We start from the raw sequence: 1,153,433 nt of genomic DNA on the forward strand, positions 1-1,153,433 counted from the left end.
GCAGGGAGGGAGAGACAGAGAGAGGGAGACCCAGAGCGACTGGCAGAGAGACGGAAAACGGGAGGCACGCAGGGCAGAGAGGTTGGCATGCGGTCCGAGACAGACACACCGGCACAGACCGTGACACCCGTCAGAGAGAGGCCGTGCCCGGAAGCAGCAGCTTCGCCAAGGGAGGGGGCGTCAGCCCCGGGCCGGGCGGGCCCCGGCTGCACGCAGTGCCCTGGGGCTGGCAGTCACCCGTGGGGAACCCAAGACTTCCTCGCAGCCGAGGTCTCAAGGGTCCCCTTCGGCTTGGCTACCTAAGGCGAGACCCGGACCCGCCCCCAGGCCAGAGGGTGGGTGTGTGAGTGAGTGTGTCGGTGGGCGAGGGTGGGGTCGGGTCGACTGGGGGTCGGGTGGATACCCGGAATGGAAGGCGGGAGGATGTGGAGGCCGGGGGTTGGGAAGCCTGTGTGGTCCTCTTGCTGTCTCTCTCTCCCTCTTTCTTCGTGGGCCTTACCTGTGGGTTTCCGGCTCTTGACCTGTCTCGGCGGCGGGGGTCTGTGTGTGTGTGTGTGTGTGTGTGTGTGTGTGTGCGCGCGTGCGTGCGTGTGTGCGTGTGTGTGTGTGTGTGTGAGCGCCTGCGAGGATGGGGCTGGAGGTGGGGCTGGGGGTGGGGCTGGGGGTGGGGCTGGGGCTGGGCCTCCCTCCCCCCTGCCTGAGGCGTGCCAAGGCCCAGGGAGCCCCAGGCGGAGACCCCCGACCGTCGTGTGGTTTCCTGGAAGCCGAATGCGGAGGGGCTCGCAGGCCGCGCGGAGGCAAGCCAGGTCGGCAGCGGGAGTCGGGGCCCTGACCGTCCAGCCCAGGAGGGGCTGGGGCTGGGGCTGGGGCTGCGGGGGCCCAAGAGTTGGGACGGGGGCGGCGGGGACCCAAGAGTTGGGACGCCGTGGGGGCCGGGGGCTAAAGGAGAGGGGAGGCAAAAAGCCTACAGCACCCGGTATTCCCAGGCGGTCTCCCATCCAAGTACTAACCAGGCCCGACCCTGCTTAGCTTCCGAGATCAGACGAGATCGGGCGCGTTCAGGGTGGTATGGCCGTAGACGGAGGCGGCTGCCGCCAGGCGCCCTAAGAGCCCTGCGCCGCGCCTCCCATTGGCTCTGACCCCCGGGTCAGGCCAGCCGGCCGCGGCTCTCCACGGGAGCGCGCGCTGCACTTGAGCCGCACGCCCCGCGACCGGACTCCGGCCGGCCAGGGCCGGCAGCCCGGCGGCCGGCCGATGCCGCCCCACCCCCGCACACCGCCACCCCTGGCCAGCAACCGCCTGGCCCGGCGCGGGGGCCAAGAGGGCTTCCGGGACCGCGAGCGGCCGGGCGTGCGTGCCGGGGGTGGGGTGGGGTGGGGTCGGGGGGGGGTGGAGGGCGACGGGCGCGGAGGTCTCGGCGCCCTCCCACCCTGGGCCTCTCCAGGCCGGCCCCCTCTCGGCGCCCCACCCCCACCGCCACCCCACCCCCACCCCCACCCCCACCCCCACCCCGCACCCCGCACCCCGCACCCGCCGTCGCGTTCGCTGCTCAGGGCCACGTGGCCCCGGAGGTGTCTGGCTTCGGGGCCCGCCGCTGCCCGCGGCCCGCGGCGCTCTGAGCCTCCTGCGGGCCTCGGCGCGGCCCAGCCGGGGCCCTGAGCGCCCGTCCTGCCGGGCACCTGCCAGGGCGCGGTCGACCGGAGCCCGTCAGCCCCGCCCCTTCGCCCTACCCGAGGCCCCCCCTTGCCCACTCTGTGGGGCTGCCTTTCCTGCCTCCAAGGACGATAGCGTCCCCAGCCGCCTGCGATCTGAGGGTCACCCCCAGCTGGGAAGCGCTGGCTGGGAGGTCACTTGGCAGCGGCAGTGGCCCCCGGGCCCCCGCGCCCAGGGCGGTCTCCCACACTCCCAGGGAACGTCGAGGCACCCTCCACGCGGCCGTTGCGTCACATTTGCTCTGCAGGAAGGAGAGAGCTCCCGAGCCAAGGCCTGTCTGCACCGTGCTCGGCTCCTGCGGGCAGAACACCCTGGGCGCCCACCTGGAGCTCGGGCCCAGGGGCCCACACTGGCGTGTTTCGCCCGGGGAGCCCTAAAGGCGGGGCGGCCCAGCAACTGCTTGCAAAGGCCTCCCGTGGCTGTTTGCTTCCTTCTGCCAGAGCTAGCTCTGCTCCCCGCTGCGGCCTTTGGCACGCCAGGGGCGAGCCCGCCACCCCTCGCCGGGAGCCCGTGGGAGGGGCCAGGTGCCCTCGGCCAGGTGACCCCAGCGTGGCACCCGGCCCCCTCAGACGCACTCCCGCAGCCTCCTTCCCCACGGGCAGGACCGCGCTGACCTAGGAGTGTGTTTGCAAGGCTCCCAGACCGCAGGCGGACACAGGGCCCCGACTCCGGAATTGAGGCCCTGGGAGCAGGCCCGGAGGTCCGGCGTCTGAGGCGCTACACACTGGCTGCGCGCTAGAGGCCTGAAAACCCGCTCTCTGGGGCTGCCTATCCTGCCTCCAAGGACGATAGCGTCCCCAGCCGCCTGCGGCCTGAGGGTCACCCCCAAGCTGGGAAGCGCTGGCTGGGAGGTCACTTGGCAGTGGCAATGGCCCCTGGGGCCCCGCGCCCAGGGCGGGCTCCCACACTCCCAGGGAGCTTCGAGGCCAGCTGTACACGGCTTTTCCCTCACGCTTGCTCTGCAGGAGAGACCTCCCGAGCCTGGGCCTGTCTGCAGCGTGCTGGGCTCCTGCGGGCAAAACACCCTGGGCGCCCACCTGGGGCCCGGGCCTAGGGGCCCACACGGGCGTGTCTCGCCCGGGGAGCCCTAAAGGCGGGGCGGCCCAGCAACTGCTTGCAAAGGCTACCCGTGGCCGTTTGCTTCCTTCTGCCAGAGCTAGCTTGACTCCCGGCTCCAGCGTTGGGCACGGCCAGGGGTGAGGCGTCAGCCCCGCCCCTTCGGCCTACCCAGGCCCCCCCCCTTGCCCCCTTGCCCCCTCGCCCTCCCCCCCCCCACCCCCGCCAAGCACAGGACCTTCCTGAGAGAGCAGACGAGCGACCGGCAGGCACACGGACAGACACACAGACCCTCGCACGCACCCACGCCCAGTGGGTTAGCCGGCCGGCGCAAGCTCCTCAGCCGGAGCCAGAGCCAGAGCACCTGTCAGAGGCCGGGGCCAGAGGAAGGGACGGGAGGCCGGCGGTCAGCAGAGACAGAGACAGAGAGAGAGGGACAGAAAGAGACAGAGACAGAAAGACAGCGAGACGGAGATGCAGACAGACGGCCAGGCGCGCGCGCACACCCAAACACGCACCGGCACACGCAGGGAGGGAGAGACAGAGAGAGGGAGACCCAGAGCGACTGGCAGAGAGACGGAAAACGGGAGGCACGCAGGGCAGAGAGGATGGCATGCGGTCCGAGACAGACACACCGGCACAGACCGTGACACCCGTCAGAGAGAGGCCGTGCCCGGAAGCAGCAGCTTCGCCAAGGGAGGGGGCGTCAGCCCCGGGCCGGGCGGGCCCCGGCTGCACGCAGTGCCCTGGGGCTGGCAGTCACCCGTGGGGAACCCAAGACTTCCTCGCAGCCGAGGTCTCAAGGGTCCCCTTCGGCTTGGCTACCTAAGGCGAGACCCGGACCCGCCCCCAGGCCAGAGGGTGGGTGTGTGAGTGAGTGTGTCGGTGGGCGAGGGTGGGGTCGGGTCGACTGGGGGTCGGGTGGATACCCGGAATGGAAGGCGGGAGGATGTGGAGGCCGGGGGTTGGGAAGCCTGTGTGGTCCTCTTGCTGTCTCTCTCTCCCTCTTTCTTCGTGGGCCTTACCTGTGGGTTTCCGGCTCTTGACCTGTCTCGGCGGCGGGGGTCTGTGTGTGTGTGTGTGTGTGTGTGTGTGTGTGTGCGCGCGTGCGTGCGTGTGTGCGTGTGTGTGTGTGTGTGTGAGCGCCTGCGAGGATGGGGCTGGAGGTGGGGCTGGGGGTGGGGCTGGGGGTGGGGCTGGGGCTGGGCCTCCCTCCCCCCTGCCTGAGGCGTGCCAAGGCCCAGGGAGCCCCAGGCGGAGACCCCCGACCGTCGTGTGGTTTCCTGGAAGCCGAATGCGGAGGGGCTCGCAGGCCGCGCGGAGGCAAGCCAGGTCGGCAGCGGGAGTCGGGGCCCTGACCGTCCAGCCCGGGAGGGGCTGGGGCTGGGGCTGGGGCTGCGGGGGCCCAAGAGTTGGGACGGGGGCGGCGGGGACCCAAGAGTTGGGACGCCGTGGGGGCCGGGGGCTAAAGGAGAGGGGAGGCAAAAAGCCTACAGCACCCGGTATTCCCAGGCGGTCTCCCATCCAAGTACTAACCAGGCCCGACCCTGCTTAGCTTCCGAGATCAGACGAGATCGGGCGCGTTCAGGGTGGTATGGCCGTAGACGGAGGCGGCTGCCGCCAGGCGCCCTAAGAGCCCTGCGCCGCGCCTCCCATTGGCTCTGACCCCCGGGTCAGGCCAGCCGGCCGCGGCTCTCCACGGGAGCGCGCGCTGCACTTGAGCCGCACGCCCCGCGACCGGACTCCGGCCGGCCAGGGCCGGCAGCCCGGCGGCCGGCCGATGCCGCCCCACCCCCGCACACCGCCACCCCTGGCCAGCAACCGCCTGGCCCGGCGCGGGGGCCAAGAGGGCTTCCGGGACCGCGAGCGGCCGGGCGTGCGTGCCGGGGGTGGGGTGGGGTGGGGTCGGGGGGGGGTGGAGGGCGACGGGCGCGGAGGTCTCGGCGCCCTCCCACCCTGGGCCTCTCCAGGCCGGCCCCCTCTCGGCGCCCCACCCCCACCGCCACCCCACCCCCACCCCCACCCCGCACCCCGCACCCCGCACCCGCCGTCGCGTTCGCTGCTCAGGGCCACGTGGCCCCGGAGGTGTCTGGCTTCGGGGCCCGCCGCTGCCCGCGGCCCGCGGCGCTCTGAGCCTCCTGCGGGCCTCGGCGCGGCCCAGCCGGGGCCCTGAGCGCCCGTCCTGCCGGGCACCTGCCAGGGCGCGGTCGACCGGAGCCCGTCAGCCCCGCCCCTTCGCCCTACCCGAGGCCCCCCCTTGCCCACTCTGTGGGGCTGCCTTTCCTGCCTCCAAGGACGATAGCGTCCCCAGCCGCCTGCGATCTGAGGGTCACCCCCAGCTGGGAAGCGCTGGCTGGGAGGTCACTTGGCAGCGGCAGTGGCCCCCGGGCCCCCGCGCCCAGGGCGGTCTCCCACACTCCCAGGGAACGTCGAGGCACCCTCCACGCGGCCGTTGCGTCACATTTGCTCTGCAGGAAGGAGAGAGCTCCCGAGCCAAGGCCTGTCTGCACCGTGCTCGGCTCCTGCGGGCAGAACACCCTGGGCGCCCACCTGGAGCTCGGGCCCAGGGGCCCACACTGGCGTGTTTCGCCCGGGGAGCCCTAAAGGCGGGGCGGCCCAGCAACTGCTTGCAAAGGCCTCCCGTGGCTGTTTGCTTCCTTCTGCCAGAGCTAGCTCTGCTCCCCGCTGCGGCCTTTGGCACGCCAGGGGCGAGCCCGCCACCCCTCGCCGGGAGCCCGTGGGAGGGGCCAGGTGCCCTCGGCCAGGTGACCCCAGCGTGGCACCCGGCCCCCTCAGACGCACTCCCGCAGCCTCCTTCCCCACGGGCAGGACCGCGCTGACCTAGGAGTGTGTTTGCAAGGCTCCCAGACCGCAGGCGGACACAGGGCCCCGACTCCGGAATTGAGGCCCTGGGAGCAGGCCCGGAGGTCCGGCGTCTGAGGCGCTACACACTGGCTGCGCGCTAGAGGCCTGAAAACCCGCTCTCTGGGGCTGCCTATCCTGCCTCCAAGGACGATAGCGTCCCCAGCCGCCTGCGGCCTGAGGGTCACCCCCAAGCTGGGAAGCGCTGGCTGGGAGGTCATTTGGCAGTGGCAATGGCCCCTGGGGCCCCGCGCCCAGGGCGGGCTCCCACACTCCCAGGGAGCTTCGAGGCCAGCTGTACACGGCTTTTCCCTCACGCTTGCTCTGCAGGAGAGACCTCCCGAGCCTGGGCCTGTCTGCAGCGTGCTGGGCTCCTGCGGGCAAAACACCCTGGGCGCCCACCTGGGGCCCGGGCCTAGGGGCCCACACGGGCGTGTCTCGCCCGGGGAGCCCTAAAGGCGGGGCGGCCCAGCAACTGCTTGCAAAGGCTACCCGTGGCCGTTTGCTTCCTTCTGCCAGAGCTAGCTTGACTCCCGGCTCCAGCGTTGGGCACGGCCAGGGGTGAGGCGTCAGCCCCGCCCCTTCGGCCTACCCAGGCCCCCCCCCTTGCCCCCTTGCCCCCTCGCCCTCCCCCCCCACCCCCACCCCCGCCAAGCACAGGACCTTCCTGAGAGAGCAGACGAGCGACCGGCAGGCACACGGACAGACACACAGACCCTCGCACGCACCCACGCCCAGTGGGTTAGCCGGCCGGCGCAAGCTCCTCAGCCGGAGCCAGAGCCAGAGCACCTGTCAGAGGCCGGGGCCAGAGGAAGGGACGGGAGGCCGGCGGTCAGCAGAGACAGAGACAGAGAGAGAGGGACAGAAAGAGACAGAGACAGAAAGACAGCGAGACGGAGATGCAGACAGACGGCCAGGCGCGCGCGCACACCCAAACACGCACCGGCACACGCAGGGAGGGAGAGACAGAGAGAGGGAGACCCAGAGCGACTGGCAGAGAGACGGAAAACGGGAGGCACGCAGGGCAGAGAGGTTGGCATGCGGTCCGAGACAGACACACCGGCACAGACCGTGACACCCGTCAGAGAGAGGCCGTGCCCGGAAGCAGCAGCTTCGCCAAGGGAGGGGGCGTCAGCCCCGGGCCGGGCGGGCCCCGGCTGCACGCAGTGCCCTGGGGCTGGCAGTCACCCGTGGGGAACCCAAGACTTCCTCGCAGCCGAGGTCTCAAGGGTCCCCTTCGGCTTGGCTACCTAAGGCGAGACCCGGACCCGCCCCCAGGCCAGAGGGTGGGTGTGTGAGTGAGTGTGTCGGTGGGCGAGGGTGGGGTCGGGTCGACTGGGGGTCGGGTGGATACCCGGAATGGAAGGCGGGAGGATGTGGAGGCCGGGGGTTGGGAAGCCTGTGTGGTCCTCTTGCTGTCTCTCTCTCCCTCTTTCTTCGTGGGCCTTACCTGTGGGTTTCCGGCTCTTGACCTGTCTCGGCGGCGGGGGTCTGTGTGTGTGTGTGTGTGTGTGTGTGTGTGTGTGTGCGCGCGTGCGTGCGTGTGTGCGTGTGTGTGTGTGTGTGTGAGCGCCTGCGAGGATGGGGCTGGAGGTGGGGCTGGGGGTGGGGCTGGGGGTGGGGCTGGGGCTGGGCCTCCCTCCCCCCTGCCTGAGGCGTGCCAAGGCCCAGGGAGCCCCAGGCGGAGACCCCCGACCGTCGTGTGGTTTCCTGGAAGCCGAATGCGGAGGGGCTCGCAGGCCGCGCGGAGGCAAGCCAGGTCGGCAGCGGGAGTCGGGGCCCTGACCGTCCAGCCCGGGAGGGGCTGGGGCTGGGGCTGGGGCTGCGGGGGCCCAAGAGTTGGGACGGGGGCGGCGGGGACCCAAGAGTTGGGACGCCGTGGGGGCCGGGGGCTAAAGGAGAGGGGAGGCAAAAAGCCTACAGCACCCGGTATTCCCAGGCGGTCTCCCATCCAAGTACTAACCAGGCCCGACCCTGCTTAGCTTCCGAGATCAGACGAGATCGGGCGCGTTCAGGGTGGTATGGCCGTAGACGGAGGCGGCTGCCGCCAGGCGCCCTAAGAGCCCTGCGCCGCGCCTCCCATTGGCTCTGACCCCCGGGTCAGGCCAGCCGGCCGCGGCTCTCCACGGGAGCGCGCGCTGCACTTGAGCCGCACGCCCCGCGACCGGACTCCGGCCGGCCAGGGCCGGCAGCCCGGCGGCCGGCCGATGCCGCCCCACCCCCGCACACCGCCACCCCTGGCCAGCAACCGCCTGGCCCGGCGCGGGGGCCAAGAGGGCTTCCGGGACCGCGAGCGGCCGGGCGTGCGTGCCGGGGGTGGGGTGGGGTGGGGTCGGGGGGGGGTGGAGGGCGACGGGCGCGGAGGTCTCGGCGCCCTCCCACCCTGGGCCTCTCCAGGCCGGCCCCCTCTCGGCGCCCCACCCCCACCGCCACCCCACCCCCACCCCCACCCCGCACCCCGCACCCCGCACCCGCCGTCGCGTTCGCTGCTCAGGGCCACGTGGCCCCGGAGGTGTCTGGCTTCGGGGCCCGCCGCTGCCCGCGGCCCGCGGCGCTCTGAGCCTCCTGCGGGCCTCGGCGCGGCCCAGCCGGGGCCCTGAGCGCCCGTCCTGCCGGGCACCTGCCAGGGCGCGGTCGACCGGAGCCCGTCAGCCCCGCCCCTTCGCCCTACCCGAGGCCCCCCCTTGCCCACTCTGTGGGGCTGCCTTTCCTGCCTCCAAGGACGATAGCGTCCCCAGCCGCCTGCGATCTGAGGGTCACCCCCAGCTGGGAAGCGCTGGCTGGGAGGTCACTTGGCAGCGGCAGTGGCCCCCGGGCCCCCGCGCCCAGGGCGGTCTCCCACACTCCCAGGGAACGTCGAGGCACCCTCCACGCGGCCGTTGCGTCACATTTGCTCTGCAGGAAGGAGAGAGCTCCCGAGCCAAGGCCTGTCTGCACCGTGCTCGGCTCCTGCGGGCAGAACACCCTGGGCGCCCACCTGGAGCTCGGGCCCAGGGGCCCACACTGGCGTGTTTCGCCCGGGGAGCCCTAAAGTCGGGGCGGCCCAGCAACTGCTTGCAAAGGCCTCCCGTGGCTGTTTGCTTCCTTCTGCCAGAGCTAGCTCTGCTCCCCGCTGCGGCCTTTGGCACGCCAGGGGCGAGCCCGCCACCCCTCGCCGGGAGCCCGTGGGAGGGGCCAGGTGCCCTCGGCCAGGTGACCCCAGCGTGGCACCCGGCCCCCTCAGACGCACTCCCGCAGCCTCCTTCCCCACGGGCAGGACCGCGCTGACCTAGGAGTGTGTTTGCAAGGCTCCCAGACCGCAGGCGGACACAGGGCCCCGACTCCGGAATTGAGGCCCTGGGAGCAGGCCCGGAGGTCCGGCGTCTGAGGCGCTACACACTGGCTGCGCGCTAGAGGCCTGAAAACCCGCTCTCTGGGGCTGCCTATCCTGCCTCCAAGGACGATAGCGTCCCCAGCCGCCTGCGGCCTGAGGGTCACCCCCAAGCTGGGAAGCGCTGGCTGGGAGGTCACTTGGCAGTGGCAATGGCCCCTGGGGCCCCGCGCCCAGGGCGGGCTCCCACACTCCCAGGGAGCTTCGAGGCCAGCTGTACACGGCTTTTCCCTCACGCTTGCTCTGCAGGAGAGACCTCCCGAGCCTGGGCCTGTCTGCAGCGTGCTGGGCTCCTGCGGGCAAAACACCCTGGGCGCCCACCTGGGGCCCGGGCCTAGGGGCCCACACGGGCGTGTCTCGCCCGGGGAGCCCTAAAGGCGGGGCGGCCCAGCAACTGCTTGCAAAGGCTACCCGTGGCCGTTTGCTTCCTTCTGCCAGAGCTAGCTTGACTCCCGGCTCCAGCGTTGGGCACGGCCAGGGGTGAGGCGTCAGCCCCGCCCCTTCGGCCTACCCAGGCCCCCCCCCTTGCCCCCTTGCCCCCTCGCCCTCCCCCCCCCCCACCCCCGCCAAGCACAGGACCTTCCTGAGAGAGCAGACGAGCGACCGGCAGGCACACGGACAGACACACAGACCCTCGCACGCACCCACGCCCAGTGGGTTAGCCGGCCGGCGCAAGCTCCTCAGCCGGAGCCAGAGCCAGAGCACCTGTCAGAGGCCGGGGCCAGAGGAAGGGACGGGAGGCCGGCGGTCAGCAGAGACAGAGACAGAGAGAGAGGGACAGAAAGAGACAGAGACAGAAAGACAGCGAGACGGAGATGCAGACAGACGGCCAGGCGCGCGCGCACACCCAAACACGCACCGGCACACGCAGGGAGGGAGAGACAGAGAGAGGGAGACCCAGAGCGACTGGCAGAGAGACGGAAAACGGGAGGCACGCAGGGCAGAGAGGATGGCATGCGGTCCGAGACAGACACACCGGCACAGACCGTGACACCCGTCAGAGAGAGGCCGTGCCCGGAAGCAGCAGCTTCGCCAAGGGAGGGGGCGTCAGCCCCGGGCCGGGCGGGCCCCGGCTGCACGCAGTGCCCTGGGGCTGGCAGTCACCCGTGGGGAACCCAAGACTTCCTCGCAGCCGAGGTCTCAAGGGTCCCCTTCGGCTTGGCTACCTAAGGCGAGACCCGGACCCGCCCCCAGGCCAGAGGGTGGGTGTGTGAGTGAGTGTGTCGGTGGGCGAGGGTGGGGTCGGGTCGACTGGGGGTCGGGTGGATACCCGGAATGGAAGGCGGGAGGATGTGGAGGCCGGGGGTTGGGAAGCCTGTGTGGTCCTCTTGCTGTCTCTCTCTCCCTCTTTCTTCGTGGGCCTTACCTGTGGGTTTCCGGCTCTTGACCTGTCTCGGCGGCGGGGGTCTGTGTGTGTGTGTGTGTGTGTGTGTGTGTGTGTGTGCGCGCGCGTGCGTGCGTGTGTGCGTGTGTGTGTGTGTGTGTGAGCGCCTGCGAGGATGGGGCTGGAGGTGGGGCTGGGGGTGGGGCTGGGGGTGGGGCTGGGGCTGGGCCTCCCTCCCCCCTGCCTGAGGCGTGCCAAGGCCCAGGGAGCCCCAGGCGGAGACCCCCGACCGTCGTGTGGTTTCCTGGAAGCCGAATGCGGAGGGGCTCGCAGGCCGCGCGGAGGCAAGCCAGGTCGGCAGCGGGAGTCGGGGCCCTGACCGTCCAGCCCGGGAGGGGCTGGGGCTGGGGCTGGGGCTGCGGGGGCCCAAGAGTTGGGACGGGGGCGGCGGGGACCCAAGAGTTGGGACGCCGTGGGGGCCGGGGGCTAAAGGAGAGGGGAGGCAAAAAGCCTACAGCACCCGGTATTCCCAGGCGGTCTCCCATCCAAGTACTAACCAGGCCCGACCCTGCTTAGCTTCCGAGATCAGACGAGATCGGGCGCGTTCAGGGTGGTATGGCCGTAGACGGAGGCGGCTGCCGCCAGGCGCCCTAAGAGCCCTGCGCCGCGCCTCCCATTGGCTCTGACCCCCGGGTCAGGCCAGCCGGCCGCGGCTCTCCACGGGAGCGCGCGCTGCACTTGAGCCGCACGCCCCGCGACCGGACTCCGGCCGGCCAGGGCCGGCAGCCCGGCGGCCGGCCGATGCCGCCCCACCCCCGCACACCGCCACCCCTGGCCAGCAACCGCCTGGCCCGGCGCGGGGGCCAAGAGGGCTTCCGGGACCGCGAGCGGCCGGGCGTGCGTGCCGGGGGTGGGGTGGGGTGGGGTCGGGGGGGGGTGGAGGGCGACGGGCGCGGAGGTCTCGGCGCCCTCCCACCCTGGGCCTCTCCAGGCCGGCCCCCTCTCGGCGCCCCACCCCCACCGCCACCCCACCCCCACCCCCACCCCGCACCCCGCACCCCGCACCCGCCGTCGCGTTCGCTGCTCAGGGCCACGTGGCCCCGGAGGTGTCTGGCTTCGGGGCCCGCCGCTGCCCGCGGCCCGCGGCGCTCTGAGCCTCCTGCGGGCCTCGGCGCGGCCCAGCCGGGGCCCTGAGCGCCCGTCCTGCCGGGCACCTGCCAGGGCGCGGTCGACCGGAGCCCGTCAGCCCCGCCCCTTCGCCCTACCCGAGGCCCCCCCTTGCCCACTCTGTGGGGCTGCCTTTCCTGCCTCCAAGGACGATAGCGTCCCCAGCCGCCTGCGATCTGAGGGTCACCCCCAGCTGGGAAGCGCTGGCTGGGAGGTCACTTGGCAGCGGCAGTGGCCCCCGGGCCCCCGCGCCCAGGGCGGTCTCCCACACTCCCAGGGAACGTCGAGGCACCCTCCACGCGGCCGTTGCGTCACATTTGCTCTGCAGGAAGGAGAGAGCTCCCGAGCCAAGGCCTGTCTGCACCGTGCTCGGCTCCTGCGGGCAGAACACCCTGGGCGCCCACCTGGAGCTCGGGCCCAGGGGCCCACACTGGCGTGTTTCGCCCGGGGAGCCCTAAAGGCGGGGCGGCCCAGCAACTGCTTGCAAAGGCCTCCCGTGGCTGTTTGCTTCCTTCTGCCAGAGCTAGCTCTGCTCCCCGCTGCGGCCTTTGGCACGCCAGGGGCGAGCCCGCCACCCCTCGCCGGGAGCCCGTGGGAGGGGCCAGGTGCCCTCGGCCAGGTGACCCCAGCGTGGCACCCGGCCCCCTCAGACGCACTCCCGCAGCCTCCTTCCCCACGGGCAGGACCGCGCTGACCTAGGAGTGTGTTTGCAAGGCTCCCAGACCGCAGGCGGACACAGGGCCCCGACTCCGGAATTGAGGCCCTGGGAGCAGGCCCGGAGGTCCGGCGTCTGAGGCGCTACACACTGGCTGCGCGCTAGAGGCCTGAAAACCCGCTCTCTGGGGCTGCCTATCCTGCCTCCAAGGACGATAGCGTCCCCAGCCGCCTGCGGCCTGAGGGTCACCCCCAAGCTGGGAAGCGCTGGCTGGGAGGTCATTTGGCAGTGGCAATGGCCCCTGGGGCCCCGCGCCCAGGGCGGGCTCCCACACTCCCAGGGAGCTTCGAGGCCAGCTGTACACGGCTTTTCCCTCACGCTTGCTCTGCAGGAGAGACCTCCCGAGCCTGGGCCTGTCTGCAGCGTGCTGGGCTCCTGCGGGCAAAACACCCTGGGCGCCCACCTGGGGCCCGGGCCTAGGGGCCCACACGGGCGTGTCTCGCCCGGGGAGCCCTAAAGGCGGGGCGGCCCAGCAACTGCTTGCAAAGGCTACCCGTGGCCGTTTGCTTCCTTCTGCCAGAGCTAGCTTGACTCCCGGCTCCAGCGTTGGGCACGGCCAGGGGTGAGGCGTCAGCCCCGCCCCTTCGGCCTACCCAGGCCCCCCCCCTTGCCCCCTTGCCCCCTCGCCCTCCCCCCCCACCACCCCCCCCCGCCAAGCACAGGACCTTCCTGAGAGAGCAGACGAGCGACCGGCAGGCACACGGACAGACACACAGACCCTCGCACGCACCCACGCCCAGTGGGTTAGCCGGCCGGCGCAAGCTCCTCAGCCGGAGCCAGAGCCAGAGCACCTGTCAGAGGCCGGGGCCAGAGGAAGGGACGGGAGGCCGGCGGTCAGCAGAGACAGAGACAGAGAGAGAGGGACAGAAAGAGACAGAGACAGAAAGACAGCGAGACGGAGATGCAGACAGACGGCCAGGCGCGCGCGCACACCCAAACACGCACCGGCACACGCAGGGAGGGAGAGACAGAGAGAGGGAGACCCAGAGCGACTGGCAGAGAGACGGAAAACGGGAGGCACGCAGGGCAGAGAGGATGGCATGCGGTCCGAGACAGACACACCGGCACAGACCGTGACACCCGTCAGAGAGAGGCCGTGCCCGGAAGCAGCAGCTTCGCCAAGGGAGGGGGCGTCAGCCCCGGGCCGGGCGGGCCCCGGCTGCACGCAGTGCCCTGGGGCTGGCAGTCACCCGTGGGGAACCCAAGACTTCCTCGCAGCCGAGGTCTCAAGGGTCCCCTTCGGCTTGGCTACCTAAGGCGAGACCCGGACCCGCCCCCAGGCCAGAGGGTGGGTGTGTGAGTGAGTGTGTCGGTGGGCGAGGGTGGGGTCGGGTCGACTGGGGGTCGGGTGGATACCCGGAATGGAAGGCGGGAGGATGTGGAGGCCGGGGGTTGGGAAGCCTGTGTGGTCCTCTTGCTGTCTCTCTCTGCCTCTTTCTTCGTGGGCCTTACCTGTGGGTTTCCGGCTCTTGACCTGTCTCGGCGGCGGGGGTCTGTGTGTGTGTGTGTGTGTGTGTGTGTGTGTGTGCGCGCGTGCGTGCGTGTGTGCGTGTGTGTGAGCGCCTGCGAGGATGGGGCTGGAGGTGGGGCTGGGGGTGGGGCTGGGGGTGGGGCTGGGGCTGGGCCTCCCTCCCCCCTGCCTGAGGCGTGCCAAGGCCCAGGGAGCCCCAGGCGGAGACCCCCGACCGTCGTGTGGTTTCCTGGAAGCCGAATGCGGAGGGGCTCGCAGGCCGCGCGGAGGCAAGCCAGGTCGGCAGCGGGAGTCGGGGCCCTGACCGTCCAGCCCGGGAGGGGCTGGGGCTGGGGCTGGGGCTGCGGGGGCCCAAGAGTTGGGACGGGGGCGGCGGGGACCCAAGAGTTGGGACGCCGTGGGGGCCGGGGGCTAAAGGAGAGGGGAGGCAAAAAGCCTACAGCACCCGGTATTCCCAGGCGGTCTCCCATCCAAGTACTAACCAGGCCCGACCCTGCTTAGCTTCCGAGATCAGACGAGATCGGGCGCGTTCAGGGTGGTATGGCCGTAGACGGAGGCGGCTGCCGCCAGGCGCCCTAAGAGCCCTGCGCCGCGCCTCCCATTGGCTCTGACCCCCGGGTCAGGCCAGCCGGCCGCGGCTCTCCACGGGAGCGCGCGCTGCACTTGAGCCGCACGCCCCGCGACCGGACTCCGGCCGGCCAGGGCCGGCAGCCCGGCGGCCGGCCGATGCCGCCCCACCCCCGCACACCGCCACCCCTGGCCAGCAACCGCCTGGCCCGGCGCGGGGGCCAAGAGGGCTTCCGGGACCGCGAGCGGCCGGGCGTGCGTGCCGGGGGTGGGGTGGGGTGGGGTCGGGGGGGGGTGGAGGGCGACGGGCGCGGAGGTCTCGGCGCCCTCCCACCCTGGGCCTCTCCAGGCCGGCCCCCTCTCGGCGCCCCACCCCCACCGCCACCCCACCCCCACCCCCACCCCGCACCCCGCACCCCGCACCCGCCGTCGCGTTCGCTGCTCAGGGCCACGTGGCCCCGGAGGTGTCTGGCTTCGGGGCCCGCCGCTGCCCGCGGCCCGCGGCGCTCTGAGCCTCCTGCGGGCCTCGGCGCGGCCCAGCCGGGGCCCTGAGCGCCCGTCCTGCCGGGCACCTGCCAGGGCGCGGTCGACCGGAGCCCGTCAGCCCCGCCCCTTCGCCCTACCCGAGGCCCCCCCTTGCCCACTCTGTGGGGCTGCCTTTCCTGCCTCCAAGGACGATAGCGTCCCCAGCCGCCTGCGATCTGAGGGTCACCCCCAGCTGGGAAGCGCTGGCTGGGAGGTCACTTGGCAGCGGCAGTGGCCCCCGGGCCCCCGCGCCCAGGGCGGTCTCCCACACTCCCAGGGAACGTCGAGGCACCCTCCACGCGGCCGTTGCGTCACATTTGCTCTGCAGGAAGGAGAGAGCTCCCGAGCCAAGGCCTGTCTGCACCGTGCTCGGCTCCTGCGGGCAGAACACCCTGGGCGCCCACCTGGAGCTCGGGCCCAGGGGCCCACACTGGCGTGTTTCGCCCGGGGAGCCCTAAAGGCGGGGCGGCCCAGCAACTGCTTGCAAAGGCCTCCCGTGGCTGTTTGCTTCCTTCTGCCAGAGCTAGCTCTGCTCCCCGCTGCGGCCTTTGGCACGCCAGGGGCGAGCCCGCCACCCCTCGCCGGGAGCCCGTGGGAGGGGCCAGGTGCCCTCGGCCAGGTGACCCCAGCGTGGCACCCGGCCCCCTCAGACGCACTCCCGCAGCCTCCTTCCCCACGGGCAGGACCGCGCTGACCTAGGAGTGTGTTTGCAAGGCTCCCAGACCGCAGGCGGACACAGGGCCCCGACTCCGGAATTGAGGCCCTGGGAGCAGGCCCGGAGGTCCGGCGTCTGAGGCGCTACACACTGGCTGCGCGCTAGAGGCCTGAAAACCCGCTCTCTGGGGCTGCCTATCCTGCCTCCAAGGACGATAGCGTCCCCAGCCGCCTGCGGCCTGAGGGTCACCCCCAAGCTGGGAAGCGCTGGCTGGGAGGTCATTTGGCAGTGGCAATGGCCCCTGGGGCCCCGCGCCCAGGGCGGGCTCCCACACTCCCAGGGAGCTTCGAGGCCAGCTGTACACGGCTTTTCCCTCACGCTTGCTCTGCAGGAGAGACCTCCCGAGCCTGGGCCTGTCTGCAGCGTGCTGGGCTCCTGCGGGCAAAACACCCTGGGCGCCCACCTGGGGCCCGGGCCTAGGGGCCCACACGGGCGTGTCTCGCCCGGGGAGCCCTAAAGGCGGGGCGGCCCAGCAACTGCTTGCAAAGGCTACCCGTGGCCGTTTGCTTCCTTCTGCCAGAGCTAGCTTGACTCCCGGCTCCAGCGTTGGGCACGGCCAGGGGTGAGGCGTCAGCCCCGCCCCTTCGGCCTACCCAGGCCCCCCCCCTTGCCCCCTTGCCCCCTCGCCCTCCCCCCCCACCACCCCCCCCCGCCAAGCACAGGACCTTCCTGAGAGAGCAGACGAGCGACCGGCAGGCACACGGACAGACACACAGACCCTCGCACGCACCCACGCCCAGTGGGTTAGCCGGCCGGCGCAAGCTCCTCAGCCGGAGCCAGAGCCAGAGCACCTGTCAGAGGCCGGGGCCAGAGGAAGGGACGGGAGGCCGGCGGTCAGCAGAGACAGAGACAGAGAGAGAGGGACAGAAAGAGACAGAGACAGAAAGACAGCGAGACGGAGATGCAGACAGACGGCCAGGCGCGCGCGCACACCCAAACACGCACCGGCACACGCAGGGAGGGAGAGACAGAGAGAGGGAGACCCAGAGCGACTGGCAGAGAGACGGAAAACGGGAGGCACGCAGGGCAGAGAGGATGGCATGCGGTCCGAGACAGACACACCGGCACAGACCGTGACACCCGTCAGAGAGAGGCCGTGCCCGGAAGCAGCAGCTTCGCCAAGGGAGGGGGCGTCAGCCCCGGGCCGGGCGGGCCCCGGCTGCACGCAGTGCCCTGGGGCTGGCAGTCACCCGTGGGGAACCCAAGACTTCCTCGCAGCCGAGGTCTCAAGGGTCCCCTTCGGCTTGGCTACCTAAGGCGAGACCCGGACCCGCCCCCAGGCCAGAGGGTGGGTGTGTGAGTGAGTGTGTCGGTGGGCGAGGGTGGGGTCGGGTCGACTGGGGGTCGGGTGGATACCCGGAATGGAAGGCGGGAGGATGTGGAGGCCGGGGGTTGGGAAGCCTGTGTGGTCCTCTTGCTGTCTCTCTCTGCCTCTTTCTTCGTGGGCCTTACCTGTGGGTTTCCGGCTCTTGACCTGTCTCGGCGGCGGGGGTCTGTGTGTGTGTGTGTGTGTGTGTGTGTGTGTGTGTGTGCGCGCGTGCGTGCGTGTGTGCGTGTGTGTGAGCGCCTGCGAGGATGGGGCTGGAGGTGGGGCTGGGGGTGGGGCTGGGGGTGGGGCTGGGGCTGGGCCTCCCTCCCCCCTGCCTGAGGCGTGCCAAGGCCCAGGGAGCCCCAGGCGGAGACCCCCGACCGTCGTGTGGTTTCCTGGAAGCCGAATGCGGAGGGGCTCGCAGGCCGCGCGGAGGCAAGCCAGGTCGGCAGCGGGAGTCGGGGCCCTGACCGTCCAGCCCGGGAGGGGCTGGGGCTGGGGCTGGGGCTGCGGGGGCCCAAGAGTTGGGACGGGGGCGGCGGGGACCCAAGAGTTGGGACGCCGTGGGGGCCGGGGGCTAAAGGAGAGGGGAGGCAAAAAGCCTACAGCACCCGGTATTCCCAGGCGGTCTCCCATCCAAGTACTAACCAGGCCCGACCCTGCTTAGCTTCCGAGATCAGACGAGATCGGGCGCGTTCAGGGTGGTATGGCCGTAGACGGAGGCGGCTGCCGCCAGGCGCCCTAAGAGCCCTGCGCCGCGCCTCCCATTGGCTCTGACCCCCGGGTCAGGCCAGCCGGCCGCGGCTCTCCACGGGAGCGCGCGCTGCACTTGAGCCGCACGCCCCGCGACCGGACTCCGGCCGGCCAGGGCCGGCAGCCCGGCGGCCGGCCGATGCCGCCCCACCCCCGCACACCGCCACCCCTGGCCAGCAACCGCCTGGCCCGGCGCGGGGGCCAAGAGGGCTTCCGGGACCGCGAGCGGCCGGGCGTGCGTGCCGGGGGTGGGGTGGGGTGGGGTCGGGGGGGGGTGGAGGGCGACGGGCGCGGAGGTCTCGGCGCCCTCCCACCCTGGGCCTCTCCAGGCCGGCCCCCTCTCGGCGCCCCACCCCCACCGCCACCCCACCCCCACCCCCACCCCCACCCCCACCCCGCACCCCGCACCCCGCACCCGCCGTCGCGTTCGCTGCTCAGGGCCACGTGGCCCCGGAGGTGTCTGGCTTCGGGGCCCGCCGCTGCCCGCGGCCCGCGGCGCTCTGAGCCTCCTGCGGGCCTCGGCGCGGCCCAGCCGGGGCCCTGAGCGCCCGTCCTGCCGGGCACCTGCCAGGGCGCGGTCGACCGGAGCCCGTCAGCCCCGCCCCTTCGCCCTACCCGAGGCCCCCCCTTGCCCACTCTGTGGGGCTGCCTTTCCTGCCTCCAAGGACGATAGCGTCCCCAGCCGCCTGCGATCTGAGGGTCACCCCCAGCTGGGAAGCGCTGGCTGGGAGGTCACTTGGCAGCGGCAGTGGCCCCCGGGCCCCCGCGCCCAGGGCGGTCTCCCACACTCCCAGGGAACGTCGAGGCACCCTCCACGCGGCCGTTGCGTCACATTTGCTCTGCAGGAAGGAGAGAGCTCCCGAGCCAAGGCCTGTCTGCACCGTGCTCGGCTCCTGCGGGCAGAACACCCTGGGCGCCCACCTGGAGCTCGGGCCCAGGGGCCCACACTGGCGTGTTTCGCCCGGGGAGCCCTAAAGGCGGGGCGGCCCAGCAACTGCTTGCAAAGGCCTCCCGTGGCTGTTTGCTTCCTTCTGCCAGAGCTAGCTCTGCTCCCCGCTGCGGCCTTTGGCACGCCAGGGGCGAGCCCGCCACCCCTCGCCGGGAGCCCGTGGGAGGGGCCAGGTGCCCTCGGCCAGGTGACCCCAGCGTGGCACCCGGCCCCCTCAGACGCACTCCCGCAGCCTCCTTCCCCACGGGCAGGACCGCGCTGACCTAGGAGTGTGTTTGCAAGGCTCCCAGACCGCAGGCGGACACAGGGCCCCGACTCCGGAATTGAGGCCCTGGGAGCAGGCCCGGAGGTCCGGCGTCTGAGGCGCTACACACTGGCTGCGCGCTAGAGGCCTGAAAACCCGCTCTCTGGGGCTGCCTATCCTGCCTCCAAGGACGATAGCGTCCCCAGCCGCCTGCGGCCTGAGGGTCACCCCCAAGCTGGGAAGCGCTGGCTGGGAGGTCATTTGGCAGTGGCAATGGCCCCTGGGGCCCCGCGCCCAGGGCGGGCTCCCACACTCCCAGGGAGCTTCGAGGCCAGCTGTACACGGCTTTTCCCTCACGCTTGCTCTGCAGGAGAGACCTCCCGAGCCTGGGCCTGTCTGCAGCGTGCTGGGCTCCTGCGGGCAAAACACCCTGGGCGCCCACCTGGGGCCCGGGCCTAGGGGCCCACACGGGCGTGTCTCGCCCGGGGAGCCCTAAAGGCGGGGCGGCCCAGCAACTGCTTGCAAAGGCTACCCGTGGCCGTTTGCTTCCTTCTGCCAGAGCTAGCTTGACTCCCGGCTCCAGCGTTGGGCACGGCCAGGGGTGAGGCGTCAGCCCCGCCCCTTCGGCCTACCCAGGCCCCCCCCCTTGCCCCCTTGCCCCCTCGCCCTCCCCCCCCACCCCCACCCCCGCCAAGCACAGGACCTTCCTGAGAGAGCAGACGAGCGACCGGCAGGCACACGGACAGACACACAGACCCTCGCACGCACCCACGCCCAGTGGGTTAGCCGGCCGGCGCAAGCTCCTCAGCCGGAGCCAGAGCCAGAGCACCTGTCAGAGGCCGGGGCCAGAGGAAGGGACGGGAGGCCGGCGGTCAGCAGAGACAGAGACAGAGAGAGAGGGACAGAAAGAGACAGAGACAGAAAGACAGCGAGACGGAGATGCAGACAGACGGCCAGGCGCGCGCGCACACCCAAACACGCACCGGCACACGCAGGGAGGGAGAGACAGAGAGAGGGAGACCCAGAGCGACTGGCAGAGAGACGGAAAACGGGAGGCACGCAGGGCAGAGAGGTTGGCATGCGGTCCGAGACAGACACACCGGCACAGACCGTGACACCCGTCAGAGAGAGGCCGTGCCCGGAAGCAGCAGCTTCGCCAAGGGAGGGGGCGTCAGCCCCGGGCCGGGCGGGCCCCGGCTGCACGCAGTGCCCTGGGGCTGGCAGTCACCCGTGGGGAACCCAAGACTTCCTCGCAGCCGAGGTCTCAAGGGTCCCCTTCGGCTTGGCTACCTAAGGCGAGACCCGGACCCGCCCCCAGGCCAGAGGGTGGGTGTGTGAGTGAGTGTGTCGGTGGGCGAGGGTGGGGTCGGGTCGACTGGGGGTCGGGTGGATACCCGGAATGGAAGGCGGGAGGATGTGGAGGCCGGGGGTTGGGAAGCCTGTGTGGTCCTCTTGCTGTCTCTCTCTCCCTCTTTCTTCGTGGGCCTTACCTGTGGGTTTCCGGCTCTTGACCTGTCTCGGCGGCGGGGGTCTGTGTGTGTGTGTGTGTGTGTGTGTGTGTGTGTGCGCGCGTGCGTGCGTGTGTGCGTGTGTGTGTGTGTGTGTGAGCGCCTGCGAGGATGGGGCTGGAGGTGGGGCTGGGGGTGGGGCTGGGGGTGGGGCTGGGGCTGGGCCTCCCTCCCCCCTGCCTGAGGCGTGCCAAGGCCCAGGGAGCCCCAGGCGGAGACCCCCGACCGTCGTGTGGTTTCCTGGAAGCCGAATGCGGAGGGGCTCGCAGGCCGCGCGGAGGCAAGCCAGGTCGGCAGCGGGAGTCGGGGCCCTGACCGTCCAGCCCGGGAGGGGCTGGGGCTGGGGCTGGGGCTGCGGGGGCCCAAGAGTTGGGACGGGGGCGGCGGGGACCCAAGAGTTGGGACGCCGTGGGGGCCGGGGGCTAAAGGAGAGGGGAGGCAAAAAGCCTACAGCACCCGGTATTCCCAGGCGGTCTCCCATCCAAGTACTAACCAGGCCCGACCCTGCTTAGCTTCCGAGATCAGACGAGATCGGGCGCGTTCAGGGTGGTATGGCCGTAGACGGAGGCGGCTGCCGCCAGGCGCCCTAAGAGCCCTGCGCCGCGCCTCCCATTGGCTCTGACCCCCGGGTCAGGCCAGCCGGCCGCGGCTCTCCACGGGAGCGCGCGCTGCACTTGAGCCGCACGCCCCGCGACCGGACTCCGGCCGGCCAGGGCCGGCAGCCCGGCGGCCGGCCGATGCCGCCCCACCCCCGCACACCGCCACCCCTGGCCAGCAACCGCCTGGCCCGGCGCGGGGGCCAAGAGGGCTTCCGGGACCGCGAGCGGCCGGGCGTGCGTGCCGGGGGTGGGGTGGGGTGGGGTCGGGGGGGGGTGGAGGGCGACGGGCGCGGAGGTCTCGGCGCCCTCCCACCCTGGGCCTCTCCAGGCCGGCCCCCTCTCGGCGCCCCACCCCCACCGCCACCCCACCCCCACCCCCACCCCGCACCCCGCACCCCGCACCCGCCGTCGCGTTCGCTGCTCAGGGCCACGTGGCCCCGGAGGTGTCTGGCTTCGGGGCCCGCCGCTGCCCGCGGCCCGCGGCGCTCTGAGCCTCCTGCGGGCCTCGGCGCGGCCCAGCCGGGGCCCTGAGCGCCCGTCCTGCCGGGCACCTGCCAGGGCGCGGTCGACCGGAGCCCGTCAGCCCCGCCCCTTCGCCCTACCCGAGGCCCCCCCTTGCCCACTCTGTGGGGCTGCCTTTCCTGCCTCCAAGGACGATAGCGTCCCCAGCCGCCTGCGATCTGAGGGTCACCCCCAGCTGGGAAGCGCTGGCTGGGAGGTCACTTGGCAGCGGCAGTGGCCCCCGGGCCCCCGCGCCCAGGGCGGTCTCCCACACTCCCAGGGAACGTCGAGGCACCCTCCACGCGGCCGTTGCGTCACATTTGCTCTGCAGGAAGGAGAGAGCTCCCGAGCCAAGGCCTGTCTGCACCGTGCTCGGCTCCTGCGGGCAGAACACCCTGGGCGCCCACCTGGAGCTCGGGCCCAGGGGCCCACACTGGCGTGTTTCGCCCGGGGAGCCCTAAAGTCGGGGCGGCCCAGCAACTGCTTGCAAAGGCCTCCCGTGGCTGTTTGCTTCCTTCTGCCAGAGCTAGCTCTGCTCCCCGCTGCGGCCTTTGGCACGCCAGGGGCGAGCCCGCCACCCCTCGCCGGGAGCCCGTGGGAGGGGCCAGGTGCCCTCGGCCAGGTGACCCCAGCGTGGCACCCGGCCCCCTCAGACGCACTCCCGCAGCCTCCTTCCCCACGGGCAGGACCGCGCTGACCTAGGAGTGTGTTTGCAAGGCTCCCAGACCGCAGGCGGACACAGGGCCCCGACTCCGGAATTGAGGCCCTGGGAGCAGGCCCGGAGGTCCGGCGTCTGAGGCGCTACACACTGGCTGCGCGCTAGAGGCCTGAAAACCCGCTCTCTGGGGCTGCCTATCCTGCCTCCAAGGACGATAGCGTCCCCAGCCGCCTGCGGCCTGAGGGTCACCCCCAAGCTGGGAAGCGCTGGCTGGGAGGTCACTTGGCAGTGGCAATGGCCCCTGGGGCCCCGCGCCCAGGGCGGGCTCCCACACTCCCAGGGAGCTTCGAGGCCAGCTGTACACGGCTTTTCCCTCACGCTTGCTCTGCAGGAGAGACCTCCCGAGCCTGGGCCTGTCTGCAGCGTGCTGGGCTCCTGCGGGCAAAACACCCTGGGCGCCCACCTGGGGCCCGGGCCTAGGGGCCCACACGGGCGTGTCTCGCCCGGGGAGCCCTAAAGGCGGGGCGGCCCAGCAACTGCTTGCAAAGGCTACCCGTGGCCGTTTGCTTCCTTCTGCCAGAGCTAGCTTGACTCCCGGCTCCAGCGTTGGGCACGGCCAGGGGTGAGGCGTCAGCCCCGCCCCTTCGGCCTACCCAGGCCCCCCCCCTTGCCCCCTTGCCCCCTCGCCCTCCCCCCCCCCCACCCCCGCCAAGCACAGGACCTTCCTGAGAGAGCAGACGAGCGACCGGCAGGCACACGGACAGACACACAGACCCTCGCACGCACCCACGCCCAGTGGGTTAGCCGGCCGGCGCAAGCTCCTCAGCCGGAGCCAGAGCCAGAGCACCTGTCAGAGGCCGGGGCCAGAGGAAGGGACGGGAGGCCGGCGGTCAGCAGAGACAGAGACAGAGAGAGAGGGACAGAAAGAGACAGAGACAGAAAGACAGCGAGACGGAGATGCAGACAGACGGCCAGGCGCGCGCGCACACCCAAACACGCACCGGCACACGCAGGGAGGGAGAGACAGAGAGAGGGAGACCCAGAGCGACTGGCAGAGAGACGGAAAACGGGAGGCACGCAGGGCAGAGAGGATGGCATGCGGTCCGAGACAGACACACCGGCACAGACCGTGACACCCGTCAGAGAGAGGCCGTGCCCGGAAGCAGCAGCTTCGCCAAGGGAGGGGGCGTCAGCCCCGGGCCGGGCGGGCCCCGGCTGCACGCAGTGCCCTGGGGCTGGCAGTCACCCGTGGGGAACCCAAGACTTCCTCGCAGCCGAGGTCTCAAGGGTCCCCTTCGGCTTGGCTACCTAAGGCGAGACCCGGACCCGCCCCCAGGCCAGAGGGTGGGTGTGTGAGTGAGTGTGTCGGTGGGCGAGGGTGGGGTCGGGTCGACTGGGGGTCGGGTGGATACCCGGAATGGAAGGCGGGAGGATGTGGAGGCCGGGGGTTGGGAAGCCTGTGTGGTCCTCTTGCTGTCTCTCTCTCCCTCTTTCTTCGTGGGCCTTACCTGTGGGTTTCCGGCTCTTGACCTGTCTCGGCGGCGGGGGTCTGTGTGTGTGTGTGTGTGTGTGTGTGTGTGTGTGTGCGCGCGCGTGCGTGCGTGTGTGCGTGTGTGTGTGTGTGTGTGAGCGCCTGCGAGGATGGGGCTGGAGGTGGGGCTGGGGGTGGGGCTGGGGGTGGGGCTGGGGCTGGGCCTCCCTCCCCCCTGCCTGAGGCGTGCCAAGGCCCAGGGAGCCCCAGGCGGAGACCCCCGACCGTCGTGTGGTTTCCTGGAAGCCGAATGCGGAGGGGCTCGCAGGCCGCGCGGAGGCAAGCCAGGTCGGCAGCGGGAGTCGGGGCCCTGACCGTCCAGCCCGGGAGGGGCTGGGGCTGGGGCTGGGGCTGCGGGGGCCCAAGAGTTGGGACGGGGGCGGCGGGGACCCAAGAGTTGGGACGCCGTGGGGGCCGGGGGCTAAAGGAGAGGGGAGGCAAAAAGCCTACAGCACCCGGTATTCCCAGGCGGTCTCCCATCCAAGTACTAACCAGGCCCGACCCTGCTTAGCTTCCGAGATCAGACGAGATCGGGCGCGTTCAGGGTGGTATGGCCGTAGACGGAGGCGGCTGCCGCCAGGCGCCCTAAGAGCCCTGCGCCGCGCCTCCCATTGGCTCTGACCCCCGGGTCAGGCCAGCCGGCCGCGGCTCTCCACGGGAGCGCGCGCTGCACTTGAGCCGCACGCCCCGCGACCGGACTCCGGCCGGCCAGGGCCGGCAGCCCGGCGGCCGGCCGATGCCGCCCCACCCCCGCACACCGCCACCCCTGGCCAGCAACCGCCTGGCCCGGCGCGGGGGCCAAGAGGGCTTCCGGGACCGCGAGCGGCCGGGCGTGCGTGCCGGGGGTGGGGTGGGGTGGGGTCGGGGGGGGGTGGAGGGCGACGGGCGCGGAGGTCTCGGCGCCCTCCCACCCTGGGCCTCTCCAGGCCGGCCCCCTCTCGGCGCCCCACCCCCACCGCCACCCCACCCCCACCCCCACCCCGCACCCCGCACCCCGCACCCGCCGTCGCGTTCGCTGCTCAGGGCCACGTGGCCCCGGAGGTGTCTGGCTTCGGGGCCCGCCGCTGCCCGCGGCCCGCGGCGCTCTGAGCCTCCTGCGGGCCTCGGCGCGGCCCAGCCGGGGCCCTGAGCGCCCGTCCTGCCGGGCACCTGCCAGGGCGCGGTCGACCGGAGCCCGTCAGCCCCGCCCCTTCGCCCTACCCGAGGCCCCCCCTTGCCCACTCTGTGGGGCTGCCTTTCCTGCCTCCAAGGACGATAGCGTCCCCAGCCGCCTGCGATCTGAGGGTCACCCCCAGCTGGGAAGCGCTGGCTGGGAGGTCACTTGGCAGCGGCAGTGGCCCCCGGGCCCCCGCGCCCAGGGCGGTCTCCCACACTCCCAGGGAACGTCGAGGCACCCTCCACGCGGCCGTTGCGTCACATTTGCTCTGCAGGAAGGAGAGAGCTCCCGAGCCAAGGCCTGTCTGCACCGTGCTCGGCTCCTGCGGGCAGAACACCCTGGGCGCCCACCTGGAGCTCGGGCCCAGGGGCCCACACTGGCGTGTTTCGCCCGGGGAGCCCTAAAGGCGGGGCGGCCCAGCAACTGCTTGCAAAGGCCTCCCGTGGCTGTTTGCTTCCTTCTGCCAGAGCTAGCTCTGCTCCCCGCTGCGGCCTTTGGCACGCCAGGGGCGAGCCCGCCACCCCTCGCCGGGAGCCCGTGGGAGGGGCCAGGTGCCCTCGGCCAGGTGACCCCAGCGTGGCACCCGGCCCCCTCAGACGCACTCCCGCAGCCTCCTTCCCCACGGGCAGGACCGCGCTGACCTAGGAGTGTGTTTGCAAGGCTCCCAGACCGCAGGCGGACACAGGGCCCCGACTCCGGAATTGAGGCCCTGGGAGCAGGCCCGGAGGTCCGGCGTCTGAGGCGCTACACACTGGCTGCGCGCTAGAGGCCTGAAAACCCGCTCTCTGGGGCTGCCTATCCTGCCTCCAAGGACGATAGCGTCCCCAGCCGCCTGCGGCCTGAGGGTCACCCCCAAGCTGGGAAGCGCTGGCTGGGAGGTCATTTGGCAGTGGCAATGGCCCCTGGGGCCCCGCGCCCAGGGCGGGCTCCCACACTCCCAGGGAGCTTCGAGGCCAGCTGTACACGGCTTTTCCCTCACGCTTGCTCTGCAGGAGAGACCTCCCGAGCCTGGGCCTGTCTGCAGCGTGCTGGGCTCCTGCGGGCAAAACACCCTGGGCGCCCACCTGGGGCCCGGGCCTAGGGGCCCACACGGGCGTGTCTCGCCCGGGGAGCCCTAAAGGCGGGGCGGCCCAGCAACTGCTTGCAAAGGCTACCCGTGGCCGTTTGCTTCCTTCTGCCAGAGCTAGCTTGACTCCCGGCTCCAGCGTTGGGCACGGCCAGGGGTGAGGCGTCAGCCCCGCCCCTTCGGCCTACCCAGGCCCCCCCCCTTGCCCCCTTGCCCCCTCGCCCTCCCCCCCCACCACCCCCCCCCGCCAAGCACAGGACCTTCCTGAGAGAGCAGACGAGCGACCGGCAGGCACACGGACAGACACACAGACCCTCGCACGCACCCACGCCCAGTGGGTTAGCCGGCCGGCGCAAGCTCCTCAGCCGGAGCCAGAGCCAGAGCACCTGTCAGAGGCCGGGGCCAGAGGAAGGGACGGGAGGCCGGCGGTCAGCAGAGACAGAGACAGAGAGAGAGGGACAGAAAGAGACAGAGACAGAAAGACAGCGAGACGGAGATGCAGACAGACGGCCAGGCGCGCGCGCACACCCAAACACGCACCGGCACACGCAGGGAGGGAGAGACAGAGAGAGGGAGACCCAGAGCGACTGGCAGAGAGACGGAAAACGGGAGGCACGCAGGGCAGAGAGGATGGCATGCGGTCCGAGACAGACACACCGGCACAGACCGTGACACCCGTCAGAGAGAGGCCGTGCCCGGAAGCAGCAGCTTCGCCAAGGGAGGGGGCGTCAGCCCCGGGCCGGGCGGGCCCCGGCTGCACGCAGTGCCCTGGGGCTGGCAGTCACCCGTGGGGAACCCAAGACTTCCTCGCAGCCGAGGTCTCAAGGGTCCCCTTCGGCTTGGCTACCTAAGGCGAGACCCGGACCCGCCCCCAGGCCAGAGGGTGGGTGTGTGAGTGAGTGTGTCGGTGGGCGAGGGTGGGGTCGGGTCGACTGGGGGTCGGGTGGATACCCGGAATGGAAGGCGGGAGGATGTGGAGGCCGGGGGTTGGGAAGCCTGTGTGGTCCTCTTGCTGTCTCTCTCTGCCTCTTTCTTCGTGGGCCTTACCTGTGGGTTTCCGGCTCTTGACCTGTCTCGGCGGCGGGGGTCTGTGTGTGTGTGTGTGTGTGTGTGTGTGTGTGTGTGTGCGCGCGTGCGTGCGTGTGTGCGTGTGTGTGAGCGCCTGCGAGGATGGGGCTGGAGGTGGGGCTGGGGGTGGGGCTGGGGGTGGGGCTGGGGCTGGGCCTCCCTCCCCCCTGCCTGAGGCGTGCCAAGGCCCAGGGAGCCCCAGGCGGAGACCCCCGACCGTCGTGTGGTTTCCTGGAAGCCGAATGCGGAGGGGCTCGCAGGCCGCGCGGAGGCAAGCCAGGTCGGCAGCGGGAGTCGGGGCCCTGACCGTCCAGCCCGGGAGGGGCTGGGGCTGGGGCTGGGGCTGCGGGGGCCCAAGAGTTGGGACGGGGGCGGCGGGGACCCAAGAGTTGGGACGCCGTGGGGGCCGGGGGCTAAAGGAGAGGGGAGGCAAAAAGCCTACAGCACCCGGTATTCCCAGGCGGTCTCCCATCCAAGTACTAACCAGGCCCGACCCTGCTTAGCTTCCGAGATCAGACGAGATCGGGCGCGTTCAGGGTGGTATGGCCGTAGACGGAGGCGGCTGCCGCCAGGCGCCCTAAGAGCCCTGCGCCGCGCCTCCCATTGGCTCTGACCCCCGGGTCAGGCCAGCCGGCCGCGGCTCTCCACGGGAGCGCGCGCTGCACTTGAGCCGCACGCCCCGCGACCGGACTCCGGCCGGCCAGGGCCGGCAGCCCGGCGGCCGGCCGATGCCGCCCCACCCCCGCACACCGCCACCCCTGGCCAGCAACCGCCTGGCCCGGCGCGGGGGCCAAGAGGGCTTCCGGGACCGCGAGCGGCCGGGCGTGCGTGCCGGGGGTGGGGTGGGGTGGGGTCGGGGGGGGGTGGAGGGCGACGGGCGCGGAGGTCTCGGCGCCCTCCCACCCTGGGCCTCTCCAGGCCGGCCCCCTCTCGGCGCCCCACCCCCACCGCCACCCCACCCCCACCCCCACCCCCACCCCCACCCCGCACCCCGCACCCCGCACCCGCCGTCGCGTTCGCTGCTCAGGGCCACGTGGCCCCGGAGGTGTCTGGCTTCGGGGCCCGCCGCTGCCCGCGGCCCGCGGCGCTCTGAGCCTCCTGCGGGCCTCGGCGCGGCCCAGCCGGGGCCCTGAGCGCCCGTCCTGCCGGGCACCTGCCAGGGCGCGGTCGACCGGAGCCCGTCAGCCCCGCCCCTTCGCCCTACCCGAGGCCCCCCCTTGCCCACTCTGTGGGGCTGCCTTTCCTGCCTCCAAGGACGATAGCGTCCCCAGCCGCCTGCGATCTGAGGGTCACCCCCAGCTGGGAAGCGCTGGCTGGGAGGTCACTTGGCAGCGGCAGTGGCCCCCGGGCCCCCGCGCCCAGGGCGGTCTCCCACACTCCCAGGGAACGTCGAGGCACCCTCCACGCGGCCGTTGCGTCACATTTGCTCTGCAGGAAGGAGAGAGCTCCCGAGCCAAGGCCTGTCTGCACCGTGCTCGGCTCCTGCGGGCAGAACACCCTGGGCGCCCACCTGGAGCTCGGGCCCAGGGGCCCACACTGGCGTGTTTCGCCCGGGGAGCCCTAAAGGCGGGGCGGCCCAGCAACTGCTTGCAAAGGCCTCCCGTGGCTGTTTGCTTCCTTCTGCCAGAGCTAGCTCTGCTCCCCGCTGCGGCCTTTGGCACGCCAGGGGCGAGCCCGCCACCCCTCGCCGGGAGCCCGTGGGAGGGGCCAGGTGCCCTCGGCCAGGTGACCCCAGCGTGGCACCCGGCCCCCTCAGACGCACTCCCGCAGCCTCCTTCCCCACGGGCAGGACCGCGCTGACCTAGGAGTGTGTTTGCAAGGCTCCCAGACCGCAGGCGGACACAGGGCCCCGACTCCGGAATTGAGGCCCTGGGAGCAGGCCCGGAGGTCCGGCGTCTGAGGCGCTACACACTGGCTGCGCGCTAGAGGCCTGAAAACCCGCTCTCTGGGGCTGCCTATCCTGCCTCCAAGGACGATAGCGTCCCCAGCCGCCTGCGGCCTGAGGGTCACCCCCAAGCTGGGAAGCGCTGGCTGGGAGGTCATTTGGCAGTGGCAATGGCCCCTGGGGCCCCGCGCCCAGGGCGGGCTCCCACACTCCCAGGGAGCTTCGAGGCCAGCTGTACACGGCTTTTCCCTCACGCTTGCTCTGCAGGAGAGACCTCCCGAGCCTGGGCCTGTCTGCAGCGTGCTGGGCTCCTGCGGGCAAAACACCCTGGGCGCCCACCTGGGGCCCGGGCCTAGGGGCCCACACGGGCGTGTCTCGCCCGGGGAGCCCTAAAGGCGGGGCGGCCCAGCAACTGCTTGCAAAGGCTACCCGTGGCCGTTTGCTTCCTTCTGCCAGAGCTAGCTTGACTCCCGGCTCCAGCGTTGGGCACGGCCAGGGGTGAGGCGTCAGCCCCGCCCCTTCGGCCTACCCAGGCCCCCCCCCTTGCCCCCTTGCCCCCTCGCCCTCCCCCCCCACCCCCACCCCCGCCAAGCACAGGACCTTCCTGAGAGAGCAGACGAGCGACCGGCAGGCACACGGACAGACACACAGACCCTCGCACGCACCCACGCCCAGTGGGTTAGCCGGCCGGCGCAAGCTCCTCAGCCGGAGCCAGAGCCAGAGCACCTGTCAGAGGCCGGGGCCAGAGGAAGGGACGGGAGGCCGGCGGTCAGCAGAGACAGAGACAGAGAGAGAGGGACAGAAAGAGACAGAGACAGAAAGACAGCGAGACGGAGATGCAGACAGACGGCCAGGCGCGCGCGCACACCCAAACACGCACCGGCACACGCAGGGAGGGAGAGACAGAGAGAGGGAGACCCAGAGCGACTGGCAGAGAGACGGAAAACGGGAGGCACGCAGGGCAGAGAGGTTGGCATGCGGTCCGAGACAGACACACCGGCACAGACCGTGACACCCGTCAGAGAGAGGCCGTGCCCGGAAGCAGCAGCTTCGCCAAGGGAGGGGGCGTCAGCCCCGGGCCGGGCGGGCCCCGGCTGCACGCAGTGCCCTGGGGCTGGCAGTCACCCGTGGGGAACCCAAGACTTCCTCGCAGCCGAGGTCTCAAGGGTCCCCTTCGGCTTGGCTACCTAAGGCGAGACCCGGACCCGCCCCCAGGCCAGAGGGTGGGTGTGTGAGTGAGTGTGTCGGTGGGCGAGGGTGGGGTCGGGTCGACTGGGGGTCGGGTGGATACCCGGAATGGAAGGCGGGAGGATGTGGAGGCCGGGGGTTGGGAAGCCTGTGTGGTCCTCTTGCTGTCTCTCTCTCCCTCTTTCTTCGTGGGCCTTACCTGTGGGTTTCCGGCTCTTGACCTGTCTCGGCGGCGGGGGTCTGTGTGTGTGTGTGTGTGTGTGTGTGTGTGTGTGCGCGCGTGCGTGCGTGTGTGCGTGTGTGTGTGTGTGTGTGAGCGCCTGCGAGGATGGGGCTGGAGGTGGGGCTGGGGGTGGGGCTGGGGGTGGGGCTGGGGCTGGGCCTCCCTCCCCCCTGCCTGAGGCGTGCCAAGGCCCAGGGAGCCCCAGGCGGAGACCCCCGACCGTCGTGTGGTTTCCTGGAAGCCGAATGCGGAGGGGCTCGCAGGCCGCGCGGAGGCAAGCCAGGTCGGCAGCGGGAGTCGGGGCCCTGACCGTCCAGCCCGGGAGGGGCTGGGGCTGGGGCTGGGGCTGCGGGGGCCCAAGAGTTGGGACGGGGGCGGCGGGGACCCAAGAGTTGGGACGCCGTGGGGGCCGGGGGCTAAAGGAGAGGGGAGGCAAAAAGCCTACAGCACCCGGTATTCCCAGGCGGTCTCCCATCCAAGTACTAACCAGGCCCGACCCTGCTTAGCTTCCGAGATCAGACGAGATCGGGCGCGTTCAGGGTGGTATGGCCGTAGACGGAGGCGGCTGCCGCCAGGCGCCCTAAGAGCCCTGCGCCGCGCCTCCCATTGGCTCTGACCCCCGGGTCAGGCCAGCCGGCCGCGGCTCTCCACGGGAGCGCGCGCTGCACTTGAGCCGCACGCCCCGCGACCGGACTCCGGCCGGCCAGGGCCGGCAGCCCGGCGGCCGGCCGATGCCGCCCCACCCCCGCACACCGCCACCCCTGGCCAGCAACCGCCTGGCCCGGCGCGGGGGCCAAGAGGGCTTCCGGGACCGCGAGCGGCCGGGCGTGCGTGCCGGGGGTGGGGTGGGGTGGGGTCGGGGGGGGGTGGAGGGCGACGGGCGCGGAGGTCTCGGCGCCCTCCCACCCTGGGCCTCTCCAGGCCGGCCCCCTCTCGGCGCCCCACCCCCACCGCCACCCCACCCCCACCCCCACCCCCACCCCCACCCCGCACCCCGCACCCCGCACCCGCCGTCGCGTTCGCTGCTCAGGGCCACGTGGCCCCGGAGGTGTCTGGCTTCGGGGCCCGCCGCTGCCCGCGGCCCGCGGCGCTCTGAGCCTCCTGCGGGCCTCGGCGCGGCCCAGCCGGGGCCCTGAGCGCCCGTCCTGCCGGGCACCTGCCAGGGCGCGGTCGACCGGAGCCCGTCAGCCCCGCCCCTTCGCCCTACCCGAGGCCCCCCCTTGCCCACTCTGTGGGGCTGCCTTTCCTGCCTCCAAGGACGATAGCGTCCCCAGCCGCCTGCGATCTGAGGGTCACCCCCAGCTGGGAAGCGCTGGCTGGGAGGTCACTTGGCAGCGGCAGTGGCCCCCGGGCCCCCGCGCCCAGGGCGGTCTCCCACACTCCCAGGGAACGTCGAGGCACCCTCCACGCGGCCGTTGCGTCACATTTGCTCTGCAGGAAGGAGAGAGCTCCCGAGCCAAGGCCTGTCTGCACCGTGCTCGGCTCCTGCGGGCAGAACACCCTGGGCGCCCACCTGGAGCTCGGGCCCAGGGGCCCACACTGGCGTGTTTCGCCCGGGGAGCCCTAAAGGCGGGGCGGCCCAGCAACTGCTTGCAAAGGCCTCCCGTGGCTGTTTGCTTCCTTCTGCCAGAGCTAGCTCTGCTCCCCGCTGCGGCCTTTGGCACGCCAGGGGCGAGCCCGCCACCCCTCGCCGGGAGCCCGTGGGAGGGGCCAGGTGCCCTCGGCCAGGTGACCCCAGCGTGGCACCCGGCCCCCTCAGACGCACTCCCGCAGCCTCCTTCCCCACGGGCAGGACCGCGCTGACCTAGGAGTGTGTTTGCAAGGCTCCCAGACCGCAGGCGGACACAGGGCCCCGACTCCGGAATTGAGGCCCTGGGAGCAGGCCCGGAGGTCCGGCGTCTGAGGCGCTACACACTGGCTGCGCGCTAGAGGCCTGAAAACCCGCTCTCTGGGGCTGCCTATCCTGCCTCCAAGGACGATAGCGTCCCCAGCCGCCTGCGGCCTGAGGGTCACCCCCAAGCTGGGAAGCGCTGGCTGGGAGGTCACTTGGCAGTGGCAATGGCCCCTGGGGCCCCGCGCCCAGGGCGGGCTCCCACACTCCCAGGGAGCTTCGAGGCCAGCTGTACACGGCTTTTCCCTCACGCTTGCTCTGCAGGAGAGACCTCCCGAGCCTGGGCCTGTCTGCAGCGTGCTGGGCTCCTGCGGGCAAAACACCCTGGGCGCCCACCTGGGGCCCGGGCCTAGGGGCCCACACGGGCGTGTCTCGCCCGGGGAGCCCTAAAGGCGGGGCGGCCCAGCAACTGCTTGCAAAGGCTACCCGTGGCCGTTTGCTTCCTTCTGCCAGAGCTAGCTTGACTCCCGGCTCCAGCGTTGGGCACGGCCAGGGGTGAGGCGTCAGCCCCGCCCCTTCGGCCTACCCAGGCCCCCCCCCTTGCCCCCTTGCCCCCTCGCCCTCCCCCCCCCCCACCCCCGCCAAGCACAGGACCTTCCTGAGAGAGCAGACGAGCGACCGGCAGGCACACGGACAGACACACAGACCCTCGCACGCACCCACGCCCAGTGGGTTAGCCGGCCGGCGCAAGCTCCTCAGCCGGAGCCAGAGCCAGAGCACCTGTCAGAGGCCGGGGCCAGAGGAAGGGACGGGAGGCCGGCGGTCAGCAGAGACAGAGACAGAGAGAGAGGGACAGAAAGAGACAGAGACAGAAAGACAGCGAGACGGAGATGCAGACAGACGGCCAGGCGCGCGCGCACACCCAAACACGCACCGGCACACGCAGGGAGGGAGAGACAGAGAGAGGGAGACCCAGAGCGACTGGCAGAGAGACGGAAAACGGGAGGCACGCAGGGCAGAGAGGATGGCATGCGGTCCGAGACAGACACACCGGCACAGACCGTGACACCCGTCAGAGAGAGGCCGTGCCCGGAAGCAGCAGCTTCGCCAAGGGAGGGGGCGTCAGCCCCGGGCCGGGCGGGCCCCGGCTGCACGCAGTGCCCTGGGGCTGGCAGTCACCCGTGGGGAACCCAAGACTTCCTCGCAGCCGAGGTCTCAAGGGTCCCCTTCGGCTTGGCTACCTAAGGCGAGACCCGGACCCGCCCCCAGGCCAGAGGGTGGGTGTGTGAGTGAGTGTGTCGGTGGGCGAGGGTGGGGTCGGGTCGACTGGGGGTCGGGTGGATACCCGGAATGGAAGGCGGGAGGATGTGGAGGCCGGGGGTTGGGAAGCCTGTGTGGTCCTCTTGCTGTCTCTCTCTCCCTCTTTCTTCGTGGGCCTTACCTGTGGGTTTCCGGCTCTTGACCTGTCTCGGCGGCGGGGGTCTGTGTGTGTGTGTGTGTGTGTGTGTGTGTGTGTGTGCGCGCGCGTGCGTGCGTGTGTGCGTGTGTGTGTGTGTGTGTGAGCGCCTGCGAGGATGGGGCTGGAGGTGGGGCTGGGGGTGGGGCTGGGGGTGGGGCTGGGGCTGGGCCTCCCTCCCCCCTGCCTGAGGCGTGCCAAGGCCCAGGGAGCCCCAGGCGGAGACCCCCGACCGTCGTGTGGTTTCCTGGAAGCCGAATGCGGAGGGGCTCGCAGGCCGCGCGGAGGCAAGCCAGGTCGGCAGCGGGAGTCGGGGCCCTGACCGTCCAGCCCGGGAGGGGCTGGGGCTGGGGCTGGGGCTGCGGGGGCCCAAGAGTTGGGACGGGGGCGGCGGGGACCCAAGAGTTGGGACGCCGTGGGGGCCGGGGGCTAAAGGAGAGGGGAGGCAAAAAGCCTACAGCACCCGGTATTCCCAGGCGGTCTCCCATCCAAGTACTAACCAGGCCCGACCCTGCTTAGCTTCCGAGATCAGACGAGATCGGGCGCGTTCAGGGTGGTATGGCCGTAGACGGAGGCGGCTGCCGCCAGGCGCCCTAAGAGCCCTGCGCCGCGCCTCCCATTGGCTCTGACCCCCGGGTCAGGCCAGCCGGCCGCGGCTCTCCACGGGAGCGCGCGCTGCACTTGAGCCGCACGCCCCGCGACCGGACTCCGGCCGGCCAGGGCCGGCAGCCCGGCGGCCGGCCGATGCCGCCCCACCCCCGCACACCGCCACCCCTGGCCAGCAACCGCCTGGCCCGGCGCGGGGGCCAAGAGGGCTTCCGGGACCGCGAGCGGCCGGGCGTGCGTGCCGGGGGTGGGGTGGGGTGGGGTCGGGGGGGGGTGGAGGGCGACGGGCGCGGAGGTCTCGGCGCCCTCCCACCCTGGGCCTCTCCAGGCCGGCCCCCTCTCGGCGCCCCACCCCCACCGCCACCCCACCCCCACCCCCACCCCCACCCCCACCCCGCACCCCGCACCCCGCACCCGCCGTCGCGTTCGCTGCTCAGGGCCACGTGGCCCCGGAGGTGTCTGGCTTCGGGGCCCGCCGCTGCCCGCGGCCCGCGGCGCTCTGAGCCTCCTGCGGGCCTCGGCGCGGCCCAGCCGGGGCCCTGAGCGCCCGTCCTGCCGGGCACCTGCCAGGGCGCGGTCGACCGGAGCCCGTCAGCCCCGCCCCTTCGCCCTACCCGAGGCCCCCCCTTGCCCACTCTGTGGGGCTGCCTTTCCTGCCTCCAAGGACGATAGCGTCCCCAGCCGCCTGCGATCTGAGGGTCACCCCCAGCTGGGAAGCGCTGGCTGGGAGGTCACTTGGCAGCGGCAGTGGCCCCCGGGCCCCCGCGCCCAGGGCGGTCTCCCACACTCCCAGGGAACGTCGAGGCACCCTCCACGCGGCCGTTGCGTCACATTTGCTCTGCAGGAAGGAGAGAGCTCCCGAGCCAAGGCCTGTCTGCACCGTGCTCGGCTCCTGCGGGCAGAACACCCTGGGCGCCCACCTGGAGCTCGGGCCCAGGGGCCCACACTGGCGTGTTTCGCCCGGGGAGCCCTAAAGGCGGGGCGGCCCAGCAACTGCTTGCAAAGGCCTCCCGTGGCTGTTTGCTTCCTTCTGCCAGAGCTAGCTCTGCTCCCCGCTGCGGCCTTTGGCACGCCAGGGGCGAGCCCGCCACCCCTCGCCGGGAGCCCGTGGGAGGGGCCAGGTGCCCTCGGCCAGGTGACCCCAGCGTGGCACCCGGCCCCCTCAGACGCACTCCCGCAGCCTCCTTCCCCACGGGCAGGACCGCGCTGACCTAGGAGTGTGTTTGCAAGGCTCCCAGACCGCAGGCGGACACAGGGCCCCGACTCCGGAATTGAGGCCCTGGGAGCAGGCCCGGAGGTCCGGCGTCTGAGGCGCTACACACTGGCTGCGCGCTAGAGGCCTGAAAACCCGCTCTCTGGGGCTGCCTATCCTGCCTCCAAGGACGATAGCGTCCCCAGCCGCCTGCGGCCTGAGGGTCACCCCCAAGCTGGGAAGCGCTGGCTGGGAGGTCACTTGGCAGTGGCAATGGCCCCTGGGGCCCCGCGCCCAGGGCGGGCTCCCACACTCCCAGGGAGCTTCGAGGCCAGCTGTACACGGCTTTTCCCTCACGCTTGCTCTGCAGGAGAGACCTCCCGAGCCTGGGCCTGTCTGCAGCGTGCTGGGCTCCTGCGGGCAAAACACCCTGGGCGCCCACCTGGGGCCCGGGCCTAGGGGCCCACACGGGCGTGTCTCGCCCGGGGAGCCCTAAAGGCGGGGCGGCCCAGCAACTGCTTGCAAAGGCTACCCGTGGCCGTTTGCTTCCTTCTGCCAGAGCTAGCTTGACTCCCGGCTCCAGCGTTGGGCACGGCCAGGGGTGAGGCGTCAGCCCCGCCCCTTCGGCCTACCCAGGCCCCCCCCCTTGCCCCCTTGCCCCCTCGCCCTCCCCCCCCCCCCCCGCCAAGCACAGGACCTTCCTGAGAGAGCAGACGAGCGACCGGCAGGCACACGGACAGACACACAGACCCTCGCACGCACCCACGCCCAGTGGGTTAGCCGGCCGGCGCAAGCTCCTCAGCCGGAGCCAGAGCCAGAGCACCTGTCAGAGGCCGGGGCCAGAGGAAGGGACGGGAGGCCGGCGGTCAGCAGAGACAGAGACAGAGAGAGAGGGACAGAAAGAGACAGAGACAGAAAGACAGCGAGACGGAGATGCAGACAGACGGCCAGGCGCGCGCGCACACCCAAACACGCACCGGCACACGCAGGGAGGGAGAGACAGAGAGAGGGAGACCCAGAGCGACTGGCAGAGAGACGGAAAACGGGAGGCACGCAGGGCAGAGAGGATGGCATGCGGTCCGAGACAGACACACCGGCACAGACCGTGACACCCGTCAGAGAGAGGCCGTGCCCGGAAGCAGCAGCTTCGCCAAGGGAGGGGGCGTCAGCCCCGGGCCGGGCGGGCCCCGGCTGCACGCAGTGCCCTGGGGCTGGCAGTCACCCGTGGGGAACCCAAGACTTCCTCGCAGCCGAGGTCTCAAGGGTCCCCTTCGGCTTGGCTACCTAAGGCGAGACCCGGACCCGCCCCCAGGCCAGAGGGTGGGTGTGTGAGTGAGTGTGTCGGTGGGCGAGGGTGGGGTCGGGTCGACTGGGGGTCGGGTGGATACCCGGAATGGAAGGCGGGAGGATGTGGAGGCCGGGGGTTGGGAAGCCTGTGTGGTCCTCTTGCTGTCTCTCTCTGCCTCTTTCTTCGTGGGCCTTACCTGTGGGTTTCCGGCTCTTGACCTGTCTCGGCGGCGGGGGTCTGTGTGTGTGTGTGTGTGTGTGTGTGTGTGTGTGTGCGCACGTGCGTGCGTGTGTGCGTGTGTGTGAGCGCCTGCGAGGATGGGGCTGGAGGTGGGGCTGGGGGTGGGGCTGGGGGTGGGGCTGGGGCTGGGCCTCCCTCCCCCCTGCCTGAGGCGTGCCAAGGCCCAGGGAGCCCCAGGCGGAGACCCCCGACCGTCGTGTGGTTTCCTGGAAGCCGAATGCGGAGGGGCTCGCAGGCCGCGCGGAGGCAAGCCAGGTCGGCAGCGGGAGTCGGGGCCCTGACCGTCCAGCCCGGGAGGGGCTGGGGCTGGGGCTGGGGCTGCGGGGGCCCAAGAGTTGGGACGGGGGCGGCGGGGGCCCAAGAGTTGGGACGCCGTGGGGGCCGGGGGCTAAAGGAGAGGGGAGGCAAAAAGCCTACAGCACCCGGTATTCCCAGGCGGTCTCCCATCCAAGTACTAACCAGGCCCGACCCTGCTTAGCTTCCGAGATCAGACGAGATCGGGCGCGTTCAGGGTGGTATGGCCGTAGACGGAGGCGGTTGCCGCCAGGCGCCCTAAGAGCCCTGCGCCGCGCCTCCCATTGGCTCTGACCCCCGGGTCAGGCCAGCCGGCCGCGGCTCTCCACGGGAGCGCGCGCTGCACTTGAGCCGCACGCCCCGCGACCGGACTCCGGCCGGCCAGGGCCGGCAGCCCGGCGGCCGGCCGATGCCGCCCCACCCCCGCACACCTCCACCCCTGGCCAGCAACCGCCTGGCCCGGCGCGGGGGCCCAGAGGGCTTCCGGGACCGCGAGCGGCCGGGCGTGCGTGCCGGGGGTGGGGTGGGGTGGGGTCGGGGGGGGGTGGAGGGCGACGGGCGCGGAGGTCTCGGCGCCCTCCCACCCTGGGCCTCTCCAGGCCGGCCCCCTCTCGGCGCCCCACCCCCACCGCCACCCTACCCCCACCCCCACCCCCACCCCCACCCCGCACCCCGCACCCCGCACCCGCCGTCGCGTTCGCTGCTCAGGGCCACGTGGCCCCGGAGGTGTCTGGCTTCGGGGCCCGCCGCTGCCCGCGGCCCGCGGCGCTCTGAGCCTCCTGCGGGCCTCGGCGCGGCCCAGCCGGGGCCCTGAGCGCCCGTCCTGCCGGGCACCTGCCAGGGCGCGGTCGACCGGAGCCCGTCAGCCCCGCCCCTTCGCCCTACCCGAGGCCCCCCCTTGCCCACTCTGTGGGGCTGCCTTTCCTGCCTCCAAGGACGATAGCGTCCCCAGCCGCCTGCGATCTGAGGGTCACCCCCAGCTGGGAAGCGCTGGCTGGGAGGTCACTTGGCAGCGGCAGTGGCCCCCGGGCCCCCGCGCCCAGGGCGGTCTCCCACACTCCCAGGGAACGTCGAGGCACCCTCCACGCGGCCGTTGCGTCACATTTGCTCTGCAGGAAGGAGAGAGCTCCCGAGCCAAGGCCTGTCTGCACCGTGCTCGGCTCCTGCGGGCAGAACACCCTGGGCGCCCACCTGGAGCTCGGGCCCAGGGGCCCACACTGGCGTGTTTCGCCCGGGGAGCCCTAAAGGCGGGGCGGCCCAGCAACTGCTTGCAAAGGCCTCCCGTGGCTGTTTGCTTCCTTCTGCCAGAGCTAGCTCTGCTCCCCGCTGCGGCCTTTGGCACGCCAGGGGCGAGCCCGCCACCCCTCGCCGGGAGCCCGTGGGAGGGGCCAGGTGCCCTCGGCCAGGTGACCCCAGCGTGGCACCCGGCCCCCTCAGACGCACTCCCGCAGCCTCCTTCCCCACGGGCAGGACCGCGCTGACCTAGGAGTGTGTTTGCAAGGCTCCCAGACCGCAGGCGGACACAGGGCCCCGACTCCGGAATTGAGGCCCTGGGAGCAGGCCCGGAGGTCCGGCGTCTGAGGCGCTACACACTGGCTGCGCGCTAGAGGCCTGAAAACCCGCTCTCTGGGGCTGCCTATCCTGCCTCCAAGGACGATAGCGTCCCCAGCCGCCTGCGGCCTGAGGGTCACCCCCAAGCTGGGAAGCGCTGGCTGGGAGGTCATTTGGCAGTGGCAATGGCCCCTGGGGCCCCGCGCCCAGGGCGGGCTCCCACACTCCCAGGGAGCTTCGAGGCCAGCTGTACACGGCTTTTCCCTCACGCTTGCTCTGCAGGAGAGACCTCCCGAGCCTGGGCCTGTCTGCAGCGTGCTGGGCTCCTGCGGGCAAAACACCCTGGGCGCCCACCTGGGGCCCGGGCCTAGGGGCCCACACGGGCGTGTCTCGCCCGGGGAGCCCTAAAGGCGGGGCGGCCCAGCAACTGCTTGCAAAGGCTACCCGTGGCCGTTTGCTTCCTTCTGCCAGAGCTAGCTTGACTCCCGGCTCCAGCGTTGGGCACGGCCAGGGGTGAGGCGTCAGCCCCGCCCCTTCGGCCTACCCAGGCCCCCCCCCTTGCCCCCTTGCCCCCTCGCCCTCCCCCCCCACCACCCCCCCCCGCCAAGCACAGGACCTTCCTGAGAGAGCAGACGAGCGACCGGCAGGCACACGGACAGACACACAGACCCTCGCACGCACCCACGCCCAGTGGGTTAGCCGGCCGGCGCAAGCTCCTCAGCCGGAGCCAGAGCCAGAGCACCTGTCAGAGGCCGGGGCCAGAGGAAGGGACGGGAGGCCGGCGGTCAGCAGAGACAGAGACAGAGAGAGAGGGACAGAAAGAGACAGAGACAGAAAGACAGCGAGACGGAGATGCAGACAGACGGCCAGGCGCGCGCGCACACCCAAACACGCACCGGCACACGCAGGGAGGGAGAGACAGAGAGAGGGAGACCCAGAGCGACTGGCAGAGAGACGGAAAACGGGAGGCACGCAGGGCAGAGAGGATGGCATGCGGTCCGAGACAGACACACCGGCACAGACCGTGACACCCGTCAGAGAGAGGCCGTGCCCGGAAGCAGCAGCTTCGCCAAGGGAGGGGGCGTCAGCCCCGGGCCGGGCGGGCCCCGGCTGCACGCAGTGCCCTGGGGCTGGCAGTCACCCGTGGGGAACCCAAGACTTCCTCGCAGCCGAGGTCTCAAGGGTCCCCTTCGGCTTGGCTACCTAAGGCGAGACCCGGACCCGCCCCCAGGCCAGAGGGTGGGTGTGTGAGTGAGTGTGTCGGTGGGCGAGGGTGGGGTCGGGTCGACTGGGGGTCGGGTGGATACCCGGAATGGAAGGCGGGAGGATGTGGAGGCCGGGGGTTGGGAAGCCTGTGTGGTCCTCTTGCTGTCTCTCTCTGCCTCTTTCTTCGTGGGCCTTACCTGTGGGTTTCCGGCTCTTGACCTGTCTCGGCGGCGGGGGTCTGTGTGTGTGTGTGTGTGTGTGTGTGTGTGTGTGTGTGCGCGCGTGCGTGCGTGTGTGCGTGTGTGTGAGCGCCTGCGAGGATGGGGCTGGAGGTGGGGCTGGGGGTGGGGCTGGGGGTGGGGCTGGGGCTGGGCCTCCCTCCCCCCTGCCTGAGGCGTGCCAAGGCCCAGGGAGCCCCAGGCGGAGACCCCCGACCGTCGTGTGGTTTCCTGGAAGCCGAATGCGGAGGGGCTCGCAGGCCGCGCGGAGGCAAGCCAGGTCGGCAGCGGGAGTCGGGGCCCTGACCGTCCAGCCCGGGAGGGGCTGGGGCTGGGGCTGGGGCTGCGGGGGCCCAAGAGTTGGGACGGGGGCGGCGGGGACCCAAGAGTTGGGACGCCGTGGGGGCCGGGGGCTAAAGGAGAGGGGAGGCAAAAAGCCTACAGCACCCGGTATTCCCAGGCGGTCTCCCATCCAAGTACTAACCAGGCCCGACCCTGCTTAGCTTCCGAGATCAGACGAGATCGGGCGCGTTCAGGGTGGTATGGCCGTAGACGGAGGCGGCTGCCGCCAGGCGCCCTAAGAGCCCTGCGCCGCGCCTCCCATTGGCTCTGACCCCCGGGTCAGGCCAGCCGGCCGCGGCTCTCCACGGGAGCGCGCGCTGCACTTGAGCCGCACGCCCCGCGACCGGACTCCGGCCGGCCAGGGCCGGCAGCCCGGCGGCCGGCCGATGCCGCCCCACCCCCGCACACCGCCACCCCTGGCCAGCAACCGCCTGGCCCGGCGCGGGGGCCAAGAGGGCTTCCGGGACCGCGAGCGGCCGGGCGTGCGTGCCGGGGGTGGGGTGGGGTGGGGTCGGGGGGGGGTGGAGGGCGACGGGCGCGGAGGTCTCGGCGCCCTCCCACCCTGGGCCTCTCCAGGCCGGCCCCCTCTCGGCGCCCCACCCCCACCGCCACCCCACCCCCACCCCCACCCCCACCCCCACCCCGCACCCCGCACCCCGCACCCGCCGTCGCGTTCGCTGCTCAGGGCCACGTGGCCCCGGAGGTGTCTGGCTTCGGGGCCCGCCGCTGCCCGCGGCCCGCGGCGCTCTGAGCCTCCTGCGGGCCTCGGCGCGGCCCAGCCGGGGCCCTGAGCGCCCGTCCTGCCGGGCACCTGCCAGGGCGCGGTCGACCGGAGCCCGTCAGCCCCGCCCCTTCGCCCTACCCGAGGCCCCCCCTTGCCCACTCTGTGGGGCTGCCTTTCCTGCCTCCAAGGACGATAGCGTCCCCAGCCGCCTGCGATCTGAGGGTCACCCCCAGCTGGGAAGCGCTGGCTGGGAGGTCACTTGGCAGCGGCAGTGGCCCCCGGGCCCCCGCGCCCAGGGCGGTCTCCCACACTCCCAGGGAACGTCGAGGCACCCTCCACGCGGCCGTTGCGTCACATTTGCTCTGCAGGAAGGAGAGAGCTCCCGAGCCAAGGCCTGTCTGCACCGTGCTCGGCTCCTGCGGGCAGAACACCCTGGGCGCCCACCTGGAGCTCGGGCCCAGGGGCCCACACTGGCGTGTTTCGCCCGGGGAGCCCTAAAGGCGGGGCGGCCCAGCAACTGCTTGCAAAGGCCTCCCGTGGCTGTTTGCTTCCTTCTGCCAGAGCTAGCTCTGCTCCCCGCTGCGGCCTTTGGCACGCCAGGGGCGAGCCCGCCACCCCTCGCCGGGAGCCCGTGGGAGGGGCCAGGTGCCCTCGGCCAGGTGACCCCAGCGTGGCACCCGGCCCCCTCAGACGCACTCCCGCAGCCTCCTTCCCCACGGGCAGGACCGCGCTGACCTAGGAGTGTGTTTGCAAGGCTCCCAGACCGCAGGCGGACACAGGGCCCCGACTCCGGAATTGAGGCCCTGGGAGCAGGCCCGGAGGTCCGGCGTCTGAGGCGCTACACACTGGCTGCGCGCTAGAGGCCTGAAAACCCGCTCTCTGGGGCTGCCTATCCTGCCTCCAAGGACGATAGCGTCCCCAGCCGCCTGCGGCCTGAGGGTCACCCCCAAGCTGGGAAGCGCTGGCTGGGAGGTCATTTGGCAGTGGCAATGGCCCCTGGGGCCCCGCGCCCAGGGCGGGCTCCCACACTCCCAGGGAGCTTCGAGGCCAGCTGTACACGGCTTTTCCCTCACGCTTGCTCTGCAGGAGAGACCTCCCGAGCCTGGGCCTGTCTGCAGCGTGCTGGGCTCCTGCGGGCAAAACACCCTGGGCGCCCACCTGGGGCCCGGGCCTAGGGGCCCACACGGGCGTGTCTCGCCCGGGGAGCCCTAAAGGCGGGGCGGCCCAGCAACTGCTTGCAAAGGCTACCCGTGGCCGTTTGCTTCCTTCTGCCAGAGCTAGCTTGACTCCCGGCTCCAGCGTTGGGCACGGCCAGGGGTGAGGCGTCAGCCCCGCCCCTTCGGCCTACCCAGGCCCCCCCCCTTGCCCCCTTGCCCCCTCGCCCTCCCCCCCCACCACCCCCCCCCGCCAAGCACAGGACCTTCCTGAGAGAGCAGACGAGCGACCGGCAGGCACACGGACAGACACACAGACCCTCGCACGCACCCACGCCCAGTGGGTTAGCCGGCCGGCGCAAGCTCCTCAGCCGGAGCCAGAGCCAGAGCACCTGTCAGAGGCCGGGGCCAGAGGAAGGGACGGGAGGCCGGCGGTCAGCAGAGACAGAGACAGAGAGAGAGGGACAGAAAGAGACAGAGACAGAAAGACAGCGAGACGGAGATGCAGACAGACGGCCAGGCGCGCGCGCACACCCAAACACGCACCGGCACACGCAGGGAGGGAGAGACAGAGAGAGGGAGACCCAGAGCGACTGGCAGAGAGACGGAAAACGGGAGGCACGCAGGGCAGAGAGGATGGCATGCGGTCCGAGACAGACACACCGGCACAGACCGTGACACCCGTCAGAGAGAGGCCGTGCCCGGAAGCAGCAGCTTCGCCAAGGGAGGGGGCGTCAGCCCCGGGCCGGGCGGGCCCCGGCTGCACGCAGTGCCCTGGGGCTGGCAGTCACCCGTGGGGAACCCAAGACTTCCTCGCAGCCGAGGTCTCAAGGGTCCCCTTCGGCTTGGCTACCTAAGGCGAGACCCGGACCCGCCCCCAGGCCAGAGGGTGGGTGTGTGAGTGAGTGTGTCGGTGGGCGAGGGTGGGGTCGGGTCGACTGGGGGTCGGGTGGATACCCGGAATGGAAGGCGGGAGGATGTGGAGGCCGGGGGTTGGGAAGCCTGTGTGGTCCTCTTGCTGTCTCTCTCTGCCTCTTTCTTCGTGGGCCTTACCTGTGGGTTTCCGGCTCTTGACCTGTCTCGGCGGCGGGGGTCTGTGTGTGTGTGTGTGTGTGTGTGTGTGTGTGTGTGTGCGCGCGTGCGTGCGTGTGTGCGTGTGTGTGAGCGCCTGCGAGGATGGGGCTGGAGGTGGGGCTGGGGGTGGGGCTGGGGGTGGGGCTGGGGCTGGGCCTCCCTCCCCCCTGCCTGAGGCGTGCCAAGGCCCAGGGAGCCCCAGGCGGAGACCCCCGACCGTCGTGTGGTTTCCTGGAAGCCGAATGCGGAGGGGCTCGCAGGCCGCGCGGAGGCAAGCCAGGTCGGCAGCGGGAGTCGGGGCCCTGACCGTCCAGCCCGGGAGGGGCTGGGGCTGGGGCTGGGGCTGCGGGGGCCCAAGAGTTGGGACGGGGGCGGCGGGGACCCAAGAGTTGGGACGCCGTGGGGGCCGGGGGCTAAAGGAGAGGGGAGGCAAAAAGCCTACAGCACCCGGTATTCCCAGGCGGTCTCCCATCCAAGTACTAACCAGGCCCGACCCTGCTTAGCTTCCGAGATCAGACGAGATCGGGCGCGTTCAGGGTGGTATGGCCGTAGACGGAGGCGGCTGCCGCCAGGCGCCCTAAGAGCCCTGCGCCGCGCCTCCCATTGGCTCTGACCCCCGGGTCAGGCCAGCCGGCCGCGGCTCTCCACGGGAGCGCGCGCTGCACTTGAGCCGCACGCCCCGCGACCGGACTCCGGCCGGCCAGGGCCGGCAGCCCGGCGGCCGGCCGATGCCGCCCCACCCCCGCACACCGCCACCCCTGGCCAGCAACCGCCTGGCCCGGCGCGGGGGCCAAGAGGGCTTCCGGGACCGCGAGCGGCCGGGCGTGCGTGCCGGGGGTGGGGTGGGGTGGGGTCGGGGGGGGGTGGAGGGCGACGGGCGCGGAGGTCTCGGCGCCCTCCCACCCTGGGCCTCTCCAGGCCGGCCCCCTCTCGGCGCCCCACCCCCACCGCCACCCCACCCCCACCCCCACCCCCACCCCCACCCCGCACCCCGCACCCCGCACCCGCCGTCGCGTTCGCTGCTCAGGGCCACGTGGCCCCGGAGGTGTCTGGCTTCGGGGCCCGCCGCTGCCCGCGGCCCGCGGCGCTCTGAGCCTCCTGCGGGCCTCGGCGCGGCCCAGCCGGGGCCCTGAGCGCCCGTCCTGCCGGGCACCTGCCAGGGCGCGGTCGACCGGAGCCCGTCAGCCCCGCCCCTTCGCCCTACCCGAGGCCCCCCCTTGCCCACTCTGTGGGGCTGCCTTTCCTGCCTCCAAGGACGATAGCGTCCCCAGCCGCCTGCGATCTGAGGGTCACCCCCAGCTGGGAAGCGCTGGCTGGGAGGTCACTTGGCAGCGGCAGTGGCCCCCGGGCCCCCGCGCCCAGGGCGGTCTCCCACACTCCCAGGGAACGTCGAGGCACCCTCCACGCGGCCGTTGCGTCACATTTGCTCTGCAGGAAGGAGAGAGCTCCCGAGCCAAGGCCTGTCTGCACCGTGCTCGGCTCCTGCGGGCAGAACACCCTGGGCGCCCACCTGGAGCTCGGGCCCAGGGGCCCACACTGGCGTGTTTCGCCCGGGGAGCCCTAAAGGCGGGGCGGCCCAGCAACTGCTTGCAAAGGCCTCCCGTGGCTGTTTGCTTCCTTCTGCCAGAGCTAGCTCTGCTCCCCGCTGCGGCCTTTGGCACGCCAGGGGCGAGCCCGCCACCCCTCGCCGGGAGCCCGTGGGAGGGGCCAGGTGCCCTCGGCCAGGTGACCCCAGCGTGGCACCCGGCCCCCTCAGACGCACTCCCGCAGCCTCCTTCCCCACGGGCAGGACCGCGCTGACCTAGGAGTGTGTTTGCAAGGCTCCCAGACCGCAGGCGGACACAGGGCCCCGACTCCGGAATTGAGGCCCTGGGAGCAGGCCCGGAGGTCCGGCGTCTGAGGCGCTACACACTGGCTGCGCGCTAGAGGCCTGAAAACCCGCTCTCTGGGGCTGCCTATCCTGCCTCCAAGGACGATAGCGTCCCCAGCCGCCTGCGGCCTGAGGGTCACCCCCAAGCTGGGAAGCGCTGGCTGGGAGGTCATTTGGCAGTGGCAATGGCCCCTGGGGCCCCGCGCCCAGGGCGGGCTCCCACACTCCCAGGGAGCTTCGAGGCCAGCTGTACACGGCTTTTCCCTCACGCTTGCTCTGCAGGAGAGACCTCCCGAGCCTGGGCCTGTCTGCAGCGTGCTGGGCTCCTGCGGGCAAAACACCCTGGGCGCCCACCTGGGGCCCGGGCCTAGGGGCCCACACGGGCGTGTCTCGCCCGGGGAGCCCTAAAGGCGGGGCGGCCCAGCAACTGCTTGCAAAGGCTACCCGTGGCCGTTTGCTTCCTTCTGCCAGAGCTAGCTTGACTCCCGGCTCCAGCGTTGGGCACGGCCAGGGGTGAGGCGTCAGCCCCGCCCCTTCGGCCTACCCAGGCCCCCCCCCTTGCCCCCTTGCCCCCTCGCCCTCCCCCCCCACCCCCACCCCCGCCAAGCACAGGACCTTCCTGAGAGAGCAGACGAGCGACCGGCAGGCACACGGACAGACACACAGACCCTCGCACGCACCCACGCCCAGTGGGTTAGCCGGCCGGCGCAAGCTCCTCAGCCGGAGCCAGAGCCAGAGCACCTGTCAGAGGCCGGGGCCAGAGGAAGGGACGGGAGGCCGGCGGTCAGCAGAGACAGAGACAGAGAGAGAGGGACAGAAAGAGACAGAGACAGAAAGACAGCGAGACGGAGATGCAGACAGACGGCCAGGCGCGCGCGCACACCCAAACACGCACCGGCACACGCAGGGAGGGAGAGACAGAGAGAGGGAGACCCAGAGCGACTGGCAGAGAGACGGAAAACGGGAGGCACGCAGGGCAGAGAGGTTGGCATGCGGTCCGAGACAGACACACCGGCACAGACCGTGACACCCGTCAGAGAGAGGCCGTGCCCGGAAGCAGCAGCTTCGCCAAGGGAGGGGGCGTCAGCCCCGGGCCGGGCGGGCCCCGGCTGCACGCAGTGCCCTGGGGCTGGCAGTCACCCGTGGGGAACCCAAGACTTCCTCGCAGCCGAGGTCTCAAGGGTCCCCTTCGGCTTGGCTACCTAAGGCGAGACCCGGACCCGCCCCCAGGCCAGAGGGTGGGTGTGTGAGTGAGTGTGTCGGTGGGCGAGGGTGGGGTCGGGTCGACTGGGGGTCGGGTGGATACCCGGAATGGAAGGCGGGAGGATGTGGAGGCCGGGGGTTGGGAAGCCTGTGTGGTCCTCTTGCTGTCTCTCTCTCCCTCTTTCTTCGTGGGCCTTACCTGTGGGTTTCCGGCTCTTGACCTGTCTCGGCGGCGGGGGTCTGTGTGTGTGTGTGTGTGTGTGTGTGTGTGTGTGCGCGCGTGCGTGCGTGTGTGCGTGTGTGTGTGTGTGTGTGAGCGCCTGCGAGGATGGGGCTGGAGGTGGGGCTGGGGGTGGGGCTGGGGGTGGGGCTGGGGCTGGGCCTCCCTCCCCCCTGCCTGAGGCGTGCCAAGGCCCAGGGAGCCCCAGGCGGAGACCCCCGACCGTCGTGTGGTTTCCTGGAAGCCGAATGCGGAGGGGCTCGCAGGCCGCGCGGAGGCAAGCCAGGTCGGCAGCGGGAGTCGGGGCCCTGACCGTCCAGCCCGGGAGGGGCTGGGGCTGGGGCTGGGGCTGCGGGGGCCCAAGAGTTGGGACGGGGGCGGCGGGGACCCAAGAGTTGGGACGCCGTGGGGGCCGGGGGCTAAAGGAGAGGGGAGGCAAAAAGCCTACAGCACCCGGTATTCCCAGGCGGTCTCCCATCCAAGTACTAACCAGGCCCGACCCTGCTTAGCTTCCGAGATCAGACGAGATCGGGCGCGTTCAGGGTGGTATGGCCGTAGACGGAGGCGGCTGCCGCCAGGCGCCCTAAGAGCCCTGCGCCGCGCCTCCCATTGGCTCTGACCCCCGGGTCAGGCCAGCCGGCCGCGGCTCTCCACGGGAGCGCGCGCTGCACTTGAGCCGCACGCCCCGCGACCGGACTCCGGCCGGCCAGGGCCGGCAGCCCGGCGGCCGGCCGATGCCGCCCCACCCCCGCACACCGCCACCCCTGGCCAGCAACCGCCTGGCCCGGCGCGGGGGCCAAGAGGGCTTCCGGGACCGCGAGCGGCCGGGCGTGCGTGCCGGGGGTGGGGTGGGGTGGGGTCGGGGGGGGGTGGAGGGCGACGGGCGCGGAGGTCTCGGCGCCCTCCCACCCTGGGCCTCTCCAGGCCGGCCCCCTCTCGGCGCCCCACCCCCACCGCCACCCCACCCCCACCCCCACCCCGCACCCCGCACCCCGCACCCGCCGTCGCGTTCGCTGCTCAGGGCCACGTGGCCCCGGAGGTGTCTGGCTTCGGGGCCCGCCGCTGCCCGCGGCCCGCGGCGCTCTGAGCCTCCTGCGGGCCTCGGCGCGGCCCAGCCGGGGCCCTGAGCGCCCGTCCTGCCGGGCACCTGCCAGGGCGCGGTCGACCGGAGCCCGTCAGCCCCGCCCCTTCGCCCTACCCGAGGCCCCCCCTTGCCCACTCTGTGGGGCTGCCTTTCCTGCCTCCAAGGACGATAGCGTCCCCAGCCGCCTGCGATCTGAGGGTCACCCCCAGCTGGGAAGCGCTGGCTGGGAGGTCACTTGGCAGCGGCAGTGGCCCCCGGGCCCCCGCGCCCAGGGCGGTCTCCCACACTCCCAGGGAACGTCGAGGCACCCTCCACGCGGCCGTTGCGTCACATTTGCTCTGCAGGAAGGAGAGAGCTCCCGAGCCAAGGCCTGTCTGCACCGTGCTCGGCTCCTGCGGGCAGAACACCCTGGGCGCCCACCTGGAGCTCGGGCCCAGGGGCCCACACTGGCGTGTTTCGCCCGGGGAGCCCTAAAGTCGGGGCGGCCCAGCAACTGCTTGCAAAGGCCTCCCGTGGCTGTTTGCTTCCTTCTGCCAGAGCTAGCTCTGCTCCCCGCTGCGGCCTTTGGCACGCCAGGGGCGAGCCCGCCACCCCTCGCCGGGAGCCCGTGGGAGGGGCCAGGTGCCCTCGGCCAGGTGACCCCAGCGTGGCACCCGGCCCCCTCAGACGCACTCCCGCAGCCTCCTTCCCCACGGGCAGGACCGCGCTGACCTAGGAGTGTGTTTGCAAGGCTCCCAGACCGCAGGCGGACACAGGGCCCCGACTCCGGAATTGAGGCCCTGGGAGCAGGCCCGGAGGTCCGGCGTCTGAGGCGCTACACACTGGCTGCGCGCTAGAGGCCTGAAAACCCGCTCTCTGGGGCTGCCTATCCTGCCTCCAAGGACGATAGCGTCCCCAGCCGCCTGCGGCCTGAGGGTCACCCCCAAGCTGGGAAGCGCTGGCTGGGAGGTCACTTGGCAGTGGCAATGGCCCCTGGGGCCCCGCGCCCAGGGCGGGCTCCCACACTCCCAGGGAGCTTCGAGGCCAGCTGTACACGGCTTTTCCCTCACGCTTGCTCTGCAGGAGAGACCTCCCGAGCCTGGGCCTGTCTGCAGCGTGCTGGGCTCCTGCGGGCAAAACACCCTGGGCGCCCACCTGGGGCCCGGGCCTAGGGGCCCACACGGGCGTGTCTCGCCCGGGGAGCCCTAAAGGCGGGGCGGCCCAGCAACTGCTTGCAAAGGCTACCCGTGGCCGTTTGCTTCCTTCTGCCAGAGCTAGCTTGACTCCCGGCTCCAGCGTTGGGCACGGCCAGGGGTGAGGCGTCAGCCCCGCCCCTTCGGCCTACCCAGGCCCCCCCCCTTGCCCCCTTGCCCCCTCGCCCTCCCCCCCCCCCACCCCCGCCAAGCACAGGACCTTCCTGAGAGAGCAGACGAGCGACCGGCAGGCACACGGACAGACACACAGACCCTCGCACGCACCCACGCCCAGTGGGTTAGCCGGCCGGCGCAAGCTCCTCAGCCGGAGCCAGAGCCAGAGCACCTGTCAGAGGCCGGGGCCAGAGGAAGGGACGGGAGGCCGGCGGTCAGCAGAGACAGAGACAGAGAGAGAGGGACAGAAAGAGACAGAGACAGAAAGACAGCGAGACGGAGATGCAGACAGACGGCCAGGCGCGCGCGCACACCCAAACACGCACCGGCACACGCAGGGAGGGAGAGACAGAGAGAGGGAGACCCAGAGCGACTGGCAGAGAGACGGAAAACGGGAGGCACGCAGGGCAGAGAGGATGGCATGCGGTCCGAGACAGACACACCGGCACAGACCGTGACACCCGTCAGAGAGAGGCCGTGCCCGGAAGCAGCAGCTTCGCCAAGGGAGGGGGCGTCAGCCCCGGGCCGGGCGGGCCCCGGCTGCACGCAGTGCCCTGGGGCTGGCAGTCACCCGTGGGGAACCCAAGACTTCCTCGCAGCCGAGGTCTCAAGGGTCCCCTTCGGCTTGGCTACCTAAGGCGAGACCCGGACCCGCCCCCAGGCCAGAGGGTGGGTGTGTGAGTGAGTGTGTCGGTGGGCGAGGGTGGGGTCGGGTCGACTGGGGGTCGGGTGGATACCCGGAATGGAAGGCGGGAGGATGTGGAGGCCGGGGGTTGGGAAGCCTGTGTGGTCCTCTTGCTGTCTCTCTCTCCCTCTTTCTTCGTGGGCCTTACCTGTGGGTTTCCGGCTCTTGACCTGTCTCGGCGGCGGGGGTCTGTGTGTGTGTGTGTGTGTGTGTGTGTGTGTGTGTGCGCGCGCGTGCGTGCGTGTGTGCGTGTGTGTGTGTGTGTGTGAGCGCCTGCGAGGATGGGGCTGGAGGTGGGGCTGGGGGTGGGGCTGGGGGTGGGGCTGGGGCTGGGCCTCCCTCCCCCCTGCCTGAGGCGTGCCAAGGCCCAGGGAGCCCCAGGCGGAGACCCCCGACCGTCGTGTGGTTTCCTGGAAGCCGAATGCGGAGGGGCTCGCAGGCCGCGCGGAGGCAAGCCAGGTCGGCAGCGGGAGTCGGGGCCCTGACCGTCCAGCCCGGGAGGGGCTGGGGCTGGGGCTGGGGCTGCGGGGGCCCAAGAGTTGGGACGGGGGCGGCGGGGACCCAAGAGTTGGGACGCCGTGGGGGCCGGGGGCTAAAGGAGAGGGGAGGCAAAAAGCCTACAGCACCCGGTATTCCCAGGCGGTCTCCCATCCAAGTACTAACCAGGCCCGACCCTGCTTAGCTTCCGAGATCAGACGAGATCGGGCGCGTTCAGGGTGGTATGGCCGTAGACGGAGGCGGCTGCCGCCAGGCGCCCTAAGAGCCCTGCGCCGCGCCTCCCATTGGCTCTGACCCCCGGGTCAGGCCAGCCGGCCGCGGCTCTCCACGGGAGCGCGCGCTGCACTTGAGCCGCACGCCCCGCGACCGGACTCCGGCCGGCCAGGGCCGGCAGCCCGGCGGCCGGCCGATGCCGCCCCACCCCCGCACACCGCCACCCCTGGCCAGCAACCGCCTGGCCCGGCGCGGGGGCCAAGAGGGCTTCCGGGACCGCGAGCGGCCGGGCGTGCGTGCCGGGGGTGGGGTGGGGTGGGGTCGGGGGGGGGTGGAGGGCGACGGGCGCGGAGGTCTCGGCGCCCTCCCACCCTGGGCCTCTCCAGGCCGGCCCCCTCTCGGCGCCCCACCCCCACCGCCACCCCACCCCCACCCCCACCCCGCACCCCGCACCCCGCACCCGCCGTCGCGTTCGCTGCTCAGGGCCACGTGGCCCCGGAGGTGTCTGGCTTCGGGGCCCGCCGCTGCCCGCGGCCCGCGGCGCTCTGAGCCTCCTGCGGGCCTCGGCGCGGCCCAGCCGGGGCCCTGAGCGCCCGTCCTGCCGGGCACCTGCCAGGGCGCGGTCGACCGGAGCCCGTCAGCCCCGCCCCTTCGCCCTACCCGAGGCCCCCCCTTGCCCACTCTGTGGGGCTGCCTTTCCTGCCTCCAAGGACGATAGCGTCCCCAGCCGCCTGCGATCTGAGGGTCACCCCCAGCTGGGAAGCGCTGGCTGGGAGGTCACTTGGCAGCGGCAGTGGCCCCCGGGCCCCCGCGCCCAGGGCGGTCTCCCACACTCCCAGGGAACGTCGAGGCACCCTCCACGCGGCCGTTGCGTCACATTTGCTCTGCAGGAAGGAGAGAGCTCCCGAGCCAAGGCCTGTCTGCACCGTGCTCGGCTCCTGCGGGCAGAACACCCTGGGCGCCCACCTGGAGCTCGGGCCCAGGGGCCCACACTGGCGTGTTTCGCCCGGGGAGCCCTAAAGGCGGGGCGGCCCAGCAACTGCTTGCAAAGGCCTCCCGTGGCTGTTTGCTTCCTTCTGCCAGAGCTAGCTCTGCTCCCCGCTGCGGCCTTTGGCACGCCAGGGGCGAGCCCGCCACCCCTCGCCGGGAGCCCGTGGGAGGGGCCAGGTGCCCTCGGCCAGGTGACCCCAGCGTGGCACCCGGCCCCCTCAGACGCACTCCCGCAGCCTCCTTCCCCACGGGCAGGACCGCGCTGACCTAGGAGTGTGTTTGCAAGGCTCCCAGACCGCAGGCGGACACAGGGCCCCGACTCCGGAATTGAGGCCCTGGGAGCAGGCCCGGAGGTCCGGCGTCTGAGGCGCTACACACTGGCTGCGCGCTAGAGGCCTGAAAACCCGCTCTCTGGGGCTGCCTATCCTGCCTCCAAGGACGATAGCGTCCCCAGCCGCCTGCGGCCTGAGGGTCACCCCCAAGCTGGGAAGCGCTGGCTGGGAGGTCATTTGGCAGTGGCAATGGCCCCTGGGGCCCCGCGCCCAGGGCGGGCTCCCACACTCCCAGGGAGCTTCGAGGCCAGCTGTACACGGCTTTTCCCTCACGCTTGCTCTGCAGGAGAGACCTCCCGAGCCTGGGCCTGTCTGCAGCGTGCTGGGCTCCTGCGGGCAAAACACCCTGGGCGCCCACCTGGGGCCCGGGCCTAGGGGCCCACACGGGCGTGTCTCGCCCGGGGAGCCCTAAAGGCGGGGCGGCCCAGCAACTGCTTGCAAAGGCTACCCGTGGCCGTTTGCTTCCTTCTGCCAGAGCTAGCTTGACTCCCGGCTCCAGCGTTGGGCACGGCCAGGGGTGAGGCGTCAGCCCCGCCCCTTCGGCCTACCCAGGCCCCCCCCCTTGCCCCCTTGCCCCCTCGCCCTCCCCCCCACCACCCCCCCCCGCCAAGCACAGGACCTTCCTGAGAGAGCAGACGAGCGACCGGCAGGCACACGGACAGACACACAGACCCTCGCACGCACCCACGCCCAGTGGGTTAGCCGGCCGGCGCAAGCTCCTCAGCCGGAGCCAGAGCCAGAGCACCTGTCAGAGGCCGGGGCCAGAGGAAGGGACGGGAGGCCGGCGGTCAGCAGAGACAGAGACAGAGAGAGAGGGACAGAAAGAGACAGAGACAGAAAGACAGCGAGACGGAGATGCAGACAGACGGCCAGGCGCGCGCGCACACCCAAACACGCACCGGCACACGCAGGGAGGGAGAGACAGAGAGAGGGAGACCCAGAGCGACTGGCAGAGAGACGGAAAACGGGAGGCACGCAGGGCAGAGAGGATGGCATGCGGTCCGAGACAGACACACCGGCACAGACCGTGACACCCGTCAGAGAGAGGCCGTGCCCGGAAGCAGCAGCTTCGCCAAGGGAGGGGGCGTCAGCCCCGGGCCGGGCGGGCCCCGGCTGCACGCAGTGCCCTGGGGCTGGCAGTCACCCGTGGGGAACCCAAGACTTCCTCGCAGCCGAGGTCTCAAGGGTCCCCTTCGGCTTGGCTACCTAAGGCGAGACCCGGACCCGCCCCCAGGCCAGAGGGTGGGTGTGTGAGTGAGTGTGTCGGTGGGCGAGGGTGGGGTCGGGTCGACTGGGGGTCGGGTGGATACCCGGAATGGAAGGCGGGAGGATGTGGAGGCCGGGGGTTGGGAAGCCTGTGTGGTCCTCTTGCTGTCTCTCTCTGCCTCTTTCTTCGTGGGCCTTACCTGTGGGTTTCCGGCTCTTGACCTGTCTCGGCGGCGGGGGTCTGTGTGTGTGTGTGTGTGTGTGTGTGTGTGTGTGTGTGCGCGCGTGCGTGCGTGTGTGCGTGTGTGTGAGCGCCTGCGAGGATGGGGCTGGAGGTGGGGCTGGGGGTGGGGCTGGGGGTGGGGCTGGGGCTGGGCCTCCCTCCCCCCTGCCTGAGGCGTGCCAAGGCCCAGGGAGCCCCAGGCGGAGACCCCCGACCGTCGTGTGGTTTCCTGGAAGCCGAATGCGGAGGGGCTCGCAGGCCGCGCGGAGGCAAGCCAGGTCGGCAGCGGGAGTCGGGGCCCTGACCGTCCAGCCCGGGAGGGGCTGGGGCTGGGGCTGGGGCTGCGGGGGCCCAAGAGTTGGGACGGGGGCGGCGGGGACCCAAGAGTTGGGACGCCGTGGGGGCCGGGGGCTAAAGGAGAGGGGAGGCAAAAAGCCTACAGCACCCGGTATTCCCAGGCGGTCTCCCATCCAAGTACTAACCAGGCCCGACCCTGCTTAGCTTCCGAGATCAGACGAGATCGGGCGCGTTCAGGGTGGTATGGCCGTAGACGGAGGCGGCTGCCGCCAGGCGCCCTAAGAGCCCTGCGCCGCGCCTCCCATTGGCTCTGACCCCCGGGTCAGGCCAGCCGGCCGCGGCTCTCCACGGGAGCGCGCGCTGCACTTGAGCCGCACGCCCCGCGACCGGACTCCGGCCGGCCAGGGCCGGCAGCCCGGCGGCCGGCCGATGCCGCCCCACCCCCGCACACCGCCACCCCTGGCCAGCAACCGCCTGGCCCGGCGCGGGGGCCAAGAGGGCTTCCGGGACCGCGAGCGGCCGGGCGTGCGTGCCGGGGGTGGGGTGGGGTGGGGTCGGGGGGGGGTGGAGGGCGACGGGCGCGGAGGTCTCGGCGCCCTCCCACCCTGGGCCTCTCCAGGCCGGCCCCCTCTCGGCGCCCCACCCCCACCGCCACCCCACCCCCACCCCCACCCCCACCCCCACCCCGCACCCCGCACCCCGCACCCGCCGTCGCGTTCGCTGCTCAGGGCCACGTGGCCCCGGAGGTGTCTGGCTTCGGGGCCCGCCGCTGCCCGCGGCCCGCGGCGCTCTGAGCCTCCTGCGGGCCTCGGCGCGGCCCAGCCGGGGCCCTGAGCGCCCGTCCTGCCGGGCACCTGCCAGGGCGCGGTCGACCGGAGCCCGTCAGCCCCGCCCCTTCGCCCTACCCGAGGCCCCCCCTTGCCTACTCTGTGGGGCTGCCTTTCCTGCCTCCAAGGACGATAGCGTCCCCAGCCGCCTGCGATCTGAGGGTCACCCCCAGCTGGGAAGCGCTGGCTGGGAGGTCACTTGGCAGCGGCAGTGGCCCCCGGGCCCCCGCGCCCAGGGCGGTCTCCCACACTCCCAGGGAACGTCGAGGCACCCTCCACGCGGCCGTTGCGTCACATTTGCTCTGCAGGAAGGAGAGAGCTCCCGAGCCAAGGCCTGTCTGCACCGTGCTCGGCTCCTGCGGGCAGAACACCCTGGGCGCCCACCTGGAGCTCGGGCCCAGGGGCCCACACTGGCGTGTTTCGCCCGGGGAGCCCTAAAGGCGGGGCGGCCCAGCAACTGCTTGCAAAGGCCTCCCGTGGCTGTTTGCTTCCTTCTGCCAGAGCTAGCTCTGCTCCCCGCTGCGGCCTTTGGCACGCCAGGGGCGAGCCCGCCACCCCTCGCCGGGAGCCCGTGGGAGGGGCCAGGTGCCCTCGGCCAGGTGACCCCAGCGTGGCACCCGGCCCCCTCAGACGCACTCCCGCAGCCTCCTTCCCCACGGGCAGGACCGCGCTGACCTAGGAGTGTGTTTGCAAGGCTCCCAGACCGCAGGCGGACACAGGGCCCCGACTCCGGAATTGAGGCCCTGGGAGCAGGCCCGGAGGTCCGGCGTCTGAGGCGCTACACACTGGCTGCGCGCTAGAGGCCTGAAAACCCGCTCTCTGGGGCTGCCTATCCTGCCTCCAAGGACGATAGCGTCCCCAGCCGCCTGCGGCCTGAGGGTCACCCCCAAGCTGGGAAGCGCTGGCTGGGAGGTCATTTGGCAGTGGCAATGGCCCCTGGGGCCCCGCGCCCAGGGCGGGCTCCCACACTCCCAGGGAGCTTCGAGGCCAGCTGTACACGGCTTTTCCCTCACGCTTGCTCTGCAGGAGAGACCTCCCGAGCCTGGGCCTGTCTGCAGCGTGCTGGGCTCCTGCGGGCAAAACACCCTGGGCGCCCACCTGGGGCCCGGGCCTAGGGGCCCACACGGGCGTGTCTCGCCCGGGGAGCCCTAAAGGCGGGGCGGCCCAGCAACTGCTTGCAAAGGCTACCCGTGGCCGTTTGCTTCCTTCTGCCAGAGCTAGCTTGACTCCCGGCTCCAGCGTTGGGCACGGCCAGGGGTGAGGCGTCAGCCCCGCCCCTTCGGCCTACCCAGGCCCCCCCCCTTGCCCCCTTGCCCCCTCGCCCTCCCCCCCCACCACCCCCCCCCGCCAAGCACAGGACCTTCCTGAGAGAGCAGACGAGCGACCGGCAGGCACACGGACAGACACACAGACCCTCGCACGCACCCACGCCCAGTGGGTTAGCCGGCCGGCGCAAGCTCCTCAGCCGGAGCCAGAGCCAGAGCACCTGTCAGAGGCCGGGGCCAGAGGAAGGGACGGGAGGCCGGCGGTCAGCAGAGACAGAGACAGAGAGAGAGGGACAGAAAGAGACAGAGACAGAAAGACAGCGAGACGGAGATGCAGACAGACGGCCAGGCGCGCGCGCACACCCAAACACGCACCGGCACACGCAGGGAGGGAGAGACAGAGAGAGGGAGACCCAGAGCGACTGGCAGAGAGACGGAAAACGGGAGGCACGCAGGGCAGAGAGGATGGCATGCGGTCCGAGACAGACACACCGGCACAGACCGTGACACCCGTCAGAGAGAGGCCGTGCCCGGAAGCAGCAGCTTCGCCAAGGGAGGGGGCGTCAGCCCCGGGCCGGGCGGGCCCCGGCTGCACGCAGTGCCCTGGGGCTGGCAGTCACCCGTGGGGAACCCAAGACTTCCTCGCAGCCGAGGTCTCAAGGGTCCCCTTCGGCTTGGCTACCTAAGGCGAGACCCGGACCCGCCCCCAGGCCAGAGGGTGGGTGTGTGAGTGAGTGTGTCGGTGGGCGAGGGTGGGGTCGGGTCGACTGGGGGTCGGGTGGATACCCGGAATGGAAGGCGGGAGGATGTGGAGGCCGGGGGTTGGGAAGCCTGTGTGGTCCTCTTGCTGTCTCTCTCTGCCTCTTTCTTCGTGGGCCTTACCTGTGGGTTTCCGGCTCTTGACCTGTCTCGGCGGCGGGGGTCTGTGTGTGTGTGTGTGTGTGTGTGTGTGTGTGTGTGTGCGCGCGTGCGTGCGTGTGTGCGTGTGTGTGAGCGCCTGCGAGGATGGGGCTGGAGGTGGGGCTGGGGGTGGGGCTGGGGGTGGGGCTGGGGCTGGGCCTCCCTCCCCCCTGCCTGAGGCGTGCCAAGGCCCAGGGAGCCCCAGGCGGAGACCCCCGACCGTCGTGTGGTTTCCTGGAAGCCGAATGCGGAGGGGCTCGCAGGCCGCGCGGAGGCAAGCCAGGTCGGCAGCGGGAGTCGGGGCCCTGACCGTCCAGCCCGGGAGGGGCTGGGGCTGGGGCTGGGGCTGCGGGGGCCCAAGAGTTGGGACGGGGGCGGCGGGGACCCAAGAGTTGGGACGCCGTGGGGGCCGGGGGCTAAAGGAGAGGGGAGGCAAAAAGCCTACAGCACCCGGTATTCCCAGGCGGTCTCCCATCCAAGTACTAACCAGGCCCGACCCTGCTTAGCTTCCGAGATCAGACGAGATCGGGCGCGTTCAGGGTGGTATGGCCGTAGACGGAGGCGGCTGCCGCCAGGCGCCCTAAGAGCCCTGCGCCGCGCCTCCCATTGGCTCTGACCCCCGGGTCAGGCCAGCCGGCCGCGGCTCTCCACGGGAGCGCGCGCTGCACTTGAGCCGCACGCCCCGCGACCGGACTCCGGCCGGCCAGGGCCGGCAGCCCGGCGGCCGGCCGATGCCGCCCCACCCCCGCACACCGCCACCCCTGGCCAGCAACCGCCTGGCCCGGCGCGGGGGCCAAGAGGGCTTCCGGGACCGCGAGCGGCCGGGCGTGCGTGCCGGGGGTGGGGTGGGGTGGGGTCGGGGGGGGGTGGAGGGCGACGGGCGCGGAGGTCTCGGCGCCCTCCCACCCTGGGCCTCTCCAGGCCGGCCCCCTCTCGGCGCCCCACCCCCACCGCCACCCCACCCCCACCCCCACCCCCACCCCCACCCCGCACCCCGCACCCCGCACCCGCCGTCGCGTTCGCTGCTCAGGGCCACGTGGCCCCGGAGGTGTCTGGCTTCGGGGCCCGCCGCTGCCCGCGGCCCGCGGCGCTCTGAGCCTCCTGCGGGCCTCGGCGCGGCCCAGCCGGGGCCCTGAGCGCCCGTCCTGCCGGGCACCTGCCAGGGCGCGGTCGACCGGAGCCCGTCAGCCCCGCCCCTTCGCCCTACCCGAGGCCCCCCCTTGCCCACTCTGTGGGGCTGCCTTTCCTGCCTCCAAGGACGATAGCGTCCCCAGCCGCCTGCGATCTGAGGGTCACCCCCAGCTGGGAAGCGCTGGCTGGGAGGTCACTTGGCAGCGGCAGTGGCCCCCGGGCCCCCGCGCCCAGGGCGGTCTCCCACACTCCCAGGGAACGTCGAGGCACCCTCCACGCGGCCGTTGCGTCACATTTGCTCTGCAGGAAGGAGAGAGCTCCCGAGCCAAGGCCTGTCTGCACCGTGCTCGGCTCCTGCGGGCAGAACACCCTGGGCGCCCACCTGGAGCTCGGGCCCAGGGGCCCACACTGGCGTGTTTCGCCCGGGGAGCCCTAAAGGCGGGGCGGCCCAGCAACTGCTTGCAAAGGCCTCCCGTGGCTGTTTGCTTCCTTCTGCCAGAGCTAGCTCTGCTCCCCGCTGCGGCCTTTGGCACGCCAGGGGCGAGCCCGCCACCCCTCGCCGGGAGCCCGTGGGAGGGGCCAGGTGCCCTCGGCCAGGTGACCCCAGCGTGGCACCCGGCCCCCTCAGACGCACTCCCGCAGCCTCCTTCCCCACGGGCAGGACCGCGCTGACCTAGGAGTGTGTTTGCAAGGCTCCCAGACCGCAGGCGGACACAGGGCCCCGACTCCGGAATTGAGGCCCTGGGAGCAGGCCCGGAGGTCCGGCGTCTGAGGCGCTACACACTGGCTGCGCGCTAGAGGCCTGAAAACCCGCTCTCTGGGGCTGCCTATCCTGCCTCCAAGGACGATAGCGTCCCCAGCCGCCTGCGGCCTGAGGGTCACCCCCAAGCTGGGAAGCGCTGGCTGGGAGGTCATTTGGCAGTGGCAATGGCCCCTGGGGCCCCGCGCCCAGGGCGGGCTCCCACACTCCCAGGGAGCTTCGAGGCCAGCTGTACACGGCTTTTCCCTCACGCTTGCTCTGCAGGAGAGACCTCCCGAGCCTGGGCCTGTCTGCAGCGTGCTGGGCTCCTGCGGGCAAAACACCCTGGGCGCCCACCTGGGGCCCGGGCCTAGGGGCCCACACGGGCGTGTCTCGCCCGGGGAGCCCTAAAGGCGGGGCGGCCCAGCAACTGCTTGCAAAGGCTACCCGTGGCCGTTTGCTTCCTTCTGCCAGAGCTAGCTTGACTCCCGGCTCCAGCGTTGGGCACGGCCAGGGGTGAGGCGTCAGCCCCGCCCCTTCGGCCTACCCAGGCCCCCCCCCTTGCCCCCTTGCCCCCTCGCCCTCCCCCCCCACCCCCACCCCCGCCAAGCACAGGACCTTCCTGAGAGAGCAGACGAGCGACCGGCAGGCACACGGACAGACACACAGACCCTCGCACGCACCCACGCCCAGTGGGTTAGCCGGCCGGCGCAAGCTCCTCAGCCGGAGCCAGAGCCAGAGCACCTGTCAGAGGCCGGGGCCAGAGGAAGGGACGGGAGGCCGGCGGTCAGCAGAGACAGAGACAGAGAGAGAGGGACAGAAAGAGACAGAGACAGAAAGACAGCGAGACGGAGATGCAGACAGACGGCCAGGCGCGCGCGCACACCCAAACACGCACCGGCACACGCAGGGAGGGAGAGACAGAGAGAGGGAGACCCAGAGCGACTGGCAGAGAGACGGAAAACGGGAGGCACGCAGGGCAGAGAGGTTGGCATGCGGTCCGAGACAGACACACCGGCACAGACCGTGACACCCGTCAGAGAGAGGCCGTGCCCGGAAGCAGCAGCTTCGCCAAGGGAGGGGGCGTCAGCCCCGGGCCGGGCGGGCCCCGGCTGCACGCAGTGCCCTGGGGCTGGCAGTCACCCGTGGGGAACCCAAGACTTCCTCGCAGCCGAGGTCTCAAGGGTCCCCTTCGGCTTGGCTACCTAAGGCGAGACCCGGACCCGCCCCCAGGCCAGAGGGTGGGTGTGTGAGTGAGTGTGTCGGTGGGCGAGGGTGGGGTCGGGTCGACTGGGGGTCGGGTGGATACCCGGAATGGAAGGCGGGAGGATGTGGAGGCCGGGGGTTGGGAAGCCTGTGTGGTCCTCTTGCTGTCTCTCTCTCCCTCTTTCTTCGTGGGCCTTACCTGTGGGTTTCCGGCTCTTGACCTGTCTCGGCGGCGGGGGTCTGTGTGTGTGTGTGTGTGTGTGTGTGTGTGTGTGCGCGCGTGCGTGCGTGTGTGCGTGTGTGTGTGTGTGTGTGAGCGCCTGCGAGGATGGGGCTGGAGGTGGGGCTGGGGGTGGGGCTGGGGGTGGGGCTGGGGCTGGGCCTCCCTCCCCCCTGCCTGAGGCGTGCCAAGGCCCAGGGAGCCCCAGGCGGAGACCCCCGACCGTCGTGTGGTTTCCTGGAAGCCGAATGCGGAGGGGCTCGCAGGCCGCGCGGAGGCAAGCCAGGTCGGCAGCGGGAGTCGGGGCCCTGACCGTCCAGCCCGGGAGGGGCTGGGGCTGGGGCTGGGGCTGCGGGGGCCCAAGAGTTGGGACGGGGGCGGCGGGGACCCAAGAGTTGGGACGCCGTGGGGGCCGGGGGCTAAAGGAGAGGGGAGGCAAAAAGCCTACAGCACCCGGTATTCCCAGGCGGTCTCCCATCCAAGTACTAACCAGGCCCGACCCTGCTTAGCTTCCGAGATCAGACGAGATCGGGCGCGTTCAGGGTGGTATGGCCGTAGACGGAGGCGGCTGCCGCCAGGCGCCCTAAGAGCCCTGCGCCGCGCCTCCCATTGGCTCTGACCCCCGGGTCAGGCCAGCCGGCCGCGGCTCTCCACGGGAGCGCGCGCTGCACTTGAGCCGCACGCCCCGCGACCGGACTCCGGCCGGCCAGGGCCGGCAGCCCGGCGGCCGGCCGATGCCGCCCCACCCCCGCACACCGCCACCCCTGGCCAGCAACCGCCTGGCCCGGCGCGGGGGCCAAGAGGGCTTCCGGGACCGCGAGCGGCCGGGCGTGCGTGCCGGGGGTGGGGTGGGGTGGGGTCGGGGGGGGGTGGAGGGCGACGGGCGCGGAGGTCTCGGCGCCCTCCCACCCTGGGCCTCTCCAGGCCGGCCCCCTCTCGGCGCCCCACCCCCACCGCCACCCCACCCCCACCCCCACCCCCACCCCCACCCCGCACCCCGCACCCCGCACCCGCCGTCGCGTTCGCTGCTCAGGGCCACGTGGCCCCGGAGGTGTCTGGCTTCGGGGCCCGCCGCTGCCCGCGGCCCGCGGCGCTCTGAGCCTCCTGCGGGCCTCGGCGCGGCCCAGCCGGGGCCCTGAGCGCCCGTCCTGCCGGGCACCTGCCAGGGCGCGGTCGACCGGAGCCCGTCAGCCCCGCCCCTTCGCCCTACCCGAGGCCCCCCCTTGCCCACTCTGTGGGGCTGCCTTTCCTGCCTCCAAGGACGATAGCGTCCCCAGCCGCCTGCGATCTGAGGGTCACCCCCAGCTGGGAAGCGCTGGCTGGGAGGTCACTTGGCAGCGGCAGTGGCCCCCGGGCCCCCGCGCCCAGGGCGGTCTCCCACACTCCCAGGGAACGTCGAGGCACCCTCCACGCGGCCGTTGCGTCACATTTGCTCTGCAGGAAGGAGAGAGCTCCCGAGCCAAGGCCTGTCTGCACCGTGCTCGGCTCCTGCGGGCAGAACACCCTGGGCGCCCACCTGGAGCTCGGGCCCAGGGGCCCACACTGGCGTGTTTCGCCCGGGGAGCCCTAAAGGCGGGGCGGCCCAGCAACTGCTTGCAAAGGCCTCCCGTGGCTGTTTGCTTCCTTCTGCCAGAGCTAGCTCTGCTCCCCGCTGCGGCCTTTGGCACGCCAGGGGCGAGCCCGCCACCCCTCGCCGGGAGCCCGTGGGAGGGGCCAGGTGCCCTCGGCCAGGTGACCCCAGCGTGGCACCCGGCCCCCTCAGACGCACTCCCGCAGCCTCCTTCCCCACGGGCAGGACCGCGCTGACCTAGGAGTGTGTTTGCAAGGCTCCCAGACCGCAGGCGGACACAGGGCCCCGACTCCGGAATTGAGGCCCTGGGAGCAGGCCCGGAGGTCCGGCGTCTGAGGCGCTACACACTGGCTGCGCGCTAGAGGCCTGAAAACCCGCTCTCTGGGGCTGCCTATCCTGCCTCCAAGGACGATAGCGTCCCCAGCCGCCTGCGGCCTGAGGGTCACCCCCAAGCTGGGAAGCGCTGGCTGGGAGGTCACTTGGCAGTGGCAATGGCCCCTGGGGCCCCGCGCCCAGGGCGGGCTCCCACACTCCCAGGGAGCTTCGAGGCCAGCTGTACACGGCTTTTCCCTCACGCTTGCTCTGCAGGAGAGACCTCCCGAGCCTGGGCCTGTCTGCAGCGTGCTGGGCTCCTGCGGGCAAAACACCCTGGGCGCCCACCTGGGGCCCGGGCCTAGGGGCCCACACGGGCGTGTCTCGCCCGGGGAGCCCTAAAGGCGGGGCGGCCCAGCAACTGCTTGCAAAGGCTACCCGTGGCCGTTTGCTTCCTTCTGCCAGAGCTAGCTTGACTCCCGGCTCCAGCGTTGGGCACGGCCAGGGGTGAGGCGTCAGCCCCGCCCCTTCGGCCTACCCAGGCCCCCCCCCTTGCCCCCTTGCCCCCTCGCCCTCCCCCCCCCCCACCCCCGCCAAGCACAGGACCTTCCTGAGAGAGCAGACGAGCGACCGGCAGGCACACGGACAGACACACAGACCCTCGCACGCACCCACGCCCAGTGGGTTAGCCGGCCGGCGCAAGCTCCTCAGCCGGAGCCAGAGCCAGAGCACCTGTCAGAGGCCGGGGCCAGAGGAAGGGACGGGAGGCCGGCGGTCAGCAGAGACAGAGACAGAGAGAGAGGGACAGAAAGAGACAGAGACAGAAAGACAGCGAGACGGAGATGCAGACAGACGGCCAGGCGCGCGCGCACACCCAAACACGCACCGGCACACGCAGGGAGGGAGAGACAGAGAGAGGGAGACCCAGAGCGACTGGCAGAGAGACGGAAAACGGGAGGCACGCAGGGCAGAGAGGATGGCATGCGGTCCGAGACAGACACACCGGCACAGACCGTGACACCCGTCAGAGAGAGGCCGTGCCCGGAAGCAGCAGCTTCGCCAAGGGAGGGGGCGTCAGCCCCGGGCCGGGCGGGCCCCGGCTGCACGCAGTGCCCTGGGGCTGGCAGTCACCCGTGGGGAACCCAAGACTTCCTCGCAGCCGAGGTCTCAAGGGTCCCCTTCGGCTTGGCTACCTAAGGCGAGACCCGGACCCGCCCCCAGGCCAGAGGGTGGGTGTGTGAGTGAGTGTGTCGGTGGGCGAGGGTGGGGTCGGGTCGACTGGGGGTCGGGTGGATACCCGGAATGGAAGGCGGGAGGATGTGGAGGCCGGGGGTTGGGAAGCCTGTGTGGTCCTCTTGCTGTCTCTCTCTCCCTCTTTCTTCGTGGGCCTTACCTGTGGGTTTCCGGCTCTTGACCTGTCTCGGCGGCGGGGGTCTGTGTGTGTGTGTGTGTGTGTGTGTGTGTGTGTGTGCGCGCGCGTGCGTGCGTGTGTGCGTGTGTGTGTGTGTGTGTGAGCGCCTGCGAGGATGGGGCTGGAGGTGGGGCTGGGGGTGGGGCTGGGGGTGGGGCTGGGGCTGGGCCTCCCTCCCCCCTGCCTGAGGCGTGCCAAGGCCCAGGGAGCCCCAGGCGGAGACCCCCGACCGTCGTGTGGTTTCCTGGAAGCCGAATGCGGAGGGGCTCGCAGGCCGCGCGGAGGCAAGCCAGGTCGGCAGCGGGAGTCGGGGCCCTGACCGTCCAGCCCGGGAGGGGCTGGGGCTGGGGCTGGGGCTGCGGGGGCCCAAGAGTTGGGACGGGGGCGGCGGGGACCCAAGAGTTGGGACGCCGTGGGGGCCGGGGGCTAAAGGAGAGGGGAGGCAAAAAGCCTACAGCACCCGGTATTCCCAGGCGGTCTCCCATCCAAGTACTAACCAGGCCCGACCCTGCTTAGCTTCCGAGATCAGACGAGATCGGGCGCGTTCAGGGTGGTATGGCCGTAGACGGAGGCGGCTGCCGCCAGGCGCCCTAAGAGCCCTGCGCCGCGCCTCCCATTGGCTCTGACCCCCGGGTCAGGCCAGCCGGCCGCGGCTCTCCACGGGAGCGCGCGCTGCACTTGAGCCGCACGCCCCGCGACCGGACTCCGGCCGGCCAGGGCCGGCAGCCCGGCGGCCGGCCGATGCCGCCCCACCCCCGCACACCGCCACCCCTGGCCAGCAACCGCCTGGCCCGGCGCGGGGGCCAAGAGGGCTTCCGGGACCGCGAGCGGCCGGGCGTGCGTGCCGGGGGTGGGGTGGGGTGGGGTCGGGGGGGGGTGGAGGGCGACGGGCGCGGAGGTCTCGGCGCCCTCCCACCCTGGGCCTCTCCAGGCCGGCCCCCTCTCGGCGCCCCACCCCCACCGCCACCCCACCCCCACCCCCACCCCGCACCCCGCACCCCGCACCCGCCGTCGCGTTCGCTGCTCAGGGCCACGTGGCCCCGGAGGTGTCTGGCTTCGGGGCCCGCCGCTGCCCGCGGCCCGCGGCGCTCTGAGCCTCCTGCGGGCCTCGGCGCGGCCCAGCCGGGGCCCTGAGCGCCCGTCCTGCCGGGCACCTGCCAGGGCGCGGTCGACCGGAGCCCGTCAGCCCCGCCCCTTCGCCCTACCCGAGGCCCCCCCTTGCCCACTCTGTGGGGCTGCCTTTCCTGCCTCCAAGGACGATAGCGTCCCCAGCCGCCTGCGATCTGAGGGTCACCCCCAGCTGGGAAGCGCTGGCTGGGAGGTCACTTGGCAGCGGCAGTGGCCCCCGGGCCCCCGCGCCCAGGGCGGTCTCCCACACTCCCAGGGAACGTCGAGGCACCCTCCACGCGGCCGTTGCGTCACATTTGCTCTGCAGGAAGGAGAGAGCTCCCGAGCCAAGGCCTGTCTGCACCGTGCTCGGCTCCTGCGGGCAGAACACCCTGGGCGCCCACCTGGAGCTCGGGCCCAGGGGCCCACACTGGCGTGTTTCGCCCGGGGAGCCCTAAAGGCGGGGCGGCCCAGCAACTGCTTGCAAAGGCCTCCCGTGGCTGTTTGCTTCCTTCTGCCAGAGCTAGCTCTGCTCCCCGCTGCGGCCTTTGGCACGCCAGGGGCGAGCCCGCCACCCCTCGCCGGGAGCCCGTGGGAGGGGCCAGGTGCCCTCGGCCAGGTGACCCCAGCGTGGCACCCGGCCCCCTCAGACGCACTCCCGCAGCCTCCTTCCCCACGGGCAGGACCGCGCTGACCTAGGAGTGTGTTTGCAAGGCTCCCAGACCGCAGGCGGACACAGGGCCCCGACTCCGGAATTGAGGCCCTGGGAGCAGGCCCGGAGGTCCGGCGTCTGAGGCGCTACACACTGGCTGCGCGCTAGAGGCCTGAAAACCCGCTCTCTGGGGCTGCCTATCCTGCCTCCAAGGACGATAGCGTCCCCAGCCGCCTGCGGCCTGAGGGTCACCCCCAAGCTGGGAAGCGCTGGCTGGGAGGTCACTTGGCAGTGGCAATGGCCCCTGGGGCCCCGCGCCCAGGGCGGGCTCCCACACTCCCAGGGAGCTTCGAGGCCAGCTGTACACGGCTTTTCCCTCACGCTTGCTCTGCAGGAGAGACCTCCCGAGCCTGGGCCTGTCTGCAGCGTGCTGGGCTCCTGCGGGCAAAACACCCTGGGCGCCCACCTGGGGCCCGGGCCTAGGGGCCCACACGGGCGTGTCTCGCCCGGGGAGCCCTAAAGGCGGGGCGGCCCAGCAACTGCTTGCAAAGGCTACCCGTGGCCGTTTGCTTCCTTCTGCCAGAGCTAGCTTGACTCCCGGCTCCAGCGTTGGGCACGGCCAGGGGTGAGGCGTCAGCCCCGCCCCTTCGGCCTACCCAGGCCCCCCCCCTTGCCCCCTTGCCCCCTCGCCCTCCCCCCCCCCCCCCCGCCAAGCACAGGACCTTCCTGAGAGAGCAGACGAGCGACCGGCAGGCACACGGACAGACACACAGACCCTCGCACGCACCCACGCCCAGTGGGTTAGCCGGCCGGCGCAAGCTCCTCAGCCGGAGCCAGAGCCAGAGCACCTGTCAGAGGCCGGGGCCAGAGGAAGGGACGGGAGGCCGGCGGTCAGCAGAGACAGAGACAGAGAGAGAGGGACAGAAAGAGACAGAGACAGAAAGACAGCGAGACGGAGATGCAGACAGACGGCCAGGCGCGCGCGCACACCCAAACACGCACCGGCACACGCAGGGAGGGAGAGACAGAGAGAGGGAGACCCAGAGCGACTGGCAGAGAGACGGAAAACGGGAGGCACGCAGGGCAGAGAGGATGGCATGCGGTCCGAGACAGACACACCGGCACAGACCGTGACACCCGTCAGAGAGAGGCCGTGCCCGGAAGCAGCAGCTTCGCCAAGGGAGGGGGCGTCAGCCCCGGGCCGGGCGGGCCCCGGCTGCACGCAGTGCCCTGGGGCTGGCAGTCACCCGTGGGGAACCCAAGACTTCCTCGCAGCCGAGGTCTCAAGGGTCCCCTTCGGCTTGGCTACCTAAGGCGAGACCCGGACCCGCCCCCAGGCCAGAGGGTGGGTGTGTGAGTGAGTGTGTCGGTGGGCGAGGGTGGGGTCGGGTCGACTGGGGGTCGGGTGGATACCCGGAATGGAAGGCGGGAGGATGTGGAGGCCGGGGGTTGGGAAGCCTGTGTGGTCCTCTTGCTGTCTCTCTCTGCCTCTTTCTTCGTGGGCCTTACCTGTGGGTTTCCGGCTCTTGACCTGTCTCGGCGGCGGGGGTCTGTGTGTGTGTGTGTGTGTGTGTGTGTGTGTGTGTGCGCACGTGCGTGCGTGTGTGCGTGTGTGTGAGCGCCTGCGAGGATGGGGCTGGAGGTGGGGCTGGGGGTGGGGCTGGGGGTGGGGCTGGGGCTGGGCCTCCCTCCCCCCTGCCTGAGGCGTGCCAAGGCCCAGGGAGCCCCAGGCGGAGACCCCCGACCGTCGTGTGGTTTCCTGGAAGCCGAATGCGGAGGGGCTCGCAGGCCGCGCGGAGGCAAGCCAGGTCGGCAGCGGGAGTCGGGGCCCTGACCGTCCAGCCCGGGAGGGGCTGGGGCTGGGGCTGGGGCTGCGGGGGCCCAAGAGTTGGGACGGGGGCGGCGGGGGCCCAAGAGTTGGGACGCCGTGGGGGCCGGGGGCTAAAGGAGAGGGGAGGCAAAAAGCCTACAGCACCCGGTATTCCCAGGCGGTCTCCCATCCAAGTACTAACCAGGCCCGACCCTGCTTAGCTTCCGAGATCAGACGAGATCGGGCGCGTTCAGGGTGGTATGGCCGTAGACGGAGGCGGTTGCCGCCAGGCGCCCTAAGAGCCCTGCGCCGCGCCTCCCATTGGCTCTGACCCCCGGGTCAGGCCAGCCGGCCGCGGCTCTCCACGGGAGCGCGCGCTGCACTTGAGCCGCACGCCCCGCGACCGGACTCCGGCCGGCCAGGGCCGGCAGCCCGGCGGCCGGCCGATGCCGCCCCACCCCCGCACACCTCCACCCCTGGCCAGCAACCGCCTGGCCCGGCGCGGGGGCCCAGAGGGCTTCCGGGACCGCGAGCGGCCGGGCGTGCGTGCCGGGGGTGGGGTGGGGTGGGGTCGGGGGGGGGTGGAGGGCGACGGGCGCGGAGGTCTCGGCGCCCTCCCACCCTGGGCCTCTCCAGGCCGGCCCCCTCTCGGCGCCCCACCCCCACCGCCACCCTACCCCCACCCCCACCCCCACCCCCACCCCGCACCCCGCACCCCGCACCCGCCGTCGCGTTCGCTGCTCAGGGCCACGTGGCCCCGGAGGTGTCTGGCTTCGGGGCCCGCCGCTGCCCGCGGCCCGCGGCGCTCTGAGCCTCCTGCGGGCCTCGGCGCGGCCCAGCCGGGGCCCTGAGCGCCCGTCCTGCCGGGCACCTGCCAGGGCGCGGTCGACCGGAGCCCGTCAGCCCCGCCCCTTCGCCCTACCCGAGGCCCCCCCTTGCCCACTCTGTGGGGCTGCCTTTCCTGCCTCCAAGGACGATAGCGTCCCCAGCCGCCTGCGATCTGAGGGTCACCCCCAGCTGGGAAGCGCTGGCTGGGAGGTCACTTGGCAGCGGCAGTGGCCCCCGGGCCCCCGCGCCCAGGGCGGTCTCCCACACTCCCAGGGAACGTCGAGGCACCCTCCACGCGGCCGTTGCGTCACATTTGCTCTGCAGGAAGGAGAGAGCTCCCGAGCCAAGGCCTGTCTGCACCGTGCTCGGCTCCTGCGGGCAGAACACCCTGGGCGCCCACCTGGAGCTCGGGCCCAGGGGCCCACACTGGCGTGTTTCGCCCGGGGAGCCCTAAAGGCGGGGCGGCCCAGCAACTGCTTGCAAAGGCCTCCCGTGGCTGTTTGCTTCCTTCTGCCAGAGCTAGCTCTGCTCCCCGCTGCGGCCTTTGGCACGCCAGGGGCGAGCCCGCCACCCCTCGCCGGGAGCCCGTGGGAGGGGCCAGGTGCCCTCGGCCAGGTGACCCCAGCGTGGCACCCGGCCCCCTCAGACGCACTCCCGCAGCCTCCTTCCCCACGGGCAGGACCGCGCTGACCTAGGAGTGTGTTTGCAAGGCTCCCAGACCGCAGGCGGACACAGGGCCCCGACTCCGGAATTGAGGCCCTGGGAGCAGGCCCGGAGGTCCGGCGTCTGAGGCGCTACACACTGGCTGCGCGCTAGAGGCCTGAAAACCCGCTCTCTGGGGCTGCCTATCCTGCCTCCAAGGACGATAGCGTCCCCAGCCGCCTGCGGCCTGAGGGTCACCCCCAAGCTGGGAAGCGCTGGCTGGGAGGTCATTTGGCAGTGGCAATGGCCCCTGGGGCCCCGCGCCCAGGGCGGGCTCCCACACTCCCAGGGAGCTTCGAGGCCAGCTGTACACGGCTTTTCCCTCACGCTTGCTCTGCAGGAGAGACCTCCCGAGCCTGGGCCTGTCTGCAGCGTGCTGGGCTCCTGCGGGCAAAACACCCTGGGCGCCCACCTGGGGCCCGGGCCTAGGGGCCCACACGGGCGTGTCTCGCCCGGGGAGCCCTAAAGGCGGGGCGGCCCAGCAACTGCTTGCAAAGGCTACCCGTGGCCGTTTGCTTCCTTCTGCCAGAGCTAGCTTGACTCCCGGCTCCAGCGTTGGGCACGGCCAGGGGTGAGGCGTCAGCCCCGCCCCTTCGGCCTACCCAGGCCCCCCCCCTTGCCCCCTTGCCCCCTCGCCCTCCCCCCCCACCCCCACCCCCGCCAAGCACAGGACCTTCCTGAGAGAGCAGACGAGCGACCGGCAGGCACACGGACAGACACACAGACCCTCGCACGCACCCACGCCCAGTGGGTTAGCCGGCCGGCGCAAGCTCCTCAGCCGGAGCCAGAGCCAGAGCACCTGTCAGAGGCCGGGGCCAGAGGAAGGGACGGGAGGCCGGCGGTCAGCAGAGACAGAGACAGAGAGAGAGGGACAGAAAGAGACAGAGACAGAAAGACAGCGAGACGGAGATGCAGACAGACGGCCAGGCGCGCGCGCACACCCAAACACGCACCGGCACACGCAGGGAGGGAGAGACAGAGAGAGGGAGACCCAGAGCGACTGGCAGAGAGACGGAAAACGGGAGGCACGCAGGGCAGAGAGGTTGGCATGCGGTCCGAGACAGACACACCGGCACAGACCGTGACACCCGTCAGAGAGAGGCCGTGCCCGGAAGCAGCAGCTTCGCCAAGGGAGGGGGCGTCAGCCCCGGGCCGGGCGGGCCCCGGCTGCACGCAGTGCCCTGGGGCTGGCAGTCACCCGTGGGGAACCCAAGACTTCCTCGCAGCCGAGGTCTCAAGGGTCCCCTTCGGCTTGGCTACCTAAGGCGAGACCCGGACCCGCCCCCAGGCCAGAGGGTGGGTGTGTGAGTGAGTGTGTCGGTGGGCGAGGGTGGGGTCGGGTCGACTGGGGGTCGGGTGGATACCCGGAATGGAAGGCGGGAGGATGTGGAGGCCGGGGGTTGGGAAGCCTGTGTGGTCCTCTTGCTGTCTCTCTCTCCCTCTTTCTTCGTGGGCCTTACCTGTGGGTTTCCGGCTCTTGACCTGTCTCGGCGGCGGGGGTCTGTGTGTGTGTGTGTGTGTGTGTGTGTGTGTGTGCGCGCGTGCGTGCGTGTGTGCGTGTGTGTGTGTGTGTGTGAGCGCCTGCGAGGATGGGGCTGGAGGTGGGGCTGGGGGTGGGGCTGGGGGTGGGGCTGGGGCTGGGCCTCCCTCCCCCCTGCCTGAGGCGTGCCAAGGCCCAGGGAGCCCCAGGCGGAGACCCCCGACCGTCGTGTGGTTTCCTGGAAGCCGAATGCGGAGGGGCTCGCAGGCCGCGCGGAGGCAAGCCAGGTCGGCAGCGGGAGTCGGGGCCCTGACCGTCCAGCCCGGGAGGGGCTGGGGCTGGGGCTGGGGCTGCGGGGGCCCAAGAGTTGGGACGGCGGCGGCGGGGACCCAAGAGTTGGGACGCCGTGGGGGCCGGGGGCTAAAGGAGAGGGGAGGCAAAAAGCCTACAGCACCCGGTATTCCCAGGCGGTCTCCCATCCAAGTACTAACCAGGCCCGACCCTGCTTAGCTTCCGAGATCAGACGAGATCGGGCGCGTTCAGGGTGGTATGGCCGTAGACGGAGGCGGCTGCCGCCAGGCGCCCTAAGAGCCCTGCGCCGCGCCTCCCATTGGCTCTGACCCCCGGGTCAGGCCAGCCGGCCGCGGCTCTCCACGGGAGCGCGCGCTGCACTTGAGCCGCACGCCCCGCGACCGGACTCCGGCCGGCCAGGGCCGGCAGCCCGGCGGCCGGCCGATGCCGCCCCACCCCCGCACACCGCCACCCCTGGCCAGCAACCGCCTGGCCCGGCGCGGGGGCCAAGAGGGCTTCCGGGACCGCGAGCGGCCGGGCGTGCGTGCCGGGGGTGGGGTGGGGTGGGGTCGGGGGGGGGTGGAGGGCGACGGGCGCGGAGGTCTCGGCGCCCTCCCACCCTGGGCCTCTCCAGGCCGGCCCCCTCTCGACGCCCCACCCGCACCGCCACCCCACCCCCACCCCCACCCCCACCCCGCACCCCGCACCCCGCACCCGCCGTCGCGTTCGCTGCTCAGGGCCACGTGGCCCCGGAGGTGTCTGGCTTCGGGGCCCGCCGCTGCCCGCGGCCCGCGGCGCTCTGAGCCTCCTGCGGGCCTCGGCGCGGCCCAGCCGGGGCCCTGAGCGCCCGTCCTGCCGGGCACCTGCCAGGGCGCGGTCGACCGGAGCCCGTCAGCCCCGCCCCTTCGCCCTACCCGAGGCCCCCCCTTGCCCACTCTGTGGGGCTGCCTTTCCTGCCTCCAAGGACGATAGCGTCCCCAGCCGCCTGCGATCTGAGGGTCACCCCCAGCTGGGAAGCGCTGGCTGGGAGGTCACTTGGCAGCGGCAGTGGCCCCCGGGCCCCCGCGCCCAGGGCGGTCTCCCACACTCCCAGGGAACGTCGAGGCACCCTCCACGCGGCCGTTGCGTCACATTTGCTCTGCAGGAAGGAGAGAGCTCCCGAGCCAAGGCCTGTCTGCACCGTGCTCGGCTCCTGCGGGCAGAACACCCTGGGCGCCCACCTGGAGCTCGGGCCCAGGGGCCCACACTGGCGTGTTTCGCCCGGGGAGCCCTAAAGGCGGGGCGGCCCAGCAACTGCTTGCAAAGGCCTCCCGTGGCTGTTTGCTTCCTTCTGCCAGAGCTAGCTCTGCTCCCCGCTGCGGCCTTTGGCACGCCAGGGGCGAGCCCGCCACCCCTCGCCGGGAGCCCGTGGGAGGGGCCAGGTGCCCTCGGCCAGGTGACCCCAGCGTGGCACCCGGCCCCCTCAGACGCACTCCCGCAGCCTCCTTCCCCACGGGCAGGACCGCGCTGACCTAGGAGTGTGTTTGCAAGGCTCCCAGACCGCAGGCGGACACAGGGCCCCGACTCCGGAATTGAGGCCCTGGGAGCAGGCCCGGAGGTCCGGCGTCTGAGGCGCTACACACTGGCTGCGCGCTAGAGGCCTGAAAACCCGCTCTCTGGGGCTGCCTATCCTGCCTCCAAGGACGATAGCGTCCCCAGCCGCCTGCGGCCTGAGGGTCACCCCCAAGCTGGGAAGCGCTGGCTGGGAGGTCATTTGGCAGTGGCAATGGCCCCTGGGGCCCCGCGCCCAGGGCGGGCTCCCACACTCCCAGGGAGCTTCGAGGCCAGCTGTACACGGCTTTTCCCTCACGCTTGCTCTGCAGGAGAGACCTCCCGAGCCTGGGCCTGTCTGCAGCGTGCTGGGCTCCTGCGGGCAAAACACCCTGGGCGCCCACCTGGGGCCCGGGCCTAGGGGCCCACACGGGCGTGTCTCGCCCGGGGAGCCCTAAAGGCGGGGCGGCCCAGCAACTGCTTGCAAAGGCTACCCGTGGCCGTTTGCTTCCTTCTGCCAGAGCTAGCTTGACTCCCGGCTCCAGCGTTGGGCACGGCCAGGGGTGAGGCGTCAGCCCCGCCCCTTCGGCCTACCCAGGCCCCCCCCCTTGCCCCCTTGCCCCCTCGCCCTCCCCCCCCACCCCCACCCCCGCCAAGCACAGGACCTTCCTGAGAGAGCAGACGAGCGACCGGCAGGCACACGGACAGACACACAGACCCTCGCACGCACCCACGCCCAGTGGGTTAGCCGGCCGGCGCAAGCTCCTCAGCCGGAGCCAGAGCCAGAGCACCTGTCAGAGGCCGGGGCCAGAGGAAGGGACGGGAGGCCGGCGGTCAGCAGAGACAGAGACAGAGAGAGAGGGACAGAAAGAGACAGAGACAGAAAGACAGCGAGACGGAGATGCAGACAGACGGCCAGGCGCGCGCGCACACCCAAACACGCACCGGCACACGCAGGGAGGGAGAGACAGAGAGAGGGAGACCCAGAGCGACTGGCAGAGAGACGGAAAACGGGAGGCACGCAGGGCAGAGAGGTTGGCATGCGGTCCGAGACAGACACACCGGCACAGACCGTGACACCCGTCAGAGAGAGGCCGTGCCCGGAAGCAGCAGCTTCGCCAAGGGAGGGGGCGTCAGCCCCGGGCCGGGCGGGCCCCGGCTGCACGCAGTGCCCTGGGGCTGGCAGTCACCCGTGGGGAACCCAAGACTTCCTCGCAGCCGAGGTCTCAAGGGTCCCCTTCGGCTTGGCTACCTAAGGCGAGACCCGGACCCGCCCCCAGGCCAGAGGGTGGGTGTGTGAGTGAGTGTGTCGGTGGGCGAGGGTGGGGTCGGGTCGACTGGGGGTCGGGTGGATACCCGGAATGGAAGGCGGGAGGATGTGGAGGCCGGGGGTTGGGAAGCCTGTGTGGTCCTCTTGCTGTCTCTCTCTCCCTCTTTCTTCGTGGGCCTTACCTGTGGGTTTCCGGCTCTTGACCTGTCTCGGCGGCGGGGGTCTGTGTGTGTGTGTGTGTGTGTGTGTGTGTGTGTGCGCGCGTGCGTGCGTGTGTGCGTGTGTGTGTGTGTGTGTGAGCGCCTGCGAGGATGGGGCTGGAGGTGGGGCTGGGGGTGGGGCTGGGGGTGGGGCTGGGGCTGGGCCTCCCTCCCCCCTGCCTGAGGCGTGCCAAGGCCCAGGGAGCCCCAGGCGGAGACCCCCGACCGTCGTGTGGTTTCCTGGAAGCCGAATGCGGAGGGGCTCGCAGGCCGCGCGGAGGCAAGCCAGGTCGGCAGCGGGAGTCGGGGCCCTGACCGTCCAGCCCGGGAGGGGCTGGGGCTGGGGCTGGGGCTGCGGGGGCCCAAGAGTTGGGACGGCGGCGGCGGGGACCCAAGAGTTGGGACGCCGTGGGGGCCGGGGGCTAAAGGAGAGGGGAGGCAAAAAGCCTACAGCACCCGGTATTCCCAGGCGGTCTCCCATCCAAGTACTAACCAGGCCCGACCCTGCTTAGCTTCCGAGATCAGACGAGATCGGGCGCGTTCAGGGTGGTATGGCCGTAGACGGAGGCGGCTGCCGCCAGGCGCCCTAAGAGCCCTGCGCCGCGCCTCCCATTGGCTCTGACCCCCGGGTCAGGCCAGCCGGCCGCGGCTCTCCACGGGAGCGCGCGCTGCACTTGAGCCGCACGCCCCGCGACCGGACTCCGGCCGGCCAGGGCCGGCAGCCCGGCGGCCGGCCGATGCCGCCCCACCCCCGCACACCGCCACCCCTGGCCAGCAACCGCCTGGCCCGGCGCGGGGGCCAAGAGGGCTTCCGGGACCGCGAGCGGCCGGGCGTGCGTGCCGGGGGTGGGGTGGGGTGGGGTCGGGGGGGGGTGGAGGGCGACGGGCGCGGAGGTCTCGGCGCCCTCCCACCCTGGGCCTCTCCAGGCCGGCCCCCTCTCGACGCCCCACCCGCACCGCCACCCCACCCCCACCCCCACCCCCACCCCGCACCCCGCACCCCGCACCCGCCGTCGCGTTCGCTGCTCAGGGCCACGTGGCCCCGGAGGTGTCTGGCTTCGGGGCCCGCCGCTGCCCGCGGCCCGCGGCGCTCTGAGCCTCCTGCGGGCCTCGGCGCGGCCCAGCCGGGGCCCTGAGCGCCCGTCCTGCCGGGCACCTGCCAGGGCGCGGTCGACCGGAGCCCGTCAGCCCCGCCCCTTCGCCCTACCCGAGGCCCCCCCTTGCCCACTCTGTGGGGCTGCCTTTCCTGCCTCCAAGGACGATAGCGTCCCCAGCCGCCTGCGATCTGAGGGTCACCCCCAGCTGGGAAGCGCTGGCTGGGAGGTCACTTGGCAGCGGCAGTGGCCCCCGGGCCCCCGCGCCCAGGGCGGTCTCCCACACTCCCAGGGAACGTCGAGGCACCCTCCACGCGGCCGTTGCGTCACATTTGCTCTGCAGGAAGGAGAGAGCTCCCGAGCCAAGGCCTGTCTGCACCGTGCTCGGCTCCTGCGGGCAGAACACCCTGGGCGCCCACCTGGAGCTCGGGCCCAGGGGCCCACACTGGCGTGTTTCGCCCGGGGAGCCCTAAAGGCGGGGCGGCCCAGCAACTGCTTGCAAAGGCCTCCCGTGGCTGTTTGCTTCCTTCTGCCAGAGCTAGCTCTGCTCCCCGCTGCGGCCTTTGGCACGCCAGGGGCGAGCCCGCCACCCCTCGCCGGGAGCCCGTGGGAGGGGCCAGGTGCCCTCGGCCAGGTGACCCCAGCGTGGCACCCGGCCCCCTCAGACGCACTCCCGCAGCCTCCTTCCCCACGGGCAGGACCGCGCTGACCTAGGAGTGTGTTTGCAAGGCTCCCAGACCGCAGGCGGACACAGGGCCCCGACTCCGGAATTGAGGCCCTGGGAGCAGGCCCGGAGGTCCGGCGTCTGAGGCGCTACACACTGGCTGCGCGCTAGAGGCCTGAAAACCCGCTCTCTGGGGCTGCCTATCCTGCCTCCAAGGACGATAGCGTCCCCAGCCGCCTGCGGCCTGAGGGTCACCCCCAAGCTGGGAAGCGCTGGCTGGGAGGTCATTTGGCAGTGGCAATGGCCCCTGGGGCCCCGCGCCCAGGGCGGGCTCCCACACTCCCAGGGAGCTTCGAGGCCAGCTGTACACGGCTTTTCCCTCACGCTTGCTCTGCAGGAGAGACCTCCCGAGCCTGGGCCTGTCTGCAGCGTGCTGGGCTCCTGCGGGCAAAACACCCTGGGCGCCCACCTGGGGCCCGGGCCTAGGGGCCCACACGGGCGTGTCTCGCCCGGGGAGCCCTAAAGGCGGGGCGGCCCAGCAACTGCTTGCAAAGGCTACCCGTGGCCGTTTGCTTCCTTCTGCCAGAGCTAGCTTGACTCCCGGCTCCAGCGTTGGGCACGGCCAGGGGTGAGGCGTCAGCCCCGCCCCTTCGGCCTACCCAGGCCCCCCCCCTTGCCCCCTTGCCCCCTCGCCCCCCCCCCCCCCCGCCAAGCACAGGACCTTCCTGAGAGAGCAGACGAGCGACCGGCAGGCACACGGACAGACACACAGACCCTCGCACGCACCCACGCCCAGTGGGTTAGCCGGCCGGCGCAAGCTCCTCAGCCGGAGCCAGAGCCAGAGCACCTGTCAGAGGCCGGGGCCAGAGGAAGGGACGGGAGGCCGGCGGTCAGCAGAGACAGAGACAGAGAGAGAGGGACAGAAAGAGACAGAGACAGAAAGACAGCGAGACGGAGATGCAGACAGACGGCCAGGCGCGCGCGCACACCCAAACACGCACCGGCACACGCAGGGAGGGAGAGACAGAGAGAGGGAGACCCAGAGCGACTGGCAGAGAGACGGAAAACGGGAGGCACGCAGGGCAGAGAGGATGGCATGCGGTCCGAGACAGACACACCGGCACAGACCGTGACACCCGTCAGAGAGAGGCCGTGCCCGGAAGCAGCAGCTTCGCCAAGGGAGGGGGCGTCAGCCCCGGGCCGGGCGGGCCCCGGCTGCACGCAGTGCCCTGGGGCTGGCAGTCACCCGTGGGGAACCCAAGACTTCCTCGCAGCCGAGGTCTCAAGGGTCCCCTTCGGCTTGGCTACCTAAGGCGAGACCCGGACCCGCCCCCAGGCCAGAGGGTGGGTGTGTGAGTGAGTGTGTCGGTGGGCGAGGGTGGGGTCGGGTCGACTGGGGGTCGGGTGGATACCCGGAATGGAAGGCGGGAGGATGTGGAGGCCGGGGGTTGGGAAGCCTGTGTGGTCCTCTTGCTGTCTCTCTCTCCCTCTTTCTTCGTGGGCCTTACCTGTGGGTTTCCGGCTCTTGACCTGTCTCGGCGGCGGGGGTCTGTGTGTGTGTGTGTGTGTGTGTGTGTGTGTGTGTGCGCGCGTGCGTGCGTGTGTGCGTGTGTGTGTGTGTGTGTGAGCGCCTGCGAGGATGGGGCTGGAGGTGGGGCTGGGGGTGGGGCTGGGGGTGGGGCTGGGGCTGGGCCTCCCTCCCCCCTGCCTGAGGCGTGCCAAGGCCCAGGGAGCCCCAGGCGGAGACCCCCGACCGTCGTGTGGTTTCCTGGAAGCCGAATGCGGAGGGGCTCGCAGGCCGCGCGGAGGCAAGCCAGGTCGGCAGCGGGAGTCGGGGCCCTGACCGTCCAGCCCGGGAGGGGCTGGGGCTGGGGCTGGGGCTGCGGGGGCCCAAGAGTTGGGACGGGGGCGGCGGGGACCCAAGAGTTGGGACGCCGTGGGGGCCGGGGGCTAAAGGAGAGGGGAGGCAAAAAGCCTACAGCACCCGGTATTCCCAGGCGGTCTCCCATCCAAGTACTAACCAGGCCCGACCCTGCTTAGCTTCCGAGATCAGACGAGATCGGGCGCGTTCAGGGTGGTATGGCCGTAGACGGAGGCGGCTGCCGCCAGGCGCCCTAAGAGCCCTGCGCCGCGCCTCCCATTGGCTCTGACCCCCGGGTCAGGCCAGCCGGCCGCGGCTCTCCACGGGAGCGCGCGCTGCACTTGAGCCGCACGCCCCGCGACCGGACTCCGGCCGGCCAGGGCCGGCAGCCCGGCGGCCGGCCGATGCCGCCCCACCCCCGCACACCGCCACCCCTGGCCAGCAACCGCCTGGCCCGGCGCGGGGGCCCAGAGGGCTTCCGGGACCGCGAGCGGCCGGGCGTGCGTGCCGGGGGTAGGGTGGGGTGGGGTGGGGTGGGGTGAGGTGGGGTGGGGTCGGAGGGGGGCTGGAGGGCGACGGGCGCGGAGGTCTCGGCGCCCTCCCACCCTGGGCCTCTCCAGGCCGGCCCCCTCTGGGCACCCCCCAACACCCAGTGGCGTCCCCTCCTCCGGGCTACGTGGCCGCGGATGTGTCTGGGTTTGGGGCCCGCCTCTGCCGGCGGCCCGCGGTTCCTCCGAACCTCCTGTGGCTGTAGGCGCAACCCAGTCGTGGCCCTGAGCACCCATGCTGCCTGCCCCCTTCCAGGTATCCAAACCCACTGGTAGCTGCTGCTGGCCCCGTTGACTGGACCCGGTTAGCTCCGCCCGTTTGCCCTGAGTCCACTCTGTGGTCCTTCCTTTCGTTCCTCCTAGGAAAACAGGGTGCCCAGCCGCCTGCCCTCTGATGGTCATCCCCAGCTGTAGAGTGCTGGCTGGTAGGTAATTTTGCAGTTCCTAGAGCCCCTGGGTGCCCGAGCCCAGAGAGGTCCACACTCTCCCAGGGAACGTCGAGGCAACCTCCTCAAGGCTGTTCCGTCATGTTTTCCTGGCAGGAGAGAGCTTCGGAGACTAGGCCTGTCTGAACTGTGCTCGGATCCTGCGGGGAGAACAGTGTAATAATCCTTACGCCAGAGAGTTAAGTTTTCGGTGGCAGAGTGTGGTTGCCTTGACATGGATGTACTCCACTTTGTTTGCATTGTTCTACTGAAGGATATCCCGATTTCTTCAAGTTTTTAGTTATTATGTATAGGGCTGCTGTGCATAATTGCATCCTTGTTTAAATTTGCAGATAGATTTTCAAAGCAGTTGACTAAATCCTGAAACCATAACTGTTGGATATCAAGGTGAAACTTGTTTAGCTTTGTTAAAAACTTCCCAGCTGTCTTACAGAGTGATTATTGTGCATCCCAGCATTGAGGGGCAGTTCTTGTTGTTCCTCACCCTCCAGCAGTGGGTAGTGGCATATGTATGGAGCTTAACAGAGCTCACAGGTGTGGTGTGAATGGTGTGGACCTAACAGAAGTGGAAGATATTAAGAAGAGGTGGCAAAAATCCACAGATGAACTATACAGAAAGTTCTTCAGGACCCAGATAACCATGATGGTGTGATCACTCACCTAGAGCCAGACATCCTACAATGTGGAGTTAAGTGGGCCTTTGGAAGCATCACTATGAACAAAGCTAGTGGAGGTGATGGAATTCCAGCTGAGCTATTTCAAATCCTCAAAGATGATGCTGTGAAAGTGCTGTCTGTACTCAATATACCAGCAAATTTGGAAAACTCAGCAGTGGCTACAGGACTGGAAAAGGTCAGTTTTCATTCCAACCGCAAAGAAAGGCCATGCCAAAGAAGGTTCAAACTACCACACAGTTGTGCTCATCTCACATGCTAGCAAAGTAATGCTCAAAATTCTCCAAGCCAGGCTTCAACAGTATATGAACTGTGAACTTCCAGATGTTCAAGCTGGATTTAGAAAAGGCAGAGGAACCAGAGATCAAATTGTCAACATCTGTTGGATCATGAAAAAAGCAAAAGAGTTCCAGAAAAACATCTAGTTTTGCTTTATTGACTATGCCAAAGCCTTTGAGTATGTGGATCACAACAAAGTGTGGAAAATTCTTAAAGAGATGGGAATACCAGACCACCTGATCTGCCTCCTGAGAAATCTGTATGCAGATCAAGAAGCAACAGTTAGAACTGGACATGGAACAATAGACTGGTTACAAATAGGAAAAGGAGTAAGTCAAGGCTGTATATTGTCATCCTTCTTATTTAATTTATATGCAGAATACATCATGCAAATTGCCAGGCTGGATGAAGTACCAGCTGGAATCAAGATTTCCGGGAGAGATATCATTAACCTCAGATACGCAGATGACACCACCCTTATGGCAGAAAGTGAAGAAGAACTAAAGAGCCTCTTGATGAAAGTGAAAGAGGAGAGTGAAAAAGTTGGCTTAAAACTCAACATTCAGAAAACTAAGATCATGGCATCCAGTCCCATCACTTCGTGGCAAATAGATGAGAAAACAATAGAAACAGTGACAGGCTTTGTTTTTTTGGGCTCCAAAATCACTGCAGATGGTGATTGCAGCCATGAAATTAAAAGACGTTTGTTCCTTGGAAGAAAAGTTATGACCAAACTAGACAGCATATTAAAAAGCAGAGACATTACTTTGCCAACAAAGGTCCGTCCAGTCAAGGCTATGGTTTTTCCAGTAGTCATGTATGGATGTGAGAGTTGGACTATAAAGAAAGCTGAGTGCTGAAGAATTGATGCTTTTGAACTGTGGTGTTGGAGAAGACTCTTTAGAGTCCCTTGGACTGAAAGGAGATCCAGCCAGTCCATCGTAAAGGGAATAAGTCCTGAATATTCATTGGACAGACTGTTGTTGAAGCTGAAACTGCAATAATTTGGCCACCTGATGTGAAGAACTGACTCAGTGGAAAAGGCCTGATGCTGGGAAAGATTAAAGGCAGAAGGAAAAGGGGACGACAGAGGAAGAGATGGTTGGATGGAATCACCAACTCATGCTGGGAAGGATTGGGGGCAGGAGGAGAACGGGATGACAGAGGATGAGATGGTTGGATGGCATCACTGACTCGATGGACATGAGTTTGAATAAACTCCCGGAGTTGGTGATGGACAGGGAGGCCTAGAGTGCTGCAGTCCATGGGGTCGCAAAGAGTCAGACACCACAGCAACTAAACTGAACTGACCTGGGCCAGGAGAAACACCAAACACCCAAAGGTTTGGTGTTCCCCCTTACCCTTGATCCACAGGACATGTCCTTACTCCTCTTCCCTGGGTCGGGAAGTTACCCTGGAGAAGGAAATGGCGACCCACTCCAGTATTCTTGCCTGGAAAACCCCATTGACAGAGTGGCCTGTCAGACTGCAGTCCATGGGGGTCACAGAGCTGACCTCGCTGGAGCACACATGCACTGCGGGAAGCACAGCCTGGCTCGGTGACACGTGTCACTCAGATCATTAAAGGCCCCAATACCTGTGAATTCCTAACACCCAGCCTAGTGTGTGATGAATACAGAAAAAAATGCTCCTATTTCTACTCAACCTGGGGGAGCTCACTGAAAGCTTCTGCTGCCCACACCAAGGGGCAGTTCAGATGCGCACCTTGGTGTATAAATAAATAAAGCTCAGATGAATCCATGTTATATGTTATATTGTAGAGGTATTAACTTTTATTCTTTACTTTGTGGTTCTAGTAACTATTTCCTCTAGGAAAAACATAAACAATTCTGAATAATGAACATTGGGTTTCTGATTAGCTATATCTTCTGAAATTCACAGTTTCTCTGATGGCTCCATGTGGCTTCTGAAGTGAGTAAACTGTGAGCATACAAAGAACAACTTCAACCCACATCCTAGTGAACAGGCAAAGCTGGTGAAAAGTATAAAGAAAAAAAAAAACACATTACAGGTCCTGGAGATTGGCCAGTCCTTCTCCCATCCCCAGTATCATGTTAAAGGGCACAATTCAAGGGTAAGGTTAAGAGTTCCATCTCCTGTCTGTCTCCTTGGAAGCAGGAAATCAGTCTCTCCTGTGAAAGGTACACTGTGAAAGCTGAGGCCTGAGGGTTGAGGGCTGCAGGCCCAAACATCAAAGTGATTGACCAAATTAATGCAATGATTTTCAGCACTTGAGTTGGGTATTTTGAGTACATCATCTATCACCTGCGTGGTATAATGTTGATTGTTCTCCGTTAATGTCTCTATTTGATCACGGTCAACTTCAACAGGTCTACCCGAATGTGGAGCATCGTCCAGCGAGAAATCTCCAGCATAAAACTTCACAAACCACTTTGGACACATTGAAACTGTGTGGGCTCCGGGGACGCCTGGACCCCAAAAAACTGGAAGAGGCCTGGGATGGAGCCTCTGGCAGGAGCGCAGTGCTGGGACACCTGACCTCAGCCATCAGGTCTCCAGGACTGAGAGAGGGCAGGCTTCTGTAGTTCAGAGCCTCCGTGTGAGGTCGTTTGTCACGGCAGCCCCAGGAAGCTCATGTAGGCCCTGCCCTGATCTAAAGCCTCCCTCCCATTAGGGGCAGCCCCCTGCACCTATGCTGTCTGCACCAACCGTGAGGTTCATGGTGAGCCCTGGCTCCCCTTCTCGGCCCTGGCATTTTGGAGGGTGAGGGCAGACACCATCATATGACCAGCCTCCAGCCAGGTGCCAAGTCTCTAGTGAGCTTTTCTGAGGGGTCGGTGTGGGGGTGACTGTCAGGGTTCCACCCTTCCTCACTGGGGGAAGAGACACCCCAGACACCCTCGAGGGAGGAGGTGCAGGGAGGTGGTGAGTGACCGGCTCTGGGCCCCGCCCACCGGGCAGCCACACTGTGCCCTGAGGCGCGTCTCTGCAGGGAGCACCCAGCCTGTGCTGAACCTGGAGCCTCCCAGCAGGTCTGAGGTGAGGCAGCCCTGCACACCCCGCCCCTGCCTCCAGGTCTAGTAGGTGGACACCCCTTCTCCCTGTCACTCCAGCATCCCTGCAGTCCCCGCCCCTCCCTCCAGGTCTAGTAGGTGAGATACCCCTTCTTGTCCCTCCTGGAGCGGTTCTGGAGCCAATCTGTGAGTGGTTCTGGGGTTTGCAGGCAGAGCCCCTGTTGCTGTGCCCCCCTTCCCCACACGAGCATACAGAGCAAGCTGTCTGCCCTTCAGCCTGAATGCACCAACCCCCCACCCCTGGCAGTATTCTCAGGAAAGGATCAGGAGGTACTGTAGCAGCATCTGAAACCTCCTTTAATAGGGGGGTCCTTGTTTTCAACCCTTTAACGTTGTTCACCCCTTTAGCAGGATGTAACAAGTCTTTAAGTAAAGGGTCTAGAGAGAAGAGAGGAAGCTTCAAACAAAACCAGAGGGAACGAGCTGGGACCACAATGGCAACGGATCTGACTCCCAACAGACCCCAAGTCTCACTGTGTGTTGATTTTAGTGTGTTATTGATGTAGGGGATAGATGGGGCCCAGATTAGACCTTTATAATGGCCTCCTGTTTGCATTTCATGGGACATGAAGAAGTGGGCTTCAGGCTGGATACTTACAACTGTTAGCATTTCTCAGAGAAGAGAGAGGTGGGCTCCAGTCAAGGTATTTACAGTCAGCCTCCTCTTTGCCCTCTGAAATGGAAGTCACAACAGAGGGTAAATAACCAGTGTTTGTCTCTTGTAAACACCTTACAGTAATAGTCATGGCAAGGATGAAGAGAGGGCAAAAGCCTGTATGAGGAAAGGATTAAGGGATCTCTGCTCCCAGACTTTTGGGACAAGGGAGACACTACACATGCACAGAAAGGCTTCTTGGGTCAGAACTCAAGAGAGAATGCCAGGCCATAATGAGTTTTGCTCCTCCCAGAAGCCTTCACTTCGAGATCCATCCTGCCTTCAGGGTGAGTGTGCACCCAGGGGAGGGTCCCAGGGTCGGTCAGGTGTGGGAAAAGAAACCAGGTAATCGGCCTGAAGGAAGACAAAGACCCGGAAGAACTGCCCTGTATACACGACGTGACCGCCTCTGCTGCGCTCCCCCTCACTGCGGAGGGACACCACACTCTTTCTCTGCCTTGCTTCTATCTTAACAAACCATTTCTCTGTGCTCTCCCACTTGTTGCTAGGCTATGTCCCTAATAATAAATTTTACATCTGCATTTACAGTTTCTGCCTCCATGGTAAAAACATTTTTCACTGCGGGCAAAGATCTGGGGAAAAACAGCTTCTAGCCTCTAGGCCTTGCTGGTCTGGTGGCTAGGATTCCTGGTTCGCACCCAGGCTTCCCAGGCTCAATTCCCGGGCAGGGAATTAAGATCTCACTTCAGGTCACTGCTTGCTGCTAACTTGATCATTATATTAAGTGATACACCAACTGTTGGCCATGACCGAACATGAAGAACCAAAACAAGGTAAAAAGGAGGTGGCACCCCACTAACTCCGAAAGCCCTGCCCTTCTCCTAAACGGACCTGCCTCCCCAGGATTAGCCTCACTCCTCCTCCCTTTGTCTTTACTTTTAAAATCAAACCACTCTCTCCAGGAGGGCGAGAAGTTGAGCTGTGAGCTCTGTTCCCACCTCTCCATTCTTTGGCCTCTGAACAAAGCCTGTGCTGTGTTGGTCTCAGCTTTGGTTTCATAATCACCTACTTGAACCCGAACGGCTGTTGAGGCAGAGAGCCGCGGCCAGGCCAGGGCCTGAGCAGGGTCCATAGGACTAACCTAGCAACAGTCTGTAAGGGGAGGGTGGTCTCTGCCTGGGGGGCGGGTGGAGGGCGCACCTACAGCCGCAGCACCAGCCATCAACGGTGCGGCCCCCCTGGGCCTGGACTGTGCTCTTGTCCCCCCACCCCGACACCACCTGACGGTCTGACTCCATGACGCGGGCTGCCAGGTGTGCAGTCAGGAGGGGCGCAGAAGCAGCACCTGGAGCCAGATCAGACGTGCCTTTTCACGGGCGGTTGGTGTACTGGGTGTTAGGACTTTGTGTGCAGAAAACAAACTGAGCCACTAGAAGCTCATGTGTGCTGTGGACTTGAAACCCACGTGCAGGGCAAGAGCTCCCACTGGATCCTGGCTCGGAAGCTTCTGCACGGGTGACGGCCACAGTAGTAGCCAAGTCCTCCAGGCCTCCCTGGTGGGCACAGCTGGACCCACACCCCACGGGCTCCCCGACCCAGAGCCTGAAGGGCCAATGCTGGCAGGGCCTGGGGACGGGAGCTGTCACTCCACCAACCACCAAACCGAGTCCGTCCAGGCTCTGCTACAAGTCTGCTCTCTGGGTCCTGCAGACAGACCTGCAGGGGACAGGGGCCATGAGTCCCATTCTGATGGTGTTCTGTGGAGTTTCCACGAGACCCCTCTCTGCCCTCTTCTGAGCAAACGACTGGTCAGTCCATGCTACCATCAGCCCACAAGCAGGCTGAGAGGCTGAGGCTCCGAGCAGCCAAGTGATCCACCTGGAAGAACAGACGTGCAGTCATGGAGCGGGGTGTGTGCCCCCTGCCCAGGGTGATGGCCCACTCACAACAGGTTCACGTCTTCCCCCTTCACCCCCTCCCAGGGTGAGTGCCCACTCACAGCAGGTTCACGCCTGCCCCCTTCAGCCCCTCCCAGGGTGAGTGCCCACTCACAGCAGGTTCACATCTGCCCCCTTCACCCCCTCCCCGGGTGACAGCCCACTCACAGCAGGTTCACACCTGCCCCCTTCATGCCCTCCCAGGGTGACGGCCCACTCACAGCAGGTTCACATCTGCCCTTTCACCCCCTCCCGGGGTAAGAGCCCACTCACAGCAGGGTCACGTCTGTCCCTTCACCCCTTCCAGGGGCAACTCATAGAGCCTCTTCTTAGGGGGACTCACTCACTGTCTATTACCGGGACTCCTGTCACACATCCTGTCTCTGGAATCATCTGGCAGGCTTTTCCCTCTGAGGCAGATTCAGTCTCGCATCTCCAGGGCTGCTTTCCTGGGTCACAGTCACCACCTGTCTGTCCACTCCCAGCTCAGACCACAAAGGCCCCCTCGGGCCCCAAGCCCCTGGCTCTGTCTGGGCGCTCACTCTCCTCCGGCCAGGCCCTTTCCTCTAAAGGCCCCTGCAGGGTCTCCAGGAGCTCCCACCGCCCAGGGAAGTCTGTCTGCTCTGTCCTGGGGAGGCCTCCATGGTGTCAGGTGCAAGAAGCCACAGGTTCCTGTGTGGCCTCCCACACATAGCACAGTGGCCAGCACCCACCTACCTACCTCTTCACTCTGGATGGGCCCAGGGTGGGTTCAGGGGCCCCACTTCGTGTCCGGGTTCTCATCTCATCTCTCTGCTGCCCACGGGGGAGTCGCTAAGCTACTCTGTGCCAGCTGCACAGAGAGGGTGCTCGTTCACGTGCCTCTCCCGGGAGCACAGGGTTCTGGTGGGCAGGCTCCTCCAAGGTTAATGGGCTCACCAGGGCGGGTACTTGCAGAACTCAGGACCCAGGAACCAAGTACAGAGCCCTCATTGCAGACCACCTCCGGTCCATCTGTTGATCAGGTCTGAACCTGAGCTCCTCAGAGCAGGATCTGAACTAACAGCAGCTCCTGGACAGGGCAGTGACCCTGGGCTTTACAATGCAGACTCCCTCCACTGAGTCTCCCAGAGATTTACGCTGAACCCGGACACTGGGCCCTGTCTCCACACCCCACCCCTCCTCTCCCTACACGTGGGTTCCTCTAATTAGGAGAGGAAATTCTTGATACTACCTCCCACTCACGGGCCGGAAAAAATGTTTAGAAAACAAGCCAGAGCTCATCATCATCACCCATCATGCTCCAGCCCATCGCCTCAAACAGACTTACTGCTTGTCCCATTCACACCCTCTGAAGAAGAAGAAGAAGAAGAAAAAGGAGAAGAATGCTGACTGGAGGAGGCAGGGGGAAAGGGAAGGTCGCCTTTTGTTGGGGGAAATCCGTGCAAAAGAGAGAAGAATACTGGCTGATCTCGCTTCTCTGTGCCATGGGAAGGAGGCAAAAGGACAGCAAGACTGTGACCACTTGAATCAAAAAGCACAAAGCAGTAGGGTCCTCGGAAGGGATGGAGGAGAGGGAGGTGGGAGGGATGCAATAGGCTAAGGAAGAAAGCGGGGTCAGGGCTGTTCTTTCCTAGTAAAAATCAACAGAATCAACACTTCAGCTATGGTAAACCCCTGGACTGAGGAACCTCAAGAGTCCTGGAAGGCAAGCATAATGTAAAGGACAGGCGAGCAAACAAACACACATGTTAAGAAGGAAACGAACAGTCGTCCTCATGGAGGACAGAAATTTGTTTTAACATTGAGCTATAGTGCGTTTTGAGTCCCTGAACAGGAAAGACGACTCTGTAAGTCAAATACAGTATTTAAAATATAACAAGAGAATGAAAACAACAAAAAAATAATAAAATGAACACAAACTCCAAACCTCCCCCCGAAAATTAGCGAAAAACCAAAAACAAAAAAAAAAAAAGGAAGAAGGAAAAGATACAAAAAAAAAAAAAAAATAAGGCAACAGAGAGAGAAAGGGAGCTAATGAAATGAATCCAAAGCTGCACCAAGCCTATGCGTTTCTAAATGAGCTCGCTTTGGGCCATGAGCAACGGCCCTGAAGGGAGAAAAGCATATGTGCCCCACTCCCGCCATCTTTTGGTGCTAGGACGCTGAACGCAAAAGAGTGGCTAGTGAAAAACCATAGAAATCGGAGTGAAGCTCACTCGAAAGCAAAGTTGAGGCAAGGGTTTATTGTTGTCCTGGGAGGGGTTGTCCTCAGGCAGGGGTCTGGGGTGGGGAGACTTGTTCAAGTGAGAGGGTAGGTGGGCAGACGTATGTTTCTACAAGTGTGTTAGGATGCGAGTGGTGAGCCCACGGAATTCCTCCCTACCCGCATGTGTGTGCTGAATTTGGAAGCCCTGCAGTGAATCTCTAGTAGGCAAGGCTGTAAGGCCAAATGCCCCCGAATCCTTTGCATCCAGAGCCCTTTGGTCCAGGGCCAGATTGGAAGTGGGTGCGAGACTTCATCAAGGGGAATTCCCGGAGAAAAGTGTCGGTGGTTGGATGTCGGGAGTGGGAGTGAGCCCGCCCTCGGACGCCTCAGCCAATGAGGAGCTTGTACGTCTGGGGGTGGGGCTGTGGGAGGGCCATCAAAGGACCGAGGGGACGGGGCCCAGGCCCTGTTTTGGAGACCCACCGTCCGAGGGAAGGAGGCGTCCTCGTGCAGCTGCAGGTAGGAGATGGAAACCCTCGTGGGCCTTGTTTGCAGAGAGCCGGGGGCTGGTTCTGCGCACGGGGGCGGTGCGAGTCCGTCTCCCTTCCACGTCTTATTGGGAGGGCCAGGTTGTGTCCAGCACCGCTGGTGCGAATGCCCTCCAGGGACCCTCTGTCCCTGAGGGGCTGTCGTCGGCCGTTGGGCGCCCTCAGCGGAGTGACTTGGCTCCTGGCTCAGCAGGGCTGGCGCCCGGACAGAACGTCAGCCTGAGTTGGAGGGCGCCGTGGGGGGTGGGGGCTGGGCTTCAGAATCTGGGGAACACCTGCTATGTGAACGCAGTGCTGCAGTGTCTGAGCCACACGCCGCCCCTGGCCAGCTGGGTTGTGTCCCAGCAGCACGCCACCCTCTGTCCGGCCCGCACCTCCTGCACGCTCTGTGCCATGCGAGCTCACGTGACCCGATCCCTCCTTCACCCGGGAGAGGTGATCCAGCCCCGCAAGGACCTGCTGGCGGCCTTCCACAGACACCAGCAGGAAGATGCCCACGAGTTTCTGATGTTCACTCTGAATGCCATGCAGCAAGGCTGCTTGAGCGCATCCCAGCCGTCGGGCCAGCCCTCCGGGAACACCACCCTCATCCGTCAGATCTTCGGGGGGACTCGGAGGTCTCAGATCCAGTGTCTCCACTGCCTCGGGGTTTCGGACACGTTCGAGCCTTATCTGGACATCGGCCTGGACATCACGGTGGCTCAGAGCGTGGAGCAAGCTCTGAGAGAGCTGGTGAAGCCCGAGAGGCTGGATGCTGACAATGCCTATGACTGTGGCGTCTGTCTCCGGAAGGCGCCTGCCACCAAGAGGTTGACTTTGCACAGCACCCCCCAGGTCCTGGTGCTGGTGCTGAAGCGGTTCACACAGGCGAGCGGGGCCAAAAGGGCTCAGGAAGTGCGCTATCTCCAGTGCCTCGACGTGCAGCCCTACACGTCACAGCGGAAGGCAGGGCCACCGGGCTACATGCTCTATGCCGTGCTGGTGCACTCCGGGTGGAGTGCTGAGCGAGGACACTACTTTTGTTACGTCCGAGCGGGCAACGGCCAGTGGTATAAGATGGACGATGCCAAGGTGAGAGCCTGTGACGAGACTGCTGTCCTGAGCCAGAGGGCCTACGTCCTCTTCTACGCCCGGGAGGGGGCGTTGGGAGGGGGCGCTGGGGGAGGGCCAGCGGCCCCCCTCGGGGCTGACCCCTCAGAGCCCGGGGAGCCTGCAGGAGACGCCAGCGGCAGAGCTCCTGGGTCGGAGGGGTCCCCGGGGGACACAGAGGTCGAAGGAATCAGCTTAGAGCAGTGGAGACGCCTCCAAGAACACAAGCGAGCGAAGCCTGCCTTCGACCTCCGCAAGGTCCAGTCTGCCCTGCCTGCCGGCGCAGTCGTGATTCACCAGTCCACACACGGAGGAGGGAGAAACGGCAAGCTGCCCGCACAGGAGCACGAGCGGCTCGACCGTCCCAGCACGGACACCCCGCCTCCGGGGCCGACGAACGTCGGCAACGGCCCTTGTGCCAGCGGGAGGGCCAGAGCGACCAAGAGGAAGAACAGGAAGGCGCGGCCCTGTCTGGGGCTGTGGCGGTTAGGTCGGCTGTGACGCACATGCGTGCAGACGCCCACGCCCCCTCGCTGCACGCCCTGTGTGACGCACCAAGAGTTCCTTTGGGCGGTGTCCCTGAGGCAGCCTCCTGGAAAAAGTCCGGGCCTGGAGTGGGCCCGGGGCCTCGGGGTTCACTTGGAACGTGTTCGTGCCCGAGCGCCTGAGCTCTGGAGGGCTGGCTCTGCTGGGAAGTTACTGGAGAGGATGGGGTGCGTGACCGGGCCTGAGCACCGCCCGAGGGCCTCCCGCTTCTGCGCGGGTGGGAGAGTCCTCCCTGGATGGGGCGTGTGCGGGTTTGCCTTTCTTCCCCCTTCTCCATTCACGGGCCGCACCACTGGCTTCTGGTGAGGGACGCGGGCAGGAGACGCCTCACGGAAGGCTCACAGCCAGCCGAGCAAGGAGACGAGCTCCTGAGCCCTTCGGGGGGCAGGCAGGAGCGGGTGCAGGACCATGAATCGTCTCCTTCCGGCCTGTCAGACACTCGAAAATGCCCCAAACTTCGAGCAGGGTCTGGGGAGAAGGCGGGCAACCAGGCTTTCTGGGTGGATGTCCTTGGGAGGCCTAGTGCTCCTTGGGAAAGGGTCCGGCAGGAAGGAGGCGGGGATCCGTTCCTCACCTGCAGGACGCTCGTCCGCCAAGATCGCTGGGGCTCCATTTCCAGTGCAAGGAGTATGCTGGAGAACCTCCGAGTGCCGAACAGGAGAAGCGATCCACAATGCCACGAGCACCACCACCAGCACCACCAGCACCACCAGCACCAACACGAAGGCCAAGGGAGAAAGGCAAGCCAACGAGTGTCCCAACGAAACGTCTCCCCCATCATCGCACTGGTTCCTAAGGGGAGAAAGGTCACACAACGTTCATTTCTGAAAGCAAAGGTCCTCCCCGCGCTGAGGAAAGAGCCAAGCCTCCCCTAGATTGTGAGAGCAAGACAACTGGACATCCGACTCTGCCCATCCTCCCTGTCAGTCAGCTGTCTCGTCCAGCTTGGCCCCGGACAAACGCCGCTGGACGCGATGAGATGCGGCCGGCCTCCAAAGTGTCTGGGGCGGCGGGGGAGCTGTCCTCGCCTAGCTGCTTTCTCGACTGCCTCGTGATCCCGCAACCTGGTGGGGGTGGAGGTGCGCCTGAGCACCCCTGTCGATCACCTCTTGCGGTTTCTTTCTTTCTCTTGGTTGTTGGCTTCAAACCCAAAACCCTCCATCAAACGGTGGGCCGGGAAGGTGCGATGTAGCTTCTCAGACCTAGAGGGACAACAGTGGCTCCTGACCCGGCTAGTTGGCTGGGAAAGGAACAGACAACCTTCCGTGGGCTGTTTCCCCCTGCACGGTTACCAACACCGCACCATGCCCTCCACAAGTAGAGAGCAAACCGAAAGATGGGCAGTATCTTCCCCCAAGAACACGAACAAGCATGCCCTGGACGAGGAAGTGGAGCCACGCACAGCCCGACCTCATCATCACCACGCATCTTCCTCCGCCCCATCGCCTAAACGGACTTACTGCTTGCCGCATCCACACCCTCTGAAGAAGAAGAAGGAGAAGGGGAAGAAGAAAAAGAAGATTGGTGATTGGAGCGGCGTGGCCGAGGGAATGGGAAGGTCGCCTCAGGTTGGGGGAAATTCGCGCAAAAGAGAGAAACATACTGGCTGATCTCGCTCCTCTGTGCCATGGGAAGCAGGCAAAAGGACAGCAAGGGTGTGAGCACTTGGATCATAAAGCACAGAGCGGGAGGGTCCTGGGATGGGATGGGGAGCTGGAGGTGGAAGGGGTGCAATAGGCTAAGGAAGAAAGCAGGGTCAGGGCCGGTCTTTCCTGGTAAGGATCAACGGAATCAACACTTCAGCTATGGTAAACCCCTGGACGGTGGAACCCCCATAGTCCTGGAAGGCAAGCATAATATCCAGGATGGGAGAGCAAACAAACACACATGTCACACATCAAGAAGGAAACCAACAGTCGTCCTCGTCCGGGAGTGAAATCTGTTTTTACCTTGAGTTGTAGTGCGTTTTGAGCCCCTGAACTGGAAAGTCGACTCTAGAAGTCAATTAGAGTATTTAAAATAGAAAAAGAGAGTGAAAAGAACCAAAATAATAATAATAATAATAATAAAAATGAACACAATCTCCAAAAAAAGAAAAAGAAAACCAAAAAAAAAAAAAACCAACAGAAGAAAAACGGAAGCAAAAACCCAAAAAAAACAATGGGCAGCGGAGAGAGAATGGGAGCTGATGAAATCAATCCAAAGCTGCAGCAAGCCCATGCCTTTCTAAATGAGCTCGCTTTGGGCCATGACCAATGGCTCTGAAGGGAGAAAAGCATATGTGCCCCAGTCCCGGCCTGTGTTGGTGCTAGGACTCCAAACGCTAGAAGCGTGTCTAGTAAGAAACCATAGACATTGGAGTGAAGCTCAGTCGAGAGCAAAGTTGAGGCCAGGGTTTATTGTTGTCCGGGCAGGGGTTGTCCTCAGGCACACTATGTTTCCACAGTAGTGTGTTAGGATCTGAGTGGTGAGCCCACGGAATTCCTCCCTACCCGCAATTGTGTGCTGAACTTGGAAGCCCGGCAGTGAATCTCTAGCGGGCAAGGCTGGAAGGCCAAATGCCCCCGAATCCTTTGCATCCAGAGCCCTTTGGTCCAGGGCCAGATCGGAAGTGCGTGCAGGGCTTCGTCAAGGGGAATTCCCTGAGAAAAGTGTCCGTGGTTAGATGTTGGGAGTGGGTGTCATCATGCCCTCGAATTCAGGACAGTTCTTTCCTAGTAATGAGTAAGGGAATCAACACCTCAGCTATGGTAAACCCTTGGACTGTGGAACCCCCATAGTCCTGGAAGTGAAGCATAATGTGAAATCAAACAGAAATATCACACACAGGAAGGATACCAATAGTCATCCTCGTCTAGAAGAGAAATCTTCCTTCATTTCAGTTCAGTTCAGTAGCTAACTCATATTCATCTCTTTGAGATCCCATGGACTGCAACTCGGCAGGCTTCCATATCCATCGGCTAGTCCCAGAATTTACCCTTTTTAATATCCATTTTGTTGGTGGCACCATGCAGCCATCTCATCCTGTGTTGTCTCCTTCTCTTCCTGCCTTCAATGTTTCCCAACTTCAGGGTCTTGGCCAATGTGTCAGTTCTTTGCATCAGGTGTCCAAGTTATTGGAGTTTCAGCTTCAGCATCAGTCCTTCCAATGTATATTCAGAACTGATTTCCTTTAAGGTTGACTGGTTAGATCTCTTTGTAGTCCAAGGTACTCTCAAGAGTCTTGTCCAACACCACAGTTCAAAAGCATCCATTCTTCAGTGCTCAGCTTTCTTTATAGTTCATTTCTCTCATTCTTACCTGCCTATTGGGCAAACCATAACCTTATCTAAGCGTACCTTTGTGAGCCAAGCAATGTCTTTGCTTTTTTATATGCTGTCTTGGTTCATCATACCTTTTTTTCCATGGAGCAAGCGTCTTTTAATTTCATGGCTACAGTCACCATTTGCTGTGATTTTGGAGACCCAAAATAATAGAAGCTGAGTTCTCAGCCACAACAGCAAAGAGATTTTGAGACAGAAGCATCCAGATAAGCCATTTTCTGGCCCGGGGACTATGAGGAGTTGAATCGCCAAGGTTTATAAGTGCAGTCTTGGATTAATGCTCTCAGAGAGGAGCAGAAAGCGCAGTCTACCAGGAATCAGGAGCTGACCCCACCACTTACCACCATCTCCTTCCAGCCTCCCTCCAGACACAATGCTCACCTTCCTAGCCTCACCTGGGCAGCTCACTTCTGCCTTCAAGCTTCTGTGTAAGGGCTGCCTTCTCTCAGAAGTGCTTCTCCTAAAACTGTGCAGGCCAGGCTCCTTCCTTTCATCCTGGTCACCGCAGCAAGGCCTCTCAAACCCTCCTGACCAGTGACTCTAAGCCCTCCCTCACAACACCCTGCTTTATTTTCAGTATGGCACTTGTTTTTTGTTTTTTTTTCCTTTCCACGTCTGGCTTTCATATTTTTCTCTTTCCACTCCAGACCGAGAGCTCCTTGGAAGGCAGGGGCGCTGGTCGTTTCCGGTGCTGCTCTCAGGACCACTGAGTCACCTGGCACACAGTGAGTGCTCAAAGCATGGGTGCTGAGTAAATAAACGGGAAGACCCTGGGGCTCCCCTTCCTCTTCTGTCCAGGTCAGTCTGTTGAGCTGATCACTCTTACTAGGAAGCTCATGCTTACTAGGAAGCCCCGTTTCTGAGGTGGGGGCATGGCCAGAATGACCTCAGCCATACTTTCTCTCGCTCCAGTTGCCTCAGTAAAGCTCAGCCCGCAACCCTGACCCAGGACGCCACTGCCTCCTGGCGGCCCGCGCTAGCATTGCAGGACTAGCCCCAATCTTCATTCACGTCTTCAAGGTGGAGGCTCCAGAGTTGCAGAGGTGAAAGTGTACTTCAGGCAGGCTCCCAGGGCTGTGGAAAAGACCCAGGAATCTCCTTCTGACTTTTCATTTCCTCTTCTCTCTTTGGTGTTTAGTTCATTCATGTTGCATCCTCGGCTCAGATAGGGCAATAATTTCCTCCTACTTCCAAATTAGCACCTTTAGAACCCGGTTAAGACTGGTGTTCTTTCTGGAACCCTGACTCTGGGTCCACAACTGTGCCCTCTCCTGCTCACTACAAGCCCTCATTCCTTCAACTCCTCTCTCCTCTGAGGGACCTCTGTGAGTGGAAAGCATTTTTCCAAGCTCTCAGAACACGGTGGTCAATGGTGGAGAACCAAGGTTGACAGACTTCCCAAGCACAATGACTGAACCCTTGGGGAGTCCAATAGCAAGCACACAATGTGTAGGAAAGGAAAGCAAGTCCTCCTCTCCTGTAGCACCGTCTATACTGGGGAATGGAGTGTGTGCTCAGCCTGGTTTTAAAAGTCCAGAAAGGTGGACTGTAGCACTGAGACCATGTTCACTGGAGAACACTATGGAGAGGGGCCACACCCAGGCAGGACTCAGGGAACTTGGAGAATCCCCCTCATGCTTTGGACTTCTGAACACATTGCCCATTGCCGGGAGAGGGCTGTGGATGCCCCTGCCCCATGGCAGAGCTGCCACCAGCCCTACCTGCTCTCCCAGCCTTGACATTGTGTGGTCTCTTCCTTTACCATCTCACATCGCTCCCCTACAAGCTGTTTCTGTGCCTGCTGTGTGAGCATGGAAATGCTCAGAGAATAATGACCCAAATGGGGCCAGGTTGGTAGATTTCACCAGGAACTTAGGGTCTCTCATTTCCAAACCAAGCATGATGGATAGGACTGCAAACTGGCTTAGGGAGCTGGGATCCTCACTTTTCTACTGGCCTCTGCTCACATACTGTGTTCTAGGCAAGTCTACCTCTTTCTGGGCTTTAGTTTTCAAATTATACCAAGAGGGCTTGGATAAAAATCTGCATAAGCGCATGCACAGGCAAACGTGTTCTCTGACTCCAGCAATCATAGATGGGTTGTTGACATGAGTGGACCGAGAAGGCCTGTGTTCCTGACATGAGCAGAGGCAGGTGAGAGTGCAGCAGGAGTGGCCAGGACACCTGTTCTGTCCCAGAACAAGCCAGAGGGCATGCGTGGGCCTGGGGACAGTGAGTGCACCTGTGCCCCGCCTCCCTGCACAGTCAGCGACACTGGACCAAGGGCTCTGCTCAGAAGGTGAGTGCTTTCTGATAGTTCCACCTGCAGCCTCTGAAAGGCTCACATTTTCTGGAGCCCTGAGGACAAAGATAATTCACATGGAAGTGGTTCCCAGCAAGTAAATGGAATGTGGAAGGGATATTTGCCGTGTGTCAGTTCAATTTGGTTCAGTCGCTCAGTCGTGTGTACACTCAGCCTATGAAAACATGCCCCATGAGGTACCATACATTTTCCCTTTACAACTGAGTGAAATAAGCCCAAGGAACATACCTGTATTTGAAAGCATATGTTGGTGATGGAAAACCCACAAATTAAAGGTTTCTGGGTCCTAGAATCTCTGATTGGGGGAAAATCAACACGAAGAATCACTTGATATTTGAAAGCCTTTCAGTTCAGTTCAGTTCAGTCCCTCAGTCATGTCTGACTCTTTGCAACCCCATGGACTGCAGCACGCCAGGCCTCCCTGTCCATTGCCAACTCCTAGAGTTTACTCAAACTCATGTCCATTGAGTCAGTGATGCCATCCAACCATCTCATCCTCTGTCGTCCCCTTCTTCTCCCACCTTCAATCTTTCCCAGCATCAGGGGCTTTTCCAGTGAGTCAGTTCTTCACATCAGGTGGCCAAAGTATTGGAGTTTCGGCTTCACCATCAGTCCTTCCAATGAATATTCAGGACTGATTTCCATTAGGATGGACTGGTTGGATCTCCTTGCAGTCCAAGGGACTCTCAAGAGTCTTCTCCAACACCACAGTTCAAAAGTATCAATTCTTTGGTGCTTAGCCTTCTTTATGGTCCAATTCTCACATCCATACATGATTCCGGGAAGAGACATAGTCTTGACTAGATGGACCTTTGTTGACAAAGTAATGTCTCAGCTTTTTAATATGCAGTCTAGGTTGGTCATAACTTTTCTTCCAAGGAGTAAGAGTCCTTTAATTTCATGGCTGCAATCACCATCTTCAGTGATTTTGGAGCCCCCCGAAAGTAGAGTCTGTCACTGTTTCCACTGTTTCCCCATCTATTTGCCATGAAGTGAGGGGGTCAGATTCCATGATCATAGTTTTCTGAATCTTGAGCTTTAAGGCAACGTTTTCACTCTCCTCTTTCACTTTCATCAGTGGGCTCTTTAGTTCTTCTTCACTTTCTGCCATAAGAGTGGTGTCATCTGCATATCTGAGGTGATTGATATTTTCCCCAGCAATCTTGATTCCAGCTTGTGCTTCATCTAGCCCAACGTTTCTCATGATGTACTCTGCATATAAGTTAATTCAGCAGGATGGCACTATACAGCCTTGACGTACTCCTTTTCCTATTTGGAACCAGTCTGTTGTTCCATGCCTGGTTCTAACTGTTGCTTCTTGACCTGCATACAGGTTTCTCAGGAGGCAGGAAAGGTGATCTGGTATTCCCATCTCTTTCAGAATTTTCCACAGTTTGTTGTGATCCACACAGTCAAAGCCTTTAGCATCGTCAAGGAGGCACAGGTAGATGTCTTTCTGGAGCTCTCTTGCTTTTTCTATGATCCAACGGATGTTGGAAGTTTGATCTCTGGTTTCTCTGCCTTTTCTAAATCCAGCTTGACCATCTGGAAGTTCTCAGTTTACATGCTGTTGAAGCCTAGCTTGGAGCATTACTTTGAGCATTACTTTGCTAGCATGTGAAATAAGTGCCATTGTGCAGTAGTTTGAACATTCTTTGGCATTGCCCTCTTTGGTATTGGAGTGAAAACGGACCTTTTCCAGTCCTGTGGCCACAGCTGAATTTTCCAAATTTGCTGGCATATTGAGTGCAGCACTTTCACAGCATCATCTTTTACAATTTGAAATAGCTCAGCTGGAATTCCATCACCTCCACTAGCTTTGTTTGTAATGACTGGAATGCAAAAGAAGGAAGTCAAGACATACCTGGAGTAACAGGCAGGTTTGGTCTTGGAGTACAAAATGAAGTAGGGCAAAGGCTAACAGAGTTTTGCTAAGAGAATGCACTGGTCATAGCAAACATCCTCTCCCAACAACACAAGAGACAATTCTACACATGGATGTCACCAGATGGTCAATATAAAAATCAGATTGATTCTATTCTTTGCATCCAAAGATGGAGAAGCTCTATACAGTCAGCAAAAACAAGACCAGGAGTTGACTGTGGCTCAGATAATGAGCTCCTTATTGCAAAATTCACACTTAAATTGAAGAAAGTGGGGAAAACCACTAGGCCATTCAGGTATGATGTAATCAAACCCCTTATGGTTATACAGTGGAAGTGACAAATAAATTCAAGGGATTTAGATCTGGTAGAGTGTCTGAAGAACTATGGATGGAAGTTCATAACATTTTACAGGAGGCAGTGACCAAAATCATCCTCAAGAGAAAGAAATGGTTGTCAGATGAGGCCTTACACAGAGCTGAGAAAAGAAGAGAAATGAAAGGCAAAGAAGAAAAGGAAAGATATACTCATCAGAATGCAGAGTTCCAAAGAATAGCAAGGAGAGATAAGAAAATCTTCTTAATTGAACAGTGCAAAGAAATAGAGGAAAACAATAGAATGGGCAAGACTAGAGATCTCTTTGAGAAAATTGGAGATCTGCACAATGTGATAATTGCAGAGTTAAATTTTATTTGGGGCAAAATGAGGACTGCAGGCCAGGAGACAGCACCTCAGATAACTCTGAGAGACTGCTCCAAAGAGGCAGTGGGGGAAGGTCACTATATAAGATTTTGGTGAAGGGGAGTTCACTGCAATCAAGTACTTACTTTACGAAAGGTTTTCTGCTGGTCAGGAGGAGCGGATGTCACCATGATGGGATTTAGTGATTTTCTGGATATGAAGAAGTGTAAGAATTAGGATCAAGATATCAGTTCCTGAAAATATCTGACTATTTAAAAGGCCTGTTCCACCGGTTTCCCTGGAGCACAGAGTACTTCCTTCTCTACCCTGAATTCCTCTGAGACTAAGTCTGCTATTCCTTCCAGAACAAAAACACAGGATCCTGGCCCCAACCAGCTGAGATGCATATCAAAGGAATGATTTCAGTGAGCCCAGACTCTTGCATCTTCCATTACATAGAAAAGTGCTAAATTCATTCACTTGAGATATCTGGTTTTCTTTTAATTAACAATAATCTTTGATGTTCTGACTACTTGCCCTTTGTTGCAAAACTTCTATATAACCTGGCTCCCCCCTCAGCTCAGAGCAGTCCTCTCAGGTTTTCTTGAGATGATGCCTCCCTGTCTTGAAGTCCTAAAAATTCCTGCTAAAGAAAACATAACTCTCAACTTTTAGGTTGTGTGTAATTTTGAAGCCAGCACTTCACCCTCTAAAGGAATAAAATTATTTGTAATGCGTGTAATATATACTTCTTAGGGGCTTCTGCGGTGGCTCGGATGGTAAAACATCCACCTGCAAATGCAAAAGATTCGGGTTTGATGCCGGGGTCAGGAAGATCCCCTGGAGAAGGAAATGGCAACCCACTACAGGATTCTTGCCTGGGAAATCTCATGGACAGGGGAGTCTGGTGGGCTACAGTCCACGGGATTGCAAAGAGTCAGACACAACTGAGTGACATTTCAACATCTGCACCAACAGTGACATCTGCTTAGACTTGCTTATGTCCTACCTATCCCATTATCTATCCATGGAGAATGTTTTGTGTAGACCTGAGAAAATGTGTATTCTGGTTTCATTGGATGAAATGTTCTATATGTGTCTCTTATTTCAATTCGGTCTCAAGTTTGGTTTAATTCCAACATGTCATTCTTGATTTTCTGTTTGGATGACCTATCCATTGTTAAGAGTGAGATGTTAAAACCCTGTACATTTTTCCTAGAGATCTGTTATTATTTGCTTAAAATACTTAGGTGATCCAATGTTGTTTTAGATATTTGCATATGTATATATATGTATGTGTATGTGTGTGTGTGTATGTGTGTGTGTGTGTATACTTTCTGATGTATTAACCCCTTTGTCATACAATGGCCTCCTTTGATGCTTGTTGTTGTTTTTTGCTTAAAGTCTATTTTGTCTGATAGAAGAATTACTATGCCCCCTTTCTTTCTGTTTTTATTCCTGTGAAATACCTTTATCTATCCCCTCACTTTGAGCCTTTGTGTATCCTTAAAGCTGAAGTGAGTTTCTTGTAGACCGTATATAGTTGGGTCCTTTTTTTCTTTAATCATCTGTGTTTTTTTGTTGGTGAACCCAATCTATTTGCATTTAGACTGGGTATTGATATGTAAGAACTGACTCCTGCCATCTGAGTGATTGCTTTCTCGGTGTTTTTGCCTCCATTGATTCCTTTTCCCTTTGTTTCTGCCTACTTTTGTAAACTGGTGGCTTTTCATCGTGGTACTGTTTCCCCTTTCTGTATTTCTTGCATCTACTCTAAATTTTGACTGTGGTTACCATGAAGCTTACATTAAAATTTTATACCTAAAACAGTTTGTCTTGTGCTGATTGCAACCTCTGTTTATTAGCCAGTAAAGTGGCTGCTGCTAAGCTCTTCAGTCGTGTGTGACTCTGCGACCCCATAGACAGTAGCCCACCAGGCTCCACCCTCCTTGGGATTCTCCAAGCAAGAACACTGGAGTGGGTTGCCATTTCCTTCTCCAATGCATGAAAGTGGAAAGTGAAAGGGAGTCGTTCTGATTCTTCACGACCCCATGGACTGAGCCTACCAGCCCCCTCCGTCCATGGGATTTTCCAGGCAAGATACTGGAGTGGGGTGCCATTGCCTTCTCCGAGTAAAGTGGCTCCACCATTTAATTCTTCCTCTGTAATGTTTTGATGTCACAGTTTTCTCTTTTATGCTGTGTGTTTGTAAATAAAGTATATTAGCTGTAGTTACTTTTAATCATCTTTTCCTTGAACCTTTATACTTGAAGTTGTTAATATACCATTCTTCTAAGTAATTGGAATTAACTAAATCTGACGCTATATTTTTTACGTTACCTAGTGTGTTGTATACTTTTGTACGTGTTCATGTGTAACTTTGCATATTTTTTATTCTGTTTGAACTTCTTCAGCATTCTTTGCAAGGCAGGTCTGGTGGTGATGAACTCCCTCAACTTTTCTTTAGGAAAGCCTTCATTTTCCCTTCATATTTGAAGGGTCAGTTTGGTGAATAGAGTTTTCCTGGTTGGCAATTTTTATTGCTCTGCCCGCTGAATATTTCATTTTACCCTCTCCTGGCCTGTAGTTTTCTTCTGAGAAATCCCCTGATAGCCTCGTGGGGTTTCCTGTGTCAGTTACAGTCATCCCTTTAAGTAAACCAGACATTCCTATTTTTAGATAGAAAAATTTAATCAAATTTTGTTACAACAGTAAGGAAAATTGCCGTGGTCTGGGCGCCGATTGGAAAAGAATTTCCCGACCTGAGACAAAATGAGAGGGAAATAAAGTTTATTAGAGTGGGAGACGCTGTTAGAATAGCGGGCCAGCTCAAGAGAGAACCGACGTTGAACAGGGGTCCTTAGTCCACTTTTATACTCAGGGTACAGGGAGTGGGATGGGGGTCTTGCGGGTCATTTGCTGATTGGATGAGGCAGATATTCTGGGAGGCGCAGGATGGAGAGTAAGGCAAATACCTTCTCCTTATGGGGTAGGAGGGGAGACAGGTTACACTGCTCAGGAGGACCTGAAATCCGTTAATAGTTACACCATGGGGGAGGGAAGGACAATAAGGGTCTGGGTTTTCCTTTCCTGCATTCCGAGACCCTCCTTGGTTTTATCTGCTCTTCTGTCCTTGGGTCTCCACATTCCTCCCTCTCTTTATTTTTAGGGCCAATTCTTTGGCCCCTGTTGATACCCTGCTCACGTTTAACTATCTACCTATTTCCCTTCTCAGGCATTTGGGAACCCGGTCTCAGGGCAAAAGGGGCAATGACCATTCTGATTTCTTCAGGCTGTACAGGAGCATCATGGGGCTCTGGGTTCCCTTTGCCTTTTCTCTGCCAGGGTGCACTCACGGAGGGAGACGAGAGGCCATGGAACGATAAGGTGGCTTGTTTCAGCATTGTCTGGGTGTTGGCCAGGGAATATTCTTGTCAAACTATCACTTGGAGATTTGTTGTATTCTAGGATAAACAAACTTAACAAGACATTTAAAGATACATGGCCCAAATGTTAAGAGAAGTAGAAAAGCTCCTGAGGAGCTAGCCAGGAGTACCAGGACTAGACATTGGTTTGTGACATTAGTGTTTCTCTAGGTATGAAAAGATGCAAGAAGTTGGGCTCATAAAAATCTTTACCTGAAAACATCTGACTCTCTGAAGGCCGATTCTTCTGGGTTTTCCCCAGAGCACAGAGTGCCTTGTTTCTGATCTCCACTGTGAACCCCTTCAAAGGGGTGTTGAAGGTCAGCAGCTTGCAGTGGTCATGATGTAATCTTTGTAGAGACAGCTGGCAAGTGCCAACTTCCAGTCAGCAGGGTCCCTTCATAGCCACATATTTGACCATGCTTTGGGGGCATTTTATGGCCCTTGTGTCCTGGGTCTAATGAAGATTCCATTGACAGGCCACTCTGCGCAGTTACTAGACCAGACCTTGCAAGTAGCAAGTCTCTGGACCATGCCTGTCTTACTAGCCTCTTGGTCCAGGAGAATATTCCCTCTTGTTGCTTCTTCCCATATCTAGAGTTACATTATTACAATCATTGATCTCATATGGAACTGCATATCAGCATTTTATCATGTCAGTCACACATTTAGTAACATAAGAAACAATCTTCTGAAACAAGCATCATAGAAAATAATATAGCTAGCATTTATTAGTAAGGTCACAAGCAAGAATTGAAGTCAAGAGCTTTCATTAGGTAGAGCCCAGTATAGCCTGGGTCATCTGACTTAGTTAAATGATTATTGCCAGATGTTAATCTCCTGGTTGTACATCATGAAGCATCTGACCTTCACCCAAAGATTGGTTACTGAGATAAGCTTTAGAAACAAATGTAGAGTGTCCTTTTTAAGAACTTAATTAATTAAACCTTTTAGCAATATAACGTAACAACAAGGAACTATCTCAGAAGTGAGTCATAGTAAACACAGACCTTAACTAACAAAACTAGAACTTAATATTAAGTAAAATATAATTTTTTGTCATTGTGACGGCATTAACCCTGTAGGCAGGGAAGGCTTTAACCCATCAAATAAAAATGAGGTTTGTCAGGGAGCCGGGAAAAGCCAAGCAGCCGTCTTGGATTTGCCATAACCCTGACTCTCTGATTTACAGCTACTGTTCATGCATTTTTAATTCCCCGATTTATGAGTAGACTGTTGCCATGTTTTAAGAACATCCGAATAGCAAAAGTCTAACAGTGAGCAGTTGTTTTTTTGTGGAAGCAGAATGAGCTTTGCATGTACCATAATCTTTAAATAATGCTTACTTTCCCAAACTAACAAAAGATTTTCAAAACAACTTTAAATCACTTAAAGGCAAATAAATTCATAATCTGTTATTGAAAGACTCACTCTAAGAAAACTTTGTTCTCTTAACATAGAGAGTAGACTAAATTCCAGTCTGGTACCAGCTTACCAGATAACAACCAAAATGTGTTTATCGGTTAACCTTAGAAGACTTTTCCATAAATCTTGAAGTAGCAGGATTGTTGCAAAGGCATCAGAGTGAAACCATAGAAGACATGTTTAAAATCTGATTAAATTGCAAGTAACAAAGTAGCCTGGTCATTGCTGTGATACGTAACACTTTAATATGATAACTAGAATTATAACTGACAACATTTTACCAGGACATATCAGATTTTCATGAATTTCACTTAATTTCTAGGATATCTATATTAGTAACATCAACCACACAATATAACCTGAGAAGATTCATCACTCCTCCAACAATACTTCGCATGTAATTTAACATGTCAAATGAACTCAGGTAGTTTAATATCTCTCTTTGGGATGTCTCAGGGACTCTCTGAAGCATCCCAAAGTTAGCTAGAAGTCAAATGATTTAAGAAGTGTTTTCAATAAATGTCAAAAGGGTTTATAACACTCAATCAGTTAGGATCATATAAGTCACTATGAAACAATCGTTACTCACTTAGCCAAAGTTAACAAAAGATTTCAAAGGTAAACACAAAACAGATCACTTCAGAGATGCTGCTAACTCACTTCAGTCGTGTTCGACTCTGTGCGACCCCATAGACGGCAGCTCACCAGGCTCCGCCGTCCCTAGGATTCTCCAGGCAAGAATACTGGAGTGAGTTGCCATTTCCTTCTCCAGTGCATGAAGGGGAAAAGTGAAAGTGAAGTCACTCAGTCATGTCCGACTCTTAGTGACCCCATGGACTGTAGCCTACCAGGCTCCTCCGTCCATGGGATTTTCCAGGCAAGAGTACTGGAACTTAAAATCCATTATCAAAGGCAATTCAACAACTCAGGAAAACTTGTATTTGTGCACAAAACTCTTCCTTTGGGGTCCACTTTCCCTAAAACCTTCTTATCACATTCTGTACCCATTACTTTGCTCTCCCATCCTGAAACAGCCACCGGTAAGTCAGACCTATTTCCTTTTCCCTTCATAAAATGCAGTTTCATTCCTCATACCTTCTTTACTGAAAACACACATCCTACTTTCCTTAAGCAACCAAGAACTGACCTTTATATTAGCATTCTATAGACTGGTGAACATAAATACCAGTGATAATTTCTAAAAAATATTCTAGAGGACATCTCAGAATGGCGTCAAACATTATTCATTAATATCCAAAATCTCTAATTTCTCTGAAAGAGGCAGTTAGTGTTTAGTAATGAATGTTTCAGAATCTTATTTTATTTGGAAAAGACCTAGCTATTCAATAAACTTCTGTCACTTACTTTAGCACACCCCTAGAAAATCAAGTTACCCCAATCTGGAGAGACTATTTTAGACAGACATCCCTAAAGTATAATTATTCTTAATAGTTTATCCAAAAGCTCGTATCTCATTTATATTTTTAGGAGTTTTCTCACCACCCCCCCCACCAGAGGCACTTTCCTTGTTGACAAACTTGTAACAGATATAACAATATAACAATATTTACCTTATAATAAACCTAGGCACGATGAAAATATTATGCTTAATGTTAATGACTCTCAGACATGTCTCTATTAGATTAGCAAAGAAACATTAATACTAGATATTTAATATTGACTATTTTCCAGTTCACTTGAATCTGATATTCATTTAGGTTAATTTCTCTTGTATTTAGAATTGTCTGATTTGTAGGTGCTTACTTTTCTTTAGGCCAATTAAATTAGAACTCATTTGCAACTTCAGCAATATTATTAAACACACACACACACACACACACACACACACACTGAGACATACATAAATCCAGACAGACAGGCAGAGATCTCATAGTTTTACACTTGTTATTTAAAATGTCTCTTTGACACCCCCCTTTTTTTATGAAGTTCTAATTTGCTCCAGGTTGAGGTCTCAGGCAAAGGGGGCTGTGTATTTGAGGGACATGGAAAGGGTTAACTTCAAGATTTCCCCTAGGCCAGCTTTTTAACAAGCTAGTTGTTTTTAATTGCATATGCAAAAAGAACTGGTTTTGCAATTTCCAAGAAAAAAATAATTTCACTTTAACCAGTTTTCTCCAGAGTCTGAAGAATATCATGGCCTTCCTGTGTCAAAAAGTCACCTTTCCTTTCTGTAGTCACAGTTTTATACCTAAATTATAGACCAAATAGTGTTCAAATTGACTCTGATATCAGGGGCAGATCAGCTGATGAAAATCTTGGATTGTCCCTCTGGTGGGAAGGGAAGTCTTTGTCTCATCAGAAGAATCTGAAGGGTTAAGGGAATTTGCAGGAGTCGGGAAGCTTGGTCCTTTCCCTCCCTGAGAAACTGGAGTAGTTAGAAGGGAATTCTTTAGGATGTTCAGGAGTGCGGGGAACTTGGTTCCCTCCCCACCTGAGAGATAAGTGCAGTTAGAAGGGGATCTTTAGAATGTTAGGAGAGTTTTTGATCCTTCAGGCTTTTGCATATAGGAGAAAGACGTGGATGAAAGGGAACCTCAGAATCCTTTCCTAGAGATCCCGTGGGCATGAAAGGTCGAGTAGGGGTTGCCTAGGAAATCTGATGGAGAGAGACAGAGGGGGACAGGAGACAGGGAGGCAACAGGAAGACATGCGGCATGAGCCCCTGAAATCCGGATTCTGACGGAGGGCCATGAAGGACTGAACGTAAGGAAATTCTGAGTCCTTTCCCTGCTTTTGGCAAAAGCTAGTGTGCCATTCAGAGGCCATTTTGTTTGGGTCCCCCACTTTGTATTGGGGCCAGGCCATTTTCAGGGTCAACATTTTCCAGTTTCTGAGAATGTAGCCAAGGGGTGAGTCTGAGAGAGGCTCCCGGAATATACCAGAGCCCACTCTTAGCCTACCTGCCGTAGAAAGGGGATACTGAGAGTCACCGGCTGACAGAAAGGCGTCCCTTTTGTCCCAGTGATCTCTCCTTGCGACTGAAGGCACAAAAATGGCCGACCGTCCCAACAGCTGCGACCGACAGTGAGAAGGGACCCCTGAAAAGCCTGAGGCTAAGGCATCAAGTGACCTGGGCAAAAACAGACAGATTCCATATTTTTCACAAGTGCACGGGGAACATTCTCCAAAATCGGCCACATGTTGGGCCAGAAAATAAGTCTTCTATAAATAGACTCAAACCATACAAAGGAACTTTTTCCTGTCACAATCATGAAACTAAAAATTAGTAGTAGAAGGAAAAGTGGGAAAATCCACAAATATGTGAAGATTAAACACACTCTTAAATAACCAATAGGCTAAGAAATAATAAAAAAGGAACTTAGAAAATACCTGGAGACAAATAAAAATGCAAACAGAACATACCAAAATGTATGGAATTCTGCATAAACATCACCAACAATGAAGTGTATAACTGTTAACTCATACATTGAAAAGGAAGCTCAAATAAGCAACCTATCTTTACACCTAAGGAGAAAAGGGAAATCAAACCAAACCCAAAGCTAGAAGAAGGAATGAAAATAGTAAAGATTAGCTCTCAGATAAATATAGAGAAGAGGAAAACCAAAGAAATCATTTTAAACAAGTTACTTCAAACAGGTTAACAAAAGTGACAAATCTTTATCTATATTGACTAAGAAAAAATACAACTAAAATCAGTAACAAAAGAGGAAATATAACTGCTGATATGACAAAATAAAATAACAAGGGAGTACTCTGAAGAGCTGAATGCTATAAAATTGGATAACCTAGATGAAATTCTGTTATTTAAGCCTCAGTCTGTGGTATTTTATTCTGGCAACCCTAACAAACTAGCATAGCTTTATCCTCTTTCTTGTAAATAAAAGTTATGAAAATAATGCCAAAACGTGTAAAGTATATAAAGTATCTGAAAGGAGGAAAAAAGAAAATGACTCACTACCTAGGGTGTTGAGAAAAATCTCTTCCTTTGTTTCTTACCACAGCTAAAATAAAAAAGGCAAAACTACCAGAAAAGACTTATGGATAGACATTTTAGAGAAGCCAAATAATAGTCGCAGTAAAACAAACCAGAAATTCATTCAGATGGTAAAAACAGTAAAATAGTATAGTAAAATAAAAATAGTAAAATGCATTTATTCTTTGCATGTTTTAAAAAAATCAATTTATTGAAAATTCCAAACAGGTTATAATACAGATACATGATTCAAGATACTGAAAATATGCTTTGAATTAATTTGTGCCTCCTATCAGTTAGTCTGTTTGTCCAGGGGCATCTGCCTTCCACAGGGAGTATTTTGTTTCTTAGGGGTCCTTCTAGAGTGCCTTACAAGCAAATATGAAAATATATTTCTCCTTCATGCCCTAATTAAAAACACAAAGAGTGGTATATTAAGCATGGTGTTTTGTTACATGTTGCTTTTATTTATTTGACAATACCTCGGAAATTGTCCTCTATCAGGACATAATTTCCTGCACAGCAGTACAGTGAATGGATGATGTCCTATTATAATACACTTTGCCCACCCACATTGGGATGAACACTGATATTCAACAATCTATTTATATTACGAACAATGCTGTGATGTATAACTTTGACCTGTGTTATTCTGCTGCTAGCAAATGTGTAGGATATATTGCTAAAGGATTTGTAACCTGCAGTATTTGTAACAGAGAGAGTATTTGATAAGATGTTACCAGTAAGATCCTTCTGAGCCAGCAATGAGCCTTTCTCTTTAAACTGCAACTTCTCTATCACACCACTCCCCCACCTGTGTTTAAAACTGCTTTCCAATGTTTTCTAACCTTCAGAAACCCTCTATAATCTTTCCTTTCATCAGCACTGCCCTTTATTCTCAGTGCAGTTACAACCTCACCTGGTACATCCCTGTTGTCTCCACTTTTCTCTGTGTCCATCACTGCTCAGCTCACTCCATTAGAGCTGGAGCCAACGAGGCCAGATAACTCCTTGAGTGTAGAGAAATGGGTCATGGATGATCTGAACCAGGGAGCCTGGAGCCCAGGAGAGAGGGAGGGTCCCTAAGGGATGTAACTGGGGAAAGGGAAAGGTATAAGGGGTTTGACCCATGGTAGTTATGCAGGTGAAGATTCTACAGAGCCCAGACATGGGAGCAGGAGTCTTGGTTGGAGATACATACTTGGGAATTTGTACCCAAATATCACAGCTGAAACGGAAGGAGGGGACTCCAAAGGGAAGATCGTGTGAGTGAGTCTGCTGTGAACCTGCTGCGAGTGCCAAGGAGAGACACACACGGGGACAGGACGCAGCAGAGAGGCAAGAAGGCAGGAGCAAGCATTCGGAAAGGAAGGAGAGAGCGTCATAGCAACAAGGACGCATCATAGAAGCATGTGCCACTGAGGGTGGAGGCAAATGGAAAAGGGGATTAGAAGTCATTAATAAATCCTGGCAAGTTTTTCCATGAGAGGCTAAGGGCAGAATCAGACCATAGGATGCAATGAAAGACAGATAAAAATCGGTAGGTAAAACCCATTCATGTTCAAATCGAGATTTTGTTAAAATGCTCTTTTAAGAAACATAGAGATACAATCTCAGATGGGAGGACGTTGAAGTTTAGGTGATGGCTGACAGAATGATTCCCTGCCTAAAAAGAAATCCCAACAGCAGCAATTCTGTGCAGAGGCGAGCAGAGAGCCCATGACACTGGTGGACAGATGTGATAGGAGACACGTGGACAGGCTGGTGACTGGAAGTCTTCAGGGAAGGGGGAGGTCTTGCAGACTACACGTGCCAGTGTGCAGATAACATCAAGGGGGAGCTATTTTGCTCTTAGGAATTACTTAACCTGAAAAAAAAATTACTTAAACTGAATTTTAAATTAGCACCATATAAAGTGCAATGGCTCAGGTGGTAAAGAATCTGCCTGCAATGCAGGAGGCACGGGTTTGATCTCTGGATTGGAAAGATCCCCTGGAGAAGGGAATGGCTACCCACTCCAGTATTCTTTCCTGGAGAATCCCATGGACAGAGGAGCCTGGTGGACTACAGTCCATGGGAAAGCATGATAGGGATAATCTCAGCAATGTGGGGAGGTGTGCTGTATGCTGGGTAGCTACCCTTCACCAGGACAAAGCCTGCCGGCTTTGGATCAACCCCTTTTGTCTCTGAACTTTTCTTGCATTTTAGTGTCTTTCTCTTTTATAATTTAAAAGTCACATTCCTTAAACTGTCCAAGCAGTTTTCCTGGTGGCTTTCTCCCATGGAAGTAGGATTTCTAGGCATGGATTCTATGTATCCTTTCTACATAAGCTTCATAAAAAGCTCAACTGTTTTTTTTTTTTTTTTTTTTGAGGCAACAGTTCTGCAAACTATAGGAATAAATTCATTTTGGTTCATACTGGCCAAGACTAGAAAAATTGCTCTTCAGTCTCCTGAGTTTAAAACAGGCTCTCGGGCACCATCAAGGTCCCTTCTGATCTCAGATCCTGTGATCTTGCTGGTGCCTTGACTACTGCATACACTCTGACTGACTGCCAGGGCCCTGTGTCATCCATCTGTGTGGGCACGGGACATCTAATGTGCTGCATTTATGTGAGAAGCATTCGGAGCAGGATCAAATCCTGGGATCACAGACTGCCAGCGCTGAGCTGGGCTCTGACTCCCCCGCCCCACCCTCCTTCCCATCATCATGTGTGCGCTCACTCATGGCAATGGGGCCTCCACGTGTTTTCACCCTCCAAGCTGACCCCCATCTCAGGGCCTTTGTACTTTCTCTTCCCTCTGCATAGAGCTTATAATGGCTGCTATTTTCTGCTCATCTGGATGGCAGCTCAGATATTAACCTTTCAGATGAGCACTCTTGGACCACCCCATCTAATGCTGGTGCTTCCCCATTACCATAAAGAAGCAGGAGTACATCCATCATAAGTCGCCTGGTGGGTATCACAGTCCCACAGGGCCGACATGCTCATCAAATACAGAGGAAGTTTAATTTGGGGTGAAATCTAGTTGACACCTTCAGAGACATTGATGAAATACTACATGGATTTCTGTCCTACTAAATATTATTGGCAGAAACATTCATTTCATAATATTTGTATTGTTGTTGGTCATTTAGTCACTAAGTCATGTCCGGCTCTTGTGAGCCCATGGAGTGTAGCCCGCCAGGCCCTTCTGTCCATGGGATTCTCCAGGCAAGCATACTGGAGTGAGTTGCCATTTCCTGCTCCAGGGGGTCTTCCTCCCCCAGGAATTGAGCCCAGGTCTCCTGCATTACAGTCAGATTCTTTACCAACTGAGCTACAAGGGAAGAACCAAATTTTGTCTAGGAAAGTATTTGTCTTTAAGGAAGAAAAATTGAACTAATTACATTATTGATTGAATAAATTTTTGTGCCCACTCAAAACATATTCTGACATTTAGTCGATGCTCTCCATTTTCTAAAAAGATAAGAGATATAATTTTTTTTTTTTCATTTCACCCACTCATCTCCAGGTTTCCCATTTTCCCAGAAGGCTGTGCTTCCTCTGAGTACAAGTTGCACCTGCTCGCTTGTCTCCGTAAGAGAGCTCAGGCTCTCATCAAAGAAATGAAACATAAACTTGACTACAAACTGATCTTTACGTATTTCACAAAGACCCATGATAACAAACGGGTATCTGGGAAACACTTGTGCAAATTCACGTGTAATAAAAAATTTGAGATCAGCATTACTTAATATAAAAGCAGAGCACTTGGAAATATAGCCATTAAGAGAAAGTAGGTAGGTAAATTCTAGTACAACCAGACAAGAAAATCGGCAATTTGTGTTTTGGTTATTAATGTTTTTTAAATGAGATAAATCTGCAGGTACTTGGAAAGAAGTTGGGGATGAACTATTCAATGAAAATAAGACGTTGTAGAACTCCCAATGGTGTTATTTTTCAAAAAATAGAATGTTCATCACTTAAAGAAATTTGGATGGAAAGGCAAAGGAATTAGAATTTCTCAATCAATTAAAAAAAACAAAAAACAAAAATCAAGTCTTCATTGTAACCTAGTCTCTGGAGTCAGAAAGGTGAACGTCTCTAGAAATAAAGATGGGCCACACCTCCTACTTTTCTGCCTCCTCTGACTACAGCCTCCAGGCTGGCAACTGGCATTCCAGCCCCTAAGTGTCTCTGCTCTACCTGGACCCAGAGCCCAGTGGGGTGGGAGGCAACCTCGACTCTACAGACCTGGGTGCGGGCCCCCTTCCTCATCCTGAGTGTCCCCTCCCCCCGACCCACCATTCACTCAGCTCCCTCATCATCCCCCCAGGGGCTGCAGGCCCCACCCCGAATGGGTGCAGCCTTCTCTCCATGAGCCTTGAGCTGTTTTCCCATGGGAAGGACAATCTTTCCCACAGCAGGGGCCAACCAAGGGGACAACAAAAGTTTGGCTGATGGACACATGGTACCCACTTTCTCCTCACATCTGATGGCGGCACCTGATGAGAGTGGAGATGATACAGGCACGACCTCCTGACCCCAAGTTTAGTATAAAGCTTCAGTCATGCAGAGTTGTGGATATTGCATCAAGACTGACTTTTTAATGAGAATATTCCTGGATAAGTAGTAAATAACTTATAATATGTAGTTTTTATTTGAATTTTGTTCTGTACCAAGCACTTACCTATTAGATCTTTCAATCACTCTACTCTCTCAGGAGGTAATGAACCTTACTCACACATGAAAATTGTGAGGTTCAAAAGGGGGCATAATTTGTCCATCGTCAAAGCTGGTAAAGGGCAGAACATGGCTATGGCTTACCTTGTATTTAGTCTGTAGATTTAATTAAAATTGATGTGGAGCAGAGTATATTTATAAACTCACATGTAAAAACTTTATAATCATCAGTCAGTAAGTAGGAATTTACCATCTGTTGTTGGAGAACGTCCATGTTACTTGACCCCACCTCTCATGTGATGTTCCTTCATTCATGAAAGTCACTGTGTATTCAAAGTGTGTACATCTCTGTGATAAATCTGAAAGGCAAATGCCAAGTTAGCCCAAAGAAATATCAGACTTGAATTCAAACAGGCTTGTGATTTTGATACATACAGCTGCCCTTTTCTAGCACTGTCATCCTAAACCATCAGCTCTGGACATCTGGGGTCATGGAGTGACCTGGACCAAAATGTCCAGCATGCTTTTAGGAATCGGTGACCTTTAAAGTGTGACTGCGAACTTTATCCAAAAAGAATGGCCTTGCCAGGCCCTTCCCAGAGGAAGCTTCACAAGGATGCGATGCTAGAGAACAGCAGCCATCTCTTCATCTGTTCCCTGTGGGTGAGACAGTCAGCATTTATTTACTTACTAGAAAATCACCTAGAAGAGCTTCCCCAGAGCTCACTCCCTTCCTACCCACACACACACACACACTCCTAAGGCACTTACGGCATGGAGGAAGAGATTCTGTTCATTTGGTTATTTCATCTTGAGCATGTCAAGAGATTGCAGGCTTTCTGAAAACAATCGTATGTCTTTCTTACTGTTCCATATAGAACACTCAGAGCAGTGCTGGGCACTCATTTCTTGGGGGCATTAAATGGATAGATAGATGAATTAAGTGTTTTCTAAAAACTATTCTGCTGGAATGTAACCCTACAAAGTTAAGCAGAGCAGACATTATTCCTTTAAACTACAATTCATGGAGTTGGGACTGAGTTATGTTACTGGATATTTTTTGAAAATAAAGTTCATTCCACTATAGAATAGGTGATTCACAGTGGTCAGAGGAAGTGGGGAAAGGGGATTCTGTCACCCTCCTCGGGCCTGGATGTGAGCATCAGTAGACACTTCCTGGACTTGTGAGCCCAGCATCAGTGTCCTCCCTGCTCTGGGGAAGGGCTGGCGGTGCGTCCAGGGCTCAGGACATCTTTTCCTGCGCTGCTCTTTACTGTTCACCTTGCCTCTGCCTCATGATTGGAACTTGAAGACCACACACAGGTCTCAACACAGAACTCCACATCCATGTGCATTTTCCCACAGAGGGTTTTTGACTCTACATAGATTGATTTCCTGGCTGAACCAGGAGAAGGGCTGTGAAGGGCAGAAAGGATTCTCAGAGTCTCAGGTCCAGGTGGGGTCCAGGCTCCTGGGTTCTGTGTGGAGAGGAGACTGCTCAGGGAGAAACAGGTCCAGTCACATCAGCCACAGAATCTCTTCAGGGAAAGGTCTTCTGACATCTTGTCAGGCCAATGCAGAAATTTCCCTCTGATAGTGTCCTAACTCTTTGAACATATTAATTTTGATTCCTCTTTGTGTACATTCCTTGGCTTCAGAGAAAGTTCTTTCTATTATTATTGGAGCTAAACTTTCAAGTAGCCATATTTATTTCAGTCTCTACCCTTTATTGGCTTTCCTTGATGTTAAACCCTCATCTTATTTTTCTTTCATTTTACCCTTAAAAATATTCTACATCATCAATGTTCCATATTGTATATCTAATCACTATTATATTCTCCCATTTCTCTGTGTTAAAAGCTGATACTTAACACATATGTACCTTAGCTTTGCAAACATTTCCAAAATGTTCCTTCCCCTAAGTCACTCTACTTATTTCTTTTCCCTCTTTTTTCAGACATGAACTGTGGACCTAGAAAGCATAGAAGGATACCCACACAGGATACCTTCAGGAAGGGCCCATTTATCTGCAGATCAGTGGTAAGTTTCTTGAGGATGAAATCTGCTCATCACGTTAGAGACCTGGTAATGGGATGAGTTAGGGATTCAGCACAATCTTCTGGAGAAAAATAAGCCTGAGCATAAATGCCATCCCAGTCAAAAGCTTCGAATAGTATAAGTTTTGGAATAATATTGTCTTGAAGCCAAACTGTAACTTCAGCTTTAATGAAAGAGTAATTGCCTCAGTATAGCTTGTATATATAGTGTTTGAAAACTAAAGAAGACTTAAAACTCATTTAGAACGTTATGCAGGTGAGAGACTACAAAAGAGAAAATCCTTATGAATTCAGCAAAGTGATACCACATGAAAATAAGACAAACATGGAGAGTTTCAAAAGGAGACCATCACAGAGAGAGCAGACTGCTGTCAGTATGTAGAGAACTAGTACATGGGTGTGTGTGGGCAGTTTTCCACACCCTCGCCTCTCCTTGCATATTAGCAGAGACTTCATATTGGAAAAGAGGCCATTGAATGGAATGCATATGAGGGAGATTTCACATATAACAACGTCAACTCCACATATATTAACTCATGCAAAGAGAATCCCAATAAATGTTATGAATGTGGGAAAGAGTTCAAGTAGAGCACTTGCCTTTATGTGTCCCAAAAATTCAGACAAGAGAAAAACCCTATGCCTGTTGCCAAGTTGGAAGAGCCTTTGGCCATTCTTTATTCATGTTTTAATTAACAGAAGCTGAATTTAACTACAGAGAGATCATTTAGAAACTATCAGTATGGGAAAGCTTTAGTCAATGCTCTAAACTTAGACAATATGAGAGAACTCACCCTGGAGAGACCCCCATAAATGTTGTGAAGGAGGGAAAGACTATGAAAGAGCTTTGAGTGAATCTTCATTCCTTCAAAGTTATGGACTCATTCATGCTGGAGACAAACCATATGAGTGTCATCTATGTGCAAAAGCATTAGACGAAGACATGACCTTAGTCATCATGTCAAAATTCTGAATGGAGAAGAATCCTTAGATACCCCTCTCACATTTATATGCACAGAGAATGCAGGAAGAGACACCCTATGTCTGCAACCAATGAGGTAGACCCTCCAACCAGAAGTTTTCTTTCTTAAACCACCAGGAAAGTCATGTGAAAATAAACCCTAGCCCTGTCATCATGGTGGAAGAACCTTCCGTGGGAGCTCCAACCTTAGCACACACAGAGAACTCAGAGTGGGCATTAATTCAATTACTTTTGTTACTTAAAAATTTTCATTTATTATCTCCTTCATAAATTTTAAAAAGTATAAATTAATTTCATCTTTAAGCAAGGAGAATTGTGTGTACCCAGACAGGAATATTCCAAGACCTGAGTAAGGCAGTACTTTATCTCGTACATTAGAATTTTGCAGCCAAAGGATTTTTTCCCCAGAGGAACAGAGATATCTTGGAACCTAGAAGGTGGAAGATCATCACAGACATGGAAAGTCCCATTTCTAGAGTCTGTTAGAACAGCAGGGGTAAATGTACTGACTCATGGAAAAGCACTGCCCCTTAGAGATCCATTTGTAAGTCTACCTCCAAAGGTCTACTCTTTACCCTAGATAAAGTGGCCCAGCAGCCACTTCACTCCCACTTCATGTCCTCACATTTCCTTCTCCAACTGTGACTCTTAACTCCCTCTCTCACTTCCAAGGACCCTTGTGACTATATCACACCCACACAGGTAACCCAAGAGGGTCACCCCAGGTCAAGATCTTTAATCGAATCATACCCACACTGGTCCCTTCTGCCGTGTGACTTAACATCTTCATAAGCCTTGGGGATTAGCACTTGGACACCCTTGAGGAGCCATTTTTCTGCTGACCAGATTACCTCTCTGTGCTACTTGAAAGAATATGATTTTACACAATTCAAAGCTTTCTTCACAACAGCACAGAATATAGTCAACTCCTAAAATATGAGCTACAAATAATAAAACAATGGGGGCAATCAGGGTAGATCATGATAGATGGATCTAGAACAATGTTTTGCTAATTTTTCACCAGCAAGAAGCAAGGACAGCCCATTATGTGGATAACACCCTGTCAAGGAAGCTCCTTGGAGGAGAAGGTAGAGGGGGGCAGGTGGGGTCTGCACTGCCAGGGGTGGGTGAGAAGAGGACCCCGGTGAACACAGGCACAGAATCCAGTGAACAGTGAGACCTGCTGCGGGGTTTAGGCAGGAGGAGCCCCAGACGTTATGATGGGAGGGCAGGATATGGCTGTGGGTGTGGATGTCCCTGAGACACCGAGGCTGCTCACTTCAATTATTTGTGCAGGTTCTCCACTCTCTCAAACACTTAGTCTCACCCTGATAGCCTCACTAGAGTCCATTCAACACAAAACACAACGCAGCAGTGAGTTGGGACTACAGAGGAAAATCCTGCTCACCGGGGCAAAGAAGGATATGGAAACAGAGGTGCTGAGGGCGGTAAAGTTGCTCTCATTTCGGGGCCGGGAGAGGGGAGGGGATGGGACAGGGACACAAGCCGGCAGCCTGGGGCCTCCTTTCCTGACGGTGCGCCCCCCACACTCCAACCCACCCTGTCTCTGAAGGCCCCAGGGGCAGTCCCTGGGGTGGCTTCTGGAAGGTCCGAAAGGCTCCCAGCTTGGCGGGTCTGGGTTCCTGAGGTGGGAGCCAGGGCAGCCTGAGGTCAGAGAGGACAGGAGAGAAGGTGGGGGCTCCAAGCTCTGAAGCCTCAGGGTCAGACGGCCGCCAGCCTCCTGGGCGAGGAGCGCTGAGAACACAGGGCGTGGTGGCTTCTTTAATGTAGGGGCTCAGTCTCCCCTGGAGCTGGGGCTATACATCCGGACATGTCTTGGGGTGGAAGGCTTATGGAGACTGGGGCACAGCTGCTGGTTTTGAGGTGTTGGGACCAGGATCTTTACAGCTCCTAATCCCCACTGTCACAGAGGGCCCTGGAGCTGTCACCCTGGGTGACTCACCCTCCCAAGCCAACCCCCTTCCTTCTGTCCCCACAGCCCAGGGCCCCTAGTCAGACTGTGTGTGTGTGTCTGTGTGTGTGTCTGTGTGTGAGCGCTCGTGCGTGAGTGAGCCCATGCGTTCTCCTGCGAGGATGGGGATGGGGCTGGGGCTGGGGCTGGGGCCAGATCTGGGGCTGGGGCCGCGCCGAGGATTGCCTGAGGTGTGCCAAGGGAGCCCCAGACGGAGACCCCCGACAGTCGTCTGGTTTCCTGGAAGCCAAATGCAGAGGGGCTTGCAGGCCGCGCGGAAGCAACCCAGGTCTGCAGCGGGAGTCAGGCCCCTGGCCATCCACCCCAGGAGGGGCTGGGGCTGCGGGGGCTCAAGAGTTGGGACGCCGTGGGGCCCGGGGGCAAAAGGAGAGGGGAGGCAAAAAGCGTATAGCACCCGGTATTTCAGGGCAGTCTCCCATCCAAGTACTAACCAGGCCCGGCCCTGCTTAGCTTCCGAGATCAGAAGAGATCGGGCGCGTTCAGGGTGGTATGGCCGTAGATGGAGGAGGATGCCGCCAGGCGCCCTAAAAGCCCTGTGCTGCGCCTCCCATTGGCTCTGACCTGCGGGTCAGGCCAGCCGGCCGCAGCTCTCCACGGAGCGCGCGCTGCACTTGAGCCGCACGCCCCGCGACCGGACTCTGGCCGGCCGATGCCGCCCCACCCCCGCACACCGCCACCCCTGGCCAGCAGCCGCCTGGCCCGGCGCGGGGGGGCCCAGAGGGCTTCCGGGACCGCGAGCGGCAGGGAGTGCGTGCCGGCGGGGTGGGTGGATGGGGCTAGGGGCGCAGAGGTCTTGGCGCCCCCCCACCCCTCTGTCACATTCGCTGCTCAGGGCCACATGGCCCCGGAGGTGTCTGGCTTCGGCGCCGCCGCTGCCCGTGGCCCACTGTCCTCTGAGCCTCCTGCGGGCCTAAGCACAGCCCAACCAGGGCCCTGAGCGCCCATCCTGCCGGGCATCTGCCAGGGCTCGGTCGACCAGAGCCCGTCAACCCCACCCCTTCGCCCTACCCGAGGCCCCCCTTGCCCGCTCTGTGGGGCTGCCTTTCTTGCCTCCAAGGAAGATAGCGTCCCCAGCCGCCTGCGATCTGAGGGTCACCCCCAGCTGGGAAGCGCTGGCTGGGAGGTCATTTTGCAGTGGCACTGGCCCCTGGGGCCCCGCGCCCAGGGAGGTCTCCCACACTCCCAGGGAACATCCCATTTGCTCTGCAGGAAGGAGAGAGCTCCTGAGCCAAGGCCTGTCTGCACCGTGCTCGGCTCCTGCGTGCAGAACACCCTGGGCGCCCACCTGGAGCCCGGACCTAGGGGCCCAAACTGGCATTTTTCACTCCGGGAGCCCTAAGGCGCGGCGGCCCAGTAACTGCTTGCAAAGGCCTCCCATGGCTGTTTGCTTCCTTCTGCCAGAGCTAATTTTGCTCCCCGCTGCAGCCTTTGGCACGCCAGGGGCGAGCCCGCCACCCCTCCCCGGGAGCCCGTGGGAGGGGCCAGGTGCCCTCCGCCAGGTGACCCCAGCGTGGCACCTGGCCCCCTCAGATGCATTCCCGCAGCCTCCTTCGCCATGGGCAGGACCGCGCTGACCTAGGAATGTGTTTGCAAGGCTCCCAGAGTGCAGGCAGGCAAAGGACCCTGACTCGGGTTTGAGGCCCTGGAAGCAGGCATGGAGGTCTGGTGTCTGAGGAGCCCCACCCGTGCTGTCCGATAGAGTCCTGAAAACTCACTCTTTGGGGCTGCCTTTCCTGCCTCCAAGGAAGATATCGTCCCCAGCTGCCTGCAGGCTGAGAGTCACCCCCGGCTGGGAAGTGCTGGCTGGGAGGTCATTTTTCAGTAGCAATGACCCCTGGGGCCCCTCGACCAAGGAGGGCTCCCAAACTCTCAGAGAATGTAAAGGCAACCTCCACACAGCTGTTTCATCATGTTTGCTCTGCAGGAGAGAGCTTGCAAGACTATGCCTGTCTGCACCTTGCTCGGATCTTGCGGGGAGAACACTGTAATAATCCTTATGCCAGAGAGTCATATTTTGGGGCTGCATATTCTAGTCGCCTTGACATGGATGTACTCCACTTTGCATTCTTCTATTGCAGGATATCCCGATTTCTTCAAGTTTTTAGTTATTATGTATAGGGCTGCTGTGCATAATTGCATCCTTGTTTGAATTTATAGATAGATTTTCAAAGCAGTTGACTAAATACTGAAACCGTGATTGTTGGATACCAAGGTGAAACTTGTTTAGCTTTGGAAAAAATTGCCCAGCTGTCTTACAGAGTGACTATTGTGCATCCCAGGAGTGAGGGGCCGTTCCTGTTGTTCCTTGCCCTCCAGCAGTGGGTAGTGGCATATGTATGGAGCTTAACAGAGTTCACAGGTGTGATGTGAATGGTGTGGGCCTAACAGAAGCCAAAGATGTTAAGAAGAGGTGGCAAAAATACACAGACGAACTATACAGAAAGATCTTCAGGACCCAGATAACCATGATGGTGTGATCACTCACCTAGAGCCAGACATCCTGGAATGTGGAGTTAAGTGGGCCTTCGGAAGCATCACTATGAACAAAGCTAGTGGAGGTGATGGAATTCCAGCTGAGCTATTTCAAATCCTCAAAGATGGTGCTGTAAAAGTGCTGTACTCAATATACCAGCAAATTTGGAAAACTCAGCAGTGGCTACAGGACTGGAAAAGGTCAGTTTTCATTCCAACCGCAAAGAAAGGCCATGCCAAAGAATGTTCAAACTACCACACAGTTGCGCTCATCTCAGATGCTAGCAAAGTAATGCTCAAAATTCTCCAAGCCAGGCTTCAACAGTATGTGAACTGTGAACTTCCAGATGTTCAAGCTGGATTTAGAAAAGGCAGAGGAATCAGAGATCAAATTGCCAACATCTGTTGGATCATGAAAAAACCAAAAGAGTTCCAGAAAAACATCTAGTTTTGCTTTATTGATCTTAGTCATCTGACCAGGCATTGAACTCACATCTTTTGAATTGGAAGGCAGACTCTTAACCACTGGGCCACCAGGGAAGTTCCAAGATTTATTTTTTAAGTATAGAAATCAAAGAACTCTGATGCCAGAGCTATGACTTCATTTTATAGTTTATGCTTTTAATTATGTGGCTAAGATTCAATGAGAATGCTTGTACAGAATCAGCCTCTAGTAATTCAGGCAAGCTTGTTTCATCTTCCATTACTTGCTCATTATGAAAAGACCAAAGTGAAAATATATGGTGAAGTACATTTGATGGAACACTTAATAATCAATTCTCCACAGGAAAAAAAGCTTTAAAGCAGGAAGCACTATTTGCCCAATCAAAAATAGTAAGCAGTTCTAGCCAAGAATGGCTTTGTTTGAGGCTTTCAAGGATTCACCATAAGTGGATGAACTTTTCATTTGGGTCCCATCTGTAATTTCTGTAATTTCCTTCCAAATTTCTGGCTGTTGTGCAAGATGTGGGGTTAACTTACAGCATCTCACTCACTCTTTGAGTTGTGGAGATCACCAGTTTTAGAGTTTATGAATGAAAGCAGGGGCTGCAATCCTGCAATAAGAGTGTGTGTGTGTGTGTGTGTGTTTGTGTGTGTGTATCAATGATGTGACTTACAGATCAATCAAGAGAAGCTTTGAGATCTTTCAGAAGAAAATGATTGGGTAGCAAATGTTGGTTCACTTACTGGCTCTGCCATTGAGTCACCAAGTAAAATGTTTAAGTTCTGAGTGTTAACTTCTTTTGCCTTAAAGATGAATCTCTATTTACTACCTTCTGTAAATAATAGAAAAATTGAACCAATTGGGGTATCTTTTAAGCCCAATGTCATCAAACAGAGACTGAACTGTTGTACTGTTTCAGTTCTCCCAGAAATGGAATCTCAAACCACTCAATCAGGAATCGCCTGATCAGCACTAGTTAAGTCGCCTATCTCAGAGACCCCTCCTCTCCTGTAAAAGAAAGTAATCCTGTAATGATCAACAAGCCTAGTGTAACTTCCCAGCTTCTGCTCCCTTCCACCTATAAATCTGCATTCTTCAGCTCTTGGAGCTCCTTTCTGTCTGCAAGATGGAATGGTGCCAGACCCATGAATCACTGATTGAAGCCAACAAGTTCTTAAAATTTACTAAGTTAAATTTCCTTTGTTAACGCTTTGAAAAAATTCAAATTTGCCAAGGTATACAGCATAAAGTTATGTAAGTACATGTGAGAGAAGATCTGTAAAACAGCTACATGTTAATCGTAAATTATTCAGCTGAAGCACTTTTATGTGAATAAAGGCTCAACACAGGTCCTGTGAAGAAACAGAGTGTAAACTTTGATCTCCTGGAGAATGGTGCCCTGAAAACAGGAAGCAGACAGAAAAGCCACCCTTTGTTACCCATGAATTCCGAGAAAACAGTCCTGTGGTCCTGTTTGAAATAAAAAGGCTTTTGTCTGGAGTTTTTTAAGAATCAGCCTGGGAGACACAGATCCAAGAAGCACATGACTTGTGTTCTGCCAGATTACAAAATGGGAAAGTTTATAAAGACAAAAACCTCCAGGGTTACATAAGTTGTCAAGAAGTTTATCAAGAAGGGACTTGTTAAACAAGGACTGATTTGCGTTTAAAATGAATATACAGGTTTGAAGGTGGGAGACTTTGAAACTACAGGGTTGTAACTGGTGGCTGCTGGGTAGATGCTGTTTGGAGAATGACTATTAACGTCCTTGAGTTTGATGCAGCTTAGGAAACTCAAGTTCTCAGGGATGTGCTTGAAACCTCATTCACAAAGGGCACCCAACTCTATATGGACCCCTGAAGCATGGTTACTCCGTTTTGATTTTTAAATGGATTTGGAACTATCATCAACTGAAAGTGAGCTCTGAAATCTCCTTGTTTACAGGATGGTTGGGCCCCACATGGTTTATTCCTCTTCACGTGTACCCAGTGGTGGATGCCTAACATTTCACACTGGCCACAACTGGAGACAAAACTCAACATTTAAGACACAGTAAAATCTGAAAGGGGAAAGGAAAGAGGAACTAGATGATACCAAGAGTGCAGACCAAGATGGAGAGGACTAAAATGGAATGAGGCTGCTTGATGTGGGGATTCATTCCACGAAGTAAAGAAAACCCATCTATGTACCCAGTTGAGTCACCAGGATGTCTTTAGTAAAGCATCTCTAATTTCACAGTGAAAATATAAAACAAATAATAAGTATGATGAGATGGTTGGATGGCATCACCAACTCAATGGACATGAGTTTGAGCAAACTCCAAGAGATAGTGAAGGACAGGGAAACCTGGCACGCTGCAGTCCACGGGGTTGCAGGGTCAGACACAACTGGGTGACTGTGTGAAACACACACACACACACAAAACCTTTAGAACGATACATAAAAACGCTCTTATGATATCAGGGCAATGAAGAACCTTAAAAGACACACAAAGTGGAAACAATGAAGAAAAGATGGATAAATATAAACATGTTATGATTAAGAATGGCCCATTAAAAGACATCATAAAAAGAATGAAAGAAAAGACATGAAGTAGATGATATGTGCCATTGATATAAAGAACTTTCAAAACTAAATAATGAAAGATGTGAAAAAGACATAAGCAGTTATTTCACAGAAGGTAAAATATGAATATCCAATGAAAAATTTAAAAGAAGGTCAAGCTCATTGGTAATAAATTGAATGCAAATTGGAATCATAGTCAAACACTTTTCCACAAGCCACAGTTGAGTAAACATTTTAAAATGACAGTAAAAATATTGGCTCAGATATAGAATGACATAAACTGTTGTTTTTGTTAATAGGTATGTCAACTGTGTTCATTCCCTAGGCTTTATTAATTCTTACCCAAGCCATAGAGCGGACACATGTGAACTATGTCTACAATAGTAATGGGCACAGGAAACATTACAATATTCATTAATAAAAGGCCATGTCTGGTAGTTCAGTGGTAAAGAATCCACCTCCAATGCAGGAGGCAAAAGTTGGATCCCTGGATCAGAATCATCCCCTGGAGAAGGGAATGGCCACCCACTCCAGTATTCTCGCCTGGGAAATTCCATGGACGGAGGAGCCTAGCAGGTTGCAGCCCATGGAGTTGCAAGAGTCGGATACAACATAGTAACTAAACCACCACCACAGGTATATTTAAAGTATGGACTACTAAATAGTAAAAATAAATCACCTGCATGCAATAACATGGAACAAATCTCAGAAACCAATATTGGAAACAAAATAATAGTCAAACCACAAAAGGGTAATCATTGTGTGATTCTACTTATACAAAGACCAGAAAAAGGAAAATTCAAAGTATTTTTTAGGAATTCATATGCAAGTGGGAATCTCTAATAAAAACAGGGAAATGTCAGGGGGTTGAGATACAGAGGAATTAGAATGTCCTATTTCTGAAGACTGGTGGTGAGAATATGATTTCTTGTTTACTCTTTTATATTTAAATACATTTATATTACCTATGCACTTTCTGTATGTATCCCCCCCAAAAAAAATTAAGTACCACACTACCAAATAAATTCCAAGTGGAATTTAAATAGAAAACATGATGCCATGAACTTCAAAATGAAAATAAAAATATTTCTATGATCACGAGACAAGAAAGATATTTATAAACTCTTATGAACTGAATGGCAGAAGGAAATGGCACCCCCTCCAGGGTTCTTGCCTGGAGAATCCCAGGGATGGAGGAGCCTGGTGGGCTGCCATTTATGGGGTCGCACAGAATCGGATAAAACTGAAGCGACTCAGCAGCAGCAGCAGCATGAACTGAATTTTGTCCCCCAATTTCACATGTTTAAGCCCTAACCCTCAGTATGTCAAAGTGTGACTAAACATATGTCTATGGTCTTTAAAGAGTTAAATAGAGTAAAATGAGGCTGTTAAATTGGGATCCAATCCAATCAGACTATGCGCCTTCCCTATAAAAGAGGAAATTTGGAGCCACAAAGAACACAGGCTGTGTGTACAAGGGCAGATGATGTGAGCACACACTGAGGAGGCTCCCTATTGCCAGGACAGGGAGAGGCCTCAGGAGAAACCACAGCTCATCATGCCTTGACCTTGGGCTTCCAGCCTCCAGAAGTGTGAGGAAATACATTTTTGCTGCTTAAGATTCCTTCCCTGCTCCCTTCCAGCCTCTGGTCATTTATTATGGCAGATACAAGAAAATAATACATATGTATTATCCTAAATGCCAAACTACACAGACAAAATTTAAAGAGTTTTTTTCCCTTTCTTTTTTTTTTTTTTATAATTAAAGAGTTTTACTACACAATATTATTAAACTCTTACTTGTCAAAAAATAAGAGGAGAACTACAAACTCAGAATGTTATTGCTTTTTTTCCCCCCCAGAATGTTATTTCTGACAGTTGATTGATTCGGTTCAGTTCAGTTGCTCAGTCATGTCTGAATCTGCTACCCCATGGACTGCAACATGCCAGGCCTCCCTGTCCATCACCAACTCCCAGAATTTACCCAAACTCATGTCCATTGAGTCGATGATGCCATCCAACCATCTCATCCTCTGTCATCCCCTTCTCCTCCTGCCTTCAATCTTTCCCAACATCAGGGTCATTTCCAATGAGTCAGTTCGTCACATCAGGTGGATGTATTGGAGTTTCAGCTTCAGCATCAGTCCTTCCAATGAACACTCAGGACTGATCTCCTTTAGGATGGACTGGTTGGATCTCCTTGAAGTCCAAGGGACTGCCAAAGCCTTCTCCAACACTACAGTTCAAGAGCATCAATTCTTCGGCTCTCAGCTTTCTTTATAGTCCAACTCTTATATCCATACATGACTACTGGAAAAACCATCGCCTTGACTAGACGGACCTTTATTGGCAAATAATGTCTCTGCTTTTTAATATACTGTCTAGGTTGGTCATAGCTTTTCTTCCAAAGAGTAAGTGTCTTTTAATTTCATGGCTGCAATCACCATCTGCAGTGATTTTGGAGCCCCCCAAAATAAAGTCTGCCACTGTTTCCACTTTTTTCCCATCTATTTGCCATGAAGTGATGGGACTGGATGCCACGATCTTAGTTTTCTGAATGTTGAGCTTTAAGCCAACTTTTTCATTGTCCTCTTTCACTTTCATCAAGAGGTTCTTTAGTTCTTCACTTTCTGCCATAAGGGTGATGTCATCTGCATATCTGAGGTTATTGATATTTCTCCCAGCAATCTTGATTCCAGCTTGTGCTTCATCCAGCCCACATTTCGTATGATGTACTCTGCATATAAGTTAAATAAGCAGGTGACAATATACAGCCTTGACTTACTCCTTTTCCTATTTGGAGCCAGTCTGTTGTTCCATGTCCAGTTCTAACATGTTGCTTCCTGACCTGCATACAGATTTCTCAAGAGGCAGGTCAGGTGGTCTGGTATTCTAATCTCTTTCAGAATTTCCCACAGTTTGTGGTGATCCACATAGTCAAAGGCTTTGGAATAATCAATAAAGCAGACATAGATGTTTTTCTGGAACTCTCTTGCTCTTTTGATGATCCAGCAGATGTTGGCAATTTGATCTCTGGTTCCTCTGCCTTTTCTAAATTCAGCTTGAACATCTGGAAGTTCACGGTTCATGTATTGCTGAAGCCTGCCTTGGAGAATTTTGAGCATTACTTTACTAGCATGTAGGATGAGTGCATTTGTGCAGTAGTTTGAGCATTTTCTGGCATTGCCTTTCTTTGGGATTAGAATTAAAACTGACTCTTTCCAGTCCTGTGGCCACTGCTGAGTTTTCCATATTTGCTGGCATATTGTGCAGCACTTTCACAGCATCATCTTTTAGGATTTGAAATGGCTCAACTGGAATTCCATCACCTCCACTAGCTTTGTTCATAGTGATGCTTCCTAAGGCCCACTTGACTTCACATTCCAGGATGTCTGGCTCTAGGTGAGTGATCACATCATCGTGATCATATGAGTCATGAAGATCTTTTTTGTAGAGCTCTTCTGTGTATTCTTGCCACCTATTCTTAATATCTTCTGCTTCTGTTAGGTCCATACCATTTCTGTCCTTTATTGAGCCCATCTTTGCATGGACTGTTCCTTGGTATCTCTAATTTTCTTGAAGAGATCTCTACTCTTCACCATTCCGTTGTTTTCCTCTCTTTCTTTGCACTGATCATTAAGGAAGCCTTTCTTCTCTCTCCTTCCTATTCTTTGGAACTCTGCATTCAGATGGGTATATCTTTCCTTTTCTCTTTTGTTTTTCGCTTCTCTTCTTCTCACAGCTATTTGTAAGGCCTCCTCAGACAGCCGTTTTGCTTTTATGCATTTCTTTTTCTTGGGGATGGTCTTGATCTCTGTCTCCTGTACAATGTCAGAAATCTTCGTCCATAGTTCATCAGGCACTCTATCAGATCTAGTCCCCTAAATCTATTTCTCACTTCCACTGTACACTCATAAGGGATTTGATTTAGGTCATACCTGAATGGTCTAGTGGTTTTCTCCACTTTCTTCAATTTAAGTCTGAATTTGGCAATAAGGAGTTCATGATCAGAGCCACAGTCAGCTCCTGGTCTTGTTTTTGCTGACTGTATAGAGCTTCTCCATTCTTGGCTGCAAAGACTACAATCAATCTGATTTTGGTGTTGATCATCTGGTGACGCCCATGTGTAGAGTCTTCTCTTGTGTTGTTGGAAGAGGGTGTTTGCTATGACCAGTGCGTTCTCTTGGCAAAACTCTATGAGCTTTTGATCTGCTTCATTTTGTACTCCAAGGTCAAATTTGCCTGTTAATCCAGCTGTTTCTTGACTTCCTACTTTTGCATTCCAGTCCCCTATAATGAAAAAGATATCTTTTGGGGGTATTAGTTCTAAAACGTCTTGTAGGTCTTCATAGAACTGTTAAAATTCAGCTTCTTCAGCATTACTGGTCAGGACACAGACTTGGATAACCGTGCTATTGAATAGTTTGCCTTGGAAACGAATAGAGGTCATTCTGTCGTTTTTGAGATTCCATCCAAGTACTGCATTTTGGACTTTTTGTTGACTATGATGGCTACTCCATTTCTTCTAAGGGATTCTTGCCCACTGCTGCTGCTGCTGCTGCTAAGTCGCTTCAGTCGTGTCCGACTCTGTGCGACCCCATAGACGGCAGCCCACCAGGCTCCACCGTCCCTGGGATTCTCCAGGCAAGAACACTGGAGTGGGTTGCCACTTCCTTTTCCAATGCATGAAAGTGAAAAGTGAAAGTGAAGTCGCTAAGTCGTGTCCGACTCTTCGTGACCCCATGAACTGCAGCCCACCAGGCTCCTCTGTCCATGGGATTTTCCAGGCAAGAGTACTGGAGTGGGGTGTCATTGCCTTCTCCGTTCTTGCCCACAGTAGTAGATATAATGGTCATCTGAGTTAAATTCACCCATTCCAGTCCATTTTATTTCACTGATTCCTAAAATGTCAACGTTCACTCTTGCCATCTCCTGTTTGACCATTTCCAATTTGCCTTGATTCATGGACCTAACATTCCAGGTTCCTATGCAACATTGCTCTTCACATCATCGGGCATTGCTTCCATCACCAGTCTCATCCATAACTGGGTGTTGTTTTTGCTTTGGCTCGTCCCTTCATTCTTTCTGGAGTTATTTCTCCACTGATCTCCAGTAGCATGTTGGGCACCTACCGACCTGGGGAGTTCATCTTTCAGTGTCCTATCTTTTTGCCTTTTCATACTGTTCATGGGGTTCTCAAGGTAAGAATACTGAAGTGGTTTGCCATTCCCCTCTTCAGTGGACCACGTTTTGTCAGAACTCTCCACCATGATCCGTCCATCTTCGGTGGCCCTACATGGCATGGCTCATAGTTTCATTGAGTTAGACAAGGCTGTGGTCCATGTGATTAGATTGGTTAGTTTTCTGTGATTGTGCTTTCTGTCCGTCTGCCCTCTGATGCCCTCTCTCAGCGCCTACCCTCTTACTGGGGTTTCGCTGACCTTGAACTTAGGGTATCTCCTCATGGCCCCTGCTCCTGATCTTGGATGTAGGGTATCTCCTCTCAGCCACTCGCCACTTCAGCACCACTGATATTCCTAATAAATAATTCCTATCAATATCAGTTCAGTTCAGTCGCTCAGTCGTGTCCGACTCTCTGTGACCCCATGAATTGCAGCACGCCAGGCGTCTCTGTCCATCACCAACTCCCGGAGTCTACCCAAACCCATGTTCATCGAGTCGGTGATGCCATCCAACCATCTCATCCTCTGTCGTCCCCTTCTCCTCCCGCCCACAATCCTACCCAGCATTAGGGTCTTTTCCAATGAGTCAACCCTTCGCATGAGGTGGCCAAAGTATTGGAGCTTCAGCTTCAACATCAAACCTTCCAATGAACACCCAGGATTGATCTCTTTTAGGATGGATTGATTGGATCTCCTTGCAGTCCAAGGGACTCTCAAGAGTCTTCTCCAACACCACAGTTCAAAAGCATCAATTCTTCGGCACTCAGCTTTCTTCACCGTCCAACTCTCACATCCATACATGACCACTGGAAAAACCATAGCCTTGACTAGACGGACTTTTGTTGGCAAACCAATTTCCCTGCTTTTAAACATGCTATCCAGGTTGGCCATAACCTTCCTTCCAAGGAGTAAGCGTCTTTTAATTTCATGGCTGCAGTCACCATCAGCAGTGATTCTGGAGCCCAAAAAAGTAAAGTCTGACACTGTTTCCACTGTTTCCCCATCTATTTCCCATGGAGTGATGGGACCAGATGCCATGATCTTAGTTTTCTGAACGTTGAGCTTTAAGCCAACTTTTTCACTCTCCTCCTTCACCTTCATCAAGAGGCTCTTTAGTTCTTCTTCACTTTCTGCCATAAGGGTGGTGTCATCCACATATCTGAGGTTATTGATATTTCTCCTGGCAATCTTGATTCCAGCTTGTGTTTCTTCCAGCCCAGCGTTTCTCATGATGTACTCTGCATATAAGTTAAATAAGCAGGGTGACAATATACAGCCTTCACGTACTCCTTTTCCTATTTGGAACCAGTCTGTTGTTCCATGTCAAGTTCTAACTGTTGCTTCCTGACCTGCATACAGGTTTCTCAAGAGACAGGTCAGATGGTCTGGTATTCCCATCTCTTTCAGAATTTTCCACAGTTTATTGTGATCCACACAGTCAAAGGCTTTGGCATAGTCAATAAAGCAGAAATAGATGTTTTTCTGGAACTCTCTTGCTTTTTCGATGATCCAGCGGATATTGGCAATTTGATCTCTGGTTCCTCTGCCTTTTCTAAAACCAGCTTGAACATCTGGAAGTTCATGGTTCACGTATTGCTGAAGCCTGGCTTGGAGAATTTTGAGCACTACTTTGCTAGCATGTGAGATGAGTGCAATTGTGCGGTAGTTTGAGCATTCTTTGGCATTGCCTTTCTTTGGGATTGGAACGAAAACTGACCTTTTCCAGTCCTGTGGCCACTGCTGAGTTTTCCAAATTTGCTGGCATATCGAGTGCAGCACTTTCACAGCATCACCTTTGAGGATTTGAAATAGCTCAACTGGAATTCCATCACCTCCACTAGCTTTGTTCATAGTGATGCTTTCTAAGGCCCACTTGACTTCACATTCCAGGATATCTGGCTCTAGGTGAGTGATCACACCATCGTGATTATCTGGGTCGTGAAGATCTTTTTTGTACAGTTCTTCTGTGTATTCTTGCCACCTCTTCTTAATATCTTCTGCTTCTGTTAGGTCCATACCATTTCTGTCCTTTATCGAGCCTATCTTTGCATGAAATGTTCTTTTGGTATCTCTAATTTTCTTGAAGAGGTCTCTAGTCTTTCCCAATCTGTTGTTTTCCTCTATTTGTTTGCACTAATCGCTGAGGAACGGCTCGGCGCAGAAGTGAGGCGGCTGCGACGGCTCGGCGCAGAAGCGTGGCCGAGAGGAGCTAGGCCGGGCCGGGGGCCGGGGGCCGGGAGCCGGGGGCAGCAACCGAGAGGGGCTAGGCCGGGCCGGGGGTCGGGGGCCGGGGGCCGGGGGCGGCGGCCGACAGGGCCTAGGCTGGGCCGGGGGCCGGGGGCAGCGGCCGACAGGGCTAGGCCAGGCCAGGGTCCGGGAGCTGGGGGCGGAGGCCGACAGGGGCTAGGCCGGGCTGGGGGCCGGGGGCAGCGGCTGACAGGGCCTAGGCCGGGCCGGGGGCGGGGGGCCGGGGGTGGCAGGCGAGAGGGGCTAGGGCCGGCGGCGGCGGTGGCGGCGGCAAGAGGAATTACCCAAGGCCCAAGGTAAGAGAAACCCAAGTAAGACCGTAAGTGTTGCGAGAGGGCATCAGAGGGCAGGCACACTAAAACTAAAACTACAGAAAACTAGATAATCTGATCACACGGACCACAGCCTTGTCTATCTCAATGAAACTAAGCCATGCCGTTTGGGGCCACCCAAGACGGATGGGTCATGGTGGAGAGGTCTGACAGATTGTGGTCCACTGGAGAAGGGCATGGCAAACCACTTCAGTATTCTTGCCTTGAGGACCCCATGAACAGTATGAAAAGGCAAAAGGATAGGACACTGAAAGATGAACTCCCCAGGTCAGTAGGTGCCCAATATGCTAATGGAGATCAGTGGAGAAATAACTCGAGAAAGAATGATGGGATGGAGCCAAAGCAAAAACGATACCCAACTGTGGATGTGACTGGTGATAGACGCAAAGTCCGATGCTGTAAAGAGCAATATTGCATAGGAACCTGGAATGTTAGGTCCATGAATCAAGGCAAACTGGAAGTGGTCAAACAGGAGATGGCAAGAGTGAACGTTGACATTCTAGGAATCAGCGAACTAAGATGGACTGGAATGGGTGAATTTAACTCAGATGACCATTATATCTACTACTGTGGGCAAGAATCCCTTAGAAGCAATGGAGTAGCCATCATGGTCAACAAAAGAGTCCAAAATGCAGTACTTGGATGCAATCTCAAAAACGACAGAATGATCTCCGTTCGTTTCCAAGGCAAACCATTCAATATCACGGTAATCCAAGTCTATGCCCCGACCAGTAACGCCGAAGAAGCTGAAGTTGAATGGTTCTATGAAGACCTACAAGACCTTCTAGAACTAATACCCAAAAAAGATGTCCTTTTCATTATAGGGGACTGGAATGCAAAAGTAGGAAGTCAAGAAACACCTGGCGTAACAGGCAAGTTTGGCCTTGAAGTACAGAATGAAGCAGGGCAAAGGCTAATAGAATTTTGCCACGAGAACGCACTGGTAATAGCAAACACCCTATTCCAACAACACAAGAGAAGACTCTACACGTGGACATCACCAGATGGTCAACACCAAAATCAGATTGATTATATTCTTTGCAGCCAAAGATGGAGAAGCTCTATACAGTCAGCAAAAACAAGACCAGGAGCAGACTGTGGCTCAGATCATGAACTGCTTATTGCCAAATTCAGACTTAAATTGAAGAAAGTGGAGAAAACCACTAGACCATTCAGGTATGACCTAAATCAAATCCCTTATGAGTATACAGTGGAAGTGACAAATAGATTTAAGGGACTAGACCTGATAGACAGAGTGCCTGATGAACTATGGACAGAGGTTTGTGACATTGTACAGGAGACAGGGATCAAGACAATCCCCATGGAAAAGAAATGCAAAAAAGCAAAATGGCTGTCTGAGGAGGCCTTACAGATAGCTGGGAAGAGAAGAGAAGCAAAAAGCAAAGGAGAAAAGGAAAGATATTCTCATCTGATTGCAGAGTTCCAAAGAATAGCAAGGAGAGATAAGAAAGCCTTCTTCAGCGATCAGTGCAAACAAATAGAGGAAAACAACAGATTGGGAAAGACTAGAGACCTATAAATATATAGCAGTGTAAACATTTTAGCAGAAAAATTGGCAAGATACATAAGTGAAAAAATTGACATGAAGAATATAAATTGTTGCCAGAAAATAGAAAAAGAAGCCAAATTAAGAGTGAAATAATATTCTCTCCCCCACAAAGAGATAACAATCTTTGAATATAGTATCTTACCCATTAACAAAGACTATAGCTTTCATTCATGAAGATCTGTGTACTCTACAATTTGTCTTGTTTGGGTCTTTGGTGGCACATACAAGTAAAAACCCTTTAAGATGTTTCCTATTTGGCCTAGGAATTTCATTTCTCACATCTGGGGATTTATACCAAGTTAAATAATAAAGTACAAAGTTTTACCTGTTAGAATATTTATTCTAAAATGAGAACTAATCTTAAAAGCTCAACAATAACAATTTGGTGAAACAAAGCTAGTACCTTTTAACAGTCTCATGCTCTACCAACTGAGCTAGCTGGGCAATAGTAATTTTTATATCAGGAAATATTTAAAATGGAAAGAAAGTAAGCCAAGAGAGATCATATCTAATAGGTAGATTTGGGGGATTGTGGGTTACGGGTGAATTAAAATTTCTTCTTTCACGATTATAAATATTTTCAAATCTGGCTACAAGAAATAAATAAATAGACAGACAGTATTTTGGCAACAAGAGAAATCTATAGGAGCTACTTAAAAAAGTACAATCACTGAGTTCTGAATAGAACAGAAGGAGAATTTCCTGTGGGTATGAGGGCCCAGGAATCAGACTTGTCTGAGTTTAAGTTTTGGGTTCTCACTCACTAACTCATTCACCCTGTGATTCTGAGGCACCAGAAACATGGGTCCCAAGTTGAGCAGCTGGAGTTTGTCCCCTGTGGACAGACTGCAAGATGATGACAATAACAGGAGAAAGGAGAAGTTGAGCAGTGCCCAGGTAAAGAGACCGTGTATTTCTCATTCTCCAGGTCAAGGACACCTCCCTGAATACACATTCAGAGAAAGGCTCCTTGGAAGTCAAAAGGAGGAGGCACCACCCCATAGTAGGTGATGTCAACCTACCTTAGTCCTCCTCACTAGACCCCATCTTGGCTATGAAATGCGCATGCGCACACAGGGTAGGACCATGAGACACACCCAGCACAGACTCGGAGCTCAGCAAAGCAAGGTGACTGGTCAGAGGTAACCTGGGAGAAATACCCCACGTAAGGGATTCAGACTAAGAGGGTGCAACTCTCTCTCTGAGCCATCCTGTGTTGTGTCCAAGCATACCCTTCTTCCTTCTAATAAACACTTGGCTCGTTTAAATATTTTCCATCTTTTTTGTCAGGTTTCATTTCTACAACGTCGACTGACGAGGACCTTTTCACTGGCCACTGGCTCCCAGTGGTCTAGTGGATAGGATCAGCACTCTCACTGCTGTGGCCTGACTTCAATCTCTGGTTAAGGAACTGAAATCCTGCTTCAAATCGCTGCAGGTAGAGACCATACGAGATCAATCCTGGCCAAGTTCCTAAAAGCACCAAGTCTCAGTTCTGTGTTTTGGAAAATAAGAATAGCTGTGCTATGTCAGAGGCTTATTATAAGGATTAAATAAGATCTTGAATTTAAGGGCTCAGTGGGCACAGAGGAAGGCTATTTCCCACCCACCCCTTCAACCACATACAAGGGAAGGTGGAGTTTCAGTTGGAAGTAATTACATCAGTGTGGATGGCTGCAGATGGAAAAGTAGAAACAGCCCGTGGGAAATGAGAAGGGCCTAATGCTTGACCAAAGTCTGATACTACGAGTGAGCACCCTGGGGACCATGTAGACAAGTAACACATATTATTTCAAATCATTCATTGGGATTATTGGGATTGGTATGTGACCTTGCATGTGAGGGCTCACTCAGTCTCATGTGATTCTTTGCGGCCCTATGGGCTGTAGCCTGCCAGGCTCCTCTGTCTGTGGGGTTTTCCAGGCAAGAATACTGGAATGAGTTGCCATTTCCTCCTCCAGGAGATCTTCTCAACCCAGGGAGTGAAGCCATGTCTCCTGCATATTGACAGGCAGGTTCTTTACCACCAAGCCATTTGAGAAGTGCTTGTGTGACTTCAGTTCAGTTCAGTTGCTCAGTCGTGTTCAACTCTTTGTGACCACATGGACTGCAGCACACCAGGCCTCCCTGTCCATCACCAACTCCCAAAGTTTACTCAAACTCATGTCTATAGTTGGCGATGCCATCCAACCATCTCATCCTCTGTCATCCCCTTCTCCTCCTGCCTTCAATCTTTCCCAGCATCAGGGTCTTTTCTGATGAGTCAGTTCTTCGCCTCGGGTGGCCAAAGTATTGGAGTTTCAGCTTCAACATCAGTCCTTCCCATGAACACCCAGGACTGATCTCCTTTAGGATGGACTGGTTGGATCTCCTTGCAGTCCAAGGGACTCTCAAGAGTCTTCTCCAACACCACAGTTCAAAAGCATCAATTCTTCGGCACTCAGCTTACTTTATAGTGTGACCTCAGATATGAGCTAATACACACGTTATCTCATGCAATTCTCCATACAGCTATATGATATAATAACATTGTTGTCTCTGCTTTAGAAGTAAGGAAAGTGAGGTTAGAGGTGGTTAGTCGGCCTCTCCAGCCTCACAGACAGGGAGTGGGTAGAGCTAGGATGCAAATGTTTGTGTAATTTGGACCAGCTTGTATATGTCCTCTCAGCATTTTCATGTCTAAATGGATGAGCCACATGTAACACAAGCAGTTTTTAATTCACTTTTGGGGAAGGAACTTACTATGCTGAATCTTTTGAAAAGTAAAAAAATAAAAGTTTATTAAAGCAGTAAATAAAATTCTGCTGTCACTTTCTACTAAGTGTAATAAGGAAAAGAGAAACAACTGAAGCATATTTTCATTAATTAATATATTGATTAATTCCCATGGCTCATTTCTTTTCTCCACTTCTCATTTTTGGAAGCTGTGCTCAGCTGCTGGTTAAGGTGCCAAAGCACAGGTCTCAGGGAGGCCTCTGTCTTCCGGCCCAGATGCTCTCAGAGGTTCTAAGCACACGGTCCCTCCCTGCTTGGCTGCCAGAACCGCCCCTTCCCACAGCTCCCATGCCCGCAGGGAGGGGCCTGAGCCTCTGCCCACAGCTCCTCCCGTAGGACAGAGGCCTCTCCATTGATTTCCTGAGCAACATTACCTAACCCTTTCTCATTCTAACTCCCTGATGCAAAATAATTCCACTTACCTGTGTTATACATTTCTTTTGAAAAACAGGTACATTTCTTTGTCTGTATTAGTTCTTGGTTGCTGATGTAACAGATTACCATAAGTTCCTTCTCTTAGAGTTCTGGAGTCAGAAATCCAATGTGGGGCTCACTGGACTAGCTTACAGCGACAGTAGGGCTCTTCTGGAGGAACTGGACAGAGTCTGATGTTTGCCTTCACCAGCTTCCAGAGACCACACGACTTCCTCGCTTCCTGGTCCCATCTGCAGTCACATCACTGTCTCTGCCCAAGTCCTCTCATCTCCTTCTCTGGCTCTGACCCTCTGTCCCTCCTCTTTCTCGTCTAGGATGCTTGGATTTTCTTGCACTCACACAACTACTCCCGAGAGCCTCCCCAAGTCAATATTCTTAATTTAAGCACATCAATACAAGTTCCCTTTGCCATGTAAGGTAATATATTCATATTGTTGGAAATTAGCAGATTTTTGAAGGGTCATTATTCTGCTGACTTCACTACCTTTTCTGCACAAATTGAAATAAAATTATTTTATACAGATAGGAGAAATTTTCACATATTAAGGATGGAGAAGTCATTTTGGCTTTTATATGACTTAACTTGAATTTTGGCTACCCCTAACATCCTGTTTACAGCCTATTAAGCATGCACTATACTTTGGCTTTAACCACTGTTGGGGGGGGGGCAGTGGTGCATTTAAAAATCAAATGGGGCAACTATCGCCCAGCTAGGCATTCAAAATGCAGCCAGGTGGCCACTATGAATGTGGTTTCAGACATATCCTTGGATTACTGAGTGCTTGGATTAACTGACCTGTGTTGTTAGTGAAGTCAAGTTTATGTGTCCAATGCATAGTGAGACCAAGAAAATGGAAACAACTGAGTTTGGAGCAGAGAAAAGTTTGTTGCTGGAGCCATGTAAGAAGAATGGAGGGATCATGCCCCTACAAAACCCCCGAACTCCCCCAAAGCTCTCAGCACAACTTTTCCAAAAACAAGCTGTGAGGTTGGTTGTTGCAAACTTCTTGGTGCAGGAATTCTCTGTCCCTGAAGGTCAGGTCACCATGTTCCTGGAAACGTCCCACAAAGTAAATGTAACTTTCTAGTCTGAAAATTTTGTGTCCATGAATGGAAAAATGTTACACTCTTAAAGATCAGAGCCTTGGGAATGAGCTGTGCTGTATGTTTCAGGCTATAGACAACATTCTTAACTCAAAGTGAAACCATAGAGTATAAAGATTAGAGTAAAAGAAACAGATCTAATAGACAGTCAGATTTGTTCTTCCCTATTACAGCATCAGACACAAGGACACTATCAGTCATTCTCAAAACAGTGTCTACTGCCAGCTGCCACCTGGAACCTTACAGCCTCAAAATCCTCCCTTGTAACCAGGCAACCATTCAAGACTGGGGCCACATTTTTTTTTAAATTTCAACCCAGCTCTACCTTCCCAAGGGGATGAGGGAGTTTAAGTCAGAGCCTCAGTGCCTGATGGGAACTTCTTATCTGCAAAGCTAATTTTATTGTAATGAGTGCATAATGAGCAAAAGTTACAGTGAGACACCAGAGATTTCCACTTTTCCCAGCTTTCTGTTTGCTTCCAAGACATTTATCATCCCAAAATGTGTGGTTTCCTGTCATTCCAGAGGTTTCTGATTTTCTTTGCCCAAAGCCCCCTTGTTTACAGGATGTGTGCTGGCCCGCAGTCTGGCCCTGGCCATCTGTCTCTGCTCACGCCTGCTGTCTGCCTGGGCTCTGGGCCAATCAGGGGGCAGGAGCATTGCACTTCTTGCTTTGCCAGCTTCCAGGCTACAGCCACAGAGTAGGATGAGGGAATGCCCCAGGCCCCTGTTGCTGTCTGTCTTTCTGCACACAAGGCCCATGTGGGGCAACAAGGTGGCAGCCAAATCCACATGCTCAAGCATGCTTCTTTTCTGAGCTTTCATCTCTGGTGTGAAAGAGTCCAGATTTCCCATTCTTGGCAAAAATTATTCTTTACAAATGTTTTGAGAAGGCATTCTGTTCTCTGCCAAAGTAAGGTGTCAAGTGAACTAAAATTGCCAGAGTCATCCATAGGCATTGGCTGTGAGCAGCCAGGGCAAGTCCTAGTCCTGGCTCCTTTTGGGTGCATGGAGCCCAGAATAGCTGCTGGACTCCCCTGGGCCATCACCAGTCAGGGAAGCTGCAGCACAGCCTGAGGATGAAGAGGCAGCTCTCTGCCCCTCCCAAGGTAGGCAGTGGGGACCTGACGGATGATGGACTGGGCCCAGGGAGGAACTGCTGCTCAGAACGAACCGGCACTCTGCATGCCAGAGACAGGACAGCCTTCCTTCACTGCTGGGGCCGGGGATGCCAGCCCGAGGGGGGTGTGTGTGAGCAGGGGGCAGGCATCTTAGGGAAGAACTTGATCCACTCACACCTTGGGCGGAGCTTGGTAACTTGGTTTCTGTTGTGCTTTGTGTTCATATTTTCTGTTGCATCTCAATCTCTCAGTCATGAAGATCCCCTGGAGGAGGGGGCATAGAAATCTACTCCAATATTCTTGCCTGGAGAATCCCATGAACAGAGGAGCCTGGTGGACTACAGTCCACGGGGTCTCAAACAGTCAGACACGACTGAGTAACCAACACTTTCAGTTTCAATCAGTGCAATCAGTTTGTTGTGGAATGCTGGTCTCAAAGAAGACATGCTGGTCTCTCAGTTACGTGGTGGTTCTATAGACCCAGCCATAGCATCCTACAACTCACAGACTAAGTTCTAACCCCATACTGTACTGGTAGGACCTGCAACTTAAGAATAGTTTTTATATTTTTAAGTGTTGAAAAAAAATTAAATACTGTTTAACAACATATGAGAATTGTATGACATTCACAGTTTTGTGTTTATAAATAAAATTTTATTGGGCAACAGCATGGCTCTTCACTAACGTTTTAGCCGAGGCTGCTTTTCTGCTGCAATGGCAGAGTCGATGGATAAGCCAAAGTCACGTGGCAAAGTTTAATAGATTCACTCTCTGGTCTTTTAGAAAAAATTGCCAGCCCCTTCTCAAGAAAAGTAGTATTTTCTTAAAACTATGTGATGAGGATTTTACTTAATAAACAGGTAAACTTTTGGTGAATTTTGCCCCCAATAGATCTCAGAATAAACCCTAGACACCAAATGTGCTATTACTACTGCACTGAGAAGGGAATTCACCTGTTGCCTTCTTTCACCCAAGAATCATCACAAATCAACATAGGTGGACTACAACTCCCATCTGAATTAGCATCAACTACAAAGACTGTCAGTATTTCCATTCTTCAAACTGGGGAAGAGTAAACCATAAATCTACTTTAAACTTTGGTTTAGATACATCTGTTTTGACTATAGCAGTGTTTGCTAAAGTACACTGAACATGTTTTTTTAAAAAAATCATTGATAGAAAACTATCAGAATTTATTAAGTTCTATTTATTATACCTGGAGAAAAGAAAACTGCTAAAATGGTCACACTGATGACATGATTAATACAAAAATTACATACACTTATGAAAACTTTATAAAAGTAATATGAGAATCACATCATTTTCTGTTATGAAATAAAATGCATTTTCATGCAACTTCCAGGTGTACTGTTCCATCTGGTGCTCTGTTTCTGTCTTGAAATGCATTCTTCATAATAAAAACACATAGATAAAGACATTTTGAGTTTTTCTTAACTATTTATAAGTACATTTTTGTTTAAATTTATTGATAGTTTATATAGCAAAAATGTTTTATCCTGTGTTGTTTTGAATTATATACAATTAAATTAGAAGGAAATTAGGACCCCAATACAATAATCAAAATAGATATCCTTTTGTCTCCTAATCTTTAAAATGGAAACTTACTGAATCTCAAGTAAAATAGCTGATATGTGGAATTTTAAGGTGCATGTAGAAAATATTTTCTTTTCTTATAAAAAACATTTTTTTCAAAAACCTAATTTGAATTCAAAGAATTATATTTACGAGTACTTATTTTATAAGTCCTGCATGATATAATATAGGAATTCCCTGTAGCTCAAATGATAAAGAATCTGCCTGTGATGCAGGAGAGGTTCGATCCCTGGGTCAGGAAGATCCTCTGGAGAAGGGAATGGCAATCCACTCCAGTGTTCTTGCCTGGAGAATTCCATGACAAAGAAGCCTGACAGGCTACAGTTTGTGGGGTTGCAAAGAGTTGGACATGACTGAGTGACTAACACATTTTTATAATAGTAAACAGGAAATCTGACTCTTATGAAAGGAAATCTAACTTTCCTCCGCTCACATCTTAAGAATACCTTTCCAAGGTTTCAGAACTTTGTAAAATATTTGTAGTAACCTAATCATTCTAAAAATATATACTCTTTCAAATTCCTACAATTGACAATGTTTTAAACATAATTTTTTTTTATTTTATAAAGTGCCCATATATCCTAGTAGATTAGTTGTAAACAACCTGTAATTAGACAATGATAGACATTTTGTCTTCTTTTAATATCAAGATCTTATTTTCTAGAGTATTTCTATTATCTGCATTTGGTTGCAGATTTCTGTGAAGGGGAGGACACTGTATTATTCACACTTTACTCCTCATAACAAAGTTCTAAAGTATTAAAGTTCTAAAATATTAGAAGTTCTTCATAAATATTTATTAATAATTAAAAATTTGATTAGTGAAAGGATAGTAATCTAGACAATCTTCTCCTACATGACACATTTATCTCATTGATTGTGGACTCACAGTTTCCTTTAAGGATAATAAAGATGATATACTCTCTTCCTTACTTTTCCTTGTTTATGTGTGTGTGAGTGTATGTGCAAGCACGCAGGAATGCAAACACACATGCAAATATACGGGAATGTTGCAGCGAACATTACGTGCTAATTAGCCATCTTGAAAACCATGATTCAAGCCATTGAACATCAAAGACCTCAAGGATCTGATGCCTGTTTGGCCACAAAGAAAAGGCTATTAAACCAAACAGAGACCAGAATGTACGATGCAGCCCCCACCGCTCCCTAACTAGACTTCTTGTAGGTTTAACTTCCAAAGAAGACATGCTCTCAAGGTTGGTTTTTCTCCCAGCACTTTCTCTTTTAGGACCCATCAGCCAGAGCGAAGAGTAAATTCTTGGAGGCAGACACACACATGGGTGGCAGGGGAGGGGACAGGGCCTTGTGTCTGAGTGAAGGGGTGTATGTGCCCCTGGAGTCTGAGCACGTAGTGGAAATGGGACTCTGACCACGTCTACTATCATCTTACACCTCCTCAAACATGAAGATATGGACCTGTTTTATTTGGGGGTTTTCTGGTGGAAAAACAAAACAAACTCTTTACTGTAAAATCTAAGGTAAGGAAAGAAACCATGGCTCTGAATCATTGGAATGTTCCTGTCCAGCAGCAGCTTCCCCAGAGTCCACTCTCATCTCCCAACCTGACTTGGATACACTCATATAACACTTACATCACCCGAAGGAAATACTCTATTACTACACTATATTTTAAATTAGCCGTGAATGAGAAGACACTTTGTAGAAAATTATCTATGATAAAATGAAGGACAAATGAATTATAAAACTTTTTATAACTTTCTCAGTTTAATATTTTATTTATTAGACTTTCTTTCTCCATAACATTGCAGGTTCCATAAGGATGGAGGGCATATAAGAAATTATTATACGGACCAGATCCAACACCTGGGAAGTCCTAAATATGTCTCCTTGAACTGAGAACTCTACCCAAGGTCCACATTCTAGCTTTTTACTGCAAATAGAAAATTCAGATGGTTTTTCAAATTGAGGTTTTCAAATTAAGCTTTTCAATGCATCAGTTTAACAGAGAACCTACCAGATTCAAACTCATCTTTCTTGCAATAATCAAGTTACATCACATTTGAGATGGCTATTCTTTGAGGTGTGCAGTTAGAAATTGTCCATGTAAGCAGGGGAAGAGCACATGTTTCAAAACCAGCTGTGTCTTTAGGAGAGTGGGGGGTGCACAGTGGAGGGGAGAGAGCATGTCCACATCCATGGAAGGGATCAGCTCCTGATTCTTGGAGTTAAGAGCATCCATGTTCACACATTAGATTTTCAGAGAAGTGCTTGGAGAGGAGAGTGGATTGGATCTGAGCTTGGCTGTCACCCTTTGTAAAGGAGAGCTGAAAATGCCAGACAGCTGAGGTTCTCGGAGCAGCCTGGCGAGGGCACTACACAGAGCCTGCTGTGCTGGTTCAGCTTGCCTACAATAAGCAAAGTCCCCACATAGTCACAGCAAAGAGAAGCGTGCCTCTGTCTCCCATCCGGATCTCGAGGCAGATAGCCCAGCACTGCTCTTGCAGGGCTGATCCAGAGAGCTCCTCTGTCACCCAGGGTGGATGAGGGGTAGGACAGAACTACCGTTTCTGGGTTTACATCCCCTGAAGCAAAAGAGGGGAGGAGAAAGAGCCTTCCTCTCCCTCCTAGAAAACATCCTGGAAGTTGCACAGCTTGATTTTCTTCCATCCTGGAGGGAGCTTAGTCTCACAAACAACCTCTTTGTGAAGGAGGCCGGGAACACCTCTAGTCTTAAGCAGTCTCGTGCTCAGTCAAAAACTTAATGTTTAAGGCTCCCTGATGGCTTAGTGGTAAAGAACCTACCTGCAAATGCAGGAGACAGGTTCAGTCCTTGATCTGGGAAGATCCCGCGTGCACTGCAACTAAGCCCATGTGCCACAACAATTGAAGCCTGCGTATCTAAAGCCCGTGCTCCAAAACAAGAGAAGCCACTGAAATGCGAAACCCAGGCACCACAACCTCAGTGAAGCCTCTGCTTGCTGCAACCAGAGAAAAGCCCACACAGCACTAAAGACCCCAGCACAGCCAAAAATACTGCTGCTGCTGCTGCTAAGTTGCTTCAGTCATGTCTGACTCTGTGCGACCCCATAGACTGCAGCCCACCAGGCTCCACCGTCCCTGGGATTCTCCAGGCAAGAATACTGGAGTGGGTTGCAATTTCCTTCTCCAGTGTGTGAAAATGAAAAGTGAAAGTGAAGTCGCTCAGTCGAGTCCGACTCTTAGCGACCCCATGGACTGCAGCCTACCAGGTTCCTCCGTCCATGAGATTCTCCAGGCAAGAGTACTGGAGTGGGGTGCCATATAGATAAGCAACAAGGACCTACTGTATAGCACAAGAGAACTTGTTATCTTGTAATAATCTATAAGGGAAAAGAATCAGAAAAAAAAATATATATATGTATAACCGAATCCAGCTCAAAGGACAGGAGTTTAGAGGCTTCCCTTGTAGCTCAATGGGTAAAGAATCTGCCGGCAATACAAGAGACCCTGGTTTGATTCCTGGGTCAGGAAGATCCCCTGGAGAAGAAAATGGCAACTCACTCCAGTATTCTTGCCTGGAGAATCCCAGGGACAGAGGAGCCTGGTGGGCTATAGTCCACAGGGTCACAAGAGTTGGACATGACTTAGCCTTGACTAGACGGACCTTTCTCAAGGGCTATAGATAATATTCTGAGCCACATCCTGTGAGCTGTCTTATAGATACTAAAACACCAGGTGGGAGAAGTTAGCTACATGGTGACTAGACTGTACCCAAGGCATGAGCTGTCATAATTCCAAGAACTGGCTGCAAAGAAATAGGAATAAATGGACCCCGGAACTGAAGATTAACTGTATGTAAAACAACCAAAATGATGTTGGTCAGACCACTAATGACCAATTTGAAGATGACTGTTAGAGATAACTGTACTGTTTCTACTTGTAGTCCCACCCCATTCTATCTATAAAAGCTCTCACCCCCTGCTTGTTGAGTATGGGGGGAGTTAGTCTTTGGACAGTTGTCTCCACCTTCTCCCCATCCCAGTTGCTAGACCTGAATAGAGAAACTTTCCTTTCCACCAGCCTGGCCTGTTTATTGGCTTTTGAGCAGCGAGCAACCAGACGCCATACTCACTCTTTTGTAACAGATTTTGGCACCCCGGATGGGGCTGGCTGCTGCCGGCTCCTATGCTTTCAGGGCACCTGGCTCTCCTGGGTTTTCCAGGGGAGATCTATGGCCATGATAGTGTATGAGACTGCTGCCTGCGGTTAGCTAGCCCCTAGTAGGGATTTGTGGGATGTTCCTAGCAGCTATCAAAACCATTTGTTTTGAGAATCCTCTCTGTTTCTCCCCTGCTTGGCACTGGCAGCCAATTTATGCTTTTTATTGGCGGAATGGAAACTTGAATTTGGGAGGAGCTGACTAGCCCCAAGAGTGGGTAAGTCCACTGTGCACTGGTGTGAGCACAGGTAACCTTCCCATGTGTGAGTGTTAGTGCTATTTGGGCTTTCTTGCCGGTTGGTCCTGATGTGTATCTGATGTTGAGGATCATTTGTGAGCACTGATTGCTATTTAGGCATTTTTACCAATTGGTTCTGACTCCTGACTAACAGAGCAGGATGAGCGCAGCCCTTATCAGGTTGCCATTGCTATGCCTCATTACTCTGCACCCTGTTACTAGGCAACAGGTCTTGTATAGCCATTGCTCGGCGTTTCAGCGGGCCCCGCCCACAAGCAACCAACTGTCAACGAGTGACCGTTAGTTGTCCTGCTCAGCTATTGGTCAGCACCACAGCGGGCCCTGCCCACTGGTAACTGCCAGTGAGGGACCACTGGGGAAGCGATTCAGTCGAGGGTCAGTGGGGTCCTGGTCACCAAGTGGAGAGTGAGGTAAGAGGCAGACTCAGGCCTTCTCCAGGAGGCCCTCCAGATTCCCCAGCCTTGGGTCCATAGGTGAGCTGGAGGGCCCAGAAACAGAGTAAGGGCTACACCCTGCAGGGCTCCAGAGCCCTCACTAAGGCCTCCACTGGCTTTGGCCCAGCCCTTGAGGCAGCGGTGAACCTCTTTCTCACCCCATCTCTGTGACCTAATAGCAGTGGCCATCAATATGAGTCAGTTTGTGGGACCTGGTGTCCCCATTTGGGCAGCTGAGGAGACTGAGGGCCAGTTGGGTTGGGTGCCTGGCTCCCTCAGGGGTGACAGCTGAGCAGGCTGTGGAAACCTGGCCCTGAAGGAGCTGCCAACTGAGATCTGCTTCCTCTTAACCAGGACTGGGACCTTGGAGGGTGAAAGATGTGCCTTGGGGCCTTGTCCTTTCTTGTCAGGACAGAGAATAACATTCATCTGGTAGAGATTCACAGGAACATCATTACCTGACCATGACCGGACCTCAGAACAAAGGTTCTGACCCCAAGAAGTCTGCAACAACTAACCACACCCATCCCTCACTTTTTGCTTTTAAAGGGGCTTGCTGAAAGGCTTCAGTAACTTTGGGGTTCTTAAGGCATGAGCGACCCATCTCCTTGTATGAATCTGTAATAAACCTTTCTTTGTTCCAAGCTCATTATAATGTTTAGTATTGATGAGCCTCACTGTGCGCTGGGCACATGGGCTTGTGAATTCAGTCACATAGCTACCCATGAGGACTGTTCCTTTGGGACTCTGTACTGGTCTCCCTCAGAGAGGGTTTGTGACTGATCTGTCATTCAGTGTGTGAGACTGTATTTCATTTGCTTGATTGGTATTCTTGGTATTCTTGCCTTATGTAAAATGACAATTCATTAAGGTTCAATGAATTAGGAAAAACTTTAGCTACAGAATTATAACTAAGAAAAAGAAAGACGATTTTTTTGGATGAGATATGGCAATAGGAGAGTGACGGACAGGGACTCCCGGCGTGCTGCAGTCCATGGGGTCAAAAAGAACAGGACACAACTGAGTGGCAGCATTGTTTTTTAAACTTCAGAGAAAAGTGGTTAAGATGAAACTCTTGAAATTCACAAAAACTGGTTCTTTTTTGGTATATGCAGTTAGGGAAAGCTAGCTTGATAAAACAGTTTTCCCAGCTTCTGAGGAAACAAAAATATGCCTAGGAGAAAGCTTGAAGTTAACTCTTGTCGAGTCCTTGAAATACAAACATAGCCCACTTTGCCTGGGACTTTGGCCTTTGGTTAATCGGGTAAAACTTCAAGTTAAAAAAAAGAAAAAGGAAGGAAGCTTTTTAAGAATAAGTATGGGAGGCGGGGCTAAGATGACAGAGGAATAGGATGGGGAGACCACTCTCTCCCCCGCAAATTTATCGAAAGAACATCTCAACGCAGAGTGAACTTCACAAAACAACTTCTGAACGCTGGCAAAGGACATCGGGCATCCAGAAAGACAGCCTATTATCTTCAAAAGGAGGTAGGACAAAATATAAAAGATAATAAGAGAGACAAAAGAGTTAAGGACAGAGACCTGTCCCGGGGAGGGAGTCGTAAAAGAGGAGAAGTTTCCAAACACCAGGAAACCCTCTCACCCGCGGGTTTGGGGGAAGATTTTGAATCTCGAAGAGCAACATAACCGGGAGGAAAAATAAATAAATAAAACCCACAGATTACTTGCCTAAAGGCAACTTCCAACAAAGCATCCCAGACGCTGGCATCCGCTGCCAGCAAGTGGGGGCTGAACGGAGAGGAGCGGGCCTGAATGCCCTGAGGGCAATCTGAGGGAGCTAACGTGAGATAGCAACCTAAACTGTGGGATAGCCAGAGAGAGAGAACTATCCCTTGAAAAGCTCAAATCTAAGACACTGCTGGCCCACTCACAAAACAAAGGACTGAGCAATACCAGAGGAAAGCTAGCCGGCTGCGGACCGCCCCATCCCCCACCGGACGCAGTGGAAAGGCGGGGCCAGCCAGAGCCGGAAAGGGGCAAACTCGGCCCCAGAGAGGGCACCCCCTACCAAACTGCAAACAGGCTTCCAGTTTCTAAGCAAAGACTGCCTGAGATCCCGGAGGGTTGAAATCCGCCGAGAGGGTCGCAGCCAGAGACCAGCTCCCCAGACCTGACAAAAGGTACACTGGAGCCGGGGGCGCCCAGAAACCGAGGCGGGGACCAGGGAGGTGATAAGTCGCACCGCCCCAACAGGGGAGAGTGCTCTCGCCAAATACCTGGCTGCCTGAGCTGCCCTGACCGGGATCGGCACAAACTGCGGGCCCAACCAAGTCTGTGCCTTTGTGGAGTACCCGGGAACCTGAACCTGAGCAGCTTAGACCTGGGAAGTGCACTCATCTCAGGGCCTTCTCCCCGGCAGAGTAACCTGAAGCCTGAGCAGGGTAGATGGGGAAAGCACACACGACACACGCTGTGAGCGGGGGCAAACCCAGTGCGGCCGAGACACTGCAAGCTCTCCACACACACGCCAGTGATATTTGTTTGCAGTGTTCCTCCCTCCCCACAGAACGACTGAACAAGTGAACCTAAAGAGACCCCCTCCACTCCCTTGTGTCAGTGCTGAAATTAGACACTGAAGAGCCCTGCAAACAGAGCCAAATAAACAGAGGAACCACTTTGGAAGTGACAGATCAACAGATTAAAATCCCTGTAGTTAACACCGACTACATTGAAAGGGGCCTATAGATCTTGAAAAGTATAAGCAGGAACAAGCATCTCTCTGAAACTGAACTGACCCCACACTGCTCACAACAGCTCCAGAGAAAGCCCTGGATGTATTTTTACTATTATCATTTTTTTTTAATTAAAAATTTTTTTTCTTTTTTCTTTAAGTCCTCTATTACACCTTTAATTTTCATTTTTATAACCCACTATTACCTTGCAAAAAAAAAAAAGACCCTATTTTTAAAGCAAACTGCATACATATACTTTTTGTGATATTTTTTTAATATGGTTTTGTTTTTAAAGAGTCTAACCTCTACTCTAGATTTTTAATCTTTGTTTTACATATTTGATATCAATTTTGTACATTTAAGAACCCAATCTTTAGTACCCATTTTTACTCAGGAGTGTGATTACTGGCTTGATTACTCTCTCCCCTTACTGACTCTCTTTCTTCTTTCCCAGGGAACATCTATCTCCCCCCTTCCTCCTTCTCTTCTCAACACAATTCTGTGAATCTCTGTGGGTGTTCTGGGCACCAGAGAACACTTTGGGAACAGAATACTGCCCAGATCTCTCTCTCCCCTCTTGATCCCCCCTTCCTACTCATGCTCACCTCTATCTCCTTCGTCCCTCCTCTCTATGTCTCTCCGTGAACCTCTCTGAGGGTTCCAGACTGTGGAGAGCACATAAGGAAGTGCTTCCTGGCTAGACTGCTCACTTCACGTTTGAGTCCCCCTCTTCTCCTCCTGGTCACCTCTATCTCCTTCTTCCCTCTTCACCTCTCCATGTAACTCAGTGAAAATCTCTGGGTATCCCTCACTGTGGAGAATCTCTTCACCATTAACCTAGAAGTTTTATTATCAGTGCTGTATGGATGGAGAAGTCTTGAGGCTACCGCAAGAATAAGACTGAAAACCAGAGGCAGGAGGCTTAAGCACAAAACCTGAGAACACCAGAGAACTCCTGACTCTAGGAAACATTAATTAATAAGAGATCATCCAAAAGCCTCCATACATACACTGAAACCAAGCTCCACCCAAGAGCCAATAAGTTCCAGAGCAAGACATACCACGCAAATTCTCCAGCAATGCAGGAACATAGCCCTGAGCATCAATATACAGGCTGCCCAGAGTCACATCAAACCCATAAACATCTCAAAACTCAATACTCGACACTCCATTGCACTCCAGAGAGAAGAAACCCAGCTCCATCCACCAGAACACCGACACAAGCTTCCCCAACCAAGAAACCGTGACAAGCCACCCGTCCAACCCCACCCACAGTGAGGAACCTCCACAATAAAGAGGAACTTCAAACTACCAGAATACAGAAAGGCCACCCCAAACACAGCAATATAAACAAGATGAAAAGGCAGAGAAATACTCAGCAAGTAAAGGAAAATGAGAAATGCCCACCAAACCAAACAAAAGAGGAGGAGATAGGGAATCTATCTGAAAAAGAATTTAGAATAATAATAATAATAATGATCAAAAATCTTGAAAATAAAATGGAGTTACAGATAAATAGCCTGGAGACAAGGATTGAGAAGATGCAAGTAATGTTTAACAAGGACCTAGAAGAAATAAAAAAGAGTCAATATATAATGAATAATGAAATAAAGGAGATAAAAAACACTCTGGAGGGAACCAACAGTAGAATAACGGAGGCAGAAGATAGGATAAGTGAGGTAGAAGATAGAATGGTGGAAATAAATGAAGCAGAGAGGAAAAAAGAAAAAAGAATCAAAAGAAATGAGGAAAACCTCAGGGACCTCTGGGACAATATGAAACGCCCCAACATTCGAATCATAGGAGTCCCAGAAGAAGAAGATAAAAGGAAAGGCCATGAAAAAATACTCAAGGAGATAATAGTTAAAAATTCCCCTAAAATGGGGAAGGAAATAGTCACAGAAGTCCAAGAAACCCAGAGAGTCCCAAACAGGACAAACCCAAGGCGAAACACCCCAAAACACATATTAATCAAATTAACAAAGATCAAACACAAAGAACAAATATTAAAAGCAGCAAGGGAAAAACAACAAATAACACACACGGGGATCCCCGTAAGGATAACAGCTGATCTTTCAATAGAAACTCTTCAGGCTAGAAGGGAATGGCAGGACATACTTAAAGTAATGAAAGAGAATAATCTACAACCCAGATTACTGTATCCAGCAAGGATCTCATTCAGATATGAAGGAGAATTCAAAAGCTTTACAGACAAGCAAAAGCTGAGAAAATTCAGCAGCACCAAACCAGCTCTCCAACAAATGCTAAAGGATCTTCTCTAGACAGGAAACACAGAAAGGGTGTTTAAACACGAACTCAAAACAACAAAGTAAATGGCAACGGGACCATACTTATCAATAATTACCTTAAATGTAAATGAGTTGAATGCCCCAACCAAAAGACAAAGACGGCTGAATGGATACAAAAACAAGACCTCTATATATGCTGTCTACAAGAGACCCACCTCAAAACAAGGGACACATACAGACTGAAAGTGAAGGGCTGGAAAAAGATATTTCATGCAAACGGAGACCAAAAGAGAGCAGGAGTCGCAATACTCATTTGAGATAAAATAGATTTTAAAGTAAAGGCTGTGAAAAGAGACAAAGAAGGACACTACATAATGATCAAAGGAGTAATCCAAGAAGAAGATATAACAATTACAAATATATATGCACCCAACATAGGAGCACCACAATATGTAAGGCAAATACTAACAAGTATGAAAGGGGAAATTAACAATAACACAATAATAGTGGGAGACTTTAATACCCCACTCACACACATGGATAGATAAACTAAACAGAAAATTAACAAGGAAACACAAACTTTAAATGATACAATAGACAAGTTAGATTTAATTGATATTTACAGGTCATTTCACCCCAAAACAATCAATTTCACCCTTTTCTCAAGTGCACACAGAACCTTCTCCAGGATAGATCACATCCTGGGCCATAAATCTAGCCTTGGTAAATTAAAAAAAAATAGAAATCATCCCAATCATTTTCTCTGACCACAATGCAGTATGATTAGACCTCAATTACAGGAAAAAACTATTAAAAATTCCAACATATGGAGGCTAAACAACACGCTTCTGAATAACCAACAAATCACATAAGAAATCAAAAAAGAAATCAAAATATGCATAGCAATGAATGAAAATGAAAACACAACAACCCAAAACCTATGGGACACTGTAAAAGCAATGCTAAGGGGAAGGTTCATAGCAATACAGGTGTACCTCAAGAAACAAGAAAAAATCAAATAAATAACCTAACTCTACACCTAAAGCAACTAGAGAAGGAAGAAATGAAGAACCCCAGGGTTAGTAGAAGGAAAGAAATCTTAAAAATTAGGGCAGAAATAAATGCAAAAGAAACAAAAGACACCATAGCAAAAATCAACAAAACTAAAAGTTGGTTTTTCAAGAAGATAAACAAAATTGACAAACCATTAGCCAGACTCATCAAGAAACAAAGGGAGAAGAATCAAATCAACAAAATTAGAAATGAAAATGGAGAGATCACAACAGACTACACAGGAATACAAAGGATCATAAGAGACTACTACCAACAACTATATGCCAATAAAATGGACAACTTGGAAGAAATAGACAAATTCTTAGAAAAGTATAACTTTCCAAAACTGAACCAGGAAGAAATAGAAGATCTTAACAGACCCATCACAAGCACGGAAATAGAAACTGTAATCAGAAATCTTCCAGCAAACAAAACCCCAGGACCAGATGGCTTCACAGCTGAATTCTACCAAAAATTCAGAGAAGAGCTAACACCTATCCTACTCAAACTCTTCCAGAAAATTGCAGAAGAAGGTAAACTACCAGACTCATTCTATGAGGCCACCATCACCCTAATTCCAAAACCAGACAAAGATGCCACAAAAAGAGAAAACTACAGGCCAATATCACTGATGATCATAGATGCAAAAATCCTTAATAAAATTCTAGCAAACAGAATCCAATGACATATTAAAAAGATCATACATCATGACCAAGTGGGCTTTATCCCAGGAATGCAAGGTTTCTTTAAGATCCACAAATCAATCAATGTAATACACCACATTAACAAATTGAAAGATAAAAACCATATGATTATCTCAATAGATGCAGAAAAAGCCTTTGACAAAATTCAACATCCATTTATGATAAAAACCCTCCAGAAAGCAGGAATAGAAGGAACATACCGCAACATAATAAAAGCTATATATGACAAACACACAGCAAACATTATCCTCAATGGTGAGAAATTGAAAGCATTTCCCCTAAAGTCAGGAACAAGGCAAGGGTGCCCACTTTCACCACTACTATTCAACATAGTTTTGGAAGTTTTGGCCACAGCAATCAGAGAGGAAAAAGAAATAAAAGGAATCCAGATAGGAAAAGAAGAAGTAAAACTCTCACTGTTTGCAGATGACATGATCCTCTACATAGAAAACCCTGAAGATTCTACCAGAAAATTACTAGAGCTAATCAATGAATATAGTAAAGTTGCAGGATATAAAATTAACACACAGAAATCCCTTGCATTCCTATACTCCAATAATGAGAAAACAGAAAGAGAAATTAAGGAAACAATACCATTCACCATTGCAACAAAAAGAAAAAAATACTTAGGACTATATCTACCTAAAGAAACAAAAGACTTATATATAGAAAAGTATAAAACACTGATGAAAGAAATCAAAGAGGACACAAACAGATGGAGAAATATACTGTGTTCATGGATTGGAAGAATTAATATAGTGAAAATGAATATACTACCCAAAGCAATCTATAGATTCAATGCAATCCCTATCAAGCTACCAATGGTATTTTTCACAGAACTAGAACAAATCATTTCACAATTTGTATGGAAATATAAAAAACCTTGAATAGCCAAAGCAGTCTTGAGAAAGAAGAATGGAACTGGAGGAATCAACCTGCCTGACTTCAGGCTCTACTACAAAGCCACAGTCATCAAGACAGTATGGTACTGGCACAAAGATAGAAAGATAGATCAATGGAACAAAATAGAAAGCCCAGAGATTAATCCACGCACCTATGGACTTATCTTTGACAAAGGAGGAAAGAATATACAATGAAGAAAAGACAATCTCTTTAACAAGTGGTGCTGGGAAAACTGGTCAACCACTTGTAAAACAATGAAACTAGAACACTTTCTAACACCATACACAAAAATAAACTCAAAATGGATTAAAGATCTAACTGTAAGACCTGAAACTATAAAACTCCTAGAGGAAAACATAGGCAAAACACTCTCCGACATAAACCACAGCAGGATCTTCCATGACCCACCTCCCAGAATATTGGAAATAAAAGCAAAAATAAACAAATGGGACCCAATTAAAATTAAAAGCTTTTGCACAACAAAGGAAACTATAAGCAAGGTGAAAAGACAGCCTTCAGAATGGGAGAAAATAATAGCAAACGAAGAACAGGCAAACAATCTCAAAAATATACAAGCAACTCCTGCAGCTGAATTCCAGAAAAATAAACGACCCAATCAAAAAATGGGCCAAAGAACTAAACAGACATTTCTCCAACGAAGACATACAGATGGCTAACAAACACATGAAAAGATGCTCAACATCACTCATTATTAGAGAAATGCAAATCAAAACCACAATGAGGTACCATTTCACGCCCGTCAGAATGGCTGTTATCCAAAAGTCTACAAGTAATAAATGCTGGAGAGGGTGTGGAGAAAAGGGAATCTTCTTACACTGGTGGTGGAATTGCAAACTAGTACAGCCACTATGGAGAACAGTGTGGAGATTCCTTAAAAAACTGGGAAAAGAACTGCCACATGACCCAGCAATCCCACTGCTAGGCATACACACCGAGGAAACCAGAATTGAAAGAGACACGTGTACCCCAATGTTCATCGCAGCACTGTTTATAATAGCCAGGACATGGAAGCAACCTAGATGTCCATCAGCAGACGAATGGATAAGGAAGCTGTGGTACATATACACAATGGAATATTACTCAGCCATTAAAAAGAATACATTTGAATCAGTTCTATTGAGATGGATGAAACTGGAGCCCATTATACAGAGTGAAGTATGCCAGAAAGAAAAACACCAATATAGTATACTAATGCATATATATGGAATTTGAAAGATGGTAACGATAACCCTATATGTAAGACAGAATAAGAGACACAGATGCATAGAACAGTCTTATGGACTCTGAGGGAGAAGGTGAGGGTGGGACTTTCTGTGAGAATAGCATTGAAACATGTATATTATCATATGTGAAACAGAACACCATTCCATGTTCGATGCATGAGACAAATGCTCAGGGCTGGGGCAATGGGATGACCCAGAGGGATGGGATGGGGAGGGAGATGGGATGGGGGTCCAGGAAGGGGAACACATGTAAACCCATGGCTGATTCATGTCAATGTATGGCAAAAACTACTACAATATTGTAAAGTAATTAGCCCCCAACTAAAATAAATGAATTTATTAAAAAAAAAAAAGAATAAGTATGTAAATTTGGTTATTCTATTATCCATAAACTGATAAGTTTAATTGGAATGCCTAATTCATGAAATGTAAAAAAGATGAAACAATGAGATCTCTGTCTGAATGTTTGTGTTTCTCAACATGTATGTTTGTCTTTGTATAATACTGTTGAGGTTAATTTGTAAAGAAGCTCTGTTTAATTGGCCTTAAAAATATGAGCACTTACAAGTCAAAAAATATAAACTTACTTACTTTTGTGTTGTACGACAAGAGGGAAACTAAAGATGTTTTGGTTTATTAAACCTGTATGTTGTATTACTAAGGAAAAATTATGCTATGGAAAACATGTCTGTTTTTAGCAGTTATAGAATATGTTCTTGAGTTTGCCAATAAAAAAATGCTGGAGTAATATTTGAATCACTTGGTTTCATTAAGGCTTCCAGGGGCAAAAGTTGTGATATGTAAAAATGATAAGGGAAACATTTCCAGGTGTAAAACAAGTAAGATATGTGTTGTTGGCAAAGAAAAGATATTTTTATTAAAGAAAAATGATAATTTTTTCCTACAGTTTTTGGTTTCTGGATGAAGAAATACAGGACAAATTTGTTTGGATCTAGAAAATGATAAAAGGCTTGTGAAAAAGAAACTTTGAGAAAAGATTTTTGTATGTTGTCAGGATTAAAATTAGACTGAATTTAATTAGGTATATGAATTTTGTTATTAGCGGTAAACTGATGCAAGACTGAGTTTGTTCTTTTTCTCTGTTAAGAAAGCAGAGTTCTCCTGGAATATTGATCTGATTTTGGTGACAGAGACTTCTAATGGAAAGTAATTGTTTGGTTTCTAGTCATATTTTTGACCTTAATGTTCAGGATGGAAAAATTGTCCAATGAAGTTGTCACCAAGTATAACTACTCCTGATGTGTAGCACTGCTGGCTTTATGTTTACTGCTTAAAGCACATGTATATTGTTTGTATGACAATTGGGTATAGATGATAAAATATATGGCCTATAAAACATTTCCCTATTAACATTCTTCTGAGCCTGTTCATGATATCTGATTAATTTCCTCCCACTGGACAACTAGGCAAATCTATAAATAAAAAAGAGGCCTAGCACCAAGGGACATGGATGGAACCAGAGCAGCCAAAGTGCCACTCTGGCAATGTTGGAAAAATATATTGATTATCAATGCCTCCTATGGAAGGAATTACAACTAAAAGGGGAAAATGATGGAAGAGATTTTCATATATTGAGGTATAGGGAAGTCATTCTGGCTTATACATCATTTAATATGAAATTTAGGTTAACCAAAACAGCCTGTCTGTGTCTTATTAAACATACACTCTACATCTGCTTTATTCTTTAAGACAGAATAATACAAAGAGGCATTTTGATTATTGTCTTCATTGTAATAGGTCTAGTAATCTTCAAATATTTGGATACTATGAAAGTTTATTCCCTTTCTTGCTCTGTACTAGTCCCTCCTCAAGATTGGGGAGTATCAAAGAAAAGGGGGGATTCAAATGGAGCAGGACTCTATGGTCCTTGCCCCCACCCTACCCCGCCCCGGCCACCCACCATGTCCTTTGCCTGCCTTTTGTCTGTGGGAAACTTTAATCAAAGAGTAAGTTTAACCAGAGAAGTGAGAAATGCTGAAACAAAGAACAGTCGGAGACTAAATAGTAACAATGTAGTCATTAAGCATAGTCAAGGATCTTTATTTCTCAAGGGTTATAGATAATATTCTGAGCCAGGTCCTATGAGCTGTCTTACAGAGATTAGTACATCAGGTGGAGAAGTTAACTGCATGATGACCGGACTGTATTCAACATATAAGCTTCCACAGTTTCGAGAACTGGCCGCAAAGAAATAGGAAGAGATGGATCCTGGAACTGAAGATTAACTGTACCTAAAACAACTAAGATGCTGCTTCTCAGACCACTGATGGCCAATTTGAAGATGACTGTCAGAGATGACTGTGCTCTGTCCATAAAGGCTGTCATCCCCTGCTTGCCGGGGGTAGGGGTTGGGGGGTGTGCATGTCAGCCTTTGGAGAAATGTCTGCCACACCCCCCCTCAACTGCCAGATCTGAAATAGAGTAAATTTTCCTTTTCACCAAACTGGCCTGTTTATTGGCTTTTGAGTGATGAGCAGCCGGACCCCACATACTCTTTTGGTAACAATTTTTTTCTTAGATGAAAGAAGGCAACAGGTAGATTCCCTCCCCAGCACAAGAATAATTGCAATTCTGGTGTCTTACCTTCTATTTCAATGAAGATTACTGAGAGTAATGTAACCAGTTTTATATTTACCCAAAAAGGTTTATTTCAAGTGGTAAACTCCACTAAAAAATTAACTGTTTATTTAATAAACCTCTCATCATGTAGTGTTAAGAAAATACTACTAGTTCTTCAGTCAAGGATGGCAAAATTTTCTGAAAGGCAAATAGTAAATATTTAAGATTTTGCCACACGACCTGTGTTGCATATACTTATTTTTGTTATTGTAGCAGAAAAACAGCCACAGATAAAAGATAAATCTAGGAGCATGGCTGTGGGCCAAAAAGATACTTATTTATAGATCTGACTGTCATATAATTCTTATGCCTCATTAAATAATTTTTTTATTTTTATTTTTTTTAATAAATTTATTTATTTTAGTTGGGGGCTAATTACTTTACAATATTGTAATAGTTTTTGCCATACATTGACATGAATCAGCCATGGGTTTACATGTGTTCCCCTTCCTGGACCCCCCACTCACCAAACAATTTTTTTTAAAAATTAAAATTATGAAAACCCTTTCTAGCTTGCAGGCCCTTAGCACAGGCTGTGGTCAGAATTTGACCCTTGGAATGCAGGAAACCATGACATGTTCTAGAGAGCAATAATGGAACTGACCCTTCTTAGAAACCAACATTCAAAAACAAACTGTACTAGACACATGACAGAAGTCTGAAAAGTCAAAACAAAAGCAAAACAGAACACAAACTATGGAATGCTGCCCAAGGTGTGAAGGAATCAGGTCCCGCCCAGGATGCACAGCCTCCATGCATGCACACTGCCTTCATGTTGGTGTCCCCAGCAACCAGCAGTGAATGAGGCTGTTCTATCCATGTGCCCCCTGTCCTGTCACATGCAGGGCACCCATCAGTTGTGAGCAGCATTACTAGTTGGACACAGTTCATCCTCCACCAAGTCACCACTACCTACTGTGTCTCCCGGAGGGAGGGAAGCCACATTTCCATCCTCACCCCTGTGCAGAGTTACTATTCCAGCTCCTCCCCATCACGTGGTAGCTTCTTCAGGGTGCAGAGACCCATCCCAGAGCTAATCAGGAGTTAAGTCCTCAGAGGAATCCACATCATCCTTGCCACCCTCCAGGAAGTGACCCTCCACCCACAGGAAGTGCAACTTCAGATCCTGGGATGTCAGCTGGGTAAGGGGGCGGGGCAAGCATGGAAAAGGCAAAGCGCATAGATCTGCATGGATGAAAACCATAGTCTTTGCTAATTGGTGTGATATTATATTAAAATTTTTTTCTGTCTAAATATGAATAGGAAACTATGTCCCAGTCTTAATTTGTATAGATTTCTTTTTTTATTTTCTATTTACTGTATTTTTTATTTCAACTTTCCAGTTTATCTTGCCAATTTTTCTGCAGGAATGTTCACTCTATTACAGATTTGTAGATGCTATTTATTAGGAATTTCAGATTTCTGCCACATATATTATAAATAGCATTCTGAGTTGACAGTTATCTTTAAAAAAAATAATACCAAATAATATTCAAACTACTGCACAATTGCACTCATCTCACACACTAGCAAAGTAATGCTCGAATTTCTCCAAGCCAAGCTTCAACAGTATGTGAACTGAGAACTACCAGATGTTCAAGCTGGCTTTAGAAAAGGCAGAGGAATCAGAGATCAAATTGCCAACATGTGCTGGATCATCGAAAAAGCAAGAGAGTTCCAGCAAAACATCTTCTGCTGTATTGATTATCCTAAAGCGTTTGACTGTGTGGATCACGACAAACTGTGGAACATTCTTAAAGCAATGGGAATAGCAGACCCCCTGATCTACCTCCTGAGAAATTGTTGCAGCTTGGTGGAGCAGAGACCAGAACCTGCCCCATGACTCAAGGGTGCGCACACTGCGCCCTCGTGACTCTCCTAGTAGGCGTGCAGACAGACGTTCTTGGGGCGGGGTGTGCTCCCTGCTCCGCTTCACTGCCTTCCCCTGCGTCCATCTCCAGGGAAACAAAACAAGAAATTCCTGGCTAACAGCAGAGCCTGCGCTAGTCAAACTCACCAGTATAGCTATTCCCTAATGGTCTCATGCAGAGAAGGCAATGGCACCCCACTCCAGTACTCTTGCCTGGGAAACCCCATGGACGGAGGAGCCTGGTAGGCTGTAGCCCATGGGGTCGCGAAGAGTCGGACACGACTGAGCGACTTCACTTTCACTTTTCACTTTCATGCACTGGAGGAGGAAACGGCAACCCACTCCAGTATTCTTGCCTGGAGAATCTCAGGGACGGTGGAGCCTGGTGGGCTGCCGTCTATGGGGTCGCACAGAGTCGGACACGACTGACGCGACTTAGCAGCAGTAGCAGCAGCAATGGTCTCATGTGATTTCTACCAATAAAAGTGCGGCTCAAAGGAGCCATTTTGTCTTCCTGCCATGGAGAGTAGAAGGGCCCCCTGACTCCCCGCTTGCCAAGTTATATGTGTTTGTCTTTTCATTATGCGCTCCTGCCATTTCAGGTCTTTCTCACCTGCTGTGCTGGACGCGGCAAGAAATCTGAATGAAGCTCAAGAAGCAACAGCTAGAACCAGACATGGAACAACAGACTGGTTCCAAATAGGGAAAGGAGTATGTCAAGGCTGTATATTCTCACCCTACTTATTTAACTTATATGCAGAGTATATCATGAGAAAGGCAGAGCTGAGGAAGCACAGCTGGAATCAAGATTGCCAGGAGAAATATCAGTAACCTCAGATATGCAGATGACACCACCTTTATGGCAGAAAGCAAAGAACTAAAGAGCCTCTTGATGAAAGCGAAAGAGGACAGTGAAAAAGTTGGCTTGAAACTCAGCATTCAAAAAGCTAAGATTATGGCATCTAGTCCCATCACTTCATGACAAATAGATGGGGAAACAATGCAAACAGTGACAGATTCTAGTTTCTTGGGCTCAGAATTCACTGAAGATGGTGACTGTGCAGACATGAAATTAAAAGACACTTGCTCCTTGGAAGAAAAGCTATGACAAAGCTATACAGCATATTAAAAAGCACAGACATCACTTTGACAACAAAGGTCCCTCTAGTCAAAGCTATGGTTTCTTCCAGTAGTCACATATGGATGTGAGAGTTGGACTATAAAGAAGGCTAAGCGCCAAAGAATTGATACTTTTGAACTGTGGAGAAGACTCTTGAGAGTCCCTTGGACAGCAAGGAGATCCAACTAGTCCATCCTAAAGGAAATCAGTCCTGAATATTCATTGGAAGGACTGACGCTGAAGCTGAAGCTCCAATAATTTGGCCAAAGAACTGACTCATTAGAAAAGACCCTGATACTGGGAAAGATTGAAGGCAGAAGGAGAAGGGGATGACAAAGGATGAGATGGTTAGATGGCACCACTGACTCTGTGGATATGAGTTTGAGCAAGCCCCGGGAGTTGGTGTTGGACAGGGAGGCCTGGCGTGCTGCAGTCCATGGCTTGCAAAGAGTCAGAGACGACTGAGGGACTGGACTGAACTGAACTGAACTGATTGCTGATCCTGTTCACAGCGCCAACTGTCTTTCTGTATCACACTCTTTGCACTGTTCGCTGAGCCCATGGTAGACAAGGTGCAAGCTAAGACGCTCTAAGGAAACTCAAGGAGCCTTAGGAAATGCAGACGTGTTTCTTTTCTCCTGGCTGGCGCGGCAGCCACAGCAGCAGACACATTGCATTCTCTCCTCTCGTGGTTGACCCAGTGGATGCAGCTACAACGCAGCAGTAATGCGTCCGCTTTTCAGGTGGAGCACGTGTCTGCACACTGCACAAAGCAGCCCCGTGACGACGTACCTCCTGTTGCACACGCGCAGTGTTGTAAATGATCTCAGCCGTCACAGAGTCATTATTTACAACTGGTGGGTGTGAGAGCCTGACCACGCCGTTTTGGCTGGTTTGCTCTCTCCTCACAACTTTTAAGTGTTTAACTATGCTGTGTGATAAAACCCATTAACCTTTCCTATGGTGTTTGAGATTCCAAGTAATGATAATGTATCATTTCTCGAAGCTGCCATAACAATAGGACAGACTGGGATGGGAGGAAGGAGGGGAGTGAAACAACAGAAATTTATGTCCTCACATCTCTGGGAGCTGGAAGCCCAAGATCCAATGTCTCGTCATGTGGTTCCTTCTGAGGCCTCTCCCCTTGCCCTGCAGACAGCGGCGTCCTCAGTGTGTCTTCCCTCGGGGCACACAGCCCTTGCGCTCCTTGTTGGCCCAAATGTTCTCTTCTCACGGGGACACAGTCCGATTGGATTAGAGGCCACCTTAATAGCTTCATTTTAATTTGTTCCCCCTTTAAAGCCCATCTTCAAGTCCAGTCACATTCTGACAATGGAATTAGGGCTTCAACAGATGAATCTGGGGGACATGATCAGTTCATAACAGTTTTGAAATGTCTTCCCCATCTCAAGATCATATAAAACTTTATATTTTCTTTTTGAAGTTTATGGTATCAAATTTTATAGTTAAACACCACTTGGGATTTATGTTCTATATGGCATGACTTTTATTAAGAGATATATTATACACAGGTACACAGGTAAAATTGTATAGAATAAATATTCTCACTATGCACAATCAGAAATAAAACATTCTACTTCCTCTGTGTATTTCAACTCTCTGACATTTCCTTGCTTTGAGCAGAGATTCCCACATGCATATGCATTCCTAAGCAATATTTGGCTTTTCTTCTTTTTGTACTTTGTATAAGTAGAATCACATAGTGATTATCCTTTTGTCATGTGATTGTCATTTTGTTTCCAATTTTGGTTTCTGCGATTTCTCCATGTTACTTCATGCAGCTTATTTATCTTTACTATGTAACAGTCTGTACTTTAAATATATCAAAATCAATCCAATATATTGTTAATGAATAATTGCATGTTTCTGGCACTTTAACTCACAGAAATGATTCATATGTGCCCCCTCGATGCCTTGAAGAGGATGAATAAATTCTGGGGCTGCCCACACCCAGGTGCACAAGGTAACACCCCCGGCTGATAGCACCATTACCCCGTAGGGATGGGTCCTGCAATTTTTTCATCTCAAGCACCCATTTCTTTGCCTTTCTTAAATATATGCCCAGCTGTGAGGTGCGAAATGGTGTTTCACTGTGACTTTAGTTTGTATGTAAAATGGCTACTAATGAGATCGAACACCTTTTAAAGTCTTCATTGGACGTCCGACTTTCACTCTACATGAAATTCTCGCTTATGTCTTTTTGAATCCTCTTACAATTATCTGGAAAAGTTCTTACTGATGCCACATTTCCCTTCCATATTATCTTATGTAGGCTTCCAAATATATATTTATCTTTAACCTTCAATTGACCTGGAATTGATATTTATACTTTGTTTCTGAAGGGAAGCAGCTTCCATTCTAGCAAAGCCTGTGGAGAGAATTTACCACTCCACTCGCACCCCCCACACACATTCCCCTTCACCCACAGCCCCGTCTTGGCCTTAAAATTCCTCCTCCGGAGACTGACAGAGATTCAAGAAAAGACTGAACAGGACCAGGGGACAGAGAGAGATGGGGCTGAGGCTTTCCATGGTGGTGTGGAAGTTTCCTCTAGGGAGGGGAAACTTTGGCAGATGCCATGAAAACAGGGAATACATGAGCCGTTTATTGCTGGAGGAGAGGCACATTTCAGCAAGACACAGAAAAAAATGGATATGCTCTGGGCAGAAGGGTGCTCAGAGATTTCAAGAACAGGAAAGGGGCTGGTGCGGTCAGAGTGTGTGAGTGGATGAAGAGAAGGGAGCCGGGTCCTGCTTTGTTCTCACAAGCTTCTCCTCTCCAGGTTAGCCCCATCCACAGCCTGATTGAAAACTTCTAACAAAGCAGACAAAGTCTGAGGTCATTATCTGCTGCAGGTTGGAACTCAGGACCCAGGTTGCTTTAGTTTGCTTCAGTCAACAAAAGTGCCAACCTTCCCTGGAAGAGGGGCCAGCCATGGTGCCCTGTCAGCGTCTCCTCAAGGACTGTCTCCTGTCATCTCACCCTGACTCTGCCTGTCCCCTTGCCTCCCTGGGACATCCTACGTGTCAAAGACATGGCAGTTCCTCACCCTAAATCAGTGAGTCCAGTCTGACATTGAGAATACCTGGAGCCATGAGTTCTGTGGCCACTCAGTTATAGAAAAAGTGGTAACACACAACTGGGGTGGATACAAAGCACAGCAGTGTGTGTGCAAGGAGTCACGGAAGAAGAGAGAAGCGGAGAGGACAGGAGAGGGGCGCCCGAAGAGCGCAGGGCAGGCCAGGCCAGGGTCCTGGCGGAGGACACCATGGTCTCAGTCAGTCTGCCTCCTGGGGAATCACGGAGGCTCAGTTAGTTGTATAGTACGGCAGTACGCAGCTTACTGGTATTGACTTCTTAGGGGTTTCCCTTGAGGCTGGGTGCTAAAGAATTTGCCTGCCAATGCAGATGTGTGTTCAATCCCTGGGTCTGGAAGATCCCATGGAGGAAGAAATGGCGACCAGTCCAATATTCTTGCCTGGGAAATCCCATGGGCAGAGGAGCCTGGTGGGCTACAGTCCACAGGGTCACAAAAGAATCAGACATGACTTAGCGACTAAACAACAAGTCCTGGGCTGCAATCCTAACAAGCCTTGAACAAAGGCCTTTTATTTCAACAATGTCTGTGTTCTGGCAATTCATGGTTAATATGGACAGCTTTTCTGTCTGCTTCCTGTGTTCTGGTCATCATTCCCCAGGAGGCCAAGTTCATATCCTGTTTTTTCCCAGTTCTTGTCCTGAGCCTTCATTCATGTAAAAGTGCTGCAGCAGATTAATTACACTTAACTTGTAGTTTTTTACAGATTTCTTTCGCACACATACTTATATAGCAATGCTCTGTACCTTTAAAAATTACTTGAATATTTTCAAGGTGTTAAAAAAGGAAATTCAACTCAACATATTTTAAAGATCTTGTTGACTTTATTCAGTGATTCACGAGTCTGTCACCATCGTGTCTAGCAGACAGAGAGAAGCTCCAAGAACTAAAGAAGGCAAGAGATTTTATAGGCAAAAGGGATTTTATAGGAAGAAGCAAAGAAGCCACACTAGGCAGCAAGCTGGTTAGTAATGCAAGTTTACCTTCCTTCAGGGGAGGGAAGTGGCCTCTCAGATAACCTAACAAGTGCTGATCAAGAGATTGCTGATTGAGTGGTTGAAGATTTCATTTCTGAGAGAACTGAATCTCTAGGTAAATTCAATCTCAGATTGTTGACATGAGGCTTAACATAATCAACCCCATTTGGGGCCCATTTTCTCATTTTAACAGAAGAAAGGTAGCTAAATAGGAGATAGATTTTCAAACTACAGAAATAGCATTCAGAGATGAACCATTTAAACTTGGTGACTCAATGCCAGAACAAATAATTACACCAAATTTTTATAAAGTATTGTAATTTCCTCCCTTCTGGGAGGTTTCAAAGCCGTTTCTATTGATCTTTAAGTTGATCATCAGTGTGTTCTCTGTTTCACTGCATCAAAGGAGCCCCTGCTACCATTCATAACCTCACTGAGATCTGTGATTTCCACCCAATCGACAGAGTCAACACATGCTTAGATTCACCCAGCTCCTCACACAACAGCTAGATGATGGGAAGGATCAATCACATTCTCACAGCTGAGATCAAACGAAAAATGCATCTATTTACTAGTGGTGAATCCCCGAGGGTCTCACACGAAGCCATTCATGGCCATAACTGCTGGCTGGTTTTGATCCTGCACATCATGTCTTGGTGGTTCAAAGCTCTTTTTTCTTGGATGAGTGACCTTTTAAATATTCCATCAAATGTACTTTATAGAGTGTAGGATTTCTGCTTTGACTTTGTCATAATGATCAAGTAATACAATTAAACAAGCCTGCCTGTTCTGGTAAAGATTGTATTAATATAAAGTTTTTCTCATTAAATTTCAACATAACTAAAACAAAAATTATGCTAAGTTAAATCATAGGTCTGGCATCACTGTTCTGTTTATTTCTATACTTTAATTCTTATGACCAGAGCTTCCTTTTCAACACAGGCCACCATTGAAATGTTTGTTACCATGGTGATGATCTGCTATGGCTATTTATACCATAAAGGGCACAGTTGGAAACTGGTGTTTTAGGAAACAGAAAGAAGTCATCAGGCTCTAAAAAAGCCCCTTGTTACCCTTCAAAAATATATCCCATATGTTCTTGGAAACATGTAATTTCCCCTTGTGACTGAATTTATATACCAGTTCTATGGGTTGATGACTGATGTTGAAGCTGACACTCCAATACTTTGGCCACCTCATGCGAAGAGTTGACTCATTGGAAAAGACCCTAATGCTGGGTAGGATTGGAGGCAGGAGGAGAAGGGGATGACAGAGGATGAGATGGTTGGATGGCATCACCGACTCGATGGACATGGGTTTGGGTAGACTCCGGGAGTTGGCAATGGACAGAGAGGCCTGGCGTGCTGCAATTCATGGGGTCGCAAAGAGTCAGACACGACTGAGCGACTGAACTGAACTGAACTAAGGGTTTAGTTTAATGCCAAACTTCTACAAATAAATAAGCAAATTTTTGTGCAATGTCGTTATCTCTTTCTAGGTTGATAGACTGATCAATGCCATGGTTAATTCCCACAGTAAGTGGATGCCACCCTGTAAATCTTCTCGGCTCATTGCCTGCCACACCTGCTCCATTGCTGGTTGGGAGTAATTTTGTAAAACATGAAAGATAACACAAAATGGACTGATGACTCTGAGAAAAGAATTGTAATTGGAGGAAATTTCAGGACTGGCTCTGATATTGCATCCAAGAAAAAGTAAAACTCATACAGAGAGTAGAAAAGTGGTTACTAGGGCTATGGGGAGAGGTTGGTAAAAGGGAACAAATATTCAGCTATAAGATGAATAAAGTCTGAGGATCTAATGTAAAACATGGCAATATTTTTGACATGTTTTGTATAAATGAAATCTTATGAAGATAAAATCTAAATAGGAAAGATGGAAGGAAGAAAAAAAAGAAAGTGAAATATGTGAGGTGATATTAATTAACTGGATGAGGAATCCTTTCACATCGTAAACACATTAAATCACCACAGTTATATTTTAATTTCTTGCAATTTTATATGTCAATTATACCTCAAAAAAGTTGAAATTTTAAAAAGATATTACAAGATCTATGAAAAATTGTGAAGATTGTGTCTGGCTTGATAACATTTAGAACCTAGAACTCAGGCGATCCAAAAAGTCCCCCTGACTAATAGAATGTTTGTTTCATTGATTACTCAATTCTGAATTATCATATGTTCCAGAATTGTTGGTTGGATGCAAGATTTCAAAACAGCCACATACTGGAAAACTTAGTTTTAATGAGTTTAGTTCTATTCTCTCAAAGTAGAGAGCTCTATTTAAAGATGATACTTTATGTGGACTTCCTTGATTTTTCATACGTTGGATTAGAGACTGATGTAGTGAGATATCATGCAGTAATTCCCTGTTTTTCTCTTTATAATTTCTGCAACGTGATCCTTCTAGTTAGTAAGAAACATTTGTGTTGCCTTGAAGAGAATTAGATTATTATCATAATAATGGAAAGGGAAAGTAATAGGTTTATGCTTGGCCCTTTTATATTTAAAATATACATTTTTGGCTACAGTGTGAAGCATACAAGATCTAGATTCTGCAATCGAGGAATGAATCTGTGCCCTTTGCAATGGAAGCAAAGTGTCTTAATCACTGGAACCCTAAGGAAGTTCCTCAAAAGAGACTATCAGAAATGATAGTCTTCAAATGCAATCCCTTTAACTTCAAAGGAACAAAATTTACTGAATGAAGAAAAGCCTCTGGGTAACAAGAATGAGGAGTCTCTGACCTATGAGCAGCACATCAATAACTTGCCGGCAATAGGAGTAAAGAGGACATCCCATGACACAGAATGACCTGTCCCAGGAGAGAAGCCCAGGTTCATTCTGCCTGAGAGGAGAAGGTGGGCTGAGTGATGGTCTGGGAAGGGTTTAGAGACTCAGGGTGAGGGGACATAGCTATGCTTGCTGATGAGGGGTCAGATTCCTGATGAGACGACATAGCTCACCAGCATGGTGGGGGCGTCAAGAACCCCCTCGAATCTTGCAGACCCTCTGCGACCAATGAGAGAGAGCCGGGCACCACTGCTCAGGGGCACAGCTTCTGCTCTGCTCTTGGCAGGTCCCGGTCACCTGCCACCTTCCTGTCTCCAGCAGAGGTAAGGTCCAAATGCTGCCTGAGAATCTTTGAGCTCAGAATGGAAATTCTCCTTTTTCAGTGGCCTGGAGTGTCATAAGCAATCCAAAGGTGTGAGGAATTAAATGCAAGTAGTCAGAATAATGGTGAGAACAAAAGGAAATGGAAAGTCATTGTTAAAAATCTATTTTGGACCTAAAGTTTTGTAAAGAAAGAGACAGAGCCTAGCTTCAGAAGGGAAGGGAAGTCCAGCAAGGTCGAATGAGGCCCACTGGTGGCTGGGGACTCATCTGGAGGAACTTCTCTGAAGAAGGGCCTGGGATCCATCTGAAAGCTGGAGTGAGAACCCAGGCCTGGGAGTGAGTGTCCAGAGCTGGAATGAGAGCTCCTGGGAGACTGACTCGAGCGCGGCTGGTTTCCGGGGCACCCACCTCCCCTTCTCCTCAGCTGATGCCCACAAGCTGGATAACGGCCCTTGAGGGAGAAGCCTTGGCAGAAGGTCTCCCCATGGAGGGAGCCCATAGGTGTCTCAGTCTGTTAGTGGCAGTTGCTCATTTTCTTGGGCTGCCAGCTCATCTGAGCTGTTTCTGTTGGAGGGAAAATCTGCCTGAAGTTATGCTTGAGGCCTGAGCTCTCTTATTATCAAATTAGGCGAATATCTAATATATAATGTGAATACCTGGCATACTGCCATGGAATTTCTAAATATCCGTGTGCTGAAAGCTAACTCCATCCCCACGTGTGCAAGCTAATTCAGGTGAACTTGCTCGTGTCTGACCCGTGTGGTAGTAGTGGTAAGAGCAGGAATGAATCAGGAGCATAAATGACCAGGTGGAATTTCTCGATTCAAATCCATGAATCTCTGAGGACTTTGTGAGCACGTTACACTTTAAGTGTCATTTCTGGCCTGAGAGGTAGCATGAACAGTACTTTTCTGATGGCTTAATGGATATGTGAGACAGAAGTCTAGATCCACAGTATGCAGCAGTATCTTTGGTTATAGGCAGATCCAGAAAAAGCTATCAGCTCATTGTTGGTTCTTTCAAAGCATGTATTAGCTGTGTGGTTGCCTGATATGTGAGTGCTGTCCACCTAGACTTTAAACGCAACTCACGCACCAAGTATCTGTTGGCCTTGTAGATGAGGAGGTGGCTGAGTGGCGTTTGCGCAAGTGACTTGGTTTTAATCTAGACAGCACCCTTTGCTGTGGGCTTGGTGAAGTGCAGGTCCTCAGTACACAGGATTCTCATCCTTCCTGGCCTGTTTCTGGCTCCTCTTTACTATTTGGGTTCCACAAGCCTCATCTTTAGCAGCACCGTGTGCTTTTACCACAAACCTCCGAACAACACTTTCTTTCAAGGTGCCTCCTTGTCCTTCACCACTGGTGCTGGGCTCAGACTGTCCCCTGCCCCACGGCCCTTTCCCAGGCCTTTCCTTTTCACTCTCCTGTGGCTAAAGCTCTGACCCATCCTCCAAGTGTGAGGCCTCTTCTCACTATTTTGCATTCCAGGCAAGCCTACTTATTCTGGGAGTTATTCCTCCTTGATACTTTCTGTCTATAACCATGACCAGGACCAAGCATACAAATCTCTTTCCATGCAACCCCTTCTTGACTCTCAGCTCTGCTGGGAGTGTTGGTGCTGTCTCTCATACGGATGGTGAGTTGACAGGTGACAGGTGAGCTTTTCATGAACCATGTGAAAAGTATGGTTGGCAAGCCTCTGACACAGATTCTCCCATGGGAAATCATTGTCACCTCCTGAGACAGTCCTGGGCAAAGTCAATGAACAGAGGATTCAGTGCTTCCAGACAAATCTAGTGCTTGTTGCAGACACAACCTACCCCAGAGCATCCAAGATCAAGTGTGAGGAAAGGCCTAGGAGTAGCAGGACCAGGGACTGAACAAGTCAGCTCTGCTCCTCTCCTGGCTGCAGTCCAAAGAAACGCCAAATAGAATGCCTCTTTGTTGCAATCAAGTGTCCAATTCTAAAATTTTGTTAACAATGTATATAATAAAGGAGAGGGAAAGCCAGCTTTACTAAAACTTGTGGATAATACAATTCTTATCCATGCTACTGTTTGATACAATTAGAGTTTAAGAGCATCTTATTTTCCAGGAAAGATACTATATAACCAAAAGGTGTAATTTCTAGTGCCACCTTAATTTTCCCAGTCTCTGGGTACAAGAACTGAACCAAATGTTCTCTAGTATATTTTCAGGGACATGACAAGCTATTAAGATCCTTCCTGATAGATGTTCTGAAAAAGAACTATTAGCTGCAAGAACTAAATCTCAATTTCAACTCCGGTAGAGGAGAAGCTGCATTGCTGGCAACAGTTAAAATAAACACTGTATCTTCTCAAGAATAGACTGGGTACCCCCAGCATTTACCTTGAGGCTGCAGCAAGGAAGAATAAGTCTGCCACTGAACTAGGTCTGTTTCTTTTACTTTAACCTTTATACATTATTCCTGATATCTTCAGTTTCTGTATGCTGCCTATAGCCTGAGACATACAGGGCACACCCCTTGTCAAGGCTCAGATTTTAAGAGTCTAATACATTTCCATTCGTATACAGAAAGAAATCTGCAGAATAGAGAATAATATTTATCTTGTTGGAGCGTTACAGGAATATCATGACATGACACATGTGGCCCCGCGCGCCCCCAACCACAAGCCCAGATCTCCCGTCTCCCCTCCGAAACCTCCCCCTCCTCCCCCCATACCCAGCCACCGAGGGGGGTCCGGGGAGGGATGGCGGTATCAGACCCGGTTCTGAGATATCACTTGTGAAACCGCCCTAGCTAGGCCGAGATGCCAGATGTGGCTGCCCTGCTGCTTCATGTCCATCTACGTGAGCCATGCCCAAAAGGCACGTGAAATCATTGAGAGCAAATAGCAACCCCAGAAAATGCAAAATGATCCTCCTGAACACCAAACGGCCATTTTGGTGGATCCACGTTAGAGGTCGTTGGTATCCCCACTTGATGCCTGAATAGTACTCATACGGACTCGATTTCTCTTCGCTTTTCCTGGGTGCCTTATCCAGAGAGATCACGTGGGCCAGAGAGCAAACACAGAACAGAACAAAGCCCCGAACCACAGCCAAGTCGAGGGGGTGCGGAACCGCAGGAACTCACAGATCCTGGGAGGTGACCCAGATGGTGAAGAAGCGTCTGTGCTCACGTATTACTGTGGAGGTTGGAAGGGGCGCTCGCCAGCGCTGCAGATGCCGCGCGAGTGGCCGGAGATGTTTCTCCCTATGGAGATCTATGATCTCTAGGGAAGTTGCAGGGTGCCGGGTGCAGGGGCACCCTGGGAGGCCCGGTCCACCGAAAAGCCCGAAAAGTCTTCATGTGGGGCAGGCACGGAATGGTTTCTTGCAGGGCCGGGTGAGGAGAATTCAGGGGCCCATACCTCCAAGCCCCACACGTCTTGAGAGGGTTCCACGTGGCATTCTGAAAGGCCAGGCGATGGAGGGAAGGGGTTCGTGGCTGCAAACAACGCCTGGCTGGAGGAATTCTTTGTCTTTGGCGACGGTTCACCCCGTAGGTCAGGTCATGAGGTTCCTCGACACCTTCCACGGGGCAGATGTTCACAGGAGGAGTGGGGACAGGAGGGCGGACCCTCCTGTCCCCACTGCTCCCCTCCAGAACTGGAGTTCGAATCTAGATGGGCCTCAGACCGCACACGTCGCTGGGTTTACATCATGCCGGCTTGACCTTTGGTTCTCACAAACTGGCACTCTTGCTGCTTCTAGAAGTGTCCTAGAGAAGAAGACATCGGGTTCCGTACGAGATCAGCTTCTTTGACGTGGCCCTTTGGAGTCCGTGGCTTTGGCTTCAGGGGAAGCACGCTGCCTAGAGTATAGCCTGGCCCGGAAGCTCATCCAAGGATTCCTAAGGAGTTTGCGAGCCTCGAGGATTCTGTTTCCGAAAAGCGTTTTCTGGAACCAGGCGACTTGGGAGAACGTGTCACTGGTCTGGAAAAGGGAGGCCGCTGTCAGAGGGTTCAGTGACCCTTACGCTCCCTCCTTTCACTTGAAAGGTTTCTTCTTTTTTCTCCCCACCCCCCCAACCCCCCGCAACACACACGCACCCGAAAGCTTGCCTGACCGTTGTTGCTGGGGAGATGAAATCCCAGGAGACGGGAGGCAAAGTCTCTTTCACACCCCGGGGAAAACGATAGGAACGGGTCCCCAGCCGTGTAATGTTTCTGTGTCTCAGGATGGCCAATATTCTCCTCCTCTTTTTAGGTGCTCCCGTTTCCTCCATCCCACCCCATCCCAATAGTACAGTTGCTTTTCTAGATGGCCTCTATGTCCTCGAACCCATAGGAAAATACACTTTAGGTTTTGCCACGCCTCCGACCGTTGCTTGGTGTCGTGAGGAGGCCTCGCCCCTCGCCCGCCGCCGAGTCATGTGTCAAGTGGAACCCGGAAGACAGACACGATGCATGCTTCGCTTCACTCCTTGATGGTGAAGCGAACCTATGGACGATCCATCGACACGGTCTTTGGCCTCCACCAGAAAAGAAGCCGTGATAAACACACAAACACGTTCTTGTCTAGTGTTGTTGAACAGGCCGAAAACGATGCATGGCCTCGGATTGGAGAGAAATCTGCTCCTCTCACGCGCCTGAAGGCAGGAAGTTCTCAGCGGGACAGAACCTGCCTTCACGTCTCAGCGGGACCACCGGGGGACGGTGCCCTGGCCCGGCGAGCCCCCAAACCCTAGCCCAGCTCCCCCCGCCCCCTGTCTCCTCTCCCCAACCCCCACCCCCACCCCGCCCCTCCAGCCCCCAGCCACCGAGGGGGAGCCGGGGAGGGATGGCGGTCTCAGCCCCAGTTCTGAGAGGTCACTTGTGAAACCGCCCTAGCTAGGCCGAGATGCCAGGTGTGGCTGCCCTGCTGCTTCATGTCCATCTCAGTGAGCCATGCCCAAAAGGCACGTGAAATCATTGAGAGCAAATAGCGCCCCCAGAAAACGCAAAGTGATCCTCTTGAACACCAAACGGCCATCTTGGTGGATCCACGTTAGAGGTCGTTGGTATCCCCACTTGATGCCTGAATAGTATTCACACGGACTCGATTTCTTTTCGCTTTTCCTGGGTGCCCTAGCCAGAGAGATCACGTGGGCCAGAGAGCAAACACAGAACAGAACAAAGCCCTGAACCACAGCTAAGTCGAGGGCGTGCTGAATCGCAGGAACGCACAGATCCTGTGAAGGGACCCAGATGGGGAAGAAGCGTCTGTGCTCAGGTATTTCTGTTGAGGTTGGAAGGGGTACTCGCCAGCGATGCAGATGCCGCGCGAGTGGCCGGAGATTTTTCTCCATGGGATCTCTTGGGATGTCGCAGGGTGCCGGGTTCAGGGGCACCCTGGGAGGCCCGGTCCACCGAGAAGCCCGAAAAGTCTTCATGTGGGGCAGGCACAGAATGGTTTCTTGCAGGGCCGGACGAGGAGAATTTTAGGTTTTGCCACGTCTCCGACCGTTGCTTGGTGTCGTGAGGCGGGCTCGCCCCTCGCCCGCCGCCGTGTCATATGTCACGTTGGAGCTGGAAAACAGAAACGACGCGTGCTTCGCTTCTCTCCTTGCTGGTGATGCGAACCTATGGACGATCCATCGACACGTCCAAAGGAGAAGAACCGTGGGAGGGAGGGCTGGGTGTAGGAATCCTGGATGCCCATCATCCCACACCTGGCAGAGCCCCATGTATTGCTGTCTCCACGTCTGAAAGGCGCTTCGGTTTGGTTCGTTTCCGTTCCGTTCCGTTCAGTTCAGTTCAGTCGCTCACTCGTGTCCAGCTCTTTACGATTCCGTGGGCTGCAGCACGCCAGGCTTCCCTGTCCGTCCCCGACTCCCAGCGCTCACACCGACTCACATCCCTTGAGTGGATGATGCCATCCAACCATCTCATCCTTTGTCGTCCCCTTCTCCTCCTGCCTTCCATCTTTCCCAGTGTCGGGGTCTTTTCCGATGAGTCAGTTCTTAGCGTCAGGTGGCCAAAGATTGGCGTTTCAGCGTCGGCATCGGTCCTTCCGATGAATATCCAGGACTGGTCGCGTTGATTTAGGATGGACTTGTTGGATCTCCTCGCTGTGCGAGGGACTCTCGAGAGTTTTCTCCAACACCACGATTCAAAAGCATCGTATTCATCGGCGCTGAGCGTTCTTTAGAGTCCAACTCTCACAACCATACGTGACTCCCGGGAAAGCCAAAACTTTGACGCCACGGGCCTCTGTTGGCAAAGTCGCGTCTCTTCTTTGGAAGACGCTGTCTAGGTGAATCGTGACTTTTCTTCCAAGGAGTGGGCGTCTTTTCCTTTCCTGGCCACAGTCACCAGCTGCAGTGATTTTGGAGCTCCGGGAAAAGCAAGTCTGTCACTCTTTCCGTTGTTTTCCCATCTATCTGCCATGAAGGAATGGGACCGGGTGCCGTGACCTTAGTTTTCTGAAGGCTGAGTTTGAAACCAACGGTTTCGCGCTCCTCTTTGACGTTGTCACCCAGAGGCTCGTTCGCTCTTCTTCTGTTTCTGACCGACTCGTGTACAGATTTCTCAGGGTGCAGGTCAGGGGGTCTGGGATTCCCACGTCTTGAAGAACGTTCCATAGTGTGTGGTGATCCACACAGTAGAAGGTTTTGGCATCGTCGATCAAGCCGAACTTGATGTTTTTCCGGACCTGTCTTGCAAGGTCACAGAGCGAGCGTCGGATGTGACTTTGCGACGGCACGACAGCCACAACAAGTGGGATGGACAAACACAAAAGTTGGTTTCTTTTGGACTATGGAGCCCACCTCTGTTTGTGTGTGTGTGTGTGGGGGGGGGCTTTGTGATTCTAAGGCAAGCACTAAGGATTTAAGGACTTTCTTTAACTAACATATTTTCCTTCATTTCAGTCGTGATGGTCAATGATTTGGATGAGGACATTGAATGTTTCAGGGTAGATGATTTTCGAAGGCTGTGGAGGGACTTCCCTGCCTGGTGGTCCAGGGGTGAAGAATCCACCTGCCGAGGAGGCAGGGGACAGGGTGTTTTCTATCAATCCCTCATCCGGGAAGACGCCACTGGGCTCTGTGAAGGTTCGATAAAACCTACAGAACAGACAATGCCGGGCGTGAGGGCAAGGGCAAACGGGGTCGGGGTCGGGGTCGGGGTGGGGGTGAGTGACGACTCAGGACGAGGAGGACTGACACTGACGTCTCGGTGTAGATGGGGTGTGGCCAGCACACTCATCTGGGGCATGATGTTCCTAGGACCGCGGGGGAGCGCGCACGGAAGGAGCAGGGGACCTAAGGGGACTCTCCGTCCTCTCTGCTCCATTTTCCCCCCAGAAGCCTCATCTGCTCCAAGAGAGGATTCATCCTATGGAAAGACAGACCCATACGTGAGTGAACCTCCTTTTGGGTTCACTTGGATTCGGAAAGCGTGACGGCCAGATTCACTCAACTCTCTGGATTTCTGTGCTTCCTGAGATCCCGGCCTACTCACTGGAAGAACACATGGAGCCGGATGAGCTCTCCCTCTGCACGGCGGCTCCAGTGTGCACACATTTCAATGGCTACGGCTTGTGGACATCGCACCGAGAGCCTGACCCCGGTGTTTCAGACGCCTGTTTCCACAGTGGGTGAACAGGTCTAACTGCGGGAAGCCCCAAACCTGCCACTGCCTGTTCGATCTGCAGTGACTCTGTCAAGAAAACACGTGCCCGGTCTCGTGACCGATCCCCTTTTCGGAGCCAGCCTGGTGCGTGATCTGTTTTCCAGGCCACAGGCACGTACTGGCACTGGGGAGTTGTGTTCCTCCTCCTCCTCCTCCACTCTGCCCCCACTCTCCCCCCACCAACATGGACGCTCCCCCACCCCCACCCCGCCTGGCCCCGGCCCGTCCGGGTCTCCCCCACCCGTGGAAAAGACCAGGAAAAAATGGTCCCAGAACAACGCAGCGGAGAAACCGTGGAAGTCCATTTGGATGCGGTTAGGAGACACCTGAGTATACCCTAGGCCAACAGTGCCACCGTGTGGGGTGAGAGGCCAGTGGGAGGAGAGCTCAAGAGTTTGGAGGAGGAGGAGGAGCGGGAGGGAAGGGAGGGATGGGAAGGAAGCGGCGGGGCGGGGGGAGGGACAGGCTGAAGCTGTCTCAGGGCGATGACGTGGGTGAAAACGTTCCCCTTCAGAAGGGCGCTCCGAAGAGAGACCTTGAGAGCACAAAGGGCTTCCTTTTGGAGGCTGATCTTCAAGCTGGGAACGGGGGTGGGGGAGGGAATCATTCAGACATAGGAAAGACAGCAGGCCGAGAAGGCAAGACAGATGCTTTCCGAAAGTGAATCGGATGCTTTTCTGTCAATGTTGTCCATAATCAGACGATCATGGAAATTCACCCATCCGTCCACCCACCCATCCACCCACCCACCCATCCATCCATCCATCCACCATCGTTTCGCTCCTTTTCTGTTCTCTACATTTTTAACGGCGGCGAGTGAGTGAGAGAGTTGTTGGGAGCCGTTCTGGATCTACTGCCGGATGACAAAGTCACGGCACCACTCCAGAAGAAACTGCAAAGCCGTTTCTCTCCAGGATTGGAACCTTCACTCCTTCTTGTTTCTATGCCTTTGTTGTGGCTAGCTGTGTTTCTTTCCTTGTTGGCAGGATTTAAAGGGGCTTCTGTAGTGATTTCACGAGAGTTTAGGGGAAAGAAAAATGATCCTCTGTCCCAAAGAAATATTCCCCAAATGATTAAACCTACAGAGGCCCCTGGCTGACGGGTCCCTAACACTCAGCCAGGGAGTAAGGCCATGTTCATTGAAAGAACAAGCCCTAAGCCTATTGTGATTTGGCCTCATGAGGAGATGATGATTGATGACCGAAAACTTGGATCGTGTCTTAAGAAAAATTACAGAAACTAATCCAATTGCCTTTTCTCGTAAAGATTGGGATGCTAGAGATATTTGTGCTGCGCCTCCCCGCCCCCCCCCGAACCTGAACACAGACGAAAGGAAATATGTGAGTCATATTACAGGTGGTTTCAGGGTAGACTGTAAAAGATTTGTTTTTGCCACAAATAGTCTTGTGATATGTGGGTAGATGGTAAACGGACCCGCACAGACAATGGCTGTACTATGAAAGACTCTTGACCTTAAATCCCGCTATAGTGCTTATTCCCTGAAGCAAGACGCTGTGTTCGCTGAAGGAGAGAGAACGATATGATGTATGACATCATGGATCATGTTTTTAGTCAAATAAGACTAGGTTTCGGGGTAAAAATGTCACCGAAATGTAACAAAAGACCAGAAAAGAACATTTCCGTCTTAGATTCAAGAGATAAATCATCTGAATAGGAAACTATTGCCAAAGAATCCTTACATGAATCCACGCCCATCGCGAGATGAGGCCCTTTTCCCATGCAGGGCGTGGAGAGCAAAGCCCTGGCACCTCTCCCGGCTCGGACCAGGGCTTGACTCATTGCGGGAGACCCCAGGTGTCCCCCGAGATACCCGTGCCAACCTGAGAAGGCCTGGCTTCCTGCCACAACCCGAGAGCGTCCATGGGATCCCCCCCTCCACGCGAGACGGGGCCCTTTGCACCTGCAGTGCCTCGAGAGCCATCCTGAGTTTCCTCTGGCACTGGAAAGGAGGCTGGACTCCCTCTAGGCGCCCCCAGAGGTTCCCTGAGATTCCCGTGTCCCCACAAGAGCAGAACCCGGAGTGTCCAGATGCAGCTCGAGGGGGGCACCCCGTCGCCCTGGCCCCCTCCTCTCGAAAGGGGGGTTGAATCCCCTACCTGAACTCAACCGGAATCCCTACATTCCCTCGCACCTCCAGAGCGGGCCTGTCGCGTCTACTGAGGTTCAAGAAGAGGCCTCATGAGGCCAGTTCCAGCCCCAAGGCGAAAAGTCACCTGGCACCTCCCATGGGCCCCGAACCTAACTCTAACCCTAACAGTAACCTTAAACCTAACGCTAACCCCTAACCCCAACTTTAACCCCAACCCTTAGCCTAACTCTAATGCTACCCTAACGTTAACTCTAACCCTAATCCTAAACCTAACCCTAACACATTCCTAGGTTAACGCAGGCCTGCCCATGGGGAAGGAGGCTGCACATTGCATTTGAGCTGGCCAGGTGACATGATTGCAGTCACCTGGCCGAGGGCACATGGAACCTACCAAGGGCCCCTACACTAAATCTAACCCTATCCCTAACTCTAACCCTAACCCTAACGCTAATCCTACCCTAACCCTAACCCCTAAGCCTAAAATTAACCCTAACTCTAAATACTAAACATAACGCTAACCTGACCCCTAACCCTAACCCTAACATATTTCTAGATTAGCGTGGTCTTGCACATGGGGAAGGAGGATTCAAAGTGCATCTGATGGGACCAGTTGCCATGCCGGGTTCACCTGTCCGAGGGTACCGGGCACTTATCATGGGCCACTGCACTAACCCTAACCCTAACCCTAACTCCTAACCCTAACCTAACCCTAGCCCTATCCGAACCCAAACTCTAACCCTAATCCTAACCCTAACCCTAACACATTTCTAGGTCATCGCAGTCTTGCACATGGGGAAGGAGGCTTCAAAGTGCGTATGAGGGGGCTGAGAGCCATGACGGCGTCACCTTGCTGAGGACATAGGGCACCTCCCATGGGCCACTACCCTCACCCTAAACCTAGCCCAACTCTAACCCTAAGCCTAACCCTAACCCCTACCATAAACCTAACCCTAAGCCAAACCCTAGTCTAATACTAACCCTAACCCAAAGCCTAAACCCTAAAACAAACAGTAACCCTAACCCTAACCATACTCTAACTCTGCCCTAAACCTAACACTGACCCTAACCCTAACCTAACACATTCCTAGGTCAGCGTGGTCCTGCGCATGGAGAAAGAGGCTGTGGAGTGCTTCTGAGGGGGCCGGGTGTCAAGCCAGGGTCACCTGGCCGAGGGCACCTGAAATCTCCCAAGAGGCCCCTACCGTAAAATTAAACCTATCCCTAAGCCTAACCGCTAACCCTAACCCTAACTTTAACGCTAACACTAACACTAACCATAACTCTAACTTCTAACCCTAAAACAAACTGTAAGCCTAATTCTAACTCAAAATCCTAACACTAACCCTGACCATTCAGTTCAGTTCAGTTCAGTCTCTCAGTCGTGTCCTACTCTTTGCAGCCTCATGAACTGCAGCATGCCAGGCCTCTCTGTCCATCACCAACTCCCAGAGTCTACCCAAACCCATGTCCATCGAGTCAGTGATGCCATCCAACCATCTCATCCTCTGTCGTACCCTTCTCCTCCTGCCCACAATCCTACCAAGAATTAAGGTCTTTTCCAATGAGTCAACTCTTCGCATGAGGTGGCCAAAGTATTGGAGTTTCAGCTTCAACATCAGTCCTTCCAATCAACACCCAGGATTGATCTCCTTTAGGATGGATTGATTGGATCTCCTTGCAGTCCAAGGGACTCTCAGGAGTCTTCTACAACACCACAGTTCAAAAGCATCAATTCTGCGGCACTCAGCTTTCTTCACTGTCCAACTCTCACATCCATACATGATCACTGGAAAAACCGTAGCCTTGACTAGGCGGACTTTTGTTGGCAAAGTAATGTCTCTGCTTTTAAATGTGCTATCTAGGTTGGCCATAACCTTCCTTCCAAGGAGTAAGAGTCTTTTAATTTCATAGCTGCAATCACCATCAGCAGTGATTTTGGAGCCCAAAAAAATAAGGTCTGACACTGTTTCCATTGTTTCCCCATCTATTTCCCGTGAAGTGATGGGGCCAGATGCCATGATCTTAGTTTTCTGAACGTTGAGCTTTAAGCCAAATGTTTCACTCTCCTCTTTCACTTTTATCAAGAGGCTCTTCAGTTCTTCTTCACTTTCTGCAATAAGGGTGGTGTGGTGTCATCTGCATATCTGAGGTTATTGATATTTCTCCCGGCATTCTTCATTCCAGCTTGTGTTTCCTCCAGCCCAGCGTTTCTCATGATGTACTCTGCATACAAGTTAAATAAGCAGGGGGACAATATACAGCCTTGACGTACTCCTTTTCCTATTTGGAACCAGTCTGTTGTTCCATGTCCAGTTCTAACTGTTGCTTTCTGACCTGCATACAGGTTTTTCAAGAGACAGGTCAGATGATCTGGTATTCTCATCTCTTTCAGAATTTTCCACAGTTTATTGTGATCCACACAGTCAAAGGCTTTGGCATAGTCAATAAAACAGAAATAGATGTTTTTCTGGAACTCTCTTGCTTTTTCGATGATCCAGCGGATATTGACAATTTGATCTCTGGTTCCTCTGCCTTTTCAAAAACCAGCTTGAACATCTGGAAGTTCACAGTTCACGTATTGTCTGGCTTGGAGAATTTTGAGCATTACTTTACTAACATGTGAGATGAGTGCAATTGTGTGGTAGTTTGAACATTCTTTGGCATTGCCTTTCTTTGGGATTGGAACGAAAACTGACCTTTTCCAGTCCTGTGGCCACTGATGAGTTTTCCAAATTTGCTGGCATATCAAGTGCAGCACTTTCACAGCATCATCTTTCAGGATTTGAAATAGCTCAACTGGAATTCCATCACCTCCCTAGCTTTGTTCGTAGTGATGCTTTCTAACGCCCACTTGACTTCACATTCCAGGATGTCTGGCTCTAGGTGAGTGATCACACCATTGTGATTATCTGGGCCATGAAGATCTTTTTTGTACAGTTCTTCTGTGTATTCTTGCCACCTCTTCTTAATATCTTCTGCTTCTGTTAGGTCCATACCATTTCTGTCCTTTATCGAGCCCATCTTTGCATGAATGTTCCTTTGGTATCTCTAATTTTCTTGAAGAGATCTCTAGTGTTTCCCAATCTGTTGTTTTCCTCTATTTCTTCGCATTGATCGCTGAGGAAGGCTGTCTTATCTCTCCTTGCTATTCTTTGGAACTCTGCACTCAGATGGAGATATCTTTCCTTTTCTCCTTTGCTTTTCACTTCTCTTCTCTTCCCAGCTATCTGTACGGCCTCCTCAGACAGTCATTTTGCTTTATTGCATTTCTTTTCCATGGAGATTGTCTTGATCCCTGTCTCCTGTACAATGTCACGAACCTCTGTCCATAGTTCATCAGGCATTCTGTCTATCAGATCTAGGCCCTTAAATCTATTTGTCACTTCTACTGTATACTCATAAGGGATTTGATCTAGGTCATAACTGAATGGACTAGTGGTTTTCCCTACTTTCTTCAATTTAAGTCTGAATTTTGCATTAAGGAGTTCATGATCTCAGCCACAGTCTGCTCCCGATCTTGTTTTTGCTGACTGTATAGAGCTTCTCCATCTTTGGCTGCAAAGAATATAATCAGTCTGATTTCGGTGTTGACCATCTGGTGATGTCCACATGTAGAGTCTTCTCTTGTGCTGTTGGAAGAGGGTGTTTGCTATGACCAGTGCGTTGTCTTGGCAAAACTCTATTAGCCTTTGCCCTACTTCATTCTGTACTCCAAGGCCAAATTTGCCTGTTACGCCAGGTGTTTCTTGACTTCCTACTTTTGCATTCCAGTCCCATATAATGAAAGTGACATCTTTTTTGCGTGTTAGTTCTAGAAGGTCTTGTAGGTCTTCATAGAACTGTTCAACTTCAGCTTCTTTGGTGTTACTGATCAGGACATAGACTTGGATTACTCTGATATTGAATGGTTTGCCTTGGAAACAGAGATCATTCTATCGTTTTTGAGATTGCATCCAAGTACTGCCTTTCAGACTCTTTTGTTGACCATGATGGCTACTCCATTTCTTCTAAGGGATTCTTGCCCACAGTAGTAGATATAATGGTCATCTGAGTTAAATTCACCCATTCCAGTCCATCTTAGTTCGCTGATTCCTAGAATGTCCACGTTCACTCTTGCCATCTCCTGTTTGGCCACTTCCAGTTTGCCTTGATTCATGGACTTAACATTCCAGGTTCCTATGCAATATTGCTCTTTACAGCATCAGACTGTGCTTCTATCACCAGTCACACCCACAACTCGGTATTGTTTTTGCTTTGGCTCCATCCCTTCATTCTTTCTGGAGTTATTTCTGCACTGCTCTCCAGGAGCATATTGGGCACCTACCGACCTGGGGAGTTCATCTTTCAGTGTCCTATCTTGTTGCCTTTTCAAACTGTTCATAGGGTTCTCAAGGCAAGAATACTAAAGTGGTTTGCCATTCCCTTCTCCAGTGGACCACATTCTGGTTTGTGACATTGTACAGGAGACAGGGATTGAGACCATCCCCAAGAAAAAGAAATGAAAAAAAAGCAAAATGGCTGTCTGAGGAGGCCTTACAAATAGCTGGGAAAAGAAGAGAAGCGAAAAGCAAAGGAGAAAAGGAAAGATAAACCCATTTGAATGCAGAGTTCCAAAGAATAGCAAGGAGAGATAAGGAAGCCTTCCTCAGCAATCAAAAGAAATAGAGGAAAACAGTATAATGGGAAAGATTTGAGATGTCTTCAAGATAATTAGAGATAGAGATACCAAGGGAACATTTCATGCAAAGATGGACTCAATAAAGGACAGAAATGATAAGGACCTAACACAAGCAGAAGATATTAAGAAGAGGTGGCAAGAATACACAGAAGAAATGTACAAAAAAGATCTTCACGACCAAGATAATCACGATGATGTGATCACTCACCTAGAGCCAGACATCCTGGAATGTGAAGTCAAGTGGGGCCTAGGAAGCATCACTACGAACAAAGCTAGTGAAGGTGATGGAATTCCAGTTGAGCTATTTCAAATCCTAAAAGATGATGCTGTGAAAGTGCTGCACTCAATATGCCAGAAATTTGGCAAACTCAGCGGTGGCCACAGGACTGGGAAAGGTCAGTTTTCGTTTCAATCCCAAAGAAAGGCAATGCCAAAGAATGCTCAAACTACTGCACAATTGCACTCATCTCACATGCTAGTAAAGTAATGCTCAAAATTCTCCAAGCCAGGCTTCAGCAATACGTGAACCGTGAACTTCCAGATGTTCAAGCTGGTTTTAGGAAAGGCAGAGGACCCAGACATCAAATTGCCAACATCCGCTGGATCATCGAAAAAGCAAGAGAGTTCCAGAAAAAACATCTATTTCTGATTTATTGACTATGCCAAAGCCTTTGACCACGCGGATTGCAATAAACTGTGGAAAATTCTGAAAGAGATGGGAATCCCAGACCATCTGACCTGCCTCTTGAGAAACCTGTATGGAGGTCAGGAAGCAATTGTTAGAACTGGACATGGAACAACAGACTGATTCCAAATAGCTAAAGGAGTATGTCAAGGCTGTATATTTTCACCCTGCTTATTTAAGCTATATGCAGAGAACATCATGAGGAACGCTGGGCGTTTCTCCAGCACAAGCTGGAATCAAGATTGCCAGGAGAAATATCAATAACCTCAGATATGCGGATGACACCACCCTTATGGCAGAAAGCAAAGAGGAACTAAAGACCCTCTTGATGAAGGTGACAGAGGTGAGTGAGAAAGTTGTCCTACAGAGAAAACTTGATGTAACAGACATTTCACTGTCTGTTTGCTTTTCCCTGTGAGTGTGGGCACCTTCTCTAATGTAACACAGATGAAGGGAAATTTTTACTTAAAAATGACCTCCAAGCACGATTTCCACGTAGTGTGTTACTCTCAGCAAACAGAATGCTGGGAAACCTATTTTCCTTCAATGAATGAAAGGCAAAAAAAGAGTGTTTTTCAGGCATCTGTCAATCAGCAACAGTCTAGATTCTAAGATGTGAGAACTCCAGGTTTTCAGAGGGGCCCTAATTTCCAGAGTCACAGCTAGTATGTTTCCCCACATTTCTGAGCCTTTTGAACACATTCTTAGGTCATATTGGGCCTGCCCATCAGGAAACAGGCTTGGGAAATTGTCTAAGACTGCTGAGTGTCATACTGTTTTTACCTAGATTAGTTGACATTCTAATGGAAATGATCCTGCCTCAAAGAGTTGCAAGCCACCTGCTTGCTTTTTGGGTCAATGGTGAGAAATTGTTAATTTTGCCAACAAGGTCCATTATCCAGGTTCACACTCAGTATGTGTTCCTGTAGTATCCAAGAATTTTCCAGACAGACCTAGGATCACTAGATCCTTCCTACGGAGAAAATTTGATGAAACTTGTGGGGGTTTTTTGGTGTTCATTTTTCCTTGTAATTATCTGATCCTTCCCTTCTGTGAAGGGGAAATTGTTACTTAAAAATGATCTCCAAGCAAAGATCTGCAAATAGTGGGTTACTCTCAGCAAACAGAAGGCTGGGAAATGTACATTCCTTTGATGAATGAAAGGCAAGAAAAGAGAGTGCTTTTCAGGTATTTATCTATCAGCAACTCTCTGTATTCTAAGATGTGAAAACTCCAGGTTAACACTCAGTATTCAGGTTCACACTCAGTGTGTGTCCCTGCAGTATCCAACTTTTCCATATAGAACTAGGATCATTGGATCTCTCCTACATAGAAAACTAGATGCAACAGATGTTTGGATGTTTGTTCGTTTTTCCCTGAGAGTGTGGGGGCCTTCCCTATGGTAACATAGTCAGGGGAAATTGTTACTGAAAAATGACCTCCAAGCAAGCATTTTCAAGCAGTGCATTACTCTGAGGAAACAGAATACTGGGAAAGCTATGTTCCTTCAATGAATGGAAGGCATAAAAAGAGAGCGTTTTTCAGGCATCTACAAGGATTTCAGGCATCTTCAAATCTGCAAGGATTCCAGTTTCATTAGGTGAAAATGCTGCTTTCTCTTCAGGTCCCGAGTTCTGTGTTCAGAAAAAACGTTTCCCCACAGTGTCAGGGTTGTGCCAAGACACTACTAGAACACACTGTGCAATTCTCTTAGAAAAGAGTTTAGGCAAGAGAGTTCCATGAGAGCTTCTGCCATATCAGTTGTTATCCTGAGTGGGTGAAATTACACTGTAAGATGACTTTGTAGCATTAATAAGCAGGCTCTAGTGCTTACAGAAAACACAGATACTTAAGCCAAGTTATGGTCAGAAATAAGAGAAAAATGAGCCTGTGTGCACTTCTTTCAGGCTTATGACTGCAACCACCCTGTAGCCACACAAAAAAATGCTGCTTCTGTCATTAGGCTCCAAATCCCATGTTAGGAAAAAAAAAAAAGTCCCTGTAGTTGGAACACTGTGTAAGGGAGCCTGAGGACAGATTGCACCATTCCAAGAGTAAAGGGTTCAGTGGGGAGTGTTCTGTGAGTACTGACTTCCACAACTGTTCTCAGCCTAATTTGGTGAAACTGGACTGGGTGATGACTTCCCAGTGAGAAATGGCAAGCAGCACTGCAACAATCCAGCTTTCACAGGAATAATACAGTGATTTTGCCTTATTGCCTGGATTTCCGGCTTGAAGATAATACATTTCCCTCCATATTTAGAGCCCTGTAAAGACACTCGTAGCATACAGACAGTGTGCCATTTCTAAACAAAGATATCAATGGAGGGTGTTCCGGGAACTTGGATGGCCAAGCCTGTTTTTACCCTGATTAGGTGAAATGTACTGTCAGATGACTTCCCAGCAAGAAGTGGTAAGCAGCCTGATTCATGAGAAGTGAAGTTACTTTGCCGTGTGTGACTCCTTCAGATCCCATGACTTGTAGTCTACCAGGGGGATCTGTCCATGGAATTTTCCAGGCAAGAGCATTGGAATGGGTTGCCATTTCCTTCTACAGGGGATTTTCCAGACCTGGGGGTGAATCCAGGTCTCCCACATGACAAGCAGATGCTTTACCCTCTGAGACACCAGGGAAGCCCGCTTGATTCACTGAAAATTCAGCTATTTAACCAAGCTGTTCTAGGATTGAAGGACAGAATGGGACTGTGTTTTTCCAGCAGGTGGCATGCTGCAGCTATACAGGTTTCACAATGGAAATGACTGCTTTTTGATGTCATACACCAATTTCAGGTCCCCAAACACACTTCTCCCTCCAATTTCACAGCTGAGGAAGCTCATTCCTGGGACACAATATACTCTCCATATACGTGGACTTCTTTATCTGTTTTACCCTGATCAGCTAAGACTGTACTGACAGAGGACTTCCCTGCAAGAAAAGGCAAGCACCATAATTCTCCCAGAAAACACAAATATTTGATGAAACTTGCTGTCATAAAGAATGGAAAAATGCCCCAGTGTGATGTTTCAACAGGTTTGAGACTGCAGGTATTCAAGTTTTGTTAGGCAAAAGGTTGCTTTCTCTTCAGGCCCTGAGTTCTAGATTCAGGAAAACGTTTGCCCACAGGTTCAGAGCTGAGGAAAGACACTCCTCAAACATACTGTACCATTCCCTTGGAGAAGAGTTCAGGGACGAATCTTCTGTTGGAGCTTCTGCCACACTTCCTGTTACCCTGAGTAGATGAAATGACACTGTCAGATGACTTTGTAGTATGAATAAGCAAGCGTTTGTGCTTTCAGCAAATGCAGATACTTAAGCAGAGCTGTGATCCTAAGGAAGAGAAAAATGAACCCGAATGCGTTTGTTTCAGGCTGAAGGCTACAACCACACTGCAGCCACATGAAGAAATGCTGCTTCTGCCATGAGACTCCAAATCCCATGTTAACAAGAACAAATGTCCCTGTAGTTAGAGAGCTGTGAAAGGAGCCCAAGGACAGATTGCACCATTTCAAGAGTAAAGAGTTCAGTGGGGAGTGTTCTGAGACTTCAGTGGGGAGGATTTTCTGAGTGTTGACTGCTATACCTGTTGTCAGCCTAATTTGGTGAAAGTGGAATGGGAGATGACTTCCCAGTAAGAAGTGGCAAGCAGCATGTTCCTCTCAGCAAACTCAAGTAATTGACCAAAGCTGTTGTCATAACGAACAGAGACATGCCCCCAGTGAGTTTTGAGTTTTCCTGGCTGGTTGGAGGCTGCAACTATCCTGCTTTCACAGGAGAAATATACTGACTTTGCCATATCAGCTGGATTTCCAGATTCAAGATAACACAATTTCCTGCACATTTAGAGCTGTGTAGACACTCCTAGTGTAAAGACACTGTACCATTTTCTGAGCGAAGCTATTGAGCAAAGCTATCACTGAAGAGTGCTCTGTGAACGTGGATGGCCAAGCCTATTTTATTCTGATTAGGTGAAACTGAAATGTACTGTGAGATGACCTCCAGCAACAAGTAGCAAGCAGCCTGATTCATGAGATGTGAAGCTGCCCAGTCATGTGAGACTCTTTGCCATCCCATTGACTATAGCTTGCAGGCAAGAGTACTGGAGTGAGTTGTCATTTCCTTTTTGAGGGGATCTTCCTGACGTAGGGATCTGAACCCTGGTCTCCCACATTGCAGGCGGATGCTTTACCCTCTGAGCCACCAGGGAAGCCAGCCCGATTCACTGAAAATTCAACTACTGAAAATTCATTCTAGGATTGAAAAGTAGAATGAGGCTGTGTGTTTTTCCGGCAGGTTGGGTGCTGCAACTATACAGGTTTCATAGGGGGAAATGACTGCTTTCTAGGAAAGAGTACTGGAGTGGGTTGCCATTTCCTTCTCCAGGAGATCTTCCCAACCCCGGGATTGAGCCCATGTCTCCCGCTCATATTGCAGACAGACGCTTTACCCTCTGAGCTACCAGGGAAGCCCATCTGATTCCTTGATTCCTTGAACCTTCAATTACTTCATCAAAGCTGTTCTAGGGTTGAAGAGTAGAATGTGTCAGTGTGTTTCTCTGGCAGGTCGGATGCTGAAGCTATCCAGGTTACTCAAGACGAATGACTGCTTTTTGACATCATACTCCAATTCCAGGTGCACAAAAATACGTCTCCCTCAGTTTCCAAGTTGAGCAGATTATTCCTAAGACACAATGTACTTATCCATGAATGTTGACTTCTGTATCTGTTTTTACCCTGATGAAGGTAAAACTGTACTGTCAGAGGACCTCCCAGCAAGAAAGAGCAAGCTGCGTGTTTCCCTCAGAATACAGAAATACTTGATGAAACTGGCTGTCATAAAGAAGGGGAAAATGTATCAATGTGTTTTTCCGTCAGGTTGGAGACTGCAAGTATTCCAGATTCGCTTGGTGAAAATGCTGCTTTCTCTTCAGGCACCAAGTTCTAGCTTCAGAAATATGTTTCCCCACAGTTGTGGAAATGTGCAAAGGCACTCCTAGATCACACCAGACCTTTCATTCCCTTAGAAAAGTGTTCAGGGAAAAGTTTTCTGTGAGCGCTTCTGCCCTACCTGTTGTTACCCTGAGTGGGTGAAATTGCACTGTCAGATGACTTTGTAGCATTAATAAGTCAGTGCCTGGGCTTTGAGAAGATGCATATACTTCAGCAATCCTGTGGTCATAAGGAAGAGGAGAATGAACCCATGGGCATTTCTTCAAGGCTTAAGACGTCAACCACCTTGCAGTCAAACAAAGACACGCTGCCTCTGCCATTAGCCTCCATATCCCATGTGAACAAAATCAAATGTCCCTGTAATTAGAAAGCTGTCTAAGAGAGCCCAAGGACAGATGACACCATTCCATGAGTAAAGCATTCAGAGGGGAGTGTTCTGAGAGTCCAGCGGGGAGTGTTCTGTGAGCATTGACTCCCATACCTGTTGTAAACCTAATTCAGTGAAACTGGACTGGGTGATGACTTCCAGTAAGAAGTGGCCAGCAGCATGTTTCTTTCAGAAAATTCAAATAATGGACCAAAGCTGTTGTCATAATGCACAGAAAAATGACCCAGTGTGTTTTCGTGGCTGGTTTGAGGCTGCAAGTATCCTGCTTTCACAGGAGTAATATACTGATTTTGCCTTATTGCCTGGAATTCCAGCTTCAAGGTAATCCATTTCCCTGCACATTTAGAGCTGTGTAAAGACTCTTGTCGGAGAAGGCAATGGCACCCCACTCCAGTCCTCTTGCCTGGAAAATCCCATGGACGGCGGAGCCTGGTAGGCTACAGCCCATGGGGTCTCTAAGAGTCGGACACGACTGAGCGACTTCACTTTCACTTTTCCCTTTCATGCACTGGAGAAGGAAATGGCAACCCACTCCAGTATTCTTGCCTGGAGAATCCCAGGGACGGCGGAGCCTGGTGGGCTGCCGTCTATGGGGTCGCACAGAGTCGGACAGACTGAAGAGACTTAGCAGCAGCAGCAGCAAAGACTCTTGTAGTTTACAGACACTGTACCATTTGAGGAGCAAATATTTCAGTGAAGCTGCTGCTGCTGCTGCTAAGTCGCCTCAGTCGTGCCAGACTCCTCCGTCCATAAAGTTTTGCAGGCAAGAGTACTGAATTAGGTTGCCATTTCCTTCTCCAGAGGATCTTCTCAACCCGAGATCGAATTCAGGTCTCCCGCCCACATTACAGACAGACGTTTTACCCTCTGAGCCACCAGGGAAGCCCGCCTGATTCCTTGAACCCACAACTACTTCACCAAAGCTTTTCTAGGGTTGAAGAGTAGAATGAGCCTGTGTTTTGCTGGCAGATCAGATGGTGCAGCTATCCAAGTTTCACAGGGCAAATGACTGCTTTTTGACGTCTTATTCCAGGTGCACAAAAAAACGTCTCCCTCAGTTTCCAAGCTGTGTAAATTCATTTCTAGGACACAAAGTATTTATCCATGAATGTTGACTCCTGTATTTGTTTTTACCCTGATGAGGGTAAAACTGTATTGTCAGAGGACCTCCCAGCAAGAAAGGGCAAGTTGCATGTTTCTCTCAGAAAAAAGAAATCCACGCACCTATGGACACCTTATCTTTGACAAAGGAGGCAAGAATATACAATGGAGAAAAGACAATCTCTTTAACAAGTGGTGCTGGGAAAACTGGTCAACCATTTGTAAAAGAATGAAACTAGAACACTTTCTAACACCATACACAAAAATAAACTCAAAATGGATTAAAGATCTAAATGTAAGACCAAAAACTATAAAACTCCTATAGGAAAACATAGGCAAAACATTCTCTGGTGTAAATCATAGCAGGATCCTCTATGACCCACCAGCCAGAGTAATGGAAATAAAAGCAAAAATAAACAAATGGGACCTAATTAAACTTAAAAGCTTTTGCACAACAAAGGAAACTATAAGCAAGGTGAAAAGACAGCCTTCAGAATGGGAGAAAATAATAACAAATGAAGCAACTAACAAGGAATCTCAAAAATATGCAAACAACTCCTGCAGCTCAATTCCAGAAAAATGAGTGACCCAATTGAAAAATGGGCCAAAGAACTAAGCAGACATTTCTCCAAAAGAAGACATACAGATGGCTAACAAACACATGAAAAGATGCTCAACATCACCCATTATCAGAGAAATGCAAATCAAAACCACAATGAAGTACCATCTCACACCAGTCAAAATGGCTGCTATCAAAAAGTCTACAAGGAATAAATGCTGGAGAGGGTGTGGAGAAAAAGGAACCCTCTTACATTGTTGGTAGGAATGCAAATCAGTACAGCCACTATGAACAGTGTGGAGATTCCTTAAAAAAAAAACTGGAAATGGAACTGCTTTATGACCCAGTAATCCCACTGCTGGGCATACACACTGAGGAAACCAGAATTGAAAGAGACACGTGTACCCCAGTGTTCATCACAGCACTGTTTACAATAGCCAGGACATGGAAGCAACCTAGATGCCCATTGGCAGATGAATGGATAAGAAAGCTGTGGTACATACACACAATGGAATATTACTCAGCTATTAAAGAGAATGCACTTGAATCAGTTCTAATGAGGTGGATGAAACTGGAGCCTATTATACAGAGTGAAGTAAGCCAGAAAGTAAAACAGTATATTAACACATAAATATGGAATTTAGAAAGCTGGTAACGATGACCCTATATGTGAGACAGCAAAAAAGACACAGATGTAAAGAACAGACTTTTGGACTCCATGGGAGAAGGCAAGGGTGGGATGATTTGAGAGAATAGCATTGAAACATGCACATTATCATATGTGAAATAGATCGCCAGTCCAGGTTTGGTGCATGAGACAGGGTGCTCAGGGCTGGTGCAATGGGATGACCCTGAGGGATGGGATGGGGAGGGAGGGTCAGGATGGGGAACACATGTACACCTATGGCTGATTCATGTGAATGTATGGCAAAAAACATCACAATATTGTAAAGTAATTAACGTCCAATTAAAATAAATTTTTTAAAAAAGGAAAAAAAAAAAAAAGAAAGACATACTTGATGAAACTGGCTGTCATAAAGAAATGAAAAATGCACCAGTGTGTTTTTTCCATCAGGTTGGAGACTGCAAGTATTCCGGATTCGTTTGGTGAAAATGCTGCTTTCTCTTCAGGCACTGAGTTCTAGGTTCAGAAAAATGTTTCCCACAGATGTGGAAATGTGCAAAGACACTCCTAGATTATACTGGACCCATTCATTCCCTGAGAAAGCACTCAGGGAGGAGTGTTCTGTGAGTTCTTCTGCTTTACCTGTTGTTACCCTGTGGGTGAAATTACACTGTCAAGTGACTTTGTAGCATTAATAAGTCAGTGCCTGGGCTTTGAGAAGACACGTATACTTCAACAAAGCTGTGGTCGTAAGGAAGAGAAAAAAATGAACCCGTGTGCATTTCTTTTAGGCTTAAGATGGCAACCACCCTGCAGTCACACAAAGACATGCTGCCTCTGCCATTAGGCTGAAAATCCCATGCAAACAGAAACAAATGTCCCTGTAGTTAGAAAGCTGTCTAAGAGAACCCAAGGACAGATGGCACCATTCCATGAGTAAAGCATTCAGTGGAGAGTGTTCTGAGAGTCCAGCAGGGAGTGTTCTGTGAGTGTGGACTCCCATATCTGTGGCTAGCCTAATTCAGTGAAACTGAACTGGGTGATGACTTCCCAGTAAGAAGTGGCCAGCAATATGTTTATTTCAGAAAACTCAAATAATGGATAAAAACTGTTGTCATAACAAACAGACATATGACCCAGTGTGTTTTTGTGTTTTGAGGCTGCAACTATCCTGCTTTCACAGGAGGAGTATACTGATTTTTCCATAATGCCTTTATTTCCACCCTCAAGATAACATGTTTCCCTGCACATTTAGAGCTGCGTGAAGACACTCCTAGTGTACAACACTGTACTGTTTGCTGAGCAAAGATATCAGTGGAGAGTGCTTTGTGAATGTGGATAACCAAATCTATTTTTAACCCTGATTAGGTCAAGCATACTGTCAGATGACCTGGCAGCAAGAAGTGACAAGCAGCCTGATTCATGAGAAGTGAAGTGCTCAGTTGTGTGCAACTCTTTGGGATCTGATAGACTATAGCCTGCCAGTCCTCCGTCTATGGAATTTTCTAGACAAGAATACTAGAGTGGGTTGCAATCTCCTTCTCCAGGGGATCTTCCTGACCCAGGGATCGAACCCAGGTCTCCCACATTGTAGGCAGACGCTTTACCCTCTGAGCTACCAGGGAAGCCTGCCTGATTGATTGAAAACTCAACTACTTAACCATGACAAATATTTGGGGAAACTATGTAAACAGTGACAGACTTTATTTTCTTGCACGTATCTTACAAATCACTCACGGGTTAGACTAAGGTAGTTGCTGAGTTGAGTAAAGAAAAAGAAAAAGAAACCAAAGTTCTTTCCATCTCACTTGCATTCTATACTCACCTAGATTTCCATGGCAGAATATACAGCTTTAGTGATGTGCTCGGATTCTGAGAATCACACACAGCATATTTCTGAATGTTGTGGAGAGTTGAGCAGGACACACTGGATCCTTCTTTGTGAACACTGGTTTGAGCAGAATTCTGTGACTACTTAGTACTATACCTCTGCTACCCTGGATAGATGGCAATGGAATCTGAGCTGAACTCCTAACAAGGAGTTAAAAGGAGGCTATTTCTTAGAAAAACTCAAGTGTCAGACTAAGGAAACCGTTGAACTGAATAAATCTAAAGAAACCAAAGTGGTTTTTGCCTGTCAGTCTGTAACTAACTAGCTTTCAGAGGTAGAGTGGTACAACTTTAGTGATGAGGCTTGGATTCCAAGATTCACCCAAAGCATGACTCTGATTAGTGCAGAAACTTAAACAGCACATGATAGACCTTTCCTTGGAAACACTGATTTGAGCAGAATTCTGGGACTAGTTCATACTATATCTTTAAGTAATCTGGTTATGTGAAAGTGTACTCTGAGATGTCCTCTTAGCAACGAGTTCCAAGTGGCATGTTTCTTTCAGAAAACTCAAAGATTAGATGAAAGAATTTGTTGAACTGAATACAATAAAAGCAACCAATGAGTTTTATAATATTCAGACACAAAATGTTTCTGATGAATGTAAAGATACAAACAGAACACACCGGTTCCTTCATTGTGAATATAGGTTTAAGCACAAAGTTCTGTGAGTAGCAAGTATTACATATACTAAGAACTAACCTGGTTAGTAGAAATATGCAGTCAGAGATGGCCTCCTCATGATTATTTCCAAGCAGCCCTTTCCTTTCAGAACACTGAAGGCTTAGACTAAGGAAGTTGTGGAACTGAATGAAAGAAAAGCAATCATAGTGATTTTCAACAAACTTTCATTCTATTACTAACAGGCTTTCTGAGACAGAAAATACAGCTTTAGGCAAAGGGGAACATCATTCAAGGCTCACTCCCAGAACGCCCCTGATGAATGAAAGATACAGACAAAGCACACCACTTCCTTCAGGGAGAATACTGGTTTGACCAGAGATTTCTGTGGCTAGTGAGTAACCCAGGTAGGTGAAAGGTCACTTTAAAGTGACCTACTAACAAGGAGTTCCAAGCAGGTTGATTCTGACCTACAACTCAAGTGTTAGACTAAGGAAACTGTTGACCTAATAAAAATAAAGAAACCAAAGTATTCATTGCATGTCAGTCTGCACCTAACTAGCTTTCAGAGGTAGTTGGTACCACTTTTTTGATGAGGCTCTGATTCCAAGATTCACTCTGAACAGCATAGAAACTTAAACAGGACACAATGGATCCTTCCTTGGGAACACTGGTTTGAGCAGAGTTTGGGAGTGGTTCATGCTATAAGTAACCTGTTTAGGTGAAATTGTACTCTGAGATGACCTGACAAAGAGTTCCAAGTGGTGTGTTTCCTACATAAAATTCAAGGATAAGACAAAGGAATTTGTTGAAATGAATACAACGAAAGCAACCAATGAATTTTACAACATTCACACCGAATGTTCCTGATGAATGCAAAGACACAAACACAGCACACCAGTTCCTTCACTGTGAATACAGGTTTGAGCATGTAGTTCTGTGACTAGCTAGTATTATATTCATAACTAACCTGATTGGGGGGAAATGCACTTAGAGAGGACCTCCTAACAAATTATTCGAAGCAACATGTTTCTTTAGGAAAACACAATGGTTGGTCCAAGAAAATTTTTGAACATGATACAACAAAAGCAATCAAAGTGTTTTCCAATTAACTTTCATTCTATGATTATCAAGCTTTCAGAGGCAAAAAAAAAAAAAGCTTTATCCTAGAGCTTCTGATTTCATTGTTTACACACAGAATGTTCCTAATGAATGAATGCAAAGACAGAAATAAGACTTCTGGGGTAGAGGGGCTAAGATGGCGGAGGAATAGGACGGGGAGACCACTCTCTCCTCCACAAATTTATCAAAAGAACATCTGAACGCTGAGCAAACTTCACAAAACTACTTCTGAACGCTAGCAGAGGACGTCAGGCATCCAGAAAGACAGCGCATTATCTTCGAAAGCAGGTAGGAGAAATTATAAAAGATAAAAAGAGAGACTAAAGAGTTAGGGACGGAGACCCTTCCCGGGGAGGGAGTCGTAAAAGAGGAAAACTTTCCAAGCACCAGGAAACCCTCTCACCCGGCGGGTTTGGGGGAAGATTTCGAATCTTGGAAGGCAACATAACTGGGAGAAAAAATAAATAAAACCCACAGATTACATGCCTAAAGGCAACTCCCAGCGAAGAACCCCAGACGCTCACATCCGCCACCAGCAAGTGGGGGCTGAGCGGAGAGGAGCGGGCGGCACTGCCTAGGGTAAGGACCGGGCCCGAATGCCCTGAGGGCAATCTGAGGGAGCTAACGTGAGATAGTAACCTAAACTGTGGGACAGCCAGAGAGAGAGAACTATCCCGTGAAAAGCCCAAATCTAAGGCACTGCCAGGCCGCTCACAGAACAAAGGACTGAGCGATACCAGAGGAGAGCTAGCCGGCTGCGGACCTCCCCATCCCCCGCCTGACACAGCAGGCAGGCGGGGCCAGCCAGAGCCGGAAAGGGGCAAACTCGGCCCCAGAGAGGGCATCCCCTATCAATCTGCAAACAGGCTCCCAGTTTCTAAGCAAAGACTGCCTGAGATCCCGGAGGGTCGACAGCCACAGGGAGGGTCGCAGCCAGAGACCAGCTCCCCAGAACCGACACAAAGCACACCGGAGCCGGGCGCGCCCATAAACAGAAGCGAGGACCAGGGAGGTGATAAGCCACACCGCCCCAACAGGGGAGAGTGCACTCGCCAAACTCCTGGCTGCCTGAGCTGCTCCGACCGGGAACGGCACAAACCGCGGGCGCAACCGAGTCTGCACCTTTGTGGAGTACCCAGGAACCTGAACCTGAATGGCTTAGACCTAGGAAGTGCACACATCTCATGGCCCACTCCCCGGCCGAGTAACCTGAAGCCTGAGCAGGGTAGACAGGGAAAGCACACACGCTGTGAGCGGGGGCGAACCCAGTGCGGCCGAGACACTGCGAGCTCTCCACACACACGCCAGTGATATAGGTTTGCAGTGTTCCTTCCTCCCCACAGCACGACTGAACAAGTGAACCTAAAGAGACCACCTCCGCCCCTTTGTGGCAGGGTGGAAATTAGATACTGAAGAGACCTCCAAACAGAAGCCAAATAAACAGAGGGAAGCGCGTTGGAAGTGACAGGCCAACAGATTAAAATCCTTGTAGTTAACGCCGACTGCATTGAAAGGGGCCTATAGATCTTGAAAAGTATAAGCAGGAACAAGGATCTATCTGAAACTGAACAGACCCCACACTGCTCACAACAGCTCCAGAGAAAGTCCGGGATATATATTTTTACTATTATCATTTTTTTTCAATTAAAAAAAATTTTTTTCTTTCTTTTTTCTTTAAATCCTCTATTACACCTTTAATTTTAATTTTCATAACCCACTATTACCTTGCAAAAAAAACACAAACCCTATTTTTAAAGCAAACTGCATACATATATCTTATACCTTTTGTGTTTTCTTTTTTTTAATGATTTTTTTCCTGTTTTACTTTTTTCCTGTTTTACTGTTTTTTTCTTTTTATACTGTTTTCTTTTTTCTTTTTTTTATATTGTATGTTTTATGAGAGTCTAACCTCTACTCTAGATTTTTAATCTTTGTTTTACATAGTTGATATCAATTTTGTACATTTAAGAACCGAATCTTTAGGACCCATTTTTACTCAGGAGTGTGATCACTGGCCTGATTACTCTCTCCCCCTATTGATGCTCTTTCTTCTCCCCCAGGGAACCTCTATCTCCCACCCTCCTCCTTCTCTTCTCAACCCAATTCTGTGAATTTCTGAGGGTGTTCTGGGTACCGGAGAACACTTCAGGAACAGAATACTGCCCAGATCTCTCTCTCCCCTCTTGATTCCTCCCTTTCTACTCATGCTCACCTCTATTACCTTCCTCCCCCCTCTCTACGTATCTCTGTGAACCGCTCTGAGGGTTCCAGACTGTGGAGAGCACAGAAGGAAGTGCTTACTGGCTAGACTGCTCTCTCCACGTTTGAGTCCCCCTCTTCTCCTCCTGGTCACCTCAACCCCCACCCCCCACTTCACCTCTCCATGTAACTCAGTGAACCTTTCTGGGTATCCCTCACTGTGGAAAATCTTTTCACCATTAACCTAAAAGTTTTATTATTGATGCTGTATGGATGGAGAAGTCTTGAGGCTACTGCAAGAATAAGGCTGAAAGCCAGGGGAAACATTAATTAATAAGAGATCATCCAATAGCCTCCACATATACACTGAAACCAAGCTCCACCCAAGAGCCAATAAGTTCCAGAGCAAGACATATCACGCAAATTCTCCAGCAACGCAGGAACATAGCCCTGAGCATCAATATACAGGCTGCCCAGAGGCACACCAAATCCATAGACATCTCAAAACTCAATACTGGACACTCCATTGCACTCTAGAGAGAAGAAATCCAGCTCCACCCACCAGAACACCGACACAAGCTCCCTCAACCCGGAAACCTTGACAAGCCACCTGTCCAACCCCACCCACAGTGAGGAACCTCCACAATAAAGAGGAACTTCAAACTACCAGAATACAGAAAGGCCACACCTAACACAGCAATCTAAACAAGATGAAAAGGCAGAGAAATACTCAGCAAGTAAAGGAAAATGAGAAATGCCCACCAAACCAAACAAAAGAGGAGGAGATAGGGAATCTATCTGAAAAAGAATTTAGAATAATGATAATAAAAATGATCCAAAATCTTGAAAATAAAATGGAGTTACAGATAAATAGCCTGGAGACAAGGATTGAGAAGATGCAAGAAATGTTTATCAAGGACCTAGAAGAAATAAAAAGGAGTCAATATATAATGAATAATGAAATAAAGAAGATAAAAGACACTCTGGAGGGAACCAACAGTAGAATAACAGAGGCAGAAGATAGGATAAGTGAGGTCGAAGATAGAATGGTGGAAATAAATGAAGCAGAGAGGAAAAAAGAAAAAAGAATCAAAAGAAATGAGGAAAACCTCAGGGACCTCTGGGACAATATGAAACGCCCCAACATTCGAATCATAGGAGTCCCAGAAGAAGAAGATAAAAGGAAAGGCCATGAAAAAATACTCAAGGAGATAATAGTTGAAAATTCCCCTAAAATGGGGAAGGAAATAGTCACAGAAGTCCAAGAAACCCAGAGAGTCCCAAACAGGATAAACCCAAAGCGAAAACACCCCAAGACACATATTAATCAAATTAACAAAGATCAAACACAAAGAACAAATATTAAAAGCAGCAAGAGAAAAACAACAAATAACACACAAGGGGATCCTGGTAAGGATAACAGCTGATCTTTCAATAGAAACTCTTCAGGCTAGAAGGGAATGGCAGGACATAGTTAAAGTAATGAAAGAGAATAATCTACAACCCAGATTACTGTACCCAGCAAGGATCTCATTCAGATATGAAGGAGAATTCAAAAGCTTTACAGACAAGCAAGAGCTGAGGGAATTCAGCACCACCAAACCAGCTCGCCAACAAATGCTAAAGGATCTTCTCTAAACAGGAAACACAGAAAGGGTATTTAAACACAAACTCAAAACAACAAAGTAAATGGCAACGGGATCATACTTATCAATAATTACCTTAAATGTAAAGGGGTTGAATGCCCGAACCAAAAGACAAAGACTGGCTGAATGGATACAAAAACAAGACTTCTATATATGCTGTCTACAAGAGACCTACCTCAAAACTAGGGACACATACAAACTGAAAGTGAAGGGATGGAAAAACATATTTCATGCAAACGGAGACCAAAAGAAAGCAGGAGTCGCAATACTCATTTCAGATAAAATAGACTTTAAAATAAAGGCTGTGAAAAGGGACAAAGAAGGACAAAGGGTCAATCCAAGAAGAAGATGTAACAATTATAAATATATATGCACCCAACATAGGAGCACCACAATATATAAGGCAAATACTAACAAGTATGAAAGGGGAAATTAACAATAACACAATAATAGTGGGAGACTTTAACACTCCACTCACACATATGGATAGATCAACTAAACAGAAAATTAACAAGGAAACACAAACTTTAAATGATACAATAGACAAATTAGATTTAGTTGATATTTACAGGCCTTTCCACCCCAAAATAATCAATTTCACCTTTTTCTCAAGTGCACATGGAACTTTCTCCAGGATAGATCACATCCTGGGCCATAAATCTAGCCTTGGTAAATTCCAAAAAATTGAAATCATCCCAGCCATCTTCTCTGACCACAATGCAGTAAGATTAGACCTCAATTACAGGAAAAAAACTATTAAAAATTCCAACATATGGAGGCTAAACAACACGCTTCTGAATAACCAACAAATCACAGAAGAAATCAAAAAAGAAATCAAATTATGCATAGAAACGAATGAAAATGAAAACACAACAACCCAAAACCTATGGGACACTGTAAAAGCAATGCTAAGGGGAAGGTTCATAGCAATACAGGCGTACCTCAAGAAACAAGAAAAAAATCAAATAAATAAACTAACTCTACACCTAAAGCAACTAGAGAAGGAAGAAATGAAGAACCCCAGGGTCAGTAGAAGGAAAGAAATCTTAAAAATTAGGGCAGAAATAAATGCAAAAGAAACAAAAGAGACCATAGCAAAAATCAACAAAACTAAAAGCTGGTTTTTAGAGAAGATAAACAAAATCGACAAGCCATTAGCTAGACTCATCAAGAAACAAAGGGAGAAGAATCAGATCAACAAAATTAGAAATGAAAATGGAGCGATCACAACAGACTACACAGAAATACAAAGGATCATAAGAGACTACTACCAACAGCTATATGCCAATAAAATGGACAACTTGGAAGAAATGGACAAATTCTTAGAAAAGTATAACTTTCCCAAACTGAACCAGGAAGAAATAGAAGATCTTAACAGACCCATCACAAGCACGGAAATAGAAACTGTAATCAGAAATCTTCCAGCAAACAAAACCCCAGGACCAGACGGCTTCACAGCTGAATTCTACCAAAAATTTAGAGAAGAGCTAACACCTATACTACTCAAACTCTTCCAGAAAATTGCAGAAGATGGTAAGCTTCCAAACTCATTCCATGAGGCCACCATCACCCTAATTCCAAAACCAGACAAAGATGCCACAAAAAAAGAAAACTACAGGCCAATATCACTGATGAACATAGATGCAAAAATCCTTAAAAAAATTCTAGCAAACAGAATCCAATATCATATTAAAAAGATCATACATCATGACCAAGTGGGCTTTATCCCAGGAATGCAAGGTTTCTTTAACATCCGCAAATCAATCAATGTAATACACAACATTAACAAATTGATAGATAAAAACCATATGATTATCTCAATAGATGCAGAAAAAGCCTTTGACAAAATTCAACATCCATTTATGATAAAAACCCTCCAGAAAGCAGGAATAGAAGGAACATACCTCAACATAATAAAAGCTATATATGGCAAACCCACAGCAAACATTATCCTCAATGGTGAAAAATTGAAAGCATTTCCCCTAAAGTCAGGAACAAGGCAAGGGTGCCCACTTTCACCACTACTATTCAACATAGTTTTGGAAGTTTTGGCCACAGCAATCAGAGCGGAAAAAGAAATAAAAGGGATACAGATAGGAAAAGAAGAAGTACAACTCTCACTGTTTGCAGTTGGCATGATCCTTTACATAGAAAACCCTAAAGATTCTACCAGAAAATTACTAGAGCTAATCAATGAATATAGTAAAGTTGCAGAATATAAAATTAACACACAGAAATCCCTTGGATTCCTATACTCCAATAATGAAAAAACAGAAAGAGAAATGAAGGAAACAATACCATTCACCATTGCAACAAAAAGAATAAAATACTTAGGAATATATCTACCTAAAGAAACAAAAGACTTACATATAGAAAAGTATAAAACACTGATGAAAGAAATCAAAGAGGACACAAACAGATGGAGAAATATACTGTGTTCATGGATTGGAAGAATTAATATAGTGAAAATGAGTATACTACCCAAAGCAATTTATAGATTCAATGCAATCCCTATCAAGCTACCAACGGTATTTTTCACAGAACTAGAACAAATCATTTCACAATTTGTATGGAAATATAAGAAACCTCGAATAGCCAAAGCAGTCTTGAGAAAGAAGAATGAAACTGGAGGAATCAAGCTGCCTGACTTCAGGCTCTACTACAAAGCCACAGTCATCAAGGCAGTATGGTACTGGCACAAAGTTAGAAATATAGATCAATGGAACAAAATAGAAAGCCCAGAGATAAATCCACGCACCTATGGACACCTTATCTTCGACAAAGGAGGCAAGAATATACAATGCAGAAAAGACAATCTCTTTAACAAGTGGTGCTGGGAAAACTGGTCAACCACTTGCAAAAGACTGAAACTAGAACACTTCCTAACACCATACACAAAAATAAACTCAAAATGGAATAAAGGTCTAAACATAAGACCAGAAACAATAAAACTCCTAGAGGAAAACAGGCAAAACACTCTTCGACATAAATCACAGCAGGATCCTCCATGACCCACCTCCCAGAATATTGGAAATAAAAGCAAAAATAAACAAATGGGACCCAATTAAAATTAAAAGCTTTTGCACAACAAAGGAAACTATAAGCAAGGTGAAAAGACAGCCTTCAGAATGGGAGAAAATAATAGCAAACGAAGAACAGGCAAACAATCTCAAAAATATACAAGCAACTCCTGCAGCTGAATTCCAGAAAAATAAACGACCCAATCAAAAAATGGGCCAAAGAACTAAACAGACATTTCTCCAACGAAGACATACAGATGGCTAACAAACACATGAAAAGATGCTCAACATCACTCATTATTAGAGAAATGCAAATCAAAACCACAACGAGGTACCATTTCACACCAGTCAGAATGGCTGCTATCCAAAAGTCTACAAGCAATAAATGCTGGAGAGGGTGTGGAGAAAAGGGAACCCTCTTACACTGTTGGTGGTAATGCAAACTGGTACAGTCACTATGGAGAACAGTGTGGAGATTCCTTAAAAAACTGGGAATAGAACTGCCATATGACCCAGCAATCCCACTGCTGGGCATACACACCGAGGAAACCAGAATTGAAAGAGACACGTGTACCCCAATGTTCATCACAGCATTGTTTACAATAGCCAGGACATGGAAGCAACCTAGATGTCCATCAGCAGACGAATGGATAAGGAAGCTGTGGTACATATACACAATGGAATATTACTCAGCCATTAAAAAAATACATTTGAATTGGTTCTATTGAGGTGGATGAAACTGAAGCCCATAATACAGAGTGAGTAAGCCAGAAAGAAAAACACCAATACAGTATACTAATGCATATATAGGGAATTTGAAAGATGGTAACGATAACCCTATATGTAAGACAGAATAAGAGACACAGATGCATAGAACAGTCTTATGGACTCTGAGGGAGGTGAGGGTGGGACGTTCTGGGAGAATAGCATTGAAACATGTATATTATCATATGTGAAACAGAACACCATTCCGTGTTTGATGCATGAGACAAATGCTCAGGGCTGGGGCAATGGGATGACCCAGAGGAATGGGATGAGGAGGGAGGTGGGAGGGGGGTCCAGGAAGGGGAACACATGTAAACCCATGGCTGATTCATGTCAATGTATGGCAAAAACTACTACAATATTGTAAAGTAATTAGCCCCCAACTAAAATAAATAAATTTATTAAAAAAAAAAAAAAAAGACTTCTGGTTCTTTCAGTGAGAGTACTGATTTGACCAGAGTGTTGTGTGGCTAGTTAGTAGTATACTTATAACTAACCTAGCTCAGTGAAAATATACTCTGAGAGAACCTCCTAACAATTATTTCCAAGCCCATTCCTTTCAGAATACTCAAGGGTTAGACTAAGGAAGTGGTTGACCTGAATAAAACAAAAAAAAAACCGGTATTCTTCAACTGACCACTCTACAACTAACTAGCTTTCAGAAGCAGAGAATACAGCTTTAACCAAGAGTTTCCAGTTTCAAGATTCACACACAGAATATTTCTGAACAGTGTAGAGACTTAAACAGGACACACTGGATCCTTCTTTGTCAACACTGTTTTGATCAGAGAGTGTGAATAGTTAGTACTCTAACTAACCTAGTTTGTTGAAAATGTACTTTGAGATGACCACCTAACAAGGTTCCAAGAAAACCGTTTCTTTCAAAAACTCAAGAGTGAGACTAGGGAAGTTGTGGAACTGAATTAAACAGCAACAACAAAAACATTTTTCAAGGAACTTTCAGTCTACAACTAACTAGCTTTCAGAAGCACTAAATACAGCTTTGCCAAGAATCTCAGATTTCAAGATTCTCACGCAGCATGTTTCTGAGCAATGTAGAAACTCAAACAGGACACACTGGGTCCTTCTTTGTGAACAGTGCTCTGAGCAGAGCTTCTGTGACTAGTTAGTACTCTAGCTATAATTAACTTGGTTAGGTAAAGATCTGAGATGATCTCCTAACAAGGAGTTCCAGCAGCCTTTTTCATTCAGAAAAATCACTTGTTAGGTTAAAGAAACTGTTGCACTGAATAGTAGAAAAGCAACCAAAGAGTTTTCAAGTCACTTCTAGTGTGAAACTAACTAGCTTTCAGAGATAGAAAATAGAGCTTTTACCAACAGACTCTGATTTCCAGGTTCACATACAGTTTGAGGAATGTAGAAACACACAGAGATCACACTGAGTAGTGTGAGCTGTGATAGCCATTGAGAACAGAAGCCCTAGCTTGCAACTTGCTCTGACTCTAACCCTTCCATGTCCAACCATGCCTTCCACCAAGGCAGTGAGTGAGTGAGTGAAAGTTGCTCAGTCATGTCTGACTCCTTGCGACCCCATGGACTATACAGTACATGAAATTCTCCAGGCCAGAATACTGGAGTGGGTAGCATTTCCCTTCTCCAGGGAATTGAACCTAGGTCTCCCACATTACAGGCAGATTCTTTACCAGCTGAGCTGCAAGAAAAGCCCCCACCAAGGCAGTGGCTACCAGTATACCTAGGGAAAGATGCACACTGTATACACTTCAGACCCATAACTCAGCAAAGCTACAGAGACATAAAGAGGACACAAGGATGCTCCCACACAAGCACAGGCCTTCATGGCTGAGAGAGGTAATATTTTTACCTAATTTCATAAAGTTAAGTAAAAAGACCGAAGAATTTTCTTCAAACAAAAGAACAAAAAAGAAGAACAATAGCAAACAAAGAAATAAAACCTTGGAAAACCAACAAATGAAACAAAAAGTCCAAAACAGTAATAAGAATGCTAACTGAATTGGGGGAAAGAATATATAAATACAGTAAGATTTTAATAAGAAATCAGAAAACAACAACAAAAAAGAACCAATAACAACCGCAGAATACAGTACCTGAAATTAAAAATACAGTAGACAGGGACTTCCCAGACAGTCCAATATTTAAGACTCTGCCCCTCCACTGCAAGGGGTATGGGTTCAATCTTTGGCCTGGGAACTAAGTTTCTGCATGCTGCACAGTGTGGCCAAGAAAAGAAGAAATGAAGAAAGAAAGAAAATTTTAAAAAAATACTATAAGGAAAGCCAACAAGATGGCAGAGGAGTAGAAGAATGTGGAATACATCTCTCTCTATGGATGCACCAAGAATACATCTTCAGAGGCAGAAGTTGTCACAGAGCACCAGATAAGTACTGGCAAGTCTCCCTGAACACTGAAAAGGAATATATAGATCCATGCACAACTTGATAGGAAGAAGGGAGAAGGAAGAGCAGAGTGAGTGGGATCAGACCTGTACCTGGGTGTGGTGCAGGTACCACCCGGAAGCTGAAACAGAGGAGAGATCCTCACATCTGGACCAACTGGATGGGAGAGAAGGGAAGCATTTGAGGCTGTCAGAGAGTGAGGCAGCTGATCTGTGACAATCTGAATGGTGTGAGGACCACACAGATGAGTCATGCTGTGGCCCTACTTACAACAGACAGGGACAGGAGTCAAGTGGTGGGCATGGTGACTGGGAGCTGGAGCATGTGGATTGGAAAGAAATCTCAGGGTGAGGACTGCTGTTGATGTGGGCAGAGGGCACGAGAGGATGGCAGGGAGGAAATTTGCAGTGGGAAATGCATTTTGAGGAAAGCCATGTGGCCATGGAGGCAGAATGCTACTGCTGAGTCACAATGGGGAATGAAACCACCACGATAGCCTCTCCCTCCCCACATGCCAATTACAGGCAGCTGATCAATGGAGAAAGACCCCAGTGAGGGTGGACATTTTAGTGCCTGATGTGTAAAGCAATAGAGAAAGACCAGCCATGGAGACCCTTGAGTGTCAGCTGCAGAGGCTAGAAAAGACTCCTTATAGAGCCGTATTTCCTGCACCCATGGCCATTGACTTCCCTGTGTACCTGGCACTGCTGAAGTCCCCATGATCCAAACAGCCACACCACTTCCATGAATGGACCTCACTAGGGAAGACTCAACCCTCCAGGGCATCTTTGGGTGCAAATTCCTATAGATGACCCACATGCAGAGGTGGGAATAAAACAATTGAGCTCCAGGGGTGGAACAACTAAGGAAGGGATCCACCAGCTGTACAAGATGCAGATTAAATCCACATGATCAACTATGTAGACTCTGTGTCTATATAAATATATATATATATAATATATAAATATATAAAAGGGATATATAAAAGGACAATGAGTGTTCCCACAAAAGATAACACTATAGCTCTGGCAGCTGTGGACATTGGAAGCAAGTACACACAGAAGTAGGACAAGGGTACAGTCTGAGCTGTCCTCACAGCAGGTTCAGAGACCAGCCCTCCTCAATACCGGAGGGACTCCTAGGGAGGTGGAAGTAGGCTGTGGCTCACAGTGGGAGAAAGGATACTGACAGCTGAGACTTGAGAAAAATATTTATTATTATTTTTTTATGTTTTGATTTGCTTTGCTGTTGGTTCTGTTTGTTTTTTTTTCTGTTCTTTTTTTTTTTGTCATTGTGGTTGCTGTTTACATTATTATTATTACCTCTATTTAGGCTTTTGGAAGTTATTTTTAATCACACATTTTATTTCTTTTATATATTTCTACTTCTAGTTTGGCTTTCTGTGGTTTTATGTTTTCTGTTTTTGCTTTTTGTATTTTTTTTTTAGTTTTTATTTCTTGTCTTATTGCAGTTTTCCCTTTTCTTATGTATAAATATTTTTATTCAAGTCTATTTATCTTTGTTTCTCTATTTTTTTTTCACCATGTTTGTTTCTTTTACCTTCTTTGCTTTATTCCTCAATTGACACTCTAGTCCCTTGTTTTCTGTTTTGTGTTTTACTTAGCTTTGTTTTTAATTGATGAAAGCATTTTTGGTTTCATTTGCTAGTTGGGTCACTCTCTTGTACTTTATTTTCTTTGGATGCTTTTGGTTTCATCTGCGTGTATGTGTGTGTGTGTTCCTTTATTTTTGTTTCTATTTGTCTGATTTTGCTTTTATCATTTGTGGGTTTCATTTTGCTTCTTGCTTTTTCTTGTTTGTTTTAATCCCCTTTATTTCTATAACAAACTGCTTGTGGGACCTTGCTTCCCTGATCTGAAGTTGGGCCTGAGCCTCTAGGGTAGGATTGTTGAATCCAGGACTCTAGACCTTCAGAGAATTCCTGACCCCAGAGAGTAGTAATCATTGAGAACTCCCACAAAGGCCTCCACTCAAATCCAAAATCCAGTACTACTCAAGTGCTTGCAGCAACTAGTGCTGGATGCTTCACCCAAACAATAAACAAGACAGGAATATAAACCAAATTATCACAGAGAGGCTGCCAGACACCCCAAAACACACCACGTCACATGATCTTTCCCATCAGAGGGAAAAAGCTCACCTCCCCCCACCAGAATACGGACACAGGTCCCTTCCAACACAAAGTTGACAGAAGCCACTGGACCAAACTTACCCACTGGGGGCAGAGGCCAAAAGCAAGAAGAACTGTGACCCTACAGCCTGAGGAATGGAGACAACAAACACAGTAAGTTAAACAAAATGAACAGACAGAGAAATATTGTGCAGATGAAGGAACAAGGTAAAAACCCACAAGACCAAATGAACAAAGAAGAAACAGGCAAACTACTCTGAAAAATAATTCAAAGTAATGATAGTAAAGATCATCCAAAATCTCAGAATGGAAAAAATGCAAGAATCATTTAGCACATTTAACAAGGATCTAGAAGAAACAAAGAGCAAGCAATCAATGATAAACAGCAAAATAACTGAAATTAATTTTTTTCTATAAAAGATCAAAAGCAGAATAACTGAGGCAGAAGAATGGATAAGTGTGCTGGAAGACAGAATGGTGGAAATTACTACTGAAGAGCAGAATATAGAATGATGAATGTAAAGAATTAAAGATAGTCTTAGAGAGCACTGGGACAATATTAAACACACCAACATTCGAATTACAGAGGTCGCAGAGAAAGAAAAGAAAGGAAAAAATCTATAAGATTACTCTACTCAGCAAGGACCCCATTCAAAATAAATAGAGAAACAAAAAGCTTTACAGACAAGCAAAAATTAGAATTCAGTACCACCAAACCAGCTTTACAACAAATACTGAATAGACTTCTCTCTGCAGGAAACACAAAGGAAGAAAAAAGACTACAAAAACAAAATAAAGACAATTGAGAAAATGACAATAAGTACACGGGCAATTCTAAAGAATGCTCAAACTACCACACAATTGTACTCATCTCACACGCTAGTAAAGTAATGCTCAAAATTCTCCAAGCCAGGCTTCAACAATACGTGAACCATGAACTTCCAGATGTTCAAGCTGGTTTTAGAAAAGGCAGAGGAACCAGAGATCAAATTGCCAACATTCCCTGGATCATCAAAAAAGCAAGAGAGTTCCATAAAAACATCTACCTCTGCTTTATTGACTATGCCAAAGCTTTGTGTGGATCACAATAAACTGTGGAAAATTCTGAAAGAGATGGGAATACCAGACCATCTGACCTGTCTCTTGAGAAACCTGTATGCAGGTCAGGAAGCAACAGTTAGAACTGGACATGCAACAACACACTGGTTTCAAATAGGAAAAGCAGTATGTCAAGGCTGTATATTGTCACCCTGCTGATTTAACTTATATGTAGAGTACATCATGAGAAATGCTGGACTGGATGAAGGACAAGCTGGAATCAAGATTGCCGGGAGAAATATCAATAACCTCAGATATGCAGATGACACCACCCTTATGGCAGAAAGCAAAGAAGAACTAAAGCACCTCTTGATGAAAGTGAAAGAGGAGAGCGAAAAAGTTGGCTTAAAGCTCAACATTCAGAAAACTAAGATCATGGCATCTGGTCCCATCACTTTATGGCAGATAGATGGGCAGACAGTGGAAACAGTGGCTGACTTTATTTTCGGGGGCTCCAAATTCACTGCAGATGGTGATTGCACCCATGAAATTAAAAGATGCTTACTCCTTGGATGGAAAGTTATGAGCAACCTAGACAGCCTATTAAAAAGCAGAGACATTAATTTGCCAACAAAGTTCCGTCTAGTCAAGGTTATGGTTTTTCCAGTGATCATGTATGGATGTAAGACTTGGACTATAACAAAAGCTGAGCACTGAAGAATTAATGCTTTTGAACTGTGGTGTTGGAGAAGACTCTTGAGAGTCCTTTGGACTGCAAGGAGATCCATCCTAAAGGAGATCAGTCCTGGGTGTTCATTGGAAGGACTGATGTTGAAGCTGAAACTCCAATACTTTGGCCGCCTGATGCAAAGAGCTGACACATTTGAAAAGACTCTGACGCTAGGAAAGATTGAGGGCAGGAGGAGAAGAGGGCAAAGAGGATGAGATGGTTGGATGGTATCATCAACTCGATTTACATGGGTCTGGGTGGATTCCGGGAGTTGGTGATGGACAGAGAGGCCTGGCGTGCTGCAGTTCATGGGGTCGCAAAGAGTCGGACACGACTGAGTGACTGAACTGAACTGAATATGAACTATGTGCTTAGTCCTGTCTGACTCTTTGTGACTCCATGGACTGTAACCCTCCAAATTCATCTATCCACTGCATTTTCCAGGCAAGACTACTGGAATGGGTTTCCATTTCCTTCTTCAGAGGGTCTTCCTGACCCAGGGACTGAACCCATTTCTCTTGCATCTCCTGAATTGGCAGATGAATTCTTTACCACTAGTGCCATCTGGGGAGCCCACTAATAGATGCATATATATCAATAATAGCTTCAAATATAAATGGATTTAAACCACCCCCCCCCCCAAAAAAAAGACACAGACAGACTGAATGGATACAAAAAATAAGGGCAATTGGGTTATGGGGCATTAGATCTACATTTGTTTCAAAGAGGCTTGTATGTTCTGAGACTGAATGGTAAATGACAATGCTGCAATACTTTGTTGTTATAAAGCTGAATTTTAAAGTACAGCACACACAAAAAATCTATTTATAAAGATATGTATGAAAAGCAACATAAAAGGAATAGTAAAAATTAACTTCACTGCAAAGCATTATCTAAGTTATTTATCAAATTACCAAATTTCATATAAAATTCCATACTATTTTTTGCTATTGTTGTTCAGTCACTAAGTCTTGTCTGACTCTGACTCATAGACTGCAGCATACCAGTCTTCCCTGCCCTTCACTGTCTCTCGTAATTTTCTCAAATTCATGTCTATGGAGTTGATGATGCTTTCTAAAAATCTCATCTACTGCCACCCCGTTCTCCTGTTACCTTCAATTTTTCCCAACATCAGAATCTTTTCCAGTGAGTCAACTCTTTGCATCAGGTGGCCAAAGTATTGGAGCTTCAGTTTCAGCATCAGTCCTTATAGTGAATATTCAAGGATGATTTCCTTTAGAATTGACTAGTTTGACCTCCTCACAGTCAAAAGGACTCTCAAGAGTCTTCTCCAGCACTACAACAGAAAAGCATCAATTGTTTGGTGCTCAGCCTTCTTTATAGTCTAACTCTCACATCCATACATGATTACTGGAAAAATCATAGCTTTGACTATATGGATATTTGTCAGGAAGGGGATATCTCTTCTTTTTAACACACTGTCTGGGATTGTCATAGCTTTCCTTCCAAAGAGCAAACATCCTTTAATTTCATAGTTGCAGTCACCATCTGCAGTGATTTTGGAGTCTAACAAAATAATTTGTCACTGCTTCCACTTTTTCCCCATCTATTTGCCATGAAGGGATGTTACTGTTTTCCATGATCTTAGTTTTTTCAATGTTCATTTTTAAGCCAACCTTTTCACTCTTATTTTTCACCCTCATCAAGAATTCCTCTTCACTTTCTGAATTGGAGTGTTATCATCTGCTTATCTGGGTTGTTGATATTTCTCCTGGCAATTTTGATTCCAGCTTGTGATTCATCCAGTCTGGCATTTCACATGAGGTACTTGGCATAGAAATTAAATAAGCATGGTGCCAATATACAGCCTTGTTATACTCCATTCCCAATACTGAACCCAGCTGTTGTTCCATGTTCAGTTCTAACTGTTGCTTCCTGACCTGTATACAGGTTTCTTGGGAGACAGATGAGGTGGTCTGGTTCTCCTATCTCTTCAAGAAATTTCCACAGTATGTTGTGATTGAAACAGTCAAATGTTCTAGCATAGTCAATGAAGTAGAAATAGATGTTTATCTGGAATTCCCTTGCTTTCTCTATGATCCAACAAATGTTGGTAATTTGACCTCTGGTTCCTCTGTCTTTTATAAATTCAGTTCTGTGCATCTGGTAGTTTTTGGTTCATGTACTGCCTAATTTGAAGGATTTTGAGCATTACCTTGCTAACATTGAAATGAGTGCAATTGTACAGTAGTTTGAACATTCTTTGGCATTGCACTTCTCTGGGATTGGAATGAAAACTGATTTTTCCAGTCCTGTGGCCACTGCTGAGTTTTCCAAACTTGCTGACAGTAGTGAGTACAGCACTTTAACAGTAGCATCTTTTAGGATTTGAAATAGCTCAGCTGGAATTCCATCATTTCCACTAGCTTTGCTCACAGTAATTCTTCTTAAGGCCCACATGACTTCACACTTCATGATGTCTGACTCTAGGTGAATGACCACATCATCATGGTTATCCAGGTCATTAAAACTTTTTTGTATAGTTCTTCTGTGTATTCTTACACCTCTATTTAATGCCTTCTGCTTCTGTGAGGACCATACTATTTCTGTCCTCTATTGTGCCCATCTTTGCATTTTATGTTCCCTTGGTATCTCCAATTCCTTGAAGAGATCTCCAGTCTTTCCCATTCTGTGGTTTTCCTCTATTTCTTTGCATTGTTCACTTAAGACTTTCTCATTTCTTTTTGCTATTGTCTGGAATGCCTGTCTTCTTTAATCAGCTATTTGTAAAGCCTCCTTGTGGAAGTGGAAGTCGCTCAGTCGTGTCCGACTCTTTGTGACCCCATGGACTATACAGTCCATGGAATTCTCTAGGCCAGAATACTGGAGTGGGTAGCCTTCCCCTTCTCCAGGGGATCTTCCCAACCCAGGGATCAAACCCAGGTCTCCTGCATTGTGGACAGGTTCTTTACTAACTGAACCACAAGGGAAGCCTCCTTAGACAACACTTTTGCCTTTACAAGAAGCATTTCTTTTTCTTGGGATGGTTTTGGTCACCACTTTCTGTGGCGTTACCAACAATGTTACAACTCTCTGTCCACAGTTCTTAATGCACTCTGTTTGCCAGATCTAATCCCTTGAATCTATTTGTCACCTCCACTGTATAATCCTAAGAGATTTGATTTAGGTCATAACTGAGTTGTCTAGTGGCCTCCCCTACTTTCTTCAATTTAAGCCTGAATTTTGCAGTAAGGAGCTCATGGTCTGAGCCACAGTCAGCTCCAGGTCTTGTTTTTGCTGACTGTTTAGAGTGTCTCCATCTTTGGCTGCGAAGAATACAATCAATCTAACTTTAGTACTGTCCATCTGGTGACGTCCATGTATGGAATTCTCTCTTGTGTTGTTGGAAGAGAGTGTTTGTTATGACAAGCATGTTTCTTGATGAAACTCTGTTATATTTTGTCCTGTTTTATTTTGTACTACAAGGACAAACTTATCTGTTACTCCAGGTATCTCTTGACTTCCTACTTTTACATTCCAATCCCTATGACCTTTTTTTGGTGTTAATTCAAGAAGGTCTTGTAGGTCTTCTTAGAACCATTCAACTTCAACTTCTTCAGCATTGGTGGTTGGGGCATAGACTTACTGGGATGTTGAGTGGCTTATCTTGGATATGAATTGAGATCATTCTGTCATTTTTGAGACCACACACAAATATTGAATTTCAGACTCTTTTGTTGACTATGAGGGCTATTCCACTTCAAAAGGATTCTTGCCCACAGTAGTAGATATAATGATCATCTAAATTAAATTCACCCATTTCCCTCCATTTTAGTTCACTGATTCCTAAGATGTTGATGTTCACTCTTGTCATGTCCAACTTGATCAATATACCTTGATTCATGGACTTAACATTTCAGGTTCCTAGGCAAAGATGTTCTTTATAGCATCAGACTTTCACCACCAGATACATCCACAACAGAGCATTGCTTTCACATTGACCAAGTCTCTTAATTCTTTATGGAGCTATTAGTAATTGCCCTCTGCTCTTCTCCAGTAACATATAGGACTCCTTTTGGCCTGGGGGCTCATCTTCTGGTGTAATATCTTTTTGCCTTTTACACTGTTCATGGGGCTTTGTGGAAAGAATACTGGAGTGGCTTGCCATTCCTTCCTCTAGTGAACTGGGTTTCCTAGGTGGTGGTAAAAATTCGCCTGCCAATGTAGGAAATGTAAGACATGCAAATTTGATTGCTGAGTTGGGAAGGTACCGCTGGAGGAGGGCACAAAAACCCACTTTAGTTATTTCCTGGAGAAACTCTTGGGCAGAGGAGCCTGGTGGACAACAGTCCTTAGGGTCACAAAGAGTCAGACATGACTGAAGCGACTTAGCACAGCATTTCTAGTGGATGATGTTTTGTCAGAACTCTCCAATATGACCCACCAGTCTTGGGTGATTCTGCATTGCATGGCTCATAACTTCATTGAGTTATGCAAATCCATTTGCTTTGACAAGGCTGTGATCCATGAAGGGGATATTTTTAATCATAGTTGATAGAAATATATTTTTACAGATCTTGCTTTTTCAAATACAGTCTTGTAATGGAGAAGGAAATGGCAACCCACTCCAGTACTCTCGCCTGGAAAATCCCATGGATGGAGGAGCCTCGTAGGCTGCAGTCCATGGGGTCGCGAAGAGTCGGACATGACTGAGCGACTTCACTTTCCCTTTCCACTTTCATGCATTGGAGAAGGAAATGGCAACCCACTCCAGTGTTCTTGCCTGGAGAATCCCAGGGATGGGGGAGCCTGGTGGGCTGCTGTCTATGGGGTCGCACAGAGTTGGACACGACTGAAGCGACTTAGCAGCAGCAGCAGCAGCAGCAGCAGTGGTTCCATATCATTAAAGCTTATGATTTTTCTCAAATAGTATTTTCATCTACAGCTATACTCATTTAAAAACACTCAGCAGGATTTTAAAAAAATAACTTACATAAACACAGAGGGATAGCAAAACTTTTTAGTGATATAATGGTCTATAAAATGAGATGGCAACTGAAAAATTCAGCTATTTCTACTTTCTTAATCTTGCATTTTAAATTAGTTGTTAAGCATTCTATTGAGCTGGTAGGAAATCAGATTAGTAGAAAGAAATGTACACATATGCATATTTTAAACACATTTATTTTCAAATTCTACAGTATATACTGTATGGTAAATATAAATCATTCTTGAACCAAAGTTAATTTAAACAGTAAAGTTTAGTTCAGTCACTCAATCATGACTGAGTCTTTGTGACCCCATTGCCTGCAGCATGCCAGGCTTCCCTGTCCATCGCCATCTCCTGGAGCTTACTCAAACTCATGTCTATCGAGTCAGTGATGCTATCCAACCACCTCATCCTCTGTCGTCCCCTTCTCCTCCCACCTTCTATCTTTCCCAGCATCAGGGTCTTTTCCAATGAGTCAGTTCTTTACATCAGGCGGCCAAAGTATTGGAGTTTCAGCATCAGTCCTTCCAATGAATGTTCAGTCAATCCTTTAGGATTGACTGGTTGGATCTCCTTACAGACCAAGAGACTCTCAAGAGTCTTCTCCAACAACACAATTCAAAAGCAGTAAAAGGAAGAGCCAAAACAGAGGTGAATGACTGCTTCCTGGTCAAGGTCCCCAACTCCAACTAATGGAGGGTCCAAACTTTTCCATGGTGAACATGATTGTCTTTTGAGGAAATTACCTGAAACCAAACAAGAAGTATGTGTTTAAGAAAGGCTTTTGAGGAAATTTGCCACAGGAAACAATGTGTTGAATTATGGCAACAGTGCTGCATATGCTTGTGGGTCACAGTAAATTCTAAAATGACACCTAAAATGAGGAAATGTAGAATAGATTCCAATTGAGTATGTTTTCTATCTTAGGGTGTCCTCGGGCATTGGTTTTGAGAGCAAATTGGCCAGGAGACAGTGGTAAGTGTGGGGAGCAGAAAAAGAGATTTCATTATATCACCAAGAGGGAATAGCTAAAGCTCTATACACAGAGAATAAAACTGTCCCAAAGAATGACATCTTGGAGTTCGGTGCATGTTTCTAGGGTTGAACTGAGTGATGAAGTCTTATGTCAGGATTCTGCATATACTGCCTATTTGTCTCGTTTGATTCTTTGGCTTTTGAGACTCTTTAAAGAGAGACAGTATTGTTTTAGAAACAAATTATTTTGATTCATGTTGGGAGCCCCAAGTCATATCTCTTTTTTTTTTTTCTGATGAGCATCTGAAGTTACACTAGAAGTAGAACGAAATATAAAGAGAAGGAGAGAAAGGCAGCATTTTACCTAGAAGTGAGACATCAGTACATTTTTGGCATCAGAAACACAATACCTAATACTCTAAATGTAATTTATTCAACAGTCATTTTTCAACATTTCTGACATAGCAACACTTTAATAGACATTTGAGCTATAAAGACGAACTGGAAGTGTTTCTGCCCAAAAGAGACATATTCTAATGGGGGATATGGACAGATAAGCAAAATGTGACAACAAAGTATCCTTTCTCTGATGAATTTTCTGGAGACATCTGGAAGGGGAGGTGTACCTAACCCACATCAGGGACAAGGGGGAAGGATCAAAAATATTTTTTAAAAGGGAGAGGCTGAGCCAAGTTTAATTATCAGACAAATGTACTTGGAATTTCTTCCACTGAGTTGTAACAAGCAGTTGTATCAATGTTATTTAAAGATGAGTTAGTTTTCTATATATAAGTCTTTTGTTTCTTTAGGTAGATATATTCCTAAGTATTTTGTTCTTTTTGTTGCAATGGTGAGTGGTATTTTTTCCTTAATTTCTCTTTCTGTTTTTTCATTATTGGTGTATAGGAATGCAAGGGATTTCTGTGTGTTAATTTTATATTCTGCAACTTTACTATATTCATTGATTAGCTCTAGTAATTTTCTGGTAGAATCTTTAGGGTTTTCTATGTAGAGGATCATGTCATCTGCAAACAGTGAGAGTTGTACTTCTTCTTTTCCTATCTGTATTCCTTTTATTTCTTTTCGAGCTCTGATTGCTGTGGCCAAAACTTCCAAAACTATGTTGAATAGTAGTAGTGAAAGTGGGCACCCTTGCCTTGTTCCTGACTTTAGGGGAAATGCTTTCAATTTTTCACCATTGAGGATAATGTTTGCTGTGGGCTTGTCATATATAGCTTTTATTATGTTGAGGTATGTTCCTTCTATTCCTGCTTTCTGGAGGGTTTTTTATCATAAATGGATGTTGAATTTTGTCAAAGGCTTTTTCTGCATCTATTGAAATAATCATATGGTTTTTATCTTTCAATTTGTTAATGTTGTGTATTACATTGATTGATTTGCGGATGTTAAAGAAACCTTGCATTCCTGGGATAAAGCCCACTTGGTCATGATGTATGATCTTTTTAATATGATGTTGGATTCTGTTTGCTAGAATTTTTTTAAGGATTTTTGCATCTATGTTCATCAGTGATATTGGCCTGTAGTTTTCTTTTTTTGTGGCATCTTTGTCTGGTTTTGGAATTAGGGTGATGGTGGCCTCATAGAATGAGTTTGGAAGTTTACCATCTTCTGCAATTTTCTGGAAGAGTTTGAGTAGGATAGGTGTTAGCTCTTCCCTAAATTTTTGATAGAATTCAGCTGTGAAGCCGTCTGGTCCTGGGGTTTTGTTTGCTGGAAGATTTCTGATTACAGTTTCTATTTCCGTGCTTGTGATGGATCTGTTAAGATCTTCTATTTCTTCCTGGTTCAGTTTTCAGGGTTGATTTCCTTTAGGATTGACTGGTTTGATCTCCTTGCAGTCCAAGGGACTCTCAAGAGACTTCTCCAACAACACAGTTCAAAGGCATCAATTTTTTGGCACTCACCTTTCTTTATAGTCCAACTCTCACATCCATACATGACTACTGGAAAAACCATAGCTTTGACTAGACAGACCTTTTTCAGCAAAGTAATGTCTCTGCTTTATAATATGCCGTCTAGGTTGGTCATAGATTTCTTCCAAGGAGAAAACTTTTAATTTCATGGCTGCAGCCACCATCTGCAGTGATTTTGGTGTCCCAAAATATAAAGTCTATCACTTTTTCCATTGTTTCCCCATCTATTTGTCATGAAGTGATGGGAACTGATCATGATATTAGTTTCTTGAATGTTGAGTTTTAAGCCAACATTGTCATTTTCCTCTTTCACTTTCATCAAGAGGTCCTTTAGCTTTTCTTTGCTTTCTGCCATAAGGGTAGTGACAACTACGTATCTGAGGTTATTGATATTTATCCCAGTAATCTTGATTACAGCTTGTGCTTCATCCAGCCTGGCATTTCACATGATATATTCTGTATATAACTTAAATAGCAGGGTGACAATATACAACCTTGATGTACTCCTTTCCCAATTTGGAAGCATTCTGTTGTTCCATGTCCAGTTCTGTTTCTTCTTGACCTGCATACAGATTTCTCAGCAGGCAGGTCAGTTGTGATCCATACAGTCAAACGCTTTGGCGTAGTCGATAAAGCAGAAATAGATGTTTTTCTGGAACTCTGTTCATTTTTCCATGATCCAATAGATGCTAGGAATTTGATCTCTGGTTCCTCTGCCTTTTCTAAGTCCAGTTTGAACATCTGGAAGTTCATGATTTATGTACTGATGAATCCTGGATTGGAGAATTTTGAGCATTACTTTAATAGCCTGTGAGATGAGTCCAATTGTGAGTAGTTTGAGCATTCTTTGACATTCTCTTTCTTTCGGCTTGGAATGAAAACTGACCTTTTTCTAGTCCTGTGTCCACTGCTGAGTTTTCCAAATTTGCTGGTATATTGAGTGTAGCACTTTCACAGCATCATCTTTTAGGATTTGAAATAGCTCAGCTGGAATTCCATCACCTCCACTAGCTTTGTTTGTAGCGATGTTTCCTAAGGCCCACTTGACTTCACATTCCAGGATGTCTGGCTGTAGGTGAGTTATCACACCATCGTGATTATCTGGGTCATTAAGACCTTTTTTGTATAGTTCTTCTGTGTATTCTTGCCACCTGTTCCTAATATCTTCTGCTTCTGTTAGGTCCATACCATTTCTGTCTTTTATTGTGCCCATCTTTGCATGAAATGTTCCCTTGGTGTCTCTAATTTTCTTGAAGAGATCTCTAGGCTTTCCTATTCTTTTGTTTCCCTCTATTTCTTTGCATTAATCACTGAGGAAAATATGATAGAAATTATTTTAAGTGTTTCTGACAGTAGGGTAATTAAGCAAAAGGATTGGAAGTAGGTAGGTAAGCTGGTAACTTTTTTGTCAGCAACTTAAGTGTGAGGACATGATCTAAATTTAGGATAGTGGTAATGGTGAGAGCATCCATTGTCAGAATGTAAATATGGATTCTGAAATTGTCTCAAAAGTTTTTTTTTTTTCCCCTCATGAACTGGCATATGATTAAAACTAGAGGAGAGAAGAAAGCTATGAAGCTATCAACGAGAATGGCCAACTGCTAACTGGTGGAAAGTCTATGAAACTCTCTTGAGACGAAAGTACAGAATTTGAAAGAAACATGGAAATAGATGTAAACAGAAGAGAAGACAAAAGATGGTTTCCCAAAGAAGATAACTAGGGTTAACTTACATGTCCATTTATTACTTTAATAGTGCCGTGGCTGTGTTTATTTCTTTGTTTTAGTGCCATGAAAAGATTCCAGAAGAAAATAAGAATGATTATATTTCTTAAAACCTGGCACTGAATAATGTGAATATGGACAATAGAAATTTGTCAGTTAAAATAAATTTTAATATACCTCATAATTTAGAGATTTTAAAAAAATATTTACTTGGCTGCACCAGGTCTTAGCTGTGGCATATGGAATCTTCAGTCTTCACTGTACCATGTAGGATCTTTAGTTGCAGAATGCAAAGTCTTAGTTGTAACAGATGGGATCTAGCTCCTCAACTAGGGATCAGCTTCCTGAATTGGGATTTCAGAATCTTACCCACTGGATCACCGGAAAAGTCCTCAGTTCAGTTCAGTTCAGTTGCTCAGTCATGTCCTACTCTTTGAGACCCTATGGACTGCAGCATGCCAGGCTTCCCTGTCCATCACCAACTCCTGGAGTTTGCTCAAACTTATGTCCATCAAGTCGGTAATGCCATCCAACCATCTCATCTTGAAGAAAATATGATAGAAATTATTTTAAGTGTTTCTGTCAATAGCATAATTAAGCAAAGGGTATTGGAGGTAGGGAGATAAGCTGGTAACTTACACTGTCATCCCCTTCTCCTCCCACCTTCAATATTTCCCAGCATCAGGGTCTTTTTCAGTGAGTCAGTTCTTCCCATCAGGTGAACTAAGTGTTGGAGCTTCAGCATCAGTCCTATAGATGTTATTTTAATACCAAATGATTTTTAGAAGAAAAGTGTATTATGTGGCACTAAGTATAGTCCTACTATGAGAATTAAGCCAACTAAATTTTTTCTGTAATGATTAATATACAGAAACGGAGGAAGAAACTACTTATTGAGTAATTGAGTATTCTGATATTCCAGACTTTGTACTAGGGCTCTACTGCAACAAACTTTTTCTTGAATTAGAGTGTGTATATATCACATTTTATCTTTTTAGTTAGAAAAGTTAATGGAATTATGTTAGTTTATCTTAACAAATAAGACTGCTGCATGAGTAATTTTGAAAATTAGTTTAAGTTGAAAACTTCCCTAAAGTGGGGAAGGAAATAGCCACCCAAGTCCATGAAACCTGGAGAGTCCTAAACAGGATAAACTCAAGGCAGAACACCCAAAGACGCATATTAATCAAATTAACAAAGATCAAACACAAAGAACAAATACTAAAAGCAGCAAGGGAAAAACAATAAATAACACATAAGGGAATCCCCATAAGGATAACAGCTGATCTTTCAATAGAAACTTTTCAAGCCAGAAGGGAATGGCAGGACATACTTAAAGTGATGAAAGAGAAAAACCTACAACCCAGATTACTGTACCCAGAAAGAATCTGATTCAAATATGAACAAGAAATCAAAACCTTTATAGACAAAAACTCAGAGAATTCAGCACCACCAAATCAGCTCTTCAACAAATGCTAAAGGATCTTCTCTAGACAGGAAACACAGAAAAGGTTTACAAACTTGAACCCAAAAAAACAAAGCAAATGGCAACAAGGTCATACTTATCAATAATTACCTTAAATGTAAATGGGTTGAATGCCCCAACCAAAAGACAAAGACTGGCTGAATGGATAAAAAAACAAGACCCCTATATATGCTGTCTACAAGAGACCCACCTCAAACCTAGGGACACATACAGATTGAAAGTGAAGGGCTGGAAAAATATATTTCACTCAAGTGGAAACCAAAAGAAAGCAGGAGTAGCAATACTCATATCAGATAAAATAGACTTTGAAATAAAGGTCATGAAAAGAGACAAAGGACACTACATAATGATCTAAGGATCAATCCAAGAAGAAGATATAACAATTATAAATATATATGCACATAGAAGCACTGCAATATGTAAGTCAAATGCTAACAAATATGAAAGGGGAAATTAACAGTAACACAATAATAGTGGGAGACTTTAGTACCCTACTCACACCTATGGATAGATAAACTAAACAGAAAATTAGCAAGGAAACACAAATTTTAAATGATACAATGGTCCATTTAAACCTAATTGATATCTATAGGACATTTCATCCTAAAACAATGAATTTCACCTTTTTCTCAAGTGCATACGGAACCTTCTCCAGGATAGACCACATCCTGGGACATAAATCTACCCTTGGTAAATTCAAAAAAAATGAAATCATCTCAAGCATCTTTTCTGATCACAATGCAGTAAGATTAGATGTCAACTACAGGGAAAAAAATATTAAACATACAAGGATATGGAGGCTAAACAACACACTTCTGAATAACCAACAAATCACAGAAGAAATAAAAAAAGAAATCAAAATATGCATAGAAACAAATGAAAATGAAAACATAACAACCCAAAACCTATGGGATTCAGTAAAAGCAGTGCTAAGGGGAAGGTTCATAGCAATACAAGCCTACCTCAAGAAACAGGAGAGAAATCAAATAAATAACCTAACTCTACACCTAAAGCAACTAGGAAATGAAGAAATGAAGAACCTCAGGGTTAGTAGAAGGAAATAAATCACAAAAATTAGGGAAGAAACAAATGCAAAAGAAACAAAAGAGACCATAGCAAAAATCAACAAAGCTAAAAGTTGGTTCTTTGAGAAGATAAATAAAATAGACAAACCAATAGCCAGACTCATCAGGAAACAAAGGGAGAAGAATCAAATCAACAAAATTAGAAATGAAAATGGAGAAATCGCAACAGACTACAGAGAAATACAAAGGAACATAAGAGACTACTATCAACAACCATATGCCAATAAAATGGACAACTTGGAAGAAATAGACAAATTCTTAGAAAAGTATAACTTTCCAAAACTGAACCAGGAAGAAATAGAAAATTTTAACAGAACCATCACAATCACAGAAATTGAAACCATAATCAGAAATCTTCCAACAAACAAAAGCCCAGGACCAGAGGGCTTCACAGCTGAATTCTACCAAAAATTTAGAGAAGAGTTAACTCCTATCCTACTCAAAATCTTCCAGAAAATTGCAGAGGAAGGGAAACTTCCAAACTTATTCTATGAGGCCACCATCACCCTAATGCCAAAACCAGGAAAAGGAAAACTACAGGTCAATATCACTGATGAACGTAGATGCAAAAATCCATAACACAATCCTAGCAAACAGAATCCAACAACATATTAAAAAGATCATACATCATGACCAAGAGGGCTTTATCCCAGGGATTCAAGGATTCTTCAGTATTCACACATCAATCAATGTGATACACCACATTACAAATTAAAAGATAAAACCCACATGATTATCTCAATAGATGCAGAGAAAGCCTTTGGCAAAATTCAACATCCATTTTTGATGAAAATGCTCCACAGAGCAGGCATAGAAGGAACATACCTCAACATAATAAAAAACATATATGATAAACCCACAGCAAACATTATCTTCAATGGTGAAAAACTGAAAGCATTTCCCCTAAAGTTGGGCATACACACTGAGGAAACCAGAATTAAAAGAGACATGTGTACTCCAATGTTCATCACAGCACTGTTTATAATAACCAAGACATGGAAGCAGCCTAGATGCCCATCAGCAGACGAATGGATAAGGAAGCTGTGGTACATATACAGAATGGAATATTCAGTTCAGTTCAGTCACTCAGTCGTGTCCGACTCTTTGTGACCCCATGAATCGCAGCATACCAGGTCTCCCTGTCCATCACCAACTCCCGGAGTTTACCCAAACCCATGTCCATCGAGTTGGTGATGCCATCCAACCATCTCATCCTCTGTCGTCCCCTTCTCCTCCTGCCCCCAATTCTTCCCAGCATTAGGATCTTTTCCAATGAGACAACTCTTCCCATGAGGTGGCCAAAGTATTGGATTTTCAGCTTCACCATCAGTCCTTCCAAAGAACACCCAGGACTGATCTCCTTTAGGATGGATTGATTGGATCTCCTTGCAGTCCAAGGGACTCTCTCAAGAGTCTTCTCCAACACCACAGTTCAAAAGCATCAATTCTTCAGCGCTCAGCTTTCCTCACCGTCCAACTCTCACATCCATACATGACCACTGGAAAAACCATAGCCTTGACTAGATGGATCTTTGTTGGCAAAGGAATGTCTCTGCTTTTAAATATGCTATCTAAGTTGGTCATAACCTTCCTTCCAAGGAGTAAGCGTCTTTTAATTTCATGGCTGCAATCACCATCAGCAGTGATTTTGGAGCCCCCAAAAATAAAGTCTGACACTGTTTCCACTGTTTCCCCATCTATTTCTCATGAAGTGATGGGACCAGATGCCATGACCTTAGTTTTCTGAACGTTGAGCTTTAAGCCAACTTTTTCACTCTCCTCTTTCACTTTCATCAAGAGGCTCTTTAGTTCTTCTTCACTTTCTGCCATAAGGGTAGTGTCATCCGTATATCTGAGGTTTTTGATATTTCTCCTGACAATCTTGTTTCCAGCTTGTGTTTCTTCCAGCCCAGCGTTTCTCATGATGTACTCTGCATATAAGTTAAATAAGCAGGGTGACAATATACAGCCTTGACGGACCCCTTTCCCTATTTGGAACCAGTCTGTTGTTGCATGTCCAGTTCTAACTGTTGCTTCCTAACCTGCATACAGGTTTCTCAAGAGACAGGTCAGATGGTCTGGTATTCGCATCTCTTTCAGAATTTTCTACAGTTTATTGTGATCCACACTGTCAAAGGCTTTGGCATAGTCAATAAAGCAGAAACAGATGTTTTTTCTGAAACTCTTTTGCTTTTTTGATGATCCAGTGGATGTTGGCAATTTGATGTCTTGTTCCTCTGCCTTTTCTAAAACCAGCTTGAACATCTGGAAGTTCACGGTTCACGTATTGCTGAAGCCTGGCTTGGAGAATTTTGAGCATTACTTTACTAGCATGTGAGATGAGTGCAATTGTGGGGTAGTTTGAGAATTCTTTGCCATTGCCTTTCTTTGGGATTGGAACGAAGACTGACCTTTTCCAGTCCTGTGGCCACTGCTGAGTTTTCCAAATTTGCTGGCATATCGAGTGCAGCACTTTCACAGCATCATCTTTCAAGATTTGAAATAGCTCAACTGGAATTCCATCACCTCCACTAGCTTTGTTCGTAGCGATGCTTTCTAAGGCCCACTTGACATCACATTCCAGGATGTCTGGCTCTAGGTGAGTGATCACACCATCGTGATTATCTGGTAAAGTTATTAGCCCCCCCCCAAAAAAAATAAACTAAAAAAATAAAAATAAAACGAATAAAACAAACGTTTCATTTCCAGATCCAAATATTTATTTTATGTCCAGCATGAGAAGCCTTGAAACCTATAGGGTGTTTCTCAGGAAGAGTAAAAAAATATTTTTTAAATAAATCCTAAGTACCAAGAACTGACAGACAGAGTGCCTGATGAACTATGGATGGAGGTTCATGACATTGTACAGGAGAAAAGGATCAAGACGATCCCTAAGAAAAAGAAATGCAATAAAGCAAAATGGCTGTCTGAGGGGGTCTTACAGATAGCTGTAAAAAGAAGAGAAGTGAAAAGCAAAGGAGAAAAGGAAAGATATACCCATTTGAATGCATAGTTCCAAAGAATATCAAGGAGAGATAAGAAAGCCTTCCTCAGCAATCATTGCAAAGAAATAGAGGAAAATAATAGAATGGGAGAGACTAGAGATCTATTCAAGAAAATTAAAGATACCAAGGGAACACTTCATTCAAAGATGGGCTCGATAAAGGACAGAAATTGTATAGACCTAACAGACGCAGAAGATATTAAGAAGAGGTGGCAAGAATACACAGAAGAACTGTACAAAAAAGATCTTCACAATCCAGACAATCACGATGATATGATCACTCACCTAGAGCCAGACATCCTGGAATGTGAAGTCAAGTGGGCCTTTGGAAACATCACCATGAACAAAGCTAGTGAAGGTGATGGAATTCCAGTTGAGCTCTTTCATATCCTAAAAGATGGTGCTGTGAAAGTGCTGCCCTCAATATGCCAGTAAATTGGAAAACTCAGCAGTGGCCACAAGACTTGAAAAGGTCAGTTTTCATTCCAATCCCTAAAAAAAGCAATGCCAAAGAATGCTCAAACTACCCCACATTTGCACTCATCTCACACACTAGTAAAGTAATGCTCAAAACTCTCCAAGCCAGGCTTCGACAGTACATGAACCACAAACTTACTGATGTTCAAGCTGGTTTTAGAAGAGGCAGAAGAACCAGAGATCAAATTGCCAACACCTGTGGGATCATCGAAAAAGCAACAGAGTTCCAGAAAAACATCTATTTCTGCTTTATTGAATAAGCTAAAGCCTTTGATTGTGTGGATCATAATAAATTGTGGAAAATTCTGAAAGAGAAGGGAATACCAGACCATCTGACCTTCCTCTTGAGAAATATGCATGCAGGTCAGGAAGCAACAGTTAGAACTGGACATGGAACAGCAGACTGGTTCCTAATCGGAAAAGGAGTACATCAAGGCTGTATATTGTCACCGTGCTTATTTAAATTATATGCAGGGTACATCGTGAAAAATGCTGGGCTGTATGAAGCACAAGCTGGAATCAAGATTGCCAGGAAAAATATCAATAATGTCAGATATGCAGATGACACCACCTTTTTGGCAGAAAGCAAATAAGAATTAAAGAGCCTCTTGATGAAAGTGAAAAGGGAGAGTTAAAAAATTGGCTTAAATCTCAACATTCAGAAAACTAAGATCGTGGCATCCGGTCCCATCACTTCATGGCAAACCGATGGGGAAACAGTGGAAACAGTAACAGACTTTATTCTTTTGGGCTCCAAAATCACTGCAGATGGTGATTGCAGCCATGAAATTAAAGGATGCTTGCTCCTTGGAAAGAAAGTTATGACCAACCTAGACAGCCTATTAAAAAGCAGAGACATTACTTTGCCAACAACGATCCATCTAGTCAAGGCTATGGTTTTTCCAGTAGTCATGTATGGATGTGAGAGTTGGACTATAAAGAAAGGTGAGCACTGAAGAATTGATGCTTTTGAACTGTGGTGTTGGAGAAGACTCTTGAGAGTCCCTTGGACTGCAAGGAGATCCAACCAGTCCATCCTAAAGGAAATCAGTCCTGAGTGTTCACTGGAAGGACTGATGTTGAAGCTGAAACTCCAATACTTTGGCCACCTGATGCGAAGTGGTGACTCATTTGATAAGACTCTGATGCTGGGAAAGATTGAAGGCGGGAGGAGAAGGGGGTGACAGAGGATGAGATGGTTGGATCACATCACTGACTCAATGGAAGAGTTTGGGTAAACTCTGGGAGTTGGTGATGGACAAGGAGGTCTGACGTGCTGCAATCCATTGGGTCTCAAAGAGTCGGACAAGACTGAGTGACTGAACTAAACTGAACTGAAGTACCAAGAAAGTAACAAAGCATCTACAAAGATGAAACATAGTCCTTTCATTAGAGAACTTTGATGTCTAACTTGAGATAGAAACAGGGCTGGAGAAATGGGATGACCCAGAGGGATGGGATGGGGAGGGAGGTGGGAGGGTGGTTCAGGATGGGGAACACATGTAAACCCATGGCTGATTCATGTCAATGTATGGCAAAAACCACTAAAATATTTTAATTAGCCCCAAACTAAAATAAATAAATTTAAAAAAAAGAAACATAAATATATTTCACGGAAATTATTTTGTGGCATGAACAGGGGTCAAGTGTTTAGGAAAATTGAGAGCATACTCCTGGAGAGATGGTTATTTGATTGAGAATTCATAACACAACAGAAGAAAATAGAAGGAAAAAGATCATTTCATTTAGGGGGAACAACACATGCAATGCGTTAGGATGGAGTGTAGGGGGAAATGCAAAAAAAATTTATAAAATGATATTTTTAGAAACTCAGCATTAGTGCATGTTTCAATGTTCAGAGTCCAAAATAAGTTTAATAAATATATGAACATATAACTCTAGCTTGATACTTGTGGAGTAAGAACATAATTACAGAACTAATTTAAACTCCCTAAAATCAATTTAATGTATGGAGTTGTTATGTGGCCCAAACTTACTTTCTTGAAAAGAAAGAAAGGATATAATTTTAGAATGGTAACAGCTCACAGATGTATATTCTAGCCAGATACATGAAAATATTGATTTTCAGATACATGAAAATTATCTGTAGACTCTATCATCCTTTGTGATTCGCTGCTGCTAAGTCGCTTCAGTCGTGTCCGATTCTGTGCGATCCCATAGACAGCAGCCTACCAGGCTCTGCCGTCCCTGGGATTCTCCAGGCAGGAATACTGGAGTGGGTTGCCGTTTCCTTCTCCAGTGCATAAAAGGGAAAAGTGAAAGTGAAGTCGCTCAGTTGTCTGACTCTTAGCGACCCCGTGGACTGTAGCCTATCAGGCTCCTCCGTCCATGGGATTTTCCAGGCAAGAGTACTGGAGTGGGGTGCCATTGCCTTCTCCGTTGTGATTCTCTAGAAAGGGTAATAATATCTGAGAAATCCACTACCTATAAATGAATTTGAAGGATGTGACCTGAAGAAGGAGGCAAGCTGGGCTAACAAGTGTAATGGATGAGGTTCTTGTGACTCTGATATTAGCAGAAATAAAGAAAATTACTTTTTCTCTGACTCCATCTTAGAGACATGATGCAGAGCAGTCCCGAGGTAGAGCTGTCATTTAACTAAAGGAAAAGTGCTGCAAAGGGAAGATTGCAGAAGTTCATGCTACAAAAAGGCCTATGAGACCCTTGTGATGGATACAGAGGAATTGTGCTTTCAACAGTGTCACGTGCCTGAGAATTCAGTTAACTAGCAGGCCTGCGTTAGATCTTGGGCCAATCAGGTTCCAGTCAAGGAAAACTGTATTCACCTGTAATACTTAAATCTTGGCTTCTCACGCAGGGAACTGATTAAAGCATAAAACAGATGATGAAAAAGATAGATGAAGCCAACCAGAAAAAAATGAGGCAACCCACAAATTAGCAACAGGGGCAAGCCATAACCAACCTTGGGCAGGAGGGTCACAAGGATCAGGAGTTGCTGCTATAAGATAGGAGTCTTGGATTACCTGATGAGAGCTGCAATCATGCAGGCAACAGTGGTGGGAAGTGGAGCATGGAAGAGACATAGCTTCTGCCTGAGAAGATGAAGGAGGCAAGCTGACTGTTGGAAGAAACAGCTTGGTTCCACTCTTCCCCCTAACCCCTAGTCTTATACCCCAACCCTCAGCCCGTATCAGCAGAGCCAGGTTTCCAGAACAGGAAGCCTCAGGGGTCAGATCTCGCTCCCCATCACTGAGCCAGTAGATCCAAGCACAAAATCACCTGAGACTCAGTTTAGAGAAATAACAGGACAATGTGGCTGAAAAAAAAAGTAAGCCTGCAAAGACTAGATTCTTAGAAGTTCTGAGTGTAAGAAAATACACTTAAAACACATTCCCTTTCTTATTCAGCAGTGCTTGGCTAGAAGGTCAACATAACATGGGAATATCTGGATGCACATCCCAAAATTTGTTTTAATTTGGCTAGAAATGCTCATCAGAAAAGACAACTGATTTTTTTTCCTGTAAAGAAAATTGCATTTTAATATCCTATTTTGCAAAATAGCCTACGTGTAAGATTTTCTCTTTGTTGTGCTAGTGCATTATACAAATTAGAAGATCCTTGAATTATCAAAGGCTTACTTACCAAATTACGTTTGATTAGAGTCTCTATGCTTTTAGTGAGCTGTAATATTTTGATAAATGCCATTGCCTAAAACTATTCAGTAGAAAGTTTGGGCACCATCTGTGTTTGTTTCTCTAGAAGCAGTAATAGCCCTTAAAGGAAAATCTGATGCTCATTTCAAATATGCAGTATAAATAAAATTCAAGATGATGCCTTTTACATAATTATTCAATCTTTTATTACATAGTGCTTTATGCATTTCAAAGTGAGTTGATGTGTTTTCATTTAACTGATCATCACAAAATTTGTGGAAGTTGGGTAAGGGCTTCTAAAAGATACAAAAGCTCAACAAAGAAAATAACACAGTTGAGGTAGCCTTTTACACCTGGTCTGTAAATAATCATACAGTCTTATTTCTTGTTAATACTAGTAGAAAATACTTACTGAGCACCCTCTCTGTGCCAGGCACTTTTTAAAGAACACCACGTATATTATCTCATTTAGTAATCAGAACAATTCTATGAAGTAGTTATAATGTTCTCATTTTAAGGATAGAAAAACTAAGACAAAAGGAGGTTAAATGATGGCTAATAACAATGTGAGCTTTGGCAGTCTAATAAAATACCTTCTCTTTAAAATAGTGTCTTTAAAAAAACTCAGCAAGCAATATTCTTAATTACAAAACCATACATTTGTATTAGGACTCTTCTTCTAAAATGTGTATGTAATTCAGTGGTGTGCTGTCAAACTATTTCAGTGGCTCTGTGCAAAATAGAAAGTCCTGATTTGTTGAATGCTCAATGGGTAAATAATCTGCTTGCAAGGCAGAAGACGCAGAAGATGCAGGTTTGATCTCTGGGTTGGGAAGGTCCCCTGGAGAAGGAAATGGAAATCCATTCCAGTATTCTTGCCTGGAGGATCCCATGAATAGAGGAGACTGGAGGGTTACAGTCCATAGTGTTGCAAAGAATTGGACATGATTGAAGCGACTCAGCACTCATGCATGATCTGAATGTTTGTGTTTACCGTGCCCCCAAGCTTGTGTATTGGAATTCGAATGCTCAATTTGATTGTGTTAGAAGATGGGGCCTGTGGGAGGTAATTAGATCCTCTTGAATGGGGTTAGAGATCCCACTGAGCTCCTTATCTCCTTCCACCATATGAGGATACGAAGAGAAGTTTGCAATCTGGAAGAAGACTTACACTTGACCACACAGGCACCTGATCTGAGATATCAGCCTCCAGAACTGTGAGAAAAAAAATTTCAGTTTTTGATAAGCCACCTAGTCTGTGCTATTTCGTTGTAACAGCCCAAAGGGATTAAGAATCCTGTTTGCCAATTTCTGTGGTATAAAAGTCCCATCTGGATCTACATAAAGCTACCAAAGTGAGAAGAGAAGCACACATTTGGATGTCATAGACCTGTGGCTCTAGCACACCCTTGTCTGATTGAAATTACTACTGTACCCAAGATGACATGTAAGGCCTTAAATGTGATAAGCCACCCTTGAAAATATTATTAAAACACAAATTCATTTTATTTTCTGCTATTTTGTGCAACCTAATGTGAATTAAACTGTTGAAGATATGTTCATGTTCAGTCACTGCTTATGAAGAATTATGTTTATTTTTGATTTTTTTTTTTTTTTTTTACTGATTACAATCAGGCTTGTCTGGGATGAGGCAATCATGTAGCAGCAGGAAGGGTCAAACACTTGCCACAGTACGATGGTCAGTACATGTACGCCTTGAGTCAGGTGCCAGATACTTTTAAAATCATAGTTTCTGAGATTATTTTGCAGCCAGAACAGTTACCAAGAGTCCAATTAGTAACTTGGAAGTCTTGAGTTTTGGTCTATGAATTACACATGTTTGCCATAGAATGTAGTCACCCTAAGAGTTCCTTCAGTAGCTCTTTAGGGGAAAATGGCCATTTATTTAAGTCCCTATAGCCTAGAGCCATGTCAGCTGAACTATAAGCAGTCAGTGGGACAACTGGATTTCTCCTGAATGGCACCAAGGCTGAATTCACAGGCATCTTGTTCTATGATACACGCTTCTGCCCAAGCTCCCTCTTCTCTAATACCAGTATTGTCTATCCTCATTATTAAAGCTGCTGCACAGTAAAATATTTTATAAATACATGTCTGGAACTAAACAGTGTCTAATACTTTCAATTTTCTCCCTCTGTTCTCCAAAATAAATATGTGAAAAATAAAATCAAAGTCTTCTGTAATCAGCTCACCATACTCTTCCCATCTGTGTTTTGTTTTCTGTTCATTCTTTCCTCTTATTCTGCCCCTGACATGAAACTCTTTCCAGAAGTATTATAAATTCTACTGAGGAAATGTGAATATCTTCTGACATTTTTTCTATAACAACAGTGCTGAAAGGATGTGATACAGCAAGATAAAAGTTCTTAGTGACTTTTTGGCTGTCATGCCTTTACAATTCTATTAGCATTTCAAATCTAAACAATGACAAAATAACCGTATTCTACAAAACCGTATTCCCAAGTTTGAGCAAGCTGGGAGGCCCTGCTCCTTTCTGTTAACAGGTGGGTGACTCTGCTTGCCCCTCCCTCTGGAGAGACTGGTCTGAGGAGGAAGCTTTACCAGCTGGTGTAGGTGTCCACATAGATGGAAAACTCCCCTGGTATTGGCTGCTTGGAACTCTTTTGCCTTTTCCATTGTTCTTAATTCCCTTCAGTCTTTTCATTGGGAAAGAAAAAGCCTGAAAGCTAATGATTGTGAAAAGTCTTTGCCGGGTCATTGGTTCTGGATTAAGAAAGAAACAACAAACCAAAACCATTATAGGCAAAATTCTTGATCTTTCAAATGGAGACTATTGAAATCTGCCCCGCAAACAAGGTGGGATGAATTAACCAAATAAACCCAAATATTTCATTCATTCAACAAATATATGTTATTCTGCTTCCAGATACCAATCCTATATTAAAGATCTAAGAATCCAAATTTGGATAAAACATCAATTGGCAATTTGTAGTACAAAATGCATTTTCTAACTTTGATAAAATTTTCAAATTAATATATTAATGCTAATCTGTAGCAATTAATAAATTTTCAAGCAAGATATTAAATCTGTGTTTCATGTAGCCACATCATGGATATATGAGAAGATAAACATTCCCTGGCATTTATCATTATAAGTTTTATTATCTATTCTAAATCAATCCAATTAGGAATCTGAAACACAGAAAAAAATCCTTAAATGAAAGATTTTATTTTGAGCTAAAAAGTAAGAGAAAAAATTCTGTTTCACCTACCTTCTGTCCATCTCATCTTTCATTCAAATCTCATTTCTTCTATGAAGCCATCTTTTAAAATCTCAGCCCAAATTTACCTCTTCTCTTTTAATCTGTGTATTAATACATTAATGTTAAACCAGTGGTTGTTACTCCTAGTGCACTTTAGAATCACCTGTGGAGTTTAAAATTACACACACATTTCCAAGCTACAACCTTAGAGACTTATTTGGTTAACACATGTATGGTCCTGGCATTTGCATTTTTAAAACATACCACATATAACATATTCTTAGCTAAAAAGCACTGTTCAAGTTACACTCTACAATTTGATACTTTATAATAGTACCTAATCTATATTTGTATTTTTATATCCCAACTGAACTGTGACTATTGTTTGAGTACAAGCACAAACTCATATGTACATTGTTCTTTGCAACACATGAAAACTTACTCTGAACGTGTAAGAATTTTCACACTATTTGTTTGAAAAAGTGGCAAAGAATTTCCTTTCAACACCTCTATATGATACACTTGTTTTTCTATTCATATTATTTATACAGTGGTGGATTATGAGTAAATGTTATTTATTCATTTACATTTAATATTGATTTTCAGAAAGTTTCCTAAATTAGAGAAGATACTAGAGAGTCAGAGAGGGATACTCTCTCTAGTGGAGTTAAACTTATATTGGATCAAATCCAAAATTTGTTCTTTTTTAAAATTTTTATTGAAGGATAATTGCTTTACAGTATTTGCTGTTTTCTGTCAAACCTCAACATGAATCAGCCATAAGTACACATATATCCCCTCCCTTTCGAACCTCCCTCCCATCACCCTTCCCATCCCACCCCTCTAGGTTGATACAGAGCCCCTGTTCGAGTTTCCTCAGACATACAGCAAATTCTCATTGGCTATGTATTTTACATACGGTAATATAAGTTTCCATGTTACTCTTTCCATACATCTCACCCTCTCCTCCTCTCTCCCTATGTACATAAGTCTATTCTCTCTGTCTGTTTCTCCATTTCTGCCTTGTAAATAAATTCTTCAGTACCATTTTTCTAGATTCGGTATATATGTGTTAGAATATGGTATTTATATTTCTCTTTCTGACTCACTTCACTCTGTATAATAGGTTCTAGGTTCATCCACCTCATCAGAACTGACTCAAATGTGTTCCTTTTTATGGCTGAGTAGTATTCTATTGTGTATATGTACCACAACTTCTTTATCCATTCATCTGTCAATGGGCATCTAGGTGGCTTCCATGTTCTAGCTTTGTAAATAGTGCTGCAATGAACAAAGGGATACACGTGTCTTTTTAAAATTTATTTATTTTAATTGGAGGCTTATTAGTTTACAATATTGTGGTGGTTTTTGGCATACATTGACATGAATCATCCATGGGTGTACATGTGTTCCCCATCCTAACCCCCCCCCCCATCTTCCCATCCCATCCTTCAGGGTCATCCCAGTGCACCAGCTTTGATTGCCCTGTTCCATGCATCGAACCTGGACTGGTGATCTATTTCACATAAGGTAATATACATGTTTCAATGTTATTCTGTCAAATCATCCCACCCTCAACTTCTCCCACAGAGTCCAAAAGTCTGTTCTTTATATCTGTGTCTCTTTTGCTGTCTCACATATAGGGTCATCATTACCATCTTTCTAAATTCCATATATATGGGTTAGTATACTCTTGGTGTTTTTCTTTCTGACTTACTTCACTCTGCATAATAGGCTCCAGTATCATCCACCTCCTTAGAAATGATTCAAATGTGTTCTTTTTAATAGCTGAGTAATATTCCATTGTGTATATGTATCATAGCTTTGTTATCCATTCATCTGCTGAAGGATATCTAGGTTGCATCCATGTCCTGGCTATTGTAAACAGTGTTGTGATGAACATTGGGGTGCACGTGTTTCTTTCAATTCTGGTTTCCTCAGTGTATATGCCCAGTAGTGAGATTGCTGGGACATATGGTAGTTCTATATCCAGCTTTTTAAGGAATCTCCACACTGATTTCCATAGTGGCAGTACTAGTTTGCATTCCCACTAACAGTGTAAGAGGGTTCCCTTTTCTTGACAACCTCTCCAACATTTACTGTTTGTAGACTTTTTGATAAAAGCCATTTTGACCGGTTTGAGATGGTTCTTCATTGTGTTTTTGATTTGCATTTCTCTGATAATGAGTGATGTTGAGCATTTTTTCATCTGTTTCTTAGCCATCTGTATGACTTCTTTGGAGAAATATCGGTTTAGTTCTTTGGCCCATTTTTTGATTGGGTCGCTTATTTTTCTGAAATTGAGCTAAAAGAGTTTCTCGTATATTTTTGAGATTAATTCCTTGTCAGTTGCTTCATTTGTTATTATTTTCTCCCATTCTGAAAGCTGTCTTTTCACCTTGCTTATAGCTCTCTTCGTTGTGCAAAAGCTTTTAAGTTTAATTAGGTCCCATTTGGTTATTTTTGCTTTTATTCCCATTGCTCAGGCAAGTTCCACTCTTTTCTCAAGATTGCTTTGGCTATTCGAGGTTTTTTGTATTTCCATACAAATTGTGAAATTATTTTCTCAGTTCTGTGAAAAATACTGTTGGTAGCTTGATAGGGATTGCATTGAATCTATAGATTGCTTTGGGGATTATACTCATTTTCACTATATTGATTCTTCCGATCCATGAACATGGTATATTTCTCCATTCTATTTGTGTCATCTTTGATTTCTTTCATTAGTGTTTTACAATTTTCTATATATAGGTCTTTTGTTTGTTTAGGTAGATTTATTCCTAAGTATTTTATTCTGTCTGTTGCAATGGTGAATGGAATTGTTTCCTTAGTTTCTCTTTTTGTTTTCTCATTGTTAGTGTATAGGAATGCAAGGGATTTCTGTGTATCAATTTTATATCCTACAAGTATACTATATTCATTGATTAGCTCTAGTAATTTTCTGGTGGTGTCTTTAGGGTTTTCTATGTAGAGGATCATGTCATCTGGAAACAGTGAGAGTTTTACTTCTTCTTTCCCAGTCTGGGATACATGTATGTTTTTCAATTTTGGTTTCCTCAAGGTATATGCCTAGGAGTGGGATTGCTGTGTCATATGGTCGTTTGATTCCTAGTTTGTTTTAAGGAATCTCCATACTGACTTCCATAGTGGCTGTATCAATTTACATCCCCACCAATGGTATAAGAGCATTCCCTTTTCTCCACATCCTCTCCAGCATTTATTGTTTGTAGACTTTTTGATGATGGCCATTCTGACCAGTGTGAGGTGATATCTCATTGTGGTTTTGATTTGCATTTCTCTAATAAGGAGCGATATTGACCATCTTTCCATGTGTATCTGTATGTCTTCTTTGGAGAAATAAATGTTTAGGTCTTACCACTTTTTTGATTGTGTTGTTTGCTTTTCTGGTATTGACTTGTATGAGCTGCTTGTATATTTTTGAAATTAATCTTTTGTCAGTTGCTTCATTTGCTATAAATTTCTCCCATTCTGAGGGTTATCTTTTCACTTTGCTTACAGTTTCCTTTCCTTTGCAAAAGCTTTTAAGTTTAATCAAGTCCCATCTGTTTACTTGTGTTTCTATTTTCATTACTCTAGGAGGTGGGCCATAGAGGATCTTGCTTTGATTTATGTCATCAAGTGTTCTTTCTATGTTTTCCTCTAAGAGTTTTATACTTTCTGGTCTTATATTCAGGTTTTTAGTCCATTTTTAGTTTATCTTTTTGTATGGTGTTAAGAAGTGTTCTAACTTCAGTCTTTTACACTTTGCTGTCCAGTTTTCCCAGCACTATTTTTTGAAGAAGTTGTCTTTTCCCCATCGTATATTCTTGCCTCCTTTGTCAAAAATAAGGTACCCATAGTTGCATGGGTTTATTTCTGGGTTTTCTATCTTGTTCCATTGGTCTATATTTCTGTTTTTGTGCCAGTACCACACTGTCTTGATTACTGTAGCTGTGTAGTATAATCTGAAGTCAGGAAAGTTGATTCCTCCAGTCCTATTCTTCTTTTTCAAGGCTGCTTTGGCTGTTCAGGGTCTTTTGTGTTTCCATATGAATTGTGAAATATTTTGTTCTAGTTCTGTGAAAATTGCCATTGGTAATTTGATAAGGATCACATTGAATCTGTAGAGTGCAATTGGTAGTTTAGTTATTTTCACAAAATTGATTCTTACTACCCAGAAACATGGAATATCTCTCCATCTGTTTGTCATCTTTGGTTTCTTTCATCAGTTCAGTTCAGTTACTCAGTCATGTCCGACTCTTTGCAACCCCATGAATCACAGCACGCCAGGCCTCCCTGTCCATCATCAACTCCCAGAGTCCACTCAAACTCACGTCCATTGAGTCGGTGATGCCACCCAACTATCTCATCCTCTGTCATCCCCTTCTCCTCCTGCCCTCAATCTTTCCCAGCATAAGAGTCTTTTCCAATGAGTCAGCTCTTCTCATCAGGTGGCCAAAGTATTGGAGTTTCAGCTTCAACATCAGTCCTTCCAATGAACATCCAGGCCTGATCTCCTTTAGGATGGACTGGTTGGATCTCCTTGCAGTCCAAGGGACTCTCAAGAGTCTTCTCCAACACCGCAGTTCAAAAGCATCAGTTCTTCTGCACTCAGCTTTCTTTATAGTGCAGCTCTCACATACATGCATGACTACTGGAAAAACCATAACCTTAACTAGATGGACCTTTGTTGGCAAAGTAATGTCTCTGCTTGTTAATAAGCTGTCTAGGTTGGTCATAACTTTCCTTCCAAGGAGTAAGCATCTTTTAATTTCATGGCTGCAATCACCATCAGCAGTGATTTTGGAGCCCAAAAAAATAAAGTCCGCCACTGTTTCCACTGTTTCCCTATCTATTTGCCATGACGTGATGGGACCTGATGCCATGATCTTAGTTTTCTGAACGTTGAGCTTTAAGCCAACTTTTTCACTCTCCTCATTCACTTTCATCAAGAGGCTCTTTAGTTCTTCTTCACTTTCTTTCATCAGTTCAGTTCAGTTGCTCAGTCGTGTCTGACTCTTTGCGACCCCATGAATTGCAGCACACCAGGCCTCTCTGTCCATCACCAACTCCCAGAGTCCACCCAAACCCATGTCCATCGAGTCGGTGATGCCATCCAACCATCTCATCCTCTGTCGTCCCCTTCTTCCGCCCCCAATCCTACCCAGCATTAGGGTCTTTTCCAATGAGTCAACCCTTCGCATGAGGTGGCCAAAGTATTGGAGTTTCAGCTTCAACATCAGACCTTCCAATGAACACCCAGGATTGATCTCTTTTAGGATGGATTGATTGGATCTCCTTGCAGTCCAAGGGACTCTCTCAAGAGTCTTCTCCAACACCACAGTTCAAAAGCATCAATTCTTTGGCGCTCAGCTTTCTTCACTGTCCAACTCTCACATCCATACATGACCACTGGAAAAACCATAGCCTTGACTATTGGCAAAGTAATGTCTCTGCTTTCATCAATGTCTTATAATTTTCTGTACAGTTCTTTTCTCTCCTTAGGTAAGCTTCTTCCTAGATATTTAATTATTTTTGTTGCAATGGTGATTGGGGTTCATTCTTTAATTTCTCTTTCTGATTTTTCATTGTTAGTATATAGAAATGCAAGTGATTTATGTGGGTTGTTTTTGTATCTCACAACTTTGCTAAATTCACTGATTAGCTCTAGTAATTTTCTGATACTATCTTTAGGGTTTTCTATGTACAGTATCATGTCATCTGCACACAGTGAGAGCTTTACTTTTTCTTTTCTGATCTGGATTCCTTTTACTTGTTTTTCTTCTCTGATTGCTATAGCTAGGACTTCCAGAACTAAGTTGAATAATAGTGGTTAAATTGGGCACGCTTGTCTTCTTCCTGATCTTAGGGGTAATGCTTTCAATTTTTCACCATTGAGAATAATGTTTACTGTAGGCTTATTATATATGGCCTTTACTATGTTGAGGTAGGTTCCTTCTATGCTGATTTTTTGAAGAGTTTTAATCATAAATGGGTGCTATATTTTGTCAAATTATTTTTCTGCATCTATTGAGATTATCATATGATTTCCACCTTTCAATTTGTTAATATGATGTGTGACATTGATTGATTTGTGTATATTGAAGAATCCTTGCATTCCTGAAATAAACCCAAGTTGATCATGCTGTATGAGCTTTTTGATGTGTTGCTGAATTCTGTTTGCTCAAAGTTTGTTGAGGATATTTATATTTATGCTCATCAGTGATATTGGCCTGTAGCTTTCTTTTTTTGTGTTGTCTTCGTCTGGTTTTGGTATCAGGATGATGGTGGCCTAAAAGAATGAGCTTGGAAGTGTTCCTTCCTCTGCAATTTTTTGAAAGAGTTGTAGAAAGATAGGCATTAGCTCTTCTCTAATGTTTGATTGAATTCTCCTGTGAAGCCCCATCTAGTCCTGGACTTCTGTTTTTTGGGAGATTTTTGATCACATCTTCAATTTCAATGTTTTCAATTGGGTTGTTCATAATTTCTATTTATTCCTACTTCAGTCTTGGAAGATTGAACTTTGCTAAGAATATGCCCATTTTTTCCAGGTTAACCATTTTATTGACATATAGCTTTTCATAGTAGTCTTATAATCCTTTGTGTGTCATTTTCTGTTGTAACCTCTCCTTTCTCATTTCTAATTTTCTTGATTTGATTCTTCTCTTTTTTTTTTTCTCGATGAGTTTGGCTAAAGGCTTGTCAGTTTTGTTTATCTTCTCAAAGAAGCAGCTTTTAGTTTTATTAATCTTTACTATTGCTTCTTTCATTTCTTTTTCATTTATTTCTGCTTGAATCTTTATGATTTTTTTCCTTCTAATAATTTTATTTTATTTTTCTTCTTTTTCCAGTTGTTTTAGGTGTAAAGTTAGGTTGTCTACTCGATGTTTTTCTTGTCTCCTAAGGTAGGATTGTATTGCTATAAACTTCCCTCTTGGAACTGCTTTTGAACACCTGCACCCCATAGGTGTTGAGTTGTCATGTTTTCATTGTTATCTGTTTCTAGAATTTTTTTATTTCCCTTTTTATTTCATCAGTAATCTGTTGGCTTGTTAGAAACATGTTTAATCTCCATGTGTTTGTGTTTCTTACAGTTTTTTTCTTGTAATGGATATATAGTCTCATAGTGTTGTGGCCTGAGAAGATGCTTGATACGGTTTCAATTTTCTTAAATTTACTGAGGTTTGATTTGTGACCCAAGATGTGGTCTATCCTGGAGAATGTTCCACGTGCACTTGAGAAGAAGGTGTATTCTTTTGAATTTGGATGGAATGTCCTGAAGATATCAATGAGATCAATCTCATCTAATGTATCGTTTACACTTGTGTTTCCTTATTAATTTTCTGTTTTGATGATCTGTCCATTGGTGAGAGTGGAGTGTTAAAGTCTCCTACCATTATTGGGTTACTGTCAATTTCTCCTTTTATGTCTGTTAGATTTTCTCTTATATATTGTGATGCTCCTATGATGAGTATGTAGATATTCACAATTGCTATGTCTTCCTCTTGGATTGATCCCTTCATCATTATGTAATGTCCTTCATTATCTCTTGTAATCTTCTTTATTTTAATATCTATTTTCTCTGATATGAGGATTGCTACTCGAGCTTTCTTTTGCTTCCCATTTGCATGAACATATTTTTGCATCCTCTCACTTTTAGTCTATATGTGTCTTTAGGTCTGAAGTAGGTTTCTTGTAGGCAGCATATATATGGGTCTTGTTTTTGTATCCATTCAGCCAGTCTGTATCTTTTGGTTGGAGCATTTAATCCATTTACATTTAAAGTAATTATTGATTCATATGTTCCTATTGCCATTTTCTTAATTGTTTGGGGTTGATTTTATAGATCTTTTTTCTTCTCTGTATTTCTTGACTATATACGTCCCTTTAACATTTGTTGTAAAGCTGGTTTGGTGGTACTGAATTGTCTTAATGTTTGCTTGTCTAAAAGGCTTTTTAGTTCTCTATCAGTTTTGAATGAGATCCTTGCTGGGTACAGTAATCTTGGTTGTAGATTTTTCCCTTTCGGTATTTCAAATATATCCTGGCATTCCCTTCTGACCTGAAGAGTTTCTGCTGAAATATCATCTGTTAAGCATATAGGGTTTCCCTTGTATGTTACTTGTTGTTTCTCCCTTGCTGCTTTTAATTTTCTTTCTTTGTGTTCAGTCTTTGTTAGTTTGATTAGTATGTGGCTTGTCATGCTTCTCCTTGGGTTTATCTTGTATGGGAGTCTTTGAACCTCTTGGACTTGATTACTTGATTGACTATTTCCCTTTCCATGTTGGGGAGATTTTCAACTATAATCTCTTCAAAAATTTTCTCATACCATTTTTTATATTGTCCCAGAGGTCTCTGAGACTATCCTCAGTTCTTTTCATTCTTTTTACTTTATTCTGCTCTTCAGATGTTATTTCCACCATTTTATCTTCCAGCTCACTGATTCGTTCTTCTGCTCCAGATATTTTGCTATTGATTCCTTCTAGAATATTTTTAATTTCAGTCATTGTGTTGTTTGTCTCTGTTTGCTTATTTTTTAATTCTTCTATGTCTTTGTTAATTGATTCTTTCATTTTCTCCATTTTGTTTTCAAGGTTTTTGATGATCTTTACTATCATTATTCTGAATTCTTTTTCAGGTACTATACCTATTTCCTCTTCATTTATTCAGACTTCTGTGTTTCTAGCTTGTCCCTTCACTTGTGTAGTATTTCTTTGCCTTTTATTTATTTATTTATTTTTGTTGTTTTGTGTTTGAGGTCTCATTTTCCCAGGCTTCAGGGTTGAATTCTTTATTCCTTTTAGTTTCTGCCCTCCTAAGGTTGGTCCAGTGATTTGTGCAAGCTTTGTACAGGGTGAGATTTGTACTGAGTTTTTGTTTGTTTGTTTGTTTGTTTTTCCTCTGCTGGGCAAGGCTGAGTGAGGTGGTAATCCTGTCTGCTGATGACTGGGTTTGTTTTTTTTGTTTGTTTTATTTTGTTTGTTGTTTAGATGAAGCATCATGTACAGGGTGCTACTGTTGGTTGGGTGATGCTGGGTCTTTTATTCAGATGGTTTCTTTTGTGTGGGTTCTCACTATTTGATACTTCCTAGGGTTAGTTCTCTGGTAGTCTAGGGTCTTGGAGTCAGTGCTCCCCCTCCAAAGGCTCAGGGCTTGATCTCTGGTCAGGAACAAAGATTTCACAAGTGAAAAGTGAGAAGCCAAAGATGAACCCTAGACAAATGGCAGTTACAAAATCAGGCAAATAATAATAAAATAATGGAATATACATATACACCTCTGAGCAAAGTCAAAACAGTCCAACAAAAATAAAGTACAATTGATTGACCCAGCGAACAAAGGAAATAAAAAATTATATATAATTTACCAGTTAAGAACAAAGCTAACTAAATCACAAAGTGGAAAACAAAACTAAAGCAAAGTGCCAAGTGGGGAATAAATCAATGCAAAGAAAATTAACAAATATGTTGAGAGGAAAGGAAGGAAAGAAAAGAAAGAACGAATAGATATGCAAAGTTAAATAGAAGTAGATGAAGATTTATATACATTAAAGATTAACTGTGAGGGGAAATAACAGTAGGAAAGGCAAACAAAGGAATAAATGTAGGAAAAATATAATACATTTTAAAAAATTGAAAGTTAAAATTATAAATATGAGAAAAGAAAAAAAAGTAAGAAGAAATATACTAGGAAAAAATAGAAAGGAAAACTTCACAGAACTGCAAAGGCCCAATCAATGTAGATGCAGAGGTTTATAACAAAAATAAAAAGTGTGACTGAATATACACATATACATATACAGCCATAAGCAAAATCAAAACAGTCCAACAAAAATTCAATAAATTTTCAATAAATTTATAAAATTTCAATAAATTTCAATAAATTTTAAATAAAATTCAATAAATTGACCCAGTGAACAAAGGAAACCAAAAAGCATGTATACCAGAACAAAACTAACTAAAGCACAAACTGGAAAACAAAACTAAAGCAAGGTGTCAATTGGCAAATAAAGCAATGAAAATAAAACTAACAAATATGTTGAGATGAAAGGAAAGAAAGAATAGATATGCAAAGTTAAACAGAGGTAGATAAAGAATATTTATATACATTAAAGTTTAGCTGCCAGGAGGAAAGAATAGTAGGAAAAGCAAACAAAGGAGTAAATGTAGAAACACAATAATAGGTTTAAAAAATTAAAAATTATGATTAAAAAAAGAAAAAAAGAAGAAAAAAAAAAAAAGAGAAGACTCCCCAGAACTGCAAAAGCCCACTGTAGAGGCAGAGGTTTATAACAACAATAAAAAAATGTGTCTAAAAAAAAACAAAAAGAGAAATTTTTCAAAAGCTTAATTAGATTTCATAGTGCCAATAAAGTCGACAACTACAACAGAGGGGGGAATAGGGAAAAAAAAATAAAAATATCCAAAAGAATCTACAGAAAAAATCAAAACATAATAAATGTTGTTCTTGAGCCAGTGCTGTCAGAGTCTTTTCCTTCGCTGGGAGTCACAGTCCACCTCACCTGCTTAGGATGCTCTCCAACACTGTGCTGATCTCTGGATCTGTTGTGGGGGCAGCTCCGGTCCTACTTCTGTATGTTCTTGCCTTGAATGTCCACAGCGATCAAAACTAGTGCGTTTTCTTTTGTGGGAGCTCTCAATGTCCTTTTATATATTCTGTAGACACAGAGTCTGCCTAATTGATCATGTGGATTTAATCTGCAGCTTGTACAGCTGGTGGGAAACTTTTGGGTCTTCTTCCTTAGTCACACTGCCCCTGGGTTTCAAGTGTGGTTTTATTTGCACTTCTGCATGTGGGTCATCCACTGGGGTTTGCTCCTGAGGCTGCCCTGGAGGACTTGGGTTTGCCCCTGTGAGGGCAGGTGTGGAGGTGGTGCAGCTACTTGGGTAGCAGGGGTTCTGGCAGCACCAGGTACTCAGGGGTGCTGGCGGTGAGGGCAGCAGTATATATAGTGCTCTAGAAGGGTATGGCAACCAGTATTGGCCAATACACTCCAGATTCTTGCCTAAAGAATCCCTTCTCTGACAGAGAAGCCTGGCAGGCCACAGTCCACAGGGTCACAAAGAGTCAGACACTGTTGAAGTGACCCTGCACACCTAGATGCAAGATTTTTTTTTTTTGCCTTTGGCAGCTCTGCCCCAGTGAGGGTTGAGCATGAAGGTGGTGCATCTGCTTGGCCCTGGGACTCTGGCAGCGCCAAGTGTGCAGGGACACAGACTGCCTCCTTGGCAGGAGTTATGGCTCTATCAGAGTCTTTCTTCGAACCTCTTGTAGCTGGCAATCAGAAGGCCTCTTTGGCCAGTCTTTCTCAGGGACTCAGAGGCCCCCCATTGCCTGGGGTCCTTCTCTGTTGTTTGGCTTGTCAGGCACACAGAAGGGCCCCCATGCCTGGGATCCTACTCTGTAAATAGGCGCATCAGTCACTTAAAGCGCCCCCCCCCACCCCGGTGGGGTCCTACTCGGTGCATCAGGTGCTTGATGGGCCAGCCTCTCTCTTGTTCAGCAGTCAAGGCTGACATGTAGGGAGAGAGAGGCTATGGTGATGGCTCCACCCCCTGCGTGTGACTCAGCAGTATCCATGGCTGTCTGGCTTTCCTCCACAGGAAGTTCCCACTACAATCTCCTCCTTCACATCCATCCCCTCTATCCATCTCTCCACAGTCAACAGCAGCCCTCGTCCTGGGATTGTTGCATAATCCCCAAACTCCACCTCCCAGCTGCTGCACCCTGCAGGGGGTCTATGTCTCTGTCCAGGGTATGTCTGGCTCTGGCAAGGACTGTCTGATTCTCATTTCATTTAGGTTGTCACAGATCAGCTGTTTCACTCACAGCCTTAAACGTTTCTCCTCTGATTCAGACAATTGCCTCAATGTGGGGATCAGACCCCTGTTCCAGTTCCCCCACCTACTAGGTGCAGATCCAGCCCTACTAACACTCCTATTTTTCCCCCTAGTTCCTTCGTACTAGCGAGTTTTGCATGGGTCTATACATCTCCTCCGCTGGTCAAATACTCCTGTCTGCTCTCACCTGGTGTTCTGCATGCACTTCTGTATCTGAAGGTGTATTCCTGATGCATCCATGGAGAGAGATGCACTCCACATCCACTTATTCCTCCGCCAACTTGTTTTCCCCCCAATTTTCTTCTTATTTGGCTTATGATGAGGAGAAAAACAAAATATAAAAGTTAGTAAAATTCATACCCATTCTGAGTAAACACTCAATATATGATAGCTAATATAAATATAAGGTATTAGGGAAGCCTCTGCCCCCATGAATTTTCCTCAGCATTTAAATTCTATGGCTTACATACTGATATCAGAGGTTGAAAGGCCTGCTGAAATTGTTTAATCCCCCAATCTTCATTTTATATCTCTGAACCAATTCCAGGCTAAAGCAATTCATACACATTTGTGGGGTGCAAATGTTCTTCTTCACAGATCTGTTATAAGTGTTAGTGAGAAAACACAGGGAAAATCCCATGTACAGTGCCTGGCATAAACTAGTTATTTAGCAAGCTATCATTATGATCACTAAGTTAGTGATAGTAGTATCCTGAACTACAAACCGGCTGACTTTTAGTTCAGTTCAGTACTCTTTTTTCTGCCTCAAAATGAACTATAAAAATATGATTATAACAAGCTAAGAAGTATAACAAATTAGAACTATTGGTAATCTTTGGACTTATTAAGTAAAAGCAAGTTTATTATGTCAATCAGAAAATAGGAAGATAGAATATCACCTTCTGGCATCTATTGTTATAGAACCAGACTTTCATCTGGTTTCAGGTTTGCTGACTTTGAGAAGAAACCTTGCTGTTTAACTCTATCCAGGCTCTATCTCATTGTTTCCTCAATTGTGAAAAACCTTTCTCATTAGGTTATTTAAAAGAATTCATTACACATGAAAGTATTTCAGTGTCTGACACATTGCAAGCTTCCAATAAAGGTTATCTTATTAGCATTTTATTATTATTTATAGATAAGTTAACTGCAATTCATCCTCTATATTAGGACACCTCTGAGAGTGAAAGGTAATGTTCTTAATAATTACACTGGGACAGGATGCATGGTCACCTTATCAACAACATATTTTCTAGCTCAAAACAAATTTATAGAAGAGTGTTATATTATGCAGGAGAATTTACATCTTGTGTAAATTAGAAAGATGTTATGTGTGGGTCAGATTCAAGGTGAGCATGAAATTATGGTGCTGCCTCCTTCCAAACTCCTCTGAGACAACATGGAAGGAGGTGGGCTGTTTCTATAGTGTTTATAACAGTCTTTCCTTTTTATAACTTAATCTCGCCCAAGGCGTTTGTGAAGATCAGGTCCTGGGAGATACAATTTAATTTTTAAGATATTATGTACTTTCAAGTGAAAATCTCTGAGTGGTTTAGTTGCTAAGTTGTATCCAACTCTTGTGACCCCATAAACAGTAGCTCACCAGTCTCTTGTGTCCCTGGGATTTCCCAGGCAAGAATACTGGAGTGGGTTGCCATTTCCTTCTCCAGGGAATCTTTCCTACCCAGTAATTGAACCCAGGTCTCCTACATCGCTAGTAGATTCTTTACCTACTGAGCTACAAGGAAATTCCTGTACTATATATACTAATAGCTGACCTCGTTAGTGAAATATGCAGTCAGAAAGAACAACCTAACAATTATTTCCAAACAGTCTGTTCCTTTCTCCTATAAATTTCCTGTCTCATTAAACAAAGTTACTTTAATTTATACTTTAAGTTCTTTTTTTATAAAAATATGTATAAAGAAGAAAACAGAGCTTCTTTTTTTTTCAATCATCTGTACCACTGACCACTCATCTAGTCATACATTTATTTTTCCTTATTAATTTTTAGAACAAATTAGACATTTAGGAGGGAACAAATAAGCATGGTCCTAATCTATTATGTTCTTTTCCACTTTGATCCATTTCAACAGAATTAATTCTTCAAACATATATTAGAAGCACAGTATGTATTAACCTTCTGTCTAATAAAACTGAACTTTCCCTCTAATACAAAAACAACATATTGGGAAGGATGACTATAATAACTCTTTAGACAAAGGCTCCATGAAAGTCCAACAGGTATGGTGGGTGACATTTCCTCTCTTCAGGAACTTTTTGTCTCCTACCCACTTATTACCAGAAATAGTGTGAATATTCACCACTTTCTCTAAAAAACATGGATATTTCCTTATTAATTGATTTTTTTGGTAAAATACAGAAATTCACAACCTCAAGTTCTGTTGATTAAGACATATGAAAATCATGTGCATAAAAGAATTGACATGTTATGCTATGCTGCTACAATTAAGAATAAAACTAAAAGCTCCATACTTGTTTGACTTTAATTTAATGTCCCATTTAGCTTCTATCATATGCAAAGAGATGTTTCATCCATTTAAGACTTTATTTTTGGGTCCATAATTAAGTGTTCCATACCTGTCTTGTAAGCAGAGTGCATACATGAAATCATAAAGGGATAAGGGGACTCACTTTCATTGCCAAAAACATTGAACCTCCAAACAGTTAGTGTCAGATTTATTCCAGCTTTTGTTTTTCTATCAAACATCTTTACCTATATTCCCAGATGAGCTGAACAACTTTAAACCATTATGCAATCGCACATGCAGGCTCCATAAGGCATTCCCATGTGTGTGTTAGTCACTCCATGTCTGACTCTTTGCGACCCCACAGACTGTGCCCACCAGGCTCCTCTGTCCATGGGATTCTCCAGGTAAGAATACTGAAGTGGGTAGTCATTCCTTTCTCCAGGAAATCTCCCTGACCCAGGGATCTAACCCAGGTTTCCTGGACTACAGGTGGATTCTTTACAATGTGAGCCACCAGGGAAGTCCCATGGCATTCACATATGGAATATCAGTTAGGTTCATGGCAACTTTAACAACAGTATCAGTTGTCAAACATATTCAAAGTAAATTATTCACTCCACCTCTTGTACTGTTTTTAATATTCTATTTTAAAAAAACAGTTTAAGTAGTATTCCAGCTATGATTTGTCTCTCCTGAGGAAGTATTTTATGAGATTTAGTGAGGATAATGATAACCATTAATCACTGACATTAGCATAAGACATTAGACACACTACAGCTAAGCCATGACAGTCAAAATATGACTTCCTATATACCCCAGGCGGAGAAGGCAATGGCATCCCACTCCAGTATTCTTGCCTGGAAAATCCCATGGACGGAGGAGCCTGGTAAGCTGCAGTCCATGGGGTCACTGAGAGTCGGACACGACAGAGCGACTTCACTTTCACGCTTTGGAGAAGGAAATGGCAACCCACTCCAGTGTTCTTGTCTGGAGAATCCCAGGGACGGCGGAGCCTGATGGGCTGCCATCTGTGGGGTCGCACAGAGTTGGACACGACTGAAGCGACTTAGCAGCAGCAGCAGCATATACCCCAGGCAAGCTGTTGAGCACAGCTGATTGCTATTTTATAAAGTGTGCCTCTAGGCTCAGTCTGGTAGCAGCACAGCTGATGGAACCTCAACTATTATAAAAAATTCCAAGATTTCTATAGTAGCTCAAACTGTCAATTAAAGAATACAGAATGTACATTGATATTCAAAAATCTTCTATTCTCCTACAAGAAGGACAGAAAAATCAAATGTCTGGAAGGAAATGATGTGTGTAGCTTGAACCTTGCTGCCTTCAAGCTGAAGATCAAAATAGGGTTAGAATAGAAATGACCCAGTCAAGCCAAGTCAAAAGATGAAAATTTTGTTTGTTAACAAACACTAATACAAACATTTTATAATTTAATTACTTTTTTTAACTTTTAATTTCACACCTATCATATAAGACTTAGCAGAAAGCATTAGTTGATTGACTGAATTAACTAAACACCCTCTTATAGAAGCTTTGTAAAACAACTGAAAACGCATTTCCATTGAAGAATTGTCATTTTTGTTTGTGGAAAAAAATGACTTCTGACTTTTGTAGTTATATGGGTGTAGCAGTACTATATTCCTTCACCACTTTTCATTCTAATATAAGAACCGTAATCTCACCAACACTAGAGCAATTAACTAACATTATCCCTTTTTGTAGGGCCTCCCTGGTGACTCAGTGGTAAAGAATTCGCCTGCAGTACAGGAGACACCAGACACCTTGGTTCAATCCCTGGATCAGGAATATCCTCTGGAGCAGGACATGGCAATTCACTCAGTATTCTTGGCTAGAGAATACCATGGACAGGGGAGCCTGGTGGGCTACAGTCCATGAAGTCACAAAGACATACAGGACAGCAGTGACTGAGCACACATGAACACACACATTCTTTATTGTCCTAAATTAGTTGGGTACTATTATATGCAAGAGAAAGAAAGAAAGGTAAAAAAGAAAAATGAAGAAATGAAAGATATTGCACATTTCCTTGTAAAAATCCAGGGTCCTTTAATACCATGCATAATATTTACAAATGCTGTGGTACACATTTTAATAGGGCTGTGGCTATCCTCTTCTTTCTGTCCTACAGTTTAACATAATATCAACATGAGGCTCACGAACAGGGAAAAATAAGATAGTAAGCTCAAAAAATATCAACTGTTCTTGACAACTTCCCACTAAGAAAAGTGAGACATGACAAACTTGCCACTAGGTTGCTTGAAGTTTAAAGCTCACTGCTTTTGATTGTAAGGTGATAAATCTTTCATTTTTTAGTCTGTGATTCTTAAACATTGTTTCACTGAAATGCATGTAACTGAATTGATTTGAATTTATTATTGGTAATACATAAAATTAGCTCTATGGTTTAAAGCACATTAAGAAACATTTTAGCAGGTTGATTCCTCCAGTTCCATTCTTCTTCACAACATTGTAAAGTTAAAAAATAGAAAATAAACTAATTTAAAAAATAAAATAAATTAGTTTATCTTCTATTTTTTAACTTTACAATATTGTATTTGTTTTGCCATACATTGACATGAATCCACCATGGGTGTACATGTTTTCCCCTTCCAGAACCCCCCTTCCACCTCCCTCCCCATCCCATCCCTCCGGGTCATCCCAGTGCACCAGCCCCGAGCACCCTGTATCATGTATTGAACCTGGACTGGAGATTCGTTTCACATATGATAATTTATATGCTTCCATGCCATTCGCCCATATCATCCCGCCCTCACCCTCTCCCATTAAAAAAAAAAAAAAAAGGAAAGAAAACAAATTTTAAAAAATAAAATAAAAAAAGAAATTAAGCTAAGTAATTAAAAAAAGAAACATTTTAGCAGAAGAATTGATTTGCTTTCATTATCAGTTTAAAATATATAATTACTTGATATTTAAATGTATACATTTAATGTGTAATTTCAGCTCAGTTCAGTTCAGTTGCTCAGTCGTGTCCGACTCTTTGCGACCCCATGAATTGCAGCACACAAGTCCTCTCTGTCCATCACCAACTCCCGGAGTCTACCCAAACCCATGTCCATTGAGTCAGTGATGCCATCCAACAATTGCTAAGTCATGTATGAACTACTGTGACCCCTTGGACTGCAGCACTCCTGTCCTTCACCATCTCCTGGAGATTGCTCAAATTCATGCCAATTGAGTTGGTGATGCCATCCAACCATCTCTTCCTCTATGGTTCCCTTCTCCTCCTGCCTTCAATCTTTCCCAGCATCAGGGTCTTTTCTAATGAGTTGGCTCTTCACATCAGGTGGCCAAAGTACTTCAGCAACAGTACTTCCAATGAATAGTCTGGGTTGATTTCCTTTAGCATTGACTAGTTTGATCTACTTGCTGTCCAAGGAGCTCTCAAGAGTCTTCTTCAGCATCACAGTTTAAAAGCGTCAATTTTTCGGCACTCAGCCTTCTTTATGGTTCAAATCTCACATCCATAATAATTTCCTATTACTTGATAACCAAGTTCATTGCAACTTAACTAGATATGCTTTTCTAATTCTACATATTTTAGATACTAATACTCTAATCCATATCTAGCCTAATTTTGAAGCTACAGATCATGTGGCAGAAGTAACATGTGACAAAAATTTGAATGTGATGGGTGGGCATTAGGAGGATAAACTAATTAAGAATGAAATAAAATATCCTAAATATTATTTGCAATTAAAAGTACGCATATTGTGTTTCCTCAGTTATTTTATATATGATTTTCATATGTCAAAAATTAGAGTAGAGGAAAATAGTTTTGGAAATAGAACAATAGGGATGTCTTGGGCTTTATTATAAGAAATGAAATATGAATTATAAGACATGAATTATAGTGTTAGGTGCAGACAGAACTATTACATGATACTGAAGAGTTTTATGTTATACATATTTTCTATTAAGTTCACTATAAGGGTATATTTTGAAATGTGAAAGCAATTACATCACTTAGAAGTAATGCTTACATTCTCCACAAATGCAAAGTGAAGAAGAAAGTTGGCAACTTGATAGGTTATTTTGCAAGTGTCCTATTTTGAATTGTTTATAGGCTCAACAAATGATACTTATTTCTCAACTTCATTGTTTTAAAGCAGAAAAGAAAATATTATAAACTTTCAGAAATGCTTAATCAATAAATTTGGAGGCAGAGTATGTATACAATGTGGAAAACAGAAGATTTATATAAATCCAATTACAGTCTGAAATAAGATTCTTATCATTTACTCAAGTTCTGGTAAGGTTCTGAATATCTTTTGAAGGAGTAAGTATACCCAGATTTAAAGATATTGTGAAACTGGTATTTTATACAATATAAGCAAGACTTAATTTTGTTATTTTTAAAAACCTTAAAGATGATTCATAGCTTATTTTGTACTCCAGTTATTTGGTTTTGAAATTTCATTTAATCATAATACATAGTTATTGACAAATTAACAAATTGTGCTTGTCCTGAAATTCTGTTCTTAAACTCTACTTTCTTCTCTATTTGTGAAGACAAATTTAGCTTCTGTACTCTGACACCAAACTAAATCTCAGAGATGCAGTTTTGGGTGAAGAAAAGAATAGCTTTAAATCTTTATCAAGCAAAGGGAGCCAATCATGGGTTAACACTCTCAAAACTCTGTGTCCTGAGCCAGGGGGGTTTGTGAGGGGTTTAATGGTTAGGGTCGGGGCTGCTAATAGGGACTGGGGTGCTATGCAGGGTCCACATTCCTTCAAACCATAAATCATCTGGTGTCAGGTAATCATGGGCAAACTGTGACCTCTGGAATGATAAATGCATCATCAAATAGTTAACATCTTCCATTTTGTGGGGATTTCAGTTCTGCAGTAGAGTTTAAAGTTATTGTTATGTGCATCCCTTGAGGCCCCTTCATGTATCATTGTCTTGTTGTTTGAAAGGGGTTGATCAATGAAGTTATGAGTCATGCCATGTAGGGGCATCCAAGATGGACAGGTCATACTGAGAGTTCTGACAAGACAAGATCCACTGAAACAGGGAATGGAAATCAATTCCAGTACACTAGCTGTGAGAACCCCACGAACTATATAAAAAGGCCAAAAAATATGACACTAAAAGATGAGCCCCCTAGGTCAGAAGATATCCAATATTCTACTGGGGAAACGTGGAGGACAACTACTAAGCTCCAGGAAGAATGAAGAGGCTGAGTCAAACTTGAAATGTCACTCAGTTTGGATGTGTCCAGTGATGAAAGTAAAATCCAATGCTGTAAAGAATAGTATTGCATAGGAACCTGGAATGTTAGTTCCATGAATCAAGGTAAATTGAACATGATCAAGCAGGAGATGGCAAGAGTAAACACTGACATCTTAGGAATCAGTGAAATAAAATGGATGGGAATGGGTGAATTTAAGTCCAATGAATATTATACCTACTACTGTTGGCAAGAATCACATAAAAGAAATGGAATGACCATCATAATCAACAAGAAATGTGGTACTTGGTCAGTCAGTTCAGTTGCTCAGTCGTGTCCGACTCTTTGTGACACCATGGACTGCAACACGCTAGGCTTCCCTGTCCATCACCATCTGGAGCTTACTCAAACTCATGTCCATTGATCCAGTAATGCCATCCAACCATCTAATCCTCTGTCATCCCCTTCTCCTCTTGCCTTCAATTTTCCCCAGCATCAGGGTCTTTGCCAATAAGTCAGTTCCTTGCATCAGGTGGTGAAAGTACTGGAGTTTCAGCTTCAGCATCAGTCCTTCCAATGAATATTCAGGAATCACTTCCTTTAGGATGGATTGGTTGGATCACCTTGAAGTCCAGGAACTCTCAAGAGTCTTCTCCAATGCCATAGTTCAAAAGCATCAATTCTTCAGTGCTCAGCTTTCCTTATAGTCCAAGTCTCATATCCATACAAGACTACTGGAAAAACCATAGCTTTGACTAGACAGACCTTTGTCAGCAAAGTAATGTCTCTGCTTTTTAATATGCTGTCTAGGTTGGTCATAAGTTTACTTCCAAGGAGTAGAGTGTTTTGTTTTTTTTTTTTTAATTTCATGGCTGCAGTCACTATCTGCAGTGATTTTGGGGCCCAAGGAAATAAAGTCTATCACTCTTTCCATTGTTTCCCCATCTATTTGCCATGAAATGATGGGACCAGATGCCATGATCTTAGTTTTCTGAATGCTGAGTTTTAAGCCAACTTTTTCACTCTCTCCTTTCACTTTTATCAAGAGGCTCTTTAGTTCTTCGCTTTCTGATATAAGGGTAGTGTCATCGGCATATCTGAAGTTATTGATATTTCTCCTGGCAATCTTGATTTCAGCTTGTGCTTCATCCAGCCTGGCATTTTGCATGATGTACTCTGCATATAAGTTAGACAAGCAGGGTGACAATATGCAGAGTTGACATGCTTCTTTCCTGATTTGGAACCAGGCTGTCGTTCCATGTCCAGTTCTAACTGTTTCTTCTTGACTTGCAAACAGCTTTCTCAGGAGGTAGGTAAGGTGAACTGGCATTCCCAAATCTTTAAGGGTTTTCCACAATTTTTTGTAATCCACATAGTCAAAGGCTTTGGCATATTTCAATAAAGCAGAAGTAGCTGTTTTTCTGGAACTCTCTTGCTCTTTCAGTGATCCAACCGATGTTGACAATTTGATCTCTGGTTCCTCTGCCTTTTCTAAACTCAGGTTGAATATCTGGAAGTTAACAGTTCATGTACTGTTGAAGCCTGGGTTGGTGAATTTGGGACATTATTTTGCTAGCATGTGAGATGATTGCAATTGTGTGGTAGTTTGAAAATTCTTTGTCATTGCCTTTCTTTGGGACTGGAATGAAAACTGACCTTTTCCAGTCTTGTGGCCACTGCTGAGTTTTCAAACTTTGCTGGCATATTGAGTGAAACACTTTCGTGGCATCACCTTTGAGGATTGAAATAGCTCAACTAGAATTTCATCACCTCCACTAGCTTTGTTCATAGTGATGCTTCCTAAGGCTCACTTGACTTTGTATTCCAAGATGTTTGACTCTAGGTGAGTGATCACACCATAGTGATTATCTGGGTCATGAAGATCTTTTTTGTATAGTTATCCTGTGTATTCTTATCACCTCTTCTTAATATCTTCTGCTTCTGTTAGGACAATACCATTTCTGTCCTTTGTGGTAGTACTTGGATGAAACCTCAAAAATGACAAAATGATCTCCATTCATTTACAAGGCAAACCTTTCATCATCACAATAATCCAAGTCTATGCTCCAAAACTGACACCAAAGATGCTGAAGTTAATCAGTTCTATGAAGACCTAGAAGACCTCCTAGGTCTTTTTTTAACCTAACATCAAAAAAAAAAATATGCCCTATTCATCATAAGGGATTGGAATGAAAAGTAGGAAATCCAGAGATACCTGGAGTAACAGACAAGTTAGGGCTTAGAATAAAAAATTAAGCAGGACAAAAGCTAACAGAATTCTGCCAAGAGAATGCACTGGTCATGGCAAACACCCATTTTCAACAATACAAGAGACACCTTTATAGATGAACATCACCAAATGGTCAATATCAAAATCAGATTGACTACATTCTTTGTAGCTGAAGATGGAGAAACTGTATACAGTCAGCAAAGATAAGACCTACAGCTGACTCTGGCTCAGATCAGCAGCTCCTCATAGCAAAATTCAGGGTGAAACTAAAGAAAGTGGGGAAAACCACTAGGTCTGTCAGGTATGATTTAAATAAAATTCCTTATGAAAATACAATGGAGGTGACAAATAGATCCAATAGATTAGATCTAGTAAAAAGTGCCTGAAGAACTATGGACAGAAATTCATAATACTGTACAGGAGGCAGTGAACAAAACTATCTCAAAGGAAAAAAAAATGCAAGAATGCAAAGTGGTTGTCTCAGGTTGCTTTACAAGTAGCTCAGGAAAGAAGAGAAGTGAAAAGCAAGGGAGAAAGAGAATGGTACACCTACCTAAATGCAGAGTTTCAGACAATGGCAAGAAGAGACAAGAAGGCCTTCATCAATGAACAATGCAAAGAAATAGAGGATGACAACAGAAAGGGTAAAGCTAGAGATCTATTCAAGAACATTGGCAATATCAAGGGAACATTTCATCCAAAGATGGGCAGAAATGGTAAAATCTAATAGAAGCAGATGAGATGGAAAGAATAAACAGAAAAACTGTACAAAAAGGATCTTAATGACCCAGATAACCACGATGGTGTAGTCTCTCCAGACATTTTGGAGTGTGAAGTCAAGTGGGCCTTAAGAAGCATTGCTGCCAATAAAGCTAGTGGAGGTGATGGAATTCAAGCAGAGCTGTTTAAAATCCTAAAAGATGATGCTATTAAAGGGCTGCACTGAATATGTCAGCAAATTTGGAAAACCCAGTAGTGGCCACAGAACTGGAAAGGGTCAATACTCATCCCAATTTCCAAGAAGGGCAGTTTTTGACAATTGCAGTGGATAATTGCACTCATCTCCCATGCTAGTAAGAGTATGCTCAAAATCCTCCAAGCTAGGCTCAGCATTACATGAACCGAGAACTTCTAGATGAGCAAGCTGGGTTTAGAAATGGAAGAGGAACCAGAAATCAACTTGCCAACATTCACTGGATCATAGAGAAAGCAAGATAATTACAGGAAACATCTACTTCTGTTTCATTATTTACACTAAAGCCTTTGTGTGGATCATAACAAACTGTGGAAAACTCTTAAAGAGGTGAGAATAACAGACCATCTTACCTGTCTCCTGAGAAACGTGTATGTGGGTCAAGAAGCAAGAATTAGAACGCTGTATGGAAAAACTGATTGGTTCAGGATTGAGAAAGGAGTAGAACAAGGCTGTGTTAATGCCATCCTGTTTATTTAACTTATACACAGAGCACATCAAGAGAAATGCTGGGCTGAATGAGTTACAAGCTGGGATCAAGTTTGCCAGGAGAAATATGACCAACTTCAGATATGCAGATGATACCACTCTAATGGCATAAAGTGAAGAGGAACTAAAGAGACTGTTGGTGAGCGTGAAGGAAGAGAGTGAAAAGGTTGGCTTAAAACTCAATATTAAAAAAAAACAAACAAAAAAAACCTAAGATGATAACATCTGGTCCCATCCCTTCTCAGCAAATAGAAGGGGAAAAAGTGGAATCAGTGACAAATTTCCTCTTCTTGGTCTTTAAAATCACTGTGGATGGTGACTTTAGCCATGGAATTTGAAGACAATTGCTTCTTGGAAGGAAAGCTATGACAAACATAGACATTGTATTAAAAAGCAAAGACATCACTTTGCCAACAAAGGTCCATTTAGTTAAGGTTATGGTCTTTCCAGTAGTCATGCATGGATGTGAGAGCTGGAAAATAAAGAAGGCAGAACACTGAAGACTGATGCTTTCAAACTGTGGTGCTGGAGAAGATTCCTGAGAGTATCCTGGAAAGCAAGATCAAACTAATCAATCCTAAAGGACGTCAACCCTGAATACTCTTTAAGAGGACTGATGCTGAAGCTCCACTACTTTGGCCACCTGATGCAAATAACTGACTCATTGACAAAGACCCTGATGCTGGGAAAGACTGAAGGCAGAAGGAGAAGAGGGCAACAGAAGATGAGATGGTTGGATGACATCACCAATTTAATGGACATGAACTTGGGCAAACTGCAGGAGATGGTGAGGGACAGGGAAGCCTGGCATGCTGCAGTCCATGTGGTCACGAAGAGCTGAACATTACTTGGTGACTGAACAACAGCAATCCCTTGTAGGGGAACTAGGATCTTGCCCCAAGTCTGCACTATTATTTTTCGGCTGCTCCTCCTTTGTCTCTGAATTCTTTCCCTTCCCTGGTTAGCATCTGCCCATTGGAACTCAGTGAAGGTCATGAAGGCTAAATCCTATTTCCTGCAAACAAGAAAATGGGGGGCATATAAAGGCTTTTGTGCCAAGGAGCCCCAGAATGTCCTGTTTGTCTTCAATCCTCACTTTTCTTTGATAACCTTCAATCCTAAAGAGAACAACTACTGCACAAGAAAGGGGATAATTATTTTGGATAGAGACATTAATCATAAACTCAGCAGAGGAACTTGGTTTTCGTAGACTTGGTGTCAATTGCCCCCTTTTAACCTTTTCCAAATCTTTCAGCAAATGGGACAATAATCACTCTGATTATTTCCTGTTGAATTAGGGCATGTGCCATGCTGTACTCAGTTGTGTCCAACTCTTTAAAACCCTATGGACTGCAGCCTGCCAAGCTTCTCTGTCCATGGAATTTTCCATGCAAGAATGCTGGAGGGGTTGCTATTTCCTACTCCAAGGGATCTTCCTGACCCATGGATAGAACCTATATCTCCTGCATCTCCTGCATTTGTAGGTGGATTCTTTATCACTGTGCCATCTGGGGAGCCTGAAATGGGGATTAGTCCTGACTAAAATTGGGGAGCAATGGAATGGATATCAAATTAAGTATATCTAAGTACCAAGTCCTGGATCTGATTATTGAATGATTAATATCTCAATCCCTTTGTCCACCAATTGTGTGCAGCAGATCCAATTAGAAGTTGTTGGAGGAATGACAACTGGGACTTTAATAAGCAAAATAGATTTCACTCTCTTTGGAATCAAGGAGAATCAGCCTGAAACCCAGTTAGGACCTGGCACATCAAGGGAGACTCGTGCCAGTTGTCAAACCATTCCCGAGTAGGTTTTAACTTCTGATATGGTATTAATATATACAGAACAGGAGTTATCAGTCACTACCCATCTCCTTTTTTTGTTAATACCTGATCTAAAGCAATTTTATTATCTAAAAATGTTATAGTTGTTAGGAAACCTTGAAAGAGTAAGGTTACAGCTGCCATCTGTCAGCAGATGCTGCTTTGACAATGTCTGGTGCTGTCTCCTATTGTGACGCAGTTCAGAAAATTAAAGTCCTCAACAATACAAGAATGTGTCTGAAAATTCACAATGGCCACCTAGTTTTACTTTGGCTGTCTGAACCACTATTAACTTCATTTTTGACTTATAATTGCATTTTTCTTCTTAATGGCCAAAGCACATGTCACTGTTAAGGTTTCAGTGCTTTTCTGGGTATGATAAGATATAATAATTGGCCTCATAAAATTTTCTGAAGTTTCTCACCATCTCAAGGCCTGTTCTGCCAGTTATTCCCAGAGTATGAGTGTCTCTTTCTTGACCTCCATCCTGAACTCCTTTCAGGGAGTATTGAAGGTCAGTGGCTTCAGTGGCCATTGACTTAATCCTCGCAGAGGTGGATGGCAAGTGCTAATTTTCAATTGTCAGGGCCTCTTCAGAGTTATAAATCCAACCATGACTTGAGAGGCATAGTATGAAATATACTGTGGTACTAGGAATGCTCACTCCCAGATCTGGCAAAGATTTTGTTGATAGGCCACTCAGTAGCCCATTATTGAACTAAGCCTTATTAAGGTCCAGGTAGCCAAAGGTCTCCAGGTCACCTGTCTTACTAGTCTCTTATGATCTAGGATAATATTCCCTCTTTCTGCTTCTTTCCATATCTAGAGTTACACTATTACAATTATTAATCTCATATGGAACTATACACCCTCATTTTAACAGAGGCTCAGTCACACATTTGGTAACATAAGAGACAACAATTTTGTAAAACAGGCAATATAAAAATAATATAGCTAGCAGTATTAGTAAGGTCATAATTAAGAATTTAAATCAAGAACTTACATTAGATGCAGTCCAGCATATTCCAGGCCATTTGACTTAGTCTGATTTATACCAATCCTTTAAGGTAAATTGTATATTGTCATTGTCCATGAGGCAACCAGCCCAATTTACTAGGCCAATTATCCCCAGTATGGTTTAATTGGCCCCAATATTAGTGAACCCTTAAATTTAAATGACCTACTATTAATCTTCTGGCTACAGATCATGGACCATATGACCTTCATTCACAGATAGATTCCTGAGATAAATTTCAGATACAAATTTAGAGTATCTTTTTAATAACTCAATTAAACTCTTCAAAAATATAGCAACAAGGAACTATCTGGGAAGTAAGTTTTAGTGAATACAGACCTCAATAAAGAGAATTAGAATTTCACACCCACTGAAACATATTGTTCTCTCTGAAATTGCTCTCATTTCAACCAAACACAGCTAATCAAAACTAATCTGCTTGCAAAATAAGTCTGGTCAATTGACCATAAAGTCTCTTCCACACTGGCTGTGGTGGAACTCTAGGAGTCTCAGACTGAATTCCCAATAGGCCTCTCAAAGCCAAGAAAGCCAAGCCAAAAACCTGACATCAGGCTCCACCTCAGTGGAGTTTTCTCTTCCCGAGGTCCCCAAAATATTGAGAATCCTACACATGAACAGGAAACAGTCTTTCCCATTCAGCTGATTAGGCTTCTGAAAACCCAGAAGCCTCCAATTTCTGGAGGGACCAGTTGGAGAAAAAAGAAAAAAACTTCCTTAATTTTACCCACAAATGTAGTTTAAAAAATTGCTATAAATCATAACCAACATGAGGGTAAGGACTTCTCTATATCTAGGAAAAAAAATCAAAACCAGTAACATTTCCTATAAACATTATAACCATATCCACCAATTCACTCAATAACCAATACTCTAGTTAACTTGTAATGAAGCCATCAGATTTTCCCTTAGGAGTCTTTAATTTCTTACCCAGTTCCCCAGTATAATCTGAGATTTATCAGAGTATAACAATAATTGTCTATAAATCACAAAAAGACTTAAAAGGCCATGATTGAACATTGATCTCAATGTAATTGACAAAAGAATCTTAGTAATTGCTGTAATAATTTTTTTAATAACTAGAATTATAATGGATAACATTTAATCAGGACATATTAGACTTATAGGAATTCTACATAATTTAACACAGTAATTAAATAATTTTGTTTGAGGAGACTTGGGGGCCACAAATCTAGCATCTCAAAATTAGCTGGAGGTCAAAAGAACTGTTAGAATACATGAACAGAATTCAAAAGCAAATACAGATTACTTAAAGGCAAAGAAACTTAAAATCTTATCAGAAGTAGTTCAACATTTTAAGAAAACTTTTCTTCTTAACAGATAAAAGCCAAATTCAAGTTTTGCATGAGCTTATTCTTAAAATTTGTTTACTCAATTAAATTTATTCTAAGCTTAGTCATTCTCAACCATACATGAAACTCTTTTCAAGACCCACTTTCCACAAAACCTCTATCACTTTCTGCATCCATACTAGCCTTTCCATTGTTCATCCCAAACCAAACAACTCCAAGACAGACTCACTTTCTTTTATCTAAATGCAATGGAATTTCATTTCTCATACCTTCTTTTACTGAAAAAAAAAAACCACATCCTACTCTACATAAGCGAGCATGAACTGTCTTCTATATCAGCACTCTGTAGACTGAACATAAATATCAATAATTTCTCATAGAGAAATGTTTTCTCATAGAGAACATCTCCGGATGGCACCAAACATATTCATCAATAGTCCTAAATACCTTTAGTTTCTCTGCAAAAGGAAGCCCATATTCAGCAGTTACATGTTTCAGTATCTTATGTTATTTGGAAATGACTTTCTTTTTAAATAAACTTCCATCATTTAACTTAATTTAGCACAACTTTGAATTTTAAACTACCAAATATCTGGGGAGATTATTCTTAAGCAGACATTACTAAAATAGTTATTCCTAAAGAGTTCACCCCGAAGTCCTTATTTCATTTTCATTTAATTTATATCAAACCAACTTATTTCTTTTTTACTGCTGACAAACTCTGCAGCAGAAGTAAGATAAAATTACTGAACTTCAGTAAACCTAGTTATAATATATATTGATAAATTAAACTAACAATCCACATTTAATAGCAGATATGGATTCAATACTGACTATTTCCTACATTATGTGGGCCTGAAACTCATCTTGGCAAGTTTTCTAAATAATTAGACTTAATTTGTAAGCACTTACTTTTAAGTCAATTAAATAGAGCTTATTCACAAATTAACCTCAGCATTATGCAAAGACAAAGACACATGCTAAGACATAGATAAATCTAGACAAATGGAGATCAAATTGTTTCATCTCAATCAATTTTCTCTGGATTCTAAAGAATATTGTTGTCAGATAGTGTTCCATATTTATAGATTCATGGCTATAGGTGGACCGCTCTGTCATAATCTTCCTTAGGGAGCTATCAGATGTAACTGAAGATGTACTTCATGTATCTGATCAAAAATACTCACATGAAAACTGAGAAAAACCAAAACTCTCACCAGCAGACAGAACACTTACACTAGAAAAAGACAGCTCAAAGCTCAGAGTGGCCACTTCCAAATCCAACTAAACCCATGACCTTAGTCCAAGCAGCACCTTGTATGTGTGTGTACTTTGTTGTGTCCTACTCTTTGCAACCCCCTGGCCTATAGCCCACCAGGCTCCTCTGTTAAGAATATTTGAGTGGGTTGGAATTTTCCAGCCAAGAATATTGGAATTGGTTGCTGTTTCCTAGCAGCACCTTACAGATGGGATTTCCAACACAGAAAATCCCCAGATGGGAACTGAATGTTCCCAGGATGGAAACAAAAGTTCCTCAGAGGTACAAGGTCAAAGGGGCATTGGAGTACATACCAGGGTACTTACCCAGGTTCTGGCAGAGGTGTCATGACATTAGACACTATTCTTCCCCTTCCCCAAAATAATTCCTCGAGTAGAAAGTTTAGGCTGAGTAAGGCAGGAGGAAGAGTGAGTGTCCTCAAGGCAAAGGTGGTGATTGGGACTTGGCCTTTACAGGCAAGGTCCCAAGTGATCTAACCTCCAAAGGAATTCTCCTACCCCCGACTCTCTTGAAAGAGGCTGGCATGGAGAAAACCTTTGAGCATTTGATCAAACCAGGAGACCTTTCTTGGGTCATCCCCAAGTCAGCCCCATGTTGGTACCAAAATTTGAAGCTGAAACTGACCTCTGTACCATGACACCAAATTAAAACTCAGAGACAAAATTATGGGTGAAGTAGAAAAGAATAGCTTTATCTCTTTGCCAAGCAAAGGAGGCCACCATGGGCTTAATGCCTTCAAGACTGTGTGTCCGAGCTAGGAGCTTTATAGTCAAGGGGCAAGGTTGATGATAAAGGTCAGGGTGCTGTGCAGGGTCTGCATTCCTTCGGTCTAGTAATCATCTGGTGCCAGGTGATGATGAGGAAACTGTGACCTCTACTATGAAGAATGCTTCATCAAATAGTTAACATCTTTCATTTGGTGAGGGCTTTCATTCTACCAAAGAGCTCAAAGAAATTCTGAAAGAGATGAGAATACCAGACCATCTGACCTGTCTCTTGAGAAACCTGTATGCAGGTCAGGAAGCAACAGTTAGAACTAGACATGGAACAACAGACTGGTTCCAAATAGGAAAAGGAGTACGTCAAGGCTGTATATTGTCACCTTGCTTATTTAACTTATATGCAGAGTACAACATGAGAAACGCTGGGCTGGAAGAAACACAAGTTGGAATCAAGATTGCCAGGAGAAATATCAATAACCTCAGATATGCAGATGACACCACCCTTATGGCAGAAAATGAAGAAGAACTAAAGAGCCTCTTGATGAAAGTGAAAGAGGAGAGTGAAAAAGTTGGCTTAAAGCTCAACGTTCAGAAAACTAAGATCATGGCATCTGGTCCCATCACTTCATGGGAAATAGATGGGGAAAGAGTGTCAGACTTTATTTTTTTGGGCTCCAAAATCACTGCTGATGGTGATTGCAGCCATGAAATTAAAAGACGCTTACTCCTTGGAAGGAAGGTTATGGCCAACCTAGATAGCATATTTAAAAGCAGAGACATTACTTTGCCAACAAAAGTCCGTCTAGTAAGGCTATGGTTTTTCCAGTGGTCATGTATGGATGTGAGAGTTGGACAGTGAAGAAAGCTGAGCACCGAAGAATTGATGCTTTTGAACTGTGGTGTTGGAGAAGACTCTTGAGAGTCCCTTGGACTGCAAGGAGATCCAATCAATCCATCCTAAAGGAGATCAATCCTGGGTGTTCATTGGAAGACTGATGTTGAAGCTGAAACTCCAATACTTTGGCCACCTCATGCGAAGAGTTGCCTCGTTGGAAAAGACCCTAATGCTGGGAAGGACTGCAGGCAGGAGGAGAAGGGGACGACAGAGGATGAGATGGTTGGATGGCGTCACTGACTCGATGTACATGGGTTTGGGTAGACTCCGGGAGTTGGTGATGGACAGAGAGGCCTGGCGTGCTGCAATTCATGGGGTCGCAAAGAGTCGGACATGACTGAGCGACTGAACTGAACTGAACTGAACTCATGTGTATCTCCTGAGGGAGGACCAGGGCCTTGCCCCAAGGGTGCACTATTGTTTTTCAGCTATTCCTCCCTTGTCTCTGCATCCCCTTCCTTCACTTGTTAGCATCTGTTTAAACCAGCTTTTTGAAACTCAGGGAAGGTCATGGAGGCTCAATATAGCCTGTTTCCTATATTCCAGAAAAGAGGACACAGGAAGGTTTTTGTGCCCAGGATTCCCACAGGGTGCTTCTGAGTTTCATTTGTACATTGAAGACAATTAAAAAGAAACAAAACAACTGCTGTATTTGGGAACAGTCTGATAAATTAGTTTTATTTTTGCATTTTCTGTCATCTTATTAACAACATAAATATTAGTTATAAATACAAATCATTTGAGAATTGAGGTAGGTATCATTTCTATAAAATGTCTATAAAATTGACTGAACATGGCAATGTATTAACGTTAAAAATCCTGGTTACTTTGAGAGATAAGGTATATTTCTACTGTAGTAATAATGGAGTTAGAAAACAAATAAAACATTAATATTTTAACTTGCTAAAAGCACGTTTAGCCACAGCAGGGAAGGAAATAATGCCCAATTGATATTTACCAAATATCATTGTCAAATAATCTGTCCTTAAAAATAAATGCATGTTCTAGAAAAGTGGCAGCATATTGAAATTTTACTACTTTTGTGTGAACATCACAGACATAAAGTCATCTCTCATTTATTCTGCATTTCTAGACATTTCTTTCATTTAAATTTGGGGAGGGAGGCAGCAAGGATAGTTTCATCACAACACATGCATTTGTTTCACTATTTACAACTTTTGTGCCATATCTTATTTATATAATAAGCCCTAATATTTTAAGTAGCTATTTGCACTTAATAAAAAGTACATTTCCTTATCTCAATAGTGCATCAGAAATCTACAAGGTTCTGAGCACACCACCACCTGAAGTATATAACAGACACCAGCTATCGACCACAGAAGCTAGAATTCAGGAATTCATATCAAATTCAGAAATGATGTTTGACCTGAAACTGAGTAAACCTAAGACCCTCAGTAATGTTAGTGAGAGGGTAACAGGCAGGAAGGCCAGGAGTCTCCAAATGGAGGAAACAGGCTGCAAGTGTCACACATTTTTTTATCTCTCCCTTAAGTGGCAGAAGGAAATAAACTACAAGTGTCAGGTTTTTTTCTCTTAAAATTCTGTGTTGCCATGATGACACCTGGTTCCACCTGAACTTAACTTTTCGCAAACCTTGAGCTAACTGATGCATTTTTCTTATGGAAATGTTTTTCTTAAGCTGTGTTAATGAAACTATGTATTTGCCTTTCTTCAAAATGGTTCCACCTAGGACTAACTTTTGGCTGATACTAGCTCAACAAATCAGTATTCATATCAATTGTTTTATGGCTGGGGGATGACACACCTCATGCCATCCTATCTCAAAAATGTGTGTTGTGGGAGAGGAGACAGGTGAAACTTTGTCAGCCTTGAGGCGTCTCTCTTATCCAATTAATAGCTTTCTAACAGACATAAAACATCTTGCTAAAACTAGCGAGGGCAGGGGGGGCACTCTCCATTCCTCTTCTGATGTTTATGTCAGAAGCTTTCTCTGTCCCTTTTTCACTTTAATAAAATTCTGTTACACAAAAGCTTTTGAGTGATCAAGCCTGGTCCCTCGTCCCACAGCTAATCTTCTTCAGAGATCACGAATCCAACACTTCACTATAAGCTATCATTAGCATATAGGAAAAGGAGCTAATATATTTCAACAATGGATTTGTGACAAATAGATATTTCTGGATCCTTTCTATACACTTTTATAATAAAGTGGAAGGAGATACATTGGACCAATTAGCAGAATCTTTCCAGATGTCTACACTCTTAGGAAGAAACCCAACTCTTTGCACAGTTAAATGAAATTGCTTAAAATTAAATCAAGATCAATTTAAGTGATCAAATGTTTAATTTAGACTCAAATGTTTTAGACTCTTTTCCTCAAAACAGGTGCTTGGTTTCAAATTAGGAATTTGCTGTGACTTTTTTTGGTCTTTGTAGACCAAGCCAAAATTACATTTTGAAACTCACAGGCATTTAAAAATCCCTATTATACAATACTCATAAATTCCATTAAAAATAAGATAGAATAATGTAAGACAATGATTGCCACAGTTATGCTAATACTTATCTAGTGGTAGAATAATTACACATTTTTTTTTCCTTTTGAAATTCTTGTAATCACAGATGCTAAAGAAATGGAGTCAAAATCTTGATTTATTATAAATAAAAATGAGAAGGTTTACATTGATTTTTCTTAATTTCAATTCCATCTTCTTCCAGTTAAAATCAGAAAAATCATTAGTTAATTTCAATATTACAAATCCACTGTACATCTTCATATTCATTAGGCTCTTAATTTTGAACAATTTCATTGTATCAGAAACCAAAGGCTGTTTTATAAAGTATTCAATACTATGTCCTATTTTAAGGAGAAGTCATATAAATGTTAATTATTAAAATTCCGAGTAAATATTTACATAAATATAAATGTTGTCGTTGTTTAGTCACTAAGTCATGTCCAACTCTCTTGTGACCCCAAGGACTGTAGCCCTCTAGACTCCTCTGTCCATGGGATTTCTCAGGCAAGCATACTGGAGTTGGTTACCATTTCCTTCTCCAGGGAACCTTCCCAGACCGGGGATCAAACTCACATCTCCTGCATTGAAAGGTGGATTGATTACCACTGAGCCACCTAGGAAGCCCAATACTTCTATCTTTAAACATTGGGTTAAATGTGCTTAGTTGCTCAGTCGTGTCCCACTCTTTGTGACCCCATGGACTGCAGCCCTCCAGGCTCCTCTGTCCATGGGGATTCTCCATGCAAGAACACTGAAGTGCGTTGCTATGCCCTCCTCTTTGGATAAGTAGGAATTTATTAAAACATGTTAATAATTACTTCGCATGAGCAGCGTCCTCTCATAAAACTTGATGTCTCCCATCACTGGATACTGCTGTTGCTGCTGCTAAGTCGCTTCGGTCGTGTCCGACTCTGCAACCAGGCTCCCCCGTCCCTGGGATTCTCCAGGCAAGAACACCGGAGTGGGTACTATCACTTACCAAAAAAAAAAAAAAATGGTTAGTTATTTTGGAGAGGTAAATGTTGCAGATCAAGTAATATGGTTTTGCACAAACCTTTTAACCCTTTGAAGTATTATCTCCTCATCTTTAAAATGAAGATAAGAAAATTTGCTGTTTTCATCATAGAGCTGTTGTGATAATTAATATTACCTTAATTTTTTTAAAGTATAACTTCATATAAATAGTTAGATATGTATTTACACATAATGTCATACACAGTATTTATATTTTACAAATAAATCAATTTAATTTCCAAGTATTTGAAATAGTACATAAGAAATATGATTAGAAAAAGATCGAGGCAAACTGATATTTATTCATTTAGTTGTATTTGATAAATGCCTTTCATTAATTGGAATGAATGTAGTAGGTTGAACCAAAGATTAAAATGTTAAGCCTTTTCTTTGGAGGGCTCTGATTTTTGTTGTTGTTGTTATTGTTGTTGTTTTTATTAGAAAGGTAAAGCTTGACTTTTCTTTCCCAAAATATTTCTTGAACATCTTCAAGCCAGGATGCTGCACTTGATGACATTTTTCTTTGCAATGTACTTAGCCCAGTGGACTATTTGGCATTCACTAAATATGTTTCCCGCCACAACCCCCCCCCCCCCATTGGAAGGACTGATGCTGAAGCTCTACAACTTTTGCCATCTGAGGCGAAGAGCCTGATGTTGGAAAAGATTGAAGGCAAAAGGAGAAAAGGGTTGGCGGAGGATGAGATGGTTAGATAGCATTACTGACTGAATTTGACCAAACTCGGGAGACAGTGAAGGACAGATAAGCCTGTTGTGCTGCAGTCCATGGGGTCACAGAGTCAGACGTGCCTTAGTGACTGAAGAAGAACAGCAAAGTGCGTTTTAGTTGTAAACTGTCATAAGGCCACTTTCTTTAGAACCTTCTTAATTTAGTAACAGGCTCTTATTCCTATTCTTATTTTCAGGTAAAAGTGTTTCCTTGAATGACATAATTAACTGGTATATTTAGAGATGGAAAACTATGTGGATTTGGTAAGTCATTTGAGTATTACTAAAAATACAAAAATACCTTGGACTTAAATCCTGAGAGAACTAATTAATGGTCTTCTCTTCTGAACAATCAAACTCATGATCAGGTTTTACTTATTAGTGAATTAACCTTTATGATGCCCTATTTAGATATCCCCAGAATAATCTTACTAGAGGAAACAATTCTTATTGAGAAAATGTATAGTTAACGCTTCCTATAGGGTCTAATATTCTTGTTTACTCATAGTAGCTAGTATACAAAACTATATGTTTCTTAAAATATAGGCTGACGGACAGCAACTCTCAAACCTCAGTGTACTTCTAAAGCAATGTGATAAAATTATTTTGGTGTACACTTGATTTATACATTTAGTACTCCTGATTTTTAAAATACATCTGAACAGTTCTGAAGTTCTATATATCTAGTAGTTTGTAATTTTCTAAAAGTTCAAATTGGTGCAAATTTTTGTTCTTGATAATCAACATTGGACACATAGAAATTTTCTTGAAGTTACTTGAAAAATAAAGCAAAAAACCAACTCTACTGGTGGAAGTGAAGGGAAAATGCAGTGGATCACCAGGATGAGTGTTCTGAGATAGACAACAGACACATGCAACAGTGACATATTCTCTAGAGCAGTATTTTCTCTAGAGGCAAGGCATGTTTTCAACTTCTAAAGTCACTGCTTTTTGTGATAAACTGCCTGATTGTGACTTAACGAGAATTTTCAGATGTTAGGACACTCCCGTCTTTTAAGGTTGTAAGGGGTCAGTTATTTCACATTTTTTGTGTTACTACCTGTTTTAGAATTTCTAATAGGCCTTTCTCAACCTTTCAGCTATGTTACCTTCTACACTGATTTTTTTTTCTTATTCTCATGTTCATTTTGGCATCCTTTCAAATATTATACAGTATAAATACATTATACATTTAAATGGTATATATCATCTATATAGAATAAGAGACAATAAAGGAAAACATTTTTTTTAAATAATCACAGAGATTAAGACAAATCAATAGAGCATGCTGTTACAAGTAAGTGACCATGACTATTTTTCTAGACATATATTTGGCCAGTATATTTTTATTTTTCATTGATGATTTATGTCAAGCTCCATGAAGTCTACACTCTATACTTAGAGATAACTTCCATTTAATCCATGGTAAGATGTGAAAATAAATATAGTCAGGCACAACCTGCATCAAGTTAAGGTTATTATGCAAGACTTACTTTCTAGATAATTCAGGAAAAAGAGATATTCTGAAGATTTTGGCTTATGCAGATAGAGGCATTTAGAAAATTATCATCAGACTTCAAAGTTAGTACTGATCTTGGCACTATTCATAGTAAAAGAATTTATCCTAATTATTTTACTAGCTTGAAGAATGAATTACATATCTGCATTTTGGCTTCCTCTAAAAATTAGTTTACTACAGAATGTGTGATCAAAGTCATAGAGCACAGTAGAGCATACAAACTGAGGATTAAGTCTCTGGGTTTGGAAACCAACCCACTGGCCAGTTATGACCTTGGTCCAATTACTTCTTCTCTCAGGCTCAGTGCCCTCATTTAGAAAATGAGAATGCCCTAGAACTTATATCATGGAGCTGTCGGGAAAATATATAAAATAATTCCTAAATTTTTAGGAATACCATGTTTATGTGTTCATTCCATTATTGTAAATACCTCTTTATTCACATTATCATTACTACTGCTGAAACAGTTATACAAACTTGTTGCTAGTTTTACTTTGTTTTAACCCTATTTCATTGTGAGCAAAATATATGTAACAGTATTATAAGATTCTTCTGTATAAACATATAATATATGTTATATATGTTATGCCCATTATAATATACCCATTATACCCAATATATGCTTCCTCAATTTAATAATGATAATCATTTTTGCAACTGTGTTCTAAAGTTTGCATTACCTGATTTCAGTAAAAAAATATATATATTTTTTAAATGTCTAAGCTATAAATTGATTTGGGTAATAAGAATATTTTTATGGATTAAACTAGCTTCTATTCATGCATTCGATAAAAACCATGAAGATATTTTACAGTTAAAGTCTTTAGTCAAGGAAAAATAACCTGGGAAAGAATAACTAAATTTGCGAGGGGGATACATGTATGATTTTACTTTACATGTGTCACAGTTATATGAGTATATACTATTATTTTTTTACCCAATTTTACCTATAAGAAAACTGAAGCTCAAAAAGTGAAAGCAAGTTTGCTTACACTCTAGAGCATGCACTTTGGATTAAAGTTCATAGTGTCACAATACAACTTAAATCCTCTGCACAAACAATCATTAAGGGAATAGATCACTTTTTCACAAAAGAACAAAATCCATCTCACTTCTGAAAGTTAAAATTGCACTTATGGATAAAGTAGAATTTCGCTGCAAATGAATAAGTAAGTAACAAGCAATTGAGGAATGGAGGAAGGAGGGAAGAGAAACAAGATGAAGAAAATCAGAAGGAATATAAAGCAATCTATTAACAGAGTTGTCTCTGAGGAATAGGATTATAGACTTTTGATTTTTACATTACACAATATAATTTTTAACCCTGACTGTGGATTAATTTGTAATAAAAAATGAGACAGTATTAAAAATGACACCCCCTCCCCCCAAATTACTAATTTACTGACAATTCTGCCATTTTATAAGACAACCATTACTTGTTCCTGAATGATTTACTCACAAGAAATGAAGAAAGGTCTTTAAGAAGTTAAACCAATTTGTACTTTGAGGTTACCAGTAATTAAACAGTTCCGAAGAAATTTATCTGATGGATTACTTATTTTAAAATGTATTGCCTTATAAGAAGGCAGCACATCTAATGTTAGTTCTAGACATTCTTAAGTCTTCAATAAGAAAATTGAAAGAAACAGTTTAAAAATTCAGCATTAATTTTATCATGAGGATTATCTTTATTTAACATTTAAATATAATTCCCTGCTTAAGGACATTTAAAAATGACTCCCTTCCAGTCACCGACACTATGCACTGATCTTAGCGAATTCCATTAGGAGGTTTATTTATTTCTAAGTTTAAGGTTTCTATTTTGAGATTGAGAACTTAGACTAATTGGACACATTTCCTTACCTATTGCATCACCTTCTATATTACAGGTAAGAAACCAAGATTTTGTGACTCCCCTGGTAGCTCAGTTGGTCAAGAATCCACCTGCAATGCAGGAGGCCCCAGTTCAATTCCTGGGTTGGAAAGATCCTCTGGAGAAAGGATACCCACTCCAGTATTTTGGGCTTCTCTGATGGCTCAGCTGGTCCACCTGCAACGTGGGAGATCTAGGTTCAATTCCTGGGTTGGGAAGTTCCCCTGGAGGAGGGAACCGATTCCAGTATTCTGGCCTGGAAAATTCCATGGGTTGTATAGTTCATGGGGTCACAAAGGGTTGGACACTACTGAGCGACTTTCACTTATGACTCCCTAGGTGATGCTAGTGATAAAGACTCCACCTGCCTATGCAAGAGAAACAAAAGAGATAGTTTCCACCTTTGGGCTGGGGAGATCCCTTGGGGTAGGAAATGGCAACCCACTCCAGTATTCTTGCCTGGAAAATTCTGTGGACAGAAGAGCCTGGCTGGCTACAGTACAAGCAGCCACAAAGAGTTGGACATGATGGGGGAACTGAGCACAGACACAGGTTATAAATAAATGTGAACAGTTGTTCTTTTTTCTGTTTTAAGTAAATACTTTTCATACTTTTTAGCTTACAATGGGTATGTATTGGTTTCATAATTAATACAACGAACATTTCTTAATGTGGAGGAAACCCTGTTGTATAGATTGGGCACCACTCCCTTCCCTAGAGATGTCGACTAATTGCCTTTCTCTTTTTCTTCTCACATCCCATGTGCCATTGGGAAAATGACAGCGACCTTTAGAAAGGAGGGGTGAGATGACATCAGAAAGGTTGAAAAATGTCCTGATCTCAAAAAAGGGAGGCTGTGAGGTCAGAATGCAGGAAATGCAGTGCACCTTTGTGAGGGCAGACAGAGACAGACAGGAGGAAGGGGACATTTTCCTGTTGATGGGAATCATCCTGAGAGGCATTAAGGAGACAGGAAACTGTGTCCAGTGGTGACATTTCCTTCTAGTGAGGTTCTAGGAAGAGGCTCCAAGAGTCTCCAAGTTTCTCTTGGAGATAGATCATTCTCTACATCCCATTGTGACCTATAAAACATGATAAAACAGAAGACTGAACAAAATAAGCATTCAGTAGTTTGTTACCAATTTTTAAGATGGCTCGTTCTGTACTTGTTTTTGATAAAGGCCGCATACAGAATATTGAAGGCTGATACCTGCCAATCAATAAGAACAAGTATCTTACTTTTAGCTCAGATATTTTAACAGGAGATTAGAATGTCCAGGCAAATGCTACACATTATATTGGCAACAGAAGATGCTTTGTTTAAAATATTTTAAATTGAGTAATAACTTCACTTTGTTTCTTAACACATGATTGCATGGTTTATACAAAGTATTTCTAATTTGAATGGACTTTCATACTTTAAAACAGAGTTCTGACTTATAGATTGAAGAATAAAAGCCTGAAATTTCTTTCATGCTTATTTATATGAGGTTTTTTGATATTAAAACTGAACTTAAGAGTATAAATGAATCCATTTGTTCTACAAAAAACTGTTATCATTTGCCTCCATTTTCTATGGTGGAACTGTTGACAGAATGACAAAATTGAGGAAAGATCAAAGTAGATTCAAGTCAAGCTAAAATATTTTATCATAGCTTTTCAATAAGCTGCTACAAATGAAAATTATTTTATGGTTATCTGAGATTTTAGATTTACTTTGAATCAAATTTATTAAAAATTGGGACTCAAGACAGCATTTTGGAAAACATATGTGCTATAAAATTTTGTTTCAAATACTGGTTTTCCTATATGTTAGTACTGTGACATTAGCTAAGTCTCTGAACTTCGACTTCCTCTTCTGTAAAATGGGATTACCTGTTCTTCCTTTGCAAGGATTATAGGGGCTCCATGTATGCCCTTATGTGAAAATCCTAGTACCTTGCCTGGCATGTACATTCGGAAAACTGATAGCCTCATTGTTATTATTGCTATTATTCCTTGGCCTCATACAGAACGTAAATAATGTAATCAGTTTTGTTAATTACTGTTTAATTCACTATTTCCAATCATTCACTCCATAATTTTTCTGGAACAAAAATTAAGCTTTTCAATGGAACCTGCAGTTAACAATTTCTTGATACTAAAACTGATACTGGAACACATGTAAACCCATGGCTGATTCATGTCAATGTATGGTAAAAACCACTACAATATTGTAAAGTAATTAGCCCCCAACTAAAATAAATAAATTTATTAATAAATAAACAAATAAATAAAACTGATACTTGATATTCAATCAACTTGGGAGATTACTGATCACTGCTTTCTATTCCCTTTAAAGCCTCCCAAATAAACAAATTTCTATATTATTTTAACCAAGAGACACAGAGACTGAGATAAGAGAGAAAATGCTACATAATTAAAGGGTTACATTTTGAACGGAGATTTATGATTTCAAAATACAAGCCTGTATATTTTTAAGTGGGAAACAAAAGGAGCAAGAGTAATATTTTAATAATATAGTTTGAAAAGCAATTTCCTTTAAAGGAATTCATGAAAATCTTTAGCATGTCATTCTGTGCCAAATGTATTTAAAAACAGTGTTTCAGTTGTTATTAAGTTAAATGGCCTTAGTTCCTTTAATATACTGAAAGTTAAAATTATCTAAATATTACAAATAAGGCCTAAAAGTACTATCTGGTCTTGTAATTGACATAAAAATGATTCTGATTTAATCATACTGAAATGCCCTAAAACTTTTTGTTGGATATACATGAGTAGGTATAAAGATTTTCTTACTTATTAATGTTTAGTGCCCAAATTAGCTACCTTTGGTGCTTTGCTGAGTTCCCTGCTGTCACAGGATCATTAGTGTACCAAGAGCTATAGCATTATCTGAAAGACTGTGTGGAATATACACGTGAATAATGTCAACTGTAATTTAAAAAGCTTGATATGCCATGTAACTTACACAGACAAATGTCAGACATGAGAATACCTATACAGACACTGGCTCTTGAACTGGCATAATTCTTGTTTCTGGCATCTTTGGAAGACAACACTTTGAAATTAGTGAGCAGGGACATGATTTCATGAAGGGATCCAATGGAACCAGTATCACGGACAAGAGAAGAAAGCTCCCTCCAAATGGGCAGATGTCCACTAGTCAGGGCCACAATGAACAGTTTTCATTCTATCGAAAGTTTCTGCTGAGAGACCACTGACATAGGGAAATTCACATTCTCTGTTGCCAGAGAAACCTACTGTGTTCATTTCTGCTTATTTTATGAGCTGGGAAAATTATGTGATAAATGAGTTCAATGAATACATAATTATATTTATATCTCCTGGTCAGTGCTGGTCAAAGCTAATGCTGCGACTTCCTTCCCTGCCTTCCTGCAGAGGTGTCTGTGAGTGGCTCTCTGACACATGTGCTCCATGCCTGCCAGCATGTAGAAACATTCTATACAAACATTTTCCTAGATGGTTACACCTAAAATACACTGAGATGGGGGAATTCAGTGAAGCTGAACTCAGTGAATCCTCTCCAGGCTCCACTTTAGACAAATATTTCCTCTGTGTTCTAACCCTATCTAAGTGTAAGGCTTTTATTGAACAATTGATTTAGTGCACAGATTCAGACTCAAGACCACACTGATGTCTTTATACTAGTATCTTAGATATCGCTATCTCTTGAGCTTTCTTCTCAGTCCAAACAATATTTGTCTTATAGATAAATGGAGGTGGATAGGAATCTTTATTTATTAATTAATTAATTTGGTCTTTATTTTTGGATAGGAGTCTTTAAAATATACTATTTTATGTCTTATTCAGAACCTTCTCAAAACACAGGTTTTTGAAACTCAAAATCTCCTTTCTTACAAATCATTGTGTTTGAACTTTAAAAACTCTTACTTTTAATTTACACAGCCAAGAATATTTTCTCTTGTTCAACACTGGTGTTTCTGCTGTGATAGTCCTGCCCTGAGTTAATGCATTAGAAGATCAAGTCTGAATGGTTAGAGAATCATGGGGTACAAAACGACAATAACAGCAACATAAAATAATTACAATGGAGACAAAAATGTATTATTAATATATCCAGATAGTAACAAATTGCAACTGATTTCTCTATCTGGCTTTACAAAATAAAGCCTACTGTTTAAAAAGGATCAGAGAAGAAGAATATGCAGGATAGCTGAATTAAAGTTTGCTTCTTCCCTTGGTTTATAGAAAGAATAATTGTTTAAAAGTTTTTTTAAGTTAATTTTATTGAAGTATAGCTGCTTTGGGCTTCCCTGGTGGCTCAGATTGTAAAGAACCTGCCTGCAATGTAGGAGATCTGAGTTTGATCCCTGGGTCAGGAAGATCCCCTGGAGAAGGGAATGGCCACCCACACCTGTATTCTTGCCTGGAGAATTCCATGAACAGAGGAGCCTGAAGAGTCAGATATGACTGAGAGATTAACACTTACTATAGTTGCTTTACAATGTTGTGTTAGTTTCTACTGTATAGCAAAATGAATCAGTTATACGTATACATTTATCTTCTCTTTTCTTGGATTTCTTTCCCATTTAGGTCACCAAAGAGTACTGAGTAGGGTTCCCTGAGCTCTACAGGTTCTCATTATTTATTTATCTTACGTGCTTAGTCACTAAGTCATGTCTGACTCTGCGACTCCATGGACTGTAGCCTGCCAGGCTCCTCTGTCCATGGGGATTCTCCAGGAAAGAATACTGGAGTGGGTTGCCATGCTCCTCCTCCAGGGGATCTTCCCAACCCAGGGGTCAAACCCAGGTCTCCCGCATTGCAGGCAGATTCTTTATCAACTGAGCCACCAGAGAAGCCCATGAATACTGGAGTGGGTAGCCTATCCCTTCTCCAGGGAATCTTCCCGACCTAGGAATCGAACTGGGGTCTCCTGCATTGCAGGTGGATTCTTTACTGCTGAGCCACAGGGGAATATAAGGTATTAAACAGTTATTTTAACAGTTTGGATCTTAGAAAAGCTCACTCAGATGTAAAGGCAGTTCTTAACTATAAAACTCAGTGTAAGTTTTGCCTTATTTTCTTGGGAATGTTTCTTCTGATTCAAAGCTACAGTGGCTTCCTTTTATTTTTCCCACAAAATCTAAACAATTTAGTACAGCACTCAGGAACCTCTGTGACTTGACCCAACCCCACCTCTCCAGGCTTTGCTTTTGCTCTGTGCCTTAATGAATTGGACCCTCATGGCCCATTGACCTGCTCCTCTAGGCACTTCCTGAGCTGCTTGGATTCCAAGATCTGCTTCAGCCAGTTCCCTCCCCAGGCAGCCGTCCCTTCCTCCCCCAGTCATGAGGAATCTTCCGGCTCTCTCATCCCTCCCTATGGCATTAGTTTAAGGCTACAATGTATCAGGAGTGTTTGTGATAAGTGATAGTGATAAGAGGACCAGACCCAGCAGGAGAAAACTTGGGTTTTATTCGATTTCAAGCATCCTTGCAAGATCATGTCAATTCTCAGATCTGTCTGTGGATCTCATAACTGCCAGTGCATTGTTTTCAGTCTGAGGTTTATTGACTAAAGATTTCTGCTCTTTGTATATAAAAATCAAGTCTCAGTTCCCAATAGTGCTTTGTACTTAGTAAATATTTGCTGAATCAAATAGAACAACAGATAAGAAACAAGGAGTTTACTGATAAATCTAATGGCATAATGAGGGAAAATGATGGTAAGTTTATTTATTTGACTAAATGTCAATGTTAATAAATATTATCTTATTGACAGAGAGTAGGCAAGGAGTTGGTTATGGGGCTTCCTTTCCCATCCCCTCTATCTCAGTCAACAATTGTGATTTCCTTTTCTTATATCTGCAGAATAAAAATATTTAACACTTTTTCTTTGTACAGTGAAGAAGAGGTAATATATAGAAGTTCATAGCAAAAGGACTGTAGATTAATTACAAATTCATGTTTCATTTGACAAGTTGCTGAATAAGCTCAGAAAACTTTGCCAGGTAAATACCCAAGTTAGATTACTTTATTCAAAGAAGATACAAATATCTCAATTCCTAGACAACAATGTAAACCTTTAGTATTTCAACAAGTGACATTTGGTGTTTTAGCTTGCTACACAGCTTCATGTTGGTGAAGATTATCTATCTTTCTCAGGATAAAAATAAACTTACCTCTATGCTTCTTAGCCCATCACACCTATTATTCAACTATGTGCTCTTTGCTTGTGGTTACCTGAAATAGTGGGAAAAAAAAAATAGAGCACAAATTAAATACAACTCAATAGCATTTTGTGAAAGTTAAATGTTAGACATTTAACTGATGACAGACACACACTTCATAAAACTATCAGCATGCAACTCCAGCTGCAAAAACCAAACAGCAATATGCCTAAGCTGGTTAACAGCAAAAAAGTAAACCAATTACATTGACAAAAGCCACCATAAACAAAAAAAATGTTTTTAAGAGATTAACAGTTTTGGCATTCATCCCTACCATCGAGTCTTTCATTTTCTTTGTTCCATCAAAATTTAGCTCACATTTGATGTTAACAAGAGTTGCATTACTATTATTGTTAATTTTAGTTCTGTTTATTACCTTGAGGGTTTATATTGTAAAATAATTTTGGTGCCTCTAGTTAACGTTAATTAGTTGTTTTAATAACCTATAGACCTATTTGTTATGTTTTTGTAGGTTTACTTTTTTAACTATCAGGAACTTAATAACTGAGAATATTTAACATTACTGTTGCATAGCAAAATTACAGAGTTACTATTAGTGTTACCTGTTTTAACGTTTAGTCATCCTTTGAGTCCTGCGACATATTTCGTTAACAATCATCAGCCATCAAGTCTGATAGTCTCAAAAGAAATATCAGCCCTCTAAACTGCCTTCAAGGGCGGTGATATTTAGCACTGAAAATTACAAATAAAGTTTTTGAGGTTGAATAGCAACAAGTGGCCAGTGACACTGATGATTTGTTTGTCAAAACAAATTGTTGTATACTACGCAAATGAAGTCCACATATTCCTTTGAGTGAAAACAATAAAGTGAATCTACGCAATGCTTACATGTTGGATGGGATATTTAATGTGCGGGAAACTCAAAGGTTGAAGAACTAAGCATTTAGACAGTGGTAAGTGGTAATCTTACCTCTTTATACTCCATTACTCTTTCTCACGAGAGACATGCTAATGCAAACAAGTCAACCAGAATTTGTGTTTAGCAAGATAAAGCTTAGAGGATAGTTTAAAATCCATTTATTATTCTAAATCCATTTTTTTTCCATTAACATGTTATACATTAGTGTCTACTAACCATGATTCATGTAACAGTTTAGTTTGCTAACTTTTAAATTATTTAACAACCATAATTTATTAGTACACTTTTAAAGTATTACACAAATATCTTAAAACAGGCTTGGGTTCATTTTTGTAATTTTTAAATAGAAAACATTTTAGGCATATCTTGAAGAAGAAATATAGCAGGCATTTAAAGCTAGAAAACAAGTAATTCCAAATTTAGTTTTTACAAAAGCTTTCAGCTTTATTGACAAATTATGGCAAACATATTTGACAAATTGTGGTTTCCTATTTAGAGAAGCTTACACATGGAACTTTATGTGTGTGTTTTTTTTCTTTTTTAACAAATACAGGTTAAAACACTAAACAAATTCAGTTAGCTACATACATACAGTAGCTGCTTGTTTTCAACCCCATTAAAACAGCATTTAAAATTAAATTTACAAACTTAATATCAAACAGCTTCATCTAACTAACAGATATTAAAAGACAGGTTAAAACATCTTATCTACAACTTTATTATAGTTAGTTCAAATGTGGTGTTACAGTCTTTTAGTAAACTTAAACAAAGTTTTTCTAATTGATTGAGACTCAAAGTCTGTTAAGAGATTCATGCTCTTTGATTAAAAAAAAAAAAGAGAGAGAGAGAGAGAAAAAGATTACACACAACAATGAAAACAACCAAGAGAGTATCATCCTACTGAATGATGGTTTATAGACGATGCTTGCCAACATCTTTTTTAGTCTGTCTTGTAAAATAATAATAGTGCCATTGTCATGCCAACGGTATAGGGGAAATACAAGAAATATATGGGAGCAATCATGGGCAGTTATCCCTAGAATAGGAACAAAAAAAAGGACTATTACTTGTCATGTTGTTGTTTATGTGGAGACCACAGGCTATGAACTGTCTCTGAGGTGAGGTCACAGGAGAAGAGAACCTCAGTATCTACCATAGGGGTGCTCCCTGTATGCCCCTCGGGCTGACCTTGACGGAGGTGCTTTCAGGCTGGAGTGAGTTGTGGCCCATTCTTCTGGCACTATGAACAAGAGATAAATAGAAACATTCACTTTGCTTCACAGTTATTGAAAGCAGTTACTTATGATGCAATAGTAGAAAAGAGAGTAAAGCATCTTAACACTGAAGGCTCTATCCTTATTACATGTTCCACACGGTGAGATCATCCAAAAAAGTATATATTTTGAAATGCAACCCCTTGGAAATAAGCCAGCATGGCACTTTTCAAAGCACATAAGGTTAAGAACGTTTTAACAGAAAGTCCATATTAAAAAGAAAGAGGAGCATCCAGGTAAACCACCCCTTCCTTATGCTTTACACAGACTCCTAAAAGAAACTGGATAGGGGAAAACAGCAGACTTTAGCCACTGATTAACATAATAATAATATGGGAATCTTGAAACCAAACCAGACCCAAAATGCCTAATGTCTGTTTTCTATCTCCAAAACCAAATGATTAGAAACTCTACAGGTTGAGACCCAGGGTTTGGCATTTTTCACATGGTCATCTAGATTAAGGATCCCCAGCCTCTGGGCCATGGACTGGTACCTCCTGTCAGATCAGCAGTGACATTAAGTTAGAAATAAAGTGCACTTGAATCATCCTCAAACCTCCCCCCACCCCTGGTCTGTGGAAAAATTGTCTTCCGTGAAACCAGTCCCTGATGCCATAAACGTTGTGGCCACTGATCAGAGTCCAAGTTTGAGGTTCATTGTGCTAAACTATCCAAGTTAGTGAGAGTAAGTTTCAGTAGCCAACTCAGTAAAGAAAAATCTTCTATCAGTTTTTCCAATAAACAAGTTGGAAAATAAAGAGGTATTAGTGCACTAGGACAATTCATCATTTATGTTTAATCCGACTTTCAGTAACCTCAACGTTCTGGGACCTGGCAAACAGACAAGAAAAGCAACTAAGCTTTTGGGTATTGTGAAAAATAGTTTCTGTAAAGTCTGTGTACCCAGAAGGGAAATGTAGTGCTTTTTCAAAGGACCAAGGGGTCTATGGTGACTTATATGGTCCCAGAAGCTAGGTTATCTAGGCCTTTCAATCAGAATTCAGTTCTTCATTAGAGAGCAGACTGAACTATGGTGGGAGGAAGTATGGGAATAAGAAGAGGGATTACTAGAAAGACACACTGACATTGATAGCTGATATAAAAGGTGGTGGTAATGGAAATAACTGGAAAATCACTGCAGATTGAGGGCATATACCTCTGAAAAGTTCAAGTGCCTCTAAAAATGTCTTCAGCAAACATAATAAGAAAAAATTTGAATTGTACTTACTATAAGGCAAGGAATAATGACCTACAATACAGAAAAATGAACAAAAGTTGGGTCAATGTAGGGGAAAATAGCATTAAAGGGGTGAACGTTAGGTGTCTAAGGATATCCTTCATCAGAATACCTTCATTACAAATGATATAAGATGATAAATGAAGCATTTCATATCTTTCACTATTTATTCTTTACCATCTGAGACGTGAGGGAAACCCTTTAAGGTACATGCTTATGTTTATTTCAATATATATTGGGACATAAAAATGAGACCCTAAATAAATATGAGAAATGTTACCTTGGGTCAGAATATAGATATACCTCGTTCAGGGGTTGGAAAACTAAGAACTTTGAGCCAAATTTGGCCAGCTGTCTGTTTTAATAAACACAGTTTTACTAGCATACAAGTATGCTTATTTATTAAAACATTGTATATGGTTGCCTTTTCTCTACAAAGGAAGCCTTGTGTGATTGAGACTATACTGGTACAAAACCTAAAGTATTTACTCTCTGGACTTTTACAGGAAAGGCTTACAGGCCACACTCCAGATCATGTTTTCTTTTTTGGTGGGGGGTTGTAGATATTTTTCCTTTTCACAGCATCTATTGAAGACAGGAATTTAAGCCCGAGCTGCCGAACTTTCTCAACACAGACGTTTTGGAGAATAATGTTATCTGTTTACTTGATTGTAATTAAAGAAAAATTTATTTGATGTACTGGAAGGGAAAATAGATCTTGCTTGGAAGATTGAAAGTGCCTTGTCAGCCTCATATAATGTGAATTTTATACTTTGTCTATGAATTATCAAGAATGCTGGAGAGGGTGTGGAGAAAAGGGAACCCTCTTACACTGTTGGTGGGAATGCAAACTAGTACAGCCACTATGGAGAACAGTGTGGAGATTCCTTAAAAAACTGGGAATAGAACTGCCATATGACCCAGCAATCCCACTGCTGGGCATATACACCGAGGAAACCAGAATTGAAAGAGACGCGTGTACCCCAATGTTCATCGCAGCACTGTTTACAATAGCCAGGACATGGAAGCAACCTAGATGTCCATCAGCAGACGAATGGATAAGGAAGCTGTGGTACATATACACAATGGAATATTACTCAGCCATTAAAAAAAATACATTTGAATCGGTTCTACTGAGATGGATGAAACTGGAGCCCATTATGCAGAGTGAAGTAAGCCAGAAAGAAAAACAACAATACAGTATACTAATGCATATATATGGAATTTGAAAGATGGTAACGATAACCCTATATGCGAGACAGAATAAGAGACACAGATGCATGGAGCAATTTTATGGACTCTGAGGGAGAAGGTGGGGGTGGGACGTTCTGGGAGAATAGCATTGAAACATGTATATTATCATATGTGAAACAGAACACCATTCCATGTTCGATGCATGAGACAAGGGCTCAGGGCCGGGGCAATGGGATGACCCAGAGGGATGGGATGGGGAGGGAGGTGGGTGGGGGGTCCAGGAAGGGGAACACATGTAAACCCATGGCTGATTCATGTCAATGTATGGCAAAAACTATTACAATATTGTAAAGTAATTAGCCCCCAACTAAAATAAATAAATTTATAATAAAAAAAAAAAGAATATGTCAATGTCTTCACCCTCTAGTGGTAGAAGATAAAATCTACCCTGTTCTATTACTGTTTTTAACAAAGGGAATGTACCACCTTTTGCTTCATTTGATCTAAAGTGTTGAAGATCCCTGAGTTGCAATTTATGTGTTTTAGGAGCTGCGAATAATATAGGTTTCAAGTTTCCCCGGGGATGGAAGTCCTTTGTTTCTTAGATGCTGAATGTTGCTGCAGAAGAGCGAAGCAACACCGTTGTAACTGCCATTATCTACTCCCAGATTTGTCAGAGCTTTTAAACTGGCATAATCCTGGGGGCTTGCCACAGAGCACATGGCAATGTTTAATAAAAACTCACTGACTTAGTTTTATTTGACTTTATCTAAAGCTCCAGGGGGCTTCCCTGGTGGCTCAGCGACAGTCTGCCTGCCAGTGTAGAATTCACCAATTCAGTCTCTGGGTCAGGAAGGTCTCCTGGAGAAGGAAATGACAACCCACTCCGATATTCTCGCCTGAGAAATTCCATGGATGGAGGAAGCTGGCGAGCTGCATTCCATAGGGTCACAAAAGAGTCAGGTACCACTTAGCAACTAAATAACAACGACTCTCCAGAACAGCAAACTGACGGTGGAGGCGCGGCGGCTGCGCGCCACCACGAGGGGCCCCTGGGCTGTTCAGAATGATCCGGACGCAAGCAGGCCCCCTGGGCCCGCCACGGGGTCTCACCGCCAGAGGCCTCCAGCACAGGGGAGGTCCGGACACCCGCCCTGGGTGGAGGGTGCTCCTCCTGGGGCTCGCGACCACCAGCGCCAGAGCCCGGAGCCGGGAGAACACTCCCGTACTGCTGTCCTACGACCCCCACGCGCAGCCCTACCTGCCCAGCTGCCCCCAGGCCCACGGAGGGGACTCCGCCTGGCGGGCCACCGGCCAAGAGGCAGGGGGACTACATCCCCGCGAGACGAGGCCAGTTCGGCCCCAGACGGGGGACGCGGGCGAGGTTGGCCCCCTGCGGGCCCGGGCAGTGCGGGCCGCGACTGGGGGCGACGCGCCCGCAAGGCGAGGGGCGCGGGCGCTCCGGGGGCCGGGGAGACGGAGATGCGGCGCAGCCGGCAGGAACACAAGCGCCGCAGACACGGGGGCGGCCCTGGGGCGCCGGCAGGCTCAGCCACCCCGGAGCCTCCCGAGTCCCTGGCCCGCGGTCGGAGCCGGCAGGCCGCGGCCTCACCGCTTGCAGCGGAGGCGCCCAGACCGCCCATCTCGCCCGTCCGTCCTCCCCAGAGCCGTCTTCTTCTAGCCTGAGCCCAAGGCTCTCGTCCTGGGGACACGCTTTCGAACGAGGCGACCCAGCCGTGTCCGCACAACGGCTGCGGCTGGAGGCTCCTCAAGGCTGCGGGACTGCGGAGCCCGACCTCGCTTCCCCGCCCTGGGCTCCCCACTGGGCTTACTGGGCACAGGGCAAAGGAGTGGCCCCACTTCCCGGGTGCCTGGGAGGCCCAGCGGGACCCTCCCCGGACTGACGGGGGAGGCGCGGGCCCAAGTCTGTTCTTTTCTGCTTCACCCCAAATTCAGTCTCTGAGATTTAACTTGGTGTCAGGCTACAAAGGCCATATTCCACTTCAATGTTAACAAAAAAGGCAAACTGAAGTCCTCCCCAGGCAAAAGGAGTTTTAGATTTGTCTAAGAGTCCTTACCACTAGCAGAAGAAATCAATTTCACTTAATTCAGATAATAATAAAAGGTCAGGGAAATACTATTTCTATCTGTGCATATTTCCTTGGTCTATGTTTTTCTTACTATCAGAATGGTTACATATAGTCAGTTACGTCTACAGTCACCAAAATATAATACAAGCCAGCTTCTCTCACTCAAGTTTTGGTCTTTGGGTCTGGACTGGAAAGCACTGACTCAATAAACAGTTTCCTTGGTCATGAATCATATAGTGTGTGAATGAGCCTTGTGTTGTCAGCCAATACCCTCACTTCTCACCAGAAGATCTTGAGTTAATTCAGAGATATAAATAATTCTTAGAAATTCAGAGTGATTTCAACTTGAGTCTACCATAGAACCTTGCACATAGAGATAGACATCTTATTATAAAGTGTTAATGATGGGGATTCTCTAAAATATGAACTTACAAAGATCCAGGTGAACTTCGAATTTGTCTGTCTTCTTGGGGTTCTTCTATTTAGCAGATAGAGTGGATTTAAAATATTTTAGGACTCCATACAAATTTCAGAGTCCTGGCCAAATGTTTCAATTCCTACGAAGGATGCTATTAAAAAATTATTGCAGACACTAAAATTTAGAGATCTTTCTTTTTACTTTTGGAAAATGATAGATAAATTCTCTCAATATCAAGATCATTGTTTCCCGAGAAGCACTAGCTACTCTATGCATATGAACAGAGCAAATAAATACATTATTCCTTAGAAAAGGTAACAAACTAACTGCTAAGTTGGAAATTACTGGAATGGTTTACTGAATTGTGGCTCTGGAAAAAGCAAATGAAGATATGAGAAGTAGAGTTCAACTGATTTGATCAAATCACTACCATTTCTGGTTGGATTTCCCAATCCAGATTTTAATGTATGTTACAGTATAAAATGAAAGCTGAGCGCCGAAGGATTGATGCTTTTGAACTGTAGTGTTGGAGGAGACTCTTGAGAGTCCCTTGGCCTGCAAGGAGATCCAATCAGTCCATCCTAAAGGAAATTAGTCCTGAATATTCATTGGAAGGACTTAGGCTAAAGTTGAAACTCCAATACTTTGGCAACCTGATGCGAATAACTGACTCATTTGAAAAGACCATGATGCTGGGAAAGGTTGAAGGCGGGAGGAGAAGGGGATGACAGAGAACGAGATGGTTGGATGGCATCACTGACTCAATGGACATGAGTTTGAGCAAACTTCGGGAGTTGGCGATGGACAGGGAAGCCTGGTGTGCTACACTCCATGGTATCGCAAAGAGTCAGGCAGGACTGAGCGACTGAACTGACTGACAGTATATGATAGGAAGGAAAGTAGGCAGATAAAGCATTCATTAAATAAAATTTTCTTGTTTTTCCTTCAGATCTCCTATGTTCCAGTCCTTATACTAAGCCCTGCATATGAAGATGGTTTAAGGAGCCTTGAGGAGATCACAGGACAGCACTAACATGAGATGTCATAAATTACGACAGTTGTAATAGATATTTGAAGAAAACGCTGAGAAAGGCCTGCAGAAGGGAGTTACTAACTTCCATCATTCAATTGAACTTGGATTGAACTCTAACACTGAATCAAATAGCTTATTTTCTGAGTAAATATATGGCATGACTAAGAATTCAGGCCCTGTTTAACCCAGAGAACTCACATTCTTTAAAATATTTCCTGTATTAATTATTTTGTACCGAAATGGAGCAAGACTCTATGATCCTTGCCCACGCCCCCAGCCCCCACCATGCCTTCTGCCTGCCTTTTGCCTGTGGAAAACCTTAGTCAAAGAATAAAGTTAATCAGAGAAGTGAGAAATGCGGAAGCAAATGAAAACAGTCTAAGGGGACTAAAGAATAATAACGTAGTCATTAAACATAGTCAAGGACCTTTAGTTGTTTCTCAAAAGCTATAGATAATAGTCTGAGCCATATCTTGTGAGCTGTCTTATAGATACCAAAACACCAGGTGGAGAAGTTAACTACATGATGACCAGACTGTACCCAGGACTTGAGCTGCCACAGTTCTGAGAACTGACTGTGATGAAATGGGAATAAGTGCACCCCAGAACTGAAGATTAACTGTACCTAAAACAGCCAAAATGATGCTAGTCAGACCCCTGATGACCAATTTGAAAATGACTGTTAGAGATGACTGTGCTGTTTCTGCATGTAGCACCCCTCCATCTATAAAGGCTCTCACCCACTGCTTGTCAAGGGGGAATCAACGTTTGGACAAATGTCTGCCACCCTCCCGCCAAGTTGCCGGCATCTGAAATAAAGCAAACTTTCCTTTCCACCAACCTGGCCTGTTTACTGGCTTTTGAGCGGCAAGCAGCCAGACCCCCACCCCCACCCCGCAACACACACACCTCCTTTCGGTAACAGTACCACCTGATCTAGTTTGATTCTAAGAGCTACAAGAAGAAAGACTTTTTACAGTGATAGACAAGTAGTAAGGACACCATAAATATTTGTAAGGTAAGTGAATTTAAGAATCAATTATGCAAAATAAGTGAAATAGGACTCATTCAGAAACACATTCTTAGCAATTATGCTGCAGTGTTTTGCAGAATTCATAGCTGTATATCCCTTACATGCTAATAAGCATCATTCCAGAATATTTCACTTTGATAAAGGGATGTAAATTACTCAGTGTATCACTGATGCTGTTCGTGTTGCCAGTTCTCCTGCTGTATCTCACTGTAAGCTGAACCCAGGGTAGGAAAGGCGCAAGCTAAGAGGCTGGAAGAAGACTCAAGGAACCATAGGAATTCAAGACACGTTTATTCTCTCCTGGCTGGCACAGCAGCCATAGCATCAGACATAACATAATGCAACATAACACAACCTCTCTTCTGGCTGACACAGCAGCCATACCGCAATTCCCTCCTCTCGTGGCTGATCCAACAGACACAACTGTGATGCAGTCCTAATGCTGCTGCTTTTTGGGTGGAGCTCACAAATCTCTATAGCACAAAGTAGCTTGTGACCAAGCAAGTACCTCGTGATGTCCATTGTGCAGTACTATAAATGATCTCAATTGTTACATAGTCATTGTTTACAAACCGTGGTGAGGGCCATCTTGGCTAATTTGCTCTCTCCCCACATTCAGGTAACTCTTCTTGCGCATTAAATGTTACTCTAGTGACTTTAAAAGCTTTTGTATCTCAAATGCTCTGCTCTCAGAAAGTCAGGACTACTAAGTGGTATGTATTTCTCAATGCACTTTCATTCCCACCATGGGATTAGGTACTTTGGGGAGCAGAGTGAGAAAGAAAAATCTGGATGATTTTTAAACTTGCAAAATGATGTTCTCTGATTGCTGTAGAGATACTATGAACATTGAGGTTGTTAGGGGGGAAATGAAGCTCAGGAACAAGATGCCAATTAAGGAAAAGTCTGTATTATTTACCTGTAAAGTAAAATTTTAATGTTTATGTTCCCGGAAGTAGGTTTAACATGCCATCTTCAAAGTGAACTGACGTTAGAGAGTAGTTCAGAAAGGACGTAGATCATCATAAAGATTATCTATGGCATAGCTCTTATGCTCACATTTTGCTAGATAACTAGTTACTTATATTTCTGAGATATGAAAAAGAATATCAAAATTTTCTTTAATCACACTGCAACAAAAAAGGACAGCCCTTGTCACTTATTTTTCACGCACTGCAAACCAATTTGCAAAAAGCAGACCTTAATGTGAGAAACCTAAATTGATCTCTATTATTACAAGTCACCAGTTTCTTCGGTTTCCCATCATATAATCATACAAAAGCATTAAAATAGATTGATTAAAGTTCACATTGGCTCTGAGCCACTCAGTTTGTTGGACTCAGATTTCTCATTTCTTAGAGGAATATCATTCTATTTAAAAGCATCTTTCAAATATTTAAGAACATGTTGCTTTATGGATATTTATTCCCAAAGAGAATATGTCAGGTTAGATGCTTTTTAGTGGTTGTAACACTCTATAATAATAATGCAAATTTTCATTATTTAATTGTAAAATACCTTTGCTACTAAAAAACTGAAGATACACCTACTAAGGGTCATGTATAGTGCTGGGCATTTTATGTATTTTTATTAGCAAATACATTTTTTTTTCCTGCAAGATAAGTGCTAGTGTTGTCTTCCTTTAAGATGAGATAGCAATAACTCAGAAAGTTTAGTAGCTTTCCTAACATGTATATGGAATTCCTTGATAAAATTTGGGACTTTGCCTTAAATGTGCTACAAGAGTACAGAACATATATATTTGTAATTGTATCACCATCTTTCCACCTCGTGGGTCAGATGGTAAAGCGTCTACCTGCAATGTGGGAGACCCAGTTTCGATCCCTGGATCGGGAAGATCCCCTGGAGAAAGAAATGGCAACCCATTCCAGTACTCTTGCCTAGAAAATTCCATGGATGGAGGAGCCTGGTGGGCTACAGTCCATGGGGTCACAAAGAGTCGAACATGACTGATAGACTTCACTTTCTTTCACTTTCTTTTTATCTGAAGGAAACCCATGGATTCCATTCTCTTTTCACTTTTCTTTGCTTGGTTAGCAAATAAGACAATTTATTTTACTCCTCTCTGATTGTATAATAATTTGTGAGTCCAACAACAGATCATTGATTAGCTAAATGTGTGAGAATGTAGCTTTAATTTTGTTAACAAAAATTTGGGCTGCTTGAAGTGAATTTGCTGAGGGAAAAATCTAGGTGCATATTTACCCAAAGTGAAAGTTATTTTTAGCTGATCTGCTCTGAACTTTTTATAATATTAATGAAATATTAGAACCTAACGGTTCAACCATTTCATTCACACAGTTTGTATTGTCACTATATGTAATTGCAGAGTTTATTGTTTTAAGACATGGAGGGTAAAATGGAAGAGTAATGAGGGGGAAATATGACTGAACAACATCTCTTCTCAGAGATGAACATAATGAGTTATGTTCTAAGAAGTGTCAACTACAAATTGACACTTGCCATCTACCACTACAAGCATTAAACCATGTACTGCTGCAGCTGCTGATTTTCAACACCCCCTAAAAGAGGTGCACGATGGAGAGCAGAAATGAGGCATGAAGACTCTACACATGGACATCACCAGATGGTCAACACCGAAATCAGATTGATTACATTCTTTGCAGCCAAAGATGGAGAAGCTCTATACAGTCAACAAAAACAAGACCGGGAGCAGACTGTGGCTGAGATCATGAACTCCTTGTTGCCAAATTCAGATTTAAATTGAAGAAAGCAGGGAAAACCACTAGACCATTCAGGTATGACCTAAATCAAATCCCTTATGATTATACAGTGGAAGTGACGAATAGATTTAAGGGACTAGATCTGATAGACAGAGTGCCTGATGAACTATGGACAGAGGTTCATGACACTGTATGGGAGACAGGGATCAAGACCATCACCATGGAAAATAAATGCAAAAAAGCAAAATGCCTGTCTGAGGAGGCCTTACAAATAGCTGGGAAAAGAAGCGAAGTGAAAAGCAAAGGAGAAAAGGAAAGATATAAGCATCTGAATGCAGAGTTCCAAAGAATACCAAGGAGAGATAAAAAGCTTTCCTCAGTGATCAGTGCAAAGAAATAGAGGAAAACAATAGAATGGGAAAGACTAGAGATCTCTTCAAGAAAATTAGGGATACCAAGGGAACATTTCATGCAAAGAGGGGCTTGATAAAGGACAGAAACAGTATGGACCTAACAGAAGCAGAAGATATTAAGAAGGGGTAGCAAGAATACACAGAAGAACTGTACAAAAAAGATCTTCACGACCCAGATAATCACCATGGTGTGATCACTCACCTAGAGCCAGACATCCTGGAATGTGAAGTCAAGTGGGCCTTAGAAAGCATCACTACAAACAAACCTCGTGGAGGTGATGGAATTCCAGTTGTGCTATTTCAAATGCTCAAAGATGATGCTGTGAAAGTGCTACACTCAGTATGCCAGCAAATCTGGAAAACTCAGCAGTGGCCACAGGACAGGAAAAGGTCAGTTTTCATTCCAATTCCGAAGACGGGCAATGCCAAAGAATGCTCAAACTACCGCACAATTGCACTCATCTCACACGCTAGTAAAGTAATGCTCAAAATTCTCCAAGCCAGGCTTCAGCAATATGTGAACCATGAACTTCCAGATGTTCAAGCTGGTTTTAACAAAGGCAGAGGAACCAGAGATCAAATTGCCAACATCTCCTGGATCATCAAAAGAGCAAGAGAATTCCAGAAAAACATCTATTTCTGCTTTATTGACTATGCCAAAGCCTTTGACTGTGTGGATCACAATAAACTGTGGAAAATTCTGAAAGAGATGGGAATACAAGACTATCTGACCTCTCTTGAGAAACCAGTATGCAGGTCAGGAAGCAACAGTTAGAACTGGACATGGAACAACAGACTGGTTCCAAATAGGAAAAGGAGTATGTCAAGGCTGTATATTGTCACCCTGTTTCTTTAACTTATATGCAGAGTACATCATGAGAAACGCTGGGCTGGAAGAAACACAAGCTGGAATCAAGATTGCTGGGAGAAATATCAATAACCTCAGATATGCAGATGACACCACCCTTATGGCAGAAAGCGAAGAAAAACTGAAGAGCCTCTTGATGAAGGTGAAAGAGGAGAGTGAAAAAGTTGGCGTAAAGCTCAACATTCAGAAAACTAAGATCATGGCATCTGGTCCCATCACTTCATGGGAAATAGAAGGGGAAACAGTGGAAACAATGTCAGACTTTATTTTTTTGGGCTCCAAAATCACTGCTGATGGTGACTGCAGCCATGAAATTAAAAGACGCTTACTCCTTGGAAGGAAGGTTATGACCAACCTAGACAGCATATTTAACAGCAGAGACATTACTTTGCCAACAAAGGTCTGTCTGGTCAAGACTATGGTTTTTCCAGTAGTCATGTATGCATGTGAGAGTTGGACTGTGAAGAAAGCTGAGCACGGAAGAATTGATGCTTTTGAACTGTGGTGTTGGATAAGACTCTGGAGAGTCCCTTGGACTGCAAGGAGATCCAACCAGTCCATCCTAATGGAGATCAGTCCTGGGTGTTCATTGGAAGGACTGATGTTGAAGCTGAAACTCCAATACTTTGGCCACCTCATGCGAAGAGTTGTCTCACTGGAAAAGACCCTAATGCTGGGAAGGATTGGGGGCAAGAGGAGAAGGGGACGACAGAGGATGAGATAGTTGGATGGCATCACCGACTATGGACATGGGTTTGGGTAAACTCCGGGAGTTGGTGATGGACAGGGAGGCCTGGCATGCTGTGATTCATGGGGTCGCAAAGAGTTGGACATCACTGAGCATCTGAACTGAACTGAACTGGGGAAAAACTATAAGAACGGGTCTTCAGATATCTAGATATTTTCAGGAACCAATTTTATGAGCCCATTTCTTCTACCTTTTCTTGCCTAGAAAAGCACCAACATTCTTAACAGTGATGACTACTTCTTGTAACTGGCACAAGCCCTCAGCAAAAGATATGTGCTTGATTGCATGTATTCCCATCTTCACCAAAATTACATATATACTGATCTTCCTACCTTACCTCTTTGCAATTAGAAACAAGTAACACTTGGGATAATCCATTTAGAGAATAATGAAGCTATTCCATTCCAAACTCTAGAGTTTTAAGACACATATGATAGGTACTTGTTTATTGAATAAACTATTATATTCAAATATTTTGCATCTTCATTTTGTACCCAAAAAGAAGCCACAGGCCTCTCTCAGATGTGTCCTTCAGCTAAAATGAAAGTCCTATGAGTCCTAACCCATGGACAGAGGAGCCTGGCAGGTTCCTCTGTCCATGAGGTCACAAGAGTTGGATATGACTTAGCAACTAAGCAACAACAACAACAACAACCTGTTAGTCCTATAGCCAGGCCTGTGTTTGGGTTCTAGTTCTGCCTCTTTCTTGTGGAAAGGCATCTTTGATAAGTCAGCAAGTCTTTTCCTCTACATATTGATGGTGCATTTTAATTGTCACAAACCATTGTGATCTTATGACATGCATATCTGAATGCCTGTGGGACATCTCAAGTGTTTCAAAGTCACTTTTTTTAAAAACTAAACTCTTTCTCCATGCTGCTTAATGCTCCAAGTTTCATGTTTCAGTAAATAGCACTATTACCAACAACTTACCTAGTTGCATATCAAAAATCCTCAGCATCCTCTGAAGTTTGCTCAGTAGATCTAAGCAATCATCAGGCTTTGTCTTTTCTCAACCATTTAGCTCATCAGTTTCTTTCTATTCCTACTAATCCTATCCATGCCAAGCCATTATCATCTTTGCCCAGAGTACGTACACAACTACCTTGTTATTGTTTTTCCATTATTTTAAGCATCCATACATGTATATGTAAGTATATATGTATATGCTATAATTATATATGTTTATTATACATACATACACACATTGTACATATACATATATATGTATTATATATATACAGTAGAGTATATATATATATATATTCTCTACTGTTGTGTGTGTGTATACATTATTCTTCTCCATCTTCTTGAGAGAAAAACTTGTCCAAGTACAATTAGTTATGCCTGTTCAGTTGCTCTTGTAGCACACTTAAGATAAAGTCCCAAATTATTAGCAAGGAATTCCATGCAGGGCCAAACATGGTCTGACTCTTGACTCTGTCTTAGAAAATTAGAGTTGTTGACTTTGGTGATCATATAAAGAGTGTAAGTATTCTGTATTGTTTATTGAAAAAAAATTCTACGGTTTCAAAATACAAGTAATGCTATTGATAAAGGTAAGACTTTAAAATCTTTTAAAAATGGAAAGTCATTTTATTATTGCACGGAAATGGACCAATTAGGGAAAAGAATCAGTAGAACAAATTAGTTTAAGATTTCAAGTACAAAAGACCCAAATTTAGATACCTATTAAATATTGGCAAATGAAAGATTTCACTTTGCTTAATATATTGAGAAAAACCTTACATTTTCCCTAACAATGAGTAAATGTTATAGATTGCATTTTTTGATCACTTACTATTTTGGTTCATCTTAAGAATGATGATTGCTGGTAAAGCTTCCACAAGTCGGAGATGGATTAGGTCTTTGGGAATTTTGAAGTGCTTCTCTTGGCTATTAAGGTTGTTGTTATTCAGTCACTAAGTCGTGTCCAACTCTTTGTGACCTCATGAACTGCAGCACAACAGGCTTCTCTGTCCATCACTATTTGCCTGAGTTTGCTCAAACTCATGTCTATTGAGTCAGTAATGACAGGAACTTATCCTGAATACTGATATTTTCCTCAGTGAGACCCATTTAAGCCTTTGAAGAGGTTCTTAGGTGAAGCCCCTAATGGTTAGTATAACATCCCTCTCCTTCGTGGTGGTGCATTTATTTTTATTTTTTTTAATTTATTGATTTAAAAAGATAATTTATATTATAGGTGATTTATGATGTTGTTAGTTTCAGGTGCATACCAAAGTGATTCATGTATCTATTCTTTTCAAATTATTTTACCATTTATATTGTTAAATAATCCTGAGTGGAGTTTCCAATGTTATACAGTAGGTTCTTGCTGGTTATCTATTTTAAACAGAACAGTGTGTACATGTCAACCACAAACTACCTAACTATCCTTGCCCCACCTCCCCATTCCACTTGGTAACCATAAGTTTGTTCTCTAAGTCTATAAGTCTGTTTCTGTTCTGTATCATTTTTTAAAAGATTCTGCTTATAAGTGATATCATACAATATTTTTCTTTCTCTGTCTGACTTATTTCACTCTATGACAAATCTTTAGGTCCATCCATGTTGCTGCAAATGGTATTATTTCATTGTTTTTAATGGCTGAGTAATATTCCATTGTGTATATGTGTGTATATGTATATTCACATCTTTATCCATTTTTGTCGATGGACATTTAAATTGCTTCCATATCTTGACTATTGTAAACAGTGTGCTGTAATAAGCATCGGGGTGTATGTATCCTTTCAGACTATGCTTTTCTCCAGATACATGCCAAGGAATGGATTTGCATGGTCATATGATAGTTCTGGGTCTTGCCTGGTAGCTCAGCTGGTAAAGAATCCACCTGCAATGCAGGAGATCCCAATTTGATTCCTGGGTCAGGAAGATCCCCTGGAGAAGGGTTAGGTTACCCACTCCAGTATTCTTGGGCTTCCCTGGTGGCTCAGATGGTAAAGAATCTGCAAGCAATGTGGGAGACCTGGATTTGATCCCTGGGTTGGGAAGATCCCCTGGAGGAGGGCATGGCAACCCCCTCCAGTATCTTGCCTGGAGAAACCCACGGACAGAAGAGCCTGGAGGGCTACAGTCCATGGGGTCACAAAGAGTTGGACACAACTGAGCGACTAAGCACAGTACAGCATATGGTAGCTCTATTTTTAGTTTCTTAAGGAGCCTCCACACTGTTTTCCATAGTGACCAACCCAATTTATATTCCCATAAGCAGTGTAGGAGGATTTCCTTTTCTCCGCACCTTGTCCAGCATTTATTGTTTGTGGATCTTTTGATGATAGCCATTCTGACAGGTGTGAGGTGATGTCTTTTAGTTTGATTTGCATATCTCTAATAATTAGCAATGTTGAACATCTTTTCATGTGCCTCTTGGCTATCTATATGTCTTCTTTGGAGAAATGTCTATTTAAATCTTCAGCCCATTCTTTGATTAGGTTATTTGTTTTGATGATCCTAAGTCTCATGAGCTGCTTGTGAATGTGAGAAACTAATTCCTTGTTGGTCACAATGTTTGCAAATATTTTCTCCTATTCTGTGGGTTGTCTCTTTGGTTTGTTTAAGGTTTTCTTTGCTGTACTAAAGCTTTTGTGTTTAATTAAGTCCCATTTGTTTTGCTTTTATTTCTATTACTCTGGGAGATGAATCTTTATCTTGATCCTGTGACTCATGTCAGAGACTGTTCTGCCTATATTTTCATCTAAGAGTTTTATTATGTCTGGTTTCATATTAGATCTTTAATCCATTTTGAGTTTATTTTTGTGTATTGTGTTAAAGAATGATATAATTTCAATTTTTTTATGTGTAGTTGTCCAGTTTTCTCAGCACCATTTATTGAAGAGAATGTCCGTTTTCCATTGTATAGTCTTGGCTTGATTATCATAGATTCTTTGACCATAGGTGCATGGGATTATTTCTGAGCTTCTCCTGTTCTATTCATCTATATTTCCTTTTTTTGTGCCAGTACCGTACTGTTTTGATCACTATAGTATTGTAGTATAGTCTGAAGTCAGGGAGTCTGATTCCTCCAGCTCCGTTTTCCTTTCTTAAGATGTCTTTGGGTATTTGGGGTTTCTTATATCTCCATACACATTAAATTTTGTCTCTAGCTCTGGAAAAATGGCATTGGCAATTTGATTGGGATTCCAATGCATCTGTAGATTGCCTTGGGTAGTATAGTCATTTTGACAATACTAATCCTTTCAATCCAAGAACATGGTATATCTTTCCATTTGTTTGTGTAATATTTAATTTCTTTCATCAACATATTATTGTTTCAGAGTACAGGTCTTTTGTCTCTTTAGGCATGCTTATTCCTAAATATGCATTTATTTAGAAATGACAGATTTAAAACAGGCAGAGGAACCAGAGATCAAACTGCCAATATTTGTTGGATCATAGAAAAGCAAGAGAGTCCCAGAAAAACATCTACTTCTGCTTTACTGAGTATGCCAAAGCCTTTAACTGTGTGGACACAACAAACTCTGGAAAATTCTTAAATAAATGGGAATACCAGACCACCTTACCTGCCCCCTAAGAAATCTGTATGCAGGTCAAGAAGCAACAGTTAGAACTGGACATGGAACAACGGGCTGGTTCCAAATTGGGAAAGGAGTACATCAAGTATATCAGTATACTGTCACCCTGCTTATTTAACTTATATGCAGAGCACATCATGTGGAATGCTGGGCTGGATGAAGCACAAGCTGGAATCAAGATTGCTGGGGAAAATATCAATAACCTCAGATATCCAGAAAACACCACCCTTATGGCAGAAAGTGAAGAGGAACTGAAGAGCCTCTTGATGAAAGAGGAAAGTGAAAAAGCTGGCTTAATACTCAACATTCAAAAAACGAAGATCATGGCATCCGGTCCCATAACTTCATGGAAAATAAATGGGGAAACAATAGAAACAGTGACATATTTTATTTTCTTGGGCTCCAATATCACTGCAGATGGTGACTGCAGCTATGAAATTAAAAGATGTTTGTTCCTTGGAAGAAAAGCTATGACCAATATAGCATATCAAAAGCAGAGACATTACTTTGCAAACAGAGGCCTGTCTAGTCAAAGCTATGATTTTCCCAGTAGTCATGTATGGATGTGAGAGTTGGACAGTAAAAGAAGCTGAGTACCAAAGAATTGATGCTTTTGAACTGTGGTGTTGGAGAAGACTCTTGAGAGTCCCTTGGACTGCAAGGACATTAAACCAGTCAATCCTAAAGGAAATGAGTCCTGAATGTTCATTGGAAGGACTGATGCTGAACCTGAAGTTCCAATACTTTGACCACCTGATGTGAAGAACTGACTCATTGGATAAGACCCTGACTCTGGGAAAGATTGAAGGAGGGAGGAAAAGGAATGAGAGCATTGGGTGGCATCACTAACTCAATGGACATGAGTTTGAGCAAGCTTCAGGAGTTAGTGATGGACAGGGAAGCCTGGCGTGCTGCATGCAGTCCATGGGTTTGCAAAGAGCTTTATATGACTGAGTGATTGAATTGAACTAATTCCTAGGTTTTTTGTTTTGTTTTGTTTTGCTTTTTGATGAAAAGGTAAATGTGATTATTTCTTAAATTTCTCTTTCTTATCTTTCATTGTTAGTGTGTTAGAAATGCAATAGTTTTTTTGGTACTAAATTTGTACCCTGTAAAGTTACCAAATACATTGATGAGCTCTAGCAGTTATTGACAGCATCTTTAGGATTTTTTATGTATAGTATCATGTCATCTGCAAACAGTGACATAAAACTTCTTCTTTTCTTATTTGTATTCTTTTTTTTTTTTTTAATTTTTATTCTTTGATTGCCATGGCTAGGGCTTCCAAAACTATGTTGAATGAAAGTGATAAGGGTAAGCATCCTGGGTTTCTTTCTGATCTTAGAGGAAATGCTTTTTGCTTTTCACCATTGAAAGTAATATTTGCTGTAGCTTTGTCTCTATGACCTTTATTATTTTAATGTAGGTTCCTTCTATGCCTACTTTCTGGAGAGTTTTTATCATACATGGGTGTTGAAATTTGTCCAAAGATTTATCTGCATCTCTTGACATAAACATATGATTTTTATTCTTTAAATTGTTGATGTGATGTATCACATGTATTGATTTTTGTGAATATTGAAAAATTCTTCACCCCAGACTTCATCATCGTGTATGATCCTTTTAATATATTGTTGGATTCAGATTGCTAGTATTTTGCTGAGGGTTGTCCTATCTAGTTCATCAGTGATATTAGTTTATAATTTTATTTTTTGTGTACCTTTTTCTGATTTTGGTATCAGGGTAATGGTGGTCTCTTAGAATGAGTTTAAGGGTTTTCCTTTCTCTGAGGTTTTTTTTTTAAATAGTTTCAGAAGGATAAATGTTGGCTCTTCCCAAAATGTTTGATTGAATTTGGCTGTGAAGCCATCTGATTCTGGACTTTTTGTTGCTGAGAATTTTTAAATTAAAATTTCTATTTCAGTGCTTGTGGTTAGTCTTTTTATATTTTCTATTTCTTTCCGTTTCAATCTTGGGTGATTGTACCTTTCTAAGAGTTTGCTCATTTCTCCCAAGTTGTTCCTTTTATTTACATACAGTCACTTGAAGTAGTCTCTTATACTACTCTGTATTTGTGTGGTATCTGTTGTAATTTTTCCTTTCTAATTTTATTGAATTATCTCCCTTTTTTATGAGTCTAGCTAAAAGTTTAATAATATATTTTTTAAATCTTTTCAAAGAACCAGATTTTTGTTTCATTGTTCTTTGCTATTGTTTTCTTCATATTTTTTTCGTTTAATTCTACTTTGCTTTTTATGATTTTTTTTCTTTTACTGGCTTTAGGTTTTGCTGATCTTTCTCAGTTGCTTTAGGTATAAGGTTAGATTTTGTTTGGTTGTTTCCTGAGGTAAAATCGTATTGCTATTATAATAGTTTCCCTCTTAGAACTGCTGACTTTTGCATCCCATAGGTTTTGGATCATTATGTTTTTTGTTTGTTTGTTTGTTTTCATTTGTCTCTAGGTATTTTTTTATTTCCTTTGAATTCTTCAGTGATCCATTAGTAGCATATTATTTAACCTCCACTTTTTTGTGTCTTATGTAGTGGTTTTTTTTTTCCTTTAGTTTATTTGTGGTGGTTGAATTATTGTGGTTGGAAAACCATTGTGGTGTTTGATAGGATTTCAATTTTCTTAAATTTACTGAGGCCCATTTTGTAGCCCAGCATGTGATCACTACTGGAGAATGTTCCATGTGCACAGGAGAAAAATATGTATTCTGCTGCTTTTGAATGGAATGCTATATAAATATCAATTAAGTCCATCTGTTGTAATGTTGTCATTTAAGCCTATGTTTCCTTATTAATTTTCTATCTGGATGTCCTGTACATTGATGTAAGTGGGGTGTCAATATCTCCCATTGGCCAAACTCTGGAAAATAGTGAAGAGTGCTGCAGTCTCTGGGATCACAAAGAGTCGGACATGACTTAGTAACTGGACAACAAATGTATCCCACTATTACTGTGTTACTGTCAATTTCTCCTTATATGGCTTTTAGTGTTTGCCTTATGTATTGAGGTTCTATGTTGGGTGCATATATATTTGCAATTGATATGTCTTCTTTTAGGATCCCTTGATCATTATGTAATGTCCTTCTGTTTATCTTATAGCAGTCTTCATTTTAAAGTCTATTTTATCTATTATGGATATTGCTACTCCAACTTTCTTTAGATTTCTATTTACATGGAATATCTTTTCCCATCCCTTTACTTTCTGTCTGTATGTATCCCTATGTCTGAAGTGCGTCTGGTGTATACAGCATATATACAGGTCTTGTTTTAGTATCCATTCAGCCAGTCTTTGTCTTTTGGTTGGAGAATTTAACCCATTTAATTTTAAAATAATTATCAATATAGATGTCCTATATGCATTTTCTTAATTGTTTTGGGTTTGTTTCTGTAGGTCATTTTTTCTTTTTCTTCTTTCCTTGTTCTCTTCTCTTGTGGTGTGATGACCATCTTTAGTGTTGTGTTTGGGTTGCTTTTTCTTTCTTTTTTCTCTTCTTTTTTTTCTTTGTATCCACTGTAGTTCTGGGGTTTGCTAGTCTCATGAGATTTGATATACAGTCTATATATGTACAAAGTCATTTTAATTTGCTGTCCTCTTTCCTGCCTAGAGAATCTCCTTTAGCATTTATTGCAAAGCTGATCTAGTGGTGCTGAATTCTCTTACCTTATGTTTATCTGTGAAGCTTTTGATCTCTCTGTCAATTCTAAATGAAAGCCTTGCTGGGTAGAATATCCTTGGTTATATGTTTTTCCCTTTATCATATTGACCATATCTGTCACTCCCTTCTGATCTGCAGAATTCCTGCTGTGAAATTAGCTGATAATCTCATGGGAGTTCCTTTGTATATTACTTATTACTTTTACCTTGTTGCTTTTAATACTTTTTATTTGAATTTTATCTTTGTCAATTTGATTACTTTCGTCTTGGCATGTTCCTTCCTGAGTTCATCCTGCCTGGTTTTCTCTATGCTTCCTGGGTGTAGGTGATGGTTTCATTTTCCATGTTAGGGAAGTTGTCAGCAATTATCTCTTCAAATATTTTCTTGGGTCCTTTCTCTCTTCTCCTTCTGGGACCCCTATAATCTGAATGATAGTATGTTTAACGTTGTCCCAGAGGTTTTCTAGACTGTCTTCATTGCTTTTAAATGTTTTTCCTTTATTCTGTTTTGCAGCAGTGATTTCCACCATTCTGTCCTCAAAGTCACTTATCTGCTCTTCTTCCTCTGTTATTCTTCTGTCATTACTTCTATTGTATTTTTTCAATTCAATTATTATATTGTTCATCTCTATTTGCTTTTTAGTTCTTCTGTGTCTTTGTTAAACATTTATTGCATCTTCTCAATGTTTGCCTCCTTTCTTTTTCCAAGATTCTCTATCATCTTCATTATTATTATTATTATACAAATTTTAGACGGTGTTTCTGGGGTTTCATCGTGTTTCACCTTCACCTCTACTATTTCATTTTATGCACTTTCTGTGATTGTGGTATCAATTCTAAAGGCTGAAGGATTGGTGGATGAGGCTATAAAAGAGACTTGTGTAAGTTTCCTGATGGTTGTTGTGGTTCAGTCACTCAGTCATATCCAACTCTTTGTGAACCCATGAACTGCACCATGCCAGGCCTCCTGCCTTCACCATCCCCCAGAGCTTGCTCAAACTCATGTCCATTGAGTCAGTGATGCCATCCAACCATCTCATCCTTGATCGTCCCCTTCTCCTGTCTTCAATCTTTCCCAGCATCAGGGTCTTTTCCAATGAGTCAGTTCTTCGCATCAGGTGGCCAAAGTATTGGAGTTTCAGGATCAGTCCTTCCAGTGAATATTCAGGATTGATTTCCTTTCTGATTGATTGGTTTGATCTTCTTGCAGTCCAAGGGACTCTCAACAGTCTTCTCCAACACCACAGTTCAAAAGCATCAATTCTTCAGTGCTCAGCTTTCTTTATGGTCCAACTCTCACATCCATACATGACTACTGGAAAAACCATAGCCTTGACTGCCTTTTAATATGCTGCCTAGGTTTGTCATAGCTATTCTTCCAAGGACCAAGCACCTTTCAAATTCATGACTGCAGTCACCATCTGCAGTGATTTTGGAGTCCAAGAAAATAAAGTCTGTCACTGTTTCTATTGTTTCCCCATCTATTTGCCATGAAGTGATGAGACAAAATGCCATGATCTTCATGTTATGAATGTTGAGTGTTAAGCCAGATTTTTCACTCTTTCACTTTCATCAACAGGCTCTTCAGTTCCTCTTTGCTTTCTACCATAAGGGTGATGTCATCTGCATATCTGAGGTTATTGATATTTTCCCCAGAAATCTTGATTCCAGTTTGTACTTCATCCATCCTTGCATTTCACATGATGTGCTCTGTGTATAAGTTAAATAAGCAGGGTGACAGTATACAGCTTTGATTTACTCCTTTCCCAATTTGGAACAAGTCTTGTTGTTCTATGTCCGGTTCTAACCGTTGCTTCTTAACCTGCATACAGGTTTCTCAGGAGGCAGGTAAGGCGGTCTGGTATTCCCAGCTGTCTAAGAATTTTCCATAGTTTATTGTGATCTACACAGTCCAAGAAGCTAGCATAGTCAGTAAAGCAGAATTAAATGTTTTTATAGAATTATCTTGCTTTTTTTCTTTGATCCAGTGGATCTTGGGAACTTGATTTCAGTTCCTATGCCTTTTCTAAATCCAGCTTGAACATCTCGTGGTCCTCAGTTAGTGTACTGTTGAAGCGTTGTGTGGAGAATTTTGAGCATTACTTTGCTATAGGTGGACTTTTGACTGAGTGAATTTTAGACAAAATTAATTTTTAATTTAACTGTTTAAATATACTTCTTCAAAAAGGGGATAAATTTGCTCAAAAAGGGACTAAATTTGATTTTTCATTTTTTAAATGAATTTTAAAATGCCTGGTTCCATAACATAATGTTCACTTATAAAATACTCAGTGTTCTAAAAGTAGCCTGTATATAACTTGTATTACCTTCAAGAATGTATATGGCTGGCACAGTTTTGACCTTTTATATTAAGACTGTGGGTCACATCAGAATTCTCCCATAAATCCACCTAAAACTTATTATCAACCTTAACATCCAGGAAGACCACCCAGCAAACTTTCAACCAAGGACCATTTCTCAACTTAAAATATTATGATAGAGCTCTACTGGGATGGTAACTGGACACTGGCATTTTTTTTTTTTTCAAACTTCACCAGCTGATTCTAAAATGTAAAATTAAGGTTAAGAATCTCTGATCTAAAATACTGAAACACATGTTCCAATGTTTCTAAAACAGTTGAATTCAGGAGTTCAGGGTTCAAAACAAAATTGAAACCACTGTAAGCACATCTAACTTAAAATGAGCAATACAAGCAGTGAAGTAGTGATGCCATGCTCATTTTGGTTTTTTCTTCCTAGGCAACATAGCCTGCATTTATTGTTAAGAATAGTTGGATTAGATATTCATTTCATTGCAACCTCTGAAATAGTAAGGGACAGAAAACTAGCTTCTCCTTAAGTTCTCTGGTGGCTCAGATGGTAAAGGATCCACCTATAGAGATCCGGGTTCGATCCCTGGGTTGGGAAGATCCCCTGGAGAAGGGAAGGGCTACTCACCCTGGTATTCTTGCCTAGAGAATTCTGTGGACAGAGGAGCCTCGTGGGCTACAGCCCATGGGGTTGCAAAGGTCAAACACAACTGAGCAATTAATACTTAAGTTAGTTTTACAACTGGATTTTAAAAATACTTTAGAAGCACAATTTCTTTAGTTCTTCTTTAGTTGAAAATAAAGTTTAATAATCTACATTAAAAGTAAAATTGGATAAATCACAGTGACATTTTTCTCAATATTTCTCAATAACAACATCAATATTAATAAATCCTACAATACTTTGTATACATTACTTTTAAAAAATACTGATACATTCTTGCTTATATTAAGAAAACTCATCTTTATTTGTAGAATCAGTTTCCTTGAATTTCTATTTTTATTTATTATTGCAAATGAACAGTGTCTGCTCTTGAATCACATGGCAGTATGTTTGCCAAATAGCTTCATTTTCCTTTGCTGTTTTCACAGATTACTCAAAACCAGGCTTATTTTCACATGGGGATAATAATCATTCAGCTCCTTGACACAAAATGAATGTGTTTGTGTTCTGCAATCAGCTTAAAGTGAGGCACTCAAATGGCCTAGAATAGGGCACAAAAATTTTTGCTTTCATTCATTTCAAGACAGTGTGTTATTATTACCCTCCATGTTTCCACACAGCTGTCATCTAAAATTCCACTATGAAATAGATCCATAATTAACTGTTCAGTTTGCACATTAAATACATTTTAACAAACAGCTCTCTTCTCTGAGAAGAGAATGTTACTGCCATTCTTAGCTAACAATCTCAGTTTGGAGGGTGTTTATTACATAAAGTATTCATAAGACAAGCTGATCCGTGCTATCTATTCAAAATGGACCCTTATTGAATCATGAGCTATTCAGACTTATCCAAAGTAATTATAATGGACTCTAGTAAATTAGGAAATATTTTAAAACTGTAAAAACTCTTTTGTGATTTCTTTAATTTAAATAGTCATGTGCCAAAAGTAAGTTCAAGTTATCATACATTTACCATTTAAATATCAACTTGACAATAAGTTAGCATCAATGAAATGTTTAATAATCATTAATTCACTGATGGTTATTAAGTATAAGTAGATTATTACATATTATATTTTATATATTAAATAGAATTGTATCATATTTTCATATTAATATTTATTCAAAATATTAAATATTTACATCATTGTAAGAAAATAGTTTAATATTCAATATTAAATTGTAGAAAAATATCTTGAATAATTTAATTGCAGTGAAGCCTAAAAGGATACATTATATTCACAGAAGTCAGCATATTTGTCACCTCAACATGAAATATGAGCCCAAAAGAGACAAATACAATTTCAATCTGGTGATATATAAAATATGATATGTAAAGATTCAGAGTGAAGTGTCATCCTCAGTGATTAGATTTTCCACTGGCTTATTTTGAAATTTTTTGGAAGGAATCCTGAATAAGAGATTCCATCCATGAGTCTTTTAATGCAGGATCCAGTCATCCTGGATAGCATTCCCTGTTCCTCTCTTGCAGCTCAATCCTGAGATGAAGAGGAGGGTCTGGGGCAGCTGGTTGTGAGTCTCCTCACACCATTGTTCAAGTCTAGGTGTTGCCAGGAAACTGAGAATTGGAGCTCTTTATTTTATAAAAATACAGATCTGTATCCAAGATACAACTAAAATGTAACAGAGAGGAATTAGTAATTCAAAATATAAGTGAATAAACAGAGATGCAAGATTTACACTTTGAAGTAGATGTTATTAATTTAAAAGACTGAGCACAGTTCATTACACATAAGCTATAAATGGATACTTGTTAACATGTGAGGTATAGAAAATTAATGAAATACATCAATCTATAATTTATGTGAGTGGGTCCTTAAATCACTTGTCCACATGCATATTTAAATGTTATCATCTGTCCATTTGGACATGGCAGGATGAGCAACCTATGGAACAAGAAGCAGAACTTAAAGCTCGCTTTTCATAATCACCTAATACTAAAATCAGTGAGTACAATGCATATTAATTTAATTAGCCTCCAAATTTATGATGCTGAACTCTTACTATTTCTCATCATTTGACTATCGTTTTTCAATTGTCTGTATAGGGTATGGGAACATGAACACTCCCCAAATATAAATCTCGTGACTATATAAATTGACATGCAGTTTCTTTGAAAAGTGTTAATCACTCATGTCTGACTCTTTGTGACCCCATGAACTGTAGCCCGCTGGGCTCCTCTATCCATGGAATTCTCTAGACAAGAATAATGGAGTGGGTTGCCATTTCCTTCTCCAGGGGATTTTCCCCACCCAGGGATCAAACCCTGGTCTCCTGCATTGCAGGCAGATTCTTTACCAACGGAGCCACCTGGAAAGCAGTTTTTTTATTTCCTGGTTATACAAAGGGAGCATCCCTTTTCAAATCTACATGTTCATGGATAATTATAATAGTACATATGAAAATATATTAAATTTTACATTTTGTCAAATACAGAACTAAAAGAAACTTTTATGATGGGAAAATCTTTTATAAAGCAGTCTATATTTTGTTTTCTTTTTAAATAAGATGTGTATCATGATGGATTTAAAAATCAGTGAAACATATAGCAAACAGTAAAGGATAAGTGAATAAATGACTATAGTTTAAATTTCCTTTTTTAACCTAAATTTTCTATAGTGTATACATATTATTTTGAGAGTAAGAAAAATAACTTATTTTTAGGTTAGTCATACCTATGTATCTACTTACTCTTCTTAACATCTGTGGCAAAAAAAAAAAAATTCTAAAAATATGTAATTAATTTCACGTGTGCAATGTGTAAAACACAGACACTTTTGTTCAGAGTTCCAAACTGCATTCTGTGGCCCAGTGCAGCAGAGATGGGTCACAGTGAGCGGATTATGGAATGGTGGAAGGGGCACTGGGCTGCTGGAATCCTGATTTGTGAGCAGCGTCCTTCCTGTACTCCACTGTTTTCTATGAGCTGCACCATGGAAAAGGGTTGCAGTGCATTGGTTACTGTCTCTGGAGTGTTATCTCCTGACTCTAACAAAAGAAACAAATTCTGTCAGAATAATTAACCTTCTGACATGAAAATCAAGAAACACTTCCTAAGTCAGAATGCATAGAGGGTTGATACATCAACGTTTACAAACCGTGAGTCAAATTATCTTGAATGTGAATTGTATTCTTGCACTAACACTTGCTAAACAATGTCAGAAAATGGCAATGGATCTTGGTGGCCAAAGAAAAAGTCAAGATCCTAAACAGAAGTCTACTTTTGGCCATAAATGTGTTTAATCTTTCAACATTAAGAATACAGCCAATTTGGCTGAAATTTTAGGTAATAAAAGTTATTATATAAAAATTCCTGCCTAATATCTTTCTTAATGTGTCCAGATAAGCCAAACTACTTTCTACATTTTCCTCATTACTGTATTAAGAAGTATTTTTTTTTTTATCAGTTGCTTTCTGTATGCAGAGAATTGCTTGTTGGTAAATTCTAATTTATTCAGAATGAAATCTAGTGTTTATGAGCAGGGTGGCTTATAAAGTGATAGAGTCTGTCTCTAGACTTGACTGCAGCAGAAGAGCTAAACAACCATGAAAGAACAGAATAGGTTTCAGAGGTGAGTCCAGCCCTCCTGACCATGGCTCCTGCAACTCCATCAGAAGGTCTGAGAAGTAGTTGTTTATATTCAAACATTTTCCCTATTGCCTTATTTACATGGTATTAACATTTTAAATGTAAATAATTGAGAAATAGATGGCCTGCATGGGAAAAGAATCTTTAGAAAAAAAAGAGTGGATATATGTGTATGTGTAACTGATCCATTTTGCTCTATACCTGAAATTAATACAACATTGTAGATCAACTATACTGCAATAAAAAAATAAAAATGAGAAACAATAAAGAAATATGAGAATAAAATGCAATGTTGACAGAAAGAAAATATTGATAGAAAAAGTGATACAATCTAAATAAATTCCCATCCTGTTACCAAATATGCAGTCACATATCATCAAATTCATCCTTGCCATTTTCTTCAGAGCATATAATTTTGTAAAGTAAATCTCACAGGTGATAATTCTTCCTTAAATTTATGTGCCACATGTGAAAAGCAATGACTGTATTTTACAAATAAAAATTCCATTTGAAAAAGTGATTCATAAATAATAATATATCTTCTAATGAGAATGTAAGCTTTAAGAGATTGTTCACTGAAGTATCTCCAGGATTGAGATCAATGGTTTGCATGTGTTAGCCATTAAATAAGTATTTATTGCATGAGTAATGGTTTCTGGTCTTCTACTTCATCACATGATTTATAGTCTGGCACAATTTTTAAACGTAGGAATACATTTCTCAAAAGTAGATAATAAGAACCAGGGAGGGACATATCCATTGTGTACGCCATCATATTCCTAAAGCCTGACAATACCTTTGTGCTCAAAGGACAAACTCAACTTTTGGATAGCAATCATTATGATGGTGGCTCCTGTTTCTGAATCGGCCTCGTGATAGTCACCAGAGAAGTGAGTTGATTTGATGCCTCTATTCTGAGGAGGGTGCACTTTCTCCCAATGTCTGAACATTTCCTTCCCTGTCCCGATGGAGTACTACACCTTCATTTCATGGAGACCCAAACACAGGCCACCTTCATCATCTCCTTTACTGCTCCTCATAAAGAGGAACAGATTGGCCTTCATATTATTTTAATAAAAATCTAGGACTGGGAACATTTAAATGAATTTTATTTTTCAAGGCAGTCAACTGGTGATACTGCACATATATTTTCAGGAACCAGAAACTATACTTCTAAAGTAATGTACTGTATTGATATATCATAGGCACTTAATAATATTACTGAGTTGAAGTACAATGAATTTTAACTGGGTTTTAAATTAAATTATGTAGTTTTGAAATTAATTTATAGACTGATATGCTTACTGACTATTAATTCTTATGATGGAGAAGGCAATGGCACCCCACTCCAGTACTCTTGCCTGGAAAATCCCATGGATGGAGGAGCCTGGTAGGCTGCAGTCCATGGGGTCGCTGAGAGTCGGGCACGACTGCGCGACTTCACTTTCACTTTTCGCTTTCCTGCATTGGAGAAGGAAATTGCAACCCACTCCAGTGTTCTTGCCTGGAGAATCCCAGGGACTGGGGAGCCTGGTGGGCTGCCGTCTATGGGGTGGCACAGAGTTGGATATGACTGAAGCGACTTAGCAGCAGCAGCAGCAGCAGCAGCAGCAATTCTTATGAATCAATCATTATTTGGCACTTTCAGGAACTACATGCAGTAAAAATGACTTGAAAGTTACAATTTCTGTACTTAAAAGTTTATAAATATTTTAACTGTGTATTATTCTATGATCTTTATGATAACAGAAAGACACAACATTACTGTCATATCAGTGAGTCAGACAATGGAAATAGTGAAACATTTAAGAAAGACACTATCCAGAATGTTCATTGTTGCTGTTGAAAATTATCTATAATTGTGATTAATTGGTTTTGAAATTTTGATTAAAATTAATCTGTTCAATTTTCTGGCTCTCTAGGTAAAATCTCATCCTGTAATTACATAAATCAATGTGATCTAGACTTCTAAAAAAACTGGGGTTAGAAAGATAGAAGTAATTTCTGAGTTGTCAGTGACTAATGAATGTTTTGATTTCAGTTTTAGTAAAGAAAAGGTCTTACCATAGCTGTCATAGGCATCCTCACTTACTCCATGACCATAGTCATAGTATTCGGGAACACTGCAATAGATTTAGACAGTAATCAATGTTACTGTATTTGGGAGGAATCAACCCCAAAACTTACATGGAATTTGAAATCAAAATGTGTGCTAAGGTAATAGTCCAAGAATCTCTAGACATAAAACACTTATTTGAACATAAATAATAATAGAATAATATTCACTGAATAATAGAATTCTAACAAGAATATTCAGTAAGAACGACACAGGTTATTGACAAAGATTGCTACAATTTTCTCATCCCACATTAGTACTTTTTAAAAAATCCCTATCCTCCAATTATATAAATCAAATTTCCTCTAAAACACAAGTATGAGACTTCAAGAGGAGAATTATGAAAGGTCTAGTTCCAAGAAAAAGTGCTACACAAGATGACAATCTGGTCAATTGTGTGTAACCTTTAGCACAATTAGCTTAAGAAATATACATCAATTTCATTTTCACTTTCATACACTGAAATTATACTCCCCTCCAACTTTTTCACAGCATAGGTCCATAGGTTTCTCACATACATAGGTTATTCCCTCTCACTTAATATATTGCTAGATGCTTAGCCTAATGTTACCAAGTTATAATTTTTAAAAATACTATACAAAAAGTGGAAATTATTTAAACTTAGCTTAATATTTGAATAATTAATGTGTATTTTACTTAAGAATCCACAATATTTGTGGTACACTATATTTTTTTCCCTCCAGCTCCTTCATCTAAAGATCTCTGCCTGAAAAAATTTATGCTTATGTACATAAAGTTTATATGTATATTTAAGTTTATATGTATATTCACATATATAATTTTATGTAAAAAATATAAATTATATCACAATTGTGAATTCTTTTCAAGTATATAAAAGTGTGAAAAGAAAACGGCTTAATATCAAATACCAAATTGTATAAGGGTTGAGAGTGTGTGATAAATTGCCAAAAGTTAGGTTGGAAGGAAGACAGGAAGACCTAAAATTAGTTGGTTGTCTTTATCTCTCAAGACAATCCCATAGGCCTCATTTTATAAAATACTTGAGACTTCATTGATAGTAAAGAATGATAATGGAGAAAGAAAAGTCTGTATATTAGAGGTAAAAAGAAAGATAGATGGAAATTCTGCCAATTTTATATTTCTGGGAAGCAATTGATAAGGAATAATTCATTTTAGTGTAATGTAGCTGGAGAAGAAAAAGATAACTTTATCTTCATTGCCAGGATAATTATATACAAACTCTCTAAGGAAAAAAAAAAAAACATACGGTAATAAGTTTTCTCTGCATCCTTCTAAGACTTGAGATTGTAGAAATCTAAGGCTGGTGGCTGGATGTTTATCTTCTTGGAAATGATGCAACCCAATTGAGAACCCACATATATGTGTAGCAAAGTCCTGAGAGTCGTTATATTGATTTCCAGGATTATCAAGAAGTGGCAGTCATGACTATCTAGTGGTGTTATTTTGTTTTTGAATGGATTTCAGTTTAATTTTAATTGACCAAGCTAAGAATGGAAAAGGAACATGAGTAAGAGAGACCATGACAATAAGCCGAGTTATTGTCTAACATAAATGACACATTTACACAAAGAGGGAATTTTAACTTTCAGAATTCAGACCTTTGTCCCATCCCTCTGTCCATGGGATTCTCCTGGCAAGAATAATGGAGAGGGTTACCATGCCCTATTCCAGGGTATCTTCCCAACCCAGGGATCAAACCCATGTCTCTTATGTCTCCTGCATTGTCAGATGGGTCCTTTACCACTAGCACCAGCTGGGAAGTTGAAATAACGGATAATGCAAAATAATGGGAGAATAATAGATAATAATCATAATGGACTCTTACTGAGTTCATGCTTTTGCTTATCCAAATATTACTTCTCATCGCTTTCATAAGAAAATATTTTATTTACATGAACAAATGGCCACACAGTGAATGAAATACACTCCCAACCAACCTAGAAGCAAGATGTGCCCTTGTGACTGTGTCAGGAAACACAGAATATGCGCAGAAGTAAGGGTGTCAACTTTGAGGTCATTTCCAAATGAAGAGCAAGCTCCTCATGTTGGAATTGTGCACAGTCACCTCCTCAGATGGTAGAATGCACTAAAAATTATGATCTGGCATTTACCATGGAAACAAAGTTAATACCTAGGAAGTCTTGGACTGTAGCATACAAGGAACTTGTCTCTAAATGATCACATAGAAACAGACAGCAAGGTGAATTGGCCATACATATACATATGTCCCCTCTCTTTTGGACTTCCTTCCTATTCAGTTCACCGCGGAGCATTGAGTAGGGTTCCCTGTGCTATGCACTATGTTCTCATTGGTTTCTTATTTTGTATGTAGTGTCACAAGTGTGTACGTGTTGATCCCAGTCTCCCAATTCCTCCCACTCCCTCTTTCCACCTTGGTATCCATACATTTGTCCTCCAAATTGTATAAAAATACAAACTTTTAAAAACTTTTAAATTGGAAAACATGTTTATAAAATGTCTTGCACAGTTACCTGGCTTATGTTTAATCAAAAATGTATCATCTGTTTCAAATGAGAATAGTGCTGCTTAAAAATAAAATGAAACAAAACAGAAAAAAAAAAAAAGAAAGAAACAGACTTACTCTAAATCACTGCCTACCTCAGGGATTGTTATGAGGAAAAAAAAAAAAATCTCAAATGTGGACTATTAGTTCACTGGAAGAGCAGAAATTGTAAGAAAAAAAGTACTGTTTGATAGAAAGCCCATGTTACACCATCACCAGTAAAACCTGAATGGCAGGCTATAAACATTTGTATTTCAGCATTATGAGGAAAAACTAGAGAAAGCCCAACTATTGATAATCCTTGCTGCTTTCAAAAAATGTTTAAAGAAGTTTTCAGATCAAATAAGAATGGGCCATTTTTTCCAGAAAAATCAAAAGTGAATAGAGATTTGCTAAGAGAAGTTATCTTTGCCTGTTTCATGTTAGCTCTATTAAAATAATTTAAAAATGAGATAGAGTTCAGAAATTTAGAACTCAACAGGATTGGAGAAGTCATCTGTTTTTGTATTTCAACAGCAAGAGATAATGAGTGTTGTAGCAAGATGCCCTCATATCTTCCCATTAGACTTTGCTATCATATACAATCCCAGGAACAACCCTTGAGTCTCTAAACATACACCGGCAGGAAGCATGTGGCAAACATTGTGAAGCCCAATAATGGAATGCTCTGCTTTTCCATAAGGTAGGACCTTCCAATAAATTGGGTGTAACTTCTAGAAAAGAGAACCAAGGTTGCCAGAGGCACTCACCAAAAAAAAAAAAAAAAAATTATTTCAATGCTGGTGCTCAGATGCCTTTTAATCTGTTTAGGAGGATTTTGTAATGGTTATTGCTTATGAGTATTTTCCAAAGGAACTTTCTACTGTAGTTATTTCATTCCTTTTTATACTACTTTATATTGCATATTTTGTATGGGGAAGAAGGTCAAGAACAAGAAAGATATTTTGTCTATCATTTTATAGGTTTTGAGGCTTCAAAGAACCATATCAGACCTAATCTTCCCAGAGTCTAGATTTTGAGCTGGTTGCAGTAATTGGAATTGAACATGGATTTTCTCCTTTAGGCAGAAGGTAGCCATTCTTATGTTTGTTTTAATGAGAATATGAGTATTCACTTATATTTGGATGATGAGAGGGCTGGACAAAGAAGACTTCAACCTGTTTGAAAATCCATTTGGCTCTTTTTTCAATAAGAAATACTGACAATCTCAAGACTATATTTTCTACTCTTCCTTTCATTTGAGTGTGGCCATGAGTGGAGTTATGTGTACAAATTCTTCATGGTTTTCATAAAATTAAATTTATTGTCCTCTACTTCTTTTCAACCTTCGTGTATCTGGCTGCAAACATCAATTATTTGAGCCACTTTGGAAGACATGTTAACAGTGGTGAATGGAATCTTAGTATTTTCCAAAATTTATTTGTTGAAATCTCAATCCTTATTGTGATGGTATTAGGAGGTGAGACTTTTGGGTATTAAATTAGATTATGAGGGTGGAGCCCTATGAATGGGATTAGTGTCTTTAAAAAGGTGAAATCCCAGAGAGCTCTCTTGCTCTCTTTCCTCCATGTGAAGATACAAGGATACAGCAGTCTGCAACCCAGAAGAAGGCTTCATCAGAACCCAACCATGCTGATATTCTTATCTGGGACTTACTGCCTCCAGAACTGTAAAAAAATAAATTTCTATTGTTTATAAGACCCCTAATATAGGATATCATGTACAGCAGCCTGATCTAAGACAGTGGCGTCCCACTCACCTGGAACCTGGAATGGTGTCATGAAACAAAGCCCACCTACTTGCCGTGCTTTAGTATGTGTGAGGGAGATAAATGTTTCTCTTGTATGGGCAACTGAATTGTGGATCTTCTTATAACAGAAGCTTAGCACATATCCCAAATAGTAGAGTTGGCAATTAAAGAAACTCCTTGAAGATGAACAGGTATTCAGAAAATATTTGTTTAATTAATAAATGACTAAATAAAATAATTCAAAATAATAAAACATTTGGCAAAAATATCTTTAGAAAACTTTGCATATGCTTTAGAAGTGGTGTCTACTTATATCAGCAGCAATGGAAACAGTAAAGAAGAAAAAGAACAAAAGAACCCGTAGTTACAATAGCCAGGACATGGAAGCAAACTAAATGTCCATCAACAGGTGATTGGATAAAAAAGACGTGGTACATATACACAATGAAATAATACTCAGTCACAATAAAGAATAAAATAATGCCATTTGCAGAAACACAGATGCCACTAGAGATTATCATACTAAGTAAGTCAGAAAGAGAAGGACAAATGCTGTATGTTTTCATTTATATGTTGAATCTTAAAAAAAAAAAAAGGCAAACATAACAAAGAAAAGAATGGACCCACAGATACAAAGGGCAAACTAGTGGTTACTAGAAAGCCAAAGAGTAGAGGCTTGTACAAAATCAGTGAAGGGGATTAAGAAGTGCAAACAGGTGTAAAATAAGTATAAAACATGTCAGTTACAGGATGTAGTGTTCAGCACAGGAAATACAGTCAATATTTTATAGCAACTTCAAATGGAGCATAATCTATAAAGATATTGAATGACTATGCTATACATAAACTGAAACTAATATAACATTTAAGACAAATATAATTCAATAATAAAAAGAAAAATAATCATCATTTATTTTCATGAATGAAATTCAGATTAAAAGTTTAAAAATATTGTTACTGATGCATTTGTAATTTTTAGAAAGTTATTTTTCAATCAATTTTAAATACACATGTGATTTGGTTAGAGACAGTAAGCTATTATTGGCTGTATTCCTTCCATTTCATTATTTTGGAAAGTTATATTGCATTATATTTGTTTTAATTTATCATGTTGTTTAAATATGTTACATACAAGTTAAAAGTGGGCAAATGAATTCAAGCACAATATGATTATTTACTTTGAATGGACATTATTATTCCACCTTATATTTTAGAAAATGTAGCAGTCATAGTTTGTAAACACACTGTTAACAACTAGAGAAGTGTTAATTAAAATTAGGATAATTATTGGCGACTTGAAACTTAATTACCCCAGTGGTTAGAGTAGATATAATTTTCCTAGTCTCTGGTATATATGTAAAATCATGATAGAACACATTACCTGCATTAATGCATTAATCCATGTCTAATTATTCATAAAAAGATTCTATACAACATTTTGGCTTTTTGACATCAAGACTTAGACACTAATGCATATTTAGAAAAAGTACATAAAATTTCTGACAGGAAACAAATACCAGATTAGTTAATTAATGATTGATTGTAAAACTTAAAAAATCAGAGATGGAAAATTTCAGTTTTTTTTTTTTTTTTTTGGTGGGTAGAGAAGCATTTTACCTTAATTTAGCAGTTTACTAAGACAACTAATTAAATGGAAATTAACACAATAGAAAAAAATAAGATAAAATTTAGTTTCTAGGAAAAGCTTCACTATAATCAAGCTAATTTTTGAAGTAAGTTCTTAGTGAGCCCACCTGTGCCGTGATGAAACTGCCATTCCAACAGTGTTTCTCATCCAGCACTTGGTGCTCATGTTCCTGTGGCAAGAGCAACTGCACTGATGCTAGGATAAACCCATTCACAAGTCAGTGAGACTAACCGAGCTTATAAACAAGTTTTTAGACATTCAATTATTGTGAATAGAGACATTGGCAGTAACAAAAATGAGATCTCTGTTCTATAGGTTTGTGTTCATATAATCAAACCAATGAGACCTGTAAAGTTAGGAAGAATAGAGGATGCAATTTGTTAAAGAACAACACTTACCTAACTTTTTAAACTATGTACTTTGGTAGGATATTAAAAAATATCAGAGATGATTAAACACTCTACAGATACACCAGAGATTGTTGTGGCCTCATAAGATTAAAGCTTTCACATTCATAGTTTTCAGTTCATTTGGTTTATGACTTGTGTGTATTCCAACGTTTTGCTAATTCTTGACTAAGCTGTAGATTTTTGGGTATAAAAGAAGAAAACATAGATGACTATGTGTTTCAACTAAAGCTTTACTGATTATTTTCTGAATTGAAGATAAGTAAAACTTATAAAATAATATTTCAGATGAAAGAATAAAGGGATTTAATTAATGTATTAATATGAATGAGTCATAACTATCTATTCTTAGTGCTTAAGTGGGTTCTCTTAATATTTGTTTCTCCAGCATTTACCCTGAAACTTTGTTATATTGTACATTTACACTGCATTTCGATAGATAACTGTTAAGTAAATATACATTTTCATCCCAACCCTCACCTTCAAATCGAAAATTGTTAGTTCCTTTATTTTTAATCCATTTACATGATGATCAAGCCCTTCTGTTAAATTCAATAAAGCTTCATACAAGTGCTATTTGCAAAGCTCGTGAATCTAGTGTGTAGATTAATGGATAAAACACACAGGTTTATGGATCAGCTCTTGCCACCAACCACAACTTTTCTCAGTGTCATCCAGAGCATTAACCAAACACTGGTGGGACAGAGACATTAAAGACCCTTCACCAAGTAGCTCAAGACTCCACAGCTTCCTTCAACCTCATGTTACTGATGTTTCCTGATAATGTTACCTGAAAATTCTCATAGCTGTTCCCAGGTCTTCCTTTGGCAGTCACCTCCTATTATTTCCAACACTGAAGGTTAAGACTGCCAATAGAATCAACTTTATGCTTACATTAGAGAATGTGACCTATTTTCAAATAGATTCTTAGAAATAATTTCCATTTTGACATCTTTTCTAAAACAAAATTTACTTTCCCATGGAAATTAGCTGCATTTTTTCCCCTTCCCTCAGTATTCAATATATTCTTTGTTGTTCAATCACCCAGTCATTTCCAACTCTTTGCAATTCCATGCACTACAGCACACCAGGTTTCCCATCTCCTGGAGCTTGCTCAAACTCATGTCCATTGAGTCAGTGATGTCATCCAACCATGTTGTCCTCTGATGTCCCCTTCTCCTCCTGCCTTCAATCTTTCCCAGAGTCAGGGTCTTATCCAATGAATCAGTTCTTCACACCAGGTGGCCAAAGTATTGGAGTTTCCGTTTCAGAATCAGTCCTTCCAATGAATATTCAGGATTGATTTCTTTTAAGATTGATTGGTTTGATCTCCTTTCAATCCAAGGGACTCACAAGAGTCTTCTCCAACACCTCAGCTCAAAAGCATCAGTTCTTTGGTGCTCAGCCTTCTTTATGGTCCAACTCTAACATCCATACATGACTACTGGAAAAAACATAGCTTTGACTATAGGAATCTTTGTCGGCAAAATAATTTTTCTGCTTTTTAAAATGCTGTCTAGGTTGGTCATAGCTTTTCTTCCAAGGAGCAAGCATCTTTTAATTTCATGGATGCAGTCGCCAAGTGCAGTGATTTTGGAGTCCAAGAAAATAAAGTCTGTCACTGCTTCCATTGTTTCCCCATCTATTTGCCGTGAAGTGATGGGATTGGATGCCATGATCTTACTTTCTTGAATGTTGAGTTTTAAGTCAGCCCTTTGACTTTTCTCTTTAACTTTCATCAAGAGGCTATTTAGTTCCTCTCCACCTTCTGCCATAAAGGTGGTGTCATCTGCATATATGAGGTTATTGGTATTTCTCCTGGCAATGTTGATTCCAGCTTGTGCTTCATCCAGCCCAGCATTTCCCATGATGTACTCTGCATATAAGTTAAATAAACATGGTGACAGTATACTGCCTTGATGCATTTCTTTCCCAATTTTGAACCAGCCCATTGTTCCATGTCTGGTCCTAAGTGTTGCTTCTTGACCTACGAACAGGTTTCTCAGGGCACAGGAAAGGTGATCTGGTATTCTTTAATTTTCATTATCTCTGCCTACACATGTAACAGTACAATAACCTTTATAAAACACAGCAGCTCCATGTAGATACATTCAGTCTATTTTGTAAAACATTAAAAATGAAACCAGTGGCACTGGAAAAGCCTTTATGGAAATCACAGTCTCATAGGAAAACCACTAAGCAAATGATAAGGATATTGGATTTTCATGCATCAAATGATGAAACTCTGAAAAGAAGGAGAAATGAAATACTCAAATGAAAATGGAGTGAAGAAGACTTAAGGGCAAGTCACCAGCACCAAGCAAAGTTCAGAGGTGATTAAAAGCATCACCTGGGCAACTACTCCTCCAGAGCATATGCAGGCAGTGTGAGCTAGAGAGGGTGCAAAAGGAGGCAGGGGCCACCTCTTGAAGGACTTTTATTTATCATGGTAAGGAGTTTGGATATTATCTTAGGAAGCATTGAAAACAAGGAATGATTTAAAAAGGGGACACACATAAGCATTTCTTGTCTTAAGCAAATCCCTCTGTTGGTGATGTCTTTCATTCTTGTTGTTGTATCATCATTACCAGCCACAGTATCAATCATATACAGTACGTACTCAAATATTTGTTGGAAAAATGAATACCTGTACAATGAATATTTCTCTTCACAACTGCTTTCTCCCTTGTGTTTTTCCATCTCTATTTTCTTTATATCCATGATTTTTGGCTTTTTTTGTTAAAACGTGAGAAAATTCACATATTAGGATAAATTATTTGAAGATAATTCACAATTATTTCATTTCATTAGATGTCACATTCAGTAACTGCAGTTTGAATTGCTACATATCTAGCTTTTTTCCCCTTACAACTTTACAGATATTAAAAGGCAAGAAAAGAGGTTAATTCCAGGTTAACCTCACTCTGCAGTTTAAAAAAGTATTTTGTAAGATTTGGTGGATCTTGAGAGTGATACATATATTAAGCCAGATGTTTTGTAGGCCCAAACTCAAATGCATGGGTTATAAACTACAACAACTTGTTTAATTCTCTTTTGCTAATATTTTTAATAACATTTGCAGTGAAAGACAGAATCTATATCTATCACATTATTTCCTTATTGATTTAAATCTTCTTTTCTATTTCCTAACCACTTTCACCACCTGATTTTTAGAACTGAGAGATTTAAAATGGAAAGGGGACTTAAAAAATAAATTAGATCATTTGTCTTTTTAAAATTCTTCTCCTACCCTTTCTTCCCAGAAGCCATAATAACTGTTAACAACCATAAAAACATACATTTAATACTTTTGTCACACTTAATACATACCAAACTTTGTTAAGTTAAAATTGTCATATTTAATCATCACAACAATTTTTGAGTTAGTCATATTAAGCAAAATACAGAATAGATAATCTAGGTTTATCTGATTAAGTTACTTGTCCTAAGCTAACCACGTCTTTGATGGTAAAACTGGGATTAAACCTTGATGTACCTGATGACAGAATTCAGTGGACAACCTATACTTCATGTAGTCCATTATATCTATTCAAACAATCAACTTGTCTATATAGTACTAGACAAAAAGATGGGAAATAATTGACCTAATGACATTTTGATCTTAACTGTGATTAGGAAGATCAGATGAGTTGCGAGAATCCCTCTGCATTTACCTGTCCTCCTCTTCAAAAAAAATATCCCAACTATGATCAAGAACAAGGTCCTGACCCAAGCACACAAAATTCTCAAAACCCTCTTAATCTCCTGCTCAACTATTTCCTCCTCTAGGAAACCTTCTCAGATTCCAAATAACCCTATGATGTGTTTCAACAACTCTTTTTATCTCTCACATATATCACTGTCATTTTTGAATTTCACTTTTCTGTGTGCTAGTAATTATTTATCTGTCTTTCCAAATAAAATTTGATTTATAATATTCAGGGCTATTTGGACCATCTTATATTTAGAGGGAGTAAGCTAGTGCCTGACATATAGTAAATGCTGAAGAAATGTTGCCCAACTGAGTAAAATGATGTCTTGGAACTGATGAGTTTTATGTTAATTTCAGTTTAAACAGCTAACTTCTAATGTAGTTATCTCCAACAATCCATTGCATTGGTTACACCCCTCACTGACTGTGTATTCATCCTTTGACTCCCCTTTCTATTTGGAAAATCTAACGCTATCTTATTCCACTGAGTTCTTAGCATTCAGTTCTATTTAGAACAAGGTCTCCATTTTTTTTTTTTAACCAATTTCTTTGATCCTTATTTGACATAACTTCAATTAGATTTATCTATCTATCTTTCTCAGATGGTGTTAGTGGTAAAGAATCTGCCTGCCAATGCAGAAGTTAGAGACTCAGTTTCAATCCCTGGATGAGGAAGATCCCCTGGAAGAGGAAATGGCAACCCACTCCAGTATTCTTGCAGGGAGAATTCAATTAACAGAGGAGCCTGGTGGGCTACAGTGCAAGGGATCGCAGTCAGTCATGACTGAGCATTTGAGCCACATCTATATATCCATCTATTTATCTACCTAAAGGTTTCAAGAGGTTTGTATCAGGAAAAGTAGATTTTGTGCTTATTTAGAAAACTTCTATGTAGCAAAATAAAATATTCTATTCACCTACAAAATAACAGTATACAAGTTAAGGAACTTAAATAAATGCCTTTAAACCATTGCAAGCAGTTTGAACCTGGGGTTTTAAAGTATAGAGATTTTGAGTTTATTATTCTCCTTTTCAATTTCTCATGGGATTGAGGATCAAAACTTTGTTTTCAATGCACTGTAGCCTGCCAGACTCCTCTGCCCATGGGATTTTCCAGGCAAGAATACTGGAGTGGGTTGCCATGCCCTCCTCTAGGGGGATCTTTCTGATCCAGGGATCAAACCCACATCTCCTGCATCTCCTACATTGGCAGGCAGATTCTTTACCAATTATAAGCTACCTAAAAAATTGTGACTACATGAAATCATTCAATAAATATTTACTGAACAACAGTATCATCCTGAGGATGCAAAGAGGAGTTATATTAACATATTACTTAGATATGTTGGAATAATAAATGTAAGTACTACAAAGAAGTATGGGCTTTCCAGATGGCACTCAGTTCAGTTCAGTCACTCAATCGTGTTCGACTCTTTGCAACCCCATGAACTGCAGCACGCCAGGCTTCCCTGCCCATCACCAACTCCCGGAGTCCAGCCAAATCCATGTCCATTGAGTCAGTGATGCCATCCAGCCATCTCATCCTCTGTCGTCTCCTTCTCCTCCTGCCCTCAATCTTTCCCAGTATCAGGGTCTTTTCAAATGAGTCAGCTCTTCACATCAGGTGGCCAAAGTATTGGAGTTTCAGCTTCAACATCGGTCCTTCCAGTGAACACCCAGGACTGATCTCCTTTAGGATGGACTGGTTGGATCTCCAGATGGCACTAACAGTAAAAGAATTCATCTGTGAATGCAGTAGATATAAGCAATGTGGGTTCTGGTCAGGAAGATCCTCTGGAGGAGGAAATGGAAATCCACACCAGTATTCTTGCTTGGAGAATCCCATGGGCAGAGGCCAACTGTCCGTAGAGTTGAAAAGAGTCAGACAGAACTGAAGTGACTTGGCATACGTGTACAAGGAGTATAGCTAGATGAATATTGTGGATATTTCCAACCTACATTCTCTCCATTTATCTGACAAAATTTATCGAGAACCTATCATGTTCCAGGCACCATTCTAAGTGCTAAGGACTACAGCAGTGAACAAAATAGACAAAGATGCCTGCCCTCACAGAGCTGAGAAGTAAAAATGTTTAATAGTCATAAGTGCCAAAGAGAAAAGACTAAAGCTAGAAGAAGGACATCAAGTATTCAACTTGGGGATAAAATCATAGTTAAAGTGGTCAAAGGAGTGGCCAGAGGAGGTTGGCACGCTGCCAATCACTGAGTCAGATGCAACTTAGCATGTGAACAACAACAAAAGTGGTCAAAAAGTGCTTTTCTGATAAATCAATATTGAACTGTTGGCTCTTTACCATCAGCTCAGATGGTAAAGAAGCTGCCTGCAGTGCAGGAAACTCAGGTTCAATTCTTGGGTCAGGAAGATCCCCTGGAGAAGGCAATGACAACCCACTCCAGTATGCTTGCCTCAAAAATTCCATGGACAGAGGAGCCTGGTAGGCTACAGTCCATGGGGTCGCAAAGAGTTGAACATGACTGAGCAACTAGTACAGCAATATTAAACAAACACCTGTAAGATATAAAGGAGCAAGCCTTTGAAATTTAGAGGAAGATATTCCAGACAAAAACTAAAAAGACCATGAAGTATGTATGTGCTTAGGACATTTGAGTAATGGCAAGACAGCTAGTGTGGCAGGGCAGAGGTGAGTTTCAGGAAACGAGGTTGGAAGAATTGTCAAGGTGACAGATGCTTTTCCACACCCACCCATACATGTGGTCCTTCCCAAGGCTGTCTCCTGAGTTCATTTCTTCATCCTCTAATTCTTCACTTTTACTTCAGATTCTTTCCCAAGACTCCACTGATCACAAACTAGGCAATATCTATATAGAAGTTCCTAACATAAAAACAATGCTTGTTAGATTCTCCACAATAACATCAAGTGGTACAACCGGTTCAAAGTATTAGTTATCATATTGTACAGTTAAAATGTACTTTATCATCCAAATATGAAAAGCTAATTATTTAATTTAAATGTAAAGCAACATAGTGATTTATAGAAGGTGTTATTTGAAAGCAACCAAAATGTGCTTGAATTTTGATAACAAACATTACAAATGAGTGGTGGTCTTAAAACTCATTGTCATGATTAATACTAATAGTAAATAGAATAAAGACTCAAAATATTTATTAGGTCACTACCAAATATCTTCAAGAGTTTATAAATGAAATTGTCTTAATTATTAATCTGAAGGCAGAGTTCCAAAGAATAGCAAGAGAAATAAGAAAGCCTTCCTCAGTGATCAATGCAAAGAAATGGAGGAAAACAATAGAACGGGAAAGATTAGAGATCTATCCAAGAAAATTAGAGATGCCAAGGGAATATTTCATGCCTATGTGGGCACAAAAAAGTTCAGAAATGGTATGGAATTAACAGAAGCAGAAGATATTAAGAAGAGGTGGCAAGAATACACAGAAGCATTATACAAAAAGTGTCTTAATGACCTAGATAACCACGATGGTGTGATCACTCATTTAGAGCCAGACATCTTGGAGTGTGAAGTCAAGTGGGCCTTAGGAACCATCACTATGATCAAAGCTAGTGGACGTGATAGAATTTCAGTTGAGCTATTTCAAATCCTAAAAGATGATGCTGTGAAAGTGCTGCACTCAATATGCCAGCAAATTTGTAAAACCCAGCAGTGGCCACAGGACTGGAAAAGGTCAGTTTTCTTTCCAATCCCAAAGAAAGGCAGTGCCAAAAAATGTTCAAACTACCACACAATTATACTCATTTCACATGACAGCATAGCAAAGCAATGCTCAAAATTTTCACATTCTATAAAATACTTAGGAATATATCTACCTAAAGAAACAAAAGACTTATATATAGAAAACTATAAAACACTGATGAAAGAAATCAAAGAGGACACAAACAGATGGAGAAATATACCGTGTTCATGGATTGGAAGAATTAATATAGTGAAAATGAGTATACTACCCAAAGCAATCTATAGATTCAATGCAATCCCTATCAAGCTACCAATGGTATTTTTCACAGAACTAGAACAAATCATCTCACAATTTGTATGGAAATATAAGAAACCTCGAATAGCCAAAGCAATCTTGAGGAAGAAGAATGGAACTGGAGGAATCAACCTGCCTGACTTCAGGCTCTACTACAAAGCCACAGTCATCAAGACAGTATGGTACTGGCACAAAGATAGAAATATAGATCAATGGAACAAAATAGAAAGCCCAGAGATAAACCCACGCACCTATGGACACCTTATCTTCGACAAAGGAGGCAAGAATATTCAATGGAGAAAAGACAATCTTTTTAACAAGTGGTGCTGGGAAAACTGGTCAACCACTTGTAAAAGAATGAAACTAGAACATTTCCTAACACCGTACACAAAAATAAACTCAAAATGGATTAAAGATCTAAATGTAAGACCAGAAACAATAAAACTCCTAGAGGAAAACATAGGCAAAACACTCTCCGACATAAATCACAGCAGGATCCTCCATGACCCACCTCCTAGAATATTGGAAATAAAAGCAAAAATAAACAAATGGGACCTAATTAAAATTAAAAGCTTTTGCACAACAAAGGAAACTATAAACAAGGTGAAAAGACAGCCTTCAGAATGGGAGAAAATAATAGCAAATGAAGCAACAGACAAACAATTAATATCAAAAATATACAAGCAACTTCTGCAGCTGAATTCCCGAAAAATAAACGACCCAATCAAAAAATGGGCCAAAGAACTAAACAGACATTTCTCCAAAGAAGACATACAGATGGCTAACAAACACATGAAAAGATGCTCAACATCACTCATTATTAGAGAAATGCAAATCAAAACCACAATGAGGTATCATTTCACACCGGTCAGAATGGCTGCTATCCAAAAGTCTACAAGCAATAAATGCTGGAGAGGGTGTGGAGAAAAGGGAACCCTCTTACACTGTTGGTGGGAATGCAAACTAGTACAGCCACTATGGAGAACAGTGTGGAGATTCCTTAAAAAACTGGGAATAGAACTGCCATATGACCCAGCAATCCCACTGCTGGGCATAGACACCGAGGAAACCAGAATTGAAAGAGACGCGTGTACCCCAATGTTCATCGCAGCACTGTTTACAATAGCCAGGACATGGAAGCAACCTAGATGTCCATCAGCAGACGAATGGATAAGGAAGCTGTGGTACATATACACAATGGAATATTACTCAGCCATTAAAAAAAATACATTTGAATCGGTTCTACTGAGATGGATGAAACTGGAGCCCATTATACAGAGTGAAGTAAGCCAGAAAGAAAAACAACAATACAGTATACTAATGCATATATATGGAATTTGAAAGATGGTAACGATAACCCTATATGCGAGACAGAATAAGAGACACAGATGCATGGAACAATTTTATGGACTCTGAGGGAGAAGGTGAGGGTGGGACGTTCTGGGAGAATAGCATTGAAACATGTATATTATCATATGTGAAACAGAACACCATTCCATGTTCGATGCATGAGACAAGGGCTCAGGGCCGGGGCAATGGGATGATCCAGAAGGATGGGATGGGGAGGGAGGTGGGTGGGGGGTCCAGGAGGGGGAACACATGTAAACCCATGGCTGATTCATGTCAATGTATGGCAAAAACTATTGCAATGTTGTGAAGTGATTGGCCCCCAACTAAAATAAATAAATTTATAAAAAAAAAAAAAAATTTTCACATTCTAGCATAGAAAAGTATTTCTCAAAATTCTCCAAGCTAGGCTTCAACAGTACATGAACTGAGAACTTTCAGATGCTCAAACTGGATTTAGAAAAGGCAGAGGAACCAGAGATCAAATTGCCAACATCTGTTGGATCACAGAAAAAGCAAGAGAATTCCAGGAAAACATCTGCTTCTGCCTCATAGACTATGCTAAATCTTTTGACTGTGTGGATCATAACGAATTGTGGAAAATTCTTCAAGAGATGCTAATGCCAGACCACCTTATCTTCCTCCTGAAAAATCTGTATGCAGGTCAAGAAGTAGCAGTTAGAACTGGACATGGGACAATGGAACAGTTCCAAATCGGTAAAGGAGTATGTCAAGGCTGTATATTGTCACCCTGCTTATTTAACTTATATGCAGAGGACATCATGTGAAATGCCAGACTGGATGAAACACACACTGGAATCAAGATTGCAGGGGGTAATAACCTCAGATATGCAGATGATTCCACCCTTACGACAGTGAAGAGGAACTGAAGAGCCTCTTGATGAAGGTGAAAGAGGAGAGTAAAAAAGCTGGCTTAAAATTCAACATTCAAAAAACAAAGATCATGGCATTGGGTCTCATCACTTCATGATCAATAGATGGGGAAACAATGGAAACAGTGACAGACTTTATTTTCTTGGGCTCCAAAATCACTGAAGATGGTGACTGCATTCATAAAATTAAAAGATGCTTGCTCCTTGGAAGAAAACCTAAACAGCATATTAAAAAATGGAGACATTATTTGCCCACAAATGTCCATATAGTCAAAGCTATCGTTTTTTTGGTAGTCATGTATGTATGTGAGAGTTGGACCATAAAGGAGGCTGAGCACCAACGAATTGATGCCTTTAGCTGTGAAACTGGAGAACACTCTTGAGAGCCCCTTGGACTGAGAAGAAATTAAACAAGTCCATCCTAAAGGAAATCAATCCTGAATAGTCTTCAGAAGGACTGATGCTGACACTGAAGCTTTGATACTTTGGCCACCTGACGTGAAGAGCTGACTCCTCAGAAAAGACCCTGATGCTGGGAAAGATTGAAGGCAGGAGGAGAAGGGGATGACAGAGGATGACATCACCTATTCAATGGACATAAGTTTGAGCAAACTACTGGAGGTAGTGAAGGATAGGGGAGCCTGGTGTACTGCCGTCCATTGTTGTCACAAAGAGTCAGGCACGACTGAGTGACTGAACAACAAGTATGAAACACTAGTTGATATATCCAGTCATAAAGCAAAAGAGAACATAGGAAAGAAAATATATACTACATGTGATTGCCAATTGTTAGTGAATTCATATATATAATTCAAAGGTCATAATCTCATATTTTTAGAATTAAAATCATAGGGACTAATATCATTGGAATTAATAAGAGATTTAAATATGAAAAATGTATAGCTTAAATTACTTAGCCACAATTGTGTACATATTTTATAATTTCGTTTTCTATTTAAGAATTTCTACACTTAGAAACTTGCCTTTATTCTGAGGACAAAAGGAGGATTAAAATAAACAAATTAACCTTTCCTTCACTAGAAATGAGTGTTTAAGCATAACTGTTTTCTTTGTTGAGAATTCACTATCAAAACTTGGCATTAAATATAAACCATATCAAAACTTTAAACTCTTCTGCATAACTTTTATTTCATACATTTCTAGTGCAAAAATAATTAAAATGGATTTTTAAATGAAACTCAAAAATATTTTTATTCAAAAATTGAAGTATGCTGATAATTTTGTGTATGTGTTAAAAATATTAATTGAAATATGTTCCTTTTTGTGCAGGTGTTAGCTAAAAAGTAAATACCTGTTTCCACACTCTTGTCAGTGATTTTCACAGATTTCTAACATGAGGAAAGAAATGATTTAGATTCTATATTTCTAAAATACTCTTTCAAAATCCATCAAGATTCCATAAATAGTTTCAAAATACCTTTCAAATTTACATTTTATATATTTTTTTAATTCATTGCATTCAATGAATCATATCACAGAGAAAGTACTGTGGTATAGAGCAACCATGTTTGTGGATAAATAGAACATAAATATTGTGTTCTGAAATTAATCAGTAAACTAAATACATTAAACATAGATATACAGATAAATAGATAACACAGCAAAGCTCTGTGGTCATCTTTCTGATCAGTTTGTTTTGAGAAATTCAAAGCTATGAGTATTCCACTCAAAAGTAGTTCATTAAGAGACAGAAAAAGTCCATCATTTCAAGATATCCTTTGTCTGATCCATGCGGAGGAAAAACAGCATGTCTTGTAAAAAATGATACAGAATACAGAAAAAAAAAGGTATTTGAACTGCAATTTGAGAGCTGTTATCTTTCATTTTTATTGAATTGTCATTTGGGCAAATCTCTTTGAACTCATTTTTGTCACCTTTATGGCAATAATTATATTCCTCTCAAGTATTAATAAAAATCTGTGACAGCCCATGATAAGTGCCTAGTATATAGCAGGCACCCAATAAATACTGATCGTGGATAATTGCCCATCATTGAAGCCATAGATATAAAGTTCCTATTTTCTATATTCATAAATGTTGCATTATTGATAGAGAGATTTCCATCTTTTTCCTTGAAATATGCTGAAATGTGAAATAACCACAAATACCCACTTAAGTTTCAACTGATGGTATTTGATATTCAGAGGATGAAATATAGGATGATTATTCATGAGGAAAGTGACATATTTGTTCTTCTCATAGACTAAGGATTAACATAAATGATACATATAAGGCTTGTAATATAGAATTATGATCAGCTTTGCAGTGAATCCCTTTATAGAAAACAGATCTGTTGAGAGTATAGCCTCATGCTCTAAATGAGAGAGAAAAACATTTAGATATAGTTTTGTTTTCATGATTCAGCACTGTGCATAAATTTGTGCAAATGGTCTTTTATAAACACTTTAATCATTTTTTCTAATTCAGCTTATATTTTTTGCTTACTTTGATGCTTTATTACATAAGTGAGGAGTGAGAAATTTTTTAACAATACATTAATCTTCTGTTTCATTGTGTAGAATAATCATTAGCTAGTAGAAATTACTTTCTATAAGACCTTCAACTGACAGATTAATTAGGTTCAGGAATACATAACTAATAAATTCACTGTTGCTTGCTTTTGGTAAATACCTGGGTTCAAAGCTATTGGACCCTAGCTTGAAATGGACATAATTTTGACTGTGTACACACATTTCTTTGGTTGAGTCATAATTAATGAGTATCAATAAGATTTCAGTGGTATAAAAATCAGTATAATTTCTAATTATTTTAATACTTAATCTAGTTGACTTTGAGACTAAATTCATTGGTACAAGCTGCACTATGTCTATTTAATAATGGTGATTTATATTCTTTTCCATTCAAATCTCAAATGAAATCTCACCTGCTTTGTGTAATGTTCCAAAACAACTTGCTACTTATTAAAGAGTTATTTCCATGCTCCCGACTTTGAAATTTTAAATAAGTAAGTTATTTAGTGTGTTAGTCACACAGTTGAGTCTGACTCTTTGAAATCCTATATACTGTAGCCAGCCAGGCTCCTCTGTTCATGGGTTTTCCATGCAAGAATACTGAAGTGGGTTGCCATGACCTTCTCCAAAGGATCTTCCTGACCCAGGGATAGAACCCAGGTCTCCCATGTTGAAGGTAGATTCTTTACTTTCTAAGCCACCAGGGAAGCCCCAAAATTTGATAAGAGGGATTCTACTTTTTTAAGTCTTTTCTTTATGTGAGGAAACAAGGCTACATTTATTCAGACACTCTAAGCATACAATGTGAGTCAGGTGCTGTCTCCATGCACCACCAGAGTAGCATCATGCTTTGAACTGAATTGTAATTATGTATTTTCATGTTTTCCTTTTCTGTAATTCTTAGACTGAGTGGTATTTCCTTAGTACAGCATACTAGTCCCTTTTCTATCTATGTTCTGATTATGCAGCCTCTTCCCTGTTACTCCCTATTAATATACCCTACAACATGAAATGGTGAAATGTGTCCCAAAGTTACAAATCTTTTCACAACTGCATGCCCCTGACCATGGTTATCCTTCTATCTAGATGAAAATTCCTCTACTTCTTCACAGAGGAAGGTGTTCATCCTCTTCCCGAGATCCAACTCCACAGTCAGCATCTTATCCAAGCTTTACTCAGAGACTGGAACCAAGATAGCAGAGGGGAAAGACATGGAGTCCATGTACCCACATGTCTAGGATACTCACCAGACATTGGTGAGGGACCTCGAACAATCAGGCAGGTAGGAAGAAACCCCCAAGCAACCAGGTACCATGTAGAGTGAAGGGGCAAGGAGGAGAGGGGAAGTCAAAGCCAGAGGGGACCAGCGTGGCTGAGGGGTGGGAGCAATTCAGGTATCAGGAGAAGCACACTTGCCTCCAGGAGACTGACACGGAAGGAAGGGAGCCTCAGGGGTTGGAGGATCTATTGCTGGAAGTGCCTGGAGTTCCCCATACACTTAATCCCAAGGAGCCTCCTGAAGCCCTGGCCCTGGTCCTCTGCCCTCCAGGGATCCCTCCATTCTTCAGGGCCCCTCTACCAGGGGTAGGTCCTGCGGGTGTGAGAGGAAGAGGGAAGGAGAAAAAGCCAGGCTGGCTGGGAGAGGCTCCTTTAGGATTTGAGGAGTGGGGATGCACCTGGTGTTCCCCCTCTCACTTGGCCCTGAGGAGCACCCTGAGTCCTCAGGTCAAAGCCCTCTGCCCTCCAGGACACCCTCTGCCTTTCGGGACCCCTCTGCTCTCTGAGCCCCCTTCCTTCCTCTGGGGCCTCCCTCCACCTTCCTGTCGCTCATCCTCCTTCTGCCCTCTATGGACCCCTCTGTCGTCCAGGGTTCCCTCAAAGGGCACCCTCTGCCCATGTATGTCTGGCAGGTGCAAAAGGAAGAGGAGAGGAGAAACAGCCACTTGACCAGGAGAGGGTGCCTACAGGTGTGGAGAAGCAGGATCCCATCAGGGGTCCCCCCACCACTCAGCCTTGGGGTGCCCCCTGGTGTCCTGAGCCTGACACTCTGGAGGACCCCATGGCTGGTTTCAGCCTAGCTCCCACTTCCCCAGGCCCACCTAAGACCTTTTCCTGAGGCGTGGGTCCTGACAGGAGCCCACCCCTGCCTAGACTCTGCCTCCACGTAAACCTGACCACTGCCTGAGCCCTTCCCCATTTAAGCCCCACCGCCGAGAGCCAGAGATTTTCCTGCCTTCTTTTTTTCTCTTTTAACTCTTTGCCAGTGGAGTTCAATTTTACCTTCCAGTAGTTGTTTCACATTTATTATTATTTTTTTCTATTTCTGTTAGTTTTCTAAAGTTATTTTTTATCTTTGTTACTATTCTCCTCCCTCTAGACTTTATCTATTATATATAATATATATATAATATTAATATGATTATAGGATATATATATAATATATATAATAATATATATGTATTTCCCTCTCTTTGCTATTGGAGTCTGGTTTTATCCTCAAGGGATTATTTCATATAGAGTTTTATATTTTCTAATGTATCTGTTAGTTTTCTAAATTCATTTTATTTTTATTCTTTGATATTGTTATGTTCCCCTTTATTTTTTTATTTTTTTCTTTACTATTGGAGCTCAGTTTTACTCGCTAGTGCCTATTTCATATAGGTTCATATTTTCTCAAACATGTCTGTTAAATTCTAAATTTACTATATTTTTATTCTTTTTGTCTGCTTCTGTGTTTCATTTTTCTTTTTTTGCAGTGCCCTGCAGCTTATGGGATCCTGGTTCATGGGCCAGAGACCAGGCCTAATCTTCTGTGGCAGGAGTGCTGAGAGTCTGAACTGCTGGACTAACAGAGAACATCAGGTACCAGGGGACATAAATCAGAGTATGGTATCCCTGAATTCTACATCTCAACACCAAGACCTGACCCTACTCAACAGCCTGCAAGCTCCGCTGCTGGAAACCTTAAGGCAAACAACTAGTAAGATAGAAAAAGTCCCACTCATCAAAAATCAATAAAGAAAATGACAAAAAAAATATATCCTACAGATGAAGGAACAAGGTAAAAACACATGAGACCAAATAAATGAAAAGGAAGTAGGCAACTTAACTGAAAAAATAATTTAGAGTAATGGCAGTAAAGAAGTTCCAAACTTTTGAAAATAGATGGAGAAAATGGAAGAAACATTTAACATATTTAACAGGAATTTAGAAAAAAAGAAAAACAAACAAACAGCAATGAATACACAATTACTGAAACTAAAAATGCTCTAGAAGGAATCAATAGCAAATAACTGAGAAGAGTGGATAACTGGGTTGAAAGGTAGAATGACAGAATAAATGCTGAAGAAAAAAATTAAGAAAAAAGAATGAAAAGAATTGAAGACAGTCTCAGAAATCTCTGGAATAATATTAAACACACAAACACTAGAATTATAGTGGTCCCAGAAGAAGAAGAGAAAGAGTTTGAGAAAATATTTGAAGAGATTATAGTTGAAAACACCCCTATCATGGGAAAGGAAATAACCACCTAAGTACAGGAAGTGCAGAGAGTTCCATACAGGATAAACCCTCAGAGAAACACATCAAAATACATGCGAATCAAACTAACAAAAACTAAATACAAACAAAAAATATTAAAAGTAGCACGAGGAAAGGAAAACAAACAAACAAAAAAGAGCATACAAAGGAATTCACATAAGGCTATCAGCTGATTTTTCAGCAGAAACTCTGCAGGCCAGAAGGGAGTGATAGAATATATTTAAAGTGATGAACGGGGGAGAAACCTACAACCAAGAATACTCTGCCCAGCAAAGAACTCATGTAGATTTAGCAGAAAAATTAAAAGCTTTGCAGACAAGCAAAAGTTAAGAGAATTCAGCACCACCAAACTAGCTGTACGACAAGTGCTAAAAAAGCAATTCTAGGCAGGAAACACAAGGCAAGAAAAAGAACCATGAAAACAAACCCAAAACAATTGAGAAAATAGCAACAGGAACACACATATAAATAATCATCTTAAGGGTAAATGGAAAAAAATGCCCCAACCAAAAGACACAGACTGCTTGAATGAATAGAGAAACAAGATCCATGGATATGTTGTCTACAAGAGACTCACTTCAGACCTAGGGACACATATAGCCTGAAAGGGAGGGAATGTTAAAAGATATTCCATACAAATGGAAATCAAAAGAAAGTTGGAGTAGCAATATTCATATCAGACAAAATAGACTTTAAAAACTGTTACAAGAGATAAAGAAGGACACACAATAATGACCAAGGGATGAATCCAAGAAGAAAAAATAGCAGCTACAAATATTTATGCACCCAACATGGTAACACCTCAATATATAAGACAAATGCTAAAAACCACATCAGATCAGATGGATCTAATCGATATCTACAGGATATTTCATACAAAATAGCAGAATACACTTTTTTTTTTCCCTCAAGTACACATGAAACATTCTGCAGGATAGATCACATATTAGATCACAAACCAAGCCTTGGTAAATTTAAAAAAACTGGAATCATATCAAGCATCTTTTCTGACCACAACATGAATATATTAAATATCAATTACAGGACAAATGCTGTAAAAAAAATATATATATATATGGAAGCTAAAAAACATGATTCTAAATAACCAAGAAGTCAAAGAGGAAATTTAAGAAAAATACCTAGCAATACATAACAGTGAAAACATGATGACCCAAAACCTATGGGATGCAGCAAAATCAGTTCTAAGAGGAAGGTTTAGAGCAATAGAACCTATCTCAAGAAATCAGAAAAATTCAAGTAGACAATCTAACCTTACATCTAAAACAACCAGAGAAAGAAAAAAGAAAGAAAGAAAGAAAAAAAACCAGCTAGTAGAAGAAAAGAAGTCATAAAGATCAGACCAGAAATGAATGAATATATAATGAAGAAAAAAAAGTCAAAGATCAATACAATTGAAAACCATTTATTTGAGAGGATAAGAAAAAAAGAATGGGAGAATACACAAAACAATAAAATTAGAAATGAAAATGAAGAACTTAAAACAGAGAACACAGAAATATAATGGATCAAAAGAGACTACTACAAGCAACTATATGCCAATAAAATGGACAAGTTGTAAAAATGGATGAATTCTCATAAAAGTATAAACTTTCATGTTTGAACCAGGAAGAAACAGAAAATGTGAACAGACCAATCACAAGCATGGAAATTGAAACTGTAATCAAACATCTTTCAACAAACAAAAGCCCAGGACCAGTTGGCTTCACAGGTGAATTCTACCAAAAATTTAGAGAAGACCTAGCACCTATCCTGCTCAAACTCTTCAGAAAATTGCAGAGGAAAGAAAACTCCCAAACTCTGAAGGCCAAAATCACCCTGATACCAAGACAAAACAAAGATATCATTGAAAAAGAAAATTAAAGGCCAATATCACTGATGAACATAGATGCAAAACTCCTCAACAAAATTCTAGCAAACAGAATCCAGCAACATATTGAAAGGATCATACATCATGACCAAGTGGGCTTTATCCCAGGGATGCAAGCATTCTTCAATATTCACAAATCAATCAATGTGATACATCACATTAACAAATTGAAAGATAAAAACCATATGGTTATCTCAATAGATGCAGAGAAAGCCTTTGACAAAATTCAACATCCATTTATGATTAAAAACAAAACAAAACAAACAAACAGAAAGCAGGCATAGAAGGAACATACCTCAACATAATAAAAGCCATATATGATAAACCCACAGCAAATATTATCCTCAATGGTGCAAAATTGAAAGCATTTCCCCTAAAGTCAGGAACAAGACAAGGGTGCCCACTCTCACCACTACTATTCAACATAGTTTTGGAAGTTTTAACCACAGCAATCAGAGAAGAAAAATAGACAAAAGGAATCCAGATTGGAAAAGAAGAAGTAAAACTCTCACTGTTTGCAGATGACATGATCCTCTACATAGAAAACCCCAACGACACCACCAGAAAATTTCTAGAGCTAATCAATGAATAAAGTAAATTTGCAGGATACAAAATTAACACCCAGAAATCCCTTGCATTCTTATACACTAACAATGAGAAAACAGAAATAGAAATTAAGGAAACAATTCCATTCACCATTGCAATGAAAAGAATAAAATACTTAGAAATAAATCTACCTAAACAAAAGACCTATATATAGAAAACTATAAAACACTGATGAAAGAAATTAAAGATGACACAAATAGATGGAGAAATATACTACGTTCATGGATCGAAAGAATGAACATAGTGAAAATGAGTATATTCCCCAAAGCAATCTATAGATTCAATGCAATCCCTATCAAGCTACCAACGACATTTCTCAGAGAGCTAGAACGAATAATTTCTCAATCTGTATGGAAATACAAAAAAACACCCTTGTATATCCAAAGCAATCTTGAGAAAGAAGAATGGAACTGGAGGAATCAACCTGCCTGACTTCAGGCTATACTACAAATCTACAGTCTTTAAGACAGTGTGGTACTGGCACAAAGACAGAAATATAGAACAGTGGAACAAAATAGAAAGCCCAGAGATAAATCCACGCACCTATGGACATCTTATCTTTGACAAAGGAGGCAAGAATATACAATGGAGAAAAGACAAGCTCTTTAACAAGTGGTGCTGGGAAAACTGGTCAATCACTTGTAAAAGAATGAAACTGGAACACTTTCTAAAACCATACACAAAAATAAACTCAAAATGGATTAAAGAGCTAAATGTAAGACCAGAAACTATAAAACTCCTAGAGGAAAACACAGACAAAACACTCTCTGACATAAATCACAACAGGATCCTCTATGACCCACCTCCAAGAGAAATGGAAATAAAAGCAAAAATAAACAAATGAGACCAAATTAGTCTTAAAAGCTTTTGGACAGTAAAGGAAGCTACAAGCAAGGTGAAAAGATAGCCTTCAGAATGGGAGAAAATAATAGCAAATGGAGCAACTGACAAAGAATTAATATCAAAAATATACAAGCAGCTCATGCAGCTCAATTCCAGAAAAATAAGCGACCTGATCAAAAACCGGCCAAAGAACTAAACAGATATTTCTCCAAAGAAGACATGCAGATGGCTAACAAACACATGAAAAGATGTTCAACATCACTCATTATCAGAGAAATGCAAATGAAAACAACAATGAGGTACCATCCCACACCAGTCAGAATGGCTGCAATCAAAAAGTCTATAAACAATAAACGCTGGAGAGGGTGTAGAGAAAAAGGAACCCTCTTACACTGTTGGTGGGAATGCAAACTAGCACAGCCACTATGGAAAACAATGTGGAGATTCCTTAAAAAACTGGAAATAGAACTGCCATCAGTTTAGTTCAGTTCAGTTCAGTCGCTCAGTCGTGTCCAACTCTTTGTGACCCCATGAACCACAGCACGCCAGGCCTCCCTGTCCATCACCAACTCCCAGAGTTTACCCAAACCCATGTCCATTGAGTCGGTGATGCCATCCAACAATCTCATCCTCTGTCGTCCCCTTCTCCTCCTGCCCCCAATCCTTACCAGCATTAGGGTCTTTTCCAATGAATCAACTCTTCGCATGAGGTGGCCAAAGTATTGGAGTTTCAGCTTCAACATCAGTCCTTCCAATGAACACCCAGGACTGATATCCTTTAGGATGGACTGGTTGGATCTCCTTGCAGTCCAAGAGACTCTCAATAGTCTCCCCCAACACCACAGTTCGAAAGCATCAATTCTTCAGCGCTCAGCTTTCTTCACTGTCCAACTCTCAAATCCATACATGACCACTGGAAAAACCATAGCCTTGACTAGATGGACCTTTGTTGGCAAAGTAATATCTCTGCTTTTAAATATGCTATCTAGGTTGGTCATAACCTTCCTTCCAAGGAGTAAGCATCTTTTAATTTCATGGCTGCAATCACCATCAGCAGTGATTTTGGAGCCCCAAAAAATAAAGTCTGACATTGTTTCCACTGTTTCCCCATCAATTTTCCATGAAGTGATGGGACCGGATGCCATGATCTTAGTTTTCTGAACGTTGAGCTTTAAGCCAACTTTTTCACTCTCCTCTTTCACTTTCATCAAGAGGCTCTACAACCCAGCAATCCCACTGCTGGGCATACACACCGAGGAAACCAGAACTGAAAGAGACACATGCACCCCAATGTTCATTACAGCACTGTTTATAATAGCCAGGACATGGAAGCAATCTAGATGTCCATCGGCAGATGAATGGATAAGAAAGCTGTGGCACATATACACAATGGAATATTACTCAGCTATTAAAACTAATGCATTTGAATCAGTTCTAATTAGGTGGATGAAACTGGAGCCTATTGTTCAGAATGAAGTAAGTCAGGAAGGAAAACACTAATGCGGTATATTCACTCATGTATATGGAATTTAGAAAGATGGTAACAATGATCTTATATGCGAGACAGTAAAAGATACACAGATGTAAAGAACAGACTTTTGGACTCTGTGGGAGAAGGTGAGGGTGGGATGATTTGAGAGAATAACATTGAAACATGTATATTACTATATGTAAAACAGATCACCAGTCCAGGTTCGATGCTTGAGACAGGGTGCTCAGGGCTGGTGCACTGGGATGACCCTGAGGGATGGGATGGGGTGGGAGGTGGGAGGGGGGATCAGGATGGGGAACGCATGCACACCCATGGCTGAGTCATGTCAATGTATGGCAAAAACTACTACAATGTTGTAAAGTAATTAACCTCCAATTAAAATAAATTATTTAATTAAAAAAAAAACAAAACAAGAACCTGGAAACAAAGAGCAAGAGTTGGTGACATTCCGCCATTCACATGGTTAAAACCATGAGTAGGATGTCTTTCTACTGTTGCTGAGAGGTCATGTAAACATGATACAGTAGAAATAAACCAGCCTATACCTTTTTATTTGTGAGTGAGTTCTTCTAATGAGACCTGTCAAATGCTTGTTACTACAAAATACTTTAAAAAAAGAAAAAGAAAATCGTATATTAACACATATATTTGGAATCTAGAAAAATGGTATTGATGAACCTATCTGCATGGGAGGTACAGAGACTGGACTTATGGACACAGCAGGGGAGGTAGAAAGTGAGACTAATGGAGTAAGTAACATCAACATATATACACCATCATGTTTAAAATGGATAGCTGGTTAGAGGTTGCTGTATAACACAGGGAGCCCAGTGTCATGCTCTGTGATGAAACATGCTCTGTGATGACAGGGGTGAGATAGAAGAGGTGAGGGAAGCTCAAGAGGGAGGGGGTTTATGTGTAACTATGTCTGATTTGTGTTATACAGCAGAAACTAACACAACATTGTAAAAGTTGAAAAATAAATAAATAAAAAGTATCCTGAAAAAAAGTAATATCCAAAAAGGTAGCTCAAAATCAACCATAGAAGGCTAAAAGCAAGGTGAATCTTCACAGTGATCAATGTACATTTATGTGTTTATTTAAAGAAAACAATTCTAAATGCGCTGGATGGTGTTAGAACTGGTTCAACAGCAGTTCATATAGAAAGAACCAAGATTTTCAGTTGAAAAGAAATTCAATAAAACCCAGTAATGTGACATAGTCGTTAAGGAAAACTGCACGGTCAGATGATGTTGAGGGGCTTTAAGGCAAGAAGCAGAGTATGTAATGTCTTTTCTTTGTACCAGTCAACTCTCATCTAATAAAATGTACCTCAAGATCACTGCTATATTTTAAGATGAACACTTGAACAACAGGAATGCTTTTAGAAGAGAACAACTATGGTATTTGGTGAAATAAGAATCCTAATACACAAAGAACAATTGAGGAAACCATGCTTGTCTGGTGGGCATTCACTCTGGATACTGTTTTGCTACTGGTGCAATAATGTTGCTTAATGAACAATCACAAAATATTAGCTTCACACAAAAATAAACAGTTATTTAGCTCACGTATTTTGGCTTGGCTGGGAGTTTGCTGACAGAGGCTGGGCTTGCTGGGGGCTCTGTCCCAGCCTGTGTGTGGGGCTGTGCTTGGCCTTGCTGAAATTTGGGCTTTGTTCAATCTGTTCACTGTATTCACTCTGGAGCGCTGACTAAGGGCACAACAATTACCTGGGGAAGCTCTTCTATGACAACGACAAAGGAGCAAGTGGGAAACACACAGTCCTCTTAACACAATCTAGGCTTAGAAAAGTCCATTATTCTATTAGTCAAAGCAAGGTACACAACGGTGAAGAATCAATAAAACATACACTTGCAGTCTTGTTTTGAAAAGGCCTGAAAAAAAATCACACAGCAAAGGGTGAGAACACAGAAGGGATGAAGAATGATAGTCAAGAGTGTACTGTATTACACTCTGGATTGGATATCATTAGAGGAAATTATATTCATAAAGAAAGGCTGAAAGGTGGAAGAAGAATTTGTTTTGTGTAGCTTCACAAAGGCAATTAGTGATCAATGTATATAAATAGAAATTATAGAATAGGATATGTTACTTCTGTTTAAGTTTCCTAACAAGCTGAAATTTTTAAAAGCACGGTTAAAGTTAACAGAAAGCACTATGGCAATAGTACAAGAGCCTAATCTTTGAAATTGGATAGGAATTAGTTCAAAGCATTGATATTTTGTCTATTAAGCTATAAAATCCTGGGAAAGGTAACATTCTAGGTCTTAGTTTCTTTATTTATGACATGAAGATAAAACTATCTCCCTCATTCAATAACTACCTAATATAGGTATTTGCACATAGCAACTGCTCTGTATTGTAACCATTATTATTATTATTATTATTATTAGAGTCTAACTGTCTTTAAGAATGGTCGAGTGTTTCTTGACTGTGTATGCTTAGTAGCTCAGTCGTGTCCGACTCTGTGTGACTCTATGGGCTAGAGCTTGCCAGGCTCCTCTGTCCATTGGGATTCTTCAGGCAAGAATACTGGAGTGGGTTGCTATGCCCTTCTCCAGGGGATCTTCCCAACCAAGTGATCAAACCCAGCTCTCCCACAATACGGGTGGATTCTTTATCATCTGAGCCACCAGGGAAGCCTTTGACTTTCTGTTTGAATTACTCTCTTGCCTCTCACCTATAATTCAGAAATGAATGGCTACCCACTCCAGCATTCTTGCCTGGAGACTTCAATCCATGGAGTTGCAAAAAGTTGGACATGACTGAGCAACTAACACACACACGCACACACACACACACACACACAGACATGCTAAATATTATGCAATGTAAGAATACACCTCCAGAATCACACTTGAATTCTAAATCCAAGAACTTGACATCAAAATTTTTTCTTTAATTGGGTGTGTAAAATCATTAGGTAACCTAAATTCTGATCTAAAATAAGAAGCTATTATAGACATTTATAACCTGCTTAATTTAGTTATTCATATTTCAATACAATAGTAGTAATATGTTTTGGCCTAGATGCCATTGGGAGTGATATGCAGTACATGTGTTGTATTGCTGTTCTAAAATACAAACAATTCTGAATATGAAACATCTGGTCCACATTATTGCAACTATAGGATTGTGAACCTGTACTTCAGTGCACCAAATTATTTATTATTCTACTTCCATCACCTAGAAAACAGTGCTCCCTTAATAAACACTAATTTAATGAAACTGTAAAATAAGATATTGCAAATACTATAGTAATCATGGAAAACAAATAACGTCTGTATCTTCTTTTAACTCTATTTCACATGCATCCAAGATAAAATTCTATTTCCTTTTCTGAAGTCATCAAAAGTGTCCTGTTTTCAGTATTCTCACGTTGCAACTTAAAAATCACAGATTACATTTTCCATCTTGACCACAGTATTACAAGAAAAATATTCCCCCTCTTTCATTATTAGTGTACAAGTGCAAAAAAGCAAGACCTGGAGGGCTTTTTTTTTTTTTTTTTTTTAGTGTAAATTGATTAAGAAATGAAAGAAAGGAAAAAAAAAAGTTTTTCAGGAAAGGGCAAAGTAGCAACTAAGAACTTAGTGCAAATGACCAAATCTACCTGATATGGAAAAAGGATAACCATAATTTTTTCCAGTGATGACTAATTTCTGGACTTCAAGACAATCTCAGATTGCATCCAATAGCACTCTTTTCTTACTTATATGTGCTGTATACAAGCTTTCCTGTTTCGTTTCTATAACATCAGCTAAATGCTCTGCCACTGTTATAATCTGATTCACCTGAAGGACATGTGATTCTTTACTAATATATTTTCATTTCTTTCTCTTCACACATGAGGATACCCTTGCTTGGATAAATTTTATTTCCTTGGTTAAATGGTAGCTTGGCATCAGTTCTTCTGAGGAGATTTTTGGTACTTTCTCTTAACCTTACACTTAGATGGCCTCCTATATACCCTCAAACCCTCTGGCACATCCTAGGATAGTACTTATCACATGCTTATGCACTTATTTGCATGTTTGCCTTCCTTAATTGTCTGCAAGTAAACCACCCCTGGATTTCAGAACATTCTTCAATGCCCTCAGAGAGCTGTTCTGAAGGACTCCTTTTTACGATGCCCTTGGAAGCATTTTCTGGATATGACTTCTTCACTATTTTGATTATTTTGTGTAGGGCAGAATTTGGGAAACATGGCCGTGGGCATGGCTACCTAACACTAGTTTCTAAAGTATTTAATTTTAAAAAGTGTTTTCATCATATAAAATTCAGAATATTGCACTGAAAAAGTGATGTGTCAAGTTGTATTTTCCAAAAAGGCTCATGATATAATTTTTCATCCTTGAACCATGCCAGTCCCCACTGTATGGTGATGTCTAATAAACCTTTACTTGAATCTGGCTGGACTTGTGACTTGCTTGTAACTAACAGAATGAGGGTAAGTCACAAAAGATGATATAAATTTTATTTTGTTCCTTGGGGTATTCCTATCTGGTGCTCTGAGCTGCTATGTGATGAGGAAGCCTAAATGACATGGAGAACACTAAACATGAATAGCATCAACTGTTAAAGGAACCTCCAGATGATTCTAGCTCCCAGCCTTACCTTATTAGGCTTTCTAGCTAAGGTCCCAGACACAGGAAAGTAGAAGCAACTAACACCTCCTGTGCCTGGTTAATATCCCTGATGTGAAAATCCTCAAGATAATAAAGATGGTAAGCTTGTACCATTTGGTTTTGAAGAGGTTTGTTATGTAGAAATAGCAACCAGAAAAGCTAGACTTCCAGATTTTCTTTGGAGGAAATAAAGAACACTACCGAATCCTTTACCATACATGGACCACGTGGCCACAATATACTAAAGTTGAACAGGAGATGGTTGCTTTAGACAGAGTACATAGTTTCCAGTTAGCAACAGGCTTATTGTTATACCTTGACAATTACATACATTCATGAACATTCATGACCCCTTAAGTATGTTGAATATATATATATTTTTTCTGTGAAACTAAACTTCTTTATCTACCATGTAAGCCAGAATTTCACCTTAGATTCTTTCACTTGCCTTTTGAAACACATCAGGTCCTTCAAGAGTCTAAGATGATCTCATATTACACATTTCTGAAGCTCTGATTGCACGTGGTTTGCCTAATACATTCCTGATTCATGTTGAGGGGTGTCTATAAATCTAAGTGAATTTGCTGACATGTGCTGACCTCAGCAACTGATTGAGCAGGTTTCAGTTACTAACTGAATGCTTCCTTAAGTTCTCTTGGGAAACTTGTCATTCAAATAACCAGGGAAAATGATTTTTCTAACTCTTCTTATTAGAGTCTTATGAAATGCACCTGAATGTATATTTTATATACAAATTGACTATTTAGACAAATAGTTACAATATCATTAAAATTAAATTAACAAAAATACAATGAATAGATAATAAATAATTTTAATAAACTTATTGCTTCTTTCCTAAAACTAACAGTTATCCTAGATACTTAAAATAAATATGTCAAATGATAATAACAGAAGAGTAGTGTGTATCAAGATCTGGGTTCCCCCTCTGGTGAGCTATTTTCAAACAGCATCAGATCCACTGTCTGTGTAGAGGTCTGTAGATGTGTGAGAAAGCCATGAATGGGGAAATATCTCAAATAAAAAAAAAATCTGTAAGTTCAAACTCATTGGTGACTGTAGTTTAAGACATAAGAGAAATGAATTACAAAATAATAATGAGTCTTTCATTCTCATCAAGAGACTCTTTAGTTCCTCTTCACTTTCTGCTATTAGAGTTGTATCACCTGCAAAACTGAGGTTGTTGATATTTTTCCCAGCAATCTTGATTCCAGCTGGTGATTAACCCAGCCCAGTATTTTACATGATGTACTCTGCAAGTGAGCTAAATAAACACAGTGACAATATACAGCCTTGTCACACTACTTTCCCAGTTTTGAATCAGTCTGTTGTTCCACGTCTGGTTTTGTTGCTTCTTGACCTGAATACCGGTTTCTCAGGAGACAGGTAAGGTGGTCTGGTATTTCCATCTCTTTAAGAATTTTTCCACAGGTTTTTGTGATCCACACAGTCAAAGGCCTTAGAGTAGTCAATGAAGCAGAAGTAGATGTTTTTTCTGGAATTTTCTTGCTTTTTCCATGATCCAGTGAATGTTGGCAATTTGATCTCTGGTTCCTCTGCCTTCTCTAAGCCCAGCTTATGTATCTGGAAGTTCTTAGTTCATGGACTGCTGAAGTCCAGATTGAAGAATTTTGAGTATGACCTTTCTAGCATGTAAAATGAGTGAAATTGTACTGTAGTTTCAACATTCTTTGGCATTACCCTTCTTTGGATTTGGAATAAAAACTGACCTTTTCTAGTCCTGAGTGCAGCACTTTAATAGCATCACTTTAAGGATTTTAAATAGCGCAGTTGGAATTCCATTACCCCCACTAGCTTTGCTTCCAGTAATTCTGCCCAACACTCACTTGACTTCACATTCCTGGCTTCTATGTGGGATAACATACTATCGTGGTTATAGGGGACATTAATACTTTTTTTTTTTTTTTTACATTTCTTCTGTGTATTCTTGTCACCTCTTCTTATGTCTTCTGCTTCTATTAAGTCCTTACCATTTCTGTCCTTTATTGTGCCCATCCTTATATGAAATATTCCCTTGATATCTCCAATTTTCTTGAAATGATCTCGTCTTTCCCATTCTATTATTTTCCTCTATTTTTTACATAATTTACTTAAAAAGGCCTTCTTTTTTCTCCTTGCTATTCTTTGGAACTCTGCATTCAGTTGGTTATACCTTTCCCATTCTCCCTTGCCTTTCACGTTCTACTTTCCTCAGCTATTTGTAAAGCTTCCTCAGACAACTACTTTGCCTTCTTGCATTTCTTTTTCTTTTATGTGGTTTTGGTCACTTCCTTCTGTACAATGTTACTAACTTTCATGCATAGTTCTTCAGGCTCTCTGTCTACCAGTCTAATCTCTTGAATCTCTTCATTACCTCCACTGTGTAATCATAGGAATTTGATTTATGTTATACCTGAATGGTCTAGTGATTTTCCCTACTTTCTTTGATTTATGCCTGAAGTAGCAATAAGGAGCACATGATCTGAGCTAGAGTCAGCTCCAGGTCTTGTTTTTGCTGACTGTATAAAGCATCTCCATCTTCAACTGCAAAAAATATAATCAATTTGATTTCAGTATTGAACATCTGGTGATGTCCACGCATAGAATCATCTTTTGTGTTAATGAAAAAGTGTTTGCTATGACCAGTGTGTTCTCTTGACAAAACTATGTTAGCCTTTGCCCTGCTTTATTTTGTACTCCAAGGCCAAACTTGCCTGTTATTCTGGGCATCTTTTGATTTCCTACTTTTACATTTCAATCCCCTATAATGGAAAGGACTGCATGTGTGTGTGTGTGTGTGTGTGTGTTAATGCTAGAAGATGTCGCAGATCTTCACAGCACTGGTCAACTTCTGCTTCTTCAGCATCAGTGGTTGGGGTGCAGACTTGGATTACTGTGATGCTGAATGGTTTGCCTTGGAAATGAACCAAGGTCATTCTGCTGTTTTTGAGGTTGCACTCAAGTACTGCATTTTGGACTCTTTTGTTGACTATGAGGCTACTCTAAGGGGTAATATTTCTTTTAAGGGATTCTTGCCCACAATATTAAATATAATGTCCATTTGAATTAAATTTGTCTATTACAGTCCGTTTTAGTTCAGTGATTCCTAAGATGTCAATGTTCAATCTTGCCACCTCCTACATGACCACGTCCAATTCATAGACCTAACACTCCAGATTACTGTGAAATATTGTATCAAATACAATGGCTCACATTAAACTTATAGCCTAAAAACAATAGCTAAGCAATTTTATTTTTTCCTGCTTATTAGTATCCTTTGGTCAGAGCCCTTTGAAAAGCATTCAAATAACTCACTATATTCTTATTATATTAAAGCATATCCTCTCTGGATCGTTTGGATATATAACAAGTCTGCTGAATCAACAAATCAATTAAGATTTTTCAGACAGTATTTATTAGTCTTTATGTCTCAAGCATCTGAAGTTAGCAGATATGATTTTGAAGCCAACATTCACTACTTGAATGAACAAGGGGAAGCCATTTAACATTTGTAAGCTTCACTTTTTTCTGCCTCATGGTGTTGCAAGGATTAAATGAGATAAAGATCCTAAACAATTAGCATAGAAGCTAGCACAAAACTAATGCTAGTTACCATGAATAATGAGTTACAAGCAGCCTCTGAACAACAGAACAGTGGGCCCCACCATGGATGCCCTGACCCTCAAGGAGCTAACGTGTGCCAGGGGATCCAAGAAGTTATTAGTTTATGAATGTATATCTATATGCTCATGTATATTGTGACTTTTTTAGCATAAATTCTTTAACATCAATAAAATACAAATTTAAAAGCACTGCTGTTTCCATAGGAAATGCATGTCATTATATCATCAAGCAACTGACACTAATATATACAATGAACTATCATCAAAGTTTAATAATCATTTTGGATGTTGTGTAGGGACGTTTCCATTTGCCTCCCCTTCTTGCACGCTTCCCTCCAGTTCAGTTCAGTTCAGTTCAGTTGCTCAATCGGGTCAAACTCTTTGTAACTCCATGAAATGCAGCACGCCAGGGTTCCCTGTCCATCACCAACTGCCTTCAGTCTTTCGCAGCACCAGGGTCTTTTCAAATGAGTCAGCCGTTCTCATCAAGTGGCCAGAGTTTTGGAGTTTCAGCTTCAACATTAGTCCTTCCAATGAACACCCAGGACTGATCTCCTTTATGATGGACTGGTTGGATTTTCTTGCAGTCCAAGGGACTCTCAAGAGTCTTTTCCAACACCATAGTTCAAAAGCATCAATTCTTCGGGGCTCAGCTGTCTACACCGTCCAACTCTCACATCCATACATGACCACTGGAAAAACCATGGCCTTGACTAGACAGACTTTTGTTGGCAAAGTAATGTCTCAACTTTTAAATATGCTATCTAGGTCAGCCATAACCATCCTTCCAAGGAGTAAGCGTCTTTTAATTTCATGGCTGCAATCACCATCAGCAATGATTTTGGAGCCCTCAAAAATAAAGTCTGACACTGTTTCCACTGTTTCCCCATCTATTTTCCATGAAGTGATGGGACCAGATGCCATGATCTTAGTTTTCTGAACGTTGAGCTTTAAGCAAACTTTTTCACTCTCCTCTTTCACTTTCATCAAGAGGATCTTCAGTTCTTCTTCACTTTCTGCCATAAGGGTGGTGTCATCTGCATATCTGATATTATCAATAGTTCTTCTTTACTTTCTGACATAAGGGTGGTGTCATCCGCATATCTGAGGTTATTGATATTTCTCCCGGCAATCTTGATTCCAGCTTGTGCTTCCACCAGCCCAGCGTTTCTCATGATGTACTCTGTATATAGGTTAAATAAGCAGGGTGACAATATACAGACTTGACATACTCCTTTTCCTATTTGGAACCAGTCTGCTGTTCCATGTCCAGTTCTAACTTGCTTCCTGACCTGCATACAGGTTTCTCAAGAGACACGTCAGATGATCTGGTATTCCCATCACTTTCAGATTTTTCCACAGTTTATTGTGATCCACACAGTCAAAGGCTTTGGCATAGTCAATAAAGCAGAGGTAGATGTTTTTCTGGAACTCTCTTGCTTTTTTGATGATCCAGTGGATGTTGGCAATTTGATCTCTGGTTCCTCTGCCTTTTCTAAACCCAGCTTGAACATCTGGAATTTCACTGTCACGTATTGTTGAAGCGTGGCTTGGAGAATTTTAAGCATTACTTTACTAGCGTGTGAGATGAGTGCAATTGTGCAGTAGTTTGAGCATTCTTTGGTGTTTTCTTGCTTTGAGACTGGAATGAAAGCTGACCTTTTCCAGTCCTGTGGCCACGGGTGAGTTTTCCACATTTGCTGGCATATTGAGTGCTGCATTTTCACAGCATCATGTTTCAGGATTTGAAACAGTTTACCTGGAATTCCATCACCTGCACTAGCTTTGTTCGTAGTGATGCTTGCTAAGGCCCAATTGACTTCACACTCCGGGATGTCTGGCTCTAGGTGAGCGATCATACCATCATGATTATCTGGGTCATGAAGATCTTTTTTGTACAGTTCTTCTGTGTACTCCTGCCACCTCTTCTTAATATCTTCTGCTTCTGTTAGGTCCCTACCATTTCTGTCATTTATTGAGCCCATCTTTGCATGAAATGTTCCCTTGGTATCTCTAATTTTCTGGAAGAGATCTTTAGTCTTTCCCTCTATTTCTTTGCATTGATTGCTGAGGAAGGCTTTCTTATCTCTCCTTGCTATTCTTTGGAACTCTGCATTCAAATGGGTATATCTTTCCTTTTCTCCTTTGCTTTTTGCTTCCCTTCTTCTCACAGCTATTTGTAAGGTCTCCTCAGACAGCCATTTTGCTTTTTTGCATTTCTTTTTCTTGGGGATGGCCTTGATTCCTTTCTCCTGTACAATGTCACCCACCTCCATCCATAGTTCATCATGCACTCTGTCTATCAGATCTAGTCCCTTAAATCTATTTCCACTTCCACTGTATACTCAAAAGGGATTTTATTTAGGTCATACCTGAATGGTCTAGTGGTTTTTTCCACTTTCTTCAATTTAAAATGCTTTAAGAAAGTGAATTACAGGCTCAATGTATGAATTTTAGGACACAAATATTCAGTCGGTACAAATTGTATTTCTTCAAGCCTTTTCCCTCATTTTTGTGTTCAAATAACCTGCAATTCTTACATAGAGACAACATATTTTCATGAAATTTAGTATGAAGAAAATGGAAGGATCATCAAAAATAAAAGTGAATTACAATAAAAAAAAAAAGCGAGCAAAGAAAGAATTCTTTCCTTTCTTAGTGAATATCTTAGAGATTATTGAATAAATCTCTCTCTATAGACTCATAATCTGTGGTAGTTTCTACTTTTTAAAAGCTGGATTTATTGAAGTAATATATTTACATATGGTAAAATTTGCCCAAGGTACAGTTTTTGTATAAGTTTGACCAATGCAATCCATCATTATGCCAGAACTATCACATAGGGCTTTTTAATCAACCCCAAATGTTTCCATACTGGTCTTTAGGGTCAACATTTTCCACACCTGAGGCCCTGGGAACCATGATTCACTTTCTCACTATAGTTTTCTAGAATGTCATATAAGAAGAAGCAATACAAAGTGTAGCATTTTCAATCTGCCTTCTTATTCACTCCATATCAATTCATGTTGTTTTGTGTATTAGGGTTCTTTTCCTTTTTACTATAGTATGGCATTTCACTGTAAGGATGTACCCCAGTGTCTTCATTCACCAGTTGAAGGACATTTGAGTTATTTCTATATTTTGCAATTATGACTACAGTTGATATAAAACAAATACATCTTTAGAAAAGTTAATCATGTATTATTTTTTTCTGAAAATAAATTACAAATTTCATAGGAAAGTAGGAATCCATGTGACTTTAGCTAAATGATCCTCCTCATATGTGATTCACAGAAACATAGTAGGACTACTTGTCACAAAATCATTATAGCATTGACCATTTACTGATCAGCTTATTGGCACCCAAAAAGATTTGAATGCATTAAGTAATATTTGGAGGAGGAAAATGGCAAAGAAAGAAACCACTTTAAGTTTCTTAGGTAGTGGAGGACATCTACATGTTGTATTACATAGTGAATGTTTTATGGCCTGAGAGACAGCATAGTGAAAGGAGTGACAGAGAATTCTATTTAGGGAAACCACTTTAGACAATTAGAAGAAAAAAAAAAACTCATGTGAACAGATACCTGTAAAGCTTGATGTAACTTAAGATATCACTAAGGAAATGACCATTTTCAACTTTGAGTTCTTTAATACTTTGTAGCAGGGTAAATAAAAAAGATATCATGAACCAAGAGCTACTATGGATGGAGGTTGGTGACATTGTACAGGAGAGAGGAACCAAGACCATCCCCAAGAAAAGAAATGCAAAAAAGCAAAATGGCTGTCTGAGGAGACCTTACAAATAGCTGTGAAAAGAAAGGAAGTGAAAAGCAAAGGAGAAAAGGAAAGATATACCCATTTGAATGCAGAGTTCCAAAGAATAGCAAGGAGAGATAAGAAAGCCTTCCTCAGCAATCAATACAAAGAAATAGAGGGAAAGACTAAAGATCTCTTCCAGAAAATTAGAGATACCAAGGGAACATTTCATGCAAAGATGGGCTCAATAAATGACAGAAATGGTAGGGACCTAACAGAAGCAGAAGATATTAAGAAGAGGTGGCAGGAGTACACAGAAGAACTGTACAAAAAAGATCTTCATGACCCAGATAATCATGATGGTATGATCGCTCACCTAGAGCCAGACATCCTGGAGTGTGAAGTCAAGTGGGCCTTAGCAAGCATCACTATGAACAAAGCTAGTGCAGGTGATGGAATTCCAGTTGAACTATTTCAAATCCTCAAAGATGATGCTGTGAAAGTGCAGCATTCAATATGCCAGCAAATGTGGAAAACTCACCCGTGGCCACAGGACTGGAAAAGGTCAGCTTTCATTCCAGTCTCAAAGCAAGAAAACACCAAAGAATGCTCAAACTACTGCACAGTTGCACTCATCTCACACGCTAGTAAAGTAATGCTTAAAATTCTCCAAGCCAGGCTTCAGCAATACGTGAACGGTGAATTTCCAGATGTTCAAGCTGGTTTTAACAAAGGCAGAGGAACCAGATATCAAATTACCAACATCCGCTGGATCATCAAAAAAGCAAGAGACTTCCAGAAAAACATCTACCTCTGCTTTATTGACTATGCCAAAGCCTTTGACTGTGTGGATCACAATAAACTGTGGAAAATTCTGAAAGAGATGGGAATTCCAGACCACCTGACCTGCCTCTTGAGAAACCTGCATGCAGATCAGGAAGCAACAGTTAGAACTGGACATGGAACAGCGGACTCGTTCCAAATAGGAAAAGGCATACGTCAAGGGTGTATATTGTCACCCTGCTTATTTAACCTATATGCAGAGTACATCGTGAGAAATGCTGGGGTGGAGGAAACACAAGCTGGAATCAAGATTGCCGGGAGAAATATCAATAACCTCATATATGCGGATGACACCACCCTTATGTCAGAAAACGAAGAACAAACGAGCCTCTTGATGAAAATGAAAGAGGAGAGTGAAAAAGTTGGCTTAAAGCTCAACATTCAGTAAACTAAGATCATGGCATCTGGTCCCATCATTTCATGGGAAATAGATGGGGAAAGAGTGGAAACAGTGGTCACTTTATTTTTCTGGGCTCCAAAATCACTGCAGACGGTGACTGCAGCCATGAAATTAAAATACACTTACTCCTTGGAAGATATGTTATGACCAACTTAGACAGCATATTAAAAAGCAGAGACATTACTTTGCCAACAAAGGTCCATCTAGTCAAGGCTATGGTTTTTCCAGTGATAATGTATGGATGTGAGAGTTGGACTATAAAGAAGGCTGAGCACCAAAGAATTGATGCTTTTGAACTGTGGTGTTGGAGAACACTCTTGAGAATCCCTTGGACTGCATGCAGATCCAACCAGTCCATCCTAAAGGAGATCAGTCCTGCGTATTCATTGGCAGGACTGACATTGAAACTGAGACTCCAACACTTTGGCCACCTGATGGGAAGAGCTGACTTATTTAAAAAGACTCTGATGCTGGGAAAGATTGAGGGAGGAGGAGAAGGTGACAACAGAGGATGAGATGGTTGAATGGCATCACCCACTCAATGGACATGCGTTTGGGTGGACTCCAGGAGTTGGTGATGGACAGGGAGGCCTGGCGTTCTGCACTTCATAGGGTTGCAAGTAGTCCGAAACGACTGTTCGACTGAATTGAACTGAAAAGAATTTTATATTAAAGAAGAGTTGATTAACAACATTGCATTATTTTCAGGTGTAGAGAAAAGTGATTCAGTTGTACATATGTATACATCTATTCTTTCTCAAATTCTTTTCCCACGTAAGTTATTATATAATATTGAACAGAGTTTCCTGTGCTAGACAGTAGGTTCATGTTCGCTTATTTCAGTTCAGTCACTCCATCATGTCTGACTCTTTGCAATCCTATGGACTGCAGCACTCCAGGCTTCCTTGTCCATCACCAACACCCAGAGTTCGGTCAAACTCATGACCATTGAGTCGGTGATGCCATCCAACCACCTCTTCTTTTTTTTTTTTTTTTATAAATTTATTTATTTTAGTTGGGGGCTAATTACTTTACAATATTGTAATAGTTTTTGCCATACATTGACATGAATCAGCCACGGGTTTACATGTGTTCCCCTTCCTGGACCCCCCACCCACCTCCCTCCCCATCCCATCCCTCTGGGTGTGGTACATATACACAATGGAATATTACTCAGCCATTAAAAAAAATACATTTGAATCGGTTCTACTGAGATGGATGAAACTGGAGCCCATTATACAGAGTGAAGTAAGCCAGAAAGAAAAACAACAATACAGTATACTAATGCATATATATGGAATTTGAAAGATGGTAACGATAACCCTATATGCGAGACAGAATAAGAGACACAGGTGCATAGAACAATTTTATGGACTCTGAGGGAGAAGGTGAGGGTGGGATTTTCTGGGAGGATAGCATTGAAACATGTATATTATCATATGTGAAACAGAACACCATTCCATGTTCGATGCCAACCACCTCTTCTTATGTTGTCCCCTTTTGTTCCTGCTTTCAATATTTCCTAGCATCAGGGTCTTTTCTAATGAGTTGACTCTTAGCATCAGATGGCCAAATTATTGGAACTTCAACTTCAACATCAGTCCTTCCAATGGATATTCAGTGTTTATTTCCTTTAGGATTGACTGGTTTGATCTCCTTGCAATCCAAGGGACTCTCAAGAGTCTTCATGTTGGTTATCCATTTTAACCCAGTTGAGCAAACAGACTCACTAAGGAGTAATGCTTCTACTCTTCTCTCCATTCCTGATCCTAACCCTCAACAAGTGAGGAATAAAAAAACTGAGAAAATATTCACTATCAAACTTGAAACTAACCAAATTAAAACTTTCTGGATAAGCAGGCACAAGATCAAAAATTTTTCCCAAAATCTCCTCTTCATCTTTGACATCATTCTAAGTTTGATTTGTGAATATTCTTTCCACAAACCAATTGAGAGTAGAGTTCTTACATCTTCATAAGAATTCTTCACAATTATGAAACCATGGTTTTTAAAAAGAGTCCAGTATAAAATGACAAAATTCTGTCAAGGTTCTATAAGAATCTCAGAGTCTCTGGGGCATACATTTCTTGGTGGAGTCCTTGGTATTCAGTCTCCTGAAAGCACTTGACTTTTGAGCCCCATTTCCTGCTTCTTAGGGTAATGTCTCATAGGGTTAAGTGCTAAAATTTCCCTAGTCAGTTTTGTTTCTCTGTTACATTTCCACACATACTTAAGAGGTTTCTTATACAACTCCACCATCTCTACTTCATGAGAAAAATTAAGAAAATGAAGAAAAGAGAAACAAGCTATATCAGAGAAAGAAAAAAAATGCTTGAGTGAAATATGTAAGCAGAAAAAAAAATGAGCTTGTGGGAAAAATGAAGGGGTAATTTATCTTCAGAAATGGGGGAACAGGTGACAAACAGTAGAGCTGAGACAGATCCAGAGATAAGGAGGAAAATCAGGGAATCTTGGAAAATAATAACCATTAGGATTCTAAATATAACTTCACTACTCCTTACACAGTGGTCTTCATACTGACTGCATCTTACCATCACCTGGGAGGGGTTAAGAGCACTCTGAGGCCTGAAGCCAAGCCTCCGGAAACTGATTTAGGTTCAAATGATTAAGGATGGACCCTGAAGTTCCCTTTCCCTGAAAGATTCTGGATGTAGAATCTAATCCCATGTAAGCATCTACCATTCTCCTGCATCATCAGGGCATCTGGGCCTGGAGAGGCCGTGAGCTTGCTTTGAAGGACTTACAAGTACCACAGAGGGTTTTAACCTGAGTTCCATGTTACATATTATGCTTCTAAGAAAACTCCTTATGAACCCATACTCTTGAGACTCCAATGGTGAGATTCAGACCTTCCATTTGACACCACAGAAAAAATATAAATGTTTATAAAATATTGTATTTACAAAATAAAAATATGAATCAAATAAATAAATAAATACAGCAGTGTGTACATGTCAATCCCAAATTTCCAGACTCTTTCTCCCTCAACTCTTCACCCCTGGTAACCATAAATTCATTCTCTAAGTCTGTGATTCTGTTTCTGTTTTGTAAATACATTCATTTGTATCATTTATTTTAGATTGTGTGTATAATCAATCTCATATGATGTTTGTTTTTTCTGGCTTACTTCCTTTAGTATGATAATCTCCAAATCTATTCATGTTGATTTAAATGGCATCATTTGATGCTTTTTAAGCTGAGTAATATTCTATTGTATATATGTACCAATTTTTCTTTATCTATTTATCTATTCTTCTGTCAATGGGCATTCATGTCGCTTCCATGTCTTGGCTATTGCAATAAGCATTGGGATGCATGTATCCATTCAAATCATGTTTTTCTCTGGATATAAGCCCAGGAGTGGGATTGCTAGATCATATGGTAGCTCTTTTAGTTTCTTAAAGAACCTTCTTATTATTCTCAATAGTGGTTTCACCAATTTACATTCCCATCAATTGTGTAGGAGGACTCCCTTTTCTCCACACCCCCTCCAGCATTTATTATTGACAGATTTTTTTTGATAATGCCCATTCTGACTGATATGATACATCCTTGTAGCTTTGATTTGCATTTCTCTAATCATTAGAGATGTTGAACAACTTTTCATTCACCTGTATGTCTTCTTCAGAGAAATGGCTGTTTAAGAGGGTCTTATACCCATTTTGGATTGCTGCTTTTATGATATTGAGCTATGTGACCTGTTTGTAAATTTTGGAGATTAATCCCTTGCTGGTCACATAGTCTGCAAATATTTTCACCCATTTTGTGGGTTGTCTTTTCCTTTGCTTAGGTTTCTTTTTCTGTGCAAAAGATTTTGAGTTTGATTAGGTCCCATTTGTTTATTTTCATTTTTATGTCCCTTACTCTAAGAGACCGAGGGCAAAGTACATTGTTATGATTTATGCCAAATAGTATTCTACCTATATTTTCCTCTAATAAGTTTATAATATCAGGTATTACATTTAGATCTTTGATCCATTTTGAGTTTATTTTTGTGTATGGCATTAAAAAATATTCTAATTTTCTTCTTTTGCATGTAGCTGTTCAGTTTTCTCAGCACCACTTATTGAAGAGATTGTCTTTTCTCCACTATATATTCTTGCCTCCTTTATCATAGATTAATTGACCACAGGTGTGTGAGTTTATTTCTGGGCTTTCCATCCTGTTCTATTGATCTTTATTTCTGTTTTTGTGCCAGTATCATACTCTTTTGAGGACTGTAGCTTTGTAATATAGTCTGAAGTCAGCCAGCCTGATTTCTCCAGCTCCATTTTTGTTTGGAGATTTCTTTAACTATTTGAGGTCTTCTGTGTCTCCACAGAAATTTTAAGATTTTAAAAATTCTAGTTCTGTGAAAAATGGAATTGGTAATTTGAGAGCAATTGCATTAAATCTGTACATTCCCATGTGTCATTTTGACAATATTGATTCTTCCATTGCAAGAACGTGGTATATCTTTACTCCATTCATTTGTGTAATCATTTCTTTCTTTCTTCCTTTCATTCTTTCTTTCTTATAGTTTTCTCAAAGTCTCTCGTAGTTTTCAGAGTAAATGTATTTTGCTTCCCAAGATAGGTTTATAACAGGATATTTTATTTGTTTGTTTTTTCCAGCAACTGAATTGTTTCCTTGGTTTCTCTTTCTGATCTTTGTTAGTGTGTAGAAATGCAACAGACTTCTGTGTATTAATTTTGTATCCTGAAACACTGATTAGCCAAATTCATTGATTAGCAGATAACACCATCCTTATGGCAGAAAACAAAGAACTAAAGAACCTCTTGATGAAAGTGGAAGAGAAGAGTGAAAAAGTTGGCTTAAAACTCAACATTCAGAAAACGTAAGATCATAGCATCTGGTCCCATCACTTCATGAAAAATAGATGGGGAAACAATGGAAACAGTGACAGACTTTATTTGGGGGGGGTCTCCAAAATCAATGCAGATGGTAGTTGCAGTCATGAAATTAAAAGACACTTGCTCCTTGGAAGAAAAGCTATGACTAACCCTCACAGTATATTAAAAAGCAGAGACATTACCAACAAAGGTCAGTCTAGTCAAAGCAATGGTTTTTCCAGTAGTCATGTATGGATGTGAGAGTTGGACCATAAAGAAGGCTGAGCACCAAAGAACTGATGCTTTTGAACTGTGGTGTTGGAGAAGACTCTTGCGAGGCCCTTGGATTACAAGGCAATCAAACCAATCAATCTTAAAAGAAACCAATCTTGAATATTCATTAAAAGGATTGATGCTGAAGTGGAAACTCCAATACTTTAGCCACCTGGTGCAAAGAACTGAATCACTTGAAAAGACCCTGAGGCTGGGAAAGATTAAAGGTGGGAAGAGAAGGGGACAGCAGAGGATGAGATGGTTGGATGGCATCACTGACTCAATGGACATGAGTTTGAGTAAGTTCTAGGAGTTGGTTACGGACAGGAAAGTCTGGTGTGCTGAAGTCCGTGGACTTGCAAAACGTCAGACACAACTGAGTGACTGAACTGAACTGAACTGAGCTCTCTGGTGGCATCTTTAGGATTTTCCATGTATAGTATCATGCTGTATACAAACAATGACAGTTTCACTCCCTCCCCCCATTTGTGTTCCCTTTATTTCTTTTCTTTTTCTCTGATTTCTAAATCTAAGACTTCCAAACCTATGTTAAATAAAAGTGCAAGAGTGGAAACCCTTGTCTTGTTACCGATCTTAGAGAAAATGCTTTCAGTTTTTCACCATTGAGTATGATGTTAGCTGTAGATTAGTCATATATGGCCTCTATTATGTTGAGGTATGCTCCTTCTATGCCCACTTTCTGGAGAGTTATTATCATAACTGAGTGTTGAATTTTGTAAAAGGCTTTTTCTGTATCCACTGAAATGATCATATGGTTTATATTCTTCAACTTGTTGATGTGGTGTTTCACACATTGATTGAAAAGTCCTTGCATCCCTGGGATAAATACCACATGTTCATGGTGTATGATGCTTTAATGGAACTTGCTAGTATTTTGTACAGGATTTTTTTCGTCTATTTTCATCAGTGATATTGACCAGTAATTTTCTTTTTTTGTGGTATCTTTGTTTGGTATTGGTGTCAGGGTACTAGTGGCCTCCTAGAATGAGTTTGGGAGTTTTCCTTTCTCTGAGACTTTTGGAATGATTTCAGAAGGACAGGTGTTAGTTCTCTTCTAAATGCTTTTTAGAGTTTGTTTGTGATATTATCTGGTCTTAGACTTTTGTTTGTTGGAAATTTTAAAATCAGTTAAAAGAAATGCATTCTTGATTCCATAAGATGTTTTAAGAATTTTTCTCTTTTCAGAGCACCAATATTTTCCTATCTTTTATCTTAAAATCAAAATTAGATATCTGGCAATATAGCCCCACTGAACAAGAGCTTTGTTTTTATTATTGTTTTAATTATAAATTCACTAAAAACTCTAAAGCTAACAGTATTGTTTAAATACAAACTCACATAATGAGTTGATTAGTTATGATAATCACCTAGTCTTAAAACTGCACACTACTATTTCATTATTACCAATTGCAAGATCATTATCTTTTATTTCTCACAGTCTGGTAAGCAATTTGATAATTCAGAAGGACAATACATTAAATCCACTGCTAGAAACTTTCACAAAATATAACTAATATTCAGATACAAGAAACAAAATAGAAAGATTAGAAATCATCCCAAAAGGATGCTTTAGACAACGTATACCTTACCTTTGTGCTTGGATGGCATAGCTATTGTCATAAGTCTCATAGGTCTCATCATCGTATTCACCCCCATAGCCATCATCATAACCCTGAGGCAAAACAGTAGAAAGATATATTAGCAAAGAGTTTGAGTAACTGATTAATCTGTTTTTCATTAATGAGATCTTATCTTAGTTTTCATGTTTGTTTAGTCACTTTACATCTTATTTTACTAAATAAACAATTTACGTGCAATGTTGAATAATATTTCATGGTCCAAATTTTAATACGTAATAATCAAACTCAGCATATATTGAAGCAGTAATACCTATTCTAGGATTTATTTAGAAGTTTGATAGAGACAAATTTTAAAACAATCATAATATTTTGTTAAATGTTATGAGAGAATATGAATAATTATGATAACTTAATGGTGACAGTAATCTATTTGTTACAATGCTAGTGGAATTTATTTCTTCCCATAATAATAATAATTAGGACTGAATCTGAAATCTGGATTCTTCAACTTTTAGTAAAAAAAAGGTATAATATTTATTGTTTAAAAAAAGAAAAAAAAATGAAAGGAGAAAAGGAAAGAATGTAGAATGTATACAAACTATATACTCCAGTTGTACATTGTTCTTTTAGTGATTTAGTTTTGTTTTCCTTTGTGGCCAATGACTTTATTTAAAACTCTTGCCATCCATCTTGATTACTCTCAACTTCTAAGAAAATCTTTATTTTTTCTGCTCTGGATCTTTGTTGGTACAACACTTTCTTTAGAACTTCCATCAATCCCTACCAATTTTATAACTCCATTTCAGTCTGGAGGATTGTAAATCTCTCCTTATTGTGTTCAGAAATTTAAACCAAAATACGTGCATCTTTCCACATTAATTTCGACTAAGATTTTTGAGTTCATTTAGTATGAAAATCAGTTTAATCAAGACGTAGTTTCCCCTTCAGTCAGTCTATACCAACAAGGACAGGAAAGTCGCTCAGTCATGTCCGACTCTTTGCGACCCCGTGGACTGTAGCCTGCCAGGCTCCTCCGTCCATGGGATTCTCCAGGCAAGAATACTGGAGTGGTTTGCCATTTCCTTCTCCAGGGGATCTTCCCGACCCAGGGATCGAACCCAGGTCTCCCGCATTGGAGGCAGACGCTTTAACCTCTGAGCCATACCAACAAGAACCTTCCATAAACTTCTTATCCTTCTCCATCAGAGGGCAGACAGGCTGAAAACCACAACCACAGAAAACTAACCAATCTGATCACATGGACTACAGCCTTGTCTAACTCAATGGAACTATGAGCTGTGCTGTGTAGGGCCACCCAAGACGGATGGTCATTGTGAAGAGCTCTGACAAAACGTGGTCCACTGAAGAAGGGAATGACAAATTACTTCAGTATTCTTGCCGTGAGAATCCCATGGAAAGGATGAAAAGGCAAAAAAGTAGGACACTGAAAGATGAACTCCCCAGGTCGGTAGGTGCCCAATATGCTACTGGAGATCAGTTGAGACATAGCTCAAGAAAGAATGAAGAGACAGAGCCAAAGCAAAAACACCAAGTTGTGGACATGACTGGTGATGGAAGTAAAGTCCAATGCTGTAAAGAGCAATATTGCATAGGAACCTGAAATGTTAGGTCCATGAATCAAGTCAAACTGGAAGTGGTCAAACAGGAGATGACAAGAGTGGACATCGACATTTTAGGGATCAGTGAACTAAAATTGACTGGAATGAGTGAATTTAACTCAGACAACCATTATATCTACTACTGTGGGCAAGAATTCCTTAGAAGTAAGGAAGTAGCCATCACAGTCAATAAGAGTCCGAAATGCAATACCTGGGTGTAATCTCAAAAATGACAGAATGATCTCTGTTCATTTCCAAGGCAAACCATTCAATATCACGGTAATCCAAGTCTACACCCCAACCAGCAATACTGAAGAAGCTGAAGTTGAACAGTTCTATGAACACCTACAAGATCTTCTAGAACTAACACCAAAAAAAAAAAAAAAAAAGATGTCCTCTACCTGATAGAGGACTGGAACACAAAAGTAGAAAGTCAAGAAATACCTGGGGTAACAGGCAAATTTTGCAATAGAGTACAGAATAAAGCTGGGCAAAGGCTAATAGAGTTTTGCCAAGGGAACACACTGGTCATAGCAAACACCCTCTTCCAAAAACACAAGAGAAGACTCTACACATGGACATCACCAGATGGCCAACACTGAAATAAGATCGATTATATTCTTCGCAGCCAAAGATGGAGAAGCTTTATACAGTCAGCAAAAACAAAACTGGGAGCTAACTGTGGCTCAGGTCATGAACTACTTATTGCCAAATTCAGACTTAAATTGAAGAAAGTAGGGAAAACCACTAGACCATTCAGGTATGACCTAAATCAAATCCCTTATGATTATACAGTGGAAGTGACAAATAGATTCAAGGGATTAGATCTGATAGAGTGCCTGAATAACTATGGATGGAGGTTCATGACATTGTACAGGAGATCATCCCCAAGAAAAAGAAGTACAAAAACGCAAAATGGTTGTCTGAGGAGACCTTAAAAATAGCTATGAAAAGAAGAGAAGCAAACAGCAAAGGAGAAAAAAAAAGATATACCCATTTGAATGCAAAGTTCCAAACAATAGCAAGGAGATATAAGAAAGACTTCCTCAGTGATCAATGCAAAGAAGTAGAGGAAAACAATAGAATGGGAAAGACTAGAGATCTCTTCAAGAAACTTAGAGATACCAAGGGAACATTTCATGAAAAGATGGGCTCATAAAGGACAGAAATGATATGGACCTAACAGAAGCAGAAGATATTAAGAAGAGGTGGCAAGAATACACAGAAAAACTATAAAAAAGTATCTTCAACCCAGATAATCACAATGGTGTGATCACTCACCTAGAGCCAGACATCCTGGAATGTGAAGTCAAGTGGGCCTTAGGAAGCATCACTACGAACAAAGCTAGTGGAAGTGATGGAATTCTAGTTGAGCTATTTCAAATCCTAAATGATGGTGCTGTGAAAGTACTGCACTCAATATTCAAGCAAATTTGGAAAACTCAGCAGTGACCACAGGACTGGAAAAGGTCATTTTCTTTCCAATCCCTAAGAAACACAATGCCAAAGAATGCTCTGACTACCACACAATTGCACTCATGTCACATGCTAGCAAAGTAAGGCTTAAAATTCTCCAAGCCAGGCTTCAACAGTACGTGAATCATGAACTTACAGATGTCCAAGCTGGATTTTAAAAAAGCAGAGGAACCAGATATCAAATTGCCAACATCCGCTGGATCATTGAAAAAGCAAGAGAGTTCCAGAAAAACATCTATTTCTGTTTTATCGACTATGCCAAAACCTTTGACTGTGTGGATCCCAAGAAACTGTGGAAAATTCTTAAAGTTATGGGAATACCAGACCACCTGACCTGTCTCCTGAGAAATCTGTATGCAGGTCAGGAAACAACAGTTAGAACTTGACATGGAACAACAGACTGGTTCCAAATAGGAAAAGCAGTACATAAAGGCTGTATATTGTCACCCTGCTTATTTAACTTATATGCAGAGTACATCATGAAAAACGATGGACTGGATGAAGCACAAGCTGGACTCAAGATTTCACAGAGAAATATCAATAACCTCAGATATGCAGATGACACTACACTTATGACAGACAGTGAAGAAGAACTAAAGAGCCTCTTGATGAAAGTGAAAGAGGAGAGTGAAAAAGTTGGCTTAAAGCTCAACATTCAGAAAACTAAGATCACGGCATCTGGTCCCTTCACTTCATGGTAAAAAGGTGGGGAAACTGGAAACAGTGACAGACTTTATTTTCGGGGGCTCCAAAATCACTGCAGATGGTAACTGCAGCCATTAAATTAAAAGACGCTTGCTTCTTGGAAGAAAAGCTATGACCAACATAGACAGCATATTAAAAGCAGAGGCATTGCTTTGCCAACAAAGGTTCATCTAGTCAAAGCTATAGTTTTTCCAGTAGTCATGTATGGATGTGAGAGTTGGACTGTAAAGAAAGCTGAGCACCAAAGAATTGATGCTTTTGAACTGTGATGTTGGAGAAGACTCTTGAGAGTCCCTTGGACAGCAAGGAGATCCAATCTGTCAAACCTAAAGGGAATCAGTCCTGGGTGTTCACTGGAAGGACTGATGCTAAGCTGAATCTCCAATACTTTGGCTACCTGATGTGAAACTCATTTGAAAACCTTTATGCTGGGAAAGATTGAAGGCGGGAGGAGAAGGGGACACCAGAGGATGGGATGATTGGATGGCAATACAGACTCAATGGACTTGAGTTTTAGTAAACTCCGGGAGTTGGTGATGGACAGGGAAGCCTGGCGTGCTGCAATCCATGAGGTTGCAGAGAGTCGGACACGATTGAGTGACTGAACCGAACTGAATCTGAGAGCTACTATTTTTCATCAACAGAAGAATGTTTTAAAAACACTACTTATTTATTACTCCCCCATCTGATTTACTCACATAAAATGATATTATGGGATTTTTCTGAGTCTGATCTCAATTACTTCTATTTTCTTGTACCTTTCTTGTATTTTCCTGTTAATGATTTTTATTTCATCTTATTTATGCTCTGAAGTATGGACCAGTTCTTCTGTTTGATCTTTGAAGTTTCTAATTGTTTCTATTGAATTTTTTAAAAATAATATTTGTATATAAAATATTGCATAGAAATTGTTTTAAAATAGTACCAAAGCATTTTTTTTCCCAAAAAGCAACAGCTCCTTTCTTATCCTTCTCCAACTTCCAGTTCTCGTTTAACATTTTCATCTATTGTTTTAGTAGTATTTTAGTATTTATTTTTGTGTTAAATAATATGTTTAAGTTTATTAAAATAAATAAATAAATTTATGCTGCTTGATTTATAAATGTTAATCATCTTTCTCTTGCCTGGCCATTCATTCTTTACAATAGTTCTTTAGAACTTTATTATAGACTCCACCAAACATGTCTTCCTAATAAAGTTTCATCAGAGCTTTTCATTAAATTTTCCTTGTTACTGAGTAATAAATAATTATTATTCACAAATGAGACAAATAGTTTAGAATATTTCTATCTTATTTTCATATCTTTTTGTTTCTCCTAAAGTTAATAATTGATCGTTCACTTCATTGTTTTCTTATTTTTCTATATGTTCAGAATTGTTTTACTTCAATTGTTCCAATAGTTACACTTATATAGCAATACTATTTCCACATATTCCCAAGTATCAGATAATCTCTCATATCCTTTTGTGCTCCATGGAGACCACCTCCTTCAGGACCAGATTATTGCACTGGTCTAGACTGTTGAGCTCCTAGGCCTGAAGGCAGAGTACTTTTTCTCAAACCTCCCCTACCCCTACAGTTCATGTGGAGTTCCATTTTACCACATTCCATCTTCTGCTTGTTCTCATTTCTTCCTGAAACATCTCTTTCAATAAACTCTGATAAGCGGTATATGGAAGAGAAATATCTATATTTTCTCTCTCTTTCTCTTCTTTTTAGCTTTACATTCCCTCCATACCTAGCTTTTTTACTTTATTTTTCTTGGGATGAAAATTTTTAATTATACAGAAAAGTTAAATAACAGTACAATGAACTCATCTACTCTTCATCTAGATAGGTCAATTTGGCCCCATCTGTATTATCTCAATATATATGCTAAACCATTCATAAGTCTACTCTAGGAATATGACATGTCATCATTAAATATCTCAGCTTCCAACTCCTGAGTATAAGTATATTACCCTACATAGATACAGTACTATTACTCCCTCAAAATGGCTCACAATAGTTTAATAATACTATTTACTGTGATGTCTGTAGTTAAAATTCTGTTATTATCAAAAACAGGGCTTTCTTTTACAGATTTTATTTTTCCTTTTTAATTAATTTTTGAAGGATAATTGTTTTACATAATTTTGGTGTTTTTGGTCAAACCTTAACATGAATCAGCCATAGATATACATATATCCCCTCCCTTTTGAAGTTTGCTCCCATTTCCTTCCACAATACATGCCTCTAGGTTGATACAGAGTCCCTGTTTGAGTTTCCTGAGCCATACAGCAAATTTTCCTTGGCTATCTATTTTACATATGGTAATGTAAGTTTCCATGTTACCCTTTTCATACATCTCACCCTCTCTTCCCCTCTCCCCATGTCCATAAGTCTATTCTCTATGTCGGTTTCTCCATTGCTGCCCTGTAAATGAATTCTTCAGTACCATTTTTCTAGATTCCATATATGTGCATTAGAATACAATATTTATCTTTCTTTATGACTCACTTCACTCTGTATAATAGGTTCTAGGTTCATCCACCTCATCAGAACTGATTCAAATGTGTTCTTATTTATGGCTGAGTAGTATTCTATTGTGTATATGTACCACAACTTCTTTATCCATTCATCTCTCAATGGACATCTAGGCTGCTTCCATGTTCTAGCTATTGCAAATAGTCCCACCTCTAGGCATATACCCTGAGGAAACCAAAATTGAAAGACATAGGTATCCCATTGCTCATTGCAGCACTATTTACAATAGCTAGAACATGGAAGCAACCTTTTACAGGTATTTTTTAAAGATCAAAATCCAATCAAAATTCATGAATAGTATTTAGTCACTATATCTGTTTAGTTTTTTTGGAACTAGCATAGTCTCTAGCCTGTTATTATTTTCTGTAGCACTAATTTTTGAGTAGTCTGGACAAGTTGTTTTTCAGACTGTCCAACATTCTTAATTTGCCTGATTAGTCTCATAATTATATTCCAACTGGATATTTTTGAAAGAATACTACATATGTGATATTGTGTTGAACATTTACAAAATTTAAAATTCTAGATTTATAGTTGACTAATTGGCTGAGTATTACACTTATACTTGGAGTTTTGGCTGAGAATAAATCTTATACTAGGAACAGGCTGGGACTTCCCTGGAGGTCCAGTGGCTAAGACTTTGTGCTCCTAATGCGTGGAGCATAGGTTCAGTTCCTGGTTGGGGAAGATCCTGCATGACACATTGCATGACAAAAAAAAAAAAATCATTTAAGCTGAAAATCATTTTCAATCAAAATTTCCAGTGCTTTGATTCAATGTATTCTATCATTATATACATGTGATGTTGAGAATTCCTGCTACTTGTGTGTTACCTAGTTTCATTTTGTCTCATTTCATTTTTTCCCCTTTCTAGATGCCATTACAACTTTTCTCTAATGTTCTGAAATTTTCCAATTCTGTGCTCATATGTTCATTTCCTTTCACTCCTTGTGCCAGGTATTTAATAAGCTCTTTCTACCTGGAAGCTTATGCTCTCCAGTTCTGGGAAGTGCTTCATTTTTCTTTTCACTGTCTTGAGCTCCTACTAGTGAAATGTTGGATCTTCTGGATTGGTGTGTTAATTTTACCTTTGTATCCTATGTGAAACCTCTTACTCTTTTTGTTTTGCTAAAGGGAGAATTCTGTAAGATCATCTTCCAAACATTCTATAAAATATCCACATGAATGCTCTAATAACTATTATGGTATGGAGAGATTTCCTTGTGTTAGCATCTTATCCTCATCTCTCCTCTGGTAGATTAAGAGTTAACATCACAGTTAGAATTTCTCAGTGCAGCAATGGGCAGTGCCTGCTCCCAGCTCTTTATCCTGGTATCCACCTGGGTCTGTAACTGGGAGATGAATGATATTTGCCACAGGTGTCTATTTTACAGCACCTGAGCTATTGTTCGTCTGCCAAGCTTGTAAAAATTTAGCTTCAGTCATCTTCATGTCCTACTCACTACTCAAGAGCTCAGGCATCCCACTGGAGGCAAGCAACTTTTGTTTCATCTTGTTCCTTTGTGTGTATGTGTGTGTCCTATAGCAGATGGCTAGAATAGCTATGGAGGGGCAGGTGCATGTCTTTGGGGCCTCCAGTCTCTTGAATTCCCTTCCCTTGTCCTATTTCCATCTATTAAAATGATACTGACTTCAAAAGGCCATTTAAATTACATAATTTCAAGAGATTTTTCCTACTCCTACCAAGCATATGGTAACCCTCTGTGCATGCTAAGTCGCTTCAGTCATGTCAGATTCTTTGTGATGCTATGGACTGTAGCCTGCCAGTCTCCTCTGTCCATGGGATTCTCCAGGCTAGAATATGAGTGGGTTTTTGTGCCCTCCTCCAATGATCTTCCCCACCCAAGGATCAAATCCACATCTCCTATAGCTTCTTCAGTGCAAGCAGATTCCTTACCACTGAGCATAGTAACTCTCTACCCTCTGAATTTTTATAGCCCATTGTTTTCTTCTCACTGCTACCCTGGATATCTAAACATATATCATATTTATTTTTCTATAATTTTCTCTTTTCAGAATTTAAGTTCCTGAAAAGCAAGTTAATCACTTTTTTTTGTTGCCTTGTGGTGCTTATCATAATGTCTTCCACAGAGTATTTGTGGGGAGAGAGCAAATTAGCCAAGACGGTGTGTCCAGGCTCTCTTGTCCCACATTGGTAAATAATGACTATGTAACAGCTGAGATCATTTGTAGCACTGCACATGCACATCAGGAGGTACTCACTTGGTCACGAGCTACTTTGGGCTATAGGGATATATCAGCTCACCTAGAAAGTGGTGGCATTTACTGCTACATCACAGTTGGGTCATCCATGAGAGTAGAGAATATAGTGTGTCTACTGTTATGGCCACTGTGCCAGCCAGGAGAGAATAAATGTGCTTGTAGTTCCTATGGCTTCTCTAGTCTCCTCCCAGCCCCTTAGCCCAAGTCTTGCCTACCCTGGGTTAAACGAACAGTGTGGACACTGTAAAGAGTGAGACAATTGGTGCTGTGAACAGGATCAGCAATACAGCATTTATTCAATAAATATGCATTGAGTTGTTAAATTAACACAAAGAAGACTATTCTCATCCAGTGCAGATATATATTGACTCATATCAATCACTACTAATAGGGAAACATTACAAATGATGAGTAGAAAGTAGTATTATTTCTATTTATGAAGAATAGCTTTACCATTTGACCATTGGGTGACTATTACATTTTTTCCCCTTATTTACATTTGCACTCTTTAAAAGTCTTAACACATAAAATCCACAGAATAGATAGTGATCTTTCCTGGCAACTCACAATTTCTTAAAGCACATAGAGCAGTCATCTATAAACACTTGTATATTTGTACAAAAAAGGTACTTACACTTAATATGTTTTTGTTTTGTAACAACTGATGTAAATATTTCTGTTATTTTCTTAGGACAGGAAAATTATGGATCATGCTGATGATGTTCTAAGATAAATCACTAGTATAGGTATGTTTCCAAAAGGGCCAGTCAGTATCTGCAAGAGATTCAAATTAAATAAAAGCAAGAGAGTTCCAGAAAAACATCTACTTCTTCTTTACTGTCTATGCCATAGTCTTTGACTGTGTTCAGTTCAGTTCAGTCACTCAGTCTTGTCCGACTCTTTGTGACCCCATGGGCTGCAGCATGTCAGGCCTCCCTGTTGATCACGAACTCCCGGAGTTTATGCAAATTCATGTCCATTGAGTCGGTGATGCCATCCAACCATCTCATCCTCTGTCGTCCCCTTCTCCTTCTGCCTTCAATCTTTTCCAGCATCAGGGTCTTTTCAAATGAGTCAGCTCTTCACATCCGGTGGCCAAGGTATTGGAGTTTCACCTTCAACATCAGTCCTTCCAATGAATATTCAGGACTGATTTCCTTTAGGATGGAATGGTTGGATTTCCTTGCAGTAGAAGGGACTCTCAAGAGTCCTTTGACTGTGTGGAGTATGTGGGTCAGAACAAACTGTGGAAAATTCTCAAAGATATAGGAATACCAGACCACTTGACCTGCCTCCTGAGAAATCTGTATGCAGATCAGGAAGCAACAGTTAGAAATGGACATGGGACAACAGAGTGGTTCCAAATCGGGAAAGGAGTAGTCAAGGCTATACATTGTCACCCTGCTTATTTAACTTCTATGCAGAGTACATCATGAGAAACGCTGGACTCGATGGAGCACAAGCTGGAATCCAGATTGTCGGGAGAAATATCAATAACCTCAGAAATGCAGATAACACCACCCTTATGGCAGAAAGTGAAGAAGAACTAAAGAGGCTCTTTGTGAAAGTAAAAGAAGAGAGTGAAAAAGTTGGCTTAAAACTCAACATTCAGAAAACTAAGATCATGAAATCTAGTCCCATCACTTCATGGCAAATAGATGGGGAAACAATGGAAACGGTGACAGACTTTATTTTTTTGGGCTCCAAAATCACTGCAGATGGTGACTGCAGCCATGAAATTATAAGATGCTTGCTCCTTGGAAGAAAAGTTATGACCAAATTAGACAGCATATTAAAAAGCAGAGACATTATTTTGCCAACAAAAATCCATCTAGTCAAGCTATAGTTTTTCCGTTAGTCATGTATGGATGTGAGAGTTGGACTAAAAAGAAATCTGAGCCCAGGAGAACTGATGCTTTTGAACTGTGGTGTTGGAGAAGACTCTTGAGAGTCCCTTGGACTGCAAGGAGATCCAACCAGTCCATCTTAAAGGAAATCAGTCCTGAATATTCATTGGAAGGATTCATACTGAAGCTGAAACCCCAATACTTTGACCACCCAATGTCAACAACTGACTCATTTGAAAAGATGCTGATGCTGGGATAGATTGAAGGCAGGAGGAAAAGGGGATGACAGAGGATGAGATGGTTGGATGGCATCACCGACTCAACGGACATGAATTTGAGTAAGTTCCTGGAGCTGGTGATGGACAGGGAAGCCTGGTGTGCTGCAGTCCATGGGGTCATAAAGATTCTGACATGACTGAGCGACTGAACTGAACTGAATGGGCAGCTGAAGAAATGTATGAGATACAAAATGTTAAATATATTTGTGTAGGATAAAATAGTAATATATATTAATATAATTATAAATCTATTATATCTAAATTATTAATGATATCATTCAAGACGTTCCTATTCTTATTTTTTTGCAATTGATAATATATTCTCAGGAAAATGTTAATGTGTCTCACTGTCATTTTGTATCTTTTTCTTTTCCCTTATATTTCTTCTTATTTTTGCTTTATGTATCTTTGTTTCTTTTTAGGTGTCTAATGGTTTATGATGTCTGTTTTATTTGTTATTGTACCTTTTATCATTAAAAATATTCATCTTCATTTCATTTAAAAAATATGGATGTATAATGCTACTACAGGTGAGTGAAAATTAAGCACATAATTTGAGAGAGAAATGAAATTTCTACAAAAGAAAAATAACTTTCTCGGAGAAAATAAAAATCCTCAACCTTCATCATCATACTATTTGTTTGTAGTCAGCTGTTCCCTATCACTCATTTCCTGTTTATTCCCACACCAGGCTTTTTCTCTTATAGCATTTTGCTCCCTCATCTTTAATCCACTATATTTTTATTCATTTTTAAGCTCAACATATGCATCATCCTTTATTAGAAAGTAAGTTTCTGACCATTCAGGTCATGGTCAAGAACACATGCCTGCTGCACTGTAATGTACATATGCCAAACTCCCAGAAAGCCGAGAATTCCTTTAAATCTTTGGTTTCTAGTATTGCATCTAGGATGTAGCAAGAGCTCATTATGCATTTTGTGAAAGAAGACAAAACATGAAAACAAAAGAAGAAAAGACAACATGACGGTCTCTGCCCTCAAACTTCTGTTTTATGTTCTAAAAATACATACTTTCTCAATAGTCTTATACAAATGAATTTGATGGAAGTCACATAACTATTACTGCTGCTGCTATTCCTGAATATATATACATAAATACTTTTCACATACATCTGTCTTTGCTCTTTGATTTTTTCTTTTCTCTCTTTCTCTTTAACCCTCTTTACACCCCCTTCTTTTCTCTTTTCCCTCCCTGCTCTTTTTTTCCTCTCCCTTTTTTTCTTCACTCTTTGTTTTTTCACCAAGTAAGTTATATTGTTGAGTTCTCTTTGTAATATTCCCCAGTTGGCACTCTGCTCATGTTCAGCTTTTCAGATTGAGTACAGCTAGCTATGCTTTAATTGATTGATATCACCCTTGGTTATCCTTGTTCACCAAGTCATTCTCTTGTACTATTTTCTTTAGAATACTTTGATTATAACTGTATGTGTGAAAGTGTGTGTATACGTTCCATTATTTCTGTAATACCTGCTTGATTTGCTTGATTTTCTCCTATAAGGAAACAGATACAAGTCACCCCTAGCAAGAAATCAACACAAACCACTCAACCAATCTTTCCCTCCAAGGGCAAAAACCAAAATGAAGAAGGAATACAACCCTAAAACCTGGGGAAAGGAGGCCTCAAGTGGAGCAAGTTATAACAACAACAAAAAAATGCTGAAAAGACAGAGAAATACAGCAGAAATGAAAGAACAAGGTAGAAACTTACAAGACCAAATAAACAAAGAGAAAATAAGCTACCTGAAAGAGAATTCAGAATAATGATAGTAAAGATGCTCTGAAGGATTGAAAATAAAATGGAGAAATGGAAGAAACATTTAACACAGTTAATACAATCAACAAGGACATAGAAGAAGTAAAGAGTAAGCAAGCAGATATGAATAACACAATTAATAAAATTAAAAATGCTCTAGAAAGATCCAATAGCAGAATAACTGAGGCAGAGGAACAGGTAAGTGAGCTGAAAGATAGAATGGTAGAAAGAGCTGCTGAGGAGCAGAATAAAGGGAAAAGAAAGAGAAGAATTGAGGATAGTCTCAGAGACCTTTAGGACAATATTAAGCACACCAACATTCGAGTTCTAGGAGTCCCAGAAGAAGAAGAAAAAACAAAAGGCACTGAGAAAAATTTTGAAGAAATTGTATTTGGAAACCATGACCAAGTCTGGTCTATTCCAGTGATGAAGGGTTCTTCAATATATGCAAGTCAATCGATATGATACACCATATTAACAAATTGAAAGATAAAAACCATATGATCATCTCAATAGATGCAGAAAAAGCCTTTGACAAAATTCAGCACCCATCAATGATAAAAATGATTCAAAAATGGGCATAGAAGGAACCTACCTCAATATAGTAAAGGCTATATATGCTAAGCCCACAGCAAATATTATTCTCAATGGTGAAAAAACTAAAAGCATTCCCTCTAAGGCCAGGAACAAGACAAGGGTGTCCACTTTCACCACTATTATTCAATATAGTTTTAGAAGTCCTAGCTACAGCAACTACAGAAGAAAAAGAAATAAAAGGAATCCCGATAGAAAAAGAAGTAAAACTCACTCTGCAGATGACATGATGCTATACATAGAAAACCCAAAGGAAACTATCAGAAAATTGCTAGAGCTAACCAGTGAATTCAGCAAAGTAGCAGGATACAAGGTTAATGCACAGAAATCACCTGGATTTTTATATACTAACAATGAAAAATCAGAAAGAGAAACTATGGAATCAATCCCATTCACCATTGAAACAAAATAAAATAAAATATCTAGGGATAAACCTACCTAAGGAGACAAAAGGCCTGTATACAGAAAATTACAAGACACTGGTGAAAGAAATCAAAGATGACATAGACAAATGGAGAGATATTCCATGCTCCTAGGTAGGAAGAATCATTATTGTGAAAATGACTATACTACCAAATGCAATCTACAGATTCAATGCAATACCTGTCAAAATACCTGTGGCATTTTTGATAGAACGAGAAGAAAAGATTTCACAATTCATATGAAAACAAAAAATACCCAAATACACAAAGTAGTCTTGAGAAAGAAGCATGGAGATGGAGAAATCACCTTCCTGACTTCATACTATACTACAAAGCTACAGTCAACTAGACAGTATGGTATTGGCACTAAAACAGAAATATAGGCCAATGGAACAAGATAGAGAGCCCAGAGATAAACCAATGCACCAATGGGCACTTTACTTTTGACAAAGGAGGCAAGAATATGCAATGCAGCCAAGATAGCCTCTTAAATAAGTTGGGCTGGGAAAACTGGACAGCTACGTGCAAAAGAATGAAATTAGAACACTTCCTAATGCCATACACAAAGATAAACTCAAAATGGATTAAAGACCTAAATGTAACACCATTAACTACAAAACTCTTAGAGGAAAACTTAGGCAGAATACTCTATGACATAAATCAAAGCAAGATCTATGCCCCACCTCCCAGAGTAATAGAAATAAAAACAAAAATAAATAAGTGGGACCTAATTAAACTTAAAATCTTTTGCATAGCAAAGGAAACTACAAACGTGGTGAGAAGACAATCTTCAGAATGGGAGAAAATAATAGCAAATGAAACAACTGACAAAGAATTAATTTCCAAAATATACAAGCAGCTCATACTAGTCAATACCAGAAAAACCAACAACCCAATCAAAAAGTGAGAAGAAAACCTGAACAGATATTTCTCCAAAGAAGACATGCAGTTGTCTAGCAAATACATGAAAAGATGCTCAACATTACTCATTATTAGAGAAATGCAAATCAAAACCACCTCATCCCAGTCAGAATGGTCATCATCAAAAAGTCTACAAAGAATAAATGCTGGAGAGGGTGGGGAGGAAAGGGAAACATCTTGCACTGTTGGTGGGAATGTAAATTGATACAGCCACTATGGATGATGGTACGGAGATTCCTTAAAAAGTTAGGAATAGAACCACCATATTTAGCAACCTAGCTGTCTACTGGTAGACGAATGGGTAAGGAAGTTGTGGTACATATACACAATGGAATATTACTCAGCTATTCAAAAAAAAAAAAAACCACATTTAAGTCAGTTCTAATGAGGTGGATGAAACTGGAGCCTATTATACAGAATGAAATAAGTCAGAAAGAGAAACACCAATACAGTATGTTAACACATATATATGGAATTTAGAAAGATGGTAATGATGATCCTATATGCAAGGCAGCAAAAGAGACACAGATGTAAAGAACAGACTTTTGGACTATGTAGGAGAAGGCAAGGGTGAGATGATTTGAGAGAATAGCATTGAAACATGCATTACCATATGTAAAATAGATGACCAGTGCAAGTTCAATGCATGAAGCAGGGCACTGAAGGCCAGTGCTCTGGGATAACGCAGAGGGATGGAGTGGGGAGGGAAGTGGGAGAGGGGTTCAGGTGGGGAGACACAGGTGCAGCCATGGCTGATTCATGTCGATGTATGGCAAAATCTACCACAATATTGTAAAGTAATTATCCTCCAATTAAAAAAATTAATTAATTAAAAAAAAAAAAACTACCATATGACCCAGCAATCCCACTGCCAGGCACATACCCTGAGGAAACCAGAATTGAAAAAGACACATGTACCCCAAAGTTCATTGTAGCATTGTTTACAACAGCTAGAACATGGAAGCAACCTAGATGTCCACTGACAGATGAATGGATAAAAAAATTTGTGGTACATATATGCAATGGAATACTACTCAGTCATAAAAAGGAACATCTTTGAGTGAGTTCTAATGAGGTGGATGAACCTAGCGCCTATTATACAGAGTGAAGTAAGTAAGAAAGAGAAAGAAAATTATCATATATTGATGCATATATATATTAAATCCAAAAAGATGGTACTGATGAATTTATTTTTAGGACAGCAATGGAGAAACAGACATAGAGAACAGATATATGGACACAGGGGGATGGGGGGAGGGAGAGGGTGAGATGTATTGGGACAGTAACATGGAAATTTACAATAGCATATGTAAAATAGATAGCCAATGGGAATCTGCTGTATGACCCAGGGAACTAAAACAGCAGAGGCTCTGTGACAGTCTAGAAGGGTGGGAAGGAGAAGGAAATGGGAGGCAGGTTTGGGAGGAGGGGACATGAGTGCACCTATTGCTGATTCTTATTGATGTCTGACAGAAAGCACAAATTCTGTAAAGCAATTATCTTTCAGTTAAAAAATAAATTAAAAAAAGTTTTTTTCATGATTAAGGTTATTAAATATAACACATTATTTGCTCAATAAACATTTTTATAACAAAACAACACAAATTTTGTTGGAGGAATATGTAAAATATTTTGAAAATTAAAATAATTCATAATACTAAGACACTGTTAGAAAAAAAGCAAAGATCAAAGATTATGCAAATCAAGTAAAGCTAACTTTATTGGCAGAAAAAAGGAAGGAGTTTATAAAGAAAAAAAAACTACAACATTGCAAAATTTCTTGTGAAAAGATTATGGTTAGTGCTGCAAACTAAAACTGTGCTTATCTGTATATAGTTCGTTGCTAAAAGCTATCACTAGAGGGAGGTAGAAGTCCAGTACTGTGACAAGTTGCAGGTGTTCTTGAGTGTCCTTGGCACTGTTTTCCTTCAGTGTTATTGAGAGGTAATCGACATACAGTTCTGTTTAAAGCGTGCAGCATGATAATTTTACTTATACACATCATTAAATAAAATAAGTCTAGTGATCATCATCAATTATAGATACAAGATTAAATAAATATAAAAAAGTCTTTCCTTGTAATGAGAACTCTTTGTATTTAGTCTCTTAACTCTCATATATAACATATAACAGTGTAAATTATGTGTATTATGTTGTATGTTACATCTTAAGTATTTATCTTATAACTGGAAGCATATACTTTTTGACTACTTTCCTCCAATTTGCCCTCAGCCACCTGTTGCTTCTGGTAGTCACAAATCTGATCACTTCTATGAGTTTGTTTGTTTGTTTTGGAAATATAATTAACCTAGAACACAATGTTACTTCCTGATATGTCACATAGACAATATTTCTCCACATTTCAAAGTGTTCATCACAGTAAGCCAAGTTATGATATGTAACCATACAAAGTTACTACAAAGTTATTAACTCTCTGTATTTCATGCCCTTGAGTCACTTATTTTGCAACTAGAAGTTTGTATCTCCGAAATCTCCCTCACCTATTTTTTTTTCTTTCTCCCATCCCACACCTGTTGCTTCTTTGTGTCTATAACTCTGTTTCACTTATGTTTGTTCATTGTTTTGTTTTTAGATTACACATGTAAGTGAAATCAGGCAGTATTTTTCTTTCTCTATCTGATTAATATCAGTTAGCATAATATCCTCTAGGTCCATCCATGTTTTTGCAAGTGGCAAAACTTCACTCCTTTTTCATGGCTGACTAATATTTCATTATATATCTTTACATGTTCTTTATCTATTTATCTATTGATGGGCACTTAGATGGCTTCCCAGGTGGCATTAGTGGTAAAGAACCTGCCTGCCAATGCAGGGGACATAAGAGACATGGGTTCTATCCCTAGGTTAGAAAGATCCCCTGGAGGAGGACATGACAATCCACTTCAGTATTCTTGCTTGGAGAATCCCATGGATAGAGGAACCTGTTGGGCTACAGTCTATAGAGTTGCCAAAAGTTGAACACAACTGAAGTGACTTAGCATGCATGGCAATTAGATTGCTTCTGTATCTTGATAATTACAAATAATGCTACAATGAACATACAAGTGCATGTTTTGTTTTTTGGGTTTTTTTTTTTTTTGAAAGGTAGTTTTCTTTTCTTTAGATAAACACACAAGAGTGGAATTGTTGGATAAAATGGTAGGTTTAAAAAAAAATATTTCGAGTAATCTTCACACTGTTTTCCATAGTGGCTGCACTGATGTACATTCCCATCAACAGATTATGAGGATTCCATTTTTCTCCACATCTTCACTAACACTTGTAATTTTATATATTTTTGATAATAGCCATTCTGACTGGTGTGAGATATCTCACTTTTCTTTTCATTTGAATTTTCCTGATGATTAAAGATGGCGAGGGTCTTTTCATGTGCCTGTTGGCCATCTGAATATCCTCTTTGAGGAAAAACGTCTATTCAGAACATCTGCCTATATTTTAATCAGGTCATTTATTTTATTTTGTTTAATTTGTACCAGTTCTTTGCATATTTTGAATATTAACCCCTTATCAGATATATCAATTTTAAATATACTCTGCCGTTCAGTAGGTGGCCTTTTCATTTTCCTGAGAGTTTTTTTAATTTTGCAAAAGCTTTTTAGTTTGATGTGGTCGCATTTGTTTACCTTTGCTTTTGTTTCCGTTGCATGAGGATACGCTCATAATAAATACACTAAAACTAAAGAGTTTACTGCTTGTGTTTACTTCTGGAAGTTTTATGGTTTCAAATCTTACTTTTAAGTCTTTAATCCATTTTGAATGTATTTTTGTGAATGGTGTGAGAGATTAGTCTAGTTTCATTCTTTTGTATGTAGCTGTCTAGTTTTCCCAACACCATTTATTGAAGAAGTGCTCTTTTACTGATTGTATATTATTGCCTCCTTTGTTTTAGGTTAATTGCCCAAATAAGTGTGGATACATTACTGGGAGCCCAGTTCTGTTCCATTAATCTATTTGCCTCTTTGTTCCAGTTTCATCCTTTGTGGATTACTTTAGCTTGTAGTATAGACTAAAGTCTAGGAGTGTGGTAAGTCCAGCTTTGTTCTTCTTTCTCAAGATCGCTTTGACTATTCAAAGTCTTTTGTGTGTCTGTACAAATTTTAACATTTTATGTTCTAGATAAACAAAAGATTCCCACTGATGGGAATTGCATTGAATCTACAATTTGCCTTTGGCAGTATGATCATTTTAACAGTATTAATTCTTGCAATCCATGAAAACGGAGTATCTTCCCAACTGTTTGTGTCATGTTGAGTTTCTTTCATCAATGTCTTATTTCTAGGTATCTTCTTCTTTTTGATTTTTGTATTCTACAAGTATACTGAAGTTTTTAATGAGTTTTAAAAGATTTTTGGTGTGCTTTACACACCAAAATCATGCAGTATTTGTCTTGCTCCATCTGATTCATTTCAGTTAGCATAATATCCTCTATGTCCAACCATGCTTTTGCAAATGGCAAATTTTCATTTCTTTTTATGGTTGAGTAATATTTCATTATATAGCTATACATTTTCTTTGTTTATCTACTGATTTTTATGTATATTATCTTATTGACTGCAAAGTGAAAGTTTTAATTCTTCCTATATAATTTAGATACATTTTATTCCCTTTTCTAATTACTGTGGCTAGTACTTCTAATGCTATGTTGAATAAACCTTTGAGAATGGACTTGTCTTGCTCTTAATCTTAGAGGAAATGCTTTTAGTTTTAAATCATTGAGATGATGCTAACTGTGGGTTGTCATATATGGCCTTTATTACATTGAGGTATGTTCCTCTATACCTATTTGTTGAGAGGTTTTATCATAAATAGTTGTTGAAGTTTTTCAAAAAAATTGTGCATCTACTAAGATGATTATATGATTTTAATTTTCAATTTGTTAATGTGATATTACTTTCATTGATTTGCAGATATTGACCCATCATTGCATTTCTGGAATAAATATCATTTGATGATATTGTATGATCCTTTAATGTATTGTTGGAGTATCAGTTTGCTAATATTTTGCTGATGATTACATCCATCTTCATCAGTGATATTGACCTGATATGTAACTTTTTGTGATATCTTTGTCTGGTATTTTGGTATTCATATCAGGTTGATATTTGCCTCATAGAATGAGCTCAGGAGTGTTCTTGCTTGTGAAATTTTTCAGAATATTTGATAAAAATAGATGTTAACTTCACTGTAAATATTTCGTAGAGTTCATCTGTGAAGTCATCTGATTTTGAATTTGTTTCTGTTGAGAGTCTTTTTGTTTGTTTACTTGTTTTTAAATTACCAATTCAATTTCATTACTGGTAATTTGTGTGTTTATATCTTCTACTTCTTCCTTGTTAATCTTGTGAGATTTTACATTTCAAGGAATTTGTCCAGGACTTCTAGATTATCGGTGTATAATTATTTGCATAATATTTTATAATCTTTGTATTTCTGTCCTATTGGTTGTAACTTCTTTTTAATTTCTGATTTATACTTATTTGGGTCCTCTCTATTTTTTTTTTAAGAGTCTGTCTAAAGGTTTATCAATTTTGTTTTTCTTTTTAAAGAACCACTTATCCATTTCATAAATATTTTCTATTCATTTTGCCTTATTTTATTTATTTCTACTCTGATTTATGATTTATTCCTTTCTATATCTTTAAGTTTCCCTGGTGGCTCAGACAGTAAAGCGTCTGCCTACAATGCGGGAGACTTTTGGGCCCTCTCTATTTTTTTCTTGAAGAGTCTGTCTAAAGGTTTATCAATTTTGTTTTTCTTTTCAAAGAATCACTTATTCAATTCATAAATATTTTTTATTCATTTTGTCTTACTTTATTTACTTCTACTCTGATTTATGATTTATTCCCTTCTATATCTTTGACTTTTGTTTTTTCTTCTTTGTCTAGTTCTCTTAGCTATTAGTTCAGGTTTTTTATTTGACATTTTTCTCGTTTCCTGAGGTAGGCTTCTATTGATGTACTCTTCCATCTAAAACTGTTTTGCTGCATGTCATAGAGTTTGGGATCTTTTTCCAGTGGCTCAGCAGGTAAAAAATCCAGAGACACAGGAGATGCAATACAAGAGATATAGGAGATGTGGATTCTCTCCCTGTGTCAGGAAGTTCCCCTGGAGGAGGAAATGGCAACCCATTCTAGTATTCTTGGACTTCCCTGGTGGCTCAGAGGTTAAAGCGTCTGCCTCCAATGCAGGAGACCTGGGTTTGATCCCTGGGTCGGGAAGATCCCCTGGAGAAGGAAATGGCAACCCTCTCCAGTATTCGCCATAGTTTATAGTGAGCTGACCATATGTCCCAGGTTTTCACTGGAAAATCTGGATTAGCACTTAAATGTTAATTTACTCTCTTTTTTTCATTTGTCTGTTTTAATTTGAAATAGTTGTTTCATCTTTTTTGTCTTTCACGATCTTTACATTATGAAGCTTTCAGGCCAGTTAATTCACAGCAGGTTCATTCCTTGAATTGACTTGTCTGAAGAATCCTGAAGAATCCCATGGACGGAGAAGCCTGGTAGGCTACAGTCCATGGGGTCGCAAAGAGTCGGACACGACTGAGCGACTTCACTTTCACTTTTCTAATATTCTTGCCTGAAAAATTTCATGGACAGAGTAGTTTGGTAGACTACAGTACAAAGTGTTGCAAAGAGTCACATACGACTGAGCAACTAAGTATGCATGCATACATTTTGGATCATTGTGTTTTTGTACTCAATTGTCTCCAGATATTTTTAAGTTTCTTCTTAGATTTCTTCAGGATCCATTGGCTGTGTAGTACCATATTGTTTAGTCTCTGTGTTTTGTTGTTGTTGTTGTTGTTGTTTTGTTTTAGTTTTTTGCTTGTTGTTGATATCTAATCTCATAGCGTTGTGGTTGAAAAAGTGTCCGATATGATTTCAGTTTTCTTACATGTACTGAGATTTGGTTTTTTGGTCTATATGTGATCTGTCCTGGAGAATGTTCCATGTGCACTTGAAAAGAATGTGTATTCTGCCGCTTTGGGATGGAATGCTCTCTGTATGTCTATTTAGTGCATGTAACCTAATACGTTGTGTTTAAGGAGTTTTTCCTTATTGATTTCCTGAATGAATGATCCGCCCATTGTTGTATGTGGGGGTGTTAAAACCCCCTACTACCATTGTGCTATAGTTGATTTCTTTAAGTTTATTAATATTTGGTGTGTTACGGGTTCCAATATTGGGTGGATACACATTTGCAGTTGTTATATTTTCTTTGATCGATACCTTTATCATTATGTAGTTTTTCTTTGTTTCTTGTTACAGTCTTTATTTTAAAATCTACTTTGTCTGATTTAAGTACCCCCACCCTTTCTTGTCATTCCCATTTGCATAGAATACTTTTTCCATCCCTTCGTTTTCAGTCTGTGTCTTTAGATTTGAATTTAGTTTCTTAGAGGTAATATATACATGGTTTTGTTATTTTGTCCATTCAGCCACTCTATGTCTTTTGATTAGATAATTTCATCCACTCACATTTAAAGCGATTGTTGATATGTATGTACTTATTGCAACTTTGTTAATGGTTCTGGGATTGTTTCCATAGTTCCTTTTTTGTTTTTTTACTTTTTTTTGCTCTAGTCTCTTGTAATTTAGTGAGTATTTTTAGTGTTATGTTTGGTTTCTATTCTTTTTTGTGTATATATTACAGATTTTTGCTTTGTGGTGACCATGTGGTTCATATATTGCAATTCTCTCTTCTCTACAATATATTTATATCTTAAGTTCAAACTCCTCACTGTGTTATTCTAATCTTCCCTTGAGTTCTTTGAACATATTTATTATTATTGTGAACTCTGTGTTAGGGAGTTTCTTATCTCTGTTTCACTTAGTTCTTCTTCTAGGGTTTTATCTTGTTCTTTTGTTTGGAACATTTTCTTCTGTGGCCTCATTTTGTCCAATCTGATCTTTTTATTTCTATGTGTTTGCAAAGTTGGTTATGTTTTCTGACCTTGGAGAATAGCCTTTTGTGGGAGATACTCTATACACTTCCCAGCAATGCACTCCCCTCTGATCAACCAAGATGTATCCTCTAGAGGTTCCCTGCTGTGAAGGCTGTGTGCATTCTTCTGTTGGGGTAGCCAGACTACTACAGGTGGTCTGCTAGGTGTGGATGGTCTGCAGTCTGGTTGTTTAACAGCTCCTGCCCTGTGTGGAGGTTTCTGGCCACTGGTGGACAGGGCCAGGTCATGAGGAAGCTGGCTATGGGTGTGAGTGTTTAACGCAGCAGGCTTGCTTGTAGGTGGGGTGTCTCTCCACTAGTATCATTCCTTGGCCTGAGACATCCTAGTACTTATTTTGACAGAATGGTAGGAGGGCCTGTGTCCTGTCACTAGTTAGCTAGAGGGAGGATTCCAAAATAGTGCTTTCCAGCACCAGTGTTCTTGTGGTAGAATAAAATATACAAAAGAGCTCCCACTAGTGTTTGTTTCCCCAGGGTGAGCTCCACTGCCTCCTGTTTCTTCAGGAGACTCTCCAAGATCAGCCCATGGATCTGACTCTGGATCTTGGAACATGTATGGGATTTTGTACGTACCCTCTGTGAGCAGACTATTTCCCACAGCCCTTTGGATCGTCAAGAATTTGAATCCCTGGCCTTCGAAGTCTACCATTCCAGGGCCTGTCTTCACTTTACAGGAGCCCTGGGCTGGGGAGCCTAATGTGGGGCCCAGACCTACTCTCCCCCATTTCTTGGGGGAGACCCTGTGCAATTCTAATTATCCTCCAGTTTGTGGGTCTCTCACCTGGGAGTACGGATCTTGACTAGAGTATAGTATAGACCATGATTCTGCCCCTCCTATCCATCTCATTGTGGATTCTTTTTTATATTTTCAGTTGCAGATCTTTTTTTTTTTTCCTGCTAGTCTTCTGATCTGTTTTATCAATAGTTGCTCTGTAAATAGCAGAAATTTTGGTGCGCCCATGAGAAGAAGTGAGTTCAAGATCATACTCTGCCATCTTGGTCATTCCTCCTTATTTTCCTTATTCTTAAATATTCCTTAAAGTATACCATTCCAGTGCTTATAGTTATGGTGCAGTTAGGAATGTAAAATGATTTATTTTAGCAGGACTTTTGTATTAGACATTTAGTTTGTTTTCAAGATTTGGTTACTATATAATTTGGTTACTATATAGTAATGCTATAATGAACATCTGTGAATATAAATCTTTGATCTTAACTTTCATTATTTCCTTAGGATAGATTTCTACAAAAAAATTAATTGCCATGGAGTGTCCACCTGTATTTAGTGCAAAATTATGACTGAAATTGTATATGACTTCATCATGATCACAGCTTCAAATCTCTTGCAATTTTTGAAAATTTTACATGACAGATGCTATTACAAGCAGTTTATAATTTACCTACTTTAGTTATTGTCATTTTTTTTTCATTACAGATGAAAATCTTGGATTTTCCTTAAAAAGTTTTTTTTTTCAATTCAGCTTTTTTATGCTTCTTATTAAAAAAAAAAAGACAAATGTAGTATAATAAACACTGCATCTTACATCTTATTAAGTTTTTTTCTGGTTTCTTTACTTTGTAAATTGGCCTGACCTATTATCAGTCCATAAAGCCCATATTCATCACAAATGTCTAAGTCTTAACCTGTATTCTTGACTAATGTCAGGCTTTCTTTCAATTAGGTTCATTTGGGAAATTTACTCACTTATTCAGAGATGTTCAGTGCAATGCTACTTTTTAATTAGAGTATGAGTTTTTTGTTTTTAAAGCAAGGATTTTAAAGCATTTTATCAGTTTATTTATTAATTTTGATGTGCTGGGTCTTTGTTGCTGTGTGAGTTTTTCTCTAGTTGTGGTGCATGTGTTTCTCATGCAGTGGCTTCTCTTGTTGTGGAACAAAGGCTCTAGGGTGCATGGGCTTCTGTAGTCACACCGCACACAGGCTCAATAGTTGTGGCACATGGACTTAGTTGCTCTGGGACAAGTGGGATCACTCCAGATTGCAGATGAAATCCATGTATCCTGTATAGACAGGCAGACTTTCCACCACTGAGACATCAGGGAAGCCCCAAGTATGAGATTTTTTAAAGCAGACTGGATTTTAAGACGTAAAAGTTTACTGTAATCTGAGTTAAGTTCTGGAATTCAGAAAAGTAAGTTTGTTCCCGAAAACTGCTTACCTCTAAGAAGTTGCTTTTTATGTAGTTCTTAAAAAAAAAAAAATTGGTCTGCACAGTACATCATAGTTTAACATTGTTAGAGACACTCTAATCTTTTATCCAAGTACTGTGTTCTGCTAATATTACATTCATAGGTTTGTTGGATATAGTACTTCTCTAGTTGTATTACAAATGAATGCTGGTCAAAAAATTGTGTAGTTTTGTATTTATCAGTTCAGTTCAGTCGCTCAGTCGTGTCTGACTCTTTGCGACCCCATGAATTGCAGCACGCCAGGCCTCTCTGTCCATCACCAACTCCCGGAGTCTACCCAAACCCATGTCCATCGAGTCGGTGATGCCATACAACCATCTCATCCTCTGTCGTCCCCTTCTCCTCCTGCCCCCAATCCTACCCAGCATTAGGGTCTTTTCCAATGAGTCAACTCTTCGCATGAGGTGGCCAAAGTATTGGAGTTTCAGCTTCAACATCAGACCTTCCAGTGAACACCCAGGATTGATCTCTTTTAGGATAGATTGATTGGATCTCCTTGCAGTCCAAGGGACTCTCAAGAGTCTTCTCCAACACCACAGTTCAAAAGCATCAATTCTTCGGCGCTCAGCTTTCTTCACCGTCCAACTCTAACATCCACACATGACCACTGGAAAAACCATAGCCTTGACTAGGCGGACTTTTGTTGGCAAAGTAATGTCTCCACTTTTAAATATGCTATCTAGGTTGGCCATAACCTTCCTTCCAAGGAGTAATCGTCTTTTTAATTTCATGGCTGCAATCACCATCAGCAGTGATTTTGGAGCCCCCCAAAATAAAGTCTGACACTGTTTCCACTGTTTCCCCATCTATTTCCCATGAAGTGATGGGACCAGATGCCACGATCTTAGTTTTCTGAACGTTGAGCTTTAAGCCAACTTTTTCACTCTTCTCTTTCACCTTCATCAAGAGGCTCTTTAGTTCCTCTTCACTTTCCACCATAAGGGTGGTGTCATCCGCATATCTGAGGTTATTGGTATTTCTCCCGGCAATCTTGATTCCAGCTTGTGTTTCTTCCAGCCCAGCGTTTCTCATGATGTACTCTGCATATAAGTTAAATAAGCAGGGTGACAATATACATCCTTGACGTACTCCTTTTCCTATTTGGAACCAGTCTGTTGTTCCATGTCCAGTTCTAACTCTTGCTTCCTGACCTGCATACAGGTTTCTCAAGAGACAGGTCAGATGGTCTGGTATTCCCATCTCTTTCAGAATTTTCCACAGTTTATTGTGATCCACACAGTCAAAGGCTTTGGCATAATCAATAAAGCAGAAATAGATGTTTTTTTTGGAACTCTCTTGCTTTTTCGATGATCCAGCGGATATTGGCAATTTGATCTCTGGTTCCTCTGCCTTTTCTAAAACCAGCTTTGATCTCTGGTTCCTCTGTCTTTTCTAAAACCAGCTTGAACATCTGGAAGTTCACCGTTCACGTATTGCTGAAGCCTGGCTTGGAGAATTTTGAGCATTACTTTACTAGCATGTGAGATGAGTGCAATTGTGCAGTAGTTTGAGCATTCTTTGGCATTGCCTTTCTTTGGGATTGGAATGAAGACTGACCTCTTCCAGTCTTGTGGCCACTGCTGAGTTTTCCAAATTTGCTGGCATATCGAATGCAGCACTTTCACAGCATCACCTCTGAGGATTTGAAATAGCTCAACTGGAATTCCATCACCTCCCTAGCTTTGTTCGTAGTGATGCTTTCTAAGGCCCACTTGACTTCACATTCCAGGATGTCTGGCTCTAGGTGAGTGATCACACCATCGTGATTATCTGGGTCGTGAAGATCTTTTTTGTACAGTTCTTCTGTGTATTCTTGCCACCTCTTCTTAATATCTTCTGCTTCTGTTAGGTCCATACCATTTCTGTCCTTTATCGAGCCTATCTTTGCATGAAATGTTCCTTTGGTATCTCTAATTTTCTTGAAGAGATCTCTAGTCTTTATAAGCAAATAATGCTCTCATTTGTGCTCAGTTGTGTCTGACTCTGTGATCCCACAAACTGTAGTCCACCAGGCTACTCTGTGAATGGGATTTTCCTAGCAAGAATACTGGAGTCGGTTGCCATCTCCTCCTTCAAGGAATCTTTGTGACCCAGGGATCAAACCCATGTCTTCTGCATTGGCAGGCAGATTCTTTACCGCTGAGCTACCTGGGAATCAGTGATCTCATAATGTAACAAAATCCTCTGGTACATAATGTTGGAAAAGAAAACAATGACTTTCATGATCTGATACATTGATTGTTTTTGTCTCTGGCTTATGTCCTGTATGACTAAAAGAAAACATATCAGGGAACACAAACTTCTGTAAACTTGAGAAGTGGAATCAAAATGGAGTAGGAGGATGTGAGGTTCATGTGCCCCCACAAATATATGAAAGTACATCTAAATGTGGAAAAATTCTGAGGGAAAACTAATTGGAAACTGGCAGAAGATCTATACAATCAAAGCTGCAAGAAAGATTTCCACGTAACTGGGTATAATGGGGGGAAGGCATCGGGTCAGGATCAGCATCCCTGGGAGGGATCCGTAAGGAGAAGGCCCATGTGGGCAGACCTTCATCTGGGGAGCACCCTTCCTTGCTGGGAAGTCTACTAGGATGGACTGAGGGACTGAAGAAGCTTATATTCCACTCTTGAGGAGTGTTTGCATGCCAGCTTGCTATTAGGTCAAGGTGTGAAGAAACCTGTGCTAGTGACTGCCACCTTGTTGAACTCCCCAATCTGAAGGGGTTAGTAGTCAGTCTTGCTCACTCCACACCACAGCTTGGCCCAAGATCAGGGCAGGGATGTGATCTAGCTATGAATACAGACTGAGGCACCATGGGTGTGATCTGGGTGGGACCATGGAAACTATTGTCAGCACATACGATGGGGCAGAGGGCCTGAACCAGTCAGGCTTTGTGAACAAACCGGGTGGCACCGCGAGAGTGTGCCGTGGAAAAGCACTGAATCTCAGACAGAGCCTGGCAGAGCACTTGGTCTAGCTGAGCGGTGACAGCCTGGGGGTATGTAGTCAGGAGTACTTGTGAAGCCCATCATCAGTGTGTACATAACAGTGGCAACTCTAGCCACAGCTCATATTTTAAGCTTGCACATTCCGGGGCTGTTCTCTGTCAGACAGGCCCTGGTCAGGAGTATGGAGTGAATAATTTCCTAGCAGAAGTGCCCCAGATCTATCCACTCCACATCTCAGCTTGGTGTTGAATCTGTGGCATTTAGGTCCTGGGAGAAGTTTGCCACAGAGTCAGTCCAGGTCCCAGGCAGCAGCATGGCCACAGTGATTCCTGCAGCCAGTGTGCCCTAGCCCCTAGTCTGAGCTCACTCCACACCATAGCCTTGCACTAGGTTTGGGATGAACACAAAGGACAATGGGATGCAACCTTGTGCTGTTTCTGGGTGGAACTGCAGATGCCTACATGGATGGTGCACGGTGATAGTTTTCTATGTCTGCATAGGCCTCATTTGTTTCAGCAGTCACCTCCTTAGGAACAGGGCACGCCTTGGCAATGGAGCCTGATGGAACCTGACTCTCAAGACCTCTATTCCAATAACTGGAGAGAAAACGTTAATCCCAACAAGGCAATGACAGCCATAGATCAAAGGGGAAATCCCACCTCATTTCCAGCACAGACTCTGAATACCATAACATTAATCATACTCACTATCAAGGGGATAATGGCCAGCACATTCTGAGGAAATATATGGTTGAGACCCAAAATAAAACCAGCCTTTACACTAAGAATATTGGGTATACAACAGTCTACACAAGGATCCTGCCCCATAAAATCACCGTTTCAATAACTGTTCCTCCTAAATTCATAGACACAGACGAAGTTTAGTAAATTGAAAAAGCAGAGGAACTACTTTCAGTTAAAGAACAAGAAAAATCCCTGGAAGAATGAAAAAAACCTCACCAGTTTACTTGGCAAAAAGCAGAGACATTACCTTGCCAACAAAGATCTGTCCAGTCAAAGCTATGGTTTTTCCAGTATGGAATTTATGGATGTGAGAGTTGGACTATAAAGAAAGCTGAGCACCGAAGAATTGATGCTTTAGAACTGTGGTATTGGAGAAGACTCTTCAAAGACCCTTGGACAACAAGGAGATCCAACCAATCCATACTAAAGGATATCAATACTGAATATTCATCGGAAGGACTGATGCTGAAGCTGAAACTCCAATACTTTGGCCACCTGATGTGAAGAACTGACTCATTGGAAAAGACCCTATTGCTGGGAAAGATTGAAGGCAGGAGGAGAAGGGAACGACAGAGGATAAGATGGGTGGATGGCATCAACCGACTCAATGGACATGAGTTTGAGTAAACTCCAGGAGTTGGTGATGGACAGGGAGGCCTGGCATGCTGCAACCTATGGGGTCACAAAGAGTTGGACATCACTGAGTGAACTGAAGCTCAAAAAGGAGACAATAAAATGTTAAAAGAATTAAGAAAGAAATATCTATAGAAATTCAGATCACTGTCACTAGGAAGTAGAAACTATAAAGATGAATCAAAGTCAGACAATTGCACTGCTGAGATAAAAAACCAATCTAGAAACAATGAATAACAGACTAGATTACACTTAAAAACAATAAAGCCATCTGGAATGTAGAATAAAGGAAATCACCCACACAGGAATGCATGCAAAAATACAAAAACAAACAAACAAACAAAAAACCCACAAGAAAACAACATACAAGATCTACGGAGTATGCCAACCAACACATAACAGAGGTTCAAGAAGAAAAAGGGAGAGAAAAGGAGATTGAAAATATATTTGAAGAAATTATGGCTAAAAATCCCCAAACTTAAATTAGGAAACCCATTGAGGCACAGGAAGTACAAAAGGCCCTCAACAAGATGAACCCCAAAAGAACTTCACCAAGACATATTATAATGAAAATGGCAAAACAAGGGAATTCTCATAAGGCTATCAGCTGATATCTCTGCAGAAATTTTGCTGGCCAGAATGGAGTTACATAGTATATTCAAAGTCCTGAAAAGGAAAAATCTACAACCTAAGATACTCTACTCAGCTAGACTATCATTTAGAATAAGAGACATAAAGAATGTCTCTCTTTATAAATAATTTCTAACATAATTCAGCAAAACTAAACCTAACTTAAAAGAAATCCTGGAGATCCTCTATGAATAGCAAAGAAGCAGGAATTAATGGGAAAGAGAAAATCACAATAGGAAAGGCAAATATATAAAAGGATCGAAGAGCATTTTTAAAAGCCAGTAAACAGATTAAAACACAATAAAAACTGTAAAAGTGATTATTATAAAATTAAGAGCAAAAGGATAAGCATGAGAATGTAAAATAGAACATGAAAATCACAAAACATGGGTGAAGGAATATAAAAATGTAGGTCTCTTAGAATATGTTCAAACTTGTCTGACTCTCAGATTAAAGCAAGTAGATACAGTTATGAGTCAACATACTCAGACTGCACAAGTCAAAAATGACAATAGATTCACTAAAAGAAAGAAAATCATCAGCCTACAAAATAACAGAGGAAATGAATAAAGAAAAACAATAAAACCAACTGGAATATAAGCTTTAAAATGACAATAAATGCATACCCATCAGTAATTACTTTAATCTTAGTGGATTAATGGAATAAATGGAACAAAAGACAGAGAATGGCAGATTTGATTACAAAATAAAAACCAAGAGGTTACAATAATCTGTGTACAAGACACTCATGTCAGGGTAAAAGACATACAGAAATTAAGAGTGGGGATAGAGTTGGTTTTTTTTTTTTTTCTCCAAGCAAATGGAAATAAGAAGAAAGAAGGGATAACAACATAAATAGACTTTTTTCAAAAGGGCTATAAAGAAAAAAAAAAGCAAAAAAAAAAAGGCTATAAGGAAAAGACAAAGAAGGACATTGTATAATGATTAAGGAATCATACAAGAAGAGAATATAACACTTGTTAGCATATATGTGCCCAATATAGGAGACTTGAACATCAAATAAATGCTAGCAGACACAAAGGATACATAGGTAATAATACAAAAATAATAGGAGAAGTTAACATCCTACTAACATCAATGGACAGATCTTCCAGACAGAATATCAATATGTCAACAGAGGTCCTAAATGACACAATAGACCAGTTGGACTTAATTGATAAGCAACCTAATCTACCACCTAAAATAATTAGAAAGAGAAGAAAAAATAAAACCCAAAGTCACCAGAAGGAAGAAAATAATAAAGATCAGTGAGGAAATAAATAAAATAGATTTATTTAATTCAGGAAATAAATAAAATAAAAAATAACAAAATAAATAACCAAGAAATCCAAGAGTTGGATGTTTGTAAAGATTAACTCTGTCCAGGTTTACCAGGAAGAAAAAAGAAAGAACCTAAATAAACAAGACAAGAAATGAAAGAGACAAAATAACAATGAATACTGTAGAATTACAAAAAAAAAAATCATTAGAGAAACAATGAACAGTTATATGCCAAAAAATTGGACAGCCTAGAAGAAATAGAGAAGTTTATAGAAACATACTGCCTGCTACAACTGAGTCAAGGTAAAACAGATAAACTGATCACTAAAAATGAGACTGAATCTGTAGTTTTTAAAAAAGAGAAAGAAAAAAGTTCCCTCCAAGCAAAAGTGCAGGACCAGATGGCTGCAGTGGAAAATTTCACCAAACATATAAAAAAGATTTAACATTGATTCTGCTCAAATTACTCCAAAGAAGCATGGAGGAGAAAACATTCTCAAATTCATTCTATGAAGTCACTATCCAAACAGCCAGGATACCAAAGCCAGGAAAGAAACTACCAAAAAAGAAAATTATACCAATATCATTGATGACTATAGATGTAAAAATGCTCAACAAAATATTAGCAAATGGAATTCAATAATACATAAAAAGAATCATACACTATGATCAAATTGGATTCATCCCAGAGTCAGAAGGATGGCTCAGCATATGCAAATCAACCAAAGAAAGGGAAGACAAAAGCCACATTATCATCTCATTAGATGCAGGAAAAGCATTGGACAAAATACAGCATCTACTAATGAAAAAACTCTCACTAAAGTGACTGTAGAAGGAACAAACCTTAATATAATAAAAACCAATTACAACAAACCTACCATCAACATAATACTCAACAGTGAATAGCTGAAGGTCTTTCTGCTAAATTCAGGAACAAGACAAGGATGCCAACCCTCACTGTGAATGCATGCTAAGTCACTTCAATCGTGTTCAACTCTTTGTGACCCTATGGACTGTAGCCCTCCAGGCACATTTGTTGATGAGATTCTCCTGACAAGAATACTGAAATGGGTTGCTGGGTCCTCCTCCAGGGGATTTTCCAGACCTGTGTCTCCTACACTGGCAGGCATGCTTTTTACAGTAGTACCACCTGGGAAGTGCACCTATTTTCACCATTTCTACTCAAATAGTATGGGAAATCCTAGTCACAACAATCAGAGAAGTACAATAAGTAGAGGTTATCCCAACTGGAGTGGAAGGTGGTAAAACTATCACTGTTTACAAATAACATGATACTCTATAGAGAACTCCAAACTTCCAAATGAAAATTATTAGAACTAATATATTCAGCATGGTAGTAGGATACAAAATTAACATGTTGAAATTTGTTAATTTCTGTAATAATGAAATATCAGAAATATAAAGAAAAAATGCATTTAATGTTACACACACAAATTAAAATACCTAGCATTAGACACAACTAAGTTGAAAGAAGTATACCCTTAAAATTATAAAACACTGATAAAGGAAATTAAACATAATTCAAATAAATTGAAATATGTATCAGTTCAGTTCAGTTCAGTTCAGTTGCTCAGTCGTGTCCGGCGCTTTGCGACCCCATGAATTGCAGCAGGCCAGGCCTCTCTGTCCATCACCAACTCCCGGAGTCTACCCAAACCCATGTCCATCGAGTCGGTGATGCCATCCAACCATCCTATCCTCTGTCGTCCCCTTCTCCTCTTGCCCCCAATCCTACCCAGCATTAGAGTCTTTTCCAATGAGGCAACTCTTCGCATGAGGTGGCCAAAGTATTGGAGTTTCAGCTTCAACATCAGTCCTTCCAATGAATACCCGAGATTGATCTCTTTTAGGATGGATTGATTGGATCTCCTTGCTGTCCAAGGGACTCTCAAGAGTCTTCTCCAACACCACAGTCGAAAACCATCAATTCTGCGGTGCTCATCTTTCTTCACCGTCCAACTCTCACATCCATACATGACCATTGGAAAAACCATAGCCTTAACTAGATGGACTTTTGTTGGCAAAGTAATGTCTCTGCTTTTAAATATGCTATCTAGGTTGGCCATAACCCTCCTTCCAAGGAGCTGGGTTCAGTTCAGTCGCTAAGTCGTGTCCGACTCTTTGAGACCCCATGAATTGCAGCACGCCAGGCCTCTCTGTCCATCACCAACTCCCAGAATCTACCCAAACGCATGTTCATCGAGTCGGTGATGCCATCCAACCATCTCATCCTCTGTCATCCTCTTCTCCTCCCGCCCCCAATCCTACCCAGCATTAGGGTCTTTTCCAATGAGTCAACCCTTCGCATGAGGTGGCCAAAGTATTGGAGTTTCAGCTTCAACATCAGACCTTCCAGTGAACACCCAGGATTGATTTCCTTTAGGATGGATTGATTGGATCTCCTTGCAGTCCAAGGGACTCTCAAGAGTCTTCTCCAACACCACAGGTCAAAAGCATCAATTCTTCGGCGCTCAGCTTTCTTCACCGTCCAACTCTCACATCCATACATGACCACCGGAAAAACCATAGCCTTGACTAGGCGGACTTTTGTTGGCAAAGTAATGTCTCTGCTTTTATTTTATTTTATTTTTTTTATAAATTTATTTATTTTAGTTGGGGGCTAATTACTTTACAATATTGTAATAGTTTTTGCCATACATTGACATGAATCAGCCATGGGTTTACATGTGTTCCCCTTCCTGGACCCCCCACCCACCTCCCTCCCCATCCCATCCTTCTGGATCATCCCATTGCCCCAGCCCTGAGCCCTTGTCACATGCATCGAACATGGAATGGTGTTCTGTTTCACATACGATAATATACATGTTTCAATGCTATTCTCCCAGAACGTCCCACCCTCACCTTCTCCCTCAGAGTCCATAAAATTGTTCCATGCATCTGTGTCTCTTATTCTGTCTCGCATATAGGGTTATCGTTACCATCTTTCAAATTCCATATATATGCATTAGTATACTGTATTGTTGTTTTTCTTTCTGGCTTACTTCACTCTGTATAATGGGCTCCAGTTTCATCCATCTCAGTAGAACCGATTCAAACGTATTTTTTTTTAATGGCTGAGTAATATTCCATTGTGTATATGTACCACAGCTTCCTTATCCATTCGTCTGCTGATGGACATCTAGGTTGCTTCCATGTCCTGGCTATTGTAAACAGTGCTGCGATGAACATTGGGGTACATGCGTCTCTTTCAATTCTGGTTTCCTCGGTGTATATGCCCAGCAGTGGGATTGCTGGGTCATATGGCAGTTCTATTCCCAGTTTTTTAAGGAATCTCCACACTGTTCTCCATAGTGGCTGTACTAGTTTGCATTCCCACCAACAGTGTAAGAGGGTTCCCTTTTCTCTACACCCTCTCCAGCATTTATTGCTTGTAGACTTTTGGATAGCAGCCATTCTGACTGGTGTGAAATGATACCTCATTGTGGTTTTGATTTGCATTTCTCTAATAATGAGTGATGTTGAGCATCTTTTCATGTGTTTGTTAGCCATCTGTATGTCTCTGCTTTTAAACATGATATCTAGGTTGGCCATTACCTTCCTTCCAAGGAGTAAGTGTCTTTTAATTTCATGGCTGCAGTCACCATCAGCAGTGATTCTAGAACCCAAAAAAGTAAAATCTGACACTGTTTCCACTGTTTCCCTGTCTATTTCCCATGGAGTGACGGGACCAGATGCCATGATCTTAGTTTTCTGAACATTGAGCTTTAAGCCAACTTTTTCACTCTCCTTCTTCACCTTCATCAAGAGGCTCTTTAGTTCTTCTTCACTTTCTGCCATAAGAGTGGTGTCATCCGCATATCTGAGGTTATTGATATTTCTCCCGGCAATCTTGATTCCAGCTTGTGTTTCTTCCAGCCCAGCGTTTCTCATGATGTACTCTGCATATAAGTTAAATAAGCAGGGTGACAATATACAGCCTTGACGTACTCCTTTTCCTATTTGGAACCAGTCTGTTGTTCCATGTCCAGTCCTAACTCTTGCTTCCTGACTTGCATACAGGTTTCTCAAGAGACAGGTCAGATGGTCTGGTACTCCCATCTCTTTCAGAATTTTCCACAGTTTATTTTGATCCACACAGTCAAAGGCTTTGGCATAGTCAATAAAGCAGAAATAGATGTTTTTCTGGAACTCTCTTGCTTTTTCGATGATCCAGCGGATATTGGCAATTTGATCTCTGGTTCCTCTGCCTTTTCTAAAACCAGCTTGAACATCTGAAATTTCACGGTTCACGTATTGCTGAAGCCTGGCTTGGAGAATTTTGAGCATTACTTTACTAGCATGTGAGATGAGTGCAATTGTGTGGTAGTTTGAGCATTCTTTGTCATTGCCTTTCTTTGGGATTGGAACGAAAACTGACCTTTTCCAGTCCTGTGGCCACTGCTGAGTTGTCCAAATTTGCTGGCATATTGAGTGCAGCACTTTCACAGCATCACCTTTGAGGATTTGAAATAGCTCAACTGGAATTCCATCACCTCCACTAGCTTTGTTCGTAGTGATGCTTTCTAAGGCCCACTTGACTTCACATTCCAGGTTGTCTGGCTCTAGGTGAGTGATCACACCATCGTGATTATCTGGGTCGTGAAGATCTTTTTTGTACAGTTCTTCTGTGTATTCTTGCCACCTCTTCTTAATATCTTCTGCTTCTGTTAGGTCCATACCATTTCTGTCCTTTATCGAGCCTATCTTTGCATGAAATGTTCCTTTGGTATCTCTAATTTTCTTGAAGAGGTCTCTAGTCTTTCCCAATCTGTTGTTTTCCTCTATTTGTTTGCACTGATTGCTGAGGAAGGCTTTCTTTTTTTTTTTTTTTTTTTAATATTTATTTATTTATTTATTTTTTTATCTCTCCTTGTTATTCTTTGGAACTCTGCATTCAGATGAGAATATCTTTCCTTTTCTCCTTTGCTTTTCGCTTCTCTTCTCTTCCCAGCTATCTGTAAGGTCTCCTCAGACAGCCATTTTGCTTTTTTGCATTTCTTTTCCATGGGGATTTTCTTGATCCCTGTCTCCTGTACAATGTCATGAACCTCTGTCCATAGTTCATCAGGCACTCTGTCTATCAGGTCTAGTCCCTTAAATCTATTTGTCACTTCCACTGTATACTCATAAGGGATCTGATCTAGGTCATACCTGAATGGTCTAGTGGTTTTCCCTACTTTCTTCAATTTAAGACTGAATTTGGCAATAAGCAGTTCATGATCCGAGCCACAGTCTGCTCCCGGTCTTGTTTTTGCTGACTGTATGGAGCTTCTCCATCTTTGGCTGCAAAGAATATAATCAATCTGATTGCGGTGTTGACCATCTGGTGATGTCCACGTGTAGAGTCTTCTCTTGTGTTGCTGGAATAAGGTGTTTGCTATTACCAGTGTGTTCTCATGGCAAAACTCCATTAGCCTTTGCCCTGCTTCATTCTGTACTCCAAGGCCAAACTTGCCTGTTACGCCAGGTGTCTCTTGACTTCCTACTTTTGCATTCCAGTCCCCTATAATGAAAAGGACATCTTTTTTGGGTGTTAGTTCTAGAAGGTCTTGTAGGTCTTCTTAGAACCGTTCAACTTCAGCTTCTTCGGCGTTACTGGTCAGGGCATAGACTTGGATTACCGTGATATTGAATGGTTTGCCTTGGAAACGAACAGAGATCATTCTGTCGTTTTTGAGATTGCATCCAAGTACTGCATTTCGGACTCTTTTGTTGACCATGATGGCTACTCCATTTCTTCTAAGGGATTCTTGCCCACAGTAGTAGATATAATGGTCATCTGAGTTAAATTCACCCATTCCAGTCCATCTTAGTTCGCTGATTCCTAGAATGTCAACGTTCACTCTTGCCATCTCCTGTTTGACCACTTCCAGTTTGCCTTGATTCATGGACCTAACATTCCAGGTTCCTATGCAATATTGCTCTTCACAGCATCGGACTTTGCGTCTATCACCAGTCACATCCACAGTTGGGTATCGTTTTTGCTTTGGCTCCATCCCATCATTCTTTCTGGATTTATTTCTCCACTGATCTCCATTAGCATATTGGGCACCTACTGACCTGGGGAGTTCATCTTTCAGTGTCCTATCCTTTTGCCTTTTCATACTGTTCATGGGGTTCTCAAGGCAAGAAGGACCTCATTAATCTTAAAAGGTTTTGAACCACAGAAAGTTTGGAACCCTCAACAAAAGGCAGATTTTTTATAATCTGAGAGGGTGAGGGTGGGATGGTTTGGGAGAATGAAATTGAAATATTTATATTATCATATGCGAAGCGAATTGCCAGTCCAAGTTCAATGCATGATACAGGATGCTTGGGGCTGGTGCAATGGGATGGTCCGGAAGGATGGGATAGGGAGGGTGGTGGGAGGTGGGTTGAGGATGGGGAACACATGTACACCCGTGGCAGATTCATGTCGCAAAACCAATACAATATGGTAAAGTAAATAGCCTCCAATTAAAATAAATAAATTTATATTAAAAAAATACAAAAAGTCAAAATGTTCATCAGAGGAGGGCTTACATAGCTGTGAAAAGAAGAAAAGTGAAAGGCAAAAGAGAAAAGAAAAGATATACTCATTTGAATGCAGAGTTCCAAAGAATAACAAGAATAGATAAGAAAGCCTTCCTCAGTGATCAGTGGAAAGAAAAGGAAGAAAACAATAGAATGGGAAAGACTAGAGAACTCTTCAAGATAAATAGAGACAACAAGGGAATATTTCATGCAAAGATGAGCACAATAAAGGACAGAAATGGTATGGACCTGAGAGAAGCAGACGATATTAAGAAAAGGTGGCAAGAATACACAAAAGAACTATACAAAGAAGATCTTCATGACCCAGATAATCAAGATGGTGTGATCACTCACCTAGAGCCAGACATCCTGGATTGCGAAGTCAAGTGGGCCTTAGGAAGCATCACTACAAACAAAGCTAGTGGAGGTGATGGAATTCCAGTTGAGCGCTTTCAAATCCTAAAAGATGATACTGTGAAAGTTCTGTACTCAATATGTCAGCAAATTTCGAAAACTCAGCAGTGGCTACGGGACTGGAAAATTTCAGTATTCATTCCAATCCCAAAGAAAGGCAATGCCAAAGAATGCTCAAACTACTGCACAATTGCACTCATCTCACATGCTAGTAAAGTAATGCTCAAAATTCTCCAAGCCAGGCTTCAACAGTATGTGAACGGTGAACTTCGAGATGTTCAAGCTGGATTTTTAAAAGACAGAGGAACCAGAGATCAAATTGTTAACATCTCTTGAATCATCAAAAAACCGAAAGAGTCCCAGAGAAATATCTACTTCTACTTTATTGACTATGCCAATGGCTTTGACTGTGTGGATCACAGCAAACTGTGGGAAATTCTTAAAGAGATGGGAAAACAGACCACCTGACTTGCCTCCTGAGAAATCTGTATGCAAGTAAAGAAGGAACAGTTAGAACTGGACATGAAACAACCGACTGGTTCCAAATCGGGAAAGGGGTACATCAAGGATGTATTTTGTCACCCTGCTTATTTAACTTATATTCAGAGTACATCATGAGAAACACTGGACTAGATGGAGCACAATCTGGAATCAAGATTGCTGGGAGAAACATCAATAACCTCAGATATACAGATGATACCACCCTTATGGCAGAAAGTGAAGAAGAACTAAATAGCCTCATGATGAAAGTGAAAGAGGAGAGTGAAAAAGTTGGCTTAAACCTCAACATTCAGAAAACTAAGATCATGGTATCTGGTCCCATCACTCCATGGCAAATAGATGGGGGAAGCAATGGAAATGATGACAGACTTTATTTTGTGGGGCTCCAAAATCACTGCAGGTGGTGACTGCAGCCATGAAATTAAAGGACTCTTGCTCCCTGGAAGAAAAGCTATGACCAAACTAGAGAGCATATTTAAAAGCAGACATTACTTTGCCAACAAAGCTCCATCTAGTCAAGGCTATGCTTTTTCCAGTAGTCATGCATGAATGTGAGAGTTGGAGTATAAAGAAAGCTGAGCACCAAATTATTGATGCTTTTGAACTGTGATGTTGCAGAAAACTCTTGAGAGTCCTTTGGACTGCAAGGAGATCCAACCATGCCATCCTAAAGGAAATCAGACCTGAATATTCATTGGAAGGAGTGATGCTGAAGCTGAAACTCCAATACTTTGGCCAACTGATGAAAAGAACTGACTCATTTGAAAAGACCCTAATTCTGGGAAAGATTGAAGGCGGGAAGAGAAGGGGACAACAGAGAATGAGATGGTTGGATGTCATCACCGACTCAGTGGACATGAATTTGAGTAAACTCCAGGAGTTGGTGGTGGACAGGGAGGCTTGCTGCAGTCCATGGGGCTGCCAAGTGTCAGACATGACTGAGCGATTGAACTGAACTAAACTGATACGTTGCAACTGAACTCATCATATGCAGCTAACAAGAGATGTCCACTTTTTGAGAAAACTGTCACAGTGATTCAACAGGTGATACTGAATTGATATCTAACAAGACCATACAAAAATTCCCCTCATAATACACATTATTTTCAGGTGCACATGGAGTATTGTTTAGGATAAGATGACCTGAAAAGTCACAAACTAGTATCAACAAATTATGATAGAAATTATTTCAAGCATCTTTTCTGACCACAATGGAATCAAACTATAAATCAACCACAGAAAGAAAAGTGTGATAGTAAAATTATGGGTCTACTTTGAAACCAAAGAAGAAATCAGAAGATACCTCACGACAAATACAAATTAAAATTGTTAGGTAGTTAGAATAGGAAACATGAGTCTAAAATGGTGGTGGCTAAAAGACAAGGAAGGGAAAAGCCTGTGAAAATAGAAAGAAGGAAGGTCAAAGGAAGGTCCGAGGACCAGAGTGAGGACTTCAGGTAGAACAGCACTCCTGGCTAAGCCCAATTTGTATAGAGCAGGCCCAGGGGGAGAAAAAAACATATAGAAAGAGGAGCCAAAGTGTTCTCTCTCTCTCCTGTGCACTGGCACGTTCCTCCACTCTCTTTTCTTCACGTGTTTGGGTCGGCATGCCCTCACGCTTCGAGGATGGATTCTCCTGCTATCATCTAAATAAAAGAGCTGTAACACTGAGCTGTAACACTGATTCATCTAAGAGCTATAACACGGTCTGTCCAAGACCCAAGAGCTATGACCTGCCGAGGGCTCTAATGTCCATCACTCCAAATCTTTGTTGTGATGAGACAGAACCAAGGAGCATACACTCGTCTTACAAAATGAAAATACATTACAGAATGTATGAAATACGGAAAATCAGTTCCAGAAGGAAAGTTTATAGCAATACAAGCTTACCTCAAGAAATAAGATAAATCTCAAAGAAACAATCACATAAAAGAATTTGAAAGAAAAGAACAAACAAAACCCAAAGTCAGAAGAAGGAAATAATAAAGGTAAGAAAGGAGATAAGAGATCAAAAATAATAGAAATGAACAAGAGTTTGTTGTTTTTTAAGATAAACAAATAGCACAATTCTGGATATGATAACTAGAAAGAAAAGAGAGAGGACCCAAATAAACAAGATAAGATGTGAAAAAGGGGAAATAACAAATGATACTGCAGAAATACACCAGGCTTCCCTGGTAGCTCAGACAGTAAAGAATTTGCCTGCAATGTGAGAGACCCTCATTTGGTCCATGGAACAAGACAAGGATGCCCACATTTACCACTTTTATTCAAATAGTATTGGTAACCCTAGTCACAGCAATCAGACAACAGAACGAAATAAAAGTTATGCAAATTAGAAAGAAAGATGTTTAAACTCTCGCTATTTGCAGATAGCATGGTATTCTATGTAGAGAATCATAAAGTATCCACACAAAAACTATTAGGACTAATAAATGAATTCATCAGTGTGGCAAGATGCAAGATTAATACACAAAAATCTGTTGTGTTTCTGTACACTAATAGTGAAAGACAAGAAGGATAAAGAAAAAAATAAATTGCCATATAAAATTGCACAAAAGTAAAATAAAATACCAAGGAATAAATTTTGCCAAGGAGTAGAAAGATCTATATGATGAAAACTAAAAAATATTGATGAAGGAAATTGAAGATAATTCCAGGAAATGGAAAGATATACCATGCTCTTCAGTTCAGTTCAGTTCACTCGCTCAGTCGTGTCCGACTCTTTGCGACCCCATGAATTGCAGCACGCCAGGCCTCTCTGTCCATCACCAACTCCCAGAGTCTACCAAACCCATGTCCATCGAGTCAGTGATGCCATCCAACCATCTCATCCTCTGTCGTCCCCTTCTCCTCCCGCCCCCAATCCTACCCAGCATCAGGGTCTTTTCCAATGAGTCAACTCTTCCCGTGAGGTGGCCAAAGTATTGGAGTTTCAACTTCAACATCAGTCCTTCCAATGAACACCCAGGATTGATCTCCTTTAGGATGGATTGATTGAATTTCCTTGCAGTCCAAGGGACTCTCAAGAGTCTTCTCCAACACCACAGTTCAAAAGCATCAATTCTGTGGTTCTCAGCTTTCTTCACCTTGCAACTCTCATATCCATACATGACTACTGGAAAAACCATAGCCTTGACGAGACGGACTTTTGTTGGCCAAGAAATGTCTCTGCTTTTAAATATGCTATCTAGGTTGGCCATCAACTTCCTTCCAAGAAGTAAGTGTCTTTTAATTTCATGGCTGCAATAACCATCAGCAGTGATTTTGGAGCGCAAAAAAATAAAGTCTGACACTGTTTCCACTGTTTCCCCATCTATTTCCCATGCAGTGACGGGACCAGATGCCATAATCTTAGTTTTCTGAATGCGGAGCTTTAAGCCAACTTTTTCACTCTCCTCTTTCACTTTCATCAAGAGGCTCTTTAGTTCTTCATCACTTTCTGCCGTAAGGGTGGTGTCATCTGCATATCTGAGGTTAATGATATTTCTCCCAGCAATCTTGATTCCAGCTTGTGTTTCTTCCGGCCCAGCATTTCTCATGATGTACTCTGCATATAAGTTAAAGAAACGGGGTGACAATATACAGCCTTGATGTACTCCTTTTCCTATTTGGAACCAGTCTGCTGTTCCATGTCCAGTTTTAACTGTTGCTTCCCGACTTGCATACAGGTCTCTAAAGAGACAGGTCAGATGATCTGGTATTCCCGTCTCTTTCAGATTTTTCCATAGTTTATTGTGATTCACACAGTCAAAGGTTTTGGCATAGTCAATAAAACAGAAATAGATGTTTTTCTGGAACTCTCTTGCTTTTTCAATGATCCAGCGGATATTGGCAATTTGATCTCTGGTTCCTCTGCCTTTTCTAAAACCAGCTTGAACATCTCGAATTTCACGGTTCATGTATTGCTGAAGCCTGGCTTGGAGAATTTTGAGCATTACTTTACTAGCGTGTGAGATGAGTGCAATTGTGTGGTAGTTTGAGCATTCTTTGTCATTGCCTTTCTTTGGGATTGGAACGAAAACTGACCTTTTCCAGTCCTGTGGTCACTGCTGAGTTTTCCAAATTTGCTGGCATATCGAGTGCAGCACTTTCAGGGTTTGAAATAGCTCAACTGGAATTCCATCACCTCCACTAGCTTTGTTCATAGTGATGCTTTCTAAGGCCCACTTGACTTCACATTCCAGGATGTCTGGCTCTAGGTGAGTGATCACACTATCGTGATTACCTAGGTCATGAAGATCTTTTTTGTACAGTTCTTCTGGGTACTCTTGCCACCTCTTCTTAATATCTTCTGCTTCTGTTAGGTCCATATCATTTCTGTCCTTTATCGAGCCTATCTTTGCATGAAATGTTCCTTTGGTATCTCTAATTTTCTTGAAGAGATCTCTAGTCTTTCCCAATCTATTGTTTTCCTCTATTTCTTTGCACTGATCGCTGAGGAAGGCTTTCTTATCTCTCCTTGCTATTCTTTGGAACTCTGCATTCAGATGGGAATATCTTTCCTTTTCTCCTTTGCTTTTTGCTTCTCTTCTCTTCCCAGCTATCTGTAAGGCCTCCTCAGACAGCCATTTTACTTTTTTGCATTTCTTTTCCCTGGGGATGGTCTTGATCCCTGTCTCCTGTCCATAGTTCATCAGGCACTCTGTCTATCAGATCTAGCCCCTTAAATCTATGTCACTTCTACTGTATACTCATAAGGGATTTGATCTAGGTCATACCTGAATGGACTAGTGGTTTTCCCTAGTTTCTTCAATTTAAGTCTGAATTTGGCAATAAGCAGTTCATGATCCGAGCCACAGTCTGCTCCCGGTCTTGTTTTTGCTGACTGTATGGAGCTTCTCCATCTTTGGCTGCAAAGAATATAATCAATCTGATTTAGGGGTTGACCATCTGGTGATGTCCACATGTAGAGTTTTCTCTTGTGCTGTTGGAAGAGGGTGTTTGCTATGACCAGTGCATTCTCTTGGCAAAACTCTATTAGCCTTTGCCCTGCTTCATTCTATACTCCAAGGCCAAATTTGCCTGTTATGCCAGGTGTTTCTTGACTTCCTACTTTTGCATTCCAGTCCCCTATTATGAAAAGGACATCTTTTTTGGGTGTTAGTTCTAGGAGGTCTTGTAGATCTTCATAGAACCTTTCAACTTCAGCTTCTTTGGCGTTGCTGTTCGGGGCATAGACTTGGATTACTGTGATATTAAATGGTTTGCCTTGGAAACGAACAGAGATCATTCTATCGTTTCTGAGATTGCATCCAAGTACTGTCTTTCGGACTCTTTTGTTGACCATGATGGCTACTCCATTTCTTCCAAGGGATTCTTGCCCACAGTAGTAAATATAATGGTCATCTGAGTTAAGTTCTCCCATTCCAGCCCATGCTCTTAGATTGGAATAATTACTATTCCCAAATTACAATATACCTAAATTTAATGCAATTAAAGAGTTAATGATTTAAAGATTACATATTTAACACAATCTCTATCAAAATAGACATGACATTTTTCACAGAACTAGAAAAAAAATCCTAAAATTTATGTGGAATCATAAAAGACCCAGAATCGCCAAAACAATCCTGACGAAAAAGAACAAAGCTAGAGTCATAACCCTCCCAGACTTAAGACTATTGTACAAAGCTATAGTAATCAGAACAACATGAAACTGACACAAAAACAGACATAGAGATAAATGGTATTAAAAAAAGAGACCCAAAATATAGTCATACATATATAGGCAATTGATTTGTAGGATTACAAGTTATGCAATGGAGAAAAGAGAGTTTCTTCAACAAGTGGTGTTGGGAAAGCTATGAGATACACGTAAATCAGTAAAATTGGAACAGCCCCTCACATTACAAAAGTAGACTGAAAATGGTGTAAAAACTTAAATATAGGACATGACACCATAAAAATTCTGGAAGAGAATACAGGAAAAACATTCTCTGACATAAATTGTAGCAGTATTTTCTTAGATTAGTCATCCAAGGCAGAAGAAAGAAAAGAAAAACGAAACAAATGGGACCTAATCAAATGTAAAAGCTTTTGCACAGCAAAGAAAACCATCAACAAAACAAGAAGACAACTTTTGGAGTGGGAGAAAATATTTGCTAATGACGCAGTCAACAAGGGGTTAATATACAGATTATACAAACAGCTCATACAACTCTATCATTTTTTTTTTAATTAATGAATGGGCAGAAGACCTAAATAGATATTTTCCCAAAGGCATACAGATGACTAACAGGCATATGAAAAGACATTTAGTATTGTTATTTATTAGAGAAAGGCAAATCAAAACTACAATGAGGTATCACCTCAAACAGATCAGAACAATCAGTATTAAAATGTCTATAAATAATAAATGCTGCAGAGGGTGTGGAGAAAAGGGAACATTCCTACATTGTTGGAAATAATGCAAATAGTTGCAGTCACTATGGAGAATAGCATAGAGTTTCCTTAAAAATTTAAAAATACACTTATGCTATGATCCAGTAATCTGGAAAAAAGGAAAACTGTAATTTGAAAAGACATATGCACCCTAATATTCATATTATTTACAATTTCCAAGACTTGGAAGCAACACAAATTCCCATCAACAGATGATTAACTTAAGAATAAGTGTTATATATTCACATACACACACACACACACACACACACACACACACACACACACACTATGGAATATTATTCAGCCATATAAAATGACAAAATATTCCCATTTGCAGCAACACTGATATACCTAGAAAATATTATACCTAATGAAGTGAGTCAGACAGATAAATATATCACTTATATGTGGTATCTACAAAATAATACAAATGAATCTATATAGAGAACAGAAATAAACTCAAAGACATAGAAAACAAACTTATGGTACAAAGGGGAGAGGGAAGAGGATATGGACAAATTAGAAGTATGAGTTTAACAGATACAAGCTATTATACATAAAAATAGACAAACAACACTTACAAATATTTTACAATAACCTGAAATGGAAAATAATCTGAAAAAATTACTATATATATATATATATACACACACATGTATCACTTTGCTGTGCACCTTAAACTAACATAGTATTGCAAAACAACTACAACTCAAAAAGAAAAAAAAAAAGCCTATATACTGATATGCCAAATCATTTTAATGAGTCCATAGCAATACATCAGTTTACAACTGGAGTCATACATGATATACTCAATATTTAGTTCTGTAAAAATGGTCAGAGCAAACATTTAACCCATAGCCTGGGACCATAGATTTTAGCCAGAGAGGAAGAACAAAAAAACATTGCTGGGACTGGATTAACCCACTTGGGCAGCAATGTGAAAGTTGGAAGCCAAATGTTAACATCTTTTATTTAATTTTTTATTTCCTCTACTCACTTATAAATTTCAGAGAAATTTCAAGGGAATTTCTTATAATTTTTACTTAATGACTCCTAGTCTGAATCTGTTTTTGGTAAGTGGAAAAAAGACAGGTTTATGCTGCATATAGACAACAGTATCTTGGATCTTCCCAGGTGGCACAAGTGGTAAAACCCACCTGCCAATGCAGGTGACATAAGAGTTGCAGGTTCAATCCCTGGATCAGGAAGATCCCCTAGAGGAAGGCATGGCAGCCCACTCCAGTATTCTTTCCTGGAGTATCTCATGGACAGAGGAGCCTGGGGGGTGGGGGGTGGGGGGTGGGGCTACAGTCCATAGGGTCGCAAAGAGTTGGAAATGCCTAAAGTGACTTAGCATGCACACACATAGACAACATCTTAAGAAGCTTGAAGGATAAAAATTGTTAAATGTATCAACAAGAAATCACACTTGACAAGTCCTCTTTAATTAAATCCTTGAAACATATAATACAAGAAGCTTGAGTGTATAGTTTTGAGGGTGGAGCCAATTCTTATAATAGAGGAATGTGGATCCCACCACAGCCTAGTCAGTTTCTGAGTAGTTTTTGTTTTTTTCTAGCTTAGGGCAAGTCCACATTGAAGTACAAGAATAATATAGTAAGAACGATAATTTCAGGAATTAATAGATATCTGCTCTAATGCCTGTACAAGTCTTCTCCAAATTTGTCCTTATCTAACTCACTTTTTGAAAGGAAATTGGAAGGAATAATTGGTGAACAATAGAGAATTTTAGCAGTCTCACTGCAATTTTCCTCTAAAGAGATGGAGAGAGATATGGATGTTGAAATCCCCATTTATTATTGAATTCTGCATTTCTGTGTCCTGTTCAGAATTTACCTTTGAGCCTTTTAATTCTCTTTGTTCTCTCTTCTCATTGACATAGAAACTGGCACTCCAGTCTTTTCTCATCAATCAGTCTGCTTTAACTAGGCCTTTGTAGTCCTGGTTTCTCATTTGCAGGTCTAATATCATGACTTGGGTCCCCATTAAAGCTTGCTTGTCATGAAATCTCTGAGCCAAAAGTAAGTAGGAGTTGAAACACATGCTTATTAATTGGCAACAATATACTCTAGGGATTTCCCTCGTGGTCCAGTGGCTTCCAAAGCAGGGTGCCCTGGTCAGGGAACTAGATCCCACTAGCCACAAATGAAGATCCCACATGCCACATCTCATATGCCTGATACAGCTAAATAAACAAAAAACTCTTTAATTTGTAACAGTATATTCTAAAGTCTTATTATTAATTGTGATAATAAAATAAAAAATATTACAAATACGGTTAATTTAGACATTTTATGACATTTTATTTCATCAAATCTGAGACAGTTATATGATGGGTCAATTTTTTATACCATTAAGGAAGAAAAAAGTACTCTCAACTCTTGCCTCTAAAATTAACTTCTTCTTCAGAAATGTTAGAACATGAAAAATATGCATCCGAAAATTTGAGAAAAATTATAGTTGGATCAGATACCTTTTTACTCTTAACATACTTAAAACTGCGCTGAACACAATGACAGATCAGAGGTTTAGTGATTTCCCTCTTTGTACATTTGGTAAATCTCTGTTATCAGCCTAAGACTCCTTAAACATTTGTATGACATGTTTAGTAGTTTCTACACCAAATGAATTCTTAACCTTAAAAAAAAACATCTAGCAATATAACTTTGCTGTTTTAACTCTGAAAGATTATCAAATCAAATAATTGTCTTGGCATTAATAGTTTGTTACATTAAAGACTAAAAAAAAAGACAAATAATGAACAAAAGTGACATGTACTTATACTTAATGTGTTGCCAGTGGTGTAATTCCTGAAGGGGAAAAAAAACAAAAAAACAAAAAAATGTGTGTATGCACATTAAGGATTAGAATGAATCTCTAATTTTAATTTATAAATATTACAGGTTTCTATCAGTTTTTATTTATTTTCTGTTTCTTTCATCTGAATTGTGACTTAAGGTACTCTAGAAGGGTATCCTTAGATTCTAGCCAATATTTCTGACAATTTTCAAAGAAAAATTGAATTCCAAGCAACTGATTAATACAAGAAACTTTATAATATAACTCAATTAAAAGTTGGACATTTCTAGTATTTTTTATGAATGGTATTAATAATTCAATGCACATTAAAATATATAACATGATCAATGTGACTTATCTATAATTTCTCAGATATCTTTTTAAATCTTATAGTGATGATATAGTTTAATTAACAAAAAGTTCCTTATTGGCAAACAGAAATGAAATTTTATAGCTATTCAAAATATATCAAAATAAAATAACACATAATAATTTGATTACAATAATTTTCCATACAATTTCCAAGGATAATCTTAACTGTAATAAACTATAAACACACTCTACCTATGATTAAATATAACATTATTGTATGAAGTGAATATATTTGTACACTAATAAAGTAGAAAAATATTAAATGCTTTAAATTATTTCTAAATATTATAGTGAATAGGTAATTCACTCAGGACTGACTTTAGAAATGAGGCCGCTTAAATCATTTAGAGTGTGGCCTGCATACCTTCTTGGTTAAAATCTCCCTTGTCTTCTCTGTGTGTCTCAAATCCTCAAATAGCTTCAAAAGTGTTAATAATTTGACAAAGTAAATAATGGCTAGAAGTTAACATCAGGAAATCTGAATTCAGCTGCCATTTCTGCATTGGAAATGGCCTGGTTTTGTTTTTCTCAAACCAGATGATTAGAAGACTCATGCATCTCAAGGGATTGCTAGGAGGAACAGAGGAAAACATTTACAACAGCCAGTTTTAAACTGCAAAGTGTCACGTTCAGCAACTAGCACTTTGTAAGAGATTGGGGCAGCTGATGATAATGAAGTCTCATCAGATGGTTCCAACTGAGAGGACAGTCATGAGCTTGCTGCTACAGATCCTTGGTATATCTGCAACCTAAAAGACCTGTAGGAAAGAACAGGAGTCCCAAAGTCTTCTCTATCTAAAGGGGTTTGTATGATGGAATCCTAATATTTTTGGATTTAAGTCTATAACAAGGATATAATTCTTAAGTGGTTTTGAAGATCAGATTTAAGTTTCATATTTTGATCTTTAAAATAGCAATTTGAAATTAGTAGCAATTTAAAATTAGTAAATAAGGTGAAATTAAACTTTGTACAAATTGTAATAAATGATAAACATCTAGATCAGCTATATGCAATATGTGCAGATCCTCACTTATATACACTAGTCACAATTTGACAGCTTCTTTTTATTACAACTTTCCTATAAAGCACCATTAAAAAAAATATTTCAATGGACTTACCAGAATAAATGCTTAAAGGACAAATTGGGCAGGCTGTTTGTATTAGATATCTCAGTATACTTATGAAATTACAGTCTGTAAAGCTATCATTGACATTAGTATGAATGATGCCTGTAGCGTAGTCATGGCAATTTGTCACCAAAGCTTCTGGCCTGAGAGACATTTTTTTACATTACCTACATTCTTTGTCTTGGAGCTTTCTCAAATATTTTTCGTTAATTAAATTCTAGGCCAGACAATTGCTAACATCTCCAAAATGTAATATTTTTGAAATAGCTTTGAAAGTGCTATTTCATTCACACTGTCTGGAAGAGTTTCTTTTTCTATGTAATACCATATTTTCAGCTTCTATTATATATTCCTAGTTCAAAAAACCTTCTGCCTTATGATGTGTCACATCAATCAGCAAGGTGTTTATTTGGAAGACATTTTTTCGTGAGCTATAACATTTCTTCCAGATACAAATTAAATGAAACCCAGTATACAAGTTCTCCATCATCTGTCATTGGAGGTGGTTGGACAAGGCAGGCTTTAATAACTTGAAAAGCTCTTTCAAGGGCAAATGCAGCTGTAAACATATTGGTGTGAAAAACACTATGGTTACACTGAACTGGTGCCCAGTTTCTTTCCAGTAAAACATATTTCTGGGGCTTTCTGAGAAAAATCATTGAAAAGATAGAATATCCTCAGCAACTATCAATTTCTTTAAAATTAAAAAGAAAACTCTCCATCTCTCTCTTTCTCCTGACCTCCTCCCTTCTCTTTTTCCTTTCTTGCTCACCTTCCTCTTTTCTTTTACTTTTCATTTGAACTTTTCTCAAATGACTGTTACAAGTGTTTCCATACAACGACAATTGCTCTACTGAAGAGTATACATAGACGTAAAATATAAATGCACAAATATCTGGTAAATACCAATGACTTGATCTATATCTGTTGGTAGATTTTCTAAATGGAAAATCATTTTACTTTTCAGTGCAAACTAGCCTTCACCTATACGTATACTGCCATTAATCTCAGGAGTGTTTCTGTTTTGCTTTTATTTAACCCATCATATTATTTCTGTGGGCCTTCTCAGGTGGCAAGAACCCACCTGCCAATGCAGGAGACATTGGAGACATGGGTTCAGTCCTTGGTCAGGAAGATCCTCTGGAGGAGGAAATGGCAACCCATTCCAGTAGTCTTGCTTGGAAAATACTATGAACAGAGGAGCCTGGTGGGCTACAGTCCATGGGGTTGCAAGAATCAGACATGACTGAGTATGCATGCAAGCATTATTTCTTTAGATATTACAAAATATAATAGCTTTGAAAAAAGAAATGCTCTGTGGTAGAAGTGATCCAGTTGTGTCCAGCTCTTTGCAATCCTATGGAATGTAGACTGCCAGGCTCCTCTGTCCATGGTATTCTCCAGGCAAGAATACTGGAATGAGTCGCCATGCCCTTTGCCAGGGGATCTTCCTGGACCAGGAATTGAACCCATGTCACATGTCTCCTGAGTTGGGAAACATATTCTTTACCACTAGCACCACCTGGGAAGCCCTCAAAAGGGATTATGTGCACCCAAATGTACTTTCTTAGATTTAGGAACCTAAGGTTTGTTCAATGTTTATATTTAAAAACAAAATCATGTGCTTAATCAGCATATGAAATATAAGATACAATGAGACTGCATAATGAAGTGAACATGTAAATGTAGTCACTCAACATAATAAAACTAACAGCAGAGAGGGTGAGTTTTTTCATCATTGGTAATTCTGATTCTGTTTTAATTTTCTTCATTGTAATCATCATAAAAAATTTTCCAAAGCTAATTTCTTTTGGTTTTAGGGCAACTATTGTATTTGCATTCTTTACGTCTCTTACTCTAGATGCAAATACAAAAATGTTCGTGTGTCAGCATCTCAGCAGATGAGAATTATAAGGCACAGACTTGGTTGCCTTCTTGGGGTTGTTAGTAGGGTTTACCACTCAATTCTTTTAGCAGAAAGAGTATACTGAAAACAAGTCTAGTTGATTCAAACTTAGTGCAGAGGTATCTTTTTGTAAAAAAAAACCAAAAAAAAAAAAACCAAAAAAACAAACAGTAAAATTCTATATTTATGTATAGATTTGATTCATGTTTACTTATCACATTTATCATTATCCTTTCCTTTCTCTTTCCTATCATTCATCTCTCCCTCTTTCTCTGTCTTTGTTTCAGTCTTTCTTCCTTTCTTTCAAACATTGAACTCCCACAGTGAGGAAAGCAAAGGGATGCAAAGTGCATTTATTAAGGCCTCTAATTGGAATCCTTTCTGCCAGAATTATACCTTCACTATCACAGATTTTACCCTCATCAGATTTTTAAATTTGCCAGTTGGATTAGAAAATGAGAAAAGCTTGAGGTTCATCATTTGAATATTGGAACTTTTAAGCCTGAAGAGATGCTGCCAAAATCTACTGACATTATGACTAATGCAGATGGAGATAACAACTTCAGACTATACCAGTTGCAGAAGGTTCTTTAAAGACATTCATTGTATGCCTACATAGCAATTCCATATAAATATTCCTTGTTAAAATATTTTAGTTGCAAGAGCAATGAGGTGTAAGAAGCCTCACTGAGTAAATGTCAGAGTCTTTAATCGGTTGTGGTGTCAATTATGGACACAGTTCATTAATCACAAGCTACATTTCTCTCTTCCATCAGTTCAGTTGCTCAGTCGTGTCCGACTCTTTGTGACCCAATGGACTGAAGCACCCCAGGTCTCCCTGTCCATCACCGACTCCCAGAGTTTACGCAAATTCATGTCCATTGAGTCAGTGATGCCATCCAACTATCTCATCCTCTGTCGTCCCCTTCTTCTCCCACCTTTAATCTTTCCCGGCATCAGGGTCTTTTCCAATAAGTCAGTTCTTTGCATCAGGTAGCCAAAGTATCGGAGATTCTGTATACCTATGGCTGATTCATGTTGAGATTTGGCAGAAAGGAGCAAAATTCTGTAAAGCAATTACCCTTCAATAAAAAATAAATTAATTTTTTAAAAAAGGAAAGAGATCCCATGAAAAATAAAATCATTATTGTATTGACATCATCTATAGATTCCAAAAATGTGGATGTAAATTTGCTGTCAGTCACTGCATGTAATATATATAACATTTCTAAGACAAACTCCATTAGGAACAGTTAATGTACTAAGAAAATTAAAAATATACTGTATCCTTATCAATGAATTAGTTTTGCAAGTCCAATGACCAGGTAACTAATAACCAGTGACCTGGGTCAGATGGTGATTGGAGCCATGACATTAAAAGAAGCTTACTCCTTGGAAGAAAAGTTATGACCAACCTAGACAGAACATTAAAAAGCAGAGACATTACTTTGCCAACAAATGTCTGTCTAGTCAAGGCTATGATTTTCCCAGTGATCATGTATGGATGTGAGAGCTGGACTATAAAGAAAACTGAGCGCCGAAGAATTGATGCTTTTGAACTGTGGTGTTGGAGAAGACTCTTGAGAGTCCCTTGGACTGCTGCTGCTGCTGCTGCTGCTAAGTCGCGTCAGTCGTGTCCGACTCTGTGCGACCCCACAGACGGCAGCCCACCAGGCTCCGCCGTCCTTGGGATTCTCCAGGCAAGAATACTGGAGTGGGTTGCCATTTCCTTCTCCAATGTATGAAAGTGAAAAGTGAAAGTTAAGTTGCTCAGTCGTGTCCGACTCCCAGCGACCCCATGGACTGCAGCCTACCAGGCTCCTCCATCCACGGGACCTTCCAGGCAAGAGTACTGGAGCGGGGTGCCATTGCCCTCTCCGTAAGAGCTATGAAGTGAAGTGAAGTGAAGTGAAGTTGCTCAGTCGTGTCCGACTCTTTGCGACCCCATGGACTGTAGCCTACCAGCCTCCTCCATCCATGGGATTTTCCAGGCAAGAGTACTGGAGTGGGTTGGACTGCAGGGAGATCCAACCAGTTCATCCTAAAGGAAGTCAGTCTTGTGTGTTCATTGGAAGAACTGATGTTGAAGCTGAAACTCCAGTAATTTGGCCACCTCATGTGAAGAGCTGGGCAAGATGGAGGACGGGAGAAGGGGACGACAGATTATGAGACTGTTGGATGGCATCACCGACTCACTGGACATGAGTTTGAGTAAACTCCGGGAGTTGGTGATAGAGAGGGAGGCCTGGAGTGTTGTAGTCCAGGAGTCGCAAAGAGTCGGACATGACTGAGCAGACTGAACTGAACTGAACTGAACTGAACTGAATGACCATCATTTATTTCCTCAGCCCTTCATGCACATACTGAAAACTTGTTTATCTCATTATTTTTCCCCCAAGGATGCCAACACTGATTGTGAGCAACCATCTACATGGATCTTTGCCTAGTTCTGAAGTGGTCATCCTGAGGTTCAGGACGAATTAAGTGCTATACGTAAGATCACTTGACTCAGCAAGAGTAAAGCTGGAATGATAATGTCTTCTGATTCTGATTAAGTTGTTTTTTTCCCCCATTTTTCCATATGCAATCAGAACTGTTTAGGGGATTAGGTATCTGGCTAGTAATAGCAACTAGAATCATCTCTTCTCTGCCACCATTTTGCTTGACATGCAGTGACAATTTAAACTATCTCTGGAACCTTCTCCCCTCTAGGTAGCTGTTTAGGTAGCCAATGCAGGAAGCTTAGTTCATGCATTCCAAATATTGTCCTAGATTTCCCTTACACACAAATTCCAAATAAGGCAAGTTTTGTAGTTCTTCCACATGAAAGATAGATGCATCTTGGATGGAAGCTCACACCGCACATGCTTAGGAAGACCAGACAATCTTTTTTTTTTTTTCCACTTTATGAAAATGTTCATGTTTTATTATCTATCTACTCAGATAAAATTAGGTGGGACACATTTTTAATGCTTCCAGTAAATAATAAATATATGCCTGCAGCATGAAAAATCCTGTGATTGCATTATTTGCAACAGATGAATCTGATTTATATTCAGGCATCAGTGCTATAACTACCTAAAGGAATAAAATGAACATCTATGACCTTTCTTCAATTTAGAAAAGATGAAGTGTCAATTGGCTAAAAATAATTATGCTGTGGCTATATTTAGTATTATACTCATTAGGTAAAAATTCAAGATAGAAAATACATATATACACAAATACATAGAATAGATTAATAGCACTAAAGTTAAGGAATCAGCAATCACCATATTACTTTTAGAAAACCAGAGTATTTATATACCAATTAGTTGGTGTTGACAGAGGCTTAAAATTCTTCTATCATGTTATACAGATAGAAATTTACTTTTTTCTTTAGCATTTATATGTTAGAAAATACATTATTGAAGCTTAAGAATTTACCTATTGAGCAGTACTAACAGAAATGCATTTATCTATGACATAGTCTCACTAGACCAGGGATATAAGGGGTCTTGCAAAAATCTTGAAAAGTGGACTCAAACACATAGATGGAGAATACCACTCTGGGTTTACCCTAAATCAAGAACTTTTGTATCCTATGTGCATTTCCAGATTTCACTCATACACAGACTCTATGTAAGGAAAGCATAATATTTTTGAAACTTGCACACATTGTTGGATTGTAACTTTTAAGTTGCAACAAGAAAAATGTAATTCACAAATCAGAACATGCTTTATTCTATCACTGATTGAACACAAATCATTAGTAGATGAGTATCTCATACCATTCAATATGTACAGTATTTTTCCACATTTTGTGAAAGTGAAAGTCACAGTATCCAACTCTTTGCGACCCCATGGACTGTAGCCTGCCAGGCTCTGTCCATGGAATTCTCCAGGCCAGAATTCTGGAGTGTGTAGCTATTCCCTTCTCCAGGGGATCTTTCTATAACTGTGGAATCATAAAATTTCCACATTTTAGCAGCTACTGAAAGAATAGAGAATGAGAGGGATATAGCAAGCACAAGATTCTGCATGCTTTTCTGCATCTGCTGTCACCAAACGCTTTTACTCTGGAGCTCATCTCTTCCATAGATACCAATAGCTTAGACACTAATCGTCTCTTTTGGTGGAGAGATTTCAGTGATGTATAGAAACTTCAGTAATGCATTTTCTAGTATACAAATGCTAAAGAAAAAAAAAATTCTTTTTGGATGAAAACCAGAATCAAAGGCAATGAATCCATGACTCTGGAGTGGAGAAAGTCTTACTGTAAGGTAGAAACAAGAGTGAATATTCCTGCCCTGTTTCCTCTTTCCTTCAATGTTGTGAGTGTATGATGGGTGGGGACGGGTGAGGAGTGACCACCCTGGCAGGGATGGTTCCTAACTCAAGGATTAGAAGGATAAATACCAACTGTCATTTATGTATTTATTTATTTATTTATTTTTTTGCCAGCACTAGAGACCATACGGAAACTACATTAGTGACTAGTTACCACTAGTGTTTTCTTCTGGCTCGGAGAGCCAATTAAGATCTTGCCTGATATATGGAAATGCATTCTGATCAAGTTTGGTGAGGAAACCCTCATTCAACATCTCAGGCAACCTATAGCACCTGCCTACTATCCAAACCACGCATTGAGGTGAAGAACCTGTATTCCTTTAGGAGTAGAGTAATGCAGACACCCCATCAGTTGACCATGGGGAGAGAATTCCCATTAATCCTAGATAATGACAAAAAAGATCTTCTTCTGGTATAAACGTCAGAAAAAAATTAAACACAGCACACTTTTCTTTAGAACTAAGGAAAAGGAAGGAGAATAATTTCCAAAAGGCTCAAAGGAAGGCAGATTAATTTGATCATTCTTTTCCTTCCCATATGTGGGTTTTTCCATAGGAATTATGATAAATGGTCCTGGTTCAGGGTTGGCATGGAATACTGTGGGCTTCACTCATAGCTCAGTTGGTAAAGAACCTGTCTGCAACACAGGAGACTCGGGTTTGATCCCTGGGTCAGGAAGATCCCCTGGAGAAGGAAATGGCAACCCACTCCAGTATTCTTGCTTGGAGAATCCCACAGACAGAGGAGCATGGCTGGCTATTGTCCATGGGGATCTCAAGACTCGGACACGACTTAATGACTAAACAACCACCACTGGTGCTTATTATAGTAAGTTGCACTTATATTTGAGTATTGCCTAAATGAAAGCAATGAAATTAAAAGACGCTTACTCCTTGGAAGAAAAGTTATGACCAACGTAGACAGCATATTAAAAAGCAGAGACATTATTTTGCCAAAAAAGGTCTGTATAATTAAGGCTATGGTTTTTCCAGTGGTGATGTATGGATATGAGAGTTGGACTATAAAGAAAGGTGAGCGCAGAAGAGTTGATGTTTTTGAACTGTGGTGTTGGGAGAAGACTCTTGAGAGTCCCTTGGACTGCAAGGAGATCCAACCAGTCCATCCTAAAGGAGATCAGTCCTGGGTGTTCATTGGAAGGACTGATGTTGAAGCTGAAACTCCAATATTTTGGCCACCTCATGCGAAGAACTGACTCATTGGAAAAGACCCTGATGCTGGAGGAGGAGAAGGGGACGACAGAGGATGAGATGGCTGGATGGCATCACCGACTCGATAGACATGGGTTTGGGTAGACTCCGGGAGTTGGTGATGGACAGGGAGGCTTGACGTGCTGCGATTCATGGGGTCGCAAAGAGTCGGACACGACTGAGCGACTGAACTGAACTGAACTGAACTGATTGCCTAAATCAAAGATATAAAAAAATAGAAGAAAAGGCCATCATATAACTCACTGTCTCATAAACAAAGTACACGTCTTTTTTTTATTGTTAATATTATTTCATATATCTTTGGAATGTTTCTTCTGTATACAGCTTACCTGAAAAATAATCACATACACTATTGTTATAATACAATAATGAAAACACTTCATTATCTCTTTTAAAAAATCAAAGCTGTTTAATTTATATTTCTTTCTTCACCCTGAGAGGGTAACAGGCAGGAAGGCCAGGGGTCTCCAAGTGGAGGAATTAGGCTGCAAGTATCAGACATTTTTTATCTCTCTCCTAAGAGGCAGGAGGAAACAAGTGAGAGTTAGATATTTTCCCTTTCACTGTACAAATTTAAAAAGAGTTTTCTCTTAAAATTCTGTGTTACCACGAGGGCACCTGGTTTCACCTCAAATTAACTTTTTTCAAACCTTGAGCTAACCAATGAGTTTTTCTTATGGAAATGTTTTTCTTAAGTTATGTTAATGAACCATGTATTTGCCCTAAACTCTGTCTTTCAAGTCAGTTCCACACAAGACTCAGAACCTATAAGTGCTCAACAAACCTGTATGTTTTACTCATACATTGTTCTCCTAATCTATGTTAATGAATCTATATATTTACTTGGAAACCTGCCTTTCTTCAAGATTCATCCCAATCATTTTATGGCCAAGGATGACTCACCTGGTGCCAATGTTACCTCAAAATGTATGTTGCGGGTGAGGGGCCTGGTGCCACTCTGAGTTTTGGGGCATCTCCTTTCTCTAATTAACAGCTTGCTGATAGGTATATAACATACTGTTAAAGGATAGCATGGGGGGACACTCTTTCTGCCCCCTTCTGATGTTTATGTCAGAAGCTTTCTCTTTCTCTTTTATACTTTAATAAAACTTTATTACACAAAAACTCTGAGTGATCAAGCCTTGTCGCTGGCCCTGGATTGAATTATTCTCCTTTGGAGGCCAAGAATCCTGGTGTCTTTCAGTCTTAGCAACAGCTTTTCAACCCTGTAGATGGTCAAGAATGCAAGACAGATATAAAGGAGACACTATAACCTAGAATGATTTGTAATTTATTCAGGCTCCTGTGATTGCATTTAAATAGAAATATACCTGAATCCACCCACTTTTCACCATCTCTTTTGTCACCACACAAGCCGAGCTACTAACATCTTTCAACTGGACAATTTTTGTGGCTTCATAACTGGTCCCTCTTTCTTTACTTGCTTCCTCTGATTTATTTTCTATGCTGTAAGTAAGGTGATCTTTAAAACATACAAATGTGTTCATATATTCTCTTAATTCAAAGATTTCTTATTGCATAAGGTGAAAGCAATAGCAACAACAACAAAATCCAGAGTAAAATTTGTTGACAAATCTAGCTCTGCTTATCTCCCAGGGTCATTTCTGACAGTTCTCCTCCAGACTTACAATGTTCTAGCAACTCTAGACTTCTTTAATAGTCCAACACTTTTCAACCTGTGGGATCTTGCAGATAAATCTGAAATGGTATTTTCATAGCTATAAATGGCTAATTTTCACACCCTCCAGATCTCATTTTAAAGCCTATCTCATCTTAAAGCTCAAGAAAAAAAGCCTCACTGAGTTTCCAATAATAATGTCTTATAGCAGTTATCTATTTTTCTTACATAGGAATCAGATTATAATTTATATGTTTATTTCTGTGCTTATCTGTGTGATTTCTCTATACCCTCAGTCTACTTTGTGACTGTTTTCTAGTTGCTTTGCATTGGATAACCTTTGTCTAGCAAGGGATGGCTAGAAGCAAGGGCCTAAATATAACTATTTTTAAGAGAGTGAATGAGTGACTGAAGAGATGGATGAGTAAAAAGACAGAGCCCATGACCAGTTATCCAAGGAGGTGAAAATGTTTGATCATCAAATGTACAGGGCCCATTTTTGTCGAGGTTTAAATCCCAGCTTTGCTATTGTGTGTGTGTGTGTGTGTGTGCGACATTGGTAAGTTAATAAACTTTCTAAGTCTCTCTCTCTCTCTTTTTTTTTTTTTTTTACTGTATGATTTTGGGTTTAGGATGATGTTATTGTTCAGTCATTCAGTTGTGTTTAACTCTTTGCGACCCCATGGGCTGTAGCACTCCAGGCTTCCCTGTCCTTCACTATTTCCTGGAGTTTGCTCAAACTCCATTGAGTCAGTGATGCTATACAGTCATCTCATCCTCCATCGTCCCCTTCTCCTCCTGCCTTCAGTCTTTCCCAGCATTAGGGTCTTTCCTGATGCGTCTCTTTGCATCAGGTGGCCAAAGATTTGGAGCTTCAGCTTCAGCATCAGTCCTTCCAATGAATAGTCAAGGTTAATTTCCTTTAGGATTGACTGGTTTGATCTCCTTGCTGTCCAAGGGACTCTCAGGAGTCTTCTCCAGCACCACAGTTTGAAAGCATCAATTCTTTGGTGCTCAGCCTTCTTTATGGTCTAACTCTCACTTCTGTACATGGGAACTGGAAAAGCTGACTATATGTACTTTTGTTGGCAAAGTGATGTCTCTGCTTTTTTAATATGCTGTCTAGGTTTGTCATAGTTGTTCTTCCAAGGAGCAAGTGTAATTTCATGGCTGTAGTAATTGTCTGCAGTGATTTTAGAGCCCAATAAAATAAAGTATGTCACTGTTTCCATTTTTCCCCCATCTATTTTCCATGAATTGATAGGATCAGATGCCATGATCTTAGTTTTCTGAATGTTGAATTTTAAGCCAGCTTTTTCACTTTCCTCTTTCACTTTCATCAAGAGGCTCTTTAGTTCCTCTTTGCTTTCTGCCATTTGGGTGATGTCATCTGTATATCTGAGGTTACTGATATTTCTCCTGGCAATCTAGAATTCAGCTTGTGCTTCATCCAGCCCAGCGTTTTGCATGATTTAATTTCCTGTAAGTTAAATAACCAGGGTGATAATATACAACCTTGACATATTCCTTTCTCAATCTTGAACACAATTTTCCCAATTTTATCATGATAGTAAAATTTAAATGATGAGTTAAATAAGAAAGTTAGCCAAGAAGTAAAAATTGATGAAGATATAGAGAAAATTGATGTGTTAATGAGCTATTGAAAGTCAGTGCAAGATCAAAAACTCAGGTGTTTGGATAGTCTTAGAGAAGAAAGAAGCAAACATATCACTCAAAAGGAGAATGCAGCATATCATAGGGACATTGAAAGAAGTAGTTCAGTGTGGATGATGAAGAACGTGGAGGAGAAAAGAAGTGTAGAAGTTCATGACTGGCTCTTCTAGTTTTGCCATTCTCCCCTCCCTGGAGAAAATATTTATTTATACTTAAGAATAAAATACGATAAATTGTGCATTGATTTTAATGAAATATTTGTGGTGAAAATATTTATGCAAGTTTTTGTCAGCTTTACATAATACTATTTGTCCTCAATTATTGCTAGAGCAAGAACAGAAAATAGTGCAAGTAGAAAGTGAAAGTGTTAGTTGCTCAGTCGTGTCTGATTTTTTGCGACCCCATGGACTGTATCCCATCAGGTTCCTCTGTCCATGGGATTCTCCAGGAAAGAATACTGGAGGGGATAGCCAGGGGATCTTCTCAACCTTGAGGTTGACCCGGGTCTCCTGCATTGTGGGCAGATTCTTTACTGTCTGAGCCACCAGGGAAGCCCAGCGGGACATTTTCAAGAATTTTCAAGTGAACGCTACAAAACTGTCTTCAAATTGGTAGAGACTTGGACAAAAAAAGAGCTAGATTCATGCTGCAAAAATGACATTAAAATAGCTATATTTAAGTATATAATGTTTGCCTATGTCAAACAAGTAGCAAGGGAAATTTTTTTTTCACACTATTACAAATAATGACTTTTGACATCATAAAAATAGACAACACAAATATGATTTTGTTTGGTTGCTTGCAGTATCACACTTTATATAGTCCAAGGCAACTGTAACACACAGTCTAGTGTGTATTTGCATGCTAAGTCACTTCAGTTGTGTCCAACTGTTTGTGATCCTGAGGAATGTAGACCACCAGGGTCCTCTGTTCATGAAATTCTCCAGGCCAGAATAATTTAGTGGGTTGCCATGCCCTCAGGGGATCTTCCCACCCAGGGATGGAATCTGCATTTCTTGTCTCCTGCATTGGCAGGCAGGTTCTTTACCACTATCGCCATCTGGGAAGCCCACATAGTCTAGTACCTTTAACTAAAAGCAATATTCTGTTAAAACTTGATGCGGCAAACAATGGTGAAAGCTACTATCCGTTCTTTGGACATGTGCTTCCTAATAATGAGCAGACAAAAAAGGAAAGGGGAATAATTTGAAGTTTAAAATCCTCTGCAACAAGAACAAAGATCTAACAGATAAAATTGTATCTAGTAGCTGGGGTTGATGCTTAGCTGGCGCTTCTCACAGAAGTCCTGGGCACCACGAGAGACAAAAACACTGATGGTGCCCATGGCCACGAGGGAGAGGGTCACATTCTCATGCAAGGCTGCATGTATGAATGCACATGGCAGTGATAATCTGATCACACCAGTGACCTTTGCCCTGTCTGATTTTAAAGTGAACCCTCAGTGCTGCTGCTCAAGCTGAGCTCATTAAGCTCAGGGGTTTGATACAGGGAGAAATGAAATTATCATCCTGCTTCTCTATGAAGTAGAAAAACAACTGACTCTGTCTAAGCTCCCATCTTCTATTCCCTGATAATGCATAAAATGATCTTTTTAAAGTGAAGCAGACATGGAATCCTAACAATAGGCCTCAGTGATTCTTGGGGACCATCTGTTCCATATGTGTTTATTATATTCTGGAATTAAATTTGAGAGTTAAAATTTTTATCACAACAAATCTGAATTTGCAACCTTAAAGTAGTCCTTAAAACAACTTAAAGCCCAAAATTTTAGGGCATTTGAGTTCTGGAATTACTAATCACAAGAAATGCTAGTTTCCTTATGTTTAAGGTAAGCCAAGCTTCTAACAAGCTTTAGTTAGAGTCAACCAGTCTCAGTTTAAGCATTTTTTCCAGCTTACTCTACTTTACTGCTATCTAAATACTCTGAAAATAGGTACTAAAATAATTGTGCTAGGCATTGTTTTGCATGGTTTCTAGATCATAAGTCCTCTCAAGGGCAGGATCCATGTCTTTAAATTTATCTCTTTTCTTATAATAGTGCTTTTCATGTGGAAAACTATTCAATAAATATCTCAAATACATTTATAACATAAAATAATTGAACCTTTAAAATTTTCATCAATATGTTTAAAATAAAGCAGAGTAGATATAAATAGTAAACAAGGTCAAGAAGATTCATTTAGTTTACAAGCATTAATGTTGCTCTCCAATTTTGTAAGCAGCCTCGTTAATAAATATTTATTGTGTCCTTACTGATGACAGGCTCAGGTCTTGTTACTATGAATTAAACTCTTGGTATTTCCATGTACTCTGCTGGGACAGGCTTGATTGCACCTTTCCAAATGAGCCCCACACTTGCATCTTCCAGGGAACAGAATGAAACGTTTACAACAGATAGCACTGAAAAGTACCATTGATATGGTAGCATTTATTATAAAACATACTCATTTGAAGCAGTAATTATTTGGCTACCAGGGCACAACCATTTATAACATCCCTTAAACAGTTTTTTTTTTTTTTAATAAAGATGGAACTTTAATTGTTTCAGCAGCTACCAAGTGCAATGCTTGAGTAACTTTCTTCATTGGTTTTTCATCATACATCACTACCCAGAGGCAATAATTAACTAATTTGCTGATTTACGGTTGCAGTTTATGAATTTTAAATAATGCTAAACCACTTCTGTTGTTTTCTTCAGTGCATCAGCAGATGAAGAATATCTGTCTTTTATATCCGTGGCTGTGTAAAGAAAGTTCACCACACCCTATGTGTTCTTGGCTTCCATAACATCTGAAATTGCTGCCATTTTACTTTCCTGATGAATCTTAACCAAAACCATTTTTTACCTAGCTACCAAAGTGAAGCTGCTAAGGTACTTTGTGCTGCCCTGATAACAAAACAAGGTCAGAACACCAAGTTAGCATGGAAATCTAACAGCTATTACTTATGCAGTTTTCCAGTGACATATATATTGAAGAATTGGTTACTGCTTTACAGGCTGACGGAGACTGCATCCTAGCAGTGTGAGTCATGTTTTTATTATTCAGTGAGACACAAACATTTACATTTAATACTTGTTTTGAATAATGACAGTCTATATTACCTTTGCATTGCAATTGAAATTTCACAGTAAAGAAGGGGAAGATTTTGAATGCTTCCTGGTATTGGTGATTGTATCTTAACATGTCTAAAGAACTGGAAAGGCACATGTGAAACAGCATAACCATGCTTCCAAATTTGCTGAAAAAATACACATATTAGCTGGACAATAACAAGTACTGGCAAGGATGCAGAGTAATTGGAACCTTCAGACATTGCTGATAAGAATATAAAATGGTGTAGCTGCTTTAGAAAATAATCTGGCAAATTCTCAAAAGAGTTAAACACAGTTATAATATGACCTAGCATATAACCAGATAACAAAAATTAAATGATCACACAAAAATTTGTACACAGATGTTCATAGCAACTTTATTCATAGTATGTGAAAGGTGGAAACAACCTGAATTTTCATCAGCTGAAGAATGGGTAAATGGTGGAATCAGTACAATGGAATATTGTTCAGCCATAAAAAGGAATAAACTACCAATACACACTACAAGCAGAATGAACATTAAAAACACTCAGGGCTGGGGCAATGGGATGACCCAGAGGGATGGGATGGGGAAGGAAGGTGGGGGGGGGGTCCAGGGAGGGGAACACATGTAAACCCATGGCTGATTCATGTCAATGTATGGCAAAAACTACTACAATATTGTAAAGTAATTAGCCCCCAACTAAAATAAATAAATTTATTTAAAAAAATAAAATAAAATCAAGTTACATCATAAAAAAAAAAAGCAAAAAAAAAAAAGTAGAGGGAAAAAAAACCCAAAAACACTGTACTGTGTGAAAATGCCAGACACAAAAGGCCACTGATTTCATAATTCCACTGTTATGAAATGTTCAGAACAAGTGAATCCATAGAGACAGAAAGTAGATCAGTGTGGGCCAGGGGCTGGGGCAAGAGAAGGTTAGGAATGAGTGGCAGATAACCAGCACAGAGTTATGTTCTGGCATGAGGAAAATGTTCTGGAATGAAGCAGTACGCATTTTGTGAATATACTAATGCCCACTGAATCGTCACCTTGAAAGGATGAAATGTATGGCATTTGAATTATATCTTAAAAAAATTCACTTTTTATTATTGACAGACTTCTTCATATTAGACATCATTAGGTCACTAATTTTCCACATGCACACAGAAAGCATATTTGGAAAGCTTTCTTTTAAGAAGAGTTTCAATTATAACAACCATTATTCAACATTTGTATCAAAAAGCCTGGGATTTGCTTTTTAATATATAATAATTAATGTATCTAATCATCATTTGATCCATCACATTTGATATTTTCGTTACTTTTCACTGAATGAATCCTTAATTCTCTCTTTTTTAAAAATTCCTTTGAAGTATTTAATGTGTCAATCTTTTCTGTTTCAAATGGTGAGATTTAATCCACTGTAAATATCAAACTGATCTAAAATCTGAGTTGCTTTTTTTTTTAATTTCTTATATTGTCTTGGGTAAAAGGATGGATATGTACTTTGCATATAAGTTTTGACAGTGCATATTCACCTGCAGAGTACATTATGAGAAATGCTGGGTTGGAGGAAGCACAAGCTGGAATCGAGATTGCTGGGAGAAATATCAATAACCTAAGATATGCAGATGACACCACACTTACAACAGAAAGTGAAGATCTAAAGGGTTTGTTGATGAAAGTGAAAGAGGAGAGTGAAAAGTTTGGCTTAAAACTCAACATTAAGAAAACTAAGATCATGGCATCCGGTCCCATCACTTCATGGCAAACAGATGGGGAAACAATGGAAACAGTTACAGAATATTTTTGGGGCTCCAAAATCATTGCAGATGGTGACTACAGCCATAAAATTAAAAGACATTTGCTCCTTGGAAGAAAAGTTATGGCCAATCTAGACAGTCTATTAAAAAGCAGAGACATTACTTTGCCAACAAAGGTCCATCTAGTCGAAGCTATGGTTTTTCCAGAAGCCATGTATGGATGTGAGAGCTGGACTATAAAGAAAACTGAGCAGCAAAGATGCTTTTGAACTGTGGTGTTGGAGAAGATTCTTGAGAATCCCTCGGACTGCAAGGAGATCCAACCATTCCATCCTAAAGAAAATCCATCCTGAATATTCATTGGAATGACTGATGTTGAAGCTGAAACTCCAATATTTTGGTCACCTAATGCAAAGAACTGAGTCGTCTGAAAATATGCAGATGCTGGGAAAGATTGAAGGCGGGAGGAGAAGGGTACGACAGAGGATGAGATGGTTGGATGGCACCACCAACTCAGTGGATATGAGTTTGAGTAAACTCCGGGAGTTGGTGATGGACAGGGAGGCCTAGCGTGCTGCCAGGGATCTCAAAGGGTCAGACACAACTGTGGTGAACTGAAAAGGATGAAGGAAGGGCAAGAAGTTGGCCATAATTTGTGATTCTATTTTTAAAGTCTACAGGAAATGGAGTGCTCTCTCTCTCTCTCTCTCAGATAAAAGCAAAGGCTTCAAATCACCATATTTCTCAAAATCTGTTCCATAATTTCTCTACTTTATTACTTTTCACTGGGACCTTAAAAATGATCTCAACTAGCATTAGCAGGTGCTGGCCCTGCCTCTCTCACTTATCGTCACATTAAATCCTCACCAAAGCACCTTGTGTGACAACATTCCTCTCATCCTTCAGTAAATTCCACTGTCCTATTGATTGTATTGGAGTTCCAGCTCTTCTCACCTCATATTCCACTAATTCCTGTATGCACCTTACACTCCAGCCAAATAGCTTCCTTCCTATTTCCCGTTTTCTCACACATTTACCAGGATCCATGGATTTCACACTGTCTGGAATAATTTCACTTCATCTACCCTATTGATACTCCATCCACTTCTTAAGGCTACAATGAATCACATGTAACAGGAGAACATCCTGAAAACAGGAACTTTGCCATGTTTCCTACTTTAACCCTGGTGACTAGAGCATTCCCTGCACAAAGTAGAAATTCCATTAATAAATAAGCAAATTAGTAAAAATAAATTTATGTTTAAATGAAGGAACAAATAGCTTCTATATACCTTCTTGATATCCCAAATCTCTTTTCTTCTGAAATCATATAAAACTATTTTTTCATTGTATATAACATCTTGTTATACATTTATTTGGGCTTCCCAGGTGGCTCAGTGGTAAAGAATCTGCCTATCAATACAGGAGATGCAAGAGACACGAGTTTGATCCCTGAATTGGGAAGATCCCCAGAGTAGGAAATGGTAACCTGCTACAGTATTCTTGCCTGAAGAATCCCATGGACAGAGGAGGCTTGCAGGCTACAGTTGACAGGGTTGCAAAGAGTCAGGCATGACTGAGCAATGGAGCGTGCACACGTGCAAACACACACACACACACACTTTTATTTAAATAATTATGTTCGTATTTCTTGTCTCTTACTCATTTCTACATTTCATTGTACCTCACTTTAAAGGTTAGACACTGTTCAGTCAACAGTATCTGAATTAAGTTGATAAACAGCTCAGTATCCCTACTTGATATTTCTTCCAGCAATCTTGATTCTAGCCTGTGCTTCTTCCAGCCCAGCATTTCTCATGATGTACTCTGAACATGAGTTAAATAAGCAGGGTGACATTATACAGCCTTGACATACTGCTTTTCCTATTTGGAACCAATCTGTTGTTCCATGTCCAGTTCTAACTGTTGCTTTCTGACCTGCATACAGGTTTCTCAAGAGGCAGGTCAGGGGGTCTGGTATTCCCATCTCTTTCAGAATTTTCCACAGTTTATTGTGATCCCACAGTCAAAGGCTTCGGCATAGTCAATAAAGCAGAAATAGGTGTTTTTCCGGAGCTCTCTTGCTTTTTCGATGTTCCAGCGAATGTTGACAACTTAATCTCTGATTCCTCTGCCTTTTCTATGCAGAGTACATCATGAGAAATGCTGGGCTGGGGGAAGCACAAGCTGGAATCCATATTGCCAGGAAAAATAGCAATAACCTCAGATATACAGGTGACACTACTCTTATGGCAGAAAGTGAAGAAGAACTAAAGAGCCTCTTGATGAAAGTGAAAGAAGAGAGTGAAAAAGTTGGCTTAAAGCTCAACATTCAGAAAACTAAGATCATGGCATCCGGTCCCATCACTTCATGGCAAATAGATGGAGAAACGGTGGTGGACTTTATTTTTCTGGGCTCCAAAATCACTGCAGATGGTGATTGCAGCCATGAAATTAAAAGACACCTACTCTTTGGAAGGAAAGTTATGACCAACATAGACAGCATATTAAAAAGTAGAGACATTACTTTGTCAACAAAGGTCCATCTAGTCAAGGCTATGGTTTTTCCATTGGTCATGTATGGATGTGAGAGTTGGATTATAAAGAAAGCTGAGTGCTGAAGAATTAATGCTTCTGAACTGTGGTGTTGGAGAAGACTCTTGAGAGTCCCTTGGACTGCAAGGAGATCTAACCAGTCTATCCTAAAGGTAATCAGTCCTGAATATTCATTGGAAGTACTGATATTGAAGCTGAAACTCCAATACTTTGGCTACCTGATGCGAAGAACCGACTCACTGGAAAAGACCCGGTACTGGGAAAGATTGATTGCAGGAGGAGAAGTGGACGACAGAGGATGAGATATTTGAATGATATCACTGACTCACTGGATATGAGTTCAAGTAAACTCTGCGAGTTGATGATGGACAGAGAGGCCTGGCATGCTGCAGACCATGGGGTCTTAAAGAGTCAGACATGACTGAGCAACTGAACTGAACTGAAGTCATTTCAGAGCAGAGTGCAATCAATTAATTTTATTTTACAGATTAAAATATACTTGACAAATTCTTTAAAAATGATTGTTTCTGCTTTATGTTATATACTGATTTTATTGTTAAATTGATAAATCACTGCCCTTCATCATTAATACTTGTTATATACATTTGCATTCCTCTTCTTCTTGGTTTCCTGGATGGCACACCTTTAATAATCTCTAACCCGTTAGTCAAACATCTGTACTAATTCCTAAAGTTCAGTTTAGAAAGTAATTTCTCACATATGATTATGTGCCAGATTATACACTGGGACCGTGGATATAAGACACAGCAAGATGGTCACAGGGAAATAGGTTTTTGAAACTGTCTCTTTAAACAAGCCCCTGAATTCTGAAGCAGGGCTCTGGAGCCCACATTTTATGGAACACCATTTATGAAACTAATTACCCTCCCTCTATTTCTTTCTACATCCAAACTCCGAAACCTTAACATATCTAGAGAAAATTGCTTAACACATTTGCACTTGAACACTCAGGTTGCAATGTTATATGTGCAACACTGTATAAATCTCCCCGTGTACAATGAAGCTAGAAGGGAATCCATCAAAAATTATATATTGAGAAAGATGGAAGCATATTTTCTTTTCACCAGGTTCCATGAGTCTCATACATCTTATCTGTTCTTCAGTGTCATCTCTTTAATGAATTTACCCAATCACCAAGACCTGCAATCCCTGGGTCTACCATCAGAATCCTACCATCACTCATTCATATTGCTTTTATTGCATTTATTATAACACAATCTATACCTACTTGTTTCCCTTTTATACTATAAATTATTTTCAGTTGGGAAAATTTTCTTATTTATATTTTCAACTATGCTAAGTTGAAAAACAGATACACATATAATTTTGAATGCTTACATAAATGTACCTGCATACAAATTTGAATTTGTTGTCAGAAAAATTATTCAAAACTTAGAAAAAAAAACAACAAAGAAATGGACAGAATCATCTTTAAGTATCACATAGGAGCAACAGCTACCCAAGAATTGTCTCAGGAGGAATTTGGTTCCTCTCACTGTTACTCTTCATTAAAGGTTCAAGACTTCCCTTGCTAACTTGTAGATTTCCTCTGGCAGAGTCATGGATAGTTTCTGTGTGGTGGGACAGATAACCATAATGATTGATGGTCTGTTAGATACTAACCAGTTTGTATCTAACTAAAGAGAGTCTGTATGCTCTCTTAACATTCATTCATTAAATTGACTATAAATACTCTAATTTCTGAAATGCTCCTTAAGCTGATAACAATACCACTACTTCCCTCATTAATCAATGAGTTAAACAGAATCTTTGGCAGAGATTTTTGTAATATTTGCCTGAGAGTAATAATTTCAACTTTTTGAAAATAAAGCTTTAACAGTAGGTTTTTTTTCTGTTAAAATAACTATTCCTCTTTTGTAAAATCACTTAGAAGTTATTTACATGTTAATAAAATCAAGCTATTTTGAAATAATCTCCTTAAAAAAAACTGCAAAGTATACAAACTTAAATTTTATTCAAGCTAAAAAATCTCTTTAATATGCTCTAAAATAGAAAATCTGGCATCCTGTTTAGTTTATTATCAATAATAGACATATTTTAATCATTATCTCGCTAAGTCTATGAAAGTATATCTGTCCTCAGCATTGACTTTGGACATCAATGACATGACAGGTCATGTTCCCCAGGGAAATGAGGTATTTCTAAAACTAAATCTTTCCCAAAGACACAAAAGGAGCCTTTGATGAGACTCATAAAATGCTATTAATTGGCATAACTTTGTAAATCAACTATACTTCAATTAAAAAATTTGAGTTATAGACCATGATTAATCAACTTCCAAATTTTAGACTGGATAGAGATCTCTTAAACGATTACTTGTGCTTAAAGATGTATTAGAACTAATCTTAACCTTATGGTGGAGACAAGGACCAGGTGTTTCAGAGCTTCCACAACTCACTGGCTGGGGTAGCAATGCTGTTACCCATCGGCCATCTTAATGGAAATAAACTTACTAGCATCTCAGTTAACTTAGTATGAACTTTGAAAAACAAAAGAATGTTCAGATATGAATGCTTCCTAAAATCAAAGTTCATTGCAGCAGGATAGGTATTGTCACCCAGAGACTTCGGTAAAATCCAGGCCCTGACACTTAGTAACTCTCCATCTGTGAGTAACCTCAGAGCTTCAATCTCCAAACAGTTAGGATGCAGATATAAACCTGCATTTCAGTTGTCAACTTCCAGGCACAGAGCTTCTGTCAGTTGAATTTAGGCAGCTGCTGAGGGCAAGCTGAGGCAATGCTCCTTAAGAGATAGATGGGGTTTTTATGGGGTGGGGCTGAGAAGATCCAGAACAGCAGGGGTGCTTTAGAACATCGCCCCTCCCCCGCATCACTGTTGTTACAGCCACCATAACCAAAGGTTTTATTGTTTCCTCCAGACTTGTTCTTGTTGGTGAGGTTGTAAATAATTTGTCAAAGAATCTGAAAATGCCACTTGAATGGTCATCTTATGCTGTCGACTGGTTACAACATTGCTAGAACCTCAAGGTTTCTGCCCTAGGCTCTTCTGAGAGTCTTCTGGCTGATCACCCATCTCCATTTTTTCTTTCAACCTTCAACAATGTTGTTAGGATCAACTATCCCACAAACAAATGTTATTTTGACTTCCTTGTCTAAAAACCTCTTCAAAAAAACTGAACAAAAAATATCCTCTACTTGTCTCACAATGTAAATTCTGTCTTTCAGCATTTGGATATTATAAGCTGAACTGTGTCTCTACAAAATCCATGTTGAAGTCCTAACTTGGCCCAACATCTCAGAATGTGATTGGTTTTGAAGAGGGGCCTTTAAAGAGGTAATTACGGTGACAAAAGGCCATTTGTGTGCCCCAATCCCATATTACTGGTGAACTTATTAGAAAAGATTAGGACACAAACAACATACAGACTGAGGGGTAACCTGTGAGGACATGGAGAGGATTTAACCATCTGCAAGCTGACATCTGTTGGATCATAGAAAAAGCAACAGCATTCCAAAAAACATCTACTTCACTAACTACAATAAAGCCATTGTGTGGATCACAAGAAACTGTGGAAAATTCTTAAAGAGATGGGAATACCAGACAACCTTACCTGCCTCCTGAGAAATCTGTACGCAGGAAAAGAAACAGCAGTTAGAACCAGACACTGAAGAACAGACTGGTTTAAAATTGGGAAAGGAGGACATCAAGACTGTATATTGGCCACTGCATATTTAACTTATATGCAGAGTACATCATGTGAAATTCCAGGCTAGATGAAGCAGAAGCTGAAATCAAGATTGCCAGGAGAAATATCAATAACCTCAGATATGCAGGTGACACCACCCTTATGGCAGAAAGCAAAAGGAACTAAAGAGCCTCTTGATGAAGGTGAATGAGGAGAGTGAAAAAGCTGGCTTAAATTTTAACATTCAAAAAACCAACAGCATAGCATCTGGTCCCATTACTTCATGTCAAATAGATGGGGAAACAATGGAAACCGTAACATATTTTATTTTCTTGGGCTCCAAAATCATTAAAGATAGTGACTGCAGCCATGAAATTAAAAGACACTTTCTCCTTGGAAGAAAAGCTATGACAAACCTAGACAGTATATTAAAAAAAGCAGAGACATTACTTTGACAACAAAAGGTCGTATAGTCAAAGCTATGGTTTTTCCAGTAGTCACATATGGTTGTGAGAGTTGGACCATGAAGAAGGCTGAGGGCTGAAAAATTGATGCTTTTGAACTGTGATGTTGGAGAAGAGTCTTGAGAGTCCCTTGGACTGCGATCCAACCAGTCCATCCTAAAGGAGATCAGTCCTGAATATCCATTGGAAGGATTGATGGTTAAGCTGAAACTCCAATATTTTGGCCACTCAATGTGAAGACCTGACTCCTTGGAAAAGATCCTGATGCTGGGAAAAATTGAAGGCAGGAGGAGACGGGGACGGCATGGACGAGATGGTTGGACGGCATCACTGACTCAATGGACGTGAGTTTGAGCAAGCTCTGGGAGATGGTGGAGGACAGGGAAGCCTGGCGTGCTGCAGTCCATGGGGCTGCCAAGAGTCGGGCATGACTGAAGTTACTTAGCAGCAGCAGCAGAAAGGCTAGGAGTAAGCCTCAGAAGAAGTCAAACCTGCTGACACCTCATCCTAGAATCCCAGCCTCCAGATCAGTGAGAAAATAAAATTTAAGCCATCTAACCTGTGATATTTCCTTAGGACAACCCTAAGCAAACTGATAACATACGTCTTAAAGAAACATTCACTAAGTTTTGTCCATTACGTTGTTCAGTCACTAAGTCATGTCGACTCTTTGCAACCCCATGAACTGCAGCACTACTGCACAAATGAACTTGAATGCAGCATACATTTGACAGATAACCCAAGAATATTAATATACAATTTATTAAAAACTAAAATTAGTGTGTAATTGTAAGAGAATATGCACTTTCTGTATTAATCAAACCAATGTAAAGCAGAATAACATTGATTTAGTCACATATCAAAGAATTTTTTCCCTTTAATATTTCTGATAATATCAGTATGATTAAAAAAGATCAAATCTATTCCTGGTAGAAGTCTTATTTGCTAGAAGTTTTACAGAAACCAATTGAGAAAATTTTATGAAGAATTAAAAAAAAAAAACAACACAAAGTGAACTATGGCCTAGCAATTCCATTCCTTCTACATGATTCATGGAAGTAATTTAAAAAATTGAATGTGTGTGTTGGGGGGGGGTTATGTTTTCTTTTCTTTACTGAAATATTTATAAAGAAAAATTAAAAACTGCTTACAAATGTAACTGAGGATCACTTTCATCTTAACTCTGCCTGCCACACCTAACCAGCTAAGCAAAAACCTACTAAATGCCATGACCCTGTTCCCTCCATCCTTGTACCCATACACACAAGCCTCCCCCCACTCCCACATGCATATAAATTTTTAAGGTACTCTTGTGTTTGGATCCTGCCCTTGAGCTGGGAATCTCTCCTTGATCAGTCCAGAGCTGGTCATGTTTGATGGTTTTCATTTCTTTGGCCTCCTTGGGCCTTGCCCTCCTAGTGATCCCCACCCCCTCTACCTTTATGTCCTCTGCTCCTCTGGCTGTATACAGTTCTAGTGCGTTCTCTCTGCAGCCATAAACTGTCTAGAGTTTATCCCCAAACCTAGTCAATGAGTTTGTTGCCTAACTAAGCTATTCTTATACATTCATACTTTATATCCATTACATTTACTTCCAGTCGTTAAGTAAGTAAGGAAGTGTTCATCACTCAGTCATATCAGACTCTTTGTGACCTCATAGACTGTGGCCTGCCAGGCTCCTCTGTCCATGGAACTCTCTAAGCAAGAATAGTGGAGTAGGTAGCCATTCCCTTCTCCAGGGGATCTTCCTGACCCAGGGATGAAACCTGGGTCTCCTACACTGCAGATGGATTCCTTACTGTCTGAGCCACCAGGGAAGCCCTTACTTCCCATATGCTTTAACAACTTATTGCCATTAAAAGTTACGTGTTTGTCTGTTGCTTTATTTGCTTTTATTTTCTCCCATTCTGAAGGCTGTCTTTTCACCTTGCTTATAGTTTCCTTTGTTGTGCAAAAGCTTTTAACTTTAATTAGGCCCCATTTGTTTATTTTTGCTTTTATTTCCAATATTCTGGGAGGTGAGTCATAGAGGATCCTGCTGTGGTTTATGTCGGAGAGTGTTCAGACACTTCTCCAAAGAAGACACACAGATGGTTAACAAACACATGAAAAGATGCTCAACATCACTCATCAGAGAAATGCAAATCAAAACCACAATGAGGTACCATTTCACACCCATCAGAATGGCTGCTATCCAAAAGACTACAAACAATAAATGCTGGAGAGGGTGTGGAGAAAAGGGAACCCTCTCACACTGTTGGTGGGAATGCAAACTAGTACAGCCACTATGGAGAACAGTGTGGAGATTCCTCAAAAAACTGTAAATAGAACTGCCATATGACCCACCAATCCCACTGCTGGGCATACACACTGAGGAAACCAGAATTGAAAGAGACACGTGTACCCCATTGTTCATTGCAGCACTGTTTATAATAGCCAGGACATGGAAGCAGCCTAGATGCCCATCAACAGACGAATGGATAAGGAAGCTGTGGTACATATACACAATGGAATATTACTCAGCCATTAAAAAGAATACTTTTGAATCAGTTCTAATGAGGTGGATGAAACTGGAGCCTATTATACAGAGTGAAGTAAGCCAGAAAGAAAAACACCAATACAGTATACAGTAACACATACATATGGTATTTAGTCAATCGGTAAAGATAACGTTGTATGCAAGACATCAAAAGAGACACAGATAAATAGAACAGTCTTATGGACTCTATGGGAGAGGGCGAGGGTGGGATGATACGGGAGAATGGCATTGAAGCATGTAAATTATCATATGTGAAACAAATCGCCAGTCCAGGTTCAATGCATGATACAGGGCGCTCAGGGCTGGTGCACCGGGATGATCCGTAGGGATGGGATGGGGAGGGAGGTGGGAGGGGGGTTCTGGAAGGGGAAAACATGTACACTTATGGTGGATTCATGTCAATATATGGCAAAACAAATACAATATTGTAAAGTTAAAAAATAGATAAACTAAGTTAAAATTAAAAAAAAAAACTTACATGTTGTTTTCTATGTGCTAAGGGCTACCCTTGTGGCTCAGCTGGTAAAGAATCCACTTGTAATGCGGGAGACCTGGGTTCGATCCCTGGGTTGGGAAGATCCCCTGGAGAAGGGAAAGGTTACCCTCTCCAGTATTCTGGCCTAGAGAATTCCATGGGCTCTACAGTCCATGTGGTCGTGAAAAGTCAGACACAACTGAGTGATTTTCACTTTCACTGGTATGTGCTAAGTTGCTTCAGTCATGTCCAACTCTTTGAGACTCTATGGACTGTAGCTCACCAGGCTCCTCTGCCCATGGATTCTCCAGGCAAGAATACTGGAGAGGGTTGCCATGTCCAACTTGAGGGAATCTTCCTGACACAGGAACCGAACCCATGTTTCTTAAGTCTCACACATTAGTAGGCAGGTTCTTTACCACTAGCGCCACTTGGTATTAAAAGTTATGTCTTAAGCCTATGCAATACCACAGAAAAATAATTTAAAAGCTGCATAAATATAATAACAATTATGTGACCAAGAATCTAGTCATCAGGAAAAAGAAGACTAGCAGGAAATAAACTAAAATATTAACAATGAGTTTTATCTCCTACCTTCTTTCATCTTGCTGACAGTTGAGAATGTAAAAATATCTTGAAAAGCAATGGTTACCCAGGCGATTTCATATACATATGCATACATATATATGTATACATATGCTGCTGCTGCTGCTGCTGCTGCTGCTAAGTCACTTCAGTCATATCCGACTCTTAGCGACCCCATGGACTGCAGCCCACCAGGCTCCTCCATCCATGGGATTTTCCAGGCAAGAGTACTGGAGTGGGGTGCCATTGTCTTCTTCGATGTATACATATATATATACATATAATTATATATCTCAAATGTACATCAATATATACCTGACCAATATATCAACTATACATCCAATATATGTATATATATGCTAATTGATATGAATCTGCAGCAACAGTAGCATTACTCTTATTTGCTGAATTTTGTCTCTGTATCCAATAGGGTTAGGTTCAAGGGCAAGAAACATAAAGCCCCAGAGAGATAATTTAAACATCACCCTTTGCCTAAAAGTCAAGGTGAATGCTTCGGTTTGCTGTGGTTTCCTAAACATCAGGTCCTTCTGTTATTGCTCCCCTGTCCTGAAAGACTTTGACCCCAAGGTCCACTAGGGATGGCATCTGCTTTTCTGAGAGTTGGCTGGATGAAATGGAGAATAAGAGAAAAAAAGATCTCTTACACTATCTTGAAAAAGATTTTTAGAAACTCCCATTAAAATATTCTGTTCTGGCCAGAATCTAGTCACAGGTCTCCCCTACCTGCAAAGATGCCAATATCCCCAGTTATGAAACATAAAGAAGAATTATTGAAAAGAAAACTCACCATTTCTGTCAAAGTCTCAATAATTCTGCAAATTTTGAAAAATAATTGTGAAATTAACGTTGTGGGATTTTATACTTTTTCCATAGCAGTTTTACAATATAATCTTTCTTCTGCCTCTTTATTCTATCAATTTCACCTTTGGCTTATATCATCTCAATTTGAATTTCTTAATTATTTTAGAATTCATTTATTCTTTAATATATGGTTTTTATGACATAAATATTTGCTCAGAACCAGACCTATAAACCTGGGTGTTGGTTGTTGCTATTTTCTCTTGAAGCTTGGTGAAAGCACTCAGTCCACACAGGCACTCAGGACTCCAGGACAGCATATCATACACTGTTCCAATCTCCCTTCCCTTTGGTGTACTTCCTGAGGTGTCTTTCATGTGGCTCTGTAGTGGGCACCAGCGAGAATGAGCCACATCAGTAACCAGTTACACAACACACCTTTTAGGGCTTTGTGTTTCCTTCTCTTTCAGTCAGTTCAGTTGCTCAGTTGTGTCCAACTCTTTGAGATCCCATGAACTGCAGCACCCCAGGCTTCCCTCCTCATCACCAACTCCTGAAGCCTACTCAAACTCATTGTGTCGGTGATGCGATCCAACCATCTCATCCTCTGTCATCCCCTTCTCCTCCCGCCTTCAATCTTTCCCAGCATCAGGGTCTTTTCCAATGAGTCAGTTCTTTGTATCAGGTGCCCAAGTATTGGAGTTTCAGCTTAGCATCAGTCCTTCCAAAGAACATTCAGGACTGATTTCCTTTAGGATGGACTGGTTTCATCTCCTTGCAGTCCAAGGGACTCTCAAGAGTCTTCTCCAACACCACACTTCAAAAGCATCAATTCTTTGGCACTCAGCTTTCTTTATAGTCCAACTCTCACATCAATACATGACTACTGGAAAAACCATAGCTTTGACTAGATCGACCTTTGTTGGTAAAGTAATGTCTCTGCTTTTTAATATGCTGTCTATTATGGTCATAACTTTTCTTCCAAGGAACAAGTGTCTTTTAATTTCATGGCTGCAGTCACCATCTGCAGTGATTTCAATCAGACTACTCCTTAAATTTTGGCTATTGGGTAAGCTACCTCACTTATATCCTCTTAAATAAATCATCTGCACCCAACTCCTTGTTTCCAGTTCTGATTTTTATCAGAACAAAAACTAAAAGCAACATTACCATTCTCATGTTCAGCCTGAGTTAATCCTGAGGTTTCTGTCCACCACCTTCTAATTCCAGTCTCACTTTCTTTTCCCTTTACTTGTGTATGGTGAGGTTTTTTTTTTTTTTTTTATAAATTTATTTATTTTAGTTGGGGGCTAATTATGGTGAGTTTTTAATCCAGTTGATTTTTCCCACCTCTCTCATGTCTGATGTTAAATTTTCACTTTGTACTTTCATTCTCTATTTTATATTTTAATTTCTCTGTGCCTCTCCTTCCCTGCCCCTTTTTTACATTCATGGTCCACACTGGGATCCGTGACATGCATGTTCACGCTTTAATGTCTGATCTTCACCTCTGGTGCAGTTGAGAGCAGATGGGGCCGATTCAGCCCCAACCTGGTGACTAGTCTGTTGCCCTGCTAATAACAGAAACAAAGCCACCTTGATTTTTGCTTCTATATCACATACTTATTTTTACCCAGGACAGATGACTGAGTTTGAAGGAAGTTTCCCAATCTTTATAAATATGCTTTAAGACTCATGGTTTTAATTTATCTGAAAATAGAAGAATATTGTGGGGTATAATGAAAAGCCCACGAAGCCCATGTTACAGTCACTTTATTTTGAAAGATAATTGTGTGCTATTTCCTACTTTAGATGTAAGTTTTATTTTAAAGCTTTCCTTTTGCCTCTTTGATTAGAAGATAGATTTTCAAGATTCTTTCCCAGGTTACTGAGTTATTGTGCTGTTTTGTAAAACCATCGTGTTTTTCCCTTGTGCTTTCCCCTAGGTGTATGGGTGTATTTTCTGCTAAGACTTCAGCAGCAGCACTTTTTAAGGCTTTCAGGTGCTTGAAAAGGTCCAAGCACACTCCTGGAGTTTCTGAGCAAGGCTAGCAGTACAATACAGTGGCTGTTCATCCTGTGTTTTTGCATAGTTTTTCTGTCCAGAATATGAGAACAATCATGAATGGCAAGTCCCCTCAAATATTGTGTTGATGAGCACAGCTCTAAACTTGCTTTGGACACATAGCAATTTCAGGCTTCCCTGGTGGCTCAGACAGTAAAGAACCTACCTGCAATACAGGAGACCTGGGTTTGATCCCTGAGTCAGGAAGATCCCCTGGAGAAGAGAATAGCAAACCACTCTAGTATTCTTGCCTGGATAACTCCATGGACAGAGGAGCCTGGTGGGCTACAATCCATGTTGTCTTAAAGAGCTAGACACAACTAAGCGACTTGCACTCATTCACTCATAGTAATTTCAGTAATGATAATAGTATAAAATAGACTTTAATTAAGTAACAAGCCTTCCTGGATTTGTCTTCCCCACCTTATTTTTAAGGTGGACTTAAAAATGGACTTAATGGACTCCAGTAATATTCTAACTATGTATTTCAGAAATATATGGAAAATATATACCAGACTAGTCTTGGATATAATAGCATATTCATTTCAATTTATGAAGTGAAATTACATAAATTACATAAATTAAGATGAATTTGAAAATATAACTTTCAGTATATAGGTTAAAAGAATGATTAAACTTTTCTCTTAAATTCCCATGACATTTTCATAGTGTTCCTTTTTGTATGTCATCATTTAACTATAATTAAAGCTTTACAATTTTCACAAATGGTCAACTACCATTCACAATAAGCAATAGGTATGCATAGTGAAGAAAGAAAAAAAAAATCAAGGCTGGTGTAAGAGTATGATCTTCTCTGGAGCCTCATAGAATCTATAATCAATCTTTCCATGGATAAAGGAAAATGCAACTGTTTATTACATATTAAAAAAAAAAGACTATTGAAATTGCCACAGCACCTTTAAGAAAAAAACATGTTAGTAACATACTGCAGGTTAGTTTACCCAACCCCAGAGTGAACCCCAGGCAACTTATATACAGGGAGTTTACCTTCATAGCTTTTGGAATTGACTGAACTGTATGATCTCATAAATCTCAAGCAGGGCAACGTTGATGTGATTATAAATCATTTGTAGCGACTCTTGCTCCCTGTAATGCTTTGAAATTCTTGGTATATTGTAAACCCATTTATTAAAAGATAATACAACATGATATGGACTTTTCACTGTCAGATTGTCAAACAACCAGGATTATTTGATTGATTGTTTTTTTTTGTTTGTTTTTTTTAAACCTCTGGAAAAACTGAATGAGCACTTAAGAAGCATTTATTCCTACTTGCTATTCTACATTACATTAACAGCTATTTGTATTTGAGAGACCTAATGTTTCACTTCCAAAAATCTCCCTTTCCATTAAAAAAAAAGCAAAAACTGTGTGTTTTTTATGTGATGGTATATGAAGTTTTTGTTTCTTTATAATCTATAAGGGCTAAATTTACTCATAAGGGAATATGTGAGTTAATATTGAACCTTCTTATTTCATTTTATTTTATAATTTTTTTAAAAAAATTACTAACTTTGTAATATAATATGTAACAGCTAGTTTTTACATAAGAGCTATATGGTCACCAGATTCTCTAAGAACCTATGCAAACGATATAGTATATTTGCTCAGTATTCAATTCATAATATATATTATAATGTATACATTTAAAATTATGTATAGATGTGGATAAAGACTTTAAAAAAGTTTTTAGAAAGCTTTTCTCTTTTGGATCCTGGGTACTATGGATGAGAAATTCAGAAAAGCTTTTTAGACCTAAATATGAGGGACAAAATATATTTTAAAATGTGCATATGTGTGTGTGTTTAGTTGCTAAATAGTGCCCAACTCTTTGTGATTCCATGGACTATAACCTACAAGGTTCCTTTGTCCATGGGATTTTCCAGGCAAGAATACTGGAGTGGGTTGCCATTTCCTTCTGCAGGGAATCTTCCTGATCCAAGGATCACATCTGAGTCTTCTACGCTGCAGGCCATTGCTTTACCACTGAGTCTCCTGGGAAGCTCCTATTTTAAAATCTGTACTTTTAATTTATATAGGTGAACAGATGTAAAAATAAAGGAGCCCCAAATATTTAGAAAATGGGATTTCAGAAAAGTGAGAAAGCTCTGTGGCCACAGGTATGGAAGCAACCTAAGTGCCCATCAACAGATGAATAGATAAAGAAGATGTGGTGCATATATACTATGGAATATTACTCAGTCATAAAAAGTATGAAATAATGTCATTTGCAGCAACATAGATGGACTTGGAGGGCATTATGTTGAGTGAAATAAGTCAGGCAGAGAAAGATAAATAGTGTATGAGGTCACTTATATGTAGAATCTAAACAAATACAACAAACTAGTGAATAAGGAAAACAAAAAGAAGTAGACTCACAAATATAGAGAGCAAACCTAGTAGTTACCATTGGGGAAGGAAAGGGGAGAGGGGTACAGTAGGGATAGGGGGAAGTGGTTTTATTATGCAATTATATGAAATTGTGTGCGTGAAACTTTTGAAAATTTTAAAGCAGTACAGAATTTAAAGAATCTGCCATTCATTTAAAAAAAAAGAAAAAAAAAACACGTGATGGCCAAACTTTTTCCGTGGACTATCTACTTACACATGCTGCCTAATGCTTGATTTTTAATAGTCAGCATACATTCATGGATAGGAAATACAGTAACTTCTAGCACTATAAAGGCCAAAATCAAGTTAAAAAAAAAAAAACTCACAAAATGTTGGAACCCTTTCTAAGATGACACGTTATGGGTAATAAGGGAAAAATCACCTAAAAGAGAAAACCAATGCAAATACCTTCCTGAAAAGATGCTATCTTTGAGTGAAACTGACAAAAAAAAAAAAAAAAAACCAACACCTCCCATTCACATGGGATTTGGGACTATATTCATAATATCAATTGACCCAAAGCCCTTTTAAGTCCCAGATTTGATTAAATGGTTCTGTTTGGCAGTGCTCCCATAAGCCTGGGAAGCACTTCTGGCCTCAGTATACTTTCAACGGTTCTAAGCTTACACTTCATCATGGAATAAGCCATCTCAAGTATGAATCAACACATACATCAAAGCTCAGAATGATATTCAGAAAAACGTCAGGTATCAGAACTGCAGAAAGGATGAAGGTGTGTTCAATACATTTACATAAATAGAAATGGGTAACTGAGAAGAAGTAGGAAGCACTAGAATCTGATTGGATTGAAACACAAAATATAAGTTAAAGATGTAACTATTAAAGTAAATCAAATATCAGATTAAATAAAGTAACATGGAAGAAAGATCTGAGAAATGAGATAAGATCTCATTCATACAAATGAGAGGAATAAGGGAAAAAATGAGAAAATTTTGATATAATCAATGTTTGAAAATGACATAACAAATGGAATGAAAAAGGATAGTTTTGAAATTACAAGAGCTTCCAGAATTGTTGAAAACCCTAGCCCACAAATTTAGTAAGTCTAAACAACCTTAAGTAGAATACATAAAAATAAATCCATACTTAGGTATTTCAGGGTAAAATCAGTAGTACATCAAAGATGAAGAAAAAGTCTTAAAAGAAACCAGAGATAAATGGGTTCTCTATCAGTCAAGGATGATTTCTGAATAATAACCATGAAAGCAGGATGAATATCTTCAACGTAATGAGAGAAAATATTTGGTGACCCAGACTTCTACATCAAGTGAAACTATCTTTTAGTGAACAAGGGTAAAACGAAAACATATTAGACAGATTAAAAACTTAGAGAATTACTATTAAGAACTAACAAAATTAGCTTCTAAGGAATGCATTTTAGACAGAAGGAAATTTGTCTTAAATTTTGAGAGCAATAAAGCATGAAAAATTCAGAAATAAAGTGAGCAATTACTGGAAAGTAGCCTAGGATTTGAGAAGTTCATTGGAATTTGTTAATTCTGTGTTCCTTGTGTTATAAGGGAGCAGTTTTAAAGTATTGATAGACTATATTGTCTTTTTTTTAAGTATAATGCACACAGGTCCAAAATTTTGGGCTCAAAGAATCTTCAGACACATTATTAGAATTAGCAAAAAGTTTTGTAATATTATAGGAGATTATATTCATATACAAGATTTAATTAAATTGCTATATGATAAAAACAAATCTTAGAATAATTTAAGTTTTTAAAATTTACCATGTAATGCTGCTGCTGCTAAGTCGCTTCAGTCGTGTCTGACTCTGTGCGACCCCATAGACGGCAGCCCACCAGGCTCCGCCGTCCCTGGGATTCTCCAGGCAAGAACACTGGAGTGGGTTGCCATTTCCTTCTCCAGTGCATGAAAGGGAAAAGTGAAAGTGAAGTCGCTCAGTCGTGTCCGACTCTGAGCGACCCCATGGACTGCAGCCCACCAGGCTCCTCCATCCATGGGATTTTCCAGGCAAGAGATCAATATGGAAGCCTAAAAGATGTTAAAGACTGCTTACAAAAACATAAAACTTTTTGAATGAAATTGGAAACTCAATCTCATAAAGATATTAATTCCTTCCCAAATAATACATCAATGCTTTTTATATGAAGGAAAACAAGCCCAGAGGAGTGTAGGATGTTCCTGAAGAGAGAACAAGAGGACTTGGGTGACTAGATGCCAGGATTCAATAAAAAAAGTTATGAAAATTTGTCAATGTTGTATAGACTTTCAGAAAGAGAACTAGGAACCAGAGAACTTGGAAGCAGATCTGCGTGTTTGTATACATACATGTGTATATATGAGAACAGACTGCTCAATATATTGCACTGATTTAATTGGTGATCATGGGAGGAAAAAAAAATGAAACGCTGTTCACATACCAAACATAACATCTGTTTCTGGTCATTCAATAGGGAAAGAAAAAAATATCACTTTCAAAAGACTTCTAATGGGAAGATTTTTACTACTTTAAAATAGGAGAGGATTTCTTATATAAGACACAAAAATCACATTTTGTAAAAGAAAAACTAATAAATTCTACCACTTTCAAAGAATAACCTATATTCATCAAACATCATAAAAAAGAATTAGAAGATAAGAAAAAAAAAGAGTTGAAACCACAAACCAGGGGATGATTCAAAGAATAAATATAAATAACAAAAGGTTACTAACATATATATGCATATGTATATATAGAAAGAATTCTTAAAAATAAATGCAAAAGACAATCCAAAAGAGGTAAAAATCATGCAAACACATCCCAAAAGAGAAAATAGCATAAATATATGAAAATATAACAAAACATAAAAATGCAAGATAAAACTACAATAAAAAATTGATTTATTTGACTAATTGGTAAGAATGTGGGGTAATGAGGATTCTAATAATATATTGGGTAACATATCTCAAGAAACTGAACATTCTCTTTCCCTATGGCACAGCCCCAGGAAACAAGCACAAGAATGTTCATAAAAGTAAAAAATGAGAAACTATCCAAATGAATTTTTAAAATTATGGTATATTCCTCAGTGAAAATGAACAAGCTATAGCTACCTGTACCAATATAAATAAACTTTAAAATTAATAACATGCATGCTGCTCCTGCTGCTGCTAAGTCGCTTCAGTCGTGTCCGACTCTGTGCGACCCCATAGGCGGCAGCCCACCAAGCTCCGCCGTCCTTGGGATTCTCCAGGCAAGAACACTGGAGGGGGTTGCCATTTCCTTCTCCAATGCATGAAAGTGAAAAATGAAAGTGAAGTCGCTCAGCCGTGTCCGACTCTTAGCGACCCCATGGACTACAGCCCACCAGGCTCCTCCATCCATGGGATTTTCCAGGCAAGAGTACTGTATATAAAGTTTAAAAAGAAACAGAATGAAACAGCACATTATTTTGATATATAAGTGACAAAGGAGAAGCAAGGTGATGATTACTATTCACTTCAGCCTATTACATGTGAAGGGGCTGTGATTGGATAGGGGCACATGGGGAGCTTCAGACTTGTAATGGTTAATTTTTTGTCTCTGTGTTTTCCATGTATTTATTTTATGAATAATGTTATTCTTTAAACTGTACATTAATGATATATGAAAATCTTCACAGGGGGAAAAAAGAATAATGAAAGCAATTTAGGATAAGGGATAATTGCATTTTTAATTTTTGAAAATTGCCTTGGATTTTATAATGCTGCTTTTATATTAAATACCAGAGGAATTGATTCATCTGTATGCTTTTTCTTTTCAGATAAGAAATAGCAACTAACATTCATTACACATATGCACAAAACATAACTTTAAATGTCCTCAAAAATAAATCCTGATACAAAATTTTCTTTTAAGAAACCTAGTGATTAACAACCATTTCCACAAAGTGCTTCATTTAAAACATTTGTCAGCATCATGTAAGAATTCATATTGTTTAAACAGAATAGCTGGCAAAGTGAAAGTCGGTCAGTCATGTCTGACTCTTTGTGACCCCATGGACTACGTAGTCCATGGAATTCTCCAGGCCAGAATACTGGAGTGGGTAGCCTTTCCCTTCTCCAGGGGATCTTCCCAACCCAGGGATCGAACCCAGGTCTCCTGCATTGCAGGCAGATTCTTTACCAGCTGAGCCACAAGGGAAACCCAACACTGGAGTGGGTAGCCTATCCCTTCTCCAGCGGATCTTCCTGACACAGGAATCAAACCGGGGTCTCCGGCATTGAAGGTGGATTCTTTATCAACTGAGCTACCAGGGAAACCAGAGCTGGCAAAATGAACACAAAAGCAGTCTCTAGTTTACATCAGGAATCACTTGATGTGATTTAGCTCCCTTCTATCTAAATTGTATACTTTTTTTTTTCTCCTTCTTCACCCAAACCATTAATTACTACTAAGAAAATACTTCACCTAATCAGTACTTAATCTAAATATTTGCTTAATTGCCTCTTTATTATTTGTGCCTGTATCACAAGGTTGACACTGGTAAAGAAAGTGATGTCTTACGAGAATACATAGCTCAACCCCAATGGGCACCTCATGTAGATGAGTCAGAAGGTCTGAGGAACGAGTAAAACACCTCTGGATAATGGAGGCAATTTGATGGAAGGTAGCCTAGACACAGATGGCCAGCCTTGTCCACCACACTCATCCCCAGTCAGTCCTGGAGTCTAGTCAGAACTCCTGATGCCACAGTTTAAAAGCCTCTTGGGACTTTCACATCATTCTCTCCCCTCACTGGGTTTCACATCTTTTTTCAACTGACTGACTAGATGGATTATTGTCATTCATTTAATTGATTCTTATTGGCTGCTTATTTGTAAATAACATAGAAAATAAATGAGAATAAGCCATACAGTGTCCTCAGTGGGACTTACAATCTTGCAGAAGAAATAGTCAAGTATGTAATTGATTATATTAAAGGCAGGCCACACCCAGGATCACTTTTTAAGGTGTCAGTTAAATTAATACTTGTGTGAATTCTGAGTTGGGAACCTGAAAGGTTGAGTAGAACTTATGTGTAAATTTTTGTGTGTATATGTTTGAAAGGTAGAAAGAAACAGAACAAATGCAGGAGGTGTGAAAATGCACATAGTGTTGTGGGTGGGTAAATAGAAGCTAGGGTTTATAGAAGCAAGATGCAGGAGGAAATGAAGCAGAATGTCAAGCCAGCATTGAAATACCAGTTCCAGGGTAAACAAAATCACCTCATCATACACCCATGTAACAAGTGCCAATGAGCAAAGTCCTTTCAATCTGTTTTACTCAGATCCCACTCTTGCCTAAAGGTGATGCTCTTCAGAAATTTACAATCTACACTGTCAGGACTGATTCAGGTTACCTCTGAGAAATCTGTTGCAATTATCTTTCTATAACTGCCTGTCCTTCACTGACCACAGGGAGCCATGAACAAGGAAATTTTCACATTTCCGTGGAGTATTATATCTATGCTTCTATTGAATTCTGTCACGATTACAACATGTGCCAATAACATCAAGCTTCTAACAGGTGTCACATACAAATATGACTTTTTCACCCTCTCTTATCAACTTGATAATTATTTTAATCTCATGCCCATAATAGCTGATTCCATATTATTTTATTTCTAAAGTCAAACTAGCCTATCTGGTTATAACTCTCCAAATGTAAACTCAATTATAGTCATCTTATTGTACTTATTAATTAAATTGTTGTATTATTTTTTAAAATCATTTTTTGTTTTTCTGTTGGTCCTCTTTGAAGATGGAATAATCTTAAAATCCTCAGATCTATTCTCCTTAGATTAAAAAAAAATGCCAGAAAGGAAGACATTATTTATTTATTTGTTTGTACATGTGGGGAACCCTAGAGCAGCAGTAGGTGACAAATAAATGGCTGACTTCAAATATTAGATTGGTAACCTGTTCCAATTTCTCAATTTTTGCCTTCAGAACTATTACCTTGAAATTCAGTTGTTGCCTCTCTGCCTTACTGATTGCCAAAGTCCCTAAGTGGCTTTAATGTCAAATCTAAGGTGCTAAATTTTACAGCAAGATCAATTTCCACAACACTTTTACTGCCAGATACATTTTAAAAGGATTGCATTAAATTTGAGTCTGTCTGAGGCATGGTGGTGAATGAGTTCTTTCAGGAGAAAGCAAATAGTGCACTTGTGTGAATATTTATCTGACAGTAGCTTATGATAACCGGATTAATACAAATGGCAGGGCTATAGAACTCCCAGTGAGATGACACAGGAGAATTTATCATCAGAAGTAGGTGGCATTATAGAATATTAGTATTACTGTACCTGCATTCTTCTAAAAACCATGATGATCGAAGTTCACTTATCGTTTAACAAGACACTCATATGCACTATGCCTCCATTCCCCAGCCTTCAGAAACTCTGCTGAAAGTGAAATCTTTTTCTTCAGTGGTATTCAGCTGTTGTGGTGAGGTTTTTGGCAGTGTGCTTCATCACACAAGCATCTTTAAAAGGGCAGGAAGGGCTTGAATGAAATTAATTTTATGCAAACCTCCACCTCTGAGAACTGATGTAGTAAATTTCATATGATTTGTTGTAATATCTTACCCTCCTCTTTGGCAGGCAGCTCCTATGAGATCAGGGCTGCCTCAGGCAATTTACATGAGCTAAAAACTCCAGGGTCTTCTTTTTCTCACCATTGCAGTAATATGTTATTTGTAAATCTGATTCTGATATGTGTTTTGGGATAAATGCAAAATGCAATGGCTGCTATACATTAAGCCAGTGAGCCAAATCAGCCCTGCCACGTATTTTTTTGTTATTTTTTATTGGACACAGAAGTCACTTTCATTCATTTGTGTGCTGTGCATGGCTGCTTTTGTGCTACAAAAGCAAATCTAAGTAGTTCTGACAATTACTGTGTTTCTCAAAAGCCAAAAATGATAACTTTCTGGCCCTTTATAGCCAGAGCTTTCTGACCCGTGTTGGACAAGCTCCATTGTGTACTGTCCAGATGTTCCGGTGGTTCTGGCTGAAGGGCCTGAAGGGACAGAAAGGTAAGAGCCAGAGAAATGCAAATGCTTACAAAACACATTGGGGTAAAAACAATTCCACAATTCCTAAACATTGTAAATGTTTCCCTAAAAGTAGAAAGAAAATGTAATAGGCGATAAGCAAAAGGGAGGTGGTGTATCACTCGTCCCGGCTTCCCTTCCCCAAAGTCCACTCCTCAACCACATCACTCCCCCACTCAGTCTCCGCGTTGCTCCTCCCCTCAGAGGTCACTGCTCCTTGGACCACACCATCCCCCCAGAGGAGCTGCAGAGGCCTTGCAAACAGAGAAATGACCTCTGACGCATAATGAAAATGACATGGATGAACAGAACAAAACAAAAAATTTGTTCCCCACTGTTATGTAACTAGAGCAAGGTCTAAAATTGCCTTTGACAGATGGGTGCCTTTAAAAAAAATAGTGTGAAAACCATGTTGTTATAGTGATGATATATCACTTGAAATATCACTTTAGAAAGTGGTTCAAGCATTTGGCTGAAGTGAAATCAGTAATCTCTATTTTATAATCTCTATTGTAATCTCTACATTATATTATTTTACTTAAAGAAAAAAATGAATACAATTTTTCTTTTCTAAATCTCTTTATAAAAATCTTATTTAAAGTTGTGGTTTTCATAAACAATTGTCTAAAATGTGTCCTAAATTAAGCTTTTATTATGATGTAGATAAATTGGAAAACAAAATTTACAGTAAAAGAGGGTGAAAAAAATAATACTGAGAGTAGAGAAATGGGATGATGTTGGTCAAAGGAAATAAACTCCCACTTAAAAGGTAAATAAGATTTATGGTCACAATAATAATAATGTGTTATATACTTGAAAGTTGTTAAGAAAATATATCTTAAATGTTATCACCACACACAGAGAAATATTGTAATTATGTGAGAGGATGGAAGTGTTTACTAATCTAATTGTGATAATCAATTTGCAATATATAATCTATCTAATTATCACATTATATACGTTATAGTTGCATATGTTTTATGTCAGTAGTATCTCAACAGGGCTGGAAAAGAAACTGATTGCCACATAAATAAATTTTTAAAGGACATTTTCTATGATAAGCTATTTTCTTTTTTTTTTAATAAATTTATTTATTTTAGTTGGGGGCTAATTACTTTACAATATATAAGGCAAATACTAACAAGTATGAAAGGGGAAATTAACAATAACACAATAATAGTGGGAGACTTTAATACTCCACTCACGCATATGGATAGATCAACTAAACAGAAAATTAACAAGGAAACACAAACTTTAAATGATACAATAGACAAATTAGATTTAATTGATATTTACAGGACTTTCCACCCCAAAACAATCAATTTTACCTTTTTCTCAAGTGCACATGGAACTTTCTCCAGAATAGATCACATCCTGGGCCATAAATCTAGCCTTGGTAAATTCAAAAAAATTGAAATCATCCCAGCCATCTTATCTGACCACAATGCAGTAAGATTAGACCTCAATTACAGGAAAAAAACTATTAAAAATTCCAACATATGGAGATATGGAGGCTAAACAACACGCTTCTGAATAACCAACAAATCACAGAAGAAATCAAAAAAGAAATAAAATTATGCATAGAAACGAATGAAAATGAAAACACAACAACCCAAAACCTATGGGACACTGTAAAAGCAATACTAAGGGGAAGGTTCATAGCAATACAGGCGTACCTCAAGAAACAAGAAAAAAATCAAATAAATCAACTAACTCTACACCTAAAGCAACTAGAGAAGGAAGAAATGGATAAGCTATTTTCAACCTGAAAATAGGAAAAGAGAAATAATAATGAATAGCATTTTATTTTTAGATTGCCGGAAGTAGTTTTCCAAACTGAAATTTTGAAATTAGTTCCAGAGTTCATAATTTACCATCACTTTCATTCTCCTCTTGTGTCTATTCCCTCTTGTTGAGATCATGACACAAAGTTTTCCATGATGTTTCCTGCCTCTGGCGTCTGCCTGCCTTGGTCCTTGCCTATGTGCACAGCCACATTAATCCCCGATGTCTTAGAGATGGTTAACCAGTCTCTACTAACGATCAACTTAAATCCTATATTTCCTTCCAGGCATTTTCCCCACGATTCATTTTATTATTTGACTCCAACACATGATTAAGCCTTCCCTCCTCATTCCATCCCTGACAAGTTCTTGATTTTATTTGTTCATTCTAGAACAGGTGGATTTACTAGGTGGTTTTCCGAAGTATTTCACTCATTTCTTTTACATTGGTATCATCTGCAAATAACTTTTCAAATGATTTTTTTTTTTTTTGCTAGTTCCCTAGTTCCCCTAGAGACAGCAGAGCAAGGTGAAATGGATTGGAAACAGAAGGTCTGAAATCCCAGTTCTGCTATTGGTTACCTGGGTGATGTTGGCTGAGCTACTCAGTCTGTCCTATATGTAAGCTTTTGTTTCTAAGAAAGTAATAGTACCTAGTGCATAGAGATGACAAGAGGGTCACTTGAATCTATGCACATAGAGTACTTAGGTAAGCACCTGCTCTGTACTATGGATTATGTTATAGCTTTGAGAGTATGAGAACCATCCTTGGATTCTTATGAACACTTTGCACTGTTGCTTACTGGCCATGTAACTTTGAGTGAACAATTTACCCTCTTTAAATCTCAGTTTCTTCAGCTGTTAAATGGGAATGATGCCAACATAGTAAGACTGTTGTAGAAATTCAGTGCTGAAGCTGAAAAATTGTGTGTAGTGTCTGGCTCGTAATAAGTACTTTTATTATTAATAATTGTTTCTATTATCAGTATCATCATTATTTATTATCATCATTGGTCATTTTGCTACTTTTTAGTTTATACTTCTAGAGAACTTGAGGATGTGCCCTACTGCCCCAGTGTTTTCTATCTTGACTATTATAAAGTTGAAGATTATCAGTTGCTTTCCTTCTAAATTTCTTTACTTGCAAGATATCAAATAGACAGCATTAGAACAAATAAGTTCATCAAACTTTCTGAGTGGAAGAAAAGCAAATTTAAAAAATTACAAATATGTTTAGTTAGTGGGATTTCCAGCAAGTGTCATAACTACTTTACAGCCAGTTTATTAAATAAGTCAGAAAAATAACAGCATATTTCTTACAATGAAGTCTAAAGTCCACTCTCAAAAATTCTACTCTGCCCTGAACCTGTGGAGTTTTGTCCAGGTGTTGAAACTATCATACAATATGGGTTCATTTAAAGGGAAAGTAAGATTTCCTATCTTCACTAATGAAGAGAAATTGCTTTAATTCAAATAATGAGCTTATTAAAAGTTATTGCAAAGAACACATAGTTTCACCAGTAAAAGGCTTTAGTTCATAAAATATCATGAAAAATAATCACAAAAAATTTGTAACTGATGGAAAGAATTAGCAGCCACTATTTTCTACTGAATGAAGACTCCAAAATGGAAGACAGCCAAACTATGGACAAGGACTTAATGCTATGTAACCATTTCAATTTGGAAAAACTATTGATAATCAAACTACCCATGCAAGTTGTATTTAATTAAGCTTTCTTTTACTGAAAATTATAAAAGTGGTGTTGGCAAAACACACAGAATAATGATTTTCAAACAGAAAAACAAACAAAAAAATTAATTTTTGGATTCTTAACGATGCTTAGGTATTTTTCACCTTTTACTGTGTCTTAATTTTTCAGTGGGCATATAATCATCAAAATCATAAACAATTCAGAAAAAGTTATATAAAAACTATTAGTTTGAACCCCAAGAGCCTTTCAAGAACATACCTATAGCAATAAATTATGGCTCAACTCACTTCTATTATTAAAACTTAGGCCATGTTTAAAAACTAAAGATAACTAAAGATAAAAAAACTAACCTAATATATACTAAAAATGGGAAAAAAAAAAAACAAGGGAAAAACAAGAGAATGGTTGACTTTCTTAACGTTGAAGTGGCAGTTTTGCTCTTCTCCCCATATAAGACATTATGAAAAGATCATAGCTGCAGAGTTTAGAAGAAGCTTTAAAATATTATTAATACATAAGATGTATTTTCTATCAGCTAAAATTTATCTTAAAAAGGTACAGAGAGAAAAACCTATTTTCATCCTTGCAAATGTTACAAGATAAATTAGTCATCATGGCAATTGTAAGGTACAAGTTTGGGGGGTGTTCCCAGGATGGTGCAGGAATAGGATAGGGAGACAACTTTCTCCCCTACAAATTCTTCAAAAGATCATTTGAATATGGAACAACTTCCACAAAACCACTGAATGCTGGTGGAAGACTCCAGACACCAAGAAAGGAAGCCCAGTCTCTTTGAAAGTAGGACAAAACATAAAAGATGAAAACAGAGACAAAGTATTTAGGGATGGAGACCAATCCTGGGGAGGGAGTCATGGGTGAGAAGTTTCCACACAATAGGAAACCCTCACAGGTGTGTCAGTGGGGAGTTTTGAAACCTCAGAGGGCAAAATAATTGTGGTAGAAACCCCCACAGATTACGGGCCTAACTGCAATTACCAGTGGAAAAGGGGCTCAGATGCTCATGTCCACCAGCAGTGAGTGGGGGCTGGACAGGGAGGCATAGGTTGCATCATTGGTCCTTAGGCTAAGGGCTGGGCTTAAATGTCCTGAGAACAATCTGAGAGGGCTAATGTGACATAGCAACCCAAACTGTGGGATGGCCAGAGAGACATAAAAAAAAAAAAAATATCCTTTCCCATGAAAGGCTCTAATGCCGCACAGTGACCCCTGGTGTGCTCACAGAACAAAGGATTGTGCCCTAGCAAATACCAAAGGAGAAGAAGCTGTCTGCCATTTAGGGCTCTCCCTCCCTGGAGGCAGAAAGGCAGGTGTGCAACAGCCAGAGCCAGAAGGCTAGGGGCCGTGGCAGTCTTAGTCCCAGAGACCTCATGTTCTACCAAACTGTGAGCAGGCTGCCAGTTGTAAAGCACATCTTCCTGGGATCCTGGATGGTTCACATCCACCAGGAGTGTCACAGCTGGAGATCAGCTCCCCAGAGGAGACATATGGCACACTTGGGACTGTGTTCTCATGGTTCCCCCAGGAAACCAAGCAGCCAGGAACGAGGAGGTGCACAAGATGCATAGCCCACCTAGGACAGTGTGATCACCAAGCACCTGATCACCTGAGAAGCTTGGACCTGGGAAGAGCACAAAATGCACAGCCCATCTGGGTCTGTGCCCTTGCAGAGCAGCTGAGAACCTGAGCACCTTAGACCTGGGAATGCACGAAACACAGGGCCCAGTTGGGACAGTGCCCTCATGGAACACCCTGGAAACCTGAGCATTGTGGACCTGGGAAGTACACGCTGTCTTGGGCTGTGGCTAACCCAGTGTGGTCCATCCACTGCGAACATTCCCCACACATGCCAGCAGTATTTGTTTGCAGTGTCCCTCTCTCTCCACAGCACAACTGAATAAGTAAATTTGAAGAGTGGCCACCTTCACCCCCTCATGTCAGGGCAGAAATTAGATACTGAAGAGGCTTGTTAACAGAAGAAGTCAAAATAAACAAAGAAGAGGGAACCGCTCTGGAAGTGAGAGGTGCAACAGATTAAAACCCTACAGTTAATGCTGAGATTGCATTTGAGTGGCAACTATATACTTTGAGAACAAGTACAAGTCAGAACAAGGGACAATCTTACACTGAACTGACCCCACACTGCCCACAACAGCTCCAGAGAAATTTCTAGATATATTTTTTGCTATTATCACTTTTCATTTTCTTTTAAATTTTAGTTCTTTATTACTCTTTTAACTTTCATTTTTATAGCCTACTAGTCTACTATAATTTTCTTTAAAAAAAAAAACCCTATTTTTAAAACCATATTCCTCATTTTTTTTTTTTAATTTTTGTGGTGGATTTTGTTTTGTACTTTTTTTTTTAATTTTTAAATTTTATTTATTTTTTATTGAAGGATAATTGCTTTACAGAATTTTGCTGTTTTCTGTCAAAACCCAACATGAATCAACATGAATACATATATCCTCTCCCTTTTGAAACTCCCTCCCATCTCCCTCCCCATCCCACCCCTCTAGAGTCTAACCTCTATTCTAGGTTTTTAATCTTTGCTTTTTGATATTTGTTATCAATTTTATACCTTTAAGAATCTAACCTACATTATCCATTTTCACTTATGGATCTGATTACTGGCTTGATACCTCTCTCCCATTTTGACTCTCTCTTATCTCCTCCTGGTCATCTCTAAACTCCCCCTCTGTCCCTCTTCTCTTATTTATATAACTCTGTGAATCTCTTTGGATGTTCTTGGCTGTGGAGAGCACTTAGGAAGTTGATTACTGGCTTGATTGCACTTTCCTCTTTTGACTCTCCCTTTTCTCCTGTCCACCTCTATATCCCTCCTTGCTTTTCTCTTCTCTATATAACTCTGTGAATCCTCTCTGGGTGTTCCTAGCTGTGGAGAGTTGTTTCACAATTAACCTAGGGTTTTATTTTCTGTGCTGTATGGATGGAGAAGTATTGAGTCTACTGTAAGAGGGGGACCAAAACTCAGAGGCAGGAGGCTAAACTACAGAACTTTAGAATATCAGACAATGCCTGACTCCAGGGAACATTAATCGACAAGAGCCCAAACAAAAGTCTCCGTGCCTACACTGAAACCAGGCTCCACCCAAAAGCCAGCAAGTTCCAGTGCAAGACAAACCATGCTAATTGCCAGAAAATAGGAACACAACACTTAACATTAAAAGATGGGCTGCCCAATGCCATACCAAACCCATAGACACTCCAAAACACACTACTGGACATGTCATTACACTTCAGAGAGAGGAGATCCAGCTTCACTCACCATAAGACAGAAAGAAGTTTCCCCAATGAGGAAATATTCACAAACCAGTAGACAAACCCCACCCACATGAAGCAGATTCAACAATTTAAAGGAACCAAGACTGGAAGCAGATAGTGGCTCAGATCATGAATCCCTTCTTGCCAAATTCAGGCATAAATTGAAGAAAGTGGAGAAAACCACTAGATCATTCAGGTATGACCTAAATCAAATCCCTTATGATTATACAGTGGAAGTGAGAAATAGATTTAAGGGACTATATCAGATAGACAGAGTGCCTGATGAACTATGGACAGAGGTTCGTGACATTGTACAGGAGGCAGGAATCAAGACCATCCCTATGGAAAGAAATGCAAAAAAGCAAAACTGCTGCCTGAGGAAGCCTTACAAATAGCTGTGAAAAGAAGAGAAGCAAAAAGCACAGGAGAAAAGGAAAGATATCCCCATTTGAATGCAGAGTTCCAAAGAATAGCAAGGAGAGATAAGAAAGCCTTCCTCAGCGATTGATGTAAAGAAATAGAGGAAAACAGCAGAATGGGAAAGACTAGAGATATCTTCAAGAAAATTAGAGATTACAAGGGAACATTTCATGCAAAGATGGGCTCAATAAAGGACAGAAATGGCGTGGACCTAACAGAAGCAGAAGCTATTAAGAAGAGGTGGCAAGAATACACAGAAGAACTGTACAAAAAAGAACTTCATGACCCAGATAATCACGATGGTGTGATCACTCTCACTCACCTAGAGCCAGACATCCTGGAATATGAAGTCAAGTGGGCCTTAGAAAGCATCACTACGAACAAAGCTAGTAGAGGTGATGGAATTCCAGTTGAGCTATTTCAAGTCCTAAGAGATGATGCAGTGAAAGTACTGGACTCAATGTGTCAGCAAATTTGGAAAACTCAGCAGTGGCCACAGGACTGGAAAAGGTCAGTTTTCATTCCAATCCCAAAGAAAGGTAATGCCAAAAAATGCTAAAACTGCCACACAATTGCTCTCATCTCACACACTGTAAAGTAATGCTCAAAATTCTCCAAGCCAAGCTTCTGCAATACGTGAACTGTGAACTTCCAGATGTCCAAGCTGGTTTTAGAAAAGGCAGAGGAACCAGAGATCAAATTGTCAACATATACTGGATCATCAAAAAAGCAAGACAGTTCCATAAAAATATCTATTTCTGCTTTATTGACTATGCCAAAGTCTTTGACTGTGTGGATCACAATGAACTGTGGAAAATTCTGAAAGAGATGGGAATACCAGACCACCTGACCTGTCTCTTGAGAAACCTGTATGCAGGTCAGGAAGCAAGAGTTAGAACTGGACATGGAACAACAGACTGGTTCCAAATAGGAAAAGGAGTACGTCAAGGCTCTATATTGTCATCCTGCTTATTTGACTTCTATACAGAGTACATCATGAGAAATGCTGGGCTGGAAGAAGCACAAGCTGGAATCAAGATTGCAGGGAGAAATATCTATAATTTCAAATATGCAGATGACACCACCCTTATGGCAGAAAGTGAAGCGTAACTAAAAAGCCTCTTGGTGAAAATGAGAGAGGAGAGTGAAAAAGTTGGCTTAAAGCTCAACATTCAGAAAACTAAGATCATGGCATTCGGTCCCATCAGTTCATGGGAAATAGATGGAGAAACAGTGGAAACAGCCTCAGACTTCATTTTTTGGCCTCCAAAATCACTGCAGATGGTGATTGCAGCCATAAAATTAGAAGATGCTTACTCCTTGGAAGGAAAGCTATGACCAAACTAGATAGCATATTAAAAAGCAAAACATTACTTTGTCAACAAAGGTCTGTCTAGTCAAGGCTATGGTTTTTCCAGTAGTCATGTATGAATGTGAGAGTTGGACTGTGAAGAAAGCTGAGCACCGAAAAATTGATGCTTTTGAACTGTGGTGTTGGAGAAGACTCTTGAGAGTCCCTTGGACTTCAAGGAGATCCAACCAGTCCATCCTAAAGGAGATCAGTCCTGGGTGTTTGGTGGACGGACTGACATTGAAGCTGAAACTCTAATATGTTGGCCACCTCATGCGAAGAGTTGACTCATTGGAAAAGACCCTGATGCTGGGAAGGACTGGGGGCAGGAGAAGGGAACGACAGAGGATGAGATGGCTGGATGGCATCACCGACTCAATGGAGATGAGTTTGGGTAAACTCCAGAAGTTGGTGATGGACAGGGAGGCGTGGTGTGCTATGATTTATGGATCGCAAAGTGTCGGACACGACTGAATGACTGAACTGAACTAAACTGAAAGAAATAAAAGACCTATATAGAGAAACTTATAAAACACTGATGAAAGAACTCAAAGAGGACACAGATAGATGGAGAAATATACCACTTTCATGGATTGGAAGAGTCAATATAGTGAAAATGAGTATATTACCCAATGCAACCTATAGATTCAATGTAATCCTTATCAAGCTACCAATGGTATTTTTCAGAGAACTAGAACAAAGAACTTTACAATTTGTATGGAAATAGAAAAAACCTCAAATACCCAAAGCAATCTTGAGAAAGAAGAATGGAACTGGAGGAATCAACATGTCTGACTTCAGGCTATACTAGAAAGCTACAGTCGTCAAGACAGTATGGTCCTGGCACAAAGACAGACACATGAATCAATGGAACAAAATAGAAAGCTCAGAGATAAATCCACACGCCTATGGAAACCTTATCTTTGACAAAGGAGGCAAGAATATACAATGGAGAAAAGCCAATCTCTTTAACAGGTGGTGTTGGGAAAACTAGTCAACCACATGTAGAAGAATGAAACCAGAATAATTTCTAACACCATACACATCAGATCAGTAGTGTCCAACTCTTTGTGACCCTATGAATCACAGCACGCCAGTCCTCCCTGTCCATCACCAACACGCGGAGTTTACCCAAACTCATCTCCATCGAGTCAGTGATGCCATCCAGCCATCTCAACCTCCATCGTCCCCTTCTCCTCCTGCCTCCAATCTTTCTCAGCATCAGGGTCTCTTCCAGTGAGTCAACTCTTCGCATGAGGTGGCCAAAGTATTGGAGTTCCAGCTTCAACATCAGTGCTTCCACTGAACACCCAGGACTGATCTACTTTAGGATGGACTGGTTGGATCTCCTTGCAGTCCAAGGGACTCTCAAGAGTCTTCTCCAACACCACAGTTCAAAAGCATCAATTCTTCAATGCTCAGCTTTCTTCACAGTCAAAATCTCACATCCATACATGACTACTGGAAAAACCATAGCCTTGACTAGACGGACCTTTGTTGACAAAGTAATGTCTCTGCTTTTTAATATGCTGTCAAGGTTGGTCATAACTTTCCTACTAAGGAGTAAGCATCTTTTAATTCAATGGCTGCAATCACCATCTACAGTGATTTTAGAGGCCCCCCAAAATAAAGTCTGACCCTGTTTGCACTGTTCCCCGTCTATTTCCCATGAAGTGATGATACCAGATGCCATGATCTTAGTTTTCTGAATGTTGAGCTTTAAGCCAACTATTTCTCTCTCCTCTCTCACTTTCATCAAGAGGCTTTTTAGTTCTTCTTCACTTTCTGCCATAAGGGTGGTGTCATCTGCATGTCTGAGGTTATTGATATTTCTCCCGGCAATCTTGATTCCAGCTTGTGTTTCTTCCAGCCCAGCGTTTCTCATGATGTACTCTGCATAGGAGTTAAATAAGCAGGGTGACAATATACAGCCTTGACGGACTCCTTTTCCTATCTGGAACCAGTCTGTTGTTCCATGTCCAGTTCTAACTGTTGCTTCCTGACCTCCGTACAGGTTTCTCAAGGAACAGGTCAGGTGGTCTGGTATTCCCATCTCTTTCAGAATTTTCCACAGTTCATTGTGATCCACACAGTCAAAGACTTTGGCATAGTCAATAAAGCAGAAATAGATGTTTTTCTGAAACTCTCTTGCTTTTTCGATGATCCATTGGATGTTGGCAATTTGATCTCTGGTTCCTCTGCCTTTTCTAAAACCAGCTTGGACATCTGGAAGTTCACAGTTCACGTATTGCTGAAGCCTGGCTTGGAGAATTTTGAGCATTACTTTATAGCGTGTGAGATGAGTGCAACTGTGCGGTAGTTTGAGAATTCTTTGGCATTGCCTTTCTTTGGGATTGGGTTGAAAACTGGCCTTTTCCTTCCTGTGGCCACTGCTGAGTTTTCCAAATTTGCTGGCACATTGAATGGAGCAGTTTCACAGCATCATATTTTTAGTATTTGAAATAGCTCAGCTGCTTTCTAAGGCCCACTTAAGTTCACATTCCAGGATTTCTGGCTGTAAGTGAGTGATCACACCATCATGATTATCTGGGTCATGAAGATCTTTTTGTACAGTTCTTCTGTGTATTCTTGCCACCTATTCTTAATATCTTCTGCTTCTGTTAGGTTCATACAATTTCTGTCCTTTATCGAGCTCATCTTTGCATGAAATGTTCCCTTTATGTTTCTAATTTTCTTGAAGAGGTCTCTTGTCTTTCCCATTATGCTGTTTTCCTCTATTTCTTTGCATCAATTGCTGAGGAAGGCTTTCTTATCTCTCCTTGCTATTCTTTGGAACTCTGCATTCAAATGGGAATATCTTTCCTTTTCTCCTTTGCTTCCCTTCTTATCACTGCTATTTGTAAGGCCTCCTCTGACAGCCATTTTGCTTTTTTGCATGTCTTTTCATGGGGATGGTCTTGATCCCTGTCTCCTGTACAATGTCATGAACTTCCATCCATAGTTCATCAGGCAGTTTGTCTATCAAATCTAGTCCCTTAAATCTATTTCTCACTTCCACTGTGGTGCTCCTCTGCTGTCATAGCCTACCCCACCTCCGAGATTAGGGGCAGTGGCAGAGAGGTGCTACCCCATGTCCGAGTTCAGGGGCGGCGTCCAAGAGGATTTACCCCACCTCTGAGGAGTGGCGCTTGTGCGGGGACAGGAGTGGCCAAGAGGAGCTACTCCACGTTCAATGTCAGGAAGGGTGGCCATGAGGAGATACCCCACGTCCAATGTAAGGAGCCATGGCTGCGCTTTGCTGAAACAGCCGTGAAGAGATATCCCACGTCCAAGGTAAGAGAAAACCAAGTAAGACGGTAGGAGTTGTGAGAGGGCATCAGAGGGCACTGAAACCATAATCACAGAAAACTAGCCAATCTGATCACATGGACCACAGCTTTGTCTAACTCATTGAAACTAAGCCATGCCGTTTGGGGCCAACCAAGAAAGATGGGTCATGGTGGAGAGGTCTGACAGAATGTGGTCCACTAGAGAAAGGAATGGCAAACCACTTCAGTATTCTTGCCTTGAGAATACCATGAACAGTATGAAAAGGCAGAAAGATAGGATATTGAAAGAGGAACTCCGCAAGTCAGTAGGTCCCCGATATGCTACTGGAGATCAGTGGAGAAATAACTCCAGAAAGAATGAAGTGATGGAGCCAAAGCAAAAAAGTACCTAGTTGTGGATGTGACTGGTGATAGAAGCAAGGTCTGCTGCTGTAAAGAGCAATATTGCATAGGAACCTGGAATGTTAGGTCCATGAATCAAGGCAAATTGGAAGTGGTCAAACAGGAGATGGCGAGAGTGAGCATCGACATTCTAGGAATCAGCGAACTAAGATGGACTGGAATGGGTGAATTTAACTCAGATGACCATTATATCTACTACTGTGGGCAGGAATCCCTTAGAAGAAATGGAGTAGCCATCATGGTCAACAAAAGAGTCTGAAATGTAGTGTGACTGAGAGCAGTGATTTTGGAGCCCCCAAAAATAAAATCTGGCACTGTTTCCACTCTTTCACCATCTATTTCCCATGAAGTGGTGGGACCAGATGCCATGATCTTAGTTTTCTGAATGTTGAGCTTTAAGCCAAGTTTTTCTCTCTCCTCTCTCACTTTCATCAAGAGGCTTTTTAGTTTCTCTTCACTTTCTGCCATAAGGGTAGTGTCATCTGCATATCTGACGTTACTGATACTTCTCCCAGCAATCTTGATTCCAGCTTTACTCAGCTATAAAAATAAACACATTTGAGTGAGTTCTAATGAGGCAGATGAAACTGGTGCCTATTATACAGAGTGAAGTAAGTCAGAAAGGGAAACACCAGTACTATATACTGACACATATATATGGAATTTAGAAAGATGGTAATGATGATCCTATATTCAAGGCAGCAAAAGAGACACAGATGTAAAGAACAGACTTTTGCACTCTGTGGGAGAAGGCAAGGGTGGGATGATTTGTGAGAATAGCATTGAAACATGTATATTACCTTATGTATAATAGATGACCAGTGCAAGTTCGATGCATGAATCAGGGTGCTCAAGGCTGGTGCTTTGAGTGAGGGATTCAGGATCAGGGGACACATGTGCATCCATGGCTGATTCATGCCAATGTATGGCAAAAAGCATCACAGTATTTTAAACAGTTGTCCTCCAATTAAAATAAATTAATTAATTAACATTAAGAACACCATCAAAAGACTCCAAATACGCCAACGCTCAAGTAAACAATTTCAAAATTAAATTTTGTTCACTATTTGAGCTCTTATCTTTTCATTTATTGAGGGACTCCCTCATTTCTGGGGAGATACATTTACTGTCTTCCTATTTGCAAGTCTAATTTTGAGTAAATGGAATTTTCTGGGGAAAAAAAAAGGTGCAAGTACAATCTTTAAGTGAGTGGCTAATTGAAGAATCTAAATCTGTTCTTATTGTTATTGTTCAATCTCTAAGTCATGTTCAACTCTTTGTGACCCCATGGACTGTAGCCCTCCAAGCTTCTCTGTCCTCCTCTATCTCCTGGAGTTTGGTCAAGTCCATGTCCGTTGAGCTGGTAATGCTACAAACTCAGTCATACCAACTCATTCTCTGCTGCGCCCTTCTCCTTTTTCCCGCGATCTTTGCCAGAATCAGGGCCTTTTCTAAAGTGGCTTAAAAATCTAAAACATGAGGCTAGAAGAAGGATAGCTTATTCAAGTCGCAACCTTAGAAGAAAAATGCACACAATTTTAAAAGACAGCAGCTTATACTTTTTGGGAATATAATTTAATATTTAATGCTGTTTAAATATCACTCACTTTCTATGAGCATTTGAACCACAGTAGTATTATGCCCATAATATAGTTTCAAAAAATACTTCATTAACCTTACATGTTTTAGTTATTGCAAATATTAATTGTCATTGCTGTTGTTGTTCCGTCAATACATCGTGTTTGATTCTTTGAGACCCCATGGACTGCAGCACACCAAGATTCCCTGTCCTTCATTATCTCCTGGAGTTTGCTCAAACTCATGTCCATTGAGTTGGTGATGACATCCAACCATCTCATCGTCTGTCACTCCCTTCTCTTCCTGCACTTAATCATTCCATTTCACAAAACAAAATTCTACAGTGAATTCTGGTTAATTTGTCTCTACTAAGGAGAGAGCTGAGTATGAAACTTAAACAAGAACATTTAATGGAATACAAATATCCAATCTAGAAACTCTAATAAGAATCTCTCTTCACTGGGTAATGCTCTTAGCAATTACACAGAAAATTATCACACATGGCTCCTCCTAAAATGTGTTATAGATCAGACTCATAATCTTTCCTTCCCCAAAAAATGGCACAAGAATTGATTTCAATTAATATTTAATACTTATTTCCATCCCTTGTCAAAAAAAAATGCTTCATACACATGAAATTTAATGCTGGCGGCCTGAATTCATTCATGGAACTTTTAAGGACTATTCATTTACAGTGAATTTTCTGTTCTATCAATGTTACTGGAAGTCTGAAATAGATGGTAGGATGTGCTGAAGTGCCAATAGGTTTAGGGGAAGAAAAGTTTCTCAATAATTTGCTAAAATGAGTTGTATAAATTAGGTTAACATGACATTATATATATCCAGTACCTCTCGCACAGAACTGAGCTGACATTCCCTCCTTGCTTTGCTTGCTCCCATACACATCCCTGATGTCTGGATATGAACTATTGACAAAAACATCAGGTAAAGTCATTAGCCTCCAATTAAAATAAATAAATTAATTTAAAAAATTAAAAAATAAAATAAAAATAAATTAGGCCTATGTCTTTGAAAACTAGAAAGTATTTTGTGCATTGGAAGTTTTATTTTTTTAATTTCAATTGGAAGCTAATTACTTTAAAATAGTGTGGAGGTTTTTGCATACATCGACATGAATCAGCCATGGGTGTACACGTGTCATCATCCTGAACCTCCTTCCCACCTCCCTCCCTTCCCCCTCCCTCTGGGTTGTCCCAGAGCACCAGCTTTGGGTGCACTGCTTCATGCATCGAATTTCCACTGGTTTGACTTCTTTGCTTGTTTTTTTTTTTCATGCTATATCAACACATAAGGTGCTAGAGAGTATTTATAGTGTTGGTGGTGTGTTTTCACAGAGTGTGAGGTTCCAGTGGACACTTCCACAATTGTGTACCTTTACTTACACACTCAATTCTCCCGCAAAGGTTTTGTTAAAAGGACAGCACCTCCACTGGGAACAGTATACATATCAATAGTAGCAGCATGGTTGTAGCTAAGCACTGCAGAATAGACTTGCAGTACTGGAAACTAACTAAGATTACACAATTTTGTCTTTAAATAAAACCCACTGGACCCCTCCAACCTTATATGTACACTTTCCTATCAATGTTTCCATTGTTTTCCTCTATAGGATCCAGAGTTCATGGATTTGAAGATTATATAATTTTGCATTCTATCTTTAAGAAAAAGTTTGCAAAATTATTAATGGAAGTTAAACACTAGAGTGAACATATATTTTGAGGGAGAAAAGCAATCAATACCAACTGCAAAATTTTAAAACCTGATAATCCCATATATATCATAAAATCCAGAAAATGATACAGCATTTTATTAACTGCCTAATATAGCCCTAAACCTTTCTTTACTTTTTGAAGCATAGTTATTTTTCACCTTTAATATGACATAGTATTTTCTATGGAGAAGTGGAGAAATTCAAAAATTTCCCTTTAGCGTGATTGATAAAAAAACATTTTTAACACTGATATTTTTGAAGCCTTTCTTTCAGTTTCACGTCTCATTAGTGGTTATGGTATAGACTGTTAGAATTGTCAAATTTGGAGAAGCCTCTATCAGATTTCTTTCCCAGCTGAGCTAAATAAGTTTTTGACAGATCATTTCTGGACCCAATCAATTCAGTCTCTGTTACTCAACACTAACCACATATTCCAGCACCAGTGCTGGAGGTCACAAATAAACAGCAGAATCAGACCTCCGTCCATGAAAATAACAGAAGAGATGGGAAGAATATTCCTGGAGTCATTTCTACAAAAGAGTGCTACTGATAACTAAATCACACAAATAAAACTATTCTGATAAATCTAAACTTACAGATCTCCAACACAATGATGCCACTTGGCATGGCATGATCCCACAAGCATCTTTGTTTACTCTAATACAACCCGCCCAAGGGGAAGTGTGACAGATGGGAAAGTGATCACATCTGATAGCAGGTAAAACACCTTACTTTTCCAACAAAGAAATATGACCGTGTAAGCACATTTGGCAAGCTCCTCCCTGAAGCTGGAAGGTCAGTTCTTCGTTGCTCACCCTCTCTAGCATAGCCTTCCTTCCTCCTGTCCCCCATGAACAACCCCCCCAACACAGAGACACACCTCTGCTTGAGCCTAGACCACCTGACCTGACTCCTCCCTCATCCCCTTAATGTCAGACTTTAGTGTTTCCATCTTCAGTATTACCTTTGCCTGATTCTTGCAAGCCCATCCTTGTGCACCTAGCCAAGGCGACATCTCAGTAAATCTCACAATGGTTGAGTTCCTAAATATTTTCCCCTTTCTTCACTCATTCTCCAATCCTCCCTTAACAATTGAGAATTAGAAAATTCTCCTAAACCTTACTTTATCCTCTGATTAAGAACTTTCAGGTGACCCTTAATTACAATCAGTGATGTTATAACCTCAGCCTTTGAGATCATCTTTATCCCTGTATTATTTACCCTGCTATTTTAAATGAATTCTGTTTCCCCTAACTATTTTCCATATATTTTAGGTTTGCTTTAGAAAGTCCCTCTTCTTGTCTTATATTCCACCCCCACTTCACTATTTTTTTTTGCATGGAGCATCCTAGCTCTTCTCTCTCCTCTTCAAATAAATGTCTAAACTAATTGTAATTGAATATTAATGACATTATTGATCCTCAAATTTCTAGAATAAAAGTTTTTCAAAGGAAAAAATAAAAGAACAAATATGATTTAATTTGCACATACTGGTTAAAAAGAAAAAAAAGTAATTCTTAATCACCTTGGTCTGTTGCTGTTTTGCTTACTATCTTTGGGATTTCTCTAAACACCTATAGTCATAAAGATACTTCTCTTTTCTGAGAAGGTACAGTCTCTATTTGACACAACACATACTATGATGTGACAGGAGACAATTAAGGACTGAAATTGGTATGGACCTAACAGAAGCAGAAGATATTAAGAAGAGGTGGCAAGTATACACAGAAGAATTATACAAAAAAAGATCTTCATGATCCAGATAATCACAATGGTGTGATCACTCACCTAGTTCCAGACATCCTGGAATGTGAAGTCAAGTGGGCCTTAGGAAGCATCACTACGAACAAAGCTAGTAGAGGTAATGAAATTCCAGTTGAGCTATTTCAAATCCTAAAAGATAATGTTGTGAAAGTGCTGCACTCAGTATGTCAACAAATTTGGAAAACTCAGCAGTGGCCATAGGACTGGAAGAGATCAGTTTTCATTTCAACCCCAAACAAAGGCAATGCCAAAGAATGCTCAAACTACCACACAATTGCACTCATCTCACTCACTAGTAAAGTAATGCTCAAAATTCTACAAGCCAGGCTTCAACAGTTTGTGAACTGTGAGCTTCCAGATGTTCAAGCTGGTTTTAGAAAAGGCAGAGGAACCAGAGATCAAATTGCCAATATCTGTTAGATCATCATAAAAGCAAGGGAGTTCCAGAAAAAAAAAATATCTAAGAGATGGGAATACCAGACGACCTGACCTGCCTCTTGAGAAATCTGTATAAAGGTCAGGAAGCAACAGTTAGAACTGTACATGGAACATCAGACTGGATCCAAATAGGAAAAGGAGTATGTCAAGGCTGTATATCGTCACCCTGCTTATTTAACTTATATGCAGAATACATCATGAGAAAATTGGGCTGGATGAAGCACAAGCTGGAATCAAGGTTGCCAGGAGAAATATCAATAACCTCAGATATGCAGATGACACTACCCTTATGACAGAAAGTGAAGAAGAACTAAAGAGCCTCTTGATGAACGTGAAAGAGGAGAGTGAAAAAGTTGGCTTAAAATTCAACATTCAGAAAACTAAGATCATGGCATCTGGTCCCATCCCTTCATGGTAAACATATGGGGAAACAGTGAAACAGTGACAGACTTTATTTTTTGGGCTTCAAAACCACTGTAGATGGTGACTGAAGCCATGAAATTAAAAGTTAAAAGATGCTTGTTCCTTGGAAAAAATGTTATGACCAACCTAGGCAGCATATTAAAAAACAGAGACATTACTTTGGCAACAAAGGTCCATTTAGTCAAAGCTATGGTTTTTCCAGTAGTCATATATGGATGTGAGAGTTGGACTATAAAGAAAGCTGAGGGCTGAAGAATTAATGTTTTTCCACTGTGGTGTTGGAGAAGACTCTTGAGAGTCACTTGGACTACAAGGAGATCAAGACAGTTGATCCTAAAGAAAGTCAATCGTGAATATTCATTGGAAGGACTGATGTTGAAGCTGAAGCTCCAATACTTTGGCCACCTGATGCAAAGAACTGACTCATTTGAAAAGACCCTGATGCTGGGAACGATTGAAAGTGGGAGGAGAAGGGGATGACAGAGGATGAGATGGTTGGTTGGCATCACTGAGTCAATGGAAACTAGTTTGAGTAAACTCCAGGAGTTGGTGATGGAGAGGGAGGCCTGGCGTACTACAATCCATGGGGTAGCAAAGAGTTGGACATGACTGAGTGACTGAACTGAACTAAACTCTGCATATGTATAATATCTTTCCAACAATATCACAGGTTTGATTCAATTGCTATTACCAAACACACTGCTTAGTCCTGGAAAGATAAAATAAACATAAGAGAAAGTTTCTGCCTATAGGATGTCTGAATCTTGTAAGTGGGAGAAGATAAGAGTGACTACTAATTATAACAGAGAGTAGAGTATAGCCCTGCACAGCAATTACATATTATGTAGTAATTGTTGGATTCTTCGACCCTCCCACTAGATGATTTGTTTTTGAACATGGAGGCACTGTCTCTTTAATCACAGTTTCTTTTCTATCTGACACTTAGATTCTAGTTGTTTTTCCATGGTTGGAGATGCTCAAGTAGGTGCTGGGAGGTGTCCTAAATGTTGCTGAGGAGACTCAGACACTGACTGATGATGTGGATTCAAGACTCAAAGCACAAATGACGTGTAAACACGTGTTTGCATTCTCTATGTACTATGTGGAATATGAATCTGGGTGCAAGTCTCAATTCCAAGCTTCAGTTTCCTCACCTATGAAAGCAATTTGTCAATAACTGGTTGGGAGTGTTATCATGAGATTAGTGATGGGAACCTATTTGGTACCCAAAGGTTAAGTTTATTTTACATGTTATCCACTGATAAAGCTGGTGAGCTTTATATTTTGTTGTGTTGAAGTTTTTTGAAATCTATTACCCAAATCTACTTTAATCATAAAGATGAATCTGAAAAATGTAGCAGAAAGTTAGTGAAGAGACGCTTTAAAATATTTAAAGTCTGGATTAGGACATGTGACAAACTAAACTTCACATTTTTAAAGTTTCATTAATACTGTTCAGTTCACTTGCTCAGTCGTGTCCAACTCATTTTGACCCCATGGACTACAGCACACCAGACAACCCTGTCCATCACCAACTCCCATAACTTAGTCAAACTCATGTCCATTGAGTCGGTGATGCAATCCAAACATCTCATTCTCTGTCATCCCCTTCTCCTCCCGCCTTCAATCTTTCCCAGCATCAGGGTCTTTTCAAATGAGTCAGTTATTCACATCAGGTGGCCAAAGTATTGGAGCTTCAGCTTCAGCATCAGTTCTTCCAATGAATATTCAGGACTGATTCTCTTTAGGATTGACTGCCTTGATATCCTTGTAGACCATGGGACTCTCAAGAGTCTTCTCCAACACCACAGTTGAAAAGCAGGGCTCAGTGCTTCAGCGTTCAGCTTTCTTTACAGTCCAGCTCTCACATCCATATATGACTATTGGAAAAACCATAGCTTTGAGGTCCTAAAAAAGATACTGATAGGGCCATAACTCCTGCCAAGTAGGCAGTCTGTGTCCCTGCACACTTGGCACCACCAGGGTCCCCGTAAACCAAGCAGCTGCACCACCCTCATGCTCAATTCTCACTGGGCCAGAGCTCCCACAGGCCAAAAAAAAAAAAAATCCCTACAAAAAATGAAGTCGCACACAGGGTCACATCGGTCCTGTTTGATTCTTTGCGACCCTGTACACTGTGGCCTGCCAGGCTTCTCTGTCAGAGAAGGGGTTCTCTAGGCAAGAATACTGGAGCATATTGGCCAATACTGGTTGCCATATGCTTGTAGAGCACTGTATTTCCTACTACCATAGCCGCCAACTCCCCTGAGTACCTGGTGCTGCCAGAACCCCTATAATGCAAGCAGCTGCACCACCTCTACACCTGGCCCTCACAGGGGCAAACCTAAGCCCTCCAGGGTAGCCTCAGGAGCCAAACCCCAGTGGGTGACCCATATCTAGAAGGGGAAATAAAAATCACAATTGAAGCCCAGGGGCAATGTGGCTAAGGAAGAAGACTCAAAACCTTCAGATCATTTGTACAAGCTGCAGATTAAATCCACACAATCAAAAAGGCAGACTCTGTGTCTACGGAATATATAAAAGGATCTTGAGAGTTCCCACAAAAGAAAATGCACTAGCTCTAATAGCTGTGGACATTGGAGGCCAAGAACACAGAGGTATAGGACAAGATTAGAATCTGAGCAGCTTCCACAGCAGGTCCAAAGATCAGCACAGTGTTGGAGGGCATCCTAGGGAAGTAAGCACAGGAAAGGACTCTAAAAACAGTGACTCAAGAAAAATATTTATTCTTATTTTTTGACTTGTTCTGTAGATTCTTTCGGATTTTCTTTTTTTTTTTCTCCAGCCCTCCCCCACCTCCGTTGTAGTTGTTGGTCTTATTGGCACTAAGAAATCCAATAAAGATTTTGAGCTTTTTTTTTGTTTTTCTCAGTCACATTTTTTTATTGTTGTCATAAACCTCTGCCTCTATGTTGGGCTTTTGCAGTTTTGTGGAGTTTTCTTCTTTCTTTTTTCATTTCTCTTTTTCTAATTTTAAATTTTAATTTTTTACACCAATTATTATTTTTTTCTACATGTATTCCCCTGTGTGCCTGTCCTACTGTTCTTTTCCCCTTGCAGTTAATCTTTAACCTATATAAATCTTATTTATCTACCTCTATTTAACTTTGCATATTTATACTTCCTTTCTTTTCTTTCTCTTCTTTCCTCTCAATATATTTGTTAGTTTTATTTTCATTGCTTTATTCCCCACCTGGCACCTTGCTTTAGTTTTCTTTTCCATTTTGTGCTTTAATTAGTTTTGTTATGGTAGATATAATTTTTGGTTGCCTTTGTTCACCGGGTCAATCTATTGTATTTAATTTTTGTTGGACTGTTTTCATTTTGCTTATATATATGTGTATATTCTGTCATACTTTATATTGTTGTTATAAATCTCTGCCTCTATATTGGGCTCTTGCAGTTCTGTGGAGTTTTCCTCTCTCCCTCTTTTTTCTTTCTTCTTCTTCTTTGTTTCTCTTTTCTCTTTTTTATGATTTTAATTTTTAAAGGTATTATTTTTTTCTACATTTATTCTTTCATTTGCCTTTCTTATTGTTCTTTTCTCCTTGTGGTTAATCTTTAATGTATATAAATCTTCCTCATCTACTTCTATTTACCTTTGCATATCTATTCTTTCTTTTCTTTCCTTTCAACATATTTGTTAGTTTTGTTTTCATTGCTTTATTCCCCACTTGGCACCTTGCTTTAGTTTTGTTTTCCAGTTTGTGCTTAAGCTAGTTTTGTTCTTAACTGGTGAATATAATTTTTTATTTCCTTTCTTCGCTGGATCAATCTACTGTACTTTATTTTTGTTGGACTGTTTTCACTTTGCACTTAGGTGTATATGTATATGAGTATATTCCATTATTTTTAATTATTATTTGCCTGATTCTGTAACTGCCATTGGTCTGGGGTTCATCTTTGGTCTCTCGTTTTTGGATAGCTGTTTTACTCTCCCTTAATGCCATAACAAACCACTTGTGGAATATTCATTCCTGATCAGAGATCAAAGCCTGAGCCTTTGCAGTGGGAGCACTGACTTCAAGACCCTAGACTACCAGAGAATTAACCCTAGGGAGTGTCAAATACTGAGAACTCACACAAAAGAAACCACTTGAATACAAGACCAGCATCACTCAACCAACAGTAGCACCCCATGCAGGTCGCCTCATCTAAACAACAAACAAAACAAAAATACAAACCAAATCATCAGCATACAGAAGTACCACCTCACTCAGCCTTGCCCATCAGAGGAAAAACAAATGACAAAAACTCATCACAAATCTCACCCTATACAAAGCTCACACAAACCACTGGACCAACCTTAGGAGGACAGAAACCAAAAGGAAGAAAGAATTCAACCTTATTCAAGGAAAAAATTCAATTTTCCTTGAAGCCTGGGAAAAGGAGACCTCAAATGCAATAACTTAAAAAAAAAAGAAAGAAAGAAAGAAAAGAAAAGGCAGAGAAATACTGCACAAGTGAAGGAACAAATTAGAAACACAGATGTCCAAATAAACACAGAGAAAATAGGAAAATTACCTGAAAAAGAATTCAGAATAATGATTGTAAAGATGATCAAAAATCTTGAGAACAAAATGGAGAAAATGCAAGATCAATTAATAAAGACCTAGAAAAATTAAAGAATAAGCATATAGAGACAAATAACACAATTACTGAAATTAAAAAATACTCGAGAAGGAATCAATAGCAGAATATATGAAGCAGAAGAATGAGTCAGTGAGCTGGAAGATAAAATGGTAGAAATAACTTCTGAAGAGCAGAATAAAGTAAAAAGAATTAAAGAGCTGAGGACAGTCTCAGAGGCCTTTGGGGCCATATCAAAGGCACCAACATTCGAATTAGAAGGGTCCTAGAAGAATAAGAGAGAAAGAAAGGGTACGAGAAAAATTTTTGTAGAGATTATAGTTGAAAATGTCCCCAACATGGAAAAGGAAATAGCCCATTAATTCCAAGAGGTACAAAGAGTCCTATGCAGGATAAATCCAAGGAGAAACATGCCAAGACACATACTAATCAAACTAACAGATACTAAACACAGAGAAAGAATATTAAAAGCAGCAAGGGAAAAGCAACAAGTTACATGCAAGGGAAACCACATACTCGTAACAGTTGATCTTTCAGGAGAAGCTCTGCAGGCCAGCAGGGAATGGCAGGATATATTTAAAGCACTGAAAGGGACAAATCTACAACCAAGATTACTGTACCTAGCAAGGATCTCATTCAAAATTGATGGAGAAGTAAAAAAGCTTTTCAGACAAGCAAAAGTTAAGAGAATTCAGTACCACCAAACCAGCTTTACAACAAATGTTAAATGGACTTCCATAGTCAAGAAATACAACAGAAGAAAAAAAGATCTACAAAATCAACCCCAAATAATTAGAAATTGGCAATAGGAACATATATATCAATAGTTACTTTAAATGTAAATGAATTAAATGCTCCAACCAAAAGACAGACTGGCTGAATGAATACAAAAACAAAACCCACACATATGCTGTCTACAGGGAACCCACTTCAGGCCTCAAGACACATATAGCCTGAAAGTGAGAGAGAGGAAAAAAAATAGTCCACACAAATGGGGACCAAAAGAAAGCTGGAGTAGCAATCCTCATATCAGACAAAATAAACCTTAAAATAAAGAAGATCACAAGAGATAAGGAAGGACACCACATAATGATGAAGGGATCAATCCAAGAGGAAGATATAACAATTGTAAATATCTATGTACCCAACATAGTAGCACCTCAATATATTAATACAAACATTAACAGACATAAAAGGAGAAATTGACAGTAACATAATAATAGTGGGAGGCTTTACCACCCCACTCACACCAAAGGACAGATCATCAAACAGAAATTTAAGAAGGAAACACAAGTCTTAAATGATACATTAGATGAGAGGATCTCATTGATATCTTCAGGACATTCCATCCAAATGCAGAAAAATACACCTTCTTTTCAAGTGCACTTGGAACATTCTCCAGGGTAGACCAAATCTTGGGTCACAAATCAAATCTCAGTAAATTTAAGAAAATTGAAACCATATCAGGCATCTTCTCTGACCACACCCTATGAGGCTAGATATCAATTACAAGGAAAAAAAAAACTGTAAGAAACACAAACACATGGAGATTATACAACACGTCTCTGAACAACCAACAGGTTACTGAAGAAATCAAAATGGAAATCAAAAAAATTCTAGAAACAAATGACGATGAGAACACAACAACTCAACACCTATGGGATGCAGCAAAAGCAGTTCTTAGAGGGAAGTTTATGGCAACACAATCCTACCACAAGAAACAAGAAAAACATTGACTAGACAACCTAACCTTACACCTAAAACAACTGGAAAAAGAAGAACAAAAAACCGAAAATTAATAGAAGGAAAGAAATCATAAAAATCTGAGCAGAAAAAGAAATCTAAGAAACAATAGTAAAGATTAATAAAACTAAAAGTCTGTTCTTTGAGAAGATAAGCAAAATTGACAAACCCTTAAACATACTCATCAAGAAAAAGAGAAGAATCAAATCAAATTGGAAATGAAAACAAAATTAGAAAGGCAAAAGGAGAGGTTACAACAGACTTGCAGAAATACAAGGGATTATAAGAGAATATTGTGAACAAGTATATGGCAATGAACTATATAACCTGGAAGAAATGGACAGTTTCTTAGAAAAGTTCAGTCTTCTAACACTGAACCAGGAAGAAAGAGAAATTATGAACAACCCAATTACAAGCACTGAAATTGAAGCTGTGATAAAAACAAAAAAGAAAATCTCCCCCAAAACAAAAGCCCAGGACCAGATGGCTTCACAGGAGAATTCTATCAAACATTTAGAAAAGAGCTAATGCTTATCCTTCTAAAATCTTTCAAAAAATTGCAGAGGAAGGAACACTTCCCAATTCATTCTTCGAGGCCACCATAACCCTGATATCAAAACCAGACAAAGACAACACAAAAAAAGGAAACTACAGGCCAATATCATTGATAAACATAGATGTGAAAATCCTCAACAAAATTTTAGCAAACAGAATTCATCATCACATCAAAAAGCTCATACACCATGATCAAGTTGGGTTTATTCCAGGGATGCAAGCATTCTTTAATACACGTGAATCAAACAATGTGATACACTATATTAATAAACTGAAAGATAAAAACCATATGATAATCTCTTTAGATGCAGTAAAGCCTTTGACAAAATTCAGCACCTATTTATGATTAAAACTCTTCAAAAAATAGGCATATAAGGAACCTACCTCGACATAGTAAGGCCCTATATGATAAGCCTATAGCAAACCTTATTCTCAATGGTGAAAAATTGAGAGCATTCCCCCTAAGATCAGGATCACGACAAGGCTGTTCACTTTCACCACTATTATTCAACATAGTTCTGGAAGTCCAAGCTACAACAATCAGAGAAGAAAAAGAAATGAAAGGAATCCAGATCAGAAAAGAAGAACTAAAGCTCTCACTGTTTGCAGATGACATGATACTGCACATAGAAAACCCTAAAGATAGCATCAGAAAATTATTAGAGCTAATCAGTGAATTTAGCAAAGTTGCAAGATACAAAATCAATGCAGAGAATTCACTTGCATTTCTATATATTAACAATGAGAATAAGAAAGAGCAATTAAAGAATCAATTCCAGTCACCATTGCAACAAAAAGAATTAAACATCTAGGAATAAACTTACATAAGGAGATGAAAGAACTGCACACAGAAAATTATAAGACACTAATGAGAGAAATCAAAGATGACATAAACAGATGGAGGGATATTCCTTGTTCCTGGGTAGGAAGAATCAATATTTTGAGAATGACTATACTATCAAATGATATCTACCAATTCAATGAGATCTCTTTCAAATTTCCAATGGGATTTTTCACAGAACTAGAACAAAAAATTTCACAATTCATATGGAAACACAAGAGACCCTGTACAGCCAAAGCAGTCTTGGGAAAGAAGAATGGAGCTGGAAGAATCAACCTTCCTGACTTCAGATTATAGTACAAAGCTACAGTCATCAAGACAGTATGATATTGGCACAAAAATAGAATATAGACCAAAGAAACAGAGATAGAAAGCCCATAAATAAACCCATGCACCTATGGGTACTTTATTTTTGACAAAGAAGGCAAGAATATTCAATGGGGCAAAGACAGCCTCTTCAATAAATGGTGTTGGGAAAACTGGACAGCTACATGTAAAAGAATGACGTTAGAACACTTCTTAACTCCATACACAAAGATAAACTCAAAATGGATTAAAGACCTAAATGTAAGACCAGAAAATCGAAAACTCTTAGAGGAAAACATAGGCAGAACACTCAATGACATAAATCAATGCAAGATCCCCTATGACACACCTCCTAGAGTAATGGAAATAACAACAAAAGTAAAGAAGTGGGACCTGATTAAACTTAAAAACTTTTGCACATCAAAGGAAATGCTAAGCAATGTGAAAAGAAAACCCTCAGAATGGAAAAAAAAAATAGCAAATGAAACACGTGACAAAGGATTAATTTCCAAAATACACAAGCAGCTCATGCAACTCAATACCAGAAAAGCAAACAACCCAATCAAAAATTGGGAAAAAGACCTAAACAGACATTTCTCCAAAGAAGACATACAGATGGCTAACAAACACATGAAAAGATGCTCAACATCGCTCATTATTAGAGAAATGCCAATCAAAACTACAATGAGATATCACCTCACACTGGTCAGACTGGCACTCATCAAAAAGTCTGCAAACAATAAATGCTGGAGAGGGTGTGGAGAAAACGGAACACACCTGGACTGTTGCTGGTAATGTAAATTGATACACTCAATGTGAATTGAGCCACTATGGAAGAAGGTGCGGAGATTTCTAATAAAAACTAGGAATAAAACCACCATATGACCCAGCAATTTCACCTCTAGCCGTATACACTGAGGAAACCAAAATTGAAGGAGACATATATATCCCATTGTTCATTGCATCACTATTTACAATAACTAGAACATGGAAGCAACCTAGATGTCCATCATCAGATGAATGGATAAAGAATTTGTGGCATATATGCACAGTGAAATATTACTCAGCCATAAAAAGGAATGCATTTGAGTCAGTTATAATGAGATGGATGAACCTAGAACCTATTATACAGTGTAAAGTGAGTCAGGAAGAGAAAGATAAATACCATATTCTAACACATATATATGGAATCTAGAAAAATGGTACTGAAAAATTTATTTACAGGGCAACAATGGAGAAACAGACATAGAGAATAGACTTATGAAGATGGGGAGAGGATAGAAGAAAATGAGATGTATGGAAAGAGTAACATGGAAACTTACATTACCATATATGAAATAGATATCCAAGGAGAATTTGCTGTACGGCTCAGGAAACTCAAACAGGAGCTCTGTATCACCCTAGAGGGGTAGGATGGGGAGGAAGATGGGAAAGAGTTTCAAAAGGGAGGGGATATATGTATACCTATGGCTGATTCATGTTGAGGTTTGACAGAAAACAGCAAAATTCTGTAAAGCAATTATCCTTCAAAAAAATAAATTAATTTGAAAAAAAAAAAGAAGAAAAGAAAAACCATAGCTTTGACTAGATGGACCTTTATCAGCAAAGTAATGTCTCTACTAATACTAATGATGGTTTTAAACAGCAGTCTCACTGATGGTGAACTGCAAAGAGATGATCTTGCCACCTGTAGACAGTCCATGTGATCAAAGCCTTAGCAGGGAAGGAAGAAAATTCTGAAGAGTGAATTGTTCTGTAGTGTCACTTATAATAAAGGGAAACTTGTCTAAGAAATTTTATCTTAAAGTGAAGAATTCCTTTAATATTTTCACCATCAGCTTAGCATGGTCCTGTTATTTTGCTACTGAGACACTTAAACTTTTGTTTTTCTTACCTCTTACAGAGGAATCAATTGTTTAAAATTAAAGCAGAGAGCAGCAGCCTTTGAATGTTAATCTGGGTTTGGATGGAGATATCAAAGACTGCTGTCAGAGATTATCAGACACGTGTTTAACTTTGTATGTATTCATTGGATTATCTATAGAAAAAACGAAAATATGACAGGTTTTAATAAAATATGAGTTTTTTTTTAAAGATAATATCTCCTTTTACTTATTATCAACAGTATGCTATTAAAGGTATAGTTAGGATATCTGCCAAGTTTATAACAATTTTTCTCCTTCTCTGGAAACTAATGTCTCTCCAAATGACCCTTGGGGCTGAGTCCCCTGGAACCATGCTTGTATTCAGTGAACTTCACACATGAACCACCCATGTCACTGGTGACTGACAAGTATAGATCCCAGATCTGATTTCCCGAAACTCTTGTTCCATAATCATAGACACCTGTCATGCCCAAGTGAATATGATTCTCCTACCCTAGGTATCTGAATTCGATTTGAGAGGCATCCAGCCAGCAAGTATCTGCAGATGAGGACAACTGGACATGTGGACGCAGCAGTCCTAGGGTGGACGTCTTTCACCACAAACTGAGCCAAGTTGATCAGTGAAGCTAAATATCCAGTCTGTACGTTAGCATGGGATGAAAACATATGTGCAAAGAAAATAGAGAGGAAATGTGGGGAGAGACTCTAGTGCCTCAGTCTAGCTGTTTCTTCAGGCCTGATGGCATTCCTATTACTGGACTTCATTACACCTGATAAAAGAAATGTTCACATGCTGAGGTGTGGGGAAGTCATTCTGGCTTATACACGTTAACTTGACTTTTTTGCTAACTAGAACAGTCTGTTTGATAACATACATTGTGTATCTGCTTTAATTATTTAAAAAAAAAAAAAGAGTGCATTGACCAGAAGTAAAAAAAAAAAAAAAATTGTCCAAGTTTAAAATAGGATTAAATGCTTCCCTTCCTTGGACATCAGTGCTAGTCCTGCTGGTTGATAAGACTCCCTTTTCATGTGCCACCGCCATGCTGACTACCTGTGTACGTGTTGACCTGGCTTTTCGGAAAACTTGAAGGAAAGAATCCCTAACTTGTTTGGTGTTCCTTGCTCTGACAAAACATGAAACTATGCTGAAAACCCTGCTTATCCTGAACAGTTTTTGAGAGTAATCATGGAAGCTGCCTTCTGGGTTATTGTCTTCAGTTTGGCTCAAGTAAAACTCTATTTTACTCCCATTATAGATAGTTTGGAGAAGGAAATGACAACCCATTCCAGTATTCTTGCCTGGAGAATCCCAGGGATGGTGGAGCCTGGTGGGCTGCCTTCTATGGGGTTGCACAGAGTCGGACACGACTGAAGCGACTTAGCAGCAGCAGCAGCATCATAGATAGTTTACTGAATGTTTTCATCAACACAGCCCCACCCAGGTTTGTTTGTTCACTTGTTTATTTATCATTAAAAGAAGATGACACAGCTTCTCTATCTGCAAACAACTAATTTGCCCAGTTAATTTACAAAAAGTAACTAAATATCTGTGACTTCAGTTCAGTTCAGTTCAGTTGTTCAGTCGTGTCCAACTCTTTGCGACCCCATGAACGGCAGCACGCCAGGGCTCCCTGTCCATCACGAACTGCCTAAGTCCACCCAAATCCATGTCCATCGAGTCGGTAATGCCATCCAGCCACCTCATCCTCTCTCATCCCCTTCTCCTCCTGCCCTCAATCTTTCCCAGCATCAGGGTCTTTTCCAATGAGTCAGCTCTTCGACTTCAGTGGGTCCATAATTTACCCAGGGAGAAACTGTAGAGTATGATATATGATGAAATTTTTATAATAGTTACTTCTTATTTACTGTCTATAATCTTCTGGATACTTATGAATACTCATGTTTTAAGTGCTTATCGATGTTTATTTCTAATATTTAGTGCAGTCTTGTGAGGCTGAAATGATTATCCCCATTTTATAGAAGAGGAAATCCAGGACCCAGAGTGTTCTAAATTACACAGCTAGTGACACAGTTAGAATTCACACTGTGGGGTGCTGCTTTCTGTTTTGAAAGTCAGATAAGGTCCATCCAGCAAAATGACAGTCTTTCCTGAAAGCCAAACACCTCACTTGATCTCCAACGAGCTTTCCATTTCCTCCAACCCACCACCCTGTACTTGTCAATTCAACAAATGACACCTCAATTTTATCTGGTTGGTCAGCCCAAGGTTCAGTTAAACCTATGTTTCACAAAACTCCACAAAGTTATCTTTTACTCCTTTCTGTTTGCACACATTCTCCCTCTGTCCCATCATCAAATCCTTCTAGATCATCTCCATAGACTCAGAATAGATCTCTTCTCACCACTCTGAGCCTTGTTCTGTCCATGGGGATGTCACCAGTCTCCCTGTTTCTATTCCTGAGCCCATCTCATTGCATATTCTGTCCACTGCAATGTGTACAGAAGAAATCTTTTAAAACATAAATCTGCTCATGTGGATTTTCTGCTCCAAACTCTCCAATAGCAACATGAGTTGGCCTGCCTCGCCCTTGTCCTCCTCTGTCTCCCTCACATACTCTCCAGCTCTGATGTTTTCCTAGCTGATTCCCAAACATTTTGAGCAGGTTCTTCCCAGTGCCTTTCTGCTTGCTGTTTCCTTAACCAGGGATGTGCTTATATGGACGCAGACCCTTAACCTAGACTCAGAGGTTTACTGAAATCTGAATGAATGAAGGAATTGATACTTTTTAAGTTTAAAAAATCAAATTTACAAGGCTTGACATATTTTCTTTACTTATTATAAGAATCATTCTCCTAAAATTTCCAATTCAGAATATAACCTTTTTCAGAATATGCTCATGTTTCCATAAAACCTTTATGCCTTTGCAGCTTACTGTTTTGCCTTGCACTCCTTGATTTATTCACTACAAATTGGAATGAATGTGAAAGGCCACAATGCTTTTGTAGCTACATGAAAGACTACAGTTTTTCCAATTGTGTTCTCTTTTACTGTGCCATATAAGTGATGTAAATTTATTTATTGATAACAGTGTTGACCACTATTTCTCTCTTTCAATTTTTGGGATAAAGATCTGACTGTTAAGCTTTCTGTTTGGAAGACAAAAACATCATAGTGTCAATACACATAAAGATGGTAGACCTGGTTCCTCAGAGATAAGAAAAAGAAAAACAAAAACAATCCCACTGTCCCTGTTGTGGATTATTCATTCATTCGTTCATTTAAAGAGCACTTATTTCTGAAAGAGTACGTTTGTCTACTGAAGAGATGGTAGAACCAGGACCAGGTTCTAAGTTTCTAGATCCGCGGGCTTGTTCAGATGGTAGAATACATTATCTGCTGCAGATTTTTCAATTTTTCAGTCTAAGATTTTAAATATTAATAGCTGATGTTGTACAAAAGATACTTAGACGAACACATTTCAATTTTTCCCATAGAAATGGATCATTAAACTTAATATTTGTCTTCACTCTTAGAGACATTATTCCATGTTTCATATTTAATCAGTAACTTTCCTAAAAACTAACATGCTCTAACCATTATAGTTCTTAGAGATGCCTAGCAAGCATTTTTACTTTATTTTAAGATTAAGTTTTGCTTGGTTATTAACCAGTTCATTAAATATTTATATGCTTTTAAAGAATAGAATGTGATACTAACTCTTCCTGAAGAGTTTATATAAGTAATAATTCACAAAGGACAGTGTATCTATGTTTGAATGAAGCAAACACCTCGGTTAGTGGATGGGCACCTTGGAGAGGTTAAAGGCAAAATGCAACTGTTTCATAGGATGATAATCTGGTTGTATTAATTCAATCAAACTTTTACAGTGGACTTACTATGGTTACAAAAGTGAATAGGAAACTTCCCCTTTTAACAAGTTTCACAATCCAGTAGGAGAAATGGAGACAGAAAAAAGAACATGTGACCAGCAGAAAGCTAACAACTCAGGTGAAAGATTCAAAGGGAGTGTAAAGTAATACAGAGGCCTAGAAGGGGAAGAGGTACTTAGAGACACTGCAATTCATATATTCATTCTGTACTGAGTTCTGAATTCACACCTGCCAATTCGTTATCTTTCATACACTAAGAGAGTAGGATATTTAAATGAAAAACCAACCACATGGTCTTAAATTACTAACAAAGTTTGTAATATAATCACATTATATTTGTCAAATATTTATGAGTTATGTTCATCTTTATCATGTTCCAGGAGAATCTTCTACATACATGACTATTCACATTATGTTCATAATTATTTCTTTTTGAAATGAATCAAATCTCCTAAATATAAGAAAACCTCAAGATAGTTCGTTTCTTAAAATGTAAGCTATTCAACTGGAACTAACAACAGTGATGGAACCTGTACAATGAAAGCTTTTCTCAAAATGGCCCCATTTAAATGCAATACTACAGTCTGTTGCAAATGACACTTGTTTCCTGCAACAAATATCATCTACTATACTGATGGTATATGAATGTCTTTGAAGATTAGCTTGACGCCCAACCAGTTTAACTCCTCCTAACAACTGATTTCTCGAGAGTATCGAGAGTACTTACATACTCTTCATACCCCTTGTGGGCTGGCAGAGGGAGTGCCCTGTATCCTGGCATGGTGGGCGATCCCCGGGCTCGTGGAGTAGGAACGCCTCTTGCTACAGGGGGTGCTGGAAGAGCACCACGGGTCACAGTGGTCCCTCGAGGGGTGAGAATGCCTCGTCCAGGTGGTGGGGGAGGAGGAATGGCTCCCCCACGTCCCCTAGGAGAAACAGGCCATGTACAGATGAGAAACAAGTGATGAGAGAAAGGAATTAAAGCTGGCAAATCTCTCATCCTACAGGCTGTATACAATGGGATGTAAACCACATTTATTTCTGCATGTCTGAGAGTGTGAGTGTGTGTGTTTAATGGAGATCTTTAGGATATAAACTATTTTTATCTCCACAGAATAAGCTTTGTAAATATTGGGTATGACTTAGTTATCATAAAAACCATGTAAAATACTTCGATATTTTTATAACATTAAAAATTTAAAGCAAAACAACCAAACATCAACCCACTCTGATTTCTATTCCAAGTTTACCAAAAAGGCACAAATGTCTAATATATGAGTCACTGGACCATCCAAAGCACCTAATTTTTAATGTCTCATCCATGCTGGAGGTTACTGACAGTGATAGGCAATTTTGTCACTTAAAAAAAAAAATCTGTCTGCACTTTGACAATATTTGGAGCTATCATGGTATCATTCTGCTTATTATAGTAGCTTAGATTTAAAGTCACTTGAATCACAACTCATTGTCACGGATTTATTGTTATGCATGTAACCCTTTGAACTGGCAAAGTCCCTGATATAATTTATTTCCTGTGGTAACTATGGTGCTAGTAAACACATATGGACTCTGCTATAAAAATAATAACTGAGTATCTTGCACTGTAGTGCTGGACACAAAAGTAACTTGTATTAAAAGCATGAGATCAAATGGCTGCAGTTAATTCTTAAGTATTATGAGGCCTTTGGAAAGGTTGAGTGTTTGTCTAAAATCTTTGGGCAAACCATGGTTATTTCAGTTTTTATTTTGTCTGAAATTTTGGCCTCCAGAAAGCACTACTTTCAGCAAGATCACTAAACCTTTTAGGAAAATGATGATCATGGGATGTAGAATGGGAAAAACTAGAGATCTCTTCAAGGAAATTAAAGATACCAAGGGAACTTTTCAGGCAAAAATGGGCACAATAAAGGACAGAAACGGTATGGACCTAATAGAAGCAGAAGATACTAATAAGGGGTGACAAGAAAGCACAGAACTATACAAAAAGATTTTCATGATCCGGATAACCACAATGGTGTGACAACACATCTAGAGCCAGACATCCTGGAATGCAAAGTCAAGTGAGCCTTAGGAAGCACCACTACGAACAAAGCTAGTGAAGGTGATGGAATTCCAGCTGAGCTATTTGAAATCCTAAAAGATGATGCTGTTAAAGTGCTGCACTCAATATGCCAGCAAATTTGGAAAACTCAGCTGTGGACACAGGACTGGAAAAGGTCAGTTTTCATTCCAATCCCAAAGAAGGACAATGCCAAAATATGCTCAAACTACCACACAATTGCACTCATCTCACATGCTAGCAAAGTAATGCTCAAAATTCTACAAGCCAGGCTTCAACAGTACAACAACTTCTAGATGTTCAAACTGGAGTTAGAAAAGATAGAGGAACCAGAGATCACATTGTCAACATCCGCTGGATCATTGAAAAAGCAAGAGAGTTCCAGAAAAACATCTACTTCTGTTTTATTGACTAAGCCAATGCCTTTCACTGTGTGGATCACAACAAACTGTGGAAAATTCGTCAAGAGGTGGGAATACCAGACCAACTGACCTGCCTCCTGAGAAATCTGTATGCAGGTCAGGATGCAGCAGTTAGATCTGGACATGGAACAACTGACTGGTTCCAAAGAGGTAAAGGAATACATCAAGGTTGTATATTGTCACCCTGCTTTTTTAACTTATATGCAGAATACATCATGAGAAATGCTGTGCTGGATGAAGCACAAGCTGGAATCAAGATTACCAGGAAAATATGAATAATCCCAGATATGCAGATGACACCACCCTTATGGCAGAAAGCGAAGAAGAATTTAACAGCCTCTTGATGAATGTGAAACAGGAGAGTGAATATGTTGGCTTAAAATTCAACATTCAGAAAACTAAGATCAAGGCATCTGGTCCCATCACTTCATGGCAAATAGATGGGGAAACAGTGGAAACAGTGACATACCTTATTTTTTTAGGCTCCAAAATCAAAAATTAGGCAAAAATTAGTCTATATTTCCGTAGTGGCTGCAGCCATGAAATTAAAAGACACTTACTCCTTGGAAGGAAAATTATGACAAACCTAGACAGCATATTAAAAAGCAGAGACATTACTTTGCTATCAAAGGTCTGCCTAGTCAAAGCTATAGTTTTTCCAATAGTCATGTATGGTATGAGAGTGCAACTCTAAAGAAAGCTGAGTACTGAAGAATTGATGCTTTTGAACTGTGGTGTTGGAGAAGACACTTGAGAGTCCCTTGGACAGCAACAAAATCCAACCAGTCCATCCTAAAGGAAATCAGTCCTGAATATTCATTGGAAGGACTGATGCTGAAACTCTAATTCTTTGGCCACCTGATTGTAAGAACTGACTCATTTGAAAAGACCCTGATGCTGCAAAGATTGAAGGCGGGAGAAGAAGGGGACGACAGAGGAAGAGATGTTGGATGTCATCACCAACTCAATGCACATGAGTTTGAGTAAACTCTGGGAGTTGGTCATGGACAGGGAGGCCTGACATGCTGCAGTCCATGGTGTCGCAAAGAGTCAGATAGGACTGAGTGACTGAATTGAATTGAACTGAACTGAACAGGTCGGGTTGTAGGTTATGCTTTTTGCTATGTATAGTAGGCAGTTGGCTCTTGTGATAAATGAGCCATTGTGGTAAATGAGCTTTAAGAGTGAACAATAAGAATACTGGTAAAGCCTTTAAACGTTTTCAATAGATTATAGAGCTGATGAATAGAGAAATTATTAGGGAACTTACTGTGAATCTAATGTATAGAAAATGATCTCCTACATTGGGAGACCTTGAAAGGCCCAGTGCCCCCTTCAATCACAATATATCTAAGATCATAATATTCTAAACTACTGTGATAACACAAAAGCCCATCTATAAAATGGAAATATAGACTAATTTTTGCCTTCACTGGGCCTCCTAACACTTCATATGTAAGGTGTGCATATATCCAGGTTTGCCCAGTGTAGTTCAGAATTATAACTGTTGTCCTGGTTTAGCATTTTAATACTTTTAAAAGTGTCCCTGGGTGAGTAGTAAATCGTATCACCATACTTTAAACTATAGCCACAAGTTCTATTTATGCCATTGAATAATCACAGGTAAGTTGTTATAACTCCCTGAGCCTGAGTTTTTATAACTGTTTTCTTAATAAGATTTCTGAATCTATACCAATTCTTCCTGCTCACATCAAATCTAATTTCTCATCCCATTTCTTCATCAACTGTCTCCCAGACAGAGCCCTGCCTGCCTCTTGCACCTGACTCATTATCTCTGATATCGTATGTTCTTATCCTGGAATGTTAACCCTATATCTCTCATCAACTCAGATCTTCAATTCAACTCAAGATTGATATCATCTATTTAAAACGTAGTGTTCCTGGCTGAATCAACACTCTAGTGTTCTTTTCTCTACTTTTCTGACTTCTTGAAAGTTTTCTATCCTTAATTCCACACCTCCTGCTCATTCCTGGATCAAATGAAACCTAGTTATTGTTTTCTCCACTTTGTTGAAAATACTCTTGACTGGTGTTACCAGTATCTTACTAGTTTCCAGATCCACTGGGTTCATTTACTCAGTTCTCATGTCACAGTACCTGCTACATTTATCACTGTGGGTTATGAATGCCTTCTTTGGATATGTATAACTCTGCTTATCTTCCCATTCCTCCTTTTTACTCTTCAGGTTTATTCACTGACATCTGCTCCTAGGCCCTCCTTGGGAGATGATTGTCACCATTTTCTGTGCCTCACAGTGCACTTTGCAATCTCTCTCTCTGATGGCTGTTAGCACTTTCCTCCCTACCATACACCATAACCTGGGCCATGTCTCCTTAGCTGGTCTGCATGTTAGAGTCACCTAAAGATTGCTGAAAATGTCCAGACTCCAGACTGCACTCCATGCTGATTAAATCACAGTCTCCAGCAGCAATGATCTTCAGTGATTCCAATGTACTAACTAGTTTGGCCGTGGGGTCACAAAGAGTCAGACATGACTGAGCAACTGAATTGAACGGAACGAGTTTGGGAACCAGTGCTTTGCATGTGTCATCTAACTTAAAAATCTTGACGAAGTTGTCACATAGCTGTTTCTAAGCTATTATAAAAGGTTGAGAACCAAGTCACAGAAAATACAAGTTATATTCCCAAGGACACACCAGCAATCCATAGACCCAGAATCAATTATAGGAATAATTATAGTCTTCATTAAAATTTGTCTTTTACCTAATTTTAATGGATGTCATTAATCTCTAACCAGGACAGACATCAGAGATTCATCCTGTGTAGGACCATTCTCTGATCTCCAACATCTAATCAGGCACTGAAAGTGAAGTGAAAGTGAAAGTCACTCAGTTGTGTCTGACTCACTGCAACCCCATGGACTATACAGTCCATGGAATTCTCCAGGCCAGAATACTGAAGTGGGTACCTTTCCCTTCTTCAGGGGATCTTCCCAACCCATGGACTGAACCCAGGTATCCGTCATGGCAGGCAAATTCTTTACCAGCTGAGCCAAATGGGAAGCCCAATCAGAAACTAATGCATAAAAATTTTCATCTCTAATCTCATCATTTACCTCTAATATTCTGAGTGGTATTTATTTCTGGGTGGGATAATGGACTTGCCTTTTCGCTGGGTTCTCTGCCATCAGTGTCTGTCTCTCTGTGTGTTTTTCTAATTCTTCTTTGTCATCACAGTGGTGATTGAGTCATCTTTCTTGGAAACAAATGTGATTACTCTTCTCTTCAACAGACTCCACTCGCTCTATCTATGTATTAGTTCTCATTGTAGTAAACAAACAAAACGTCAAAGACTGCTTCAAATGTCTTATTTTTCTATTGTTCATACTCATCCAACATGTTCAGTTCAGTTCAGTTCAGTCGCTCAGTTGAGTCCGACTCTGTGACCCTATGAACCGCAGCACACCAGGCCTCCCTGTCCATCACCAACTCCCAGAGTCCACCCAAACCCATGGTCATCGAGTCGATGATGCCATCCAGCCATCTCATCCTCTGTCGTCCCCTTCTCCTCCCGCCTTCAATCTTCCCCAGCATCAGGGTCTTTTCCAATGAGTCAGCTCTTTGCATCAGGTGGCCAAAGGATTGGAGTTTCAGCTTCAACATCAGTCCTTCCAAAGAACACCCAGGACTGATCTCCTTTAGGATGGACTAGTTGGATCTCCTTGCAGTCCAAGGGACTCTCAAGAGTCTTCTCCAACACCACACTTCAAAAGAATCAATTCTTCGGTGCTCAGCTTTCCTTATACTCCAACTCTCACATCCATACATGACCACTGGAAAAACCATAGCTTTGACTAGATGGACCTTTGCTGGCAAAGTAATGTCTCTACTTTTTAATATGCTGTCTAGGTTGGTCATAACTTTCCTTCTAAGGAGTAAGTGTCTTTTAATTTCATTGCTGCAATCACCATCTGCAGTGATTTTGGATCCCAGAAAAACAAAGTCAGCCACTGTTTCCACTGTTTCCCCATCTATTTGCCATAAAGTGGTGGGACCACAAGCCATGATCTTAGTTTTCTGAATGTTGAGCTTTAAGCCAACTTTTTCACTCTCCTCTTTCACTTTCGTCAAGAGGCTCTTTAGTTTTTCTTCACTTTCTGCCATAAGGATGGTGTCGTCTGCATATCTGACGTTATTGATATTTCCCCCGGAAATCTTGATTCCAGCTTGTGCTTCATCCAGCCCAGCGTTTCTCATGATGCACTCTGCATAGAAGTTAAATAAGCACAATGACAATATACAGTCTTGACGCACTCTTTTTCCTATTTGGAACCAGTCTGTTGTTCCATGTCCAGTTCTAACTCTTGCTCCCTGACCTGCATACAGATTTCTCAAGAGGCAGGTCAGGTGATCTGGTATGCCCATCTCTTTCAGAATCTTCCACAGTTTGTGGTGATCCACAGAGTCAAAGGCTTTGGCATAGTCAATAAAGCAGAAGTAGATGTTTTTTTCTGGAGCTCTCTTACTTTTTTGATGATCCAGCGGATGTTGACAATTTGATCTCTGGTTCCTCTGCCTTTTCTCAAACCAGTTTGAACATCTGGAAGTTCATCGTTCGCGTATTGCTGAAGCCTGGCTTGGAGAATTTTAAGCATTACTTTACTAGCGTGTGAGATGAGTGCAATTGTGCAGTAGTTTGAGAATTCTTTGGCATTACCTTTCTTTGGGATTGGAATAAAAACTGACCTTTTCCAGTCCTGTGGCCACTGTTGAGTTTTCCATATTTGCTGGCATATTGATTGCAGCACTTTCACAGCATCATGTTTCAGGATTTAAAGTAGCTCAACTGGAATTCCATCACCTCCACTAGCTTTGTTCATAGTGATCCTTCCTAAGGCCCACTTGACTTCACATTCCAGGATGTCTGGATCTAGGTGAGGGACCACACCATCGTGATTATCTGGGTCGTGAAGATCTTTTTTGTCCAACATGTAGTGGTGATATATGTGAAGGTCTTAAGTCTTCAGTTATGTAATGTTTTTATTGTTCAGTAGCTAAGTCATGTCCAACTCTTTGTTGGACCCACTTGACTATAGCACATCAGGGTCCTCTGACCTCCACTGTCTCCCAGAGTTTGCTCAAGTTTATGTCCATTGAGTTGGTGATGCTATCTGGCCATCTCATCCTCTGTAGCCACCTTCTCCTTTTGATTCAGTCTTTACCAGTGTCAGGGTCTTTAACAAGAAGCTAATTCTTCACATCAGATTTGTCATAGCTTTCTTTCCAAAAAGCAAGCATCTTTTGATTTCATGGCAGCAGTTACCATTCACAATGATTTTTGAACCCATAAAAATAAAATCTTACACTGCTTCCATGTTTTCCCCATTTGCCATGAAATGATGGGGTTGGATGCCATGATCTTAGTTTTTTTTTTTTTTTTAATTAATATTAAGTTTCAAGCCAGCTTTTTCACTCTCCTCTTTCACCCTCAGCAAGAGGCTATTTAGTTCCTCATCACTGTCTGCCATTAGAGCAATATAATCTGCATATCTGAGGTTGTTGATATTTCTCTGGGCAATACTGATTCCAGATTTTGATTCATCCAGACTGGCATTTTGCACGGTGTAATCTGCATGTAAGTTAAATAAGCAGGGTGACAATATACAGCCTTGACATACTCATTTCCCAATTTTGAACCAGTCAGTTGTTCTATGTTTGATTCTAATTGTTGCCTCTTGACACAAATACAGGTTTCTTAGGAGATATGTAAGGTACTCTGGTACTCCCCTTCTCATTAAGAGTTTTCCAGGTTGTTATGATTCACACAGTCAAAGGCTTTGGCAAAGTCCCTGAAGCAGAAGCAGATTTTTTCTGGAATTCCCTTTCTTTCTGCACGATCCAACAAATGAAGGCAATTTGATCTCTGGTTGTTCTGCCTCTTTAAAACAAAGGTTGTACATCTAGAAGTTCTTGGTTTATGTACTGTTGAAACCTAGCTTGAAGGACTTTGAGTATGAACTTGCTAGTCTGTGAAATTAGCCCAATTGTGAGGTAGTTTGAACATTCTTTGGCATTGCCCTTCTTTGGGATTAGAATGAAAACTAACTTTTTCAGTCCTGTGGTCACTGTTGAATTTTCCAAATTTGCTGACATATTGAGTGCAGTAATTTAATGGCATCATCTTTTAGGAGCTTAAATAGCTCAGCTCGAATTCCATCACCTCCACTAACTTTCATAATAATGCTTCCTAGGGCCACTTTTCTTCACACTCCAGGATGTCTGGCATAGGTGAGTGACCAAACTATCATGGTTATCTGGACACTTAAGACCTTTCTTATATAGTTCTGTGTTTTCTTGCTACCTCTTCTTAATCTTTTCTGCTTCTGTTAGGTCCTTACCATTTCTGTCCTTTATCATGGCCATCCTGACCTGAAATGTTCTCTTGATATTTCCAGTTTTCTTGAAGAGATCTCTAGTCTTTCCCATTCAATTGTTTTCCTCTGTTACTTGGCATTCATTTAAGAAGGCCTTCTTATCTCTCCTTACTATTCTCTAGAACTCTGCATTCAGCCGGTTATATCTTTCCCTTTCTCCCTTGGCTTTTGTTTGTCATCTTTCCTCAGCTATTTGTAAAGCTTCCTCAGACAACCACTTTGCCTTCTTGCATTTCTTTTTCCTACTCCAGTGGACCACATTTTGTCAGAACTCTTCACTCTTACCCATCCTTCTTGGGTGACCCTATAGGGCATGACTTAGAGCTTCATTGCCATAACAAGGATGTGATCCATGAAGGAGAATTATGTAATATATATTATTATAATATATAGATGTAATGCATTGTTTCTAGTATGCATTATTATTAGAAGATTGGATAATTTTCATAGATATGCTTGTTGAAATACAAATTCCTTTAATTAAACACATTTTCAGCAAATTAGTTTTAAAAATACACCAGGTACAAATCTTCATGAATTTAAGTGAAATCAAATAAGTTAAAAAAAAATCAAAACTTCATGAATGTACAAATGAGTGAGCATCCATTAACCCATGTGTTTCAATAACTTCCTGATTAATATGACCTACTTTGTGACACTATTTTCTTATTCTTACAATTGCAGACGCATTTCCTCACGTTGTTTGAAACAGAAGAAAGACATCAGAGTTCTGCTACATTCACTTTTATTAATGTTAATATATTAACGACATTAAGATGGCATTGAAATTTAATTTTCAATATTAATTCTCTTACATATGCAGTATCAGACTGAGCAAAGCTTTCAATCAAATTTTTCCAAGATATTTAAAAATCAAGAATACAACACTGTATCCTTTACTAAACAATTGGAGAAATTAATATTTTAGAGTAAAAATTAACTAAAGTTGAAATTTCATATGGCTTACTCAAATATTACAGCTGTATTATTCCCTTAAGGAACATCAATAACAAAACAAAATCCTTTAATATAATGATTTTACATTCTCAAAAACAGGTTAATGCATTATTTTTTTAAATGGTCCCGATTCCAAGGAATATAGAATGTAAAAAGACTAGTTCCCTGTATACTCATTCAATACATACTTGGTGGTGGTGGTTGAGTTACTAAGTCATGTCCATCTCTTTTGACCCCACGGACTATAGCCCACCAGGCACCTCTGTGCATGAGATATCCCAGGCAAGAATACTGGAGTGGATTGCCATTTCCTTCTCATTTAATACATAATTTACACCATAAAAAACTGCCCAAATTATCACTTTTTAACTACAAAAGTGACAATTTCATTATTTAAACCCTATGATATGATCAATTTAATATCAGTTGCAGTGATATCATCCCCCAACCCATAAAAATGGGGTTAAAATAAGGGTCTTATAAAAGGCTGATTCCATAAAAGGTATATCTATAAAAATAAACTAATGTTTCTGGGTAGCATTAGAAAGCTCAATTATAAAAAAAAATTAAAGAATAAAATGTAAAAATAATCACTAAAACATTTTCAGAAGGTTTTTTGTTAGTCAAAGTAATTGCATAATTGCCAGGTTTTACATTTAGATAGTCAATTATTCTCTTGATACTTTATTTGGGAAATTTGTCATTCTTAACTTTTTTCCTGATAAGTATAAATTTTTTGATGTGTGTGATTAAAGGTTAAAACCAGTGATGGATGGAAGGTGGTTAAAATATTTGGGCCATAATTTAAAAAAAAAAAGGACAACCCAGAGGGATAGGGTGAGGAAGAGGTGGGAAGGATTTCAGGATGGGAGGACACATATATAACTGTGACTGATTCATGTTGAAGTATGGCAGAAACTGTCACAATATTGTTAAGTAATTATCCTCCAATTAAAATAAATAATTTAATTTAAAAAGAAAAATAAATTAATGATTTTGTTAATCAAAGCAAGTAAAAGGCTAATTGAATTAGCAAAGTATCTTGGAATGGTGTATCTTAAGATGGTTTCTAGGCAATATATGAAATACTACTTTAATTCTAAGAGATTTAGAGATTTTTTTTTAATAAATTTATTTATTTTAGTTGGGGGCTAATTACTTTACAATATTGTAGTAGTTTTTGCCATACATTGACATGAATCAGCCATGGGTTTACATGTGTTCCCCTTCCTGGACCCCCCTCCCACCTCCCTCCCCATCCCATCCCTCTGGGTCATCCCATTGCCCCAGCCCTGAGCATTTGTCTCATGCATCGAACATGGAATGGTGTTCTGTTTCACATATGATAATATACGTTTCAATGCTATTCTCCCAGAACGTCCCACCCTCACCTTCTCCCTCAGAGTCCATAAGACTGTTCTATGCATCTGTGTCTCTTATTCTGTCTCGCATATAGGGTTATCATTACCATCTTTCAAATTTCATATATATGCATTAGTATGCTGTATTGGTGTTTTTCTTTCTGGCTTACTTCACTCTGTATAATGGGCTCCAGTTTCATCCACCTCAAGAGAACCGATTCAAATGTATTTTTTTTAATGGCTGAGTAATATTCCACTGTGTATATTTAGAGATTTAGAGATTTGAAAGCCAACTTCAACAGAATAAAGAGAAGGACAGAATTACACAGTCTCTGTATGAAATGTGTGAGCATTTTTCACTTTACCTCTTTACAGAACAATGCTTTCTGTTGAAAGATTGACAAACGCAGAATCCTACAAAACAAATTCTGATACAGAAAGATTCCAGTTTGTTTGCGAAGTGAATAATAGCAAATAAAATCTTCTCTGATGACATTGCAGAACCAAATATAACTAAACTTAAAGTATTCTTACTCTCACCCATATGGGTAATATGCATCTGGCTTTCTGAACTCTTTATTTATTTAAATATCTACTTACTTACCTCCATCCATCATTATCCTCATTTATCTCTATACCTATCTGGCAAGACTGTATCAATTCAAGGGACACTTAAGGCACTGAAAATACTTGAAATTTTCTCTTTATGCAAGGTCATCCTGGTTCAAAGATGTGTATAACTATATCATCTGCTTGCCTTAATCCTGAGGACAAGACCAGAGTAAAAAGTCTCAGGTTTACTCCTCTTTTGTTTTTGGAACAGTTGTTAAGAGCTCAGACTCTGAATTTTGGAGTCAGACTGCCTGTATGTTCTCAGGCATATTGGTTACATCTTTATCAGTTGCTCACCTGTAGATAATGCTTAACTGTACACTGGTGATAATTTATGTAAAGCTCTTATGAGCTATGTAAGCATTTGTTTCATTGCTTTTTTTTTGTCAGTGGTGGTTATTGTTGCTGATGTTGTTTATTCCTAGTGTAATCATGACACAGAACAGCTGGCAAGGGATTGCCATCTTTAGTGACTGTTAATTTATTTAAAGCAAGACGTAATGTACCTTGATGGAGCTGTGGGAGCTATTCTTATCCCTCTGCCTCTAACACCTCTGCCACGACCAGAGTCCTCTGAGCCATTTAAGTAAGATAATTCACGTAGTTGTTCCTGACGAATTTCATCATTATAGTCCTAGAAGAAAAAACATGACCTGTTGAGTTAAAATGGGGCCTGAAGTTCTTAGAACTGAACAAACACAGTAAGAAAAAGTTTTGTTTTGTTTTGTTTTTTTCATTTATTTGCTGGAGACGTATATAAAAATCCAAAATGATGTAAAAGTAAACATACTTTAAGTTCTTAGTTTTATAGAGATAAACTGAAGTTGCTTCTTTTATTAAGGAAGCACACAGCAGGAAATCAAATGAGATTTGCTGGGGTATCACTTTATATGTTAGCCAGAAAAGAAAAGATAACAATACAAAACAAGATCTTAGAAGGTACCACGGTAATGATTGCTTATAAGAGGATTACTGACAAACTTTACTGGAACGAGTATGTGCAGATTGTGGATGACTGCATAAACACTCAAATATACCTGACACATAAACTGAAGAGGGTCAACTCCAAGGATCAAAGTAGACACCGTGCCAAAATAATTTAAAAATTCAAGTGAATGGCCTGTTTCAGACAACTGGGAAGCTGTGCAATTGAACTAAACAACTTGATGAGCAATGTTTAAAAATAAATACTTTCCTATGTGTTCTAGGTATGGGCTGATGAAGAATAATAGCCAGAGCAGAAGGAAAACTTCACAGCAGTCAGAGATTGAGTCAAAGTCAAAGAGACTAGCTTGATTCTGCACCAGTGTGGAAACGTATCTGTCATTTAAATAGGAACAACGAGTGACCTGAGTCACTGAAGATGAATGTTATCTGCAAAAAACTAGTGTCAGTCTTAGGTGTTCCTCTTTTTACTACTACACTTCTGTGAATGTACATGCACACATACACACACACACACTCCTGGTAGAGCAATGTAAAACTGGATAATTGGTATTTTTGTCAAATGGGCAATCCAAGTAAATGCTATTTCATTAAAGATAGGTTTAAGTGAAAGTCATGAGCTATCTAGAAATTGAGATGAGAAATATTTGTAGCAATATTTGGGTTAACATAAATGATGTCTGAGGTCTTGTTGTAGACAGTTGAGTCAGGTTAGCTCTGTGCATGTGAGTTATAGTAACAGCACATGGAAACCATGCACTTACCTGCATAGCCCAGCCTAGAAGATGGGGAGATGCATGCAATCTACAAGCATTTCTAACACAAACTTTACCTCATGCTCCAAAAACTACTTTGTTCACAAGTAAAAGTACTAGTCACTCCAAAGCATTTACTTTTTATTTTTAACATGTTGCTTTCATGTTCACCCTGGTCAGCACCTGACTATAGTGATAATGGACTCAGGAGAGTAGATTGACAGAAGAACTATTGAAACTTAACAAGTCATATATTACTCAATTTATACCTCTTATTTTTCACATTCACACAACAACCAAACTGAAAAATTAACATGCCTAATATTTTATTAGAATTGGGGAATGTGATGAATTTCTACTTCTGATTGAAATGACCAGTTACTATCAAGTGAAAAATTAATTCCATAATATTCCTCTCATGTAATATTCCTAATTTGACAGCAGATCTTTGCAGCTTCTTATCTAACGAAAATCTATGAACCCCAAAAGGTTTTTTTTTTTAATTTTAATTGAAGAACAATTACTTTACAATATTGTGATGATTTTTGCCATACATCAATGTTAATCAGCCATAGGTATACATACATGTGTCTCTTCCATCCTGAACCCCCACTTCCACATCCCTCCCCACCCTATCCCTCCAGGTTGTCATGAATTATGAAAAAGAGATGGATTATAATTCTTGCAACATTGAAGGCTGAGAAAAAATTAACAAATTGCAAATAAATTTACACATGTAATTTTACTTTAGAGCATATCTTAGAATTAGACAATGTACTGTTATGAATATTAATGTCAAAATTTGACACTAAGATTAAGTTAGCTCTTAGTGTAAGCAAAACACTATTGCTAATATGTAATCAAATTTCTTATGAGCTAGTTAGATATAATATATTTTAAAACCTGGATCATCTTCCAGGGTTGTGGTAGCCAACTGAACTCAGAGCTGTAACTGCAGATGTAACTGACAATAGAATTCCTCTTGCTTTGTTCTGAACTCATATTGCTCCCAAGGCCATCTACCCAAGAGCAACTCCCAGTCAATGATCAAATGTGGTTGAGATGCTAAAATAAGTGATACCTGGGAGTCATAGGTCTCCTCTGCCTGTGCCACAAGGATTTCTAGACAGCCAAGCTGAATTTCCCTGTAATGCCATTTTCCTGGGCTGTCTAGAACCTCTCTTTACTTTGGATCAGATACTCTATTGTGAGGGCTCTCCAGGCTTTCTTGGCTCCCTCCTTACTTACTCATTTATGTTTTTAGTCATAAGAATATTTTCCCTAATGAAGTCCTTACATGTTTAATCCAAGTTAATCCTGATTCTGAGAGAACCAGAACTAACATAGAGAATGCTGACAAAATCAAGTTCCTAACATTACAGGCTGAGAGCTTTGGTAAATCCATTGATGTTAACACTGGTGGAGCCTATTCTGTTCAACATACCTTATACTATGATTAATCAGAATATTTGCCACTCTCTTACTTTAAAGTGATTACATACAGATTAAACATGGAATGGATTGCTGATTAGCAAAATGTGTTAGTTGCTCAGTCATATCTGACTCTTTATGATGCCATGGACTATTGTTCACCAGGCCCCTCTCTCTATGAAATTTTCCAGGCAAGAATACTGGAGTGGGTTTCCATTCCCTTCTCCAGGGTATCCTCTCAACCCTGAGATCAAACTTGGGTCTCCTTCATTTCAGGCAGATTCTTTGTCATCTGAGCCATGAGAGAAGCCCCACTGACTAGCGAAAAGGATAGTAATTGATGTTTTAAGAAAATAAATTGAATGTTGTCCAATTTTCTAAATCACTTAATAAAAAAGTATGGGAGAGTCATAGAGTGAGCAAAACAACACATGTTTTAGGCTTTAGCTTAGGTAGATGAATTGTGGAAACAATGAAATTCTACTTAGTATGTACCTGTCTGATGCAGTGAGAGAGTATGGGCAACCACAAGCTGTTCAAGAATGCTTTAGTGGAAAGTGTACAGTATGACTTGGGAAGGTAGGGATAAAAGATATTTTAGTGCAGAAATGGCTAGAAGTATAATGACACCATTAACCAGAGAAAGAAAGGAATGAAAAAAGTTTGAATGTAGAGAATTTATATTTGATCTTGATAACCTTAGTTTAAAATGCTAAGGAAACATTAAGGTTTATCTTAGAAATTCAGAGATGGGTTGGGGAGTAATTTTGAATGTCATTTGCACATATTTGTGATAAATGAAACCGATATTGTAGAAGAGAATTGCAAAGTAACATAGTGACGAACACTTTTTAATCATACTTTAAGTGAAAATTTATATCATTGAAGAAAAATCAGTTGATATGTTAGTTACAGTATTAGGACTATCAAATTACCAGATTTTTAATAAACTCAAGTTTTTCTAGGTATACAATTAAAGTATATATACCACTGTATTTATAATAATAAAGCATCTAGCTCTTTCAAATAAATGAAAAATAATTTTAAATGCCCCAATGTAAAGATGATGATGATGATGATGGACAGGGAGGCCTGGCGTGCTGCAATTCATGGGGTCGCAAAGAGTCGGACACGACTGAGCAACAGAACTGAACTGAAAGATACTGAAATTCTAAGTATTCTCTAGACTAAATATATCTTGTGTATTATTTTCATGACATAAATATAATTTTCTAAACTCTAAAGCTTTTGATTGTGTATTATGTGCTCATATCCAGTTCTTCATTAAGCACAGATCAAACTTTGAATTAATCATCGATTACTAGGTCATGAATCCAGCTAAAACTAGAGTATCCTAGCAAACATTTAATTGAGGCATATGTTACTGATATTTTGTTACCTAGAATCTTAAAAATACTAATAAACAAAATACTCCACGATTGCATTGCAAATGTGATATTATCAAAAATATACTACAACTTGAATTGGAGACAAGATGGTGGAGTAGAAGGACTTGAGCTCACCTCTTCTCAAAAAAAAAAAAAACAAAAAACACCAAAATCACAACTAAATGTTGACCAACCATCAACCAAAGACACAGGAACTAACAAAAAAAATGATATTCTACATCCAAAGACAGAGAAGAAGCCACAATGAGATGGTAGGAGGGATGCATTTGTGATATAATTAAATCCAATATCCACTGGGTAGGTGATCCACAAACTGGACAATAATTATACTGCAGAAGCTCTCCCACAGAAGTGATCATTTTGAGACACACAGCAGGCTCTCAAGCCTGGAGAGTCTGGCATTAGGAGGAAGAGCTTCCAGAGCCTTTGGTTTGGAGGCCAGTGAGGCTTAATCTCAGGAACTCCACAAGATTTTGGGAAATAAATTTTGCTCTTAGAGGCACAGACAAGCTCTTGCACATACTGGGACCCAGGGAAAAAGCAATAACTTCACAGGAACATGGGCCAGATCTCCCCCTGGTTTTGAAGGGTCTCTTGTGGTGGCAGGGGCAGCTGTGGCTCACTGTGGGAATGAGGACATTAATGATACAGGGATCATGGAGTACTAACTGACATGAGACCTCTGGAGGCTACCATTCTGGCAATAAGATCTGGACTCACCCAACAGACTGTAGTCTCCAGTGCAAGGATGCTTCAGGCCAAACAACCAACAGGGCAGAAACCCAGATTCACACATCAGCAGATAGGCTGCCAAAAGTGCTGCGAAACTAACAGCCACCTGTAAACACACCTTTTGGCATGGCCCGGCCCACAAGAGATCCTGCTCACTAGTGGTCAGACACCAGTCCCTCCCACCAGGAAGCCTGCACAAGCTTCTAGTCCAGTCTCACTCACCAAGAGCAGACACTAGAAGCAAATGGAGCTGCAATCCTGCAGCCTGTGGAATGGAGACCATGAATACAGACAAAATGAGATGGCAGAGAAATATGTCCCAGACAAGGGGACGAAATAAAACCCCAGAAGAACAGCTAAGTGAAATGGAGGTAGGAAATCTTCCCCAAAATAAATCAGAGTAATGATGTTAAGATGACGCAAGGTCTTGGAGAAAATGGAGGTACAGACCTAGAAGACACAAGAAATTTTTTTAACAAAGATCTGGAAGATAGAAAGAACAAACAGAGCTGAAGAATAAAATAACTGAAATAGAACATACACTAGAAGGAATCAGAAGCAGAATAAATGAGGCAGAAACACTGATAAGTGATCTGGAAGATAGAATGATGGAAATCATTAAGTGGAATAGAATAAAGCAAAAAGGACTGAAAAGAAATGAGGAAAGTTTAGAGACCTCTGGGACAATATTAAATGCACCAAGATTTGCATTATATAGGTCCCAAAGGAGAAGAGAGAGAAAGAGACTGAGAAAATATTCGAAGAGAAAATAAATGAAAATTTCACTAAAGAGGAAAGAAAACAGTCAAGCAAATTCAGAAAATGCAGAGATTCCCATACAAGAAAAGCCAAGGAAGAACATGCCCAAACACATGTTAATCAAATTGACAAAAATTAAAGACAATACACTAAAAGCAGCAAAGGAAAAGCAATAAATAACAAACAAGGGAATCTCATAAGACTATCATCTGATATTTTTATCAGAAACTTTGCAGACAAGAAGGGATTTGCATGATATATAGAGAGTGATGAAAGGGAAAAACTTTTAACCAAGAATACACGACAGAGCAAGACTCTCATTCAGATTCGAAGGAGAAATCAAATGACCTATAACAAGCAAAAGCTAATAAAATGGTAATAAGAATATTTGTTGTTGTTGTTCAGTTGCTAAGTCATGTCTGACTCTTTGAAACTCCATGGGCTACAGTATGTCAGGTTTCGCTGTCCTCCACTATCTCCTGGAGTTTGCTTAAGTTCATGTCCATTGAGTTGGTGATGATATCTATCTATCTGATAATACATATCAATAATTACTTTAGGCGTAATTGGATTAAATGCCAACCAAAAGACAAACTGGCTGAATGGATACAAAAACAAGACCCATATATATGGTGTCTACAAGAGACCTACTTCAGACATAGGAACACAAGGAACACATACAGACTGAAAGTGAGGAGATGGAAGACATTGCTTCATGCAAATAGAATTCAAAAGAAAGCTGGAGTAGCAATACTAATATCAGACAAAATGAACTTTAAAATACAGACTATTACAGGAGACAAGGAAGAACACTAATAATGATCAAGGAATCAATCTGAGAAGAAGATATAACAAGTGTAAATATACACGCACCAAACACAGGAGCACCTCAATACATAAGGCAACGCTAAGTCATGAAAGTCAAGAAGAAACAGTTAGAACTGGACATGGAACAACTGACTGGTTCCAAATCAGGAAAGGAGAATGTCAGGGCTGTATATTGTCACCCTGCTTATTTAGCTTATATGCAGACTACATCATGGAAAATACTGGACTGGATGAAGCACAAGCTGGAATCAAGATTGCCACGGGAAATATCAGTAACCTCAGATATGAATATGACACCACCCTTATGGCAGAAAGTGAAGAAGGACTAAAGAGACTCCTGATGAAAGTGAAAGAGGAGAGTGAAAAAGTTGGCATAAAACTCAGCATTCAGAAAACTAAGATCATGGCATCTGGTCCCATCACTTCATGGCAAATATAAGGGGAAACAGTGGAAACAGTGACACACTTTATTTTCTGGAGCATCAAAATCACTGCAGATGATGACTGCAGCCATAAAATTAAAAGACTCTTGCTCTTTGGAAGAAAAGCTATGACGAACATAACATATTAAAAAGCAGAGATATTACTTTGTCAAAAAAAGGTGCATCTCATCAAAGTTATGGTTTTTCCAGTAGTCATGTATGGATGTGAGAGTTGGACTACAAAGAAAGCCGAGAGCTGAAGAATTGATGCTTTTGAACTGTGGTGTCGGAGAAGACTCTTCGGAGTCCCTTGGACAACAAGGAGACCCAAACAGTCCATCCTCACAGAAATCAGTCCTGAATATTCATTGGAAGGACTGATGATGAAGCTAAAACTCCAATTCTTTGGCCACCTGATGAGAAGAACTGACTCATGGGAAAAAGTCCTGATGCTGGGAAAGATTGAAGGCAGGAGGAGAAGGGGATGACAGAGGACCAGATGCTTGGATGGCATCACCGACTTGATGGACATGAGTTTGAGCAAGCTCCGGGAGTTGGTGATGGACAGGGAAGCCTGGTGTGCTGCTGTCCCTGGGTTTGCAAAGAGTCGGACATGACTGAATGACTGAACTCAACTGAACAGCCATGAAAGGGGAAATTGACAGTGACTCAATAATGGTGAGGACTTTAATGTTTTACTTACATCAGTGGATAGACCATTCAGAATAATAATAAAAAAAAAAAACTGTTAAGGAAACACAAGTTTTACATGACACATTAGACCAGATAGAATTAATGGGGCATTCCATCCAAAAGCAGCAGAATACACTTTCGTCTCAAATGCATACAGAATATGCTCTAGAATAGATCACATCTTGAATCACAAATCAATCCTTGGTAAATACAAGAAAACTGAAATCATATCAAGAATCTTTTCTGACCACACTATGAGATTAGAAATCAACAAGAAGAAATCAATCAAACTTTAGGAATAAAAATATAGGAAGCAAACACATGGAGGCTAAACAATATGCTACTAAATAACCAATGGATCACCGAAGAAATCAAAGAAAAAATTTAAAAATACATATATAAAAATGATAACAAAAGCAAGGTTATCCAAAACATACAGGATGGAGCAAAGCTGTTATAAAAGGGAAGTTTATAGCAAAACAAGTTTACCTCAGAAAACAAACAAAAAAATCACAAATGATCAACCTAACCTTTGCTTTAAAACAACTAGAGAGCAAAGAAAAAGCAAAACCCAAAGTTAATAGAAGGAAAGGAACCATAAAAATCAAAGCAGAAATAAATGAAATAGTAATGAAGAAAACAATAACGAAGGTTAATGACAGTAAAAGTTGGTTCTTTGGAAAGACAAACAAAATTGACAAACCTTCAGCCAGACTTATCAAGAAACAAAGAAGAGAACTCAAATCAATAAAATTATTAATGAAAAAGGAGAAGTTACTAATGACACTGCAAAAATACAAAGGATCATAAAAGACGACTATACGCAAATATACGCCAATAAAGTGGACAATCTAGAAGAAATGGATACATTCTTTAGAATTCCAAGTTCCAAGACTGGTTCAGTTCAAAAATAGATAATATGAAAAAAATAATCATAAGTGTGATTTAAAAATCTTTCAACAGACAAAAATCCAGGAACATATGGCTTCATAGGTGAATTCTATCAAATATTTAGAAAAGACTTAACACTTATCCTTCTCAAATTCTTCTGAAAGCTTGCAAAGGGATGGACCCTGCCAAGCTCATTCTACAAGGCCACCACTACCCTGATACAAAAATTTGATAAATATATCACACACAAAAAAGAAAATTATAGGCAAATATCATTGATGAACATAGATGCAAAAGTTTTCTTCAAAATATTAGTGAACAAAATCCAACAACACATTAAAAGGGTCAGGTAACATAGTGAAGTGGGATTTATCAAGTGTGCAGATGCAAGGATTCTTCAGTATATGCAAATTAATAAATGTGATTTATAATACTAACAAACTGAAGAATAAAAATCATAGGATCATCTCAATGGATTCAGTAACAGTTTTTGTCAAAATTAAATAAACATTTATGATAAAAAAAAAGCTTCTCAGAAAGTGGGCATAGAGGGAAACAACCTCAACACATTAAAGGCCATATATATACGAAAAACCCACAACAAACATCATTCTCAATGATAAAAATAGAAGCATTTCATCTAAAAGCTGGCACAAGGCAAGAATGTCCTTTATTAATTACTCTAGCCTTCATTAATCAATATAGTTTGGAAATCCTGGCCAAAGCAATCAGACAAGGAAACAGAATAAAAGGAATACAAACTGGAAAAGAATAAAACTGTCACTATCTGCAGATGACATCATATTACATGTAAAACATCCTAAAGATGCCGCCAGACACTACTAGTTATAATCAATGAATTTTGCATAGTTGCAGGATGTGAAATTAATATACAGAAATCTTTTTCATTTCTATACACTAAAGATGAAATATCAGAAAGAGAAATTAAGGAAACAATCCCTCTTACCATTGCTGCCAAAAGTAAAATACTTAAGAACAAATGTATGTAAGAAGGCAAAAGATTTGGGCGTAGAATATATGATAGTGATATTAGAAAGTGAAAATGACATAGGCAGATGCAGAGATAGACCATATTTTTGAATGAGAAGAATTAATATTTTGAAAGTGACTGTACTAGCCAAAGCAATCTACAGATTGAATGCAATCTCTGTCAAATTACCAATGGTATTTATCACAGAATTAGAAAAAACAAACAAACAAACTTTATAATTTGTATGGAACACAAAAGACCTCAAATAGTCAAAACTATCTTTTGAAAGAAAAATGAAGCTGGAAGATTCAGGTTCCTTGAATTCACACTATACCGCAAACCTACAGTAATCAAGATAGTATGGTAAAGGCAGAAAAACAGAAATATAAATATAATTGATTGTATTCTTTGCAGTTGATGATGAAGAGGCTCTACACAGTCAGAAAAAACAAGACTTAAAGCTGACTGTGGCTCTGATCAAGAACACTTTATTGCAAATTTCAGGCTTAAGTTAAGAAAAGTAGGGAAAGCCACTAGGCTATTCAGATGTAGCCTAAATCAAATCTTTTATGAATATAGGCTGGAGATGACAAATAGATTCAAGGGATTAGATCTGGTAGACAGAGTGCTGGAAGAACTATGGACAGAAGTTTATAACACTGTACAGGAGGCAGTGATCAAAACCATCCCAAATAAAAAGAAATTCAAGAAGGCAAAGTGGTTGTCTAAAGAGGTTTTACAAATATATGAGAAAAGAAGAAAAATGAAAGGCAAAGAAGAAAGGGAAATACATACCAAAATGAAGGTAGAGATCCAGAGAATAGAAAGGAGAGATAAGAAAGCCTTCTTAAATGTGCAATGCAAAGAAATAGAGGAAAACAGTAGAATGGGAAAGACTAGACATCTCTTCAAGAAAATTGGAGAGATCAAGGGAACACTTCATGCAAGTATGGGCATGATGAAGGGCAGCAACAGTAAGGACCTAACAGAAGCAGAAAAGAAGAGGTGGCAAGAACTATACAGAACTATATGAAAAACGTCTTAGTGACTCAGATAACTAAGATGGTTGTGGTCATTCACCTAGAGCTAAATATCCTGGAATGTGAAGTCAAGTGGGCCTAAGGAAGAATTACTATGAACAAAGCTAGTGGAGATGATGGAATTCCAAATGAACTATTTAAATTCCTAAAATATGTTGTTGTTAAAGTACTGCACTCAATATGTCAGCAAGTTTGTAAAACTCAGCAGTGGCCACAGGACTGGAAATGGTCAGTTTTCATTCCAGTCCTAAAGAAGGGCAATGCCAAAGAAAGTTCAAACTACCACACAATTGTGCTCATTTCCCATGCTAGCAAGGTTATACTCAAAATCCTTCAATTGAAGAACTTCCAGATGTAAAAGCTGGGTTTAGAAAAGGCAGGGGAAACAGAGATCAAATTGCAAACATTCGTTGGATCATAGAGAAAGCCAGGGAATCCCAGGAAAACATCGGTTTCACTGACTATGCTAGAGCTTTTGACTAGGTGGATCACAAGCTGGAAAATTCTTAAGGAGATGGAAATACCATCTTTACCTGTCACCACTTTACCTGTCTCTTGAGAAAACTGTATGTAGATCAAGAAACAACACTTAGATCCCAACATGCAACAACAGTCTGTTTCAAAATGGGAAAGGAGTTCAACAAGGCTGTATATTGTCACCCAACTTATTTACCTTGCATGTAGAGTATATCATGCAAAATGTCAGGCTGGTGAATCACAAGCTTGAATCAAAATTTCTGGGAGAAATATCAGCACCCTCAGATATGCAGATGATACCACTCTAATGGCATAAAGTGAAGAAGAACTAAAGAACCTCTTGATAAAAGTGAAAGAGGAAAGTGAGAAAGCTGGTTTTAAACTCAACATTCAAAAATATATATATATATGGCATCCAATACCCTTCATGACACATAGAAGGGGAAAAATTGGAAGTGGTAACAGATTTTATTTTCTTGTACCCCAAAATCACTGTGGACAGGGACTGAAGCCATGAAATTAGAAGTTTGCTCCTTGGAAGAAAAGCTATAACAAACCTAGACAGCATATTGAAAAGCAGAGACATCACTTTGCTGACAAAATCTGCACAGTCAAAAAAACTATGGCTTTTCCATTAGCTATGTATGGATGTGAGAATTGGGCCATAAAGAAGGCTGAGCACCAAAGAATTCAGGCTTTTGGGTTGCAGTGCTGAAGAAAATTTTTGAGTGTCCCTTAGACTGAAAGGAAATCAAACCAGTCAATCCTAAAGGAAATCAACCCTGAATATTCATCAGAAGTTCTGATACTGAAGCTGAAGCTCCAACACTTTGGCCACCTGAGAAGAGCTAACTCCCTGGAAGAGACCCTGATGCTGGGAAAGACTGAGGGCATAGGAGAAGGGAGTGGCAGAGTATGAGACAGTTTGATAGCATTATGACTCAATGGACATGAATTTGAGAAAACTCTGGGGGATACTGAAGGACATGGGAGCCTGGCTTGCTGCAGTTTTTGGGGTCACAAAGAGTCAGACACGACTTAGCAACTGAACAACAACAGTATAGAGCAATGGAACAGGATAGAAAGCCTATAAATAAACCTATTCACCTATGGTCACCTAACTGATGACAAATCAGGCAAGAGTATACAATGGGGAACAGCTAATTTATTCAATAATTGTTGCTGAAAAAGTTGGACTGCTACATGCAAATAAAATAAAATAAAATAGAACGCTCCCTAAGATTATACACAAAAATAAATTCAAAATGGATTAAAGACCTAAATGTAAGACCAGAGAGTATAACACACTCTTAGGGGAAAACATAGACAGAACACATTTGGATGTAAATTGCAGCAAAATTTTTTTGCATCATGTCCTAGAGTAATAAAAATAGAAATAAACAAACGGAACTAATTAAACTTAAAAGATTTTGCACAGCAAAGGAAGCCATAAATAAACAAAAACTCAACTCTCAGATTAGGAGAAAATATTTGTGAAGAAGCTACTGACAAAGGATTGATCTCCAAAATATACAAGCAGCTCACGCAGCTCAGTATGAAAAAATGAATAAATAAAAATGGGCAGAACACTTAAATAGGGATTCGTCCAAATATAGCCTTCAGATGGCCAACAAACACATGGAAAGATGCTCAATATCATTAATTATTAAATAAATGGAATCAAAACTAGAAGGAGGTATCACTTCACATTGGTCAGAATGGCCATTATAAAAAAAAAAAAATCTACAGACATTAAATGTGGACAAAAGAGAATAAATGTGGGGAAAAGGGAACCTTCTTTCACTGTTGGTGGGAATGTAAATTGATACAGCCAGTATGGAGAACAGTATGACAATTCCTTAAAACACTAAAAATAGAAATACCAGATGACCAAGCAATCCCACCCCTGTGCATATACCTGAGGAAAACCATAATTCAAAAAGATATACGCACCCCAATGTTCATTGAAGCACTATTTACAATAGCCAGGGCATGGAAGCAATCTAAATGTCCATTGACAGTGAATGAATACATAAGATATGGTCCATATATAATGGAATATTAGTCACAAATATCAGGAACAAAATTGTGCCATTTGCAGATTTATAGATGGACATAGACACTGTCATACAGGGTGAAGTCAGAAAGAGAAAAACATATTGTATATTAATGTATATATGTGGAATCTTGAAAAATGGTATAGATGATCTTATTTGCAAAGTAGAAATAGAGACACAATATAGAGAATAAATGTATGAGTATCAAGGTGGGGGGGTGAGGATGAAATTGGAGATCGGGGTTGATATATATACACTATTGATACTATACATAAAGTAACTAACCAGTGAGAACCTACTGTACAGAACAGGGAATACTTCTCAATGTTCTGTGATGATGTAAATGGGAAGAAAATCTACCAGAGAGGATAAATGCGTACATATAACTGATTTACTTTGTTGTACAGGAGAGATTAATGCAACTTTGCAAAGCCAACTATCCTCCAATAAAAATTAATTAAAAATGTATATCTGCATATATGTATATAACGTACTAGTTGACTTGAGTATTACTGAGTTCCAAGATATTGGAGCCATAAAATAATTTTGGATATGAATTGGTAGTTATAATTTTATGGCCCTTAAAGTTTTATGCTTAAGTTGCTAAAATAGATATTCACTGAGAGGTAAATATTCACTGAAGTATAAGTTCAGTAGTAGTAATAATAAATTTTTATATTATTTTTTTTGTTATTGGGTTGAGTGGAATTTTCTTCAGTTTTTAAGTAAAAATAAAAGACACTTGTTTCATTTTCATCAAGAATTTTATTGAACAAAACATTCACCATTTTGTTGCACTACATTTTGCCATTTTTCAGGGCACTTAATTCTCTATCTTCCCAAAACATTTTCTTTTCGAGCAAAGAACTATTCCAGTTATCTTTTTCAGTTTTCCAAGGATTTTTTTTTTTTTTTTTTACATTAAGAGAACTTTGTAAAGACCAAAAATGGAAATCTGAAGGTCCAATGTCTGGTAAATATGGTGGATGAATCAGAATTTCTCAGCCAAGCTGGAACAGCTTTTGCCTGTTTATCAAAGAAACATGCAGCCTTGCAGTATCTTGATGGACGATAATGTGTCTTCTGTGGATTAATTCTGAATGCTTTCCATCAAGGCGTCTAATTTGGAGCTGTATAGTGCTAAGTCACTTCAGTCATGTCTGACTCTTTGCGACCCTTACAGACTGTAGCCCTCCAGGCTCCCGTGTTCACGGGATTCTCCAGGCAAGAATACTGGAGTGGATTGTCATTTCCTCCTCCAGTGGATCTTCCCAACCCAGGAATCAAACTAACGTCTCTTATGTCTCCTGCATTGGCAAGCGTGTTCTTTACCATTCGGAGAAGGCAGTGGCACCCCACTCCAGTACTCTTGCCTGGAAAATCCCATGGACGGAGGAGCCTGGTAGGCTGCAGTCCATGGGGTTGCTAAGGGTCAGACACGCCTGAGCAACTTCACTTTCACTTTTCCCTTTCATGCACTGGAGAAGGAAACGGCAACCCACTCCAGTGTTCTTGCCTGGAGAATCCCAGGGACAGGGCAGCCTGGTGGGCTGCCATCTATGGGGTCACACAGAGTCGGACACTACTGAAGCCACTTAGCAGCAGCAGCAGGGAAGCCCCATATTGGAAGCAGTACTTTCTGGAATTAATTCTTTGATTTTCTGGAAGCAGCTAATAACAGAGGAATCCCTCCGAACCCCACTTATACACAGCCACACCTTCTTTGATGAAGACCAGTCTTCGGCTTGGTTAGTAATAGGGAAATTAAATGAAAGTAGTCATTTTCAGTTTTCAGAGACAAGAAAGCAGAGCAGGCCTCTGACCTTGTTTCTGACCCACCTGGACACCTCCCTGACTACATACTTGCTCACAAGTACAATAATTGTTACCTGTAAGTCAAGCGGCACTATTTTAAGATCAGGAGTGAGTCTCGGAGTTCTCCTGAGCCCTGTGGATCTGGCCAATTCCCAGGGGTCTGGAAATCTCACAAGATGAAACAAACAGCATTGTAAAAAGATTAACATGAAACCAAAGCTGCATTTTTGCTCACACAGTTTGCAGCCTGGGATTACAAGGAAGAACCCCCAAAACTGCAGTAAAAGTACCCCCAAGGGGAAGATGCACTGCCCAGGACCTTTTCCCAGCTGTGATTCCAGATTGCTGTTAATGGGACTTCCCAGTGCTACTTGGATCTGGCTGTTAGTCAGCCCAATTTGGGGATGTATATGCTGTTACTCTCCTCTACTGCTTTTATCCCTCTTTAATTTTAATGATTGTATATTGAAAGTAAGTTTGAGAGTTCTCTATTAGATACTGACTCTCTTTTCTCAATAAATGTCTTCATATGATCGCTATCATCTTCAACCAGTCTACCTGACTGTGGAGCATCGTCCGACAAGAAATTTCCATGTGAAACTTCACAAAGCAATTTTGACGCATTCAGTCAGTCACAGCACCTTCTCTAGACACTACACATATCTTTTCTTGCAATTAAGTTGCATTTTCACCTTTCTTGAAATAATAAATCATGTAAAAATGTTGCTTTTTTCTTCCGTATTCAGTATTAAAGTGGCTACACAAAAATTCACCAATTTTGATCAGTCTTTTAAAGTGCATGCTGAAATGATAGCTGTCACAATACAATCTAGAAAAATTGTTTTTAATGAAGTTAAAGACAATTAAACACTACTTAATCCAGCTTACAGAAAATCTCAAATGAACTTTTTGCCCAATCCAGTATTTTATTTATTTTAATGCAAATATTACGCAGCCATTACAAAGAATACATTCGAATCAGTTCTAATGAGGTGGATGAAACTGGAGCCTATTATACAGAGTGAAGTAAACCAGAAAGAAAAACACCAATACAGTATACTAATTCATATATATGGTATTTAGTTAATCATAAAGATAATCCTGTATGCGAGACATCAAAAGAGACACAGATAAATAGAACCGTATTATGGACTCTATGGGAAAGGGCGAGGGCGGGATGATATGGGAGAACTGGCATGGAAGCATGTAAATTATCATATGTGAAGCGAATCGCCAGTCCAGGTTCGATGCATGATACAGGGTGTTCGGGGCTGGTGCACTGGGATGACCCGGAGGGATGGGATGGGGAGGGAGGTGGGAGGGGTTTCTGGAAGGGGAACACATGTACACCCATGGTGGATTCATGTCAGTGTACGGCAAAACAAATACAATATTGTAAAGTTAAAAAATAGATAAGTAAATTAATTAAAAAAAAAAAAGACCCTACAGAGATAAAGAAATGCAGATAGAGAAATAATCACATACCCTTTTGAAAACATTCATAAGGGAAAAAGAAAGTCAAAATTATAACAATTAAGGTGAATAAATGTAAAAAGCTAATTCCAGTCATTCAAAGTAAATAAATAATAAAACATAACAATATACATATTTAATTTGTATGCCAACTTGAAATATTATGAAGTTTTTATAATAAGGCCTGTCTATCATATGAAGACAATATTTTTATCTTAAAAATGTTATACTTCTGCATTAATCTTATTTTACTTAGGATTTCAAATTACTGGAATTCTTCACTTCAAATAATAAGGATTGCTTTACTGCTTTGGGTTATACTTGCAGTGAATAAAACATAAACAGACTAATTTACTTCTTATCTTTCAAGCTGAGTTAGAAATTTAGAAGTACTGAGTAGCTTGATCTGCATATTTGACTTCAGATAGTAGGTGTTCAAATAAGTAACAGCGAAACCTGAAAGAAGTTTTTTGTTGTTGTTGTTCAGTCACCCAGTGTTTCTGACCCTTTGTAAGCCCATGGACTGCAGCACCCCAAGCTTCCCTGTTCTTCACCATCTCCCAGTTTCCTCAAACTCAAGGCTTAAATTACACATGGACATTATATAAAGACATTTTAAGAATTACTTCAAATTTTAACTTTAATTTTCCTATAATATTCAAAATTTGTCTTTTTTGCTACCAAAATCAGGTTTCAAAATGTGCTATCTTGAAATAACAACAAAGATATTCACAGCACTGCTCTATATTCCTTCTGATCAGGGTGAGGCAAAGTCTCCTTATGAAAAAATTTCTGTAAAATTCATGAGTGCATCTCCAGTAAGGGCCTCCTACTGTGGTGGCATTTGATGTAAACAGTATACAAAAGCTCAGAGCAGACACGTGTTTGAATGTTCCTAGAAAGGACTCATGCTCATAGTCTGCATATTTAATGTATATTCATAATTGCCCAATTATACATTCTCGTGTCCATCTGTTATGATGGCATTTTTCCCAAATACAAATTAAGAAGATTATTTCACTTGTGTGTGGATTCCAGATAATGACAGGTGTAGATAGGCTACAGAGGGGCACCGAATGGGACGATTTTCTTGTCAAACTTCCTCCTCTAAGGCTCTGATGGGCACTGATCCTGCACATTGAAAACTGATTATAACCACCGATAGCATGTGAACCTGTATTTATCTCTACCAATGCCATGTTGCTGTCAGAAGATATCAGGGAAGAACGGAATTCAGACTGTAACCTATCTAGGCCATGACAAAAAGACCTGGGTGGAACTGTCTCAGCCCCTACAAACAGGTTAGGACACTTGGACCAGAGTAATAAACAGGGAAAGTATGAGAGGTGATGGATCCTATGCCAATATCAAATCTGTAGCCAAGCTGGAAAGGGTAGGAATCTATTTTAGAAAACAAGCTAGTGCTGGGCAAGGCAGACCATTGTTTGGCTGTTAGTTAAAAGATCCTAGCCAACACAAGGTGAACTTTAATCAGCCCAGACTAGGGGCCAGAAAAACTCATTAACAAAATGTAGTCAGGAAAAGTTAATTAATGTTTACTAAAAATCTGCTCAGTGTATGTCTCTGCATAAGATCTGTATAAAGGCTTTATATTTATCAAAGGAAACTGAATATCATAAAGTGAAAATGTGCAGTTTGTATCTTGAACTACTAGAGATGACAATTTGTTACTCAAGATTGTTTTCTGTTTTGTTTTGTTTTTAACCATTACTAATGTTATATTGCACTCTATATAAAAATCGCCAAAGAAAAACATAGGAACTATATAGATTTTATGTTTATATTCTGCAGGATTACTGAAAGAGTTTATATCCTACTTTGTTCTGTTTTAAACATTAGCCACTGATATATGAGGTCTATTAATCAAGACTTTCTAATGAACATGAACGGCTTGGGTGTTTGGTCTTATACTTAGTCACTAAGTCATGTTTGACTCTTTTGTGATCCCATGGAGTGTATCCTCTGTCTATAGGATTTTCCAGTCAAGAACACTGGAGTGGGTTTCCATTTCCTTCTCTGGGATCTTTCCAACCCAGGGATTGAATCTGAGTCTCCTGAACTGGCAGGCAGATTCTTTATAACTGAGCCACCAGGGAAGCCCGTACTTTCACTGATCCTAGCTTATAAAATTAGCCATGACAATAGGTTAGATTGTGTGGTAGATAAGTTTTTAGTTAAAACTAAATGAGAGACATAGCTGTTATTATAAAAATAGCAAGCTCTATTTGTTTAGGTAGAGTCATAATGACTAAGTTTTATTCAGCAAATTTTCTTAGCAACTTATTGTGCATATGATAAAGGAGCAACTTATTGTGCATATGATAAAGGAGCTCTATCTGCATTTTAAGTTGAAACAGGCACTACAGTAAGTCTCCTACACACAAACATTCATGTTTTGAATGTTCAAAGAGGCAAATATGCATTCAAATGTCCAATCATGTAAGTTAGTTCATGTATGCTATCACATGTGTGCATCCTCTACAAGTGGTTGTCCTTTTGTGTACTTTATTGTACAGTACTGTATACAGTACTTTAGTACAGTGTCTTTATTTCAAGCCCAGGATGTCTGGTTGCAAGTGTAAGAGCAGTGGTGACATAGCTGGTACTACTAAGAAGTGCCAAGAGATAAGGATGGAAACGAAAGTGAAAATAATTGAGAGAATGGAGTGAGGCAGAAAGATCGCAGACATTGTTTGTCTTATAACATGAATCATTCAACCATTGCCATGATTCCAAAAGAAAATATCATGAAACATGAATATATATGAATATATATACAGTTTACTGATATGTTTTATCATTCTACTGTTTGTGAAAGCTTAAAAACTGTCTACTCCTTTGTGATTATTATTTTATTGCATTACTTTTATGCTGAAATTAGATTCTCTGAGGAATCTTGAGGAATATTGAGTCAAATGATTTCTTTTTTATTGCCAGACTTTCCAAAATGATTTGCATTAATTCACACTTGTACTAACAACATATTAAAGTGCTCATTCTCCATAACTTTGCAAACAGTAGTAAGTCATCATTTAAAAATAATCATCTATGTGGGTAAAGGATTTTATCTCATGGTGAATATCTTCTTCTGAGTCATTTGGATACCTTCCTAGATACCCTATTCACTTTTCTATTGGGTTATTTGTAAATTTTAAGACTCTCTTTATAAGAATTTTTGTTTCAATTCCTGATGCAGTAATGGGGAGTAAATTTATCCTCCCATCTGACAAAAATAACAAAATGAGAAATAATTTTTAAAAACTCAACAGTTTCAAAATGGTGGAATGAAGGTGATGGTGCATTGTCATCTATGAGTAAAAGGAAATGAATGGGGTAAGCTTTATGATTTATTGCCCTTTGGAATTTTCCAAGCCATGACATAAGAGAAATTGAGGCAGAACCCAGAACACTTCCTGTGTTGTAAAGACATGTCTGAGGTTCCATGGAAACCAAAGTGGTTAGAGTTCCAAGGAAAGAGTAGTGAGGAGCTGCAAAATTAGACAACTCTGAAATATAAAGAGGATGACTTCTGAACATTCAACAGAGTCCATTTCAATGGACTGTTTGAGAAGAAACTACCCAGAGACAAGAAAAGTATCACCAGAAAAGACTAGAAGAAAATGTTGATGTTTCTTAGAGGACCAGGAGTGGAGACTGTCCAACTACACTGAAAGGTTTTAATTAACAGCGATATTGGGGCACGTACTCAGAGAATCTTTCATCAGTTTGGGGAATTACTAACCTAGATTAAACAGTTCTTTGTCCTTGTCTTGACGTACTCCTTTCCCTATTTGGAACCAGTTTGTTGTTCCATGTCTAGTTCTAACTATTGCTTCCTGAACTGCATACAGGTTTCTCAAGAGACAGGTCAGATGATCTGGTATTCCCATCTCTTTCAGAATTTCCCACAGTTTATTGTGATCCACACAGTCAAAGGCTTTGGCATAGCCAATAAAGCAGAAATAGATGTTTTTCTGGAACTCTCTTGCTTTTTCGATGACCCAGCGGATGTTGGCAATTTGATCTCTGGTTCCTCTTGTCGCCGTGATTATTTAATTTATATGCAGAGTACATCATGAGAAACGCTGGGCTGGAAGAAACACAAGCTGGAATCAAGATTGCTGGGAGAAATATCAATAACCTCAGATACGCAGACGGCACCATCTTTATGGCAGAAAGCGAAGAAGAACTAAAGAGCCTCTTGATGAAAGTGAAAGAGGAGAGTGAAAAAGTTGGCTTAAAGCTCAACGTTCAGAAAACTAAGATCATGACATCTGGTCCCATCACTTCATGGGAAATAGATGGGGAAACAGTGGAAACAGTGTTAGACTTTATTTTTTTTGGACTCCAAAATCACTGCTGATGGTGATTGCAGCCATGAAATTAAAAGACGCTCCTTGGAGAAAAGGTTATGACCAACCTAGACAGCATGTTTAAAAGCAGAGACATTACTTTGCCAACAAAGGTCCGTCTAGTCAAGGCTATGGTTTTACCAGTAGTCATATATGGATGTGAGAGTTGGACTGTGAAGAAAGCTGAGCGCCAAAGAATTGATGCTTTTGAACTGTGGTGTTGGAGAAGACTCTTGAGAGTTCCTTGGACTGCAAGGAGATCCAACCAGTCCATCCTAAAGGAGATCAGTCCTGGGTATTCATTGGAAGGACGGATGTTGAAGCTGAAACTCCAATACTTTGGCCACCTCATGAGAAGAGTTGACTCATTGGAAAAGACCTTAATGCTGGGAAGGATTGAGGGCAGGGGGAGAAGGGGACGACAGAGGATGAGATGGTTAGATGGCATCACCGACTCGATGGACTTGGGTTTGGGTAAACTCCGGGAGTTGGTGATGGACAGGGAGGCCTGGCATGCTGCGATTCATGGGGTTGCAAAGAGTCGGACATGACTGAGCGACTGAACTGAACTGAACTGCCCTTGTCTAATAAGCCTTAAAAGTGAGACTAAGAAGAATCAGTCTGTTTACAAGCAACTTAACCACATTCCAGAGTAAAGTTCAATATTTTGCAATAAAAGCATAAAAATTCACTGTGTCTGGCAATAATCTAAAATTATCAGGCAACCAACAAAGTAACAAAATATCAAGAGAAATAAGATAATCAGAGAGAAAAACAATGAATAGAAACTGATCCAGAACAGATACAAGTGTTAGAATTAAATGTAAAAGGTATTAAAAGTGCTATTAAAACTGTATCTCAGGGGCAGAGTCAAGATGACAGAAAAGGAGGGCATGGAGTCCCTTTCTCCTCACAGAGTACATCAAGAATACATTGGAGCAATTCTCACAGACCTATTGAACACTAGTAGAGGACCTTGGACTCCTAAGGGGGTAAGAAAAAAAAAAATCCCTGTGAAACTGGGTAGGATGTAAAAAAGTAGGAAAGGGGAAATAAAAGTGGAAATGGGATAGAATCAACACTCCTGAGAGGAAGCTGAAGATGAGAGGTTCCCACACTCATAAAAGTCCACTCAATGCAAAGGGATCAGCAGGGACAGAGAGGGACCTTTGTGGGATTGGAGGATAAGAGGGGAGCTCAGCAACTGATCTGTGGCAGGCAGGACCAACTAAAATCTTTTTGTATAGTCTGCGCTGCAGCCCTGCGCACCCCAGTCTGAGACGTATGTCTCCTGGTGAGGAGGAGGGCTGGGTGATGGAGAGAGGTTTGGAGAGGGAGCCAGAGAGGGCATGGCTGTGGCAGTGAGGAGGCATTTGGTGCAGCAAGAAGGAAGAGTTCTATAGTCAGAAAGGTTAGCAGAGGAAGCCTGGGGCACTATGGAAGAGAGGTACCATTATTGATAGGAGCACAAATATCAGGGTCACCACTGCAATGCTCTTTCCTATCCTTCAGTCCAGAATTCTTGAGCAATGACAGGGGTTCACGCCTGAGCAGTCTCATCTGCCATTCAAGACATGGTCTCCCCCACCTTCTCAGGCTCCCAGAGCTCCTTTAGGGTCTTTGAAATGGGCCACACACCCAACAAAGCCTCCTCTGACTATGGGGGTCCCAATGAACCTGAGCAGAACCTACCCAAAGCCTCCACAGACTGAACAGGTCCTGGCAGCCCATGTGCTGCCCCTGACAAAGCCTCCTGTGAAACAAAAAGAAAAGAGGATAGTCTCAGAAATATTTGGGAAAACATTAAACACACCAACATTTGCATCATAGGGTCCCAAAAGAAGAGAACGAGAAAGAGCCTGAGAAAATATTTAAAGAGATATTAGTCAAAAGCTTTCCTAACACGGGAAAAGGAAGTAACCAAGTCCAGGAAGTGCAGAAAGTTCCATATAGGATAAACTCAAGGAAAAGCACAGCAAGGCACATAGTAATCAAACTAACAAAAAAAGTTAACTTCAAAGAAGAAATATTAAAAGCAGCAAGGGAAAAGCCACAAATAACATAGAAGGAAATTCCCAGAGATTATCAGCTGATTTTTCAGCAGAAACTCTTCAGGCCGGAAGGGAGGCACACAGGATATATTTTAAATGATGAAAGTTAAGAACCTACAATGAAGATTACCCAGCAAGGATCTCATTCATATTTGACAGATAAATCAAAAGCATCATAGACAAGCAAAATCTAAGAAAATTCAGCACCACCAAATAAGGTTTACAGCAAATGCTAAAGGAATGTCTCTAGGCAGGAGACAGAAGTGAAGAAAAAGAACCCCCCACCAAAAAAAAAAAAAAAATTAAGAAATGGTAATAGGAACATGGATAGCAATAATTACTTTAAATGTAAATGAATTAAATGCTCCAACCAAAAGGCACAGACTAGCTGAATTTGTAACTCCATGGACTGTAGCCTGCCAGGCTTCTCTGTCCATGGAACTTCCCAGACAAGAATACTAGAATGGGTTTCCATTTCCTTCTCCAGGGGATCCTCCTTCCCCGGGGATCAAACATGTGTCCCCCGCATTGCAGGCAGATTCTTTGCTGACTGAGCCACCAGGGAAGTCCTACATATGAATAATTACTTTAAGTGTAAATAGATAGATTAAAACCTCCAATCAAAAGACACAGACTGGCTGAATGAATTAAAAAAAAAAAAAAGAAGATGAAGAAGAAGAAGAAGAAGACCCATATATATGCTGTCTACCAGAGATCCACTTCAGACATATGGATATGTACAGGCTGAAACTGAGAGGATGGAGAAAGATATTACATGCAAACGGAAATAACGAGAAAGTGGGAGTAGCAATATTCATACAAGACAAAATATACTTCACAGTAAACGCTGTTACAAGAAACAAGGATGGACACTACATAATCAACAAGGGATCAATCCCAAAAGTATATACCAATTGTAAATATTTATGCACCTAACATAGGTGTATTCAATACATAAAGCAAATGCTAACAACCATAAAGGGGGAAATTGACAGTAGCACAATAATAGTGGGGAACATTAACACTCCACTTACAACAATGGACAGAACATGCAGAAAGAAAATTAGTAAAAGCATATAAGGCTTAAATGACACATCAGATGAAAAAAGACTTGATTGATATTTACAGGAATTCCATCTGAATGCAGAAGGATATACTCTCTTCACAAATGCATGCAGAACCTTCTCCAGTATATATTATATCTTGGATCACAAATCAAGCCTCAGAAAATCTGAAAAAAATCAAATTGTATCAAACATCTTTTCTGGCCACAAAACTATGAGATTAGAAATCAATTACAGGGGGAAAAAAGGTGAAAAACACAAACACATGGAGGCGAAACAATATGTCACTAAATACATAGAATATCATAGAAGAAATTCTAAAACTACATAGAAACAAATGATAAGGAAAACACAAAAACCCAAACCTATGTGATGCAGCAAAAACAGTTCTAAATAAAAACTACCTCAAAAGAACAAGAAAAATCTCAAATAAATAACTTAACTCTCTCCCCGAAGCAGCTAAATAAATAAGAACAACAAAGCTATAAGTTAGTAAAAGGGAAGTCACAAAAATCAGAGCAGAAATAAATGATATAGAAACAAAGAAAACAATAGCAAGATCAATGAAACTAAAAGCTGATTCTTTGAAAAGATAAACAGTCTTTAGCCAAAAAGGAGAGGACTCAAATCAGTTAAATGTATGGCAAAACAAATACAATATTGTAAAGTTAAAAAATAGAAAATAAACTAATTAAAAAAAAAGAAATTAAAGGAAGAAATTACTCCAGACAGCACAGAAATACAAATATAAGAGAATACTATTAGTGACTAGATGCCAATAAAATGAACAACCTGGAAGTGACTAGATGCCAATAAAATGAACAACCTGGAAGAAATGGACAAATTCTTAGAATGCTACAATCTTCCAGACTAAATCAGGAAGAAATAGAAAATATGACCAGACTAATTACAAGTAATTAAATTGAAACTGTGATTAAAAATCTTCCTACAAAGAAAGTTCAGGATCAGATGACTTTGCAGGTGAATTCTATCAATTTAAAAAAGAGTTAACACCCATTCTTCTCAAACTCTTCCAAAAAATTGCAGGGGAAGAAACACTCCAAAGTTAATTCTATGAGGCCACCATCACCCTGATACAAAAACAAGACAAGTAAGTCACAAAAAAAATAAATAACAGAATACAGACACAAAACTTTTCAACAAATATTAGCAAACAGAATCCAGCAACACATCAAAAAGATCATACACCATGATCAAGTGTCGTTTATCCCTGGGATGCAAGGATTCTTCAATAAATGCCAATCAATCAATGTGATACACCATATTAACAAATTAAAGAATAAAATCCATATGATAATCTCAATGGATGCAGAAAAAGCTTTTGACAAAATTCAACATATCATTTATGATAAAAACTCTCCAGTAAGTGGGCATAGAGGGAACCTACCTCAACATAATAAAGGCTATATATGACAAACTCACAGCAAACATCATTCTCAATTGTAAAAACTGAAAGCACTTACTCAAAGTTCAGGAACAAGACAAGGACGTTCACCCTTGCCACTAGTAAGCAACATAGTTTTGGAAGTATAGCTATGACAATTACAGAAGGAAAAGAAATAAAAATAATCCAAATTGGAAAAAAAGTAAAACTTTCAGTGTTTTGCAGATGACCTAATACTATACATAGAATATCCTAAAGATGACATCAGAAAACTACAGGCACTAATCACAGAATTTAATAAAGTTTCAGGGTATAAAACTAATTCATAGAAATCTCTTGCATTCCTGTACACTAGCAGCAAAAGATCAGCACAAGAAGTTAAGGGGAATATAATCTCATTTACCATAGCAACAAAGAGAGTAAAACACCTAGGAATAAACTTATGTAAGGAGGAAAAAGATCTATACTCAGAAAACTCTAAGATACTGATGAAAACAATCAAAGATGACACAAACAGATGGAGGGATATAGCATATTCTTAGACTGGAAGAATCAATATTGTGAAAATGACTCAACTACCCAAAGCAATCTACAGAGTCATTGCAATCACTGTCAAATTATCAAGGACATTTTTCACAAAATTAGAACAAAAATTTTCACAGTTTTCATGAAAATACAAAAGACCCCAGATAGCCAAAGCGATCTTGAGAAAAAACAAACAAACAAACACAAAGCTGGAGAAATTAGGCCTTTTGACTTAAGGTTAAACTACAAAGCTACAGTAATCAAGACAGTATGGTACTGGCCAAAATGTAGATCAATGAAATAGGATAGAAAGCCCAAAGTCAAATCCATGCACCTACTAATCCATGCATCACTTTACGACAAAGGAGGCAAGAATATACAATGGAGGAAATATAGCCTCTTCAATAAGTGGTGCTGGGAAAACTGGACAGCTACATGTAAAATAATGAAATAAGAACACTTCCTTACAACATATACAAAAATAAACCTAAAATGGATTAATCATCTTCATCTATAGGTAAGGCCAGAAACTATAAAACTCTTAGAGGAAAATATAAGCAAAACAGTCTTTGACATAAGTTACAGCAAGATTTTTTTGATTCACCTCCTAGAGTAATGATAATTTAAATAAATAAATAAACAGATGGAACCTAGTTAAACTTTCACAGCAAAGGAAACCATAAACAATATGAGAAGGTACCTCTCAGAATGGGAGAAAACATTTGCAAGTGAAGCAACTGACAGGAATTAATCTCCAAAGTATAAAATAGCTAATGCAGGTCAATATTATAAAAACAAACAACCCGATCAAAAAATGTGTGGAAGACCTAAATAGACATTTCTCCAAAGAAGACATAGATATGGCCAAGAGGCGCATGAAAATATGCTCATTTATCATTAACATTTAGAAAAATGCAAATGAGGTATCATCTCACACTGATCAGAATGGCCATTATCAAAAATATCTGCAAACAATAAATGCTGGAGAGTGTGTGTAGAAAAGGGAACTCTTTTACACTGTTGATACAGTCACTATGAAAAGTAGTATGGAGATTCCTTAAAAACCAAACACAGAACTACCACATGACCCAGCAATCCCATTTTTGGGCATATGCTCCAGAAAAACCATAATTCTAAAATACACATGCACTTTAATATTCATTGCAGCACTATTTGCACCACCAAAACATGGAACAACCTAAATGCCCATCAACAGCAGAATACATAAAGAAGAGGCAGTTCATACATACAACAGAATATTACTCAGTATAAAAAGGAACAAAAGTAGGACATTTGCAGAGACATCGATGGACCTTTAGACTGTCATACAGAGTGAAGTAAGTCAGAGAGAGAAAAACAAATATATATTAACCCATATATATGGAATCTATAAAAATGGTACAGACAGATCTATTTGCAAAGCAGAAATAGTGATGCAGACATAGAGAACAAATGTATGGACACCAAGGGGGTGAAGGGGGGTAGGATGAATTGGGATATTGGATTTGATATATATATATATATATATATATATATATATATACATATACATATACTGATCATTCTGTACTAATGGTACAGATGTGAGAGTTGGACCGTGAAGAAGGCTGAGAACTGAAGAACTGATGTTTTCAAATTGTGCTGCTGAAGAAGACACTTGAAGAAGTATATATATATACATATACTAATCATTCTGTACTAATGGTACAGATGTGAGAGTTGGACCATGAAGAAGGCTGAGAACTGAAGAACTGATGTTTTCAAATTGTGCTGCTGAAGAAGACACTTGAGAGTCCTGGACAGCAAGGAGATGAATCTTAAAGGAAATCAACCCTGAATATTCATTGGAAGGACTGACGCTGAACCTCCAATAATTTGGCCACCTGATGCAAACACCCAACTCAAAAAAAAAAAGATGAATGGCATTGAAAACACGGCAACAGCAACTGCATAAAATAAACACAAGAAATAAAAAAAAAATAATGAAGAAAAAAGGAACAGAAAAAGAGAAAACATGAATTACTAAGTTCAGAATCAAGAGAGGTGATATCAGTACAGATCTTACAGGCATTAAACCTACTAAGGAAATATTATGACCAACTTTATGGCAATATATATAATGACTTAGATAAAGTGGATAAGTTCATTGAAAGACAAAAGCCACCAAAGTTCACTTGAGATGATATAGATAATACAGATAATAATCTTTCTTTTCACAAAACTTCAATCTCAGATGTCTTCATTGATGAAATTAACCAAGTATTTAAACAAAAAATACTACCAATTCACCATAAACTCTTTCAGAAATTTGAAAAGCATAGGATACTTGTCTGACCAAAAGCAAAGCAAAATAAAAGAAAATAAAACCTTAACAAAATAAGAATAGAAGTAAACTTGCTTAACCTGTTAAAAAAATAGAACTATGAAAAATCTATAACCAATATCATACTAATAATTATGAAAGATTGAACCATTTTGCTTCAAATCAGGGAAAAGGCAAGTCTGCTTGCATCACTTCTACTCAACACAATATTGAGGTTCTGGCTAATGAAACAGGACAGGAAAAAAAGAAGGCATCCAAATTGCAATGTAAGAAGTTAAACTGCCTTTGTCCACAGATGACATATTTATTCATCTATATAAGGAATCTAATGGAATTTACTAAAAAGTTAATAAAACCTTTTAATGAATGAACTCAGGAATCCTGAATATACATAAAATACATATAAACTAAATTATATTTTATGTGCTCAAAATAAATAATTAGAAATTAAAAATACAAAAGCATGTTCTTTGTAATAGCATCAAAAATATGAAACAGAGATACTCTAGTAAAAGATGTAAGAGATCTTTACACTGAAATTTATCAAACTGGCTGGAGAAATTAAGGAAAATCTAGTAAATGGAGAAATAAATCATGTCATGGGTTGGAACATCCAATATTGTTACATGGTCAATTTTTGTCAAGTTGTTTTATTTCTTTAATGCAATCTAATCTGTCGTGTCATCCTGGGGACAGTAAGTGGACCATGTGGATAGCTGGAAGGAAGAGATTTTTTACATAGAGCTGTAAGGAAAATTTGGGGTGATGGAGATACTAATTATTTTGAGTGTTGGGATTGTTTCACAGCTGCATACATATGTCAAAATATAAAATAGTTCACTTTAATTATGTTCAATTTTTAACAATCATAATATATTTGATTAAAAAATTAGATATTCCTTTTGCATTATAAATGTTAGTCCTTAAAGTGTAATAAACATTATAATTTTTGAAGTCTAACAATGGCCTTCAGATTTTATGATATCTTATTATATTGATAAATAGGTCTAGTCAGATAAATATCTAGTCTTTTATTCATAAAATCTAGGATTCTTGGATTGCATTAAATACTGTAAGAAATTAAGTAATACTGTAAGAAACTAAGTAAATATTATCTCATAGTTTACTTAATATCATTTACATTAGATTTTACACAATTTAGAATTATTCATTAATTTATTAATTCTAAGTAAAGATGTGTTAATTTTGCACCACTTATTATAAGCAGTAATTGTACAAAAATAAATGTTAACTTAAAACTTGGATCATAATAGTTAAGCTTAATTATTCTCACATTTTTTATGCTAATCAATTAAATTATTCACTCAGTATTTATTGAAAGGCTATCATGTATCAGTAAAAGAGTTCAGGAGTGAACTAAAGTGACAAAAATCCTTGCCTGAAGTGAGTTAAACTTTTAGTGGTGGGGGGTGATAGGCAAAAAATCTAGAAAGTAAAATAAATAATGTGATGAAGTGATGTATTAAATATTAAATACATGATGATACTGCTACACTAAAAAATGTGATGATATGTGCTATATGAAAAAATATGGTAGGAAAATGGAACCAGAAAATGTTGGAAAAGGTGATAGTAATCTGAATTTTTAAACAAGGTCAGCTCAGGAAAGGCCTTGTGAAAGGTCTTGTGAGCTAAGACTTATTGGGGGTGAATGGAAAGCTCTGAGGAAGAACTTAAAGGAAGTGGAGAGAGGGAAGGCAGGGGGATTTGTGGTTGGAGCATGCCTGTCCTGCTTATGGATATCAGTAAGGCCTGTGTGGCTTGAGCAGCCTTTGGTCCTTAATCTCAGCACACTAGAAGTCATTGAAGATTTTTAAACAGAGAAGTGCCAAGATATGACATATGCTTCAAAGGGATCACTAGATGTGCTGTGCTGAGGCTAGGTGTTGAGCAGGAGGGAGGCTCTGAGTAGGATGGAGATGAATCAGAGCAGTCAGGAGGTCTGTTTACTTTAGCCTAGCAACATGGTGTCCAGACAAATGAGGTACATGGAAATGAAGCCAAATGAGGAGGAACACTTTTTTCCATGTATTCTGTAACACTCAGGGTTGTTCTACATAGTTGCAATTAGCCCACTCTACTGAGCTGGTGGTCCTGAATAGAATGGATTAAATAAACCATGAAAATAACAATGGTTTTGGTTTAAAATTGCTAATACAGCAAAAGAGACACAGAGGTATAGAACAGTATTTTGGACTCTATGGGAGAGGGCAAGGGCGGGATAATATGGGAGAATGGCATCGAAGCATGTAAATTATCATATGTGAAGCGAATCACCAGTCCAGTTTCGATGTATGATACAGGGTGCTCGGGGCTGGTGCACCGGGATGACCCGGAGGGATGGGATGGGGAGGGAGGGGGGAAGGGGGTTCTGGAAGGGGAACACATGTACACCCATGGTGGATTCATGTCAATGTATGGCAAAACCAATACAATATTGTAAAGTAAAAAAAAAAAAAAAGATAAATATTTTTTTAAATAATAAATAAATAAAATTGCTAATACTAATATTAAGCCATTTAATTTCTTCACTTAAATAGACAGATATCTTACAAAGTGGTGCAGGCTTGTGATTGAGTTGGTTGATGTTAGTACTTGCAAAATTAATTTGCTACAAGTGTGATCACTAACATTTCTAACTAAGCAGAGAACAGTCACATTGTACTGCTTCACAGGTATGCGTTGTGTGTGGTCTTTGCAACATGATTTAAATCACTGCTTAACAGTGATTGTCATCCAAAATTTGTAAAATCCACACTTTCTGAAAAGAGAAATGGGATTAAAATTAGTGCCATTGAAGTGTTAAGGAATAATAACATTTGTAAAAATGTATTTATCACATATTATGTGCCAGTAACGAGGAGATTTCTTGCAGTTACAAAGAAGAATATTATCCTTATTAAAGGAATGCATAGTTTTGTGGGGTAAAAAAAGTTCCAATAGAGATAAATACATGAATATTATTCAGAATATTTATTGAGCACTCACTGTGTGCTGGGCATTTTCCTTCAAATGTATTATATCTTCAATTATATATATCTATAAAGTAGGGATCTCTTCAAGAAAATTAGAGATACCAAGGGAATATTTATGCAAAGATGAGCACAATAAAGGACAGAAATGGTATGGACCTAACAGAAGCAGAAGATGTTAAGAAGAGGTGGCAAGCATAAACACAAGAACTATGCAAAAAAGATCTTAATGATCCATATAACCATGATGCTGTGATCACTCAGCTAGAGCCAGATAGCCTGGAATGGAAGTCAAGTGGGCCTTAGGAAGCGTCACTAAAATCAAAGCTAGTGAAGGTGAGAAATTACAGTTGAGTTATTTCAAATCCTAAAAGATGAAGCTGTTAAAGTGCTGCACTCAATATGCCAGCAAATTTGGAAAACTCAGCCGTGGCCACAGGACTGGAAAAGGTCAGTTTTCATTCCATTTTCAAAGGGCAATGCCAAAGAATGTACAAATTACCACACAATTGCACTCATTTCACACACTAGCAAACTAATGCTCAAAATTCTCCAAGCCAGGGTTCAACAGTTCATGAACAATGAAATTCCAGATGTTCAAGATGGATTTAGAAAAGGCAACAGGAACCAGAGATGAAATTTCCAACATTCATTGGATCATACAAAAAGCAAGAGAATTCCAGAAAAACATCTACTTCTGCTTTATTGATCAGGCCAAAGCCTTTGATTGTGTAGATCATAACAAACTGTAGAAAATTCTTCAAGAGATGAGAATAGCAGACCATATTACCTACCATCTGAGAAATCTGTATGCAGGTCAAGAAGCAACAGTTAGAAAAACAGACTGGTTTCAAATTGGGAAGGGAGTACATCAAGGTTGTATATTGTCACCCTGCTTATTTAACTTATATGCAGAGTACATCACGTGGCATGCTGGGCTGGATGAAGCACAAGCAAGAATCAAAATTGCCAGAAGAAATACCAATGACCTCAGATACACATATGACATCACCCTTAAGAAAGTGAAAAAGGAGAGTGAAAAAACTGGCTTAAAAGTCAACATTCAGAAAACTAAGATCATGGCACCTGGTCCCAACACTTCATGGCAAATAGGGAAACAATGAAAACAGTGACAGATTTATTTTCTTGGGCTCCAAAATCATTGCAGATGGTGACTGCAGCCTTGAAATTAAAAGACACTTGCTCCTTGGAAGAAAAGCTATGACCAACCTAGACAGCATATTAAAATCAGAGACACTGCTTTACTGACAAAGGTCCATCTAGTCAAAGCTACGGTTTTTTAAATAATCATGTGTGGATGTCAGAGTTGGACTATAAAGAAAACTGAGCCCTGAAGAAGGAACGTCCCTTGGACTGCAAAGAGATCAAACCAGTCAATCCTAAAGGAAATCAGTCCTTAATATGCATTGGAAGGACTGATGTTGAATCTGAAACTACATTACTTTGGCCACCTTATTGGAAGAACTGACTCACTGAAAAAGACCCTGATGCTGGGAAAGATTGAAGGCAGGAGGAGAAGGGGACTAGAGAAGATGAGATGGTTGGATGGCATTACTGACCCAATGGGCATGAGTTTGAGTAAACTCCGGGAGTTGACGTTGGACAGGGAGGCCTGGTGTGCTGCAGTCCATGGATCGCAAAGAGTCAGACACAACTGAGTGACTGAACTCAACTGATAGTGCAGAAATATCATGACCAGCATATAGTCCTCTGTAAAATCTGTGTCACGTTGTTGTTTTGGTTGTTGTTATTTAGTTGCTCAGTCGTGTCTAACATTTTGTGACCCCACGGACTGCAGCACACCAGGATTCCCTGTCCATCACCAACTCGCGGAGTTTCCTCAAACTCAGGTTCGTTGAGTCGGTGATGCCATCCAACCACCTCAACCTCTGTTGTCCTCTTCTGCTCCTGCCCTCAATCTTTCCCAGCATCAGGGTCTTTTCCAATGAGTAAGCTCTTCACCTCAGGTGGCCAAAATATTGGAGTTTCAGCTTCAACATCAGTCCTTCCAATGAACACCCAGGACAGATCTCCTTTAGGATGGACTGGTTGGATCTCCTTGCAGTCTAAGGGACTCTCAAGAGTCTTCTCCAACACCACACTTCAAAAGAATCAATTCTTCGGTGCTCAGCTTTCTTCACCGTCCAACTCTCACATCCATATGTGACTACTGGAAAAACCATAGCCTTGACTAGACCGACCTTTGTTGACAAAGTAATGTCTCTGCTTTTTAATATGCTGTCAAGTTTGGTCATAACTTCCCTTCCAAGGAGTAAGCGTCTTTTAATTTCATGGCTGCAATCACCATCTGCAGTGATTTTGGAGTCCCCCAAGATAAAGTCAGCCACTATTTCCTCTGTTTCCCCTCAATTTGCCATGAAGTGATGGGACCGGATGCCATGATCTTCGTTTTCTGAATGTTGAGCTTTAAGCCAACTTTTTCACTCTCCTCTTTCACTTTCATCAAGAGGCTCTTCAGTTCATCACTTTCTGACATAAGGGTGGTGTCACCTGCATATCTAAGGTTATTGATATTTCTCCTGGCAATCTTGATTCCAGCTGTGCTTCTTTCAGCCCAGCATTTCTCATGATGTACTCTGCATATAAGTTAAATAAGCACAGTGACAATATACAGCCTTGACGTACTCCCTTCCCAATTTGAAACCAGTCTGTTGTTCCATGTCCAATTCTCACTGTTGCTTCCTGATCTGCATACCAGTTTCTCAAGAGGCAGGTCAGGTGGTCTGGTATTCCCATCTCTTTCAGAATTTTCCAAAATTTATTGTGATCCACAGTCAAAGGCTTTGGCATAGTCAATAAAGCAGAAATAGATGTTTTTCTTGTACTCTCTTGCTTTTTCGATGATCCAACAAATGTTGGCAAATTGATCTCTTGTTTCTCTGCCTTTTCTAAAACCAGCTTGAACATCTGGAAGTTCATAGTTCATGTATTGCTGAAGCCTGGCTTGGAGAATTTTGAGCACTACTTTACTAGCATGTGAGTAAATCTTCACATCAGGTAGCTAAAGTATTGGAGTTTCAGCTTCAGCATCAGTCCTTCCAATGAATATTCAGGACTGATTTCCTTCAGGATGGACTGGTTGCATCTCCTTGCAGTACAAGGGACTCTCAAGAGTCTTGTTCAACACCACAGTTCAAAAGCATCGATTTGCACTACAGGAAGAAGAATTATTCAAATAGGCCAAAGTGTTTTGTTAGGCTCTAGCATACTTGATATTTTTGCCTATATTTTATGCAAAGGTAACTTGTGATCTAAACAATCTTTGTAACTGAAAAACATACTTAATGATGCTTAGAAAGATTATAAAACAGGATTGTTTGTTGGGTCACAAAGTCGATTTTCTGTCGGATTCTCTTTTCTATGTTATCACTGTTTTTAAAGACTACTGGCAACTCTTTGGTAGTAAATGTGAAAATAAATAGGACTACTTATTACAAAATATCATAGTTTAATAATTTCATAAAATAGAAAAGTCTATTGCAAGCAAATTTATTTTCCTTAAAGATGTCTAAAAAAGGATCCAAATAAGGCAATAATCCTTTTTCTATCTATGGGAAGGGTGAATACAGTGTATTTTTGCTCCTCTGCCATTGTCAGCATCACCAGAAAGTAGAGTGAGAAGAAGTGCTAATACAGGGATCTACAAATAAAATAGTCATGAGGGGGTTATAAATTAGAGTTCCGGTGTTTATCATTTTATTAAAACAACATGTGTCAGCTCTGGATTAAATACATAACAACTTTCCCATCTGTCTTTAAATTACACTTTAGTGAATGGTAGTATTTTATTTTATGTAGTTGTAACAGCTAATATACAAATTTAAGCACTGGCCAACATTAATCTTTCTGTCTGTTTTTGTATAGGAGATACTTATTTTTTATTTATTTTTATTTTTATTTTTTTAAAATATTCTAGAATAATAGTATTTTGGCCATCTTCACTAAATCAAAATTTTACAAAGTAATGTAAATTCTAGGTGCCAGTAACATTTAACTTCTTTTGTGATTTGTATACCTTACACATAATTTAGCAATGTACAATTGTATTTATTTTTTAAAGTGTTGACAGTTTTAAAACTAATTGTAAATGTTAAGAAATGTTTCCTGTTGATGTATATATTATCTGACTTGAATGATTGTAATCTTTTTCTTTTAAGTAATTATGAATAAAACAAATTTTAGGAATATTCTAATTTTACTGGTAGTCACCCTTGCAAGGAAATTCTTCAGATTGATTCTTCATAGCTATCTTTAACATGTATGGCTCTAGGCCAATATCGAAAGATAACATCAGGGTTTTTTTACAGGCATGAATTTGGCTTAGGAAATATTTTACATATTTTTGTTGTTGTTGTTATTTAGTAATGTTAATAGCAGTGTAATATGAGTCTAGCCAAAGGGCATTTTCTACCACCTGGATATGAGAGGGTTATTAAAACAACTACAATCATTCACACTCATCTTACTGAAAATGAAGTACTGGGAAGATATTAGAAATTTGAAATGCATCACAAGGAGAGAGAAAATTACTCACACAAAATGGATTAATTTATCAAGACTCCTTGATGTTCTAAGTTCTTAAACATTATCACAAAATAAAACAAAACCGTACACCTTCCCAGGTAGCACAAGTGGTAAAGAATCTGATTCTCAGTGCAGGAGATGCGGATTCAATCATTGGGTCAGGAACTTCCCCTGGAGAAGGAAATGGCAACTCACTCCAGTATTTCTTGCCTAGAAAATTCCATGGACAGAAGAGACTGGGAGGCTATAGTTCATGGTGTTGCAAAGAGTAGAACACAACTGAGCAAACGCATGTACAATATGAATACAAATTTGACAACCATCAGAAACCTAACAATCTAATTGAGATATTGCTGACATTTTAACAAATGTTTAAACAAATTAACCTACATTTACTATAAAGAGATATATCTTCAAAATTGTTGCATGAAGTTGTTAGTTGTGACAACTGTTTGCATGAATTTAAACACCATTTTTTCTGGGGGTTTTGGTCTTCTCATCCATTAAATAAAAATCAGGATTATTTGATATATTTACCCTCTCCTCTCCAAACTTTTTATAAAGGTTGAAAGCTTTACAAAGGCCAAAAGAAAAATACTACCCCAAAAGCAAAACATTTCATGCAAAGATGGGCTCAATAAAGAACAGAAATGGTAGGGACCTAACAGAAGCAGAAGATATTACGAAAAGGTGGAAAGAATACACAGAAGAATTGTACAAAAAAGTTCCTCATGACCCAGACAATCACGATGGTGTGATCACTCACCTAGAGCCAGACATCCTGGAATGTGAAGTCAAGTGGGCCTTAGGAAGCATCACTACGAACAAAGCTAGTGGAGGTGATGGAATTCCAGTTGAGCTATTTCAAATCCTGAAAGATGACACTGTGAAAGTTCTGCACTCAATATGTCAGCAAATATGGAAAACGCAGCAGTGGCCACGGGACTGGAAAAGTTCAGTTTTCATTCCAATCCCAAACAAAAGCAATGCCAAAGGATGCTCAAACTACCACACAATTGCACTCATCTCACACGCTAGTAAAGTATTGCTTAAAATTCTCCAAGTCAGGCTTCAGCAATACGTGAACTATGAATTTCCAGATGTTCAAGCTGGTTTTAGAAAAGGCAGAGGAACCAGAGATTAAATTGCCAACATCTGATGGATCATCAAAAAAGCAAGGGAGTACTAGAAAAACATCTATTTCTGCTTTATTGACTATGCCAAAGCCTTTGACTGTGGATCACAATAAACTTTGGAAAATTCTGAAAGAGATGGGAATACCAGACCATCTGACCTGCCTCTTGAGAAACCTGTATGCAGGTCAGGAAGCAACAGTTAGAACTGGACATGGAACAACAGACTGGTTCCAAATAGGAAAAGGAGTACGTCAAGGCTGTATATTGTCACTGTGCTTATTTAACTTCTATGCAGAGTACATCATGAGAAACGCTGGGCTGGATGAAGCACAAGCTGGAATCAAGACTGCCGGGATAAATATCAATAACTTCAGATATGCACATGAACCACCCTTATGGCAGAAACTGAAGAAGAACTAAAGAGCCTCTTGATGAAAGTGGAGAGTGAAAAAGTTGCCTTAAAGCTCAACATTCAGAAAACTAAGATCATGGCATCCGGTTCCATCACTTCAGGGTAGATAGATGGGGAAACAGTGGAAACAGTGTCAGACTTTATTTTTCTCGGCTCCAAAATCACTGGTGATGGTGATTTCAGCCATGAAATTAAAAGACGCTTACTCCTTGGAAGGAAAGTTATGACCAACCTAGATAGCATATTAAAAAGGAGAGACATTACTTTGCCAACAAAGGTCCGTCTAGTCAAGGCTATGGTTTTTCCAGTATGGATGTGAGATTTGGACGGTGAAAAAAGCTGAGTGCTGAAGAATTGATGCTTTTGAACTGTGGTGTTGGAGAAGACTCTTGAGAGTCCCTTGGACTGCAAGGAGATCCAACCAATCCATCCTAAAGGAGATCTGTCCTGGGTGTTCATTGGAAGGACTGATGTTAAAGCTGAAACTCCAATATTTTGGCCACCTCATACAAAGGGCTTACTCATTGGAAAAGACGCCGATGCTGGGAAAGATTGAGGGCAGGAGAAGAAGGGGACGACAGAGGATGAGATGGCTGGATGGCATCATCGACTCGATGGACATGGGTTTGGGTGGATCAGGGAGTTGGTGATGGACAGGGAGGCCTGCTGTGTTGCAGTTCATGGGGTCACAAAGAGTTGGACACGACTGAGCAACTGAACTGAACTGACTGGAAAAGTAAAAATCCTGAATGCTGATTTAAAAACTTGTATTGGGTCAAGGTATATATATCTATGAGTGTGTGTGTGTGTGTGTGTGTGTGTGTGTGTGTGTGTGTGTGTTGCTGTGTGCTGTCACTTCAGTCCTGCCTGATTCTTTGAAACCCCAAGGACCGTAGCCCACCAGCCTCCTCTGTTGATGGGATATTCCTGGCAAGGATACTGGAGTGGGTTGCCATGCCTTCCTCCAGGGGATCTTCCTGCCCCAGGGATTAAACCTGCATCTCCTGCATTGCTGGCAAAGTCTTTACTGATGAGCCATTGGAGAAGCCTATAGATAGATATGTAGATAGAGAGATACATATATGCATACATAGAATTTATATAAAATTGAAGAAGTTGATTTAAGTATATTTATAAGCTCACCTTTTTAGTAATGAAGAATTTTGTATATTAAAATTTCATTTTCTACATGGAACATATAACAAACTAACCAATTCTTGAATATTACAAAAACATGAGAGGTCTCATTAGTACAAATAATGATAGAATATATACTAGTAACAATCAAATTTAAAAGACATACAGAAAGATACATATCCAAGATGTACCAACAAATTAATAATTTGTACTTATCTCACATGCTAGCAAATTAATGCTTAAAATTCTCCAAGCAAGTCTTCAATAGTACGAGAACTAAGAACTTCCAGACGTCCAAGCTGGATTTAGAAAAGACAGAGGAACCAGAGATCAAATCGACAACATCTGATGGATCATAGAAAAAGCAAGAGAGTTCCAGAGAAGCATCTACATTTGCTTTATTGACTATGCCAAAGCCTTTGATTGTGTGGACCACAACAAACTGTGGAAAATTCTAAAAGAGATGGGAATAACAGACCACCTAACCTGCCTCCTGAGAAATCTGTATGCAGATCAATAAGCAACAGTTTGAACCAGACATGGAACAAAGGACTGGTTCCTAATTGGGAGAGGAGTATGTTAAGGCTGTATATTGTCACCCTGCTTATTTACCTTATATGCAGAAAACATCAGGCAAAATGCTGGGATGGATGAGGCACAAGCTGGAGTCAAGGTATCTGGTAGAAATGTCAATAACCTCAGATAAACAGATGACACCACCCTTATGGTAGAAAGCGAAGAAGAACTAAAGAGCTTCTTGATGAAAGTAAAAGAGGAAAGTGAAAAAGATGGCTTTAAACTCAGCATTCAGAAAACTAAGATCATGGAATCCAGCCCCATCACTTCATGGCAAATGGATGGGGAAACAGTGGAAACAGTGGCTGACTTTATTTTTGGGGTCTCCAAAATCACTGCAGGTGGTGACTGCAGCCATGAAACTAAAAAAACAAACAAACAAAAACAAACAAACAAACAAACCCCACCTGCTCCTTGGAAGAAAAGCTATGGCCAACCTTGACAACATATTAAAAAGCAGAGACATTACTTTGCCAACAAATGTCCATCAAGTCAAAGTTGTGGTTTTTTTCATAGTCAAGTATGTGAGTTCAGTTCAGTTCAGTTGCTCAGTCATGTCCAACTCTTTGCGACTCCATGGACTGCAGCAAGTCCCTGTCCATCACTAACTCCTGGAATTTACTCATATTCATGTCCATTGAGTCAGTGATGCCATCCAACCATCTCATCCTCTGTCGTCCCCTTCTCCTCCTGCCTTCAATGTTTCCCAGCATTAGGGTCTTTTCAAGTAAGTCAGTTCTTCGCAACATGTAGCCAAAGTATCGGAGCTTCAGCTTCAGCATCAGTCCTTCCAATGAATATTCAGGACTGATTTCCGTTAGGATGGACTAGTTGGATATCCTTGCAGTCCAAGGGACTCTCAAGAGTCTTCTCCAACACCACAGCTCAAAAGCATCTATTCTTCAGCACTCAGCTTTCTTTATAGTCCATCTCTCATATCCATACATGACTACTGGAAAAACTTTAGCTTTGACTAGACGGACCTTTGTTGATAAAGCAATGTCTCTGCTTTTTAATATGCTGTCTATTATGGTCATAACTTTTCTTCCAAGGAGCAAGCATCTTTTAATTTCATGACTGCAGTCTCCATCTGCAGTGATTTTGGAGTGAAAAAAAAAAAATTCTGTCACTGTTTCCATTGCTTTCCCATCTATTTTCCATGAAGTGATGGGCCAGATGTCATGATCGTAGTTTTCTGAATGTTGAATTTTAAGCCAACTTTTTCACTCTCTTCTTTCACTTTCATCAAGAGGCTCTTTAGTTCTTCTTCGCTTTCTGCCATAAGAGTGGTGTCTTATGCATATCTGAGGTTACTGATATTTCTCCTAGCCATCTTGAATTCAGCTTATGGTTCATCCAGCCCAGTGTTTCTCATGATGCATTCTGCATATAAGGTAAAAAAGCAGGTTGACAATATACACATTTCATGTACTCCTTTCCCGATTTGGATCCAGTCTGTTGTTCCATGTCCAGTTCTAACAGTTCTTCCTGCATGCAGATTTCCCCGGGGGCAGGTCAGGTGGTCTGTTATTCCCATCTCTTTAAGAATTTTCCACAGTTTGTTGTGATCCACACAGTCAAAGCCTTGCATAGTCAATAAAGCAGTGAGTGAAAAGTGTGAAAATAGCTCAGTCATGTCTGACTCTTTGCAACCCCATGGACTGCAGCCTGCCAGGCTCTACTTTCCATGGAATTCTCCAGGCAAGAATACTGGAGTGGGTTGCCATTTCCTTCTCCCAATAAAGCAGAAGTAGATGTTTTTATGGAATTCCCTTGCTTTTTCTATGATCCAATGAATGTTGGCAATTTGATCTCCAGTTCTACTGCCTTTTCTAAATTCAGCTTGAACATCTGGAATTTCATAGTCCATGTACTGTTGCAGCCTGGCTTGGAGAATTTTGAGCATTTCTTTGCCATAAATGTGAGATGAATGAAATTGTGTGGTAGTTTGAGCATTCTTTGGCATTGCCTTTCTTTGGGATTAAAATGAAAGCTGACCTTTCCCAGTCCTGAGGCCACTGCTGAGTTTTCCAAATTTGCTGGCGTATTGACTGCAACACTTTCACAGCATCACCTTTTAGGATTTGAAATAGCTCAACTGGAATTCCATCACCTCCACTAGATTTGTTTGTAGTGATATTTCCTAAAGCCCACTTGACTTCGCATTCCAGGATATCTGGCTCTAGGTGAGCACACCATCGTGGTTATCTGGGTCGTGAAGATTTTTTTGGACCGTAAAGGAAATTGAGCACTGAAGAATTGATGCTTTTGAATTTGATGTTGAGGAGCCTCTTGAAAGTCCCTTGGACTGCAAAGAGATACAACCAGTCGATCCTAAAGGAAATCAGTCCTGAATATTCATTGGAAGGACTGATGCTGAAGCTGAAACCTCAATATTTTGGCCAGGAGATGCGAGGAACTGACTCATTAGGAAAGACTCTGATGCTGTGCAATATTGAAGGCATGAGAATGGGAAAACAGAGGATGAGATGGTTGGGTGGATTCCTGACTTGATGGATGTGAGTTTGAGCAAGCTTCTGGAGTTGGTGATGGACAGTGAGGCCTGATGTGCTTCAGTCCATGGGCTCACAAGGAGTCGGGCACGATTAAGCAACTGAACTGAACTGAACTCAACCGCCTAATTAAATAGGAAGTTTCTCTTTTTTGTAAATAGTGCAACTCTGCATTGTTGCTGTTCAGTTGCTAGGTCATGTCCAATTCTTTGTGACCCCATGGACTACAGCCTGCTAGGCTCCTCTGTCCATGGGGATTCTCCAGGCAAGAATATTGGAGTGGGTTGCCATGCCCTCCTCCAGGAAATTTTCCCAACCAAGGATTGAACACACTTCACCAGCTTTCCAGGTGGATTCTTTACTGGCTGAACCACCAGGGGATGGATGTATTTATTGAAATTTAGTCTTGAGTTTAAAAATGTCATTTTTCTTGATTAATAGAAAGCTGATGAAGAATTCTAGAACTTTATGTCTTGGGAAAGAAAATCATTTAACTTGAAGTTCCCAAAGTTTTTATCACACACACACACACACACACACACACACACACACACACACACATATGATAATTACCTCAGAATTCCATGTTGGGTGATGAAACTTTGTATTCAGTAATTCTCTCAGCACTACTGGGGCAACGATTCATGAGACTGAGTAAAGCATAGTGGATTGAGTTAATTCTCAACGACATATCTCTTTTTCTTTTATTTCCTAAGGCCAAGGTTTATTTTCTTTAATTTGTTTGTTTGTTTGGTTGTTTGTTTCATTTAAGGAACTTATGTAGACTCTTGAAAACTGAAGCTACCGACTAGCCCTCTAAAGAGAGGAAATGAGAAGAAATTTTGCCTGAGACTCATCATCCCTGGAACTTAGCAAAAGTCAGTGGGTTTTGAATGAGATATTTATAAAGTTTATTTATTCTTTTTCCCATTGTCAGTCTCACCTCTGTCCATTTTGTTTTAAACTAGCCACAGGACAAGATAGTAAGGAGATAATGGCTGAGAAGTATCCAGGTACCAGTGGGGATCAGTAGGGAAAGGGGTGAGAGTAAGTGCAGGGGCAGCTGCAGGAAGGGAGATTACATGTCCAAACAGGATATTCTGCAGAGACTATTCTTGCACGACATATTACATTAGAGACTGTCAGAATAGCCATGCATGATTAATGTTTTATAACCTAAAAATATTCATTCACAGAGTATGACATCTGTGGTTTTATGATATCAATATAGCAATTATGTACATTATTCTGCAAAGTGGAAGCAAATTCTTTGAATAAAATTGTGTTGTTCAATGTTGCTAAATCCTCAATATTATTAATATTCTGAATAGTGCATTAAAATAGAATGATCAGTTCAGTTCAGGTCAGTCGCTCAGTCGTGTCTGACTCTTTGCGACCCCATGAATTGCAGCACGCCAGGCCTCTCTGTCCATCACCAACACCCGGAGTCTACCCAAACCCAAGTCCATCGAGTCGGTGATGCCATCCAACCATCTCATCCTCTGTTGTCCCCTTCGCCTGTCAACCCCAATCCTACCCAGCATTAGGGTCTTTTCCAATGAGTCAACCCTTCGCATGAGGTGGCCAAAGTATTGGAGTTTCAGCTTCAACATCAGACCTTCCAATGAACAGCCAGGATTGATCTCTTTTAGGATGGATTGATTGGATCTCCTTGCAGTCCAAGGGACTCTCAAGAGTCTTCTCCAACACCACAGTTCAAAAGCATCAATTCTTTGGCGCTCAGCTTTCTTCACCGTCCAACTCTCACATCCATACATGACCACTGGAAAAACCATAGCCTTGACTAGATGGACTTTTGTTGGCAAAGTAATGTCTCTGCTTTTAAACATGCTATCTAGGTTGGCCATTACCTTCCTTCCAAGGAGTAATCGTCTTTTAATTTCATGGCTGCAGTCACCATCAGCAGTGATTCTGGAGCACAAACAAATAATATCTGACACTGTTTCCACTGTTTCCCCATCTATTTCCCATGAAGTGATGGGATCAGATGCCATGATCTTAGTTTTTTGAACGTTGAGCTTTAAGCCATCTTTTCACTCTCCTCTTTCACCTTCATCAAGAGGCTCTTTAGTTCTTCTTCACTTTCTGCCATAAGGGTGGTGTCATCTGCATATCTGAGGTTATTGATATTTCTCCCGGCAATCTTGATTCCAGCATGTCTTTCTTCCAGCCCAGCATTTTTCATGATGTACTCAGCATATAAGTTAAATAAGCAGGGTGACAATATACAGCCTTGACGTATTCCTTTTCCTATTTGGAACCAGTCTGTTGTTCCATGTCCAGTTCTAAATGTTGCTTGAGAAGGGCATGACAAACCACTTCAGTATTCTTTCCTTGAGAACCCCATGAACAGTATGAAAAGGCAAAAAGATAGGACACTGAAAGATGAACTCCCCAGGTCAGTAGGTGCCCAATATGCTACTGGAGATCAGTGGAGAAATAACTCCAGAAAGAACGATGGGATGGAGCCAAAGCAAAAACGATATCCAATTGTGGATGTGACTGGTGATAGACACAAAGTCCAATGCTGTAAAGAGCAATATTGCATAGGAACCTGGAATGTTAGGTCCATGAATCAAGGCAAATTGGAAGTGGTCAAACAGGAGATGGCAAGAGTGAACGTCGACATTCTAGAAATCAGCGAACTAAGATGGATTGGAATGGGTGAATTTAACTCAGATGACCATTATATCTACTACTGTGGGCAAGAATCCCTTAGAGGAAATGGAGTAGCCATCATGGTCAACAAGAGAGTCCAAAATGCAGTACTTGGATGCAATCTCAAAAACGATAGAATGATCTCTGTTCGTTTCCAAGGCAAACCATTCAATATCACGGTAATCCAAGTCTATGCCCCCACCAGTAACGTCGAAGAAGCTGAAGTTGAATGGTTCTATGAAGACCTACAAGACCTTCCAGAACTAACACCCAAAAAAGATGTCCTTTTCATTATAGGGGACTGGAATGCAAAAGTAGGAAGTCAAGAAACACCTGGCGCAACAGGCAAATCTGGCCTTGGAGTACAGAATGAAGCAGGGCAAAGGCTAATAGCGTATTGCCACAGGAATGCACTGGTAATAGCAAACACCCATTCCAACAACACAAGAGAAAACTCTACACGTGGACATCACCAGATGGTCAACACCGAAATCAGATTGATTATATTCTTTGCAGCCAAAGATGGAGAAGCTTTGTACAGTCAGCAAAAACAAGACCAGGAGCAGACTGTGGCTCAGATCATGAACTGCTTATTGCCAAATTCAGACTTAAATTGAAGAAACTAGGGAAAACCACTAGTCCATTCAGGTATGACCTAGATCAAATCCCTTATGAGTATACAGTGGAAGTGACAAATAGATTTAAGGGACTAGATCTGATAGACAGAGTGCCTGATGAACTATGGACAGAGGTTCATGACATTGTACAGGAGACAGGGATCAAGAAAATCCCCATGGAAAAGAAATGCAAAAAAGCAAAATGGCTGTCTGAGGAGGCCTTACAGATAGCTGGGAAGAGAAGAGAAGCAAAAAGCAAAGGAGAAAAGGAAAGATATTCCCATCTCAATGCAGAGTTCCAAAGAATAGCAAGGAGAGATAAGAAAGCCTTCCTCAGCGATCAGTGCAAAGAAATAGAGGAAAACAACAGATTGGGAAAGACTAGAGATCTCTTCAAGAAAATTAGAGATACCAAAGGAACATTTCATGCAAAGATAGGCTCGATAAAGGACAGAAATGGTATGGACCTAACAGAAGCAGAAGATATTAAGAAGAGGTGGCAAGAATACACAGAAGAACTGTACAAAAAGGATCTTCACTACCCAGATAATCACGATGGTGTGATCCCTCACCTAGAGCCAGACAACCTGGAATGTGAAGTCAAGTGGGCCTTGGAAAGCATCACTACGAACAAAGCTAGTGGAGGTGACAGAATTCCAGTTGAGTTATTTCAAATCCTCAAAGGTTATGCTGTGAAAGTGCTGCACTCGATATGCCAGCAAATTTGGAAAACTCAGCAGTGGCCACAGGACTGGGAATGGTCAGTTTTCGTTCCAATCCCAAAGAAAGGCAATGCCAAAGAATGCTCAAACTACCACACAACTGCACTCATCTCACATGCTAGTAAAGTAATGCTCAAAATTCTCCAAGCCACGCTTCAGCAATATGTGAACCGTGAACTTCCAGATGTTCAAGCTGGTTTCAGACAAGGCAGAGGAACCAGAGATCAAATTGCCAATATCCTCTGGATCATCAAAAAAGCAAGAGAGTTTCAGAAAAACATCTATTTCTGCTTTATTGACTATGCCAAAGCCTTTGACTGTATGGATCACAATAAACTGTGGAAAATTCTGAAAGAGAATGGAATACCAGACCATCTGACCTGTCTCTTGAGAAACCTGTATGCAGGTCAGGAAGCAACAGTTAGAACTGGACATGGAACAACAGACTGGTTCCAAATAGGAAAAGGAGTACATCAAGGCTGTATATTGTCACCCTGCTTATTTAACTTATATGCTGAGTACATCATGAAAAATGCTGGGCCTGAAGAAACACACGCTGGAATCAAGATTGCCGGGAGAAATATCAATAACCTCAGATATGCAGATGACACCACTCTTATGGCAGAAAGTGCAGAAGAACTAAAGAGCCTCTTGATGAAGGTGAAAGAGGAGAGTGAAAAGATGGCTTAAAGCTCAACGTTCAGAAAACTAAGATCATAGCATCTGGTCTCATCACTTCATGGGAAATGGATGGGGAAACAGTGGAAACAGTGTCAGACTTTATTTTTTTGTGCTCCAGAATCACTGCTGATGGTGACTGCAGCCATGAAATTAAAAGACACTTACTCCTTGGAAGGAAGGTAATGGCCAACCTAGATAGCATGTTTAAAAGAAGAGACATTACTTTGCCAACAAAAGTCCGTCTAGTGAAGGCATGGTTTTTCCAGTGGTCATGTTTGGTTGTGAGAGTTGGACGGTGAAGAAAGCTGAGCGCCAAAGAATTGATGCTTTTGAACTGTGGTGTTGGAGAAGACTCTTGAGAGTCCCTTGGACTGCAAGGAGATCCAATCAATCCATCCTAAAAGAGATCAATCCTGGCTGTTCATTGGAAGGTCTGATGTTGAAGCTGAAACTCCAATACTTTGGCCACCTCATGCGAAGGGTTGACTCATTGGAAGAGACCCTAATGTTGGGTAGGATTGGGGACGGGAGGAGAAGGGAATGACAGAGGATGAGATGGTTGGATGGCATCACCGACTCGATGGACATGGGTTTGGGTAGACTCCGGGTGTTGGTGATGGACAGAGAGGCCTGGCGTGCTGCAATTCATGGGGTCGCAAAGAGTCGGACACGATTGAGCGACTGAACTGAACTGAACTGATATGTGTGTGTGTGTGTTCTTTGCAGAGAAACTACTAGCGACTCTAATTCATGGGAAATGCTTCAGTAATAATAATTCATGATTTATTTGTGATCTCAAGGTGAGCATATCTTATAGACAATCTTCAATGAACATTATATCTGACAATCTTCAGTCTTTGATAGGAGTTGGGCAGGATCTGGCAGAATCTGAAAGGGCATGGCTATTGTGTTGCCAATCAAAGGTATAGCCATATGTTTTGCAAATTTACATTTCAAAAAAGCTGGGTTTTGTACTAACTGTACAGGGTTATTTTGGGTTATTGCTGATTTACAGAATTGATAGGGATACTAAATAGCAATAAAAAGAAATAAGGGGTCTCCGTAGGATGCCTGTCTGGGTAGAAAGAAATGTGTTCTCAAGTCTCAATCAGCTTGTGATGAGGCCGGAACTGTGGGCTTCTCAGGATATTACTGTTATAACACAGATGACATAGCATGTGCACCCCTAGTTCTGGGCTCCATTTCAGTGTTTTGCAGTCCAGGGGCTGCAGATCCTAGAAGGTCAGATTTTTTGTGGGATGTGTCAAGCTTTTACAAAGTTTTCTGCTTACCTACTTTTTCTTGTGAAATTTACTTTTCAATTACTATAAAAGTACAACTTCTACATTGTGGAAGATCTGTTAAATTTCCTAACAATAAACGTGTTTACAATGTTGAGGGCTATTTTTATCATCAGAAAATAATTATTTAGGATACATTTGGAGGGTATATGTCAAACATCATTGATTTTCTTTGTTTTATGACAAAAAGTAATGCCAGTTATTTAGGACAGGTAACTCTTAAATAAAATAATATGACAATATTATATGATATTATGACAATAATATGATAATATGACAATAAAATAATATGCCAATTTTATGAAAAGCACATGTACAACTGATATTCCACCTGCTACCTATTAATAAAATATTGGCTCTAGAAGCCCAGATTTTTAGATTATCAAAAGGAAACTGATTTGTATTTTAAATGTGATGGTAAATGTGTAATTAAGTCTTATTTTGAGGAAATGTAAGACTCAAGAGAAAATATTCTCAATGGCAAACATATTCATTAATTAATCTGTTTTCATTTCTCACAAAAATCGCAGCAGACTTATTAATTATCAAACTCCACTGGAGTTCTTTGCTAGTTAGTAGTGAAATAAAATTTGGCAGTAAACACACTTGAAGAGGACACTGCTGCAGTCACACTCATTCATAAGCAGAGAATGTTCCTTGTCAATCTAGTTTCAAAAGTGAAAGTGAAAGTCGCTCAGTCATGCCCGACTCTTTGCAACCCCATGGTCTATACACTCCATGGCATTCTCCAGGCCAGAATACTGGAGTGGGTAGCCTTTCCCTTCTCCAGGGCATCTTCCCAACCCAAGGATCAAACTCAGGTCTCCCCCACTGCAGGTGGATTCTTTACCAGCTGAGCCACCAGGGAAGCCCAGGTATACTGAAGTGGGTAGCTTATCCCTTCTCCAGCAGATCTGCCTGACCAAGGAATGGAACAGGGGTCTCCTGCATTGAAGGGGGATTCTTTATCAGCTGAGCAATCAGAGAAGTCCTTACCCATGTTGATCTAGTTTACCTAAGTCAATGGTCTGAGCATGAGATTAGATGGTCTAAGGTGGTGATAAATCATGGCACTTAGGTTTACCTAATATGTTATGAATCTAAGAGAACACCTCAGGATACAGAAACCTCAGAGTGAGATAATACTACTGTTTTAAGAACTCACTTTCTATAAGGGAAGATACTGATAAAACACTTTCTAAACTGTGCTGAGAATAAGGGAGATAATTTTCTAAACAAGGGGGAAGGGGAAGGGGAAGTCGCTCAGTCGTGTCCGACTCTTTGCGACCCCGTGGACTGTAGCCCACCAGGCTTCTCCGTCAGTGGGATTCTCTAGGCAAGAATACTGGAGTGGTTTGCCATTTCCTTCTCCAGGGGATCTTCCCTGACCCAGGGATCGAACCCGGGTCTCCCACATTGGAGGCAGACGCTTTAACCTCTGAGCCACCAGGGAAGCACCACAAACAAGGGGATACTTGACCAAATACATTTTGTAAATCCTGGGTTAAAATGTTAGCAATAGCTTCAGGACCTCTTGGAGCCTTTAAAATGGTAAGTTGGCTGTGACTATCTAAGAAAGAAATACCGAAGGCAGAATTTTCTAAACTTAATTGACCAAAGAGCTCTTCTAACTTTTTCCCCATAGACTACTGTGTTGGATGAATGTTTTACAGAATATTTTGCAAAATAGTATTCCAATCTCTTCTAAATGAAGAGTTCCCTGATGCAGTTTGCCTGGTGCACACAGCTTGCAGAATCTTAGAGATCCCCTCTCATCCTCCATATTTTTATGTGAAAGCCTATACAGGAGCCCTGATGAATCCAAGTGAAAGATTTCTTCTCAGTAACCACACGGGTGGAGTGGTTAAAGTCAGGATAATTAAAATCATAATAAATTAGAATGATTTTTTTTCACAATATGTTGAAAAGTAAGCCTGAGAAAATTTTGTTTCCTCCAGATAACTTTTAAGAATCTCATACTGTGCCCTATGGAATGGCCAATTTTAATTGTTTTTTAGTTGACTTTATGAAATGTAATGTTATCGAAGGACACACTATGATCCAGATACAGAAATGTACTCCTTTCCTTCTGAACACACTGAAACACAAAATACCAAACCTTCTTGCACTGCGGTTCATTATCACGTGGATTCATTTATTGAAAAAATCGATAGTGAACCTAAATAATCAATCACTTAGGGTTCACTGTGTCATAATTGGTGTTATAAAGGGATAACCCTGCTCTTTAGAAACCCACACACATCATATATACATACATTGGTGTAGAGAAATTTCTGGCTAACATAAAAACTCAGTAAAACATATTTAACTTTTTCACATTATAATAGGCTACTTCCATCAAACAATATTAATTGAGGCAGACACTGCATGTAGGGGTATCAGGCATCAAAGGACTTGTAAAGTATAATCTAACTCTGCTTTCTGACTTCACGGAGCTGGGTTTCCAGGGAAAGCTGACATATACATGTGCAGATAACACATCCACTGTCAACTCACGCTTCTCTCCAGTATGTTAGATCTGCACTAGCATACTGACTGATAAAATTTTAATTTCTGAAAGTAGACTGACTATTTCTAAGAAATATTTTTTTCCTTCCTTGAAATTGACAATCTAAAACTACTTGTTGTGACTGGATTTTGATTTTTTAAAAAAGTAACTTCTAAGAAAAGTAGCTAATGTGGTTTACTGACATTGAGTGATCTTAAAAAAAAAAAATGAGTAGTCATTGTCCTAACTTTCCTGTGATTCTGACATAGATAACAGACAAATGAGCCACACAGGAGTGTCAGAAAAAGGCTTCAAAAGAAAGCCAGTTGAACAGATTTCTGCATATGTTTAGGCAAAAATATGGACTGTCAACAGGAAAAAAAAAAAACAAAAACTTTTTTTCTTCAATCAAATATGAGTAAACATCTGGATATTTTAATGTTTAACTTTACATTGCATTATATAAATAATTCTATATTGCATTATGTAAATAATTCAAAGAATATATTAATTATAGCACTTAATTAGGCATGCATGAATAGTCTTGCTTCTTGGTAAAGGGGAATTTGCTATTTGGCTCGCTATAGTCCATAGGATTGTAAAGAACTGGACATGACTGAAGCAACATAGCACACACACACCTAGAGTGGAGATGGCAAAACTGTAGGGAAAATGCTGAAATCAAGGGATAGGACCTCAGAGGATTATACTCTACACTTCTGTGACAACATGGGGTTCACCATGGCCCAGCGCCAGGCCAGGAGGAAAACAGGGGGACCTTGGGCATCCTTCATTTCAGTTCAGTCACTCAGTCATGTCTGACCCATTGTGACCTCATGGACTGCAGCACCCATACTTTCCTCTCCATCACCAACTACTAGAGCTTGCTCAAACTCAAGTCCATCAAGTTGGTGATGCCATCAAATCATCTCATCTTCTGTCATTCCCTTTTCCTTCTTCCTTCAATCTTTCCCACTATCAGGGTCTTTCCCAATGAGTCAATTCTCCAATCAGGTGGCCAAAGTATTGGAGTTTCAGCTTCAGCATCAGTCCTTCCAATGAATAATCAGGACTGATTTCCTTTAGGATTGACTGGTTTGATCTCCTTGCAGTCCAAGGGACTCTCAAGAGTCTTCTCCAATACCACAGTTCAAAAACATCAATTCTTCAGCACTTGGCTTTATTTATAGTCCAACTATCACATCCATACATGACTACTGGAAAAACCATAGCTTTGACTAGATGGACCTTTGTCAGCAAAGTAATGTCTCTGCTTTTTTAATATGCTGTCTAGGTTAGTCATAGCTTTCCTTCCAAGGAGCATGCAACTTTTAATTTCATGGCTGCAGTCACCTTCTGCAGTGATTTTGGACCCCCCAAAAATAAAGTCTCACTGTTTCCATTGCTTCCCCATCAATTTGCCAGGAAATGACAGATGCCATGATCTTTATATTTTGAATGTTGAGCTTTAAGCCAACCTTTTCACTCTCCTTTTTCACTTTCATCAAGAGGTTCTTTAGTTCTTCGCTTTCTGCCATAAGAGTGGTGCCATCTGCGTACAAGAGGTTATTGATATTTCTCTCGGAAATCTTAATTCCAACTTGTGGTTCATCCAGCCCGACATTTTGCATGATGTACTTTGCATATAAGTTAAATAAGCAGGGTGACAAGATAAAGCCCTGATGTACTCCTTTCTCAATTTGGAACCGGTCTATTGTTCCATGTCCAGTTCTAACTGTGCTTCTTGACCTGCATACAGATTTCTCAGGAGGCAGGTAAGGTGGTCTGGTATTACCATCTCTTGAAGAATTTTCCACAGTCAAAGTCAATAAAGCATAGGTAGATATTTTTATGGAAATCTCTTGTTTGTTTTTTCTATGATCCAACGGATGTTGGCAATTTGATCTCTAGTTCCTCTGCCTTTTCTAAATCCAGCTTGAACATCTGGATTTCTTTGTTCACATACTGTTGAAGCCTGGCTTGGAGAATTTTGAGCATTTCTTTGCTAGCCTGTGAGATGAGTGCAAGTGTGTGGTAATTTGAACATTCTTTGGCATTCCCTCCTTTAGAACTGGAGTGAAAACTGACCTTTTCCATTCTTGTGGCCACTGATTAGTTTTCCAAATTTGTTGGCATATTGAGTGCATCACTTTCACAGCATCATCTTATAGGATTTGAAATGGCTCACCTGGAATTCCATCATTTCCACTAGCTTTGCTCATAGTGATAACTCCTAAAGCCCACTTGACTTCACATTCCAGGATGTTTGACTCTAGATGAGTGATCACACCATCGTGGTTTTCTGTATCAGGAAGATCTTTTTTGTATATTTCTTCTGTGTATTCTTGCCACCTCTTCTTAATATCTTCTATTTCTGTTAGGTCCATACTGTTTCTGCCCTTTATTGTGTCCATCTTTGCATGAAATGTTCCCTTGGTATCTCTAATTTTCCATAGGTCACAAAGAGTAGAACATGGCTTAGTGACTGGACAACAACAATAGCAGCAATGTGGCAGTGGGTACAGCTGAGGTAAATCAAGTGCATTATACCAAATGTAAAGCTGATACAGGATAGGTGTTTGAGGTGGACTCTACAATGAGAAGGAGGACAATTTATGGAAAGATGGGTTATAGATGCATTTCAAAAGTAAGAGCAAGATGGCAGAGTAGAAGGACGTGCACTCATCTTCTCCTGAGAGAACTCCAAAATTGTAACTCACTGTTGAAGAACTGTCGACAGGAAAATGTTGGATCCCACCAGAAAAGTTACCCCACATCCAAGGGCAAAGGAGAAGCCCCAGAAGATGGTAAGAGAGTTTAAATCATGTTTAGAATCAAACCCCATACCTGCCAGAGATGTTCAGAGCACTCTAATAAAACCTTGTGCACACAAGGACCCAGAGACTCCACAGAAACTGAGCCAGATCTGCCTTTGATTGTCTGAGTGTCTCCTGTAGAGGCATGGGCCAGCAGTGGCCTGCTGCAGGGGCAGGGGCTCTGGGTGCAGCAGACCTGGGTCACAGAGTGTTTGGCATCAGCCCTCTTGGAGGAGGTCACCATTAACCCCACCACAGAGCTTCCGAGCAGATGAACCACAAACTGCACAACAATTATACCAAATAAATTACCACACCGTTAAGAAAGTTCTAGGACCCACAACAGATTTCCCAACCTGGGGTTCTGGCAAAGGGACTGAGCACCCCCAAGGACTTTGAAGGCCAGTGGGATGTGATTACAGAACTTACCCAGGCCTGGGGAAACAGACTCTTGGAGGGTACAAACAAAACTTTGTGAGCATCAGGACCCAGGAGAAAGAAGCAGTGACCTCACAAGGGACTGACCCAGACTTGCCTGTGAGTGTGCAAGAGTCTCCAGCGGAGGCATGTGTCAACAGTGCCCTGCTGCAGGGCCACTGAAAACAACAGTGCATGCACAGGTCCTTTTGAAGGAGGTCACCATTACTTTCATTACCATAGTTTGAAGTGAAAGTGAAAGTTGCTAAGTCGTGTCCGACTCTTTGAGAACCCATGGACTATACAGCCCATGGAATTCTCCAGGCCAGAATACTGGAGTGGGTAGCCTTTTCCTTCTCCAGGGTATCTTCCCAACCCAGGGATCAAACCCAGGTCTCCTACACTGCAAGCAGATTCTTTACCAGCTGAGCCACAAGTGAAGCCCATAGTTTGGTCTCAAGTTAAACAACTGGGAGGGAACACAGCCCCGCCCATCAACAGGAAATTGGATTAAAGATTTGCTGAGGATGGCCCCTCCCATCAGAAAAAGACCCAGTTTTCCCCACAGTCAGTCTCTCCCTTCAGAAAGCTTCCATAAGCCTCTTATCCTTATCCATCAGAGGGCAGACAGAATGAAAATCACAATCACAGAAAATAATCAAACTGAGTTAGCCTTGTCTAACTCAGTGAAACTATGATCCATGCCGTGTACAGCCACCCAAGGCGGACGGGTCATAGTGAAGAGTTCTGACAAAATGTGGTCCACCGGAGAAGGGAATGGCAAACCGCTTCAGTATTCTAGCCTTGAGAACCCCATGAACAGTATGAAAAGGCAAAAAGACGTGACTGTGAAAGATGAACTCCCCAGGTCAGTAGGTGCCCAATATGCTACTGGAAAAGATGGAGAAATAACTTCAGAATGAAGAGATGGAGCTAAAGCAAAACAATGCCAGTTGTGGATGTGACTGGTGATGGAAGTAAAGTCTGATGCTGTAAAGAACAATATTGCATAGGAACCTGGAATGTTAAGTCCATGAATCAGGGTAAATTGGAAGTGGTCAAACAGGAGATGGTAAGAGTGAACATCAACATTTTAGGAATCAGTGAACTAAAATGGACTGGAATGGGTGAATTTAAATCAAGTGACCATTATATCTACTGCTGCGGGCAAGAACCCTTAGAAGAAATGGAGTATCCCTCATAGTCAACAAAAGAGTCCAAACTGCATACTTGAGTGCAATCTTAAAAATTACAGAAAGATCTCTTTTCTTTTCCAAGGCAAACCATTCATTATCACAGTAATCCAAATCTATGCCCCAGCCATTAATGCCAAGGAAGCTAAAGTTGGATGGTTCTATGAAGCCCTACAAGACCTTTTAGAACTAATACCAAAAAAAAAAAAAAATGTTGTTTTCATCACAGGGGACTAGAATGAAAAAGTAGGAAGTCAAGAGATACCTGGAGTAACAGACAAGTTTGGCCTTGGACTACAAAATGAAGCAGGGCAAAGGCTAACAGAGTTTTGCCAAGAGAATGCACTGGTCATAGCGAACACCCTCTTCCAGCAACACAAGAGACGACTCTACCCATGGAGATTACCAGATGGTAAACACCAAAATCATATTGACTATATTCTTTGCAGCTGAAGGTGGAGAAGCTATATGCAGTCATCAAAAACAAGGCCAGGAGCTGACTGTGGCTCAGATTATGAATTCCTTATTGCAAAATTCAGACTTAAATTGAAGAAAGCAGGGAATAGCAATAGGCCATTCAGGTATGACCTAAATCAAATCCCTTATGGTTATACAGTGGAAATGATAAATAGATTCAAGGGATTAGATCTGATAGACAGAGTGCCTGAAGAACTATGGATAGAGGTTCATGATATTGTTCTGGAGGCAGTGACCAAGACCATCCCCAAGAAAGAGAAATGAAAAAAGGCAAAATGATTGTCTGAGAAGGCCTTACACATAGCTGAGGAAAGAAAGGAATAAAAAGGCAAAGGAGAAAAGGAAAGATACAGCCATCTAAATGCAAAGTTCCAAAGAATAGCAAGGAGAGATAAGAAAGCCTTCATCAGAGGTCAATGCAAAGAAATAAAGGAAAACAATGGAATGGGAAATACTAGAGATCGCTTCAAGAAAATTAGGCCTCTTGTTCTTTTCCTATATCTGAGTATTTACACTCAGATAATAAAAGTCATGTAACAGACCCAAGTTCAATCTCTGGGTCAGGACGAACCCCTGCAGGAAGTCATGACACTCCACTCCAGTATTCTTGCCTGGAGAATCCTATGTGCAGAGAAGCCTCATGGGCTCTAGTCCACATGGTCACAGAGAGGTGGATACAACGGAAGCAACTTGGCACATAAGCGCAATGAAAGTCAGTAGGGTTTGGAGAAATACCTAGGATTCAGGTCAGTATTATTTTCTGCGGTCACCTTTGTCCCTGTAACCCTATCCTGGATGCATGTATATGGAGGCCACAATGCAGAGGGGGATGGTTATTTTCCAGATGGGGTGGATGTGAGTTGTGGAAAGTCTAATATCCTAATAACATCTTAAAGTCATTCCAGTCAACAATACCTGGAAACATTTCTTTCACTATAATATTGTACAACTGTTTCTTCCCCCCCCCCCAATAATTCAGAAATACATAATAGGTACGGTTTATATTGTGGATGTTCTGGAAGATTTCCTATTTTAGAGAACGTCAAGGCACTTTCTTATTTAGAGAACATTGAAGCAAAGTAGAGAACAATCAGGCTTCTGATATTTTGAGAGACATTCTCCAATGAAGTGGAGATTTGAGTGACTGCAATAAATTAACCTAAAGTGCAATGGACAACCTACAATTAAGTTTCTTCACTCTTGTGTATATTTTTTATAATGAGCTATACTTCCGTATTTTATTATTTGGATAATAATTTTAGAGTCAGTTGGCAATAGAGTTTAAAATTTCACATTTATGCAGCATATATTGACTGTTACTCCTGCTCAACCAAAGGTTTGCAAGTGATAGTGAGGGGAAATAAATCTCTGTATAAAATACATTCTAAATGCAATAAGTAGATAGAGCATTTGTAACCTGCTTAAAATGGAATTTGGAAGTGAGAATTATGCCAAAAGGTAATGTATTACAGTTTGTTGGTTAAATTACCTCGCTGTAAGATAAAATATATTCATTCACTTAAGACGATATCTGTAAGAAAACCTACTTTTCTATTATAATTATCTCTAGGAAGTTGATGAAAGATGACCCGTGCTTTCGGTATAAATCATTTCATTTTCTATTATAGAACAAATTTAGCATTTTAGTAGGCTTTTAGTCATGCATTTTAATAGTTCCTTCTCCTATACTAAGCATTCAATGCTTCTAGTGTAAAGCCCTTAAACTTGGATCTGTTAGTTAGAATGTTAGGCATAACAGAAAGGAGTGGCCTAACCAAAGAAAGATGTTCATCTCTAATCTCACCGCAGACATGCCCCAGTGTGGCCCAGTAGAGCTTACAAATATGCCAGAAAATAACTGTAGAGACTTTTCCAATTCCAGGCGCATGAGCCTGAGGCACATAATGGATGCAAACTAACCACAGGGACTGAAGAAGGAATTCATAGGGCCTGGACTCCATCTTAGGCCTGTTCATGCTGATTATGTTCTGCCACCTCTCTAATGGACTCTGAACTCTGTGCTTAGTGCCTGTGGAAATGACAATAGAAGGATAAGACCCCCTCCGGACAGGGGAATCTTGAAGATTGTATCCAGGTTACTCATCACCTAAGAGAAAATATACACTGATCCCCCTACCTCCGGACAGGTCATAAATTTTTTTCTGTAACCTCGGGCTTATTGATTATTGACTGTTTGAAATGTAACCTCGGGCTTATTGATTATTGACTGTTTGAACACATAACACATGAATGTTGGGGTTATTGTGATTGTATTTACCTTTCCTTTGTTTATGTAAGTCACAAGGAAATTGGGTGGTGTGTTCAGACACGTACACATGGGGTATAAAAGATTTTCACAAACGCTGGTCGGGGTCCTTGGCTAAGAGAATACTCTGCCTTGGGCCCGCCGGTGTAATAAACTGCACTTCACTATCTGCATCGTCCTTCTGAGTGAGCTTGTTTCCTGGAACGCGTGGCTATAACAGGACTTTGCCAGTTCCGGGGTACATGTACTCTTGAGGCACAGCTGTGTTCTCAAGTGACCTTAGGCGGCCAGGAGCCTACTAAGGGTTTATGAAGATTCTATACATACATACATTCGATTATAACAGACTGAATTATGTGGAAAACATGCACAACAGAGCCTGTTGTTATGTAACTTGCAACTGTCAATGGAAACTGTCAGTCTAAACCTGCCTAAATGAGTATGTAAAAGTCTTGTTTTGAAAAACACTGTATGTTATCATTCCAGCGCCAGAATCTCTCTTGGCTTGGCCCAGCTCTCGCTTGAGGTATTCTTTCTTCAGTAAACTTGTTTTACATTGGTAAGACCTCAGGTTCTTCTTTGTGTCTTTACCAAGAACCAAGGGAGGGTCCTCTTCAACCCTCCCCAAATCCACTAACAGACCCATGATATGGATCCCCTGGACATTTGTGAAAATATTAATGTGCTTATGCCTCTTCCTGGACAGAGTTTCTGGAGGTTTCATCTGATTCTAAAGTGATCTCGAAATGAACAGTGATCTATCTGGCAGAAGAAATAAGAATGACACCTTATCTTAAGGGACCAAAGTGTTTGTTATTTCATAGGATGTGACAGATGACAGACCAATCCTTATTTTTATGTTCTATAAATAACTGAGATTTTCCCCAGCTTTACTGAGGTATATTTGACAAACAAAATTGTATGATATATAAGGTATACAATGTGAGGACTTGATATATATGTACATTGTGAAGGAATTCCCCCACCGAATTAATTAATGTCACATATTTTTCTTTTTTTCCCAAAGTCTTAATATTTTACCTAGCTGCATGAATACCCCATAACCATTTTAACCCTGACTTCATCTTTTTGAAAGGTGGATGGTAAAAGCGTCTGCCTACAATGCGGGAGACCCGGGTTCGATCCCTGGGTCGGGAAGATCCCCTGGAGAAGGAAATAGCAACCCACTCCAACGCTATTGCCTGGAAAATCCCATGGATGAAGGAGCCAAGTAGGCTACATACAGTCCATGGAGTCGCAAAGTGTTGTACAGGACTGAGTGACTTCACTTTCACTTTTCACTTTTCAGAACATATTTGAGTGATTTATCAAATAATTCCTGATACTTATTAAATGGATGGCATAGTGTTATGAACTGAAGTATATGAAAATTATACATTTTCAATTGGAATGCATTTTAAAATACATTAGAATTTGTGCTCTTTTCTTTTAAAATTTAAGAACTATCTTGTTCCGTTAAAGTCATACAAGTATAGCAACACATATGAAGTTATAGTTGCCATATTGTGTTATGTTTGAGTTATTGGAGAATGAAATGGCAACCCACTCAAGTATTCTTGCCTGGGAAATCCCATGGACAGAGAAACCTGGCGGACTACAGTCCAGGGTGTTGCAACAGTTGGACAGGACTGAGCTACTAAACAAAAATGAAAAGGCTTTCTCTCTCTCATGCTTACAAGAAATAAATAAATGCCTCTACTGAAATTTAAGAAAGAAAAGAAGGGGGAAAAAAGGAAGAAAAGTGAAGAAAGAAATATCTTATGGTAACAATATATCAGTGAAATTTGAGGCAGAAAAGAATTAGATTTGAAAGTGCTGTAATATTTAAGTCAATTTTCCAAGCTGTACGCCTTGAATCAGTAATCACAGATACATGCGGATGGAGACCAAGGGCACACAGGAGCCACAATGGAAGGAGACCCAGAGGGCAGAGGGAGAGGAAAATGAAGTTGGAAGAGTCTGGAAGCCTCAAAAGCAGAACGGAGTGGGGGTGGACATGGCTAGTAATGGAGGCCTGGAAGGAAGCTAAGGAGAGACTGGGCACAGAGAAGGGTGGATTGTTTTTGTATTGAAAATGCCCTCAGTGCCTGGGACCCCCAGGATTAGGTTTTCTGTGAGGCCTCATCACTATGTTTCCTGATCTTAGATTGCCTTGAGAATCTGCCTCCAGTCTCTGTCTCTGACAATCTCTCTCTCCCTCTGACCCACATTTGTTAACTTATTGGTAAATGGTTTTATGATCTAACCCAAATGAATCATTTCTCAAGGTGTCTAAATTAAATAGAATAGCCTCTCCATAGTGAACTTTGTTAAATCTATAACTTCGTTGGTCTTCTCAGGTGACACTAGTGATAAAGAACCTTCCTGCCAAAGCATGAGACACAAGAGACATGCGTTCAATCCCAGGTTGGGGAAGATCCCTTGGAAGAGGGCATGGCAACCCACTCCAGTATTCTTGCCTAGAGAATCCTGAAATGTTACAGCCATGAGCTGTGAGCAAATTTGGTATCCTTGGCCTCTGGAGAGGATTTTGATCTGGAGCCAGAGAGGAGGCCGGACCACTCAGAGCTTTTGTGTAGTAGAGTTTTATTAAAGTATAAAAAGTATAGGGAAAGTTTCTGACATCGACATCAGAAGAGGACAGAAAGAGTGCCCCCTTACTAGTTTTTAGCAAAGTGTTACATACTTGTCAGCAAGCTGCTAATCCGGTAAAAGAAATGCCTCAAGACTGAAAGAATTGCACCAGGCTCCTCTCCCACAACATGCGTTTAGAGATAAAATGGCACAAGGGGAGTCATCTCCTGCCATAAAACAGTTGACATGAGTCTTGAAGAAAGGCAGATTTCCAATCAAATACATAGCTTCATTAACATAGCTTAAGAAAAACATTTCTATGAGTGAGACTTACTGGTTCGCTAAGCCATTAACAGCTCAAGGTTTGAGAAAAGTTTGATTTTAGGTGGAACTGATTTGAAGAAAGGCAGATTCCAAAGCAAATACATAGTTTCATTAACATAGCTTAAGAAAAATGAGAAAAACACATTGACTAGCTCAAGGTTTGAGAAAAAGTTAAGTTCAGGCAGAATCAGGTGTGTTGTCATGGCAACACAGGACTACAAAGAACCTCCTTTAATCTTGTGTAAAGAAGGGAAAAACAATAACATCTGCCACTTGCAGTTTATTTCCTCCTGCTGCTTGGGAACCCCTGGCCTTCACCTGGCTTTTAATACTTCCAATCCATTGTACAGAGAAGCCAGGCAGGCCCCAGTCCATAGGGTCGCAAAGAGTTGGCCACAACAGAAACGGCTTAGCACACATACATAACTTCATTACTCATATAAAGGACCTTTCATGAAGCCCCAGAATGGTAATTTCAAACAGCACTTCATTTTTATTCCTGAGAATGTCCAGTGTTATGTATTGATTATTTGGTCAATCTTGTCTTCTGCAGTCCATTTTCTAAACATATTTTAATGTGTTGCATTATTAACCATAACTGCAAGCATGACTCCTCTGCAATATAAGGAGACATCAACTTGCTCTCAGAAATGACAGAACATTCCTTAGAATGCCTGGCAGCCTATAATTCCAACACATGTCATTTAATGGTTCCACTCCTATCATTAAGTTCTGTCACACACCTTGCCAGTGTCCATTCATCAATCCCTTGACAAATCTACCAATCATACCAAGTCAAAAGATGCCTCAAATTTTCATACAGATGAGAGGGGAAAACAGTTCCAACACATATTCCCAGCCTCTGTTTAAAACAAATGTGAACTGCTCTTACTAAGGGTACATTTATGCCATGAGAATAAAGTTAAAGTAAGGTAGAGGCTCCTAAGTGAAATAAACTTAGGAAGTAATTTCTGAATTAATCAACCTCTAAGAATTAGCAGGGAAACTGCACCTGTTTATCACAAAAAAATAATATTGGCAAGTGCTTATTGAGTGATAAGCCCAGAGTTGTCTACATGAAAAGAAACGGGCACCTAGAATGCTCAAAACAGGAGGACCCCAATGCTGATTACACAGTCACTGTCACCAGCAAGTAATAGGTTTAGTCCTTTCCAGCAGGGGGTGAGAGAGCCTATAGCAGCTGGGCCTTCACTATGATGATGTCCCTAGTTAGCTAGCCCCTGACTCAACTCTCTTTTGCTGCCTGACCTTGAGCAGATCAGGTAATAGGCTGGCCTTTAGTATCCTTCATGGCAAAATGAGAGTTGAATTCCACCAGTGGTTTTCAAGCTACTCTTCTTGGGAATCCATGGCTGTGAAAATTATTTAGGAGATTGTAAAATATATGTATATGTATATATATATATATATATATAGTCTCTTTCAAACACATTTTAAACAATCTCATAAGTTTATTCATTCACTTTCATAGGAACCTAAATATACACTATTGTTATCAATGTTAAAAGCAATAACAACAAAAATTCCAGACATCCCTAATTTACCTTAAGCTAATTAAAGTTTTGCATTTTTATACTCTGCATGTCAGGGCATACTCTCAAATACCAGATAATTAAATTAATTAAATTATAATAGCTTTTATCCCTCCTTTCTTGTTTATGACGCTTAATGTGAAAAACTAAGAGAAACTACAAACAAAGTAGGCAAAGAGATCATTATTAAGAGAAATTTCTGCCAAACATCAGAATTAGAAAATGGACTTTAAAAAACTGCCCTGTAATATTAGCATTTTTACAACAGCAAATTATTATCTTCTGACAATTATTCATCATATTCACCTCCAATCATCAGTGGTAAGTAATATATGAAAACATGCAAAGATAATTTTCCTATGTTTTATTAAAATCTAGTTTATGCCACTTTCAATAGATTTGTGATTAAATGGAGATGTCTAACTGGATCAAATCTTAGACAGTTTCTGTTTTTATTATCCACAATGAGAAAGCCCTGGACTGTCACGTCAGATGGGCCATGCTGAGGCCTGTGCTGCTGGTGTAGCTACAGCTGGAACTCAGATTGAGTCTCCTCATCTATGTGATGAGCACTGCACGCCTTTCTCAGACTTGTGAGGGTGAGAAAAGGTAATGCCTATAAGCCACCCACTAGATTACCTCGCAGTTCAGAGATTCTAAACCTTCTGTAACTTCCCTAAAGAAAAACTTACAGGTGGAAGGTATGCAAAGAGAGCAGAAATAAGGTGCTAGCATTCTATTTTTTCCAGTGAAAAATATTTTAAAATGAATTTTACCCTTAGAATTGACTATTAGTGAGAAATAAGAATTACTAATGACAGATTTATCACTTACATGAATACTCTGATTCCCAAATAGGTTATCATAACAATTCTATCATTAGAATGACACCTTCATTAGTATCTGTGTATATAAACTTGGCAGCATCTATGTAAGACATAGGGAAACAACTGTGTGTCTAGTCTTTACAGAGGTAGATGTTCACAGAATGTTATGCTTTTTCTCTGTGAAACTTTTAATTTTAAAGACATAACTTGTCATTTATCACAAAATAAAGTACTTAAGGGAGTTGCATGGTATACAGAGTTCAAATTTAAAAGCTCTGGTGCCTATAAACTTACTTCAGATGCTTTTTCCCATATGCTATATAAAAGTGATCTCATTAAACTAAACTGTGAAAGACTTACTAATTCTGCAAAGATGGTGACCTAAATGCAGGTTTCTTCTCTTTCTTTACCAGTTCTAAAGCAGCGGCATGTTTTGGGGAAAATAGTGGCTAAGATCCTGAGAAGCTCATGTGCATGTCATGCCTTGAGATCTCTGAGAGACTCAGCTGACAGAACTGATTGGACTGGCCATATCACCCATGGGCTGAGTAAGTACATGAAACCTGGTGTTGAAAAATCCAGAATGGTCATAGTGGAGTAGATATTTGGGAAAGAGTTTTGTTTGCACAGATATATACTTCATCCAAATGGAGAGCTGCCACAGACCCACTGGAATCTGCCTATTCAACCTAGTGGGGAGGCCAAGAAGGACCAGAATGGGTGAGGCTTCAAGTCTGTGAAGGTGATGGGAGACAGTAGAAGGAGATTTATTTTATGTTCTTACCATATTTTTTGGTGGCCTTCTTAGTTAGACATTTTTGGTCCATGTTGGGGAGACTATTTCACTTTATAACACTTTGGGGGGACTAATGGTACCTAAAAATACCAACCTACATCAAGATAGAAAGAAAACCTGCCCAGTGAAGTAAAACTGCTGGAGATAATAGAAATAAACAGAGAAACAGAAGAACCACTTAAGGCAATGCAATTATAATAAATATTTTCTGAAGAAATACAACAGCTAAACTCTTCACCTGAATGTGTGGCTTAGAAGACCTTGGAGACCATATCTTTAAAACTCATGACTAAAATGATAAGATAGAAATCATTAGGAAAAGACAATTTGAAAAGAAGAGCCAGGAGACCTGCCAGAAGTAGTAGGAGTAACCAAAGAAGAAAAGAGGAAAATATTTCAGAGAAAATATACAAATAATAGGGAGAGCATTCTCCTGAAAGAAAGACCTAATCCTGCCAATGGGAAAAGCTCAGCAGTGGCTGGTGGATGGATGAGGACAGGACTGGATCTGCTAGATTCTGGTGAATCCTTCAGCTCCAGGTTCACGTATGATAACCTTACAGGTACTCTGAATGGACAAGCTCAGCTGCAGGAGGAAGGAGACCTGTAGCAAGAGGTACTGAGAGAAGGGGAACACTGTGGTTTGAGAAGCTGACTTCCTCCCCCAGTTCACTGGACTGAGAGTAAGATGAATTCTTTGATGACCAGCAACAATTCTGCAGCCAGTATTTGATGATCAGCAACAATTTCACAGCCCATCATACAAATAGTCCATCAGAGGATGGTACGTGAAGGATGACACAAAACAACAAAACTCGTCAGGTTGAGATTTATAGTCCATCTTTCTCCAATTTCCTGATATCTCCTACTCCACCTGCCAATACCATCCACAAAGCTCCAGGAGCACCAAACCCTGCTGGTTGAGATGAGGTAGGAGATAATGGGTCTTTGGGTCAGACACCTGTAGTTTGTTAAGTGGAGTAAAATTCAAGCTTTGTTCTCACCCAGACACTCCAAGGACAAAGCTACTGGCAAAAGGTGAGCTCAGCTAAATCAAGGAGATATGGTGCCCATCCCTGAGGTCAAAGATTTCCCCGTCTGCACGTGCACAGGAAGGTTTCTTAGGGGTCAAAAATGGAAGGGATCCTACTCCATGATAAGTGCAGACAAACACCCATTGCTTCTGCAGTGGGGTCCATCTTAGAAAAACGTTGTACACACATTTTGGCAAGGCCCATGGACCTGTCAGGTGTGAAGAAAGAAACAAGATAATTGGCTAAAGGTAAAGGAAACCCAGAAGGATTGTCCTATGTAAGTGATTTACGTCATGTCTTTACTGTGCTCCTCCTCATTCAGGACGCTGGCACTCCTCTCCGGATGTGTATCTCTGCTTAGCTTCTGGCTTCTGATTTACTGTGCTCTTCTTCATTAGAGAAGACATCCCAACCCTTTATCTCTGAGTGTGTATCTCTGCCTAGTTTTTGACTAATTTTGCTCCTCCCTCGGATGCCCACACTCCTTTCTGGGTGTGTATTTCTGCCTTTCTTCTGTCTTAAATAAACGACCTGTTTCTCTGTGTGCACTCTCATACATTGTGCTGTGTCTCTAATAATAAACTATGTACCTGCTTTTACAGTGTTTGCCCCCTTGAAACATGCTTGCTTTCAAACAGGGGGAAGGGCCAGGGTCACTTTGCTTCTAGCCTCTAGCCCTTGGCAGTCTGGTGGCTAGGATTCCTAGTTTTCATCCAGGCTACCCAAGTTCATTTCCTGGTCATGGAACTAAGATATCTCTTCAGGGCCACTCACTGCTCTTCCTCTGAGATGGAGGCAGTGGTCAGAGCTGAATGAGAAACCCACCTTCCTTCACCACAGCTCTGCCCTGGGACATAGATTTGACAGATTTGGGGACAAGGGGAGCTTTGAATTGGATTTGAAATCATAAATTGGAAGTATATGGACTTAAAACCGACATTGTGTAAATTAAGACTCTTTAGGAATGAGAATGAGAATAAAGCTATATGATTTGTTCAAACTGTTGGTAATGAAAAAGGAAGTAAGACAGTGACTATAGAAAAATAACACCAAGTCCAGTTTGTACTATTCCTGAGTACAATCTAGTAAGATGTTTGTACTTGTATTTGAAATAATTGTATATGCATCCTTACACAAACTACATAGAAAGATAGAATAGAAAAGGCAGAGAAAGGGGCAAAAAGCAAGAAATAGAGATGAGATAAAAGATACATTTCTTGGAGGAATGGGGACTCTTCCGATTTCCCTGGATATCCAGGTTAAATACTGTCTGGAGGCATCAAAACTTTTCCATTGTAGCTTGCTAAAAGAAGCTTCAGAACAGCAAAATGAGATCAGTTCATCAAGGAAGAGCAATTAAAAATAAGCTTACAGGCTTCTGGTTCAAAATGGCAGAGTGGAAGGACATGCACTCATCTCTGCCTGTGAGAGCAATAAAATTACAACTAGCTGTTGAACAATCATTGACAACTATTGGATGCTGGATCCCACAAAAACAAAACAAACAAAAAATACCTCATGTCCAAAGACAGAGAAGAAGCCACAGGGAGACAGTAGAAGGGGCTCAATCACGATAAAATCAAATCCCATACCCATTGGGTGGGTGATCCACAGACTGGAAAACAATAATGTCAAAGAAGTTCTTGCAGTATTGTGAAGGTTCTTAAACCCACGTCAGTCTTCCTAGCCTGGAGATCCAACAAAGGGACTGGGAATCCCCAGGGAATCTGGCCTTGAGGGCCAGTGGGATTTGACTATAGGACTTCCAGAGGACTGGGGGAAACAGAGACTCTAGTCTTGGAGAGCACAAACAAAATTTTGCAGGCATCAAGACCCAGAGAAGAGGATCAGTGACCCCACAGGAGACTGAACCAAAACTACCTGCTGGAAGGCCTCCTGTGGAGATGTGGGTCAGTAGGGGCTCATCACAGGGATGGAGGCTCTGGAAGGTCAGCCTACCATAGAACCTGTAGAATCCAGGGTGGGTCACCTCAGGTAAAACAACTACCAGGGAGGGAGTACAACCGCACTGATCAGCAGATAATTGGATTAAAGCCTTACTGAACAAGGCCCTGCCCACCAGAGCAAGACCCAGTTTTTCTCATTGACAGTCCCTCTCATCAACAAGCTTGCACAAGCTTCTTAGCCTCATTCATTAAAGGACAGACAGAGGAAGCAAGAAGAAGCAGCCTCACAGAGGCTAAAGCAAAAGCAATATTACAGAATCTTAATCATAATGAAAAAGCAGAAAGTTATATCCCAGATGAAGGGACAAAATAAAATCCCAGAAAAACAACTAATGAAGTGGAGATAGGCAACCTTCCAGAAAAATAATTCAGAATAATGATAGTGAAGATGGTACAGAATCTTGGGGAAAGAATGGAGGCAAAGATTGAGAAGAGGTAAGAAATGTTTACCAAAGAACTAGAAGAACTAAAAAACCAAGATGAATGATACACTAGAAGGAATCAATAGACAAATAACTGAGGCAGGAGAATGGATAAATGACCTGAGGACAGAGTGGTGGAAATCACGGCCACAGAACAGAATATAGAAAAAAAGAATGAAAAGAAATGAAGAGAGCCTAAGAGACCATGTGGACAACCTTAAATACACCAGCATTTGCATGATAGGGCTCCTAGAAGGAGAAGAGAGAGAGAAAGGACCTAAGAAAATATTTGAAGAGATAATAGCTGAAAAATTCCTGAACATGGGAAAGGAAATAATCAACCAAGTCCTTCAGGAAGCCCAGAGAGTCCCAGGAAGGAAAAACCCAAGGAGCAGCACTCCGAGACTGCCGAAGGACTCAAACTGACAAGAATTAAAGCCCGAAAAGCATTAAAAACAACAAGGGAATAATGACAAACAACATAGAAGGAACTCCCTTCAGGCTATCAGCTGTCTTCTCAACAGGAAAAAGCCAGAAGAGAATGGTATGATAGATTTAAAGTGATAAAAGAGAAGAAGCTACAACTGAGGATGCCACTCAGCAAGACTCTCCTTCAGATTTAATGGGGGAAATCAAAAGCTTTCCAGACAAGCAAAAGTTAAGAGAATTCTGTACCACCAAACCAGATTTACAACAAATACTAAAGGAATTTCTCTAGGCAGGAAACACAAGAGAAGGAAAAGACCTACAGAAAATAAACCCAAAACAATTAATAAAACAGTAATAGGATCATCGGAGAAGGCAATGGCAACCCACTCCAGTACTCTTGCCTGGAAAATCCCATGGATGAAGGAGCCTGGCAAGCTGCAGTCCGTGGGGTCACTACGAGTCAGACATGACTGAGCGACTTCACTTTCACTTTTCCCTTTCATGCACTGGAGAAGGAAATGGCAGCCCACTCCAGCGTTCTTGCCTGGAGAATCCCAGGGACGGGGGAGTCTGGTGGGCTGCTGTCTATAGGGTCTCACAGAGTTGGACACGACTGCAGCGACTTAGCAGAAGCATCAGCAATAGGATCATATCTGTCAATACTTACCTTAAATGTAAATGGATTAAGTGCACCAACCAAAAGGCATATTCTGGCTTGGTGGATGAAAATACATGCATATATGCACTTTCACTTACCACATCACTCTGCTTGAACCCCCAAATTGTATGTAATTATTTTATATTGTTAAGTTAATCATGTTCTCATCATGGCTTGCAATTGTAATTACCTATTTGTGTGTGTGTGTCTATCTATTGATTGTGAAACCTGATAAACATCTTTTACTATTGTGAGTATGTAATTATTTCTCACTTAGTACCATTGTATCATGATTGGTCAACAGAAAAATAATAGAACTCTGTATCACCAAAACTAGCATCTAATAGGAAAATCTGTAATCACTTTAAAAATTCAAATTCATATCAGAATTATCTTGACAGTTTTTGAAAACTACAAATGTTCAGATATTCCTTTTTTTCTCCAGAGCTCCATATATGTATCTAGTGAGTAGCCATGTTTAAAAACAACTGGACTATATGATGATATTTTATATAGTTTGTGTTACTTTTTCTATTTCATATTTAGTGCTCCCATTTCATTTAGTTTATGTTCTCCAACTTCACTATCCTTTTTTTTTATGTTCTTTCTCAATTTGTTATCAAGTGTAGTAGAAAAGCTTTCATACAAATATATATATAAATATGTACAATATATATGTTTTAGAAAACTTACAGATTTTTGCCACACTAAAAAAATTTATGACACTTTGGTTCCACTTGTTTGATTTAGTATGAAAAGAATGCTAGATTTCTAATTAAAAAATAGATATGCAACAAGCAACAAAGGTTTACTGTGTAGCATAGGGCACTATAGTAAATATCTTATAATAACCTATGGTGGAAAATAATTTCAAAACTATATATGTGCATTTGTATAACTGAATCACTGTACTGTACACCTGAAACATTGTAAGTCAACTATACTTCAATTAAATACATATATTAAAAAAAATAAGCTTACATTGTATCTTGTGGAGCTGCAAAATAAGCTCTGTAAAAAGTAAGAACTAATTGCAAGAACAAAAGTTGAAGATATATTTCAGGAATACATAATTTTGCAAAAATAATTCATTTACAAAATATGATATTCTCTATAAGGTTTTCTTGTTGCATGACAATATATTTTGTCAACATGAAATATATGGGTCATCAACATTCAACAAGCTGATCAAAGCAATTTCTTTGTCCCCCACACCCTTCTCTCTTTTCACTCTCTCTGTCTCAGGGAATAATTTACCATTGTCTGTATAGCAATAATCTTTGTCAATAATCGATTTTCTTGGCTCTAGAAATAATACTTTGTGTTTGATCATTTTGCCTGGTCGATCATCACTATTGGTCATACTGTCTTCATTCTCCAACCTGGCCTCCCATTTCCAATTCTCTCTTAAATATTTCTCCATAATATTCACCTTTTAAGTCTTGAAAACAGTTTTCTGCTTCTTAAATTCTACAAGGGCAGTGTCTAATGTAACACAAATTCCTAGAATCATGCTTGGCATACATTTGATGCTCAGAAATATTTCTGGAATTTAAACAAACTGTCTTGCATTAGACAATATCACTTATGTTACTTAAATTAATGTATCACTTTTCATTAATTAATGTCATTTATTTAAATTATTTAGTTAAAATTTATATATTTTGTTTAACAGCTTCTGATTATTGAGGTACTTTTCAGACTTGTTTCTTTCTTTGGATAAAATTTTTTAATAATCATGAGTCTTTTTTTCCATCTATAACAGTATTTGCATGGATTGTTTTTCGCATGTGTTTATTATGTAGTTAAGCACAAGTACATGATTAGCATTCACTAAAGTTTCAAATAGAATACACAACTTCTATTTGATCCTCTAAGGCTTTCCTTAATACTAAAATCCTGTAAAATTAAGAGGTGATTTTCCCCTTGGAGATCAAACTTACATCCTTAGAAACTGCAGTCTGTAAAAACAGATATAACTCATTAGAAATGCCACTAAGCCTTCATGTTAATGACTAAATATGGAATTGGAAAGGCAATTCTTTTGATTATAATATCACTTAATGCAGGAGAAGTAACTGATCAACATGAAATCAAGGTACTCATAGAAATGGGAGAATCATGCTGAACATCTATAAAGCAATCACTGCTCATGAAAACAGTAGCTTTAGAGAATTCAGAGGCCTGGCATCAAATGAGACTATATACAATTAGTGATAACTTTTTTCTATCCTGATCCTAGATGCATAAAGTAAACATTTGATTATCTGTAATAGGGAAGCCTAAGACAACACTTGTATTAAGGTTGATAGAAAAATCACACTGAAAGAATCTATGGATGATTTCATCTGTTTTTCAGTACAGTTCAGTTCAGTCACTCAGTCGTGGCCAACTCTTTGCGATCCCATGAACTGTGTAGCACGCTAGGCCTCCCTGTCCATCACCAACTACAGGAGTCTACCCAAACTCATGTACATTGAGTCGGTGATGCCATCCAACTATATCATCCTCTTCCAACAACACAAGAGAAGACTCTACACATGGACATCACCAGATGGTCGACATGAAATCAGATTGATTATATTCTTCGCAGCCAAAGATGGAGAAGCTCTATACAGTTAGCAAAAACAAGACGGGGAGCTGACTGTGGCTCAGATCAGGAACTCCTTATTGCCAGATTCAGACTTAATTGAAAAAAGTGGGGTAAACCACTAGACGATTCAAGTATGACCTAAATCAAATCCCTTATGACTATACAGTGGAAGTGAGAAATAGATTTAAGGGACCAGACCTGATAGACAGAGTGACTGATGAACTATGGACAGAGGTTTGTGACACTGTACAGGAGACAGGGATCAAGACCATTCCCATGGAAAAGAAATGCAAAAAAGCAAAATGGCTGTCTGAGGAGGCCTTACAAATAGCTGGGAAAAGAAGAGAATCGAAAAGCAAACAATAGGAACAATATACCCATTTGAATGCAGTGTTTCAAATAATAGCAAGGAGAGATAAGAAAGCCTTCCTCAGCTATCAACCCAAAAAAATAGAGGAAAGCAATAGAATGGGAAAGACTAGAGATCTCTTCAAGAAAATTAAAGATATCAAGGGAACATTTCATACAAAAATGGGGTCGATAAAGGACAGAAATGGTATGGGCCTAGCAGAAGCAGAAGATATTAAGAAGAGTTGGGAAGAATACACAGAAGAACTGTACAAAAAACATCTTCACTACCCAGATATTCACAATGGTGTGATCACTCACCTAGAGAAGTCAAGTGGGCCTTAGGAAACATCACTATGAACAAAGCTAGTGGAGGGGATGGAATTCCAGTTGAGCTATTTCAAATCCTAAAAGATGATGCTGTGAACGTGCTGCACTCAATATGTCAGCAAATTCGGAAAACTCAGCAGTGTCCTTAGGACTGGAAAAGGTCAGTTTCCATTCCAATCCCAAAGAAAGGCAATGCCAAAGAATACTCAAAATACTGCATGATTGCATTCATCTCACATGCTAGTAAAGTAATGCTCAAAATTCTCCAAGCCAGGCTTCAGCAATACGTGAACCGTGAACTTCCAGATATTCAAGCTGGTTTTATAAAAGGCAGAGGGACCAGAGATCAAATTGCCAACATCCGCTGGATCATCGAAAAAGCAAGAGAGTTCCAGAAAAAACATCTATTTCTGCTTTATTGACTATGCCAAAGCCTTTGTGTGGATCACAATAAACTGTGGAAAATTCTGAAAGAGATGGGAATACCAGACCACTTGATCTGCCTCTTGAGAAACCTGTATGCAGGTCAGGAATCAACAGTTAGTACTGGACATGGAGTAACAGACTGGTTCCAAATAGGACAAGGAGTACATCAAAGGTGTATATTGTCACCCTGTTTTTTTTTTTTTTTTAACCTATATGCAGAGTACATCATGAGAAACACTGGGCTGGAGGAAGCACAAGCTGTAATCAAGATTGCCGGGAGAAACAGCAATAACCTCAGATATGCAGATGACACCACCCTTATGGCAGAAAGTGAAGAAGAACTAAAGAGCCTCTTAATGAAAGTGAAAGAGGATAGCGAAAAAATTGCCTTAAAGCTCAACATTCAGAAAAATAAAATCATGGCATCTGGTCCAATCACTTCATCGCAAATAGATGGGGAAACAGTGGAAACAGTGGCTGTCTTTATTTCCTGGGACTCCAAAATCACTGCAGATGGTGATTGCAGCCATGCAATTAAAAGACACTCCTTGGAAGGAAAGTTAAGACCAACCTTGACAGCATATTAAAAAGCAGAGACATTACTTTGCCAACATAGGTCCTTCTAGTCAAGGCTATGGTTTTTCCAGTGGCCATGTATGGATGTGAGAGTTGGACTATAAAGAAAGCTGAGAGCTGAAGAATCGATGCTTTTGAACTGTGGTGTTGGAGAAGACTCTTAAGAGTCCCTTGGACTACAAGGAGATCCAACCAGTCCATTCTAAAGGAGATCAGTCCTGGGTGTTCATTGGAAGGACTGATGTTGAAACTGAAACTCCAATACTTTGGCCACCTGATGCGAAGAGCTGACTCATTTGAAAAGATCCTGATTCTGGGAAAGATTGAGGGCAGGAGGAGAACGGAAATCTGTTTTTCAGATTTTGTCAATCAATAAATACACTAAAGTAGTCTTGGGTGTTAATAGTAATATTAAGAATAATAATGTCAGATTTATTATTAGCAATAAACCATCTTATTATTGATTATAGTGTTGTTATTATTACTTATGTTTTAAGAAAAAGTAATAGTTTGAATTATTTTAAAATCATTGGCCTATATTATCTATTATAACTTTTCAGATAACAAGAAATACTCAGTATTAGATGACTATAATTGTTTCCAAATATAATCAGAATATGATCGTAGTGCTATAGCAACACAGGAAACATTTCTGCTCAAGTAATAACTACACAAATGCATGGCTTTCCATTTAGGCTCTTAGCTTATGGTGGTTGTTGTTCAGTTGCTAAGTGTATCCAAAGCTTGCAACCCCATAGACTACAGTATGCCAGACTCCCTTGTACTTCACTACCTCCAGAGGTTTGCTCAAATTCATGTTCACTGAGTCACTGATGAAATATAACCATCTCATCCTCTGGTGCCCGCTTCTCCTTTTGCCTTCAATCTTTCCCAGCATCAGGGTCTTTCCAATGAATCACTTCTTCCCATTAGGTGGCCAAAGTTTTGGAGCTTCAGCTTCAGCATCAGTCCTTCCAATGAATTTTCAGGACTGATTTTCTTTAGAATTGACTGGTTTGATCTTTTTGCAGACCAAGGGATTCTCAAGAGTCTTCTCCAGCACCACAGTTTGAAAACATCAATTTTTTGGCATGCAGGCTTCTTAATGGCCCAACTTTCAGTCCATATGTGACCACTGAAAAGACGACATTTTGACTGTATGGACCTTGGTGGGCAAAGTGATGTCTATGCTTTTTAATACACTGTCTAGATTTGTCATAGCTTTGCTTCCAAGGAGCAAATGTCTTTTAATTTCATGGCTGCAGTGACCATCCACAGTAATTTTGAAGCCCAAGGAAAGGAAAGCTGTCATTGTTTCCACCTTTTCCCCTACTATTTGCTACGAAGTGATTGGGCTGGGGAGGCTTCTCTCATAGCTCACAATTGTTAAAGAATCCGCCTGCAATGCAGGAGACCCCAGTTTGATTCCTGGGTCAGGAAGATCCACTGACGAAGGGATAGGCTTCCCACTCCAATATTCTTGAGCTTCCCTTGTGGCTCAGCTGGTGATGGGGCTGGAGGTCATGGTCTTAGTTTATTTTAATGTTGAGGTTTAAGTCAGCTTTTTCACTCTCCTCTTTCACCCCCCTCAAGAGGCTGTTTAATTCCTCTTCAATTTTTGCCGTTAAAGTAGTATCATCTGCATATCTGAGGTTGTTGATATTTCTCCTGGCAATATTTATTCCCGATTGTGATTCATCCAGCCTGACATTTCGCATGATGTACTCTGTATATGAATTAAATAAACAGGGTGGCAATATACAGCCTTGTCATGTACCTTCCAAAATTTTGAACCAGTGCATTGTTCCATGTCTGGTTCTAACTGTTGCTTCTTGATGGCATACAGGTTTCTCAGGTAAGATGGTCTAGTATTCTCATTTCTTTAAAAATTTTCCAGTTTGTGGTGGCCCACACAGTCAAAGTCTTTAGTGTAGTCAATGAAGCAGAAGCAGATGCTTTTCCAGATCCCCATGCTATGGTTTTTCCAGTAGTCATGTATGAATGTGAGAGTTGGACTATAAAGAAAGCTGAGCACTGAAGAATTGATGTTTTTGAACTGTGGTGTTGGAGAAGACTCTTGAGAGTCCCTTGGACTTCAAGGAGATCCAACCAGTCCCTCCTAAAGGAAATCAGTCCTGAATATTCATTGGAAGGACTGATGTTGAAGCTGAAATTCTAATACTTTGGCCACCTGATGCGAAGAACTGACTCATTTGAAAAGACCCTGATGCTGGGAAAGATTGAAGGTGGCAGGAGAAGGGGACGACAGAGGATGAGATGGTTGGATGGCATCACCGACTTAATGGATACGAGGTTGGGTAAACTCCAGGAGTTGGTGATGGACAGCGAGGCCTGGTGTGCTGCAGTCCTTGGGGTTGCAAAGAGTCGGACACAACTGAGTGACTGAACTGAACTGACTGATGCTTTCTATATGAACCAATGAATGATGTCAATTTGACCTCTGATTCCTCTGCCTTTTCAAAATCCAGCTTGTACATCTGGAAGTTCTCAGTTCATATACTACTGAAGCCTAGCTTCAAAAATTTTGAGTGTAAACCTACTAGCATGTGAAATGAGTACAATTGCATGGGAGTTTGAACATTCTTGGCATTGCCCTAACTTGGGATTGAAATACAAACTGAGGTTTTCCAGACCTGTGGCCACTGCTGAATTTTTCAAATTTGCTTATATATTGTGTGCAGTACTTTAACAGCATCATCTTTTAGGGTTTTTAATAGTTCAGCTGGAATTCCATCACCTCCACTAGCTCTGCTATTAGTAATATTTTCTAAGGCCTACTTGACTTTGTATTCCAGCATGTCTGGCTCTAGGTGACTGACCACATCATCGGGGTTATCTGGGTCATTAAGAATTTTTTTGAATAGTTCTGCTGTGCATTCTTGCTAGGTCTTCTTAATTTCTTCTGCTTCTGTTAGGTCCATAACACTTTTGTTCTTTATCATGTCCATTTTTGCATGAACTGTTCCCTTGATAGCTCCAATTTCTTGAAGAGATATTTAGTTCTTCCCATTATATTGTTTTCCTCCATTTATATGCATTGTTCAATTAAGAGGGCCTTCTTATCTCTCCTCTGGAACTCTGCATTCACTTGCATATATCTTTCCCTTTCTCCCTTGACTTTCACTTCTCTTATTTTCTCAGCTTTTTGTAAAGCCTGCTGAGACAACTACTTTGCCTTCTTGCATTTCTTTGGGATGGTTTTAGTCCCTGCCTCCTGTACAATGTTTTGAACCTCCATGCATAGTTCTTCAGGCACTCTGTCTACCAGATCTAGTTGAATCTATTTGTCACCTCCACTGTATAATCATAAGGGATTTGATTTAGGTCATACATGAATGCCCTAATGGTTTTCCTTACTTTCTTCAATTTAATCTGAATTTTGCAATGAGGATCTCAAGATCTGAGCCACAGTCAGCTCCATGTCTTGATTTGCTGACTGGAAGGAAATTTCCATCTTTGGCTGCAAATAATATACTAAATCTGCTTTTGTTACTGAACTTTTGGTGATTTCCATGGTACAGTCATCTCTTGTGTTGTTAGAAAAGGTTGTTTGCTATGACCAATGTGTTCTCTTGACAAAACTCAGTTATCTTTGTCCTGCTTCATTTGGTATTTCAAGACCAAACTTGACTGTTAATCCAGGTATCTCTTTCTACTTTTGCATTCTAATTCCCTGTGATTAAAATGACTTTTTTTTTTGTATTAGATTTAGAAGTTCTTGTAAGTCTTCATGGAACCAGTCAACTTCAACTTCTTCAGAAATAGTGGTTGATTCATAGACTTGGGTTACTGTGATGTTGAATGGTTTGCCTTGGAAGTGAACCAAGGGCATCTTGTTGTTTTTGAGACTGCACCAAATACTGTATTTTGGATTCTTTTGTTAACCATGAAGGCAATTTCATTTCTTCTAAGGGATTCTTACACACGATAGTATAATGGTCATCTGAATTAAGTTTGCTCATCCCCATCAATTTTAGTTCACTAATTCCTAAGATGCCATTGTTCACTGTTGTCATTTCCTGCTTAAGTACATCCAACTTGATTTATGGACCTAAATTTCCAGGTTCCTATGCAATATTATTCTTTACAGCATTGTACTTTACTTTCAACACCAGACACATCCACAACTGGAGTGTTGTCCCCTTAAAGCATCACAGCCTTTTTGTAGTGAAGGGACTTGCATAACTCAGTGAAGCTCTGAGCCATGATGTGCAGGATCATCCAGGTCAGACAGGTCATAGAGAAGAGTTCTGACAAACTGTGGTCCACTGGAGGAGGGAATGGCAAATCACTGCATTATTTTTGCAGTGACAGCCCATGAACAGTTGTTGTTGTTCAGCTGCTCAGTCATGTCCAACTCTTTGAGACCCCATGGACTGCAGCATGCCAGTCTTTCCTGTCCTTCACCATCTCCTAGAACTTGTTCAGGCTCATGTCCATTGAGTTGGTGATGCCATCCAAACATCTCATCTTCTGTTGTCTCCTTCTCCTCCTACCTTCAATTTTTCAGCATCAGGGTCTTTTCCAGTGAGTCTGGTCTTTGTTGCATCAGGTAGCCAAAATACTGGAGCTTCAGCTTCAGCATCAGTCTTCCAATGAATATTAAGGAATGATTTCCTTTAGGATTTACTGGTTTAATCTCTTTACACTCCAAGGGACTCTCAAGAGTCTTCTCCAACAACATAATTTGAAAGCATCAATTCTTCAGCCCTCAGCCTTCTTTATGGTCTAACTCCCACATCCATAGGTGACTACTGGAAAAACCATAGCTTTGACTGTATGCGCCCTTGTCAGCAAAGTAATATCTCTGCTTTTTAATATGCTGTCTAGGCTTGTCATAGCTTTTCTTCCAAGAAGCAAGCATCTTTTAATTTCATGTAGGGAAAGGCGAAAAGATATGACACTGGAAGACGAGCCCCACAAGTCAAATTGTGTCCAATATGCTACTGGGGAAGAGTGGAGATCTGTTACTAACAGAGTATGGTTAATAATGGGAAATAAAAGAGAATTCATTGGTTTGGAAGACAGAAATCTGTGGACACTTGACAACATTTTAACAACCACCATAACAATGAAAAATGGCATCTAGGTTGTGAGTTCTCTTTCTCCTCTGCACTGAATGTTATTGTTTTACTCCGTTCCCCATCATTCTCTTGCTTGCAGGATGTTGTTTCCTTGTATTGTGAACCTCTCTGTCAGTCAGATAAAACATAACTGCCATGCCCCAACTGGAGAAGGCAATGGCACCCCACTCCAGTCCTCTTGCCTGGAAAATCCCATGGACGGAGGAGCCTGGTAGGCTGCAGTCCATGGGGTCGCTAAGAGTCGGATACGACTGAGCGACTTCACTTTCAGTTTTCCCTTTCATGCACTGGAGAAGGAAATGGTAACCCACTCCAGTATTCTTGCCTGGAGAATCCCAGGGACGGCGGAGCCTGGTGGGCTGCCGTCTATGGGGTCGCACAGAGTCAGACATGACAGAAGCGACTTAGCAGCAGCAGCAGCCATGCCCCAACTCATGGTCTTGATATATATAAATATTGCTTTTGCTAGCTGGTGGGTTTTTATTTAATGCACTGTTTCCCATATATATTCACTTTGACCAAATTTTTACTTTTTAGTCACACAGTATGAATTTTTATATATTTCTATTATAATACATCTATTTCTAAACATTATAATGTTTATAATCTACCCAAATGCTATAAATCTTTTTCAGTGAATGAAAATATCCCCTTCATGGTTAACAGCCTTGTTGTGGAGAAAGGGCTTGCATAAGTCAATGAAGTTATAAATTATGCCATGCAGGGCCACCCAAGATAGATGGGTCATAGTGAAGATTTCTGACAACACATTGTCAACTGGAGGAAGAAATGGTAAATCACTTCAGTATTCTTGCCTTGAGAACTCAATGAACAGTATGAAAATGAAAAAAAGATATAACACTGGAAGATGACCCTGATCATGTCAGAAAGTGTCCAAAATGCTGCTGGGGAAGAGCAGAAGGCAATTACTAATCACTCGAGAAAGAATGAAGTGCCTGAGCCAAAGGGGAAGTGACCTCAGTTATGGATGTGTCTGGTGGTGAAAATAAAGTCTGATGCTGTAAAGAACAATACTGCAAAGTAACCTGGAATGTTAGGTCCATGAGTCAAGGTAAATAGGACATGGTCAAGCAGGAGATGGAAAGAGTGAACATTGACATCTTAAGAATCAGTGAACTAAAATGGACAGGAATGAGCAAATTTAATTCGGATTATCATTATATTGATGAATATGGGCAAGAATCCCTTAGAAGAAATGGAATTGCCATTATGGTCAATGAAAGAGTCCAAAATGCAGGAGTGGGGTGCAATCTCAAAAATGACAGGATTCCCTTGGTTCATTCCCAAGGCAAACCATTCAACAACACAGTAATCCAAGTCTATGCCCCAATCATTAATGCTGAAGAAGCTGAAGTTGACTGGTTCTATGAAGAATTACAAGACCTAAATGTAATACCATATATATATATATATATATATATATATATACATATTTGGAGATATATATATATATCCTTTTACACACAGGGGATTAGAATGCAAAAGTAGGAAGAGATACCTGGATTAACAGGCAAGTTTGGTCTTGGAGTACCAAATGAAATAGGGTAAAGGTAACTGAGCTTTGTCAAGAGAACACACTGGTCATAGCAAACAATCTTTTCTAACCACAGAAGAGATGACTCTATCCATGGAAATCATCAAAACGTCAATACCAAAAGCAAATTTAGTATATTCTTTGCAGCCAAAGATGGAGAAGCTCTATACACTCAGGAAAAAACAAACAAACAAACAAACCTGGAGCTGACTGTGGCTCAGATCATGAGCTCTTCATTGCAAAAGTGAAAGTGAAGGTTGCTCAATCTTGTCCAACTCTTTGTGAATTCTCCAGGCCAGAATACTAGAGTGGGTAGCCTTTCCCTTTTCCAGGAGATCTCCCCAACCCAGGGACCAAACTCAGGTCTCTCACATTGCAGGCGGATTCTTTACCAGCTGAGTCATAAGGGAAGCCCACTCATTGCAAAACTCAGGCTTAAATTGAAGAAAGTAGGGAACAGCAATAGACCATTCAAGTATGACCTAAATCAAATCTCTTATGATTATATAGTGGAGGTAACAAATAAATTTAAGGGATTATATCTGGTAGACAGAGTGCCTGAAGAACTTTGGACAGAGGTTCATAACATTGTACAGGAGGCAGTAACCAAAACCATCCCAAAGAAAATGAAATGCAAGAAGGCAAAGTGGTTGTCTCAGGCAGCTTTATATTTAACTGAGGAAGAAACAGAAGGGAAAGCTGGGAAAAGTAAAGATATGCTCAAGTGAATGCAGAGTTCCAGAGATTAGCAAGGAAAGATAAGAAGGCCTTCTTAAATAAACAATGCAAATAAATAGGGGGAAACAATAGAGTGGAAAAAACTAATATCTCTTCAAGAAAATTGGAAGTATCAAGGGAACATTTCATGCAAGGATGGGTATGATAAATGTCAGAAACTTGTAAGGACCTAAAAGAAGCAGAAGAGTTTAAATGTTGAAAGAAACCTGAATCACTAAGCGATTCCAGATAAATGAAAAAAACTGGCAGATAATTTGTGTCCCTTGTAGTTCTAGTGATGAGTGAAGCAGACAGCTGCTATCCTCTGCCTGGTGCTGAGACCAGCAAAGCAAAATGGGTAACATTTACCAAGTAGAATTGCTTCATTGATTGTAAAATTTGCTAATTCAACATTGAGGGATATCAGAATATTTGTAAAGCTTATTCATTCATAAAAAAAAAAAAACATTTATTAAGTGCTTCCTTATGTACCTGGCACAAAGTTATGAGGAAAATAGACAAATGAAGAAGGCCAGGGAGTGACAGGACAGTGAACTGCAGAAACTGTTCTTCACCCACCTACAGCAACCATGAACCCCTTATGTGCCTGGCACATAGCTGTGAGGAAAATAGACAAATGAAGAGGGCCAGGGAGTGACAGGACAATAAACTGCAAAAACTGAGTGTCAGACGGTGTTGCAGACACAATATAATAGGGCTGTACAAATACAGGGAGGCTGCTTTAGACTGTATGGTGAGGGAAGAGTTCCTTGCAGTCCTACCCTGTGAGCTGGGACCTGCTGTCAATATTTTGTAGAAGAATCTTCTAAGGCCCTTAGTAAAGAGGAAGCCTGGAATGTTGGATGCACAGTGAGGAACAATTGGATGGACAGATAAAACTGAGAGGAAGCAGGAGCCGAACACACTGACCAAAGGAAGGTTTTCAATCTACATGTAGATCTGTTTACGGAGAGCACCTTGACCGTTCCCCAAATCTCACCCACGTAACTGTTTAACCACCTGCATCATTCCCAATGACTCCCTCTGTCAGACTATCAAACAATTAGTGTGCCAGGTATGATGATTAATGTTGAGAGTATGTTGGCCAGCCCTGCCCTCACAGAGCATAATTCAGTGGAGAAGAAATAATGAAATGATTGTAAGTATCAAGAAGTCCAAGAAGTGAAATGTATCACTGCTATTTATAATAAAATAGGGTTAACCTCGCCTACAGCCTAGGTCTAAAACCTTGTAGTAATGAAATAGTATTTCATCTTACATATTTCATTTCAAAACGTCATTCCAAGATTCTACTAAAATAATAAAATAGATTAAAAATGCCAATTTACTTACATATAATATATAATAAAGCATATATCATCCTTTATAATTTTCTGTGTCCTTTCATATGCATTATCCCATTTTATATTCACAATGCCTGTTATTATTATCCACAATAACAATATCTGCTATTTTTAGTATCCACAATACTTATTATTACTACCTTCTTTTTAAAGATGAATAAGCTAAAGTCCATTCTAAAGGAAACCAGTCCTGAATATTCATTGGAAGGACTGATGCTGAAGCTGAAACTCCAATACTTTGGCCACCTGATGAGAAGAACTGACTCTTTGGAAAAGACCCTGATGCTGGAAAAGATTGACGCCAGGAGGAGAAGGGGATGACAGAGGATGAGATGGTAGGAGGACATCACTGACTCGACGTGATTTTGAGCAAGCTCCAGGAGTTGGTGAAGGACAGGGAAGTCTGAATGCTGTAGTCCATGGGGTCACAAAGAATCGGACACAACTGAGCGACTGAACTGAACGGAAGCTAAAGTTGTGGGAATTTAACTGACTTGTCTGCAGTCACAAAGTGAACTAGTAATGTAGGCAGTTCTAACCTTTTTTGATACCACTTAGATCACCAGAGGTTGGTCTGATCTGAGCTAAATATAGTAAAACTATTTACCCAACAGCACCAGGCATTTTGTTCAAAAACAAAAGGAAGAGAGGACATAGAATCCTCATTCTTAAGAAATATAGGGTCTATTTAGGAAGGTGTTCAGATAAGTGCCAGATAATAAATTGGGCAGAAATTCTGGGTGCATATAAAGTTATGGAATAATCAGAGTGGTATGGGATTATTCTATAACCTCGTCTTGACAGAAATTTTAAAACTGGGCATATAAATAGGTTGTGTGGTTATATTTTGATATTATTCTGTCGTGAAATTCTGTGTTTTTTCCCCCTATTCTCAAAATTACTGCCAATCAATGAATCTTACCCATATTTCCTCTGAGTTTATTACTTAGTTTAGAAATCTGTAGTGTTTCTTCATTGCACAGATTAATCTAAGCTACTCGCTTTCTCTCTCTGCTGAAGACATCTGCCAGGGCAATCCAGAAAACTTTACTCAGAATTCGCTAAGTATTTTATTCCCAAGTCCAAGCCTGATGCCAAGCTTTCTGTTCAAACAACCTCTTCCTGGAATGCTAAATTGTTGACCTTTAGGAAAGCTTCATTCATTTAACCTTCTTCTATTTCTTAGAAAATCAGTAGAGAATTCTATTCAATATGCAACCCTGAATATGCTGGCTTACATTCTCTGAACACTGAACATTCTGTTTCTCTCATACAACGCAATGATTTTATTTTTCTGACTTTTGCATGATGTTAATAAATGTTTAGTTTTATTAATATTGATTATTTTACATTATGTTTTATAATGAGTCAGCACCTGGCATACTATTGCATAAAAGTACACTTGATCATTTCAAATACTATCGTTGTCGTTACACATATTGCATATTGAGTCTCCTTCCCCTTCCACTATACCTGGAAATGTTTTCTCTGTTAACTAAAAAATATGAATAATACATGTCAACTAACAAGTAATTAAGAAGCAAAAGAAAAGTATGCAACTTCAGTTATGTATTTAAGCTTTAGTGTTGTCTTAATTTTCATGGCTGTGAAGGATTGCACAGCATGTAACATGCTGAAGAAAAACTACCGCCGAATCACTATTTGGTAGCAACACGCCACAGCCTGTGCTAAGTGCTTTTTGTATTCTTTTTTATTTTCACCTTCACATTAACTCTACAAATCTGCAATATAAATTTCTTTTCTAGAAAGTCAGTGAAGATCAAAGGCACATTTTTAATAGGAACTGATGAGAAACATCTTTGTAAAAAATGGAAAATACTTACGGGAACCAGAAATTTTTTAATCTCTTCCAATGCATGACTCATACGTGAATAAGCCTCTCCCGGTGGAGCAAACACTTCAATTAATACATGAAGTTCATCATTCAAGTGGGCATACTTGGCTTCCCCACTTTTTCTTAATTCTTCTTCCTGTGAAAAAAGTATTTTTATAAATCCACTCATTTTACATCAATTTAACATTTACTGAGGAGACGACAAAAGGACATAACCTAAGAAAATTTTCCCCAAGTGGAAAGTAAAAATCTGGCATAAGTCACTTAAAGATTTCAAAATAATTTTTAAGAGTTTGAATTTTCTTTTAAATCTGGCATAATAATTAACTGCACATTTTAAGCAGCTAAATGAAAATACTAAATTCTCAAAAAGAAGTGACAGAAATGCCATTAACTCCACTGGAAGAAAAGTATTGCTTTTGTGTCTGATAAGTAATCATTTGCAGGTAATGAACCCATGATGCTACTGTTCTTTAAGAAAACCAGGATTTTATAGATACTTTTTGAGACGTGATGAAAGGTTACTTGTTCTCCGTGAAAGTGAGCAAAACAGAGGCTTCTCTCACAGGCTCATTCCCAAAGGAACAGGTCCTACACATCACTCTGCTATCATTTGCTACCTCATACAGGAGTAAGTTAAAGCAATGGCTGTTAAGCATTATGTTGGCCTTCATTCTGAGTGAGTTGCATACCCTCAGATTTTTGTGAGCACTGCACCTGAATTATTATGGATGCCTGATCAGTTCAGTTCAGATGCTTCTGACTTTACTCACGTGTGCAAAGTTTTTTACTCATGTCGTCTCTATCTTTCAATAACCTTGTATAGCATTCACACAGTTCAAATTAGGATATTGAGTTTAAAAGGCGTAAGTATCCTCAGCAAAGTTGGGATTCAAGTCCAGCTCATTTTGCAAGGATTTCAGGGAAGCAAAATTTAGTGAAAAATTAACACATGCTTGCTCAGTCAGGTCTGACTCTTTGCAACCCTATAGGTTGTATCCCACAAGGCTCCTCTGTCCATGAGACTCTCCAGGAAACAATACTGGAGTGGGTTGCCATACTCCGCTCCAAGGAATCTTCCCGACCCAGGGGTCAAACCTGAGTCTCCTGCATTATAGGTAGATTGTTAATCTGCTGAGCCCCCTGGGAAGCTCAAAAGTTACCATAAATAATATTAATTGTATTTTACTTTTCTTGACTCTCCTCTCCCAAACTAGCAATTGTTTCATTAAATTTCAAAGGATAAAAAAATAGGATTGCTGCTGATTCCTGCCTCTTGGCTGCACATACAATGAGAGCATCACTTCAGGACCTTTTCTGTCCGACAAGATTCCTGAGAAGTCAGAAATAGTTTTCATTTTGAACTTACAAAGAGATCAAGCCCTGAGCCTTTGGAGTGGGAGCACTGACTCCAAGACCCCAGACTACCAGAGAACTAACCCTGCTGCTGCTGCTAAGTCACTTCAGTCATGTCCGACTCTGTGTGACCCCATAGATGGCAGCCCACCAGGCTCCGCCTTTCTCAGGATTCTCCAGGCAAGAACACTGGAATGGGTTGACATTTCCTTCTCCAATGCATGAGAGCGAAAAGTGAAAGTGAAGTTGCTCAGTGGTGTCTGACTCTTCACGACCCCTTGGACTGCAGCCCACCAGGTTCCTCCGTCTATGGGATTTTCCAGACAAGAGTACTGGAGGGGGGTGCCATTGCCTTCTCCAGAGAACTAACCCTAGGGAGTATCAAATAGTGAGAACTCACACAAAGGAAACCACTTGAATACAATACCCGATATCACACAACCACCTGTGCAGGACGCCTCATCTAAACAATAAACAAAACAAAAATACAAACCCAATCATCAGCAGAAAGGATTACCATCTCACTCAGCCTTGCCCATCAGAGGAAACACACACACACACACACACACACACACACTCAGCACGAAGCTCACCCTATACAAATCTTACACAAATAACTGGACCAAACTTAGGAAGTCAGAAACAAAAAGGAAGGAAGAATTCAACCTTGAAGCCTGAGAAAAGGAGAACTCAAACACAATAAGTAAAAAAAAAAAAAAAAAAGATGAAAAGGCAGATAAATACTACACAAATGAAGGAATAAATTAGAAACACAGAAATCCAAATAAATGAAGAGGAAATAGGCAAACTATCTGAAAAAGAATTCAGAATAATGATAGTAAAGATGATCAAAACCTTAAAAACTGAATGGAGAAAATTCAAGAATCAATTAACAAAGACCTAGAATAATTGAAGAATAAACATAAAGAGACAAACAACACAATTACAGAAATTAAAAATACTCTAGAAGGAATCAATAGCAGAATATCTGAAGCAGAAGAACAAATCAGTGAGCTGGAAGATAAAACGGTGGAAATAACTTTTTTTTAAATTAGTTTATTTTCTATTTTTTTAACTTTACACTATTGTATTTGTTTTGCCATACATTGACATGAATCTACCATAGGTGTACATGTTTTCCCCTTCCAGAACCCCCCTTCCACCTCCGTCCCCATCCCATCTCTCTGGGTCATCCCTGTGCACCACCCCCAAGCACCCTGTATCATGCATCAAACCTGGACTGGCGATTCATTTCACATATGATAATTTACATGCTTCAATGCCATTCTCCCATATCATCCTGCCCTCGCCCTCTCCCATAGAGTCCATAATACTGTTCTATTTATCTGTGTCTTTTTTGTTGTCTTGCATACGGGGTTATCTTTACCGATTTACTAAATTCCATATATATGTGTTAGTATACTGTCTTGATGTTTTTATTTTTGGCTTACTTCACTCTGTATAATAGGCTTCAGTTTCATCCACCTCATTAGAACTGATTCGAATGTATTTTTTTTTTTAATGGCTGAGTAATATTCTATTGTGTATATGTACCACAGCTTCCTTATCCATTCGTCTGCTGATGGGCATCTAGGCTGCTTCCATGTCCTGGCTATTATAAACAGTGCTGCGATGAACATTGGGGTACATGTGTCTCTTTCAGTTCTGGTTTCCTCAGTGTGTATGCCCAGTAGTGGGATTGCTGGGTCATATGGCAGTTCTATTTCCAGTTTTTTGAGGAATCTTCCCACTGTTCTCCATAGTGGCTGTCTTCTGAAGAGCAGAATAAAGTAAAAAGAATGAAAAGAACTGAGGATAGTCTCAGAGACCTCTGGAACAAAATCAAACACACCAATACTCAAATTATAGGGGCCCCAGAATCAGAAGAGGAAAAGAAAGGGTATGAGAAAATTTTTGAAGAAATTATAGTTGAAAATTTCCCCAGCATGGACAAAGAAATAGTCAATCAAATTCAAGAGGTGCAAAGAGTCCCATACAGGGTAAACCCAAGGAGGCATATGCCAAGAGCTGTACTAATCAAACTAACAAAGACTAAATACAAAGAAAGAATATTAAAAGCAGCAAGGGAAAAGCAACAAGTAGCATACAAGGGAAATCCCATCTGTTTAACCACTGATTTTTCAGCAGAAACTCTGCAGGCCAGAAGGGAATAGCAGGACATATTTAAAGTACTGAAAGGGAAAAATGTATAACCAAGACTACTGTAACCAGCAAGGACCTCATTCAAAACTGATGGAGAAAAAAAAAGCTTTTCAGACAAGCAAAGTTTAAGAGAATTCAGTACCACCAAACCAGCTTTACAACAAATGTTAAAGGGACTTATATAGTCAAGAAACACAAGAGTAGAAAAAGATCTGCAAAATTAACCCCAAACAATTAAGAAAATGGCAATAGGAAGACATATATCAATAATTACTTTAGATGTAAATGAATTAAATGCTCCAACCAAAAGACACAGACTGGCTGAATGGATACAGCCAGTATCCATACATATGTTGTCTGCAAGAAACCCACTTCAGACCTAAAGACACATATAGACTGAAAGTGAGAGGATAGAAAAATATATACCAGGCAAATGGGAAGCACAAGAAAGCTGGAGTAGCAATCCTCATATCAGACAAAATTGAATATTACAAGACTATTACAAGAGATAAGGAAGGACACCACATAATGATCAAGGGATCAATCCAAGAGGAAGACATAGCAATTATAAATATCTGTGTCCCCAACATAAGAGCACCTCAATACATAAGACATACACTAACAAACATAAAATGAGAAATTAATAGTAATACAATAATAATAGGAGATTTTAAAACCCCACTCACACCAATGGACAAATCATCAAAACAGAAAATTAATTAAGGATACACAAGCCTTAAATGATACACTAAATGAGATAGATCTCACTGATATCTTCACAACATTCCATTCAAATGCAGAAGAATACACCTTCTTCTCAAGTGCACATGGAACATTCTCCAGGATAGATCACATCTAGGGTCACAAATCAAACCTCTGCAAATTTAAGAAAATTTAAATTGTGTCAAACATCTTCCCTGACCACAATGCTATAAAAGTAGACCTCAATTACAAGAGAAAGCCTGTAAAAAACACAAACACATGGAGATTAAACAATACATTTCTAAATAACCAATATGTAACTGAAAAAATCAAAAAGGAAGTAATAAAAAAAAAGAGTCTATAAACAAATGACAAGGAAAAGACAGCAACTCAAAACCTATGGTATGCAGCAAAAGCAGTTCTAAAAGGGAAGTTTATAGCAATACAATTCTACCTCAAGAAACAAGAAAAACATCGAATAGACAACCTACCAATACACTTAAAACAACTGGAGAAAAAGGAACAAGAACCCTCAAAATTACTAGAAGGAAAGAAATCATAAAGAACTCAGCATAAATAAATGAAAATGAAATGAAAGCAACAATAGTAAAGATTAATAAAACTAAAAGCTGGCTCTTTGAGAAGATGAAAAAAAGTGACAAACCTTTACCTGGACTCATCAAGAAAAAAAGAGAGAAGAATCAAGTCAACAAAATCAGAAATGAAAAAGGAGAGGTTACAACAGACAATGCAGAAATACAAAGGATTGCAAAAGACTATTATGAACAACTATATGGCAATAAAATAGATAACCTGGAAGAAATGGACAGATGCTTAGAAAAGTTCAATCTTCCAAGACTGAACCAGGAAGAAATAGAAATTATGAACAACCCAATTACAAGCACTGAAATTGAAACTGTGATTTAAAAAACTCCCAAAAAACAAAAGTCCATGACCAGATGGCTTCACAGAATTCCATCAAGCATTTAGAAAAGAGCTAATGCCTATCCTAAAACTCTTTCAAAAAATTGCAAAGGAAGGAATACTTCCAAACTCATTCTATGAGGCCACCATCACCCTGATACCAAAACCAGACAAAGACAACACACAAAAAGAAAACTACAGGCCAATATCAATGATGAATATAGATGCAAAAATCCTCAACAAAATGTTAGCAAATGAAATTCAGCAAGACATCAAAAAAGCTCATATACCATGATTAGACTGGGTTTATTATAGGGATGCAAGAATTCTTCAGTTCAGTTCAGTTCAGTCGCTCAGTGGTGTTCAATTCTTTGTGACCTCCTGGACTGCAGCACATCAGGCTTTCCTGTCCTTTACCATCTTCCTGAGCTTGTTCAAACTCATGTCCATTGAGTAGGTGATGCCATCCAACCATCTCATCCTCTGTCATTCCATTCTCCTCCTGCCTTCTGTGTTCCCCAGCATCAGGGTCTTTTCCAATGAGTTGCCGCTTCACAGCAGGTGGCCACAGTATTGGAGCTTCAGCTTCAGTATCAGTCTTTCCAATGAATATTCAGGACTGATTTCCTTTAGGATTGACTGGTTGGATCTCCTTGAAGTCCAAGGGACGCTCAAGAGTCTTCTCAAGCATCACAGTTTAAAAGCATCAATTCTTTGGTGTTCAGCCTTCTTTATGGCCCAGCTCTCACATCCATACATTACTATTGGAAAAAGCTACTTATTATTAAGTTAATTTAAATGTACTACTTTACTCCATGAGATCATACATTTGAAAATTACTCTAAGCCAAAGAGCTCATGTGTTTCAGAATAATAAAATAAATTAAAATCACCACGTCTACTTTCTTGAATTTTAACTTTCAAATGAATCATACAGAATGTAAAATGGACTGTATGACTTTGAAAAAACACATGTCATATTAGCTTTAACAGCCCAGATTCTGATCATGAGTACTAGAGCAAAAATCTCAGCTCTTCCCCTCAATAGTTCATAAATTTTGATAAGTGACCTCACTAGTTTGAGCTTCTAATTTTTCAATGGTAAAATGATGATAATAATAACAATAATAACATTAGTCAAATATGACTTGCTAAATATTATTATGCTAAATATCTAAGGTTCAAAACAATATAAAGGCAAATATGAATTATAAAAGGCAATGCATTCAAATATCCTAATTATTCTCCTGAAAACCAGTGCCATGAATAAGCTAAATAATAAAAGATATGTTGAAAACACATACATAATACAGAGTACACACAAGTTTTATATTTTGGTTTTTACTTTAGCAATTTCTCTTGTCATATTTTATCCTCAGAGTTATAACTCACTGTGTGTTTTCTGCATATTTTCTTTTTTTCTTATTAATGCCCAGGGAACTTTCTTTATATATAAATCCTCTTCAGAAATAAGTAATTCTATTATCTGTACAACTTTCTCTATCATGAAATTCAAATAGAAACAAATGAATTATTTATACCTTGGACTGAATGGGATTGTATGAATGACTAATTTAAAAGCATTTGTAACTACACTTATGGAGAAATTCTTTTCTAGTACATTCATTTGTCCAAGTTGCATCCTCACAAAGGGATTTTGTACAAATGTATATATGTGTGTGTACAGATGTATATATATATGTGTACATATATGTCTGTGGTAGAGATGCAATGGCTGACCCTGAAGAGGATCTCAGTTTCCTTTGTCTTTGCCTTGCTCCTCTAGGCTGAATAGGCAAGAACTCTCTTAGATTATTGACTATGCCAAAGCCTTTGACTGTGTGGATCACAATAGACTGTGTAAAATTCTGAAAGAGATGGGAATACCAGACCATCTGACCCATCTCTTGAGAAACTTGTATGCAGGTCAGGAAGCAACAGTTAGAACTGGACATGGAACAACAGACTGGTTCCAAATAGGAAAAGGAGTACACCAAGGCTGTATATTGTCACCCTGCTTATTTAACTTATATGCAGAGTACATCATGAGAAACACTGGGCTGGAAGAAACACAAGCTGGAATCAAGATTGCTGGGAGAAATATCAATAACCTCAGATATGCAGATGACACCATCCTTATGGCAGAAAGTGAAGAAGAACTAAAGAGCCTCTTGGTGAAAGTAAGAGAGGAGAGTGAAAAAGTTGGCTTAAAGCTCAACATTCAGAAAACTAAGATCATGGCATCTGGTCCCATCATTTCATGGGAAATAGATAGGGAAACAGGACTAGACTTTATTTTTTGGGACCCCAAAATCACTGCTTATGGTTATTGCAGCCATGAAATTAAAAGATGCTTACTCCTTGGAAGGAAGGTTATGACCAACCTAGATGGCATATTTAAAAGCAGAGACATTACTTTGCCAACAAAGGTCCATCTAGTCAAGGCTATGGTTTTTCCAGTGGTCATGTATGGATGTGAGAGTTGGATGGTGAAGAAAGCTGAGCGCTGAAGAATTTACGCTTTTGAACTGTGGTGTTGGAGAAGTCACTTGAGAGTCCCTTGGACTGCAAGGAGATCCAACCAGTCCATTCTAAAGGAGATCAGTCCTGGGTGTTCATTGGAAGGACTGATGTTGAAGCTGAAACTCCAATACTTTGGCCACTTCATGTGAAGAGTGGACTCATTGGAAATGACCCTAATGCTGGGAAAGATTGGGGGCAGGAGGAGAAAGGGATGACAGGATGAGATGGTTGAATGGCATCACCGACTCAATGGACATGGGTTTGAGTAAACTCCGGGAGTTGGTGATGGACAGTGAGGCCTGGCGTGCTGCGATTCATGGGATCACAAAGAGTCAGACATGACTCAGCGACTGAACTGAACTCAACTCCTAGATTATAGCATCTGTGGCCCAAAAGGTCAGCTCTGTGAGGGAATCTTGTCAGAGCTGTACACCCAACCTAACACTATCTAAATTCATGAAGAGTGAAGGACCAGACACATCAATGAGACAAAGGGTAGTATTTTTAAAATAGGTCAGTAATTTGAAATCAGAGAGGTAGGAAGGGCCAAACAGAATATTCTTTATGCTTGAGTTTGGAAGTTGAGGGTTTTCTAGAGTGTATGACTCTCAATTCAGAACAATCAAACCATATACTCTAGCGAACATCAAGGATGGTCTGGTTTTCCAAACTCTGAAAAGGTTTTATCCAAAACAATGAAGAGTGTCTCAATACAACACAAGTGTCATTTCATTATTCAAGTGGAAAAAAAGGCCATCAATCATTTTATTATTATGTTTATTGGAGTATAGTTGAAACACAATGTTGTGTTAGTTTCTGTTGTACAGCAAAGTGAATTAGCTATACATATAGACATATTCCCTCTTCTTTGGGTTTCCTTTGCATTTAGGTCATCAATCTTGATGTAATGAAACCTACAGAACGCTTTGGTCAGAGGTCAAACTCTTGGATTTAAAAATGAAAGACATTCAATTTAAAAGTCATTTGCTTATTAAGTAAGATACTCAAAAACATTTATTTTGTGAAAATAGAATGACCTGGGGCCACAATTACAAAAATATAGTTCCCTAGCATCTGCTTTTCCTAATCCACCCAGAGGCTTTGTTTGGGTTAGGTAGAGGGAACTATAATGGGAATGTGAAAGCACTCGTGTTGGAGACCAGTGGTGAGGCAGAGAAAGAGGAGAGTAGATCCCAGAAAGAGCCTGGGGTCAGAGATCTGGACTTTGTGGAGAAAGGGTGTGCTTGCATACTAAGTCACTTCAGTTGTGTCCAACTCTTTGTGACCCTATGGACCATAGCCAACCAGGCTCTTCTGTCCATGGGATTCTCCAGACAAGAAAACTTCAGTGGGTTGCCATGTCCACCTTCAGGGGATCTTCCCAAACAAGGGATCTCCCTGTATTGGTATAATGATTCTCCCTGAACTCAACAGCTGAAAAGTAACCAAGAAGTAGGTTCCACATGCTTTGCTTTGAGGTTGGGAGAAATCTCGGAAAGTCAGGGTTTTTGGAAACCCAGGGATCAGTGGCCCACAGGGACCTCTGCTTTCCATTTATTATTTAAAGGACTTCATCATTATTCAATTTCAATAATCATATCTAAGCTGACAAATAAAACTAACATATAATACTCCTAGCCACAGACAGGAAAGTCAGGCAGAACATCTGAACACAGTGAATACAAGTGAACTGAATTGCAGGAAGAGAAACACTTGAATAAACACATTTCAGTCAGCAGTTGAGATAAAATGCAGGCACAAACATTTCATGGTTTTAAAAAGACTTGATTTCCAATTTAAAAACAATTACAAATAAAAATAAGAGAGTTCTTCCTGTTGAAAATAAGGGAAGAGATCATCCTCACTCCTTTTTCTTGGAGCATTTTCCCCCCCAGAGACTTTAATTTAGAAAACGTCTGATTGTAAGTACTTTCTCCTCTCTTTGAAAAGTACATAAATCCTTTAGAAGATATAAGTTAGGCCTTTTGTCAGCTTCATGACCTAGGAATGTCTTTCTCAAGGATACAGAGGCACCTTTTAAATGCAAGCATCAAGACAAGCATCTATCTCCTAGTTTCTGTGAGGGGATGGTAGAAGCCTAACTTTGGTAGGGGCCTTGCTCCAGGTTGCAAAACTACTTCCTGTCATAAAGATACAAGAATTTTGCTTTTTCCTAGATGAACCCAATTAGCTAACCAATAATCATGCAAAGTTAGGATGCTTTCTGTGTGCTAGCTATCAAGATCTCTTACTTGGGGATTACTTGTTTTTTACATTGAGAACAAGTATGTAATGGTTTGTATCTGCTTGACTATAAAAGGATGAGATCTCTTTCTGTCCTTTCATCTCTTGGTGAATGTCCCATGATGCCCATCACATTCAGATCTAATGCTTAATGATAATAAAAGCATCTTCTTCTCTACAAAGAGTTCTTTTTGTAGACACGATTCTGGGCTGGGAGAAGATTTTTTTATTATATAAATTCCACCAATACTGTTTGTAACAGATGCTGTGCATACTCTGCCCATATCCATTGGCTGCATTGTCTTCATGGAACCAGCATTTATTTATTTTCTTGCCAGAGGCTTGGTCTGGCCTTGAGGGATGGCCCTACTTAAGCACAGAATGGGGAGGACATGCCAGGACACTCAACTCTCTATGGACAAGTTGTCAGCTAGTGATTGGAGAGAGCCAGCTTATAAACACCTCAGCCTGTTCCACCCTTAGATGTGGTGTGAGCCATAGTTGCCCCATAGATTTGGTTGCTTAAGTTCACCTGCTAAGCTTCAGCTGCTTCAAAGAAAGCTTATCAATTGCACAAAGCAACTGCCCTGTGCACAAGCAGAGATATGTCTTTAGCCTGTTTGAGAATACACATTACATGGGTTTCCTTAATTTTCTTATTTCACTTCTTTACTCCTCTACCAAAGTTTCCAGAGATTTCCTTCCAAATAAATTTCACATAAATAAATCTAAAGCAAGACAACAATACAGTAGTTTAAATTAAGGAGAGGATGACTGAAATCAGAAATTTTGTACAGAAAGATTAAATACAAAGAAAAGTACATGAATAGATAAAGATCATGAAGGAAATATCAGAGACATGGAAAATAGATCCAGGAAAGCTGATATGTAAATAGTAAGAATTACACAAGGAGAAAACAAAACATAAAGAAAAATAAATAAATAAGCAAATAATAGAAGAAAACTTTTGCAAGATGCAGAATATAAGTGTTTACCTAATTCTATTCTGAACTTAGGAGGAAAAGAGCCACAGTGAGATGTATTTCAGGAAAATCCCTGAATTTTAAAAAAACAAGAATAAGCTAGCAAACAAATGAACAGCAACAAAAAATTCCTACGTGACTCTAGAGCTGGATCCACAAAGGGAAAATACACAATTGACAATGGACTTCCCATGTACAAAATTTCAGATTTAGAAACAATGATAGTAAGTTTGCCAGTGAGTATGCACCAGGTTCTATGCTGAGGGTTACTTACTGTTTACTGCCCCTGAAACAATCCAGGGCCTGAGAGTCTTCTGGAACACCAAGAACTGTCTGATTTCAGTTTCTGGGGCCATGGATGCTGATGATGTCATAAGATGACAATCCATTTTTTTAACTATTCCACTAAAATTTATGGCATTTCTTATGTTCTTCCAAGAAACACAATGTTCAGACTACCTGGAATTTGTCTGTTGAAAATTTTCACCAGTGAAAAAGACAATGCCTATTCCCAAGAAGGCTCAGTAGTCTAGAATTCATGAGGAATTAAACTGTCTTGAGTGTATGGCGACTAAAGCAAAAAGCAAAACAAAAGATTTAAGACATCGTTAAAGATGGAAGTGTGCTTCCAACTCTTTGAGACCCCATGGCTGCCAGGCTCTTCTGTCCATGGAATTCTTCAGGCAAGAATGCTATAATGGGTAGCCATTCCCTTCTCCAGGGGATCTTCCCGATCCAGGGATTGATCCCAGGTGACCTGTATTGCAGGCAGATTACTTACCATCTGAGACACCAGAGAAGTATATTTTACAAATCACTTAGCATGTTGATTCTTAGGGGAGCTGTATCCTGTTTTCCATTTCAAGAAAAGACATCTTCAAGGATAAAATCTTAAGTAAAACCTAGATAGGAACCTGTTGAATTGGAATAGGTCTGTGGGAGAAAGGTATGCTGAAAAGAAGCCTATGAACAAATTAAGAAGTGAAGACAACTAGTGAGCTGGTGAGAGGATTTCATTCAGTACAGTCACTTTTGACCCAGTAGATATGGTCAGAGTTGCTTCTGAGCCTCATGATGCTGCTAGCCAATGATGGAAAAGCAAGTGCTAGTGAATCCCAGTTGGCAAGGAGCAATGCCGAATGGCTGGTTCTGAGAGAAAATGTGGAGGTGGGATATCAATTTGAGGAAGGTCACCTTGCACAGCCATTCCTGCCTGTAGAGGAGATAGCAACAGGATATCAGACAGCAATGACAAGGGTGCTGAAGCCAGAGTAGATAAAACAAGAACAAAAGAAAGGCCACAAAACCTGCTGAAGACATTCAGAGGACTCTAGAGAGGCTGTCTACTGCCCTTGGAAGGAAGGCAACACACAAGGCAATCTGGCCTTGAAGGTAGGATTTGGAAGGCTTCACTTTAGACAAATGCATTATGCTGTTCATCAAGCAGCCAGGCCGAGAAGCAAACACATTAGTCCTTATAAAGTGGCTAACCACTGACTAGAATACATGTGGCATCAGCACGAAAGGGCATCCAAATTTACAACGTATGGATTCAAAGTTAATAAATGCCAAAGATAGAATATGTATTGTTGCCACTTTTAGCTTTCTGTAAAAATAATTTCCAGATTATACCAGTTCCTGCTGACAAGTCTCTGCTGACATATTATATACCTAAAATTCAATGATTTCCACATGGCATTACAGGGTTTTTTCATATGGTGCTGGCTGAGCTCACCAGCTTCATCTTCTGTGTATCCTCTGTAGATACTCACTAGAAAAACCTTACCTTTCTCTGAAATTATCATCTGCTTTCAACACCCTGTGGACTTTTATTTGGAGCAAACATATTCATCCAACTCCACATAATCAGCAACATAGAAATGATTGCTCAATAGAATCTTAACTGCAACACCTTCTAAATATGATTATATCACAAACACTTGGTATTGTATTACTAATATTAATAGTATCCTTCAACAGAACATTTGGTTCCATGGATCCTTGAACACAAAGTGTTTTTCTGTTGGCGTCATGTATGTGTGGTTGGAGGTGGGGGAGTGGATTATGGCAGAGTATACATAAGTGATGTTTCTTAGATCATATCTAAATGTTAATAGAATGTATAATCTCTATATACTTTTATATTAATTGCTTTATTCAAATAAATGACTAAGTTTTCTGTTACCTGATAATAAATACTTTCCAAAGGAAATGGGGAACATAATAAGAATTTGATCTTATAGATGTTGTCACTTCCCCTTTCTGCCCTTCATATTGTTTTAGCAAAAATATACTTGATAATGTCTAAAAGGAAAATTTATTTTATAGACTAGACAAAAGGATGGGGAGAGTAAAGATATTTCTATTTTCTTCAGATAATTCAATGAAAGACTATATTTGTAGTAAGTGAATGTTAATTTTTTAAACTTTTATTTCTGATGAGTTTATCTCTGCTTCATTTTTATAGACTTATAAAATGTTCTATCAGTGCTGGGAAATAGAAACTGTGCACAGAACCTCTGGAACACATCAGAATCAAAGCAGAGTGGAGGGAGTGTGTACACATACCTCTGGAACCGACTTCCAAGTGCTGCAGTTTACTAGGAATCTGAGCTTGGGTGTTTGGCACTGGAGCAACTGCAAAACTTCTCTTGGATGTGGAAAGCCCTTCTGCATTTTTTTTTCCTTAAACTCTGTGAAATCAGTGTTTTTGGAAAAGCATAAGGAAAAGTAAGGAGCTAAGACTAGACCTGGACTGCTCATGACACTTTACATTGATCAGGATGTGTTCTGCTTCTTAGCATAGAATATGCCTTTTCCAGGAGAGGAGCTATCCCCTCACTAATCCTGACAATTGTTGCTTTCATGGTATTGTCTGAAAATTTTCAACATCACCTACCTACGTTTAGGTGAATTTAGACTCACTCTTTCTTTGCCTTAGGACAACAAACATTTTTGGATGCTGCATAAACACAAAAGTGCAGCCATAATAGTTTGATGTACTAGTGTTTGTCCTATAGCACTGGTACAGGGTGTATATAAAATATGAATAGGATCTATTAATCCAAAGTATTAATCCAACCTCTTAGCACAGTTCACTCTCTGTCCCTGCTGGTCCAAGAGCAAAGATATGGAGTTAGCAAGGATGGAAACATTTGAAGAACACAGGTCAATGCAGGGAGGCTATAATGGCCCTCTAACCTTTCAACACACACACACACACACACACACACACACACAGAGTGTACTGAAGCAAGAGTATATATTCAGCTGTCTTTCCCCAGTGCTAACACTGCTAGGTTCATTGGGGAACAAAACAGAACGTATATTGACCGACCACAAGGTGCTGGGACTATACCAAGGGTTTCCCCATCTGTGGTTTAGTTAAGCTACATCATAGGTTGGGCTTCCCAGGTCGCTCAGTAGGTAAAGAATCTGCCAGCCAATGCAGTAGACACAGGAAATGTGGGTTTGATCCCTAGGTTTGGAAGATTCCCTGGAGGAGGGCATCGCCACCCACTCTAGTATTCTTGCCTGGAAAACCCCATGGATAGAAGAACCTGGCAGGCTATAGTCCACAGGGTTGCAAAGAGTTGGACGTGACTGAAGTGACTTAGCACGCACCTCAATCTCTGATTTAAAATTTAAAAGTCATCAAATACATTCCAAGTTTCAGCAAAGCAGATAGCACACTATTTTCTATGAATGGAGAATCACTAAGGGAATCTATTTAAAGTTGAGGATAAAAAAGTGCTTTTTATTGGTTGGGGCTCCTCTTACTGTAACACTAAGATTACAAATGCTGCATATATTAGAAAAAGTTAAACACATTGCAAAATAGCACATACTTTTGAGAGAGTACTACAAAAAGGCAAACTTGAAATTATCCAGAGTGGAAAACATTTACTGAAAACCAAGATTAACAACAAAACAAAGTAAGCTTTAGTGATATCAGCAATTAAATTTTGGTAAATACATGCACTTCTAAATGTAATGCAAGTCATTCATAGACTCTGTTTACATTACTTTAAATTTGTTAAATACTAGTGGAATAATTTGGCCTTTCCATAAAGCACAGCCATCAGGATCTATGAAAATATTAATAACACATATAAAAGATGAACTGAAGTGATACTGGGGTGAACAGATACCAGAATTGAAAAGTTTTTGGATTGCTGTTTCAATTTTCTTTATGCTTACCACTAATGCATCTATTTCATCCTTAGGTTGAAGACAAATGGATTCTGTGGCACTGCCTTTACTGAAAGAAGTTTATTTGCAACATTACTTGAAAGGAGTAAGGGAATTCGTGAAGCAGAACAAAGAAAAAATTAAATTTTAGCACCTTATGGCACTGTACTAGCTTTAGATGAAGCACAGGAGGTATAATGCTTCTTGACCTCTGTAAGGTGCTTATCCAACAGGTAGAACATTTGTCTTCAGTAGACAGAAGTTGAAGACTATAGAAACCATTCATTTATGCTACTGTTTCCTTTATCAGCATTAAGTTTAGTGACTACAGTGTTTCATTTTTTTTAATTTAATTGAAGGTGTTCAATACTTTGCTTCATGAGTCCCTCAGACTTTTAGTATTGAAAGGTGGACCATGTGTAAAAAGAGATGATTCTCTGGGGTGTGAGTGCTTTTTTCATCCATTGCTATCACAGCAAATAATGAATAAAGTAAGAGCTAAGATATTTAAAAATATCTGTTACTCAATTGGCATTGGAGAATTTTACTGAAAAAAATGCATCTTCAAATCTACTAATTTAATACCATAAATACCTGTCATTTCTACCGTTTCTGTCTATAAAAGTTACTCTGATAATAAGAGTTATAAAATTAGTTTTATCTAATTTCCTCTTTATTTTCATCTATTAAATACTACATCTTTTGTTTTGAAATAAAATATTTATCTCAACATTTAAATTATAGTATATAATTAAATAGTATAAAATGATTACAATTATTTTAAAACCGTATTGATTCAATAAAAATTACAAAGAATTGCTATTATAAAAGTCTCATTTAATTTATGCTTTTTTTTATATGTGATTATACTTTATTGTTGCTGCTGCTTAGTTGCTTCGGTTGTGTCTGACTCTGTGCAACCCTATGGACTGTAGCCTCCCAGGCTCCTCTGTCCATGGAATTCTCTGGGCAAGACTACTGGTGTAGGTTGCCATGCCCTCCTCCAAGGGATCTTCCTGACCCAGGGATCGAACTCCAGTCTCCTGAATTGCAGGCAGATTCTTTAGAGCCACCAGGGAAGCCTGTGATTATATTTCAGTTATAAGTGAAAGTTGCTCAGTTATGTCTGACTCTTTCTGACCCCATGGAATGCTGAAGTGGGTAGCCATTCCCTTCTCCAGGGGATCTTCCCAATCCAGGGATCAAACGCAGGTCTCCCACATTGTAGGCAGATTCTTTACCAGCTGAGCCACCAGGGAAGATCACTTTGGTTAGACACAAAGAAATTGCAGTATAAGTAAAATTTCTTATGATTTAATTTTAGTTATCTATGTCCTATATAGCAATAAATATGAGATTCTATAAAATAATTTAAAGATAATACCTTATGCAAGAGGGAAATCAAGGCAATTAAAATTTTATAACAAAACCATTTTGAGAATTTTGTATACCTGCTACTTCCTAACGCCTACTCACATGTAAAAGTATTCATGGATTAATCTAAGATATATAAAACCTCCCTTTTCTTTTTGGCTAAATTACATTTTTCTCTGATTTTCTAAATTATTTTCCTTTGTATCTAGTCATACTGTAAATTAAGACAAGAGTCCTTGTCTATCTTAATAGCACTGTCTCCAAGTAGTGGTTTCCTCCAAGTATTTGTTAATTAAAAAATTATCAAATGTATCAAAATATAAAGACAATAACAGCAAAGCAAAATCATGTTAAAAAAGAAATTCCTCCAATCCAAAAAGAATAAAAAAAATTAAGAGAATGAATTTAATGGAACACTTGGCTTTCTAGGGCACTAGATCTCTAACCCATCATATTGTCATTTTAAATAGTTTTTGGATATTAGAAATTTGTTTTCTTTGGCAATATGAAGAATAATATACTAACAACATAAAATTTCACTCTGGAGAGAGTAACTTTTCCAGATATTGTCAGGGAATAAAATAATAATAATTCTGGGAGATTCACTGAGCTAATATATATATTTATTAGTACTGATTGTCTATAATACAACATTCATAGCACTAGCCCTATTCCCCTCTGACCTGAACTCTCTATAAAAAAAATGTTAAAATTTTCCATGTAGCTATGGAAATAGAGAGCACAGATTAAAAATTAACAATAAGAAAGCAAAATTTAGTAAATGTTGATGGAATTAATGTTTGTTGATGCTCTTTCCAGTTTACAACAATCTGTCATTTGTTAGGATGTGTTCATGGCAGAATATATCACTGTTCCTACAATACCACCATTTTCTATTTTTTTTCAATTAAAGCAACATTACCAAAGTAGAATTATTATGAATAGTAGAAAAAATAGAGCTGCTTCTAACACAATGAATACACTTTGTGTCCACATAAATGGAGTTTATGTGGTTCAGTTCAGTGGAAAAAAAAGATCACATATCCAATGAAAATATCATTCTTATTAGCTAAACCAAAACTATTTGAGTAGAAAGTCTTTCACATCCATCATTGAGAATTGTATCTGTTTTTATTATTGTTATTATTGAGGCAAAGGCAAAACACTTTCATTTTCAAAATTCACTTAAGAGATTTGATGGTCTGATCACAATTTCTTAACGTTATTGGGAAAGATTGAAAGCAAAAGGAGAAGGGGGTGGCAGAAGATGATTTGGTTAGATATCATCACCAACTCAATAGACATAAATTGAGCAAACTCCAGGAGATAGTGAAGGACAAGGAAGCCTGGCATGCTGCAATCCATGGGGTCTCAAAGAGTCAACACGATTTAGTGACTGAACAAAAACAGCAATGTGAATAATAAACCTGACAGCAAGGTTCTGTCTGCAAATATAATAGATTGTTCAATCCACTCTTCTTCCTAGTCGATAAAAGTAACATTTGTAAAAATGGCTACATCAATGGAAGTTATATATGCAAGTATAACTTCCACTGACTCACACTGTTGTTATTATTAATCTTTTCACTATTTCTACTACTTGCCATCATCATTTTGAAGCCACAACAATACTCTATGCTTTTTATAAAAAAAAAAAAGATTAAAATTCATTTCTACTATGAAAAAATAAAACAGAATCATCCCAATATGCTTTAGCAGTATGAAGGAATAGTTACTTTGAAGAACTGTCTCCCTAAATCATGAGTTGTCTTCATAGAAATAAAAGCAGAAAAATCAGACATAATCAATACATTTATATACTTAGTTGAAAAGAGGAAATTTTAATTACCAAAAATTGAATTCAATTAAATATTGAAAATATACAAAACAAAACAAACTTCCTGAGACCTCAGAGGAGAGGCACTCACTTTTTGCTTTCCCTATCCTACACTCTTATGCCAGAATCTCTCAGAGGACACTCATATACATATCTGGAGCCCTTAGATTTTATGTCTGGTACATGGTCTTTCATAGCTCCTTCCCAGGAAATTCCCCTTGATTGTCTGGCTCTGTTGGCCAGGGGTCCCTGTGATCTTGGATCTCAGAGGACTATAACAATTTGTGAGACAGTTCTTGGCTGCCTGTCACCCCAGGGCACTGAAACATCTCCCAGCCTTTCTGTGAAAGAGAATGACTTACTTGTCCTGTAATTTAGACTTGAAGGGCAGGCTTCAGGGCTAACACACATCTGAAGGCTATGAAGGTGTCCTTCAAGACCACATGTACACCCATGGTGGATTCATGTCTATGTATGGCAAAACCAATACAATATTGTAAAGTTAAAAAATAGATAAACTAATTAAAAAAAAAAACAAAACACAGGCCAGAGAATGCCGTCTTTGTGCTCTCGCTCTGCCTTGCTACAGCTAACTGGTGTCTTGTATAAAGGAAATTCCTCATTTGCCTGTTGCCCCAGTTCCAGTGACTGCCACCCAGGGGGTATTAGATATTTGCATTCTCTAAAAGATGCTGTCTGGAGATCTAGTTTCCAATTAGTCTAAATCTGGTCACTAACTGAGATCCTACCCTTCGGCACACTGACTGTCTTAAGAATACCCTTAACTACTGGGAGTTATTAAAGTAAAATAGGCTGTTTGGACAACCACCTATGTTTGAGAGACAACCAACAACTAGTGCAGGGTTGAATGAAAAGTTTCATCTTTTACATAAGGCAGGCCTACAAGCCTTGTTGTTTCATTTAATGCATAGAAACAAACACAGGGAGTCAAGAAAAATAAAGACAGAGGTGTATGTTCCAAATGAAAGAACAAGATAAAGCCTCAGGTAAAAAAAGCCTTATTGAAATGGAAATAAGTAATTTACTTGATAAAAAGATAACAGTATACTCACAAAGATGTTCAAATATTGGTAGATAAAAACAGTGAAAATTTTAACAAAGAGATTAAAATCAAGAAAATAGCAAACAGAAGCCACAGAGCTAAATAATACAACTAGTGAACTGAAAAATACACTAGAAGGGTCAAAAGCAGACTAGATGAACCAAGAGAAATGATCAGTGAATGAAAAAGCAGGGCAGAAGAACTCACCCAATTACAGCAGCAAAAGAAAAGGAAATGATTTTCTTTTTCAATAAAGGTAACTTAAGAGACTTACAGAACAACAAGTGAACTAACATTTGCATTACAGAAGTCTTAGACTGAAAAGAGAGAGAGAAAGGGGCAGAAAACTTATTCAGAAAAAAAAAAAAATCTGAAAACTTCCCTAAACTGTTGGCAATTTATTCTCTCGTTCCTCTGCCTTTTCTAAAACCAGCTTTAACACCTGGAAGTTCATGGTTCATGTATTGTTGAAGTCTGGCTTGGAGAATCTTGAGCCTTACTTTACTAGCATGTAAGATGAGTACAACTGCAAGGTAATTTGAACATTCTTTGACAGGTTAGAATAGATAAACTTAATTGACATACACAGAATGTTCTATCCAAAAGCAACAGAATATACATTCTTCCAAATGACATGTAAGATTATCCAAGATAGATCATAGTTATGCCAAAAAATGTATTAGCAAATTTAAAAGTTTAAGATCATATTGAGAATCTTTCCTAACAATAGCACTATGAAACTAGAAATCATATACAAGAAGAAACCTGAAATACCAATACGTAAAGATTAAGCACAATGCTACTGCACAGCTCAGTGAACAAATGAAAAGAGAAATTAAAAAGATACTTTGAGACAAATTAAAATGAAAATGCAAAACACCAATTAAGAGGAAACTTCATGCAATAAATATCTACCTCAACAAAGAAGGAAAATCTCAAATAATAAGCCAACTCTATACCTCAAAGAATTAGAAAAAGATTAATAAACAAAGCCCAAAGTCAGTATAAAGAAGGAAATAACTAAAAACAGAGCAAAAATAAAAGAAATACAGTGTAAAAAGATAATAGAAAAGATCAATGGAACTTAGATCTGGTTCCTGAAAATATCAAAATGTCAATAAGCCTTTAATGAGACTCAGAAAAGAGAGAGAACTCAATCAAATAAAATAACTCAGAACTGAAAGAAAAGACATTACAATTGTATCACATAAATACAAAGGACCTAATAGACTATGAAAAATTTTACAACATGTTGGACAAACTGAAATAAATAGATGCAATCCTAGAAACATACAACCATCTAAGTGTGAATCATGAAGAAACAGAAAATCTGAACAGACTGATTAACCATAAGGAGATTAAATCGGTCATCAAAAACCTCTCAACAAATAGAAGTCTGTTACCAGAGATCTTCACTGGAGAATTCGATCAAATGTTTAGAGAATCAATAGCAGTCCTTCTCAAACAGTTTCAAAAGACACAAAGAAAGAAAGCACTTTCAAACTCACTTTAGAAGGCCAGTACTATTCTGATACCAAAATCAGACAAGGGTACCACAAGAAAATAAGCTTATAGGCTAATATTCCTGAGAATATGGATGTAAACATCCTCAACAAAATATTAGCAAATTGAATTCAACAATACATTAAGAGGATTACAAACTATGATCAAGTTTGATTTATTCTAGGGATGTAGGAAATATATCTCAACGTGAAAAAGACCATATACAAGAAACTCACAGATAACATCCTCAATGTGAAAATCTGAAAGCTTTTCCTCTAAGTTCCAGAAAAAGACAAGGATGCCCAATTTTGCCACTTTCAGTTAACATACTATTGAAGTCCTGGTCAGAGATATTAGACAAGCTGCTGCTGCTGTTAAGTCGCTACAGACGTGTCTGACTCTGTGAGACCCCATAGACGGCAGCACACCAGGCCGTCCCTGGGATTGTCCAAGCAAGAATACTGAAGTGGGTTGCCATTTCCTTCTCCAGTGCATGAAAAGGAAAAGTGAAAATGAAGTCGCTCAGTCGTGTCCAGCTCCTAGCGACCCCATGGACTGTAGCCTACCAGGGTCCTCCGTCCATGGGATTTTCCAGGCAAGAGTACTGGAGTGGGGTGCCATTGCCTTCTCCGACATTAGACAAGAAAACATTCAAATTTGAAAGGGATAAAATAAAACTATTATTATTTATAGATGACATATTATATACAGGAAACCATAGACTCCACCAGAAAGCTATTATAATTAATAAATTAATTCAGTCAAGTTGCAGGATACAAATTCAGTTGGTTACAGCCATTGGGAAAATAATATGGAGGTTTCTCAAAAAGAATTAAAATGGAATGATAATATAATTCAGCATTTTCACTGCTGGCTGTTTATCTAGCAAAACTAAAAATACTAGTGTGAAAAGTTGTATGCACCCCATGCCCATTACAGGATTATTTATAATAATCAATATATGGGAGAAAGAAAGAATGAATTTGCTGACTTGCTTAGATTAGAGAGTGGAAATAAGGGATGTGGGTGTCATATCTCAAAAACATCAAGAATATGTCTACAAAAGAAACAGTTCTCAGGGAACACGTGCTGACCATTAACGGACGACTTCAGACATCTAAAAGGACAAGAAAAAAAACCCTCAGAAGCAGGTAGGATGAAAGAAGGGTGGGGTAAAAAAAGAAAAGAGGAATAAACAAAGGCACTAGCAACAGCAGTGGGAAGCTGAAGGTGAGGAGAGACCACTGCACTCAGGAAAACCACCTCATGGTGAGGATATCAGCTGGTAAGAAAGGGACCTGAGGGAATTGAAGGATAATGTACCCAGTGGCCTGTGGAAGGCAGGACAAAGTAAGACCTGTGTAAGTTGCTGCATATTGAGTGTAGTACTTTAATAGCATCAACTTATACGATTTGAAATAGCTCAGTTGGAATTCCATCACCTCCACTAGCTTTGTTTGTAGTGATGCTTCCTAAGGCCCACTTGACTTCACACTCCAGGATGTCTGGCTGTAGGTGAGTGCTCACACCATTGTGGTTATGTGGGTCATTAAGATCTTTTTTAATAGTTCTTCTATATATTCTTGCCACCTCTTCTTAACCTCTTCTGCTTCTGTGAGAGTCATACAATTTCTGTCCTTTATTGTGCCCATCTTTGCATGAAATGTTCCCTTGGTATCTCTAGTTTTCTTGAAGAGATCTCTAGTTTTTCCCATTCTATTGTTTTCCTCTGTTTCTTTGCATTGATTACCTAGGAAAGCTTTCTTATCTCTCCTTGCTATTCTTTGGAACTCTGCATTCAGATGAATATATCTTTCCTTTTCTCCTTTGCCTTTCGCTTCTCTTTTTTTTTCTCAGCTATTTGTACGGCCTCCTCAGACAACCATTTTGCCTATTGCATTTCTTTTTCTTGGGGATGTTTTTTGATCTCTGCCTCCTGTATGATGTTGTGAACCTCTGTCCATAGTTGTTCAGGCACTCTATCTATCAGATCTGATGACTTGAATTGATTTGTCACTTCCATTGTGTAATCATCAAGGATTTGATTTAGGTCATATCTGAGTGGTCTAGCGGTTTTCCCCACTTTCTTCAAGTTAAGTCTGAATTTGGCAATAAGAAGTTCATGTTCTGAGCCACAATCAGCTCCTGGTCTTGTTTTTGCTGACTGTATACAGCTTCTGCACCTTTGGCTGCAAATAATATGATCAATCTGATTTCGGTATTGACCATCTAGTAATGTCCATGTGTAGAGTCGTTTCTTGTGTTGTTGGAATAGGGTGTTTGCCATGACCCACGTGTTTTCTTGGCAAAACTCTGTTAGCCTTTGCCCTTCTGCATTTGTACTCCAAGGCCAAATTTGCATGTTACTCCAGGTATCTCTTGTCTTTCTATTCTTGCATTCCAGTCCCCTATGATGAAAAGGACATCTTTTTTGGTGTTAGTTCTGGAAGGTTTTTGTAGGTCTTCATAGAACCATTTAACTTCAGCTTCTTCAGCATTAGTGGTTGGTGCATAGACTTGGATTACTGTGATATTGAGTGATTTACCTTGGAAACAATCAGAGATCATTCTATCGTTTTTGAGATTGCCCCCAAGTACTGCATTTTGGACACTTTTTTGGACTCTGAGGACTACTTCATTTCTTCTAGGGTATTCTTGCCCATTGAAGTAAATATAATGGTTATCTGAATTAAATTTTCCCATTCTGGTCCATTTTAGTTCACTGATTCCTAAAATGTCATTAATTCAATTGAAAAACAGAATGGAATTCATGGATCAAGAAGACACAAGAAACTTTTAACAAGACCTAGAAGAACTAAAGAACAAGCATACAGAGAGGAACAACACAAAAACTGAAATGAAAAATACACTAGGAAGAATAAATAGCAGAATAACTTAGGCAGAAGAATCAATAAGTGAGCCGTTGAGAAAGTGGCAGAAATAACTGCTGCAGAGTAAACAGAAAAAAAAACCAAACATAGAAAATGGAAAGAATTGACAGCAGTCACAGAGACATCTGGGACATCTCCACCAATAATGTTTCCTAGGAAATTGCTAGAAATATATTTCAAGAATTAGGAAATGATCTTAAACAGTTGTTAAAATCCACCTGCAAATGAAACAAGAATGCATTTCCTGACTACTTGCCCAGTTCCCATCTCTTCTAGAGAGAGATAAGCTTTATCTAAATTATTTTATCTGATTGATGATTGTCATTTATAACTTTATTGCTACTTCTGTCCTGGGTATCCCTTTGGAAATGGTGTATGGATTCATTATATATTCTAACATATTGTCTATAGATTATAAAATAAAGTCAAGCATGTATGTGTTGATACTTTTTAAGTTGACCTGTCTTTATACTTAGAAATGTCTATTAATAATAGGCTTCCATTGTGGCTCAGATGGTAAAGAATCTGCCTGCAATGCAGGAGACCTTTGTTTGATCTCTGGGTTGGGAAGATCCCTTGAAGAAGGAAGTGGCAACCCACTTCAGTATTCTTGCCTGGAGAATTCCATGAACAAAGGAGCCTGGCAAGCTACAGTCCATGGGGGTCTCAAAGAATTAGACATGACTGAGTGACTGTCACTCAGTCACTCTACAAATGCAGGGTACACAGGGGTTTTCCTACTGTTTCAGTGGCAAACAACTCACCTGTCAATGAAGGACATATGGGTTCAGTCCCTGGTCTGAACAGTCCCACATGCTGCAAAGCAAGCAAGTCCATGTGCCACAACTGCTGAGCCTGTGCTCTAGAGCCTGGGACTGCAACTACTGAAGCTTGTGTGCCTAGTGTCCCTGCTTTGCAACAAGAGAAGCCACTACAACGAGAAGCCTGCACAGGGCAGCTAGAGAGCAGCCCCCACTCGCTGCAACTAGATAAAGCCTGCGCAGTGACGAAGACCCAGCACAGCCAAAAATAAATAAACTAAAAAAAAACAAAAACAAAGTGTAGGGTGCACAGGTTTCATGCCTGGTCCTGGAGGAGTCAACATGCCACAGGGCAACTAAGTTCATGCACCATAACTACTGAGCCTGAGCATTCTAGAGCTTGTGCTCAGCAACAAGACAAGTCACTGCATCAAGAAGTCCCTACTAGAGAGTAGCCCCTGTTCTCTGCAACTAGAGAAAGCCAGAGCACAGTAGCAAAGACCCAGCACAGTCATATACAATAAATAAATAATTTAAAAAAACAGACTAGAGATGCAAAGAGGAGTGAGCAATGAAATATGTAAATATGCTGGTGAATCAAATCAAGCATTACAATAAGGACAGCAATAATAGTGCCCACAGTAGGCTTCTTAAACATCAGTCATTGTTGTTAGAAGGACAAGTAACTCAGCTCTCAGCTTTTCAACAGGCATTAATAGAACTCTGGGAAACGACTCCTGACCCAGCTTCTGAGTCAAGCAAGCCTCTATTTGAGCCAGAAACCGAGGTCCTCATAAAAACATTGGGGTCTGGGGGCCAATCTCTTGAGCCCCTCTGGGAAGGCCCTTACCCGGTTATTCTTTCTTCTTCCACAGCTGTCAAAGTGCCAAGAATTGATTCGTGGGTACATCACACTCGAGTTAAGAGGTGGCACCCTGGCCAAAACTAAGTGGCATCATTTTATGTCTTTCCTTTCTATGCTCTGACTTTGTATTTTTCAGATGGGCCTGATAATCTATGTGAGCCTACTTCTGCTGCCCAAGCAGCCTACTTCTGCTGTTTGATCCTCAAGACAATACCTTCTTGTCTTGGGCTCACTCCTACACAACATTTCATAATCAGTCTAACTGCTGGGTCTGCGGAACATTCCCCTCTTCATCAGTGAAAGGCTTCCCATGGTAGACAGCTCCACTTCAAGGAAAAGACTTTCTCCAAGTCTGCAGATACCTTCAACAACAATTGCATGTGATGCCTCTTCTTAAACTGATGACATGTAACAACCTTAAGATAGCCTGATGTAACTATGGACATAACGTGACTTTTCATTTTGATTTTAACTTGGTTAAATGACCATTTTGCCTTAAGTCTGTAACTGTATAATGGGGTTTTCCAACCATCTAAAGCTTTTAAGTTACAAATGGTTGTCCAAGCTCCTACGAGTGCCATAGCCTCCTCCAACTATTACTTGGGGCCCCTGGATCAGAGACCCTCAATATGAGGGTTAGGAGAATATGTTGCCTCAACAATTTAGGGACCATGCCCCTAAACAGCAGGAAGTAGTTATGGAATGAAAACGACGCCCCTTTCCCTTGGCAACATAATTCTCCAAAAAGAAAAGGGGGGAATGAGAGAGTCATTTCCTAGGCAGGTTGATAAGAAGTCTAGGGGTCCCCAAGGAGAGAGGGTTCTGGAATTATGAAGGAGGAAGAAAGGACAAACTTTTTCTTTTCTCTTAGGAGAAAATTCCTTAGGAATTATATAACAATAATGTATCCTACCTGAGGACAGTCTCTGGATTAAACTCTCTGGATTCTAATTCCGTTATCTTAAAATGTAAATTATGGGAGTAGGTCTGTCTTTACAAAGATTATAACAATAATGTATCCTGCCTGAAGGACAGTCTCTGGATTAAACCTTCTGGCTAATCCTGTTATCTTAGAGTATATAACTCCACTGCTAACACTAGCAAGGGGGTACTCTTTCTGCCCCCTTCTGATGCCTATGTCAGAAGCTTTCTCTGTCTCCTTTATACTTTAATAAAACTTGATTACACACAGAGAGAGAATAACACATCAAGCACACATACACACTCACACACAGAACCAAACTATTGGAACTTGTAAAATACAGTTTCAATGGGCAATATTGAAGTGTCATTAATTCCTTCTGTATTTCATGGATGGAGTTAAAATATTGATTTTATCTGTTAATTGGGTATAATAAGCATTTCGAAGGTATCTTATAGAGTTTGATATAGAGTATATCATTTTAAAATACACTTTTGAAAATTGAATAATAAAAATTCAATTGGAAAAGTTGGAATTTAAAAGAAGACAAAAAAGGAAAGTGAAACAAAGCAAATCAAGATAACTAAGGCTAATAACAGAAACGTTTAAATGTACCAATAAGCATAATTATATAAAACCCCAAATTATAAGGCGGGAGTTGTTAGATTGTGTTAAACAAAAAAATCCAGCTTTGTGATATGTACAAGAAACCCAAACAAAATACTACAGTATAATAATATTGAAAGATAAAAGCATGGAAAAGGTTAAGAAAGGCAATATTAATCAAAATAAAACTTGTGTGGATATGTATTATATGGATATAATACAAAATAGGGGTTACTTCTTTGGGAAATAGGCTACTTCTCTGCTGCCATTTTCTCCACTTTAAACATGGGAACTGGAAACTCCCCTTAAGAAGAAAAATGAAAAAGGCATTAAATTTGTACAGTGAGATATTTTGAGAGAGAGAGAGGCCACGTTCACATAACATTTTTTACAATATACTGTCGCAATTGTTCTTTTTTCTAACTTTTTCATTTGTATTGGAGTATAGCTGATTAACAAGGCTTCTCAGGTGGCACTGGCAGTGAAGAACTGGCCTCCCAGTGCAGGAGACATGAGAGATGCAGGTTTGATCTCTGGTCAGGGAGATCCTCTGGAGGAGGACATGACAATCCACTCCAGTAGTCTTGCCTGGATAATCCCATGGACAGAAGAGCCTAGTGGGCTATGGTCCACAGGGTCGCAAAAAGTCAGACATGACTGAGTGACTTAGCATGCACTCATAGCTGATTAACAATGTCGTTATGGTTTCAGGTGAACTGTGAAGGGTCTCAGCCATACATATACACGTATTCATTCTTCCCAAACTCCTCTCCCATCCAGGCTGCCACGTAACATTGAACAGAGTTCCCTGTGCTATACAGTAGGACCTTGTTGGTTATACATTTTAAATATAGCAGTGTGAACATGTACATTCCAGACTCTCGAACTATCCCTTCCCCACCACGAACCAGAAATTCATTCACAAATTCTACAATTGCTTTATTTTCTGATTAGATACATGTTAAAGCTCTTACTGTGCCTGATTTATAAAGTAAACCTTACCACAGGCATGTATATGTAGGATAAAACAGTATTACGGGGTTTGGAACAGTTTCAGTCCTCCATTGGAGGTCTTGGAGTGTGTCCCCTATAGATAGGGGGAACTACTGTAGTTTCACCTTTAGTATTTTGTCCAAATTCTATAATTCTGTCAGTGGGACACATATATTCAAACAGTCAGGGAAAGAGTGTTTTGTTGTTTACAAATCCTAAAAAAAAATTGTCATGTACCTATTTTACATGCTTTTAAAATGTTCATGAATTTACTTCTCTGATTCATCAGATGTATGAAAATTTATGCCATGTACCACATTTTATTTATACTTATATTCTCATGCAATTTTAATTCGTTGGATTATTACCTTTAAAAATAGAAAGTGAAACAGCATGCAATTAACATTCTGTAGAAAACCATTCAAACATACAGATATGTTAATAAGGAACCAACACACATTGCATCTTCTATTCTTAAGGAATATCAAATATACTTCACTGCAGAGAAGTTCAGTGGCTGAAGTGAATGCTCAATCAGTGCCAAAGCTTTTCTTTAATTCAAATCTTTAATATCATACATTAAAAATAAAAACTTTGCCAATGTATGTCTTCATACTTTTGTCATATTCCTAAAGGAATATTTGATGCTGGAGAAACAAAAACTAGAATACACATGTTGTGTTAACTCCACTGTACAATGACAAAGTCCAGCAGAGAATATCTGTAAAAGTAAATACCAGGGAGAAACAAGTTCCTTATTTTCCATATTAACAAATGACAAGGATTGATCATGAATAGACAGGAAAACTTCAAATGAGATAGTTGAAAAAATGACAGATTCTGATTGAAATATCACAGTTTTACTATTTGTTTTATCACAAAATTTCTCATTTAAGACAAAATATTACTTACATTCCAGGTCATCTAAAGCAAGTAAAATATAAATTACTAGCTAGGTATTACCTGCCTTAGAAAGGTATAATGTTGTTGCTGTTTAGGTGCTAAATTGTGTCTGACTTTTGTGACACCATGGACAGCATTTCACTGGGTGGTCTGTCCATGAGATTTCCCAGGCAAGAAAACTGGATTGAGTTGCCATTCCTGATCCAGGAATCAAACCCAGGTCTCCTGTATTGGCAGGAGTTAACTATAATAGTTAACTAGTAGTTAACTATTATGGTTATCCTAATATCTTTATTACAAGTCTATAAATTTGAACTATAATCAATACAGAAAGGAATTGCATTTCTAAGTAGAATATGATGTCTGACTTAGAAATGGAACCATCAAATATTAAGCCCTTAAATTGAAACTAAATTGAAATCCCCCCTCAGATGCAATCAGAGAATGTACATGCCATTCAAAATGTGATACTGAAAACAACATTAATGAGTAATACAAACAAAAACATAAAGTCTCTTAAGGATAATAGTTCATCAGAAATCTTCACTTGAAAATTTAAATTTCCCAGTTTAAAGCAATGAATTGCCATTCTAATTTACCAGACATTTTATATCAGCATAGAGAGCTATGCTGACAGCCTGACAGTGGGTTAAGAATACCATCTCTACAGTTAAACACACTGATTTTAAGTCCTAGACCTGCCACCCAGTGGTTATAACTTGACATATGACAAGTTATTTAATGTTTCAAAATCCTCAAATTCTTTCTCAGTAAAACAGGGTGATGATTCCCACCTCATCACATTCTTGTAAGGTGTAAAGGATATGCCTACACAAATACCTAAGTGCAATCTTAAAGATTAATTGTCATAGTTATTCTCAATCTGAGAAGACAGATCAGGATAGAAGGACTCTGTAATAAAACCAGAGTTAACATTCTCTGACTAGTGGCCACCTACCCCATAAGGTTGAGCCTAAAAAAGAGAATATCTCTCTCTTCTTTCACACATTAAATACAGCTTCTTTCAGTGAGTTGTTGTAGAATACACACATCTGAAATATAACCCATGTCACCTACAAGCTTACAGCTTTACTATACAATTTATGCAAAATAAATGAGTGACAATATAAAATTATAATAAGAAAACTACTATGTGACAGTACATTTAAGTGTACTTACTAGTACACTTAATGTCTAGTACACAGAAATGTCTAGGAGGTAAAAATCAAAATAGGTAGAATGTTATACAAGGCTTAATGGAAACATTATGAGCTGTGATGGTTTGGGAGACCTGTGTGGTGTGTGCAGAGTGGGACAGCACCACCTAAACTATCACCTGCAAAGTTATTATTTTGGAAACTTCTGACTTCAGAAAAAAAATTCTCTAAAACAGTCTAGATCAACTGCAATCACTGTGCATTAAAATAGAATGCATGACCTCATGGAATGAGTAAGTAGTGTTTTAAATTTATGTGAAGTTAGATTTATATTAAATCTCGGTATTCCTAGACCTCTTTTGAAAAGTAGTCAAAGTCCTTCTTGATAATTAAAACATTTCTTCTAATATATTGATGGGTTTCTCAGGTGGTGCTAGTGGTAAAGAACTTGCCCGCCAGCAGGAGACATAAGACATGAGCTTTATCCCTGGGTCACGAAGATCCCTTGGAGTAGGAAATGTCAGCCCACTCCTGTATTCTTGCCTGGAGAATCCCATGGACAGAGGAGCCTGGTGGGCTACATTCCATAGGGTTGCAAAGAGTCAGACACGACTGAAGCAACTTAGCACCCAACATAGGGTGACAGTTGATTCTTATGCATAAAGCTGAAATGTTTCATAAACAAAACAAAACAAAAATTGTATATACATGATTTGATTTATAATTGTAAACCAGCACATGGGAAGATATGACAAATGACAAAGATGATCAAATATTTTTATTAGTGCTACGCAGTTAGAGTAGGAGAAAAGGGTCCAAAACTGTAGGTAGAGGAAGTGGTGGCTGGAAGATCATATATACGAAGGGTGGGAAGAAGAAGGTGAAGAAAAAAAACATTGACCTGAGTGAAGACTTCCTGCAGGAAATGTGCCCAACATGCCACCTTTCTTGATTGGTCTTGGATAAGGAAGACAAATTTGCATAAAACATAACTAGTCAGGCCCCAGGGGCCACTCACGGGAGGAAAGAGAGAAACTAATATGGGACAGGGCTACTCCTGTGAGGGTTGGTCTATTCTCAAATCTTGAGAGTGTATTGCTTACTGATTGCCCAATAAATGTTGCCTGCTTGATTTGTATTAACCTGTCATTTCAATTCTTTGCCAAGACAAGAATCAAGGAAAAAGAACCAACATTACATCTTGGTGCTGTGATGTAAGGTAAGCAAAGGTAAGGGTCCTTACACTTACGGCTGGAAGGGCATTTATCATCAACAAAGGTAAGTGTCCTTACCTTAAACTCCTTTCTTCCTGTTCTTCCACCCCACATCTATGCTACTCTAAGCAATGCAGTGGGAAGGCTGCTGCCTCTAAGATCTCCTCTACCATTTCTCATCTTTTGTCTCCTTTAAGCCTCTTTGAACAGGTGAGTGGCAGTGGAAGCAATTGAGGAACTCTGGCCAACATTACTCCCTGGCATATTCCAAAAGCTCTACTGCCTAGCCTGCCCCAGTAGCTGCTACCCAAGTGGGTGAGGGCTCACCTTTCTTCTTTCTCCTTTAAACTGAGGATTAGGCTGATTAAAATTGTGTGGGCATGAGTTAGGCATTTAAAAGCCATTAGGGCACTTGCCACTTGAAGATGCTCTGTGACAAGGTAAGAGGATCATGGAACAGACCAGATATTTAATGTCTCCCCTCAGCAAGACAGCTTCTGTACAACTCAGGCACATATTGATACAAGCAAAACACTGAAACCACTCCCTCTTGGCTGCTGTCTTCATGGTAGGACTATGAGGTGGAGTCCTCATTTTTCTTTTCCCATCTGGTCTGAATCAATGCTCAACATGTCTCAGCTCCCTGCTCCTCCTTCCTCTATGCTATGTTGCAAATGACTTTGGGGAGGTTGGGCACTACTCTTTTCCTAAAGACTTGTACATTCTGGGAGGTCTGTGGAAATGCATGTTGTGTTCATGATCTCCTTGGAGGTTGGCCAGAGAGGTGGCCCTGGGGAACCCCATTTGAGAAAATTCTCTCAGGCAGCAGGGTCTCTACCATTCCCAATGTGTTTCAAGACCCTCCTCCATCTCCCATGTCTCTTAAGACATCTGAAGGCACAACATACACCACTCTGCAAATCTAAATGGTCCACAGGCACACAAGTCAACCTAGAAATTTATCAACTGACAGCCTCTCTCAAGGGGCAACTCTGCTCAGCCAAGCAGCCCTCACTGCTTTGGGAACTCTGCCTACAAACCACCTAGGTCCAAGTTTTTCAAGCATATCTCTTACACTTGGGGAAATTCCCCCTAAACTGGAATGTCACCCTGCTACTTTGAGTCTCCAGAGCACTCCCCATATTCCTTCTGAGTAAATTTCTTTCCCTTGGTCTCTAAGAGTCTGGGGCCTTGGACATGCACTCTTTGCAGAAGAGGACCCTTTAAGAAACCGAGGGTAGAAGCAACCCTTACTCCTTTAAGCAGATCAACAAATCCACTTTGCTATCACTATTTCTGTGACCAATTAGAATGGACAAAAAATGGGATAATCCCACTATAGGAAATACCTTGTCCTGAGTTTTGAGATTCTCATGATATAGTAAAGAAGGACCCTCCAGGCCTACCTCCCAGTTTACAGATACTGCCTTGGGCGGCTTTACACCATGCCATTTATTCCCACCATGGCTGGACAGCCCCAATTCTTAGCCAACCATGGGCTCATCACTGTCAAAGATCATGAGGATGTTCTGCTCCAGTAAAGGGGGCTTCAAGGAAACTGGGATGCCTTGAAATCCATATTCTGACCAAGGATTCTGTCTCTCAGTCTGCAACCAAAATAGGTACACTCACTGACCTTGGTATGCCCAGCTATCTGTTGGCACACATAGTGGGGAAGGCCTCCCATTCAGACTTACCTGACATCAACCGCACTAGAGATCCCAGGGATGCCAAGCTCTAGTCAAGGATCCCAGGAGTCTCATGGACTGCCTTGGGGTCTGATCCTAGACCTGGGCATGCTCAGCTTTCAGGTTGCAAACCTCAATCTGTGTCAGGGAAGGCTCAACCTGGGATCTATTCCAGGGCTAAGAGAGGTTTACTAGTTTTTTTTTTTTTTCTCTGTTCTGGCTAGTTTTTCCAGATGGGGAACAACCAATCAATTCCTTGACAGGTGTGCTTAAGATGTATCCTTGATAATTGGGAGCTATTTGACCCTCAGACTCTGAGGCAAAGATGCTTAAGATCCTTATGAAACACAGCATGGTCACAATATTCTCTGGGGGATGGAGAATGCTGGCCCCAAAATGGGAACTTTAATTACAGTACCATCCTACAATTAGATCTGTCCTATAATAAACAAGGGAAATGGGCAGAAATCCCCTATGTCCAAATTTTCTTCCAATTAAGACATAAAGGAACTCTGCCTCAAGTGTGAAATTGATGTATGTCTTGAGTGAACCTGCTAGACAAATGGTTTTACATGCAGACAAACAAGAAAAAGAAGTCCCCATGAAGATTCACCTCCCACTGCTCCAAAATTACCTAGTGGTCCCTCCTCAGTATATCCAGAATTACTCTCTCTACCAGCTCAAGTGTGCCCTTTAGTCAAAATTGGAGGGGAATTCAGACTGACCTGGATCCATAAGCTCTCCCTCTCCTAGAGCTAAGGCAAATCAAACAGGATTTGGGAAGCTACATGGATGAACCAAGTATATATATAGAGGCACTTCAACATATCACCTTGGCTTTTCACTGAACATGGAATGATGTCATAGTCATATTTAGTCAAACCTTATCTGAGCCCAAGGATGCTAGGGTCATAAGGGAGGCCCAAAAATATGTTACAGGACTTCACAGGTGCTAGGCTATGCTGTGCTCAGTTGGTTCAGTCATGTCTGACTCTGTGACCCTATGAACTATAGCCTGCCAGCCTCCTCTGTCCAAAGGATTCTCCAGGCAAGAATACTGAAATGGGTTGCCATGCTCTCCTTCAGGGAATCTCCCCAACACAAAGATGTTTAGGTGTGTCTCCTGCATCGCAGGCAGAATCTTTACTGTTGAGCCACTGGGGAATTCCATAGGGGTTCATACGTCAAGCAGTAAATATCCAGTGGGGGAAACAGCAGTTTTCTCTTTGGATCCCAACTGGAATTATAATGACCCTGATCACATTGGGGAAAGAGACCGTTTTCCTATCTATGTAAAGACAGGACTGAAAGCAGCCCAACATAAAATAATCAGCTATGCCTGAGTCTCAGCAGTAACTCAGGAGCCCAATGAAAACCCCATCATCTTTTTGGAAAGACTATAAAAGGCCCTCCAAAGTTCACCAACCTAGACCTAGAGTCCTATGAGAGACAGGTGATATTAAAAAACAAATTACTGCCCCAATGTGCATCAAATATAATAATAAAGTTACAACAACAGGACGCTGTGACTTTGTTGGATGAGATGATCCAGGAAGCCACTAATGCCTTTTACAATCAGGAGCAGGAAAGGGAGTCCAAGGCCCAGGAAAGGGAAAAATGAAGGAGAAAAAGTGTGCTCAGATGCTGCCCACCCTCCAGGGATGCACTATGAAAAACTCAAATTTCATGTCCTTAAAACACAGTTCAGTTTAGTCACTCAGTCGTGTCCAACTCTTTGCAACTCCATGGACTGCAGCACGCCAGGCTTCCCTGTCCATCACGAACTCCTGGAGCATGCTCAAACTCATGTCCATCGTGTCGGTGATGCCATCCTCTGTTGTCCCCTTTTCCTCCTGCCCTCAATCTTTCCCAGCATCAGGGTCTTTCCCAACGAGTTATTTCTTCACATCAGGTGGCCAAATTATTGGAGTTTCAGCTTCAGCATCAGGCCTTCCAGTGAATATTCGGGGCTGATTTCCTTGAGGATTAACTGGGTTGATCTCCGTGCAGTCCAAGGGACTCTCAAGAGTCTTCTTCAACACCACAATTCAAAAGGATCATTCTTTGTTGCTCAGTTTTCTTTATAGTCCAACTCTCACATCCATACATGACTATTGGAAAAACTATAGCTTTGACTACATGGACATTTGTAGGCAAAGTAATGTCTCTGCTTTTTAATATGCTATCTATATTTGTCATAGGTTTTTTTCCAAGAAGCAAGAGTCTTTTAATTTCATGGCTGCAGTTACCATATGCAGAGATTTTGGAGGCCAAGAAGATAAAGTCTCTCACTGTTCACATTGTTTCTCCACCCATTTGTCATGAAGTGATGGGACCAGATGCCATGATCTGAGTTTTTTCAATGTTGAGTTTAAGCCAACTTTTTACTCTCCTCTTTCACTTTAATCAAGAGGTTATTTAATTCTTCTTTGCTCTCTTCCATAAGGGTGGTGTCAGCTGCATATCTGAGGTTATTGATGTTTCTCCTGGCAATCTTGACTCCAGCTTGTGCTTCATCCAGCCCAGTATTTCTCATGATGTACTCTGCATATAAGTTAAATCAGCACGGTGACAATATACAGCCTTGACGTACTCCTTTCCCAATTTGGAACCAGTCTGTTGTCACATGTCCAGTTCTAGCTGTTGCTTCTTGACCTGCATACAGGTTTCTCAAGAGGCCGGTAAGGTGGTCTGATATTCCTATTTCTTGAAGAATTTTCCACAGTTTGTTGTGGTCTACACAATTAAAGGCTTTGACATAGTCAATAAAGCAGAAGTAGATGTTTTTCTGGAACCCTCTTGCTTTTTCTATGATCCATTGAAAACCCCATCACCTTTTTGGAAAGACTAAAAGAGGTCCTTCAAAAGTTCACCAACCTGCACCTAGCGTCCTGTGAGGGACAGGTGATATTAAAGGACAAATTACTGACCCAATGTACATCAGAAATAAGAATAAAGTTACAGAAGTTGCAACAACAGGACCCCGTGACCTCATTGAATGAGATGATCTAGACAGCCACTAATGCCTTTTACAACTGGAAGCAGGAAAGGGAGTCCAAGGCCTTTCCTTAAAAGCAAGTTACAAAAAGAAATCAATAAATGCCTGATCTGTAGATAGGTGAAGCATTGAGCTAAAGAATGTCCAAATTGTGACAAGACTCCTACCATGGCCTGTTTCAAATTCCATCAATCAGGACACTGGGTGACATTTTGCCCTTGGGACCCAAGAACCCCAAAGTCAAGTGCCAAACCCTCCCTTGTGATGGCCCAGTAAGATTGAAGCATCCCACTCCAGCCAGCCCTCCTGTCACAGATAACCTTCACAGAATTGGAACCAAGGGTGCAACTGGATGTGGAAAGTGGGTCTGAGAAGTTTCTGATCAACAGTGAGACTGCCTGCTCTGTCCTGACCTCCTATTCTGGAGGCTTCTTCCCCAAATCCATATGATTTTGATTGTCACAGGAAGAAGAGTTACTAAAAGATCCATCCAGGCTCTTCTCTATTGCTGGGGTGAACAGAAATTCTCTCACCGGTTTCTGGTAGTTACTGAGTGCCCCACCCCATTGTTGGGAAGAGACATACTCTCCAAGCTGGGGAACACTCTTGTCATGGGAGGCATCTCAATCACCAAGGCTTTACAACTTCTGATGGCAGCAGAGGAGACTGTCACTATCCCTCCAACAGGGAAAGCCCAAGAACCCTGGGAAAATGAAATTGACCCCCAAGTTTGGGACCACCGGGTCCCTGGGCAAGAATACCGAGCAAAGCCCATCATTATAACCCTCAGAGACCCCACTCAGTTCCCCAGTTGGGAATGATATCCAATAAAAAGGGAATCCAGGGTGGGACTACAACTCCTGATATATAAGTTCCTTTCCTGCAGACTATTAATTCCCACTAATTAAACACGGGATTCCACAATTTTTCCTGTAAAGAAAAAGGAGGAACATGGAATATGGTCCAGGACCTAAGAGTCATAAATGATGTCGCAGTCTCACTGCACACAATGGTCCTCAATCCATATGTTATCTTCCATATGTTATCTTTGGCAAGATCCCACCTGCTGCAAGGTGGTTTACTGTCCTAGATCTTAAAGATGCATTGTTTTGCATATAACTGGCCAGAGAATCCCAGTTTCTTTTTGCCTTTGAATGGGAGGCCCCAGGAGAAAAAATATCAAGTAACTTGGACGGTATTATCGCAAGTGTTCAGACAGTTCCCACCTGTAGGGTTTCCCTGGTGGCTCAGAGAGTAGAGAATCCGCCTGCAATGCAGAAGACCTGAGTTAAATCCCTGAGTCAGGAAGATCTCCTGGAGAAAGGAACTGTTACCCACTCCAGCATTCTTGCCTGGAGAATTCCATGGACAGAGGAGCCTGGCATACTACAGCCCGTGGAGTTGCAAAAAGTTGGACATGAATGAGCAACTTTCACTTTTAAGCCAAGACCTTCTAGATCTAGAGTTGGACTGGGAAGAAAAATAATACGGTATGTAGATATTTATTATTTTGCTCAGCTGATAAAGAATGGGCCCAATAACACATGGTCCAGCTTCTAAACTTCCTGGCGGAACAAGGAAATAAGGTCTCCTGTGCCAAGGCACATTTAGTCTACCCAGAAGCAGTTTACTTAGGATACAAACTGCCCATGGACAAGAAGTCTTTACTCTGATCAAGCACAGGGAATACTCCAAATACCCAATCCTATTACCCATAAACAAGTATGGACATTTTTAGGTCTGAGTACTGCAGAATTTGGATACCCAGTTATGGTCTTATATCACAGCCCCTCTATGAAACCTAAAGGGAAAAAATGACACTATCCCATTGACATGGGGACCGCCCTAGGAAAAAGCCTTAAAACAGAGATTGATTAGGGCTCCTGCACTGAGACTACCAGACCAAGAAAAGTCATTTCAACTGTATAGTCATGACTGTATAGTCATGAGTTGGGAGCCCTAACTCAGAGGTTGAAGTCCAAACACTAGCCAGTGGGATACTTCGCTAAAAGACTTGACCCAATAGCTTAAGGATGGGCTTCTTGTCTTCAAAATACAGCTGCCATTGCATATTAGAGGGTGTCCTCAAGCTCTCACTGGGGGAAATCTAACCTTATTCACCAATCACTGGGGAAATCAACTCCTCCATGGAAAAGGTCATTTGTGGATGTCAGACTAGAGGATCCTCAGATATCAGGTAATGCTAGTGGAAAACCTGGGATTGACCATAGTCTCCTGCAGGACACTCAATCCCACTACTCTCTTAGCCTTACCAGAAGAGTCTCTCCCTCTTTCACTCTTGCCTAGAGACCATAGACCATTGGACAAAGCCCTAAGAGGGATTATCAGAAGATCTTCTGATTAATCCTGAAGATGTTTGGTACACTGATTGGAGGAACTTTGTCTTAGGTTGAAAAAGGAGAGCAGGATATGCTGTAGTTTCCAATCACAAGACCATAGAGGCTAAATCTTTACTACCAAGGAATTTTAGCCCAATTGGCTGAGCTTATAGCTCTGACCTGAGCATTAGAGCTGGGAAAAGGGAAAACAGTAGCTATTCACACTGACTCCAACTATGGCTGCATGCTGCCATTTGGAAAAAGAGAGGTCACTTGACCACCCAAGGGTCCCCAATCAAGTATGGTGACCAAATCATCAGACTCTTGGGAGCAGTCCATCTGCCCGTCAAGGTTTCAATCTCCCACTGCAGGAGACATCAAAAAGGAAGTACAGAGGAGGCACAAGGGAACCAGGCTGCTGACCAGGCAGCTAAGAGAGCAGCACTACAGAGTAATGACCTAATAGGGGTTACCACCCTAGTTCCACAGTCTACCCTGCCAGAAACTCCTTCATATATCGAAGATGAGACTGTCAAGACTAAAGCGTCAATTTAAAGCTTCCAACAAGATCAAAAGGAGGGACATTTCATTCTGCCCAGCTACCTCCGATGGAAACTGGTTAGATCCCTACAAGCCACCACTCATCTAGGGGATAAAGCTCGCCAAAGATAACTGGAAAGATATATTGGAGGAATGGGCCTCCAAACAACCATAAGGCAAGTGGTCTCCCCATCTCTCACTGCCAACTAAATAACTCCCAATGAGCTTGAAAGCCCAATAGAGCCACTATGTCCAACAGCAAGGAACATACCCAGGGGAAGATTGGCAGATAGACTTTACCCAAATGCAGGCCTCTCAAGGATACAATTATCTACTGGTCATTGCAGATGCTTTCACAAGGTGGACTGAAGGCTTTCTCACTTGGGCTGAAGAAGTGGTAAAAAAAAAAAAAAAAAGCTGCTTCATGAAATTATTCCAAGGTTTGATCTGCCCTGGTGGCTCATATGGTAAGGTATGCCTGCAATGCAGGAGATCTGGCTTAGATCCCTGGGTTGGGAAGATCCCCTGGAGAAGCAAATGGCAACCCACTCCAGTATTCTTGTCTGGGAAATCTCATGGATAGAGGAGACTGATGAGCGACAGTCCATGGGGTTGCGTGACTGAGGGACTAACACTTTCACTTTCACTTGGTCTGTCCAGGTCACTACAAAGCGACAATAGAACCTCATTTACTTCTAAAGCCACCCAAAGGTTTCAAAAGCATTGGGCATTATCTATTACCTCCGCTGTACATGGAGGCCTCAGTCTTCAGGAAAAGTAGAAAGAACCAACAAATTCTTAAGATCAGCAATAAAAAAGATAACCCAGGAGACCTCCTTCAGATTGGAGGAGGCTTTGCCAATAGCCCTTCTTTGCACTCACATGGCTCCTAAAGAACAGGTCAGTTTTAGCCCCTATGAGGTGCTATACAAGAGACCATTTGTTTATGTTAATGACCTCCTTTTAGATCCAGAAACTCAGGTCCTCTGATCTTACACTAAGGCAGTTGGACAATTCCATCAAGAAATGCACTTGTGGGGTGTCAACCAGGACCCAAAAGACTGAGGGACTACCACTATATGCCAAAGGGACCCAATTCCTAATCAAGGTGTAGAAAGATGGGCCCCTGAAGGCTCAACTCCAGCCCACATGAAAGGATCCATGACCTGTAAAACTTTCTACCCCTACAGCAGTTTAAGTACCAGGGCACGACTCCTCTGTACACCACTCTCGAGTCAAGTCATGGAAGGAAAAAGGAGAAGACACCCAGTACACCTGTGAGCTCCTGAGAGAACTTCAATACCTATTTAAAACTATGGATAAATGCCATTCTGATGAACATCCAGGGAATTGAACTTCTCAGAATAAGCCTACTGCTCTGTCTGTATTTCATTACTATCCCTCTCTTGGTGTGCCTATCCCAAGGAAACCTCAACTCCACTATTCCCAAAGAATTGGGCCTCCTGTCTCTAGAGGGGGGAAATGTTAGTCTGTTAGCGTAGGGAGAAAGGGGTCCAAAATGGGCGATTAGAGGAAGTGTCAGTTAGAAGAGCATATACATGAAGGGTGAGAAGAAGGAGAAGAATAAACTGCACACCTGAGTGAAGACTTCCAGCAGGAGAAGGAGCCCAACGCACCCTCTTCTCTGATTGGTCTTGGACATATGCCTTATTTGCATCTCTTTCCCTGATTGGTCTTAGGCATAACACACAGGGTGTTATTTGCGTAGGATGTAGCCAATCAGGCCCCAGGGACCACTCAGGGAAGGGAACAAGGGATATACAAGAGGGAAGTCAAAATGGGACAGGGCCAATCCTTCCAGGGTTGGTCTCCTCTCCTGTCTTGAGAGTGTTTGCCTATTGCTTACTGCTTTCCCAAATAAATCCTGCCTGCTTGAGCTGTGCTGGTCTGTCATTTAAATTCTTTACTATGATGAGACAAGAACCAAGAAAGAACTGACCTGACACTAGTTTTCATTAAGTATTGATATCTGAGTTCTGTTAAACTGTTATACAATGTATGTTGCTGCAACTGTATTTTTAAAATTAATATTTTTTAATATGGAAGTTTTGTGTTTTTATCAAAATAGATTCTTAGTCAGATGAAAAACCAGGTTAATCAAGCTAGAAATCGTTACTCCACTTAGTTGGTTGCTATTACAAAAGTTCACTTCTTATGGTGATTTTTTTTTAATTGGAGGATAATTGCTTTACCATATTGTGCTAGTTTCTGCCATACATCAACATGAATCAACCATAGGTAACATATGGCCCCTCTATCTTGAACCTCCTTCCCACTTTCCACTCCATTCCACTCCTCTCGATTGTTAAAGAACAACGGGTTTGAACTCCCTGCATTATATAGAAAATTCCCACAGGTTACCTGTTTTACATATGGTAATGTATGTCTTTCAATAGGCACCTTATCTTTGACAAAGTAGGCAAGAATATACAGTGGAGAATAGACAGTCTCTTTAATAAGTAGTACTGGGAAAACTGAACAGCTCCATGTAAAAGAATGAAACTAAAACTTCTCCTAACACCACATACAAAAATACATTCAAAATGGATTAAAGACTTAAAAGTAAGGCCAGAAACTAAAAAACTCCTGGGAGAAAGCATAGGCAACACAGTCCCTGATATAAATCATAGCAAGTTTTTCTATGACTCACATCCTCGAATGATGGAAATAAAAACAAAAATAAACAAATGGGACCTAATTAAACTTAAAAGTTTTTTTGCACAACAAGGGAAACTATAAACAAGGTGAAAGGATAACCGTCAGAATGGGAGAAAATAATAGCAAATGAAACAACTGACAAAGGGTTGATCTCCAAAATATACAAACAGCTCATGCAGCTCAAGACCAGAAAAACAAACATTCCAATCAAAAAGTGGGTAGACCACTCAATAGACATTTCTCTAATGTCTTCTTCTAAAGAAGACATACAGACAGCTAATAAACACATGGAAAGATGCTCAGCATTGCTCATTATTCAGTTCAGTTGCTCCGTAGTAGTTGCAGGATACCAGACTTCCTTGTCCGTCACCAACTCCTGGTGCTTGCTCAAACTCACGTCCATAGAGTCGGTGATGTCATCCAACCATCTCATCCTCTGCCGTCCCCTTCTCTTCCTGCCTTCAATCTTTCCCAGCATTAGGGTCTTTTCCAAAGAGTCACTTCTTCGCATCAGGTAGCCAAAATATTGGAGCTTCAGCATCGGTCCTTCCTTTAGGATTGACTGGTTTGATCTCCCTGCAGTCCAAGGGGCTCTCAAGAGTCTTCTCCAACACCCCAGTTCAAAAACATCAATTATTTGGTGCTCAGCTGTCTTTATTTTGCTCATTATTAGAGAAATGCAAATCAAAACTATAATGAGGTATTACTTCACACTTGTCAGAATGACCATCATCAAAAAAATCTACAAACAGCCAATCCTGGAGAAGGTATGGAGAAAAGGGAACCCTCTTGCACTGCTGGTGGGTATGAAATTCACTTTTTAAAAATAATGAAGAGAAACATATAAACAACAACAAAAAAGAATGTTTAACTCCATCTTCAGTGTTCCAAATATAAACACACTTGTCCTTACTACAGATTCTCACTTTAAGGTTCTGAGTTTTTTGTTTACCCATGCAGTTCTTCACTTTGTGGCTTTCAGTCAACAGCTTGTTATTAGATAATAAGCCAACTTAAAAGGAGAGCTATGTGTTGATAACTATAGTTCCCCCTAAAAATGTACAATCAGGCTGTTGTGAAGGATCATTCATAGCAGGATGCTGAACTCAAGGAGCACCTAGAATGCAGAATGAGTCAAAATGAAATGGATTTCTCTTTCTTCAATGCTGACAAAAGCTTGTCATGAAAAATCAAGTGACAGTATGGACCAACATGGATTCTATACTAAGAATCAACATTACAAAACAATGACACAATGCACATAAACAAAACAAAACAAAACACTGAAAGTAAATCTTTATGCAGCTTAGTGACCTTTAACCAGTGATAAACATTTAATGGTATAGTGCATTTTTGATGATTCTTCAGATACCAAGTGAATTTATTTCTAGTCATATTAGAATAAATGTTCAATAAACTATATGTGGACATAATTAAAATTAATGTTTATGTCCACCTCCAAAATCTTCTTACGACCCATATCATCCTACTATTTTGATAAGAAACAAGAGAATTCATATCATCTCATTTAACACTGAAGTCCACTCAATCATGTGAACAGGGACAATGACAGTGAGAAGGGCATGTGAAAAGCAAGATCCTTGCTCTCTATAAACAGATGGATAATATTTACTCACTTAATCGCATGCTAGCCACAAGCAATGTCTGATTAATCCAATGATACATATGAGAAGATGACCCTTGCTTTTCGAGGTAAGAGACATATAAGAATGTGACACAATCACACACGTACATGTGACATAAGGGTACTAGTAACTGTAAGACCCATCCATGTTCAATGTGCCATTAAAAAGAAAAAAAAATGCTTCAATTGGACCTCAAAACATTGCTTTCTTCTTCCTTAGAATTTTTATTTTATATTATTGACAAAACTCTTTTAGATTTATTTAGATAGATCTGTGCAAATGCAAACATTTCAGTATCAACAAAATAAATTGGTTCAAGTATTCCCTCAATTTTTTTCACATTCAGAGATGAATTTTCTGAATAATTTTCAATTCAGAATCATTGGTATCTGTTTCTTCCCCATAAGTATCAGTTAGCTTTTGCTGAATAAAAAACTGCTTAAAACTCAAAGGCATAGAAAAATAAACTTTTGCTGAGTTCAGCAAGTATGAAGCTAGCTGGGTGCTGGCTACATGGTTTGTGTGATTTTAGCTAGATTTACTTAGACATCTGGGGCCAGTTAACTTTGGGCATGTGTGTCATCTTCTCATGTGTCTCATCTTCCAGCAGGCTACTCTCAGGATGTTCTCACATCGATGGCTAATACTCTTTGTTGAGCCTCTGTTTGCATCATGTACATTAACTCTCTACTGGTCAAAATAAGAGCCCAGTGCCTAAATGTGGGTTAGGCCAACACCATCACCATGGAAAGACACTGTAGAGTGATACTGCAGAGGGAGCTCATGTGGAGAAGTTTGAGACCTGGAACCATTCGTGTGTCTGTCCCACCACCTGGGTGTTTTCAGTGCCTCCAGGAATGTTTGATGAGTCACCATTTCGAAAAAACAGCTTTGATATTGTCCCAGGGCTTTCTTCCAAACACACATTCTGTAAGTTTAAAGCCCATGGATAATGACAACTATTTCATGACTGCTGTTTGCATTTTCATGATTGTAATAATCAGCAATTAGAAATGTGGAAGTGTGAATATACATGTTAAAATCAATGAAATATGGTGATATAATATTCCCTAAGTAATATTCCATGTGAGAAAATTCTTTTATTATATAGTCCTCGGAAAATATTGTTTCCCTTGAAGAACTCTTTTCTCCTTTTTGACTATAAGAATTATACCATATATATTACTGGAAACTCGGTTCCATATTTGGTCCAGAGAGAGTAACATCATTAACACTCTTGGCTCTCACACTTGCTCCTTTAGCTTCCTGGTCTTGATTTCTTAATTTTTTTAGAAGTTACATTTTAGGACTGTTGTGATGACTAAGTTTGGTAACAGAGTTCTGAAACACTTGTAGTAATGCCGGACAAATACTAAGTGCTCAGTAAAAGTTATATCTCATTATTACTATTTGTTTTATTTGTATTCCCTTTATAAACTGCCTCAAATATATTATGAGAAAATGAGTTCAACAAATATAAAGTTGTGAGAACTGTTTATAAGAGCAGCATAGATTTTAAAAGATGTATCACAGCTTTAGGACAATATTCACATAAACAAAAAGGAAGAAAGTGGCAGGCGATATTCACAGAAAATAAGCAAACAGAAAATGGCATCTAATAAGTGTTTCTTGACATGAACAAAGAACTCATGTGTCCCCATACTTTTGGGTTCATATTATAATATCTCTATTTCAAACTCTTCTTTCTGGCTGAAACATCCCATTTGATCTCAGTCTTGCTACTGTCCTTACCTCATTTTGCACTTTTCACCCACTACATTCAAGATAAAGTGTGTCAGACACACCAAGCAGGTACTTTACTTTTGGTCTTGACTGTAGCTCTCCCTCTACCTGGAATGCTCTGTTCCTGAACCTCAGGCATTGACTCCTTATTACGAGTCATGCTGTTATCTAAAACTTCAGTTTCAAACCTCAGATAGGTCTTTCCTGAAGACCTCTGCCCTAAATAAAGTATCCCTATCACATGACCTGATTTCCATCACCTATGTAAGCACTTATCACAGCTTGATGTGCTTTCTTTTCCTTTACTTGCTTGTCTCTTATCTTTTGCTTCCACTACACTTGTAAATAGAATTTAAGTTCACTTAAAGCAGGGTCATTGTTTGTCTTATTCTGGTAAGTCTCCAGCATCTACATTCCAGTGTACTAGTGGAACACGTAAATTTTCAATAAGTATCTGCTGAAGAATAAAGTAACATAAAGAAAACTTATAGAAAGAAAACTAACATTATAGAAAACTATAAGACACTAATGAAAGAAATCAAAGATGACACAAACAGATGGAGAGATATACAATGTTCTAGGATTGGAAGTATCAATATTGTGAAAATGACTATACTACTAGAAGCAATCTGTAGATTTAATGCAATCCTTATCAAACTACCAATGGCATTTTTCACAGAATCAGAACAAATAATTTTACAATTTTTTAATGGAAACACAAAACACCCTGAATAGCCAAAGCAATCTTGAGAAAGAAGAATGGAACTGTATGAATTAACCTTCCTGATTTCAGACTATACTAAAAAGCTGCAGTCATCAAGACATTAGGGTACTGGCACAAAAATAGAAATATAGACCAAGGGAACAAGACAGAAACCCAGATATAAATACATGCACCTATGGGCACTTTATCTTTGACAAAGGAGGCAAAAATATGCATTGAAGACAGTCTCTTCCAACAAATGGTGCTGGGAAAACTGGGCAGCAATGTGTAAAAGAGTGAAATTAGAACACTTCCTAAGACCATACACAAAAATAAACTAAAGATGGATTAAAGTCCTAAATGTAAGACCAGAAACTATAAAACTCTTAGAGGAAAACATAGGCAGAACACTCCTGACATAAACTACAGCAAGATTCTCTATGACCCACCTCCTTGAGTAATGGAAATAAAAACAAAACTAAACAAATGGGACCTAATGAAACTTAAAAGGTTTTACACAACGAAGGAAACTGTAACAAGGTGAGAAAAGAAAATCTTCAGAATGGGAGAAAATAGTGAATGAAAGACCTGACAAAGGACTAGTCCCCAAAATATACAAGCAACTCATGAAACTCAAGACCAGAAAAACAAACAACCCAATCAAAAAGCTGTCAAAAGACAGAAATTTCTCCAAAGAAGACATACAGGTGGCTACTAGACATCTGCTAATAGACAGATGGAAAGATGCTCAATATCACCCATTATTAGAGAAATGCAAATCAAAACCACATGAGGTATTATCTCACACTAGTCAGAATGGCCATCATCAAAAAGTCTACAAACAATAAATGCTGGAGAGAGTGTGGAGAAAAGGTAACCATCTTTCACTGTTGGTGTGAATGCAAATTGATACAGCAGCTATTGAGAATAGTATGGAGATTCCTTCAAAAATTAGGAACAAAACTACAATATGCCCTAGCAATCCCACTACTGAGCATATACCCTGAAGAACTCATAATTGAAAAAAACACATGTACCCCAATGGTCATTGCTGCACTACTTACAATAGCTAGGGCATGGAGACAACATAGATGTCCATCAATAGATGAATAGATAAAGAAGTTGTGGTACATACACACAATGGAATATTACTCAGCTATAAAAAGAAATGCATTTGAGTCAGTTTTAATGAGGTAGATGAACGTAGAGCCTATTATACAGAGTAAGGTAAGTCAGAAAGAGAAAGACACATATTGCATATTAACACACACACACACACACACACACACACATATATATATGTATATATATATGGAATCTAGAAAAATGGTACTGATGAAACTCTACATTGCAGCAATGAAGATGCAGACATAGGAGACAGACTTTGGATACAGTGACAGAGGGAGAAGGTGGGATGATTTGAGAAAGTAGTGTTGAAACACATACATTACCATATGTAAAATAGCTAGCCAGTGAGAATTTGTGGTATGACACAGAGAACCCAAATCCTGTGCTCTGTGACAACCTAGACGGGTGGGATGGAGAGGGAGATGCAAGGGAGGTTTTAAGAGGGAGAGGACTTATATACATATACATAAGTTTCTCTGATGAGACTGATTTCATAAGTGTAATCAAGCAAGCTGCTGAAAATAGGCAAATTTTCGGAAAAAAAAAAAAGATTTGTCTGCTAAAAGTGGGACTGAGTAACCTAGGAAATGACTAAGCATTTATCCTTCTTATATGTAAAGATTGCTTTCTTTAGGAGAAAAATGCATGAACATATAAATGTGGGTAAAATTTTTAAAGGGAAAGAGGCAGTTGCAGGGATTTTATATACATATATATGTGTGTGTGTGTTTGTATGTATATATATATATATAGCTGATTCATGTTAATGTATGGCAGAGATCAGCACAATATCGTAAAGTACTTATCTTGTAATTAAAAATAAAACTTAAAAAAGAAATGAATGGATAGTGCTATAGAAGAAGTATCCCAAAACGATGCATTTAGTATAATTTAAAATCAGAGCAAAGCTTATTTATATTATTAATATTTTAATAGTATTACTATAAAAATTTGTATACTCCTACTATTTACTAGTTGGTGACCATGGCTAACTTTCTAAACTTTTCTAAGGCTCAATTTTCACATCATGTAGAATGATAATATTTCACACAGCGTTCTGAGGGCAAAACTGGATCATGCACACGCATAACATAGTCCCTGACACAGAAAAAGGAAATGATAGACATTAGTTACTATTATTATTACCTTATTTAAGGAATAGATTTTTAAGATTAATGTAATAAACTTGTTCTGCAAAAAATAATGTATTTGTATAGTTTAGGAGTTTATTTAAAGATTACAATGAAACATTTGATGAATATTAATGAATTAAAAGAGAAAACAGATCTGTGTAGATACAGAGATAACTGAAGAAGGAAGTTGTGATGATAGGGTATAAGAATGCGGTTTAGAATGGGAAGACAGGTTGACAGCTACCAAAGAAGCAAAGGAGAGAAAAATCGGGGGGCAAAAATTGCTTCTCAAAAATGGATGGTTTTCATTTAAAGATATATTGGTTAGTTTTCAACTCAAAGTTGATACTTAAATAATCTGGATAATTCAGGTTAAAACATGCATTTCATAACAGAGTTATTTTAAAGAGAAGCAAAAATATGATCCAAACATTCAGCAATTGAAAGTATTTTTAACAACATACTAGTTTGTTAGGGAAGAGTTCTAGTTTTGAATTTAATAAAAAAGCTATAGCTACATATAGTGAATGTTAATAGTAGTTTCAATTAAAGCTATAATAGTATCAAGTGCTTATTTTGAGTGAAAATTACTTCTATCACATATGTATCTTAATTTTAAATTATCAGTAGAACTATATATATATATATATATATATATATATATTCACACATAGATGATTGGTAGGTAGGTAGATGGCAAATTTCAGCATCCTCATCATCAGCATTCCAGGTGATTTACTGCAAAGTTGTTCTTAATCAAGTGTTGGTGGTAACATTGGTTCTCTGGAAAGGCCAATGATCCCAATGAGAAGCAAGCGGCCAGGACTAATGCCCACCTCACTGCAGGGCTATACTGCTGACACTGGCACTGTTGTCTACCACCTAGCCCTAGCCATACTCACAAGGGAACGCCAGAGCCCTTCCACAACCAACCCCTCAGCTCAGAGCCCTCACCCCATCTCTGCAGGACATCCAGTCCTGCCCACATCTGCCCCCATGCTGACTTCCAGGTGGATCTGGTTGGAGGAATTGACTCACGGCTCCAAGGGAGTCTGTAAAAGGTAGGTTGGCTTTTTGGCCTTGAGATAGGAGGGATTTGAAAAGGGTATAGAGTGAGTCAACATACTTTCTGTCATATTGTCCCCAACCACATCTTAAAAGAAACCTTAACATTAACAAAAAGACGCCAAACTCCTGTTTGCTTATATTTAACAACCACACAACATCTGAGGCTCCTCTAGTAAAATCTGTATTCCTCTTTCCTCATCAAAATATTTCTGAGAGATTCAAGAGACACGTTATATTTCTAACCAATGTTCAAAATTCAAAGTCACTATCCAAGAAGCTGCCTTGAGTCATGTTTATAACCCATCGCTGATGATGGGGCCACGTGTCCTGCCCTGGCTACTTCCGATTTCCAAACTTCTCAGAATTATAACGATACAATCACAATGTGACTTTTACTATGAACTGACCCTCAGGTAGAAGTTTCACAAATATTATCTTGTCTGTACCCTATAATAACTCAGTCTGGTGGATAGTACCTTCCCACAGCAACACCAACCCCCCATTTACATGAGTAAAAAGTACTAAGATGCCACCAAAGCTCACTGATGTGGAAAGTGGCAGAGCAAAAGTTCAAAATCAGGAGCAGCCTAGGGAAGTGGCAGGCAACCCTCAAGAGAAGGAAGAAAGGACCCCATCGTTGGTCTACTACCCAGATCACAGAGTTGCCACACGGGCCCAGAGCAGCACTATAGACTTTTGATGGAAAGATCTGGTAAAATAAGTGGATTGTTCCAGTGAGATATAAATGATACTGATGATTAAGAAAATACTGTTAAAATGAGATTAAATGCATGGTGTGTGTACTAATTACAAATGTACCATAATAAATAAATATTACTTAGTTCTCCATATAAGTTTTTGGTGATATCTCTATTCTCAATGAATTCACTGTTTCCATTCTTTCCCCATTTATTTCCCATGAAGTGATGGGACCAGATGCCATGATCTTACTTTTCTGAAAGTTGAGTTTTAAGCCAAAGTTTTCACTCTCCTCTTTAACTTTCATCAAGAGGCTTTTTAGTTCTTCTTCATTTTCTGTCATAATAGTGGTGTTATTTGCATATCTGAGGTTATTGATATTTCCCTTGGCAATCTTGATTCCAGCTGTTTCATCCAGCCTGACATTTTGCATGATGTATTCTGCATATAAGTTAAATAAGCAGGGTGACAATATACAATCTTGATATACTCCTTTCCTGATTTAGAACCAGTCTGCTGTTCCATGCCCAGTTCTAACTGTTGCTTCTTGACCTGAATACAGATTTCTCAGGAGGCAGGTAAGGTGGTTTGGTATTCCCATCTCTTTAAGAAATTTTCAGAGTTTGTTGTGATCTACACATTCAAAGGCTTTGGTGTAGTCTATAAAGCATAAGTAGATGTTTTTCTGGAACTCTCTTGCTGTTTGATGATCTAACGAATTTGATCTCGGTTCCTCTGCCTTTTCTAAATCCAGCTTGAACATCTGGAAGTTCACGGTTCATGTACTGTTGAAGCCTGGCTTGCAAAATTTTGAGCTTTACTTTACTAACATGTGAGAAGAGCGTAATTGTTCAGTAGTTTGATCATTTTTTTGACATTGTCTTTCTTTGGGATTGGAATGAAAACTGACCTTTTCTAGGCCTGTAGCCACTGCTGAGTTTTCCAAGTGTGCTGGCATATTGAGTTCGGCATTTTCACAGCATCATCTTTTAGCATTTGAAAAAGCTCAGCTGGAATTCCATCACCTCCACTAGCTTTGTTTATAGTGACGCTTCCTAAGGCCCACTTGACTTTGCTCTCCAGGATGTCTGGCTCTAGGTGAGTGATTGCACCATTGTGGTTATTTGGGTTATGTAGATCTTTTTTGTACAGCTCTTCTGTGTATTCGTGCCACCTCTTCTTAATATGTTCTACTTCTGTTAGGTCCATACCATTTCTGTCCTTTATTGAGCACATCTTTGCACGAAATGTTTCCTTGGTGTCTCAGTTTTCTTGAAGAGATCTCTATTCTTTCCCATTCTATTGTTTACCTCTATTTCTTTGCATTGATCACTGAGAAAGGTTTTCTTATCGCTCCTTGCTATTCTTTGGAACTCTGCATTCAAATGGGTGTATCTTTCCTTTTCTCCTTTATTTTTCACTTCTCTTCTTTCCTCAGCTATTTGTAAGGCCTCCTCAGACAACCATTTTGCCTTTTTGCATTTCTTTTTCTTGGGGATGATCTTGATCCCTGCCTTCTGTACAATGTCACGAAACTCTGTCCATGGTTTTTCAGGCACTCTGTCTATCGTGTCTAATACCTTGAATCTATTTGTCACTTTCACTGTATAATCTTAAGGAATTTGATTTAGGTCATGCCTGAATGGCATATTGGTGTTCTCTACTTTCTTCAATTTATGTCTGAATTTGGCAATAAAGAGTTCATGATCTGAACTCCCTGTCTCGTTTTTGCTGACTATATAGAGCTTCTCCATCTTCGGCTGCAAAGTATATAATCAATCTTACTTTGGTATTGACCACCTGGTGATGTCCATGTGTAGAGTTTTCTCTTGTGTTGTTGGAAGAGAGTGTTTGCTATGACCAGTGCATTCTCTTGGCAAAACTCTGTTAGCCTTTGCCCTGCTTCATTTTGTAATCCAAGGCCAAACTTGCCTGTGATTCCAGGTGTCTCCTGACTTCCCACTTTTGCATTCCAGTCCCCTATAATGAAAAGAACATCTTTTTTGGGTGTTAGTTCTAGAACGTCTTTAGGTCTTCAGAGAACCGTTCAACTTCAGCTTCTTCAGCATTACTGGTCGGGGCATAGACTTGGATTACTGTGATACTGAATGGTTTTTCATGGGAAGGAACAGTGATCATTTTTGAGATTACACCCAACTACTGCATTTTGGACTCTTATTTTGATTATGAGGGCTACTCCATTGCTTCTAAGGGATTCCTGCCCACAGTAGTAGATATAATGGTCATCTGAGTTACATTCACCCATTGCAGTCTATTTTAGTTCACAGATTCCTAAAATGTTGATATTCACTCTTGCCATCTCCTGTTTGACCACTTCCAATTTGCCTTGATTCATGGACCTAACATTCCAGGTTCCTATGCAATATTTTTTCTTTATAGCATTGGATTTTATTTCCCTCACCAGTCACATCCACAACTTGGTGTTGTTTTTGCTTCGGCTCTGTCTCTTAATTCTTTCTGGAGTTATTTCTCCACTGTTCTCCAGTAGCATACTGGGCCCCTACTGACCTGGACAGTTCATCTTCCAGTGTCCTATCTTTTTGCCTTTTCATCCTGTTCATGGCGTTGTCAAGGCAAGAATACTGAATTGGTTTGTCTTTCCTTTCTCTAGTGGACCACGTTTCTTCAGAACTCTCCACCATGACCTGTCCTCCTTGGGTGGCCCTACACAAAATGGCTCATAGTTTCATTGATTTAGACAAATCTGTGGTCCATGTGGTCATTTTGATTAGCTTTCAGTGATTGTGGCTTTCATTCTGTCTGCTGTTAGGGCTTCTCTGATAGCTCAAGGGCTTCCCTGATAGCTCAGTTATTAGAGAATCTGCCTGTGATGCACAAGACCCTGGTAAGATCCCTGTGTGGGGAAGATCTGCTGGAGAAAGATAGGCTACCCAGTCCAGTATTTTTGGGCTTCCATTGTGGCTCAGCTGGTAAAGCATCTGCTTGCAATGTGGGATACTGGGTTTGATCCCTGGGTTGGGATCCCTGATTTCTCTGTCTTTTCTAAATCTAGTTCATACATCTGAAAATTCTTGGTTCACATATTGTTGAAGCCTAGCTTGAAGGATTTTGACCATTTCTCTGCTAGCATGTGAAATGAGTGCAATTCTCTTGTAGTTTTAATGTTCTTTGGCATTGCTTTTCTTTGGAATTGGAATGAAAACTGAACCTTTCTAGTCCTGTGGCCACTGCTGAGTTTTCCAAATTTTCTGGCACTTCGAGTGTAGCACTTTCACAGCATCATCTTTTAGGATTTGAAATAGCTCAGCTGGAATTCCATCACCTGCTCTAGCTTTGTTCATAGCAATGATTCCTAAGGCCCACTTGACTTTACATTCCAAGATGTCTGTCTCTAGGTGAGGGACCACACTAGTGTGGTTTTCCAGGTCATTGAGTCCTTTTTTGTAGTTTTTTTTTCTGTGTATTCTTGCCACCTCTTCTTAATCTCTTCTGCTTCTGTAAGGTCCTTGCTCCTGTCCTTTGTTGTGCCCATCTTTGCAGAAATATTCCATTAGCATCGAATTTTCTTGAAGAGATCTGTAGTCTTACCTATTCTATTGTTGTCCTCTATTTCTTTGCATTGTTCACTTAAGAAAACTGTCTTATTTCTCCCTGCTACTATTTGAAACTGCATTCAGTTGGATATATCCTTCCCTTTCTTCTTTGCCTTTAGTTTCATATATTTTTTCAGGTATTTGTAAGACCCCTTCAAGCAACCACTTTGCCTTCATGCATTTATTTTTGTTAGGGATGGTGTTAGTCACTACCTCATGTAAAGTGGTATTAATCTCCTGTAGTTCTTCAGGCACTCAGTCTACCAGATCTAGTCCCCTGAATCTATTTGTCACCTGCACTGTGTAATCATAAATGATTTGATTTACTGAATGGCCAAGTGGTTTTCTTTACTTTCTTTAATTTAAGCCTGAATTTTGCAATAGGGAGCTGATGATCTGAGTCATAGTCAGGTCCAGGTCTTGCTTTTGCTGACTATGTAGAGCTTATCCATCTCCAGCTGCAAAAAATATAATCAATCTGATTTCGTCGTTGATCATCTGGTGATGTCCATGTGTAGTGTCATCTCTTGTGAGGGTGTTTGCTTGGAATCAGTGTTTGCTATAACTAGTGCATTCTCTTGGAAAAACCTCTGTTAGTCTTTACCCTGCTTCATTTTGTACTCCAAAGCCAAACTTGCCTTTTACTCCAGGTATCTCTTGACTTTGTACTTTTGCATTCCAGTCCTCTATGATGAAAAGGATATTATTTTGTTGTTGTTGTTGTTTAGGAGATCTTGTAGGTCTTCATAGAATCATTCAATCTTAGCTTCTTCAGCGGTAATGGTAGGGGCATAGACTTGGATTACTGTGATGTTGAATGGTTTTCCTTGGAAACAAACGGAGATCATTCTGTCGTTCTTGACACTGCATCCAAACGCTGCATTTCTGACTCTTCTGTTGACTCTGAGGGCTACTCCATTCCTTCTAAAGGATTCTTTCTTTCTTTTCTTTTTTAGTTTATTTATTTTAGTTGGGGGCTAATTACTTTACAATATTGTAGTGGTTTTCGCCATACATTGACATGAATCAACCATGGGTTTACATGTGTTCCCCATCCTGAACCCCTCTCCCACCTCCCTCTCCATCCCATCCCTCTGGGTCATTGCCTCAGCCCTGAGCATTTGTCTCATGCATCGAACCTGGAATGGTGTTCTGTTTCACGTATGATAATATACATGTTTCAATGCTGTTCTCTCAGAACGTCCCACCCTCACCTTCTCCCTGAGAGTCCTTAAGACTGTTCTATGCATCTGTGTCTCTTATTCTGTCTCACATATAGGGTTATCGTTACCATCTTTCAAATTCCATATATATGCATTAGTATACTGTATTGGTGTTTTTCTTTCCGGCTTACTTCACTCTGTATAATAGGCTCCAGTTTCATCCATCTCAATAGAACTGATTCAGATGTATAATTTTTAATGGCTGAGTAATATTCCATTGTGTATATGTACCACAGCTTCCTTATCCATTCGTCTAGGTTGCTTCCATGTCCTGGCTATTATAAACAGTGCTGCGATGAACATTGGGGTACACGTGTCTCTTTCAATTCTGGTTTCCTCAGTGTGTATGCCCAGCAGTGGAATTGCTGGGTCATGTGGCAGTGCTATTCCCAGTTTTTTAAGGAATTTCCACACTGTTCTCCATAGTGGCTGTACTAGTTTGCATTCCCAACAACAGTGTAAGAGGGTTCCCTTTTCTCCACACCCTCTCCAGCATTTATTGCTTGTATTCTTTGGGATAGCAGCGATTCTGACTGGTGTGAAATGGTACTCCATTGTGGTTTTGATTTGCATTTCTCTAATAATGAGTGATGTTGAGCATCTTTTCATGTGTTTGTTAGCCATATGTATGTCTTCTTTGGAGAAATGTCTGTTTAGTTCTTTGGCCCGTTTTTTGATTGGGTCGTTTATTTTGCTGTAATTGAGCTGCAGGTGTTGCTTTTATATTTTTGAGATTAATTGTTTGTCCGTTGCTTCATTTGATATTATTTTCTCCCATTCTGAAGGCTGTCTTTTCACCTTGCTTATAGTTTCCTTTGTTGTGCAAAAGCTTTTAATTTTAATTAGGTCCCATTGTTTATTTTTGCTTTTATTTCCAATATTCTGGGAGGTGGGTCATAGAGGATCCTGCTGTGATTTATGTCGGAGAGTGTTTTGCCTATGTTTTCCTCTAGGAGTTTTATAATTTCTGGTCTTAACATTTAGGTCTTTAATCCATTTTGAGTTTATTTTTGTGTATGATGTTAGAAAGTGTTCTAGTTTCATTCTTTTACAAGTGGTTGACCAGTTTTCCCAGCACCACTTGTTAAAGAGATTGTCTTTTCTCCATTGTATATTCTTGCCTCCTTTGTCGAAGACAAGGTGTCCATAGGTGCATGGATTTATCTCTGGGCTTTCTATTTTGTCCCACTGATCTATATTTCTGTCCTTGTGCCAGTACCATACTGTCTTGATGACTGTGGCTTTGTAGTAGAGCCTGAAGTCAGGCAGCTTGATTCCTCCAGTTCCATTCTTCTTTCTCAAGATTGCTTTGGCTATTCGAGGTTTTTTTTATATTTCCATACAAATTTTGAAATTATTTTTTCTAGTTCTGTGAAAAATACCATTGGTAGCTTGATAGGGATTGCATTGAATCTATAGATTTCTTTGGGTTGTATACTCATTTTCATTATATTAATTCTTCCAATCCATGAACACGGTATATTTCTCCATCTATTTGTGTCCTCTTTGATTTCTTTCATCAGTGTTTTATAGTTTTCTATATATAAGTCTTTTGTTTCTTTAGGTAGATATATTCCTAAGTTTTTTATTCTTTTCGTTGCAATGGTGAATGGTATTGTTTCCTTAATGTCTCTTTCTGTTTTCTCATTGTTAGTGCATAGGTATGCAAGGGATTTCTGTGCGTTAATTTTATATCCTGCAACTTTACTATATTCATTGATTAGCTCTAGTAATTTTCTGGTAGAATCGTTAGGGTTTTCTGTGTAGAGGATCATGTCATCCACAAACAGTGAGAGTTTTACTTCTTCTTTTCTTATCTGGATTCCTTTTATTTCTTTTTCCGCTCTGATTGCTGTGGCCAAAACTTCCAAAACTATGTTGAATAGTAGTGGTGAGAGTGGGCACCCTTGCCTTGTTCCTGACATTAGGGGAGATGCTTTCAGTTTTTCACCATTGAGGATAATGTTTGCTGTGGGTTTGTCATATACAGATTTTATTATGTTGAGGTATGTTCCTTCTATTCCTGCTTTCTGGAGGGTTTTTATCATAAATGGATGTTGAATTTCGTCAAAGGCTTTTTCTGCATCTATTGAGATAATCCTATGTTTTTTATCTTTCAATTTGTTAATGTGATGTATTACATTGATTGATTTGCGTATATTAAAGAAACCTTGCATCCCTGGGATAAAGCCCACTTGGTCATGATGTATGATCTTTTGAATATGTTGTTGGATTCTGTTTGCTAGAATTTTATTAAGGATTTTTGCATCTATGTTCATCAGTGACATTGGCCTGTAGTTTTCTTTTTTTGTGGCATCTTTGTCTGGTTTTGGAATTAGGGTGATGGTGGCCTCATAGAATGAGTCTGGAGGTTTACCTTCTTCTGCAATTTTCTGAAAGAGTTTGAGTAAGATAGGTGTTAGCTCTTCTCTAAATTTTTTGTAGAATTCCACTGTGAAGCCGTCTGGTCCTGGGGTTTTGTTTGCTGGAAGATTTCTGATTACAGTTTCGATTTTCGTGCTTGTGATGTGTCTGTTAAGATATTCTATTTCTTCCGGTTCAGTTTTGGAAAGTTATCCTTTCCTAAGAATTTGTCCATTTCTTCCAAGTTGTCCATTTTATTGGCATATAGCTGTTGGTAGTAGTCTCTTATGATCCTTTGTATTTCTGTGTAGTCTGTTGTGATCTCTCCATTTTCATTTCTAATTTTGTTGATTTGATTCTTCTCCCTTTGTTTCTTGATGAGCCTGGCTAATGGTTTGTCAATTTTGTTTATCTTCTCGAAAAACCAGCTTTTAGTTTTGTTGATTTTTGCTATGGTCTTTTTTGTTTCTTTTGCATTTATTTCTGCCCTAATTTTAAAGATTTCTTTCCTTCTACTAACCCTAGCGTCCTTCATTTCTTCCTTCTCTAGTTGCTTTAGGTGTAGAGTTAGGTTATTCATTTGATTTTTTTTTATTGTTTCTTGAGGTACGCCTGTATTGCTATGAACCTGTATTGCTATGAACGCTTCTAAGGGATTCTTGCCCAGAGTAGTAGATATAATGATCATCTGTATCAAATTCATGCATTCCCGTCCATTTTAGTTCACTGATTCTTAAAATGTTGATGTTCACTCTTGTCATTTCCTGTTTGACAATTTCCAATTTACCTTGATTCATGGACCTAACATTCTAGGTTCCTATGCAATATTGCTCTTTATAGCATCAGGCTTTCACCACCAGACGTATCCACACCTGGGTGTCCTTTTCTCTTTGGTTTAACCTCTTCATTCTTTCTGGAACTCTTTCTCTATTCTTCCCCTGTCAGGGGACGCTTAACTATAAGGAGTCCAATATGTTGCACTTTTCTTCCTTTGTGTGCCATTTCTTAAGGATTCTCTGTTCCTTATCAGTTTCTATTCTGGAACGAGTAGAACGGCATGCAGTTCTCAGGACTGAGATCATGAGAAAGGGTATCTACTTGAATTCCTTTCAGTAACTCCATTCTGTGTTTTCTTTCAGCATCAGCAGCCTTGTATGTATTAGACCATCCATTTTTGTTGCAATTAACAGCACTTCATCCTGTGTAATCATTTCACCAAAGATATATAAGCCTGCATTTCTGCTAATAAAACACCCTTGCTCCACTAGAGACCTGGGTCCCCAGCATCCTTCTTTCTAGCTCTCTTTCTTTGCGTCAACTCTGGTCCACCTGGTCCCGGTCTGGTAAGAAGACCACATTTTCCTGTATCATATTGGACACCAACTGACCAGAGAGGGGGGGAGGTGTTCATATTTCAGTGTCATGTCTTTTTGCCTTTTCATACAGTTCATGCAGTTCTCAAGGCAAGAATATTGAAGTGGTTTGCCACTCCCTTCTCCACTGGAGCACATTTTGTCCTGCCCTGATTAGCAGAGACATGCTCTTCATCCACCTCATGTAGCTGGATGACATGCCTGGCATCCTGGTTATCTCACTGTTGGTCCTCATTAAGTGTATAAACCCTCACTGGCCATTGGCTGTTAGTCAATGTGCTACCCAGGGGCTGAAGCACAGGCTCTACTGGAGTCACCAGGAAGGGGTTCCATGGAAGGAGTGGAGAGCACCCCAGTCTCTCTGCTGCCATTGGCCATGGATATATTAGGGACAGCAATAATGTTTATTTTCCAACATTAATATGATCAACTGGCATATAATACTTGACATTTGAGGAAGAGAGGTTTTTTGATTTTATATTTTAACATGGATGAGGTTAAACAAACCTAAACAAACCTTCAAATAACTTTTAAGATCTGTCCAATTCATCTCACATGCTCCTATGAAACTGTTTCACAAAACATAGCAAACATTTTCTAATCAAATAAATTATCCTGTCACCTACTATAATGTCCTCCAAATGCATGAATAAGTAACATTTATAGGGAAACATAACTAGATTTAGAGATTAGCTTGTAATTCCCATGCAGTATGTCATGGAAGACAAACACTCCCCAAAATAACTATCTAAATATGTCTGTCTTCATCACATAAAAGAGTTGAGTGGTTAATCTATGTCATTAACACAGCACAAGAGAGAAAGAAAATCAAAACTCTATGCAGCAAAAATAAAACAGGAGTATGGCATATTAACAGACTTGTGAATTTTCATAATAAATCAACCTCCAGGATTTTCCCTACTAAAGCAAACATATAAGATGTTAAATTAATAATTATAATGACATAGATAAAATTCTATTAATGTTATACATGGATTTTGCATTTTATTTATTTTAAGTGAAAGTACTTTTAGTAAGAACATTCTCTGAATGAGAGAGAAATACAGACATTATATTCTGAAATAAGTCATCTACTTTCCATTAGAGAAAAGATGCCTTAGAGTTTCAAGGAAAAAAATAAACATAAACATTGGACTTAATGACTATAGTTTAATTTTACAGTGAAGGAGAAAAGAGAATCAGGCTTTTTTTTTTTTGAACAGCCACAAGAGATCCACCACTAACTTGTCAGAGCTAAGAAATGGGAAATCTGCTCCAACAGCAGATGGGCAGAAGGACAGCAACATTTTAGTCTCACCACTCTGCTGCACCAGCAATAAAATAAGGATCTTGCAGCATGTTTTCAAAGCCTGATGTAATTCTTCAGTGAGTATTCCCTTAGATCAATATAATTTTCTAAATTACCAACCCTAGAATGTGCAATTCTTCAGAGAAATTTAAATCTTCTCAGTGATCAAGTTTTGAAAATGCCACTGCTAATTATGTGGAAGTATTATACACGTCATGGATCAGTTTGGTAGAACTATTTAAATTGATGCAGATGGCTGCATTTATCTAACAAATCAGAATCTCCATTTTGCTTCTGAACTTTGGTATCTTAAATGAGGTCATTGATGTAAAAATATTCTCTAAAACCTTAATTTAATTTTATTTTTTTAATTTAATTAATTTATTTACTTTAATTGGAGGCTAATTACCTTACAATATTGTAGTTAAAACCTTAATTTTAAAATGATTATTTCCAGAATAAAAAAATAAATAGCTAATAAAAACTTCTTACATAGAAATAATAGATGTAACTAATGGCAAGTAAACCACACCAAAAAATCAGAGAGTAAATACACAACTGATGTATTAAGAAAACTTCTTTCTAAACTTCTAAAAAAAGGTATAATCCTGTGATAAATATACTACATTAATGGAAAAATTATATGAATGTCTTGTGTTTTAACTTTTGATGAATAGTTTCCAAATCCTCTATTGTGAAATTATGTATTCATAGAAAGATTTACATATGGATCTTCATAACAGCCTTCAAACTATAGCTAATCTAAATTACCATGAAAAAAGAAAGGATAAACAAATTTTGAAATGGCATACCGTGGAACACTCTTCAGTGATAAAAGAACAAACTCTTGATTCAATCAACAACATTAACAGTCCTCAAAAAAAACAAAAACATTATTTTCAGTGAAAGATGCAGGAGCAAGTCTATATACTGTATAAATCAATTCATGAAACTCTAGAAAAAGGTTAGTTGATAGTAACAGAAAGTAGATCAGTGGTTACCAGAGACCAGGGGTACAGTGGAGATGAAAGGAAATTTTTGATGTGACAAAAATAGTTTTTATCTTGACTGTGATAATAGAGCATGACTACATATATGTTCGTGTGCTTTGAGAGGTAAGTTTCCATGTATGTAAGTCATATCCTCATAGAAGTAAGACAAAAATGTGTAATGGCCTAGCTCTTGTGGTTTTAATAAAACCAAAAGTTACAGAAAATGTCTGCACTAAAATGATATTTTTTGGCTTATTATTTTAATGATAATTCACAGCAATGTGAAAGAAATTCTGCATAACGTGTGCAGTTAAATACAGTCTCATTAATTTGCTACCCTATAAAATTCCACAGAAATTAAGAAATGAGAACTTCTTCCTAAAAAGGAAACTCTGGTGGCCAGGTTTGGAATTTCCCAAGGAGCCCAGAAAGCCTCTCATCTCCCCCCTGGGATGGGGTTAGAGTTGCCTAGTGGTGACCTCACTTCTCTGTACCTGTTATTACCAAATGGAACCCGCCAACACTAGCCTGTAAGTGTGTTCTTTCCAGAACCTTTCCACCAGGATGCACAAAATAAGTGATAAAGAGGACAAAGGAGGCATCCTGATATTTTCATAAATAAACTATATTGCAGCTACTTAGTTTTACAGAGGCCAGACTCTGAGAAAGAACCATGGCCAAGTCAATCTTTTATATCCTACAGGAAATTTTATAGTATTTAAAGCAATTTGGATGCATGTTCTATATATTTTGGATATAATCGTTTAAGAAAATGTAATAAAATCTATTTTTCCAATGATATGGTTCCTTGACACTAATATGCTAATTGCAGTAAGCTAAAGTAATGAAATTGGTTTCATGTTTACATTTTCTTTTTTACATGGCACAATTGCATTCATCTCACATGCTAGTAAAGTAATGCTCAAAATTCTCCAAGCCAGGCTTCAGCAATATGTGAATCATGAACTGCCAGGTGTTCAAGCTGGTTTTAGAAAAGGCAGAGGAACCAGAGATCAAATTGCCAACATCTGCTGGATCATCGAAAAAGCAAGAGAATTCCAGAAAAACATCTATTTCTGCTTTATTGACTATGCCAAAGCCTTCGACTGTGTGGATCACAATAAACTGAGGAAAATTCTGAGAGATAGGAATACCAGACCACCTGATCTGCCTCTTGAGAAACCTGTATGCAGGTCAGGAAGCAACAGTTAGAACTGGACATGGAACAACAGACTGGTTCCAAATAGGAAAAGGAGTACATCAAGGCTCTATATTGTCATCCTGCTTATTTAACTTATATGCAGAGTACATCATGAGAAACGTTGTTCTGGAAGAAGCACAAGCTGGAATCAAGATTGCCAGAAGAAATATCAATAGCCTCAGATATGCAGATGACACCACCCTTATGGCAGAAAGTGAAGAGGAACTAAAAAGCCTCTTGATGAAAGTGAAAGAGGAGAGTGAAAAAGTTGGCTTAAAGCTCAACATTAAGAAAACTAAGATCATGGCATCTGGTCCCATCACTTCATGCGGAATAGATGCGGAAACAGTGGAAACAGTGGCTGATTTTATTTTTGTTGGCTCCAAAATCACTGTAGATGGGGATTGCAGCCATGAAATTAAAAGATGCTTACTCATTGGAAGGAAAGTTATGACCCACCTAGATAGCATATTAAAAAGCAGAGACATTACTTTGCCAACAAAGTCCGTCTAGTCAAGGCTATGGTTTTTCCAGTGGTCATATATGGATGTGAGAGTTAGACTGTGAAGAAAGCTGAGTGCCGAAGAATTGATGCTTTTGAACTGTGGTGTTGGAGAAGACTCTTGAGAGTCCCTTGGACTGCAAAGAGATCCAACCTGTCGATCCTAAAGGGAATCAGTCCTGGGTGTTCATTGGAAGGACTGATGTTAAAGCTGAAACTCCAATACTTTGGCCACCTCATGTGAAGAGTTGACTCATTGGAAAATACCCTGATTCTGGGAAGGACTGGGGGCAGGAGGAGAAGGAGACGACAGAGGCTGAGATGGCTGGATGGCATCACCAACTCCATGGACATGAGTTCGGGTGGACTCAGGGAGTTGGTGATGGACAGGGAGGCCTGGCGTGCTGCGATTCATGGGGTCGCAAAAAGTCGGACACAACTGAGCAACTGAACTGAACTGAATTAAATATTTTCTTCTAATTTTGTAGCAATCTCAGGCAAATTATTTTCTCTTAGGTAATGCTATATCTTGGTGATAAAAATGAATGAGTTAAACTAACATCTTTATCTTCAATGCCAACTTGAAGACTGTATGAACTGACTGACCAGTGCATATATACCTATGACACGGAAGTCCCAGTACACTTCTGACCAGCTGGATGGAAATAACATGGCCCCACAGTCATCATCACATTATTAATGGTTGATAAAGTTTAATTATTATTGCACAGATTATTATGTTAAAGCCATAGAGTTAGTTAAAAACAACAACAACAGAGTTTTGCCTTACTCATTTTGTTAATTTCCATTAAGACAATCCTAATAAAAGTTCCCACATACTTTTTTTTGGATGACTATTCCTATTGCCATTATTATTAAATAAACTGTGGATAAAATTTTAATCTCAACATTATAGAATTAGAATCCTGAAATTAGTAACTAAGCACAACATGGGCTACATCTGTTCAGCTGATGGCTATCGTCTGACTTTTTTTTAAATTATTTTTCATTGGGTGAAAATTACTTTACAGCTTGTTTTGCTCATACAGCAAGGCAAATCAGCCATTATTATACATATATCACTTCCCTCTTGAGCATCCTTCCCCACTCCCCATCCCACCCCTCCAGGTCACAGAGCACCAGGCTGGGGTCCCTATGTTATATAGCAACTTCTCAGAAGCTGTCTATTTTACATGTAGCAGTGTATAATGTCAATGCCATTTTCTCCATTTGTCCCATTCTCTCCTTCTTCCACTTTGTTCACAAGTTCATTTTCTATATCTGAGTTTCTACTCCTTCCCTGCAAATAGGTTCACCAATACCATTCTCCTAAATTCCATATATATATATGTATATATATATATATACATATATATATTAATATATTCATTTTTTTCTGTTTCTGATTTGTCTAATATATCACTTAAAGCTTGCACTTCCTTACTAATTTTCTGTCTGGATGATCGGTCCATTAATCAGAGTAGGCTGTTAAAATCTCCCACTATTATTGTGTTATTGTCAATTTCCCCTTTAATAGTTGTTAGCATTTGCCTTATGTATCAAAGTTCTCCTATTTTGGGTGCATAGATATTTATAACTGTTTTATCTCTTTCTTGGATTGATCTCTTGATCATTATGTAATGTCCTTCTTTGTTTCTTGTAGAAGTCTTTATTTTAAAGTCTATTTAATCTGATATGAGTATTACTACTCTTTCTTTGTTTTGATTTCTATTTGCACGTAATAACTTTTTCCAGTCCCTCACTTTCAGTCTGTCTGTGTCCCTAGATCTGAAGAGGGTCTCTTGTAGACTGTGTATTCAGGGTTCTTATTTTTATATCCATTCACCCAATCTGTGTGTCTTTTCATTGGAGCATTTACCCCATTTACATTAAGATAATTAAGGGAGCCTGGTGGGCTGCTGTCTATGTGTCGCACAGAGTAGGACACGACTGAAGCAACTTAGCAGCAGCAGCAGCATGGTCCTATTATCATTTACCTTATTTTGGGAGGTCCGTTTTTGTAGGCCTTTTCTTTCTCTTATGTTTCCTGTCTAGAGAAGATCTTTTAGCATTTATTGTAAAGCGGGTTTGGCGGTGCTGAATTCTTTTAGTTCAGTTCAGTTCAGTTGCTCAGTCCTGTCCGACTCGTTGCGACACCATGAACTGCATCATGCCAGGCCTCCCTGTCCATCACCAACTCCTGGAGTTTACCCAAACTCATGTCCATTGAGCTGGTGATGTCATCTAACCACCTTATCCTCTGTCATCCCCTTCTCCTCCTACCTTCAATATTTCTCAACATCAGGGTCTTTTCAAATGAGTCAGCTCTTTGCATTATGTGGCCAAAATGTTGGAGTTTCAGCTTCAACATCAGTCCTTCCAATGAACACCCAGGACTGATCTCCTTTAGGATGCACTGGTTGGATCTCCTTGCAGTCCAGGGGACTCTCAAGAGTCTTCTCCAACACCACAGTTCAAAAGCATCAATTCTTCTGCGCTCAGATTTCTTTATAGTCCAAATCTCACATCCATACATGACCACTGGAAAAACCATAGCCTTGACTAGACTGACCTTTGTTGACAAAGTAATGTCACTGCTTTTTAATATGCTATCTAGGTTGGTCATAACTTTTCTTCCAAGGAGTAAGCGTCTTTTAATTTCAATGCTGAAATCACAATATGCAGTGATTTTGGAGCCCCCAAAAATAAAGTCAGCCACTATTTCCACTGTTTCCCCATCTATTCCCCATGAAGTGATGGGACTGGATGCCATGATCTTAGTTTTCTGAATGTTGAGCTTTCAGCCAACTTTTTCACTCTCCTCTTTCACTTTCATCAAGAGGCTCTTTAGTTCTTCACTTTCTGCTATAAAGATGGTGTCATCTGCATATCTGAGGTTATTGATATTACTCCCGGCAATCATGATTCCTGCTTGTGCTTCGTCCAGCCCAGCTTTTGATTTACCCTTCAAATCTGATGAGATCCTTGCTGGATAGAGTAACCTTGTTGTTGTTTAGTCACTAAGTCATGTCTGACTTTTTGCAACTCCATGGACTCCTCTGTTCACGAGATTTTCCAGGCAAGAATACTGAAGTGGATTGCTATTTCCTTCTCCAGGTGATCTCCCTGATTTGGGAATTTGAACCCCTAGTTTTTTGCATTGAAACCTGCTCTGTCTTCTGCTTGCAGGCAGATTCTTCACTGCTGAGTTATTGAGGATGTCACTAGAGTATCTTATCCTTTCATCACTTTAAGGATTAATATATCTTGCCACTCCCTTCTGGTTATTTCCACCATTCTATCTTCTAGGTCAGTTATTCATTCTTCTGCCTCAGTTATTATGCTCTTGGTTCCCTCTTGTGTATTTTCAATCTCAGTTATTGTGTTGTTCATTTATTTCTTATAAGTCCTTGTTATATATTTCTTGTATTTTCTTGATCCATGCCTCTATTCTACTTATCTCTGTCTCCATTTTATTTCCAAGATTTTCGATCATCTTTACTATCATTGCTATGAATTCTTTTTCAGGTAGACTTCCTATTTCCTCTTTATTTTTTTGGTCTTGTGGGTTTTTACCATGGTCCTTTATCTGCTGTATGTTTCTCTGTCTTTTCATTTTGTTTAATTTACTGTGTTTAGAAGATCATAGTTCCTCTTATTTGTGGAATCTGCTCCCCCCCCCCACTGAATGGTTTTGTGAAGTTTTCCTGATTGGGGGGACTTGCACCTGTGTTCTGGAGGGTATAGCTGGATCTTATCTCTCTGAAGGGCAGTGCCAAGCCCAGTAGTGTGTTTTGGGGTGTCTATGGGCTTGATATGGCTTCAGGTAGCCTGTCTGCTAATTTTCAGGGTTTCGTTCCTGTAGTGCTGAAGGTTTGGTATAAGACCTGTGGCAGTGGTGCTTGCTCCCCTTTGGGTGGGACCTGGTCTTGATGTTATGATGGAGGCCTTTGGGAAGGCTCTTCCAGATTAATATTCCATGGTGTTGGAAGTTCTATGATGGTCCAAAGTTCTGGACTCATGTCTCTCACCTCTGAGGTTCAGGCCTGACCCCTTACTATAGCACCAAGACTTCATAGGCTATGAAGCACCGAAGAGAAAACCCCTAGAAAGACCAATGGTGAAAGCAACACTCAACAGCCAATTACATTGAAAGAAACTAACATACAAATAGAAGAGAGAAAAAGTAGAAAAAAAAAAAAAAGAACAAGAATAAACACCAGAATCAGAAAAGAAGGGAGCACTCACACTAATAAACAAAACCTAAATTAAAAATGAATACTAAAAACTAGACTAGGAAAAATACAGAACCAAAAACATGGAAAATGCAATATAGTTAATGAGTACTATAAAAAATAGGAAAAAGCAAAATTAATTTATCTAAAGATAAGATTTTTTTAAAGGAAAAGGTAAGTTAAAAAGTATGTAAAAATTAAAAGAATAATAGTAAAAAAGAACAATATTAAAACAATACAAAAACAAGCAAAGAAAGAAAAAAATATATAGGAGAGAATGATAGAAGATTGACATCCTGATTCCTCGGTTGTCCTCTCCACATAGTGATCACCAGTCAATCTGCTTACTCAAGAGGTCCTCTAATATTTCTAGGAAGATCTCTGGGCCTGCTGTCAGTGCTGTAAAGTCTGTTCAGACTCAGATCTGGGCTTACTCCAGCTTGAACTTGCTCCCAAACTCCATAACTGCCCCAAGGTCCACAGTCTCAGGCTACTTGTTGATATTTAATCTGCTGCACCTGTTGCTGCAAAGCGACATTCCTTTCACTTTGCTCACATAGCCCCTGGTGCTCTGCTTTGGTTTTGGCCCCACCTCTGCTTTTGGCTACCCTTGTGTCTATTCCCTGTGCAGAGCAAAGGAGATGAAAGCGGGCTCATTTGCTCAGTCAGGCTGGTGAGAGGGGAAGGTATGGCACTTTCCATCATGGTGTTTGGGGACTACCTATTGTGCCCAAGGCCTGTGCGAAGCCACTGTAGTCTGAGATGGGTAATGCACTCTCCTCTGGGATTGTGACTGTAGCAAATGTGCTTTGTCCCCTGTCTCTAGCACTCACCCTGGCTTTGGCAGTTCCCCAATCTGGGATTGTAAACTGCAGCTGAGTCTTGTTCTGCCTCTGGCACTTGTGCTAGCTTTGACAGTGGCTTTGGCCAGATGTATCTACTTCTGGGGTTGGGCAGTTCAGAGACATTGCTCATCCCACCTATGCCATTCACAAAGGCAAGTTCCTGTGTTCTGTGAATGCAGGGAGTTAGAGGGTCCCAGCAGCAAGATCCCTTGCCTCTCTGGGAGGCCCAGACTTTTCCCTTGACCCCCTCAGTTGTGTCATACTAGCTCCCTCAGAGTCTCTTTCATGGCACACACCCCTGATCTTCTGCCTGGGGCCCAACCCCTCAAGCCTGAGTCTCAGTATCCAGGCCCCACTCACTGCAGTGGTCATGCAAGCCACTTCTCAGCTGGGAAGTGCTGTTTGGCAATGATCTCTGTGGTGAATTAACTCAGTTCTGTCTCCTGAGTACCTCTTGTTGCATTCCCCTCTGAGGTTCCAAAATTCCCCCATCCCCACCCATGAGGATTTTTGAGTGTGTGGAAACTCTTCCTCCTTTAGGACTCCTTCACCAAGGTGCAAGTACCCATCCTGAAATCCTTTGTCTCTTTTTTTTTTTACCTTTATCTGTTGCCCTACCTCATTCTGAAGCTGAAACTCCAATACTTTGGCCACCTGATGCAAAGAGCTGACTCATTTGAAAAGACCCTGATGCTGGGAAAGATTGAAGGCAGGAGGAGAAGGGGACGACAGGGGATGAGATGATTGGTTGGCATCACCGACTCAATGGACATGGGTTTGGGTAAACTCCGGGAGTTGGTGATGGACAGGGAGGCCTGGCGTGCTGCAATTCATGGGGTCACAAAGAGTCAGACACAACTGAGCGACTGAACTGAACTGAACCTCATTTTGAGGACACTGGCTTCTGGGGAAGTCTGTTCTGCCAGCATTCAGAAGGTGTTCTGTAGTTGTTCCACATGCAGATTTATTTTTGATGTATTTGTGGGGAAAAAGATGATCTTCCCATCTTACTCCCCACCATCCTGAAAGTCCAATGGCTACTATCTTATTATTTCTCATTTGTACTCCTAAATTGGAGAGTCAACTGTTGATTTAAGTAGTTTTATTTAAATAAATGTGATAACAGTGGTGGTGCTGAAGAAGGAAACATCTCTCACACATTCTAGTTATATTCAAGAAAATAGAAATGAGAGTCACTCAGGATTCAAACATGGGAGAAATTATTCTGGTTTTAAATTACTTTGGCTTTTTTTAAAGGCAGACAAATGAAAGTGAGAAAATTTTAAAAGACTGGGGAAAACATGAAAATGTGCTAAATGATGGACATAAAATATTTTTCAAAATGCGTAAAACATTAAAAAGGAAGAGAAAAAGCAATACAATGAGCCTACTATTTAGAAAGAGGACACAGCAAAGAGAGGGCATTATAAGCTTAGAAATGTAATCATTAAAGCTTTTTGAGACATTCCAAATTCTCTTAATCAAGGGCCAAGTTTGTTTGCTTTTTTTTTTTTAGCACAATAGCAATGCTAGCATTGTAGATGTTTGCAATTATGTTCTTATAGGTTTGGGATGGTTCCTCTGGTATAAACCAGACAGAAGAACATGGGCATACCAGTTGACAGTCTATCTCAAAACTCTGATCTCAAAAAGAAAAAAAAAATAGTATTTTCAAAGTTAAAACAAATGCTCCATTTGAACAAACTACTTACAAAACAATACATATCTTTGTGGATAACATTTTTAAAAATAAGTACATTTAGAAGGATTCTTGGTTATTTGTCCTGTTTAGATATTAAGAAAAAACTACATGAAAGTGTTTCATTTATTGACATCTACTAAGCTTGCTCCTATAATGAGTTTCAGTTCTGGTGAGAGAATGTCTTGTGAATGTATCCCTGAAACTGTACATACATGGTCTTGGTTGCAAAAAGTAAATGGTTCAATCAAATGTGTTCATAGCAAAATATTGTGAAATAAAATGTATATTCTATGGCAAGATAGAAATTTAAATATAGAAAATACTCTCTGCCCCTTGGTCTCCTCTCTCCTTGCACTCTATCTGCATTAGGCATCAACCAGACCTTCCCCATTGGCAGAAATGCCTGCTTAACCATAAGGAACAACAGTTCCCCAGCACCAATGAGAGATGTGAAAAAGTAAAGTAAAATTTGATATTTAAGATATATTTATATGTGTACGCTCAGTTGCTCAGGCTTCCCCAGTGCTTCATGGGTAAAGAATCCATCTGCAATGCTGGAGTCACAGGAGACTTGGGTTCAATCGCTGGGTCAGGAAGATCCCCTGGAGGAAGGCACAGGCAACCCATTTGAGTATTCTTACCTGGAAAATCCCATGGGCAGAGGAGCCTGGTGGGCTACAGTCAACAGGGTCAAAAAGAGTGACCAAAGTGCCTGAACACGCACACACTGTCCATGGGATTTTCTAGGCAAAAATACTGAAATGGGTTACCATTTCCTCCTCCAAGGGATCTCCTTGACCCAGGGATCAAACCCACATAGCCTGCATCTCCTGCATTGAGAGGCAGATTGTTTACCACTGAGCTACCTCTACCTATGTACCTACCAGAATATATTTATACATATAAACAAACAACCTAGTTTACCCATTTTTCACCATACAGTGAGATAGACTACTAAATATATAATACCTGCTGCTGCTGCTGCTGCTGTAAGTCGCTTCAGTCGTGTCGGAGTCTTAGCGACCCCATGGACGGCAGCCTACCAGGCTCCTCCGTCCATGGGATTTTCCAGGCAAGAGTACTGGAGTGGGGTGTCATTGCCTTCTCCGATATAATACCTATGTAGCACTAAATAACATAAAATATAATACACAAATGCACATCACTACATTAAATGACCCTAGGATTCTGCTTAGAAATTCTTCTCTAATATAGGAAATTGGGGAGGGGGAAGAAATAATATCAATGAGTACAGATATTGTAGATAATCATAATGATGCATCCATATGTATAACTTGCTCCCACATCTAAATTTTACCATGTGTAAGAAACGTAAGAACTGATGAGAAAGCAACAAATTTGGTTTATGTTCTCAGCACAAAAATGCTGATGACCTTTTCTTGTCTAAGACAAATCTTTAACTATTCTACTTGGTCAAACAGAGGGACTAAGGAAGAAAACTGTCTCAGTTTTGGTCTGGAGCAGTATTTTCAGTACAGCGCAATTTACTTCCCATCCAAGAAACCATTTGTTATTGTTGTTCAGTCACACAGTCATGCGAACGCATGGAAAGCAGCTCCCATGGACGTCAGGCTTCCCTGTTCTTCATCATCTCCTGGAGCTTGCTCGAGTTCGTGCTCATTGAGTTGGTGATGCCATCCAACTATCTCAGCCTCTGTCATCCTCTTGTTCTCCTGCCTTCAGTCTTTCCCAGCATCAGGGTCTTTTCTAATGAACTGGCTCTTCACATCAGGTGGCCAAAGTATTGGAGCTTCAACAACTTCAGATTCAGTCCTTCCAATGAATATTCAAGACTGATTTCCTTTAGGATTGACTTATTTGAACTCCTTGCAGTCCAGGGTATTCTCAAGACTCTTCTCCAACACCCGGTTCAAAACCATCAGTTGTTCAGCACTCAGCCTTATTTATGGTCCAACTCTCACATCCATACATGATTAATGGAAAAACCATAGCTTTGACTAGATGGAAATTTGTTAGCAAAGTGATGTCTCTGCTTCTTAATATACTGCCTAGGTTTGCCATAGATTTTCTTCCAAGAAGCAAGTGTCTTTTAATTTCATGGCTGTCATCCCAATCTGCAGTGATATTGGAGGCCAAGAAAATAAATTCTGTCAGTGTTTCCATTGTTTCCCCATTTATTTGCCATGCAGTGATGGGGCCAGATGCAATGAACTTTGTTTTCTGAATGTTGAGTTTTAAGCCAGCCTTTTCACTTTCCTCATTCACTTTTATCAAGAGGCTCTTTAGTTCCTCTTCATGTTCTGCCATAAGGGAGTTGTTATTTGCATATCTGAGGTTATTGCTATTTCTCCCAGCCATCTTGATCTCAGCTTGTGTTTCGTCCAGCCCAGTGTTTCACGTGATATACGCTGCATACAAGGTAAATAAGCAGGGTGACAATAAGCAGCCTTGACGTACTCCTTTCCTGATTTGGTACCAGTCCATTGTTCCATGATGGGTTCTAACTTGCTTCTTGACCTGTATACAGGTTTCTCAGGAGGCAGATAAGGTGGTCTGGTATTCCCATCACTTTAAGACTTTTCCACAGTTTGTTGTGATCCATACAGTCAAAGGCTTTTGTGTAGTCAATGAAGCAGAAGTAGATGTTTTTCTGGAATTCTCTTGCTTTTGGTATAATCCAACAGTTGTTGACAATGTGATCTCTGCTTTCTCTGCCTTTTCTATATCCAGCTTGAATATCTAGAAGTTCTTGGTTCACGTACTGTTGAAATCTCACTTGGAGAATTTTGAGCATTACTTTGCTAGCATGTGAGATGAATGCAATTGTCTGATAGTTTGAACATTCTTTGGCATTGCCTTTCTTTGTGTTTGGAAGGAAAATTGACATTTTTCAGTCCTGTGGCCATGGTGGAACTTTCCAAATTTGCTGGTATAGTAAGTCCAGCACTTTCACAGCTCATCTTTTAGGATTTAAAATAGCTCAGCTGTAATTCCATCACCTCCGCTAGTTTTGTTCATAGTGATGCTTTCTAAGGTCCATTCGACTTCACACTGCATGATTTGGGGCTCTAGGTGAGTGATCACACCATCATGGTTATCTGGATCATTATACCCTTTTTCGTATAGTCCTTCTGTGTATTCTTGCCACCTCTTCTTAATATTGTCTGCTTCTGTTAGATCCATACTGTTTCTGTCCTTTATTGTGCCCATCTTTGCATGAAATGTTCTTTTGGTATCTCTACTTTTCTTGCAGAGATCTCTAGACTTTCCCATTCTATCGTTTTCCTCTATTAATTTGTATTGATCACTGAGGAAGTGATCTCTTGCAATCATCTCTCCTTGCTATTCTTTGGAACTGTCCATTCATATAGGCATATCTTTCCTTTTCTCCATTGCCTTTCACTTCTCTTCTTTTCTCAGTTAGTTGTAAGTCTCCTCAGGCAAACATTTTGCCTTTTTGCATTTCTTTATCTTGGGGATGGTTTTGATCACTGCCTCCTGTACAATGTTGCAAACCTCCATCCATAGTTCTTCAGGCATTCTATCAGATCTAATCCCTTGAATCTGTTTGTTACTTCCACTGTATAATTATCATGGATTTGATTTAGGTCATACCTGAATGGTCTAGTCTTTTCCTAACTTTCTCTAGTTTATGTCTGAATTTGGCAATAAGGAGCTAATTATCTGAGCTACAGTCAGCTCCTGGTCTTGCTTTTGCTGACTGTAGAGAGCTTCTCCATCTTCAGCTGCAAAGAATATAATCATTCTGATTTTGGTATTGACCACCTGGTGATGTCCATGTGTAGAGTCATCTCTTGTGTTGTTGAAAGAGGGTGTTTGCTATGACCAGTGTGTTCTCTTGGTAAAACTCTGTTAGCCTTTGCCCTGCTTCATTTTTTAGTCTAAGGCTTACTTGCCTGTTCCTCCAGGTATCTGTTGACTTCCTACTTTTGCATTCCAGTCTTCTATGATGAAAAGGACATCTAAGGACATTGTTTATAGTCATAGAAGGTCTTGTAGATAGTCATAGAACTTTTCAACTTCATCTTCTCCAGCATTATGGTTGAGGTTGTCAACTAAAAAATATAGTCACAACCTGAAAGTAGAGAGTTATTTTTTTGGTGGGGATGTTTAGGACTCCAAGCCCGGAAGACACCGTCTCAGTAGCTCTGAGAAAACTGTCCCAAGGAGGCAGAAGCGGAAGTCAGGCTATATACAAGTTTGCAACAAAGGGAACAGGGAGTCTGAACATCAAAGATTGATGTCAAGGGAATTTAGCATTCTGTGTTTCTGAAGATGGAAGCCTCTGGTCTCACTGAATTCATTCCTTTCATATGCACCTCAGTTACCTGTGGCCAAATCCAGTTTCTTGGTTCACTTGGCTTCTTGTAGTCTCCCAACTTCTCAGCAATCAACATGGGTGGTGGCAGCATCCACTGGATCACAGTTTGGGGAGACCTCATTCAAATTTGTAGGCCAGAAATCGCTGATCACTGTGGCATTTCTTGTTTATTATGGCAGCAGATATTTTCATTTCATAGGGCGTAGACTTGGATTACTGTGATGTTGAATGGTTTGCATTGGAAAGGAACTGAGATCAATCCCTCATTTTTGAGACTGCTCCCTAGTATTGCATTTCATACTCTTTTGTTGACTATGAGGGCTACTCCATTTCTTCCAAGGGATTTTTGCCCACAGTAGTAGATAAAGTGGTCATCTGAATTAAATTTGCCCATTCTCGTCCTTCTTAGTTCACTGATTCCTAAAATGTCCGTGTTCACTCTTGCCATCTCCTGTTTGATCATTTCTAATTTACCTTGAGTCATGGACCTAACATCTCGGTTCCTATGCAATACTGTCCTTTATGGCATTGTAATTTACTTTCACCACCAGACACATCCACAACTGGGCATTGTTTCTGCTGTGGCCTAGCCTCTTCATTCCTTCTGGAGCTATTTTTCCGCTCTTCTCCATTAATATATTGCACACCTACTGACCTTGATGGGGTTTATCTTTCACACTCATTTCTTTTTCCTTTTCATTACTGGTCATGGAGTTCTCAAGGCAAGAAAGCTGAAATGGTGTTTCATTCCCTTCTCCAGTGGACCACATTTTACCAGAACTCTTCACCACAACCTGTATGTCTTGGATGGCCCTACATGGCTTGTAGTTTCATTGAGTTACAAAGGCTATAATCCATGTGATCATTTTGGTTAGTTTTCTGTGATTGTGGTTTCCATTTGTCCTGTCCTCAGATGGATGATGATAAGAGGCTTGTGCAAAATTCCTCATGGGAGGGATTGGCTGTGGGGAAAACTAGGTCTTACTCTGGTGGGCAGGGCCATGCTCAATAAATCTTTAATCCAATTTTCTGCTGATGGATGCGGCTGTGCTCGCTCCCTGTAATTCAGCCTCAGGTGACCCAGTTCTGGAGTCTTGCAGTCTCTATGCAAGGGCTATAGTCTCTATGTTAGGCCTAATGTTGACTCCCCAACTCAGAGATCCAACCTGCATCTCTTACATCTCCTACACTGACAGGCAAGTTCTTTACCACTAGTGCCACCTGGGAAGGTCCAAATGGGAATAAGTATGGTTATAAACAAAGATAGGGCAATGGCTGCCAGGATAGTTACTGATAAAGACATGAATTCTCCTTCAGAGCCATCACTTGCATTCTCTCTTGTCTGATTTTCCTTGTGTTGGTCCCTTCTCCTTGTCCAGTGTTACACTTGATCATCGTACCAAACTACTACTACCAGCATTAACATATTTTCCCTTCCTCTGTTTTGTTTTAATCCATAACAGTTATCAATGTCTGAAAGTGGAAAATATATATATTCACTTATTTATTGTCAGTCTCTCCCATTGGAATGCAAACTCCAGGGAGATTTTTTTTTCCTTTTCCCCCCTCACATTCATTACTGTGAACTAGAGCTGCAAAATCAGATAAGTTTTAATCATTTGCTAGAAAAATAAAATTACATAAAATATTCCTTTCAGTTCAGGTCATGTGGCAGAGAGGCAAAATTAGCAACATAGCAATAAAAAATTTACCAAACATTTGTTTTTATTTTAATCAAGTGTTCATTAAGGTAAGTTTTTTTTTTTCACATCTATGTCTGTAGTTTTATGTCAGCTGTGTTGTCTTTGGTAGTTAAGGTCTTATCTAGAGTCTAACAAGCATATTTTATACTGCTATATATTATTATTGATGTTGTTGCTACTAAACGTTTTCATTTTCTTTCATTTTTAAAAAGGAACAATGAAAATACTCATGAAAACATGATGGATCATCCAAAATGTAATCAATATAAAAACAGGATTTTAAGTAACAGGTAGTATTGCAGAAGGAAATGGCAACCCACTCCAGTATTCTTGCCTGAAAAATCCCCATGGACAGAGAAGCCTGGTGGGCTACAGACTATGGGGTCTCAAGAGTGAGAAATGACTGAGTGACTAAGCACACAGCACAATATTAGTAAACTAAACCTAACAGAAAATTAATAGAATCAACTTTTTTTCTTGCTAGATTTTTCTATAATTATGTTGGTAGCTAACCATGTTCACAGGAAAAATAGAATCCTATATAAAACTATATGAACAAGAAAGATGTCAAATTTGTGGAAATGAAAAATACACTTATTTGTTTTAAAAAGTATGAAGAGACTACATGGTGACTCTGGATATGCAAAGCTAACTAAGGCATTTCTCTGGCCCATGAAAGTTAACAGTGTAATGAGTGAAACAGAAAATTTCAGTAAAATATGTTTTATGGTTAAGTAAGCCTATCACAGGGGTTAGGAAATCTCTGCCTGATCTAAATCTTAAAGACTACGTGAGAGTATAAAAACATACAAAATGAACTTTCTATTATATGACTTCGAGATATCTGGAAAACATATAACAAATAATTAAAGAATATATGAAAGAACAGATATAGATAATTATGTGTCAATTTATCCTCATATACATAGAAAATCTAAATATGCTTACAGCATAGACAAAAACTATCTCTTAAATATTTTTATTGTTTCTTCTAAATATACTCTGATTAACTAGAAGCAGGACATTTGGTCAAAAAGTCATCCTTATGAAATTATATGCAGTAGAAAGTAACTAAAATTTACTCAAAATCGAATACTAGCAAGTAGCATCCTTTTGCAAATTACAGAACTGATTATTAATTTTTTTTTAAGTACCCATATAACATGTCTTGGTCAAACACCATACACAGCCTTGTTACAATAAAGATCAAACATGCATGATACATTCACAAATTCAGTAACATTTCTCACTATAAATTTCTCCCTTTAATATTTCATACTAATAGTTGAGCAACTCCTAAACTATCTCTAAGCAATTTTTATAGTCAGAATTAAAATGTTTGATTATTTTATTTTCCCTGGTAACATATCAAATAAGAAAAAGTATGGCCAAGTCAAACGATACTACCATAACACAGTCACCCTTTCTCAATTAATTTTAAGAGATACTTTGTGAATAAATCTCTATAAATAGTTATTTCAACAAAACAAAGAATTCAAAACCAGAGGATATTTCCCATTTATAAAATGAGGAAATGATGTAGTTCAAATGCAATGTAAATCATTTCAAGTATCCAAGTTGATACATTTATTAGCTTATTTGTCTTTGAGGATCAGTTGTGTCATTTAATATCACTGACACATTACAAAAAATAAGTGAAACTCTCATGCGTGCATGTGTGTGTGCTAGTAGCTTAGTTGTGTCCAACTCTTTGCAATCCCATGGACAGTAGCCTGCCAGGCTCCTCTATTCATGGGATTCTCCAGGCAAGAACACTGGAGTGGGTTGCCATTTCCTTATCCAAAACTCTCTTAGATTTTCAGGAACGTATTTGAAATTGCTTCAGGTAAGAGGATCAGAGTGAAGTGGAGTGGAAAGGTAAAATGAGGGAATGATAAATGGGATGGGATCAGAAGATGCAACTGAAGAAAGAAAAAGGATCCAGTCAGGAAATTAAAGAAAATGAGTACACACATACAGAAACATCCTACAGAGGACACACACACACACACACAAAATGAACAGATTTGATAGCCACCTACACAAAGGACTAGAAAAAGAATAAAATACAAAATTTTGGGAGAAAAAGACCAGTAGCTTATTTTTATGAAGATAGAGAAGATATCAGAAAGTGCAGAGTAGTCCTAAAAGGGTAAAGAATATGGGAACTGATTGGAGGACAGCTCAGATGTGCTTGTGACTGTGGCCACCCTGTTACAACTGATTCCGTGTGCATCTTTAGTAAAAATTCAAAGTTCATACCTTTGCTTTATCTCTCATTGATCCTTTGCCCAGGATAGACATTTTAGCACCTGTTTCTTCCTGTAGCCTCTTCAAGGAGTTTCCTCTAGGACCGAGCAATTTGCCCACAAAATTGAACTAGGAAACAAAATCATTAGAACATCTACATTAAGTAGAGAAAAGTAATGATTTAAACCAAGCAAAACTGATGGGTTATGGTTTTACAAACTTTACCATGGAGAACAGAGTTATACCTCTCACATACCCAAACACACACACAGACACACACACACGCACAGGAAACCACCCCAGGCCTATAAGCTCAGATATACTTTTAAGAGATGCTTCTTTCTAAAGAAATGCTAAAGTCAGTAATCTTTTGAAAATAGAATTTACTCATATAATCACATAAATTATTTAAAAAAAAATTAGGGGGAAGTACTATGGTTTATAAATTTTCTAAAGGGTTTTTCTCTCCAATCAGATTATTGAAATAAAGAAAAATTTTAACGTGTCTGTGCACATTCAAAATTGCAAAAAAAAAAATTATTTTAAATTAAAATTTAACATTCATGTTTGGCAAGCATTGTCTATGCCTGTAAGAGTCCATTTTAAATTTCATGATTGATAATAAAGAGATTCAACTGTTCTTCAATCTTACCTTCTTTGTGTTAAAGAGTTTTCTAAAGATCAGCAAATAAGAGATGTGAATGCATACAAAAGGGTTTAAAATGCTAGAAAGAGCATATATACAAAACAGTTTGCTTACATGAAAAATTCTAGGGCTAGGGGCATATATAACTGGTTTATTAATTATGAAATCTGGTTACAAACAATTGAAATAAAGGCAATTATCAGCTTTTGTTGCCAGCTACTAAATGAATATCACTACATGAAATGACTGAGGTAATTACTCATTAAGTAAAAAAAAAAAAAGGATTAGAATGCACTAAAGAGTACATTGGGCATGTGAATCAGAAATAAATAAAATTAAGTAACTGTCTTCTATATCAGAGTTATTATATATTTTTAAATACCCAGAGTAAGAAATAAACCACACTTAATGGTGAAAGACTAAATACTTTCCCCATAAATACAGGATAAAGTCAAGATGCCTGTTCTCACCACACCTTTTCAGTGCTACACTGGAGTGTGGATATCTACAGGCATGTAAGATAAATGCAACAGAATAAATTCAAAAAGACCACATTTAGATCAACTGATTCTCAACAAAAGTGCCAGAGCAGTAACATTTGAAAAGTAAAATCGTTTTAACAAATGGTACTGGAACAACTGGATATTCATATGCCAAAAAAAAGCACAAAAAATACTTTTACATTCTAACACACAATAAAGCAAAGTGAAGTTGCTCTGTCGTGCCTGACTCCTTGTGACTCTATGGACTGTAGCCCACAAAGCTCCTGCATCCATGGGATTTTTCCAGGCAAGAATACTGGAGTAGGTTGCCATTTCCTTCTCCAAGGGATCTCCCCAGCTTAGGGATCAAACTGGGTCTCCCACATTGCAGGCAGACTCTTTACTGTCTGAACCATCAAGGAATCCCTGGGCTAGGAAGATCCCCTGGAGGAGCGCATGGCAACCCACTTCAGTATTCCTGCCTGGAAAATCCCCATGGACAGGGAGCCTGGGGGGCTACAGTCTATGGAGTCACAAAGAGTTGGACATGACTGAGCAACTTTCACAACACACATTAAGGCAACTCCTATTTTAAGGTTTACCATAGGCCTAAGCTATGGTTCTAAATCATAAAGACAGAAGTGTGTGTGTGTGTGTGTGTGTGTGTGTGTGTGGTTGCTCAGTCATGTCCGACTCTGCGATCCCATGGACAGTAGCTTGCCGGGCTCCTCTGTCCATGGGAGTCTTCAGGCAAGAATACTGGAGTGGGTTGCCATTTCCTCGTCCAGGGGATCTTCCTGACCCAGGGATCAAACCCCCGACTCCTGCATTGCAGGTGGCTGCTTTACAACTGAGCCACCAGGTAAGCCCGTAAAAGGGTCAGCTAACTCAGATACTCTTGCCTGGAAAACCCCATGGAGGGAGGAGCCGGGTAGGCTGCAGTCCATGGAGTCACTGGGAGTCGGACACGACTCAGCGACTTCCCTTTCACTTTTCACTTTCATATATTGGAGAAGGAAATGGCAACCCACTCCAGTGTTCCTGCCTGGAGAATCCCAGGGACGGGGGAGTCTGGTAGGCTGCCGTCTATGGGGTCGCACAAAGTCGGACATGACTGAAGCGACTTAGCAGCAGCAAGCTAAGAAAGGAAGAGAAGTGAGGGACAAAGGAGAAGAGGAAAAATTTACCCATCTGAATGCAGAGTTCCAAAGAATAGCAAGGAGAGATAGAAAGTCTTCTTAACTGAAAAAAAAAACACAAAGAGAGGAAAATAATAGAATGGGAAAGACTAGAGATCCCTTCAAGAAAATTAGAGATACCAAGGAAATATTTCAGAAATGGTAAGAACCTAACATAAGCAGAAAAGATTAAGAAGTGGTGGGAAGAATACACAAAAGAACTGTACCAAAAAAGTCTTAATGACTCAGACAGCCATGATAGTGTGATCACTCCTCTAGAACAAGACATCCTGGAGTGTGAAGTCAAGCCAACCTTAGGAAGCATTACTATGAACGAAGCTAGTGGAGGTTATAGAATTCCAGCTGAGCTATTTCAAATCCTAAAAGATGATGCTGTTTAAGTATTGCACTCAAGATGCTGGCCAATTTGGAAAACACAGCAGTGGCCACAGGACTGGAAAACATGCTTTCATTCCAATTCCAAAGAAAGTCAATACCAAAGAATGTTCCATCTACTGCAAAATTGTGTTCATTTTACATGCTAACAAGGTAATACTCAAACTGAGTTTCCCTGATAGCTCAGCTGGCAAAGAATCCACTTGCAATGCAGGAGACCCAGTCTGATCCCTGGGTCGGGAAGATCCCCTGGAAAAGGAAATGGTAATCTGCTCCAGTATTCTCACCTGGAAAATCCCATGGGTAGAGGAGCCTGGTAGACTACAATCCTAGAGGTCTCAAAGAGTCAGACACAACTAAGCAACTAACCACGAATAAATGAGGCACCAACTGTAGGTGAATTGAGAACTTCCAGACGTACAAGATGGATTTAGAAAAGGCAGAAGAAGTAGAGATCAAATTGCCAATATCCACTGGATCATAGAAAAAGCAAGGAATTCCAGGAAAAAAAAATCTACCTCTGTTTCATTGACTACTCTAAAGACTTTGACTGTGTGGATCACAACAAACTGTGGAAAATTCTTAAAGAGATGGGAATACCAGATCACCTTGCCTGCCTCCTAAGAAACATGTATGCAGGTAAAGAAGCAATAGTTAGAACTGGACAGGGAACAATGGACTGGTTCCAAATTGGGAAAGGAGTACATCAAGGCTGTACATTGTCACCTTGCTTATTTAACTTCTATGCAGAATATATCATGTGAAATGCCAGGATGGATGAAGCTCAAGCTGGAATCAAGATTGCCAGGAGAAATATCAATAACCTCAGATATGCAGATGACACCACCCTTATGGCAGAAAGTGAAGAGGAATTGAAGAGACTCTGGATGAAAGTGAAAGAGGAGAGTGAAAAATCTGGTTTAAAACACTAAGATCATGGCATCCAGTTCCATCACTTTATGGCAAATAGATGGGGGAACAATGGAAACAGTGGCAGACTTTGTTTTCTTGGACTCCAAATCACTTCAGAGGATGAGTGTAGCCATGAAATTAAAAGATGGTTGTTTCTTGAAAGAAAAACTATGACAAACCTATACAGCATATTTAAAAGCTGAGACATCACTTTACCTAATAAAGTCTATATAATCTAAGCTATAATTTTTCCAGTAGTCATGTATGGATGTGGGAGTTGGAGTATAAAGAAGGCTGAGCACTGAAGAATTGATTTTTTTTCAAATATGGTGCTAGAGAAGACTCTTGAGAGTCCCTTAGACAACAAGGAGGTCAGACCAGTCAATCCTAAAGAAGTCAACCCTGAGTATTAATTGGAAGGACTGATGCTGAAGTTGAAGCTCCAATAATTTGGGCACCTTATGTGAAGAGCTGACTCATTGAAAAAGCCCCTGATTGAGCGCAGGAGGAGGAAGGGGCAACAGATGATAAGATTGTTGGGCGGTATCATCGACTCAATGAATATGAGTTTGAGGAAACTCTGGGAGAAGGTGAAGGACAGGGAAGCCTGGCATGCTGCAGTCCATGGGGTCACAAAGAGTTGGACAAGACTGAGTGACTGAACAACAATAATAGATCTAAACACAAACACAAAAAAATAAATTAGCATACAAGGAGGCCTTTTCCAAATTTAAGCTGGGAAAGTTTACTAGCAAGCAAAGAATCTTCATTGAAATATTCACTGATCCACTAAGAAACCATTAAGAAATTAAATCTGCAAGCCACAGCCTGGGAGAAAATACTCCCCATGAATATATGTGAATAATGACTAGAATCTAGAATCTATTAAAACAAAAGCTCCAAGTCAATATTTAAACACACACACACGTTGCTAAAACTGAAAAAAAAAAAAGCCAAATATTGATGGTGATGTGGAACCACTAGAGCAATTATTATTTCTAATTTAAAATGATAGTTACTTTGTGAAGAAGATTGGCAGTTATTTATGAATTTAAACACAGATCCACTACAGCCCAGTAATTCTATACATAAGTATTTATCTAAGAATAATAAAAGCATGTGCAAGGCAATAAAAGCATTGCCTTGCACAAGTACATTGGGATATTTTATTCATGATCACCATTAAACTGGAAATAAATCACTGCCCATGCAAAGTGAAGAGATCCACAAAAAGAAAGGAACTAGTCACTGATTGACATAGCAGTATGAAATATCTCACAGACATTATATTCAGTGGAAGTAGCCAGATACAAAAGAGTATATCACATTATATTCTTCATTAATAAAAAAATTCTAGAGACACACACAATACAAAACTCATGAGTGGTTGCCTGTTGAGAACATAAGGCTGAGGCTGAACTGTCTAGAAAGTAAGTGCATAAAGAAACATCCAGGGTGATGGCATTATTATTCATTTTGTCAAAAGTATAAGCATATTCCTGTCAAAACTCACCAAGACGCACACTAAGACCTGTGCACTTTAATGTATGTAATGTTAGTTTCTCAGTTGTGTCTGAATCCTTGCGACCCCATGGACTGTAGTCCACCAGACTCCTCTGTCCATGGGAGGCAAGAATACTGGATTGGGTTGCCATACCCTTCCCCAGGGGATCTTGCTGACCTAGGGATCAAACCTGGGTGTCCTGCATTGCAGGAAGATTCTTTACCATCTGAACCACCAGGGAAGCACTTACTGTATGTAAACAGTACTTTAATTAAGAATGAGGGGAAACTAGAAAGCAGAAACTCCATATAAATATTTAAAAAGTAATATCATGATAAAATTCCCACCAAAAATACTAGTCCCAGGCAGTTGTATAAAGGCATCTCAATAGACTCTTAGAAAATAGATCCTTCTAATCTGTGCAGAAAGTGGGAAAATTATTCCAGAGAACATGACTTGTGGTTGACCTATTTACTGGATTGAGGCAATAGGAGAACCTTACCCTTCCTCTGTACTTAGAATGTATGTTCTGCCCACTGTTCACACACATGCAGCCACATACATGCATCTTTGAGAGAGCTCTGCATTGCTGAGACCATCTGGATTGTGTCAGTGACTGAACCCAGTTAAACTCTTAAGATCTTGTTGGGCATCTTTCCACTGACCAAGACAAGCCTCATATGTAACTTGCTTTACACTGGAGAAGGAAATGGCAACCCACTCTAATATTCTTGTCTGGGAAATCACACGGACAGAAGAGCCTGGCAGGCTACACTTTGTGGAGTTGCAAAAGAGTTGGCATGACTTAGTGACTAAACAACAAAAACAAATTGCCTATTAAACCAGCAAACTGTCAGTCTGGTGTGATCTGGTTCTTTCTTCAGACTTACTTTGCCCTTGTTTACAGGGATGAGATTTGAATTTTACCCAGGGAACTCCCCAGATTACAAACCAACAGCAGACTATTTCAGAGAAATAAATGGGAAAATAACCCCCAACACATTTCAGTTCAGTTCAGTTCAGTCACTCAGTCATGTCTGACTTTTTGCGACCCCATGAACCACAGCACACCAGGCCTGCCTGTCTATCACCAACTTCCTGAGTCTACCCAAACCCTTGTCCATCAAGTCAGTGATGTCATCAAGCCATCTCATCCTCTGTTATCCCCTTCTCCTCCTGCCCTCAGTCTTTCCCAGCATCAGGGACTTTTCAAATGAGTCAGCTCTTCGCATCAGTTGGCCAAAGTACTGGAGTTTCAGCTTTAACATCAGTCCTTCCAATGAACACCCAGGATTGATCTCCTTTAGGATGGACTGGTTGGATCTCCTTGCAGTCCAAGGGACTCTCAAGAGTCTTCTCCCACACCACAGTTCAAAAGCATCAATTCTTCAGCACTCAGCTTTCTTTATAGTCCAACTCTCTGGAAAAACCATAGCCTTGACGAGATGGACCTTTGTTGGCAAAGTAATGTCTCTGCTTTTTAACATGCTGTCTAGGTTGGTCATAACTTTCCTTCCAAGGAGTAAGTGTCTTTTAATTTCATGGCTGCAGTCATCATCTGCAGTGATTTTGGAGCCCAGAAAAATAAAGTCAGCCACTGTTTCCACTGTTTTCCCATCTATCTGCCATAAAGTGATGGGACCGGATGCCATGATCTTAGTTTTCTGAATGTTGAGCTTTAAGCCAACTTTTTCACTTTCCAGTTTCATTTTCATCAAGAGGCTCTTTAGTTCCTCTTCACTTTCTGCCATAAGGGTGGTGTCATCTGCATATCTGAGGTTATTGATATTTCTCCCAGCAATCTTGATTCCAGCTTGTGCTTCATCCAGACCAGCGTTTCTCATGATGTACTCTGCATATAAGTTAAATAAGCAGGGTGACAATATACAGCCTTGACGTACTCCTTTTCCTATTTGGAACCCATCTGTTGTTCCATGTCCAGTTCTAACTGTTGCTTCCTGACCTGCATACAGGTTTCTCAAGAGATAGGTCAGGTGGTCTGGTATTCCCATCTCTTTCAGGATTTTCCACAGTTTATTGTGATCCACACAGACAAAGGCTTTGGCATAGTCAATAAACTCACTTAGCAGGCTAATTTAACCTTAGAGGGGGGTTTCCTAGTGGCTCAGATGGTAAAGTATCTGCCTGCAATGCTGGAGACCTGGGTTTGATCCCCTGGGGGAAGGCATGGCCACCCACTCCAGTATTCTTGCCTGGAGAATCCCCTGGTGGGATACAATCCATGGGGTTGCAAAGAGTCGGACACAACTGAGTGAGTAAACAAAGCACATAACCTAATAGCTAGACCAAATCAGAAAAAAAAAATTAGAGTCTAAATCTACTCATGAAACAATCTAGTCCACAAAATAGTAACATAACCAAGGCCTGGAACCTTGGAACCTATTAAAAGTGCATGATGATGAGTTCTGCTTATCACAGATACATAGGTAATTAAAGATTTATAATCTCTATTGTAATTCACCTATTAGCAATGGAGAAAAAAAGATTAACATCTTATTTGAACAAAAAAAATAATTTGATATAATTCAAATTCAATCATTATAAACTCATATCATCTAAAACATGAGAAACTTCCTTAACCAGATAAAATGTTTCTACTCAAAACCAGTAAGAATAGTATAAGTGTTTTAAATGTCAGAAAGCAATAAACAAAAAATCATGTAGTTTATATAATTTTATACATATAACCTTAAAATGATTTCATAAAAATTTATTAGAATTAGTAAAAGAGATTAGCAAGGTGTTTTATAAAAGATCAGTATGAAAATCAATTGCATTTTTTATATCAGCAACATATAACTAGTAAATGTTTTTCTTTAAAAAAAAATAAGTCATTTATAACAGCAGTCAAAAGCATTTTCCTAAGAATAAATTTAATTATGTATGATCAAAACCTTTACAATGAATTTATAAAATACATTAATAAAACCATCAATTGGATATCAATCAATAAGTTGGCTACAGTCCATAGGGTAGCAAACAGTCAGAGGTGACTGAAGTGACTTTACATGCAAACACAAATTGGAAGAAGATCATATTCATGAAGAGGGAGTCTCAATGTTGTAGAGATTTCTAGTATTTTCAATTCTTGTGTAGATCTAACACAATTCCAGTTATAATCACAATTAGCTTTGAATCAATTTACCAACTGGTTCCAAAAATGTATAAAAAGATGAAAGTCTAAGAATAGTCAAAACACTAAAATGCAGAAGAATTAATTGAGGGTTATACCTATCACATATGAAGACACGTTATAAAGCTGTATTAATTATAATAGTGTGATACCTGTAGTCCTGGGGCACAGACAGAGAGCAAAGCAATGGAATCCAGAATCAGATCCTTGCTTACATTTAAATAGTATATGATACAGAGGGCATTACAGATCACTGAGGCAGGGTAATGGCCCCTAAAATTGTCCACATCATTACATATGCTATCCTACAAAAAGAACTTTAATTCCTATAATTAAACTAGGAATTCAGAGATGAAGAGACTGCCCTATGTTATCCAGCTGTGCCAAATATCCTTATAAGTGAAAGAAGGAGTCAGTAGAGTTCAAGTTTGGAGTGATGTAACTTCTGACTTTGAAGATGGAAAGAAGCCATGAGTCAAAGAATAAGGGCCCCATCAAGGAGGTGGAGAAATAAATAGTCTCTCCCCAGATACCCCCAAAAGGATGCAGTCTTAGCAACACCTTAATTTCAGCCCTTAAGAACCATCTCAGACTGACCTCCATAGCTATAAAATAACAAATCTGTTTTTTGTTGTTGTTGTTTTGTTTTTAACTATAGTATAATTGACTTACAATGTTTCAGGTATACAGCAAGTGAATCAGTTATACGTACATATATATATAAATATACATGTATGTATACACATATCAATACATATATATACCATTTGTCAGGTTCTTTTCCATTATAGATTATTGCATGCACGTGTTCTAAGTCACTTCAGTCATTTCCGACTCTTTGTGACTTTATGGACTGTAGCCTTCCATTATAAGATATTGAATATAGTTCTCTGTGCTATAGAGTAGATCCTTATATTTTAACTATTTTATATATAGTAGTATGTAATTTTTGTAATGTGTACATCTTAATCTTAAGCCCCTAATTTATCTCTCCTTACCATCTCTTTTTTATAACCGTAAGTTTATTATGTCTATGAGTCTATTTCTATTTTGTAATCCTTTTTTTTAGATTCCACATGTAAGTGATATATGACATTTATCTTTCTCTGTCTGACTTACTTCACTTAGTGTGATGATCTCAAGGTCCATCCGTGTTGCTGCAAAAGACATTATTTTGCATTTTTATGGCTAAATCATATATATTATATAATATATATTCCTTCATATGGAATGCTGTCATATCTGCACTTAACCCCTGTGACTCTCCCCCATGTACTTTAAATCATCTCTGGATTGACTTACATTGCCTAATACAAGGTAAGTTCTATGTTATAAACTCAAAGTGAATTCTATGTAGAGAGTTCCTGGTGTGCAGCAAATTCAAGCTTGCTTTGGGGGAACTTTTTAAACTCATTTTAATAATATATGTACTATATATATGAAAATTCGTATTAAAAAAGATATATGATAGAGGAATAGATAAAGAAGATGTGGGATCTTCTATCAGTGGACATTTAGGTTTCTTCCATGTCTTAACTATTGTAAATAGTGTTGCTATGAACATTGGGGTGCATGCATCTTTTTAATTTTCATCTTTTCCAGATATGTGCCCAGGAGTGAAATTGCTGGATAATTTGATAACTCTCTTTAGTTTTTTAAGGAATATCCATATTGTTTCCCATAGTAGTTGCACCAATTTACATTCCCATTAAAAATATAGGAGGGTTCTCTTTTCTCCATACCCTCTCCAGCATTTATTATTTGTAGACACTTTGATGGTGGCCATTCTGACTAGTGTAAGGTGATAACTAGTTTTAATTTTGATTTGCTTTTCTCTAATAATTAGCAATGTTGAGTATCACTTCATGTACCTATTGGACATCTGTGTGTCATTTAGAGAAATGTCTGGGGCTTCTGCTGATTCTTCAAATTATTTCAATATATTGATTTCCATAAGCTGTTTTCATATTTTGGAAATAAATACCTTGTTGGTCACATAATTCACAAATGTTTTTTTTTTCCCCATCCCATGGTTTGTCTTTTGATTTTGCTGATGGTTTCCTTCGCTGTGCAAAAACTTTTATCTTTAATTATGTGATAGTTGCTCAGTCATGTTCACCTCTTTGTGACCCACTGGACTGTAGCCCACCAGGCTCCTCTGTCCCTGGAATTCTCCAGGCAAGAATTCTGGAGTGGGCAGCCATTCCTTTTTCCAGGGGATCTTCCTGACCCAGGGATATCCTGCATTGCAGACAAATTCTTTACTCTCTGAGCCACCAGGAAAGCACTATTTGGTCCCATTTACTGGACATGGAACAACAGACTGGTTCCAAATAGGAAAAGGAGTACATCAAGGCTGTATATTGTCACCCTGCTTATTTAACTTATATGCAGAGTACATCATGAGAAACACTGGGCTGGAAGAAATACAAGCTGGAATCAAGATTGCCGGGAGAAATATCAATAACCTCAGATATGCGGATGACATCACCCTTATGGCAGAAAGTGAAGAAGAACTAAAGAGCCTCTTGATGAAGGTGAAAGAGGAGAGTGAAAAAGTTGGCTTAAAGCTCAACGTTCAGAAAACTAAGATCATGGCATCTGGTCCCATCACTTCATGGGAATTAGATGGGCAAACAGTGGAAACAGTGTCAGACTTTATTTTTGGGGGCTCCAGAATCACTGCTGATGGTGACTGCAGCCATGAAATTAAAAGACGCTTACTCCTTGGAAGGAAGGTTATGGCCAACCTAGATAGCATATTTAAAAGCAGGGACATTACTTTGCCGACAAAAGTCCGTCTAGTCAAGGCTATGGTTTTCCCAGTGGTCATGTATGGATGTGAGAGTTGGACGGTGAAGAAAGCTGAGCGCCAAAGAATTGATGCTTTTGAACTGTGGTGTTGGAGAAGACTCTTGAGAGTCCCTTGGACTGCAAGGAGATCCAATCAATCCATCCTAAAAGAGATCAATCCTGGCTGTTCATTGGAAGGTCTGATGTTGAAGCTGAAACTCCAATATTTTGGCCACCTCATGCGAAGGGTTGACTCATTGGAAAAGACCCTAATGCTGGGTAGGGTTGGGGGCGGGAGGAGAAGGGGACGACAGAGGATGAGATGGTTGGATGGCATCACCGACTCGATGGACATGGGTTTGGGTAGACTCCGGGAGTTGGTGATGGACAGAGAGTCCTGGCGTGCTGCAATTCATGGGGTCGCAAAGAGTCGGACACGACTGAGCGACTGAACTTACTATCTAATTTTGATATTAGGGTGATGGAGGCCTCACAGAATGAGATTAGAAGTGTTCCTTTGTCTATTTTTGCAAAATTTTTAGAAGATTATGTGTTAACTCATTTCTAAATGTTTGGTAGAATTCACTGTGAAGGTATATGGTGCTGGAGTTTTTGCTGGGAGTTTTTAAATTATTGATTCAATTTCAGTACTCATGATTGGTCTGTTTTTTTTTTTTTCTTTATTTTCTATTTTTTACTTGGGGGGTTATACATAATTCTATTGTAGTTTAAGCTACTAAGTTTGTGGCAATTATTGCAACAACAATATAAATTAATTTACTAAGGAAAGAAGGAACTGTCTAATGCAGCACATAATGAAATCTCCATTATAAGAAAAGTGAAATTGTTTTATACACCATAGTGAAAAATAAATAAATACAGATGGAATATAGACTTAGGTCTGAAAGACATATCTACAAGTTCTGAAACAAGTCATAAAAATATGCTAACAGTAAAATAAAAGTTTTATTACAATTAGGAATATTTTAATTAAAATATACCACCAAAAAAGCAAAAACTTAAGTCACAAATTTGGAGACTATTTACATTATATGTTAACAATAAATCAATTTACAAACACAAGTATAAAAATGTAAGAAAAAGACAAACAACTGATAGCAAGTATAATCTTGAAGAAGGAAGAGAATGGTCAAAGAAAAGTGTGAATATTCAACCTTATCAAAATTTAAGCAAAAGTCAAATTAGGACCCAGTGAGATACCATTCTACATACTCTATGATGATAAAAATACAGAGTCAGAAACCAAACATTAACCAGACTGTGGATCCACAGAGACTCATATATCCTGCTTGTAGGTCTGTGAGTAGGTACAACCCTGTGGCATCATCCTGTAAATCGGAAAATTCACTTAACCTAAGCCTCAGCATACCCATTCCCAGGTACACTCTCTAGAGAAATATTAGCACGTGTATAAGAATGCTCAAAACCTCAATGCTTGTAAGAACAAAAATAACTGGGAAAAACCATCAGTTCCATAGTGGTGTACTCTCACCTGGACTCCACACCAACACGTGTCTACACCTCAGACACATGCCCAGGTCCCTTCACAATGTGCTTCCTTTCGTCCTGGATTCTGCCAGTGACAGAAAGTTGCATGAGCTTTAGAAGGTGAACATGAACTGCAGTCCATCACTCCTGGCAAGTCAGAGCAGTCAGACATGACTGCTTACTGACCTTCATGTGAACCCCACTCATGGACACAGCTGCCCCACAGAGTGCTTCACCTACCTCAGTCCCAGGTCCTGGCAGGGATGGGATTCAGATCTTCACATCCCTGATGGCAGCCTTCCTAAGGTCCCTTTCCTGTCTTCCAAGAGTCACATCAGTCCTGAATTACACATTACAGCTAATATGTAGAAAGTGGATTCTATTTTCCCATCAGAACTATGACTGATAGAAATGAGTAAATAAATTGTGACACACTCATGATGGAATATTTACAGCAGCAAACATAAATTACACATAACTACATGAAATCTCATTAAAATCCTAGAAATAAAACTTTTAAAAATTCAAGTTGTAGATAGATGACACTGTTTTTATAAAACTCAACAGCAAGGGAAGTTAAACAATAGCTTACTTGTGAATATATCCATGAGGAATACATCTAATTCTTAATAAGCAAGTGTAATAATAAGCACAAAATTCAATATCTTGGTAATATCTGAGAATAATAGATAGAGAGACTGTGATCAAAGGGAAATAATAGGTCATGTCAAAGTCATAGGTAATATTTTAGATTGCAACTTAGAGGTTCATAAGTGTTCATTTTAATTTTTTACACTCTACTTGAAAGTTATATACATGTCAATACTTCGAATGCATTGACTATAGTTTAACTTTAAAAATAAATCAAAAAGAGCAATCCAGTTGAGTAAAATTTGACTGAACTTCTAGCAGTTTGCTATAGATCCTGCTTGTCCCTTTACAGGTATTATTAAAACTTTAAATTCAAAAATAGCAAAGCACTCAAATTGATGTCTCCACTGGGATACCCATGACTCTGAAAGGAAGAGGTGGTATTTCAGGTATTCCAGGCTGAGGACACACAGTTCCTACTCTCAGAATTTTCTGTCCTCCGCCCTGATCATTGTGACACATTTACCAACATTTATATTTCAATACGGTAGCTTTATTTTTAACCAATGACAAACTTGAAATCAAATTGTCCTGAAACTGTAATAGAGATGCCTCCTTAATTTTTTCACAAATTCTACTTTTTGGAATAGAACACAAGAATTGGATAGAATAAAGGCATCATATATAATCAGTAATTTAATTTCACAAGCTAACAGAAAACAGGTTTCATAATTAACATTAATTATGTAACATTTTAAAAGCAACCAGTTCTTCTTTTAATGTGTTTTTAAAACTTATAAATGAACAACCTACCATTGCTTTTGCTAACAAGCATTTATCATACTTGAAGTTTGTTTCTGTAATGGAGTTTTCAGAGTCAGAGGACGTTTTTGAAAATATATAATTATTATTTGGATGAGTAAAATGCCCCAGCATCAGGGAGTATGTACAGCAAAGTGCTTGCACATGTGGTTCTGAAGCCTGATTTCATGGATTTGTAAATTCACTAGCTGTGTAAGTTTGGCTCTATTACTTACATTACCTTAAGATTCATTTTTCTTATCTGTAGATAGAGACAATAAAAATAATGATACATGTACAATAAGAGCTCAACAAATATTGCTGCTGTTCACTCATTCAGTCTTGTCCAACTCTTTGAGACTCCATGCACTGCAACACGCCAGCCTTCCTTGTCCTTCACCATCTCCCAGAGCTTGCTCAAACTCATGTCCATTAAGTCAGTGACGCCATCCAACCATCTTGTCCTCTGTAATCCCCTTCTCCTCCTGACTTCAATCTTTCCCAGCATCAGGATCTTTTCTAATGAGTGGCTCCTCGCATCAGGTGACCACAATATTGGAGTTTCACGTTCAGCATCAGTCCTTACAATGAATATTCAGGATTGATTTCCTTTAGGATTAACTGGATATATATCCTTGCAGTTCAAAAGACTCCCAAGAATCTTCTCTAACACCACAGTTCAAAAGCATCAATTCTTCAGTGCTCAGCATTCTTTACGGTCCAACTCTCACATCCCATACACATGACTACTGGAAAAACCATAACTTTGACTAGACGGATGTTTGTCAGCAAAGTACTGTCAGTGCTTTTTATTATGTTGTCTATTTTTGTCATAGCTTTTCTTCTAAGGAACAAGCGTCTTTTAATTTCATGGTTGCAGTCACCATTTACAGTCATTTGGGAGCCCAAGAAAATAAAGTTTGTCACTGTTTCCATTGTTTCCTCATTTATTTGCCATGAAGTGATAGGACTGGATGACATGATCTTAGTTTTTTTTTTTTTTAATGTTGAGTTTTAAGCCAGCTTTTTTCACTCTCCTCTTTCACCTTCATTAGGAAGCTCTTTAGATCCTCTTCTCTTTCTGCCATAAGGATGGTGTCATCTGCATATCTGAGGTTACTGATATTCCTCCTGGCAATCTTGATTCTATCTTGAGCTTCATCCAGCCTGGTATTTCACACAATATACTCTATATATAAGCTAAGTAAGCAGGGTGACAATATACAGCCTCTGATGTACTTCTTTCCCAATTTTGAACCAGCCCATTGTTCCATGTTCAGTTCTGACTGTTGCTTCTTGACGTGCACGTAGCTTTCTCAGGAGGCAGGTAAGGTGGTCTGGTATTCCTCTCTCTTAAAGAATTATCCACAGTTTGCTGTGATCCACACAGTCAAAGTGTAGTGTAGTCAATGTAAATGTTTCTAACTCTGCTTCATCAGTTGTTATGTCTCCTTTTTCATTTCTTACTTTGTCTGTGTTTCTTTTCTTCTTGGTGAGCCTGGCCAGAGGTTTTCTAATCTTGTCCATTGGACAAAAAATAAAATAAAATAAAATAAAACGTATCTAAATTTGAAGGGAAGAGGTAAAATTTTCATTTTATGAAGATGGTAGGATACTATATAGAGAAAACCCTAAAGACATAAAAACGACTAGAACTGATAAGCAAATTCAGGTAGCAGGATATAAGGTTAACATAGAGAAATCAGTTGCATTTCTTACTACCAACAATGAAATATTAAAAATGGAATAATAAAAAACAATATATTTTAAAATCACAGCTCTAAAAGAAAGTACTTATAAATAAACCTCACCAAGGAGGTGAAAGACTTACATACTGAGAACTGTGAAGCATTAATAAGGGAAGCTGAAGATGATTTAAAGAATGGATAGATACCTAATGCTCTTGAATGGGAAAATTAATATTGTTAAAATGGCCACACTACCCAAAGCAATCTATGAATTTAATGTGATCCCTATCAAATCACCCATGATCTTTTTCACAGAGCTAGAACAAATTGTCCTAAAGTTCATATGGAACCATAAAAGACCCAGCCAAAGCAATTCTAAAGGAAAAAAAAAAAGGCAAAGGGGGAGACATGACCATTCCAGACTTTAGGCAATACTACAAAGCTACAATAATCTAAACAACATGGTATGAGCATAGAAACAGATATATGGATCAATGAAATAGAATATAGAGCCCAGAAGTAAACCTGCACAACTACGGTCAATTATTTTTTGACAAAAGAGGCAAGAATACACAATAGGAAAAATAGGAATACACAATAGGAAAAAGACAGTTTCTTCATCAAGTGGTTCTGGGAAAGTTGGACAGCCACATGTAAATCAATGAAATTAGAATACTCACACTATACAAAAAGTAAACTCAAAATGGCTTAAAGACTTAAACATAAGACATGGAACCTTAAGACTTCTAGGAGATAACATATGCAAAACATTCTCTGACAAAAATTGTACAAATATTGTCTTAGGTCAGTCTCCCAAGGCAATAGGAATAAAAACAAAAATAAACAAATAGAACTATTTAGAGTTACAAACTTCTGCGTGGCAAAAAATAAATAAATAATAATAAAGGAAGTTAAAAAAAAAAAAGCTTACAGAATGCAGGAAAATATTTACAAATCATGCTACCTACAAGGGCTTAATTTCCAAAACATACAAATAGCTCATCAGTTCAGTTCAGTTCAGTCACTCAGTCGTGTCCGACTCTTTGCAACCCCATGAATCTCAGCACACCAGGCCTCCCTGTCCATCACCAACTCCCGGAGTTTACTCAAACTCATGTCCATCGAGTCGGTGATGCCATCCCACCATCTCATCCTCTGTCGTCCCCTTCTCCTCCTGCCCCCAGTCCCTCCCAGGGTCAGGGTCTTTTCCAATAAGTCAACTCTTTGCATGAGGTGGCCAAAGGACTGGAGTTTCAGCTTCAACATCAGTCCTTCCAATGAACACCCAGGACTGATCTCCTTTAGGATGGACTGGTTGGATCTCCTTGCAGTCCAAGGGACTCTCAAGAGTCTTCTCCAACACCACATTTCAAAAGCATCAATTCTTTGGTGCTCAGCTTTCTTCACAGTCCAACTCTCACATCCATACGTGACTACTGGAAAAACCATAGCCTTGACTAAACAGACCTTTGTTGGCAAAATAATGTCTCTGCTTTTTAATATGCTATCTAGGTTGGTCATAACTTTCCTTCCAAGGAGTAAGTGTCTTTTAATTTCATGTCTGCAATCCCCATCTGCAGTGATTTTGGAGCCCAAAAAAAATAAAGTCACTGGTAGAAAATAAAGAAATAAGCAACCCAATTGAAAAATAGGCAGAAGATCAAGAGACATTCCTTCAAAGAAATATAGATGGCCACTAAGCACATGAAAAGATGCTCAGCAATGTTAGTTATTAGAGAAATACAAATTAAAACTGCATAGAGGTACCATCTCACACCAGTTAGAATGAAAGGTAAAGTATTAGTCACTCAGTTGTCTCTGACTCTTCGTGACTCTGTCCCTGGAATTCTCCAGGCAAGAATACTAAGTGGGTAATCTTTCCTTTCTCTAGAGGATCTTCACAACTCAGGGATTGAACCTGGGTCTCCTGCAGTACAGGCAGATTCTTTACTATCTGAGCTACCAGGAGAAGACGGTTAGAATGGCCATCATTAAAAAGTATACAATAACAAATGTTGGAGAGGATGTGGGGAAAAGGGAACCCTCCTATACTGTTCATGCGAATGTAAGTTGGTGCAGCCACTGTGGAAAAAATTAAGGAAATTTCACATCTCAGAAAACTAAAAATAGAATTACCATATAATCCAGCAATCCCACTCCTGAGCATATTCAAACAAAACTATCATTCAAAAAAATATATGCACCCCTATGTTCATAGCAGTACTATTCTCAATGGCCAAGACATGGTAACAATCTAAATGTCCATTGACAGAGGAATAAATAAAGAAGATGTAGTACATATATACAATGGAATACTACTCAGCCATAAAAGAGAATGAAATGATGCCATTTGCAGCAACATAGATGTAATGGAGATTATCATACTAAGTGAAGTAAGTTAGAAAGAGGAAGACAAACGCTATATGATATCATTTTTTTGTGGAATCTAAAATATGACAGAAATGAACCTATCTGTGAAACAGAAAGAAAAGGAGCATAGAGAACAGATCTGTGGTTGCCAAGGGGGAGGTTGTTGAGGGATAGTTTAGGATTAGCAGATGCAACCTAGTATATATAGAATGGATAAATTACAAGGCCCTACTGTATAGCATAGGGAACTATATTCAATATGTTGTGGTAAACCATAATGTAAAACAATATGAAAATTTATATATATATATATAACTGAATCACTTTGCTTTTTAACAATAATTAACACAACATGGTAATTCAACTACAACTGGTAAAATAAATTAAAAAAAAGAATGGCTTCGAATTAGCCACTAAAGATAATATAAATAATTTCCATATAGGAAAGTTAGAAAGTTTGACATTTTGCTGAACCTTGATCACAGAGGTGGAAACTGGGCATGTAAAAAGGCAGGGGCAGAAGAATGAATAAAGAAGATATGACATGTGTGTGTGTATATATATATTATATATATATATATACATCTCACATATGTATGTATGTACATACATACATATACAATGGAGTATTACTCAGACATGAAAATGAAACAATGCCATTTGCAGCAAAGTAGGTGAATCTTGACATTATCATACTAAATGAAGTCAGATAGAGAAAGACAATACCATATGATATCACTTATGAGTGCAATCTAAAACATGACAGAAAAGAACTTATATACAAAATAGAAATAGACTCACAGACATAGAAAAGAAACGTATGGTTACCAAAGTAGTTAATGGGTAGGTGGGGAGATAAATTAGAAGTTTGGGATTAAGATATACACACTTCTAGATAATAACAAGTAAACTATAAGGACCTGCTGTAAAGCATAGGCAACTATATTTAATGTTTTTCAATAACCTATAATGGGAAAAACCCGAAAAAGAGTATATGTGTGTGTATAACTGAATCAGTGTGCTTTACACTTGAAATGAACACAAATTGTAAATTAACTAACTTCAATTTAAAAGTTTTTTACAGCTTCAAAAATGGAGACTGAGAAAGATGCTGTGGAGTGGAGAAAAATGAAAGGTGGGAGAAACCATCAGAAGCTGTTTGGTGTGGTCTTGATACATGATGCTGGGAATAGTGGTCGCAGAAAAACGACGGGGAGACAAGATGAGGGCCCAGGTGGTACCTTCAAGATCTGGCAATTCACTGAGTTAGGAGAATATGCAGAGTGTAGAATGAATTAGTAACCAAAATATACTCTATGCTCAGAGGATTGACACTGTATCACTAATAAAATTATAGAAGACAGGAACAAAAGTTTTAGAAGAAATTTAGTTGCTCTCTACATTGAGAACTCTAGGAACCATGAGTGAACAGACATTAAGAAAGATATTTAACATGAAAATAAAGGTCTACCAATGTTCTACATAGGACCATTATTTACAGGCAAGAAATTGTTAAGGGAGAGGAATAAAAGAGGAAAGCAGGAATACTTATATTCAGAAGAGAAAAATAAGATAGAAGGGCAAAAGACTAGCTTCTGAAGGAACAGGAAAGAATGAGAAACAGAAGAAAGGGAGTTTGTTTGTTTGTTTGTTTTTTAATAAATTACTCAACACACAAATATGTATCAAGTGACAATTATGCTCCAAGCACTGGCCCAGGAGAACTTTAGGGTTACACAGCAAAGTATAAATGAAGTCACTAAAAAACCTTTCCTGAAAAACAGCATTTAACCTGGGATATGAGCTATAGGAAGTTAGAGCAAGTCAGCCAAGGAGAGTTCTACTGGAGACAACCCAGGAAGAAGAAATAATGTGTGAGAAAACCCAAAGCAGGGAAGTTTGATAAACTGAAAGGAATTCACTTTGGAGATTTAAGAAATGGGGCTAGATAGGAAAAGTAGAGAAAATATTCATGTACTTACTGACTGTGTTAAGAATTTTGGTCTTTATCAATTTAGGAATTTTTAGCCTAATTTATTTATGTTATTTATTCCCCTTTTATTAAAATATAATTGATGTAAAATGTTTTATAAGCTACGGGTGTATAATATAGTGATTCATAAATGTTAAAGGTTATGGGGAAGCTCATATTCCATTTATATGTATTGCAAAACATTGACTATATCTCTGTGCTGTATAATATATACTTGTAGTTTATTTTATACATGATCGTTTGTACCATTTAGCCCCTACAGCTATATTGCCCTGCCCTCCATTCCTCTTCCCACTGGCAACCACAAGTTCATTCTCTAAATCTGTGAGTCTGCTTCTTCTTTGTTCTATTTACTAGTTTTGAATTTTTAGATTCCACATATAAGTGATATCATACAGTATTTGTCTTTCTCTGTCTGACTTATTTCACTTGTGTAATACTCTCCATGTCCACCCATGTTGTGGCAAATGGCAAAAATCTCATTCCTTTTTATGGCTAAGTAATATTCCATTGTATGTATATACACCATATCTTCATCCATTCGTCTGTTAATGGGCACTTAGGTTGCTTTCATGTCTTGGCTACTGTAAACAGTGCTGCAATGAATACTGGGGTGCATGTATTCTTTAAAATTAGTGATTTTTTTGGTTTATTTTTACTAAAGAGTGGAATTGCTGAATCATGTGGTGTTTCTATTTTAGATTTTTAAGAAACCTCCATACAGTTTTCCAAAGTTGCTGTACCAAATTTGCATTCCCACCTGCACTGTACAATGGTTCCTTTTCTCTACTTCTTTGCCAACATTTGTTATTTGTGTTCTTTTTGATGATGGTCATTCTGATAGATGTGAAATGATATCTCATTGTGGTTTTGATTTGCATTTCCCTGATGATTAACAATGTTGAACATACTTTCATGTGCCATTTGCATTTCCTTTTTGGAAAAATGTTCCCCTGTACATTTTTAAAGTGAGTTGTTTTTGTTTTTATTGAGTTGAGCTTCCACAGTGGCTCAGCAGGTAAAGAATCTACCTGTAACACAGGAGACACAGGAGACTTGGGTTTGATCCCTGGATCAGAAAGATCCTCTGGAAGAGGAAATGGCAACCCACTCCAATACTCTTGCCTGGAGAATCCCCATGGACAGAAGGGCCTGGTGGGTTTCAGTCCCTGGGTTTGCAAAGAGTCAGACACAACTGAGCAACTAAGCATGCACACACACACATAAATAGAATATAACCTTTAACATTTATGACTCACTATATTGTACACTCATAACTTATAAAACATTGTACATCAATTATATTTCAATAAAATGGGAATAAACAACATAAATAAATTAGGCTAAAAATTCCTAAATTGATAAGACTAAAATGCATATGATTTTACAGTTTTCTTTATTTAATTACTTTGTGTGATTATACCTTCTTATATTGATCTCTTACTAGCTCATAAAGGTTTCCCACTTGAATTGGTTTTGTGACACCATGGACTGTAACCACTGTACATGGAATTCTCCAGACAAGGATACTGGAGTTGGTAGCCATTCCTTTCTCCAGGCCATCTTCCTAACCCAGAGACTGAAGCTGTGTCACCTGCATTGCAGGCAGATTCTTTACTGTCTGAGCCATGATGGAACCCCAACTAACATAAAGGTTTCCCACTTGAATATGGAAATGTTTAAGTGCTCGAGTTGAATGCTGAATAGAGAAAAGGAATACACCATAAAGGATGGCTTTATTTAAATCAGTAATCACCAGAATAAGAGTTAGAAATCCTATAGGCGTGCTAAATGTTTTACATTAATTATCTTATTTAATTCTTAGCCAAACCTCTGAGGAAGTGCTGTTTTGCAGACAGTGCAGGCATGGAATTGTTAAGCAATGAACCCAGGCTCTGGAGGAATAATAGCAAAGGATATTTCAAGGACAGTTACTGTATTGGCACAAAGATTCAAGAAAATAGAGTGTTTGTAATCATGGGCATTAATTTAGAGATAACATATAGATTTTATAGGTGTAAAACTGAGCCAAAATCCCTGTAATGTAGCATCCAGTACACTGTTTTTCTCAACCAAATATGAAATAAAACTTAAGCAGTGACCTGATGTTCATATTTTGTTGCAACAACCTGAACTGAAATCCTGTCCATTAGTCATTGTTCTGGATGTTCTGAATGTTCAGATCCCTTACTCTCCTCTATTCTGTGCTGTCCCTGAGTTTTTCAGAACCAGGTGTCACCAGGCTCCTTGCCTTTTGCAACTGGTTGTGTTTGGTCAATAAGACATGATTCAAATAACTGGAGTGTAGGACAGAGAAGCTGGTGTGTTTATTTTTCTAGCTTCTTCCTTGTTGCCCTGGATTGGCAGTGTCCCTCTTTTATGGACACACCTCCTGTCTGCTGGCTCCTCTGTAGCTGATTGTCTCTTCCCTTAGCCCTTCAGACTTTGGAGGAGCCAAGCTCCTCACTTTAATATGCCTAGATACCTCACTATTCCTTGTTAGCTCCCTTAATGTGGACCATACTTTGTAAACTTTCCTTCAATAATCTCCTGTTGACCACCACCTTTTGAGTGTGCTGTTTCCTTTTGAGAATCTGACCAAAAATAGGGTTAATGTATTTTTCAAACTTACGCCTAAACAAGGCTTTCACTTAAAAAGATGACTATGCCACATTTATTCAGCGATGTGCTAAGGAATGCAATACAATAACTGAAAAAGGAATGTAAAAATATAGTTCCATGGGGCAAGAGAATAGCCTAACTAAGATCATATCTAGTTGGAGAGGTTTGGAAAACATTCTAGAAGAAAGCAAGGCTTCATGCTTGAAGAAGAGAGAGGATTAAGATGCTTTCTAATATTGCACAATGAGCAAAAATAGTTTTCTTGTATATTAAAGTTGTATTAAGCATTAAATTTAAAAATTTTGAGAAAACATACGCTGTCAAAAATAGAAATTCAAGGCAACAAAAATTTACTGAAGCATCTCAAATGAAACTATGTAAAACTAGAACTGAGTAAGAAAGAATAATGAAATTGGAAATGAAATTAGAAATCAAAGAAAGGAATGACTTTCCAAAATCATGTAAATGTATTAAAAGATAAAGTGTTTCAGCAAGTTATTCAAGCTAGAACATATTTTTATATAAAAATTTTCATTACTAATAATGCAAGACCATACAATCAAAGTATTCCTTTTTTTCTTCTAATCTCTTCTCATTAGCTATTATCAGTATGTTTATTGCTAAGATTTTACATATTTTAAAATGCCCATATACTTTTTATTTTTTTATTTATTTATTTTTTAAATGCCCATATACTTTTTAGAAAGGAAGAAAAATAAATTTTATATTATATATTTAAAGTTACTTTTTATTTCTCATTTTTATGTAGAATCAGATATAAGTATCTAGTATAAGCAAAATATCAGGAATAAATAGAAACTGCTATTGCCATTGTTGGAAATAACTCAAGAAACTCTTTGAATTATTTCAGTGGGGACAAGATGGCAAAGGAAAAGGTGGATGTGGAGTGCTTCTTTCTCCACAGATGCATTAGGAATACATGTTCAGATGCAGAAGGTCTCACAGAGCACCAGCTAAGAGCTGGCAGGAGTCCCTGACCACCAGAAAGGAATATACAGATCCACACAAAACTCAGTAGGATGAAGGAAGGAAGGAAAACAGCAGAAGACAGTGAGTGGGACTGGGGGTGGAAGAACTGAAGTAGGGGTGAGATCCTTCCATGGGAGGAATAGTTTGGGATAAAGGAGCAGCATTTGAAGCTATTGGAGAATGAAGCAGTTGATCTGTGACAGCCTGAATGGAGTGAGAAGCACATAGACAATCCATGCCACAGCCCTACGTGCTCTAGACAGGGATGCGAGTTTCTTGGTATGCATTGTGGCTGGTAGCTGGAGCATAGGGATTGAAGAGCAACCCCAGGGTGAGGACTGCTGTTTATTATGGGGAGACAATCTTAGGGGATGTGAGGGAGGTGATCTCAGCAGAGAATGCACTTGAAGGACAGCCAGGTAGCTGTAGAGACAGGGAAACACTGCTGAGTCTCATGCATGGGGTGGAGTCCTCACTGCAGACTCTCTCCCCACATGCTGGCTCTAGCATCTGACCAACGGAGAAAGACCTCAGAGAGGGTGGCCTTTTGAGTGATGCACAGAGGAATATAGAAGGACCGCAGCCATGGGTGTCCTTTGAGCACCTGCAATGCCAAACAACAAAGAAAGGCCAGCTGCCAGAGGCTAGGAAATAACCCTAATAGCACCATAGCCCTTGCGCTCATGGCCAGCGGTGTGCCTGAGCACCTGGTGCTGCCGGAGTGTCCGTGATCCAAACAGCCATGCCACCTGCTGATCAAAACCCATTTTGGTGATGTATCCTCTGCTGTTTCTACTTCTTTTTTCTTTAATTGTTAGTGTAGTGAAAGTAAGCTAGATAATTCTCTAATAAATACTGGTATTATTTATTCATATAGAAAGAGTGGCTTATTTTGTTAACAAATCCTTTGAACCTGAGATAAAAGTGATAGCTTTCAATGAACAATGGGTAACATGGCAATTGAAGATGATAGACATGACACAACCTTCACTGCAACCCAGCTGCTGCACTCCTCATGGGAATGTAGCTGCAGAACCATCTGGGTGCCTCTCTAGGTGGCTGGAGAGCCCAGCGACATCAAGTTTACTATTGGGGTGGGGATGTTATGAATGTGTTTGTAAAACCTCCAAGCTAAAATTGGACTTAGCAGTCACTGAGTTCATATGTGTAGATGCTAATTATCTATAGCATCATAACACTCTACATTTTTAGTTAGGCTGTATAACATACATAAAGAACTATAATTTTCTAATAATTTTAGCATGAAATATCACAATTTAATCACTTGCTGCTGCTCATAAGGGAAATAAAAGTAATAGTAATTTGAAAATACAATTCCCCTGGCATTTAATAGAAAGTTATTAAATTTGTTTACTTAGATAAGTCATTCATTCCATGGTAACAGATGTTTGAAATTATTCATTTTCTTTCTAGTATACAGTGTTTTACTAAAATCATTTGATAGCCCATATGATTATAATTCATGTTTGCAAGTCAACTGTTGAGATTACCAATTAATAATAAATACTAATTTTTCATCAAAAAATGTACCAAGATAATACATCATCTCAGGGCACAGAGGTGAAGATTACAGGTGCTGGAGTCCGATGACGTGCGTCTAATGCTCTCTGCTTTCTGAGTCCTTGAACAAATCACTTATCCCCCACACCACCCCCGACACTGCCTTCTTCACCCAGAGCTCAAGATTGTTAATAGCACTGTGGTTTGTTATGAAGATTAGATGTAAAACATTAAGAACAATGCTTTCCAATGCACACTGCATATTAAGTATTCATTTCAATTATATTTTATATTCTGGATTAGTGAAATCTTAGTAAATCAAGGGGCCTCCAGGTAGGTGCAGGGAGTCGGTTGTGTAGGGAGCCCACTGCAAAGACAGAATGAAATTATGTTCCTGGACTATAAGGCCTGTGGTTACTCTCAGGTCACATCCAATCACACATCCCAAAAGTCCTGCTTCCCGTGTTCTCCAGGGGTTTAGGGGGCCACTCTGTTCCCTACAGTCTTTTACTTCTCCCAGGACCAGAGGCTGCCTGTCTATTCCCCATGGTCAGACACAGTAGATTTGAGGTTTGGCCCCCAACCCGTCACTGCATAACTCACCCAAATGGAATTTACTACACACACTAACCACAAAATACCTATAGAATCGTATTCTTTAGAATGATTTTATGAACACAACCTGGAAATAGATACTAATTTAAAGGAAATTAAACCTACGTTCGTCATCATCACTGCTACTTACTGCCTCACTGTCAGAGATGCTGGGTTGTTTATGGCCACGGGGTTCTTGCTCTAACGCCAATATGCATTGCTCTAGCTTGTCCAAGAATCTCTGCACATAGCACACTGGCATTGCATAATCCAGAGCACTATTGATCCATATTCACCTTCAGGGCAGTCAGAAAAATCCATCGCACAGTGCCAGCAATAGTCCATGACACCTTCTTAGGCAAATGGGAACTCTCCATCTGTAACACCTTTTCAGCATTATCTGGTGAACTGTCCACCACCTCCCAGTCTTCCACTGGAGCCCACACTGAGGGTCGCAGCTACTGGTTTCCTCCATCGAGTGGAGCCTCAGGATCACCTACCTGCTGGGTATCCTGCTGATTTCAATTGTATGGCTTCTCATTCTGCTGACTATGCCAATTGTATTGCTGATTCTCTTCACAGCACCAATTTTCGCACTGTTCACGATGTTCTGTCCGCACTGTTTGCTGAACCCAGGGTAGGCAAGGCATGAGATAGGAGGCTAGAAGTAGATGCAAAGAGCTGTAGGAATTGCAGGCACGTTTATTCTCTCCTGGCTGGCATGGCAGCCATAACACAGCCTCTCTCCTGGCTGACAGAAGAGCCATAGCAACAGACATAACAGAACCATAACATGGCCATAACATAGCCATAACCTAACCTCATATAACATAACCATGATGCCGCTCCAATGTAACCCCAATGTAGCAGCAGCCGGGGCATTCGTGGTGAAGCTCATCAGGTGTACTGCACAAAGGAGCCCACAACCAAATGAGTACCTCGTGATGCACAGTGCTATAAGTGATCTCAGCTGTTACAAAACCATGCAAAGTTATCATTACAGAACACTGTGTGAGAAGGTGTGAGGGCGTGGGGCAAGACAGCCTGACTGGCATCATCATGGCTAATTTGTTCTTTCCCTACAGTTGGTATGGAAAGATCCAATGTATGTTATTTATCTTGTTTCACTTCTGGTCTCTGCCCATGGGAAAAACAGGTATTTCATGCTAATAAAAAATGCCTACCTGACAGGAGAAATAGAAAAATTAAGAAAAATTATCTATACTTTCTAGTCAACTTAGTATGAAACTAAAACTTCTCTAAAACATAAAGTTTATTAATTAAAAAGTTATCTACCTGATTCAAGGGAACATATTTCATTGTAATTCTACCTCTCCTATTACATGTTTTCCTAAAACTTTCTTTTTCTAGAATAGATACAAATTTATAAATGACCTTTATCTTAATAGCCCTCCTCTGATTCTAATTTATAGGCAAAAATGGAAGATGCACTGAATTATGAAAGGGCAAGACAATCATTGATTTCCATCTCAGAAAAAAGATATTGTACTTTTAGGACCAATTAGCAGCTAATTTGTGAGGGATATAAATGCTGGATAAGGATGAAATGAAGAAAATCCATTCTCCTCCCTCTATTTTCATTCAAATGTTAATTTATATAAAATCACCTTGGACCGTCAAGTAGGTTAATTTTTAAAGGCAAGATTTGGAAAATTGGAATTTACATGAATGATAAGCTTCAGGAATTTCTCTATAAATACCACTTCCCAAGCCAAATTCAAACAGTCTATGTTGCTGATTCGGAGAAGGCAATGGCAACCCACTCCAATACTCTTGCCTGGAAAATCCCATGGATGGAGGAGCCTGGTAAGCTGCGGTCCATGGGGTCGCTAAGAGTCAGACCTGAATGAGCAACTTCACTTTCACTTTTCACTTTTATGCATTGGAGAAGGAAATGGCAACCCACTCCAGTGTTCTTTCCTGGAGAATCCCAGGGATGGGGGAGCCAGGTGGGCTGCCGTCTATGGGGTCGCATAGAGTCGGACACGACTGAAGCGACTTAGCAGCAGCAGCACGTTGCTGATTAAAGTCACTCCTGGTGGCCCAGATGATAAAGAATCTGTCTGCAATGCAGGAGGACCAAGTTCAATCCCTGGGTTAGGAAGATCCCATGGAGAAGGGAATGGCAACCCACTCCAGTATTCTTGCCCAGATTTAAACAGCTGACTCGTTGGAAAAGCCCCTGATGCTGGGAAAGACTGAGGGTAGAAGGAGAAGAGGGCATCAGAGGTTGACATAGCTGGAAGGTATCACCAGTGCAAAGGACATGAACTTTTTCAAATTCTGGGAGATGGTGGCAGACAGGGAGGCCTGGTGTGCTGCAGTCTATGGGATCACAAAGGGTCTGACACGACTGGTGACTGAACAGCAAAAGGTTTTTGATTAAGGGCAGATACACATTTGTTAAAGCTAAGAATAAGATTGATATTCTTTTATTTAAAGAAAGAAAAATAACTACCCTTCTTGTTGGTGTTCAGTTGCTAAGTCATGTCTAACTCCTTGCAATGCCACGGACTGCAGCATGCCAGACTTCCCTGTCCTTCACACCTTCACCCTTCACCTTCATCTCCTGGAGCTTGCTCAAATCCATGTCCATTGAGTCAAAAGAAACAAGTGGAACAATTGTATTTATATGCCTATTTCTGCCAGGAGAGAATTAGGCCAATCACCTAATTTTCTATTAAGGCCCCTACTAAATTACTACCAACAAAACAACAAAGATATGATATAAATGGGCTTCCCTGGTAGCTAAGTTGGTAAAGAATCTGCCTGCAATGCAGGAGACTACAGTTCGATTCCTGGGTCAGGAAGATCCCCTGTAGAAGGGATAGACTACCCATTCCAGTATTCTTGGGCTTCCCTTGTGGCTCAGCTGGTAAAGAATCCTCCTGCAATGGGAGAGACCTGGGTTTGATCCCTGGGTTGGGAAGATCCCCTGGACAAGGGAAAGGCTACCCACTCCAGTATTCTGGCCTGGAGAATTCCATGGACTGTATCGTCTACGGGGTCGCAAAGAGTCGGACACAACTGAGCAACTTTCACTTCACTTCACTCCATTCACATAATATGAATATAAGAAAATGTATATGTATCTAATATCCACAGTGTATGTGGTTAGTGAGTGGGGTGGGGTGAGAAACAGTACCTGCTCAGATATCCATCTCCAGCTTTCATTTTCAAATGTCTAAATTAAGCATATCTAAACCAGAACTCATAAGCAACTAAAATGACTCTCTTCCAGTAATCACAATGTAGTAAAAGGCCCTACACTCTACATTCCATGTAGTTGCAAAGGTCCAAACCTACAAATCCTTCCAGAAATATCTATTTGGCAGCAGTACTCAATCCTGCTGATCTTTGTCTCACATACTTGCAACTTCCTTTCACATTTCTCCATCCCCATGGGTTACCACCCTAACCCAGTAACCCCCATCTCCTCCTGGCACGATGGATTGGCCTACAACCCAGTTTTATAACATTCATTCTCTCCCCTTTTAAATCTGTAACACACATGGCTTCAGTGTGACTACACTTTAAAAAATAAAGATCATTCCCAAACTAAAACTATTCAAAAGTGTGATTAGAATGAAGACTTCAATCCTTAAGCCACACTCCAAGGTCTGTGGTCCCCCTCATCTGTCTCTGATCTCTCACCTTTCACTACTCCAGCCACACCAGCCTCTGTCCCTTCTTGTTACAGGACCCTCACTACTATTCTATCTGGCCACATCACCCCTCCTAGACTTTGCAGACTTACATCATCTCACATTTCAGATCTCAGTTCAAATCTCACTTTCCCATAGAAGGTCTATCTGATTATAGATGAGACTAAGTCCTTGTGATAAAATCCACTGAAGCCCCTGTAAGTAAATATTTCTATAACTATTTGACTACTGTCATTATTACCTACAAGAATATAAAATAACTAAAGGTATGATTGTTATTTTGCTCACCCAGCCTCTATCTCTGTTGTGTAACAGGCACAAAATAAATATTTGTTTCTTAAAGAAACAAATAAAGGCTATTGTGTCATAGCTTAAGACTTTTAAAAAAAATGAATAAATCGATGAGGATGGGAATGTACCACTCAGAGTAGTCCTCTAATAGACTTACAGGCAGAAAATCTATCTCCAGTGTCTGAAAGGGTATGATTTTCAAAATTATTTTTACAGCAAGAAGAGAGCTATAGATCATTCATAAAGTGGGCTTGAGCTTGAAAGTTTCAAGTAGTTGATCAGGTAATTAATTGATTTTTATTTATAATGTAGGAAAAATAAAGTGTACAAATTCATACAGTCAAAATCATCAAATTTATAACTAATATAGGCCTGTCCTAAAAGTGTCACTCACACTACCCAGATGCAACCACCAGTTGAGGTAACATTACCCAATGCCAACAAGCACATGTCTGGCAAGGCCACAGACTCAGAGGAAGAGAGTGAGTCTGAAGCAGATTGTGCAGGCTTTCTAGGCAATTGCATGGTCTTTGGTTTTTAAAAAGTGAATTGGGAACTTCTGTAAGTTTTGAGCAGAGGGGAAAAACACTCCATTTTAAAAGATCAGTTTGACTGCTGTGTTGTGAAGAGATGTAGACATACAGGAAAAGAGCAAGGAAATGAATTAGGAGATGGTGCCACAACCATGGGGAGGAGCAGAGAGCTCAGATAAGGCTGCTGGCTGTGGGGAAATGGAGGATCCCCAAAGTGGACTAAAGGTAGAGCCAGGGGATTTCTGGACTGACGAATGTGGGATGTGAGAGAAAGAGTCATTAAGTTGTTTGGTCTGCTGCTGCTGCTGCTAAGTCGCTTCAGTCGTGTCCGACTCTGTGCCACCCCATAGACTGCAGCCCACCAGGCTCCCCCGCCCCTGGGATTCTCCAGGCAAGAACACTGGAGTGGGTTGCCATTTCCTTCTCCAATGCATGAAAGTGAAAAGTGAAAGTGAAGTTGCTCAGTCGTGTCCGACTCTTAGCGACCCCACGGACTGCAGCCTAGCAGGCTCCTCCGTTCATGGGATTTTCCAGGCAAGAGTACTGGAGCTGGTTGCCATTGCCTTCTCCGTGTTTGGTCTGAGCAAGTGCAAAAAAAAAAAAAGTGAAGGAAATTTGGAGCATGAGTAGAATATTATGAATTCATTTTTTCACATATTAAGGGGGTGTTCATTTCATACATAAAAATATATTAAAAACCATACATTCAGGACCTAAAATTCAATGCAAGGGCCATAGGATTTTTCTTTTTTGTTTCTGTATCATTTGTATTCCACACATCTTCAAAAAACCAAAGAATCAATCATATTAATATAACTTGATCTTCTTACGCTCCTAAAATGCACACACAAGCATTATCTGCCATGAGGTTTACTCATATTAATGGAACATTTTTCCTGAGTCCAAAAGTCCTGAAATGTGAGCAAATGCACTAGTGATGTTACTGTCCTAGGTTCTCAGCAAGATTTTCTAATTAGAATAACTAAATCTAATGTTTGCCTACACTTTTTTTCCAATTATGTCTACAAGATAATAGTAGACACTATATTCTAATAGTGTCTACTAATAATTACTGAATAGGTCACAGGTGGTTCAGTGGTAAAGCATCCTCATGCTAATGCAGGAGATGCAGGAGACATGGGTTGGGAAGATCTCCTAGCAGAGGAAATGCCAACCCACTCCACTGTTCTTATCAGGATAATCCCATGGACAGAGGAGTCTGGCAGGCTTCAGTCCATGGGGTCTCAAAGAGTTGGATGCAACTGAGCAACACACAACTAAAAATGTAGGCTCCTTTAACATTATCAATTAATTATTAATTGTTAATTATTAATTAACAAACTTTGAATATAATTAAAAGGATTCTCAAAAACCACCACAACATTTAAATATTTATAATTGAGTAGTTAATATGTTTATATATGTTCCCATTTAATTTTTATTTTTAGAAATTATATCATTAAACAATACATTATTTTAAAATAAGTATATATTGTTTTGATTCAAATGCTTTCAAATAAAGAAAATAACTGTAATAAATAGTAATTTAAAGATATCAGTTAACTGAATAATGACCAAACATATATGCAGAGATAACAAAAGTGCAAAATAATACTTGCTCATTTGGGTCAAATTTATTCAGCCAACAATTTTAACCTTTTTCAGTATAACTTAATGAGGATATACACAGAGATACACTACCAATAATAGTTTCTAGTTTTCTATGAGAAAATAAAAATGAAATAAAACTACTTATTGCCAATGGTTAAAAGAAAGGCAGTTTTGAAATATGCCATGTAAGGTCAACTTAAACCAGTAAAACTGGGCAAGGTTTGAGCTGCTGCATAGTGTAAGATATACCAAAATGAGCTATGCAATGAAAATGCTATACAGTTGGGGCTTCCCAGACGGCTCTTGTAAAGAACCCTCAGGAGGAAATAGCAAATCACGCCAGTATTCTTGCCTGGAAAATTCCATGGACAGAGGAGCCTGGTGGGTTAGTCCATGGAGTCACAAAGAATTAGACACGACTGAGCAACTGAACACACATATGCTTTTGCTGTCTTAAATAGGGGTTTTATTTTATATTGAACAAGATGATTTAGTATGGGAAGGCTCCATGAAAAATTAAGGAAGGCAGTTTTTCAAGTTCCAGGCAAGTTAGAAAAAACAGGATTGGATTTACCCTTCTGAATCTCCCAAAAATAAATTAGAAAAAGAAATAATATGAATGTGGGAAAAAAAAAAAACCACTTCTCAAAATACCACTTATCAGGTAATAAAGGAAAGATTGCTGAGAAATAGGAAATAAATTAAGTAAAGCCCAAGTTTTCCCTAGTTAACTGCTTGTCAGGGTCTTAGGTAATGAGGTAGGAGGGGAATCCAGGCAGAATGGAATGTACTCCCTGAGTGCAGGAGACAAAGTTAGGAGTCCAGGAAGACCAAAGCAGGTAGAATTTCCAGGAGAATCACAAGAGAGCACTGAGGTAGGCAGAGTGTCCCCTCTGATTCAGCTTAATACTGATTCACAAATTAATGCCAAGAAACCACCTTAAGCAAGGGAAACAAACACCTGAACAGATTAAAGGGAACAATGCCCTTTAATGGGGTGGAAACAGTACTTGCTGGCATGAGTCAGCTCAGAAAAACTAAAAATTCACACAGACTGATGTATTACCTGGGAAAATAGTGCCTTAGCACTGCCCTAGATGGAGAACTGCTCCAAGACACACCATTAAAGCAAGATCTAGAAGAATCAAACTGTCTCCAAATAGCTCAGCTGCAACTCAGAAAAAAAAAAAAAGAAAAAATGCCTCCAGGATATTTACTGCAATATATGAATTCCCAAAACCCAACAAAATTAAATTCATAATCTGGCAGTCAATCAAATTACCAAGCATGCAAAGAAACAAGAAAGCATGATGCATTATGAGAATTATCAATCAAATGAAATGAACCCAAAGCTAATATAGATGATAGAATCAATAGACAAGGACATGAAAACAGTTATCCTATATATTCAAAAATTTAGATATAGAAGATTTTTAAAAAATTCAATGAACTTCAAGAGGTGAAAGCTAAAATACCTGGGATGAAAAATACACTGAATGGGATGAGTGACAGATTGAATATCAAAGAGCAAGAAATAAGTGAACTTGAAGACATAGCAATCAAGACTACATTAATCCTCCCTTTTTTCATGGTTTTACTTTCCCCAGTTTCAGTTACCTTCAGTCAACAGCAGTCTGAAAATTAAATGGAAAGTTCCAGAAGTAAACAACTTACAGATATTAAATTCCATGCCATTCTGAGTAATGTAACAAAATCTCGCACCATCCTGCTCCATCCTAGATGTGAATCATTCTTTTGTCCAGCACGTCCAAGCTGTATACACTACCTGCCCATTAATCACTATTAGTAGTCATCTTGGTTTTCAGATTGATTGTCATGACACCACAGTGCTTGTGCTCAAGCAATCTTTGTTTTACTTAACAATGAAATCAAGGCATTAAGAGTAGTGATGCTGGCAATTCAAATATGACAAAGAGAAGCCTTAGGTCAACTTAGTGAGAAAAAAAAAAAAAGCCACGTTCTAAAGTTGCTAAGATCTACAGTAAGAATGAATCCATTAAATTGTGAAGGAAAAATAATTCATGTTATTTTTTCTGTCATACCTCAAACTGCAACTTATGACCTCAGTGCATAAGTGTTCCAGTTAAGATGGAAAAGACATTATATCTGTGCAAAATGATTGTTGAGAGATCACACTCACACAACTTTTATTAAAACATATTTTTGTAATTGTTCTATTTTACCATAGCTTTTGTTGTTAATTTTGTACTGTTTAATTTATATTAAAAAATTGCATCATAGGTAATTATATACAGGAAGAGAATTCCAGAAAAAAAAAAAACCTACTCCTGTTTCATTAACTATGCTAAATCTTTTGCCAGCATGAATCACAACAAACTATGGAAAATTCTTAAGGAGATGAAAATACCAGATCACCTTACTTGCCTCCTGAGAAATCTGTATGCAGGTCAAGAAGCAACAGTTAGAACCAGACACAGAACAACAGACTGGTTCCAAATTGGGAAAGGCATACATCAAGGCTGTTTGTTGTCACCCTGCTTATTTAACTTATATGCAGAAAACATCATGTGAAATGCTGGACTGGATGAAGCACAAACTGGAATCAATAGTAGATGACACCACCCTTATGGCAGGAAGTGAAGAGGAACTAAAGAGCCTCTTGATGAAAGTGAAAGAGGAGAGTGAAAAAGTTGGCTTAGAAATCAATATTCAGAAAATCAAGATAATGGCAATCTGGCTCAATCACTTCATGGCAAATAGATGGGAAAACAGTGACAGACTTTATTTTCTTGGGCTCCAAAATCACTGCAGAGGGTGATGGCAGCCATGAAAATAAAATAGGCTTGCTCACTGGAAGAAAAGGTATGACTAACCTAGACAGCATATTAAAATGCAGAGACATTACTTTGCTATCAAAGGTCTATCTAGTCAAAGCTATGGTTTTTCCAGTAGTCATGTATGGATGTGAGAGTTGGACCATATAGAAAGCTGAGCGCTGAAGAATTGATGCTTTTGAACTGTGTTGTTGTAGAAGACTAGGAGATCAAACCAGTAAATCCTAAAGGAAATCAGTCCTGAACATTCCATTGGAAGGTCTGATGCTGAAGCTCCAATACTTTGGCCACCTGATATGAAGAACTGACTCACTGGAAAAGATGCTGAAGCTGGGAAAGATTGAAGGCAGGAGGAGAAGGGAATGACAGAGGATGAGATAGTTGGATGGCATCACAGAATTGATGGATATGAGTTTGCACAAGCTCCAGCAGTTAGTGATGGATGGACAGGGAAGCCTGGTATGCTGTAGTCCATGGGGTCGCAAAGATTCGGACATGGCTGAGTGACTGAACTGAACCTATTCAGTTTCAGGCATCCACAGGAAATGTTGGCATCTTTCCTGGAAGATAAGGGGGACACGAGGGGGCTACTGTATCTAAAGTGAAGCATAGAAAGAAAAAAAAGTTAAAAATAAATTAAGACTATCAATAACCTATGAGATAATCTCAAGAGTCCAAATATTTATGTAACTGAAGTACCCAAGGTGGAAAAAAAATCTGAAAATAATATTTTTCCAAATAAGTTTGAAGTATAAGCCCAAAAGGCAAGAAGGTCATTGCTCACCAGAAACATGGAAAAAACTACACCAAGTTATAAAAAAATTCAATTGCTCAAACCAGTGATAAAGAGAAAATTTTAAAGCAGTTAGAAAATTAAAAGTTGTTGGAGCAAACAATAAGGGTAATGGCATATTTCCCATCAGAAATACTTCAAGTGAGGAGAAAGTGAAGAAGCATTTTCAAATTAGTGAAGAAAAAAAAAACAAAAACTGCCAACTTAGAATTCTATACAAAGTGAGGTATGTCATAAATATATTGGTGAAATAAAGGTATTTTTGATACACTGAAAATGTTCATCAATAGAGATGTTCACATTACCACAGCTATAAAGGACACCCTCCAGGCAAAAGAAAACGGTTATCATAGGGAAATGTAGGTCTACATAAAGGAATTGAGGAGCATTGGGGATTGCATCCAGATGGGAAAATGTAGATCTTTATTATTGAAATCACTTTGAAGGACAATTAGTTCCTTAAACAAAGCACTAATTGTGCAAAAATCAGTAAGAAATTAGAAGACTTGAACAAAGCTATCAACCACTTCAACCTAAGTGACATCTTTAGAACACTCTAACAAGAGCACATACATATTCTTTCCATGTATATATGGAAAATTTACCAAGATAAACCATGATATGATCATTTATCAAGCCTCATTAAACTTAAAAATGATTCAAATCATTCAAAGTTTGTTATATAATTACAATGGAGTTAAACTGAATATCTGTAACAGAAGGACATTTTGATTATTCCCAACATTTGATTCATTTGAAAAGACCCTGATGCTGGGAAAGATTGAAGGTGGGAGGAGAAGGGGATGACAGAGGATGAGATGGTTGGATGGCATCACTGACTTGATGGACATGAGTTTTCGTAAACTCCAGGCATTGGTGATGGACAGGGAGGCCTGGCGTGCTGCAGCCCATGAGGTCGCAAAGAGTTGGACACGACTGAGCGACTGAACTGAACTGAACTGAAAGTAAAACAGAAGGTCTGAAATCAATGACCTCAGATTCCAACTTAAGAAACTGTAAAAGGAAGAGCAAATTAAATCCAGCAGGAAAAATGTCAGTGGAAATGTTAAAAATGAAAAAAATCATAATAATAGAAAAAAAAACAAAACAATTAAACAAAGACATGCTTCTGTTTGAAGATCAATAAAAGTGATAAAACTGCAGACACACCAGTCAGGGAAAAAAAAAAAGTTACAAACTATAAACTACAAGAAAAAAAAAAGCAACATTATTACAGAACCTAGAGATATTTAAAGGGAAGCAGCAGCAGCAGCAAAGAAATACTATAATACTGTGCCTATAAATTTGACAACACAGAAGATATGAACAAATTCCTTTCAATAATATCATCAAAAAGAATGTGATGATCCATATAGTCCTCAATCAATTGAACAGAAGTATTTTTTAGCTAATTTTTTTTCTCATAAATAAAACTCCAAGTCAAGATGGCTTCAGTGGTGAATTTGCTATACATTTAAGGAGGAAATAATACTGATTATACACAAACTGACTCATTCCATCAGGTCAGAATTACTCTGAGCCCATAAATAGACAACAATATTATACGAAAACTCATATCAATATGTCTCACGAATATAAATCCTAGACTTCCAAACAATATTTTAGTTAATAGAAGCCAAACATATTTTTTAAAATAGCCAAGGGTTTTTACCCTAGAAATGCAAGATTGTTTTAATGTTTGAAAATGAATCAATGTAATTCATCACAATATAATAATAATCTAAAAAAGAGAAACAGTAGAATCATTCCAATCATCGCACCAAGAAAAAAAAAAAAACAGGTTGATGCTCTGTAATGACCTAGAAGAGGGGATGGGGTGGAGGGATGGAGGCTCCTGAGGGAAGGGATATATGTATACATAGAGCTGATTCACTTTGTGGTACAGCAGAAACTAACACAACATTATAAAGCAATTATACTTCAATTTTTTTAAAAAGGTGAAAAAATATTTGAGAAAATCCAACACCCATTCCTGGTAAAATAGTGACCATCAAACTAGGAAGAAGAGGAAAAAACTGAACTGAACTGAACTGATAAAGGGAATATCCCCAAATCCAACAGCTAATATATCATTTAGTGGAGTAAAAGGTAATGTACAGGATGTCTGACTTCACCACTGCTACTCTGTCTTGACCTGGAGGTTCTAGTCAGTGTGTGTGTGGGGGGTGGGGTAGGTGTGTGTGTGTGTGTGTGTGCGCGCGCACGTGCACACACACTCAGTTGCTAAGTCATGTCTGACTCTTATCTTTGTGACCTATGGACTGTAGCCCACCAGGCTCCTCTGCCCATGGAATTTTGCAGGCAAGAACAGTGGGACAGGTTGTCATTTCCTACTCCAGGGGATCTTCCCAACCCAGGGATCAAACCCACATCTGTTGAATTTCCTGCACTGGCAGGGAGATTCTTTACTACCGTGCCACCTGGGAACTCACCTGCCAGTGCTGGAAACATAAGAGACACTGGTTCAATTACTGGGTCAGGAAGATCTCCTGTAGAAGGGCATGGCAACCCACTTCAGTATTCAGGCCTGGAGATACCCACTGACAGAGTAGCCAGTGGACTTATGGTCCATAGGCTTGCAAAGAGTCAGACACGACTGAAGCAGTTTAGCACACACCTGGGAAGCCCTCTAGCTGGTGATATCAGATTAGTAAAAAGAAAGACATTTGCATTTAAAAACATAAGTAAAACATTTTATACACAGGTGATATTACAAATTGTGTAGAAAATCCAAGAGAATCTACAAGCTAGCTACAAATAGGTGAAATTAGCAGGATTATAAGATTTAAGATTAATATACAAAAAAATTTGTATTTGTATGGTGGCAATGAACAACAAAGAATTAAAATTTAAAATGCCATTTAAAATAGCATCCCCAAATAATAAATACTTAGATGTGCATTTGAAAAAAAAATAGGAAACTACAAAATATTGGTTATGAAAAATAAAGAAGTTTTACATAAATGGAAAGATATAGTATGTTCAAAGATCAGAAGACTCCATATTTTCCCAAATATATTTCATCTACATTCATCTACAGATTCAACATAATCCCAATCAAAACCCCAGCAGTCTTTTTTCCTCTGGAAACTCAAAGAAACTAGAATATCAAAAACATCACTGAAAAAACAAAGTCAGAGGGGTATGAGCACTTATTTTGAAGCTTATGATAAAGATGTGAAAATAGACAAATCAGGAGAACAAAATAGAGAGTTTAGGAACAAATCTACACATATATGGAAACTGCTTTTTCAACAAAGTTTTAAGGTTTAGTTTAAAACAACAGGATGCTGTCACTCCCCTGCTTGATGTAACATAAAAAGAAATGTTTTAGGAGTCAGAATTAGATAATACAGTTTTGACTTGGTTACTATGCAGCTTGTGACCTTGAGTAACTCACTAACTTTTGTATCCTGCCTTTATTTGTTGGACTGTGATAGTTTTTTAAGCTCTGAAAATCTGATTTGATTCACAGTAGGTTATTCACAGTCATCATAAATATATGTGAGATTCTTTAACTTTAAAGTAGTAGAAAGGATATTACTGATTGTACTAACAGAACATGACTAAATATGGCATGGTAATTTTTCTGTAATCCTTTTTCAAGTAAAATCTAATTATAATTGTAAAATTTTAAGCCTTTGCTTTTACAGAATAAAATATGTAATACTTTTATCAAAACCTAATTAATTCTTCTTTGGAATAGTTTCCTATGTGTTAGAAGCATTTAAAAAGTACTTTGAAATTTATTTGACATGAGACTTGTTAGTTTTGTTTTTTTTTTAAACTGGTAGATTTTGAAATCACTTTGCAAGTTTTAAACTTTTAGACCAAAGTCAATTTTGTTAGTCATGTATTGGCGTGGTTATCTTGTTATCTCTGGTAGTTATGTAAAATCTTAAATTAGAAAAAAAAATCATATGCAGTGTGTAATTTAAATGCCGCATAGAGTAACTTTGGGGGTTCCCTGGTGGCTCAGACAGTAAAGAGTCTGGTCTGCCTATAATGCAGGAGACCCGGGTTCTATCCCTGTGTCAGGAAGATTCCCCTGGAGAAGGAAATGGCAACCCACTCCAGTATTCTTGCCTGGAAAATTCCATGGATGGAGGAGCCTGGCAGGCTACAGTCCATGGGGTCGCAAAGAGTTGAACATGACTGAGCGACTTCACTTCACTTCATGTCAATTCAGTGAAGCAAGGATAGTTTGCTTTTCAATGAAAGGTGCCAGAAATATTTGGTATCTACTTGCAAAAAAATATGAAGATGGATGCATGTAGGTGTATGACTGAGTCCCTTTGGTATTCACCTGAAACTATCACATTGTTAATCAGCTATATTCCAATATAAATAAAAAGGTTTTTTTTTTTCTTCTTCTTATTTTAATATGGAGAGAAGGAGGAAGGAAGGAAGAAAAGGAAAGAAAATTTCCTAGCTAAACTTTACATCACATGTAGAAATGGACCATATACCTGATGCTAAACCTAAGAATTTAAACTTTTAAGAGAAAACACAATGAAAAAATCTTTGTGATCTTGGGTTAAGAAAATATTTCTTAGGTATAAAAGCAAAACAAAACTTTGATGCATGTACAGAAAGAGATTGGATCAAGATTAAAATTTCTGCTTTCCAGAAGAAACTGTTTGCTATGACCAGTGCATTCTCTTGGCAAAACTCGGTTAGCCTTTTCCCTGGTTCATTTTGTACTCCAAGGCTAAACTTGCCTGTTACCCCAGGTATCTCTTGACTTCCTACTTTTGCATTCCAGTTCCCTATCATGAAAAATACATCTTTTTTTTTTTTGGTGTCAGTTCTAGAAGGTCTTGTAGGTCTTCATAGAACCATTCAACTTCAGCTTCTTCAGCATTAGCAGTTGGTGCATAGACTTGGATTACTGTGATATTGAATGGTTTGCCTTGGAAACTAGGAGAGATTATTCTGTCGTTTTTGAGATGCATCCAAGTACTGCATTTTGGACTCTTTTTTTGACTGTGAGTGCCATTCCATTTCTTCTAAGGGATTCTTGCCCACAGTAGTAGATATAATGGTCATCTGAATTAAATCCTCCCATTCTGTTCCATTTTAGTTCACTGATTCCTAAAATGTCGATGTCCACTCTTGCCATCTCCTGTTTGAAAACTTCCAATTTACCTTGATTCATGGACCTAACATGAAGAGATAAGAGTGACATATTCTTCATTTTGACTTCTATGAAGATGCCAGCTAATAGAGAACATGTAGTAGTGGTTTAGTCGCTAAGTTGTGTCCAACTTTTGCAACTCTTTAACTATAGCCTGTCCGGCTCCTCTGTCCAGGCGATTTCCCAGGCAAGAATACTGGAATAAGTTGTCATTTCTTTCTCCAGGGAGAGAATATAACAAATGCTAATTCGTTGTGGTATTTAGAAATATAATGAGATTATTATTATTATTATTTTTATATACAGAAAAAAAAACTGGGCTTATTTTTAAGTGCAGGTTGCCAATATTTATCCTATATACCAGAATCAGAATTTTTGTTGAGGAAGCTTATTAATCAATATGTTTTACAAATTACCCAAGTAATCCTTCTTTGTACTAACATTTGAGAAACTTTAAGACCAGGAAGTTTTCACACTTAGGAATTAGGACTGAGTTTGAATCTAGACAATGCCATTTCTTGGAGCCTTAGTTTCCTCATCTGTAAATGGTAGGATAATATTTATTTCATAAGATCATCATGAGGGTGCAATTATTACTTAGGATACCAAGAAGATCCACTGAGATTGTTGATAATTGCTTCATCACCCATCATTCATGGGTCATTTTTTCATCACTGAGCAGATATCTTAATACTGTGATTTTTCAAAAGTGGTCCCTGAACTAAGCTGCTGAATCAGCACCACTGGTGAACTTGTTAGAAATGCACACTCCTCCCCAGTCCTACTAAATCAGAAATTCTGTGGCTAGGGCCCAGACATCTGGTTCTTTCCAAGTGCTCCCGGTGGTCCTGATGCAGCTAGTCTGAGAACAACTCTTTCAATGGATTCAGTTCAGTTCAGTTCAGTCGCTCAGTCGTGTCCGACTCTTTGTGACCCCATGAATTGCAGCACGCAAGGCCTCTCTGTCCATCACCAACTCCCGGAGTCTACCCAAACCCATGTCCATCGAGTCGGTGATGCCATCCAACCATCTCATCCTCTGTCGTCCCCTTCTCCTCACGCCCCCAATCCTACCCAGCATTAGGGTCTTTTCCAATGAGTCAACCCTTCGCATGAGGTGGCCAAAGTATTGGAGTTTCAGCTTCAACATCAGACCTTCCAATGAACACCCAGGATTGATCTCTTTTAGGATGGATTGATTGGATCTCCTTGCAGTCCAAGGGACTCTCAAGAGTCTTCTCCAACATCACAGTTCAAAAGCATCAATTCTTCGGCGCTCAGCTTTCTTCACCGTCCAACTCTCACATCCATACATGACCACTGGAAAAACCATAGCCTTGACTAGACGGACTTTTGTTGGCAAATTGATGTCTCTGCTTTTAAATATGCTATCTAGGTTGGCCATAACCTTCCTTCCAAGGAGTAAGTGTCTTTTAATTTCATGGCTGCAATCACCATCAGCAGTGATTTTGGAGTCCAAAAAAATAAAGTCTGACGCTGTTTCCACTGTTTCCCCATCTATTTCCCATGAAGTGATGGGACCAGATGCCATGATCTTAGTTTTCTGAATGTTGAGCTTTACGCCAACTTTTTCACTCTCCTCTTTCACCTTCATCAAGAGGCTGTTTAGTTCTTCACTTTCTGCCATAAGGGTGGTGTCATCCGCATATCTGAGGTTATTGATATTTCTCCCGGCAATCTTGATTCCAGCTTGTGTTTCTTCCAGCCCAGTGTTTCTTATGATGTACTCTGCATATAAGTTAAATAAGCAGGGTGACAATATACAGCCTTGACGTACTCCTTTTCCTATTTGGAACCAGTCTGTTGTTCCATGTCCAGTTCTAACTGTTGCTTCCTGACCTGCATACAGGTTTCTCAAGAGACAGGTCAGATGGTCTGGTATTCCCGTCTCTTTCAGAATTTTCCACAGTTTATTGTGATCCACACAGTCAAAGGCTTTGGCATAGTCAATAAAGCAGAAATAGATGTTTTTCTGGAACTCTCTTGCTTTTTCGATGATCCAGCGGATATTGGCAATTTGATCTCTGGTTCCTCTGCCCTTTCTAAAACCAGCTTGAACATCTGGAAGTTCACAGTTCACATACTGCTGAAGCCTGGCTTGGAGAATTTTGAGCATTATTTGACTAGCATGTGAGATGAGTGCAATTGTGCGGTAGTTTGAGCATTCTTTGGCATTGCCTTTCTTTGGGATTGGAATGAAGACTGACCTCTTCCAGTCCTGTGGCCACTGCTGAGTTTTCCAAATTTGCTGGCATATCGAGTGCAGCACTTTCACAGCATCACCTTTGAGGATTTGAAATAGCACAACTGGAATTTCATCACCTCCACTAGCTTTGTTCGTAGTGATGCTTTCTAAGGCCCACTTGACTTCACATTCCAGGATGTCTGGCTCTAGGTGAGTGATCACACCATCGTGATTATCTGGGTCATGAAGATCTTTTTTGTACAGTTCTTCTGTGTATTCTTGCCACCTCTCCTTAATATCTTCTGCTTCTGTTAGGTCCATACTATTTCTGTCCTTTATCGAGTGTACCTTTGCATGAAATATTCCCTTGGTATCTCTAATTTTCTTGAAGAGATCTCTAGTCTTTCCCAATCTGTTGTTTTCCTCTATTTCTTTGCACTGATCGCTGAGGAAGGCTTTCTTATCTCTCCTTGCTATTCTTTGGAACTCTGCATTCAGATGGGAATATCAATGGATTATTTTTAATCAATTGTTGGCAGCCACCATAGTTGAAAACTAAGTATCCAAAAAAACCCGAAACATAATGATGGGGACTTTTCTATAGTTTTAGTCTGATTTAAAATGATGCACTTGTCACCATGTTAGCTTACTCACCATTATATCTTTTTTTCTCCCAAAACATAAAGCACAGTTATATTATTTTTATTAAGCCATCAATTGCAATGTTCTTAAAATAAATCAGATCTCATTCTCTTCCCTTCTAGTGGATTTTAGAGAATCCACATAAATTCCTGCATCATGACCAGAAATCAAGTATTTTAACATGAGATGCAAGTAGTTTTGAACCAGATTAACATGGCCTGCTTTGGTCTGATTTGCTCAGGAAAATTCATTGAATATCTAAGGCATGGGTCAATATTTTATTTTCTGTAAAGGGTCAGGCAGCAAATATTTGGTGTTTTTCAGATCACATGGCCTCTTGGAATTACTCAACTACTCCTGTAACACAAAATAGCTATAGACAATCTATAAGCAAATGTGTATAATCATGTTCTAATAAAACGGTACTAAAATAGGTCATGAATTTGATCCATGGGTTCATCAATGTTTGCGGACTAAAAAAATTATGACAATATTTTACACATGAAAACGGAACTAAGGCAGCTAAAAGATTTTATTTAAGTCATATAGGTTAATAAGAGGGAGTTTCACTAAATGATTCCCAATCAGGAAATACGATCCTTTAAGTATGAGGAACTCATTATATCTAAAGGTTCAGCGCCACTTCATTACTATATAAATATGTTTTTATCCATTACAGTGTATTCAAGATTATCTTAATTTTAAGCAATAATATTTGCTTTTGTTTAGGTAGTAGATTTGATTTGATGATATTAAGGCTTTGCTTTGATTTTTTTTTTTCCCTTCCCTAGGAAAAAACATTATAAAACCAATTACAATGTAAGGCTGTCATTAATGTCAAGATGTCAGTGAGTGGTTACCAGAGAGAACAACCACAATGATGTGGGAGTTCTGGCTCCTGCCTGAAAATGGTTGTCAGGCACTTAAAGCATAACAATTTAGACACAAAGTATTTTAGTCCATTCCCTGAGGCAAAGCTAGTAGCTCTTTGGCTGCACACTGAAGAACTAACAGAACCATTGAAGTCTGCCTTGCCTCCCTATTTGAAATGCATTTCTCCCCTTCCCCACAGTCTGGCAGAAGCCCCTGGATGCTAAACTTCACCACATAGAGACTTTCAGCTCTTTCTAAAATCAATGTAATACTCAGATTCTGTGACTGATTGTTTCATCTTCTAGATTTCTGGCATCTAAAACACATGATCTTCTGGGGATAACTCATGTTAGGCATGTAAGCCAGGTACAAATCAAAAAGCACTGCAAGATTTACACTAAGTGACAACTGACACTTGACCTCAGTGTCAGTGAACAGCAAGGAGTGATGGAGACTTGGGAAGACCAGAGGGAGTGCAGACCATCTAAGGGAAGAGTCACTATGTCTCACCAACTAATTAGTGACCTCATGCTATAAAAGCCCAGTAACACCCTCTTTTCCAATTTTTCATAAAATAATTTTCTAACAGAACAGATTTTCTAGGTGAAATATGCAAATTGAGATCCTGCCCACTAATCTTATTTCTTAAATACTAAGAGGATTAAACACATACTTCATGAGCTGCCACTTTAGAAACACTGGCCTGTTTCAGTCACTTATTTTAAATGTTTCCATCCATATCCTGATGTTCCAAAGCTAAATGTACAGTTTCCTCAAGGCAGTGTAATTGTGTGTTCAATGGGACTTATTCAGCTGGGACCCTCAAATTACACCAAATATCCACAATGTGTTGCCTGGTCACATTTGCTGTCCTGCCTGTTGGTTTTTCTGTCCTGTTCACCTGCTCATGTCCTGTTCCTTCGCTGACCAGACTTGAAGTTGATTGATGTTAATAACAGATTTATGGGCTGAGTCTTCTATGGCCAGGGAGCACAATCATGATTGATCCCCATGTTCTGAATAGGACTTAGAGCCAAAGCAACAGCATGCAAAGGCTCTCAGCAAACTTCTATCTGCTTGACTCTCAATACTGTATGAATAAATGTTATTGCAGCCTATTCTCCAGCCATCTATGTGCTCTTGGCAAGCTCCAATTATTCTGTAATTGCATCCATTTTTCAACAGCTATGCCCTTGGTATGCATTTGCACTTTTAACTAATCAGATAACTGGAAAATGCAGTGTCACTTCTGCAATAAAACCAGTATTGATAAGAGTCATTTGTTATCTTAAAAAATCCACATTTCAGAAGAAAATTACACTACCAAGTGTAATTTATGTGAAATTCTTGTTATTTGTAAAGCAAGTGAGCCTCTAAATTTCTACTTATGCAAAATTCGACCAAAAAAATGTTATCTCTTACGACTTTGGCCAATTCAAAGGCTAAAAAATAAAAATAAAAATAAAAAAAAAACAAGAAAGTGATTCTAGAGTTAGTTGCTTGTATTGCACTTTCACTCAATCCTAAAATAGCAGTCTGTTTTCAAAAAGAAACAACAGAATAACCAAAGCTTGTCAAGACCATCTATAAGGAGGTTGATTAAACCTAGAAATGGTTCTGTGTGAAATTGACTGTGAACTAGAATTTATGAATCCATTATACTTTTCAGATATGAATGATATATACTACTCCCTCAAGAAAAATTCAAGGAAAATAGAGATATGTCATCAAAAACTATATGTGTTGCCATTACAACAAAGTATAAGGTCAAATATATACCTGAATATTTAATGTTTTATTTAGAAATCTGAAATGTTTTTGCAAGAAGAATGTAAAAGTGGATATTAATTTTTTCCAAGGCAGTGCATAAAATGGCGACTGGCAAGTCATAAGTAATTGTTTGCTATGCACTTTTCCCTCAGCAAATATAATGCTGTGCTTTTAATCCTGAAAAGGACAGAGCTAAAAACGAATTAAATGACTTTTTTTAAAAGATGGAAGACAATTTGAAAAATTAGTATTTTCAAATCTTTAGTTTAAGGTTTTACTAGTTTTCAAAAAGTCCTTGATAAAAGTTTTCAAAAACAATATTTCATTTGATGCCACTAGAAAGGCAATAGAGAGAATATATATTAATTTATAAAAATTACTTTGTTAAAAAAGATAAAAAAATTTACTTTGTTAATTTGAGTTTAAAAGCTTTTTATCATTTATATATATTGAAAAGTACAGAAGAAATACAACTAAATTCTGAGGCTACCATTTATTGCCCCATCTCCTAGAACTGATTTAAACTACATAGTACTCATTATATAGCACAGTGTACACTTAATCACAGTGATTAGAAACTGATGAGAACAGTGACAAAGTCACTGATTTTTATTTACTTATTTTTTATGGAGGTTTGACTGAGTTACAGCACTGTGTTAGTTTCAGATGTACAGCATAGGGATTCAGTATTTTGGCAAACTATATTCCATTATATGTTATTACAAATGAATGACTTTTAAGCGATTAGAGTAACAGGAGGTATGTCACACCTGCATTTTCCTGAGCTCTCCATTACTTCATTGTCTTGCCCTTAAGTAATTACTTCATAGACAGATTTTAAAAGAGAAAATTAAAACGTTTAAAGCTTCTCTTACATGATTTTTAACTTGGAAGTATGGCTTATATATAAGTTTCTACAGATTGGATTCACATTCTTGTAAAACATTTTCTCTGCTGCAATGCTTTCACTTCCTGCTAAGGTCTCTTATTCACAGAGTAATCAACAGTCTTTCTTTCTAAAAAAAAAAAAAAAAAAAGGAGGGGGCTTCTCCGGTTTTCCAGTGGTCCTGAGCTCCTAATGTGGGGGGCACAGGTTTGATCCCTGGTCAGGGAACTAATTGCTGCATTCTGTGCAACATGGCCAAATATATAAATGATCAATCTTAAAAAAAAAAAATAAATAAATAAAAATAAAGGGAGCACATGCACACAAAAACTCCATTTATGTGTTAACATGTAAAGCAACCAAAAGAAGCCATCTCCTAAATCACAATTACATCTTTCATAAGCATTCCCAAACTGACTACTTAAACACAGGACCAAGCACAGCACTGTGCCTTGTGGCAGAAAAGCACAATTTGTCTCCTCTACACGAGCCCCCATTCAAGGTTTTAAGAAAAATGACACCTCTACACATCGATGACAATGCTAACTTTTTTCAAGTATCAGCAAACACATTCACATGCAGATACAAACTTTTCTGTATAACAATATCCTCCATTGGTAAAGGGGCTCTGACCTTTGATAGTGAATTTAGGGGTATCCACGCTGTGAGAGGCTACATTTTTATGCACAAATGCACGCCTTGAGCAGCTATACCTACATTCAGTTATAGAGATCTCTTCCTATTAAAGCTGCTTACAACATAAGATCTACAAAAGGATAGTCACAAGACCGTCTGTGCACTTATTTAGCCTCAGATTCGTTCCTCTTGAGAGGCTGCACTTCAGGCATCTCTCAGTTATTTTTGCTTGCAGAGTGACCTAGTCCCATGAGTTTAGAAGTCTGCACTATGTTACCTCAACTTACTGAGGACAATCAATCCTAGGGATTCAAAGACTTTGAAGATGGCCCAATCTGAAGTAAGAATTTTTTCTACCTTTTCCCATAAATGCTCTACTAAGCAGAAGATCTTCCTTAAATCTGCCAAAGTCAGCAGTATTTAATAGGTTAGTACTTTCTCATTTTATAAATTATATCTTTTAAAAAGAGAGAGAGAAAGAAATTATCCCACTTTGGATAAGTCGCTGGTCATTGGATGCTGCTGAATTTCTCTTTGTTCAGTTCAATCAGAGTTTCTCCTGTTTTCAGTCAGTTTGGCTCTACCTGTGCCTCTTCTCAGATACTATGAAAGAAGTCACTACTCAAAGGTCTTTTACAGTAATATTATATTAAAAGGGGGATGCATAAAAGCAAATAACTCGATTCCTTGTTATTCTTAAACCCTAGGAACTGCTAATACTTCTAAGTGTGACCCAGGATAACATAGAAAGTGCTGGGCTGGAGCAGGTAATGAATGTGATGATGAACCACTTGCAGTGCCCTGTTGAGGAGGGCTGTGTCTGGGTGTGATAATGCTGATAGCATCGCTTTTCTTTACACCAAGGGTTCTTAGCTTTTCCCTATTCCTGGTGGCTGAGGGTCTAAGGAGGTCAGACATCCAGTGATGGAGTAACTCATTTCAACACTGAAAGCCTGCTTGTGAAAGGCTAATACAAAGCCCTTACAAGTGGAAATAGGAGCAAATAAATGACAGCAGTGCTCCACAGTATTTAAATAGAGAAAACATTATGTTCTGAAGAAAGCAAACCGAGGTTGTAAGTACTGTTAATTCATGCAAATGAGTTTAGACACATTTTTTACATTCACATTTACAGAACAGACTGACTTAATGAATTGACTTTGGAAATTAATAAAAAGTTTGTAACTGAATTATCTTGGGGCATATTTTTGATTATTGCCAATATATAAATAAAAGCAATATCCTGGTGTCCTCTTTCTAAATAGCCTATTTATTCTCTGATCCAAGACTAAACCTCTAGTTCTTATTATTTACCAATATAAACAACAAGGTCCATGACATGGACATAAACTAATCCACTGAGGCACTGTTGACTGGCCTTGGAGAATGGACCCTGCTTGGAGCTAAGAGGAAGGAGGTAAAGGCAGTCTTTAGCCTCAGGAACCCCATGAGTCCCAGAAACAAACAGCTGCACGTTAACAGATTCCCAGGGCAACGTGACAAGCATGATGATGTAAGGAAGCACAGGGGCTATTTTAAGAACTAAAAAAGGTAATTCTCTCTTTTGCACACAAAGTTGCTTTAACAACAACAGACAGACGTCGAGTGTTCACTATGACATCCAAAAGACTCTCACCCCTTCATCAATGCCTATCTCTTGTCCCTCCCCCTCCACACATTAATTCATCAATGTCTTAAATTCCTCTCAGACCATCTGAGGAGCTGTTCCTCATGCTGGAGACCTTATTCCAGGAACTTGCCTGTCAACTGCAAATTGACACTTCCCAAAAGTATTTGTCAGTGACTGACTTTCTGCAACTAACACCAAAAAACAGATGTCTTTTTCAACATATGAAACTGGAATGCAATAGTAGGAAGTCAAGAGATACCTGGAGTAACAGGTAAGTTTAGCCTTGGAGTACAAACTGAATCAGGGAAAAGGCTAACAGAGTTTTGCCAAGGGAACACACTGGTCATAGCAAACACCCTCTTCCAACAAGAGACAACCCTACACATGGACATCACCAGATGGTCAAAGCCAAATCAGCTTGATTATATTCTTTCCAGTTGAAAATGGAGAAGCTCTATATAGTCAGCAAAAACAAGACCAGGAGCAAACTGTGGTTCAGATCATGAACTCCTTGTTGCAAAATTCAGACTTAAATTGAAGAAAGTAGGGAGAACCACTAGACCATTCAGGTATGACCTAAATCAAATCCCTTAGTGTTATACAGTGGAAGTGAGAAATAGATTCAAGGGATTAGATATGCTAGATAGAGTTCCTGAAGAACTATGGACGGAAGTTCCTAACATTGTACAGGAGGCAGTGATTAAAACCATCCCCAAGAAAAAGAAAGGTAAAAAGGCAAATTGATTAACTGATGAGGCCTTACAAAAGCTGAGAAAAGAAGAGAACTGAAAAGCAAAGGAGAAAAAGAAAGATATGCTTATCTGAATGCAGAGTTCCAAAGAACAGCAAGGAGAGTTAACAAAGCCTTCATCAGTGATCAAAGCAAAAAAAAAAAAAAAAGGAGGAAAACAATAGCATGAGAAAGACTAGAGATCTCTTCAAGAAAATTAGAGATACAAAGGGAACATTGCAGGCAAAGCTAGGCACAATAAAGGACAGAAATGGTATGGACCTAAAAGCAGCAGACGATATTAAGAAAAGGTAGCAAGAATACACAGAAGAACTATGTGAGAAAGATCTTAATGACCCAGGCAATCACGAAGGTGTGATCACTCACCTAGAGCCAGACATCCTGGAATGTGAAGTTAAGTGGGCCTTAGGAAGCATCACTATGAACAAAGCTAGCGGAGGTGATAGAATTCCAGGTGAGCCATTTCAAAAAGATGTTCCTGTGAAAGTGCTGCACTCAATATGCCAGCAAATTTGGAAAACTCAGCAGTGGACACAGGACTGGAAAAGGTCAGTTTTCATTCCAGTCCCAAAGAAGAGCAATGCCAAAGAGTGTTCAAACTACTGCCCAAATGTACTCATCTCACACGCTACCAAAGTAATGCTCAAAATTCTCCAAGCGAGGCTTCAATAGTATGTGCAGCGAGAACTTTCAGATGTTCAAGCTAGCTTTAGAAAAGGCAGAGGAACCACAGATCAAATTGCCAACATCTGTTGGAGCATAGAAAGAGTAAGACAATTCCAGAAAAACATCTACTTCTGATTCATTGACTACACTAAAGGCTTTGACTGTGTGGATCACAACAAACTGTGGAAAATTCTTCAAGAGATGGGAATACTAGACCTCTTTACCTGCCTCCTGAGAAATCTGTATGCAAGTCAAGAAGCAACAGTTAGAACCAGACATAGAACAATGGAGTGGTTCCAAATTGGGAAAGGAGTACCTCAGGCTGTATATTGTCACCCTGCTTATTTAACTTATATACAGAGTATATCATGTGAAATGCCGCACTGGATGAAACACAACCTGGATTCAAGATTGCCGGGAGAAATATCAATAACCTCAGATGTGCAGATGACACCACCCTTATGGCAGGAAGTGAAGAGGAACTAAAGATCCTCTTGATGAAAGTGAAAGAGGAGAATGAAAAAGCTGGTTTAAAACTCATCATTCAAAAATCTAAGATCATGGCATCTGGTCCCATCAATCCATGGCAAAAAGATGGGGAAAGAATGGAAACAGTGACAGACTTTATTTTCTTGGGTTCCAGAATCACCGCACATGGGACTGCAGCCATGAAAATAAAAGATGCCTGCTCCTTGGAAGAAAAGCTATGACCAATATAAACAGCATATTAAAAAGCAGAGACAGTACTTTACCAACAAAGGCCCATCTAGTCAAAGCTATGGTTTTTCCAGTAGTCATGTATAGATGTGAGAGTTGGACCATATAGAAAGCTGAAAACTGAAGAATTGACGCTTTTGAACTGTGGTGTTGGAGAAGACTCTTGAGAATGCCTTGGACTGCAAGGAGATCCAACCAGTCCATCCTAAAGGAAATCAGTCCCGAATATTCATTGGAAGCTGAAGCTTCAATAATTTGCCCACCTGTTGTGAAGAACTGACTCATTGGAAAAGACCCTGATGCTGGGAAAGATTGAAGGCAGCAGGAGAAGTGGACACCAGAGGATGAGATAGTTGGATGGCATCGACTCGATGGACAGGAGTTTGAGTAAGCTCCGGGAGTTGGTGATGGACAGTGAGGCCTGGCGTGCTGCAGTCCATGGGGTCGCAAAGAGTCAGACATGACTGAATGAATGAACTGAACTGAACTGAATCTACTGATAGACCAAAGCTCCCTTATGTCCAGGATTTTTCTCCTATAATCTACAGCCTGGGGCTGGTCAAACTAATACCCTCACCTCCCAGAGGGACAATACCTGCTGGGACAACATTTAATCAGCCAGTTTTCCTGTTATCATGGACAATTTCAGCAGTACATGGTCTAAATTTTGGCTATGAAGCTATGACCACAGAAAAATAAAGATGATTTTTGACAAGGTCGTCACAGCATTCTTTAGACTCCAGAGAAAGCTTGAAGGAAAAACTTTTTCTCCTTGTAGTCCAAGGGACTCTCAAGAGTCTTCGCCAACCCCACAGTTCAAAGGCATCAATTCTTCAACACTCAGCCTTCTTTATGGTCCAGCTCTCACATCCCTACATGACTACTGGAAAAACCATAGCTTTGACTATATGGACCTTTGTTGGTAAAGTGATGTCTCTTCTTTTTAATATCTCTTTAGAATTTTTGCCCTGAGAGAATAATTTCACTATGCCTTTTTAATTTCTCTTATTATAACTGTTATTTTCAATTAGTGAGTTTTATATTGTGATATCTTATTCATAACTTAGTTTGAAGAACAAAGCTATGAGATCTCTTGTTATGCCAATATAGATATATGTATGTCTCATTATGTGTCTTTGTCTTTGGATGATATTGCTGATTGCTGAGGTTAGTTTATAAATGAGCTCTAATCTAACTGACCTAAGGAAAAGTAAGTGCTTACAAATCAATCAATTCTAAATACAAGAGAAATCAACCTAAATTAATTTCAGGTTTATGTGAATTGGGAAACATTTGGTATTAAATTAAGTATTAATGTTTGCTATTGGTCTAACTAATATAGACTTGTCTAAGAGTCAATAACATTAATATTTTCATTGTGCCTAGGTTTAATATAAGTTAAGTACTGTTATATCTGTTACAGGTTTGTCAGCAAGGAAAGTGATTCCAGTCAAGAAACTTCTACGGAAATAAAAATGTGAGATCAGATCTTTTAGAATAATTATGCTTCAGGAGTGTCTGCTTAAAAGTCTCTCCTCACACACAACAAGTCTCACCAGACTTGGGTAATTTGAATTTCTAGGGTTGTGCTAAACTGAGTGATCAAAGTTTATTGAATAGCTAGGTCATTTTCAAATAAAGCAAGATTCTGAAGCATTGATTACTGAAAACTAACTTCCTCTTACAGAGAAACAAAAGACACTTTAGATTGAGTGTGTGTGTGAAGCAGCTTCAGTCGTGTTTGGCTCTTTGCAAGCCCATGAACTGTAGACGGCCAGGCTCCTCTGTCCATAAGATTCTCTAGGCAAGAATACTGGACTGAGTCGTCATTTCCTATTCCAGGGGATCTTCCCAACCCAGGGATTGAACCCACATCTCATGTCTCCTGCAGGCCGGTTCTTTACTACTAGTCACCTTGGAAGCCTGATTTTAGATTACTAATGAATAATGTTGAGTGCTATACTGAGATGTTCAAAAATTTTTTAAAATTATCACTAGTTAATGTTTATCATTGTTTATGTTCACCAATCTACAGAATGCTAATATAAAGGAAAAATAAATTTAACTAGGTAAATGAATTTGAAATTAGGCTGGTGCAAAACCTGACTCTGGCTTCTCTGTTTAGAGGATAAGCTTTCTTCAGATGTTGAATTGCCTTTGATAATAGAATTAATTTCTTCACCTCTTAGGTGATCTGTTCTGTATTTGCCCTTGAAGTCTTTTATTATTACTCCAGCTAAGTGAATAGCTTTTGTTTCACAATGACTTATGATCTTATCCGACTCAAGTATTCTAAACCCATTTGATCTTTATTGACGAAACTTCCTAAATCAAATGCTAATGAAACACTTTTGACCTCTGGCTAACTGTGATGCTTCAGAAGGCCCCTGAAACACCCAAAGAGATATATTAAACTAATTAGGTTCATTTGGTAGGTTGAATTACATGGCAAGTATTGTCAAGTGAGTAATGAAGCTCAGGTTATACTGTATGGTAAATGTTACTAATAAAGCTATCCTAAAAATTGTATAGAGCTTATAAAATTCTGATATGTCCTGATAAAATGTTATCATCCATAATTCTAGTTACTATCTTAAAGAGTTGTCACAACACTAACTAAGGTTTGCAAAAATGCTTCCTCTTCAAGAAGATTAACAAAAGGACTGAACTAGTGAATATGCTTATAACTTTTATGATTTCTAACTGTAAAAAGAAAAAAAAAATACTGGTTTGAATCTACGTTTTCCAAGTGTAAGGAAAACCTTCACCTAATCATGACTTACAGTAATTTGGTAAAATTATACTTTTGTAAGAAAAACTGAAACATTTATTTTTTTGTCTATCTGGTCCCTCCAGAGATTAGAAACTCTTAGGTTTCCAGTAGTTTATCAGATAAATTAGGAAGGCTATCTCATTTATAGGTACAAAAATCTCAAGGAATTTTGGAGACCTTGAGAAGGGAAGAATTCACCTAGATCTGTTAGGCAAATATCGGTGAGAAGTCTTTGGCATGCCTTCAGCTCCAGATACAGAAGCTCCAATATTTTAGCCACCTGATGAGAAGGACTGACTCATTGGAAACGACCCTGATCCTGGGAAAAAAATGAAGGCAGGAAGAGAAGCGGACAACAGAGGATGAAATGGTTGGCTGGCATCACAGACTTGATGGACATGATTTTGAGCAAGCTATGGGAGCTGGTGATGGACAGGGAAGCCTGGTGTGCTGCAGTCCATGGGGTTGCAGTCGAACACAACTGAGCAACTGAACTGAAATGAACTGAGTCCTGTTCTGGAGAGATGGTTAAGAAACACAAATACAATACTACCACTGTTATCCATTTTCTAACCTAACCACTTTGGGAAAAAGCAGCAGGAAAGAAAAGACAAATCCTTTGGTTTTAACAATGAGGCTTGTTAACAATTAAATCAGGTAAGAAGCAATGGCCCCCAGAGGCCTGTGTCTCTGCATGTGGGAGCTGGGCCAGAGTAGCACCTCCCCAGGTGCCTGGGTTCCCAGCTCAGGGCGCTCATCCACCAGCAGAGCCGAAGCTTCATCTTTGGTTAGTTTCATTGAGTTGCCACCAGTCTTGAAACTGTGCTCTTCTTGGCAAAGTTAGTCACATGGCATGTAACATTTGTTATTTTAAGTTGTTCGAAAAGCAATGCCCATCAAAATATGTGAATGCTGTGCATCATTTTAGCTGACATAACTGATATAATACAAGTAAAGCACTTTACAATAATTCAACATCAGTTCTTGTAAAGCCACAGATACATGGTGCAGCATATAAGTCCTTACTGAATAAGTCATAGCAAAAAAAAAAAAAAGATTAAAAAAACCACCCTAGTTAAAAGAATGCCAGAAACATGGTGATAAAAGCTGACTACTATCTGCATCTTCACCCCACAAGCCTGTCAAGTAATACAATGCTGTGTGCTAAGCACTGGATGCTAAGCAATCTATCTGATTCAACCTAACTCAATTTTTCTGTTTCACAAGTAAAACTAAGCTATTGTGTCTACATCATAAAGTGTTAAAAAAAGACCAAATGAGGTAACAGATGAGAAGCATTTAGCTCTGTGGCTGGCATGCTGTCCATCCTGAATCCACACTAACCTTTTCTCCACTCTACATCCATGGTAACTATAGCTCTGCCTGGGTGGGGGCAAGCATCTTAATCCGTTACCTAGAGAAGGGGAAAACAGTACATTCCATGTAGCTAAGCCGGGCTGCTTCCTTCATTGTCAGATTCCAGGCTCCTGTGTGGGGAGTACAGGTGTCTTGTCAGCAACGGCTCTGGCGATGTGTGTGCTGCCACCATGTGGTTGGTGGCGGTCCATACAGGGATCATGCTTAGAAGTTTAAAAAATCTTCAGAAATTATAGCGCACACCGGGAACTTGCTTACCGTTGTCTAGGTGTGCTAATGTTTGATATGTATTTGTATTTTCTCACTTATCTATTCCCCATCTTAAAGACGGGCAATGGTTATTGCCTTGGGAAGGGCCGCCCGCTGCCTATATCCCTGCTAGAGCCGTATTTGCATTCAGAGCAAACTCCCATTCCAGCATCTAAAGATCAAGCCATAAAGCTGTCCTTTCTAAGTGATTTTCCACTGAAGATTGAAATAAGAATTATTTAGAAAAATATTTGATCCAAATGAACAATTTTCAAAGCACCCCCCCCCCAAAAAAAAAGTTGGTTCCTCTCCTTCACTTACTTGGGTATTTTGTTCTAATGCATAAATTGCTTATCCTACAGGGAGTTTGTTAGTCCTTTAGGATTTTAGCATCTAGGGCTGATCATAGAAGTTTTTCTATTCCCAGAACCCAGTATTTTTTTTAATAAAGGAGACATCAAATTAATGTGCTAATGATTTTAATTTATAGTTCTATAAGCAACTGACAGATCTCTATCTTATTCTTACATCAGATAAAGATAATCCCTCTCTATTATTCAAGCTTGATCTTCATTCGTTCTCAATTTTCCTAAAACAATCTTTCAGATTCACTGGGTCACTTTCATCCTGGCCCTCTCTCTGCCCCCAGGGTGATTCCACCTGAATCTTTTCTAACGAGGTAGCAAGGGAGCAGAGAGCACAGGTGGGCTTTTACTCAGACCCTCACATTCTGACTCAGCTACACAGTAATGATAGGATTCTCAGATGTTTAATTAATTTCCCTTGGCCTTGGTTTCTTCATCTCTAAATTGGGTACAAGAACTTACTATCCTAACACAGCCAAACAACTACACTGCTATTTTAAAAACTCAAATACTAATAGCTCACATTTAAAAAAATAAAATAAAATAAAAATAGCTACTTACTATGTCAGACTTTCCCCTTAATATACAGTCAATAGACACTCTCCCTTTATCTAGCTTCTCTGGTCTGGTGGCTCAGACGGTAAAGCATCTGCCTGCAATGAGGGAGACCCGAGTTCGATCCCTGAGTGGGGAAGATCCTCTGGAGAAGGAAATGGCAACCCACTCCAGTACCCTAGGCTGGAAAATCCCATGGATGGAGAAGCCTGGTATGCTACAGTTCATAGAGTCACAAAGAATCAGACATGACTGAGTGACTTCACTTTCCACTTTCCTTCATCTAGTGCACGCGTGCACACACACACACAACAAATAGAATTCACATACCATCTCATAAAACCCACCTGTTTCTATGTTTCACAATCACCAACCCAGAATTAATATTTTTCTCTTTAGCAATATTCTTGAAATGCTGCTTTTTAAAAACATAAACAATAGGGTTGCTTCTATTAATAGATTTGAGATTCTCCTCTTCAGTGATGAATAGGGCTTCCTTTAAATCTTAAGTAAAAAAGAAAAAGATTTTGAAGTTTGTAGAAAAAAATGCTACTTGGTCTTATCCAGGCCTATATAATCTAAAATGAATGGGGACACTCATCTTGCAGACACAAGTCAGCTAAACAGATACTGAAGGAAATGTCAGCTGGACACTCAAGCCAGTGGTGAGCTGAAGTCCCTGTTAGCACTAGAAGACAGTTTGTGCATGTGCATGCACATATTTAAAATATATAAAATGTATTTTATGCCACAAATATTAATCATATGGGTAAAGATGTAAAGAAGAGATGAAAACTGTGTACAACTATAAGAGCAGCTAATAGAAACATGTGGACTGCAGCCAAGTGCCTGGTTTGAGACCAACATCATATCTTGATGGTTATGTGATTAGGAAACACATTTTCCTTCTTTATGCCATGTATCCTCATCTGTTAATTTGGAATAAGACATCACATAAGGGGTTATGTGAGGCTAGTGCCTGGCCCTCAATAAGAATTCAGTAAGCGTTAGTTTTCATGTGTATTAAGACAAATGGAGTATCTTGCTTTAGAAAAGGTACTATTTTATTTACTTAATAATCCATTGACTCTCAATAGAATATATAATTGACATAAAAACTCTTCTTAGTGTTATATATAACCACTCACTTAATCAAGTTATTTCAAAAGTTGAAGACACAACATTTTTGTGAGACTGTCTAATAGGTTATTAGAAATGATGATGGAAAATCTATAATCAAATCCTGACCTCAGTTCCTCACTGATCCCTCTGCCACTTGCCAGCTGTCACAGAATGGCTGTAGGTGGCACTGAGGCTGTCATCCACACGCATTATGCCTTGGGAATGACTGCACATGGCAAGCACATCAAGGAACATAGCTCAGACTTCAGAAAAAGTAGTATCTTCACCCTGCAACAAGTTTTTTAAATTGCATAGTCAGAGCTCATGAACACAGTAGGGTAAAGTAAAAAGCCCTGGGTCCATCCAACAGCATGGGGCTTGGTCATACCAGTGATTATATATGGGAATGAAGGGTTTGGCAGGCAAACACTGGATTGAGAAATGGGATTTCACAGTTTATGGCTTCCTCAATGGGATAAACCTTAAACTTCATACTTTAAGGTCCTAGCTCAAGGATTAGCTTGACTCTCTTCCAAGTCTTAAATTCTTTACCATAAACTGTAAATGAAATGAACATTAGGGAATAAACCTGTTTAGTGTTTTAACCAGAACACAGTCAAATTTCAAGTCCAAATTTCCGTGTACAGTTTTAATGCTGAGCAAATTGATGTACATCCTTAATGCCTATTCACTGTAAAGAAAATCTGCTTATTAATTTAAAAAAATGAGCATAGAGAGAGTCATATTTTGGAAGTCCCTTCACATTTCATCTCAAATAGCAGAAAAGCACTATCTTTTTGTGTTCTGCTATCCTAGAGTGTGAAGTCAAGTGGGCCTTAGGAAGCATCACTATGAACAAAGCTAGTGGAGGTGATGGAATTCCAGTTTAGCTATTTTCAAATCCTAAATGATGATGCTGTGAAAGTGCTGCACTCAATATGCTAGCAAATTTTGGAAAGCTCAGCAGTGGCCACAGGACTGGAAAAGGTCAGTTTGCATTCCAATCTCAAAGAAAGACAATGCCAAAGAATGCTCAAACTACCGCAAAACTGCACTCATCTCACACACTAGCTCAAAATTCTCCAAGCCAGGCTTCAACAGTATGTGAAGTGAGAACTTTCAGACGTTCAAGCTAGATTCAGAAAATGCAGAGGAACCAGAGATTAAGTTGCCCACATCCTTGGATCATAGAAAAGGCAAGAGAATTCCAGAAAAACATCTTCTGCTTCATTGACTATGCTAAAGCCTTTGACTATGTGGATCAAAACAAACTGTAGAAACTTCTTAAAGAGATGGGAATACCAGACCAACTTACCTGCCTCCTGAGAACTCCATATACAGGTCAAGAAGCAATAGTTGCAACCTGTCATGGAAGAGCAGACTTGCTCCAAATTGGGAAAGTATAACAAGGTTGTATATTGTCACCCTGTTTATTTAACTTATATGCAGAGTACACCATGCAAAATGCTGGGCTGGATGAAGCACAAGCTGGAATCAAGATTGCCAGGAGAAAAATCAATAACTTCAGATATGCAGATGACACCACCCTCATAGCAGAAAGCAAAGAAGAACTAAAGAGCCTCTTGATGAAAGTGAAAGAGGAGAGTGAAAAAGTTGGCTTAAAACTCAACATTCAGAAAACTAAGATCATGGCATCCAGTCCCATCCCTTCATGGCAAATAGATGGGGAAACAAAGCAAATAGTGACAGGCTTTATTTTCTTGGGCTCCAAAATCACTGCAGATGGTGACTGCAGCCAAGAAATTAAAAATGTTTGTTCTTTGGAAGAAAAGCTATGACAAACTTACATAGGATATTAAAAAGCAGAGACATTACTTTGCCGACAAATGTCTGTTTAGTCCAAGCTATGGTTTTTGCAATAGTCATGTGAGAGTTGGACCATAAAGAAAGCTGAGAGCCGAAGAATTGATGCTTTTGAACTGTGATGTTGGAGGAGACTCTCAAGTGTCCCTTGGACTGCAAGGAGATCCAACCAGTCAATCATAAAGGAAATTAGTCCTGAATACTCATTGGAAGGACTGATGCTGAAGCTGAAGCTCCAATACTTTGGCTACCTGATTGCAAAGAGCCAACTGATTGGAAAAGACCCTGATGCTGGGAAAGATTGAAAGCAAGAGGAGAAGGGGATGACAGAGGTTGAGATGGTTGGATGATATCACTGACTCGGTAGACGTGAGTTTGAGCAAGCTGTGGGAGTTGGTGATGGACAGGGAAGCCTGGCATGCTGTAGTCCATGTGGTCGCAAAGAGTCACACATGACTGAGTGACTGAACTGAACTGAAATGATGCTTGGTACTGTGATAAACCATATCCTGAGAGAAGCACAATTCTGTGTTTAACTTATTTAATCCTGTAAATACCCAATGAGATGAATATTCTCCTCCATTTTTTTTAATCAAAGAGTAGTTTACTCACAATTTTATATTACTTTCAGGTATAGGGCATGTAGTCTGTTTCACTGAAACAGAAGCAAAAGCATGAGAGCAGAGTCTAATGAAGAGCTGCTGCTGCTGCTGCTAAGTAACTTCAGTCGTGTCCGACTCTGTGCAACTCCATAGACGGCAGCCCACCAGGCCCCTCCATCCCTGGGATTCTCCAGGCAAGAACACTGGAGTGGGCAGCCATTTCCTTCTCCAATGCATGAAAGTGAAAAGTGAAAGTCAAGTCGCTCAGTCGTGTCCAACTCTTCGCGACCCCATGGACTGCAGCCTACCAGGCTCCTCCATCCATGGGATTTTCCAGGCAAGAGTACTGGAGTGGGTTGCCATTGCCTTTTCCCTAATGAAGAGCACTAGTTTGGTTTTTGTCTTGCTGGGAGTTTGAGTTATCTCCAGAATATTTAGGTGAAGATATCAAATACTGAATCCATAAATCTGGAGATCAAGAAGAGTTATCTACTAAAACTAAGGAGCAGGGTTCATCCATAAAAATGTGGTCCTGAAGATCATGGGGCAGGAAACCGCTGGGGACCAGGAAGAAGCCACACATGGGACCTGGGCAGAGACCACAGTGCCTGAATCTCCTGCCTCGTCTACAGACTTCAAGGTCTGGCTCCGTTCCCTATGCTGCCCAGAGTGGCCAAACGCACATGCATCATTTTACTCAGCTTCATGGCTAAACTATTATATTTCCTTAATGCATGAACATTATTCACATAATCAAAAACAAATTTCCTCCTGCAGTTGTTTTTAGTACAAAAGAAGCTATTCTCAGATCTGTTTTATACAGATTATAGAAAGACAAGAGTCCATGTAAATGATTTGCAAGAACAACAGAAATGGGGAAAATAGTAATATTTTCTGCATAATATTTCCATTTTTGTGAAGATTGGAGCACTTTATCCCACTGGTGTGTTTTGGGGGAAATCTCATCATAATTTCATAGGACATAATTGGCTCATTACAGGCTCATTTTCAAATTGGGAAAGGAGTACGTCAAGGCTGTATATTGTCACCCTGCTTATTTAACTTTTATGCAGAGTATATTATGAGAAATGTCAGGCTGAATGAAGCACAAGCTGGAATCAAGATTGCTGGGAGAAATATCAGTAACCTCAGATATGCAGATGACACCACCCTCATGGCATAAAGAGAAGAGGAACTAAAGAGACTAGATGAAGGTGAAAGAGAAGAGTGAAAAAGCTGGCTTAAAACTCAACATTCAGAAAACAAAGATCATGACATCTGGTTCCATCACTTCAGGGCAAATAGATGGGTAAACAATGGCAACAGTGACAGACTATTTTCTTGGGCTTCAATATCACTGCAGATGGTGACTGCAACCATGAAATTAAAAGACACTTGCTCCTTGGAAGAAAAGCTATGACAAAACTAGACAGCATATTAAAACCAGAGACATTACTCTGCCAAAAATATCCATATACTCAAAGATATGGTTTTCCCAGTAGTCATGTATGGACATGAAAGTTTGACCACAGAGAAGGCTGAGTGCTAAACAATTGATGCTTTAAAAGTGTGGTGTTGGAGAAGACTCTTGAAAATCCCTTGGACTGCAAGGAGATGAAAGCAGTCAATCCTAAAGGAAATAAACCCTGAATATTCTTTAGAAGGACTGATGCTGAAGCTGAATCTCTAATACTTTGGCTACCTAATGTGAAGAGCCAACTCACTGGAAAAAAACCCTGATGCTGGGAAAGGTTGGAGGCAGGAGGAGAAGGGGTTGGCTGAGAATAAGATGTTTGGATGGCATCACCGACTCAATGGGTATGAGTTGAGAAAGTTCTAGGAGTTGGTGATGGACAGGGAAGCCTGGTGTGCTGCAGTCCATGGGGTTGCAAAGAATAGGACATGACTGAACAACCGAACAACAGCAACAATGGGCTCAACCTTCTTTGTATATGTGTGAAATATTGGTTGCAGCAATTTATCTGTCCACTTAGATAACATATTTTTTTGGCAGAAAAATGCTGTGTGTTTCTTTAATGCCTGTCTCCATACATTTCCCAGGATGTAGCCAGAAACAATTCTTTATGTACTGAACAATAAAAGGTTTTTGATGCCATCAATCAAATTACATCTGATAGCTCAGGTACAGAATCACTGTGTGTAAAGAAGATTTTAATATTTTCAAACCATCTGTAACGTGAATATAAAAATGTCAAACATGTGAAAAATGTTTTCTAGGTTTCAATAAACCATTTTGAGTCATATACTATATTTTTTTATCAATCCAAAAGTTACATATTTTAAGTCAATTTCAGAGAGAATTTTTGAAGACTGCATTAAATCTTACACTAAAATATTTAACTAGTTCAGTAGTCTCAGACTGACCTAAAGCAAGATTAAAAAATGGGGTAGATGAACAAATGTTGATAATAAAGTCAACTGCACGATTAATATGAAACTCTGACATCAAAAACTATTTCAAGACCTTGAAATTAGGCCCCAAAAGATAGCCAAAACTTCCAAAAATTTTCATAAATTTGAGAATGTTTTGAACTTGATGAAAATTCAGATGGCAATTGGCCACTTTGTTAATTAAATTTTCCTCATTAAAACTTGATCTTAAAACATAAATCACATTTTGATCTAATGTTAGTATTTTATATGAACAGCAATAAATCAGAGTGTAGAAATGGAAATACTCTTCTAAGCATTTTGCTGGATTCTATTTCTTAAGTCAAAAAGCAAAACAAAAAATATTATCAGTTTTCTTTGGCAGTGAGAGTTACTCTTCCAAATGTTGACCTTTCAGTTTTATATGGCACCATGAAATTAATAATTTTTCCATTCAGTTAAATATAATATCTTACTATAAAAGAAGGTAATACAAATTAGGGAAGCTGAGCCCAACATGGGCTATGATTTCTGATTTCATATTACATAGCCTATCATACCAATGAAGCACAAGTGATAATGAAGAATTCTCTGAGGCCCCAAAACTTGCTGCACAGTCCTGGAACCATGCACAAACATCCAGTTTCACTCTCAGGTATAATAGTTAGATTCAGTATAGGAAAATAAAAGTAGACCAGCAACAGTATTAATTCCTACCTCTCAAGAGATGGATCTTCAGATGGCAACACAAGAAGTAAACAAAATATACTGTCAGGGATGTACTCATATGTCTTAACACAATGCAGTACATAACTATGAGTCAAAAATCTAATATTTAAAATATAATAATAGTATTGTTATTTACACATTCATTTCATAATTTAATATTCCATGCATAATAGTCATTTTTCAATGTATTACATTTCACAAATTTTAATATCAAATTCCAAATACTGAACAGGGAGGAGGGTGTGCATTAAGATGCTTTAGAATCATATTCAAATAAACAAGGATGAAACTTACCTTGTAAATAAACATTGTAGTGAAGATAACTTTCATGACTAAGTTTTCGCCTGTTCTTCATCTTGGATCATTATTAAATGTCTATGCAAATAATTTAATTTTACCTGTGCTGACATTTCCTTCTCAGGAAATGTAGTCCCAATTCCACAGAATATTAAGTGGAATAAATCAAGTAATAATATAAGTCATAGAAAATATCACTTGGTACATAGTAAACAGTCAAAGAAAAATTTTTATTATGGCCAATGTAATTGTAATCAATCCCCTTTTAGTCATTTTATCTCTACTTTTATTAATGTATTAATTGTTCTCTTTCAGAATGAAGCCATAGTATTCTCAGGGAAATAATTCCAATGATCTGTTTTAACACATATACACAGGCAAAGAATAGGTGCTTCTCCATCAAAAAGAGTATTATTAAGTGAATAAAAAGAAAAGAATAAGACAATATTTATTCAGTGGTTATACCTGTACAAACTTTCATGGTATGCGATACTATGCCAAATATGAACACTTATTCTCATATGTTCCTGATGAAACCTCTGAGCACATGATTACATTCAGGTTGCACCTGAAAAACTTGGGTGATGAAAATGTTGATGGAAATTTCTATGGTCATAGTTGGGAAAAAGTAGACCTGTGACTCATACTTAGGTGTCTCTGGGTCAAAATTCTACTATTTTCCCGTTCTATTATACTATCTCTTCACAGTAATCTTTAGCATCTCAAGAAGATCTACATTTTAATATATTCTTATAGATTTATTTTCCAAAAACAGAGAACCTCTACAAAAGAAGCCTGGTCTGAAAATTATCACAATGCAAAAACAACCATATGAATGAAGGTTTCTCTTTTGAGAGGACTTGAGAGTAAGATGATCACCCTGACTCTACGTTCTGCACCTCTCAACCCTACACCCCAAATGATACTCAAGCTCTCTTCTCTTCTCTGCTATGTTTTCCAATGTTAGTTTAGCTTTTCTGTATCCTTGTCTTCTTTTCATGCCTTAGCCTCTAAAATTTAACAAATAAAATGTTAAAGACTATCTAACACAGTCCCAAAGCTTCTGGATTCATCCTAGTATAAAGCCATGTTAGAACATCTGTTTAAATCTACTACAAGACTTCCTAAGACTAGCAAAAGTACCTTTTATAATTTTACACTTATGAGTTGAATACCAAGTGACTACTATATAGATCTAATACATGTATCCTTAGTAACAATGAATAAACTGGAATTAATATTTATAACAATGATGTGGAGGCCTTGTAGGTTCTTTTGTAATAGGTCAAATAATGTTTAACATACTGTACTTACTAACAATGTATAATTAATAAAACATGATATTCAGAGATGACTTGAAAGTAATTTGAGTTAAAATTTTAACTTGATTTTAATTAGAAAATTTGGTAAAGCAAAGTAACTGACTATCTAGGCATCAGAATTGAGTAAAATTTTCACTATGATTTCTTTCTTCTTATATTTTAACTTTCTGCTAAGACTAGCACTGAGGCTGGAATGAGAACAGTGATGCAGGGTCTCTCCCAGAGGATCTGTGATGTCACTGTGATGACTGCAATAGGTGCCCTGTAAATTCTTTAATAAGAGGCAGGTGTTGAGAACATAGAGACTTTTTCTGAATAATTCTACAATAATTGATTTCCTTCAGCAAGAGTGTCTTAGGGAAGAAGCTATGTAATTACTCTACATTGACTCAGCAAATGTTATTAGCCACTTAACTGGGTGCCAGGCATACTTCTAGGTGACTGGGACACATGACTGATTGAGAAAGACAAAAAAACTTGGCATTTTGCAGTTGACATTCTAGTGTGAAGAAACCATAAAAATAACAAATAAAACAATTACAAAATACGCTAGAAGGAGATCCATGCTATGAAAAAGAAAAAAAGAGAGAGAGAGAAGGGTAAAGGGCTATGAGTCCTGAGTGGGGAAGAGAAGAAGCCACATGGAGAAGCACACCAGCTAGGAGGCCGTCACAGAAGTCCAGGCAAGAGGAGACGGGGACCCGCGCCAGAACAATAGTAACAGGAGTGGTTAGAGCTCTTTGACACTTGATGCATAATGAGGATAAAATGACCGGACATTCCTGGTAGGTGGGATGGAGTGTGTGGGAGAGAGAGGTGTCAAGGAGGAGTCCACAGTTCCTGACCTAATGAGGTAAAAGGATAGTACTGCCAACAACTGAGACAGGTAGGTGACAGACAGGCAAAGGACATGTGGGCAGGAAGAACATCAACCGAGCCCGGACTGTCCAGACATCCACGTGCTGGTGACCAGTACGCAGCTCCACATGTAAGCCTTGGAGAGTGGTCTTGGTTGAACCGTCAGCCATATAAAGCTAAACCCAGATAAAAGCATGCCACAAGGGACTGAAGCTGTGTGTGCGTAGACAGGGCAGAGCATTATGGACAGTCCTGGGGACCCAATATTATAAAGCTGTGTAGAAGAGCACAGACCAGCAGAGGAGACTGAGAAATTGAACCTCTATTGTAACAGGAGATAAAAATAAATTGTGTGTCCAAAAACCAAATGAAAACCATGTGTCAATGATAGTTTAGGCAAGACCATGCTTCAAGTGTTTCAAGTGAGTTCTTTAGTGACACAGAAGTCCAATAGTAGCTTTCAGGAATAAAGATCATCTTTAAATGAGAAAAAGAAATTGAATAGCAATGTCTACACATTATCAGTTATAAAAGTTTTATATTTAGTGAACTTTCAATTACTAGAGGTATTATATACATGCTAATCAGTATCACATATATTGTAGAAATGATTTCTAAATTGAGTAGAATATTAGACCATAGCAACTGTGAGATACACTCCAACTAATGAGTCTATCATTTCTGCCTCACTTAACACTAGAGGAGAAAGACATCTGCTTTTCCATCTGTGAAACTTTGCAATCCTAGCTGTGTCCAAAATTATCTCAACGCTTCTTCCAATAAAATCAAATGATACAAAACAATGATTTAATGCAAAGAAGAGAGGGTCTGTAGCCAGTGGACCTGAGCCCCAACTTTAACACTATTATTAACATACTGAGTGGAAAATTAGGAAAATTTTAGGAAAATTCCTTAAATACTTTTAAAGTATAGTCTCTTCAGAACTCAACCAGTATTCTTCAGAGAATAAAATCTTTCATTGTGCTTTGCTGAATGTTTGATACACGATGGTTACTTGCAAAAACTTTAATTCCATAAGTGTGAGGTCCCAGACTGAAGGACTTGTTCATAATGCTTTAGTTGGTCACCTGAACTTCAGTTTTACGCTGTGCAGTTCATTTAAGAACTATTTCTACTCATGAACCAGAAAAAGGAGTGTATGATTTATTTCATGAAATCAGTATTTTCATTTGTTTTTTTAAATTCATACTAGATTTTGATCAGTCATGTTTGGTGTCAAATTTTATAATGGATATTTTAGGATGTCACTTACAGTGTAGGAATAGGAAAACACAATACAAAGAGGTGAAGTCAGTTCTTTGTATCAGGAGGCCAAATAATTGGAGCTTCAGCATCAGTCCTTCCAATAAATATTCAGAACTGATTTCCTTTAGGATTGACTGATTTGATCTCCTTGAAGTCCAAGGGACTCTCAAGAGTTTTCTCCAACACCAAAGTTCAAAAACATCAATTATTTGGTGCTAAAAGCCTCTTGATGAAAGTGAGAGAGGAGAGTGAAAAAGGTGGCTTGAATCTCAACATTCAGAAAACTAAGATAATGGCATCTGGTCCCATCACTTCATGGGAAATGGATGGGGAAACAGTGGCTGACTTAATTTTTTTTTGGACTCCAAAATCACTGCAGATGGTGATTGCAGCCATGAAATTAAAAAACGCTTACTCCTTGGAAGGAAAGCTATGACCAACCTAGACAGCATATTAAAAAGCAGAGACATTACTTTGCCAACAAAAGTCTGTCTAGTCAAGGCTATGGTTTTTCCAGTAGTCATGTATGGATGTGAGAGTTGTACTGTGAAAAAAGCTGAGGGCCGAAGAATTGATGCTTTTGAACTGTGGTGTGGGAGAAGACTCTTGAGAGTCCCTTGGACTGCAAGGAGATCCAACCAGTCCATCCTAAAGGAGATCAGTCCTGGGTGTTCATTGGAAGGACTGATGTTGAAGCTGAAATTCAGCTTTGGCCACCTGATGCAAAGAGTTGACTCATTGGAAAAGACCCTGATGCTGGGAAGGATTAGGGGCAGGAGGAGAAGGGGAAGACAGAGGATGAGATAGCTGAATGACATCACCAACTTGATGGACATGAGTTTGGGTAGACTCCGGGGGTTGGTGATGGACAGGGAGGCCTGGCGTGCTGCAATTCAGGGTGTTGCAAAGAGTCGGACACAACTGAGCAACTGAACTGAACTGAAGCTTTCTTTATGGGCTTCCTTTGTGGCTCAGCTGGTAAAGGATCCACCTGCAATGCAGTTGACCTGGGTTTGAACCCTGGGTTGGGAAGATTCCCTGGGGAAGTAAATGGCTATCCCTTCTAGTATTCTGGCCTCGTGAATACCATGGACTATATAGCCCATGGGGTTGCAAAGAGTTGGACACGACTGAGTGACTTTCACTTTTACTTTCACAGCTTTCTTTATGGTCCAATGCTCACATCCACACTTGACTACTGGGAAAACCATAGCTTTGACTAGATGGAACTTTGTCGACAAAATAATGTCTTTACTTTTCAATATGCTGTCTAGGTTGGTTGTAGCTCTTCTTCCAAGGAGCAAGCATCTCTTAATTTCATGGCTGCAGTCACCATATGCAGTGATTTTGGAACCCAAGAAAATAAAGTCTGTCACTGTTTCCTTAAAACACATATCAATACAAATATATTAATTCTAAAATAAATCACCTGATATTCAACTGACTCCAAAGTCTGTGCCTTTGTGATTTTCATTGATGTTGCAAAAGTTCTCCATAAAATGGTTGCATTTCCACCTGCCTCCTGTGAAATCTGTATGCAGGTAAGGAAGCAACAACTAAAGAGCCCCTTGATGAAAGTGAAAGAGGAGACTGGAAAAGTTGACTTAAAACTCAGTATTCAGAAAACTAAGATCATGGCACCTGGTCCCATCATTTGATGGCAAATAGATGGGGAAACAATGGAAACAGTGAGAGACTTTATTTTGGCGGGGGAGGGGGGGTGCTCCAAAATCACTGCAGATGGTGACTACAGCCATGAAATTAAAAGACGCTTACCTCTTGGAAAAAAAGTTATGACCAACCTAGACAGCATATTAAAAAGCAGAGACATCACTTTGTCAACAAAGGTCCGTCTAGTCAAGGCTATGTTTTTCCAGTGGTCATGTATGGATGTGAGAGTTGGACTATAAAGAAAGCTGAGTGCCAAAGAATTGATGCTTTTGAACTCTGGCGTTGGAGAAGGCTCTTGAGAGTTCCTTGGACTGCAAGGAGATCCAACCAATCCATCCTAAATAAAATCAGTCCTGAATATTCATTGGAAGGACTGATGCTGAAGCTGAAACTTTGGCCATCTGATTCAAAGAACTGACTCATTTGAAAAGACCCTGATGCTGGGAAAGATTGAAGGCGGGAGGAGAAGGGGATGACAGAGCATGAGATGGTTGGATGGCATCACCGACTGAATGGACATGAGTTTGAGTAAACTCCAGGAGTTCATGATGGATAGGAACGCCTGGTGTGCTGCAATCCATGGAGTCACAAAGAGTTAGACATGACTGAGCCACTGAACTGAACTGAACTTCCCTCCCCATATTCTAATACTGTTATAGAAAGGAGTGTGGGGTCAGGCTGCTCGCTGCTCAAAAGCCAATAAAAGGTCAGGTTGTTGGAAAGGAAACTTTGCTTTATTTCAGACACCAGCAACTGTCCCATGGCTGACTCCCCCCATCTCTGACAAGCAGGGGTTGAGAGCTTTTATATACAGGTAAGAGTGGGTCACTACATGCAGAAACAGCACATTCATCTCTAACAGTTATCTTCAAATTGGTCATCAGTGGTCTGACCAGCATCACCTCAGTTATTTTAGGTACAGTTAATCTTCAGTTCCAGGGTCCATTTGCTCCCATTTCTTTGCAATCAAGTCTCAGAATTTGGAAGCTCATGTCCTGGGTACAGTCGGAAGACCACAGTTAGCTTCTTCACCTTGGGGTTTCATTATCTCTAAGACAGCTCACAGGATATGGCTCAGAATATTATTTGTAGTCCTTGAGAAGGAACTAAAGATCCTTGACTATGCTTAATGACAACATTATTATTTGGTCTCCTTTGACTGATTTCCTTTGTTTTCATATGTTGTGATTTCTCTGATTAAACTTATTATTTGACTAAAGTTTTCCACGGACAAAAGACAGGCAGGGATCATATGGGCAGGGCAAGGACCATAGGGTCCTGCTCCATTTCAGTAACACTATTAGTTAGAATTAAACTTTTTTTTTATCAGCCTTCTAGAAAACAGAAGCATTTCAAATTTATCTTAATTTTTCTGATAAGTGAGGTTCAGAGTTTTTTCTATTTGCTTTAAATGGTTGTCACATGTGTGACAACTGTCTGTTGGTATCATTGGCTTCCTGTTGAATTTAGAATAAGTGGGGATGTATCTCCACATATGGCTGAATCACAGTGTTGTCTAGCAGAAACTAACACAACATTGTAAATCAATTATAATTCAAAGTGAGACCACTACATATAAATAAAATGAATGTTCTGCCATATGTTTCAAATTTTTCTCAAATACTGATCCAATTAGGTATTTTAATTGTGACTTTTTATTTTGTGGTAACCATCACCATTATTTTTGCTTATGCAGAAGTTTTAGTTTTCTGGTGTAAAGTATTTTAGTTATTTACTTATGGCTTCATCTATTTTCCATGTATCTTAAAAATGCTTTCCATCAATTCAGTTCAGTTCAGTCGCTCAGTTGTGTCTGACTCTTTGTGACCCCATGAATTGCAGCACGCCAGGCCTCTCTGTCCATCACCAACTCCCGGAGTCTACCCAAACCCATGTCCATCGAGTCGGTGATGCCATCCAACCATCTCATCCTCTGTCGTCCCCTTCTCCTCCTGCCCCCAATCCTACCCAGCATTAAGGTCTTTTCCAATGAGTCAACCCTTCGCATGAGGTGGCCAAAGTATTGGAGTTTCAGCTTCAACATCAGACCTTCCAATGAACACCCAGGATTGATCTCTTTTAGGATGGATTGATTGGATCTCCTTGCAGTCCAAGGGACTCTCAAGAGTCTTCTCCAACACCACAGTTCAAAAGCATCAATTCTTCGGCACTCAGCTTTCTTCACCGTCCAACTCTCACATCCATACATGACCACTGGAAAAACCATAGCCTTGACTAGACGGACTTTTGTTGGCAAAGTAATGTCTCTGCTTTTAAATATGCTATAATATAAAATAAATTTCCCACAAGTTATTCCAATACTTTTTCTTTTGCATTTAATCTTATACTCAGTTGAGATTTATGCTGGTACAAAAGATGGGTTACGGATTTAGTCTTGATTTTCTTTTGCCCATATTCCTCACTAAGGTTCTCTCTAACACTTAATGAATAAATGATTTATTCACACTGATTTCAAATATATACTTATTATATTAGTCTATGTTCATTTCATGAAGAATGGAAAATTGATGTTATCAAATGCTAGATTTGATCCTAAAAGTTAGGGACATTTTCTGTATCTTTTTTAAAAAAATAATTAATTAATTTTAATTGGAGGCTAATTACTTTACAATATTGTGATGATTTTGCCGTACAACGACATGTATCAGCTGTGGGTGAACATGTGTCCCAATATCCTGAACCCCCCTCCCACTGTCCTCCCCACCCCACCCATCTGAGGTGTCCCAGAGCATCAGTTTTTAGTGCCCGTCTTCATGCATCAAACTTACACTGTTCATCTGTTTTACATATGGTAATATACATGTTTCAATGTTATTCTCTCATATCGTCCCAACCTTGCCTTCTCTCAGATAGTCCAAAAGTCTATTCTTTACATTTGTATTTATTTTGCTGTCTTGTGTATAGGGTTGTTATTACCGTCCTTCTAAATTCCATATATATGCGTTAATATACTGTATTGGTGTTTCTCTTTCCACTTACTTCACTCTGTATAATAGGCTCCAGTTTCATCCACCTCATTAGAACTGACTCAAACACTTCTTTTTTTTTTAATAGCTGACTAATATTCTATTGTGTATATGTACCACTGCTTTCTTATCCATTCATCTGCCGATGGACATCTAGGTTGCTCCATGTCCTGGCTATTATAAACAGTGCTGTGATGAACACTGGGGTACACGTGTCTCTTTAAATTCTGGTTTCCTTGGTGTTTATGCCCAACAGTGGGATTGCTGGGTCATATGGCAGTTCAATTTCCAGTTTTTAAAGGAATCCCCACACAGTTCACCATAGTGGTTGTACTAGTTTGCATTCCCACCAACAGTGTAAGAGGGTTCCCTTTTCTCCACAACCTCTACAGCATTTATTGTTTGTAGACTTTTTGATAGCAGTCTTTTTGATCAGCGTGAGATGGTACCTCATTGTTGTTTCAATTTGCATTTCTCTGACAATGAGTGATAGTGAGTATCTTTTCATATGTTTGTTAGCCATCTGTGTGTCTTCCTTGAAGAGATGTCTGTTTAGTTCTTTGGCCCATTTTTGATTGGGTCATTTATTTTTCTGGAATTGAGCTGCATGAGCTATCTGTTTACTTTGGAGATTAATTATTTGTCAATTGTTTCGCTTGCTGTTATTTTTTTCTCATTCTGAAGGCTTCCTTTTCACCTTGCCTATAGTTTCCTTCATTCTGCAAAAACTTTTTAAAGTACTAAACTAATTTTGTATTACTATAATGAAACTACATATGTGTGTAGTTTATTTTGCTTGTAATATGTTGTTGAAACTCATTTGGTAATATCTCTGTAACATTTTCATTGCAATAAAATAAATACAAAATAAAATTTACTATTTTAAAAGTGGAATTTAGTGGCATTAATTACATTCACAAGGTTGTGAAATCACAGCTCATCCATTTCCAGAAGTTTTTCATCTTACCAAAGAGAAACTCTACATACATTAAACACAAATTCTCCAACCATCTCCCTCCACAGCACCTGATGACCTTGCTTCCACTTTCTGTATCTATGAATGTGTCTGTTCTAAATATCTTTAAGTGGAATCATACAATATTTGTCCTTTCGAGGCTGACTTTTTCTCTTATTAATATGTTTTTCAGTCACTCATTCATGTCCAACTCTTTGCAACCCCATGAACTGCAGCCTGCCAGGGTTCCTTGCCCTTCACTATCTCCTAGACTTTGCTAAAACTCATCTACACTGAGTTGGAGATACCATCAAACCATCCCATTCTCTGTCGCCCCCTTCTCCTCCTGCCCTCAATCTTTCCCAGAATCAGGATTTTTTTCCAGTGAGTTGGCTCTTTATATCAGGTGGCAAAAGTATTGGAGCTTCAACTTAAGCATCAGTCCCTCCAATGAATATTCAGTGTTGGTTTTCTCTAGGATTGACTGGTTTGATCTCCTCGCAGTCCAAGGGACTCTCAAGAGTCTTCTCCAACACCACAGTTCAAAAGCATCAATTCTTCGGCCCTCAGCTTTCTTTATGGTCCATACATGACTACTGGAAAAACCATAGCTTTGACTAGACGGACCTTTGTTGGCAAAGTAATGTCTCTGTTTTTTAATATGCTGTCTAGGTTAGTCATAGTTTTTCTTCCAAGGAGCAAGTATCTTTTAATTTTATGGCTGCAATCACCATCCCCAGTGATTTTGGAGCCAAAGAAAATAAAGTCTGTGACTATTTCCATTGTTTCTACATCTATTTGCCAAGAAATTATGGGACCGGTTGCCATGATCTTAGTTTTATCAAGGATGAGTTTTAAGTCAGCTTTTTCACTCTTCTCTTTCACATTCATTAAGAGACCCTTTAGTTTCTCTTCACTTTCTGCCATTAGGATAGTGTCATCTGCATATCTGAGATTATTGATATATCTTCTAGCAATCTTCATTCCAACTTGAGCTTTCTCCAGCCTGGCATTTTGAATAACGTACTCTGCATAGAAGTTAAATAAGCAGGGTGACAATATACAACACTGATGTACTTCTTTCCCAATTTGGAACCAGTCCACTGTTTCATGTCCAGTTCTAAGTATTGCTTCTTGACTTGCATTCAGGTTTCTCAGGAGGTGGTCTGGTAGTCCCATCTCTTTAAGAATTGTTTACAGATTGTTGTGATCCACACAGTCAAAAGCTTAGGATAGTCAATGAAGCAGAAGTAGATGTTTTTCTGGAATTCTCTTGCCTTTTCTATGATCCAAGGAATGTTGGCAATTTGATCTTTGGTTCCTCTGTCTTTTCTAAATTCAGCTTGTACATCTGGAATTTCTTGGTTCATGTACTGTTGAAGCCTAGGTTGAAGGATTTTGAGCATTACCTTGCTAGCATGTGAAATGTGTGCAATTGTGAAGTATTCTGAACATTATTTGGTATTGCCCTTCTTTGGAATTGAAATGAAAATTGACCTTTTCCAGTCCTGTGACCACTGCAGAGTTTTCCGTATTTGCTGGCATATTGACTGCAGCACTTTAACAATATCATCTTTTAGGATTTTAAATAGTTTAGCTGAAATTCCATCACCTGCACTAGCTTTGTTTGCAGTGATGCTTCCTAAGGCCCACTTGACTTTGCATTCCAGGATGGCTGGCTCTAGCTGAGTGATCACATCATCTTGGTCATCCTGGTCATTAAGACTTTTATTTATTTATTTATTTTTACAGTTTTCTGTGTATTTTTGCCACCTCATCTTAAAATCTTCTGCTTCTGTTAGGTCCATACCATTTCTGTCCTTTATTGTGCCTAGTTTTGCATGAAATGTCCCCTTGGTATCTCTGATTTTCTTGAAGAGATCTCTAGTCTTTCCTATTCTTCTGCTTCCTCAATGTCTTTGCATTGTTCACTTAAGAAGGTTTTATCATCTCTCCTTGCTATTCTTTGGAACTCTGAATTAAGATGAGTATATCTTTCCTTTCCTCCTTTGGAGGAATACCTATACCTGAAGGAATAGGTATCTCTTGACCTTAATTTTGTATTCCAGTCCCCTATGATGTAAGGGACATCTTTTTTTGGTGTTAGTTCTAGAAAGTATTTTAGGTCTTCATAGAACTGCTTCAGTTGCAGCTTCTTTGGCATTAGTGGTTAGGGCATAGACTTGGATTACTTAATGTTGAATGGATTGCCTTGGAAACAAACCAAGATTACTCTCTCATTTTTGAGACTGTGCCAACTATTTCATTTTGAACTTTTTTTTTTTTCACTGAGGGCTACTTCATTTCTTTTTAGGGATTCTTGCCCACACTAGTAGATACAATGGTAATTTAAATTAAATTCACCCATTCCTGTCCATTTTACTTCACTGATCGCTAAAGTGTCAAAGTTCACTCTTGCCATCTCCTGTTTGACTACTTCCAACTTACCTTGATTCAATCAATATTTATCCATGTGTTAACACATATCTCAATTTAATCATTCTTTATGGCTGAATAATATTTCACTGTGTATATACCATTTTGTGTAACTGTACATCACCTGAAGATAACTGAGTTGTTTCTGTCTTTTGGCAATTGTGAATAACGGTGCTGTGAATATTGATATACAACATTTGGTAACATTTTTAAAGTTTTTGGATTGATATTCATAATTTGATTATTGATATACTTGTAAAATCCATATATTTAAATAAAATTCCTCATAAAATGGTAGAAATCTAAATATGTTGCACACATTTATTTTGGGTGCTTGTGTGCTAAGTTGCTTCATTCATCCAACTATTTGAGACCCTATGGACTGCAGCCCACCAGGTTCCTCTGCCAAACAAGAATACTAGAATGGGTTGCTGTGCCCTGCTCCATGGGATCTTCCCTGCCCAGGGATTGAACGTACATCTCTTATGTCTCTTGCATTGGCAGGTGGGTTCTTTACCACTAGTGCCATTTGGGAAGTCCAAATTTCTTTTAACAACTACTTAAATTTGAAAAAGTAAATAAAACTCACTCACAACTTTTCTACATGCATCTAAATTTCTTTCAAATATTGGTTGTAGTCAGGTCCTAACTTAGTATTATAAGTAATAATAATCCCTTATCTAAATGTTTCTGGAGGTAAGGAGGAGATGCATTAATGTCTATTTCTTGTACCCTTTCCAGAGAAAGTTTTTCTTCCCATGCCAATCTCAAGGTATTTAATAGTGCTTGAATTTATATTAAATTCACTTATTTCCATATGTCAATATGTCCTTCAAAGTCAATGATATGAGAATTCATTCAATTTATAATGTAATACCTCTTGATTTTACCAATGATCTTTCTCCTCTACCCTCTTGAAAATCTATCTACATAAAAATCCATTTTTACCAAAACAGCAAAACAAATGGCAGATGGCCTATATATGCTCAATTGGGTGTAGAGAAATTTACTGAAAGGTCACTGAATTAAACAAATGAACAAAGAAGTACATGAAGACTGGCAAGATTATAGAAGGGATGTGGGGGTGAAAATCCTTTGGTTCTCAAAGGACCCCTGAGCAAGTATACCTGTTTGGACACATTTCAAAAGTCACTAGATTTTAACTGTTCTTTTAAAATAGTTTCCAGTTTTACAGCTGAGGGTGGAAACTGGAGGAAAAGAAACAGCAGGTTAAAACAGACTGCAGGTGACCTAGGAGTTGTAGACTCAGAAAAGAAGGTGAGGTCATTTTGTGAAGTGTATGCACACATTTCATGAGCATGTACCGAACTCCTAAAAAAGAGGGGAGTGGAAGGCACATTCAACTCAAGATTAAGAACACATGGGTCAAAGAAGACAAAGAGGCTTAAGTGCTGAATGGGAAAAAGGTTTAAATACATGAGATGAGCGTTAATTTAAAAGTCGTTGGAAAAGGTAAACACTAGACAGAATATCTCTGCAAATTTCTAAATTTTGCTGGAAAATAGGGTTATTTCAAGTTCCTCTTTATTGAAAAGAATGCATTGTACAAGCACGTTGGAATTATTTTCTTTCTCTCATTAAAAATGTAACACTTCATCTAGGAGAGTCATTATCTTCTCAATTAAGATTTAAATTCGCAAGAGATCAGGAAACCAATATGAATGAAACTGAAATCACAAAGCCCATCAAATCCTCTTTTCTGTTTCCTTTAGAAAAATAAAAAAGCAAGTAATACTATGCAGCTGTCTCCGAGAAGGATAAAACAAGCTTAAGATGTAAGCTACAGAGTGGCTTTTAAAAAACCACATTGCTTAGAAAAACAGAGTTGTTTCTAAACCGGTAAGTGTGATTCTGACTCTGAAATGTGGTTACAGTTTTCACAGTTAGTAATGTTGGGTTTCTATTAACCATTCTTAAATGTTCTGATAATTACTTACAAAGTTAGAAGAAGAAAAAAAAAAAACACTCATCAAGGCTTTGGATTTCGGTTTTCACCTTTAGAAGTACAAAGAAGGCAACAGGCCTTGTGGAGGACGTACCAAGCTGTGGAGAATGCTTCCCACCAGACACAGAAGGCAGCCCTACTCTCTGGAACCAAGCAGGCGAACACGAAATACAGAGCAAGCATGGTGCTTTTGAACATATTTTGGAGCTTTAATTTTCTGCATCAATTTACATAAGAAATTGATTTCAAAAGCAGCACAGGAGAACATCGCCACTTTGATCTTAAAAGGGGCCGAATTTGGGGGCTGATTTACACTTCTGGTAGTTTATTGCTTTAAAAAGTTGTAAGTAACTGGAGTTGAGAAATAAAAAGTGGGCCTTTGGGCAAATTTAATTGAATAAAATATCTGTTATTTTTCAGAGGATTCTGAAGGCAACGTCAAAAAACGTAATTTTAAAAGACACTTAGCAGCTGAATTGCCCAGGTGGACGAACAGGTACCACAGTAACAAGCAGATCTCCAGCAGGTGGAGCAGCGCCGCCTACTCGCTCACACTCCTCACTGTGACCGTGCACGTGGTACTCACCCTTCTAGCAGAACAAAACAGAGTGCAGCATCTTATATTTTGTGTGTCCTACTTTCCTAGGTACTGTAAGGCACTTGTTTGTTGAGATCCAGAAATTTTGGCCTTCTTTTTTTTTTTCATTCTCTTTTAAAACTTCTATTGGGGTGCAGCTGGTTTACACTGTTGTGATATTTTCTTCTGTACAGCAAAGTGAATCAGTTATGTGTGCTTGCGTATACTCAGTTGCTTAGTCATGTCCAGCTCTTTGAGACCCCATGAACTGCAGCCCACCAAGTCCCCCTGTCCATGAGATTATCCCATGGACAAGAATACTGAAGCGGGTTGCCATTTCCTTCTCCAGGGTATCTTCCTGACTCAGGGTTCAAACCCACATCTCCTGCATCTCCTGCATTGGCAGGTGGATTCTTTACCACTGAGGCATATGGAGATCCTATGAATCATATATCCATATATCCACTCTTCTTTACATTCTTTTCCGATGTAGGACATTACAGAGTATTGAGTAGAGTTCCCTGTACTATACACCAGGTTCTTGTTGATTATCTATTTTATATATAGTCATGTGTATATGTCAGTCCCAACCTTCAAGGATGACTATGTCTTCATTAATACCAAATTTATACCCCAAGGTTCAGTTTTGTTCTTTTTCTGTATATATAATCACTTTGTGTGCCAACACTAAATTATAATGCCATCTTTGAAGACAGTTTCAAACACAACTAAACTCAATGCACATATTTCAAACGCTACAAACAATATAAAAAGGCATGACCAAGTTCAAATGTGCAAAGTTTACAGACAAAAACAGTGAGTTACAACCACCAACAACCTGATAGAGACTGCATACTGATTCTAGATGCGTAAGAGTTGGAAACATCCAGATTTGAAAAAACTGAATGTATACTGGACGATAAAGTACAATGTCTTTGGATTCAGGTAGAAAGGGCTAATGTTAAACATGGTGAATTTTCCACATGAATCTCAGGATCATAGAGTAATATACTGACTGATGTTGCCTTAGAGACATGACTATCAAGAAATAAAAGGCTCTTATTCTAAAAAATTTTCAAATGTAAACAATAGATGTATAAAGTTTATTTATTTACTAACCTTACTACAAATAAAAACAATGAAAACAAACAAGAAAAACAGTCCTTTAAAATAATTTAGTAACATAGCACATTTTCTCCAAGTTAAGTGATTAATCACAAAACATTTGATAAGTCATTCTTACTGTGTTTGTAAAGCATTCTTATGTTTTCTATTATTTAAAATATTAAACTTCTCTCAATTATTTGACTTACTGAATTAAATCAGCAAATTAACTTGAATTAGAGTCTAACTGAAACAAAATCTATCCAAAAAAGGCCGAGTGTAAAATCAGGATAAGGCTATTTCCTCAAGCACTCCCCTAGTTCTGCTTTGCTCTTTGTTTGGGAGGAAGTGTCATTGCCAGATGGACTGTCTGTCTGCACAGCAGGTGTCAAGGGCAGAGACAGCCCTGCAGGAATTTGAGAAGGCAACCCTAGCCCAGAGGAGATACACAGAGTAAATCGTTTTTTTTTAAAAGAGTAAACCTTGAACTCATAAATACTGGTGTGTGCTGCTCAACAGTTCACAGGATCACACCACACGACATGTGCTACAGCTTACAGTGTACAGAAAATACAGCTCAGGCTGAGTGATTATAATCTTACCCCACAACAGAGAATCACCACTTTAGAAATAAAATACCTTTTTCAAAAGATTGATTTTAATTTCATCGTTACAGTATGAAAAGCGAAAACAAATGTAGGTTGACTTGATAGATGATTGCATTTGTCAGTATTCTTTTTTCTGTAAAAGGTTCTAATATATGAAACTCATATCATTCATAAATAATTTAATGTGTTTGGCATTATATTCATAGAAACTGTACATTCTCTAAGGCATACATTGTTATTTGATAATATTCCATAAAACTATTAATCATTAGGAGCTATTATTTTTCATAACCTTCCACATTATACATGAAAAAGTAATGCAAAACGTGAGCACTATTAGTCAAGTTAAAAATGCAAAGACTCACAAAAAATGAAGGATTTAAAATAACAGCAAATTTTCAAAGTATTCCATCACTCACACCATCATTTAGCATTATTTAGGAGCTCAAATGCCAGCACATCTTGGTCAGATATTCAGAGCTGCATTTTACTGAGAAGCAAATACTGAGTCTGTCACAGTCTTTTCCATATCCAAAGAATAGATAAGAATTATCCCAAGAAACAGTATCAAGTAATATATATATTTAAATATATGATTTCAAGACTGAAGCTGTACTCCATCTAGACTTTAACAGTTTTAATTAACCAAGTTCCTTTAAAGAGTTATATTTTTCTTAAGACCCTATAATATTTCTACCTTATTTCATTATTGTGTAAAATTTTTCATGTACATTTCTATGACAGTCCAACGTGATATTCATTAAAACAATTGCAAATTTAATAAAACTTAAATTACAACTGCATATTCATTGTATGTACCTATCTTGCAATAGTTTAAGTCTAGCTCAAAACAAGCACAAAATCCAAAAGCTCATATATCCAAAAACCTCACCTGAAAGTTAAAATAAATGGTTTGATGTGCTGTTAACAGTTTATCCTATTTGAAATAATTATAAACACACCTTCTACTTAATTATATTTACCAAAACTTATCATACTAGAAGCCATTTGGTAAACTATAGCATTTATTTCTGTAATCTTTATTCTTAGGATAATTACATGGTCTTTGCTTCACACTCTTCAGAAAGTTAACAACCAGCTTAAATCTTTGAGTTTCCATTTTTTGGCTTAGGCAACTTACTTAAAAAAAAACAACAAAAAACTGTTTTGAACCATTGGAATTTATGAACATAAATAATGAAAGCAAGCCATTGAACGCTATATTTTATACTCATGATTCTGGTGATAAAAATATCATGTGATGACAAAATATCTAATGAAAAGCTATTTTCAAGAGAATAATATCACAATCATTATATAAATGGATCCTGAATATAGAAGACTAGAGGTTGCAACCCAAGTGTCTAATAAAGATTATATTGCCTTCCTAGATAAAAAGATTCTCATCTATTTGCCTCATGTTGTATATTTTGTAGCAATAATTCTATACTCTTATAATAAACATGGCTCATTTTAACATGAACCAAAACATTATTGATTGAGCATATTTGGACTAATTGCTGAACTATTTACATGTTAAATGATGAAAATGTCTAGTTATGATTCCTATATTCATGGAATAAAATGTTGCAGCCATCAGTAGAAAATTATTGTACTTTCAAAGAGTTTTCCTTCTTCTATGCCAGTATCATCTATTTAAATATACTAATAAAATGAAGATTTGAACATTTATTTCATAAAGGCAATGAATAAAACATTGTCTTATTTTCATCACTTTTAAAAAATTCAATGAGGTTAAAAAGTATATATTGTAGTACCTTTGGATACTGTTTGACAGGAATCAATACCCTTTCTGAGAGCTTTATATTTTTGTTGCTGATGACATCAAGATATTTCTCTTGTTCATCTTCATTTTTTCCATCAGAACCTTGAAATTTTTCAATTTCTGAAAAAAATTCACAAGAAAAACATTAAGTGAAATGTGAAGTCATTATAAACATGCTGGTATTATTACTCTTTTATTAAATAAGATCTTTTAGAATCTTGATAAAGACTGAAAGAGTACCATGTTGAAGCTACATCAATGTCACTATTGTCTGTACAATGACCTCTTGTCAACCAAAACCAAAAAGCAGTGATTGAAGGTATGTCTGTCTAATGTGGAAAAGGGATGCATTTAATTAAAATTTAACATCTTCAAACAAAATTTGAGAAAGAATATACCCTTGAAATATTTAAAAATATTTAAGCAAGCATAAATTTCCCAGGAGGAATGAAGAGAACAAATATATTTTGAGGTTAAATGTTTCATTTTTATTCAATATTGTTCCTAAGAAAACATAATTGACAATAGAAATCATTCATTATCTATAATAGAGTAGTAGAGATGAAGAGAGATAAGTAGCAGAGAAAAGGCAGAGAAAAATGAGATCAAATTCCCAACATCAGTTGGATCATTGAAAAAGTGACAGAGTTCCAGAAAAACATCTACTTCTACTTTATTGACTATGCGAAAGCCTTTGACTGTGTATCACAACAAACTGTGGAAAATTCTTAAAGAGATGGGAATACCAGACCACCTGACCTGTCTCCTGAGAAATCTGTATGCAGGTCAAGAAGCAACAGTTAGAACTGTATATGGAACAACAGACTGGTTCCTAATCGGGAAAGGAGTACGTCAAGGCTGTATATTGTCACTCTGTTTATTTAACTTACATGCAGAGTACACCATGAGAAATGCTGGGTTGGATGAAAAGCTGGAATCAAGATTGCCAGGAGAAATATCAATAACCTCAGATATGCAGATGACACCACCCTTATGGCAGAAAGTGAACTAAAGAGCCTCTTGGTGAAAGTGAAAGAGGAGAGTGAAAAAGTTGGCTTAAAGCTCAACGTTCAGGAAACTAAGATCATGGCATCCGGTCCCATCACTTCCTGGCAAATAGATGCGGAAATAATGTAAAGAGTGAGAGACTATTTTGGGGGGTTCCAAAATCACTGCAGATGGTGACTACAGCCATGAAATTAAAAGATGCTTGCTCCCTGGAAGAAAAGTTATGACCAACCTAGACAAAGACATTATTTTGCCAACAAGGGTCCATTTGTCAAAGCTTTGGTTTTTCCAGTAGTCATATATGGATATGAGAATTGGACTATAAAGAAAGCTGAGTGCCCAGAATTGATGCTTTTGAACTGTGGTATTGGAGGAGACACTTGAGAGTGCCTTGGACTGCAAGAGAGACCCAATCAGTCTATCCAAATGGAAATAAGTCATGAATATTCATTGAAAGGACTGATGCTGAAGCTGAAACTCCAATACTTTGACCACCTGATGTGAAGAGCTGACTCATTTGAAAAAACCCTGATGCTGGGAATGATTGAAGGCGGGAGGAGAAGGGGATGACAGAAGATGAGATAGTTGGATGGCAACACTGACTCAATGGACATGAGTTTGAGTAAACTCCAGGAGTTCATGATGGACAGGGAAGACTGGGGTACTGCAGTCCATGGGGTTGCAATGAGTTGGACACAATGGAGTGACTGAACTGAACTGGGAGATAAATAATATGATACCATATACCCCAAACAAACTTAAATACAATTAAAAAGGGGATGTCATGAAATAGTCCTATAAAGAATTAAATCTGTAATTGCTATCACTCATATTCATCAACATGAAATTACCTACCTAGAGGTTTAAGAAGAACTGCTAATTTCCCCTTATAAGAATGCTCCCAGGAGAAGAAGAGGGCATAGAGTAGGCGGACGTGGAGTGCATCTTTCTCCATGCATACACCTTGAATACAGCTTCAGACACAGAAGTGAATGCAGAACACCAGTTGAGAGCGGGCAGGAGTGCCTGACCAGTGAAAAAGAATATATAGACCCACGCAAAAATTGGTAGGACAAAGGAACTAGGGGAGAAAACAGGAGTGTTTCTAGGACTGGACCTGCCCTTGGCAGGTGGGGAAACTGAAGCAGGGGTCCAATCCCCACAGCGGGGCAATTGTCTGAATAGGAGGAAAAATATTTAGGGCTGAAAGTGAAACAGCTGATCTGTGGCAGCCTAAATAGAATGAGAATCAGACAGTCCTTGTCACAACCATTCATACACAGGGCAGGAACACAGGTCTTCTGGAAGGGGCAGTGGCTGGGAACTGGAGTTTAGGGATTGTGGAGCAATCCCAGGGCGAGGGCTGCTGTTGACTGTGGAGAGATGGATCGAGGGGATGTGAGGGAGGAGATCATGGTTGGAAATGCCTATGGAGGATTGCCAGGCAGCCATGAAAGGCAATACAGCTGAGTCACGCATAGAGGGTGGAGCCATCACCATAGCCTCTCTCCACACAAAATTATCAGCAGCTGAACATTAGAGAGGCTGGCCCATCAAATGCCTGGCACACTGAACTACAGAATAGGACCCCACCCGTGATGCTCCTTTCAGTGACTGATGGGCCAAACTACAGAGCAAGACCCCAGTCGGGGGGCCCCTTTCCGTGACTGACACTCAGAACAACAGAGAAGGACACCAGGCAAGGGATCCCTCTAAGTGTCTGAATCGGCGGAGCTACAGAGAAAGACTGGCTAAAGAGGTCTTCTGATCCCTAGCTACAGGAGGCTCTAAAAAAGACTCTGATAGGGCTATAACTCCTACCACAGGGGCAGTCTGTGACCCTGCACACTTGGCTCTACCACGGTCCCCGCAAGTCAAGCAACGGCACCACCTTCACGCTCAACACTCACTGGGGGAGAGCTGCCACAGGCCAAAAAAAAAATAAGAAGTCTTGTGTTTATGCACGCAGGGTCACTTCAGTCCTGTCTGACTCTTTGTGACCCTGTAGACTGTGGCCTGCCAGGCTTCTCTGTCAGAGAAGGGGTTCTCCAGTCAAGAATACTGGAGCGTATTGGCCAATACTGGTTGCCATACCCTTCTAGAGCACTATATTTCCTGCTACCCTAGCTGCCAATCCCCCTGAGTACTGGTGCTGCCAGAACCCCTGCGGCCCAAGCAGCTGCACCACCTCCACACCTGGCCCTCACAGGGGCAAACCCAAGTTCTCCAGGGCAGCCTCAGGAGCAAATCTCAGTGGACGACCCACATGTGGAAGTGGAAATAAAATCACAATTGAAACCCAGGAGCAGTTTGGCTAAGGAAAAAGATCCAAAACCTTCAGACCATTGTACAAGCTGCAGATTAAATCCAGATGACCAACTAGACAGACTCTGAGTCTATGGAATATATAAGAGGACATTGAGAGTCCCCACAAAAGAAACGCACTAGCTCTGATAGCTGTTGACATTGGAAGCAAGAACACAGAGGAATAGGACCAGATTAGAATCTGAGTAGCCTCCACAGCAGGTCCAGAGATCATCACAGTGTTGGAGAGTATCCTAGGGAGGTGAGGTGGACTGTGACTCCCAGCGCAGGAAAGGAATCTGACAGCAGTGACTCAAGAAAACTATTTACTATTCTTATGTTTTGACTTGTTCTGTAGATTCTTTCAGAATTTTTTTTCCTTCCCCCCTCCCCATTGTAGTTGTTGGTTTTATTGGCACTGATAAATCCAATTAAACTTTTGAGGTTTTTTTCCTCAGTCACATTTTTTTATTGTTGCCATAAACCTCTGCCTCTACGTGGGCTTTTGCAGTTCTGTGTAGTTTTCTGTTTTGTTTTGTTTTTTTCTCTTTTTTTAACTTTTAATTTTTTAAACCTATTAATATTTTTCTACATTTATTCATTTGTTTGCTTTTTCTACTGTTCTTTTCCCCTTGCAGTTAACTTTTAACATATATAAATCTTCTTTATCTACCTCTATTTAACTTTGCATATCTATTCTTTCTTTCTTTTCTTTCTCTCTTTTCCTCTCAACATATTTGTTAGTTTTATTTTCACTGCTTTATTCCCCAATTGGCACCTTGCTTCAGTTTTGTTTTCCAGTTTTTGCTTTAATTAGTTTTGTTGTGGTGGATAAAATTTTTGGTTTCCTTTGTTCACTAGGTCAATCTATTGTACTTAATGTTTGTTGGACTGTTTTGATTTTCTTATGAGTGTATATCTATGTGTCTATATTCAGTCACATGTTCTATTATTGCTATAAATCTCTGCCTCTGCATTGGTCTTTTGTAGTTCTGTGTTTCCCCTTTTTTCTTTCTTTTGTTTTTATTCCTTTCTCTTTCTTATGATTTCAATTTTTAATTTTTTAAACCTGTTACAGTTTTTTTCTACATTTATTTCTTCATTTGCCTTTCCTACTGTTCTTTTCTCCTTGCAATTAATCTTTAATGTATATACATCTTCACCCACCTTTGTTTAACTTTACATATCTATTCTTTCTTTCTTTCCTTTCCTCTCAACATATGTGTTAGTTTTGTTTTCATTGCTTTATTCACGACTTGGCACCTTGCTTTAGTTTTGTTTTCCAGTTTGTGCTTCAGTTAGTTTTGTTTTTAACTGGTAAATATAATTTTTTATTTCCTTGTTTGTCAGATCAATCTACTGTACTTTATTTTTGTTGGATTGTTTTCACTTTGCACATGGGTGTATAAGTATATGTGTATATTCCATTATTTTAATTATTATTTGCCTGATTTTGTAACTGCCATTGGTCTGGGGTTCATTTTTGGTTTCTTGTTTTTGGATATTTGTTTTACTCTCCCTTAATGCCATAACAAACCACTTGTGGAATATCCGTTCCTGACCACAGCTCAAACCCTGAGCCTTTGGAGTGGGAGCACTGACTCCAAGACCTTAGAATACCAGAGAACTAACCCTAAGGAGTATCAAATAGTGAGAACTCACACAAAGGACACTACTTGAATACAAGACCCAGCATCACCCAACCAATAGTAACAGCCTGTGCAGGATGCATCATTTAAACAACAAACAAAACAAATATACAAACCCAATTATATGCAAACAGGAGTACCATCTCATTTAGCCTTGCCCATCAGAGGAAAAACAAACAAACAAAAACTCAGCACAAATCTCACGCTATACGAAGCTCACAAAAACCACTGGAACAACTCTCAGTTCAGTTCAGCCACTCAGTCACGTTTAGCTCTTTGCGACCCCATGGACCACAGCACGTCAGGCCTCCCTGTCCATCACCAACTCCCTGAGTCTACCCAAACCCATGTCCATTGTGTCGGTGATGCCATCCAACCATCTCACCCTCCGATGTCTCCTTCTCCTCCTGCCTTCAATCTTTCCCAGCATCAGGGTATTTTCAAGTGTGTCAACTCTTCGCATCAGATGACCAAAGTATTGGAGTTTCAGCTTCAACATCAATCCTTCCAATGAACACCCAGGACTGATCTCCTTTAGGATGGACTGGTTGGATCTCCTTGCACTCCAAGGGACTCTCAAGAATCTTCTCCAACACTACAGTTCAAAAGCATCAATACTTAGGCGCTCAGCTTTCTTCACAGTCCAACTCTCAGATCAATACATGACCACTGGAAAAACCATAGCGTTGACTAGATGGACCTTTGTTGACAAAGTAATGTCTCTGCTTTTCAATATGCTGTCCATGTTGGTCATAACATTTCTTCCAAGGAGTAAGTGTCTTTTAATTTCATGTCTGCAATCACCATTTACAGTGATTTTGGAGCCCAGAAAAATAAAGTCAGCCACTGTTTCTCTATCTATTTGCCATGAAGTGATGGGACCAGATGCCATGATCTTAGTTTTCTGAATGTTGAACTTTAAGCCAACTTTTTCACTCTCCTCTTTCACTTTCATCAAGAGGCTCTTTAGTTCTTCTTCACTTTCTGCCATAAGGTTGGTGTCATCTTTTATGTATATTGAATAATTATTACCATGAAATCACCTGTAAATAGGTCTTCCCTCTTTGCTCTTGGCCAAGTGTACTATTTCAAAGCACTACCTAAATTAAGACACATATGTTACAGTTTTCCTAGTTCTGTTAGAGATGGAACAAGGACGTTTTGTTTCTGTTATTGTGGAGTAAAAAAAAGGTGATAATAGTTATTATTTTCTCTTTCTCAAAAATTATTTATGTATTTGTAGCTCTTTTTTAAATTTCAGTGTAATTGACTTAAATATTGTATCACTTTTAGGTATACAGCATAGTGTTTTGATGTTTTTATATATTTCAAAACCACCACCACTATGTATGTCCCCATGCAAAAATACTACAGTATCACTGACTAATTCCCTATGCTGCAACATTACATCTCCATGACTTGCTTCATAAGTGGCAGCTTGCACCTCTTGAGCTCCCCTGATGACTCAATTGTAAACAATCCACCTGTAGTGCAGGAGATGGAGACGTGGGTTTGATTTCTCTGGAGGGAAGATTCCGCTGGAAGAAGAAATGGCAACTCACTCCAGTGTTCTAGCTAGGAAAATTCCATCGACAGAGCAGCCTGGCAGGTGAGAGTCCATAGGGTCACAAAAAATCGGACACAACTGAGCTACTGAACGTACACATTGCACCACTTAATTCCTTCTCTGTTTGACCCCTTAAACCATCAACCTTCCCTTGGGTAACCCCAGATGTTTCTCTGTTTCAGGAAGTCTGTTTCTGTCCTGTTATGGTTGTTCATTTGTTTTGCTTTCTAAGTCCAAATATAAGTGAAATCATACAGTACTTGTCTTTGTCTGTCTTATTTCACTTAGCATAATACCCTTTAGGATCATCTATGTTATTAAGTATCAAAATCTTAATTCATATTAATTTATGTTTCATTTTGAAAAAAATATTTTTCAAAGGTCTGACTACTTCTAGAGGTAGAAGGAATACCATATTGCATTTCAGTACAGTTCAGTCACTCAGTCGTGTCCAACTCTTTATGACCCCATGAATTGTAGCACGCCAGGCCTGCCTGTCCATCACCAACTCCCGGAGTTTACCCAAACTCATGTCCACTGAGTCGGTGATGCCATCCAGCCATCTCATCCTCTGTCGTCCCCTTCTATTCCTGCCCCGAATACTTCCCAGCATCATGCTCTTTTCCAATGAGTCAACCCTTTGCATCAGGTGGACAAAGTACTGGAGTTTCAGCTTCAACATCAGTCCTTCCAATGAACAGCCAGGACTGATCTCCTTTAGGATGGACTGGTTAGATCTTGTTGCAGTCCAAGGGACTCATAAGAGTCTTCTCCAACACCACAGTTCAAAAGCATCAATTCTTCGGCGCTCAGCTTTCTTCACAGTCCAACTCTCACATACATACATAACTACTGGAAAAACCATAGCCTTGACTAGACGGACCTTTGTTGACAAGGTAATGTCTCTGCTTTTTAATATGCTGTCTAGGTTTGTCATAACATTCTTTCCAAGGAGTCAGTGTCTTTTAATTTCATGTCTGCAATCACCATTTGGAGTGATTTTGGAGCCCAAAAAATAAGTCAGCCACTGTTACCACTGTTTCCCCATCTATCTGCCATGAAGTGATGGGACCAGATGTCACGATCTTAATTTTCTGAATGTTGAGCTTTAAGTCAACTTTTTCACTCTCCTCTTTCACTTTCATCAAGAGGCTCTTTAGTTCTTCTCCACTTTTTGCCATAAGGGTAGTGTCATCTGCATATCTGAGGTTATTGATATTTCTCCCAGCAATCTTGATTCCAGCTTGTGATTCTTCCAGCCCAGCGTTTCTCATGATGTACTCTGCATATAAGTTAAATAAGCAGGGTGACAATATACAGCCTTGACGTACTCCTTTTCCTATTTGGAACCAGTCTGTTGTTCCATGTCCAGTTCTAACTGTTGCTTCCTGACCTGAATACAGGTTTCTCAAGAGGTAGGTCAGGTGGTCTGGTATTCCCAACTCTTTCAGAATTTTCCACAGTTTATTGTGATCCACACAGTCAAAGGCTTTGGCATAGTCAATAAAGCAGAAATAGATGGGTTTTTTTTTTTCTCTGAAACTCTCTTCCTTTTTCGATGATCCATCAGATGTTGGCAATTTGATCTCTGGTTCCTGTGCCTTTTCTAAAACCAGCTTTAATGTCTGGAAGCTCACGGTTCACATATTGCTGCAGCCTGGCTTAGAGAATTTTGAGCATTACTTTCCTAGTGTGTGAGATGAGTGCGATTGTGTGGTAGTTTGAGCATTCTTTGGCATTGCCTTTCTTTGGGATTGGAATGAAAACTGAACTTTTCCAGTCCTGTGGCCACTGCTGAGTTTTCCAAATTTGCTGGCATATTGGTGACATAGTGCAGCACTTTCACAGCATCATCTTTGAGGATTTGAAATAGCTCAACTGGAATTCCATCACTTCCACTAGCTTTGTTCGCAGTGATGCTTCCTAAGGCCCACTTGACTTCACATCCCAGGATGTCTGGAACTAGGTGAGTGATCACACCATCATGATTATCTGGGTCATGAAGATCTTTTTTTGTACAGCTCTTCTGTGTATTCTGGCCACCTCTTCTTAATAGCTTCTGCTTCTGTTACGTCCACACAATTTCTGTCCTTTATTAAGCCTTAAGTTGAAGAAAGTAGGGAAAACCACTAGACCATTCAGGTATGACCTAGATCAAATCCCTTATGAGTATACAGTGGAAGTGACAAATAGATTTAAGGGACTAGACCTGATAGACAGAGTGCCTGATGAACTATGGACAGAGGTTCGTGACATTGTACAGGAGACAGGGATCAAGAAAATCCCCATGGAAAAGAAATGCAAAAAAGCAAAATGGCTGTCTGAGGCCTCACAAATAGCTGGGAAGAGAAGAGAAGCAAAAAGCAAAGGAGAAAAGAAAAGATATACTCATTTGAATGCAGAGTTCCAAAGAATAGCAAGGAGAGATAAGAAAGCCTTCCTCAGCGATCAGTGCAAACAAATAGAGGAAAACAACAGATTGGAAAAGACAAGAGACCTCTTCAAGAAAATTAGAGATACCAAAGGAACATTTCATGCAAAGATAGGCTTGATAAAGGACAGAAATGGTATGGACCTAACAGAAGCAGAAGATATTAAGAAGAGGTGGCAAGAATACACAGAAGAACTGTACAAAAAAGATCTTCACGACCCAGATAATCACGATGGTGTGATCTCTCACCTAGAGCCAGACATCCTGGAATGTGAAGTCAAGTGGGCCTTAGAAAGCATCACTACAAACAAAGCTAGTGGAAGTGATGGAATTCCAGTTGAGCTATTTCAAATCCTCAAAGGTGATGCTGTGAAAGTGCTGCACTCAATATGCCAGCAAATTTGGAAAACTCAGCAGTGGCCACAGGACTGGAAGAGGTCAATCTTCATTCCAATCCCAAAGAAAGGCAATGCCAAAGAATGCTCAAACTACCACACAATTGCACTCATCTCACATGCTAGTAAAGTAATGCTCAAAATTCTCCAAGCCAGGCTTCAGCAATACGTGAACTGTGAACTTCCAGATGTTCAAGCTGGTTTTAGAAAAGGCAGAGGAACAAGAGACCAAATTGCCAATATCCGCTGGATCATCGAAAAAGCAAGAGAGTTCCAGGAAAACATCTATTTCTGCTTTATTGACTATGCCAAAGCCTTTGACTGTGTGGATCACAATAAACTGTGGAAAATTCTGAAAGAGACGGGAATACCAGACCATCTGACCTGTCTCTTGAGAAACCTGTATGCAGGTCAGGAAGCAACAGTTAGAACTGGACATGGAACAACAGACTGGTTCCAAATAGGAAAAGGAGTACGTCAAGGCTGTATATTGTCACCCTGCTTATTTAACTTATATGCAGAGTACATCATGAGAAATGCTGGGCTGGAAGAAACACAAGCTGGAATCAAGATTGCCGGGAGAAATATCAATAACCTCAGATATGCGGATGACACCACCCTTATGGCAGAAAGTGAAGAAGAGCTAAAGAGCCTCTTGATGAAGGTGAAGGAGGAGAGTGAAAAAGTTGGCTTAAAGCTCAACGTTCAGAAAACTAAGATCATGGCATCTGGTCCCATCACTTCATGGGAAATAGATGGGGAAACAGTGGAAACAGTGTCAGACTTTACTTTTTTGGGCTCCAGAATCACTGCTGATGGTGACTGCAGCCATGAAATTAAAAGACGCTTACTCCTTGGAAGGAAGGTTATGGCCAACCTAGATAGCATGTTTAAAAGCAGAGACATTTCTTTGCCAACAAAAGTCCGTCTAGTCAAGGCTATGGTTTTTCCAGTGGTCATGTATGGATGTGAGAGTTGGACGGTGAAGAAAGCTGAGCACCGCAGAATTGATGCTTTTGAGCTGTGGTGTTGGTGAAGACTCTTGAGAGTCCCTTGGACTGCAAGGAGATCCAATCAATCCATCCTAAAAGAGATCAATCCTGGGTGTTCATTGGAAGGTCTGATGTTGAAGCTGAAGCTCCAATACTTAGGCCACCTCATGCGAAGGGTTGACTCATTGGAAAAGACCCTAATGCTGGGTAGGATTGGGGGAGGGAGGAGAAGGGGACGACAGAGGATGAGATGGTTGGATGGCATCACCGACTCGATGAACATGGGTTTGGGTAGACTCCGGGAGTTGGTGATGGACAGAGAGGCCTGGCGTGCTGCAATTCACGGGGTCGCAGAGAGTCGGACACGACTGAGCGACTGAACTGAACTGAACTGATTGAGCCTATCTTTGCATGAAATGTCCCCTTGGTATCTCTAATTTTCTTGAAGAGATCTCTAGTCTTTCCCATTCTTTTGTTTTCCTCTATTTCTTTGCATTGATTTCAGAGGAAGGCTTTCTTATCTCTCCTTGCTATTCTTTGGAACTCTGTATTTAAATGGGTTTATCTTTCCTTTTCTCTTTTGCTTTTCACTTCTCTTCTTCTCACAGCTATTTGTAAGGCTTCCTCAGACAGCCATTTTGCGTTTTTGCATTTCTTTTTCTTGGGGATAGTCTTGATTTCTGTCTCCTCTACAATGTCACAAACTTCCATCCATAGTTCATCAGGCACTCTGTCTATCAGATCTAGTCCCTTAAATCTATTTCTCACTTCCACTGAATAGTCATAAGGGATCTGACTTAGGTCATTCTTGAATGGTCTAGTGGTTTTCTCCACTTTCTTCAATTTCAGTCTGAATTTGGCAATAAGAGTTCATGATCTGAGCCACAGTCATTATCTCGGTCTTGTTTTTGCTAACTGTATAGAGCTTCTCCATGTTTGGCTGCAAAGAATATAATCAATCTGATTTCAATGTTGACCATCTGGTGATGTCCACGTGTAGAGTCTTCTCTTGTGTTGTTGGAAGAGGGTGTTTGCTATGACTAGTGCATTCTCTTGGAAGAACTCTATTAGCCTCTGCCCTGCTTCATTCTGTACTCCAAGGCCAAATTTGTCTGTTACGCCAGGTGTTTCTTGACTTCCTACTTTTTCATTCCAGTCCCTATAATGAAAAGGACATCTTTTTTGGGTATTAGTTCTAGAAGGTATTGTAGGTCTTCATAGAACCGTTTAAATTCAACTTCTTCAGACTTATTGGTCGGGGCATTAACTTGGAGCAGTGGCTTTATTCTCTCATTAATTCAATAAATACTAATGTATTACACTGTACCTCATATGTAGCAGATTAAATATCGAAAAGAAACAGGAATAGCCAGGAATTAATGAGAAAAATTTAGTTTACATGATGAGGCTAAACAGTTACCAGTAACCAGACTGGGATAAGTCTTAAATGTAAGACACCATGTAATAGGATTTCTAATTGTAGGCAGGAAAGGAAGACAAGGATAAAATAACAGATATAGCCCCCTCGGTAAGTTATTTGTGCATGAATGTTTGTAATACCTTTGTGATCATGTTTTTCCATTTTGCAATTAATTGTTACTTTAATTTATGTTTTAGTCATTTTTAATTAGCCTTTACTCTGATGGCACTATATCACACCTATGTACACTGATTTATTTAACCAAGAAACTATAGAATCAATCTTGTTAGAGCTACACACTAAAGCATACTAAAAAGTGTTCTTAGTCGAGTAAATTACATATGGCTCTTTATGACTAAATTTCTTCATGGAGTGTGAAATACATGGTCTTCCAGATATTATAAGTCTAAAATTCAGAAGACAGGCAAACTTAAAATGTGCACAAACAACTTCTAGAGAAATTTTAAAGTATCAGGAGACATTTATTTACCAATTAGACTTTGAAAATAATTTTCAAAGCAATGTAAGAGAAAAGAGCATTTATGTACAAGATATTAATATAAAATATACTGAAGCAAAGGGCATGGAATTAGTCTCAGAAGAAAATGAGTTACTGTCAATAAAATGTAAATGACTTTTAAATACAATGACAGGGAATGAGCCCAGTATTGAGCTGTTTTGAAGTTTATGCTCATCCAAAACCAAAAATCAATAAAACTTCTAAAAGAAATGCTTTTATGTATGGACATTTTCAAAAGGGACTGTATAACACAAACGGTACTCAACTGCCTGGTGATGAGAACTTCTGATTATAAACGGAGCATGAATAACTTACATTTACATAAGTGAGCAAAGTTATATTACTTGCTCCGCCTTCAAATTAAACTTTTAGTTTCTAAGAAAATATGTTTCCTCCTTTTTGTATTTGAATGCAGAATCAAATCTTTAATGATTAGTGCTAATAAAATGGAGTACAACGTAGTAGAATAATAAACTCTCTCAAATCTATCTCATCAATAACTGATAAATACCACTTTATTTTAGGGCTTCACCAGTGGCTCAGGGGTAAAGATTATGCCAGCAAAGCTGGAGAAGCTGGAGACATGGGTTCAATCACTGAGTCAGAAAGATCCCCTGAAGGCATAAATAGCAACCCACTTACAGTATTCTTGCTGGGAAAATCCCATGGACAGAGAAGACTTATGGGCTACAGTCCATAGAGTCACAAAGAGACAAATAATATTGAGCACTCACTCCCTCACCACTTTATTTTAAAATCATTTAATATTTTGCATTAATAACTATTAAACCAACAATGTCTACTAATGCAAAATTTATTTGAGTTCTGTTTGTGGTTTTTGGAGTCAAATTCGAGTGCTAAAAGTAGCTTTGTCATTTGCTGTGGTGGTTTAGTCACTAAGTCATGTCTGACTCTTACAATCCCATGGACTGCCATGTCTGACAGTCTCCTCTATTCATGGGATTCTCCAGGCAAGAATACTGGAGTGGGTTGCCGTTTCCTTCTCCAGGGGATCTTCCCAACACAGGAATTGAACTCAGGTCTCCTGCGTTGCAGGCAGATTCTTTACCGACTGAGCTATGAGGGAAGTCCCTCTTGCTATTAAGCAAGTTAATTAGCCTCAGTTCCTTTTTTTTTTTTTTTTTTTTTGAGGAAAGTACATCCACCAAGTGATGACATTATGTGAACTAGTTTTTTGTATCTACTTCTCTGGCAATAATTGTCACATTGTCTTGAGGCCATAATGTTTCATATCTGTCTCCTTCTATATTATAAACTGAGCAGAAGGTTTATTTTATTTACTTTCACGGCCCCTGTACTTAGCCCAGTGACAAACAAGATAGAAACTAATCTCTAAGCCCTCTGTTTTTCACCGAAGAAAAACGAAATGGGTCATTTCTTAGAGCTTAAATGATAAAAGGGATGACCTTACATGTGAACAATGATGGCAGCAAAGCAGATGTGAATAATGGATCACTCAGATGCAAGGTCAGCAGGTCGAGTGGATAACTTAAGACATGGGAAGTTGTTCTTAAACATGGAATAATGTGTTCCTTTTCATTGTAGGCAAGAATAACGATTTCAGATACACTGAGGATAAATTACTAGTAAAAATTTGCAAATAATTTAAATCACCTACACAAGTAATTACTTTGGTGAATGAAATAAAAAAATGCTAAAATTGATTATAAAATAATCAAAGTGGTTTTCAACAAGATATATCATAAGACAGTTAGCTATTTTAATTACTACTAATGCATTTTAAGACCCTGAACATACTAAAACTGAAACCATCAGATACCACTCTGCCGTAAGTGTCAGCTCACCAGTCCTCCCCCCACGGAAGGTACAGCATGGCTCCCAGGGAGCTCTGTTCAAGCCCCTACCTATCACTTACTTCTCATGTTATACATTCAGTCAGTACATTTCAGCCCTCGCACCAGGCATGTCCTAACCCTGTGGCTGTGAACAAATCAGTGTTGCACTCTGGGCCTCATCTTTTCCCACTCACAATCCATCCACCAACCCTAAAATGGCATTCAAATTTTATCAAATCTTAGTATATTCTTAAATTCACAGACCTGACACAGTATTGTACCTGTCACCTGTTAGCTGTATAACACTTGGCACCAGGGATGATGATAGCTATTGCTTTCTATAAAGTTTGAATATGCCAAGGAGTAGTCTAATTCTGCCCATTAGCTAGTTCGTTTAATTATTTTACTTAAATTTTCTGTCATGCTGCTCACTTTTAAAAATGGGTTTAAAAATCTCCGTAAAGTTCTTATGAGGCTGAAATGAGTCAAGTCATTTAAATGACTTAGATCATTATGTGTACATAATAAGAGCATGATAAATGTTAGTTATTATCATCCTATTTCCTTGTATTTGGGGCTGGGCACAAGCCTTCATAGAACCCTATCCCATTATTCAAACTGAAGATCATGAAGCCAATGTTTTATTTCACATGATTACACAATGTGTTCAGGGATCCTTAATATGAGGGCACATCCATTAATCATACTTAAAAGTTTGCTGAATTAGACTAATAACATATTATTCTTGTATTGTTGTGTGAAGTAGTGTCTGACTATTTGAGACCCCATGGACTGTAGCATGCCAGGATCCTCTGTCCTCCACTATCTCCTGGAGGTTGTTCAAATTCGTGTCCATTGAGTTGCTGATGTTATCTAACAATCTCATCCTCTGCCATACCCTTCTTTTATCTTCACTATATCCTAGTATCAGGGACTTTTCCAATGAGTTTGCTCTTTGAATGAGGTGGCCAAAATGTTAGAGCTTCAGCAACAGTCCTGCCAATGAATATTCAGGGATGATTTCCTTTTGGATTGGCTGCTTTGATCTCCTTGCAGTCTGAGGGATTGTCAAGAGTCTTCTTCAGCACCACAATTCAAAAGCATCAAATTTTCAGATCTAAGCCTTCTTTTTGGTACAGCTCTCATATATGTACATGACTACTGGAAAAACTATAGCTCTGACCATATGAAATATGTCATCAAAGCAATGACTCTGCTTTTTAATATGCTGTCTAGTTTTGTCATAGCTTTCCTTCCAGGGGCAAGCATCATCTAATTTCATGGCTACAGTGAATGTCCGCAGTGATTTTGGAGGCCAAGGAAATAAAATCTGTCACTGTTTCCACTTTTTCCCTTTCTATTTGCCATGAAGTGATGGGACCAGATGACATGATCTTAGTTTTTTGAATGTTGAGTTTCAAGCCAGCTTTTTCACTGTCCTCTTTCAGGCTCATCAAGAGGCTCTTTGGTTCCTCTTCACTTTTTGCCATTAGAGTGGTATCATCTGCATATCTGAGTTCACTGAGATTTCTCCTGGCAACCTGGATTCCAGCTTATAATTCATCCAGCTCATCTTTACATGTACTAAACATAGAAGTTAAACAAGCAGGAAGATGATATACAGCCTTTACATACTGCTTCCCCTATTTTGAATCAGTCCATTGTTCCATGTCTGGTTATAACTGTTGCTTCTTGTCCTACATACAGGTTCCTCAGGAGACAGGTAAGATGGTCCAGTACACCCATTCCTTTAAGAATTCTCCACAGTTTGTTGTGATCCACACAGTCAAAGGTTTTAGCGTAGTCAAAGAAGCAGAAGTAGATATTTTTTCTTGAATTCCCTTGCTTTCCTCATGATCCGATGCACACTGGAAATTTGATTTCTGTTTCCTCTGCCTCTTTGAAACCTAGCTTGTACAATTGGACTTTTCAGTTCAGGTAACTCTGAAGCCTAGATAGAAGGATCTTAAGCACAACCTTGCTAGCATGTGAAATGAGCACAATTGTACAGTAGTTTGAACATTCGTTGGCTTTAGCTTTCTCTAGATTGGATTGAAAACTTACATTTTCCATCCTGTGGCCACTGTCAGAATATTTCAAATTTGCTGACATATTGAGCACAACATGTTCACAGCATCGTCTTTTAGGATTTTCAATAGCTCAGCTGGAATCCCATCACCTCCACTAGGTTTGTTTGTAGTAATGCTTCCTAAGGCCCAATTGACTTCACACACCAGGATATCTGGCTCTAGGTGACTGAACACACCAGTGGTTACCAAGGGCATTAAGAACTTTCTTGTATAGTTCTTCTATTTATTCTTGTCACTTCCTCTAATCTCTTCTGCTTCTGTTAGGTCCTTACTCTTTCCATACTTTATCATGCCCATCCTTGCATGAAATGTTCCCTTGATATCTCCAATTTTCTTGAAGAGATCTCTAGTCTTTCCCATTCTATAGTTTTCCTCCATTTCTTTACAATGCTCATTTAAGAAGACCTTCTTATCTTCCTTGGGCTTCCCTTGTGGCTCAGTTGGTAAAGAATCCTCCTGCAATTCAGGAGACCTGGGTTCAATCCCTGAGTTGGGAAGATCCCCTGGAGAAGGGAAAGGCTACCCATTCCAGTATTCTAGCCTGGAGAATTCCATGGACAGTATAGTCAATGGGGTCACAAAGAGTTGGACACAACTGAATATAAATGTTGTGCATATCTTATCTTCCCTTGCTATTCTCTGGATCTCTGCTTTCAGCTGGGTATATATTTCCCCCTCTCCATTGCCTTTCACTTCTCTTCTTTCCGCAGCCATGTGCAGCCTCCTCAGACAATCACTTTGCCTTCTTGAACTTCTTTTTCTTGGCATGGTTTTGGTCACTGCCTCCTGTACATACTTCCACCCATAGTTCTTCAGTTACTCTGTCTACCAGATCTAATCCCTTGAATCTGTTCACCACCTCTACTGTATAATCATAAGAGACTTGATTTAGGTCATACCTGAAACGCCTAGTGGTTTTCTCTACTTTGTTCAATTTAAGCCTGAATTTTGCAAAGAGGAGCTCAAGATCTGAGCCACAGTCAGCTCCAGTCAACTCGCTGATGGTATAGAGTTTTTCCATCTTCATCTTAAAAGCACAAAATCAATTTGATTTAAATATTAACCATCTGGTGATGTCCACATGTAGAATCATTTCTTGGGTTGTTGGAAAAGCATGTTTGTAATGACTAATATGTTCTCTTGACAAGTCTGTTAGCCTTTGTCCTTCATTTTGTATTCCAAGGTTCAACTTGCCTTTGACCTTGGACGTCAAGGTATCTCTTGACTTCCTACTTTAACATTCTAATCCCTTATGATGAAAAGAACATCTTTTTTTAATGTTAATTCTAGAATATGTTGTGGGTCTTCATAGAACTGTTCAACTTTAGCTTCTTCAGCATCAGTGGTTGGTGCATAGACTTGGATTACTGTGATGTTGGTTTGTCTTGGAAACAAATTGAGATCATTCTGTTGTTTTTGAGGCTGTACCCAGTTACTGCATTTCAGACTTTTTTGTTGACCATGAGGGTTACTCCATTTCTTTTAAGGGATTCTTACCCACGGTAGTAGGTGATCTGAATTAAATTTGCCCATTCTGTCAATTTTAGTTTACTGATACCTAAGATACTGATGTTCACTCTTGTCATTCCCTGCTTGACCACATCCTATTTACCTTGATTCATGAACATAACATTCCAGGTTCATATGAAATATTATTCTTTACAGCATCAGACTTTACTTTTACCACCAGACACAGCCACAACGGAGCATCTTTTCCACTTTGTTCCAGCTGCTTAATTTTTTTTCTGAAACTATTAGTATTTGCCGTCTACTCTTCCCCAGTAGCATACTGGACAACTTCTGACCTAGGGAGCGCACTTTCTGGTGTATTTTTTTTTTTTTTTTTTTACATTTTCATACTGTCCGTGGGGTTCTCCCTGCAAGAATACTGGAGTCGCTTGCCATTTCCTCCTCCAGAGGTCACATTTTGTCAGAACTCTTCACTATGATCTGTGCATCTTGAATGGTCCTGCTTGTGGCTCATAGCTTCATTGAGTTATGCAAGCCCCTTCACCACAATGCTGTGATCCATAAGAGGGATCACATATCATTTTGCATGTGTTTAAAAGCTCTCACACATATTGATTTAAATGAGAAAGTGGAACAAAATGAAAAAAAAAAGAATGAAGAATATGATGCCAGTAATAACAAGTATAGAATGTGAAATAAATCTGTTGAAACATCATCAAAAACACATTAACTTTACAATTGCACTTCATGAAAAGCAGGAGCGCAAGTTTTCTTCTTTTTTTAACCTTGTCAACTGCCAGACACAAAGTCTTACAACTTAAGGTTAGTGTCTTTTCAAAATAATAAAGTATTTTATTGAAATGTGTTCTGAATATATTCCAGGCACAGTCCTTCTTTGAATGCATGCAAGGTTTGATTTTAGTTCTTAAGTTAAACACACACAGAATTGCACACAACAGAACAGTGCAGGATATATATTTCTGCTTGCTGAGCAACTATAATGTCACCACACAGGAAAGCGAGAAAGAAGTTCACATCCCTAACCTGCTGCTTGGGTGTGGGTCCAGGAAGCATCACTCTGACAAAGGCCATGTGACTTACTGGACAACTTGGACAGTAAGTCGGTTGCTAATCCTATTTCCTCAGCTCTGTACTCAGGACAAGGAATTTTCCAAGTAATTTGTATGTATTGTATCACTCAAACCTCACTTTAACTCAGTATAACAGTCCAAGTTATTACTTTAGTATACAAAAAGGAAACCCCAAGATTAATATCCCCAGTTGCATGGCTAGCAATGTAATGGACAGTGATTTGAATCTCAAAGCTCACATTCTTTACCACAATACCAGTCCCTCGGCCTCTCTCTCACTCAGCCCTTCTGTGTTCCAGGCACCACTCCAGGAACTAGATGCACTCTGATGAAGTAGTCAGAACCCCTTTGCTCTTGAATCCTGTAGACAAATGAAGTAGGGATGAAAGAATAAGTAAATTATTATATAATTGGCATAGGCATAAGTGAGTCAAAGAACAATGCAGGATAACATCAAGAAAGTGGGGGGAATGGTGTGATATTTAGAATGAGTGACTGAGAAAAGCCTCTTTGAGGAAGTAATAGTTGATCAGAGACCTGGATTAAGTACAGGGGTATGCTCACAAATATCTGGCAGCCAAGTTTTACAGGCAGAGGGAAGAGCAAGTGCAAAGCTCCTGAGACTGGAAAGAATATGGAATCATAAGAAGCTGTCAGAGGACAGCGTGGTTAAAGGAGAGGTTATATATGAGAAAACGGTAGATGATGAGGTGGAGGAGGCAGGCAGGGTCACGTCATGAAGCCCTGAGAGGTCACAGAATTTCAGTGAATAGAATACAGCAGAGGCAACGGTGGATGACTTCTGAGACTAAGTCACAGGAGGCTAGGGGTTAGTCTTGACCCTTGCTGTGGGGTTGCAGGTCTGGGGAGAGTCAGCTGCTCTGCCCTGAGTGTGCTCTCCTAACAGCCCTGTCAGGAAGCCACTATGGAGGCAGAAGTTCTGCCTCTAATAAATCCTGGCAATGCTTGCAGCTTCTTCAGAGGCCCTAAAGCAGAACCACCCACCTACGATTCTTCCCAATTCCTCATTTACAAAAAAGGTGAGAAAATGCTATGTTTTGAGGTAATTGGTTAGGTAGCAAAAGAATACATTTTGATACAGAATTTTTATTTCATAAGTGTAATGTAAATATTTTGAAGAGTTTTATCACATTTGTCATCAAGTTTGTGTTTTTCTTAAAGACTTTATTGAGGTATAGTTGATTTACAACTTTGGACTAGTTTCAGGTATAAAGCAAAGCAAATCAGTTATATATATATGTATCCACTCCTTTTTAGATTATTTTCCTATAAAGGTCATCAAACAGTATTGGATAGAGTTCCCTGTGCTATACAGTTGGTCTTTCTTAGTTATTTATTTTATATATACTATTGTGTATATCTGTGGACAAGAATCCCATAGAAGAAATGGAGTAACCTCATAATCAACAAAATAGTCCAAAATGCAGTACTTGGGTACAACCTCAAAAGTGGCAGAAAGATCTTGGTTGGTTTCCAGGGCAAACCTGGAACATCACAGTAATTCAACATCACAGTAATTCAAGTCTATGCCCCAACCACAGATGCCAAAGAAGCTGATGTTAATCAGTTCTATGAATACCTAGAAGACCTCCTAGAACTAACACCAAAAAAAAAAAAGATGTCCTATTCAACATAGTGGACTGGAATGCAAAAGTAGAAACTCAAGAGATACTTGAAGTAACAGGCAAGTTTGGCCTTAGAGTACAAAATGAGTCAGGGCAAAAGCTAACAGAATTGTGGCAAGAGAATGCACTGGTTATAGTGAACACCCTTTTTCAACAACACAAGAGATGACTTCACATGTGGACATCACCAAATGGTCAATACCAAAATCAGATGGGTTACATTCTTTGTAGCTGAAAATGGAGAAGCTGTATATAATCAGCAAAAACAAGATCCAGAGCTGACTGTGGCTCAGATCATCAGTGTTTCATAACAAAATTCAGGTTTAAAGTAAAGAAAGCACGGAAAACCACAAGGCCAGCCAGGTATGATTTAAATCAAATCTCCTATGAATATACAATGGAGGTGATGAGTAGATTCAAGGGATTAGATCTAGTAAACAGAGTGCCCAAAGAACTATGGACAGAGATCTGTGATATTTTATAGGAGGCAGCAAACAAAGCCATACCAAAAAAAGGAAAAGCAAGAAGGCAAAATGGTTGTCTGAGGAAGCTTTACAGATAGTGAATGAAAGAAGAGAAGTGAAAAGAAAGGGATAAAGGGGAAGGTACACCCAACTAAACAGGGAATTCCAGAGACTAGCAGGGAGAGAAGAGAAAGCCTTCTTCAATGAACAATGAAAAGAAATAGAGGAAAACAACAGAAGGGGAAAAACTAGAGATCTCTTTAAGAAAACTAGAAATATCAAAGGCACATTTCATCCAAAGATGGGCATAATGAAGGACAGAAATGGTAAAGACTTAATAGAAGCACAAGAGAGCAAGAAGAGATAGAAAGAAAACACAGAACTGTACAAAAAAGATCTTAATGACTGAGATAGCCATGATGGTGTGGTTACTCACCCAGAGCCAGACGTTCTGGATTGCAAAGTCAAGTGGGCCTTAAAAAGTACCGCTGTTAATAAAGCTAGTGAAAGTGATGGGATTTCAGCAGAGCTATTAAAAATCATAAAAGATAATGCTTATTAAAGTGTTGCACTCAATATGTCAGCAAATTTGGAAAACCCAGCAGTGGCCACAGGACTGGAAAAGATTAATCCTCATCCTAATTTTCAAGAAAGACAGTACTAAACAATACTCAAACTACCAGAAAATTGCACTTATCTCCCATGCTAGTAAGGTTATGTTTAAAATAGTCTATGCTAGACTTCAGCATTGTATGAACTGAGAACTTCCAGATATCCAAGCTGGGTTTTGAAAAGGCAGAGGAACCAGACATCAAATTGCCAACATTCACTGGGTCATAGAGAAAGCAAGGGCATTCCATAAAAACATCTACTTCTGTTTCACTGGCTACGCTAAAGCCTTTTACTGTGTGAATTATAAAAAATCTGTGGAAAGCTCTTAAAGAGATAGGAATAACAGACCAACTTACCTGTCCTGAGAAACCTGTATGCAGGTCAAGAATTAACAGGTAGAACCTTGTATGGGATAAATAATTGGTTCAAGGTTGAAAAAGGAGTACGAAGTATGACAAATCTGTTTATTGTGACCCTGTTTATTTAACTTATATGCAGAGCACATCATGAGAAATGCGAGGCTGGATGAGTTACAAGCTGGAGTCAAGATTGCCTGAAGAAGTATCAACAACCTCAGATATGCAGATGATACCACACTAATGGCAAAACACAAAGAGAAACTAAAGAACCTCTTGATGAGTGTGAAGGGGGAAAGTGAAAAAGCCAGCTTAAAACTAAATATTAAAAAAAAAAAAAAAGACTAAGTTCATGGCATCCGGCCCCATCACGTCATGACAAATAGAAGGGGAAAAGGTGGAAGCAGTGACCAATTTCATCTTCATGGCTCTAAAGTCACTGCAGATGGTGACTGTACCCATGGAATTAGAAGATGGTTGCTTCTTGGCAGGAAAACTATGACAAACAGAGACAGTGTGGTAAAAAGCAAAGACATCACTTTGTTAACAAAGGTCTAGGTGGTCAAGGCTATGATCTTTCCGGTAGTCATGTACGGTTGTGAGAGCTGGACCTTAAAGAAGGCAGAGAGTTGAAGAACTGATGCTTTTGAACTGTGGTGTTGGAGAAGACTCTTGAGAGTCCCTTGGATTGCAAGGAGATCCAACCACTCCATCCTAAATGAAATCAGTCCTGAGTATTCATTGGAAGGACTGATGCTGAAGCTGAAGCCCCAATACTTTGGCCATCTGATGCAAACAGCTGACTCACTGGAAAAGACCCTGATGCTAGGGAAGATTGACAGCAGAAGGATAAGAGGGCGACAGAGGATGAGATGGTTGGATGGCATCACTGATGCAATGGACGTGAACTTGGGCAAACTCCAGGAGATGGTGAGGGACAGGAAGCCTGGCATGCTACAGTCCATGGGGTCGGTAAGAGTTGGACATGACTTGGTGACTGAACAACAGTTGTGTATATGCCAATCCCAATCTCCCAGTTTATCCCTTCCCTCTATCTTCCTTACCCCTGGTAAGCATGACTTTGATTTTTACATTTGTAACTCTACTTATGTTTTGTAAATAAGTTCATTTTTACAATAGTTTTATATTCCACATGCCATTATAAGCAATATCATAAGATATTTGTCTTTCTGTTTGACATTTCAGTCAGTATGCCAATTTCTAGATTGACCTAGGTTGCTACAAATGGCATTACTTTGTTCTTTTTATGGCTGAGTTATATTCTACTGCATATATATACAATATCCTTTTATCCATTCTTCTACTGGACATTTAGGTTGCTTCCAAACTTTGGCTATTATGAATAGTGCTGTTATGAACGTTGGGGTGCATTTATCTTTTGAATTATGGTTTTCATTGGATATATGCCCAGGAGAGGGGTTGCTAATTCTTATGGCAGCTCTAGTTATAGTTTTTAAAGGAACCTCCATAGCGGCTGTGTCAGTCTACATTCCCACCAACAGTGCAGGTGTTGCACCTTTTCTCCGCATCCACTCCAGCCTTTATTTTTTTGCAGATTTTTTTTTTTGTCAACTTGACCTTTATTTTTTTTTTTTTAATGATGGCCATTATAACCAGTGTGAGGTGATATCTAATTGTAGTTTTGATTTGCATTTTTCTAAGTGAGGTTGACCATGTTTTCATGTGCTTTTTGGCTAACTGTATGTCTTCATTGGAGAAATGTCTTATTAGATCTTCTGCACATTTTTTGATTGAGTTGTTTGTTTTTTTCATATTAAGTGTTTGAATTGTACCATAGTGTTTTGATGATTATAGATTTGTTATACAGTCTGAAGTCAGGGACTCTATTTTTTTTTTTTCTTAAGATCACTTTGGCTATTTGGGATCTTCTGTTTTTTCACACAAATTGTAAAAGTTGTTCTAATTCTGTGAAAAATGTCATTAGTAATTCAATAGGGATTGCACTGAATCTGTAGATTGCTTTGAGCAGTATAGTGATTTTAACAATATTGATTCTTCCAATCCAAGAATGTGGTATATCTCTCTGTGTTATATTTTATTTCTTTCACCAGTACCCTAGAGTTTTCAGAATACAGGTCTTTTGCTTCCTTAGGTAAGTTTATTTCTAGTCATTTTATTGTTTAACGCAATGGTAAATGGGATTGTTGCCTTAATTTCTCTTTCTGATCTTTCATTGTTAGTGTGTGTGTGTGTGTGTGTGTGTGTGTGTACACGCAGGCATGCTCAGAGTCGCTCAGTTGTGTCCAATTCTTTGTGACTCCATGGACTGTAGCCCACCAGTCTCCTCTTGTAGGTGGAATTGTTCAGGCAAGAATATTAGATATTTTTAGGGAATATCAGGGACTCTCAAGGAAAATATTAGATTTTCCTCCACTAGGTGATCTTTCCCACCCAGGGATCAAATCCACGTCTCTTGCATCTACAGCATTGGCAGGCAGATTCTTTACCACTAGTGCCAACTGGGAAGCCCCCACTATTACTAGGCAAGATGATTTCTATGTATTAATTTTGCATCTTGCAACTTTACCAAATTCATTGATGAGATCTAGTAGTTTTCTGTTAGCATCTTTAGGATTTTCTATTCTTCAGTTCAAAAGCATCAATTCAACTGCAAACAGTGACAGTTTTACTTCTTCTTTTCCAATTTGTATTCCTTTTGTTTCTTTCTCTTCTCTGATTGGAATGGTGAGGACTTCATAAACTATGTTGAGTAAAAGTGGCAAGAGTGAACATTTTTGTCTTTTTCCTGATCTTAGGGGAAATGTTTTCAGTTATTTTGCCATTGAGAATGATGTTTCTTGTGGGTTTGTTGTATGTGGTCTTTGTTATGTTGAGATAGGTTCCCTATATGCCCACTTACTAGAGAGGTTTTACCATAAATGAATGTTGAATTTTGTCAAAAGTTTTTTCTTCCATCATTTGAGATTATTATATGGTTTTATCCTTTAGTTTGTTGACATGATGTATCACATTGATTGATCTGCATATATTGCAGAATTCTTGCTCCCTTGAGAAAAATTCCACTTGATCATGGTGTATTATTCTTTTAATGTGTTGATGGATTCAGGCTAGTATTTTGTTGATAATTTTTACATTTATGTTCATCAGTGATATTGGTCTGTAATGTTATTTTTGTGTGTGTGATCTCTTTGATTGTGGTATCAGGGTTATGCTGCTTAGAAGAAAAAGCTGGCAATTGTTTCTCTTGCCGCAATTTTTAGAAGAGTTTGAGAAGATGGGTGTTAGCTTGTCTCTAAATGTTTGATAAAATTCACATTTGAAGCCATCTGGTTCTGAAATTTGGTTTGTTGGGAGTTTTTAAATCACAGGTTCAAATTTAGTAGTTGTAATTTCTATGCTCATATAATTTTTTCCTGATTCAGTCTTTGAAGACTATATGTTTCTAAGAATCTGTGTCAGATTTGTTTCCTTAAGAGGTTATTCTGGCAGTCCAATTCAGGAGGGCCAGAGTTGGGGCAAGGAGACAAGGTATATGGCAGTTACATTGGGCCAGGCTGGATATGGTGAAGGCGGAGGTGCTTATTTAACTTATACACAGAGTACATCATGTGAAATGCTGGGCTGGAAGAAGCACAATCAAGATTGCCAGGAGAAATATCAATAACCTCAGATATGCAGATGACACCACCCTTATGGCAGAAAGCAGAAAACTAAATAACCACTTGATGAAAGTGAAAGAGGAAAGTGAAAAAGTTGGCTTAAAACTCAACATTCAGAAAACTAAGATCATGGCATACCATCACTTCATGGCAAATAGATGGGGAAACAATGGAAACAGTGAGAGACTTTATTTTCAGGGGCTCCAAAATCACTGCAGATGGCAATTGCAGTCATGAAATTAAAAGACATTTGCTCCTTGGAAGAAAAGCTATGACCAACCTAGACAACATATTAAAAAGCAGAGACATTACTTGGCCAACAAAGGTCCATCTAGTCAAAGTTATGGTTTTTCCAGTAGTCATGTATGGATACGAGAGTTGGACTCTAAAGAAAGCAGAGCACCAAAGAATTGATGCTTTTGAACTGTGGTGTTGGAGAAGACTCTTGAGAGTGACTTGGACTGCAAGGAGTTCCAACCAGTCAATCCTAAAGGAAATCAGTTCTGAATATTCATTGGAAGGACTGATGCTGAAGCTGAAACTCCAATACTTTGGCCACCTGATGCAAAGAACTGACTCATTTGAAAAGACCCTGATGCCGGGAAAGATTAAAGGCAGGAGGAGAGGGGGATGACAGAGGATGACTTGGTTGGATGGCACTACCGACTGAATGGACAAGAGTTTGAGTAATCTCCAGGAGTTGGTGATGGACAGGGAAGCCTGGTGTGCTGCAGTCCATGGGGTTGCAAAAGGTCAGACACAACTGAGCGACTGAACTGAACTGAACTGAGCTGTTCCAAGTGTGGGTCTAAAATCAGATGGATTATTTTGAAGGTATACATTTGCTATAGATTGTACCATTTATGCTTGGCTTTTACCTTGAGAAAGCAAGTAAAGAAGAGCAGCATCTACTAGCCAGAAACAGAATCATGGACATAGAGAACAGACTGGTGATTGCCAAGAGGGAGTGGATGGAAGAAGGTAGGAGTGAAATGCTGGGATTAGTGAAAGGTATTTTGAAAGTGTTGGTCACTCAGTCCTGTCCAACTCTTTGTGATCCCATGGGCTGTAACCCACCAGGCTGCTCTGTCCATGGAATTCTCCAGGCAAGAATACTGGAGTGGGTAGTCATTCTCTTCTCCAGGGGATCTTCTAGACCCAGGGATCAAGCCTGTTCTGCAGCATTCCAAGCAGATTCTTTACCATCTGAGTGACCAGGGAAGACTCTGGGATTAGTAGATGCAAATTATTATATATAGAATGGATAAACAACAAGGTCCTACCGTATAGCACAGGGAACTATATTCAACATCCAGTGATAAGTCATAATGGAAAAGAATATATTAAAAAAAAATAGTGTATAGATATGTATAACTGAATCACTTTGCTATACAGCAGTAATTAATACAACATTGTAAATCAACTATGCTTCAATTATAAAAAACAGTGTGAAAAAAAAAATCTCCTTGAGACCAATTTGCACTGCAGCTCCTTCAATCTGATAACACTTTCTTCTTTTTTTCTATCTTTGGAAGGAAATCAGTTTCTTAGGAGTGATCTGAGTAAGCACACTTTCAGACCTTTACAGATATTGAGTCCAAAATATCTTCCTGAGTTCTAAAACTTCTGACTTGACATTTTCACCTTAAACTTTTCAAGATGCATGAAACTCGAGGTTAGAAACCAAAAGGAAGAAAGAATTCAACCTTCTTCAAGAAAAGAATGCAACTTCTCTTGAAGGCTGGGAAAAGGAAACTTCAAACACAGTAAGTTAAAAAAAAAAAAAATAATAATAATGAAAAGGCAGAGAAATACCACACAAATAAAGGAACAAACTAGAAACACAGAAATCTAAAAAAAAAAAAAAAAAAAGAAGAAGAGGAAATAGGCAAACTACCTGAAAAAGAATTCAGAATAATGATAGTAAAGATGATCACAAACCTTGAAAACAAAATGGAGAAAATGCAAGAATCAATTAACAAAGACCTAGAAGAAATAAAGAATAAACATACATAGACAAACAACACAATTACTGAAATTAAAAATACTCTAGAAGGAATACATAGCAGAATATCTGAAGAAGAAAAACGTATCAGTGATCTGGAAAATAAAATGGTGGAAATAACTTCTGAAGAGCAGAATAAAGTAAAAAGAGTGAAAAGAACTGAAGATAGGCTCAAAGACAACTGGGACAATATGAAATGCACCAACATTCTCATCATTGGGGTCCCAGAAGAAGAGAAAAAGAAAGGGTATGAGAGAAATTTTGAAGAGATTTATATTTGAAAATTTCTCTAACATAGAAAAGGAAACAGTTAATCAAGTCCAAGAGGCACAAAGAGTCCCGTAAAGATAAACCTAAGGAGAAACATGCCAAGACACATACTAATGAAACTAACAAACACTAAACACAACAAAAGACTATTAAAAGCAGCAAGGGAGAAGCAACAAGTAACATAGAAGGGAAACTCTATACGTTTCTGATATGTCAGCAGAAACTCTGCAGTTCAGAAGGGAATGACAGGACATATTTAAAATACTGAAAGGGCAAAATATGCAACCAAGATTATTGTATCCAGCAAGGATCTCATTCAACATTGATGGAGAATACAAAGCTCTTCAGACAAGCAAAATTTAAGAGAATTCAGTACTACCAAACCAGCTTTACAACAAATGTTAAAGGGACTGATATAGTCAAGAAATACAAGAGAAGAAAAAGGATCTACAAAATCAACCCCAAACAATTAAGCAAATAGCAATAGGAAAATGTATATCAATATTTACTTTAAGTGTGTATGGATTAAATGTTCCAACCAAAAGACAGACGAGCTGAATGGATACAAAAACAAGATCCATATATATGTTGTCTACTAGAAACCCACTTCAGACCTAAAGAAATATAGACTGAAAGTAAGAGGAAGGAAAAATATATTCCATGCAAATGGGAAGCAAAAGAAAGCTGGAGTAGCAATCCTCATATCAGACAAAATAGACCTTAAAATCAAAAAGATTACAAGAGATAAGGAAGGACACTACATAATGATCAAGGGATTAATCCAGGAAGAAGACATAACAATTGTAAATATCTGTTCTCCCAACATTGCAGCACCTCAATACATAAGACAAACACTAACAGACATAAATGGAGAAATTGACAGTCACACAATAATAGTAGGAGACTTTAACATCCCACTTACACCAATGGAAAGATCATCAAAACAGAAAATTAATAAGGAAACACTAGTCTTAAATGATACATCAGATGAGATGAATCTCACTGATATCTTTAGGACATTTCATCCAAATGAAGAAGAATACACCTTCTCAAGTGCACATGGAATATTCTCCAAGATAGACTACATCTTGCATCAGAAATCAAACCTCAGTAAACTTAAGAAAATTAAAATTGTTATCAAGCATCTTATCTGACCACAATGCTATGAGACTAGATATCAATTACAAGAAGAAAAACTGTAAAAAACACAAACACATGGAGATTAAACAACATGTTTCTAAATGACCAACAGGTTACTGAAGAAATCAAAAGGGAAATCAAAAATTTCTAGAAACAAATGACAATGAAAACAAGACAACTCAAAACCAATGGGATGTAGCAAATGCAGTTCTAAGAGGGAAGTTTATAGCAATACAATCTTACCTCAAGAAACAAGAAAAAGATTGAATAGACAACCTAATTTTAAACCTAAAACAACTGGATAAAGAAGAACAATGAAAAAAAAAAATTGTAGAAGGAAAGAAATCATAAAGATTCGAGAAGAAATAAATGAAAAAGAAATGAAAGCAACAATAGTAAAGATTAATAAAACTAAAAGCTGGTTCTTTGAGAAGATAAACAAAATTGGCAAACCTTTAGCCAGATCCATCAACAAAAAAGAGAAGAATCAAATCAAGAAAACTAGAAATGAAAAAAGAGGTTACAACAGACAAGGCGGAAATACAAAGAATTATAAGAGACTATTATGAACAAATATACAGCAATAAAGTAGATAACCTGGAAGAAATGGACAGATTCTTAGAAAAGTTCAATATTCCAAGACTGAACCAAGAAGAAAGAGAAATTATGAACAATCCATTTACAAGCACTGAAACTGAGCTGTGATCAAAAATCTCCCCAAAAATAAGAGCCCAAGACCAGAAGGCTTCATAGAAGAATTCTATCAAATATTTAGAGAAATTCTTTCAAAAAGTTGCAGAGGAAAGAACACTTCCAAACTCATTCTATGAGGTCACCATCACCCTGATACCAAAACCAGACAAAGACAGCACAAAAAGAGAAAACTACAGGCCAATACCACTGATGAATAAAGATGCAATAATCCTCAAAATTTTAGCAAACAGAATTCAGCAACACATCAAAAAGTTCATACATCATCATCAAGTTGGGTTTATTCCAGGAATGCAAGGATTCTTCAATATACAGAGATCAATCAACATGATACACCATATTAACAAATTGAAAGATGAAAATGATATGATAATCTCAACAGATGCAGAAAAAGCCTTTGACAAAATTCAGCACCCATTTATAATTAAAACTCCTCAAAAATGCACATAGAAGGAATCTACCTCAACATAGTAAAGACCATATATGGTAAGCCTACAGCAAACATTATTCTCAAAGGTGAAAGACTGAAAGTATTCTCCCTAAGAATAAGAACAAGACTAGGGTGCCCACTTACCCCACTGTTATTCAACATAGTTATAGAAGTCCTAGATACAACTATCAGAGAAGGAAAAGAAATAAAATGAATCCAGATTGGAAAAGAAGTAAAGCTCTCACTGTTTGCAGATGACATGATACTGTACATAGAAAACCCTAAAGATAGTATCATAAAATCACTAGAGCTAATCAGTGAATTTAGCAAAGTTACAAGATACAAAATCAATACACAGAAATCGCTTGCATTTCAATATACTAAGAGTGAAAAATCATAAAAAGAAATTAAGGAATCAAACCCATTCACAACTGCAACAAAAAGATTAAATATGTAGGACTAAACTTACCTAAGGAGACAAAAGAACTGTACACAGAAAATTATAAGACACTGACGAAAGAAATCAAAGATGACATAAACAGATGGAGAGATAGTCCATGTTCCTGGGTAGGAAGAATCACTATTGTGAAAATGGCCATACTATCAAATGCAATCTACAGATTCAATGTGATCCCTATCAAATTACCAATGGCATTTTCCACAGAACGAGAACAAAAAAATTCCCAATTCATATGGAAACACAAAAGACCCTGAATAGCCAAAGCAGTCTTGAGAAAGAAGAATGGAGCTGGAGGAATCAACCTTCCAGACTTCAGACTACACTACAAAGCTACAGTCATCAAGACAGTATGGCACTGGCACAAATACAGATATATAGACCAATGGAACAAGATAGAAAGCCCAGAAATAAACGCATCTATGGGTAGCTTATTTTATACAAAGGAGGCAACAATATACAATGGGGCAAAGACAGCATCTTCAATAAATGGTCCTGTGAAAACTGGAATTTTGCATGTAAAGGAATGAAATTAGAACACTTTGTAACACCATACACTAAGTATAAACTCAAAATGCATTAAAGACCTAAATGCAAGACCAGAAACTATGTAACTCTAAGAGGAAAACATCGGCAGAACACTTACTGACATAAATCAAAGCAAGATCTTCTATGACCCACCTCCTAGAGAAAAGGAAATAAAAACAAAATAAAAAAGTGGGACCTGATTAAACTTAAAAGCTTTTACACAACAAAGGAAACTATAAGCAAGGTGAAAAGACAACCCTCAGAATGGGAGAAAATAATACCAAGTGAAACAACAAAGGATTAACTTCAAAAATATAGAAGCAGCTCATGCAACTCAATACCAGGAAAAAAAAAAAATCAAAAAGTGGGGAAAAGACCTAAACAGACATTTATCTAAAGAAGACATGTAGATGATTAACAAACACATGAAAACATGCTCAACATTGTTTATTATTCAGCTCCGTGCAGTTCAGTTCAGTTGCTCAGTCGTGACTGACTCTTTGCAACCCCATGGACTGTAGCATGCCAGTCCTCCCTGTCCATCACCAACTCCTGGAGTTCACTCAAACTCATGTCCATTGAGTCGGTGATGTCATCCAACCGCTTCATCTTCTGTTGTCCCCTTCCCCTCCTGCCTTCAATCTTTCCCAGCATCAGGGTCTTTTCCAGTGAGTCAGTTCTTCACATCAGGTGGCCAATATATTGAAGTTTCAGGTTCAGCATCAGTCCTTACAATGAATATTCAGGACCGATTTCCTTTAGGATGGACTGGTTGTATCTTTAGGACGGACATTATTAGAGAAATACAAATCAAATCTATAATGAGATATCACCTCACACCAGTCAAAATGGCCACCATCAAAAAGTCTACCAACAATAAATGCTGGAGAGTGTGTGGAGAAAAGGGAACACTCTTGTTGGTGGCAATGTAAATTGATACAGCCACTCTGGAAGACAGTATGCAGTTCCCTTTAAAAACTAGGAATAATACCACCTTATGACCCAGCAATCTGACTCCTAGGCATATACCCTGAGGAAACCAAAATTGAAAAAGATGCATGTATCCCATTGTTCATTGCAGCACTATTTACAGTAGCTAGAACATGGAAGCAACCTACATATCCATCAACAGATGAACGGATAAAGAAATTGTGGTACATATACACAATGGAATATTACTCAGCCATAAAAAAGAATGTGTTTGAGTCAGTTCTAATGAGGTGGATGAACATAGAGTCTATTATACAGAGTGAAGTAAATCAGAAAGAGAAAGATAAGCATCATATTATAACACATATATACAAAATCTAGAAAAATGTTACTGAAGAATTAATTTATAGGGCAACATGGAGGAAGAGACATAGAGAATAGACTTATGTACTTGGGGAGAGGGGAGGAGAGGGTGAGATGTATGAAAGTTGTAACATGTAAACATATTACCATATGTAAAATAGATGGTCAACGGGAATTTGCTGTATGGCTCAGGAAACTCAAACATTGGCTCTGTATCAACCTAGAGGGGTGGCATGGGGAGGGAGATGGGAGGGAGTTTCAAAAGGGAGGGGATATATGTATACCTATGGCTGATTCATGTTGAGGTTTGACAGAAAACAGCAAAATTCTGTAAAGCAATTATCCTTCAATGAAAAATAAACAAATTTGGAAAGAAAAACAAATTACAAAACAATCTGCTTCTTTGCATGACAGTTTTTTTTTTTCTGAAACAAACAAGTTCTGATTTCAATACTCAAGACAGAAAACAAACAAGTAACTCAATCATTGATACTTTCTACTACAGCACCCCTGAGATTTTAGACTGAGGAACATTTCATGGACAGAGGAGCCTGGAGGGCTACAGTCCATGGGGTTGCAAAGAGTTGGACAGGACTGAGCAACTGATACTATCAGAAAAAACTAAATCACAGCCTAAGCTAATGTAACGAGTTGTCAGAGATGTCAGCAACACTAAGTGTTTTCTTTGTCCTCTTGATATCCAGCTCCATGGCCTTCGACAAGGCATTAAAATACTCTGAACCTCAGTTTCATCATGATTAAAATTTAGGAACATGATTATAGGATGGAATGATCTGGTCAAAACGAGAGCTTTAAAATCATGCATTTCCAATAAAACATCCTTTTTGTAAGAGACTAACACACTTTTTAGATGGAGGAGACACAGAAAAGAGTTACAAATCATGTCAGCAATTCCAACCAAGCTGAATTCAAAAGTATGTATGAAGAAATAAACAGCCAATGGTATTTGATTTTATACTTGTCATAAAGATACTGAAAAGAAAGTCACTTTTTACTATTGACAAATATTTATATAGTTTCAAAATGTGTGGAATTTTTATAAAATTTCTAAATGCCAGCCCTATAAAATTCCCCATGGATATGCATATAAATACATATAAAATCTGTACATGTTAATGCTTACATTTTGAAATAGGATATAATCTGATTTAAGTAGAATATTCTATTACATAAAGGAAAAAACGTTTTCCTTTCATAAAACGAAAATACACTCAAGCTCATGAACTAGACCATAGTCAATCTTTGAATGCATTAAAGAGAATTTACATTACCCTAAAGCACTCATTAGTCTAAAGAATGCATTGTTCCACCATAGTTTCAGGACATTATTTTATCATAAGTTAAATTAAGATTGTTTTCTGATTAAAGTAAAAAAAAAAATCCAAAGCACTTAATTTGCCCTTAAAATCTAGGAAATACTACACATTCATCATAAACTGATTAAAGCACTACTAACGATGCATTTTATACACACTGACCATTAACTGTTAAACCTGAGAAAAAAGCAGACTCAAGATATGGTGGATTAGATTCAGATCAACATAAAAGGTGAAAACATCATAAAATTATTTCTTAATATAAAGTCCACTTGTTACATATTAATTTATATGCCTGGATATTCTTGTTTACATTATTTTGCATACTATTTCAGCAATATCTATGAATGAAAAGTATGCATCTTTATGTACCAGGACTTCATCCAGGATTGCAAGGTACTCATTTTGTATGAGGCCTGAAGTATACAAATGCTGATCTAACTCACACCTCATCTATACAGCTTATTCTGGATCAATGTTTATCCTACTGTTTAAATTTGCATTGGTTTGGCTACTGTTGTCCCTAAGTAAGTAAAGTTGCTCAGTCGTGTCCGACTCTTTGTGACCCCATGGGCTGTAGCCTACCAGGCTCCTCTTTTCATGGGAGTGGGTTGCCATTTCCTTCTCCAGGGGATCTTCCTGATCCAGGGATCAAACCTGGGTCTCCAGCATTGCAGACAGATGCTTTACCGTCTGAGCCACCTCCAAGCCAAATTGGTGAATTTCAATTTTCACTTATGAATGGGCTGTGACTGTACTTTTATGAAATGATACCAAAAGCAAATCTGTCCTTAGACATTAGACAAAAATGAGAAAATAAGGTAAAACTAATTAAAACATTTTTAGGTTGAAACTTTATGAGGCCAAGATAAGGAAGTATTGACAAAAGAAGCACTAATATTTCCCATGAGGGCACATCTAAATCAAAATTGACTCTGCTTCCATGCAGCCCAAATCCTGGTTCTAAATGGCATCTAATGCAACACTTCTGTGTAGAAAAGTTAGATTTTCCTTCTGTTAGCAAAGTTGTCAGTTTTGTCAATGGTTTCCTTTGCTGTGCAGAAGTTTTTAAGTTTATTAGGTCCCATTTGCTTATTTTTGCTTTTATTTCCTTTGCTTTAGGAAACTGATCCAAAAACATTGATATGATTTATGTCAAAGAGAGTTCTGCTTATATATTGCCCTAAGAGTTTTAGGAAAAGGTCAGTTTTCATTCCAATCCCAAAGAAAGTTAATGTGAAAGAATGTTCAAACTACTGCACAATTGCTCAACTCACATGCTAGCAAAGTAGTGCTCAAAATTCTCCAGCTAATCTTCAACAGTTTGTGAACTGAGAACATCCAGATGTTCAAGCTGGATTTAAAAAAGGCAGAGGAACCAGAGATCAAATTGCCAACATCCACTGGATCATAGAAAAAGCAAGAGAATTCCAGTAAAACACTACTTCTGCTTCATTGACTATGCTAAAGCCCTTGACTGTGTGGATCACAACAAACTGTGGGAAATTCTTAAAGAGATGGAAATACGATACCACCTTATCTTCCTCCTGAGAAATCTGTATGCAGGTCAAGAAGCAATATTTAGAACTAGACATGGAACTCTGGACTGATTCCAAATTGGGAAAGGAGTACGTCAAGGCTGTATATTGTCACCCTGTTTATTTAACTTATAAGAAGAGTACATCATGTGAAATGCCGAGATGAATGAAGCACAAGCTGGAATCACGACTGCCAGGAGAAATATCAATAACCTCAGATATGCAGATGACACCACCCTAATGGCAGAAAGCAAAGAGGAACTAAAGAGCACCCTGATGAAAGTGAAAGAAGAGAGTGAAAAAGCTGGCTTAAAACTTAACATTCGAAAATGAAGATCATGGCATCCGGTCCAATCAATTCATGACAAATAGATGGAGAAACAATGAAAAAAGTGACAAACTTTATTTTCTTGGGCTCCAATGTCACTGCAGATAGTGACTGCAACCATGAAATCAAAAGACACTTGCTCCCTGGAAAAAAAGCTATGACCAATCTAGACAGCATATTAAAAAGCAGAGACATTACTTTACTCACAAAGGTCCATCTAGTCAACGCTATGGTTTTTCCAGTAGTCATGTATGGATGTGAGAGCTGGGCCATAAAAAAGTTGAGTGCCAAAGAATTGATGCTTTTGATTTGTGGTGTTGGAGAAGATCCTTGAGAATCTCTTGGACTGCAAGGAGATCAAACGAGTCAATCATAAAGGAAATCAGTCCTGAAATGTTGATTGGAAGGACAGATGCTGGAGCTGAAGCTCCAATAATTTGGCCACCTGATGTGAAGAACTGACTTATTGAAAAAGACCCTAATGCTGGGAAAGACTGAAGGCAAGAGAAGGGGATGACAGAGGATGAGATGGTTGGATGGCATGGACACGAGTGTGTCCATGGACACACTCAATGGACGTGAGTGTGAACAAGCTCTGGGAGTTGGTGATGGACAGGAAAGTGTGGTGTGCTGCAGTGCATGGGGTTGCAAAGAGTTGTGCACAAATGAGTTACTGAACTGAACTGAATTGGAGAGTTTTATAGTATCCAGACTTACATTTAGGTCTATGATGTTTTGAGTTTATTTTTGTGTATAGTGTTAGAGAATGTTCAAGTTTCATTCTTTAACATGTAGCTGTCCAGCACCACTTATCAAAGAGACCATCTTTTCTCCATTGTATATTTTTGCCTCCTTTGTCGTAGATTAATTGTCTATAAGATTTGTGGGCTTTCTACCTTCTTCCATTGATTTATGTGTCTATTTTTTGTGCCAGTATTTTATTGTTTTGATGACTCTAGCTTTGGATTGATAGTAGTCTGAAGACAGACAGCCTGATTCCTCCAGCTGTGTTCTTCTTCCTCAAGATTGTTTTAGCTACTAACGGTCTTTTGTGTTTCCATATAATTTTAAAATTACTTGTTCTAGTTCTATGAAAATGACATTGGAAATTTGACAGAAATTGCATTGAACCTGGAGAAGGAAATGACAATACCACCTAGTATTTTAACCTGGAAAATTCCATGGACAGAGGAACCTGGCAGGGCTATAGTCCATAGGGTCACAGGTAGTCGGACATGACTAAAGCAACTTAGCACACATGCATTGAACCTGTTGATTGCCTCAGGTAGTATAGTCACTTTATCAAAATTGATTATTCCAATCCAAAAACACCATTATTTTCCTGTTTGTGTCCTCTTTAATTTCTTTCATTTTCATCTTTATTACACTTTTCAGAGTACTGGTCTTTTGCCTCCTTCGGTAGATTTATTTATTCCTATGTATGTTATTCTTTTTGGTGTGATGGTAAATGGGATTGCTTCTTTAATTTCTCTCTCTGATATATTATTGTCAGTGTATAGAAATACAACAGATATTTGTATATGAATTCTGTATCCTGTGAATACCAAATTCACTGATGAGGTATAGTAGTTTTCTGGCAGCATCATTAGGATTGTCTATGTATAGTATCTTGTCATCTGCAAACAGTGACAGTTTTACTTTTTCCTTTGCAATTCGGATTTATTTTTCTTCTCTGATTAACATGACCAGGACTTCTAAAACTAGGTTGAATAAGAGTGGTGAGAGTGGGTATCCTTGTCTTATTCTCGATCTTAGAGGAAATGCTATCAGCTTTTCACTGTTGAGTATGATGTTGGCTGTAGGTTTGTCATATATAGCCTTTATTATGTTGAGGTATGTTCCCTCTATGCCTGCTTTCTGGAAAGTTTTTTTTTTTTTTTTTAACATAAATGCAAGTCGTGTTTGTTTTTTTTTTTCTTTTTTGCAAGTCGTGTTTTATTAAAAGACTTTCCAGCATCTACTGTGATGATTTTTTTCATTTATTTTAATTAGAGGATAATTATTTTACAACACTGTGATGGTTTTTGCCATACATCTGTATGAATCAGCCATAGGTATATGTGTCCCCTCCATCCTGAAGCCCCTCCCATCTCCCTCCCCACCCTATATTCTTCAATTTTTAATATGGCGTATCACATGAATTGATTTGTGAACACTAAAAAATCCTTGCATCCCCAGGATAAACCTACTTCATGGGAGAAAATATTCACAAGGTATATGACAAAAAAGGATTAATATCAAACATACATAAATAGCTCCGACAACTTAACATCAAAAAAATTTGTTTTTAATGGGAAGAAGAACTGAAGGTACATTTTTCCAATGAGAAAATGTAGATAGCCAACAGGCACATGAGCAGATGCTCAACATCACTAATCATTAGGGAAATGCAAATCAAAACAATGAGGTATCACTTCAGAAGGGTCAGAATGGCTATCATTAAAAACAACACAAATAGCAAATATCAGTAAGGATATGGAGAAAAAGGAATCTTCATACTCTGTTAGTGGGAATGTAAATTGCTGCAGACGCAGTAGAAAACAGTATGGAGGATTTGAACCACCATATGACCCAGAAATTCTACTCCTGGGTTATATCCAAATAAAACCCCACTAATTCAAAACGATACATGCACTCCAGTGTTCAGAGCAGTCTCATTTACGATTGTAGAGGTACATAAGCAACACAAGTGTACATCAACAGATGAACGGATACACGGTGAATATATACAATGCAATACTACTCAGCTAATATATACAAAAAAAAAAAAAAGGAAATTTTTCCATTTACATCAACATAGAAAAATCTGCAGGGCGTTATGCCAAGTGAAGCAAGTCAGACAGAGAAAGACAAATACTGTATAACGTATACGTGGAATCTAAAAGCTACAACAAGCTAGTGAATATATCAAAAAAGAAGCAGATTCACAGACTGAAAGAACACTAGCGGTTACTAGTGAAGGGTGGAACATACAGGTAGTGGACTGGGAGGTACAAACTGTTTTGTGCAAGAGAGGCTACAAGGAGGTATTTTGCAACATGGGGAATACAGAGAATGTTTTGCAATAACTGTAAATAGAGTATAACCTTTAAAAATTGTATATATTTTTTTAAGTAAGTTAAAAAAAAAGAGAATGGTGTGTCTCTTTATTTTATCTTTCCCCTCATTTCTCTTAGAAAAGTCATAGATTTACTTTTAGAGAAAAAAAAAAGAACAAACCTTTTTTTGGTCATAATCCCAAATGAATATGTCAGTAGAGCTATTTTCAACCTACTACAGAAAATATAATTTATTGTCTTAATTTTAGTATTTTTTATTTTTTTCATTTTTTTAATGTATCAATTTTTAATTCTAAAGTAAAAAATCATTAGTATGTTTATATGCCTACTGTTTTTTTTTTAATTTACTCATTTTAATTGGAGAAAGGCATAGTGTCATTTAAAAAAAGGAAAAGCATTTCATTAGATATAATATTTTGGGATTATCACCTTAAAAAGGAACAAAATGAATAAGGTAATTAATTTTTTTAAAAAATTGAAAAGTTGGTAAGTTTCTTCTAACGTTACAAAAACACTCCATGGTACTTACTCAAGTAAAATGAAAACTATGTTCACACCAATACTTATAAGAAAATATCCACAGTGATTTACTCAGAAAACCAGAGAGAGCATAGGTAAATGAATAAACAAGCTGTGATGCATTCATGCCATGAAACACAACTCAGCAACAGAAAGGAACAAACTCCTAATTCACACAAGACAGAGATGGCAAAACTAGATGTTTTATGTTCAGCTTAGAAAGATATTCTGAATGACACAGAAATAAAGGAATCGGTGTTTCACATAGTTTAAAATTAATGAAAATAAAATCACATATAAGTAAATAAATATGCCTCAAAGAATACCAAATTTAATAACATAAACATAACTACATACAGAAGTAATTCAAGCTACTTTAGATTTAGTGTTTTCATCCTATATCTTTCTTAGATATACAGTAGGAATATAAAGAACTGCCAAGGATTGTCCTAAAATTAGCAACAAAAACCAGAAATGGATCAGAATGATCTTGAAACAAAAAAGTAAAGTCGCTCAGTCGTGTCCGACTCTTTGCGATCCCATAGGACTGTAGCCTACCAGGCTCCTCCATCCATGGGATTTTCCAGGCAAGAGTACTGGAATGGGTTGCCATTTCCTTCTCCAGGGAATCTTCCCGACCCAGGGATTGAACCCATGTGTGTCACATTGTAGGCAGATGCTTTACCATCTGAGCCACAGGGAAGCCAAAGGACTGCTTTATCATTTGCAGGTTTGCAAATCAGGGAAGCACAGCCTAGAGCTATAGAGTGAATACCTCCCTGGAGGTGAAGGGGAGTTAAAGCCTAAACCCCGGAAACCACAACTGGGAGATCCTAAAGGGGTTGAGCGTGACATTTACAGCCTGATCCCATGTCCTCATGAGGGGCTCTTACCCTGCTTTTTGCTGGGGACTTTCCAAGCAGGAACTCTGGAAGAGGCAGGAGTTCTTATGGCTTCTTCAGTGGGGATTTTTGTTTTGTGTTGAGCAATGTAAAAGAATGCTCAAACTACCGCATAATTGCACTCATCTCACATGCTAGTAAAGTAATGCTCAAAATTCTCCAAGCCAGGCTTCAGCAATATGTGAACCGTGAACTTCCAGATGTTCAAGCTGGTTTTAGAAAAGACAGAGAAACAAGAGATCAAATTGTCAACCTTCACTGGATCATCGAAAAAGTAAGAGAGTTCCAGAAAAACATCTATTTCTGCTTTATTGACTATGCCAAAGCCTTTGACTGTGTGGATCACAATAACCTGTGGAAAATTCTGAAACAGATGGGAATACCAGACCATCTGACCTGTCTCTTGAGAAACCTGTATGTAGGTCAGGAAGCAACAGTTAGAACTGGACATGGAACAACAGACTGGTTCCAAATAGGAAAAGGAGTACGTCAAGGCTGTATATTGTCACCCTGCTTATTTAACTTGTATACAGAGTACATCATGAGAAACGCTGGGCTGGAAGAAACACAAGCTGGAATCAAGATTGCCAGGAGAAATACCAATAACCTCAGATATGCAGATGACACCACCCTTATGGCAGAAAGTGAAGAAGAACTAAAGAGCCTCTTGATGAAAGTGAAAGAGAAGAGTGAAAAAGTTGGCTTAAAGCTCAACGTTCAGGAAACTAAGATCATGGCATCTGGTCCCATCACTTCATGGGAAATAGATGGGGAAACAGTGTCTGACTTTATTTTTTTGGGCTCCAAAATCACTGCTGATGGTGATTGCAGCCATGAAATTAAAAGACGCTTACTTATTGGAAGGAAGGTTATGGCCAACCTAGATAGCATGTTTAAAAGCAGAGACATTACTTTGCCAACAACGGTCCATCTAGTCAAGGCTATGGTTTTTCCAGTAGTCATGTATGCATGTGAGAGTTGAATGGTGAAGAAAGCTGAGTGCCGCAGAATTGATGCTTTTGAACTGTGGTGTTGGAGAAGACTTTTGTGAGTCCCTTGGACTGCAAGGAGATCCAATCAATCCATCCTAAAGGAGATCAATCCCGGGTGTTCATTGGAAGGACTGATGTTGAAGCTGAAACTCCAATACTTTGGCCACCTCATGCGAAGAGTTGACTCATTGGAAAAGACCCTAATGCTGGGTAGGATTGGGGGCAGGAGGAGAAGGGGACGACAGAGGATGAGATGGTTGGATGGCATCACTGACTCGATGGACATGGGTTTGGGTAGACTCCTGGAGTTGGTGATGGACAGAAAGGCCTGGCATGCTGCAATTCATGGGGTCGCAAAGAGTCGGACATGACTGAGCGACTGAACTGAACTGAACTGAGGGCATACAGTAGTGATGAAGCTCAGGTCTGCCCTGGCTGCCAGGCTACATCTTTGTCTGGGCCTGGTTTTTCATGTTCTTTCCTCAAGGGCATTTTACATTATTGTAACACAAGCAACCTTAAATTTGATTAGTAGGATTTTTAAAAAGAGTAGTGACATTAGGGTAGACATTCAGCAACTAGTTCAAGTATAGAGCATATGAGTACATATACTGATATCTGCAGAACCAGAACTTTTACCATGGAAGCAGGAGGACACAGATATGTAACGTGGGGTGAACTGTAAATTGCTTTATTTGAATAACAGCAGTGAAAATTATCTTCTGTTATTTAAAAACAGACACACACATATATATTCACATATATGTGTCTGATTCTGGCATGAGTAGGTATACCTGTGTGTATTTCATAGCTATGTATCCTAAAAGTCACCCCAGTAACAAAAACACACCCATCACCCTGAATTTTATTTTAAAAATAAATTAGAAAAAATTGTAATATTTTTAGAGAAATGTTTGATTCCAGGGTGATAGTGTGCCTTCTTGTGCATGTGGCTCCTCCGCCAAACTTGGGACAATGTGAATAGGAAGAGAACAATGGAAGGAACAGAGTGTAAAATAGGAAACAGAAATTATCTATGAAATAACAGCAATATGCAAACATGTATTTAAGAGGGAAGGAAAGACTCATTTAAAGAAGACTGCAAGTTACTAAATGTAGAAGAAAACTGACAGAATTATAAAATAGCCAAAGTAATAAATGACTGAGCAATGATCATCAATAGGTGCTAAGACAATTGAGTAGAAGATCTGTAGGACTAGGATATATATATGCACAGTCCCAAAGTATAATCCAGAGATTGCTTATGAATTACATCTGGAAAATATTATTTTAAATTAATATATCTCAATACTTTACGTGAGCAAACTTAGTAGAAGCAATAATGGGACACATTGAAATCATGTGCCTTCTACTATGATGCCATGGGAATTTTCCCATGTAGCATTTTGCCAAAAAAAAGTTAATATGAATCTAATCATAAGTAAACCATCCAAAGTAAGGATACAATAAAGTAGCTGGAATGAACTGTAAAACAATTCTTTCTACATTATAAAAGACAAGGAATGTAAGAGAACTGAGAATAAAGGGGATTAAAAGGCATTTATACTAAATGAAATGTACTAGCTTCGATTCCATCCTGATTCTTCTTAAATAGATTGTGTCAATGAAATATTATCAATTCAATGTTGAATTCCTCAGTGTTAAGATGGCACTGCTGTGTAGAATGTCTCTGTTCTCAAGAGAACATGCTACAGTGGCAAGGGGAGGGCTAAGGGTTTGGAGGTCAATCACTTACCTTCAAATAGTTCATAGAAACACTTAACCTATATTCACTCTAACACAGAGATTCAGAGCACAAATCCAGATAACAGTCATTCTGTTTTTTAAACTTTTTAAACATATTACTTTAGAATAGATTTAATGTAAAAAAGTTGTGAAGGTGGGATAGGCAGTTTCCACATACCACACACTCAATTTCTCTCATTATTGACAACTTCTGTTATATGATCTGGATAACCATCATGGTATGGTCACTCAGTGAGAGCCAGACATCCTGGAATGTGAAGTCAAGTGGGACTTAGGAAGCATTAGTAGGAACAAAGCTAGTGAAGGTGATAGAAATCCAGCTGAGCTATTGAAAATCCTAAAAGATGATGCTGTCAAAGTGCTGCAATCAATATGCCAGCAAATTTGGAAAACTCAGCAGTGACCACAGGAATGGAAAAGGTCAGTTTTCATTCCAATCCTAAACAGGCAATGTCAAAGAATGTTCAAACTACTGTAAAATCGCACTCATTTCACATGCTAGCAAGGTAATTCTCAAAACCTTCAAGTTGGCGTCAACAGTACATGAGCTGACAACTTCCAGATGTACAAGCTACGTTCAGAAAAGTCAGAGGAACCAGAAATCAAATTCTCAACAACCATTGGATCATAAAAAAGCAGGAGAATTTCAGAAAAAAAAATATTTACTTCTGTTTCACTGACTATGTGAAAGCCTTTGACTGTGTGGATCACAACAAAGTGTGGAAAATTCTTAAAGAGATGGGAATACCAGACCACCTTACCTGCCTCCTGAGAAACCTGTATGCAGGTCAAGAAGTAACAGTTAAAAATGGACATGTAATAATGGACTAGTTCAAAATTAGGAAAGGAGATATGCAGAGTACTTCATGTAAAATGCCAGGCTGGATGAATCACAAGCTGGAATCAAGATTTTCAGGAGAAATATCAACAACCTTAGATATGCAGATGATAACATCTTTATGGCAAAAAGCGAAGAGGAACTAAAGAGCATCTTGATGAAGGTGAAAGAGGAGAGTGAAAAAGCTGGCTTAAAATTCAACATTCAAAAAACGAAGATCATGACATCTGATGTGATTATTCCATGGCAAATAGATGGAAAAACAATGAAAAAAACTGACAAACTTTACTTTCTTGGGCTCCAATACCCCTGTAGATAGTGACTGCAACCATGAAATTAAACGACACTTGCTGCTTGGAAGAAAATCTATGACTAACCTAGACAGCATATTAAAAAGCAGGGACATTACTTTGCTGACAAAGGCTTGTATAGTCAAAGCTATGATTTTTCAAATACTCATGTACAGACGTGAGAATCAGACCATAAAGAAGGCTGAGCACTGAAGAACTGATGCTTTTGAACTGTGGTTCTGGAGACTTGTGAGAGTCCCTTGGACAGCAAGGAGATCAAAACAGTCAATCTAAAGGAAATAAATCCTGACTCTTCATTGGAAGGACTCCTGGAGCTGAAGCTCCAATATTTTGGCCACCTGATGCAAAGAACTGACTCATTGGAAAATATTCTAATACTGGGAAAGCTTGAAGGGAGGAGACAGGGATGACAAAGGATGAGATGGTAGGATGGCATCACCAACTCAATGGACACCCGTTTGAGCAAACTCTGAGAGATTGTAAAGGACAGGGAAGCCTGGTGTGCTACAGTCCATGGGGCCGCAAAGACTTGAACAACAGTTAGCAACTGAAAAACAACAATAAATTACTATAACACATTTATCACCATAAATGCACCAAAACCAATACACTATTATTAACTAAAATCTGTGCTTAATTTTCTTATCTTATGTCTAATGTCCTTTTTCTCTTTCAGTATCCCACTAAAATACATATAGTTGTCCGTCTCCTTAGGCTTCTCTTGGTTGTGATATTGTTATGATTTTTTTTTTTTTTGCTGCCCTTGACATGGGAACATTTTATGCAAAGATGGGCTCGATAAACGACAGAAATGGTAGGGACCTAACAGAAGCAGAAGATATTAAGAAGAGGTGGCAAGAATACACAGAAGAACTGTACAAAAAAGATCTTCATGACCTAGATAATCACAACGGTGTGATCACTCACCTAGAGCCAAACATCCTGGAATGTGAAGCCAAGTGGGCCTTAGGAAGCATCACTACAAACAAAGCTTGTGGAGGTGATGGAATGCTAGTTGAGCTATTTCAAATCCTGAAAGATGATGCTGTGAAAGTGCTGCACTCAATACGCCAGCAAATCTGGAAAACTCAGCAGTGGCCACAGGACTGGAAAAGTCAGTTTTCACTCCAGTCTCAAAGAAAGGCAACGCCAAAGAATGCTCAAACTACAGCATAATTGCACTCATCTCACATGTTAGTAAAGTAATGCTCAAAATTCTCCAAGCCAGGCTTCAGCAATACGTGAACCGTGAACTTCCAGATGTTCAAGCTGGTTTTAGAAAAGGCAGAGGAACAAGAGATCAAATTGCCAACATCCGATGGATCATTGAAAAAGCAAGAGAGTTTCAGAAAAACATCTATTTCTGCTTTATTGACTATGCCAAAGCCTTTGACTGTGTGGATCACAATAAACTGTGGAAAATTCTGAAAGAGGTGGGAATACCAGACCACCCGACCTATCTCTTGAGAAACCTGTATACAGGTCAGGAAGCAACAGTTAGAACTGGACATGGAACAACAGATTGGTTCCAAATAGGAAAAGGAGTACGTCAAGGCTGTATATTGTCACCCTGCTTATTTAACTTATATGCAGAATACATCATGAGAAATGCTGTGCTGGAGGAAGCACAAGCTGGAATCAAGATTGCTGGGAGAAATATCAATAACCTCAGATATGCAGATGACACCACCCTTATGGCAGAAAACGAAGATGAATTAAAGAGCCTATGGATGAAAGTGAAAGAGGAGAGTGAAAAAGTTGGCTTAAAGCTCAACACTCAGAAAACTCAGATCATGGCATCTGGTTCCATCACTTGAAGGCAAATAGATAGGGAAAGAGTGGAAACAGGGTAAGACTTTATTTTGGGGGGCTCCAAAATCACTGTAGATGGTGATTGCAGCCATAAAAAGAAGCTTACTCCTTGGAAGGAAAGCTAGGACCAAACTAGACAGCATATTGAAAATCAGAGACATTACTTTGCCAACAAATGTCCATCTAGTCAAGGCTATGGTTTTTCCAGTGGTCATGTATGGATGTGAGAGTTGGCCTATAAAGAAAGTTGAGCACAGAAGAAGTGATGCTTTTGAACTGTGGTGTTGGAGAAGACTCTTGAGAGTCCCTTGGACTGCAAGTAGATCCAACGAGTCCATTCTAAAGGAGATCAGTCCTGCATGTTCATTGGAAGGACTTATGTCGAAGTTGAAACTCCAATACTTGGGCCACCTGATGCGAAGAACTGACTTATTGGAAAAGACTGTGATGCTGGGAAATATTGAAGGCAAAAGGAGAAGAGGGAGGCAGAGGATGAGATGGCTCAATAGCATTCCTAACTCAATGAACATGAATTTGAACAAACTCCAGGAGATAATGGAGGACAGAGGAGCCTGGCATGCTACAGTCCATGGATCACCGAGCCAGACACCAGTTATTGACTGAAAAATGACAAGAAAATACTATAACAGAATGTAGCATCATATATATTATACCAAACATGAGTCATACTTATTCTTCACCTGAATCTCTTACCGCAGAGATTATCCTGGCCATCTCACTTCTAATGGCTGAAGCCTCTCATCTAACAGCTAACATTGTGGCCCTAACCACCCCCTACACTGACTACACCATCTGATCCCAGCACATAGGTGGTTTCAGAAGTGTTATTCTATCTCCATCATACACCTTCATCAACAGAGCACAAGGTTTCATGTAGTTCCTTCTGCCTTTGAACTTATAGGCTGCACTTATGCCCAAAGTTGCTTAGATCAGCACCTTTCCCCCATATGGATGTTTTTCTTGCTGTGTCTTTCTATATGTAGGTTTGAAATATTAAAAAAAAAAAATGTTGAAACAACAAAGTAAAATTTTATTTCAGAAAGTTTATAAAATCATAAAACCATAGGAGCACATTGCTAGGTGCCCTACCAGAGCCTTGAAAACAACATATAAAAGACCCTGAAGCAAAACTGTTATTAACTTTTTTAGCATTTTCATGGTAACTTTATGAGGCAAAACTAAAATGAAGATGAGACTAGACATCATATATGGATGCAAAAGAAGATATTCATCAAGAATCAATAGAAAACCCCAATAATTATTTTTCCTTCTTTCTTTCTCCTATGACAAAACTGTATAGTCATATATTTGAAATAAGAAGCTCTGGATAAACTTGAGGAAAGTGCTTGAAGGCACTAGTTACTTCATCTGAAAGTAGAAGGAAAAAATAAAACACACTGGTTACTAAGTAAACCTGGTGAGGTTGGAAAATATATTTACTCCTGTAATAGATCACACAGTTCTGTGTGACTTTTTTCCAACAAGTGCTGTTATCCCGAAAAAGAATGTTGAAAGCAGGTGTCTGTAACCAGAGAGGCAGAATACCATCATGGTTAAGAGCACATGTTCTGGAACCAGATGGTTTGAATCTCAGTCCCACCATCACTGTGAGTGCAACTTTAGATAAATTACTAAAGTGCTGCATGTCTAATTTTTATTTGTAAATGGGGATGATGAAACATTTGTTATGGTGCTCAGCACATAGTTATTGCTCAAAAAGTGTTAGCAATCATTATCATGATTATGTAGGATCTCAGATTTGGGAGTCAAGTACAGCAAAAACAAAAATAGCCCTGACTACCAAACCTTTCAGTCAGGTTATTCATTTTTCTTGATGACCTCTTCATCTCTACTTACTAAAATTAAAAATCAGAATACATTTTTGACCAGGGTTTCTTCACTACTGATGTGCTGGGACAGAAGTATTTTGTTGTGGTTGTGGCATACATCGCAGCATTCCGGGCTCTACCTACTGGGTGCCAGTAGTATATCCCCCAAACCCCACGAGGATGAGAAAAATGTCTCTAGACACAGCCAATGGTCCCTGGAGAGAACAGTACCCCAGCTGAGAACCAAACCTCTAGAGGACTGGTAGTTACTGAATTTAAATAGAAGATAACACAGCAAAGAAGAAAAGTCTTTGTTGAAAAGAGCTTTTTTCTAGGAGCAACTTCTATTCCAATAGAGTCAACCTCTGCAGCACCAAATAAAAAAAGAAAACTACATCTCTTTCATAAATCACATCCTCACAAGTAGAGAACTGAACAGTGCACTCTCTCTCAAAACCAGTGTTTTCTTGTTTCTTTAAAGATATCTGCCCTTATGGCATCGACACGATTTAACACCCAGTCCAAAGTCAGCCTGCATGTTTGCTTATAGGACATGGTTCTTTGCTTTTATACATTTTGTTAGATGCCACAACTACAACCCTCACAGATGATGAAAGATGTGAAAGAAGCAGCGTGTGTACTAGATAACTTTCTCAGAAATGCCTTCTTCATTCTGTGAGCTGAGCCTCAGCTCAGTTCCCGGGTCTGAAATTAAAGGGAAGTGACACAGTGGTCCAAATACAGGATGCAGGGCTACCTGTGTGGGCACAGGACAAGTGGCTCCAGGAATACTCATCTACACACAGCTTAAAAGAATATTTTTTTGAGAAAATTTTAGTGATTTTTAAGATAGGAAGCATTCAGTTTCTGTGTGCTTCTACAAAGGTCAAAAAAACCTCTTGGTAAATATTGACATGATGCAGTTATATGTACTTGTGGATCAATTTCACATTTATATGCAAATATTACTCCAGTAGAGTAGAGTGTCTAAGATTCAGTAGCCTCAACATAGAAACCTAACATGAAGACAAATCTGGCTGTGAGTCAGTCTTGTAAACCAACTGCAGACACGCGAGGTGATGATACTGAGGGGTCCACCATCCAGAGTGGTTTTCTTAGATTTCACCTTTACTCTGAAATGTAAGAAAAGCACAATGTTCAGCAGACTTAAAAATAAGACATACTAGCTCCCTGAAAAATACTTTTTAAAAAAGTCATTCTTTTTAAAAATTATTTATTTTAATTGGAGGATAATTACTTTACAATATTGTTATGGTGTGCCATACATCAACATGAATCAGCCACAGGTATACACGTGCCCCCCACATCTTGAAGCCCCCCCACCCTATCCCTCTGGGTGGTCCCAGAGCACTGGCTTTGGGTGCTCTGCTTCAAGCATCGAACTTGCATTGGTTATCTATTTTACATATGGTAAATGTACCTGTTAAACGCTATTGTCTCAAGTCATCCCAACCCTCGCTTTCTCCATTGAATCCAAAAGTCTGTTTTTCATGTCTATGTCTCCTTTTCTGCCCTGCATTCAGTCCAGTTCAGTTCAGTCGCTCAGTTCTGTCCGACTCTTTGCAACTCCATGAACCGAAGCACGCCCTGCTATATATATATACACATATACACATATAATTCTTAACAGAAGTGCCATATTAAGGGACTAAAGAAAAGCATGGACTTCGGGCTCAGACTGTGGGTTCAGACTCCACATATCAATGCATAACCCTTGGGGTCTTTGTGTATAAAATAAAGACACCATCAGTGACCTTAATGAGTGCTGGGGGGATAGAAAGATAGGTCAGGAGGTAATCCATTAGAACTTTCGAAATATCTTTTTTGAGTTTTCAAAAGTATCCCATGTCTTCTTTTCCTCTTTAATCAATTAGTATGATAAATTAAATGAATTGTATTTCTAATTATTGAATCATACTACCATTCCTGGAACAAAACAGAAACAAAATATTCCTTGTTCCTGTCACCTGCTACTTTTAAAAGAGATTTCCATCTAAATTTATACATGAAAGTATCCTTTTGGCTTGCTTTATGTTGGGTTTTGTGCTGGGTTTTCCTAGCTAGCATAAACATAATAAGTTGAAATATTTCCATATTTTCCTATGTTAGGAAAGTATATATATATATACTTTCCTAACATAAGGAGAAACCGTCTTTCAATTTCATGGCTGCAGTCAACATCTGCAGTGATTTTGAAGCCCAAGAAAATAAAATATGTCACTGTTTCCCCATCTATTTGCCGAGAAGTATCAGACCAGATGCCATGATCTTTGTTTTTTGAATGCTGAATTTTAAGCCAGCTTTCTCGCTCTCCTCTTCTATTTTCATCAAGAGGCTCTTTAGTTCCTTTTTGCTTTCTGCCATCAGGGTGGTGTCATCTGCATATCTGAAGGTATTGACATTTCTCCTAGCAAACTTGATTTCAGTTTGTGCTTCATCCAGACCAGCATTTCGCATGATATACTCTGCATATAAGTTAAATAAGCAAGGTGACAACATACAGGTTTGACATACTACTTTCCCAATTTGGAACCAGTCCATTTCTCCATGTCCAGTTCTAACTGTTGCTTCTTGACCTGCATATAGATTTCTCAGGAGGCAGTAAGGCTGTCTGGTATTCCCATTTCTTTAAGAATTTACCACAGTTTGTTGTGATCCACACAATCAAAGGCTTTGGCATAGTCAGTAAAGCTGAAGTAGATGTTTTTCTGAAACTCTATTGGTTTTTCTATGATCCAATGTATATTGGCACTTTGATCTCTGGTTCCTCGGCCTTTTATAATCCAGCTGGAACATTTGGAACTCCTTAATGTAAAATTCAGACTTAAATTGAAAAAAGTAGGGAAAACCACTAGAACATTCAGGTATGAATGACCTAAATCAAATCCCTTAAGATTATACAGTGGAACTGACAATAGGTTCAAGGGATTATATCTGATAGACAGAGTGCCTAAAGAACTATGGACCAAGGTTCGTGACATTGTACAGGAGGCAGTGATCAAGACCATACCCAATAAAAAGAAATGCATAATGGCAAAATGGTTGTCTGAGGAGGTACAAATAGCTTAGAAAAGAAGAGAAGTGAAAAACAAAGGGGAAAAGGAAAGATATACCCATTTGAATGCAGAGTTCCAAAGAATAGCAAGGAGAGATGTTGCTATCTCTCAAGGAGAGATAGGAAAGAGAGATATTTCTTATCTCTCTTAAGAGATAAGAAAGCCTCCCATGATTATACAGTGGAATTGACAATAGGTTCAAGGGATTATATCTGATAGACAGATATCCTTCCTCAATGCAAAGAAATAGAGGAAAACAATAGAATGGAAAATACTAGAGATCTCTTCAAGAAAATTAGAGATAGCAAGGGAACATTTCATGCAAAGATGGGCACAATAAAGGATAGAAATGGTACGGACCTAACAGAAGTAGAAGATATTAAGAAGAGGTGGCTATAGCTATACAAAAAAAAAAAAGATCTTAATGACCCAGATAATCATGATGGTGTGATCAGTCACCTAGAGGCAGACATCCTGGAATATGAAGTCAAGTGGCCTTAGGAAAGTACACTGTGAACAAAGCTAATAGAGGCGATGGAATTCCAGCTAAGCTATTCCAAATCCTAAAAGATGATACTCTTAAAGTGCTACACTTAATATGCCAGCAAATTTGGAAAATTCAGCAGTGGCCACAAGACTGGAAAAATTAACTATACTCCAATTTTTCTTTTTTTAGAAGACTTTTTTTCTGACAGCCAACATCTAAATGGGTAGCTGCATTGAGTCACCATGTTATCAGTCCAGTGTCCACTGTAGATTGATGGGTAGAAATAGAGTAACCAACAGATTTAATCTATTTCCGATGATTTTCATTGCAGATCTCTGAACTGCGCCTACTTGCACACAAACCTCATGTCTCTGAATGTGATCTCTATGTAATGCAGCAGTGGTACCATCCTGCCATGCTTTATCCCTCCCATTTGGTTCATTCTGTCCCTATTTAGTGGACAACAGGCAGATTAGCTGAACTATATCTTCACCTCACAACCTCTGGACTGCTGTCTCCCAGGCCACATAGCCCAGTACAATCCTTGTTCACACCAATGAAATAAAGGTAGCTTCCACTCAGGAAGTGATGGGAATTATGGCACTTAAGAGTTTTAAGCTTTCTTCCCAAGGTCTTCATGTACTACAAAGCTAAGACATAGCCAACATAGTCATGCAGCTGGAAGGGTTTCTGAGGACTGATTACCACAAATCTGAACTCAGGGCAGGAAGGGCAATTCAGAAACGTTTCTCATCCTGTTACTGTTTACAGGAAGGCTGCCTTCTCTTTGTTTCTGCCATTCTCAGCTACTCTTAACCACAGATCTTTTGTTGCTTTTCAAGCATTTTATTCTCATAAATGTCATCTCTGGGGCCCAGATACCTTAAAAAGGAAATTATAATTAAATGTTCTAAATCTATGCAAGTTTCCAAGGAAAATCTTAGCTTCAGTGCTCTAAAAGACACTGTATTGAATATTGTTTTCAATGTAGTTCCTCTCAATTCAAACTTATGGCCAAACTGTAGAAAACTCAACATCAAATAATTACATTTGATTGTTTTAATTAATTAATTTATTTTAATTGGATGCTAATTACTTTCCAATATTGTGGTGGGTTTTGCCATACATCAACATGAATCAGCCATGGGTGTACATGTGTCCCACCATCTTGTTTCTGCTTGAAGCACTTTCAGTTGAAAGCAATGCTGCTGTTGTTTAGTTGCTAAGTCAAATCATGTCTGACCTTTTGCAACCCCATGGACTGTAACCCACTAGGCTCCTCTACCCATGGGATCTTCCAGGAAAGAATACTAGAGTGGGTTGCCATTTCCTTCTGTCCCAAATATATGTGATTATTGAAATAACTGCTGGCAAGAACCAGCTAAATATCTATTTACGTCTTAAAAGAGTCAACCTACATTTTAAATATTAATACAAATAGAAACCATGTGCCAAAATCTATTTGTTGAGAGGAATTTCTACAAATATGACAGTCATAACATTTACAAACACACATACACAGACAGATTCATCACCAAACAATATGCTCTAATTGGAAATTTTAGAAATCTTAATATAATTAATTATTTGATACATAAAAGTAAGTGTTCAAATTGCCCCTATAAGCTATTAACTAACCTGTCTGATCTATGTAAAAGTTTCACCAAATTGGAGGAATGAACATTACAATTAAGGACTCTTGTTATAGTGAACTGTCTGCAAAAGAGGACAAGGGAGTGTGAACCCCAGAGGACGAGGACAAGAGGCTCAAGAGGTCCATGATGTGGACAAGATATTTTTGATAATTCAGCAACTTCCATAAACTAGCTGGAGTTTTGTGATTTTGCACCTTTGAAAACTTATTGTCTCAGCTAAAATAAATTCCAGAAACTTGTACAAGAAAAATCTCCACTCCCCTCTCTTTTGAACCCTAACATTTCATTTTTGAAATGTGGTTTCCCAGATACTCTTATCAGCTGGACTGGGAAGATGTGTAACAGGAATTCTGTTCTTTGCAATCTACAGCATACAACTTTAAATATCCTCTTTTACAAAGTAAGAAACTTAGTACATAGGGCATTTAATCAAAGTCAGCTTTCAGAAGAAAGACATACAGCCATTTTCAAATGCTGACAAAGTAGGACAAAAAAAATGAACCCTCATGTATCTTTAATGAAGCTTTCAGGGGAAATAGATCTATACATATCTTAGTGGCTTCTGATTTTTGAAAAGATTTTTCCTAATTTGGCAAAACAAGATATTATACTGTCATGCTCCCCACCAAATGATTTCAGTTTTAATCAAATATAAGGATTTTTTTCAAGTGTAAGAAACATAATTGATCAGGCAAGTCATAAAAAGAGGCAACACTAAATAATTAACTGATGGTGAATAAAGTTTTTCTGAATAAATATGTAGATCACTGAACCCTAAACCTTGATTTGACTGAGATAACTAAAATCAAAACAAACAAACAAAAAAACAAATCCAACTCTTTTTAAACTTGAAGGCTGTTTGCTCAATTGCCCAACACATTAATACACAGAAATTATCTCCTTGGAGAGAAGAGAGAACGATCTCCTCTAAAAGCTGAGGAAACAGCCACTTGCTCTGCTCTGACCCTCTGGTGAATGGCAGTATTGAGCTGAATGTTTCTGGTACTTTTTTTGTTTGTTTGTTTTCTGGTTTAATTAATTCTTTGAAAGACTTCATTTTTTAGAGCAGCTTTTAGTTAACAGAAGAACTGAATAGATGATACAGAAAGTTCTCATATGATGGGTGGTGGGTTTTGATTTATTTTAATTTATATATATATATATTTTAATTATGAAAGTATGATAACACATTAACAGGAAACTTGGAAAATACAGAAAAGGTTACATAAAGTTCCAGTATATGTTACAGTTAGTTTTTTAAGTAAATAAAGATTTTTAGTTGAAGTTTCAATATCATTGTATCAAAAATTAAAAGAATTAATACACTGAGGAACAAAAGAATATAGTAGCCTTGAAAAGCACTGTGAACCAATTCAACATAATTAAGATTTATACAATTTTCACACAACAGTAGGATACAAATTCTATTCAAGTTCCCATAAACTGTAAATTAGAAGACACTGGAACATATCCAGGGAAACAAATCAAAGTACAAAAATTTCATGGTCTAAAGGTACTGAAATCATACAGAGTCTATTCTCTTATCACTATAGAATTGTGTTAGAAATCAATATCAAAAGATATTTGAAAATAACCCACATATTTTCAAGTGCAAAATGACATTTACCAAGAGAGACTGCGGGAGTTGGTGATGGACAGAGAGGCCTGGCGTGCTGCAATTCATGGGGTCGCAAAGGGTCGGACACGACTAAGCGACTGAACTGAACTGAATTAGTGATACAGAATTCTATATGAGATTTATGTTGAGTTTTTTCTTGTTTGTTTGTTTTCCCTCTGATGGGCAAGGCTGAGTGAGGCTGTAATCCTGCCTGCTGATGATTGAGTTTGTATTTTTGTTTTGCTTGTTGTTTAGATGAGGTGAAGCCTGCACAGGGTGCTACTGGTGTTCGGGTGATGCTGGGTCGTATATTCCACTGGTTTCCTTTGTGTGAGTTCTCACTGTTTAATATCCCCTGAGGTTATTTCTCTGGTTGTCTATGGTCTTACAGTCAGTGCTCCCACTCCAATGGCTCAGGGCTTGATCTTTAGTCTTTGGTCTATGAGGATTCAAGGATCTCCTTGGAGAAATGTGACAAGGTAGGGACCTCCCTTAATGGTTACTATGAGACTCCCAGAGGGAAAGGCCACCATCAGTCCACGGTCCCGGCAGGTTGTAACATCAACAGCAATATATGCCAAATGGGTATAGAAATGCCCAGGGGGCCAGGATTCTCAGTCCTATGATCTACCTTTCGCAGTACAGCTGCCTCCCGGTGAACACCCCACCTTGCGACTGATGGGAGTCTTCTTGGGGGTGAAATTTGAACATTGGCCTGTCCTCACTGGCATGGGTAGTGCTCAATGCTCTGGCCCTGAGGCTCCCAGCAGCTCCTTGTCCTCCAGTGTGTTTTTAGCCTCAGTTATTGCATTGTTCATTATTGATTGACTCTCCTTTATTTCTTCTAGGTCTTGCATCTTGTCAATCCATGTCTCTAGTCTATTTATCTGTAACTCCATTTTGTTTTCAAGATTTTAGGTCATCTTTACTATCATTATTCTGAATTCTTTTTTAGGTAGACTCCCTATCTCTTCTTTTGTTTGGTTTGATGGGTTTTTGTTATGTTCCTTCACCTGCTGCATATTTCTCTGCCTTTTCATTTTGTTTAGATTGCTGTGTTTGGGGTGCCTTTTCTGCAGGCTGGGAGGCCATGGTTCCTCTTAATTATAGAGTCTGCTCCCTGTGGGTAGGGTTGGACCAGCAGTTTGTCAAGGTTTCCTGGTTGAGGGAACTTTTGTCTGTGTTCTGCTGGGTGGAAATGGATCTCTTCTCTCTGGAGTGCAGTGAATTCTCTTGTAGTGAGTTTTGGGGTGTCTATGGGTTTGGTATGGCTTTGGGCAGCCCATCTTTTAATGTTCAGTCTTGCATTCTAGTTTTGCCGAAGAATTACTGTGGTGTCTCTTGCACTGGAACTTGCTGGCTCTTGCATGAATCTTGGTTTCAGTGTAGGTATGGAAACTTTTTAGTTGGCTCTTGTCTATTAATTTTCCCTGGAGTCAGGAGTTCTCTGATGTTCTAAAGTTCTGGAATTGAGCCTCCTGATTCTGGGTTTCTGTCCCCCTTATACAGTAGCCTCAAGACTTCTCCATCCACACAGCGAAGAAAATAAAACCCCTAGGTTTTATAACAACTCCAAGTACTAACACCCTAATCTACATAAATGTTGAACATTTTATATTTGATAAAATCACACATTATGGAAGTTAGCTTCAAAACCAAAATAAAAATAATGTTTCTTGAACCCATGCAAGGTGTTACCTTTTTATTTAAAATTCAATTATTAAGAAAGAAAACAGTAAATGTAGGTTTAAAGGGAAGAGAATAAATATTTTAAGTTGTGAAACTAGTAAGATTTCTATGGAAGGCTAAATGTTCACAGTAATGTAAAATCTGATTCCATTACTATGTGTAATATCTCAAAGTGGGACACTGTGAACATCACCGAATAGTTTACTTGCTACTGAGGAGGAGGACACTCCTGGCTTAGCACCTCACATAACAATATCTGTTCAGTGAATTTATAAGAGGATAGGTATAATAAATGTGTTAGGAAAGTGTTCTTCACCTCAGGTTCTAATATTTCTAATAGGCTCTGATAAACCGTAAAGATAATATTCATTGACACACAGCAATGCAGAGCCAAGATGCCCTCTGGGGGGCATCACAGGACCCAGCCTGCAGCTGCACTTCCTGCTTCCAGGGGTCTCTGCTCCCATTATATCATCTGCCAACCAAAGACATGGCATACCCTCTCTGTTCATCTCTTAAAAGAATCGCTCCCCTTTAAAGAAAACTCTTCTTATTTCAGACTCAAATGCTTTCACTCATTTATTAATACATGCCAAATTCTAGTATGCCTTCTCATTACTGTGAATAGATTATTTAAGCCTTATTTTAGAAACTGGAATTTTTTAACCAGTTTTACATTTCCAACCAAACTGATTATAAACTGCTTGAGATGAAGACATAAGTAAGATGTCTTTATTTTCATCATAATGCCTAATAGCCTCTGGATGAATTAATTAAATGTTTATGTACTGATTTTATTTTTAATTTGCCCCAAAGTTTCATAAAGTTAAAATGACTTTAAACTTTGTTTGACAATACTGCTGATGACTTAAAAGAAAACAAATGGCAAGAATGTTCCTCTTCTAGCCAATTAAAATATTCAATTCCTAAAGAACTCAGTTCAAAGAAAGGCCTTATAAAATGTTTCAGACATAGAGAACACACTTGTGGTTTCCAAGGGAGAGTGATGGATTGGAAATTTGAGATTAGTAGACACAAACTACTACATACAGGATGGATAAACAACAAGGTCCTACTGTATACAGTGCAGCCCAGGGAACTATGTTCAATATCCTGTTAAGAAACCACATGGAAAATAACATGAAAAATCATGTATATACATGTATAACTTAATCACTTTGCTCTTCAGCAAAAATTAACAGAACATTGCAAATCAACTATACTTTAACAAAATTTTAGAAAATAAAAATAAAAAATATTCCAGTTACCCTTTGTCTTCTCCTAGTTGGTATGTTGATAATTTGAATCTGAATATCAGGTCTGTACTTCAGGTGTGAAATAAAAACAAACCAAAAAGTGTATATAAAATACAATCATAACTATAAAAAGGACAGATTATACTATAAAGCTACCAGAATAGCACATATAAACATTTTCAGTACAGGTTCCAAGTAGCAAGACTATCTTCATGTTTTAACTAGAGGAGGGTTTTTGCTTCATGTATGCTTACACAGGAATTATACAACATTTATGCACATTCAGACAAAATAATGGACACCCAAAAAAATGAAATCTTTACTGTTTTTCTCCTCTTTCCCCTCTGCAGGAAAGAGCTTGTTGAGCCCATATGGATTCAGTGTACCCCTCCGAGAAATTTTGGGGGGATCAGAAAAATTATTAAGGTAATATATCTCTCATTATTAACATAATATACCTCTCATTACTCTCATTAAGATAATATATCTCATTATTTTGCCAACAAAGGTCCATCTAGTCAAAGCTATGGTTTTTCCAGTAGTCATGTATGGATGTGAGAGTTGGACTATAAAGAAAGCTGAGCACCGAGGAACTGATGCTTTTGAACTGTGGTGTTGGAGAAGACTCTTGAAAGTCCCTTGAACTGCAAGGAGATCCAACCAGTCATCCTAAAGGAAATCAGTCCTGAATATTCATTGGAACAACTGATGATGAAGTTGAAACTTCAATACTTTGGGCACCTGATGCGAAGAACTGACTCATTTGAAAAGACCCTGATGCTGGGAAAGATTGAAGGTGGGAGGAGAAGGGAATGACAGAGGATGAGATGGTTGGATGGCATCACTGACTGAATGGACATGAGTTTGAGTAAAACTCCGGAAATTGGTGATGGACGGGGAGGCCTGGCATGCTGCAGTCCATGGGGTCGTAAAGAGTCGGACACGACTGAGTGACTGAACTGATCTGAATATATCTCTTTCCATTCTGTCTCTGTCTCTCTCTGTTTTTTTTTCTCCCTCTCAAATAAAGCTGCAGGATGTACAACTTGAAAACTACTTGACACTCAGGTTCCATTTGATTTAAAAAATTACCTATAATGTGGATAAATAAAATTGACCCACCGAAGAAGAAAAAGGAAGAAGAGGAGAAAGAGAAAATCCTATTATCGCCTTAATATATTTGCAATAATTGTTACAAGCTATCTTGTGACAATTTATAATTATTCTACTTTGTGTTCCTAGAGTACATATTTTCATCCCATCTTGATACCCAAATGTCTTTCATCTTTCCTTAAATGATTTTAAATGGCTTTGAATGTTAGACTTTTAAACTACTACAATCAGCAGTATTTTTCTGATCTAGTAAAACTTTGCTCTTTCTGGTATAACTGTGGGCACACACATCACCCAAGGACTCTGTGTGGAACATCCTCCTGCCAGTTAGCAGCCATGCAGAACAGCACAGGTAAGAAACCCCAACCCTCAACACAGGCTGGAAACACTGACCCAGAGCATAACTGTCACAGAAACACATACCTCGGAGGTAAGAGGTGCAAGAGGAACCCAAACATGGTGTTTCTTCCTTGCATAAGGGTGAGAAAATAAAACCAATGTGGCAAATCAATAACATTATAACTTTCACAGTTTTGTTCCAGTAGTCAATCAGGCATTTGATGTTCTACTATTTTGGAGGAGAGTGGGCTTGGACTCAGTGTTGCCTCTTCACCAGCTCCAGGATGATAGATAGACACAGTTTGTAATCTTTCTAAACTGTGTCTAGTCAATCATTCCACAAATATGTGCAGGCTTAGCATATGCCAAGTACTTTTTCAGATACAGTGAACCACAGCAAGAAAGAATTCTACAGTCATGGAACTTACAGTGCATAAAAGGAGACAACAGGGCAGTAAGAATAGACATAAGTTAATGATTTAAGTTTGTGACAAATGTTTTCAATCGAAGAAAAGATGGTAATGGGACAGAGGAGGGTCAGGCAGGAGACTCCCTGATTTAAGCTGGTGTGAACAGTCACTCAGAGCTGAGGCAAGGGTGAGGAAAGGTGGTCAGTCATGCAGAGCTGTAGGGTCATGCTTCCACAGAAAAGTAAATGGTACAAAGCTTCTAAGATAGGAAAGAACCAACAGTTGCACAAGGAAGAGAAAAGAAACAGTGCTACTGGACCCGTGGAATGAACATGGTGTGAAGTCAGATGAGAACGGGACAAGGGCAGAGAAGCCTCGATTTAAATACCGCACTCTTTCCCAGAGCTATGTGCCCCGAGGCCTCTGAAAGTGGCTGGATTCCAGAGGGACCATGAAAGAACAGTAAGGATACCACCATAAAGTTATTGTTAAATTAACAATTTGTCTAGTCAAGTGTTACAAAACACATGGCATATTGTAAGCCCAAAATTAATGTTAGAGACAAAAAGCTATTGTCAGGACTTCACCGCCAGTCCAGTAGTTAGGACTCAGCACTTTCATTGCCCCCTGGGGCTGAAAGTCAATCCTTGGTCATGAAACTAAGATCCTACAAACTGTGTGGCATGTCCAAAAAAAAAAAAAGAAAGTCATTTGTCAATTTCTTCACGAATTCTCAAATCTGCATAGGGAGTCATAACATAATCCTGAGCTTCAAAGTGAAGGTCAACTCAGGTCCATGCAAATGTAATTGCTTCACAGGTGATTTTATAAAATAAGAAAAATAAACAGGCAGTTTCCAAAAGACAAGCAGATCATCTTCAAGTTCTCTCTTACTTCAGTTACTGGAAACTAATGGAGGATGTTCTCATAGAAATGATTAATGCTAACTATTTTCAAGGTAGTTCTGAGAATTCTATTTAATGGAGCACGTGTTAATACTACCAGCCTATAGTTTTGATCTGGGAGTCAGAAGTTCATGTGATATATAAGAGGAAAATACAGCAAAGGCCACCATGTAAGACACTAATAAAGGCTGGTCAATAACTAGACCATTCAGGTAGCCGTTGCAGAATGGGGAGTCAAAATCAGACATTTTAAGCCAAGCTTGTTCTCTTTTAAACCCTAACAGTCATGCAACAGTCTATTCACTCTTATTCTTCATGCTTTAAAAAATATCTTATAGGAACAGTCATTATTTGTCTGTGAATCCTGATATCAGGCTTTTTTGGAAGGGATCCCTATACCCTGGTATACAGGGCATCCTACTACACTATCCCAGGTAAAACCACCCTACAAACTTTTACATGACAAGGTTAAATTAGTAGACTGAATCTTTAATAAAATCCTGTACTGACACAAATTATAAAACAAACTCCAAGCAAAAACTTTCATCTGAGGGCTGAAGAAGAACCTTAAACTTTGAACAGCAGCTCCTGGGGGTCCTTCTGGCTGGGTAACCCAAGGGAACCATCTGTTACTGTTTTTCCCAGTTTCTTACCTGCATCTACATTTGAAGAATTGTATTTTTTCTCCACAACTGTCAGAGGGACAGCAATGCTAACCCAGCAGCAGGGGAAGGGACTGAAGCAGTCATTTTCATGCATTCATGATGCACAAGAGGAGAAAAGATACAGAATGAAAAGATGGAAACACTGGATTCAGATAAACTGAGCAACTGTAGGTTAGTTGTCTATAGTCTTTAATCCTCAGTCCTCCCAAGTAGGGCTAAGACAGTGCTTACCTAATGAGCTGCTGTGTCGATGAGGAAAAACCAGGTCGCAGGGAGGAGGAGCAGCAGCTACTTCACTAAGTGCATCCCGTGTGACATGCACTTTATCAGCGATGTAGATGGCTCTACCTTCAGAACTACAAGTGTTAGGCCAGACATAATCTCCATTTTACAGATGAGAAAACAAGATGTGTAGAATGATACGAAATTTCTCCAAGATTACACAGAGTCTAAGCACCACCACTGGGATCTGAACACCACATCTGAATCTCAGTCTCAACGTTAACCATTAGGTGCACCCTCTCCTCTATGACCACCGCAAAGTGCAGGCTGACAAACTCCCATCATCAGCCTTCTTCTCAGGCTACTGGATAGGTTAAGAACATGTAAAACACTAGACATGGATCTGCACATAACCAATGTTTTATAAGCTGATTGCCTTCTCTGTCCTATAAACACTGTATTATCTGTTTGGATTTATTAAAATCATCAAAAATGAGAATATTTTAAATAAATATGAAAGATTAATTTTACAGAAATGTGAGGCAATTAACCCTTTATAATAGAGATTAGAATCATTTATTACTATTTCTTTTTACTTTAATAAATCATACTTATTTTGAAAACTCACTGTGAATATTAAGTTAGTGCCAGAAAACCATAAGCAGGTCCACCGATTTCTTGGTGACAAGCAGACAAATTCTGCATATTCCCCCTTTTCTCCTGACCCGCTCAAGATTTCAAACTTCTTATGCAACCTGGTCTCTAGCAGACTTTATTTATTTATTTATTTATTTATTTTAACAGTTGAGCCATGGAGCAAAGACCCTGCTTCTTCCCAGAAGCTTAAACTCACATCTATCTCTTGTCTTTACCTGATTACAAGAAATATTTTTGTCCTGTAATTCCTGGAACAGCCTGGCTTGACCTAAAGCCCAGGGAAAGTCTGACAGTTAGCAACTCATCTACACAAGTGGTGCTCCTAGTAGTGGTCCCAGGGAGGCAGCTCAGATCTCCCATGTTCTTTCAGGTTAACCTCTCAGGTAAGGTATCATCCTGGACAGTGCCAGCGTGAGGGGAGAAACAGACCTCAGGTAATCAAGTGCAATGTTTCCTTTCACAGAGACGAAAAGGAGCAAGAAAAGAAAGTGGATCCTTTTTCAAAGTTCCAGGTTTCAAAGCCCAGCCCAGGAGAGAAGCAGTCTCTGCTCCCATAGATGAGGAAGGGGAGCTGGATGTGTCTCAACAGACAGAGAATTATGCCTGCTGAAAGTACCAACTCAAAGCTTGCTAAGAATACTTTCCTGATTAAAAAAAATAATAAAATACAGTCACTAGAAAATTTGGGAATTACTAAAAATAAAATTAAAATAATCATGGATAATTCCAGAATTCTGGTGCACACAGTCCAATATTTATGCCATGGGTACTCTGGCTATGAAGTCTCTTTTCCAAGACAACTCAAAGGGATTGATATCACACAAGAGAGTCTGTTACTTGTTGGTATAGGTGAGTAACTGGGTTGCCCAGCTGCCCACAGGAAGACCCTTCAGTGCTTGGTGGGGAACAGGGGTGCACTCTCCAGTGGGTCTGGGGAACAGGCCAAGTGTGGCCTCTCGGGCCTGGGCGCCAATGTCAGTGAGATGCTATCACTGCTACGCATTTTGCAAAGATCTATTTGAGGCTCAAATGATATATCAGTAATATTAATATGAACATTAATCTTAAAGACTCAGATTTATGTATATTATGCTTAATTATACATAATGTATGTATATTATATATATTTACACATAATGTATATTATTCTTAATTTATGCATAATTTGCTTAATTATACATTAATTAATAACATTAATCTTAAAGACTTGTGCTTAAGTATACATTAATTAATAACATTAATCATAAAGACTCAAAGTTATGTACAACATGCTTCTGGATAAAAGGGAAGAATGACTTTCTCATTAAATACAATTATGGATCCCATACTCCAAATCTGATTGTCAGAGGAGCCTGAGCTAAGCTATGTGTTTAGACTTAATGGGACTCAGTGGCAGCCACCTTCCTACGTCACAACAACCAATCTGTATCTCACCTCCAGTGCTTCAGAGAAAATGAAGATGTCACTACACTCTCAAGCAGTTATCTACCCAGCCCTTAACCTCTGCTTCTCTTCTCCTGAGCAAATGAAAGACATCTGGGCTTTCCATCTGAAATTCCCAGTGATCCCTCCTAAGACTGATAAATTTATCAAACTTGGAAGCTATATTCTGCAGCAAAATCATTTTAAGGACAGTTTCACACTCTCTGTGGCAAAACTAATCACGAGGTCTCCTTAATTTTGAGGTCTTAGCATTTCCATTTCTACTGCTCTATCACCTTTATTTTAATTATAATGAATCAGCATAATACATAATACATTTTTCAGAACGAAAATTAAGAAATGAGGAAAAGCAATTTAGTGACAATTCATAACAGAGCTAGTGTAGTTTTGTTTTCCTGCATCCTGTTTTAAGGACTTTATTTCCTTTTCTTACAGCCAGAGTTCTCTCCTCCTGAAAGCCAGATACTGGCAATACATCTACTTCTAGGTTAGAAAACAAAAACACTTGCTCTTATTAGTCCATATTGCTAGCTTTTCATGAGAAAAACAGAAGAGATCTCAAATCAATGTACTAAAGTTATTTAAGTAGCAGTGTTTAAGTATATTTAAGCAAATTGATAATTTTGCTATTTATTTAAGATCTAAAATTGCTCCTTTACACAAGCTTGAATCAAGATTGTCAGGAGAAATATCAATAACCTCAGATATGCAGATGACACCACCCTTAAGGCAGAAAGCGAAGAACTAAACAGCCTCCTGATGAAAGTGAAGGAGGAGAGTGAAATGTTGGCCTAAAACTCAACATTCAGAAAACTAAGATCATAGCATCTGGTCCCATCACTTCATGGCAAATAGATGGGGAAACAGTGGAAACATTGACAGACTTGATTTTGGGGGCTCCAAAATCACTAATGACTGCATCCATGAAATTAAAAGATGCTTGCTCCTTGGAAGAAAAGCTATGACCAACCTAGACAGCATATTAAAAAGCAGAGATATTACTTTGGCCACAAAGGTCCATCTAGTCAAAGCTATGGTTTTTCCAGTAGTCATGTATGGATGTGAGAGTTGGACTATAAAGAAAGCTGAGCACCGAAGAACTGATGCTTTTCAACTGTGGTGTTGGAGAAGACTCTTGAGAGTCCCTTGGACTGCAAGGAGATCCAACCGGTCCATCCTAAAGGAAATTAGTTCTGAATATTCATTGGAAGGACTGATGCTGAAGCTGAAACTCCAACACTTTGGCCACCTGATGTGAAGAACTGACTCATTTGAAAAATCCCTGATGCTGGGAAAGATTGAAGGCAGGAGAAGGGGATGGCAGAGGATGAGATGGCTGGATGGCATCACTGACTCTATGGACATGAGTTTGAGTAAGCTCCAGGAGTTGGTGATGGACAGGGAAACCTGGTGTGCTGCCATCCATCAGGTTGCAGAGTCAAACACGACTGAGCGACTAAACTGACTGACTAAAAGGATAAATGCTTAACTAATTAGGGCATAAATTTCTTCATGACTTTGTCCCTAACAGCTTCTCTGGTCTCACCTGTTCCATATGTGCCTCTTTGCTCCAGTTGCATGGACCTGCTCTCCAGTTCTGAGTCGGAAGATCAGAATTAGCAGCAGCAGTTGTTTTCCACTTTGATAGAAACACATTTGTCTCAATGAGTCACAACTAGTTAGGCACCTCACTTTACAGTATGAGAAATGTGCTACTAAAATCATAACAGAAGTCACTACACACAGTGACTTACAACTAAGTACATACAGGTATGTCTTACACAATGCTACCAAAGCAGCTAAAAGGAAGAGGACTTGGGAGAAGAAAGATGAGCCACTTTCCATTCACTGCAGAGTTAGACAGCAAGTGTTCTTAAAGCAGAAAGCAAGCAATGTCCTTTGTTATGATTTTAAATAAATCAGATGAGATTGTAAGAAATAACATTTTAAAATCATATATTACCCAATGCACCACAGGCATTTGGTTGATAGCATATGGATTTCTGGATTTAGTATTTTAATCCAATAAATATTAATTATACGTTCTTTGTTCCTACCTTAAACACAGAGTATTAAATAGCTAATAAATTAGGTAACAATTCTGAAAGCTTTATGTAGCAATGAGGTTTTTCTCTACCCCCAAAGAGCCAAAACAATCTTAAGAAAAAGAACAAAGCTGAAGGTACCATACTCTCTGATTTCAAAGTATACTACAAAGCTACAGTAATCAAAAGAGTATAATACTGGCACAGCAAGAGACATAGAACAATGGTACAGAATAGAGAGACCAGAAATGAACACACACTGAAATGGTCACTCAATCTACAACAACGGAGGCAAGAATACATGATGGGTAAAAGGCAGCCTCTTCAACAAATAGTGTTGAAAAAACTGGGCAACTACATGCAAAAGAATCAACCTATTTTTTTTAATTAGTTTATTTTCTATTTTTTTAACTTTACAATATTGTATTTGTTTTGCCATACATTGACATGAATACACCATGGGTGTACATGTTTCCCCACTCCAGAACCCCCCTTCCACCTCCCTCCCCATCCCATCCCTCCGGGTCATACCGGTGCACCAGCCCCAAGCACCCTGTATCATGCATTGAACCTGGACTGGAGATTCGTTTCACATATGATAATTTACATGCTTCCATGCCATTCTCCGATATCATCCCTCCCTCACCCTCTCCCATAGAGTCCATAATACTGTTCTATTTATCTGTGTCTCTTTTGATGTCTCGCATACAGGGTTATCTTAAAAAAAAAGAATCAACCTAGACTACCCTCCCACATCATGCACACAAGTAAACTCAAAATGCATTAAAGACTTAAATGTAAAACCTGAATATTTAGTTAATCGGTAAAGATAACCCCATATGCGAGACATCAAAAGAGACACAGATAAATAGAATAGTATTATGGACTCTATGGGAGAGGGCGAGGGCGGGATGATATCGGAGAATGGCATGGAAGCATGTAAATTATCATATGTGAAACGAATCACCAGTCCAGGTTCAATGCATGATACAGGGTGCTCGGGGCTTGTGCACCGGGATGACCCGGAGGGATGGGATGGGGAGGGAGGTGGGAGGGGGGTTCTGGAAGGGGAACACATGTACACCCATGGTGGATTCATGTCAATGTATGGCAAAACAAATACAATATTGTAAAGTTCAAAAATAGATAAATAAACTAATTTAAAATAAAAAAAAAATTCTAGAAGAACACATAGGCAATACACACTTCACATCAGTCTTAGCAATATTTTTTTGTCTCTGTCTCCTCAGGTAAACTGTGTCCAAATCTTTAAGACTCCATGGACTGTAGCCTATTAGGCTCCTCTGTCTAAGGGATTTCCCAGGCAAGAAAACTAGAGTGGGTTGCCAATTCTTTCTCCAGGGGATCTTGCATACCCAGAGATAGAACCCAGTTCCCTGCAATGGAAGGCAGATTCTTAACCACTGAAACATTAGGCTTCCCCAGTAGCACTAGTTGTAAAGAACCTGCTTTCTAATGCAAGAGTTGTAAGAGACACGAGTCTGATCCCTGGGTCGGGAAGATCCTCTAGAGAAAGGCATGTAAACCCACTCCCATATTCTTGCCTGGAGAATACCCAAGGACACAGGAGCCCGGAGGCTACAGTCCAGAGGGTCGCAGAGTTGGACAGGACTGAAGCAACAGCATGCACGCTCCTCAGGTAAAGGATTTTTGTGAAGAAAATATATACATGGCCAACAGGCACATGAAAAGATGCTCAACATCACTATTCATCAGGTAAATGCAAATCAAAACCACCATGAGATATCACCTAACAACTTTCAGAATGAAAGTGAAAGCCAGTCACCCACCCATGTCCACTCTTTGCAACCCCATGGACTATAGCCTGCCATTTCCTCTGTCCACAGAATTGTCCAAGCAAGAATACTAGAGTGGGTTGCCATTCCCTTTCTAGGGAAAATTCTCAACGCAGGGGCCAAACCCAGGTCTCCTGCATTGCTGGCAGATTCTTTACCATCTGCGCTACCAGGGAAGCCCCCTTTCAGAATGGCCACCATCGAAAAGTCTACAGATAACCAGGTAGCAAATGTTGATGAGGATGCGCTGAAAAGAGAACCCTTGTGCACTACTGGTCGGAATGTAAATAGGTGCAATAACTGTGGAAAACAGTATGGATAGTCTTCAAAAATAACAGCAGAACTACCATATGTTCCAGAAATTCTACTCCTGGTTATATACCTGAAAAAATCAAAAGCACTAATTTGAAAAGATATATGGATCTCTACGTTCATAGTAGCATTATTTACAGTAGCCAAAATGGGGAAACAGCATAAGTTTCCATCAAGAGCTGAATGGATAAAGAAGATGTGACATAAATATGCAATGGAATTCTATTGATTCATAAAAATATGTAATTTTTCCACTTGGGACAACATGGATGGACCTAAAGAATATCATGCTACGAGAAACAAGTTCAGGCAAAGACAATTACTGTATGATTTTACTGATATGTAGAATCTAAAAACAAACAAATGAAAAACCAAACAAATATAACAAAACAGAAACAAGGCATAGACACAGAGAGCAAACAGGCATTTGCCAGTGGGAGGGAAGTGGGGAAAGGAGAGATAGGTAAGGGAGATTAAGAGACACAAACTTAAAGTTACAAAATGAATGAGTTATAGGTATGAAATGTACCGAGTGGGAAATATAGTCAATAATTACTTAACACCTTTGTGTTGGTGACAGATGTTAATTAGACTTACCTTGGTGATCATTTTGAAACTCACAGAAATATCAAATCACTGTGCTGTGTAACAAAAGCTTGCAGGTCAATTATATTTCAAACACAAATAAACAAGATCATAGAAAAAGAGATCAAATTTGTGGTTATCACAAGCATGGGGGAGGAACAGAGGGAACCGGATGAAGGTCGTCAAAGTTATAAAATAAATACTAGAGATATAATGTACAACATGATAAATACAAACAACACAATTGTATGTTAGGTGTGAAAGTTGTTAAAAGTAAATCTGAAGAGCTCTCATAACAATAACAAAATTTTTTATTTAACTTTGTATCATTGTGAGATGGTGAATGTTCACTAAACTTATTGTGATAATCATTTCATGGTATATGTGAGTCAAACCATTATGCTATACATCCTAAACTTACGCAGTGCTGAATGTCAATTATATTACAACAAAACTGGAGGAAAAGAGAGACCAGACTTTGACTATGTGTACAAACATAAAAATCATATGAAAGAAACTTGATATTCATACAGTACCATACACAGTATTTGCCAAGCAAATTCAAAGAAAGGATTCATTAGTAACAAAATTTTATATTTGCATCTTGTGGTAAGTTTGTTTTGTTTAACTTAATTTTTAAAAGCACATTAAGTGATATGAAATTTCCATAGGAAAAAAGCTAATCTACTTTCTTTGGCAATTTTATAACATTTCTTACAAATGTGTAATTCAGCATAAAATGGGGAATGCCCTTTATGCTTAAAAATGCAGAATATATTTTAGTATTTTTAGAGTTTAAAAGGCTGTTGTAATATCAACTTATTTTTTCCATTATACAAATTATCAACTATATTTATTAAAAAATATTTTAAAAATAAGAATTGCTACATCTTGTCTCAACCATACTCATACTTGACTAAAGGTCCATTGCAGTGAAAAGTGAAAGTTGCTCAGTCGTGTCTTACTCTTTGCAACCCCATGGACTATACAGTTCATACAATTCTCCAGGCCAAAATACTGGAGTGGGTAGCCTTTCTCTTCTCCAGAGGATCTTCCCAACCCAGGGATCGAACCCAGGTTTCACGCAGGTGGATTCTTTACCAGCTGAGCCACAAGGGAAGCCCAAGGATAATGGAGTGGGTAGCCTGTCCCTTCTCCAGTGCATCTTCCTGACCCAGGAATCAAACTGGGGTCTCCTGCATTGCAGGCAGATTCTTTACCAACTGAGCTATCAGGGAACAGAAATGCTCACTAATCATTCCCTTCATCAGATTCTCCATGACTCAAAGAAATACATCCAAAACTTTTTTGATTCTAAGCACTCTAATATTGATATTATATTCATTTCAAAATAAAACTTATTTGCTTGCATAGGGAATCTCAATTCAATGTGCTGGCTTTCTGAAGCACACACAGGGCACTCCAGAGGATCATAGGCTGGCTTTTCAACTCCTCTTTACCTCAGCCCTCATTCTCTTATAGTCTTACAGATCTTTCTTTCTGTAAGCACTCAACCAGAACTGTTCACAGTTTCGGGTTACCTTATTCTCCTTGTGAAATGTGACACTGGATTGGATTTGCACTTGTTCAGATAGTGACAGCAGAGTTTTACAGCCTTGTCACTCCAATCTCACTGACTGGTCATTAAGTCTTTCCTTCCCCCTTTTCCCTTCTTTTTGAACCTAACAAATTAAAACTTATTTTCCTTATTATCCAATTTATAGAGACTGTATTTTTTATTATTCCTTACTAGAATCAAAGGCTTCCCAGAGGGTGCTAGTGGTAAAGAATCCTCCTGCCAATGCAGAAGACACAAGAGACACAGGTCCGACCCTTGGCGGGAAGATCCTCTCGAGAAGGAAATGGCAGCCTACTTCAGCATTTGTGCCCAGGAAATTCCATGGACAGAGGAGCCTGGTGGGCTATAGCCCATGGAGTCACAAAGAGTCGGACATGACTGTGCGATTGAGTACTTTATAATAATAAAAAAAAAAGAATCAGTGAGTCTATAGTTGAAAAGGAGCTCAAAGATTAACTGGCATTCAAGATTGAACTGTCTGTCCAGAAAACCCCACTAATGCAATTTTGCATGGCTAACATTGAAAAACAAGTCTCAGGTCCCTATTCCTGTATACTAAAATCCATCAGATCAACAATTCCAAGTATGCAAATTGAAAACAAATTCTAATGCACAATAGATCCAGAAAACGTATATTTTGGTTAATATCAGTAATGCAAAAAATTTCTTTTAATGAGTTGAGGTTCACAAATTTTCATAGAATTAGTAAACTGAAAGTTTCATTAATACTTAAAGCACTGTTGTGGCTTCCCAGGTGATGCTAGTGGTCAAGAACCTGCCTGCCAATGCAGGAGACATAAGAGACGCAAGTTCAATCTCTGGGTTGGGAAGATACCCTGGAGAAGGAAATGGCAATCCACTCCAGTATTCTTGCCTGGAGATCCCCATGGACAGAGGAGCCTGGCAGGCTATAGTCCATAGGGTTGCACAGAGTCAGACACAACTAAGCGACTCAGCACACAAAACATTAACTAAGACACTAGGGATTCCACAAAGCATTTGTGGCGCAACATACACATTATTTAGACAGAAAATGAATGTATTTGTTGATCTGGACACACAGTAGGTCATTAAATAACAGGAAGTTGAAGATAAAACAAAACCCTGAAAAAGATGTCTCCTGCATCACCCTTGCTAAACAAACTGCTATCTCCTCTCAAATATAAACCAATTTTGTTTTGTTATTTAGCTTCTAATGCGATGGGCAGAAATGACAGAATTCCTCTAACAAGCCTGTGTGTGTACCTCCCCTACAAGCCATGCACGTATTTCATATATGTTTGTATGTAGACATTTTTTGTCATGCCATTAGTAATTAAAAGTGCTGTGCTTACTCACTCAGTCATATATGACACTTCCAAATTTACCATGTGAAAGAGATATGGGATTTTTTATTTTATATATATATATGAAAGTTAACTGATGAAGGTTTAAGAAAGTGAATAACAAAAGACCTTGTTTCACAAAATTCTTTTCACATTTTCTTCTTCAATTAGGAACATCTTCTATTTCCCTGCTCACTGTTGGCTTTCTGTTCCCCACAGCAAACAGAAAGGCAGCATGTGGCAACAGGCCTTTTGAAACCAAAAGAAAAGACTGTCACCCCCAAACTATCACCTCTTTCCTTTTTGAATACAAATACTCTTTGAAGTAATTCATGCAGTTTTTACTAAAAGGCACCTTGTATAACCTTGTAAGTGGTGATTTGTCATGTGGCAGGCAGCTACAATATTTTGTCTCAGTTCAAATAAAGACCAGCAATATTCTAAAGTTCATTCACACAGAAACATTTCAGGGGAGGGATTCACCAGACTTAGTTCACTTTTATCCAGTGTTGTAGGTGGGCAGAAAGAAGTTGGATAGACAAACCATCTTCCTCCCTATTTGGCTGACTCTTTTGTGACTCACAGGTGACTCTGGCATGTTCTGTCTGTCCTATACAGACCACACATGGACTAAAATGACCTACATTACAACATGCTATACACTGCATACCTGCCCAGCTTCTAAAGCCAGGACCAATACAGTCCAGTTCAGTTCAATTGTTCAGTTGTGGCCGATTCTTTGCAACCCTGTGGCTTCCCTGTCCATCACCAACGCCTGGAGCTTCCATAGAGTCAGTGATGCCATCCAATCATCTCATCCTCTGTCGACTCCTTCTCCTCCCACCTTCGATCTTTCCCAGCATCAGGGTCTTTTCCAATGAGTCAGTTCTTTACATCAGGTGGCCAAAGTATTGGAGTTTCAGCTTTAGCATCAGTCCTTCCAGTGAATATTCAGGACTGATTTCCTTTAGGATTGACTGGTTGGATCTTCTTGCAGTCCAAGGGACTCTCGAGTCTTCTCCAACACCACAGTTCAAAAGGATCAGTTCTTTGGCGCTCAGGTTTCTTTATAGTCCAAATCTCACATCCATACATGACTACTGGAAAAACCATAGCTTTGACTAGATGGACCTTTGTTGGCAAGGTAATGTCTCTTCTTTTTAATATGCTGTCCAGGTTGGTCATAGCTTTTCTTCCAAGGACCACGTGGCTTTTAATTTCATGGCTGCAGTCACCATCTGCCGTGATTTTGGAGCCCCCAAAAATAAAGTTTCTCACTGTTTCCATTGTTTCCCCATCTATTTGCCATAAAGTGATGGGATTGGATGCTATGATCTTAGCTTTCTGAATGTTGAGTTTTAGGCCACCTTTTTCACTCTCCTCTTTCACTTTCATCAAGAGGCTGTTTAGTTCTTCTTCATCTTCTGCCATGAGGGTGGTGTCATCTGCATATCTCAGGTTATTGATATAATAACCTATACAGTCCTTGCCTAAAGGCTGTCACTGGCAGTTAGGGCCTGCTTTTTGCCCCTAAGTTACATGTTTGTGTTACGGTGGTGCCCCAAATTTCCCAGTGTGATTAAGCATCGGTTGTCTACACTAGTAACTTGACTGTAAAAAAAAAAAAAAAAAACTTTGGTGGCTGCTTTTCCTCCATGTCTAACTTCCTCATTTCTCAAGATCACTGTCAAAATAAATTACTTGCATGCTCATATTTGTTTCCAGGTCTACTTCTGAGGAAAATTCTAAGATATTATGTACCTCTTGTTAAATAAGTTTGAACTTAAAGTCACTGCAAATGAAGAGGGCAAATCTGAAATACCTGCTTCTCCTAACATATCATCAACAATGAAGATTCAACAGAGAACAGGAAAACCTAATATCTGTTCTCTTTGTCCTGCTTACCCATCACCTAGGATTAACAGGGTTTGAAAGGAAGACATTCTAAATAATGATGTATACTTACATAGGCATTTTCAATTTAAACATAATTATAACTAGACTCAAGCATTCAAACAAAGAAAATGCTATCTCTTTAATGATTAGCAAATTTGTTTTGGCCTTTCAGTGCTGGCAATTAGTGCCAGAACAAGTAAGTTTCGACATTCAAATCCTCATCTCAAGGTCTCCTTTTAGAGGAACACAAACTAAACATTACACAAGATTGCTATTATCCTAAGACCAGTTCTGTTTTCTCTGAAAGTTTTTTGTTGCAAATAACATAAAACAATTGGAAACCACCTTAAATAATTATCAGAAAGTGTGTATCTTGGAAAAATCCTGGAGCTTCTCCAGGAACCAAGGTTAGCTGGGACCCTGGATAGACCTCCTTGGAATGGCCTCAGTCTGTGTATCTGTTCTGCTCTATCTGACTTAGAACTCCAGAGTTTACTTTTCTCCTGTACTAGGAACCAACCAAACTGGATGGCTGTGTTTCTCCTTTAACGCCAATTTCTCACCAGAAGCAGTCAGCTGGCTGCTCTGAGCCCCTTGACTGCAGCCAAGTGGACGAGTGTCAGTAATTCAGTGCCTTGAAGAAGAGGGCCAGGGTTTTAAGAGAATATGAGTCAAACAAACAGAATATACTGTGAAACAGCAATTATATGATATCAGTTATCAAGGACCAGAAAGTGAATTGCATCTAAGAAAGGTTGTACTTAGTTTTTCATTTCTAATTGGAAGTGGTCAAAATGAACTACTGATGGTAAACATCAGACACTTCAGACTTTCCTTATTCACCCAATGTGGAACTTACACTAATACTGTGAAAGTCTGATATTATATATATATATATAAATGTTAATATATATATGCTAATAATAATATAAAATTATAATATATTATATATATGTTAATATATATATATATGACACATTTTCTTTCAGGGACTTAAACAAACGAACTACTATTTAACAAAAATCATACACTAACATTTCATGTTTAGACAAATTTCAAAAGCAAATCTCAAATCTGAACTGTACAAAAAAGATCTTAATGAACCGGATAACTATGATGGGTGTGGTCAGTCACCCACAGCCAGACATTCTGGAGTATGAAGTCAAGTGGGCTTTAGTAAGCAATGCTGTTAATAAAGCCAGCAGATGTGGTGGAATTATAGTAGAGCTATTCACAACTCTAAGGGACGATGCTATCAAAGTGCTGCACATCTAGAAGATGCAGTAGTGGCCACGGGACTGCAAAAGGTCAATCCTCATCCCAATTCCCAAGAAGGGCAGTATTAGAGAATGTTCTAACCATTGGACAGTTGCACTTATCTCCCATGCTAGTAAGGTCATGCTTAAAATATTGCATGCTAGGCTTCAGCATTACTTGAACCAAGAACTTCCAGACATCAAAACTGGGTTTAGAAAAGGCAGAGGAACCAGAGATCAAATTGTCAACATTCGCTGGATCACAGAGAAAGCAAGGAAATTCCAGAAAAACATTTATCTCTGTTACATTGACTATACTAAACTCTTTGACTGTGAGGATCATAACAAATTGTAGAAAGCTCTTAAAGATATGGGAATACCAGACCATCTTACCTGTCTCCCGAGAAACCTGTATGCATGTCAAGAAGCAAGTTAGAACTCTGTATAGAACAACTGATTGGCTCAGATTGAGAAAGGAGTATGACACGGCTGTCTGCTCTCACCTTTATTTAATCTATACGCTGAGCACATCGTGAGAAATGCTGGACTGGATTAGTTACAAGCTGGAATTAAGATATGCAGGAGAAACATCAACAACCTTAGAAGCTGAAGCTCCAGTATTTTGGTCACCTGTTATGAAGAGCCAACTCACTAGAAAAGTCCCTGGTGCTGGGAGAGATAGACAGCAGAAGGAGAAGAGGGTGTCAGAGGATGAGATGGGTGGATGGCATCACCAATGCAATGAACATGAACTTGGGCAAACTTTGGGAGATGGTGAGGAACAGGGGGGCCTGGCATGCTGCAGTCCACAGGGTTGCAGAGAGTCAGATACGACTGTATGACTGAACAACAACAAATGAATTAGTACTTAACCTAAATCATACACCAACATTTCATGTTTAGACAAATTTCAAAAGCAGTTTTCCTTTACGGTATCATAAACAATTATTGTCTAATACTATGAAATTTTTAAAATATAAGATAAAGTGGACATTCATAAATCTTCTAATCCAAAGTTTCATTTCCAAGGAATTATCAACACATATATTTTGAGAAAAACAAAATAGCTATTTTTCCTTTTCACAACTTTTTATCAGAGGTTTTTAAAATACTTCCATAAGAAGAAATTTCAGTACTTCACAAGGCTGTCTCACTTGATGACATCTGAATTCATTTTTTTTTCCTTGTTCAAATCCAAGCAGAAATTGTCCATTGCATCTCTAACTTCTAAAATGCAGAACAAAACCAATTGCCTTCCCCTGTGTAAACACATTCTCCCAGGAATTACCTTGTCAGAATCCAGCACTGATGTACTGTGTCAGTCTGGATCATTGTTAAATCTCTTTTTTGGCTGTTAGTATTGACAGACAGGTACTTATGTGTTTACAAAATCATAGTGGTATGATACCTGTGCTTTAGAGATTAATCTAAAGTCACCAGTCACTTGTGCCTTTGGGCAATTTCTAAAACTATGCCATATTTCAGGGTGATAGTGATGCTGGCTCTTAATATGCCAGAGAAGATCAAGAGGTAATGGGCCATGACTGTGGGTGGAGATACAGGTCATACTTTTTTGTCTGTAGGTATATCTATTTCACCCAGGGCAGGTTTCTCAATTCTGTACAGTGTACTGTTTCCATACATACATTTTTTTTACCTCCAAAGATAGAAAAAGCATGTAACCAATACTATTAAATTTTTAAAATATAAGATATGGTCTTATATTTTATAAGATATTATGATATAATATAATATCTTATATAAGATAAAATATAAAATAAAATGATATGGTCCTTTTTAAAGTAAATGTTTAATGCATATACTTTGCTTGCTTCTGTGTGATTCTAGAACCTACTTTGCTACTGAGGATAGTGCAGTTTTTCAGGTTTCATAAGCCATCACTACTGCTGAGTAGCAACAAACACCTTACTTTACTGAAAGAATGTTATCCTTGTCAGTAAACTTCAAGGCCTCTGGGATGGCTAGTCTCGTCCTCAATGAAAGTAAGAAAAGGTATCCATGTGTCCTTAAAGGATTATGTTCTAAATTCTTAGGAGATGTAAAAAGTTTCATATAGCTATATATAATTTTAAAGCACAGTCTACACATGTCATGCTTAATAAATCTAAGGCAGTCATGATTCTCATTTGTATTAGAACAGATATATTGAGGGTCAATATTGTAGACATTTCATATATACTTAGACACTAAGTATCTTACTTTCCTATATTTTATGCATAAAAAACATAGATCTTCATCTTTCTATATTTTATGTGCTTAAACACTATATGTTCATCATGTTTATACCATATCTTTTAATACATTAAACATGATAATCAACAAAGGAAAATCCTTTCAGTAAGTGATACTGGATATTTAAATCTTAAAAAGAAGAACCGACCCTATGTTGACGTTATATACAAAAGTTATCTCTGGATGTGTCATAAACCTATACTTAAAGCTAAAACCATAAAGCGTCTAGAAAAAAATACTGAAAAGATCCTCTGTGACTTTGAGGTAGGCAAAGAAGTCCTAGAGAGGACACAGACAACACTAAGTATAAGAAAAAAAAAAGAATTATACTTCAGAAAAAAATTAACAACTTGGGCTCTTCAAAAGACCCTCAAGAAAATTAAAAGCTAGGCCACATATTGGAAGAAAATATTCATAGTACGTATACTTAACAAAGGATGCAAATTCAGAATATACAAATTACTCCAGCAAAAATAAAAAGAGCTGCAATTCAATTAAAAATATGTCAACATTCTAGCCAATTGTTTCAAGTAAGAACATGTCCAACATCAGTAATCATCAAGGAACTAAAAATTAAAAAGGGAAGAGGGGGAGGGATAAATTAGGAGTTTGGGATTAACACATACACACTACTATATATGAAATAGATAACCAACAAGGACCTACTGCATAGCACAGGAAACCATACTCAGTATCTTATAATAACTTGTAATGGAAAATAATCTGAAAAAGAATATATATACATATGTGTGTGTGTGTGTGTGTGTGTGTGTGTATTATACTGAATCACTTTGCTGTATATCAGTAACTAACACAACATTGTAAATCAACTATGTGTGTGAGCGTGGGTGAAAGTCAGTTGTGTCCAACTCTTTGCAATCCCATCCACTATAAACTCCATGGAATTCTCCAGGCCAGAATACTGGAGTGGGAAGCCTTTCCCTTCTCCAGGGGATCTTCCCAACCCAGGGATCGAACCCAGGTCTCCCACTTTGCAGGCGAATTCTATACCAGCTGAACCACAAGGGAAGCCCATACTTCAATAAAAAAAAACACAATTTAAAAATGATTCAAACAAACAAAATATACAATAAGTTACCACTGAAATACTAAAACAGCTGTTGTTAAAAATACTGAGAACCTCAAGTGTTGGCAAGCAAGTGGAACAACCAGAGTTTTCATGCAATGTTGGTGAGAGACAAAACAGTGCAATCACTGTAGAAAATTATTTTGCAACCTCATACAATGTGTGTATGTGTATATATATATATATGTATGTATATATATATATATATGGTTAACCTTATTTACATTATATTATATATATTATAATGTGTGTGTGTGTATATATATATATATATATACACACACATATGGTTAACCTTATTTACATTATATTATATATATATATACTACAATGCATATATATATATACGTGGTTAACCTTATTTACATTATATATATATATATATATATAATACACATACACATTCACACTCTAAGATCCAGCAATTCTGCTTCATATAAAGAGAATGCATGTCTGCATAAATCTAGCACATGAATATTCATAGCAGTCTGCTCATGATAAGATAACCCTGAAGACAATCCAGACATCCATCCACAATCCACAATATATATGACTATCAAATTGTGAGATATTGATACAATGGAACATTATTCAGCAAGAAAAAATGAACTACGGACAAATGCAGCAACATGGATAACTTTCAAGACTATACTGACCTTAAGAAGAAGGAAAAATGCACACTCTTTGAACCTCTGATTCTCTCCTAATCCAACGTCTACTGCAGGCACCTACATTTTCCTCCAAGGGCTCTTACTTGACTCTGTTGACCAGTGCCACTTTCTTGATACATTTCTCCCTTGAATTTGTGATTCTACAGTCAATGTAGAAATTTACTGTTTCCATTCTGATCAGTGATCCATGGTGAGCACAAGATGAGCACCAGAATGTGCTGGACATCTAGATCTTTTAAGCTTGTATTAGGAACATTTCTCCACACTAAGCAGCATTAGAGTGTGAAAAGATATATGTATGTTGTTTCCAAGGCTTCTAGTTGAAATATTAACTATGTAGTAAAGGTTTATTACAGAGTGACATACTCAGGAATTAAGAATGGAAGAGATGCCCAGGGCAGATCTAGGAAAGGGTGCAGAGCTTCCAAGCCCTCTGGGAGTTCACCATTCTCCCCAGATCTCCTTGAGCTATGGGTCTGGATGCAATCTGAACCCAGTTCCTCTGTGCACTAATATCAAGGTTTCATTACACAGGTACAGTTGATTAAATCAGCACGGCCACTGGCCACTGATTCAACCTTCAGCCCCTCTCCTCAAAGGTCTGGGGGGTAGTAAGGAAGAGAGGGGCCAGAAAGTTCCTACCCTCTAATTACAAGCTGGTTCCCCTGGCAATCAGCCTCTGTCCTTAAGTTTCCTATTTCAAAAAGTCACTTTATTTGTATTACAAAAGATCCCTTTCCAGCTCTTCTCACTTAGGATATTCCAACAGTTTTAGGGGCTCTGACCAGAAACAGATAAGATGACCAAACATATAAATATATTTATTTATTGTAAATCATAATATCACACAAATTCTACCTATTTTAAAAAATGTTCATTTTTTTTCAGGCTTTGGAAGTGTTGTTTGCTATATCCGTATGTCCTTCTCCTAGATTAAAACCCCTCCTTCACCGAATCCCCACCATATCTTACTTGTGCATTACATCTCAGCTAATATGGTCCTCCCACTGAGACTACCCATGATCTCTGTGGGCTCTTAAAGCATTATCTATTTGCCTTACCACTGCATTTCTCCAATCCTATGGAGATTGTGTATTTAATTACCTGTAACTCTGTCCTCTACCCAAGTGTAGGTCTCAGATAGTAATACAGACTACAGGTAATAGCAACCAACTGGCCAAGTCTGTATTGTTTCTCATTTATCGCCTGGTTAGTTTTTGCTTCACACACACACACACACACACACACACACACACACACAGTCTGCTCATTTTACTCAAAGAGAAAGAATTTGGCTTATTGCACCTCATTTCAAATACTTATCACCTCATCTAATTCCATTAAATGGCTTTTAATTATCACAATGATTTTTTCTACCAGATTTTGTTTATATGGATATGATATAATTTTCAATCTTTCACTAATTTCAGAATACTAGCTTCTACAGAGTCATCTCTCCTTTTGAAGTCCATTTCAAAACAACTGAATGTAATAGAAATGTCATCTGCCTCAGCCTGTCAAATATGTTCCATCTTCACACAATTCCTTGGGCTTCCCTGGTGGCTCAGCTGGTAAAGAATCCACCCACAATGTGGGAGAACTGGGTTCAATCCCTGGGTTGGGAAGATCCCCTGGAGAAGGGAATGGCTACACACTCCAGCATTCTGGCCTGGAGAATTCCAAGGACTATATTAGACCATGGGGTCGCAAAGAGTCAAACACGACTGAACAACTTTCACTTCACTCACACAATTCCTTAAACAACCCCCTTTTCCACCAGATCTTGGATGGATAAAAACACAGCATCTAGTTTTTGACTTCTAGGAAGGAAAACTTAGACTATGTGGAGATATGGATGACACCTAATTCAACACTCACATAAATTTTCCCATTTAAAATATTCACATGCCTAAACAGTCACAACTAAATTCTATTATGTATTCATGCTACTGTTTCCATTTTATGGTCAGATCTTATACAATGAATGTATTGCTGTATGTGAATCAAATTTCTAAAAAATCAAATTCCTTAAATTTTCTGAAGGAAATTACTTTAAAGGAAAAAAAATTCTCTAGTAATAGACATTTAACTCCTAAAAGTTTTTAAAGCAAGCTCTTGGTTCTTATTTAAACAACTCATATTCTGCAGTATTGTTTAACATTTCAGTGTTTAATGCTTGCTTTTTGACACCTTCACATTAAAATTGGACATTTATGAAAACTTTGACTACTTACTTTAAAACTCCAAATGAATTATGCTACCCTTCAATCTGCCTCTTTATGTTTCCCATAATATAGGGACAATACCACCTGCCTTTTTGGATATAATGTAAGGACATGACCCATAGTGCGTGTTCAAGAAAAACAATTATTACTGTAGTCATCCCTTTCTTCTCAAAATGAACAGAATTCTCCTTCAGCCCCTACTGAGTTTCTGTCACACAGGCTCTGTCTCCTGAGTTGCATCAGGGCTTATCATTTTCAGACATACAGAGAACCTGCTAAAAATAGCTATAATCAAGAGAAAACACATTCTGCTTTTCTATTAGAAGAGTAAAAACTAATATTCAATGATTTGAAGGAAATGGGCATCAATTGTGCAATCCTGATAACAGTGCATAATACTGACCAATCTGCTTAAAAGAATAAATGTTAAGCTTCAGAACCTACAGATAACATTTGAAAAAGGCCATGCTGCTGAGTTCTCAAGTTCTGACAACATGCGAACTATGCTCAACTATCAAATTTTAAAGAAACACTCCCTCAAGAAACAAGAGAGGAGCTGTGGTTGTTCTCTCTTCCTAGAAGAATTTCTCAAGTTAAACAGTTCTCCTTAAAAGAAAAGAAAAAAAAAAAAATGGAGAAAAATGCCTCAACAAATCACAGAAACTCCCCCAATCCTTATTTTAGATCCCAAAAAAGAACTGCAATATTCCCCTATTCCGGCCCCCTCATCCCCAAACTTCCTCAGAAACAACAGTGAGTGTAAGACATTCTGAAAAGTTAGGCTTTCTCAATAATCCTTAACACAATTCTGTACTAAGGTAGTTTCACTGAGTTAGGGTTGGGGTGGAGAGTTCTGACAAAACATGGTCCACTGGAGAAGGGAACGGCAAACCATTTCAGTATTCTTGCCTTGAGAACCCCATGAACAGGATAAAAAGGCAAAAAGATAGGACACTGAAAGATGAACTGCCCAGGTCGGTAAGTGCCCAGTATGCTACTGGAGATTAGTGGAGAACTAACTCCAGAAAGACTGAAGGGACGGAGCCAAAGCAAAAACAACACCCAGTTGTGGATGTGACTGGAGATGGAAGAAAAGTCTGATCGTGTAAAGAGCAATATTGCATAGGAACCTGGAAAGTTAGTTCCATGAATCAAGGCAAACTGGAAGCGATCAACAAGAGATGGCAAGAGTAAACATCAACATTTTAGCAATCAGCTAACTAAAATGGACTGGAAAGGGTGTATTTAACTCAGATGACCATTATACCTACTACTGTGGACAAGAATCCCTTAGAAGAAATGGAGTAGCCACCACAGTCAACAAAACAGTCCGAAATGAAGCACTTAGATGCAATCTCAAAAATGACAGACTGATCTCTGTTTGTTTCCAAGGCAAACCATTCAATATCACAGTAATCCAAGTCTACACCCCAACCAGTAATGCTGAAAAGCTGAAGCTCAATACTTCTATGAAGACCTACAAGACTTTCTAGAACTAACACTCAAAAAAGATGTCCTTTTCATTATAGGGGACTGGAATGCAAAAGTAGGAAGTCAAGAGATACCTGGAGTAACAGGTAAATTTGGCCTTGGAGTACAGAATGAAGCAGGGCAAAGGCTAACAGAGTTTTGCCAAGAGAACGCACTGGTCATAGTAAACACCCTCTTCCAACAACACAAGAAAAAACTCCACACATGGACATCACCAGATGGTCAAAACCAAAATCAGATTGATTCTATTCTTTGCAGTCAAAGATGAAGAAGCTATACACAGTCAGCAAAAACAAGACCGGGAGCTGACTGTGGCTCAGATCATGAACTCCTTATTGCTAAATTCAGACTTAAATTGAAGAAAATGGGGAAAACCACTAGACCATTCAGGTATGACCTAAATCAAATCCCTTATGATTATACAGTGGAAGAGACAAATAGATTCAAGGGATTAGATTTGGTAGACAGAGTGCCTGAAGAACTATGGACAGAGGTTCATGACATTATACAGGAGGTAGGGATCAAGACAATCATCAAGAAAAAAAAGTGCAAAAAGGCAAAATGGTTGTCAGAGGAGGCCTTACAAATAGCTGTGAAAAGAAGGGAAGTGAAAGGCAAAGGAGAATAGGAAGGATATAACCATTTGAATGAAGAGTTCAAAAGAATAGAAAGGAGAGATAAGAAAGCCTTCTTCAGTGATCAGTGCAAAGAAATACAGGAAAACAATAGAATGGGAAAGACTAGAGATCTCTTCAAGAAAATTAAGAGATATCAAGGCAAAATTTCATGCAAAGATGGGCTCAATAAAGGACAGAAATGGTTTGGACCTAACAGAAGCAGAAGCTATTAAGAAGAGGTGGCAAGAATACACAGAAGAACTATACGAAAAAGATCTTCACAACTCAGATAATCATTATGGTGTGATCACTCACTTAGAGCCAGACATCCTGGAATGTGAAGTCAAGTGGGCCTTAGGCACAAAGCTAGTGGAAGTGACGGAATTCCAGTGAGCTGTTTGAAATTCTAAAAGATGATGTTGTGAAAGTGCTGCATTCAATATGCCAGCAAATTTGGAAAACTCAGCAATGGCCACAGGACAGGAAATCGTCAGTTTTCATTCCAGTCTCAAAGAAAGACAATGCCAAACTACCACACAATTGCACTCATCTCAAAGTAATGCTCAAAATTTTCCAAGCCAAGCTTCAACAGTGTAAACCATGAACTCCAAGGTGTTCAAGCTGGATTTAGAAAAAGCAGAGGAACCAGAGACCAAATTGCCAACATCCACTGGATCATCACAAAAGCAAAAGAGTTCCAGAAAAACATCATTTCTGCTTTATTGACTACGCCAAAGTCTTTGTCTGTGTGAATCAAAACAAACTATGAGAAATTCTTCAAGAGCTGCGAATACCAGACCACTCACCCTGCCTCTTGAGAAATCTGTATGCAGGTCAGGAAGCAACAGTTAGAATTGGACATGGAACAACAAACTGGTTACTAATCGAGAAAGGAGTACATCAAGGCTGTATATTGTCACCCTGCTTATTTAACTTATATGTAGGGTACATCATGAGAAACACTGGGCTGGATGAAACACAAGCTGGAATGAAGATTGCCAGGAGAAATATCAACAACCTCAGATATGCAGATGACACCACCCTCATGGCAGAAATGGAAGAAGAAGAAAGTGAAAGAGGAGAGTGAAAAAGTTGGCTTAAAACTCAACATTCAGAAAACTAAGATCATGGAATCTGGTCCTATCACTTTATGGCAAATAGATGGGGAAACAGTGGAAGCAGTGACAGATTTTATTTTTGGGGGCTCCGAAATCACTGCAGATGGTGACTGCAGCCATGAAATTAAAGACGCTTGCTTCTTGGAAGAAAAGCTATGACCAACCTAGACAGCATATTAAAAAGCAGAGACATTACTTTGCCAACAAAGATCCTTCTCGTCAAAGCTATGGTTTTTCCAGTAGTTATGTATGGATGTGAGAGTTGGACTATAAAGCTGAGCGCCAAAGAATTGATGCTTTTGAACTGTGGTGTTGGAGGAGAGTCCCTTGGACTGCAAGAAGATCCAACCAGTCCATCCTAAAGGAGATCAGTCCTGGGTGTTCATTGGAAGGACTGATGCTGAAGCTGAAACTGCAATACTTTGGCCACCTGATGCGAAGAACTGACTCATTGGAAAAGACCCTCATGCTGGGAAAGATTGAAGGTGGGAGTAGAATGGGATGACAGAGGATGAGATAGTTGGATGGCACCACCGACTGAATGGACATGAGTTTGAGTAAACTCCGTGAGTTGGTGATGGACAGAGAGGCCTGGTGTGCTTCAGTCCATGGGGTCACAAAAAGTCAGACACGACTGAGCGACTGAACTGAACTGTACTAAGGTAAATTTCCCCCATTATAAACGTACTTACCTTTTATAAACTATACTTATTTAAAGAGGCTGTGGAAGAATTTACCCAATATTCACATTCAGAAACATATTTCAGAAATTAAGTGTATCACCCACACTGATCTTGACTTACTTTGCATGTTAATATTTGACCTTCCTATAAAACTTGCATTTCTCCCACAGGAGACAAGATGTTGTAACAACTTCAGCAGCCTCTGGATGAGAAACCTGGGTTTCAGCTTTATGATTTATTTGATGTGTGATCTGAAATAGATTAACTTGCTTAATTGTTAATTTTTCTCATTTGTAAGATAGGGTAACACTAATAACTATCTCATAGGATTATGAGTGGATAAACAGTGGTAGGCATGCCAACATCTAGTTTAGTGCCTGACAAAGAGTATCTCCCCATCAATGATGACAGAGAGATGATGAGGATAAAGATCTATGATCACCATGACTTCCTCAGAATCCCCATGCCACTAACAGTCTGTAAACTCCAGCAGCTGTCACCATACACTGCTGATTTATATTATATATATTGTTAAAAACTAACAAATTAAACATCTGACATCTCTTCATATACCAATAACACACACTGAGGACCAGTGTTACCAACACACATTCAAGGGCAACTGTAATCACATAGTTCAGTGTGATAGAGTTCTTGCCCTACAGACTGATCCCCCAGACTGTAGCTGAACTATATCTATAGTAATGGACATAAAACTTTGTCATTCAGGTGTTCTTGAGTTCTTTTTAATCACTATCTACTGCAGAAATTTTTTGGAAGTAGTGTTCCAGAGGGTAAGGTAAGCACTGGCGAATATGCTACAAATGATTTGTTTCCCAAAATAGTTTTTGAAAATTGAGCAAAAGGATACATAGCTATGATGTCTCAACTTTTTGACAAATAAAACGTGATTATTTCAGAACACTCCATTGGATAAAATGAAAAAGTCATATAACATGGGTATTTGCTAACATTCATTTGGGAGATCAGTTATTAACCAGCACTCTATTATTACTTTTAATCTATTTCTATTTAATACTTATTTTAATATTTATTTTATTAAAATTCACCACTGCTGTAAAAAAATATTACAATCTATTAATATATTGTTTTACCTGTTAATAGCTTTAAACAAACCAACTGGTCTCAATATAATTCCAATTAAGCTACATTTCTTGTCTGTATTCAGAGAAGAACAAATAAGGACATAGGAAAGGCTGGTGACACTATGTTGTCATCTCTAAGGGTTTCTAAAATATCCTTCCTTTCTATAGCTGTCATGGAGACACAGAGTTCCAGTCTAGATTTATACTTAATTAAACCAAAAATTTTGATCAGATATTATGTTCTGATTACCCAAATGGATTTATCCTGGTCATGCTTATTCTTACATAATTAATTAATGAAATATTAATGTACAAGAATGAACCTACCTTCACAAGAAAACCTTATAAAGAAATATATTAAAACACAAATGAATGGTGACTGGATATTATACATAAAATAAACACAAAAGACTTTGTGGAAGAAGGCAGGCCTGCTGGTTCCATGGGAACTGGCTAGTGGTTTCCCTCTTGTGCTTCATATACACCAAAGTGGGAGCTGGAAAGGCTAGAAAACCAAAAACATGGACAGAAGGAGACAAAAACGAAGGCTCAAGCAAAGCCTGCTCTTTCTAGCTGCAGGACTAGAAAGAGGGCAACCTTGCAAGACAAAAAATTTAAATGACAAACATCCTCCCCTAGCCAAAGAATACAGGCATAGAAAACAACACCAGACCCCAAAACCAGTGTCTCATGCTCACCTCAGTCAAGAAAGGTTAAATAGGGAGCTGAGGTGTCCAGCTTTCCCCTGCTGTGAAGGAGCACCCCTTCTCTTCAGGAGAACTGGAGGCCTGAATGGGCAACGAGGGTTCTGTTACACTGGCAGTGGGGACAGAGGCCACGTGGAGACCTGGGCGTCTACCCTCAGGAGCAGGAGCAATGCATACTCCCCCCTCCAAGCCAGCGGGTGTCAGAGCAGCTTTCACTCCTGCTTGAACTTCTCCCCACCCTTCTTGGTGTCACTAGAGATCACATGGGGATCAGCACAACGAGCCCTTCCCTCTCCTGGGCACCCAGGAGAGCCTGGACTCTCCCTGCCCTGGGAACATCCAGGAGGCACCCCGCCGCCCCCCGCTGGCCTGTGGTCAGAGACAGCCTGCCTTCCAGAACAGCATTTAAAGGTATGACATGGTTAGACTTTGCTCTTAAATGAACCACTCTGATAGGGTGTGTGTGCTGGACAGACAATGAAAAACAGGGAGGATTCTGGGAGTCAGTAACGGAGAGAAGAGAAAACCAACAGTGTGTAGTGTTCAAAAGTCAAGGGAGAAACCAAAAAATTGGGAAAAGACCAATAGTGAAAAGTACAGCCAAGTACCCTGATGAGAGGTCAGACACATTTTATTGGATTTGGCAATTAGATGATTCTCATTGGAGCCTCGTTTCAGGACAAAATGGGAAGCTGCAGCCAGGACACAGAGCTGTGGGAGGTAAACTGAGAAAGTGAGCAGCAGCAGTACAGACTCACAGTATCAGACACTGGAAAGAAACAAGGGAGGGAAAGTGTCTAGAGAGATTATTTTCATTACTTTTGGCAAGTGAAATAAGTATTCTATTTTTTTTTAAGTGATTCCAGTTGAATCATGTTTACAGGATGCCCCAAGGAAGATGGGACGGAAGAAGGTGGAGCCACTAAAGAAAGGACACAATGACAGGACAGGCCTGGAGGAAGAGGGTCACCAGGGTTAAGGATGCTGAGAACAAGTCAGTCTTGAACAAAAAGATGCATTTCATCCTTGGGGAATGAAAAGAGCACAGGAGTTTCTAGGTGGTGGGAGGCTGAAGAACGTTGGAAGACACAAAGCCACGTCCCTTGATAGAAAGAAGGATGAAATCAGCTGTCCAGAGTGATGGCCAAGCAAATGTGGAATTAGTCTTGAGCTACACATGTCCTGCTCTAACCAGGCTCAAGTCAGACATGGACAAGTGACCACTGACAGAAGGAACATATTTTAAAAACCCTCATTGGAATCATCTTTCATAAGATAATTTATTTCATAATTTGGTTTATGAGTTAAAATTCACTCAGCAATGATTCAGAGAGTTAAGCACTAATATGAGTCAGTGCTCATGTTATTAAAAAATCAAACTTCAAGTTGAGGTCAAGTCCATAATGTCATTAAAATGCTAAGGACAATCTTAAAAGTCTTATCTAATATTTGTAGAATTTCTGCTTAAGTTTTTGCTTTGGTTGTATAAAAATTTATATTTTAAAACATAGCTTACATGTCACAAACAGTATTTTTTTTAACCTTAAAAGAACCATGCCTGATGGATATTAGTTTTGCTGTTTTACCAATAAAGAAACTGAGAATCAGAAAGGAAATAAACAAAATATCCCTTATTTCATAGTTGGCAGGGGTGTCAACACTCTATCCCAAGTGTTTTGTTTGTTAAAGCAGAATTTCTCCACTATATAATAAATATGTTTTAACTGCAGATCAAAGATATTTTTCAGATCAAAGAAAATCTTTAAGTTAATTTTTTGCCATTTTTTGTTTTTATTTTAAGAAACATAAATAGGATTATCCCAAATTTATTGGGAGAGCAAAGAGATTACATTGATCAAAGGAAAAGTCACATGAATAGTAGTTTTTATCAGAAGTGGGTTTTAGATATTACACCAATACCTTTCTTTATCTTAAGAACACACCATATTTAAATATTTCAAGGAACACATTCAGAATTAAAAATAATCCTTACTGAAAATCTAAATGTAGTTAAACCACTACAAGTCAGCTTTTGTAATAAATTATTGATCCCTGTTCTTCTCATTCACCCACACCTGCAAACAGGCCAGTCAGTCCTAAATGGAAGGGCAAAATTTTCACAAAAGTTTGAAAAAAGCATTCAGAGTGTTTAAAAAATACTTGAACTGTTGGGATATTTAGCAATATTTGACTTCATCACATGATGAGTAAACCAAAACAATGATGAATTTTCCAATATTTGTGAAGAGACAGAGAACTCAAACACTCTGAAACGGATAAGAATTTATTAATCCTTCTAAAGGTATGGAATCACCATAGTTGAACATATAAATTTGAACAGATCTATGTCTATCAGCAGATAGACACATTTTACTGCAAACAAGAATATTTTCATGTAAATACATTTTTAGCTCCCAAGCATTGAAAATAGGTCAGGAAGAACATAAATCTGTCCCCAGTGCCCCAAATAATGTGTATGCTTCAAACTGAAATATAATGCAATAAACATATTATTAATCATTAAACTAAGAAATGAAAAAAGTTTCCAAAATGTTCAACCACTGATTTTGGTATTCTGAATACACAAACTGCACTCCTTTGCATCAGGAGCAGTCCCAGACTTAATTAGAATTACAAAGAAGCATACAGATTATCTAGTCCAGCTCCTCAATTTGAGAGACAAGAAAACTGGCCCAGGGAAGGGAAATTTACCAAGATTCATTTTAGGCAAAAGTGGAATTAAAATCCAGGTATCTGGATTCACAGTTTAGTGTGCTTCCCTGAAGTATCATAGATATAAATAACCTCATCTAATTTCATCTGGCAAGCAAATTCAGAGACTGAGTAGAACTTCAAGGATTGTGCTGAATCTGCTGTTTTATCATACTCCAAAGCACCTTCCATACAAACAGACAATAAAAAATATTATAATCCAGAAGAAAATTATTTGAATTACTCAAGCAATATTATACTATTCAAAACATATTATTCAAGATCTTTTCTAAGTAACAACATAGTACATAAAATGTTCAGGCTCTTCTATCAGCTTTGTCAGACTCATTCCTATTGAAAGCACCCAGCCAAAACAAGTGAAGTAATAAACTACAACAAAAATAACAAAATAACCAACAAACTAGCATTTAACCCCATGGCCTTCAATTCTAAGTCAGCAGTCACAATGGAGCACTGATTTGCATCTACCACCAATCAAAACAGCAAAACAAATCATTATGAAAGCTCATTGGCTTACATCACTGACATTGTATATATTACCTTCCAGAAAATCATTCCGAAGAACTGAATCATCTGGATCATTTTTATTACACACTCAGTCTTGAGACAGTCTGCACAGTGCTGGCTGAAATGTACTTCACGGAACACCTTCTTTCCAAAGGAACATCTATGTCAGGTGTATTTATAGCCACTGCCTTCAATCAGTACATTTCCAGGGGTGAAAAATAAAATTATCTCAACAACACTCTCCTATAGAGATTCGAAATAAGACCTAAGAATCTCGGTAGATGGCCTTTGAAAAGACAATGAAAGATCTGTAATGTAAAATGTATGTTAAGGTTTATTCAGAAGGACGCTGTTCAATGAGAACATGAAGAGGTTTGGGTACAATTACAGAATTTAGATCTTGTGGATCTTTCAGCCAGTTGCAAAGAGTCTCTTTATATACTCAAGGTTATTATCATTACTCCCCTCCCCTCCTCCTCCTTATGATTCCTCTGAAATGTGGACACCTATCTTTGTTTCTTCCTTAGAGATTTTTCTATTTAGGCGCTTTTTACTTCTAATTGTTTACAAAAGCAGAACATGCTTCCCCCTACTGGGAAAATATTAAATTACAAAGTACATAGGAACATGTTCCTAAGTATCAAGAAACCAAATTTCTGAGAAAAATAAAATGTTAAGGAAATGTTAAGGAACCAGGTGCACAGACTTTTCTGACTGTTTTACCACACAGAAATACTTCTATACTCTGTTTACAGCTCCTCACATGCATTGCTTTAGTTTGACATTTTTCAGTACACTAACTCTCATTAATGACTGATGAATTAATCATCTAGCCTACTGTCCCCAAAAGAAACCCAATTAGCAGGTCTGAGAAAATGATTAATTTGTAACTTTTTCTATTTTAAAGACTTTATCAGCTAAATGAAGACATTTCTGGAAAATACATTGAAATAGACGATTTAAGAACACAATTGCATTTTTAATCGTTTTGAACATTTGTTAATCCATTAATTTATAATGTTCCTATTATTTTTATGTAGTTTACTTATTTTTAATAGAGTAGAAGGAGAGTTCAATTTTTTAACTAACTTTCATTTTCAATTTTAGGTTTCATTTTTTAATTCAGTAACCAAGAAAGTAGTAAGCATGACTGCATTTTCCATCCCAAACCCTCTACAAAATCAACTTGTCCCCTGAAAAGTAGTTTACTTGTTTCACGTGTTCAATATTTCAATTATTGTTTTTCTTAATTACTTAATATACAAAATAGAAAAATATCTGTTACTTTATTGTTGCAAATAATAATCCATCAATAAAACATTTAAATAAGTCTAATGCCTATTTAATTCATACATGGAGGATTAGAATTTCTCCTTCCATGTAAAACTAAATATCACAAAAGAAAACATTTCTTTTAATGCTGAAGAGCTGAGGGGAAGAAAGTTGTCACTTTCAGTTTTCCTGTAGGTAAGTTCCTAAGAACCTAAGGAACAAAACTGCACTGTAGTCAATTTCATGATGAAGCAACTCATTATTGAGACATTCATCCAAAAAATAAAATGAATAAATAAAAGTCTTTAGTTTTTATAAAGGTAAATGTAGATTGCTACAGATATCTTGGGTACCTTTAGCAGTTAGATAGCACTGTTGCAAGATAAATGGAGTAGTAATCAGGTTAATACTTCTGTCATACAGAAGTTTGTGTGTGTGTGTTTAAACAACCCTTCAAAAGAACACAAAAGACAAGATACTTATGTTCCTCTGGGAATGAAATCTCTTTTAACATTAAGGTACACACACACACACACAAACTGCACACTTGGTACAACAGTTGATCAATCGTGGAGGGTTCCCAGGGACCAGCATCTCCCAGAGCACCCAATCATCACACTTCAAATAAACTGATAAGCATTTCAGCCCCTTCCACATTCACAAACACAACACACATAATTTAATCTAGGTTAATACTAAGATTTTCCATAGGAAAGACTGTAATTAGACTAAGGAAATCAAAATCACTTCTAAATCAGAAGAGAGAGAGAGAAATAAGAGAAAAGAAAGGGGGGAAAGGGAAAGGAAAAGGTAACGAAAAAGAAATACTGATTTGTAGATAAGAAGCAGCTCATCAAACACTCCATTGATCACCATTCACTCCAGACTGACTTCCCTTCCCTTGGCGGAGTTAAAGCATCCCGGTGGACCGCGCAGTTCCTTACGTAGCTCCATCAGTGATCCTAAAGGGCACTGTCTTCACAGCCAGCGCCTGCCGCTCCGGGCTACCCGGATTCAGCCGCGGATGGAAGGACCAGCTCCGCCGCGGCTCTGGGCGAGCATCTTCCACGGCAGTTTCCGCGAAGGAGACAAGCGTCCTCCCGGACTCCGCACCCCGAGCCCCGCCGCGGCGACGGGGGCCGGCGGTCTGCGCCCACCCGGGGGCAGGTCCTACCTTCGGCCAACAGGCGCGAGGCGTGCACGAAGGACGGGTCCAGGCTGTCTCTCTCTGCCATCAGCTCAGGCAAGTACTTCTCCTCTTGCATAGCGCGGACTTTGTACGGCCCCCGGCCAGGCTCAGGGCTCCGTGCGCTGGACGCACGTCCCCGCCGTCCTGCTCGCTCGCCGCCCGCCCGCCTCAGCCACGGCCGGGGTCTGGCGCCCTCTCTGGGCCGGCGCCGCCCGCCCAGCCGCGGGCTGAAGCGGTGCCGAGCCTCCCGGCCGGTCGAGCAGCCGTACCTCGCTCTCGCCCTGGTGGGCTCGCTCCGGCGGCCTGGACGGGGAGGCGGGCACAGGGCGCGTCCCGCCTCTGCCCAGCGCTCATTGGCGGAGGTGCCTCGAGGGGCGGGGCCCGCAGCGGCTGCGAGTCACCATTGGGCCGCATCGCACGTCGGTCCGCCGGACTGGCGGGAGGCGGGGCCGCCGGGAGGAGAGCACGGAAGGTGGGCGCGTTTTCTCCTCGCAGCCGGCGCCCTCAGGCCCTTAGGCGCGCTCAGCTGTGGAGCCCAGGTGTGAGGAGCTGTCTGTCTGCTGCGGAGGCGCGAGCCGAGAAGAGCGGAAAAGACACCGTAACCGAGAAGCCGGAGTCCGAGACGGCGGGGAGACGCGGCTAGGCGGTGCGCAGCGAGGACAGGAGAGCGCCGGGAGCGCCTCAGGAGCGTAGAGGCGACTCCACCCGCGTCCGGAGGCTCAAGTGTTCCTTCTCCTGCCCGCAGACGCGCTCGGTGCGCAGAGATCGGCGGCGCTCCCGCTCTGGAAATACAAGGAAGACTGCTTATGATGGGCGGCTGCTGTTTCATGTGGGCTTGACCTGTATCTAGGAGATGCAGTAGACGCTCATTGATGAACAAATAAAGCGGCTCCGCAGCGGTATCGCCGCACAGCAACGCGCCTCCACTGGACAGTCACAGCGGGACTGACTCTGGTTTTCTTCCGTCCGTTCCTCCTTACCCCGTCCCTATCTACGGGGGCCTTCTGGGAGGAGGCTGAATTTTAAAACTAAAAAGCCACATAATCAGTCTGTGAAGGAGTTATAAAAACATGTGGAAGAAGGAAGAGACTAGGGAGCAAGCAACGACAGTTGCTCCGCCCTCCCCCTTTCTCCATCATTTAGGATGTGACAGTCTCTTTCGCCAGGTTCTATTGCTATTCCTCTTGTGATAAAGCAGAGTTAAACCCCGCGGTATCACCAACACTGCCCATCCTTCTCTCACAAATGCACTTGAAAATGCAGCTTAAGTACTTTGGATATTACAAAATAAACTTTTCCACCATCTCTTTTCATAAAGTCATTTTCTAATTCGGCTCTCCCCCACCATTATTTTTTTGTGGAAGAAGGAGGGCTAACTTCCCTATAAATAAAGCATGCTGAAACTTTTCTAAGTTATCTTACTGTATTCTGAATTTTCATATGTGTTTTTCAAGATAAGGTTGGAGATTCTCTTTTATATGTTATATTTATGTTATAAGTATATATCATATATAATAAATATATTTATAAATATATAATAAAATATATAAATATAATTAAATAAGTATATTATATGAATAATATATATTATATAAATAATATAAATTAAATGTTATAAAAATTTAACATGCCCTGACATCCATGATCTCAATTTGTCCTTATGGAGGCACTTTGAAAAACCTAGCACACCTATTACTTTCTTTGTTTTTCAGTTGTGGAAACTGAGACAGAGAAGTGACAAATATGCACTCATTTGACACCAATCACCTTCATCCCTCCCCCTGAAGCTAAATGTATGCTACCACATGACCAATGGAAAGGACTATGGCACCAATACATGTGATAGGAATGCTGAAAGTTCATGAAATAAGCTGGGAGAACCACGACTCATTGATAATTTTGGTTTTAGACTGTAGGGAAGAAAATCACATTTCTTCAGGATTTTTTTTTTTAATCAAGAACTTTCCTGTAGAGCACTTGAAAATGATCTGTGTTCCCTGTATTATTGTTACCCTAGAGTACAAGAGTATAGAACATAAGAGTATCTTGTGATGTGTGTGTGAGCTGTTTCAGTCATATCCAACTCTTTGTGACCCTATGGACTGTAGCCTGGCATTCTCTTCTGTCCATAGGATTCTCCAGGCATCAGTACTAGAGTGAGTTGCCATGCCCTCCTCAGGGGATCTTCCTGACCCAGGATGAAACCCACGTCTCTTACGTCTCCTGCATTAACAGGCAGGTTCTTTACCACTAGTGCCACCTGGGAAGACCCCAAATTCAAGTCTACTAGGTACCATTTGCACTGCTTTAGCCTACCTTTTTGTAACTAAATATCTAATTTATTTATGCATGTTTGCATTAAATAGTACTTACTGAATATTGAAAAGAACCTAGAAAGAAATTGGAGAAATACTGGTGAATGAACCCTCCCATCATTGAGATGATCTTTGAATGTGGAAAGACAAAACCAAGTATACAAGAGAACAGGTAATTACTGCATGCATCAAGGCCAAAAGGGAACTAAGCAAGGAGTCAAGGAAGAGAATAAGGGAATAAAGGACATCCTCATTTTTAAAATTTTTTTTGGCCAGGATAGATGTGCAGTCTTGCTAAGAAGTTGACATCTAAAGTAAAATCTAGTGGAAAGGAGGGAGCTATCTACATAAAATGAACAAAGATGAGTATTCCAGGCAGCTGGATTTGCCCTTGCAAAAGTCATGTGATCCGATAGAGTTTGGCCTCTTCCTGGGACAGACTGAGGTCCTGTGACTGCAGTCATCTAGGAGACACGGAACAAATAAGGGTGGGGGATGAATGGAGACAAACTACTTAAGAGACAAATTACTTAAGACTTGCTGGATAATATATATATATATATAGCAGGCTTTATTCCAAATGTTAGGGACACCATAAAGAAATATCATCACCCTCTGGATGACCTTCTCAAATGATCTCTTCTGGAAGGATGTTTAGTAGTTGAAGGATCCTGTTTCTGTACCTACTTTGCATAGAAGTATGAAGGGGAAATGTGCTACCAGTCCTTAGAAAGGTGGCCAGGAACTGCTATAGCAGCAGAGAATGGATAAAACACCAACCACAGCTAATAAATTGTAAGTGTTTTGGAATGAATTATAAATTAGAAAAATTATTGTCCGATAATTGCAATCAAATTTTGCTTTGCAGCCTACCAAGAGATTAAAAGAATATGGTACTGATGGAAATAAGCACGAATCCAGTTTCATGAATCAAAAAGATGAAGTAACTCTTGTTCTGTCCAGTCACAGCAATTACATTATTCATTCATAGTTCTGCTTTCCATGATTAAAGGTGCACTAAAGAGATACAACAGAGAAGGCAATGGCACCCCACTCCAGTACTCTTGCCTGGAAAATCCCATGGACGGAGAGCCTGGTAGGCTGCAGTCCATGGAGTCGCTAAGAGTCAGACACGACTGAGCGACTTAACTTTCACTTTTCACTTTCATGCATTGGAGAAGGACATGGCAACCCACTCCAGTATTCTTGCCTCGAGAATCCTAGGGACGGCAGAGCCTGGTGAGCTGCTGTCTATGGGGTCGCACAGAGTTGGACACGACTGAAGCGACTTAGCAGCAGCAGTGAGCTGCTGTCTATGGGGTCGCACAGAGTCGGACACGACTGAAGCGACTTAGCAGCAGCAGCAGCAAAGAGATACAATGGAGAGCTATCCAAATGGGTGACTTTATTATACAACGACTCTGGATACCCAGGTCATTAATACAAATGGTAAGCTAGCTTTCACTTGTGTCCTTTATTATCAAAAAAGATTTATAATTTTATTTTCTTAGGTAAACATTCAACAAATGCCTAAAATGCATTCTAACAGAAAAAAAAAGTATATTTATGTAGCTTTAAAGAACTAAAAGGAGACTAATATTAACCTAATCTTTAGGATAGTTGGTATGTTTAACACATGATAAGCATTATAGGCTAAAAATATAGAAGCTATATTGACCCTTAATAGTCAATATGCTTCATAACTGAATCACAGATATTGCTTATTTCCAAAAAGGATATGGCTGAATAAAGGCAAACTGTCCAGTTTCCTCATATGTACACTTATCCAGCATCAGATCCATGTGTTTTCAGTAGATGACTGTGTTCTCCATTTACTTCACATGTAAATATTTTATAGGTACCACAATTGTTTAGTGGATTTTTCACAGCAATCCTAATAATGCAAACATTTTATAAATACAAATGTAAATAAATTGAGAGCCTTCTATAGATGATTGTTCAATTGAGAGTATTAAGTGCCTATACATGAATTTATGATTACTGGTAAAAGACCATCTCCTCTACTAATGGTGTGAATAACTTAACCAAACTCATCACTGAATTAATTCATATACCTTAGATAAAGATTTATCTTATTTTAACCATGAGTTCTAATCCTAAAAGGTTTATTTTCAATGGAATTCCATTTACTGCATTATAATTTCAACAATTTCAGAGCTATCATCAACTTTAGGGAAAGCGTACTAGCCTACTTACCCCAAGGATTAGTAGAATCCACTGGCAATAAGAACTATGGCTTAATGAAATTGTAGCAGCCCAGTCATTTATGTAATGACCCTAAGACAGAGTATAATGGAGGACTAAGATATTGACTGACTCATCACCTGCTGAAGAACATTGCAGAACCCGTTACACTGAAGATGCTGCTTTATTATTTCTATTCATTGTAGTTATAACGTCCATGATATATTTTAGGGTTGCAAGAAGGGAGTGGGGACTTAGCTCTGCTGACAACCAAGCAGTAGTATCATATGCAGCAAATCATCTATCATATATAATGTGTTTAGAGTTGAAATTATGCTATGTGCTAATATGCCATGGCATAAAATGAATATTCACCACTCAAAGCTGAGCTATATATATATGCGTGTATAAGCATATATATATATATATATATATATATATGTATACAAATATTCAGTTCAGTTCAGTCGCTCAGTCGTGTCCAACTCTTTGCGACCCCATGAATTGCAGCATGCCAGGCCTCTCTATCCATCACCAACTCCCGGAGTCTACCCAAACCCATGTTCATCGAGTCGGTGATACCATCCAACCATTTCATCCTCTGTCGTCCCCTTCTCCTCCCGCCCCCAATCCTACCCAGCATTAGGGTCTTTTCCAATGAGTCAACCCTTCGCATGAGGTGGCCAAAGTATTGGAGTTTCAGCTTCAACATCAGACCTTCCAATGAACACCCAGAATTGATCTCCTTTAGGATGGATTGATTGGATCTCCTTGCAGTATCTAAGGGACTCTCACAAGTCTTCTCCAACACCACAGCTCAAAAGCATCAATTCTGCGGTGCTCAGCTTTCTTCACCGTCCAACTCTCACATCCATACGTGACCACTGGAAAAACCATAGCCTTGACTAGACGGACTTTTGTTGGCAAAGTAATGTCCCTGCTTTTAAATATGCTATCTAGGTTGGCCATAACCTTCCTTCCAAGGAGTAAGCGTCTTTTAATTTCATGGCTGCAGTCACCATCAGCAGTGATTCTGGAGCCCAAAAAAATTAAGTCTGACACTGTTTCCACTGTTTCCCCATCTTTTTCCCATGGAGTGATGGGACCAGATGTCATGATCTTAGTTTTCTGAATGTTGAGCTTTACGCCAACTTTTTCACTCTCCTCTTTCACCTTCATCAAGAGGCTCTTTAGTTCTTCTTCACTCTCTGCCATAAGGGTGGTGTCATCCGCATACTGAGGTTATTGATATTTCTCCCAGCAGTCTTGATTCCAGCTTGTGTTTCTTCCAGCCCAGCGTTTCTCATGATGTACTCTGCATATAAGTTAAATAAGCAGGGTGACAATATACAGCCTTGACGGACTCCTTTTCCTATTTGGAACCAGTCTGTTTTTCCATGTCCAGTTCTAACTGTTGCTTCCTGACCTGCATACCGGTTTCTCAAGAGACAGGTCAGATGGTCTGGTATTCCATCTCTTTCAGAATTTTCCACAGTTTATTGTGATCCACACAGTCAAAGGCTTTGGCATAGTCAATAAAGCAGAAATAGATGTTTTTCTGGAACTCTCTTGCTTTTTCGATGATCCAGCGGATATTGGCAATTTGATCTCTGGTTCCTCTGCCTTTTCTAAAACCAGCTTGAACATCTGGAAGTTCACGGTTCACATATTGCTGAAGCCTGGCTTGGAGAATTTTGAGCATTACTTTACTAGCATGTGAGATGAGTGCAATTGTGCGGTAGTTTGAGCATTCTTTGGCATTGCCTTTCTTTGGGATTGGAATGAAAACTGACCTTTTCCAGTCCTGTGGCCACTGCTGAGTTTTCCAAATTTGCTGGCATATCGAGTGCAGCACTTTCACAGCATCACCTTTGAGGATACACATATATGTATACACAAATACATACATACAAGGTACAAAGTGTTTTCTGATTGGAAACCTTTAAAATTAATGTATTATATGGGATTTAAGCTGATACAATGGTGTAGTTAAAGGGCAGAAGAAAAGAGAGAAATGAACTGATATTTGTTGAAGACTTAGCAGTGTGTTTGGAATACTGCTATCTTGAATCCTCAAAAATGTAAGCTATTTTTAATTCTAAAGTGGCCTGACAACTCAAATAAACCATTTCTGATATTGAAATTATCTCTATTTGGAAAACTGATCAAGTTCTTGGGGTAGTGTCTCTGTGGTCAGTCACTGCACTGACACGCATGGGCTGGTCTCCCTGGAATGCAAGGAGAAGTCACTACATTTTGGGGAGGGGAAGGAAGCTGTGGTTCCAAGGTGAAATTACTGTCTTCTTAAAGTTTAATCCTTAAGTTGTTGAATTGCAGTTCATGTATTAATTATTTCTGGAGGTCAATATGTTGTTGTTCAGTTGCTAAGTCACGTTCAACTCTTTGTGACCCAATGGACTGTAGCACGCCAGGCTTCCCTGTCATTCACTATCTCCCAGAACTTACTGAAACTCATGTCCATTGAATCGGTGATGCCATACAACCATCTCATCCTCTGTCGCCCTCTTCTCCTGCCCTCAGTCTTTGCCAGCATCAAGGTCTTTTCCAATGAATCAGGTCTTCACATCAGGTGGGCGAAATATCGGAGCTTCCAGTTTTAGCATCAGTCCTTTCAATGAATATTCAGGGTTGATTTCCTTTAGGATTTACTGGTTTGATCTCATTGCTGTCTGAGGAACTCTCAAGAATGTTCTCCAGCACCACAGTTTGAAAGCACCCATTCTTCAGTGTTCAGACTTCCTTATGGTCCAACTATCACATCCGTACATGACTATTGAAAAAAATCGTAACTTTGAATATATGGACCTTTGTCAGCAAAGTGATGTCTCTGCTTTTTAATACACCGTCTAGGTTTGTCATAGCTTTTCTTCCAAGGAGCAAGCATCTTTTAATTTCGTGGCTGCAATCACTGTCTGTACTGATTTTGGAGCCTGAGCAAATAAAAATCTGTCACTGTTTCCACTTTCTCCCCATATATTTGCCATGAAGTGATGGGACCAAATGCCATGATCTTAGTATTTTGAATGCTGAGTTTTAAGCCAACTTTTTTTACTTTCCTCTTTCACACTATCAATAGGCTCTTTAGTTATTCTTCTCTGCCATTAGAGTGGTATCATCTGCATATCTGAGGTTGTTGATATTTTTCCCAGCAATCTTGATTCCAGCTTGTGCTTCATCCATCCCAGCATTTTGCATGATGTACTCTGCATATAAGTTAAATTAACAAGGTAACAATATACAGCCTTGACATACTCCTTTCCCAATCTTGAACCAGTCCTTTGTACCGTGTTTGGTTCTTAATGTTACTTTTTGACCTGCATACAGATATCTCAGGAGGTGGTCTGGCATTCCCATCTCGTTAAGAATTTTCCTGTTTGCTGTGATCCACACAGCCAAAGGCTTTTTTAGCATGGTAGATGAAGCAGAAGTAAATGTTTTTCTGGCATTCTCTTGCTTTTTCTATGATCTAAAGATGTTGGCAATTTGATCTGTGGTTCCTCTGCTTTTTCTAAATCCGGCTTTTATATCTGGAAGTTCTTGGTTCATGTACTGTTGAAGCCTAGCTTGAAGATCAGTGTATTAAGGTTAAAAAATCACATCAGTAAAATATTTTTCATACATAGCAAATATAGATCTGATGCCTGTTGTATTTAGTATAAGTTAATGGAGGCTAAGAAATGATTTAATAAAGACAGCCTTCAAGTATATTAAAACTTCTGCTACAGACAAACATATTAGCAATTTGTTTTACATCATGATTACATCAAGGGAAGAAAGAGTGGATTAAGATTTAGTTGAAGGGATTATTTTAAAAAATCATAGAAAGAATTGGTTAATATTGAAATAGTATTTTAAGAGAATATCATTCCATTCAAGTTTTTTGTTTTGTTTTATTCTGTTTTTTTTGGCCACTTTCCCTCTCATTTGATGCTAAGTTTAGTAAAAATACACAGTGGGGATGGGTGGGGGTGGGGAGTCATTAAAGATTTTTAAAATATTACAAATACGTGTTTGGTATAATTTTTATTCATTTATTTATTTTAAATTAGTTTATCTATTTTTTTTAACTTTACAATATTGTATTTGTTTTATCATACATTGACATGAATCCACCATGGATGTACATGTTTTCCCCTTCCAGAACGCCCCTCCCACCACCCTCCCCATCCCATCCCTCCGGGTCATCCTGGTGCACCAGCCCCGACTGCCCTGTATCATGTATGGAACCTGGACTGGCGATTCGTTTCACATATGATAATTTACATGCTTCCATGCCATTCTCCCATATCATCTCACCCTCGCCCTCTCCCACAGAGTCCATAATATTGTTCTATTTATCTGTGTCTCTTTTGATGTCTCGCATACAGGGTTATCTTTGCCGATTAACTAAATACCATATATATGTGTTAGTATACTGATCAGTGTTTTCCTTTCTGGCTTACTTCACTCCGTATAATAGGCTCCAGTTTCATCCACCTCGTTAGAACTGATTCGAATGTATTCTTTTTAATGGCTGAGTAGTATATATGTACCACAGCTTCCTTATCTATTCATCTGCTGGTGGACATCTAGGTTGCTTCCATGTCCTGGCTATTATAAACAGTGCTGCGATGAACATTGGGGTGCACGTGTCTCTTTCAGTTTTGGTTTCCTCATTGTGTATGCCCAGCAGTGGGATTGGTCATATGGTATAATTTTTAAAATCATTCTGGTCTCTCAAATTGTATTATCCTATAGGAAGCAATCATTATGAAATCCTACTGTATAGAATAGTTCTTACAAAGCAAGTGCAAGCCATTTGAAGAGAATGACAATGAAATAGAAAACAGAGTTCCAGAGCCAAGATTTCCTCAGTCCAACACAAGGGACTCAACAAATAAAAAATCAAAAGACATAGACATTGTGTAAGTTGTTGAGTGATACCATAACCATTCAACTACTAAGGAGCTAACAAGTATCATGAAAAGTATTTCAGCACACAACAACTAAACACAAAGGGTAATTCTAGATTAGATCCCGGACAAGTTTGTTTCTATTTTGCATTTATTTTTTACCATAAAGACAGAGATGGCATAGTTGGAAAAATGTGAATAAGGTCTATTATATTTAGTTACTGGATTTTGCTAATGGTATTATGTTTATACAGGTGAATGTCTGTGATTTTAAATACACATAATAAAGTATTTGGGGGCTTCCTACATGGTGCAGTGGTAAAGAATCTGCTTGCCGATGCAGGAGACGCAGATTTGATCCCTGGGTTGGGAAGATCCCCTGAGATAGGAAATTGCAAACCACTTCAGTATTCTTGCTGGAAAATTCTACGGACAAAGGAGCCTAGCAGGCTACCATCCATGGGGTCACAAAGAATTGGACACAACTGAGCCCATACTTTGGAGAAGGAAATGGCAACCCACTCCAGTATTCTTGCCTGGAAAATTCCATGGAAGGAGGATCCTGCTGGGCTGCTGTCCAGGGGGTCGCACAGAGTTGGACACGACAAAAGCGAATTAACATCTGTGCATGCATTGGAGAGGGAAATGGCAACCCACTCCAGTATTCTTGCCTGGAGAATCCCAGGGACAGAGGAGCCTGGTGGGCTGCAGTCTAGGGCGTCACACAGAGTCAGACACGACTAAAGTGACTTAGCAGCAGCAGCGAGCCCATACATATGTATCAGTAAAGTATTCAAAAGGTAAAAGAGCCCCATGTGTGTAACTTACTCTCAAATAATTAAGAAAAACATATGTACACACATGTGTATACAGAGAAAAGTAGAGGGAGAGACAAAGATACAGAGAGAGAGAGAGAAGATAATGAACGGATAGAGCAAATGTATAAAATAATAACATTTGGAGAAGTTGGATGAAGGGTATGTTGAAATTTCTCTATTCATTTAGCAACTTTTCCACAAGTCTGAAATTACTTAAAAAAAAATAGAAAGATCTAGATATGACCAAAAACAACCTCAAAATTTCTTATTCAAACTTCAGTTTACTAGCTAGCCACGGAGAGCCAGAGCCACACTTACTTCATATAGCCTTTATTAAAAGCAAAGGAGAAAAGGAAAGATATTCCCATCTGAATGCAGAGTTCCAAAGAATAGCAATGAGAGATAAGAAAGCCTTCCTCAGCGATCAATGCAAAGAAATAGAGGAAAACAACAGAATGGGAAAGACTAGAGATCTCTTCAAGAAAATTAGAGATACCAAGGGAATATTTCGTGCAAAGATGGGCTCTATAAAGGACAGAAATAGTATGGACCTAACAGAAGCAGAAGATATTAAGAAGAGGTGGCAAGAATACCCAGAAGAACTGTACAAAAAAGATCTTCACGACCCAGATAAACACGATGTGTGACCACTCACCTAGAGCCAGACATCCTAGAATGTGAAGTCAAGTGGGCCTTAGAAAGCATCACTACGAACAAAGCTAGTGGAGGTGATGGAATTCCAGTTGAGCTATTTCAAATCCTGAAAGATGATGCTGTGAAAGTGCTGCACTCAATATGCCAGCAAATCTGGAAAACTCAGCAGTGGCCACAGGACTGGAAAAAGTCAGTTTTCATTCCAATCCCAAAGAAAAGCAATGCCAAAGAATGCTCGAACTACCATACAATTGCACTCATCTGTAATGCTCAAAATTCTCCAAACTAGGCTTCAGCAATACGTGAACCGTGAACTTCCAGATGTTCAAGCTGGTTTTAGAAAAGGCAGAGGAACCAGAGATCAAATTGCCAACATCCTCTGGATCATCGAAAAAGCAAGAGAGTTTCAGAAAAACATCCATTTCTGCTTTATTGACTATGCCAAAGCCTTTGACTGTGTGGATCACAATAAACTGTGGAAAATTCTGAAAGAGATGGGAATACCAGACCATCTGACCTGTCTCTTAAGAAACCTGTATGCAGGTCAGGAAGCAACAGTTAGAACTGGACATGGAACAACAGACTGGTTCCAAATAGGAAAAGGGGTACGTCAAGGCTGTATATTGTCACCGTGCTTATTTAACTTACCTGAAGAATACATCATGAGAAACACTGGGCTGGAAGAAACACAAGCTGAAATCAAGATTGCCAGGAGAAATATCAATATCCTCAGATATGCAGATGACACCACCCTTATGGCAGAGAGTGAAGAAGAACTAAAGAGCCTCTTGATGAAGGTGAAGGAGGAGAATGAAAAAGTTGACTTAAAGCTCAATACTCAGGAAACTAAGATCATGGCAACTGGTCCCATCACTTCATGGGAAATAGATGGGGAAACAGTGGAAACAGTGTCAGACTTTACTTTTTTGGGCTCCAAAATCACTGCTGATGGTGACTGCAGCCATAAAATTAAAAGATGCTTACTCCTTGGAAGGAAGGTTATGACCAACCTAGATAGCATATTTAAAAGCAGAGACATAACTTTGCCAACAAAGGTCCATCTAATCAAGGCTATTGTTTTTCCGGTAGTCATGTATGGATGTGAGGGTTGGACAGTGAAGAAAGCTGAGCACCGAAGAATTGATGCTTTTGAGCTGTGGTGTTGGAGAAGACTCATGAGAGTCCCTTGGACTGCAAGGAGATCCAACCAGTCCATCCTAAAGGAAATCAGTCCTGGGTGTTCATTGGAAGGACTGATGTTGAAGCTGAAACTCCAATATTTGGCCACCTCATGCGAAGAGTTGACTCATTGGAAAAGACCCTAATGCTGGGAAGGATTGGGGGCAGGAGGAGAAGGGGATGACAGAGGATGAGATGGCTGGATGGCATCACCGACTCCATGGACATGGGTTTGGGTAGACTCAAGGAGTTGGTGATGGACAGGGAGGCCTGGCATGGTGCGATTCATGGGGTTGCGAAGAGTCGGACATGACTGAGCAACTGAACAGAACTGAACTGATAGCATGTATTGGATTAATTAATTTGGCCACATATCACCAAGCCTTTTAAACAACTTTACAAATCTTAGTAAAAATACCAAACACATATGTGTGAATTACCCACTTATTTCTTTCCAAATGGAAAATGATACAAAATTAATTAAGGTGGCTCTTTATTACATTTAAAATAACAGTTGCAGAAATTTACCACACAGTTGGCCACTTTAAAATAATTAGTCAGTGAAGGATTGTCTTCTTTTAAGTGAAAATAATTTTATGTATGAAATGACCATTATGATGTCCTGGTGGCTCTATGCTAAAGAATCTGCCTGCATCACAGAAGATGCCTGGGTTGTGAAGACCTCTTGGAGAAGGAAAAGACAATCCACTCCAGTATTCTCCCCTGGACAATCCCATGGATAGAGGAGCCTGATGGGCTGAAGTCCATGGGGTTGCAAGAGTCCAACATGACTTAGCTATTAAACCACCACCAACGACCACCATGTAGCTATAAATTTGGTTAAAAAATGTAATTGGGCTTCCCCAGGTGGCACAGTGGTAAAGAGTCTGCCTGTCAGTGCAGGAGACACAATAGATGTGAGTTTGATCCCTGGGTCAGGAAGATCCCCTGGAGTAGGAAATGGCAACCTGCTCCAGTATTCTAGCCTGGGAAATCCCATGGACAGAGGAGCCTAGCAGGCTACTGTCCATGGAGTTGCAAATGAGTAAGACGAGACTGAGAAGCAGGCATGGCATTCCACCATTACATCAAAAAAGTATTCACTTGCCCAGGCAGGGTAATGGCTTTCAAAAGCTTTTCCTACCTTAAAATTTTCTGGTAAATCCTCCACAAAAAGAAAAATTATTTCTACAAAGCAGCCAAATGGAAATGTGACCAAACTCAAAATGTATAATATTCTCCCATGAATACTAATAACCCTTCCATTAAAAATAATATATAGCTCAGCTAAAAGGTTTGGCAGTGCACTGTTTCACCAATATTTATAACCTATCTGGCATAGCTTTAAAAAAATTAAAAAAATGTACTGAATTATCAAAGATGGCTTGTAGAAAGTAAAATGAAGATAAATTTAAGTTTCCTGCAAGGCAAACCAAAAGAATAAGTGAAACCAGATCAATAATGATAAAATAAAAAATGAGAAAAATCTAAATGGTACACCAATATCATATGACAGAAAAAAATATTTAAATAAAACTAATCAAAGTACAGACAGAGACAGCTAAGAGCATTGAGAATAATCTAATGTTATTCATGTTATTGATTTCGATTTTTTTATTCATTACTGAAGGTACTTTTTTATATTCTTTTTAAATATTCATTACTGAAGGTAAAAGTGTCATTTGGCAGAAGGTAAACCTGACTATTGACAATGGAACACAAAGCTAGTTTAAGAGATGTTTAGGATTCACAAACTTTCATAAGATATGCAGGTATTCATCCAATTGGATTGATTTCCAGGGAAAATATGTGATTTTCTATTTAGCAGAACACTTTCATGTTCATTACTGTAGAGGCAGAAGGCCTTATAATATATTTTGATTCCTTACAAACAATTACAGTAGCAGAGAGGGCACTGTATAAGACATTCATAAATATAATCCCTGTATTTCTGTGCCTGGACTTTCAGAGAAGTCTGTTAATCTTGACCCATAAACATGATTCTAAAATGTGTGCAACGTATTTTCTTGGGAGGCAGAAAATAAACATTCTTAAAATTTGGATTTACCATTTTCATTTTTACTTGGAGAGTTGAATCCAGTTGATATGGATTTCAAAATATTTCAGAACAATATTTTAAGATCAATTCTGGTTGTTTTCACAGTTAAGACAAAATTACTCATTCAATTAATATTGAACTGACTGTATTTCTTTTTTCTGAACCATAACTTTGAGTCCCAAAAATGGAATAACAACTAATAGGAAGATGAAAGCCAAACCAGCAAACATACCTTAAAGATTAGCATCCCTGGGTTTTCCAATGAATTTATATTTTATATTTTCTTTCCTTAATCCCTTCCTTCTTTCCTTTTCAATTTTTCTTACTAATAGCTATTGGGCTTCTACTATGTAGCAGCACTGTACACTGAGAATAAAAGTTAGTTCCCACCCTTACAGATCTTTTAGACTAGTGCATAAAATAGAGAGAAATCAATGTATGGCAAAAACTATTACAATATTGTAAAGTAATTAGCCCCCAACTAAAATAAATAAATTTATTAAAAAAAAAATAGAGAGAAATCTAGAAAAATTACAGATAAATGTTATTAGTGGTTAGTGTTATCAAGAGAAAAATTGTATCCTCTGAGAGAGAGGAACAAGGGGTTGATGGAAGGGGAAACTTTAACTGGGTTATCAGAGAAGTGATATTAAAGCAGTACCTGAAAGATAAAGCATTGTTAGGGGAGGAATGGAATTAAAAACCTCTGAGCAGAGAGCACAGTGTGTACTAACACACAGTGTGCAAAAGGTAGTTTAGTGCATCCCTAGATATTATTACTGGACCATAAAGAATGCAGAACACCAAAGAATTGTTGTCTTCGAGCTATTGTGCTGGAGAAGACTCCTGAATGTCCCTTGAAGAGCAAGGAGATCAAACCAGTCAATCTTAAAGGAAGTCAACCCTGCATACTCGTTGAAAGGACTGATGTTGAAACAAGCTCCAGTATTTTGGTTGTCTGATTCAAACAGCCGACTCATTGGAAAAGTCCATGATGCTGGAAAAGATTGAGGGCAGGAGAAGAGGGCGTCAGAGGATGAGATGGCTGGATGGCATCACCGATGCAATGGACATGAACTTGGGCAAAGTTTGGGAGATGGTGAGGGACAGGGAGGCCTAACGTGATGCAGTACATGGGGATACAAAGAGTCGGACATGACCGGGCAATCTAACAACAACAACAAATATTATTACATGGGGACAGAGTGGGAGCATCCTACAACCTCATGTGTTAGGGGGAGACAAGAAGAAAACAGAAAGAAACCACCCCAGCTATTAGCTGGTCATGTTGACCTTAAAACATTTTCCAGGCCCCCTTGAAACTAGTGACCCATGCGATTAATTTCTGGTCATTGTGGCACAAAATGAAGCATCATGTTTACTTTTAGGTAGTCCCTAAAGAAAAGGGTTGTGTACTTCTGCCCTTTGTCCAAACACTGCTGCTTCTCTGGCTGGAGCTCTGGCTCTCTGATAGCTTCTTAGGATCTCCTGGCAGCTCTGGGTTACTTACCTCTATGTTTCTTTTATCTTAGAGAGGAAGCAACTGACTTTTAAAAAGAGTGTTTCTGTTATTGCAGCCAATACCTCCTCTAGGAGACTGATGTGACAGTTCAAATGGGAGAGGACAGTGGCTTATTTATTCTCTAATGACAGTGGATGTGGAGAAAAAAAGGAAATATTCAAGGTATATTCTGGAGGTAGAGAACAAAGGGCTTAGCAGGAGTCTAGATACAGCAGGGTGAGAGGACTAAAAATGTCAACACTAATCCAGGCAAGAGTGTGAGCAACCACTTGGTAGGTGATGTCACCATCCCTAAGTGGGACAGAGAAGGGGGCACAGACTTGGGGGAAATAAAGACTTCACTTCAGATATATTTCAGAAATACTAAGCTCCTCCTTCATATTTAGTTTAAATCTGTGCTAAATCCATTAAGCAATATGTATGTACATGTTCATATACAGTTCCAAATGAATATATATGTTCGGGAGATGGTGAAGGACAGGGAAGCCTGGCATGCTGCAGTCCATGGGGTGGCAAAGAGTCAGACAAGACTGAGTGACCTAACAACAACAACAATATATATACAGAAATGAACATATTTGTTAAATGCATTATAAAATTCATACTTATTTATAATTTTACTAAAAGATCTGTAGACAGTTTAGGAGTTCTCACTGAACCTGGGTTTTCTTTTGTCTTTATGTTACTCATAAGTAGGTTAAGTTGCTGGACAAACAAGTCATTTTCTTTGGGTGGTTATGTATTCTAGAGAGGAAAAAGACAAGAGGACCTATATTTAGACAAGTAGTTTCTAATTTTTCTGTAAGGGGAATGTTAAGGGTTTTGAAGGCTAGTGATTTACAATGTTATCTTACTCAGACCTTAGTCATAGGGCTTGTCATCATTATTTTCCATATGGATAACTCAGAAAAGTTAAATAACGTCACAAGGATTACATAGCCAGGGAAAAAAAAAGCAGAACAAGAATTTAAAGCTTGATTGGCCAAACCCAAGGCTGAGTTCTTACTACTAAAAATTGCTTCCTTTTTGTATGTCAATCCAATAAATAAAGTCAAACAAATTTCAAGACACTTAATGCTAATTAGTTCTAATGATGAAAATTACTTTTGCAAATATATTTGCATTTTTATTCACACATATTCATGTATATGCACACTGCAAATTTTTCAATAAGGAACAATATATAAAGAGTTCAACTAAAGTAGAACTTTTCATGAGAAACCCTATATCTCTGGTAGCCTCTGGCATTGATTAAACTGAAGTATAAAAAATTACAATTTAGTTTTATCTTCAGACAGTCATTATCAAAACATAATGCCTTTTAAATGACTTGAAAAAAGCCCATAGGCAGTAAAAAGTAGTAAAATCAAAAGTGATAGTCTAGTGCAAGATATTTAAATGAGAAGCAAGAGAAGTAAATAAAAGGGCCCTGCCAATTCCAGCCAGGAGAAATGACAGTGCAGCTCCTGGGGAGAGACTGTAATATATTGTTATAGAAAAAATAATAGTTTAGTGAGAGAGAGAGTTCTTTCCCCTAGATTCCTTCTTTTTAATGTGCCCTGCTTTTCTACTGCATGTCAATTGCTCAATGTCCTGGAATTCAGTTCTTGCAATACCTATACAGTGCAAACCAGCATGAAAACTGCTTGTCCTAAGTATTAGATTCAAATGTAAAGAGGTTATATCAAAGCACAATTGTATCACACTTAGAGTTGTCAGAAACTCTTTATATGAAAGGATTTGCACTAAGTGATGAGTGGATACAAAAGACAAAATGTCACCTTAAAGAGTTCACATACCAGTGAATATAACACACACACACATACCACCTCAAAAAACTGTACTCAAGTGAAGACTATCAGTATGTGTATCCTGTGTCTAAGTTGACAAAAACAAGCCTCAATATTCATGAAATTACTTAGTATGTGGTTCACTGCTAATGGCTGTGTGACAAAAATAAACAAAAATGTAATATCAGATAAATGATAGATCTTTATATGTGGTCTTTACATTAAACTCAGTGGGCATATTTGAACACTGTATCTTGAAAACCCAAACATTTTAAATGCTAAATGGGGTCTTTTTGAGACAGGCTAGGACCTGGAACCATTTGCTGTAGGGCTTCACCTGGACAAATGTCTCCTCCAGCAGCAAAATACAAAGAAACCATAAGGGACTACAAAGGACTGCAGGCATGAATATTTGAAACAAATTATGAAGAAGAAAATACAAAAAGACCAAACAAACAAACAAAAAAACCAAACACCAACTGCCACTTTTGAAGAGCTGATAGCAAAAGCAGGGTGCATGTCCCTTGTACCCAATACCAACAAAGGGATAGGCAAACCACCAAAGCCACCCCTCCAGCCTGAAACTTGGGCATACCCCTACCCTCAACCCATGTAAGGAACCAGCTTGTGCTCCTCGAACAATGAACAAGGTAACCTGTGCAGCAGTTAAGTTCAATTCAGTCACTCAATTGTGTCCCACTCTTTGTGACCCTACAGTCTGCAACATGCCAGGCCTCCTGGTGCATCACCAACTGCCAGAGTTTAGTCAAGCTCATCTCCATTGAGGCGGTGATGCCATCCAACCGTCTCATCCTCAGTCATCTCATTCTCCTCCTGCCTTCAATCTTTCCCAGAATCAGGGTCTTATCAAATGAGTCAGTTCTTCACATCAGGTGGCCAAATATTGGAGTTTCAGCTTCAATATCAGTACTTCCAATGAATATTCAGGACTGATTTCCTCTAGGATGGACTGGTTGGATCTCCTGGCTGTCCAACAGACTCTCAAGAGTCTTCTTTAATACCACAGTTCAAAAGCATAAATTCTTCGGTGCTCAGCTTTCTTTATTGTCCAAATCTCACATCCATACATGACTACTGGAAAAACCATAGCTTTGACTAGATGGACTTTTGTTGGTAAAGTAATGTCTCTGCTTTTTAATATGTTGTCTAGGTTGTTCATAACTTTTCTTCCAAGGAGCAAGCATCTTTTAATTTCATCTCTGCAGTCACCATCTGGAGTGATTTTGGAGTCCCAAAAAATAAAGTCTGCCACTGTTTCCAATGTTTCCCCATCTATTGGCCATGAAGTGATGGGACAAGATGCCATGATCATTTGCTCCAATGCAAATCTGGCCCTACTCCTGGTTGTACTTGCTTCAAGTCCATAATTGCCCCCAAAGTCCATCGTCTCAAGCTAATAAGTGGATTTAATCCACTTCACCTGCTGCTATAGAGAAGTGAATTCCTTTCCTCCTCTTTGGTCACACAGCCCCTTGTTCTCTGCTTTGGTTTTGGCCCTTCCTCTGCTTGTAGGCTACACTTCAGGGTCTGTTCCCTACCCAGACAAGAGGGACAAAAGTCTCACATGCTTTATTAGAGCTGACACGCTCAGTCCGGTAGGGAGAGGGAGGAGAAAGGCAGCCACTATTGGATACATGAGGAACGCCTGTGGCAGTGGAGATCCGGAGGAAATTGAAACCGTCTGTGGTTGGCTGTGTGCTCTACGAAAGGAATTGGCCCTAGGTCATGGTTTACTCCATAGAGCCAAGCTGTATAGTCCCCCAGAAAGTTGTGAGTAGGGACCTGTACCTGCTCACAGCTTTGTGGCTTCTGCAGTGGCTATCACAGCCCCCTCTGTCGTCACAGACCATAGACCCATCTTGCACCGCCCCCCCTCCACCTCTGGCACTAGCGCCAGCCCTGTAGTGGCAAGGCCACTGGTGTACCCATCTCTGGGGTCGCAGACTGCAGCCAGCTCATCCTACTTGTGGAACTCGAGGTCATGCAGTCTGGGAGCATATGGAGTTAGAGTGTCCCTGCGACAATGATCTCTTGCTTCTCTGGCAGCCCAGGCTTTTCCTTGGACTCCCTCAGCTGTTTTGTACCTAGCCCCCTTAGAGTATCTTCATGGCAGTCAACGCCAGTAATCTTCCAAGTGTTTGACCCCTGAAGCCTGAGTCTCAGCACCAGTCCCCATTCACTGTGGTACACATGCAAGCAGCATCTTGGCTGGGAAGTTCTCACCAGCAATGATCTCTATGCTGAATTCTTTCTGTTTTGCCTTCTGAGCACCTGTTGCTATGCTCCCTTCTGAGGTTTTGAAGCCCCCCCATGTCCCCTCCTGTGAGGGGGTTTTTGAGTGTGCAGAAATTTTCCTCCTTCACACCTCCCTCCCAGAGGCTCAGGTCCCATCTTGATTACTTTGTCTCTTTTTACTACCCCATCATGTAGAGATTAGCTTGTCTTTTTGGAAGTCTGAGATTTTCTGCCAGAATTCAGTAGGTGTCCTGTAGGAGCTGCTCCACACGCAGCTGTATTTTTGATGTATTAGTGGTGAGGAAGGTGATTTCCAAGTCTTACTCCTCCACCATCTTCAACCCTTTCTTCACTAACATTATAAAGTTATGGCAATGCCCTATTTCTTCCTGTTAAATATACAGTACAGAATATGAATAATGCTGCTCTAGAAAAGTGGGATTGAACTCACTTGTATAACACTCTCAGGTTGTAAGTTTCAGGAGGTAATTTTTCACATCATTTCATTCTCATGACTATCTTTTATTCAGACTGTGAAATTTCCTTGTGCCACATTTGGTAAGATATATTTTCTCATAGGATTATTCTAAACCTTTATCATTGTAACTAGAAAAAATGGAATTGGCTTCTATTCTAGAAGATTTCTCTTTGAAATAATATTTTTTAATCTGACTGGTAAATTGACCTTATTTGAATGGGTATACAGTGTGAGACTACAGTGTTATGCTTTAAAAAACTTTCATCTACCTTCATAGGGTAAGCATAGTTAGTTTATATACTTAAGCCTCCCAGAATATTGTGCCCTGTATTAACATATAAGGACATATTACTATCAATTTACCATATTAAAATTTTTACTTTAAACTACTTGTTATATTCAATACAGGATTTAATTTTAAATTGAAAGGTACTTTTTATTAAGATTTTTAAATGAATGTTTATATTTCCAATTTGGAATATTTTCTTTAGCACTAGAAAGAAAATATATGTAAATGTCAATTAGAAAAACATAAAAACACCCATCAAACTTAAATAGCTGTTCTATTTGTAGGGAATACCTATGTACGTTAACTGCACTTTTACAGGTGTCTCCCAAAGTTTGTTTTTATTCCTAATGAATTAATATATACCAAAAGCTAGCAGAGAACTCTAATTTTGTTCACTGAAAAAAATCATAATTTTTCTTTTGATCAAAATAATAGGTTCCAGTAAGATGTACTTGTTTTCAGAAAAAGGACCTCACCAGACACAATATCTGCTGGCAACTTGATCTCAGAATTCCAGCCTCCAGAATGTGAGAAATAAATGCTTGCTGTTTTTGTAAAACAAAAATTCTTGCTGTTCTGTAAAACAAAACAAAACAAAAAAGTATTAATAAGATTGTTGTTGTTCAGTGGCTAAGTTGTGTCCGACTCTTTGTGATCCCATGAACTGCAGCATGCCAGGGTTCCCCGTCATTCACTATCTCCTGGAGTTTGCTCAAACACATATCCATTGACTTGATGATGCCATACAAACATTTCATCATCTGTCACCTCCTTCTCTTGCCTTCAATCTTTCCTAGCATCAGGGTCTTTTCCAATGAGTCAGTCCTTCACATCAGGTGGCCAAAGTATTGGAGTGCCAGCACCATCCTTCCAATGAATATTCAGGGTTGATTTCCTTTAGGATGGACTGGTTGGACCTCCTTGTAGTCCAAGGGGCTCTCAAGAGGCTTCTCCCACACCACAGTTCAAAAACATCGGTTCTTCCGGACTCAGCTTTCTTTATAGTCCAACTCTCACATCAATACATGGCTATTGGAAAAACCATAGCTTTGACTAGATGGACCTTTGTCAGCAAAGTGATGTCTCTGCTTTTTAATATGCTGTCTAGGTTTGTCATAGCTTTTCTTCCAAGGAGCAAGTGTCTTTTAACTTCATGGCTGCAGTCACCATCCTCAGTGATTTTGGAGCCCAAGAAAATAAAATCTGTCACTGTTTCCATAGTATCCCCACCTATTTGCCATGAAGTGATGGGACCGGATGCCATGACCTAGATTAATAGAAAACGGAACAAACAACATGGGGAAATGTGTGTACTAATAAAAGACTACAGTCATTACCAAACAGTAATGTAATTTCAAATATACAGAAAAAGTGTCTATCTGAAAGTTTGGGTCAAGGTTGGATAAACCAGGGATTAAATTTGGGAGAGGGCAAGAGATGCTAAGCAATCTGTGTTTAAGAGGTAAACATGGAAGAACATGTGTCAAGCTGTGGCCTCTCTTGTTTCCCCTCAGTATCAGCAAGAACCATACCTGGAACTCGCCTCTCAATTAATTAATATGGACACAGCCAAGAAAGTGCAAATGAAAAAAGGCTTCTTGTCACTGGAGATGTGTAGTTCCTCAATTCAAAATGGAGGGTAGAGTAGGAGCAGGATGGTTGATGGGACCAAAATAAGTTAGGAAACATCACTGACAAGGAAAAGTATAGAATGGGGAGAGGGGTAAAGTGTTGCTTTAATTTTTCTGGAGTCAGCTGAAAATGTTACATATTGGGGTTCTTGGCCTCTCTTTTTATAAAGCATGCTTTCTAAATTAATAGCTCATGGCTTCAATAACTGAAAAAAATTGTTGGAGAAACTCTTCCAATTTGAAATCATTCTTTGGTTAATTTTTTTTTTAATTTTATTTATTTATTTTTTAGTTGGAGGATAATCCCTTTACAATGCGCTGGTTTCTGTCACAATGTGCTGGTTTCTGCCATACACAATGAGAATGAGTCATAATTATACGTATGTATATACATATATATACTATCCTTTTTGAGCCTCCTTCCCCTCCTCCCATCCTACCCCTCAAGATGGTCAAAACACACCAGGCTGGGCTCCCTGTGTTACATAGCAGATTCCCAATAGCTATGCCACTTTCTCAGTATATCCTACCCTCTCCTTCCCCCACAGTTTCCACATGTTCATTCTCTACATCTGCATCTCCACTCCTTCACTGCAAATAGATTCATCAGTACCATTTTTCTAGAATCCATATATATGCATAAATATATAATATTTGATTTTCTCTTTCCGACTTACTTCACTCTGTATAAAAGACTACTTTCATCCACTTCATTAGAACTCACTCAAATGCATTCCTTTTTTATGGCTGAATAATATTCCCTTGTATATATGTTCAGTTCAGTTCAGTCGCTCAGTCGTGTCCGACTGTTTCCAACCCCATGAATTACAGCACACAAGGCCTCTCTGTCCATCACCAGCTCCCGGAGTCTACCCAAACCCATGTCCGTCGACTTAGTGATGCCATCCAACCATCTCATCCTCCGTCGTCCCCTTCTCCTCCTGCCCCCAATCCTACCCAGCATTAAGGTCTTTTCCAATGAGTCAACTCTTCACAGGAGGTGCCCAAAGTATTGGAGTTTCAGCTTCAAAATCAGTCCTTCCAATGAACACCCAGGACTGATCTCCTTTAGGATGGATTGATTGGATCTCCTTGCAGTCCAAGGGACTCTCAAGAGTCTTCTCCAACACCACAGTTCAAAAGCATCAATTCTGCGGTGCTCAGCTTTCTTCACCGTCCAACTCTCTCATCCATACGTGACCACTAGAAAAACCATAGCCTTGACTAAACGGACTTTTGTTGGCAAAGTAATGTCCCTGCTTTTAAATATGCTATCTAGGTTGGCCATAACCTTCCTTCCAATGAGTAAGCGTCTTTTAATTTCATGGCTGCAATCACCATCAGCAGTGATTTTGGAGCCCCCCAAAATAAAGTCTTACACTGTTTCCACTGTTTCCCCATCTATTTCCCATGAAGTGATGGGACCTGATGTCATGATCTTAGTTTTCTGAATGTTGACTTTTAAGCCAACTGTTTCACTCTCCTCTTTCAGTTTCATCAAGGGGCTCTTTAGTTCTTCACTTTCTGCCATGAGCGTGATGTCATCTGCATATCTGAGGTTATTGATATTTCTCCTGGCAATCTTGATTCCAGCTTGTGTTTCTTCCAGCCCAGCATTTCTCATGATGTACTCTGCATATAAGTTAAGTAAGCATGTTGATCAGATGATCATTATATCTACTATTCTGGGCAAGAATCCTTTAGAAGAAATGGAGTAGACCTGTTCACAGTCCACGGCTCACTAAAGACTGAGAGCTACTCACAAGATATAGAACAATTCCCCTCCCCCCTACACCTTCTACCACATTACTAATAAAGGCCCATTATATCAGTTTCTTTCACCCAGTGTACATTACATCCAGCTATCAAGAAAAGACTTCAAGACATACTTAAGAAGCACACACACACACACACACACACACACACACACACACACACACACACACACAGTTTCAAAAGACAGAACAAACATCAGGACAAGATTCACACATGTCAGGGATATTGAAATTATCATGCTAGGAATTTAGAACAATTGTCGTTAAGATGTTGAGGGGCTTAATGGATGTCAACCACAAATTGGTACTTGCAAAGGGTGTTTGCCATCTACCTCTGCAGCTGTTGACCTGTGATATGCCCTGAAGTGACTTCAGGGTGGAGAATAAGGCACTTTGTGCTCCAGGAAAATTGGTGGATCAGATCTTTATGTAGGTAGATATTTTCAGGAACTGACTTCATGATCCCAATCTTTGTATCTCCTCATATCTAGAAAAGCACTAAATCCCCTCATAGTGACATCAACTCCTCATGACTAGCAGAAAGATATTTTGTAAGATATATTTTGTAAGATAAGTGCTTGATTGTGTAAACTCTTCCTTCACCAAAATCACATATATTGACCTTCTGCCACTACTTCTTTGGAGCAGTTTCTCAGAACTACCTGAGATGCTGTTTTGAGATAAGAGTGAGTTCAAAGCCCCCAATTAACATAACAACCTTTTGCTTTCCCTTCCTTTATCTTGTGTTAACAGCTTTTGCTCATCAATTACTGCTTCTGTGTCTGTGATCTTGGTTGCTTTTAGAACTTCGGGAACTTGGGCTACCTGGGGAGGGGAGGGATCTGAGCTGTTTGAGTGGGAAGTTTATGGTATATAAAACATACCCAGAACAAAGCCAGGGCACTCAGCGTTTGGAGGCAACTCCGCTGAGTCCGCCCCGGTGCTGAATAAACCCTGTTGTTCTGAATCTTTGGGTGCCACTTGTCTCTTTCCCATACCACAGTTTCTGGTGTATTGGCCGGAAAGTCGACAAGTCGACAATCGAGCTGGCCTCTTGTGCCACCATTGTCGGGGTACCAGAGAAAGCCGTGGCCACTGGCCTGGTGACAGATAGGTGCCACCTGGCCATTTGCTGGATCCCAACTCTCACTCGAGCTGCACTGGCCTCAGCCCATGTGGCTTCCTGAACGGACTCAGGAGAACAGACGCAGATTCCAGGACAGGACGTCAGACAGGTGAGTGCCCCAGGGTCATCTGCGCAAGTCAGAACCTGCCATATGATGGAAGGGGAGCCTGATCACCTCCCAGTGATTGGAGACTCACTTAGAATAGGGTTTGTTGACAGGTGGTCTGTCAGTTCTGGTGTGTGTGTGAAAGAGTGACTGAGCAGAGTGAGAGCCCATGCATGCTCCAACATCTTCAGACTTTGAAGCTTGAGTAGGTCCTAACCTGCAGTTCCGTGACAACCTCATATGGCTCAGGGCAGCCCCAGCCTCTGGGGGATTTAATCCCTCCCTGCAAGTCTGGTCCTGGTCTGCGGTTTGTACTGATTAGCCAATGCTAAGAGGTGTCTAAATCTCCATAAGGGGAGAGGCCAGGCAGTGAGTTTTATTGTGTGACACTGCCTCAGGGTGGAAACTTTCACATAATGGGCGATTGGACTTCTAAATCCACTGTCTTAGAGTGTATGGTTAAGAATTTTAAGAAAGGATTTTCTGGGGATTATGGTGTAAAATTGAGTCCTGAAATCTGTACATTCTTTGTGTCCTGGAGTGGCCCTCTGCTGGGGTCAGATGGCCCTCAGAAGTGACCTTAGATGTGCCCACTGTCTGAATAGTGTAGAGTTATAACGGGAGACCCCGGCCACCTGCACCAATTCTCATGTATCAATCAATGTTTGGAAATTGTCCAGTTAAGGCCCCTTTGGGTTTGATTCTTTGCCAAAGTCAGGGACAGTGTAAGGTCCTAGTAGCTCAAGTGAAGGAAAGGACCTCACGTGAAGAGAAGGAACCACCTATCCTCCAGAGTGAGGCTGAAGAAATGCCTCCAAAGCCCCCACCTTATATCCCCATGACTCCCTTACTGATAGCAGCAGATCCACATTTACCATACAGTCCACTGCCTTCCATTTCACTTCCTCCTCCTGATGCTCCTGAAGCTATTGTGCCCCAATGACCAGCCACCTCAGAACCAATGTGTAGACACTCCCAGTCAGCTTAGGGAGCAGTTACCTCGGCACTACAAATGCCCTTACGAGAGACTCAAGGGCCACAGTGTTTTGCTGCTGATGGACTCCTACAAGAGGGGGGACCCAGTTTTTACTACCAGCCTTTTTCCATGACTGATCTCCTTAACTGGAAACATCACACCCCCTCGTACTCTGAAAAGCCCCAAATGCTGGTTGATCTCTTAGAATCCATCTTCCAAACCCAATGCTCCGCCTACGTAGACTGCTGTAGTTTCTCCTCACCCTATTCAATACAGAGGAGTGCAAACGAGTCATGACAGAGGCTTAAAAATGGCTAATGCCACAGGAGGTCAATTAGATGTGGAGAACTGGGCTCAGGAGAACTTCCCGGAGAAAGAGCCTCACTGGACCCCAATACCACGGGGGGAAAAAACCAGTTGGATAGGTATCAATAGGCCCTTCTACAAGGGGTAAAAGCCAGGGCTAAGAAGCCTACTAACATGGCTAAGACCACTGAAGTGGTACACCAGATGAAAACCCAGCCAATTTCTACAAAAAACTGTGTGAGGCCTTCCAGGTCTTCACCACTTTTGATCCTGAATCTCCTGAAAATCAGTGGATGATAAATGCAGCCTTTGTGGAACAGGCCCAATCAGACATCCAAGGAAATTATAGACGTTAGAAAGGTTTGGTGGTAAAAATGCCACAGAACTGCTTAGAAATAGCCAATAAAGTCTTTGTCAATCAAGATCAAACAGCATGCCAAGAAGCAGAAAAGGGGATGAAGCAAAAAGCCACACTCTTGGAAACTGCCCTGTCAAAGCCTGCACCCCTGGCGGGACCACCCATAAGGCAAGGGGCCCAGATCTGAAAAGAAGAATTTCCTCACCTATGATCAGTGTGCCTATTACAAGGAAAAGGGACACTGGAAAAATGAGTGCCCCAGTCGCCCTGAGAAGAAAACCAAAGCAGCAGGCCCACTGAGCTGATATTATCCCAAGCCACCCAGTTCTAATCTGATCAGGCTAACTGGAACATAATCCAACTAGAGGGGACCAGGCTCCCTCAAACTGGGCCCCCAAGAGCCCATGGTCAGAATTCAAGTACGGGGCCATCCAATGGACTTTATGGTGGACACAGGAGCTGAACATTCAGTAGTCACCCAACAAATAGCCTCCATCTCAGGAAAAGAAACTACCATCATCGGGGCCACAGGCACAGAGACCCACAAATAATTTTTCTGTCCTTGACAATGCTGACTTGGGTTGGGGTGGCATGAGGTAGTGCATGGATTCCTCTACCTACCCGACTGCTCTGTTCCCTTGATGGAAAGAGTCCTGCTTGCTAATATGGGGTCCCGAATTTCTTTTCTGCTGATGGATCAGCTAAAGTTGGCAGGACTGCCATTCTCCTTGATTATGACTCTTATTGTAAGGAAAGAAGAAGAATGATATCTGTATTCCTCCCCTCCAGGATAAGGGATCATTCCTCCTGAATTAGAGACTGAGAACCCACTAGTTTGGGCCAAGGAAAATCCTCTGGGTCTGGCAAAACACCGTGCTCCCATCCTGGTGGACCTGAAACCGGGAGCTCAGTGTGTAAAATTATGACAGTATCTGTTTCCCCGGGAGGCCCAGCTTGAAGTCCAGGCTCATTGGATGAAATGCCAGTCACCCTGGAACACCTCATCACTACCCGTGAAGAAGCCAGGGACACATGGCTACAGGACTTAAGAGCTGTAAACGAGGCAATAATTACTCTGCACTTAGCAATGCCTAATCCGTACACCTTACTAGGACTGATGTTGTCCACAGCCAAATGGTTTACTTGCTTGGGCTTGAAAGATGCCTTCTTCTGCTTCCAGGTTGCACCGGTCAGTCAACCACTATTTGCCTTTGAATGAGAAAACCCACACATGGGAAACAAGGAACAGCTCACTTGGACAAGGCATCCTCAGGGGTTCAAGAACTCCTCTACTCTCTTCAGTGGAGCTTTGGCCATCAGCCTGGCTAAATTTCCTAGACAGGAGTTAGACGTGTCCTGCTGCAATACATCGATGAACTTCTGCTTGTCGGTACAACACAGGCTTGATGCCTAGAAGGAACAAAGGCCCTCCTCTCCTTGTTAATGGAAACTGGGTACCGAGTATCTAAGAAAAAGGCACTCCTGAAAAACATTGTCCCCAGATACGGAATGCCTCTGACCACAGGGTCGGACAACGTACTGGCATTTGTAGCCAAGACAGTATAACAGGTGGCAAGGGCTTTGAAGATCTGGTAGAAATTGCATACTGCCTACCGTCCTCAGAGCTCAGGGAAAGTGGAACTCATGAATTGAATCCTCAGACAAACCCTAGAAAAGCTATGCCAGAAGACCAGCTTATCTTGAGTAGACATGTTACCTGTGGCCCACTTAAAGGTAAGGTGTTCACCACGGGCAGACATAGGGTTTTCACCCTTTGAAATCCTGTATGGATGACATCCTCTGCTAGTCAACTTGAGGGGACACACCAGATAACTGGGGAGCTTGGCCTTACATAGGCAGCTACAAGGGTTAGGACACACAATCTCTCAAATACATAAATGGACAATTGATGGAATACCCATATCCATAGGCATAACAGTACATCCTCACCAACCAGGGGACCAGGTATGGGTAAAGGATTGGGGGAAAAAAAAAAAAAACCTTTAAAACCCATTTGAAAATGGCCCTATTCTGTAATCTTAACTACCCACACTGCTCTCAAGGTGGCAGGAATAGACGCTTGGATCCATTACTGCAGAGTCAAACCTGCAAGTCCAACCAATAGCCGAGAGAAGTGGGAAATGGCCCTCAGTCCAGAGGAACCCCTGTGCCTGACTTTGTGAAGAAGGAAGCAACCACCCTAAAGCTCTGCTCTAGCCACACCAGAAGCTGGTCAGTCAATACACAGCTGGAGATTGAGAAACCAATGAGACCGACAAAAGGCAGATGTATCGGTTAGTAAGTGGACTGGGACTCCCCTATTCATCTTATTTGGAATAGGGCTTTACACTCTGTCTCCCCTGAAGTTGGCTTGTATCCAAAACTCTCCCTCTGCTCTGTCTACTTCTTCATAGTTCTTGCTTTTTGGAGTCTCCTCCTATTGTAATCAGCTTAAATATAAAAACAGTATATTTTTGCCTTATAATTCTGTTAAGTTATAAAATCCCCTCCTCATCTGAGAGTTAGGATGATTGTTTTGAATGTAAGGAATCTTTCTACCATGAGGGAAAATGGGTCTGAGGATTCACTTACTATACATACCAACTGGCTGCATGTTATAGTTCAGCTTCCCCATGCACTAGGGAAGGGAAACATTATTGGAAGGGGAAAATTAGAGCCTACAGTGTGAATGGCCTAACGTGCTATTGCATCCCAAGACAGATGACCTGCTGGACTTGACAGATTCATTTTGGGATGTCAGATGGGTGGGGGCAGTCAGGACCAGGCTAGGAAAGTAGTGGTCCAGGAGGTGGTCAAACAATTAAAGGCCCAAGTAACCAAGCCAGTGCCATTGGCATCAGTTCCAAAGCTGTAGTCCACTGGACTATACAATCAGCTTTGAGCCTCCCTCAAAGATAAGTTAGAAATGCCCACTATTGGAAATATTTTTCTTATCCATCTAGCTGAGGAGGTGGCCCGGTAATTAAATGTCACTAGCTGCTGGGTTTGTGGAGAGGCCCTGATGAGTGAAGCCTAAGAAGGGTATTGGATGGGATGCCTTTCTGCTATTCCGATGGAATCTAAAAATTAGCAGTCAGGCAGGGGGTCCTATTCAGAGTAGGATCCTGTCCATGGAGATAGTAGGCAAAGAATGTCTAAGCTGAGAATGGATAAATTATACCTGGGCCAGAGAGATAAGATGCAGAAGAGCCCTGGTCTATAATACCAGTAAGAGCCTTTTGTGGTAGCCAGGGGTCACAACCTGGTATTGGGCTCCCCAAAAAGGAGGGAATGGAAATCACATTTGCATTCCCGTCAACTCCACCTCCAGGATTCTAGTGCAGAACTGTTCAGGAAATCAACCTGATATTAATCCCCTTCTTGCAATCCTAGGCATTAGCCTATATCGGAACCATCTTAACTCCACAAATCCGGACTTACGGTAGGCCCCAGAGGAGCTTTTTTGGATTTGTGGGAGAAGGGTCTACTCACGGCTCCCATCCAGATGGGGGGGACCTGCACCATAGGAGTAATTCAGCAAGGTTTCTTCCTTTTACCTGACTCACAAGGAGACACACTGGGTGTCCCAATCTACAACAGCCTCAGACATAGAGAAAAATGATCCCTCAAACTGGGGGGAAAAAAATTGGGGCAAATATGAGTGCCCCCTCCAACAGATAATCCAATATTATGGTCTGGCCACATGGGCATAAGATGGGAGTTGAGGATACAGGATCTCCATTAACATACTCAACTGAATAATCCAACTGCAGGCAGTACTTGAGATTATAACTAATGAAACTGGAACTGTTGGCATGGCAACATTCCCAGATGAGGACTGTCATCTATCAAAATTGGTTAGTGCTAGACTACCTCCTAGCAGAAGAAGGAGGAGTTTGTGGGAAATTCAACCAAACTGGCTGTTGTGTCCAAATAGATGATAATGGAAAAGTTGTGACAGACATAGCTGAAAATCTCAGGAAGATTGTTCATGTTCTGTTTCAGACCTGAAAGGGATGGGATACCAATGGACTCTCTGGAGGATGATTCTCTTGGCTAGGGGGAGTTAAACCAATGATTGGGATGGTCATAGTCACACTCACTGGATGTCTGCTTATTTCCTGCCTCATACCCCTCCTAATCAGAGTTGTAATAGGGTTCATAGAGACAGATGTCAAATGGAGAATTGCTCCCCAGGTGTTGCTTTTAAAGGGATATCAGAAATTGCCAGAAGATGATGTTCTCTGAAGGCTGCTGATGCACCCTAAAAATCAAGAATGGGGAATGAGATAGGAGTGAGATCAAAACCCGCAATAAAGTAACAACCTTTTGCTTTCTCTTCTTTTATTTTGTGTTAACAGCTACTCCTCACCAATCACTGCTTCCACATCTGTGATCTTGGTTGCTCGTTATATCCGCGGAAACTTGGGCTACCTGGGGAGGGTAGGGATCTTAGCTGTTTGAGCAGGAAGTTTACGGTGTATAGAAGATACTCAGACCAAAGCCTGGGTGCTCAGCCTTTGGAGAAGACTCCACTGAGCCCTCACCTGTGCTGAATAAACCCTGCTGTTCTGTATCTTCAAGTGCTGCTTGTCTCTTTCCGATGCCGTGCTTTTTACTACAGTTTCCCAGGCTACAGTTCTCATTTGGCCCCAAATTAAGCAGCTCACTATTTCTCACTTTATGTATTTTTGCTAATGACTTACTGAAAGTGTTAGTCGCTCAGTCCTGTACAACTCTTCACAACCCCACGAACTCTAGCTCACCAGTCTCCTCTATCCATGGAATTCTCCAGGAAAGAATACTGGAGTGGATTGCCATTTCATTCTCCAGGGGATCTTCCCAACCCAGGGATCAAACCAGGGTCTCCTAAATTGCAGGCAGATATTTTTCTATCTGAGTCACCAATGACTCATTACTTGCTATTTGTCTTATTTTTATTTTAGACTATAGAAATAATTCTAGACAAAAAGCAAATTTGAGCTATTTGCTTATTTGAATTCAGAATGGGTTGTAAAGCAGCTGAGACAACTCAGAAGGTCAACAATTCATTTGGCCAAGGAATTGCTAATAAATGTACAGTGCAGTGGTGATTTAAGAAGTTTTGCAAAGGAGACAAGAGCCTTGAAGATGAGGAATGCTATGACTGGCCATTGGAAGTTGACAGTGGCCAACTGAGAGGATCATTAAAGCTGACCCTCAGAGAACAAGATGGTGGGGGAACAGGTAGATGTGGAGTACATCTCTCTCCATGGATGCATCAGGAATACACTTTCAGACACAGAAGTGCATGCAGAACACCAGCTGAGAGCAGACAGGAGTACCTGCCCAGCAGAAAAGAATATATAGAACCATGCAAAACTCGATAGGACAAATTAACTAGGGGGAAAAACAAGAGTGTTAGTAGGACTGGAGCTGCCCTTGAAGTGTGGGGGAACTGAAACAGGGATCCGATCCCCACATCAGGTCAACTGTCTGAGTCAGAGGAGAAACATTTAAGGCTGAGAGTGAAACAGCTGATCTGTGGCAGCCTAAATGGCATAAGAATCAGACAGTCCTTGCTGCAGGCATACGTACCCCAGACAGGGATGCAGGTCCCCTGGAAGCTGCAGTGGCTGGGAGTTGGAGTTTAGGGATTGTGGAGCAATCCTCGGATGAGGGCTGCAGTTGACTGTGGAGAGACCGATGGAGGGGATGCGAGGGAAGAGATTGTGGTGGGAAATGCCTTTGGAGGAAAGCCAGGCAGCCGTGGAAGCAAGGCGATACAGCTGAGTCACACGTAGGGGGTGAAGCCATCACCATAGCCTCTATCTCCCCACATGCCAGCATCAGCAACTCAACAATAGAGAGGCTGGCCAATCAAATGCCTGATGCACTGAAATACAGAGTAGGACCACACACAAGGTGCTTCTTTAAGTGACTGATGTGTGCCTAACTACAGAGTAGGACCCCACCCAGGGTGCCCCTTTAAGTGCCTGACACACCAATCTACAGAGTAGGACCCCAGCCAGAGAGGCTCCTCTATGTGCCTCATGTGATAAACAACAGAGAAGGACCCCAGGCAAGGGAGCCTTCTAAGTGCCTGAATGGATGGAGCTACAGAGAAAAACTGACCAAAGAGATCTTCTGATCACCAACAAGAGGCCCAGAAAAAGATTCTTATAGGGCCATAACTCCTGTGGCTGAGGCAGTCCATGTCCCTGCACACTTGGTGCCTCCAGGGTCCCCACAAGCCAAGCAGCTGCACTACCTCCATGCTCAACTCTCACTGGGGCAGAGTGGCCACAGGCAAAAAAAGTCTTGCATCTATGCTTTCAGGGTCGCTTCAGTCTTGTCCAATTCTTTGTGATCATGTAGATTGTGGCCTGCCAGGCTTCTCTGTTGGGGGGGGGGGCGGTCTCCAGGCAAGAATTCTGGAGTGTATTGACCAATACTGGTTGCCACAACCTTCTAGAGCACTATATTTTCTGCTGCCCTCGCTGCCAACTCCCCTGAGAACCTGGTGCTGCCAGAACCCCTGAGACCCAAGCAGCTGCACCACCTCCACACCTGGCCCTCACAGAGGCAAGCTCAAGTTCTCCAGGGCAGCCTCAGGAGCAAACCCTGGTGGAAAACCCACATGCAGAGGTGGAAATAAAACCACAATTGAAGCCCAGGGGCAGGGTAGCTAATGAAGAAGACCCAAAACCTTCCTAGCAGCTGTACAAGCTGCAGATTAAATTCACACAATCAACTAGGCAGACTCTCTGTCTATGGAATACATAATAGGACATTGAGAGCTCCCACAAAAGAAAGCACATGAGTTCTGATAGCCATGGACATTGGAGGCAAGAACACACAGGAGTAAGACCAGATTAGAATCTGAGCTGCCCCCACAGCAGGTCCAGAGATCAGCACAGTGTTAGAGGACATCCTAGGGGGGTGAGGTGGACTGTGACTCCCTGAAAGGGAAAAGACTCTGACAGCAGTGACTCAAGAAAAACATTTATTATTCTTTTGTTTTGACTAGTTCTGTAGGTTCTTTTGTATTTTTTTTTCTTTTTCTTTTTTTTCCTCCCCCCCCCACCCCGCTCTGTTGTAGTTGTTGATTTTATTGGCACTATGAAATCTAACTAAACTTTTGAGCTTTTTATTTTTTCCCAGTCACATTTTTCTATTGTTGTTATAAACCTCTGCCTCTACAGTGGGCTTTTGCAGTTCTGTGGAGTTTTCCTTCTTTTTTTAATTTTAATTTTTAAAACCTAATATTATTTTTTCTAAATTTATTCCTTTGCTTTTCCTACTGTTCTTTTCCCCTTTCAGTTCATCTTTAATGTATATAAATCTTTTTGTCTACTTCTTTTTAACTTTGTATGTCTATTCTTTCTTTCTTTTCTTCCTTTCCTTTCCTCTCAACATATTTGCTAGTTTTATTTCAATTATTTTATTCCCCACTTGGCACCTTACTTTAGCTTTTGTTTTCCAGTTTATGCCTTAGTTAGTTTTATTCTCAACTGGTAGATATAACTTTTTGGTTCCCTTGGTTCACCAGGTCAATCTATTGTACTTTATTTTTTTGGACTGTTTTGATTTTGCTTATGGCTGTATATGTGTATATTCAGTCACACTTTTTATTGTTGTTATGAACCTTTGCCTCTACGTTGAGTTTTTCCAGTTATGTGGTGTTTTCCTTTTTATTTATTCATTTTTTTCTTCTTCCATTTTTTTTTCCTTTTCTCTTTTTTATAATTTTAATTTTTTAAACCTATTATTTTTTTCTACATTTATTCTCTTGTTTGCCTTTCATTCTGTTCTTTTCCAGTTGCAGTTAATCTTTAATGTAAAAAAATCTTCTTTATCTACATCTATTCAACTTTGCATATCTATTCTTTCTTTCTTTTCTTTCTTTCCTTTCCTCTCAACGTATTTGCTAGTATTGCTTTCATTGCTTTATTGCCCACTTGGCACCTTGCTTTAGTTTTAATTTCCAGTTTGTGCTTTAGGAAGTTTTGTTCTTAACTGGTAAATATAATTTTTGATTTCCTCTGTTTGCAGAGTCAATCTACTGTACTTTATTTTATTTAGACTGTTTTGACTTTGTTTATGGTTGCATATGTGTATGTGTACATTCCATTATTTTAAGTATTATTTGCCTGATTTGTAACTGCCATTTGTCTGGGGTTCATCTTTGTTTTCTCATTTTGAGGTATTTGTTTTAATATCACTTAATGCCATAACAAACCACTTGTGGAATCTTTGTTCCTGCCAGAGATCAAGCCCTGAGCCTTTGGACTGGAAGCACTGATTCAAAGACCCTAGACTACCAGAGAATTAACCCTAGGGAGTATCAAATAGTGAGAACTCACATATGGAAAACCACTTGAATACAAGACTGGCATCACTCAACCACATGTAGCACCCTGTGCAGGATGCCTCATCTAAACAACAAGCAAAACAAAAATACGAACCCAGTCATCACCAGATAGGATTACCACTTCACTCAGCCTTGCCAATCAGAGGAAAAACAAACAAACAAAAAACTCAGCACAAATCTCACCCTATATGAAGCTTACACAAGCCAATGGACCAACCTTAGGAGGACAAAAAACAAAAGGAAGAAAGAATTCAACCATGAACCTTGAGAAAAGGAGACCTCAAACACAATAAGTTAAAAAAAAAAATAATAATGAAAAGGCAGAGAATTGCTACACAAATGAAGAAACAAATGAGAAACACAGAAGTCCAAATAAATGAAGAGGAAATAGGCAAACTATATGAAAAAGAATTCAGAAAAATGATAGTAAATATGATTGAAAAAAAAAAACAACCTTGAAGACAAAAATGGAGAAAACGCAAGAATCAATTAACAAAGACCTAGAAGAAGTAAAGAATAAACACATAGACACAAACAACACAATTACTGTAATTAAAAATACTCTGGAAAGAATCAATACCAAAATATCTGAGGCAGAAGAACGAATCAGTGAGCTGGAGGATAAATGATGGCAATAACTTCTGGAGAGCAGAATAAAGTAAAAAGAATGGAAAGAACTGAGGATAGTCTCAGAGACCTCTGGGACAATATCAAATGCATCAACATTCAAATTATAGGGGTCCCCGAAGAAGAAGAGAAAAAGAAAGGGTATGAGAAATTTTTTGACGATATTATAGTTGAAAGTTTCCCCAACATGGAAAAGGAAATAGTCAATCATGTCCAAGAGGAGCAAAGAGTCCCACACAGGATAAACCCAGGAGAAACAAACCAAGACATATACTAATCAAACTAACAAAGACTAAAGACAAAGAAATAATGTTAAAAGCAGCAAGGGAAAAGGAACAAGTAACATACCGGGGAAACCCCATACGTTTAGCAGTTTATCTTTCAGCAGAAACTATGCAGGCCAGAAGGGAATGGAAACATATATTTTAAGTGTTGAAAGGGAAAAATATACAACCAAGATTAATCTACCTAGCAAGGATCTCACTCAAAATTTATATAGAAATAAAAATGTTTTCAGATAAGCAAGAATTAAGAGAATTCAGTACCACCAAACCAGCTTTACAATAAATGTTAGGGACTTATATGGTCAAGAAATAAAGAGAAGAAAAAAGATCTAAAAATCAACCCCAAACAATTAAGAAAAACCTCAAAACAATTAAGAAAATAGGAACATATGTATCAATAATTACTTTAAATGTAATGTAAATGGGTTAAATGCTCCAACCAAAAGACATAGACTGGCTGAATGCCTACAAAACAAGACCCATATACATGCTGTCTACAAGAAACTCACCTCAGACCCAAAGACACATATAGACTGAAAGTGAGAGGATGGAAAAATATACTCCATACAAATGGGAAGCAAAAGAAAGCCAGAGTAGCAATCCACATATCAAACAAAATAGACCTTAAAATACAGAAGATTACAAGAGATAAGGAAGGACACAACATAATGATCAAGGGAATCAATGCAAGAGGAAGACATAACAATTGTAAATATCTATGCATCTAACATAGGAGCACCTCAAAACATAAGATAAACACTAACAGACATAAAAGGAAAAATTGACAGTGACACAATAATAGTAGACTTTAACACCCCACTCATACCAATGGACAGATCATCAAAACAGAAAATTAAGAAGGAAACACAAGTCTTAAATGACACATTAGATGAGATGAGTCTCTTTGATATCTTCAGGACATTCCATCCAAATGCAGAAGAATACACCTTCTCAAGTGCACATTGAACATTCTCCATGATAGACCACATCTTGGGTCTCAAACCAAACCACAGTAAGTTCAAGAAAATTTAAATCATATCAAGCATCTTCTCTGACCACAACACTATGAGATTAGATACCCATCCAAGAAAAAAAAAAAAAAACTGTAAGAAACACAAACACAGGGAGATTAAATAATGCATTTCTAAATAATCAACAGTTTACTGAAGAAATCAAAAGAGAAATGAAAAAATTTTCTAGAAACAAATGACAATGAGAACACAACAACTCAAAACCTGAGAGATGCAGCAAAAGCAATTCAAAGAGGAAGTCTTATAGCCATATAGCCATACCTCAAGAAACAAGAAAAACATCGAATAGACAACTTAACTTTGCACCTAAAACAACTGGAAAAAGAAGAACCAAACAAACAAACAAACAAACAAAATAGTAGAGGAAAGAAATCATAAAAATCAGAGCAGAGTTAACAAAAAAAAGAAAAAGAAAGAAAGAAACAATAGCAAACATTAATAAAACTAAAAATTGGTTCTTTGAGAAGATAAACAAAATTGACAAACCTTTATCCAGACTCATCAAGAAAAAAAGAGAGAAGAATCAAATCAACAAAATTAAGAATGAAAAAGGAGTGGTTACAAGAGACAGTGCAGAGATACAAAGAATTATAAGAGACTATTATGAACAACAAGATGGCAATGAAAAGGATAAACTTGAAGAAATGGATTGATTCTTGGATAAGTTCAATCCCCTTCCAAGACTAAACCAGAAAAAAATAGAAATTATGAACAACCCAATTACAAGCACTGAAATTGAAACTGCGATCAAAAATTTCCCCCAAAACAAAAGCCCAGGACCAAATGGCTTCGCAGGGAACTTCTATCAAACATTTAGAGAAGATCTAATGCCAATCCTTCTAAAACTCTTTCAAAAAATTGCAGAGGCAAGAACACTTCCAAATTCATTCCAAAGGGCCACCATCACCCTGATAACAAAACCAGGCAAAGGCAACACAGAAAAAGATGAACATAGATGCAAAAATCCTCAACAAAATTTTAGCAAACAGAACTCAGCAACACATCAAAATGTGAAGTTGGGTTTACTCCAGGAATGCAGGGATTCTTCAATATACACAAGTCATTCAATGTGATACACCATATTAACAAATTGAAAGATAAAATACATATGATAATCTCAATAGATGCAGAAAAAGCCTTTGACAGTCAGCACCCACTCTTCAAAAAGCAGGCATAGGAGAAACCTACCTCAACATAGTAAAGGCCATATATGGTAAGCCTACAGAAAATATTATTCTCAGCGGTGACAAATCGAAAGCATCCCCTCTAAGATCAGGAACAAGGCAAGGTGTCCACTTTCACTGGTATTATTCAACATAGTTCTGGAAGTCCTAGCTATAGCAATCAGAGAAGAACAAGAAATAAAATGAATCTGACTTGGAAAAGAAGAAATAAAGCTCTCACTGTTTGCAGATGACAAGATACTGTATGTAGAAAACCCTAAAAAAATATTATCAGAAAACTACTAGAGCTAATCAGTGAATTTAGCAAAGTTGCAGGATACAAAATCAATCCACAGAAATCACTTGTATTTCTCTATTATAACCATGGAAATTCAGAAAGAGAAAATAAGGAATCAATCCTATTCACCTTTGGAACAATAAGAATTAAATATGCAGGAATAAACTTACATTATGAGACAAAAGAACTGTACACAGAAAATTATAAGAGAGTAATGACAGGAATCAAAGATGACATAAACAGATGGAAAGATATTCCATGCTCCTGGATAGGAAGAATTGATTTTGTGAAAATGAGTATACTACCAAACGGAATCTGCAGATTCAATGTGATCCCCATCAAATTATCAATGGCATTTTTTACAGAACTAGAACAAAAAAATTCACAATTCATATGGAAACACAAAAGACCCCGAATAGCCAAAGCAGTCTTGAGAAAGAAGAAGGGAGCTGGAGGAATCGACTTTTCTGGCTTCAGATTATACTGCAAAGCTACAGTCATCAAGACAGTATGGTATTGGCACAAAAGCAGAAATATAAACAAATGGAGTGAGATAGAAAGCCCAGAAATAAACCTGTGCACCTATGGGTACCTTATTTTTTACAAAGGAGGCAAGAATATACAACGGGGCAAAGACAGCCTCTTTGATAAGTGGTGCTGAGAAAACTGGACAGCTACACGTAAAAGAATAAATTTGGAACGCTTCCTAACACCATACACAAAGATAACCTCAAAATGGCTTAAAGACCTAAATGTAAGACCAGAAAATATAAAACTCTTAGAAGAAAGCATAGGCAGAACATTAGATCACATAAATCAAAGCTAGATCCTCTATGACCCACCTCCTACGAGAGGGCAACAGGCAGGAAGGCCAGAGGTCTCCAAACGGAGGAAATAGGCTGCAAGGGTCAGACATTTTATCTCTCTTAAGCGGCAGGAGGAAACAAACTAGCGATATTTTTTCCCTTCTCTATACAAATTTAAAAGAGGTTTCTCTTAAAATACTGTGTTGCCATGACACCTGGTTTCACCTGAAGTTAACTATTCTCAAACTTTGAGTTAACCAATGCATTTTTCTTATGGACATGTTTGTCTTAAGCTATGTTAATGTACTGTGCATTTACCCCAAACGCTGTCTTCCACCTGATGGCTCAGAACCTACTTGGCAAACCAGGATGTTATACTCAGACATTGTTCCCCTAATCTATGTAAATGAAACTATTTGCATGATCTGCCTTTCTGCAAAATTCAAGTCAATCATTTTATGACCCGGCATGTCCGGTGCCCAGATTATTCCAAAATACATCTTATGGATGTGGGATCTGGTGCCATTCTGAGTTTAAGACATTCCTTTCTTACATTAACAAACTGCTAGTGACTGTATAACATCCAGCTGAAGACTAGCAGGGGGGTACTCTTTCTGCCCCCTTCTGATGCCTATGTCAGAAGCTTTCTCTATCTCCTTTATACTTTAATAAAACTTTATCACACCAAAGCTCTGAGCGATCCAGCCTCATCTCTGGCCCAGGATTCAATTCTTCTCCTCCAGAGGCCAAGAATCCCGGCATTTTTTCGTGGTTCAGCAACAACCTTTCATCTTGGGGGCTTGTCCGGGATTCTTCAGGACAAGGTAAGGATGCTTGGAGCTCTAGTTCTTTGTTCTCCTAGCGAACACGTATTCTGCTGTACTTTACTAACTCTACGGCGTGCTTGTGTGAATGAATGACACACCCTGCGTGAAGCAAGTGAGGAGCCCTGCTCTGCGGTTCCGCAGTGACCTCATACAGCTTATGGTAGAAACCAGTTGGGGGTTTATACCGACCTGCCAATGCCAAGAGGCACCCAGTGTCTCTTTTGGGGACCAATCAAAAATGAGCAAGGCGTGTGGACTGAACTCTCCTTTCTCGGTCAAACTTTTCCGTCTCTTTGACCATTTCATAGCTCCTTGGGAATTAGAAGTACTAACCTATCTGTCGGGTCATAGACTTTCAAGGGACTTGTGATCTATGCTGTTACTGTGTACTGTTACTTGGGTCCCAAACTTGAGGTTGGCAGTCAGGAAGCGCCTAGCCTCGCTAGGAATCGAAAGTTTGGAAGCCAGATGGAGCTCTAGCTGCGAGAACACCTCTGAGGTTAAAGGTTACTCAGATTGGAACTGCAATGGATTTTTTCCTTTGGTAACACTTGCTCTTAGTGGCCCAGAGGAGGCTCTTATACTGGTGTGGTGATGCTTGGAAGGAACATCTCAGTTTTATGTGTGCATTGGTCTTATTGTGGTCAGGAATATACTCAGGGTCGTGCACAGGCACTCAGGTGATGAATGTCTCCTCCAGTGGTCTTGGTCTGGGAGGCATTCTGGAAGGTTACTCTGATTGCACCCCAGGTGGCATCAGAGGCAAGCAAGGTTTTAACGGTGAGGAGCTGGACATCAGTCAGGGATGCCATCAGGTCTACCCCTGGTGCATCCCCACCCTGTCTCGGTGGTAGAACCGGGAGGGACGAGTATGGTGTCTGCGTCGGTAAGGGACAGACTAAGTCTGACCAGGAAAAGGAAAGCTTTGGTGTAAAGTCTGTCTACACCCCCATCTAGAGCAGGGAGGGACGCCTCCGGTAGAAGAGGGCGCTGGTCGCTATTTTTCTCTCTTACAGATGAGAGCTAACAATTCCAGCCTCACTCCTTTGAACTGTACCCTGAAAAACTGGGATAGATTTGATCCCCAGGGCTTAAAGAAGACACACCTGGTCTTCCTACGTGATACTGCACGGCCGCGGTACCCACTGGAGGATGGCGAACGGTGGCCAGTTGGAGGGTCTCTTAAGTATAATACTGTTCTACAATTAGACCAGTTCTGTAAAAAAAACAAGGGAAATGGATAGAAGTAGCATATGTGTTGCCCTTTTTCTCCCTGCGAAATATGCCAGACTTATGTCTTAAGGGTATAGATATGGGTGTGACACCTTCAGCTCCCTCCTGTCCTCCTACTTTGCCCCCATACCCGGGGCTTCCAACTGAAAACCAGAAAACCCCTTTAAGAAGGGCTGCCTTGGTCTCAGTGGAAACCCAAATTGAGAATCAAACTGCTCATGTAGAGGTCGAACCAACTCCTGTCTCAGTACGACCTCCGACTACTTTGGTTTCAGTAGAAACTCAGACCATTGAAGTAAGAGATGGGATGGAAGACAGGAGACAAGGAGATAAAGAAAATCAGTTTTCTCCAATCTATCCCTGGGATCTTATAAGCAGAGCAGCCAGAGAGACTGAGGAACAGCCGCACAAGCTGTTGCCTCTTCATGAAGCACCCACCAGGAGAAATAATCAGTCTATGAGAGTGAATAAACCTTTTTCTTATCAAGAAATACAAAGAATTAAGGAGGATCTGGGAGACTATTTAGAGGACCCAGAAAAATACATTAGAGCTTTTAAAGGTGTTACTTTGCTTTATGACCTTACTTGGAAGGATGTGATGTATATCTTGGGACAAACGCTGACTCCCGACTCAAAGAGTCGAGTCTTGGGAAAAGCAGTTGCTTATGGAGATGAATGGCTTAGTAATGAATCAGTAGGGAAGAAGGAGGACGAAATAGCTGCCCTCCCCACTGGGAATCAGGCGGTCCCAACTATAGAACCAGATTGGGACTACAACACAGCTAAAGGAAGATGGGATCAGAGTCATTTTGTCAGATGTATTCTTGAAGGCCTCAGGCAGGCGCGTGCTAAGCCTTTAAACTATGGCAAATTGGCAAACATAGAACAAGAGGAGAAGGAAGCTCCTGGTAAATTCCTAGATAGACTGAGAGAAGCCCTTCGCAGATTCACTGAGATTGATCCCGAAAGTGAGGAGGGAAAAGTGATCTTAGAAGATAGATTTCTCACTCAGTCAGCTCCAGATATTCGCCGTAAGCTATTAAGACGGGTGTATGGACCTAACCAGTCTTTAGATAATCTGTTACAACTGGCTCAGACAGTCTACTGTGGTAGGGAATATGAGGAAAAGAAAGAAAGGCAGAAAAAGACAAAGGAACAGGCGGAAGCCTTTGCAATGGCTGTAAGAACTGTTCTTAAACAGCCTGAGAAAAATGCCCAGAGGGACCCAGGTGAAAAGGGATGGGCTTGCTATTACTGTGGAAAGGAGGGGCACCTCAAGAGGGATTGCCCTCAGGCATTTAAGCTGCCCCGGCTCCTTGTCCAGTCTGCCAAGGACCACACTGGAGGAGAGACTGCCCCCAGAGGCGTAGGTTTCAGGGGTCGGACTCTCAAGACAATCAGGACTGAAGGTGCCCGGGGGTCCCCACACAAGCTCCCGTCCTAATTACACCTGAGGAACCTCGGGTACTAATAACTGTGAGAGGCCAATCCATCAATTTCCTTTTAGATACTGGGCCAACTTACTCCGTGCTTACTGAAGCCCCTGGCCCACTTTCTTCCTGATCCACTTCCGTAATGGGACTGTCTGGACGAGCCAAAAGGTATTACTTCTGTGTTTCTGTCAGTTGTGACTGGGATTCAGTGCTATTTTCACACGAGTTTCTGATCATGCCAGAATCGCCCTCACCCCTTTTGGGGAGGGATATACTGAGTAAGGTCCATGCCTCTGTTTTCGTGAATATGGAGCCCTCCCTTTCTCTCCCTTTAATTGAACAAAATGTAAACCCTAGAGTATGGGCTGATGGAAAATCGGTTGGTCGAGCACAAAATGCTATTCCTGTAGTTGCTAAGCTCAAAGACTCGCACTTATTCCCACATAAGAAGCAGTATCCACTAAAACCTGAGGTTAAGGAAGGGTTAAGACCCATCATCGAGAATTTAAAGGAGCAGGGACTATTAATTCCCTGTAACAGTCCATGCAACACTCCTATTTTGGATATAAAGAAATCAAATGGTAACTGGAGACTAGTTCAAGATTTACGAATAATAAATAAGGCTGTAGTTCCTTTACATCCTGTGGTGCCTAATCCTTATATTCTATTGTTTGAAATTCCTGAACGAGCCAAATATTTCTCAGTAATTGATTTGAAAGATGCCTTCTATTCAGTGCCTTTGGCAGAGGAAAGTCAATTTCTATTTGCCTTTGAAGACCCTACGCAGCCAGCGTCTGAGTTAACCTGGACAGTTTTGCCCCAGGGATTTCGTGACAGTCCTCACTTATTTGGACAAAGTTTGTCACGGGATCTACAAAACTTTAATAGTTCTGAAGTGGTGGTGTTACAATATGTAGATGATATTTTGCTCTGTGCTGAGACAGAGGAAGCTTGTTCACAAGCCTCAGAAGATTTTTTAAACTTTCTGGCAGGCTGCGGTTACAAGGCATCAAGAGAAAAGGCTCAGGTTTGTCAACAATCTGTTAGATATCTGGGCCTAATCATATCAGAAGGGACTAGGGCCATAGGCCCTGAGAGAATTAAACCTATACTAAATCATCCCCTACCTATGACTTTAAGACAACTGAGAGGATTTTTGAGAATCACAGGCTACTATCATATTTGGATTCTGGGTTATGGGGAACTTGCCCGGCCTTTATATAAACTTATAGCTGAAACTCAGCAGGCCCAAACCGACAAACTGGTTTGGTCTCCAGATACTCAAAAGGCTTTTAAGGTTCTACAGGCGGCTCTCCTGCAAGCTCCCACTCTGAGCTTGCCCACAGGGTCAGAATTTAATTTGTTTGTCACTGAAAGAAAAGGTATGGCCTTGGGAGTTTTAACACAACCCCGAGGGCCTCACCAGCAACCTATTGCTTATCTAAGCCGAGAATTAGATGTAATTTCACGTGGGTGGACCCACTGCCTATGAGTAATTGGAGCAGCGGCTTTATTAGCACCAGAAGCTTTAAAAATAATTAATGCCTCCACGCAGAAAAAAAAATAATTAATGGACGAAACCTTACTGTACTGACTTCTCATGATGTGAGTGGAATCTTAAATTCTAAGGTTAATATCTGGATGACAGACAGTAGGCTTCTTAAATATCAATCATTGTTGTTAGAAGGACCAGTAACTAAGCTTAAGGTTTGTGGAAATTTAAACCCTGCCACTTTCCTTCCTGAGAAGGAAAATGAAACACCAGATCATGATTGTTCCCAATTTCTAACTTTAAACTATGCAGCTCGGGAAGATCTAATGGACACCCCATTAGACAATCCTGAGATGGAAATATTTACAGATGGCAGTTCTTTTGTTCGAGATGGAAAGCGTAAAGCAGGTTACGCCGTGGTGACTGCTGAACAGGTTTTAGAAGCAAAATCTCTCCCCCAGGGAACCAGTGCTCAGTTAGCGGAGCTTGTGGCTCTGACCCGAGCTCTAGAATTAAGCAAAGGGCAGCGAGTAAATATCTACACTGATTCTAAGTATGCTTATTTGGCTTTACATGCTCATGCTGCCATATGGAAAGAAAGACAGTTTAAAACAGCAACAGGAGAACCTATTAAGCATTTCAGAGAGATTGAGAGACTTTTAACTGCTATATATTGTCCTAAGGAAGTAGCTGTTATGCATTTCAAAGGACACAACAGGGATGGGAGTAAAATAGCCGAAGGTAATCAGCTGGCTGACTGTCAAGCCAGAAAAGCAGCACTTTACAAATCCCCTTCACTACAGACGCCTTTGATCTGGACAGGTCCTGTGGAGCAGGAAAAACCACAATATACTGAGGAAGAATTAGAAAGATATGAGAAAAGAGGAGCAAAGATTACTGATAAAGGATGGTTACAGTCCGAAGATGGACGATTAATAATTCCTGAAAATGCTCAATGGAAAATTCTTAAGGGTTTACACCAGAGCTTTCATTTGGGTGCAGAGAGTACTTACCAGATGGCTTCTCGTCTGTTTGAAGGTAAAAATGTAATGAAAACTTTAAAGAACATTATCAAAAGGTGTGAGGTTTGTCAAAAAAATAACCCAAAGACTGAAAAGCTAGCAAAATCTGGATTACAACGAAGTGGAAAGTATCCTGGAGAGGACTGGGAAATTGATTTTACTCATATGCCAAAAGCTAATGGATATTCTTGCTTCCAAGTTTGGGTGGATACTTTTACTGGATAGATTGAGGCTTTTCCCTGTCGTAGCGAACAGGCTAAGGAGGTTATAAAGATTTTAATCCATGAAATTATCCCCAGGTTTGGGCTGCCACGGAGCCTTTAGAGTGACAATGGCTCCGCCTTTAAAGCTGCCATAACTCAGGGGGTGTCTAAAGCCCTAGGAATAGAATATCACTTACACTGTTCCTGGACACCCCAATCCTCAGGAAAGGTTGAAAAAGCTAATGACATTATCAAAAGACACCTGCACAAATTAACTCAAGAGACGCAGGACAATTGGATTAAAGTCCTACCCGTAGCTTTAATGAGGGCTCGAACTGCCCCAAAAAAGGAGGGACTGTCCCCCTTTGAATGCATTTATGGAAGGCCTTTCTTAAGCACAGACATTGTTATAGACCCTGAAGCCTTGGAATTAACTAATTATGTAACTCAGCTCTCAGCTTTTCAACAGGCATTAACAGAACTCCGGGAGATGACTCCTGACCCAGCCTCTGAGTCAAGCAAGCCTCTATTTGAGCCAGGAACTGAGGTCCTCATAAAAACATTAGGGTCTGGTGGCCAATCCCTTGAGCCCCTCTGGGAAGGTCCTTACCAAGTTATTCTTTCTTCTCCCACAGCTGTCAAAGTGCCAGGAATTGATTCATGGGTACATCACACTCGAGTTAAGAGGTGGCACCCTGACCAGAACTAAGTGACTTCATTTTATGTCTTTACTTTCTATGCTCTGACTTTATACCTTTCAGATGGGCCTGATAATCTATGTGAGCCTAGTTCTGCTGACACAAAAGGTCCTGAGTCTGCCGTTTGATCCTCAAGATAATGCCTTCCTGTCCTGGGCTCACTCCTACGCTGCCTTTCATAATCGGTCTAACTGCTGGGTCTGTGGAGCACTCCCCTCTTCATCAGTGGAAGGCTTCCCATAGTGGACATCTCCACTTCAAGGAAAAGACTTTCTCCAAGTCTGCGAATACCTTTGACAACAATCCTATGTGATGCCTCTTTTAAACTAATGACATCTAACAACCCTAAAATGGACTGGTGCAACACTTTGTACTTTAACTATGGACATAACGTGACTTTTAATTTTGATTATACATTGTCTCAGTTTAATGACTATTTTGCCACACATAAGGCAAATAGGTCTAGATCTAATGGCTTTTTACCTGATGTTTATCAAATATGGGATGAGGTTATATGGCTAACTCCTGAAAAAGGACGTCTAATATCTACTGCTCCTATATGCTGGGGACAAATACAGCCATCCCCAGAAGTTAGTCAACAACTTAATTATAATGATTGGAAACACTTGGGACTTTTGCCTCAGGAAATATGCAATGTAATCATTCCCGTGTTTTCCAACCCCAATTCAGGTCCCTCCTTTGTCTGACCAGGCACTGATTGGGACTGGATATCTCAGTCACACTGGCTTGCTCCAAACGGGACTTATTGGATATGTGGCTCTTACCTATGGGCATGGCTTCCCCCTGGTTGGATAGGGAGATGCACCCTAGGTCTAGCCTTTACTCGCGGCTTTATCTTTTCAGAGCTTCCAGAAAAACCTGCTAATTTACCCCACCTTAAAACTCGGTGGGCAAGGTCTATATTTCACTGGTATGATTATTTGGCTGCAGTGTTTGTTCCCTCTTTGGGAACTACAGATGTTATGCTACAAGTAGATGCTTTGACTAATTTTATTCAACAGGCATTGCAAGATTCTCAAAAAGCTATTTCAGCTCTTAATGCTGAACAAGCACAAATTAGAAAGGTGGTTTTACAAAACAGATTGGCTTTAGATATTCTGACAGCTGCGCAAGGAGGAACTTGTGCCATTATTCATACCCAGTGCTGTACATATATACCTGATATGAGCACTAATGTTACTCATTTTACTAAACACATGAACAAGATGATTGGGGCTATGGATACTCCTGAAGCCTCAATTGCCTCACTTTGGGAGACTTTAACTAGCTCCCCATGGTGGAAAACTATTTTAATTACAATAATTCTGGTTGTTTTGTTTTTTCTGTTTGCTCCCTGCATCTATAACTGTGTAACTGGATTTGTTTCTAGGCGCATGAAAGCTTTTAAGTTACAGATGGTGGCTCAAATGCCTGCTACTGCTGCAGCTTCCTCCAACTACTATTTGGGGCCCCTGGATCAGACACCCTCAATATGAGGGTTAGGAGAATATGTTGCCTCAATAATTTAGGGACAACGTCCCTTGTCAGCTTGGAAGCAGTTATGGAACAAAAACGATGCCCCTTTTCCCTAGGCAACATAATTCTCCTAAAAGAAAAGGAGGGAATGAGAGGGCAACAGGCAGGAAGGCCAGGGGTCTCCAAACGGAGAAAATAGGCTGCAAGGGTCAGACATTTTATCTCTCTTAAGCGGCAGGAGGAAATAAACTAGCGATATTTTTTCCCTTCTCTATACAAATTTAAAAGAGGTTTCTCTTAAAATACTGTGTTGCCATGACACCTGGTTTCACCTGAAGTTAACTATTCTCAAACTTTGAGTTAACCAATGCATTTTTCTTATGGACATGTTTGTCTTAAGCTATGTTAATGTACTGTGCATTTACCCCAAACGCTGTCTTCCACCTGATGGCTCAGAACCTACTTGGCAAACCAGGATGTTATACTCAGACATTGTTCCCCTAATCTATGTAAATGAAACTATTTGCATGATCTGCCTTTCTGCAAAATTCCAGTCAATCATTTTATGACCCGGCATGTCCGGTGCCCAGATTATTCCAAAATACATCTTATGGATGTGGGGTCTGGTGCCATTCTGAGTTTAAGACATTCCTTTCTTACATTAACAAACTGCTAGTGACTGTATAACATCCAGCTGAAGACTAGCAGGGGGGTACTCTTTCTGCCCCCTTCTGATGCCTATGTCAGAAGCTTTCTCTATCTCCTTTATACTTTAATAAAATTTTATCACACCAAAGCTCTGAGCAATCCAGCCTTGTCTCTGGCCCAGGATTCAATTCTTCTCCTCCAGAGGCCAAGAATCCCGGCTGGTTTTCTGTGGCTCAGCAACAACCTTTCACCTAGACTAATGGAAATAAAAACAAAAGTTAACAAGTGAGACCTGATTAAACTTAAATTTTTTACACAGCAAAGGAAACTATGAGCAAGGTGAAAAGACAACCCTCAGAATGGGAGAAAATAACAGTTAATGAAACAACTGACAAAGGATTAATTTCTAAAATATACAAGCAGCTCATATAACTCAGTACCAGAAAAACAAACAATCCAATCAAAAAGTGGGAAAAGGAACTAAACAGACATTTTTCCAAGGAAAACATACAGATGACTAACAAACATATGCAAAGATGCTCAACATCGCTCATTAGTAGAGAAATGCAAGTCAAAAGTACAATGAGATATCATCTCACACCAGTCAGAATACCCATTATCAAAATGTTTACAAACAATAAATTCTGGAGACAATGTGGAGAAAAGGAACAATCTTCCACTGTTGGTGGGAAGAGGCGGTATGGAGATTTCTTTAAAAACTATGAATAAAGCCACCACATGATGCAGCAATCCCACTCTTAGGCATACACCCTGAGGAAACCAAAATTGAATAATACACATGTATCCATTGTTCACTGCAGCACTATTTACAGTAGCTAGAACATGGAAACAACCTAAATGTCCATCAACAGATGAATGGATAAAGTTGTGGTACATATACAGAATGTAATATTACTCAGTCATAAAACAGAACACCTTTGAGTCAGTTCTAATGAGATGGATGAACCTAGAACCTATTATACAGAGTGAAGTAGTCAGAAAGAGAAAGATAAATATCATATTCTAACATACATATATATGTACATATATATATGGAATCTAGAAAAAATGCTACTGAAGAATTTACAGGGCAGAAATGTAGAAACACACATTGAGAATAGACTTATGGACATGGGAAGAGGGGAGGAGAGGGTGAGATATATGGAAAAAGTAACATGGAAATTTACATTACCAATCTGTAAAATCTGTAAAATAGATAGCAAATAGGAGTTTGCTGTATGGCTCAGGAAACTCAAAAGTGTTTCTGTATCAACCTAGAAGGGTGGGATGGGGAGGGAGATGTGAGTAAGCTTCAAAAGGGAGGGAATATATGTATACGTATGCCTGATTCATGTTGAGGTTTGACAGAAAGCAACAAAATTCTATAAAGACATTATCCTTCAATAAAAAAATAAATAAATTAGAAAAAGCTTATCCTTTTATAACTACACAAGATGTTGCTGAAGAACTCAACATCAACCATTGTACAGTCATTTGGCTTTTGAAGCAAATTGGAAAGATGAAAGAGCTTGATGAGTGGGTACCTCATGAGCTGAATGAAAATAAAATTAAAAAAAATATTTTCAAGTGTCGTCTTCTCTTATTCTATGAAATATCAACGAACCATTTCTAGAATAGATTGAGGTATGTGATGAAAAGTGGATTCTTTATGACAACTAGAAATGACCAGCTCACTGATTGGACCGAGAAACTCCAAAGCATTTCCCAAAGCTAGTCAGTCAGTTCAGTTGCTCAGTCGTGTCCGACTCCTTGTGACCACATGAACCACAGAATGCCGGGCCTCCCTGTTCATCACCAACTTCCTGAGTCCACCCAAACCCATGTCCATTGAGTCGATGATGCCATCCAGCCATCTCATCCTCTGTCGTCCCCTTCTCCTCCTGCCCTCAATCTTTCCCAGCATCAGGGTCTTTTACAATGAGTCAGTTCTTCGCATCGGATAGCCAAATTATTGGAGTTTCAGCTTGACCATCAGTCTTTCCAGTGAATATTCAGGATTGATTTCCTTAAGGAATGACTGCTTGGATCTCCTTGCTGTCCAAGGGACTCTCAAGAGTCTTCTTCAACACCACAGTTCAAAAGCATCAATTTTTCGGCACTCAGCTATCTTTATAGTCCAACTCTCACATCCATACATGACCACTGGAAAAAAACATAGCCTTGACTAAACGAACCTTTGTTGGTAAAATAATGTCTCTGCTTTTTAATATGCTATCTAAGTTGGTCATAACTTTCCTTCCGATGAGTAAGCGTTTTTTAATTTCATGGCTGCAATCACCATCAGCAGTGATTTTGGAGCCCAGAAAAATAAAGTCAGCCACAGTTTCCACTGTTTCCCCATCCATCTGCCATGAAGTTATGGGACTGGATGCCATGATCTTAGTTTGCTGAATGTTGAGCTTTAAGCCAACTTTGTCACTCTCCTCTTTTACTTTCATCTTCACTTTCTGCCATAAGTGTGGTGTCATCCGCATATCTGAGGTTATTGATATTTCTCCCCGCAATCTTGATTACAGCATGTGCTTCATGCAGCCCAGCGTTTCTCATGATGTTCTCTGCATATAAGTTAAATAAGCAGGGTGACAACATACAGCCTTGACGTACTCCTTTTCCTATTTGGAACCAGTCTGTTGTTCCATGTCCAGTTTTAACTGTTGCTTCCTGACCTGCATACAGGTTTCTCAAGAGGCAGGTTAAGTGGTCTGGTATGCCCATTTCTTTCAGAATTTTCCAGAGTTTGTTGTGATCCACACAGTCAAAGGCTTTGGCAAAGTCAATAAAGCAGAAATAGATGTTTTTCTAGGACTTTCTTGCTTTTTCAATGATCCAACGGATGTTGGAAATTTGATCTCTGGTTCCTCTGCCTTTTCTAAATCCAGCTTGAACATGTGAAAGTTCATTGTTCACGTATTGCTGAAGCCTGGCTTGGAGAATAGTAAACATTACTTTACTAATGTGTGAGATAAGTGCAATTGTGGGGTAGTTTGAGCATTCTTTGGCATTGTGTTTTTTTGGGATTGGAATGAAAACTGACCTTTTCCAGTCTTGTGGCCACTGCTGAGTTTTCCAAATTTGCTGGCATACTGAGTGTAGCACTTTCATAGCATCATTTTTCAGGATTTGAAATAGCTCAACTGGAATTCTATCGCCTCCACTGGCTTTGTTCGTAGTGATGCTTCTTAAGGCCCACTTGACTTCACATTCCAGGATGTCTGGCTCTAGGTGAGTGATCACACCATCGTGAATATCTGGGTCATGAAGATCTTTTTTGTACAATTCTGCTGTGTATTCTTGCCACCTCTTCTTAATATCTTCTGCTTCTGTTAGGTCCATACCATTTCTGTCCTTTATCCAGCCCATCTTTACATGAAATGTTCCCTTGGTATCTCTAATTTTCTTGAAGAGATCTCTAGTCTTTCCCATTCTGTTGTTTTCCTCTATTTCTTTGCACTGATCACTGAGGAAGGCTTTCTTATCTCTCCTTGCTATTCTTTGGAACTCTGCATTCAAATAGGTATATTTTTCCTTTTCTCCTTTGTTTTTTGCTTCCAGTCTTTTCACAGCTATTTGTAAGGCCTCCTCAGGCAGCCATTTTGCTTTTTTGCATTTCTTTTTTGGGGGGATGGTCTTGATTCCTGTCTCTTGTACAATGTCATGAACCTCCATCCATAGTTCATCAGGCATTCTGTCTATCAGATCTAGTCCTTTAAATCTATTTCTCACCTCCACTGTATAGTCATAAGGGATTTGTCTTAGGTTATACCTGAATGGTCTAGTGGTTTTCCCCACTTTCTTCAATTTCAGTCTGAATTTGATAATAAGAAGTTCGTGATCTGAGCCACAGTCAGCTCCTAGTCTTGTTTTTGCTGACTGTATAGAGCTTCTCCATCTTTGGCTGCAAAGAATAAATTACACCAAAGCCAAACTTACACCAAAAAAAGATCACGTTACTGTTTGGTGATCTTCTACCTGTCTGATCCACTATAGCTTTCTGAGTCCCAGCAAGATCATTAGATCTGAGAAGTATGCTCAGTAAATCAATAAGATGCACTGAAAACTGCAACAGCTGCATCCAGCATTGGTCAATAAAATGGGCTCAATTCTTCTCCATGATGATGCCTGACCACATGTTGCACAATCAATGCTTCAAAAGTTGAACAAATTGGGCTGCAAAGTTTTGCCTCATCCTCCATATTCAACTGCCTCTCACAAACCGACTACCACTTCTTCAAGCATATTGACCACTTTTTGCAGGGAAAGCACGTCTACAGTTAGCAGGAGATAGAAAATACTTTCCATGTGTTCATCAAATCCTGAAGGATGGATTTTTACATGACAGGAATAAACAAACTTACTTCTCATTGGCAAAAATACATTGATTGTAATGGTTCCTATTTTGATTAATAAAGATGTGTTTGAGCCTAGTTAAAATGATTTAAAATTCATCATCTGAAACTGCAATTGCTTTTTCATCAACCTAATAACTTCTTTTATTTTTTACTAAATTGCCAATCAGTTATTCAGACACCACTCACTGAATAAGACAGACATTAGATGGCATTTAGATCTTATCCAGAAGTCCATATTGGATTTCCTCAGCCTTCATACCTTTCATAGTTGAACACTGTACATTCTGATACCTTCAACCCAGTAATACCTGGGGCTTTCAGGTATGAGATGACAAGTAAGTGTTTTGAATTCCTTTATCCTGCTCTTGATAGACAGCTGAGAGTTCTACCTCAGGATTATTGTTATACCTATATTTTCAGTAATCTGTGCATTACTCTATTCCTTATTTAAAAAATAGTGAACAAACAAACAAAAACCCCAAAGTGTTAGAACAAGTAATAAGAGGCTAATAATTATCGTAACCCAGCTGAGACAAAGAGGAAATCATTAAATGTGTAGAAAGTTAAAAAAAAAACCTCATACTTCATATTGTTCATCTTTATTTATTTGACTGTTATGGCAACCAATGAAGCAACCCTGAGTGGACTTCCCTCCTTTGACTGAACTCTACGGGGAACTGGAACTTTGTTACCTGCAGCAGCCACTTGTGTCCATCTACCTCCTTAGGGAGTCCAGATGAATTTTTATAAGTCTCTCCTGGTTCTTGTATCTCCTGTGTTGGTTGATGATCCTAAGTTGTATTTGAATACATCAAATATATTAGATAGAAAGAGAATACCTGTCTCAGAATACCTGTCTCCTCCCAGTTGAAAGATACTGGGGAGCACAGTTGGAATATACCAGGGCATGCCAACTCAGTATCTAGACACTGAATGGGGCTTGGTTGAAAGAGAATGCCCACACAGGTGAAAGATATTGGAGGGATCTGGTTGAAAGATATCAAGTGAATACCCACCTAGTGGAAAGGTATGGGGGGTACTCAGTTGAAAGATACCAAGGTTTCTCAGTTTTAGCAGACTGAGTGGTTTGTGCTGAGCAGTTAGGTAAGAGGCAGATCTGATGTTTTTCCTCAATTCTTAATAGAATAGACTTTGTCAGGATAAAATTGAAGATAATACGTGAGAGCTTTGTTCCAAGGAAAAGCAACAAAACTCCTCCTGGTTGGTTACGGTTTTCTCAGGCAACTGGGATACTTATGGGAGTGGTGGAGGCTGAGTTCTGAAACTGTGCAGTGGTCCCACAGGGAAAACACACTCATTACTTAAAACGCTAGCTCACCTGGAGGTCACAATAAGAATTAGCCATTCAGCCATTCAAGCACCCATGATGGTTTTATACAGCCAGAAGGAGAAACTGAGACATGTAAGATAAGCTGAAATGACTTTGGAGTGTCTCTCTCCTGGAGGAATTAAGCTCACACGTAGCACACTGGTCCACCACACAATTTCACTATTGAATTTTCTCCATGAAAATTTCAACTTAAAATGGGAAATAGAGCCTCTCAAACACAGAAACAAGGTGCATCAGAAAGCAGCCTCTAACACTCCAACCAGGGTTTTGTATGTGCAATACTTTTACCTGAAAGTACCTACTTAATTAGGGAAATTATGCTAAAGGACATGTCAATATAAAATGACCAAATTGGAGTTTTATTTGATATTCTAAAATTTATATTTTTGCATGTACAGTTGGAAAAAAATTGGCTGTAATATCAAGTAGACTAAATGGAATGCTTACTTTGGTAACTAGAATGTTCTAAAAGAGGAAATTACAGAGTGAAGAAACTTTTAAGGAAATAAAATGCAAATGAGATAGCAGTTTTTAGATAAACTCTTAAGAATAATTATACTTTAGGAATGTCTGTCTAAAATAGTCTCTCCAGATTTGGGTGACTTGAATATCTAGGGTTGTGCTAAACTAAGTAATGAAGATTTATTGAATAGCTAGGTCATTTCCAAATAAAATAAAATTATGAAACATTAATTACTTAACATTAACTTCCTCTTACAGAGAAACTAAAGAGATTTTGAACTATTAACGAATAATGTTTGGTGCCATCCTGAGACGTTCTCTATAAGAAAGCAAATGTTTTTAGAAATTATCACTGGTATTTATGTTCACCAATCTACAGAATTGGTGTAAAGGATATTTCATGAACTTAAGGAAAACAGGATGTGTGTTTTTAGTAGAAAAAAGTATGAGGAATGGAACTGAATTTAGTTAAGGGGCCTTAGAAAGCATCACTACGAACAAAGCTAGTGGAGGTGATGGAATTCCAGTTGAACTATTTCAAATCCTGAAAGATGATGCTGTGAAAGTGCTGCACTCAATATGCCAGCAAATTTGGAAAACTCAGCAATGGCCACAGGACTGGAAAAGGTCAGTTTCCGTTCCAATCCCAAAGAAAGACAATGCCAAAGATGCTCAAACTACCACACAATTGCACTCATCTCACATGCTAGTAAAGTAATGATCAAAATTCTCCAAGCCAGGCTTCAGCAATACGTGAACTGTGAAATTCCAGATGTTCAAGCTGGTTTTAGAAAAGGCAGAGGAACCAGAGATCAAATTGCCAGCATCCGCTGGATCATCAAAAAAGCAAGAGAGTTCCAGAAAAAAACATCTATTTCTGCTTTACTGACTATGCCAAAGCCTTTGACTGTGTGGATCACAATAAACTGTGGAAAATTCTGAAAGAGATGGGAATACCAGACCATTTCACCTGTCTCTTGAGAAACCTGTATGCAGGTCAGGAAGCAACAGTTAGAACTGGACATGGAACAACAGACTGGTTCCAAATAGGAAAAGGAGTACGTCAAGGCTGTATATTGTCACCCTGCTTATTTAACTTATATGTAGAGCACATCATGAGAAACACTGGGCTGGAAGAAACACAAGCTGGAATCAAGATTGCTGGGAGAAATATCAATAACCTCAGATATGCGGATGACACCACCCTTATGGCAGAAAGTGAAGAAGAACTAAAGAGCCTCTTGATGAAGGTGAAAGAGGAGAGTGAAAAAGCTGGCTTAAAGCTCAACGTTCAGAAAACTAAGATCATGGCATCTTGTCCCATCACTTCATGGGAAATAGATGGGGAAACAGTGGAAACAGTGTGAGACTTTATTTTGGGGGGCTCTAAAATCACTGCTGATGGTGATTGCAGCCATGAAATTAAACGACGCTTACTCCTTGGAAGGAAGGTTATGGCCAACCTAGATAGCATATTTAAAAGCAGAGACATTACTTTGCCAACACAGTTTCCTCTAGTCAAGGCTATGGTTTTTCCAGTGGTCATGTATGGATGTGAGAGTTGGAAGGTGAAGAAAGCTGAGCGCCGCAGAATTGATGCTTTTGAACTGTGGTGTTGGAGAAGACTCTTGAGAGTCCCTTGGACTGCAAGAAGATCCAATCAATCCATCCTAAAGGAAATCAGTCTTGGGTGTTCATTGGAAGGACTGATGTTGAAGCTGAAACTCCAATACTTTGGCCACCTCATGTGAAGAGTTGACTCATTGGAAAAGACCCCGATGCTGGGTAGGATTGGGGGCAGTAGGAGAAGGGGACGATAAAGGATGAGATGGTTGGATGGCATCACTGACTCGATGGACATGAGTTTGGGTAGACTCTGGGAGTTGGTGATGGACAGAGAGGCCTGGCGTGCTGCAATTCATGGGGTCGCAAAGAGTTGGACATGACTGAGTGACTGAACTGAACTGAAGGGGAAAGAAAATAGGCCTGACTTATAGGAGTTTGTTTCTGAATTGGAAAATAAAATTATGAATACAGAAAGTGATTTTTTTTTTTTGAAAAAGGTTTGTGAAAAGTGGACCCTGTGAAAAAAGTTTTGTGCATGGTCAAGATTGACTAAGTTTAAAATAAACTTAATTCAGTAAATTAATTTAAAAGTAAGCTGGTGCAAAACTTGAATTTGGTTTTTTTAAGAGGACAGTCTTTCTCCAGATGTTGAATTGCCTTTGATAATAGACTTTAAGTTTCTTCACCTCTTAAATGATCTGCTATGTGTCTTTGAAATCTTTTATTGTTATTTGTCTAAGTGAATAATTATTTTTTCATGGTGATCTGTGATAGTATCTGACTGAGTGTCTTAAATTATTTTGGTATTTATTGACAAAACTTACTTATTTAAAACAAATTCTATTGAAATTATTTTGACCTCTAGTTAACTTTGTGTTTTGCCAAAAGTTTTCACTTTCATCTCAGGTTCAAAGGATTATTACTTATTTAGCTTGCTTTCAATATGCTAACATTAAAAGAAAAGGGAAATAGTAAGAGCAGAGGATATATATACATCACCAAACTGGGTTTTGACCAACACCCAGACTTAAACAGTCCTCGGAAGCCCCGTGTCACAGCACATCTAGAGTTCCAACTGGGAAAATGTCCCAAGGAGCATGTCCTCTTCGTGGGTGAGACTTCAAAGACTGAAGTTTGGAGTTAGTGATTGTAAAGCCCAGGCCACAAACTGATAGTGTCATCAATCTATGACCAAGTTGCAGGTTTGATTTCATGTTAATACTGTTTGTTTTGTCTTGTGAAACTTAGTTGTTAAGCCTGGGGTGTGGCTGGCCAGACCCCCTCCAGGGGCTCAACAATCTCAAAATTCTTCCCCCGTCTTATCTATGGTGCTACAGGTCTTGCACTCAGAGCAGGCATTCCCAGTCACTCACAGTCAGAGCAGTGTCCAGGTTAGAAACAAGGTCAGAGGCTTGCTCTGCTTTGTCTCTGAAACCTAAACAAGACTGTTTATTTAATTACTCTAACACTTTGCAGTGCTTCAAAGGGCTCCTGAAACATCCTGAAGAGAAATATTAAACTAATTAGGTTTATTTGGTATGTTGAATCATATGGAAAGTATTGTCAAATGAGTAATGAATCTCCTCAAGCTATATAGTATGGTAAATGTTATGAATGTAGATATTCTAGAAATTACATGGAGTTCCTAAAATTCTGATATGTGCTGGTAAAATATTATCAGTCATAACTTTAATTATTCTCTTAAAGCGTTGCCACAACAGCAACCAGTTTTCTTTGTCAGTTGTACTGTAATCAGATTTTAAACATGCTTTAAGTCTTTTCTCATTGTAGACAGTTATGGTTTTATTCTGATGCTCTTGCAAAAATGCTTCCTCTTCAAGAAGATTTTTGAAAGGACTTTTGGATAAATATAAGTTTCTAACTTTCAGACCATAATTCTGAACTGGATAAGAAATTAAAAGATTCTAACGGACAGCCTGATTGTTTTACAAAGGTTAACAAAAGGACTAAATAAACTGGTAAATATGCTTATAACTTTTATGGTTTCTATCTGAAAGATTACTGGTGTGAATCTGTGTTTTCCAAAGACTCATTTCCTAGAAAATTCTTTGCTGTTGTGCTATATTAATGTAAAATTTAATCGAATTATTAAAGGATACTCTAAGTTTGTTTCTGAAGCTTATCTCAGTAATCAGTTTGGATGAAGATCAGATACCTCACGATCTGCAGCCAAGACTGGAAATGGACCTAATTTAAGAAACTGTCTCTGACCTGGATGGAAGTACCATTTTATCAGAGGAAACTACACTACATCAGGATGAGAAGAAAACATCAGAAGTAGACAGCTTAATCAAGATGCTCGACCTGACTGGTATGATCATTTATAATATTTTCTTGACTTCCTGGTCCTTTGCATACAAATCAAATGTTTCTATCATGGACACGATCTTATGCTAGTTTTAAAACTCAACCCAATTGTTGAGTTTGTGGCCAGTTACCTATGTCTAACACTTATAAATTACCTTGGTGGATTGTTCCATTCCAAGGCTCTAATTGTATGGCCAGTTAGAAACTTTATTTTAGAAGAGAGTTCAGTTCTGTTCTGTCTACTCATGATATTACTACATGGGATCCTCTCACCTGACCAATTAATAATCCTACCCTGACCCTGGTCATAGATTCAAAATTTTTCTTAGAGTCAGTCAAAGTCAATCAGACTGATGAGCTAAGTCTCAATCAAAAACTATAACCTCTCATCAAGTAAAAGGAAAATTCCCACAGTTATGGGATGGCTCTATATGGTTAAAACCAGATTATTTAAGTTCAAAAGCTCCTCTATGTTGGGCATAATTAAATCATACTAAGGATAAACAGCCTAGTAATATTAGGAAACTAGGTTGGATGCCTTATGAACAATGCCTCCAGATTTTTACATTTAAAGAAAGTGAATGGTATGGAACTGACTGGGTCAGATGATCAGAGATTCACCGTGCTGCACCTCATGAAATCAGTGGACTTGTGGTACTAATTTATTGTCCTGGTTGCCACCTGGATGGACAGGAAGGTGTACCATGGGATTTCCATGAACTCAAGGTCATATACATAACAAATTAGAAGTGACTTCAGTCAATCTACCATTGGTACGAACCTGATGGGTCAAGAGATCTGTATTCCACTAGTATGACCATTTAGCAGCTAATTTTTGTGCCTTCAGTGGGATCAGAGCGTGTAATTGGCTACATCAAAGTCTTAACAACTTCCACTCAACAGGCTTTAAATGATAGTAACCAGGCTAATGGGCTAAGGTGGTAAAGAATCCTCCTGCAATGTGGGGGACCTGGGTTGATCCATGGGTTGGGAAGATCCCCTGGAGAAGGAAAGGCTATCCACTCCAGTATTCCAGCCTGGAGAATTCCATGGACCGTATAGTCCTTGGGGTCACAAAGAGTCGGACACGACTGAGCAACTTTCACTCACTCACTCAACCAGGCTATTAGCCTATTGAATTCTGAGGTCTCTATGATGAGAAAGGCAGTACTACAAAACTGCATGGCTCTTGACATCCTTACAGCATCTCAGTGAGGCTCCTATGCCATAACTCAAGCTGAATGCTGTGTTTTCATACTGGATGAATCCTCTGATATAATACATTTGCCAGTGTAAAGAATCAGATTTCTGCCTTAAGTAACTCATTCCCTAGTGTTGGCCATCTTTTAAAGAACCGGTTTGGTGTGGGAAATTCTTGGCTGAAATATTTACTTATAACTCCATAAATGTTATTAGTGAAACTCCATTAATGTTATTAGTGATATTACCTGTATTTTGCCTGTTTTATAAGATTACTGTTTCCTACAAATATGTAACTGGCCCTCCAATGAAAATAATGATGACTAGGAAAATTGAAGCAGTTGATCAAATATATAATTCCGTATATGATCAATGATTGTAATAATGTAACTCTATGTATGAGAATATTCAATAAGAGGGAATATTTTCCTGGACCATAACTAGAACACAGGTGTCCAGGGATCTTTGATTATTAAGATCTAGTGTAGTAATTGCACATTCAGTGATCTGTCAGCAAAAATATTCTTCAGAACTAGGAATAAGGCTTCACAGCAACATGTGACAAAATGATCATGAAATGCTTCCTAAAGTATGGTCGAATATATGACCGTGAGGGACCTCTGTCAAATACAAATTGTCCCTTGCCAATAACATTTTTCATCTGCCTCTGCCGAGATTGAAATCTGTGCTACTGCAGCTGTTGAACTTCAATATGCCCTGAAGGGACTTCATGGTGGAGAATAAGGCACTTTGTGCTCCAGGAAAATTGGTAGAACAGGCCTTTAGATAGTTAAATATTTTCAGGAACTGACTTCATGATCCAGCCCTTATATCTCCTCATATCTAGAAAAACACTAAATCCCCTTATGGTCAACTCCTGACTAGCAGAAAACACTTTGTAAGCTAAGTGCTTGATTATGTGAACTCTCCCTTCATCAAAATCACAAATGCTGACCTCCTACCACTACCTCTTTGGAGCAGTTTCTCAGAGCTATCTGAGATGCTGTTTCTCAGGCTGCAGTCTTCATTTTCCCCCAAATAAAACTTAACTCTCACATTGTGCACCTTTTAAAATCAACATGGAAAAAATACAGAGCATACAAATAGCAATTTGGCAATGTAAGCGGGGAGATGAAAATTCAAAGGAAGAACCAAAAATAAAAGCCATCAAAATCTCTGTAACAGAATTGAAGAACAACTTTCATGGTTTTATTGGTAGAATGCACATGGCTGAAGATAGAATCGATATGCTTGAAAATGTAAGAAAATGTAAGAAAACCATCAAAACTGAAAGGGAAATGAAAAAAAAGAATGACACAAACAAACCAAAACCAGATCAAAGTATCTGAGAATAGTGGGACAACTACCAAAAAAAAAAAAAAAAATCGTAACATATCAGTTCAGTTCAGTTCAGTCAATTAGTCATGTCCAACTCTTTGCCACCCCACGGAGAGCAGCACGCCAGGCTTCCTTGTCCATCACCAACTCTCTGAGCTTACTCAAACTCACATCCATCGGGTTGGTGATGCCATCCAACAGTCTCATCCTCTGTCATCCCCTTCTCCTCCTGCCTTCAATCTTTCCCAGCAGTAGGGTCTTTTCAATGAGTCAGATCTTTGCATCAAGTGGCCAAAGTATTGGAGTTTCAGCTTCAGCATCAGTCCTTTCAATGAATATTCAGGACTGATTTCCTTTAGGATTGTCTGGTTGGATCTCCTTGCAGTCCGAGACACTCAAGAGTCTTCTCAAACACCACAGTTCAAAAGCATCAATTCTTTGGTGCTCAGCTTTCTTTATAATCTAACTCTCACATCCATACATGATTACTGGAAAACTCATAGCTTTGACTAGATGGATCTTTGTCAGTAAAAAAAAAAAAAATGTTTTTTAATATGTTGTCTAGGTTTTCTTCCAAGGATCAAGTGTCTTTTAATTTCATGGCTGCAGTCACAATCTGCAGTGATTTTGGAGCCCAAGAAAATAAAGTCTCTCACTGTTTCCATTGTTTTCCCATCTATTTGTTATGAAGTGATGGAACCGGATGCCGTGATCTTAATTTTCTGAATGTTGAGTTTTAAGCCAACTTTTTTCACTCTCCTCTTTCACTTTCATCAAGAGGCTCTTTAGTTCTTCTTCACTTTCTGCCATAAGGGTGGTGTCATTTGCATATCTGGAGCTATTGATATTTCTCCCAGCAATCTTTTCTTTTAATTTATTCATTTTAATTGGAGGCTAATTACTTTGCAGTATTGTAGCAGTTTTTGCCATATATTGACATGAATCAGCAATCTTGATTCCAGCTTGTGCTTCATCCAGCCCACTGTTTCTCATGATGTACTCTGCATGTAAGTTAAATAGCAGGGTATACAACCTTGACATACTCCTTTCCCGACTTGGAACCAGTCTGTAGCTCCATGTACAGTTCTAAATCTTGCTTCTTGACCTGCATACAGATTTCTCAGGAGGCAGTTCAGGTGGTCTGGTGTTACTGTCTCTTTAAGAATTTTCCACAGTTTGTTGAGATACACAGAGTCAAAGGCTTTGGCATAATCAATAAAGCATAACTAGATGTTTTCCTGGAACTCTCTTGCTTTTTCGATGATCCAACAGATGTTGGCAATTTGATTTCTGGTTCCTCTGCCTTTTCTAAATACAGCTTGTACATCTGGAAGTTCATGGTTCACATACTGTTGAAGCCTGGCTTGGAGATTTTTGAGCATTACTTTGCTAGCATGTGAGATGAGTGAATTGTGCTTTCGTGTGAACTTTCTTTGACATTGCCTTTCCTTGGGATTGGAATGAAAACTGACCTTTTCCAGTCCTGTGGCCACTGCTGAATTTTCAAAATTTGCTGGTGTATTGAGTCAGCACTTCCATGGCATCATCTTTTAGGATTTGAAATAGATCAAGTCGAGTGCCATCACTTCCATTAACTTTGTTTGTAGTGATGCTTCCTGAGGCCCACTTGACTTCACATTCCAGGATATCTGGCACTCAGTGAGTGATCACACCATTGTGGTTATCTGGGTCATGATGATCTGTTTTGTATAGTTCTTCTGTGTATTCTTGCCGCTTCTTCTCGATATCTTCTGCTTCTGTTAGGTCCATGCCATTTCTGTCCTTTATTGTGCCCATCTTTGCATTAAATATTCCCTTGGTATCTTTAATTTTCTTGAAGAGATCTCTAGCCTTTCCCATTCTATTATTTTCCTCTATTTCTTTGCATTGATAGCTTAGAAATGCTTTCTTAACTCTACTTGCTATACTTTGGAACTCTGCATTAAAATGGGTATATCTTTCCTTTTCTCCTTTGCCTTTAGCTTCTCTTCTTTTCTCAGCTGTTTGTAAGTCATCCTCAGACAACCATTTTGCCTTTTTGCATTTCTTTCTCTTGGAGATGGTCTTGATCACTGCCTCTTGTACAATGTCACTAACCTCCGACCATAGTTCTTCAGGCACTCTATCTATCAGATCTGAGCTATTTGTCACTTCCTCTGTATAATCATAAGGGATTTGATTTAGGTCATACCTGAATGGTCTAGTGATTTTCCCTACTTTCTTCAGTTTAAGTCTGAATTTGGCAATAAGGATTTAATGATCTGAGCCACAGTCAGCTCCCAGTCTTGTTTTTGCTGACTGTGTAGAGCTTCTCCATCTTTGACTGCAAAGAATATGATCAAACTGATTTTGCTGTTGACCATCTGGTGATGTCCATGTGTAGTCTTCTCTTATGTTGTTGGAAGAGGGTGTTTGCTATGACCAGTGAATTCTCTTGGTAAAACTCTTTTAGCCTTTGACCTGCTTCGTTTCATATTTCAAGGTCAAATTTGCTTTTTACTCCAGGTATCTCTTGAAGTCCTAATTTTGCATTCCCATCCCCTATAATGAAACGAACATCTTTTTTGGGTGTTTGTTCTAGAAGGTCTTGTAATTCTTCATGGAACCTTTCAACTTCAGCTTCTTCAGCATTACTGGTCCGAGCATAAACTTGGACTACTGTGATATTGAATGGTTTGCCTTGGAGACAAACAGAGATCATTCTGTTGTTTTTGAGATTGCATCCAAGTACTGTATTTTGGACTCTTTTGTTGACTATGAGAGCTACTCCTTTACTTCTAAGTGAGTTTTGCCCATAGTAGTAGATATAATGGTTATCTGAGTTAAATTCACCCATTCCAGTCCATTTTAGTTCACTGATTCGTAAAATGTTGATGTGCAGCTCCTGTTTGACCACTTCCAATTTGCCTTGATTCAAGATGTAAAGAGCAATATTGCATAATAACCTGGAATTGTAATATATCAACATATGTAAATACGAATTCCACAAGTAGAAGACAGAGATAAATCAACAGAAGAAATATTTAAAACAGTAATTACTGAGAATTTCTCCAAATTAGTATTAGACATCAAACCCCAGATCTGTGAAGCTCAGAGAACCCAGAGCAGGAATAAATGCCAAAAAAGCCATATACCAAACCAACCATGTTTTCGAACTATGAAAAGTCAATGATAAAATATTCTGAAAGAATCAAGAAGGCGGGGACCTTATTTACAGAAGAGCAAAGATAAGAATTATATTTGACTTTTCCATAAAAGACATGCAAGAAAGAAGTGAGTAGAGTGAAATATTTAAAGTGTCGAGGGGGGAAAAAAATATCTAGAATCTGTCCTTTCCAAAATTATCCTTGAAAAGTACAGGGGAAATAAAGACTTTCCCAGGCAAACAAAAACTGAACAAATTTGTTACCAGTAAACCTACCTTTCAGGAAATGATAAAGTGAATTTTTTAGAGAAAAGGAAAATTATAAAGAAATGAAACTTGGATGTGTGTAAAGAAAGAAAGAACTCAGGCACTCACCATTATCTGTGGAACAGTATAGTGGTCCTGAAACTTAGCAGGGCCTGGTGGAGCTCCTGGACATTCAGGCCTTTTTATCTCCCTTTTCTCTCAGGCAAGACTTCAGCCTCTAAAGCCTTCGCTGAGTTGCAAAGGGCAGATTCAAACAGTTGCAAATTAAGGGAGAAGGAAACAAGAAACAACCAGAGGCAAGATTAAAGGTATCAGATAATTTTATGGAGAAATTCACCTGAGATTAGATTAGAAAGTACAAGTCCTGCTCACACCTTATTCTTGTCATAGACTCCCACATTTGAACCATTATTATAAAACCCTTCATCAAATCCTCTCAAGCTGTGACCCATAGATTTCAAGGGCAGAAGCCCACTGTATCGCCCTTTGACTGGCAAAGCAATAAAGCTATTAGTTTCTACTTCATCCAAAACTGCGTCTCTGAGATTTGATTGGGCACCGGTGCATAGAAGCTGAGGTTTTGGCATCATTACTTGAAAGTGGAGTTGAAATGAGCAGTCTTCAGACCGAGGAAAGCTATCAGGGATAAAGACAGGTTTTATGTAATAATAATGGATACTGTATTCCAGGAAGACATAACAGTCCTTATCGTGTATGTGCCTAACAACAGAAATTCAAAATACATAAGGGGAAAATTGATGGACATACAAAGAGAAATTGATGAATCCACTGCCGTAGTTAGAGAGATGTCAATTCCCCTTTATCAGAAATGGACAGACACAACAATAGAAAATCAGTAAGAATACAGTTAAACTCAATGTCAACTGAACATCTGTATACAACATCATTCAACAGCAAAATTCACAATCATTTCAAGCTCATATGGGACATTCACTAAAATATACCACATTCTTGGCTATAAAACACACTTTAAAACATTTAACAGAATATTAATACAATGGTTAGTCTTAGATCACAATGGGACTCAACTAGAAGTCAGCAATGGAAAGATAACTGGAAATCCCCAAATATTGGGAGATTAAATTACACACTTCTAAATAACACGAGTCAAAGAAGAAATCTCAAGATAAACTTTAAAATACTTTGAACTAAATTGAGAGGGTAACAGGCAGGAAGGCTAGGGGTCCCCAACGGAGGAAATAGACTTCAAGTGTCACACACTTTTTCCCCTCTTAAGTGGAAGGAGGAAACCAACTAAGTGTCAGATTTTTTTTTTCTTTATCCTTTCTCTATACAACATCAGAAGGAGGATTCTTTTAAAATTCTGATCCCATGACAACACCTGATTCCACCTGATCTTAACTTTTCTCAAACCTTGAGCTAACCAATGCGTTTTTTCTTATGGAAATGTTTCTCTTAAGATATGTTAATGAATTATGTATTTACCTTAGAATCTGCCTTTTATCAAGTCCTTTAGCCCAGGACCCAGAACTGATAGTGGCACAATAAACCAGTATGTTTTACTCATGGAAATGTTTCTTAAGCTATATTAATGAAATTATGTATTTGCTTGGAAATCTGCCTTTCTTCAAGATTCATATCAATTGTTTTATGGCCTGGGATGACTCACCTTGTGCCAATGCTATCTCAAAACGCATGTTGTCGGTGAGGTGCCTGGTGCCACTCTCAGTTTTGAGGCATTTATTTTCTCTAATTAGCAGCTTGCTAATAGGTATATAACTCCTTGCTAAAAACTAGCAAGGAAGAGCTTTCTTTCCCCTACTGATGTCTATGTCAGAAGCTTTCTCTATCTCTTTTATACTTTAATAAAACTTTATTACACAAAACCTTTGAGCGATCAAGCCTCATCACTGGCCCCAGATTGAATTCCTCTCCTCCGGAGGCCAAGAATCCTGGCATCTTTCATAGTTCATAGTAGCAACTTTTCAAAATGAAAACAAAGGTACAACTTATCAAAATTTGTGGGAGAAATTAAAATCAGTACTTATGGAGCAGTTTATAGCAAAAATTAGAAAAGAAGAATCTAAAATCAATCACCTAAACTTGATCTTAGGAAACTAAAATTAGAAGAACAATTTAAACTCAAAGTAAACAGAATAAAAGAAATAATAACTCTGAAGTGATGAAAGAAATCAAAGAACTTACTAAATGGAGGGGTATTCTATGTTCATGGATTCAGTAATCTTAAAATGTATTCTTAAAATGTCAGTTTTCCCCAAGTTTGTCTATAGATTCAATGTAATCCCAATGCAACTCCCAGAAAATTACTTTTTGGAGACTGACAAATTGATTCTAAAGTTTATACAAAGAGGCAAAAAGACCAGAGTAGCCAATATAGTACTAATGTAATACAAAAGGAGAAGAAAAAAGTCAGAGGACTGATGCTACCCAACTTCGAGCCTTACAGTAATCAAGACAGCCTTACAGTAATCAAGACAGTATGGTATTGATGAAAGAAGAGACAAATGGATCAATGGAACAAATTAAGGAGCCCAAAGGTGTATTGTTGTAAATATAACTCACTGATCTTTGACAAAGGAGCTAGAGCAATACAATGGTAAACCTAGATAAATTTTACACTAAATAAGATTTTTACACTCTTTACAAAAATTAACTTAAAATTGAACCACAAATCTAAATGTAAAATGCAAATCACTAAAAGATAATATGGGAGAAAACCTAGCTGGTGATTCCTATAGATATAACACCAAAGACACAGGCCATGAAGAAATAATTGATAAGCTGAACTTCATTAAAATCTAAAACCTGCTCTGCAAAAGAGAATGTCAAGATGATGCAAAAAACAGCCACAGGCTTAGAGAAAATATTTATGAAAGACACATATGATAAAAGACTGTTATCCAAAATACACAAACAAGACTCATCTATAAGGATTCAAACAACTCAATTAAAGGATGGGGCACAGACCTTAACGACCTCACCGAAGAAGATATACAGATAACAAATGAACACATGAAAAGATGTTCCACACCATATGTCATCAGATAAATGAAAATATGACAATGAGATACCTCCATGTAGCTATTATAATGGCCAAATCCAGAACATATTAAATACTGACAAAGGTGTGGAATAACAGAATCTCTCATTCTGTTGCTGTGGGGAAGGCAAAACAGTGCAGCAACTAAGAAACACAATTCGATAGCTTTCTATAAAACCATGCGATTCAGTAATCATACTCGTTGGTATTTACCCAAAGGTGTTGAAGTTAGATCCACACAAAAGCCTGCACATGGATGTTTATGGCAGCTTTACTTATAAATGTCAAAATTTTGAAGCAACCATGTTCTTCATCAGGTGAATGGATAAATAAGCTATGGTCTGTCCAGACAATGAAATATTATATTGTACTAAAAATAATGGAGAAGGCAATAGCACCCCACTCCAGTACTCTTGCCTGAAAAAGCCCATGGACGGAGGCACCTGGTAGGCTGCAGTCCATGGGGTTGCTAAGAGTCAGACACGACTGAGCGACTTCACTTGCACTTTTCACTTTCATGCATTGGAGAAGGAAATGTCAACCCACTCCAGTGTTCTTGCCTGGAGAATCCCAGGGATGGGGGAGCCTCATGGGCTGCCGTCTATGGGGTAGCACAGAGTCGGACACGACTAAAGCGACTTAGCAGCAGCAACGGCTAAAAATAAATGCGATTCCAAGCCATGAAAATACATGGAGGAATGTCAGGAGCGGCCATAGGCATTACTGACAAAATAGAGACACGGCACCAACCCCCTCTCCTCATCCCGCAGGCATGGTCCCGGGATGAAGGAGTTAGGTCTTGTGATTCTGACTTGTCCTTTCCTTCCTCCGGTTGAGTTGGCTGGAAAGAATGTTATAATCCATAAAGTTAACTATTGACATTTTTTCAAGGATCTTTACAAAGAATGCTCCAGGATGAGCACATAGGCTGCAGCTTGAGATCATGGGAAACAATGTTATCTGAAACCTGCCTGTAAGGGGAATGTTTATGGCAAAATAAGTTTGCTGAGTTTAGGGGTTAGGAATAATTAAGAATAGTTAGAAGCTAAAAGTTTAAGGTATGTTGTAGTGTTGGCATATTTTACTATAGCTTATAGAAACTAGGAATTTTAGAGATACTAATAGCTAAAAGCCTTTTTAGGAGATGATGAGCTTAAGTTACTAGGGGATAACAGGATTTAAAGAGACAAGAAATAAATGAGGAATGTGGTATACAGCCCAGAGACAAACTTGAGTTACAATGTTATCACAAGGACACTTAAGAGGGAACTCTGAAGGACAACAATGATATATGGAGACAGTAAATATGGGTGAGGGGAAACTGAAGATGTCATACCTCTGACCTAATGCTTTTGTAAAAGTATAAAAGAAAATCTGATGCTTAAAATAAACATGCAGCCCAGTGCTTTGAGCGAGAGACTGCATCATTTCATCCGCTGACCCCGTTCATCCCTTCAATGCTTCCCTGGCTGTCGGAGCTGAACTCCGGCACCTCTGGATCTAGGAAGAGGTCATTGACATAAACAAAAGGTTTCCCATATAGCATCTCATAAGGTTTAAGATCAACCTGTTCCTTAGGGGCAATATGGGTACGGAAGAGAGCTATTGGTAAAGCCTCCTTCCATCCCAGGGAGGTCTCCGGGGTTATCTTTTTTATTGCTGATTTTAAAAATTGGTTGACTCTTTCTACTTTTCCTGAATACTGAGGCCTCCAGACACAATGGAGATAATAAGTAATGCCCAATGCTTTAGACAACTCTTGGGTGACCTTAGAAGTAAATAATGTCCCATTGTCACTTTGTAATGACCTGGGCAGACCAAACCTCTGAATGATTTCATGGAGTGTTTTTTGTTTTTTTTTTTTTTTTACCACCTCCGCAGCCTTCTCAGTCTAGGTGGGAAAGATTTCAATCCATCCTGTGACTGTATCTATCATAATTAATAAATATTTATACCCTTGAGAAACTGGCATCTGGGTGAAGTCCATCTGCCAGTCCTCTCCTTGGTAGGTCCCACGTCTCTGGACAGGTTGGGCCAGCTGGGGTCTCCAAGCTCCTTGTGGGTTTTTTAATTGGCAAGTGGGACAAGAGGAGACTACTTGCCTTATAGTCATTTGGAGACCTGTTCCTCTGAAGGATCTTTCTAGTGATCTTTGGAGGGGCTTTTCCCCTAAATGAGTGGTGGCATGTAAGGAGTTAACCAACTTCCATTGGAGGTTCCCAGGCAGAAAAAGAAGTCCCTCCTTGTGGAACCACCCCATATGATCTTGAAAGCTCTCACTCTTAGCTTTAAGAGTCTTACTTTCAGTATATGAAGGAGTTTCTGGCAAATTTGTCTGTGGAACTAAGGTGGCAATCCCTATTAGGTCATTGTTCTGTAGTGTTGCTCTCTTAGCTGCCTGATCAGCTGCTTGGTTCCCTTGTGCCACTTCCGTGCTCCCTTTTCAGTGTCCTTTACAGTGGCAGACTGAAACCTCAGTGTGCAGATGAGCAGCCTTCAAGAGCCTAAGGATTTGATCACCATATTTGATTGGGGACCCTTGGGTTGTCAAGTGGCCCCTTTATTTCCAAATAGCATCATGTCCTTGTAGCACCAGAAAGGCATACTTAGAGCCAATATAAATGGCTACTCTTTTTCCTTTCCCAGCTCTAAAGCTGGAGTCAGGGCTACGAGATCAGCTGATTGGGCTGAAGTACCTGGTGGCAAAGGTTTAGCCTCTCTGGTCTCAAAATTGGAGACTACTGCATATCCAGCTCTTCTTTTTCCATTCAAGACAAAGCTGCTTCCGTCAGTGTACCAGATTTCCTCAGGATTGGTCAGAGTGCCGGAGTTCAGCTCCAGCTGGTCCAGGGGTTCCTTCAGGAAGGACAGCATCGGCAATGTGAAATGAGAAGACACAGCGAATCTTAGAGTCTCCAAGTGTCTCCCCACTTTATTGTTTTCAAGACAGCTTTTATATTTTTAGTGGTAGATAGAAACAAATGTAAAGTATAGAGTCATACCAATTCAGCTTAATGGGCCAGCAGTTTTGACCCTCATCGAAACCGTTTGCATATCTTTAGTTACAAAAAGCCTCATTTTGTTTGCATCATCTTCTGGACTGGGGGCCTGCTAACATCTTGTGACTCTCCATTGATAACGGTTGATCAGTCAGAACACTTTTGTATCAGGCACAGCAGGAAAGAATTCATCAATAGAAAGTTTCAAGGTAAAACCTGTTTTTGGTAATTTATTCTACGCCTTGAGCTTAACAGAAAAGAATGTGGTTCCATAAAGTCATAGAACAGCAAGCTGAAGGTCAGCTCTAAGTAAGAATCATCAGTTAAATCAACAATTGTCTTATTATTTGTATTAAAGCTAAACTTTTATTTATATAAATTTCTAACTATTACGCTTTCATTATATAGGCTAAATACGTTAAGAGTAAAAACATAGTGAGTAAATATAGACTAAGTAACAGTTTCATAAAGCAATATTTCTTATATTTCCTAACAAGCCTTTTTTCCTACGAAGGGTTCTGTGCCCACTGGGGCTTTCTGTGCGGAGGCTCTCAATGCTGTTTTATTATTAAGGAGCAGTCATGCACATTAGCTCCAAAGGCACAGGCTTATTTATTAAACAAACTAATATGCTAGCAAGAGGAGTTTAGATTAAAATACTCTATATCCTAGATAATCTAATAGGGTGCCACCATTCGGGGGCCGTATCGATCAGGGTTCTAGATTGATCTATTTAGGAAGAGATCGGGAAAGGCCTTTTACCTAAGTCACAGAAAATAAGAAGAGGTTTATTAGAAAGATAGATATCATCTTCATGGTGAGCGCTGAGGCAGCCTTCCGAGAATCCCTGAGGCCTGAGTTGCTCTGCTCATCAGGTCTTCTCCTCATGACTCTGTCCTGGGTGAGATCTCGTGAGCTGGCTCCCGGCATCAGAGGATCTTCCGACAATCCCTTTTGGGGTTTTGTCCAGTGGTCCAAGGTTTCTAGGCAAGAGTGAAAGGGGAGAGAGCCCTCGGGGGTAGGCAGGATGGTGGCTGGGTTAAGAACCTCACAAGGGGACATAGTCAGGCCTGGATTTTCCATCAGCACTACTTGATATCTGAGGATTCTTTGATCAGACATCCATTAAATGGCCTTTCCCATTTAGGAGCTGTTTCACTTGGTGGCTGGTGAAAATAGTTAGTGTGCCCCTGGAAGAGAGTTTTAAAGCATCTTCTATCAGGATTGCAATAGCTGCAAGATCTCAAAGGCAGGGAGGCCAGCCTTGGGCGGTTGGGTTGAGCCTCTTGGATAAATAAGCTACAGGTTGAGGTTCAGTCCCAACCTTTGAGTTAACACTCCCAAAGCGATTCCTTCTTTTTCATGGATATAAAGTTGGAATGTTTTTTCTGGGTCTGGCAACCTCAAGACAGGTGCCTGAGTTAAGACTTGTTTTAGTGTAGCCTCTGCCTTCTTTTGAGTAGTTCTCACATCATTTGGATTGAATCATCCCATACCTTCAAGCTTTCACATAAGGGCTGGGCAATTAGACCACAATTGGGTATTCAGATTCTAAAGTACCCAGTTAGCCCCAGGAAAGTTCTCAATAGTTTTTGAGTCTTGGGGAAGGGTAACTGGAGGATTCCTTGTACTTGATCAGAGGATAGCCTCCTGGACCCATGTGTAATCTGAACTCCCAGGTAAGTGACCTTTGTCTCAACCATCTGTGCCTTAGCACAGAAGACTTTATACCCCATCTCTGCCAAAAAGTTTAGAACCTGAATTGCCTGTTGTTGTGTATTTTTCTTATCTAGAGAGCAGATAATAGTATTGTAATATTTTCCCATTAGGTCCTAGGTCCAGATCTAGGAGATCCCAGCTAAGAGCCTGCCCAAACAGTTGGGGGCTCCCTCTGAACCCCTGAAGTAATACTGTCCAAGTCATCTGTTGGTGTTTATCTCCTGGAGGCTCCCACTCGAAGGCAAAAGATATCAGGATTCTTTAGCCAGTGATATGCAAAAGAATGTATCTTTGAGATCCAAGACTTGGCACTGGGCAGAATTGCTCTCAAGATTACATAGGGATTGGTTACTGTGGGATGGAGGGGGACTACAGCTTCATTTATGATCTGGAGATCTTGAACCATTTGCCAGGTCCCATCCTTTTTCTTTACAGGGAAGATTGGGGTGTTACATGATGAATTGGTGGGGACCAATAGCCCACAGGCAAGGAGTTAATTTATTAGAGGCTGTAGTTCTTCCCAAGGGTCTCTTCTGAGGGGATATTATTTCTGGTTTGGAAACCGAGTGGGATCCTGGAGGACGATGATGACCAGTTCAGCTTGGTGGGCTCATCCAGGAGTCCCTTGGTCCTACATCTGGGGATTAATCTTTTCCTCCCATGGTTTTTGGCTCCTCTATATTGTAGAGGGTGTCATAAGTTCCTCAGTAATAACCAGAAACTGTAGAGCCCTAGGGCCTGAAAAACTTCCCATCACAAGGGTAGTCCCCAGTTTAGTGAGTATATCTCTTCCCAACAAGGGAGTAGGATACTCAAGGACCTCCAGAAACTGGTGGGAAAATACCTGTCCACCCCAGCAACAAAGAAGTGCTTGGGTGAATCTTTTGGTAATTGTTTTTCCTGTAGCACTCAAAATGGTAGAGAAGGCTCCAGAGTAGGAGATCAGGACAGGGTAGGTAGCCCCTGTGTCAACCAAGAAATTCTCGGACCTACCTGCCACATCCAGTTGCACCCTTGGCTCTAGCCCTGTGATGGTTGTCTGTGACAGGCAGGCTGGCTGGAGCGGGCTGCTTCAGTCCTATTGAACCATTGTGAGGGAAGGCTTGGTGCTTGACCTTGAGGTTTTTGGGTCCCAAGGGCAGAGTGCCGCATAATTGATGGCATTTGTAGCAAGCCATTTAGGAGACTTGTCATGGTTTGGACACTCTTTGGCCCAATGTCCTGCCTACAGATTAGGCATTTGCCTCTGGCCTTGTCCTTCAAGCACATGAGGTTTGCCATAGGGCTTCCCTGGAGGGTGGCCAGCATCCGTGCAAGCCTTGTCTCTGTCCTTTGATCCCTTTCCTGGGCCTTGGCCTCCCTCCCCATTCTCTGTTATAAAAGGTATCGGTGGCTGTCTCGATCATCTCATCCAAAGAGGCAGCAGTGTCCCTCTGCTGTAGCTGTTGTTATCCTGATGTCTGATGTACACTGGGACAGGAATTTGTCCTTTAAAATCACCTGTCCCTCATAAGAGCCTAAGTCCAGATTGGTAAACTTTTGGAGGGCCTCTTTTAGCCTTTCCAGAAAGGCAATGGGGTTCTCATTGGGCTCCTGAGTTATGTCTAAGACCCGGGCATAGCTGACTACTTTTTGCTTGGCTGCTTTCCATCCTGCCTTCACACAGATCAGAAAATGATCCCTTTCCCAGATATGCTCAGGGTCATTATAATTCCAATTAGGGTCTGAGGAGAGGACCACAGTTTCCCCTAATGGGTATTTATCACTTGACATGTGAAGCCCCATAGCATAACTTCAGGCTTTCTTTAAGACCCTCGCATGCTCAGGGTCAGATAAAGTTTGACTAAATATGACCATGATGCCCTTCATGTCAAGTCAAAGGCCAAGGTAATGTGTTGTAATGTATCTATATATTTACCTGGGTCATCTGTATAGCTTCCCAGGTCTTATTTGATCTGTCTTAGTTCTAAGAGGGAGAAGTGCTTATGGACCCGGGTTAGTCCAAATTCTCCTCCAGTTTTGACTAACGGACATAACTGAGTTGGCTTATGTGGAGGGGGTGCTTCCGGATATGGGGGCACATTTGGATACAAGGAAGGAGCACCAGGCAACTTTGGAGCCATGGGAGGTGAGCCTTCAAGGGGGATTCCTTCTCTTAGCTGTCTGTGCCTAACACTATTTGCCTAGTAGGCTCACTTTTAGGGTACACAATGATCCGATACTTAAGACAGAGCTGCTTCATATCTCTTAGCCAGAAGAAAATTTGGGCATAGGGGATCTCTGCCCATTTCCCTTGTCTTTTGCAGAATAAATCTAGCTGCAGGATGGTATTGTAATTTAAACTCCCATCCTCAGGCCAGTGTTCCTTGTCCCCCAGAGGATACCAAGGCCATGCAGAGGAGTTAGAGGATCAAACATCTTCCAGTTATCAAGGATGCACCTCAAGGACATCTGTAGGGAAATGAGTTGGTTATTTCCCATCTGAAAGGCAGTGATGACAGGGAGGAAAAGTAAAAAGAAAAAAACAAAACAAAAACTAATAGGCCTCCTTCAATTTCCATGGGTGGACTTCCTTAGGGGTGAGTCTTCTTGAAGTTTATCCTACCCAGTACTGTTGCAACCTGAGAGCCAGGCATCCCCAGGTCAGGGTTCAGATCCCCAGGCAGGCTGAGGCATGACAGCCTACTGAAGATCGAATCCCCAGGCAGGTCGAGACATGTCAGCCTCCTGAGAATTGGGTCCCTGGGCAGGTCAAGGCATATTGACTTCCTAGGACCCCTGGACTGGCGGATCCCCGAGCCGACTGAGGTGTGACAACCTTTCAAGGACCAGATCCCTACTCAGGCTGAGGCAGGTCAGCCTCCTGGGGCTCCTAGAATGGAGTTGGGCATCCCCATGGTTTCCAGCGTGACCAGTGTTGTGTAGGTTTAAGGGGTTGTAATCTTAACTCATTGTTAGTTTGTCCAGTGTAGGTGGGAATAGATATCATGATGTAAAGCAATCCAAGCCTGTGACCTGAGACTGGGAACCTGGCAAAACTGCCATAGCCTTATCCTCTTATTGCTCTGAGGGAATGTAAGTCACTGATTTCTTCCCCTTGTCCTCCATAAGAGCAGTTTAGGTTGTCTCCAATGGTAAACATTTCATTGTCATAGACCCACTCTAGGTAATAACAGAAGTAATGACATAGGAGTGGGTTATCTGGTCCTGTTAGGGGCATTAAGAGTATTTTAATAATAAGTGGGGTGGAGCAATGTTGCCTACAAGGGGACAGGGTCCTGGTTGTAGGAGTTAGCAAGTGGCTTAAGAACAAATTGATAAGTGGCAACAGACCAGATGTTCCATGAAAGTGGAGTGGAGATTTGATCCGGGGGTATGTTTGTAACTTTAGGAGAAGGGTGGTAAGGATTTGGGCCCAAACGGCGTGCAGGGCTAACTCCCAAAGTGGCAAACATTATCCCTGGAAGCCCAATTGCCCTTGAAGTGATGCCACCAACAGATGAGTTTCTAACAGGCATGGTGTATCTGTCACCCACCCTAGTGGGTTCTCTGAGAGATGCTGTTGTTGCACATGCTGTAGGAATCATGGAAAATGAAGGTCTGAATATCTAGAGAGGTTGGATATTATACAGTATTTCTCTTCCAAGGGCCAGCTGTTTTCTGGTTATTCCTCACCAGAAGATTGTAGAGCCAACATTGTGGGCCCAGATGGGGATCGGGAAAAGAGCATGAAACAAGGGGGAAGGGGGAATGGCATGACTTTTGAAAGAATGACATAGCCCAAGGGCATAACATAAACTGATTAAAATCAGATAGGTCCAAGATGACAAATCAGATTCAACTAAACTTTGATCCTTAATCTGCAAGCTAAATGACACACCCAGAGGTGCCCGGACAGTTCCAAGGCACTGTCAAAAGACAGAAAAGACTGAGGAGTTGGTGGTTTCCTAATTGTTGGAATCATCCTCCCACTCATTAGCATATGAAATCACCCAGCTTGCAAAAGCTAACCACACCACATTCTATGGCCACTGCTCTCTCCTCTCTGATGGCTCACACCCTTTGGAGTGTGATTCTCTCTGAATCCGAACAAATCCACCTCTTACCTATCACTGTGTCTCTCACTGAATTTTTGCAATGAGACATCAGGGCCTGAGCTTCATTAGGTCCTGAAGCCAGGCATCATGAGTTTTGGCTGGCCTCAAGTCCTGGGAGAGGGAAGCTGAAGGATGGAAGGAAAAAGCAGTGGTGAAAATGAGGAATCCCTTTCATACCCTGCTGGAAAATCTGCTAAATACCTGACCTGTGCTCACAGTTTTCATTGGCCTGATCTTTGGCACAAAGAAGATTAAGGACAGAAGAACCCCCACCTGCTTGGGCAACAGCTACTGGGGCCCAGCTGATAGTGGAGCCTTTGGGACACACTGAGGAGTAGCCCCTGCCAGAGTCCCTCAATTGCACTCACTGCCACTCGTTTGTTTGCAAGGGGTTTGAGGAAACAAGAAATGAGAGATTGTAAAGGAATTAAGATTTTGTTAGCCATAAATCCTTCCAGCCATAGAAGTGAGGATCTCCTACCTTAACTGGAGGTCTTCTGGAATCTGAGACTGAGCCGAGTAAGTTTTCTGCCGAGTTTTTTTTTTTTTTTTTTTTTTGCTGTCCTGGTTTCCAGTATTCTGGGCTTCTTGTCACCTGCCCCATTCTGGGTTTTCTTTACGTTGTTCTTCCATCACGGGGAGGGCTTCCCTGATAGCTCAGTTGGTAAAGAATCCACCTGCAATGCAGGAGACCCTGGTTTGGTTCCTGGGTCAGGAAGATCCACTGGAGAAGGGATAGGCTACTCCCTTTAGTATTCTTGTGCTTCCGTTGTGGCTTAGCTGGTAAAGAATCCACCTGCAATGCAGGAGACCTGGGTTCAATCCCTGGGTTGGGAAGATTCCCTGGAGAAGGGAAAGGCTACCCACTCCAGTATTCTGACCTGGAGAATTCCATGGACTGTATAGTCCATTGGAGTCACAAAGAGTTGGACATGATTGAGCAGTTTTCACTTCACTTCTTCATTTCTTCCACCATGCGAGTTTTTATTGAGTTGGGCTTCTGCTGTGATTGGCCTCCCCCTTGCGGGGGTGAGCCAAGGTTCTTTCAGCAGGTTAAAACTGAGAAACGGCACCATGGATGTTGAGGGAGTTTGTAAATTCCTCTGTTCTGTCTCATGGCAACAAAACTTTGAAGCAATGGATGGACCAGTGCTACAGCCCTCAGACGGACCAGTGTTACAGCCCTGTGTAATTTTCTTGGAAGGACCAGTGTTACAGCCCCATGTTAAAATTCAGTTTTATTTAGAAAGTAAAGGAAAACACATCCTTGAGGCGTGAGGGAATCCCAACCCAAAAGATTCGAAGAGAAGAGAAGCCCCCCTGCCGAATTTTGGCTCCTCTTTTTATGTGGTTTTTCTCCTCTCCCTGAGTCTGCCCTATTTAAATTGGCCTAGCCAGGAGGGCTGTTTGTTTTACCTGAGGTTCTCACTCCAGTCCTAGGACCTTCCTTTATTCTATTTTCGTGGGCTTCTCTCTTCTTTGCCTTTTAGCCACTGCCATTCTGGACTTTTTTTTCCTACTCTAACTACCTACCAGTTAGGACTAAGTTTAAAATAAATTTAAATGAATTTAAAAGTAACCTGGTGCAAAAAAAAATAAATAAATAAAGCAACTTGAATTTGGCTTTTCTCTCTGTTAAGAGGACACACTTTCTTCAGATGTTGAAGTGCCTTTGATAATAGATTTAAGTTTATTTACCTCTTAAATGATTTATATTTGCCTATGAAATTTTTTATTGTTACTTTGGCTAAGTGAATAGCTATCGTTTGACAATGACCTATAATCCTATCTGGCTGAGTGTTCTAAACATTTTGATATTTGTTAACAAAATTTCCTAAATCATTCTAATGATGCACTTTTAACTTCTAGCTAACTTTGGATTGATTCAGAGGGCCCCTGAAACATCCCAAAGAGAAATATTACACTAATTAGGTTCATTTTGTATGCAGAATTACATGGGCAGTATTGTCAATTGAGTAATAAATCTTTGGTTATATTGTATGGTAAATGTTACTTATATAGATATCCTAGAAACTATATGGAGTTCCTAAAATTCTGATAAGTTCAGGTAAAATGCTATCAGTTACAATCCTAGTTACTTACTATCTTAGTGTTGTCACAGCACTAACCAAGTTTCTCACAAAAATGATTCTTCTTCAAAAAGATTTATTGGAAGAACTTTTGGATAAATACAAGTTTCTGAACTGGGTAAGAAATTAAGCAATTCTAATGGAAAACCTGATGACTTCAGAAAGGTTAAAAAAAACAGACTGAATGAACTGAGTTTCTGTGCCCTTAAATGATCTATAATCTATATTCATTTTATTTGTGGCCTTGGTTAAATGAATAGGTATTGTTTCAGTGACCTATGATCCTGTGTTTTAAAATCTTTCTCATATTTCTAAAAACTTTCCACATATCAAAATCTACCCAAGCTTTTTAGCCTCCAGCTGACTGTGGGATGGATCCTTTGAGGGAACATCTCTGAGGAAACAGAGACAAATGTTATGTTTATTTGGTATTTTTAATTCAAAGACCATGTTAAGTGCAAACTTCAGGTTGTAATATATAGATAAATATCATTAATACAAATATTGCAAAATTTACATGGAATCCCTGATATCTGCCATGTTCTGATATAATGTTATCAGTTATAATTCCAGTGATTATACTAAAATGTTTTATGTTGCAAAAATATCTAAGTTTCCTAAGTGCATTGTCTTCAAATCTTTAACCATGCAGAAGGGTCATGGCATAATCGGTAGGAAAGTTGCTTTTAGAAAGATGGATTCCCATCTGGAGAATCCTCTCTGAACTACATAGTGACAGAGGGACCCATTTCCTGGACAAATTGTTTAGGGAATTTGTAAAATTTGGATGATTATCTCTTCTAGGTCCTTGATAAACATTTCTTGCATCTTCTCAATCCTTGTCTCCAGGCTATTTATCTGTAACTCCATTTTGTTTTCAAGATTATGCAATGTTTCCATTGTGCATGTCATCCAAGACAAATAGAACAATTAAAACTCAGTTGGCTAAAATTACAGATGTTTGTTCCTTCCCTTGACTTAAGGCCCTTCCATTGTTTCTCAACCTCGGATCTATTCCTTTGACAAATATCATTTGTCTCCCTTTGAAATTATTACAGGGAGACCAATGAGATTAGATAACAGATTATATGATCCTATATTACTTAAGGTTTTGTTTGAGCCCTCCGAGTCTCTGATGGGTATGGAAAGTGAAAGTGAAAGTCACTCAGTCGTGTCCGACTCTTTGCAACCCCATGAACTATAGAGTCCATGGAATTCTCCAGGTCAGATTACTGGAGTGGGGACCCTTTCTCTTCTCCAGGGAGTCTTCCCAACTCAGGGATCAAACCCAGGTCTCCCACATTGCAAGTGGATTCTTTACCAGCTGAGCCACAAGGGAAGCCCAGCAGGTATGGGGTTTGATTCTAAATGTGATTTCATCCCTTCTACCGTCCTACTGGGGCTTCTCCTTTGCCCTTGGGTGTAGAGTATCTTCTTTTTGGTGGGATCCAACATTCTCTTTTCGATGGTTTTTAAGCAGCAAGTTATAATTTTGAAGTTCTCGCAGCAGAAGATGAGTGCATGTCTTTCTACTCTGGTATTTTGCCAGATGAAACTGCAGATCATGACTGCAGCCATGAAATTAAAAGATGCTTGCTCCTTAGAAGAAAAGCTATGACCAGAATAGACAGTATATTAAAAAGCAGAGAGACATTACTGTGCCAATTAAGGTCTGTCTAGTCATAGGTATGGTTTTTCCTGTAGTCATGTATGGATGTGAGAGTTGGAATATAAAGAAATCTGAGTGCCAAAGAATTGATGCTTTTGAACTGTGGTTTTGGAGAGGACTCTTGAGAGTGCCTTGGACTGCAAGGAGAACAAGCCAGTCAATCCTCAAGGAAATCAGTCCTGAATATTCATTGTAAGGACTGATGCTGAAACTCCAATACTTTGGCCACCTGCTGTAAAGAACTGACTGATTGGAAAATATCCTTATGCTGGGAAAGATTGAAGGCAGGAGGAGAAGGGGATGACAGAGGATGAGATGGTTGGATGGCATAACCGACTCGATGGACATGAGTTTGAGCAAACTCCAGGAGTTGGTAATGCACAGGGAGGCCTGTCCTGCTGCAGTTCATGGGGTCACAAAGAGTCGGACATCGCTGAGCGACTGAACTGAACTGAACCAATGTTACTTAAAGGAGATATGTTGTATTATTGCAAGGGTTTAATCAAATTATCGACAAGTCTTTCTAAACATGTTTCTACGCTTATTGTAGTAATCTATCCTCAAATGAAGATCAGATGTCCCAAGACTTACAACCAGGAGATTATGTATGTTAAAAAAAGACATCATTTAAAGGACTTCCTCCAAACTAGATGGAAGGGCCCTTATCAGTTTCTTTCAACTAGTGCAGTGAAATTAAGGGAATTGACTCTTGGATTCATATTTCCCATCTGAAAAGGGCTTCTGCACCAGGCTGGTCTACAGAGAGAAATGCTGACCTTCAAACTCACCTTAAAACAATGTTCTGATAATAAGGAAATACCAATGCCAGAAAGAGAAGATGATGACATCACAAACAGCTGTCTCAAGATGCCAGACCAGACCCATATGATTGTTCATAAGTTTTCTTCTTAGTTTCTTGGACTCTTACACATGAATCAAAAAAGTGTTTTTTCTATCATGGGCATGATGTTATGCAAATTTTAAAAATCAATCAAATTGTTGGGTTTGTGGTTGATTACCTCCATCCAGTACTTCTGGTTTACCTTGATGGGTTTCTCCCCTCCAAGCCTCTGATTGGATGGCCCTTAGAAAGTTTCTTTTGAAACAAAAGAATTATAGTTCTATCTGGGCTACTACTGATATCACTAGATGGGACCCACTCACTTGGCCAATCAAACATACTTATTCTGAACCTGACCATAAATATAAGTTTTCCCTTAAGGTTACTCAATCTCAATAAGAGCAATAAGCTGAATTCCAGTCAAAAAAATGTAAACTCTAGACTATTAGAAGAGATATTTCCTCAGTTATGGGATGGATTACCTGGCTAACACCAGGTAATCTAAACCTAAAGGCCACCTCTATCCTGGAAACAATTAAATCATACCAAAGATAGTCAACCTAATAGCACTAGAAAATTAGGCTGGGTGTCTTATGAAAATTGCCAATATACCATTTCTCTTAAAGACAGTGATTGGTAAGAAACAGATTGGATCATATGTCCAAAAATATACTGGCTGGAACCTAACGGGATTCAATGGCTCTGTGGGTCCAACCTATGATTCTGGCTTCCACCAGGCTGGCTAAGAAGGTGTATATTAGGATTCCCTTGGGCTCAAGGCTACTTATGTACAAACTTAGATGTGACTTCAGCAAATTTACCATCAATATAAACCCGATGGACCAAGAGATCTGTATTTCACTGGCATGATCACTTAGCAGCTATTTGTGCCTTCAGTAGGATTGGAAAATGTTATGTCTCACATTGAAGCCTTAACAAAATTCACTCAAAAGGCATTAAATGATAGCAACCAGACTATTAATCTACTAAATCCTGAGGTCTCTATGATAAGAAAAGCTGTCTTACAGAATTATATGGCCCTTGATGTCCTTACAGCATCTCAAGGGGGCACCTGTACTATAATTCAAACTGAATGTTGTGTTTATATACTAGATGAATCCTCAAAAAGGTTATGTTTTCAAAAGATAGTTTGGTTCTAGAAACTCATGGTTTAAATCTTTATTTGTAACTTTAATCATGTTATTAGCTTATTACTTATAATCTGTTTAATTTATAAGATTGTTGCCTTTTGTATTACACACTGTATAACCAGCCTCTGGCCAAATTAATGATAGTTAAATATCTTAAAGGAATAGATCATATTTATAATGTAAAATATTTGTAATAATGTGGTTCTAGATTGGGAAGAAGCAACAATAGAAATATCTTTTGGATCCTATTATGTTAGAAGATAGTGGATCCAGAGAATATTGTATTATTTATGAATGGGCCTAATCTGGAAATTGACACCCCTCCCACTGCCTGCCTTCAAAGAGCTTTTACTGTAGTTAAGAGATATTTGAAAGGTGTCTAGATAGTGAAACAAAGGACTGTCATAAAAATATAGAAATAGAACCCTGGGAAGGAAGAGAGTGTGTCCTGTTTTACAGTGGGAAGGATCTTAAAAAGTGAAATGGTATTTGATGTTTATGATATATTTAATAATGTTCCAACTGAGAGTAAAAGCATGAGAAAGAAGGATGACATTCAAGGTGGATAGCTAAATGTCAGCAGACAAGGTAGGGGCTTGGCACTGCTTGAGCTCTCAAGTTCAGTTTAAGTAGAGAAGGCTTTATGACTTTCTCTTTTCTTATAGCCTCTGACAATTTTTAATGAGTAATATAAATTTGTTGTTGTTTAGTTGCTAAGTTGTTTTCAACTCTTTGCAACCCCATGGATTGCAGCACACCAGGCTCCTCTGTCCTCCACTGTCTCCCAAAGTTTGCTCAAATTCATGTCCATTGACAATATAAATGCATTTATTATATTGATAATATAATGTAAGTAATATAACACATGTATGCAAATAAATCATCACTCTCTTCCCGATAAGAGTGAAGCCACCTATCTGCTATTAATTGAACAAGATGAAAAGTATGCTATTAAACAGTTGTCATTTGGTAGCTTAAAATAAAAGTTAAACAGGTTTCAAGAGGAAACAATTGCTTTGTTTTACAGAAGCATTCAACAATGTGGCTGGATTCAAACCCTCAAACTACATAATTGGACTCTGTCCATTCCTGTGACTCTAACAGTCTTTTTTTTGTAACATGGGCCCAATGAGGCTGTATCCTCCAGCTTATCCATCATAAAAAAGATAGTCTTCCTTGATAGCTCAGGGAGAAATTTCAACAAAAGTCTCTGATTTGTCAGTCTCTGTCACAGGCACTCCTTTGTTAATGTGATTCTAATCAGTTAGACATAGCTCAATATATCTTCATAAATGATTTAAATTCATGCTTTAATTTCATTTATATTTTTCCATTTGATTCCAGCAATTCTTTAACTAAAGCCAGCTATGATTGTTACACTTCCTACACTGTGAAAAAAGCTGAGGCTTGACAGTGTGATGGATATTGTGAATGATGAAATTTAACTGAGATTTTTCAAATTCCAGCAACGAGCAGAACTGAGTATTTGGAGGATGTACCTATGAGGACTGGAATGTGCTAAAGAACTAGTGAAACAGACCACAGAGGTAAAAAGAGCACTCCAGAGACACGGAATAGAAGGCACAGGGCAGACAGTTTCTAGGCAGAGAAAGTAATAAAATGCTGCATGAGTTCAAGAATAGAACTGGAGAAAAAATCACCAGACTTTAAATATTAATGTGAGGGCAGGAAGTCGCACTACAATGAAGACATGTTGGTGAAACTTTGGCATCTTGGAATTTGACTTTTGCTTAGCTTAAGAATAGTGCCTTAAAAAAGAGCAACAACATCATAGTTAAAAAGAGCAGCAGCAATGAGGAATAAAGGAAATTTTGTTTTGATTTTAGAAGAGCAGAGATCAACTTTGATGGCATTTAACAATGAAACAAGCATAATATGTATTGAAAATATTGTTAGAAATATATCTATTGGGAAATCTATATATTAATTCAAGTTGGCTTGAATAATAGGTTTCATCCAATGTATTCAATGATGAGCTTGTTAAAAATTCATCTCCTTACTTGCTATTTGCGGAGAAGGCGACGGCACCCCACTGCAGTACTCCTGTCTGGAAAATCCCATGGACAGAGGAGCCTGGGAGGCTGCAGTCCATGGGGTCTCTAAGAGTCGGACACGACTGAGCAACTTCACTTTCACTTTTCACTTTCACGCACTGGAGAAGGAAATGGCAACCCACTCCAGTGTTCTTGCTTGCAGAATCTCAGGAATGGGGGAGCCTGGTGGGCTGCCATCTTTGGGGTCGCACAGAGTCGGACATGACTGAAGCGACTTAGTAGCATAAGCAGCAGCATCCTATGACAGGACTTCCATGGTGGCTCAAAAAGTACATTTTGCCAATGTGGGAGACACGAGTTTGATCCTTGAGTCTGGAAGATCTCCTGAAGAAGGAAATGGCAACCCACACCAGTATTCTTGCCTAGGAAATCTCATGGACAGAGGAGTCTGACAGACTATATAGTCCATGGGGTCACAAAAGACTTGGGCATGATTTAGCAACTAAACAACAACAATCCTATGACAAACCACTAACAAGAAACGGATTAAAGGTCTCCTATGATCTGAAGTCTAAATAGCAGTAACCATGTCAACACCTGTTATTATTTACTGATTGTAACAGAACAAAACACAGCTAGAGGTTATCAAGGGTAAATTTCTTACCTTTACTAAACTGTCACAAGCTTGCAATGTTACTGACTTTGGTCAATAGACTGTCTTCTCTTGAATTGCCTAGCAGTATTTCTGGTGTCATCTGAGGCATTCACCTAATATTTCTAAGCTACAACATTTTAACTAGACCTCTTGTTCTTTTTACATTAAGTCTGACAGGTGACGAGTACTCAATTAGTTTGAGCCATTGGAAAGAATAAAAGCACTGTGAAATAAGTTGATAGCTGCATTTAGCAAACTTTTTTCTTTCCTTGGTTCTGACTTTGGGTTGGATGTATATTTGACTTTAGACTGCTTTTTATTTTTTATTTTTTTTTTATTTTTTTTATTTTTCCATTTATAAATTTATTTATTTATTTTTTTTTTATAAATTTATTTATTTTACTTGGGGGCTAATTACTTTACAATATTGTAATAGTTTTTGCCATACATTGACAAGAATCAGCCATGGGTTTACATGTGTTCCCCTTCCCGAACCCCCCACCCACCTCCCTCCCCCTCCCATCCCTCTGGATCATCCCACTGCCCCGGCCCCGAGCCCTTGTCACATGCATCGAACATGGAATGGTGCTCTGTTTCACATATGACAATACACATGTCTCAATGCCATTCTCCCAGAACGTCCCACCCTCACCTTCTCCCTCAGAGTCCATAAAATTGTTCCATGCATCTGTGTCTCTCATTCTGTCCCGCATATAGGGTTATCGTTACCATCTTTCAGATTCCATATATATGCATTAGTATACTGTATTGTTGTTTTTCTTTCTGGCTTACTTCACTCTGTATAATGGGCTCCAGTTTCATCCATCTCAGTAGAACCGGTTCAAATGTATTTTTTTTAATGGCTGAGTAATATTCCATTGTGTATATGTACCACAGCTTCCTTATCCATTCATCTGCTGATGGACATCTAGGTTGCTTCCATGTCCTGGCTATTGTAAACAGTGCTGCGATGAACATTGGGGTACACGCGTCTCTTTCAATTCTGGTTTCCTCGGTGTATATGCCCAGCAGTGGGATTGCTGGGTCATATGGCAGTTCTATTCCCAGTTTTTTAAGGAATCTCCACACTGTTCTCCATAGTGGCTGTACTAGTTTGCATTCCCACCAACAGTGTAAGAGGGTTCCCTTTTCTCCACACCCTCTCCAGCATTTATTGCTTGTAGACTTTTGGATAGCAGCCATTCTGACTGGTGTGAAATGATACCTCATTGTGGTTTTGATTTGCATTTCTCTAATAATGAGTGATGTTGAGCATCTTTTCATGTGTTTGTTAGCCATCTGTATGTCTTCTTTGGAGAAATGTCTGTTTAGTTCTTTGGCCCATTTTTTGATTGGGTCATTTATTTTTCGGGAATTCAGCTGCAGAAGTTGCTTGTATATTTTTGAGATTAATTGTTTGTCTGTTGCTTCATTTGCTATTATTTTCTCCCATTCTGAAGGCTGTCTTTTCACCTTGTTTATAGTTTCCTTTGTTGTGCAAAAGCTTTTAATTTTAATTAGGTCCCATTTGTTTATTTTTGCTTTTATTTCCAATATTCTGGGAGGTGGGTCATGGAGGATCCTGCTGTGATTTATGTCGGAGAGTGTTTTGCCTATGTTTTCCTCTAGGAGTTTTATTGTTTCTGGTCTTACGTTTAGATCTTTAATCCATTTTGAGTTTATTTTTGTGTACGGTGTTAGGAAGTGTTCTAGTTTCATTCTTTTACAAGTGGTTGACCAGTTTTCCCAGCACCACTTGTTAAAGAGGTTGTCTTTTCTCCATTGTATATTCTTGCCTCCTTTGTCGAAGATAAGGTGTCCATATGTGCGTGGGTTTATCTCTGGGCTTTCTATTTTGTTCCATTGATCTATATTTCTATCTTTGTGCCAGTACCATACTGTCTTGATGACTGTGGCTTTGTAGTAGAGTCTGAAGTCAGGCAGGTTGATTCCTCCAGTTCCATTCTTCTTCCTCAAGATTGCTTTGGCTATTCGAGGTTTCTTATATTTCCATACAAATTGTGAGATGATTTGTTCTAGTTCTGTGAAAAATACCATTGGTAGCTTGATAGGGATTGCATTGAATCTGTAGATTGCTTTGGGTAGAATACTCATTTTCACTATATTAATTCTTCCAATCCATGAACACGGTATATTTCTCCATCTGTTTGTGTCCTCTTTGATTTCTTTCATCAGTGTTTTATAGTTTTCTATATATAAGTCTTTTGTTTCTTTAGGTAGATATATTCCTAAGTATTTTATTCTTTTTGATGCAATGGTGAATGGTATTGTTTCCTTAATTTCTCTTTCTGTTTTCTCATTATTGGAGTATAGGAATGCAAGGGATTTCTGTGTGTTAATTTTATATCCTGCAACTTTACTATATTCATTGATCAACTCTAGTAATTTTCTAGTAGAGTCTTTAGGGTTTTCTATGTAGAGGATCATGTCATCTGCAAACAGTGAGAGTTTTACTTCTTCTTTTCCTATCTGTATTCCTTTTATTTCTTTTTCAGCTCTGATTGCTGTGGCCAAAACTTCCAAAACTATGTTGAATAGTAGTGGTGAAAGTGGGCATCCTTGCCTCGTTCCTGACTTTAGGGGAAATGCTTTCAATTTTTCACCATTGAGGATAATGTTTGCTGTGGGTTTGTCATATATAGCTTTTATTATGTTGAGATATGTTCCTTCTATTCCTGCTTTCTGGAGGGTTTTAATCATAAATGGATGCTGAATTTTGTCAAAGGCTTTTTCTGCATCTATTGAGATAACCATATGGTTTTTTTCTTTCAATTTGTTAATGTGGTGTATTACATTGATTGATTTGCGGATGTTAAAAAAACCTTGCATTCCTGGGATAAAGCCCACTTGGTCATGATGTATGATCTTTTTAATATGATGTTGGATTCTGTTTGCTAGAATTTTATTAAGGATTTTTGCATCTATGTTCATCAGTGATATTGGCCTGTAGTTTTCCTTTTTTGTGACATCTTTGTCTAGTTTTGGAATTAGGGTGATGGTGGCCTCATAGAATGAGTTTGGAAGTTTACCATCTTCTGCAATTTTCTGGAAGAGTTTGAGCAGGATAGGTGTTAGCTCTTCTCTAAATTTTTGGTAGAATTCCGCTGTGAAGCCGTCTGGTCCTGGGCTTTTGTTTGCTGGAAGATTTCTGATTACACTTTCGATTTCCGTGCTTGTGATGGGTCTGTTAAGATCTTCTATTTCTTCCTGGTTCAGTTTTGGAAAGTTATACTTTTCTAAGAATTTGTCCATTTCTTCCAAGTTGTCCATTTTATTGGCATATAGCTGTTGGTAGTAGTCTCTTATGATCCTTTGTATTTCTGTGGAATCTGTTGTGATCTCTCCATTTTCATTTCTAATTTTGTTGATCTGATTCTTCTCCCTTTGTTTCTTGATGAGTCTGGCTAATGGCTTATCAATTTTGTTTATCTTCTCGAAAAACCAGCTTTTAGTTTTGTTGATTTTTGCTATGGTCTCTTTTGTTTCTTTTGCATTTATTTCTGCCCTAATTTTTAAGATTTCTTTCCTTCTACTGACCCTGGGGTTTTTCATTTCTTCCTTCTCTAGTTGCTTTAGGTGTAGAGTTAGTTGATTTATTTGATTTTTTTCTTGTTTCTTGAGGTACGCCTGTATTGCTATGAACCTTCCCCTTAGTATTGCTTTTACAGTGTCCCATAGGTTTTGGGTTGTTGTGTTTTCATTTTCATTCGTTTCTATGCATAATTTTATTTCTTTTTTGATTTCTTCTGTGATTTGTTGGTTATTCAGAAGCGTGTTGTTTAGCCTCCATATGTTGGAACTTTTAATAGTTTTTTTCCTGTAATTGAGGTCTAATCTTACTGCATTGTGGTCAGAGAAGATGGCTGGGATGATTTCAATTTTTTTGAATTTACCAAGGCTAGATTTATGGCCCAGGATGTGATCTATCCTGGAGAAAGTTCCATGTGCACTTGAGAAAAAGGTAAAATTGATTGTTTTGGGGTGGAAACTCCTGTAAATATCAATTAAATCTAATTTGTCTATTGTATCATTTAAAGTTTGTGTTTCCTTGTTAATTTTCTGTTTAGTTGATCTATCCATATGCGTGAGTGGAGTATTAAAGTCTCCCACTATTATTGTGTTATTGTTAATTTCCCCTTTCATACTTGTTAGTATATGCCTTATATATTGTGGTGCTCCTATGTTGGGTGCATATATATTTATGATTGTTACGTCTTCTTCTTGAATTGATCCTTTGATCTTTATGTAGTGTCCTTCTTTGTCCCTTTTCACATCCTTTATTTTAAAGTCTATTTTATCTGAAATGAGTATTGCGACTCCTGCTTTCTTTTGGTCTCCGTTTGCATGGAATATGTTTTTCCATCCTTTCACTTTCAGCCTGTGTGTGTCCCTAGTTTTGAGGTGGGTCTCTTGTAGACAGCATATATAGGGGTCTTGTTTTTGTATCCATTCAGCAACCCTTTGCCTTTTGGTTGGGGCATTCAACCCATTTACATTTAAGGTAATTATTGATAAGTATGATCCCGTTGCCATTTACTTTGTTGTTTTGAGTTCGTGTTGAAACATCCTTTCTGTGTTTCCTGTTTAGAGAAGATCCTTTAGCATTTGCTGGAGAGCTGGTTTGGTGGTGCTGAATTCCCTCAGCTCTTGCTTGTCTGTAAAGCTTTTGAATTCTCCTTCATATCTGAATGAGATCCTTGCTGGGTACAGTAATCTGGGTTGTAGATTATTCTCTTTCATTACTTTAAGTATGTCCTGCCATTCCCTTCTAGCCTGAAGGGTTTCTATTGAAAGATCAGCTGTTATCCTTATGGGGATCCCCTTGTGTGTTATTTGTTGTTTTTCCCTTGCTGCTTTTAATATTTGTTCTTTGTGTTTGATCTTTGTTAATTTGATTAATATGTGTCTTGGGGTGTTTCGCCTTGGGTTTATCCTGTTTGGAACTCTCTGGGTTTCTTGGACTTCTGTGACTATTTCTTTCCTCAATTTAGGGAAATTCTCAACTATTATCTCCTCGAGTATTTTTTCATGGCCTTTCCTTTTATCTTCTTCTTCTGGGACTCCTATGATTCGAATGTTGGGGCGTTTCATATTGTCCCAGAGGTCCCGGAGGTTTTCCTCATTTCTTTTGATTCTTTTTTCTTTTTTCCTCTCTGCTTCGTTTATTTCCATCATTCTATCTTCTACCTCACTTATCCTATCTTCTGCCTCCGTTATTCTACTGTTGGTTCCCTCCAGAGTGTCTTTTATCTCCTTTATTTCATTATTCATTCTATATTGATTCCTTTTTATTTCTTCTAAGTCCTTGATAAACATTTCTTGCATCTTCTCAATCTTTGTCTCCAGGCTATTTATCTGTAACTCCATTTTGCTTTCAAGATTTTGGATCATTTTTATTATCCTTATTCTAAATTCTTTTTCGGATAGATTCCCTATCTCCTCCTCTTTTGTTTGGCTTTGTGGGCATTTCTCATTTTCCTTTACTTGCTGAGTATTTCTCTGCCTTTTCATCTTGTTTAGATTGCTGTGTTAGGCGTGGCCCTTCTGTATTCTGGTAGTATGAAGTTCCTCTTTGTTGTGGAGGTTCCTCACTGCGGTTGGGGTTGGACAGGTGGCTTGTCAAGGTTTCCTGGTTGGGGGAGCTTGTGTCGGTGTTCTGGTGGGTGGAGCTGGATTTCTGCTCTCTTGAGTGTAATGGAGTGACCAGTATTAATTTTTGAGATGTCTATGGATTTGGTGTGCCTCTGGGCAGCCTGTATATTGATGCTCAGGTCTATGTTCCTGCGTTGCTGGAGAATTTGCGTGGTATGTCTTGCTCTGGAACTTATTATCTCTTGGGTGGAGCTTGGTTTCAGTGAATTTATGGAGGCTATTGGATGGTCTCTTATTAATTAATGTTTCCCCTGGCTTTCAGTCTTATTCTTGCAGTAGCCTCAAGACTTCTCCTTCCATACAGCCTCAATAATAAAACTTTTAGGTTAATGGTGAAAAGATTCTCCACAGTGAGGGATACCCAGAAAGGTTCACTGAGTTACATGGAGAGATGAGGTGGGGGGGGTGGGTTGAAGTGACCAGGAGGGGAAGAGGGGAATTCAAATGTGGCGAGAGCAATCTAGCCAGTAAGCACTTCCCTCTGTGCTTTCCACAGTTTGGAACCCTCAGAGTGATTCACAGAGATACATAGAGAGGGGGGAGGAAGGTAACAGAGGTGAGCATGAGTAGAAAGGGAGGAATTAAGAGGGGAGAGAGAGATCTGGGCAGTATCCTGTTCCTGAAGTGTTCTCCGGTACCCAGAACACCCTCAGAGATTCACAGAATTGGGTTGAGAAGAGAAGGAGGAGGGTGGGAGATAGAGGTTCCCTGGGGGAGAAGAAAGAGCATCAATAGGGGGAGAGAGTGATCAGGCCAGTGATCACACTCCTGAGTAAAAATGGGTCCTAAAGATTGGGTTCTTAAATGTACAAAGTTGATATCAAATATGTAAAACACAGATTAAAAATCTAGAGTAGAGGTTAGACTCTTATAAAACTTACAATCTAAAAAAAAAAAAAAAAAAAAAGAAAAAAGGGAACAGTGTAAAAAGAAAAAAAAACAGTAAAACAGTAAAAAAAGAAACAGTAAAAAAATGTAGAACAGGAAAAAAACATTAAAAAAAAAAAAAAAAAAAAAGAACACAAAAGGTATAAGATATATGTATGTAGTTTGCTTCAAAAATAGGGTTTTTTTTTTTTTGCAAGTTAATAGTGTGTTATGAAAATGAAAGTTAAAGGTGTAATAGAGGACTTGAAGAAAAAGGAAAGAAGAGAAAAAAAAATTTTTTTAATTAAAAAAAAAATTAAAAAAAAAAAAAAAATAATAGTAAAAAATATATATATCCCGGACTTTCTCTGGAGCTGTTGTGAGCAGTGTGGGATCTGCTCAGTTTTAGATAGATCCTTATTCCTGCTTATACTTTTCAAGATCTGTAGGTCCTTTTTAGTGCAGTCGGTATTAGCTACAGGGATCTTAATCTGTTGGCCTGTCCCTTCCAAAGCACTTCCCTCTGTTTATTTGGCTTCTGTTTGGAGATCTCTTCAGTATCTAATTTCCGCCCTGCAACAAAGCGGTGGAGGTGATCTCTTTAGGTTCGCTTGTTCAATCGTGCTGTGGGGAGGAAGGAACACTGCAATTCTGGCGTGTGTGTGGTAAGCTCGCAGTGTCTCGGCCGCACTGGGTTCGCCCCCGCTCACGGCGTGTGTGCTTTCCCCGTCTACCCTGCTCAGGCTTCAGGTTACTCGGCCGGGGAGCGGGCCCTGAGCTGCGTGCACTTCCCAGGACTAAGCCGCTCAGGTTCAGGCTCCCGGTTACTCCACAAAGGCGCAGACTCGATTTTGCCCGCGGCTTGTGCCGTTCCCGGTCGGAGCTGCCCAGGCGGCCAGGAGTTTGGCGAGGGCGCTGTCCCCTGTTGGGGCGGTGCGGCTTATCACCTCCCTGGTCCCCGCCTCGGTTTACGGGCGCGCCCGGCTCCGGTGTGCTTTGTGTCGGTTCTGGGGAGCTGGTCTCTGGCTGCGACCCTCCCGGCTGCTGTCGACCCTCCGGGATCTCAGGCAGTCTTTGCTTAAAAACTGGGAGCCTGTTTGCAGTTTGGTAGGGGGTGCCCTCTCTGGAGCCGAGTTTGCCCCTTTCCGGCTCTAGCGGGCCCCGCCTGCCCGCTGTGTCCGGCGGGGGATGGCGCGGTCCGTAGCCGGCTAGCTCTCCTCTGGTATCGCTCAGTCCTTTGTTCTGTGAGCGGGCCGGCAGTGCCTTAGAGTTGGGCTTTTCGCGGGATAGTTCTCTCTCTCTCTCTCTCTCTCGCTGTCCCACAGTTTAGGTTACTATCTCACGTTAGCTCCCTCAGATTGCCCTCGGGACACTCGGGCCCGGTCCTTACCCTAGGCAATGCCTCCCGCTCCTCTCCGTTCAGCCCCCACTTGCTGGTGGCGGATGATGCGAGCGTCTGGGGTTCTTTGCTGGGAGTTGCTTTAGGCACGTAATCTGTCGATTTTATTTATTTTTTCCTCCCAGTTACGTTGCCCTCCGAGATAAAAAATCCTCCCCCACACCCGCCGGTGAGAGGGTTTCCTGGTGCTTGGAAATTCCTCCTCTTTTACGACTCCCTCCCCGGGACGGGTCTCCGTCCCTAACTCTTTTGTCTCTCTTTTTATCTTTTATAATTTCTCCTACCTCTTTTGAAGATAATGCGCAGTTTTTGTGAAAGCCTGACGTCCTCAGCCAGCCTTCAGAAGTAGTTTTGTGAAGTTTGGTCAGCGTTCAGATGTTCTTTCGATAAATTTGTGGAGGAGAGAGTGGTCTCCCCGTCCTATTCCTCCGCCATCTTCTGCTCTCCCCCTAGACTGCTTTTTATAAATGACTTTTCCTTGCACCTCCAAAGAGACTGTGCCTTCTTGGAAGCATTTTAGTCTGGGATAATTCTAAGAGGCATTGCAAGGTTAAAACTGTAAACCTCGAAGGAAAGGGGAATCCAGTTTTGGGTACAACTTTTATTTTCCCTGCTTGTATCATTTTTGTATGTGTCATGTTTTTAATACACTGATTACAAGTAGCTGTATTTTTGGCAAGGGAAAAATTGATGGGTGACTGGAAAGAAGACAAACTGATGCTGTGGGCCACATACTTTGCTTCAATTACTGAATTTTTAAAAATAAACAGTGATATAGTTAAACAAATGAGTAATTTCATACTTTTATAGAATATAGTACTTTTTTTTTGACAGAATCCTCCAGAGATTGTTGCCCAAATTTGGCCTCTGTACATTGGTGCTGTATTAAATCTCAGTGATAGAGTTTTGGGTGATGTAAAAAGAAATAGCTTTATTACTTTGCCATGTAAAGGGGGCCGCAGTGAGCTAACGCCTTCAAAACTGTGTGTATGTAGTGAGGAGATTTATAGTAATGGTTCATAGAGGGAGTGGTCAACTCGTGGACATCCTTTGATTGGTTGGTGGCGAGTCAAGTGGAAATCAGCATCATCAACCTTCTGGTTTCAACCATTCTGGGGGTCAATGTGCTGTTGGGCAGAATATAGTTAACTTCTACCACTTGGTGGAAATTTCAGTATCTGCAAAACAATTCAAAGGACATGGCCCAGAATATTATCTATATTATCTATAATCCTTGAGGAAGATCTAAAGGTCCTCTTTTTGTTTAATGGCTAAAGTATTATTTTCCTGTTTGACCGTTTTCTTTCTGTATTTTCTCACTTTTCTGATTATATTCATTCTTTGGCTAAGTTTTCTACAGACTAAAGGCAGGCAGAAGGCATCGGTGGGGGGTGTATTCTGTGATGACTTCATAGGGTCCCTCTTGGTTACAAGATCACCAATCAGGTAGGAAGTCTTTTTTGAAAGAGACAGAAAGGTCTCAGAGTCCTGCTTGATTATTCTTCATAGTCTTAAAACCTTGAATTGTGCAGAAGGTATCTAAAATAAGTCATCTCTGAAATCTCATGGGCATTATGCTAACAGTGTTGACCTTGGATTTTAGGCAGGTGCGGAGGGGAGAAACATATGGTTTGGGCATGTGCAATATAGTCAAAGCTTTATTCTGTTGAACAGAGTAGATATAGATATAGTAGATATAACCCCCCAAATTAGAGAGTGTTCACTTGGAGAAACATTCTTTACTCTCATTTTAGAAATATAAAAAGCGTATCTTGGCTGAGTTGTGGCAAAGTCTACTCTGTGTGAGCACAGAGGCAGAAACAGCCCAGCTTCAGGGATGAGAAGAGACACATCTCTAGATGAGAAGAATTTCACTCTGGCAGCAGTCAGAAAGTCTTTTTTCCTGGAGAAATTCTCTTTGGCTGAAGGGCTAAACAAAAGAAACTACCAGCATGACAACTACAATAAAAAGTGGGCAGTCTTTGGAAGTGAAGCATCTTGATTTAACATTTAGTGAAAATGTATTTGGGTCCTGATGAATAACTGCTTCTAAGGTATGAACAGGGGCATTTGTATACTAGGCAGACAGTTCAAAGCTTTTCCAAACTATCCAATCGGAAGGTTAGCCCTTGTGTCAATCTCTCTTATTACCCTGGGTTTTCATCGCAAGAATGTATCACAATTTTTGAAGTTATGTGTTTACATACTTTTTAAACTTAGGTATTCAGTACCTCTTTCTCCTACTCTTTAAGTTTTCACAGAACATAGCACTTAGAAGTGTTCAATTGTTTTGTTTTTTTGTTTTGTTTTGTTTTGTTTTGTTTTGAGTGAATAATAGTGAGTGCCATAATGAACTACAGAGCCCTGGAAACTGGAGCTGCCTGAAGGGGCTGTGGAAGGGTTCACAGGTGAACCCACTGGTAGAGATCAAAGGTTATTATATTTACCTGCTTTCAATTCAATGCCTTCATTTAATTCTTTCCCTGGAGCAGGAAATTTTTCATGTCAGCTTATTACAATAGACTTGACCATCCGTGGCAGATAATTTACTTTCACTTCCACTGAGAAATAAATTTGAGCCACACATGGAGGGATAGAGAAAGGAACAAGATATTCTTTAGCTTTCATGTGTGGAGTGGGTAACTCCTACTTTACACTGCAGTGAAATGTTGTTTTTCTCTGCTAATTGGTACAAACAACTTTCATATTATTTTTGTCCATTTTATAAAGATAAGCACAAGGAAAACAGAACTCTGTGAAACATGACTCAAGCAAAATGCATTTAACCACATTTATAAATGACTCTTTTGTTACAGAGTTATTAAAGATTTAATGAGTAGCCACACATCCTTTTCAAATACTTTGTGAGAAAAAGCACTTACTATAGAGATATTAAAGACTTTGAGAATTCCCAATAAACACATATCCTTAATAAATGTCAATGAGCTGCTAAATAATTTCAAAATTCACGTTCATCAAGATGCACTGAAATAGCTAACATACACACAAATATCATTAAGGGAAGCATAGTTGTGTATGAGAGAGTTTATTTCTTTACTACTGAATCCCAGAATAAGTTACCCTTTCTTTCTTTGTTTCAAAACTCAGACTTTCTAGTTGTTTTTTACAACTTCTGTGCTTCATATTCAGTATCCATCGTAATTTAGGAAATGTTCATGTTGGAAAAATATCCAAGGGAGAAAAAAGGACAGAAATGCATCTGTGTGCCCTGCAGCCTACAGTATAATTGCTTTAAAAACCAGGGAATGGAAAGCAGTTAAAGTGTTATGCTGCCATCCATCTTACAGGGATTCAAAGTTATCATTTTTCAGAGTTGCACAGGGCAGTTTGTTTCAGTGGGGCGCACTGCCATGTGGTGATGTATTTGCCTGCAGAGATCATGCTGAGGTGGCATAATACACAGTTCTGCTTTGGATTTTGCCTAAAGGCAGTCACAATCACTAGAACAATCATGATAAATCGTGTGGCACTATGTTCAAGAGCAAGAAATCCCTCCAAATTTTCCAACAGTTTGAAGCAAGCTGGCTTCCCTTGTGGCTAAGCTGGTAAAGAATCCACCTGCAGTGCGGGAGACCTGGGTTCTATCCCTGGATTAGGAAGATCCCCTGGAGAAGGGAAAGGCTACCCATGCCAGTATTCTGACCTGGAGAATTCCATGGAGATAGTCCATGGGGTAGCACAGAGTAAGACACACTGAGCGATTTTCACTCACTTGAAGTAAGTTGTCCTTGCTGGGTTTGTTTGTTTGTTTTTTGCTTTTTTAGTTTTGCAATTGTATTATCAAAAGATAAAACTGGTTCATGAATTTAATTTTGTAAATTTGTGATAACAAACATTTTCTTCTGACCTTTAAAAATTTTTGCCAAAATATTTTGAATTTGAATCCATCAATTGGTTAAGGCAATGGGTATTTTTCTATTTTAGTAGAAATTCAGCTTTGAATTTTGTCTATTTTTTAGTGAGAAAAAATATATTTGACTACTCAGTTCATTTCAGTTGAAAATGACAAGTGCCTTCTATGTACCAGATAAGGGATTAACTGTTGAAGAAATAGAAGTGAACATGACTCATTTCTAGTCATCAAAGAATTTCAAATCTGGAGGGCGTTCTTGTGAATTTAACATCATCATGTGATCTTCTTAGTCTTTCAATAACTCACAAATTAACCCACACTTTATCAATTTCTTCCATTTCTGTTATGTTCTCTATTATGTTTCTGCAGCATCAAAGCACTATCAAAACCTCATTAAATTCAGAAACAATTTTTGCATCCAAATATGGATCAAAACAGAATAAAATGTGGGAAAGACCCAAGTATATGTTCAAGTGAGGATAACACTTTAAATCACCAGCTTCATTAGACTGGACATCGATTTCAAAAACTGAGAAGGATCGTATGAAGTAAGCATATCTGTACATTACAATCATAACTGAACAAATCAAGAGAACAATTTGATACCACAGAGAAGGGATTCCTTTCCCATGTAGACAAAAAAGGTCAATATCCTGCAAACCACAGTCCAAGGAGATTTGTGAGGTGGTGTCAGAAGTGATAAAAGGAGTTTTCCATCAAATTATCAAGACTAGACTTCATGAGAAACTAAAGTTTGTTGTAAATGTGACATTCAACTAACATATCCAAAGAAGTCAGAAGTATCACAAAGAAAAGATTCTCAAAAAGTTTTTTTTTTCTTTTTCCTATTTGAATACTTCTTCTGTTGGTATTTTAACCATATATTGTGCATGCATGTGTGCTAAGTTCCTCAGTCGTGTCCGACTCTGTACAACCCTATGGACTGTAGCCTGCCAGGCTCTTCTATCCATGGAATTCTCCAGGCAAGAATACTTGAGTGGTTTGTCATGCCCTCCTCAAGGGCATCTTCCTGATGGTACCAATTCTCACGTTTAGGGTGTACATCTAGAACCACTCTTCAAAATAACCTTTGGAAATCTTAGATATTTAGCAGTTTAAATGCATTCTGTGAAAAAGGGGGCTTCCCAGGTGGTTCAGTGGTAAAGAGCATGCCTTCCAATGAACAAAATGTGAGTTTGATCCTCAAGTCAGGAAGATCCCCTGTGGAAGGAAATGGCAACCTACTTAAGTATTCTTGCCTGGGAAATTCCAGGCTCAGAGGAGACTAGCAGGCTACAATACATGAGATTGCAAAAGATTTGGTCACAGTGACTAAACAACAACAAATGAAAAACTCAATTTGATATTTCTTTCTGTTCAGAGCGCAAGTCATTTCAAAAGACTTAAATTCAAAATTCCACATTCTTCTCCTTTGTTCCTGCATATAATACATTGTGAAATTAGTTTCCATATTGTCCTCCTCTGTTCCTCTCACTTCTTTCAGATTCTGTCAAGACAGACACAGTGTTTGGAAAGACCATAGGTTTGCAGAAAGATAAACCTTGCTTTGAATTGATTTCCTTCTCTCTGTTAGGTGATTCTATATAATAATTTCATCTCCCTATGCCTCAGTGTGGTCATCTTTAGTAAGTACAGAGTACAGCCTAGTGTTAAAGAAATGACTCTCTTTTGTATACAGGAAGGATAAACAACAAGGTCCTACTATATGGCACAATGAATTACATTCCATTTCTTATGATATATATTTATATTTGAATCACTTTGCTCTACAGTAGAAAATAATACAACACTGTAAATCAACTATGCTTCAATAAAAATTATTTTCACTGACTCTCTTGGATGGATAGGGTGTCATCCCACTGGTGCATGAGTTTATTTATTCTTTCACAAATATGCATGAAGTGCCTACTGTAAACTAGGAACCATGTCAACCCTGGAATTGTTCAACCTGGGTCCCATTAACTGGGATGAGGAGTGTTGGAAGTTGCCTTGACTGGTGGCATAGATCAGGGGAGCTGAGAGAAGATATATATCTGTATAAGACCTTTGCCTAAAGGGCATAGAATATAGAGAAAAACACTGTAGTATTACTCATAATGGACCCCAGAATTTCCTAAATAGAAAAAAGTGAGTATAAAAATGACAGAAAAATCAAGGAAATAAAAGAGACTACTGTGTCACAGAGGTCAAGCTGAGAGGTCATCTCAAGAAGGAAATAAACTCTACCCATTGTTGCTGAGAGAAACAATGGGAGAAATACAGAAAAAAGGCCCATTGGATTTAAATTCATGGATATAGTCATCAATTTTACTGAAATTTCCTTTGAAGGAGAAAATACAAAACTGGAATATTTAGTATATTCTGCTGTGTGTTCCCCAGTACCCAGTCTCTTCTCCTGCAGAGTAACAGAACCTTCAATGATTAGCTGTATGCATGACCTGCCAAATTAAACTAACATATCTCAACTACCATTGCAGAGAAATGTGGTCATATTATTAATTTATAAATAACATAACAGATCTATTATCCTTTGTTCTTGCAATATCATGAAGTATTGATGTGAATTGCTTTGATGTAAAGCTTTTGCCCATGTCACTTCTGGGATATATTCATCTTTCTATCACAACCATTTCCTGTCATCATTTACGTCATTAAGTGCACCTTCAACAAGTTCCTCTGGATATATTTCTCAAACAGCTGGCGTCAACATTCCTATGATCAGCTATCTCTTCATGGCTCCACGTATGTTTGATGTGAATTCTGAAAAGTTATTTGAAAAGTATAGTAAAAGTTTTGCCACAGTGATGCATATTATTCTTCCTGCCATCATGCTAGAATGTTTTCCATTGCATGCTATAAGTCATATTTTCTTTTTCCAAAATTTATCTATGGAAATTTTGTGACCTGTTTCTTCTGTGATAACAGGCTTTAAAGTTGAAATAAATCCTGATCCATTAACTGGATTGATAAAGCTTCATTTTGTGGGAAAAAAAAAAATTCAGGAATTCGATCAGGATAGCAGAGAAGTAGGAAGCAGAGTTCACCTTCTTCAACAAAAACACTGAAAAAACATCTACAAGTGAACCGGTTCACACTGTACAGTTACAGAGCAATGACAGAAGACGTCAGATGTCTGAAAAAGACAAGAAAATGTCCACATAACTGGATAAGACAAAAGTCAAAGGAAAAGAAGGAATCAGGATGGGGCCTGCACCCCAGGGAGGGAATTGTGAAGGAGGAATCTTTCCCATACTAGGGAAGTCTTCTCACTAGCTGGGGAATCAGTCTAGATGGAGAGGGGCATCTGGAGCCTAAGAGGAGAGAGCAGGAATAGTTTGTATGAGGCAGAGCAGAGATTAAACTGCACAGAGAATCAATACCATCACCCTGCACTCCCCAAACTGAGATAACCCTTGTCTGTACAAATGGAGGTTGGATGATGAAGCTCAGACTCTGGCGGTCAAACCCAGGAAGAGGGACAGTGTTGAATGTGGAAACAGCCTGAAACCATCAGGTTATTGTAACTGAGGGTGTACTAGGATGGAGCGTGGGCCCATCAGAGAGGCAGATCACCATTAATGGGAAGCACAGGAGGAGAAAGTTCTCTGTGGGCTGCCATCTATGGGGTCACACAGAGTCGGACACGACTGAAGCAACTTAACAACAGCAGCAGCATAGTATAGCTTGCAAGGGAAAAGACACTATTTCTAAAATTAAGTACTATCTTCTAAATTTGATTATATTAAGTGTTTTTAAAAAAATAATAAAAAATAAAACATAAGAATCTAAGAAATATATGAAAATTGACTAAACTTGTTAACATGTAAAGAATGCTTACAAATTAATGAGGACTGGAAACTCAATATACAAATGGGCAAAGATAAAACAAAATATAACGGGCAATGAATTTGAAAAGATGTTGTCTCATTATAATTAAGTATTGTAAAATAAAATAACAATGAGGTACTGTTATTCACCTATTCAAAATCTTAAAATATACTCATATTTGGTGAGAACGAAAAACAAACAGGCCTCCAGATGTTGTTAATAGAAGTATAAAGTCATACATTTCTTTTTGAGAAGTATTTGGGAAAATACAAATGAAAGAACAGCTAAATTTTCTTTCTCATTAACCAAGTTAGTTATCTTCAGGGCAGATAGAAATGTAGATATATTTACATATATTTTGAGTAAATATGCCTAAGTAAATGTGCAAAACTCTGGTATAAAATGTTTCCAAGTAATTCTTAACTAGTCAAAAAGATCTAAGAATAATCAGTGTTCATAAGCAGCGAATTTGTTCAATAAGTTACCATCATTTAGTTAATGATTTCAGGCTGCTCACCACTCAAAAGCCAATAACTTGAGAGACAAACGTCAGGAGAAAAGAAAGGTACTTTAATCATAAAAGCGAGCAATCTGGGAAGAAGGTGGACTCATGTCCAGAGACCAATTCCAAAGATTCTACTCAGCCAGGACAGTTTTTAAGAGAAACAAGAGGGAAGAATTCTAGTGAATTATCCAGGCAGGAAGGTCCATCTCCAAGAGTGCAGGCTGGGAGACTCTTTCAGATGTTATCTTGCTTGCTGTGATCAGGATTGCTTAGAGAACTGTTGTGGGTAGAGGTCTAGTCAGTTTTAACTGCTAAATTCATCATTCTTCTTTTAATCTAGGAAAAGAACCAGCAGGTTAGGCAAGGTGTAGTGTGCATACAGGAGAGCATAAGTCAGGAGTTAGTATCAACTGCTTAGTGATCTCATGCCTATAATTAGGTTTTTAAGGTTAGACAGGAACGGAAATGGGCAAACAGTAAAGGGGCAAAAGAGTTGTCCCTTTCTTAAAATTGCAAATATGCACATGTTTTGCCTGTTCTATGAAAGCACATTTGTGATTAGGGTATGTTTGTATGTGTGCAATGTCACTCCGTGGTAATACTGGTCCACTCCCTAAAGTTGGATTCAAATGGGATTCTATTTTCTGAATAAGAAACCAAGACTGGAAATTTAGCTTTACTTTAAGCTTTATGTTTCTTTATTGCAATATATATATATATATATATATATATATAACTTATTTGAAAAAGTAAAAATGTACTAAAATAATGAAATCTGCTAAATTGTCATCTTCCTCTATGATGATCTTTTTCTTGGTTCTCTAATGCTATTAATACTTAATGAGGAAAACGCATTTTAATTATTGTTGTGTGAGTTAAAAGTTGAAATGGAAAGGTTAACTTTCCATCTAAAATACCCATAAAGAATGATCTCTTTTTATGTGATCTCTATTTTGACATTTAACAAATGCAAAACACAAAATTATATCAGTTACTAGTCAAGAGAGAAATAATACTAAAGACGTGCTTAAGTTGAATAAAATAAACCTTTGCAGCATTGCCCTTACTGCATGTGCAAACTGCTCCACATGACCTCAGACAATAAATGTAAAATCACCACCGAATGATCAGGCTTATTACTAGGAAGTGTAATTAGACCTAACTACACTCAAGACTTATTTTCCCTAATTTTTTATTCTCCAGGTACTCTTGTATATTTATTATACCACATAATCATAGGTTTGCTGATTTGTTGCCTTTTAATTGGTCTCTAGTGTTTCACTGATGTATATTTATTTTCCCAATATCACTGTGGGGATTTTAAAAGTGCCTTCTCCATATTCCTTAATACAATTGACAATCAGGAAATGTTTCTTTAATGAAAACATGGTGAAGCAGAAGCTTTTCAGTATGCTCTATTAAGACATTTAATTAAACAGGATATACCTATTAAGAAAGGTGAGATTCTGGTTGTCAATTTGGATAATAGTAAAAGAAAATAAAGCAAAATTTATGTAGGCAAGGATGAACCAGGGAATCTAGGTTCAGTAAGTTAAGTGGGAAGTGAGGGATGGTCACACACACAAAAAAATAATAATAATTTTGAATAAATATTTCTAGTCACAAAAGGGGGCAAAACAATGCTAAGAATTCACATGGTTTACTTTTGATCACAAAATACAAATTTTTTCATGATCTATAATAAAATGTAAAAAATTATGAAATCTTCTTAACTAAAATGATAACTTAGATTCAACATTTTTAAGTTGTTTCTATAATATATTTCCTAATCATTTTCTTTTGTTTCATAAAAGAATAGGGTAACATTGTTTAAATTATTTATATTTTAATCACTGTGATAGAGAATATACTAACGCATGTCAATCTTTGGTATTGAAGAGGATTTTAAGAATAGTGAAATTAAATTATAAATGAAATCATACATATACCTAAAGCCTTATAAAATGTATTGAAAAATGTTAGTACATAGGCAATACATGTGACTCTCAAATACTTGGAAAAACTGTTTAATTTTAAAATCTAACTTATTCAATCTTGCTAAAGGCTTTTGTCCACACAGATTGCTAATTCCATCCCCAGATTAAAATTTTAACAGATATGGTATGTCTCAGGTAAAATATATTATGGAATGTTTCTCAGTTCAGTTCAGTCGCTCAGTCATGTCCAACTCTTTGCAACCCCATGAATCGCAGCAGGCCAGGCCTCACTGTCCATCACCAACTCCCAGAGTCTACCCAAACCCATGTCCATCGAGTCGGTGCTGCCATCCAGGCATTCTAGGAACTCATAAATACTCATTGACAAACTATACAAATATTTCACCCAGTCACTTTTAGTTATTGGATAATTGAACCTGCATTGTGTTTCTATCTATGCATAATTAAAATAAAAACAATGTTTTTCTGAAGTTAATTTGTATATCTTTCCCTTTCTCTATGAAAGTTGATTATGATTCTTTTGAATTACAGGAAAACCTTGATATCAAGTATGAGTCAAAATTGTTATCTTTGTGAGGAAAGAATTCATCTTTGGGCTCCATATCTTGTCCCAGACATTTATATAGAACATAGCATGTGTTAGACACCGTTATCAGTACATAATTCATCTTAACTTGCTTACCCTTCTTGCAGCTCTGTGATATAGGTCTTATTATAACTTCTTCTGTGCAGGTGAGGAATTGAGGCAGAGAGGTAACTCAGGGTCTCACAGCCAGGATGTGAGCATTTAAACAGTAATGGCTACACTACAGATTTTGTGTTCTTAACCACATAAAATGTTTCTTCTCTATAAACTCTGACAATATGGTTAAATAAGACAACTTTCCAAGGGAGTTAGCCCAGTTTTATATAAACCCAGGGTGAATTCCCAAATCGGTAGTTCTACTAAATATGCTATGTGTTTGTGTAAGTTGCTTCAGTTGTGCCTGACTCTTTGTGGCCCTATGGACTGCAGAATGCCAGGCTCCTCTGCCCATGGTATTCTCCAGGTAGAATACTTGAGTGGGTTGCCCTGCCCTACTTCAGGGGATGTTCCTGACCCAGGGATCAAACCTGCCTTTGTTATATCTCCTGCATTGGCAGGTGGGTTTTTTACCATTAGCGCCACCTGGGAAGACCAATATTATACATGAAAGTAGAAGTGGCTCAGTCATGTCCGACTCTTTGTGACCTCATGGACTATACAGTCCATGGAATTCTCCAGGCCACAAAACTGCAGTGGGTAACCTTTCCCTTCTCCAGGGGATCTTCCCAACCTAGGGATCGAACCCAGGTCTCCCACATTACAGGCAGATTCTTTACCAGCTGAGCTACAAGGGAGGCATATCATACATATGACTTGCTTATATATAAACTGTCAATTCCTAACTCAGGACTAGATTTCAGCAAAATTACTCTTGGGAAACCTATCTTGAGTAACTCTAAATTTATCATTGTGATATAGTTTGTGGAAAATAGGTTACAATAATAAACTTAGATGTATATGCACACATACACACAGATGTAAAATAAAAATTATTTGTACGATAACTCTACAAGATTTTTTTTTTTTGCCATAAGTAAGGAGTCATAATTATCCAACCAATGACAGCTTACTTGTATCCTGATGAGAACAGTATCTGACAAAGACATTCACTGCACTCAGATGCACTCAGAATCCTTCTCAACATAAAATTCTAGTCACCATCACCAAACTATTGAAGGCACGATTGTGAGAGAAAACTATTCATCATCTCTGCAATGTAATCACCAAAATAATAATTACTTACAACATTTTTAAAGTTCTGGTATCAACTGTGATACTCATTTCATAGAAACCACTTAATGTTTCTTTTTATGTTTTTCAATATTTGAAATAACTTTGAGATCGTTTACTCTTTAAAGCGGGAAGTGAGGGATGGTCACAAAAAATATTCATGATATTTGGATCATTCATGATACTTGGAGCACACACATATGCTACACTGTTTATAAACATTGTGAATGGCAGTGAATAATGATTTAGTTTTTTATTCAATGTTTTTGCACTCAAAACTAGCTTGCCTGATAGCAAAAAAATTCCACTTTCTTTTTGTTTGCAGTTATCTACATGTTTTTTGCTTTTTTATTTATTTTTAACTTTTCTTAATCAACTTGCTTCGGTTTATGTCCAAAGTATAGAGATGGTATTTGCTTTGAAAGACAATCTGGAAATCATTCTAACAGGTGGCCATTCTTATTTACATTATTGATATAATCAGTACATGTGTAAATATTACTTTGACTTATTTTAAAATAACATATGCAATTTGTTTTTCATTATGATGTAGCTCTGATATTTAATAAGATTCATACTTTTGTTCTAGAAATTACATTTATACTAGCATATAGTGTAGTTTATCTATTTCTTTTAGGATTCTCTCATGTGAGCAAAGCAAAATAAACGTGTTACCTTTTTATCTTTTTACCTGATTTTATTTAGTGAAGTTATTTATCTTAATATTTTTCTTATATGTACTTAAGATTCTACTATTTAATTTGACAGCTTTAACTGATATGTTTATCTTACATCTATTACCTGCTGCTGCTGCTGCTGCTAAGTCGTGTCAGTCGTGTCCGACTCTGTGAGACACCATAGATGGCAGCCCACCAGGCTCCCCCGTCCCTGGGATTCTCCAGGCAAGAACACTGGAGTGGGTTGCCATTTCCTTCTCCAACTCATGCAAGTGAAAAGTGAAAGTGGAGTCGCTCAGTCGTGTCCGGCTGTTAGCGACCCCATGGACTGAAGCCTACCAGGCTCCTCTGTCCATGGGATTTTCCAGGCAAGAGTACTGGAGTGGGTCGCCAGTGCCTCCTTCGCATCTATTACCTAGGAGGCAATAACTTGGAATACTTTATTTTCTATCATTTTCTCTACTTTCTTCCTACTGAAACAAAATGTTTGCATCTTTTCTTCTTTGTCAAATTATATTCTATATATCTAGCAACACTTTATCCTTATCTATCCTTTGTTTAGCTTTATTTTCAAGTATAAATAATATTTCCAATGCTGAATACAAAGTATTTGACATATAAAATATATTCAGGGTTTGTCAGCATTGCTGAGGTTTCCTAGTTGTCTTTGTTTAATTAAGTTTATCCTCTGGCACCCTATGTTCAGAAAGAAGCACGGAGCTCATTGTCAGTCTTTGTATTTTGAGGCAGTGTATATATCACAGTTGAGAATACTGGTCCTATCCTCATGCACCAGAATATGATGCCCGGTTTTCAGTGAGCGCAGAGCCAGAGAGCAAGTTAGGTAGGTGAGCCTAGTATCCTGACCTCCTGGCTCAGTGATGCAGAAGGTCCGACAGAATAAGAGTCATCTGGAAAGGATAATGAATCCTATAGATTTCTGAAAAGCCTCAGTAGGATCATTACAATGCAGACCTTTAGGATTCCATAGGTATTCTACACTGTTTATTTGAAAAAGAGCTCCTGATAGAATTCAGAGATCTGGGGTGAGAGTCTGGAGAAGAGATAGATGGAGGGACTGTGGGACCATCTGCAAGGCCTTTGGTGCTTGTGTCCCTCCAGAGGATGTCCACTGCAGAGACAGTATGACTGTCTTGTGAACGTCAGCAAGATGTCCCCTACAACATGGTCTCAGAACAACAGGCCTATTTTTAGAGGGAAAAATGTAAGGGGGATACAAGATTACATGGTTCATTGTCTTAAACATACCCTATTACCAGAACAGCTAGCTGACTCCTAACAGCATGACAGGAGGATGCTGTCCATGTGCTGAATTAAAACTCAACATACAGTGTGTGCTGTATTCCTAATAGAAAGTGAGGTTCAGGAACAAAGGACTGGTTACTCTCAGTCACCTGCAATAATGTTCCCATCTCCCTCAAATTAGCGTCTACCAGATTTGAAGCTCTAGTTACTAGTGTCTGTAGGATAAACAGAGAATCAACCACTGAAACTGAAGTTGGGATTTCCACCTGACCATTATGGGTTACTCATACCTACAGACCAAAAGAAAAGAATTTCTACATGGGGTAGGGGTCATGAACTTAGGTCACCACTAGGAAGCATCACTGATGTTACACTGTGGGGTCAGGAAATAATGTGTAAAGAAGCCATAGGATTTCCTGGGTATATCTGTGCCCTATTGGGCATAGTGGTGATGAGACAGTTATGATGAGACAGTTACAGGAACCACAACCCAACAATCTCAAGGCAACTAATGGCTCAAGTCAGTTGAAATCCTGGCTGAGTATGAGAAAAACATAGTAAGAAGTGGAGAACTGAGATCTTGAATAACATTTGTGCCCTTGAAACATGTTGAAGCAGTGAGAATTGTAGCTTATTTATTAATTATCATAATACTTTAAGTCTCTGCAGAGATCACAACCAGTTACCTCTCCAAAAGAAACACTGGAAAACTCTGGGAAATTTCCATGAGATCACATGGGAAATTCTGAGTGGTACAAATGGTGAGCATTATTGAACATCTCTTTAAGCACATATTAGATTCTGTTGGTTTAACTTATTTTTTCCCATTTCTGTGAAAATGAGCTTATTGTGGACTCAGTAGGGTTGCACAGGTACAGCCTGACCTAAATACATCTCCAGTCTTGTTTCTGCACTCTTCTGGCTCACAGCTCCAGAGATTTACAGTTGACATAGTGATGGTGAACATCTTGGCAAACAGTTCAAAACTCATGCATATGCAGCCCACCCCTTTGAGGCACTCAACTGATTGTTAAGTGAGCAGAGCTAATGAATAAATGCTTTCTCCTTTCCTCCTTGGACAGAGAATCATAATTCCTCAAAAATTCTCAAGGGATTGACCAAACAGACAATTAGTGGGGGCCAATTCAATAACTTACCTTTGTATGGCTCTCTGTCCAGCCTGCTTTGCTTTGCTCTCACTCTTGCTTCTTAAATGATGCTGTTGCTGTTCAGTTACTAAGTCAAGTCCAACTCTTTGCAATCCCATGGACTGGTAGCTTGCCAGGCTCCTCTGCCCATGGGATATCCCAGGCCAGAATACTGGAGTAGGTTGCCATTGCCTCCTCCAGGGAATCTTCCCAAGGCAGGGATCAAACTAGAGTCTTCCGCGGCTCCCACATTGGAAAGTGGATTCTTTACCACTGAGCCACCAGGGAAGCCCAGCGAAACCCTCACACCTGACCATTCTTTTTAGGTTCTGATTTCTGAGGAACAAAAGAACAGAATTATATGACAAGAGATTAATTGAATCATCATTCTTATTAGTATAAGAAATGAAAACAACCACCAAAAGAGGAATGATTAAACATAATTTGGTATGTCCTTATTATGGAATGTTATTCAACTATTAAAAAGACCAAGTTATTGAAAAGCTTTTGCACAACAAGGAAAACCATAAAAAGACCAAAGACAACACTCAGAATGGGATAAAGTAGTTGCAAATGAAGCAACTTACAAAGGATTAATCTTCAAAATATATAAGCAACTCATACAGCTCTACATAAAATAAAAAATAATAAAAAAAATGGGCAGAAAACCTAAACAGATATTTCTGCAAAGAAAACATACCGAAGGCCAACAAATACATGAAAAGATGCTCAACATTGCTCATTATTATAGAAATTCAAATGGAAACTATAGTAAGGTATCACCTCACACCACTCAGAATTGCCATTATCAAAAATCTACAAACAGTAAATGCTGGAGAGGATTGGAGAAAACAGTACCTCTTTGCACTGTTGGTAGAAATGTAGATTGATATAACCACTATGGAAAACAGCATGAAAGTTCCATAAAAAACTAGAAATAAAACTGACATATGACCCAACAACCTCACTATTAGGCGTATACCCAGAGAAAATCATAATTAAAAACAACACATGTACCCCAAATTCACTGCAGCACTATTTACAATAGCCAGAATATGGACACAACCTAGATGTTCATCAACAGAGGAATGGATAAAAAAGTTGTCGTACATATATGCAGTGGAATGTTAATTATCTATAGAAACAAATAAAATTGAATCATTTGTAGCAATGTGGATGAACCTAGAGTTGGTCACACAGAGTGAAATAAGTCAGAAAGAGAAAAACAAATACTGTGTATTAGCACATATATATGGAATCTAGAAAAATGGTACTGACGAACCTATTTGCAGGCAGGAATAGAGACACAGACATAGAGAATGGACTTTTGGACATAACAGCAGATAGGACATATATACACTGCCATGTGTAAAATAGCTAGCTAGCTGTAAGCTACTGTACAGCACAGGGAGCTTAGCTTGCTGTTCTGTGATGACCTAGGTGGGTGAGATGCAGGGAGGTGGAAAGGAGGCTCAAGAGGGAAGGGATATATGTATACACATAGCTGATACACAGTGTTATACAGCAGAAACTAACACAACAAAGTAAAGAAATTATACTCCAATTAAAAAAAAAAAGACTAGGTTAAGTCTACATATATCAGAAGGCATACATAAATAATGAGACTCTTATATAGTATAATTCCATTTTTTTAACCAAACCAAACTGTATACATGAGATCATGCAATGTTGTATAACAACAGAAAAACAGGAAGAAGTTTGACAAGAGGTTTTTAATTGGTTATCTCAGGAAATAAATGGTCCTTAAGTGTTTCTTTATTCGACTTTTCATTTATTTCTTTTGTGTAAAAGCAAAGTAACAATTTGGAATTTCAAAAAATAAAACAGAGAAAATGATTGGACCATGATTATAAGAGCTAAGCTTATATCATGGAATTTTGCAGCACAGTCATTTCAAGGAGTGGTTAAGATCAAGACAGAGGCATGATCAGAACAATCTAAAGAGAACAACAAGAGGTGAGATGTGGAAAATATAGTGCATCTGTGCTTCCAAGTACTTTACTACAAAGGACAGTTGGCATGTGAGGCAGTTGGACAGGAAATGGGTTCACGGAAGGGAATTACTAGGTTAGGAAAATAGGAACTTACTTTGTATTCTCATAGGAAGAATCATAGTAAGGGAATGGGATCTAGTGCAGGAGGGGAGGCATTGGCCTTGGAGTGGGGGGCGGAGCACAGTCAGGAGGCCATTGAGAGGACAGGGGCACAGAGACTTTTGTGGTTAGCTGTCATTGCTTACATTGTTTTCTCAGTGAAATAGAAAGTGAGGTCACCAGTCACGAGTAGGAGAGTGGGAAAAGAGATGAAATTTTGAAAGCAAGGAATGTGGAATCCAGAGAGAGAGCACACTGACTAGGGTAATAAGACTTTATGATTTAGCACGAGTCTTTAGAATCACCCGTTGGTTTACTTTTCCAGTCATAGTCACTTGCGTTGGTCTAGCGTGGTTCTAGCTAGTGTCTAGGCAAAGAGGTGGGTTTAGGCAAAGCAAACACAAGGGAGAATGAACTGAAATAGGGGCTTTTGCACTCAGAGTTCAGCAACAACATTTATATTGTCTTTTTATTGCTAGTTTCCCTTACTTCTGCTGCTATAAATTGCAGGTAGCACAAGCGATGAGAGGTATGGTTCCCTGGTGAGAGCTTCCAGGCGACTGTGAGTTTTCTTTGCCCAGACATGTTGGAGAGTGTCTCATGGTCTTTTGTAGGTTTGGGCCAGAGATTAGTGATTTTGAGGCTAAAGTGCTCCCTGGAAGACCTCTGCATAATGTAAGGACGCCACCATGATTTTTCATCTTATGATGTGCTTCTTTGTTTTAATCTTTTGTCTTAAAGCTTTAATCTTTGTCTCCATCCTTTGTCTTAAAGCTTTTGTAACTCAGTGAGCTGAAAGAAGGCAGTGTATTTTGTTCCTCACTATCTGTGACTTTTATTAACTTATAACTTATTAACTTATAAAAACTTTAATTAAAGCAATACTTTTGGGATTTACCATGGCATTAGTAGAAATAAATGTGTATTCATACAAACTCATGTCATGTAAAATGTGCGTTTCTTATAAATCACTTAACTCCAGAGAAAAATCACTTTCTTAATAACCAGTGATATAATGTTCTGTTGCAGTTGTTAGAATTTTGCACCCATCTTAAGTTTTGACAAAATATATTGCAAGTTAATCATCAATTATATTTACTTTTTGTCTGTTTATATGACATGATGGATTGCATCATCAACTCGTTGGACACGAATTTGAGCATAGGAGACAGCGAAGGACAGGGAAGCCTGGTGTGTTGCAGTCCATGGGGTCACAGAGTCAGACACAAATGAGTGACTGAACAACAACAACCGTGTATATCTAGACAAGTTTTAATCAGCACATAACATTTTAAAAAATGTTTTTTGCTTTCTCACATTTCATTATGGATCTCGAACCTTTATAATAAAGCAAATTTCACTAACGATTAGTGATGTTGAGTATCTTCTAATGTGCTCATTGGCCGTTTGTGTATATATATATATTTTTTTGTTTGTTTGTTTGTTTGTTTGTTTGCTTTGAGTAATGTCTAGTCAAGTCTTTTGCCCAGTTTCAAATCACATTTTTTTTTTTTTGCTGTTGTTGTTGAATTGCAGGAATTCTTTATATATCCTGGATATTAACCTTCAGGATAATAAAATTACATCCAGGATATTAACCTGGATAATAAAAATGTGTTATTTTCTCACATTTTGTGGATTGCTTTTTCAATCTGCTCATAATATCCTTTAATGCACAAAAGTTTCTTTTAAAAAAATGTGTTTATGAAACTTCCTCTAAAGTGGAAAAATAATTTGAAAGTCAAATTTAAATTTAGCTTTAGTCAGTCCTAGTATTTCTCTGCACTAATGGGTTTGGAAAGTTATGCCATATTAGATGAGTTTAAGCAGAAATCACATGAATAAAGTCTGTGCTTCTGAAGACATCATCACTTAATTTTGACATTGAAACAAAAATATTTGCAGTCTTAAATATGTTTGGATCATGTTTTTTGGTGTTTCTTTAAATAGAATTGTACTGAAAAAAGAATAAAAGAATAATGACTTGGGCTTAGTAGATGAAGGGATCTGTGAACTTACATACCTGTAGTATTAACTTTGTGCCTTCTTTCAGGGGCTCAGATGGTAAAGGATCTGTCTACAGTGTGGGAGACCTGGGTTCTATCTCTGGGTCAGGAAGATCACCTGGAGAAGAAAATGGCAACCCATTCCAGTATTCTTGTCTTGGAGGAGGAGCCTGGCAGGCTACAGTCCAAGGGGTCACAAAGGGTCAGACACGACTGAGTGACTAATACTTTCACTTTCACACTTTCAGTATCAGCACCAGTAGCAGCCAAAGTCCACTATCAAAATGTCAAATAACATTTATGAAACCTAACTGTTTTCTATCCTATGATCTTTATATTTGATTCTCAGCCAGGAGCACAGTTTTTCCATAGCCTTACATACTTGATTCCAACTCAACATTCAGAACTTATCTCATATGTGAAACGAATTGCCAGTCCTGGTTCGATGCATGACACAGGGTGCTAGGGGCTGGTGCACTGGGATGGCCCAAAGGGATGAGATGGGGAGGGAGGTGGGAGGGGGGTTCAGGATGGGGAACACATGTGCACCCATGGTAGATTCGTGTCAATGTATGGCAAAACCAATACAATATTGCAAAGTAAAAAATAAATAAATAAAACTGAAAAACTGAATAAATAAAAGTTGTATAATACTCAAAAAAAAAAAAAAAACTCATCTCCAACATCATCTCTTAAAAAGATCTTGGCCAATCTGGCTGAATGAAAAATCCCCACTTTCACCCTATGTCCCTGTTTACCCCAATCAGATCTACTGCACTTACAATAGACTAAAATTGTCTATGTTTACGTGGGGATTGTTTCTTCTCCATATTCTCACTAGATGTGTGCTCCACAAAGGAGCCAGCCTGTCTTATTTATCTGGACCCTCAGTACTGGAATAGATAAATAAAATATTTACAGAATAAATGAGATGAAATGATGTTATGCTAAGAATTCTAATGAACTTATATCTTCCCCCAAATTTTTAAAGTCATGAGTATTTTTTTCATTAATTACACAGTCAAATGTAAAATGATTACATATGAACCATTTTTCAGGTATTTTGTTACTTTGCAAAAGTTTGAAGATATGGATGAAATAATACAAATTGAAAAAAAAAGTTATTTGTGGCTTTGTTTATTGATCATTATGGAAAATACATTGCCGACATCTTACCATTCATAGTGAATGGATATTTTGTAACTAGTTTTTTCAGAGTCCAGGCAAGACTTTATTTCTTTACTTGCTTGTAGGCCTCTTATACACAGAAAATGTAGCTTTCCCTCTGATATTGAGAAAAAACATTTTGTGATTTTCTAAGCTTTTGAGAGTCCTTTCAGTTTCCCTATCTTTAATTCTTTAGTTCAGAAGCACTCAGTAGTAAACCAGTCTCTACTTCAAAAAACCCTGTATGAAACATAAATGAGACATTTAATAGCATGGTAGCATTTTTCAAAGTCTATGAAATGCTATTTTTAACATTACTAGTAAAGCTTATGATTTAAGTAAATTAGGTATTAATTTTAGTTTTATTTTTTCCAAGTTTCTTAAAAGAGCTACACATATATTAAATAATTAGACGTTCTGAATACCATAATTATAGAAAGCTTCAGCTTTTAATACATGTTACAACACATCAATTTAAATGGAAACTGGCTGCTGTTGCTTCCTCTACTTAGACACTGTTAAGATCTTTCTTTTCCTTTTCTCCACACCCTCTCCAGCATTTATTGCTTGTAGTCTTTTGAATGGCAGCCATTCTGACGGGCGTGAAATGGTACCTCATTGTGGTTTTGATTTGCATTTCTGTAATAATGAGTGATGTTGAGCATCTTTTCATGTGTTTATTAGCCATCTGTATGTCTTCTTTGGAGAAGTGTCTGTTTAGTTCTTTGGCCCACTTTTTGATTGGTTCGTTTATTTTTCTGGAATTGAGCTGCAGGAGTTGCTTGTATATTTTTGAGATTAATTGTTTGTCCATTGCTTTGTTTGCTATTATTTTCTCCCATTCCGAAGGATGTCTTTTCACCTTGCTTATAGTTTCCTTTGTTGTGCAAAAGCTTTTAATTTTAATTAGGTCCCATTTGTTTATTTGTGTTCATCGCAGCACTGTTTATAATAGCCAGGACATGGAAGCAGCCTAGATGCCCACCAACAGATGAATGGATAAGGAAGCTGTGGTACATATACACAATGGAATATTACTCAGTCATTAAAAAGAATACATTCGAATCAGTTCTAATGAAGTGGATGAAACTGAAGCCTATTATACAAAGTGAAGTAAGCCAGAAAGGAAAACACCAATACAGTATACTAACACATATATATGGTATTTAGTCAATCGGTAAAGATAACCCTGTATGCGAGACATCAAAAGAGACACAGATAAATAGAACAGTGTTATGGACTCTATGGGAGAGGGCAAGGGTGGGATGATATGGGAGAATGGCACTGAAGCATGTAAATTATCATATGTGAAACGAATCGCCAGTTCAGGTTCAACACATGATACAGGGTGCTCGGGGCTGGTGCACCGGGATGACCTGGAGGGATGGGATGGGGAGGGAGGTGGAAGGGGGGTTCTGGAAGGGGAAAACATGTACACCCATGGTGGATTCATGTCAATGTATGGCAAAACAAATACAATATTGTAAAGTTAAAAAATAGAAAATAAACTAATTAAAAAAAATCTTTCTTTCAATTCTTTGTTAAAAAATACCTCAGGTTCTTTTTTTAAAGCACCTTTCATTTTAGCAGGATGATACGTTGGAAACAATCCTACCTATCTTGAAATCCTAAATACCAGAGTGATTAGTGAAAAATGGAGTGTTTCCATTACTTTTTTGTCATGCAGACTCTTTTCGTATCATTAATTTTTTAGTGCTAACAGAGTAACACAATATTCTAAGGTGCAACCCTTTCCCCAATGAATCTCATAAATCTCATGGCCACAGTGGTTGGAAAGCCAAGGGCTTTTATAATTGCACATATTTATGGTCCAGAGACAAATGTCTTTCACAGGATTTATTTGTGTTGTTATATGGCATAGTGTGATGGTCTCTGGGTAAGTAATCTGCAAACCTCGGCTCTGACTGAATCTGGGTCACCGGCTGGGCCAGCTGAAACTTGAAAATATCAACTTTTTTCAGTAGATATTCACACTTAAATGTTAATAATGATTTCTATGGGCTTCCCTGGTAGCTCAGATGGTAAAGAATCAGCCTGCAATGCAGGAGACCTGGGTTTGACCCCTTGGTTGGAAAGATCCCCTGGAGAATGGAAAGGCTACCCACTTCAGTATTCTGGCCTGGAGAATTCCATGGACTGTATAGTCCATGGGGGCGCAAAGAGTCGGACATGACTGAACGACTTTCAAGTTCAATGCTTTCTAATTGGTTTTATAATATTAGGTATATTGATATACTATGATGTTTTTCATAGAGGAGAAGCAAAATGTTTTATATAAAAGAAAACCATGATTTTCTAGCAAGACTAGACTCTTCCTTAACAAGTTTGATATTTCTGACTTAAGTTAGGACAATTCTCTCTAGCTTCCTGTGGGAGGTGGTGGTGGAATGAGACGATGAAGTAATTACTAATTACTAATTACAGGTGGACTCTAATTTGGGATCTGTCTTCAAATTTTGGGTCTCTTGAGTTGGTAATACCTTGCATATTAACATGGGAAGTAGTAGTTTCTTATACTCCAATATAGATGCCTAAAGATTGAAAAAAATTATTTTCAACCCCAAAGAAAAGGAGTTTCTACAAATGAAAATGAGTGCCCTTGAAAGTAGCCTCAGGAAGATCTACCTAAAGTAGATAATAATAGCTAATTATATCCCTAACTTTCTGCCTGCTGATTTCCAAATGAAGGAAATGAGCCATTAACAGTGCCATTGGCAGCACAGATATGTGTCTACCACCACGTCTGTAGAGCCCAAATATATTCAGGAGGTTAGCAGTAGGTAAGCAGAAAATATTCAGTAAAGTTCAGAAACAATTTATAAAAGCAGATAAGAGGCAAAGATTTTACCAGGTAATCTTTTCAGGATGACAAATATATTAGTTTAACTCACAAATCACATTTAGTTCTTCATTTTTAAATTCAAGTTGGAAGATATATATTTAATAAAGCATTTAATTGAAGCAAAATGCATTTGATTATTGCTTTGATACAAATAGGCTGAAACCTTTTGGATAATATGCATATTTAAAAGCTTATAATTTTATTAAAAAGACTTAACATGTTGGCAATATTTGAGACATGTTTTAAAAATATATTAGTGAACTGAGTTAAATGAGACTTTTTTTTTTTGAGCCACACATTTTAAGTTCTATACATTGACTTTTGACTGTGTACTTTTGTTAATTATTTTTTTTCAGAATTATTTTCATCATTAACATAATTTTATTTTCTACAAAGATGGTATTAGTGATGCTTAATTGCCTTATCTTTTCTTTATCCTTTGAGTCATCCATAGCATCATCGTAATTAGTAATGAAAATGAGTAAAATACTTTAAGAACTTCAAAATATAAATGTATTAGATAGTTTTCACAATGATTTAAAATTGTGATATTAAAAAAAACTATCAAAAGGGTGAGCATACTAGGCTTCTACATTCTTACAGACTGATAATTATGAAATAAGATAAAACACTCAAGAATAAATGGAACAATGCCTGAACACCAGAAAAAAATAACATAAAATTGTCTAAAGTATAACAACATGAAAAACCTCTATTCATACATTGATTATTAAATGTGATCATTTTTGTCATTTTAAAAATTAATAATACATTAGTGCTCACCTTAGGTAAGCATTATGTCAACTGCCAATTTTCTCTTTCTCTTTTATTTTCAAATTACCAAATGAATTAAATCCTTAAAATACCACCATTGCAAAAAATGCATATAGTTACTCAAGTTAAACTGAATCTCTGAATTCATTACATTCTTTTGTGTATAAGTTAAATTTTTGTCATCCAGACTGAGCCAACCTGGAGAAAGAAAAAATGATCAGTTGTATAATTTCTGCAACTTTTTAAACAATGACTATTTTTAGCATCCTTAGCTGAAACTTACTTTTCATACCGATTTTTAAGATTATAAATAATATTGACTGCTGAAAGGATAACTAACTTTTTCGTATAATATTTTAAATTTACAATAAATAGTACACATGTAGTGTTTGATAAAACTTTAAGGCTATTTTTTACCTTGATTAGTGTTTATGAAGCTTCCATACTTTGCCTTTGTCATCCATCAAACAGGTGATCTTTCTTGTCACTTGTTCTATATTCAAGGTGCTGTATAAACATTGAAAATTTATGAAGAATTTTGAGAAAATGTACCTTTTTATGTTAAAAAACAAAAGGATGTTCTTTATATTTTATCTTCCCTAAGAATTTTCAAAAATGAATAGTAAAAAATAATTGATTGTCTTATTCTTTCACTAGAGAAAAAGTTGACGTTATATATTGTTTCAAACTTATCTACTGAAGAAAGTGAAAGTGTTAGTGATTCAGTCCTATCTGACTCTGTGATCCCATGGACTGTAGCCTATCAGGCTTCTCTGTCTGTGGAATTCTCCAGGCAAGAATTCTAGAGTGGATAGCCATTCTTTTCTCTAGGGGATCTTCCTGACCCAGGAATAGAACCCAGGTCCTCTGCATTGCAGGTGGATTCTTTACCATCTGAGCCATCAGGGAAGCCCCTTGTATATAGTAGCCATATTTAATGTTTCTTATTGAGCTCAATTGTGGCATCAGGAGGTAGGAAATGGTAACAGAAGTCTCTCCAAGATTTAACATAATTCTCCCACCAAAAACTATACTAGTGAAACTGATAATGAAATTTCAAAATTACTAACAGTATAACTTTGTCTTTTGTTCCTTACCTTTCATGTTTTTGTAAAGAAAAGTGAAAGATAAAAACTTCAGGAAGGTCATTGTGGAATAAGATAAAGGAGAAACCCTTGTTTATCACTCAATAAGTAATTACCAGTGGGAATTTTTTTTTTAAAGAATTAAGCTGCTAAATCAATTATTGAGTCATAAAATCATTGGAATATAATGAAAAACAAATGCCAAAGAAGTAAGCCAACCATTAGAACAGGAAATGCTTTTCACCTTTTCTAAGGCTCGGGTGTGTGGAGTACAGGAAATCCATCTGCCAACCTCTGTACCCATGAACACCCAGTTTATCATAACTACAGTATACTCCTACTCATCTCTATCAAATCTTTTCTCTTCAAATGTGCTTTAAACCCCATCAGCTGCCTTCAAATTGCCAGAATCAAGGGTCATCTGTTTGCCCTCAAGTTATTCAATCTTTCAGCAGAAAGCGCCACTCTCTTCTTGAAATGCTTTCTACCCTTGGATTCTACAAAATAAGTCCTTGATCTCCTTGAATTGTAAGCAGTTCCTCGACAATTGCCTTCCTTGAATCCTTCTGTTATGACTTTAAATGTTAGGTTAAGCCATAGTTTTGTTTTTTTTTTTTTAACTTTTCCTGTATCTATGTTATTTCCTTGTGATCGTGACTTTGCAAATTAGTTGTACTTAGCTGAATCATAATTGTCTACATCATCTCTGTGCTTCCCTTGGAGGTACAGGCACCTTCCACAATCTCATTTGGCTGAATAATAGTCACTTCAGATTGAATATGTTGAACACAGGACCTTTGTTTCACCCCATTCAGTACTCGAACCTATATGTGCCATCCCTGGTCTTCCCCATCACGGTAAATGGAAGACTAGGTAAAATTAGGTAAAAAAAAAAAAAAGATATATATATATATATATATATATTCTATTCAAATATGGAAACTAGAAACAGTTAATCATGTGAATTATGAAGTTATAATTCCACTGATGAAATTTCAAGGGTTGTGTCTTACTGTAGATATTAATATGAAACTCTTTTCGCAGTTAGGGAAGTTCCACTGAAAACTGAGAAGACAGGTGGTGAATTAATAGTCATAAAATGCATTGTTCTATGAACCTCATTTAGAATTAATAAAGGAAATAAAAGAAACATGAATCTGGCTAGGACAATGGTAAGTATATTTTCTGGTTTAGTGTAAGAGTGTTCCAGCATCATTTTTCAGAATTAGAGAATAGTGCTGTAATTTTCTTCAGGCTATAATAACTGTTTTCAATTTTTTTGTCTTACTCAAATGGGTAATTCCTTTGCAGATAAAATATTTTGGGGTTGGGGAGGCTAGGAAGAGAGTTTCTTCCCTGGAAACAGATGGATGGTTTATTTCAATGGATGATATGTGCTAATAGCACATATACACAATTTTAAACTGAAAGTTTATTTACCCTTTGGGGTGGCTGCAGATTGGCATGGGTTAAATGATTAATCACTCCAGTCTCTCTTTCTCTCTCTTTTTTTTTTACATATGAGAATACAAATGGCATCATTGACTCGATGGACATGAGTATGAGTAAGCTCTGGGAGTTGGTGATGGACAGGGAAGACTGGCATACTGCAGTCCATAGGGTCACAAAGAGTCAGACACGATGGAGCGATTGAACTGACATGAGTCTGAAATAAGTTAAATGACAAATGAAAAGAACTGGGGTTTGGAATCAGACTACTCAGCTTTGATGTCACCCAAGTAATGGTGAAAGCTTTCCAAATTGCTCACCCTCCCTAATCTACTTTCTTAATCTCTCAAGGAGAGAATAATATATAAGGTTAGACATAATTTTATTTAAAAAATGAGTTAATGTATAAAAACGTATAGTAAGCTAACATGGTGGAGTAGAAGGACATGACATCTTCTCCTCTGAGAACTCCAAAATTGCAAATAACTGTTGAACAACCATGGACAGGAGAATGTTGGATCCCACCACAAGATGATACCCATGTCCAAGGGCAAAGGAGAAGCCCCGACAAAGCAAACTGTGGAAATAGACTCTTGGAGGGCACAAAAAATCTTGTGTTCATGAAGAGCCAGGAGACAGGAGTAGTGACCCCACAAAAGACTGAACCAGACTTGCCTGTGAATGTCCAGGAGTCTCCAGCAGAGGTGTGGGTCAACGGTGGCCTGCCGTGGGGTCAGGGGCACTGAATACAACAGGTCTGGCATAAGTCCTTAAGTTTGGCCTCAGGTCAAACTACAGGGAGAGAACACAGCCCCACCCATCAACAGAAAATTGGATTAAAGATTTACCGAGCATGGACCTTCCCATCAGACCAAGACCCAGATTCCCTCACATTCATTCCCTCCCATCGGGAAGCTCCCACAGACCTCTTATCCTTATTTATCAGAGGAAAGACAGAATAGAAACCACAATTGCAGAAAGGAATCAAACTGATCACTTGGATCACAGCCTTGTCTAACTCAATGAAACTATGAGCCAGGCTGTGTAAGGCCACTCAAGATGCATGGGTCATGGTGGAGAGTTCTGACAAAACGTGGCCCACTGGAAAAAGGAATGACAAACCACTTCAATATTCTTGCCTTGAGAATCCCATGAAGAGTATGAGAAGGCAAAAAGATATGACACTAAAAGATGAACTCCCCAGGCTGGTAGGTGCCCAATATGCTACTGGAGAAGAGTGGAGGAATAGCTTCAGAAAGAATGGAGAGGCTGAGCCAAAGCAAAACAACAACCAGTTGTGGATGTGACTGGGGATGGAAGTAAAGTCTGATGCTGTAAAGAACACTATTGCATAGGAACCTGGAATATTATGTTCATAAATCAAGGTAAACTGAAAGCGATCAAACAGGAGATGGCAAGAGTGAGCATCTACATTTTAGGAACCAGTGAACTAAAATGGACTGGAAAGGGAGAATTTAATTCAGATGAACATTATGTCTACTACTGTGGGCAAGAACCCCTTGGAACAAACGGAGTAGATCTCATAGTCAACGAAAAAGTCCAAAATGCAGTACTTGTGTGCAGTCTCAAAAACAACAGAATGATCTGTGTTCATTTCCAAGGGAAACCATTCAATATAGCAGTAACTCAAGTTTATGACCCAACTACTAATGCTGAAGAAGTTGAAGTTGAATGGGTCTATGAAGACCTACATGACCTTCTAGAACACCAAAGATGTTCTTTTCATCACAGAGGACTGGAATGCCAAAGTAGGAAGTCAAGAGATACCTAGAATAACAGGCAAGTTTGGCCTTCATTAACTATGCTAAAACCTCTGACTGTGTGGATCACAACAAACTGTGGAAATTCTTAAAGAAATGGGAATACCAGACCACCTTAACTACCTCCTGATAATTGTGTGTGCAGGTCAAGAAGAAACAAATAGAACTAGACATGGAACAGTGGACTGGTTCCAAATTGGGAAAGGAATACATCAAGGCCGTATTTTTTAACCTTGATTATTTAACTTATATGCAGAGTACATCATGTGAAATGCTTGTCTGGATGAAACACAAGCTGGAATCAAGATTGCTGGGAGAAATATCAATAACCTCAGATATGCAGATGACACCACCCTTATGGCAGAAAATGAAGAAGAACTAAAGAGCTTCTTGATGAAAGTGAAAGAAGTGAGTGAAAAAACTGGCTTAAAACTCAACATTCAAAAAACTAAGATTATGGCAAAAACTAAGACTTGCCATTACTTCATGGCAAATAGATGGGGAAACAATGGAAACAGTGACAGACTTCATTTTCTTGGGCTCCAAAATCACTGCAGAGGGTGACTGAAGCCATGAAATTAAAAGATACTTGCTCCTTGGAAGAAAAGCTATGACCAGCCTAGACAGCATATTAAAAAAACAGAGACATTACTTTACTTACAGAGGTCCATATAGTCAAAACTATGTTTTGTTTTTTTTTTTTTTCCAGTAGTCATGTATGGATGTGAAGGTTGGACCATAAAGCAGACTGAGCACCAAAGAACTCATGCTTTTTAACTGTGGCATTGGAGAAGACCCCTGAGTCCCTTGGACAATAAGATCAACCCAGTCAATCCTAAAGGAATCAGTCCTGAATATTCACTGGAAGAACTGATGCTGAAGCTGAAGCTCGATACTTTGGCCACCTGATGCGAAGAACTGACTCATTGGAAAGGGCCTTGATGCTGGGAAAGATTGAATGCAGGAGGAGAAGGGGACAACTGAGGATGAGATGGTTGAATGGCATTACTGACTCGATGGACATGAGTTCGAGTAAACTCTGGGAGCTGTGATGGACAGGGAGGCCTGAGGTGCTGCAGTCCATGGGTCACAGAGAGTCAGACATGACTGAGCAACTGAACTAAACTGAACTGAGAAAGTAATTATTTGGGCTACATGTTTCAGAAAGAGTGATCATAGCAACATTCATCTGCTTTTGCTCATTTTTCTGAAACTGACTTTGTTCATTCAAGGGAGCTTTTTCAAGGCTCCCTTCAAGGCTTGGAATTTATTGACACAGAATGGATCATAATTTACTTACAAAATAATGTCTTAGCTACATGCTTGTCCATTCTACCTTACTGAGAAATTGTGATATAGATTTTTATTTTAGTTATCCTTCTCAATTTTGGCTTCTGTGCACTTTCTTGAGTTCTGAACACTGCATGACGGCAAAGGCTGTTATCCACTAATGCCATAATCTTTCCTGGGCTGTGCTCCTGACTTTGTTCTCAGACATTTTCATACACACAGGGAAACTGATGAAATCTACCAGAATGGGTCAGCATATAAAGTTAACTTACAAACATGAATTTTGTTTCTTTATATGCATGACAAACTTGGAGACTGAAACTTTTTAAAAACCCAGCACTGTATATACCACAAAAAAAGAAAAAATTAAAAAGAAATATGAACAAGACTCTTACACGGAAAACCCCAAAATATTGCTGAGAAAAATTAAAGATACAAAAATGTGTAGAGATATAATGTCTTCCAGAATTGAAAGGCACGATGTTGCTAAGATGCTAATTTCCCCCAAATTGATTTCTAGAGCTATCACAGTTCCACTCAAAATCTAATAGGAATTTAGCAAAAAAAAACCAAACAAGCTGATTCTAGAGTTCATATGTAAGTGCAGAAGGCATAGAATAGTCAAACCTACTGTAAACAAGAAAAGACTGTGCTTTGGAATTCTAATGATCCATGGTTTGAGCACTTACTCTAAAGCTAGTTATTATGACAGTGCTACACTGACATGAATATAGGCAAACATATCAATTTAACAAAATTCAAAAATAATTGATTTCCTATAAAGCAAAGATGTAAAGACATTTCAGTAGAGAAAGGATAGTCTTTTCAAGAAATGTTGCAGGAACAATTGTTTATCCATATGTTAAAAAAATGGATTTGTATATATTTTTGTACCACGTATAAAATATTACTCAAAATGGTTCACAGACCTAAATGTAAAATCTAAAAATTTTAAGTTTCTAGAAGAAAATTTCTGAGAAAATGTTTATGAATATTTAAAGATTTTTCAGTATTTAGAAAGTATAATCCATAAAATAAATTTTCATTAAAATTAAAAACTGATCTTTGTAATAACATTATTAAGATAATTAACAAACAAGCCACAGATAGGGAGAAAATGTTTGCACATTGTGTATCTGATAGAGAATTTGTGTCCTGAATGTGAAAAATAGGAAGTCAAAAATTTTTTTTTAAATGTGTAAAGACTTAGAAGATACTTCAAAGACAAATGTGTGCAAAGAAGCCCATGAAAAAAAAAATGCTTAACAACATTAATACTTAAGATAATGCAAGCTAAACAGTGTGATACCACCGTATATTCATCAGAATGTTGAAAGTTGAATAGATTGACCAGGTTGTGGAGGTATTATAACTTCCAGGCATTTCTGTTGGAAACTCAAAATGACAACCCTTTTGGAAAAAAATGTTTTGGAATTTCTGAAAATGTTAAACATATGCTTAGATATATTCCAGCCATTTTACTCCTAGATATTTACACAAAAGATATGAAAATATGTCTATACCAAAATTTGTGGTAGCCCCAACTGAAAGCAACCTAAAATGTGCATAAAAGGTGAATGAATAGTGAATCGTGGACTATCTATACAGTGGAATACTACTCACAATATGATGACAAAATTATTGAGTCACTCATTGATTTGGATAAACCACAAAATACTATGCCAAATGAAAGAAACCAGAAAAAAATGAGAACAGAGACTGTCTAGTTACATACATACTCAATTCTAAAAAAATACAAACGAATTAATAGTGGCAGAAAATAAATCAGTGTTTGCCTACAAATGCAGGTGGTTGCAGTGAGGTTTGTTTTAGAAGGGAGAGATTCCCACAGGGCATGAGGAAAATTTTAGGGGTTATTGATATATTTATTTTTGTGATAGCTTCACTGATACAGATGTAGTCAAACATCAAATTATAAATTTTATGTGCAGTGTATAGCATGTGAATTATATCTCAATAACTGTTAAAATCAAATTATAAAAACATTAAAGACAGTATGAAGTAAAATTGTAGAAGGCAAAAGTGTAAAATATAATTGACACATTTATTTTATTCAAGATTTTTTATGTGGATAATTTTTAGAGTCTTTATTGAAGTTTTTACAATAAATTTAACACATTTACTTTCTTCTCTTTTATGTTTTGATATTTTGGGCCCAAGGCCTGTGGGATCTTAACTCCCTGACCAGGTATTGAACCTGCACTCCCTGCATTAGAAGGTGAAGTGTTGACCACTGAATCACCAGGGAAATCCTGATATGCATATTTTAAATGATATTTTGTGATGTTCATTCATCCCTACTCTGATTATTAATTTTTTTTCTTTCTCACTCCACAATGCTAATTTATAGTTTAACACCTCTAGTGAAAGACACATACTACATTGTGACATGGTCTTTTCTCAGTAGAAATATCCTCCATGAGCCAGAATTCTTTTTATTTGACTTCTGTCAGTTGAAGTGGTACTGTCTTTCTAGACCCCAGAAAAATCATCTTCCTTTTCCATTGATACATCTGGAAATAGTTGAAGGAAAGTATTATATACTCTTGAAGCCATCCCTAAGATAAAAATTGCCCAGTTTATTCTGCGATTTTACGAATATTATTCTACACTATTCATCTCACTCAGGATTCCCTTAAGTTTGTTCCTGTCACTTGCAAAGTGTAGGATCCCAAACCAGAAACATGATCTGGATTTAACGCACCTACACAGAGCACGAGGAGGCTGTGATCTCCGTGATCTCCTTTGTGTGAAACAAAGAGCAGCCTGAGATTGGATCACCATTTTCAGCAGCAGCGCTGAGCTGTCAGTTCCTATTGAACTTGAAGCTAAATAAAACTTCACATCTCACTTTTTCAGTAGAACTGCTATAAATCCTGTTTTTCCATTTTTTACTTATATAAAACCAACTGTTTGAACCTAAATGTAGGGAGTTATATTTGCTCCTGTGAATTTACATCTTGCCGTATGTATCTCATTTCTGCCTAGTGAGATCCTTTTGAATCAGAACCATCTACTATATTTATAGTTCCTCTTAGCTATGGAAGCACACAAATTTCATCATTGTGTTTTATTTTATGCTCTCCACATCAGCCTTCTGTTCCCCTCTGGCTGCCATTTCACCTTTCACCTGCACTTCACAATTACAAAAGACATGTAATATTTATCTCCCCATATACCTTTCTTTAAGGAATCATTTATTCTCTTTATGGAACTGGAAACTTTAGCAAACTATTCGTCCACCACCATTCGTCCATAGAAAATATGATCAATGTAGGTCAATTTGAATACTCTATTTCCAAGGCAACAGTTATGGCTTAGTGGTGGCATACAAAATCCACACAAGAGCACTCAGAATCCTCTGCAAGAGTTCTACACTAGATCAAACGTAAAACACACTTCCTTGGTATTGAAATTATATTAACCAGGAGAATGTGATCATATATTTAGCGTAAAGCTGGAAACCTTTTGGCACAAGGAGAACATACAACCAATGCATAGTCATGGGAGGAGGTTTGGAGAGAAGAGGGCTGTGACAGCTGGTGTGAACTTTGGCTTCAACTATAGCTAAGACAAGAGATGATTCTAACATAGACATCACAAGATGGTCAATATCAAAATCAGATTGATAATATTATTTGCAGTAAAAGATAGAGAAGTTCTATACAGTCAGCAAAATCAAGACCAGGAGCTGACTGGCTCAGATCATGAATTCCTTATTGCAAAATTCAGGGTTAAATTGAAGAACATAGGGAAAACCACTAGACTGTTTAGATATGACATAAATCAAATCCCTTACAATTTTACAGCGAAAGTGAAAAAAAGATTCAAGGGATTAGATCTGATAGACAGAGTGCCTAAAGAGCTATGGACGGAGATTCATAACATTGTACAGGAGTCAGTGATCAAATCCATCCCGAAGAAGAAGAAATTAAAAAGGCAAATGGTTGTCTGAGGAGGCCTTACAAATAGCTGTGAAAAGAAGAGAAGTGAATGGCAAAGAAGAAAAGGAAAGATATATCCATCTGAATGCAGAGCTCCAAAGAACAGCAAGAAAAAATAAGAAAGCCTTCCTAAGTGATCAATGCAAAGAAAAAGAGGAAAACAATAGAATGGGTAAGGCTAGAGAACTCTTCAAGAAAATTAGAGATACCAAGGAAATATTTCATACAAAGATGAGCACAAAAAAGGACAGAAATGGTATGGGCCTAATAGAAGCAGAAGATATTAAGAATAGGTGGCAAGAATACACAGAAACTATACAAAAAAGATCTTAATGACCCAGACAACCATGACGGTGTGATCACTCAGCTGGACTCACACATCCTGGAATGCGAAGTCAAGTGAGCCTTAGGAAGCATCACTATGTGCAAAGCTAGTGGAGGTGAAGGAATTCCAGCTGAGATACTTCAAATCATAAAAGATGATGCTGTGAAAGTGCTGTATGCAATATGCCAGCAAATTAGGAAAACTCAGCAGCGGCCACACGACTGGAAAAGATCAGTTTTCATTCCAATCCCAAAGAAAGGCAATGCCAAAGAATGTTTTAACTACTGCACAATTGCTCTCATCTTACATGCTAGTAAAGTAATGCTCAAAATTCTCCAAGCTAGACTTCAACAGACCATGAACCGAGAACTTCCAGATGTTCAAGGTGGATTTAGAAGAGGCAGAGGGACCAGAGAACAAATTTTCAACTTCCGTTGGATCATAGAAAAAGAAAGAGCATTCCAGAAAAAAAACCATCTACTTCTACTTCATCAATAATGATAAAGCCTTTAACTGTGTGGATCGTAACAAACTGGAAAAGTTTTCAAGACATGGGAATGCCAGACCACCTTACTTGCCTCCTGAGAAATCTGTCAAGAAGAAACGGTTAGAACTGGACATGGAACAACAGACTGGTTCAAAATTTGGGAAAGGAATAACGGTTCAAAATTTGGGAAAGGAATACATCAAGGCTGTGTTTTGTAACCTTGCTTATTTAACTTATATGCAGAGTACATCAGGTGAAATGCCCAGCTGGATAAAGCACAACCTGGAATCAAGATTGTAAGGAGATGTGTCAATAACCTCAGATATGCAGATGACACCACACTTATTGCAGAAAGTGAAGAGGAACTAAAGAGCCTTTTGATGAAAACAAAAGAGGAGAGTGAAAAAGCTGGCTTAAAACTCAACCTTCAAAAAACTAAGATTATGGCATCTGGTCCCATTACTTCATGGCAAATAGATGGGGAAACAATAGAAATGGTGAGAGACCTTATTTTCTTGGGCTCCAAAAGCACTGCAGATGAAATTAAATTCATGGTGACTGCAGCCATGAAATTAAAAGATGTTTGCTCCTTGAAAGTAAAGCTATGACCAACCTAGACAGCATATTACAAAGCAGAGCCATTACTTTGCCAACAAAGGTCTGTCTAGTCATAGCTATGGCTTTTCCAGTAGTCAAGTATGAATGTGAGAGTTGGACCATAAAAATACAGGGTGCTCGGGGCTGGTGCACCGGGATGACCCAGAGGGATGGGATGGCGAAGGAGGTGAAAGGGGGGTTCTGGAAGGGGAAAACATGTACACCCATGGTGGATTCATGTCAATGTATGACAAAAGAAATACAACATTGTAAAGTTAAAAAATAGAAAATAAACTAACAAGTTTTTTGTTTTTTTTTAAAAAAAAGGAAACTAAGTGCCAAAGAATTGATGCTTTTGAACTGCAGTGTTGGAGAAGACTCTTGAGAGTCCCTTGGACTGCAAGGAGATCCAACCAGCCCATCCTAATGGACATCAGTCCTGAATGTTCATTGGAAGAACTGATGCTGAAGCTGAAATTCCAATATTTTTGCCACCTGATGCGAGGAACCGATTCTTTATAAAAGTCTCCAGTGCCGGGAAAGATTGAAGGCAGAGGAGAAGGGGAGGACAGAGGATGAGATGTTAGGATGGCATCACTGACTCAATCAGCATGAGTGCGAGCAAAGTCCAGGAGATGGTGATGAACAAGGAAGCCTGGCATGCTGCAGTCCATGGGGTCACGAAGAGTTAGACATGACTGAACCACTGTACTGACTGACTGACTGATAACTAAAGACATAATGCCTCAGAATCCTTGTAATGTTAACAAATTAAACTTTTTTTCATATGAACTATTTTGAATTGATATTATATGTCTTTACTTTTTGTTTTTAATAATTAGTAGTAAGAGTAATAGCTTTTCATTATTAAAATTGCAAGGCAATGGAAAGCAAAATTCATATATACTGATATATAATACACTATTATAAATGTATCTTTAAATATCACTTCTAAACCCAAGAAGTCATACATAAACAGGTAAATTTTATTCACTGATTCTACTCTGTGGAAGAAGACAGTTGTCAGATGAGTGGACACTGTCAGTGGTTAATTCTGTGGTTCTAGAACCTAAGCTTCTGGGTGAGCTTTGCACATAACAAAGAATCACTTATAATTTTCCAGCTGTATGGTTTTTGAGAGCAGTCTGTAATCAGTAAAAACCCTACTTCAGATCTTCCTCTGGGCTGGTGATACATTCATGATACTCTCAGGGTGCTGGTGGCATCAGAGTCAGGGCTCTCATCAGCACATGATCACAAGGGTGAATAACAGGTAACTTACAACAAAAATTCACAAGACCAAATAAACAAAGAGGAACTACGCAAGCTATCTGAAAAATAATTCAGAGTAACGATAGTAAAGATGATCCAAAACCTCGAAAATAGAATGGAGAAAATGCAAAAATCAATTAAAATATTTGATAAAGACCTAGAAGAAATAAAAAATAAACAGAGATGAACACAATCACTGAAATTAAAAATACTACAGAAATAATCAATTAGCAGTATAAATATGACAGGAGACTTGGTAAGTGAGCTAGAAGATAGAAAGGTGGTCATAACTGCTAAAGAGCAGAATAAAGGTATTTTTCTAATTTCTTGCTTAAGTAATCCTTGGTTTCTTTCTTTTTTTCTAAAAATAAAATAAATACTCAAAGCTCGTTGTTTCTAATTATTTTTAGGCATTTTACTATATTCTATTCTCCTGAGGTTAAATGGTATATGTGTCATTGAGACACTCCATAGCAGGTTGCTACAGGGCAGCTCTTGCCAACTCTTATTCAGCAACTGGGACAGCTGGGATCAGCTACCATGGGAGAGCTCACACCATGGACATGGGCCAACACTGCAAGCCCAGCTTCTCCCCCATCCACCTACTTACGAACAATTCATCAGCACTAGGAGTCACAAAGAATGGAACACGACTGAGCGACTAACACACACATGTACCATTTGGTCCTCATGCTTTAAAATGTTGTTCAGCTGCTCGGTCATGCCTGACTCTGCGACCTCTTGGACTGAAGGACACCATGCCACCTTGTCCCTCACCAACTCCCGGAGTTTGCCCAAGTTCATGTTCATTGTATCGGTGAGGCCCTCCAGCCATCTTATCCTATGACACCCTCTTCTTCGGCCCTCAATCTTCCCCAACATCAGGGACTTTTCCAATGAGTCTTCTGAGGGCTGAAACCAAAAGAAAGAAATATTAACGCCTTAAAGTCTGGCCTCAGACTGAAAAGAGACCTCAAACATAGTAAGTAATGGGGCCATGATCTAAGTTTTTTAATATTTAGTTTTAAGCCAGCTATTTCACTCTCCTCCTTTACCTTCATCAAGAGGCTCTATAGTTCCTCTTCACTTTCTGCAATTAGAGTAGTATCATTCACATATCTGTGGTTGTTAATGCTTCTCCAGCCTATCTTGATTCCTGCTTGTAACTCATCCAGCTTGGCATGTCTCATGATGTGCTCAGTGTAAAGGTTAAACCAACAGAGCGATTTCAGACAGCTCTGTTGTACTCCTTTCTCAATCTTGAAACAATCAGTTGTTTCAAACAGGGTTCTAACTGTTGCTTCTTGACCCGCATTCAGGTTTCTCAGGAGACAGGTAAGATGGTCTGGTATCACCATCTTTCTAAGAGCTTTCTGCAATTTTTCATGATCCACAGAGTCAAAGGCTTTAGTGTAATTGATGAAACAGAGATAGATGTTTTTCTCTGAAACTCCCTTGCTTTCTCTATAATTCAACAAATGTTGACAATTTGATCTCTAGTTCCTCTTCCTTTTCTAAACCTAGCTTGGACATCTGGAAGTTCTTGGTCCACACAAGGCTGAAGCCTAACAGGCAAGATTTTAAGCATGACCTTCTAGCATGGGAGATGAATTCAATTGCCCAATGGTTATCACATTCTTTGGTACTGAAGAACTGCATACTTACTCATAAGTGAAAATATCTGTTTGTATACTCACTCATAAGAAAGTCTTTCTTATGAAAGTTGAAACATTCTTTAAATTCAATAAAGAAGGTAATTTAATATAAATGAAAATGCAGTTCAATTATTTCCTCCACGTCAATGGAAAAGATAGAGCTAATCTTAACAGGTTATAATCATGATTGTGCTGACTGATCATGTTGACAACATGCATAAAGTACCTAAATCATATAGCAGATTCTACACACATATCCTGCATACGCTTATCTGCAAGTATGGGGTGTATGAACTCATTTTATTATTTTACACCTGGGTAAAATGGGGCTCAGAAATTTAAGTGACCTGTCCAGGACCATCTGGTTGGTTTCAGATCTAGGATTCATATTTTATATATAAGTTTGGTGCTATCCAGAACTGTGTATGTTTTCACTAGTAAAGAAACACCATCAGAGTTTATGGGAGATATTTCTGATATAGGATAAATACCCACAGTAAAAAAAAAAAAAAAAAACCACAAAAGTTTAACTGATGCTAAATTCTCTTTCCACTATATTGTGCTAACTATGCCTATCTATATTTGGGAGCCCAAATATTTTGAACTTAAAGAATTAACTTTAACTATGCAAATTCACAAAAAAAGATGTAATATTCTCTAGATCTAAATCTGTGTCATATTCATACAATAGCCCATTGGAAATTTCATATTTAATCACACATAGGGATAGATACCCCTTGTCCAAGGTAAGGAGCAATGGCTGCACTTTGCTGGAGCAGCCGTGAAGAGATACCCCACGTCCAAGTTAAGAGAAACCCAAGTAAGATGGTAGGTGTTGCGAGAGGGCATAAGAGGGCAGACACACTGAAACTATAATCACAGAAAACTAGCTAATCTGATCACAAGGACCACAGCCTTGTCTATCTCAATGAAACTAAGCCATGCCGTGTGGGGCCACCCAAGACAGATGGGTCATAGTGGAGAGGTCTGACAGAATGTGGCCCACTGGAGAAGGGCATGGCAAACCACTTCAATATTCTTGCCTTGAGAACCCCATGAACAGTATGAAAAGGCAAAAAGATAGGACACTGAAAAATGAACTCCCCAGGTCGGTAGGTGCCTAACATGCTAGTGGAGATCAGTGGAGAAACAACTCCAGAAAGAATGATGGGATGGAGCCAAAGCAAAAACAATACCCAGCTGTGGATGTGATTGGTGATAGAAGCAAAGTCCGATGCTGTAAAGAGCAATATTGCATAGGAACCTGGAACGTTAGGTCCATGAATCAAGGCAAATTGGAAGTGGTCAAACAGGAGATGGCAAGAGTGAACATCGACATTCTAGGAATAAGCGAACTAAGATGGACTGGAATGGGTGAATTTAACTCAGATGACCATCATGTCTACTACTGGGGGCAGGAATCCCTTAGAAGAAATGGAGTAGCCATCATGGTCAACAATAGAGTCCGAAATGCAATCTCAAAAATGACAGAATGATCTCTGTTCGTTTTCAAGGCAAACCATTCAACATCACGGTAATCCAAGTCTATGCTTCGACCAGTAATGCTGAAGAAGGTGAACTTGAACGATTCTATGAAGACCTACAAGACCTTTTGAAACTAACAACCCCAAAAGATGTCCTTTTCATTATAGGGGACTGGAATGCAAAAGTAGGAAGTCAGGAAACACCTGGCATAACAGGCAAATTTGTCCTTGGAGTACAGAATGAAGCAGGGCAAAGGCTAATAGAGTTTTGCCAAGAGAAAGCACTGGTCATAGCAAACACCCTCTTCCAACAACATAAGAGACGACTTTACACGAGGACATCACCAGATGGTCAACACCAAAATCAGACTGATTATATTCTTTGCAGCCAAAGATGGAGTAGCTCTATACAGTCAGCAAAAACAAGACCAGGAGCAGACTGTGGCTCAGATCATGAACTCCTTATTGCCAAATTCAGACTTAAATTGGAGAAAGTAGAGAAAACCACTAGACCATTCAGTTATGACCTACATCAAATCCCTTATGATTATACAGTGGAAGTGAGAATTAGACTTAAGGGACTAGATCTGATAGAGTGCCTGATGAACTATGGACGGAGGTTCATGACATTGTACAGGAGACAGGGATCAAGACGATCCCCATGGAAAAGAAATGCAAAAAAGCAAAATGGCTGTCTGAGGAGGCCTTACAAATAGCTATGAAAAAACAGGAAGCAAAAAGCAAAGGAGAAAAGAAAAGATATTCCCAGCTGAATGCAGAGTTCCAAAGAATGGCAAGGAGAGGTAAGAAAGCCTTCCTCAGCGATCAATGCAAAGAAATAGAGGAAAACAACAGAATGGGAAAGACTAGAGATCTCTTCAAGAAAATTAGAGATACCAAGGGAACATTTCATGCAAAGATGGGCTGGATAAAGGACAGAAATGGTATGGACCTAACAGAAGCAGAAGATATTAAGAAGAGGTGGCAAGAATACACGGAAGAACTAAACAAAAAAAGATCTTCATGACCCAGATAATCACAATGGTGTGATCACTCACCTAGAGCCAGACATCCTGGAATGTGAAGTCAAGTGGGCCTTAGAAAGCATCACTATGAACAAAGCTAGTGGGGGTGATGGAATTCCAGTTGAACTATTTCAAATACTCAAAGGTGATGCTGTGAAAGTGCTGCACTCGATATGCCAGCAAATCTGGAAAACTCAATGGCCACAGGACTGGAAAATGTCAGTTTTCTTTCCAATCCCAAAGAAAGGCAATGCCTAAGAATGCTCAAACTACTGCACAGTTGCACTCATCTCACTTTCTAGTAAAGTAAGCTCAAAATTCTCTAAGCCAGGCTTCAACAATATGTGAACCGTGAACATCCAGATGTTCAGATGTTTTAGAAAAGGCAGAGGAACCAGAGATCAAATTGCCAACATCCGCTGGATCATCGAAAAAGCAAGAGAGTTCCAGAAAAACATCTATTTTTGCTTTATTGACTATGCCAAAGCCTTTGACTATGTGGATCACAACAAACTGTGGAAAATTCTGAAAGAGATGGGAATACCAGACAATCTGACCTGTCTCTTGAGAAACCTGTATGCAGGTCAGGAAGCAACAGTTAGAACTGGACATGGAACAACAGACTGGTTCCAAATAGGAAAAGGAGTCCGTCAAGGCTGTATATTGTCACCCTGCTTATTTAACTTATATGCAGAGTACATCATGAGAAACGCTGGGGTGGAAGAAACAGAAGCTGGAATCAAGATTGCGGAGAGAAATATCAATAACCTCAGATATGCAGATGACACCACCCTTATGGCAGAAAGTGAAGAAGAACTAAAGAGCCTCTTGATGAAAGTGAAAGAGGAGAGTGAAAAAGTTGGCTTAAAGCTCAATATTCAGAAAACTAAGATCATGGCATCTGGTCCCATCTCCTTATGGGAAATAGATGGGGAAACAGTGGAAACAGTGGCTGACTTTATTTTTGGGGGCTCCAAAATCACTGCTGATGGTGATTGCAGCCATGAAATTGAAAGACTCTTACTCCTTGGAAGGAAGGTTATGACCAATCTAGATAGTATATTGAAAAGCAGAGACATTACTGTGCCAACAAATGTCCATCTAGTCAAGGCTATGGTTTTTCCACTAGTCACGTGTGGATGTGAGAGTTGGACGGTGAAGAAAGCTGATTGCCGAAGAATTGATACTTTTGAACTGTGGTGTTGGAGAAGACTCTTGAGAGTCCCTTGGACTGCAAGAAGATCCAACCAGTCCATCCTAAAGGAAATCAGTCCTGGTTGTTCATTGGAAGGACTGATGTTGAAGCTGAAACTCCAATACTTTGGCCACCTCATGCGAAGTGTTCACTCATTGGAAAAGACCCTAATGCTGAGAAGGATTGGAGGCAGGAGGAGAAGGGGACGACAGAGGATGAGATGGTTGGATGGCATCACTGACATGGGTTTGGATAAACTCCGAGAGTTGATGATGGACGGGGAGGCCTGGCGTGCTGCGATTCATGGGGTCGCAAAAAGTCGGACACGACTGAGTGACTGATCTGAATTGATGGATAGATGGGGCCTTCCCTGGTAGTTCAGTGGTAAAAAATCTTCCTGCAATGCAGGATACCCAGGTTTGATCCCTAGGTCAGGAAGATCCCCTGGAGGAGGTATGGGAACCCATTCCAGTACTGTTGAGAATCCCGTGGACAAAGTCTGGTAGGCTACCGTCCGTAGGGTTGCAAATAGTAGGACATGACTGAAGCGACTGAGCACAGCATAACACAGCACATAGATGGATGGTTGAATGGATAGATTTTACTTTCAGCCCTTGGTGCTTAGTAAAATTAAGAAATTATGCCTTACTATCATGACTATACAAATATAATATTATGCAAACCATTTTCAACTTGTCTGATTAGAAAACAGGAAAGAAAAATAGCAAAGAGAAAGATGTCATCTCTTTTATGCATAAATATAATTTAAATTGATGTGATAGTCAAAACTTATTCCTTAATGATTAGCACACTACACTAGATTTAAGTTGGATTAATTAGTTTGCCTTACTTATTACAAACATAATTTCCCATATTACTCCTAATGACATTTTTAAGTTGTTAAACTGACACAGAATGTATAACTTGAAATAACAATATTCTTTCAAAATGTTAATTTTTCCGATTATGAAGGGAAATATTACACTGTGTAAAGAACATGGTACTTGGAGTCTAAAGATCATGGATCAAATCCTGAATCTGACATTTACTCAATTATTTGCTAAATTATTTCATTTCTATGGCAGACTTTTCTTTATTGAAATTGTGAGAAACAATATTTCTAAAATAAGATAATGAAAGTACTTCAGAAGCTATAAAGTATTCCAAAATGAAAAAAAAAAAAATCCCTGTGATTATTTGTTACCTAGAAATAATTGAGCTGATGTTTAGCTTAGATTTTACTGTAATAAACTCAGAAATGACTTTCTGTAATCATTTTATATCCAATATGATTTAGGTTTATGTGTCCATATGTAAGTAATTTGAAGCCAATAGAATAACTGGTAACTTCTGAAACAAAAAGAAAAATTAGCAAAACAGCCAGTATGAAATAAAAAGAACTTTTTAGTAGGATGGATTTTTAAGAGATTGAAGTATAAAAATGCATAAGATAAATTATGGTGTTTCCTTTAAACCCTTCTAAGAATCATTGTTATTTTTCTTATAAATTTATAATAATTATTAATATTTGTTGAGTTCTTACTTTTTCAATCAATGTTATAATCATTTTGACACATATATTTCTTTACCTTTATCCTAGACCAACTCTATGTGTAAATATAAATTATTATATTATAGATTAAGAAAGAGGTTAGAAAAAAAAAGAAAGAGATTAGATAATTTATACGTGGAAATAAGTGTGTGTGAAAGTCACTCAGTCATGTCCAACTCTTTGAGACCCCATGGAATTCTCCAGTCCAGAATACTGGAGTGAGTAGCCTTCCTTTCTCTAGGGGATCTTCCCAACCCAGGGGTCCAACCCAGGTCTCCCACATTGCAGGTGGATTCTTTACCAGCTAAGCCACAAGGTAAGCATGTGCAAGTAAATAATATTAATAATCAACACTTACTGAGAATTTATATCATAGATTATTTTGAGCACTATAAAATATTCAGTTCTCACCACAATACTATGAAGCAGGCACTATTAGTATTTCCATTTTATAGCTGTGGCCCAGAAGAGTATACAATTTTCTGAATTCACATACTTTGTAAATGATCATCTGGCCCCAGAGCCCTCATGTGAACACAGTTCCTCATCCGTCTTACTGCTAGAAAGTGATGACATCAGGGTAGAAGCTGCGCAGGCTGCTCTGTGCTCAGCGCCATTTACCACCCCACCATGTGTATCTATGGAGGCCTCCTGACAGAGATGAGCCTCTGTTCTCTGGAGGTGGGATGTGTGCATGCTCAGTCGTGTCTGACTCTGCGACCCCATGGACTGCAGCCCACCAGGTTCCTCTGTCCGTGGGCAAGAATACTGGGGTGAGTTGTCATTTCCTCCTCCAGGGGATATTCCAAGCCCAGGCGTTGAACCTATTGTCTCCTGCATTGGCAGGAAGATTCTTTACCACTGAGCCACATGGGAAGTTCCTGCTCTCTAGAGCTTCACAGCAAATGGGAGATGGACTTGTTGAGAACATTTATTCTTTCTCTATGTTGTAAGATTTTTGCACCATGCATTTTGTGTAAGTTCAAGTACTTCGGTCCTTTGCTATTTGAGTTTTACTTTCAGTGATTCTCAAATTCCTATACATACCTGTCTTTACTGTTTTCCTCTTCATAGTCATCTCGAGCATTTCTGGAATTGTGTTACTTAGGAGGCTCTGTGTGGGGATGGTGTACTCACGTTATTCCATCCAGTTATGCCCCCGAACAGTGAAGGACAGGTGTAGGCAGAAGAGGCAGAGGGCACACTGGACCTCCACTGTTTCTCTCTAGTGCAGGACAAAGATCACAGTCCTCATAGATTCTATCCTGGCAGCAGCAGACTGTAGGCAGAGAGATGGCAGACACAGACACTGGTGCTGGGAGTTACTTATCAACCAGGCCCCCTGGTGAAGTGTGCACCATGCGCAGGTAAGAGGACTGGGGTTCAGTGAGGGTCAGTGATGTGACTGAGTCAGGCTAAGGCAGGATAAGCTCAGGAACAGAAGTCATTGTACTTGCTGCAATATGCCATGATAACCCTGTCTGATAGCCACCAGGATTCTTGGCATTCCCCAATCAATGGAAACTGACTGGACACCAGAGAAGCAATTTATGCAAGGCTTTGCTAGGGCTCCTGCTGTGGCAGAGGGGAGGGAGCACAAACAGATTCCATTGTTGGCTCCCAAGGGGAAAGTGAGCTGGTTCCTTACATGGGCTCAGCGTTGGGATGTATCCAGGGGTAGGGCCAGAGGGGTGGCTTAGGTGGTTTGCCTACCCATCAGGTGGTGTTATGTGCAGGGGGCATGCACAGTACCTTGCTTTTGTTCTGGGCTCTTCAGAAGTGGCAGTTGGGTTTTTGGTTTCTTTTGTATCTTTTATGTTCAGGTATATACAGAAAGTTACTCTGAAACACATTCAGCTAAGTGTAACTTTTGTGGGTTTTGTTTCCCTCAGGGAAGGTTATTATAAAATATTTTACATATTTACTGTATACATGTTTATAAGTTTAGACATATATGCACCCTCACCACAATCAAGTTATTGAATATACTGATCATTCCCAGAAATTTCCTTGGGCTCTTCAGTGTAATACCTGTTGGCTGTTGAGGAGGTCAGTAACTTTGTAAAAGAAGGAAAGCCTGTGGGATTCGTTGAGTCCCAGATCTTCACTTCTTCCGTTTGTAATTCAGTGTTAGCAAAATCTCTTTGAAACATTATGTCCACTGTTAGGAAATAGAATCAGGAAAACGCAATGTGAAGAAAGGTGTGTTAATCTGGCCTGGAGTCCTGAGCTCCAGAGCGGCTGTCCACAGCTTCCTGTAAACAAATCTGCCAAAGCCTAGAGGTTTAATACAGCAGTCTCTTGGTTCTCCAGCGTGTTTCAGCAGATGGTTGACCCTCATTTGGGCCACAGTGACCCTCCCCTAGACTTACTGTTTCTGCCTTGGAGGATATTCATCTGCCCGGCTGTAGGTTTGTTATTCTCGTTTTACAGAGAAAATTGAGAAAGTGGTGGATAAAGAATTTTGACCTGCCCAGACCATGTAGCTAATAGTGTAGCCAGAGCACAGTACCATCAGAACCAATACTGATTCTTGTCTCAAAACTGTTCTGCCCACTTCATGTGATGCTAGTCTCCTTTTCTCAGTTTTTCTGCTACTGGTTAAACCAGCATCATCCTGGCTATTCACACATTCTCATACATCCTGTATTTATTGAGAGTGTGCCAAGTGCCAGGCATAGGGCCGGGTGCTGGGGAGGCAGTGTTGAATAGTCCAGAAGAGACTCCACTCTCATGGAGTTTGTAGTCTAATAGGGGGAGGTGCAATCAGGAGATGGACATTGATTTCATAACATAAGTAAGAATAACAAACATACAAATGACAATAATCACTTGTTATTGTCTATGAGGCTATGGTTAGTCATTTAGTTCTGCTGATCTGGGCCAGACATGAATGATCTTACAGTGGGCTTCCCATGTTTCTCTGATGAGTTGGCTAGGGACTAGCTCATCCTGGAGACCTCAACTCACTAGAGAGACTGATAGTGGGATGACATACCTTTCTTCATTCAGCTGCTGGCCTGCGTGAGTTCAGATGGCAACATTAGGATTCTAAGAGAATGAAAAGAAGACTGCTGCTGCTGCTGCTGCTGCTGCTAAGTCGCTTCAGTCGTGTCCGACTCTATGCAGCCCCATAGATGGCAGCCCACCAGGCTCCTCCGTCCCTGGGATTCTCCAGGCAAGAATACTGGAGTGGGTTGCCATTTCCTCCTCCAGTGCATGAAAGTGAAAAGTGAAAGTGAAGTCCCTCAGTCGTGTCCGACTCTTCACGACCCCATGGGCTGCAGCCTACCAGGCTCCTCCGTCCGTGGGGTTTCCCAGGCAAGAGTACTGGGGTGCTATTGCTAGGCTCTCAGAGACTTAGGTTTGGAGTTGCTGTAGCAAAACTACCACCATTTTCTGTTGCTCAAAACAAGAGACGAGACCATCCCAAATCAAGAGGTGGAAGAATAAACTCATTTCAAGCTGGGAAGAACAATAAAGCCCCACATCAAATGATGAAGTATTTGAGAAGAGTAGGAAATTGTGCCCCCACCCTTTTTTGAAGCACCTTATTATAGTGGATGTGACTTAGGAACAATATTTGTGCAAGTCCCTTTTGAATAAAAAGCTGTAACCTCAGGAAATAAAATATGTGAAGCATAGAGAAATCTGTGAATATGACTTTACAGGGAGAGTTTTCAGCAATGCCCCCAGTGAAGATTTGGCGAGGCAAAAACAGTGAAATAACCCTTCAGTTTCCTCTTCATCTAGTACTTGGTGAAATACCAGGGGAATACGATTGACCCTTTTTTGATTGAACAGTTTTGAGTTCTTTGGATAATTCAAGTTCAAGGAGGGCTTCCTGAGATCTGGATGTCTTGATATCATTTGAGAGAAAGATGCTGGAGCAATTAATCTGAGATACAAAACGTTTTCACAATATTCACACCCCACAGTTGGCACAGCTGCTTATGTTAGTAACAAAAGTGTTTGAGATTTGGGCATTTGTCAGTGAGTCTTCCTTGAGATTATAACTGAGCCCCACATTCTCCTATCACATCCTCTTTTCTGTCACAAAATGTTTATTATCCCTTCATTCCTATTTGTATGATTTTAGCACAAACTCATGAATATTATGCTACAAAGTTGACAGAACATATTTAACTATATTTAAGTTGTTCAATCTTAAAATCGGATTAAGTCCTCTGTATTCTCTGCTAACAGGGCTTACCAGGTGGCTCAGTGGTTAAAGAATCTGTCTACAGTACAGGAGATGCTAGAGACTCAGGTTCAATCCTTGGGTTGGGAAGATTCCCTAGAGGAGGACACGGCAACCTACTCCAGTATTCTTGCCTGGAGAATCCCATGGACAGAGGAGCCTGGCAGGCTACAGTCCATAGGGTCACAAAGAGTCGGACATAACTGAGTGACTGAGCATGCACACACGCATCCTCTCCTAACGCATATATGTGGAATCTAGAAAAATGATATAGATGAACCTAGTACTAGGGCAAAATAGAGACACAGACATAGAGAAAGGATGTGTGTACATGATGAGGGGGTCGATAGGGGAAGGTGGGATGAATTGGGAGATTAAGTTTGACATAGGTACACTGCCGTGTGTAAAATAGATAGCTCTTGAGAGCCTGTTGTGTGGCACAGGGAGTTCAGCTTGGTGCTCTGCCATGATCTAGAGGGATGGGATGGGATGGGGGGGAGGGAGAGTGAGAAGGAGGTTCAAGAGGAAGAGGATGTATGTATACAAATGGCTGATTCACAACGTTGTACAGCAGAAACTAATGCAAAATTGTAAAACAACTCTATCCCAATAAAAGATATAAATTGCAAAAAAAATTTAATTAAGTCTATAGTAATCTTACATTTTCTATTTTACCAAGGCTTTGGCCACCTGATTCAAAGAGCTGACTCGTTGGAAAAGACCCTGATGCTGGAAAAGATTGAAGGTAGGAGGAGACGGGGACGACAGAGGATGAGATGGCTGGATGGCATCATTGCCTTGATGGACATGGGTTTGGGTGGACTCCGGGAGTTGGTGATGGACAGGGAGGCCTGGCATGCTGTGGTTAGTGGGGTGGCAAAGAGTTGGACACGACTGAGTGACTGAACTGAACTGAACTGAACTGAAGTTACAAAGTAATGTTAACAGATTACAGTTATGTTTGACTGAGGGCCAAAGTATTTTTTTTAAGGTATATTAATAGTTCCTAAAACGAATATAAAGCTAAAGTAATGTGACATGGAGTACATGGCTACTTTGTAGTTTTAATACTTTAAAAATTATTTTATGAAAATAGTACATATTACAGAGTATTTGAGAAAGGGGAAAAACACAGAGAAGAAAGTTGAAATTAATCATAATCAGTCACTCAGAAAGCTGCTATTAATATTTTGATGTTAATAGCAACCTTTATAAAGGATATTTTATTTTCTAAAAAGTATATTTGTGGCAGAGTAACTCCCTAGGATCTCTTACTAGTTCTGGATGATAGATGTGGTGGTGAAGAACACACCTCACCTTCTAGTAAAGCCAGCTAAGAGTTGGTGCAGCTCCCTCACCTCTCCTGAGCCACAGTGACCTCAGAGACCACACATGCACCACCGAGGGCTTCAAGAGGAAGGAGGGCTCCCTGACCTGCAGCAGCCTCTATGTGTATGAGTAATCGGAGATCCAAACTCTGCCTTGGACTGAAAAATGGGCAATCCTATCTTGGTAAATGCCATTTCACAAAAGTGTGATCATTCTACATATCAACCTTGTATTTTGGCTATTGTCACTGAACATGATATACAAACGCATTCAGTGAGATACACATTATATAACACACATATATCATATGTACTATATATACCCCTTGTTAGAAAACATACTCCAAATAATAATTTAAATAGCCATAAGTAGTGTGTGTATATATATATATACACACACACAATAGAATAATATACATAGTAGTAATAATAATAGTAAACTAATATATACATATATGTTATTCATGATCATTTAAATTATCACTTTACTACTATTATAAATATACTGCTATTTATTACATGTATACATGTAAATAGTATAATCATGTATATATTATTTATATATATATTACTTATATATATTCTATTTTATTGCAAGCAATTCAAGGATATATATGTTACATACATTCTGTTATTGAGTGTATAAGTGAATGTATTTTATGTGCCACTTAGCCTATATATTGTCAGAGTACATAATCATATCCTCTGAAGCTAGGAATTCCATGCTTAGTTTCCCTTTTCCTGCAGAATTATTGTATTTTTTAATGTTTCCTAAGGATGCCAAAGTGAGTTTCACATGTACTGTATAGTCTTCTTTATTAACTCAAACTATCCCAACCACAGTCCTCAAATTCAGTTGAAAGCTCTTTATCATTTGTGAGTGATGCTGTAATAGATGTCCAAAACAAAATGTCACTTTGTTTTTGTGAATAATTAAATTATGTGATACTTTTTCCAATTCAGAGTGTAAAATACTGCATTTTACTTGGCACACTACTGCAGGTGTAAAAATTTTAATATCTTATTTATTAATTTGAATGTTTTGAAATATACCACTCATTTAATCAAAAAGAAACTGAACAGATATTAGGGCACACATTAATTTCTAAAATAAGCCTGATAAAGCTAGACATCTAAAGCTACTCTTACCTCTAAGAATGAGTATCTTCCATCTCCATCAGAATCAAACTCTCTCAAATGCTCTGGTTCTGGCATAACAGAATCTAAGGAGTTCCTGATTTCCTGGTAAGTCAGCTTCCCTTCCACATCACAGTCAGTGTTATGGAGCAAGTCCTGAATATCTTCAATACTAGAAATTACTGATAGGGAGACAGGTCTTACCTGGGCAGATTTCTCAATCTGATCTCCAAGAGACTGTGGGAATTTTGGCAATGCTGAGGGCTTTGATTTAAAACCCTGTACTTGCTCTTCATTTGGTAGTCTCTGGAGGCCTGATGCTCTCAGGTTTGTCTGTGAAAGCATTGATAAGCTACTGTTTCTCTCTGAGCTTGAATACCTGAGAATGTGAACTATCTTTCTTTGTTGTTGCTGTTCAGTCACCCAGTGGTGTCTCTTTGTGACTCCCTGGACTGCAACAGCACATCAGGCCTCCCTGTCCCTCACCATCTCCCAGAGTTTGCCCATGTTCATGTCCACTGCATTGGTGATGCTATCTGACCATCCCATCCTCTGATGCCCTCTTCTTTCTTTAAGCCCTGGGATTTTACAAACTCTATTCTGCTGGTCACTTGATGCAAAGACTCTCTTTTTGGAGAGATAGCTCTATCATTCACCATGCTGGAGGACAGGTTCACTTGCTTTTCTATCTTGCTCATAGCAACCAGAACTCTTTCTATCAAGTTGACTCTCTGGGTAAGATTACTGACAGCCTCATTCATTCCCTCAAGTTTAAGATACTTCCATCTCTGGTACTCCCCTGGGGCACTGTTTACCTCCTCTAAAAAACTATGGTGGTATGGGATATCCTGTTTCAAATTCACACTTGTGTTTTATTGTCAAGTTCAGATATAGCTGGAAGTGATGGAATGATCTGGTTGCTTCCATTGGTCTCCTTTAAGGCATGCTGATTCATGCCACTCTGTAGTAACTTCATGGTCTTCTTGTATTCATCCACAGTCTTCTATATTGCCTCCACAGCAAGACAGATGTTGTTTAAAGTGTTGCCAATAGAAGTTACACTCTTCTGAAGTCCCTCTACAGTGGCAGGCAGGATAATTTAGTCTGCAGCTAACTTGACATTAGCTTTGAGGTGGTTTATTGCAGAAGTCAACAGAGAAATCTGCTCATTCATTTCTGTGATGTTTATCCAGACTTTGTTCAACCCCAGCTCTTCAGATTCAATCTTCTTAAGTTGTTTTTGTTTTCCTAAGTAGTTCTTGTTTTTCTAAGTAGTTCTTCCTTAACTTTTGGAACTTCTTGGAACAGCTTTTCTGATTAGAGTCCATTGTTCTAAACTTTTCCTTGCTGTTGTTGTCATTTAGTTGCTCAGTCATGTCTGACTCTTTGCAACCCTACGGACTGCAGCATACTAGGCTTTCCTGTCCTCCATCATCTCCTGGAGCTTCCTCAGACTCATGTCCATTGAGTCAGTGATGCCATCCAACCATCTCTTCCTCTGTTGTCCCCTTTCCCTCATGCCTTCAATCTTTCCCAGTGTCAGGGTCTTTTTTAATGAGTTGGTTCTTTGCATCAGGTGGCCAAAGTATTGGAGCTTCAGCTTCAGCATCAGTCCTTTCAATGAATATTCAGGATTGGTTTCCTTTAGGATTGACTGGTTTGACCTCCTTGCAGTCCAAGGGACTGCAAGAGTCTTCTCCAATACCACAGTTCAAAAGCATGAATTCTTTGGTGCTCAGCCTTTTTTATGGTCCAACTCTCACATCCATATATGACTACTGGAAAGAACATAACTTTGTTGACAAGGTAATGTCTCTGTTTTTTAATGTGTTGTCTAGGTTGGTCATAGTTTTTCTTCCAAGGAGCAAATGTCTTTTCACTTCATGTTTTCAGTCACCATCTACAATGATTTTGGAGCCCAAGAAAATAAAGTCTGTCACTGTTTCCATTGTTTCCCCATCTATTTGCTATGAAGTGATCCTGTAGTGGGAAGTCAAGTGGGCCTTAGGAAGCATCACTACGAACAAAGCTAGTGGAGGTGATGGAATTTCAGCTGAGCTATTTCGAATCCTAAAAGATGATGCTGTGAAAGTGCTGCACTCAATATGCCAGCAAATTTGGAAAACTCAGAAGTGACCACAGGACTGGAAAAGGTCAGTTTTCATTCCAATCCCAAAGAAAGGCAATGCCAAAGAGTGTTCAAACTACCACACAATTCCACTCATTTCACACGCTAGCAAAGTAATGCTCAAAATTCTTCCAGCTAGGCTGCAACAGTACTTGAACCTAGAACTTCCAGATGTTCAAGTTGGATTTAGAACATGCAGAGGAACCAGAGATCAAATTGTCAACACCCGCTGGATCATAGAAAAAGCAAGATAATTCCAGAAAAACATCTACTTCTGCTTCACTGACTACACTAAGGCCTTTGACTGTGCAGATCACAACAAACTGTGAAAAATTCTTCAAAGGATGGGAATACCAGACCACCTTACCAGCTTCCTGAGAAATCTGTATGCACAGCAATTTGCACCTATACCAAGCCAACACAGGCCAGGACACAGGCAGCAAGGATGACAAAAGCACAGAGGGGATAATAGATATTACAGTACCATAGTCTCCCTTGACAAGGCAAGAGTGATTCCAGCTGCACCAAATTCCTCTTCCTCCTTAAGCTAGACTCAGAGTTAGGAGGCTCAGTGGCAATGCAAGCAATGGCCTGAGGCTTTCTTGGGCTTCTTTTTCCACCTGGGCTTCTTTTTTCACTTGTCCCCAGCCAAGCCTGTCAATGCATTGAGCTTTGCGCTTTTTCATCTTCTTGTGTGGGGTAACTAAAGCACCCACTCATGAGCTGCCAGGTTCTATCAGACATCCACTTCTCTTGCTTCCTTGGAGATGTCTTCTAGGGTGAGAAATCCTGGGTCAAAGCCCTTCTGGTCCCACCCAGTCCCACCATTGAGTGGAACTGATCAGATCTGGTGGGAGCTGGCAGTTGGAGTCCAGAAGGAACTGAAACTCAGATGGGTGGGGATAGTCACATAAAGATAGCTGGGTAGCTGGTGATCCAAACTGATAAAGCCTTAGGCATGGAGTGTCAGTTACTTAGGATATTGAGGAGAAGGGCAACATTTATCTCAAAGATGAAAAGTCAAGTCAAGAGTGATAGTTTCCGAACCTTAGTCAGTAGATAGCATTTCTAAGAGTACTCTAGGAACTGAGGACGGACGCACAGATAGGTGTTTTGGACTTCCTGGCAGGATTTCCAATGGAGAGAAAAGCAGACACTTGTTCTTGAATGGGATGAGGGGGGCATGCACAGTGAGACCGTGGGGATGTGATGGTGCTTCCCTAGCAGTCAGCAGGAGGGGGCTCCCAACCACTACAATCTGGGCAGAGAAAGCACCCAAGTCTGAGATGATCACCATCCTCCCGCCTCAATCCTGAGTGTGAAGGAAGCCACAGGCCAAGGAAGACCCAGAGCCTGGCCTGGAGGATTGGGCTTGAGAGGAGCCAGTTGCAAGCCTGGGAAGCCCCCAGTCCTGTGGTCTGGGCCTGGGGGTGCGGTGAGGAGGGGTGATGGCAGCTCAGCCCACCTGAAGCACCCCCACTCAGAGTTTGAGTAGCTCCAGCTCAGGCAACTCTGAGCAATTCACATACGAGTCCTTAACTCCAGCCGCAACTCTGGCCTCCACTCGGGCTATGGCTTCAGATGCTCCCAACCTGTCAGTGGCAGGGGCAGCGGTGACTGAGAGCTCTGGACCTGTGCCAGCTGCTCCAGCCCCAGCTTCCTTCCTCTTTGGCAGTGGCTGCAGGTCTGGATTCCCCTCCCCCCCTTAATTTCTATTTGTTTGTCTATTTGGGGCTGTGCTAGGTCTTCACTGATACACGCAGTCTTTCTCTAGTTGCAGTTTGTGGGAGCTACTCCCTAGTTGCTGTGCAGAGGTTTCTCATTGCAGTGGGTTCCCTTGTTTCCCTGGGACTCTAGGTGCATTGGCTTCAGTAGTTGCAGCAAAAGGGGTTAGTTGCTCCATGGCATGTGGAGTCTCCCCTGACCAGGGATTGAACCGGTGTCTCCTGACATTGGCAGGCAGATTTTTAACCACTGGACCCTCAGGGAAGTCTGTGTTTCTGTGTTTGTAAGGTGTAGAATTTCCAGGAAAAATTACACCTACAAGCACTGAGGAAAGTCTTGTAATGCCATCCTGCAGTGTAAATATTTTTATGACTTTAACTGTGATGATAGTCCTGTGATATTTCACTTGGCCCAGTATTAGCCAGAAACACATAGGTTGAAAGGGATTGGTGGAGATCAATGAAGTAGCTCTGGGCAGAAAGATGAAAAATCAAACAGGGAAAAGGCCAAGAGCTAAGCCAACAATTTTAGGGGGATGGTTATCAGCCTGACATTGCTGATAATGTGTATTAGCTCACCATCCAAGAGGAGGAACAGTTTGAAGAAATGGATAATTCTCCAGTTCTTTCTGAATGTTTGATTTATTATTTAATTCTAATGTGATTCATTCATACAATGCTAGATATCCAAAATACCCTCAAATATTAAAAAGAAGAGTCCAAACTACTTGTCTTTCTTTTTCACTCCTTGATAAAATGGGTAGACAAATTTAAGGTTAAATACCAAATAAATCTTTCGTTCTTCATCTACCTCCAGTAACGCTCATCAAATATTCATGTTTTCATCTAGTATATATCAGACTTGCACTAGATTTTCATAAAATTAATAAGGCAAATTTAGGTGTTCTTTTCATGACACTGGAGAAGAGAATGACAAACCACTTCAGTATTCTTGCCTTGAGAATCCCATGAACAGTATGAAAAGGCAAAAAGAAAGCCTGGCGTGCTGCAGTCCATGGGGTCACAAAGAGTCAGACACGACTGAACTGACTGAGGGTTCTTTTCCTGAGAATTTAAAGTTATTTCCATCAGAGCTTCCAACCTGGTAAATGTGCTGTACTGCCTAGTTCTTGACTGAAAGATTTGTTGTGAGTCTCAAAACTATTTTTGAAGTAAATAGGGTAATCAATCATTAATAGACAAAGAGATACAAAAACAAATAGACATACTTATATACAAACAAACAGATAAAGCACAGAAGCATAAAGGGTACAATACCTTGTAAAAGTCAAAATTTTAAACATTTGCAATTTATATCCATTATTGCTGATACTTATAGGTAAATCTTAAATTTGAGAATTATGTTTTCTAAAAATATACAAAATTCTCTGTAAGTCAGATTTTTTAAAATACTTTCCCTTACATGACATTAACCAAGAGTAAACCTTGATCTGTTATTTGTGTCTTAATAGTCACATCACCAATGGATTCATCCCTAAAGGCAGTGGCATTCAAGTGTGTTCAATGCAGATGCATTTGAGAGAGTCATTCTTTGGCTCACAAAATAAATGTTACTATAGGAAAGTAGGTATCTTCTTGAAATATTTCATTCTAAATATAAAATATTTGCATGTTTTGTAATGTTACATAGTAATAATTTGATACATTCTATTAATCAGAAAATTGTGTTTTCAACAATTTTAATGTTCGTCATTGTGATAGAGTGATAGTTTATAGGAAAACAGCTTTCAGCAGCCTAAGAATCTTTTCCATAAACAGTGCTCAATAAATATATTAGTGTTAATAATTTTATAATTGGATAGAGAAACACAATTTTTATCAACCATTATAAATCTATGAATTCCTCAATAGGCTGTACTTCTTTTAAAGAAAAATATTTTTTTCAATTCTGTTTGTAATTCTTTTTTTTAAATTAAATTAGTTTATTTTCTATTTTTTAATTTTACAATATTGTATTTGTTTTGCCAAACATTGACATGAATCCACCATGGGTGTACATGTTTTCCCTTCCAGAACCCCCCTTCCAACTCCCTCCCCATTCCATCCCTCCGGGTCATCCTGGCACACTAACCCCGAGCATCCTGCATCATACATTGAACCTGGACTGGCGATTTGTTTCACATATGATAATTTACATGCTTTCATGCCATTCTTTTAAAAGCACATCAGTTATTAATTTTGTTTATGTTACCTTTTGATGCAAAAAAGAACAACCTGAGTAAAATTCTATTGAGAATTAATGTTGAGTGTTTTAGTATGTTATCCCCTTTTTACCTGCACATCTGAAAATAAGTCACTTTAGAAAATGCTTATACTTTTCCAATTTTAGCATTTAAAAACACATACCAAAAAATCAGGTTTTGGAAACTGCTTCCCTTCATGATGATATATTAGTCTTTAAAGCTGGCAAAAGAAGAATAAGAAACCAATCGTGGTCACTGAAAAGAGATATTTATAATGTGTGATTTTCATAAAAATATGTCTTTGTTGGTTTTTAAAATTAGTTGAGTACATTAAGGGCTTAAAAAAGATGAAATGAGCCAAAATATTTTAAGGAAAATATATTTTAGAAAGTTTAAATTTTTTCAAAAATTTTTTTAAAACTTTTACTTATTAGTACAATATCAGATTTAATTTCAAGAAGAATTTATATTTCAAAAGAGATTTCCTGGAGTAATAGCAGTATAGTGGGGTAGGATGCCTCAGGCCCACATTCCCCTGTAGAAACACTGACTTCACAACAGCATATGCCCACAATGCCTTCATGAGGACCCAGAAGCCAGCTAAGTGGCTGCAGCAACCCCAGGTGGGTGTAAAGCCAGAGAGAACTGGACAGAATCCAGTAAGGGGGTTCTTTGCATTTTCCCCCCTGGTCCTGCACAGTATAGACTGATGTAGAGAAAGCTCCCACATTCCAGGCTCCTCCCCCTATTCAGGAGGAAAAGAGAAGAGTAGGCTGTGAGCCTATTGCTCTGGCTTTCAGAGGGCTGCCCAAGGAAAGGGCTTCGTCCAGCCTGACTCTGAGCACCAAGCATGGACTTGATTGGCAGTTAGGTGCCAGACTGAGGGTTTCTGTGACACCATCAGAGAAACTGTCTTTCTGCAGAAAGACCCAAGGCAGAGCAAAAGCTTACAGGACCCAGAGGAGGGGGTCAACTTTCACTGGGAAATTACTTGCATAAGTCCAGAAAAGATATAGCTTTAAGGCTTTAGACACTCCCCAAATCTCCAGGTGGGCTCATTAGTGAACGTTTTCCTAGTATAAAAGTAGTAAAGGCTGAGAGGTGTGACTGTTTATTTGTTTGTAACTGAAAAAAAAAAAACATATTTAAAGACTTTTATTTCTTTTAGAGCAGATTTAGGTTCACAGCAATATTGAATGGAAAGTGGAGAGATTCCCCAGATTGCTCCTCTCCTGAAAATGCACAGCCTCCCCCATCATTCACACCCCCGGCCAGGTGGGCACATTTATTAAAACTGATGAACCTATATTGAGAAATCATAATCACCCAAAATCCATTATTTACATTATAGTTCTCTCTGGCTATTGTGTGGGCTTCCCTGGTGGCTCAGCTGGTAAAGAATCCTCCTGCAATGCAAGAGACCTGAGTTCAATCCCTAGGTTGGGAAGATCCCCTGGAGAAGGGAAAGGATACCCACTCCAGTATTCTGGCCTGGAGAATTCCATGAACTGTATAGTCCATGGAGTCGCAAAGAGTTGGACATGACTGAGTGACTTTCACTCACTTTTCACTCACTCTGGCTGTTGTACACATTCTACAGGTTTGGACAAATGTATGACAAGTATGAATAACTACAGTATCCGACAGATATTTTCATTACCCTAAAAATTACCTGTGCTGTATCCATCCTTTCCTCCAACCTGTGACAACCACTATTTTTTTTTTTAATTGTCTATGTAGTTTGCTTTTTCTGGAATGACATATAGGAATCTTATAATACATAGCTGTTTCAGATTAGCTTCTTTAACTTACAAATATGCATTTAAAGTTCCTCCAAGTCTTTTCATGGTTTGATAGCTCATTTCTTATTAGTGCTGAATAATATTCCATTGTCTGGATATACCATGGTTTATTTATCATTCAAGGACATCTTGGTTGCTTCCAAGTTTTGGCAATTATGAATAAATATACTATAAATATCTTTGTGTGAGTTTTTGTGTGGACATAAGTTTTCACATCTTTTGGATAAATACTAAGAAGTGTGATTGCTTGATAATATGGTAAGAGTATGTTCATTTTTGTTAGAAACTACCAAACTGCCTCCAGAGTGACTGTACCATTTTGCATTCCTACCAATGAAGAAAGCAATGAAGGCCAGGAAGCAACAGTTAGAACTGGACATGGAACAACAGACTGGTTCCAAATAGGAAAAGGAGTACGTCAAGGCTGTATATTGTCACCCTGCTTATTTAACTTATATGCAGAGTACATCATGAGAAACGCTGGGCTGGAAGAAACACAAGCTGGAATCAAGATTGCCAGGAGAAATATCAATAACCTCAGCTATGCGGATGACACCACCTTTATGGCAGAAAGTGAAGAAGAACTAAAGAGCCTCTTGATGAAAGTGAAAGAGGAGAGTGAAAAAGTTGGCTTAAAGCTCAACATTCAGAAAACTAAGATCATGGCATCTGGTCCCATCACTTCATGGGAAATAGATGGGGAAACAGTGGAAACAGTGTCAGACTTTATTTTGGGGGGCTCCAAAATCACTGCTGATGGTGATTGCAGCCATGAAATTAAAAGACGCTTACTCCTTGGAAGGAAGGTTATGGCCAACCTAGATAGCATATTTAAAAGCAGAGACATTACTTTCCCAACAAAAGTCCGTCTAGTCCAGGCTATGGTTTTTCCACTAGTCATGTATGGATGTGAGAGTTGGACGGTGAAGAAAGCTGAGCGCCGAAGAATTGATGCTTTTGAACTGTGGTGTTGGAGAAGACTCTTGAGAGTCCCTTGGACTGCAAGGAGATCCAATCAATCCATCCTAAAAGAGATCAATCCTGGGTGTTCATTGGAAGGTCTGATGTTGAAGCTGAAACTCCAATACTTTGGCCACCTCATGCGAAGGGTTGACTCATTGGAAAAGCCCCTAATGCTGGGTAGGATTGGGGGCGGGAGGAGAAGGGGACGACAGAGGATGAGATGGTTGGATGGCATCACCGACTCGATGGACATGGGTTTGGGTAGACTCCAGGAGTTGGTGATGGACAGAGAGGCCTGGCGTGCTGCAATTCATGGGGTCGCACAGAGTCGGACACGACTGAGCGACTGAACTGAACTGAACCAATGAAGAATGAGAGTTCCTATTGCTCCACATCCATGTCAGCATTTGGTGTTGTCAGTGCTCTGGATTTTGGCCATTCTAATAGGTGCATAATGATATTTCATTATTTTGATTTGCATTTCCCTGATGACACATGACAGACAGCATCTTTCATATGCTTATTTGCCATTTGTATATCTTCTTTGGTGAGGTGTCTGCTAAATGTCTTGGCCCATTCTCTAATTGGTCTGTTTGTGTTCTTATTGACTTTTAAGAGTTCTTTGAATATTTTGGATTACAATCTTTTATCAGAATGTCTTTGAAAATACTTTCTCCTGGTATATGGCCTATGTTTTCATTCTCTCAACATTGTCTTTCACAGAGCAGTTTCAATCTTAATGAAATCCAACTTATCAATTATTTATTTTATGGATAATGCCACAGACGTGTTGCCATACCCAAGGTCATTTATATTTTCTCATCTGTTATATTTAGAACTTTTATTTTACATTTGCATATTACAAGTGTTATTGTACATTTAGGACTATGAACCATTTTGAGTTATTTTTTGTGAAGGTTGTGCGGTCTAGATTCATTTTTTAAAATGTGGATGTCCAGCTCTTCTAGCTGGACATTTGTTGAAAAGACTATATTTTTTCTCGATGACTTTTGCTTCTTATTGAAGATAGGTTGACTATATTTATATGGATCTATTTCTGGGCTCTCTATAGTGTTTCATTGTTTTATTTGTCTATTACTTTACCCATACTACACTGTCTTGATTACTATAGCTTTACAGTCAGTCTTGAAGTCAAATAGCGTCAGTTTCCCAACTTTATTTTTCTCCAGTATTGTGTTAGTTATTCTGGATCTTATGCCTTGCCATATAAATTTTAGAATCAATTTGTAAATATTCATAAAATAGCTTGCTGAGATTTTGATTGGGAGGAAGAACTAAAATCTTGACAATATTGAGTTTTCCTATTCATTAATTTAGGTCTTCTTTGATTTATTTTATCAGTGTTTTATAGCTTTTCTCATCTAGATCTTATATATATACATATATATATATATATATATATGTATATGTATTTAGACTTGTAGCTAAGTATTTTACTTGGGGGATTGCAAATGTCAATGGTATTGTGCTTTCAATTTCAAATTCTACTTGTTCATTGCTGGTATACAGGAAAGAAATTTACTTTTGTGTATCAACCTGTGTCTTGCAACTTCGTTAAAATTATATCAATTTTTTTTTTCAAATGCCTAAATCTCAACAAAAGATCATAGGTACACAAAGAAACTGAGGAAATGGCCCAATCAAATTAACAAAATAAATATCGAGAAACTGGCCATAAGGAAACTGAAATCTATGAATACTTTACAATGAATTCAATTAAGTATCTTAAATGTGCTCAATATGTTAAATAGAATATAGACAACTAAATAAAATCAGGATAGCAGTGTGGAAAAAATGGAAATATCAGGAGAGATATTTTACATAAAAGCCATAAAAAAGCACCAAATAGAAATTCCAGAGCTAAGGAATACAATAATTTAATTGGCATGTTCACTAGAGAAATTCAGCAACATATTTTATCAAGCAGAAGATAGAATGAGAGAACTTAAAAACAGATCACTTGAAATTAATGAATCAGAGATGCTAAAAGAAAATAAATGAAGTCAAGAGAGCATAAGCACTATGAGATATCATCAGGGAAACCAAGATATGCATTATACAAGTCTTAGGAGAAGAGCTTAAAGTCCATTTGAAGATACAATGATCAAAAACTTTACAAATTTGAGGAAGGAAGGACATGCAAATTCAAAAAGCTCTATGAATTTCCACTAATATAAATCTAAACAGACTCACACCAACACATTATAATAAAACTGACAAATCACAGACAAATAGATAATGTTGAAAACAGCAAAAGAAAAATGATCAGTTACATACAAAGTGCATCTACAAGATTATCAAAGTATAAACTACAGAACAGAAGGGTATGCATTGATATATTCAAAATGCTGAAAGAGAAAACATAAAAACAAAATTCCAACCAAGAATACTGTACCCAGCAAATTGCTCTTCAAATATGAAGGATATTTGCATTTCTCTGGTGATTTGTGAAGTTGAGCCCTTTTTCTATAACTGTTGTCTATGAGTATGCTTTGTTTGGAGAAATGTCTGTTTAGGTCCCTTGTGCCTTTTTAAATCGGGTTATTTATTTATTTTTGTTATTGAGTTGTAAGCATTGCTTATATATTTGGATAGTAACATTTTATCAGATGAGGTGTTGTGTTTAGTTGTTCAGTCATGCCCTACTCTTTGTGACCCTATGGACTGTAACACACCAGGCTCCTCTGTCCATGGAATTCTCAAGGAAAGAATACTGGAGTGGGTTGCCATGCCCTTCTCCAGGGGATCTTCCCCACACAGGGATTGAACCTATGTGTCTTATGCTTCCTGCATTGGCAAGCAGGTTCTTTACCACTAGAGCTATCTGGGAAGCCCCTTTTACTGTGCAGAAGATTTTTAATTTGGTAAAATCCCACTTGTTTATTTTGATTTTGTTGCATGTGTTTATGGGGTCATATAAAACATATATCATTGCCAAGACCAATGCTAAGAATCCTTTACTCAATGTTTTATTCTTGTAGTTTCACAGTTTCACATCTTATATTTAAGTTGCTAATCCATTTTGAGTTGATTTTTATAAGTGGTGTGAGATAAGGATCCAATTTGGGCTTCTCTGGTTGCTCAGCTGGTAAAGAATCCACCTACAATGCAGGAGACCCTGGTTCGATTCCTAGGTTGGGAAGATCCCCTGGAGAAAAGAATGGCTATCCATCCCAGTATTATGGCGTGGAGAATTCCATGAACTGTATAGTCCATGGGGTTGCAAGGAGTCAAAAATAACTGAGTGACTTTCACTTTCACTTTATTTAGCTTAGTTTCAATATACTAACACTAAAAGAAAAAAGAAACAGAAAAGGATACATTACCAAATTGGGTTTTGACAAACATCCAGACTCAAATAGTGCTGCTACTGCTGCTGCTAAGTCGCTTCAGTTGTGTCTGACTCTGTGCAACCCCATAGAGGGCAGCCCACCAGGCTCTGCCGTCCCAGGGATTCTCCAGGCAAGAATACTGGAGTGGGTTGCCATTTCCTTTTCCAATGCATGAAAGTGAAAAGTGAAAGTGAAATCGCTCAGTAGTGTCCGACTCTTTGTGACCCCATGGACTGCAGCCTACCTCCATCTATTGGATTTTCCAGGCAAGAGTACTGGACAAATAGTGCTGGGAAGTCCCAGATCATAGCACATCTGGAGTCCCAATTGTGAAAAGATCCCAGACATCACATGTGCTCTGTGGGTGAGACTTCAAAGATCACAGAATATAATATCAGGATGTAAATTGATATCATCATCAATCTGTGAGCAAGTTGCAGCTCTGGTTTCATGTTAATGCTGTTTGCTTTGTCATATAAAATTTGGAATGTTATTAAGCCTGGGGATTGGGTGTCCAGACCCCCTCCAGGGACTCAACAACCTCAAAATTCCTCCTATCTTATCTCAGTTCAGTCGTTCAGTCCTGTCCGACTCTTCGTGACCGCATAGACTACAGGCTTCCCTGTCCATCACCAACTCACAGAGCTTGCTCAAACTCATATCCATCGAGTCGGTGATACCATCCAACCATCTCATCCTCTGTCATCCCCTTCTCCTCCTCCCTTCAATCTTGCCCAGCATCAGGGTCTTTTTGCAATGAGTCAGTTCTCTACCTCAGGTGGCCAAAATATTGGAGTCTCAGCTTCAGCATCAGTCCTTCCAATGAAGATTCAGGACTGATTTCCTTTAGGATTGACTGGTTGGATCTTCAAGGGACTCACAAGAGTCTTCTCCAACACCATAGTTCAAAAGCATCAATTCTTTGGCACTCAGCTTTCTTTGTAGTCCAACTCTCACATCCATACATGACTACTGGAAAAGCCATAGCTTTGACTAGACGGACCTTGTTGGCAAAATAATGTCTCTGTTTTTTAATATGCTGTCCGAGATGGTCATAGCTTTTCTTCCAAGGAGCAAGCATCTTTTAATTTCATGGCTGTAGTCACCATCTACAGTGAATTTGGAGCCCCCAAATATAAAGTCTGTCACTGTTTCCATCATTTCCCCACCTCTGCCATGCAGTGATGGGACTGGATGCCATGATCTTAGTTTTTTGAATGCTGAGTTTTAAGCCAACTTTTTGACTCTCCTCTTTCACTTTCATGAAGAGGCTCTTTAGTTCTTCACTTTCTGTCATAAGGGTGGTGTAATCTGTGTATCTGAGGTTATTGATATTTCTCCTGGCAATCTTGATTCCAGCTTGTGCTTCATCCAGCCTGGCATTTTATATGACGTATTCTGCATATAAGTTAAATAAGCAGAGTGACAATATACAGCCTTGATGTACTCCTTTCCTGATTTGAAACCAGCCTGTTGTTCCATGTTCAGTTCTAGCTGTTGCTTCTTGATCTGCATACAGATTTCTCAGGAGACAGGTAAGGTGCTCTGGCATTCCCATCTCTTTAAGTATTTTCCACAGTTTGTTGGGATCCACACAGTCAAAGGCCTTGGCATAGTCAATAAAGCAGAGGTAGATGTTTTTCTGGAACTCTCTTGCTTTTTTGATGATCCAACGACCACAAGTCTTGCACTCACAACAGGCAGTCACTCACAGTCAGGGAGGTGTCCAGGCATGGTAGATACAATGTTTTGCTCTACTTTATCTCTGAAGCCTAAACGAGATTATTTATTTAATTTCCCTCACACACACACGTTCTGACCTGGGGGACTCATCTTTTGGTGGCATATCTTTTGGTCCTTTTAAACAGTTCGTGAGGTTATCATGGCAAGTATACTGGGGTGGTTTGCCATTCCCACCCCCACTTAATCATGTTTTGTCAGAACTCTCTGCTATGACCCATCCATCTTGGGTGGCCCTACATGGCATGGCTCATAGTTTCATTGAATTACAGAAGTCCCTTCGCCTCAACAAGGCAGTGATCCATGAAGAGGAATATGGCATCAGGGGATGAAATGGCTGTATGGCATCACCAATGTAATGGACATGAACTTGGGCAAACTTCAGTAGATAATGAGGGACAGGGAGGCCTGGCGTGCTGCAGCCCATGGGGTTGCAAAGAGTCAGATATGACTGGGTGATTGAACAACAACAACACACACATCCTACAATGATAACTATGTAACATGAAGGACATATTTATTAGCTTGAGTGTGGTGGTTATCTCACAATGTATATGTATGAATTATACATGCTAAATACATACAATTTTTATTTGTCAGCTATAATAAAGCTTGAAAAAAATGAAAGATACATTAATACTTTCCCAGATAAACAAAAGCTGAGGGTATACATCTCCATACAAGAAATGCTAAAGGAATTCCTTCAAGTAAGAACAAAAAGAAACTAGATAGCAACATGAAACATATGAAATTATAAGGTCATATGGTAAAGATAAATATCTAGACAGGTGAATAATCCTGTAGTATTTTAATGTTGGTAGTTAAATCACTCTTTATTCTGTATATAATTTAAAAGATAAAAGCACAAAAGTAACCATCAATTTACATTAATGCTACAAAATATAAATAGATGTAATTTATAAAATTAGTAAATAAAGCAGGGGGCAGAGACATAAAAGGGAATAAAGTTGTTATGCAATTGAAGTTAAGTTGCTATCAGTTTAAAATAGATTGTATAACTTTAAGATATTCTATGTAATCTTCAGAGTAAACACAAAGAAAATACTTACAGAACATACAGCAAAGGAAATGGGAAAAGACTCAAAGCATTTAAAAAAATCAATGAATGAAAAAAATTCAGAAAGAGAGGAAAATGAAGAACAAAAAAATTACACAAATAAAACAGAAACAAAATGAGATTAATATAAATGGATAGACTCCCCTCAATCAAAAGACATAGCGACATAGATTGAGTAAATTGATTAAAAACAGAACAAAACAAACCTAAAACAAAAATGCAGCTCCAACTATATGCTGTCTAATAAAGAGGTTCACTTTAGATTCAAGTGCACACATAGGCTGAGCGTGATAGCATGGATAAAGATACGTCATGCAAGTGGTGTCCAAAAGAAGAAGGATGGGTATATTACATCTGGTGAAATAGACTTTAAGTTGAAAGCTGTCACAAGAGAAAGAAAAGATCAATTCACAGGGATCATCTGTGTTGTAGCCTGTGATAGGATTTTTCTTTTTTTAAAGGCTGAATAAAATTACATTGTATATGCATACACATTTTGTTCATCCGTTCACCTACACATGAATATCTGGCTGGCTTCTACTCCCTCTTGATTATTGTGAGCAATGCTGTAATGAACATGAGTGGACCAATATCTCTTAGACACCTTTTTAATTATTTTGGATCTATATCTAGAAATGGGATTGCTGGATCATGAGATGATTCTGTCTTATGATTTTGGGAAATATCTGTACTGTTTTCCAAAGTGGCTATAAAATTTTACATTCCCACTTAAAATACATACAACTTCTAATTTCCCCACCTCTCCTCAACATTTGCCATTTTGTTTACTTTTGGTAGTAGCCATGTTCCCAATGGGTGTGAAGTAATATCTGATTGAAGTTTGAACTTGTTTTATCTAATAATGAGTAATGTTGGGCAATGTTTTATATGCTTTTTAAAAAATTGTACATATTCTTTAAGGAAATTCTGTCTGTTCAAGCCTTTTGCCCATTATTTAATCAACTTATTTGGTTTTTGGTTGCCAAGTTGTAGGAGTTATTTATATATTCTTGATATCAACTCATCAGAAAAATGATTTTTGAATATTTTCTTTCACACTGTAGCTTGCCTTTTCTTTTCTAGTCTGTTGACTGTTTTCTGTGATTCACAGAAGCTTATGTAGTCCTATTTTCTTTTTTTTGCCTGTACCTTATGTTTTATATTCAAGAAATTGTGAAAACCAATGTCCTAAAGATGGTTACCTACATTTTCTTCTATAACTTTTATAGTTGTAGGCGTTTAACCAATGTTAACTTTTCTATGGTGTAAGGTAAGAATTCAGCTTCGTTCTTGTGCATGTTGAATATCCAGCCGCCTAGTAGCAGTTTTGCGAGATGAAAAAGTTCTAGAGATCTGTTGTATAAAAATGTGAATATAGTTAATACCACTAAACTGTAGTGAACTGCACAACTGAAAATGAATAAGATGATAAATTTTATGTGACTTGTTTTTCATCACAATTTGTTAAAATAAAAAGTTTTAATATGGTTTTTGCTACAATGTTTACTATTCACTTTGGGCTTTATTGGTGGCTCAGATGGTAAAAAACCTCCCTGCAATGCAAGAGACCTAGGTTTGATCCCTGGGTTGGGAACATCCTTTGGAGGTGGAAATGGCGGTCCACTCCAATTTTCTTGCCTGGAGAATTCCATGGACAGAGGAGTTTGACAAGCTCCAGTCCATGGGCTTGCAAAGAGTCGGACATGACTGAGTGACTAATACTTTCACTTTTGCTTCCATGAAGGCATATAGTTTGCAGAATGCGGTACCCTACACTGCTAATTCTATGCAACACATAGGGGTCCTTTTTACAGGATCTGTGATATCAAAATTATTTTCAAGTATACGAAGATGTGATTTGCCTTTTATATTTTTTATTATGTTTCATGTACACAGTGAAGGCCACATAATGAATCCACAATTATTTGGAGAGGCTATTAGAGTACATTCATTTTTTCTCAATTACATATTTATATGAAACCAGAATTTCTTCATACACTTTCACCAAACAATATGTTTTACTACAATGAATGCAAAGTTGATATGAGATTTTAACATCTCCTATTAAGCTAGACATTAAAAAAATGTCTACAAAAATGTAGAACAGTGCTACTTTTACTTTAATAGAACTTGGGGGGAAATTGCTTTTATTTTTCAAAATAAATGAATAGTTATTTTGCATTAAAAACACATTGCTTATATCACCATGTATAGTATTTATTATTGTCATCTAAAATGAATTAACGGTGGGACGTTCTGGGAGAATAGCATTGAAACATGTATATTATCATATGTGAAACAGAACACCATTCCATGTTCGATGCATGAGACAAATGCTCAGGGCTGGGGCAATGGGATGACCCAGAGGGATGGGATGGGGAGGGAAGTGGGAGGGGGCTTCAGGATGGGGAACACATGTAAACCCATGGCTGATTCATGTCAATATATGGCAAAAACCACTACAATATTGTTAAGTAATTAGCCCCCAACTAAAATAAATACATTTATTAAAAAAAAATAAAATAAAATGAATTAATGTTATAAACACTGTGACTATACTTAACAATAGTAAACTGCACATTCAAAAATGGTTAAGACTGTAAATTTTAGTTTGTGTATTTTACCACAGAAATAAATTAAAAATGATCTAATAAATATTTTAGGAGAAGGCAATGGCACCCCACTCCAGTACTCTTGCCTGGAAAATCCCATGGACAGAGGAGCCTGGTAGACTACAGTCCATGGGGTCGCTGGGAGTCAGACACGACTGAGAGACTTCACTTTCACTTTTCCCTTTCATGCACTGGAGAAGGAAATGGCAACCCACTCCAGTATTCTTGCCTGGAGAATCCTAGGGACGGCAGAGCCTGGTGGGCTGCCGTCTGTGGGGTCGCACAGAGTCGGACACGACTGAAGTGACTTAGCAGCAATAAATATTTTAAAGTGAGTCAGTTTAAATTTCTAGTAGCATTATTGTTGTTCAGTCCCTAAATTGTGTCCAAATCTTTGTGACACTATGGACTATAGCATGTCAGTTTCCTCTGTCCTACAATATCTCCCAGAGTTTGCTCAAATGCCTATCCAGTGAGCCAGTTATGCTATCTAACCATCTGATTCTGTGCTACCCCCTTCTCTTTTTGCCTTCAATCTTTCTCAGCCCCAGGATCTTTTCCAATGTGTCGGTTCTTTGCATCAGATGGCCAAAGTATTGGAGCTTCAACTTCAACATCAGTCTTTCCAATGAATATTCAGGGTTGATTTCCTTTAGGATTTACGATTGGCTGGTTTGATGTCCTTGCAGTCCAAGAGACTCTCAAGAGTCTTCTCCAGCACCTAATTCAAAAGCATTATTCTTCAGCTCTCAGTCTTCTTTATGGTCCAACTCTCGCAGCCTTACATGACTACTGGAAAAAGCATGGCTTTGATTATATGGACTTTTGTCAGCAAAGCGATGGCTCTGCTTATTAACATACTGTCTAGGTTTGTCATAGTTTTCCTTCCAAGGAGCAAACATCATTTTATTTCATGGTTACAGTCACCATCCACAGTAATTTTAGATCCCAGGGAAATAACATCTGTCACTGCTTCCACTTTTCCCCCAATTATTTGCCACGGCATGATGGAACCAGATGCCATGATCTTAGCTTTTGGAACTTTAAGTTTAAGCCAGCTTCTTCACTCTTCTCTTTCACCTTCATCAAGTGGCTTTTTAGTTCCTTTTCGCTTTCTGCCATTAAAGTGGTATCATCTGCATGCCTGAGGTTGTTGATATTTCTCTGGTAAATCTTGATTCCAGTTTGTGATTCACCCAGCTTGGCAGTTTGCATGGCATACTCGGCATATAAGCAGAATGACAATATACAGCCTTTGTACCCTTTTCCCAATTTTGAACCAGTTTCATGTCTGGTTCTAACTGCTTTTTCTTGACCTGTATACAGGTTTCTCAGATGGTCTGGTATTCCCATTTTTTTTTTTTTAGTTTATTTATTTTAATTGGAGGCCAGCTCTACCCACCAGAACACTGACACAAGCTTCCCTAACCAGGAAGCCTTGACAAGCAACCTGTACAATCCCACCCACAGCAAGGAACCTCCACAATAAAGAGGAACCACAAACTGCCAGAATATGGAAAGGCCATCCCAAACATAGCAATCTAAACAAGATGAAAAGGCAAAGAAATACTCAGCAGGTAAAGGAACAGGATAAATGCCCACCAAACCAAACAAAAGAGGAGGAGATATGGAGTCTACCTGAAAAAGAATTCAGAATAATGATAGTAAAAATGATCCAAAATCTTGAAAACAGAATGGAGTTACAGATAAATAGCCTGGAGACAAAGATTGAGAAGATACAAGAAATGTTTAACAATGACCTAGAAGAAATAAAAAAGAGTCAATATATAGTGAATAATGCAATAAATGAGATCAAAAATGCTCTGGAGGGAACCAACAGTAGAATAATGGAGGTAGAAGATAGGATAAGAGAGGTAGAAGATAGAATAGTAAAAATAAGTGAAGCAGAGAGGAAAAAAGAAAAAAGAATTACAAGAAATGAGGACAACCTCAGAGACCTCTGGGACAATGTTAAAAGCCCCAACATTTGAATCATAGGAGTCCCAAAAGAAGAAGACAAAAAGAAAGACCATGAGAAAATACTTGAGGAGATAATAGTTGAAAACTTCCCTAAAATGGGGAAGGAAATAGTCACCCAAGTCCAAGATACCCAGAGTCTCAAACTGGGCAAACCCAAGGTGAAACACCCCAAGACACATATTAAACAAACTAACAAAGACCAAACACAAAGAACAAATATTAAAAGCAGCAAGGGAAAAACAACAAATAACACACAAGGGGATTCCCATAAGGATAACAGCTAATCTTTCAATAGAAACTCTTCAGGCCAGAAGGGAATGGCAGGACATATTTAAAGTGATGAAAGAGAAAAACCTACAACCCAGATTACTGTATCCAGCAATGATCTCATTCAAATATGAAGGAGAAATCAAAAGCTTTACAGACAAGCAAAAGCTAAGAGAATTCAGCACCACCAAACCAGTTCTCCAACAAATGCTAAAGAATCTTCTCTAGACAGGAAACACAGAAAGGGTGTATAAACTCGAACCCAAAACAACAAACTAATCCCATCTTTTTAAGAATTTTCCAGTTTGTTGTGATCCACACAGTCAAAGCATTTAGTGTAGTCAGTGAAGCAGAAGTAGATGCTTTTCTGGAAGCCCCTTGCTTTCTCCATGATCCAACAAATGTTGGCAATTTAATCTCTTGTTTTTCTGTCTCTTCAAAACCCAGCTTGTAGTTAGTAGCAAAAACATCAATAACAGATATAATCCACATAAACAGAACACTCCTTGAAGCCCTCAGTAAGTTTTGAGTGGGGATGTGTCTAGAGATCACAAAGTCTGAGAAATGTTTTTCTCAACTCCTGTGCTGTGCTGGCCTATTATTAAATTAGAATTAAAATCTATTGCAAAAATTAAAGAGGCATAATCCATTCAAAAATTAAAAAATAATTGTCTGGAAACTAGTGAAAATTGACTTTTTTTAAACTGATCAGTTCAGCTTTGTAAACAAAAGATGCAGCAGCTGTGATGGCATCAGCAACAATAGCTGGGATGTTCAGTGCCCAGAGTGAGTTCATCTATCACTGCACAGCACAACTGAGGTTCTTCTCATGGGTTTAAAAGGTGCAATGCCATGGAGTTTTCATGGATGAGACAGAAAGCTTTTCTCCAAAAAAGAGAAAATGGATATCCCCCTAAATAAATGCCACAAATTTCAGTCTCTAAATAAATAATAGTACATGTGGCATGTAATAGACCTGAATTTCTCATCCAGTTTGCCTTTATGCTCTGATCTCAGCAAGCAGCTATTTTCTTTCATAGAGCTTCAAAACAACATGATTATAATAAAAGTGGATGACAATGAGATGATGACAACAGCCTATTTCTTACTGCCTTGGTAAAAAAGCCATAGTTGTTAACACTTGTTTGTCGTTTTGCTTACTAGTTGTATCTATATTGGGATCTTACCTGGTGACTCAGACGGTAAAGCATCTGCTTACAATGCGGGAGACCTGGGTTCAATCCCTGGGTCAAGAAGATCCTCTAGAGAAGGAAATGGCAAACCACTCCAGTACTCTTGGCTGGAAAATCCCATGGACAGAGGAGCCTGGTAGGCTACAGCCCATGGGGTTGCAAAGAGTCGGACACAACTGATCGACTTCACTTTCACTTTCTGTATCTATGTTAGTTCAATGCATAAAAAGAAATATTTTTTTCCCCCAAGGCAACAGCCAAAAACATTACTGCTATAGAATTTAGAAAAAGAAACTTTTTATTTTAAAAAAGGGAATGCAGCATTGAATGACAGCGTGTTCAGATAAGCTCTCCATGGACAGTAGGGTTCACAGGCTGTTTGTTTCATGAGGCCCATGAGGTCTTGTTCTGCTGTATCTCTGTCCCTAGCTCCTTCTCCCAGATTCATATGTCCTCTACTCACAGAATATGTGTTACCTTCCAGCTGTGCAATTCCCATGCACAACAGTGATCTTAGATGAAGTAGGACAAACTTTTCATTAAAGGCCACACAGTAAATATATTCGACTTTGGGGCAGAGGCCATCTTTATAGAAACCACACACCCCTGTCATTGTACTGTAAAGACAACCATGTGGTAATGTGTATGTTTCCATGTTACTATCTCAATTCATCCCCACCTCTCCTTTCCTACTGTGTCCACAATTCTGTTCTCCATGTCTGTGTCTCCACTGCTGGCCTGCAAATATGTTCATCATTACCATAAAATAGATCACTTGTGGGGATTTGCTATATGACACAGGGAGCTCAAACCAGTGCTCTGTGACAACCTAGAGGGGTGGGATGGGGTGGGGGATGGGAGGGAGGTTCAAGAGGGAGGGGACATATGTATACCTATGGCTGATTCATGTTGTTGTATGGCAGAAACCAATGCAATATAGTAAAGCAATTATCCTCCAATTAAAAATAAATAACTTAAAAAAATTTAAAAACCACCACCACCAACAGCCATGTGCTCAGTGTCTAAGTCATGTCTGACTCTTAGCAACCCCATGGATTATAACCCACCAGGGTCCTTTGTCCACGGGATTTCCCAGACAAGAATCCTAAAGTGGGCTACCATTTCGTTCTCCAAGGGATCTTCCAGACCCAGGGATCAAACCCTCATTGAACCTGGATATCCTGAATCTTTAGCTTGGCAGCTGAATTCTTTTACCACTGAGCCTCCTAGGAAGCCCCCAAACAGCCATAGGTACCCACAAATTATTACATATGGCTGTGTTTCAATAAAACCGTATTTACAGAAAGAGACTGGAGGGGAATATATTTGGCTCATGAGCTGTAGTTCAAGGATCCCAAACTTGGACTCGTGCTCCTACTCTGCCCCATCAGTAAGTTCATGTGTGAAGTAACTAAACCATCCGTGTTTCCATGCCAGAGTGCACTCATCCCAGGCAGTGACAGCAGCAGACAAGTGTTGACATGAATTGATCACTAGAAATTCATTAAACATATTTGAAATTTTGTTGTTCTTTGAACTCCCCTACTTAACTTTTTGATTTTGGCCCAGAAACATGAACATTTCCAGCTCTCAGTTTCAGGCTGATCTGAATTTCACTTAGTTTAACCATGCACCATCATTGACAACCAAAATTAATCGAGATGACTTTGTAAACCAGTCAAGGTTGTAAAGAATTTTTCTCCCATCTTCTATACTTGCTAAAGGTCACATATAGAAAATAGAATTTCCCAAATTCTCAACCCACCGAAAAGTATACCCTGTAGTCAGTGAGTCTCCCACAGTCATAAACACTGTTCTACTTTTGCCATTTGGAAATTTACTGCCTTTCACAGTCCAATGGCTCAGTAAAAGCAGTTTTTATTTTTACCTCCTGTATAAACTCGTGTGAAAATCTTTCCATGTCAGAGAGGCAGTAGGAGGTAGCCATTAAAGCACTTTTTAATTTTACTGTTAGAAAAATATGCTTCAAAACACGAATCTCAAAATGTTGACAGCTGAAGAACCAGTGGGAGGTAGTCTAAAGCAGGTTACCTCACTGCAATAAATGCTAACGCATTAAAACATGATTAATATCAGATTGCTAGAAATCGTTAACAGAGCTCCAGCTCTTCTAGCTTACCCAAGTATTTATTTACTTCTTTTCCTATTTCTATCCTTCTAGTTTTTCCCCTTCACCTACTGTTCTTTTCTACCTCAAACTACAATTCTTACGTTATTATCAAGGGTCCTGTTCAAACAAAACCACTCAAGTTTGCAAACCACGAGCAGAAATTCAAAGTCCACTGAGGGCTAGAATAGAGGTTGGATTTTTTAAACTGCTATAGAAATCAGTTTTCTTTTTTTCTTTATCTCTTTTATCTCTTGTCCTGCACTGGTCTTTCTCCAATTTATTCAAGCTTTGGTGGTCAAAAGCTTCCAGATTCCCAGTGTTTCTCTTTTATCACATGTAAGCTTATTTTCATGTCTTCGAAGGTCATCAGTAGTTTAGTCCCACCATCATTATCCAGTCACAGGATTTTTTTTCTACTTAATTAACACCAGGCACCTTACCATCATGGTCTCTAAAGTAATTCCTACTATGCCTTTGCTGGTATTGTGCTATTATTCTATCTACCCACCCGAACCTGGTGGAAATTTCACATCTTGTATTTATTCTTTCTCATATTCTGAAACAAACAAATGGCCAGATATTTCTCCAGTGAAGATGGGTTTATTCAGGATTAGCAGAGAATTACAGTTTGGGTTCTGCAGCTATGGCAAGGGAGGGAGCTGCTTTTATAGTAGGGAAAGGAAGGTGGGAGGGCTCTAATTAAAGATTCCATGGCTTTTCATTGACTGAGCCCTGGAAGGGCTTACTTTCCTCAGCAAGCAAAGTAAGTCTTGCTTCTTCCTGATGGACTCTATTGTTATTGCAGGGCTTGAGAGTCTTCACTGCTGGATCTATTTAATTGGGGTTTTTGTTTTTTAATCTTTTGCACTCTCTACCTACTTCTTTATTTCTATCCCTTGTTATCACTCCAGGTGAAAGCCAAAGTTCTCACAATGACCTACATTTAGTGATCTGACCCCCTATTCTTCTTCCTTGAGCATACTTCTGCCTCAGGCTTTTGCACTTGACAGCCCCTCTGTCTGGAATGTATTTTTCCAGTTATCTGCAGGGCTGGTTCATTTCCTTCACTTCCTTCAGATTTCTAGACAGTTCATCTTTCACTGGATATTCTACCTAAATTCCTCACTAAATTCCAATACGTCTTGGGCCCCTCTTCTCCTCATTGTCTATATTTAGCTTTCTTTACTCTTTACTGTGTCTACTTGGTCAACAAAAGAGTCCAAAATGCAGTACTTGGATGCAATCTCAAAAATGACAGAATGGTCTCTGTTCATTTCCAAGGCAAACCATTCAATATCATGGTAATCCAAGTCTATGCCCCAACCAGTAATGCTGAAGACGCTGAAGTTGAATGGTGCTAGGAAGACCCCCAAGACCTTTTAGAACTAACATTCAAAAAGCATGTCCTTTTCATTATACAGGACTGGAATGCAAAAGTAGGAAGTCAGGAAACACCTGGAGTAATAGGAAAATTTGGCCTTGGAGTACAGAATGAACCAGGGCAAAAGCTAACAGAGTTTTGCCAAGAGAATGCAATGGTCATAGCAAACACCCTTTTCCAACAATGCAAGAGAAGACTCTACACATGGACATCACCAGGTGGTCAACACCGAAATTAGATTGATTACATTCTTTGCAGCCAAAGATGGAGAAGCTTTTTACAGTCAGCAAAAACAAGACCGGGAGCTGACTGTGGCTCAGATCATGAACTCCTTATTGCCAAATGCAGGCTTAAATTGAAGAAAGTAGGGAAAACCACTAGACGATTCAGGTATGACCTAAATCAAATCCCCTATAATTACACAGAGGAAGTGAGAAATAGATTTAAGGGACTAGATCTGATAGACAGAGTGCTTATGAACTATGGATGGAGGTTCGTGACATTGTACAAGAGACAGGGATTAAGATCATCCCCATGGAAAAGAAATGCAAAAAAGCAAAATGGCTGTCTGAGGAGGCCTTACAAATAGCTATGAAAAGACAGGAAGCAAAAAGCAAAGGAGAAAAGGAAAGATATTCTCATCTGAATGCAGAGTTCCAAAGAAAAGCAAGGATAAATAAGAAAGCTTTCTTCAGTGATGAATGCAAAGAAATAGAGGAAAGCAACAGAATGGGAAAGACTAGAGATCTCTTCAAGAAAATTAGAGATACCAAGGGAACATTTCACGCAAAAAGATGAGCTCAATAAAGGACAGAAATGGTATGGACCTAACAGAAGCAGAAGATATTAAGAAGAGGTGGCAAGAATACACAGAAGAACTGTACAAAAAAATCTTCACGACCCAGATAATCACGATGGTGTGATCACTCACCTAGAGCCAGACATCCTGGAATGTGAAGTCAAGTGGGCTTTAGAAAGCATCACTACGAACAAAGCTAGTGGGGGTGATGGAATTCCAGTTGAGCTATTTCAAATCCTGAAAGATGATGCTGTGAAAGTGCTGCACTCAATATGCCAGCAAAGTTGGAAAACTCAGTAGTGGCCACAGGACTGGAAAAGGTCAGTTTTCATTCCAATCCCAAAGAAAGGCAATGCCAAAGTAAGCTCGAACTACCGCACAATTGCACTCATCTCAAACGCTAGTAAAGTAATGCTCAAAATTCTCCAAGCCAGGCTTCAACAATACGTGAACCGTGAACTTCCAGATGTTCAAGCTGGTTTTAGAAAAGGCAGAGGAACCAGAGATCAAATTGCCAACATCTGCTGCATCATCGAAAAAGCAAGAGAGTTCCAGAAAACATCTATTTCTGCTTTATTGACTATGCCAAAGCCTTTGACTATGTGGATCACAATAAACTGTAGAAAATTCTGAAAGAGATGGGAATACCAGACCACCTGACCTGTCTCTTGAGAAACCTGTATGCAGGTCAGGAAGCAACAGTTAGAACTGGACATGGAACAACAGACTGGTTCCAAATAGGAAAAGGAGTATGTCAAGGCTGTATATTGTCACCCTGCTTGTTTAACTTATATGCAGAGTACATCATGAGAAATGCTGGACTGGAAGAAGCACAAGCTGGAATCAAGATTTCTAGGAGAAATATCAATAACCTCAGATATGCAGATGACACCACCCTTATGGCAGAAAGTGAAGAAGAACTAAAGAGCCTCTTGATGAAAGTGAAAGAGGAGAGTGAAAAAGTTGGCTTAAAGCTCAACATTCAGAAAACTAAGGTCATGGCATCTGGTCCCATCACTTCATGGGAAATGGATGGGGAAACAGTGGAAACAGTGGCTGACTTTATTTTTCTGGGCTCCAAAATCACTGCAAGTGGTGATTGCAGCCATGAAATTAAAAGACACTTACTCCTTGAAAGGAAAGTTTTGACCAACCTAGATAGCATATTAAAAAGCAGAGACATTACTTTGCCAACAAAGGTCCGTCTAGTCAAGGCTATGGTTTTTTCAGTAGTCATGTATGGATGTGACAGTTGGACTGTGAAGAAAGCTGAGAGCCAAAGAATCTATGCTTTTGAACTGTGGTGTTGGGGAAGACTCCTGAGAGCTCCTTGAACTGCAAGAAGATCCAACCAGTCCATCCTAAAGGAGATCAGTCCTGGGTGTTCACTCTAAAGACTGATGTTGAGGCTGAAACTCCAATATTTGTCCACCTCACGCGAAGAGTTGACTCATTGGAAAAGATCCTAATGCTGGGAAGGATTGCGGGCAGGAGGAGAAGGGGACGACAGAGGATGAGATGGCTGAATGGCATCACCGACTCAATGGATAGGCGTTTGGGTAGACTCTGAGAGTTAGTGATGGACAGGGAGGCCTGGCATGCTGCGATTCATGGGGTTCCAACGAGTTGGACACAACTGAGCGACTGAACGGAACAGAACTGAACTGAATTGAACTTGTTTATCTTGCTGATTGCTGTATGGCACCAAGGGCCACAAAAGAGCAGGCATGTCACCAGCTCTGTTCAATGCTGTATGCTCAACCCTAGAAGAACATCTGAGGCAAGGGGCTTCATCAATGTTTTCTGGGTGAAGACATATCATGAGGGCGATTTAGTCTCACATCCCATCTTGTGTGCTGGCCCTTGTTATTCCCTAAGTGATGCTAGTCAGTCCCATTTAGATTGTCAGGACTTGAGGTCATGGTCTAGGTTTCACCTTTTTACATTCCCATAACAGCTGGAAAGGTACTGGTAATATGGAAAAATTATATATACACACACACACACACACACACACATACATATAAATTGATTTTTAAACTCTTGTAAGTGAAAACAAGAATGTAAATTTGCCAAAAGTAGAGCAAGTTCATTGTTTGGCTGTGAGATGTCCTGGGAAATGTATTCCTGGTTGGAATCAAGATTCTAAGAACTCATTTGAATTTACTACTGTCTCTCCTCAGTAATGATCTATCCCTATTTAAATGCTGAGTTGAGACACTGGAAAGTGCTAAGAAGATAAAGATAAGCAGGCCAAGAGAAAACTGAGGAATGACTGAGGGGAGCTTTGAGAATTCTTTAACAAAATTTCTGTCAATATCCCATCAAGAATTAATATAATGGAAAAACAAGTGTCACCATCTATCTCATTGGGCTTCCCAGGTAACGCTAGCTGTAAACAACCTGCCTGCCAATGCAGGAGTCTGAAGAGACATCAGATAGATCCCTGGGTCTGGAAGATCCCCTGGAGTAGAGGATGGCAACCCACTTCAATATTCTTGCCTAGAGAATGCCATGGACAGAGGAGCTTGGCAGGCAACAGTCCATACTGTCACAAAGAGTGAAGTGACTTAGCACGCATGTATCTATCTCCTTAATCTTGATGTATTGTGAAGATACTGCAACTCCTGTGGTTGAGTTGAGGCATAAAATTGGAAAGATGCTGCCCCTAGGTACTGTGAGGGGGAGATGAGTGGCAGCAGGGTGTCTGGTGGTACCCAGGTTCCTTGCTTAGCTTGTAGAGGATGCTGCTGCTGTCACTGCTATTGGTATCCTTTCCCCATCAACCTTGGAGCTCCGAGCACTACCTAGACCACCACTGAGGAAATGGGTCTTAGTTTTATGTGTGAGTGGGATTTTGTTTTTTTCTGAATTTTAATTTCTGTTACTTAGCACAGAACTTTGAGAAATTGGGATGATATCGTCCTTCAACTCTTAGGGTAAACTGAGTATTTATTTACAAAATAATGCATGCCCTTAATGTTTAAAATGCAATTTTATTTTCACAACACTCATTAATACATGACTTTCAGAAGCAGTTTTTTTCTGCTCCAAGGTTCCTTACATGATGCCAGATAAATAATAGGCCCACCGTTAATACTTGCAGGCTGATTGAGTTCATCTAGTTTGTAGAGTGAGGTGTGTCTTGTGTCCTCTTTTGCATCAAGTGCACTGTGAGAACAAAAACGCTCCAGGGAGTGGAACATGAATTGAGTGGATGCTAACTGTGTGTGTCAAGCTTCTCGATGATTCATAATGGCTGACCTCGGGAAAGTCACTCTTATCAATGTCTCAGTTTCCTATCTGTCAAATGGGGGTAATAATACTGATCTATTTCACAGGGATGTTGTGAGGCACTGTAAATCATAGTCAACAGAATACATTTAGAGTCATTGATGGAGGATGCCTTGAGCTGAAGTCTAGGTCTGCCATTGACTTTTGTTCTCACTAAGCTGCCCAAGCTTGGAACTACTTATTGACCTCAGCAAGTTCTTTGGCCCCACCACTCATCAAAGCTGCTCGTTCAGATGTTGACAGTGTTTTCATGACTTTTGAAATCTTAATAATCCTGAATTGCTTAGGATATACAGGGGAAGGCACTTAGTATTTTCTATGTCTTTCATCCACAAACAGAATCTGTTTGAGATAAAAGATTTCTCTGCAGGTTGGAAGTTGAGGTTTCATTCCCCTCAACTTGGGCTTGGAACAGACTGGAGCTGTCTCAGGAGCAAAGTACACACAGTGTACTTGATTTATATCATTGTTTATTGCTCCCTGAACTGATCCCAAATGAGCTGGGTCACTTTACCCATTTGTAACATCTGTACCCAAGCCTCCACCTCCTCATAGGAACCAGCTGGTTCGATCTTCCTCCATTCTCGATCAAAAAAAGAGCAACATTAGAAAAAAAAAATAATAATATTTTTCTAGAGATAAGTTTAATCCTCAGAATTTGGCACTGATGCTCCTGAAAACTTCATCCAATTCACTGTATTCAGCATGTGTCACTTCTCTCTCAGTGTCCAGAATCTGAACTTGGCTTCAACCATTTTTCCCTCTTGTTTGGGAAACCTTCACACATTATTTCTATTTGCCCAGGTGTGGATTCAAGAGCCTTAATCTCCATCTTGGTTTAGGGACTCGGCCAGATCCTCTTCCCAATAGAGTTCATTCCCTTGTCCTTCTCCTTGGCCCTAGATGTATAACCCACAAAAAGGCACAATGTCCTGGCCTCTTGCCGTGGTCACATTCTGGTTCTCAGAGTTTTATGAACTCTGCTCCTCTGTTCACTGCCCTGAGAGCACCAGGAGGCCCTGGGGAGTCCTGGACCATGGAGAGAGAAGAGTCAGACATCCTGCCAAGTAGCCAGGAGTTGATTCACCCATGACCCACAGGCCTTCCTACATCTTTCCACAGGATGGGAGCTGAGAGGAATCTGAGGCTGGGTTTATTTCAGCCCTTGGTACCATCATGAGTAGCAAAACAAATCACACTTTGTTGTCAGATTTCTAAATGTAAAAATGGGAGATTGAATTCTCTATAGATATTTTTGTTTTGTGGGAGAGTTTTGGTTGTGTTTCTTGGTTTTACTTCAGCCAAATTTATTTATTTTAACAAATGATTTATTTTAGGAAAAGTTATATATATATATTATAATATAATTATATTATATATAATATATAATATAATATATTATATATAATATATAATATAATATAATTATATTATATATATTATACATATTATACATATAATATATAATATATAATTATATAATAGAATTATATATAATTATATCATATTGTAATATATGATTATATATATTATATATTACTATATTGTATTAATATAGTAATATATTACATTACTATATTAATATATTTATTATATTATATATTATTATATTGATTATATATTATAATATATAATGTAATGATTTATTTTAGGAAAAGTGATATATATATTATATTATATATATAATATATAATATAATTATATATTACATGATAATTATGTAATAATTATAATTATATATATTATAACATATAATTATATTATATGATATCATATATATTATGATATCATATAATATAATTATATAATATATAATATATATAAATTATATAATAATATTATATTACATATTATATAATTATATATAATATAATTATATATGATATATATTATACAATATATTAATATATTATATCAATTAATTAATATATTAATATATTGTATAAATATATTAATATACATTAATATATTATATAGTTATTATATTGATTATGTATTATATATAATTAATATTATATTAATTATATATTATATTATATATTATATATATATCACTTTTCCTAAAATAAATCATTTGTTAAAATAAATAAATTTGGCTGAAATAAAACCAAGAAACACAACCAAAAGTCTCCCACAAACCAAAAATATCTATAGAGAATTCAATCTTCCATTTTTACATTCAGAAATCTGACAACAAAGTGTGATTTGTTTTGCTACTCATGATGGTACCAAGGGCTGAAATAAACCCAGCCTCAGATTCCTCTCAGCTCCCATCCTGTGGAAAGGGGTGGGAAGGCCTGTGGGTCATGAGTGAATCAATAATATATATATATATATATATATATATATATATATATATATATATATATCACTTTTCCTAAAATAAATCATTTTAAGAAATGATTAAGAAATCTCCCACAAATAATATATATATTATATATATATTATTATTATATATATTCTATATATATTCTATATATATTCACCTTTTATCTCATTATCTGACTTTTGTAAATATTTAAAATGTGTGTGTTTTACAAGTGACATCTGATGCAGATCTCATTCTCTTCCCCCTTCCAACCTACTCTCTTCCCATTTTTCATACTCTTGTATTAGTTCTAATAAACAGTTGCTTTTCAAAAACAAAAGAATGAAAATAACTTCATGCCATATTAAATTAAAATAATCTCTTACCAATTTCAGAACCTATAGATGTAACACTTTAATTGTACAAAAACTTACATTTTGTTTGTGTTTCTAATATTTGCTCCACTTAGGAACAGTATTACCTAGTGGAATCCCTTAAATTGTACACAGTGACCTCCATACAGCAGTTATAGGAATCTGCACTTTAAACGTGTACAATAGCTGGTGCAATAATCAATCAACTCCAATTAGGGCAGTCGTGACTACAGAAGTTAGAAATCTGTAGATCCAAACTTAACAAAGGTCACCTGCTGAGAATATTGAATTGTCTACAGTTTAGCTGTTAAGGTCATTTTGTCTTCATCTGCTGCTCGGTCCATGAGACCCGACCCTCACCTCCTATGCTGAATCAGCCAGAGAAGAAACGGCTGTTTGTCCAAAAGGCCTCCTTACCTAAGGTCTGAAAGAAGGCACTGCTGCTGTGGTGGGATTTGTTTAGGGGCAGGGCTCTGAATCTATAAATTATGTATTTGGGCAACAATTAAAATTGTGGCACAGAGAAGTAAGATTTGGAACTGTGAAAAAGACACTCCGAAAAGATGCTAGAGTGCACGTGGGTATGTGTGGGTGTGCAAACACACACACACACTCCCACACACCCCAGCCCTTTCTCATCACTTTGAATTGGTCCAATCAGACATCTAGTTTTATCTCATCATCTAACCACCTCGAAGACATTGTTTCCTGTTAGGGTTTCTTTCCAATCCCATAACTGAGACTCCATTCCTCTCTATTCCTCTCATACCTAAAATGCTTTTGATCACCTTTTTGTCCTCAGCTCATCTGAAATGTTGGTCACTACACTTTCAATAATCTTATCCTCCTGCCCTTTCACAGGAAACATCTGGCAAAAATTGTAATCATGACTCAATCTCAGTCCCTTCCTTTATACCTAAGTGGTTTCCCAAGCTCTGCTGTGTAAAACCAAGTGACCATACAGATCAGAACAACAGAATAATGATTTTCACACAGAGCTGGGACCTCAAATCTCAGTTATTTGTTTTCAATACCACCTTCTTTCCCATCACCGACTGTCCCATTTTCAAGCTTATCCTGCCCCACACTCTTTTGGTAACTCTATCTCAACTGGAAAACTGAAGCAATTAAAGGTGGATATTTCCAATTTCCTATCACTTTTATTTATCAACATATCCTTATCCATCCATGTGTTCCTTTTTTCTTCTAGACTGAGATGAAGAAGAATCCCTCTTTCTACTCAGAGCTGGGACCCCACTGTCCCTGGGCAGGGAAACTCTGCCTCCGCTGAGGCATCCACCCACACATCGAGTATTTCTCCTTCCTCCTGGTCCTCCCTGCTGACTCTTCTCCCTCAGAGAGCCTTGAGACAAAGAGCCTTGAGACTCTTTGCCACTCACCTAAGCATCTCCAACCCATCACAGCAAAGTTTCATACAGAAATATTACCCACCCACCTCACCTCCATCTTTAGTCTATTTTTCATTCATTCTTTCACTGAAATTACCTTTTTCTTCCTTCACTTTTGCCTCCATGGGCACTGATTTGGAAATTAACTTCACCTTGAGTGGACACAGAAGTCTACTCTCTCTTCATCCTGGGCTTTGTGTCACTGCTGTGCCCTCTGGTTCTCAGGTTTCAGTCTCCCTGATGGGACCCTCCTGTACTGACCACATCAGCCCGGCCTAACCTTCTCTCTCAGCATGTCTTTCCTCAGCTCACTCCTCCCTGACATTGCCAGCTGTCCATTCCCCACCTTCATTCTTATCACCTCTTCTATTTCTCCTTCTCAATGAAAACACTCTTTCTTTCTCTTAGTCTTTCACTGTATTGTTACCTTTTCTGTAGTATTGATATTTACTGCAATGTTATATTAAAGATCTTTGTGTCATTTCACCAAATAAAGTATAAATCACTAGATGACAGATACCTGATTGTGTTCATCTCTGTAGCCTGTAACATTTGGATCTTTGAACTAAGTACTGCTCAATAAGTTGAACTAAATGTAAGTTTCATGCACTCCTTGTCACTTAGCCTACATTTTTTCAAAAGCCAGACCTCAACAGTAATTACATTACACAACACTGATATTCTTAGATACTCTCAAGGAAATTCCCCTGCTATTACCAGGCAGTAAATTTCCCTTCTCACAGAAAGATTTTCTCCTCTACACTCAGGAATTATCCAGCATGCCTGTCTTGAGAGGGAAGTTTAATGTCTATAAAATCACTTGCTTAAACATTTTCACTTTTGAAGCCTACCTACCTTTCCTGCAAAGAATTTGGGAAGAAATTTATCACATTTTTCTTTGTATTTCAAAAGAGAGGTAGAGACTGTAGCCCACCAAGCTCTGTCCATGGAATTCTCCAGGCAAGAATACTGGAGTGGAGTTCCATTTCTTCTAAACACTGCTGATCAATTTTCAGTTCTAACTCTTTTTAGCCCTGTGTCTTTAATCAAATTAAATAATGTTTCTAAACTTCATATACAGCATGGTCACAAAAATAACTATTTTTTGACAGAGAATTTCTTATAATTAAATGAGATGATGCTCCTAGAAGTCTTTCAAAGTTATAATACACCACGAGGCTATTAATTATTATTTCTGTTTTAAAATTTGCTTCTTTTGTATAGTCTTCCCACTTATCCCTCTAAGCCACCCTATTGGATCCAGTTAGCAATTTTTTTGCTACTGCAGAGTGACCAAGGCCACTGATTTAGTTTTCCATGCATCAGTTCTGATAATGTTTCTCCATATAGACAATTCCACGGATGTTAAGCTTCTTCTATTTAGAGTTGGCTAAATATCACTCTGTGACAGATTTATTTTTAAGAACCATTTTTGTGTCTTCCATATGTTTTTTACATTATCACTGGAAAATACTGTGGGAAACATCCTTGGAAATTTTACTAATGACACCTCCCTGACAGATGCTCAACATAAACCAGTTGATACCGTTTAGTGATATATCATGGAAACCTGTTGCCTTATCATAATGGCTTGGGAGCAACAAGTATCATGTTCATATTTAGTCAAAGTAGACAGATTTCATTATTTAGGCCTCAGATTTTTGGATGATTTCTCTAGTGTCTGTAGTCATTGTCCAAAGGTCTAATATGGAGTTTATCACTTTCATTGCTAATGACTTAATAAAAGCTATAGTTATGACATTCTGTTATTAATTACTGTCATTTACAGAGGCAGCAATAGTACCTCTGGAAATCTTCAAAACACATTCAGTGCAACCTGAGAATAGTCCGTAGATTCAAGTATTTAATTTTTGGCAACAATTTAAAGAAATTATCATTCAAGCAAGGTGTTATAAATCCCTCTTATATGCCAAGTACGAAACATATTTTCTTCAGCAAATGCAGAAACACAATTTAAGCAAGTAATCTGTGGATACAGCTATCAGAGCTCTTAAAACAGACACACACACACACACACACACACACACACACACAATGTTGCTTCTCTTCCCATTACATGTACTTAACTGTTGCATAGTCTGAGAAAAAACTAAATCATCTTTGGCAATTTGAACACAGAGGATGCCATGATATCATGATGGATGGATAACTAGATCCAAAGAGTGAAGAGTTCTGTTTTAGATTGGAAAGTTGTTTTTGCTTAGATAGATTTAGGAATCTTAACTATATACTGTTAAATATCAGAGTTTAGGTGGGAGGATTCATTTCTTTGTTACTGATTTAATAATACCTACATCTCAAGAAGTTTTATTGAAAAATTAGGTGCTACATCCTACCTACATCCCAAGAAGTTTCATTGAAAAATTAGGTGCTACAACCTCTAGGAGTCAGTCATAACTTGTTTTGTGTTCTCTTCTTAGATATTCCTACAATATCCCCTACATAGCTCCACATTTGCATTTAATACATATTCTCTGTTTATGTGACTATGCCTTTAGATATGAACTCTGTGACTGAAAGATCTTCTTATTTATCTTCAAAACTCTTGCACCCGGTAGACCATTTGGTATGCAGGATATATGAAGAAAATAAGTGTTTAAGTGAATAAATTAATAAATAAATTGTAGCCTACTGTCTAAAATAAAAGTAATATTATTACTCTTGATTTTCACTCATTTATCTTATTTCCCTGTTCATTCCACTTACAGTTCTGAGAATATCACTGCAATATTTTATAAATGCATTTGAATCTTGATCAGAAACTATCATCATATAATCATGATAGGTCAAGACTGATCCCATGGCTTGTGAATCTGTAAGAGCTGGCTTTAGATAAGGGGAAAGAAGGAAGAGAGAAAGAAAAGAAAGGCAAGCTTGATTTGTAGCATTTCTGACCTACAATGGCCAGTTTCAAACCACCAACATGTCACCAATGTACAATTGGGAAAGGTGAACCCCTGCCTTTCCTTAGTGGTGAATAAACTTCCTCGACTTCACTGATTGCTTCTATACCCTGTCTTGTCTTACTCACTTCAACCAGTTTTGCTGCATTTCCTTCTTCTACAAGTTTTCAAGAAGGGCTTTCCAGGTGCAGCTAATGGTAAAGAACATGCCTGCCAATGCAGGGGACATAAGATATGCAAGTTCGATTTCTGGATCCCCTGGAGGAGGAAATGGCAACCCACTCCAGTAATCTTGCCTGTAGAATCCCCATGAACAGAGGAGCTGGTGGGCTACAGTACACAGGGTTGTAAGGAGTCAGACACAACTGAACCAACTGAGCATGCAAGCACAAATTATCATTCAAAGACTGATTTCTATGCAGAGAAGTAATAAATCAACATTAGAGCAGTGGCCTGCCATGTTCCTTACAAATGTCATCTTTAAACACAATTTTCAGGATCACCAATAAACCACAAGAAGAATTACCTGTACTTTTTTTTAGGATGCATATTTTAAAACTCATAAAATTATGCAATGGATACTTTTGGAGTTTATTTTGATTTGTATTGGGGAAGGCTGTATTATACTTAAAATTTTTGTCCTTTTAGGGGGATAAAAGTGGACCATTATCTCTAAAAACAATTCTGTGTTGTTTTTCAACTACTTCCTTTCTCCTTTCTCAATTAAGTTAAGCTTAGCTTGTCTCTGCGGGTAAAGCTCCAGAGCTGTAAACATTTGAGGAAAACCACGTGTTTACGTATTTATGTATTTTAGGTATGTTGATTTCTGTCTCACAGTTGTTAGAATCAAATGAGAAAAGACTGCTCAGTAATTCTTTACATATTTTACTGATTGAGGCTTTGAAATAAACCAAAAGTAATGAGAGCTGCTCAATCCATAACCTGGCTGCTGGTGATTTACTGTTTTCTTTTCTTTCTTTCTTTCTTTTTTTTTTTTAATGGGAGCTAAATGGAAAAATTTTAAGATAGTTTATTAGTGAAATCATGATAATCATTGATACACAGAGAAGACAAGATCTTTCAAGTAGACATTTGTCAATGTCTTCACTATCCGTGTTCTCAAAAGTAATTTGAAATATTTGTTTAAAATCTTGAATTATGAGGATCTCCCTGGTGGTCAAGTAGTTAAGACCTCACCTTCCCATGCAGGGGGTATGGGTTTGATCACTCATTAGGGAGCTAATATTCCACAAACTTCACAGCTAAAAAACCAAAACATAAACAATATTGCAAGAAATTTAATAAAGACTTTAAAAGTTGTCCATATCAAGTATCTTAAAAAAATAAAAATAAATAAAATCTTGAAATATGTAAAACTTTCAATAGTCAAAATACATACTAATAGCAATACGTTTGTAATTTTGATATCTACAAGTCACCTATGGGGTTCAGTAAACAGTCTCATTTTCTTCTAATACTTCAAACTCAGCATTTTTTTTAGCAGAAATAGGATAATTCATTGATTTCTTGGTGTACATACTAAGTCGAAAAGTCTTACCTCTTTGAAAAAGTAGTAAACATACCCAAGTAAACCTTGGGTATGAGGTATCACACTACATCAAACTATAGGTAAATAAAAAATAAAACAGTATGATTTTAGTTGGTTTGTACCAGATTACACAAGATAAAAATTGGAAATATCATATTAAAATAAATAAATAATCAGAATATCCCAAGACCCTTAAGTGCAAGTTTAGTAGCAATGCTCATGTTGTAGGATGATGACTTATCAGGGAAAGGTTGATTATGAACAGCATATCTGTTTATTGAGGGTCTTTCAGCCCTCTGAGGGTACCAAGAGTAGTCTGATCCTGGGAGAGTACCCTCAGATAACCAAGATGACACCCTGATCTCAGACTTCCAGCCTCTAGAACTAGAGTTAGAGAGGGGCTTCCCAGGCTGGGGATCGGACAAAGGGACTAGGAATCTTCAGGGAATCTGACCTGGAAGACCAGCAGGATTTGATTATAGGACTTCCACAGGACTGGGGGAAACAGAGACTCCAGCATCGAAGTGCACAAACAAAATCTTGTGCATGCCAAGACCGAGGGTAAAGGCACAGAGACTCCACAAAAGACTGAACCAAAACTACCTGCTAGTGTTGGCGGGTCTCCTGGTGGAGATGTGGGACGGCAGAGTCTCATTACAGGGACAGGGGCACTGGCAGCAGCAGTCTGGGAAGGTTCCTCTAGGCGTAAGCCCTCTTGGAGGTCGTCATTAACCATAGTTAGCGCCCATAGACATACTACACATAGACACCAGGGCTGGGTCACCTCAGGCCAAACAACAATCAGGGTGGGATCACAACCCCAATAATAAGCAGATAGTTGGATTAAAGCTTTACTGAGCAAGGCCTTAACCACCAGAACAAGACTCAGTTTTTCCCACCACCAGCCCCTACCATGAGGAAGCTTACACAAGCCTCTTACCCTCCTCCATCAGAGGGCAGACAGAAGAAGAAAGAAGAACCCCAGCCCCACAGAGGCTAAAACAAAGACCACACACTAGAAATTTAATCATCAAGAAAAAGCAGAAAGCTATGTCACAGATGAAAGGACAAGATAAAAACCCAGCGTGGGGGGGGGGGGGAGCTAAAGGAAATGGAGACACGCAAAATTCCAGAAGAAGATTTCAGAATAATGATAGAGAAGATGATCCAAGATCTTCAGAAAACAATGGAGAAGATACAAGAAAAGTTTATTAAAGACCTAGAAGAACCAAAGAACAAACAAACAGAGGTGAATAATACATTAGAAAGAATCAGTAGCAGAATAAATGAGGCATAACAGATAAATGACTTGGAGGACAGAATGGTGGAAATCACTGCTGCAGAATGGAATATAGAAAAAAGAATGAAAAAAAAAATGAAGACACCCTGAGAGACTTCTAGGACAACATTAAATGCACCAACATTCACATTACACAGGTCCCAAGGAGAAGAGAGAGAGAAAGGACCTGGGACAATATTTTTAGAGATAATAGCTGAAATATCCCCTAACAAGGGGCTTCCCTGGTAGCTCAGCTGGTAAAGAATCTGCCTGCAACGTTAGAGACATGGGTTTGATCTCTGGGTTGGGAAAATCCCCTGGAGAAGGGAACAGCTACCCACTCTAGTATTCTGGCCTGGGGAATTCCATGAACTGTACAGCCCATGGGTTTGCAAAGAGTTGGGCATGACTTTCACTTTCTTTCCCTAACAAAAGAAAGGAAACAGAAAACCAAGTCTAGAAAGCACAGAGAGTCCCAGGCAGGATAAACCCAAGGAGGAACACACCAAGACACATTGTAATCAAGCTGACAAAAATTAAAGACAAAGATAAAATATTATAAGCAGCAAGTGAAAAATGACAAATAACATACATGGAAACCCCCATCAGGTTGTCAGCTGATTATTCAACAGAAACTCTACCAGTCAGAAGGGAATGGCATGATATATTTAAACTGATGAAATGGAAGAACCTAGAACCAAGAATGCTTTACTTAGTAAGACTTTCATTCAGGTATGATGGAGAAATCAAAAGCTTTCCAGACAAGCAAAAGTTAAGAGAATTCAGCACCACCAAACCAACTTTACAACAAATGCTAACATAACTTCTCTAGGCAGGAAAAACAAGAGAAGGAAAAGACCTACCTACAGAAAATAAACTCAGTACCATACTGTCTTGATGACTGTGGTTTTGTAGTAGAGCCTGAAGTCAGGCAGGTTGATTCGTCCAGTTCCATTCTTCTTTCTCAAGATTGCTTTGGCTATTCGAGGTTTTTTGTATTTCCATACAAATTGTGAAATTATTTGTTCTAGTTCTCTGAAGAATACCGTTGGAAGCTTGATAAGGACTGCATTGAATCTATAGATTGCTTTGGGTAGTATACTCATTTTCACTATATTGATTCTTCCGATTCATGAACATTGTATATTTCTCCATCTATTTGTGTCCTCTTTGATTTCTTTCACCAGTGTTTTATAGTTTTCTATATATAGGTCTTTTGTTTCTTTAGGTAGATATATTCCTAAATATTTTATTCTTTTCGTTGTGATGGTGAATGGAATTGTTTTCTTAATTTCTCTTTCTCTTTTTTCGTTGTTAGTGTATAGGAATGCAAGGGATTTCTGTGTGTTAATTTTATATTCTGCAACTTTGCTATATTTGTTGATTAGCTCTACTAATTTTCTGGTGGAGTCTTTAGGGTTTTCTATGTAGAGGATCATGTCATCTGCAAACAGTGAGAGTTTTACTTCTTCTTTTCCAATCTGAATTCTTTTTATTTCTTTTTCTGCTTTGATTGCTGTGGCCAAAACTTCCAAAACTATGTTGAAGAGTAGTGGTGAGCGTGGGCACCCTTGTCCTGTTCCTGACTTTAGGGGAAATGCTTTCAGTTTTTCACCATTTAGGATAATGTTTGCCATGGGTTTGTCATATATAGCTTTTATTATGTTGAGGTATGTTCCTTCTATTCCTGCTTTTTGGAGGGTTTTTTATCATAAATGGATGTTGAATTTTGTCAAAGGCTTTCTCTGCATCTATCAAACATCAAGACACTATGGTACTGGCACAAGGACAGAAATATAGATCAATGGAACAAAATAGAAAGCCCAGACATAAACCCACGCACCTATGGATACCTTGTCTTTGACAAAGGAGGCAAGAATATACAATGGAGAAAAGACAATCTCTTTAACAAGTGGTGCTGGGAAAACTGGTCAACCTCTTGTAAAAGAATGAAACTAAACACTTTCTAGCACCATACACAAAAATAAACTCAAAATGGATTAAAGATCTAAATGTAAGACCAGAAACTATAAAACTCCTAGAGGAAAAAACAGGCAAAATACTCTCTGACATAAACCACAGCAGGATCCTCTATGACCCACCTCCCAGAATATTGGAAATAAAAGCAAAAATAAACAAATGGGGCCGAATTAAAATTAAAAGCTTTTGCACAACAAAGGAAATTATAAGCGAGGTGAAAAGACAGCCTTCAGAATGAGAGAAAATAATAGCAAATGAAGCAATGGACAAACAATTAATCTCAAAAATATACAAGCAACTCCTGCAGCTGAATTCCAGAAAAATAAACGACCCAATCAAAAAGTGGGCCAAAGAACTAAACAGACACTTTTCCAAAGAAGACATACAGATGGCTAACAAACACATGAAAAGATGCTCAACATTGCTCATTATCAGAGAAATGCAAACCAAAACCACAATGAGGTACCATTTCACGCCCATCAGAATGGCTGCTATCCAAAAGTCTACAAGCAATAAATGCAGGAGAGGGTGTGGAGAAAAGGGAACCCTCTTACACTGTTGGTAGGAATGCAAACTAGTACAGCCACTATGGAGAACAGTGTGGAGATTCCTCAAAAGACTGGAAATAGAACTGCCATATGACCCAGTAATCCCACTGCTGGGCATACACACTGAGGAAATCAGACTTGAAAGAAACACGTGTACCCTGATGTTCATTGCAGCACTGTTTATAATAGCCAGGACATGGAAGCAGCCTAGATGCCCATCAGCAGATGAATGGATAAGGAAGCTGTGGTCCATATACACAATGGAATATTACTCAGCCATTAAAAAGAATACATTTGAATCAGCTCTAATGAGGTGGATGAAACTGGAGCCTATTATACAGAATGAAGTAAGCCAGAAAGAAAAACACCAATAGAGTATACTAACACACATATATATATATATGGTATTTAGTCAATCGGTAAAGATAACCCTGTATGCGAGACATCGAAAGAGACACAGATAAATAGAACAGTATTATGGACTCTATGGGAGAAGGCGAGGGTAGGATGATATGGGAGAATGGCATGGAAGCATGTAAATTATCATATGTGAAACGAATCGCCAGTCCAGGTTCAATGCATGATACAGGGTGCTTGGGGTTGGTGCACTGGGATAACCCAGAGGGATAGGATGGGGAGGGAGGTGGAAGGGGGGTTCTGGAAGGGGAAAACATGTACACCCATGGTGGATTCATGTCAATGTATGGCAAAACAAATACAATATTGTAAAGTTAAAAAATAGAAAATAAACTAATTAAAAAAAAAAGAAAGAAAATAAACCCAAAACAATTAAGAAAATTATAGTAAGATCACCAATCAATTCTAAAGGATATCAGTACTGAATATTCTTTGGAAGGACTGATGCTGAAGCTGAAGCTCCAATATTTTGGCCACCTGATGTGAAGAACTGACTCATTGGAAAAATCCCTGATGCTGGGAAAGATTGAAGACAGGAGGAGAAGGGGACGACAGAGGATGAGGTAGTAGGATGGCATCACCAGCTCAATAGACATGAGTTTGAGCAAGCTCTGGGAGTTGGTAATGGGCAGGGAAACCTGGCATGCTGCAGTCCATGGGGCCACAAAGTTTTGGACATGACTGAGCAACTGAACTGAACTGAATTGACTAAGATCACACATATTGATAATTACCTTAAATGTAAATAGATTAAATTCACCAACCAAAAGACATAGACTGGCTGGGTAGATTAACACATGTGCATGTACACACTTCCACATACCACATCACTCTGCTCACCCCCAAATTATATGTAATTAGTTTATATTGTTAAGCTAATCATGTTCTCATTATGGCTTGCAGTTGTAATTATCTTTTATTTTTTGTCTGAATATTGATTCTGAAAACTGATAAACATCTTTTACTATTGTGCTCAGGTGACTAATACTCAATACCATTGTATTATGATTGGGCAACAGAAAATTAATAGAACTCTTTATCACCAAAACTACAATTTAATAGAAAAACCTGCAATCACTTTTTAAAGTCCAGATTCATATCAGAATTATTTTGGAATTTTTTGCAAAATACAAATGCCTAGGTATTGCCTTTGTTTTTTCTCCAGGACTCCATATATGTTTCTAATGAGCAGTCACATTTAAAAACAACTTGAGTGTATGATGATCCTTTACTTTAATCCAGTTTATTTCACCTTTTTCTATTTCATATTCAGTGCTCCCAATCATTTAGGTTATGTTTTCCAACTTCTCCATCTTGATATTCTCCTTTTGATATTCTTTTTCAAACCCTTATCAAGCTTAGTAGAAAAGCTTTTATATATACATATATATAAATAATATGTATAATATATATATTTTAGAAAATTTATGAACTTTTGCCTAACTAAAAATTTTATGACATTTAGATTCCACTTGTATGATTTAGTATGAGTCAAATGCTAGATTTATAATTTAAAAAAATAGGTATAGAGCAACTGGCAAAGATTTACTGTATCTCACAGGGAACTATAGTCAACATCTTGTAATAACTTATAATGGAAAACAATTTCAAAAGTAATGTATGTATATATGTATAACTGAATCAGCTTGCTGTGCACCTGAAACATTTAAGTCAACCATACTTTAATAAATATATATATTAAGAAAAAATCTCATTGAGGCAAAAATGCATGCAATATATTCAAATAATTATATAGCCATATATGCATTTATATGAATATGTATAATGTATACATGGCATAAAGGAAAGTTTCGCTAAGATATTTTTATAACTGTCGATCATATTTTTATTTTATGAAGCCTAGAGTTTGCCAATTTATACTACTTGAAATATTAAAAGCATATATTTCATTTCCCTTACTTTCAAGACCAAATTTATTTCTTTATAAGTTTGCTGTTTCATATAACCGGTGATTAACATGTGAAAACCTCGGAATCACTTGTTTTAAAGTGAATCTGGGTCAATTAAATTCAGCACATAATCTGGTTTTCTTTAATCTTAATGTGTCTAGACTTTAGCATTACCTGTTTTGTCTGTCCCAAATTTGTACATATAATTCATTGACTGAAAATTTAATTAAAGTAGTAAAATTAATTTGAAAAAATTTAAATAAAGTAGTATAATTAGAGTTCTTTGAAGCATTTTAGGTAGCATAACATACTAGACTAAAGGGGTAGGGGAATCACCAAAGTTGCTGGGCAAAAAAATGTCAAGAGCAATTGTTCCTAAATAAATAATATCTGTGTTAAGTTGAATTGAATAAATGACATACCTTGTTAATTATGTAATATATAATCTTGGTGAGAAAAAAATACTACATATTTTATCTATATTATATTACAAAAAATATATAATCTTAGAAAAAAGTAATAATACCACTAAGGCTTATTAACTGCTTTTCATGTGTCAAGATGCCCTCTGCCAAGTACTTTACGTGAATTAGCGGGTAATTATCTCAAACCTTTTTACAAAATAGATATTTCCATTAGAAAATTTAAGAATTTGAAATATAGAGAACTAGCTAATCAAGTCTTACTGTTGGGAAAGGATTGATTGCATTCCAAAACAATAGTTGGGTTAGCAAATGTAAGCTATCATATCAATATATAGGATGGATAAACAACAATGTCCTAGCACAGGAAACTATATTCAATATCCTGTGATAAACCAAAGTGGAAAACAATGCCTTTCTCCCAAATCATCCCACCCTCCCTCTCTCCCATAGAGTCCAAAAGATTGTTCTCTTCATCTGTGTCTCTTTTTCTGTCTCGCATATAGGGTTATCGTTACCGTCTTTCTAAATTCCATATATGTGCGTCAGTATACTGTATTGGGCTGCCGTCTATGGGGTCGCACAGAGTCGGACACGACTGAAGCGACTTAGCAGCAGTAGCAGCAGCATACTGTATTGGTGTTTTCCTTTCTGGCTTAATTCACCCTGTATAATAGGCTCCAGTTTCATCCACCTCATTAGAACTGATTCAAATGTATAAAACTGAAAAAAAGAAAAAGAAAAAGAATGTGTTGGCTAAGTCATTTTGCTGTGCAGCAGAAATTAACACAACATTATAAATCAACTGTGTTTCAAAATTAAAATTAAAAATTAAAAAACAAAACAGCACAGTGACAATTCAGTCACAATTGAAGCATACGTATCTGAACACTGAAGTTCAGAGGTCAACAAACTATGGCCCAAGGGTCAAATCCAGCCTGTTGCCTGCCTTGTAAGTTTCATGGACCATGGCCACACTATTGGTTCCAAGGCTGTCTATAGATTTTTTACTGCAACCGAATTGAGCTGCGGTAGAGACCATATAGTCTGCAAAGCCTAAAATATTCACTATCTGGTGTTTTACAGGAAAAGCTCAGTGACATGCATTTTAGATTTCTAATCTGAAATTGGGAATCAATATTGCATGCTTTTAGATATTTACTGCAATTTCTACTTACCTGACTTAAACAGTTCATTTGGTTGAAATAATCATTATTTATTCAATTTTTGTTGTTTAGTTGCTAAGTCTTATCCGATTGTTTGAGAGCCCATGGACTGTGAATTGCCAGGCTTGTCTGTCCATGAGATTTCCCAGGTAAGAACACTGGAGTGGGGTGCCATTTCCTTCTCTGGGGGATCTACCCTACCCAGGGATCGAACCCAGGTTTCCTGCATTGGCAAGCTTATTCTTTACCTCTGAGCTGCCAGGGAAGCACCATATATTTATTACATATATCAATATTATATGATTAAAACTGAAATTCTAACAGTTCCTCTAAAGAGAAACAAAAAGGAGAGAACATAAACTGTAGCCACTTATCACAAAATTAGGATCTTTTCTTATAGACCCCATAATGAAAATTGCTATTTTATATGAATGAATCATTTATTACTATTATGATTCAATCTAAGAATTTTTATGGTTTAAAAGTGAGCATATTGGTTTCAAAACTTAGCTTGTATATGTATTAAAAAATGATAAAACTCTAAAGAAATCAATCAAAATAAAAATGAGATCTCATTGATGCCCTTAAAATAGTATAAAATAAACTATCAACACTGGCTTAAATTTTATTGAAGAAGTTAGTTACTTATAAGAAACTTAGTTATTAGAAGTAATTTTAGTTATTTAGGAAATAATGAACAAAGTACTTTGTTTATTATAAAAGATGAAGTACCATAATCATTCTTGCAGATTTGTTAATTCAGAATTAAATCTGAATTTCTCAACAGATTCTTTTGCAGTAGAAGTTTAAAAAATTTTGAGCATAATATAATCTAAAGCAACATCTCACAAAAAAAAAAAAAAGCTAGCTGAGCCCCTGGGCCATTTGCACACATGGCATTCTCTTGGTATATTCTTTACCATCTGACATCTGGTCTTTAATTTATAAAGCTGACTTGATAATCCACTGAGTGTGTTCCCTCTTGTGAACTGGCACACATTAAGTATGCAGAAATGGTTGCATAAACTAAATTGCTATTTTATTTATATTCATTCAAGAAATATAACTGCTGAGCAGAGGAGGTTCTGACTTCTTTTTAATACTTTAGGAAACTCTTGCAAGAAATCTTTCTGAAAGTATAGACTGTACCAATTTCAATGCCTATAGGACATGTAATATCCATTTTTCAGGGCCTTACACAAATATGCAAGATCCTTAAGAGCCCAATTGAGTTTTATGATTCTTCTAATCAAGTGTACTGAAAGGATAGATCTTAAACAGACCTCTTAACACAATGCCACATAACCCCTCACATGATATAAGAGAGAAAAATAAGTGTGTTAAGTTCTTTGTAAGATTACTGACCAGAATAATGCATTTTTAAAAATTAATTTAAAAATACAAGATTAATGATTATTGTGTTGGAAAAGACTCTTGAGAGTCCCTTGGACTGCAAGGAGATCCAATCAATCCATCCTAAAGGAGATCAATCCTGGGTGTTCACTGGAAGGACTGATGTTGAAGCTGGAACTCCAATATTTGTCCACCTCATGCGAAGAGTTGACTCATTGGAAAAGACCCTAATGCTGGGTAGAATTGGGGGCAGGAGGACAAGGGGACGACAGAGTGGTTGGATGGAATCACTGACTCGATGGACATGGATTTGGGTAGACTCCGGGAGTTGGTGATGGACAGAGAGGTCTGGTATGCTGCAATTCATGGGGTCACAAAGAGTTGGACACGACTGAGCGACTGAACTGAACTGAACTGAAATATTTAGAATTATTTGATTTTAAGTATTTAGAATTCTAAATTTAGAAAAGATTAGAATTAATTCTGTTGAATGTATATAGATTCTTACATATTGTCCTAAGAATACTGAACTTTACACTGTGAGTAGAGGGTAACCTTGAAGGGATAAGCAAGAGATATCGTTAGAGCTTCTTTTTAGGAAAATGTATCTCGTTGGATACATCCTATCCATATGCAGAGATACGATGACTAAAGAAGGTGCATTCTATATGGTGAAATAAGATGGACAAAAATGGTACAAACCAAGAGATCATTCTAACCTAGAAAGAATACATGTTAGTTTGAACAAGTTGAGTTATAGATGCCTTCATTTAACCTTAAAGTTTCTTAAGCAAAATTCTGGTTCTCATTCTACTTGATTTTAGCAGTATTTGATATTTTAACTCTCCTTCAGGAAACTGATTTTTCCTGGTTGCTATGACATTTTGCTTCCCAGATTCTACTATCTAAGTCTTATCTCTTTTTTTTTTTTAGTCTTACTTCTCTTTCTATCCTCTCAGTGAAACAGAAGTTTTAATTCCGTTTCTCTCACATGCTCACCTCCACCTTACAGTCGCGATCAGAGTCGAGTTCCTGTGTAGCCTGGTGTGTTGTGTGTGTCGGGCTGACGGGATGCAGGGGACCATCTCACTCGTCCCCTTCTCACTGGTGATTAACAGATGAGGCGCTGGAGCCGGACTGGGGAAATCCTCTGAGTCCCAACCTGACGTTGACATTATGGCACTTTGGGCATAAGCAGTGGATCAGTCCTGCTACCACGCATGGTTGAAAGGTCAACATTATGTGACTTAACTCCGTACTCCTATCCCTCTGATGCCTCCGTATTCTGCTCACTCGGGGCTTCTGAGGAATCTTCTTCCCACTGACCCAGCTTCCTTAAGATTGGCTGGTTTCTTGTCTCCAAACTCCCTTCTCTATATCAGGGCAGGAAAGCCATAAATTGCCTTCCTAAGATTGCATTCTGTTCTTCCTGAGTAGCAAGGAGAAGGAAAAAAAAGAGAAAAGAAAACAAAATGGCTTCTATATTTAAGTGGCCTCAATGTTTATAATTCTTTAGTTCAGTCGCTCAGTCATGTCTGACTCTTTGCTACCCTATGGACTGCAGTACGCCAGGCTTCCCTGTCCATCACCAACTCCCGAAGCTTGCTCAAACTCACGTCCATGGAGTTGGTGATGCCATCCAACCATCTCATCCTCTGTCGACTCCTTCTCCTCCCACCTTCAATCTTTCCTAGAATCAGGGTCTTTTCAAATGAGTCAGTTCTTCACATCAGGTGGCCAAAGTATTGGAGTTTCAGCTTCAACATCAGTCTTTCCCATGAATATTCAGGACTGATTTCCTTCAGGATTGACTCGTTTGATCTCCTCGCAGTGCAAGGGACTCGCATAGTTCAAAAGCATCAGTTCTTCAGCGCTGAGCTTCCTTTTAGTCCAACTCTAACATCCATACATGACTACTGGAAAAACCATAGCTTTGACTAGATGAACCTTTGTTGGCAAAATAATATCTCTGCTTTTTAATATGCTGTCTAGGTTGGTCATGGCTTTTCTCCCAAGGAGCAGGTGTCTTTTAATTCAATGGCTGCAATCACTATCTGCAGTGATTTTGGAGCCCAAGAAAACAAAAGTCTGTCACTGTTTCCATTGTTTTCCCATCTATTTGCCATGAAGTGATGGGGCCGGATGCCATGATCTTAGTTTTTTGAACGTTGAGATTTAAGCCAACTTTTTCACTCTCCTCTTTCACTTTCATCAAGAGGCTCTTTAGTCTCTCTTTGCTTTCTGCCATAACGATGGTATCCTCTGTGTATCTGAGATTATTGATATTTTTCCTGGCAATTTTGATTTCAGGTTATGCTTCATCCAGCCTGGCATTTCCAATGATGTATTCTGCATATAAGTTAAATAAGTAGGGTGACAATATACAGCCTTTTACAACTTGGAACCAGTCTGTTGTTCCATGTCTGGTTCTAACTGTTGCTTCTTGACCTGCATACAGATTCCTCAGAAGGCAGGTGAGGCGGTCTGGTATTCCCAACTCTTTAAGAATTTTCCACAGTAATTATAATTTTGCCCTTATTTCCCCTTATCATGTTTTCCTTTTTATGACAAGATCATGAGTTAGATATTGTTTCTCTGTTTTATAGCAGCAAATATTTTAAGTAACTTATTTGGCATATATATATATATATATATATATATATATATATCAGCCCTAGCTTCTCTGATAGCTCAGTTGGTAAAGAATCTGCCTGCAATGAAGGAGACTCGGGTTAGAGTCCTACTTTGGGAAGATCCCCTGAAAAAAGGCTAAGCTACTCACTCCAGTATTCTTGGACCTCCCTTGTGGCTCAGCTGGTAAAGTATCTGCCCTCAGTGTGGGAAACCTGGGTTCACTTCCTGGGTTGGAATGATCCCCTGGAGAAGGGAAAGGCTACCCACCCCAGTATTCTGGGATGGAGACTTCAATGGACTATAGTCCATGGGGTCGCAAACAGCTAGACACGACTGAGTGACTTTCACTTTCACTTTTCATGTATATGTTCTGAAATACATGTGTGTATATATAGTCTCTCAAATATGTGTGTGTGTGTGTGTGTGTGTGTGTATTATTTTTCAGCTTCTCTGCTCTTACAGATTACCGAAAATATTGAGTGCATTTCCCTGTGCTACAGCGTAGGTCCTGCAACAAATCTGTTTTGATAAAAGACACCACTTCTGTAGTGATTTAGCGTCCTGTGACACACCAAGCAAGTGTCAGCCATTTGCAGCATTAGGGGATAATTTTCACGATTGTTAAGTTACTCTTCTATTAAAAAAAAATTTCTAAAATTACTTTATAATCAGGAAGTTTTGCAAAACAACTTTCAGAAAGTATTTTTTATCAGGAATAATACAGATCTATCACAACTTGTTGTTAGAAATTAATGTTGTCTAAGCAAAACTGTTTAAAAAATCAGCTAGAGAACATAAATTACTCTATAAATTCATTGAAATTTCAATTATAAATCTGGATAGGATTTATTAAGCTATTTGAAATGCTGACTTTAAAATTTACAAAGAGTGAAAGACCAAGATAAATCAAGACAATTTTGAATAATGATTAATTATTAAGTATTTTCTAGGAACAATTCCAGTGCTTTCCATTAATAAACACATATCCCTTTTGAAAAAACACTATAGCACAGGAACCATTAATACCTTTACCTTGCAGATGAGAAATTAAGACACAGAAAGTGTAAGAAACTTGCCAGTGTCATATTGTTAAACAAGGATAAAATTGAGCAGTGAATCCTGATTTGCAAACTCTAAATATTACATGGTAAACCAGTACATTATATAGCCCATACAGAAAAGTGAAAAGAGAACACTTGACTTAGTAAGTAGCCAAATAGGTAGAAATTAAAATAAACAAATATAGAAATGGAAATGAAGAGGTGGCCCCAGAAGTAAACACATATAGATATATGGATTCAGAATATACAAGAGGTAGAGGTTTTACAACCACATCACTAGAGAGAGGATGGATTATGTAATGTATAATGTTGGAAACATTGGCTATCCAAATGGGGGAGAAAAAAAAATTTTTAAAGAATACTTACTTTATATTTTGTAAAAATATAATCTAGATGGAATAAGCATGAAATTCAAAAGAATATATGACCTCATGATAATAATTTTAAAAATAATTATGCATGCACAAAAACACACATATCCTATATACACAAAACAACAAATGAAAAGCACAGTTAATTTCAACACATTTGAAAGGTATAATCTTTGTGTTATAAAAAAAGCTAAAAAAAAAAAAAGCTAAAACAAAGCTGTGAGCTGCAAAATTATATTCACCTTGCCTATAACTATCCAAGATTTACTGTCTGAATGCATTAAAATTTCTAAAAATAAAAGCAAAGAATAACCAAAAGGAGTCAAGGATTTGAACAGGTAAACGACCAATGAAAAATCTGAGTTGTCAATGAACATTTTGCAAGCTCAATATTACTAGAAGATAAGGAAATATTTATTAGGGCAATGAGATATAATTTCAAATCTATCAAATGGTAAAAATATAAATATATATGGTGTAGGTGTAAAACAGCTTATATTTGAGATAATATCAAACAGGCATAGATTCAGAGAAGCAGAGTCTTGCTACCTTGCTAGTAAGCAAGTATGCAAGAATATTACTAGAGCTATTCATTCACATACACTAAGAATCAGCCATTCTTCGTCCAAAGATATCAACTGAAGAATGATTTTAATATTAAAAAAAAGAAGCAACTTAAATTTGGTTTAATAGAGAAGTGAATTAATAGTCAATTATTCTATATTTTTCTATATTTATGTATAATATATAGCTACTAAAAGATACTATATTTATTAACATAGATAAATATTGAAAAATAAAAGAAAATGGAAAATTAATAAGCATACTATAGTGTCATTTACATAAATATGAAAACAATAGTATTTGTGAAAATATGATTATAACTTTAGATAATAATTTGAATATACACTATTTTTAAAGGATCCTCAATTTTAGTTCTTTTTGAGGAATTTAGTTTGCTTTTAAAAAATCATGTTGCAAAAATGACCAAGCTATGTGGTAAAGTGGCTGGTGGATGCATTGTGTTGCTATAGTGTACCTATGCTGTAGCTTTCAAGTATTTTACAATTTAGACACTAAAATTGAAGTTACATTATGTCAGCTGGAAGTAAGGTAAATTTTATGATTTTAACTTTCCTCTCTGGTCATCTGAAAGATGCAAAATAAACTTTAACAGCATCATTGTTATTTCAACTATAAGATTTGATTTCAGCAAAGATATTTAGAATTTATATATTTAAAATTCAGAGATTAAATATATTTTCAATAGTATATCTAAGGAAGTTACTTGACTTGCAAATATAATGTAAAGCAAAGGGGTAAAGCAATGCAGTTATTAAGAGAGCTGTAACATAAAACATCACATTTTAATTTATATTTTTATATATTATATGTATATTATACATATACATACAATGATTTTTCCTTTTAAAATGCAATGCCTAGATCTTGATTTCTAAATATGTAGTGAGATGAGTATTGTCATTCTAAATGCATTCCTACCCAGAACCTCAGAATACCACTTTATTTGGAAATAGGGTCTTTGCAGATGTCATTAATTAAAATGGGGTCATATTGAATTAGCTGTTTCTGTTGTTTAGTCACTATGTCCTATCTGACTCTTTGTGACCCCATGAACTGCAGCACACCAGATTCTTCTGTCTCCACTATCTCCCAGTTTGTTCAAATTCATGTCCATTGAGTCATTGATGCTAGGTAACCATCTCATCCTCTACTACCCCCTTCTCCTTTTGCCTTCAATCTTCCCCAGGATCAGTCTTTTCCAATGAGTCAATTCTGCATCAAGTGGCCAAAGTATTGGAGCTTCAGCTTCAGCATCAGCCCTTCCAATGAATCTTCAGGACTGACTTCCTTTAGAAGTTAGGATTGACTGGTATGATCTCCTTGCAATCTAAGGGACTCTCAAGAGTATTCTCCAACACCACAATTTGAAAGCATCAATATTTTGGTGTTCAGCCTTCTTTATGGTCCAGCTCTCACATCCATATATGGTTACGGGGAAAACCATAACTTCGACTCAACAGAGTCTTTTTGTCAAAGTGATATCTCTGTTTTTTAGTGTGCTGCCTAGGTTTGTCATAGCTTTCCTTCCAAGGAGCAAGTGTCTTTTAATTTCATGACTGCACTCATCTTCCAGTGTCATATCTTTTTGCCTTTTCATACTATTCATGGGTTTCTCCAGGCAAGAATACTGTAGTGGGTTGCCATTTCCTCCTCCAGTGGACTACATTTTGTCAGAACTCTTCACTATGACCCATCCATCTTGGGTGGCCCTGCACAGCATGGCTCATAGTTTCATTGAACTATGCAAGCCCCTTCGGCATGGCAAGATTGTGATCCATGATTTAGAGTGAACCCTAAATCCAATGAATGGTGACCCTTTATTGAAATGAGAATAGGAGAGAACATGGAAAGACATGTAGAAGGAAGGGCCTGGGGTGACACAGGCAGAAACCAGAGTGAGTGGCTGCAAACCACGGAAAGCAGAATGGCTGGCAACTGCCCAAAGTGGGAAGAGACGCATGTAGCTAACAAGGACACAGCCCTTCAATTTCAGCATTCTGAACTGTGCAAGAATAATTTCTATTGTCTTTAAGCCACTTAGTTTGTGGGATCATACTACAGAAGTCCCAAGAAACTAATATGAGCATCATTGTCATGAAGAAGTGATTGATTCTAGCACCGAAGCAGGGAAAATACAAGATGAGCTAGGACCATTGTCCGACAGTGATACAAAGTGTGGACGTGAACATACACGCAAAGCATAAAGCCTGAAGGGTTTTGTCAAATGGCCACAGAAGTCTATCTGAGAGGGCTTCTAACTGCAGAAGTTGGAACAGCTGAAACAATGTGATAATCATAATATGAGATTATAATGCAAAAAATTAAGGAAATTTTCATGAGGCTTGAGTGATATAAAAAAGAAATCATCGAATAAAACAGTGGGAGAGAAGGAACAAATCTTTCTCATGGAAGAATTCCAGTTAAACTGTGTAGAAGTAATCACATGAGGTAAGATCCACTGGTGAATATCAGAATTCCTAGACAAAATCGTAAGGAGAAATAGAGTCTTTGTGTACCCTCAAATTTGCTCTGATTTAGCATATGAACACAAACTCTTGGATGCCCGTCCCTCTGGGAAGTTTGCGTTCATTCCCCTCCCCTTCAGTGTAGGCTGGACTTAGTGACTTTGCTTCTGGGAATGGGAAAGAGAAATAGTATCTTTAGGGTAGAAAAGCCCACAGACCCCTTAACCAGTGATCAAAGCAAGTGTCCCCAGTGCTCTCAGTTTGATACCGTGTCCCTGTGACATGATGCAATGAGAAGAGTATGTAATACCTGTGACACTTTTCCTCAGAATCTAAAAGCTCCATATGTTCCTGGGAAATACTAGATATTGCCAAATGAGGGACATTCAAAAATACTCAAACAATATTTTTCAAAGGTCATGAAGACAAGGAAAGATTGAGGAACTGTCACAAATTGAAGAGGCCAAGGAGACATGAGCACAAGATACAGGGTGGAATCTGGAGATTTGATCCTGAAAGAGAAAAAAAAAGACGGTGGAAAAATTGGTGAAACGCAGTCAAAACTGAAGGCTTAATTATTAATGTTGTACTAGTGTTAATTTCTTAATTTTGACAATTATATCATCACAAAGTAAAACTCTGTACTGTCTTTGTAGCTCGTCTACAGATCTAAAATTATTCCAAAGTTAAAAAAAAATACATGGCATCAGAATTTTTATATTTAATTAATTTGATTCAATAAATCTCAAACTGTTTTCTTAATTATATATGGGGTTAATCAAAAGGCTAGCCAGGCAAGTAAATTGCTCAAGGTCACAGAGCATATTAACAATAGAGGAAATAAATTACCAAAGATTAAATTCTTATTTCTGAAAGAGTTCCTTAAAAAAAAAAAATAGTGACTAATAATATATATGTAGCAACACATCAGGAAGTCTTAATCAATTTTTTTTCTGCAAATATCTTACTAGCTTCCCAAAAGATTGTGGATGCCATACTCAACCTTGTGTTTCATTAAAAAAAATCAGCAAAGTTTAACTTCAAGATTTTAAAAGATGTTGCTATATTTTACATTTCTCTAACATAGGACATAGAAAACTTATGGATAATTTCAGAGGAAATGGCCCGTAGAGTTGAGTGAATGAATTCACGCTGAAATGTTTGATTAAAGTGAGAAAAAGACTAACTACTCATTCAATTGCTAAAGTTCTCAAAAGGTTTGGAATGGTCTATAAATATTCAAAATGGATTAACTTAGCTGGGTTCTTCACTTCGAAAAAATATTTTCTTTAGAAACAATTTGCTTCTGTACATAACATGTCTTTATTCATTTTTTCATATATTTAATAGATTCTCTCCTAGTCTTATGTCTAGTTACTGTATTTTGAGTGATAGAAAGCATCAAGATAAAAATGTAGTGATTTTTTTTCAATAAGAGAAATTGAGCTCTAATCAGGTTAATATGTCAAGTCATAGCTGAAATTCTCAGAGCTTAATCTGCATACAGAAATGATTGAAAACGTTTCTTTACAGCTTAATCTTCTCTAAGATTTATTTAGAAATCTATATCATTAGTCAAAAGGTGAAGCTAATTCTGTTTCAATGCACACTAATTTTAGGCTCTGAACTCCATACTCATCCACAAAATTTTGTGATTTTTATCACTGGACTTCTTATAAACTTTTTGTAGATGACTTCTGTGATTTGTTATTGAAAGTGCTGTATTAAAATTTATTGGGTTGACCAAAAAGTTTTTTTCAGTTTTTAAATAGAAAGAAAAAAACATATTTTTCATTTTCACCAATAATTTTATTGAACAGCATATTCACGGTTTTATTCCCCTACCTTCTGCCATTTGTCAAGCAACTTGATATTTCCATCTTCCTAAAACACATTATCTTTTGAGTAAAGAATGGTTCCATGTGCTTTTTACAGTCTTCCAGGGAACTGAAATATTTTCCATTAAGAAATTTGGGGAAGACCAAAATAAATGGACATCCAAAGGTGCAATGTTTGGTGAATACGGCAGATGAATCAGAACTTCCTGGCCAAGCTGTAACAGTTTTTGCCTGGTCATCAGGAAAAAAAAAAAATGCTTTATTCTGATGGAAGATTATGTTTTTTCTGTTGACTAATTCCTGGTGGTTTTCGTTGAGTGCTGTGAGTGCTGCTTTCAGTTGGCCTAACTGGGAGCAGTATTTATTGGAATTAATTGTTTAGTTTTCCAGAAGAAGTTTATAATAAAGTAATCCTTTCCAATCCCAACATATAACCACACCACTTCTTTGGGTGAAGACCAACCCTTGGTATGGTTGGTGGTGGCTCATTTCACTTGCCCAATGACCTCTTCTGTTCCACATTATTGTACAGTATCCACTTTTCATCACCTGTCACTAATTGGTTTTAAAATGGAGCATTTTCATTACATTTAAGTAGAGAATTGCATGTAGAAATATGGTCAAGGAGATTTTATTTTTTTTCCTTAAAACTTATGTGAAACTTAAACATCAAAGTGGTTAACATAACCAATTTGGTGCAAGTGATTTTCAATGCTTGGTTTGGATACTTTGAGTATGTCAGCTATCTCCAGCATGGTAAAATGTTGATTGTGCTCAATCAATGATCACTCAATTTGATCACCATCAGTTTCAACTTGTCTACTCATCATGAAGTGAGAAATCTTTGGCACTAAACTTCACAAACCACTTTTGACATATTCAATCAGTTACAGCACTTTCTCCATACACTGCTCAAATTTTTCTTTTTGAGTTTCAGTTGTGTTTTTACCTTTCTTGAAATAATAAAGCACAATGCTGAAAATGTTGCTTTTTTCTTCCATCTTCAATATTAAAATGACTACACAAAAATTCACCAACTTTGATGACTTTTTTTTAATGTACACCGATATGACAGTTATGACATTTAACAAGATTCTTTCAAATGAAGTTAAAGACAACTAAGTGCTACTAGAGCCATTTTACAGAAAAACTGAATGAACATTTTGGCAATTATCTTTCTCCATGTTCTCTTCTTGTTCATCTCCAGATACACACAGTCAAGCAACTCTAGGATCATCTCATAAAGTGTTTCCCAGCACACAGGGTCTGACTCATTAAAGTTATGTAAAAAAAAATTCACTAAATAAAAAAAGAATATGTATAAAAGAAGCTGGACATGCATTCCTCAAAAAAATATGCAATTTTTGATCAATGTATTCAAATAAATTTCATATTTACATAATAGATCCAGAGAAAATTTGGTTCCTTTATTTGACATAACTGGCTTTCTCATATTGTGACTTAGAAGAAAGATCATAACAGCAATGAACTTATTTAAAATATAGTAAATACCAAACATATCCAGCTACATCTAGCTTCCCCCCTGTGAAGCTGAAAGAGTAAAACTCATTGCTACCCAATGGCCAAATTGTAATCTCCTAAAACAGCTTGCAGGTAAAATGTCAATCGGGTGTATTATTCTAAATTTGGAGACTGAATGTCATTGTGATATAAACTATGAATATAACTCATAGAAACTCACCTGAATAGAAGTAAGAAATAGTTCCAATCTTTGTTAGTCTAAGAATATTCAAAATGAGCACAGTGGTACGTGATAATTATTTTAAAAAATTCCTGCTCTTTTCAGAAGTAGGGAGCTTTTGTTAGAAACAGCAAAACAAGAAGTCAGTAGCCATAGAGAACTAAGCATGTCCTGGTCCTAAACACAACCTGTGCTCTCTGGGCAACCCAGCAGCCCAGGAATGCGTGTACAGCTTCTTTTAAACCAGGTTGATACCGTTTTCTTCTAACTATTGAGCTTTTATCATTTAAAAACTTTGTTAACTACTAGTGGTCTGCATGTATATGCTCATGTTTAAATATGCACATGATTAAACACAAGCACAAATATACAAATTTTGTCAGGATAAGATAATACAAGAACCACATTAAAACTTCTGTGACCTTAATTAGAGTTTACATATTCATAAAAATCTCTGGTGGCTCAGACAGTAAATAATTTGCCTGCAATGCAGGAGACCTGGGTTAGACCCCTGAGTAGGGAAGATCCCCTGGAGAAGGGAATGGCAACCCACTCCAGTATTTTTGCCTGGAGAATTCCATGTACAGAGGAGTCTGGCGGGCCACAGTCCATGGGGTCACAAAGAGCTGGGCATGACTGAGCGACTAAGAACAGCACATAGGTAGATAGATTTGTATGCCAGAATCTCTCATCATTAAGAGAGACTCTCCAGGAAAACTTTTGAGAGATTCAGAGGGACAATGATTACAAGTAAATTATTCCTTGCTTAATTTTTATGTTAAGTGCAGCCTGTGTCCCTGTAGCCAGTCAAATCGAATGTTTATTCATAACAAAGTGATCACACTGAATAAAAAGCAAATGCATCATTCCTTGTAGTTAATGATGTTTCTTTTACAAAGTGAAAGAAGAGACTTTTCTCACAGAACAGGACAGAGAGATGTGGTGTCATCTAGCAATTCAGCTACGAGTCGAAAGTTAACACATTCACAAACACGTGTGCAAACAACTTCTGCGGGAAAGGCAAACATATTGAGTTACTTCCATGGTCAAATGCAAATAACATCAGTGACATTGGACATGACATGGAGCAAACTTTTCACTCATGCAGTGGGGATTTGCCCATGATTTTTGAAAAATGGCTTTTTCCATAATGTAGTTTGAAGAACCAGGTGTTTCAATGAAAGTGTCATAAACACCCAACACAGAGCAGAAGCAGGTACCAGCTTCTCTGCACATGTCGCTATTAGAAAGAAGCAGGCAGCCGCTAAGAAAGACATAATCCAAGTTGGCCTTAAAACAGATCTACTCCAAACAACAAGATGACCATGAGACAGGCTCAAAGGGGATAAAAATTCTGTTGTTGCAAAATGAAAATAATCCTTATCACAATCAGAACCAAGGAAGGCAAGACTAGTACAAGGGGTCAGTAAAATTTACTTCTTGAGTAACACAATTCATTTATTTATAACTATGTCAGAGGATCTTCTGTGGATTTTGCACCAGGACTCCCCCATGCAAACTGTGTTTTGTGTGTGTGTGTGTGCATGAAATATATAGAAATTCAATAGAAAGTCTTTTAAAAATGGAGTATGGTTTTACTCATAATAATAAAATATAATGCAAATGAGTTCTGTTTTTGGAATAACTGCCATTTCAGTATAATTTTAAGAAGGTTCTATCTATCTTTCAAACTCTAATATGACAGTAGATAATTCTGATTGGGTAATGCATGGATAAATCTGGATTAAAAAGCAAAAAATTTTGTCTTAGGTAATGGGAAAAAAGGATCCAGGTTTATTTTACCATGTAAAGCTTTTGTGATGACACTGAAATTCTTATTATCTTTTGAAGTGCTAGGCTTTTAAGAAATGGAAATCTTTTTCCAGGTCATGATAATTGAAATGTTTCAAACAAGAGAAGGGAGAAAGTAAAAGACAAATGCCAGATCACTATTTCAACTCAAGATCACTATTTCAATTTCAAATTCAAGAGAATTTATTTAAGAATTTGGAGTTTGTGAAATTGGTAAGTCACATCTCTTAGGTTAATTTAAAAATACAACACATGTACACTCATGGTCATGGCAGCATTATTCACAACAGCCAAAAACTGGAAATAACTCAAGTGTCCATGGACAGATGAATGGATAAACAAAATCTTGTACATGCACACAATGAAATATTATTCAGCCTTTAAAAAGAATGGGAATTCTGACAAATGCAACACTGTATGAACCTCGGGGACATTATGCTCTGTGAAGTAAACCAATCACAAAAAGACACATACTGTGTGATTCCATTTATATAAGGAATCTAGATATTCCTCACTGAGACAGAAATTAGGGTGGTGGTTGCTAGGAAAGGCAGCAAGTGGAAGTGGGGAACTGTTTAAGATGTATAGAGCTTTAATTTTGAAAAATGATAAAATTCTGGCATAACAATATGAATATACTTAACACCACTGAATTGAACACTTAAATAGATACAATGGTAATTTCATATTTTGTGTATTTTACCACAGTTAAGAAAAAATAGACACCCCCACGGCAAAATTTAGTCTTTTTGGTTATTGATTTTTTTTTTTTTATATTATGCAGACACTATGTTTGGTAAAGAATCCGCCTGCAATGCAGGAGACCTAGGTTCGATCCCTGGGTTGGGAAGAACCCCTAGAGAAGGGGAAAGGCTACCCACTCCAGTAATCTAACCTGGAGAATTCCATGGGGTTGCAAAGAGTCAGACATGACTGAGAGACTTTCACTTTCATTTTCATACACTATATATACTACATACTTGTTTTCTATATGTATTTCCTTCTCTAGTTGAACAAAAGTTTAAAAGTAGTTTTCTAAGTGCAATACTATTGGATAAGAAGATACATATGTTTTGACAGAGTCATTCTTACATTTTTACAGAGGTCTTTTTTTTTGTTGTTGTTTAAAATTTATCATCCTTTTTATTTTTTATTTTTTTATTTATTTTTTTTAATAAATTTATTTATTTTAGTTGGGGGCTAATTACTTTACAATATTGTAATAGTTTTTGCCATACATTGACATGAATCAGCCATGGGTTTACATGTGTTCCCCTTCCTGGACCCCCCACCCACCTCCCTCCCCATCCCATCCTTCTGGATCATCCCATTGCCCCGGCCCTGAGCCCTTGTCACATGCATCGAACCAGAATTGAAAGAGACGCGTGTACCCCAATGTTCATCGCAGCACTGTTTACAATAGCCAGGACATGGAAGCAACCTAGATGTCCATCAGCAGACGAATGGATAAGGAAGCTGTGGTACATATACACAATGGAATATTACTCAGCCATTAAAAAAAAATACATTTGAATCGGTTCTACTGAGATGGATGAAACTGGAGCCCATTATACAGAGTGAAGTAAGCCAGAAAGAAAAACAACAATACAGTATACTAATGCATATATATGGAATTTGAAAGATGGTAACGATAACCCTATATGCGAGACAGAATAAGAGACACAGATGCATGGAACATTTTTATGGACTCTGAGGGAGAAAGTGAGGGTGGGACGTTCTGGGAGAATAGCATTGAAACATGTATATTATCATATGTGAAACAGAACACCATTCTTACATTTTTAAACCAAAGAATAATTCATACTGGGCAGCTTATGGCAAGAGAGCCACAATGGGATGCAGTAGTTTTAACCTGTGACAATGGGACACAGTAGTCCTATACTGTGCACAGTGAGATTTCAATAGCTGTTCTGTCTGGAGTTTAAAAGAAAAGCAAAACTGTATTTTGAATATTTGTTTTTGGTTGCTATGAACTTCATTAGATTCACTAACTTAGATTGAAGTTAACTAAAACATGAGAACACCTACTAGTAGAAAATTAAGACCTGACTTGTCTTCTTTCTTCTACCTCTTCTACTTTCACTCTTGGTTTAGTTGTTGCACTAATACCCAGTTCATGGGTTAAATGAACTGGATAATTTATGTTGTTGAATTAGGGGTAGGACGGTTAAGGGAGATTTGTTGAACTTTTACAAGGCTCCCAGTCCATTTTTATGCATAGACCAACTTTCAGTTTTATCAAAAGTTCCTGGACTTAACCATCCTTGTTATGTTCCACCGTAGCCCTTGTTAACTTATCCTCCATGTATAGTACAAATGACTTCAGGAATTTGTTTGTATTTTGGAAAGGTACGAAAATGAATTTTATTTGAAGAAAGAGAAATGATTGCCACTACATAATACAATCACATATCCTTTTTCACCCACCTAACTTCCAAGAAATGAAATTAGCAATCTAACATTTGTACATGCATGTGATAGCTTATGGTGAACGGTGTCGGATTTTTGATCTCTGAAGGAGAAGATTTAGCTTCGGGACCAGGGACCAGGCTTGATCACTCAAGAGCTTTTGTGTAGCAGAGTTTTATTAAAGTGAAAAAGGGACAGAGAAAGCTTCTGACATAGACATCAGAAGGGGGATGGATAGTGCCCCCCTTTGCTAGTTTAGCACACTGTTTTATGTCTGTTAGAAAGCTATTAATCAGATAAGAGAGACATCTCAAGGCTGATGGAGTTTCACCATGCCCTTCTCCCACAATATGCATTTTTGAGATAGGATGGCACGAACTATGTCATCCCCCAACCATAAAACAATTGATACGAATACTGGTTTGTTGAGCTATTATCAGTCCAACGTTTGAGAAAAGAAAAAAGTTAGTCTTAGGTGGAACCATTTTGAAGAAAGGCAAATTTCAAAGCAAATACGTAGTTTATTAACATAGCTTAAGAAAAACATTTCCATAGAGGAAACTTACTTTCAATTTTGGAAGGAAATTTCCAAAACTGGAGAAGGAAAAAAATCTGACACTTGTAGTTTGTTTCCTTCTGCTGCTTAAAGGAGAGAGAAAAAATGTCAGACACTTGCAGCCTATTTCTTCCGTTTGGAGACCCCTGGTCTTCCTGCCTGTTACCTGCTCACATGCATGCACACACACATGCATATAGACACACACACACACACACACACACACACACACACATCATTACCTTTTTAACAACAAAGAGAGACCAAAGGAAGTCAAAGGACCTCTGATGCATTTCCCTCATAGGGTTTCAGAATGACATTTTTTTTTTTTACAGCTTTGAGATATAGACATATAACATTGTATAGGATTATGATGTTGATTTGATACACCTGATTATTGCAACATGATTACCACTAAAGAGTTAGTTAGCTAACACCTGCATTTTCATATAATTAGCATTTATTCTGTGCATTGAGAACATTTTAGATCTATTCTCTAAGCAATTTTCAATTATTATACAGTATTATTAACTATAATCATTATACTATATATTAGATCTCCAGAATTTATTCATCATATAATGAACTGCATAACCTTTGACCAACATCTCCCTATTTTTCGCAGCCCCTGGTAATCACCACTCTTTTCTCTGTTTCTATGAGGTTGGTCTTTTTGCTTCCACATCTAAATGAGACCGTAGAGTATTTGTCTTTCTCTGTCTGGCTTATTTCATGTAGCATAATACTCTCAAAGTTCACCTTTGCTGATGCAAATGGTAAGATATTCTTCATTCTCAAGAATGAAGTTTATACATATATGCATACCTATTGCACATCTTTTTTAAAAATCTTTTTTGTCCATTCTTAGATGGAACATTAGGTTATTTCCATATGTTGGCTGTTGTGAATTATGCTGAAGTGATCGTGGGAGTGCAGATATCTCTTCAAGAACATAATTTTATCTCCTTTGGTACGCACCCAGGAGTGGGATTGCTGAATCATATAGTAATTCTTTTTTTTTTTTTTTTAATTTTTTGAGAACCTCTGTACAGTTTTCCATAATGGCTATAATCAACAGTATACAAATTTCCCCTTTTTTCATATCCCCTTGAATATTTGTTAACTTTTGTCTTTTTGATAATAGTCATTCCAATGGATAAGAGGTGATATCTCACTGTGGTTCTGATTTGCATTTCTCTGGTAATTAGTGATTTTTAGCATCTTGTCATGTACCTATTTGTCATTTGCATGTCTTTTTTGGAAAAATGTTTATTCACTTGCCCTGCCCATTCTTTAAATCCAATTGGTCTGGGGTTTTTTTGTTTTTTTGATTTTTTGTTTTTTGCTCTTGAGTTGTGTGAGTTCCTTATATGTTTTCGATGTTAACCACTTTCAGATATTTGAATTGCAAATATTTACAATAATTGAAGAGCCTCTTGATGAAAATGGAGAGTGAAAAAGTTGGCTTAAAACTCAACATTCAAAACACTAAGATCATGGCATCTAGTCCCATCATTTCATGGCAAGTAGATGGGGAAACAATGGAAACAGTGACAGACTTTATTTTCTTGAGCTCTAAAATCACTGCAGATGGTGACTGCAGCCATGAAATTAAAAGATGCTTGCTCCTTGGAAGAAAAGCTATGAACAACCTAGACAGCATATTAAAAAGCAGAGACATTAATTTGCCAACAAAGGTCCGTCTAATCAAAGCTATGTTTTTTTCCAGTAGTCATGTATGGATGTGAGAGTTGGACTATAAAGAAAGCTGAGCACTGAAGAATTGATGCTTTTGAACTGTGGTGTTGGAGAAGATGCTTGAAAGTTCCCTGGGTTGCGAGGAGATCCAATCAGTCCATTCTAAAGGAAATCAGTCCTGAATATTCATTGGAAGGATTGATGCTGAAGCTGAAACTCCAGTTCTTTGGCCACCTGATAAGAACTGACTCATTGGAATGGACCCTGATATTGGGAAAGGTTGAAAGTAGGAGAAGGGAACAACTGAGTTTGAGATGGTTGGATGGCATGACCGATTTGATAGACATGGGTTTGAGCAAGCTCAGGGAGTTGGTGATGGACAGAGAAGCCTGGCATGCTGCAGTCCCTGGGATCGCAAAAAGTTGGACACACCTGAGCAATTGAACTGATAAGTTTAAAGTCCCTAGTATGAGAAATGCACGTAAATATCTCAATAAGAATATTTATATTAATTGTATTCAAATGAGGGTTTAGATATATTGGGTTAAATAAAATATAATATTAATATTAATTTACATATTTCTTTCAAAATTATTTTAATATAGTAAATTTCAAATTTTATAGATTTGTCATTTTAGTCACTTGGATATTATTTTTATTGAACAGTCCAGATCATTCTGTAGTGTGGTGGGAATAATGTTCCCCATAATTGTCCATATTCTAATCCTCGGAAACTGGGACTATGACTTTGCAAAATATGTTATGAAGTTTACAGACCATAAACTGTAAGATTATAGAATTTTATTCAGGTACTTCATATATTATCATAAAAGTCTTTTTAAAGTGCACACTTTTTGCTGTTTCAGTCAGTGAATTGGGCTGAAATAGAAACTGGAGTCAGAACCGCCAACCCCCCCCCCCCCACCACCGTTTTAACAAGGTTGTGCCTCCTGGTAACTGTCCGCAGTAATATCCAGTGGCCAATATTAGTAAGGGAGAACCCTTATGCTCCCAATTTGGGAGGTATCAGCAGAAGCTTAATAGTGAGTCAGAATTCCTACCCAGGCTACAATAAAAAAAGCCCTTCCTCTTCCTGTATCAGTGAAGCTCAGATAGCGTGACCTGGACTCCACTTCCACACGACAAGAAAGTAGCGTCCCTTTCCTTTTCCCAGCGGGATGGCATCAGAGAAAATTAGCTAACATAGTATATTTAAAGAACATCAACACTCTGAAAACATAATGTCCATATTGTCTAGGTTCCAATAAAAAAAATCCCTTATTATACAAGAAACTGGAAAATTTTACTTGAATGAGAAAAGACAGTCAACAGATGTCAACACAAAATGCCATAGATATTAAGAGTATTAGTAAACAAAGGAGAAAGAGCACATGGCTGAAAAGGTATTTGAATATCTGATAGCTTAAATTATCCTAAATTGGCAAACGGCATAAACCTACAGATTCCAGAAGCTGAGCAAGTCCCAAACAGGATAAACCCAAAGAAACCCAAGCAAGGCACCTCATAATCAAATGACTGAAAACTGAAGAAAAAGAAAAGACTATGGAAACAGAAACAACTATAGGGGAAAAGCAATTCACAGGACAGTGAATTTCACATTGGAAACTATGGAGGTAAGAAGGAAGTGGCACACTTTTCAAGCATTGAAAGAAAAGCATTGCCAACTCTGAATTATCTAGCAAAAATATCCTTCAAAAATGAAGCAGAAATCAAGACAGAATCAGAGAAATCAGATGAAGGGAAAACTAAGAGAATTTGTCACCTGCTCTAAAAGAATGGCTAAAGTAGGTACTTTCAGCAGAAAGCAAATAATTTTTTAAAATCTTGGAACAACAGGAAGGAACTGTGGATAAAATAAAAAAGATGGGTAAATATAATGTCCTTTTCTTCTTCTCCTGGGTTTTCTAGGTCATACATGAATCTTGAAACACACCAATAAATAAATAAATTCCACATAGATTAAAGACATAAATGTAAAAGTAAGCATTAAAGCGTTTGAAGAGAAAACACAAAATGTGAAAGCAGGCACTTATTTCTTAAATAAAATCTCAAAAGCAAAGATATCAGAAGAAAATGACAAATGTGAGTACATCTAAATATCTTCAAGAAGCAGCAATATAACAAAAATTAAAGTGAATCTTCTGATTTGCATAACCTATTTGCAAATGTTTAAACAATAAAGAATTCATATCAAGATATTATAAAGATCCCATACACATCAAGATTTTAAAAACTGAATAACTCAATAAAAAGTGATATAGACTAGGAACAGGCAAATTCTTGAAATGGGAGGCCAAATTACCAATAAACAAAATTTGCTCAATCTAATTAGTAATCAGCAAAGTGAAAATATTATTGCTCTTACTCCCTCCCTTAAGATTGGGAAACATTAAAGAACAACATAATATCAAGTGTTAGTAGTGATGTAAGATAAAATGAAAAGTCTAATACACTTCTCATATAAATGCAAATTATTACACTTTGGGAAGCATTTGGGAATGCCTGGTAGAGCTGAAGCTTCACTTAACCCATGACCCAGCAATTGTACCCTGAAACAGGTAGAGGAACATTTGCCTAAAGGAAAAACTCTCACACAATCACCCCCAAAAGAAAGTTTATAGTTATATGGATATAATGGTGAAGAGCAAGGGGGGGAAAAAAAAGAAGAAGAAGAGAGAAACTAGCAAAACTCTGAATAGGGAAATGGAGAAGCTGGATGAAGTGTCCATATAAATTGACAGTTAGAAAGAGATCCAAGAACATAACTCTGCTTCAATTGGTCCTGGGACCCCTGTGGCACAGCAGGGAAACTGTTTCATGAAATATTCACAAAGAGCTGAACTGAAGACATAGGGATCATGCCAAGGGATTCCTCAGCTGGAAGGGAATTAATAAAACCACATTGTATAGCTAAAACTCTGCCTCAGACATAGTAAGATTTAAAAGCATGCACTCTTTTTTGCCTTTATGTTTTCTGCTGGCAACTCATTAATTCAATATGTATTTATTGAATTCCTTGAACATTTCTTGAAATATATCTGTTTCATCTTGTCTAATAAAGCATTAATCAAGTAAACTGTTTGTTGATTCTCAGTCTTAGTAGATTTCCTTGTGAAGTCTGAAACTAGCCCCCTTAACAGAGTGGGCACAGACCAGAGAAAGAAGTGGACACTCTAGGTTGGTACGTGGTAGTTTTGATGAGCAAAGGAACATGAGATTTGTTTCTAGTGGCTTCAACACAGGTATATCTCCACATTCATCTGCCAGTATCTCAAAGTTTGTGCGTGCTTGCATGCCCAGTCACTTCAGTCATATACAGCTCTTTGTGACCCTATGGACTGTAGCCTGCCAGGCTCCCCTGGCCATGGGAGTCTTCAAACAAGAATACTGGAATGGGTTTCCATGCCCTGCTCCAGGGGATCTTCCCCACCCAGGGATCAAGCTTGAATCTGCCTGCATTGCAGGAAGATTCTTTATCCACTGAGCCACCTATTAAATCCAGCTCAAAGTTTACAGAGGCTGTAATGGGGCTCAGTACGTTCTCCATCCAGACAGTTTCAGTATCACTTTCTTCTGAAGGCTGCATCCTTGGAATAGCTCACACTGTAGGGACAGGGAGCAGAACCTACATTCAAAGGACGAGGTGAGGAACCTCAGATTCCCAGGTCCAGGTCAAGGGTTACCAAAAACCACATCCTCTCTGTGACATAGGTATGTATTTCTTCTCAAAAGTAACACATGTAGGTAACTTCTAGAGTGATACTGATGGTGGCCTTCTAGACATTGTACAGAGGAGCTGGGAGTCCAAGCTAGTGACAGATGAAGCATTTTCTTCTGGGGAAGCTGCTATCTTTCTTAGATTTTACTACTATAGTATTTATATCACATCTGCCTGTAGCAAGCAGTTTGTGTGGGGGGTTCCTGTTGACTTGCTTTCTATGGAAACCAAGGACTCTGTATTTCTATGGAAGTGTCGACTGTAGTCCAACAGGTAATACATTTTTCTTCTGACATGGTCTTGGTCAGACTATTTTTCTACTTATACATATTAATTCATTCAAGGTATACTCTGTTCACGGAGAAGGCAATGGCACCCCACTCCAGTCCTCTTGCCTGGAAAATCCGATGGAGGGAGGAGCCTGGTGAGCTGCAGTCCATGGGATCGCCAAGAGTCGGACACGACTGAGCGACTTCACTTTCACTTTTCACTTTCATGCATTGGAAGAGGTAATGGCAACCTACTCCAGTGTTCTTGCCTGGAGAATCCCAGGGATGGCAGAGCCTGGTGGGCTGCCATCTATGGGGTTGCACAGAGTCGGACACGACTGAAGTAACTGAGCAGCAGCATACGCTGTTCAGGAATGCCTACTAGCAAACCATTCAATTTAAAAGTAGTGATTGTCCCACTGCTGGGCATACGCACCAAAGAAACCAGAATTGAAAGAGACACATGTACCCCAGTGTTCATTGTAGCACTGTTTACAATAACTAGGACATGTAAGCAACCTTGATGTCCATCAACAGATGAATGGATAAGAAAGCTGTGGTGTATATACACAGTGGAATATTACTCTACTATAAAAAGAACACACTTGAGTCAGTCCTAATGAAGTGGATGAAGCCTATTATACACAGTGAAGTAAGTCAGAAAGAGAAACACCAATATTATATATTAATGCATATATATGGAATTTAGAAAGACAACAATGATGATCCTATATACAAGGCAGAAAAAGAGACCCAGATATAAAGAAAAGACTTTTGGACTATGTGGGAGAAGGCGAGTGTGAGATGATTTGAGAGAATAGCATTGAAATGTATATTACCAAATGTATAATATATGACCAGTGCAAGTTCGATGCATGAAGTGGGACACTCAAAACTGGTGCTCTGGGACCACCCAGAGGGACAAGGTGGAGAGGAAGGTGGGAGAGAGTTCAGGATGGTGGGACACATGTGCACCTGTGGCTGATTCATGTTGATGTATGCCAAAAACCACCACAATATTGTAATCTAATTAAAATAATTATTTAAGCCTCTAATTAAAATAATTATTACTATTTTTAAGTGATTGGATTCCTTACATTTCCCACTGTTTCTCTCCAATGATATCTGCAGTCAGGACTGGATCAAGAAGCCCAGATCAGTTCAGTTCAGTCATTCAGTCATCTCTGACTCTTTGAGAACACATGAACCGAAGTACACCAGGCCTCCCTGTCCATAACCAACTACTAGAGTCCACCAAAACCCATGTCCATTGAGTCGGTGATGCCATCCAACCATCTCATCCTCTGTCATTCTCTTCTCATCCTGCCCTCAATCTTTCCCAGCATCAGGGTCTTTTCAAATGACTCAGCACTTTGCATCAGGTGGCCAAAGTATTGCAGTTTCAGCTTCAACATCAGTCCTTCCAATGAACACCCAGGACTGATCTCCTTTAGGATGGACTGGTTGGATCTCCTTGCAGTCCAAGGGACTCTCAATACTCTTCTTCAACATCACAGTTCAAAAGCATCAATTCTTTGGCAATCAGCTACCTTTATACTCCAACTCTCATATCCATACATGACAACTGGAAAAACATAGCCTTGACCAGATGGACGTTTGTTGACAAAGTGATGTCTCTGCTTTTTAATATGTTGTCTAGGTTGGTCATAACGTTCCTTCCAAGGAGTAAGCGTCTTTTAATTTCATGGCTGCAACCACCATCTTCAGTGATTTTGGAGTCCCCAAAAATAAAGTCAGCCACTGTTTCCACTGTTTCCCCATCTATTTCCCATGAAGTGATGGGACCAGATGCCATGATCTTAGTTTTCTGAATGTTGAGCTTTAAGCCAACTTTTTCACCCTCCTCTTTCACTTTCATCAAGAGGCTTTTTAGTTTCTCTTCACTCTCTGCCATAAGGGTGGTGTCATTTGCATATCTGAGGTTATTGATATTTCTCCTGGCAATCTTGATTCCAGCTTGTGTTTCTTCCAGCCCAGCATTTCTCATGATGTACTCTGCATATAAGTTAAATAAGCAGGGTGACAACATACAGCCTTGACGGACTCCTTTTCCTATTTGGAACCAGTCTGTTGTTCCATGTCTAGTTCTAACTGTTGCTTCCTGCTCTGCATACAGGTTTCTCAAGGGGCAGGTCAGGTGGTCTGGTATTCCCATCTCTTTCAGAATTTTCCACAGTTTATTGTGATCCACACAGTCAGAGGCGTTGGCATAGTCAATAAAGCAGAAATAGATGTTTTTCTGGAACTCTCTTGCTTTTTCAATTATCCAGCGGATGTTGGCAATTTGATCCCTGATTCCACTGCATTTTCTAAAACCAGCTTGAACATCTGGAAGTTCACGGTTCACGTATTACTGAAGCCTGGCTTCGAGAATTTTGAGCATTACTTTACTAACCTGTGAGATGATTTCAATCGTGCAGTAGTTTGAGCATTCTTTGCCATTGCCTTTCTTTGGGATTGGAATGAAAACTGACCTTTTCCAGTCCTGTGGCCACTGAGTTTTCCAACTTTGCTGGCATATTGAGTGCAGCTTTTTCACAGCATCATCTTTCAGGATTTGAAATAGCTCAACTGGAACTCCATCACCTCCACTAGCTTTGTTCGTAGTGATGCTTTCTAAAGCCCACTTGACTTCACATTCCAGGATGTCTGGCTCTAGGTGAGTGATCACACCATCGTGATTATCTGGGTCGTGAAGATCTTTTTTGTACAGTTCTTCTGTGTATTCTTGCCACCTCTTCTTAATATCTTCTGCTTCTGTTAGGTCCATACCATTTCTGTCTTTTATTGAGCCTATCTTTGCGTGAAATGTTCCCTTGGTATCTCTAATTTTCTTGAAGAGATCTCTAGTCTTTCCCATTCTGTTGTTTTCCTCTATTTCTTTGCATTGATTGCTGAGGAAGACTTTCTTATCTCTCCTTGCTATTCTTTGGAACTCTGCATTGAAATGGGTATATCTTTCCTTTTCTCCTTTGCTTTTCGCTTCTCTTCTTTTCCCAGCTATTTGTAAGGCCTCCTCAGACAGCCATTTTGCTTTTTTTCATTTCTTTTCCATGGGGATGGTCTTGATTCCTGTCTCCTGTACAGTGTCACAAACCTCCATCCATAATTCATCAGGCACTCTGTTTGTCAGATCTAGTCGCTTAAATATATTTGTCACTTCCATTGTGTAGTCATAAGGAATTTGATTTAGGTCATACCTGAATGGTCTAGTGGCCCTATACATCTTAATTTATTTTCCCACATAAAAAAGAAAATTTTCTTTTTGCTTCTTTGAAATTTTTGATGTTCATAGGTATTTCAAAAACTGAGGAAGATTTTCCCTTTGTTTAACATTTTACTTATAGGAGTTAACAGCTTCATGTATATCAACTGTTAGTGTTATGATATCATCTTAATTTAGAAACAGATGACCATTATTTCACTATAAGGCATTTTCCAGATTTATGGAGTCATAAACCTGATGGCATTTGAGGATGTTTAAAATGGATAGCAGTAATGAACACCAGTAACAAATAGAAATGCTATTTTGCCTCCCAGTTGTTTTATGTTTTAGCAGGTTGATTTTTTTTCTTTCAGTAAATTCACCAAAAGGCAAAATTATCTTGGATATTCTGCCTTAAATAGTAAGTATCCCTTGATAATTAGATGAGCTCAAAAAATTTAAACTACTAGCTCTCAGTCAAAAGGTAAAATAGCAATTTATTCCTACTTCATAGTGCTTCTTGTAAGCCCTACAATGAGTTGTTAATAAAAGCTCAGTTGATTTAAAAAATATTATAAAAGATAAATAGTAATCCCCTTCACATTCAAATTGCTTTTCTCTTTTCCCTGCTTAAATATTGATTCCTCAATTCAATAAGCAATCTCTCAACTGAATGCCATTGATCATCAAGAGGCAAGTCAGTATAAACGTATAACCTTCTTTAAGAAAAAAATATCATACTGATGGAGAATCAGTGATATGATCTCTTTTAAAAACAGGAAGTTATTATTTTGCTGTTATTATTTCAAGCTAAAAACAAATATTTTTACTCATGCCAACCATTTCACGTTTAAATCCTAGAAACAATATGAGCACATCAATGTATCGTATTAGTCTTTTTGCATTTGAAATCCAGTCATCTTTCCGTTATTCACAAAAGTAGAAGAGAGCAATATGGGTCTTCAGTAGCAAGTCAACAAAATTCCTTTGTGGAATTTTATAATAAGCTGTATAGCATATTTTATTTTCTAGTTCTTTTGATTAAGCTAAAGTGGATGGATTATTTTATACCCCAAGCACACATACTCACCAGATTTAGAAGATGACAAAAAAAAAATTGAAAACCAAACAACAACTAAACAGTGAAGGCACACTTGACAGTTGTATTCAAGTTGTGCTTGGAAGTTTTACCTTGTACATAACCAAAAGTGAATCTGGACCCAGATTTTCTTCAGATAATATTCAAATATATTCCTTTTCAGATAATATTTCTTAAGATATTGTAGGCATACCCCTCTGCTTGTCTGGGGAAACAAGAAGACATACAATTCTCACAAATCAATATGGCATAGATGAGGAGCTAAGATATCTCCACTGTAAAGTGCTCTCTCCCAAGGCTCCACATCAGTATTCAATCATATTCACTCTCTAACACTATTAATTATAAACACTTCTTTGACTGTTGTTGCTGTTCAGTCAATAAGGTGTGTCCAACTCTTCTGTTGTTGTTGTTCAGTTGCTCTGTCGTGTCCAACTCTTTGTGATCCATGGACTGCAGCATGACAGGCCTCCCTGTGCCTCACCATCTCCTGAAGCTGCCCAAGTTCAAGTCAATTGCATCAGTGATGCCATCCAGCCATATCATCCTCTGGTGCCCTCTTCTCCTTCTGCTCTCAATCTTTCCCAGCATCAGGAACTCTTCCAATGAGCACCTGTTTGCACCAGATGATCAAAATACGGGAGTTTCAACTTCAGCATCAGTCCTTCCAACCAGTATTCAGGGTTGATTTCCCTTAATATTGACTGATTTGATCTTGCTATCCAAGGGACTCTCAGGAGTCTTCTCCAGCACCACAGTTCTAAGGCATCAATTCTTTGGCCCTCTACTTTCTTTACAGTCTAGTTCTCACAAACATACATGACTGCTGGAAAGACCATAGTCTTAACTATATAGACCTTTGTTGTCAGAATGATGTCTCTGCTTTTCAGCACACTGTATAGGTTTCTCACAGCTTTCCTGCCAAGAAGCAAATGTCTGGCTCTTTGCAACCCCAAGAACTGCATCATGCCAGACTTCCCTGTCCTTCACTATCTCCCAAGAGTTTGCTCAAATTCATGTCCATCGAGTCAGTGATGTTATCTAGCCATCTCATCCTCTGCCACCCTTTTCTCTTTTTGCCTTCAATCTTTCCCAGTATCAGGGTATTTCCTAATGAGTTGGCTTTTCACATCAGGTGGCCAAAGTATTGGCCTTGACCCTACTATCATCTTTTATCCTTAGACCCATCTTGCTCCTGACTTGACTAAGAAAGCCTTCCTCAGCAATCAGTGCAAAGAAATAGAGGAAAACAACAGATTGGGAAAGATGAGAGATCTCTTCAAGAAAATTAAAGATACCAAGGGAACATTTCATGCAAAGATGGGCTCGATAAAGGATAGAAATGGTATGGACCTAACAGAAGCAGAAGATATTAAGAAGAGGTGGCAAGAATGCACAGAAGAACTGTACAAAAAAGATTTTCATGACCCAGATAATCACGATGGTGTGATCACTCACCTAGAGCCAGACATCCTGGAATGTGAAGTCAAGTGGGCTATAGAAACTATCACTACTAAGCTAGTGGAGGTGATGGAATTCCAGTTGAGCTATTTCAAATTCTGAAAGATGATGCTGTGAAAGTGCTGTACTCGATGTGCCAGCAAATAAGGAAAACTCAGCAGTGGCCACAGGACTGGAAAAGGTCAGTTTTCATCCCAATCCCAAAGAAAGGCAATGCCAAAGAATTCTCAAACTATCGCACAATTGCACTCTTCTCACAAGCTAGTAAAGTAATGCTCAAAATTCTTCAAGCCAGGCTTCAGCAATACGTGAACCATGAACTTCCAGATGTTCAAGCTGGTTTTGGAAAAGGCAGAGGAACCAGAGATCAAATTGCCAACACCTGCTGGATCATGGAAAAAGCAAGAGAGTTCCAGAAAAACATCTATTTCTGCTTTATTGACTATGCCAAAGCCTCTGACTGTGTGGATCACAATAAACTGTGGAAAATTCTGAAAGAGATGGGAATACCAGACCATCACACCTGTCTCTTAAGAAACCTGTATCCAGGTCAGGAAGCAGCAGTTAGAACTGGACATGGAACAACAGACTGCTTCCAAATAGGAAAAGAAGTACGTCAAGCCTGTATGTTGTCACCCTGCTTATTTAACTTAAACGCAGAGTACATTATGAGAAACCCTGAGCTGGAAGAAACACAAGCTGGAATCAAGATTGCCAGGAGAAATATCAATAACCTCAGATATACAGATGACACCACCCTTATGGCAGAAAGTGAAGAAGAACTAAAGAGCCTCTTCATGAAAGTGAAAGAGGAGAGTGAAAAAGTTGGCTTAAAGCTCAACGTTCAGAAAACTAAGATCATGGCATCTGGTCCCATCACTTCATGGGAAATAGATGGGGAAACAGTGGAAACAGTGTCAGACTTTATTTTGGGGGGCTCAAAAATCACTGCTGATGGTGATTGCAGCCATGAAATTAAAAGACGCTTACTCCTTGGAAGGAAGGTTATGGCCAACCTAGATAGCATGTTTAAAAGCAGAGACATTACTTTGCCAAAAATGGTCCGTCTAGTCAAGGCTATGGTTTTTCCAGTGGTCATGTATGGATGTGAGAATTGGACGGTGAAGAAAGCTGAGCGCCGAAGAATTGATGGTTTTGAACTGTGGTGTTGGAGAAGACTCTTGAGAGTCCCTTGGCCTGCAAAGAGATCCAATCAATCCATCCTAAAGGAGATCAGTCCTGGGTGTCCATTGGAAGGACTGATGTTGAAGCTGAAACTCCAATACTTTGGCCACCTCATGTGAAGAGTTGACTCATTGGAAAAGACCCTAATGTTGGGAAGGATTGGGGGCAGGAGGAGAAGGGGACGACAGAGGATGAGATGATTGGATGGCATCACTGACTCGATGGACATGGGTTTGGATAAACTCCAGGAGTTGGTGATGGACAGGGAGGCCTGGTATGCTGCGATTCATGGGGTCGCAAAGAGTCGGACACGACTGAGCTACTGAACTGAACTGAACTGTTGTAAGAAACTATTTACCCACTGTCTCCATCTCATATTTGGGCTTTATTCCATCCCAATATCCCATCCATATTATTAAATAAAAGGAAAACTATCAGTTGCTTGGACACTCACAATCTTTTTACACAAACTTTCTCTTTACCCAAAGGTCAACTCTTGGCTTCCTGATTCCACACTGTGATATTTTCATCTCTGTTAACCCAACTTGTGCCCTTTAAAAACTGGTTAGCTTTCTTCTGAGCTTCTTTTTATTTGATCTCTTTAGACAACTCATCAATGAAATGGACTCAATAAATGTTTATACTAGTGACTCCCAACTCTCTAGCCAGGGATTTCTCCTGAGTTTCTGGCTCAAATATCCAATGGCCTGTTGAAAACTTCCTGTTTACCTTTTCCAATCACTTTAAACTTGGGGTATCTAAAACTGATCCCATTTTTGTCTGCCAAATCCATTCCTTTCTAATGTTTACTTAAATCTGCTAATGGCCCTATTATACCTCTTGTTCAAATATTGCAGATATTTTACTCTTATATTGAATTAATTACCAAGTCCCCTAGACTTTGACTCATAAACAATTCTTGTATCTGGGTCCTTCTCTTGGACACCACTATGGGATGCCCTATTTCACACTACACACACCATTCCAAAAGCTTGAAAGAGGACTTCCTGATGATAATCTTTTCCTTCTTTAACCTATACTCCATATTTTATCATATGGTCCACATATTAGTCTTAAAATCTTTTAATCTTTTGTCATTGTTTTCATGTTAAATCCAAAGCCTAAAACATATTTTGTAAATGTAAAGGAAAGAATTGACCATATGCTTATCGTATATTCTAACTTTATCATGAAATGCTCTAAAAATAGAAAAGATGACCTAGTCAAATCTTTTTATAAATGTGTTATTGACAGACCTGTTGTCTAGCATTAGACATTACTGGTATTTACTAGATTTGGAGAGTCATTATCTATAAAATACTTTTAGAAGAATATACCAAGTATGTTCAGGATTGTTGATGGCAAACAAACATGAAATCAGGATTTATAAATGTTATATAAGCAACGGTCAAAGTAATTCCTTTTTATATAAATTATGACCCCATGCATCATTTAGGTACTTTGTCTTCAAATATGGGCCAAAGAATACATTTTAATGTTGCCAAAAGTACTGTAGCATTGTATTGGTTATCTCAAACTTTTCTCTTTTAGCTAGTTCTTGAAGTTAATTGTATCCTTAATATTATTAGTAAAGCTTGATATTAGATAAGATTGCTGATTCATTTTTTAATTGTGATATTGTTGATTTATAATGTTGCATTAGTTTCTGGTATACAACAAAATGATTCAGATATTCTCTTCTATTGTGGTTTATCACAAGATATTGAGTATAGTTTTCTGTGCTATACAATACTACCTTGTTGTTTATTGATTTTACATATAGTAGTTTGTATCTGTTAATCCCAAACTCCTAACTCATTCTCCTTTTTCCCATTTGGTAACCATAAGTTTCTTTTTTTATGTCTGTGAGCCATTTTCTGTTTCATAGATAAGTTGATTTGTGTCATATTTTAAATTCCACATACAAGTGATATCATAGGCTATCTGTCCTTTTCTGTGTAACTTACTTCACTTAGTATGATGATGTCTAGGTCCATTCATGTGGCTGCAGTTGGCATTATTTCATTCTTTTTCATGGCTGAGTAGTATTTCATTGTACATATATATGTGCCATATCTTTATCCATTCATATGTTGATGGACATTTAGATTGTTTCCATGTCTTGACTATTGTGAATAGTGCTACTATGAACACAGGGGTGAATGTACCTTTTCAAATTACAGTTTTTTTTCTGGTTATATTCCCAGGCATGGGATTACAGGATCTATTTTTAATTTTTAAGGAAATTTCCTCCTGTTTTTTCATAGTTGCTATACCAATTTACCAGTTGCTGTACCAATTTACATCCCCACCAACACTGTAAAAGGGTTCCCTTCTCTGCACATCGTCTCTAGCATGTATGATTTACAGACATTTTAATGATGGTCATCTAGATTTAACTAGATCATCTTTTCTATTTTTAGGGCATTTCATGGTAAAGTTAGAATGTATGATAAGCATATGATTAATTGTTTCCTTTCCATTTACAAAATATATTAAAGGTTTTGGATTTAACATGAAAACAATGACAAAAGATTAAAATATTTTAAGCCTGATATGTGATGTGAGGTGATACCTCAACATAGTTTTGATTTGAGTTTCTCTAATAATTAGTGAAATGGAACATTTGTTTCATGTGTCTATTGCTATCTGTATGTCTTCTTTGGAGAAATTTCTATTTAGGTCTTCTATCCATTTTTTTGATTAGGTTGCTTGTTTTTTTTTATTGTTGAGGTGTATGAGATTTGTGTATATTTTGGAAATTAATCTCTTGTTGATTGAAGCACTTGCAAATGTTTTTTCCCAGTCTTTTCACTTTGTTTATAATGTCCTCTGGTGTGCATTGCTTTTAAATTTGATTTTATCCCATTTGTTTATTTTTGCTCTTATTTCTGTAGCCTTGGGAGACTGACCTAAGAAAATATCGCTACAATTTAAGTCAGAGAATGTTTTGCATTTGTTCTCTTCTAGGAGTTTTATGGTGTCATGTCTTGTATTTAAGTCTAAGCCATCTTGAGCTTATTTTTGTGTATAGCATGAGAATGTGTTCTAATTTCATTGATTCACATGAGGCTGTCCAACCTTCCCAATACCACTTAAGATTCCTGATTCTTATGAATCTGATTTGACTATATGATCCTTTGAATATATTCTAATAGATGTTAATGCTAGTTTTTCTATTTTAAGTCCTGGAACTGCATCTACCATTCATCAAAATCCCTATACTCCAGTCTTACTGGGCTTCTTTTTTTTTTTTTTTAATTTATTTATTTATTTTAGTTGGGGGCTAATTATTTTACAGTGTTGTAGTGGTTTTTGCCATACTTTGACATGAATCAGCTATGGGTCCATATATGTTCCCCATTCTGAACCCCCCTCCCACTTCCCTCCCCATCCCATCCCTCTGGGTCATCCCATTGCCCCAGCCCTGAACATTTGTCTCATGCATCGAACCTAGAATAGTGTTCTGTTTCACATATGATAATATACATGTTTCAACGCTATTCTCTCAGTATGTCCCACCCTCACCTTCTCCCTCAGAGTCCATAAGACTGTTCTATGCATCTGTTTCTCTTATTCTGTCTCGCATATAGGGTTATCATTACCATCTTTCAAATTCCATATATATGCATTGGTATACTGTATTGGTGTTTTTCTTTCTGGCTTACTTCACTCTGTATAATGGGCTCCAGTTTCATCCATCACAATAGAACTGATTCAGATGTATTCTTTTTAATGGCTGAGTAATATTCCATTGTGTATATGTACCACAGCTTCCTTATCCATTCGCCTGTTGATGGACATCTAGGTTGCTTCCATGTCCTGGCTATTATAAACAGTGCTGCGATGAACACTGGGGTACATGCGTCTCTTTCAATTCTGGTTTCCTCGGTGTGTATGCCCAGCAGTGGGATTGCTGGGTCATATGGCAGTTCTATTCCCAGTTTTTTAAGGAATCTCCACATTGTTCTCCATAGTGGCTGTACTAGTTTGCATTCCCACCAACAGTGTAAGAGGGTTCCCTTTTCTCCACACCCTCTCCTGCATTTATTGCTTGTAGACTTTTGGATAGCAGCCATTCTGACTGGCATGAAATGGTACCTCATCGTGGTTTTGATTTGCCTTTCTCTAATAATGAGTGGTGTTGAGCATCTTTTCATGTGTTTTTTAGCCATCTGTATGTCTTCTTTGCAAAAATGTCTGTTTAGTTCTTTGGCCCATGTTTTGATTGGGTCGTTTATTTTTCTGGAATTCAGCTGCAGGAGTTGCTTGTATATTTTTGAGAGCAATTGTTTGTCTGTTGCTTCATTTGCTATTATTTTCTCCCATTCCGAAGGCTGTCTTTTCACCTTGCTTATAATTTCCTTTGTTGCACAAAGGATTTTAATTTTGATTAGTCCCATTTGTTTATTTTTGCTTTTATTTCCAATATTGTGGGATGCGGGTCATGGAGGATCCTGCTGTGATTTATGTCGGAGAGTGTTTTGCCTATGTTTTCCTCTAGGAGTTTTATAGTTTCTGGTCTTACGTTTAGATCTTTAATCCATTTTGAGTTTATTTTTGTGTATGGTGTTAGAAAGTGTTCTAGTTTCATTCTTTTACAAGTGGTTGACCAGTTTTCCCAGCACTACTTGTTAAAGAGATTGTCTTTTCTCCATTGTATATTCTTTTTTTTTTTTTTGTCATTTGAAAATGTTATGTATTTTTTTTAAATAAATTTATTTATTTTAGTTGGGGCTAATTACTTTACAATATATTTTTTTAAATAAATTTATTTATTTTAGTTGGGGGCTAATTACTTTACAATATTGTAATAGCTTTTGCCATACATTGACATGAATCAACCATGGGTTTCCATTGTATATTCTTGCCTCCTTTGTCAAAGATAAGTTGTCCATAGGTGTGTGGATTTATCTCTGGGCTTTCTATTTTGTTCCATTGATCTATATTTTTATATTTTTGCCAGTGATGACTGTGGTTTTGTAGTAGAGCCTGAAGTCAGGCAGGTTGATGCCTCCAGTTCCATTCTTCTTTCTCAAGATTGCTTTGACTATTCGAGGTTTTTCATATTTCCATACTAATTGTGAAATTATTTGTCCTAGTTCCATGAAAAATACTGTTGGTAGCTTGATAGGGATTGCATTGAATCTATAGATTGCTTTGGGTTGTATACTCATTTTCACTTTATTAATTCTTCCAATCCATGAACGCACTATATTTCTCCATCTGTTTGTGTCCTTTTTGATTTCTTTCATCAGTGTTTTATAGTTTTCTATATATAAGTCTTTTGTTTCTTTAGATAGATATATTCCTAAGTATTTTATTCTGCTTGTTGCAATGGTGAATGGTATTGTTTCCTTAATTTCTCTTTCTGTTTTCTCATTATTGGTGTATAGGAATGCAAGGAATTTCTGTGTGTTAATTTTATATCCTGCAACTTTGTTATATTCATTGATTAGCTCTAGTAATTTTCTGGTAGAATCTTTAGGGTTTTCTATGTAGAGGATCATGTCATCTGCAAACAGTGAGAGTTTTAGTTACTGGACTTCTTGAACTTACTTTGGTCCCTTGAGTGTATTATTTTATTTATCTGTCTCACTGAGTTTTTGAATAAGCTGTTTTCTTACCTGGAATGTTATTCTCCTCACTTATCCCTTCCCCTTTTCTCTCTTTAGCAACCAGCCACTTACTCTCTTTGTCTGTTAATCTTTAATTTTCTTTAATTTTCAATTTAATACAGTTTCCTCACTGAGGACGTTCTGACTCCTTTCTATAAGCTAGGGTAGCATTTCTAATACTTTCTCAGTATCATCGACTATACTTATAATGACCTGGAAGACTTTGAACTCCGTGAAGGAAAGACTCTTGCCTTTCTTAGTCACTAATCTATTCCATAGCTTATCAAAGCTTGTTACATAACAGGTACAGAAATACATTTGGAAAATATCATAACTGTTGGTTTAAAATAGCCCCATTTTAGTGGATTTCAGAAAGATTTGTATTACATTTTCAACAGTATGAAAACTTAAGTCTAAAGAATAAGTTTGAAAACACACCATTCTATTTTACTTTATTTATTTATTAATTTTTTGCTTCATATTATCTAAGAACAAACTTTTTTCCTACCCAGTATGGGACTTCTGAAAGTCACATAATTATTTAAATTCCTCACCCTAAATGAGAGTAGTAATAATGCTCTTTTAAAATAATAGCTCTATAGATTGTTTAACTTTCTTAAAAGAGTGTGAGGTAAGTGTATTAAGATATTCTCTTTAAATATAAGTATTTTCAAATCAATCAGAACCCATTTTCTTACACTTTTTCATCATGTCTTTATGTTATTAAAAGTATACATAAAATGTATTCTAACCATCAATAGCAAATAGAAGCTACACTTGATTCTGCATAGGCTTCTGTCTGCTTTAAATGTACTATTTTTGGAACTACAGTATTCTAGAGGCATGCCAGCAAGTTTGATAATCAGTAAATGTGTTTTTTTTTCTTTTTCAAAATTTTAAACAATGCTGAAGGACTCCTGAATATATTATTGTTCATACACAAAAAAGCTAGGAAGTATACTAGAACTGCAAAATATTTTAACCAAATGATGATAACAATTTTTCTAGCCTCCAAAGGCATTTCTTCCACTGTAAAAGAGCCCTCATGTATTATAAACTCCTTCCTGCATTACCAAACTTACTCTGTCATCATCAATACCTTTATCTGATTATCTGATTACCTAAATGTATACGATGGACATCAGTCAATACTCCTGGAGAAATGCAATGCCTGGTGGGCTTTATGATTTTAGAAATAAGATAAAAGCCTTATGACTCAAAGAAAGCAATCAAGTGCATTTTTGTAGCCACAAGCATCATATTTACTTAAAAGATAGTAACTATAAAAGCAAATCTCTGTTACTGGAAGCTGAAACAAAAGCTGTCAGAGAACAGGATAGTAAATAGCTCTGAAATTGTTTTCTCTGCTTCATTTCAAAAGCTTAGGGCTACCAATGTTTGACCTTTTACAAATGGAATAGTTTCCTGCAGGTCTCGGTGCTGCACTGAATGCTGATGGTGGTGTGAGCTTTATGCAGCCATCAGGAATTGTGAATACGCTCACCACGGGTGCAGTCTTCTGCATCAAAACATTTCTCACTTAGTGACATTTGCAGGTTCCCTCTAAGAAAAGGCAGAGTGATTCTGTTTTCCCCTAAACATTTTTCCTTTAGTGTGTCTCTCGACCAAGCAGGTCAAGGAAAATTGTGTAATTGTCCAGAATGACTCGATATAGATTAGTCAGAGGGAAATAATGTCAGGTTGAACAAGGAGATATTTTACTCAGAACATCTGGCATCAACCTGCTATCAGTCTTCGCTCGCTAGTAATAGAAAACATTATAATATATTTGATGATTATTGAGATTTGTTGCCTTTTGTCAATTTTATACTAACATAATCTTAGTCTCTGGCTTTAGACTATCTGCCTTAAAGTTTCAAATATTTGGATATTGATCTATTAATGTAGGATGATCTGTGGGCCATTTTAAAAGTATCTATGGAATATAAATTTTTCAATATTAAAAAGAAGACACTTTGAGTGACAGAATAAAGGTATGTCTGACATCTATTTATGCTTTATAATATCTAAGATCATATTTAGCTTCTAGAGTGATGTTACAGCATATCACTTACTTCTGAGCCTCTATCATGTATTAGACCTTGTCTTATTTTAGATATGCATCTGTAAGATAATGGTCATCATTTCTCTTTTTTATAGTTGAAAAAGCTTTGGCACACATAATACACATAATTGCCTGGGTCACGTGAAATAGTAAAGAAAGTGGAGACCAGTCTTTCTGAACCCAAGCCTCCTGACAAGAATGTTTGCAACTATATAAACTTGCATGTATGTCATTATAAAAATGGAAGGCACATTCTTGGATTCTACTTTGTCCATTTTGAAATAAGAGATTTATTAGGAGAAATTGTGTTCACAAGTTAGAATCCCTCTGAGCAGAGCCTTGGGTAATTTTCAGAGGATGATTTAATATTGAACAAGTACTAGCAACGTGCTGACCTTCATGTTAAATGCTTTGCATCCATGATCTCATTCAGCCCTTTACATGAGGAGGCTATGATTATAATCCCTAATTTACAGAATGGGAAATTGATGATGAAGGAACATCTCTGTTCTCTCCAGATCTGCTGTCTACATTTTTCTGCCCCAGTTTACAACCTGAGGGTCTGACCTCTCAAGACTACTTTTCTTGGTTTCCATGACCCCTTGGCTTCTTGATGGGTTTGGCAGTTGGAAAAACCAAGAGGGATGAAGTGTGAGAGAAGATACCAGAATATCTGCTCACCTGCCTAAGGTTCTGGCAGATGATGCCCTTTTCCATGATCACAGCTCAGATCACTGGTAGCACTTGTGTGCCCCCCAAATTGTAATCTCTTACCTTCTTCTTTTCTCATCAGTCTTCAGGTGAAGACTACTTCCAGCTGTTGCCAGTGCTGGCTCTTCATTGCATTTTGTTCCTTTGGTAACTCTGCACACTCCTGTTAGGTGCTCTTCAATTGCTCTCTGGATTATGCCAATCGTTGACTGCTGAAACCTCGAATGACATAAAAAAGTAAAGTAAGTTTCCTGAGGGTTTCTTGATTAGAACTTGGAAGAGTTGGAGTTCAACTCAGGCTTGTTTGATGCCAGAACCAATTACTCACAGGTTAATCACCACAAGAAAGAGACTGGATTGTGTCTCAGCCCCTAAGGACATTGCATTCATTCCAGGGTTGATGAAATGAAGAGGTGCCTGACATTGAAGACACTGATGTTCAGGGAATGTGACCACAGGCCATCAAAAACAGCTCAAATCCTGAAGATTTAGTCAAGTAGATGGCTGTTGAGCAGGTAGACCAATCTTCTCAATGTTAAAAGACAGCAATATTACTCTTACAGTAGCTAAAGTGATTACTACCAGGAACCACTGATATTACAGCCATATCACAAATCCAGAAGACTCTGAATGATTATGCTTTGACCTCAGTCCCATATACTGTCCTGTTAATTCCTCAAGCTCCATATCACAAAATTTGAGTCATTCTTTATCTCATCAAAAATGGTGCATGGAACTCCTACTATGGATTAGACATTGTGCTAACTGTAAGGCATATAAAGATGAATAAAACAAGTCTTTACCCACAAAACAATCACAGAGTATATATGCAGTCTCAGGCACAGTCCAGACTCCAGTAGTTGCCATAACTATAATTGAGGATTATATATGTTGCTGTGGAAGAAAAAAGGTATTTTTTCACTGTTACTTTTTGACTACCATCACTCAATTTTATCACCAGGCCACACACTTCTTTTTCCCTAATGCCTAAAATTCATAACCCAAACTCTAAGCTATAAAATATTTGTTGGCTATAAAAGCTTTGGGGACTCATATGAAGTAATCAGCACACATAACACACTGAACCACTCAACAAACCATCAACCGTTTCTCAGTCAAATATCTTTCACAATGATGACTATATTTTGGTCATAATTAATAGAATATTGTCTGGCTTTTTTTTTTCATCCTCTAAGTCCACATAGCAATTGTTTAGACAATATTTTTTCCTTATCCTTTTTAATTTTTTTCATTTTCTAATTAATGTTTTGGATCATAGTTACTTTACAATGTTGTCTTAGTTTCTGCTGTATGATAAAGTGAATCAGCTGTATGTATGCATATATTCCCTCTTTTTTTTTTTTTCAGATTTCCTTTCCATTCAGGTCATTACAGAGCGTTGGGTAGAACTCTCTGTTCTATAGAGTAGGTTCTCATTAGTTACCTATTTTATACTTAGTAGTGTATGTATGTCACTTTCAGTCTCCCAATCCATCTCCCACCTTTCCCCCCTTGATGTCCATATGTTTGTTCTCTATGCCTATACCTCTATTTCTGCTTTGCAAATAAGATCATCTATACCATCCTTCTAGATTTCACATATATGTATTAATATGTGGTATCTTTTCTTTTTTCTGACCTACTTCACTCTGTGTGAAACTCTCTGCATCCATCTACATCTCTACAAATGACCCAATTTCATTCCATTTTAAGGCTGAATAGTATTCCAGTGTGTGTGTGTGTGTGTGTGTGTGTGTGTGTGTGTGTGTATCTCACATCTTCTTTAGCCATTCCTCAGTTGATGGACATTTAGATTGCTTCCATAACCTGGCTACTGTACCCGGAGAAAACCATAATTCAAAAAGACACGTGTACCCCAAATGTTTATTGCAACATTATTTACAATAAAAATATTTTAAATAATAGGTGCCTAATCTTGAAGTTCAGTCAGACATAAACCCAAGAGGAGTACTTTATAGTCAGTATGATTATACTTTCAACATCCTGTCTTGCCTCCCCATCTCCCCTTCTCTCTCTGCTTTCATATTTTTTCCCAAATTTTTCTCCCCTCATCTCTTTACTCTATCCCAAGTCATCTTTCCTGCCCTCTCAACTTCCTTTCCCAGTCAATCATCATTCATAGGGTTGTTTTAAGTGAGATTAAACTACCATAAAAACTGATGGATAAAAGTTTGAAGAGTGATCATGAAACACCTCCACAAATTACTAGTCAATTGAAAGGGAAAAACAGTAAAAATGTGATAGGAAAGCCTGGAAAATATCAATATGACAAAGTTAACAAATGATTGGATGGTAATGTGCTACAAATTGTACATGGAAAAGTTCACAGCATCATTTAGTGATAGTGATGCTAAGATTCCATGAAAGGAAAGTGGCCACCAGAAAACAGACGAGTCCTCCAGCGTCCCAAAGAATAGAACGGTTGTACTCTTAGAAGCTCTCACAGATGTGAAAAACAGGAAAAGACAGTTTCAGATGAACAGACTCAGAAAGAAAATGACAACTAATGGTAACACAGACAACTGGATCAGATCCTAAATAAGAAATCAAAGGGAAGCAGTGTTGGAACAGTTGGAAACAGGTTCCTGAGGTCTGTGTATGAAATGATAGTGAAGTATCAACATCAATTTCCTGATTCAGAGTATATATCAGAGTTATACAGAAGATATTTCATGTTTTGGTGAAATATTCATGTCGAAATGCACTCTTGTGTATTTGTGGTGAAGAGACAACCTCTCTGCAAATTATTTTCAAAAGATTCAAAAGCAGACTAATGTGTGTGTGTGTGTGTGTGTGTGTAAAGAGGACACAGAAGCTCCACATTTCTAACAAATTCCTTTTCATGGTGAAATGAATATTGGGGTTCTAAGTACTATTCTAGAAATTTTTTTCTGTGAGGTTAAAACAATTTTAATATAAATTCCTTAAAAATACTGATGGGCCTCACTCCTGTAATCAGACAAGAGGGAGTAACAGGAACCAAAATTGATCTGCAATAAACAACAAAAAACCTATATAAATTATATTAAATAATAAATGTCAGTCATTGGGCAGTAGGCATAAGTTGCAACCCCAAATGTTTACTGCAACATTACTTACAATATAAAAAATAAAAAGTCTATATTTGATGAAAACTATACATTCACAAATTTAGGAAGCACAGCAAATTTTAAGCACATGATAATGAAATTGTTTGATAACTGTGATAAGAAGAAAAGCTTAGACCATCAGAGGAAAAAAGAAATATCACCCATTGAGGGAAAAAATATAAGAATGGCAATAGATTCTCATTTAAAAAATAGCAATCCAAAATATATGGAAATAACATCTGTAAAGTACTGAAGGAAAAAAGCTATAAACTATAATATTTCATCCATCAAAAGTATGTTTCAAAAACAAAGGAAATACTTTTAAAACATATTTAAGCTGAAAGTATGCTTCATCAGAACCTGTAAGTGAAGAAATATATTAAAAAATCTACAATGACAAAGAAAAAATATCCGTTGGAAAGCTGGACTTCCAAAAAGGAATAAAAAGTACCCAAAATTTATTGACTATGCCAAAAGCCTTTGACTGTGTGGATCACAATAAACTGGAAAATTCTGAAAGAGATGGGAATACCAGACCACCTGACCTGTCTCTTGAAAAACCTGTATGCAGGTCAAGAAGTAACAGTTAGAACTGGACATGGAACAACCACTAGTTCCAAATAGGAAAAGGAGTACGTCAAGGCTGTATATTGTCACCCTGCTTATTTAACTTATATGCAGAGTACATCATGAGAAACGCTGGGCTGGAGGAAGCACAAGCTGGAATCAAGATTGCCGGGAGAAATATCAATAACCTCAGATATGCAGATGACACCACTCTTATGGCAGAAAGTGAAGAGGAACTAAAAAGCCTCTTGATGAAAGTGAGAGAAGAGAGTGAAAAAGTTGGCTTAAAGCTCAACATTCAGAAAACTAAGATCATGGCATCTGGTCCCATCACTTCATGGCAAATAGATGGGGAAACAGTGAAAACAGTGAGAGACTTTATTTTTGGGGGCTCCAAAATCACTGCAAATGGTGACTATAGCCATGAAATTAAAAGACACTTACTCCTTGGAAGGAAAGTTATGACCAATCTAGATAGTATATTAAAAAGCAGAGACATTACTTTGCCAACAAAGGTCCGTCTAGTCAAGGCTATGATTTTTCCATTAGTCATGTATAGATGTGAGAGTTGGACCACTAAGAAAGTTGAGTGCCAAAGAATTGATGCTTTTGAACTGTGGTGTTGGAGAAGACTCTTGAGAGTCCCTTGGACTTCAAGGAGATCCAACCAGTCCATCCTAAAGGAGATCAGTACTGAGTGTTCATTGGAAGGACTGATGTTGAAGCTGAAACTCCAATACTTTGGCCATCTCATGAGAAGAGCTGACTCATTTGAAAAGACCCTGATGCTGGGTAAGATTGAGGGCAGGAGGAGAGGGGAAGACAGAGGATGAGATGATTGGATGGCATAACCGACTCAATGGACATGAGTTTGGGTGGGTTCCAGGAGTTGGTGTTGGACAGAGAGGCCTGGCGTGCTGCAGCTCATGGGGTAGCAAAGAGCTAGACAGGACTGAGTGACTGAACTGAATTGAAAATGGTAAATATGTGAGTAAATATAAAGTAATCTTTTAAAGATTTCTAAATATCCTAAGTGACAATTGGCTGTTTAAAACAAACAGAAAAGCTGTTAAGATGCAACATATGACAATAGTAGCCCCAAAGACGAGGAAAAGGGAAAACAGAGAATACTGTTTAGCTCAAGGAGCTTTAGTTTTATTACGTTAGGCTTCAGTAAGTTAAATGTACATACAACACGTTGGAAAAGAGTTGCTTAAAACCCCCCAGAGTTTTTAAGTCAAAAAAGCAGATAATAGAATAAAAAAATTCAACCCCAAAAAAAGGCAGATGAAGAAAAGGGAAACAATAGGTTGTTTGAGCAGAAAATAAACAATAATATGTAGTTTTAAACTCACCAATATCAATAATCACATTAAAAATAAATTAACTGTACAACATTGTCAATCAGTTACACTGCAATAAAATTTTTAAAATATAAGCTAACTAAACACCTTGATTTAAAATAATTTTCTGACTGGATTTTTTAAGAAGACCCAACTACATGTTACTTAACTTGAATGCAACTAAGAACACTAACTACCAGCTTGAACACAGATCTGATTGGGCACTAGTTTAAAATCTGAATAATTGATAAGTTCACTAACATATCAAAAATAATTTAACAGATGTGTGTGTGTGTGTGTGTGTGTGTGTGTGTGTGTGTGTGTGTGTACATCCCTAGGGACAAGATACCACAAGCCAAGAAGAAGATTTGAATGGAAGCCTTCCCTTTCATTATCATTTATTGTTACCTATTAAAAATAAAAAAAAGAGCTTTCACTTGGTCTTAAGGCTTGGTTCCATGAAGCTGCACCATAACCTTGCCTTCTAAAATGTGTCAACAACAAATTGGCACTCACCATGGCTACTTGCTATCTATCTCTACAAGGATTAAATCATGTGCTTCTGCAGTTGTTGGCCCTCAACACTTCCTGAAAGGAATTCAGGGTGGAGAGCAGAAATCAGACACTCTGTGCTTGGGGAAAAACTGGAAGGACATATAGTTACATATTTTCAGGACCTGATATTATGAGTCCAGTTCTTGTATATCCACACTTCTTAGTTCAGTTCAGTTCAGTTCAGTCTCTAAGTCGTGTCTGACTCTTTGTGACCCCATGGACCGCAGCACGCCAGGCCTCCCTGTCCATCACCAACTCCCTGAGCTTGCTCAAATTCATGTCCATCGAGTCGGTGATGCCATCCAACCATCTCATCACGTGTCATCCACTTCTCCTCCTGCCTTCAATATTTCCCAGCATCAGGGTCTTTTCCAATGAGTCAGTTCTTCCCATCAGTTAGCCAAAGAATTGAAGCTTCAGCTTCATTATTAGTCCTTTCAATGAATATTCAGGACTGGTTTCCTTAAGGATGGACTGGTTAGATCCCCTTGCAGTCCAAGGAACTCTCAAGAATCTTATCCAAGGCCACATTTCAAAAGCATGAATTCTTCAGAGCTCAGCCTTCTTTATAGTCCAACTCATATTCATACATAACTACTGGAAAAACCACAGCTTTGACTAGATGGACGTTTCTTGGCAAAGTAATGTCTCTGCTTTTTAATATGCTGTCTAGTTTGGTCATAGCTTTTCTTCCAAGGAGCAAGAGTCTTTTAATTTCATGGCTGCAGTCACCATCTGCAGTGATTTTGGGGCCAAAAAAGATAAAATCTCTCTGTTTCCATTGTTTCTCCATCTATTTGTCATGAAGTATGCAGCAGGTACCTGTCTCCTCCCACTTGAAAGATACTGGGGGGGGGGGGTAGTGGTTGAAAGATTTTGCAGCATATCCATTGATAGCTTATGGTGAACAGTGTTGGATTGGTGGCCTCCAGAGGAGAGAATCTCATTCTGGGGCCAGAGATGAGGCTTGATCACTCAGAACCTTTGTGTAGCAGAGTTTTACTACAATGAAAAAAGAGAAGAAAAAGCTTCTATCATAGACATTAGGAGGGGGCAGAGAGTGCCCCAATCGCTAGTCTTATCAAGGTCTTATATACTTTTTCAATTGGTTACTAACAACAGTTAGTTATACAGCCTTATCTAATTCAATGAAACTATGAGCCATGCCATGTACGGCCACCAAAGACAGACAGGTCGTGGTGGAGAGTTCTGACATGATGTGGTGCACGGGAGAAGGGAATGGCAAACCACTTCATTGTTCTTGCCTTGAGAATCCCATGAAGAGTATGAAAAGGCAAAAAGATAGGACACTGAAACATGAACTTCCCAGGTCACTAGGTGCTCAATATGCTACTGGAGATCACTGGAGAGGCAACTCCAGAAAAAATGAAGAGACAGAGTTCAGTTCAGTTCAGTTCAGTTCAGTCTCTCTGTCGTGTCCGACTCTCTGCGACCCCATGAATTGCAGCACGCCAGGCCTCTCTGTCCATCACCAACTCCCGGAGTCTACCCAAACCCATGTTCATCGAGTCGGTGATGCCATCCAACCATCTCATCCTCTGTCGTCCCCTTCTCCTCCCGCCCCCAATCCTACCCAGCATTAGGGTCTTTTCCAATGAGTCAACACTTCGCGTGAGGTGGCCAAAGTATTGGAGTTTCAGCTTCAACATCAGACCTTCCAATGAACACCCAGGATTGATCTCTTTTAGGATGGATTGATTGGATCTCTTTGCAGTCCAAGGGACTCTCAAGAGTCTTCTCCAACACCACAGTTCAAAAGCATCAATTCTGCGGCTCTCAGCTTTCTTCACTGTCCAACTCTCACATCCATACATGACCACTGGAAAAACCATAGCCTTGACTAGACGGACCTTTGATGGCAGAGTAATGTCTCTGCTTTTAAACATGCTATCTAGGTTGGCCATAACCTTCCTTCCAAGGAGTAAGCGTCTTTTAATTTAATGGCTGCAGTCACCATCAGCAGTGATTCTGGAGCCCAAAAAAGTAAAGTCTGACACTGTTTCCACTGTTTCCCCATCTATTTGCCATGGAGTGATGGGACCAGATGCCATGATCTTAGTTTTCTGAACGTTGAGCTTTAAGCCAACTTTTTCACTCTCCTCCTTAACCTTCATCAAGAGGCTCTTTAGTTCTTCTTCACTTTCTGCCATAAGGGTGGTGTCATCCGCGTATCTGAGGTTATTGATATTTCTCCTGGCAATCTTGATTCCAGCTTGTGTTTCTTCCAGCCTAGCGTTGCTCATGATGTACTCTGCATATAAGTTAAATAAGCAGGGTGACAATATACAGCCTTGACGTACTCCTTTTCCTATTTGGAACCAGTCTGTTGTTCCATGTCCAGTTCTAACTGTTGCTTCCTGACCTGTATACAGGTTTCTCAAGAGGCACGTCAGGTGGTCTGGTATTCCCATCTCTTTCAGAATTTTCCACAGTTTATTGTCATCCATCCACACAGTCAAAGGCTTTGGCATAGTCAATAAAGCAGAAATAGATGTTTTTCTGGAACTCTCTTGCTTTTTTGATGATCCAGTGGATGTTGGCAATTTGATCTCTGGTTCCTCTGCCTTTTCTAAAACCAGCTTGAACATCTGGAAGTTCACGGTTCACGTATTGCTGAAGCCTGGCTTGGAGAATTTTGAGCATTACTTTACTAGCATGTGAGATGAGTGCAATTGTGTGGTAGTTTGAGCATTCTTTGGCATTGCCTTTCTTTGGGATTGGAACGAAAACTGACCTTTTCCAGTCCTGTGGCCACTGCTGAGTTTTCCAAATTTGCTGGCATATCGAGTGCAGAAGAGACAGAGCCAACGCATAAATAATACACAGTTGTGGATGTGACTGCTCATAGAAGCTAAGTCCGATGCTGTAAAGGGCAATATTGCATAGGTACCTGGAATGTTATGTCCATGAATCAAGGCAAATTGAAAGTGATCAAACAGGAGATGGCAAGAGTGAACATCAACATTTTAGGAATCAGTAAACTAAAATGGACTGGAATGGGTGAATTTAACTCAGATGACCATGATATATACTACTGTGGGCAAGAATCCCTTAGAAGAAATGGAGTAACCATCATAGTCAACAAAAGAGTCAGCAATGCAGTACTTGGATGCAATCTCAAAAACGACAGAATGATCTCTGTTTGCTTCCAAAGCAAACCATTTAGTATCACAGTAATCCAAGTCTATGCCCCGAACAGCAATGCTGAAAAAGCTGAAGTTGAATGGTTCTATAAAGACCTACAAGACCTTCTAGAACTAACGCCCAAAAAAGATGTCCTCTATATTATAGAGGACTGGAAATGCAAAGTAGGAAGTCAAGAAACACCTGGAGAAACAGGAAAATTTGTCTTTGGAGTACAGAATGAAGCAAGACAAAGGCTAATATAGTTTTGCCAAGAGAATGTACTGGTCACACCAAACACCCTCTTCCAACAACAGAAGAGAAGACTCTACACGTGGACATCACCAGATGATTAATACCGAAATCAGATTGACTATATTCTTTGCAGCCAAAGATGGAGAAGCTCTATACAGTCAGCAAAAACAAGACTGGGAGTTGACTATGGCTCAGATCATGAATCCCTTATTGCCAAATTCAGACTTAAATAGAAGAAAGTAGGGAAAAACTCTAGATCATTCAGGTATGACCTAAATGAAATTCCTTATGATTATACAATGGAAGTGAGAAATAGATTCAAGGGATTAGATCTGATAGACAGAGTGCCTGAAGAACTATGGACAGAGGTCCATGACACTGTACAGGAGACAGGGATCAAGATCATCTCCAAGAAAATGAAATGCAAAAAAGCAGAATGGATGTCTGAGGAAGCCTCACAGCCTTAGCTGTGAAAAGAAGAGAAGTGAAAAGCAAAGGAGAAAAGGAAAGATATACCCGTTTGAATGCAGAGTATCAAAGAATAGCAAGGAGAGATAAAAAAAAAAAAAAGCCTTCCTCAGTGATCAGTGCAAAGAAATAGAGGAAAATAACAGAATGGGAAAGAGATCTAGAGGTCTCTTCAAGAAAGTTAGATAGCAAGGGAACATTTCTTGAAAAGATGGGCACAATAAAGGACAGAAACTGTAGGTACCTAACAGAAGCAGAAGATATTAAGAAGAGGTAGCAAGAATACAGAGAAGAACTATACAAAAAAAAAAGATCATCATGACCCAGATAATCACAATGGTGTGATCACTCACCTAGAGCCAGACATCCTGGAATGTGAAGTCAAGTGGGCCTTAGAAATCACTATGAACAAAACTAGTGGAGATGATGGAATTCCAGTTGAGCTATTTCAAATCCTGAAAGATGATGCTATGAAAGTGCTGCACTCAATATATCAGCAAATTAGGAAAACTCAGCAGTGGCCACAGGACTGGAAAAGGTCAGTTTTCATTCCAGTCCCAAAGAAAGGCAATGCCAAAGAATGCTCAAATTACCACACAATTGCACTCATCTTACACGTTAGTAAAGCAATGTTCAAAATTCTCCAAGCCAGGCTTCAGCAATACATGAACCATGAACTTCCAGATGTTCAAGCTGGTTTTAGAAAAGGCAGAGGAATCAGAGATTGAATTGCCAACATCTGTTGAATTATAGACAAAGCAAGAGAGTTCCAGAAAAACATCTATTTCTGCTTTATTGACTATGCCAAAGTGTTTGTCTGTGTGGATCACCACAAACTGTGGAAAATTCTGAAAGAGATGGGAATACCAGACCACCTGACATGTCTCTTGAGAAATCTGTATGCAGGTCAGGAAGCAACAGTTAGAACTGGACATGGAACAACAGACTGGTTCCAAATAGGGAAAGGAGTATGTCAAGGCTGTATATTGTCACCCTGCTTATTTAACTTATATGCAGAGTACATCATGAGAAATGCTGGGCTGGATGAAGCACAAGTTGGAATCAAGATTGCCGGGAGAAATATCAATAACCTCAGATATGCAGATGACACCACCCTTATGGCAGAAAGTGAAGAAGAACTGAAGAGCCTCTTGATGAAAGTGAAAGAGAAGAGTGAAAAAGTTGGCTTAAAACTCAACATTCAGAAAACTAAGATGGCATCTGGTCCCATCACTTCATGGCAAATAGATGGGGAAACAGTGGAAACAGTAACAGACTTTATTTGGGGGGGGGCTCCAAAATCACTGTAGATGGTGACTGCAGCCATGAAATTAAAAGACATTCGCTCACTGAAAGGAAACTATGATCAAACGAGACAGCATATTAAGAAGCAGAGACATTACTTCGCCAACAAAGGTCCATCTAGTCAAGGCTACGGTTTTTCCAGTAGTCAGGTATGGATGTGAGAGTTGGACTATGAAGAAAGCTGAGCACCGAAGAATTGATACTTTTGAACTGTGGTGTTGGAGAAGACTCTTGAGAGTCCCTTTGACTGCAAGGAGGTCATACCAATCAATCCTAACGGAAATCAGTCCTGAATATTCATTGGAAGAACTGATGCATTGGCCACCTGATGAGAAGAACTGACTCAATGGAAAAGACCCTGATACTGGGGAAAGATTGAAGACATGAGGAGAAGGGGACAACAGAGGATGAGATGGCTGGATGTCATCACCAACTGAATGGACATGCATTTGAGAAAGCTCAGGGGTTTGGTGTTGGACAGGGAAGTCTTGCGTGCTGCAGTCCATCAGGTCCCTACTAGTCAGACACAATTGTGCGACTGGACTGAACTGATTACTTTCACCACACCATGTTGAAAGGACTACCCAGTGTAATATCAGGATTGTAGTTATTGTTCAGTCACTCATTTGTGTGCAGCTCTTAATTACCTGATGAACTGCAGCACGCCAGGCTTACCTGTCCTTCATTATCTCCGAGAGTTTGCTCAAACTCGTGTCCATTGAGTGGATGATGCCATACAACTATCTCATCCTCTGCCTCTCTCTTCTCCTCCTGCCCTCCATCTTCCTCAGCATTGGGGTTTACCTCCATGAGTCAGCTCTTCCCACCAGGTGGCCAAAGTATTGGTGCTTCAGTTTCAGCATCAGTCCTTCCAGTGAATGTTCAGGGTTGATTTCCTTTAGGAATGACTGGTTTGATCTCTTATCGTCCAAGGGGCTCTCAAGAGTCTTCTCCAGCACCACAACTCAAAAGCATCAATTCTTCAGCGCTCAGGCTTTTTAGTCCAACTCTCGCATCCTTACATGACTAAAGGAAAAACTATAGCTTTGACCATACAGATCTTTGTCAGCAAAGTAATGACTCTGCTTTTTAATACATATCTAGGTTTGTCATAGCTTTACTTCCAAGGAGCAAATGTCTTTTAATTTCATTGCTGCAGTCATTGTTTGCAGCAATTTTGGAGTCCAAGAAAATAAAAATCTGTCACTGTTTCCATTTTTTCCCCTTCTATTTGCCATGAAGTGATGGAACCAGATGCCATAATCTTAGTTTTTTGAATGCTGCATTTTAAGCAAGCTTGTTCACTCTCCTCTTTCACCTTCATCAAGAGGCTCTTTAGTTCCTCTTAGCTGTCTGCCATTAGCGTGGAGTCATCTGTATATATGAGGTTATTGATATTTTTCCTGGCAATCTTGGTTCCAGCTTATGCTTCATCTAGCCTGGCATTTCTCATGATCTACTCTGCATATAAGTTAAAAAAGCAGGGTAACAGTATACAGCCTTGACATAATCCTTTCTCTGTTTGTAACCAGTCCATTGTTCCATGTCTGATTTTGACTGTTCATTCTTGACCTGCATACAGGTTTCTCAGGAGGCAGATGAGGTGGTCTGGTATTCCCATCTCTTTAAGAATTTTCCACAATTTATTGTGATCCACCCAATCTAAGGCTTTAGCATAGTCAATGAAACAGAAGTAGATATTTTTCTGGAATTCTGTTGCCTTTTCTATGATCCAATGGATGTTGGCATTTTGGTCTCTAGTTCCTCTGCCTTTTGTAAATCCAACTTGTACAGTGGAAGTTCTCATTCATGTACTATGGAAGCCTTGCTTGAAGAATTTTGAGCATTAATATCAGGTTAGGCAGTTAATTAATAAATTCTTTTTAGGGAAATAATAAACATCTACATCATTCAGTTTTTCTTAATGTATAAATGTATGTTGCAATATTCCACTTTTTGATAAACACCAACAATTCAAAATATAAGTAATGCTCTGAGCTGTCTTCATTTTAGATTACATAGTCCTCTTTACAGTTGATAAAAGTTTCTGGCTAGAAAAAGACTTCTAAAAGACATACATAATTGACCCTAATTGATTTACCACTCTCAAAATGAAAATTTAAAAATTCACAATCAAACATGGAAGTAAAGTACATGTGGTTTATGTTGAAGCCATGCCATCAAAATACAAGTAGTTATTTGGAACTATTTTTCTTCTTAGTACAGCAAAGTAAGGTTGATATCTAATAAAAGAAAATAAATGTAAAATTCAGGGCCCAGAGATGTGAGTGGAATATTCTCAAAGCTCTACAAAAACTATCTGGAAAATCATACACCTGAATCAACACATTGGAATTCAGAAGATGCTCTTACAAGGTTAAAAGCAAAAATTTAATTTCCTCATGTAAAGAAAAATAGCTGAAATAGCAGGAAGTGCAGTTGGTCCCCAGTGAATTACAAAGAAATATTTCTAGACGTCTATTTCTGGAAAGGTAGGAAGATGCAATGAGTGACATAAAGCATCCTTTATGTTAACACAGAAATTTATTTCTGTAGAGACTCATTCCTATGTGTATAAGGTTCAACAGGCTTCTGAAACCAGAGGAGAGATCTGAGTTATAGATCTCAGTTATAGAAGAAATCTTTTCCAATAGATATAGAACAACAGTTGCTTATGAAGTATGTGATAATAATGCAAGTACCACTCTGATCATTGCAGCTGCTCAGTGTTTTTGATATTTCCTGTTGTAACTCCATGGAGCATTTTCTCTGTCTATAATGTAAGGTGAAATCTAAGGCTCTGAGATGACAGTAATAAAAAGTATGTGGGACTTTTTATTCCTACATCATCCTGTTTACACGTGATGAATTTCAAGTGGATATTTTAACACAAATTTCTTTTTCACAGATTAGGACAAAAAATTTAAATATTTAAAAAGAAAAAACTCCCACATTCTTTCTTCTTTATCAGTGTTTTCAGATCCAGTTGTTGTTAATTTTTCTACAGTTTCTCTGGAAAGAAAGCCCATGGCAAGCTGTGCTCCTTAAAAAAGAGCTTTCATCATTTATTAATAACTGCTCCAAAGATCAGGTTCCATAATTCTGGAGAAGCAACTGGACTTTAGAACTATATCTCAGATTTATCTTAGCTGCAGCAGAATGAAGTCTCTGTGCTAATAATGACAGTGCTGTTTCTCTTAATATATCTTTACATACATCATCTTTCTTATGTTTATGCAGGTAACATTTTAACTGGAGAATAGGAACTGAATACTCCTCCATGTGTGATGGAACTCTGACCTTGAACCTGGCACAGACAAGCTCATATGCTTCTTTACACTGCATTTCAATAGAATTGTAAAAGCAGAAGACACAACAGAAGTCGTCTAGCTCAATCCTTAAGTCTATGGTTTCAGGAAGGTAAAGTCTACAGAAGTGAGATGATTTACCCAAAGTCATATGGTTAATTAGTGACAGAGCTAGAATAAAAACTTTTATTGCGTTCTCCTTGTATTATGAGACACTGACTTTTATGGTTTGAAAACTAGCTGCACATAAAGATTCCTTAAAGCTGTGGAGATATTTCAAAATGTTCTCCTTATGGTCATTATTCTCAAATATAAGGGTGTATAGGAATCATCACGGAAGTTTGTTTAAAAATGTAGTCTCCCTGCATACTACAGACAGATATCCTGAGTCAGAAAAACTTCTGAGACAAAACTTCTGTTCTAATGCAGATGACCAGGGCACTCCCCTTTTCAAAGCAGCACATGTGAACAAATAATAACATGCTGTAATGCCTCTCACATCCTTCAGTAAAGATCAGGAAACTCAGGTTCAACAGGTTAGTAACAGATCCATTAACAGTAAGCAGTGTACTCAGGACACAGTAAACATTTTAGCATTGAGATGAAAATTTCTGTTATTTTAAATATTTCTCAAATGACAGGTCACCATCATCAAATTCTTCACTGTTTATGTAGTTATATCTATGAATTACTTAAGGCTGTGTATAATTCATATAGAGTTTTTTATTGATACTTTGTATTTGCGTTATATGAATAATCCTATATAGCCCTTGATGTTTTACTCCAAGAAAGGCAAATTCTCTATTTATAATTATCTTTTCCATAGAAAATAAATTTAATTCACCCAATAAGAAATGGAAATATTTCAAAAAGTCACTCAAAGACATAACTCAAATCCTGTTATATGTTCATTTTTTAATGCATAAACTATAATTACTTTTTTGAAAGTTACATAGAGACTAGTTAGAATTGAAATATTGATACAATCATCAAGTGTGTCTTAGTGAAAAATCCTAATTCTCTATTAAAATCTAAAGTTTACAGGCATCACCTATAAATCATCTGAAAAAAACAGACGCCAGCATCTAGTTGTTACTTTTAGCTAAATATTATGCTCTGTTAGGCTGTTATTTGTTCCCTAAGTCATAGTGGCAAAGATTATTGTACTGAATGTGTGCTTGTTCTATATTATTCTAAATCTTCACTATCCAACAATTTTTACATAATTAAAATGTAAATTTCTATGTGGAGAATAAGAAAATAATTTGGTTTTAGTCAGTGTTTCCTAAGAAGTATTTTAGAGTTTTTCTGCTGGTTTTAATCTCTTAAGTAAAATAAAAACCTCATCTCAGAGTAGAACTGAAAAACAATGGATTACAATGCAGAGTAGATTTACTGAAAGCATTTTTAACCAGAACAACTAAGTCATGAAAGAGATAATATGCTAATTAATTACCATGAGACTACTGATATTATATAAGAAAAGCAATGACTCTTAACTGAAATATTCTCTTGTTCAAGTTTTTGGTCCAAAAGGATAAATGTTTGAATATCTGATGTAGTAAATAGTTCTGGGACTAGAAGAACCCTATGCTTTACTTGATATTTTTGCCAACTTTCTTACAAACAGTAGCATTATTTTAGATAATTTTTCACTTTCTATAGTGACTTTTATGACACAGTGTGATGACTCTAGTAATCAGTGTTGAAACTCTAATGAGGTTTTATGGTTAAACCAAGAGGCTACATATCTTCCAAAAATCTTCTGTTTGGGAGAAAATATTACATTTAATTACTTTCCTAAATTTTGCACTGTATTTTAGTCTCTGTATTGAAATACAAGTGATGTTCTGTATGTTGATATTTTATACAGCCAACTTACACTTTTTATTATTTCTAACAAATTCTCTGGGAATGATTTAGAGTCTTTTAGAACTGATAATTACCTTATTGATAAAGGTTACTCTTTTTTTCCCTATTTTTACTGGAAAATTTTAAATATCTGATTTCTTCAAAAGTAGAAAACAGAATTAAAAACTCTTGTGTATCTATAAATCATGTTCAACAATAATCAATTCAAAGATGGTCTTATTTCAAAGCATATCACAATATTATTATCACACCTAAATATTTTTAAGGTGACTTCTTATTATCATCAACTATTAAACCAATATTTAAATGTCTTTCACTGTCACAAATACACTTGTATTTTTATAACAACTTTATTGGCATACAATTCACATGTAATAAAACTCACCAGTTTAATATGTACAGTTCAGTCAATGTTATGGAGTTGTGCAAGCACAACCACCCTCTAATTTTAGAATATTTTCAACTCCAAAACAAACCTTGTATTTATTACCCCAGCCCCTAGCAACTGAACTTCTTTACGCCTTTATCGATTTGACTCTCTGAACATTTTATATAAATAAAGTCATAAAATATCTAAGTCTTTTGTGTCTGCATTCACATTGTAGCAAATATCAATGCTTCATTTCATTTTGTAGTCAAATTTTAGGGATAAACCATATTTTGCTTAGCCAGTCACCATATGATGGACGGTTACTTCCTTTTTTTGGCTATTATATTACATTCATATACAAAGGACATATTTAAACTCATTTGGGTGTATACCTAATGGTGAAATATCTAGGTGATAAGAGGAACTGATACTTTGAGGAACTGCCCAATTGTTTTCCAAAGTGTCTGTACCTTTTTACATTCCCACTACCAGATATGAGGTTATCAGTTTCTCTACATTTCTGCCAACACATGCTATCATCTGTTTTTTTTTTATTCAAGTTGATATAATAGGTATGAAGTGGTACCTCACAGTGGTTTTGATTTTTATTTCCCTATGACTAGTGATGTTGAGTACCTTTCATGTGTTTATTGGCCATTTGTATATCTTCATTAGGAAAATATCTCTTCTAAGACTTTCCTAATTTTTAAATTGGATTATCCATCATTTTAATGTTGAGGTGTACCATTTGTTGGAAAGACTATTCTTTGTTCATTGTGTTGGTATACTAGTGAAAAATCAATTGACCATAAATGTGTGGATTTATTTATGGACTTTTAGTTTATTTCACTGATCTACATGTCTAGGTTTATGCCAATATTATTCTGTTTTGATTGCTGGACTTTGCATTAAATTTTGAAACTGAGACATGCAAATCTTCCAACTTTTTATTTTTAAAAATTGCTTAAGTTATTCTGGTTCTCTTTTATTTTCAAATACATCATAGGATCAATTCATCTATTGCTATAGACAGAAACGTCATCTCGGATCTTGATAAGTATTGCATTGTATCTGTAGCTCAGTTTTGGTAAGTATTATAATTCTGTGCATTAACAATGAAGAAACAAAATGAAAATAAGAAATCAGTTTCATTTATAATGGCATCAAAGAAGATAATACAATCAGAGATAATTTTTTAGGGCTAAATGTAAAACTTATACTCTGATACCACAAAAAACTGTTAAAAGATATTAAATAATTAGGAAAACCATTTCACATTCATGGTTAAGACAACTTAATATGGTAAAAATGTCAACATTTCCCAAATTGACTGAAAAGACATATTTTATAGGTACAGAGTTCTAGATTTGCATCTATTTTCTCTAATGACTTTGAAGATATTTCATCCTTTTCAAATATTTTTAGCGCTGTTTAAAAATATTCTGTCAGTTTAATACTTATTTTCTTGTAGATAAACTTTTTCTTCTTTTTCTTTTTTAAATTTCAAACTACTTTTTTTGTTTCTATAGTTTGATTATGGTATTTCCATTTATTTTTGATTAGTTTATCCTGCTTAGTATAAACTGTGATTAGTACCTATACATTCTTATCTTGATTCAGAACTTGAAAATTCTTAGTGTTATAAATGTAACTTCACCTTCATTAAGTATATCCTACCCTTTGAAGAAACTCATTATAAAAATTTTAGATATTCTCAATTTCTTCCACAGCTTTTAACACTGAAAATATTTTCCACCTCATCTTTCTAATGATATGTTATAGGTAATTTTTTTTTCATATCTTCAGTTCACTAGTTTTCTTTAGGTTGTGTCTTTGTTTCTGCTATTTAGTTCATGCATCCTAGTTTTCTTTTTCAGCCATCTATTTTGTTTTTCTAAAGGCTATTTTTTTTTCAAATCTGCCTCAAGATTTTTGATAATCTCTTACTTTTCATTTTTGTGATCCCAATGGTCTCTCCATTAAACATTTGTATGTAGTCATTTTATGTTCTGCATCTGACATTTGTAATATCTGAAGTCCTCTGAGGGATTCAAGTCTCCCTGATGATTCTCACTCCTGGTGGAAAGTTTCTTCTGTGTTTGGCGGTCTTTGGCACTAAACTTAACTGTCCTTAGCTTTCATCAGTGGCAATTCTGAGGCCCTTACCTCAGAGAGACCATGTATTGGTCTTTGTCAGGATCCTATGGATGTGGCCAGTTCAGTTCAGTTCAGTTCAGTCGCTCAGTCGTGTCCGACTCTTTGCGACCCCATGAATCGCAGCACGTCAGGCCTCCCTTTCCATCACCAACTCCCGGAGTTTACCCAAACCCACGTCTATCGAGCCGGGGATGCCATCCAACCATCTCATCCTCTGTCGTCCCCTTCTCCTCCTGCCCCCAATCCTTCCCAGCATTAGGGTCTTTTCCAATGAGTCAACTCTTTGTATGAGGTGGCCAAAGTATTGGAGTTTCAGCTTCAACATCAGTCCTTCCAATGAACACCCAGGACTGATCTCTTTCAGGATGGACTGGTTGGATCTCCTTGCAGTCTAAGGGACTCTCAAGAGTCTTCTCCAACACCACAGTTCAAAAGCATCAATTCTTCGGTGCTCAGCTTTCTTCAACGTCCAACTCTCACATCCATACATGACCACTGGAAAAACCATAGCCTTCACTAGGCGGACCTTTGTTGGCAAAGTAATGTCTCTGCTTTTAAATATGCTATCTAGGTTGGTCATAACCTTCCTTCCAAGGAGTAAGCGTCTTTTAATTTCATGGCTGCAATCACCATCAGCAGTGATTTTGGAGCCCCCCAAAATAAAATCTGACACTATTTCCACTGTTTTCCCATCTATTTCCCATGAAGTGATGGGACCAGAAGCCATGATCTTAGTTTTCTGAATGGATGTGGCCAACCTTGGGCAATTTTATCCTTTTTAGGACTTGAGACTTAAAGCAGTGGTTTGCTGAGCTCTGGCTCTGATCTAGGAATCCAACCACTTCAGTTCAGTTCAGTCACTCAGTCGTGTCTGACTCTTTGCGACCCCATGGACTGCAACACTCCAGGCCTCCCTGTCCATCGCCAACTCCCAGAGTTTAACTCAAAGTCATGTCCACTGAGTGTGTAGATATTGGTATTTGCTGGAAGATCAAGCTGCCATTAGCAGTCTCTTCATGCTCAAGACTTCTGCTCCAGCTGGTTATTTGTTTGAAGAGGAGGAGTCTTGCAGACCCTGCTCAGAAATGTATTTAAAATATGTTTTACCCAAGTTCTAGTTGTTTTGCATAAGGGGCTTTTTCATAGTGTCTTATTTGACAAACTGACAAAAACTTGCATTATTATATTTTTAATTATTAATCTTGTGTTTTAATGAACTAAGATAGATTTATTCATCCATAAATTTAGAAGTGTCCAAATATTATGAAACGTATATGCCTTATGGATAAAAAGCATTTGATATATGCTAATTACTATCATTACTAGATCAATGTTAATATCACACATTATTCATATTTTGTGATATCTACAATTAAAACTCAGCACTTTTCTGATGATAACCAATGTTTCTAAGAATTGTCATTTTGATTAATAAAATGCAGTATAGGTGTTTTATATGTATCCTACTAGGATGTTATGACATATCTTATTACATGCAAAAGCTAAGAAGTATTCATGGAATTTCCAAAATATGATTTCTCACAAATTATTACATATCAAATAAAATAGTTTACATGATATAGAGGTTTATATATAAATACTGGTTTGGAAGAAATCAGAAACATTTTGAGTTGGACCTGGGAGGATGAATTGAGTTAGAAAGCAAGAACTGGGTAAGGCATCCACACAGAAGGGAAAAGCTGGCTTAAAACTTAACATTCAAAAAACTAAGATCATTACATCCTGTCCCATCACTTCATGGCAAATAGATGCAGAAACAATGGAAACAGTGATAGATTTTATTTACTTGGGCTCCAAGATTACTGTGGACAGTAACTGCAGTCATGAAATTAAAAGATGCTCCCTTCTTGAAAGAAAAACTATGACAAACCTAGACAGCATATTAATAAGCAGAGACATTACTTTGCTGACAAAGGTCTGTATAATCAAAGATATGTTTTTTCCAGTAGCCATGTACAGATATGACAGTTAGACCATAAAGGAGGCTACTATATTCACCAGACATTACATCTTTAAAATTCCAGTTATTTCAGTCTTAAAAAAATTCTCATAGTGGAAAAGATTCCAGTTTCCTGGAAGATTGTAAAAGTCACCTGGAACAGCCCCGAGCACCCTGTATCATGCATTGAACCTGGACTGGTGATTCATTTCACATGTGGTAATTAACATGCTTCCTTGCCATTCTCCCATATCATCCTGCCCTCGCCCTCTCCCACAGAGTCCATAATACTGTTCTATTTATCTGTGTCTCTTTTGATATCTCGCATACAGGGTTATCTTTACCGATTGACTAAATACCATATATATGTGTTAGTATACTGTATTGGTGTTTTTCTTTCTGGCTTACTTCACTCTGTATAATAGACTCCAGTTTCATCTACCTCATTAGAACTGATTCGAATGTATTCTTTTTAATGACTGAGTAATATTCCATTGTGCATATGTACCACAGCTTCCTTATCCATTCCTCTGCTGATGGGCATCTAGGCTACTTCCATGATACAGGGTGCTCGGGGCTGGTGCACCAGGATGACCCGGAGGGATGGGATGGGGAGGGAGGTGGAAGGGGGGTTCTGGAAGGGGAAAACATGTACACCCATGGTGGATTCGTGTCAATGTATGGCAAAACAAATACAATATTGTAAAGTTAAAAAATAGAAAATAAACTGATTAAAAAAAAGATAAAAGATTTTTGGGAAAATGGAATTATAAAGTTTTCTGAAAAGAGGCAGAAGGTAGTGGGACAAAAGAGTGAATAGGATGTTCAATAAATTTCTTGGTGAAAATGAAAAATGTGTGTTATTTTTACATAAAACTCAAAGGAACTTTTTGGCCAACCCAATATAATATTATGTATATCATAATATATAACATATAATGATATACGTGCAATATATAACATACATAATCTATATTAAATATATAATATGTAATAACATATATAATATAATGTATATTATATAAATATAGTATGTATAATATAATATATATTATAAGCATATACAATCCTGTATTAAATATATTATAAATGTGATATTATATATATATCTTCTATACATATAAGCTATATATAACCTATTTTTTTCTGGTGTTAAACCCAAACTAATTGATGGTATAAATAAATGATTTTTAATGGGTATCACTGCGTGCTCAGTCATTTTGGTCGTGTCCAACTCTCTGTGACCCCATGGACCACAGCCCACCAGGCTTCCCTGTCCATGCGATTCTCCAGGCAAGAATACTGGAGTGGGTTGCCATTTCCTTCTCCAGTGATAAAGAATGAAGTGAGTGAAGTGAAATAGCTCAGTCGTTTCCGACTCTTTGTGACCCCAAGGACTGCAGCCTACAGGCTCTTCCATCCATGGGATTTTCCAGGCAAGAGTACTGGAGTGGGGAGTACTGGAGTGGGGTGCCATTGCCTTCTCCAATGGATATCAGTAAGTATGCAGAAGTAAGAGCCAAACAGAAGGTTAGTCTTGATGCTCAGCAGCCGTGGGCCTTTACAGGGAATAAATGACTTATGAGCAATCATCAGTTCCACATATGGATAAACACTCACAAAATAACATTTCTACTGTGACTGACTGAATTTACCAGTGATGCACAAAAACCATCAGTCTTTCATATTCATATATATCTATGTATTCATAATTTGTATTCTTATTTTATACAAAAGTAAATTGTAAATTTAAATTGGAATCCAAAGAATTGACAATTAATTGGTACTTTCTATTTGGTAGTCTTTTCTGAGGTCTTTGTAAGATAATACTGCAATGGTTGTACTGTCAACATTTGATGAAGCTATTATTATAATTGCCTGCATTAGCAAAGCTAAGAGAGTGATTAAAGAAAACATCTGTTAAACACTTTTGTAATTGATAATATCAATATTAAATTATAGGGTTTATAACTTGATCCTCACATATCCTGAAGTACAAAATAAATATGTAAATGCAGAAAAGTGTCAAAACTGTATAATAGTGCCCCAATACAGCCAACCACCAAATGCAAAACACAGGCCCAATGTAATAGGTCATGTTTTCTTGCTTTTTAATTCTACTCATTGGCATTCTACTCTATCTCGGGAGGGATATGAAAACATTCCTGAGACACAGATTGAAGCCATAAAACATACAAGGAAAAATCAGCATCTCCCAGGAGGTCAGTTTATTACATTACCAAATTTCTTATTCATGAAGTTTGATCTAATTGCCTCATCAAAGAAGTATATTATGTTTATGGATCATAATAATGCATGAATGTAATTACATTAGTGATTTTCACATATTGGCAAAATAATGCCTGACTTTAGCAGTGAAACAGTGTTTCTTTGAAATACAACATATTTCATATGTAATAAAATTATCATGTCCACTTCATTTGTAATACTATGACAAATGTAAATTATAAACATTTATATATATAATGTCTTCATCTTAAACACAAGGTTTCAATCTATATAGGTGAATTATAGTTCATGTTGTTTACTATCAACATAATTACTGTTCCTAAATAGTTTCCTAGGCTACTATCTTTGCTTTGAGCTCAGTTGCATCAGTCCTGTCCAACTCTTTGCGACCCTATGGACTATAGCCTGCCAGGTTCCTCTGTCCATGGGATTCTCCAGGCAAGAGAATACTACAAGTGGGTTGCCATGCCCTTCTCCAGGGGATCTACCTGACCCAGAGCCTGAACCTGAGAGAGAGTCTCTTGCATTACTGCTGAATTACCAGGGAATAGTCTATCTCTACTGTGTTAGGCCTTTAACTTTTTCTTTCTGTTCTAGGACCAGGCACAGAAATTAAACAAAAATGAATATAGTGTATTGTCAGTCAACTAAATTGGAAAATACCAATCCTTCCAAAATAGTCTTTCAGATTACTACTTCTACTAATTGTGGTATAATGCCATTTTCTTAAAAGTGGTTCTTGTTCAGTCACTGAGTCATGTCCGACTCTCTGAGAACCCATGGGCTAAAGCAAACAAGGCTTCCCTGTCCTTCACCATCTCTTGGAGCTTGCTCAAATTCATATCCATTGTGTCGATGATGCCATCCACCATCTCATCCTCTGTCACCCCTGTCTCCTCTTGCCCTCAATCTTTCCCAGCATCAGGATTTTTTCCAATGAGCCAGCTCATTGCATCAAGTGGCCAAGTATTGGAGCTTCAATTCTGTCCTTCTAATGAATACTCTGGAGTGATTTCCCTTAGGAATGACTGATTTGATCTCCTTGCTGCCCAAAGGACTCTCAAGAGTCTTCTACAGTACCACAGTTCAAAAGCATCAATTCTTTGGCTCACAACCTTCTTTATGGTCCAATGCTCACATCCATACATGACTACTGGAAAAATCATAGCTCTGACTATACAGACCTTTATTGGTAAAGTGATGTCTCTGCTTTTTAATATGCTGTCTAGGTGTGTCACAGCATTTCTTCCAAGGAGGGAGCATCTTTTAATTTCATGGCTGCAGTCACCACCCACAGTGATTTTGGAGCCCAAGAAAATAAAGTCTGTCACTGTTTGCATTGTTTCCCCATCTATTTGCCATGAAGTCATGGGACTGAGTGTCATGATCTTAGCTTTTTGAATGTTGAGTTTTAAGCCAACTTTTTCACTCTTCTCTTTCACTCTCATTAAGAGGCTTTTTAGTTCCTCTTTGTTTTCTGCCATTAGGGTGGCAGAAACCTCATCTGCGTATCTGAGGTTATTGAAATTTCTCCTGGAAATCTTGATTCTAGCTTGTGCTTCATCCAAACTGGCATTTCACATGATGTACTCTGTACTGTGGTGCTAGAGAAGACTCTTGAGAGTCCCTTGGACTGCAAGGAGATCAAACTAGTCAATCTTAAATGAAATCAACTCTAAATGCTCATTGGAAGGACTGATGTTGAAGCTCCAATATTTTGGCCACCTGATGCAAACAGCCAACTCATTGGAAAGGACAATGATGCTGGGAAAGATTGAAGGCAGAAGGAGAAGATGGCAACAGAAAATAAGATGGTTGGATGGCATCACGGATGCGATGGAGATGAACTTGGGCAAACTCTGGGAGATGGTGAGGGACAGGAAGCCTGGCATGTTGCAGTCCATGGAATCATGAAGAGTCGGACATGACTTGATGATGGAACAACCCTATATACAAGTTAAACAAGCAGGGTGATAATATACAGCCTTGATGGACTTTTTTTTTTTTTTACAAATTTTGAACTAATCCTTTGTTCCATGTCCAGTTCTTACTGTTACTTCTTGACCTGCATGCAGGTTTCTCAGGAGGCAGGTAAAGTGGTTTGGTATTCCCATCTCTTTAAGAATGTTCCACCGTTTGCTGTGATCCACACAGTTAAAGGCTTTAGCATAGTCAATGAAGCAGAAGTAGATGTTTTTTTGGAACTACCTTGCTTTTTCTATGATCCAAAGGATTATGCATTTGATCTCTGGTTCCTCTGTCTTTTCTAAATCTAGCTGGTACATCTGGAAGTTCTTGGTTTATGTACTCTTGAAGCCTAGCTTGAAGGATTTTGAGCATTTCCTTGCTAGCATGTGAAATGAGTGCAATTGTGTGGTCGTTTGAACATTCTTTAACATTGTCTTTCTTTGGGATTGGAATGAAAACTGACATATTCTAATCCTGTGGTACCTGCTGAGTTTTCCAAATTTTCTGGCATATTGAATGCAGCACTTTAACAGCATCATCTTTTAGGATTTGAAACACTTCTTTAAAAAAGTCATTTGACCTCTCTCCTCCTATTTTAAAAGTTTCATTAACTTTCTTGACTACTGGGCAATAATTGATTGAAGCTCAAGATGTCAAGATTTGCTGACTTTTCATCCAAACTATTGAAGAACTGTTTATGATGTCCTCCCATGGTTGCTTTTTTTTGGTAATTTTATAAAAAAATATATATCCTTTACATTGCTTAGTAACAAAAGTTACAAGCCAGTTTTACCCTGCTGTGTTAGGAAAGAGACTAATATCAAATTAAAAATAGCCATGTAAGAAATGAATATGCACAAATTATTTGAACTTTCAAGATTAACATGTCTAACAGCTTACAGGAGTATAGTTGTTAAACCTAAAACTGCCTATATTTAATTTATATATTTTTACAAATGTGGATGTATGAGTACATGAAGCTATGAAACCATGATCACTGTCAAGATAGGAAAGTCATCACCTCCAAAAGTTTCTTGTGTCACTTTTGGTTTTGTTCCTTTGTGTTTTGGTTTGTGTGTGTTTGTTGAGAACATAAATATGACATTTTAAGATATGAGCAAGTTAAACAACCTACCACCACCACCAGATTTACTGAAATATCTCTCCAGCAAGACTTTCATTTTTACATTCACTTTTTAGTTGACCTCTTCCCACCTCTTGAAACTGTATTTGCCTTAATAATATCAAAAGTTCTATATGTTGCAAAGATAGGAACCTCGGTACTCAAAAGAGAGTCCAAGAACCTGTTTTTAAAGGGATAGACTGAGAAAAAGTCTTATTAAGAAAATTCACATGTGCAGTGAAAGTTACCTCCAACTGTGACCCAGAGGTTATGGATTGTGTTCCATGTACAACAGAAGATGAGTCATCTGCCACTGTGTTAGCCTTCTCTGTTTACCCAGAGGGATGTGTTGCTGCATCTAGAGACTTTAATCTCTCAGTGTTAAGAATGATATCCACTACCTTTTAACAGATAAATTAGCATTCCTTCAGAACATCTTAGGAAAACATGACTAAATGCTCTGGGATTATTAAGCAAGATGAAAGTCTGTTAGATACAAGGGCATCTATGAACTAACTCAGTAATACAACATTCAGAATGTACTTCTTTCTCTCTCTCTCTTCCCACCCCCCACCCAGCAGTTTGGAAGTTAAACAATATAATAGTGCTCTTAAATTAAGACTGCGGGTCATGAATTATCAATATATTTATCCTGAACTGATAAAGGTTTTTCTAAGACACTATGATTATAGTAACTTTAATATTAAAGATACTATGTCCACCTGTTTAAAGTAATTTTTTTTTAATAAATTTATTTATTTTAGTTGGGGGCTAATTACTTTACAATATTGTAATAGTTTTTGCCATACATTGACATCAATCAGCCATGGGTTTACATGTGTTCCCCTTCCTGGACCCCCCACCCACCTCCCTCCCCATCCCATCCCTCTGGGTCTTCCCATTGCCCCGGCCCTGACCCCTTGTCTCCTGCATTGAACATGGAATGGCGTTCTGTTTCACATATGATAATATACATGTTTCAATGCTATTCTCCCAGAACGTCCCACCCTCACCTTCTCCCTCAGAGTCCATAAAATTGTTCTATGCATCTGTGTCTCTTATTCTGTCTCGCATATATGGTTATCGTTGCCATCTTTCAAATTCCATATATATGCATTAGTATACTGTATTGTTGTTTTTCTTTCTGGCTTACTTCACTCTGTATAATGGGCTCCAGTTTCATCCATCTCAGTAGAACCGATTCAAATGTATTTTTTTTAATGGCTGAGTAATATTCCATTGTGTATATGTACCACAGCTTCCTTATCCATTCGTCTGCTGATGGACATCTAGGTTGCTTCCATGTCCTGGCTATTGTAAACAGTGCTGCGATGAACATTGGGGTACACGCGTCTCTTTCAATTCTGGTTTCCTCGGTGTATATGCCCAGCAGTGGGATTGCTGGGTCATATGGCAGTTCTATTTCCAGTTTTTTAAGGAATCTCCACACTGTTCTCCATAGTGGCTGTACTAGTTTGCATTCCCACCAACAGTGTAAGAGGGTTCCCTTTTCTCCACACCCTCTCCAGCATTTATTGCTTGTAGACTTTTGGATAGCAGCCATTCTGACTGGTGTGAAATGATACCTCATTGTGGTTCAAAACCACAGTCATCAAGACAGTATGGTACTGGCACAAAGATAGAAATATAGATCAATGGAACAAAATAGAAAGCCCAGAGATAAACCCACGCACATATGGACACCTTATCTTCGACAAAGGAGGCAAGAATATACAATGGACAAAAGACAATCTCTTTAACAAGTGGTGCTGGGAAAACTGGTCAACCACTTGTAAAAGAATGAAACTAGAACACTTCCTAACACCATACACAAAAATAAACTCAAAATGGATTAAAGTAATTTTTTTAAATGATAATGGTTATAAATCACCAATGGGAATTTCTTCTGGATTTAAAATGATGAGAAGATTTGATTTATTCATAGAGCAGCAAAAAAAAGGTGGTTTTTTTTTCTCATTTTGCTCACTCCCTCCCACCCTACCCTTCCTTCCTTTCTTCTTTCCTTTCTTCCTTCTTTCCTTCTTCCCTCCTCTCCTTCCTGCTCCTCTTCTTCTACCTCATCCTTATCTTTCTCTCCTCTTATATTTCCTATTTCTTTTTCATTTTTCTTTTAATTCTACTACCATCATGACAAAATTAATTTTGTAATGGAATCAGCACAGGAGTGATATTGCCAAAACACCCATCCCCCCCCAATATAGTTATAAAATTATGATAAACATCACAACCTTAAAAATTGTGAAATGAGGACCTGTGATTCCTGCACTAAAATGTAAATATGAGTTATCAGTATTTTTGGAAAATATAGACATTTATCAGAGTTGCTTTTAATATTACGCAAGCTATAACAGGGGATAAAGTATTTCCAGAAAACTGGAAAGGATAATACTATTTTACCTCAGTAGGAAGAGGGCTGGGGAAAATCAGATTGTTCTGCAGTGGGATCTCAGTGGATCTGTCAGCTGGTTAATTACTGCCACACTGGAGAATAGAAGGAACAGGAGAGTGTGAGAACCAAAGGACTTTAGTTGAAAGATATTTCTTGGCTTTGGGAAACAAGGTATGAAATATCTGTATCATGAAATCCAATTAACCCCACATATGTATGGTAATTTCTAGTAAAATGAGTGTTAATTTATTATTTTAAATCTGAAACAATCAAGAACCTGTCAACTGCTAAATGCAAGAAACCATCTGTAACGTATGAGGTCAGAATTGAAACACTAAGTAAAATTTAAAGATCTCATCATAAGAAATTTGTAACTAGGTACGGCGATAGATGTTAACTAAATTTATTGTGATGTTCATTTTTCAATATATACCAGTATCTAATCTTATGTTGTAAACTGTATGTCACATACCAATTATATCTCAAAAAATCAAAATACTAATTCTCATGGTATTCACGTAGTGTTATAGTGAAATAACCACTATTACCAAATCCTTTTCTTCCCCAGAAAGAAAATTTTGTGTAAAATATTTACAAAATAAAAGGGCTGTTAAAAGAAAATTTTCAAAAACAGATAAATTATAATTATCACACACATAAAAATAAACATACTAAACTTTTAACTTAACTCAGCAATGACTAAACTAATAATGTGTAACAACTGATTCAAAGGAGAACCCAAACAATAAGCATTATTAATCTAGAATATTAAAATGAATGGGCAGATGTCCACAGTTGAGGATGAAAGTCAATTTTTTTCTCTGCTGTACAGAATTGTATGTCTTCAGGAAAGAATTATTTTGCATTGCTAGTCGCCCTCTAAAACTTTTTAAAAAGTTATAAAATAACTCCCATATAAACAGAAACAGATAATGCACCAAACAATGCATGATTTTCTAATGAAACACAGTTTTTCCTTATACTCTAATGCTTTTGTCAGTACAGTTGTTACATAACGTAAGTGATAAATAAGTAGATTAATGAGAAAAATTATGAGTAGAAGCATAAAAGAATGAATGAATGAACTAATAAAAGTTAAATTAACTAATAAGAGTCTCTGGAAAGTGTCCATATTTTTTTTTTTTTATAAATTTATTTATTTTAGTTGGGGGCTAATTACTTTACAATATTGTAATAGTTTTTGCCATACATTGACATGAATCAGCCATGGGTTTACATGTGTTCCCCTTCCTGGACCCCCCACCCACCTCCCTCCCCATCTCATCCTTCTGGATCATCCCATATATTTTTCTGTTAGCCAATCATCTGATTTCACTCTTTTGCTTCCATTTCATGTTTATTCTCAATCTTTTTTATTTCCCGATAATATGTTTTCTTCTTGTACTTCTTTACAACAACTACTTTTATTTCTGAATGATTAAATGGCTGAGGGTAAAAATATGAAATCACCTAAAACTTCAAAATATATACAGTGAAAATGAAAACTTAAAGGAGATAGTGTTCCCACATTCTTTTTTCCTTACGCTAGTTTTTTTTTTCTTTTTTATATGTATTTATCATTCATTTATTTATTTACTTTGGCTACATTGTGTCTAGTTATGGCATGTGGGATTTTTATTGCATCAAGCAGCAATCGAGTTTAGTTGTTTTGCAGCATATGAAATCTTAGTTCCCCAACCATTGATCAAACTCATGTCCCCTGTATTGCAAGGTGAATTCCTAGCCCCTGGACCACCAGGGAAGTCTCAGTTTTTCTTTTTTAATCAAACATATTTTCTGCTCTCCAAATACTTTCAAAGTTCTCTTTTTACTATTGAAATACTAGGTCAGGAAACCTAAGTTTAAAATAATTTAATGTTAGAATGAAGAGTAACAAGCTAAGAGTATTAAAGGAACAGTAGAAGAAACCTGGATCCCTGTATTACTTATCTATAGATTTAATTTATATGAAATAGAAACAATGGGTGTTTTAGATTGACATGTATATGCTGCTGTATTTAAAATAGATAAGCAAAGATGGCAGAGGAGCAGGTGGAAGTTGAGTACACCTCTCTCCATGGATGCATCAGGAATAAATCTTCCAATGCAGAAGATCTTACAGAATACCACCTGAGAGCTGGCAGGAGTCCCTGACCTCCAGAAAGTAATATATAGATCCATGCAAAAGTTGGTAAGATGAAGGAAGCAAGGGAAAAAGAGGAGGAGAGTGAGTAGGAATGGACCGGCATCCAGGGGTGGAGGAGCTGAAGCAGGGGTAAAAGCCTCAGATCATGGCAATCAGTTGGGACAAAAGGGAAGCACTTGAGGCTCTCAGAGAGTGAAGCAGCAGATCTGTGACAGTCTGAATGGAATGAGAACCACGCAATCTGTGTAATGGCCCTATGTACCCCAGACAAGTTCACCAGAATGTGTAGTGACTGGGAGCTGGAGCATAGGGACAGGAGAGCAATCCCAAGGTAAGGACTGCCGTTGGCTGCAAGGAGGTGGCACAAGGGGACAGGAGGGAGGAGAATATGGTGGGGAATGCCTTTGGAGGAAACGAAGGCAGCCATGGAGGCAGGGCACTACTGCTGAGTCATGCACAGGAGGTGGAACCATCTCTGTAGACTTTCTCTCCCCACACACCAGCATCAGCAACTGACCAATAGAGAAAATCTCAGAGAAGGTGGTCCTTTAAGTGCATGATGCACTGAGCAACCGAGAAGGACTAGTCAGTCAAGCTCTTTGAACACCAGCTGTCAGAGGTTCGAAAAAGATTCTAATAGTGTCATATCTCCTGCACCCATGACTTCTGTCTTACCTGACACCACCAGGCTTCCCACAATCCAAGCAGCCACACCACATCCACACTCTGTCTTCACTGGGGCAGAGCTGTCAGAGACTGGAAAGAGTCCTAATAATGCCATATTTAATGTGCCCAAGGCCTCTGGTTTCCCTGTCCACCTCATGCCACCAGGGTCTATGTGATCCATGCCACCTCCACACACGTTCTCACTGTGGCAGACCCAAGTCCTCCAAGGCAACCTCAGGAGCAAACTCCTGTGGATGACCCATATACAGGTGGGGATAAAACTACAATTGAGTTCCATGGATGGAGTGGGTAAGTGAGAAAATTTAAAACCTTTCCACCAGCTGTACAAGCTAGAGATTAAATCAATATGATCAACTAGGTAGACTCTGTGTCTATGGAATATATAAAAGGATAATAAGTGTTCTCACAAAAGAAAATGCCCTAGTTTTGGCAGCTGTGGACATTGGAGGCAAGTGCACTCAGGAGTAGGGCCAGATTAGTGTTTGAACTGTCCCCATGGGAGGTCCAGAGACCAGCACAACCTTCAGTATTGGAGGGCCTCCGAGGGAGGCAGCGGTCTGCTATGGCTCACAGTGGAGGAAAGAATGCTGACAAGTGATACCTGAGAAAAACATTTATTATTATTCTTATATTTGATTCGTTCTGTATTGGGTTCTGGACTTTTTCCTCTTTTTCTCTCTGCTGCTGTGGTTATTGTTTTATTATCACTACCTTATTATCTCTATTTAAGCTTTTAAAATCTTTCTCTTGTTTTAAATCACACTTTTTATTTCCTTTATATACTTCTACACTTTCATTGGCTTTATGCAGTTTTGCACTTGCTTTCTTTTTTGTTTTGTTTTTTGTTGTTATTTTTGCTGTAGTTATTCTTTAATACACAAAATCTTTTATACACTTCTATTTACCTTTGCTTTTCTATTTTTTTCCTTTCTGTCTTCTCACCATGTTTGCTAGTTTGTTTTGTTTTCTTTGCTTGATTCTTCAGTTGGCAATCTGTTTTGGTCCTGTGTTCTGTTTTGTGTGTGTGTATTCTTTGTTTTTGTTTCCATTTGTCTGAATTTTGCATTTACCTTTTATCTGGGGCTTGTTTTTGTTTCTTGGGGTTTTCTGTTTGTATGTTTATGTATTTGTTTAAATCTCCCTTATTACCATAATGAACAGTCTGTGGGAAGTTGGTTCCCTGATCAGATATCTGGCCTGAACCTCTGGAGTGGGAGCACTGAGTCCAGGACACTAGACAGCCATAGAATTCCTGACCCAAAGGAATATTAATTAGTGAGAACTCCCATGAAGTCCTCCACCTGTATCCAAGACCCAGCATCAGCCAACTGCTGGCAGCACATTGTGCAGACCTCGCCCAAACCACAGGCAAGGCAAAAGCACAAACCTCATCACCAGTAGATAGGCTTCTCACAGACACCCCGAAACACACTATCTTACATAACCCTACTCATCAGAGGGAAAAAAAACCTACCTCTTCCCTCCATAACACAGGTGCAAGTCCCTCCTGACACGAAGCCTACACAAGCCACTGGACCAAACTTGCCCACAAAAAGAAGAGAGCCAAAGCAAGAGGAACTACAATCCTACAGCCTGGAGAAAGGAGACCTCAATCACAATACCTTAGATAAAATTAGAAGTCAGAGAAATATTGTTCAAATGAAGAAACAATGCAAATAATCACAAGACTAAATAAATTAAGAAAAAATAGGCAAACTACCTGAAAAAGAATTTAGGGTAATGATAGTAAAGATGATCCAAAATCTCAAAAACAGGTTGGAGAAAATGCAGGAATAATTTAACACATTTAACAAAGACCTAGAAGAAACAAACAGTAAGGAACAGTACAATTAAAAATATTCTAGAAGGAATCAATATCAGAATAACTGAGGCAGAAGAATAGATAAGTGAGCTGGAATATAGAATGGTAGAAAATACTGCTGGAGAGAAGACTAAAGACAAAGAATGAAAAGAACTGAATATAGTCTCAGAGACTTCTGGGACAATATTATATGCACCAACATTCACGTTAGCGGCATCTCAGAAGAAGAAGAGAAAAGAAAGAGAATAATTTTGAAGAGATTATAGTTGAAAACATCTCCAACATGGGAAAGAAAAGAGCCGATCAAGTCCAAGAAGCACAGAAAGTCCACACAGGATAAAACAAAAAGAAATGTGATGAGGTACATAAGAATAAAACTAACAAAAATTAAACACAATGAAAAAAATTAAAAGATGCAAAGGAAAGGCAACAGGTAACATACAAGGGAAACCCCATATGGTCAACCACGAATATTTCAGCAGAAACATTGCAGGCCAAAAGATAATGGAAGGATATATTTAAAGTAATGAAAGGGAAAAAACTACTACCAAGATTATCCAGCAAAAATTTCATTCAAAATTGGTGGAAAGATTAAAAGCTTTACAGACAAGCAAATTCAAGAGAAGTTGGCACCGCCAAACCAGCCTTACAAAAATGCTAAAGGGACACCTATAGCCATGAAACACAAGAGAATGGAAAGACATTCAAAAACAAACCTAAAACAATTAATAAAATACCAATAGGAATACATATATATATATTATATATAATATATATAAAATGTAAATGGAGTAAACCCTCCAACCAAAATACACAGATTGGCTGAATGTATACAAAAGCAAGACCTGTGTATATACTGTCTAAAAGCGACTCAGTTCAGACCTAGAGACATACAGAATGAAAATGACAAGATGGAAAAAGATATTTTATGCAAATGAAAATCAAAAGAAGGTCAAAGTAGCAATTCTCATATCAGACAAAATATAAAGCTTTCACAAAATCCAGCACCTATTTATGGTAAAAATAAAGCTCTTCATAAAAGAGGCATAGAAGGAAACTACTTCAACATAATAAAGGCCTTATATGACAGTCAGTTCAGTTCAGTCGCTCAGTCGTGTCCGACTCTTTGCGACCCCATGAATTGCAGCACGCCAGGCCTCCCTGTCCATCACCAACTCCCGGAGTCTACCCAAACCCATGTTCATCGAGTCGGTGATGCCATCCAACCATCTCATCCTCTGTCATCCCCTTCTCCTCCCGCCCCCAATCCTACCCAGGATTAGGGTCTTTTCCAATGAGTCAACCCTTCGCATGAGGTGGCCAAAGTATTGGAGTTTCAGCTTCAACATCAGACCTTCCAATGAACACCCAGGATTGATCTCTTTTAGGATGGATTGATTGGATCTCCTTGCAGTCCAAGGGACTCTCAAGAGTCTTCTCCAACACCACAGTTCAAAAGCATCAATTCTGCGGTGCTCAGCTTTCTTCACCATCCAACTCTCACATCCGTACGTGACCACTGGAAAAACCATAGCCTTGACTAGACGGACTTTTGTTGGGAAAGTAATGTCTCTGCTTTTAAATATGCTATCTAGGTTGGCCATAACCTTCCTTCCAAGGAGTAAGCGTCTTTTAATTTCATGGCTGCAGTCACCATCAGCAGTGATTCTGGAGCCCAAAAAAATAAAGTCTGACACTGTTTCCACTGTTTCCCCATCTATTTCCCATGGAGTGATGGGACAAGATGCCGTGGTCTTAGTTTTCTGAACGTTGAGCTCTAAGCCAACTTTTTCACTCTCCTCCTTCACCTTCATCAAGAGGCTCTTTAGTTCTTCTTCACTCTCTGCCATAAGGGTGGTGTCATCCGCATATCTGAGGTTATTGATATTTCTCCCGGCAATCTTGATTCCAGCTTGTGTTTCTTCCAGCCCAGCGTTTCTCATGATGTACTCTCCATATAAGTTAAATAAGCAGGGTGACAATATACAGCCTTGACGGACTCCTTTTCCTATTTGGAACCAGTCCGTTGTTCCATGTCCAGTTCTAACTGTTGCTTCCTGACCTGCATACAGGTTTCTCAAGAGACGGGTCAGAGGGTCTGGTATTCCCATCTCTTTCAGAATTTTCCACAGTTTATTGTGATCCACACAGTCAAAGGCTTTGGCATAGTCAATAAAGCAGAAATAAATGTTTTTCTGGAACTCTCTTGCTTTTTCGATGATCCAGCGGATATTGGCAATTTGATCTCTGGTTCCTCTGCCTTTTCTAAAACCGGCTTGAACATCTGGAAGTTCACAGTTCACGTATTGCTGAAGCCTGGCTTGGAGAATTTTGAGCATTACTTTACTAGCATGTGAGATGAGGGCAATCAAATATTCTTAACTTGAAAAACTGAAAGTACTTCCTTTAAGATCAGGGATAGGAGAAGGGTCGCCACCCTCACCATTATTATTCAATCTAGTTTTGGAAGTCTTAGCCAAGGCAATCACAGAAGAACAAGAAATAAAAGGAATCCAGATCAGAAAACAAGTAAATTTCTCACTGCAGACAACATGGTATTACACATAGAAAATCCTAAAGACACCATAAGAAAATTAGTAAAGCTAATCAGTATTGAGTAAAGTGGCAGGATACAAAATCAATACACATAAATTCCTTGCATTCCTATACACTAACAACAACAATTAGAGAAATTGAGGAATTAATCCCATTTACCATTGCAAAAAAAAAAAAAAAGGATGAAATACCAAGTAATAAACCTACTTATGGAGACAAAAGACCATACCCAACAAACTATAAGACACTGGTGAAAGAAATCAAAGACAACATAAACAGATGGGGAGATATACCATGTTCTTGGACTGGAAGAATCAGTATTGTGAAAATGACTATACTACCCAAAGCCATTCACAGATTCAGTGCAATCCCTATTAAATTCCCAATGACATTTTTCACAGAAATAGAAAAAAGCTTCACAATTCATATGGAAACACAAAAAATCCCAAATTGTCATTGTAATCTTGAGAAAGAAAAATGAAGCCAGAGGAATCAACCTTCCTGATTTCAGACTATACTACAAAGCTACAGTCATCAAGACAGTATGGTATTGGAACAAAAACAGAAATATAAGGCAATGGAACAAAACAGAAAGCCCAGAGACAAACCCATGTACCTATGGGCACATCATATTTGACAAAGGAGGCAAAACTGTACAATGGAGAAAAGACAGTTTCTTCAGTAAGTGGTACTGTGAAAACTGGACAGCTATGTGTAAAAGAATGAAATTATAAAACTCCCTAACATCATACACAAGCATAAACTCAAAGTGGATTAAAGATGTAAATGTAAGACCAGAAAATATAAAACTCAAAAAAAAACAACCCTCAGGATAGGATAAAATGTTTACAAACCCAGCTACCAATAAGAGATTAATCCCAAAATACAAACAACACATGCAGCTCAATCTCAGATAAACAAACAACCCAATCAAAAAATAGGCAGACCTAAACAGAAATTTCTCCAAAGAATATATACAAATGCTCAACATCACTTATTATTAGGGAAATGCACATAAAAATTACAGTGAAATATCACCTCACATTGGTCAGAATGGCCATCATCAAAATATCTACAAACCTTAAATACTAGAGAGGATGTGGAGGAAAGGCAATTCTCTTGCACGGTTGGTGGGAATGTAAACTGATAGTTACCATGGAGAACCATATGGAGATTTCTTTAAAAACTAGGAATAAAATTACCATATGACAAAGTAATACCACTACTGGGCATATACCCTGAGAAAATTGCCCTTCTAAACGACATGTACCCCAATGTTTATTGCAGCACTATCTACAATAGCCAGGACATAGAAACAATCTAAATGTCCATTGGCAGATAAATGGATAAAGAAGTTGTGGTACATATATAAAGTGGAGTATTAATCTACTATAAAATAAAATTAATTTGAATTAGTTCTAGTGAGGTGGATGAACCTAGAAGATATTATACAGAGGTAAGTAAGTTAGGAATAGAAAAACAAATATATATTAATGCATATATATGGAAACTCAAAAAATGGTACTACTGAACTTATTTGCAGGGCATTTATAGAGACACAGACATAGAGAACAGACTTATGGACACATTGCAGGAAGGAGAGTGTGGGACAAATTGAGAGACTAGCGTTGAAAAATATGCATTAGTGTATGTAAAATAGATAGCCTGTGGAAATTTGCTATATGATGCAGGGAGCTCAACCCATTACTCTGAGACAACCTAGAGGGAGTGTAAGGTAAAACGGAGGTTCAAGAGGGAGGGAGGGAGGGAGGGAGCATATGTATACCTATGGCTGATTCATATTGAAGTATGGCAGAATGGGGCTGGTGCACTGGGATGACCTGGAGGGATGGGATGGGGAGGGAGGTGGGAGGGGGGTTCTGGAAGGGGAAAACATGTACACCCATGGTGGATTCATGTCAATGTATGGCAAAACAAATACAATATTGTAAAGTTAAAAAATAGATAAATAAACTAATTAAAAAAAACAACACAACAGTGTAAACCAATTGTCCTTCAGTTAAAAATAAATAAATAATAATTTAATGTTCAAATAGCAAATCAAATTTGAATTTATTTAAAAGCTTCTGTTGGCTTTCTAAAAAATATGAATGGAAGTGTGGGAGAGAATTGCAATTAATGAAAGAAAAACAAAGATTATAAACAGATGTCAACTGTTTACTTCTATTTTCTAAGAGATACAGCATGATGATTTATGTACACACACACACTGTGACATAATTACCAAGTTCAAATTAATTAGCACATCAAACACTTCATATATTTACCGTTTTATTTTGTATTGAGAAACTTTAAGGTCCATCCCCTTGACTAATTTCAGATATAAAATTCAGTATTATTAATAAAAATCATCTGCTGTAATTTTGTTGTTGTTATTCAGTCACTAAGTTATGTCTAACTCATTGAGACCTCATGGACTGTAGCAAGCCAAGCTCCTCTATCCTCAACTATCTCCCTGAGTTTGCTCAAATTCATGCCCACTGAGTTGTAATGCTATCTAATCATCTCATCCTCTACTATCCCTTCTTCTTTTCCTACAGTTTAACCCAGCTTCAGAGCTTTTTCAAATGAGTCAGCTCTTCATATCAGGTGGCCAAAGTATTGGAGCTTCAGTTTCATAAACAGTCTTTCCAATGAATATTCAGGGTTGATTTCCTTTAAGATTGACTGGTTTGATCTCCTTGTGGTCCAAGGAACTCTTGAGAGTCTTCTCCAGAGAGAGTCTTCTCCACAACTTGAAAGTATCAGTTCTTCAGTGCTCAGCCTTCTTTAAGATCAGACTCTCATATTCATACATTACTACTGGAAAAACCATAGCTCTGACTATATGGACCTTTGTAGACAAAGTGAGGGCTTTCCTTGTAGCTCATTCGGTAAAGAAACTGCCTGCGGTGCAGGAGACCCGGGTTCGATCCCTGGGTTGGGAAGATCCCCTGGAGAAGGAAATGGCAACCCACTCCAGTATCCTTGCCTGGAAAACCTCATGGACAGAGGAGCCTGGTGGGCTGCAGTCCATGGGATCGCAAAGAGTTGGGCACAACTGAGCGACTAACACTTAGACAAAGTGATGTCTCTGCTTCTTAATATGCTGTCTAGATTTCTCATAGCCTTCCTCCCAAGGATCAAGCATGTTTTAATTTTATGGCTGCAGTCACTCTCTGAAGTGATTTTGGAGCCCAAGAAAAGAAAATCTGTCACTGCTTCCAATTTTCATCTACTATTTGTCATGAAGTGATGGGACAAGATGCCATAATCTTAGGGGTTTTGTTTTGTTTTTTTTAAATGTTGAGCTTTAAACCAGCTTTTGCACTCTTCTCTTTCACCTCCCATCAAGAGGCTCTTTAGTTCCTCTTCGCTTTCTGCCATTAGAGTGATATCATCTGCATATCTAAGGTTGTTGATACCTCTCCCAGTAATCTTGACTCCAGTTTGTGATTCATCCAGCTGGGCATTTCACATGATGCACTCTGCATATAAGTTAAATATGCAGGGTTACAATATACAGCATTGTCTTTTCCCAATTTGGAACCAGTCCACTGTTCCTTGTCCGGTTCTGTTACTTCTTGACCTGCATACAGGTTTCTCAGGAGATAGGTAAGGTGATCTGGTACTTCCATCTCCTTAAGAATTTTCCACAGTTTGTTGTCATGTACACAGTAATGTTTTCACATAGTCAATGAAGTGGAAGTAGATGTTTTTCTAGAATTCTCTTGTTTTCTTCATGATGCAATGAATGTTGGCAATTTGATCTCTGGTTCTTCTACCTTCTTTAATCCAGCTTGTACATCCAGAAGTTCTCAGTTCTTGCTTGTAGGATTTTGAGAATAAATTTACTGACATGTGAAATGAGCACAGTTGTACAGTAGTTTGAACATTCTTTGGCACTGCCCTTCTTTTGGATTTGGATTAAAACTGACCTTTTTACTTTGGCCCAGTCGCTTCATTCTTTCTCGAATTATTAGTAATTGCCCTCCACTCTTCCTCAGTAGCATATTGGACACCTTCTGGCCCAGGGGACTCATATTCTGGTGTTGTCTTTTTTGGGTTTTTTTGGCCATGAACTTCTCCAGGCAAGAATATTGGAGTGGGTTGATATTTCCTTCTCCAGTGGACCATGTTTTGTCAGAACTCTTCATTATGACCTGTCTGTCTTGGATGACCCTGCATGCCACAACTCACAGTTGAGTTATGCAAGCCGTTTCACCATGACAAGGCTGTGATCCATGCTGCTGCACTTAGACCTTTAGAATTTATCCATCTTTTAGCTGAAAGGTTGTAGCCTTGGATCTATGTCTTCTCTTACACTCTTCCCCAGCTGGTTCTTTAAAACCATTTTGCTACTCTTTGGCTCTGTGAGTTTGACTTTTTAACATTCCTCATATAAGTGAGATCATGAAGTACTTTTCTTTCTGGATCTGACATATTTCATTGAGCATAAAATCATCTAGGGTCATCCCTGTTGTCCCAAATGGCAGGATTTCCTTCTTTTTATAGTTGAAAATATTTCATCCTTTACCACTTTTTCTTTTTTATTGAAACCGAAGAATTGATGCTTTTGAACTGTGGTGTTGGAGAAGACTCTTGAGAGTCCCTTGGACTGCAAGGAGATCCAACCAGTCCATCCTAAAGGAGATCAGTCCTGGGTGTCCACTGGAAGGACTGATGTTGAAGCTGAAACTCCAATACTTTGGCCACTTCATGCGAAGGGTTGACTCATTGGAAAAGACCCTAATGCTGGGAAGGATTGGGGGCAGGAGGAGAAGGGGACGACAGAGGATGAGATCGTTGGATGGCATCACTGACTCAATGGACATGAGTTTGGGTAAACTCCAGGAGTTGGTGATGGACAGGGAGGCCTGGCGTGCTGCGATTCATGGGGTCACAAAGAGTCTGACACGACTGAGCGACTGAACTGAACTGAACTGATGTGATTTACAATATTATATTTGTTTCAGATGTACAATCTAGTGATTTGATATTTTATATATCATACTCTATTTAAAGTTATTACAAAATAATTGCTATATTTCTCTGTGGACATACTTATCCTGTTGCTTATCTACTTTAGGCATAGTAGTTTGTATCTCTTAATCCCAAAACCCTACCTTGCCACTTTCTCTTTCCTCTCCTACTTCTAACCACTAGTTTATTTTCTACATCAATGAATCTACTACTGTTCTTTACATACATTTGCTTGTTTTATTTTTTAGCGTCCACATATAAGTTAAAACATGGAGAATTATCTTTCTCTGACTTACTTTACTAAGTGTAATACCCTCTATGTCTATCCACATAATTGCAAGTGGCAGAATTTCATTCTATTCTATGACTAAGTAATGTTGCTATCTATTTCTATCTTTATCTATATCAAATCTATATCTATGTGTATATCACATATTCCTTATCCATTAATCTATCAGTGGGCATTTAGGTTTCTTTCATATCTTGGCTTTTGTAAATAACGATGCTATAAACTTTTTAAAATTAGAGTTTTCATTTTCTTTGGCTATTTGCCCAGGGGTGGAACTGCTGGATAATATGGTAGTCCTATTTTTACTCTATCAGGGAACCTCCATAATGTTTTCCACGGTGGCTGCACCAATTTATCTCCCATCAACAGTGTCAAGGGTTTCCCTTTATCCACACTGTCTTTAGTGTTTGTTTTTTGTAGATTTTTTTGGTGGTAGTGATATTGATAGATGTGAGGTGATATCTTATTGTGCTTTTGAGCTACATTTCTTTGATGATTAGCAACATAAGCATCTTCTCATGTGCACCTTGGCCACTGGTATGTATTCTTTGGAAAAATGTCTATTCAAGCCTTCTGCCCCCGCCCCCCCCTTTTTTTAATCGAGCTGTTTTTTAAGTTGAGTGGTATGAGTTGTTCGCATATTTTAGTTGTTAATGCCTTATCAAGCATATTGTTTGCATTTTTTTTTCTATTCAGTAGGTTGTCTTTTCATTTTTCCATGATTTATTTTTTATTCAACAGTCCTTAAGTTTAATTCTAACCCATTTGCTTATTTTTGCTTTGTTTCTTTTGCTTTGGGAAACAGACCCAAAAAAATATTCGTATCATTTTTGTCAAAGAGTGTTCTGTTTATGTTCTCTTCTAAGAGTGCTATGCTTTCAGGTATTACATATAGGTCTTTAATCCATTTTTCATTTATGTTGTATATGATGTGAGGGAATGCTCCAATTTTATTCCTTTACATATAGCTGTTAAATTTTTTCAGCACCATTTATTGAAGAAAATATTTTTTCTCTATTGTATATTCTTGTCTCCTCTGGTGTAGATTGATTGACTGTACGTCCATGGCTTTATTTCTATTCTGTTCCAGTGATCTATGTGTCTGTTTTTGTGCTAATACCATGCTGCTTTGACTTCCATAGATCTGCATTATTGTCTGAAGTCAAGGAGCATGATATCTCCAGCTTTGTTCTTCTTTTTTGTAATAGCCAACTTAATAGATGTCAGGTGATAACTGTAGATTTTTGTTTATATTTTTCTGTTTGTATTTCTCTGACTCTACCTTGGATTGCAGGCTGATTTAGAACAGGATCATGTCTTATTTGTCTCTTTTTAAACTAATGTATTACTTTTGTTTTCTGTTAGACTCACATAGATGATATATTATCTCTTCAGAAATTAATAGAAATTATGTTTTATTCTATAATTAAACAATGTATATAGTTGAAAAATATAATCTCTTATCAGGTATGCAGAATGCACCTATCTTTTACAATTTACCCTTCAACTGGTGAGATATTCTGATATTCCCAAGACTATTTAATTTTTCACAAGTACTTCCTCATAGTTTATTTTTGCTCTTTCTTGGCTAATAAGGACAAGCAGAGTAACTGAGGATGAATTGTAGCTACCAAACATTTATGGTTATTTTCATTATATCTACCCTCAAATTAGAATTGGTAAATATTCCTGCATTTACCATGTTATGTATAATGTCCTTTTTCATTTAGAGGGACTATAAAATTATTTTAAAAATTTACTGTTTCTGTCTTCAGGATGTGAGGAGGCTTAGAGGGAAATCCCATAACTCCTGTCTGTGTATCAATATTTCCATTTTTACTTTGCATTATCTTTTCACTTTTATTGATACATAATTGAAATATAGCATTGTATTAGTTTAAGGTGTACAAATAGTGATTTGATATAATGATATATTGCAAAATGATTACCACAATAAGTTTAGTTAACATCCTTCATTTCACACTTGCAAATTTTAATGAGAACATTATGATTTATTCCCTTAGCAACTTTCAAGTATATAATACATTGTCATTAAATATAATCACCGTACTTTACATTGCATCTCCAGAGCTTATTTATCTTATATTTGAAAGTTTGTACCTTTTGACTACCTGATATACCATGCGTTTATCATTTGTATATCTTCTTTGCAAGAATGTCTGTTCAGGACATTTGCCCATTTTTAATCAGACCAGTAATAATAGTAGTAGTAGTATTTTTTTACTGTAGAGTTATTGATTGCTGTAATGTCCTTTGGACATTAATTGCTCATCAGATGTGTGGTTTGGAAATATTTTCTCCTAATATGGAAGTTGTTTTTTTAAATTTTTTGATTGTTATCTTTGCTGTAACAGAAATCTTTTAGTCCCACTCGTTCATTTTGCTTTTTTTGCCTGTGTTTTACGTGTCATGGGGCTTCCTGGTGGCTCAGAGAGTAAATCGTCTGCCTGCAATGTGGGAGGCCTGGGTGCGATCCCCGGGTCGGGAAGATCCTCTGGAGAAGGAAATGGCAACTCACCCCAGAACTCTTGCTTAGAAAATCCCATGGACGGAGAAGGCTGGTAGGCTACAGTCCACGGGGTCGCAAAGAGTCAGACACGACTGAGCAACTTCACTTTCACTTTGACTTTACGTGTCATATCCAAAACCTAGGAGTTTAATGGTCTCAGGTTTTATGTTCATGTCTTTAGTCTGTATTGTGCTAATTTTTGCATATGGTATAAGAATATAGTTTTACTCTTTTGTACGTGGATATCCAATTTTCTCATACATTTATTGGGGATATTGTCCTTTCCACATTCTGTATTCTTAGTGTCCACGTTAAAGATTAGTTAACCTAATGTGCGTAGGTAGTATCTCGGCTCTCTATTTGCTCCATTGGTTTTTGTGTCTGTATTAATGCCAGAACCATGCTATGTTGATTACTATAGCTTTTAGAGCTTGAAATCAGGCAGTCTGATACCTACAGCTTTGATGTTCCTGCTCAAAATTGCTTTGGTTTTTTGGGGTCTTTGTACCTTTATATGAATTTTAAGATTCCCCCCTCCCCCATTGTGCTGGAAACCACCATTGTAGTTTTCACAGGAATTAAATTTGTTATGCAGATAACTTTGGGTAGCATAGACATTTTCAAAATATTGTCAAATCCTTTTTCTACATCTGTTGAGATGTTTGCTATTATTCAGTCACTAAGTTGTGTCCAACTCTGCAACTGCATGGACTGCAGCACATCAGGCTTCTAGTCCTTCACTATCTCCCAGAGTTTGCTCAAATTCATATTAATTTGAGTTGGTGATGCTATCTAACCATCTCATCCTCTGCCACTCTCTCCTCCTTTTGCCTTCAATCTTTCCCAGCATCAGGGTCCTTTCCAATGAGTCAACTCTTCACATCAGGTAGCTGAAGTATTGGAGATTCAACTTCAACGTCGATTCTTCCAATGAATATTCAGGATTGATTTCCTTTAGGATTGATTAGTTTGATCTCCGTTTAGTCCAAGACTCTCAAGAATCTCCTCTGGCACCACAATGCAAAAGCATTGATTCTTCAGGACTCAGCCTTTATGGTTCAACTCTCAAATCCTTACGTGAATACTGGAAAACTCATAGCTTTAGTCAAAGCTAGAGTAAGACATATGGACCTTTGTAGGTAAAGTGATGTCTCTACTTTATAATATGCTGTCTAGATTTCTCATATTTTCCCTTCCAAGAAGCAAGTGTCATTTAATTTCATGGCTGCAGTCACTGTCCCCAGTGATTTTGGAACCCAAGAAAATAAAATCTGTCACTGCTTCTACTTTTCCCCTTCTATTTTCCATGGAGTAGCTGGACTGGATGCCATAATCTCAGTTTCTTGAATGTTGAGTTTACTCTCCTCTTTCACCCTCATTAAGAGGCTCTTTACCTCCTCTTGAGTTTCTGACATTAAAGTGGTATCATCTGTGTATCTAAGGTTGTTGATATTTCTCCCAGAAATCTTGATTCTGGCTTGGGATTTACCAGCCAGGCATTTCACATGATGTACTCTGCATGTAAGTTAAATAAGCAGGGTGAAAAATACACAGCTTTGTCATACTCTTTTCCCAGTTTTGAACCAGTCAGTTGTTCCATGTAAAGTTCTAACTGTTGTTTCTTGACCTGCATGCAGGTTTCTCAGGAGACAGGTAAGGCGGTCTGGTATTCCCAATCTCTTTAAGAATTTTCCAGTTTGTTATGATCCACACAGTCAAAGACTTTCACATAGTCAATAAAGCAGCAGCAGATGTTTTTTCTGGAATTCTTTTTTTTTCTCTATGACCCAACAGATGTCAGAAAATTTGATCTCTGGTTACTCTGCCTTTTGTAAACCCAGCTTGTACATCTGAAAGTTCTCAGTCCATGTGTTGCTGAAACCTAGCTTAAAGGATTTTGAGAATAAACTTACTATCATGTGAAATGAACACAATTGTCCAGTAGTTTGAACATTCTTGGTACTGCCCTTCTTTGGGATTGGAATGAAAACTGACCTTTACCAGTCCTGTGGCCACTGCTGAGCTATCCAAATCTGTTGGCATATTGAGTGCAGCACTTTAATAGCATCATCTTTTTAGAATTTGAAATAGTTCAGCTGGAATTCCTTCACTTCACCTAGCTTGGTTCACAGTAATGTTTCCTAAGCCCCACTTGATGTCACACTACAGGATGTCTTGCTCTAGGTGAATTACCACACCATAAGTGGTTATACCAGTCATTTGAGATCATTTTTTGTATAGTTCTTCTGTGTAGTTTTGTCACTTCTTAATCTCTTCTACCTCAATTAGGTCCTCATCACTTCTATCCTTTATCATGCCCATCCTTGCATGAAATGTTCCCTTGATATCTCCAATTTCTTGAAGAGATCTCTATTTTCCCCCATTCTATTGTTCTACCTATTTGCATTGTTCACTGAAGAAGGCCTTCTTGTCTGTGCTATTCTCTGGAACTTTACCTTGCTTTTCCCTCTTCTTCTTTCCTCAGCTATTGTAAAGCCTCCTCAGACAATCACTTTGCCTTCTTGCATTTCTTTTTCTTTGGAATGGTTTTGGTCACTGCCTCCTGTACAGTGTTATGAACCTCCAGCCAAAGTTTCTCAGATACTCTGTCTACCAGATCTAATCCCTTGAATTTATTCCTTACCTCCACTGTATAAGGGATTTGACTTAGGTCATACCTGAATGGCCTAGTGGTTTTTCCAACTTTCTTCAATTTAAGCCTGAATTTTACAATAAGGAGCTCACGATCTGAGCCACAATCATCAGTTTCAGGTCTTGGTTTTTGTTGACTGTATAGAACTTCTCCAACTTCGGCTGCAAAAAAATATAATCAATCTGATTTCAGTATTGGCCATCTGGTGATGTCCATGTGTAGAGTCATCTCTTGTGTTGCTGGAAAGCATGTTTGCTATGACTAATATATTCTCTTGACAAAACCCTTGCCTTGCTTCATTTTCTATTCCAAGGCCAAACTTGCCTGTTACTGCAGGTATCTCTTGACTTTTTACTTTTGCATTCCAATCCCCTATGATGAAAATGATGTCTTTTTTTATGTTAGTTTTAGAAGGTCTTGTAGGTTTTCATAGAACTTGTTGACTTCAGCCAGAGAAGGCAATGGCAACTCACTCCAGTACTCTTGCCTGGAAAAGCCCATGGACGGAGGAGCCTGGTAGGCTGCAGTCCATGGGTCGCTAAGAGTTGGACAGACTGAGCGACTTCACTTTCACTTTTCTCTTTCATGCATTGGAGAAGGAAATGGCAATCCACTCCAGTGTTCTTGCCTGGAGAATCCCAGGGACGGGGGAGCCTGGTGGGCTGCTGTCTATGGGGTCGCACTGATTTGGACATGACTGAAGCGACTTAGCAGCAGCAGCAGCAGCAGTTAACTTCAGCCGCTTTGGCATCAGTGGTTGGGGCATACAGTTGTATCACTGTGATGTTGAATGGTTTGCTGGACAAAGATTATTCTGTCGTTTTTGAAGTTGCACCCAAGTACTACCTTTTGGACTCTTCTGTTGACTACAAGGGCTAATCCATTTCTTCTAAGGGATTCTTGCACACAGTAGTAGATATAAGGGTCAACTAATTAAATTTGTCCATTCTCATCCATTTTAGTTCACTGATTCCTAAGATGTTGATGTTCAATCTTGCCATCGCTTGCTTGAACACATCCATTTTACCTTGATTCATGGACTTAACATTCCAGATTTCTGTACAATATTGTTCTTTATAGCATTGGACTGTAGTTTCACCACCAGATACAACCACAACTGAGCTTCATTTCTGCTCTGGCCCAGCTGTTTTGTTCTTTCTGAGGCTATTATTAATCACCTTCTGCTCTTTCCCAGTAGTACATTGGACACCATTAGACCAGGGGAGGTCATCTTTCAGTGTCATATCTTTTTGTTTTTTCATGCTGTACATGAAGTTCTCACTTAAAGAATACTGGAGTGACTTGCCATTCCCTTCTCCTGTGGGCCACATTTTGTCAGAACTCTCTAATACGACCCATCCATCTTGGGTAGCCTTGAAACAGCATTGCTCATAGCTTTATTGAGTTGTACCAGCCCCTTTGCCATAACAAGGCTATGGTCCATGAAGGGGACATTGAGATGATCATATGTTTTTTATTTTATTCTTTTAATGTGATATGACATTTAGTGATTTGTGTATTTTGAGCCATCCCTTTATCACAGGGGTAAATTGCAAGTGATCATGCTGCAAGATGCTTTTAATATACTGCTGAATTTGATTTGCTAGCATTTTGTTGACATTATTTGAATCTAGGTTCATCAGGGATATTGGCCTGTAACTTTCTTTTCTCCTACTGTCCCTATCTGGCCTTGGTATGTGGACAGAATTTGTTTTGTAAAATTAATTTGGAAGAGTTCTCTCCTCTTCAATCTTTAGGAGTATTTCAAGAAGATCACTCAGTCATGTCTGACTCTTTGTGACCTCATGGACTGCAGCACACCAGGCTTCCTTGTCCATCACCAACTTCTGGAGCCTGCTCAAACTTATGTCCATCAAGTTGGTGATGTCATCCAACCATCTCATCCTCTGTCATCCCCTTCTCCCTGCCTTCAATCTTTCCCAGCATCAGGGTCTTTTCCACTGAGTCAGTTCTTCATGTCAGGTGGCCAAAGTATTGGAGCTTCAGCTTCAGCAGCAGTTCTTCCCACAAATATTCAGGACTGATTTTCTTCAGGATTAACTTGCTTGATCTCTTTGTAGTCAAGGGACTCTCAAGAGTCTTCTCCAATATCACAGTTTAAAAGCATCAATTCTGCAGTGCTCAGCTCAATCCCCTTACATGCTATTGATATTTCACATTTTCTCTTTCTTTATAACTGTCTTGGGTGATTGCTTGTTTCCAACAAATCATTTCTTCTGGATTTTCCAATTTATTGGCATATAATTTTTGATAGTAGTATCTTATGATTCTTTGTATTTCTGTGATTTCAGTTTCATTTCTGACTTCACTTATCTGAATCTCCCATCTTTTTCTCTTCATTAGACTTGTTAAAGGTTTACCTATTTTGCTTATTAAAAAAAAAAAAACAACTCACAATTCTTACTGTTGTTCTTTTTAATTGATTTTTTTTCCTATTTCATTTACTCTTGCTCTATGTTTATTTCATTCGTCCTGTTAACTTAATGCTTAGTTTTTTGTTATTTTTTCTGGTTCCTTGAGTTGCTAAGTTCAGTTATCTATTTCAAATCTTACTTAAAAAAAAAAAATCTTTTTCCATGCTCTTAGCTCTCCAGACTATTCAGCCATAATGATCTTGTTAGTGTTCTGGGTGGGAAAGAAAAGAACTTGGCCTCTTGGGCTGCATCTATGTGGATAGGAAAGGTAGATGCTTATCACATGCTCATTTTCTGCTATGGAAGAAATCACAGGCCAAAGACGTCTCTCTTGATATTGAAATGTACTGCCTTAGAGAATGGATGATGCTCGTAAAGTGAAACAGTTCTTCCTATCCTGTTTAATTACATATGTCTTGTTCTTTGATTTTTTTCACTCTAATGACATGCTGAACCCCCAGGTTCCCACAAAGTTATTCTCATCTGCGAGTGGTTGCAAAATTACTGTTTCCCAGGGATGAAGTCTGAAAACTCCTATTTTGACATCTCATTAATGTCATCCAAGTGTGGAATTTTTAAAACTTGCAATAGTTGCATACCTAAGTGCTTCTATATGAATCCTCTGTTTCTCTTTAGAGGTACACATATTAATCACAGTAATTATTTGTGTTATCTTGACTGTTAAGTGGTAAAGTAGCTTTAAGTATTGAGATCAATTCACAAGATGGTATTTAGATACACATTTACAGAATATCCTCTTTCCATAAAAAAATCTATTTTTGTGTACATAGTAGTGAAAGATAATTTTTCCCAACCTACCTTTGGTCACTTCTGTTATTCACAGTTGAAAAAAAATAGCACTGTGTTTTTTTAGTAGCAATTGAGGGTTGGTGTTGACTTGTGCCGCCATCCTACATTTGGGATGAGAGTAATTAAAAAAAAAATACAGATATTTAATACATGGTTCATTCTACTGCACTATAATTACTTTTTTAAATTCTTATTTTTAGAATTTGTTATTATACATCATTTATTTTTTCATTAATTTTTAATGAAAGCATATAATATTTTTCCTTACTTTCTTCTCTGAGGGACAAGTTGACATGTATTTGCTATAAATGGAATCATTCAGAGACTATTTGGGGGAAGATATATGCTCAACATACTGGCAAAAATGAAGACAGGATCTTCCAGAAGAGAGTCTACATAGTTTTTAGAACACCCCATTTTTATAAACTCAGAAAATAAACCTTCATAAAATATCATCTGGGATTGGTTTTTTAGAACTTGGAGTCTCTTTTTGCTTCTTCATCTTTTTAATGTTGTTCAGTCCTATCCAGTTTAATGAGTTTGGCTGTGACGGAAATGCACAAATTAAGGGCACAGTTAGTTTTCCCTCATAGTTAGTGTAAAACACTGAGGTATGAAACCAACATGAGAAGTCAGAGTTACTTAAAAAAAATTATTACTAACGAAATGCCCTTGTATATTTGAAAAGTATCTCATCTTCTCTCTTATCCACCCAAATTTTCAGAAGGAATTAAAATGCAGCTGTGGGAGGAAATTTTTTATATTTATTTAAAAAATTAACTCTAGTATTCAGCAATTATGTAGGTATAATACTAAGGTTATATACATTCCAATACTAATTAATATGTGCAACACAGGTTTCAGTTAATTTATTTATAAAATTCACTTAACTGTATTATTGATAGATGGCCTTCAGGTAATATGTAGGCTACATGGGAAATACAAATCATTAGAGTGCATAAAATCTTAGTGATATGTCTACTACTTTATAGTTTGTGCTGATTGATATCTTATAGGTACACGGTAGATCAGATAACTTAAAACATATATTCAAATCAGTAAGACTGGGGCTAATTTGATGGCAGACGGGATGGGAATATTAGGAAAGGTATGCATCTCTTTGAGGATAAAGCAAAGAATCAGCTTAATCATAATTATATGATTGATCATGCATATTATTTGAATGGTGAATGCAGCACAATAAAGAAGACAAAAGTAGTCTCCTGCTTAAAGTACATATAGATCACTAGTTTCAAGTTCTAGGAATAAAAAGGTGAAATTTGGGTTTAAATAATCACTTTGAAAGTTACTAGATGTATGGTTATTTTTTTTTCAAATTTAATGCTGTATATTTACAACATTTATTGGTTTGTTCTTCAAATTTTTATGATTTTAACTGAGTTGAAAAAATTTACATTAAAGTTTTCATTGTGTTTTTTTTTAATTTATTTATTTTAGTTGGGGGCTAATTACTTTACAATATTGTAGTGGGTTTTGACATACGTTGACATGAATCAGCCATGGGTTTACATGTGTTCCCCATCCTGACCCCCCCTCCCACCTCCTTCCCCATCCCATCCCTCTGGGTCATCCCATTGCCCCGGCCCTGAGCATAATGATAACCCTATATGTGAGACAGAATAAGAGACACAGATGCATAGAACAGTCTTATGGACTCTGAGGGAGAAGGTGAGGGTGGGACGTTCTGAGAGAATAGCATTGAAACATGTATATTATCATATGAGAAACAGAACACAATTCCAGGTTCGATGCATGAGACAAATGGTTATTTTTAATTTGCAAAAATTCCCTGAATCTGTTTCTCCATTTTTGAAATGTAGATAATACTGAATTTTTAAGCTTATTGTGAGAACAAATAACATATTATATGTAAAAATGTTTGGTGCATGCTTACACTTGATCCAAACAATACTCTTTATAACTACATAGAGGTGTCTTCTTCCCATAAATTAGCTGATTAAAATGCTATAGCTCCTTTATGGCAATCTTGAAAATCTATTCTATAGCATAGTCAAGGTCATGTCCATATTTTATTCTCACTCTCTCTACCTATAAGGCTATAAAATTTTATGATAAGGCTAAGCAACTTTCATAATTCCAATTATTTTTATAATTCACAGTCTAAAAACAAGATAGAAAACAAAAGATAAAAAGAATCTTCTGACAGAACTGTCACTACTGTTTCATGAAAACATCACCTCTTTAATGATTGCCTGCTTTACATACTTTTGTCAGGGTTCCTAACAGAGATAGATTACCCTTCATTCCTCCTTAGTATCCATAATTTAAAGCCTAATTTTTTAGTTCACTGTTACCTTCCTATTTTCTGCATGTTATTACCTACACGGAACACTTTAATGAGCACTATCACCTGTGGTTTGATATATTCAAGGACTGAAAGAAAAAAAAAAAATAAAACCAGCAAACAATAATATTATGCCCAGCGAAGCTGCCCTTCAGAAATGAAAGGGAAAAAAATACGTTTCCAGACAAACAAAGATTGAAGAATTTCATCACCACTAGACCTACCATACAAGAAATACTAAATGGTAGTGCTTCAGGTTGAAATGAAAGCAAAAACATGTAAAAACTGTAAAAGTATAAAACTCATTGGTAAAGGTAAACAGACAGTCAAATTTTGAGTTCTTTAATACTCTAATGGTGGTGTGTAAATTACATTTAACTCCAGTACAAAAAATTAAAACAAAAGTATTAGAAATAACTAATAACTATAGCTATAATAATTTGACAATGTTTATAGTATATTAAAAGCTATTATTTGTGACATCAATAGCCTAAAAATTGTGAGGGAGAAGTAAAACATAGAGTTTAAAAAATGTGATTAAAGATAAGTTGCTGTCAGTTTAAAATAGACTGTAACGTTTTCTGTAAACCTCACGGTAACCACAGGCTTCACTGGTGGCTCAGACAGTAAAGAATCCAACTGCAATGCAGGAGACCTGGGTTTGATCCCTGGACTGAGAAGATCCCCTGGAGGAGGGCATGACATATCACTCCAGTATTCTTGCCTGGAGAATTCCCATGGGCAGAGGTGCCTGGTGGGCTGTAGTCCATGGAGTTGCAAAGAGTCGGACATGACTGAGCAAGTAAGCACAGCACGTGGTAACCACAAAGAAGAAATTTCAATTAAATACAAAGCGATAGAGAGAGAGAGAGAGATAGGAATACAAATATACCACTTCAAAAAAATCAGCAAATCATAAAGGATGATAGCAAGAGAGGAAGAAAGAAACAAATTATAAAGCATCAGAAAACAACAAAATGGCAATAGTAAATCATTACTTATCTTACTTAACATTACTTTAAATGTTAATAGTTTGAATTTTCCAATCAAAATATGAATTAAGAAGCAGGATGCAACAATATGGTGCCTAGAAGAGATGTACCTCTACTTTAAGGACAAACTGACTGAAAGTGAAGGGGTGGAAAAAGATATTTCATGTAAATGGTTGCCAAAAGTTAGCAGGGGTCACTATACTTATATTACATAAGACAGACTTTCATTCAAAATCTGTTACAAGACACAAAGAAGTCACTATAAAATGATAAAGTGATCAATTAATCAAGAGAATATTTTAACAAGGGTAAATGTGTATACACAACATTGCAACAGCTAAATATGTAGAGCAAATATTAACAGAACTAAAGGAAGAAATAGACAGCAATACAATAATAGTAGGGAGCGACTTCAACATTCACTTTCAAAAAAGAATAGATCATCGAGAGAGAAAATCAATAAGGAAAGTGCGTGCTTGAATAACACCACAGAACAAATGAACCTAACAGACGTATACAGAACATTCCACCCAGAAGCAGTTGAATAAACTTTCTTCTCAAGTCCGTATGACACATTTTCTATGATAGATCATATGCTATGCTACAAAGTAAGTCTTAACAAATTTAAGAATGTTTAATATATACCTCAATAGGTTTCCCTGGTGGCTCAGGTGGTAAAGCGTCTGCCTGCAATGTGGGAGACCCAGGTTCAATCCCTGGGTCAGGAAGATCCCCTGGAGAAGGAAATGGCAACCCATTCCAGTACTCTTGCCTGGAAAATTTCATGGACGGAGGAGCCTAGTAGGCTACAGCCCATGGGATCACAAAGAGTCAGACACGACTGAGCGACTTCCCCTTTCCTTTTCTTTCCAATAGTGTGAAATTGAAAATCAATAATAGGAGGAAAATTGACAAATATGTGGGCTTAAATGGCACACTTCTACACAATCAATGGGTTAGAGAAGAAATCAAAATGGAAATCAAAAGTATCTTGAGAGAAACAAAAATAGAAACACAACACACTGAAATTTATGGGGTGCAGCTAAAGCTCCTCTTAGAGGGAAGCTTATAGTTATAAATGCCTATGTTATGAAAAAAGAAAGTTGTGAAATATATAATCTAACTTTACACATAGAAAAAGAAGAACAAACTAAGCACAGAGTTATCAAGGGGAAGAAATAAGAAATATTAGAGCAAAAATAAATGAAATGGAGACTAAAAAACAATAGAAAAAATCATTGACAGTTTTTGCGAAGATAACAAAATTGGCAACCCTTTACCTAAGCTACCAAGAGAGAGATCAGTAGATGACATCAGAAGTGAAAGAGGAGACATCACTGCTGATACCATAGAAATAGAAAGGACCCTAAGAAATTACTATCAACAACTGTATGCCAATAAATTGGAAAATCTAGAAGAAGTAAATTCCTGGAACCATACAAGCTCCTAAGGCTGAATTATGAAGGAAGAGAATAAGTGAACAGATCAATAATGAATAAGGAGATTGCCAAGATATGGAAAAAAACCTACATTTTTTCAGTGGATGAATGGAAAAAGAAAATGCGGCATATACATACAGTGGGTATTATTTAGCTTTTGAAAAGGAAGGAAATCCTGCTATTAGTAACAACTTGGATGAAACTGGAGGATTTTATCCTAAGTGAAATAAGCTAGGCAGAGAAAGACAAAAGCTGAATGATTTCACTTATGTGTGGAATCTTAATTTTCAAATGCATTAAAAAAATGAGAGTAAATGATGATTGCCAGAGGCTGGGAGATTGGATGAAGGAGGATATTTTGACCAAATGGTACAGAATTTCTATTATGCAGAATAAATGAGTTCTAAATGCCTAGTGCATACCATGTTGACTATAGTTAATAATACAGCACTGTATGCTTGAAATTTACTAAGGGAGTAGACCTTAAAAGTTCTAAGTAACAAAAGGGGCAGCAATGGTAAGGTGATGTCTATGATAGTTAGCTTAATTGTGGTAAACATATAAGTATATCAAAATATCATATTTTACACTTAAATATATGTTGATTCTTATTTGTCAATTGTACTTAAAGCTGGGGAAAATAATACAATGAAAAACAATAACAGTATAACACTTGGGAAATATAATCAAACAAACAGATTTATTTAATTAAAAGATATATTCATAATTGTGTATGTACTTCAGTTCTCACTTTATTTTTGAGAGTAAACAAGACATATTTTAAGAAAAAGAAACTTTTTTTTTTTTTAGCTGTGAATGTGAATGGCATTTTATTTTTACTCTTGAGTTTCAGATAATTATCCATGAATTATCTTGAAGGATGGTCTTCTGCTTGGAAGACTTTATAAGATACAATTTTGTGATTTACAAGTAACTAGAGACTTATGTGATCACTACAGCTTGTAATTTTAATAGGTAATTAAATTCATACATTTAGTCTAACAAAAGATAATGAGATTAAACAGTGTTCCATCCCCTTCCAGTGTTATAATGACAATCACTTTTTTCTCCATGGTTGCTTTTAACATTCCCAAAATGATTTTTTTTTAATAAATTTATTTATTTTAGTTGGGGGCTAATTAATTTACAATATTGTAGTAGTTTTTGCCATACATTGACATGAATCAGCCATGGGTTTACATATGTTCCCCTTCCTGGACCCCCCTCCCAACTCCCTCCCCATCCCATCCCTCTGGGTCATCCCATTGCCCCAGCCCTGAGCATTTGTCTCATGTATCGAACATGGAATGGTGTTCTGTTTCACATGTGATAATATACATGTTTCAATGCTATTCTCCCAGAACGTCCCACCCTCACCTTCTCCCTCAGAGTCCGTAAGATTGCTCTATGCATCTGTGTCTCTTATTCTGTCTCTCATATAGGGTTATCGTTACCATCTTTCAAATTCCATATATATGCATTAGTATATTGTATTGGTGTTTTTCTTTCTGGCTTACTTCACTCTGTATAATGGGCTCCAGTTTCATCCATCTCAACAGAACTGATTCAAATGTATTTTTTTAATGGCTGAGTAATATTCCATTGTGTATATGTACCACAGCTTCCTTATCCATTCATCTGTTGATGGACATCTAGGTTGCTTCCATGTCCTAGCTATTGTAAACAGTGCTGCGATGAACATTGGGGTACACGCGTCTCTTTCAATTCTGGTTTCCTCGGTGTGTATGCCCAGCAGTGGGATTGCTGGGTCATATGGCAGTTGTATTCCCAGTTTTTTAAGGAATCTCCACACTGTTCTCCATAGTGGCTGTACTAGTTTGCATTCCCACCAACAGTGTAAGAGGGTTCCCTTTTCTCCACACCCTCTCCAGCATTTATTGCTTGTAGACTTTTGGATAGCAGCCATTCTGACTGGTGTGAAATGGTATCTCACTGTGGTTTTGATTTGCATTTCTCTAATAATGAGTGATGTTGAGCATCTTTTCATGTGTTTGTTAGCCATCTGTATGTCTTCTTTGGAGAAATGTCTATTTAGTTCTTTGGCCCATTTTTTGATTGGGTAGTTTATTTTTCTGGAATTCAGCTGCAAGTGTTGCTTGATTTTTAAATTATATATATATATAGAGAGAGATAGATATAGAGAGATAGATAGGTATATCCAGATATATGTGTGTATATATATATATATGTAATATATATGTATGTATATATATGTATGTATGTATGTAATATATATGTATGTATGTATGTAATCTATATGTACGTGTATATATATGTGTGTATATATATATATATATATATACACACACATATTAGTGAAATAACATGGGCTAAATTAGATTTCCCCTTAATTAAAATAATGCAGTTTCAATAGAGTTCAACTTAAAGATTTTTTACAAATTTATTTTTGGTTAGAATAAATAGTATCTCTTTTGATAAAACTGAACCATATATTCATGTCAGAAATTATTCCAGGTTCTCTAGTGCTTGTCATCATAAGATAGCCCTGTAGACTGAGTATATAGCTCTCTATCCATTTCTTTACTGCTGAATGAAAAGAACTGGACAGAGGCAGTGCTGCAGGAATCCTTGGCGTGACTGACAGAAGGGCTCTCTTGTACAGGCTTTACAGGTGTTAGGTTTGAGCCTCAACTCAGAGAGTTGAGAGCATTCTGTGAGTGATAGAAAAACAAATTTACAGGGATGTGGTGTCTGCTCATTCACTTTCAGGAGCTAAGTGTTGGTAACAAAGGAAAAGCACCATAGATGTCTATACAGTATCTCTGAAGTGCTTCTCCTTGGTGGGGGGAAGGGGAAAGGGTAGATGATACAGTACAAGGTAAGGATAAGAGAGGGAGAGTGATGTGTCCTCTTTTCCTCCCATATGAAAATGTGATATGTATCCCTAAGTGGCCTCCTACCTGCCAAGTCTCCTTTCTTTCATAGATGCTGTAAATAATGGTAGTGAAGGACATTCTTTTCTTTCTTTGCTGCTCCTCATAAATGATTTTGCTTTGGCAGAAAGTACACAGATGGCTGACTTCTGGCTAACAGTCATCCTAAGGCTCCATTTATAAGAGCTTGCCCTTTCAAGGGTGAATACTTTTTCACTGGATATCTGAATTGAATGTAATACTCTTTTGCATAGAGTTAATTTCCAGAAATATTTTATTTATACAACCACAAAATGAACCTTTGAGGGACTTCCTCTTTTAGATAAAATGGTGAACACGAGGCAACAAAAGAAAATTGAGGACAACTGCCCAACTTTGTGTACATTTATTATTTGATAAAAATACCAGTACCATTTATTTTCGGGCCTGAACATTTATAAATAAATCATTTGATTGACTTCATTTTCACTATCAGCAACATTGATGCAAATATACTGATGGTGTTGAATAGTTCCTTCCAGTGTTTAACCAGGGAGAAAACCCTTATTTGGCCAAAGCCAAGAAGACAAGACCCAGATAATCACGATGGTGTAATCACTCACCAAGAGCCAGACATCCTGGAATGTGAAGTCAAGTGGGACTTAGGAAGCATCATTCCAAACAAAGCTAGTGGAGGTGATGGAATTGTAGTTGAGCCATTTTAAAGACCGAAAGATGATGCTGTTAAAGTGCTGCACTCAATATGTCAACAAATTTGGAAAACTCAGCAGTGGCCACAGGACTGGAAAAGGGTCAGTTTTCATTCCAATCCCAAAGAAAGGCACTGCCAAAGAATTTTCAAACTACCACACAATTGCACTCTTCTCACACGCTAGCAAAGTAATGCTCAAAATTCTCCAAGTAAGGCTTCAACAGTACATGAACCGTGAAATTCCAGATGTTCAGGCTGGATTTAGAAAAGACAGAGGAAGCAGAGATCAAATTGTCAACATCTGTTGGATCATCAAAAAAGCAAGAGAGTTCCAGAAAAACATCGACTTCTGCTTTATTGACTATGCCTAAAACTTTGGCTACATGGATCACAACAAACTGTGGAAAATTCTTCAAGAGATGAGTATACCAGACCACCTTACCTGCATCCTGAGAAATCTGTATTCAAGTCAAGAAGCAATAGTTATAACTCGTTTCAGACTCGTTTCCAATCCGGAAAGGAGTACGTCAAGGCTGTATATTGTCACACTGCTTATTTAACTTATATGCTGAGTACCTCATGTGAAATGCCGGGCTGGATGAAGCAGAGGCTGTAATCGAGTGCTGGGAGAAGCATCAATAACCTCAGATATGCAGATGACACCACCCTTATGGCAGAAAGTGAAGAAGAACTAAAGAGCCTCTTGATGAAAGTGTAAGAGGAGAGTGAAACAGTTGGCTTAAAACTCAACATTCAGAAAACTAAGATCATGGCATCACTTCATGGTCCCATCACTTCATCGCAAATAGATGGGGAAACAATGCAAACAGTGACAGACTTTATTTTGTTGGGGGCTCCAAAATCAATGCAGATGGAGACTGCAGTCATGAAATTAAAAGACAAAAGAAAAACCAACCTAGACAGCATATTAAAAAGCAGACGCATTATTTTGCCAACAAAGGTCAATCTAGTCAAAGCTATGGTTTTTCCAGTAGTCATGTATAGATATGAGAGTTGGACTATAAAGAAAGCTGAGCACCAAAAATTGATACTTTTGAACTGTGGTGTTGGAGAAGACTCTTCAGAATCCCTTGGACTGTAAGGAGATCCAACCAGTCAATCCTAAAGGAAATCAGTCCTGAATATGTTTTGGAAGGACTGATGCTCAAGCTGAAACTCCAATCTTTGGCCACCTAATGTGAAGAACTGATGCATTGGAAAAGACCTTGCTGCTGGGAAAGATTGAAGGCAAGAGGAGAAGGGGATGGCAGAGGATAAGATGGTTGGATGGCATCACCAACTTGATGGACATTACTTTGAGCAAGCCCCGGGAGCTGGTGATGGACAGGGAAGCCTAGAATGCTGCAGTCCATGGAGTTGCAAAGAGTTGGACAGGAGTAAGCAACTGAATTGATGTGAACAAAGTAGACAAGAAGGTAGGTAAGAAACTGCCTCAGGTGCAGCAGAGCTGAGGCGAGATTAAATGGGATCATATGCATTGGAATGTCTTCATAATTGGGTCATATTATGGAGGGTATCATTGGAAATTTCTGTCTTTCCTGGAAACCACTAAGAGGCTCTGAGCTAGCACTGGGCTCCTTGTTACCAGTCGTATTATGACAAGTGAACTACTCAGTCAGCTACTGTGAGATTCAAATCAACTCCTCAGTAATCCAGTCCTACCTCTGTAGTTTCCTAACTACACTCAAACAGAAGATAAAAGAGTTGGGAAGATGGAAAATCATAGAAGAGAAAGGAAAACAAGGGAAACTCAAAAAGGATTTAAGAAGAGATATGAAGAGTTTCAATATGGTGATTTCTTTTTTACCTCTTCATTAGTTTTTCACAAATGAAGTATTGTCACACAGGTAATAACATTCATTTTGTGTTTATTGAAATGTGTACATGGTCAGTATGTTTATTTATGTGACTTGTATATCTATATTTAAGATCAATTTTATATTCTCTATATTCTATGCTAAATATTAGTTCATTTAATCATCTATCAGTTTTATTTATTGGTTAAACATTATTCCAACTTTATAGAAGAAGAAATCAATATAGGTTGCATCATTTTCTCATGCAACTCATACATTAAGGTTGGAGCCTAAATCTGTTAGATGCCCAAGCCCCTGTTCTTTCCACCTTACAATGCTTCTTCTTTCAAGTCTCAGGATTTATGCATGAACATTCCTTTAAAATCATGCAATGATTGCTGGGAGATTTTCCCCATCTTTTTTTACTTTCCACTCCTTTATTTACTTTAAAGCACCAGATACACTCAGTGATAACACTACTAATTTTGATGGTAGTTGACATTTATTATGCTTTTTCATTCTGTTAATGTGAACTGTTTCAATTTGTAACAAAATTTCCATTTGAATATCAGGGTCCATGATACTTTCAATATTTTTATTATATAATGAAAGAAAAGAAAAAATGATTAGTTTGTAGAAAGATAACTCTGGATTCATTTGATATCATATCCATGCAGAGACCTTCAGAGGTTTCAAATGATGAGGTTGATTATAAGCTTTGCCCCAGCCTGGCCTTGAGGGTTGGAATTTCTATTTTTCTACTAATAATCATGTGACACTCACAGCTTATTCACAACTTCAGAGTTTTAGTTTCCTGGTCTGCAAAGTTAGCATAATGACTATATTAACGTTTTAATATAGTAAATTAAATGACTTGAGATTAAAGTGTTTAAGCAAAACCTGGAAACATGAGAAAGTCACACTAAGTATTTATATTAGAAATAGAGACACAGTCATAAAATAAGTTGCCAAGTGCACAGAGCTGAATAAATGGCGAAGCCTGGATTTGGAAAAAAAAAAAAGATATTGTATCTTGGCTGTGAAGCTGAATTATTGCTCAACATGTTTAGCAGAACATGTAACCATTTTGGAGTTCCACTGCTTTATTTAAACATAAACAGTTTTTATTGTTTTATTTTCTGTCACTGAAGAAGTTCACTCATGTTCAAAATGGCTAAAATAGAATCCAGCTTGAAGTGCAGATATTTCAAGGTCACTGGAGATATCACCTACCTCTTAGTAGCTGAGCTCTTTAAAAAATGTCCCTCCCCCTTCACACAAGCAATCAATGGTTGACATAAATACACAATGAAGGCTCAGCTAATCTGTAGGACACATTCAGAATAAATCTGTATTGAAAGTAGACTCAAGAGTGCTTCAAGTATCAACAATTTTTGAACAAATGTGTACACTGATGTTGTGCATCTCTGGCCAGAGGATGAGGTGGTTGGGTGGCATCACTGACTCGATGGACATGAGTTTGAGCAAGTTCTGGGAGGTGGTGAATGACAAGGAAGCATGGAGTGCTGCAGTCCATGGGGTCACAAAGGGTTGGACACAACTGAGTGACTGAACAGCAAAAGTTTAAATAGATTTTTCTGAAACATATTATGGAGATATATGTTCAAATTTGTTTTTGATAGATATGTACATTTCCTATAATAAACAATTCCTTTTCTGGCCTTCCACTGACCAATTTCATCTAAAGTTAGATTTGATACCAAGGAGAACTATTCAGTACTTTCATTTTCATTTTACTTCAGATTTAATGCATCCTTTCCCTAATTTACATTTTTTGAATTCACACACACACAAAAAAAAATGGGTTAGGTAAATGAAATTCACAAAGACAAAAATTATTTGAGGGGAAAAATCCTCCCACAGAAACATGTTATATTTAAATTATTCCCAAAATCTTTTGAAAATTTATATCTGAACACCTTGAGTGTAAAGCCAAATGGGCCTTAGGAAGGATTACTATGAACAAAGTTAGTGATGATGGAATTCCAGTCGAGCTATTTAAAATCCTAAAAGATGACACTGCTAAAGTGCTGCACTCTATATGTCAACAAATATAGAATAACACAGCAGTTGCCACAGGACTGGAAAAGGTCAGTTTTAACCCCAGTCCCAAAGAAGGGCAGTGCCAAAGAATGTTCAAACAACCATACAGTTGTACCCATTTCACATGCTAACAAGTTTATGCTCAAAATCCTTCAAGCTAGGCTTTAGCAGTACGTGAAAGTGAAATTGAAGTCGTGTCCAACTCTTTGTGACCCCATGGACTGTAGCCTCTCCAGGCCAGAATACTCAAGTAGGTTGCCGTTTCCTTCTCCAGGGGATCTTCCCAACCCAGGGATCGAACTTGGGTCTCCCGCATTGTAGGCAGACACTTTACCACCTTAGCCACCAGGGAAGTTAGCAGTACATGAACTGAGAGCTTTCAGATGTACAAGCTGGGTTTAGAAAAGGCAGAGGAACAACAGATCAAATTGTCAAAATTTATCAGATCCTGGAGAAAGCAAGGGAATTCCAGAGAAACATCTCATGCTTCATTGACTATGCTAAAGCCTTTTGATTGTGTGGATCACGACAAACTGTGGAAAATTCTTACAGACATGGGACTAGACCATCTTACCTTGAGAAACCTGTAGGGAGTTAAGAAACAACAGTCAGAACCAGACATGGAACAACTGACTGGTTCCAAATTGGGAAAGGAATACGACAAGGCTGTGAGTTGTCACCCTGCTTTTTTAACTTCTATGCAGAGTACATCATGTGAAATGCCAGACTGAATGAATCAAAGCTGGGATCAAGATTTCTGGGAAAGGAGCAAACAATAGGGCAAGAATAGTCTATCCAATAAGTGATGCTGGGAAAACTGGACAGCTACATGTTAAAGAATGAAATTAGAACACTTCCTAACACGATACTCAAAAATGGATTAAAAACTCAAAATGGATTAAAAAACTAAATGTAAGACCATCCCATTGTCCCAGGCCTGAGCATTTGTCTCATGCATTGAACCTGGAATGGTGTTCTGTTTCATATATGATAATATACACGTTTCAATGCTATTCTCTCAGAATGTCCCACCCTCACCTTTTCCTTCAGAGTCCATAAGACTGTTCTACGCATCTGTGTTGCTTATTCTGTCTCACATATAGAGTTATCGTTACCATCTTTCAAATTCCATATACATGCATTAGTATACTGTATTGGTATTTTCTTTCTGGCTTACTTCACTCTGTATAATGAGCTCCAGTTTCATCCATCTCAATAGAACTGACTCAAATGTATTCTTTTCAACGACTGAGTAATATTCCATTGTGTATACATACCAGAAGACCCATAGGGATGGGATGGGGAGGGAGGTGGGAGGGGGGTTCAGGATGGGGAACACATGTAAACCCATGGCTGATTCATGCCAATGTATGCCAAAAACCACTACAATATTGTAAAGTAATTAGCCCCCAACTAAGATAAATAAATTAGATTAAAATAAATAAAGTGATTGGAAAATAAAAAAAATAAAATTAACTACATATATTAAAAAAAAAAACTGAATGTAAGACCAGAAACTAGAAAACAACTATAGGAAAATATAGGCAGAACTCATTATGACATAAATCACAGCAAGATCCTCTATGATCCTCCTCCTAGAATAATGGAAATAAAAACAAACATAAAAATATGGGATGTAATTAAACTTAACGTTTGTACAACAAAGGAAACTATAAACAAGGTGAAAGGACAACCCTCAGAATGGGAGAATATAATAGCAAAGGAAACAACTGACAAAGGATTAATATCCAAAATATACAAGCAGATCATACAAGTAAATACTTGAAAAACAAACAACCCAATCAAAAAGTGGACAGCAGACCTAAACAGACATTTCTCCAAAGAACATATACAGATGGCTAATAAACACATGAAAAGATGCTCAACATCACTCATTTTTAGAGAAATGCAAATCAAACTTACAATGAGACCTCACACTGGTCAGAATGGTCATCATCAAAAAAATCTACAAGCAAGAAATGCTGGAGAGGGTGTAGAGAAAAGGGAACCCTCTATGAAAGACAGTACGGAGATTCCTTAAAAAACAAAGAATAAAAATATCTTATGACCCAGCAACCCCACTCCTAGGCATATACCCTTAGGAGACAAAATTGAAAAAGACACAGGTACCTGAATGTTCATTGCAGCACTATTTACAATACCTAGGACATGGAAGCCACCTAGATGTCCATTGACAAGTGAATGGATAAAGAAGCTATGGTAATATATATACAATGGAATATTATTCAGCCATAAAGTCAGTTCTAATGGGGTGGATGAACCTAGAGACTATTATGCAGAGTGAAGTAAGTCAGAAAAAGAAAAACAAATATCATATACTAATGCATATATATGGAATCTAGAAAACTGGTACTGATGAAATTATTTGCAGGGCAGCAATGAAGACACAGACATACAGAACAGACTCCTGGACATAGGGGCAGGGGAGGAAGGAGAGGGTGGAAGGTATGCAGAGAGTAACATGGAAACATATATTACCATATGTAAAATAGATAGCCAATGAGAATTTGCTATATGATTCAGGGAACTCAAGCCAGGGCTTTCTAACAACCTAGAGGGGTGGGACAGAGAGGGAGATGGGAGAGAGATACAAAAGGGAGAGGGCATAGGTATACCTATAGCTGATTCATGTTCATGTTTGGCAGAAACCAACACAATACTGTAAAGCAATTATCCCTCAAATAAAAATAAATAAATTTATAAGAAAAAAAGATTTCTGGGAAAAGTATCAACAGCCTCAGATAAGCAGATGATACCACTATGAAGAAAAACTTAAGAACCTCTTGATGAGAATGAAAGAGGAAAATGAAAAAGTTGGCTTGAAACTCAACTTTCAACATTCCAAAAACTAAGATCATTGCCTCTGGTACCAACACTTCAGGGCAAATAGAAGGGGATAAATAGAAGCATTGGCAAACCCCTTATGATTATACAGTGGAAGTGACAAATAGATTTAAGGGACTAGATCTGATAGACAGAGTGCCTGATGAACTATGGACAGAGGTTCGTGACACTGCAGAAGAGACAGGGATCAAGTCCATCCCCATGGAAAAGAAATGCAAAAAAGCAACATGGCTGTCTGAGGAGGCCTTACAAATAGCTGGGAAAAGAAGAGAAGCAAAAAGCAAAGGAGAAAAGGAAAGATATTCCCAACTGAATGCAGAGTTCCAAAGAATAGCAAGGAGAGATAAGAAAGCCTTCCTCAGCGATCAATGCACAGGAATAGAGGAAAACAACAGAATGGGAAAGACTAGAGATCTCTTCAAGAAAATTAGAAATACCAAGGGAAAATTTCATGCAAAGATGGGCTCGATAATGGACAGAAATGGTATGGACCTAACAGAAGCAGATGATGTTAAGAAGAGGTGGCAAGACTACACAGAAGAACTATACAAAAAAGATCTTAACGATCCAGATAATCAGGATGGTGTGATCACTCACCTAGAGCCAGACATCCTGGAATGTGAAGTCAAGTGGGCCTTAGAAAACATCACTACGAAAAAAGCTAGTGGAGGTGATGGAATTCCAGTTGAGCTATTTCAAGTCCTGAAAGATGATGCTGTGAAAGTGCTGCACTCAATATGCCAGCAAATTTGGAAAACTCAACAGTGGCCACAGGACTGGAAAAGGTCAGTTTTCATCCCAATCCCAAAGAAAGGCAACGTCAAAGAATGCTCAAACTACCACACAATTACACTCATCTCACATGCTGGTAAAGTAATGCTCAAAATTCTCCAAGCCCGGCTTCAGCAATACGTGAACAGTGAACTTCTAGATGTTCAAGCTGGTTTTAGAAAAGGCAGAGGAACCAGAGATCAAATTGCCAACATCCGCTGGATCATCAAAAAAGCAAGAGAGTTCCAGAAAACATCTATTTCTGCTTTATTGACTATGCCAAAGCCTTTGATTGTGTGGATCACAATAAACTGCAGAAAATTCTTAAAGAGATGGGAATAGCACACCGTCTGACTTGTCTCTTGAGAAACCTGTATGCAGGTCAGAAAGCAACAGTTAGAACTGGGCATGGAACAACAGACTGGTTCCAAATAGGAAAAGGAGTATATCAAGGCTGTATATTGTCACCCTGCTTATTTAACCTATCTGCAGAGTACATCATGAGAAATGCTGGGCTGGAAGAAACACAAGCTGGAATCAAGATTGACAGGAGAAATATCAATATCCTCAGATATGCAGATGACACCACCCTTATGGCAGAAAGTGAAGAAGAACTAAAGAGCCTCTTGATGAAAGTGAAAGAGGAGAGTGAAAAAGCTGGCTTAAAGCTCAACGTTCAGAAAACTAAGATCATGGCATGTAGTCCCATCACCTCATGGGAAATAGATGGAGAAACAGTGGAAACATTGTCAGACTTTATTTTTGGGGGCTCCAAAATCACTGCTGATGGTGATTGCAGCCATAAAATTAAAAGACACTTACTCCTTGGAAGGAAGGTTATGACCAACCTAGATAACATATTTAAAAGCAGAGACATTACTTTGCCAACAAAGGTCCATCTAGTGAAGGCTATGGTCTTTCCAGTGGTCATATATGGATGTGAGAGTTGGACCGTGAAGAAAGCTGAGCACCGCAGAATGGATGCTTTTGAACTGTGGTGTTGGAGAAGACTCTTGAGAGTCCCTTGGACTGCAAGGAGATCCATCCAGTCCATCCTAAAGGAGATAAATCCTGGGTGTTCATTGGAAGGACTGATGTTGAAGTTGAAGCTCCAATACTTTGGCCACCTCATGCGAAGAGTTGACTCATTGGAAAAGACCCTAATGCTGGGAAGGATTGCAGGCAGGAGGAGAAGGGGATGACAGAGGATGAGATGGTTGGATGGCATCACCGACTCGACGGACATGGGTTTGAGTAAACTCCGGGGGTTGGTGATAGACAGGGAGGCCTGGCGTGCTGCGATTCATGGGGTCTCAAAGAGTCGGACATGACTGAGTGACTGAACTGAACACAATACTGTAAAGCAATTATCCCTCAAATAAAAATAAATAAGTTTATAAGAAAAAAAGATTCCTGGGAGAAGTATCAACAGCCTCAGATAAGCAGATGACACCACTCTAAAGAAATACTTAAGAACCTCTTGTTGAGAGTGAAAGAGGAAAATGAAAAAGTTGGCTTGAAACTCAACATTCAACATTCCAAAAACTAAGATCATGGCCTCCGGTACCAACACTTCATAGCAAATAGAAGGGGATAAAATTGAAGCATTGGCATATTTTATTTTCTTGCGCTATAAAATCACTGTGGACAGTGACTGCAGCCATGAAATTAAAAGATGCTTGCTCCTTGGAAAGAAAATGCTAGACAGCCTATTAAAAAGCAGAGACATCAATTTGCTGACAAAGATGTGTATAGTTAAAGCTATGCTTTTCTCAGTAGTCATGTATGGATGTGAGAGTTGGACTGTAAAGAAGGCTGAGTGCTGAAGAACTGATTCTTTTGAACTGTGGTTGGAGAAGACTCCTCAGAGTCCTTTGGACTGCAAGAAGATCAAACCAGTCAATCAGAGTTGATTTATAGTGTTGAGTTATTTTCAGGTACAGCAAAGTGATTCAGCTACACATATATATGTATCCATTCCTTTTAAAATTCTTTTCCCATTCAAGTTGTTACAGAATATTGAACAAAGTTCCCTGTGTTTGTTGGCTATCTGTTTTAAATACAGCAGTATGTACTTGTCAGTCCCAAACTCCTTAACCATCCCTCTTCATCAACCCTTCCTCCCTGGTAACCATAAGTTCATTCTATAAATCTATTAGTTTGTTTCTGCTTTATAAATAATTTAATCTGTTTTATTATTATTATTATTTTTTAGATTCTGCATATGAGCCATATTGGGCTTCACAGGGAGTGCTAGAGGTAAAGAACATGCCTGCCAATGCAGAAGACAAAGAGATGTGGATTCAATCCCTGGGTTGGGAAGATCCCCTGAAGGAGGACATGGCAACCCACTCCAGTGTTCTTGCCTGGAGAATTCCATGGACAGAGGAACCTGGTAGCCTACACTTCAAGGGGTCCCAGAGAGTCGCACAACTGAAGCGACTTAGCACGCCTGCACACATAAGTAAGATCATATGATTATTGCCTTTAATGGGAGGAAGGAAACTATCAGGAGGATAAAGATAAACTAATATTCCTCCAACTTATCCTACCCCCTAGTTTGGAAGGGGAACTCAGGCACAAGTGAAAGAGGACAGTATGTTAGTCGCTCAGTCTGCCGACTCTTTGCAACCTCATAACTGTAGCCTGTCAGGCTCCTCTGTTCATATAATTCTCCAGGCAAGAACACTGAAGTGGGGTGCCATTCCCTTGTCCAGGGGATCTTCCCAACCTAGGAATCAAACTTGGGTCTCCCACACTGCAGGCAGATTCTTTACCACTGAGCCACAAATCTGAACTAGACAAGACTACTCTAAAGCTCTCCGTGCAACACTCTTCTTGTTTTGTTGCTAGTGAGGGACGATTGCTGAAAGCCAAGCAAAACCTTGGAAGTGGAAATATTACAAGGAACTTACATATGCTATTGCAGGAACTTGATCTCTTAAGGTGTATGTGATACTTACCATAAAAAAATACTGTGATACAAAATATCTGTTCATTCATTAATCTATTTATCAAGTAAATATGCTATGAACATGTTATGTTAAGTACCAAAATATCCAAAGTTGAAGTTATCTCTAGAATAAGCTCCTTAAAGGAAGGCAGCCTATAGAATAAGTGATGCTTGATGATCACCATCTCCTGGTAGCTGTGCGACGTGCAACCCCTGGTCTTTACTTATGCTGGATGCACTGAATTGCCTCTAATTAACATAATTTGGCTGAGGGGATGGGAAGGCACTTACAGGTGAGGCTGGAAGTGGACGGTGACCTCTGTTTTGGGCACTCTCTCACTCTCTGCTCACTCTCCCTGGAGGAATACAGCTGCCTTTTCAAAAAAGACCTGAGCAGGAATGTGGTAAGCCTGATGGTGGATCCTCCCTGAAGTTGACTTATAGAAGGACCCACAGCCCCACCTATAGCTTGACCACCTGAGACCTAAAACAGAGACACTCAGTTTGCTGTGTCTGGATTTCTGATCCACAAATATGAGATGATAAATATGTGTTAACCTGCTAGGTTTGGGAGCAAAATACTAAACAGCAATTACACCTTGGCTTATACCAACTGAGTTCTAGGCTCTCAAAATAGTTTGTCAAATTAAAAAAAAAATGAGGAGGAAAAACTTGAAATTACTGAAGTAAAAATACAAAAAAAACATTAAAAATACACAAGGATTACAATGCATGATGTCTCAATACTGGCACTTTTTTTCAGGCAAGCAATTTTTTAAGCCATAATTTCTAATCATTGGACACATGCTGAGAACAATTATATAAACATGAATTATGGAGAAATATTACATTTCTATATTGATATGTAATATTTTTTTCTTTTTCTATGTTTGTGGTTTTTTTTAATTTATTTATTTTTCTACTTTTTTAGTTTACAATATTGTATTGGTTTTGCCATATGTTGACATGAATCCGCCATGAGTGAACATGTGTTCCCCTTCCAGAACACCCCTCCCACCTCCCTCCCCATCCCATCCCTCCGGGTCATCCCAGTGCACCAGCCCCAAGCACCCTGTACCATGCATCGAACCTGGACTGGCAATTCGTTTCACATATGATAATTTACATGCTTCAATGCCATTCTACCATATCACCCCACCCTCACCCTCTCCCATAGACTCCAAATTACTGTTCTATACATCTGTATCTATTTTGCTGTCTCACATACAGGGTTATATTCACAGATTTACTAAATGGCATATATATGTGTTAGTATACTGTATTGTTGTTTTTTCTTTCTGGCTTACTTCACTCTGAGTAATAGGCTCCAGTTTCATCCACCTCATTAGAACTGATTCGAATGTATTCTTTTTAATGGCTGAGTAATATTCCATTGTGTATATGTACCACAGCTTCCTTATCCATTCTTCTGCTGATGGACATCTAGGTTGCTTCCATGTCCTAGCTGTTATAAACAGTGCTACAGTGAACATTGGGGTATACGTGTCTCTTTCAATTCTAGTTTCCTCAGTGTGTATGCCCAGCAGTGGGATTGCTGGGTCATATGGCAGACATGGAACAACAGACTGGTTCCAAATAGGAAAAGGAGTACGTCAAGGCTGTATATTGTCACCCTGCTTATTTAACTTATATGCAGAGTACATCATGAGAAACGCTGGGCTGGAAGAAACACAAGCTGGAATCAAGATTGCCGGGAGAAATATCAATAACCTCAGATATGCGGATGACACCACCCTTATGGCAGAAAGTGAAGAAGAACTAAAGAGCCTCTTGATGAAGGTGAAGGAGGAGAGTGAAAAAGTTGGCTTAAAGCTCAACGTTCAGAAAACTAAGATCATGGCATCTGGTCCCATCACTCCATGGGAAATAGATGGGGAAACAGTGGAAACAGTGTCAGACTTTACTTTTTTGGGCTCCAGAATCACTGCTGATGGTGACTGCAGCCATGAAATTAAAAGACGCTTACTACTTGGAAGGAAGGTTATGGCCAACCTAGAGAGCATGTTTAAAAGCAGAGACATTACTTTGCCAACAAAAGTCCGTCTAGTCAAGACTATGGTTTTTCCAGTGGTCATGTATGGATGTGAGAGTTGGACGGTGAAGAAAGCTGAGCACCGCAGAATTGATGCTTTTGAACTGTGGTGTTGGAGAAGACTCTTGAGAGTTTCTTGGACTGCAAGGAGATCCAATCAATCCATCCTAAAAGAGATCAATCCTGGGTGTTCATTGGAAGGTCTGATGTTGAAGCTGAAGCTCCAATACTTTGGCCACCTCATGCGAAGGGTTGACTCATTGGAAAAGACCCTAATGCTGGGTAGGATTGGGGGCGGGAGGAGAAGGGGACGACAGAGGATGAGATGGTTGGATGGCATCACCGACTCGATGAACATGGGTTTGGGTAGACTCCGGGAGTTGGTGATGGACAGAGAGGCCTGGCGTGCTGCAATTCATGGGGTCGCAGAGAGTCGGACACGACTGAGCGACTGAACTGAACTGAACTGAATGGCAGATCTATTCCCAGTTTTTGGGAAATCTCCACACGGTTCTCCATAGTGGCTGTACTAGTTTGCATTCCCACCAACAGTGTAAAAGGGATCCCTTTTCTCCACACCCTGTCCAGAATTTATTGCCTGTAGACTTTTGGATAACAGCCATTCTGAGTGGTGTGAAAAGGTACCTCATTGTGGTTTTGATTTGCATTTCTCTGGTAATGAGTGATGTTGAGTATCTTTTCATGTGTTTGTTAGCCATCTATATGCCTTCTTTGGAGAAATGTCTGGTTAGCTCTTTGGTCCACTTTTTGATTGGGTCGTTCATTTTTCTGAAATTGAGCTGCAGGAGTTGCTTGTATATTTTTGAGATTAATTCTTTGTCCTTTGCTTTGTTTGCTATTATTTTCTCCCATTCTGAAGGCTGTCTTTTCACCTTGCTTATAGTTTCCTTTGTTGTGCAAAGGAAACTAATTTTAATTAGGTCCCATTTATTTCTTTTTGCTTTTATTTCCGATAATCTGGGTGGTGTGTCATAGAGGATCCTGCTGTGGTTTATGTCGGAGAGTGTTTTTCCTATGTTTTCCTCTAGGAATTTTATAGTTTCTGGTCTTACATTTAGTTCTTTAATCCATTTTGAGTTTATTTTTGTGTATGGTGTTAGAAATTGTTCTAGTTTCATTCTTTTACAAGTGGGTGACCAGTTTCCCCAGCACCACTTGTTAAAGAGATTGTCTTTTTTCCATTGTATATTCTTGCCTCCTTTGTCGAAGATAAGGTGTCCATAGGTGCGTGTATTTATCTCTGGGCTTTCTATTTTGTTCCATTGATCTATATTTCTGTCCTTGTGCCAGTACCATACTGTCTTGATGCCTGTGGCTTTGTAGTAGAGCCTGAAATCAGGCAGGTTGATTCCTCCAGTTCCATTCTTCTTTCTCAAGATTGCTTTGGCTATTCGAGGTTTTTTGTATTTCTATACAAATTGTGAAATTATTTGTTCTAGTTCTCTGAAAAAATACCATTGGTAGCTTGATAGGGATTGCATTGAATCTATAGATTGCTTTGGGTAGTATACTCATTTCACTATATTGATTCTTCCGATCAATGAACACGGTATATTTCTCCATCTATTTGTGTCCTCTTTGATTTCTTTCACCAGTGTTTCATAGTTTTCTATATATAGGTCTTTTGTTTCTTTAGGTATATATATCCATAAGTATTTTATTCTTTTCGTTACAATGGTAAATGGAATTATTTCTTTAATTTCTCTTTCTGTTTTCTCATTTTCTAAATTTAAATCTTTGTATCTCAAATAGAACATTCTACAAGAACTTGATTCGATCTTAGCTTGAGAGCAAGGGGACTGTTTGTTAGAGCAGATTAGATGGTGTCACACTTTGATACTAAACACCTAGCCCTTAAGCAATCTTGACTACAGGTTGTGCTTCATCCAGCACAGCATTCAGCATGATGCACTCTGCATATAATTTAAATAAGCAGTGTGTTAATATACAGCCTTGGCGTACTCCTTTCCAGTTTGGAAACCAGTCTGTTGTTCCATGCATAGTTCTAACTGTTGCTTCTTGACCTAAACACAGATTTTTCAGGGGGAAGGCAAGGTGGTCTGTTATTCCCATCTCTTGAAGAATTTTCCACAGTTTGTTGTGATCCACACAGTCAAAGGCTTTGGCATAGTCAATAAAGCAGAAGTAGATATTTTTCTGGAACTCTCTTGCTTTTGTGATGACCCAACAGATGTTGGCAATTTGATCTCTGGTTCTTCTGCCTTTTCTAAAGCCAGCTTGAACATCTGGAAGTTCATGGTTTATGTATTGTTGAAGCCTTGCTTGGAGAATTTTGAGCATTACTTTGCTAGCGTGTGAGATGAGTACATTTGTGTTGTAGTTTGAACATTCTTTGGCAGTGTCTTTCTTTGGGATTGGAATGAAAACTGACCCTTTTCAGTGCTGTGGCCACTGCTGAGTTTTCCAAATTTGCTGGCATATTGAGTGCAGCACTTTCACATATCATCTTTTAGAATTTGAAATAGCACAACTCGAATTCCATCACCTCCACTAGCTTTGTTCACAGTGATGTTTCCTAAGGCCCACTTGACATCACATTCCAGGATGTCTGGCTCTAGGTGAGTGATCACACCATTGTGATTATCTAGGCCATGAAGATCTTTCTTGTACAGTGCTTGTGTGTATTTTTTGCCACTTCTTCTTAATATCTTCTCCTTCTGTTAAGTCCACACCATTCCTGTCCTTTATTGAGCCCATCTTTGCATGAAATGTTCCCTTGGCATCTCTAATTCTCTTGAAGAGATCTCTATTCTTTCCCATTTTATTGTTTTACTCTATTTCTCTGCATTGATCACTGAGGAAAACTTTCTTATCTCTCCTTGCTATTCTTTGGATCTCTGAATTCTAATGGGTATATCTCTGCTTTTCTCCATTGCCTTTAGCTTCTCTTCTTTTCTCGGCTATTTGTGAGACCTCCTCAGACAACCGTTTTGCCTTTTTGCATTTATTTTTCTTGGGGATGTTCTTGATCCCTGTCTCCTGTACAATCTCATGAACCTACATCCATAGTTCTTCAGGTACTCTGTTTAACAGATCTAATCCCTTGAATCTATTTGTCACTTCCAATGTATAATCATAAGGGATTTGATGTAGGTCGTACCTGGATGGTCTAGATCGCTGAGGGAAATATCAGTAACCTCAGATACACAGATGACACAACGCTCATGGCAGAAAGCAAAGATGAAAGTGAAAGAGAAGAGTGAAAAAGTTGGCTTAAAACTTAGCATTCAAAAAACGAAGAACATGGCATCTGGTCCCATCACTTCATGGCAAATAGATGGGGAAATACTGCAAACAGTGACAGGCTTAATTTGGGGGAGGGCTCCAAAATCACTGTAGATGTTGACCGCAGTCATGAAATTAAAATATGCTTGCTCCTTGGAAGAAAAGTTATGACCAACCTAGACAGCATATTAAAAAGCAGAGACATAACTTCGCCAACAAAGCTTCATCTGGTCAAAGCTATGGTTTTTCCAGTAGTCATGTACTGATGTGGGAGTTGGACCATAAAGAAAGCTGAGTGCCAAAGAACTGATGCTTTTAAACTGTGGTGTTGGAGAAGGCTCTTGAGAGCCCTTTGGACTGCAAGGAGATCCAACCAGTCCACCCTAAAGGAAATCAGCCCTGAATATTCATTGGAAGGACTGATGCTCAAACTGAAACTCCAATATTTGGCCTCCTGATGAGAAGAAGTGACTCACTGGAAAAGACCCTGTTGCTGGGAAATATTGAAGGTAGGAGGAGAAGAGGACAACAGAGGATGAGATGGTTGGATGGCATCAGCAACTCTATGGACATGAGTTTTAGCAAGCTCTGAGAACTGGTGATGGACAGGGAAGCCTGGCATTCTGCAGTCCATGGGGACTTCTCAATCAGACATGACTGAGTGACTGAAATGACTGAACTGAACTAGTCTTTCTGGTACCATTGTCTCCCTGACATTCTTGGGATAGCTGTGATTGTCAGAGGGAAGCCACCTGAATGGTTTACATTATAGGTATTTGTACAGGTTTCCTTCCTGGTAAAAAGGGATGCAGTTAGTATGTTAAAGGCCATTTCACTTAAGTCTATAAAAGATTCTATATGAAAAGCTCTGTTTTGCTTTAATCAAGGATGGAATAAAGATGAATGATTACAAACAAATCTAGGAACAAGGTAATGTGTTATCAGAAACTGGTGACAGTGGTCATCTTTCTTTTTGAGCTGTTTACTGAGTGTGCATTAAAAGTTCAAATTGATGGTATAAATTCAGGTATTGTTGTTATTGTGTACTTGCTAAGTTGTGTTCAACTCTTCCTGACACCATGGAATGAACCCCCCCAGGCTCCTCTGTCCATGGGATTTCCCAGGAAAAAATGCTACAGTGGGTTTCCATTTCCTTCCCCAGGGGATATTGCCAACCCAGGGGTCAAACCCACATCCACTGCATTGGCAGATGGGTTTTTTAATTCTGAGCCACCAGGGAAGCCCCCAATCAGTGGTAGGTCCTCAATATATATTTAGAGATACATATTTGCCTTTACTGAAACATTTGTCACTTAAACAAAATTTCATTTTTTTATTATGACATCAATTTTTCAAACTAATGCTGCTTGGAGATGATTAAAATTGCATTTTTTGCTTATTACTTTTGTGTTAGTTATTATCATACTCTGCTATCATAAGAACTCCTAAAGATGACAGTTAAAGCATGTGTTGGAGAACTGTTGAGGCCATTTTGTAGATCTTATCCCATATATGGTATATCCTACCCATTCTGTGTGTGCCACATGCTACTTAGGAGCACGACTCCAGGGACCCTGGTGGTCCGGTGGTCAAGACTTTGCCTTCCAGTGTGGGAGGAGTAGGTCCCATTCTTTCCTGCAAAGCTCAGATTCCACATGCCTTGCGACCAAAAAACCAATACAGAAAACAGAAAAAATATTGTAACAAAATTCAATAAATATTCTAAAAACAGTCCACATTTTTAAAAAAATCTTTAGAAAAAAAAAAGAAGAATGCAACCCCATAGGACACTAGGACTGGCTAGTTCTTCCAGTCGACTGGCCTGCTATAGAGACTGCTTCTGTCATATTCTACCTGTTATTTAGCAAAACAATTAAGTTCAGGGACAAAACCCTTTAGACTATACTCTTAGAGCTTTATAACAGAGATCGCATGACAACAACATGATACCTGTTGAAATTAAATAATTTTTGTCGTTTAAATTTAATCATTTCTTCTAGTTCAAGTATTTTACTCAATTGTCTTATGGGATAAACACAAACTAATTCTACTGTATTCATGAGCACTGAAGTATCTCCAATCTTTTATAGTGCTTTGCTTAAAATGATGGAAAACATAGCAGTGAAGAGACATGAAACTACAATTTATTTTTCAGCTATGATCTCTTTTGTAATTGCAAAAGAAAATGATTGGGTAAGACTAGTCCGCTGGTAAAAAAAGAAAAAATAGAACAGCTTAAGTGTGTAACCCGAAGTAGTTGTCCAGTTTCACGTGAGATTCAAGTCTTATATTATTTCTTAATCTGCGTAGTAGTTTCGTTTTATTGAAGTTTAAATTCCTTTAATAATAAAAGTCGGTTATATTGGATTAAACCTGGCACTTCTATTCTCTCTCTGCTAAGAAAAGAAATGAAAATCTCTTTTCTCCTGAATGTCCGGAATCAGATCAAACTGGTTTAGTAATATCCATTTTACATGTAATATTTATAGTAAAATAGCCTAAATAAGGTTCAATATAGCATGCTTTCATTGTTCTAGTACTTATTTAGTAGAGGTCCAATTCTAAGTGATATATAATATGAAGATTTGTGACATCAACAGTTTAGGCTCATAATGAGACAACTATAAGGCACAATCTCCTATTTTGCTATCTATAGCTTAACATAGTATTTAAAATATCTACTAAATAATCTTTCAGTTCTTGGTGTTAGCTCAGATTTATTAATTTTGTCAATCAGTGGTCCACCACATAATTCAGTTTAAAAGATCATAACAATTTAAAAATGGATCCAAACAGATACCTGTCTGAATAACACAGATCTACCCCTGGGACTCAAAGCTACCCTGTCACATGTCCTGTTTTCCATATTATTTAAAGCCATCTCAGAACCCACCTGAATAAACACAAGAAGCCAATCTCTTCTCCATTTGTGCACCTTTTCTGTGACTCGGGGATGGGGGTCTTAGGTCACTTCTTTAAAGATCCTATCTCCAAATATATGTCACATTATGAGATACAGATGTGAGCATTTCAACATAGAAATTTAGGGGGAACAAAATTCAGTCCTGATATCACCCAAGTCTATAAATATGTCAAGATTTTTTTGTAGTCCCATGTGGGCACCAAATGGCTAACCTGTGTTCCACATTCCAGGATAAGACTTTTCCTTTCAATCTTGGAATCAAATAGGATTTGTCTGTTAAATATGTATGTTCCAACAATAAAACTTTTTTCCCTAATGGGGCCCAAACTTGAGAAACATCTCCTAGAAGGAACCGTGAGCAGAGAAGACTCTGGATGCCCCACTGATGAAGACAATGGCCCCAATGTAGAACTAGCAGCTTGCCTCTCTTCACTTAGGTTTGTAAAACAAAATTAGCAAAACATTACAGATGTAAGAGAATGGTGAGAATTATAAAAATAATGGTGGTAGAGTTAAAAACTATTGGGGTGCAATTTAAATTCTGTCTTTATGTATTAAACCAAAAATTTGAAGTTCCAGAAAAATACTGTCAACAAAAGTTTGTTTTGGTTCAAGCTTTTGGAAAAGTTATTACAAATATATTTATGTAATAATATTTATGTTAATATAACAGAGAGTGTAACACATATTTGTATAAAAATCATTCATAACCTTTGACCAAATAACAGTCTTACCCATAATAAAAAGTCCCCAAATCTCTAAGAAACAATTTTTTTCTTAAATCATTTGCAACAAAACCAAACCTATTTAGTGTAGTAGTTTACGTAGTCTACTGCAAAAATAGAAATGTGTTTGATAAGGGAGGTTGCTGTCTTAGACTTTAATGAGAGTGTCATTATATAGACTAAAACAAAAACACAAAATTCCTCAATTCTGAACACACCTGGCTCAAGAATCTTAAATGAGCATTGATGGCCTGTGATTCCATTTCAGACAGTCTATCTTAGATAATTATTACAAAATGCAGATAAAATCTTACATACTTTCAACTTAATTCTAGCAATGTTTATATCATTTAGTAATGGATAGGAGAAAATATCTAATAAGAGGTTGTAAATAAGCTATATAATTGATAAAATATACACCTTGTGGAATGTTTACCAGATACTTACTATGGATTGACAAAGTGAATAGTGACATAATATATCAGAAAAGTTTCAGCTACATTTTAAAAAGTGACTTAAGCATAATTTTAAAATTTTCACATGTAGAAGTACAAAGTAAGCAATTTGGACCTGGTTTTATGGCCCCTTGATTTTCAGTTCCTGGGTTTTTCTTTCTGTTCTATTGTTTTTATTGTGTTGCTTCAGATCCAAGGTGGCTGCCTGAGCATCAGCCACTACATTCATATTCCAATGAGCAGAAATCGAACATCATACTGGTTCCCAATCAGGAAAGGAGTACGTCAAGGCTGTATATTGTCACAGTGCTTATTTAACTTATATGCAGAGTAGATCATATGAAATGCCAAGCTGAATGAAGCAAGAGCTGGAATCAAGATTGCTGGTAGAAATATCAATAACCTCAGATACGCAGATGACACCACCCTCTTGGCAGAAAGTGAAGAACTAAAGAGCCTCTTGATGAAAGTGAAAGAGGAGAGTGAAAATGTTGGCTTAAAACTCAACATTCGGAAAACTAAGATCCTGGCATCTGGTCCCATCACTTTATGGCAAATAGATGGAGAAACAATGGAAACAGTAAGAGACTTTATTTATTTGAGGGGCTCCAAAATCACTACAGATGGTGACTGCAGTCATGAAATTAAAATACGCTTGCTCCTTGAAAGAAAAGCTATGGCCAATCTAGACAGTATATTAAAAAGCAGACACATTACTTTGCCAACAAAGCTTCATCTAGTCAAAGCCATGGTTTTTCCAGTAGTCATGTACGAATGTGAGAGTTGGACCATAAAGAAAGCTGCGTGCTGAAGAACTGATGCTTTTGAACAGTGGTGTTGGAGAAGACTCTTGAGAACCCCTTGGACTGCAAGGAGATCCAACCAGTCAATCCTAAAGGAAATCAATCCTGAATATTCATTGGAAGGACTGATGCTGAAACTGAAACTCCAATACTTTGGCCACCTGAAGAGAAGAACTGACTCATTGGAAAAGACCCTGATTCTGGGAAAGATTGAAGGCTGGAGGAGAAGAGGATGACAGAGGATGATATGGTTGGATGGCATCAGTGACACAATGGACATGAGTTTGAGCAAGCTCTGAGAGTTGGTGTACGACAGGGAAGCCTGGCGTGTTGCATTTCATGGGGTAGCAAAGAGTCAGACAGGACTGAGCGACTGAACTGAACTGAAAGTATCTCCTCCAAGATGGTTAAGAATTACAATGGGAAAGCTAGCAGCTTTAGAGTGGAGATAATGATCAAATGTTTTCTTAACCAGCTGGACAGTGTTAAGACACATTACGATCATGTGTCCCAGAAACAATACACAGAGAATGGTGTGATGTTTCTGTGGCATTCATGTCAACAATGCACAACCTCAATCCAATGAAAACAAAGCATCATCAGACAACCCATGCTGAGGGACATTCTGTGGAATAACTGGCCAGACCTCTTTAAAAGTATAAGAAGCAAAGGAGGATAAAAGACTTTTACAGACTCAAGGAGTCTTGACCTCTGTAGGCAATTCTGCTGAGATCTGCAAAAGTTCTATAATTTAGTGTTATTGTACCAATATTAATTTTTGTTAACTAATTTGCCACAGTTATATATGATGTTGATATTGGGGGAAGCTTGGTTAAGGTGTATGGCAGCCCTCTGTCAAATATTTGCACTCAGTCTATAATTCTATTTCAATAAGAAATTTTTTAAAAAATCACTAAAAAATGTAATGATAGACTTCCCTGGTGGTCTACTGCTTAGGACTCAGTGCTTTCACTGCCATGGCCCTGTGTTCAATCCCTGACTGGAGAACTAAGATCTCACAAGCTGCAAAGCATGGTCAAATAAATAAATAAGCAAATCACTCTCATTCATTAAAACAAAACAAAAACAAACTCAGGTCTAAAAAAAAAGCAATGAAGACTTGCATAAGACTGAAAAGTATAAGGAAACAGCACTTAATAAATTGTTTAAACTGAGAATTTTGAAAAATCAAAGTCTGACCTGCAGGCAATTGAGAATGGACAAGTTAAACTATCTGTAACACAAACATCCTTACCAGTGTAAACCTTCACCTTCTATTGAAGACCTTGGAGAGTCAAGGGCAATCTAAGACCAAGTGAAATTCTCCTGATGGGACTGACTCTGGCCTGCAGGAGTACACTTACCTTCATAAACCCCACCCTGTCCTTCAAACTCCCTAAACTCATATATTTTTATTCTCTGCTGGCAATTCTGCCATCTTGGCTGGGTTTTGTTGCTACATTTGGCAAACTATCTTTTCCATCTGACAGTTATGCTGTATTTCCCATCCCTGACACATGACCATTGCCTTCAGTTTGGCCTCTCAGTCCACTACTTTAGCTCTTCCATAGGTAACCACACAATGAAGGGACCTTGAACTGATAGCAGAGCAGAGTGTGTGAGTTCTTCTCACCATAATCCAAAGCTATTACCATATGCTATGGAGATTTAGAAAGATTAGAGGAATTGATAAGTAATAATAGGACTTAAGCAGAAGACATTCAAAGCTAAGGGAAGAAGAAGAGCAAAGGTAAAAAACAAACAAATAAAAAGGTCCTGAAAAACTAAAACAATCTTGATTAGGAAAGACCAAAGCCAAAGGTATAACATTTCCTGACTTTATACTACAAAGCTACAGTCATCAAAACAGCATGGTACTGACACAAACGCAGACACGTAGATCAATGAAACAGAATATAGAGCCCAGAAGTAAATCCAGGCATCTATGGGCAATTAATCTATGACAAAGGAGGGAATAATATACAAAAGAGAAAAGATGACCTTTTCAATAAGTGGTGCTGGGAAAAATGGACAGCTACATGTTAAAGAATAAGATTAGAAAATTCTCTTACACCATACACAAAAACAAACTCAAAATGGATTAAAGACCTAAATGTAACACCTGAAACCATAAAAATCTTAGAAGAGAACATAGGCAGAATACTCTTTGACATAAATCATAGCAATATTTTTTGGATGTTTTCTAAGGCCAAAGAAAAAAAATCAAAACAAATGAATGGGGCTTAATTAAAATGAAAAGCCTTTGCACAGAAGAGGAAACTATCAACAAAGTGAAGACAACCTATAGAATGAGAGAAAATATTTGCTAATGATATGACCAAAAGGGGTTTAGCATCCAATATATATAAACAGCTCATATAACATCAAATAAAATAAACAACTCAATGTAAAAATAGGCAGAAGACCTGAATATGTATTTTTCCAATAGATGGCAAACAAACACATGCAAAAAGGCTCAACATTGCTAAGCATCAAGGAGAGACAAGTCAGATATCACACCACACCTGTCAAAATGGCTATTATCAAAATATTTATAAACAACAAACATTGGCAAGGTTGTGGAGAAAAGAGAAACCTAGTGAACTGTGTGATTGTAAATTGGGGCAGCCACTAAAACATTATGGAAATTCCTTAAAAAAACTAAAAATAGAGCTACCATATATTTCAGCAATTCTACTCCTAGGCATATATCCTGAAAAGGTGAAAGTATTAATTTGAAAAGAAACTTGCAACTCAGTGTTCACTGAAGCACTATTCACAGTAAGTGTCCAATAACAGATGAATGAATAAAGAAGGTGCAGTACATATATGGAGAAGGCAATGGCAACCCACTCCAGTACTCTTGCCTGGAAAATTCCATGGAGGGAGGAGCCTGGTAGGCTGCAGTCCATGGGGTCGCGAAAAGTCAGACACGACTGAGTGGGTTCACTTTCACTTTTCACTTTCATGCATTGGAGAAGGACATGGCAACCCACTCCAGTGTTCTTGCCTGGAGAATTCCAGGGATGGCGGAGCCTGATGGGCTGCCATCTCTGGGGTCGCACAGAGTCAGACACAACTGAAGCGACTTAGCAGCAGCAGCAGCAGCAGTAGTACATATATACAATGGAATATTATTCAGCAATAAAGAATAATGAAATTATGTCATTTGTAACAATGTGGATGAACTTAGAAGGTATTATGCTTGGTGAACTAAGTCAGACAGAGCAAGTCAAATAGTCTGCATTATCAATTATACAAAATCTAAAAGATTAAAAAAAAATGCGTATAACAAAACAGAGTCTCCCAGATATAGAAAACAAATTGTAAATACTAGGACGGAAAAGGGTAGGGGAAAGGCAAGACAGTAGGATGGAATAATTAGACACAAACTACTATGAGTGAGGTCTTCCCTGGTGGCTCAGTGGTAAACAATCTGCCTGCAATGCAGGAACCACACAAGACACGGTTTGATCGCTGGGTCAGGGAGATCCCCTGGAGGAGGGCATGGCAACCCACTCCAGTATTTTGCCTGGAGAATCTCATGGACAGAGGAGCCTGGAAGGTTACAATCCATAGGGTTGTGAAGAGTCGGACACAACTGAAGTGACTTAGCACACACTGTGTGTAAAATAAATAAGCAACAAGTATATATTTTACAGCACAGAAATATACAGCAATTGTTTTGTAATGACTTAAAGGGAGGAAAACCAGTAAAAATAAGTTGTACAACTTGAAACTCAATATTGTAACTGGACTATACTTCATTTTTAAAAATGTCATAAAAGTCTTGAGCTGCATAACCATTATTGTGAAATTTGAAGTTAAAGCAATTTTTCCCCAATGGAATTACATCTAGGAAAAAGGGGTAACAATAAAAATAAACTAAAATATCTTTGTGATTAAATTTAAAATAAATTGCTACTATAGTCATGGAAAATAATAATCAATGAGTAATTTTGTTCTTCACTCATTAGCACACTAGACATATTTAATGTATAAACAGGGAAATATACTGTAAAATTGCTGTTCTAAAGGTTAGGCTAACAAATCTTTCAATTTACTAGGTTTTAATGTTAAAATTTATATTTATTAATCTAGTAATGACTAAGAATAGACTTGCTTTTAATTATTTTACAATAAACATAAAAATCAATTGTTAACTATAGCAGTGAATCTTTATTTCTGTATTTATAAATATACTGACAGGAGAAATTGTTTCACCACCAAAGAATCACTAAATCAGCAGAAAGTTATTCTAGAAAATTTCAAATGAAAACAAAATAATCATACTTGACAGATTAGCCAAAGAAAAAACATTTACACTAATTTCAGTTAAAGAAAATGAAGTTTTCCCTATGATAAAATCAATGCTCAAAGTCATTAATCGAGACAAAAATTATTTATCTTCCCCTGAGATTCATTAAATGGGAAGTTTTCTAAACTGAAACTCATTTATAGATTAACTCTTTAATAAATATCTATTGATACACCTAAGAAATTACTTTCTACAAGGTATTGAATTTAAATATTCCACTAAAATGAGTGTAGGAATAGTTAACTGCAGGCCATATCTGAGTCAATATTACTACCTATGTCTTCAAGTTTATTAAAAGAGAACAAAGAGGTTATTATGCATGCAGAATCAGATTCTCACATGTGACTCCTGCTAGCTATCTTCTTCTGTTTGATCTTGTCCTTACAAGTCTGCAATCATCAACTCTCAGGCAGACAGTTCTTTAATGTGAAAATTGAAATAGGCTGAAAAGATTATTTCCAAAAGCAGGTAACACAGAATTGTGTCCCTCAGGGCCACACAATACAATTCAGAGAGAGTTGTATTGCCACTTAACTTGTGGACATATGGAACGAGATCAAAACAGGCCAGCAGGCATGGTGGGATGGTTGCCACGAAGGTCTTATAGAAAAGTGTTCATTGTCACCTTCACTTCATGGAGATAAAAGCTTAACAAGGAACAAGTGATTTGTCCTGGTGATTATTACAGAAGGTAAGATGAGCTTCTGGAGGAAAGCCATAACAAGAGAAGGCTGGGAGTTTTAAGTGGCACATTACTAATTTGGAGACTTTGCTCCCTCCTAAATTTCATTAGTGATGACACCATGTGAAAGATGTGTTGTGCAAGAAGTTATAGGTGGCTAAATATAGAACACTAGACACTCAATTACCTTCAGCACTAACATGGGCTGGTCCACACAGATTGTCTTCAACAGAGATACATCAGCCCTGTTTATTTGTTAATAACACTTGGATGTTCACACAGCCTTGAAAACAGTGAAGGGCCATCCTTCCAGCAGCAACGAAGTATTTTCTGCAGCAATTTTCTTTAAAACAATTGTTTCTTTATAAATGTCAGTACCTATACCCAGTCTCTATCTGATTTCTCATGATAGGTTATTCATCCTTTTGAAAACTTTTAAACATGAATCTAAGTATTTTCTTTTTATTTGAGGAGATTTTATGGATATTAAATCTGTTGATCTAAAACAATTAGACAGTCATTTATTTCTCCAGAGAAAAATGGGTTTATTTATATTAGCAAAGAATTGCAGTTTGGGGTCTACAACCATGGTGAGCTACCTGCATGTCTTCTTGCACAAGGAGAAGCACATTATTTTAAAGAGAGGGAAATGGAATCGCGTAGCTGTAGTAAACAAAGAGTCCATTGTATGGATTGAGCTTGACTGAGGCTGTCTCCTATTGACTGAGATTTTCCCAGGCATGAAGAGTCTGTCTTCCTCCCCTTGGACTCTGCTGCCATCATGGATACAACAGCTCTCCCTTCTGGTTGTTAAACTCTATTTTAATTGCAAGTGTGAAGTGAAAGTGTTAGTAGTTCAGTCGTGTCTGACTCTTTGTGATCCCATGGACTATAGCCCACCAAGATCCTCTCTCCATGGAATTCTCCAGGCAAGAATACTGGAGTGGGTTGTCATTCCTTTCTCCAGGGGATCTTCCTGACTCAAGGATTGAACTCAGGTCTCCTGCATTGCAGGCATATTCTTTACCATCTGAGCCACCAAGAAAGCATTTTTACAATTTTTATAATGAAAGACAATTTAAGATGTTAAATACAAAGAGGGCACACAAAAATAGAAAAAGATAAATAAATAAACGTGATTACTACTAGGGAAAGAGTAATCATACTGATGAGGAGGAAGGAAGGCCACCTAGGGTGTGTCTAGACTGACTCCTGCATCAGCCTTCTGCATGTTACACTGCTTCCTGACACCGTCTTTATGTTCATGGCTTTTTTGTACTTTCCACACTATCTCTTTACATTTGCTCAGCCTTCATGAGAAGGATTCATTCACTCACCTGTTTCTATGATTCAATCATGACAAGTTTCTCAGAATACTCTTCTGCATTTTTCTAGAAGTTTTACAGGTCCTGGGGAGATGACTTTACATCCCAGAAGGCTGATGGAGGAGTCAGTCTAGACACACCCTAGGTGGCCTTCCTTCCTCCTTATCAGTATGATTACTGTTTGTGGTTCTACATGCAGAACATTTGTATCCTTGTCTCCAAAGTCAAGTGTTGAAACCCTAAGCCCCAAGATGATAGTATCAGGAGTTAGAACCTTTGGGAAGTTATGTCATGAATGTAGAGCCCTTAAAAATGGGAGTGATATCTTTATAAAAGATCCAGCAGGGAGCCCCTCATCCTACTGCCCTGTGAGGACCTGGAGAGAAGATGCCATATGTGGCCAGGAAGAGGTTCTCACTAGAACCCCACCATGCAGACCCCGGTATCTAGGACTTTCAGCCTCCAGGGTTATGAGAAATAAGTTTCTGCTGTTTGCAAGCTACCCAGTCTCTGGAACTTTTTAATAGCAGCCTAAACAAACAAAGACATGTAGTAAGAACATTAACACAAGATTTGACATCTTAAAAATTTTTAAGTAAAAAGTACAGTGTCACTACCTACAGGCACTATTCAATGGTGATGATTTCACAAGTGTACACATTTTTTAATTGCTTTTATTTTAAATTTTTATTGACATACAATTGATTTACAATATTGTGTTAGTTTCAGGTACACAGCAAAGTGAATCTGTTACACATATACATATATCCACTCATTTTTAGATTCTTTCCCTGCATAGGTCATTACAGAGTATTGAGTACAGTTCACTGTACTATATCATAGATCATTATTAGCTATTTATTTTAAGTATAGTAGTATGTATATGTTATTTCTAACCTCCCAATTTATCCATGCCTCCCTTGCTTTCTTATTCCCAAACTCACCAAGTTGTACACATTCAATGGGTGCAACTATTTACAAGTCAAGAACATGTTTTGTTTTTTCACATGACAGAAATGAAAGAAAATAGAAGCCACTAAATGCACACCTACAAAAATTGTAGAAAGAAAAATAGTGATAATGGAGGAGAGCAGAAGATGGCGGAGGAATAGGACGGGGAGACCACTCTCTCCTCCACAAATTTATCGAAAGAACATCTGAACGCTGACCAAACTTCACAAAACTACTTCTGAAGGCTGGCTGAGGACGTCAGGCTTTCACAAAAACTGCGCATTATCTTCAAAAGAGGTAGGAGAAATTATAAAAGATAAAAAGAGAGACAAAAGAGTTAGGGACGGAGACCCGTCCCGGGGAGGGAGTCGTAAAAGAGGAGGAATTTCCAAGCACCAGGAAACCCTCTCACCGGCGGGTGTGGGGGAGGATTTTTTATCTCGGAGGGCAACGTAACTGGGAGGAAAAAATAAATAAAATCGACAGATTACGTGCCTAAAGCAACTCCCAGCAAAGAACCCCAGACGCTCGCATCATCCGCCACCAGCAAGTGGGGGCTGAACGGAGAGGAGCGGGCGGCATTGCCTAGGGTAAGGACCGGGCCCGAGTGCCCCGAGGGCAATCTGAGGGAGCTAACGTGAGATAGTAACCTAAACTGTGGGACAGCGAGAGAGAGAACTATCCCGCGAAAAGCCCAACTCTAAGGCACTGCCGGCCCGCTCACAGAACAAAGGACTGAGCGATACCAGAGGAGAGCTAGCCGGCTGCGGACCGCGCCATCCCCCGCCGGACACAGCGGGCAGGCGGGGCCCGCCAGAGCCGGAAAGGGGCAAACTCGGCTCCAGAGAGGGCACCCCCTACCAAACTGCAAACAGGCTCCCAGTTTTTTAAGCAAAGACTGCCTGAGATCCCGGAGGGTCGACAGCAGCCGGGAGGGTCGCAGCCAGAGACCAGCTCCCCAGAACCGACACAAAGCACACCGGAGCCGGGCGCGCCCGTAAACCGAGGCGGGGACCAGGGAGGTGATAAGCCGCACCGCCCCAACAGGGGACAGCGCCCTCGCCAAACTCCTGGCCGCCTGGGCAGCTCCGACCGGGAACGGCACAAGCCGCGGGCAAAATCGAGTCTGCGCCTTTGTGGAGTAACCGGGAGCCTGAACCTGAGCGGCTTAGTCCTGGGAAGTGCACGCAGCTCAGGGCCCGCTCCCCGGCCGAGTAACCTGAAGCCTGAGCAGGGTAGACGGGGAAAGCACACACGCCGTGAGCGGGGGCGAACCCAGTGCGGCCGAGACACTGCGAGCTTACCACACACACGCCAGAATTGCAGTGTTCCTTCCTCCCCACAGCACGATTGAACAAGCGAACCTAAAGAGATCACCTCCACCGCTTTGTTGCAGGGCGGAAATTAGATACTGAAGAGATCTCCAAACAGAAGCCAAATAAACAGAGGGAAGTGCTTTGGAAGGGACAGGCCAACAGATTAAGATCCCTGTAGCTAATACCGACTGCATTAAAAAGGACCTACAGATCTTGAAAAGTATAAGCAGGAATAAGGATCTATCTAAAACTGAGCAGATCCCACACTGCTCACAACAGCTCCAGAGAAAGTCCGGGATATATATATTTTTTACTATTATTATTTTTTTTAATTTTTTTTTAATTTTTTTTTTAATTAAAAAAAATTTTTTTTCTCTTCTTTCCTTTTTCTTCAAGTCCTCTATTACACCTTTAACTTTCATTTTCATAACCCACTATTAACTTGCAAAAAAAAAAAAAAACCCTATTTTTGAAGCAAACTACATACATATATCTTATACCTTTTGTGTTTTTTTTTTTAATGTTTTTTTCCTGTTCTACATTTTTTTACTGTTTCTTTTTTTACTGTTTTACTGTTTTTTTTTCTTTTTACACTGTTCCCTTTTTTCTTTTTTTTTTTTTTTTTTTTTTTTTTAGATTGTAAGTTTTATAAGAGTCTAACCTCTACTCTAGATTTTTAATCTGTGTTTTACATATTTGATATCAACTTTGTACATTTAAGAACCCAATCTTTAGGACCCATTTTTACTCAGGAGTGTGATCACTGGCCTGATCACTCTCTCCCCCTTTTGATGCTCTTTCTTCTCCCCCAGGGAACCTCTATCTCCCACCCTCCTCCTTCTCTTCTCAACCCAATTCTGTGAATCTCTGAGGGTGTTCTGGGTACCGGAGAACACTTCAGGAACAGGATACTGCCCAGATCTCTCTCTCCTCTCTTAATTCCTCCCTTTCTACTCATGCTCACCTCTGTTACCTTCCTCCCCCCTCTCTATGTATCTCTGTGAATCACTCTGAGGGTTCCAAACTGTGGAAAGCACAGAGGGAAGTGCTTACTGGCTAGATTGCTCTCTCCACATTTGAATTCCCCTCTTCCCCTCCTGGTCACTACAACCCACCCCCCCCACCTCATCTCTCCATGTAACTCAGTGAACCTTTCTGGGTATCCCTCACTGTGGAGAATCTTTTCACCATTAACCTAAAAGTTTTATTATTGAGGCTGTATGGAAGGAGAAGTCTTGAGGCTACTGCAAGAATAAGACTGAAAGCCAGGGGAAACATTAATTAATAAGAGACCATCCAATAGCCTCCATAAATTCACTGAAACCAAGCTCCACCCAAGAGATAATAAGTTCCAGAGCAAGACATACCACGCAAATTCTCCAGCAACGCAGGAACATAGACCTGAGCATCAATATACAGGCTGCCCAGAGGCACACCAAATCCATAGACATCTCAAAAATTAATACTGGTCACTCCATTACACTCAAGAGAGCAGAAATCCAGCTCCACCCACCAGAACACCGACACAAGCTCCCCCAACCAGGAAACCTTGACAAGCCACCTGTCCAACCCCAACCGCAGTGAGGAACCTCCACAACAAAGAGGAACTTCATACTACCAGAATACAGAAGGGCCACGCCTAACACAGCAATCTAAACAAGATGAAAAGGCAGAGAAATACTCAGCAAGTAAAGGAAAATGAGAAATGCCCACAAAGCCAAACAAAAGAGGAGGAGATAGGGAATCTATCCGAAAAAGAATTTAGAATAAGGATAATAAAAATGATCCAAAATCTTGAAAGCAAAATGGAGTTACAGATAAATAGCCTGGAGACAAAGATTGAGAAGATGCAAGAAATGTTTATCAAGGACTTAGAAGAAATAAAAAGGAATCAATATAGAATGAATAATGAAATAAAGGAGATAAAAGACACTCTGGAGGGAACCAACAGTAGAATAACGGAGGCAGAAGATAGGATAAGTGAGGTAGAAGATAGAATGATGGAAATAAACGAAGCAGAGAGGAAAAAAGAAAAAAGAATCAAAAGAAATGAGGAAAACCTCCGGGACCTCTGGGACAATATGAAACGCCCCAACATTCGAATCATAGGAGTCCCAGAAGAAGAAGATAAAAGGAAAGGCCATGAAAAAATACTCGAGGAGATAATAGTTGAGAATTTCCCTAAATTGAGGAAAGAAATAGTCACAGAAGTCCAAGAAACCCAGAGAGTTCCAAACAGGATAAACCCAAGGCGAAACACCCCAAGACACATATTAATCAAATTAACAAAGATCAAACACAAAGAACAAATATTAAAAGCAGCAAGGGAAAAACAACAAATAACACACAAGGGGATCCCCATAAGGATAACAGCTGATCTTTCAATAGAAACCCTTCAGGCTAGAAGGGAATGGCAGGACATACTTAAAGTAATGAAAGAGAATAATCTACAACCCAGATTACTGTACCCAGCAAGGATCTCATTCAGATATGAAGGAGAATTCAAAAGCTTTACAGACAAGCAAGAGCTGAGGGAATTCAGCACCACCAAACCAGCTCTCCAGCAAATGCTAAAGGATCTTCTCTAAACAGGAAACACAGAAAGGATGTTTCAACACGAACTCAAAACAACAAAGTAAATGGCAACGGGATCATACTTATCAATAATTACCTTAAATGTAAATGGGTTGAATGCCCCAACCAAAAGGCAAAGGGTTGCTGAATGGATACAAAAACAAGACCCCTATATATGCTGTCTACAAGAGACCCACCTCAAAACTAGGGACACACACAGGCTGAAAGTGAAAGGATGGAAAAACATATTCCATGCAAACGGAGACCAAAAGAAAGCAGGAGTCGCAATACTCATTTCAGATAAAATAGACTTTAAAATAAAGGATGTGAAAAGGGACAAAGAAGGACACTACATAAAGATCAAAGGATCAATTCAAGAAGAAGACGTAACAATCATAAATATATATGCACCCAACATAGGAGCACCACAATATATAAGGCATATACTAACAAGTATGAAAGGGGAAATTAACAATAACACAATAATAGTGGGAGACTTTAATACTCCACTCACGCATATGGATAGATCAACTAAACAGAAAATTAACAAGGAAACACAAACTTTAAATGATACAATAGACAAATTAGATTTAATTGATATTTACAGGAGTTTCCACCCCAAAACAATCAATTTTACCTTTTTCTCAAGTGCACATGGAACTTTCTCCAGGATAGATCACATCCTGGGCCATAAATCTAGCCTTGGTAAATTCAAAAAAATTGAAATCATCCCAGCCATCTTCTCTGACCACAATGCAGTAAGATTAGACCTCAATTACAGGAAAAAAACTATTAAAAGTTCCAACATATGGAGGCTAAACAACACGCTTCTGAATAACCAACAAATCACAGAAGAAATCAAAAAAGAAATAAAATTATGCATAGAAACGAATGAAAATGAAAACACAACAACCCAAAACCTATGGGACACTGTAAAAGCAATACTAAGGGGAAGGTTCATAGCAATACAGGCGTACCTCAAGAAACAAGAAAAAAATCAAATAAATCAACTAACTCTACACCTAAAGCAACTAGAGAAGGAAGAAATGAAAAACCCCAGGGTCAGTAGAAGGAAAGAAATCTTAAAAATTAGGGCAGAAATAAATGCAAAAGAAACAAAAGAGACCATAGCAAAAATCAACAAAACTAAAAGCTGGTTTTTCGAGAAGATAAACAAAATTGATAAGCCATTAGCCAGACTCATCAAGAAACAAAGGGAGAAGAATCAGATCAACAAAATTAGAAATGAAAATGGAGAGATCACAACAGATTCCACAGAAATACAAAGGATCATAAGAGACTACTACCAACAGCTATATGCCAATAAAATGGACAACTTGGAAGAAATGGACAAATTCTTAGAAAAGTATAACTTTCCAAAACTGAACCAGGAAGAAATAGAAGATCTTAACAGACCCATCACAAGCACGGAAATCGAAAATGTAATCAGAAATCTTCCAGCAAACAAAAGCCCAGGACCAGACGGCTTCACAGCGGAATTCTACCAAAAATTTAGAGAAGAGCTAACACCTATCCTGCTCAAACTCTTCCAGAAAATTGCAGAAGATGGTAAACTTCCAAACTCATTCTATGAGGCCACCATCACCCTAATTCCAAAACTAGACAAAGATGTCACAAAAAAGGAAAACTACAGGCCAATATCACTGATGAACATAGATGCAAAAATCCTTAATAAAATTCTAGCAAACAGAATCCAACATCATATTAAAAAGATCATACATCATGACCAAGTGGGCTTTATCCCAGGAATGCAAGGTTTTTTTAACATCCGCAAATCAATCAATGTAATACACCACATTAACAAATTGAAAGAAAAAAACCATATGGTTATCTCAATAGATGCAGAAAAAGCCTTTGACAAAATTCAGCATCCATTTATGATCAAAACCCTCCAGAAAGCAGGAATAGAAGGAACATATCTCAACATAATAAAAGCTATATATGACAAACCCACAGCAAACATTATCCTCAATGGTGAAAAATTGAAAGCATTTCCCCTAAAGTCAGGAACAAGGCAAGGATGCCCACTTTCACCACTACTATTCAACATAGTTTTGGAAGTTTTGGCCACAGCAATCAGAGCTGAAAAAGAAATAAAAGGAATACAGATAGGAAAAGAAGAAGTAAAACTCTCACTGTTTGCAGATGACATGATCCTCTACATAGAAAACCCTAAAGACTCTACTAGAAAATTACTAGAGTTGATCAATGAATATAGTAAAGTTGCAGGATATAAAATTAACACACAGAAATCCCTTGCATTCCTATACTCCAATCATGAGAAAACAGAAAGAGAAATTAAGGAAACAATACCATTCACCATTGCATCAAAAAGAATAAAATACTTAGGAATATATCTACCTAAAGAAACAAAAGACTTATATATAGAAAACTATAAAACACTGATGAAAGAAATCAAAGAGGACACAAACAGATGGAGAAATATACCGTGTTCATGGATTGGAAGAATTAATATAGTGAAAATGAGTATTCTACCCAAAGCAATCTACAGATTCAATGCAATCCCTATCAAGCTACCAATGGTATTTTTCACAGAACTAGAACAAATCATCTCACAATTTGTATGGAAATATAAGAAACCTCGAATAGCCAAAGCAATCTTGAGGAAGAAGAATGGAACTGGAGGAATCAACCTGCCTGACTTCAGACTCTACTACAAAGCCACAGTCATCAAGACAGTATGGTACTGGCACAAAGATAGAAATATAGATCAATGGAACAAAATAGAAAGCCCAGAGATAAACCCACGCACATATGGACACCTTATCTTCGACAAAGGAGGCAAGAATATACAATGGAGAAAAGACAACCTCTTTAACAAGTGGTGCTGGGAAAACTGGTCAACCACTTGTAAAAGAATGAAACTAGAACACTTCCTAACACCGTACACAAAAATAAACTCAAAATGGATTAAAGATCTAAACGTAAGACCAGAAACAATAAAACTCCTAGAGGAAAACATAGGCAAAACACTCTCCGACATAAATCACAGCAGGATCCTCCATGACCCACCTCCCAGAATATTGGAAATAAAAGCAAAAATAAACAAATGGGACCTAATTAAAATTAAAAGCTTTTGCACAACAAAGGAAACTATAAACAAGGTGAAAAGACAGCCTTCAGAATGGGAGAAAATAATAGCAAATGAAGCAACAGACAAACAATTAATCTCAAAAATATACAAGCAACTTCTGCAGCTGAATTCCCGAAAAATAAATGACCCAATCAAAAAATGGGCCAAAGAACTAAACAGACATTTCTCCAAAGAAGACATACAGATGGCTAACAAACACATGAAAAGATGCTCAACATCACTCATTATTAGAGAAATGCAAATCAAAACCACAATGAGGTATCATTTCACACCAGTCAGAATGTCTGCTATCCAAAAGTCTACAAGCAATAAATGCTGGAGAGGGTGTGGAGAAAAGGGAACCCTCTTACACTGTTGGTGGGAATGCAAACTAGTACAGCCACTATGGAGAACAGTGTGGAGATTCCTTAAAAAACTGGGAATAGAACTGCCATATGACCCAGCAATCCCACTGCTGGGCATATACACCGAGGAAACCAGAATTGAAAGAGACGCGTGTACCCCAATGTTCATCGCAGCACTGTTTACAATAGCCAGGACATGGAAGCAACCTAGATGTCCATCAGCAGATGAATGGATAAGGAAGCTGTGGTACATATACACAATGGAATATTACTCAGCCATTAAAAAAAATACATTTGAACCGGTTCTACTGAGATGGATGAAACTGGAGCCCATTATACAGAGTGAAGTAAGCCAGAAAGAAAAACAACAATACAGTATACTAATGCATATATATGGAATCTGAAAGATGGTAACGATAACCCTATATGCGGGACAGAATGAGAGACACAGATGCATGGAACAATTTTATGGACTCTGAGGGAGAAGGTGAGGGTGGGTCGTTCTGGGAGAATGGCATTGAGACATGTGTATTGTCATATGTGAAACAGAGCACCATTCCATGTTCGATGCATGTGACAAGGGCTCGGGGCCGGGGCAGTGGGATGATCCAGAGGGATGGGAGGGGGAGGGAGGTGGGTGGGGGGGTTCGGGAAGGGGAACACATGTAAACCCATGGCTGATTCTTGTCAATGTATGGCAAAAACTATTACAATATTGTAAAGTAATTAGCCCCCAAGTAAAATAAATAAATTTATAAAAAAAAAAAAAAAAGAAAAATAGTGATAAATATTTTTAAATAAATAATTATCTAAGCTTTTGAATTTCAGTAATATAAAGGCAACATATGTCAACTTGATAATTAGAAACCATATAACTGTTGTTTAAAACACTATTGACGGCAAAATACAACCAACCAAAGATGAATTAAAAGAAGGAATTCACAAAAAAAATGAGTAACCATGGTAAAACAACTAAGAAGAACATAGAATATGTCTGGAACATGGAATGAATCTTACTTGAGAGCATAGAATACTCTAATTGAAATGTGATAAAATATCAGCATATTTAATCTAGCTCTACTGTGTATATTGGAGGAAGAATACACCTTGACCTGTTTGGGTTTTATCCCATAAAAGCAAAAATTTTGAACAATAAGAAATTGTGAACATAATTAACAAGCATTACCAATAAAAATACAAAAACATTTTAAAAAAGACCAATTATATTTAAAAAATAAAAACCACTAAGAGTTTAGTTAGGAAAATTCTCTAACTTGATGAATGATATCTAACAGAAATCTCAATAGCCATCATAACTATGATAAAAACACAGAATCTTACCATTGCTTTCAAAAAGACTTCTATTTTTTATCATTTGGATTTTCATAATAAAAATAAATGAATTTATGTAATTTAAAATAAATTGTTAAAATATGATTTTAAAATTATTGTGGAGTAAAAATAATGAAAATATACTGACATTAACATTAGTTGGTTTTCTTTATATATACTTATACACAGTTTGGTGACTAGTTATTCTAGCTTATAGAAAAAAAAAGTTCTACTAACTATAAGAAAATATTTTCACTATTTAAAACAAGCAATATAAAATAATTTAATTTAAAAATATCCATATTAAATTGTATATTTTTGAAAAGCACAAAATTGGCAATAAATGAATTTATATTTATCAATTAATAGTAGATATTATTATGTGCTAATCTGTGGAGGAGAGAAGAAATTGGGACATATAAGACACAGATAAAAAACTGAGGCATAGAGAGATTAAACAGCATGAGTGAAGACACACAGTTAGCAAATACCAACTATGCTCATGCATCCACAAAGGTAAGAACTGTGTGCTTATTATCAACTATTTTTGTCCTTAAAGAATTCATTTAACCATTCTATACGAATTTTTTAAACATGAACTAAAAAAAAAGTTTGGAATTATGGCAGCTAATTCCTCTAAGTACTTACTTTGAAAGTTAATTGTATAAGAAAAAATACCCATATGGGTAGTTTTGTTCTTAATACAGACAAACAGATGAAATTTTTTCCTTCTAATTAAAATGGCAGTTAATTTTTTATATCTAGAAGCAAGTCTGAACTAGAAACACACACATGCACTCAGACATGCACAGAGTAACTTGCAGTCATTTTAATGATTATGAGCTTTTGTTCCAAAGGATATCTGTTAACCAATATGTGGAGTCCTGCCCTAGGCCACAGGTGCAAGGCCTTGTACCAAGGAGCGGAGCAAGCACCAAGGAGCGCTTCCTTGCACAGAAGTAGAGCCCAGAACCAAGATCCCATTCAAAACCGACTGAATCCCTTTGTTAGTATTGCCAAAAGCACCCCTTGATCATCACTAGCAGGTTTCCTGACCTCATATTGGGCAAAAAATTTCAAGTTTATTAATTAATAATAGATATTATTATATGCATTATGTGCTAATCTGTGAAGGAGAGAAGAAATTGGGGAATATAAGACAGATAAAAAACTGAGGCATAGAGAGATCGCACAGCATGCATGAAGATACACAGTTAGTAAATGCCAACTATGTTCATGCATTCACAAAGGTAAGAATTGTCCACTCCAGTGCTCACCTTACAGGGCCCTAATCAATCACCTGATGCCAAACTTCTAGCAGGAATTTCCTTTGTCTTGAGACTATAAAAACTGGCTACTAACCCATGAGAACCACTGACTCTCCCTTGAGCTGCCCCTCTGTTTTAACATAATCCTGTCTACTTTCCCTGGCATGTCAGGAGGTCAGCCAGCTGTGCTCCCAGCACCCCCAGTATCTCTGCTCTTTGTTCCTAATAAATTCACTTCCTTCTGAAGTGCTCTGTGCCTGGAAAGTCTTTTCTAACCAGCCCTCAAACTGCCACAGCAATATACATTAGATATGTATATTTTTTAGTATAAAGACAATGATCCTCATTTATTTTTCTAAACACTGTACTAAAAACATCCCTCAACCAATAGTGAATTTCTTACAGTTTTTGGAGTTTATGTTACTTTTTTCCTTATCCTACTAGTTTTAGCTTTACTGGCTATTTTTCAGTAGTGAAAACCATCATAACTAATGTATAACTTCCTTCTTCTTAGGCTGAAGTAATTTTAGTTCTTATAAAGTATTTATCCTGAAGTTTGAAGGCTTCCATTTTCTGGGCTAGAAAATACAACTTTTAATAGGAACACAGAAACCTAATGAGTCTTAGTCTCCTGGGCTCCATGCCCACTTTGAACTCACAAGATCCCATGCCCCAGGAAAGCCTTTAAATATATAAATGAGAAGTTCTTTCTTTTCCATAGATGAGAATTAACACACTAGGTGAATGAAAATAGGTCTTATGAACCCTACACAAGAGGGAGAATGGGAAGAGGTGGCTCCTACCCCACAAACACTAGGCTCTGCTGAGGCATTCTCTGCTCCAGTCACATCAGGTGAGGGAGGTTACATTCCAGCCAGTGTCCAGGCAGCTCCATGGCCACTGCCCTTCTTGCTGACATAGAAAGACTGGGTGGGGAAATCTGAATAAATACTCTAAAGATGATGGCTGCCTGCTTTTATTTCTCTGCTTGTGGATGTGTTGACATCAACAGTCTAATGTTGCTTTGATATGGTTGCCACAGAATGTATTCAACTCTTTTTTTTCACCATGATCCTAGGGTGTGAGTTAGAAAAACTGATGAATTGGAAACCAGTAATTCATTTCCTTACTAGCATTTTCTCCTTAAGAACTTGTAATAGTTAAAATTTATAATCCGCAATCGATTCTTTCAGACATAATGCTGTTCTCAATGATTAAAGCAGTTGAAAAGTAATTCCAACCTATTAGTCATTGCTTCTTCCCTTCCTTGTTCTGATTTCTAAGCCAGACAAGGCAGCTAAAATCCAGAATGGTTTACAAGCACAAATTTGCTCTGTATTTTCTTTCTTTCTCCATTTGCAGAGAAAAATGACTTACAATTGTCTAGGCAAGGATGAAGAGATCAAGCTCCTTCCAACTAGTCTGTTCCTGTGGTTGAAGACATGTGCGTTGTGTCTCCCTTCCATTATAGTTCACTGCATTGGAGATGGTGACCCTTAGACATCAAGCCTGGGGTCAACACTCTCCTCCTAAGGTGAAAATTGCCTTGGGGACTCCACCTGTTTTTACTCCCACTCAACAATTTTGGATGCCTGCCTACACTGTCCAGTGTGAAAAGCAATTTAGTCTTAATTGGCTGATAAAGTGAATGTTAATGTAGTATATGATATTATATAATTCATTCAAAAGTCTTCAAATATTCAGGATCTCCTCAGTGTCTAGAAAATTCCATGCTTCTGTTACAAGACACAGAAACCTCTCTATTTATGTTATGTTAATTTAATAAAAGGAACAAATTGGTTTCACAGGTCAGAATCAGTGCCTTGAGAAATGACCTCCAAAAGGACACTGTCACCCTGGCTCCCCAGGGGAGTCTGCCTAGGTGGGTGGTGGAAAACTGGACCCCCATGGAACACACCACTGCACTGTCATCTGCTTGGCATGCATGAAGCCAGAGAGTTGGGCTTTATCACAGAAAAATCCATAGTTCCAAATTTCACACACGTGCATCAAATTGATAAAACCTAATTTTCAAAAAGAATCCTAGCTATGTGGTAGCACAGGAAACAGTAATCTAATTTTGCAGCATCTGTAGTTCATAAAGGCACAGTAGAAAGAGATTACCGCAGACTCACTGACATCAATTCACCTCCTGTAACTCCATCATTCAAACTCCTCCAACTCTGATTTTCAAGACCCTCTATTATCTCACTTGAATGTTTATCTCCCACCTACTATATTTTTATATGACTTTTTCTTAAAGATCAGCAGTCTCTAGTTTATTATGAATAGAAAGAAATTTCCAAATACATTGCTTATCCCAAAGAGGGCTTTTGATTTGAAGGGATTATCCATATTTTTTTCTCCTCACAATATATACAATGGAAGACTCTGATTACCTTTTCTTGTAATTTTGCTTCCATTCAATTGTCAATTTTAACCTGACAAAAATATTCAGCAAAATATTTATTTCTTCAGTTTAATTAACTTGGCCTACTGCCTTACAGGGGAAATACAAAATTAAGATTGTTATAAGGATCTCAGCTTAACATAAGGGCTATATTACAAGAGACAAGATCAGCAAATGTAACTGATCTCAATCTACAATCTACATTCTGCCTATGGCACAGTGATTCTTATTATACTATTTTTCTGAATTAAAATATTACAAGGATTGCACCCTATTGTATTCTTTTCAGCCTTGCTTTAAACTTTACAACAGTGCTTCACACTTTACAACAGAACATGGTATGCCTCGATTGCACATCCAAAAATTACATGTGCAGTAAGAAAAGTTCCACTTTAATTTTAAAAATTGCACATATATGTCAAAACCTATGTTAAACATTTAATAATTTCTCTGCCCAGTGTGAAGTTTCATGTGAAATAATTTGCAGTGATGCTTTGTCATACATAGCTTCAGCAGCAGATGAATATGTCTCATGAATGCAATGAGGTGGAAGCCATTCCTTCATGGCCCAGAGCAGGACACATAGGCTCCTGGGGCCAGCTAGTTCCTTAAGGTTAAAGATGAAGTTTACACAGATTCACTGCTCTGGCATCATCATGCTTTCTTCTCGGTACAATACAGTTAACAAACTCCTGAGGATTGTGTAAAGTAAGCAAATTGAAATGATGTATCACATTTTCTGCTGAGAAGAATGGTATGAGGTCTTGCCTGTGAATGATAAAATATTCAGAATCTAGGTACCCAGGAATTAAAAAAGGGTTTGTTCATTCTGCTGTGAAAGCCACTAGAGCTTCTAGAGGTCCTCTGTCGAGAACACTGGTTTCCTGAATATGCTGAAGATTTCCTACCTCTGTGCTTTTGATCAGCATTTTTCTTTTTATTTGTTTAAAAATCTATTCTCTCCTTAGTGACAAAGTCTCTTCCTCATTGCTCTGTGACAGTCTTATCTTCAGCAGATTATTGACTTTTGAAGTCAAAGTCTCTTTTTGATCATCTCAATCTCTCTCAGGTAGAATTTTTTTTATTTTTATTTTATTTTTTTACTTTCTGGTATCATTTTTGTCCCAAGACGATACTTTTTTATTAATTTATTTTTTACTGAAGAATAATTGCTTTACAGAATTTTGTTGTTTTCTGTCAAACCTCAACATGAATCAGCCATAGGTACACATATATCTTCTCCCTTTTTAACCTCCCTCCTATCTTCTGCTCCATTCCACCCCTCTAGGTTGATACAGAGCCCCTGTTTGAGTTTCCTGAGCCATGCAGCAAATTCCCATTGGCTATTGATTTTACATATGGTAATGTAAGTGTCCATGTTACTCTTTCTATACATCCCACCCTCTCCTCCCCTCTCCCCATGTCCATAAGTCTATGTTCAATGTTTGTTTCTCCATTGCTGCCCTGTAAATAAATTCTTCAGTACCATTTTTCTAGAATCTGTATATATGCATTAGAATATGATATTTATCTTTCTCTTTCTGACTCACTTCACTCTGTATAATAGCTTCTAGGTTCATTCATCTCAGGTAGAATTTTAACACAGTGTTATGAACACAGGAGCTCAGCAAGCATCCAAAATATACAATTAAAGCAATTTTATCATTTTATATCATTAATTTCCTTACCACATACTTCATGCCATGTGAAGTTCACTATTAAAAACAATTGTAAGGCTTCCCTGGTGGGCTCAGTGGTAAAGAATCTGCCTGCCAAGGCAAGAGACATAGGTTTGATCCCTGATCTGGGAAGGTCCCACACACCATGGAGCAACTAAGCCCATACACCACAACTACTGAGTCTGTGCTCTAGAGCCCTGGAGCCACAACTACTGAAGCCTGGTCACCCTAGGGTCTGTGCTGTGCAACAAGAGAAGCCACCACAATGAGAAACCCTTGCACCACAACCAGAATATAGCCCTCACTCTCTGCAAATAGAGAAAAGCCTCCACAGCAATGAAGGATAAGCACAGCCAAAAGTAAATAATTAATTAAAATTTAAAAAGAAAAAAATTATAACTCCTAAGGAATTCTCAAAGTTTCTTCAAAGTTCAGAATATTTTATTGAAGCCAAAAGAGTACCTAGATGACTACTAGGCTTCCAGATTTTCTGACTTGAGGTGGGATGCACAACACCCCAGTGTGTGCCTATAGTCCTCACCCCAAACCAGAGAGTCCCTAATGAAGATCCCCTAGAGCCACTCAAACCACAGTTTTGAAAATTGCTTCCCTAGGTGCACTCCTTTCCTGTGTATGTGTGTGTGTGTGTGTGTGTGTGTGTGTGTGTGTGTGTGTGTGCACGCACGCACGTGCGCACTCTTGAAGACTCAGCATTGTGGAGATATTACCTAACTGGATTCACAGAATGCTACACAAAAGGTTAAGACCAAGATATTTTAATCCCATAGATTCTTACTGACACTCTCTCAAAAGTTAGATTGAGGGACGTAGAGGGTAAGTGGAAAATAGGCCAGACAGAAAAGAAGGGAAAAGGAAGGGAAGAAGAGAAAGAAGAAAAATAAACAGATGTGGGGGTTTACTGGATGGCAGGATGTGACTTTGTATATACGGACCTGGAAAAGAAAAAGAAAAGAAGTATGTGCCAAGTCATCATTCCCTTACTGAAGAAGTTTCCAGAGTTTCCCCAATCCATCTCCTGGGCTGGTTTACTTACTTTCCTATGTTTCTCTGTGTGGGGAGAGAGCAAATTAGCCAAGATAGTGTTTTGAGGCTCTCTCGCCCCACGTTTTGTGAATAATGACTATGTAACAGTTGAGATCATTTGTAGCACTGTGCATGCACGCCATGAAGTACTAGCTTGGCCACAGGTCATGTGCAGTACACGTGTGAGTTTCACCTGAAGAGTGGAGGCATTCTGCTGCATCATGGCTGTGTTTATTGGGTCAGACACAAGAGGAGAGAATACAGTGCATCTATTGCTATGGCTGTTGTGTCAGCCAGGAAAGGTTGTGTTGTATTAGGTTATGCTGTGGCTGCTGGTATGACTGCTGCATCAGCCAGGAGAGAATAAACATGTCTACAGTTCCTACAGCTCCTAGAGTCTCCTTCCAGCCTCTTAGCTCGTGCCTTGCTTACCCTGGGTTCAGTGAACAGTGTGGACAATGTGAACAGCAAGACAATTGACATCATGAACAGGATCAGGAATATGATTGGAAAAATCTACAGGATACCCAGCAGATAGAAGAGCCTGAGGCTCCACTGAATGGGGGAAGCCATTGGCCACCATACAGCATGTAGTACCTTGTGGCTGTGATCCCCTCGGCATGGGCTCTGCTAGAAGACTGGGAAATGGTGGACATTTCACCAGATAGCATTGAAAAGGCATTACAGGGGGTGAGTTCCCATTTGCCAAACAGTGCAGCATGGACTGTCACTCACCCTGGGAAGAACTGATTCATTGGCAAAGACCCTGATGCTGGGAAAGATTGAAAGCAGAAGGAGAAGGGAACAGCAGAGGATAAGATAGTTGGATGGCATTATTGACTCGATGGACATGAGTTTGAGCAAGCTCCAGGAGTTGGTGATGGAGAGGGAAGTCTGGTGTGTTGCAGTCCATGGGGTCACAAAGAGTTGGACATGACTGAGCGACTGAACTGAACTTGAAGGGGTGGGCCAGGTGCCTGTGGGGGGTTTTGTGGGTCCTTAATAGAAAACCCTGCAAGGATGGAGTTGCCACTGTGGAGGCTTTCCTGAAATTTCACAAGGAAAAATGGTGGACTGGACTTGGCCAGGGAAGATAAAGGCACTCCACATATGGTGCGTGTCTCCTCTAGCCCCATGAGAGGGTAAAGACTGCAACATGACTTCCAGGTAATAGAGTGTCTCACAAGACACAATGAAAATCCCATGCACCACAATTAAGACCCAATGCAGTAAAATAAATACATTTTTTTTAAAGTGGGTACATGGATAAAGGAAATGTGGAATACACACACACACACACACACACACACACACACTGGTGGAATATTCAGTTATGAAAAATGGAATTTTTCCATTTTTGACAACATCAATGGACTTTGAGGGCATTATGCTAAGTGAAATAAATCAGACAGAGAATGATATATAGTCTCACTTCTTTGTGGAGTCTAAACAACAGCAACAAAACCAAGTTCATAGATACAGAGAACAGATTGGTGATTGCCAGAAGCAGGGAGTGGGGGTGGGAAAAAGGAGTGAAGGGCATCAACAGGTATAAACTTTTATATCCAGTTATAAAGTAAAGAAGAATAGGGATACAATGTACAGCATGATGACAACAGTCAATAACACTGCATTGCATATTTGAAAGCTGCTAAGATAAGTCTTAAAAGTTCTCTTCTTACGAATAAAAAATGTAACTATGTAGGGAGACAGAGGTTAGCTAGAATTTTGGTAATCATTTTGCAGTATATACAAATATTGAATCACTGTGTTATATACCTGAAGCTAATATGTTATATGTCAAATATAATGATTAAATGAACAAAAAAGGTGTCAGTGCATTAAATATCTTTAATCCAACCAATTTAGCAATTGCCTATTATGTACTTTGATTCAATGAGTAATTGAATTTATTAGTTAATTCACTCAAATGTTCAAAAAGGTTTCCACAATAAACTATGGTCACAAAACTGGATAATTTAAATTTAAAACAGGAGGATTTGAGAAAAAAGATCAAAAGAATTCATATTAACATGTGTCTTGGGGTGTTGGGTTCTCTCTGGGTTTCTTGGATCCTCTACATAGAAAACTCTAAAGACTCTACTAGAAAATTATTAGAGTTAATCAATGAATATAGTAAAGTTGCAGGATATAAAATTAACACACAGAAATCCCTTGCATTCCTATACTCCAATAATGAGAAAACAGAAAGAGAAATTAAGGAAACAATACCATTCACCATTGCAACAAAAAGAATAAAATACTTAGGAATATATCTACCTAAAGAAACAAAAGACTTATATATAGAAAACTATAAAACACTGATGAAAGAAATCAAAGAGGACACAAACAGATGGAGAAATATACCGTGTTCATGGATTGGAAGAATTAATATAGTGAAAATGAGTATACTACCCAAAGCAATCTATAGATTCAATGCAATCCTTATCAAGCTACCAATGGTATTTTTCATTTTCATACCAATGGTATGGAAATATAAGAAACCTCGAATAGCCAAAGCAATCTTGAGGAAGAAGAATGGAACTGGAGGAATCAACCTGCCTGACTTCAGGCTCTATTACAAAGCCACAGTCATCAAGACAGTATGGTACTGGCACAAAGATAGAAATATAGATCAATGGAACAAAATAGAAAGCCCAGAGATAAACCCACGCACATATGGACACCTTATCTTCGACAAAGGAGGCAAGAATATACAATGGACAAAAGACAATCTCTTTAACAAGTGGTGCTGGGAAAACTGGTCATCCACTTGTAAAAGAATGAAACTAGAACACTTCCTAACACCGTACACAAAAATAAACTCAAAATGGATTAAAGATCTAAACGTAAGACCAGAAACTATACAACTCCTAGAGGAAAACATAGGCAAAACACTCTCCGACATAAATCACAGCAGGATCCTCCATGACCCACCTCCCAGAATATTGGAAATAAAAGCAAAAATAAACAAATGGGACCTAATTAAAATTAAAAGCTTTTGCACAACAAAGGAAACTATAAGCAAGGTGAAAAGACAGCCTTCAGAATGGGAGAAAATAATAGCAAACGAAGCAACAGACAAACAATTAATCTCAAAAATATACAAGCAACTTCTGCAGCTGAATTCCAGAAAAATAAACAACCCAATCAAAAAATGGGCCAAAGAACTAAATAGACATTTCTCCAAAGAAGACATACAGAGGGCTAACAAACACATGAAAAGATGCTCACCATCACTCATTATTAGAGAAATGCAAATCAAAACCACAATGAGGTATCATTTCACACCAGTCAGAATGTCTGCTATCCAAAAGTCTACAAGCAATAAATGCTGGAGAGGGTGTGGAGAAAAGGGAACCCTCTTACACTGTTGGTGGGAATGCAAACTAGTACAGCCACTATGGAGAACAGTGTGGAGATTCCTTAAAAAACTGGGAATAGAACTGCCATATGACCCAGCAATCCCACTGCTGGGCATATACACCGAGGAAACCAGAATTGAAAGAGACGCGTGTACCCCAATGTTCATCGCAGCACTGTTTACAATAGCCAGGACATGGAAGCAACCTAGATGTCCATCAGCAGACGAATGGATAAGGAAGCTGTGGTACATATACACAATGGAATATTACTCAGCCATTAAAAAAATACATTTGAATCGGTTCTACTGAGATGGATGAAACTGGAGCCCATTATACAGAGTGAAGTAAGCCAGAAAGAAAAACAACAATAAAGTATACTAATGCATATATATGGAATTTGAAAGATGGTAACGATAACCCTATATGTGAGACAGAATAAGAGACACAGATGCATAGAACAATTTTATGGACTCTGAGGGAGAAGGTGAGGGTGGGACGTTCTGGGAGAATAGCATTGAAACATGTATATTATCATATGTGAAACAGAACACCATTCCTTGTTCGATGCATGAGACAAGGGCTCAGGGCCGGGGCAATGGGATGACCCAGAGGGATGGGATGGGGAGGGAGGTGGGTGGGGGGTACAGGAAGGGGAACACATGTAAACCCATGGCTGATTCATGTCAATGTATGGCAAAAACTATTACAATATTGTAAAGTAATTAGCCCCCAACTAAAATAAATAAATGTATAAAAAAAAATACATTGGTTAGAAAATAGACTTCAAGAAGATGAAGATTTGTCTTACAAAAATATTTTAAAATATATGAAATTTGAGAGAATATTATAAAATCATATACCATATCTTGCCCCAAACAAAAAAAAAAAAAAAAGGGTATAAATGACTCACTCTGCTCTACAGTAGAAATTAACCCAACATTGTAAAACAAACATACTTCAATAAAAAAAAAAAGCATCTACTTGAAAGACTCAATAAAAGAGACAATTCCTTTGCTCAAAAAAAAAAAAAAGAAAGAAAGAAAGAATGTTTCATATGTTTGTAATTACAAAATGCCTTGTTGAGATAGATCAAGGTATACCACCCTCCTCTTCATGTTACAGACAGGGAATGAGAGTTTATTACTATCCTTTTGTGGATGGATAGCAATGCCTAACTTTTTAGTTACTGGTTCATTTAACTTATTTTCTGTTTTAAGGACAAGATGGCTTTATCACTGGTCTAAATAGCAAAAATTTATTGTTTTATATCATATGTAGTCTGTAAAAAAGTGGAGATATTAAAAAAAAGGCAAAGAGATTGGCAAACTAACTTTTCAGCTAGAACTAGTAGACTGGGCAGTTTCTGACTACTGAGGAGTTGATTTTCTTAAAAGCATGAAAGCGTCTACTTCACCCTCCCAAAATCTACCATGGGAAAATCTTAATTCACTCTCTGGGGAAAGAAAGATTTCCCCATTATGTGGAGAAATTCATTTTTTGGTTCATGTATAGTTGATTTACAATGTTATGTTCATTTCTTCTGTACAACAAAGTGATTCAGATATATATATATGTATATATATGTTCTTTTTCATATTCTTTTCCATTATGGTTTGTCATAGGGTATTGACTATAGTTCCTTGTGCCATACAGTAGGACATTCTTGTTTATCCATTCTCTATATTCTAGTTCTTCTCGTTCCATCCACTAATTTCAAACTTTCAATCCACCCCTCCCCTACTTTTCTTCCCCTTGGCAACCATAAGTCTATCCTCTAAATCTGTGAGTCTGTTTCTGCTTGGTAGATGAGTTCATTTGTATCATAGTTTAGATTCTGCAATATAATAAGTGGAATCATATGATATTTTTCACTCTCTTTTTGACTTATTTCACTTAGTATGAAAATCTCTAGGTCCATCCATGTTGCTGCAAATGGCATTATTTCATTCTTTTTTATGGCTGAACAGTATTCAGTATTTGTAATATATTTTATTTTATCCCTTCATGTATCAATGGGCATTTAGTTTGCCTCCATGTCTTGGTCATTGTAAATAATGCTAAAATGAACACTGGGGTACATTATAGTTTGTTTGTTTGTTTTTTTACATTTTGATATTTGCATTTTTATTGTTATATTCTTTACTGTTTTTTATTTAGAGTTGTATGGTGTCTTTTTTTTTTAATAAATTTATTTATTTTAGTTGGGGGCTAATTACTTTACAATATTGTAATAGTTTTTGCCATACATTGACATGAATCAGCCATGAGTTTACATGTGTTCCCCTTCCTGGACCCCCCACCCACCTCCCTCCCCATCCCATCCCTCTGGGTCATCCCATTGCCCCGGCCCTAAGCCTTTGTCTCATGCATCGAACATGGAATGGTGTTCTGTTTCACATATGATAATATACATGTTTCAATGCTATTCTTCCAGAACGTCCCACCCTCACCTTCTCCCTCAGAGTCCATAAAATTGTTCTATGCATCTGTGTCTCTTATTCTGTCTCGCATATAGGGTTATCGTTACCATCTTTCAAATTCCATATATATGCATTAGTATACTTTATTGTTGTTTTTCTTTCTGGCTTACTTCACTCTGTATAATGGGCTCCAGTTTCATCCATCTCAGTAGAACCGATTCAAATGTATTTTTTTTAATGGCTGAGTAATATTCCATTGTGTATATGTACCACAGCTTCCTTATCCATTCGTCTGCTGATGGACATCTAAGTTGCTTCCATGTCCTGGCTATTGTAAACAGTGCTGCGATGAACATTGGGGTCCAAAGAAGACATACAGATGGCTAACAAACACATGAAAAGATGCTCAACATCGCTCATTATTAGAGAAATGCAAATCAAAACCACAATGAGGTATCATTTCACACCAGTCAGAATGGCTGCTATCCAAAAGTCTACAAGCAATAAATGCTGGAGAGGGTGTGGAGAAAAGGGAACCCTCTTACACTGTTGGTGGGAATGCAAACTAGTACAGCCACTATGGAGAACAGTGTGGAGATTCCTTAAAAAACTGGGAATAGAACTGCCATATGATCCAGCAATCCCACTGCTGGGCATACACACCAAAGAAACCAGAATTGAAAGAGACGCATGTACCCCAATGTTCATCGCAGCACTGTTTACATGATAGTTTTAAATTAGTTTTGTCCAGATATATGCAGCCAAAGATGGAGAAGCTCTATACAGTCAGCAAAAACAAGACCCGGAGCTGACTTTGACAAAAATTATGAACTCCCTATTGCCAAATTCAGACTTAAATTGAAGAAAGTAGGGAGAAAAACTAGACCATTCAGGTATGACCTAAATCAAATCCCTTATGATTATACTGGAGAAGGAAATGGCAACCCACTCCAGTATTCTTGCCTAGAGAATCCCGTGGACTGAGGAGCCTGGTGGGCTGCTGTCCATAGGGTCACACAGAGTCGGACACGACTGAAGCGACTTAACAGCAACAGCAACAGTATGATTATACAGTGGAAGTGAGAAATAGATTTAATGGACTAGATCTGATAGACAGAGTGCCTAATGAACTATGGACGGAGGTTCGTGACATTGTACAGGAGACAGGGATCAAGACCATCCCCCATGAAAAAGAAATGCAAAAAAAGCAAAATGGCTGTCTGAGGAGGCCTTGCAAATAGCTGTGAAAAGAAGAGAAGGAAAAAGCAAAGGACAAAAGGAAAGATATTCCTGTTTGAATGCAGAGTTCCAAAAAATAGCAAGGAGAGATAAGAAAGCCTTCCTTAGCAATCAATGCAAAGAAATAGAGGAAAACAACAGATTGGGAAAGACGAGAGATCTCTTCAAGAAAATTAAAGATACCAAGGGAACATTTCATGCAAAGATGGGCTCGATAAAGGATAGAAATGGTATGGACCTAACAGAAGCAGAAGATATTAAGAAGAGGTGGCAAGAATGCACAGAAGAACTGTACAAAAAAGATTTTCATGACCCATATAATCACGATGGTGTGATCACTCACCGAGAGCCAGACATCCTGGAATGTGAAGTCAAGTCGGCCTTAGAAAGCATCACTATGAACAAAGCTAGTGCAGATGATGGAGTTCCAGTTGAGCTATTTCAAATCCTCACAGGTGATGCTGTGAAAGTGCTGCACTCGATATGCCAGCAAATATGGAAAACTCACCAGTGGCCACAGGACTGGAAAAGGTCAGTTTTCATTCCAATCCCTAAGAAAAGCAATGCCAAAGAATGCTCAAACTACCGCACAATTGCACTCATCTCACACACTAGTAAAGTAATGCTCAAAATTCTCCAAGTCAGGCTTCAGCAATATGTGAACCATGAAATTCCAGATGTTCAAGCTGGTTTTAGAAAAGGCAGAGGAACCAGAGATCAAATGGCCATCATCCGCTGGATCATCAAAATAGCAAGAGAACTCCAGAGAAACATCTATTTCTGCTTTATTGACTATTGCAAACCTTTGACTGTGTGGATCACAATAAACTGTGGAAAATTCTGAAAGAGATGGGATACCAGACCACCTGACCTGCCTCTTGAGAAACCTGTATGCAGGTCAGGAAACAACAGTTAGAACTGGACATGGAACAAGAGACTGGTTCCAAATGGGAAAAGCAGTACATCAAGTTTATATATTGTCACCCTGCTTATTTAACTTATATGCAGAGTACATCATGAGAAATGCTGGACTGGAAGAAGCACAAGCTGTAATCAAGATTGCTGGGAGAAATATCAATAACCTCAGATATGCAGGTAACACCACCCTTATGCCAGAAAGTGAAGAAGAACTAAAAAGCCTCTTGATGAAAGTGAGAGAGGAGAGTGAAAAAGTTGGCTTAAAGCTCAACGTTCAGAAAACTAAGATCATGGCATCCGGTCCCATCACTTCGTGGGAAATAGATAGGGAAACAGTGGAAACAGTGTCAGACTTTATATTTTGGGGCTCCAAAATCACTGCAGATAGTGATTGCAGCCATGAAATTAAAAGACGCTTACTCCTTGGAAGGAAAGTTATGACCAGCCTAGATAGCATGTTGAAAAGCAGAGACATTACTTTGCCAACAAAGGTCTGTCTAGTCAAGTCTATTGTTTTTCCAGTAGTCATGTATGGATGTGAGAGTTGGACGGTGAAGAAAGCTGAGCGCCAAAGAATTGATGCTTTTGAACTGTGCTGTTGGTGAGGACTCTTGAGAGTCCCTTGGACTGCAAGGAGATCCAGCCAGTCCATCCTAAAGGAGATCAGTCCTGGGTGTTCATTGGAAGGACTGATGTTGAAGCTGAAACTCCAATACTTTGACCACCTCATGGGAAGAGGTGACTCACTGGAAAAGACCCCGATGTTGCGAAGGATTGGGGTCAGGAGGAGAAGTTGACTACAGAGGATGAGATGGCTGGATGGCATCACCGACTCGATGCACATGAGTTTGGGTGGACTCAGGGAGTTGGTGATGGATAGGGAGGCCTGGCGTGCTGCGATTCACGGGTTTGCAAAGAGTCTGACACGATTGAGCGACTGAACTGAACTGATGCCCAGGAGTGGGATTGCTGGATCATATGGTATTTCTTTTGCAGTGTTTTGAGGAACCTCCATACTGTTCTCCCTAGTGGCTGCATCAGTTTACATTCCTACCAATAGTGTAGTGGGGTTCCCTTTTCTTAATGTGGAGAAGTTTGAAGGGCATGTAGTCACCATCAGCAGCATGAACACTAAGAAGCAGCCATTGAAATTCACTCATTTATTAAAACACATTTTTGTGCTGTCCCTATGAACCAGACAGTTCTAGGTTCAGGGAACATAGTGGTAAACATATTTTAGAGAGAAATATGCAGACTTTGAACACATAGACAAATATATGTAATTGTTAGAGGAGACGTTAGGAAGTGATAGGTAGAATATAAAAGAAAACTCAGGCAGGATGAGGGGGTGAATGGGCCCTTTGTTATGCTGCTGGTGAGTAATTGTGTGTAAACCCCTGGGGTATCTGGTGAAACAGTGTCCTAGGCAGAAAGAACAATGTGGGCAGAGAAACATCAGGCTTGGCAGATTCAAGGAATTGTAGGAAGAATAAAGTGCCTGGTATAAGCAGCTGTAGGACATAGGATCGATTTGAAATATTGAAGTACAAAACTAATTGGTTGGGACTGGTCATCCATGATAAACAGACATGAGAAAGTATCTGCATTTACAAATATTACTAAGAGTCTTAAATTATGTGTAGACTACCTGTACTGTTTATCACTAACTGAGGCATTCTCTGTTAAACCATTCAGTGTATCCTATTTCAGTTGTTTGAGTGGATTCTGCAAAAGACTCTGCAGGTTATGGACCCATAATCTAAAATCTGTAAAACATCAATTCTAATTTGTACTTCAGAGGATTTCTATGAGGAAAAATGGGGAAAATCAAACCAAATATGCAAATGTAGGGTACTTGGTAATCTACCTTTCTTTGGCAAACAATTTATAGTACTAGTTTTCTACCTAGGATGATTTCATTATAAACAATCTTTGTTTGAGTACTTCTCACATGAATCTACTATCTAGCATTATTGGAAGATATATTGATATTTAAATCCATTTTATTCAAAACCAGTTTCGTAGTAAAAATGCTCTTTATAAAATGAAAGCTATTATTAAAGGGATTCTCATGTACATTATTTGAGTTTATTTAATGATGTATTGAAACAGTTTTTAATGTATAATAGACAATCAATTCCTCATCAGTAAATCACATCTTCATATAAAAGCTCTTGTCTGAGATATGGTCCTGAATGTGGACTTCACATCAACACGTTAAGACTTGACATCCTTTCCTACTTATATTATTGAAGCATTCATCAGGTTATACTGTAAACAGATGAAAGATAGTCTACCAGTTTTGTGAAAAATATAAATAAAAGGGATACATTTAAAACAATAGAGTAGTCACCTTGGCTCTTCTTCAATCTAGTTGACAGGAACATTAAAGATTTACACATCTGGTCTTTAGGTGTACATAGTATGCTTGTTTAAAATCTAAAGAAACTGTTTAGTCTTACCAAGATTTAAAGCAATGTGAGTGTTTTATTTTTCCATCTGAGAAATTTTGCAAGTCCGTTTCACGCAAGTATCCCGGAGTGAGCACAATGTGCTAAGTTTCAGTGACTCTGGTTCTGAGGAAAGATTGTGACTTTATATTATTTCAGGACATTTTTTTTCTAATTACTTTATGCTTCCAACTCAGCACTAGAGCTTGGTTAGGGCAGTGTGTGTTTAAAACTTAAAAACTATCTCCAGTTTTTAAGACCTTTTTGTTGGGTAGCATTTCATACATATCCACTAAGCAGCTTATTTCTTGCCTGCAAAACTTACATAAAGATGATTCTAACTTTTTCTTTAGATTTGATAGTTTCCTTGATAGCACTTCTATGTCTCTTAGGGAGAAACTTTGAGAAATAAAGCTCTGTAATTTTTAAAGATCCCCTGACAATTATTTACCACATGTAAATGTGGTAACACTTAACAAAAACTGAAAAGTTTCTGAATGGTTAGGAGCATTCTTGTAAGGATTCAGAGTAAATGTTAAGTTTGAAATGAAACCTCTTTTCTGAGATGCTCTGTACAGATTTGGACATAATTTTCCAAGGTATTAGAATATTATGTCCTATTTGTTTGTCTCTACTTTTCCACCAATAATTTCCTCTGTGATGCGTGATACGTATCGGAGGACACACACACTATAACAGAGGATGACAACAAAAGGCACTTTGGAAACTAATACAGCATCACACGTTGCTCCACATATCCTAAATGCCAAGAGTAAAAGACCTTCATTTTCTGACTTTTTCTGATTTTCACGCACTTTCTTCTTCCCTAAATGCCTCATAGCTTTATCAGAGGTAGGCTTTGTTTACCTACAAATTTGTGTTTATTGTTAAATAAGGTGACTTTTCAAAGTGACAAAAGACCTGCATTGCTATTGTGCTACTTTGAAGCCTGTTGCTTCGAGTGTTCTGTTTAAAAACCAAAACACTGATAAAATTTGTGCTTACTCTAAGTGCTATGAGAGTAAAATCTGCCTGAGCCCTATCTCCCTGTGGTGTCCTATGAGCTCACCGTGGTTTGGATTAGATCCAGATTCCCATCTCTGACACCATGATTGATTCTCTGCTCTCTGGCACATAGCACGTGCCCCTGACCCAAACATCAGGTGTTTATCTGACCTTCTGCATCTGTGCTGTGACAGGCTTCACTTTGGGAATGTCTTCCAGCTAATTTGTATGCTAGGTGTTAACCAGATGTCTGATACTAGGAGAGAGGATGGCTCAAAGTTTACCTAGAGGTTGGATGCCTATGATGATCATTTTTCTAAACTAAAAATTGAGACAAATTGATTGACAAATATGAATAAACTTGTGGGCATAAAGGGACATAATATTTTAAAATAAAACCATCCTGAAAAAATCCAAAACAGGAAATTGAGACACACAAACATACCCAAGAACACACACTCACACATACATCCTTGGTTAAACGCATAGCCACTCCGTTCCTCTCAACAGAAATTAGCAATGATCAATCAGTTTCTGATCAGAAATTATTGCTGATCATAAATTACCACTGATCAATGACAATTTTCAAGGTTTATTCTGTATAGAGCTATCTACACATTGTATGAGACTTTCGTTTCAAACAATTTAATTTGCACAGGTTTTGGATTCATCTCAAAAATGTAGTTAAATATTAGATATTTTTCTATTAATCCAGTGAGTATAATTATTTTAATTTTATATTTATATAAAACCGCTTACTAATTTTATAGAAAAGAAAAATCGGAAGCCCTTTACCATTGAGTTCTCACATTCATTTTTTGAGTTCCAAGCACTCAAACTATATATAGTACTGTATTTGGTTCAATAGGAGAATAGAATTTTATTATTATTATTTTGATCATGTAAGTATATAATAATTTTAGGAGATACTAAATATTAAAGAAATTATAAATTCCTGGCATCATCCTGAAATATTTTCTGTAAATACACACACACACAACATATATACATATTTGTTTATATCTACTCAAAAGCATAGATCAATTTTTTTAAAGTTATAATACTGGTCTTAAGGAGTAAATATATCCAAATAGCTTAAAAAACAATTGCTTCAGTCAAGGCAAGAATTTCACAGTATAACTGCCAGTAAAAGTATTTTAAATAATTTATGTTCAGTTTGCAGATTTCTTAAGGGTCCACACAGACAGCTGCAAGTTGTCTTGGAGAATCTATAATGAAGGTAACTCTTATGAGATTCTCTTCTATATGGAAAAAATAATACAGGCTTGACATTGATGCATGCAATGTGTTTTAAGATGACATTTACACAATTCTGTTCTTGCCAGTAAAAATTAACAATCCAAAGAAGAAAGTTCTTCTACGGTACAATATAACTGAAAAGGCCTAATGCTCTAATTTATACACTTCAACTCATTCTTTAAACAAATTAGTAGAAAAGGCCTAATGCTCTAATTTATACACTTCAACTCATTCTTTAAACAAATTAGTACTATCTTAATGGAAATATTTTTAAATAATCCAATATGTACAGCACCAAAATATTTATTTATCTAAGGAAATTTAGAAGATAATCAAATGTGATTTTACAAAAGAAACAAAAAGATAAATATCATACATTGCTTTAGGTTTTATTAATGGTAAGAAACGAGCACACTGTATACATGTTTGTATCCCGGGTCTGAACGCAAACCAAGAGCTGTGCTTATATAACCATGTTGTCAACAACACACCTTGTGTAGCAGCATGGACTCTGCATTGTAAGATCAAATGGAAACAACTTGAAAAGCTAATGAGGGGAAAAGGAAAAGGATTAAGTTCAAGGAAAGGCTTATTCTCAAGGTCAAAACTTAACTCCACAAATACAATACAGAACATAATGAATATGCCTAAGATATTGAAACTCAGTTCACAAATTCAACTATTTAAAAAATATTTTATTTTTAGTACTTAATTTTAGAGTTCGAGCGCCTATTCTGTCAGGCAGATAAAAAATAAATTAATATCTATTGTTCATGACCATCTGCTCTACCTGCCATTGGCTTCTGAGACATAACTCTGAGGTCTACCCCACATAGTGCCCAGTCTGGGTTTTCTGGTACCTTCACGTCATCCTGTACAGAGACTCCAACAGCCAGCATGGGCAGGGCAGATGCAGACAATTCTTGCTGCTCTGAGACACTGGCTCTTTGTTTCTATCAGGTTAGATTCTGGGTTTTTTTTTCTTCTTCTTTTTTTGATTTTTATTGGAGTATATTTGCTTTGGAATGTTGTGCTAGTTTCTGCTGTACAGCAAAATGAATAAGCTATATGTAAACATACATCCCCTCTATTTTGGACTTCCTTCTCATTTTATATCACCACAGAGCATTAAGTAGAATTTACTATACATCTAATTCTGCTTTATTGACTAGGCCAAAGCCTTTGACTCGGTGGATCACAAAAAACTGTGGAAAATTCTTAAAGAGATGGGAACACCAGACCAACTTACCTGCCTTCTGAGAAATCTGTATGTAGGTCAAGAAGCAACAGTTACAACCAAACATGGAATAGATTGGTTTCAAATTGGGAAATGAGTATGTCAAGGCTGTATATTGTCACCCTACTTATTTAGCTTAAATGCAGAGTACATCATGTAAAATGCCAGGCTGGATGGAGCACAAGCTAGAATCAATATTGCTGGGAGAAATATCAATAACCTCAGATACGCAGATGACACTACCCTTATGGCATCAAGCAGAGAGGAACTAAAGAGCCTCTTGATGAAAGTGAAAGAGGAGAGTGAAAAAACTGGCTTAACTCTCAACATTCAGAAAACTAAGATCATGGCATACAGTCCCATCAATTCATGGCAAATAGATGGGTAAACAATGGAAACAGTGAAAGACTTCATTTTCTTGGGCTCCAAAATCGCTGCAGATGGAGACTGCAGCCATGAAATTAAAAGACGCTTACTCTTTGGAAGAAAAGCTATGACCAACCTAGACAGTATATGAAAACACAGAGACATTACTTTGTCAACAAAGCTCCATCTAGTCAAGTTCAGTTCAGTCAGTCAGTCGTCTCCGACTCTTTCCAAACCCATGTATCGCAGCACGCCAGGCCTCCCTGTCTATCACCAACTCCCGGAATCCACCCAAACCCATGTCCATTGAGTCGGTGATGCCATCCATCCACCTCATCCTCTGTCGTCCCCTTCTCTGCCTGCCCTCAATCTTTCCCAGCATCAGGGTCTTTTCAAATGAGTCAGCTCTTTGCATCAGGTGGCCAAAGTACTGGAGTTTCAGCTTCAACATCAGTCCTTCCAATGAACACCCAGGACTGATCTCCTTTAGGATGGACTGGCTGGATCTCCTTGTGGTCCAAGGGACTCTCAAGAATCCTCACCAACAGCACAGTTCAAAAGCATCAATTCTTTGGCGCTCAGCTTTCTTCACCGTCCAACTCTCACATCCATACATGACTACTGGAAAAACAATAGCCTTGACTAGACAGACCTTTGTTGGCAAAGTAATGTCTCTGCTTTTCAATATGCTATCTAGGCTGATCATAACTTTCCTTCCAAGGAGTAAGCGTCTTTTAATT

At 40.9% G+C, this 1,153,433-nt stretch overlaps 3 protein-coding genes, 5 long non-coding RNA genes, 25 other non-coding genes and 2 pseudogenes across 47 annotated transcripts; 4 read left to right on the plus strand and 31 right to left on the minus strand.

The window, feature by feature from the left end:
- Positions 1–961: 961 nt before the first annotated feature.
- On the minus strand, positions 962–1,080 carry LOC145519136 (5S ribosomal RNA). Its single transcript, XR_014063567.1, has one exon. It is a non-coding gene; the product is annotated as a 5S ribosomal RNA (ribosomal RNA).
- Positions 1,081–4,256: 3,176 nt separating this feature from the next.
- Positions 4,257–4,375, minus strand: LOC145519137 (5S ribosomal RNA). The gene has a single exon (XR_014063568.1). It is a non-coding gene; the product is annotated as a 5S ribosomal RNA (ribosomal RNA).
- A 3,170-nt stretch (positions 4,376–7,545) lies between these two features.
- On the minus strand, positions 7,546–7,664 carry LOC145519138 (5S ribosomal RNA). The gene has a single exon (XR_014063569.1). It is a non-coding gene; the product is annotated as a 5S ribosomal RNA (ribosomal RNA).
- Positions 7,665–10,833: 3,169 nt separating this feature from the next.
- On the minus strand, positions 10,834–10,952 carry LOC145519139 (5S ribosomal RNA). Its single transcript, XR_014063570.1, has one exon. It is a non-coding gene; the product is annotated as a 5S ribosomal RNA (ribosomal RNA).
- Positions 10,953–14,111: 3,159 nt separating this feature from the next.
- On the minus strand, positions 14,112–14,230 carry LOC145519140 (5S ribosomal RNA). The gene has a single exon (XR_014063571.1). It is a non-coding gene; the product is annotated as a 5S ribosomal RNA (ribosomal RNA).
- Positions 14,231–17,393: 3,163 nt separating this feature from the next.
- LOC145519141 (5S ribosomal RNA) lies at positions 17,394–17,512 on the minus strand. The gene has a single exon (XR_014063572.1). It is a non-coding gene; the product is annotated as a 5S ribosomal RNA (ribosomal RNA).
- A 3,180-nt stretch (positions 17,513–20,692) lies between these two features.
- On the minus strand, positions 20,693–20,811 carry LOC145519142 (5S ribosomal RNA). The gene has a single exon (XR_014063573.1). It is a non-coding gene; the product is annotated as a 5S ribosomal RNA (ribosomal RNA).
- A 3,169-nt stretch (positions 20,812–23,980) lies between these two features.
- Positions 23,981–24,099, minus strand: LOC145519143 (5S ribosomal RNA). The gene has a single exon (XR_014063574.1). It is a non-coding gene; the product is annotated as a 5S ribosomal RNA (ribosomal RNA).
- A 3,163-nt stretch (positions 24,100–27,262) lies between these two features.
- On the minus strand, positions 27,263–27,381 carry LOC145519145 (5S ribosomal RNA). Its single transcript, XR_014063576.1, has one exon. It is a non-coding gene; the product is annotated as a 5S ribosomal RNA (ribosomal RNA).
- A 3,180-nt stretch (positions 27,382–30,561) lies between these two features.
- On the minus strand, positions 30,562–30,680 carry LOC145519146 (5S ribosomal RNA). Its single transcript, XR_014063577.1, has one exon. It is a non-coding gene; the product is annotated as a 5S ribosomal RNA (ribosomal RNA).
- A 3,181-nt stretch (positions 30,681–33,861) lies between these two features.
- LOC145519147 (5S ribosomal RNA) lies at positions 33,862–33,980 on the minus strand. The gene has a single exon (XR_014063578.1). It is a non-coding gene; the product is annotated as a 5S ribosomal RNA (ribosomal RNA).
- Positions 33,981–37,146: 3,166 nt separating this feature from the next.
- Positions 37,147–37,265, minus strand: LOC145519148 (5S ribosomal RNA). The gene has a single exon (XR_014063579.1). It is a non-coding gene; the product is annotated as a 5S ribosomal RNA (ribosomal RNA).
- A 3,175-nt stretch (positions 37,266–40,440) lies between these two features.
- LOC145519149 (5S ribosomal RNA) lies at positions 40,441–40,559 on the minus strand. Its single transcript, XR_014063580.1, has one exon. It is a non-coding gene; the product is annotated as a 5S ribosomal RNA (ribosomal RNA).
- Positions 40,560–43,734: 3,175 nt separating this feature from the next.
- Positions 43,735–43,853, minus strand: LOC145519150 (5S ribosomal RNA). The gene has a single exon (XR_014063581.1). It is a non-coding gene; the product is annotated as a 5S ribosomal RNA (ribosomal RNA).
- A 3,180-nt stretch (positions 43,854–47,033) lies between these two features.
- LOC145519151 (5S ribosomal RNA) lies at positions 47,034–47,152 on the minus strand. Its single transcript, XR_014063583.1, has one exon. It is a non-coding gene; the product is annotated as a 5S ribosomal RNA (ribosomal RNA).
- A 3,169-nt stretch (positions 47,153–50,321) lies between these two features.
- On the minus strand, positions 50,322–50,440 carry LOC145519152 (5S ribosomal RNA). Its single transcript, XR_014063584.1, has one exon. It is a non-coding gene; the product is annotated as a 5S ribosomal RNA (ribosomal RNA).
- A 3,162-nt stretch (positions 50,441–53,602) lies between these two features.
- LOC145519153 (5S ribosomal RNA) lies at positions 53,603–53,721 on the minus strand. Its single transcript, XR_014063585.1, has one exon. It is a non-coding gene; the product is annotated as a 5S ribosomal RNA (ribosomal RNA).
- A 3,175-nt stretch (positions 53,722–56,896) lies between these two features.
- Positions 56,897–57,015, minus strand: LOC145519154 (5S ribosomal RNA). Its single transcript, XR_014063586.1, has one exon. It is a non-coding gene; the product is annotated as a 5S ribosomal RNA (ribosomal RNA).
- Positions 57,016–60,195: 3,180 nt separating this feature from the next.
- On the minus strand, positions 60,196–60,314 carry LOC145519156 (5S ribosomal RNA). Its single transcript, XR_014063589.1, has one exon. It is a non-coding gene; the product is annotated as a 5S ribosomal RNA (ribosomal RNA).
- A 3,181-nt stretch (positions 60,315–63,495) lies between these two features.
- Positions 63,496–63,614, minus strand: LOC145519157 (5S ribosomal RNA). Its single transcript, XR_014063590.1, has one exon. It is a non-coding gene; the product is annotated as a 5S ribosomal RNA (ribosomal RNA).
- Positions 63,615–66,769: 3,155 nt separating this feature from the next.
- Positions 66,770–66,888, minus strand: LOC145519158 (5S ribosomal RNA). The gene has a single exon (XR_014063591.1). It is a non-coding gene; the product is annotated as a 5S ribosomal RNA (ribosomal RNA).
- A 3,180-nt stretch (positions 66,889–70,068) lies between these two features.
- Positions 70,069–70,187, minus strand: LOC145519159 (5S ribosomal RNA). The gene has a single exon (XR_014063592.1). It is a non-coding gene; the product is annotated as a 5S ribosomal RNA (ribosomal RNA).
- Positions 70,188–73,361: 3,174 nt separating this feature from the next.
- Positions 73,362–73,480, minus strand: LOC145519160 (5S ribosomal RNA). The gene has a single exon (XR_014063593.1). It is a non-coding gene; the product is annotated as a 5S ribosomal RNA (ribosomal RNA).
- A 2,878-nt stretch (positions 73,481–76,358) lies between these two features.
- On the plus strand, positions 76,359–82,742 carry LOC145518776 (uncharacterized). The gene is made up of 3 exons (XR_014063285.1): positions 76,359–76,492; positions 77,448–77,509; positions 77,627–82,742. It is a non-coding gene; the product is annotated as an uncharacterized LOC145518776 (long non-coding RNA).
- LOC145519162 (5S ribosomal RNA) lies at positions 76,648–76,766 on the minus strand. Its single transcript, XR_014063594.1, has one exon. It is a non-coding gene; the product is annotated as a 5S ribosomal RNA (ribosomal RNA).
- On the minus strand, positions 80,251–90,080 carry LOC145518774 (uncharacterized). Of its 3 annotated transcripts, XM_081523651.1 has the most exons (6): positions 90,067–90,080; positions 89,570–89,695; positions 89,038–89,255; positions 83,872–84,033; positions 82,138–82,212; positions 80,251–80,476 (listed from the first exon to the last, which is right to left on the minus strand). In XM_081523651.1, the coding sequence occupies exons 2-4, from the start codon at positions 89,623–89,625 to the stop codon at positions 83,981–83,983; spliced, it is 327 nt and encodes a 108-aa protein (XP_081379777.1). In that variant the 5' UTR covers positions 89,626–89,695; positions 90,067–90,080; the 3' UTR covers positions 80,251–80,476; positions 82,138–82,212; positions 83,872–83,980. The 3 variants fall into 3 exon arrangements, 1 of the variants encoding a protein (XP_081379777.1); XR_014063283.1 differs by lacking the exons at positions 89,038–89,255; positions 89,570–89,695; positions 90,067–90,080 and adding exons at positions 84,440–84,559; positions 86,764–88,401; XR_014063282.1 differs by lacking the exons at positions 89,038–89,255; positions 89,570–89,695; positions 90,067–90,080 and adding an exon at positions 86,764–88,401.
- LOC145518772 (ubiquitin carboxyl-terminal hydrolase 17-like protein 6) lies at positions 85,496–131,563 on the plus strand. 4 transcript variants are annotated; one of them, XM_081523647.1, is made up of 6 exons: positions 85,496–90,118; positions 92,434–92,511; positions 106,707–107,018; positions 108,995–109,262; positions 112,103–112,185; positions 131,279–131,563. In XM_081523647.1, exon 1 carries the CDS (start codon positions 86,631–86,633, stop codon positions 88,416–88,418), a length of 1,788 nt encoding a protein of 595 aa, XP_081379773.1. In that variant the 5' UTR covers positions 85,496–86,630; the 3' UTR covers positions 88,419–90,118; positions 92,434–92,511; positions 106,707–107,018; positions 108,995–109,262; positions 112,103–112,185; positions 131,279–131,563. The 4 variants fall into 4 exon arrangements, with proteins under 4 accessions (XP_081379773.1, XP_081379774.1, XP_081379775.1 ...); XM_081523649.1 differs by lacking the exons at positions 106,707–107,018; positions 108,995–109,262 and adding an exon at positions 130,779–130,885 and having other exon boundaries at positions 85,505–87,899; XM_081523650.1 differs by lacking the exons at positions 106,707–107,018; positions 108,995–109,262 and having other exon boundaries at positions 85,505–87,899.
- LOC145518775 (uncharacterized) lies at positions 105,656–106,858 on the minus strand. The gene is made up of 3 exons (XR_014063284.1): positions 106,680–106,858; positions 106,398–106,573; positions 105,656–105,885 (listed from the first exon to the last, which is right to left on the minus strand). It is a non-coding gene; the product is annotated as an uncharacterized LOC145518775 (long non-coding RNA).
- Positions 115,557–115,675, minus strand: LOC145519164 (5S ribosomal RNA; annotated as a pseudogene).
- A 10,153-nt stretch (positions 131,564–141,716) lies between the features above and the next one.
- On the plus strand, positions 141,717–162,400 carry LOC145518777 (uncharacterized). Its single transcript, XR_014063286.1, has 2 exons — positions 141,717–141,886; positions 155,869–162,400. It is a non-coding gene; the product is annotated as an uncharacterized LOC145518777 (long non-coding RNA).
- Positions 162,401–181,687: 19,287 nt separating this feature from the next.
- Positions 181,688–812,958, minus strand: KHDRBS2 (KH RNA binding domain containing, signal transduction associated 2). 9 transcript variants are annotated; one of them, XM_081523653.1, is made up of 14 exons: positions 812,652–812,958; positions 721,047–721,174; positions 639,838–639,954; positions 562,679–562,825; positions 480,252–480,379; positions 468,646–468,844; positions 348,637–348,719; positions 301,424–301,482; positions 272,588–272,760; positions 270,593–270,653; positions 265,311–265,505; positions 260,108–260,263; positions 238,495–238,619; positions 181,688–181,960 (listed from the first exon to the last, which is right to left on the minus strand). In XM_081523653.1, the coding sequence occupies exons 1-9, from the start codon at positions 812,740–812,742 to the stop codon at positions 272,663–272,665; spliced, it is 1,050 nt and encodes a 349-aa protein (XP_081379779.1). In that variant the 5' UTR covers positions 812,743–812,958; the 3' UTR covers positions 181,688–181,960; positions 238,495–238,619; positions 260,108–260,263; positions 265,311–265,505; positions 270,593–270,653; positions 272,588–272,662. The 9 variants fall into 9 exon arrangements, with proteins under 9 accessions (XP_081379779.1, XP_081379783.1, XP_081379782.1 ...); XM_081523657.1 differs by lacking the exons at positions 181,688–181,960; positions 265,311–265,505 and adding exons at positions 271,204–271,333; positions 307,507–307,595 and having other exon boundaries at positions 237,576–238,619; XM_081523655.1 differs by lacking the exons at positions 181,688–181,960; positions 238,495–238,619; positions 260,108–260,263; positions 265,311–265,505; positions 270,593–270,653 and adding exons at positions 377,429–377,445; positions 431,449–431,465; positions 444,835–444,851 and having other exon boundaries at positions 272,054–272,760.
- On the plus strand, positions 476,454–482,190 carry LOC145518779 (uncharacterized). Of its 2 annotated transcripts, none has more exons than XR_014063287.1 (2): positions 476,454–476,669; positions 480,954–482,190. It is a non-coding gene; the product is annotated as an uncharacterized LOC145518779 (long non-coding RNA). The 2 variants fall into 2 exon arrangements; XR_014063288.1 differs by lacking the exon at positions 480,954–482,190 and adding an exon at positions 477,500–478,351 and having other exon boundaries at positions 476,467–476,669.
- Positions 528,918–528,990, minus strand: TRNAW-CCA (transfer RNA tryptophan (anticodon CCA)). The gene has a single exon. It is a non-coding gene; the product is annotated as a tRNA-Trp (tRNA).
- Positions 812,959–925,595: 112,637 nt separating the features above from the next.
- LOC145517420 (uncharacterized) lies at positions 925,596–929,785 on the minus strand. The gene is made up of 2 exons (XR_014062027.1): positions 929,696–929,785; positions 925,596–925,881 (listed from the first exon to the last, which is right to left on the minus strand). It is a non-coding gene; the product is annotated as an uncharacterized LOC145517420 (long non-coding RNA).
- A 25,309-nt stretch (positions 929,786–955,094) lies between these two features.
- On the minus strand, positions 955,095–956,082 carry LOC145516515 (EF-hand calcium-binding domain-containing protein 14-like; annotated as a pseudogene).
- Positions 956,083–1,153,433: the final 197,351 nt, after the last annotated feature.

The sequence above is a fragment of the Giraffa tippelskirchi genome, chromosome 8, assembly GCF_054371585.1.
Source record: "Giraffa tippelskirchi isolate mGirTip1 chromosome 8, T2T-mGirTip1v1.2.pri, whole genome shotgun sequence".
NCBI lineage: Eukaryota > Metazoa > Chordata > Mammalia > Artiodactyla > Giraffidae > Giraffa > Giraffa tippelskirchi.

Coding starts and splice junctions, on each gene's coding strand:
- LOC145518772 (XM_081523647.1), top strand. CDS start 86,631: ATGTCGGGAGTGGGAGTGAGCCCGCCCTCGGACGCCTCAGCCAATGAG.
- LOC145518774 (XM_081523651.1), bottom strand. CDS start 89,625: ATGGAGGGTTTTGGGTTTGAAGCCAACAACCAAGAGAAAGAAAGAAAC. Junction 89,256..89,569: donor AAAGAAAGAAACCGCAAGAG/GTGATCGACAGG, acceptor TTCTCCCCTTAG/GAACCAGTGCGATGATGGGG. Junction 84,034..89,037: donor GGCGGACGAGCGTCCTGCAG/GTGAGGAACGGA, acceptor CTGTTCTTCCAG/GTGGATCACTTGGCTGCTCG.
- KHDRBS2 (XM_081523655.1), bottom strand. CDS start 812,742: ATGCAAGAGGAGAAGTACTTGCCTGAGCTGATGGCAGAGAGAGACAGC. Junction 639,955..721,046: donor CTGTCAAACAGTATCCAAAG/GTACTACAATAT, acceptor TTTGTTTCCTAG/TTCAATTTTGTGGGCAAATT. Junction 480,380..562,678: donor TTAAAAAATTTCTGGTTCCC/GTAAGTATTTTC, acceptor TTTTTCTTCTAG/GACTATAATGATGAAATTCG.